Below are 1,037,944 nucleotides of genomic sequence, written 5' to 3'. Positions count from 1 at the left end.
TTTTGTGAACAAAAAGTTTTTATCCATAGATTTGATTAAGCACCTCATTTTAAAAGTGGCACAGAACTGGCCCATCTCATCCAGAGAGTTGCTGATTGTGTTGGTGTTTAGACAACACACTTTCCCACATCCACCCCTTATATTGCAATAGAAAGAACAAGGCAGCCTTCTCAGTACTTTTTATGATTGCCAGTTGCACTCAACACTGACATGAATGGGGAGCTTCTTCATGCTGGGACACCATTTGAGCACTGATAGGGTTGGCAGAAAGAATACAAATATGAACAGATCCTGGGGCAGAAAGACATAAAGTTCTACCATAATAGAACATCTCTTTCCTCACCTGCCAACCCCATCAAATTCATGGGGTCACCTGAAGTTGACAGGTGATGTATACACACACACACATATTTGATTCTTTTGTGATATATTAATTTTATATTTTTAAAGTGTTTTATAATGTTACATTTATTATTTTGTAATTGTCTCCATGGTAGCCACCTTGTTAATTGCTTTAGTTGGTGGTACCTTGTTGTTATTATTCATTGCAAGCTGTCTCTTTACCATTTTACAAAGACATACATTCAAATACACAAAATTCAGAATGACCTTGCCTCCAGTCCTGAGCCCACCACCTTATACCACCCTAATATATCAAGTAAGGAATCAAATATGTGTGTGTTTGTGCCTTCAAGTCACCTGTCATCTTATGATGACCCCATGTATAGACAAGGAATACTCAGGATTGGTTTTGCTAGTTCCTTCTTCTGAATTATAACCCCCAGAACCTGGTAGTCACTGGCAGTCTAACTAATCACTAGCAGTCAAAGTACTAACCTGCTTTGCTTCCAAGATTTGTTGGGATCTGTGCCTTGAGCATATTTAGGCAAGAAGAAAATATAGAAGACCCTATTAAGCAAATAGGTTCTGTGCTTAGACATGATAACATTAAAGGTATAGGAACCTGGTCATGTATTCAACCTTGCAATCCTAAATCCAGGTCAATGTATCCTAGATACATTTTAAACACTACACTGGCTTATTTAGAATTAATCAACAAATTTTAGAATTAAAGTCTCATATTGCTAGATAATGAATCATGCATTGAAATAAGGAGCAGGTGCAAACTAGTGGTCAATAAGGCTTTTGGTGTCTAGAAGCCATGATAAACTGATTCTATCATGAAGCACTCTGTCTGAGTTGATACAAAAGTTCTGTTTGCAGCATCGTGTTGTATTACATGCCTCCAGGTCCAATTCAAATTTGCAAATTGTTGCTCAGTGTTTCAGTAATAATCACATGATTCATTTTCACCAGGCCTATCCTGAAAGAATGTTCCACAGTATTATTCCTGATGTGTATGCAGTAAATGAGCTCCATTCCTAATATTTTTGGAATGTCTCCACAATTAGATAAGTGGCAAATGTCTTCTGTATATCCCAGTCCCCTTCTCCATTCCCACTTTGTCCCTTTAAAACTGTCCTCACATCACAGAAGGGACCTTTCCCAAGCAGCCTAATAATCACTAGTTTAGGACCTTTTATGTTGCACCTGTTCAAGCGTTACATCAAGGGACGAAAAGGCAGAAACTGCCTGCTGGGACCCTGTCTCCTTTTTATTACATTCCTTTGAAAGTTGCAAGGGCAGACAATATGCTCACCACATTGCGGGAAATTCTCTCGGCCTTACACCATTTTGAGGCCGGGGGAATTTAAACTTTTTAATCTAAATTTTGCTGCCAAGTTTTAAGAGATGAACATAAGTTCTCTCTCTCTTTCTCTCTTTCTCTCTCTCTTTGTCTGTATGTCTGCCTGCCTTTTTACAGATCAACCAAAAAATATTTTTGACTTCAAAGTTGCATCCAGCTACTGGACAAAAGGAAGACCCCCCTCCCAACTCCCTCCCACAACAGGATTCAGGAGATCTGCTTTCTACTTGGCTGTATGAAAAGACACTTGGACTTGAACTGTGAGCTTGCTTTTAAAGGATTAAGTTCCAATTTACATAACTCGCCCCTGTGGTGAGGGAAGGGCAGACAAGAAGGGAAAATATGCAGTGGAGGGAGCGAAAGAAAGAAAGAAAAAGAAAGAAAGAAAGAAAGAAAGAAAGAAAGAGGCAATAACAACAGGAGAAAAGTACACTGGTTTTAGGGGGGAAAGGCCTGAGAACATATTAGGAGTACAATGGTCACTTTTATATCACCAAAATAGGAAATGCATCACCCAAAAAGTGGGCAAAAGGGAACATAAATTTGCATGGAAATTACACATGCCAATTTTTTCTGAACGATATGTAAATTTAGAAATACTGTAAATACTCTAATTTCAAAAGAAAAATGATACAGTCTACATATTGAAGATAGTGGTCAGGTGGCTTTGTGTGTATGCCCAGTAGGATGCTCATACACTAGTTATTGATGGGCATCCTTGAAGTGCCCATTCCTCTTTCTTCCATTTTAAAAAATATTTAACCCATGCTTGGATTAGACTGGACAACCCTCCAAACAAAGGACATCTTGAAATGTAATATTGTCATCTGCTACCCCTTGAAACGGAGGACTGTCTTCTGAACAGTAAAACAAATGACCACCCTAATTTGGAGCTGCATGTGTATCAGGGACACAGAAATCTCTGATCTGTGGGGCCAGATGTGGTCCCATCTAGCCAACAACTTCAGCTATTCTCTCCTATCCATGATTTGAAATAAGAGTGCATTAAATTGAACTGAGCTTTGCAGACTAGAAAACTGTTGCATGGAATTGTACGATTGCACAGGGCTAGCCCAAGTCATTTGGATGCCTGAAGCAAGGGAGAAAATGGCACTGTGTCTCACCCATTTCTGCACAAGAAAAGCAAACAGCAAGATCTTCATACAGCAGTGGTAATGTGAGAGTATCTTGCTTTACATGCAAAGGTAGCATGTTAGCCCTTAGACAGTGTGTGGGAGGCTGTAAGGCACACAGCGCTCTGTCTTCTTTACTTTGCTGCTACTTGTCTTCCACCTGAGGCTACTCTGCCTAAGCAAAGGTCCAGATGCCACTTTACAGGCTGGGAAACTGTTGCATGAAAATGAGCTGTACTTTGCAGTCCAGGAAGCTGTCATGTAGGGGGCTCACTCCTGACTGAACAGACTATATGTAAACTGAATTATACTTTGCTATGCTTGGTGATAAGTGTCCAAATAGTTAAGAATTCCATCTGTTTCTGCCCACATGGCTTTGGCCCTGTCTACTCAGGCTTTGGTTCCACCCTCTGACTTTGGTTCAACCTCCTGCTGGAATGCAGGTCCTTGGGATTCTTCCTGTATTGAAATATGGTCCCTAATCCTGCTGTGTTGATGTTGCTGCATGTCCTCAAGTCATTTCTGACTTATGGTGACCCCAAGGTAAATCTATCATGGGGTTTTCTTGGCATGTTTCTTCAGAGGGGCTTTGCAATTACCATCTTCTGAGGCTGAGAGAATTTCACTTGCCCAAGGTCACTCAAGTGGGTTTGCATGGCTGAGTTGTGATTCGAACCCTGGTCTCCAGAGTCACAGTCCAGTGCTCAGACCACTACCTCATGTTGTTTAACAGAATAGTATTAAATTCTATTTCAAGGAACTTTCATTTTTAAGAAGATATGCATTCTACAAATTTCTTCCTAGGAAGAAACTCTTCTAGAATATGGCCACATAGCCCGAAAAACCCACAAAAAACTATTCTACAAATTGTTGAGAAGGATGCATTATCATTTCTTCATACATTGCATAATTTTGTTCTGAAACATTTAGAATTTTATTACAGCAATACAATATAGGTCTGTTCAGAGAACCAAGTATACTGAATTAGTTAGTCATGGCAGGGGGGAGAGGGTTGCACTATAATGAACATTGTAGTACATCAAACCAATAGAAATCAGTTTCACCAACTCCTTTGCCCTCTGAGATGTCAGCAAGAATCATCCACAGACTTTCAAGCCATTGGCTTTAGAAATACGATTAAGAGAAAAACAAAGCAATATTAACTGCAGTCTGGGGGAAGAGCATAGTATACAAGATGTACTGTATGCATATATGCCTTCAAGTTGCCTGTTGACTTATGGTGACCCCACAAATTTCATTGGGTTTGCTTAGACAAGAAATACTCAGAAGTGGTTTTGCTAGTTCCTTCCTCTGAAATACAGCCTGCAGCACCTGGTATTTGTGGATGGTCTCCCATCTGAGTACTAACCAGGGCTGATTCTGCTTAGCTTTTATGGTCAAGTGGGACCTGGTGCCTTCAGGGTATTTTGGTTTGCCAGATCCAAAGCCATGTTGACCCTGCAGGGCAGGGCAATAGTTCATATACCCTGTTGTGTGTAGTCTTTCTGACTTTCAGGAAAGCTTTGGGCTAATCTAGCTGAGGGGCTCATTTTTTGGTTCCCTGAGAGGATGTGCAATTCTTTGGATCTGAGGAGTACAAAGATTTCTGCTTGCATCACCAACTCACTCTTCCAGAGCATTCCATCCATCCATCCATCCACCCATTTGATATTGCACCTTTCTTTGTACCCAAGGTGGCTTACAGTGCAAGTTACAACAGTTAAAGAAATGTAAAATATTTTCAACAGATTAAAATATAATATAATATAAAATATAAAAATGCAGCTTACCCCATTGGGGTCTTCCATTGAGGTTGTTGTTGTTGTTGTTGTTGTTGTTGTGTGCTTTCTAGTTGTTTCCAATTTACGGTGACCCTAGAGGGTGTGACTCACCCAAGGTCACTCAATGGGTTTCCATGATGGGGAATCGAACTCTGATCTCCAGATTTGTAGTCAAACGTTCAAATCACTAGAGTTACTGTCATCAAACTGTGATGTATGCACAGGTTTGGATCTATTCTATTTTGTGCAGTGAGTTAACTCTGGGTTTTCAAATGCTTTTCAGGAAAGAGGATTTAAAAAAAAAGGAGAGAGGATATGAGGTCTGAAATGAATCTCTTGTTTTATCTGGTGTCAAGCAGTGGTGCCATTCAATAATCAGATAGGGCAGGTATATAGAGTAGTGAAATCTTCTGCAATGGGAAGTCAAAAAACTCTGCACAAAAACTCGTTCCATGCATCAGCAGGTTTCCATTTGTGGAACTGTAATAGCAAGTAAGCAAATCCTGCAGTCAAGAGGGAGCCAACAGTGAAGTATACAGTGCAAGACATCATATGTAAGGCTTTGCTTATTCACTACCAAGTACAACATCAACATCCTGAAAAGCTTGGGTTCTCTTTCTTTTATTCATTTTTACTTTATAAGTAAATCAAGTTTCTAGCTTTCACGACCATTTTTATTTCCTTTTTTACTTATAGGTAAAGCAAGTTTCTAACCTTCATGCTGGCTTTCAACTTGACTTTTCGTTTGGACAAGAATAGAAAGGTAGAGAACTAAGCTGTAAATTTACATCTCTCCAAGAAAGATACAAACAGCCTTGTTAAAGAAGGAAAACAGAGCCTAGTTCTTGGCTCCTCACAGTGATGAAAATTTGGAGCATATGTACATATAGGATAACAAGAGATGCTGCGCTTTATGTCCGGTGGAAAGATAAAAACATAGGATCCTAAGGCCATTGTCTGTTTTTGAGTAGTAAATGTGTGTTCAAATATCAAACTTCTTCCACTATGTTTACAATGTGCCTGTCTTCATTTAATTCTCAGCCCTTCCAGAGGTTGTGCAACTGAAAATCCCAATAATCCCTCACTATTACCTGTGCCATCTCAGGCTGATAGGAGCTGGAGTCCAACAACAACTGTAGGTCCAGAGGTTGCCTAGTCCTACTCTACATGTTAATTACATGTAAATCCATTAATGTCTTGCTTATAACCAATTGTTCAGGTAATACATTAATTCAGTATACAAACAGATCCCAGTACTGTATTCCAGTCTCCCCTCTTCTCACATTCTTTCACAGTACAGTATGACTAGAAAGCAGAATCAGATCAGGGGAAGTTAGTTTTTGAACTACATCTCCCAGAATCCCACTGAGAGAATGATCAGTGGCTCTGTAGACTGGGGGATTGTAATCCAAAAAGTAAATTTTCCATGCTCTAAACAGAACTCAGGGGAAGAAAAGGAGCAGGTTTTTATAATCAGTTTCTGATTTATACAAAGTCCAGCCAGGCTACAATATTATGCAAACATTTTGGCAAGAAGTCTTGTTGAACACATTTGTTGGAACACGTTTTGTTTAGATTTATTATCCCACCTTTCAAGTAAAAAATAGAATTAAAGATAACTAACTGTGTCATTAAAAGCAGATGAAGTAACTGAACCATTAAAACAATCACTGAAAAATTAAACAATTAAACCATCAAAATCTGTAATCAATGAATATCAGAATGGATTAAAAGTCATGTCTGAAGAAAAGTGTATTCACATCCTTTCTAAGAACACCAAGAGAGGGAAGTGACTGTAACTCTGCAAGGAATACATTCCACAGTATGGGAGCAATGCACAAACCCCCCCTCATCCACGTATCCATGAAGAGCTGATGATAATCTCAAGAGGACCTCAACATTTTAACATGTTTGTAACAAGACAGACCTCAGGCCATTTAAGGGCATTATATGTTAAAATCCACACTAAATATTGGAGTAATATAATCCTGATACTATACATATGTAAATAGCTTAGCTGCCACATTTTGTATCAAGTGAAGTTCTTAGCCACTCTTCAAGGATAGCTCCATGTAGAGCACAGTGTAGCAGTCAAGACACAGGTTAACTAAGACACGGATTATTGTTGTCAGCTCAGGGTCACTCAGGGAAGGTCATAGTTGTAGCAAAAACATTTTTATTTAAGCAAGCTTTTAATGGTTAAACAGAGAAGGTTCTTAATACAGAGATATGTTTTATCTGTTTTTAACTTTTGTATGATTTTAAATCAGTTTCATAAAGTTTAAATATGGTGATTTTAAATTGGTTTTAAAACTTTTTGTAAATGTTTTTAATTTGTTGTTTTGGAAGCTTGGGCCTCATCCTGGGAGAAAGGCAGTGTATAAAATAAGTAAATAGCTTGCACAAGTTGAGTTGGGTAAAACTACTCCCTGTCAGTGCTGCCTCCTGGGAATCCAGAGGAAATGGAAGACTCTCTTGCTCACGTCCCATGTAGAAATGTTGAGTGCCTTGCAACATAACTTAAACATTGGGTGAAACCTACAAAGAATTGTAATTTACATTTTGTGCCTACTATATCACTGGACTGCACTGGAATGAAGTGTGTGAAGAATTCGGAATAGCAGTGGGATGGAGAAAGGAAAGAAATGGAACTCTCTATCCTTTCTCTGTCTATCAGCCTTTACAGGCCATTTGCTATTAAAAATACTTTACTGCTGAGCAGGGGCGGGGGGGGGGGGGAGACAACTTTCAGAGTCTTGTATCAGTACAACTGAGCAACTGAGGTTATAGAAAGAGAATGTCATGCTTTCTCCTTGTCATGACACCCCTCCACTTTCCCCACAGTTCTACACAGAAGTTAGAAGACCCACCTAAATGGGGAAATCTATGGGAAGTGAAGGTGGGGAAAGGATCCCTCCAAATCAGGCAGAGTGACCATTGAGCAGAAAGTAAACCCTGGATCCTTCACAGGATCCAACTGTTCATTCCGTTTAGAATATGGACATAGTATACCATAGCAACAAAATAGATCACTATTGGCTTTGAAAAGTTCAACATCTTCAATAACTTGAATTACATTGTACTATATCATACCAATCCAATGAATAAGCTAGCACAGCATTGTTCGCTGACTGTCAGTGATTCTTCCAAATTTTCAGACAAGGGTCATTTTCTGTTCTCCCTGGAGATGCCAAAAACTGGCACTTTGGCATGCAAAATCCTATGTATGTCTATCCAGAAGGAAACTAAAGAGATAGATGTACTGGTATCTCATACACACTTACTCAGGAGTAAGCTATGTGGAATCTGGTGGGACCTCTCAGTAAATATGTACAGAATTGTGCTGAAATTTTTAAAACAGGTTTGTCTGCAGGACTGATGGGTCTTTCTGTTTTTACATAAAGAACGTATTGCCACAGTTATTCTTACTGTCATCTGGAGAGACAAATTATGTGTTAGTGAGGCACAGTAGGCATCATATTATGTATTAATGGAGCACACTAGGCATCACATACTCAATAACCCCCTTTTTAAAGGAAATGTGCTTTCAAGGACCCCATTGTGAGCAGACAAGGAACATTAGAAAAGGATGCTTAACCGTTTTTCTATTCCTCCAGTTGCTCCTGCCTCCATTCACAAAATATATGTGCTCAGAGGAAGGCCAGCACCAGATCAGTGGCTGCTGGTGGCTCCATTATTGTTGGAGTGGTGAATCTTCACAAATTCTGATCAAAATTGAAACCCAAGGTGCTGATCCCTATCACCCAAAATATGCTCAGCCTCTTGGCCGGCTCTTTTAAAGTTAATCCCCTTTAAAGGGGATTCCAAACCAATAATAGTAATTCTCAAGTTTCTTTAGAATTCAGTTCACAAGTGTGCTTGAAAGGTATCTTCTGCTAGAAGTAAGGAAAGAAAGAAAGAGGTAAAGAGCAGAAAGAAATACAGTTGGCCCTCAGTATCTACGGATTTTTTTATCCACGGATTCAAGCATCCAAGGCTTTAAAGTATTTTAAAAAATACATAAATTCTACACGCAAAGCTTGGTTTTGCTGTTTTATATAAAGGACACCATTTCACTATGTCATTGTCTTTAATGGGACTTGAGCATCCATGGATTTTGGTAGCAATGGGTGGGGTGGGGGGGCTGGAACCAAACCTCAGTGGATAACAAGAGCTCACTGTACTGAGAAAAACTGAGTTGCCTCAATATTCCTTGCTTCATATGATTCTTGTGGGTTTTGGACTTGTTTGAGAACAACTTTCTCAAATTATCCCCAAAATTCTAGTATTACAGAGAATGAGACATTGAAAATTGGTCACACCACACTTTGCATTCCCTCAGTAACTTTACCTATCTCTCTTCTTTGGAGGCCTAAACTGAAGTTTTAAGTTACCACAACACTAGAAATCTATGAACTGAATGAAAACTGAATGAATCATTTGGGAGAGCAGAATTTTTATTTGAGGGAGGGCAATGCCCTTATCCTCTCCCCCAGAGCAACATTCCTGATAATATGTTGGTGAAAAGAATATAATCCAGATTTATGTACTCCCCTTTCCTATCTTCTACTTTGTTCAAAATAGCCCCCACACCAAGGTTGCATTTCATCAGAAAAAAGCTGCCCTAGGAGCTGCATTAAAATTTGTGCAGTGTACTGTTAAATTCCCCCAACTACTTGCTATGTCCAAACTGGTACAAAGAAAGTGCTAGTCTGTGGAGCTCTGGTTACATGAAGAGAGCCTGGTTTCCATCATGTCAGCCCCACCAATTAATTAACAGCCAAATCTGTGAATCACCCATTCCAGCTTTAGAGGATGAATCACACCACTAACCTGCTAAAGCTTGCAACATGGACAGCAAGCAAACAAACAACAAGAAATCCAGTCCTTGTCTGCATGAGATTCATGTAAACTGGACCCAAAATTGTATGTATGTTACTGGTTTGGATTTTTTTTTAAAAAAAGCATACAATCAAAAGGTATTAATTATATTCTGATTATAAACTATCCACAATGCCCCAGATGTGGCAAAGAAAGATTGTGCCGAGATGAAAATCTGCAGGTGGAACAGGATGAGCATAAACATACAGAGAGGGGAGGTATTCTTCCGGTGCAGGATTAGAGCAAAGCAAAAACCAAATTAGCTTTGTTGAGGCTTTCTGTTTCCTAGAATCCACTACCCAGCCTCCGCAAGTTCTCACTGAGCAAAATGAAACAGGAAAATGATTGGTGGTTTGAGGGTTCTGTGTATATTTGTGAGTAGGCAGGCACATGTGCATGTGTTTGGAGATCTTAACTCTGAAGACTCAAAAATGACATCCTGTCTTGATGTATGGCTTGGGAGGCAGGGGAAGAAAAACAAAGAGGGTATGTGTCAAAGCTGTGCAGGGTGTTGTGAACTGTCTGCTGAAGACAGATTAATGGACCTTCATTTAAGAGCTTGACAGTCTGCTAGACTCCCCTAGCTTACCTTTTATGTGTTTCACTTAGAAATTACTGTCAACATCATCTATACAAGGATGGCAGGAGGAAGTCTAGATGAGAGCCCTGGCTTTGCACACAGAAGACCACAGGTTTAGTCTTTGGTACCTTCAAGCAGGGCAGAGAAATACCACTCTACCCCTATCTGAAACTCTGCAGATGAAACAAAGATATGACTTGGTATTAAGGAGCTTCTTAGGAGGACCCCGCGGTCGGAGCTCTGACCGCAGAGCCGCCTCCAAGGCCTCGCTGGGGCCCGGGAGGGAGCGTCTCCGTGGCTGGAGCTCCAACCGCGGGGGCTGAGGTGGCCGCGGTGGGCGGGGCCGTCCCGGTTTGGGCGCCAAACCGGACTGGGACCGGGATGGCACCGCCCAAACCGGGATTGTCCCGCCCCCCAGCGGAATATGGCAACCCTATTCTTAGGGTCTGTGCATTTCAGAGATCCCTGATATTGCTCATATATTTCCTTTTTTTTTACATCCCAGGTAGGAATATGCCAGTCTCTGTTGCATCACCTGGGGAGTTCATACTGGGCAATGTAATCCTCAGCTCCTGCCACTTCAAAATTAGCTTGCTTGGAGCCTGGAAGCAGGACATTGGAATTAATAACATTATTTGTTTAGTCTGTGATTGTTGTGTAATAAGTAACACTGACCCATTGCTTCAGATGTACTGTAATAATATAACTAAAGGCATTTTTGAACTTTAAATTTTTTTTAATGTAAAGCAATCACAATACATTAGTAATGAGCAATGACAGTTGCTTCTATATCAGTCGGATGGTGAATCTGCTCCAGGAATTAACTTGAACATTAAAAGCAGCTTCCCATAGTACTAAGAAGAAATGGGTTGGCATTAATGATGAGGAAAGATGTAGCTAAAACCGTCAAGGTATATAATGCAAAGCGTGACTGAACAGTATCAATAAGGCATTTTTGAACTTTGGACATATCATGAGAAGACATGACTCTGAAGGAACGACAATTAGGCTTGGCAAGATAGAAGGTAGCTGGACAAGAGGAAGACCACAATACAGATGGACAGACTCAACCAAGGAAACCACAGCCCTGGGTCTGTACGATCTATAGATGACAGGGTGACTTGGAGGTCTCTCATTCACAGGGTTACCATACGTCAAAGTCAATTTGATGGCAGTTAACAGTAACAACACAAATAGTCAAAATATCTAGATGTATATAGGAATGCAAAGTGATGATGGAAACAGCCTCATAACGAACCTGACCCCTGCTTCATCTAGCCTAGTACTGTCAACACTGACTAACAGCAGCTCCCCACAGTTGCTTAGAGTAGTTTTTCCATCCCTACTTAGAAGATGCCAGGGAATGAATGTCCTTCAGTTCTCTAACACTGAGATACATATGCCTTAAAACAGTTGACCATGGAACTGATTAAAATTCTGGATTTCCTCCTGAATGGCTCCCTGGACCAGGAACAGTGACAGAGTTACTGAGAATAGTGGCCACAATGCTATCTGATTAATGGGAAACTGCAAAAGTTCAGCACGGTTGCATCTGATTTCAAAAACTTCCTGAAGAAAATATATGAGAGAAATATATGGCTTTTAAAATATACAGCTTTTTCAAAAACAGCTGTAGAAGGCTAAAATGAATCAAATCTCTCTATCCCAAAATCTTAGGAGTTGGTTAAAACCATAGTCAGAAAAACAGAAGGTGCCAGCAAGGCAGATTAAAGAAAGCAATGAAAGCCAAGAAAGTGTCCTTTCAGAAGTCGAAGTCTAGTCTATACTATAGGATAGGGTAAATCAAACATATAGGAATAAGAAACAGAAGAAGTAGTAAAGATAACAACTGAAATCTCAGTAATATAGAGAAATTAAACATTATTATATAAATAACATAAGGAAGGAAGATAAAAGCAACAGAAATTAATATTTATATAAAGAAAGATGAGAATGTTGGTTAAATTAAATAAGATATTCATGTGACAGAGGCAAGGAAGTCATTTCCAGTTCAGCTCCCATCAGTTTATATGGAGGCAAGGAAGACATAGGGGAAATTGTCACTGTGAAAGATGTTGGAGAGGTCACCTTAACTCCTTGTGTGTCTCTGTGTACACATGCATGCATTTAAAGCAATATATCAAGTGAAGTGACAAGAGAGGGAGCTTTAGGGCCAAATGACAAATTAGAAATCAGCAAGTAAGTCATCAGGTTCAGACTGAACATACCCAAGAATTCTTTCAAAACTCAGGTGTGAAATTGCTGATCTCCTAACAAACATATGCAGCTTCATATTAAAATTGGCCTCCTACCTAATGATTTGAAATTAACCAACATAAATACTCACTTTTAAAAAGAGATCTATCTGGAGCTAGGCAATTTATACATTCATTAACTTAATATGGTTTCCAGGATTAGGGGGAATTTTCCTTGTCCTGGGCAAGTTAGTGGAAAGCATGATTAAAAACAGAGTTGTGAAACTGTTTTTCTTTATTTAGAAGAGTCTCTGTGGCTTCTGCAAAGAGAAGTCTTGCCTCACCATCTTATTGAGAAGTTTTGTGTGACAGTCAACAAGCATATAGGTAGAAATGAGCAAACATTATTTATGAGAATTCCCAAGATATTTTTGACAAAGTCCCTCATGAAACATTCTTGACTAATCTTATCAGTCATACCAGGTCCTCTTAGGGTTCAATAACTATGTGTACCCCTTGCCTTCTATTTCTTGCTATGATATGTCACCTCAGACGTCGAAATCCCAGTCCCCTTGGTTGCCCTATTGGGACTAACACTGGCCACACTTCAGCACCAAGGTAAAAACTTTCCTCTGTATCCAATGTCCTTGGGTTACTTTGACTTACTGGGTTGTGGATTTCTCCACATTGTTTTATCTTGCTTAATTTTTTTCAAGTTGTTTGGTTATTTTTAAACAATTGTTTGATGTTTTATTCTCTGTTCCTAACCCCAGGTGCAGTTAGTCAATGAAGTGGCCAGACTTGAAGAGAACATCATTATTCAGGGTTGTAAAAACTCAAGCAGAAAACAAACTAATGAGCCCCCAAAACATCTCTTAAAACTGAATAAATAGACAACAAAACTGTAACATGTTTCAGTATATGGAAAGTGCTGGAGAGTTTTGTGGATACCATGGGCTGTCTAAATAGACAAATAAATGGCTCAGTGCAAATCAAGCTTGAACTCTCAGCAGAAGTCAAAATGACAGAACGGAGGCTATTGTACTTTGGATATAGGATGAGATGACATGACTTACTGAAAACATGACAGTGCTCCACAAGGTTTAAAGTAACTGGAAAAAAGGACGACCACATCAGAGATTAATTGACTCAGTCAAGGATGCCAAGACCCCAAGTTTGCAAGGCCTGAACATCATTGTTAATAACAGGCTTTGCAAGGCCTGAGTAGGGATGTTAATAACAGATTCTTTTGGAGGTCTCTAATTCATAGTTGCCATTAGTCAAAGCTGACTTGACAGTACATAACAACAAGGTGCTGGGCTAGATTTAGAGTAATTCAGTTGACCTAGATTAGAATACGACCTAAATAACTTAAAGGCACCAGATCCCATCTGATTTTGGAAGCTAAGCAGGGTCAGTCCAGGTTAGTACTTGGATGGGAGACTGCCAACAAATACCAAGTGCTGTAAGGTTATATTTCAAAGGAAGCACCTAGCAACGCCACCTTTGAGTATAACTTGCCTAAGACAACCCTATGAAATTCATGGGATTGCAAAAAGTCAACTGGAAGGTGCACATGCACATGCACACACTGAGGTTTGACTAACTTGCCTTGGATTTCGCTCCTAGACTTATTGCAGATCCTATCCCACACCTCTGAAATCCACAGAGTGGATTTCTGTGCTACTGTTTCTCTTACCTAAATCAAAGTGATTCTACTGAGAAACATGTTGTACAGAGAGTATGAACCTTGTTTCCCAAAAAGAATCATGCTCTGAACATACTCTCTGTTTTTTTAGTCCTGGGAGCACTTGAACCTACAGCAAGAGAGACACAGGGAGAGGCAGAAAAGGTGAGGGACACATCCAACCTGCAGAGTCTATGCAGTTCATTCCTGCTCTAACTTCACATACATGTTGATCACACTAGGGCTGATTTTGACATTAAAGAGAGATCAAAGCTCATTTAAAGCATCCCACAAGCGAATAGGAAATGGCAAGTAATTGTGCAAATGATTATGACACGCAATTGCACAAAAAAGTGATATCAATAATGCATTGTTGCTGAAATCCTGAAAGTAAAAAGACACACATTAATGCTTTTTGTGACCATTTTAATGGATGGTTTTGTACAACGTCGTGTGAAATTGTTACACATAATTATGTGATTTTTCCAGGATATTCACAGGATAAACTCCTGATCTCCTTTGTGTGATAAACTCCATATAAACTGATGGGAGCTGAACTGGAAATAAGAAAGCAGGATACATATGTAGGGACTGTTAACTTGTGTACAGCAGCTATAGGGAGCCAGCCTGGTGTAGTGGTTTGTCCAATGGACTAGGACTCTGGGAGACCAGCATTCAAATCCCTGCTTGGTCATGGAAACCCACTGGGTGAATTTGGGCAAGTCACATGCTCTCAGCCTCAGAGGGAGGCAAAATCAAACACACTCTGAACAAATCCTGACAGGAAAACCCTGTGCTAAGGTTGCCTTAGGGTTGCCATGAGTCAGAAATGACACGAAGGCACACAACAGCATCAACGTAGCAGCTGTGTGTTGGGGGGGAGACATGCCATGACAGAGATTACTAGATGAAAGACTGTTAAAAGTACCAGTACAGCAATGTCTTTAAATCAGGTGTGGGGAACCTGTAAACCCTGTCCAGTTATAAATGGATTATAATTTTTAGAATCCATGAGCATTGCCCATAATGGCTGGGACTGACAAGGTTAGTTTGAAATAAATATCCCTGTTGTGGTCACATCTTTCCCTCTTGTGTCCAGTGTTCAAAGTATGAGTGCAGTTCTTTATGAAGCCAGAATGACACCATCCAAGCATAAGAGGGGAGATTCCAGTAGCCTCAGGGAACTCTGGTATTTACAGAACTGTTTTTAATTCTTAGTTTTGATTTTATTGTTGTATTATGTCTTAGTTTGACTCTGTTTTGTGGCTTTAAAACTGTGCTGTACTCTCCCTTGGGACAATTCAGTGGGCCCTGGTAATCTGCTGGGGTTTGGTTCCAGGCCACTCGTCATGGATACCAAAATCCATGGATGCTCAAATCCCATTAAATACAGTGGCATAGTAAAATGTTGTTCCTTATATAAAATGGCAAAATCAAAGTTTACTTTTGGAATTTATATATTTAAAAAATATTTTCAAGGCGTTACTCCATGGATAAAAATTCCATGGATAAGGAGGGCTGACTATACGATATCAATAACTTTAAACAAATAACATGCCTGTTTCACATAACTAGATACCCTCTTCCCTAACTCTCCACCTCAGTGAGGATTTAGTGGTCATAAAATGAGTACCTTCTGGACAGAAAAAGAAAAACAATGTGAATGTATAGATATGTAATGGAGTGACTAGAATCTTGAACATGGCACACTGAAATGTTTTGTTGCAGAAGTCATTCATTTAGAATGTATAGCTCTGATCAACCTGATTTCAAAAATCAAACTGCAGAGCTGGAAGATTAGCAGAACATGGCAATCCAAGTAATCAAAGGGATAGAGGGAAACATACCTATGAGAAAAAGCTGAGGTTTTCTGGCTTTTTTCAGTAAAGAAAAATAGAAAAAGATTGAAGAGGACTGCAATAAAAGCCTATAAAATTATCCATTATGTGGCTAGAGGGATCTCTCTCTCTCTCTCTCTCTGATAATACTAGGCTTACTAGATAAAATGTTATAGCAGCAGATTCAGGATAATAAAAAGAAAATGCAGAACTTATTGACACAGGATGTGGTGATGTCTGTAGCTTAGCTGGTTTTAAAAGAGAATTAGACAAATTCACAGAGGATAAGGTTAGCAGTAGCTACTAGTCTAGGTGGCTATATGCTGTGCCCTGGTTTTTGCATCGGGGAATAGATCTGGAGGGGGGGGGGGGGGGTTGCCTCCACATCTTGCCTGAGGGATTCCAAAAGGCATCTGGAGGGTCACATTGGTCAGAGTCAGGATAAGTTACTTCGTTGAATTAAGACCTGCCAGAAACCCCGAGCAGCTATGGCAAACAGGATGCTGAAAGAGATGGATGGGCCTTTCAGCAATGGGTTTCCAAGGAAAAAGAGCAAGATGCACACCACATTCTGCTTCCCGAAGCTGATTAGATTGGTAGGTGACTCTGACTTCTAGACTAGTGTGTATTCTGCTGCTCCCAAAGAGGCAGCAAAGTAACAGGGGCGAAATAAGCTGCCCCCACGGAAAGCTGGATTAGGGCAAAGATCTGCTCCTTTTTCAGTCAGCAAAAAGCTGGCATTTCCCATCCTGCAGCAGTTTGAAGCTGGCTGCAGGCCATTCTGGTGGCATGCAGCTTATAAATGTGAGTCACCAGAGCATCTTGAAGCCGCCTACATCAAAACAGCTGGGCGGCTTCAAAACATCTTGGGGGCATGGCTTTATTGGAAGGCAGCTTTACCGGGCCGTCTGTTTCAGTACATAGTGGTGCAGAACAGGTTGTATGGTGCACTCACATTCCCTAATATCTTGCTCTTCTCCATCCAACATTTGCTGCTCCCAATGCCCATCTCCTTCTGCCTGTGGCATTATTTCTTACTATTAATTTTAGCCGTTTCTAATACCAGTACTCAGAGCCAGTGTAGCATAGTGGTTTGAGTATTGGACCAGGACTTCGGAGACCAAGGTTCGATTCCCAGCACCACCATGGAAAGCCTGGGCAAGTCACACTCTTAGCCTCAGGTGACCCTGGGCAAATCACACTGTTAGTCTCAGAGGATGGCAATGGCAAGCCTACTCTTGTCAAGAAAACCCCATGATAGGTTTACATTAGGGTCACCATAAGTTGGAATTGACTCAAGGGCCAACAACAACAACAGTATTACTCAAAAGAAGAGGTCCATTGACCAGTGCTGGTCCCTGAGTCAATTACAGCCCATGGGCACAAATATGGTGCTAGTCCCTGGCATGCTAGAAAAAAAATAACTGCTGGTCTATCATATCAGGTAGCTTAAGAAGCATGGTTCTATATAATCCATCATCCTGAACTGTGCAGCAGTATACGGTAATAACAAAACTGTAACAAAACCAACACAACATATCACATCTTGCTTGATAAACCAATTCATTCAAAGGCAGTAACACCATAAAATTATAAAGCAAAAGGCAAAGGCAATGAGAAGGCTGTCTGTCTGTAGCACAGCTCTTCTTAACATTTTAAAAATCCATGGCTTATAGCTATTAATACAACATCACCATCTTGGTTAAAAGTTCAGGAACCCAGACAGAGGAAAAAGTGGCCATTCAACTTGCTACTTTTCCTCACCCCATGACTCACCAGAAATTCAGCGGTTAGGGCATGTAACTCCCACTTTCATTAGTCATGTGTGACTAATTTCTGACTAATAGGTTTTTCTGTCTCCCAGGAGATGGTAAGTTTCCAGATTTTTCTAGCTACCCATTTCCCACTGACTGAGCAGCTGCAACGGAAAGGGGAAGTCCCTGAAAATGACTGGGACTGATGCAAAGGGTGGTAGTGGTAGAGCTGACTCTCAGAGCTGTATGTTATGCAAAAGCCTTATTTTCACAACTGGTTATTTCAGCTTCAGCCTGTTTTTTCGCCTTATGTTATAAGAAATTCATCCACACAAACTTTTGCCATAATAAATGCACCACAGTCTTTAAGATGCCATTGGATTGGGAATCTCTTGGTTTTGCTGCAGTGGATCAATACAACCCCCTCCTCTGCTCAGAAACTGAAATCAATGGGTTTACTCCAGAGCAAGGCTGTGGAAAGTGCAACATGTAGCCCTCCATCCCTCTTCTTCCAACTCCATAGATCCCTGGGAGACCTTCAAATCACCCTCTCAGACTAATTTTTTCTTCTTCTCAGATGATATCCAGGTCGGGTTTTCATCCTCAAATAGCTATAAATACACCAAAATCACCCATGCCCACCTGCAGAACCCCCAATCTTTACAAAATGGCCAAAAATTTGGAAAGAAAGGCTGCAACCGTACTGCAGAAATAATCTGGTTTGACACCACCTTAACTGCCACGGCTCAGTACTGTGGAATCCTAGGAATTGTAGTTTGTTGTGCCACCAGAGCTCTGTGACAGAGGAATAAATATTCCCAGAATTTCATAGCACTGAGCCATGGCAGTAAAAGTGGTGTCAAACCAGATTATTTCTGCAGTGCAGATGCAGCCATACTGAGCAAAAGCAATGCAATGCCACTTCCAGTGTGACCAGATGGCATCAAATCTGGGAAATTCCTGCCAAAACTAATATGAAAATTCTGCTAGAGGTAGCGGTTTAAAAAAAGAGAAAAGAAAAAAAACCTAGAAAACATTATGAGTTAACATCATTAAAAACAACTAGTTTCCCACTTGTGTGGTATAGTGGGTTCAGTTTTGGACTGCAGGTCAGTGTTCGATTCCCCATTCAACCATGGAAAGCCACTGGGAGAGTTTGTGGGAGTCACATACTCTCAGCTCCAGAAACCCCTGTGATAGGTTCACCTTAAGTTAGAAATGGCTTGAAGGCACAACAAGCTTGGTAATAACCTATAAGAGCCCCAATTTGGTAGTCAGTCAGTCATTTATTGTATTTGACTAAAAGCCATTACAAATCCGGTAAAAGAATACAGTGGACCCTTCCCTTATGTGGGGGATCTGTTCCAGACTTCCCTGTGTAAGGGGAAAATTGTGTTGCTTGTGCCCCATTGAAAATAATGGGGTGCAAGCCTGTAGTGTGGCACGGTCCATGTGCCATGAGCACACACACCATTGTTTTTCCCCCCATGCAGCTTCTGCATAGGCTAGAAGCCACATATGGAGCACTTGCATATGGCACGGGTGCACTGTACATACATGTATACAAAGCAATCAGATTAATAAATCCCCTGCACAGTCTATATCAATATATTTAAACTAACAAGCATGGATACTTTTATCAGATCTAGCAAATAAGGTTATTTTATGTGTGATACATGGATCACAGTCTGATAGCAGGCATAGTTATATGTAAAAGCTCTTACCCTGTAAGCCAAAATCTGTCCTGAGAATCTCTTCCTGGGGTTTTTGATAAAACTAGCAGTAGAGTATATAGTGTGCAATATCCTCTATCTCTCCCACGGCACAAATGAAGAGGCTTAAATTTCTCAGACAATTACTATATCTGGCATCCAAAACAGTTGTTGGTATAGTTTGGAAACGTAATTCTGTGAATGCAGTTCTCAGAGAGGCAAAGCAAAAAAATTGCAAGCATTGAGCTCTTTTGTGATTTGATTTCAACAGATGATATCAATGGAGAAAATTTTGAAGATCTGATTGAAACTAAATCCTGAATATTATCCATCTTATAGATCCAGTACCTCAGCTTGTTTTTAACTCCAGGTATGAAAAAAAGAATCTGTCGTAAGGGTTTTAGAGGTTAATAAGTCTAGAGATAGCTTAGACCAACCACCTTTCTGCCACTGTCATCTAAACAAAGCCTAGCGAGGTGGTCTTCTGGCATGTCCAATGTCCTTTATAACACTGAAGGGCTGCCTTTTCAGACTTAACTTTTACAGATACCACACTTGTTTGTTTTGATGTTTTGTACCAGTTTGGTAGGAATCGGAAGAAATGCAGCAGATCCTGAAAATGCTTTTCTTTTCTTTAAATGAGAACTTCATGGTCATGCTGACTAGGGGATTCTGGGCACTGTCATCCAAAAAGTAAAATGCCCAAGTTCTGATACTGGCTGAAGGATTACGGGAGTTGTAGTTCAAGTGCTAACTCTTGGAATATGCTCTAGGGAGAGAAGAGTACAGTATATACACCTGAAATGGTTTTTCAGAACAGAGGCGAGTAACAGAATTTTATGTAGAAAGAGTTACATGGTTGGATGAGGAAGGCAAAAGGTTTGTTGTGGGAAAGTGACCTCTGCTGGCAAGATATCACAGCCTGCTCTCTCTAATGCTCAGGAACCAGTAGATGGCGTTAAATGAGAACTCTCACACCATCATGCTTCACTGTAATTCAGGCTATGAACATGAATGCTGTTACTGGTGGAAAGTTACTGTTATGCACTTTTTAATTTATCATTGAACTATGATAGAATAGACCCATACAGCATTATCCTTGTGCTGTTCAGTTCTGGATGGTTTCAGCATTCATGTCCCAAGCTCTGAATCTACATGCTTAAATATTCTGAGTAAAGTGATCTTGTAGCACCTCGAGACTAACTGAAAGAAAGAAATTGGCTTTCGTAGACTTCATTCTACTTCCTCAGATGGATTTGCAAATGCATCTGAGGAAGTAGACTGAAGTCTACGAAAGCTCATGCTGCCAATTTCTTTCTTTCAGTTAGTCTCAAAGGTGCTACAAGATCTCTATGTACTGATTCTGCAGACTAACATGGCTATATCTTTGTATTCTGAGTAAAGGTGATTAGAAGCAAGCTGCCAGTTCTCTGAACATCTTCTCCCACCTCTGTGTGTTTATTCACTTGTCAGCCATCATTCCTGGGGAATGGGTGGAAATGATGGCAATGGATGACAAGTGGCTGAATCTCTGATAAGACAAGTGAAAGCAAAGGGCTTTATCAGAGAATACATCCCAGTAGCCCAGCATCTGTTGTTGTTGTCTTTGTTGTTGTGTACCTTCAAGTCATTTCCAACGTATGGCCGACCCTAAGGTGGAGTTTTCTTGGCAAGATACTTCAGAGGGTGTTTGTCATTGCCATTCTCTGAGGCTGAGAGAGTATGACCTCCTCAAGGTTACCCAGTGGGTTTTCATGACCAAGCCAGGATTTGAACCCTGGTCACCAGAGTCATTATGCAGTGCTCAAACCATTACACCATGCCGGTGATTTGTCTTTAAAAGGCTTAGTCCCAAGAATCTCCAGATACAGGTATGAAGGCAGTGTGGCTGCGAAAGACCCATTTCCATGACAGATGATGAAAAAGTTACTTCTTTGAATACAACTCCTAGAATCCATTAGGGTCACTTGTGTTTCCTATTTTACAGAAGACAGCCCTTACAGATAAATGTCAGAAGATTATCTTCTGTGTGAAGGGCTGACCAGTCCACATCTGTGTTAAAGAGAAGGGAGAGCAGCAGAGCTCTGTGTCCTATCCACCAACCTAAACTACTTGGACAGCAGACTCAGCGGGAAAGCATATAAGTTCCCTGGTCACAGTATTCCCCATTATGGTAGAATAGGGCCTTGGCTCAATGGCAGGAGAAAAACTGTGCAACCAGAAGGCCCCCAATTTAATCCTTGACATCTTAAATTAAAAGGTGCAGGTGACAGACAATGGAAAAGAGCTCTATCAGAGAAATTCTGCCAGTCAGACTAGCCAAGACTAGACCAGCTGGACCAATAGTTTGGCCTCATATTGGGAAGTTCTTAGATGTATTGTTTACTCTTTAATTATAATAATTATTTCTAAAATTGCATGGATTTATATACATTAGCGTATGGAATAGTTATGTCAGTATGTGTTTCCTTAACAGCTGGTGTGGTATAACGGTTTGAGCATTGGATTATGACTCTGGAGATCAGGATTCGAACCTCACTCAGCCATGAACCTTGGGTGAGAAAATTCTCTCAGCCTCATAAGAAGGCAGAAGCAAACCCCCTCTGGACAAATCTTGCCAAGAAAATCCTCTATGATACGGTTGCCTTAGGGGTGACCATAAGTCAGAAATGACTCGAAGGTATACAATAGCAATAAAATGTCTCCCCTGCTTGGTCCTCATTTAATGTGATGCATTTCCTCTCATGTCTATGTCCTTGGAGAACTGCTGCCAGTCAGAGCAGATGGTACTGCTCTGTTGCAACATAGCCCAACTTCATACGCTCAGCTAAGAATAGACTCAACCAGACAGAATGTGCCTTTTTAAAGATGTACCCTATTAGAAAGTAACAGGTTGTTGGTCTTTTATCCTGTCATGTTTCTCCCACTTGGGACTGGTTCATAACTTGTAAACTCCTTAATCTGAGGGGCTGTGCAGACCACCCCTAAGGGGCAGCCTGCAGCCGCCCCTTTTACAGCAACATTGGGGCCGCAGCAACTTCATACCATGGCACCGACCTGGCCTTTGCAGGGCACAAAAAGGAGCTGCAAAAATCCGCATGACACGCACCTTTGGTGCTGCGTCATGCAGATGCAGCACCAGAAGATTCCCATGACACCATGCACCATGTGGTGCAGCGTGTGGCATCACACTGGCCTGGGGGTGGAGCTGGGGCACGCATCATATGGACACCATGCACTGTATGGTGTGGCATGTGGCATCATGGTGGCCTGGGAGTAGAGCTGGGGCGTGCGTCATATGGACGCCACACCCTGATTCTGCTCCCAACCCGGCTTTTCCTGCCAGTGTGCACAACCCCTTAGTGATTTGAATGTGTCACTGTCCCATTCAGTAGTGTCACCTGGTGCACTAACTCATGGGGGATTAGCACATGGAGACTTACTGTCCCTGAAACATAAGTGCAACAGTGTGATTCTAAGTTGCACTTGTCCCTCATAATTAAATCGTCATGGAAGCATCCCGTCATGAAAGCATTCGTGGAGTGGCCATTTCTCTGCTCCATGAATGCTTTAATAACGAGATGCCTCCATGACGATTTAATAATGGGGGGCAAGCACAGCCAGCGATTACACCCTTGTACTTTACGGGTGATTTAGCGATGTTTCAGGGACGTGTGATAATCCCCATGGTGTCATCCTCCAACTGACCTCCTTCCACACCACACCATACAGAATCCTTAGTAATGTATTTTGTCCTAATGTTACTCATACATCATAATTCCCACACATCACTGAATGTAATGGCAACAATTGTGACACAAACAAGTAGCAAAATTTAAATTATACCTTTCAATTGCAATATCATACACAGAGCCTAAATGTATCTACATGTTTCATGTGGTTAAAGTGAAAATTTGTGATGCTTTTCAAGAAAATTTTAAAAGATTTAAGAATTCTTGTACTTTTCTTAAAAAATTAAAATTTTCATTTTGATAAAAAAAATTCATTGAAACATTATCGCAAAAAGAAAACTAAACCCTAGTTTAACCCCATTTTTTTTTTGAGATGGGTTAAAACTTGTCCCCCCCCCCATCCCCAACCCTGACTAGGAATATTTGTAACCTTGTGGGCAGAGATATTTAAAATCTGTTACACATGCATGAAAGGGAAAGAGCAGGCAGAAATGAAATGAAATTCTTTATTAGGGTCAAAGACCAGAGCACAGGCAGAAGGACAGGAGAAACTTTGCAGAAGCTAGAAGAAACTGAAAGGACAGACAGTGAAAGGGGACAAAAAGCAACCTAAGAAGAGGAAGCAAATTAAAGATGAAACCAAAAGAAAATGGCAAGAAAGCAAAGAAGGGTTTTTATGAATTGGTTAAAATAAAGTAATGGAGAGACAAAAGGAGAAGGCTGCATATAGAAGAGGTTATGAGGAGAAAGGCAGGGAGATAATAAATGGCTCAGGGAATGGACACTTAATGAGAAGATTAGTGTTTGATGGACTGAGGAATTTATAAGGACAGAGAAAAATCAAGAACGATCAAGAATATATACAAGACGGAATGAGACCAAGGAAAACCTAATAGTCAAGAGAAAAGTTAAGCTTGATACTAAGAAACACAGGACACCAGTAAAGAAAAGCACACAAGTAATGCAAGCAAAAGAAAGGAAAAACAAACAAGTAAAAGAGCCTGGAAAAGAGATAATAGGTTTAATATGAGAAGGAGAAAAACTGATCAATAAAACAGTACATACCACATGTGAGACAGAACCATAGCTAGTAATGCACTAATGTGTTGTAAAGCATTGTATTGCCTTGCATTGTACTGTTTTCTAAAGTAATGCATTAACTTTACAACCTTTTTAGCTACAAGGGCCAAAATGTCACTACTTTAAAGTGTTAAAATGAGAACAATGTAAATGTTAAATTATTATGTGACAAGCTGAGTTTTTGCATAATGAGTAATGTTTAGTAATTGCTGCAAAAGCATTACTTGCAAAGGATTTGACTGATTTTGGCAATTTCAAGAGGGTTTTATAAAAAAAATGGTAAACAAGTGTTAATAATTAACAGCTAACAAGTGACATATTACTTGGCTTTAAATGATGCTAAAGAAATAACATATTGCCTTTTTGAGTAATATTTTGAAGCTGGGGTGAAACAAAGGTCTGAATGAAAATTTAGTACAGTCAAGTTAAAAGGTATGTATTTTAGAAAGATGATAAACAAATGGCAGAGCAACGCATAGGCTATAGCAAGAACAGAGAGAAAAATCAATGAAAAGCAAGAGTTTCTTAATTTACTGAGGAGACAAAAGTCATATTACCATATTCCCCCAATCATATTCCAGTTTAAAAAAAATTAGACATGAAGGAGACATGGACCCACAAACACTGATACTTCCATGTTCAGTGCGTTATAATTCAACCTGGAAATCTTCAGTTAAACACATCTTCCTCCCACACCCAGTTCAAAAACTTATGGCAACCAGATTCAACAACAAGGCAGAAACCTTGCCAACCTCAAACTATTGGTTTAAAACAGTCTTCCCCAACTTGGTGGTGATGGTGGTGGTTATGTGGCTTCAAGTTGTTTCCAACTTATGGCGACCCTAAGGTGATGATCATGAGGTTTTCTTGGCAAGATTTGTTTAGAGGAGGTTTGCTGTTGCCTTATCCTTAGGCTGAGAGCATGTGACTTGCCCAAGGTCACCCAGTAGGTTTCATAGCAGAGCAGGAAATCAAACCCTGGTCTCCAGAGTTTTCAGAGTACCTAACTTGGTACCCTCCAGATATGTTTGAAACATATTCAGGGGTAGCTATGTTGACCACATAGCAAAGTACAAGAACATCCCAAATTGTACAAAACAGTAACATCTTTAGTGGCCAGCCAAAATGCACAAAATACATGATGCAAGCTTTTGAAGCTCCACTGGCTTCTTCATCAGACAAAGGTGTTACGGATCACACAGGAGAAACAATTATCAAATGATGATGTTAGTCACCCTCTTGCATTTTCTCAAGGTGCTGCTGGTATTGTTCCTTGGAAGAATATCTATGCATGTAGGTCTCTCCTCCTTCTGCCATGTGACACTGGGAACAAAGCATTCCAAAGTCCAGGAGATAAAGTGGGAATTCCATTAGCAATGCAAAAAAGTACTTCTTCTGAGATCCTAGATTCTCCATTCTTTGCGATGTCACCTCTGCCTTTGTTAGGCAGAGAACATTGAATATCTCAAGAGAAGCCTGCATGATTTTGCATTAGGAATTTTTTAGGTGTTGTTTTGATAAAACATGCCAAATGGACTTCCAATTAATAAAACATGTTTTACCTGGAGTTAGAAACCCCAAAAGTGAAGTCCCAGTCCATTGGTTCTCTCTTTAGAGAGATATGTTGGAGTACATCTCACATCATCCTCAAACAGCAAGGTAACAAGCTAGAAAAGGCTGGTTTAAGTCTCTCTTTTGTCCCAAACCTTGTAGCAGTAATTTTTAATTGAGCTGATGAGGGGTTTGAGTGTTGACTCAGGACCCTGAGAAATCAGAATTCAAATCCCTGCTCAGACATAGAAACCCACTGGATGACCCTGGGCAAGTCATACTTTCCCAGCCTCAGTGGAAGGCAATAGCAAACCTTGCTTGAATAAATCTTACCTAGAAGAACATGTCATAGGGTCACTATAAGTTGAGACCTGAAGGCACATAACAACAAGAAATGGCTCATCAAAGACTTTCTGTCTTCTAGCATCATATTGAGAAGGGAGGAGGTAGTGCATGTGGTCATGAAGCTTGTGCATATTGTTATTCATCATCACTGTTACACTGATGATATCCAGCTCTTTGTTTCCTCCTTAGCCTTTGCCTTCCTTTGAGGCTGAGAGAATGTGACTTGGCCAAGGTCACCTGACAGGTTTTCATGATAAAGTGGGGATTCTTCAGAGTCAAAGTCCAGTGCTCAAATTACTACACCATGCTCATTGCACTTTAGGGATGTGGGAAAGAATCTTATCTGAAACCTGAGAGAATGCTGCTTACCATTGTAGACTCCACTGTTTGCTCAAACTGCATGTCCTGCTAGAACGGTGAAGGAGACAGTAAGCTCAGTTCATTTTGCACTTTTTATGTAGCTGTAATAAGCTTAATGGACCATCTGTCTGACTATCCATAAGGCAGCTTCTATTGTCTCCTATGTTTGCAAGGAAAGACATATTTTGCCTCTTGCATACTAAGTTTGAGTCAACGATCTGGCATCCAGGTAAATATGTGTGTGCCTGTGCCTTCAAGTCATTTCTCATTATTTATGCCAACTTCGTTAATTTCATAGGGTTTTTATAGGAATACTCAGAGGTGATTTTGCCTGTTCGTTGACAGAACCTGGTACAGAATCTATAGAACCTGGTATTCATTGGCAATCTAAAAAAGAAACTAACCAGGAAAGTCAGGTACTTGTGAATACTTCTTTAAAAATAATACAAAAGCTTATTAAGCCACTTTTAAAAAAACCTTTTACTACAGTGATTCAGTTTCAAACATCCAGTGGAATTCATTGGCCATCTACCATCCAGGTATCAATCAGGGCTCACCTTGCTTAGCTTCCAAGATCAGTCAGGATCTGATACCGTTAAGGTATTTAGGCCTTCCAGGTAAATATACCTGAGGGCAACTGAAACTGTTGGGAAGTACAGAAAGAACAAAACTGAAAAATTGAAAGAGCTGGATAGTTCAGTTACAGTGATCCTGCAAGCTAAGAAATAAGGCTGGCAAAAGGATAAGTGAAAGTGAGTAGAGAGAATAAAGAAAGCAAAAGAAGGAGGTGGAAAAAGAGTGAAAAGAAAAAGGCTGTGAAGTGGGACCTGAAAAATTCCAACTGAAAGAAGCAGCTGAGAAGCAAAAAATAAAGGAACCGCAGTTTTCTCTCTCTCTCTCTCTCTCTCTCTCACACACACACACACACACACACACACACACACACACTTTGCAGCAGAACATCAAGAAAGGAAAGCTCCAGCAAATCCCAGAGGACCAGGATAGTGAATAAGGAAGATTGAGAAGAATAAGTCAAAAGAGACCCTGTGACTTGGCAAATAGGGTTATTGAGAAAGTAAAACCGAATCAGGATAAATTGAAGCAGGGGAAGAAATAAATTATACTGTCCTTGGAGGACCAACATAACAGAAATGTAAGCATCTTGCCTTTTCTATTCGCATATTCAGCTGTCAGGGATTAAGTGATGGGTATACATGCATGTGGTTCCTTAAGATTCCCTGTTTATAGGATCACTCAAATACAAAGAGCTCTGTCAAGTGCAAACCTAAGGCAAGACCTAAATAGTGTAATACTTTTATCCTGCCATCTCAAAGCTCACAAAATGTTGTGCAAACTTTCTGGCTCATCAGAACACTTCATCAGGCAACATTAACTAGATATGCAAAAAAAGCCAGCCACAGGCATGGTGACTGATATTAAAACCATGGAATCTGCATTGCAGATGCAAAGTTGGAGGGAACTAATTTGAAATTCAGGTCTACAACATACTGAGATGCTTTCAGGGCCCTGGGACTCTTCCAAGGGCTACTGAGCTGACAGAAGAGGGGAAAAGGTTGTCTCCCAATTTCTGCAAATATGAAATTCAGCCCCATTGTCTGCACAATGCTTGCAACTGATGTTATTTATGATTAATATTACATGACTATCTATTACAAAGTTCTAAACAGTTGGCACTTTGTATCCACGGACAGTGGCTGCCGATGGACAGTGGTCATGTCACTGAGTTGATAAATCTGTCCTGGATTTTTGTTTGAACTTTAAAGGAGCTATTCAAAGTGCTGGATTTATGGTGTGTGGGGAGTGCCCTGGATAGTTCTTTTAAAGTCCAGGGTGGATCCAGTGCCCCAAAGACACAGCCACTGGTTCTGGAGAACTCAAAGCCTTGTGCCACATTACTATTACCTTATTACACCTCAGTGTTGTAACACTGGATGCTCCTAATGCAAGGCAATACCCACCTCTGATTTTTGTTTTTATTTATGGTTCCTGTAGGGCATTGCTTGGAGTACAATGCATCTTGACTTTGGGAGTTTGAAGGAAGAGGAAAGATACCATTTTCTGCTCTTCCTCTGGCAGCATAACGTCTTGGGACAGCTTTATCTCTAGCAAATCTCCACAGCGTTCTTGAAGTGCCCTGTGCAGAGCATATGAATGCAGGGGTCCAAAGATATTTAGAGTAGGCTTCCACATCTGACAGCTAACGAAAAAGAGGTTTGTTTAAAACAAAAATAGAATCATCAGAGGAAAAAAAAATTAAAAACTCCTGATCTTGCAGCTCTCATCCATTTTTCAAACTCCCCCTGTGCTTCTTTTCCTCTTACTGACTCTCCCAAACTCCATAAAGTCCTTTTGCAGATCTGAGCTCTGCTAAACTGACCTCAAATGTTCTAGGGGGGTGAAGGGGTCACTCTGGAGGCAGTGGGGGTCAGAGTATAGCCATCACAGGTCAATAAGCAACGAATCACTCTTGGATCCTCTATCAGGACATAAAGAAGACAGCGGAATGGGAGAACTGCATTCAAGCTAATAACAACTTTGTCAATCAAAATCCATATGTAAAATATGGGAAGGAAGGAAGGAAGGAAGGAAGGAAGGAAGGAAGGAAGGAAAGAAGGGAGCAAGCAAGCAAGCAAGCAAGCAAGCAAACAAGCAAGCAAGCAAGCAAGCAAGCCAAGTCCTTGGCAGAGTGCAAGGAGAAGAAACTCTGCCTCCAGAAAATGTACCCATTTGATATTCAATGGCTTTTTAAAGCATCCCTGGTAATTCTCAAAACATCTTGAAATATACTTTTTTAAAAAAACTTTTTATTTTATGAAGTGACTTGAGTTAATGCTTTTGGGGGGATAATGGGTTTTTGGTTTGGGATATGTCACTTTTGCGTAACATTAGTTGTAGTACACAAAGTTGCAGAAAGCTACATTTAAACTAACTATATTCTGGTCCAGGAAATTCAAAGATATAGCCGTGTTATTCTATAAAATCAGTGCGTAGAGAGATCTTGTAGCACCTTTGAGACTAACTGACAGAAAGAAATTGGTAGCATGAGCTTTCGTAGATTGAGGAAGTAGATTGATGTCTACGAAAGCTCATGCTGCCAATTTCTTTCTTTCAGTTAGTCTCAAAGGTGCTACAGGATCTCTCTGTGTATATTACTTAGGAAACAATGACAACTTATTAAAATTAAATAAATGATATCAATAAAGTAAAATGCCTTAGACGTTTCCCCCTCACCTTTGCCTTCTCATCAGTCTGAATTTAAATTCAAGTTGCAATTTTCACCACAAAAAGGAGTTGTGAGGGGGAAAATATCTGTTTTTATCATACTTCACAATCTGCAAACCTTCTCTTGCAAAAATATATGTTGCTTTCTATAAGAAGCAGAGAAAGGCTTTCTTTTTGTTTGTTTAAGCAAAGAAACAAATCACTGTGTAATAAGGAAAACGTCAAAGGAAGCAGAAAAATGGTACAATTTCCTTCCCTGTCTTGAAGACTGATGCATTAATGTTTTTCTTTGGAATTGTATAAACTCTCTTTTTTGAAAAAGGAGGACTGCTATCACTGCAGGAAGGGGAGGATACAACATTTTCTACTAAAAGTAGTGAAGAACTATAGAGGAAATTATACAAATGACTTAAAAACAAAATCCTTTCTTGAAAGCTCCATGCAACAGATCCTGGGAAGTAATTTTTTGGAAAGTCATTAGTTTATACTATTTGCCATAGTGTCTGAGAGATAATTCATTGTGTTTAGTTGTTGCGGTGTTTAAAAAGTAACTTGCTGCATCGCTCCTTACACCGTGCAATACTTTTAGGTTACATTTTGGTGTGGAGAAACTTTGGGATTCATAAGAATGGAAGAAAGCTAGATATGTTCCTGTTGTAAAAATGTCTTAACATGCCTATATAAATAAGTAGGAAATGTTATTCAGTACATCAGTAAAGTTCCTCCTCCTTGTTTTAATTTTTTAATATAACTTTGTTATGTCATTGCTACCAAAAAGTAACTTTTTACAGATAATTATGCTTTGTAACTAATTACTAAAATACAGCCAGATTTTAAATATGTAAGTTGTTTCCAGTAAAAGCATATCTATGGGATATGTAACTAGGGAAAGAGGCAGAATTGTACAGATATAGATTCTCACCCTCTTTCATGGATTCTATGCAGAAATGCTTATCTACAAAGCAATGCATTTTTGTGAAGTGTAAAGAGTTGTTAGGGGACCCATCAGCTCTGTCCTGGCAGTCTCTTATTCCTCCTTCCCTCCCTGCCAACATTTTTGCTGCAAAATCTTTGGAGCAAAGATCTCCTCCTTGTTTCATTTCTAATCTTCTGTATGCATGGATGGTAATTCTATTCACAGCGATGACACCATATTAATATCATTAATTAGGGAGGCTCCCAAGTGTATTTAATTAAAAATATTTCTACATCACATGGTAGAATCATTGTCAGCATGCAACACAACTAAAACAAATAAAACCTATATATATATATATATATGGAAGGGAAACAAGTCTTTTATCTATACTATTTGACTATGCTATTTGACACTGGGTGCCCTTGACTTAATGATCAAATTCTTGTGTTTTCTGACACCCTGAAAATTATTGCAAACAGCTCCAAAGGTAAAATATACATAAACTGAACTTGATTCTAAAACTTTACTCACAACATGTTACAAATTTTCTGTTTGCACTTAGGGGTAAGAGACTAACACGATATTCCAACATAATATTACTACGTTTAAGGAAAACCAGGGCTTGCCTTGGAGATATGTTTATTTAATGGAAACAAAGAATTTGGTATCAGCGATAGTATTCATCAGCGATAATATTCATCAGAGAAAGAGCCAGAGGGGTGTAATGATTCAAGTGTTCAACTACAACTCTGGAAACCAGCTCTGCCATGAAACCCACTGGATGACCTTTGGCAAGTCACATGCTCTCAGCCTCAGGGCCAAGCAATGGCAAACCTCCTCTGAACAAATCTTGCCAAGAAACCCCCATAATATGTTTGCTCTCTATGCCATAAGTTAGAAACAACTTGAAGGCACATAACAACAACAATTCATCTGAGAGCCAAAGTGCTGCAGTGGTTTGAGTGTTGGACTATGATTCTGGAGATCAGGGTTCGATTTCCCACTAGAGCATAAAAATCTAAGTGACCATGGGCAAATCACACTTTCTCAGCCTCAGAAGATGGCAATGACAAACCGCCTCTGAAGGAACTTGACAAGAAAATCCTATAGCAGGTTTGCCTTAGAGTCGCCATAAATAAAAAAATGAATTGGAGGTACACAACAACAACAACAACAAAATAGTATACATTATGCCTAAATATCCTAAAGGCACCAGATCCCATCTGATCTTGAAAGCTAAGCAGCATCAGTTCTGGTTAGTATTTGGATGGGAGACTACCAATGAATAGCAGGTGCTGTAGGCTATATTTCTGAGGATGGAGCTTGTCAAACTACCTCAGAGTATTCCTTACGAAAACCCTATGAAATTAATGGGGTTGCCATAAGCCAACAGGTGGCTTGAAGGCACACACACATGCATTTTAAAGCTTTTTCTACAGTAGCCTTTAAAAAAAAGAGTTCCAAATACATCATTTTAATTTGAAGCTGTACACTCTCTATGGCGCTTCAGTCTTGAAATTCTGTGCCAAGGGAGGCTCAGCTGGCCCTCTGCCTCCTTGCCTTTCTTTGGCAGGCCAAGACCTTTCTATTTAAACAAGCCTTCAGTTTTTAACTGGGGTGGTTCATCAAGTAGGTTTTAAAGTGCTTCTAATTGGTTTAAACTAATTTTTAAAGTGGCTTGTATTTAATCTTTTTAAATGTTTCTATTTCAGAGTGTTTTTAGCTGTATTGTTTTAATGTAGAGTGTGAGCCACTATAGGTCCCTCGAGAAAAAAGTGAGATAAAAATTAATTAATTAAATAATAATTAAATAAATTACATGAATAAATATATGCATGAAAATAATGATTTTTAAAAATGTTCCCACATGCAGAGAAAACTATCTGGAGAAAAGAATAGGTTAAAATCCTTCTCCCTGGCAGCTGGTTTTCAATGCAGTGGTTCCCAAACTTGGTGTTCCAGGTGTTTTGGACTTCACCTCTCAAAAGCCCCAGCCAGCTGTGTTACCAGCCAAAAACTCTAGATGCTGAAGTTCAAAACGTTTCGAAGACCGAAGTTTGGAAACCACTGATGTAGAAGGTTTGTGGATTTCGTTACTTATATAGAGGAGCTTTTAATTATCTGATGTCCTCATCTGGAATCTGAAGTGGTACAGTCAAGACACGGGTTTTACAACTTCAGTAAGGAGCAAGTCAAGAATGCTTTGGAATTCCCAGAAAGATACAATTTTTTGGGGGGAACCTGCAATTGGGAAAGGAGATTTAAAAAACAACACACACACACACACACACACACACACACACACCCCTTGGAAGATACACAATGTTTCTACAAATCCATAGTACAACTCTCGTTTCTGGTAAATTACAGACATGAAACATCCCTATTATTCTTTATGGTCAATGCCTACCTTAGACATAAAAAGATATTTGCAGAGAATGAACGTTAATAACTCTTTCATGTGTATACTTAAATAGTGGTAGCATGGTAGTTTGAGTGTTGGAGACCAGGGTTTGAATTCTGCCATAGATAACCTTGGGCAAGTCACACTCTTTCATCCCTAAATGAAGACAAAGGCAAACTCTCATTGAACAACTCTTGATAGGAAAACCCTGTGATAGAGTTGCTTTAGGGTCACCACAAATCAGAAACAATCTGAAGATGCATGACAGTGGTTAAATAAGGCAAGGAAACGTACGCACACTGTCTGGAAATAATACAGAGAATGAAATACTGTACATATAGATTATATTTAAATGGCCCATGTGCATATTTTGGGCATTACTTTGAACACAAGGAAATTAAAAATGGCATTGCCATATTTGTATAGATGCAGCTGCTTGCCTCAAGGTAAACTGATTCAAAAGGAAGGATACATTTCCTATGCAAATGTCACTCATGATGGAACTTTTCAAATGCAGCCCAGCAGCATTTTGAGGGTGATTCTGATATCCAGTCCTACTGTAATGGATAAAATCATCTGCCAAATTGCTTCAAATTTTCAGCTCATCACTTTTTGTTATAAGGGTTTTTTTATGTTATAAAGGATTTTCACAGATTTTTTACACTCCCATGTCCTCACTCTCCCTTTGATGTGTGACTTCAATGAGTCCCAACCGATTGCAGATAGGAAGCAATTTGCATATGCAATACATTATGTGAAACACCCTACAAAGTTACAGCCATTTAGCCCTAGCCAGAGAACTCCAAAAGCAAACAAGAGCAATTTGTGTCTTTCTACATTGTCAGATAAGGGCCAGCACATATGTTACTGGATGTGGTTCTCTCCTCTTCTCTACTATGTGCCTTCAAGTTGCCTTTCAATTCATGAACTTTATAGGATTTTCTTAGGCAAGGAGTACTCAGAGGTGGTTTTGCCAGTCTCTTCCTCGGAAACATAGCATACAGGATCTAGTATTTGATCCTAGCAACTAAGGATGGCTGGCCCAGTTTAACTTCCAAAATCAGACAGTCTTCTCTATTGTTGTTGTTGTATACCTTCAAGTTATTCCGGACCCTAAAGCGAACCTATCATGGGGTTTTCTTGGCAAGATTTGTTCAGAGGAGGTTGTCATTTTCTCTGCTGAGGCTGAGAGCATGTGACTTGCCCAAGAGAACCCAGTGGATTTCTCTATTATCTGGTTTGATTTCCACACTCTACATAGAGGGACATAGGGCCCAAACAGACATGCCAAAAGAAAGCTGCTTCGGGTCACTTTGGAGGTACGCTGTTTAAATGACACACGCATCTTAAGAGGCAGCATTCTGGTCCTTTAGATTGGAGTGTGGCTTTGGCACGGCTTCCAGCCTCTTAGGACGCATGCATCATTTAAACAGCACACTTCCAAAGTGGCCCAAAGCAGCTTTATTTTGGCGTGTCTGTTTGGGCCCACAGTTGTCTTTTTATCTGCATCTCATCTGCTGTATCAGGATGCCTGCCTTTGCTTTGGCAGATCCACCTTGAGTAGCTCAAGGCAGTTTATAAATCCTTTCCCCCATTTTTTAAACTTCACAACAGCCTTGTGAAGCAGGTCAGATTGAGAGATAATATGCAGCTCAAGATTCCCCATTGAGCTTTGGAGCTGAACGGGGTATGAAAGCAGGTCTATCCAGTCAAACTGTTAATAAACAATAATAAAAAGAGAATAGTTGAAATAGCATGGTTTCCCACAAACTGGCTGCCATAAAGGGCTCTGCCTCACAGTCAGTCCATAAACATTACAAAGAACAGTACATTCCACTAACATTGCCCTGCTGCTATAGCCTGAGCCTGGAAATATTACTTTTTTTGCATGCCTAGACAGCATGGCCACTGGCCATGCCAATGCAATAAACTCTTACATGACACCACCCTGACCACTTAAGCAAATCAAAAGATAAAGAGCACATTATACCACTTTTTAAAAACTTCTAAATTTGCAAAGGGTCTTATTTCTTAAGAAAACAAAACCAAATCTCATTAAAACTCTGTATAGGCAATGGATAGTTGATTGTTCAGCCATTCCATTCATTGCAGCAGTCTTGGTTTAGTCATCATGGCTTCTAGGGAGAGTTCAGGTTTGATTTGCTCTAGGGCCCATTTATTTATCTTTTTAGTTTTCTCCAGCCCTACATTTCAAGTGAATAGATTTTTTTTTCCTATCAGTTATCTTCACTGTTCAACTTTCACAACCCATGCATAGAAATAGGAAATCAATACTGTCTGGGGGAAAAATTAAAGAGTTTTGGGCACCTTATGCATCCCAAAATTTTCATTCTAGTAGCTTTTTTTTTAATACAAAGTAAAGTCTTATTAAAGCGGAGTCCTATACATATGTAAGTTCCACTGAACTCAATGGGGATTATTTTGCACTGGATAGCAGTCTAAATGGATCCCTCTTTTTCTGATTTGTTTAATTAATCTCAGTGTTTTTCTATTTCCACAGTATATCCAGCCTTTGACAATTATTCCTGATCTTCAGGTATTCGTTTTCAGTTGCTGCCTTTGCTTAATACATCTTTGACTGCAAAAAATGCTAACATTGCAATTAATCAGATGCATCTTTTAAACATATGATCTATGGCCACTTACAGCTTCTGAGCAGGAGAGAAGTCACTACTCTTACTAATTTTTGTACTGGAGCCATCTTTGAATTTTACCGATGTTTACATACTTTTTAAAACTCAAGAGTTTGGAAAGTTACACTTCAACAGTGATTTGTTCCTGACCCTTGTTAGAGTATTTAAATAATGATCTGTTGCCATTTATTGTTGAGATTTTGAAGAAGAAAAAAACCCTAGTTACACTGCTTGTTATACTGCTATTACTTTTCTATTACTTTCTGTTACATTTTTTAAAAGAGAAAAAAAACTTAGGATAAGAAAATTGCATGAAACCTGGAAAATTCCTGTAAAAACATCTTTAATTATGCCCTTTAAAAGTTGGACATTTAAAAGTAACTAGAAACTATCACTCGTTCTTTCCTGTTACATTATTTTTGAAATGTCTCTATGAGACCTTATTATCCATAAAAGCAACTAGTTGCAAATAACTACATTATTGTTAAGTTATTACTTTCCAAGCTCTACTTTTAAACTATGTATGCCTGTGTCTTGAAAGTTAGCTACTGGTCTGTGAAAATGGAGCAAGCTTAAAGACTGTAGCACTGGAAACATCAATGCCCAGCTCTTTATTAAATGGATTGAGAACCTTACAATCCTTTTAATGTTGAAAACGCATGACACAGAGGCAACGTTCATGTACCAATCTCTCTTTAGGCATCTGGATGCCTTTATTGAAATTCAGGTACAGAATTTTTCTTCCATTATAATTTTTCAGTTCTCATTGTGAGTGGGTTTTTAAAAATTATATGTATCTGACTTTTTCATAATCAAAAAATACACAAGAAAATCTGGGTCTCCTGATTTTACAGGACATCTGCTGTGGTTTATAAGCAGGCTTGACCTCCATTCCATATCATCCTCTTGTGTGGTGAAACTTAGTTGCTAAGCCTGTGCTTTGTGTGCAGAAGATCCTGGGTTCAGTTTGCTAGCATCTTCCCTAAAAAGGGTCAGGTAGGAGGGGATGTTTGTGACCCTGAAAGGCTGCTGCCAGTAAGCAAAGACGATACTGGACTGGAAAGAGAAATAGGAAGATCTCAGAAATATTACATTTCGCTTTACATCTCTCAAAATCCCTAGCTAGCATGGCCATGGCTCATGGAGGTATCGGGGGCAGGAATCTGGAAGCTATGGGCTAAAAAAACACCGTCTGCAAGCTCCAATCCTAACCTGGTTTAAGGCTGTTTCTTGTACAGTCATACTTCACAGAATCATAGAATCAGAGAGTTGGAAGAGGCGACAAGGCCCATGTCCAAACCCCTGCCATGCAGGAACACATAAAGTACCTCTGGCAGGTGGACACCCAGCCTGTGTTTAAAAGCATCCAAAGAAAGGACTCCACCACTTTCTCAGAAAGTGTGTTCCACCGTCAAACAGCTCTTACTGTCAGGAACCTCTTTTCTTGTAGTTTGAATCCCTTGCTCTGGGTCCTATTCTCTGGAGCAGCAGAAAACAAACTTGCTCCAGCTTCAATTTGACATCCCTTCAAATATTTAAACAGGGCTATTCAATGAAACTCCTTTTTACAAAGTCTTTCTATAAACATCCAGCTCCCCCTTTCCTCTTTGCCTTCTTTCCAGCTGCAAGTTTTTAGCAGCATCAGCATTGGGTGGATGGTGATGGAGAGGTGGAGAAACACTGATAATCTGCAGCAGTGTCTCTGCAATAAATAATATAATCAAGTTTCAGCTGGGAAAGAGTAGGATTCTACTGTAGCTGATCCTACTGTAGCCACACAGGCAAGGTTAGCGGCATTTACCTTCCTTACTAAACCTGCATGAATAGCAAAACAGGGAGAAAAAGGGAGAGCATATAAGCCTGCCTCACTAGCTATCCTCAGTATATTAGAAAGCATAGATCTACAGGTTTGGTTACCAAAATGGAAACCATAAGGAAAGTAGAGGAAAAGGAGAAAAATATCCCTGGATGCATTTTGGAAGAAGCTTTTAAGTGGTATCTAGTAGTTTCAAAATGTCTTTGTTTACTTTTGCAAGGCTTACCTGAAGTAGTTGTTTCATTTCACATGTGCATATTGTTAGTTTCGAATAAAAAGTCTGCTGAAACACGCTGAACTCCTTTTGTAGTTCAAACACTTATTCCTATTCTTTCCATATTATTTCCACCTCTGGTACCAAAGTTTCTGTTAAAGAAGTCATGCCCAAAAACACATATACCTCTTTAACTGAGGTATACCTGTATTCTTAGTCCCCTGCAGGTAGCTGGAATCTAGAAATTCAGAGGCAGAATGCTATTAAAGGAGAGAGTGTGCTATGGAGCACTTTTGCCACTTGTTTGATAATCCAAAGCAATGTGGTGCATATGGAGAGGCTGAGCAGAAAACCACTGTGTCACCTAGTGGGTTTCCATGGCCAAGCAGGAATTTAAATTATTGTTTCCAGAGTTGTAGTGTTTACACTAAAGCCACCGCACCATGCTGGTTCTCTCGGGGGGAAAATACTAACTTATATTGCAGGTAGATGTTAATGCAGAGATGGAGAACTTTAATCCTGCAGGTCTTGCTGGATTCCACATCCCAACATCTCCAACCACTATGGACAATGGTGAGTGTTGATGGGAGTTCCAGTTCCAATATCTGAAAGATCTTTCATCCAACACATTATAGGAATATCTGAGATAATGCACATGAAACACTCAGAAAGTGCCACAAAAAGGCCAAATATTGCTGTCAAGGCTGTTAACGGGCTGCACATTTTACAGCTATATAAATTTCACTTCTTTTCAAGTCACACCAGGGCCTGAGCATCACCCATCGTCACAGTGGTATTTTTGACATGCTTTGGACTAATCTTTAACTGTCATGGTTAAGCCACAACTTCAGGGGGCAAGTTGTGTGTTGTTTCTCCCACCCCAGCTTCACAAAGATTGGATGGGATTAATATACCAAATTCTTACGTGCAAGACTTCTTGGTAAGACTTCTCCCGGAAGTGTAAGGTCTTGAAATAACAAATCATCCCTGTTCATAATTGTTTTGGAATGCACAGAGTAAAATGTGGCAGAGCAACAAAAGATTGGTTATTACATTGTTGCAACCATGAGTGTGCCAGCTGTTATCATACAAAACCTGGTACAGCTGGAATATGGACACAGATGTATTGTTTGGTTCTCTTTATTAGGCAGATTGATGAATATGACGGTGCTTCATTTGCCATCACTGCCCTAATGTTCGTTCAGGACTGTTCCCATCTACGGGTGACTAAAATATCGTGTCAAGGTTTAAACTGTAGTTATAAATCCACCTATCAGGTGTGCCCCCAATCAAATGGAAAATGAGTTTCTACAGCTGTTTATGAGTGCCACAGAAGAAGCTAAAACCTCTTATAGAATTTGCTTTCAGGAAAAAAAAATCTCAAGTGATCTGGGGATTGGCAACCAACCCTGCAAAATCTTTGGGAATTTCTTACCAGCCTTGAGAATTTTTTAAAAGGTTCTTTGTCTCAACAGATACACATGATAAGTAAGAGTAAAAGATGATACTCTCCTGGGGTAGATGGATGTAGATTAACAAGGAAGAACATGATAGCAAAGTACAAACTCACACAAAGGATCTCCTATAGAACCTGAAGGCCATTTTGTAATACAGCATAGAGACAAAACCTGGACTTGGCAAAAGGTACGCTGAATGGAGCTAATCACAGCTCCCTGCCAGACAAACCTAATGCAATGCACATTTGTCATATTCTGACAACTTTCAATTTCAGGTATACACTTGTAGAATCTTATGGGGGTGGAGGAACGCTAACACGCTTAAAAATCATTTGGTTCAAACTGTTTTCCTCCAGTGACAAAGCTGAACATGATCGCAGTAGACCTCCTGCTTTAAGCCCAGAGCTGTTCCAAAAAACACAGGAGCGTGTCCAATTCTAACCTTCATCCAAACAACTGGGACGTTTTAATCTTGCAGAGTCATGTTTTTGTGAAGAATTCACACAGAACTAAAGCTGTAAGGTAGGAATTTTATGACATTGTCGGCTAAAGCGTTGTTGGCAACATCGCCAAATTTCAAACTGCTGCCGTGTACTAAATCTAAAATATATTTTTAATTTTTTAATTAAATTTTATTAGTCTAAAACAACATAACATATAAAACATCCAAAAATACTTTTAAAACATATAACTGGATCTGAAGAGTGTGTCCATCCAAGTCTTGGTCTCTTCTTGATCTTCCATGTTCTTCACTAAACATGTTTACCTACACACTTCTTTTTCCAAAATAAGTTGATAAACTTGGGTCTAAGTTCTTCTGTATTAATCCTTACATTTTCCAGTTCTCTTTCCATATTTAATATTTCCATACTTTCAACATACAAACAGACCTACTACAGAACAAAAGACTTCCACCACCTTTGATCTATGTTGAAAAGTATTCTCCTATATCTTATTATCCCATTTCCTAAATTACTCTTTATATATCTGAAACACTCTTTATACTTAAAGGGTGTTTAACACAGCATCTAAGACCAAGAGGGAAAAAAAGACAAACTATTTTATAAAAGGTAAATTGTCTTTTACAGGACAATTTACCTTTTATAAAATAGTTTCTTTTTTTTTTTAGATTTTAAAATGCCTGGGACAATAATTGTTTTAACAGATCTATTGCATTTGCATTTTAGATACACACACACACACACACACGGATTGCTGACAGCTTCTCAGAACAAAGGTTCCACCTCATAGGAACATGTGCTTTTTGGCTCTCAATGTTTGGGTACAGTGACCCAATGTGGCATAGTGGTTTGAGTGTTGGGCTATAAATCTGGAGACCTGGGCTTGATTCTCAGCTTGGCCATGAAACCCACTGGGTGGTCTTGGGCATGTCATACTCTCTCAGCCTCAGGTGAGGGCAATGGCAACCCCCCTCTGGATAAATCTTGCCAAGAAAACCCCATGATAGTGTCACAATGGCCTGTTACAGACAGCCAAAATAAAGCTGCTTCGAGTCACAGTGGAGGTATGGTGTTTCAATGATGCATGCGTCCTAAGAGTCCAGAAATCGCACCAAAGCTACGCTCCAGCCCTAAGGACTGGAGCGTGGCTTTGGTGTGGCTTCTGGACTCTTGCATCATTGAAACACCATACCTCCACTGTGACTCGAAGCAGCTTTATTTTGGCTGTCTGTAACAGGCCAATATGACAGAAATAACTTGAAGGCACACAACAGACACACACATGTTTGGGTACTGTGGGCATGGACCTCTTTGTGCCTTGCAATACACAGGGTATTTCACTGAGGTCAGAAAACTGCCCACTTTAAGTCACTCATTGGAAGGGTTTTAAAAATCTCAGTGAGAAGAGTGCATTAATATGTGGAGCTAAACTTTTTCTCTCAATGCCCAATTTGCTATCCTGTAGTCCAAGCTCCAGACAAGTTTTATTCAGCTGAGCTCCTTTCTAGCACTGGAGCCCAGTTACAGTAAAGATAACTTGAGTATCAGTCAGGAAGGAGGTATATTCCAGAAAGGGAAGGATTCAACATTCCTTGCTGCATGTCCCATTTTGGCTGGTAATATTCTTCTACATGATTGAAATAGATCCAAGTTTAAAATGCATCAGTTTGACCCTCCGTAGGCAGCTGTCATTTTACATGCAAAAAAGAAGACCGTTGAGTTGTGCACTGGTACAATTTCCAATTCAGGTGATGCCAGAACGGCTGAATAGAACCCATACTGAGCAAGAGAGGGTGAAAGCATGTTTTGTTTTGTTTTTAGCACATCACTCCCTCAGCTACACATGCTTTGGGTGAACTGACTGACTTACGAAGCAAAAGCTGTGCAGAAATGCGCCTTGCTTCCATTTGCAAATGCATAGAACAAGAAGAGATCTGGGCTGCATTTTGCCATGGGTCTATATTTAAAATACAGATTTTAGGACACCGGTTTTCTCTCTCTCATTGGTTTCTTATGCAAAAGAAAAATACCCTGGTCATGAGGAAGACAATGGGCACAGTCTGCTAGCAAAACCTCCTGTGCAAGGCAAGCTGAAATGAATGGAAGCTGTGTAAAACCCACAGATTTCAGCCTGGTTTGTGCATGAGACCTTCCCAGGGGACTGTGCCCACAGTAAGCAAACCAGCTTCCTTCCAAAGCACCCTTGTTTAACTCACTTGCACATTCAGCTGCCTGCAATTCCAGCTTTCGTGGAAACAAAAAACAACCCAGCAGCAATACGCTCTTTACATCTGCAAAAGAAGGAACACCCACCAGCCCTATGGTCTCTGTATGGAAAAGACCATAAAAGAAAAGGGGGAAAAGGGGAGGGAAGGAATCTTCTTTTAAAACACCACAGCAGCAACAAGTAAAACCCAAATGAGTGAGATAGTGAACTACACACATACAAAAACACACAAGAGAGGACATTTTCTGTTGTGGAAGACGGACTTGTGATAGATTTCTGGGCAGATTTTTTTATTTTTAAAATTTCAGGTGGGAAGGAAAATGGACCTTTTCTTGGGCAATTAAAGCTTTTCAAATTCCTTAGCTTTGTTAACATCATAAAGGCTTCTCCCATTGATTTCCATGTTTTATTTTAAGCAAAAGAAACATCAACTGGAAGAGGTTTGGGGTCAGTGAATTGATGAGAAATACATGCAAATCAGTTTGTAGGCTTTTCCCTTCAATTTTCTTCCTATTATTATTAGTAGTAGTATTAGTAGTAGTATTATTCATTACTCCTAAAGTTGCCAGCCATCAGGAATACTCCGACTATTTGGCATAAATTCACATATTGCCTTCATTGAGCTTTAAATGTCTGAGATGGTGTTCCTAGTCATTGTTCTTATCCTCCCAGTTTGCTCAGAAGTTAAATCTCATTGAATCGAATCAAATTCCTCCAGTTAAGCATACATTGTCAGCAATCTCATACACACAGTTATCTGGGAGTAAGTCCCATTGGGTCCAGTAGAACATAGGATTGCAACATTAGAACCATAACTCTTAAATGCGATCAGTTCAAAACCCTTTTTGAAGGTCAGGCTGCATGCTGACAAAAGTTTGGGGTGGCTGCAATTCTGTTTGAGTTTTGATTTGTGACAAAAGATGACAAAATGATGTGATAAACTTTACAAAAAGGGGGAAAAAGATAATATTACATATTTTAAGATGTTTTTCAATTTTTAAAACATAGCTGCACATTCTTTTGAAGGTCGCAGTAGGTGACAAATGTGTTTCTTCTTTGTCATTTACTTTTATTTTGGGCACAGTGACAAAACATATGGGCAGAAAAAACCAGGGGATGTCCACTCCTGGTATCAAATCTAGACAAGGGGGGTACCAACACAGGGGAGAAGAACAAAAACAGTAGCATAAGAGCAATGATGGATACACATGATGGGCAGCAATGGATGGTGAAAATTGAAAGGCCCTCTCCTTTCAAGGAGCCGAGGGTTATACTAACACTGGTTTTACAACGCTAGTAAGTTAGGATGAATTTCTCAAAATTGTCACTTTTACAAGACAATTCTACAAATAAATGCTTTTAAAGGTATTCCCTTTCCTTGGAAAGGAAAGCTCTCAGCAAAAATCAAGAATATGTATATATTTGTGGGTTTTCGGGCTATGTGGCCATGTTCTAGAAGAGTTTATTCCTGACGTTTCGCCAGCACCTCTCTGAAGATGCCAGCCACAGATGCTGGCGAAACATCAGGAATAAAAACTTTTAGAACATGGCCACATAGCCTGAAAAGCCCACAAAAAACGATGGATGCTGGCCATGAAAGCCTTCAACTTCACATCAGTAATATAGTTGCTCAAAAACTCTACAGCTCCAGTCCAGAAAATTGCAGAAGCAGAATGTCCTCTCTGGCACTCCCCAAAAACATGCATCAACTAGTGTGCAAGCTTAAAGGCCAATTTCCACACATGGGCATGTATGGAATAATCCATGGGGTCAACCATGTTTGCTTTGCACATTTGGGTTAGAGTGCTGTTCTTTGCTTTCTAGACACTTCGTATAGCAAATACACACTTCACGGTGTATTTTTGCATTCCAGTAATGTGTGATTGAATTAAATGTATGACGTTTCTTACAATTCTATCTATCTATCTATCTATCTATCTATCTATCTATCTATCCCTCCTCCTCATTTTACCAAACAGTTGTATTTTAAAAAAAGAGCTTTACACCTTGATTTTCTTAAATGTACAGTTGGCCCTCCTTATCCTTATCCACAGATTTTTTTTATCCACGGATTCCAGCATCCACAGCTTGAAAATATTTTTAAAAGTATTAATTCCAAATAGCAAACCTTGATTTCCCATTTTATATAAGGGACACCTTATTTTGCTCTGCCATGATATTTAATGGGACTTGAGCATCCATGGATTTTGGGATCTTGGAACCAAACCCCAGCAGATACCAAGGTCCCACTGTATTTATGCAAAAGTAAGCTCCATTTAAATCAATGAGATTTATCTCCAGGAAGGTATCTGCTCAGAATTACATATCAGATCAGAAATATTCAGGGAAATGTGCTCCCAGGTTAAGTATGCATAGGATTCCAGTCTAAATTAGGTCTGAGCCACTGTTCCTTGATCTCGGTTAACTCCCAACAACCTGTAGGTTTGACAGAGGCAAGTGGGAATCATATGCAAAAAACCATATATCAATGGTAGTTGACACTTTACAGATTGAACAGGATTTATGAGACAGATGCATATCAAAGCTCAGGACATTCCTAGACGATGCTGAATGTTTACATGTCTGGTGGGAAAAACCCTGCATTGGAAGAAAATGGAAACAGTTTAATGGGATATTTAAAAGAGATGCCAAATCAAAACTTCCTTGGATTCCAAGGCCTTGTGGCTTGAATGTGAAAGGGATATTGTGAACAGCAAGAACAAGGGCCTTTGTCTACAAATCTTATTGGCAGAAAAATTATTAGCCAAATGCAGGAAATTACCTAAAATACCTAATAAGAATTTGGATGAATGGGGAAAAAAGTGAGGGGCCTTTTTGTCTCTGGAGAAGTGGATGCTGGCCAAACAAAGAGGAAAAGATGGAAGAGAGGCGATTCTGACATTCATTAGTCAGTCTTTATGCAATGTTGGGATCAGAATTATTATGGTTAAAGCCCACCACTCATTTTCATTTAAGAAGAAGAAGAAGTAGAAGAAATGAAATACTAGGACTGTATGGAAGCACAGCAATTTCCTTACATTTCCGAAGCTGCATTGAAGTGAACTGGTTATTTCATTTGGAAATCTCTTGCAGACCACTTTAAGCAGAGCTGGAAAACAGAGGCATGTAATCTACAAATAATGTGCCTTTATACACCCCCCATTTGTTTCAAATAGGATTGGCCCAAGTCAATGTCCTAGAGGTTCATGCTAAATAAAATTACACAGAGGTTTACTCCAAAGCAAGTCCCAGTGTGTTAAGTGCAATTTACTGCTATATAAGTATGCGCTGGATTATGGCCTGAAGTCCATAACATCAAGGTTATGGCTACAATCCTCTTCTTTCTGAAACATGAATGTGTTGCGATTATGTAAGCGAAAGACGAAATAATGCACAAGATTGACAAATGGACAAAAACAGTTATACATAAGCTGCAAAAAGAAGAACGCTGGTGTGGAGAAAACTGTAATGGGGGGAAATACCTTAAATAATACTGTATTAGATGGGCTATTTAACCACATTGTTTTGGGTTTTAAAATGTGCTTTTCTCCTAAACAAAGTGAGACTCCCTTTATGGGAAAAAAAGGAGGCTGGTGTGCAATTCTTTTAAAAGGCCAAGATATTTGGAGGGACATCCCAAAGGCCATCCTCCGCTCCTTACAGAAACCATCTCCAAAGAGAAATGAATGAAAAGGACCCTCGACTCCCAACCAAGCATCTTCTTGAAACCCAAACAAGAACAAGAAGCAGAACTACGAGATACAACCCTTACCTAGAGATTTCACAGGGAAGAAAACCCAACTGTGAAAGCAACCAAGTGGAAAAGGCATGAATAGGTGATCTAAAACATTGCCGGGTGTACATTTTGGAAATGAGGAGCGCAAAGGAGGAAGAGAATGAAATCGATGTCTACAGAGGCAGAGCATGTTGTAGGCATTTGGTCTTTCTCTGAAGCTGCAAATGTGTGTGTGTGTGTGTGTGTGTATATATATATATATAGAGAGAGGGAGGGAACTGCTGTCTACTGCTTTGGACCCTGAAATGGAGGGGTGTTTTATTATGTATATGTGTATATATGTGTATGTGTGTGTATATATATATATATATGTGTGTGTGTGAGGGTCTTATATGGGGGGAGTGTTAAATGTGGGGGGTTTTGTGACATCACCAGGCGAAGGGACCCAATCAGCTTCCACTCTGGAGAACATTATTCTTTCGTGGGGTGTTTCCTAGAAATGTACTGTACTTCCAAGTCTGTCTCGAAGAAAGGAGAAGAGGAGGAGGAGGAGGAGGAGGAGGAGGAGGAGGAAGGAGGCCACGGATCTCCCTTCTCTTCCCACGTTCTTCCAGGGCTGGCTTTGGGAAGGGACTAGTCCTCCTCCTCCTCCTCTTTCTCTTTCCTTCGCCTCCTACAGCCGCCCTGGGCTTATAGGCAGGAGCTGGCCAGAGACCCAGAAAGGAGGGAAAGAGAAGGGGGTCTTTGGAAGAAGAGAGACACGGAGAGGAGGGGAAGCATTCCTTGCGAGAAGAGGGTTTGCAAAAGGAGCCAAGCAAAGCGAAGACTGTAAAAGGAACCAAGGAAATAAGGAAAGATCTGCAAAAAGAATTGCGGAAGGGACTCTAAGCAAATAAGGAAAGAGCTGCAAAAGGAGCCAGGTCAAGGAAAGGACGGAGCAAGCAAAGAAGAAGGAGCCAGGCAGGTGAAGAAGCCCCAAGCCCGGCGCCTCCTCCTCCTCCTCGGACTTGGAGAGGGGAAGGAGCAGTCAGAAGCCAAGGCAGGACCGGGCCCTTGGGGGCCCCTCCAACGATGGCTTGGGGCGGGCGAGGCGGGGGGCCCCCTCTGCTCGGGGGCCCTGGAGAGGGGCGAAGGGGAGGGCTCGGGGGAAGCCCCCCTTCTTCCTAGCCGCCCTGGGCTCCCTTCCTTCCTTCCCCAACAAAGAGATGCCTCCCAGCTGAGCCATGGCTTCCCGCAAGGAGGGCGATTCCCGCCCGGCGCCGGCGCCCTCGGGGGGCTTCCAGGAGGTGGGGGGCGTCCCCTTGGGCTTCCTGCAGGTGGAGGGGACGCCGATGTTCGCCTTGCCCGAGGTGCTGGGGGCGCTCTTCCAGGGCATCCCGAGGGCCGCCGTCAGCCGCCAGATGGAGAGCCTCCGCATCCGGAGCCGGCGCTGCGACCCCAAGGAGCTGCGGAGCCTCAAGGCCTTGCGCTCGGTCCCGCGGAGGGCCGTCCGCTGCTCCCTGATCGCCAAGGCCGACCTCGAGGCCCTCCTTAGAGCCTCCTGCCAGGCCTTGGCCCCCCGGAGGAGGAAGAGGAGGAGGAAGAAGAGGAGGAGGAGGAGGAAGAGGAGGGAAGCCCCGACGGCGGCGCCGGCGCCCAAGCCCTACGGCCGCCAAGACAAGCAGCAGCAGCAGCAGCAGCTCCTAGCCGGCGTGCTGAGCTCCTTCCCCGGGGACTTCCAGCGCCTCCGTCCCTCCGAGGCGCCCTCCAAGCAGCCCCCCTCCGAGCCCCGTCCCAAGCGGCCCTCCTGCGGCTGCCTGGCCAAGAAGCCCCGCTCCAAGATCGAAGGCACCTCGGCCGGCTCCTCCAGCGACTCCGGCTCCAGCTCCAGCGAGTCCTCGGAGGAGGAGGAGGAGGAGTGCTCCTCTTGCAGCAGCGAAGACCCGGGCAGCTCCTCCTCGGGCTCCGAGAGCAGCAGCAGCAGCAGCAGCAGCTCCAGCAGCAGCAGCAGCTCCCTCTGCAGCAGCGGGGACTCCGTCCAAAGCACCCGCTTCCGACAGGTCCAGCCCAAGGCCCTGCGCCCGGACCCCAGCCTCCTCTTCTGGGCCAGGAGCCTCCGAGCCTCCGCTTTGGAGCCCAAGGAGAAGAGCCCCAGCGGCGCCCGCCCCGTCCAGGGCTTCCAGGCGGCAAAGGAGCCGCAGCCAGAAGAGAAGGAGGAGGAAGCGGCAGGGACGCCTCCTCCTCCTCCTCCTCCTCCGCCGCCGCCGCCCCAGAGCAAGGCGTCGTCGGATGGCCCTCGGCGGGAAGGCTCCGGAGGCCGGGAGGCCCACTTCGACCGCCTCATCCGCCAGTCCAAGCTCTGGTGCTACGCCAAAGGCTTCACCCTGGACGCCAAAGGCGACTCGTCGCGGAGGACGGCGGCGTCGGGCAGCAAAGGGCGGCGGAGGAGGCGGAGAAGGGCCCCCCGGCAGAGGCCGGCCAGCCGCCCCGCTCCCCCTCCGCGGAGCCCCTTCTCCCTGCTGGGCTCCTTCCCCTGCCCCCCGGCCTTAGTGGTGGGCTCCGACGGGGACCTCTGCCCGGCCTCCTCCCTCCGCGTCCAGGGCAAGCCTCCCAGGGCCAGGAGCCACCCGCTCTGGAGCTGGCAGATGGGCCGCCACCCGTTCCCCGGCCCCGGCCTCAGGGCCCCCGCAGCCGAGGCCGCCCGGGACGACGGCTAGGAGGACGGCTTGGGGCCTTTCTTTTTCTGTGGGTGAAAAGAGACAGACTCCAATCCCAGGGCAGTCAAAGCGGTGCCAAACCGGGTTATTTCTCTAGTCTGGATGCAGCCAAGGCAGCCAAGACCGGAAGCCCAGCCGCGAGAGGCTTTGAAATCTCTTTCCTCCCAAGTCGCTGGGTTGGTTTCGGCGGCCTTGAATCCCAGTCAAAAGGGACTTTCCTGAGGAGACCTTGGAGACTCTTGGAGCCTCGCGGCGAGAAAGAAGTTGGCAGCCGGCGCGTTCCCAGATGAAAGCCTACTTCCTCAGGTGCATTTGAAATCTCCACAAGCGCCCCTTTCCTTTCAGTCTGGAGGCAGAGAGAGCTCTTGGAGCACCTTTGAGACTCACTGGCAGAGAGATCTGGGAGGGCCTCAGAGACTCACTGAAAGAAAGAAGTTGGCAGCCTGAGACTTAAGTCGACTTCCTCAGATGCCTTTGGATTTGAGGGGGTCGATTTAAGTCCACCAAAGCTCACGCTGCCTGCTTCTTTCTTTCAAAGCTATGCCTGTGTTGGTCTGTCGAATCAATATCTAAAGAGGTTCACTGAAAGAAAGAAGTTGGCTAAAGACTAAAGTCTACTTCCTCAGGTGCATTTCCAACTTCTTTCTTTCAGTATGTAGAGACTTGGAGCACCTTTGAGAAAGAAGTTGGCAGCATGAGCATTCCCCAGACTAAAGTCTACTTCCTCAGATGCATTTGGAAGTGGACCTAAGTCTCCAAAAGCTCACATGGCCAACTTCTCTCTTTCAGTATCTAGGGAGTTCTTGGAGCACCTTTCAGACTCGCTGCCAACTTCTTTCATTCAGTGAGTCTCAAAGGTGCCACAAGATTGCTCTCTATATACTGACTGTACACACTAACATGGCCACAGCTTTGCAAAAAAGAAGTTGGCAGCCAGAGCTTTGATAGACTTAAACTGACTTTTTCAAATGCAAATCTCAAATATAAATGCATCTGAGGAAGTCGACTTAAGTCTGGGGAATGCTCATGCTGCCAACTTCTTTCTCAAAGGTGCTCCAAGTCTCTACATACTGAAAGAAAGAAGTTGGAAATGCACCTGAGGAAGTAGACTTCCTCAGGCTCCCAATTTCTTTCTTTCAGTGAGTCTCAGTGGTGCTGCAAGATCTCTCTGGATACAGACTAACAAGGCTCTAGCTTTGAATTTGACTGAGGATAGTTGCTTCTTTAAAACCCAGAAAGAGGAAAGGCTTGAGTGAAGAGTGCAAGTGTGATGCATATGGCTCCTCAGTCATAAGTCTCATTGACTTCAACAGGACTTGCTGCCAGGGAAAGTGGGCATGCAATTGCAACCTAACCTTGGATTTAAAGGGGAGAAAGAGACTGATTTCCAAATGTGAGCACCAGACTTTTTTCTTTTTGTTAAAGCCTCAGCTTCTCTCTCTCTCTCTCCTTCCTCCTCAGTTGGAATTTCTGGCATTCCTTTACTTTGGGACTTTTTTTCTTCTTTCTTTAAAAACCCCCAATGTTGAAACTGGAGTCTTCTTAGCAGCAAGGCCTCAAGTGGGGAGGGAGCCAAACAAAAGGGACTTCTCTTGCAGGGAGCTGGGTAAGTTAAATAATGATAGTAGAGACAAAGGCAATTTGGGGCAGATTTGGTGTCCCCTCTCCTTTTCTCTGCATGGTTTGTTCCATGCAGGGAAATTTGGGAGGGTTGTTTGTGGGGGGATGTTGTTGTAAGGAATGAGAAAGTTTGGAGCAAGCCTCCCTTCCCAATGACAAAGCCCCTTCCCCTCCTCCACCTTTCCTTCTTAATTTGGAAGAGCAATGGAAATGGCCTTTCATCCCTTCCACATTAAACTCCTCAAAAGCATCTTTCGCCTCCCCTCCTTTCCACCAACTTCCTGATGCAAACTTGAAGCAAGACAAAAGTGGCTCTTTTATCCCCAGCTGCAAAACTTTGGGAGGGATTTGAGCATTGCTTTAGTTTCTAGATTTAGGGGGCTGGGCTGGGGAAAGGGATAAGCAAAGTTATGTTACACAAAAGCCATGCTAGTAGTTTATTGCCTGCTGAAGAGGCAAAGGAAAGGGGGGATTATTTTCACATTTTCCCTTTGAAAATAAGTCCCTGATCTTGCTTGCACCAAAAAAAAATCAATGAAAGAGATTTTTTATAAAGGGATATTTGAAACTGCTGCACTTTAAGAAGGGGATTGTTTGTTGGTTAATAGAGGACTTCAGTAGCCTAAGGTAACATTCAGTTTATTTAAACATTTACTGGGGGAAAAATTGGAACCAGAAGCAGATTGGCAATGAAACACAGATGGACAATTTGATCTCTAAATGCAGGGGGGGAAGAGGGTTCTTTCTCTGGCCAGAGTAAACAATGCCCCCTTCTCCATACAAATAACTCTTCTTTTATTTTTCTTGGTGTGATTTTCTTTTTGTCTTCAAAGATTTCCCTGCCTCTCCAAAATCAAAATCAAGCCAAACCTTCAACCCCCAAGAGACTGAACAAAAATTGCATATATAAGGCAACCTCTTACATTTTCCCAGTTTCAAAAGTTGCAAGTAGAAAGATCTTTAAAGCGCAAAGCATTTTGTGACTGGTTTTGGAATTACTCAGGCTTAAATCCATATGGCTAAACATACTAAAGTAAGGCCCTATGGACTGACTTTAGTCCCAAGGGACTGTGCTCTGGAACACTGTCATCATACTGAGAAATTAAATGCTAGGCTTTGCCCCCATTTATATTTTACCTAAACTGCATTTTATGCCACCTAAGAAGGGAGACAAAAATCTTCTCAGAAGGTAAGAAAGGAAGAATGGACTAAGATCCTAGATTTCAGATAGAGGGGGAATTTTGATGCCTTGAATTGTACAAATTGATTTGGAAGCATCACTACAAGCTGAATTTGGAAAATATATATATAGAACTATGGAATATATATATATATATATACACACACACACACACACATACACGTAACACATTTTAAAAGTTTAGCATATCAAGTCTGCGATCCCAAATGCAGCTTCATGGAAAGAATTTCACACTGCAATTCCCTTCATGATTAAATATGTTTAAACCTTTAAATGATTTTTCTGGCAAAATAATACTGTCTTCTGTAGGATGCCGTCTAATGTTCTCCGGTTTGGGAGTCAGAGAAAATAATCTCAGTGCAATCTACCTCTGAATAAATCTATTTAGGAGAATTCTTTTTGTTCATTTTCCAACACCACCCTGAAAAAATTTGGTAACATGCATTTTTGTTGAAAATGAAAGGCTTTTGTTGTAAAAAATTTTTTTTGGAATGAGCAGAGATATGCACTTTCCCCCAAGGAATGAGTCTCTTTACAAAGGAAATAAAAGGAGGGGGGAGTTTGGTATGTTATTTTTTTTAAATGAACCTTGATATATTACAGAGTCCTTACACAGTTCCCATTCATTTTGATTATGTAGAAGATTTTCTTACTCAATTGCATCCCCAAAATTTAAAAACGAAAAGACAAAACCCAATTATTTATGGGTCATATGTGTGCTGAGTGAAGGCACTATTCTGGCCGCAAAGTCTCCCCTTTTGGTGAATTCTCTTGAATATTTGTCTCTGAGAAGATGAGTTGTTTTTTTCTAAAATGCATCAGGGCAAAAAACAAAACAAAAAAAATGTTCATTAAAAAACATGCTGCATGTATGGACTGGCCTTTGGAGTGGGGCATGGTTTAAATTTTTATTTTTTGTCTGTGCTGGAAATTTGGAAACAGAATCAATAGGAAGAACATGAGTGAGGAGGAAGGAGACAGAAGTTTTACAGTTGTCTTAATACTCTTTAAAATTCGCACACGCACCCCTTTGCCATGCCTTGTTTTGGATTCAAAATAGGGGCTCAACTCTACTTGGAAAAAGGAGGGACACTGATGTTTGCAAAGCAGCACAGGGCATTTAGTTAACTGTACAAAGACTTATTTTCAAAGGAAGGTGGGATCTGACTGAGGCTAAATATTGACATGTCTTCTGAACTGGCTCCCTGTCTCTCTTTCTACCTTTTAAATTCATTGTGAGCTTTGCAAACATCAACCCCAGAAAGAGGAAAAAAGAGAAAGAATATTTGAAATCATGTCTGAGATATCATTAGCTAAGGAAGGGTGGAAATGTTTCAAACCTCATTCTCACACCACACTTAGAAACAGGTCTCCAGGAATATGTGCTCTAGGAGCATGGAGAAGGCAGCAGGGTAGGTGTGTATGGAGAAACAGTAAAGGGAGTGCATGCCTCTTACACCAGAGGAGATTGCTTTGCAACCCAGGATTGTGTAGTTTTATCAAGAGGAGCTGCTCACAGACTTCTGCTGGTTCTTTGGATCAGGTTCTTAAACACAGCGATTTACTCTTCCTCTCTCCCTTCCCTTCGTTCTTTATATGAAATAAATTAATACTCTCTTTCATTCAGAAAAGCCACAAATAAATGATGGCTTTTCAGGATGGAGGTGGAGGGGGGAAGAGTCTTGGACAAAGCAGAGAGATGGTAATTGGCAGGGAAACTCTATATGCTGCAAGGGAAGAATAACCTCTCTCCTTTCTGGTCTTCTAGCCAATCAGTCCAGCTCACTATGCACCACATTGTCAGGGGCACAATCCACCTTTGTGCAAGCACTGGAAGGGAAGCACCCATTCATTTCAATAGGGATGGCTTTTGTGTGCATCTAGTGGGTATTAAAGCATCCATGCAGTTTCTGTTTCGTAGTTCTTGAAAGGTACTTGCAGGTATGCTCATATTTGTTATTTTACGAAGGCATGGCGGAGTAGGATTCATTCATCCCCCTGCAGACCTTTTCACATGTAGGGGAAAGCGTCTGCACCTCACATGAATACATGTATTGTGAGCATATGTGTACAAAGCACAGTGACTATATGTGCCTATTAGCAAAGAAAAGGAATGGAAAGGTATACTGAATTCAACAATGTGTGTTGAATTTTATTAAGTATTCTATATCAAGAGGACATTGACAGTTACCAGGTGACTCATTTGAAAATAGCTTGCAATGCTAAGCAAACTTATTAATATAAAAAAGCCCTATTAAAACCATGGTCTGGCTTCTCTAAATATGCTACAGGAGTACAATTCCAGTAACACAGCTCCCATTGACTGCAGCAGAGCTGGGTTGTAGCCAAACTCAGGGTTGTGGAAACTTCACTCTTCCAGATCTTGTTGGACTGCAGTTTCCACCATCTCTAACCATCAACTATACTGGATGAGAGTGATGGGAAGTAGAGTCCAACAACACCCAGAGGATCACTGTAGAAACAGATGTTGCTAAAAGTGAACTTGTATTTCTTGGGTGCTCTTGAGTTGCTTCACATGAGAAATTGCTTGATTTGTGTCAGCTGATGCTATTAAAAACTACCCATTAAGGCTGGCTTAGCAGTACACTGTTTGATCCTGGTTTGGTTCCAGGACCCTCTCCTCCCCATAACAAAGTTTGTGGATGTTTAAGTCCTGTTATATATGATGGCATAAAATGGCAAAATCAAGATTTGCTTGGATAAAGAGGGCCAACTCTATTTTCACACCAGGGAATAAAAGTGCATTTTCCTCACTGCAACTATGGCTGCATCTACACTGCAGAAATAATCCCATTTGACACCACTTTAACTTTCATGACTCCATGCTATGGAATCATGGGAATTGTAGTTTGTTGTGGCCCGAGAGCCCTCTGACAGAGAAGGCTGTGTCCCATAAAACTACAGAATTCCATAGCACTGAACCATGACAGTTAAAGTAGCATCAAACTGGATTATGTTTGTAGTGCAGATGCAGCCTGTAATAGGAAATATAAACTTTCACTATAACAGAAATGGAAAGCTACTCTTTCGAATTTATAAGTCCCAGAAGCCTCACCCAACATGGTCGATATTAACAGATTATGGGAGCTGTAGTCCTGTAATTTCTGGAAGCCCAAAAGTTTCCCACCTGAACACTAGCATTGCATCTTAAGAGTTGAAAGAGACCACAAGGGTGATCCAGTCCAACCCCACTCTACCATGCAGGAATACACAATCAAAGCATTACTGACAGATGGCCATCCAGCCTCTGTTTAAAAACCTCCAAAGAGTCCACCACACTCTTGAGACAGTGTGTACAGCCCTTACCACCATCCTAATATTTAGGTGGAATCTCTTTTCCTGTAGCTTGAATCCATTGCTCTGTGTCCTAGTCTCTGGAGCATCAGAAAACAAGCTTTTCCCATCCTCAGTAAGACATCCCTTCAAATATTTAAACATGGCTGTCATGTCATCCCTTAACTTCTCTTCCCCAGGCTAAACATGCCCAGCTCCCTAAGTCACTCCCCATATGGCATGGTTTCCAGACTTTTCACCATTTTTGGTTGTCCTCCTCTGGACATGCTCCAGTTTGCCAAAATCCTTCTTGAATGTATGTATGATTGATTTTTGAAAAGTGACTCACTTTCACATTTATAACATTCATGTGTGTCTGCATGAGAGAGACTCAAGGGGGCTTTCAAAGTTGTGTGTAAAAACAACCTTTGTCTCCAATACTATGTTTAATTTATTTATGTTTTCTTTGACATTCTGTTCAGAAGGCCCATGGCTATTTTGAATTAGATGAACAGTTAACAGGGGAAACACCCAGTATTAATGTGAAAGATAGTCCTTTAAAATGTGACAGTTCAGTTCAGATTACTTTTCCTGTGAAAGATGAATTTCCGAACCAGGGCTGAGGAATGTGTGACCATCCAGATGTTGTTGGCCTACATCTTCAATCAGCCCCATTCATCATGGATTATAGTATGGCGCTGTAGGACTGTAATCACAAAACATTGGGAGAGCCGAATATGCATGAGCCCTGTTTTAAAGAATGCAAATTTCATTCACTGGTCACAACCCTTTTCATTTGAGGGGGTTTACTTTGTACCTGGGCTGTGTGCATGGGCAAGTGGTGGCACTAGAAAATGACTGGGATATTTTTAGGACCTTTTTGTGCCCAAGCTGAAAAAGCTCTCCAACATATCTTCTCCAACTGTCTAAATTTGCTTAATGACAGGAATGGCCCTTGTTGTTTTAATTCTATGCAATCCAAGGTGAGGAATCCTTCACACACACACCCGATGTTCTGAACTGTAATTCCTGTAATCCCTTACCAATGGTCATGACGGGTGGGGCTGATGCTAGTAGTACCAAACTGCCAAACTCCCCTTATCTCTGATTTAAAGTTTGGAAGGAAGGTGCATAATGGAGACTAGTGAAATTTTGGAACTTCTTCTAATCTGTAAAGTCCTTGTAACCTCCCCTTTCTTTGTTCCACTTTGTTGATGCAAGGTAGGACGCAAAAGAAATACTTTTAGTTCAGCCAGTAGACTTTTCATAACAGTTTTGCATAACTTGGACATGCACACAAGTGCTTTTAATGTCATGTGTGAAAAAGACTTGCAGAAATGGAAATGTCTAAAAATAGTCTTAATTTGTAAAAGCTAATATTGCCTCTACAGCACTATAGCACTTTTATTCTGTATTATATATGGGTTTCATTAAGACACATACATAGTAACACCAAAAGAAAGATAGCTGTGCTGGACCATATGGGGGTGGGGGGAATCAGCAGTATGACAATCCCTGTATTAGATTTGATTACAGTGTCACAAAAGTGTGCAAGCTTTTGAATGTTCGAGAACATTTTACATAGATAGGTGGTACAAAAAAGTAGGAGAAAAAGAAACAGCATACTTCCCAAATTAAGCTAGTTTTTGTGGTTGCAATAAGAGTTAATCCCACTGTGAATATTGTAGACAGAATGAATCACCATGGTTGGCTACGCAGGTATCAGGCTACCACAGCAATGCATAAAGAGATAGAATCTGTGTCCAGTCTCCTTTTTATGTTTTCAGAAACAAAGAGTTCTGGATAACCTCAAAGGCTGTACTTGTTAAAAGAAACAATTTGTAGGAAATTTGAGTTCCTTAAATTAAAGTCAGCTATTTGTTGTTTGCCTTCAAGTCATTTCCCACTTATGGCAACTCTAAGGCAAACCTATCACAGGGCTTTCTTTGCAAGATTTGTTTGGAGGGGTTTGCGTTTTCCATCCTTTGAGGCTGATAGAGTGTGACTTGCCCAAGACGACACATTGGCTTTCCATAGTGAAGCAGGGATTTAAACCCTGGTCTCCAGTCATAGTCTAATGCTCAAACTACAGCTGTCCCTCCATATCCACAGATTCTTTATCCATGGCTTGAAAATGGTAAAAAAGTATTATATATTCCTAAAAGCAAACCTTGATTTTGCCATTTTACATAAGAGATACCATTTTACTATGTCACTGTATTTAGGTTCCAGGACCCCCATGGATATGACTTGAGCGTCCATGGATTTTGGTATCCATGGGGGTCCTGGAACCAAACTCTAGTGGATACAAAAGTCCCACTGTACATGAGGTAGCAATCTACACAACACTATTCAGTGTGCCTGCTACAAAGTAAATCCCACTGAAACTTGGCGATACTTATGATTAAATATGCTTATGTAGGATGGTACATAAGTAACACATACTTATTTAGATGCCGGTTTTACAGAAATATATCAGACTGGCTTCCAACCAACCAAAATTAGGATTAAGTTGCCAGACTTCTTTGACCAGACAGTCTGGAAGCATGACACTAAATCACTTACTTACAAGCTAGTTCCATTCAGAATGCATGTGTTGTGTAGTGAATCTTCCACATGGTTAACATGCAAACTCTAAAGCATTAAATAGGATATATCCAAGATAAATGGGTACATGATTGCAGACTACAGAAGTCATCTCCAAGGAGGCAATCCTATGTGTATTTTCTTGAGAGTAAATGCTTTGGAATTCAGTGTCACTTTCAACTGATGTGAGTGTAGGAGTGGAGGCACATGAAAGAGATGTAGGTGGCTGGTTTCAATGAAATCTATTACTCCAAAGTGTGCTTGGGATCTTAGATTAAATTCTAGCATCTCAGTTGAAGTAAATAAAAGTTTAGGGCTGAGTGAACATCTGAGTGAACACATGAAGAAAAAAGTATGAATGGATGTTTAAATAGATAATTTTAAGGGTGGATTGTGTGAAATACCAACTTGCTTCTTTCTCACGTGTCCTTTGACCATGTTCTTAAACACAACACTATTAATCTCTTTTCCTGTGTATACAAAAGTTACAATCCTCACCTTGGTCCCCAGAAAAGCCCTTTTTACCTAAATGAAAGATTTTGGTAGAGCCATCACAATTCTGTAAATAAATACAAATAGCCTAAAACCAAAAAACAGAACCTGGGGAAACAAATACAAAAAAAAATGTTGATCAGTGGAGAAATGTGAAGAAATAGTAATTTTGCACATGTTTACAAAGAATGGACATGTTGATTGATAACCATACTCTTGTTGTGAGACTGCTTTTCTTCATTCATAGACCCTTAAGGGCACACAGTCCAATGGGATATTCCTGCAGGTCTGATACAAAATAATTCACAGCTGGACTCTTATTCTGCAAGAAACCCATAAGAATTTTTTTTACTGGATTGTGCCTTTAATGCTCCATGAATGCATAAGAGCAAAAGGTCTGCAACCTGATCATATGGATATTTATTTACACTTAAATCCCACTGTGTTTTGTGTGGCTTATTCACATAGGCTGCAAGAAAGCCTCATTGAATACAGCAAGATTTATCTTGAGTAAATCTGCATAGGATTGTGGTGTTCATTATTTAAAGGGCTCAAGGAAAGCCCTGTTGCTAATGTAATGACTTTGGTGATGTGGCAAATTCTGAATGATGCACAGCAGTGGAGGTGGGGGAAATATAGCATGCTATAGACTATTTTTGTCTAACTCACTCCACAACAAACAGAATGTTTTGTCTGAAAATATAGGGGAAGAATATTTCTTCCAAAATAAAAAGAAACACAGTCAACTAAGGTTGTTTTCCTCCGCCAGATTCAGGTATCCTCTGTTTGGAGCTACAAAGAAGGTGGCCTTTTGTTTTGTTTTTAGTTTATTTGGCTGGGACAGAATACAGAGAGGTTGTTTCCTAACATTCCTCCACTCTCCCATCTTTCTTTCTTTCTTTTTCTTTCTTTTTCTCTCTCTCTCTCTCTCTCTCTCTCTTTCTTCTGCATTGCCTTGCCTTGCTATAGTTGGCTATGCAGTGTGAAGAATAATAAGCCTCTGTTTTCATGTAAATCACTTGGAACTGCATAAGGAAGGGAAATATATTGGAAGAGACTTGGGGGATGTGTGGTGATGGAGGGCTGGGTGGTTGAAGTAGGAAATACACCAGCCCCACCTTTTGAATTTAAAGGCATGGCTCTCCACTTTTCAAGGTGAGAAATTCAGTAGAATAAATACTGTACATATATGAAGATGGTGCTAGTAACAACCTGGCGATTTCTTTACTAATTCCATTTCTCATGTCTGGACCACAGAAGAGTGGTAAAAGGTTGAAAAAAATAAAGGTGTTTCCATTGAAAATACCCTGAACGTAATTCTGCCTTCGCCCTCCAAAAAAGACTGGAAAGTGGGAAGCAGAGAAAGAGTGAACAATTAACTTCTTCCAGTGAACAGTTACATGATTTGAGTAAGTGTAGCTACAGTTCTGCCATCTCTCTGTGGGTGGGTTTCCTTAAGATCTTTTTAAAAAATTCTCCATTATTTTCATTATTGCTATTTAAAAACATTTCAAAACACCCCTGAGTAACTGAAACTTACTAAGGGGGAAGATGATGGATTTTCCTTTTATTTCTATCCACACTGCTCCAAAAATATACTCTGCTTGAGAAAATGTTGCTGGGAAAGGGGTGGGTGGGTAGACTCAATGTGACTTTATTTATTTTAAGGTGTTGTAAGTATTGTATATAAAAGAAAAAATTGTAATCCCCATTGTGCAATATGGAACCTTGACTGAAGAATAAAATACATTTTCAACAAGGTGTGTGTATGTGTGTTTTTAACAAAGCACAGAAAATTTACTTTTGAAGGCACACAAAAACAACAACATGGTTCACAGCTCTCAGACATACAGTAAGAATGAATATAAATCATACAGGCCCAAAGTTTGCCCACCCATTTAGCTGTTCAGAAGTTAGCTATATATTTTATGTGAGAGATACAAGTTAGTTGAAGTTAGATGTAAGACTAGACTTCTATGCTTAGGGTAGATTCACTGAAATCAATGAAAGCAAACTTAGTCATTGAGAACTTGTCCCACGGATTCCTGGGGGACTAGTCTAAGCATGTCTTAAGTTCAGACCTAATGCTATATTTTATTGCATGCGAAACAAGTGGGGTTAGAAATATGCAAGCATTCATAGTTACACAATGTGACAACCACTGAACTTGGTTTCTTAATGGTTACTAAATGCAAGTTATTGTCATCCTTTCAGTTGTGGGCTTGGGGTGGGGACCTAAAGGTTCTAAGCCATTAAGATACATAAAGGTTTCAGACAACAAGCCAAAGTACATCTTTGAAACATGAAGGTTTGTATACTCTTTCTCTAATATGTAATGGGAAAATAACTAACAATACAATCCCTTCTATGACCAGCATTTCCCACATTAGAAAGATTCATGTTTTGGGCAGAACTTTGAAAACTCTGAATTTTACAGAATGGAAGGGGGACAGGATGAACAGTCATGGATGATGCTCTGGGAACAAAAGCACCATCCTTCTATTGCTGATGGGTAACTTCAGCATGCTATTATATCCATTCACCTTGCCATTGTATCATAAGATCTTATCTGATTTTGGAGGCTAAGCAGGGTGAGGCCTAGTACATGGATGGGAGACCAACAGGGATCTCTTAGGGATATGAAAGAATCTTATCCCTAATCGTAGATGGACTAATGGTCTGATTCAGTGTATACTGTGTGCTCTGTCCTTATTTTCCATTTGTAGCATGCACCTTCCCCCTTCCACTCTGTTGTATTAATATCTGAAAACTGTGAGTAAAAAACTCTGCACCATAAAATGTGCATATCTTTCCTGCAACAAAGTGACCTCCATATAACAGTGAGGAGTGTTTGGCTTTGTTCCCAGGAGAAATATCACCAGCAAGCCAAAGCCAACGACAAAGTTTGTTCTGTACAGACTGTAAAAAGGGATTCTGCTTTTCACATCACTTTATTGTGAAGAACCATTCCATCCATTGGGGTGCTTTCACAAGAGTTGCCAAAAGTATGTATTTGCAGTTACTTAGGAGAAGAGTTCTGGGATTGCTAAAAAGACAACCGAATGGAACTTAGAGCAAATCAAACATGAACTCTCACTTAGAAGTGAAGATGACTAAACTGAGGCTGCCATACTTTGGACATATTATGAGACAATGTAACTCACTGGAAAAGACAATAATGTTTGATAAAGTGGAAGGCAGTAGGAAGGCACTGCCTTCAAAGAAGCCATGGTCCCAAGTTTGCAACACCAGAGTACGACAGTTGATGACCAGGGCTCTTGGAGGTCTCTCATTCATAGACAAAAGAGTAGCAAACAATAATTTATGAACAATCTTAATTTAATTCAATAGACTTTACTACTGAGTAAGTATGTCTGGTGGTCTATTGCAGAAAAAGCAAGAAGACACCTTGTGGCACCTTACAGATGAAACGTTCATGGGCTGGAGTCCACATGCACAGGTGTGGAAAATGCAATCCATGTGGAAAAACTGGTTTCAACAAGCCCATCTGCTAGCTAGGAGAGCAAAAGCCTGTGGCAGAAGGAAGGAAAGACAGCACCTGGCAATTAGGGTGGGTGGGAGCTAACCCATGTGTAAAAATCATACCTTTCTGAGTATGAAATATTATCCTCAGTAGGTAAAGGGTCTGTCTGTGTGTGTGTGAGAGAGAGAGAGACGGAATGAGAGATAATTATAAGATGTAGGAAGGGGGAATAAATGGAAAAAACATACAGACTACATTTATACTGGAAGTGTTACAATGGCCATTTACAAATCGACCCTGATATTAGTGCCAGCATCTGGAACTGGTGACCAAACTAACACCTGAAGTGGGAATAGGAGGCACTCTGTCCATTCACATTACAAGTGACAAAATGGAACATCTTAATAAAGTTTAATTCAACTTTATTCATGTTCATACTGACATATTCCTAATTGCTGTAGACAGACAACCCTATTTTCAGAAAGTCAAAAAGTTACCCTTTTGGACTACAGTTCCCAGAGTATTCCAACCATTATGACCACTAGGGATTATGGTAGCTGTGATCCCAAGAGGGATGTATGGGGACAGGATTGCTTAAAATTCTGGAACATCTAAGAATTTTGTTTTGCTTATCAAAACTGATCTCACAATCCTTTCATTCACAATCTGTATCTAGTTTTACTCCCACTTTCATCATTTCAGTAGTCTCAGTAGGACCGTGAAGGAGGCATGTTTGCTACTGGCACTGTTAAAGAATCAGAAACTCTACGCATAGAATTCAAAGACATAGCTGTATTCATCTGGATCAGTATGCAAAGGGATCTCATAGCAATTTTAAGACTTAAGGCTGAAACAGATGGGCCAAAACGAGTGGCTTCCAGCTGCTTCGGGGGCATAGCATGCAGATGATACACACCCCTGGAGCAGCCAGAAGCTGTTCTGAGGGTGCCTAAGGCAGCCCAAAGCCACTGGCAAAAGGAGTTCCAAAAATCTGCTCCATGCCAGTGGCCTGGCCAATTGTGGGGTGATCGCAGGCAGAACAGCCAGAGGCAGTTCCCTCATGTCCATCTGCTTTGCCCCGATCTGAGAGAAAGAAGTTGCCAAGTCTATTTCATCAGATCTATGAGTGAAGTGCCTAGGAACAGACCTTTATAAGCAGGCTGTGTGTGTGAATAGCAACAGAAATGTAAAATTTGTGAGTATGGTGGGGAGGTGACAGATTCAATTTTAACTGTGGCTGTTGGTCACCTGTTTATAAAGGCCTGTTCCTAGGCACTTCACTGCTTGCATCTGAGGAAGTAGACTTAAGTGTACAAAAGCTTATGCTACCAACTTCTTTCTTTCTGTCAATTAGTCTCAAATGCACTAAGCTCTTTGCATTTTATGCATAGAGTTCTGGAAAGCTACTGCAGTATCCAGTAGTATACTGCACCTACAGGTATTCTGGCCACCCATGCAGTAAGGTAGTGCTACTCAAACTGATGCTCAGATGGTGCCAGTCCATGGAGAGTTTCCAGGAAAGAAAGAAAGAAAGAAAGAAAGAAAGAAAGAAAGAATTGTAATAAATGTGCACAAATATGATGTTGATCCCTGGCACATGGGGGGGGGGGGGGGCAGGGAATCCCATGCTAGTCACTCACATCAATATAGCTCAAGCAGTAGCATCACTAGGTGGGTGCAGGGAGTGCATATCCAAGGATCCCATACCATTGCTTGTGGGTTCTGGGAGCTATACTCCAAAATGGTAACAATTCCAGGATTTGGGAGAAAGGGACAATATATAGAGAAGTTCTCCTTCATAAAATATTCAAAGGGAAGATTCCTAAGGAGCTCCACAACTATAATTTAAATGCACAAATGGTGCCCAAAGGTACAGTGTCATGATATATACCTCAGAGGCTATCATCCCGGTTGGCTAAATAGTAAATCAGTTTGTTTCCCTGAGTATATGCCCATTCTGAAATCTCATTAACATAAAGATGAGTAGACTGGGAATTACCATGCCTTCAGTTCAAATAACACATTTTGGGCATGAATTCACTAGCCAGCAATTACTGGTGATGCAGCATTCCACAGTATGAACATTTTACTTTTTGGAAATTCAAAAAGTTCCTGTGTGGTCACCATTTGTCAGTGAAGCAGGGAGTCCACTCTGGGTTTTAATCTGAATTGTAAACAAACAATCCAATGTGTCTAAGCTATTGGGGGGGATATGTTTCAGGACTTTAGATGGATCCTTTAAATTTTGTACTAAAACAAATAGATTCTCTACTATGCTGACATGGGAACCACTGGTTGCCACTGTTGGACAATCCTGGAAATTGCAGTCTAAAAACAAAACCTTTCCAAGATGTACAGAATACACACATGCCTATAAGGAAAGGCATTTTGGGCAGAGAAAAATCTGGAAGTAGAGACACTACTGCTGAGGCCAGTTCTACAATAAGACAGAGTAAGACAGTACACTCAGGCAGTAGAAGCTGAGAAATGGTAGCAAAAAGAGGAGGGAATGATGGGTCATGTGGACTGCTCTGTGTCCGCAGTTAACCTGCTGCCCACAGATGTGGTGGAGGATGCCGTTGCATGGCCAGTGTTGAAGAAAAGTTCATCTGCCAGCTCAGTTCCCAGACTATTCAGCTTTCTAGAGCAATACAAGGTGGTTACTATCTATGTCCAACCCAAGATGATGTGGTGCAACTCCAGAAATAAGATAGAAGGAGTTGCTTAATCCTCTTTCTGACTGCAGCAGAGTTCTCAATTCTCAGTTGCCCTAGGAGATGTTATGTCTGTATACTATAATTGAGCTTTGATAGATTCTAAGACCAGCACTTGTATGCAATGTAGTATGTTAGGAGTTGCTTTGGCAAACTCCTACCTTTCAGCCTTACTTTTCTGTAGTATCGGAGTCATAGGTCGAAAACACACTGCAGAAATAATTCAGTTTGAGCTTTAATTGCCCTGGCTCAGTGCTAGTGAAGCCTGGGAATTGTGGTTTATTGTGGCCCCAGAATTCTCTGACAGAGAAGGCTAAATGTCTCACAAAACTACAGTTCTCCGAATTCCCTAACATTGAGCCAGGGCAGCTAAAGTGGTCTCAAATGGGATTATTTCTGCAGTGTGCTTTGGACCATAGTAATGTACTTTGCAGGGATGTTGCAGGGCTCACTCCCCCCCCCCCATTAGTTTATTTAATAAGAAATTTCTTTGCAAGTATGCAACATAATTTTTTACAATAGTGCTAGAAAAGAATGGTTCAATTCCACTAAAATAAAATATATTTGATAGCCTGGTTTCAAAGCTGCTTGCAATCATGTTCCCAGCTGAAATTTGTGTTGTTAAAACCAACCAACCAACCACCAACCAACCAAACACAACCAAACCTGGACTTTTAACTAAAACAAATAAACTGTGAACCTCTCTCGCATGCCAGAAAACTATACTTTCCCAGGTCACCCCCTTCCAAATCAATATCTCTTATGTGCTTAATTACATTCTGCTTTGAAACATCTTGAAAAGCCCAAAGAATAGAACTGTGAGGTACAATCAAATATTAACCCACCTCCACCAAACCTTTAATCCTAACCACAAACTATGTTAAATATTATAAAAAAGGAGATGGTTTCCAATTTCGTGCACAAAAAAATCACCAAAAAAGATTCATCAAATGCAAGTCACCCCCCTTCAAAAATAAAAAAAATCCCTAAAATATGAAAGATGCAGAGCTGAAACCATCCAGAGGATTTCCAGAGTAAACCCTACTGAGATGAGCAGGAGCTGTACAAGGACATTGTTCTCAGGATGACCAAAGGAACCTCTTTCCTCTCTATGCATTTTATAGCTTTGTTTATCAACCATAAATTAGCTAGATGGAGAGGAAGTGGATTAATTTAAATCTGGAGCAGTAGCAGTTCTCCTGCAGAATAACTTCTCAGAGCTACTGAGTAGCTGCATCCATGAGTTCTGTGGATACATACATACATATATATATATATATACGCACATATATTGAGTACTTTGTTTAATAAATGTCAGAGTGATTATTGGGGGGTTATAAATATGGGTTATGGTGGGTTACGAAAGGGGGAGGCCTGGGAAAGAGAAGAGGGTGTAGATTCCTTGATTTTAATGTGTGTCAAAGTGTCAGTGATAAATTAGATAAAAGCAAGTTAAAACATCAAGCTGGGGCTGGGGGTTGGTGGAGGGGAGGAAAGCTTCAAACTCCTTAATCTAGGATCTGTTGTGGAGGGGTGGTGGCGGCAACCTGGAAGGGGGTTGAAGGATTAGCCCTCCTTAAAAGTCTTCATTTATTATGTTTACATATAGTCAGCAGAGAAGAATGAACAACCATTTCAGGCTGGGCAGGATGAGGGTGGAGGGATGGGGGGGGGTCTTCCCTTTTGCCATCCTCTTTAACTCTTTAGTTTATCAATCTCAGAAGTGCCTGAAAGGAAGGGCCTTTCTCATGGAAAAGTTATTTTCTTTTCTTGGAGATAAGGGAGAGCAGGGGAATGAAAAAAACAGTAACAGGCTCAAAACTTCTAACACAACAATCAGCTTGGAATTTTAACTCCAGGCTGCCAAGGTGGTGCTGTGAAGATCTTTGTGCCATTAACATCTGCATGTTAATAGCTCAATGGATCCAGTTTTGGCAAATTGCAGGGGGCTTACTTTAAATGAGGCCACATGGAAATAAAGAGGGGGGACTCCCATCAGGACCTAAACATTTTGCCTTCCCCCACCAGTAAGTAAATGGCCCTGAAGCAAATCTGCAACAGCAAAGAGACAAAAGTGAATCTCTTTGCAAAAGTATCCTTTGAAGAGGAACCCTTGAGAAATTGGGGATGCATTGTTATCAGCTATTCTTTTTCACTCTTTTTCTTTTTGTCAGTCTTTATATTTTTCCAGCTCTCTTTTTCAATTTAAACTTTTACCCTTAAAAATAAATGTTTGCAGCTTCTTAGTCTCAAAGGTGCTAGAAGATCCCTTTGCATGCAGTCAAGTCATCACCTTAAACTAGAACAAGTTTCGATTTGAGTATAAACTGTAGAGTCTTATGGATCAATCAATACATGTATTATGGCAAAATATTATGTAGCAATCATAATAATTTTTTAGTTTTTCCATGCCCCATAAGACTCCTTGTGCAACAACAGATTACACTGACTGTGCATCTAGAGTCTGAGTGTAACAGAAGAAACAGAAACATTTAGACCTCAAATGTCTAAATGGAATTAAAATCAGAAATAAATAAATTGCCAACATTAAAAGGTACATGCAGGCATGCACATACACCTACAAACATAAAGAAAAGAAAAGGCATAAACAAACCTAACCAGATACTCCCCTTGAGAAAACCCCTATGTATGTGCCTGCCTTTGAATCCCTTCTTGATTTATAGCAACCCCATAGATTTCATAAGGTTTTCTTTGGCAAGGAATCCTCAGAGGTGGTTTTGCCACTTCCCTCCTCCAAAATGTAGCCTACAGCACTTAGGATTCGTCGATGGTCTCCCAAGTACTAACCAGGGCTGACCTTGCTTAGCTTCCAAGATCAGAGGTGATCTGGTACCTTTTGGGGTATTTAGATGAGCTCTGAGAAACCCTACTGCTACCAAATCTAAACAGAAACAAGAATTGGTGCCACTGAATTAAACAGGCCAGAGGAAGACTGGCTGAGTGGGTAAGGGAAGAGATTACAACAGGCAGGGTCCCAACATGTCTGAAGGAAGCTGTGGTAAGACCTCTTCTGAAAAAATCTTCCCTAGATCCTCTTATATTAGACAGCGATAGGCCAGTCTCCAACCTTCCATTTTTGGGCAAGGTACTGGAGCATGTGGTGGCTTCTCAATTCCCAGGGTTCCTGGATGAAACAGGTTATCTAGATCCATGTTAGTATGGTTTCAGGCTTGGTTATGGGAGAACTGCTTTGGTCACCTTGATGGATGATCTGCACAGTGAACTGGAAAGGGGGAGTGTGTCCATGTTGGTTCTCCCGGACCTCTCAGTGGTTTTTTTATATCATCGAGCATGGTATCATTCTGAGTTGCCTCTCTGTGATGGGGCATGGAGGTACTGTTCTATAGTGGTTCAGTTCTTTCTTGGATGGGAGCTCTCAGAAGGTGGTGCTGGGGATTCCTGTTCAGCTCCTTGACTATTGGCCTATGGAGTCCCTCAGGGTGCAGTCCTATCCCCTCAGCTACTTAACATCTACATGAAACTGCTGGGAGAGGCTGTCCAGAGTTTTGGAGTAAGGTATTACCTAAACACTGATGATACCCAGCTCCTTTCCACCTAATTCCAAGAAAGCTGTTCCTGCCCTAAACTGGTGTCTGGCAGCTGTAATGGACTGGATGAAAGCAAACAAATTGAAGCTTAATCCAGACAAGACAGAGGTGCTCTTGGTCAGTCAAAAGACAGATCTTAGACTAGGAATTCACCCTGTGTTAGATGGTGATATGTTCCCCACTGAAAACTCAAGTTTTTAGTTTGTGGGTACTTCTGGATTAATCTCTGAGCCTGGAGGCCCAGGTTTTAGCAGTGACCAGGAGTGCATTTGCACAGTTAAAGCTAGTGTGCCAACTGTGCCCATTCCTGGAGAAGTCAGAGCTGGCCACTGTTGTACATGCCTTGGTTACATTCCATTTGGATTACTGTAATGTGCTCTATGTGGGGCTGTTTAATTGGTTTTTACATTTTATATTTAGACATTTTAATACTGTTGTACTGTTTTTAAATTGTATTATTTTAAAATTTGCTGTTCACCGCCACAAGTCCCTATACTGGGAGAAAGCTGGGATATAAGTAAACAACAACAACAACAACAACAATGTGCTGATAAGCAGCTATATTAAATTAATAACAAATCATGACAATGTAATAGCACAATATGCATGTTTCTCTAAAGCAGAGTTGTAAGACTCACAAGGAAGTGGGCACAGATGTGTGCAGCCACAGAATTAAATTTTCCTGTACATACCAAAGTTAGCTAAAATGAGGAAACCAAAGAATATTGCAACCTGATAATCATACCACAGAGGGTTTTTTTTAAACTGCTCATAAATGTCTTAATATTTTCTATAGAAGGAACAGATACTGCTTGCCTTTTATAGAAAACATTCCATTTGAAAGGAAATCTCAGTGCTTTCCCACCCCCCTTTCCAGGATGACATCTGCCTTTCCTTTAGTTTTTCTTTCCTTCTCTTTTATTACCATTGCATCACAAGACTTTCAAGTAACTAATACAATGGTCTCACATCATTAGGGAGATGACTGGTGGCCTGTCCACTTCTTCTCCTAGCCTTCACATTACAGGAATCTGCCCCAATCAAAAACCATCTCCAGAAGGTTTCCCAGAAGGTCCTCCAGAGTCAGTTTTAGGGTACAGAGGAAGAGGCACCAAGGAGCAGAGATTTCCTTCTCAGAGTTCCCATATATTCCAGTATTCCACCAGTGGAAACCTACTATTTGATCATGGCTTTTAGGATGAGACTATAAATAACTGTCACAGAGGAAGACTAGGTTAGTAGAGCTTTAACAAACATGCTCAAACTGTGTTTGATCCTATGCTGATCATCTGTCGTCGTGGTGTTGTTGTTTCGAGCTGGGATTTGAACCCTGGTCTCCAGAGTCATAGTCCAATGCTCAAACCACAACATCACACTGGCTCTATCTAGAAAGGTTCTAATTAAGAAGCAGCTTTACAGTGCAATTTATGAGCATCCACTAAGGAATAAGTTCCACTCAGTGCAATGGGGCTTACTCCCAGATAGTTGGATACAGGATTGGAGACTACATTTGTTTCTACATGAGTTTCGCACAATACACTCTGTTTCGTCAGGGAAAAGATAAGATGGTACCACTCTTCCATTCCACATACAGAAACCAATCAGACTGGCTGCTGAATCTGACATCAATATGGAGAATGGATCAGAAACCCTCCTTCCCCTGAGGTTAATAGGATGTCATAGAAAGTGATGGGTCAGAACATGGAAATGTGACTTTTTGAGATTAAAATTCCCTAAATCCTCTAGATAGCATACTGAACAATCTGGCTGGCGAATTCTGGGAGTTGTAGTCCAAACAATCACTTTTTAAACCTCTGCAAAGGGCAGATATAGACTGATGGCACACTGCAGAAATAAAGCAGTTTGATATCTTCTATGGCTCAATGCTATGGAATTCTGGGATTTGTGGTGTCCCACCAAACCAGAGCTCTCTGACAGTGAATGCTAAATAGCTCACAAATATTCCAGAATTTCATAGCATTGAATGATGACAGTTAAAATAGTGTTGAGCTGCTTTATTTCTGCAGTGTAGACAGACAGCTGCAGACAGAAAGCAGCCATCAACACTTTGCTGCTGCTTCCATCCTCCCAGGATCCTGTCCTTCAGGCAGCTGATTCCCTCAACCTAATGGTAAGGCCAGCATCACTTCTGAAAAAAGACATATTCTGTTTATGGTATTTTCCCTCATAGAAGGAATCTTATAGTAAGTCTATTTGGCAGCAGATTTTGTCTACTCCAAGAATTCAGAAATTAGTCTTTTAAAATCTTATTTGGAATTGGAGCCCTTTCCTCAACGCACATGCTCTACCAGTGAACTACAGCCCTTTCCTATACACTGCAATTTCCCCTTTAAATGAGGGTGAGCAGAAAGATTATTGCAAAGAAAACTGAACTCAGTACAGAATGTAAAGGTATCTTGCAGCATCTTTGAGACTAGTAAAAAGAAAGAATTTGGTAGCCTATTTGCTCTGATGAATGCTTAACATACACCTAAACATACATCTGAGGAAGTAGGTTCAGGTCTACAAAAGCTCATGCTACCAACTTCTTAGTTAGTCTCAAAGGTGGTACAAGTTCTCTTTGCACATTGATTTTCCAGACTAACACAGCTGTATCTTTGAACTCAGTACACTTTGATCTGCTACAATAAGTCATTTTATATTATCCAGCAAGGGTAAACATGCTCAGGATCAATTGCCACACACTAGTTATGTTTTAACTACTAAGATCTCCCTTGGATCCTCCCTTGTCTTTGTAAATTCCAAACATACAAGTCAGTGTAGTATGGGGAGAAGAAAGATGTTAAGACTAAAATTGGCCTACTTTTAAGTATATTTAAGTACTGTAGTTTCATGCCTGAGTGAGGATTTGAACATGGGAACCAGGAGCAAGTGAAGGGTAAGGAGAGAAGGGAAAGAGAAACTGGGGGTGTTGTTTCAAACAATGAGGCCAAAAGGCCTTTAAATGCAAGAGGTGAGCCTCATGCATTTCTCACTGAGACTGCCTATGATCTTACAGAGAACAGAGAAGTCCATTCAACACAGTAGTCCTCACTGCATATTCGTTGAATCAGTGTATTCCATATATGTTTCTAGCTATGCTGTGCCAATTTAACATCTGTCATTAGAAAGAAACACAGGGTTGTGATTAAGTCCAAATGGAACAATAATATTTGCTAATGTATTCTGGGAAAGCAGTTTCATCCTTGGATCTCCTCTTTGATGTCTTCTTGCTGAAATATGGTCATTTTACGGTCAGCAGCAGGGCATCTTGGAAGAAACTAAAAAAGCCCACATTGAGCAATATGTTTATTAGGGCCATCTTAATTTTTAATTAATTAATTAAATTGTAACCCATTATTTAAATTACTATTTAAATTATGAAATTAATTTAATTATTTACAATAAATACATTTAATAACTTAATTCAATTTAATTTAGACTGGCCCTCTCTGCTATCTTTTCATAGGTAAGTGAAGACCTCTTTTGTTTCGGCAAGCTTTTGAAGGCTGATTTCTGGGGGCATGGAGAACCTTTCAGAATGTGCTGTACTGTTTGATATTTTCTTTTTAATGGTCTTGCTTATAACTGCTTTTAATACTATTGTTAGTTTAATTGTATTTTTAATTTCTGTATGATATGTATTTAAAGCTATACCAGCTTTAAACTTTGTAAGCCACCTTGAGAGGCAGGATACAAATGAAAAAAGAAGAAGAAGATTAAATAAATAATCTTCTAAATTAAACAAATAATTCAAATGGCATAAGTAAGCAATCTTTCAAGTTCTCTTGAACTCTTCAATAAGTTAGGAAGTATAAATGTACTCAACAGCTGTAGGCTTTGCTTGTTTTTAATCATAAACCATTACCTACAGAAACTGCAATTGGATATTTTGAACTATTGAAATAACTATTTTGAATGCAAATTCCCTTGAAAATAGTGAAAGATGCTTCCATCCTATTTGGGAAGCAAAGGAACTGACAGAGCATTTTCTCACTCTCTCTGGGGTTGTCTATACTGATGAAAAAAGCCAAACTCACCCTGAAAATGGTGCTGGCAGTCACATATTTTGGCTACTTCCCAGGAGATACTGCAGTCTTTGGCCCTTAATCGACTTTGCTCCACACTAAGCCAAGTCAGGGGAGGAAAAACCCCCGGTGTTTTTGGGAAACCTTGGAGTGTCCTCCAGTTCCTTTGGTGTGTAGACATCTGGATCAGGTCTAATTTGGCTTCATCTGTTGTCCACACACCAAGAGCCATACCTTCTTCCTTCCCTGCACTGAATAGCACAGGGAAAGGGGATGGCCTGATTTCAGAACTGCCACCACTGCTGGTTCTACACAGGCAGGAGATCTGTGTAAAGCTTGCCCCATGTGCCATCACTTCTGCTGAGGTCAGAACAGGACACCTGTGTGATAAATGAGGAGGGAGTAGAGTGATGGAGTGCCCCATTCTGACCTTAGCAGAAGCAACAGTATGCTGGGCAAACTCTCACAAGGAGCTGCTTGGCTGGCACGGCTGCAGTGCTGGTAGTGGTGGCAGCGATACCAAGGGGGATGAGCAAGCAAGGCCAATGCAGTATGATGGCCCATTTGCACAATGACACAATGTCACACTTGGTGTGTGTGATCACCAGTGTGGTCAATCCAGGGCCAGTCTAGGGCATAATGCTTCAGACTGGCTCTGGAGTAAGTGGCCAGTGTAGACATGTTGTCCCCCTCTCTCTCTGTTTGTGTTTGTTTGTTTTCTACCATCTGTACCTTAGTCCAGTATCCTCAGAGGTGGTGGACTCTGTTCAACTTTTGTCTGTGAGATTTTGTGGGATACAATTTTTATCCTTTCCCTCAGGCAAGAAAATATCTTAGTCTGGCCCCATTTTCAATATACAATTCCCCATCTGGGAAAGCAGTCATTTCCATCTTTCCTTCACTGGTTAGGGGAAAGCAAACATTCTTATTAAGTCATGTGATGGAAAATAGAAGTCACTCTTTCCTCTTTTCATTTTTCACGTTTCTCTCATATTATCTTCTCTAGTCTGTGTTGAACAGAATATATTGTGATTGACTTCTCTCCAACAATGCCAGGCTTATTATTGATTTGTTGTCATCGTTGTGTTGTTGTCATTTCCGACTTATGGCGACCCTAAGGTGAACCTATAATGGGATTTTCTTCACAAGATTTGTTCAGAGGAGGTTTGCCATTGCCTTCCCTTGAGGCCGGGACCATGCAGTTGATCCTTCTGGGTTTTAATTTCCATTCATTGTTTTGTTATTTCTCATGATTTTATTAGTTAGCTTTCAGTGGAAAGCATTTTTCCCCCAGGGCTGGCCCTACCATTAAGGAGAGTGAGGCAACCATTTCAAGAGGCAGATGCTGTGAGGTTGCAATGGCAGTCCTCTGGTTGTTTCTCCTGAGCTCTTGGGGCAGTCCTCTAACTTGGAAGAAAGCTGTGAGTACCACACAGTTGTTCTACATATGGATGGGAAGAATACTTGTTAGTTATCACAGACTTAATGAATGAATGAATGAGATTTTATTTTATTTGACTCAACCTGTCAAGGAAAAGAAGGTTAGCTGTAAACCTCATAATACTTTGCTATAGAAAATTTATTTGTGCAATACTACACTGCCTTTCCTGCTGAGAAAATATGTTTTGGGGCAGAAAACATTATTTTGAACAAACGTGACCAATTACTTGGCAAAAATACATGCAGGAAGACTACATGTAACTGGGTAAATGTTATGCAGTTCACACAACTTTATGCAATTTGTTTAGGTATACTGAATCCAGCAAATAAAAAGATATGTGTGCTTTTCCTGTGTGTGTTTTCTGCACAAAACACATTGGACCTCCTGCATATTACCCCATATAAGCCAGTGGCAGTACATGACCATACGTGCATTCATGCAGGCATGTGCACATGACCATCCATTGACTAATATGGGCTTGAGCTTGTACATTTTTTCCCATCTGCAGGGGGAGTATGGAGCCAAACCCTCCGCACTGTATTTTTCTACAGGTAACAGTGATTTTTGTGCAAAATGTATGTTCCAAAAACACAATCTTTTTTCTTTCTTTCTTTCTTTCTTTCTTTCTTTCTTTCTTTCTTTCTTGGTATTACTGATGGACATATGTTTGCCATTGTTGAAGGAATTGCAGTCCAACAGTAGAGGAACTAGAATCTACACTGTAGAAACGATGCAGTTCGATGCCACTTTTAAGTACCGCAGCTCCATCCAGTGGAATCCTGGGATTTGTAGTTGGACAAGGTCTTTCACCTTCTCTGCCAAAGAGTCCTGGTGCCTTACAAAACTCCACATCCCAGGATTCTGTAGGATGGCACCAAGGCCATTAAAGTGGCATCAAACTGCATTATTTGTGCAGTGCAGACTTTTTGGGTTTGTTTTGTTTTTTATTATTTTTATTTTTGCGTTTTTGTATTGTGTGTTACCATTGGATGTATGCCTTCCTTTTCTTTTTTATGTTTGATGATTGTGTATAATAAACTATGTATTTGTATTTTTTTTTTTTAAAAAAAAATTGGTTTCAAACTGTGCAAATGAATTTTCACCAACAAAAGTCCCAAAGTGCAAGTTGTGCTCAAAAGCTGTGGAGAAAGGTTTGTATTCTTGCAAAATGTTGAGAAAACCAATGAACATAGTCATTTTTGCATTCAGAAACAATTTACATCCTTTGTTTTACATTCCCTAAATGTGCCTGTTGTTCTTGAGGCACAGAACGGCACTATTTCTATTGCTAGAACTGAAAGAAGGAGCAACTACCTGTCCATTTTTCTTCTGTACAGGGGATTGCGAAGAGGTACCATATTACTCTCTACCAGCAAAATATCTTTGGTCAGCCATGATACTTGTTTTTAAATTATCAGTCAGTCTCTTCTTATTCTTATTAGCTTGGTAAAGTCCAACATGGTGTACAACAGATGTTTAAAACCAGTTTGGGGGTGGTGGCAGAGAGATAGGAGAGGAGCAAACACATAGTGAAAACAATCAAGGACACAGCAGAGATTATAGGAGGCAGTTTAAAATACTAGGTTCTTATCAGGGACATTTGGGAAGCAGAAGATTCAGGAAACAGAAATACTTGATTCAGTGTAATCAATGCTTCCCCCTTTCCCCCATTATCATATTTCTCTTTTCATTTTGTTCAGTCCCACTGCCCCCCCTCCATTTTCAATTCAATCTGTCCTGGAAGTAAAGGACCCCCTCCATTCTCTCATCCATCTAGCCTTTAGTGTGAGAACAAACATGCCTGCTGTAATTTAGGAAGTTTTTTGGCATCGTTTTCCTTTGCTATATCCTTTACATGCATGCTGCTAAGTTTTACCCTAGACTTATCCATGGGTCATATCAAAATCCCTAATTTTTGCCCCCAAACCTGCCTTTGATTTATACATGAAGTCCACATACAGTCAAGTATATACGATATTTTATTAGGTACTATGAACAAAGTACATAGTACCTAAACATGGCTAAGAAAATCCCACAAATATCTCTCACTGAAAATCCAAGTGCAGTAACAACAAATCAAATTGCTAACTATTTCATTAACAGAGCTCTGAAAAATTACTCTTTTGAGAGGGAAATTCTGAGAGTTGTGGTCCAAAAAGTATGTTTTTAGTCATAACCCCTCAAACTATGGTAGAGTTGGCATCTAAAACACAGCTCAATACTGTATACCTCTACATTGTTCCATTGCATATTCTCATGGGCCTTAATACCCTAAAGATGCCAGATCTTGGTTGATCTTGGAAACTAAGCAGGGTAAGCCCTAGTTAGGGCTCACATAGGAGACTGCCAATAAATACCAGGTACTGTAGGCTGTATTTCAGAGGAAGGAGCTGGCAAAATAACCTCTGAGGATTCCTTGCCTAAGAAATCCCTATGAAATTTATGGGATCACTATAAGTCTACAGCAACTTGAAGGCGTGCACACACACACACAAAGAAATTATATAAAATACCATGAAACTGTTCACTGTTGTTGTGTGCCTTCAAGTTGTTTCTGACTTATGGCCACCGGAGGCCGCCAACAAATAACAAATAACAGGTACTGGGGGCAATATTCCAGAGGAAAGAACTGGCAAAACCACCTGAGTATTCCTTCCCTAAGAAAACCCTGTGAAATTAATGGCTTGCTATAAGTCAACAGGTAACTTGAAGGCAAACACATACACATTTCCATGTAAGTGCAACTGTGCCCTCCATCTCATGCTTCGCAGCAAATGGTACACTGGCTTATTTCCCCTGATGGAGAAAGCCATTGATGAGCTATCCTCAGTAAATGTATATGCATCCCTCTTTTAAACCTATTCAGCAGGTCAGCAGCCATAATTACATTTCATGGCTGCGAATTCTACAGTTGAACTATGTGTTATATGAAGAAGTTGTTCCATCTGCCTGAAGCTTCCACCATCAGCATCAGTGGATGACCCCAGATTTTAATATGCAGTGGGGGAGAAAGAGAGAAGCTTCATTCTACTTTTTCCATACCAGGCATAGTTTTATACAACTCTGTCTTGTCTCCTCTTACCCACCTTTTTTCTAAATTGAACAACCCCAGACAATGGTGTTTATCACACTATACTCTTATAGTGCTACTATTCCACTTTAACTGCTCTAGCTGCCTCCTGTTGCATTCTGGGATTTGCAGTTTTAAGGAGGGGTATTTAGAATTCTTAGGCAGATAACTCTGCCTGAGAATTCTAAATACCCCTCCTTAAAACTGCAAATCCCAGAATGCAACAAGAGGCAGCTAGAGCAGTTAAAGTGGAATAGTAGCACTATAAGAGTATAGTGTGATAAACACCAATGTAACCATGCCTGGTACAGGCATTTTGATTGTTTTTGGTTATTCTACTATATTCTTCTTTTTCAGATGCAGTGACCAGAACTATACCATACATGGTCATCCTGTGGACTTGTATAGTGGCAGTATGGTATTGTATTAGCAATTTTATTGTCAATTTCTTTTTTAATTCTGTTCAATATGGATTTTGTCATTTTACAGAGGCCAAAGAATTCATCAATCTATCTACCACAATCCCAAAATGTATTGCCAGCTCAGAGTGCATCACTGTATGTATGAAGCTGGGCGATGTTGGGTTTTTTTTTGTTCACGATATTTTATACTGGCTTACACTGAATTTCATTTACTATTTTATTTTCTCTTCTCTTACGTCAGAGATACACTTTTGGAGCTCTCTACAATCCATGTTTGCTCTCACGACCCTAAATAATTTAGTGCCATTAAGCAAACTCACTGTTCACCACAAACTCCAGAGTATTTATGGGAACATTTAAAAGTATTAGTCTCAAGTGACCCCACTGATCACATCCCTCTACTATAAGAACTATATGCTTACTCTCTGCTTCCTGTTCTTAACCATTTTTTAAAATCAATAAGAGGACTCCAGTTTTTTATTCCATGACTGCTAAGTCTGCAGAGGAATCACTGAGGTGAGTCTTTATCTGTAGTATCACAAGGGTTGGTGTCACCTGGTGCAGTAACTCATGGCGTCATCCCCCCATTGATCTACACCATACAGAATCCTTAGTAATGTGTTTTTGTACTAATGTTACTAATAAATATAATTCTTGTATATCACTGAACAGAGGGATGCAGTGGCTCAAGTGGTTAAGATGCTGACTCTGTTGATTGCAAGATCTGCAGGTTGGCAGTTTGAGGCCTGGGTGCTGATGTTGGGGTGAGCTCCTGTCACTAGTCCCAGCTTCTGCCAACCTAGCAGTTCAAAAGTGTGTGAATGCAAGTAGATAAATAGGTACCACTTCTCAGTGGGAAGGTAACAGCATTCATTGCAGTCATGCTGGCCACATGACAACCAGAGCAGTCCTTGGACAACACTGACTCTTCAGCTTAGCCGACTGCGCCCTACAGTGAAGTGACTTTGGGGTTTCTGGGTAACACCAGACTTTTCCCCAACTTTGCTTAGTTCATAACAATGTTGGGTTAAGGCCAGAAACAATAATATTTTCATTGAAGTAGCCGTATGACATGAGGACTGCCAGCACCAGCTTTGGAGTGAGTTCTGTGTTTTTCTCCAATGTAGATAAGCCCTTGGTTTGGTGTCTCCACTTTGAGCATTCCACCCTGGGCAACCCTGCTAGGTACCTAAACTCTTGATGATCTTCTGATGGCATTACTCTCAGTTTCTCTGACAAACCCACATTAAAGTGTGCAACTGGATCAGATGTGTCTCTAATTAGAAACAAATTTCACTGTATTTAGTGAGGTTGACTCACAAATAAGTGGAAACAAGAATCTCCTCCAGATTCAGCGCAATCCTCCAAATGAATAAGATTGATTTAGAGAGAGGAGAAGGTATAGTTTTTTGACTCACAGGTTTAGCTTCTCATCACAGATGGTAGTTTTATCTGGGCTCTCCAAACTCAGTGTATAACAGCAGAGTTGTTTAAGTAATAATTCAGTTCAATAGGCATTAACACATTCCAGAACTATTTCAGTGTTCAGTGCTCTTTCAGATCTCTCCCAGGTGCAGAAATGTTAACCTTTTTTTGATGGAGTCCTAGAAGGTTTAGCAGTTGATATTTACTTGGAAAATGCTGTGTTCAGGTACTTCTGCTTTTGCTACTGTATGCTCCACATCTTGCATCTACCAATTCCTAGCCCATTACACTGTGATTTTGGAGCCATTTGAACAAAAACTGCCCGGATTGGTTTGCCAGAGGGCGGTATACAAATTATTATTATTATTATTATTATTATTATTATTATTATTATTAAAAACAAGTCTTAAACTGTTTCTCATTCACTGTAACTTGCTAGCCTAAGGATAGGAAACATTTCTTTTAGACTGGAGGTAAAAAACCAAATTGGGAAAGGTCATGGTGGTCCATATTCTCTCAGTGAGTGAGGCCAAGGATATGGCGCATGACCATGTAAAGCAAAGTTATGTTTCACACAACAGCTTTCCTGCTTGCACAGCACAGTTCAGGTCTAGGTAAAAGTTTTTCCATCTGCAAAGCACAGCTAAATTCTATTCAGAGATTTAAAGTTTAAATGTATTCATATGTCTTCTGGTTCAGTGATCTGATATAATAGCAGACATATGCCATTTTCACACAATTTATCAAAAGTAACATGGGGCCACCATTCCCAAAATGTGAATGCTACACTTCCACCAAAACCAAGAACAACAACTTGTACCTTTCCATCTGAAATGTTGCAAGTTTTTAAACTACAACCATCTTTATGCCATATGTGAGTTTCATAATATGAAAAATGTGGGGAGAGAAAGCAAATCCATAAATACAAATGAAATCCAAACTATAAAGTTGCTCTTACACAAGACTCCCTGCACCTGTTTATCTGAAACTTGGCAGGCATAATTCCCTCCAAAGGGGGAATTATTTTTGTTAATTTGCATCCAATCTGCCACAAAATCAAAACATCTCAGCAGACACCCACTCCCCCTTTAAACTATTTTTAAAGATGCACAGCAGAAAATATCTTGCCCCACTTTGTCTGAAATTCAACAGTGATAAACTCTTTTCAAGCAAATGTTATGCCTGCAATCTTCAACTTTATAGAGCTTTTCAAACAAAATAGAGGTATAGCCACATTTAGGGTTCTTTTTTTCCCTGCTGAGAGGCAAGAAGATTTGGGTTTCTAAAATGAGATTTAAATCCCACTCTAGTTGGGTAGCCTCCAAATCAGTTTGACAAGTGGCTTACTTGTCAGTGAGTTTGCACAGTATTTTAATCTGAATTATGAAGGAACTACTTGAGGTACTGATTTGAGGATAGGATACAGCACGTTGAGCCAGCATACAGTAATGGTTTGAGTGTTGGACTGACTATGGAGATCAGGGTTGGGATCCTGCTTGGCCATGGAAACCCATTGAATGACCCTTGGGTAAGGCACACATTCTCACCTTCAAAGGAAAGTAAAGGCAAATCCACTCAGAACAAATCTTGTCAGGAAAGCCCTGTGACAGGGTTGCCTTACGGCCACCATAAGTCAGACACTATTTGAACAACTTCAGCACCGACTCCTTTAAAGTGCAGACTAAAATATCAAGCAGACTCCCCGTTCCATTGACATGGAAGCTACAAGTTGCCACTGCTCTGACTTCATCTGAGATGTTTTCTGAAGTGCTATCTGGTATCTGAACCAAACCTTAAGGTAGGTGCACTACATATAGGATTGCAATCCTAAACTCCTCTTTTGAGACTAAGGCCCATTACAGACAGGCTTAAAATTCCACACCGCCCTAACCCTAGTGCGCGCTGTGCACGCACAAAATGGCGGCAGCCGTTCCACACGGCCGCCGCCATCGATACGTCACAACCGCGCTGCCTCCAAACGAGTCCTTTCCGCGACCCCGGAAGGAGCTCCGTTTCAGAGCTCCTTCCTGGTTTGGTCCGTTGGGCGCAGCCTTCAGACAGCTGCGCCCAGCGGACCAAAGGAGAAAGGGGCCAAACGGCCCCTTTCTCCTTCTCCCCGCCGCCGCGGGGTGTCCTTGGGGCTTGAAGCCCCAAGGACACCCCTTTCCAGGCTGCAGGGAAGGGGCCTTTTGCCGCTTCCCTGCAGCCCGGAAAGCGGCGGATCGGGGCCTCAGCGGCTGCCGCTCTGGACATTGAGGCCCCGATCCGGCGGGGAAAGGGGCAGTCTGTAACGCGCCTAAATTTCAGAATGGAATCAGGGTGAGGCTCAGTCTTGCTTGGGAAGACACCCCTGCTCCAACATGGAATTAGTTTCAAGGCATGTGTGAATGTACTCTTGAGTAAACACAGAAGTACTGTGCTCCTTTACTGCCTTGCATAGCCTAAGTCTGAATTCTGGCACTGAAAGCAAGTTCTGTGGCTGTGGTCTGGCTTAAAATGGCCATGTTCTAAAATAAGGTATGAACGCCACAAGAATAAAAAGGAAAGCACACGGAGACATTTATTAGGCTAGAAAGGCAAATATTTGTACGGCTTTACAGCCCTGTAGGAATTTTAAATTTTATTTGTATTATTAAAACATATAAAAGAGTCAGAATCTGTTGGGAGGTAGTTTTTCTTCAGAAAGGAAGGGAAGGAATAATTAACAAAGGAGTGAGTTTGGCAGAGATAATTCTTTCTGACTGAAGAATGAGAGATAACAAGACAGTTATTTGATTGCAATCAAAGAAATAATTCAGCTAATGTAGAAGTATGGAAGTGTTCCATGTAACACAGATCTCTTTGTCAAGAAAGCCTAGCCAAATCACATTCATTTTTGAAACTAAATGATTTACTCACGTAACACAACTGCACTTCTAGTAGATGGTAACTGAGTATTTAATATAAAAGCTACATTTTCATGCCTGATTAAGAATTCTACTTAACTTGTAACCTTGCTAGCTGATGAGTCAACTAGTACTAATATACAAATGTTACTCCAGTTGCCTACTACTGTTTCAGGTTATATTGTTTCCCATTTGCAACCCAAGAGCTGAAAAATATAGACAAGGGACTGTTTTCTTTTATTAAAGAAATTAAAATTTACGATAAGCCCCATTACTAAGTCATTGGAGATTCTATTCCACCATGTTGATTTGGTTTGTAAACTTTGAGCAGAGGTTCACTAGGTATTTAAGTTTGCCTTGGTCATCAGGACAATAAAATGTATGAAAGGATACAATCCAGACATTAAAAAGTAAATAAGACTGTAATTCTACACACTCACCTAGAAGTAAATCACATTGAATCCAGTGGGCTTCTTCCTAAGCAGGGATGTATAGGAGGGCACTATAAAATAAAATAAAATGTAAAAACACACAGCAAAGTTAAGTTTCAGTCAAGCACACACTCAATTTTGTCCCACTGAGATTAAAGGAAAGTTCATACCCATTTACCTGGGAGTTATGCTGGAAAGGGAGATGCAACTATTTTGTTATATATGCAGGAGTATGCAAAATAATATAATTTCTCACTCCTCATTTTCTTCCACACAAAATAAAATTAAGGCTGAAATACCACATGATTATGTGTTGTTGTATGCCTTCATGTCATTTCTGACTTATGGCCACCAGAGATTGCCAGCAAATACCAGGTGCTGAAGGTTAGGAAATACTGTAACTAGCAAAACCACCTATGAGGATTCCTTGCCTAAGAAAACCCTATGAAATCTATAGGATCTATATAAGTCGACAGGTGACTTGAAGGCACATACACACAAGGCAAACGATGAGGTTTTCTTGATAAGACTTGTTTAGAAAGGGCTTACTATTGTTATTATTATTATTATTATTAAACTTTATTTCTATAGCACTATAATTATACACAGCACTGTACAAAGTCGGTAAAATTAGGAGTAAATAAAAGCCTGCCCAAGGCGTACATTCTAAGATAATAACAATTAAAAGAGGAATAGATAAAATTACCATATAGAAAGGAAAAAACAGATTAAAAACATCAAATATCAAACAAATCACATCACATCAAATATTGTCAGACAGCCAGATAACAATCACAAATTCCCTGAGAACGCTTCCCTAAACAATATAGTTTTCAGCTCAGCTTTAAAGCTGGTTAGGGAAGTGATGAGCCGTGCATGCAGAGGAAGAAGGTTCCAGGAATGAGGGGCAGCTAGAGAGAAGGGACGGATCCGGGACGGGGCAGAGGAGATCCTGGGTTGAGAGAGGAGATTTTGGCTACCAGAGCGGAGAGTGCGAGTAGGGATGTAGGGAGAGAGAAGATCAGTTAAATAAAGAGGGGCCAGCCCATGCAGGGCTTTAAAGGTGAGTAGCAAAAGTTTGTACCTGATGCGGAAAGGAAGAGGGAGCCAGTGAAGGGAAGACAACAGAGGGGAGACATGATCATAACGGCGAGCGAGTGAAATAATGCGTGCAGCTGAATGCTGAACAGAAATTAATGGGTGGAGGTGAGAGAGAGGAAGCCCTGCCAGGAGGAGGTTACAGTAGTCTAATCGTGAGACCACTAGGGCATGGACCAGTGTCTTTGCGGTAGAAGCTGAGAGATATGGACGGATTATGGCGATATTATAGAGAAAAAATCTACAGACTTTGGCTGTAGTCTGGATCTGTGGGATAAATGACAAAGAGGAGTCAAAGATGAAACCGAGACTGCGGGCTTCCTGGACCGGCTGGATAGAGATGTTATTGACGGAAATAGAAAAGAAATAGTGAAGGGTTTTCCTCTAAAATGGAGAGAGTGTGTCTAGCTGAAGGCCATGCTGTCAGTTTGCATGCCACTGTCTTTATACATGCTGGTTCTCACTATATGCTTATATCTGGGAGTATGTTGCACTGAATGCTGTTGAAATTACTTTGGGGTAAGCATGTAAATATGAAAGGATTGCACTGTAAATATACAAGCTGATAGGTGAAAGAAAGGCTAAAAGGGGAGGAATTCAGATATGCTAATGCCCAGTGGCATCACTAGGGTTGGTGTCACCTGGTGTAGTAATTCATGGTGTATTCCCCCCCCCCCATTGACCTCCTCTCACACCACACTATACACAATCCTTAGTAATACTTTTTGTACTAATGTTACCCATAAATTGTAATTCCCATGTATCACTGAATGTAATGGTAACAGTTGTGACATAAACAACAAACAAAATTAAAATGATACCTTTAAATTACAGTATCATATGCACAGAATAAATGTATTTACATATACATAGTTTTATGTGGTTAAAGTGAACATTTGGTAAATGTGATGTTTTAAAAGAAAATTTAAAAAAAAAAAATAATTTTGCAAAACAAGAATTTTCAAATTTTAATTTTTTAAAAAATGAGGCCTCTCTTTTCTCCTCCTACTGACCTTCACCCCACTATCTTTTTAGCATTTTAAAGACACACAGGCAAATATCACAGACTGTTTCTGCCCAAACGCAGATGCTGGAGAAGCCGTGGTGTTGCCCCTCCTTCGGGTGTCACCTGGTGCAGTCTGCACCCTTGGCACCCCCTAATAGCGCCACTGCTAATGACCCCACCCTTTCATGATCTAATGATATGTCAAGCTAGCTTCTTTTTTTCTCCCATGCCCCACCACGCTGTTGTTAGAGGTGTAGAAATGGGGAAATGCAGGTTCTGCTCTCTAATAGCAGGCTCAAGGAAACCATTTTAATGCAATCATTTTACATGAAAGAGTTGAACCAAGGTTAGTCCAAGAAACTTTGCCACCTGAGGCAGTTGCCCTGCTCCACCTTACAATGAAATATGAACTAGTCCTCTTCTGGCACTAAGGATGAGGGAGCAACTTCTACCATACCAGAATGCAGCAGGCTGTTTGAAGAGGAGCAGGAGAAGTCCCTTCACACCCCTCCTAGCTTCTGCTGCCTAGGGCAACTTCCTTACACCCTGCCTAATGGTAGACTGAAAAAGTTAAACTCCTCTCCCTTTCTCTGCTGTTGGATTTTTCTGCACCTCTTCTTAAATAGATTAAAAGGTCAGGCAATCTGATCATAGATCTTCTAGGTCACACTGTTTTAACTGTGACTGTGTACTTGAATAGTATTGTTTCTAAACTGGGCTCTTTGTGGGAAAGCCCAAGATTATCCATGCACCCGGCTTTTCATTCAATGAGCAGAATAGTAGATAGCTTGAGGGTCTGAAGTTATTAGACTTCAATGAGGAGAGTATCTTCCTTCCTGCCATTTCATGGAGGATAAGACTATCGATGGCTACTGCTTAAGATAACATGACTTCCAGTATGCATCTGAGGAAGTAGACTGAAGTCTACAAAAGCTCATGCTGCCAACGTCTTTATTTCAGTTACTCACAAAGGTGCTACAAGATCTCTCTGCTTCCAGTATCAGAGGTATTGTTCCTGTGCATATCAGTTTCTGGGTAACATGAGTGAAGCTGTGGCCCTCATATCCTGATGGCTTTCCCACAGGCATCTGGGTTGTCTGCTGTGGGAAACAGGATGCTGAACCAGATAGGTTTTGTAATGATCCATCCAACATGTTTCTTGACAATCTCCAAATCAAGTATCTCCACTCTTCCACCACCAAAGATCAGCAGGGAATACTTTTAATAAAGCACTTCTGCTGCTCTCTTAATATCTCCCTTAGAAAAAAGGTGGGGATTCTGTGGCTTTTCAGATATTGCTGTACTGAAGTCTCCAATTGCTGCCCATGCTGAAAGATGCTCAGAGCTGCTGTTCTGCAACATCTTTCTATCCCTGCCTTGGAACAGTTCATGATGTCTGTTGATACAGTTTATGGAAGTTCAAATCAACTTTAATTTTTTTAAATAAACAGTATGTTGTTGTTGTTAAACACCTTTGGGTCAATCCTGACTCACTGCATCCCTATGGATGAGACATCTCCAAGATTCCCTATCTTTCACTTCTCTGCTTAATTCCTGCAAATTCATACCCGTGATCTCCTTAATAGAGCCCATCCATCTAGCATGCATCCTTCCTCTCTTTCTAGATCCCTTCACCTTTCCTAGCATTATTTCTTTTCTAATGAGTCATGCCTTTTCCTGATGTGGCCAAAGTACAACAGCATCAATTTGATCATCTTGGCTTTCAGGGAGATTTCTGTTTGTTTGTCTTTTAGGCTGTTGTTATGTGACTTCTAGTAGATTTCCAATTTATGGCAATCTTATCCTAGGGTTTTCTCAGAAAGATTTATTCAGAGGAGGTTTGCCATTGCCTTCCTCTAAGGCTAAGAAAGTGTGACCTGCCTGGGGTCACCCCATAGGTTTCTGTGGCTGAGTGGGGATTCAAACTCTGGTCTCCCAGAGTCCTAATTGAACACTCAAACCACAACACCACACTAATAAGAGTTCCTTATTCTCACACAACCTTTTTCGAATTCTGAATGTGGAACGCAGTTGGGATTTGCTTATTAGTATAACAGACCACAAACTTAAGTAGAAGGGGTTTTTTTTTTTTTTTAAAACGTGAAGTTTATTTAACAAATGGGTAACTAAACAATAACAAACAGAACTATGAGATAGAGTTTCCTAATTAAACAAGTGAGCAAGGGCAGATTAAGAAGTATGTAATGAATGTTGTTGTGTGCCTTCCAGTCATTTCTGACTTGTGGTGACTCTAAGGTGAACCTATTATGGGGTTTTCTAAGGCCTCATTCCCACCACATAACAAACTAGTTTTCAAACTGATCTGAACTGATCTAAATGGCCCTTGTTCGCACTTGTGCCGAATTTCTGACGCGGTTTTCAGAGGGGGGGCACAGTGCTAACCCCCTTTAAACCAGTTCTTTCGGATCTGTGGCATTCCCCGCTTCTTTTAAAATATATTGATTCAGAGCAAGTGTGAATGTGCTATCTATTTGATTCAGTTCCTTTCGCGTGGTCACCTCTGTGAGGCGACACCATGTTGAATTGATCTATTACTGAATGTGAATGCGAAGTGGATTAAACTGAAACAGGTAGGTTTGATCACAACTTGAATAGTGTGAACGTCTATTCGGTCCTAAATCGCTTCATCAAATTGACTCAAAAAACAATTTATTTTGTGGTGGGAATGAGGCCTTAGCAAGTTTCTTCAGAGTGGGTTTGCCATTGCCATCCTCTGATGGTGAGAGAATGTAACTGGCCCAAAGTCTGCCCATGGGTTTCCAGGGCTGAGGGGGAAATCAATCCCTGTTTTCCAGAGTCATGGGAGAATATTGCACACACTTTCCTCTTGAGCTGGGCACGGGCTGGGTATGAGCATAAACTGCTTAAAAATGGATGTTATCACACAGCTCTGTGCCCAGCTTGGAGGCATTGTGTACTTAAGCTGGACTTCTCCCAGACTTTGTAAAGAACAGGAAAGTCCCGTTCTTTGTGAAGTCTGGATCGGATACACAGTGCCTCTAAGCTGGGCACAGAGGAGTGCGATAACATCTATTTTAAGTGGTTTATGCCCATACCCAGCCCGTGCCCAGCTCGCAAGAAATATGTGTGCGATAATTTCCATAGTCCAATGCTCAAACCACTACACCATGTTGGCTCTGTTATTTTAGCTTACTGTAAAAAACGTTGGTACAACCAATAATAACTGTTAACAAAATTTGTTCTTAATTTCTATTTTAATTGTTTGATCTTTGGGTGCCTTTGGGCACTTTCACACTGCACATTTATAGTGCTAGGATTCCACTTTAACTGTCATGGTTCCATTCCATCCTGGGATTTGCAGTTTAGGAATAGGACATTTAGAATTCTCAGCCATAGACCAAATCTTTACCAAACTACACATCCCAGGATTCAATAGAATGCAGCCATAGCAGTTAAAGTGCAATCATTGTACTTTGTTGTTAACTGCCCCCTGAGTTGACTCAGACTCATGGCAACTGGTGGATGAATTATCTCCAGTCCCCCCACTCCTGCCATGCTTCACTGTTCTGTTTAGGTTCTACAGATACAGGCTTGTGACCTCCTGAATGAATCTAGCCATCTGGTATTTCCCTCTTTTTCTACTACCTTCCACCTTCCCTAGCATTATTGTTGTTTCTAACGAATCAGCTCTTCTCATCATGTGGCCAAAATACAAGTGTCTGTTTCATCATCTTGGCTTCCGGGGAGAGTTCAGGCATGATCTGTTCTGGGATCTATTTGTCTTTTTAGCTGTCCATGGTATCCTCAGCACTCCTCTCCTGCACCACATCACAAATGGGTCAATTTTCTTTCTGTTCAGCAGTAAGCCTTCCTTTGAACCTCCTTCTTTGACCTTTCTTAGTAATTATCCCAAGTCTATGATGTTTTCTGCTAGTAGTGTGGTGTCATCTGCATATCTTAAATTGTTGATACTCCTTCCTCCTGTTTTTACTCTTCCTTCATCTGAGTCTAAACCTGCTCTTTGTATGATATTTTCTGCATACAAGTTGAACAAGGTGGGAGATAAAATGCTGTCTTGTCTGACTCCTTTGCCAGTTGGGAACCTTTCTGATTCTCTATGGCCTGTTACAGACTGCCAAAATAAAGCTGCTTCGGGTCTCTTTGGAGGTATGCTATTTAAATGATGCATGGGTCCTAAGAGTCTGGAGGTTGCGCCAAAGCCACACTCCATTTCTAAGCACTGGAGTGCAGCTTTGGTGCAGATTCCGGATTCTTAGGATGCATGCATAATTTAAACAGCATACCTCCAAAGAGACCCGAAGCAGTTTTATTTTGGCAGTCTGTAACAGGCCTATATTTTGTTTTAACAGTAGCACATTGTCCTAAGTACAGATTTCTCACCAGGACTATCAAATGTAGTAGCACTCTTATGTCTTTAAGATCCATCTATAGCTTTTTGTGGTCTACTCTGTCAAAGGCTTTGCCATTTTCTATAAAGCTCATGTTAATTTTCTTCTGGAATTTTTTGGGTCACTCCATTAACAATGTTTGCCATGTGGTCCCCGGTGCTTCCTCCTTTCCTGAACCCTACTTGTACCTCTGGGATCTCTCACTCTCACTATGCAGCAGAATTCTGAGCATAATTGTGCTTGCGTGGGAAATGAATGCTATGGTCCTATAACTGCTGCAGTCTTTTGTGTCTCGTTTTTATGGATCATTATACTATAATTGTATAATATTAAAGAGCCCATTGTCACACAAATTAGCATTTCTCCTTTCTCGGTTTTCTCCTATAGAGTCAGATCATCAATCTATCCAGATCAGGGGTAAAAATTATGTAGCTCTTCAGATACTGTAGGACGATGCTGCCCTCGTTGCCCATACAGAAGCAGCTCTGCAGCACCTAACATCCTGCTTTGCTACAGCTGCAGAGCTCTTTGGGCTGGAAGTCAGCCTGAAGAAAACAGAAGTTCTCTACCAGCCTGCACCTCAGAAAGAACACTACCATCCCATTGTCACTGTAGGCTGGAGCGTGGCTTTGGTGCGACTTCTGGACTCTTAGGACGCATGCATCATTGAAACACCATACCTCCACTGTGACTCGAAGCAGCTTTATTTTGGCTGTCTGTAACAGACCAAGGACTTCCTGAAACAACATCTCAGGTTCGGCCAAATCGATCACCAACAATGGTCTGCCCTGGCCTCGCATCGGGAGGCATGGAGACGCACTATCTACGATGCTGCAGCCTTTTTCAAAAACGCACGCTGAATGAGTCTTGAAGAGAAATGACAACGCAGAAAGAATCACAACTTGGAAACATCACCCAAGGAGACATTCTGCTGTGCTTTCTGCAACTGGACTTGTTTATCTCAGATTGGCCTTTTTAGTCATCAGTGTGCTTGTAAAAAGCATGGGATGAGTCCTTCCTGAATCTTCATTCGCGAAGAAAAGCCAGAGAGAGACATCTTCCAGAATTCCTCTGTGTTGTCTATGCTTGCTAGGTCAATTGTTACAGCCTAACAGCATTTGCAGAACAACCTAATCTGGCTAAAATTAATATCAGGACTGGGAAGACATTTTCCTGTTGCATGTCACATTCAGGAAGGGAGATTAGTTGGCCTCAAGTCACAATTGATTAGTACTTCATATTCTCTAATTCTGTGCCACCCTTCTCTCTCTCTCTCTTCCCCAACCTTCATTTCCTACTCTACAAGGTGCAGAAAGAGGGAAAAATGAGAAGTACTTTGGTTCACTTTTAGAGGACTTTTGAAATTAGGTCAAGGGTTGCATGTCAACCTAGGATTGTATGAGAGCTTAAAAAGATGTTTTTGGGACTACAGCTCCCAGAATCCCACAGTCAGCATGGCCACTGCCTGGTAACGCAAATGCACTATCTCATTCCAACAAAGTCCCATACTCCCAGAAGCAAAACTGGGACCATGAAAGTAGATTCCTGGCCTGAGTCCCCAGTAAGTTCTGGTTCAAATTAAGATTTTTGAGACAACACAAAACGTTTGCCTCTTAAAAATACAAACCAAAACCAACAGCACAAACTTTGCATATGTGCAGTTTGGTGCCTTCATGTGGCTGATGGAAAGAATTGCAACCATTACATTTCATAGTGAAAAGATGTGTGCCTTTTTGAAGAGAGGAAGCATTTGGCTTTTTCCTCTTTAGAGTTTACTGGGCAGAAAATGATGCAGTCCCCTCACATTACAAACCTGTTTCCAAGATCTGCATAAATGATTGTTGTATGGTTTTAATTATTTAATAATATATGGACTAAAAATATAAGTGTTCTATAAAATCAATTCCTGAAATTAGAATGCATTCCTTCATTGCAAGGTTCAGTTCTATATTAGTTAAGGCTGCAATTCAATGAACTAACCCATCAATACTGCTCATTCAATTTCCCCCTCTACGCCTCAGGAATTGGAAAGGTTTGAATGTGGTGGTGTCCATAGCTCTTCTATATCTAGAAAGATTTAATGTCAAATATCTTGAAGTATATAATTCAGGTTTGGTATATGAGACCTTGAGCAAATAATATTATCTCAGCCTCAGAAAAAGACAAAGGTATACCCGCTCAACAAATCTTGCCAAGAAAGCCCTGTGATAGGTTGTCTTCGGATCACCACAAGTCATTGCTTTATTCTTTATTGACTTAATACAGGTGATTGGGGAAGACAGTTCATGGAAACATATGTTCTTGACCTGATTCACTTCTAATTTATATCTAAGCAACATGCACTTGGTTTTAATTCATCTTTATGAGTACAGTCGGCCCTTCTTATACACGGATTTTTTAAACACGGATTCAAGCATACACGGTTTGAAATGTTCCCCAAAAGTATACATTTCAAATATCAAACCTTGATTTTCCATTTTTTATAAGGAACACCAATTTGCTATGTCATTATATTTAATGAGACTTGAGCATACACGGATTTTGTTATACACGGGAGATCTTGGAACCAAACCCCAGCGTATAACAAGGGTCCACTGTATTTTAAAACTGTTTTTACTTATACTGTTGATGCTATTTGACTCCCCTTACCTCCTGCTATTGAGATTTACTTTACAGCACTCTATTATTATTATTATTATTAATAATAATAATAATAATAATAATATACTCACTACAGTTTTTATTAGTGGTCCCTGCTTTACTGTTAATTGTTTTCTAAAAAGGTTTTGCCTAAAGTGCACTTTTTCTACTGATATTGGTGTATCATGACAACCTGTTCAATAGACAGAATTTCATTCCATGTGGTGTAATGGTTTGAGTATTGTACTAGACTCTGGCCAGTAGCATTCAAATCCCAGCTCAGCCATTGTATTGTTTTAACTTTTACATCTTTTAAAAGTTTATGTTTTTAATACATTGAATAGTTTAATTTGTTTTTAAAGCTGGTTTCTCCCCCTACGTGTTTTTAATTCCAATCTTTTTAATGTGTTAGCCACCTAGAGTCCCAGTTTTGGGAAGAAATGGGATATAAAGTTTAATTGTGGTAACAGTATTCATAAGAACAACAAGAACACTTATTGCACTTTGAGGCTGCAGGTCTATACACAAATATGCAGCGCAGACCAATATGAATATGTAAATCCCATCAAGTTCAACATATATATAATATATATGTCTCTGCTGCACATTGGAAACAACTTTCAAAAGGACTAAATTTAAGGAGTTAAATAGTTGTTTTCTTTTAGTATACATAAACTTAATAAAATAATTAGTGTTATTTTTAAAGCAGCAAATGCAGTAAGGCTATTTCAGTGTGATGAGGCTCTTTTGATATGTGGGTGGGATGTTATGTTTTCATTACTCAGCCCAAATCTTTGGTAAGAGGAGGATATAAATCTAAATTACTAAACTAATGGTGCTGCACCCACCTTGTGATGCTTGGTTGCATACCTCATGATCCAATGCCACCTACACAGTTTACAGGTATTGAGAACTTTTGGCTGTGATTGACTCTGCCTGGCCACATGCTTGACTTGAACAATGCAAAATCAACATGACTGATTCAAAACCAGAGAAGCAGATGATCAATAATATCCCTTTATTTACAGGATAATCCACCACCGGCCAGCATAACTAACAGCAGGCAGACCATAAGCAGGGAGCAGACGTCTTTAGCACAAGGCATTCCAGATGTCTCAAAGAGGGCAGTGATGAGAACAGAGAGAGGCCAGGATGTGGAATTCCCTCCCAGGTAAGGCTGGGTTCATTTCCCTGGCAGTAATGGTGCCTGGTAGCATTCATGCCAATGGGGCCTGGGTTTAATCCATGCTTTAAGGAGCTACTACCAAAAGTGCCGAAATGATTTGAATTATAAGATTCATTGCCTTGGACAAAGATTAGTGCCATCACTATGATGATGGTGGAGGGGAGAGCAGCACACCAAGTGACTCCATCAGAGGGGATAACACCATCACCAAAATGACTATCAATAAAGCAGCTTCTTTTTCCTCCATGCCACCTCTAGCACTTAGTATTGGTAGGTCATCAGCTCAAAAGAACCAGTGTGAAAAGTGGTTCAGGGACCTCCCCTCACTCTCCCTACCTTGAAATTCTCTGCTCTTCCTACAGTGGAATGAGGTGGGGCTGCAGGTGCAGAGCACATGGGGTTCTGTGCTTCCTGTTTGGCCCAGTGCTAGGCAGAGCATGATGCCAGACTTTGCCAGAACTGGGCCCCATTCCAACTGCCACAGCCAGCAATAGCAGCATCAGCTACTGCCACGGCAGGTGGCCACCATTTTAACCAATGGAGAGAAGGGAGAAACCAGCAAGCCCTGTTGCTACATTTCCCCTCTGGCTGTTCGACCTTTCATTCTCCCTCTTTTCCCACGTAGAGCCTGGCAACCACACCACCACCACTACTGCTGCTTCATTCATGACATGGGAATATGGAGAAAGTGCATTAGCAACCTTAGTGATGCTACTGACAATGAGGAGTGGCCTCCTTGCTCAGTTTATGAGATGGTCATTAAAGCTGTTTCCCTAGCCAGTTTAATTAGGCTAGGGCTAATTTAATAGTTTAAATTTAATTTTTTGAAATTTAATTTAGATTGCTTTTAAAATTTAAGTCAAATGTTTAAACATCAATGAACAGAGAATTTGGGGAGCTGGAGTAAATCTGAATAAGAAGGAGAACTCTGTACACTGAAAATAAATACAAGTGATCGCACCTCAGATGAATGGCAAACTATTCTGAAAACAATTCAGAATAATTGCTTTAGGTGTATCTACAAATTAAATTTACATCTCTGAATATGTATTACATTTATATTAAACAATAATGTACGTCTGTTTTAAAAATGATGATTAAATTGACACTTTGTCATTCGTGGTTTAAAATGTGACTTGAAGTACTAAAATTTTGTCCTTTAGGGAAGAAATTTAAATCATAATTTAAAACAATGTGAGTTAAAAGTTATTTAAATGGGATTTGAAATGTGATTTGAATGCAATGCTGATATGATTTAAATCCTGTTAACCCTATCTGAGGCACAGAATACAGCCTTGCTGGAGCTAAGTGCATCTAGGTTTGGTCAGTGTCTTGAATGGGAGACCACAAGGGAAGCCCCTACAGAAGCTGCCCTTAGATGCATGGCAGGAAAAAAAAAGAGTGGTCAAAATATATACTTATTAATTGTACACACACACACACACACACACTAAACAAGCAAACAATAGCAGGACAAAGATTTCATAGCCTTCCTAAGAGTTCTCTGTACCTGAGCGCTGTATGCATGTGTGATAAAGGTTTATAAACATTACTTAAGACAAGCAATTTACCTGTTGCACTCTGCAACAACCTATTAAAATAGATTAACTGTCTGTTAAAACACCCATCCCTCTTTACTGAAGTCTCTATAAAGATTTTATGCATGGAAGCCTAATGTACTCATTTGGTTTGTGGTGCTTCACATCTAAGGAAGGTGTAAGATTAAGCTCTGCAGTATGACACCAGCCGATTTTGGCTTAAACAGTTATGAATCCAGAGAAAGTGTCCATTCCTGTCCAAACTTTTTGGGGTGAGTTTAGTAAGCAGATTTTTTAAAAAATACAAAACAAAATAGGACATCAATCAAATAAAGAGCGATGAAAAACTACTGTATTCAGTCTTTTCCATTTGAAAGGGGAACCTAGAATTCCAGGCTGTCTGAAACCAAGACATTCTTATAATGATGCTTGGACTTACTGCAGGAATGAAAAACCTTGCTGAATGGGAAGCATATGCTCAGGACAGGAAGCCCCCATTTTTCAATGCCTCACTTTTTTGCTCTTTCGATGCTTGCAAATTACAGACAAGCTCCATTAATCAGATGAGGGGTCTACTCTTTTTATCAGTTCTTCTTGCCTATGAGAGTTACTTGGGGCCTTTCACACGCACACAAGTGCATGGTCCCAAGACTTGCCTATGGAAAGAGCAGCCCCTTTCTTGAAGTAATGGAATTTGTCTGTATAATTTGCAAGCATGGAAAGAATGAGCTTCCATCATGCTATTTGTATACAGAGCCTCTGTTTTACTCTCCAGTTCTTTGGAAGGCAACTCTATTTTCCTCTTTATATCTTCTTGCTTTTCTCTCTTTCCCACCCTCCACCTTACTCTTTTTTGCCCTTTAATTCTGCTATCGCTCATCCTGTCCTCCCCCTCTCCTACTAGTTCTTCTCTTCATATTATTTGATATTTATAGTATAAAAGAGAAATCAATAAAACAATTTCAACCTCCAGGAGGGAAGGTATTACTGTTGATGTCTGGATGCTGAACCAGTGGCTTGAACAAAAGGGAAATAAGTGGGATAAAACAGGGGTTATTCCTTGGAATCCAGAATGTTTCCTTCCTTTGTGAAGCCACAGGCTCCTATGTAGGTAGAGAACATTGAATTTCTCAAGAAGTCTTCATGTTTTGCATCAGGAAATCCTTAGATGTACTGTAGAGGTAAAGCATGCAAATCCAGTCCCAATATTTTTTTAAAATGCTTTACCTTTGTTGGAGGCAGAAACCTCAGATACAAGTCCCAGTGCACTGGCTCTCTCTTTAGGATTTAGGATTTTTTGATATTGCATTTTAGCCATCACAGGGGAATCCTAAGGAGAGAGCCAGCACATGGGGACCTTGCTATCTGAGGCTTCTACTTCCAATAAAGGTAAAGCAATTTTTTCTAATATTGGGAGAAGGTCTTGCAATTGTCTGCCTTCTATATCAGATTCTTCCCATGCAATAACTGAAAAGAGTTAACAGCAGGTGATGAATAGCCATTAAAAGCGAATGAAATGGGGGGGGGGAGTGGGGTTGGCAGGGGAGGCTCCCAAAGCAATCTATGGTATGAGAGGTGGAGTTTTAAAAGCATGCTCCCACTGTGAAATGTCAAGAGGATAAGCTTCCCATCCCTACCCACCTGTTTCCCAAAGTAATAAACTTGTGCCCATTAGACATCCATGTACAAGAAAAAACATCTCAGCAGGGTATATATGCAAAAAATCCAGTGTATGTAGGCTTGCATAGCATTGGGCCTATGAGTTTGCCATGTTACAGATGTGTACACCCCAATAAAATTTTATAACTATGCATGAACATCTGGTGGTACAATGGGTGCAGATGTGTGGGAAAGTGTGCGAGACACACTATTTTGCCCACTCATAGGAAAGAGATCAAGTGTGATTATTTTCTGAATCAGATACACTGCTACTAGAATACTAGTAGCACTGCTTCTAGATACTAGAAATCTTGGGGGGGGGGAGGTTGCTTGCAGAATTTTAATATGAAGTCAAGATTTTTTTTCATTTGCTCAACATAAACAATGTCTTTTATTTGTTAAACCTGACCCATACTGGAATAGCTAGCTTTCCGCTGAGATGGGATATTTCATCAGGTTGACTGGAAAGTTAAATGGGTTCTTAGCTAGACACAGAAAATAATGTTTACACAATGAGTTTTTAAAGTCATTCCACATGGGGAATGTAACTACTGTTGAAGCTACAAGCCTGTGGGTCTCTCACAGCTGTAGTTTAACAGTTTGTTTTAGATCACAAAACAAAGATAAGGAAATTTGGCAATACCAATACTGGCCACGATGTGGCAACATTTGATTGGAAGTGTAGGGGGCAAGCCCTGAGACTGAGGCCTGAATTCTGTTGTTAGATCCAAATACATAGATGCATTGACTCAAAAGCAATCACATAAGTACTGTCTTATCAAGTTACCATTGATTTGGTGGGTCTATTCTAGTTGAGACAAAGAGTGAACATTTGCACAAATTAGTTTCTAAGGAGTTTGTTTCAAATATACTTTTCATTTTATTTTCTGAGCTTTTTTCCTTCCTTTTGCAGCCAAAAGTCAAAACCTCCCAATCGTCTTACAAACATCTCATCTAGTATGAAGACATCTACCATGAAATACACTATGTACTGGATAACTTTGTTTGAGCTCAAACTTCTTGATATATGGGGTAGAATAGTTTTGTTATTTGAACTTTTACTTTTACTTTCACCTTTTATTTGAATTCATCTAGTAATAGTGAGAACAGAATTAGTTGACTTTATTAAACTCTGCATCAAATCTACTTTTAAAGAAAGCATACCTATATTCCAAACTTTTGTAAATAAATATGTGCTTGGGATGCAAATTAAGACTATTTTCACATATATAATTTGTTCAATTTCTCCTAAGCCTCCTCCTCATAGGGTTGGAGAGAGACAAAGAGCCATGCTCAACATTCAAACCCCACCTCTGACCATCCCAAATCTTGGGCTCTGTCCTCTGACTGATGAAATTTCAGCAAACATTGTTCAGACACCTTCTTGGTCATAAGTGCTAGAACCATTGTCAGTTGTTGGCAAAAATCTTAGGCCCGTTCCGCACGGGCAGAAAGTACGTGCACGGCACGTACTAGGGTTAGAAAGGACGCCCCTAACCCTAGTACGTGCCGAGCGCATACAAAATAGCGGTGCCCATTCTACATGGGCGCCACCATTTTGACATCACAGATGCTTAGCGTCTGTACGTCGCATGGCGGAAATGATGCCATGAGTGCACTTTTTGCGGGTTCTTTTTGCTGCGTCTGGGAATCATGCGGTTTGTCCGCTGCGGTTCCCTGATGCAGCAACCACCAGCGCTGGCAGAGCACCCTTTTTGGGTGCTCTGTAAAGCGCCTTAGGGAACTAGATATGTCAATTAAAAGAGTCTCTCTCATTTTCTCTCTCTCACACACACACAATTTGTATGTGTGTGTGAAAAAGTGAAGATAGACGAACGGAATACATGGCAGTCCTTGTGGGATACTCATTTAAGATTAATAAATCTGGAATAAAAAATGTTTGATCTTGTGAAAAAACAGTTTGCATAGCAACCAGTCCCCAAGACCCTGTAGCCATGAAATGAAATTAGGGGACACGACTTCAAAGTGCTAGTGATGCATCGGTTATATGGGGAGGGGGGCATATTTCTTAAGGCTAGTTTTCACTGGTGTCTTGACCATGTATAGCACAGTCATTTGGTACTCAGTGATTGTTCATGGGAAAAGAAAAAAAGCCCTAGAGTTAAAAAAAAAACCTAGTATGTCAGAAAGAAGGCTAGGCTACAACTTTTCACCCTAAAATCTTTTGTATTCATTTTATTTATTGTCGAAAGAAGTGAGACTCCTCCTTCTTCTCCAATAAAAGCTGGTAGTCCCAAACAGTCAATAGGAGGCCCAAATGGCCATTCTCAGGTCATAACTTGTAATAGGAGCTGAGAAAAATTGTTTCCTTTCTCTGTTTCCCTTCTAAAACAATGTGGCAGAGAGAGATGAGGCACACCTTTGCCTGCTCTGAGTACCCAAGGGGAACTTGTTCCTGGCAATGAACCTGCAGAGACCCTCTGGAGACAATAGGGAAGGAATCAACACTTCCTAGAGCAGGACCTGTGTGCTTCCTATTAATGAAGCACACAGGTCCTCCTCTAGGAAGTGTTGATTCCTTCCCTATTGAGGTGGTTTGTTTCCACTTGAGATTTCAGTTGATTTACACATACACAGAAACAATTTGAAATATCATTTGGCGATCTATGGCTGAATATGTGCATCATATCCAGTCTGTCACAAGCAATATAAACAAATCTCTGTCTTTAGTGTTTGATCTAAGGTGCTTCTTGCATGCATTTAGTTTGCAGGACTCAAGAGTAACAGGGAAGTGGCATCTGTTGAAGCTGTGCCAGCAGTGTAGCTGTTTCTCTCTCTGTGAAGGGGGGAAAGGGGAGTCTGCAGTCTTAAACAAAAACACTTGGGCCTAACAAACATAAAGAAAACAAAAATAATGACCATGGAGGATTTACATAAAATCAACCTAGACTAAGATGGAAATAGAAATAGTTAAAGATTTCCCATACCTTGAATCAAATTGATCAGAATGGAGACTGCAGTCAAGAAATCAGAAGATTAGGAAGGGCAGTTATGAAAGAACTAGACAAAATCCTGAAGAGTAAAAATATGCAGGTGAACACTAAAGTTAGAATTGTCCAAGCCACTGTATTCCCCATTACCATGTACAGATGTGGGGGGTGGACATCATTTGAGATGTGATGCTGGAGAAAAGTGTTGAGGATGTGGTAGATGGGCAAAATGACAAGCAATTGGGTCCTAGAACAAATCAAGCTTGAACTCTCCCTAGAAGCTAAGATGACTAAATTGAAACTGTCATATTTTAGCCACATCATGAGAAGGCATGACCCATTAGCCAAAGACAATGACACTGGGGAAGATAAGAGGGCAGTAGAAATAGAGGAAGACTGCATGCCAGCTAGATGAACCCAGTCAGGGAGACCATGGGCCTGAGTCTACAGGACCTGAGCAAAAAGGTCGAGGACAGCGGGGCTTGGAGATGTCTCATTCACACGGTTGCCATGAGTCAAGGTTGTCACAAAGGCAGCTAACAACAACAATAGAATAAATATGCAGTGGTGGCAGACAGTGTAGACCATTAGGAAGCAAGCTCCTGGTGCAGATTTTCAGGCTGGGCATTGGCCAGCCAAGGCTTCAAGTTTGTTTCATTCATCTGATTTTCTTCCAAGGAGTGCAAATTGGCATACATGGATCTCAGTTTTCCCGCTTCAGATATATCCTTAAAATAATGTTGACAGAGATAGTGATAGGCTCAGGGTGTTATGCTGGAGTGCAATTTCAACCTCAGTCTCGTAGTTATACTGGTTCACAAATGACTGAGAATACCAAGCCACCTCAAACCACCAGTAGTAGAGTGCTTCTTCCAAAAGATACCCCCAAGCAGAGTACCAACTGAAGGCACTATTACCCAGATGCAGTAGTAATTTACCTGCCTTGTAAGACTCTTTGTCTTTTCCCAAACAGCACAACCTTGCTTTTAGAGTAATTGATGGTAAGATGTTCCTGAGCACAAAAGAAGCTAAACTAGCATAGGTCTTAAACCAATCTGATTAAGGGACAGGAGTACTACATCATCTGAGTGCATCAAAAGTAGAACCTTGCTTGGTTTTAGAGAGGGAGAGAAAGAAGGAAGGAAGGTGATGCCATCTCTTGCATTCTATTATTACTGAAAAAAATTAAATTAAAAAATTAAATAGGAATGGAAACAGGTGACACCCTAAAGGTGGGGATGATGCCTGTGCTCCCCAAACATCTGCCTTTGGGCAGCATTGGTAATGGTAATTCATTCACATTTATGTACTACCCATAGTAAATGTGTTGCAAGAAGCATCTGCTGCTCACCAATAATAAGAGCCAGTCTCAATCTTCACTATTTTTACTGTTTTTCACTGGCCTCACAGACACTCCAAAGACACTGGAATAGGAAAGCCACACCTGCTAGAGGCAGTGCAAACAAAGATCTGGATTACAACTGAAAGTTCAAAACTTGGCTTCTCAGAGGCAATTTAACCAAAGCTCCCCCTCCCTCACCTCTTGGCTTTGTCTTGAATGCGACCTTTTGGAACCAAAGGATGAAAAATTGAGCAGCCTCCAAATAACTGCTGAAGGAAAGAGCTAAGAGCTAAGAAAGCTTTTACTGCAAAGTTTATAGCAGATGCATGATTCAGAACAGGTGTTTGAGCTGGAAAGTTCAACCAATCAGCAGTTTGGCTTTTTTGTGAAGACCTTTCCCACAAACTTCGATTTTGTGTTGTATGATATTCACTCTCATAGAATCTCAACCATCTCCTTATCCTAAAGTCAAGGTCATTGATGGATTAGACGCTTTTTGCTCTCTTGCAACCAATCTGTACAATGTATATCACAGGATGCCACAAGAGCCCGCACCTGCCGCAGAAAGGCTACCTGCAGAGTACCTTGTTTTGGTTGCATCTAGCAAGCAAGTCATCATATTACATCCATTCATGCATACATATGTACGCATGCACATTTATGAGCATTTCTGTACTGCTTTTCATTTAAAACAATCTCAGAGTGGTTTGCCACACAATAAATACACCGGAATAACTAAATAATAACAATAATAAAATCCAATAACAGTTAATTAAAATCTCCTGATATATTTAAAACCAGAGGTAATTGATCACATTAATGCACAGAGAAATAATCAGGAAACTGCTTGTATAAACAGAAAGGCCTTTTACTGATGGTGGGAACATCTAACAGCGAGAGCCTAATGTCGCTGTGAAGAATGTTCAATATGGTGGCCATTACAACAAACAAGACCCTCCATCACTCCACAAGTGAGTGAGTCTCAGTAGGCCAAAGACAGAAGCAGAGCCTCCACATGTGAGAATGTAAAGATGAGGTTGGGTGGTCTATAAGGAAAAAGTCAGGGGCTGTTTAGACAGTCCCAAAGGGGTGGCATGGAGTCACCCCTGTTTCAGCAGATCGGGGCTGTGGTAACTGTGTACCACAGCTCTAATCTGGCCTTTCCAGGGCACAAAAAGTAGCTGCAAAAAGCGGCTCCTTTTTGCACCCTGGAAAAGGCAGCATAGCCGTGCTGTCATGGCTTGGTGGCACTCCTTCGGTGCTGCATCGTATGGACGCAGCACCAGAGGAGTGCCATGATGCAGTGAGCTGTATGGAACGGCATGTGGTGACATGGCACCCTGGGGGTGGAGTTGGGACATGCATCATGTGGACACGATAACTTGACTCTGCTCCCAGGCCAGCCTTAATGGTCGGTATGAATAGGGCCTCAGTCTCTCAGTGGCCTGCTCCTGAACTGTATGTGCTTGTGTATGTGCCTTCAGGATGCTTGTTAATGTATGGTGACCCCATTAATTTCATAGGTTTTTCCTAGCAACAACTCCTCAGAGGTGGTTTTGCCACTTCTTTTCTCTGAAATATAGCCTACCATACCTGGTATTCACTGGTGGTCTCTTATTCAAGTACTACACAGATCTGACCCTGCTTAGCTTCCAAGATCTGAAAGGATCTGATGCTTTTCAGGTATTTAGACAATTAACTATAGGTTCCTGTATGCCAAAATAGACTTATAAGTCAAATGTAAGGTGAAGGCCCAAAAAAAAAAAATGCACATAGAGCTGAAAGGTACTACACAAAGGCCATCTACTCCAACCCCTGACATGAAGGAATCCACTGCTATAAGCACACCTGAATGATGGCCTTCTAGATTCTTGTTTAAAAACTTTGAAGAAAGGCAAGTCTACCACTTTCCAAGGCTATTCCTTTGTTGAACAGCTCATAATAATAAGAAGTTTCCCCTAATGTTTAGTCACTTGAATCAGGTGCTTCATGTTTTACCCTCCAGAGGAGCAAAAAACAAGCTCACTATATGACAGCCTTGTGGATATTTAAAGATAGTGGTCATATTAACTTTCAGGGTAAATGTAGCTAACTCCTTTAACTTCTCACAATCTGGTATCAGATCTTTTACTATCTTGGTTGCTCTCCTCTGGACATATTCAGGCTTGTCCTTGAAGAGTGGTGCTGAAGTATTCCAGGTAAGCTCTGAACAAAGCAGAATAAAGAGGTACTATTTCTTCCCTTGATCTGGACACTATATTGCTATAGATGCAGTCTCGAATTGCATTGGATTACACATGGGATCTCCGACAAAGCTGACCTGAGGGGGATTTTCTCCCTCAACATAATGATAATTCTGATATTGAGTGACAGTTTTAAAAACTGAATAGAGAAGCTAATTTGCACTACAAAGTTGTATTGAATTTATAGCAGTTTCATTTCATGGCTTTGATAAGGTATAATATTCACAAGGTAAAGGGGCTGATAATTTACTACTGAAGATACCTAATCCTGCTCACAGAACTAGCATTCACAGGGTGCCTTTGAGGGAGGTAACTACTAATAAACCCATTTAAGGCTAGAACCATGGTGGCTTGGAATGATGGGCGCTCTGACACATCTGCACTGGGCTGGGCTGGGCTGATCTAGATACATGACATGACATCGCAAAATGACAGCAATTAATGCAATTCCAGTACACCACTCAGCTTTCTTAGATAATCTAATAATTAAAAAGATGCACATGTCTGGCTGGAACAGATCATGGAAGTATTCCCTGAGGTAGAACAGGAAAAAGAAAACCAAGTGATAATTTGCCACTTTTTAGCTGATATGATCTAGTAGTTTAAGCATTTGGACTATGACTCTGGAGATGAGAGTTTGAATCCATGCTCAGGCCTGGAAGCCCACTGAATGACCTTGGCCAAGTCACACTCTCTCAGTTACAGAGGAAGGCAATTGCAACTTCCCTCTGAAACAATCTTGTCCCCCCCCAAAAAAAACCCTAGAAAATGCTAGCCTTAGGGTTAGCATTAGTCAGAAATGACTTGAAGGCATGAAACAACAACAATAACATTTTGAGAACCAAGACTGCAGTGTCCCTTTGCCTAGAGGAAGCACAATCAGCTGGTAATTTTGGGCCCAAACAGACAGGCCAAAATAAAGCTGCTTTGGGTTACTTTGGAAGCGTGCTGTTAAATGATGCATGCATCCTAAGAGTCTGGAAGCCATGCCAAAACCACACTCCAGTCCTTAGCGCTGGAGCACAGCTTTGGGGCAGCTTCTGGCCTCTTAAGATGTGTGTGTCATTTAAACAGCACACTTCCAAAGTGACCCAAAGCAGCTTTATTTTGGCCTGTCTGTTTGGGCCCTCCAGTTCACATACCATCACTTCAGATTTTCCCCCACTCCAAAAAAAGAAGAAGACACATTCATTGAAATTCAAAATTGTCATAGCTTAAAAAAAAATTAAAACCACATGTGTCTAAAACAAACCGCCAACTTCCTACTGTTTTGATTTCAGCAAAGAAAAGCAGTAACCCAGTTCCCTTAAGGTTTTTGTACTGGTGATACATGCCTTTGGTGGAGATGAGAGCTAGGAAGTTATGGGGAATAAAATCAGAAGGGGCAGGTGGCTGGCAAATTATTCAGGCAGCTCTCTCAGCAGAGCGGGCAGAAGGAATCGAGACATTCAGCCAAGCCCCAGCCCCAGATGGTACCAGCTAGATTGGTTAATCAGCCATGATCTTTTTCTAGAAAACACACGTGGGATCACAAGGCTGTTGAATCATCACCAGGAAGAATGCTACTTCCAGCCTCTTTCCAGTCTCTCCACTCCCTCTGCTGAGCCAGGCAGAGCACTAATGGCCTTTCTATATAAATCCAAAACAAAGCAAACCCCACCATCCATGGTATGCCCAAATTGCTCAAAGCATAATGTATATTTAATGTAACCCTTCCCCAAGGACTTACACATAGCCAGCAGCAAAATGTCCTATCTTTCTGGAACCAGGTGCAGGGCAGGGTGTGGGGGGGTATATCCATGCTCTCGCTTGCAACTGCAAACAGCTACACAGAGGGTTCCTCCCTCCCCCCCCCCATGACTTGCTCATCTGAGTAGGGAGGGAAGGAGGAAATCATTATATTGACCCAGGCCCAAGGTGAACATTACAGCAACAGATCTTTACACTTACAACTTAGGTATGCTCCAATCATGTACAAAATAGTCAATGGGGAGATAGGATTTTAGAGCAAAAGGCCTTCCCCCACCATCCACACTTTAACTCCCCCTTTCTGTTCCTCAAGTGCTTTTCTGCACAGCTGAGCTCTGCTATTGAATGTTGGCTTGGCTGTGAGAAAAGCATTTTAGGATGGGAGGGCATGAGAGTGCTTGAGCAGCAAGCATCTTTATAAGGAAGATGCACCACTTGCATGGCCTTTGCTCGGAAAACCAGATTCCTAATCACATTCTCACTGATTTATGTTAAGGATATACCCAGGTCTATAACCTCCAACATTTCACAGATGAAAATGAGGACACAAGTGGCCATGCAACATCAGAGTGCGGTTATTAATAAGGAAAAACAAGCTAAGAGAAGCTGCAGCAGTTTGATTTTGCCTGAGCCTACTGGGAAGGGCAAGATTCTTCCCTCTCCTCTCCTCCTGCTGAGTTAATTCAGTGCAAAATTCCCAGTCTTGTGGGAAAAGTAGGGTATAAATAAAGTGATTGATTGATATTTTCACTTTCACTGCACTAAAAAATGGCAGTGTGAATACTAACCATCCTTTCCCCCCAGGCCCTCAGCACAGATTCCAGACACTTGTGATATATCAATAAGGAAAAAACCCCCAAACATATTAATTAGCAAGAATTTTAAAAGCAATCCCCTATTTTTTACTATTTCCTCCCCCCTTTAGGAATTGTTAGCTGCCGTTTCTCTGAAATTTTCCTCATCTTCTAGCTCTTAAAAAAAATCCTAGTGAATTAAGTTGTCCCCTGCCCCCATATTTACATTTATCATTTTACCCCACATAAAGTATCAGAAGTACCTAAGACATCTCTTTCTCATTTTCCCTCCTTTTTTATTACGTCAGAAATCTTAGCAGCTGTGTTTTAGATCTCTCGTTTTCTTACTCTTTTTCCTCCCTCAGGAATCTTATGAACAATGCCTTAGAGAGCCATCTCCTGGATGAATTGTTTCAACTGAATCTACACTTAATACTCCAAAGAGTATTAATACTCTCTTTGGACTTCATCACACAGGAACAATTGGAAGTATAAACGGGAATTATCCCATGAATACTGTGCATTCGCAATTAAGATTTTTACATGATGTCATGATTAAAGCGCCGTTATCCCGGGAATATCCCGTGAAAATCACGCAATCGTGATAAAGGTTTTCACATGATGTGCAATGAAAAGTGATTAAAGCACCATTATTCCAGGAATAACCAGGCAATAAACAACAACAAATCATTCACAGGAAAATCCTGTGGATGATTTTTGGCTGTTTATTGCATGGTTATTCCCTGGTTATTCCTGGGATAATGGCTCTTTTATTGCACTTTCTGTGAAAATGTTAATGGCATTTCAATCGCAATTGCGTGATTTTCATGGGATAATCACTGTTTAAACTACAAATTTTCCCATGGGTGATGAAGTCCTTTGTTGGAGGCACCTGACAAGATGTCCAGTTGGTAAATCTACAGGAGTGTATGAAGATGGAGTGACAAGTACAGAGCAAATTTGCATTTGGATGGTAATTCTTCCTTGAGGGAGTGAGGAGAATGAGATACCACTGGAATTATGTGGTAATAACAAGAATGAGAGAAGCTGACATCCCTTTTTTTGCTTCTAGCTCCCCATCCACAGTTTGAAATTTTGACTTCAAAATGGGCACAGTAATTTGAACACTGAGAGCCAATGTGGCATAGTGGTTTGCGTGTTGGACTACGACTCTGGAGAGCAGGGTTTGATTCCCAGCTCGGCCATGAAACCCACTGAGTGACCTTGGACAAGTCACACTCTCTCAGCCTCAGGGGATGTGGTAGCAAACATTATCTGAACAAATCTTGCCAAGAAAACCCCATGACATGTTCGCCTGAGGGTCACCATAAGTCGGAAACTACTTGAAGGCAGAAACAACAACAATTTGAACATTAATCAAAAGATATTGTCAAAGGTTGTAAAGGACTACAACCTCTATCAGCTCCAGGCAGAAGAGGCAATGCAGGAGTGATAGGAATTGTAGTCCAAACTATCTGTAGTCCAGTTTGTGGGAGTATACTATAACTTATATAAAACAGAGAACACTATTATAGTATTTACAGAATTTGGTGTCAGAGGCAGTAAAGATCCTGACAGGGATGTGAAACCATCCCTATGGGATGGAGACACATGTGGCCTATGGCATACAATTTAACTCACCATGCTATAAATGAAACAACAATTTTTAATTCAATTCCAGATACCACTTTGTCAGGATTTTTATTATATTACAGTATTTTTTGTTCTGTGCCTTCAAGTTATTTCCGATTTATGGCAATACTAAGGTGAACACATCACAGGTTTTCTTGGCAAGGTTCTTCAGAGAGGGTTTGCCATTGCCATCCTCTGAGCCTGAGAGAGTCTGGCTTGCCCAGGGTTGCTCAGTGGGTTTCATAGCTGAGCAGGAATTTGAACTCTGTTCTCCAGAGCCACAGTCCAGTACTCAAACCACTACATCACACTGGCTCTATCAATTTTATAAATAACTGTGCTATGAATTTGAATTATGATGTGAGAATAATATATACAATGAAATACCTAAGGGCAGGACAGAATCTTATGTCCAATTGAAAGGTCAACCCCAGTGCCCTCAGTGAGGTTGCCATGTGTTCCTTCTAATGACACCCTTCTTTGATGGCCAGAAAGCTTATCCCGTATTATAAGGGATGCCCCTTATTTGAGGGTTAGAAGCCTTTTCCTTTTGTATAGAATAAAGAGATAACAAAAGATCCTGTATTTGGGGGTGTGGTCCCTTCATCAAGACAGAAATGCATCATGTCTTTATGAAGGTGAACAATATGTTACTTTTGCAAAGAAATACATGGTTCATATGAACAGAAATCAATAAAGTGGTCCTTGGTATCTGCTGGGGTTGGGTTCTAGGTGGATCTCCCGTGAATGCTAAAATAATGGATGTTCAAGTCTCATTTAGATACAATGGTGTAGTAAAATAATGTCCCTTACATCCAATGGCAAAATCTAGGTTTGCTTTTTGGAGTTTTCAAAAAATATTTTCAGGCCACAGATGGCTGAATATGTGGATGCAGAATTTGTGAATACAGAGGGCTGACTACTTTCATTTGGCATTTATGTAGAACATAAACTTGTTAATAGATACTTCTTGATTGTCACCTCTGCATGTAATGAATTTCATCTGTCGCTTATTGTTATTTTGAAAACCCGCAAAATTACTCCTCAGGATGATTCAGATAAGACAGACCTTGGCAGGCTCTCCCGAGAAAAGAAGTTTAATTTTGAGAACCACCTACTTCACCTTCGTACTTTCTTATGCAGCTCTTCTCCTGCTATCTAGTCAGAAATTAGCCCCAATGAAGTCAGTAGGTGAATAGTATTTATTAGATGGCAGCCCAAGAGTTCTGTGGCATGACACAAGTAAACCATTTGGCAGGAAACATTCCAAAACTCTAAACCTCCAGTATCATTATTTTTAGGACTTGCTTTTTACATGTCTGGATAAATATTTCACACCAAAAAACAATTCAACTGATTTGTTCAAATCAGTATGAAATGCAGGCTCACTGTTACTGTTACTGTTGCCTCTCTGTCTCTTTGATTCCCAAGCCCATACACCAGTCTCCACCAGAGCTCATTTGCCAACTGAGCATGCAGCCTCCTCCTATCTGCTGGCTGACTCCACTACTAGGCAGAATGAAGCAAGTGCCTCATGCAGCAGATGCTGGAGGGTACTCCTCCCGAGTTCTCTCCCTCAAGCCATTTCCCTCTAGTGGAAGACAGAGATCTGTTTGTGTTGGAAACAAAGAGGCATTTTCACTTGTATAAAGTGATCAATGGGAGATGGAACAAGAGGGAGCTAGATCATCCTTACAGTCCCCCCAACACCACTTTTCTTTAGGGTGCATCTACACTGTAGAAATAACACAGCATGACACTGCTTTAACTGTCATGGCTCCATCCTACAGAATCCTCAGATTTGTAGTTTTGTGAGACACCAGCACTCTGGCAGGAAAGGCTAAAGACCTTGTAAAATTAAAAAGCCCCAGGAACTCATAGGATGGAGCTAAAGTGGTGTGAAATTGCATTATTTCTATGATGTAGATGCACCCTTAGAACTTTGCTTTCTTCTTACCTATTTGAGGTCACTCCCCTCTTCTCCAGAAAGTTAGTCAGTGTCTTTGTTCCTCTTGTCTGAGGAGGGAGCAGCAATGGGGTCTAACCCCAATAATGGTTGCCATCATGCACTTCCAACACACAAGAGCCAGCTTTAGGGGCTCATAAGCCAAGTTACAGCTCTACCCCTTTTGTCTTTCTCCTTTCCCATCCCAAGATGGATTTCCTGAGACAATAAATACATTTTTTAACTTTACTAGAATATCCTGAGCAATTGCTCTTATTTCTACTATAAGCTCATACTGCACTAGCCCTGCTGACTCTGCATAATAAGAATATAAAAAGCTCTGACAGTGTGTCACATAGCCTGTTCTGCACTTTCTTAACTAGTCTGCAGGTCTTCTGTGCCTTCTGTACTATTTTGGTTGCTATCTTTCTTTCTTTTTGCAACCTTCTGTGCTAGCATGATACAAAAAGAGCTTTGTGACATGGTCAGAGCCAAAGGCTACTTTAAGTTCAATATAAGGTTCCAACAGTGGCTACCCAAGTACCCCAACAGGGTTGTGTAAACTGTAGCTTCCTACACTCCAGTGTCCATCATCCACAACCAGTAAGTGGTGAAACATGATGGAGCTGCAGTACAACATTATGAGGGGAGCACACATTCCCCCAGGAGGCTCACAAACAGGGTCTGAAGATAAGAACCCTCCCTTGCTCTTTGCCCCATGCCACGCCACCCTCTGCTGTTGGTAATTAGAAAGACACAGCATCAGTCAATATCCTCAGTTTCTGGGTGGCAAGCAAGTCATTCCTATGCACCAATATAAGAATTCTGGGTGCTGAGCTTTTTCTCTATCCCTTTATCAGTTGTATCCTTCTAACTCTATATTATTATTCTATCCACTCTGCTCCAGAAGGGAAGGCGGAGCTCCTGTTCCACTTCTTCCTTGCTCTGTCCTTTTCTACCAACAAGCTCATCCCAGCAGTCATCCTACGCACACAGCAAGAAAATCCAGCTGCTTTGAACAAGATTCACTTTCTTCTGGGAGTTTTAAGAGGATTTTCTCATTACAACGTGCAGCTTGGCTGACTATTAAGAGACAGCTGAAGACTCAAATCCTGGGTTGAACATCCAGACCCCAGGCTGCCCGTCTGGGACCAAAGCTTGTTATGAATTCTCTGTGAGTGGACTTAGGTGCTTGTCAGATGCTCTTTTTTCCTTTGTTGCTTAACACAAACACTTCCTACTGAAAACCACATTCTCCTCTCAAAGCATGTGCAATTTCACTTGTCTTGCAAACTTTGACTCCTCTCTAGCTCTTTGCTGATATTGTTTTTAACTGCTGTCAAATCAACTTCGACTCATGGTGACCCTATGAATGAGAGACCTCCAAGTCCGCTTATCATACCCGCCCTGTTCAGGTCTTTCAGACTCAGAGCCGTGGCTTCATTGCTTCAGTCTATCCATCTGGAATGCAGTTTTTCCCTTGACTCTACCAAGTATTAACATTTTTTTCCTAATGAGTAATTTCTTCTTACAATATGATAGCCTTAATTTAGTCATCTTGATTTCTAAGGAGTTCAGACTTGATTTGCTCTAGAACCCATTTGTTTGTCTTTCTAGTAGCCCATGGTATCTGCAGAACTCTTCCTCAGTAGTACATCTCAAATGGTTGCCAACGGCTTTCTTGCAGATAGTCTCAAAGGTGCTACAAGCTCTCTCTACATACTGATTCTACAGACTAACACAGCTATATCTTTGAATTCTACAACTCAATAGACTTTATTCTCTTCCTATCCACTTCATTCACTGTCCAACTTTCACAACCAAACTTAGAAATGGGAAATATGGTTTGGCATTTACAATCTTAACTTTAGTATTCAATTATATACATTTTAGGATTTGTCTAGTTCCTATGTAGCTGCCCTTCCAAGTCCTAGTCTTCTTCTGATTCCTTGACTGCAGTCTCCATTCTGATTAATGGCTGAGCCAAGGTATGGAAGATCTTGAACTATTTCAATGTCTTCATTGTCAGCTTTAAAGTTATGTAAATCATCTCTGGTCATTATTTTTTTGATTTCTTAATGTTAAACTATAGATCTGTTTTTGCACTTTCTTCCTTCACTTTTTTCAGTTATTGTTCTTTCTTCTAGTAGTATGATGTTACCATACTGTTAAAAATATATATCAGTTTTTCACAGCTAGGCACACTTCAGATGTGTTAGAACTACAAGTCCTATCATCCCCAACCATTGCTAATGGGGGTTGTAGTCTAACACATCTGGAGAGTGTCAGATTGGGGAAGTCTGTGATGAAGAGATTGGGAAGTTGTATTTTTTTCTCTCCATTGAACTGCAGATCCCAGTACATGCAGCTATTAGCCATGGTGGTTGGTGAATTTTGGGATCTGTACTATAGAGAAAGAGAAAAAGAGAGAATTTTTCTAGCTGTGGATACAGGGTTTAAAAGGCTAAATCAAACAAAATTAATTTAACAGGCAAACTGAATTTGAATCCATAAAAACAATGGCTACTGCAATGTGAATGTTCCCTCAGGGCAAAGCCTTATAAAATCTGAACACCAACACTCTTCTACATGACAGTTTGTCACACAAATCAATCTGCAACATAATACTACATTTAATGATTGCCAAATCCAGTATTTTTTATTTAATTTTTTTACTAAATGGGAGAGGGTTTTTTGGATGAGGCATTTCAATCCACTCCTCTGTCTTGGAAGAGATGTACAGGCTAAAGAAGTATTTTCTCTCATTGCATTTGACATCCCCTGGGTGCTTCTTTCTCCTTTCTTCTCTGGAAGTATCTCAGTTTGAATCTTGTTCTCCACTCCATATGGAAACTGGTTTGGTAAGGTCTTCTTAGTATCCTGATATTTATCTCTCTGGAAAAAAGTATAAATTGGCCTTCATCCACAAGGTAGAACATGATTTTAAAATAGGAATCTGCCTTATAATGAATCAGACCCCTTGGACTATCAAAGCCGGTACTATCAACACTGATGGGTAGCAATAGCTGTCCAGGATCTCAGGCAGGAATTCTCTCAGCCCTATTGGAGAGACTAGATGCTGAACTTGGGACCTTGTTTATGCAAACCAATTGATTTCTGTAGCCACCTTTGCTAAGAGACACACACTCCTAGCCACAGAAAATCCTCTCACAGAGTCCTTAAGACTCTCACATGGTTTGATTCCCCGCTTGGCCATGGAAATCCATTGGGTGACCTTGGGCAAGTTACACACTCTTAGCCAGAGAAAAACCTGTGATAGGTTTGCCCTAGGGTAGCCATAAGAAATGGCATGAAGGCATACAGCAACAAACAACATATAATGTTTTGTGGGTTTTTCGGGCCATGTGGCCATGTTCTAGAATAGTTTATTCCTGATGTTTCCTGACATATAGCCATCATCTCTGCTTTTCCCGACTGGACCTGATCCTGTTGAACTGAACCAAATATGGGAGGTGGTGCAATGTAGTATGAAAACTAAGCTTTTGCTGGGTCATTTCAAAGGTCCATCTTTCCAAGCAAACTTTCCAAAAGTAGCCATATGGGTACATGCAAAAGGTGATAAAACCATAGAAAAACAGCAAACCTTCTTTGTTCCCAGCATGTGTAAGCTGAGGTATATGCCTCTGTAAAGGAAGACTTCATTTAGCTATCATGGCTAATAGGAAAGAAAGATTTACTCTGTCTGCACAGACCTGTCTAATAATTAGGTGGACTTTAAATCCTTTAAAACAGTACTTCTCAGGCTGATCTGATCTGAAGGACTGGCAGTTATCCCCCCCCCCCCCCAATGTGTCAAGGATCAGAAATATATTTTTGTTTATTAGGTACATTTATTTATTTCCTGGAAACTTGATAGGGACCAGCAGTCAATAGCTCAGGGACCTGCACTAGTCCAGAGACTACCACTTTGAGCAACTGCTTTAAAAACAATCTAAGTTATTGCTCCCTCTGCCACCACCTCTTTTTCTTATTCCTTTGCAGTTTCCTCCTTCTCTGTTTCTTCCCTCCTCTCACCCACTTCCAACAAATATTAGATTGTTATGAGCAAATTGTATTAATTCAAACTGTGGAATAAAAAGCTGAGCTAGGATGAATTAATGGGCAGGAAGGGAGTATTTGGTAAATTTTATTTGAAAAACTCAATATGTTATCAATAAAAAGTGATACAGGCGAGTGGCAATCTCTATGAGTCTGAGATATCATTTATGTGTTTATTTAATTGCAAATCTTGCTTATAAACCTTGATTTGCAAAATACAGCCTTTTTTATTCAGTTTCTCATTGCTAGCAGAATTAAGTTATACATTGTTATAGATACAAGACCAAAAGACCTATAGCTGGTGTAGGAAACATTTGATCCACTGAATGCTGTTGGGCTACAATTCCCATCCTTCCTGTCCCATAACCATGCTGGCTGTGACTATTGGGAGTGCCACCAGTCCAGCCACATCTGGAGGGCCACAGGTTTATCATCCTACTCTAGATATTCTTTCCCCCTCACACACATATTCACACTCTTTGTCCATCTTAGCAACCATTCCCATGAGGCCCTTTGTTCTTTAGCTCTATGCGCCATGCTGTGTGGGAGAAATTATCTATTTAAAATGGTCATTGCTGCAGAGATTTAATTAATTTAATCTTCAGGTCTGAAAGGGAAAAGATCCTGATAAGATGTGAAGTGAAAGAGAGAAAGAACACAATTAATATTTCTATTATAAATAGCAAGTAATCTTTTAAGTCCTGGCAGCACTAAGATGTGGGAGCATATTCTAGGTCATCCTGTAAACAGTCATCCCGTATGCCATCAGTCCTTTATTAGTATTGATTGAAATCAAAGTGTATATGAAAAAGAGAGATACTAACATGTGAAATTAAGACTCTCAAATCTGCTTGGAAAAGTAATAATATTATGAACATTTTAATTTTCCAAGTGGTGAGAACTCCAGGGGTCCCAGTTCTTACACGTTGCTTAGCTTTCCTTGAAATTGAGGTCTGGAGATTTATTATATTTTTGTCATATATGATTTGTTTACACAATAACATCACGTTGTGCACAGATGAGGAGACAGAATATTAACAGGCCACAATTTCTGTCCCTTGTTGTGTAGTTGGAAGGTATTCTGCAAGGACAACACTTGCTTAAGACCAGTGAGTAAGCTCATAGCAGAGGCAAGATCTTAAGAAAGGATTTCACTGTATTACGCACTATATTGCACAGGCTTTTGGAACTGTTGCTTAATTATTTCATCTTCACTCAGGCTGAAGATCAACCTGCATTTGCCACACTTGCACTGGGGTATATAATGGTTGCAAGCTGGATTTAAAAACCATTCAGACTGCTAGATATGAGATGGGATTCTTTTGTATCTAATGTAAATTCCACACTACTTGGTACCACTTTTTACATGAACAAATGGTCATAATTTCTTCTCAGTTACAGCCTCCAGCCAAGAAGTCAATTATTATCATGACCAGACCCAGTGAATTCCATTGTCTTCTATGTCATCCTCCTGTCTTTTTTCAGACTTGATTTGTTCTAATAATTAACATGCAAAAACATCACTGTAGTGTCATCCTGTCTACTATGGACTGGCAAAAGTATATTGAAGATGTTGAGAGCTATTGTTCCAAAGTTTCCTCCATGTTTTCTTCCCCATCCCACCCCTGTCTCCCACAGACTTCTCTTTCAAGGGTTTTGAACCTTTTAATTTGTCCTTGTTCACCAGATTCTAAGGGATGTGATGGCTTAGTGGTTAAAATGCCAAGTCTGATGATTGTAAAATCAGATGGTTGGCAGTTTGAGGCCTAGGTGACACATGATGGGGTGAGAGCCCATCATTAGTCCCAGTTTCTGCCAACCTAGCAGTTTGAAAGCATGCAGATGCAAGTAGATAAACAGGTACCATTTTGGTGGGAAGGTAACAGCATTCCATGCAATCATGCTGGTCAAATGACCACAGAGTCATCTTTGGACAATGCTGGCTCTTCAGCTTATTAACGGAGATGAGCACTGCCCCCGACACTCAGTTATAGGCATTCATGTCAAGGGTAAACCTTTACCATTACTTTTTTACACCAGATTCTTCTTGGTCATATTGTTTCTGAATTGCCAGATCCACCCCTATCATTTGTCAGAGTGAAACATGCTTCAGGCATCACATGCTGTGGAGCAATGAGGAGTACAGCCAACCTCACATTTTTTATCTGTATAAGGGAAAAATGGCATCTGTCCCCACTTTGTGTACAGAAACCGATCAGAATGGCACTTGCTTCAAACTTACTTCACCATTGATGAAGGAGCAGATTTTTCACTGCATCGAAGGGCATAAGGTTAACTTTAGGAGTACAAGGGAGGTCGAAAGAGTTATTTGCAGCCTGCTCCATGATCCCCCACTCTGCCTTTCCATAGAGCCAACTGTTCCTGGGGAGGAGACAGAACTTTTTCCAAGCATCAGTGCTACTAACTTGCTGTTCTCAGATGCACTGGAGGATGTTCTCCCATCATTACTGCTGAAAATTCAACTGCCAGTCTGTCTATCTTCTGTATATCGAATGGAGAGAAGGGACTCTCACCATGTCCTTTGCCTCAGGCAGCTAAATGTCTTGGGTCATTTGGTGAATTGTCCTTGTATACATCACTTCCTGATAAACACTGGGTTTTGGAGGCTGAAGAGTTAATTGTAACTTTCCTTTTTAGAGTAATTGCACATTATTTCATTTTATGGTTATTAATAAGACTGCACTGCTTCACATGCCACAGAGCTAAGACATCTGAAGCTTTGAAAACTACCGGGTCCTTTTTAAAATTAAACACAGAGGGCCAAGTGGATTTCTTCTAATTCCTTGAAGAGTTTACAGGTTAAAAAAAAAAAAAAGGGGGGGGGATATTCAGTGTATTTGCACTAGACAATTAGTCCTTCTTAGTTTGTGCATGCATATTCTCTCTTTCCCCCATTGCCTTTGTTGTTCCTGCTAGTTTCACAAAAATTGGATTTTTTTTCCTTTGGCAGCACAAAATTGCTAGCAATTCTGCCCAGCATGACATCTCAAAATACAAGCAAGCACATCTCTCTCTTTCTCTCTCTCTCTCTTTCTCTCTCAGCATTCCTCCCCACCCACATCCTTATACATCTCTTTCTCCCTTCTGGAGGTTCACTTATTGTCCTTCCTCCTTGACCATACAAAATCCAAATCTATGGGAAGAAGAGGACAAAAAGTCCCTCTTGTCACCCTTCTTCTCAGCTGTGTCCTTTTTTTCTAAACTGAAAGGCACAAAAGTTGACAATGACACTGTTCTTATCAGGAAAGCAATAAAACTGGAGGGGGGAATTGTCCAACTCATCATAAAGCGATTAAGGCAATTTCCTTCGCTGTTTGGTGTACGAATTCAAGGATAGATCCTGGCACAACAAGGAAACTGTTCACATCCCCCTCAGCATTTTTCCTGACCCACCTACACAGATTCCTTTGCCCAAAAGATTTCTGTCACTACTATGTGTGTCTGCACATGTTTTCAAATCACCTGTTGACTTATGGTGAACTAATGAATTCCATAGGTTTTTCTTAAGCAAGGAATACTCAGAGGTGGTTTTGCCAGTTCCTGCAGTTGAAATGTAGCCCACAGCACCTGTTATTCATTGGCAGTCTTCTATCCAAGTAGTAATGAGGGACTACTTAGCTTCTAAGATCAAATGGGATCTGGTGTATTTAGGCCCACTAATACATTGTTGTTATTATTAACTGCCTTTGATTGGACCTGGACTCATGGTGACTCTGTGACTGAGACATCTCCAAAACCCTCTATAATAATCAACAGCTCTACTCAGGTCCTGCAGATTCTGGCCCGTGACCGTGACCATTTAGTCTAACCATCTGGCATGCAGTCTTCCTCTCTTTTTACAGTGTTCTACATTTTCTAGTATCATTGCCTTTTCTAATGAGTCAAGCCTTCTCATAATGTGGCTAAAGTACTGTGTGACAGTACATGATGACGGGCAATACCATGGCTTGAACAGCCCTAACTTTAGTGTTCAGCATTTTAGGATCTGATCTAGTTCTTTTATAGCTGCCCTTCTCATTCTAACAGCATGTACAGACCAGTGTTATAATTCTACAACAAACTATAAATCCCAGGAGTCAATAGAATGGAACCATGGTGTCAAACTGCATTATTTCTGCTGTGCAGATGCAGCCAAAGAGAGCAGGGTCTGAATCCCTGCTCAGCCATAGACAGCCACTGGCCTTCCTCAGCCAAGTCACACTCTCTTATCCTCAAAGAAAAGCAATAGCAATACTCTGAATAAATCTTTCCAAGAAAACTCTTCATAGGGTTGCCATAAGTCAGAGTCATAAGCCATAAGTCAGAGCTGACGTGAAGGCACATAACAGCAATAAATCAACTCTTTATGGTGCCAGCTTAAAGTCTTTTTGTCAGGCATTTTAATTGGCTGATTTGATTTTTGGGTTTATTATGTTTGCTGCCGTCCTTGTTTATGATGTGGTTTCATTGGGTTTTTTTTTAAACATTGCATTTGCATGATAACTTTATCAAATTTATCTTGACTCTGATCTTGACTCTGACCTGATATCTGCAAGAGTCAGCAGTATTTTAATTAAATAAACAAAGATACAAGATACTGTGAAATCTAATGCATGATATTTTACAAATTAAGTCTGCACAGGTAAATGTGCTGTATGTGTTTGTGTGTGGTGTGTGTATATACTATGTATTTATGTGTACCTGTGAAGACTCAATTTGTTGTGTGTGTGTGTGTGCGCGCATGTGTGTGTAGTATGTACATATACCTGGATGAGGAGGGCAGGTTTGGGTGTGTGTGTCAAAATTTCATTTATTTATTGGATTTATATCCCACCTTTCTCCCAAAGTCCATGGAGGATAAGTCTAGGCTAAAATGTGGGAGCATGTAACAAAAGTTCTAAACTATGAAGCAAAGGAAAACTACGCCAAAAAACATATAACTTTCTGGCAGACATAACTATTTGTGCTCACCTTTAAGGCTGGATGGATGAGGAGGGATGATAAATCATGGGGAGGTGACCAGGCATAGGCAGGGCTTAGAAAAATCACACATGTCTGTCAAGAATAAATTCTTCCAGAATGCAGCCACACAGTCCGAAAAAACCACAGAAAATAATTTTTGTGGGTTTTTCGGGCTATGTGGCTATGTTCTAGAAGAGTTTATTCCTGACGTTTTGCCAGCATCTGTGGCTGGCATTTCAGAGAATGAATTCTCTGAAGATGCCACCCACAGATGCTGGCGAAAGGTGGGGCAAGGGAGGGAATAGGAGAGCCAGCAATCCAAGTGGTGGAACACAATATACAAGGGAGGGACACATTTAGGGTACAGGTAAGAGGGAAGGGAGAGTGGGGTAAAGAAAGGGAGGGTGAGAGCTGCAATGACAAGGTGCAAGAAGCAAGACGGCTAGGCATGATGAGAGGAAAGGTGCAAAAGAAGAAGGTGTGGTGTCTCAAGTTTAGGGAAGGATAAAAGGGGTAGGAGATGCATTAACAGAGTGCAAAGAATGGGGGATGGCAGAGGCATGAGGTTAGCCCAGTGAGGGGGAAGAATAGGGGGGAAGTAAATTAGGAGCACTATGGAGTTTATCACACAGGAGGAATTTCTCATAATTTTGAATGAAAAGAAAGTGGGGCCAGAACACATTCACGTGAATTTGCTAGTTCAGCGAATTTACATGAATTCAAATTGCATTCAAACTGACTTCTCATTGCCCCAAAATAGCTTGCCATTGCCCGAAATTGCATGTGATCACCTGTCACGCAATAACGTGAAACCCCATGATTGCGTTCGGACTGACTTCCCATTGCCTGAAATTGCATGTGGTAGTCCATCACGCAATAACATTAAACCCCATGATTGCATTTGGATTGCCATTGGATTATACTTCCAATTTCCCTTGTCTGACAAACTCCCAAGTCAAGGCGACAGCAGCAGAGGTTCTCCAGGAGAAGAGGAAAGTGAACTTCTTTGTTCCAGTGCTCTACTTCCTGAGGTGGTCATTTCATGAGGCTAGTCTGAGGAATGAAGGAAAAGAAGCTTATTAAGCTAGATGCTTGATATCAATCTTTAGGTTTTTGGAAAATGGATCCAAAAGAAAATAGACCTGGTATCTGTCCTTATCTACCAAACAGAATATATACCCTTAAAAACTAACAAGTTGTAATTAACATAAGCTTTTGTGAACTGCAGCTCACTTTATCGAATGCATGGAATGTTGCCTCATTTTACAGATATTTATACACATGATTTTCGTGGGAGAATGTAATTACTGAGGTGAGAGGAAATGGAAATTTTAAAATTGCAAATGTTTATGATTACCTTAACTGCAATTAATAAGCAGTAACTGGTGGGAGAATAGACATCTTAGCATAGCTGAGCTGCTGTGTGTGTACATTTTGAAGAAAAGTCAAATAAGAGAAAGATGGTTAAAACAGACTATGTCTTCGATTACTGTTGCTTGTCCTTATTTTCTTCAGAGTCCTGCCTTGTGAATCAGATGGCAGTCACTGTGGATTCCTGTGGTATTTTCATTGATCTGAATCTTTTTGCCATCAGTGAAAAATTAATGGCAAAAATGGTGATCTGATGGGAACGCCACTGGAAGTGTATGTACATGGCAAAATGTTAATACTTTCTTTTACAGTCAGCTCTCTGTATCTACAGATTCTGCTTCCACTGATTCAATTATCCACAGCTTGAAAATACTTAGCAAACCTTAATTTTGCCATTTTATATAAGTGACACTGTTTTACCATGCCATTATATATAATGGGACATGAACATCCATGGATTTTGGTTTCCATGGGAGGGTGGGGGAGCATTCTGGAACCAAACCCCAGTAGATACCAAGGGCCCACTGTATTTGTACTGCACTAGGAATGCACAAGCCCACTTCACCTGGTTTATCTCTCCTTGTTATTCCTCACAGCAAACTTGTAAGGTAGGTTGTTGAACCATAGTGGTAGTCCATAGTTACATGGTAAATTCCATGACTAAGATGAGATTTTAACTTGGGTTTCCCAGTTCCAAGTCCAGCACTTTAAACGTTACTGTATACTGGGTAAAAAAAAACCCTATGACATTTGAAACATAGAATGCAATAATTAATTTACATAATGAAAATGCAAATAAAAGTAATTTGCATAATTAGAATTATTTGCATAGTACAGTATGTATATTATATGTCCAGATTTGAGGAGTGGGATACTTATCTAGGTATAATTTGTATTATACTCTGCTGGGATGGGAATCTATAGCCAACCATAGATTTACAGTTTAGGACCAAAGCCCTTGAATTATGGTTCTGTTATGTGCCTACCTGCATATAAAGTTACTCTGCAGAGGGGCTTCTGCAGAGATGTAGGGAAATAGTGGGGAGAAGGCCCCAATTTTAAAATCCTTTTTACTAAGAAGGCTGCCTGTCAGCTGCTTTGTTGTTCTCCTGGCGCCAAGGAAAAATCTTTCTGTATTCCCAGACCTTTTAGATTTAATTTTAGCCCTGCTGATAGTTTGTTTCTATATGGCTTTTAAGATCTTGCTGCCTTTTTAGCCTCTGTGTTTTATGATTGTTCTGTTTTGTTTTACCTGTATGTTAATTGCTTTTGTGTTATGTGAACTGCCATGGGAATTTATTTTGAACAGTGGCGTAGACATTTCTATATAAATAAATAAATAGCTTCCCAACTGTACTAGCTTGGAAAGCATATGCACACACAGAGAAACCACAAAGGAGGTTCCATACTGAGATTTTGCAGTGTTGAAAAGGGCTGAAGAAATCTGAACTGACTTGATATAAAGCAGCCCTTCAATATATATATATTTGCTGGTCACTTGTATGCTTGTGTTCTTGTCTTTTTAAACACAGTGGTTCTTGTTCTCTAGTGGCGAGCAAAGGTCACATCTTATTTTCTGTACATTCCTTTATTCCCATTTTGAGCAGACTGGTACGGTTATATATGTATGCCTGGCACGGAGGTGACCTTTTATCCAGGGCAGCTGTTCTTTTTAGGCTAGAAGTGAAAAGATGATCACCTAGTTGCAGCTGCAAAATTTGGAGAGGAAAAGGGGGCAACTAACAAACAAACATAGGAAACATAGGACAAGAAAGAGACATCAGAGTTCAGAGAAGGGACAACTCTGAAAGTGTGATGCAGGCAGGATCCATAGGCTGTGGCCTTTCAAAGCCTTTAAACCCTTTAATGTACAAACCTATGAGGCAAAGCAAAAAATAAAAGTAAATCTGCTGCCATCCCTGAAGGAATGTCATCCTGCTAAGCAGGAAGACATTCCTTCAGGGATGGCAGCAGATTTACTTCTATTTTTAAATGTGTATTCCACCATTCTTTGTAAAGTACAACATGAGTAACACTAAAATTAGTAATTAAAAAACAACAATCTCATACCATAGGAAAATTAATAAGGCAACAAGTAAAAACAAATAAAAACAAGGGCGATGAACATGGCATTGCCAAGGAAAATAAGGGAGAGGGCTCCTATCCCTTTAACAGTTGCATAGAGGAGGGAATTTCTGCAGGTCATGCAAGTAACACCCGCTGAAATTTCCTCTTTAACATAATTAAAGGGACAGGAGCCTTGTCCCTTATTTTGTCTGGCAAACTTAGATGTACGAATAATAGAATGGATACAATAGTGAACATGTCAGTATGTCTGTGAGGCTCCTTTCCGATGGTGAACACAATCCAAGGTGAATCCGGGTTGAATCTCTGTTGTTCACATGCATCCTGAATGCACTCGGTTAAGTTTTTTTAGGGGGAGGACTGGGTGGGAAAACTCTACATCACCTAGAACTCCAGCCCTAATTCAGTTCCTGCTGCTCTGCAATTGTTTTTATTATTTTGTTCATACAAAGGAACATACAATGACATCTCATGTTGGATCACTTGCATCCTGCCTAGTTTGGTCCTCATGAACCTGCTTTGTTCTTGTCTGTGTGATCAGTCCTTGTTCAACCTGCCTCAAGATAACTTCCTCTCCCCACTTGTTCGACCTCTTGCTTGCTCAAAAATGCTACCATGCCATTGTTAGGGATGCTAGAGAAATAAAAAAAGTCAGGTTGACTGTGTTCCACATGGTGTGGGTCCAGCTGTTTCCACTCCAGTACAACTACTGAACGCAGTTGTATGAGGGCACAAAATCTGGACATGTTCCACCACATAACTGGGGTAAAGCAAGTAATATGCAATACAAGACTTCAGTGTCTACACAGAGCTGTGGGGAAACATCTTTATTACATAGCAGTTGCACAAGGGCTTCAGAAGTTTGTGGGTCTACTACCAATCTTCTGGTTGGGATGTGGTCACACAGAAGCACCATTGCTAATATATATTTGTTACTCTATTAAAGTGCCATAAGACTGTATGTTATTATTATTATGCTTTATATAGCGCTGTAGTTTTAAAAATGCCCCCCCCCCTTTTTAGGACAGCTTTCTTACTAATGTTTCTGTTGTTTCATGTTGTGGTTTTTGTATTTTTATGTTCATATTTAAGCTGTCTTAAGGGCCCAAGGACTGAAAAGGGAGTGAAAATCTAAATCAAAATACTGTTGTCTAAAATTCCTTTCCCCACAAAACTTGATGAGCGTTCAGCTATGTGATGATGGTAATCATTATCACAGCTCTGAAATAACATTTTGTTCCAGTCCAGTGATTATAGCCCATGTGTGAGTATAGGTACTTAGAGGGGCTCTGGTTGTAATAGCCTCCCCTCCAGCTCCCCATACGCAGAGAGGAGCAGCAGTTTGCTTCTTTTGCTATTCATGTGACCTTCTGGAGCTGTATCTTTGCTTTAAATGTTAAGCATAGAAAGAGTCTTAACATCCACGTTTGCACAAATGAAAAACAAGCAGAAGTAAAACAGGGGAATTCAGAGCCCCCCATCTTTGCTTTGACAACTGTAATTGCACTGTAGAATAGAGAACTCTGACCTGCATTTGCCATCCTTATAGCCATTACATATATCTTTTCTATGCTCATATTTAGACCCCTGCATGCAGTTCTTGTCTTTCCACCTCAAAAAGAGTATTGCTGAGAAAGGACAGAAAAAGGTTTCTAAAATTATCATGGCGGACAGAGATAGAGAGGCTTTAAATGCAGGTACTTTTTTTAGCTGGGAGTGGGGAGAAAGCAAGCATAATCGAAGCTTATAAAATTAGAAACAGGAAAGACTGAACCGAGAGGAATTATTCTTTGTTGGAATATGAGGATTTGGGGGTCACCTAATGAAACTCATTAGCTGTAGATAAATAAAGGCAATGCTTTTCTCCTATTCAGTGCCCACTTAATTTTGGGAATTCTTTGCCATAACATGGGGGTTATGGTCATTAGCTTCAGCAGATTAAAACAAAACAAAAAGCAAACAAACCGATTAGCCAGATCCAAGCAGATTATAATTATCATTTATATCCCACCTTCTTATAATTAGGACTCAAGGAGGCTTACAACATTAAAACAAATACAGTATAGATACATAAATACAAAAATATTATCACTAAAATGTAATGGAAATACCTATAACATTAAAAATTATTTTTAAATTACATCAGGAAAACAATAAATAAATAAATAAGAAAGTACACTTTTAAAGGAGCCAGCATGGCGACTTTGGAAATCAGGGATCAATTTCCAGCTCGTCCATGAAACCCACTGGATGACTTTGGGCAAGTCACATTCTCTGAGCCTCAGGGAAAGGCAGTGGCAAATCTCCTCTGATTCTTGCCAAGAAAACCCCATGACTTGAAGGCACACAACAACAACAAACACTTTAAAAAGCCCTTTCTTGGAAAACAGTCAATCCCCAAAAGCCTATCAATATAAAATAGATTGCCTGCTGATGGAAGGACAGAAAAAAGGTGTTCTCAGCGCTGCCTCAGGAAGGGTGTTGCAGAGCCTAGGTGCAGTCACCTGTAAGGCCGTTTCTTGTGCCCCCAACCAGACGTACCTGTGTGGGTAGGGTTGCCATAGTGCCGGACCTCGAAACTGGGAAAAATGTAGGACAAAATTTTCAAATGTAGGATACACAAAAAGTGTGTCCTACATTTGAAAATTCTGTCCTACATTTTACCGCGATTGCAGCGGAGGCCAAGCGGCAAGGGAAAGCCTCCACTTAAGGAGGCTTTCCCTCCCCGCCTGGGCCCCGCCACGATCGGAGGCCAGGATCGGGGCCTCGCCTCGTTCCTGGGACCCTCAGGGACCAGGAAGGAGGGGAGGAGGCCTGCGGCGATCGCCGCGGCCTCTCCTTTTTCCTGGCCCCGGCTGGGACCATGAAGGAGGGGAGGAGGCCGGCGGCGATCGCCGCGGCCTCTCCTCCTTCCTGGCCCCGGCTGGGACCATGAAGGAGGGGAGGAGGCCGGCGGCGATCGCCGCGGCCTCTCCTCCTTCCTGGCCCCGGCTGGGACCATGAAGGAGGGGAGGAGGCCGGCGGCGATCGCCCCGGCCTCGCCCCAGGCCTCAGAAAGGCCTTGGAGCCGCCGCGGCAGCGGAGGTAGCCGCGGTGGGCGGGGCCGTCCCGGTTTGTGCGCCAAACCGGACCGGGACCGGGATGGCACCGCCCAAACCGGGATTGTCCCGCCGGGGGGCGGGATATGGCAACCCTATGTGTGGGTGGCAAGACAGAGAGCAGAGCTTCTTTCAAAGATCTACTTCTCACATGGGAGAATGTGGACCTTGATGTGCCTGGACCCACACTGTGAAGGGCTTTCATAACTAGCACTTTGAATTGCACCTTGAAACGGACCAGGAGCCAGTGGAGCTGTTGCAACAAAGGAATACTGTGCTCTATGTAAGGAGCCTAAGTCAGCAGCCTGGTTGCAGCTCTCAGGGGCAGCTGAAGCTTCAGAATACTTGCCAGTGCACATGTCGAGTATGTTAAGGGCCCGGTACAGACTGCCCTTTTGCGCCATGCTGGCGCCGATGTTAGGGTTAGGGACCGCGCGGCAACTGCATGGTCCCTAACCCTAGCATGGCATGGTGGCATAACAATGGCGGCATCCCGTGTACATGGGGCGCTACCATTGTGATGTAAGGACTGCGCGGTATCCACACGGCACCACACATTGCTTATATCGTGAGTGCACCCTGTGGCAGAAAAAGAACCCAGTTTGGCAGCTACAGCTTCCCTCCAGAGGGAATTAGGCCGCCAGCAGGCCACCATTTTGGGGCGGTCTGTCCCACATCATAGTAATCCAAATGATGTACAAGTGGGATATATGTCACTGTGGCTAGATCAGACAGCTTTAGGAATGGGGGCAGCAGCAGTGCACACATTATAATTGTCACAATGGAAACCTGAGCAGCCAAGCTCAGGAGTAAATCTAAGACTGCACCAAAACTATGAACTTGAATCACTGGGGCAGGGGATGTAACCCCATCAATCACAGATTGAATCTATATTCCCTGAGCAGCCTTTTGACTGATCAAGAGTATCTTTGTCTTTTCTGGATGAAGCGTCAATCTATTTGCCTTCATAAAATCCATTACTTACTCCAAACACTGTTGTAAAACTGAACAGCTCCCCCAGATTTAGCTGAAAAAGGGAAGTAGAGATGAGTGTCATCAGTGATTTCAGGCATGTTGGAACACTGGCTTGATGTAAAGAGATAATAGCTACTCCCTTTATCCCTTGGGCATCCATCTCCCCTATATTTTTATAAGCCAGAAAAAGCAAGGATTTATCTGATATTGTAGCAAAAATATGTACAATTGAAAAGTCCATCCATTGGACTTGTATTAGTGGGATTCATGTTAGAGTGGATCTGGGTGAGTTTATCTGCAAAATTATGTGGAAATTATTCACAATAGGCTGCCAAGTGATTTCCATTCTTTTTGGGGGGCCTGGGACCCTCATAGTACATGACCACTAAAAACAAACAAACAAAACCTCTGTTTGATGGCTCTTTGCAGTGGTGGTAGGGATATTTTTTTCCTGGCCTATACTGCAACAGGGTAGTCCTTCAAAAGCTTTTATCTAGCCTCTGTTTGGTCAGACCCTTCCAAGTGTATTATTGACATCACTCATGAAGGGCATTTAGGATGTGTCTACACTGGGCGGGGGGGAACCTGGCATACCTTCGGGTTATCCCAATCAGCTTGTCTACACAATCGCCACACACACACACATCCAAGGTGAGTCCAACATTTCTTCTTTTCAAACTCACTCCACTCCAATAAATCGCAGGATGTGTGGGAGCACGGCCATGGTTGCTTCATTTCCCCCCTCTCCCATGCATGTGTAGGTATGTATTTCTGAACTCCTGCCCCTGGCCCCACAACCATGTCACTATGGAGTACAGTACACACACGCACATGCACACGCACACACACACCTGGATTTTCTGCTCAAAACAGGGATAAATCCCCACATTTTCTCTCGATCAAAGCCTTGACATGATGAAAAGGCCCAGACTTGGCTGCAATCATCCCATATGCCATTTGGGCAGCTTGCTGTGAAAACTAGATAAGACCGTTTTATTTGACCCGTGTAGACGCATCCTTAGTCCCACTCCTTTCAGGGTAGTCTCTCAGAGTCCTAATCCAACCACTACACTATGCCGACTGTCTATTCTAAGTTACTGGTTGATATTTCAGTATCTGGGTAATGCATTTCTGAATTAGTGTTTGCAGTTATGGGCATGACTTGACAACTTTTTCAAAGGGAAAACCTTTACCTTTTTTACCTTTTGTGTGTGGGAATAGTATTTACAACAAATGTTGAATGCAAAGGTGACTAATTTTAGCAGTATAGAATGCTAAACGCCTTTATGCACTTGCCTGGCCACACACTCATTCACTTCAAATTGATGTGTGCTTATTTCATCACTACACTCTCTCCATTGTGGGCAGTGGAAAATGGACATTACACAATAACTTCCACCCAAACTGCACAAATCTGCTCTTTGCACAGTGTCATTACCACCATGTGATTGTAGTATATGTGAACTCAAGAATTAATTACTTTGAGCTTCTGTTGCTTATGTTGGGGATAGGGGTGGGTGGGCAGAAATTATTTGGGCAACATCAAAGATCCCTCTCCCATGCCACACCAGAGGACACCGCTGCCAGGCTACATCTCTCTTTTCTGTTTAAATTTCTGCAACTTGTACTGCCTGGCAGGAGGCAGCTATGAAAGAGAATTGCTAATTCAGTGCAGTTGTTTGGGGGCGATTCCCATGAGGCCCCCTTGCTTTACTACGCTGTGTGCATATCCTTTACCTTCCAGAGATAGTGAAAAACTAGGTCAGTAGAAGGAGGTGGGGGAAGAGAATAGAACACCACAGAGAAGAATGCATGCTTCAAATTAGGAGACTGGTGACACTCAGGTTCAGCACAGGTCTCATACCTGCCAACAGCTGAAAAGCTTTTAAAAAGTCACCTTAGGACGCACACATGCCAGTGCTTATCTTTGCTTAATAGATTCTCAATATGTTTTAGCATGTGTTCTGTGGCTTCAGTGCTAAAATACACCAACTTTTTATCAAGCAGAAACAAGCATTCACATTCACATTGCCTAAACTGACCTCTCTTGGATTTACAAACATTATCAGGAAGCACACCTGTGCCATGCTGGTGGCAAGCTGACTTTGCTTTGTCTCTACTGACATTCAGGAGGTAGAATCCTACTTCTTTAAGGTTCTTACCAAACAAAAGTGTTAGATCTTGGAAATTAAAAAAATATTTTTTCCCTTGAAGACCAAGCCAGCATGTCTAGTGATTTGAGCGTAGAACTATGACACTAGATATTTATTTATTTATTTATTTATTTATTTATTTATTTATTTATTGATGGTATTTATACCCCGCCCTTCAGCCCTAATGGCTATCAGAGCAGCTTACAATTATTATTTTTAATTAGATGGTTCCCTACACTCAGGCTTACAATCTAAAAGACACGACACAAAAGGAGAAGGGAATGGTGGTGGGGAAAAGGGATGAGGTCCAGTGGTTCTTCTCTCCCTCTGAGGCCTGGACCAAGGCAGATGGACTGGAGGGGGGGGGTGCTCTTCTTCTTCTGGCTAGCCCTGATGGAGCTGGGCCTGCTTGGTCACTCCCTTGCAGGCCAGAGGATGACAATTATAGAGGAAGGAGTCTCTTCCTTCAGGCTAGCCCTGATGGAGCTGGGCCTGTTTGGTCACTCCCTTGCAGGCCGGAGGATGACAGTTATGAAGGGAGGAGCCTCTTCCTTCAGGCTAGCCCTGATGGAGCTGGGCCTGCCTGGTCATTCCCTTGTAGGCTGGAGGATGATCAGGGTTCAATTCCCAGATTGGCCATGAAACCTCCTGGGTGGCCTTGGAGAAGTCACATTCTCTCAGCCCCAGGAGAAGGCAATGGCAAACTACATCTGAACAAATCTTGCCCAAAAAAAACCCATGATAGGGTCATCATAAGTCAGAAATGACTTGAAGGCACACAAAAACACAACAGCAAAGACTCCCTCAGCCAGCATGGTCAGTGGTCATGCTGGCTTAGGAATTCTGGCAGTTGTAGTCCAGAAAATAGTATCTTTTTAGCCTGGAAAAGTTTGGTCTTCGCACCAAAAGGCTCATGGGGGGACATAAAAGAGTTTTCCAATGCTGTGTGTTCTAGATATAGTCTTTATAGGGGAGGCAGAAGCTCGCTGAGAAGGCACATGAGGAAATCTTATTCTGATATTGTGCACATGAACAAAGAGTTCACGAAGAGAGATTGCTACACGGACTTTTGGTACTCTTGAGATCATCTACTCTTTAAGGTGTCAGAGAAAAAGTAGAAAAGGAATTGAACATGGAGTTGAACCAAGAACTGACCACCATAGTTCATTTCAACCCTGAGCTTAATGGCCCTTCAAAATGATTATGGTGAGTAAAAATAATTTGAAGTAAAGATAAATCAGATAAGAGGATGTAGAACAAACACTCACTGAAAGAAAGCAATGCATTCAGGTTACTTTCTGCTACAAAGTAACCTACATTGAAAAAAAGGGGTAGTTATATTATTACGCAACATGTTTGTATTGGTGGGAAGAACGGTTCAAATTAAGCAATGGAAGTTTGCTTACCTTGGAAGGTAGTAACTTAAGGTATGGTTTGCATGCATATATCTATGGTATAATAAGATCAAAGACCACAGAGATTTTGAGCATCATTTTCTTAGAAGAGTGCTTTTTAAGGTATGGAACAAGATTAAGGTGATATATTATAGGAAAATTCTGCAATAGATATCCCCACAAGAGGCTTTTTTCAACAGAACGAAAGATCACTCTAGACCTTGGATTACTTACAAAGAACTGTTACTATGGAAAAATAATAACACTGCAGCCTTAAAAACAAGAGATCACTTAGAAATGGAAGATATCAAGATATACTGGTATTTATATTTACAATTATCGGAGAGATTTAAAGTAGATACCAAAACAATGGGAATTACAAATGAGAAAAATAATTTGGATAAACTTTTTGAGTACAAGGGAAAAAACACCTATCTAAATATCATAAGAATCTGTAAGGAAGGGATTTGGAAGATGAGTCCATAAAACACTCAGTGATAAGGTGGGCCCAAGATGTTGGAAAACGAATTGGATGCATACAAAAACTTACACATTGAGCCAAAATTATAAGGAGAACTATACCAAGATGTTATTTAGTTGGTATATAAGTCCAATAAAAAGCAATAGGATATACAATACAAGTAGCACCAAGTGCTGGAAATGTGTGAAACAAGATGGGACATTCTTCCACCTTTGGTGGAAATGTGAAAAGGCTAAAGAATGTTGGAGGAATATTCAGAAACTTATGATAGAAATACATATAGATATTCCTTCTGACCCCTTAATCTGTTTGTTGAATATGACTTGTAGACTAGGAAAAAAAATGAAACAAAAATATTCTCGTTTAATATTATACATGGTTACGTTAGCAAGAATATTGTATGCTAAGTATTGAAAGAATGCTCAAATCCCAATGGAAGAGGAATGGATAATAAAGTTAAGGGAAGCTAAAAGATTAGATATTTTGACAGCTGCTTTGAAAGATAGCGCAGTAGATAAGATTGAAGAGGAACGGCACTGTTTGGACACACAGTGCAGAATTTAAGTTGGTATATATTGTTCAATATAAGTATAAAGAGGCCAAAGAAGAGTATATAGAATTCTTTTCTTTTTTTGAAGAACATTAAGATCTGATATATAGTAGAATCAAAATGCTCCATTAGGTTTACTGTATGTATGGTATTGTATGTATTGAGAATTAGAGGTTTACGTAAGAATAGATAAGAGGGAACATTCTTTAAGTTAAGTAATCAGGTTAACATAAGTTATCGTGGAAGTGAATGAAGAGTACATTTGGAACAAAATTTCTTATCTATGGTGTTTTGTGTTTTTGTTATTGTTATGTTTATTGTGTTATTGTTACGTTATGTGCTATGTTGATGTTTATATGTGGTTTCTGTTTTTAATATTTGCATAATAAAATTTAATTTTTTAAAAAAAGGAAAAAAGAGGTAGAAGGAAAGGTGGAGGAGCTGGAACTTTCTGCCTCATACCCAGTTTGGCAGCCATTTTGTTGCTGAACCAGTAATAAAGATCAAAGTCCCTGTAAAAGTGTACAGAATGTCTTTTTGTTGTCCACTAAATACCAGAACTTATTACACTGAGCTCCTGGTATCAGCTGGGGTTTGGTTCCAGGATTAGGCTTGCCATATCCTGCCTGTGGGCGGGACTTTCCTGGTTTTGGGCAGGTCCGCATGGTCCTGCCCCCAGGATTTCGCCTGCCCCTGGGCTGAGGGGAGGATTCCCTCCCCGCTCGAACTCTGGTGTTGCCGCCGCTGCAGCGAGGCCAGAGCCCAGGCTGGGAGGGAAAGCCTCCCCTCAGCGAGGCTCCTATTCAAATGTAGGGCACACAAAAAAGTGTCCTACATTTGAAAATTTTGTCCTACATTTGTCCCGGTTTGGAGGTCCTGAGGAATGGCAACCCTATCCAGGATCCTCTGTGGATACCAAAATCCATTGATGTTCAAGTCGCATTAAACACAAAGGCATGGGTTAAGACTAGAGCCTCCCTTATGTAAAATGGCAAAATCAAGGTTTTCTTTTTGGAATTCATGTATTCTTGGAGCATTTTCAAGCTGTGGGTGGTTGAATCTGTGGAAAAGGAATCCATAGATACTGAGGATGGACTGTATACACATGGTATACAACAAGCATTTTCTGGTGAGTTTGCACTTGAACTCTCTGTTCAAAACTGAGCACATTGATGCCTTGTTTTGGGATCAGACTGTGAAAGAAAGAAAGAGACAGACAGAGACTGAGGCTCTGTACAGACCGGCGAAAAGCACCAGCCTGTGGGCAGGGTGAGGGCTGAGCTTGTGCATGCTCCACTGGGGCGCACGCCAGTCTACATGGCACATGCCACGATGATGCACCTCTGGTGTCATCATACCACATGGCGGCTAAGGGGTGTCATCATACCACATGGTGGCTATGCCACGCCTTCAAGGGCACAAAAAGTACCAAGTTTTCCAACTTCTTTTTGTTCTCTATGGAGGCTGGATTGATGCTGGCCAGTAAAGGGGTGACTGCAGACTGCCTCAAAGGGGCAGTCTGTATAGCCCCTAACCCTACATGCATTTTCACAATGGTATCCTTTTGCCTGAGAGGACAGAGAGGTGGAAAGGACTAGTTTAGAGTTTCTCCCTCTCCTTTAGGATTTATGTTTTGGGAATGTTGTTCTCTTGCCTGACTAGAAAATAGAGAAGCTGGAGGAGCTGCGGGAAATGCAAAATAGAATTTGGGAGGAAAATATATTCCTACACTGAATCCCCAACAGTCTTTTCTATCTGAGAAAGGGGGGTGGCATTTTCTTTTTTACTTTCTGGTCTCTCCCCACCACTGTTTTGTCTGACGTATAGCTGAATAGGGAAGAGGCCCAAGGAATGCAAGAAAAATGCCAGAGCCCCTGTCTCCATCTCTCATCTCCATCTTCTTACAGCTGGTTGCCGTAGCAACCATATACCTGTATGTGTGTGTCTTTCTCAGTCCTGCATCATGGAGCCCACCTCACACCTGATTCCAATTTCTCTGGTTTTGCAGAGGCCACAGAGCTTAATATACCCTCTTGACCTTATAATACTGACATTTGTGTTACATGAGGACATCAGGATGCAAACTGGGGAGTGTAACTGTGTGCCAGCTCTGGTTTTGGTAGAGGAATAGGAATCTCTCATGGCATACCGTGCTCAGTAGTGTTTCTAAAATCTTAGGACATTTTCTGTACCCTCTTTTCCCCCATTCCTTTATGCACTATTAATTTATTTTGTTTCCTGTGGCTGCACATTCTTTCTTCCCTTCCCCCCCACATCTTTTTCCAGTGCTTTATTTGTAAATTTAGAGACAGTAAGACTCAGTCCTGCCTGGGGAACCATGCTGTTTGGAGATTGTTGTTGGAAATTCCCCATCTGCCCAAGGAAACATTCCTCTTTAAGGATTGTTGTTGTTAACTGCCTTCAAGTCAATCCTGACTCATGGCAACTCTGTGGATGAGAAATCTCCAAGACCCACTATCTTCCTTTGCTCTGCTTAGATCTTGTAAATTCACGCCTGTGACCTCCCTGATTGGCTCCTCTTTTTCTACTACCTTCTACATTTCCTAGCATTATTGTCTTTTCTAATGAGTCATGCTTTCTCATGATGTGGCCAAAGTATGACAATCTCTGGTGGGGACCATATGCACCTCCATCCCAATAATGATTAAAACGTCTGCATCCCACAAAAGCATGCAAATGTGCAAAGGATTTTTACACGCAGAACACAATAACATGTTAGGTTAGAGCAGTGGTTCCCAACCTGTGGGTTGGGACCCCTTTGGGGTCGAATGACCCTTTCACAGGGGTCACCTAAGACCATTGGAAAACACATATTTGCATGTAGCAATGAAAATAATTGTATGGTTGGGGGTCACTACAACATGAGGAACTGTATTAAAGGGTCCTGGCATTAGGAAGGTTGAGAACCACTGGGTTAGAGGCTTATTACTAAAGCAAGAAAGAGGGTAAAACACACATTTGGTTTTCACACAGATGTGTGTAAATCCTGTTGATGGTTTGGGAATCATGTTCTTGCACGTGCACACAGAAGAATTAGTTACATCACCAGAGGTCACCAGAGCACACATGGCAGTAAACAAAATTGCCTAGGGAAATAAACAATTTTAGTTACACAATTTTCTTTATAAAAATATACTGTACCGTCCTTACTTTCCCCAAAATGATATCCAACCTAAGAAAGACAACAAAACATTACCCCCCAAAATTAGAAAAGTTATTAAAAAAGCATAAAAGGCTGCTTTCCTCTTGGCAACTGGGCATGACAAAAAAGCACCGGAAGTAAACTTACCCCAAAGAACCATGGGAAATCTGGCAACAAGTACAAAAACTGTGAGAATCCCATGAATAAATTGCAAATAGCTTTCACACCAGAGCAATTGTGCAAAAAAAGCGATATCGTGAATGAAATGGAAATGAATTGACGATATTTTCCCAAAAATGGCTAATTGCTGGTTCATGTCTCTTTCTTGTTGAATTCTTAGTGGTTTATGCACAATGTCATGTGAAAACCAAGCTCGCAGTTGCACCTAATGTGCTGGATAATCATGGTTCTTACCCTTTTAAACTTCCAATTTCCCTCATCTGTTAAACTCCTCTGTTTTGTCATCTTGACTTCCAGGGAGAGTCCAGGCTTGATCTGTTCTGGGGTCCAGTTGTTTGTGTTTTTAGCTGTCTATGGTATGCTGGCCATGAAAGCCTTCGACTTTACATTGTCTATGGTATCCTCAGCACTCTTCTCCAGCACAACATCTCAAATGAATTGATTTTCTTCCTATCTGCTTGCTTCACTGTCCACCTCTCGGATCTGTACATGGTGATGGGGAATATAACAACTTGGACGGTTCTAACTTTGGTGCTCATTTGTATATTTTTACACTTTAGGATCTTGTCTAGTTCTTCCATGGCTGCCCCTCCCATTCTTAATCTTCTTCTGATTTCTTGACTACAGTCTCTATTCTGATCAATATTTGATCCAAGGTATGGAAAATATTTAACTATTTCAATTTCCTCATTATCTAGGTTGAATTTGTGTAGATTCTCCACGGTCATTTTTTTTCTTTGTGTTCAGCAGTAAGCCTGCCTTTGAATTTTCTTCTTTAACCTTCCTTAGTAATGGTCAGTTGAGCCCCTATGTCCCTGGCTTCTGCCTATAGTTTTTTTTCTGATTCTCAATCAGTTATGCTTAATAATGCAAATATATTTCTCACATTGTCTGTAAATTCAGTTCAGTTTTCCTTCAGATTGTATTTCAGTATGATGACTGATTCCTTATTGTACATGTCTTACTTCACAGCTGCTGGATCCATTCAGTATGCTGGCTATTAGGAGCTCTACCTGCCTTTATATTCTTCTTGGGTGTTGGCCTCTTCCATGAATTGTTTTGTTAACCTGCATATGTGTATGTGGTTTTAGGTCTTAGTTAGACCTGCACCTCCTTTGGGTTTGTAAAGTCAACAAGGACCTGCCCCTGAACTCAGATTCAGGACTCTATTGCATGGGGTTAAAACCCCAGCTTACCTTTCCCGAATTCAGTCCTAATTTGGGAGGAAGCCGGGTGTTATCACAAAGAAATTGTTGCCGAATTAGCACCTGGGGCCATTAGAAGCTTCCGTCTTCTAAAAATGACAGCTAAAGCAGCTTAGAGGACCCAGGCTACACCTGGGATGGACCCAGGTGGCAATATGGTGGTGATTTCTTTGCGGTAACACCTGGCTTCCTCCTGAATTACGACTGAATTCGGGAAAGGTAAACCGGGGGTTTAGCCCCATGTGATAGGGCCCTCAGTCAGAGAGGCCAACTCCTGCAGGTTATATTTGGCCTTGGCTTTGTAGGGTTTTTTCCTTTAAACATGCTTGTAGAGCACTGTTCTTTACCTCATTGTTCTTGAGCTTCCACATCTGCAATCTGCTTCTCTCTTAGTGAGTTCAGTGACTAGGGATTTGGGCAGTTTGCCTGGTTGCAAAACAAGCTCCAAATCCTTCTTTCAATAGCTTTCTTGATGTGTTGGAATTACAAATTAATTAATCACTAATTAATTAATAAATTAATTGTCACCATCTAAAGACCTTTGAAATAAGGTTCTTCTAAAAACAAACAAAGAAAAAATATAGAAACGTAAAGAGAGGAGAACCTTAAAACAGTTGGTCAGTCAGTACTTGCCCTTTCACCCTCACTGCAGCTTTTGTAAGCATAGCTTTCTACCTTCCCATGATTTTTCCATGATATTCTTTTGAGAACAGTGGCAAACTGTATAACCTTTTGCATTACATAGCTCTTAACCAGTTTCTCTTCTGGAAGAAAGCAATACTAAGTTGTTCTGAGGCACTGAAAGTATGAGAAGAAGAGCTGAAATTACAAGGAAAATAACTGAGGCAGACAGATATCTAAAGAACTAATGACAGTGAGTGTGTGACTTGTATGAGTTCTTTTTCTTCCTCCTGAAGTAACTTGCGAAGGAGAGTCGGTCCCCTGTGAAGATTCTCAGAAGTTCTAAATGCATATGGAATTCACAGTGATCACTGTGGGAGGAGATGTGTGACTTCTCCTGTTGTGTTCTGGACTCATTTCAGGTGTGAGAAAAAAGTGAGAGTGACCCATGTCATGAGAAGAAACAGCAGAGGCCTATTTATACCCAGCTATAGTTGCTAAACATTCCAAGTGGCTATGCTTGTAGAAACAACAGTAATCCCATAACCAAGCCCCCAGTTTGTAATGAACATATATTTCCCATTTGAATGTAGGAATGAATTGCAAGATAGTCTTTTGTACATGTAACTAAAGGATCGGTAACTGTCTTCCTGTAGAGTTGGTTAGGCTTGGACTATAGCTGCTAATCCCAATCTTCATCACATGATATCTATTTTGACCAGATCAGAGATGGAGACAGAGGGTGCTTTTGTGACACTGATCCCCAAACAATAACAGAAATTGTGTCAGAATTATCTTTTTAAGTACCACAGTACCTAACTTCCACATGCAAGTTGTGAATGGATGTTCTCTATGAATTGGTGATAAAAATATTCTGAGAGGATGTTCTGTGTGAGTAAATATGTAGCATGTGAATTGGAGGTTTGGTATTTGCTCTCTCCTCTGTTTGTTATAAGAATGTATAAAATTTGCAGCATATAATTTATTCCCATACCAGACTTGCGAAGTCGGTTAGGCGGAGAAAGAGAGAGAGAGAGAGAGAGAGAGAAAGAAAGAAAGAAAGAACGCATGTGAGAGAACAATATGCCCAAGGCCTTACGGCTAAGCAGGAATTCAAATGTTGGTCTTCTCCTTCATACCGCAGCACTCTTATCACTGCATGACAGAGGTATTTGACAGAAACAAGAGTTGTGAGATCTTTTTCCCTCAGTTTGTGAGATAGAGTTTTCATAGTGTGACTCCTGAAACATGATAGGACTGAAGAGGAGAGAGAAGAATGGACCTGTAACCAGTCCTTTCCACTCACTGTGACTCTTGCTGTTTTCAGCAAAGCTGAAGGGTCTCTATCAAAAATATTATCTTACCACCAGCAACCAAGGTGACAAATAGATAATGAATGTAGATATAATTGCAATGACATCTGGTCTTTTACACATCTTCTTAGCCAGAAAAACAAGAAATAATACATCTATTCAAAGGAATACTCCAGCACATAGGAGACCTTAGCTAGTCCCAGTACCTGACTTGGGGGGCGAGGGAACTTTTGACGTGTGGTACCTCTAGAAACTGAGCCCTTCTTCAGTGGCTAAAAATAATTACTAATGTTCTGCCCTTCGTAGTCTGACGATCGGCAGAGTACTTTGCAAACCATTAATGAGGCTGCCCGACTCCCTTGTGAGAGGGATAATTATTCTCCATCTTGCAGGCTGGAGGCGAAAGAAGGGGGGAATCGTGATTTCCATAAAGTGCAGGGGATATCAGTGTGAACCCAGAAGTCCAGAATGTCTCTCGCAGCCTCTGCTGTGCTAATAGTTCCAATTTTATTCCAATTTTACTTTTGAAAAGACTGAAAGGAAGGAAGAAAGTACGCTTCCTCACATGCACGAATCGTTGGGATGAAAAAGACTGACTACACCATCTAGAGTCCAAGTTTTTGTCTTTTTTTCTGTTAAAGGAGGTTATCCCATGCCTAAAGCATTCCTGACAGGTACTGATCAGTCTTTTCCTTGGAAAAAAAAATCTCAGAAGGAGGGGATTCTTTAACAGGTTTTTGCATCACTGAGCTGCTCTTCAGGTTAGACAGGCTTATTGCTTTAAGTGTTAACATTGATCTAGCTTCCTGTGATTTTTAAGCCCAGTGATTTTTGTCCTATGCTCAGTAGAGAGGGGAGAGACATTATTCCCTCCCATCCTTTGCAGCACACTTTGAAATATCTGAATGTTCCTGTCACCTTACTTACTTTCATAATAATCTTCTTTTCTCTAGGCTAAACCTACCCAGTTTCCTTACCGTGATGCAGTGTATGGCTAGATATAACAGACTGCCAACCTCCTAAGCAGTGAGCAAGCCCTCTGGACTTTTCTTATCATTGTCTGCCATGGAATCCAGGAAGAAGGTAATGTGAGGAATGAAATTCTACCCCTTAGCGGGGAAGGGAGTTTCTACTTGCTACTTTTCCAAACCTGTTACTTCCTAAGGAGCAAGGATAGAAGGGCAAGTCCTTTGTCTTGCATCCTCATGTGACCCTCCTGAGCATGCAGAACATTCACCAGGCTGAGGACTGCAAGGGGGAGACCACTATAGAGTTGCCATTTGTCCCAGAAAACCTAGAAAATTTGGCTGAAGGGACTAAAAATTGTCCTGGGCAGCTGGGCCAGTTGAAGCAGTAAATCCTGGATTTTTCTTTCATTGTAGGGTAAAATGTAGCAGTGGCAATAAGCAGAAAACCATGCTAGAAGACCAGTACTGGTGGGAGCCTCATTCCTGCAGGTGCTGGTTGCTATGCTACACCTGTGCACAGGTGTAGCATTGCCACCATATTTTCCCCTTCCTTCCCCCCTTCAGCTGACAGGCTCAGGAGGCAGGAAAGGAAAGGAGGAGAGCAGAGATGGCCTTATGCTGTATGTCGACAGCTTGAGCCTAGGCTAGGCAGCACAGTGGAACTTGCTTCCAAACAGCCTTGAGGGCATAAAGGGCATCCCTTTACTCTCTGGGGCTGCTTGGAAGCCTCACTCTCTTCACATCAGCCAGGTGGGGAAAGAAGAAAAAGAGAGCCCTTAGCTTGGTCCTATATTCAGGGATAGCTGCGTTAGCCATAAGTACAATTCCATTCAAAATCCACAAGTGATAACTTTGTTTGACAAACCAAAATGCACAAAATACATACTGAGGTTGAAATATAATGGCAGAAAAAGTGCAATGATTAAAGTGTTGATTTTGCATAATCACAACGCAAATTAATAATATGCATAGTTATAACAATTGGCATAATATGCACATAAGATGCCCAGATATGAGGGACTGGAGTATGGCAACCCTAGACAAGTAAGGAACTTCCACCATCACTAAAGCTGACTGGGATGTGAAGTTCAGTGATCTTTCCAATGTCAGGAGGAGAAGGAAATTTCATTCATTGTTGCTACTGTTATTTCTCATTGGTTATTCTGCATCTTTTTCTAGACATGGGGTGGCCAGGCTAATGGCTCTTCTCATTGTTAGGCTATCATTAGCTCTCACCATCAACTATGGCAGGTGGGAGTTGCTATTCTAGAGCACCACAAGTTGACAACACTTTTCCTGAATAGTTTAGATTATCCATTACTTCCACTATAAACTAGCTTTAACCTTGCAGCTAAGCCAAATATATTTGGTATCAGTGAGGAAGTTTTCTCTGGTGGCTTAAGAGCACCACATTCATTCTTTTTGGATATTAAACATCCTTACTTTCCTTTACTTTCTCTTTTCTCTGTCCCTGTTTCAAGTTCTCTCCATACATTATGCATTAACCATCCTTTTGCCCACGCAACAGCAATGGGGGAGAGAAGGGGAGGACTGGCTACTGGATGATAAAAGATAATGCAGTCTCTTTAACACTAGCATGCGGGGCCAGCAGTGGGAAGCCAATATATTCGTGGCACATTCCAATCCACTCCCTGGGGCCTGTCCATCAAAATCCACCAAAAGAAAGAGAGCTTTTGATAATAGCCCTGAGAGAAACATCAGGGCAATGCCAATGAAACAGTAAGAAGAACAGAGAATCACAGTGGGTTCAAATTATAGTAGGGCTGGAAAAAGAAAACAAACCAAATCTCAGATTTGTGGATTTTGGAGAGAAGAAACTGGTAATCTAATCCAGCACCCTGTAATGAAACATTGCACTGTTGCATAGCTAAGTACCAAAGTGTAAACTGCTTCATGAGAAGTCACCTTGACTCATCCCTCACTTTGAAATTGGTATGCCTGTATAGATTGATCTCTTTGTCATTGAGTGCCTAAGAGTACCTGTAAGCATCCTTCCAATGTCAATGTTCCTAAAAAAAATCCAGCTACATAGAGGATGAGGAGGAAGGGGTGGTGGTGCTCAGTAGATATAAAAAGCCTTTGCGAAAAGGAGCTTCACTGTCAGAGGCTTTGTTAACTGTGGTATGCCTGTATAGATGGATCTGTTTGTCATTGAATGTCCAAGAGTATCTGTATCCTTGGAGTACTTTTCAGTAGCTTATGCTGGTGCCACAACTTCTAGATAGTTATGTTTTGCTAACCTCCAAACTAGCCTCTACTGCCAAGATCCTGGTCCATGCCCTAGTGATCTCACAACTTGATTACTGTAACGTCCTCCTGGCTGGGCTTCCTCTTTCTCACCTCCGTCCTTTAATCTCTGTCCAGCATTCAGCTGCACGCATTATCACTTTCACCCACCGCTCTGACCACATCTCTCCTGTGTTGGCATCCCTTCACTGGCTCCCTCTCCCTTTCCGCATTCAGTATAAGCTCCTGCTGTCGACATTTAAAGCCCTCCATGGACTGGCCCCTCCTTACTTATCAGACCTTCTTTCTCCTCACCTTCCCACTCGGGCCCTCCGTTCTGGTAGTCAAGGTCTGCTATCTCAGCCCAGGATTTCCTCTGCCCCATCCCGGATTCGCCCCTTTTCACTTGCTGCCCCTCACTCCTGGAACCTTCTTCCCCCACAAGCAAGAGCCATCACTTCTTTAACCAGCTTCAAAACGGAGTTGAAAACCATCCTGTTCAGAGAAGCCTTCCTAGGCATTGCATAATTGTTGCTTACTATTTGATGTTCTTTTGGTGCCTGTTTATCAAACCATTTCCTGTATTGCTATGTACTGTATATGTATTATCCTACTTGAGAGTATGTATTTTCCCTGGAAGAAGATTAACCATCCATTATGAAGCCAAGCCCTCCCTCCAGTCCATCTGCCTTGGTCCAGGCCTTGGAGGTGGAGAAGATCTGCTGGACCTGATCCTATTCCCCACCACCACTCCCTTCTCCTTTTGTGTTGTGTCTTTTAGATTGTAAGCCTGAGTGCAGGGAACCATCTGACTAAAAAATTTATGTACAGCGCTGTGTAAATTTACAGTGCTTTATAAATAAAGGTTAATAATAATAATAACTAAGCTTCTAACAGGGATCATATGTTGGAAGCATATCATACTAATTTTTAGTCTAGGATCAGCCCATTTCAGAGCCTATCAAAGTGTTCATATTTACAGTCCAAAATGTCTTTAGGTGCAAGTAGATGAAGGGGTCACTTGATTCCCTATGAATTTGTGCACAGATTCAGATCATCTTCCAAGGCCCTTCTCTTGGTGCTTCTAGTTGTGAACTGAAGCAGTTGGCAACTAAGGAAAGACCTTTTTAGTTGTGTACCTGTGTTGGAACATGACACTGAACTAATATCTTTTGCTATTGTTTTTAACAGGAACATAGTTTACTGAGTTGGTCTTATGGGTTGAAAGGAATATCATCTTTCTGAATTAAAAAAAAATCTAAGAGTTGCCAAGTGATTGTCCAAAAAGACCATTTTGTTGAGGCACTAAAGCACTATGATTCTTTTTAAAAAATCACAGAGAGAAGGGAGGAGAAAGGACACTTTTATGTTCCCACGTGCCTCATTATTAAAAAGAAGCCTATTTGAGCGTGGGAATAAAATGTTGCAGCTGGGAATTACCACAAAATAGTCTGAGACAGCTGAAATGTTGTTTTGATATTTTAACCCTCACCCACTACAGCAAATATACCCCAGCCTCCTGACATGTGTGACCCATCTGGAGGAGTTCATTGCTTATTTATCCATATATCTAAAGAGAGTGCATAGGTCCATTTAAGCCTGACCTTCCTGCCTAGGGATTCAGTGGCTTAGTGGTTAAGACGCCAATTCTAATGATCAGAAGATCAGCAGGTTGGCAGTTTGAGGCCCAGGTGCTGCATGTTGGGGTGAGCTCCTGTGACTAGTCCCAGCTTCTGCCAACCTAGCACTTCAAAAGCATGCAGATGCAAGTAGATAAATAGGTACCACTTCTCAGTGGGAAGGTAACAGTGTTCGGTGCAGTCATGTTGGCCACATCACATCCAGGGCAGTCCTCGGATAATGCTGGCTCTTCGGCTTAGAAACAGAGATGAGCACCGCTCCCTACAGTTGGTTACAACCAGACATTCATATCAAGACACTACCTTTAGCTTTACCTTTACTTGCCTAAATACATTAAAGGCTACAGATGGGATCTAAGCAGGGTCAGCCCTGGTTAATACTTGGATGGGAGACTGCCAATGAATACCAAGTGCTGTAGGCTATATTAAAAAAAATTAAACATTTAAAAAATTAAAAAATTAGAGAAAGGAGCTGGCAAAACCACCTCTGAGTATTTCTCGCCTAAGAAAACCCTATGAAATTCATGGATTTGCTGTAAGTCAACAGATGACAGGTATGAGCTCCACATCCAAGTATTTCAATGTAAGATACTTTGAGACGTGTTTGTGTGTGCAGTCAAACATGCTTTGTTGTTCCAATTTTAAAGTTAACCTCTCAGATCTACACAGTATGTTAATTACAATTATTATCAAAAGGCAGAAACATGAATCTCTCTCTTAAAACATTTAAAATTGAAACTGACCCTGTTTCTACAGTAACATTCTTGTGACAGCTTCTCACATTTTCTAGTGTTTCTGTAATTCTTTATCAGATCTGTATGAAGTTTGAGATATACCTGAACATGCCTGTGCTCACTATAGTGCAACCTGCCCTCAATAAGGAAAGAAGCTTGCGTGCTAAGGCTGAGGTGAGGGAGGACTTTATATGTACAGAACTGCATTGGCACAAAGTCCCTCCCATGCTTCACTTATTACTCCTTTCATTCTCAGCATCTGGGGCTTGGTCTGTGGATTACTGAAGTAGATTTTTTTCCTTTACCATGCACTTCACTTCATTTTCTTTAGCCTACGGGGCCAGTATAAGAGCAGTGGATAAAGAAGGCAAAAAGCAGGAGAGAGAGAGAGAAGGGGGGTTCCTCTCAGTGCCATTTTCATCCACGTGAGTTTTCCAGCTCATTCGTTCCCTGTAGAAATTAGCTACAGACAAACTCGAAGATGGATTGTTGATTTCTCAGCACATTCCAGATGGAAAGGGGTGGACAACAGAGCAGCCTACTCCTTTCTTGCAACAGTGCACAGCAACAAACATACAAAGCTACTCCTTGCATTTTCCAATAGCCCTGATTCTCAACATCTGTCAGTAAATGCATTATTTAACAGTTATGAAGGCTTGTGTTGAGGTACAGGGGCCAAGCGGTTGGGTCAGTTTGATCACATCCCTGGGGAATGTGGTTTCATATCTGACAGCCAGTGGAATGAGTCTGCTTCAGCCCAAGCTCAAAATGGGCTCAGGATGGTTAACTGGTAGTCTGAGCCATGTTTACATATACAAGGTGAGTTTCTCTTATCTGAAAAGTGTTTCAGATTTTGTTTACTTTTGATTTTAGAATAACTGTATTTTCATAAACAGTTGGACCTCTATATCCACAAATTCTTTACCCATGCTTGAAAATATTTTTTAAAAATAAAAAATTTAAAAAGCAAACCTTGATTTTGCAGGGTTGCCAACCCTTCATATCCATGGATTCTGCATCCACAGATTCAGATAGCCACAGCTCGAAAATATTCCCTCCCAAAGAGAAATTCCCATAACCAAACCTTGATTTTGCCATTTTACATAAGTGACATAATTTTATTATGCCATTGTATTTAATGGGACATGAGCATCCACAGATTTTGGTATCCATGGGGGATCCCAGAACCAATCCCCAGCAGATATCAAGGGCCCACTGCATGTGCATAATGAGATATTCTGCAGATGGTCCCCAAGTCTAAACACAAAATTATGTTTCATATACAGCTTATATACATAGCTTGAAGGTAATTTTATACAATACTTTAAATAATTCTGTCCATGAACCACCAGAAAGCAAAGGTGTCATTATCTCAGCAATTAGTATTAGAGGGCTGCTTTGGTCTTAAGGTACCTTGGAGAGCAACCACCACCCTGAAAAACATACAAGGGACAGAGGGCACATTCTGTAATTATTTGGCTCTCTGGACCATTTTAGGTCCTGGAAAGACCTTTTATTAACAGAAAGTGACCCAAAAGTCCATTTCTAAGTCATTTGCTCTTTTTAAAATGACCTTTCTCAGGCCCCCAAATGTGCCAAAAGTGTTTCTTAGATAATGCATGGAGCTAAAAACCTTTTTGTAAATATATTTGTTTAAAGACACATTTGGTCCCCAGGCTGCACATTCCCCACTCCTGCTTTAAATGGAAATGGAAGGCATTGGCTTCAGATCCTTATGCATACAAAACAAGCACTGTGCCATTGAACGTTGCCTGTCCCTCAATAGTGACCAAATGTTTGAAGAGTAACATTGATTGTGGGGTACCAAAAATGAATGGGAGCTGATGACTATGGCTGGCTTATCATAGGTTGAGAGGTAGTACTTCCATCCATCTTAGGCTGTGAATAGCTCCCAGCATCAGATGCATTAGCTATCTTCCCAAGCATTTTCTTGTGATTGTGATTGCCAAATGCTGCCATGTTCCATCCAAGAGCAAACCAGCTGCTGTGATGAGTAAATGTATTGTATATAACTCTAGTGGGTCTAGGAAGCTTTTCAGAAAACTGGTGAACCTTTTTTCTCCCTTCCAGCTTGTTTCTCAAGATTAAGAGGATCCAATTAAGTTATTTTAATGCTGTGGTTTGTTAACTTTCTTGTTTTATGATTAAATTAAATGCATTATCTTAATTAATATTGCTGTTATATATACTTCATCTTGTAAGGCACTGTTTGGAGGTGGGGAGGATGTGTATAAGATTTAATAGTGGGATGTAAACTAAGAAAATAAACACAGACAAGCAGGTTTCCTATGCTTACCTATTTCAAATAGGGCAGAACTAAACATTACAAGAGATATGGCTAGTTGCAAAAAGTAGCAGTACCATGTACCAGATTCCCTTTCCCATATTATCTAGTCAATTTATATTATATCCCATGTCATTATAAATGTATCCCACTGAATCTGCTCCACAATATTGGCTGTTGCCAACATCTAACTAGATGTTAGAAATTTCAGACAGGGAAGAAGACACTCAATGGATAGCTGCTGTTTTTAATATGTGGTTTCACTCTCCAATAATAATAGGAAGAAGTGGAAATCTGGCTTCTTCTTTAAAAAGAGGATGCCTGCTCTTTTAACGTTTAGGAATATGGAACCTGCCTTATACTAGGAAGACTAGTCTTGGGACCTTCTATCCAAAACATGTGCTGAAGCACACTGATCTGTGGTCTCTTCCTGTGTGTGTGTGTGTGTGCGCGCGCACATCTTTAAACTGACTGCCAATTTATGGTGACCCCATAAATTAAGCAAGAAATACTCAGAGGTGATTTTTACAATTCCTTCCTCTGAAAAATAGCCTTCAGCACCTGGTATTTGTTGGTGGTCTCCCATCTAAGTACTAACCAAGGTTGACCCTGTTTAGCTTCTAAGCTCAAGGTATTTAGGCCTGTGGTCTTTTCCTACTTACGTATTTCTTTGCAAGGCAGCTCTCTGTCATCCACTGAAAGAAATTTCTCAGTAAAGAGCAGAACAAACTCTTGAGATACCCCCTCCTGAACTTGCCTTATTTTTTTGGGGGGCGGGATTTGCATCTCTATCTACTGTGATTGTATAAAATAAATATAAAAAGTGAGGTGTATCTTTTTGAATAATAATCCTTATAGTGGGGACAGAACTTGATGCGATTTGTTCTGATTAATGTGAATGCCTTTTGTCACAATACTAGATTACCATTTTCCCCCTGGGTTGGCCGAATGATTGGATGCTACCAATTTTTTTTAATCAACAATTTGGAATAGAGTGAGGGCCAATATTGCTGCTAGGGTGTTAATATTCAGCAATCTAGCTTCATTCAATCCAAAGCCAGTACTTAAATATCTTCTGTTTGTTTGAAAACTGCTTGTAAATGTCTTGGACTTTATCACGTGCAGCTTTTAAACCGCCAGACAAGTTGGCTAAGAGCGCCTTTGGCCATACCTATCACATAACACAAGTTTTCTCTTATCACTACCTTGTCCTTGAAGTGTGATTAGGCCTTACCATTGATGGAAAAATCTGTCAATACAATCTCAATAGCACTGGTATAGTGTTAGTCCTCAGCTGTGGTAAACTACTCCCCTAGCATTTACAGAATTGCACAGTCATGTGGTGTCAGTGTCTCACCCTCTCCGCTCCCCTTTACTATTTCAGAGTAGCCCCCTTTTTCATTTTAAATCTCAGTCACATTACATTCACAAAATACACACACTAAAAAAAAACCCACATAAACTCAAGGCACGCTGGGTAGGGCATATAGTAGGGAGGCAGGGTTGAGGAAGAGAGCAGAGGAGAGGATGAAGTGACAGCTCCCAAACCAGTACGTATGTATTTCCCTTCATTAATACAATCACAGCAAGAATGAGGGCATGTGATAAACTCTTTGGTTTAAGATCCTGACTAGTAAACCAACACCAACCCATCATTTCTCATTTCACATGTTGCAGAGAAATGTACTGTATATATTTATGCATAAGTCTAAGCATTTTAGGAAAAGAAAATTGACTCCAAAACCTGGGTTGACTTATCCACAGGTCAGTGTAAGAATTGTACCATAACTCTTATCAAAAAAGGAACCACTACCTTCTCTGAGAAGAGTGGCAAAAGGCGAGAGCATAGTAAATCCTGGGAGCACCTAAAAATCTAAATACCTCATTTCTGTCCATGACAAGGGGTTTTTCTCTTAAAACACTTTTAAAAAAGCACAAGAGTGAACACAAACAGTTATGCCTGCCAGAATTTGGTAAGCTGTTCAATATCTTCTTCATTTGCTTCATCCTTTACTTCTGTTATATGCCCCTAGGTTTTATGCTCAACTTATCCACAGGTCATATGAAAATCCATAATGTAGGCCCCAAAACTTGCCCTCAACTTCTACTAAATATGGTTAGGTTAAGTAGTTTAGGAAGCCAGCATGGCCTAGTGGTCTGAGCATTGGACTAGGGCTCTGGAGACCAGAGTTCGAATCCTGGCCCAGCCATTGAAACCCACTGGATGACCTTGGGCAAGTCATACTCTCTCAGCCTCAGAGGATCGCTATGGCAAACCTCCTCTGAAGAAATCTTGCCAAGAAAGCCCTGTGAAAGGGTCACCATAATTCAGAAACAACTTGAAGTCACCCAACAATAAGTAACTACAGTAATTTAACAGTGGTATGCAGAACCTAATGTGCAAAGGGGGAAGGAATGTATGGGCATACACTCATTCACAGCGTATTAAATCCACTTACTACTAAACTGGGGTTTGTGATATCCAAAAGGGGACAATGAGTTTCCTTGCTGCTGTAAAATTGTAAAACTTCCCCTTATCTTCTGATATCATCATTGTGCATTTTTCCACTCCATGTAATGGGCGGCTGCAAGAAGAGAGAAGATGATGTTAGAAAAAAAAAATGGTACTACCCATGGAAGAAGAAAAGCTTGTCCCAGATATATATATATTTAGTTCAAGTGGCAGTGTTCTCCATAACATATTGCTCAAGCTGTAGAACTAATGTGAAAACTAGCACTTTTTACTATGATAACACTTCAGGCCCATGTTGGCCATATAGGATGATAAGTTAGGATCCTGGAAATTTTGATTTGTTGTGGAAAACCTATTCATCTTGCTGTGTTCCTCCCTGCTAATGTAGCTGGTAGACTAAAAAGAAACTGAAAGCTGTAAAAAGGTGTTGACTAGATCATGGATCTTGTTTTTTTGCCCAAAGTAAGGCATGATTTTAAACCAAGAACATTGGTTTGTGAACCTGGCTTACAAAGACAGTTGATAACCCTAGATCCGTAGTTTGGATAACAAATTAACTTTCAGTTTATCGTATAGCAGTTGTATCAATGACAAGGAGCAAAATAGGATCATATGGGCTGGAAGTTCTAGGAAACAACTAACTCCTGATGCCAGGGTTCTCTGAAATCTTGTCTTACCATTCGGTGTAAATATAGCCATTCAAAGCAACAGGGCCAACTATGACCTTAAAGTGGTTCACTTAGTCATTTTGCACACTGCTGATGTAAAGCAAGTTTCCTAGCCTTTTAGCTCTGAAAACATAGCACCTTAGGAAATGTAGCTCCAGAGCAAAGAACTTGGGAAATGTAGTACACATAGAGATCTTTAGCCACTTACTAAGAGATTCTTAGCCCCCTTATGAAACTACAGTTCCAGGGAAAAGGAAATGTATGACCTTTTAGTTTTGAACAAATTTAATTGTAAAGGAGCCATTTCCATTGAAGTAGGAGCTCTGGGAACACAGCATCTCTCTTTCTTAGACATCTTTGTTATGGAAATGTAACAGGAATATATTTTTCCCATTATGGAGAAAAATGCAGCAGTTTTTCTAATGAAATTTTCTCTACCATGCAACAACTAAAAGATCTATCAGAAAAAGGTGTCTGAAATGGATGTCTTTAGGGGGATGAGGATGAGGATGAGGATGAGGATGAGGGTGGAATGTATTAATTTGATGCATTTATTTGTGAGATGTGGTGTTTCTTAGAGAAGTCATTTATTAGCAGAATGGGTATACTAGTTGGTTGGAAGAAGTATGCCCACGATATATACATATGAGAAAACGTGTCCCCATATAAACCTGCCAGAATACTAAGGTCTTCAGGAGAAGGCTTTCCCTTGGTCCCACCACCATCACAGGCCCTCATAAGAAAGAGCCTTCACAGTGGCTGTTCCAACCCTCTGAAATGTCCTTCTATGGCAGGCTAGACTGCCATTCTCCCTGCTTTCTTTTTGCTAGCAAGCTAAGACATTTTTATTCTAGCAGGCTTTTAATATATAGTTGCCCCTTCAAGTCCGCAAACTTGAAATCCACTGAATTGAAAATCTGCAGAGGGGTGACCACCAATAACCCCAATGAGGCATGCACCCGTGGCATGTGCCCTGCATGCATGCGACCCATTCAAGCCTAAGGGGCTTGAATATGCTCAAGTTTTGGAACTCGCAGGGGGGTCCAGAATGGATCCCCCGCAAGTTCCAAGGGGCGATTGTATAATCATGTTAGGGTGGCTTTTATATGTGGTGTGTGTTTTAGTCATGTTTTTTAACTTCTGTACATTTTTATGCAATTTTATACTGTTTTTAGTTAGGTGTTTTTAATTATTTTAAAATGTTTGTTGTCAAGTTCTTAAAATGTTTTTATCTGTGAGCCACCTTGGGGCCTTTTCTGGGGGAAAGGTGGCATACAAATGATGATGATGATGATGATGATGATGATGATGATGATTTTCAGATGGGAAACGTGCTGATATTTTTCTTACTGTTTCTCTAAACTGCAACCATGGAAAAGCAAAGTCAAACCCTCTCTAAATAGTTTTTTTGGGGGGCTATATGGGCATGTTCTAGAAGAGTTTATTCCTGATGTTTCACCAGCATCTGTGGCTGGCATCTTCAGGGAATGTTGGCATTGAAGAGAGTCTGAAGATACCAGCCAAGGATGCTGACAAAGCCCACAAAAAACTGTGCATGCTGGCCATGAAAGCTTTTGGTCCCTCTAAATAAATTCTACCAAGAAAACCCTGCAATAGGGTCAACATAAATTAAAAATGACTTGAAGGCATAAAAAAAGAAGTCACCATGAATATCTGTGTTTTTATTTACCATTGTACTATACGTTATTAGCTGGCACAATCTTTGTTTTAACTTTTATTTTATAAAGAGCTCTGTGTAAGCCAAAAGATGGCATGCTCCAGCACCTCGGTATCACACCTCTTTTTGATTATTGTTTCACACTTCCCACTTCCCTAAGTGTCAGAAACTTTGGGGGCAGAGAGAACTGAGAACTTATGGTGCTTTCATAATACCTGTATTATTTCCAAATGTACAAGCAAGTATAAACAGTCATTCCTTTAAAGACCTTTAGTCACTATGGCTCCATACAGACCATTCCAAAACGCCGCTTTGTAGAGCCCCTTAGAAAACTTTCCAAACTGAGGTTGTCTCTACAGCATATATTCCATCTTCCAAATAATTTTTCGGTAGTCCAGCCCCAAATGAAACAAACGCAATTTCTAGTAGCTACATATTTAACTAGTAGCTACATATTTAAAAACAATGCTAAGTAATGGCTTCAGTTATCATGAGGAAGGAAAACTGTGGCCTTTGGGCTTCTTGGGGCTCTTGAATTTTATTTTTGCAGCCTCTGAAGTCCCAGGAAGACCCCCAAAGCCTCCAGACCTAGTTTGATTTTTGGATCCCAAATTGTTCTAAAGTCACCAAAATCAAATGAAAACCTGGCAATTTACCTTCATTCTCCCCTCCCACAACTGATCAAAAACCCTTTAAGGCTTTAAAATTGGCCATAAACCAGATATAAATTGACCAGATTTGTAGTCATTGTTGTGTGCCTTGAAGTTGTTTCCGAATTATGGTGACCCTAAGGCAAACCTATCATGGGGTTTTCTTGGCAAGATTGATTCAGAGGAAGTTTGCCCTTGTCTTCCTCTGAGGCTGAGAGTATATGACCTGCAGAAGGTCACCCACCGAGTTTCATAGCCAAGCAGGGAATTAAATCCTGGTCTCCCGAGTTGTTGTCCAACTCTCAAACCACTATGCCACACAGGATAACTTCAGGTGCACTGCTGATGTGCTGGGGCAGCCTGTAGAGGAAATGGGATTGAAAACTGCACATATATGCCCAACCCTAGGTACAACATAGTAATATTCCTTGTATACTAACATATTTTTGGACCAACAATTGTGCATAGAGGAGCAATGTAGTTTGCTTTTGAACTACTACACCAAACTTTATGTCAAGCAGAGAAAATATCATGTATGATCATTGCAGGAAGCAATTAAGAACTCATACATCCACCTTGCTTCATTCTCCTGCATCTTTACCTCCTCATATTTGATTTTCTAGGAAGTCACGTAAGCTGCGGAGGAGAAACTACAAAGTGAAAAGTCCCTTGGTTTAGCAAAAATGACTGTGAATTATTAGTGCTATTAGTATGTAATAGCTTTATGTCTTCAATCATAATGATGAAAATGTCATTTATATATATTAAAAATACCTCATAAAGATAAAAAAGCAAAATGATTTTACCATGACAGTACAATACTTCTCCAGTGCAACATCCCCCACCCAGACACCCCTTTAAAAGATTTCACAACTGTCAAGTTGTGCATCTGTTACAAAGTGGCTGCTACTCTCTTGGTAATTACTGTTGTTTCTGTTGTTTAACAAAAAGCAATTTTTCTTTTGTGTTGTCCAAAATGGCTATTATGAATAGCAATTTTCATAGCACTCCTTTAAAGTGTTCAAAATATCTCAAAATTGATCCTTGCTACAATTTTCTTGAATATTTTAGAGAATGGCACATGAACCCATTTATCTGTTACGGCTGGCAGAAGAGTTCTTACATAAAAGTGCTTTCAGTTGGGGAAGTGCACACTGACCATGATGTTGCATTATCGCAAATCGTTGTGTAGTTTGCTGACATCCAGCTTGTTTTGATTTGTGAACCTGTCTCTACTAACAATGCATAGTTTTTTTAACCATTCACAAACCACAATCTGAAACCTTTGCTTTGTTTTTGGCTTATAAATTCTGGCTTGTTTAAATCAAGGTTAGTATACACCAAAACAGGACTTGTTAACCATTGAAATAAAAAATAGGAAAAAGGGTAGAATCAAGGATTGTAGGGAAATTTGGTCTAATATCAATAAATGAAGTAGGAGAGTGATTGACTGAATTTTGTATTCCTTTGAAATACAATGTTCATTTGAAATACATTTTTCAAGTATGCAAAGAGATGACTATATACATGAACATCACCTGATGGACAATACAGAAATTTTAAAAAATGCATAATTGGAAGCAGAAGACAAGAGAAGCTCTATTCTTTCTGGAAAAACAAGTCCAGGAGAAGATTGTGGCACAGACCATGAACAGCTAATATCGAAAATTGGAGTAAAGCTAAAGAAGAACACTAAATCAATGACTGTGCCAGAATGCAACCTGAAGAACACAGAAATTAAAAATAATGTAAAAATAGATTTTCACTATTACATCTAATGGACACCAAAAAGGCCTTTTATTTCCCATTTCTATGTATGGTTGTGAAAGCTGGACATGAAGAAAGCTGATAGGAAGAATCAAGTCATTTGTGGTGCTGGAGAAGAGTTCTGAGGAAACCGTGGACTGCTAAAAAGACCAATAAATGGATTTTAGAGCAAATCAAGCCCAAACTCTCCCTAGAATCCAAGATTACACTCAGAATGCAAAGAGCTCTTTTAACACCTTTGAGACTAACTTAGGAGTTTATCACACAGGGGGAAACTGGGATTTTAAACAGAGCTCTTTTAACACCTTTGAGACTAACTTAGGAGTTTATCACACAGGGGGAAACTGGGATTTTAAACAGTGATTAACCCAAGGAAATTGGGCAATTGAAGTTTTAAAATGCAATTAAAATATTAACACAAGTGTCATTATCCTGTGAATAACCAGGGAATAGTCAGGTAATAAACAGCAAAATGCTTTTTTATATATTATATTTATTAGTATTTACAAAACAATAAAAAACTTTGCTCATTGATTACAGTACCTTGAGATCAAATAAAACATTACTCTGTAATCAAGAAATATGAGTTGAGTTATAACTTCCACAAAATAAATAAATAAATAAACAGCAAAACGTCCTTCACAGAAAAATCCTGTGAATGATTTGCTGCTTTTTCTTGCCTGGTTATTCACGGGTTAATGGCACTTAATCATGTTTCACCTTGACGTCATGTGAAAACCATTAGCGCAATCGCACAATAATAATAGGTTATTCATGGGATAATATCACTTTGAACACATTGTCGTATGAAAACCAATAGCACAATTGTGAGATTATCGTGGGTTAATCACTGTTTATACTTCCAATTGTCTCCCGTAAACTCCTTAGAAAAAGCTGTAGCATATTTGTAGCATGTTGTAGACAGATCTCCTTCATCAGATGCATGGAGTGAACTTCACTGCATGCATTTGATGAAGGAGACTTGTCTACGAAAGCTTAGGCTACCAACCTCTTTCTCTCAGTTAGTCTCAAAGGTACTATAATATTCCTTTGCATAATGATCTCAACTAACATGCTATGTCTTTGAATTAAACTGAGACTGTTGTACTATGGACACAAACGCTCATCCCCAGAGAACCCTATGATAAGGTCACCATATGTTAGAAATGACTTGAAGGCACACAACAGCAAGGTAGAAGGCAGTAGGAAAAGAGGCAGACTGCATTACAGATGATAGATTCAATTATGGAAGCCACAGTCTATGAGACCTGATCAGGGCTGTTGTGACAGGGCGAGGTCTCATTCATAGGGCCACCATAAGTCAAAGTTGACTTGATGGCAATTACCAACACAGCAACAAATTTATTAATTCATTGCAGTAAACAGTTAATTTAACAATTCCATATTCTCAGGATTATAATATAAATAAGACAGGGCATATAAAGAAAAGGGGATGTCATCAGGGGAGGGAATTAAGTTCATCAGATGCTGGCTGCTCTCTTCTGCCTTAGAAGCCAAAATAATATTAGTTGGAATCTGGAGGGAGGACCTCTCACCATCTGCTTGGGACCAAGCACAATACTTGGCTGCTCTCCTTCTCCCTTAGAAGCCAAAACAATGGTAGCTGGAATATGGAGGGCCAGACATTTTGTTAGAACTTCAAAACCCATGAGTATGGTTTGATTATTTAATGAGTATGGTTTATTTAATCATTTGCCTACTCTGACTGACCAAAGAAGTAGGAGAGAAACAAACCAGAAAGAAAACAAGCCAGAAGGAAAAGATCACTGTTCACCACATCTCCAGATCACAGATTCTGCAGTTGCATCACTGTGAAATCATGGGGTTCTCCAGTTTACAAACAACATTATAGCTTAAATGGCAGATTCAGTATTGCTACCTGCATGGTGCAAATTAAACAGTAATCTGTAGATATCCTTCTTGGGTCTGCCCACTTCCTTCTGATCTTTTGCTCTGTATGTTGTCTCTTTGCACTAGTTGTGGTCTCATCATTATACTTGCTAAAAATATGGGCTGTGAACTATCCAGAAGCTGTGTGTTGTATGTGTGTATATGTCTTTTACAGAGCTTGAAGTCATGCTGGCTAGATTCTGGGAGCTATAATCCTACAAAGGTAACATTTCCAGGCTCTAGTTTTAAACCTATATAGTCAACCCTCCACATTTGTGGTTTTGATGTACAGTGAGCCCTTTTTTTATGCGGGGATCCATTCTGGACCCACCCCCCCATGTAAAAAAAAATGCATATGCTCGAGCCCCATTGAAAGTAATGGGGCTCATGCATGTGGCGGCAGTGCAGTGGTGCGGTGGCACAGCAGTGTGCATGTGCCCATGGGCACGTGCCCCATTAATCTAAATTAATGCGCCCTGTGCGTTCCTGCACAACTTTCAGCATATGTTGATAGCCGCATATAGTGCGTCTGTGTATGACTCGGGTGTACTGTATGTGGATTTGATTATTTGAGGTTTTGATTAATATCTTATCTCTAGGAATCTCTAGGTGCCCTGCAACTGTGGCAGATGTTGACCATAGAGTTGTGCTGGAAAGCCTAAAATGTCCAGAGAAAACACTTCTCTGGGCATTTGTAGGTCCTCCTGCATGATACTATGTCCAACTGCTGGCAGATATTGACCACAGAGTTGCACTGGAGGACCTGGAGATTCCTAGAGAGGTGTTCTCATAGGTAAAAAGAATATTTTTTTTATTTGTGGTTTTCCACATTCACAGGGGTCCTTCACCCGAGCCCCAGCAAATGTGGAGAGACCACTGTATACCACTTTCCCTTAGGACTCCTTAGATTTCTGCCTTGTTTTACTCAGGCACTGATCACCCCAGCCATGATCTGTACAGCTCATCTGTTTTGGGAAGCAAAACTCCTTGATCTGGCTTTGAATGCATGGTGTGCAGCTGCTTTGCTCAACTACCTGTGAGTTGTCAGGAGCCAGGGTTTGGAGGGCAAGTAAAATGTACTTCAAATGGGTTGTATTTGAGAAAAAAATTGCTTGTGTGTTGGGATGGGGGAAGGCTAGTTAGAAATTGGAAATGACTCATGCTTTTTAGAGGCTGTACATATATATATATATATATATATATATATATATATATATATAAAGTTCTCCCACTCATACTTCCCACACACATCTGTCCCTTGCTTACATTGAGTCCCTGTAATCGCACCCTGACAACAGTAGTGTGGACACACACACGTTGATGTGCCTTGCCTTGTATACAAATGTACAGCTAGCTCTACAGATCAAGTAGGACTAAAAAGTACTTATAACATTTTTTTAAAAAAAAATTTCCAAAAGTGTATCTTAAACATCTATTGGAATCATTAAACAGTCCTGCAGCTTTTGGATGATCTTGCAAATTTTTCAGAGGGTTTTGATTCATACAGAACTTTAAAGGGTTTACAAATCCTCCTTCACAGAATTGGAAGAGATCTCAAGGGCCATCAAGTCTAATCCCTTGTAATGCAGGAATATACAATCAAAGCACCTCTGACAGATGGCCCTCCAGCTTCAGTTTCAAAACCTCCAAAGAAGGAGACCACCACACTGTGAGCGTGTTCCACTGTCAAACAACTCGTACTGTCAGGAAGTTCTTCCTAATGTTGAGGTGGAATCTCTTCCTGTAGTTTGAATCTATTGCTCTGGATCCTACTCTCTGGAGTTGCAGAAAACAAACTTGCTCCATGTTCAGTATGACATTCTTTCAAATATTTAAACATGGTTGGCATGTCACCTCTTAACATTTATTCTCCAGGCTAAACATACCCAGTAAGCCACTTTTCATAGGGCATGGTTTCCAGACCATTCAATATTTTAGTCGCCCTCCTCTGGACACACTCCAGCTTGTCCACATGCTTTTTGAATTGTGGAGCCCAGAATGGACACAGTATTCCTGGTGAGGCCTGAACAAAGCAAAACTGGTACTATTACTTCCATTGATCTAGACAGTATACTATGTATACTCTGAATTTACACAAAAATAAAATATAAGAAATAAGGGCTATACCAACTATGTAGTTTAAACAAATTATATGTACTTAATTTATCTGAATACTTTTATTTCAGTAATTTCTGCTAGTCTGTGTGATGTGCAGGAGCCTATGGGGGACACTAGTAGAGATTTCCACTCTCTCTATAGATGGGAGGACATTCACCAAGCATTATCTACATGGTTCCAGACCTATCATCTCACTTTGCAGGATTAGAAACTTTTTTCTAATTTTTTAAAATGTGTAGGATGCAGCCATAATCCAGTTAGGGCTCACCCTTGCTCACAGTGGACATTACTTCCATATCACTTTCCTGTTCACAATAATCTCTGTTGCTCAGCGTTCTCCTCATGAAGAAGCTGAGCAGCAGAGGAGCCTTCCTCCTTCTTCTTTGCATGGCCCTCTCTTCAGGAGCAGGCTGAATGGTGGAGGAGGCTTGAAGTCATTCCACATCCTTGAGAGCCACCTAAAATGCTTTGGTGGGCTGCATTCAGCCCCTGGGCTGTATGTTCTGCAGGCCTGATCTACAGCATCTAACTTTAGAGCGGGAACCCCATTAACTCAAAAGCAGCCAACCAACTACAGATTGTAACGTCCTGGTAATCCATGTGTTTTTGCAATCCCTGATGGACAATAAAACTAGGTTTATTGAGATTCTGGTTGACAATAAGGGGCTCATGGACTACTTTCAGAATGAATGGGTGGAACAAGTTGATCAGTCTAGTTTCTATCTGGTAGAAGGAGAACCAGCCTGACCATTAAAAGAGTGAGGCAAATGCGTCGATTTACAGATTTTGGCTAAAATATTAGTAAATTATTAGCTATTTTATTTAATGCAATTGCTAACTGTGTGTAGTTGTGTCTAGTGATATACACAAACACACAATTTGGTTTCATTTTTCTTGTCAGGGATAAGAAGAGGTGGGGGGGTGTCTTCTGCCTTGTGCCAAAATAATGGCTGACTTTGGGTATTGTGTTCCTTAACTTTCACTGGAGTGTGCATATGTTATTGTTACTCTGCTTCAGGTTGTGAAATATCTTAAGCCAATCTTGGTATAAGACATGAAAAGGTTATATACAGAATTTGGTCCCAAATTGAGATTCAGTGCATAATTCTTCAGTGTGGAAGTAATTATAAAGATGAACATGGCTCTGAACACATGTGCAATATATTTCCCATCATCAGTAAGTGCAGTTAGCCTGCCATTCCCATCTAGGTTTAAAAGACAGTCTTTAGTTAAATGCTATGGCTTTCAGTCCTAACATCTCCGTATTAGAAATGAATGTATGCTTAGTAATATTTTTAAAGCTATTTCTGTCCACAGATTTCTCAGACAAATACATTGTAACTTGGTGGTTTTTTGCTCATCTTACTGGAATGCTGAGCAGGTTTTGGAGTTTGGTAACACAGGACCTAAGTTATCTTCCACAAACAGTATGACACTGACCCAGCAAAGCCCAGAAGAGACTTCCAGACAGGACCAAATAGCTATCTGAAGATTTGTGAGGTCATAAGGGATTTAAAGAGAAAATGCTAAGATGCGGTTCAGTGTACTGTGGTATTCTTGAATTGGCTCAAACTGTATGCTCCTTCATTACCTGTAAGGACCTTTAGAACAGCTTTGATACTGGGTGGATAGATAGGTCGTTTGTCATCACTTTAGAAGCAGGATGGTGTCTCATGTTTTTGACTCATTGTGAGAAAACTGCTTGTCAGTATGATCTGTGCACTTAATGTAGTGTCAAGTTCAAATTTGAATTCAAATCAAATCTTAAATGCAAAAGTTACCAGTGACCAGTCACTCTTCTGTAGCCCAACCATCATCACAGAGTTATTGTAAGTGGGGCAAAGGTATGGAGAGCCTTCAGCTTCTTGGAGGAAAAGTAGAAAGTAAGTATAATAAATAAATATACCTAGGGCCTGAACAGATAGGCCAAAATAAAGCTGCTTCGGGTCACTTTGGAGGTATGCTGTTTAAATGACACATGCTTCTTAAGAGGCCAGAAGCTGCACCAAAGCTGTGCCCCAGTCCTTAGGACTGGAGTGTAGCTTTGGCGTGGCTTCCGGCCTCTTAGGATGCAAGCATCATTCAAACAGCATACCTCCAAAGTGACCCAAAGCAGCTTAATTTGGCCTGTCTGTCTAGTTAGGATGTACATGTATCACTAAATATGAAACCATCTATACAATTGTGTTAAAAACTATTTAAAAAGTAAATTGTAGGTGCAAGGGGAAGGAAGGTTTGATCTGGATAAATGGATGCAAAGGTAGGGAGCTTTAATTCTTTGCTCCTCTGCCACTGTAATCCCAGCCTGGACCATTTTAGAGTTATGATGATGGTGGTGGTGGTGGGGAAACAGAAAGCTCTGAAGTGAATAGGAATCTTTCCTCTTATAGACAGCAGTTATATGACCTTTCAAAATGATAAAGGCCCTCTCATGCCAGTGCCAGTTCAAGCCCTCCAAGTATTTTTTTTTAAAAAATTACTTATTTTGGATTCATCCCATTGTGTGGGGATGTGCTTCCTTTAGGACAGTTTTATGTATGTATGTTGCCTGTCAATTTATGGTGACCCCATGAATTTCAGAGGGTTTTCTTAGACAAAGAATACTCAGGGGTGCTTTTCCAGGTCCTTCCTCTGAAATACAGTCTACTGCAGCACCTGACTGGCCAAACTGCCTCTGTATTCCTTGCTTAAGAAAACCCTCTGAAATTCATGGGGTCACCATAGGTCGATAGGCAACATGAAGGTATGCACACACAGTATTCATTGGCATCTAAGTACTAACAAGGGCTGACCCTGCTTAGCTTCCAAGGTTAGATCGAATCTGGTGCCTTTAGGGTATTTAGGCAGACTGAAAAGCTTTAGATTGGAGTAGTTGTCATGCATGCCTTCAGATAGACTTATTAGATTATTATGATATGGTTTATGTGGCATGGCCCCTGATTGACCATGCAGAAATTTCATTAAATGCAAAATGTCTCAATGTTTCTCCTGGCATAAGATTCCAATCTGTTTAGTTCAAAAGGGAAAGAAAGTTTGGAAGGATAGATTTGAATATGTGTTAAGGATGGCATTACAAGGAGTCAGTACAGGCAGACCTGTTGTCAAGGGCTTTCTGAGTTGAGCAAATGCTGGAACCTTGTATTGGAGATGGTGTTCATCCACTTCCTGTGCTTATGTTCCTAATAGTCATTATAATTATAAATGCTATTTAGTATGATTTACTATTTAGCACAAGTCTAATGTAAGCCAACACTTATCCCAGTATTTCAAATTCCCTTCATGGTTCCTAACATCCTTATTACCTATTGCTTTATTACCTTTGGCTCACCTTGCCTCTCTTCCATCAGGTTTGCCTAGCATGGCCAGTGTTAAGAAACTGTGGGAACTGTAGTCCAAAACATCTTGAGGGCTAAAAGTTCCCCATCCTTTCTCTGAAGCAGTGTAAAGAAAGTGCATTAGGAGCTTTGATGTCACAAGGGAAGCAACAGCCAAAGTGTGATTAGTGTGGAATGGGGCTTATGGGGTTGACTGATTCATCTAGCTGATTCTTGTTGTATCTAAAATAGATCCTTCCTCCCCCCCCCCCCCCCCCCAGCCTGGCATGGAATTTTCTCTGCTTTGGATCTGGAGCAAGCCTTTCAGAAACAATCCCTTTTCCTGGCCCCTCTTGCTCACTTTGCCAGCAAGGTCTAGACGTCTAGGAGGATGTAAAAAGATCAATGGTCATCTTTTAAATTATTCATTGGTTTATTTCCTTTACAGTTTGCTTGTTCTTAAAACAACTGTGTTTGTGGAGGGGTGGAGATAGAGAGTGAGTTCGAATCACACCCACCCACTGATACACCTGCTTAACCATGAAGAGGTCTCCTCCAGGGAAGACTTCCCCACACCAAACAGCCTCCTCTCTACCCCCGCCTCCCTCTCTCTCATTTATTCTCATTGTATGCTTTTCCCAGAGGTGGATACTTGATCTCCTTGGAAGCCTCAAGTAGAGCGAGTGCCATATGTACCTGTCTCAACGCACTCCTAAAATTACAGGTGCTAAGTGCTAGGAGGAAAATAAAAGGAACAAAAGCCCACCAGTTTTCCAGGCCTGCCTCTGTCTTGCCACAGCTTCAAAGCAGAGTCTGGCACCAGCCTGTTCTGCTCGACTGTTCCTTTCGTGAGTAACCAGTTTTGCTTCCTAGTTTATGGCTTAGAGCAACAAAGGTGCAAAGGGTGAAAGGGGTATAATTCATGTGGAAATTGGCGGTGGCGTCAGCACTTGTGTTGTTTCCATGTTTCTTCTTGGACTTCTGTGAAGCTGAGTTGTCAGTTCCTTGAAACAGGAGATAATCTGAGAATATTCTTTTTAAATCTGTTAACGGCTAAGAGAATGAGTAGCCCTTTACTTGTACCCTGCCATGGTAGTCTTAGCTAAGCTGCTTTTTTCTCCCCCTCATCTCACTAACTCTGCAATAAATGTGTGTGACTATCTTCAAGTTGCCTGTTGATTTATTGTGTCCCCATGAATTTCATAGGATTTTCTTAGGCAAGGAATACTCAGAGATAGTCCTGCCAGTTCCTTCCTCTGAAATACAGCCTACAGTATAGGGAGAATAGTCCCTTGACTCTTGTAAAGACTGCCACAAAGGCATCTATGATGTAAGAAGTGCTACATGTTATTGCTGGCAGTGGTGACTAGTGGGCTCCCATACCAATAAGGCAGTAAATCGGCTCTAGCTTTGAGTTTTAACTTTGAAGATGCTATCCAAGGTGCTGAATTTGTTTTGGTAATGGGTGCAGGACCCTGGACCAGCTCTTTTAAATTGCAGACTAAACTCCAAAGCAGAGTGACTACCCTACTAATAAACCTCTTTCTATTTGACTACTCTCCTCCAAAATGTCTAATTGATAAATATTAAGAACAAATATAAAGTATATTGCTGAAATCCAGTTCCATTTAAACTGAGAAAACATTTCTTCCTCTGCTGGCTTAAACCCTGAGTCGAAACACCAGGGTATAGATAAGTATATTAGAATGTTTCCAAATGGTATTCAGTAGCAGTCTCCATGGGAGAGGAAGTTTCATTATTGTATGTCTGACACCAATAATGCCTCACTGTTTGTCTTTGGCTGCCTTGAAATTGGTACGTAGGTGCTGTTGCTAAGAGCATCTTTGATTTTAGTGGGATGGGACATAAGCAAGGCTTTGTACACACTCAGCGCTAAAAGGGACAAAAATGCAAAATTCACCACTAAGATAACCTAAATTCAGTACTGAAAAAGCAGATTTCTATGAATTGTCCAGTTCTGCATAGCATTGGTTGTCCTGCTCTTACTAATTGGAGTAAGGGAAAGGAGGTATGCAAAAAGTAGAAGTCCCAGTCCCATTCCATTTAGCTATTTATCCTTGTCCTTGTCCTTCACACTTTCCAACCAGTTAGTGTGACTTTAAGTTCTAGAACCATGTTACGGATCATACATACACTCCAGCCCTGCTTTGGAACATTTTAGGAGGTGCTTAGCATCTAATTTTAAGCTATCAATGTGAAGGGCATTATGAAGCAGACTTCAAAAATGATTCTTTGTGTGCCCTTGCTGAATAAAAGCAAATTCATTCATTTGAATAATAAACTCATTCAAGATATGGTGCTGCAGAAGAGTGCTGAGGATACCACGGACAGCCAAAAAGACAACCAATTGGGTCCTAGAACAAATCAAGCCTCAACTTTCCGTCAAAGTCAATGGCGGGTTACAGACCGCCATTAAAGTACGCGTGGAGTGTGTACTAGGGTTAGGAAGGGGCGGTGCTTCTGCACCCCCCTAACCCTAGCACGCGCTCCGTGCGCACAAAATGGCGGTGGCCGCTCCACACGGCCACCACCATGATGGCGTCACAAATGCGCCGCCTCCAAATGAGGCGGCGTGGACATGATGCCATCACTCCGCGCAAGGGCACTTAATGCACCCTTTCTGCAGAGTAGGAAGGAGCTCCAAAACGGAGCTCCTTCCTGGTTTGTGTCGTTGGTGCAGCCGTGTGAAGGCTGCACCAGCGACACAAATCAGAAAGGGGCCGAGTGGCCCCTTTCTGGGAGTCCTCGCTGCCGTTGGCGTGTCCTTGGGGCTTGAAGCCCCAAGGACACCCCTTTCCAGGCTGCGGGGAAGCGGCCTTTTCCCGCTTCCCCGTGGCCCAGAAAGCGGCGGATCGGGGCCTCAGCGGCTGCCGTTCTGGCTGCTGAGGCCCCGATACACCGGGGAAAGGCACGCCTACAGGCCGCCCCAAAGGGGTGGTCTGTAACGCGCCAATATGACTAATTTGAGGCTGTCGTACTTCGGCCACATTATGAGAAGGCATGAATCAGAAAAGACAATGATGCCGGGGAAGGTAGAAGGCAGTTGAAAGAGAGGAAGACTGGATGCCAGGTGGATAAACTTAATCAGGGAGACCATGGGCCTGAGCCTACAAGACCTGAGCAGAGAAATAGAAGATAGGGGGCCTGGCAGATGTCTTATTCACAGGGTCACCATGAGCTGAGTTGACTCAAAGTCAACTAACAATAACAATGTACAGAAGGATCTTCTCAAGGGAGCACTTCCTTTTAGGGAATTTAAGAAAGCATGGAGAAAGAATTATTATTTTGATAGGATACATCTCAGGTAGGAATGTGAAAAACACCCAGTCTTGATTTCATGGTGTCTCTCCAAATACCGCCTGCGTTATGCATCTGGAAACCATGCCCTATGAGGAGCATCTTAGGGTATGTTTAGCCTGGAGAAGAGAAGGTTAAGAGGTGACATAATAGCCATGTTAAATATTTGAAGGGATAGATTTTTGTTTTTGAAGATGTTCTCAGAATATGCCAGCCACAGATGCTGGCAAAATGTCAGGAATAAACTCTTCTAGAGCATGGGCACATAGCTCGAAAAATCCACAAAAAACTATGGATACCAGCCATGAAAACCTTCAACTTCACATTGATGTCTTATTGAGGGATGTCTTATTAAGGATGGAGCAAGCTTGTTTTCTCCTGCTCCAGAGAATAGGACACAAAAAAATGTGTTCAAGCTACAGGAAAAAGACATTCCAGCTAAACATTAGGAAGAACATCCTGATGGTAAAGAGCTGCTTGACAGTGGAACATGCTGCCTCAGAGACTGGTGGAGTCTCCTTCTTTGGAGGGTATTAATCAGAGATTGGATGGCCATCTGTCAGGGGTGCCTTGATTGTGTATTCCTGCATGGTAGAGGCTTGGACTGAATAGTTTCTTGAGGGCTCTTCCAGTTCTATGATTCTATGATTTCCACCCTAGGCTTTGTTCATATCTGATTCCAAGTTTGTTTAATTTTTTCCCTCCTGCATAGAGGTTCATATGCATTTTCAGTATTACACAATTTCTAAAAGATATGCATTTATTTATCCAACTTTCCTATGCAATTTTGTATACATTTTCCCAACATATTTGAACATGTTTTTCAACTGTACACATTTTTACTGTTTGGATTTTTAAGTGTGTGAATTTCTGAGGAAAGGTGTGGTTTGTGCAGAATGTGTAACTTCAGCGACAATATCAAAATAATGACTGGCATGCTGTCTATCAGGGCCTTAATTCCCTAAAGGCTGAAGGTCCCATCTGATCTTGGTAGCTAAGCAGCGTCAGCCCTGGTTAATACTTAGATGGGAGACCAGCAATGAATATCAGGTGCTACAGACTATACACAGAAGGAACTGGCAAACCACCACTGAGTATACCTTGCATAAGAAAACCCTATCAAATGCATGGGGTTGCCTTAAGTCGACAGGTGACTTGAAGATGCAAACACACACACACACACACACACACACACACAGCATATGATCTGCAGGCCTTTGGTCTGAAAGTGTGCCATATGTCTCTGCAGCAGACTGTTAGTTTGTAGACCTTTTAAAAGGTTTTAATAGGTAACAGAGCAGCATCCTGACTTGTACCTGGAAACTATAGAAATCCAGTGGATATGTTAGAATACTATTGGACTCTTTAATTCCTGTGCCATATCATCTCTTTGAGCATCACTTCTACGCTGCTTTCTCCTATAACTCAATTCAAGCAACAGAACCTTACAGAATTTTTGGAATGGGCTTGTCAAGCTTGGAAAAGCCTCTCCCACTTCATTTAATTTGAGGTCCAAGGTAGAATAGTAGAAAAACAGTTTGTTTCTTGTCTGGGAGAAGTTGGTTTTGTGGGCAATACAATTCTCTGTATGCTTACTTGGATGTAACACTACTTGTGTCCAGTGGAGGTTACTGTTTAGTAAGCTTTATTGTTTCTCTCCTCTGAGCTTTAACACCCTCTCCCTTTTGAAACAATGGTTAGGAATGGTGTCCTAGTACCTTCAGGAGTCCTATTGGAGAGTTAAGGTATTGCGGTTTTATATAAAGGTGTATCATAAACAATATTTTTATGAAGAAAAATTGTACAGTCGGCCCTTCTTATACACGGATTTTTTATACACAGATTCAAGCATACACGGTTTGAAAATGGTCCAAAAAAGTATAAATTTACTTTGATTTTCCATTTTTTATAAGGGACACCATTTTGCTGTGTCATTATATTTAATGGGACTTGAGCATACACAGATTTTGTTATACACGGGGGATCTTAGAACCAAACCCCAGCGTATAACAAGGGTCCACTGTATGCAGTTCAACCCTGTGAATGAAACATCTCCAAGACTGCCTATCCTCCACCACTCTTCCAGTTTCTGCAGGTTCACACCCATGACCTCTTTAACTGAGTTCTTCCATCCAACATGGGGTCTTCCTCTCTTCCTAATTCCTTCCACTTTTCCCAGCATTATTGTCTTCTCTAATGAGTGTGTCTTCTTATAATGCGACCAAGTACAACAGCCTCAGTTTAGTCACCTTTGCCTCTAGTGAAATATCAGGCTTGATCTGCTCTAGGATCCTCCTATTTGTTCTTTTTGCTGTCTGTGGTATTCTCAGCACTCTTCTCCAGTACCACATCTCAAATTAATTTATTTTCTTTTTGTCCATTTTCTTAATTGTCCAGCTCTCGCTGTAATTGGGGATACACTTGCTTGCATGATTCTGACTTTCGTGCTTAGCTGTATATCTTTGCCCTTTAGAACCTTTTCTCGTTCTTTCATGGCTGCCCTCCCCACTCTTAGGAGATTATCATATTGTATTTAAAGTGACTTATCCCCAGCGGGATACAGTTGCATTTAATTTTAAAACTGGGTGTTGTCGCACACAGCCATATCCGGGCAAGTGCAACCCGTATGCAGCCCAGATCCTAACTGCGCTTATCCAGCGGCTTTTCAAAAGCGTGAGCTTGCCACAGGATAGGTGCTGCTGGGATCCAGGCTGCATATGGATTGCACTTGCCCAGCTGCAGCTGCGTGCAATAACACCTAGTTTTAAAATTAAATGCGACTGTATCCTATCAAGGGTAAGTCACTTTAAATACAATGCGATAATCTCCTTAGTCTTCTTCTGATTTCTTGATTGCAGACCCTGTTCCGATGTATATTTGACTCCAGGTATAGGAACTCTTTTACTATTTCTCTTTCCTCATTGTCTAGATTGAATTTATGAAGATCCTCCGTGGGAATTATTTTTGTTTTCTTTATGTTCAATGGTAAACCTGCCTTTGCACTATCTTTCTTGACCTTTCTTAGTAGTTGCTCTAGGTCACCAATGTTTTCTGCTAATACAGTTTAATTAATTATTTTTTATTGCTGCCAGAAGAATGTACACTATCTTCCAGCCAGAAACACAGAATGGCAGTATCTTTTGCCCATTTAAAATTTCCTCTTTCCAGTACTGTGTAAACAAAGTGCTATCTTACCTAGTGATTTAGCAGTATTAAGCAAATGTCAATCATCTAACATGATACAGTCCAGAACACGACACATGTTGCTGCCGATAGCCTTTTTAAAACATTGTTCTGGCATATTCTAAATCTAGACCCTATGATTGTCTAATTTTTCTTAGTCTTTGTAGATATTATTTTCACATTTGAGGGTTCAGCGACTCTAGAAATTTTTAATTCTAGAAACTTGTTTTAAGAGTGCTGGAGGAAAATGTGACTCTTTCAATTTTGGAAATAATTAGGCTCCAGACTGGAAATTTGGGCTTTTTGCTCTTATCCAGAGTGGCATTACATGAAAAGAATGTTGAATTGCCAAACAAAAGACAGACAGTGGCTAAGACATGATTGACAGCTGCCAGTGTTGTCTGGGGAAAATGATTACAGCAAAGAAAATGCATTGGGTTCATTTTCCATTTTCTTCTCCTATACTCCTCACCCATTTTAATTGTCTTTCCTGATGAAATTGCCCCTTGCAGTGAAATCAATATCAATTACCATTTGGAGACTGGGGATCCATGGGTGGGCAGATTGGGGTGGTGATGGATGAGTGACCGTAGATTGGTAGAGTTTCCATTAATTCTCTTTCTTTCACCCTGGTTTTCAAATGCATTTTTCCAAATATGCTTTGTACTTTTTACATTCTTTTGCCTTCTCAACAGCCCTGCAATGTTGGTTTTGGAAGAGAAGAAATCCTAGATACATATGCTCTTTCAGCCATAATGGTGATTTGAGCAGATTGCTGTGTTTCCAGGTATAGCCAATGCAAAGGTTAAGCAAAGAAAATGAGAACTGTAAAGCTCTCTGAATGTAGATTTCCAGACATGTGAGGGGGAAAAATCTGTTTCATAGAAGGGTGAGAAGTGAGGCTCAGAAGAGAGACTTGTCAAGGCACATTATCAGACCTAAGTGTGGTGGCCTTATGTTACTTAATGGTACTCCCCTTTATCTGCTGGGTCACAAATGTATGTAACTGGGAAACTTATGAACATGATGGTTCATGGTTATTGAAGTTTTAATGTCTCTCTTTCTGTAAGTTTGCGTCTGTAAACCAGCTATAGAGAATGAAAGAAAGGGAAAGAGATTGAGAATTGGAGGTTGTCTTCACACTATGGCCACACAGGTTCAGCTGCTACCACTGGACCTTGCAGCAGCATACGCCAGTAATTATGCACCGCCCTTGTATTATTATCGTGATATCCTCCTGGCATATATGCTAGACACCCATCTCTGAATAAAAAGTAGGGGCCTTTAAGAGGGGGAGAGAGCTGGAGAGAGAGAGAGAGAGAGAGAGAGTCTCCCCCAGCACATTAATCTATCATGAGCTAATGTGTTTTGCCCATTCTGTTCCTTTGTACTATCGCCAAGGCGTGCACGCACACACACATACACTCTCTTTCTCACCCGCGCTCTCTTGTTGCACTTCTGCCACCGATCTCTGATGGTTGGTTGGGCCTGAGACAGTCTGTGCAAGAGAGAAAGACAGGCAGACGGAGGCAGAAGAACAAAGCCAAGACAACAATGGGAAATTCACCGTCTCAAGGCATGTCAATGTTCATCCATTCTTAAGTAGCAGGTATTTTTTTTATTGGTGTTTTTTTTTTCAACCCCTTCCCTTCTCTTTCCCAATCTACCAGTTCCGTACGATGCTCCTGCCGTTGTGGTTGTACAGTGAGCTGATGGTGCCGGCATTTGCTTTGAATCTAACCATATGAATTGGACATTTTTTTTCTTTTTAGAAGAAAAAGGGGGTGTGGTACGGTGAGGAAAGCTCCCCCCTGCCCCTTGTGGTGGGGAGGCAAGGCAGAATTTTGACTATCAAATCTCCCACTTAAGTGGGCACTAGGTTGGGGGAAGGGTTGAAGATTTAAGATGCGATATTGAATGGTTGTGTGGTCACTGCTTTCTTTGGGTCTGTATATTCCCTTACCCCATTGTTGTCAAGGCTGCTGAGCTCCGGGGAGATTAACTAGCTAGGAAACCTGCTGCCCTAGAAATTTTGCTGAAAATAGAGGGGGAAGGGGAAGGAGGATGGATAGACTGATATGGATAGGTGGAGGAACCCAATTGTTATCTTAATTTTTCAGAAACCTGTCTTGGAAAGAAAGGTACATAAGATTTGCCTGCTGATTTTAGTTTGTAAATGGTCGAGCTGATATCCCCCCTCCTTCCTTAATTTTTCCTTGAGATTAAGGCTGTTGCTGAGTGCTTTGTTAACTAATGAAGGCAGAAGGGCTGTGGGGATAAAAAGTGGGTGAAAGAGAAGAGAGGAGAAAAGATGTGCAGGAGGGGGAATTAGGGTTGAAGCTATGGCTTTCTTTCCCCGGTAGTTTCAATGTGATCCTGATGTTGGGAAGAGCTTTGGATTTCAGGTTACATTGCCGACTTAGTGTTCCTTTGCTTTGTTCTGAGCATCTGTGTAAAACCAACAATTGGTACATTTCACAAAAATGAGAGAGCAGATGGGAAAAGATTGCATTGAGTTCTTTCTTCCTCTTGCCCACCATTGTGATGCAGAATACAGGCTCCTTGTATGTAAGCATGAACGATGGAAGATTAAGAGTCATGCTTCATGTGAGATTGTTCATATGCATGAAAAGACAGGTTGTGTGAGCACATACATGTATGTTTGAGTTATCTTGAATACATGCAATTCTTAGATTAGCCGGCAAGCTTTTCTCTCTTCACCCTCACCCCACCCAGGCAGCCACCATGTGCCAGCCACTTTCAACAGGAGGGCTGGCCACTGGGTTGTGTGTGCGCACTGGAAGTTCACAATAATGTTTTGAAACAAGAAGGCTTGGGGTGAGGGTCCTGTTTCCGAGACAAGAACTAATAGAAGGAAGAGATGGCTGATACTGAGGTCAGGGCTGATGGAAACATAAAGGTAAACTGTGCAATGTCCTGGGATGCCAGAATTCCAGGGTCTCCTTTTTTGCTACAGAAGGGTCTTAGAGAGTGAGGCTCTGCCTGCACTTTGGAAGGAGGAGCATAGAAGTAGATTAATATTCCCTGGCTAGGTGATAACTCTCTTGCATTTAAAGGGACATGAAAGCCTCTGATATGCACTAGATCCATCTCACTGCACATGGATCCAGTTGTAAAGAGGAAGTAAAGAAATGACCAACATTAAAATATGAACATGAGGCAAATAGGATACAGCTCAGATCATTTATTATCCAGCTGGTGTGTAGTGTTCAGTATAAGATATATATGCCTGATGGGGACATGTTTAATTAATTTGAGAGAACAAAAAAACCTTTGGCTGGTCCCAGTTGGGATTCCAAAAGAGAGAGGTTTGCTTATAGTGCTTCGGGAGGCAATTTATTGCTAAATACCATTTTTTAAAGAAAAAATTGTGCCAACCTTTCTCCATTTGTCTTAGATATGCAAATATTAGGTTGCGTTATATGAAAGAAAGGCAAGGAGTTTTTTGTTTGATTAGGTTCAGTATATGCTGGAGAGAAGAAAGTGGAAAAGGGCAAGGATTTGTTTATTTGTCAGAAATATGTTTACTGGAAATATTTTCCAGACAAGAATCCTCCTGGGCTGTTGGCTGATAGAGCAGAAAGGAGGGAAGAGTTTCAATGGGTACTGGTCAGAAAGATGAAGTGAGGCATGCAGTATAGTAGGGCAGAAAACAGGCTGGCCAGAAACAAATTTTCATACATTCCTTCATAAGTGTCATGCAGTAAACCAAAAGCAGATTTTTATTCAGTCTTGCACTAGATTGGACCTGCTATTAGTCAGAGTGAGGCAGCTTCCTCAGGCAGCTGATTTGGAATCACAAATTATTATAACTGTATCAGTATCCCAGAGGAAGAGTAGTAGTTTGGAATTGGTTGCCTTGGATGCTAAAATAACTTGATCAGCCTCTAGCCCTAAGCCTCTCTCAGTGGGAAGGGGACACGACTTGCTGATTTGCCCGAGACAGAAAAATTCCTAAGGCTAAACCTGTCTCTGCATGTATATTTTCTGCGGAACCTCTTTATCGCTGGCTGTTCTGATAGCAACCTGAATAAACCACTTTTCAAACAGGAGATAAAGACACAGGGAAATTGTCTCCCAATATTTATTAACAATGATAGCCATGAGCAGCTAGCTCATTCAGAGCTAGGTATTCTGTACAGCCATGGTAGATATGAGATGGGGATTAGGGAACTCATTAACTAATTAGGGAAGTTAATGAAGTAGATGTGTCCTTGGGCAGTGGGTTGTTTTTTAAAAAAAACAGAAAATCTGGTACCAGAGCCAGAAATAACATGGTAAGAACAGGGATATGTTCCTACACCACAAAAAAGGAAGATCAGCTCAACATATTTTAGCAAACCTTTTATCCAAAACAAACAACTACACATGTGAAATGAAACTACTACATCAGGTAAGCCCTGAAGAAGTAAACCAAAAATAGTCGGAGTCTCTACAGACCACTTGAAAGCTTCTTCCAAAATCGACCCAACACTGATTTTCTTCCTTCCACCTGCCTCCACTTTTCTTATGATTTTCATTTTTGTCTATAAATTTATAGTTGGTTTTTCTTTTAACATGCTGTGGGGAGCTGTTAAGGCACACTAATCTGCTTTCCCTCTTTTCTCTTTGTTATGCTGTTCACACATGCTTTTTAAGGGATTATGGAGACAGCTGCTTTTTACCTAGCCTGTTTTGGGCATACACAGCTCCCATAGGAACAGAATCCCATTCTTTCCCAGCTCAAGCTTTATTGGATTATTTACTGCACACACCGATGCAAATCAACCCGTAATGTCTATCTTTTGTCCAGCTGCCCTCCACCTTCTTTCTAATGCTGATATGGCTGAAATTTTTTCAGGTAAACAGAGGACAAGGGGGAAATGGCGGTTGTGTAGGAGTAAAAAGACTTTGGGAAAAGGAGCTTCTTTGTCAGAGGCTTTGTTAACTGAGGTATACCTGTACATCTGTATTTCACTAGTTCTAGAATATTTGCTATGCTTTAGCAGTGTCACACTTCAGAGCAGCAGTTCCAAAAGTCCCAAACAATGTGACTAATAGAAAAGGATTCTGGTACTTGAACTACCAGACATCTGGAAGGAAATAGATCAAGAACCATTGCTTTGGAGCATGAGAGGGGAAACTTGAAATAGAGTAATGGATTTTGGAAAGGAAACTTTTTTCAGGTTGGAAGTGTCTACCCCACTTTGGTAACTGGATTTGGCTGGGGCTTAGCAGAGCATATGGTCCTGTGGCTCAATACAGCTAACTGGCCATGACCCATGGCCATGACTCATGTAGGCTATGCACCAGCTTTTGGCCCTTTGTGGCCATTCCCTGTGTGAGTAGTGGGGATGGAAGACTGTGTGTGAGTGTGCTTTCAAACCCATGAATTTCATAGTGTTTTTTTTTTAAGGCAACTAATTCTCAGAGGTAGTTTTGCTGGTTCCTTCCTCTGAAAGATAACGTACATACCTGGTATTCATTGGCAGTCTCCCATCCAAGTGCTAACCATTGCTGACCCTACTTAGCTTCCAAGACTACTTCCCCAAAAAACTGCCCCAAGGAGAGAGGCAGATTATCAGAACAGTTAGTGGAAGAGCCTAGTTGGGAGAGGAAAGACGTTAGGACATGCTGAGAGGCTGTATGTGTGGAGAAAAGAGTAAGAGATGGGGAGCAGGGATGAGTGGAATATAATGATAATAATAATAATAATAATAATAATAATAATGATAATATTTATTTATTTATACCCCGCTCTTCAGCCAAAAGGCTATCAGAGTATAGACATGAAGTGAGGGCGAGAAGACAATGGGAGTATGGGAGAATGCAAGGGCCATCCCTCTCCTTTCTAAAATATTTGCTACAACACCTGTTGAATTTCATGCCCAGTTATTACATGACATTCCTTAGTGTGGACTGTTTCCCAAGTATACAGAGCTCTTTGGGTGTTTTGTCTCAATATTCCCTAAAATAATCCTGTTTAAAGCAGACACATAACAGATGGGGAGAGGGGCTGGGACCCAAGCACAAGGGGGATGACCTAAGCCTGGGTTTATGCCTGCACTGAGTTGCTGTCTGAACTGGGAGATTCAGACTAAACCAGGATCTTCTAATGCTGTGTAAATCACTAGCTCTACCCTCATCATCTCCTGGATTACATGTGATGCTCGTGCCGCTTAGCTGAATGCTCAACAGGATTGGTCTGATGTAGAGCTATTTTTTTGGCTGACCATGAGGGCTGGCATCTTTTAATTCTCCTGAGAGGCAGGTGCTGGAAGAATGGGGAGGCAGAGTAGCAGAGCGCTGGCTTCTTCTGTTGAACAGGAGGATTATTTTTGTCCTATATGCTGGGCCCGAGGGCTGGAGATTGACTAGGAGGTGGTCAGTGAGGACAGTTGGTAGTTGCCTAGCAACCTCTAGAAAAGGGGGAGCAGTGGAGGTGTGGAAGAGGGTGAAGGCAGAAGAGCTGGCAGTGCTGCTGACACAAGTCTAAGGAATCAGAACTAAGCTACTCTGCAAAACTCATTCCCTTCAGGGTGGTCTCATGGCCATATCCACGCCTCTGCTAGGGAAACTCAACAACTAAATGCTGGGACCCTTCGGGCTACCTTCTTTTTGTTCTTTATAATGGAGGGAATTCAAAGATGTTAGTCTAGAAAATCAATATGCAAAAGGATCTTATGCAAATATGCAACAGGATCTTGCCCCACCTTTGAGACTAGGACGCATTTGGTGAAGCCCAAAATAGACCTATATAGCAGTCTGCATGTGGGAATGCCCATAGGAATGCAAAACTTTGCGGGTGTGGAGATGACGTGACAAGTTCAGTTTTAACAAATTCAGTTTTGGGGAGGAGGATGTTGCCCAAAGCCAAGGTTGGTAGATAACCATATGAATGAGTATTGGGATGTAGTGTTTTGCATTCCTATGGACATTCGCATACACAGACTGCTGTATAGGTCTGTCCCTGGGCTTTCCACTCCACCCCATGCATCTGAGGAAGCAGACTCATGTCTATGAAACCTCATGCTACAAACTTCTATCTTTCAGTTAGTCTCAAAGGTGCTGCAAAATTCCAATGCATACTGTAATAGAGGTTGTTATACTGGAACACTACTTCTGGCTTCTCCTCCACACTGCAGTTTCTGTCTGGTAGGTAGGCGGTGAAAACTATTCAGAAGCTGTTCTACACTTCCCTAGAGCCATTAACACCTCACTTGGTAATCACCCTGTATGTCTCCTTGGCTTCCTTTCAAAGTGCATTAGGATTAATTGGACAGCACAGATGTGCACTGTGTAGTTATTTCTCTAAAATGTCACCTTACCAAGCATTATTCAGCATGTTACCTTTACTTAACAGCATCATGGGGGCACAGACTGAATAAGAGAATGGCAGCTCTCAATGGGGAGGGGCTGGTACCTCAAGATGACAAGGTGGGCTGCTCATTAACTCCGTTACCTAGCCATACAGATCCCTTCTGTTTTTATCATTCAGCCACCTTGAGCTGACATTATTTGAGCCCAGAGTGGGCAAAATGCGGACCTCCATCTTTTCTTAGGCTAGAACTCTCAGGTTTCCTTATCATTGATTATCCTGGCTAGAGCAACAACATCTGGAAAGCTACACCTTGCCCACTGCTTAAAAATACCTGCTTTACCTTCTTTCCTCTGCACTGCCTAGTTCTAAATCCAGATATGAATTGTGCAGTGCTGCGCCTGTCAGATACACTGGAGGATTCTGCGTGTGGATCCCTTTTGTTAAACACCCTGCAATCCCTCACTCTATTTTGGGATTCTCATGTTTTGATGTCTCTCATGTTTTTGAGAGACCAATGACCCTTCAAGAAGACTAGGTCATGTTCTCAGGGAAAAAAAGAACTGTTTATCCAAGGCATGTAGACATCCAAGTAAAAAAATTATCATATCTAAAGTGCTTCTTCCTTCCCCCAAATAATCCACATTTCTTCTTGAAACCTGAGACAAAAGATCTCTTTGCACCTAAAGCAGTAAGCCAATCTCTCTCTGCCTTTCACCTGTTGTGTTCCCAGCAAGCCTTTTCCATCCACCCATCTCAGGGATATCCCAATCCAATCACTGCTTTTGTTAAAACCATCAATCTATCCTGAATCCCATTGTTGATTCCTGGGACAAGTCATTCAGTCTTTGTTACCTGGCCAGATAGCTATCACCTAGGGCTAGTTTTAAGGTATAAATATGGTTTCAAAACCTAACCTCTGTGCACACAGCCATTATATACATCTACACTCTGTACACTCGTCCCTCCACATTTGCAGCTTTAACTTTTGTGGATTTGATTATTCACGGATTTTGTTAATGTGTTTTTCTCTAGGAATATCTAGGCCCTCCAGCGCAACTCTATGGTCAACTTTAACCAAAAGGCGCATGGAAGGACCTAGAGATTCCTAGAGAGAAAACTCCACTAGGCAATTGTAGCTCCTCCAGCGCAATTCTGTGGTCATTGCCTGGTAGATGTTGTCCACCGAGTTGCACTGGAAGACCTAGAGATTCCTAGAGAGGTGTTCTCTCAGGTAAAAACATAGTGTTTTTGTTATTTTGTTAGGGTCCTGTGCCCCTAACCCCAGTGAATGTGGAGGGATGAGTGTATATGTTCTGTATCGCCCTTTGAGTTACTCCAGCGTTCCTCAGTCTTCTTTTTGGACAGGTACAGTGGGACCTCGGTATCTGCAGATTTGAGCATCCGTGAATGACAGTGCCACCATTGGGGACAATGGGACTTGAGGTCCTGTGGATTTTGGTGTGTGTGTGTGTGTATGTGTATGTGTGTGGGAGCCCAGAATGGATCCTCCTTGGATACTGAGGTCCCAATGTAATTATAACCCCACTGCAACCCTTAATAACTTCACTATCCCTTTCCCATATTTCCATTTCAGTTAGCTCTGTATGCTGTATTTGCTTGGATTGCTACCTTGTGTGTGTGATTGTACTCCTCATATTTTCTAAATAAAACCTTATTAACTCACCCAGAACCTGGAGTCCTCCAAGTTAATACTGATATGTATCAGTGCACATGATCCAATAGTTTCCCAAGCCTCTTACAAACCTAATTTCCCCAACATTTGAAATATCGCTGACACCTGGTGGGGACCCTCAGTCCCTCCACCCTATACTTGTCCCAAAGAGGTCTTAGCCAAACTAACACCCACTATGTTTTGCCCTCATAGCACCCATCATGTCCTTTCCTTTTTGCTTTTGGAGTGTTTATCATACATTGGTTTAAGCTGCTTTCCAAAATATTATTTTTCTTTTTTAAAAATGTAGTATTGATTACTAATCAAGCCAACTCAAAGGTTGTTGTCCCCATTGAATAAGTCATTTTGTCTTGCCTGTCTGTGTCTCGTGAAGAACGTAATATGCCAGGTGCAGGAAAGTCAATATTTACGCTCATTTCCCTACAATGGCCTCTTTATGGGGGCAACATCATTTTTTAGAAAACGAAGCTTGGAGAGCCTTGCTCAGAGCTCTAGAAGCCACAGACTCCATGCTGAGAAGGCTGCCGGGTCCAGCCAGCTGCAGTGAAGCCAAACATTGACTTTGTGGAGTTAACTATGGTACCAGGCTTTGGACCAAAGCAGCTGAAGCAAAATAGACCCATTGTAACCCTGCAAGAAGAGGAGTTGCCAAAAAGGCAGCCAGGGGGTGGGGGTGGTGAGTCCTCTAACTAAATAAAAATGAAACAAGCTGGGATTTAATTATAGAAATTGATCTTTCTCTTTCCTGTACATTGATTTGTACTGTTCAGTCATTGCTGGAGACAGCACAGCTGCCTTCTCCCCTCCCTAGTGAGCTTGCCTCCCAATCAGCACACACAACAAACACACACATCCTCTTATTCTGCTTGTATACCACTAAAGATGGGATTGAGTGGGATGGGATGGGAGAATGTCTGGATATCCCTGGCATACATATGGCAAGGTGGAAAGAATCAGGCTGTTTATCTGTTATGCGGCAAATAACATTGGACACTAATAGGGTATCTATACTGCACAATTATAACAGTCTGATACCACTTTAACTGCCATAGTTCCATCCTATTGACTCCTGACATGAGTTTTGTTCATTAAACTGTTATGTAATATATCAGCAAATCATAGAAATGTACAAGGTGCTATTTCATAGTGCATGTATAAATGAAAAGATGTTTCAAAGAATGGCAAAAAATGTAAATGGTGGGCAATACAAAGTGGGTGTGTTTATTGTGCTGGTAAGGGTGCAGAGGTGGTGTACTGACTGGAGATTGTTTTAAAATTGGAATTCACATATTTTCTTGACCCTTCATAAGAAACACCTCTTCTTTTACTAAAGAATGGGAAATATGCCATCTATACCTAACAATCCTTTAGTTGACTCTGCTACTGTACAACTGCTTTGCTCACTCTATAGCCTACAGGCAAGTCTTGGCATCCAACATGGGCAAGACAGATTCAGTTTTGCCTTCTGTTCTGTATTTCAGTGGCTATGTGTCACTGTCCTCTGCAATTCTGTACAAACCCCTTTCTCCTCACATGGCATATGATATTAAGTAAAAGGATGCAGCATGTTGAGAATCTCTTCTTTATATCCACAGTACAGTCGGCCTTATCTACAGATTTTTTATTCATGGATTCAAGCATCCAAAGCTTGAAAATATTTTTTAAAAGAGTATACATTCCAAATAGCAAACCTTGATTTTCCATTTTATATAAGAGACACCATTTTGCTATGTCATTTTATTTAATGGGACTTGAACATCCATGGATTTTGTTATCCACGGGGGAGGGGGGGGTGTCCTGGACCAAATCCCAGTGGATACCAAGGGCCCACTGTACATTAAAGTCCAAGAGCTTTAAAATCTCACAATTTTCAGTGGAGAATCTTAAAACATGCTCTTAATTTTCTCATTAAAATGAAGAGAACTAAAAAATATTTCAAGTTAGAAAGCATACATTCTGTTTGTAGCCCTTAATATTTGAAGGAAGGTTAAAGTGTTAAAACATGTTGTTGTTGTTGTGTGCACCTTCAAGGCATTTTCAATTTATGGTGACCCTAAGGCAGGCCTGTCACCAGATTTTCTTGGCAAGATTTGTTCAGAGCGGTTTTTACCAGTGGCTCCTCCTGATGCTGAGAGAGTGTGGCTTGCCTACAGTCACCCAGTGGGTTTCCATGGCCAAACAGGGATTCAAACCCTGGTCTCCAGAGTTGTAGTCCAAATGACTACACCATGTAGGCCAAGTGTGCAAACAGTTTATACCTCTTGCATTCTTAGCTGCCAAATAAATTATAAAAATTATGGAAATGTATGTATATACAGTTGCCCCTCCTAATGCGTGGAGGGGCGACCTTTGCTGTTTGCAATGGCACACATGTCTGGCATGCGTGCCTTTGCCACACACACGGGAGGGGAGGTGCTCCATTCAAGCCTATAGGGCTTGAATAATAGCAAGCGTCCATTTTCACAAGGGTGTGTGTGTGTGTGTGTCCGGAATGGATCCCCCTCGAAAACGGAACTGTAAACTGTATAATTTATGCTGGTTGCAGAATTCATCTTTTGTGTTATATTGGCATGGTTTCTACCCATTTCTGACATCACTTTGATTATTCCAGTTGAATGCTGTGTTCAAGACAGCAAGGACTCCAGCAATTGATGCCATTAATAAATTAAAATAGGAATCTAGCATCCTTCTTTCTGGATGTTGAACTGCAGCTCCCAACATACTTAGCCAACGTAACAAGTGTTGAGTGATGATGGTCATTTCAATCCAACAGTGCCTGGTGTGCCATGTGTTCTTCATCCTTTAAGATTTAATAACAGAATAAAAATTGGCCTTTGATTTAACCAATGAATGTGCAAAGTTTATGCTTGGTCTTTTCTTTACAATGTTAAGATGGAGCTTGTTAATGCATGTACAGCCAGCTCTCCTTATCCATAGATTCCTTACCTATGGATTCAAATATCCACAGCTTGGAAATATTCAGAGAAAAAAATATAAATTCCAAAAAGTAAAGTTTCATTTGCTATTTTATATAGGGTATACAATTTTACTATCCATTGTATTTAATGGGACGTGCATCCATGGATTTTGTTATCCATGGGGGTACTGAAACTAAACCTGAGTGGATACCAAGGGCCCAGTATAAGGTTCTTGCTGCAGCATCCATGACTGGCCCTACCATTTGGGAACTTGAAGTGTCCCTCAAATGTTTCTTTCTTGATTCTTTTTCTGGTTTGTTTGGACAGAAACAAACTAAAAAGAAAAAAAGAGCCCTAACCTGGAAGATGTGTTAAACAAGACATGGAGTGAGGCTCTCTCGTTCACTTAAATGCTCCCATAATTGCATGCAGGAATGATCAATCAGTATGCCAGCGGTATCACTACAGGAGTCAGGGAGTGCAAACCACACTGGGTGACACCTCAGAGGGGGTTGAACATCTGATGGAGTGGTCATTCCCATCTGTTCCAAGGTCCTGCTGGCTGCCCTCTCTACCAGCCAGGGCATCTTTGCCGTCCATCGGCTGTGGAGGTGGGGTGCTGCTGCCACCCAGCAGCTCTTTCTGCATCTGGCAAGGCTCCTGGCTCAATGGGGGAAAGGCTGCTGGGTGGAAACAGGAGCAGTCCACCCCCACCAGCAGCTGCTGTTCAAAAGAGGCTGCCTTCTGGATATGGCAGGGCTGCCACCCAGACAGAAAAGGTAGTCATGTTCCTTTCCCACTCAGCCAGAAGCCCCACCAGACCTGGGAAAGGCAGCCAGGCGGTATCAGTAGCCTCACCACAGTAGAGGCAGCTTGGCTGATGGAGTGGGGCAGCTGGGGTGTGACAGGTAGTCTGGGTTATCAAACTTGGGTGCCACCAACCTTAATGACAGCACAGCTGTGTGCACCAGTAGGCTGCTCATAACCAGTAAGTCAAAGTTCCTCAGTTCCCTGGCTTACTGTGTTGCGCTACTGTAGCCAATAAAATACCCATCAGAACCTGATTTAAACATGTTGCAGATGGTAAAAATGCTACTTATAATGCAAGTTTTGCAAGATTTTTTTTTAAATGAACTTTTTGTTAAGGATGTGTCCGACGTCAGGCTTTTAATGTTTGGGAGTCTGTATTAGATTAATTTATTTATCTTGAACCTGAGGACAGTAGGGAAGCTCTGGATAGATCAAAACAACCAGAAGCAGTTAATCAAATCATTGAAGCATCACTGAAACCAACAGTCAGTTGGCCTTAAAAGGGCCTCAGCCTGAATAAATGGCTCTTGCAATTGTTTTCTCGAGGCATTGAGGGTACTCAGGCTTTAGTAACTTTGAAAGCTGCAGAGTAGCTATACAAGTACAGCTTCAGGGTTCAGACCTAAGGCCCTTCTAGTGCAGCATTCAAAAGCAAGACTTGACTGTGACAGCTTATCTAAGATGTTTTGCTGCCTGAGGCAGAACAGTAAGATTGTAGGCCCTTTCAGTCAAAATAATATCAAAAATGGATCAAATAATTTTTCCACCCGAGGCATAAAATCCAACAAACATTTTCCCCCTCCCCCTTTGGTCAAAATGCAATAATTAAAAAAAGGTAAATAACTAACAATTTTCTGACAGCTACTCTGATGCCTGAGGCAGCCACTGTTTGCCAAATAGTAGGGTTGGTTCTGCATGAAGACAGGCATACATTCCTTCCATTGATGACTGACAGGTAAGGTGTCTTGCCTTTGCAGATGAGGATTCTATTTTTAGTTCCTATTTGTAAACAGGCATTAATAAAAATGTTCCCTTTGGTTTTATCAAATGAATGCGTACATTTCTACATACCCTCTTAACCACTCAAATCTGCTGCACTAAGAACACTGCTGAAGAATATATGAACAGTTCACCTGGATCAAACCTATCTATGCATTTCATTTTCAAGAGTGGCACTAAGCACATTTCTAGGAAATCCACAAGCATGGCATTTTATTAGTGGCCCTCTTCCATTATTTTTTCCCCAGAAACTCTTATCCACAAATACAGGACATATATTAGTTGTCATGGCTGATTGCTGTTGACAGATATTTCTGCTATAAATCTGTCCAATCCCTTTTGAAAGATATTAAGCCAGTAGACATCCTCACCATATATTGTACAGTGGGCCCTTGGTATCCATTGGGGTTTAGTTCCAGGACCCCCCATTGATATCAAAATTTGTGGATGCTCAAGTCCAGTTAAATACAGTGGCATAGTAATATGGTGTGCCTTATATAAAATGGCAAAATCAAAGTTTGCTTTGGGAATTTATATATTTGAAAAATATTTTCAAGCTGTGAATGCTTGAATCTATGAATAAAAAATCTGTGGATATGGGGGGCCTGACTGTATTAGCAAATTATCTATAAGTATACTACACACTGTGTTAATTGTGTAATGCACAGCTCAAAGATACTATCTTTTTTAAAACTCAAAAGTAAGCACGCAGGGCCCCAACTGAAATCAAGTCCTCTGTATGTGAATAGGGAAAATGGAAACCTCCCCTCCAAATTTGCCCTCCCCATTTAAATAACTTGATGATCCATGATTTTATTTGTGCTGGTAATCCTTCCCTGATGTAATTACAACTAGTTTGCAACTGTGTCCAACTTTCTGGTGACAAGCCCACTCTGTACTTAGCTAGGCTGGTTCTCAGCCAACAGATGTGTAGTCTACTGCTGGGGCCATACTTACACAAGCACTTTACAAGTGGGAAGAAGGGATGACTAAATTGGTTGTTAAATGGGGCAACCCAAAGGTTTGTGCTACGTAAGGCAGGATGTGGAAGCAACCTACCCCCCACGTTCTATGGTTCCCTCCACCCATCCCCATTCCATGCTGTAGTAAGTAGACAATGACACACTGGCAGTGCCTGTCACCACAAGAAGAGGAGGAGGAAGAGGCAGTGTCACTCACACACCCCCACCAGATAAAATGAAGACACTAGCTGCACTTCCTCTAAAGAAAGTGACTCTGTGGGCCGGTGTTTGTGTGTGTATGTAAGCAGGGATGACCCTGCTTAGCTTCCAAGATCAGACATGATCTGGTGCTTTTAGGGTATTCCCTGGAGGCAGTGCTGTTTATCCTCCCTGCCATCCAAGAAAAACGAAGAAGACAGGGCAACACGGTCCACACTTCCCACCATGCCACAAGATGACGATATAGCTATGTCACCTGCCCCCCACTTAGAGAAGAAGAATGAAGTGGTGTTTCCTCCTCAAAATGGAGGTGGTAGCTGCAGTCATGAGGCCCCCATGAACTCACCATGCCAGAGGTCAGCTTGACTAAGTGTGATTTATTTTCTGTATGCCTCTGATGCACAGAAGGTGCAGCGACACCATGTCTGAGTCCTCTGCTTTCTTCCTGGGGGATATGTAACTCTTGTAAGAATGGGGATTACAGGTGTTGTGTCATTTTCCTACTTCTCTGGTGTGATGCAGCAGGGGCAAGTGAGTGATGCTGCTGCTGTTGCTGTCTCCTCCATTACATCTTTCTGGAGCATAGAGGAGGGAGTGCATTACCAGCTGTCTTGAATGATGAGTACTGGAAGGTTGAAGAGTAGCTCTCCAGGTTAGGCTGGGGGTAGGAGTGACAAATGTGTCATTCCTAGAGCCCTGCTGCCTAAGGCAACCACATAATTCTACCTAATTGCAGCACTAGCCCTGGTTTCAATTGTTCTTTCGGGCCCCATTTTTTATCTCCTTTACAGGGTATATGTGGGATTAAGGGGAAAAAAACAGGTTGGTTCTTTCTCCTCCAGAAACTCTATACCAGATGCTACATATTTCAGCATTAATTCGGGAGGCAGCTGGTTCCTATCATACCTAAATCACTGCCGAATTGCCGCCCTGGTCTGTCCCAGATGCAACCAGGGTTGTCCAAGCCAATTCTGGAGCCATTTTTAGAAGTCAGAAGCTTCCAACTTTTACAAATGGCCATGGAAGTGGATGAGTCAATCCTCAAAAATGGCCATGGAAGTGGATGATGATTTGGTGGCAATGTAGGTGTGATAGGAACCGACTGCCTCCCAAATTAACCCTGAATTCAGGAAAGGTAAAGCTGCTCTTTTAATCCCATGTGATAGGGTCTGAAGTCTTAATGGGACCCCTGCCCCCAACTGCAAAGAGCAGGGTAAGCAAGCTAATATTTTTAATATTCTGTGCAATATTGTGCAATAGTTGGCCCTTGGTTAGTATTCGGATTTGCCAAATGCCCAAACTTGCTTGAAGCTAGCCTTGGAACCAAGCAAGTCTCAAAGGTATGAGCAGGGATGAGGAAGTCTGGTTTTGCTTTCTTCTACATTTGATTTTTTTTTTTTAAGTGCCAAGATCTTTGTATCCTGAATATGAAGAAATTTACAAATTTGGGTAAATTCCTATCTAGTTATGAGAGTGAAAAAGTAACATTTTTGCTTTCTGTCTCTTTTCTAAACATCTACACCATTAATAAGACTTTTAGATAAAGCAAAATTCCTACTGAGAAACCTAGTCCAGGTAGAAAAGATTCACACAATGGGTTTTATCTCTTGTGTTGTAGATTCTCTTGATTTGTTAGCTGTTTTGAGGAAAAACTATTAAAGTATTATTATACTTGCCCAAGGTCACCCAGTGGCTTTCTGTGCCCAGTTTGAATGTTGGTCTCCAGAGTAGTAACCCAACACTCAAACCACTACACCACTCTCACCTTATAAAGAGAAAGTAATACTGTTTTGAGTATGTTTTTTAGTGACTGATACTTTTTATTATATAATTAAATACACTTGTCCCTCTCCGCTCGCAGACTTGGGATCTGTGGTTATGGTCTTTCGTGGATGGCAAGTGGGGAAGGATAATATGGGGGGTGCATGAGCGCCTCCCATTATAACCAATGGGACTTGAAATCTGTGATATTTCCGATGTACAGGGGAGTCCAGAACGGATCCCCCGCAAATCAGGAGGGACGAGTATAATTATATTCATCCAAAAGCTTGCCAATGCCCCAGGGGCTCCTTTTTCCTTAAAGAACTCTTGCCATCCAATTTTGCAGTCAGTTCTTGGAATGCTTTTTAAGAACTTCAGCCTGATATGATGTTGCATCCCCCCCACAAATCCTTCCTCAAACTCCACTTTTTTCCATTAAACTTTTAGTTTTAACCCTATAGCAGAGGTGAGTATCCGTTGTTTAGCTTAATTTCAAACATTCTGCAAATGTACAGTGCAGACTCCTCACTTATGGCAGCCTGCTGCTACTGCTGCAGGTTTTCTTTTCCCTACCACTCCCTGTTTCCTCAGCTGAAAAAGGAGAAACCATATAACTACTCAGCTCCACTCCTGTCCTAGTGAAAATGTGCTGGCAGGTCTCTGGAAGTGACAAATTCTCAAAGCTTGACAAAGTGCTTAGTAGGATAATAATTCCCAGTATCTCGAAGTTATCATAACCTGTGCTCATGTCAGATAGAGTATTCTAGGAATCATTGGCAAGTCAAAATAAAGCTACTTCGGGTCACTTTGGAGGTATACTGTTTAAATGAAGCATGTGTCCTAAGAGTCCGGAAACCACGCCAAAGCCACTAAGGACTGGAGCATAGCTTTGGCGTGGCTTCCAGACTCTTAGGACACATGCATCATTTAAACAGAAGAAAGTGATTCATTTGGGGAGAGAATATCTGAGGTTTGAGAGACGTCTTACAAAGAAGAAGCTGGCAGTATTATATTTTAATGTCTTAACGTATAGCAAGAGTGTACATATTTAGGATCATTTAGTATATGATAATGTTCTTCGGAATCAGATGTCATGCAGCTTGCTCACAATCGGAGGTGGAGGCTTTCAGTAGGTATTTATGGGCAAAGTAGAAGTCATAAGCCACTCTGTAATTCTTCACCTGCTTCTTATATTGCAGCATTAATGCTGAGCTATTTTTTTTTTAAAAAAATAGTGGTAAGCATGCTTTATATAGATACTACTTTTACCAAAGCTCCATAAATTAGGCCCAATATTGGTATCTTTAAATTACAGATGCTGAGACTGAGAGATTATTTATTATTTAGTTTAATTTAGTTTCCATCTTTCCTTCAGTTAGCTCGAGGTAGCATATGCAGCTCTCCTTTTCTGGATCTTCCAAGTTCCACCCCCATTGACTTAATTATTAAACCACATTGGTTTTAGTTTGTGGCTGTAGTTTTATTTTGTTAGCTGTGGCCTCAGCTGCTGGAAATGCCCCTAAACATAGGTGCCCCCAAAATTTATGTATTTATTTATTTAAGGTCCCATTTTTCTTCAGGTACAGAATCCAAGGTAGTGCAATAGTTAAAGTATTGGACTGGAACTTGGGAGAAAAAGGTTCAGATTCTCACTCAGCCATGAAATTCATGGGGTGACCTTGAGTGATGACAATGTGTCTCAACCTCTTAGGTTGTTGTGAGGATAAAATATGTACACATGTGGGGAGAAGCTGCTTTGAAAGCATGTTGGGATGTAAATACAGTACTGCATAATGATGCAGTGTGAGTAGTACAGAGCAAAGTGTAGAGATACTGTTGTCGATGTTGTTCACTGGCCTCGAGTCATCCCTGACTCATGGCTACCCTGTGGATGAGACATGTCCAAGAACCCTTGTCCTCTACTCTGCCTAGCTCCTGTAGATTCAGGCCTGTGACCTCCCTGATTGAGTCTGTCCATCTTTTGTGTGGTCTTCCTCTCTTTCTACTGCCTTCCACCTTTCCTAGCATTATTATCTTTTCTAATGAGTTGTACCTACTCATGATGTGGCCAAAGTAGGGCAGCTTCAGTTTGATCACCTTGGCTTCCAGGGATATTTCTGGTTTTATCTGCTCGAGGACGCATTTGTTTGTCTTTTTGGTTGTCCATGGTACCAACAGCACTGTTCTCTAGCACCACATCTCAAGTGAGTTGATTTCCCTCTTATCTGCTTTCTTCACTGTCCAGCTCTTGCATCCATACATGGTGATGGAGAATACAATGGCTTGGATGATTCTCACTTGAGTGTTGAGTTGTATATCTTTATTACTATGCAACTATTGAAATTTACATGGGGCTCTCAATTACATTATGTCTACCATCATGTGTATGAAGCTGGTATTAATTGAGATGAAGCACAAGAGAATAAGACGTATACAGTCGGCCCTTTTTATACACAGATTTTTAATACACGGATTCAAGCATCCACAGTTTGAAAATGTTCAAAAAAAGTATAAATTTCAAATATCAAACCTTGATTTTCCATTTTTTTTTATAAGGGACACCATTTTGCTTTGTCATTATATTTAATGGGACTTGAGCATCCACAAATTTTGTTATCCATGGGGGGATCTTGGAACCAAACCTCAGTGTATAACAAGGGTCTGCTGTATATCTTCTTCCTTCTTATGTATACGTATTACATTACACAGTGTAATGTCTTCTGTTATGGTGAGCAAAATATTGAGATTTGTAAGGCAACTTCACATTTTGTGATATGTTGAATAGGTTCCTAGTGGGTAGTGCTTCCTGCTAGTACCTCTTAGAAGTGAATGATGCTTGTAAGACACAAACAGGGAAAGATGGGGTTAATTTGGTTTCCCCTTCATTTTGGAGACTGGCAAGAGTCCATTGTAGCAGGGCAATCAAGTCCTTTCCCACCTTAATGAGCAATTACTTGAAATGGACAAAGCTCCAGGAGAAACCTTTGCATGTGCAAATTTAGTTTCCTTTGAAGTTTAGAAGCATGCTCAGTTTTCAACAGGCCTTGGCCCCTAGGCAAAACAACTTCCTCTTTGCTAATTTGAGGCTGTCCTGGACTAGTCTTTTGTTTGTGCTTTCTCTTATAAATTAGCATCACTGTTCATGCTAATCGACATAATAAAATACTCTCCATGGCCATTCTAAGGGCCATGACACTTATGTCCTTCTTTAAAGGGACCCCCCTCAGCATACATTTGGTACAGGATCACCTCATAGTGGCTTAGGAGACAAACCATCTTAGAAAAGAGGGGCAGATTCAGTTATGGGTGTTTTCTCAAGCTGTGTGTTTCAGGAGGAGAAACCCCTATGCCACTGAAGCCAGCGCACTGTCCTCAGGTGTAATGGGAAATGCTGTCCAATCACAGCACTGAAGAACGATTCAATAGCCAGTCCATTTGACTTCTGGACACAGAACATGAGGGTTCACCATCTTGTTCTTTACCTCAGGAATTACAATTTTTTCAAAAAATAATTTGTTTATTAATTTTAATACAGACAGTTTAATTCATAACCCCCCAAAAAGAGGAGCTGAAACTAAACTACAGCTAAAACACAATAGTAAACCAGTAAACTAAAATAGTAAAGATTAACTGAACACTAACTGACAAAAATACAAAAGGGTTCTGAATCCCCAATCCAAACTGTCATGAAAAAGATCTGAAAAAATAAATACAGTGGATCATTCCATCATTACAGATTCAATTAAATAAATTTACTAGAATTACTGGTAACCATAACCACAGATTATTACAGGATTAAATTTCTTATTGCTCAAAAAGTCCACAAAAGGTTTCTAATCTTTCAAAAGGTCTTCAGTTGGTTTACCCTTTAAAACTCACATTAATTTCGTTAGCAACCTTAACATTCCATCCTTCTGTCATTGGTGCTTGAGCAAGTTTGAGCAAACAGTGTTTTTGCTGCTGTTATCATATATCAAAGAAGTTGTCTATATATGCTGTTACCATATATTGAAGAACTAGTCCACTATCAAATCCATTATATCGAGCAAAAACATTTCTGGTGACACTGCAAAATCTATGTTTAAATGTTTTGAATGACTGTATATACTCAACTATAAGTTGACCTCATGTATAAGTTGAGGGCAGGTTTTGGGGTCAAAATTGTGGATTTTGATATGACCCATGGATAAGTCGAGGGTAAAATTTAGGGTCACGTAACAAAGGATCTAAAGGATAAAGCAAAGGAAAACAATGCCATAGGACTTAATAAAATTCCAGCAGGCATAACTGTCTGTGCTCATCCTAAAAGCTGGATGGATAAGAGGATAGAGCAGGGTCAGTGCTTCCAGAATAGATTATACTCTTGCCTTTCACCAGGGGATAGTGCCTTTTTTAAAATAAGAGTTAAAGAAACCAATTGTTTTCATATCCTTCCTGTGTTAATTCCTCCATTGATTTAATTTTCTCTTCTCCTTTTTCTTTTTTTAATAGCTCTTTATATGTAGGCCAATTATCTTGTTTTAATTTGTCACCAGAGAAGGTATCTAAAATATATAAAAATACTAAAGATACTTGTTGGAATTGTAATAAAAGCTCAGGTACCATGTTTCATATGTGGTGGGGATGACAGCGGGTTAAGAAATTTTGGAAAAAAATACACAAAGAAACGGAAAGAATGTTAGAGACTACATTGGAGATGGATCCCAAAATGTTTTTGTTAGGCATGCTGAGTGATGACCTGGAAAAAAATATGGGAAAATTATGTTTTATTTGTTAACTGCTGCAAGATCCACAGTTGCAAAAAAGTGGAAAGGAAATGATGAATTGACTGTACAAGAATGGCTTTTGAAATTGTATGAATTTATGGAATTAGATAAGTTGACATGTTTATTAAAAGACAAAAGCCTAGAAAGATATAGAACGGAATGGCAACCAATTATCAATTGTCTGAAAATAGAGAAAGGTGATAATGGAATAATAGCTTTTGATAAATGAAATCTGTATATCAGCCAACTAAAGAAGATTAAGTAAAAATAAAGGGGGGGGGGGAAGAGATGCCAGGGAAGATATCATGGTATGAGAAGAGGGAAGAAATTTAAAGGAAAAAGGGCTTATATTTTCATGTAGAATTTAGTTAAAGCTACTATAAGGAAAAGCTAAACATGAAGGTCATATTTCCCAGGGTGACTGGAGAGCAGTAATAATCGCTGTAAAGGAAAGGAAATTGTTGTTGTTGTTTTTTAACTGTGTTTGTTTTTATGTACATGTGACTGATGTAAGGTGTATGTATATGTATAGATTTGTTTTATGTTTTATGTAATATGGTTTGTGTATGAAAATTTTAAATAAAAAAAAAAGAGTTAAAGTACAGTACTGACGTTGACCTGTGGATAAGTCAACCCTGCTTCTTGGGGTCAATTTTTTGACTAATATTTCTAGACTTATACATGAGTATAAACAGTAACATATAAATCTTAGAGCAATAACCTTTTGCTTCTTTACAAGTCCACCACATACGAAGAAATTATCCTTATATTGACAACCCCAACATTGACGTAAAGCATTTTTAGACCTTTTTAACAGCTTAGTTGGAATTAGATTCTACCTAAGCATCAAAATGTCTTGAACAATCTATGAGGTTTGCCCTCAGGCAATCCTACAACCGACACCAAATGTGGAGTTTTCACCCTTTATATGAGGGTTCAATCCGTTATCCCCCTGCTGTGGTCACCAAATATGGGGGTTTCTCAACCTTTATCCCACCAACTGTGGGGTAATCCCACCAGCCACCAATTGTGAGGATTTCACATGGCCAAATATGGGGTTTCTACCCTTTAACCCACCAACTATGAAGACTTCCACAGTGCTCACTGCAGTGACGAAAAGTGAGGGCTTTCTGTGGTTCCCCACAATGTAAGGAGTTCCTCCTGTCCCACCTTTGTGACACCAACTTTGTTGGCCATCTCAATGCCCTCAAGATACATATGAGAATTTATGCAACTGCTATCCGTAATGAGTACACACATCTATATTCAGTGCTGCTACTACAGACACCTTGTCTGAATCCAAACTCTCAGACAGATAGCCTTTCCAGAAGCCAAATAAGTATAAAAGGGATAAACAAATCTTTATTTACAGAAGTTAAACATAATACAGGAGATTATTTATTTATTAAATTTAGAACACTATATTCATCTACATATTGATCTCAAGTTAACTCAGATCATTACCAACCTCATTCTACTCAAATTCCTTTCTGCCAACTCTACTCCAACTCTAGTCTTTCTAACTGTGCTGCATTTAAAACCTAGGCTAACAAATTCCCCATTCTCATGATTGAACTCTAACCGTCATTCACCAGCCTTGTGCAAATCTTCTTAAACGTTCTACTAATCAACATTCACTCCAACTTTCCATTCTTGCTCCCTCCCAACAGCTACGTACCTCATACTCTAATGTACACACAATAAATCAAACAACGTTTTCAAATACAAATCCATGACATCTCAGGGGCTCTGTAATGACATCCCAAGGCAAAAAAAAAGAAAGAACAGTTTTCTTTATTAAAATATGAGTGCTGGGTTATAAGTGTGTTGCGGCAGGAATGGGACCAAAGGGTATGGCCAGATCCATAGGAAAACTGATACAAAAAAGGCAAGGAAGATCATGTACAATCCATGTAAAGCTGAACTTGAATGGGGTAGAAAAAAGGTGGTTATAAAGGGATCTGATAAGTAGAAATGCCTTAAATAAGCCTGGAGGTCCCACAGGCAAAACCAGAGTCTGACTGGTACTAAGACCTGACCTGGAAGTCAGGTTATTTAATTTCTGGTCAAATAATGGGGAAGTATTTTTAAATCATTAACCTAACGAGATCAACAAATTGATACTTAAGCTAATTCCAACAAGATTGATGCTTATGCTAATTAGAACAAAAGCCAATTATTTTGTTCTTCTTGTGAAACAATAACCTTTAAAACAAGTGTAATTATTTTCTATTTCATTTTATTACATTTTAAGCCTACCCCAAGGAGATCAGGCTGGTACTCCCAGTGTGCCCCCTTTTCTAATTTTATCCTCAAAACAGTCTAGTAAAAGGGTTTAGGCTGAGAGTGTGTGACTAGCCCATAGTTACTTATAGGACACTCTTATAGAGATCTACTCACAATCATGCCCCATTCATTTCAGTGGGGCTTACTCCCAAGTGAGTGAATATCAGCCATAATGAGGTTCACTGTTAGCTGAGGATTTAGACTTTGGTATCCTGGGTTCTTTGTTGTTGTTATATTGTGTGCCTTCAAGTTGGTTCCAATTTATGGCAGCCCTAAGGTGAACCTGTCACAGGGTTTTCTTGGCAAGTTATTTTAGAGGGTTTTGCCATTGCCATTGTCTGAGGCTGAGATAATATGACTTGCTCAAGATCATCCAGTGGGTATATGTGGCTGAGCTGGGTTTTGAACCCTGGTCTCCAGAGTCATGGTCCAATGCTGAAACCACTACACCATGCTGGTTTATCCCTGGTTCTAGCCTTACACTATATCTCAGGACACACAGCCCTCCTGATGCTTCCCTCCCCTATCTTTACATTTTTCCTTTGTTTAAGTGTCTTCCACTGTTTGGAGGAAAGTTTTCACCTTTTCTGTTTACTAAATCCTAAATTTATTCTCCTGTAGATCATCTTTATAGTCTAATGTACATTAAGTGAAAGGCTCAGGGGCTGAGACCTTCATTCCTGACCTTGCTAACCAAGGAATCTGTAATGAGAAAGAAAAAGGTGAGCTGCTTTCTGTAAGTGGCATTCATGGAATGTATGTCATCTCCAAGTTGGCAGTAGCTTAACAAATAGCCTTTGATGATTGTGCCAATTCTATTAGGAAGTACTGGCAGAATTCCAAGAGAAAATGATGGTTGTTTTGTCTGTGGTCATGCTTAGGAACCAGTAGAAGACCAGGGTCTTGTTTATACCAACAAAAATAATCCTGTTGCAGTTAAGAATATCATAGAATCATAGAGTTGGAAGAGACCACGAAGGCCATCCAGTCCAACCCCCTGCCATGCCCTGAAGCCAGTATCATCACTAGGGGTGTGTGCGTGGTGGTTTGGAGCACACGAGGTGACACCCTAAGGAGGGGTGACACCACTTGTCCTTAAGTATCTGCTTTTTGTCCCTTTAAAACACCAAAGAGATGGTGTGAGTGGGATGAAGCTCAGTGAGAGGAGAAAGGAGAGGCCCCATGTTTCTTTTAAATTTAAATTTAAAAATAATTTAAAAATAAAATATTTGTAGAAATTTAAAATTTGCAAATTTTATTCTTTTAAAATTTTCTTTAGAAGCATCACATTTTACCAATTTTTTTTATTTTAATATGTAAAGTATATGTAAATACATTTAGGCTGTGCATATGATATTGTAATTGAAATGTATAATTTTAATTTTGGTACTTGTTTATGTCACAACTATTACTATTACATTCAGTGATACATTGAACTTACGATTTATGAGTTACATTAGTACAAAAAACATTATAAAGGCTTCTGTATGGCATGGTATGTGAGAAGGTCAATGGGGGTGAGTTACTGCACCGCCTTCCTGGCCAAGCACCTCCACTGCAGAGCCCAGCTGGTGAAGTCAGTTCAGTTCAGAACAAGGTGCTCAGCCATGCTATCAGTGGTATGGTGTCAGCATGATCAGATGTCTTAACTGCAAATGTGGACAAAGTACTGCAAAATGTAGGACATTCAAGCAAAATGTTAGACATTACAAAATAAAAGCTATAAACACTCATATAAATATAATTCATGCTTCTTAGTCATGCTCAAAACAGAGGACATTTGGAATTCCTCCTGGATAGAAGGCTGGGATGTAGGACATGTCCTTGAAAAGGAGGATGTCTGATCACTCTGAGCCCAATCAACACTCCACATCATTGATCTTGTGGCTGGACTCCTCATTCTGACCTCAGTGAAAGAGACTTCTCCAGTGGGGCTTTGCTGGGCACACAGCAGGCGGTCCCGAGGAGAAAAAAAAATGTATTTTTCAATGTGACTGAGATTGGCTGGGGAGCAGATGGCAGCCTCTGTGCTCAGCAAGTAGCACTGAACATTTGTTTAAAAATGGTGATGCTTGCCACACACCAATCCAACCCATCACCATCTTATGCAGATGTACACATGTAAAAAAGACCAGATTTACCTGGAAACTACAGAGCCAGTAGTGCCTTTTTTTTTATTTATTATTAATTATTTTATTGGTAGAATGAAATTAATACATGTTATTATAATAAATTGATAAAATATTGATTAAATTCACCTTACAATAATATATAAAAAAGACTTTTACATTATATTCCCCATACATATAGTATATCCCTTTATATTCCATTCTTTACTACTTTATCTAACTTTAATTCATATTTCTTTTCATCATATATTTTTCATAATTCCCCCCTTCCCCCAAGTGCTCCCCATCACCCGAGCCTGTCTTCTTATTACTCTATCTCCAGAATTGTAACTCTTCCTCTGGTGGTAAAACACCTCCTTCTTTTCCTAAAACTTTTTGTACAAATGTTTTCCATATTGCTTCGAAATCATTTCTCTTGATTATTCCTCTTCTAAACTTAATTTCACTAGTTAACTTGTCATTAATTGCTATTTGCCAAATCTCTCTATACCAATCTTGCATTTGTAAATCTCCCTGGTCTTTCCACTTTTTTGCTATCATTAATCTCGCCGCTGTTAATAAATTTGTAATTAAATCCTTTATAACTTGGGTGCAGTTAATTTTATCATATAGAGATAATAACGCTATCTTTGGACTAAATTCTAAATCAATTTTTGTTATTTCTTTTATCTCCTCAAATACAATTTGCCAAAATCTCCTTACGGTTCTACATCCCCACCACATATGCATATAAGTGCCTATCTCTTGACACCCTCTCCAACATAACCTTGAATAATTCTTATTTATATGACTTAACCTTACAGGCGTTAAATACCATTTCCAAATTATTTTGTAATAGTTCTCTTTTATTCGTATAGAATAAAATTTTAAATGGCGTTGATTCCAAATTTTCCCCCATTCGTGGTCATTTATTTTTTGTACTAAATCATCCTCCCATGTTGTCTTTAAATAATCTTCTTTCTCATTATATTTTAATAATAATTTATATATTTCACTTGTGACCCCTTTCAAGGTTTCATTCGCCTCTATACTTTCTCTTTGCCTAATCAACTGTTCAAATTTTGTGTATTCTCTAATCTCTCCTATATTTTTCTCATACTTCTTTGTCCATTGTTCCAACTGAATACAATTATACCAAGTTAATTTTGATCCTTGCAATTTCTCCTTTATTTTCCCTTTCTCCCTCATAATCTTCATCCATTCTTTTATCCTATATATTACTTGACCTTTTACTAATTTCTCTACTTCTTCCTTTAAATTTACTGGAAAATTTTTTAGCATTATAACTGGTGTTAAAGGTGAAATAGCTGGCATTAGTTTTTCTTTATTTTTTTTCCAAATTTCTAATATATTCTTTAAAAAGGGGTTTTCTATTTCCTTCATTTCTTTCATAGTAAGTTCTTTAAAAATTATATTTTCCAATTTTTCCTCTATTCCTGTTGTTTCCATCTCTAACCAATCTAATTCCCCTTTCTCTATGATTCCATCTATAATATATCTTATTTGGTTTGCATTATAGTACAATTTTAAATTTGGGAGACCCAAACCTCCTTCTTTTTGGGGTTTATACCAATATCTTTTATTAATCCTTGCTTTTTTATTCCCATTACAATAGTTATTCACTAATACTTGCCAATTTTTAATTTCAACCTCTGATATTTGTATTGGCAACATCCTAAACAAAAAATTAATCTTAGGCAGAATTTTCATTTTTATTAATGCGATTCTACCGAACCATGATAATTTTATATTTTTATATTCTTCTAATTTCCTTTTAATTTCTATTCTTAATTTTTTATAGTTCTGATCCTCTAATTTGTGTAGATTTTTTGTAATTTTTATTCCTAGATATTTAATTGTATCTTTTACCTTTATATCTATCTTTCCATCCTTTACAAATTCCTGTTCTTCCGTTTTTGGATAATTGAACAACATTAGCTCTGATTTATTCCAATTGACTCTTAGTCCTGTCATTTGTCCAAACTCCTTTAAATGGTTTTTCACATTATTCATTTTTTCCAAGGGGTCTCTAATTGTTAATAGAGTATCATCTGCAAATAAACTTATCTTATTCAATTTTCTCATCCCAATTCCTTCCAAATTTTTATCCTCCCTAATAATATTTGCTAATATTTCAATAATTATTGCAAATAAAACCGGGGAAAGAGGGCATCCTTGCCTTGTTCCTCTAGAAATTGAAATTTGTTCTGTTATTCCATCATTTATTGTTACTACTGCTGTGTTATTTAAATATAACTGATCTATCAATCCTCTAAACTTTTCTCCCATACCTAATTTCTTTAACGTTATTTTTAATGCTGGCCATTCCACACAATCAAAAGCTTTATAAATATCTAATGCCATTATTCCTGCTTTCTGCTTTCTTTTCTCTATTATATTTATTTTATTCAATACTCTTCCTATTAAATTTGACATTTGTCTTCCTTGCACAAATCCACATTGATCATTTTGAATATATTTATATATAAACTTATTCATTCTTTTTGCCATTATGGCTGTTAATATTTTAGCATCCTGATTGATAAGGGATATAGGTCTGTATGAACCTGGATCTGACAAATCTTTATCCGGTTTTGGAATCAATATTATCATTGAGTGGTCCCATGATGGTGGGATCCTTTCTCCATTTAAAATTTTATTGTATAACACTTCTAATTTAGGTATTAAAACCTTTTTAAAAGTTTTATAATATTCTGGTCCTAATCCATCAATTCCTGGTGATTTCCCTCCTTTTAATTTATCTATCACTTCTTCAATTTCTTTTTTCGAAACTGGTTGTTCCATTATTTCTTTATCCTCTTCTTCTATCTTTGTTCTCCAATTTTTCTCTATATATTCCTCAATTTTGTCAATTGAACTATCCCCTGCTGTATATAAATCTTTGTAGTATTCTTCAAATATCTTTATCTTTTCTTTCATCAGCATACATTTTTTCCCTGTTTTGTCCTTTATAACTCCTATCAGATTTTTCTCTTTCTTTTTTTGTGTTAATCTTGCTAACATTTTTGAATTTTTGTTACTATATTCAAAAAACTCCCTCCGTAAATATATCAAATTTTTCTGGATCTGATCTATTTCTATCTTCTCTAATTCCTTTCTTTTCGCTTGCAGTTTTATATATATATTTTTACTTCTATTCTTTATATAATCCTTATTTAATTTTTCAATTTCCGTTTCCAATTTGATTTTCCTCTCTTCCTTTTGTCTCCTTACCTTGCATGTTTCCCTAATACAAATCCCTCTTGCCACTGCTTTCATAGTATCCCATAATAAAGCTTGAGAAATCTCTTTGTTATTAATATCCCATATAACTTGCCATTCTTCCTCTATTTTATTCACTATTTCTTTATTATTAAGTATACTAGTGTCTAACCTCCATCTTTTTGCTTCTCTATAATCTTTTTTAGTTATGAAATCCATGTTTACTATTCCATGATCTGTAACTTTTATTCCTTCTATTTCACTATTTAATACCCTTGACATCATATTTTTGGATACAAAAATGAAATCTATTCTAGAATAATTTTTATGAACCGCTGAATAGTAAGTATAGTTCTTTTCATCTCCTTTAATCAATCTCCATACATCTTTCAATTCTTTCCTATTCATTATTTTGTTCAAAGGTGTAATCTTATTAAGTCTGTCCCTTATTGTTGGGTCTGATTTATCTTTAACCTTATCCATGACCATATTGAAATCTCCTGCCATAATTGTGTAATCTCCCTGCATATCCTCCATTTCCTTAAATACTTTTTCATAAAATTCCATTTGATTTTCATTTGGAGCATACACATTTACCAACAAGTATTTTTCTCCCCCCATCATTCCTTGCACCAATACAAATCTTCCTTTTTCATCTGACTTAACTTTTAGTATATCAAACCCACATTTCTTAGATATTAAGGTTGCTACTCCTCTTGCTTTAGAAGTACCATATGCTTTTTCATATGTGGCAACCCAGTTCATCTTCAATTCCGACGATCCTGATTTCGCTTGGTGCGTTTCCTGAATAAAAAAAATATCCGCTTTCTGTTTTTTCATTAATGATTCAATCCTTTTCCTTTTAATTCCAGACCCCAGTCCTTTCACGTTTAATGTTGCTATCCTTATTTTGTTATCCATGTTGCTATTCTACATCTTCTATCTAGGCTCTTCAGTGCACTACCCCTACAAACATTTCCCCCCTCCCTCCCTCCCTCCCTCCCTCCCTCTCCCTCCCGTCCCTCTCCCCCTTCCCCATTTAACCCACCTATCCCTTCTTCCCCTCCTCCATCCCCAAGGTCTTAGACCTCGCCCATGGCTTCTATTAGCCCTCCAGGAGGGGGGGGAGAAAGAAGCCATCTCTCCGATGTGTGGTCCATTTCTTCCTCCTGGTTGTTTATTATTAATCTCTCCTGTCATGTCCTTTAAAAAAAAAAAAAGAAGAAGAAAGTGAAGAAAAAGAAGAAAAAGAGAAAATTATAGAATAGCAAAAAAGTCAACGTCCTTGTCTTTGTTTTCTATCATTCCTTGGCTCCTCCAGCTGCACCCTTGTCGCTCTCTCCTCCTTGCTTGGCCAGATCCAATTGCTCCAACAGCTGCAATCCTTGCTCCATGGAGAAAATCTTGTGCTGCTTTCCTTTCCATTGAAATTTCAAAAATACAGGATAGCCCCAACTGTATCTTATTCCACTTTTTTGCAGAACTGCAATACAAGGCTTAATGCTTCTTCTCCAACTAATAGTCTCTGGACATAAATCATTGTAAATTTCAATTGTGGTGGTTCCATATTTCAGTCCTCCTGAGAGTTTCCTGATTTCTTTCATTAACTGATCTTTCTTGTAAAAACTTGTTATTTTCATGATTACATCTCTAGGGGTCAAGCCCCTTTTAACTGTTGATGCTCTGTGTAGTCGTTCCACTTCCTCCTCTGCCCAAGTCATCTGAGGGACAATGCTTTGTAGCCATTTAAGGATTTCTGTTTTTAATGATCTGGATGTTTCATTTGGCAACTCAGGAAAGCCTCGGATGCGGATATTATTCCTTCTGTTACGATCCTGCAAATCAATAATTTTCCTTTCCAGCTGGTGCCAGTAGTGCCTTTTAAAAGTCACATGAACACCTAAAAGAAGTGTTTTTGCTGCTAGCACAGCTGAGTGTCATGTCTTCCTATAGAACCAGAATCTAAATGGGTATAGATTTTTTTTCACCTAGTGTAGCATGGTGTAGTAGTTTGAGTGTTGGAGATCAGGGTTCAAATCCCAGCTCATCTATGGAAACCCACTGGGTGACATTGGGCAAGTCATTCTCAGCCTCAGACAATGGCAATGGCAAACTCCCTCTGAGAAAATTGCCAAGAAAAGCCCACAATAGGTAGGGTCCCTATAACTGAAGCTTGAAGGCACACAACAGCAGCAGACAAGGACCAGGTCAAGAGAAAATGAACTACCCCAAGGGACTGAGAACAAAGCCATGCTGGGATCTGGGATAAAAAATATTGTCATGTTTCTGTCCTATCTGCAGTTTGGAAAGATGTAGCAGAAGGAACATTGGAAGGTTCTTAGTTTGAATTCTAGCTGAGCCTGCCATTTGGTTTTTCTCATCTTCCTGTAACAGCCACTGCTAGTTGTTCCTGCCCTCACTGACCCTTATATTTGTGATAAATTTTGACACTACTTGAAATGTTATCTGTTTGCATTTGAGAAGGACTGAAATCTCAAGACTACCTTCTAATGGGCAAAGTTATATAACAATATACTTTTGATTGGTTTCCTTTCACCCTCTGATTGTTTGATGGACTTGCCAAGGTCACAGTTCAGATCCACTACAATCATTACATGTTTGGTGATCCTTTGTTCCAAATTGCCTCAACTGTAAGCAGCTTTTTGGAACTGAAAGGCCTGTTGGGGTCAGCTCCCTGTCTGAATTAACAGGAGAGAGCTAGATAGATAGAATCTATTTTCTAAGTTTGTCCAAGTACTTCAGATGAGGAGTGTCTTTTTAATTTCAACTTTACACCATCTGCAGTAATTATGGTCCAAAACAACTTCCGAAGCCTGATACTGTTTAAGTTCCTTGTGGCTGAGAAGCAAATGAACAAGCAAATCCAAACACCTATAACTCCTAGGTTTGTTGGCTGAAATAAGAGGAAGGGTTTCTGTTCCTTTAATGGCTGTGTAGAAGAGAGAATTTCAAAAATTTTATTTTCAACCCTACCCACATTTGGTAATACCTTTATTGCTCATTCTGGTTATGTGCCCTCAAGGTGGCTTTGAGTTATGGTAACACTAAGAATGAGACACTTCCAAGAGACCTCCAGAATACAGTTGTCCTGTCATGTCCGCTGATATTTTTTTTGTCCAAGGATTCAACTATCCACAGCTTGAAAATATTTCAAAAATAACCACATTCCCAAAAGCAAACCTTGATTTTGCCATTTTATTATCCATTTTATTTAATGGGACTTGAGCATCCACAGATTTTGGTATCCATGGGAGATGCTAGAACCAAACCCCAGCAGATAGCAAGACCCCACTGTACCTTGCTATAACAGCCCTGCTCAGGTCTTATAAGCTCATGGCCGTGGCTTCTTTTACTGAGTCAATACACCTGTAATACAGTCTTCCTTTTTTTCCTACTCCCTTCCACTTTACCAAGCATTACTGTTTTTTTCTAATGAGCCATGTCATCTCATGATAGATTGACAGTAAGATAGCCTCAGTGCAATCATTTTAGCTCCTACGGAGAGTTCAGGACTGATTTGCTCTAAGATCTATTTATTTGTCTTTTTAGGGGGTCATGGTATCTGTACAACTCTTCTCCAGCAACACATTTCAAAAAGTTGATGCCCCTTCCCCCGGCGGTCAGCTTCTTTCACTGTCCACCTTTCATTTCAGAAATCAGTAATACTATGTACACATGATGCTGGCTTTGGTATTCAATTATATACCTTTACATTTGAGGATTTTAGTTCCTTCATGGTTGCCCTTCCAAATCTTAGTCTGCTGTCTTCTTGATTATGGTCACCATTTTGATTGTTGATTAAGCAAAGGTATAGAAAATCTTTAATAATCCGAGTGTCTATCACTCACTTTAGAGTAAAGTAAATCTTATGGTCATTACTTTTGGTTTTCTTTTAATAGCCAGCTGCAGTGGTATCACTTGGGAGGTGAGGGAAGTACAGATTGCACCAGGTGACATCCTAGTGTTGGTGTATGCCTGGTGGGGTGATACACCTGCTGGGTAAGTGAGAAAGGGTTTTGTGTCCCCTTCTTGCTTGCCCAGCAGCAGTGGGAGACCCCAAATGGCTGTCCAGAAGTTGCAACATCACCACCACCAAGCAGGTGCCTTTTGTTTAGGATCTGGCAAGGCTGCTCCCCCAGACAGCCACACCAGATCCCAAATGGCAATCAAGAGGCCACAGCAATGGGAGATGCCATTGCCAACTGTTCTGAGTCTGCAGCACAGACACACCCCAAGCAGCGGTCTTGCCAGGCAGGAGCAGGCCGGCTCAGAGGCAGGCAAGCAAGGCATCGGGAGGGAGACAGGGCAGCAGGGCAATCTGACTCCCCCCCCTGCTTGCCTTGCACTGGGTGTCACTGTTCAGTTGTAATCCCTCAAAAACACAAAAATTGTACAAGTATTTGAGATGCCTTCAGCAGGTAAAATGTTACAAAAACCAACACAGGCAAAAGCAAAGGAGAGAGGTTTATACAGTTTAGATGTTGTGTTGAATTATAATGAAAAGGAACAGTCTGCAAACTCTCAAATGGAGCTTATTGAGAGATGTGTTGATATTAGATTTCACCTGGAACAGCCCACAGCTTAGTAGCAGCAAGAAAGAATAGACATATTTGATTCTCCATTTTAAAAGAAAAAAACCCCACTGTAAACCCAGGAAACCCTTTTGTATTAAACTAACAGCTTCCTCCTCTTCCTTTGGTGGAAAACAGCGAGCTACTAAGTAATCTTTATGTTACAAAGCTAGAGATAATTTTTGATGCTGGGTCAGCTGATTCCTACTTTCAGGTGGTCTAAACCCCTCTTCCTCCATCACAGGATCCCATTTCTGAATGGATGAATTTGTTAATTTTTGAAAGTCATACAAAAAGGAGAGGTAACCATTTTTGCCATGAAACGAATTTCTACAGTTTATGTTAGGACTGTGTGGATTTTGCAGTGTCAGAGAATTTTACAGAACTTGGCAGAATCCCAGCTGATGGTAACTGTGTTGATGGTCAAACAATAGGAACTAGTAATAGGCCCTGCTGTGTTATACAAAGCCAGCACACCCTCCAACAAGCCCAATATTATCAGCAGCTGCTCTCCAGAGTTTTAGATGCTGAGGATTAAACCTTGGACCTCCTGCATTCAAAGTAGGTTCTGCAGCCTCTTATTTCTAGGCAAGCCTAGATTGCTTCCCTTTTAGCAACTTGAGGATGTGGCTATGCACATTATACCTTTAAGTGACTCTGAAAACTCATTTAATAGATCTCAGCTGAAGAGAGCTTTGGAAACTGCAGTTTCATGAAAGGATTTGAAATCAAATGGCACTTTTTGTGGGACAGCCTTTTGTGGGTCTTCTGCTGTTATTATTTTTATGTTAATGTGGCAATGAAGTCCTCTGAATTTGGTCACAGCAACTGTGCTAGATTGGGGAACACAGTTCATAACCCTTCCTCCATGTTGTTTTCATCACTTAACACCTGTCAATAATTAGCCCCATGGGGTAATACTTACACAATGTCAGCTGAGAACAAAGCTGGATCCCTCTACCCCATGTTGGGAGGTCTGGTAATCTCTTCTGTAACATGTACTCTAACTAAAAAGATCTTTTTATTTAAAAAAAGAGAAGATTCACAGCACTCTTATAAGTACAGTCCTGAGATTTCATTTGGGGAAGCCATGACAATTAAACCAATTTATACTGGGTCAAATTTAACAGCTGCCACTGGATAGGGGATAGGATTATAGGGTTGCCATAATTGTCCACTAAAACCCGGGACAAAACGTGAAACAAAATCTAGACCAAACTGTAGGACAACTGCAGGACAAAACTCAGCCCAAAATGTAAGACATTTAAGAAAAATGGAGGACCTTTTGGGCTGAGTTTTGTCCAGCAGTTGTCCTACAGTTTGGTCTAGAATTTGTCCTACATTTTGTCCCAGGTTTTAGTGGACAATTATGGCAACCCTAGAATGTGCCAGTTGTAGCTGTGTGGGGTCAAAGCTTCACAAGCATGATCAGGCCAAGGGTTGGGCCAATAAAAAGGAACACAAGATAGATTTATGGCAAAGATGGAGAGAGGAAGGGAATGCAGAATAGTGAGTTAAAACCAGAAAGTGCTGAATTCAGTGACAAAGGGCAAGAGCACAAAGCTGTTTGTGGGTCAGGATAGGGTCAACTCAGGGTTTCTTATAGCTCTTAGAACTAGGTGCAATTCTGGGGCTGATGAGCTAAGTGAATGGTTGAGGTTTGGGAGTGAGAAGCAGGGTTACTTTTAAGTTTCATTTTTGTTTTGGTTTGTTTGATTTTTTGTGCTAACCTGTCCAGAGACTATGCAGCTATACATAGCTTCTCAGTGCTATGCTTCACAGGTATAGCAGCGCTTGGTACTTCTCTAGACCACCAGTGATACTACGGGAAGAGAGGAGTGAAACTTTTAAATTAAGACTAATAGATTTAGAACAGCATGAACTTCAACGGTTTACATTCTGCTTTGTTGGTATATGAAATATAATCTTAAATATTTATCCAGTGGGCCTTTGGGATTCATTGGGGTTTGGTCCCAGCCTCTGAGGATCCCCTGTAGCTTCCAAAATCCATGGATCCTCAAGTCCCATTAAATACAATGATGTAGTAAAATGGTGTCCCTTATATAAAATGCCAAAATCAAGGTTTGCTTTTAGGAATTTACATATATTTATTGAATATTTTCAACCCGTGGATGCAGAGGGTGAACTGTATATATGTACATACACAGACACACACACATAGTTGAGCGTACATAGTTGAGAAGGAGTCTAAATATCCTAAAGACAACAGAGCCTATCTGATCTTGGAAGCTAAGCAGGCTCAGCCCTGGTTAGTACTTGGATGGGAGACAACCAACAAACACCAAGTGCAGTAGACTATGGCGCGTTACAGAGTGCCGAGAAGCGGCGGTCTGCCGCCACTGCCGGTTGCAGCACAAAGGAGCCCCAGCGTCCAAACCGCGCGGCTCTGCTGCGCTGCAAATAAGCCCCAAAATGGCGCTTCTCTTTGCAGCGCGCTAATGATGCCACGAGGGGCCAATGGCGCGCTCATGGCGTCATTTGCACTGCGCAACGTGCATTTGCAATGCATCCGCTACGTCAAGATGGTGGCCCCTGTGTGGAACAGGCGCCGCCATTTTGTACAGACTCGGTCTGTATTAGGGTTCTCAACCCTAATACGTACCAAGGCAACCCTAGCACACTGCTTCAGCGCGTCTGTAACGCGCCAATATTTCAGAGGAAGGAACTGGCAAACTAGCTCTGTGTATTCCCTGCCTTAGAAAACCCTATGAAATTCATGGGGTCATCGTAAGTTGACAGGCAACTTGAAGGCACACACATCTACGTGGATGGGTTCTGCAAAACTGGATACAGAAAGTATTACAGAGCGGTATGAACATTGCATTGAGAGCCAGCATTGTGTAGTAGTTTGAAGATTAAATCACAGCTCTGGAGATCAGAGTTCCCACTCAGCCATTGAAACCCAGTTATTGAACTTGGGCAAGTCACACACTCTCAGTTCCAGAAATCCCTATATTCAGTTGGCCTTAGGGTCGCCATGAGTGGGAAATGACTAAAAGGTACACAACAATCCCACAACTAGAAAAGTAATGGAAAATTACACTAAAAACTTACTTAGATCACAAAGCCTGTGAAAGTATCTCTCATTGCATTACAGTCATAGTGCAATGTACTTATGTCTTTGCTGATGAAAAAAGAATTAATTACAAGCACCTGGTTATTTGTATATAGTGACTTCTAATCTCTGTTCCAATTCTGGTAACAGCCAAGGAAGTACAGTTCTGACTAGAGCAACAATATTCTGCCACTTGAAACATTGGGCTCGACCCAGAGTAAGTCAGCAGGGCTTTTGTTATTACAGTATTATACACTGGACCCTTGTTATATGCTGGGGTTTGGTTCCAAGATCCCCCGTGGATAACAAAATTCGTGGATGCTCAAGTCCCATGAAATATAATGACATAGCAAAATGGCGTCCCTTATAAAAAATGGATAATCAAGGTTTGATATTTGAAATTTATACTTTCTTTTTAAGATTTTCAAACCGTGGATGCTTGAATCCATGTATAAAAAACCTGTGTATAAGAAGGACTGACTGTATTGCTTTATCTTAGCAATGTTATATCAACATAGTGTAAAACCCCACATGTTGCCATAAATCAGAAATGCTTGAAGGCACACAACACACACCACCTTAAGTGGATACTTTGCCTGGGCAAGCACAGTACAAATTTTAATACAAATAAATAAATAAAAATACTGTTAAATATTCACAAATCCTGGTGTCAGCTTTCATATATGCATACTGGAACTCCATATAGCTATCATAGATATCACCCTTCAGATGCTGTTGGACAGCAGTGCCCAGCATTCCTTACTATTGGCTGTGATGGCTAGGGGTGCTGAGAGCTGCAGTACCACAATATCTGCTGCTCAATTTATACCCTGACCTAGAGGTAGTAAACGTATATAAATGCTGGAACCCCATGTTCCTGTCGTGGAGATGGCCCAGTCGGTCCAAGAGCTAAGAAAGATTTGTGTGTTGGACTAAAAAGACACTGAATTATCTACACAAACTCCTAGAAAGACAGAACAGTCTATATAGAATGAAGACTATAGTGTGTAAATGTATGATAGAAGAGGATATATATAAGTTTTATTTATTTATTTATTTATTTATTTATACCCCACTCTTCAGCCAAAAGGCTATCAGAGTGGCTTAGAATGCTATAGATCACTTTTGCAAGTAAGCCAAGCTGCACATACAGTGAATGCTTAAAAGAGTCTGTCTGTTTTGGGACAAATGTAATTTCAAAATTCTTTCCCTTGTGCCAAACCTTTGTATGTTGCGAGGAAATTCTATTTAAAGCAACACTTTCCTCTTCACCATTCTGCTTGCTTGCAGCCTTCTTTGATGCCACTGACGAAAAGAGATATTGTCTGCTCAGATGGGCTGTTCCATCTCTGAAGATTATAGATTCTCCTTGGAAACTAGCAGAACCTTTTCTGTAACTCCCCACCAACCACCACCTTCTGTCACTTCTCCCCCCACCACCCCCGCCACAGTCTGACTTCAAAAGGGGGGAAAAATCTGATGTGATGATATGGCTTGCAGCATTTAGCTTCCATCTTCTGTTCGTGTTGCTCTTTTTTCCCCCTATGAGTGAAGCCTTTTCCTCATGAATACCTCCTGATTAAAAGTACCAGACTCTCATTTCTGATGTTCTTGACAGCGCTTACCCATCTAACTGCCTATTCATCAAGGAAAGATGGGGCATCTGTGGAGATAAAGCTTCCCAATTTAAACTTTCTTCCTTCGTATGCCTTTCCTCACAGTTTTAATCCTTTCATTCATGCATTAATTTGTCCTCCCTGCCAAAACTGGGTACATGCGTGATTCAGCTTTCCTTCCCCCCCACCCCCCATTTTGTGTGGTGGCTCCAAATCCCCAAATGTAGCATCTTTGAAAAAGAAATAGTTGGTTTATGGCAAAACATTACCCCATACTGACAGCTCATACCCTATATTTCAGTCTGTGCTGGTCCTGCAGTTACGCTTCTCTTGCTAATGCAGGAAAAAAAATCATGCTTTGCTGCAGAATGAGTGGGGTACATCAGATACCAAGAAAACCTGTAGCAGTAATTGCCATAGCATAGCATTGTGCCTGAGCTGAGATTTGCAAGGTCAAAGCTCTGGGACCTTTGCCTTAGCAGAAATGGTCAAAACTCCCACTCTGCCCTTAGCTGAAATCCTCATAGTAGGTAGGGTGGATTTTCCTAGCAACAACATATTGTGGTAAAGAAAACTATTGAAAATAGCTGCATTTCAAATAAGTAATTGGGATGCATTAGTTTTACAAAAGATCTGGTAGAGGTGAAAATTATTAGAATCGGTCTGCTGATACGGATCAACATAGCCGCCTATGTTTTTGGATTCTCATTGGGAGACATGACTGTGGAAACTATCATGATGAATCACAGAACTGACTGTGTAAGTGGTGAGTGAAAAACATGTTTTAAAACCTATTTCTCATGCGAATTTTATTTATATATTAATTTATAAATGCTATTACTAAATATTTATTTTATTTATAAAGGTGTATTTATTTATATATTTATATCCCACTTTTCTCTCATATGGGATCCGAGAAAGTATTTACTTTTGGGGGGGGGGGATTATTGGGTTGTTGTTGGTTGTTGGGACTGTCTGTTTACCTGAAAAATGCCAGATAACTGAATTATTGGGTGTGTGTATGTATGTGCGTGTGTGTGTGTGTGTGTGTGTGTGTATATATATATATATAGAGAGAGAGAGAAGGAGGGAGGGAGGGAGGGAGGGGCTGCATTTCCTTGGTACTAAGGTACCATATACAACAGAGATCTAGGTTCAAATTCCTATTCAGTCATACAACTCATTGAATGGCCTTGGTCCAGTCACACACTCTCAGATTAACCCAGTTTTCCTTAGTCTAGTGGCTTTATGTTGAACTCATCCCTAGCCAGTGTGAGGATTAGTTGTGGTGCCAGGTGGCTTCCATGTCAATGGAGCAGTGAATCTACTCCAGGTTTTTAATCTGAATTGTAAAGATGCAGTCCAAGATGCATGCAGAGCAAGAGAGCTACCAGTTACGACAGATCACATTGGCTGGGTTTGATCTGAACCATATTCAAACACATTCAGAAGGCACCAGATTAGGTACACCAGCCTAACCAATCTGACATGACTTTGGAAGATAAAATGGAGGAGGAGAGGGAGAGACAATGAGCCTTGAGCTTCTCAAAGGAAAACTGGCATGTCCAGTTGGAAGATTTATCTTACAACAGGTATGTTGATCAATCAACATACAATCCATGCCTGGAACCAGGTATGGCTTACCCACAGTCCAAGATGGATACTGACAAGGCACACATGTAGGCTGTCCACCAGCCTTTTGTTCCTCCCACTTTTCTCTGGATTGTTTGGGTATTTTTTTCCTTTTTCATTCATTAAAAAAATAGTGCTTGTGGCTAGGAAGAAAAAACATGGCTCTGAACTGCTTTGTGTTTTGAGACTTCTTCCTGCCACAAAGGTTAGGCAGAGTGATAGACCCAAGGTCACACAAACTCCTGCCGTCTTCCTGTGCCTGATGGGCGTGAACAACACTAACCATCTCCTCCATCTCAGCACTCCCTGCCATCCCTGAAGCTGGAAATAACTTCAGCCTTGTCAAGAAGAAGAGGGAGGCAGCTAGGCCCTGCTGCACTAAATGATGTGGTAATGGAGACTTAAACAACCACCTGTCAGTTGGCATTCTTTTTTGTGGCTGCCATTACCGTTGGCAAGGGCAAAATCGGAGATGAATAAAACGATTCCTTTCCACTGTTATTTTGGGCAAATGATGTCATGACGCACGTGTTTGTTTGGCTGATTGGCTTTATGTTAATGATCTAGACTCTCATTCTCTCTGCCTCGTTCAGTCAGAGGGCTGGGAAGGGAGGAGGAGAACGCTTTTTTATAGATTGTTGTGTGCATGGAAAAATACTGTGTGGTTTGCTTTCTATTATCGGAATCAAATGATCTCTGGAGAGGAGAAGAGGGTGTGAAAGTAGAATGTGCAAATCTGAAGGATCAGAGTCCAAGCAGCCAAATGTCCATAGAAAAAGCGCAGTAACAACTTGATCATTAAAATGCTGGGGGCAAGCTTTTGAGTTACACAGAATTCTTCAGGTGTAGAAATTCAAAGCAAATCTGAACAACTTTTATTTATTTTGTGAAATTAAAGGCTTTCATGGCTGGCATCCATAGTTTTCTGTGGGTTTTCTGGACTATGTGGCCATGTTCTGGAAGAGTTTATTCCTGATGTTTGCCTCCATTTATTTATTTTAAATGGCATTCCTTTCTGGGATAGCTTTAACTGAGACTGAACAAAGCTGAATTTCCTCTGTAACAAAGCAGCAGAGCAGGTTAAGTAGAAACAGGTTGAGTTTATACCTTCCACAGAGCCAAAGCGTAAAGACTTCTGTTACCTATACCATTTCAGGCTAGAAGTGGTGGTCCTGTTTCTCATCAGGTGGTATTCAGTGTCCTACAAATTAGCACATCGGGATGCATTTCTGGCTTGACAGAATAGCTTTCCTCCCAATCTCAAACAGGAGGACATAAAACATGGATGGGGAGACAGATACAAGACCTTACTCAAACTCTGATGCCTACTTTGCCTACACATATACTCAGAAAATGTTATCGCAGGACCTAATCACATCATCCACAATATTAGCAGTACTTTTACTTGCTCATCCTCTAATATGATATATGCCATTCTCTGTCAATAATGCCCTTCAGCACTCTACACTGGGCAAACAGGCTAGTCTCTGCTCCATCAGCAAACAGACATCAATGAGACATTAGGAATGATAGCCCTGTTTAAATATTTGAAGGGATGTCATATTGAGGAAGGAGCAAGCTTGTTTTCTGCTGCTCTAGAGAACAGGACATGGAACAAAGGTTGCAAGCTCCAGCAAAAAAGATTCAACCTCAACATTAGGAGGAACTTTCTGACAGTAAGGGCTGTTCGACAGTGGAACACACTCCCTCGGAGTGTAGTAGAGTCTCCTTTCCTGGAGGTCTTTAAACTGAGGCTGGATGGCCATTTGTCAGGGATGCTTTGATTGAGATTTCCTGTATGGCAGGGGGTTGGACTGGATGGCCCTTGTGGTCTCTTCCAACTCTACGATTCTATGACTCTGTGAATGGGAAAACACAAAATTAGTTTCCGAACACCTCAGTCTTCGTGGGCATTCCATCTTGGACCTCAGTACAGCAGTCCTTGAACAAAAAATGTACAAAGGAAGATTGGCAAGATAAACAGCAGAATTGGAATATATCCACAAACTTCAACCAACAGTGAGTTGAACAGAGATAATGGTTTCCTGGCACACTACCCTGGTTAACACCTCAGCTTCATGAGGAGTCTCTTAGCCAGGTAATCACATCTCCTTTCTGGTTCTTAGTCAGCATCACACCACATTCCTATACCTCCTTCAACTATTCATGTGGTTATCTTGGCTTTAGGTAACAATTTTCCTCCTGCCTTTGTTCCCCCAAGGACCATTGTTAAAACTGAACTTGTTATCTCATCACCATATCCAGAAGTTTTGCATTTCTATTGTTATTCACACATACAGTCTGCTCATTCATAGCTATAAAGATCTGTTCCTAGGCACTTCACTCCCTGAATCTGATGAAGTCTATAAAAGCTTATGCTACCAGCTTCTTTGTCTCATTCTCAAAGGTGTTACAGGATCCCTTTGCATACTGATCTAGACTAACACAACTATACCTTTGATTTATGTACAGTGAGTTGACTTCTCCTCATGGAGGAGCATTCAAACACACTAGCCTGAGTGAATATGCTTGACGTGATATGAGTCAAGAAAAGCTACACCACCAGATTCTGCTTAGTGTGCAGGCTTAGGGACACTGAGAACAGGCTCAGGCCCTGGTAGGGGGGAAAAAGTACTCTTCCCCCAGCCCAGCTGTTTATCAGTAGGAAATCTGTGTGATGGGCAGGTGGGTGACTGTGGGCCACCAGATGGACAGATAATCTTGTGTGGCTCGTATGGTGTCTTTGGGCTGAATGGATATCTTGGATATGCATGACAGAGAGAGATCTGAGGAACGGTCTCTTCTCCTGCTTCCCTCCCTCCCGGACATTTTCAGGTTGGGAAGATACTCTGGAGCCCTCCTGATGGATGTATACATGGTGTTCCTGGCCGTAAGGGAGGGAGGTGAGTGGATGGATGAGTGGGGGGTGTGTGTGGCAGGGATAGTGAGATGCATGCAAGATCAGGGGAACATGGAAGATCTCCAGTGCTTACAATTGCTTGGAGCCTAGCTTTCCTTTGCTTCCACAGTCAGGCCACTTTGCTCACCAGCTGCAGACGCAACACCTGAGAAGTCTAGCTTCCTTATCTGGTCCATCTGGCAGCAGTTTTGAGCTCCTGGAAGATAGACTAAGTCCTTACATATGATTTCGAATTTTGTATATCAGTATTATTTTCTGTAAAAGTCACTACGCCTACACTAGATGTCAAAACATTTATTGATTAATAAATAATGATATTGTTGAAAAAACCCAAAACTATATGCAACATATTCAGGTCCTGGGTCCATTTCTGGGCTGCTGCACCCTAGTAATTTATACTGGATCTCCTCACCCTTGTCAGCTCTGTGTAGATTGGCCCCATTTGAGTATTATGGATGATAATGTTGATGATTCCAGGCTAGCACTGGTAGAGCACTGTCAAGCACTCCAGTTGTACTAGCTCTGTTCTTTGGAGCCTGGCCTCATTGTTTGCCAAGACACTTTCATGCTCTCCCTAATATGATATAAAAGGCACATTGTACAGGATGGTGGTGACTGCAACAGATCTCTTTGTGTCCTGTCAGCCTTTGTTGTCTCACTCTTCTTGGACACCTTTGTTCATCTAGCTTCCAGATCAGAAGCTCCACATGTGCTAGACATTGCAGTCTCAGACCACAAAAAAGAAGCTGGTTTGTTTGTTTGCTTACTTGTTTGCTCATTTGTTCATTTAAATGTCTTATCCTTTGACCAAGAGGGCAACTAGCAGTCCCTGTCCTCAGCCTTGCAATCTCACTTTCAGTCATGGCATACAAGGAGGAAGGGATAAAGACAGAGGAAGTGGTTTAATGGTTTGAGTTTTGGACTCTGGAGACCTGGGATCGAATCACAGCTCGGCCATGAAAAAGCACTGGGTGACCTTGAGCAAGTCTTACTCTCTCATCCTCAGAGGATGACAATGGCAACTCCCCTCTGAAAAAACTTGCCAAGAAAACCACATGATAGAGCCACCAAGTCAGGAATGACTTGAAGGCATTAAACAACAACAACAACAACAACAACAACAACAACAACAACAACAACAACATTCATTGTTATAATGGCCAGTTGGGATAGAAACAGTTCAAGTAACCTGCTGAAATGGTTGCCTTTGGTTGATGGGTGAGGTTTAGGCTTGACTGAATTTTACAGGGTAGACTCAATACATGTTTCTCTCTGAGACACAAGGCATGATGGCATCCCAGCCTCCAATTCCATACACAGAATCCAGCTATCTGGCAGCTAAATTTTACTTTTACACTGATAACAGTACAGTGTCTTCCACTGCACCCAAGGGCAGCAGCCCAGCTTTAGGAGGCACAGGACATGCTATGTGGGACACACATCTTTGTTTTCATTCACCTCTTCACTACTACCAGTTCCACAGTATCTGCTGAGAATGACAGCATCCTCACCCTGCTTAGGGCATGTCTTGGAAATAAGGCACACTACACTTGCCTTCATATCGGAATATCAGTACCAGATGCCTCTGGTAGTCCAGTTGTTGCCATCCTTTTCTGAAGCCAAGAATGATTCTTATACATGTCCCAAGGGGTCTCCTTCTGCCTTAAGAGGCCATTGCTTGTGTGTGTGTGTGTGTGTGTGTGTGTGTGTGTGTGTGTGGTCCCTTCAAGTGATTTCCAACTTATGGCAGCCGTAAGGTGTTTTCTTGGCAAGATTTGTTCAGATGAGGTTTTCCATTGCCTTCTCCTGAGGCTGAGAGTATGTGACTTGCCCAGGGTCACCCAGTGGGTTTCATGGCCATACTTGCACCTCTTGAAATGGAGTTACCTTGTGTTCAAAATTACTTTCTTGGATTACAAGAAGAATTTCTTGCAAGACCAACCTCCTCCTTGGTGTACTTCTGCAGGTAGGCCACATTCTTTTTATTCAGAAAGGCTTTCAAGAATTGCTCAGATGCTGAGAAAGAGACTTTCAGTGGATTGGTGCTATACTTTAAAAATACAATTTTAATTGACCTTTCAAGTGTTTTAGTATACAAATAATGCTTTGTTTAATTTTGCTTTAGCAGTACAGCTTTTGTGTCTCGTTTTATCTGTTCTGGTTTTTATTCTTATGGGAGAAAGGCAGAAGCCATGAAAAATAAATAGATAAATACACAAATAGCTTTGAGAAATGCCAAGGTTGTGAATAAGTTCCAAGACTTTCTTCTGGTGAAGGTTCCACTCCAGCTTGCTTGTACTGGCTGAGGCACTTTGCTACCATCTAGTGGTGTTTGCTGGGTCAAATACTGCAAGTATCACGTTCCCCCCAAGATGAACAGGGATGCCCATCATTCCTGTAATTCATATCTTTATGCCCAGGTCCAAACCTAAATTTTCTCTATTTGAATATTTTGCCAACTACAGTGCCAGTTTCTGATATGCTGGACTGGGAAATCTGTGCAGACTTTTACAAAATGTGCAGACTTTTACAAAAGACCAGCACGCATGACAGTAGCCACCCTCCCATTGCTTGCATATTGCCGGAGGGATGCTAGAGTGGAACTTTGGACTTGAGTATGTTTTAATATGTGGGAAGCAGGGGTGCAAGTCTTGGGGATAGCAGGTGGGCTTGGAAAACAGCATTTGGCATTGCTGGAGTGAAACATGAATGCAGACATGTACTGGCATAGATCATCTTGGTCACTGCATTTGCAGTTTTTCTTGGTGTATGTGATGCCCTCTGCTATCTGCCAAGTGGGATGCAGGGCAGCAGCAGCTCCTGGTTCTGGTTTCTTCCTACCGATTGCTTTGATTTGTCCCTGGATTTCTCCTTTCTGAAACTGTAGGCATACCAGTTTACTTCTAGAAGATACTGAAGGATATTAAAATGATGGCTGTTCTGTAGTAAGACCTGGGAGAAAGAGGGTCACATCTCACCTCTCCAGTAGAAGTAACAGTGTGCATCTACACTGTAGAAATAATGCAGTTTAACACCTTAAGTGCTGTAACATCATCCTCTGCAGTCCTGGGATTTGTAGTTTACAAGGTTTTTTAACCTCTGCCAAAATTTCATGGTGACTCACAAAACTATAAATCCCAAGATTCTGTAGGATGGAGCCATGGCAATGGGTGATGACAAACGCATCCATAGGCTCTGGCTAAACAGCTGTTATTATATGCTTATTATTTGGAGGTGTTGAAGGCACGGCTGGTGATTGTACACTGTCAGTGACATTCTTTAATGCCTTATTCAGGGTACTTTTCAAAACCACAGTATTATGAATTCAGAACTAGAACCAGGAGACAAAATACATTTCATAATTCTGTGGCTTTGAGCAGAATTAGTTCCTGTCTCTGCCACTCATGCTGGGAAGAGAGGAAGTTTCTTCCTAAAAAGAGGCGAGTTGAGGTTTGAGGATCAGGATTATGGCTGCATTCAAACTAAGTAATGGTTTGTCTTAGACATGATATGTTGTATTAACTATGGACTGCCACACTGACAGCCAAAAAGACATCATTCAGTCACAAGATTGAAGTATCTGCTGGCTTGGGCAAATCTCGAGATATGCAAAAGTGTAAAATTCATGGAAGGAACCTAAGAAAATAAAATAACATCCTCATGAAGATTCCCCATGTATGGTGCAAATGAAATGCAGAATGTGTTGGGAAGGAGAACAGAAAACAAGAGGAGGGAAGGAATGGAATGGAATGAAATGTTTTGTAAAAGAGAATGGATGAATGGATAGACTCATGAACAGGAACCATCGATACTGTAGTACTTTGTTGCAGGTCCCATTGTAAATAATGGAATCTGCTTCATTTGACTCAGTTGTTTATGAAATACCAGGGCATTACAGCTTTCTGTATGTGGTCATGCTGGCTGGAAAATTGTGGGAGATGTAGGACATTACTGCACCAGGGTGCTCTAGCACTCTATTTGCACAACTTCTTCAACATGATTACAACGGTAACAATAATGCTATGAAAACACTTATTCCTGCATTACCTTTTAATAGCACAGTAGTCCTTGCTGTGTGATGAATATTTCCGGTCTCAGTTTTCTGCTCAATGTTTAATAGACTTGCCTTCAGCCTCTTTTTTTCCTGCTTTGTTCGTTTTTTTTAATTTAAAAAAATCTTCCGAAATCTCTCAATGACGAGATCAGACTGGTAATCATGAGATTCTTTGGAGAACTAATTTCTGATGAGTCAGGAATTTAGATTTCCGTGCTGTTGTTTTAAGTTTTAGAATTGGTGGTTCTATAGTTAGTAACACACTCTTTTATCCAGCATCAGTGGATCCTGTGAAAATCTTATTCAATAAATTGGAAGCTTTGTGATGTAACAGAAGCAGGGAGAACAGTTTTTGACATGCCCATTCCCACGATATCAGCCTCACAATCTCACTATTGTAGCACTAAAGCAATCCACACTTGCAGAATCATGTGAATATTGGCTGTTATTGACGGTTTCTCTTGTCAATGCGAAATTACGTTATAATAATGATAGGACAACTGGTCAGCAACGGATAAGTGCTGATGTCTTGTGAAAAGGGGAAGGATGATATGTTGTAATTCGAGTCCATTTCCATCACTAGCGCCTTATGCAGTAATATCCATAGTCTCCAGCCTCTTGGGACTGCACCTATGGAACACTTGCAACCCTAGTATTTTTAGCTTCCTTATGTTTATTGTTTTATAACAATTACATGCTGAAATTCTTGCACTCCTTGATTTATAATATGCTGTGCTTTTATTTTTAAAAGAGCCAGGATTAATAAATAATTAAGTAAATAAATTGGAGAGTGCTCTGAGTATAGCCTAGCCAGCAACTGGCACTCCATAAAGGAATGGTAATTAATTTTGTGAAGTACACTGGGGCCAGTTTCTTTCTTGGCCACGTCCTTGGCTCTTGCCTCTCTCCCATTCTTTCTCATCTTTGCTAGTGGCGCCTTAACATATTTGTATGCACCTCCATCCTTCACCCACGCTCATCAGTTTGAGGCCTGTCATTGCATCTGACCCATTCAGTTAAGAACCCATTGCTTTTATGCTGGGGAGGGTTGCTTTTCTGACTGCCCTTTTTTCCTCTCCTTCTTTAAAAAGAAGAATGGGGAGAGGGGGAGAGAGAGACTGGTTCATGCCAGCTCATTTGTGTGAGTGTGCAAAGGCTAACGGCAGCACCGAGTTGCACCACAGAGCCTTGACACAGTTACAAAACAGAGAGAGCGCTTAGGAGCATAACAAGCCGCTTTGGCATCGCCTCAGGATTTGACGAGGAATCTGTCTCATTCTAGAAAAAGTAATGATTCCAACATAATTTGAAGAGCATTATATGGCTCATTAAAAAGACATTGCACAGACCAGGCAGAGTGGTATTTGCAGGCTTGAAGGCAGCACTGATGGCCTTTCCTGAGGTCTCTGCTGAAAACTATGGGAAAGGAGTGTACGTGGCACCAGAAAGTGAGTTTGCCCTTTCCCCTCTAGCCCTTGAAGGAGCAGTTGGCACTTAAACTCAACAGATTGAACAGTAGCACCTTTTCTGGGTGGGCTAGATTGCTGGTAAGCGGGAACTGTATGCCTGAAGCTTCACATGGTGGTCGCAAATTGAAATTTGCAAACCTCTTATTTGCATCCTGATGTGGGATGGCTCGTGCTTTTTTGGACAACATATACTGTATTTTGCATGGTCACTGGTCATGCTGGCTGGGAGCCTGGGACATTCTGGGATTTGTAGTCCAAAAAATAAGTTTGTAGTTTCTGATAGTTTCCCAATTTAATGTGGCATTTGTTCCATTTTTGTTAAATGCGTAAGGTGGTTAATTTAATGACAGGCTTTGATGGCTGGTAAGAGCTGCTAAGTCAGAGTCCCCATGGATTATGTTCCAGGAGTTCCAGCTTGTGAGCCAAACCTTACAACTATCCTGATTTGGCAGAGAAAGGCCTGTTTAATCCCCCTTGTTCCATTTTTTTTAGCCATTTTTAAAATGTCCCAGTTTCTCTCTCCTCCTCCTGTTCTTTTTTCATTTTGCCTTCAGCTGACTTCACTTGGTGCAAACTGAATTTAAATTATTATGCAAAGGAATCTTGTAACACCTTTGAGACTAAATGAAAGAAAGAAGTTGGTAGCATGAGCTTTCATAGACTTGAGCCTACTTCCTCAGATGCAACTGAAGAAATAGATTAAAGTCTATGAATGCATCTGAAGAAGTAGGCTCAAGTCTATGAAAGCTCATGCTACTAGCTTCTTTCTTTCAGTTAGGAGTTTATTACATTGGCTTTGCTCCTGCGATAGAAGTGGGATGTAACTTTAAGAAGGCAGATATCCCATTTCCCCATCACCAGGGAGTATGCAGCCCGTCTGCAACCTGGGCTGCTGCCACATCTGTTCAAGATCAGAAAAATCTGGTTCTTGAAAAGATGTGGGAGAAGCCCAGAGAAGCCCAGGTTGCAAACGGGCTGTATATACTCCCTGGTGATGGAGAAATGTGATAAGATCCGCTTTCTTAAAGTTACATTGTGTATCTATTGTGGGAGTAAAGCCAATGAGATAAACTCCTTAGTCTCAAAGGTGTTACAGGATCCTTTGCATACTGATTTTCCAGACTAATACTGCTATGTCTTTGAATTCAAATTGTAAAAGTAGTTTGCACTCAATTAGCAGAGCAGAAAGAGAGAAGAAGGGATGGATGGATGGATGGATGGATGGATGGATGGATGGATGGATCTGAATATGAGCAATAGTGTCACCTCATTTCAGGGCATCTTATTTGCATTTTGTAGGATTTGTTGTCCTCTTTGCAACTATGCAATAAATAGCAGCCTTTTGATTTGAAGTGGGTGAACAAACTTTTCCCTTACAGCACGGCTCCCATCTCATTACATTTGTACAGAGCTCTTGTTGCTGCTTCAGGATCAAAGTTAGATATGACTATAGTGCCAAGAGGAAATTTGCTCTCATTGCTTTTAAAAAACAACAACAATGTGAACAGAGAAACATTTTCCACAGAAACCTTTCTAATCAAGAAACATCATCCAAAATCTCAAATGCAGATTCTGAAGTGTGAAGAGCCAAATCCCTGTGTGTTTCTGAACAAATTGCTCATAATTCTCTATGCTGAGTTTCATGGGAATTGCTGCTCTACTTGCATGTTTCGTTTGCTCAAAATATAGATGAACTGTCACAGAATTATTTATTATTTAAATAATATTATTTATTATTTATTGTTTAATTCTTTATTATTTGATTTTTTTCATACTCTGCCTTTTTCATTCAAGGTAATTCACAACAAGATATAAATTGGGTGGGAATTGTATAGACCCCCAGATGTTGTTGGGCTGGAACTCCTGTAACCCTAGCCAGCATAGCTAATGCCGTGGGATTATGGGAACTGCATTGCTTTGTGGAAAGATTATACTTTAAAAAAAAATTTTAGAACCTGAGAGTATCACTATGGCTGCATCCGCACAGCAGAAATAATCCATTTTAACATGACTTTAACTGCCATGGCTTGGTGCTATGGAATTATGGGACTTGTAGTTTGTTGTTGCACCAGAAGGCTAAATCATAGAATCATAGAATTGGAGAATTGGAAGAAACTACAAGGGCCATGCAGTCCAACCTCCTGCCATGCAGGAACTCACAATCAAAGCACTCCTGACAGATGGCCATCCAGTTTCTGTTTAAAAACCTCCATAGAAGGAGACTCCGCCACACTCCAAGGGAGTGTGTTCCACTGTTGAACAGCTCTCACTGTCAGGAAGTTCTCCTAATGTTTAGGTAGAATCTCTTTTCCTGTAGTTTGCGTCTATTATTCTGGGTCCTATTCTCTGGAGCAGCAGAAAACAAGCTTGCTCCCTCCTCAATATGGCACCCCTTCAAATACTTAAATAGGGCTATCATATCACCTCTTAACCCACTCTTCTCTAGGCTAAACATCCCCAGCTCCCTAAGTCTCTCCTCCTAGCGCATGGTTTTCAGAGCCTTCACCATTTTGGTTGCCCTCCCCTGGACACGCTCCAGCTTGTTAACATCCTTTTTAAACCGTGGAGCCCAGAACTGGACACAGTATTCCAGTGAGGCTTGACCAAAACAGAATACACTGGTACTGTTACTTCACTTGATCTAGACACTATGGACCTTATCGCACACAGAAACATAAACGTTCTAGGGACGGGAGGAGGACTCTCGTGTGCGCGCGCGGCCGTCCAAAAACGGATTTTATCGCACACAATTCAGTCCTCCAAGAGGCCCCGTTCCGTCCCCCGTCGCGCACCCGTTCGCGTCCAGTCCTGATGGGCGTGATTTTTGCCTGACGGATTACCTTCCGTCGGCAAAAAATGGCGCCCGTCAGGACTGGACGCGAACGGTGTGCGCGACGGGGGACGGAACGGGGCCTCTTGGAGGACTGAATTGTGTGCGATAAAATCCGTTTTTGGGCGGCCGCGCGCGCACACGAGAGTCCTCCTCCCGTCCCTAGAACGTTTATGTTTCTGTGTGTGATAAGGTCCTATACCTCTATTGATGCAGCCTTGAATCATACTGGCCTTTTTAGCTGCCATATCACAATGTTCACTTGTGTTCAGTTTGTGGTCTGCTAAGACTCCTAGATCCCTTTTACATGTAGTCTTATTAAGCCAGGTGTCCCCCACCCTATATCTATGCATTTCATTTTTTTTGTCCTAAGTGGAGTACCTTACTTTTCTCCATGTTGAAATTCATTTTCTTAGCTTTGGCCGAGCTTTCTAATATGTTTAGGTCATTTTGAATTTTTATCCTGTCCTCTCGGGTATTAGCTATTTCTCCTATTTTTGTATCATCTGCAAATTTGATAAGCATGTCCCCTATTCTTTCATCCAAATCATTGATAAAGATGTTGAATAGCATTGCGCCCAGGACAGAATCCTGTGGCACCCCACTGGTCACTTCTCTATAAGATGAAGAGAAGTCATTGCTGAGCACCCTTTGGGTTCAGCTGGTTAACCAATTACAAGTTGCATTGTCTAGTCCACATTTTACTAGCTTATTTGCAAGAATATCATGAGGGACCTTGTCAAAAACCTTATTGAAATCAAGATATGCTATGTCTACCACATTCCCTTCGTTGACCAAACTGGGGTGATCAGATTAGTCTGGCATGACTTGTTTTTGAGACACCCATGTTGACTTTTTGTGATTATGGCATTGCCTTCTAAGTGTTTACAGACTCTCTCTTTAATGATCTGCTCTAGAATCTTTCCTGGTACTGATGTCAGACTAACTGGGCAATAATTGTTGGGATCCTCTCCCCCCACTTTTTTTTTTGAAGATGGGGACAATGTTTACCCTCCTTCAGTCTGCTGGGACTTCTCCTGTTCTTCAGGAGTTCTCAAAGATTATTGCCAATGGCTCTAAGATTACATTTGTAAGTTCTCTTATTACCTTACAATAAAAACCCCTTTTTATTGTTAACTTCTGTAGCAATATCTCACAAAACTACAGTTCCTAGAATTCCATAACACTGAGACAAGACAGTTAAAGTCATGTCAAACTGATTTATTTCTGCAGTGCAGATGCGGCCTTTGTCACTTTGATTGTTAGTGGTTCTATTAAGTGAATTGGAACATCTTTGCTCCCTTTTCAACACTCATAAACAGTTTTTCCAAAGCTTGGGCAAGTCTGCTACATGTTCCTACCTAACCTGAGATATAAATGGAATCCACCACAGGACCTCTCCAGGGATTAGCAGAAATTGGACTGATACATACATTGGGTCTTTTGGAGATAGTGATCCCACGCAATTCAGGATTTTTAAAGTGAGTTGTTAGCTAGGTACTTAAACTGAACAAAGTAAGAAATAAGAAGTCAGAGAAGATGATACTACAGTACAGTTGCTTCTTTGTTTTTGCAGGGGATATGTTCTGGACCCTCACCCCTGTGAATATGGAAAATCGCCAATATTGGAGTCCCTATTGACTTCAATAGCGGCATGCTCCTGCACCCACTGCTGTGCATATGCCTCGGGCACGTGCCCCATTGTATTACCGTCCTTTTGCCCCTCATGTATTTCTGAGGGACATGGACTCCAAGTCCACGAAAATGGAGGGATGGCTATAGTCATATACTCTGCTGTATGGAAATGTGCCTTTTTTGGACTATTGTTTTCAAAATCTATGCTGAATGGGGGATTTTGGACATTATTGTGTGAAAATGTAATTTTTCTGATCTCTGTCTCTCAGTAAAGCACTCCAGTTAACAGCCTTATAGCTGTATTCTACATCAGCTAAATTTCCCAGTCTTTAGAAGAAGACCCACATACCATTACTATTCATCCTGCCTGCCTTCTCCAGAGATGAACACTGTTAGCATACCAGCCACATTTGGTGGGAAATACTCCTGGATACAGTTACTGCTGCCTGGGCATATAGGAATAATACTACACCCAGGAGCATTCCCAAATGGTGAACCCAATTATTCAAGAGGAGGGCAATACCACTCCAGACAGATTGTATTCCTGTTGCTGAAGCAGAGGTTTCTCCAAGAAAGATGGGCTGCACCTCAGGATCCCATTTGTCTTGCTTCGACTAAATTTCAGTTTGATTGTCCACTAATTGCTGACGCTGATTCAAAACCTTTTGCCCCTCAGATTGAGATGAGAAGGAGGGAGGGGGTGGCAGAGCCATCTGCATACAACAAATTGCATTTCTTTGGATTTCATGTCATTGCAACACAAGTTTGGCCCTGGGCAACATTTCTCAGATATTCTAAAATTGTACTTCTTCTCCTTCAAAACATGTTGGATCTTGGTTACAGCTTCACTGTGTGACAAATAGGCTTGTAATAGTCTTAGGGACTTCTGCTTCTTCTCTTTTTGTGGACTTTGATTCCACTTTATTTACAATCTCCTCTTTGAGCAACTTTTATGAGTTACCAAGAGTACATAGAGAATGAATCTTTGACTGATCTTGGCCTAGCCAACTGTTGCCTAGCCAACCTCACAGGGTTGTTGTGAGGACAGACTCAGAGAACATCATCTATGGTCCGTTACAGACAGGTTCTTGAGGCGCCCTCATCACGTGCTAGGGGTTGGCCGGGGACCTAGCGTCCACACCGGCCTCACCCCTAGCACGTGATGGGGGCGTAATAATGGCAGCGCCCTATACACACAGGCGCCGCCATTATTACGTGTTGGACGCATAGCGTCTGCACATCGTGCGGCACTTATGATGTCGCAGGTGCGCCATTGGCGCCTCACGGCGTCATAACCACGCCGTGGGAAGAAGCGCCATTTTGGGGCTTCTTTTTTGCTCCTCGCGGGAGCCGCGCGGTTTGGCTGCTATGGCTCCCTTGCGGAGCAACCAGCAGCGCCGGCAGACCGTCGCTTTTAGGCGGTCTGTAACGCACCTAAGTATTCTTTTCTGAAGTCTGTGGGGCAAACATTGGTTACAAATAAATAAGATGGCTAAAAAGGTCATGAGTACAGAATGAGCACAGCTAAACCCAGAGAAGTTAGGTGCAGGTACAGACTGCACAAATGCCTATTAGGTTTCGATTATAGACATTCACAAAGCTCCATAGTGTGCATATCTTTCCTTCCCTTCTCTACAAATAACTTGTTTTAAAAAGCAATAGAGGGGGGAATGAAATTTGCTCTATTTAATTTTCTCATCCTTTTTAAATTTCCTCTCTGAATGTTTTTCCCATCCTTTTCTTGCTTCACTGGCTCACAAGAGCAGAGGGGAATGGGGTGGAGAAGGAGGAAATGAAATAAACAATAAAAAGTGTTTGGGGATTTTTCAATGCTTCCTCATCCACTGCACTGCGTGTAAGAAGCTGGCAAAGGACACTCAAGGACAAAGCTATTGAGAATCTTCATCTTGCAATGGAGAAAAAAAACCCCAACAATGTTCTGATTGATTCTCAGTATTGCCCTTCTAGTGTCCCACCAGTTTTCCAAACTGAGCCACCAAACAAGGGAACAAATCCCTAGTACGTCCTTCCTGCTCACAAGTAAGATACCCTACCTCTACAGGTTCTACCATTGCTGTTTCTCTTTCCAGTTTTTCTTTGTGGGTTTTGCTGTTGTTGTTGTTCAAGGAACTGGAATATACGTATTCACTAACTCCAATCTATTAACAGAGACAGTGGCTTCCTGGCACACTACACTACACTTAGACATTAAGATTTCAGGTGTGGAAAACTGACATTATCCATATCTGTGTAGTTTAGTGGTCAGAGTATAAAGCTGGCTTTGGGAAGATTTGGGTTCAGAACTCTATTCAGCTGTGAGGTTGAACCTCATTTCACAGAGTTGGGCTACATGAGAATGTCTGGTATAATAACATTGCCCTGAACTCTTTATAGAAAAGGCAAAATGAACATGTACTTTTAAATAATTTCATATTATTTTAAGACTGTATTCTTGGCATGCTGATATTTCAAATATTGAAAAAAGCAAGTGGAAGTCCAAAAAAGGAATTGCTAGAAAGATTTGTTCTAAGGCTTAGACTGGTGTGAGAATCCCTGATATAAAAGGAAACCCAGCTCTATTAAGCATTAAAAGACCACGTGCGACCATTACTCATTGCTGAGTAAGAAGCATACTGTACACATTCAGAGGAATGGTTCTGTATTGTATTTAACTGTATATCACATGTCTATTTGTGTCTTTAGAAATGTGTGATCAAAGATGGAAGAGGTGGTACAGAATGAATGTGCTTAAAGGAGGAGGAGTGTGGCTGTAAAATAAAGAATACATGCAAAAAGTTCACTTTCCTTACACCACTGACGCGCTCCTCTATTTCTAAATAGATGAGTGATTTGTTTTGGCTAGTCAGTGTTGTTGGGTCAATTGTTTATGTGAGCTCAGCCCTACTGCTGAAAATGGGCTCTGAAGCTCAGCCCAAATTAATTACTAGAAATTTCATGAACTCACAACTAGAGGATGGTGGTGTTACTTTTTTGGACTTCAACTCCTATAATCCCCCAGACAGTATGGCCATTGGCTAGATCTGCTTAAATGATTTCATCTGTGTGGAGCTGATTGCTGTTTCTTACAGAACTTGGGCAGATTCTCTTTTTGTACTACAATTCCTAGAATGCTGCACTCCAATTCTTTCTTAAAAGTAAAAGAAAAGCATGTTCTGTGCCATAGCCTTGATGAATGATTGCTAAAACGGTTCTTGATTTTCAGAATTATAGACATTTTAGAAATATAGATTGTATGGAGTTTATTTGCTTTGTTTCACATCTATTTGTGAGCTACCAAGCAGCCATTGCAATGCATGGACAAAATCATATTTCCTGTACTTGCCTTTGGTTAGTTCTAATACTATTTGGATGTATGCAAGCTTCCCCAGCCAAAGTGAATTCTGGTTAGGCAGGGCCTTTGCTCAAAGAGTCTCAGCATTTCCAATGTAAAGTTTCCAGTTTCAAATGGAATATTTGGAGGACAGATCAATGTTAGCAAATAGGACATTGTTATGACACAAAGACAAAAGGACAGAATGTCTCTGCATCCAGGAGAACTAAGTTCCAACTCAGTCCTGATTTGGCATTTCATTGATCTTAGTTGCCATATTGATTGCCAAAAATATAGAGTTTCTGCCACAACAGGGTGCAAACCCAGCTGCCTCTCTATGGTAGTGATTTATTATTATTATTATTATTATTATTATTATTATTATTATTATCCTGCCTTCCTCCCAGTACAAGGGTGTAAGGGTAGAGTAATCATCACCGACTTTTTTTCATACAGCATAATTGTTATTGTTGTTAATTGTCCTTGAGCCAACCCAAACTTATGGCAACCCTGTGGATGAGACATTTCCAAGAACCCCTATCCTCTAGTGTTCTGCTTAGGTCCTGTAAATTTAGGCCCATTTCTTCCCTGATTGAGTCTATCCATCTGGTGTGTGGTCCTCCCCTCTTTCTGCTATCCTCTACCTTCCTTAGCATTATTGTGCTTTCTAATGAGTCATGCATTGTCATGATTTGGCCAAAGTACAACAGCCTCAGTTTTATCATCTTGGGCCTGGTACATAATGCCCCGAAAGGGCAGGCTGGATGCAGCCTGTTTTCCTGTGGAGGGACGCCACAGCAGCCAAACTGTGCAGTGTCCCTCCGCCCAAAAAGAACCCAGAAAAAATGGGTTCTTCTTGGGATGCCATGCACACATCCCAAGCGCAGATGTAAGCGAAGTACAGTGAAGTGTATATGCTGTGTGTGGACAGAAGGCTGTCATGACAGCGACGGCAGCACATTCTAGGGTTCCGGAGCGTGTGGTTGCCGTGCGCTTCAGAACCCTAGAATTGGCCCAAGGACAGTGCTTCCTGCCAGTCTGTCCTGGGCCTTGGCTTCCAGAGATTTCAAGCTTGATCTGTTCTAGGACCCATTTGTTTTTTTTTTGTTTTGTTTTGGCTGTCCACAGTATATATAATAGGCAAAGCTGAGTTTACAAATTTGCTTTTTTAAAAAAAAAACAGTTAGGTATTGTCCTGAAGTTCCCCAAAGTACATAGCTAAGATTTTTCTTTTTAAAAAAGATAATAAAGTCACTTTTCTTTCCTGTTTTAAAAAATTCAAAATATTTACTTTTTAGTTATTTTTTTTTAAAAATGACTACTACAAGCTTTGGCCTGTGGGACAAAATGCATTCTTCTTCCCTCCATCTCATTAGCATTTCAGTATCCACACCACAGCATGAGGCAGCAGCATGAACCAGCACTGCAACCACAGCCCTGTCAATACAAAAGGAATAAAAATGTTGATTCCACTATAAAACAAGTGAGGTTTATTACCTTAGTGTAATCTAGTTAACCTTCCTAATGTAATCCAGTTAACCTTCACAATTAGGAAAAAGGGATTTAATTAAGAAAAATATTGTTATTTGTAACTAGTTACTTCTGGAATCTGGTACAGGTTGAGCCTCCCTTACCTGAAATGTTTAGGACCAGATTTTAAGAGTTTTTAAGATTTTTGCAATATTCATATATACTTAATGAGATATCTTGGAGATGGGACCCAAATCTAATCGTGCAATTTATTTATGTTTCATACACACCTTATACACTTAGCCTGAAGGTAATTGTATACTCAAGATTTTTAATAACTTTGTGCATAAAACAAAGTTTGTGTACATTGAACCATCAGAAAGCTAAGGTGTCTCTATCTCAGCCAACCATGGGGCCAATTTTGGATTTTGGAATATTTTGAATTTCAGAATTTTGGATAAGGGAGGCTCAACCTATATGCTGCATCATCTGAATCTGATTTCTGTGTTGTGGCTCTTTCCACTCAAGTGGTGGTTTTCAAGGGATAGCAGGCATAAAAAATTCATTTTGTTTTGTTTTTAATTCCCCATCCTTATCTTTTTGTTGTCAGGCAGCTCTCTTTTGAGTAGTTGGTTTCAAGGCTGGGGACACCCCAGACCTTGTTGTTTTAGTTTACAGTGCTTGAGGTTTTGTGAAGATAAGCTCCCTACAATTTGCAGAATACTTTGACTCTGTGCTTAACAGGGACCAGCCTTGAATGCATAGATAAATACCATGTAAATAATTCAGCATGAATGCTACTTGTTAAAACAAACGAACAAAGCATTTTTTGTGAAAGATTATCATGGCTAATTTTTGTTTCTCATGGGCACTTTTCATTTTGTGTTTTGTTCTGCCTTCGTTGTGGTTGATTCATTCATTTTCACTTTACCTTGCTTAAAACAATTCTCTGTTCTTTTTCCACACTCAACATGGTTGCTCGGTTGTTCTTTTTCTCTCTCCCCTGTATACCAGGGAAAGAATATCAGAACAAGGGCAGAGTCTATATTCAGCATTAGCAACAGAACCAAATAGGGTTGGGTTAAGAATTGCTTCACTAGGAACGGGGTGCTGACACTTCCTTACAGTATTTAGTGTCTTATTATTTTGGTTTGGTGATCTAACATTTTGGGCTTCAGCAGATGTGTGATTATTCATAAAAGCAATACAGCCAGATGTAAGCCTTCTTTCCCTGACAGTAGCAGCACCATTCATTTTATGAAAATAATCCTCCATTTCTCTTTTAATAAGTAACACCTATGTGGTAAAGTAGAATAACATCCAAAATGTACAAGACAGTGATACCTTTATTGGATGAACCAAACTGCACAAAATATAAGTTGAAAGCTTTCAAAGCTCCACTGGCTTCTTCATCAGGCAAAGATATTGAAATTATACAGGATGAAAAAAAAACTATGACAATGTTAGTCATAGGCCTGCAGTTTGTCAAGATGTTGTAGTTCTCAGTTAAGATGATATCCATGCAGGCAGGTCACTCCTCCTTCTGGCCATGTGGGTACTGGGAGACAAAGCATCTTAAAGCCCAGCAAATAAAATTTAAATTCCATTAGCAACATAAAGATTCTTTCTTTGAGATCCAGATTGCCTCCAGTCTCTGAGAGGCTAGAAGCCCCATTGTTAGGCAGAGAACATTGAATTTCTCAAGAAGCCTCCAAGCTTTTCCATTAGGGAATTTTTTTTATGTGCTGTTTAGGTAAACATGCTAACTGCAGTCTCAGTTTTTTAAAAAATATGTTAGCACATGCTATGATTTCATGTTGATTAGAATGTTAATGGCTTGGGCCCAGGATACCTAAAGGACCGCCTCTCCCCGTATATTCCGCCTCGCACCCTCAGATCGACTGGGCAGCAGCTATTGAAGGTGCCTGGGGCTAGGTTAGCCTCCACTTCGCGGAGGACGTTCTCCACAGCTGCCCCAGCCCTTTGGAATGCGCTGCCCATTGAGCTCCGCTCATCTACCACCCTGGCCCAATTTAGGAAGGACTTAAAAACCTTCCTTTTTCAACAGGCATTCCCCAAATAGATATCCTGTGGGCCTCCCTCCTCTTTTCGTGGCCAAGAGGTTGGGTCATGGGGCTTTTTTAATTTTTTTTTTCCTCCTCTATTGTAGGATTGTGTATTGGATGTTTTTATTGTATTTTTATTGTAATTTTTATTGAAATTGTTTGCTTTTACTGCTGTGAGCCGCCCTGATCGAAGGAAGGGCGGCATACAAATAAAATTTATTATTATTATTATTATTATTATTATTATTATTAACTTTGACATTTGCTTCTTCTCTTACAACAATGAATTGTTCGAGAACATATGAGTCTACAATGCTGCTGAAGTTAAGCAGGTTAACCTTTTGGATGGGAAAACAGTAAGAGATTTGTGTAAATGTTTCTTTTTAAATCCCTTGGTTTTCATTGGGTTTGTGCTCGCTCTATGGACTTTTTCACAGGGGCAAAAGAGACAGGAGCATTGTGCAATAGTCAGTGTCTCACGATTTGGTAAAAAATTTCAGATGACGTTGTGTGATGTCACAATAACCCCACCATTATCTCATGAACAAAGAGGCATTTTATAGTCTCTTTGTTCATGGGATAATGGTGGGATTATTATGACGTCATGCAACATCATCGGAAAATCTTCACCAAATCATGCAACACTGACGGGAACATCCACTATGCTCCCATCTCTTTTGCCTGTATGAAAAAGGTGTGGGGGTGGTATTTCATTCTGTAGACACAATAAGAGTAGTTTGGAGAGAATCAGCATCCTCATGAAAGTAGACTTCACCCTGACTTGCTGCCATTGCAAACTTGTAAGAATTTGAGCCAAAAAGCAGAGAGACTGGTGCTTGAATGAGAGCCAGAAGACAAGCAAAGGAGGAATGACACAAAAAGGGTCAAATAGCAACAGCCCTTGATGAATAAGCCAATGGAATTACTTCTTGCTTTCCTGGAAGTTGGCCTTGGTCCTGCTGCTGCCAATGCCAACCATCATGGAATGAGATGCTTATAATGCTTAAAAGTTTGTTTCATCGATATCCTCAACCCATGCCTTGGAGACTTCAGTTGAAAGGCACAATGGAGGAAAAAGAAGAAAAATGATCTCATTCCCTGACAGGACAAAGCATCATTCTATAGGCTGTCTTTTCCAGGCACCTGGCACCAGTAGCAGTCAGCTGCCTCTTAAACCAAAAGGCTCTTTTCAGGTTTCAGGAGTCCATTGAGAAGATAAATTTGCAGCAGACTTCTCTCTCTCTCTCTCTCTCTCTCTCTCTCTCTCTCTCTCTCTCTCTCTCTCTCAAATGCTATGTCATCCAAATGTTTTGATGGGCTCATAGTTGCAAGATCAGAAGTTATGATAATTGCCCTTGGAAATGACCATGCACAGGGCAGCGGGTGAGAACATTCTGGGAACCATCGTCCAAAAAGGACACTTTCCCAGGCTCTAGCCCCATCTCCCCTCTGAAAGAAGAGGAGACTTCCCTGAAGGAGGGCAGCATCTGTACAATAATCCTCACTATATAGAGATATTTTGCTTAGTAACTTGGCTTCATTTGAATAAGAGCTTTGACCCTCAGAACTCATTTTCAGCATATTCAGAATAAGGGTCAAGGGTGAGACTGGACCTGTTTTGGCTAAAGGGCCAGGCTGCCTCCCAAGAAACCTCATAGAGGTCATATAGCAAGAGTGGGTATAACTAGCATCTGCTCTCGCAATGAGACCCAAAGCACTTCCTGAGGAACCTCTCTCCAAATGCCTGGCACTCTCTACCTTGGGAGCTGCCATTTTAAGGCACTACTTTGGGAAAGTTCAGGGACTTCAGGGGGGTCGAGGAGGTTTTGCAAGCCAAATCTGTCCTGCAGGCTTGGGGTTCTTCATCCCATCCTTGAAAATGTACAGACTATCCCAACTAATTCATCATGCATTTTAGTTTAAGGAATGGAAGAGCTTCTTGGGCTTGGTGTGTTGTATGTGGCATCCTACATACATTTCTTGTACCCCTGTTTTCTTCCTCATCAAGAAGCTACAAGATAATCATTTACTAATTTGTATAGTATATTAATTTGTATACTATAGATGGAGAAGCATATGATAATACTTTCTTATACATGTGGAGTTATATTATGGCAGGCATATTATATTAAGGCTGGGAAAATGGTTTGATCCTCTTCACTATGTTTCTTGCCAGACGGAATTTTACAAATAGAGTATTCAGAGCAATTCTTCACCCGTATTCTTATTGAAAAACCTCTAGGAGGCTGCAACACAGTTGCAAGCAAAGTGTGGGCCATGGTCTGCATGCAATCACAAAGCAGTTTTTGCACCCCCACACCTCCATTTTTTGCAAATATATGTAGATCTGTCTCCTGAGTCAAGCTTAACATTTGAAGCCTCCTTTTAGTTTTGCTTTAGTTTACATTTAGGATTATAATGCAGCTGAATTTAGCTATATAAACAAATGCTGGCATGCATAGCTGTATTTCCATTATAGCTTAAATAGTAGGGGCAATCAGGGTGGAAGATGAATATAAAGCTCTCTTTTTATCTGTTACTCCAGTAGTCCTGGCAGATGTACAAATGCAGCTTTAGACTCTTTCAGATACTGCAACAGGATAGACTGCCTATATGTTGGACTGAAATGGCAAACAGAGATACATATGTACAATAAAGTTGCCCCTCCAGACAATCTAGGCCAGAGAAGGTTGCTCTGCATCTGATTTATGGATGAAGTTTAGAAGGCATGTTCTCCCGGGTAATTTTGATAGGTGATCATGCTGGGGTGCGTATTTCATCTTCCTGTGCCGCAGACTTGGCTTGATACCTCAAAGCATTTAATAATAGTACTTTGTAAGCTTGCAGTGTTTTGGCTTCCTGCTGTTAGCATGCTGTAATCACCATTGTCATCATCATTTGGAAATTATGGATCCAGGCAATCCATAGTCTGTGCCAAACAAAAACTGAATTCTGCTACTTGTATTCATTAGGCAAACCAATTAAATTTGCATATTGTCCGATTCTGCACAGTTGGTACAAGAAGATTTAGCGTTTTGCGTAGTTGATTCTATTTTTGCAAGACACGTGGAGGGCAAAAAGTATGTAAAACCCTAGCACATGCACACGCCACTGTAAATCTTTGTAGTCATAACATGACATCTCTGTGTCAGGTTTTCACAAGGTTTGGTGGGAATCGTTTCCTTTTCGGGCCCTTCTAAATGTTTTAGGTTTACTGGGACTTAGGACTTTGATGAAATCTCAGGCAAGTGCTGTGTTTCTCTGGTCTCCAGGCAGGCAGACAAGTCTCAGGGTGAGCAGCATCCATGGAAGATGAATGTTCTCTCTCTCTCTCTCTCTCTCTCTCTCTGTGTGTGTGTGTGTGTGTGTTTGTGTGTGTGTGTGTGAGACGGGTTTAAATCCTCACCACTTATCTCCACCTATTGCCATCCAGTGCTAGTGCTCTCCATCTCAGCATGGGACAGTGATTTATGTGTTTTGAGCATGCAATGCTGGGACCAAAAAGCCAAGGGGAGAAGAATGGGGGAAGAGATTGTGGATTCATATGTTTAAATCCTTATGGTTTGTAACAAGTGGAATGCCAGCACTGTGACTCAGGAGCTTTCTTGTTATATGAACCTGGCAGCAACAATGCAGCGCTTGGAAGAATAACTTTCCTACAGCTGTAGAGATATTGTGTAGCACCTTAGAGACTGACTGAAAGGAAGAAGTTGGCAGCATGAGTTTTCATAGACATGTCTACTTTTTGAAATGCATTTCCTATGGCTAGCAGTGAGCCTTCCACAAGCCCCAGCATGAGTAGGTTATTGAGAAATTTCCCATGTATTGGGTGTGGTGTAGGTAAAAGCATATGCGATGCAAGCCCTAGCCGGTATTGCTGCAGCTACCGGGTATATCTGTCTAAGGTAACAATGAAGGTAGTTCTTTGACATGAATGTCTACTTGTAACTGACTATAGGGGGCGGTGCTCATCTCCGTTCCTAAGACAAAGAGCCAGCATTGTCCAAAGCCAGCATGACCACATTGAACGCTGTTACCTTCCCAACGAAGTGGTACCTACTTATCTACTTGTATTTGCATTCTTTTGAACTGCTAGATTGACAGAAGCTGGGACTAGTGACAGGAGCTCAGCCCATCATGCAGCACTAGGGCCTTGAACTGCCAACCTTCCAATCTTCCAGTTGTCAGAAATGGCGCCTTAACCACTAAGCCACTGCACCCATAATTTGCCTAATCATCAATAAATTATCCCATGGCTTGCTTTGAGTTGCCATATTACCTGATTAGTTGTGTTTTATCCATATTCCTGGTTCACTGCTCTCATGTCCATTTCCACAAGCTGTGGACCCAAAAGTAGCCCTGATCACTTCCAGTCTTTATCTTCTCTGCTTCCATGACATCACAAGGTCAACTCCATGACGTCATAAGTCTTTGCCCTATTAATAATAAGGACCCTTGTATTATTCTATCTAAGGACTGACCCAGGGACAAGACAAAGATCCACCCCAGTTTTACATTTTGCCCCTGAAATATGTGGTGCTGCTAACCTGGGAACTCTGTAGAATGATGACTCCAGTCAGCAGTTTGATAAGATCAGCTCTGAGGGAAACATTTATATAGGACTTTCATAATGTGTTCTGGACTGATTCATCCTATGACCTTGATTTACACAAGGCATACTTAGGACTGCAATCCATCTGTAAAAATCATTTTGAATGATGTTTTGGAACACATTGTACTCTAGGAAAACAGGAGTGAGAAATAATTGTGAGCTGGCTCAATAAATAATGGGACATGCTCCAGAATGGGCATAAACAGCATCTGTCTGTCTGTCTGCCTGCCTACCCACTCCTGTTTTTATTATATTATATCTGGGGTGGGCAATTGTATAGGGGAAGGGGCTAATGCTCCCTCCCCATGTATCCAAGTGCACCAGAAGTAAAGTTGTATCATTGTTGGTTGCTATTTTGGTTTGGTATACAACTAAAAATCCTGGTATGTGGAGAGGGTGGATTACAGCATTTGTGCGCAATCTGAGATATTTTGGTGCAGTTTTCAGATAACACCTGCCCTCAGGCCATACTTTACCTACCCTTGTATTATACTTTGGTAATCAGGTAAGATTGTTTTCCAAAGCAAATTGCAATTAAAATATAAACACAGTGGCAAAATGAATTATGAATAAATGGAGCAGAGGTCTTTGCTGGTCGCTTGTTGTGGTGTTGTCATAGTCCAGATATCAAACTTTTCTTAAGGGGCAGATGTATAGGGATGATAAGCTGTATATGAACTCATGGGCTGACTGGTGGTAAATATGCAAATTTACAAAAGGAGTACTTTTTATAAATGCTCACCTTGGAGAGATGATGTAGTATAGCAGTTAGAGTGCATTGGCCTGGGACTTGAAATATTCAGATTCACATCTCCACTGAACCATGAAACTCACTGGGTGACTTTGGGCCAGTTGCGCTTTCTCCCAACCATATCCTCCTCACCGGATAATTGTGTGGTTGAAATGGGAAAGTAGAGAGTCCTGTTCACTGCCTTGAGCTCATTGGAGGAAAACCAGGCTGTGTAACTAATAAATAATAAATACTGATATTCTTAGTGTTCTAGTTTTTGGTTACTAATGCCAAAGACCAGATCAGAGGCTTTTTCCTTTAGAGGAAAGGGGCAGAACTGAAGTTGCTGAAGGTACAATCATGGGTTTTCTAATAGTAAAGATGGCAACTTCTTTCTGTTGCTTTGGAGACTCCAGTGCACCCTTTCTATGTAAGAAGATATCATTGATCTCTTTGTCACTTGGGTATGTGCAGGTGAGTACATGCCTCTTTCTGGATGAGGGCATGCGTGTGACTGTGTCTGTGCAAGGTAGTTTCTATGCCTCAGTGTTGTTCATACCAGTTGGTAGAGCATGGCTCTGGGATAGGAACTGGCTTCTGTGTGATGCTCCTTTCAAGAGTTGTGGGACGTTATGCATGCTTGCAAGTATTTGTGTGATAGAGGTTGCAGTTGAAGAAGATGGAAAATGTGTTTTCTGTTTTTCAAGTGAATTCTTGCAATTAACCCTAGTTTTATTTGTTCTTGTGTGCCTTCAAGTCATTTCCAGTTTTTGGTGACACTAAGACAAACCTATCATGGGATTTTTTTTGGCAATACTTGTTCAGAGGAGGCTTGCCTTTGCCTTTGCCTTCCTCTGAGGCTAAGAGACTGTGATTTGCCCAAGGTCAACCAGTGGGTTTCCATGGCTGAGCAGGGATTTGAACTCTGGTCTCTAGTTTATACTAAGTTTAAATAAATAAATAAATCAGATCTCTGTAAAATTCTGCTTTTCTGCAAAATTCTGCATAAAGAAAATTCTGCAAAAAGAAAAGCTCAGCTCTTCAACTTGTATACATTTCAAAAATTAGAAGACTCTGCATGACTTCTTTTATCGTCCATGTTTATTCTTCTGCATAATTCTGCTGCTGCTGCTCCCATGAAATACAAAAAAATATATTAATAACTGGGAATCTGAAGACTGCTAACCACATTGCATCTTCTGCAGCTCCCTTGGTTTGATTTGTGAGAGTTTATCAATTCTTGCCCACAAACAGGGTTATGAAATGTGTGTTCATAACCATAATGGCTAGAAACTTGTATTAAACAGTAAAATAAAGCTAGGGATCTTGAGTAGATAAGTTCTACTGTAGAACCAAATTCACTTTATGAGGATTTTTATGCTCTTATGTAATGTAAAACCACTGCATATGCACAGCCAAAGTTTGGAAAAAGTGTCTCTATTCCAGTGACTAAGCTGAGTGGGAGATTTAGGTAATTCTAGTCCAAAAAATTACCATTTCCAAGCTCTGATGTTATTCATGTAAATGAATGGTACCCAAAGGTTACAAAAGCACCCCAGTGTATTATGCAGACTGACTCAAATGTTTCCTGGACTGGCACTTCATTGTACATGGGATAGGAGTATCTGTGTCATCTCTCTTTCCTTGCTAGTTGCAAATCTTGGTTTTACACCCACCACTTGGTCCCTTCCCTAGACTCTGGGGCAAATGAACTGTGTGAATTTAGAGTTTGTACATATGGACAATGATATGTATGAGTATATGAGGATAGGGGAGGGAGGAGTGCAGAGCACTTGAATTCCTCTGGTGGACCTGGTAAGTATATGAACTGAGAGTGAATATTTTGGTCTGTAAGTTTTTATTTAATTCCTGTGTCTGTTGCAGAGGAAGGCAAGCTGTCTGCATCTTGGACCACAAGCAACCAAGGCCACAACATGTGGTGATACCAAAATAATAGCCTTTTTTTCTCCTTTCCCATCTTTCATCGTGTTTGTTGTGAATCTATGTTTTTAAACAAAAATATTTCCTGATGTTGTTTGTTTAAAAATAAATCCAACCACACCACCGTTTTATCCAATATATTTATCTCCTGCACCCCCTCGTTCATCCCCAGCCCTCCAACCCAAACCCCAACCCCACCCTACAAATCCCTTTCTGAACTTGTTTGTTCCTGAATTTCCTCCTTTCCTGTCCTTAACCAGGCGTCGGGCGAATTGCAGGAGGGAAGAAACCTGGACTCTGTTCCCTTTGTTTAAAGTCACCAGGTTAGTAAACGGGGTGGCTGTATCCATGGGTGGGATGGACGTTTCAGACCCTCGTCCCCACCATCCTTCACCATTTCAATGTTCCTCTAAAACCACACCACCCACCTAGTCATCATTCTTCTCACTCCATCCACCATATGTAGCACCTGGATCGCCTTTTCTGATCTACTTGTTTTCTATGACTTGATACTTGGTTGTCTTGGTAATACTGTTGTCAGAAGAAAACTTCTGTTGCTTCTTGATTTGGAATGAAAGATGTTACAACTAGTTCTCCTAAGGGGAAGGAATTGCTGTTCTTCTGCATACACTGCCTTGGTAAAGGTATCAAGCCAGCTAAGCCATTCTTACCCAAGGAGAGACCAGGAATTGTTGAGCAATGAGATGAGCTCCAAAGCAAGCAAACAGCACTATCTGTCCTTGGTGCTTTTTCTTTAGTTCGGTGTTTCTGTTCATAGGGACTTGTATCCCTGGTGCTTCGGCTAGCCAGTCAGCCAGAATTTCACTGGCACAGTTACCTCCATGCTTTAGGATTTGCTCCCACCTCCCCCCTTTTTTTTGCGGGGGGGGGGGAATAATAATCTCAGGGGCCCTGCCTGAATAGCTCAACCTTGTTGCACATTGAACCTTCCTTGTCCTCTGGGCTTACCATACTACAGGGGTGGGCAACTCTGGAAGGCTAAGGGGATGCATCAGTCCCCTAGGAGATTGTGGAGGCCCTCCAAACATGCCCTAGAGTACATTTGTTGACATACTAGGGCTTTCTGGGGGGAGCCTGGAAGGTCATGAAAACAGCCCTGGCGACTGCCCATACTTTGCTCACCCCCAACGTAGAACAGCACCTGGCAAATACAGTGAGGTTGTTGGCCAGTTCTCACTCTCACAGGTCTGTGGCTGGCCACACCACCACATTTTGGCTGGAAATATCATATAAAATATTAGCATAATAAAATAACTGGATGGGTGTATAAAGGGACTTTGAGTGAGTTGGGGGACTATGGCGAAAAACATTGGGCTGCATTTTCTCCACCTCTGATTTAGAAGAAGAGACTATCTGATGTTGTGTTTGGTGTGCTGGACTGGGACTGGGTTATGGTTAGGATTAGCTATGATTCAAAATATAGCCATGTTAGTCTGTAGAATCAGCATGTAGAGAGATCTTGTAGCACCTTTGAGACTAACTAAAGAAAGAAATTGGCAGAATGAGCTTTTGTAGACTTAAGTCTACTTCTTCTGCATCTGAGGGAGTAGACTTAAGTCTATGAAAGTTCATGCTGCCAACTTCTTTCTTTAGTTAGTCTCAAAGGTGCTACAAGATCTCTCTACGTACCATTAGCTATGACGTTCACTAGGTGACCTTTTCCCTGAACTTCTTCACAGGGCTTTTGTTAGGCTAAAGTTGGGAGGAAGAAAACCTGGTTGATTGCCTTGAGCTTATACAAGGACAGTCAGATCTAAATGCAGCTGACAACTCAATAAATAAGCTTGGCAAAAATAAAATGTGAATTAGCCTGCAGAGAATTACTAAAGAGACTGAGATGGGTGCCCAGGAATTAAAGCAGGGTTGGGCAATTGTGTCAGGAAGGGGGGCAGTTTTGACAACTATGCACCCGAGGGGCTCATTTGTGACCTGGAAGTGATGCCATATAACTTTGGGTTCTTCTTTGGGCTGATCGTCTGTCATTTTTGCCGGGCTGGGGAGGGGGCAAAAAGCTGCATGTTGAGGCAGAAAGAAAAATTACCAGGAAAAAATTATTGGGTGGTCTAGTAGTTTTGGGGATGTCCTGAAGATACTCAGAAGTCAGTCTGGGGACTACATGGGGCACAACGCAACTTTAAAAACTAGCAATTTCCATCTCAGAAGGTGCCAAATCTCCCATCCTTATTGTATTATATTGTTGTTGTTGTGTGCCTTCAAGTAGTTTCCAACTTATGGCGACCCTAAGGCAAACCTATAATGCAGTTTTCTTGGCAAGAGGATGTTCAGAGGATGCTTATACAAAAAAGATGTTTACAGCACACAACAAATCTCTGCAGAAGAGAGAAGTAAAGAGAACCAAATAATAGAGAAAAAGACTTACTATAAGAAAATGAATGTGCAAACACAACTACCATTGTCTGGAGGAAACATGTCACTCCCTCATTGACATAGCTTCACTGGCTACCAGTTTGTCCCCAGGCACAATTTGAAGTATTGGTTGTAACCTTTATAGTGCAATACAGTTTAGGTCCAGACTATCACAAAGGCTGCCAAAGATCCTCAGAGGAAGGTTTTTTCTTTGTCCCCTTGCTGCCACAGGCAGGGTGACCAAATGTCCTCCTTTTCCAGGACATATCCTACATTTCAGCTTTCTGTCCAGGAGGAATTCCAAAACGTTCTCCAATTTGAGCATGCCTAAGAAGCATGCATTTATATTTCTATGAGTGTTGGTAGTTTTTTTTTTGCAATGTCCTCCATTTTTCTTGAATGTTCTACATTTTACAGTGCCCTGTCCTCCTTTGGGGCCTCCTTGATGAGGACATGTGTCAGGACTTTCTTAGTGACTGCTCCCAGGCTGTTGAAATCTCTTCCACAGGAGGTAAAGCTGGCACGCTCTCTACTTTCCTGGCAGGAGCTAAAGATATTTTTATTGAACCAAACAATTAACTTGGTTGTACAGAAGGGTCTTTTAATGGGGGTCCATTTACTGTACTATTGTTGTTAATATTTTGAAATGCTTTTGTTGTTGTTGTCTGCCTTCAAGTCTTTTCCGACTTATGGCAACCCTAAGACAAACCTATTATTGGGTTTTCTTGGCAAATTTCTTCAGATAGGGTTTGCTGTTGCCATCCTCTGAGGCTGAGTCTTGTGTCAAACCACCTTAAATGCTGTAGCTCCATCCTATGGAATCCTGGGATTTGTCATTTTAAAGGGTCTTTAGGCTTCTTTGCAAAAATGCTGGTGCCTCACAAAACAACAAATCCCAAGATACTCTAGGATGCAACCACTCTCAACAATGGAAAAGCAGGAAAAGGTGATGGGAATGTTTAGGGGCAAGTTAAGTCTGCTGTCGTGTGATACTGGCAATTGCTGCTGTTAGTGGACTATGTAAAATTGTGGCCTTATGCTGGCTTTCCCCGACTTAGTGCCCTCCAGATGTATTGCACTACAACTCCTATCATGGGGTTAACTGGAGTTGTAGCCCAACCCATCTGGACGGTACTCTGTTGAAAAACGCTGGCACAGCAGAAATGTGATATGTTTTAAAAATCTGTTCATGGAATTTGTTGGGGTTATTATTACTATTATTATTTTAAAAAACACATTTCCTCTCATGCCCTATGAGCATCTAAAACACATTTGTTTTAAAAAGGCTCAGGGCCGATTCAATATAGAAGGTTCAGGGTCAGCTGCCGTGGTTCCTTTATTGATATTGTCACATCTAGCTCTTTTTAGTCAGAGACTCCATCTTTAGGAAAATGACTGTTGGTTGTATTGTAGCAAAATCTTTAAAAAACCCCAATAAAATATAATAATGGGAAAGCAAAATGCATTGCAGTCCTCAAAACAGCAGCCCCTGCTGCGTCTGTCACAATAATAGATTTTATTTCCACGGCAAGTGCCGACTTCGAATGTTTTTGGTGAGACGCATTTTGAAGTGAGACAGCTGCCAAGAGAAAGCTTAAACATATTTAAATTAGGAGGACTAAAAGTGAAAGCATACAAAGAGTAGAAATGTGAATTGCCATTATTTATTTATCATTTGTCAGCCTCACAAATAGGTTCCAAAAAGTTATTAGCTGTTAGAGGGGAAATTGCTAGCCTAGTGGATCATACATTTTCTTACCTTAGGAATAAAAGTAAGGTCTTACTGCCCATATGTTCAGCATCCTTTTTAAAGGTGTGCTCAATATTATTGCTTTTATTTTAAAGGAAAGGAACTCTAATCTGGATCAGGAACACAATGTCTGGCTGCTAGTTTTCTGCCCATCTGCTCACCAACTGCATCTGATATTGTCCCTGAAGCTTTCAGAGGGAAATAGCAGTCCAAAGTGGGGCAGAGTTTTCAGGAGAAAAATGACAGTCACGATATATATTCATCCTGTGAATTTGGGGTTTCAAAATAAACGAAGCAACATTACATAGACTTTCTTTTTTTTAAAGAGGGTTTAAAATGATATGTACACCCCCCCCTTATTTTAACTATAACATTATATGCCCTATTAAGTAGGGCTTATTCCTGGATAGGTGTGCATGCTATAGCTTTTACGCTCATTTGGGTGATTATTTTTAAAACAAACAAACATGCATTATGTAATGCTGAAGTATTTTTTCACCCCAATGAGAATTCCACCCTATTGTGAGGTATAAAAATATCCAATATGGAGAAGAGTGTACATGTGGGCAGAGGTTAGTATATTTTGACTAACGGTGCAAGAATCAGAAAACAGAAGGTGAAGAAAAGAAAAACAGAATCAGATGAAATAGAACATACACATGTGTTATGGGGTATCTACTGACTTTGGCAAATTCTATTGTTCTCGCATGGAATAGTTAGCCTGCGAGTTTTATTCTTCTTATTGCTGTTGATTTTTATATTCTGTATTGTTTTACTCTGCTGATTTTTAAAGGTGTATCGGTGCTGTTCCATACCATGTGGCAGGGACAGTCCATATTAATCCTGTGTCATCCCACTTCTTCAGCTACTTTTAAATTGTCCTGGTTTTTCTCTCCTCCTCCCACTTTCTCCCCTTGTCCTTATCTTACTTCAGTTACTGCAAACTGAGTTCAAAGTGCAAAAATAGTGTGTAATCAATTAACTCATCAGAGGGAGAGGAGAGGAGGGATGAACTCTTGCCCTTCCCTGTGGGTTCAGGCAAAAGCAAACTGCTGCAGCCTCCCTTAGCTTGTGTGTTCTTCTTCATTAATATCTTTTGCCATCTTGACTATGCTCTGGTATTGCTTGGCCACATGTATACTGGTTTCCATCTGCAAAATGTTGGAGGGTATGCTGTTCTGTTGCCAAGTTTTAAAATAAGATTGAATCCCAGTCTGGTTTGGTTATGTACATAGATTTGGGGAGAGGAAATTGGGTTATGTACATAGATTTAGGAAGGGGAAATTTGTTGTTTTGTGAGACAGTTAACCTTCCCTGTCAGAGAGCTCTGGTGCTACAACAAACCACAATTTTCAGAATTTCATAGCATTGAACTATGGAAGTTAAAATGGTGTCAAACTGTATTATTTCTGCAGTACGGATGCAGCCGAAGAGACAGAAATTGAAACTGGTGTTGGGCAGTTGATTTTGTGTAGCTGGGGGGAGGTGGTTATGAGATAAAGAGTATAAGAGAGCTCAGGGCGAACATTGGTTTGTTGGTAGGGATTTCAAATGTGAGGGTGGAATGAGTGTAAGAATATCTATCATACTGACAGATGTACATCCAGTAACCTCATTGATGTTAGATGACACAGATGATCTCTATATTGTAACCATGTGTTTCTAACACAAGGTTAACTTGCTTCTTCTAAAGTACATATGCTACAGATAATAGTCTTTTGTTTTACAGAAAAGAGTCTCTTCATTGGCTACACTAGGGATTTAGTGAGATTTGGTGGCAGCAAATACTAAGGAGAGATAAAATCAGAATACAGGGGCCCAGCTAACGTCTGTGAACTCTATAGGGAGAAAACAGCACAGGGGAGTTGAGACTTATCCTCTTATCTAAGCCAAATAGCAACACCACTAAAGAAATATAGAAGGGAATCTTTAGTTGGCATTCTGGTTGGTAAAATGGAAATAGAAACCCTGCATCCCCATCTCTGATGACAGAAAAGTGTTGCTGGTGAGGGTTAGCACAGAGAGCAATGTATCTGCTCTCCAATGTTGGGCCCATGGTCAGATCGACACTTGCTGGAAAGTTTTTTTTTTTACTACAACTTCCAGAATTTCTTAGACAGAATTCCTCTGAATGATGGAAGATTCTTGGGTTATCATCCCAAAAAGTAACCTTGTCAAGCTCTAGTTGTGATCCAGAGGTGGCTGGTGGCTTCCATGCAAGGGAGCCAATGAATGCTCTCTGGGCTCCATTACAAACTGTAAAGGAACTATCCAGTGTTCTGAACCTATTCTTTTGTTATGTGCCTCCAAGTTATTTTTGACATATGGTGACCCTAAGGCAGTTTTCTTGGCAAGCCTCTTCAGAGGGGGTTTGCCATTGCCATCTTCTGAGGCTGAGAGAGTCTGATTTTCCCGAGGTTACCCAGTGGGCTTTTATGCTTGATAGGGAATCTAATCCTGGTCTCCAGAGTCATAATCCAATACTCAAATGATTATTGGGATGTGGGAAGAACTTTTGGAGATCTCCCTTAAGTAAAACCCAGAGTGGATTCACCATATCACTGACATGGGTCACCTCTGAGCTGCAGGGGATTGGGAAGGAATCATTCTTTCAACAGAAGCCAGAGTGCCACAAGGACACCCTTTCTGTTTATTAATTGAATAAGTCCTAGAGAGTAATCCAGTGAAACTAATTTGCAGCAAGTTGAATGCAGAGGAAAGCACTCCTTCAAGTGGTGCATAATTAACCCATACAATTAATTGCGACAAGATACAGTGATGGCCATGGGCAGAAACAGCTGTGAATCTCCTACCCCTGCTTATATTGGAAGACTCTTCACTCCCCCACTTCCACTTCTTTGTAGTTTAAAAAAGACGTTACTCACGTTTTGCTCAGTGTACCTTTTTCCCCCTGAGCTGAGTAATTGGCTGCAAATGGATGAAAGCCGCCAACAGCTGATTGCTTCTTATTAAACAGTGCAGTAAAATTCTAAGCAGGAAAGCGACACTGGCAGATATTGGAGACCGTAGGAGGCACAGATGTAGGCACTAGCTTCCTACTGTTTGATCTTGTTTTGTTTTTCAGGATCGTTTTTTTCCTTTTTATATTATAAAGGCTCAGTCCACCAGCGTAGCGGAGTGAGGAGAGAAGATTTTTTCCATACCTTTCAATATTTGACTGTAAATCTGTCAAAAGCTTAAGTGTACAAATATGTAAAGAACCCTGCTGGATCATTATCAAAAAGCTCATCTAGTCAACCATCCTGCTGCCCACAGTGGTCAGCCAAATGCTTGTGACAAGCCTACAGGGAGGCTTGATGGACCATCTTGAGGATGTCGGGTTAACAGCTCTCTCCAGCTATTATTCCTTCAGCTGTTGACCTGAAGGTAGCATATAGCTATGATGACTAATACCCAGTGATAAATTTATCTTCCATGAGTCCCCTTTTGAAGGGTCTTCAGTTGGGTGGCCAGTTGCCATATTTTGTAGCAGCTAATTCCATGAACTAACTGTATGTTGTGTTAAAAACTGCTTCTTCCTCTGGCCTGTTCTATTTTACATGGCTTGGAAAAGCTATGTATTTGAATGACAACTCTCATAGCCCCTCAGCCTTTATGATCACTGCCCGTACTAGCTGGGGGATTCTGGGTGCAGTCTGAAAATATAATGTTTCCAAACTCTGTGCCTTTGATGGACCATCTTGAGTTCTACTCTTAAAAGGAGACAAACTTCTCCCTGTCCACTTTCTTTACACTCACATGTCTTTCCAATAGCCTCCTTCCCTGTCTCCCTTTTCAGTCTCCATGGTGACTTTTCCAAGCTGCTTCTGCAAGAGTGCCTCGCTTTCAGTTTCTCACCTTCAAGCTGTGTGAGGCCATAGGGAGAGGTTTTTCCTCACTGACTGAAAAACTATGAAGAAGTAGAGATAGTGTGTAGGAGAAGATTGAGAGGATGATGTTTGCCCTCCCGGGCTACTTAAGGATTCTCTCTCAACCCTCCCACTTAGTGCCTCCTTGGAGAGACCCGGGCATCAGTGCTCCCTGTTGCCATGTAATTGCCCTCCCACAGCAGGCAGCATGGGGAGAAATCAGTCACAGACTCAACAGCTTTTTAATAACTCTGCCTCAAGTTAATTTCCATTTTGCCTTTTAATTAAAATTACCATTTTCCTTAACAACAAGAGGCAAAAAAGACAAACCCAGGGAACAAAAATAACAAACAGCCAAACAAAAACTATCTCATTTATGAAGTTGATTTAATATTAGCCTTTCTGGATTTCGAACAGAACCTTCTCCCTGTGTTAAGATACTGTGTGCCCACACCATATCCCTATGGTTGCAGTGGGCTCCCAAGATGTGCACTTTTGACTCTCCATAATAACTTTGGAATCTCCTTATAACTTTTTCTAGGGGAGAATGGCGCACACAAATCAATGTGCATGTGGAGCCAGCCATCCTACAAATCCATGTGCCGCTAAGAATATGCCTCTCAGGATTCGCTAAAAAGCTTTTGGGTAGGGGGTGGGAAGCCTTTGGCCTACAATCAATCAATCAATCAATCAATTAATTAATTCTGTTTCATTTTTATGCTGCCTTTCTCCCAGAAGGGAACCCAAGACAGCTCACAAGATAAAAATATTTTTAAAACCTTACGATAAGAATTTTAAAACAGCTAAAATCATCTAATTAAAACGGTATAAAATTAACATAAAACATACAAAAAGTTATAACATGACTGAAATTCACACCCCATATAAAACCACCCTGTCATGATTGTAATGTTAAAAAGTCTGACTAAATGATAACATTTTTGCTTGCCGGTGAAACAAAGGAAGTTCCAGAGGTTGGGAGCAGCCATTGGGAAGACTCTCTCTCATGTCACCAAGGGAGCCTGTGATGGTGACAAGACCGAGAGAAAGCCTTTCCCTGATTTACAATTTACAGACGCCCCAGCTGCCATAGCCAGTGGTAAGGCCATAACACCATACCACTTGTGTTCCCCTGCTGCTGGTATTATAGGAGGTAATGTATAGTCACCAGAATTAGTAGCCACTGAGGAGCCTTATCCTCCATCTTACCTCTATTTCCAGGTTTGAGGCCATCAATTACATCTTGTGGTTTTTTAATTCTGTAGTCTGTGTGCAATATGAAAGAAGTACTTTCTTGCACCTGTCCTTCACCATTGAGCTTTTGTAGAAGACCCCACTATTCCCTTTATTCACTCTCTTGATGCTATGCTTCATTTTATACACTACTGTTAAATCCATCTGACTTTTTTTCAAGTTAATATTGTTGTTAACTGCCCTCAAGTTGGCAAAGTAAAACTCTGGTAGAAATACATAAATAGCTTGTATTGATTATTTTATGCAGCATTAAAAAATAACATGTTTCATTATGTTTTAATTTCTTGAGGGGGGAAAAGTCCTTGAGGGGAAAAACAAGGTCTGTGCCCCTGATTTTTTCCATCCACCTACCCACACATCATGACCTCCACAGTTCTAGTTTCCCTCAAGGCAAAGAAAAGCTGCAGCTAGCAACCCATTCTGCAAGAAATGCTTTGTAGAGCAGTGGCCTAGAATCCTGCCTTTCTAGACCTGTGGGCAGCAATCTATGCTATATTTTCTCTTCCCATCCCAAAGAGAAAGGAAGCTCCCTCACTCCAAGTGGCAGCTGCACTGCTTCTGAAGTGACAAAGCGGTTGAGTGTTACCATGGCTAGGGGAAAGTAAATGCCTCCTGAGATTGTGACAGCCACCCTGTCAGTTCTTGAGGCTGGGGGTTAACTCTTATGCTTTTTGACATTTTTGTGGGTCGTAACCTGGGGCATCTGAAAATGCTGGTTTGTTGTGCAAGCTTTTGATTTTGTCAAACTAGAAAGGTGCAGAATTGCTCTGTGCCGGAATATGTTCCTTTAAATAGAAACAAGACTTCAAGAGGGAAAGAGAGACACTATCTATCTAAGACAGCATTGACCTTAAAAGTTACTATATGCACCTTTTGAGTCTGACAGATGCATTTTACATCATGGTGGCTTATGATATGGGGCAGTTGTGTTTGCACATTCATTTTCTTATAGTAAGTCTTTTTCTCTATTATTTGGTTCTCTTTACTTCTCTCTTCTGCAGAGATTTGTTGTGTGCTGTAAACATCTTTTTTGTATAAGCATCCTCTGAACATCCTCTTGCCAAGAAAACTGCATTATAGGTTTGCCTTAGGGTCGCCATAAGTTGGAAACTACTTGAAGGCACACAACAACAACAATATAATACAATAAGGATGGGAGATTTGGCACCTTCTGAGATGGAAATTGCTAGTTTTTAAAGTTGCGTTGTGTCTTCTAAAATCAGACAGCACACCCGTGGATTTTCCTTCCTTTGGCGGCTTCTTCTAAGGTATCTGTAAAGCCTCAGTCTTCTGACTGTTTTGCTGACTGCCAAACTCCTTTTTGTTAGTCTTCAACCAAGGCTGTGAAGTCTGTAATATCTAGTAGCCACCAGCCATCATATGTCATTTGTATCTATTTAGAAAAGTATCTTCTTACAATTGGTGTCCATTAATAAAATACATTTTAGAGACTGAGGTATACAAAAGTCCAGAAGAAAATATCCTTTCATTTGGCATGGCCATAAACCAGCTGTCCCCAATGTTCAGGTTTTGTGCCTAAAAGAGCTTTAATTCAACAAGCAATACAGCTGTGAGTGTCAGTAAAGTTTATGCACATATGTTATGTTATGTTATACCACTGTGCTTGGCTCATGTACCTCACGCAATCAAATGAATAAACAGCATGGTGGTCAAACAGCTAGTGTGGAACAATAAGTATTGGAGATTAGTTGTAGGTAAAACAGTAGGACTAATAAAGTGTTTGTGAAGTGGGTGGGATGATTTGTCCCTTCCAACTGTTCTGTGATTTCTCTGAGAATTGCAGATAAAATGGTCAGACAATGTGTCTACTAAAAAAAGGTGAAGCAATGTTGGAGGGGGAGGTGAAGTGAGGCATTCTTATACCCCCACCCCTTTCCATTCTTTTCCGTCTCCTGAGGTGTCTGCAATTTGAACACTGACAGGTGCAGGGATGATGAGCTTCCAGTCTGTCAGCATAGTTGATATACCTATAATTACTGTCTGATGTGCTGGAATTAGAAGGAAAGCAAAGTTGTCTGGTTCTGAGAAGGCTGTCCTTGACTGCCTTGTAAGGGGACTGAAGAGCACTGGGGCCTCGTGTGGAGGTGGAGGCCTCTGCGGATGCCACCAACCTTTGACTCCCATTAAGGAAAGGTACAGAATGAATCATGCCAACACTCAGCCCGTGTGGAGCGGCCAAGTTGCCACTGGAGGTGATGTGAATGTCAGAGCTCAGGAGTCTATTTTGAGGACAGTCTTGACATGCTGGGGAAGTGGACAGTTTTGAGTGCCTGTGCAGGATTTAAAACATGACCCACCATGATCTCTTCAAAACAAATTGGAACACTGGAAAGCTGATAAAAAGGGGAACAAATGGATCCCCCTCCCAGCAATGGAATATAATTGGAACCTTGTCAGTATATGAAGGTTAAATGTATGCATACGGAAAAATTATTGGAAATGGGAAAGCAAATCAAGCTAATTTACACTAGATGCCAAAATGTCTGAAATCAGACTGTTGTACTTAGGCCCCCTCATGAGATGACATGATTCAAAGGAAAAGATAATTCTTAGCAAAGTAGAAGGCAGTAGGAGAAGAAAGTAACCCCATTACAGGTGGATTGATATAATCAAGAAAGCCATAGACCTGAGTTTGCAAGAGCTGAGTGGGGGAATTGGTGACCAGGGCTCCTGAAGCGTCTCATTTCATAAGGTTACCTTAAGCTGAAGCAAACATGATAGTCCATAATAAGAAATATGTAAGAAAGGGTAAATTTTGCTGTGGATTCCACAAGTCTTTTGAAGTGTCATTTGGACATTCTGTGCCCTACCAACATGTGAAAGGTGTGTAAAAGGGAAGCTAGTGTAATCAGTAGGCTACTGGAACTCCATACTTATAACCTCTGGGGCCTTTTAATTTAGAAATAAAACTGATCATTAGCATGACATAAGCGCATTAAACCAGAATTTTATCCTTTTTTCAGATATTGAAACTTGTAGTAGTCATCCAATGAAACAAAGTTGTACAAGATACAGTACCAAAAAAAAAGTAATGTTTCTCACACAGTGTTTCTCAAGTGCCCCTCATTTTCTGGGGTATCATCTCTGCTTCCAGCCTATGTGTGAAACTTCTTTTGCCGTGCCTGATTAACCTTGGAGAATGTTAGGTTTTCACATAATGTCCCTCAGACGTATGCATTTTTAGAATTAGCTAGCAGCAGCTGTGTCAGTGGGAGTGATGAGTCCAGTCCAGCTTTGGGTGTGAACATTGAAGAAAAGATTTAAGATGTCAAAGCTATTTTGAGGATATATATTAGCACCTTGAATACCTTCTTTGAAGTTTGGACTGGGGCCTGAAGTGGAGTCAATGCCCCCAGAGATGGGAGGGAACCAACATGGTATAGTGGTATGAGTATTGGACTAGGACTCAGAGAGAACAGGGTCTGAATTTCCACTCTAACTATGGAAATCCACTGGGTGACGTTGGGCAAGTCACACTCTCTCAGCCTAGAAGAAGGCAATGACAAACCTCCTGTGAATAAATTTTGCAAAACAACAACTGCAATAGGGTAACTAATGTCTGTGTCAATCTGAAGGCACATAACAGTAACGACAGTAGTATTTATAGCCAACTGCAGTAGTTATTGTTTATTGCAGTGGTTACTGTTTACTGCAGTGGTTACTATAGAGTTGCTCCTGAATTTTTCCCTCAAGGAGAAATGGAAGCAAAATTGAGGATTTTGTCCCTGATGCAAAACATCTAGGGATGTCCTGAATGAAAGAAGTCCAGCGTGTCAATAATAAGACTAGTGAAATCCTTTTAGGAGAGTTCTGCACATCTCCAAGATACCAGTAGTGATGGCAATGAACTAAAGAAGCAAGCTTGGAATAGGTGTTTCCTACTTCATATAGTTGGTTATGAACTAACTGCCCTTGCTAAAGTTTCACTTAGCTTATAATGGAATCATCACTACTGGCTGGACCTTCCTGTCAATCCCACACCTCTTCACATGTAAACTCACTCTTTCAGTAGTTCAACTGATACCACAGAGGATTTTTCTGGAAAAGGAAGAGGTAATGTGAGCCTTGTCTTTGTTCACTTCCTGCCCAGTTTCTTGGGATTTTTAGTTTCCTGTGCTCCCATGGGCAAGTTCATTAAACCAGAAAACATGGGACTCTATATGTGAAGTCGACAGCTTTCATGGCTGGCATCCATATTTTTTGTGGGTTTTTCGGGCTATGTGGCCATGTTCTAGAAGAGTTAATTCCTGCCGTTTCACCAGCATCTTCTCTGAAGATGCCAGCCACAGATGCTGGCGAAACATCAGGAATAAACTCTTCTAGAACATGGCCACATAGCCCAAAAAACCCACAAAAAATTATGGGACTCTCATGCACACCAGAATGATGCTTTTACCCAGGCTGTGACAGTGAGGCATTCAAGTCCTATTCTGTCTGCTTGGAGCAAACATTGCAGTTGTAGCCATTCTCCCCACAACTGTAATTGTAAATGTGCTTGGTTGGAAGTAGAGTGGCAGGGATGGCTGGAAGAAAATTCTGCAAGAATTTTCCCCCAAGGAATAAAAAAACCCTTGGGAAAATTGATGTTTTTTGCTTTTGCAAGAGTTATTAGAGAAAGCTAGGAGAAACTGAAGTCATTACAAGGAGAGTCAGGAATCTCTGTGTCACCAAATGTTTTTCCTAAATTGAATGCCAAGAACACATCTTAACAACTCTTCTTCTTCTTAAAACATCTAAGGAATTCTGAAGGAACCCAACAGAGTATCATTCAGAAGCACCAAACCAGATGTGATCATGAAAGGAAATGAAATAAAACTAAATAAAATCAAGTAAACTAAATAAAATCAATCGACACCAACTTGCACATACAGTCCTAAACTTCTCTCCACAACAGTTTGTAAGAGAAATGCAGTACATGATGTCATCCCATTGTTTCTCCATTCTACTTGATATTATGGACTCTTGACAGGGAAGGATGAGTGCCAGAGCGGTGAATGTATAACCTACGTAATGTCATGGGTTGCACTTACTAAACGTTGTGAGAAGGGAAGAGGAAGTGGAGCACACAGTTGTGGCTTTTATCTGTGGCCCTGTGAGGAGCATCACACCATTCTCTGCCTTTTAGCTGTATTTTCTAGGAAGCTTTTACACATCTCTCTTTCATTAACTTCCCCAGGCAGATCCAAAATGGGGATCAAGAGAGAGAGACAGTTTTGGCAGTCCAAAAGCACATCTGTTGTAGGCTAGTGGTATGAGAGGCTTCTTCTGTATTCTGACCTCATTTCCTTGTGGAGGAGCCAGCCATCTCGTCTCCCAATACTACTAGCTCTACTAGCTTCCTTTATTCATGGTCCTTTGTCCCTGCTTGTCCTTCACTTTGACAGCTTTTGTTTTCCATTCTAGAATTGAGGCTGTCTCTGAGAGCTGTAGTTCCTCTTCTCAAAATGAATGAATTTTCTGTTGCCAAGCCTTCACCAACCCATCAAACCGCTATCCCAAACACTGAAAATGCAATACAGAAGCAATTTTTCTAAGACCAAAGATTATAATTCACATCACAGTAGAACTAACAAAAGGGGTTGGGGAAAAGATTTCTAACCATTTAGCAGCTTCTGCTTAGAAAAGAGAGAGCAGGACCTCAATTAAGCTATTTGTAAATCATTAATTTAAGCATTTCACCCAGATGGCATAAATTGCTCCCTCCAATGGCTTATAAATGGATAAAGTGCAGTGAAATACAAATGGAGGGGGAGGAATAGTATTGTGTTGTGATATTAGGGTGTTGCTAAAAGTGTCTTGATTTTAAATTGGAATAAATCAGGACACACCTTTTAAAAAGATCAGTATGGAAGGAGAAGCCCCCAGGTACAATGAATGAAGGAGACAATGTAAGTCATGCTAATGGTTTGTGTTTTTGTGGCTGGTTCTCTTCTTCCTTGCATCTCTGTTTTCATCCTATTGGACTATGAGTCTGGAGACCAGGGTTCGAATCCCAGCTTGGCCAAGTAAACTCACTGGGTAACCTTGGCCAAGACTCATTCTCTCAGTCTAGCAATGACAAACCTCCTCTGAACAAACTTGCCTAGAAAACTTTATGATAGGTTTGCCTTACAATTGCCATAAGTGGGAAACAACTTGAAGGCACACACCACCAACAACAATGTGCTGATTAAAGCCTAAATACCCTAAAGGCACTAAATCCCATTGGAAACCAAGAAGGTTCAGTCCTGGTTAGTACTTGGATGAGATACTGCCAACAAATACCAGGTGATAGACTATATTTCAGAGGACGGAAGTGGCAAAATCACATCTGAGTATTCCTTGTCTAAGAAAACCCTATGAAATTCATGGGATCACCAGAAGTTCACAGGCGGTTTGAAGAAGCATACACACACACGTGGCATCTGCATGCATGAAAGAATAGAACAGCAGCTTCCCCTTCTGGTAAGCCACAATGGTAATGCACTGAATAAGGAGGTCTATAGTTGGAGAATGGAATCCCTACTTCAAGACACCAGTACAAACAGGATTGGGATTGCTCACAACCACCACTGTTGAAGAGGTGAAGATAGTTTAGAATGCAGAAGGACTTCCTAATGTGTGGCTTCAGCAGTGGGGAATTTTGTTTTTGAAATGGTCTCCTTGTGCCCAAGCCACCAGCATTTCCAGAAACCACACTGAAACCCCTCCAGTCATTTTTGTAGTGTTATGATGTACAATCTTTTCTGAAGTAGGCAGTACTTTCATCATTGTCTTCTGTGTATTTTTAATTATTGTGAGTGATGTGTGCTATCAATTGGATTATGATAATTACACAACCTTTTATCTTGTGTAAGCTGTTCTGAGTCTCTTGGGTAGAGGACATCTCTTTCAGGAAGAATGTTGTTTGAGTGGTTTTCATTTTGTATTTTAAGCTGCCAACAGAGTTACAGGGGGAACAGGGGCGTGGTAGAGTGTCAGACAGCAATTTCCTTCCCTCGGTCTATTCCTTTTAGCATCTCTCTCCCTCCCTTCCTTGCTTACACACCTCAGTGGTTTTCTCATTTCAGAGGGCAACAGAAATCTGCACTTATCCTCGGCCAAATACATCCTTGCTTCCTCCTCTCACAATTTTGCTTATCTCTTCTCCAGCCTGCATAGTCTGAAGCTAAAATGGCAGACAGTAGAAGACAAATCCCATCATAAGCTTCCACCGTATATGATAGTTAGATGCATTTGCGTACCTGTCTTCCCACAAATCTTTATTTCACCTTAACACCCTTCATCATGCCAGAAGCGCTTGTCTGAAGTCAAGAGTCACAGCCACCTGTCAAAGGTAGTGGCTGGGATCGCTTGTTGACTTGTTTGAGGGAGTTGCTAAGCAGGGAGGCAGTGCTTGCATGTGTGTGCACATATGCATGCACACACGCCCATGAATGCACAATTATTTAATTGTAGAACTAGCACTGTTTGTCCGTATGCTTACTTTTGAGCCTTTATAATCAGGGCTTGTAAAGTTACTTGAAGCAATTCATTACTTGTTACAATGCTTAAAAAGCCGTTCATTCCCATTACTCACTGCAGTCCAGAGAAAGTGATACAGCAGGGTGACCCAGATGTCATAACCACAAAGGAGGACAAGGCACCACAAAATGTAGGACCCTTGAGAAAAAAAGAACTTTACAAAATAAAAACTAAAAACACTAAATATAAATATCATATGGTTTATTGGCAGCTATATTACATATACTGTATTTTATTACGGACCATGTTTTTCTGATTATCTTTGTTAAAATGCCTTCTCGGCTTGTAAGATACTATAGAATGCTTAAAATTTTACTTTACTTGCCACAAACCCTTGACCGAATCTGCATTTAAAGTATTCCATTCATTTGTCCAGTGTGCTGAAATTAAAGAAAAAAAAAACCCTTTCAACATTTGTATTGTGTCCTCAAGCAGCCCATTTCCTCATATGTTGCTGTCCTTTTCCCCTCCAAGAAACAAACACACCCTGACCCCTCGGGGCAAGTGTTGTCTGCTGCTGTTCCTAGCAAGAAGAACTTTAGAAGAAGCCATTCTATCCCCCTATGTGCAGCGAGGACGGACTTCAAGTAGATGAATTTCTTGAAGGAGAACAGAAAATGTGGTGTTACCCAGTGGACTTCTTAACCACATTCAAAATAGAGGACATTTTGAAATTTCTCCTGGACAAAAGATTTAAATGTACTGTAGATCATATCCTGGAAAAGGAGGATGTCAGGTCCCCTCTGCATATTACACTGCTTGCAATGGTAGCTGTTAGTTGTCATGTCATTGAGGCAATGAATCTACTCTGCTCTTTCAAGGCTCATTCAAAGAGTTGAATCCTATCTCTAAAATAGGTTCAGCATCTTCAACAATTTCTTTACAATATGAATGAAAATCCAAAGTGGATTTATTACCCTTGCTGACATAGAAGTCATCAAGCACCACTGACTAATTTGTGGGGTTTGTTTTATAGTCTCAGAAGGAGCGTTTCAGATGCATAAGAGAATGGCATAAAACCTGAAAAATTCATGGCCCAGCTATGCCCTTTAAAAGCATCATGCCACTTTTTAACTTCGGGATTTTCCCGAAGTTAAATAGCAGGACGATTTTGCAGCTTTCTGCACATCTTGATGATGGATTAATGTCAAAACCACCCAACATGCCTGAAAACAATCCTGCTCTTGCGGGATATTCCCAGGATTTAAACCCCATTTATCCACGGGATTTGGGTGCTTTGCCTCACGTGTGATACACTCCTTTGACTGCATCCATACTGCAGACATAATCCATTTGACATCATTTTAAGTGACGTGGCTCAATGCTATGTAATTTTGGAAATTGTAGTTCGTTGTAGCAGAGCTCTAGTGTTACAACAAACTAGAATTTGCAGAATTCCATTGCAGTGAGCCATGGCAGTTAAAGTGGTGACAAAACGGATTATTTCTGCAGTGTGGATGCAGCCCTTATTCTCATTTATTTTATTACTTTGGACAGGTAAATTTGTTATGCTCTCATTGCAAAGAAAAGGTTGGGTACCTCATTACAAGTAACTATGGTACTCGTATCTCCCTGGTTCCAAGCTCTGTGTATATTGCGTGCCCAGTGTTTCCCTTTATAAAGAAACAACTTCAAAGATCTTCTGCATTCTTTACTTCAGAGGAAACTGACCCCATTAAGGCTGCTTGGGAAGTTAACAGGATCCTTATTTCTCTAATGTGAATTGTCTCTTGAAAAGCTTTCTCTTTTCTGGAATGCTGAATTTTAGAACCGTTTCATTTTATGGGTTGTTCTTTTTTAATGCTGCGGCTGTTTTCTGTACCTCCTCCTTGTGCAAATCCCAGAAAAAAGTTTTATCATTGGCTTTGGTGTTCCACAATCTAAATTAAATAGACAATGCACTAGGAAATTTATTTCCACATCAGATGGCCAGAGCAAATGCAAACTCAGAGGAATGTTGGTGATTTATATATGTAGCTTAATTATATCCTTAGCAGATTAGCACCAAAAATCCTATGCAGCTCAGAGCATCTGTTTCCTATAATTAATCTTCCACTTTCTTCTGTTATTATCTGGTCTAGAGGTGCCCTTTAGTGGAGTAGCTTAGGTACTCTGAGACTTCAGGCAACAGTAGTTTCTATCTGAGGTACCAGCATTGGTATAACAGTGTGAATGTAGGTGGGTGGATTATACATTACAAGCTTATTGGTTAAGTCAGCTTTCTTCAAATTGGAATCATAGAATCATAGTTGGAAGAGACGACAAGAGCCATCCAGTCCAACTCCCTGCCATGCAGGAATACACAGTCAAAGCACTTCCAACAGATGACAATCCACCCTCTGTTTGAAAACCTCCAAAGTAAACTCCACCACACTTCAAGGCAGCACATCCCACTGTTGAACAGCTCTTACCCTCAGGAAGTTCTTCATAATGTTTATATGAAATCACATTTCCTGTAGCTTGAATCCATTGCTTCATGTCCCAGTCCCTGGAATAGTAGAAAACAAGCTTGGTTCATCCTCAATATCACATCTTTTCACATATTTAAACATGGCTATCATGTCACCTTTTAACCTTCTCTTCTCCAGGTGTATTCAGCTCCCTAAGCCACCCTCAAAGGGCATGATTTCCAGACTTCTCACCATTTTGGTAACCATCCTCTGGACATGTTCCAGGTTATCAATACCCTTCTTGAATTGTGGTTCCCAGAACTGGACCCAGTATTCCAGGTGAGGCCTGACCCAAGCAGAATACTACAGTATTACTTATCTTGATCAGTGGTTCCCAACCTTCCTAATGCCGTAACCCTTTAATACAGTTCCTCATGTTGTGGTGACCCAAACCCATGAAATTATTTTCATTGCTACTTCATAACTGTAATTAAATAGGTGTTTTCCAATGGCCTTAGGTGACGCCCATGAAAGGGTCATTCGACCCCCAAAGGGGTCCCGACCCATGGCTTGGGAACCACTGATGTAGATACTATTGATGCAGCCTAGAATTGCATTGGCTTTTTTAGCTGCTACATCACAGTGCTGACTCATGTTCAGCTTTTGGTCTACTAATACCCCCTAGATTCCTTTCACATGTCAAGCCATGTGTTGCTCATTCTGTATCTGTGCATTTCATTTTTTTTCTGCCTAAGTGTACCTTACATTTCTTTCTGTTGAAATTCATTTTGTTAGCTTTGGCCCAGCTGTCTAATCTGTTAAGGTCATTTTCAGTTCTGATCCTGCCCTCTGGGGTATTAGCTTCACCTTCTAATTTGGTGTCACCTGCAAATTTGATAAGCATGCTCTCTGTTCCATCATCCAAGTCATTTATAAAGATATTGAATAGCACTGGGCCAAGTACAGAGCCCTGTGGCACACCACTAGTCATTTCTCTCCAGAATGAAGAGGGACCATTGATGAAAACTCTTTGTGTTTGATCAGCTTGATGCCCTTCAGAGTTTTGGAGTTCCATGAGTCCCAGCTATCATGACCAGTTGTCAGTAATTCTAGAAGTTCTCAAAAACATCTGAAAGACATCATGCTAGGGAAGGCTTTTTCCAGATGCATGCTGCTGTTTTGCAGGAACATAAGAAGATCACACAGTGCATTCAGATTCCTGAAAACCTCAGTTTTAATTGTCATTCTTAAAGCACAAGTTTCTATTCTTTGTAGTGACAGAAAGAATGCAGGTAGTGTGAAATCTCAGAATCTTGAGAGGTGGCTAAGCTTTTCCAGAGATTTCCTCCATTCACAACTCTCCCTACTGCTCCAACACATGCAGTTCAGGATCAGCAGGACAATAATAAATTATGCCCCCACCATCAAAAGTTGCAAATCATGTAAAATATGATAAATTATATTTAAATCCCTGCATTTGTATACCTTATACTAAGCACAGAAGCAATAGTTTTTGTGGGTTTTTCAGGCTATGTGGTGAAGTTCTAAAAGAGTTTATTCCTGATGTTTCACCTGTATCTGTGGCTGGCATCTTCAGAGATGCATAAAGCCTGACTGGTATAAGCATCAATCTAACAAGATGTTTATGGAACACCAGAGGGTGCTGTAAGATGCTGCCACTGTGTACCTCACTAGTCACAGTGTTGGATTGAAGCCTTTTACTCAGGAGCTGATTTCATTTCACTGACTGTTTCTGTGGCAGCATCAAATGCTATGGTGTGTGACCCCCTCCCCATGTGCACACAAGAGACCTTTTGTGCCTGCAGCAAAATACAAAATGACGTTTCTCTGGATTCCATTGATCAGGCTGGTAGTTGGATGTTATTTCAGCATTAACAAAGGGACAATAGATTTTACCACATCTGAGAGCAACTGACTAGCTTAGGGTTTCCAGAGGAGGCTTCAAGGAACACATAAGGGTGCTTTCCAGTACCAGGCATCTGTTCCCCACCCCAGTGTCTTTTGCCTTAGATAGCCGCCTCATTGTCTGCCTTATTCTAAGGTGAGTCTCCACACAGAGAAATGTGCATGTGCACATACACAGAGTTTTATACAACACATGTTGATGGGCTCACAATTAGATGCAGTTTCCTATTGGAAGAGTGAATCTTAATTGGATTCTACCTTTTCTCTCAATGACCTGGGCAAGGTTAGGTTTCAGTTATTTTCACACACACCCAAACTAACCAGGGACATTATGGAAGTACTTGTTGTCAGATGAGTTCACCAAGCCAGCTTACAGTGCAGTCTGAGGACGATGCACTCAGATGAAGCCAAAATGATATCGTAGCAAAGTATGGAAACAAAAACTCCCATCTGTTGGTATTGGCAACGCACTGACCACTTTTCACCCTTTAAAGAAGAACTCACAAGCACAGCTGATTCATCCAAACTCCTTGGCGGCATTATCATCAGTTGCAATATGATACAAATGTATACAAACTCTCCTCTCCGACTTCTTATCAATTTCTGTGTCTGCTTTACACCAACTCACAGCTCCAAACCAAATCACAACAAACCACTCAACCAGCCCACATGTGACCTGTCTTTTGGTCCACTTATGTAGTGTGCAGGCTGTGAGTCATCATCTGCTGCCACACAGCATGAGGCAACCTTTGCAGTAAGTTTGCATCATGCCATGTGCTCTGACTCAGCATTCTCAGCATGACTGTCCCATAGAATGTTTTTCACCTGTCAAAATATTTTCTCAGTTGGTTAATGGCATATTTCTCCAACACTTGTCGCTATTACTTGCTTTACAATTGCTTCAGTGTTGTGATAAGTGAGGATAGGGCAGCAGACTACCTTGCCCTTGGTGCTTGTGAATTTTAGCCCAGATACTGATGTTGGCACTAAGAGCAAAACCATATATTATTCAATGATTATTCGATTATTATTATTGTGTACAATGACGCTTTTACATTGGGCTGAAAGTATTCAGAATTTTTCTATTCCTGTTAAAAATGTGTTTTTCTAGGAGAAAATCTTTTAAAAATAAAATTCAGAAGAGGCTTCCCTTTGTATTCCTTTTGCATTGCAAAATTGCCTTTTGTCCCTGAAAAAAGTTGCTTGCCCCCATACTGTTGACTTACAACAGAGCCAACCATTTCAGAGTGGTCTGAAATGATTCTCTTCTGTAAGTTTCTTTCCTCTCAGTTTGGCAGAGACAGGGTACGGATGCCAGTGCCAACAGCAAGTTCTGCCCTTCTGCTGCCAATCCCTTGCCAGTTTGGCAAGTGTAAAACTTTTTACTTGTTTGTCAATCTCAGCTGCCATAAGCAACCTCACCCCTATAGCCCAGCAAACCAGGCCTTGGCAAACATGACCATGATTTGGCACAGCAATGTAGCCTTTTTCTCTCTCTCTCATGGATCAATTGCATTTACTCATTCACAGAAACTGAGCCATCTCCAGAGGTGGCATTCAACTTCCGTCCCATTGCTGGTCTTATAAGCATTTATTATATTATTCAAGAGCCTGTCTTGGCTTGATATTTAAATTAGGCACGTGCAAGCCTCTCTAAATATGGAGTATCATTTTGCCATACAATATTGAAGAGTTCTTAATATATTTACTTTTGCTTAATCTGACAGTTTCATCCTCCTATGCATTAGTGGGGAAATCTGGTGTGCTTGCCACTATTTCACACTCTTAAAAAGAACAGTAGAAGAAAGAAAAGAAACAGATTGTAGGCACATGACCAGCATGTTGTTTTTGGTGAATAAAGGCTTTTAACACTTGTAGAGTCGAAAGACCAAAAGTCCAACGAAGCCTAAGAATCTAGAGAAAGAAAACTCACTAATTAGTCTATAGAATTTAACTCCATAATGTGCCCAAAGTAAGGAAAAACACTGTTTATAGTTTTTTGTGGGGTTTTTGAGCTATGTGGCTATGTTCTAGAAGAGTTTATTCCTGATGTTTCACTGGTATCTGTGGCTGGCATCTTCTAAAATGCTGGCATAGAATGAGTGGGTTATATATATACTGTCTATCTCTAGGTTGGGAGGAATGGTTTATATGTTAAGTTATATATTGTTCTATTGTTGAATGGCAAGGCTTCAGGGTGGGAAGATATGCAAGGAGGATTTGCATCTGCTTAATTAGTGGTCCATTGTCTGCTGGGGGGAAAAACCTGATCTTGGGTGGGTTTTATTTGCATTTTGCTGGGTCTTAATTTTGGTGTTTTTCAAACCTGGTTGCCAAGCATTGTTTACTTTGGCCTCATTCCCACTTACTTCTTGATTCGCTTCTTGCACCAATTCCAAACCGGTTCAGCAAACAGCGTGGTTCCTGCTATGTTTGCGCCGGTTTCAAAAACTGGTGCAAGAAGCGACAGCCGCAGCTTTCCCGCCATGTCTCCCTCTGTCCTCCTGGCAAAGGACAAAGGGGACTGAGGACAGAGCATGGAGGAATGGCCAGGAAAGCCGCTGCCAGTTGGAACCAGGGAGGATTCAAATCTGATTCATTTCCTCCTAGTTCCCACTTTGGCTGAATCAATTTACTTCCAAATAAATCCTCTGCACTATTTAGACATAATTTGACCCTGCAAGAGGGGGAGGGGGAGTCCTTTTCAATCCTAACATTTTGGAAGGTTAATAGTTTAAAAGCTCTCTTTGTCTGTTTTTTTCTGTTGAAGAAAGTGATTCTTCACTTTGTGAGAGGAGAAAGATGAAGAAGAGCGAGTATATACTTGTTGCTTTTGCCATATGCCATTTCTTCATTTTAAATCTCCCTGGAACCCCCACCCCTCAATAAGTTTGTCCCAAGAAAGGAATAGCATATAACATAGTATTTGGTCTCAAGCATGAGAAGAAATTATCCTCCAAGGATTTTTTTTTTTTTGGGGGGGGGGGGGTTAGGTCATATAGCCTTAAGGCTATCCCAGTTCTCTTAGTCACGATACTTCTTCTTCCATGGCTATTCCTGGAACACGATCTAATCATAATCCTGAAATGTATGCTCCATTGCAAGCATTTCTCATGTTGGTGCATATGAATTTAATAAATAATGTGTATAATGGCCAGCTCTGCACATTTGGTGATTGGTCATGCTGTTTGTTACAGAGTTGGCAAGAAGTGAGTTACTAGATGGTATGGAGTGGCATAAGGTGACTAGGTAAATGAATTTCACAGAGCTGTTGCCTTGTCTGTCCTTGCACCCCTCTCCTTCTTGTTATTGTTGGTAAAAATATCGACAGTACTAAAACCAATTGTCTCACCCAGTATAGGGCCGCTTCCTAAGGACTCAGACAGGGTGCTAGAAATGTGGGGACTGAAGGAAAATTTCATTGGGGGCAGAATTCTTATTGGGTAGGTCAATTCATGCATTTTGCCCCATCCCACACCACATTCCTGTTAAGGATGCTAGTAGGGCCACGGCGTGGAGAAGATACCTGTTTAACCTAAACGAATATAAGTCTCCAGGACCAGATGATCTACATCCAAGGGTATTAAAAGAACTGGCAAATGTAATATCGGAGCCATTGGCAATAATCTTTGAGAAGTCTTGGAGAACAGGAGAGGTGCCAGCAGACTGGAGGAGGGCAAACGTTGTCCCCATCTTCAAAAAGGGAAAGAAAGAGGATCCCAACAATTATCGTCCAGTTAGTCTGACATCGATACTAAGAAAGATTCTAGAGCAGATAATTAAACAAAGAGTCTGTGAACCTCTAGAAAGCAATTCCATAATCACAAAAAGTCAACACGGGTTTCAGAGAAAGAAATCATGCCAGACAAACCTGATCTCTTTTTTTTGATAAAATTACCAACTTGTTAGATGAAGGGAATGCTGTGGATGTAGTATATCTTGACTTCAGTAAGGCCTTTGACAAAGTGCCCCATGATATTCTTGCAAACAAGTTTGTAAAATGTGGGCTAGACAAGGCAACTGTCACATGGATTTGTAATTGGTTGACTGACCGAAGCCAAAGGGTGCTCAACAATGGCTCCTTTTCATCCTGGAGAGAAGTGACCAGTGGGGTCCCACAGGGCTCTGTCCTGGGCCCAGTGCTATTCAACATCTTTATCAATGACTTGGAGGACAAAATTGGGAGCATACTTATCAAATTTGCAGATGACACCAAATTAGGGGGAGTAGCTAATACCCCAGAGGACAGGATCAAGACTCAAAATGACCTGAACAGACTAGAAAACTGGGCCATAGCTAACAAAATGAATTTCAACACGGAGAAATGTAACGTACTGCACTTAGGGCGGAAAAACGAAAAGCACAGATATAGGATGGGGGACACCTGGCTGAATGAAACTATGTGTGAAAGGGATCTAGGAGTCCAAGCAGACCATAAGTTGAACATGAGTCAACAATGTGATGCAGCAGCAAACAAGGCCAATGCGATTTTAGGCTGCATCAATATAAGTATAGTGTCTAGATCAAGGGAAGTCATAGTGCCACTATATTCTGCTCTGGTCAGGCCCCACCTGGAATATTGTGTTCAGTTCTGGGCACCACAATTCAAAAAGGACATTGAGAAACTGGAGCGTGTCCAGAGGAGGGCGACTAAAATGGTGAAAAGTCTGGAAACCTTGCCTTATGTGGAACGACTCAGGGAGCTGGGGATGTTTAGCCTAGAGAAGAGAAGGTTAAGAGGTGATATGACAGCCCTGTTTAAATATTTGAAGGGATGTCATATTGAGGAGGGAGCAAGCTTGTTTTCTGCTGCTCCAGAGAATAGGACCCGAAGCAGTGGATGCAAGCTACAGGAAAAGAGATTCCACCTCAACATTAGGAGGAACTTCCTGGCAGTAAGGGCTGTTTGACAGTGGAACAAACTCCCTCGGAGTGTAGTGGAGTTTCCTTCCTTGGAGGTCTTCAAGCAGAGGCTGGATGGCCATCTGTCGGGTATGCTTTGATTGGGATTTCCTGCATGGCAGGGGGTTGGACTGGATGGCCCTTGTGGTCTCTTCCAACTCTATGATTCTATGATTCTATGGCAAAATGCTAACAGAAGACAGAGAAAAGGCAGATTTACTCCACACCTTCTTTGCCTCTGTGTTCTCAGAAAAGGAAATGGGTGCTCATACTGAGATACTGGAGCAGAGGACAAAATAGGGGAATTTCAGCAGAGAATAAGTAAAGAGATAGTACAGGTATACCTTGTTAATCTAAATGAATGTAAGTCTCCAAGACCAGATGAACTACATCCAAGGGTATTAAAAGGACTGGCAAATGTAATATCGGAGCCATTGGCAATAATCTTTGAAAACTCCTGGAGAACAGGAGAAGTGCCAGCAGACTGGTGGAGGACAAAGGTTGTCCCCATCTTCAAAAAGGGGGGAAAAAAGGATTCCAACAATTATCGTCCAGTTAGTCTGACATCAAAATCAGGAAAGATTCTGGAGCAGATCATTAAACAGAGTCTGTGAACATCTAGAAGGCAATGCCATAATCACAAAAAGTCAATATGGGTTTCAGATAAACAAGTCATGCCAGACAAAGCTTATTTCTTCTTTGATAAAATTACCAAGCTTGGTAGATGAAGGGAATGCTATCTATATAGTATATCTTTATTTCAGTAAGGCCTTTGACTATGGCGGGTTCCACACCGCCCAAAAGTACGTGCTCGGTACGTACTAGGGTTAGGAAGGGGCATCCTTTCCGGACGCCCCAAACCCTAGTATGTGCCGAGCATGTACAAAATGGCGGCACCATATACACATGGGTGCCGCCATTTTGATGTAGCAGATGCGTCATTTCCACGCCGCAAAAAGAACCCGCTTTTTGCGGGTTCTTTTTGCTGCACCAGGGAATCACGCGGTTTGTCCACTGCGGTTCCCTGGCGCAGCAACCACAGGCGCCAGTGCCAAAGTTTCCCATGACATTTTTGCGAACAAGTTTGTGAAATGTGGGCTAGACAAGGTAACTGTTACATGGATTTGTAATTGGTTGACTGGCTGAACCCAAAAGGTGCTCAGTGATGGCTCTTTTTCATCCTGGAGAGAGGTGACTAGTGGAGGTCTTTAAGCAGAGGCTGGATGGCCATCTGTCAGGGATGCTTTGATTGAGAGTTCCTGCATGGCAGCGAGTTAGACTGGATGGCTCTTGTGGTCTCTTCCAACTCTATGATTCTATGATTCTTGTACCCAAGGTCTTTCCAAGTAGCAAGCAGATGTGATTTTTTCAACAAAAAATTTAAGCAGCTTCTTGGTTCCTTTTCACACTTCCTTGTTTTTGCCCCATATTTATGTTATTGACATAAATGCCCTTGGTAGAAAACTTTTCTGTTATCTAAAGCATTTCCAGGGCCATAGAAAGAAAGCATCCTTGCTCCATTCAGATCATGAAGTGAGGCCCTGCCTTAGCTTCTGTCTAGTGGAGGCAACCAGTGGGATGCCAGAAGAAGCATTTATTGGCTATGCTCTCTTTTGAAAGGGACCTAACAATGTTAGCTGGTTATTTTTATTTTTGTGAGGTTAAGATCTTTGATGTTTCCAGGAAGCATTTTGGATAATGCATTTGGGAATTTTGATGCTGTCCTGTTATGGTGGCCACATAGGCACTGGCAGAAAAAGAGGAAACGTATATCTCAAAAGAGGAAAGAAAGGGTGTAATTTGGATAGAATTTGCATGTGCTAATTTATATTGGTGTGTCCGAATTTGGAAATAATGATATGATTTTAAGAGAAATAGAACACACCGCACTATTCATAGAGAGTAAGACTGTGAGCAGGTACTCTTCTTCCAGGTACTGTCTTCTGTCCAGATGAGACCTCTTGATGAATAGCTTCAAGGCTCTCTTGTGTTCTTTTAGTTTGGAGCAGTGGTTTGAGCCTTGAGCTATGACCCCGGAGATCAGAGTTTGAATCTCCGTTCAGCCATGGAAATTCACTGTGTGACCTTGGGTAACTCACATGATCTCAACCTCAGAAGAAGGCAATAGCTAAAAAAAAAACTGCCAGACACACCCCACCCCATGATACTAAGTTGGAAATGTCTTAAAGATACACAACAACAACAATCCAATTTTGGAAATAATTGCTATAATTTATAATATTTAAATAAAAAAATGGGGAAATATATGGGGTTTTGGGCCACATTTGCCCCCATTTGATTCCATTCTTCCATAAAAATAGCTACATTTCAACTGGAAAACATGGAACATGAGTGCATTCCTTCCCCCCCCCCCCCCCAGGTGGAAATGCACTGATTTTTTCAGTGTGGTAGTGTACCAGAAAGAGTGGAAGCAGGGTTGCTGACAGTAGCATTTTGAGGAGAGGAAGGGAAGTTGCCTATCCCTGTCAGGTGCTTTTAACATTTAGTAGATGTTCAGTATAATTTTCAGTTGATCATATCCAATACAGCATATCCAATGTACATCTCTAGAATAATAGAAATATCTATTCTTGTCTTGAGAAAGGGCTCCTGTAATTAAACTAATTCACAATTAATATTAGTGCATTCATTCTTAAGGCTAGTAAATAAACTTAAAAGCATATATCTGAATAGTTTTTTGTGGGTTTTTTGGGCTATTAGACAGTGTTCCAGCATTCTCTGAAGATGCCAGCTACAGCCGCTGGCAAAACATCAGGAATAAACTCTTCTAGAACACAGCCTTGTAGCCCAAAAAACCCACAAAAAACTATGGATGCCGGCCGTGAAAATCTATCAGAATATTTGTCTTCATAATGTATCTATCTTCTGGTATGTTTTGAAATAATATTTTCATTTGTTAATATCTACCATCAGACATAAGGATCCAGATCCCTTTGTTAAAGATTCCTCTGTCCTTAAGGACAGAGGACATCTCACAGGATTGTAGACTTGCCAGTCTCTCAAAATACTTTGACTCCCTAAAAAGTTGATTGTAAGCTAACAATCCTGAAAGATATGGCCTCTACGTCGGACAGCAGGTAAAAGAGAAGTGATGGGATTTTGCACACTTGGTGGCATGAAAGGAACCCAGCATGGAGTGCAGAGACATGATGTTCAAATTCTTTCTCTGTGGAATCTTGCTTTTCCACCATTCATGCTTAGACGAATCTGCTTTTATGATCAGAGCTTGTAGAAGTTACTTTTGGAGGCTGCAACTCCCACTGGCCAGGCTAGCTGGGAGATTGTAAGAAGTTTCTTCTGAAGAAGTAGCTTTTCCTAGTCTAGTGAGAATACTTTGCGTTGATACAATGATGGATAGATAGAAGTAGTTTGGAGGGGAAAGGGCACTAGAGAAGCTGTAGATGTTACCATGGCTGACCTTGGTGCAAGAAGTAGGTTGCTGCAGAATTAATACGCAGGTCTTATTAAAGTGCAACATAGGCAAGCAGGCATGGGAGAGCTGAACTCTACTGCATTTGCACAATGTATATATACACACATACACTCCAAAAGCTCTTTGCCTGTGCTGGGTTTTTTTTTCCTGGTGATACTCCAAAATCAATTCATGCAATCTAGTTTCTTAACTGCCTTCTTCCTCACAAGCTGTCTGAATGAGTTTTCTTCCAAAAAACAAAATAAAGCAAAAAAGCTTGCCTGCTTGGCTTACCAGCCAAATGCCTTTGGTAGGTTTTAAATCTGCACAGGGAAATTGGCAGAGAAATCATTCCAAATATCTGAGCAAAGGCTTTGCTAGATTTATCCCTCACTTTTGCCAGGTAGTTAGTGATGATCAGGACCCATAGTACATGTTTCTTTCTGTCTTTTGCTCTCGTATGTTGCTCCATGTCTCAGTTTAAATGCCTGTGTGTTTGGTTTCCTTGTTATTGGAGCTTAATTTGAGACAGAATTCAAGTTTTTCCTGGGAGGTATTGCACTGATTGCTATATGACTTACTTCCAAGTTAAATATTCTTAGAATTGCTGTAACCCTGAATGTAAGTTTAAAACAAATGTTCAATGCGGTACTACAATAAGGAAGATACTGTCTGCTGTTGGAAGGTATGCTTGGGTTTTTCCCACTGGGCCTATGAGTAAAGAGAGTGCTGTGATTGAATCTCCTAGTATTTTGCTTTTGAGCAAGCACAGAGGACTGGAACAGCATCACTGAAGGGTTAATCCTTACCCATTGCACAATTGAATATATGTGTGTATAAGTGCAGCAGTAAATACACAGTATTTAAGGAAATTTATATTCCCCCCCCCCACAACAAGAAGAAGGCCCCTAACCAATTTACATGAAGAAGAAACACATGCAATAAAGCAGCCAATAAAATATTAACAGTTAAAAACAAAAACATCAATAAAATCCAAACACACCAGAACACAAATATTAAAGCCTAAGGAAAACCTGTTACTAAACAAAAGGAGAGATCTGTGTAGTAACTAAATTAAAGATGTGATGGAAAAGTTTCTTTTAATGTTTCACCAAACTATATTTCTCTCTGCCTTAGTGCCTTGCCTTCCCTGGCTATGAGGTATTCAGTGTTTACAACACCAAACTACATTGCATAAGTTGAGCCACTAGTCCACTTGAATATGACACCATAATTTAAAATATGGAACAATAGGCCTAGTTCCTGATATAATTACCGTAGTTTTGCTAGTGCAGTTGTAATCTGCACTGCAGAAATAATACAGCTTGATACTGTTTTAACTGCCATTGCTCAATGCTATGGAATCTTCTGATTTGTATTTTGTTGTGGCATCAGAGCTCAGAGGTGGCTAAATATCTCAGAAAACTATAAATCCCAGAATTCCATAGCACTAAGCCATTGGAGTTAAAGCAATGTCAAACTGTGTTATTTCTGCAGTGCTGATTGGACAACAGACAATATATCAGAACCTATCCTCTTTACTATTCTGTCTCAAATAATCAGCCGATGGGTATGCATGTTCTTCATCAGACCAAGTGAGAGTTTAAGAGTGAGGATGTGTATCTTACTCAAATAGAGCACCCATCCATAGGGGAAATTCTTTTCAGAAGGCATTAGGCCTATTGCTTCATTTACAAAATGTGTTGAATCTGGAACCCTGGGTTCCAGTTGCATGGAGAGCACACTTTCACCAGGAAACTTTGGTTCAAACGTGTCATTGTCCACAGGAGGGGAGCAATGGAATTAGAGACTAAAGCTGCTGCCATACTGCAGAAATAAAGAAGTTTTATACCACTTTAATTGCCATGCCTCAATGCTATAGAATCTGGGATTTGTTGTTTTGTGCCCTGCCACACTACAAATCCTAGTATTCCATAGTATTGAAAGGGAATTGGACTAGCATGTTGTCCTCTTTGCATATTCATCAACATACAGTACTTGAAAATGAGTGAATAAAGCCAGTTAGAGAGAGGAGGGGCTATATTCTGGTGAGAGAGAGGGAGATCGGGTTAATGGAAGATTGTGTTCAGAGCTAGTCTGTTCGTAAGAAAAAAATAAAATGCAGACAGCATATTATGTTATATATATATTAACTGTTGCTGCCACATGGTTGTTATTCCATGGTTTTAATAAAGTAGTCTAAGAACCTGAAAGAACAGCCTGATATATATGCAATAATTCAAATGGATCCAGTGGGGATTCTAATGGCAGAAAGAGGAAGGGAGTGAGAAGGCATCTGGGTTTTCTGCACTGAGGCATGGAAATGCCTACGGTGGGGATTCAAGTAGGAATTGCCAGAGGTGGTGGTTGGTGGTGAAATCACCATGGGAGGGGCATTATGCAGAGTGGCATAATTTACTGCCCCACCTAAGGCAGTTTTCCCTGGTTCTGCTTTCACAAGAGTGGAGACAGCAGTAATAAAATGGTCCTGTTGGGAAGGCTGACTGAAAGGGAAAGAAGAAAATGAAATACTGAAATAGAATTCAGCGATACGTGGGATTGGATGGTGATGATAGCACCTCATAATGTGGCATGATGGAATGCAAGTGGAAGACAGTATTCTGTGGCCAGCAAGAACTGAGTGACTCTTATACTGAAGCAAGGGCACACACATTGTACAACTTATTAATTTAAATAATGCATCATCATTCCAAACACTGGTCTTGGATGATAAAGTAAAAATCTGTCTCTCTTTCTGTTTTAATTTCTCTAAACTCTAAGAATCCTTGATTAGCAAAATGATACAAAACTGGCTAATCTGTTTATACTTTGGTGTCTGGCAACATTATTATGATTATTTTATAGCAATATATTATAAACATAATATAGTAACACTGTCTATAACATTTACATTAATGATTGGATCATAGGGTAAGGTGTGAGGTGGCAAATAAAGACCAGTATATCTTTTTAACTGTTATGGCTGGTTGTAGTTTATATAGCAATATGTAAAGTCCTCGTTTCTTTTATGTATTTCTTTTCAAAGCCTGGGCATACACATCTATCAGAAAGTCTTGTTACTTGTAATAAAAAGATACTGTCTGACACACCCGTTAGCCCTCACATGTTGCAGAGACTCCAGCAGGGCCCATCTGTTTAGGATTCACTTGCAGTTTCACTCTTAATGCGGTATCTTGCTCTCCCTTGCCCTAAAGTGTTGTCTGGCCCTTGTTGAACATCTGCCTTTCAGCTGCCCCATGCCTGGCATTTTGACGGCAGGTGAAAATGATGCTTCTGTGTGCTTGGTTTGTAAAGTGCTTGTGGCAGGAAGAGGTTGTTGCCTGTCGGAGTGTGAAAGGCTTCATAGAATCTGCAGGAATGACAGAAGGAGAATTTTCCTATTCTTCTCAGACTGGTTGTTCTAATATTTTGTCTTGTCATTTTGTCAGTGTGTGTCTGTATCCCATTTGTGTGGAATATATACCTGATGGATACTCATATGTCTGAAGGACATATAATTGAAGGACACAGAAGGACATTCACAGAGGGGGAGGATTCTGTGTTGCTATATGCAAAGGGATACATTGCAGTCTCTTCCCCAGTAAGAACTCTAGATACTGAGAGCAGATTTTGTCCTTGCCCCAGTAGTATCCTCAAGTACACAGTTTTCCTTGAACCCATAAGAATAAGTGGCAACCATTCACCCAGATGTGGGAATGAAAAGGAGCATGTTTCATGACATAACTGAGTGACAAATGACAAACTGCATTTGAAGGTGGCATACTTCCAAATGAATAGCACAAGAAGATCTCTGGGTTCCTGTCTGCACTGGCCAGGACACTCTGGAGGCAGACTGGAGTATCCTGTTCCCAGAGCTGCCCTGACCTTCCCTGTTACCTCAAACCCTCCATTCTGATGCTAAATGGCTGTTTAGAGCATGTCTCACAGTGGCGCTTGGTGTAGCCATGGTAGCAGCAAGTCACTCATGCAAGGTCAGAAAGGGGCACTCAGCTATGTGGTCAATGCTGGCCACCTTGTTCTGACCTCAGGAGCAAGTCATGCACTGTTGCTGCAGCCTCACTGGGTTACACAGTGGGACACATGTGCAAACAGCCACACTATGTTGGAACAGAGGGCTTAAGGTAGTGATGTGTGTGTGTTGGAGCAGGGCCAGGATACTCCAGTCAGCCCCCAAAGTATCCTGGCCAGTGCAGACAGGACCCGAAAGATCTTCTTGTGCAATTCATTTGGATGCATGCCATCTTCAAATGCAAGTGAGGTTATTATCTGCATTTTAAATGTCGGCACCTGTCTTGCCAAAAACCTGCTTTGCTGCTTTCACTCTTACACTGTATTGCATGGACACTTAGCTTTTCAGATCCTCCTTTTTCCCATAGCACTCTCTTTCTTTTTCCACTTCCCTCACTTCAACCCCTCTTTAGGAATTGAAGATCTCCTTTCACATCTGGCCTGTCCTCAAGGCAGAGTAAGACTGCATTCCTCTCCAAGAGGGCCTCTGCTACATTGCCTTCCTCCCATCTTATTGGGAAATGTGAGAGATTGTAGTGGATCTCTCAAACAGAGTAACTGATGCACTAGGCAGAAGTTAAACGATCTACCAGCTTATTCCACCTGAGGTCTAGGAGAGAGGGGGGAAATCAAACTTGGGCCTGTTACAGACAGCCAAAATAAAGCTGCTTCGAGTCACAGTGGAGGTATGGTATTTCAATGATGCATGCATCCTAAAAGTCCAGAAGCCACACCAAAGCCATGCTCCAGTCTGGAGCGTGGCTTTGGTGTGACTTCTGGACTCTTAGGATGCATGCATCATTGAAATACCATACCTCCACTGTGACTCGAAGCAGCTTTATTTTGGCTGTCTGTAACAGGCCTTAATCTTCTTTGTAAGGTGTATTAAGGCAGTATCTGTCCCCCTTGTTCTTTAGAAGGTGCGAATCTCCTTCCACAGCTGACCTCATGAGGCAGAGGTATATTGAAACACAATACTTGTGCATGATTGTAAGGTATATTAAAGCACAATACATGTGCATAATCAACACAGATTCATCTTGAAGAATGGTAAGAAAAGAAAATGTACTACATGGTATTAGGGAGTTGGAACATCTCACTAAGGACTTTATCACACAAGCCTAATTCTCACTGCCATAGTATTAGCAAATGAAAATGGATACTAACCGGTTTGAGAGTTCTCTTTACAGCCCTTCAGTAGTGCAGATTATTTATTTAATTCTAAACCCTGACTCACATTCACTCTAATTCATATCTCTCACTCATATCCTAACTAACTCTGATCTTGATTCTAATTGATTTCTGTCTCTGACTCTGACTCTCTTAACCTTGCCAACTCCTCCACCCAACTTCTACTCTTAATATTAACTGCCATACTTAGCTTTTAAAAATCCCCTCAGCCAACCACCAGTCACTTCCAATGGTCCCTACTCTCACCCCTTCCGACATATCCCTACCTTATTATATCTACTGTATATTATACAGTTTACCATACCTAATAAATGAAAATGAAACAACATTTTCCCATGAAAAGTCCGTAACATTGAAGCATGCTTAATGGAGGACAGGCAGAGTGATGTTAGGACAGTTTAGACTCCAAGGAACAAAGAAAAGCTATGTGATGCAGGAGGAAAGTGGGTGCAGACAAACAAAGAGGAAGTTACCATAAACATGCTGTATCTTAGTGCTGTGTAATCTAACTAACAGTGAGTATAGACATGCAAAAGTTGCTGACTCCAACACTTCTCCTTACCACATTATCATTATCTTGCTCTATCCTTTTCTTCCCCCTCCCTCTTCTCTAGAGTTGCAGGACTAAAAAGTGGAAAGGGCTCCTGTACCTTTAATAGTTAAGTAGAAAAGGAAATTTCAGCAGGTGCCACACAACCAGGTTACAAGCAACACCTGTTGAAATTCCCTTTTCTTCACAGCCATTAAAGCAGTAGTTCCCAATTTTTTCTATGCCTCACACCTCTAGGAAATGTTTGATTAATGTTCACACCCTTACAAAAGGTATATCACAGTTGAAGTGGTCTAATTTCTAATTTTTGAACCACAATTAGAACCACATACATTACTGCGGGTGAACAAATTGAATTTTTAAAAATAAGCTTTTAACTCAGTGCATAAAATGCAAATCTAAATTGAGCAATTAGATTCTAATTTATTCAGAAAAAATGAGTGATCACTTGCAACTAGTCACTCAAGCACACAAGCCACTCTTTGGAGATTATTGCACGTCATTTTCCCACTGATCTGGGCATGGGCTTGAATGGGTAAAAACGGGTGTTATCGCACACCAAAGTGCTGCTGATGCTGCCAGGTGACTACAACCTGTCTCCAAGCCACCCTTAGCTGGCCAGTTTTGCAAGGACGGAAGCTCCCCGTGCTTGAAAATTGGCAGGCTAAGTGTGGCTCGGAGAGGGGTTGTAGTTGCCTGGTGAAATCAGCGACATTTGGGTGTGTGGTAACACCTGTTTTCACCCATTCAAGTCTGTGCCCAGCCTGTGCCCGGATCAGGCAAAAAATAATATGCAATAATCTCCTTTGTCACACCCTCTATAATTCCATCTTGTACTTTTTGGGGCTGCAGGCAGTGGCATCACTATGGCAGTGTGGACTGCACTGGGTGACATCCCAGAAGAGGGGTGACACCTGGCTGAGCACCCTCCCCCACATTGGGAGAGGCCCAGGGCACCCATTTCTCCCTACCTGGCCTGGCTTTACTTGCATGTAAACCCTGCTGGGCAGGGAAGTAAGACTGTGTCCTTTTGGCCCTGCCCCTGAGGCCCTGCCACAAAGCCCCACCCCCCTGCACTGGGTGACACCCTGGTATGGGATGCCGCTGGATGCAGAATACCAGGTTGGGAACCCCTGCATTAAAAGTACAAGAGCCCTCTCCATTTTCATTCTGACAACTATTTGCCTCTTCTCACTCTACCAGCCTCCCTCCTTTGTGCCTTGGCCCCAGCTCCCATTGTTCTTCTTCCTCCCTCCATGTGCTTCACCTTTTGCCTTGGTCTGCTTACCCTCTGTAACAGAGCAGGTTACTCAAAGCAGCTGATACTGCTTCAAACAGAGGACAGATAGAGAAGCAGGGAGGTGGTGGCTACTGCTACAAATTCAAGAGGAGGGAGAGGAGGCAAAAGCTCCTGCTTTCCAGGCTCTCCCACTGCTTGGGATCAAAGGAGCAGAGTTGATTCTGCTCCTCATTATGCCACATTCTCTGTATTCCTCCACCTTACTTTTGTGGTGCTGTATTCCTTCCATCCCACTCCTTGCTGCCCCCTCTCCCTGCTTCTTGCTTTGCAGTGGTGGTAGTGGCATGTTGGCACTGCCACTTACCTGCCTATCTGTCTTTTTTTTTAATGCAGCAGCACTGTGGGTAGGCAGGTAGCAATGTATCAAGAACCAAGGTGGGGAAAGAAGAGCAAGGGGAATGGCATGGCATTGGGTCAGTAGTCTGTGAGGTGCAAGAGTTATGTTAAGGGAAAGGGGGCAGGAAATGGCAAGACAAAGTGTCATGCCCCCTTCTCAAACCTCTGGTCTGGAGTAAGTTACAGTGAGGCAGACAAAGAGGGTGGCAGACCTAGCTCTCCTGACCCAGAAGCAGAGCAGATCCAGGAGACAAACAGTCCTCCTAGCAGCCATAAGACATAGGACTTTATCACACAGGGAAAAATCAAGGGTTTAAATGGGCATTATCCAGCAATATTCGCGTGATTGCAGTAACAGTTTTCACACACAATTGGAATTAAAGATGGCTTGTCCCAGCAATAACCAGGGAATAACAAGCAACAAATCATTCACGGTATTTCCCTGTGAATGATTTCTTGCTGATTATTCCCTGGTTATTCTCGGGATAAGTCATGTTTAATTGCGATGCATGTGAAAATCTTTACTGTGACTCTGCAAATATTGCTGGATATTGGCCTGTTTAAATCCCCGATTTTCCCCATGTGACAAACTCCATAGATACAAACTAGATGATACCTACTTCAAGTTAACACAGACAAGAAAGGGATACTTGCCCATATTTCAAATATGTAAACTAAATGTGGTCAAACAACATCGGAGTGTGGTCAAGATGGCAAATGTTATCAGTGAAGCACACACAAAGCAGAAGAGGCTGCAGCAGTTTTCTTTTGTCTGAATCTACTGGGAAGGGCAAGATTCCACCCCTTCCTCTCCTCCCCCCGAGTTAATTTCGTGCAAATTATTTTTGCATTTTGAACTCAGCTTATACCAACTGAAGCAAACTGAGGGAGACAGAGAAACTGGGACATTTTAAAAGCAGCTGAAAAAGCAGGATGACAGATGAGTAAATTAGGACTGTTCCTGCCAAAGTGAGACATTTGGTGGATATGGAAATACAATAAGAGGTTGGGGTTCAGCTAAGTATGGTGATCTTTCTCCTGAAGTGGCTGCATTGCTTCGCCTAATGATTCAGCCAGTGTGTTTTGTGGGGATGAGAGTGACATGGTGGCGGGCAGAATGAGATGTCACTGACTGCTGAAAGTCAGGTTGCTTGCTAGTACTATAAATGCAATCCAATAGAAACTGCAAGCATGTAGCCAACTCCCTCTCCTTAAACAGCAGATTACATTGTAGTTCCACTTCCAAAGCCTAGTCATAAGTACTTCATTCACCACACATGATTGTTACAACTTTAAAACAGATTTTTTTGTTAATTATGAAAAGCCAAACAATAGTAGCAATCAAAATGCAAGCCAATTAAGGTGTTGTGTAAAAGTGGCATGACAAGGAAAACAGCAATGTGATAATTGTGCCAAAGCAACCTTGTCTGAAAGCACTTGGTGTGTTTTGTGTCAAATAACAGGAGGAAGTGTCTGGATTCTCCACCGCTGGTATTGAAACACCTTGCCATAGCTTTGTCTTCTTTTTAGAAAGTCTACATACAAATTATCCTCAGCAGGCAGGGCACAAATGAGGGAGCACAAGTGCGTTGATTGCTGCAGTTTGATAATGTATTTTGAAAATGCTTACTATTTCAGTGCTGCCTTGAAAAATAGGTTTTGATTGATGTAGCCAATTATTTTATTGATCTTATGTGTTGCTAGCCACCACTGAGCCTTTTGTTTTGATGATTGGAAGAGGGGAGAGAGACATATTGGACATGCAGCTCGCAATCGTTCTTTTTAAAAGGGCAGGGTGACATTTTATACTTAAGAAGGGACATGCAACATTAACAAATATGAAAGGGCTTTAGTAGACATCTCTAGATAGGGCTGGAGAACAATGCCTGTGGGAAAACACTGGGGAGTGGGTGCCGGGCACAAGGTTAATTCAAGGCACTTTACTACCTGCAAATAATGACCAGGAAATAATGTCCCCTACCCTCTCCAAGTCATAGCGCATAGTACCATAAGGCCTAGAACAGTCAAGTTACTTTGTCACCAGGGAGAGAAAATCTCACCGATGCATTTTTCTCTTCCTGGTGGCAAAAATACAATCTTAAAGAACTGAATAATTATCATATCCAGTAGTAGCTATGTTGGCCATATAGCAATGTACAAATATCATCCAAAATTCACAAAACAGTGATACCTTTATTGGGACAACCACAATGCATAATATACATGTTGCAAGCTTTTGAAGCTCCATTGGCTTTTTCATCAGGCACAGGTGTTAAAAATGATACAGGAGCCGGGGAGGGAGCACTATTTCAATCTAAACTGAGGACAACCCCAACATCTTTACAAAAAGCAGGCTATGACTAATATCATTACATTTTTTGTCTTTCTCCTGTATGATTTTAACACCTTTACCTGTTGAAGAAGCCAGTGGTGCTTTGAAAGCTTGCAACATATCATGTATATCACTGTTTTGTGGATTTTGGATGGTATTGTACTGAATGATTATCAGTACATTGCTCTTTTGTGACATCTAAAAGCTGCCGTCTGAGGTTTCTGCATAGTGGCAGGGCCAACCCTGGCTGGAAGGCTCAGATAATAGTGAAGCTTCAGACTGTAAGGTAGCTTCCTTTCCTGGGTTGGCGAGATAAGATGCTGTCAAAAAAAAGGAGGCAGGAACTAGGCACGCTGGCATGTCCTTTATTGGGCCACCCACAGGGTTTCTGGCCATGAGTTTATGAACTGTGAAGGCAATTTAATGTCTGTATCACCACAAGGACTTTCCCCATAATAATAATAATAATAATAATAATAATAATAATAATAATATATTTATATTTTTCCCGCCTCTCCCAGGTGGATCGAGGTGGGATTACAACCCAACAATAACAATAAGATACAAGAATAAAACATATAATTTTCAAGCATTAAAACAGTTGAAAACAGTACAAACAATTATAAAATATAATATTCTGATCCTGAATAGAAGAGTGAATGATGTTTTTACAGAAGACTGGGTGGATAGGCTTGCCGGAAGAGATCCCTCGACAGAGCTTAGATTTTTTAATTATTAATTTTACAGTTCACAGAATTCTCTAGCCAGCTGGCTGGAGGATTCTGGGAGTTGTAGTCCAAAAAAGGTTGTTTTCCAGGCTCTGCTCCTTGGCATTCTTCTTGGTGGGTGCAGAGCCAGCTCCCCCATCTGGTGTTACAGCCACATTATTAAAGTGCTGAAAGTGCTGCCGGAAAAAGGCAGAATTGGTGAGAGGGGAACAAGGTAACAAGGTCTGAAGCATTCACCAAGTTTATTCCATTCACAGGACAGCTGTGGGAGGGAGTATAGCAGCAAGGCAGGGGAAGTCGCATGTTTTAATAATGAAGTTAGGTTCTGTATTTAATTAACATAAACAGCTAAAAGCAAACGCGATCTGTCTCCTTGGATTTAACTTGACAGAGACAGCGTGTTGCTTTAAATGCCAAGTGATTAGTTAAACCGTATTTAATTTGGTTTCAGCATATGGGAAGCGATGAGTGTGTGCCTCTGTGCGTTTGTCATGTGGTTTTTCTTGTGGTGGGGGGTGGTAGGTTGGTGGTGTTTGCCTCTAGCTGTCACAACCACCGATGTGCCATTAATTGGGTTCAAATTGGACTTAGAAAACACACAGAGAGAAGATTCCCTTGTAGACTGGAAGTGGGATCTTGGCTTCTGCAAAGGTCAGCCATAACAATAGGCTGAGGCAATCAAGGTGTATGAGAAAGTGGTCTATGGCAGAATCACTGGACCTGACTTCAGGAGCATCCATCAGGAGCTTCAGGAGCTGAAGGTCAGTCATTTAAGGGGAAGATAGTGGGAAGCTGGACTTGAGCTTATTTAAAAGCATTACAGAGAGCAAAACCACCTAGCTCATTGCCATGTTTGGTAGTTTGGGGATACTCCGGCTTTAGGTGTGGACCTTCTGCATGCGAAGCATGTGCTCTACCACTACTATTCCTCACTGGGATTTTTTTCTCCCTGTTGTTGTTGCTTTTGCATGCATGCCTGCTTGCATGAATAAATCTGTCTGGACAGTAAATGGCAGCTTGTGGAAGGATGTAAGCTTAGGCAGACGTGTGCACTGAATGCTTGGGCTTCAGATCACACATCTGTTCCTCCAGCAGGCCTAACAGCAGTGGATATTGTACGGAGCATAGTCCAGTGGCCAGGGGCCAAGGCATGGGAAGAGGGAATCTGAGTTCAAGTCCTACCTTGAATTCCCTCTCATATTTCCTCTAATTTTAAATGAGTGGCAATATTTTTGGACCCCAAGCCTTTTAAAATAACATATTGGGGAGAGGATTAGTTTAGTCATATGTGCTAGTTTACCGCCTGCCAGAAGGATTTGTTTGTTTTTTAAAAGGAAGAACATTTTAAAATGCAATCTTTCTCTTGCAAACTAAAGTGGCATAGTTCAGAATTATTAGATTTTTAACTTGTTTTATTGCATTGTTTGCGCTTTTATATATGAATACTGTTGTAAAATTTGTACACTGTTGTACTTGCTGTAACCCGCTTTGATCTGCAAAGGAAAAGCGGGATACAAATAAAGTTTGTTATTATTATTCCAGAATTCTCTACTGCCAGGCTACCACCACCCCCCATTCCAATAAGCTGATCATAATAGCAAGGGGCTTGTGAACAACCAGCTATAATGAGGGCAGGATTGTGCTTCTGAGACTGGAAAATCTAAGTGTATCTCAGACAGGGATGGGAGAATATGTGTCCCTCCAGGAGTTTTGGACTACAAATTCAATTATCTCTCACCATTGTTCACGCTAGCTAAGGTTTATGGGAGTTGCAGTCCACCCTTGGAGGAACACACATATCTATCCTCCCTGAAGTATAAGGAATATGAGATTATCTAGGAAAAGGGGCAGAAAAGGAATAGTAATGGACTCAGAAAAGGTGGGAGTAGTAGCACAGGGGTGCATAATTTGCAGGCCTTTCGTCCTCTGTGCTCCCAAAACTTTACTTATGGCCCCCATGAATTTCTCTCTCCCGTTCACCTATCCCAATCACTTAGGGCCTTAGGAGAGAGATTACCATTTCTCCACTACTCATGGCAAAAGAAACAGTAGAGTTAACAACATTAGAGCATCCTATTTTAAAAAAAATTGATTTCTATCCTACCTTTCTCCCAAAATGGGCCTCAAAGAGGCTAATACTGCAGTGCTCTGTTTCTACAGCAGTGTTACTGTGTGCACATTGTGTGCCCATTTATGTGCCTATGCATGTATTTGTCTCGTATGTGGTCTTCAGCTCCCAGCTGATGCAGGATGTAGCCCTTAGGACTGAAAAAGATTGTGTATTCCTTTAATAACATAAGAAAGTTAATGATCAGAAAATCCTCATAAAAGTGGCTGAATAGCGGTCTCACAGGGTGTGATCAATGGAGAATTAGAACAGGCTCAGGAAGGAGACATTGTAAAGAGTACCAAGATTGTAAAGCACTTTGTAAATAATAAAAAAGTTGCATAAATGATAAATAGCTATTATTACACATGCAAGGAACAAAGCAAATGAAATCTACTGATCCAGCATGGTGCAATTTGTTCAGAAGAAAGGAGTTGCATTCTGTGCAACCTATCACAAAGCAAAGATTCACATCTGATTTCTGCATCAATATAATTAATGTGGTTTACAACGCATTTTAGTAGGCATAGCAGGTGAATGGGTTACAGCAGGAGGGCAAATTGCACGGACTTTAATGCAAGTTTAATGTTTGAGAGTTTGGGATGTGGCTTTTGTTCATGTTACCTACATTGCTTCCATTCAATCAGACAGGTTAGAAATTGAGCTCACAAAACATTTTAATTTCCTGTACTACTCAAAAGGGCAGCATGCTGCTCACACGGCTGGTAGAATAAAGATTTATAAACCTTTTAAAAATCGTTAGTTATCACAAGAGCTTTAAAACAGTTATGAATTTGGGCCGTTTTTTGGTCCGTTAGTTTGAGGGACGTTTTCATTTTTGTTTTCAGATTTGTAACACTAAAGACTAGAACCCTATTTGTACCGAATTTGGTTTTGTTAACTGCTATCAAGTTGACTTTGACTTAAAGTGACCTCATGGATGAGAAACTTCCAAATCACTCTGTCATCAATAGCCCTGGTCAGGTCTTGCAGACTCAGGGCTGTGGTATTCTTGATTGAGTCTATAATTCAGTTCTCTTCTTTTCCAACTGCCTTCTATCTTAGAAGACATACGTTCCCATGATATGTCCAAAGTACCACAATCTCAGTTTAGCCATCTTGACTTCCAGGGAGAGTTCTGGCCTGATTTCCTCTAGGACCCATTTATTCTTTTGACAGTCTATGGAATCCATAGAACTCTTTGCCAGTACCACATTTCAAATGAGTTGATTTTGTTCCTATGAGCTTTCTTTACTGTTCAGCTTTCACAACTATACATAGAAATGGGAAATAGGATGACATGGACAATCCTAACTCTGGTGTTCAATGATGGTATCTTGACATTTCAGGATCTTGTCTAGTTTCTTCATAGCTGCCCTTCCAAGTTCAAATTCACATGCAGAATACCCAAAGTGTAATGGCATACACAGATGTGTTTCATTGGTCACATTTGTCTTTAGGCTGTGGCCTAAATCAACTTCAGCCCAAATGATTAGACCCATTGAATCAAAGGGGAACCGGTAAGTCAACACTTATGTCAGTTTAATTGATTCAAGAGTTATACTCTACAGTGGGCTGTTCTTATCCATGGCATGCCATCTGTGGATTTGAACTTCTGTTGATGGCAAGCCCCATTGTTTTATGGATGCATGTGCGCACGGCTGCCCTACTGTAGGAAACAATGGAACTTGAAGTCTGTCATTTTTTGTTATCTGTGGAGGGTGTTTGTGTCTAGAACAGATCCCTACATTTTATTTGAAAATAAAAATTAGATTTGGTTCTACATGGTGCCTTCTGCTTCATTACATGGTGCCCTATGAGTATCCTCACCCTTGGAAGGAAAAGGAAAAAAGCAGAAGACAGGAAGCTGGATTCCTTTAAGGCATGTGCATCGACTTCTCTTGCACTTCACCATTGTGCCCAGAGATGTTACCTGTATACATCCTCAAAAAAATCCAAGTCTCTTTGTGACAGGGATAACACATTTTACCACCTGACTGGTTTGTGTTTGAAATTGTTTCCTGACAATTAGCCTGTATCAACCTGTTTTTTGTGGTTGGGGATGGTTGGAGTTGTAGTCCAGCACATTTAGAGGAGACCAGATGGGAGGAGGCTGGTGTACAAAATTGGCAGCTGAACCTCATTCAAAGTACTTGGGGTGGGGGACCCTCTAACTTAAAAATGGAGAATGCAGCACTGCAATCCTCTATTTGGAGAGTGGTTAGTATTTGAAAAATTTACTCCCTCCTCATTATTATTGCTCATATTTTTTCAGATTAAGCCAGGCAGACATTGGAGGAGGGAGCATAACTAGGCAGCAGAAGCAGACATCGCTGGGTGGCTGATGATAGATTTATAAAGTTATGACTGGTTGAAGGTTCAGTCTGATGCTGTGAATCAAAAAGGCTTTAAAGAGGGGGAAAGAAAAGAAAGAAAACACCATTGCCCATAGAAATACAGAGCTCTTGCTGAACGCATTACTGGAGAAATCCCCTGCAGGCACTGTTGCACTTTAGACTCCTGCGTGCATCCTCACTCCACCAAGGAGTGAGTGTTGGCTTTCCACACCAGGTTAGAGGCATGATGTTCAAAAAGGCTGAAGCAAGTGTTAAAGACAAGTCAATCACTTCCTTGAAAAGCCAGAGCCATCAGCACATAGGCAAATGGTTCAATGGGTGATATGTGCTGGGCACGCATTGAGATTGTGTTTGGATTGCACAGCAGGAGCTCATCAAAGAAAGAAGTAGGAGCAAGTGTATAGACTTAACACACACATCTGCCCAGCTGGTCACTGCAAAATCCATTCATCTCTCTTTGTAATACCCTGGTGGGGGCTAAAAATGTGAATTGTCTCTTCTGTAACTACATCAAGGAGCCAGTGTGGTGAAGTAAAGTATTACGTTTGGCTGGGGACAAATCCCTGCTGAGGGATGAAATTTCATCTAGGTAACTTTGGACTATTTACTACCTTCCCATCCAGTGCGGTGGCCTTGTGAATATCTTGTAAATGTTACTACTATCTCTGCCTCTTCTTAGAATCATAAAGTTGGAAAAGGCCTCAAGGGCCATCCAGTCCAACCCTCTGCTATGCAAGAATATACAATCAAAGCACCTCCACCTTTGTTTAAAAACCTCCAAAGAAAAAGACTGCACGACACTCAAAGGAAGCATATTCCACTGTCAAACAGGTGAACAGCTCTTACTTTCAGTAAATTCTTCCTAAAGCTAAACATTTGAATTTCAATACCCAGAATCTTTTACTCAGCATCTGATTGGGTTTTTTTGGGAAATGTATTCCAAAGGGCAACATTTGTAAGCTCTGCTTTTGAACTCCTTGAAGGGTGGACAAGATGCAAATCTGATAGATAAATTAATTCATCAATTAGATAGACAAGTAGGAGACCAGGGACACAGGGATAACTTTATGTAGAAGCTTGAAGCAAGAAATGTGACTTACATTCAAAAACTTGGTAGTTAAAATAGGCCTCAGGTAGGGGAGAAATCAGGCACAGGAACTCAAATAATTCCTGGATGTTTCACAGAGCAACTGAGGCAGCTGCATGCTCAATTCCTCTTTAGCTCCATCAGCTACTAGCTGCTCAGATGTGGGGCGGGGAAAACAACTGTCATTTGAAGCCAGAGGCCATTCTATATCTAACTCCTCTACATCCAATTCCATGTACTCTATGGGGGTGAGGTAGGGTAACACTAGCATATGTAGTTTTATGCACACATTAGTGTTTTCCTTTGATCTCTTTTTGGGGCTGTATAAATAGTCATCCTAAGGTTGAAAAATCTTTGAAGGGCAAGAATCTGTTCTAAAGCTGGAGCTAAAATATCTTCATGGGGACTGTCATCTAGATCAAGTATGTTGGTTTTCTTCCAAATTTGGGGATTCTTGAACATGAAGAACAAGTTTGAGGTGCTGCTTTTGATATTAACTTAAGCATCATTGCCTACTACAGTTCCCTATCCTTTAGTTACCACTATAATTCTGGACCTCTTTCCAACTTAGTATTCTAAACATCATCTTTTCTTCCTACAGCTCTTTGCTTCCTGCCAAAAGCATATTTCCCTTCCTGTGCTAGGCCCTGTGTTTTCCCTGACAATTTTTTTTTTGCCTCACAGAAGCATGCAGTTTATGAAAATTGTATGTACCAACCTTTCTCCATCCAGATAGCTGAATGTACATAATGGAGTCATGATAGCATATCCAGTGCTTAGGGGAACAACAGCACAGGTAACAGACTAGAGAAGGGCAAGTAGCAACTTTTGCTTATTTTACATACACTGCATGCACACAGATGTGCACACACAGAGTAACAAAATGCTGCAGTGATTTAGCCCAACTAGACATACATCCTGCCAGGATATTTCATTTCATCATCCCCACTCCATCCCAGTTTGTTCTCCTCTTCTCCAACACTTATCTTCATGAGGGCTTCATTAACCAGCCTTTCATGATCTTTAAGTGGGCTCAATCTGACCACCACAGTTTAGTTCCCAACCTCCTGAAGTGTATTCTTGTTCTTCTTTTGTAAAACAGGGGTTTGCCCCAAGCCTGTGCATACATCCTTCTTCTTGTGTTAGTGATAAGAATTACATGTCAGTGACAACATCAGAATTCTCTATAGTAGTTCTCTCATTTTATTCACAGCAGTGTACTTTGGCTATGTTGGCTGAGAAGCTTTAAGCAAAAGGTCAGTTCAAGTGCAAAAAACGAGTAAGTGGTCTAAATTTCTCCAAATAATACCACTTCAGGTTTTAAGATAGGGACTGCATTTTTAAAAGTTCTTTTACTTTTTTAAAGGCTTATTGCACACAGAAAACTAGCAAATGATGGGGAAGTTTAATGTCTTGGGTATGCTAGGTTTTCATTTCCAAGGAGCTTATTCTATACAAATCATCTTATCCATGCTCTTCCCCTACTTTTGCAATCCAGGAAAACTTTGAACTGAACAGTAAGATGAGTCTCATTCTGGTAAGCTTAAACAATTATGGTTGGCATTCAGAGATTCTGGAAGAAGGGGCTGAAGATCATCTGGGTGTTCAGCGCTTGTCTTGTGATTGGTTGGTGGGGCTGAGCATGTGCACACACACACACACACACACACACACACTAAGATGCACAGGCAACATAGACTATTGTTGTATTCTGGATAATGTATGCAGAAGAGGTAGAGGTCAGTCTATTTCCCATGTCCTAGCATCTGTAGTGTCTTGCTTACTATGCCCTGGAAACAGATTTTCTGTTGAGGGTGAAGCTGAATTAACATCCAATACATGGGATGGGGGTGGGGGGCATATTGTGGAAAGACCAAGACCAAATGAAGAGTTTTAACATTTTATAATACTGATTAATTGATGGTGAGGTGAAGAGTTCAATTTAGTTTGGTTCCCTTTTGATTTTATATTTTAATTTAATGTTGGATCTCCTTGAGTCTTATGTCCCACATTAAAAACATTTCTAGGTTTATACGTGAGTTCCTGTCACATTTACTCTCAGCATTACCAGGAATGATTTGAGCTCCTGCTTTATTCTCTCAGGTTTTAGTTCTTTTTTCCAAGAGAGTGTGATTGGATAAGGTCATAAGGCAGGACAGGTTCCTCCATGTTTTCCAATAACATGGGTAGCTTTTCAGCATGATCTTCATCTATGGTGAACAAAAACAGGAATGCACCTCAGTCCATCCTCAGCTGCAGTCCTCTTGTCGCATCAGCTCAGTGTCTTTGTTCCAGCATCTGACAGTTTGTTCTGTGTAGGCTTACTATTTTTCCTATCCTGGCTTCACCCCCTTTCCCTGTATTTTGTTTGTTGTTTGGTTTAAGAACAGTGGTGGTCCTTAAAATTCTTTCACAATGGGACTCCCGTGTCCCCAGTCTAAAAAAGAAAGGGCCACCCAATCCATTTCAAGCATGAAGCAAAATGGCTGTGATTCTGCTGTTCTTTAATTCAAGCAGGGAAATTCATTGCACACGCACAGTGAGGTTTCTCTTTGAGCATTCCCTGCTGGATAGTTTTCCCACAACTCAGCTATGAAATTGGCTAAGTGAAGGACCTGTGAATCAATTATCTACACATATTACATCCTCCCTTTAACTGCTTTCTACTTTTCCTAGCATTATTGTATTTTCTAATGAGTCATGCCTTCTCATGATGTGGCCAAAATACAACAGCCTCACTTTGATCATCTTGGCTTTGAGGGAGAGTTCAAGCTTGATCTATTCAAGGTTCCATTTGTTTGTCTTTTTGGTGGTCCACAGTATCCTCAGTACTCTTCTCCAGCACTACATCTCAAATGAGTTGATTTTCTTCCTGTCCGCTTTCTTCCCTGTCCAGCTGTCACATCCATACATGGTGATGGGGAATACAATGGTTTGGATAATTCTAACTTTAGCGCTCAGTTGTATATCTTTACACTTTAGGATCTTGTCTAGTTCTTCCATGGCTACCCTCTAGTCTTCTTCTGATAAATATGGATATGGATATACTATATCCATCCACAATCTCTCTCTGTGAATATGTTGATGGGAATGGGGGTTGGATATGTGAGAGAAAGAGAATTTGGTATGATGTGAAATCGAAGAATCTCTCAGCCAGAATCCATAGTTTTTTGTGGGATTTTAGGGCTATGTGGCTGTGCTGTGGAAGAGTTCATTCCTGACGTTTCACCAGCGGCTGTGGCTGGCATCTTCAGTGAATTCTCCGATACTGGTGAAACTTCAGGAATGAACTCTTCCAGAGAAAGCCACATAGCCCAAAAACCCCACAAAAAGCTCAAGTTTGGTATGAATTTCAGGATTGCCATAAATCAGAAACGACTTGAAGGCACAGAAAAACAACATTGATGACAATCTGACCAATAATAATAATAATAATAGATTTATTTCTAGCCCGCCCTATCACGGAGGATCTGGGTGGGTTACAACAGTAAAATGCATCAAGGTTACAATTAAATAAAGAACATATATCAATCCCTATGCCCACCCACCCCAATCCCAATGTGAAAACAAGATTAAACAGTCATAATATAAATACAGTAGAACAATAAAAACATTTGATTAAAATTTGAAGGAAAATAGGCAGATGAGGAGATGTTTTCATAGTTGTGGTCATGTTCATGACAAGTTCATATCCAGATCTCTATATCCATATCTCTGTATCTCAATATCTTCCATACCTGTTCTCCATCCATTCACATACACATATGGATGGAGTATTTTCTGACTGTGCCTAGATTTGCAAATAACCTTAACATCATCCACATAAACAACTGTGTCCTACAGCCATATATTCACACAGTTGGACAGTGCCAAAAAATGGGGTGAGGGAATGAAAGGAATATTTTCAGAATTTCCTATTTTCAGTGAGAAAGATTATCTTAAGTAAGAAACAACAACCCTGTTGTGCAGAAAAATCAAGCACTGTAGGATTTTTCACATTTTTGGCTGCTGTATGAACATTTCATAGAATCATAAAATCAAAGAACTGGAAGAGACCACAAGGCCATCCAGTCCAACCCTCTGCCATGCAGGAAGACACAATCTGTTTGCCTCTGTGTGAAAACATCCAAAGAAGGAGACCACCACTCACCGAGACATCATGTTCCACTCTTTAATAGCTCTTACTGTCAGGAGGTTCTTCCTAATGTTGAGATGGAATGCCTTTTCCTGCAGTCATGCTGGGGGGGCGGGGTTGTGCCTCCCCCCCGAAATGTTTTTTGGGGAAAACATTATTTCGCCAAAATACAACCTTTTTGGACAAAAAAAACTTGGTGAAATTTTCAGTCAGTCATTTTATTTATGCCCTGCCTTCCCCTTCTCACAAGACTGTGATGCCAGGCAGCATACAGGGTAACAGCAATACAAGATTTTTTGTAAAAGAATCCTGAGATGCAAAAAAATCACACACACCCCTAAAAATCTCTTGAGTAGAGAGAAGACTTTTGATACTTTAATGGTTTTGTGTGTGAGAATGAAGTAAGCAAAGGTTTTCATTCCTAGTGCGCATCAATTGATTGGTGAGAATTAAGGAGGTGAAGCTTCAGATAAAGATTCACTTGATTTCTTGCTCAGCCTCCCTGCTGTTGAAATATTCTTTGCCAATCAACTGAGCAGTACCCAGGGAAATTTAACCCTTCCTCTTTCTGTAGTCCAGATGACAACTATTCTGTAATGCCGTTCAACTTTTTATTAGGCTCCATAGCAATGATAGGGTGATTTTCATGAGGACTTGAAGGTAGGCCAGATAAAGATTCCTTTGTCCCCTGGTTTTCCTGCCATGCTCAGCTAAGTGGCACTGGACAACTGAGAAGCAAGGGAGGCTACAACCATACTCCCCTGCCCAGTTGCTCAGCTGATTCTCAGGAGTGGATTGCATATAGCCTGTGAAGGGCACATAGTTTGCTCCTGAACTGGAGATGAAAAAAACAAGGACACATTTCATGGATTCTATGCATATTGACTTGTGAATATATTAAATGTAATTGATAGACACTCATTGCTCAAGGTGTGTTGGAGACATAAATAATATTTGGAGAACAAACAAAATCAAATTCTCCCAAGGCCTATTGGAAAGTGTTTAGACTGAATGGGAAATGTGGACATTTCCCTCTTCATGAGCAGATTGGCTGCATTTGAACAACAATTATTCATGAGCAATATACTGCTGAGTTCTGCCTGATCAGTGTGGGTTGGCTTTTCCTTTTAACAAGAGCAGGTGCAGTAACCAGAAACTCACTGAAAAGCAAAGGCTTGGCATTGCATCTGAACTTGGGACTTGTGGTTTGCAACCCCACTAACAAGCCAGAGTTAGAGTTTGCATTTGGGGTCCAATTCCTGGCTTGTTTGGGAGGCATCAAACACAAGTCCAATTTAGATATAACTCTAAGCTGGTTTCTCCCTGCTTATTCCAGTGGTCCCCAAATGGTTCTCTTTAAGGGATTTTGGACTTCAGCTCCCAGAATCTCAGACGGCCAACATGGCTGAGACTTCTGGGAGCTAAAATCCAAAATATCTTAAAGGGGCACAGTTTGGGGACCACTGCTGTAGCCCATCTCACTGGGAGGATCCTGCCAAGTGGGAGTGATATAACAGATTTCTCCTCAAAATCCCTGGTTTGTTTGTTTTTTAATTTTTTAAATTAAGTTTTAAAACATAAAACCACACAAACACTCACATACACATAAAAACAAAATGCTATCCTAACAAAAAATTCCCCAAACTAAACAAAAATGAACTAAACTACCCCATCCCATCCCTCCAAAACCCTGCCCCCATAAATTATATCTAATAATAATCAACATATGAATAACATAAATTCAAATTAACAAAATCAACACAAGCTATAATGGACTTCCCACTTCTCAAGCCTATGAATATTAATATCTTAATATCTTAAGATATCTTAATTTCTCATTAATGCTCATTTTTATTTCACTTCTGATGTTAAAAATTTAAACAAAGCTGCTTCAAGCTTCAAAATCCACAACTAAAATCTTCCCTTGTTTCTTCTTCATGTAGGTTAAATATAATTCCCAGTCTTTGAAAAGAAGTCTAACATTTTTTTCTTTCATCAGCATTGCCAGTTCATCCATCTCAGCCGAATTGAACAATTTAACAATACACTATTCTTCTGTTGGAAGACCGTCCAACAATCTACAAGATGTGGGCTACACCTACTAGTATCCAGAGAAAATGACATGTCTTAAAGCAGACTGGCCAACTGGGTATTCTGAGCTCCCTCTGTCACTTTCTTTCCCTGCCTTTGCTTCTTTTCCAGCTCCCAGCTTGATCTTGGTTGATCTTATGTCATTCTGCTACTTCTGTGGGCACATCTACACTGTAGAAATAATGCAGTTGGACAACACTTTAACTGCTATGACTCCATCCTGGGAGTTGTAGTGTTGCGAGGCACCTGCACTCACAGGCGGAGAAGGCTAAACACCTTGTAAAACTACAAATCACAGGATTCCATAGGCTGGTTCCATAGTGTGTCAAACTGCTTTTTTTACAGTGTAGATGTGCCCTGTGTCTGCTTCTATTATTAAGTGTAGTTGTATTTCTCATTGCCTATATGAAAAAACCCTCTGTCCTTCTCTTTTGTTCTTCTCGTTCCCTGATGGCTCCAGTTGGGAAAGAGGCAGATGTCTCTCTAAGGAAGAAAAAGAAAACATTAGATTCCTCATCTCCAATTCCACGATAAAAGAAAAACAGGATATAAATGTACTAAATGCACATGCACAAACATGGGGAAGAAAGCTTCTGTTCTGACAACCTAGCTACATTGCTGGCTCCTGCTGCAAATTCTTTCTCCAGACTGAGGCCAGTACAAGAAGAATAATTCAGAAGTTTTCAGTTTACATCAGAGTAGATTACATGTTTCTCCCCTTATTACAAAAGTTTAAGAATAATTATGATAGCTTACTACTTAGATAGATAAACACACATACATGCGCTTCAGCTTTCTGGCAATTGTTTACACAGTGATGGGTGAATATGGAATGATGCCCAAACATTGTAAAGCATATTGGGTCTTGGAACATCTCACCTTCCACTGTAGAAGTTTCCAAAGAGATAGCTGTATTAGCCTGCTTCAGAAAAAAGCAAAGAAAAGAGGAGATATGGAAAGGAGCAATCTAGCAGGCCCCTTTAAGGATGGTTTATTTTACCATGAGCTTTTATGAATTTCAGTCCACAAGAATCTGATGAATTTGGATATTTTCACAAATTACAGTTTGTTAGCAGAATTATAAACAACAGTTTCTTGGCACATTACAAATATTAATACATATTTCCTCACAACTAGGCATGTAGCAAACTAATTCTTCCCAACAAAGTTCTGACTTGAAGGGAACTGACTCTTGATAAACAGATTTATTGTGTTTACATTTCAGAACATAGACCAGCCTTGACAGACGCATATCATCTTATACAACTATTTGAACTTCCATGGATAGTGTCATAGTGTCAAATTGCATCTTTCTATATCTTATTACATTGTGATCCAACACTCACAGCTATGTAATTGAGAACATACCTTGGTTAACTTCCATCAGTTTAGCTGAAGAAGTAGATTGCAATCCATGAAAGTGCTACTAGATTTTCCCATCTCCCTCCTTTTACCATCTTGCTCCCCATTGGACTAGAACAATGGAGAACCTTTTGGCCTCCATTTCTTTTGGACTTTTGATCCCAGAAGTCCCAGCTAACTTGGCCAACAGTTGGGAATTATGGGAGCTGAAGCCCAAAACATCTGGAGGACAAAAGGTTGGGAACCACTGGACTAGAGCCAGCATAGCCCAAGCCAGCGGAGTGGGATCCTGGGAGCTGGAGCCCAACATCTGGAAGGCTTGTCCAATCCTGATATATATGATAATGTGCATAAAAGATGTAGGTGTCTAAATCTTGTCTGCCATTTTCAATGTCTCTCTGACCTGTCCACACACTTGGTGAGTCCCCATCTCATGAAGATTGCCAGCATTAAAGTTCCATAAAATATCTACAGTATTTAAACTCAAGTGTGATTTTCAGCTTATATGAAGGCTCACTCCTTTCAGCTTTCCCCCAGCTGTGAACCGTGCTTCCTACCTTGGGCCTGACTGTCACCAGCTTTTTCCACCTGCAGACCCTTGAGCAAGAGACATTGTGTTTGCGACTTAGAACACTGCCTTCAGGGCTGCTTGCTTGGTTGTTATTGTTTTTGGGTGGCTTGATTTTCTTGCTGTTTTCATCTTAAACACCCTTCCTTCTCTCCTTGCTGCGTCAAGCAGATGAAGGCACAGAAAGTTGACAGGTTTCCCTTGGAGCAAATAGAAGCTCCACTGCTACCTTCAGGGCTCTGACCTTTTCCTTACAGTAAATGGAAAAGAGACTCGACTTGCCACGCATGGGCTTTAGTCAGGCTACTGTGTATCTTGCATAAAAACCACAGTCTTGTGGGGCCCTGAAGGCTAACACATGTAGGATGTAAACCTGCATAAGACTACAATCCACTTCACCAGATGAATGAATGTTATTTTCAGTTGCAGGCATATATACACATTGAAGGGATTGTAAACAGTGAGAATGAGTGTAGACAGCATCAATTCCATTAGAAGTTCATTGTGTGTGAAAGAAACACAGTGGCTGTTCTCTACAGCAGTAATTTATGGTAACACAGCCATTTTAGCAATGCTGAGCTAATGCTGTGTAGTAGGACAGGAAGCCAGTGACTATGTTCAGACCCAAATAAATGGAACTGAACTTGATGGAATTATAATTCATCATGTCTGCACTGTGTCCTCCCCCTGAACATTTCTTTGTTCTAGTATGACCACCTGAAAATCAGAAGCAGAGTATCTTGTTAGGCTGAGATGGTATCCTTAATCCAGTGCCTTCTAGACTTCTTGGACTACCCACCCAACACAGTCAATTGCTTTGCTGGTGGGGGGTTGAAGGCAGTGTAGTTCAAAGTATCTGGAGGGCATTGGTTTGAGAAAGGCTATTGCTCTGGTTTTTGAATATTGCAATGTATTCTGTAGGGACTGATCTGTTAGTCTCATGCAGAATGCATAAAGGCATTCTTGGGAGATGACAACAGATGGTTGCATTTTTAAAAAGTGAGCAAGTCAATGAGCCTTTCATGTTGTGGCTAACATTACTGGGTCCAGCTGCAGTGTCACCTAAATAGACATGAGGGTAAATGAATCAAAGCCAAGAATTTGGTACTGGTTGATTCTGCAGCTACAGTCTTAGCATAGATTTTCATATATGAAAATCCCCCCAAAAAAGTATGTGTTTCTAGTCCATCAGATTATGAATTTAGGGTTGATATTGCACAGATATTGCCTGATACAATGTCAGACTTTTGAGGAAGGAAGAAATCAGGATTTCGAAAAGTTTTGGAGCAGGGCTTCAGAATTTTGTATAGCTCCTTATCATCTGCCTTGGCTGCTATTATATCTGCTATAAGAATCAGCCAAAAGATAATTTTTTGAAACTGTCTCAGAGAGTGCTATTTGCTGGGATTTATCTTCTGGACAAAACTGAGATACTTGCTCACATATAACCCAGTTCCCAGTGCACCCTTTGCATCTTAAACCCTGCTCAAATACACTGTTTTCAAATTATTTAAAGCCTAGGATTCGTGTGGCAGCCCTAACATTTTCCTCCCAGCCTTCCTGGGTCAAGCAGGGATATAGCTTGACCTTTAAGAGAATATGGTTCCAACATGCCCAGTTGTAAAGCCAAATGGGGGCCTCATTCCCACTATCTTTAAATTGGATCACAAATCGGTTTGAACTGGTTCAAAAGACCCTGGTTCCCACTTAATCCAAATCGCTGAAGTGATTCCGAGAAGGGGGGCATGCTCCAGACCCATTTAACCCACATCTTTTTGATGCTGATTTTTCCGCTTCTTTTTTGATAAATTGATTCCGCACAAGTGTAAATCACAAGCGGATTGGAATCGATTCAAATTTCCCCTTCGGCTGGGTGGAACTAAATCATTTTGAATAAATTCGTTCATGAATGGGAACCACCAGTGGGTTATTTTGATGTCAGGAAATGACAGAAAATGTGATCAGGGCAAGTGTAGTGTAAACCACGATCTGATGTCGAATCAATCCATCCATTCAGATCGCACACCAATTTATCTATAAGTGGGAATGAGGCTGGGATTTCAACCAATATAGTTCCAAGTTGTGTGCTAGTGTCCCTGGTTGTGAACCCCTCAAAGCTGAGGAGGAGATGTAGAATGGGACAATACAGAGCTGTTGGGGCATAGGATGATTTCCTACCAGCCCTTCTGCCACCTTTAGCAGTCCATTGATTCTTCCTTGTCTTGTCTCACCTGGCTATAAATACTTCTTTGTCGGCTTGGATATTTACCTGAGCAGAATATCATGCTGGTTTGAGTTGAAAACTTTTTGTTCTTTTCAGAACCATCTAAATCCTACTCCATGGGCAGAATACTTGGCTGCTTAACTTAGCTGTAGTTATGCATACTACTTTTTATGCTGTAGCACTCAAATTTCCCTCAGTCTCTGGCCATATGGGCTGCAGAGTTCTGGGTGCTGTAATCCAAAGAAGGGAAGGGGAGGGAGGGAAAGGAAAGGGTAGCTTTTCCAGTCTAGCTATGGTTGCTGGGCTTAGACTTTCTATTAGGCTGTGCTCTGGCTTACTTACTTACTGTGCCCTTAGCTTCGGTTCTCCCTAATGTGTGTCAGCAGTTGGAATCAGGGTTTGGAATGGAACTCCCCTAATTCCTTGGGACATTTGGGTCTCTCTCAGAGCTCTATCCAGCTATGGTCCCTACCCTTCCCAGAACTACTTTTTCCTGCTCTGTGCAACCCAGCGCTGGCACATTTCTTCAACTGAACCAGTGAACAGTTCTCTTGTTTGTTTCTTCTCATTGTCTAACATCCCTTACATAATCCTTTTTCTATAGCTGGTGGTGACATACCGATTCCCTTGTGATTATTTGTTTGGGGCTAAATCTATCTAATTACTCTGACCTTTTGGACCCTTCATCACCTCCATTTAACATGAGACACTTCAAAACTCCTGGTTTGAAATTAATTTTGGGATGAGAACCCTAGTTCAAGACACTCAGTAACTGAGTCAGTGCAGCAAAGTTGCCTTTAAGGATGGAGCATGTGGGGACCAGGCAGTGGGAGGACCAGAGGTCCTGGCTTCACTGCCAGCATGGAATGGAAGGGGTTATCTCTTTTTACTGGGAAACTCCAGCAAACCAGCGAATGGCTTGCATCTTCCTCCGGCACTGCGCATGCAGAGTGGAGAGGCTCACGTCTTGACAGCTGCAGCAGTTCTGGGGTAGCAGAAGCATGCTTTTCTTCCTTCTTCCTTTAATGGCTGGATGTGGAAGATTCTTCTCATCTCTCTGAGGGCTTTCTCCCACTTCTTTTCTTTCCTGCCTTCCCCACCACTCCCCTCAGTGCAATTTCTTCTCTGATAGCAGGTCTCTTCCCCCCCCCCTCCCCAATCCATTTCTAGATGATCGCTCTCTCTGACTATTTTTCATGCTCTGCTGAGTGCTGTTGCTTCCGTTCACGGCCCAGCTGCCTGTCTTGCTTTGCCTTGCCTCATGAAGATTTATGGAACTGCAGTAATAAACTGTGTTTGAGCGATCTTCTTTTCCGATAATCCTCAGGCGAGAGCCCAACAGGGTGGGTGTGCTTTGAGCAAGCCTGCAATCATGTCCAGTCTAGGCCCCCTCCCCATCCTGGTGGTATCAGCAGCTGGCAGTGAGGCATTGGCAGCAGCACTACGGACCTAGCCAGGTTTTCCCTGATTGTTTTTTTGGAAGGAGGGAGAAGCTTCACAACCTATCCTGTTTTCTCTGGCAAAGACCTGTCACGTATCTTTCTGTGAAAGAGGGCTACAGCTGCATCCCATTTCTGTATCCAGTAGCATCCTCAGGTGTGAATTCCACAGAATAGGCAAAAAAGCCTTTACTGCAGGTAATAGAGTACTGAATGGATGAATCAGCACAGGAGAGCTTTAATCCATCACCTGCTCCGTTTAAGCCTTCTGATGAAATTCCCTTTCTGGAAGGATTTTACCTTGGTGTTGCTTTGGCTTTCTTTCTGATCGTGGATTGAGGGGATTCTGAATTTTCCAAGACAAGACCTTTCGCCATCTTCTTGGGCTGCAACTTGGGAACTGTCGACACAGTTGGAGTGTCATCGTTCCATCCTGCTTGGAGCTCATCTTGAATTACCTGCAGGGTAAGAGGAAAGGGAAATATTTTCATTAGTCCTCTGGACAAATTTAGGCCCTTGTGGTTGTAGTCTTATGTTTCTTCCTTCTTTTTCTCCCCCCCCCCCCACCTCTTTACCCTACATTTCCCAAGATGATTCATTTACACATCCATTGATGCCACGTTTGAGTCCAGTTGGTTGTTTGGTTCTAGCCGGGTATCAGAAATGACATGGACTTTCCCAGCTATAATTAGGTAACTGCTCCCTCCACCCATTTCCTGGCACAAAATGGCTGCCTGGGGGCAGAATTTGGTGGGACAGAAGGGAAATCGCGGCCCAGTTTTGTCTTGCCACTATTGAGTTTGCAGCCACTAAACCAGTAATAGGGCATACACAGCTGTGTCCAATATCAGGTGGAAGGGCCCAGCATCTTAGAACAGGGGAACTACAACTTCCTTCATTCCTAGCTAGCATCATCAGGAGCCACAGTGGGATGTGGAATGACAACATCTACAGGGCCACACATTTCTCTATCTCTGTCTTAAAATATTGCCTTCATCCTTTTTAGTTAGTCTGATATAAACGTTCAACAAATTACAAATTGCAACTCTTTTCCTTTCAAGGTAGAATTGCCTGCATAGCAAGTTTGCATCAAAATGTTGTGCCTATAGCTTGCAGGACAGGTAAACATTAAAAACCATAATATATGAAAGAACCTCTGTTGTTCTGGAGTTTAAAGCATGAGGCCCTGAGGCTTAGTGTTCTTTTGAAAAGTGCTGCAGCTCATACCATCCCTCTGGCATTGAAGAGGTTAAACCCTCTGTAGTTGGAGGAGTAGGAGGGAATAAAATAGGAACTGAAATGATAATGATTCTCCTCCCCCCCCCTTTTTTTTTGGTGCTTCTGTTGCATTGTTGGGGGGGGAGGGAGAACACCCATCTCTTTAGTACTCAAATCACTTCTGGCATTGCAAATAGAACCTTGGCCATTAGCCACTGAGATTGATGCTGAGCCTGGCGAGGGTGGTCTGTAGGCTGGGCAGAGCCTTGGGCAATGTGCCATTCTTCATAGAGCATGATGGTACCCTGAGAGCTTTTGGCAGCTAGAACGGATGGGGGAGGAGAAATTGGCAAAGGTGGACAGCTGCACGTGAGACTGTGGAATGGGGTAGAATTATATATAGACTAGAGGCTGGTGTGGTATGAGAGAAAAGTTGAAGGGAGAGGAGGGATAGATAACCTGTGAATTCAGGCTTCTGGGTTATTTATGACCTTAACATTGTGATAGCAGCAGTTCATTCAACTGCACCACTAGAGTCAGCTTCAGCATTAGGTCACTGCATCAGATGCAAGATATATGTCCCAAATCTGGATCCTTTCAAGCAGTCTGCCATACTTCTACCATGTCAATTAATGCTCATAGCATGGAATAAGACCCTATTTCTGTCCAGGGCACACCCAAAATATTTTCGTGTCTAATGTGAACTATCCAAATGACACACACACACATTAATTAACACATTGTCTACTGTACGATTGTATATGTTGGGTTAGGTCTGTCTCTATTGTTTTTTAATGATACCCAAACCCATCCTTTGTGAATGGCTAATCTAGCTGTGGCAGGACTGCATCTGTATAGAACATGTGCAAATATTCCAGATTATCTCTGAAGAAAACACATAAGTTCTTCCCAGACCTGTATCCAAATATATGTTGTTGTGTGCCTTAAAGTGATTTCTACCTTATGATGACATCAGGGTGAACCTATCACAGGGGATTCTTGGCAAGATTTGTTCAAGGGGGGGGGGGCATTGCCTTCTTCTGAGGCTGAGAGGGTGTGATTTGCCTGAAATCACACAGTGAGTTTCTGTGGCTGAGCAGAGATACGAACCCAGAGTCCTAGTCAAATACTTAAACAACTACACCATTCTGGTTTTCTGTATCCAAATATGCACGCATATAATTATATAAACACAATTAAATATGTATTGCTGTGCCCAAAGCAAGCTACAAAAATGAGGCAGAGTAGCATATCTATATTTCATTTGTTTTGCTTCTGAGTTTTAAAAGAATAAAATATGGAGTTGGCCAAAGTTTTAGGGGGCAGAGAGCACAAAGATCAGATTTACAAGATTAGAGTAGGGTAATTGGGGGTATGGAGAACATTTCTTACATTGTTTTTAACTACAGTCCAACATAGAGTTGTATGTGTTCAAGACCAGTTGTTTCTTTAAGAATCAGAACCAGCATTGTCTGCTGCACACAGTTTATTTCACAATATAAATCAAAATGCACATGTTTCTAGCCCTAATAACTACTAAGGAAAATAGCAGAGGTAGTAGCTGGTGAAATTTCTGAAAGATATTGAGCAGCACTTACTGTGTTCAAGGGATGAGACCCTTGACACTTACAGTGATCATAGGATGGGACCTGAATGTCTTCCATAGTTTTCTTTATTTCTCCATAGTTAATGGAAGGGGGGGGGGGCGGAAGAGAAGAGAAATAAATGCACAGTTTGCATAACTGCATAATTTATATACTTCACTGAATTCACCTTCCTTGGTGAGCAATTCAGTTGCCTCTCTGGTTGCTGAACCACGAGAACTAGGAAAATGGTGCAAAATTGAATTTCTGAGCAAGCACTTAGAATTCTGCTACCTTGAAGGAATGCAACCATCCTGTTTTAGCATAGCTGCTGTTCTCTTTGTGAATAGAATATTTAGGAGTTGGGTCAAAGCTGATTTTAAAATGAGGTAGGAAAGAAGCCAGTTAGCGCAATAAAAGGTCTTACAGCATAGTAGAAAAGAGTGGGTCAGACTCTATATTTTCACATCTATCCATTATTATAGTCAAAGCCTGTATTCTTCTCCAAACCCAAAAGGATCATAGGGAAAAGTTTCCTTAGGAATGCCACAGTGCCATAGTTAGTCATAATCAAAAGGCAGCGATGGGCAAGTTACAAAACAGTAACTTGAGTGACTTTTTGTGCAAAGTCACACTGAGAAGCTGTTCAGGAGGTCACACAGGATGACATCTTTGCCTTTATGTTTCAAGATAGAGGTGTGTGTGTGTGTGTGATACATAAAACCAACATGTTTATATTTCTTTATAGTATTTCATAGTTTGTGTGGAGTTTCATGGAATGAAACTTCTCCTTCCTTGGGTATCAAGGTAGTATTCCTGCCAGTAACTGATTGTGAGAAGCTGCCAGTCCTTAAATCTCTGCATTGGCTTCTTGTCACCTTCTACATGAACTTCAAGCTTGAACTCCTCAGTTTTAAAAGCCTCACCTTTCTGACCTCAACCATATCTTGTACTGTCTCCATAATCACCCTTGCGCTGTGATCAGCTGCTGTAGTGCTGATCCCTTTTGTTTCATCCCCTTTTTTGCACTGGCATCTTCTATGCTGCTGAAATAGTCTCCCTTCCCACATTTTTCTAAATAACTCCCACTTTATGAAGACCATCTTCTTTATTACATTGTAGATATGGTCTCCTGTTTCGCCCTTTCTTCTCCTGGTCACTATTTTAGGGTATATCTACACTTCAGAAATAATGCCGTTTGACACCACCTTAACTGATAAAGCTCCATACTACAGAATCCTGGAATTTGTAGTTTTGTGAGGCACTGGCACTCCTTGGCAGAGAAGGTTAAAGACCTTGATAATTACAAATCCCAGAATTCCATAGGATAGAGCTACAGTACTTAAAATGAGGTTGAACTACATTATTTCTACAGTGTAAATCCTCCCAAAGTCATCTTGTAGATAATGGCAGTTTGTGGGTTCCCCATCACTAGAGTGGTGCTATTTTTCTGAATTTTAAATGCATTATCCACAGCCCAAAATACGTTCAGGACCTTGGATAGAAATCATGTGGACTGCTGTGGCTAAGGCTCCTGGGAGTTGCAGTTCAATCTTCACACCCCTATTTTAGGCAGCCTTGTTTGGAGGAATCTTTCTCATCATTGTGCACAGGGACAACATGTTATCTATTTTATGCTGAATCTCTGCACTTTGCACTGTACAGTAAAGACTGCAGTCAAAGAGGGTTTCTAGCCTGGAAGATTATGAATTCATTCTCACCCATCTTCAGTTACACATTTATCTTCCTACAGCAGATGCCTGAACCTTATAGGGTGCACGAGGGAGAAAGCAGCAAAAAGGGGAATTCTTGCCTAGACCAAATTTCCATCTCAAGATCTCACCTACAACTGGCATTCACCCCAAGTTACCTCCTCTGGCAAGGCTGACTTCAAACAACCATCCGAGTGGATCTCAGATGGGGTATCAATTGCTCTAGCTGTCTTGGTACTTTGAATGACAAGCTTGACCACTGACAACAAGGGTGGCCTGTGGGAAAGAACAGATTTTGTTTTTTAAGGAAGCTAGAGGCAGCACCGCAGTCTCCTGGTTTTGTAGTTTGCACAAAAGCCCTTTACAAATCTTTCTCTTTAGCAGTTGGGAGAGCTGGCATGTTCCACCATTGGAGCGTGTAATTAGTGGGAAGAGAACTGCATGCTGATGGTCTGGCATTAGGGGTAAGAGGGAAAGAAAAAGAGGTCTGAGCATCATCCTCTTCTCTGGGAGCATTGCAGCATGGATTCCTAAGCAGATTCCTAAGGGAGGAAGGTTGCAGCAGCTACATCCCGTAATTCCTCCTCCATCCTCACCCCAGTGATGCTGCTTTATTTCTTGTAGGCAAAGCCCGCAAGCCTCCGTATGCATGCAACTTGGAACTTAGTGACTCTGACTTCTGAATAGACACACTTACGTTTATTCTGGTAATCAATTATATTCTTTTATATGGATCAGCCAACTGCTGCAATGGGACAGGGCTGTCTCTACCATTATGCAGCATCTGACTCAGGTGAGAGGTATGGGGGGGGGGGGGGGGAGTGGCAATGTCCTTGCCTAGCAATCCTCTTTTGTTAGTACATACTAAGATCCAGCATGGTATAGTGGTTTGAGTGTTGGACTGTGACTCAGGAGACAAGAGTTCAATTCCCAGCTTGGCCATGAAACCCACTGGGTGACCTCGGGCAAGTCACATGCTCAGGGAAAGGCTATGGCAAACCTCTGAACAAATCTTGCCAAGAACACCCATGGCTTTAGGGTCACTATAAGTTGGAAATGTCTTGAAGGCACACAATGAATATTTATTTATTTGTATCCTGCTCCCCCTAGCCCTAAATTGGGAGTGAAAGTGGTTTACAATTTAAAAGAATAATACAATTAAAAACATACCAAAGTGTGCATTAAAATAGAATGAAACTATTACAGTATTAAAATACATTGCTCATAAAAAGAATAAGATGCAGTTTTAAAAAAGATAAAACTGCTTAAAAATAGTACAATTAGAACAGTATAACACTCCCAGCCTATTCTTTAAAGATTTCTGTTGCAAAAGCTTGTCTGAATAAAAATATTTGAGCCTGCATATGGAAAGACAAGTAGGAGGCCCTTCTAGCCTCCTTGGGAGGGGAGTTCCAGAGTCTAGAGGCAATCACCAAGAAGGTCCTTTTTCATGTTCCCACAAACCATGCTTGCAATGTTGGTGGAAGTGAGAGAAGGGTCTCTCTTGATGATCTCAGAGCCTGGGCACCTATAGGACTATAGGTGACACATGGCCCATCATGCAGAGTTAAACTGTTACCCTCAGGTGTGGCAGAATGGAGGAGGTTGTCCTATCATCAATGCTGAAATAAAGTTCAAACATTAGGCTGTTTCAGTACTGTACATGGAACAGAAGCAAGTGAGGATTGTCTCCTTTGCCTCAGGAAACAAAGCACCTTGGTCTGGCCCTTCACTAGGAACATCATTTGTTTTGGGGCACCTGTTCTGCAGGGCCCCTATGCCAGGTGCGCTTGAGACCCAACAGTCAGGAAAGTAATGTTCCAATTGTAAGATCTGGATTCAGATCCCACTTCAGCCATGGACTTGGTAGCTTCAGTATCCTATTGTGAGAGAAGCTGAAGTCTCTGCCCTCTGGTTTTGAATTTTATGTGCAGATTTAGAGTTATTACAGGTCAGTTTGATGTCCTTCCTTTTGTACATTTTGTCTGGTAGAACAATAGCTGCTGGGAATGGCAGCTAGAAATGCTCACTGCTTAAACAGGAAGATATTCTGTACATGTACAGAAGTGCTCTGTTATTACATCACATTTTTCATGCTGGGCACTGGAATGAGACTTTGAATTGGAAAGATTTTCTGGAACTAAGACCTGGAAACATACACACAAACACATCTTGCCAGTTCATTGGGTTGTCAGTGGATATGTTTTCCATTTGGAAGAAAGGGTTTTCTGGCATACATGTCTCTAAATTTAAGTAATTGAAATCAGAAGTGGAGGAGACAGGTGGATTATTGTGGACCAAGAATATATCTCAATTAACATATATCTCAATTAACAGAGTAAATGTGTTCCTAGGCATTGCTTCTGTAACAGAAAATTTGGTACTGGGGCAGAAATAACATGGAAAAAATAGGAATAGGTTCCTACACCACAAAACAGAAGAATATTTCAACATGTTTCTGAAAGCTTTTTATCCAAAACTAACAATACGCATATGTGAAATGAAACAACCAGGTCAGGTAAACTTGGAATAAATAAACGAAAAAGGTTTTGAATGTTCTAGAGATCACTTGCAGGCTTCTTCCAAAATGCATCTGATCTTTTCTTTCACCAGCCTCCACTTTTCTTATGACTTGCATTTGGATATGGTTTTTAACATGCTGGGGGGACCTGATGAGGCAGGCTTATTTGTTATTGCCTTTTCTCTCTGTTTTGCTGTTCATTCATGCTAACAAAGGATTCTGGAGGCAGACACTGTTTTCCTTTCGTAGGCAGCCACTAACAGCTATAGGAGGACCAGTCACAATAGATTCCTATATTTTCCCAGCTCAAGCTTTTACTGCATTGATCACTGTAGACACACTGCTGAATGCTGATACCAAAGGTCTGTGTTTCTCCAGCCCTCATTCTCCTTCCTCCCAATGCTGATACTACCAAAAAACTTCCAACTGGAAATAAAGACGAGGAGGAAAGGGGTAGGGGCATAAAATAACTTTGTAAAAAGGAGCTTCTTTGTCAGAGTCTTTGTTAACTGGAGTTTGCCTGTGCTGCATCATTAGTTTTTAAGTTTTTACAAGCACCTTGGACAGGGTGATTGTAAAAAAGAAAATGTAATGAGTCTCAGACTGTGTATCAACAAAAATCTTAGAATGTCCTTTTAGGTGAGAAATCATCTCATTAATCTACAATAGTAATAATAGAAACAATACGTACATACATAGAGTTTTTATTATATATAATTTATTTTGTGACATTTACTGTTTTATTAGCCATGAGGAATGGCAAGGATCTTTTGTGGATGACTTCCCTAACTTGATTCCCTTGGATTTTGTTGGAGTATAAGTGATGATGATAAGACTTGTAATGCCCAACATCTGGAGGGCACCATCTTAGGAAGAGGTAATCAAAGGCCCTGATGTTCTTTCCATAAGGGCTGGCAATCTTTTTGAGTCTTGAGAGTTTTTAGCAAGCATTGTCTACTATGGAGAAATGTTGCATGATTGCCATGGACTGCCAAAAAGAAAAATGCATGGGCTTGAAAGCAAATCAAGCCGGAACTCTTCCTAGAAGCCAAAATTACTAGGCTGCAGCCATTGTATTTTGGATATACCCATGAGAAGACCTGGCTCATTAGGAAAAACGGTAATGCTTGGCAAAGTTGAAGGCAGTAGCAAAAAAATGAAGATCACATCACAGGTGGATAACTCAGGGTGCATCTAACTATAGATAGAAATAATGCAGTTTGACACCAAGTGCTATAGTTCCATACTATGGAATCCTGGGATTTGTAGTTTTACAAGGTCTTTAGCCTTCTCTATGCTTGTGCCTCACAAACTACAAATCCCGGGATTCTGTAGAATGGCACCATGGCAGTCAAAGTGGTGTTGCACTGCATTATTTCTACAGTGTAGATGTATCCTCAGTCAGGGAAGCTATGACTGTGAGTTTGTAAGACCAGAGCAGGGCTGTTAATAATAGTGTATCCTAGGGGTCTCTATTCATAGGGCTGAAAAGCCAACTTGACAGCAATTAAAATAACTCTCTATAACTTCTAAATATATTATCATAGGCATAAGGGCTAATAAACCTGCTTATTAAAATAAAGTTGAAAGCTAGAGAAGTGCTCTAGTTCAGTAGTAGGACACGTGTTGTCAGCCAAGTAGGATCACAGGGCCACACTAGATGCGATGCTGACTCTATTATTAGAAAGACCAATCATCTTTTAAAAATTGATAAATTTTGATCAGGACTAAAGCAGGGGAGAACATAAGCTTTAATCCTTTCATCTCCTCCCACAGTCCTAGTGAAAATTATGCTTCTGTTAAAGGGGGGAAGGACTCAAGCAGAGTTAAAAGTCTGCTGCCCATGTGCTACAGTCTTGATGAAAATTACACTGTCCTTGGTATTAATTTTGAAAACATTGATGAGTTTCTTAACAAAACCTTTAGTATCTGTTTGGCCTTGACTTGGCAGGTCTGGAGTGGGGCGGGGGATCACCTGAGACCTTGGAGAACTGCTGTCAGTCAGAACAGGCAATAAGCCATGTATAGATGGACTAAAGCTTTGATTCATTGTAATGTGTTGTTGTTAACTGCTATCAAGTCACCTTCAACTTATGGAGACCTTATAAATGAGAGTCCTTCATGTCACCCTATCTTCAACAGCCCTGCTCAAGTCTTGAAGATTTAGGGCTGTGGCTTCCTTGGGGCCTGAACAGACAGGCCAAAATAAAGCTGCTTCAGATCACTTTGGAGGTATGCTGTTTAAATGCTGCATGCGTTCTAAGGACTGAGCGCAGCTTTGGCGCAGCTTCTGGCCTCTTAAGATGCGTGTGTAATTTAAACAGCATACTTCCAAAGTGACCCGAAGCAGTTTTATTTTAGCCTGTCTGTTCAGGCCCTTGATTGAATCTATCCACCTGTAATGCAGTCTTCCTCTTTTCCCACATCCATCTACCTTACCAAGCTTTATTGTCTTTTCTAGTGAGTCATGCCTTTTCATGATATGTCCAGAGTGTGACAGTCTCCGTTTAGTCATTTGGGTTCCGGCAAGAGTTCAGGCTTGATTTACCCTAGGACCTATTTATTTGTCTTTTTAGCAGTCCACATAGCCATACAACTACAGTATTCTCCAGCACCACATGTCAAATGAGTTGATTTTCTTCCTATGAGCTTTCTTCTCTGTTCAGCTTTCACAGCCACACATAGAAATGGGGAATATAATGGCATGGACAATCCTAACTTTAGTATTCAATGGTATATCTTGATGGTATATCTTCAGGATCTTGCCTAGTTCCTTCATAACTTCCCTTCCGATTCCTAGACTTCTAATTTCTTGACTGCAGTCGTCATTTTGATTAATGACTGGGGCATGGTATGGAAAATCTTGAACTATTTCAATATCTTCATCAACTACTTTAAAGTTACATAAATCATTTGTGGTTATTATTTTTGTGTTCTTAATGTTCAAATGTATACTGGCCTTTGCACTTTCTTCCTTAAATTTCTTCAATAATTTTTCCAAGTCTTTGCTATTTTCTGCTGGTAGTATATCTGCAGATCTGAAATTGTTGATGTTCCTTCCTCCAATTTTCATGCTTCCTTCCTATGAGTCTTATTCTACTTTACGTATGATATGTCCAGCATACAAGTGAAACAGATAGGGTGATGAAATGCATTCTTGCCTGACTCTCTTGTCAACTGGAAACCATTCTTTTTCTCCGTATTCTGTGCTCACAGTAGTCTCTTGTCCTGAGGACTGTTTTTTTTATGTACACCGTATAATATGAAGTACACAGTATAATGTGCACATCATATAATTCATATGAAGCTAAATTATGTGCCTAAAATAGTCTCACTTCTATGAAATCACTGCACTGATTTTGGAACAAGGCTCACTTTCCTGGCTGGGGGATTGTGGGAGTTGTGGTCCAAAAAAGTAACCTTTCTGCTCCTTAACCCTAACCTTAATCCTAGCCCTGTTTAAAGCCCCTTAGTGTTTGTTCTCTTCACAGTCAGTTGTATATATTCAAAGACAGCTAATGGAGTATAGATCTTTACAGAAAGGCTCCCTGCTTTATTGTAAATGTTTTAAATGGGGATAGAGGGGTAGAAATCCAAATGCAAATTGTGCTGTCACAAAAACCAGTTTTGCCAAGTGAGCAGAACAAAATGGTGCAGATGTTTTCCATTATGTAAATGTTGTGTGATTGTGGACAAAATCGCTTTTCAGCATCAGCGGAAGTGGTAATTGTTTATCATGCTAACTCTGGTACTTTGAAAGCCTCTGGTCTCTTCATCCCTTAATCAACTTCTTTTTCTCTCATATACTTCCTTGCTGCAATGCATTGACCAAGCTCATCTGTTATCAAACTCCCATTGTCTATCATGCTAACACATATAGCCAAAAAAATTCCCTCTACAGTTAGTCTGCATCTCTATTTACTTTCATTTCTATGCTTTGCTCCCACCATCTAAATTTAGATTGTTAGTTCCTTAGGGCAAGGACCTGTCTTCTATGTTTCAAGATACTCTGTGATGTGCCATGGACAATTGTGGCTTTGTAAAAAAAAACTTTGTTCCAACATTACATCACATTATAACATGGCTAAGAAACAGACGTCTGGACCAAGCTGTGTAGGAAAAAGCTAGGACATGAAATTGGTTTGTTTCTCCATGACTGAGATGGGCAGTAGGGAGCAAATTTAGTTCCCAAACAGTAGTGGCTCTGAGAAGGGTGTAGAAATCCCAGAAATATTAATGAGCAGCAAAATTTCAAATAGAAGTGGAATATCAGTTGTAGAATGAAATGAGACCACACAGAACCATAAACAATCTTGATATAAGTTTTATATCAAGATTGCTTATTGGTCCATCTGGCTTATTAATGTCCACACTAGGTGTGAGCAGATTACAGGCTTCTGTGGTTGACTTTATTTCTTTTTACAAGAACAAAGCAGGCAGATATTAGGGATGGAAAGAATATTAATAAATATTTGAATCCCATATGAAAAATTAGGTTTGTAAGTATTAGGAAACCCTGAGGAGGAGACTCTTGGAAAGATGAGAAATTTGGCAGTCTGGGACATTTTCTGCATGACAAATACATGTGCATTTTGGGTGCAAATATTGGCATATCCTGCACAGAAATTTTTTAAGATAGTTTGTTGACACTGCTTGTTGCTCCATATTTGAAGAGTTTCTACTTTTTAATTACCTTTTCATTATTATTTTTAAAAATAAATTCAGGAGATTTTGAAAAATGATGCCAAATTGAACAAAATGCTCCCCAAAGGGAATGTTGTGGGAGGAACAAGTATTTGTACAAATAATGAATCTGAGGAAGTAGACTTAAGTCTACAAAAGCTCATGCTTTCATTCCGTTAGTCTCAAGGGTGCTGGAAGATCGCTTTGCATTCTGATTTTCCAAACAAGCATGGCTATATCTTTAAATTCATACAGGTGATGTAAAAGTAATTGAACAAGTAATGGTAATTGCACCATTACTGTTTTTGTTATTTTTTGCATAAATAACATTGCTATGTCCTTACAACTAGAAGGCCATTGTTGTCCTTTCCAAGTCTATGATTCTATGTGCTACAGGCAATATTACTTGTAATGCATTACTTCCCATCTCTGTACCAGCCCCCTTTGTCACTTAACTTTATATTTTGCCCCCATCTATGCCTGGAACAATGATGAATTCTCTATTCTTCCAGCCACTTTTCTCAAGACCTCTCCAAGAAAATTGTTCCCGATTCACTCTGGAAATCACATATCACTGAAGCAAAACTTGAGTGTGCTGCTCAGTTCACACTCTCACAGTTAATTCCAGCTTTTGGAAAGGTGAAACTTTTCAGTAACACAAATTTTCAGAAATCTCTTTGTCACATTCCCACACTCTTAGGTTGGCTTTTCAAAATGGTAGATGTTTAACTTTAGATGCAGTGTGTTGAGAGATCTTCATTAATGTCTATCTTCACATGATATCCACCTTTCTTAGTCTCTTACCTCCTCAGGACCATATTTTAAAGTATTGGCTTCTCCCATGACCAGTTCTCAGCTGCCATTGTACTAAGTTATAATTCATCAAGGCAGGATAGAAAAAGACCACTCCTGCATGTTCACATGTTTTTTGCCTTCAGCTAAAATAAGGTGGGGGTGCTTAATAGGAAAAAAATTAAGTTAATTGAATTCAGTAATTGAATCAATTAAAATATAGGGAGATGTGTGTATGGGCTTGTGAAGCCATAGCTCTGTGGTAAAGCACATGCCTAGCATGCATAAAGCTTCAGTCCCTGGCATTTTCAGCGAGTTCTAAAACACAAGAGAGAGGCTGCCAGTCAATGTAGTCTATGGACTTTACTGTATGAGGTTAGAACCCAGAATTTTAACAGGATAATGGCATCTTTGGTCAGTACTTATTGCATATATTGCCTTGTGTTCCATTCGTTATTGTAGTGCCCCTTTTCACTGACAGGTAAACCCTGTCAATAGTCTCTCAATCTTGCTGGTATGCCATTACTGCCTTCTTGTGATAGGTCCTCCCACTGCTGCTTTTTAGGCAGTCGTGTGGTGTGAGTGGGTACAGTGATTATGCCACCAACAGTTCTCGAAGCTTGCACATGCACACCGCAGCTGGCTTCAGGAAGTGGTTGGCAGCCAGGTTTACTTGTCCCCTGCCCTGAAGTGTGGGGCTGCTACGTAAACATGCAGACAGCAGCCCCACACTTCGGGAGAGAGGAGAAGCAGCACATTCACACAACAACCAGCTTTGGGAGGTGGTTGGGAGCCATGATAACTCATTCCCCTCCTTCCTCCTGAAAGTGGCATTTAGCAATGCAGAAAACAAGTCACACAACCATGCATTGCTAAAGCACTATTATAGCAGAACATGTGATAAGAAATGATGCCAAACTGGTATGCTTCCATTATTAAACTATCATGATTGTGGCAGGACAGCAGCAACATCTGGATGGCGACAAACTGGTAGCCTCTGATGCTGCCTCTACTGACCTTGATGAACAAGTTGTGTGATTCAGTATAAACGATTCAGTATAAATGGTTTTCAGTGTCTCTAGTGACTTCCATTTAATTAACACAAGAATGTCAGTGTACCTCAGTCTCTGTATTCTTAGTCAAACCCTGCTGGGTCTTTAACTGATCCCTATATAATGTTAAGCTAAATATGACTTGTAAAAACATGTCTTTCATATATATATATATGACCTAGATGACAATAGCATATTGTCACAAATAGTGGGAGAAAAATTGCCCTCTGAACCTAACAGTCTCTATATACCCATGGATGCCTGACTTTGCATTCATAATTCATAAACAGTAGTCAGAATTTAAATATGGAAAGCTGTTGGTATATTTTTCTAGTAAATGAAGATTTTTTTCTATTAATTAGAATATCCTGAATTTCATGTGAGCCATATTTTTGCTGCCTTATTGCAGAAGTACCTTAGTAATGTTGATTGATACCCTCTCAGTGAGGGACTGGAGTAAGTCAGTGAGGGTCAAGCACTGATAGATAGGAAACTGCTTAATGTCCCATTAGTGTGATGGGAGAGTTTCCCTTCAGACAGTCCTTCATGCAATTCGTGCCTCTGATCTTGTGTCTTCCCTGCTCCTCTGGATACCACTATCTGATGATCGGGTCTGATGGATCAGTATGGCCCACTAAAAATGGCTTCAATGATGAGACTCTGAACAGTGGAGAGCAGCCTGCAAAGGCTTTTGGCAGAAGAGAAGATATTTGAGTTTCCTTCCTGTCTCGCAACATGTTTTGGCAACATTGTTTTTCAGACAGATCATCTGGACTTAGTTTTGCCAAACCATCAGCAGCATCAGAAGGCTTCATGGTAGCCCGCCTGCTGGGCTGACCCAAGACATTTTGCTGGCTGCTGCAAATAACAAGTCGGCCTCTCTTTATGTTCAAAATGCAAAAGCCAGCTAGATAAGATGTTGAATCTTCAGTACTGGTGATGAGACAGTCTCTTCTCCCACAAATGAAAATGAGAGACTAGTTTCATCACCAGTACTGAAGATTCAACATCTTATCTAGCTGGCTTTTGCATTTTGCATATCTAGCATGGGCCACAGCTCTTTCCTTCAACACTTTGTGTCGTCCCCCCCCCCCCCACCGCCCTCAGTCTGTCCTAAGCTGGCCTTGTTGCCCAAAATATCCAGACTTCTTTGACTACCAGTGACTCAGTTGGCAGAGAGACTTTTACAACCCAAGAGCCAGAAATATAGGTAGCATATTAGAGATTTTCCTTCTAGGCAAGTTGAGTGCTTTCCAATCCTCCTTGTAGCTTGGCTTACTTGCTTGGAGTTCTGTTGAGCTGTTTGCTTTCTATAAGGATCTCACTGCCCTGCACCCAGCCTGTATTTGTGGCACTCTTAAGAGGACGGGGCTATAGGTGTCTGGACAAGTGGACAGTCCTTCTTGTGGGACAAGATAAAAACTGTTTTGCATGGGATGGGACAGTTTTGGGAGCTGTTTTAACCTGGGAAATCAAATTTCTGCCTACTTCTTTAGATGATGTTTTAGATGATGTTGGCAACTTATATATTAATCATCCAGCTGCCAGGTGATGCTTCACTTTGTAAGGATGTTTATTTATTGCCCCTCTTCGCAGTGTCAGGATGTCAAATTTGCTGCTATTTCTGGTTCTTTCTTTTGTGAGCAGCTGGATGCCAATTTCAGAGCCAGCTGGGCCACTGGGCATCTCCACAGATATAGCGCTTCAGAAAACTGCTTAGCTTGTGAATTCATTGGCTATGTTTTTAATGAGCATCACCAACACAGAATCTCACTTCAGCCGCATAGAACAAGCAAAGCGAAGAGCAGTTCCGCCCCACCATCACCAGCCATATTTCTGACTTGATCCCAAACAGCTGGCAGCACGCCTAGAGTTGCCACTTAAGCGTGTTTATATTCTTCTAATGCAATTGTATCCCATCATCTATGTAACCTGAATGAAAAGGACAGTCATCTGACCCCTGACAAGGGAAACTAGCTGTCATTATTATTTATGCAAAAGGAGAGAGAGGAAAGGAAATCCATACAGAATTTGGAGTTTATTTTGGGGGCAGCAGCTCCTAGAATCCTAGAATGGGATCCTGGGACCTATAGTGCAAAAAAATATATATTTTGTCCCTCCAAACTCTGAATCCAAATGTGCCTCTGTTATTTCACTGAAAATCCGAGAAATTGCGCTTGCAGAAGATGCAAAATTTCCAGAAGCTTCAGGAACACAGTTGAGATAGTATGGAGGAAACCCACTGAATGACCTTGGATGAGTCCCACACTCTCAGCCCCAGAAAACCCTCTGATAGAGGTCTTAAAATCACCATAAGTTGGAAATGGTGAAACACAACAACAACAACAACAACAACAACAACAACAAGAAGACAACAGACAATTTGCAAGGAGTTAAAGGTGGTCTTAGAGACATTGTAAACAGGTTTGGCAGGTGTGTGCATTGTTTCAAAAATCTTTTTGACTAGAGAAGCAGATGTCTGTAAAATGTATGAAAATTGCCTGCAATGAAATATTTTTAAAACTTATAAAGGATAGCTTTTTGTCCATTTTTTAAAAAATGAAGGCACAAAGTCAGCCCAGCCAAGAAGGAAAATTGGCTGGGATACAGTTGGGAGCTAGTGTAGTGAAGTGGTCTGGGTGTTTGACTACGACTCTGGAGAATGGGGTTTGAATCCCCACTCTGCCATGAAACCCACTGGGTGACATTGGGCAAGTCACACACACTCAGCCTCAGGATAAGGCAATGGTAACCCACCTCTGGCCAAATCTTGCCAAGAAAACCCATGGTAGGTTCACCTTAGGGTCACCATATAAATCAGAAACAACCTGAAGGCACACAACAACAACAAACAGCAGTTTTAGGGCATAAAATATGAGTAATGGATGGCTGAGCTTTCTTCAGCATCCCACGCTCTCTCTTGTACTTGTACTTTTAATTGCCCTCACTCACCCTCTCTGGTTTATACCGATTTGATTCAGTTTATGCTTCAACATCCATGTCTATCTCTACCCTAGGAGAGCCAAAGTAAGCGTGTTTTAAGAGATGAAAGCTAACCTAGTTTGCAGAAGCATAATATCATAGCGTTGTTACTGTGTTTGCCATTCTAGCTCAGCAAACTGAAATTGTTGTCCAAGCTAATAAGGATCTCTCTTATTACCTTGGTAACCTGTTTAATAATTACCATGAGGGGACTACATGGATATGCAGGATTCCTATGGGCTCAGTAATCCTCTTTGATGTCCTATTTGTTTGTCCCACTGAAGTGGTAGATAGCTGAGCTGTCCCTAATTTATCAGGTTTAAAGGTGGCAACACTGCTTTCCACTCTCTTAAAAACAAGCATCTGTCTCCAGCCTTAATTGACGAGGGCTATTCTGGAGAGTGCCAGTGATTTAGTTTCTAAGGCACTCCTCCCTCCGGGTTTAACAGAAGCATGGGAAGAGGGGTCATAAAAGTGGTTGGGATTTAGGGCCATTCATAAACTCAGGCATGCATCAAGCAGAAAGGGAACTGAAAAGCGAGTGCATAGCTCTCACAGAGGGAATAAATCTAAAGTGGGCACTTCTGCATTGCCAAAGAAAGAGGAAACACATTGTCAAAAATGGGGGGGGGGGGGGAGGACACAGATTTGCATGCAATCTGCTAATTCACTTGTACAGATACAGACTGATAAAGAATGACTTCAGATGGAAATAGTGTTTTTGTTGTTAACTGCCTTCGAATAAATTTTGAGCAATGGTGACCTGTGGATGAGACATCTCCAAGACTCCTTGTCCTTCACTGCTCTGCTTAGTTCCTGTAAACTCATACCAGTGAACTCCTTAATAGAACCCATCCATCTAGCATGCTGCCTTCCTCCCTTTCTGCATCCCTCCATCTTTTCTAGCATTATTGCTTTTTCTAGTGAGTCGTGCCTTCTCATGATGTGTCTGAAGTATGACAGCCTCAGTTTTGTCATCTTGGCTTCCAAGGAAATTTCTGGCTTGATCTGCTTTGTTTGTCTTTTTGGCTATCCATGGGGTTCTCAGCACTCTTCTCCAGCACCACATCTTGAATGAATTGATTTTCTTCCTATTTTGTTTCTTAATTGTCCAGCTCTCACATCCATACATGGTAATAGGGAGTACAATGGCTTGTATGATTCTAACTTTTGTGCACGGTTGTATATCTTTGCATTTGTACATCTCACCATAACTTGAAAGAACATGACCTGATTATGCAAGTGCCTTTCTTAGGCTGTTTCTGCATGGGCCAGAATACTCCATGAGTATTCTGGAGTATTTTGGCCCCAAAGCTGTCCCAACATTTCCCCATTACCTGAACACTCCAGAGCAATGCCGGGTGGTTGTTCACACACACGTCCCACTTTGTTACCCACTGTTACTGACACAAGTCCTTCCCTCTGAGGCTGAAAATGGGATGTCCAGCATCAATTACATGGCTGGGCATTTTCTTCTGACCTCAGAAGGGTGGTGGTAATGAGCAGCACAGCAGGACGCATTGTAACTATCTGCCTAGCATCACTCCAGAGGAATCTAGATCTTCTGGGATGATCCAGAGCAAGAGGTAACTTTAAAATCTGTGTTAAGAGTGTTATATTGCAGGTTTGAAGCTGAACTGGCCATACATCATCTGGACAGTTCACACCAGAACCAGGCATTGGGTCCTGCATCATCTGGACTGATCACTGTGCAGACAGGGGAGAAGATGTGTCATTTAGCCTTAGTCTGGTGCCAGAGACTACCTACTGATGGACATTTTCAAGACACACCGATCTCTTCTTATATTTTTTAAACTTTAAACTGGACTTGGACTTGATTAAAGAGGACAGCCTTTCAAACAGAGCAAGGGTGAGACTCATGCAACCCTCCTGATATTGCTGAATTGCTGTGCTCAGCAGCTGTAACCAGCATATCTAAAAGTGAAGAATGCTGGGAATTGCAACCCAACAGCACTTTGAGAGTCACGCAATCCATACCATTGTAAAAGACTGTGCCTTCAAACAGAGTACTGTCCTCTGACAATCCTTCAAATGTGAAACCATTACCTGCTATGCCAAGTCCCTCACTTCAAGTGGGGACTCGCATTATTTCAATGATTTTGCACATAGAAAATTGGGTCCTAAAACTATTTCAAATCTCAGCTAAAGCAGGACTATTGAATCAAAATGATACACATCAATACTGAGTTAGCATTAAGCAACTGATTCAAGAGGCCTATTCTACTGGCAATTACAGCTGCAGTCTACAGGCAATTAGATTCAGGCCTTGATATCCAAAACGTTTATCACACTGGGGCTAATTTTGGCATTAAAGCGCATTTAAAGCATCCTGCAAATAAAATGAAAATGGGGAGTAATTGTACGAATGATGATCACACGCAATTGCTCAAATAAAGTGATATCGGAAATGCATTGTCACTGAAATCCCAAAAGTAAAAAGATGTGTGTTAATGCTTTTTTGTGACCACTTTAATGGCAGGTTTTGTGCAACGTCATATGAAATCATTTCGTGTAATTACGCAATTTCCCCAGGATATTCATGGGATAAACTCCTGATCTCCTTTGTGTGATAAACCCCTAAGAGAGGGTTGTGTATTTGAGATTTGGTTTGGGGACAGGAGACAGCATTTCTTTTTCATGTGAGTTTTCTATTTGTCAAGGATATATAGATTATGCAGTAGTATTGTCTCATTCATTTGCAAAGCTTTATACACCACTCTTCAATAATCTACTAGGGAGATAGACAAAATATCGTTCAAACCATTTAAAAAACTAATTAAACAACAATTGATAAAACAGGATTAAATATAAAGAATGAAAGAGAGCCAGATGTTAATATCCAGATGTCACCAGATATTAAAAGCCAATGCAAATGAGGTCTGCACACAACTGGCACTAGAAATACATTATTCATTCTTTTCATTGATAGTATTTATAGAGTACCATATAATGAATTTCACAGGGCAGCTCACAACAAGATTAATCCAATTTAAAATTCAGTACTGATAAAAATGATAGAAATATGCTGCATTAAAAATAGTAGCAGAGTGTACAAATCAGCTTAAAGCCAAGACAAATGGCTTGGGAAAATGCAAGAGTCTTTGCAAGGTATCAAAATAGTGGCCAGGTAGATACCACAAAGATCTTTCCCAGCAAGAACCTTTCATACATAGCACTACTGAGGCTCTTTCCCCACTCCAAGCTGTAGGCACCCTTGGAAAGGATATCATGAGACAGGAAATCTTTTCACACTGTACAATTAGCAATCTGAGACTGCTTTAACTGCCATGGTTCCATCCTAAAGATTTCTGGTATTTGTAGTTTGCTGAGGCTGTAGAGCTCTTTGGCAAAGAAATCTAAATACCTCCCAAAACTACAAATCCCCGGATTCCATGTCAAAGTGCTATAAGTATTTAATTTGAAAGAAACGTGTGTGATGTTTGTGCACATGTTCATTCAGTTCCCAAGCCCTAATACAAAGCCAGGGGTTGGAAAAGTTACCTTTTTTGGACTAGAACTCGTAGAATTCTTCAGCCTCATGGCCATTTTAGTCTCCTTCTTCTGTTTCTCATGTTCTGCACTTCATCGCTTCCCTTAGTTCCCAGATCAATCTTAGCCAATGGTCTACATAGAATGAGTCTCTCTAAATTAGGGCTTTTAAAACTTCTGAATTAAAGTTAGAGACAGCCTTCATTGCTACACCTTTACAATTAGGGTCATAGAGATTTCCATTTATTTTTTTATTTACTTATTTACTTTAAAAAGAGCAGCTATGGATCAGTCATGACCAAAGAGTGTGTGTGTGTGTGGGGGCGATTATCCTTTTCCCAAATACCATTGTCCCCGTCATGCACACCCATCTACCCACCCTCTGGGAGGGAAATTTCCATTAAGTCTTCCTTATCCAGAATTATGAAATCTGAAATATTCCAAAATTGTCGACACGGACAGCTGAGATTGCTTTTTGATGCTTCAGTGAACAGAAACATGGTTTCATGCACAAAATCATTAAATAATAGTGACTATATCATTACCTTCAGGCAATGTGTATGAGGTGTATACAAAACATAAATGACTTTCATGTTTAGACTTGGGTCCCATCTCCAAGACATCTCGTTATGTATATGCAAGTATTCCTAAATTCGAAAAACTCCAAAATCCCAAACACTTCTGTTCCCAAGTATTTCAGATAACGGAGATACAATGTGTGTGTGTGTGTGGGGGGGGATTTCAAGTCATTTCTGACTTATTGTGACCCTAAGGCAAACCTATCCTGGGGTTTTCTTGGCATGATTTGTTCATAGGAGGTTTGATGCTGAGGGCACATGAACTGCCCAAGGTCACCCAGTGGGTTTCATGGGAGAGTCAGGAATTGAACCCTGGTCTCCAGAGTCATAATCCAGTGCTCAAACCACTATGAAATGCGCGCTCTCTCTCTCTCTCTCTCTCTCTCTCTATATATATATATATATATATATATATATATATATATATATAGAATATATAAATTCATTCATTCATTAATAGGACAGAGAGGAGGGGTTATTTTTTTCATTGATCCCAATGGGAGAGAAAATATGTACATAAGGCCCAGGACTAGCATTCTCATTCTGGGAACATGGTGAATAAACCAGTAGCTTTTGGAACATGTAGATCTCAAGACTCCTGCAGTCCACCCTGACTTTTCCTTTGCTAGTAGATCACTGATAGAGGAGCTACTGTAGCAAGCCCATTGTTCAGAAAAATCACACTTTTGAACTACAGTTGCCAGAATAGTCCATCTAACATGACCAGAGAAAGGAATCTAATTTAGGTTTGTTTCTCTGGCCTGATGGTGGGCAGGAGGAACAGAGACAGGGACAGGAGAGCACATGGATGATACTGTGAACAAATGAGAGAAAAAAGCTGTCTGAAATGAATCTAAATGGATTATTTAAATTATTTTCATTATTTGGGGAGGCTTGTTAAAGGGTGAAGGGGAAAGTGACAAGGTTCAGTTAATGGCTTGTGCTGTACCTGTGCTAATGAAAAACTTTAAGGTAGGTGAAGAGGTTACTAATGGAATGTAAATCATTTTTAGTATGTACGCTGTTTAGATTTGTCAGTTTTTATTATATGCTACTCTGAGATGTCTGAATAGAAGAGGGGTATTAGTACTGTAAATAAATAAATAAATATAAAATGAAATCACTTTTGGAAAAAAAGGAGTGAGGAGGTACTGTAAGGGGAAAAACTGTAGCTATGGCTGCATCCGCACTGCAGAAACAATCCAGTTTGATACCGGTTTAACTGCCATGGCTCAATGCTATGGACTTTTGGGATTTGTGGCTTGTTGTGGAACCAGAGCTCTCTGACAGAGAAGGCTAGATAGCTCACAAAACTACAAATCTCAGAATTCCACAGCGTTGAGCTATGGCTGCTAAAGCGGTGACAAATTGGATTATTTCTGCAGTGCAGATGCAGCCTACAATGATAATGAACCAACTCCCACGCATAGTGTCTGTAACTGTAATCACCGTTTGAAAGCTCTGGATAGAGTTTGATGGGAGTTGTAATCCAAACATCCAGAAGGCTTTCTGATTGTTTACTCTGAAAGGCAGAGCTAGAAAAGTTGCTTTGGGAAGAGAGAATGGAAAGAAGCAGGTAGAAGAGCAGAAAGCAGGGAGAAGTGTTACAAGCCTTATAAAATCAGGCAGAGTGGTAGAAGGCAGAGTTTCAAGTAGTGGAAGGAGCCAAAGGAAGCATTTTGATACTCTGGCCTGCACAATGAGATTTTTTGGTCCAGAAAGCAAATACCACAAATGGTTTCTGTTCTAGAAAACTGCTTTAGATGCCAGCATTCTTGGAGTCCAAGGAAACAGATTTTTATTTCTTAGGAGCCAAAAATTCAATAAATTTTGGCTGCAAACATGAACTGCCTGATAAAAATCTGCCCTTCAGGATGCACAGGTAGATTTCAGATGTTTGCCATATCTTGGATAAAATTGTTCAGACAGGTTTATGTTGCATTTATAGCAGTTTGAGTGTTGGACTAACGCTCTGCAGACCAGGGTTCGAATCTCAGCTCAGCCATGTAAACTCACTGGGAGACCTTGGGTAAATCACATTCTCTCAGCCTTATAGGATAGCAATGGCAAGCCCCCTCTGAAGAAACTTGCCAAGAAAGCCTTATGATACGTTTGCCTTTAGGGTCACCATAAGTAAGAAAGCACTTGAAGGCACAAACCAACAACAAGTATAAAGAATAACAGCACCCTTAACAAATTTTCTTCCCAGACCTTACAAGGAATAACATTTCAAAGGAAAAAGCAGGTGGTGTGATGATACTTTTCCTACACTGGCAACATTTTTTCTTACAATAGACTGCAGAGACTAGCTGGTCTCCTTTATTTTTTTATTGCCTTGTTATATCACTTTTCGGGTTTTCCCCCCAGTATTTGTTCTCCTTCTCCCCTTTTTCCATATAACAAGATCCCATAAAGTATTTTTAATAGAGAAAAATGTTTGTCTTTCCTTTGCCAGTCTCTGAATACACACTTAACACTCCACTGCATATTACAGTGACAGTCCCGCACAAAGTACTGGATTATTACAAAAAAGCCATGTCGACAAAGCTAAACCTGTAACTAGGACAGTGCTATATGAAGTTGAATGCTTTCAAGGCTGGCATCCATAGTTTTTTGTGGGTTTTTTGGGCTGTATTCTGGAAGAATTTATTCCTGAAGTTTCACTTTCATCTGTGGCTGGCAGCTTCAGAGAATGGTAGCATGGAGATGTCTTTCCAACTTCAACAGGAAAGAAGAAACCCTGAAAGTAAGGAAAGTTTGGCTACAAACCCTGAAACTCACCAAACTCAAGACTCAGCATATGCAAATGAATATCACCCAGGGCCAGGGGGTTTACCAGCAGACAGTGGATCATTAATTAAATTGACTCAAATCCTCCTCTCATATCTTCCGATCCTGACGCCTTGCCATTCACCAACTGGCCAACACACAGATTAACATGCAAATCACTTTGTCTCAATCAAGGGCCACACAGTATATACACCCTCACACACCTCCATGCCACCATTCTCTGAAGATGCCAGCCACAGATACAGGTGAAACGGCAGGAATAAATTCTTCCAGAATGTGGCCACATAGCCTGAAAAACCCACAAAAAACTAGGACAGTGCTGTTTACAGTATTTGGAATCAACAACCTTAGAAATGGATTTTGTCATTATTGAACATTTGTAACAAACCTGAAGTTATCAGGGAACATAGCAAAAGAGATTTGCCTCTACATTGTCAAAGGGATACCTCACTAGCTCAATATTCCAAAAGTTCAATATTCTGTTGCTGGTCTATAAATAAAGACAGAGAGTGGCTCATAGTGCAGACGTGCTGAGATTTTAAATTATTATTATTAGCATAGAAAAGTGTTTCCCTGTTTCCTTGAAGCTGCAGTATCTGTGGGGTGCAGTGGAGTTTCTCATGTGTGTGCCTTCAAGTTTCCTGTGGACTTATGAAAACCCCATTAATTTCATAGGTCCTCCTTAGGCAAGAAGCACTCAGAGATTTTGCCAATTTCATCCTCTGAAATATAGTCTACAGCACCTGGTTTTCATTGGTAGTCTCCCATCCAAGTACTAACCAAGGTAGTCCCTACTTAGTTTCCAAGATCAAATGGGACCTGGTGCCATTAAGTTATTTAGGTAGAGATGCTATTCCTTTTATAATACAGAGTATTTGGTGTAGTTTGGTCTTGAATGGACAATTACGATTCATTTGCTTTACAAAATACTTGTTCCTCAGACAGATGAAAACTATTAGAACTGGTTTGTTGGCATGGATCAAGACAGCTGTTAGAATTTGTGGACTGTCCTTGTGGGAGTAGCTATAAGGAGTGCCATGGTGAGTTCTTTTAGTTCAGAATTTACTACTGTAGCTCTGCCCTCTCTGCTTAGATACGATCCTTTGCTTTTCTGGAAACTACTTCCTGCCCATCCCAAAACATAGAGGTTTACTTCGGGTTGTAAAAGCAAATAGTTACCAACAGAACTAAAACACAAATTCACTTTTGCATGGGCCACCAGTACAGATGCTGGAGGATTTCTGGTATGCTTTTAAAAGTATCTAAATAGGTATGTCTTGAACAAGTATCAGTTGGAAAACACAGTTATTTTTCTAAACCCTTTTTCAGATTTTACAATTCAGTTGTCAGCTTTAAAAGGCAAATAAAATGTTCATTTTCATTAAGAATGGGATTATTTTATTTTATTTTATTTGCTGGTTTTGTTTCTGTATGCAAGAACAAAAGTATAACATATTTTTTTTTATTCCTGGTAGGTTAATTTATGAGAGGGTTTCTTTCAGTATCTTGGATTTTTTTGTATTTCCTAGGGCTTTATTGTGAAAATTTTGCAACAGCCCTTTTGTGCAGCATATTTCTCATAGAATACAATCTTTTCTTCCTCGGTGAAAAAACCATTTGGCACAAAACCAAAATACTGTGTGAGGAATCCATTGTTCTATATGCCAAAAATGTTTTTTTAAAAACAAAAAAAACCCAATTTTTATGTTTAAAAATCCCTTGCAAAAGTTTTGCAAAAATTCCCAAAATGTGACAAATCTCACAGTGTTTGAACTTTGGGGAGGGGATGTATCAGGACAGCCTTTCTTGTGGAGAATGAGAAAATGTGCAAATATTCTTTATGTCCATAATTTTCCTGCTGTTAAAAATACTGCAAAAAAGATAGGACCAGGCAAAGTTATGATTGAATAGATATGAAATTCACACTGGCTGGAAACAGATGATACATTCATCCTTGTTCAGTACTGTCCTCTCTCATTAACACTTACCTGTGGTGAAAAGAACATAATTCCTGTACCATTGATACTGTGTTGGAACAGCAGAAGGTGCCTGGTCTTGACATCTTCTCTTCAGTTAAGTTGCTGTTGCCCTTTGATTAATTTATCAATGCTACTAAAGCAGAAAGTGCCACCTTCTGCGTTCCTGTTGGTGCTTTTATTCTCAAGATACTGGGGGCAAATGTGTATTTTACCATACTAACTGGCTAGTGACAGCTGGTAGATTTTATGTCATTGGGCCAGTAAATCCACTTTGGGCTTTAGTGGGAATTATTCGAGGTTGCATCCACATTGCAGAAATAATCCTGGTTGCTTTAACTGCCATTACTCAGTGCTGTGGAATTCTGGGAACTGCAGTTTGTTGTGGCACCAGAACTCAATGTCTCATGAAATTACAATTTCCAGAATTCCATAGCATTGAGCCATGGCAGTTAAAGTGGTGTCACCCTGGATTATTTCTGCAGTGCAGATACATTCAAAGATGTTGAACCTCCCCCCACAAATAGGTTTCAACATCTTGGATAGTTCTTTTAGTTTACACCTCTTTAGTTCAGTCTGAATTGAAAGTGGATCCACTGCCACAGTGAGCCATTGACGTTGGAGTCAGCAATTAGCATTGCAAATGATTCCCTTGTGAGGGTTCAGGTTTCATAATAAAGTGGCCTTCATATTGCGGTGAAGGGTTCACAGTTATGGAGCTCAACACACAGAAATCTAATAGGAAATCCATAATATTATTTCACACTGTTAAATATGGAAGACGGACCAAGCAAACTTCTCTTACTAGGGAGATCCACAGTTGAGAACATTCCAGAGAGCATGAGTTTTGATAAGCAGCATGAACCTCAGGAGGTTCAGCATACCTGCAGATTGGATAGTTGTTGCGTCCCTTCAAGTCATTTCCAATTTATGGTGACCCTAAGTCAAACTTATCATGGGGTTTTCTTGGCAAGAGTTGTTCAGAGGAGGTTTGCCATTGCCTTCCCCTGAGGTGGAGAGCATGTAACACCCAAAGTCACTCAGTGAGTTTCATGACCAAGCTGGGAATTGAACCCTGGTCTTCAGCGTCATAGTCCAACACTCAAACCACTACACCATACTGGCTTGCAGATTAGGTAGGGCACCCTATTTCTAAGGACCAGGGTCTGTGCGTGCTCATCCCCATTGTTTGTCTAAAGAAAATAGATTATGCAGAATACACAACTGGGTGTACAAATATGCACCATTTCCAGGTTGCAATTAGTTTGTTTTCCTGTGTACAGTATTTAGTGTGGAGTTGGATTTCTTGCCTTAATTTTGATTATACATAGCCGGCCCATGCTTTGCGTGAAAGGAAAGCTCAGCTAGTGTGACTGTTGCAGAAAGATCATTGCAGGCTATTCGGGGGTCAGGAATGGCTTCAGGCAATTTAACAGTATAAGGGGAGCAGGTTTGAGAGTCGAGGCATGTTTGGCTGTGAGAGCTGTTCGCTCAATTTACTGCTGAGAGTGAGTCAAAGTGTCTGAGCAGGTAATGTGGACTTCTTGGAGCAGGGCTTTCATGAGATGTTGTCCTTTCTTTTGATGGGGCAGGTGCTGGAAATGGAAGCACAGATTTCCAGTTTTTTAGATAATCGCAGTGACTTCAGTTTCAGAGCAGTGTTTCACAAAAATTCCTTTCCCTATGAACCAACCTTCATTTTTCTTTCAGTTACTTTCTTTACTGTTTCAGAATGTTTGTCTGTCTTTGTCTTCCTATCGGTCTCTTGCTTGAGAGCAAGGGCCCATGGGCTGTCATTCTCCCTTGACATCTTTTGACTGTTTATATTTAATTTTGGCTTCTCCAGGCCAGTTTTGATGTCTCTGTAGTTTCCCAGTTGTTGTCTTGATATATTTATTGTCTCGTCTTTCTCTTGGATGACGGTTGTTTCTGCCCTTCACCTTATCCCCGCCACCCCAAACACACCCTTTGTCCCTTTTGCACCCAGAAAACCTCTGGAAATCACTTTGGAATCAAAAGTGATTGGAACAGGCCTCTGTCTCCCCATTTCTCACTCACCTTTATCATGCTTCCGTGAAGCTTAACCTCCTTTTAACGGTCTGAAATTTGTGCGACCTTGTTCTGAGGCTCAGTAGGGAAGAAAAACCCAGAGCTTGGAAGTAATTAATTTGTAATTAACACTTTGCTCCCCAGTAATGAAGATATAACTAAGTTACATTACCACAGGAAGTAATATAATTCCTTTTGTGGTGTAACAGTGATGCTTTAGTTACTTTAAGATTTCTAGGACACTGGCCTCACTAATTGTCTCATGGTTTAAGTACAAGTTTGTGATGTACCTTGTGTGTATTTTTTAAAAAAATTATTGGAAACGTAAAGAGTTATTTTAAAATGTTAGCAATATTAGATACTTTTTGAAATGGGCCTCGAAACCACAACTAATTACTTTAAAAAGTAACTTCCAAGCTCTGGCAAAAAACTATAGCATAGGCTCAGTTCTCTAAGGAAGAACAGTTATTGCCAAAGGAATGTTCTTGCCCTATTTAGAAAGAGAGATCGTCCAGTGAGGACGACTGCCCAGTATCTCTTTTGAACCCATGCTTGGTTTCTTTCTCCCAGCCCTTTCAGAAGAAACTCTTCCCTGTCTTTCCTATACATCCAGCATCCCTGGTTCTTTTTCGCCACTGTAAGGTAAGTAGAACAGTGCCCTGACTTCCTCTCTGCTCTTCTTCCTTCCTCCCAAATCTGCACAGATCCCGAGAGGACTAGCGCCCACATGATCTCGGCAGATGATGCAGAATATCCACGGGAATACCGGACCCTGGGAAATGGCACACGCCGCTTCTCCAACGTAGGGCTGGTCCATACCTCAGAACGCCGGCACACTGTCATTGCTGCCCAGAGTCTGGAAGCCCTCACGGGGCTTCAGAAGTCTGAGATGGAACGGAAGCGGGATGCCTTCATGGACCACTTGAAGAGCAAGTACCCCCAGCATGCCTTGGCCATCCGAGGGCAGCAGGAGAGGATCCGGGACCAGGTAAGGGGTGCATTTCCTCCCTTGACAGAGATCCTGTGTCAGCACAAAAGCAATAATGGCCTCTTGGCTTGGGGACATGGGCTGTTAATGCAACTTTCCCTTCAGGGCTCAAGAGATAAAGGATAATATTGTTTTATCAGTATGTCCCAAAATTTGCAAAGTTCTTCATTAATTTGGTGGAAGTATTTGAGAAAAATTTCATTTAAAACATTAATTTTAAATTAAAAATTTAAAAATTGATTTAAATATAAATGTAGGATAAAAGTGAAACCTACCTTGCAGGCAGATGGCTTCAAGGACTTATTTCTTAAAAGACTGAGTTTGAATCCATGGGATTGGAATGCTAAATTAAGGTTGCCATCTTTTTCCCCCCTTACAGGCTTCTCAACTTTGGCCATGACATGACAGCCAGTTGTAAAATGGTCCTCTCTGTGCTGGGAATAGCTGTAGCTTCTGAAATTGGCCTGTGGAGATGTTTGAAAATTTTGCTGGGTTCATTTTTGAGAAGAACTTTCCAAATTTTATAAATACCTTCATTACATTAACATGAAACACTTTATATTTGGAATTAAATATGAAGAAAAGAGAAAAACTGACATATTTGTTTATCCCTAGTACCTATGCTGTCTGGTTAACAGTGTCAGCAAAGGGCAGCACTGTGTTATTTCTGAAGTAAAAAGTGTCTCTGGCTTTCAGCCCATATAGGAGTTGGGGCAAAACAGACTGGCTAGAAACACTGGCATCAGGGTGGAGTGGGGGTGTGGCGACTGCATGTTGCATGCCCTGACTCCGCCCTGATGCCAGTGACACGCGGCGCACCCAACCACATGGCAGGGGTGTTACAGCACTCCTTTTGTGCAGCGTGTATAAACGCTGCACCAAAGAAATGCTGAAAAGCTGCCACCATGGCAGCAAGGGCAGCTTTTTGCCAACTCTAAAAGGAGTGGCATTTTGCCGTTCTTTTTAGAGCTGGAAAAGCACCAGATCGGGGTGCAGCGTGCAACCCAGCGCAGCCCCAATCCAGCACTGATAGGGGTGGCAGGAAGCCGCTCCTTTGGGGCCATCTGTCAAGCCCTTGAGTCTGCATTGCAAAAAACCAGTCCTATAGCCTGTGTGGCCTTTGCAATCAGAACTGAAAAAATGACCCTATGGCTTAGTATGTGGATCACACAATAGAAAGTACTGAAGGTTTGGCAGATTCTTAATCAAATATCAACAGTTTCAGCAGAAATTAGTTTTAAATATGCTTTTCTCCAAAAAAAAAAACAAAAAAAAACTGTGTTGTGAGAGTTTTTGCTAATAGTATGCTGGCTAAGTGTATGTTGCAGCCTAATAACATCAGGAGGGGTACGCATTCTACACTTGTTGGTTAGATACATACTTCTCCTTCAGGTAATTTTTACAGGTCTTTGCATACATATATTCCCCAGTAAATGTAATACAATGTGGTGGGGAGGGGTCAGTCTTGAGATGGTATCATGAAGTTTCATTTCATCTAAAAGAAAATTAATTAGATTGCATAACATGAGTGATGAGCCTGTCATGGATCAACAGTCATCCCGATCTAAACTGGATTAACTCAGGAGGAATTGGTCCCTCCTGTTTTGTGGGAAAATTGGCTATGCATGGTAGTAATTGACTTGCCCTTGTAACAATCACAAAGCTACCTTCCTCCCACTCTCCCACCTGGATAAGCAGAGTACATATTGGCTGGCCTTCCTGACAGTCACAAGACCAAGACTCCCTTGCCTTTCCACTTGTCTTTGCAGATTGTTAATTAGCTGGTGTTGTAGTAATGCCACGCCACCTTTCCCTTTTTGCCCTCAGACTACAACAGTGTTCAAAATCAATTAATGTTTAAAAGAATAAAGAAGTTGGGGACTAGACAAGCCCCAAAACATATCTAAAGCACAGTGGGATAGTAAGAGGTTGGAGCTACATACATCTAGTAAAAGGAAGACAACACACACACACACACACACACACATTCCTGAAAGGAAGTACAGTCCTCCCTACATTCTCACGGTCTTCAAACTCGTGTCCTTTGCTTATGCACAAAGGATGGACAGAGGGGGAAAGAATGGGGTGCATGCATGCCCCCGCGTCCCTACACCTATATTCAAGCCAATGGGGCTTTAATATAAGCAAAATTCCATTTTCGCAAAGGGGGTGCGGGACGGATCCACTGCGAAAAAGGAGGGGTGGCTATATACCATATATACTTGTATATAAGTTGAACCGAGTTTTTGAGTCAATTTTTTTCAACTTATATACAATCTACACATGGATCAGTACAGTAATAGGCTCGCCCCTCAAACCTCTTCTCCAGCCCGGCTGTCTCTTGAAGGGACAGCCAGGCTGGGGAGAGCCTTGCAGGGCATATGCTTGCCTTCCCTCCTTTTCCCCAGACAAGGTGTCCTTTGAAGGGACAGGTGGACTGGGGAAAGGCATAGGGGGCAAACACTTGCCCTCCTTCCTGGTCCCCGGCTCAGCATCCTCCAGAGGGACAGCCAGACTGAGCAGTGGGAGGAAGGGTAGTGAGACTCTTAGATTTACCCTCAATATATCCCCAGGTCATATGAAAATCCTAATTTTGGCCACAAAACATGCCCTCGACATATACACAATGTCGACTTATAGTGAATATGCATGCAGAAGCTGTTGCCAAAATTCAGTGTTACACGTTTTTCAGAAAAGAAGAAAAGAAAAGAAGGAGAAAGCAGTGTCTCTAAATAATGAAAGATGAAGAAATGGGGCAGTAGTTGGGAAGAGTGATAGGATGGTATGGCTTTCCAGGCCTGTCACAGGAATGTTATTATTTCATTCATAAAGTTCATGTTTTCATGTGGGAAATGAAAGGACAACTGTGAGAACTAAATATGTATGATTAGACTGTGAATGTTTAAACTTTTGGTGCTCCACTTCCTATATTATGTTTTAGATGAACATCAAGAGAGCATGGTAGGTATGATTGGCCTTAGAAGGAAGTTATGCATTAGTGTAACATTACTGTAATAGTACAGAGATATCACATTCCGATGGTATCATACACAGTGTTAGCTCAATATGATGAAATTGTTTGTCATATAATTTTTAATATATTTTTGCATTCACTGGTTATGTTTGGGTTTCTACTGAGATGCTGAACATAGTGAAATTACTTAACAGAAGAGTGACAAATATTGCAGCACACAGTATATGCTTGATGTGATCTGAAACTGTAAAGGAGAAGACTTTGTAGGATTGATTGAACAAATGGGAAAAGAGCATGTTAAAGTTACTATTTGGGACAACAACTCCCAGAGCCCCATAGTTGGTGGTCATCCTGCCTGGGGAATTCTGGGAGTTATAAAAAATCAAAGTATTCAACAAAGATACATGTACATAAGAATATAAGAAGAGTTGTGCTGAACCCAACCAAAGATCTATTTTGTCCAGCAGTAATCTTCTGCAGTGATCAACTAATGCCCCAGGAGAGCAACATATGAATGCAGTGGCAAACTCCTGCTCATCCTTGCCAGCTATTGGTTTCAGAGCCAGTATGTTGGAAGTAGCTCATAGGCATCATGACTGAATTCATGCCTTACCCTATGTGAATTTCTGTAATCCCCTTTTAAGCCTATCCAGGATGGTGAATATTACATGTTGCAGTAGCAAATGCTATAATTTGTCTATGCACTGTGTGAAGAAATACTTAATTAGAGACCACAGACTATGCTGGAAAAGAACAAGAAGAAAGGTGATGAAGTCATGAAGGTATAAGAGTTGGTGTTCTGGGCTATAGCTGTGAGGCTTAGGAAGGAAAAACAATTTATGATCGGTTGGAAGGAGACTCAGGAAGTTAGAATGGTACATTGCAGCTGTGAAGATGCAGTTCGGGTGTAAGAAGCTGAAGGTTTTGAGCATGAAATTGGGATGATGTTTAGTCTTTCAAAGCTAGCTGTAATTGCACACCTCTCCTACTGAACTTTGGCCTGTTACAGACTGCCAAAATAAAGCTGCTTCGGGTCTCTTTGGAGGTATGCTATTTAAATGATGCATGGGTCCTAAGAGTCCGGAGGTCGCGCCAAAGTCACACTCCATTCCTAAGCACTGGAGTGCAGCTTTGGTGCAGCTTCCAGATTCTTAGGATGCATACATCATTTAAATAGCATACCTCCAAAGAGACCCGAAGCAGCTTTATTTTGGCAGTCTGTAACAGGCCTTTGTTTTTCTTTTCCAGTAATCCTGCCACGCCTGGCATTATGTGTTGTGAGATTTTATATATATATATATATATATATATATATATATATATATATATATATATATGACATAGATATACCCCAGTAGCATGGTACATACCATTTAGAACATGGAGGCAGTCATCTTTTATTGCTGAGAATCATGTCGTCATGTATCAATATTCCCATCAACACTGTGAAAAGATTTTAGAATTAACTAGTGGGTGTGTACAGTGGTTTACCATTCTTAACAGTTTTGAAAAAGTAAGGAAAAGATGGAAAGACCAACAACTAACTTGTAAAACTGTAAATGTGCCACTCAACTGAAAGTGTTGCAACTTCTGCAGAATTGCCATGAAGGTTGCAAAAGTTCTCCCTGCAACTTTTCCGGTATGGGAAAGAGACCTGTATCTAGTTTTTAAAACAAAGAGGCTTTTTTACTGTTTTAAGAATAGTCTGGTTTGAACACATCATTTTCCTGGAGTAGCACCTTTCAGTTGTTGGACTGTAGCTCCCATCAGCTCTAACCAGCATAACCAATGGCAAAGATCATAGTTGCAATCCAACATCTGAAATGCCACAGATTGACCAATTTTGCTCTTGTTTGAAAAGCTGTCCAGGTTTAAAGATGCAGAATCATAAGAAGGGCTTTCTGGTTACCTGTCAGCAGTGAGAACTTGAGCAGCAGCTACACTGTTCATCTGGTCACAAGTTTCCCCACAATTGTGAAATGTTTTCTTTATCTAGGGCATGCAGTGACTCAAGTGGTTAAGACGCTGACTCTGTTGACTGCAAGATTGGCAAGTTGGCAGTTCAACCCCTGGGTGCTGCATGATGGGGTGAACTCCTGTCACTAGTCCCAGCTTCTGCAAACCTAGCAGTTCAAAAGCATGCAAATGCAAGTAGATAAATAGGTACCACTTCTCAGTGGGAAGCTAACAGCGTTTGGTGGAGTCATGCTGGCCACATGACTGCCAGAACAGTCCTTGGACAACGCACTGGCTCTTTGGCTTAGAAACATTGATGAGCACCGCCCCCTACAGTCGGTTTCGACTAGACATTCATGTCAAGGAACTACCTTTACCTTTATTATTTTATCTACTTACATTGCAGTTGTTATTTGTAAATTTGCACCTGTGCATATGCAATATTATTGATGTTTGTGTATGTGCCTTCATGGTGACCCCATGAATTTCACAAGGTTTTCTTAGGCAAGGTATACCCTGCGTTTTCTTGCCATCCTGTTTGGCAATACATTTCTCTTATTAGTGAAGGCACAAATGGTCACCCTATTTTTAATTCAGCCTGGGAAAGAAGGCAGCCATCTTTTTCTGTTCTTTCTGGAGCTGTTTAAACTAGAGAAGTGGGAGGCCACATCTGTGCCTTTCACTTGCCATCTGAAACTGCAATGTGTAAAACAACTGATGTGGACACCACTCCCTTCCTCTTATTTCTCTCTTTGCCCGGTAGAGATATCAGAACCAGAGGCTTTAAGGTATATAATAGGAAGTCGAGGGGAGGAGTCATGCCCCCTTTTGTGCCAGGAATTAGGTTTCTGTAGCAACATCTGTTCTGTGTGCTCAGTGTGACATCTTTCTATCTGTGTTCACCTGGAGATAACTTGCTGCCGCCTTCTTTTGGCTAATTGCTTGGTACTGAGCTCTGAGAAGTCACCATAAAAGGTAGATTCACAGACTTTGCTGCTTTTGGTTTCTCTGTAGTGTTTTTGACTATTTTTATTTGATTTACAGCTCAGCTTTGAAACTTCTTTCCAAATCTAAGGCTCAGTGCCAGCACAAAGATTGCAAGATTTTAATGTCTTTGGACAGGGGTCACTTCTTTGAAAAGAACAAAAAAAATGTCCTGCCCTTATTGAGTTTAAAGAACTAGATGGCTATATGTTTCCCAGGGAATGAATGGGTAAGAGAGCAGGCGGTTTGGTGTACATATAACATCTGAAGGAATTCCACTCAGGGTTAGATTAACAGGGACACTCAGGATAGCAGGAATTCAAAATAGGAGCTTCCTAATTTCTGTGCTGGCACTTGCACCCCATGTGTCAGCCAGAATTTAGGAAAGTTACCTTTTAAAAAATAATTACAACCTTAAGAATCTGGTTGTGAGATTCTGGGAGCTTCCATCATCCCTGATCAGACTGGATGGGACTGATGGGCATTTTCAGTCAAAGCAACTGGAGACCCTCAGGTTGCTTACATCTGGACTAGATTATATGTTTTAGGGTTAATCTACACATAAGTGTATTGTGTGGATTTTTGCACATTTGCATTGACATTGTTGCAAATTCACATCTATTCCCATCTGTTCACCCTCCCTCTACTGAAAATGCATAGCCATCTGAATCCAGGCAAAGCATATCGGTGACCACACGTGTGATAATGCACATTTCTGCGGATACTCTGGTAAAAACTGTGAAGCCTTTTTCTTCCGAGTTTGAGAATTCTCCCTCTCAAAAAAAAACCCCTGCACTCCTGCGAATCGTATGTGGCCAGAATAAATTCTCTTTGACTGGAATGAGGAATATTTTAATTATATAGATAAGTCCTTCATTATTAACCGTTGATGTGTAGCACTTAGTGAATGGGTCTACTCTAGTTGGGACCAACCAACAGGATCCCAGCCAATGTGTGACTCACGTGGATTTATTTCAGGGAGGAGAGTTTTCTAGTCCTGAAAAAAAAATATTGTAGAGTTTATTTTGAATATTGAATATAGTTCCAAAAACCAGAGTCAGACATTAGACATTTGAGACCCATTTCACACAACCCCAGTCAGTATGGTGAGGATATGGGTTAGACCATATGAGCTCAGTTCACTTTCATCAGCTTGTGTTTGTGCCAAAAATGGATGCATGCTCCCTGCAGTCTTCACAGCTATCATAGAGTTAATGATGTATCTAATTGCTTATTATATGGTTTTTTTAAAAATCCTTTTAAGGTTTTCATTTCTTTTTATGTTGGTAGCCTGGTTTTATCTTTTCCTGGAAGAAAGTGACAATTCCTTTTCTTTCCTCCTGAGCAGAATAGCAGTGAAACAGGCAAGGCTAAAACAGCAGATGGAGCTGCAGATCAAGAAGAAATATTGTCTTCACTCCAGAATGGATGCAGAATGGGTATTGACCTGATGATCAGTAATGTGGGTCCTTGGCTGGGCAGTGGGGAGCTGAAGACAAAATTAGCCAGAGTTGCAGAAAGAGGTGACTTCAACTGCATTATATCTATGGGGCTTCACCCCCAACCTAGTCTTAATTAGCAAAATCAGCCTTTTTTCTTTCCCATGAAAGCTCTACAAGATCTGTCTCAGTGGTTGTTTTTATGCCTTGAGGGCTAGAATCTTGTTTTTCAATGAAAGGTGAACTTAAGCGAATGCATACTGCTAGCAGAGAGGTGATTATCTCCCCTTTGAATGCAAGAGGAGCTAAGACATTAATGGCAAGGTGTATGAATAACCTTCCCAATCCTACCCTTGCCCTAGTTTGTATTAGAAAACTGGGGAGGATGTGAAGTTTACTTGAGCTTAAACTTCAAAAATATTACCATGTTAGTCACTAGATCAGTATGGAAAGGGGTATTGTAGAAGCATTGAAGCAGAGGAAGATAGAACATTGGTAGCATAATCTTTCATAGACTGAAGTTTATGGACCTTGTCCATCTGCCCTCCTTTGGGTAGCAGAGCAATGTTTTCTGCCTGTTGAGTTTCAGGATCCAGTGTCTCCTCCTTTGGGGTTGGCTGAAGACATTTTGCTACCTGAAGCAAAAGGTGAGATGGTGCCCCCTTCCCCACTCCATGATCAAAAGTGAACTGGGTGGGCAGTTGAAGCTTTCTATGAAGTTGGTGCTGGAACTGTGTTTTTCACCACAGTTGAGGACAGCAGGCTAGCTGGAGGGGAGTGTGTGACAGGCCATGTGGCACATACAAGTGTATCATACAATATTGGGGAATAGCTGGGGAGACTTAGAAGAAATGACATTGCTGGCCCCTAGCATCTGACATCTGAGTTGGCTGCATCATTGCCTAATGGTAGGGTCACCCTTGGCCTTTTCCCAGCCATACCACTAACAACTGACCGCAGGGATTGTGGACTAAAAAGCATACTGTTCAGCCAAGGTTCAGCTTTTGGTCCTGGCCTTGGCTAGCCTTAATTTGATTTTTTGGGGGGTGCAAACCATAATGATTTTATGGAGAAAGTATTATATTTTGCACAAAGCCTGCTGTTTTCTGTAGATACTGTTTGGTATTGGGGGGGGGGGGGGATTTTCCATACACACCAAACCACTGAAATGTGCTAAATCTTATGGAGTTTGGACATTTTCTCAACAGTGTCTCTTAGTATGTAAAGACATCCTTTCTCATTAGAGGTGAGAAAAACTGTGAGCATTCTTTATATCTGATCTCAACTCAATTTGACTGAACTCAAACTCCCTGGTGCTTGGGATAGTGAAAAGGAAGGGAATGGGTGAAAAACACCTGTCAGGATTAATGCAAACAAGGGATCCTGATTTAGCTCATCCCATTTGCATCTGTGTAAACATTATGTATGAGATGCATATTATTCTGGGCAAAATTCAAGGTGCTGCTTATCACATGCAAAGTCCTAAATGCCATGACACACTATTTTAACCAGAGCAATTGTGCTCAATTCTGTTGTCCTTGGAGTTTGGCCTTTGAGGATGTGCTAGTTTTGATTGTTGTGCTTTGTTACTTGCCTTTGGGATAAGCCAGGCCACCCATCTAAACAAGTAAACACTATACTGTCATAGTCTTCCTAAAGCCACTTACAGCACCGGAACATAAAATATTTAAAATTTATTATAAAATATAAAGTGTTTTGATTAAAACCAGTTTCAGTAAAATATAGAATATTTTGTAATGTTTCAAAATATCTGTCTGCAGTAGATAGAATGAAACTTTTCAATTAGAAACAAAGAAGAACAGATGCATTTTAAAAATTCTTAACTCAGAAATGGGGCCAGTTGTATTTCTGTAGAAAGGACGTCCCTAAGGCAGAGGTCACCAGTAAAAGAAGGTGATCACTTAAGTAGCATCAAAAGAGAGGTAATGTGTCACCAGAAAAAAGAGGGCTAAGACTTACATAAAATATGAATATGCTACTTGTAATATATAGTTAAACATGTGGAAAGAATTGCTAAAAATCAATTAGAAATGCAACAGATTTCAGCATAGGGAGGAGTGAAGGCTATGATCAGATGACCTTCTTGGTTGCTCAGTTTTCTGCTAACACTTACATTCCCTTCAAATGAACCGATTTGGCAGGGACAGTTCCGATTAATCCTCTGTCCCACTTTTTAAGCTGCTTTTAAAATGTCCCAATTTCTTTCTCCTCCTCCCACTTTTGTCCTCAGTTTACTTCAGTTGCTCCAAACTGAGTTCAAAGTGCAAAAATAGTTTGCACTTGAGGAAAACAGAGGAGAGGAAGGGATTCAGTCTTGCCCTTTACAGTAGACTTTGGCAAAAGCAATCTGCTGCCACTTCTCTAGCTTGCACATTCTTCCTCATTAATAACTTTTGCCATCTTTTAAAAAGTAGCTTTTACCACGCTCTCGTGTTGCTTGGCCTCACATGTCCTGGTTTTTGTCTGTGGAATGTTCAAGAATACAAACTTAATTGATATATTAAAGGGCTTCAGGGCTTTCTAGTGCTTTATTTTTCAACTGGACCTGGCCTGCCTTCAAATAGATTAACTGGCCTTAGACAGCTTTTCAAATTGAGGACAGCCCTCTATTAATATCGACATGTGACCACTATATGCCAAGAAGGCCTTGTCTCTAGTGGATTTGTGGGCCTGAAAATATAATGAAGTTTCTGACAAGTATTAATTCAGTAGGTGATGCTTTCCCCTATCATTACAGGTAACAAAGTTGACATGTCTCTGGGCATTACTTCTGTAATAGAAAATTTGGAACTAGAGGCAGAACTAACATGAAAAGAATAAAGTTTAGATTCCTGTACTGCAAAAAAGAAGAGCAGGTCACATTATTCAGCAAACCTTTAATTCAGAACTAACAATTTGCATGTGTAAAATGAAACAACTAGATCAGATAAGCCATGCCTAAGTAAAGAAACAAATTTTGCGCCTTCTAGACACCATTGGAAGACTTCTTCCAAAATGAGTTTTAGGATTATTGTTTCTTTTACTAACCTTCACTTATATTATGGATTCCATTTTGGGGGGCAAATGCATAGATCTAGGCTTTAAAAATATTTGGGGTAACGTAGGCTTATCTACTTTCTCTCCGTTTTGCTGTTCATACATGCTCAATAGGGAATTCTAGAAACAGCTGCTGTTTACCTTGCCTCTTGTAGACAGAAACACACTACTACAGGAGAATTGGCTAGAGTAGAATTCTATTATTTCCCAACTCAAGCTTTATTGCATCGTTTGCTGCAGATCTACTGGTACAACCTGACACTGAAACTCTGTTTCTTCAGCCCTCTTTCATCATTTTTAAAACCGATGCTACTAAAATGCTTAACAGGTAGACAGAGAACAAGGAGATAAAAAGAATCTGGCCAGGTGTAAAAAGATTTTGTCAGTGTAGCATAATAATTTGAATATTGGAGTATGACTCTGGAGACCAGGGTTTGGTCCCCCCCCAGCTATAAAACCCACTGGGTGACTTTGAGCAAGTCACATGCTCTCAGTCTCAGGGAAAGGCAATGGCACACCCCCTTTGAACAAATATTGCTAAGAAATCCCACAGTAAGTTGGAAATGACTTGAAGGCATACAGCAACAACAGTGGGATCAGTAGGGTTGGTGTCACCCAATGTGGTAACTCATGGTGTCATCTTCCTGGACCTCCTCCTATACCAGACTGTACAGAATCCTTAGCAATGTATATGAATACTAACATCAAAATTTTTGACAAAACCAGTGACTAAAGCAATAATCATTTGGCAAGTGAGCTACACCCAATTCCTTAAGACACCAACAGCAGCACCACTTCATCAGACAGTGGGGAAGGGACCGTGAAGAGAAACAACCAGGCACACAGGTACTTATGGCTCCTCGCCATCCACCATAGCCTCTCCTTTTGCCCCTCTCCCTTCCCTCCTTCTCACATTGCAACACAAATTACTCACCATCTGGGTCCTTAGACCACAGAGTTTCGTTCTGCTTCACTTTGTATTTACTCAGTAGGCTCTCTACAAGTGGATGTAGAGATAGCCAAAAAGTCTTCACTGAGGTTTTTGAGTGAATCCATATGTGAGGCAGACACTGAGTTTTAGCCATAGGTGTATTGATACAGCATAAAATGTTTTTGTGGTTATAACTAACTACACAGATTTTTTTTATTTAAGAGATAATAAATTTCTTCTGGCATACGGCACAAAATATTTATTGACAATCATTTTGGTGTCACTGCCTCTGCTGATGTCACCCGGTGCAGTACTCAGCCCGCATACCCCCTAGTGACACCACTGGTCAGAGACTTTGTTAACTGAGGTTTGTTTGTATTATTCCATGTTGGGTGAGATGTTAGGAAAATAATTTTGATTTAATCAAAACTCCCAGAATTGCATTTAGGAAACTGTGATTGAAAAAATGACTTTTCTCAGGTTAAAATGATGTATACCTAGTACTGGATGGGGCAATGAACTCTGGGCTTCTGCTGGGCTCTTGAACTCCTTTTTGAGGAAAACCTCTTTTACCCCTCATTAATAAACCTTTGCCAACGTACTTTTAAAGACGCCATTAAATGGGTACTTTTAAATTCCTCTTTTAATCACTCTCTGATTTCTTTGTAAATATTTTAATTATTTTGACAGCTGGTATGCTGTTCCATCTGCTGCTGTTGTGTTGTGGTCTTGCAACTTCTGTTACTGTTTTTCACCTTACTTTGCTAACTGGAAGCATGTTAAATTACTGATGTCCTTAGAAACTTTTAAGGCTTGAAAGCTTGGCGATGTCTCATACACAGGGTTGCCATGAGTCAGGGCCAACTCAAGAGCAGTTAACAACAGCAACAGCAACAACAACAACAACAACAACAACAAATTTCCAAACATATTTTGGAGAAAGGATTGAATGTCATAGACATCTGCTTTAAAGCTCTGAGTGAGATCTAGAGCAGATTCATCATCCCAGAGTCACCAGAGCCACTGACTTCAACTAGTGATCAACCTTGCACTGTTCACATTTATATAAATAAAGCATTATTATTATTATTATTATTATTATTATTATTATTCATTCTAACCTATTTCACAGGTTGTTGTGAGAATAAAGTGGGCAGAAGGAGAGTCATATCTATTTTCTTGAGCTCACTGGCTCAAGAAAGGCAGGAGTCTGATATAAATTTAAGAAACATATAGACATATTGTGCAGATTGACATAACTAATTGAATACCAGGTATAATGGTAGCATGCTGAAAAGGAATAGGGAAGACACTATGTCTTATTAAACTAGGGCCTGTTACAGACAGCCAAAATAAAGCTGCTTCGAGTCACAGTGGAGGTATGGTGTTTCAATGATGCATGCGTCCTAAGAGTCCAGAAGTTGCACCAAAGCCACGCTCCAGCCCTAAGGACTGGAACATGGCTTTGGTGTGGCTTCTGGACTCTTAGGACGCATGCATCATTGAAACACCATACCTCCACTGTGACTCGAAGCAGCTTTATTTTGGCTGTCTGTAACAGGCCTAAGTTATCATCATTCAGCTGTATTCCCTAGTTGTAAGGTGAGATTACAGTCTTGCTCATGTCTCCCTGTGTACAAACTCTGTATTTTTATACATGTTTACCAAGTTGAACCATTGTTTCATAGTACATTTGGGATCCAAACCAAAGTTTAAACAACAGAATACCATTGGTATTCTATGGCATGTCCTCTTTTGACTGCAGACAAATGTGTATTTGATTGTCACATTTGGTAATCCACAAATGATTTTTATGCTTTCTCCTACACAGACATGCTTTCTGTATAAAGAATACATAATACTTGGAGTGGAGAAAGATGCTCCTAAGAGAGGAAACAGGAAAGGTGATTTGGGAGAAAATCCATTGTACCATCTCACCACTGCATCTGCCATCTCTACAGGATATGGTTTTTGAGCACTGACTGGTAGATTTGAGGCCTAATTCCCAAGGCTTGCATGAAAAGAATTCTGTAAGAACACTAACAAGGTTTCTCCCAAAGGCATAAAGGTGACTCAGATCTATAAAAGTGACTTGAGCGGAAAGAGAGAGAGAGAAAGAGAGAGAGAGCATCTCAACAGAGAGCCCCTGCAGGCTTCTTTCTTCTCCATTTATAAGGTTGACGTGCCATCATCTTTCGATACGGAGTCGTTCACACAGCTGCTCCATATTCAGCAGCCTTTCTTTTTGTACCTTATGACTGTAAGGTAAGCTGTCCTTCTTGCCTTCCTATTTGTTCAGGCCCCCTCCCCAAATTACTATATCAAGTTCGTGAATGTTTCAGTCTTTAAGGTGCTGCAAGGCTCATTTTATTATTACTGAAGTAGTAACAGAAACAGATGCCATCTTGTTAAATGTGGCATCTAGAAGACTATTTTCTGGAATATTCTATGTTTTAAGGAATATTTGCTAGTCTGCATAGGGTGAAATCCATCTGATTACTTTACAGGTACAAGAACATGCCACTTCAAATAGAATTTGAGCTCCCTTAGGCATGAATTTCTCTTTTTAAATGTATAAATAAAACGTTGTTGTTGTTGTTGTTGTTGTGTGCCTTCAAGTTGTTTCCGACTTATGACACCCCTAAGGTGAACTTATCATAGGGTTTTCTTCACATGATTTGTTCAGAGGAGGTTTGCCATTGCCTTCCTCTGAGGCTGAGAGTATGTGATTTGCCCAAGGTCACCCAATGGGTTTAAGGGCCAAGCTTACTCCAGAGTCACAAGCCAGCACTCAAGCCACTATGCCATGCTGGCTCTAAAACATGTTTGTTTTATTTTATTAAATATATCACTTCTTTCTAGCCTTCAGTAATTGAGAACATGTCAGTAGTCTCTGCAAAATACTAAAATCTGTCAAAGAATCTTCTACCATTGTCAACCAGAGGCACTTGGATTTGGGTTCTCAACACTTACCTCTGCCACAATCAATATTTATTGATTAGCCCTTAGGCCATATCAAAATAACAGAAAAGCAGATAAAACACACTATAAAATTCTATAGAAGTTCTATAGAAATTAGAAAAAGCTAAAATATAATAAATCTAAAATATGAATAAAATACCGTGTAGATACCATGTGAACGCCATACAATTTTAGTACAATACCCATAAAAGAAGCAGAATTATAAAACTTGATTATAAAAGTCTATATAAAAGATTCAAAGTACAAAAATGGGTAAAAGAGAGAGTGGGAAAAATACAGCTTTAAAATTATAGTACATAAAACAAAAAGATTGAACATCAGTTACACATCAAAATTCTTCATCACCTCTACAGTTTACCCCAATTGTCCCCACATATCTAGCTCTCAACTGTATTGCTTTACATAGAAACAAAGCTGTGGAAATAGATATTTTGGAATCTTGACCACTCACAAAGTATGAAGTTCTAACATGGGTATCCAGAACATTGATCGTTTGATATAGGGACCAAGATACTGGTCTCTTTCCTGTTGGTACAAATTACACTTGAATGAGCTAAATCCTCAATTTCTCGGTCTCCACAAATACAAGTTTGATCATCATAAGAAATACCATTAAATCTACCATATCTTACCATGGTGTCAATCTGATCAAATCTAGCTCGAGTAAATGCCTCCCTCAGGTATTTTTAGTTAGGTCTTTGAAAAGTGTGTTTAAATTTGCTCAGCCATTTACATTCCCTACCTTACTAAGGGTGGCTATATCTTTTTGGGCCTTGATAACTTACCTCTGCCACAAACCCACTGTACATGTTTTGGGCCTTTCCAGAGCTTGTGCTGGTTAATAGCAACTGCTAGATACTGAAAAGCCTAGCCATGAATCTGGCAGAGCTGTTGCCAAATCAGCATTGCTCTCATTCTTGCACTGCAGGCTCGGTTAATTTTTAATGACTGCTTCCTCATCAACAGACTGTTGTTAAGGTTGCATTAGGCCACATTCATAAGAGATCTCCCTCGATGAGCCTCTGGTACTTGAGCAGCCTTTCAGAAATAGTCTGGGCATGATCCAGCATGACATTCCCCAGAGGAAGCCCACTGAAACCAATCGTGCTCCTGCTCAGCTGCCATTCCTTTCAACAGGGCTTATGCTGTGGGTTGCGTTTCCCTTGTTTCAACCTTGTTGCTGAAGCACTCTTGTTTCTCTTCTTCCTGATTAATTTTCCTTTATTTTTAGTAAATTGTTCTAGACATCCAAGCTGTTAGCATAGGCAAGCCTGTATATCTCTCTGTGTCTGTATTTTTGTGGGTAAAATAATAACCAGTAAAGAAAATATAACACCAGCATCCATAAACAGATATGATTTTGTTTTGGTCAGGAGGGAGTATTGTCTGGAAGTCAAAAAACTCTTTCAGAGAAATAATTGACTGTGTGTAAATCTGTTGCTGAGAGATGGAAAACCAACACCTGTGAAGGTGGCTTGATAGAAGGATTATTATCTGCTTAAATCCTGCATTGTCCCTGGCTTTATGTGGAATGGTCTGGTTGTTTTTTCTAGTTTGTTTCTTGACATATGTTTGGATATATTTTAATTGCATGGTTGAGTGTAGAAATCAAATATATTTATGTAGACAAGTTGCATGTTTATATCATTTATTTCAGAAGAAGTGGGAATTTGGGATTAGACACTCAGATTTTTTTCATTCCTTTCCAATGGAAAGAGCAGGAGATTTTACTTTGTTGTAGTTGTGTGCCTTCGAGACACTTCTGATTTATGGTAACCCTAAGGTGAACCTATCACGGGGTATTCTTGGCAGATTTTTTCCAGAGGGGATTTGCCTTTACTGTCCTCTAAGGACGAGAGAGTGTGACTTGTCCAAATTCACCCAGTGGGTTTCCATGGTCAAGTGGGGATTCAAATCCTGGTCTCCCAATGTCCTAGTCCAACACTCAAACCACACCACCGTGCTAGCTCTCAAATTTAACCTACCCTCCAACATTGAAAACCAAAACACATGTGGTAAAGCAACATCAGAGTGTGATCAGGGTGGGCAAAAGTTATTAATGAGGAAGAATATACACGGTAGCAGTTTGCTTTTGCCTGAGATGACAGGGAAGGTCAAAATTCCTCCTTTTTCTCTCCTTTCTGTTCTGCTGAGTTAATTCAATGCAAACTATTTTTTCATTTTGAACTCACTTTGGAGCTTATCACACGGGAGGAATTTCTCTTAATTTCGAATGAAAAGAAAGTAGGGCCAGAATGCATTCACATGAATTCGCTAGTTCAGCAAATTTACATGAATTCGAATTGCGCTCAAACTGACTTCCCATTGCCCGAAAATAGCTTGCCATTGCCCGAAATTGCATGTGGTAGTCTATCACGCAATAACGTTAAACCCCATGATTGCGTTCAGATTGCCATTGGATTATACTTCCAATTTCCCTTGTCTGATAAACTCCTTTGTAGCTTTGAGCTGTGGACTAAAGGGGAAAGTGGTAGGAGAAGAGAGAAATTGGGACATTTTAAAAGCATCTGAAAAACTGGGGCGGACGAAGACTGTACCTTGCCAAACCGGGACAATGTGTGTGTAGTTCTCCATTCTGGATTGTTGTGTGTTGCCCCTGCTACATCTGATTCTTTTGTGCATATGACCTTGTTTGAGATAACAATCTGTGCCACTGCTGTCGAGGGGGAGAAATAATGAGATGAAGGTGCAGTTCTGGGTTTATGTACAAGTTAAATAAACTACATTTTATGGCCTCTGACTATGAGGGGCTTCTAAATACAAAAGAAAATACTTTCCTACAATCTGTCAGAATGCCATATTATTTTTGGTAATGTTATTGTAGAGATCCAGCAGCATATCTTAATCTGTCCCTTGGGAGGGAGGAGATGTAGCAAAAGGAGGCTGCTTAAGATGCTCATGTACTTCTGAGTCCGGCTGCTCCTATTAGTATAAAGCAAGTATTACACGAATAGAGCCAGGATTTCCCCTCTTAAATATTCCTGCTCCCCCGCCTGTGGGAGATCACAGGGAATAAAACCAATCATGTTTAAGGGGGGGCAGAATCGTGGGTTTTGGTGTAATACTTTCTTTACACCATCTAGTAATCTGTCCATTTTCAAGGTCTCCAGATGCCTTCATCAAAAAAGGTGGTACAAAAGGCAGTGGAGCGGGGGGGGGGGGGGGGCTGAACTTGAAGTCAAGGTGTCTGTATTGAATCCTGAAATGTAATGAGGGGGGTCAAATGAGGCTTTAGATCAGTGGTTCCCAAACTTTGTTCCTCCAGATGTTTTAGATTTTAACTCCCAGAACCCCTAGCCAGTTTGACCATCAACCAGGAATTCTGGAAGCCGAAGCCCAAAACCAAAGGACCAAAGTTTGGGAATCATTACTGTAGGTGGTCATATGATGGGTTTAGATTTCACCTGGACTAACCTCTAGGAATGCTGGGATCACATAATGGAGGTTTTATCCTCCATTTTTAAAATACAAAATCCAGATGTAAACTCTAGGCAATGCAGACTTATATTTCGAAAACAAGAAAGAACTAGTCGGTCTTTCTATTAATTCCCTGAAGAGAAGCACAATTTCTTTAAAGCAAAAAAGTGTACTTTGACCTAGACCCAATAGTTGCAAGTAAGAATATTTGGACTATAGATCAATTATCTTACCCACAGCCAAATAAGTCAAAACATGGGCCCCTTCTTATACCCTTGCACTCAAGTAAACTCTACTGTGGAATCCTCACAGCAACCCAATCCTATATAATGCATTTTGACTTATCTGGAAAAATTAAGATGAAATACAAACTTTGTTTCTATCACCATATGTAAAAAGCAGGTGTGCAGTTTAATCCTATTCACAGTTAGACCAACTTTACTAGTCCAGTCTTTCTCCTTTTGGAGAAAGGAAGTTACATTGGTTTGTTGTTTTTTTTTTACATAGTCCCAGATGAGCCAGATGTGTAGAATTCTACTTGTAAATACAGAATAACTATAAGTTCCAGAATCATTTTTCAGCAGACTGCTTGATACTTCACTGGTAATCGAAGTCCGGAAGCCAACTGGAAGTCATAGTAATCCAGGTCATGGTCCATATTTTTAGTTAGTTTTAGGAGTGAGATAACCCAAATAATAAATAGACCTCTAATACAGCATTGCTTTGTTCTATACAAGAAAGCACTAGGACTTTGTCCTAAAACCCATTTAAATGCTGAAGCTTACATTGTTATATATCTGTACTAGAGAAAACATAGTTCTTCATTATGGTCTCTGTGACTCACACAAATGGAGCTACCCTTCTAGAGCATTACATATGCTTTTTGGCAGTAGTCCTGCCCACCTCTGGTGCAAAGGGGATTCCACTAAAACCACAACTTCCTTTTCATCTGCCACTGCAACAGCATTGTTAAGAACCGTGTTCCTATGATTCATCAGTCTTCATTGGCCAATTCTGGTTTATTCAGTTTCAGCTTTAGCAGTTGTCGTCAGAGCTGGCGCTCGAAGCTGTGCTCAGCCCTTGGGCAATTTCTTCTACTCTAGCTCAGATCTGAGCCCATTCCACATGGATTGCCACTGTGTCTTATGCTTTCCTGGCTAGTGCACCACTGAAGGACATTAGTCGAGCGGTTACCTGGTCACAGCTGATGACTTTAATCTCATACTCCAAAGTGGACTCGAGGGCTGGCACTGCATTCAGAAGAGCTGCATTCAGGAGAATGTTTTCTTCCATTACCTGATTGTACTATTACCATTTCAGGGTAATTCTGCCTTCTGCACTGTGTATTGCTGTTTCGGATTCCTTCTGTTTTGTGATACTTGTTGTGTACTGATATTGCCTTACATTGGTATGGAGGTGTTATGCTCATGTTTGATGTCTTCCATTGATACCATGTTCAGTAAACTTCTTACTATTTGCAATGACACTCTTGCCTACTACTTCTGTAGCTTACTAGTCTCCCATTTGTGTGAGTCACAGAGACCACAAAGAAGAAGGACAGGTAGCATACCTGTAACTGTTTTCTATTTTCACACCAGCCCCTCATCGTCTCCTTCCTGGCCTTTGAATTGCTGCATCAGCATCCATAGAAGTGGCAGTTTTGGGGAGAGGCCTCTTATATAGAGGCACTACAGGTGGGTGGGGCTACCTCCCAAAAGCTTATGTAATGTTCTAGAACAGGAGTTTCCAATCTTTGCTCCTCCATATATTTTTTTTGGACTTCAGATCCCAGAAGCTCCAGGAACTTTGGCCAACAGTCAGGAATTATGGGAGCTGAAGTCCAAAACATCTAGAAGACCAAAGGTTTGGAACGACTGCTCTAGAAGGTTTTGAATTATGTACTGTGCAAGTGTAGGATAATCTCATTTGTGTGAGTTCACACATGACCACTCAGACTACTGTTACAGTTATGCAATCTGTCCTTTCCCTTACACATGCACAGAATACCTTTTGTTTATTACAAAGTAGCAAGGCCCGTCTCATTGATAGACATACAGTATGACGACGACAACAACAAATAAGTCAATAATCAATAATTTGTGGCACTTTAATGATGCACCAACTCAGTTGTCTAAAACATCTACCTCACTCTAACAGTAGAGTTGACCTTGGCCATAGCACAGCTTTTTTCCATGGCACTTTGACCAGCTCTTTCTGTGTCCATAAAAACAATACTCATTATTTTAAAACAAATTATGTTTCTCCTTAGAAAATCATATTCCACATGGTATGGCATGATACAGATGTCTAGACTTCTTATCTACATACCTATTTCATGTAAAGGAAGCTTATTATCTGAATTTAACAAGCAGGGGAGCTTGAGGCAAGAAGCAAAGGCACTCATCAATAGAGGGGAAAGCGAAAAACCACACACACAAACAGTGTCTTTCTGATTTGCAAATCCAGTTCAAGAACCATTTTCCCTTTGTTTAGCACTTGAAACCTGAGCTCAATCCCTTTGAAGGCATCAGCCAAATCCAAGTGTCAGTGATTAATTAATTTCTGGTTCGCAGTCCATCTGATTTCACAAAGTTGCACTGTGCAATTCTGAATTTGCATCACGTCGTTCCATCATAGCTATTAGTTCCCTTCAGTTCTTGTTTTACAAATCATATTTCCATGGATTCAGATTCCAATTTGTACACCTCAGCCCCTTCCAATTGGAAATAAAGGCATCTTATTTTACATATTCATTATTTCTTCTGGCACCTGTAAGTAAAGAGCAAAAATGCTTGTATTTTTACAATTTGTTTGTGGGCAGGCAGTTGTCTTCAAGATTACTGCAGCAACATAGAAGCCATGTCTCTGTATATTATCTCTCAGGTAGTCATGATTATGTTTAAAAGCCCAAGACCACAGGGGTGAGGCCATTTATATAATTATTTATATATGTATATTTATATATCCAAGCTTTGGCCCAGACAGCAGCTAAGTGTCCCTTGCCACCTCCTTCAGTTGTTCCCAGCTACTTCCAATGATGGAACAACTAGAAGTCCCTTCAACATCACAGGCAACCCAGAAATCTCTTTCTACAAATCAGCCTCCAAAATGACTTGGGATACCCTTGATTTCATTTTGATTAGTTTAAGTATTGAAGAAGCACTCATAGTCATTCTGTTAGTCAAACAGGAATTACGAGGAAGGTCATTATGCAAGTGAAAGATTCTCCAAACTGCCTTCTATCTTCCTTTCAGTTCTAAGTGTGCTCTTGGTACTGATGTAATTATCTAGGTTTTCAGCCTCAACAATGACCATGACCTTTGTCTGTGTCACAGGTCAATACTTTAGGTCTCCCACCATTGAATGTTGCACTTACTGTCATGGTTGATGGCTGAGTCATATCATAAATACTTTGAAATCTAAGCTTTCTCCATCCTAATTTATAGATTTTGTTGGTGCAAACCTCAATACATTCAGAGGGAATGTCACTCTATATATAGGTTGGGCCTGCTTCATCCTAAGAGAAGGTTCTAGATCCTAACAATGAATTCAGTATCAGCAAGATGAGCTAGCAGCTCCTAGGTCTCATGGCAACAACCACATCAGTTATTCTGTTGACCAAGCTGAGGATTAAGGTCCTTCAACAATGGTTTCTGAAACACTTTCACCCCAAAATCAATTCACAGAATAAGCACCTGCTTCTACTACTGTGTGTCACATAGCAGCATGGTGGTGGACAAATATCCTGAATCTGACAGTTGGCAAATCTTTCAGGTAACCCCATTTTACATTCACAGTGACAGTGACAATCTCTTTCTAGCTGGCTCTGTTTCCCAGAATTTCATACAGTGGAGAATGGCAAGGTAACCCACCCAGGCATTTCCACCCTGAAACTCACAGTGTAGAGAATCTCTCAGGCAACACCTCTCACCAGATTCTACCTGTGGGTAGAAGCTACTGTAAGCTGGCAACAAAGATGTCCTTAACTGCTAAATGGGACACAATTTCAATAATTCAATGAGAAGAGGTGGAGGTGGCTTGCAATGTGAATTCTACCAGATATCAAATGAAAAATGTCCTTGCCTTTCTGATATTTCTCAGGTTGTGGGGTCTTCTCTTGTCCTCTATGAACTTATTTGTCAGCTGGTTTAGCCTGTGTGACCCCCATGTTATGCTATTCCTGAAAGAGTTTAGAAACCCACATCTACCTTCTGCTCTGCGTTTCATCTCCTGGAACCTTCCACTTTGCCTGATTGGTTTTATGAGACAACAATTTGGACCAATGGGAATATGTTCAGTGTTCACCTTTGTTCTGTATCCTTAAAACAGCATTTCTAATGGTTATACCTTCAGTGAGGATTGCTGGTGAAATCTGTGCTCTTTACCATCCCTACCTCGCCATTGAGTTGTATAAGGACAAAGTGATATTATGGCTTCCAAAGGCTGTTTCCTATTTCCACCTTCTTCAGAATATTGTGCTGCCTATGGCTCCAAATCCTATGGCAACTGTATGTTAGAAGGCCATTAGCCTTCTGTGTTGATAGGACCAACCACTTTTCTTGTTTTATTAGAAAGCTGTTCACTTTCCACTTGATGCAACAGAAATAGAAAGAATGTTCACCATTATTCATTCCCTGGCTGAAAAATGGATTGCAATGGAAGGATATTGCATTGGCAAGAATTTTGTGCAGTTTATTTGCACGTGCTGAAAATTTAGAGAAATTATTCTGCACATAAATTTACATGGGTTTTTGTATGACAGTTACCATTTTTGTACAATGGACATATGGGTTTTTTCCAGCAAAACCACTGGAAACTACAGTTTCTAGATAGTCAAGTATGGGAGGGATGTGCATGCACATATGTTCACATGATTGCTGGTTTCTGCACATACACACACAAAACCCTCCAGCAATCTTGCACAAAGTGGCTATCTGGAAGCAGTATCTTTTATGCACCCCCCCCCCCCAATGATTGTAGTGCATGAAAACCACATGCATTTTTGTCGGAATAATTACCCCAAACACCTCAGGATATGCGTACTGTGTGTACTGGGGAAGAATTGGACAGAAATATTTGTTTGCACTGCAATGGAGAGAAAACTGGAAGTTATTTGTTCTAGTTTGTGAGGATGAAATAGTTGAAATTTTTCTCCCCTTGGGGCAATATCATTACCTCCTGCTTGCAACTCTGCTCTTCTGCCATTGGGTCAGTGTATGAACTAGCTTGCATGCCACTGGAATGAATATGTAGAACAGCCACATGGACCTCATTGTCCACTTACATGTGACATTACAATCTGGATGTCTGGACTCAACAAAACACTGGTTTTGGCTTTGCTGTCCTTTCTTCAGGAATCCCATGATCTTTGTTTTCCTGGTATGTTAGCTTGCTAATCGTTCATGCAAGTTATAGAGACTACAAAGAAGAAGTTGCCAACCTGTAACTGTGGTTCTTTGAATGGCCATCTTTGAACTTGCACTACCCATGCACACTGTGTAGACATGCAGATTGTATAGGGTATGTGGGACCATCTCGAACACATCATTCATTCTGGAAGTTTCAGAACCCATTCATTACAGGCTTAGAACAATCAATGTATGTGATTTCACATATGACCATTCCAACACCAATTACAGGTAAGCAACCTGTTCTTCTGTTTAGGAAAAGGGAAAGTGTGTGCGTGTGTGCATGAGCTTTTGCAATAAATTTAGCAATGAAGGAAGAGAAGCTGTGCCTGCACAATAACACATCCTAGAAACATCACCACGTCCTTCTGAGTCACTGATTAATCCAGAGTGGAATGTCAGTCTGCAATTAATGCTTTTGCTGATTAATTGAAACAGCAGGATAAGTAAAGCTTCTAGTCCTGATTGCTAAACACCTTGCCCTTGAATGGACCAGCACAACTTGTAACCCTTCAAGATAGATGAGCATGCTCAAGCAGTAGTATTGTGGTAAACTAAAATCTGAAGGTTCAAAAAGCCTCCAGCTTTTGTTACCTGAGGAAGCAAATTTGGTTCAGGGGTTGGTACATACTTGGTGGGTATGTAGCAACATTGGCTTGATAGGTCACAAGCAATGGAAACATGTTCCTAAATGTTGACCAAGGTGAACAAAATGGAAGCTAAGCGAAAGACGACTTTTAAATGACACTGCAAAATGAGTCACAAGATCAGTCAATATATTTTCCACGGTTAAGATTTGGCTAATGTTTTCCCTTTAATATCAGTCTTTTTAAAAATGTTTTATTATATTAAGATGCAGACTGTGAGGAGACTGGGGTTTCTTTTTGTTGTTGTTTCAGAGGTAGTCTCATGTTGGAAAGAAAGGGGAAGGGGTAAAAAGAGCCCTCGACGTGAATAGAAATGCTTTGCAAATGTCAGAGCTTTGCTCAACACGGCTCTTGCTCTGCTATAATATGCGACGCAATCAGAAAACGAGTGCAAAGTTAATTTTAATCGTGAATCTATGTAACTGGTGGAGGGATGGGGAGGTGAAAGCAAGGGAGAGGCATATGTATAATAGCATAGACATCCATCAGGCAAATCGACAACAATAAAAAAAAAGGAAAAGAAACGTTCAGCTAATTTAAGATCCAGATGGGAGAGAGATAATTTGAAATGGGGATGTTTAACAGTAAAAGACTCCTGTCTTTGCCTGAGAAGGAGAAGAGGGGAGGGAGGGAGATGGGATGAGGAAAAAAGATACAAAGGCTTTGTCAAAATCTTGGTTCTGGCTCAGGTTGTGCACTTGAACTTCCCCACATAGGGGATCATGTTTGGGATGTAGGAGTAAGCACCATAGCGGAGCTCACAAATTCTCGTATTTGTTATTTAATAAGAGGTGGTTGTTTCTCTTTGGTACCCAGTGATCTTCCCTCTCTGTTATGTACCACATAACCTGCCCTAGGCCCCTTCAACACATCTGCTATTTCAGGTGTACCAGATTTTGGGTGGTGTGGTGATTTGGGTGTTGGACTAGGACTCTGGAGACAAGGGTTCTGTTCCCAGCTCAGCCATGAAACCCACTGGGTGCCTATGGGCACATCCCATGCTCTCAGCCCCAGGAGAAGACAATGGTAAACTTCCTCAGAACAAATCTTGCCAAGAAAACCCCATGAAAATATAAAAAAGTGGTATGTTAAAAGTTTATCATCTCTGGGACTATTCCTTCCAAAGTTGTGTTGTGGACATCTTTTCCAAAGCCGCTTCCAATTTTGAAATTGACTGATACTGTTCTCAACAGCTCTCCTAGTTCTGCGGTGTTCTCCTCCACTCTCATTACCTTCCCAGTGTCCTCAATTCAAAACACTCTCCCTTCAGTAACATCTGCAGTCCTTCTCTGCCTCAGTTCTAGCTCCATAATTGTTGGGCTGGCAGCTGATTTCAGCCTCCCCCCAGTACCTCAACAGATGCACTCTTCATCCTGTTCCTTCTCATAAAGTGGCTTAGCCTTCCTCAGAAAACCTGTCCTCCAGAAACCTGTAAATTTTAGTATAGCTTGAAGTACTGATAAATTTGGAGTACATCACTTACCTTTTTTTAGTCCATGCAACTGATAGTTTTTAAGTGGGATTTGCTGTTCTGCAGATTTATTGCTGTTGTTAGCTCTTTTTGAGTTGATCTTGACTCATGGTAACCCTGTGAATGAAGACATCTTCCTGCTCAAGTCCTACAGGTTCAGGCCCATAGTCTCCCTGTTGGAGTCTATCCATCTAGCATGTGGCCTTCCTCTCTTTATACTTCCCTCCATCTTCCCCAGCATCATTGGCTTTTCTAATGAGTCATTTATGTGGGCAAAGTATGACAGCCTCAATTTAGTCATCTTGGCTTCCCAGGGAGAGTTAAAGCTTGATCTATTCTGGGACCCATTTGTGTGTCTTTTTGGCTGTCTACGGTATCCTCAGCTCTCTTCTCCAGCACCACATCTCAAGTTAATTTTCTACCTATTTGCTTTCTTCACTGTCCAGCTCTCACAGCCATACATGGTAATAGGGAATACAATGGCTTGAACAATTATAACTGCAAATCCCACCCCCTTATTCTTCTCCTATTTATTTTGGCCTTCTCTGTGCCCATAGGGTACTATCATGAAGTTATAAGCATTCTCTACTTTAACTACCTGCTTAGAGTAGTGCGGCAAAGGACATATACCTATAAACAGAACAATTGATCTGCTGTGGTTGATACCATTTGGGGGATGCACTGCGTATTTACACATAATCAGTGTAGTTCTCTGTGTGTGTCTATTCAGAATTAAGCATCACAAAATTCAGCATGACTAATTCCTACCAACATGTATATAGGATTGCTGCCACAATATTCACTGAAGGATAGGCTCAAGAGAAATTATTTATACCATACCATCCAACATTTCATAGAGGGATACTGGGACATGACCAAGTGACATCAGAGTGTGGTCAAGATGGCAAAATTATTAATGAGGAGGAACACATAACTTAGGAGAGGCTGCAGCAGTTTGCTTTTGTCTGAGTCTCTTGGGCAGGGAAGTTTTTGCCCTCTGCTCTCCATTCCCCTCTGCTGAGTTAATTGAGTGCAAACTTTGAACTAAGCTGAGGACAAGGGTGGAAAGTGTGAGGAGGAGAATGAAATTGGGACATTTTAAAAGCTGCTGAAAAAGTGAGACGACAGAGGATTAATTTGGACTGTCCTTCCCAAATCAGGTGAATGGAAAATATTACATTAATTTCCACAGGATGTTAGCTGTGCATAACCCTTGTGTGTTATGTGCCTTCAAGTCACTTAAGAACTTATGTTGACCCCATCAATTTCATAGGGTTTTCTTAGACAACAAATACTCAGAAATGGTTTTGCCAGTTCCTTCCTCAGAAATATAGCCTACAGCAACTGGTATTTGTTTGGTGGTATCCCATCCAAATTCAAACCAGGGCTGCTTAGCTTCCAAGATAAGACAGGATTTGGTACCTTAGACCTATAGTATCATAAACTTACCTCCCATCTTTCACTACAGCAGTTGTGGCTTCAGGGCTCAAAGTTTATATTGAGCCATGAATAATGTCTAATAGGAACAGAGTACCTGGGATGAGTGATCTTTGTTGGAATGTAACTCCCAGAATCCTCCAGCCATCATGGCCACTGGATTCTGTAGTAAAAGAACAAAACTTCCCCCTACTCTGAATAGGAATGTCTTGTAGGGTATTTTAAAAGGATGAAGGAAAGGGGATACCCTGAATGAAAGGCTGAAAGAGAAGAGGTATTCAGTTCTAGATTGCAAAGTACAGTATGTGCATCGTTTGTTTGAGAAATAAAAGTGGAGGAAGCTGACCGCAATTCACCAACTCTATTTGTGGTGCATTCTCAAATTGTGTATGTTCTCAAAATTTCTGAAATGGACCGCACTTTTTAACAGTCTCATTTTCCCCAGAAGCTGAAGAGCAGTCCTGTTACAATACAAAAGGACTCTCCATCCTTCAAATGTCCTTGGTGTAATCCAGACTGTTCCTCAGTGGGGTTGAAATGGCATTTGAAAAAGGCAGAAAAATACTGTAATTTTAAAATGCTTGGACCATCTTTCCCCTCTGCTGTCCTTGTTGCCTTCTGAGCAGTTAAATTGGTTTGAAAATGTTCATGTCAGCTGAGGCCTGGGTGGCATGTGCCAGTCTGAGATGCATTATAGAACAAACCTCACCCCCCCCCCGGTAAAAAAAATCAACATTAAAAAGCTTCATACATACAATTATAAACACTGGGAACTGTGAGATTACAGAGGCATGCCTGACCTTCACCTCTGTAAAGAAAATGTGACAACATGAAGACCCAAATTGCTACTCATATCAGTGCCCTTGGAGGCTGGAAATGGTGGAAGAGGTAGGGAAGGTTGCGTGTGAATGTTTTTTCATGCAGCAGCAAAAAGCAGATGACAACAAGAACAACAAATCTCTATATTAACCACACGGAAAGTGCATAATTGGAGGAACTGGGATGGGGGGAGAGAAGAGAAGTATACCTGAAAAGGCCACATATAGGTGGTTAATGGCCCTTTTGACAACGGTATCTTTACGGCTGTCAAGACATTTGATTTAAGAATATAAAATGAAAACGAAGAATCAACTCCAATCAAATTTAAAATAACTCCTTAAAACTCATTCCTAAGTGGGAGCCTGAGGTTTCTCAATGCGCCCTCCCAGCTTCCTGAAATGTCTGCTTGGGAGAAAGAAAGAAAGAAGAACCTTCAGAAATATCGTTTTCATTATATTCCAGTTAATCCCTGCAGTTCCTATAATTATTCATTTATATAGGCTTTCAAAAATGTGCTGGTGTTTTAGAATCTATCGTCACCTCAGTCCACCCAAAGGGACTAATGTTCAGAAAGAAGCTTCTGTATGAAGATTTCCTTCTGAGTCATGAGCCTGTGTATGCAAACAAGCTACTGCACGTTCCCCCACCACCACCACTACCTCTCTCCTGTTGGACTGGAGCTGCTTCGTATGTACAGTCAGCCCTCCATATCCACAGGTTCTGTGTCCATGGATTCAGCCATCCACAGCTTGAAAATACACTTCACAAAAAAGAATTCCAAAAGGCAAGCCTTGATTTTGCCATTTTATATAACGGATGCCATTTTACTATGCCATTGTTTTCAGTGCAGCTTCAGCATCCCCAGATTTTGGTATCTACAGGGGGTCCTGGAACCAAACTCCACCAGATATCAAGGGCCCACTGTGTTCACACTTCCAGTGTGTGGGTCTTAAACCAGAAATATGAAGGATGATGTTTGGGGATACAGCTTGTGTACTACCCAAAACAACATGTAAGAAGACAATCCAAGACATTTTGGCAACAAAGATGAAAGACCAGGTAGCACCTCCTCCATTGAAGTAGACTGCTGATTGAATCTTTCTTTAATACTGATGATAGGTTAGTATCCTTCCCCACATGGAATGGGTGGAGGCCAGTTTAAGGGAATCAGAAAATGGCACATGGCATACTTAGTTTTTGCTCCAATAGAGTGGGAGGCGGGATTAAAAAGAAGAGTTAAGGGACTGCTACTTCTCTACATCAAGCATCTGCCACCTTAAGTAGTCATTCCATTGTGTCTAATGGTGGGGCTGGCCACCATTGAAGTATACCTGAAAAGGCCAGATTTAGAAGGTTAATGGCCTTTTTGACAACGGTATCTTTACTAGAGCCTGACTCATTTTTAAGGTCAGGATTGTGTCACAACTGGAGCAGTAAGGGGGCTTTGCTGTGTTTTGGCCCTCCCCTCTTACTTCAGCCTTGTCCTGCCATTATTACTATCTTGACACACCCAGCTTTGGGTGGGTTTGTAGCTCAATGGCAGAGCACATCCTCTGCATGCAGCTGCTCACAGATACCTGATATCTCTGGGGCACATTCACACATACGTTTTGTACCGAGGAGGTCCGAATCTCCACAGTGATGCGATACTGAATCAAAGTTCCCACTACATTTACTGCAATCAAATCTCTCCATGGCATTTTAACCCTATTGACGTTCCCACTGCCCTCATATTGGTTTAAAATGGAGTCTCCATTTTGAATGCATTTGATCATTCTCAGCTTTGTTTTTTGTTTTTTAATGTCAATCAAGTGATGTACATCTTTGTCATTCCACTTCCACTGTTGGTGACATCACTCGGTTTTCGTTGTCACTGGTAATTTGAATCTGAACACAAAAAGTGTATAAACATATAAATAAGCCGTCCAATGCTAAACTGAGGGAAATGGAGGCAATGGTGGAAATGCTGACTGGATTTATGGAACCGGTGTCTTCACTAGCAAGACCAGGTGGGAGGTGTATGTTCGCCCCTCTGCACGTAACTCCTCCCTTCCTGTTTTGGAAGAATCAGTTCAGAGTCCCCCAAATCAAATCAAATCATTTGCAACGATCCGCATCTTTTCAAAAGATGCAGAAAAGCCCCTGATATTGAATATACTGGGGTAAGTGGGTTTACAGGCAGCCCCTCCACAAACTGCATTGGGTGCACTCAGTGCAAGTATGAACACCATGGAAATAACCTGGTTTCCACACCGGGTTATTTTATTATGTGAATGGGCCCCAGGATGGGCAAGGGAAGTCTCCTATCAGTGCCCTTGGATTACTCAGGTTTGTGGAACACATGACCTTTCAAGTGTTGTTGGATTGCAATTCCCATCAGCTGTTACCATCACTGCTGAGTGTGAGAGGTGAAGGGAGTTGCAGTCCCAACAACATCTGGAGAGCCATACATTTTCCCGCCGTAAACTAGATAGATTGACTAATCATTAGGAGAAATTTCCTAATGCAATTTGATGGTTGAACAGACTGCCTTGGGAGGTAATAAACTCTTATTCAGTGAAGAGGCATTGGGGTGGCTGGGCAGCCATCTGCCAGGCAAATTCTAATGAGATCGTGTATTCCAGACCTTGCATTTAGCAGGAGGTTGGACTGGATGGTCTTTATGCTAATTCTCATTCTAAGATTCTTTGGCCTCAGATAAGTCTCAGGCTGCTTCCTAAATTCATAACCAAGGCCTGGCACATATTGGACCTGGCACCTAAATGCTGGTGAGGGGGCATTCCAGGAGTTGCAGTCCCCATAAATAACCTTTCCAAGCTTTGGTAGGTAATTGGCTCCACCCATCATGTTACTGTTTTGCTACACTTGGTAGATTTCAGGGTTCTTGAAAAACAAAGCCGACCTCATAAAGCTGATGTCTTGCCCACAATGTTACAGATGAACCAATGTTACAATTCAGTATAAGCCATTTTCATAGGTCCATATTAAGGCAGCCAGAGGCAAAGGGGAAGGGGTTTCATTCTGGTACCTTTAAAGACAAAAGGAGGGATTTTGCGTACAATTTCTCTCACTCAAGTGGTAAGCGTCGTCTGCCAGAATTCCTCCTTTTAACACTATTAAAGTACAAAAGTGGTACTCCTTTGCATCTGCTTGTCCTAAAGTAGGGGTGGAAATTGAGTGGCTCTGCAGATGTTGTTGGATTGTAAAGTCCATCAGCCACAGCTAGCATTGCCAGTGGTAAGTAATACTGGGAGCTGCAGTCCAACAACATTTAGGGGGCTATATAATCTCCATCCCTGCCCTAAATGTATTATGTGAAGATTAAAACTAAGAACTAGGATACAAAACCCACCATTAAATGCATCCTTCTTGTTGTTGTGTGCCTTCAAGTCATTTCTGACTTACGATAAACCTAAGGTGAACCTATAATGGGGTTTTCTTGGCATGTTTCTTCAGAGCAGGTTTGCCATTGCCATCCTCTGAGGCACTAGCCAGCCCAGGCCATGGTGGGGGATTCTGGGAGTTGAAGTTCCAGAATGCCATCATTTAGAACCCATACTGTGGTTTCAGCTTCCAGATACAACAAGCCAGTTGTAACTTAATGTTCCTGGTCTTGTTAGCAGTTGAGGATTTATATATACTATTGTGAGGATGGAGATAGGAAAGAAGAGGACCAGTCATTACCTTGCTACCCTGCTAATGGTGTCCAGAATCTGTTGTTTCATTTTGCCTTATGACAGGGTTTTCTTCCCACCAAATTCCCTTCAAAATCCTACCTTTTCCCTATGAAGATTTTGATCAAAGAATCCTTAATCTTTATTCTGAACAGCAACAAAACATAGCTCATTTGTTAAGATTCATTCCTTTCTACTCTGGATGGTTCCAGATGAGGCCTTTATCACACCGTTGCCTGCTTCACTCACTGAATTTTAATAATGAACAGTGAGACATACCAGATCACTAGATATTAATAAACCCCACAGTCCATTACAGAATCTGCCTTCTTCTTTTTATTTTTTTCAGTAGCCAGTGACATCAATGAAGAATTTAGTCAAGCCTCCTTTTGTGACTCCATCTCCTGTCGAGTCCAGCCAGCACAGCTAACAGCCATGGTGATGGGCATTGTAGTCCAAAGCAGAAAAAGCACTGCAGATTCTCCCTCCCTGTCCCAAACCCTTGCTTCTGTCGAGAGATTGTGAAACATCTCACTGCACTGGGACAGCCTAGTCTTCATGGGTCCTTCTTTGTTGTCGTTGTGTGCCTTCAAATCATTTCCAATTTAAGGGGACCCTAACGCGAATCTATCACGGAGTTTCTTGCCATGTTGCTTCAGAGGGGGTTTGCCATTGTCACTCTCTGAGGCTGACTTGCCCAAGGTCACCCAGTGGGTTTTCATGGCTGAGCAGGGATTCGAACCCTGGTCTCCAGAGTTATAGTCCAATGCTCAAACCACTACATTACATTGGGTTTCATGGTTCCTTGTACAGACAGGTAATTGATGTTTTAAGTGTTTGTGCAAGCGAAGCTTAGCAAGTAAGCATTAAAAAGAAGGTATGCAAAGTAATTCAAAGGATCCCACAAGTAGAAGGGCTTGTTGTGACCTCTGCCTGAGATTCCAGAAAATCATTGACAGGAAAACTAGCACCTTGCAGATGATGATGATGATGATGATGATGATGATGAAGAATCAGTCTCTAGACTGTATGGCCATAAACCAATGGTGATGATGGGTCTTGTAGTTCAAAACAATTGAGGGGAGTGATTCTGAGCTTATGCCTGGCTTGATATATGGCTGCTGGGTCTTACTTTAGTGCAGGGGTTCCCAATCTGGGGTGCCCACACCCATAAGGGTCAGAGGTGAAGTTTCAAAATGGCTTGTGTTTTTGACTAACAAATCATGAGTCATCACTCGATTTTTTTCTCAATAAATTAGAATCTAATTGCTCAATTTAGATGTTAAATTTATACACTGAATTAAAAGGTTTTTTTATATTAAGTTCTGTTTGTTCACCTACAGCAGTGCAGGTGAACAAACACTACTGCGGATGAAAAAATTGAACTTTAAAAAAAATTAACACAGGTCTAAAACACACTGCAGAAATAATCCAGTTTGAGACTGCTGTAACTGCCATGGCTCAGAGCTAGGGAATTTTGGGAACTATAGTTTTGTGAGACATTTAGCTTTCTCTATCAGAGAGCTCTACAGTTCTGAGGATTACATAGCACTGAGCCACGGCAGTTAAAGCAGTCTCAAAGTGGATTATTCCTGCAGTGTGTTTTGGACCTCAGTGTATAAAATACAATATATAATAAAATGTTCTCCTGAAGTAGTGCATGTTATGATGGCCAGTGTGCTGCAGTAGTGTGAGCATTGGATGAGGAAACTGGAGACTAAAGTTTGAATCCCAGCTTGGTCATGGAAACCCACTGGGTGGCCTTGGGAAAGCCACACTCTCTCAGCTCAGAGGATGGCAATGGCATTCCCCCAAAGAAATGTGCCAAGAAAACCCCATGATTTCAGCATTGCCGTAAGTCAGAAATGACTTGAAGGCGCATCATACCAACCAAGGGTATGTGGTTCAAAAAGCAGAAATTAGATGACTTCATCTTCAAATGTGGTATTCCTTTTGTAGGGGGTGCAGACATTAATCAAAAACAGTTCCTAGGGATGTGGGCCATAGAAAAGGTTGGGGAACACTGCTTTAGTATAACCTGGCTCAAACAGGGGGTCTAAAGCTCCCCCCTTGCCATCATCTCCATAAAGAAACTGGTTTCCAAACCCTGCCCTGTCCTGTACCAAAGCCCTCCATCCCACAGGTTTGTGCACAGCCTCCAAAAGGACAGGTGGAGTCCTGGTTGCCACGGCGACAGTATCTTTACAAGGGAACCTAGAGGAAGCTGGCTTGCATTGCTAAGGTCACACTTGGGGGGTGCAATGGCAGGCATGTAATGAAGGAGAAGGGGGTGACTCCACTCCCATCACTTTCCCTTACAGGGGGGGATTTTGGTCCCTTTCCCCCTCCCAGCTCCCGAAATCCATGCATCTTCTCCCTCTCCCCATCACCTCTGCATAGCCAAGAAGCAACCATCTCCAGCAGCAGCATCAGCAGCAGCTAAAAGAGAGTGCGGAAAGAAGGCAACCGAGAGAAAGAGCTGCTGACGGATGAATTTATAGACACTGCAGCTTCCCATTGTGTGAAGGTGGTTGTGCCTGGGGATGGCAGAAGCAGAAAGCGTTTTAAGGTGGCCTGGCTGGAAGTAACCTGTGGCAGGTAAGGAGATGGGGGAAGAATGAGACAGAGAGAGAGATCAGAGGGAGGAGATGGAAAGACAGGGCAGGAGTGCCAAAGCTGGATGGGGAGAGGGAGAGGGATGCTCCACCAGCAGGGCTATTGCATCTTTGGTGTTCCAGTCCTGGAGGGGAGAAAAGTACATATCCCCTTTCCTCCCTCCCTTGAATATTCTGAGTTAAGAATCCCTCCTTTTCTATTTGCAAAGATAATTTTTAAAAAAATCCTTCCATGCCTTGTGACTTCTTCCCTTCTTCTGTAATTTGATCACTGCACCAAACTGTGTAACAGCCGAAATGATCGATAGTACCCCCTTCCTCAAAATCTCCCCTCCACACGTATATATCATTCCAAGTCTAAATTAAAAGGACACCACAATATGTCCTATGGGGCTGGAGATGGCTTGTGGAGCAATGTGCAACAGCTGCCTGCCCTATAGAAGCATGTACAGGCACATAGTTTTCTCTAGGGGTTGCTTCGATGTGATGAGTACGTATAGAAAAGAGCATGGGATTGTTGATTTTTTTTAAAAAAATGCATCCTTGTATCTTGTCATTGTGGAGAAGGAAGGAATGAAGAGGAAGAGAGAGGGTATAAGTCTGGATTTTTGCATCTTCCCAATAAGGCAGAGTGGGGCCAAGACTCCAGGATTCAGCTTGCATTTTGATGGCAGAGTGTAAGTGAAGTGGGTGTGTTTGTGTGCTAAGAACATGCAGGAAAAGACAGGTTTGTTGAGGCCAAGAGGCTGGGCCAGTAGTGGATGTTTCTTGTGCCAGCCAGCCTTCTAGATGCTCATGATGGTGAATAAGGATATGATGTCATTTTACTCTTACAACAATCCTGTGAGGTAGGTTGGTGCTGCCTGGGTTTTAGTAACTTGTCCAAGGTCACCCCAGTGATTTTCATAACTGAGGAGGGATTGAAACATACAGTTCCCAGATTTGGAATCAGACACTCTGAATATTATACTACATTATATTTTAGCAGTAGTAATCATCATCGTCGTAGTAGTAGCAGCAGTAAAAAAAAAAGTGGCAAAGAATATTGTCATAAAGACTGGGACTTATTTCCCACTACACCTCAGTATCAGAAAAGTACAAAGGGCACTTAATGAGTTTTTAATGGAAAGATGCTAGATTTACAACTATGTGGACTTTCTGATATGTAATTCATCCATCTCCATCTCTCCATGTGGCTCTCCAGCTGCGTATTTTCAGTGAGATGTTCTTGCCAATGTTCAGGCATACTCTTTATTATATTCCATATTTTGTAAGGATGAGCTGTAGCATTGAGGATGGGATGGGATTATGAGAAGCCCTTTCTGTACTGAAAGACCTCCCTCCCTCACCCTTTTTCTAAATTGATTCCCAGGATCCCAAAGAAAGAGAGCTATGACCATCCGTTCCCCCACCTGTTTATTCCTTGTAAGCTCTCCCCAATTTAATGCTTTTGACAAGGTGGATGCGGGAAAGATTTTTGCATCTGACTCCATAGTCAGAATCTTGGGAAATCAATTTTCACTTTTCCTTTTCTCCCCCCCCCCCCCAATATAACAGTTTGTCAATGATGTAAGCTTTGCCTCATCCACCCTCTAATATTTCTGATTCCCAAATTTGCTCCAAGAGAATTGTTTTGTGACCTAACTGCAAAGTATTTCTCAATGCTCCTCCCACATTGTGGACACTTTCACACAGGAGGCAAGCATGATTAAAACATGGGAATAGCACGATCGGGGGGGAAGACTATCACACCCATGCGTGCTTCTCCCGTTCATGTCCGATGCATAAACTGTAATTGATGCATCATTGGGTAATAACGGGAGTTTCCATTATTACCCAATGACGCTTCCATTTAATGGTGCTTGCCTCCCATATGAAAGCATCCTACGAGTCATCCAGTAACTGGATAGAGTATAGCTACACCTCTTGCGGTCTAAAATATAATCAGCAGTGTGGCTTACTCCTAGGTTGCACAGAAGTAGTAAACTCATCTCTTGGCTTTATTACTTAAGACTACACATGAGGGTTCACATAACACATGATCTACTATATGCAGCAGAATGAAATGATCTTTGGAATAGCGGTATATAAATAAAAACAAATTAACTGTACTACTACAGGAAGCACATGGTAGATTTCATTTTTAAATCCTGAGTTGTATTTAAAAACCTTCAAGTAGAAAACCAAAAGAACAAGGAGTCAGTTATTTTACATTTCTCCCTAATGTGCATACTTTGTACTTGCAGGTAGTATTAAAAAAAAAAAAACCTCAGAGAAATTTAGCAATAAAATCTCCTTCCTGCAGCTTGAAGTGGCAAGGTTCACCATACTAGCTAAGGCCTCTGCCATCTCGTCTTGTACCATATGTAAATAATGTCAGTTTAAAATGTCCTCCAATGGTGAATGAATTAATTATTCCTCGCAGGTAGAAAGCTAGCATATAGGGGACATGAGCAGATTAGAACTTGTCTCCCTGACATATTAATTTCTTTTTAAAAGAGGGGGTTGTCTGTAATAGTGTTCCACTACTTGTAAATGCTAGTCCAGATTTATCTTTGAGAAGATTCTATTATGATAATAATTCACTTTTTGCCTTGTTAGGTGATGAGGGACAGCACTGGCAGCCTCCAGCTATTCTCCCAAGTTCCCAGGAACTCCTCACTTGTAGGGTACAACTGTATGCATCACACAGCCTGTTCTGGATCCCCTAATCCAGGGGTGAGCAATGGGCAGTGGTTGGGGGGCTGCCTTGCTCTTCCATGGGATTGGAGGACCACCCTATTGCACTCTACCATGTGCCATTTTTGCATTTTTTAAAAATGGTCCCAAGCCTCCTGGGAGACATAGGGGCAACTTGGCCACATTTTTTGCTTCCTGCCCAACCATTTTAGCCAAAGAGAGGCTCTTTTTTTCTCTCTCTTTTTAAAAAAGTATACAATACTAGTGAACGTTTTGGTTATTTTTTTTTAATTGGGTGCTGACTCTCCCCACAAATGGTCTGGGAATCTGTATGCCATCCATGGGCGGACTGCATTTTTCTCATCCTTACCCTAAACCTGCTTTTCTGATATGATGGGGGGGGGGCACTATTCTATTGCCAACATTTAAGCCAGGTGTGACTGTTCAGTTGCTGCATGTTGAACAGAGATGAGAACAGCTTTTCCTTTGCCAAAGTAAAAAAATTTGAGGGGATGAGATGGTATGACAAATTAAGGTACACAATACATAGCCCCTTCCCCTCTCCTTACAGCACTGCCTGTTTATGAGGACACTACAGAAAACAGAAATGATTTAGTAATCCATTTTAGATGGGGAAGCCAAGGGATGGGAAGAGAAACTAGGAATTGATTAATCAATAATGGAGGCGAGCATGAGGGTAAAGGAGAAACAGATGGTGACTGGAGAGTAGAGGGTTGCCAAATGGTTTTGTTAAAGAAGTGGACATAGGGAGGGAGCTTTGAAAAAGAAAAGAGGAGCAGCTTTGGGGCTCTTTAGCACACACACAAACACATACACTACTTGATGAAGGCTAATAGGTACAAAAACATAGCATTAGGATGGTTAGTCTTCCAGTGAAACCTCCTGCACTTCCCCGCTGCACATTGAAACAAATCAGAATGCTGGTGAAAAGGGACATCTGTGTTGTTGGCTTCAGGTTGGCATTTGTCTTGTCCTTTCATGGCACCCCATAAATACAAGCTGGCTACGTGTTGGCATGGCACCTGCTCTATGACATCCAATTTTCATCTGCTCCTCATCCTACCAGTTTGAGGTGTTTTTCCCCCTCAACTACACATTCATAGATTTTGGAGGTGATATTAATTTCTGGGGACATGAGTCTTTGCCTTTTTAAAATTAGACAATACTTTGTGTTTTTCTTCCATTGGATCCTGTTGTTACCTTCTCCCCCCCCCCCCCCATACAGTAGTACAATACATAGTGTTTGTGTAATCCTCCAGTTTGCCAAGAATTGTATATGTATTATTCCAACAGTCCTTAAAAGACCTTTATAAAGTGGATATCACTATTGTAGCATAATGACATCATCCTATTCACTGTATGGCTCCCGGTTAGCTGATATGGCCCCTGTGCCTCATTCAAGAAGCATTCCTTCCATTCTGAAGGGGTTTCTCTCATCCTCAGTGATGTCAGCACTTAGCCAGATCTGATTGGTTGTGTGGCATTATGATATTATCTTGTTAACCAAAATTACAAACATTTGGGTTTTAAATCAGTAGAGCACGTTATTGTGCAGAATGAAATCATGTAACAGAGTAGAGCAACAATGAGAACCTTTCATCCTCTATATGTTTTGGATTTCAACTCCTAGAAACATCTGCCAATATGGACAACGATAAGTGGTTATGGGAGTTGCATTCCAAAATGTGGAATCATAGAATCATAGAGTTGGAAGAGACCACAAGGGCCATCCAGTCCAAGCCCCTCTGCCATGCAGGAACTCACAATCAAAGCACCCCCGACAGATGGCCATCCAGCCACTGTTTAAAGGCCCAGAGTTCTCTGCTCCTATAGCATGAAACAGTAGATATTAGTGATGTGTTACTATTATCCACTATCAGAAGCTTTTATTTAAATGTTGTAGCCACACTTAAATACTGTATGCAGTACAGTACACAGGTCTGGTTCCTGCATCTCAGGAAGGATATTACAGATCTGAAAACGGTTCAGAAGATGGCAGCAAAGATGAGGAAAGGTTACATTTGAGGCTGTTTAGCTTTTTTTAAAAATCCCAAATATGTGAGGGAAAGATGATGTCATAGAGGAGTATTAAATTATGCACAGTATGTAGGACTTTGAAAGGGAGATGCTTCTCATAATTCTAGAAATCTTTCCTCATCCAAAGACGCTCGTAAGGGATTTGAAGCAGATTAAAAAGAATAAATCTTTCAGAGAATGCATATGTAAATGACAAACATTTGCTTATCACAAAGTGTGGTGATGACCACTGGCTTGAAAGTGGTCTAGTCATATTCATGGACAGTAATACTATCCGTATCTACTACTATTGAAGGCTATATATTAACCTCAGGAGTATCATGATTATGTGTATCAGTTGATGAGAAACACATGCAGAATTGGCATCTGGTAGCTCCCATGTCTGGTATAGTGAATCTGCTATCAGGATTAAAGGTGTTAAACCTAACTCGAGTCCAGAGTGGATTCACTGTCTCATGAACATGGAAGCCACCAACCACCGCTAATATGCAGGAGGGTGCTACTGAATTCGTGCCCTCTTTTTTTCAGATTAGTCCATTGGTTTGCTCTTGTAAGGCTTTCCTTATATTCTTATCAGGTGCTAGACAGTACCTGTGTGCACTGCCTACATCACTGCTTCTATGGTTTACTTGCCCTCTTGGCTCTTTGGTTGGGGCTCCTTAGCAAACTGATTGGTAAAATCAATGTTTGCAACTTACCATTGAATAAGTTGATGCCTTCTTTAGCCTTCATCAAGGCAGTTGTGTGAAGTCAGATTGGCTACTGATGCCCACCAGTGTGTGTCTCTGTCCCTTGGTGTTAAACAGATCACAAAGTACAATCACAACAGGATGCTCAGAAGCAGATTAAGGGTTGGCATCTGCATATGAGATGCTGCATATGAGATAAGGTAGCTGCTAGGGCTTGAAAGGACTGTGGTCAGCACCCCTTGGGACCCTGGAAGATTGCATCTCCAATTTTGCCATCCCCTACAATGGGTACCAGTTATTCCCCCTCCAGATAGCCAATAGCATCTTCCTAAACCTCTGGAGATTTCTAGCTATTTTGCTGTGTTTGTGGGGGCTTTTTTGGTTCTTCAACTTTTCCAGGTCTAGATAGGCCTCAAGTAGTTTTGGAAAGAGAGCCCACTTTTGGACAGCTGATCCAGGTCCAGATAGGTCCTTAAGTTCAAGTAGTTTTGGAAAGAAAGCCCACTTTTGGCCTTAAACACAGTGATATAGCCACTAACATATCACAGATGCTTTGGGAGGGGTTAGAAAAATGGCAGGGTATGACTTTAGGAGAGCCATAAAACTTAGCAGGGGTTCCCATTGATGCCCACTAATACTTTTTATTTCTCCTAGCCCAGCAAAGAAAGCCAGGCAGCTGAGTCTAGCCACCATTTTGTTTCCACACTATACCTCCAATGCAAGTGAACTGTAGGAGATTAAAGTGATGTTGATACCCAGCAGCCCAGTACTGACGCAAACAAGAGAACCACCAGAAAGCAGTTCGGCCTTGAACTGGGAGCAGCCCCCAACTGGCACAGCTGCACAGCACACTGCAAATGAGCAGGTTGACCTTTTGTGAATGTCCCTTAAGGGGTTTAAAAACAGATCGAAAAATCATGTTCCATCAGCAAAACTGATTCTTGGTCTCGGGAGGGTGTTAACAAATGATCTGTGGGGGTGAATCGGGTCTGGCTAGAGGCAAGGAAAGAGAGATTGTGAGCAGAACTTCTGAAATTCAAGCTGACTTCATTTGAGTGACAAGCAGTTGCAATAAGGAAGCTTTCCGGGTGAGAGTCAATTGTTTATTCACAAGGAACGCCATTTACAATGTGCTGATCACTCAGTGATGATAATTTTTGGAATAATGTTTTATGCAGTGAGTTTAGGACTGGGAACTAAGCATGACAGCAGCAGAACTGTTTGCTCAAAGCCCGGTCTGTCCCAACCACATATAAAATGGGTAGGGTTATCATTTTTAAGAGATGGTTGGGATTAAGCTGATGGTAGAAGATGGGGAACTAGGGATGCTAGGATGTGCTGATGTGACTCCACCTCCTGTCAAATTAATGCAGGCATTGAAAGCTGGTGTCACATAGTGGCTAACAGACATACCGGTACTTAGAAAGGGCGAAGATGCAATTCATTCCCCTGTCTCTGATTCAAATGTGATTGCAGCTACGAACTCACTAGGTAATCATGATAAATTTCCTAACAGAGATCATGCATGTGACGTGATTAAGAAAAATATTTCCTGTCTGCCTATCTGTCAGTCTGTTTATCTGCTTATTTATGTTAAGTTCAGAAGAGGACAGCATATTTCAATGAGTAGCTCATATGTATTAATTACCCAGCCTGTACCCTTAAAAGTAAGCTGGAAATTAATCAGCCTGTAATTTCCCTTAACATTTTAACTGGTTGGTCTCTTCTGGTTGGTCTTCGTTGTCATGGTTGTTCCTGAAATTTGATCAGCTTTGCTACATGCCGGTCACTGTTGTTCCCATGGCTCTGTTGCTGAGTGGAAACCAGGGAGAGTGGAGCAGGAAACTGTTAGGTTGGGAAGTGATGTGGCTGCGCAAGAGCTCTGTCTTATCAAGGTCCTGCACCTGCTATCACGTCAGGTTCCTACTGAACCGGAATACGGTTTGCTGAGATGCAGATTCCTCTCCTTCAAGGATCAAGGATACTGGAGAAGCTTATGGTATGGTGATGAACAAGACAGACTTTCAAACAATCAGCATGCATGACAGTCAGCAGGTCCCAAGGGTGGAAATTGCTAAGGTAGCCTGAAGAGTTTCTGCAAGGAAGAAAACATATTTCTGAAATATTGGGAGACTACTAATCTGCCTTTCCAGAGTGTGATAGCAAAGGATGGGGGATAATTTCAGAGACAGTCCACTCTAGGTTTGCATATCTGATTTTCTAATTCAAGAGTCATGACTGCAAAGCAGGTGGATATGTGCAAGAAAGGTACCTAAACACTACCCTGCAAATCGTGTGCAATTTCCTGGTCATTGCTCATGTGCTTAATAAAAGGTAAACTGAATTTGAATTAGTGGTTTGTAGCCACCATAACTAGGTGGATGGTATTGGGAGATGGTTTGGTACCACCTTATGAAGAAACTATGTTTCCATGTTCTGGAGTACTCTAATTCCAAATCTTGAGGCTTAAATGTTGAATGCCCATTATCTCTTAAATTTCCAAAAAGGTTAATACAGTATTGGAAATAGCAGTGCAAAGTTAGATGGACCTTTGGCCTATACGTCTTAGTCCAGGTTATTTGAAAAACTGTATCTTCCTTTATGAGCCCACTAGGATGTTGAGATCATCTGGAGAGGCCCTTCTCTCTGTCCCACCACTCTCTCAGGCTCATTTGGTGGGAACAAGAGAGAGGGCCTTCTCAGTGGCTGCTCCTAAGCCAGGATGGCTCCATCCCTTTCAGAGGCAGGTAAAAGCATTCTTATGCTGTCAGGACTTTTCAAGCTGCTAAGGGCTGGGTTTTAAATGTTGTGCATTTTAAATTTTATGGTTTGTATTTTTAATGTGTTAGATTTTAATTCCTAACTGTTTTAACTTGTAAAATTGTTTAATTGTTTTTTAAATTTTATATGTATACATTTTAATTTTGTATTATTTTTAAATTTGCTCATAGCTGCTTTAAGTTCCTATGTTGGGAGAAAGGCAAGATATAAGAAAACAGCAGCAGCAACAACAACAACAACAACAACAGCTTGTTTGATCCAGCATGGTAGCTTCTATTCAGTAGATCAGAGGTGCACCACACTCCCAGGTTGAGGGATGAATTGTCCCACCAGAGGGGGCCTGGGGCAACCCACATATATTACCACTGTTTTCAATGCTACCAAAACCTAGCAGCTCTCCTAGGAAACATGGTGCATGGGATCCATGCACCTTGTTTCCCAGAAGAATCTTGCAGTTACTGTAGTAGCCTACTCTGAAAAAAGATGCATGCATCTCACATAATGTGTAGGGCTCCCACCCCATGTCTGGGAATCCACATTTGGGCTATGATTTTGTTCACTGCTACCCAGAGTTTGGAAAAGTCACTTTTTGGCTATCTTCCCAGAAAATATCAGCTAACATAGCTAGTGGTCATGCAAGTTGGGGGATTGTGAGCAATGTGGTCCAAAAAAGCAATGTTCACAGGCTCTTGCTCTATTATAGACTAATAGGAAACCTATTGCTGAAGTGTGGGTGATGGTGTAGCACCACTCACATTAACATGCAATAGCAAGATAGCAGCAGGATTCAGAAATCCATTGATTTGCTGAAATACAAGAAAAATGCAGTATATATATGAGGTTAGACCCCAACAACTGCTTATTGAGGGCTGAACATGCTCAGTGGCCACAGAATTCTGACTTTTGGCAAAGGGAAATGGAAACTGGGGGCTGGAAGTGGGGGGGTACAGCACAGTGGTAAAGGGCATTGGTAATTGGAACCTTCAGTGTGACTGCACACTACAAGACTGTTTTTCTTTAGGCCCCACTTGTGTTCCCAGGAAAGCCACTTTGTTTTTGTTTAAAAGCATGCTTTTCATTATTATTATTTTTTAATTTGCTATGACAATCTTTGGTCCTTCTGCTCAAAACAAGATTTTGGAGGTCTTATAGCTTTGGATCAATTTGTTCAAAACCCAATGTTCACCTGGTGTGTTGCTTCATAGTCATAAGGAGAAAGATGCTTTATGGCTCATTGCAATCGACTCTTCAGCCTTTGCCATTCTTCTTGCCGCCCTTTCCGCACCGTTTGCCATGCTTTTATCGGTGCTAATAAGCCTGTCATTTCAAATCCTCTCACATAGCCTTATCTTCTTTTGATTCTCCCATACAAACAGAGCGATATTAATTGTGCCTCTCCTTCCTGCCTTTGCTTTGGAAAAAAATGGGGGGAGAAAATCTGCTGGTGTCATCACCACCCCAACCTGCTGCAATGCAATTGATTTCCCAGGCCAGCAGCTGTACAGAAGAATATGCACTGGATATCTTTGGAAGAATTTTTTGGATTTCAGTGCAAAGAGTCTAAAATCTTGCCAAGGAGGCAAGTACAAAGAATTATAAGTACAACTAAATATACTTAAACCAAGAGGCCAAATTTACTGCCCCCCCCCCCCATTATTGCTACAGCAGAGCTAGCTTGCCTCAGGGCCTATCTAGCTGCAAGCTAGGAATGCCAAATGAACATGTACTTCATTATTTGACTGTTGGCAGTGTAGATGAGTCCATGGATTCTCCCCACACATAAATGAATACTATGGTAATGCACCTTGTTGCAAGCAGAGAACGATCTCCTGCAAGCAGTAGGGTGCAAATATGCTATCTTCTTCAGTCACTCATCTGCATGCCAAAGAAATCTTCCACTGGCAGCTCCATATGGCCCATGCAAGCACGAAGGAGCAAGCCCATAGGCATAAACAAGCTGCCATTTGACAAACCATTTCTCAAGGTGCTCTAGATGCATGTGCCTTGTTTTTGCTGTCTATTGGTAGGGATTGGGTTTGTTTATGCACTGCTTTGTGTGGAGGTATATTCCGAGTGTTAGAAACTATTTTCCAAGCATGAAACATGGGGGATCTGTGATCAGGTTCTCCCGAGTATTCTTTAAAAGGTAATGGTCAGGGTGATGGGTGTGGTGAGATCAGATCAGAGCCTGGAAAAGTTACATTTTTGGACATCCACTCCCAGAACCCCCTAACTGGCATCACCAGTATCAGAAGAGGCTTGCAATGCTAGAGGAATGAATATGAATAAATCCTTATTACAGTCACAGACCAGCACAAACTAAGGGAGTTAACTTTTCACACATTCCTGTTGATGCACTGGTGTTTGTATGTTTTTTATGAAATTTTTGCCCAAGTTGCTATTTGTCTTGCAGGACAAAACGTACTAATATAATACAAACAGCAGTGGGAAGTTGGGTTTCAGAAATTGGAAGGATTGCACAGAAGCTCTCAGGTGTCATAAACTCTTCCCATTGAATGCCAGAGTGTTAAAGAGGAGGATTCTAGTTAAGCCTTTTCCCTGACATGGCAGTCTTCTAAATGCAGGAGGACAAACAGTTGTTTCACAGCATGTATTTTCTCCCCTGAATGGAATACATGAATGAAGAGACATCTCAAGATGCTGTGAAGTAATGTTTTCTTGTCAAAATGAGGACTTTTTATTGTTAAAGTAGGGCTTTTTAGCAATGAAACATCATCTCATATCATCTTGAGACATGTTTCTTTCACTGGATGATCTATGTTTTTTGTGTCTTCTGTTTTTCTGAATAGATCCAGTGGATTTGATGACATCATGCTTAGTTCATCTTTTCTTTATTTCTCCTGTCTATTTCTAATTAAAGTTCCATTGATTTCAGTGAGGCTGAAATCACATGTAAGTTCTTTTACAGGTATGGGCTCATAACCAGAAAAGAGATGAAATCATTAGAATATATCCACAAACTCCAATACACTGGCAGTAGTTTTAACAAAAACAATTATTTCCTGGGATTGTTGCTGTTGTTGTGTGCCTTTAAGTCATTTCCAACTTATGGTGATCCTAAGGTGAACCTATCACAGGGTTTTGAGCTTAGAGTGTGTGACACACCCAAGGTCACTGAATGGGTTTTCATGGCTGAGGAGGGAATTGAATCCTGGTCTCCAGAGTCCTACACATAACACTAGTTGACATCATCTCTTTTCTGGTCCTGAGCCCATAACAATAAAGTAGACGATGAACTTCCTCCACTATTCGTATAGTTACCTATTTATCATGGTGTTATGTACTGTATATACTCATGTATAAGTCAAGGAATTTTAGTCAAAATATTGAGCCCCCCCCCCCAAAAAAGTTGAGTTATCCATGGGCTGATGTAAATACAGTGAGCCCACGCCATACGCAGGCTCCTTATAGGCGGCTTTCAGCATATGCTGAAGCTGCCTGGGAAATGGGCGAGTGCCCTGCGTGCATTGCCACGTGGTGAGCACGAGCTCCATTATATCCAATGGAGTTGTGAATGGCACATGCAGCCGTGAGGCGTGCAGCCACAAAGCGAGCATGAGCCCCATTGGATATAATGAGGCTCAAACTTACACGTTTTTTGCTTTATGCTGGGGGTCCGGAATGGATCCCCCACGTAAAGCAAGGACCCACTGTATTGTATTTTAACTCATATTTAAAAAGAGAACTACCCCTGGTGAAAGGCAAGAGTGTAATCCGCCCTGGAAGCACTAATCCCCTCCCCTCTTATTTATCCAGCCTTTAGTGTGAGCACAGATAGTTAGGCCTGCTGTGATTTTATATTCTTTGGCATTGTTTTCCTTTGCTTCATCCTTTAGCTCCTTTGTTACATGCCCCTAGGTTTTACCCTCGACTTATCCACGGGTCATATAAAAATCCATAATTGTGACCCCCAAACCTGTAATCGACATATACATGAGGCCGACTTATAGTCAAGTATATACGGTAGATCCTGTCTTCCAGCTTTGTATCCTTGCTACTCTTAATTACCGTAGTTGAAAATGAATTTGTCACCCCATCATCAGGTTTTGCATTTCTACTACTATTCATACACACACACCACCTATCCATTGGTATAAATGTTCATAGGTGCATCACTCCATGCATTTGATAAAGTAGGCTGCATCTACGAAAATTTATGCTACTAACATTTTTCTCCCACTTAGTCTCAAACACTCTACAAGATTCCTTTGTAAGGTGAAAAGGTAGCCTAAATATAGTACCTTCAGGAGTGGGGGTGGGGAACCCTTGACTTCCTGGTGTTTTGTATCACAGTTCCCACAATACTTTACCATTGTTCTTCCTAAGTGGGGATGATGGTAGTTGTTACCCAAGTCATGTGGAGAGTCAGAGGTTTCTCACCTCTGTTCTGAGGACAGCAAATTAGCAGCTGTGATCAAGAAACATACATGTGGAAATGGCCAAATTAGCATGGTACAATCTAGGGATTTTTGAGCTGTAGTTGAATTGGTTTGGTTTTGCAGGTCACCAGAAGCCTATTTGTTGTTATGTGCCTTCACTTAATTTCCAACTTACGGTGACTCTAAGGTGACCCTATTATAAGGTTTTCTTGCCAAGATTTGTTCAGAGGCGTTTTGCCATTGCCTTCCCCTGAGGCTGAGAATAACCATAGGTTTCATGGCCAAACTGGGAACTGAACCCTGGTCCTCAGAGTCACAGTCCAGTATTCAAACCACTATGCTACACTGACTCGCATATATTCCCCCCCTTTCCCCTTTTTTTAATTAAGAATTTTCTTTATTGTAGGCCAAATTCTCCTACAATCTTTGGCTTTGCAGTTTCCTATTTTTGCATTCCAATTGCCTATTGTTATTAACATGTACTGTTTTGCCATGTGATCAATTTCCTCCTGGATTCTAGGACAGAGCCTTTCAGTTTCAGTTTCTTCTACCTTTGGAGTTGGGACGTAAACTTGGATTATGATTATACTGATGTGTTTGCCCTTAAATCTCATTGATATTATTAAATCAGACTTGGCATTATATCCTTGTTTTTGCTATATCTCTTCCCACTATTAATGCCACTCCATTCCTTCTTATATGCTCAATTTCTAAGTAAAACACTGTATAATTATCTGGCTTAAAATGCCCCATCCCTGTACACTTTAGCTCACTTACCCCAAGTATTGTTATGTTTATACATTCTATTTCTTGTCTGTGACTAGTTTCCCCTGATGCATGCTTCTCACATTCCATGTTTCTATAATATATGTTTAGAATTACCTTTAGAATTACCTTTCATCCTGAACTCACCTGAACATACTTTCGGCTTCAGTCTAGTTGTATCATTAGCCACAGCATTATGTCTAGTTATTCTCTGCTGTAATCTGCTAGCTCATTGAGTTCCATCCAACCTGGGAGTTTCATCTTCTGACACTATCTCTTGTTTCATTTTGGATTGTCTCATCATAGAGTTTTTGAGACAAAAGACATTCAAAAAGGGGTTTACTCTGCTTCCTTCTGTGCACACTGTGCCACTGCTGTTGTCTTTGAGAGATCCTCTGCCAGTGTCATCCTTGACAGACTACTGCTGCTGCCCAGTAGCTATTTTTCATATTTAGTCTAGCTCCTCAGTAAAAGTCTTTCTGACATGGGGAACCCTACCAGCAGAGCTGCTGCTGTCAGCATAGCCTCATGCCTCACATATACACAGAATCTCACCATTGCAGAAAGGTAGTGCCATGGTGAGTAATGGCCCTACTTAATTTTAACTGAAGGGTCTTAAAATGTTTGCTCATAGTCACAGATACGAAGAAAAGAAAATGTCCCTCCAAAAAGGTTGTAAGGATCAGGGCCAGCCGTACCATTACGTAGAGCCAGACAGCAGATTTTAGGTTTCACGAAAGAACAAGAAATTATTAGAGCCAAGGATGAAGAGAAGTGTTTAAATTCTGTGTGTGCGCGATGAGATTCCATTTGCTGCTCCAACTTTAAAATATCTTTAGTAAGCATAGTCCAGACATCTTTCTTTCCTCATCCTCTAGTTGTATTTCTCTCACAGCCGTATAACATTTTCAGTGTGGCTGTGCCTTATCCCAGGGAAAATAAAATTTCCCCCATTTTTTATCCCCGTTCCTGTTGAAATTTTACACCTGTGTAAAATAGAGTGGAAAAAAAAGGCACAGGTCTTTCTTTATTGATATCATTAGTTGTCCCAATTCACTTCCCAACCATGTCCATAGAATTTATTGAGCTTTCTATATAATGGGCACCATCTAGCCAAAGTTACATACTTTTCAAATCTCACAGATATCAGGAAGGATTGTTTAAAGTGTATAGTGAAATCTTCCTTGTATTGAGTGAGAGTTAAACATGCTCACAGTTGTATGCTGGATTCTACCACACTTGTCTTGCTCTCCTAAATGAAATCAAGAAATGGTGAGAGGTTTTGTTTTGTTTTATTTAATCAATCTCAATATGAATTCACCTGTTCTAGTTTTTGTACAAACTATACAATTGCACAAAACCATGATAGGTGTTGCATTGTTGCACAAACTTGTTTTTTAAAAAGCATTAAATGTTTTATTTTCATCTTTTACATGTACCAGCCAGTGATTTTGTGTTTGCTGTGTGCTTAGTTTTACAAAGGGAAAAGACAGTAATGTTGCACAGAACCATTTTTAAGGTGCAGATAACCCAACCAAACAAGTGCAATTTGTCTCATTCTCATGATGGAGTTGAGAAATCTTGCAGGGGTTAACAAATCCTTGATGGTCTGTCTCATGTTGCAGTGTCCTGCCTCAACAAAAGGAGTCAGTTAACAAGACTTCTTCACATCACTAGCCCTGTAATATCTCCCTCCTGCCCCCATGTTTTCCTCCATGGTTGTATGGTCACCACTCCTCCAGGCCAAGTGAGAGCGATTGTGAAGACTGAGGATGTGAACAAAGCCAGGAAGTCTCCAGGTTCAAATATCTCCTCATCTACAAATCCATGAAGTGGGCAGTTCTTATCTCTCCACTTTAACCACTCATCTGTAGTGTGGAAATAAGATTCAGAGACTTCTGTTTCTATGCAAGGGTGACTGTCTGCATGGGCGTCCTGCTGAGCCATCCAGCATGTCCACTGCTGTTACTAGTTGCATGCTCTGAGGTCAGAACAAGATGCCCAGCCATGAGATCAACACTGGGCACCTCGTTCTGACACCAGAAGTGAGAGACCCACAGAAGCAGATACACCAGGCAGTTCAGTGAGACACCCTTATAGACAGTTACCCCAGCATGAAAATGGATGGCCAGGCAATGGGGGAACCTCTGGGCTGCCCCAAAGCCAGGGTACTCTGGGCTGGAACTGAAGGGAGTTAAGAGTCTTGTAATATCAGAAGGCTTGCAGATGCCTTCTAGTATCTTCTAATTCTTCTAATATCAGAAGGCTTGCAGATGCCATGCCTTAATTCTGCTTGAAATGCCTTCTGGTTATTGGGCAGGGGCTGAACTTATGCTGCAACAGAGAGGCAATTTCTTATTTCATTCTCATGATAGATATGAACCCCACTGCTACAGTATGATGTACATCCAGATTTCAGGATGAAAGCCAATGTGTGATGCAGACCTGGCTTTGATTATACAAAATGATCATATATATATATTCATTCCTGATTTGCATAATATTTTCTAGGTGAAATAAAATCTCCTCCCCAACCTAGCATGAAGGAGTGAAGCAGTTTAATTTGTTCATTGGTATATAGATTGACCACACCTTTCCTTAAGAGACCCTTGACACCATTGGTGTTTTATTTTTTTACATTTTTTCCTTGCAGTGAAGTCTCACATCTGTCTACCTCTTTGAAAGCCTTCCCGTGTAACACCCACCAGGCATCCCTATTCATTTGACTGAATCCATTGCTTTTGTTTTTGAAAAAAAAAAACCATTGGGAGGGGACTTTAAACAAACCAACTAAAAACCGATTACTTATTACACAGTTTAAAGTCAACTGTTTTCACAAAACAGAATCTTAATGGTATTTTTTTGTTCTGTTTTTTTTTTTTTTTTGTTCTGTTTTTTCTTTTTCTTTTTATTTGTTAGCAACCCAACTACTGGAGCTTTAAGGTCAGTACTTCCAATTTTTCCCCCCACACTTTTCTGTAAAACAAATGCATGCGCTTTCCACCCTTTCTCTGTATTTTTCTGTGCGTGCAGATAAGTTTGGGAGGGGATTTGAGAGGTCTGCTTCTTTTGCTCCACTTTCCTGCATCAGATTTCCTGTTTCTAATAGCTAAGTATACATGGTCAGCCTTACCACTAAGCAGAGAGCAGGGTAACTGTCTAATGCAGCAGATGTGAAGTATTTTTAAAGCCAGCAAATGGTTACTTGTAGATCTAGCACCAAGTTGTCATCCCAGTGCTGTGGGGAGGATCACAAAGACCCACACGTGATATGACAGCAGAGACAATGACCACAGCCTTATTGGTTACAGCTGCTGAGTGTTGGCATGGTATGAAGCCAGATTCAGGTATCATACACATTTGATATGTCTATCCTCCCTGGCTCACATGCTGGGGAGGGAACTTAGAGTGATGACCGTTTACAGTCTCATGGGTGAACTGCCACTGTTGTGGTCCTCTGTTGCCTGGAAGTCATTGGTGCCCAAGTCAGGCCTAATCCTACTTGCCTGAACCTCCAAATTCCCTCAAGGGAATTTATGATAGTGAATAAGGAGGTCGTAGACCCCTGCCCCAAACTGAATCCTGCCCCATGGCACACTGCCCCACCAAGGTATGACACTTAATATAAACCAGAAAGTAACAAGCATGGGAAAAAACCAGATAGGAATTAAAACTGGAGATGCCTCCTGTTCCTTTAAGGGGACAGGAGGCATTAATTTCCTTTTCTGTGTAGCCATTAAAGGGACAGGAGGCATTTTTAGTTTTCACTCTGGCAACCCAAGTAGGAAGGTCACTCAGACCCAAATGACTAGGGAGCCAGAAAGGGCTGCTTATATGTCCCTTTGCCAGGCCTGAGTGAAGTCAGACAGTCATGTTAGGTGGGTTGCCCCCTCAATGAATGGATGCCCTTTCCAAAAACCTGCCAATGTCAAACAGGTTTCTTGGAAGAAGATGGATCATTCACACCACAAAATGATCATCCAGAATCCTTTCATAGCGTACAGATGGGCTTACTAGTAAATCAGGGCCGCTGCTTATTTAATGTATTATTACTGTATGTTGCTGCCAAGTAGTGGCATTTACAAGCTAACTTGAGAAGCCTTGGGTGCTATGTACTTTGACTTACACCGGTTATTGTTTGCTGCTTTGCCTCAGCAAATAATACCTTATATAAGTCACCCTCTGTAAGAAGGTGCATTCACAAAATGTCTTGGGGCAGCCCTGAAAATGCAAGAGTGCTGTAAACGCAGTATAGCAGTTTTGTGGGCCAAGAGAAACACACAGGTGCTACGCACAGATGTATATTTCTCCTGACTCCCTATTCCCCCCTCCCACCACTATTCCTACAAATGAAAATAATTCTGACAGGTTGCCAGTGGGATGAAATGAACAATGGTAGTTTGAGGTGAGGAAACTTAAAAATTTTCTGATGAAAATTGCCCCTAGATGGGTCACAAGGAATGAGCTGAACACCATTCCCAACCTTCCAGCCAACCTCACTATATCTTAAAGTTGTTTTCCATTTAAAAAAAGTCAGGAGAAATTTACACACCTCTGTATATAATGTCTAGTTTGGCCACTGTGCATGATTACAATTGGACATCTAAATGAATTTCAGACCTGCTTAATTGCCCTGCACATTCTTCTGCTTGTTGAAGTGCTATGTTAGATCTGGAGTGCTGTGCTACACATAGTAGATCCAACCATGCAGGGAAAAATGACATGTTGCTCTGCTTTCTACCTGTAGAGACTGGCGCAGAGGAAATGAAGGCATTCTATAGATAGCTAGATATAGATCTTCCCATGTACATAGTAATTAAAGAACGACGTAAGCAAACAAAAGGTCCATGCCGCAGGGAGTTTGCAATTAAATGCAGTAGTGTTCATGGAGACAGTAAGGCAGCACATTCTAAAACTGTGTTTCGTCCACTGAAATCAGTATTGTCTCTTCTTATGAGTAGTGGCTTTCCAGTATCTCAGGAAGAGGTCATCACTTGATCCCTGCATCATTTACAGGAGATGCCAGGAATTGAAAGCTGCACATTCTGTAGGCAAAGCCTGTGCTCTGCAGCTACGATGATTCCAACAAAGCTAGAGAAAATATCTCTTTTTGGGCAACAACTTCCAGAATCCCCTCAACCAACAAAGCCATTAGCTGGCCACCACTGGGCATCTGGGAGTTGTATTCCTTCAAAAGATAATGTTTCCAAGCTCTATGTTTCTCCCCCAAGGAAAGGCAAGAATAACAGCATTGCAAGGGGAAAGCAGTTTGGTTGCATACTTGGAAAACAAGCACAGACACAGTGTGTGGACAGTTGTGTTGTGCTGTAAGATAAGGAATGCAGTTCCATGAGAATGTACAGCTGCAACAAAGGTTTGCATGCTGGCACTAATTAAGCACAAACCCTCTTTCATATGAATATCTCTGGATCATTTCCCCACCCCTTGCTTCACACTTGCTGACAAAGAAAGTGAGTACTGTAATTGTAGGGCTATGACAAAGTATTCTTTCAAGGCAACAGTTTATTTTTTTTCAGAGGAAAGCATGACCGCAAATCACATTTCAAGCCAGTTTTTTAAATGATTCTTTGGTCTTTATGCAGTGCCATCAGCGTACCTCATGCTTTGCATAGTTTCAGAAGCAAAACAGCAGGTCCCCGACTCTAGGAAGTTACAATCTAGATGCTCTTAGTGAGAGGTGAGAAGTTAGGTAACAAAAGAATGCAGTATAAATAAGCACCTTTATAGACAACTGAACTTCATCTCAGTTGTAGGTGAGAATTAAGACTGCAATACTGATGTGATTGTAAATGCTGTCATGTATGCAGTTGCACTTTCTTGGAAGTTTTGCAAGGGGTGGTACCATTGTGAAAACATTTCTGGTGTCTATTAGTGCCATAGGTGTGGTTCTTAGCAATGGAAGGGAAGCTGGATTGACTATTGTGCAAAGGGAGAATGTACATGAAGAACTGCCTGATGTAAAACCAGTTGTGCAACAGTGCAACCCAGTAAATCCAGCCTTCCTTCAGCAGTGCAGTTTTATTCTAAACAATCTGGGCCAACATGTGCAATATAAATTCAAACAGAAGTACTTCCATGTCCTTAATTTACACCTAAATTTAACTCGTTTTGACATAGTGATGCAGATGGTCATGTCAGCTCAGCAGTTTCTGCTTTCACAGAGCTAATTAGTCACAATCAATACATCCATCACAATACATTTTCAGGAACAATTTGTGTTGGGATATAGTCATATGGCAGGCAGTTTTTACCTCACCAATAGTTTTGATTTAGAAGCTGGGGAGAAGAGTTTGGGAGGTTAGGCCTAGTTAAAAGCAGGGCATGGCAATTACAAACACCAAACCCCAAACAACTAGATCGAGGTGCAAAATGCAAAACAACAAAACCAGACACTCCTTCTTGCTTATTGTTTCATGGTAAAAACCAAACCTGTATCATGCACTCCAGGGCTTGAATTCTGGATTGTCTAACAGCAGCAGCAGCCGCAACAACAACAACAAGGATGGGTGGGTAGAAATAGGAACCTTTTCTTCCTTTGATGGTATTTAAGGGAAGATGAGACCAAGTGCCTGTTGGACTGGATATCAGGGCTAAAAAGTTAAGTGAAGCAAGGAAATAATTTAGAACCGCAGTAATTCTTTTTGTTCTTAAAGGTGATACAATGAATATTGTCAGACATGTTTATTCTGTGTCTAGGGGGGCATATGTCAGTGAGCATCCTGTGCTGGAGAACTAGTACAGCCCTTACAGAAAGCCATTGCTTGCCTGTAATCTATGGCTAAAAATCAGCAGCAATCACTCTCTGATCCAACAAATGTATGTTGGTTATAAGATCCATTTCGCTGCTGAATACTAGATTAATTAGTTCTTTCCCAGCTTCCTCCAGAGATCCAGGAAATGGCCTGCTCATGCAGTTGCTAGTCGGGATTTTCAGGCATACACACACATAGTCCTATATATTGGGAACTGGATGTCAATGCATGTGTCTGCGTGTCGGACAGGGTTAGCACAATGTCTTTGCTGTCTGCAGTCTCTTGCTCATATGGGGAATAGCCAGATGATGTCCTTCTCTTAAAAATACAAAAGCAAAAGTAGAATATGGGAAGTTACCTGACATTACCTAATGGTAATGAGACAGAAACAGGAATGGGACTCCTACAACTATAATAGTGAAGAATTCACAGCAGCTACACCTTCTGAAATTCCCTTTTCTGTGCAGCAGTTAAAGATGCATGAGCCCCATCTTCTTTGGCATTTGGCCACACTATTTACACAGGTCAGAATCTAGCTAGGTAAATGTAATATATTCTGTCTGGCAACAGCTTTCCAAAATCTCTGGCAGAAAGAGGTTTTATGCAACACCTGCCAGAATTTTGGCAGTGGATGCTAGGGACTGAATCTTGTCTCTTTTACTTGTATGCTGCCTACCCCTAAACTGTGTTTCTTCTGGAATTTCAGACAAACTTGGGGCATTCAGAATTCTGAACTGCAGAATACCCACAGCCCTGGACCGTGGCCAAATAACGTTTCAGGCAATTTTACAAAGATGGACTCTGGGTAATAGCATGTGCTTGCAGCTATAGAGACAAACAAACTTTAAAATAAATAGAGATATTCTTTGTGGTATCAGAGTTGGAACACCGCCTAATGTAAAAAGGTCTTGTTCTCATGTGATGCATAAGCCAGTGATTTAGCTACAGACAGATTACAGGCAAGGGATCGTAATTTTGGAATGCTTCCCCCATGTTTATGCCAAAGAGTCCCTGCACATAGAAGATTAGCATGTCCAAAAGAAGGGTGCCAGGCAGCCAAGTATATTCCCAGGCATACTGGTTTTCTGTGTACAGAGATGGAAGGATGTATCAATAGTTCAAAGCATTGTAGATGTGTTCCGTATGTGATCCCTCATCTGCAATTGGGAATGGTATAACACAAGCATATGTTTACCACTTCAGTGAGAACAAAGCCAAAGTCTTGCAGAGATCATACAAGTGGAATGCATTATCTCTGTGTGACGACAAGGACAGACAGGAAACTGTTTGATGGCAAAAAGGCTAGTATGGAGAATGTCTCTATGCTCAACTTGCTGCTGTTTCCAAATAAGGCCACTTCTATTTCAGTAAAGGACAGTAGGAGGACAGTTGTCAGTAGCTTAGGGATATCTTGACTTTCTGTGATTTCTTGGAGCGAGAAGTTTATGAAAGGTAAGCTTGTTGTTGTTTTTAATTATGACATTCTGCTTGTATGGAGTTTTTACTTCTGTTCTTCAAGTTTAAAAGGTTCATATATATAAATCAGGAGATGATGTGGTGTCACTATGGACCCTATCGTATAAATTTAAAAGAGTGTCTTACTTTCCCCAAATTCAGTGCTAATTTGGGAGGCAGTCAGTTGCTATCACACATAAATCGCCTCCAAATTGCCACCTGGGTCATCCCAGATGCAGCCCAGGTTGTCTAAGCTGCTTTGGTGACCATTTTTATAAGTCAGAAGCTTCTGTTTTCGAAAAGGGGCCGCAGAAGCAGCTTAGAAGACCCGGGCTGTATCTGGAATGGACCTGGGTGGCGATTCAGCAGCAATTTATATGTGATAGCAACCGTCTGCCTCCCAAATTAGCACTGAATTCAGGAAAGGTAAGCCGCTCTTTTAGACCCATGTGATAGGGTCCTTAGTTGGTTGTAAAAGTCAGGACTGTATAAGTCAAATGTTTTTGGAGAGAATGGCCTGTATAATTTGACTTACAGTTATATCAACTTTCATAGTCCCAAGAAATTTCTCGGATAAGATAAAGACTTCTTGAGAATCAAAAGTTTACATGCTTCTGCCAGTTCATTAAGAGTCCGTGTTATCATCTTCATGCTCTTCTGGATATGGTGGTTCTCCTTTCACTATTATGGCTTATATATATATATTGATAGACTTATACTGTATGAATTTGATCACTCCCTATTTAAGTACATTGGTGGCCATCACCATATCTTGTGGGCGGGAATTCTACATGGTAATTAGGTGTTTTGTAAAGAAGTGTTTCTTTCATCTTCTGTCTCTGTGGTTACTGAGTGACTGCAATCTATTTCAAATGGAGAGACACAAAATTATGTCCAGCCACTCTCTTCAAACCTATACCAGTTAGCAGATCTGTTCCTCTGCCCTATGGTTGATTTATGGAAAGCAGGGAAATTAATAGCATTTTCTATGTGACACCTTAAAGATTATTAGTTTTATTATAACATAGGTTTTCATGAATGGAGTCTGTTTCAACAGATGTATGACATGTTATCCTTAGTTAGCAAGTTTGGATAGCCAAAAGAAATTGGTAAGAGAGAGAGAGAGAGAGAGAGAGAGAGAGAGAGAGAGCAGTTGACATAAGAAATACAATCGTGGCAAATAAATTAAAGCTTAAATGGAGGGGAAATAAGCATTGTGAGCATACACAACAGCAGTAATCAGTGATAATTTAATTATTTTGGAATTGCTATGTTAATTAACATTACTAGTGGGACAGTAAACCACTGTTTATATTCATTCCCAAATGGATGAAATCAAAATTTTCATAAATTCTAATTCAGTTGTTTTATATTGGAGACTCCCTTTAAATTCCATTTGTGAAGAATGGAAATTTTCAGGTCAGAAGTGGAATATTGTGGAGGGATGAAACATTTTTCCTGTGATTTTATCCTCTGAAAGCTGTCATCAGATGCCAGATTCAATGCACAGTATTTGTGTAAGAACTCAAACCTCACTTTCCTATTCAGTCATTTATTTATTTCTAACCCTCAAAGTATGTTTGGGGGGGAATATGTTCTAAAATAGCTTAAGTACATATTTAGGTGCAAATTTTCATGCAGATTTTTTAAAATGCAGATTAGTGTGGGAATAAAGTAGACTGGATTTGTGCACAAACTCAGAAGAGAAATGGATTTGCCTATCATAAATTTTACTTCATAGTGTGGTTGTGAGGATGAATACATTTAGAATCGGAAAGCGCTCTGTATGAAGAAGTAACCTGCATTGATAATTGTATAATGGTGCCTCTGAGCCTTTTTTGAGGTGAAACAACAGTATTTTTAAAACAAAGTTATGTTAAGGGGAAGGAAAAACCCTTGGTAGTCTGAATTTAAGAAATTGTTTTAATCTGCTTTTTCTAAACAAAATTGTGTGTGCAATGTTTCAATTTTTTTATCTGTTGTACATTACCTTTGGGGCCCTAGTTGGCTAGAAGGCAATAGCTAAATGCTTCAAAGAATAAAAAATAAAGGAGTAAAGAAAAATCCAACCACTGATGGCAATTCCCTAAGCCATTCTTAAACCACATACCAAGAATTAACCTTTATAGCCCACCTTTCCCCCGCCAATAATGAAACTCAAGGCAGCTAACAGGATATCAAAAAAAGAATGCAAATTAAAAACTATACCAAGTCATTAATAAAAGTATAAATATAAGAATTATTTTAAAGGCAATTGAACATTTATAAACCTAAAACATTAAAAACATTAAAATTCATTAAAAGACTATATACAGACCTTAAAAACAGCACTGTAGAATATTAAAACCCCACACTAGTTTCTAAAAGCCTAAAAATATTTTTACTTGCTGACGGAAGGAATGGAAGGATGAGGCCATTCTAGCCGCTCTATGGAAGAACTTCAAAAGTTGGGTGCCACCACCAAGAAGGTCCTCTCCGTTGGTCCCACCAAATGAGCCTGACAAAGGGATCAGACAGAGAAAAGGGACTCTCCAGATGAACTCTAATTGGCTCATAAAGCAAAATACACTGCTAGAAATAGCCTAGCCCCAAGGCATATAGGACTTTTATAGGCCAAACCAACACTTTCAATTGTCCTAGAAATGAAGAGGCAACTACTGGAGCTGTTACAGTAAGGAAACTGTATGCTCCCCGTTGCCAGCCCCAGTTAACAATCTGGCTACAGCTCTTTGGGCCAACTAAAGTTTCTGAGCACTTTGTACAGGAACAACTTCCTTTGAATTAGGTAGAATTAGAAGTACAGATTTGAATACCTACATACGAAAGTAGGAGAACCAGGAGGAATTTAGCCTTGTAATGTTTTTTGAACAAACAGAATGAGAATGCTAAAGAATACAGTGGGCTGACTAATCTGTACTAATATGTTCCAGGTCATGCACCTTTTGTCCACCCTGAATGGAGTTAGAAATTCAAATCTGGTTAATATTTTCTGTCTTGGAAAGTTCTAGAACATCAGCGACAAATGCCTGCCAATATACAGGACCAAACTAGAAGTGATGGAAGTAAACACATGTCTTAGGAATGGGCCATTGCCAAATACCCACAGAGCAAGGAAAAGAGAGCTTTAAAACAATGTCTGGGTTGGGATTGCATTTTGCCCTGCCTATGCTTGCTTTTCTCCTCCCCATTCACTGGAATCATACACACACACACACACACACACACACACACACACACACACGTGTATATTTATAAAAATGAGTGTGTGTGTGTGTGTGTGTGTGTGTGTATGATTCCAGTCAATGGGGAGGAGAAAAGCATGCACAGGCAGAACAAAATTCAATCCCAATCCAGACTTCGTTTTAAAGCTCTCGTTTCCTTGCATGCAGCTGTGACCATACTGCCTGAGAGATTCTGAAGGTTTAAGTTTAAGTACCAAAATAACAGCAACAACAAGAAGAAGCTATGTCCCTGCTGTACTTTAAATGTCTTGTACCTATCACCTTCACATTGTAGAGATTTGGCATGGCTCCTGATGGAAGTTATATCTCCTCATATCTAGTTTCAGCCTTTCATTCCCACTCCAGCCCAGCTGCCCCACAAATGCATTCTGTCCTTCTCACTTCAGCCATTGCCGGACTGAATCTCTGCTTATGATGCAGCTTATCTGCCTACTCACAACCCTCCTCCACAGTTGTCGAAAGAACTTCTGGTCCCATTGTCCCATTGCAGGTTCCATAATCCATCATCTAGTCCAGTTTGGTACCCGATGGCCTTTTGGTAACCTAGCAACAGCAGCCTCAGTAACAAGGCAGGGAATACAGTGCAGGATACTAGGCAACAGGATTTGAAAGTAAATCAGAAACGCTCTCACCTTTGTTTTCTAAAATTACTGAGATTTTTATTTAATTCTGTCTCTCTTCTTTGCAGTCAGGAGTTTTCTTGACTTGATTCGCATGTGCTTGTGTGTTTCAAATAGTTTGAAATAAGTAAGAGTCCAGGGTGCTTGTAAACTGTATAGTCAGATTTTTCACAATCTTTTCACAATATCAGAGGTTTATCTGCCTACTCACAACCCTCCTCCACAGTTGTCGAAAGAACTTCTGGTCCCTTTGTCCCATTGCAGGTTCCATAATCCATCATCTAGTCCAGTTTGGCACTGCTAGTTGCTACTGAGTGAAAAGCATTCAGTATATGTCTCAAGCGCAATCTGTTTATTACTTTTATGGCATACTTTCTTGGGCCAGATGCTGACAAGCATGTGGGCTAAGTCCTAGTGGAACCCTGTATCCCAGATGCCAGTAAAAGTAGACCTTGGTTAAAAAGGAAATCTGTTTTTCCAATGAGAACCACTTTTAATTGAACTATGACTATTCTTCAGTTCAATATGGTCTTCGTAGCGAAATGTTTTAATAGATTTCCCTGTTTTGAATACTACAAAGGGAAATGCCATGTAGCTTTTCGTCACAAGCATTATAGTGTCTTAAGCTAGGCCTAGAACCCAGAGAGTTGCTTTTTAAAAAAGCAATCACAGTTATTTTCACTACCAACACAAAATGGTGTTGAAGTTACACTTTTGTAAACGTAACTACTCACTTACAGATTTCTCAAAACTAACTACAGTCAGCCCTCCATATCCAAACCATCCACAGCTTGAAAAGAAGTTAGACTGCCACCTTTCCTATTTATTTTTGCATACAAGCAAAGACATTTGATGAGTGATGCACTGGATATTCCCAATTGCTGTGCTAGTGTGTATGTGTTATTAATGATATATGTTTTAACCTGGTTTTAATCTTTTCTGATTGTTTAATTGTGTTTTGTGTATTTTTTGTATACGATTGTCTTTAATACTTTTGTATTTTGTGGGTCCCAATGTGAGAAAAAGGTGGGATAGTAGTAATAATAATAATAATAATAATAATAATAATAATCTCCCCAAAAAAATCCAAAGAGCAAAATTTGATTTTGCAATTTTATAGAGACATCATTCTGCTGTGCCATTGTATATAATGGTACTTGAGTATCCATGGAACCAAACCTCAGAAGATACCAAGTGCCACTGTAGTTACCTTTTAATTACATTAAAATACATGTATCCAAATACTACCAACTACTGTCCTATGGTACAAATTAGTGGCCATAGCTTCTGGGGAGGCAGCTTCTTTTTACCTTGCAGATCTGTTTGTTTTCATCCTTTCAGCAGGCTGGGGAGTTTGCCTGCCTGGCACCATGTACATAGCAGAGATGTTTACTCTGATGAGTCAGGCAAATATCAGGCAGGCTTAGTGCCCATAATCCTCTGCCAAAATGCAGCCTGCACCCTGAAGGCCAAGCCTGCCGGCAGCTTTCAATAACATCTGTGCCTTCAGTGCTGCTGCAGTTGTCATTGTGGGATTTTACCCTCTGAATAGTTAGAACAAAAGGTTACATTTTGCTACACTTGGCAACCAGGCCTTGATTTGAGCTGAGTTTTATCCCCAAAACTTTTCAATGCCATGGCTGAGCCTTAAAGGAAGACAGGAAAGAGTGCTTCAGAGATATGTGCAGAGTGCATTCCCCATATTTCTGAACAACTGTGCACATGAAATAATGAGCAAGAACGTCTGGAGTCTGGTGTCTCTATATTTTTCTTGCATTGAGAGATCTTTTTCTTGTTAGCAGGTAACTGTTACTCCTAGGGGGCATTTTAGTTTATCAATGGGTATTTTATTATTATCTTACCTATCCAGAAATCTTGGGTGGGAAGGAGTCCCAAGGCAGGTGGTGAAGGAAAGGTATACAACATAGTTGTTGTTGTTGTTGTTTTGTGACTTCAAGTCATTTCTGACTTATGGCAACCCTAAAGCGAACCTGTGTCAGGGTTTTCTTGGCAAGCTTGTTCAGAGGGGGTTTGCCATTACCATCCTCCAAGGGTGAGAAAGTGTGACTTGTCCAAGGCCACGCAGTGGGTTTACACAGCCAAGTCAGGATTTGAACCCTGTTCTCCAGAGTCATAGTCCAGTGCTCAAACCACTGTACCACACTGGCTCATACAAATGGTTCATACAACATGTGTGAAAGCTTAAAATGGGTGCATGTGATCTTTGCAAATGGTGATGTCTACGGGGTTGTTCTTGTTTTTCTCACGGCCTTGCAAATGTGTAATAAGTCTGCTTTAACTTACATTAAGAAGCACCCATTTTGCCCAGCATTCTGTTCCCACAGTGGTCAGCCAGGCTTCTATGGAAAGCTTATATGCACAGCATCATGGCATTTCAAATTTTCAGCCAGGGAGCTCTAGCACCTCACCAAACTACAAGTTCAAGGATTCCTTAGGATGCAATTATGGCAGTTAGTCTGACAGGACCCATGACTTGGCCATGTAAATCCACGGGGTGACCATGGGCAAGCTACTCTCTCCCAGCCTCATAGGATGGGAATGACAAACCCCCTTTGAAGAAACCTGCCAAGAAAACCCCATGATAGATTTGCCTGTGGGACACCATAAGTCGGAAATTACTTGAAGGCACATAACAATGACAACAAAATATATTTATAGGGTTCTTAAAAATCTGAAATTTTCTATCTGAACATCAAGGTTTAATTTTAGTTGTCTTGGCTAAAAGCCAGTGATTGACTAGTTCTCTATGAATTTATTTATCTGAAGCATTTTTACCCTGCTCTTCAGTTTAAAAAAACCAATCCTAATCTTTTCTTTTTAAGCTATATAAGCTTTTAGAGGCCATTGCTACCTCTTGTGGTAATGAATGCCATATGTTCAAATATGCATTGTGTAAAGCACCATTTCTTTTTGTCACTCCTGAATCAGTTGTCAGTCTGTTTCATTAAGTGACCCTGACATCTAGTATTAAAAGGGAGGGGGGAAGGCTTTTCCATTCATTCGCTCATGAGTGAAACAGTCCTTATTCAGCTCTTAACTATGTAAAAAGTGAAGTCAAGAAACTGAATTGTTTTGGGGGTGGAGGAGTCAGTGTTACTACAAATAAACAGTTTCATGATCTCTTCAAATACGTCTTTGTGCAGCTCCCACAGGTGTCATGACATGTCATGTTTGTTATTTAATTTGCTCATGTTGTATTTTTACTACCTGGGATGGGAAGAGGAATCTGTGTGCTTTTCAGCTTTGTGTACCAAATACCAAGATTTTGGTATTATCACTTTGTGTGGCAGGACTTTGCCTCTGTGTTTCAGACAGCAAAATAAGTTAGCTATAATTCTGTACCCAGTTATCTGGAGATAAACCCCATAGAAGGAAGGGGCTTACTTCTTAGCAGACATCTTTAACATTGTACTGCTAAGCAGCGTGAAATAGCTGAACCAAGGACAGAGCCACTCTTCTGTGAAGGAAAGAAGGGTCTCTTATCTCATGAGGTTCTTTACATATCTTATGCATTCTCTTGGAAGTTCCCATGTGTATCTTTCCTGCATTTCCCTGACTACACCCCATTTTACCCTTACGCACACACATGAGCCAAGGGGGTACAGTCTACCCATTAATCCGATTTCAACATTAATCCTGTTAATGTTGAGATCGGGATTAATTCTGGGTTAATCGGGATAATCCTGACAAAATGGTGAGCATTTTAAACAGCAGACAGATTAATTGTTACCTAATCGACACACAGGTTTAAAGGAATACTAAAATTCATCACAGAGATTGAAGCTGGGTGAGAACAAGGCTAGGGGACGAGGTTGAGACCCGAGTGTTAAAGGCTGGAAAAGGATCTGATTTCATATGCACTGGGGGTGGGGGAATAGAAACATATTTAGAGCTTAAAATTGAAGCTTCATTCAGAAATGTATAGTACTCAAGTGTGCCTCCATCCCAGAGTCAGGGCAAAGGGATTCCTGAATGACCCTCAGCATTGGTCTTCTCTTGAAGAGGACTTGAAGTGGACAGTACTAAACATTTGCCTTTCTCTGCAACAGTTGGCTTGGCTGATTTTAGTCTTTCGGCTTCGAGAGTTTTGTTTTCTGGATTCAGTAGACTGATCAATGAATGTTGGCAGAGAGATCAGTTTTCATGCTGAAAGTGAAAACTACAAATGACAGTTCCCTTCATCCAATTAATATGAGGCTCAATCCATTGGGAAATTCTCTGTTAACAGAGAAAGAAAACCTATCAGACACTTGGTTCCCCAAGGCTGCTTCAAGCCTAGAACTATCCCTGTAGCATATACAGCAGAAAAGAAAGAGAAAAGGAGAAGTTGACTAAGTGTTGAGAATAGCACTTAAAATGGATGGACCCTGTTCATCCTTGCGGCCCCTATTCACAGTATTTACCTCCATCCTACTGAATGGCCAATACCTGGAAATCCCTTTCAAAACAAGTGTGGGGAATTATAGAGTTGAAATATGCCACAAGGGCCATCCAATCCAATCCCCTGCCATGCAGAAAGACACAATCCAAGCACTCCTGTCAGATAGCCATCCCGCCCTCTTTAAAAACCTCCAAAGGAGGAGACTCCAACACACTCTGAGGGAGTAAGTTCAACTGCTGAACAGCTCTTACTGTCAGGAAGTTCTTCCTAATGTTTAGGTAGAATTTTGTTTCTTGTAGTTTGAAATCATTGCCCCATGTCCTAGTCTCTGAAGCAGTACAGTGCTACCTCGGGTTACGAAATTAATTCGTTCCGCGGCTCCGTTCGTAACCCGATACATTTCGCAACCCGAAAAGGCTTTCCGTTAGCGCTGGAAAGCCGCTAGCCGCGCTTCGCATTTGAATTTCGCGCCGAAACGCGCCGAAATGAATTTCGTAACCCGAAAAATAGTTCGTAACCCGGAACAGTTTTTTCCAATCTAACTTTTTCGTACCCCGGAAATTTCGTAACGCGATCAATTCGTATCCCGGGGTACCACTGTAGAAAACAAGCATGCTCCATCTTCAGTACTGCATCCCTTCAAATATTTAAGCATGGCTATTATGCCACCTCTTAACCTGCTGTTCCCCAGGCTAAACATACCCAGCTGCTTAAGCTGCTTCTCATAGGACATGGTTTCCAGACCTTTCACAATTTTGGTAACACTACTATTTTGGTAACACAGTCTTGACATTATAGTTTCTAAACAAGTAACTGGAGATGTGTCTGATGGAGCTACAATCCAAGAACATCAGGAGGGCTAAAGGTCCTACATCATAGATTAAAGTGTCTTTGGTGTGTAAATAGAAAGTAGATGTGACCAGTTGCAAAACTACTCATTTCAGAGAGTTTATGGAAATCCTGCATAGACATCTGGAGGCAATTTGGGTTGGATGAGGGCAAAAAAGATGAAGCCTAATCCATATGAGTCAAAATTACTGTGAAATAGAAAGTCTGCTCATTTGGATGGATGTTTGCTACCATTTTAGAAGAGCAGTTGCATTGCCAGTAAAATAACATATTGACAGCTTGTGTATTCTCCTTGATTCAGCTGAAGTACAGGGTGATATAGGTGGCTAGAAATGACTTTCACCAGCTTAGACAATACCAAACCTCCCTGTTCTAGTTTTACCGGTTTAGGTGGTAAATTCTAATTAGAGAAAGTTGGCTTCTATCTGACAGATCCCTTTCTACATAGAACTAGACCACTGTAATATGTTCTATATGCAGTCAGCTTCATAGATAGTTCAGAAACTTTTACTAGTACAAAACACAGCAGCTTGGATGCTTGTGAGACCAAGCCTTTCAGAACCTATAATACCTGTACTTTAAGATGGCAGTTGTTGAACCTTAGCACCCTCAATGAATGATATCTAGGTTAATTTAAGGGTTGCCTCGATCCATATAAACCTCAGTCTCTGATGTCTTTCTTACAAGGCATCAAAGGCCATCAGCTTAGCAGATACTAGACCCATGGCCTTTTCAGTGGTATCCCCCTATTTGTACAACTTCTTCTCAGATTGCTATACATATCTCCATCTTGGAGCTTGAACACTTCTTTTAAATTCCAACCTTTATTAAAGAGTGTTGTAGACCAGATTTCTGTTATTTTAAATTGCTGTTTTTAGTTTTGAAAGGAAATGTTTTAAAATAAGCATGTTTTATGCTATGTACAGTCAGCCCCCAATTTTCATGAGGGTTAGGGCCCAGGATCCCTGTGAAAGTGGAAAAAAAATGCAAAAATCATAAGGCCTCCCTGAACATGCACACCACAGATTCCTTTCCTGCCAACAGCCCTGGCCCATAACTCTCCTTTTTGCCGTGGCACCACCATGCATCATTGAGATTTCCAAAGCCCCTCCACATTGAAGCTGATTTTAGAAGCACCAGCACCAGAAGCAGGTGGCAGCAGCTCCAATCTACCTCCTTGCCCCCATCCTCCTGTCCTGCCAACAGCCCCAGCCCATACCTCCCTTTCCTACCTTCGCACCACCATGTCTTACCCAGGTAGCAAGGTCCACACTGAGGCAAATGCCAGGACAGGAGACATAGAGGAGGGGTGAGGAAGTCAAATTAGTTCAGCAGCAGCTACAAACTCGCAAATAATAAAATCCTTGAAAGAGAAATTTGTGAATATAGAGGACCGACTGTATAGTTTGTTTTTAATTGCCTAGGTGGGTCACCTTGGTATGGCTTGAATAAAAAACATTTTAAAAATTAAGTCATTCCCAAGAGAAAGAAGAAAAGGAGTACCCCAACAGTGTTGATAACAGTTTGTTTATTTAATTTAAATCCCTCATTTTTCCTAGTGTGAGAACCAAAACATTCAAAACAATATGTGGTGTAAAAGTTGAAAAAGGATTAAACAGTTAATCCAGTTAAAACATTATTTTAAATACATTAATTTCATACTAGCCCACCTTACATATTAAAATAATTAACTACCTTTCAAATACATGTATCTAACTTACCAGTTTTCAAACCACCTGTCTACCTTTAAAGGAGGCATTTTTATGTAATAACGTGTTTGTTAATTCAAACGTCTAGCATCCAATAATTAAGGCATCATGCATATTCTTTCAAAAACCAAATGAATTAGTTTGAGTTAGTATAACTTACGGAAGAATTGTTTACTATATGACTATAACAGCACGATTATTATATGCTTTAAAATGATGGTTGTCAAAAATGAATGAACTTGTAGAAATGGATAAATTGTTTATCATGATTAGAGAAACGTTGTTGGTATTTTTTTTTGGAGGGGTTGGATTAACTTTCTGAAAATAAGGTGATTGTTGGTTTTGAAAATTAATATGAGTTAAGTTGGTAGCTGAAGTGTAATAGCTATTTTTGGGAGAGTGAGGTTGGAATTTAGGAAATAAATATGTAACCAAAGAAAAAATAGTTGGTCATTCTTTGTCAAATTATGTAGTAGTATAGTAAAGCAGGGGGCGGGTGACTAAATTTATTCTAGGACACTTTTCAGAATAAGATTTTCTGAAGCATTTTGCCAAAAACAGTAAAACTTAAAATATAACTAACACAAAATTAAAAGGCAGCAACTAATAGAACTTGTAAAGTTACATGTAAAATTAATTTTGTATTTTATTACAGGGTCCAGAGAATTAATCCATTGACAAAGCACTAAATTTTAAATAACACACTATGGCACGTTCCAGACACGCAAAAAGTACGTACTAGGTACATACTAGGGTTAGGAAAGGGCGTCCTTTCCGGACACCCTAACCCTAGTACATACCTAGTACATACAAAATGGCGGTGCCCATTTTACAAGGGGATGTCACGACCGCACTGCCTCCAAACGGAGCGGTGCAGAAATGACGTCCTGGCGCCGCACGAGGGTGCATGGGGCGCCCTTTCCACGGCGCTGAAACGGAGCTCCTTCCAGGTTTGTGTCGCTGGGCGCAGCCTTTACACGGCTGTGCCTGTGACACAAATGAAAAAGGGGCCTAGCAGCCCCTTTCTCTTCGTCCCCACTGCTGCTGGGTGTCCTTGGGGCTTGAAGCCCCAAGGACACCCCTTTCCAGCCCATGGGGAAGCAGCCTTTTGCCGCTTCCCAGTGGCCTGGAAATCAGCGTATCGGGGCCTCAGAGGCTGCCGCTATGGCAGCTGAGGCCCCGATCCAGTGGGGAAAGGGGTGGGAACCGGCCGCCACAAAAGGGTGGTCAGTAAACCGCCTTTGTTCCTTACTGCTTTTCCCAGTACCTTTTCATTTACTTAAAAAACATCTTGGAAAAGACATAAACCTGGACAGTTCTAGGGGAATCTGTTGCCTCTAGAAATGGGTTAAAATATTTTTAAAAGTAACTTTAATAAGCAATTTGAAAAGTTACCCATTTGCTTAAAAAAAGCAACCCACCAACTTTGGACTCATTATGCTGCCCTTGACATTAACATTTTAATGTCCTTATACTCCCCCATGTAAGTAATTATAAGTGCATCTTACATTGGAGGCAATTTATATTATCTACAACTCATTACTACTACTCATTACTAGTTCTTTGACAACAGCAACTGTTATAATTCAAAATATTAAAATTTATATTCAAGGCAGTCAGATATGTACTAAAAAGGAAAATCCTCAGTATAAACTTGACAGCCAAAAGTGATCTTGAAAAAAACAAATCTTAAAGGCTTGTCTCAAGATTCCTCAACAGCAATAATATGTCTGTAACATCAGTGACTTAATGCAAATATACACAGTTGCAAAAGACACAGTCAAACATTCTGTGAAATTGCAAGCAATATTTCATGTCAGTGTGTCCAACTATAGCATATTGTGATATAGATAAGCTACTATAATCACAAAAAACCCAGTTACAAATTCTTTGTACATACAGTATAGTAAATACAAGGAATACTCAAACCGGCAGCAAAAAAAAATGCTATATCTATATCTACTTTATTATGTCTATCAGTTGACAATATATTGTATATATAATAATATAGATGGAATGGGAATTTTGGACTCTCTTCAAGCCAGGTTTTTGTTTTTGTTTTTGTTTTTGTTTTTTGGGTGGAGGGAGGGAACCCAGGTTCTTTATACCCCCAACACCAGGTTGTTTTTGTTTTGTTATGTTTAAACCAGTTTTTCCCCCCACGAATGTGTAGGACTACACCAACATTAAGTAACAAAATACAATTCAGATGTTATGGCTGTTAGCTTAAATAATAATTGTTCTTTTAAAAGTTCTTTGTTAAAGCAAGTTGTTCTGGCTGAACTTATGTTAACTGAAGGATTTTATTCTGAATTGTATATCTTACATTGTAAAATAAAGTAATTTTAAAAAATGCTCACTTAAAATTCAAAGACTGAGTCCATGAGATTCTTCTGAACTGTGGTGTGTTATGCCTGAATGTTTCCATACCTTGCTGGATATTCGCAAATGGAGAACCACAATGATAAAAACAGAGAGATCCTGAGAAATGTTTTCTCCATTTTGATCCGTTTTGAAATCAAAATTTTCTCAGCTGTGTTTCAGTCTGAGTAATGTACAGCACTGATTACGCAAAATACAACCCAATTTTGTGCAAAAATCAAAGTCAACAAGTGACATACCTACACTAAGAAACATAGAGGAATCATATCAGGAAATATGCCTAAACCACTGTTGCATTCAGCTTAGGCAAGTGGAATGGCATACCCACACATACCAATAGCACTGTGGGTAGTGATGGGTAATTTACCTCACAGAAGAGATGGTCTACCATTATAATCTTGATGTTAAGGAAGCCTCAAGATTACACAAACACAGCACTAAATTTCTGTAAGAGTTAGAAATCTTTACCCTTTGGGAAGGGAACAATTGCAATCAGCCCTCCACATTTGTGGCTTTGACTTTTACGGATTTGATTATTTGCAGATTTGATTAATATGTTCTCTCTAGGAATCACTAGGTCCTCCAGGGAAATTCTGCGGGAAGTTGACCATAGAGTTTCCTTGGAGGATCTAGAAATTCCTAAAGAAAACACTTTTCTGGGCATTTGCAGGTCTTCCAGAATGATTCTGTGATCATCTTCTGGCAGATGATGACCACAGAGTTGCACTGCAGGACCTGGAGATTCTTAGAGAAGTCTTCTCTTAGGTAAAAAGAATAGTGGTTTTTTATTTGCCATTTTTCCACATTCATGGGGGTCCTTCACCCCAACCCCAGTGAATATGGAGTGACCACTGTACATCATATACTTAGTCCATTTCCCCTTTTTCAAGTATCTTAGGAAGGGGGAGGAAATTATATCTGGAGCCAGAATGGTTTGAGTGTTGGACTAGGATTCCAGGAGCCCAGGGTTTGAATCCTAACTTGGCAATGGAAACCAAGGATACTCAGCCTCAGAAGAAGACAAAACTTACCACCACCACCACCACTCCATGAAACAAATCTTTCCAAGAAAATCCATTATAGGGTCATCTCAGGATCACTATTAGTAGGAAATAACTTGAAGCCATATAACAGCAGCAGCAGCAAGAACAAAATGGAATCACCAATTCCCCCCCCCCCCTTCCAATGGCAAAATACAAGTGGGAGCGAAACTTGGAATGTCATTCTTGAAAATTAATTCAATACTGTTAAACATTAGAAGCTGGAAATCAATTCCTTACCGTGAACACTAATAATTGAAATTGAAATTATTTAATTAGATGCTTCATCATCAGTTGATTTGTTGGTTAAAACATTAGGTTGGCTACACTGTTATATTTACAGAAAATAGCATGGAGATTGTCACTGTTACTAGCTTTTTCAAAGGTCCTCTTTAAATTAAAAATACCCACCTAAATTCCCCCCCCCCAAGTTGGACTACAAAGCCCATACTATTATTGTCAACCAGGAATGATGGTAATCTAAAATATCTTACCAGGTTGAAAAATCATGGGATCTCATTTTACAACCTCTTCAATTTTCTCAGTCACCTTCATTTCTCTTTTCTTCACACCACACACAGACATGTATATTTCACTCATTCTTCAAATGCTTTGTTTGTTAGGCGTTAAGAAGGAATTATGTATTTCATTTTAGAGGAGGCTGATCCACCACAAGTGTAGCAATAAGCAGCGAGCTGTGAGATCAGTCTTTGAATCCAGGGTGTAGGATTCTTAATCAGAAATGTTTTCAAAGCCTCTTAACATATGCATTTTTATGCACAATTGAATCACTTAATTCACCCCCACCCAATGAAGAGGTCTGCAAAGACCAGTGGCAGAGCACACATTTGCATGCAGGAGCCTGGAGTTTCCAAATCCAGTCTCTGACATTTTTAGTTTAAATGAACAGGTATCTAATAAGCCCAGGATTCTCTGCATCCACCTACTTTAATTCTATAATTTAATCCGGGATAGGTAAAAAGCAGGATGGGAAGCATGCAGAGAGACTGGGGGAAAGCCAAGAGATAAGGAAATGAGGAGTAAGGAAAACGTTTCATCTGATTATACAAGCTCATAGTAGTGCATGAGCAAAATAAGATTACAAAGGGATTTACTGAAGCTTATCCCAAGTAATGTTATACAAGATTGTATATTATACAATAATATGCAGTAGAATCTAGTCCACAGTATATTTAATAGAAGAGAAGTTACTGAAGTTATTCCTCCTAAGACTCCAAACATTTCTATGTCATACAAGTTGGGGGTATCTACCTTTCAGTCCTAAAAACCCTGAAATTCTGAAAGTCCATTGGCTGCTGGAGGACCTTGGTCTCCACACAAATCACTCCCCTCACCTCTCTCCTATTCCATTCCCATTTTAAAAATTATTTAATTTGTCTCTTCTGCTGCTTTGACCTAGGCTCCAGAAAATTGTATTTCTAGCCTGCTAACAACAGAGCCATGTAATATAGTTCTTCACCTAAGATTACTACAGGTTGAGTCTCCCTTATCCAATGCTCTTGGGACCAGAAATGTATCAAATTTCTGATTTTGGGATACTTACATATACATCAGGAGATATTGCTTATACAGGAAGTTTTTGAGAGCTGTAATCAAAAAGGTAACTTTCCCAAGCTTTACATCTGTGCCAGAATTATCTTCATTCCTGAAATGAAAAGTCTTATACACAAACTCAGGCACATTGTAAAAATTAGCAACATGTATATGTATGCACATGAAAACAAACTAGGCAAAATACAAACCAGGTAATAATAATAATAATAATGATAAAATTTATTTATATCCCGCCTCTCTACAAAATGCAATCGAGGCGGCTAATGCAATCGATTGCTAATGCAATCGAGGTGACAATGTTAATACATAACAATGATCAATCAGCTATACAATGGGTTCTCCATATTCACTGGGGTTGGGGCATAGGACTCCTGTGACAGTTGAAAAACCACAAATAAGAAAATCCTACTTTTTTAACCTGAGAGACCACCTGTCTAGGAATCACTAGGTCCTCCAGCACAACTCTATTGTCAACATCTGCCAAGGATGGATCATAGAGTCATGCTAGAGGACCTAGAAATGCCTAGAGAAGTGTTTTCTGTAGTAACCTTTTGATCCTCCAACACACCTCTATGGTCAGTTTCCAGATTAATCTCTCTGGAGGACCTAGGCATTCCCCTTCCGCATCCGGTACAAGCTTTTGTTACTGACTTTCAAAGCCCTCCATGGGTTGGCCCCTCCTTACTTATCTGACCTTCTTTCTCCTTACATTCCTACTCGCACCCTCCGCTCTGGTAGTCAGGGTCTCCTGTCACAGTGTAGGACTACCACTGCCCCCTCCCGAATTCGTCCCTTCTCGCTTGCTGCCCCTTACTCCTGGAACCTTCTTCCCCCACATGCACACCTCATCACTTCTCTACCCAGTTTCAAAACTGAATTAAAGACTATATTGTTTAGAGAAGCATTCCCAGAGGTGAGCCCCTCTCTGACCCAGGAAGCCTCCTTTTAACCATCCATCAAGAAGCCAAGCCCTTCCTCCAGTCCATCTGCCTTGGTCCAGGCCTCGGAGGTGGAGAAGATCTGCTGGACCTGATCCTATTCCCCACCACCACTCCCTTCTCCTTTTGTGTCGTGTCTTTTAGATTGTAAGCCTGAGGGCAGGGAACCGTCTGACTAAAAAATTTATGTACAGCGCTGTGTAAATTTACAGTGCTTTATAAATAAAGGTTAATAATAATAATAATAATATTAATCAAATCCACAAATATTGAAACAGCAAAAGTCAAAGCAATAGCATGAGCAATAGCATTTATATTTCTGTATCACTTCATACAGAACCCAGTAGTCTCTAGATGGTTTATAATATGTAAACTAATTGTCCCCAACAAATTGGGTACTCATGTTAGTAACCTATGGAAGGATGCAAGGCTGAGTCAACCCTGGAGCCCTGGGAATGAACTCACAACCTTGTGGCTGCAATACTGGCTGCAGTAGTGGCATTTAACCTCTGCACCATCAGGGCTCCTTTTCATAGCCACAAATGTAGAAGGGCCAACTCTATTGGTATTGTGTCCCTCCATAGACCCCACTAACATGCAGCCCTTTCATCTGCACCAATGTGTTGAAAGAGAGAGCTATATTTTTAATGGGATTTAAAGAAAGACAGAATGCCAGTATGTGTCCCAAAGTATTGTGCTTAATAGGAAACAAGAAGACGTGTGGCTGAGTCACATCTCTGAAGTTCCCAAGAAAGCTTTGCACTGTTCTGGGAGAGAAGCATCTGTCACTTTTAACTAGAAAGAGCAACTGTCACAAAAACGGCTGCATCGTGGGGAAGGCAGTTTTGGCACTGATAGTTGTGCAGGCTCAACAGCAGTGGATGTGACATGGGGGTGGGGGTGGGATCACCTGCAGGGAAGAAAGATTGAGAAAGACCTTGAGTGGATCCTTTCCAGATGTGTGCTGATGTCATCTTCTGAATGACAGAAGGGAGCTCAGAGAAGAGAAGCCACATCTAGCGCTCCGCGCCTGCTGATATGGTTACCAAGGCAACAGGGCAAATCCCAGGCCAGAGCATTCCATGCTGTGATGCCGCACTCTGTCTCTAAGTAAGGACGGGGTGTCTGCATGTACCCACTTGCTGCTGTGATGCATTTGCAAAAGGAGGCTAACTTCTGCAGGGTCTTGCATTACAGGAAGGAGCCAAGAAAAAAGGTAAAGCAAAAGCAAAAAGGACAACCTGCACGCTATTGTGCTCTTTTCTCCTATCATACTCTCAAGGGAAAAGGCCAAAGAGGATACCACCGATGGCACCATTATATCTGTTTTCAAATAATTGACATTATGAGGCATTCATTTAAAGACACTTCTCAGCCATATCTCAGTTTATTGTTTATTGTTTATTTCGATTTCTCACATTTGCATACCAAGTCTTCCTACACAGTGCTACGAGCAGTACATGTACTCTGTGCTTTTTTCAAAGAAAGGAGGAAGGGAGCGAGGGAGAGAAAATAAAAATAAAATAGAAAGCACAATAAATCCATCCTGAGTTAAGACTAAGGTTAGGTTTAGGGTTAGGGCTGAGTTGTCGAAGGTTAGGCAGCGAGTTTGAAGACCCACCCACCTACCCGTACCTACACAATTGTTAAGATCATCCAAGGAAAAAAGAAACACTTCACACATTCAGTGATGCTTGGATATAGCTCCTACTGAGAGGCCCCCTTCCCACCAGCTTGCTATCTCTGAGGCAGTTAGAAGGAGAGGATGCAGCGGCCCTTCCATTGTACATGGGTAATGTTGCCATTTTACCAGAAAACCTGGAAAATCCCAGATTGATGGGATTAAAACATGTCCCAGCTGACTGGGCCAATTGAAGCAGTAAATCTGTAAATCCTGGATTTCTCCTTTGTGAGTAGGTACAATGTGGTAGTGGCGATGAAGATGGAAATCACACAAGAAAATTAGCACTGGCAGGCACCTCATCTTGCCCTACAGGCTGTGGTTGCTAGTGCACAGGTACAGCATTCCCACCATACTCTTCCATTCTGATAGGAATTCTCTACTTAGGGAGAGGACTTTTTAATTAGATCAAATTGTCAAGAGGGACTTCCTATTGACTACTCAGGACCTATTCCCAAATTTGTATACTGAAGGACCAATTAATCCCTTAAGAAATAATGCAGAGACAGGATTCTTCAATTAAGGTCTGGTTTTATTAAAAGGGGGAAACACACACACACACACACACACACACACACACACAAGACTCAATGGAAATAAAGGTGTGAAGGATGGGAAAAGGTTCGAGGCATCACTAGAGTGCACTTATACCAGTAGTCTTCTCTGGGAATCCAATGCAGATGAAGGGTAGAATGGGGAACTGAGGCACAGCCAGAGGGACATGGGAAGGGGGCAGGCCAGACCTAGAGTCCAGTGTGGCATGAAGCCAAGCTGCAATCTGAAAGTAGCACATGTGAGGGGGCAAAGCCCGGGGTTCTTATAGACAAAATCTTGCCTCTGGCGATTAGCTTAATGGCTTGGCCGGAGCTTAGACAAAGGTGTTTGATGGCCCTTGCTTTATTGAGCCAAGGTGTGAGATGGCATTACCATTTCAGTTGGGGCTGACAAAAACAAGAGAAGACAACCAGTTCTATAGGTGGGTTGTTGCTTTGATCACCGGCTCATCAAAGGTGAGACCATTGGTATTGTCTCAGACTTGGAGGTGATGGTTCCCCTATTTGCAACTCTCAAACCTTCCTGTGGTGTTGTTTTTCAGGGTCCTGTGAGAATGATGTCATGGGGGGGCCAGGCTGCCTACTTGACCTCCTTGCTTACCAATTATGGTGGACCCACCTGATAGATCAGCTTGAGATCATGTAGGAACTCCACACATCCTCCAAAATTTCCATCTTCACTAACAATTCCCTGGCCCTTTCCTATTACAGGCTCAGAAGGAAGGAAAGGAGGCAACCAGAGATGGCCTTGCGTTGTGTGGTAGTTGTGTCAGCGGCTTGAGACTAGGGCTCGGCAGCAAGGTGGAACTTCACTTCTAAACACCCTCAAGAGAGTCTTTACTCTCTGGGGCTGTTTGGAAGCTTCCTTCTCTTCACACCAGCTAGGGGAGAAAAGAAGAAAAAAGAGTGCTTAGCTTGATACTGGTACTGAGGTTGAAATATAATGGCAGAAAAAGTGCAATGATTAACGTGTTGAATTTGCATAATCAGAATGCAAAGTAATTAATACTATGCATCATTATAATTTGCATAATATGCAAATTAGATGCCCAGATATGAGAAACTAGAATATGGCAACTCTATACATGGGCCTAGTTGCATGACCTGTGGAATTACTGCAACCTCTTGAATTTTGAACTAAGGATTAGTGCCTAGAGTTTGTTCTTTTTTCCCATTCCTTTCTAACTCCTTTTCCTTTTGTGTCATATATTTTATACTGTAAGTCTAAGGATAGAGGTTATCTTGGTTCTGATCTTTTCCACTGAAGAGATAGCTAAAATGCTTAAAATAGACAAAGAATGAATAAACAATAATAAAGCCTGAGCTGGGATTTGAAATCAAGTCTTACTGGTTTTACATTACCTTACCTTCTAAAATGCCATAGTGATTCCATGAGCTCAGATGAAGTGAAAGCCCTTTCTTTTAGCACCCCTTGTCTTTTTTTTTTGGGGGGGGGGGGGGCAGGCAAAGGGAAAGTCTCCCTCCAAAATGTAATGATAGTGTTTAATAAAGAGGTTCTCCTCAGATTTTTGACAGCTGAACAAATAATTGAAAAATTCAGTTGTTTGGCATATACATGTTTAAATGTCTGTTCCTGAGAACCCTACTGGCCAGGGTTCTCTACAATATGTATGCTTGTTGAATGTATGTATACACACACACACACGTGCATGCACACGCACAAACATAGGAAAATGACTACAGCTTTTCCAGTTGCAAACTTAGCAGGGAAACAGGCAGGCAAGAAGGGGTGGATTGAAGCCTTCCTTCTGATGATGGATTGGAGCTGTGGCAACCATACGCCGTAGCTCCAATCTGCCTTGAACCCATCCAAAAAAGGAGCAGATAAGATCCACTCCTTTTTTGCCAGGGAATCCTGCCACGGCCACATGGTGGCTTCATGATGCTCTGGCGGTGTGCAGCATATAAATGCTGTACCGCTGGAGTGTCATGAAAATGCCTATGTCTGGGCAGCTGCCTGATGTCTGGGCAGCTTCAGGGCTGCTTCATGACATGTGGCATCTAAACGCCGCACTCCGAAGCTGCCCAGACAACAAAGGCTTAAAAGGACCGTCTGTTCAGGCCCTAAGTTTGGACTATATATATATATATATATATATATATATATATATATATATATCTGTAGACTTAATGGCTGATTGGATTGCTTTGGTGTTGTGAGTTCTGAGTTCAGTGTGCTACCTGTCAGTATGTGTGTGTGGTTGCAATCAGAATGTAATTAGTGTTGGAAATTAATTTCCCAGGGTGTTAGGTCTTGTTTGGGGGGGAAAATATTAAAGCTAAAACTATTAGGAATTAGCCTTCTTTAGCAAAGTAGTAGATAAGCATGCCCCAGTCTGATGTTGCTTCCCTGAGAACTGAAATTGATTCAGAATAAACAAAGCAGGCAGTTTCAGGATACATACTTAGAAAAATGTTATTAATGGCTTTTACATTTACATATGTATGTGGAGAGTTTACATCCTAAATAGCTAATGAAAAGATTTGGTAGAAGAAAGAATTTCAGCCTTTAACTCACAATTTTACTGACTAGAAGCTAAGGAGTGGAAGAGATCTGAAATAGGAGTAGAAGCAAGAGGAATGAGACTGAGATGGGGGGAATCTTTAAAATGACCAGTAATCCTAGCAATTTTCCAGAATCACATGGATTACATAGATGATCAATGGGTGTTTATGACCATGCATTTCAAAGGAAAGAAAGAACAAATGGAGAGGAGAAGGAAAAAAAAACCCAGAAAGATTTTACATGCAGGAAAATTCTGTCCTGTGTAAACCCCAATATATCTTAACAGCAAGAGAGAATGCTGGAATTTTCCAACAGTTAACAGGGAAGATGCACGTTGCATTACTGAAAGAACCAATGTAAGTATGTGAGATTGCCTTTGGTAGTCACATTTTTTTGCTTTGGAGAACTGATTGTATTATGCAAACTAGTGTTTTCTGCTAGGTGCTAGGCAGCTCTCCCATGCTCATCAAATGAATAAATACATATTACAAAAGGCATTCTGAGTCTCCTGTGCACTCTCATCCCAAAGGAAACTAAAGGATTTTTCCAAAGCTCACAGCTAATGCTTCAGAGTCAAATGGACGGATGCACATTTCATCTGTTGTGGAAACCTAACGGCAGTCTGAAAGTCAAAGGCACGTACTGGATTACTGGTAGCCTCCAGGGCAATTCATTCCATTCCCCTTGTGTGAAGCTCTTGGGAAAATATGGTATGATCAGGCCTCGTGTTCATTTTGTGTCTCCCCAGCTGCTAATCTTTGCTTCTTTTGAGTTCTGTGCTTTTTTTGCATTTGCCGCTTCAGCTGCCTTCAAAGAAAGGAATTGACCAAGAATTCACTGGCAGATAGATCCCATTTTTATAGATTTCACACTGAGTAGATACCACTGACTTCCCACACCTCTGTGAGCAATATGAAATCTGATAGGCTTCTGTGGCTTTTTAGTCCAGGTTCTGATTGATGGAACTGTGCTGAAAATAGTGTGAGATCTCATACTTGTTTGTCAGTATGAAATATTTTCCCAATATGGGACGTTCATGAAGCTATGGGGTAGCGTATGTGTGCATTTGTGTTTGACAGAAATTTTACAATCTCATTGAGGATGAAAGAACATCGCTTTTCAACACCAGCAGCCATATGGGGAATAGTTCCTTCCTTGGAAAATGGAAAATGGTTGTTTGCAAATGCCCAGGTAGAGAAGGAATTTTAAGGTACGGTAATAGAAGCTGCACAATGTTGTGCTAATCTCAACGAACAAGGTGTGTCTTATCTTATATGGGGCAACATGACTGAATATTCAATATAATTTAGATAAGGAAGGACCCAGTATGAAAAGGGTCACTTGAACAGCCTCCCGTGGAAGCTAAGAAAGACTTTGAATTTGATATAAGAAGAAATTCTCATTATTTGCTAATGCAGCAAGCCTAGATAAACATTATTGCATTTGAAATTATTGGACTAGCTTTTTAGAATCTTCTTTGTTTTCCTGGAAGTTTGCAACTTTCCCTCTTTGGCCTTATCTCAAAATAGTGCTTACGTGTACTGGAAAGATTTTATTGTTCTGTACGCAAATTTTGCATTGACTTGAATGGCTGCTTGTGTATGCTGTTTGGATGTGACTTGTCTTCAGTGATGTTTTAACTACCTTCAGAGGTCTTTCTCTTGGGATGTACATGCTCACATTCTCTGTACTTGTGGGGACATTTCTGTTGCATATTGCTTACTTTAGTGATGGTTTTAAGCAAAAAATTCAAACCAGCCAGATAAATGCAATCCTGCGCATATCTTAAAACCCTCCCAAGCTGTCCTGCAAGGATTTTCTAGAATCTGTTCCCTGCCTGCCTTCTACAATCCTTACATACCATCCAACTGCTGTGTTTTGTCAGGGACAGTCCAGATTAATCCTCTGCCATCCTACTTTTTTCAGATATTTTTAAAAATGTCCCAGTTTCTCTTTTTTCTTCCCACTTTCCCCCTTTGTCTTCAGTTTATTTTCATTACTGCAAACTCAGTTCAAACTGAGTCAGCAGGGGTGGGGAGAGAGAAAGGAAGGAAGGAATCTTGCCCTTCCATGTAAGCTGAGGCAAAAGCAAACTGCTGCATCCTCTCCTGGCTTCTGTTCCTGCCCCCCTCAATAACTTTTGCCATCTTGACCACACTCTGAAGTTGTTTAGCTGCTCCTGTACTGGGTTTCATCTGTGAAAGGTTGGAGGGTATGCGTTTGCCTCTATATGAGCAACTAGGAGGAGGAGAGCAAACTTTGCCAAAGGACAGCCAGTTGGTGACTACTTAGAGGCTGTCTTTAAAGGAGGATTACGTCAGATTAATCCAGATCACTAACTCAGCTTCAAGAATTTTATTTATTTGCCAAGTGTCTGTGTCTCACAGTTTGTCTTACTCTGCTATTGGCTGTATCAAATTTCTATGTCTTCCCTTACCCCTTGCCCTTGGAAACATGAAGTCCTGGATGATACCTGGAATCATTCCATCAACAAAGTTCACTGGTAGGCATCTAGAGGAACAAGTGATTTCTTGGCGTTTTCTTCAAAGGGATATTATCCTTCCATGCAGCCAGCTCTTTAGCTGCCTTGAAAACATTCCAGGCTATTATCTTAGCAAAATGTGACTGAACTTGGTATGAAGGAGGGATGACTGGGGATCCCACGGAAGCTGCTGAGCATTTTTCAGTGTCTGTATTGCACTTGGTAGTGGCCTTACTGAGGAACCATATCTTTGGAAAGAAGCTGAAGAGCTCCAGCTTGTGAGATTCATCCTTTTGGACTGGATATGAAAAGCCATACACCCACCAAATGCAGGTTGTGGCTGGGGTTTCCTTCTTTGATATTAATTTTGTTAGGAGTCATGGACAGGTGCTCAGTCTCAGGATGGAGGTGCATTTAGGCTGTGGCTGTTACGATTCCTTAGGTCATTGCAGATATTGTAAACTGCTGCTAAGACATCTGTTCTGTCTTGGGATGCTGAATTGCTTGGTGGATAAGCTGCCTTCTGAAGTGACATTTTAATTTTGTTCTGCTTTTTCATTGCAATGTATACTGATTGACATTGGAAATAATGGCAGCATGGGACCGCTGAATAATACTAATTTCAGAGGAAAAATCTTAGTACTCATATTCACTATAAGCAGGAATATCATTTCAAGTATTTGATTGGCCAGGGTTAAAAAAATAATGAGCAGAAGCATCTGAGTTGCACAGAATACTCTTCAATGTTCGGAAGTGGGGGGGGGGGGGGAGAACACAATTTTGTATACAAAGCAGGACCAGATCCTTTAAGAGCGGGAGAAAATTTCAGGGAGAATTTCAGGGAGAAACTCTACATGGAAAGTAGAATAGGGAAGAGTGTGCACAGTTTGTATGTATGGTCTCAGCTTTCCACAAGCTGAGAACCTTTGTTGCAGGATCTGTGGAATTAGAGGGAGGGTCAATCAATTTTTTCCAGTCCAGTGCTCTTCAGCTGTGCTGAACTATATCTCCCATTGTCTCTAACCTATATGACCACTTGGAGGAAGCTATTTTGGGATAGGCTTAGGCAGATGATTGGATAAAACAAGTGCTTTTGATTTAGTTATAATCCTAAAGCCATTCAAGATGTCTGGGGTTTTTGCTCATGTAACCTTTGCCCCCAGGGAAACAATTCTGGCAAGCTAGAAACTATTATAGTTTTTTGTGGGTTTTTCGGGCTATGTGGCCATGTTCTAGCAGTTTCTTTCTGAGTTTCGCTAGCATCTGTGGCTGGCATCTTCAGAGAATGCCAGCCATGAAAGCCTTTGACTTTACATTAGAAACTATTATCTTTTCTGTTGCTCTGGAGATGGAGCTCTCCAGCTTTTAACTTCCTAAAAAGGCCTCCACTAAAAAGGCATGAGAGTTGTTTTCTTCCTGCATGTTCAATTTATACATCTGTACAGATGTGGACAGATTTCAATCTGCCTCTGTTCAACACATGGGATAGAACCTGTACTAACCATTTATGGAGTTTATCACACTGGGAAGGAAGGATGGGAGCAAAGTGGGATGTTTCCTTCAATATTGTGTGATTTGGCAAAGATTATCACACAATGTTGCACAATGTTTCAAATATCCCGTGAATAAAAAGGAATTATAATGCCACTTTTTATTCATGAGGAAATCCTGTGACTAAAAAGCAGTGCTATAACTCCTTTTTATTCACGAGATAATCCCGGGATATTTGCGACGTTGCGTGACATCGTGTGATAATCTTTGCCAAATCACGCAGTATTGATGGGAGCATCCCATCTTTTTCCCCAGTGTGATAAACTTCTCTTGGATCAAGATTGTGACCAAAAACACTGGTTTTCTTGATAACTGCTTTGTTTCACAGACTGTTCTGATTCTCTGGCTTTTAGCAAGCATTTTAAACAAACGACAGGGAGGGTGTACTTGAGCAGGGTGAATTCAAGCTAAGGCTAAGTACTAGTTTTGAATTTATTGCCACTTGTTCCATGGCATAGCTCCTGAGCTTTCAAATGCTATGTATGGTACAGACAGAGTTTGAAAGCACTTGAAGCTTTCACCATACATTACATCTCTGTGCCAGAAATATTCTTATCCATAAAGCAAGGATGGGAAATTGCAATGGGTTGGGAGCCTGTTGTTCTCATCCTGTTTTTAGCCTAGTAAAAGTAAAATCTTTAGGAGCCGGGGGCCACAAGAAAAGCTTTGGGAGGCTGCATGGAATCCCAGGGCTGCACTTGCCCACCTTTGCCCTAAAGTCACAGGAGTTGTGCCAGAGAAAATATGGCAACACGAAGAGTCATCCTTAAATTAGTGCAGTCTGCTTTGTGTCTCCCATCCTGAAAACCAGAACCATCCCCTGCAAATGTCTGCATGTGATGCATATGAGGACTGATACCTTCAATTTTAGAAATAAAAATTTAAATATTAAACGGAATTGGAGGAAGACAGTAGCTAGAAAAAAGTCAGTGTAAAGGAGCGATACTTGTGGCAGAATTTTTGTGCACCACAAGAAATGTGGACTCCCTATTCTTTGACTAGTTTGTACAACCCTCTTCACTTCTCTCTACAAGCCAATTTTAATGCCTCGAGCTACAAAATATTACACATGGCAGACTTGGCAAGCATAATGTCAGTTGACACAGTGGCACAGAGATGTAGGAGTAAAGAAGAGGGAGACAAGCACATGGGGAAGCAGGATCAGAAAAGCTATCTTATCTAACCAGGCAGATAAAATGAAGTTATTTCTCAGCAGGCACAATAAAAGCGATTGTTGGATGGGGCTGGAGAATTGCTTAATTGTTTCAGGGTATTTTCTTCTCCCTTTCTGTGTCCTGAGAAGCAACAACTTACTCTGTTCCTTTCTTCTGTGCTTTGTTTTTCATAAACATATTCCAATGTAGGGGAGAGAGGATCAGTTTAATTTCTCAGGAGGTAAATAAGCCCCACCAAAAAGTCTGTGGTCAGAAATCTGTCTAGAAGTTATTTCTTCTGATGTTGAAGATCTAATCCCTAATGCCAGGTATAATCAGATGGATGTCTTTTGGTTACTGAGGCTTGTTCTGCACAGAACACAAACTAAGCTGGTAGAATTCTGAATTGTATCACATTAGAGTGCAAGTGTTGTTATTTTGATTGTATCTCCACCTAAAAGTTCACTGTTTGTCGCAAATCTGTACACAAGGCGTAAGCATGTGAAGAATCTCATCAATATGTGCATTTCCAATGAAAAAAGAGTGTTTTGACAATGAAGACATCCCACCAAGGAAGAAGAGAACAGGTGCAAGATTCTTCACACTTGCAACTTAGCTGAGTAAAATTCATCTATGCATATATACAGCTTTTCCTGTGCATAAAACTCATTTCTGAATTTAAAAACCTTGTATTTTACATAAAACACACATATTACTTTGCAGACATATTGGAGTTTTGCACAGGACCATTTAGAAATCTCAGGCAGAGAGTTCTAATACCTCAATAAACTACCAAATCCAGAATTTGATATGATGGGGCCATGATAAATTGGAATCACAGTGCTGTTATTGTGTGGTGAGAAAGAGCTCATAGATGTCATCACAAAAATACAACATAGTATTCTTCTATGTTTTCTTCTGTGCAAAACCCAATTTTTTTATGCAGAAATAATTCTATTTTGCACAAAATATATATTTTCTGCCCAGAAACATTTTTTTTTCTGCACAGGAAACTTCCATACAAAACGTCTTAAATATGGATAGTACTTGAAATTTGTGCTTCTTGTTTTCGTTGTTGTGTGTCTTTAAGTAATTTCCAACTTATCACGGGGTACAAGCCAGAAAGATAATGTAAATGAGAAGTCAGGATTAGGAAATGGAAGATTAATGGAATAGCCTAGAGAAGTAATTGACAAAGGAGTAGCTGACATCAGAGCTAACACCTGTCCATTTCCAGATTTGCAATTTGGGAATGGATGGGGAAGGTGCAACATGCAACACCCAGCAGAATGAGTGGAAGCTGCAGAACAGAATCTGTGGTAGTCTCGTAGCTAAGCAAATGCAAATCACATTAAGCTGCTTCTTTCGAGCCTAGACATAAACAGAGTCACACTGGAGGAATTTCATTTTGTATTCTGTTGCTTGATTTTGAGCAGTAAATTTCCATAGAAAATCCAGTTGCCATTTTGGATTCTGGTCTATTTAGATTGCCCATCACTTAATTCAATATTGCAATTTTCTGCCTCTCATTAAAGAGACTGGATCAGTTGGTTGTATGCTTTGATAGGAACTGTATTGCATCATGGGTTCTATCATCTTACGGTTTCATAGTTTTTAGCTTTATTACTATATTTCTGTGCTTCTATGGATTAATTGTAAGAATTAAAATGGTTTAGTAGTGTAGAGCTCAGATGCTGGAAAAGTTTTGAGGGTTGCACAGGTCCCACTTAGTGATACTAATTTGCAGTTGTGCCAGTAATTAAATGTGCAAAGTTAATAGTACCACAGGATACAGAAAGCATAATTCAAACATTTTAGCTATTACAGAAGTGAAGATATCACAAGTTAACATAATGGCTTTTTCTTAAACATCTGTCAAGTTTCTTTTGTGGAACCTGTCCTACTCATACCCTCCAACATTTCACAGATGAAAACAGGACACATGTCGCCAAGCAACATCAAAGTGTGGCCAAGATGGCAAAAGTTAAATGGGGAAGAACACACTAGTTAGGAGAGGCTGCAGCAGTTTGCTTTTGCCTGAGCTTACTGCAAAGGGCAAGATTCTGCTTCCCCCTCTCTTCTCCCCCCTGCTGAATTAATTGTATACAAATTATTTTTATACTCTGAACTCAATTTGCAGCAAATGAAGTAAACTAAGGAGAAAGGGGGAAAGTTGAAGGAGAAGGGAGAAACTGGGACATTTTAAAAGCAGCTGAAAATGGGGAATCACCAAGATTTAACTGGGACTGTTCCTGCCAAATCAGGTGTATGCCTATTACTAGTCTAATCAGAAAGTACTTATCAGAGAGATTATGGTACTGTCTCCCATACAAGCATTCAGGTACTTTCTATTTGTTCATCTGAACAGGTTTGGCAGCAAAGATCTGCTGCAAAATAGCATAGTCAAAGCATGCTATTATGAACCTAAGTCTTGTTGTGGACAAGGGTGCATTTAAGGGTGGGATTTTCCTTAAATGCATTATTATACAGATGGAAAGGGTCTGATATCTTCCCTCACAATCTGCCAATAGTTGTATGGATTACTTTGCTAATTTAGGCTTTAATCCTATAGTTGGTCCCAACTAGACTAGAGCTATTGAATCTTATGAATTTCTGTGTAAGTTCCATTAAGGGTTGACTTAATAATAATTATTGATTCAGTGTGCTTCTACTGGTTGGAACTAACAATAGGACTGAAACCTGATTATGGGGGAAGGGACAGACATTTTCAAATAAAAATCAAAACTAATGGTTAGGTTGTTCTGTGAGGCTTCATGTTTTCATTATAAAACACCAGCAACTGGTGTTGAATTTAAGGACCATGAGAATATGACAAATGAAATTTAGAAGGCATGGTGGATAGCCTTGTTGTTCTTTTTTGGTCTATCTGAAAATGACTCTTCTAATCTGGAAACGCTGTATCCTTCTGTTCACTGGGAAACTTCTGAACTCAAGGCCAAACTCCTTCTTTTCTGCTGGAGCTCTTTTTCCCCTCATTTGTAGATATTGGGGACATTTCCCCCCTTTACTGAAGGCAGAAGACTACTAACATAATGGTGGGGCAGGGATCAAAGCACTTTGTTTTTCTCGAGGGTCATGCTCCCCCCCTTTTCTCTATATATGTTTCTGTACATCCATATTAGAAATGAGTATTCACAGCATTGCTTTGTAACATTATGAAATCATCTCCCTTGAGTAGTTCTGAACCTTTAAAATGTTTTATTGCATTTTTAAGCCAACGGATGAAAAGAGAAATTAATAAACTGGTGCACAGTAGCATGACTCTCTGGACTTTTCTTTTACCAATAACCATTAATAACTATCTTCCTCAATTTTGGGCCTTTCAGATATTTTGGAAGATAACTGCTGTAATCCCTGACTATTAGGTATCTGGGGTGGCACTGATGGAACCTGTAGTTCAAGCCTGGAGAATGCTAAACTGAGGAAGGCCTTCTTATTTTCCTTATGAATTTTCCAGAAGCATCTGATCAGCCATTTTGCAAATAGGATACTAGACTAGATGGATCAGTGGTATGATCCAGAAGAACAACAGTTAGGTTTCTCTAAAGATGCCAGCCACAGATGCAGGTGAAACATCAGGAATAAATTCTTCCAGAACACAGCCACTTAGCCCAAAAAACCCACAAAAAAATTAATAATTAGCTTGTTATGATTTGTCATTTCTTTTTACACAGTTATACTCTGTCATAAATTAAAATGAAGAGCTGAATTCAATTGAATAGACCACTGAAATAAATGGAACTCAAGTTAGTAATGTCACAGTTTAAGTTCTGTTCATTTAGTGGATTTACTCAAATTATGTCCACAAAAGTGGCTTTTGGATTTATTTTTTTTAAAAGGCAAATTAACTCATTCACAGTTAAGTGGCTTGGGAATGTTGTAGTGAATTGTATCGATTAGCTAGAAGTGCAGGGTTTAATATTTTTGTTGCTGAACATTTTGGACATGATTCAGCTAAATGCTCCACTCTTTAAGGTCCCATTGATTTATCTGAGAAATACGCAAGTGTGTGCTTAAATCTCACACTGAATGCAGCGGGTATCAAAAGTCCTTTGTGTTGGTTGGCTTGAGCTCTACATGCTTATCTTTTCAGTTTTTAAAACAACTCTCAACTTTTTTTTAAAAGAGCTAAACATTCAGATAGTCACAGTTAGAAAAACAAAGCATCTGATTTGCATAATGTAGTATTCATTTGCATAATAAAACCATTTAGTGTAATTTTTCTTGGAAAATAAATTGGACATCTTTTGCTGAGGATGCTGTCAGCTAGGGAGACCCCTCCCTCAAAATCCTCACGATCCGAATTCCCCGATGTGCTCTTTTTCTTCTTTCTTCAGACACACTGTAGCTTTCAAACCCACCAGGTAGTGTCAAGGAGGTGCACATGCATTCCTGTGCAGAGCACGCAGCAGGTGTAAACAGCCACAGGCTTTCCTTTCAGAGTTCTTGGCATCTTTTCGAGACATCAGGTAACACAGATGAAGCCAAAAGGTTCTCTTGGGTGAGATGTGTTTCATGAATATAAGAGTAGATTATTAGCAGTGGTATTTGTTCAACTCTCGTAGCGCTCATCCCTTGATATGCCTGTGCCACAAAATAATTCATGAAATGTAAGAAAATGCAAGGAAATTCAGTGTGCAAACTTGAGTAGGCAAGCTTTTCGGTTTCGTGGGATCTTTCATCAGGCAGAATGGAAAGGGAGTAGACCTCTCAGGTTTAATCAAAAAGAGAGAGCAAGTGACAGTGACAGAAAATATTTGCATGGCAAATAATGGGTTTACATGGTAAATAAAGAGCCTATTTACAAATAGACAGACAGACAGACAGACAGACAGATAGATATATGACTGATACTAGCTTTTTTCAAAATCTATGGTTGCAGCAAATAGAATATTTGCATGTTTAAAACATATTTTATACGAGTTGGAACTAGGAGTCAAAGCGGCTTGGAAGGTATTCTTCTGTTGTTTGCTCCCAAATCATATATAGTGCAGGGTGGGGTAAGAAACCATTTTCATTACATTCTGCTGGCATGGAAAAACCTTCTTTATGTTTGCAAAGTACACTGCAAATATCCTCTGCTCTTTTGGCACAATTTGTTATTGTATCAGTGCAATTGTATTGTATCAGTGGAAGATACTGAATATACTAAAGTACTGTATAAGGTTAGAACTTTTAGTCAAAAATTGACCCAACAAGAGTCGGCTTATTAATAGGTCAGTATTGTCTGTGCTGGGAGAACCTATAAGAAGCATCAACCTCCTCTACTCTCTACACCATGGTGCCACTTCTGGCCTTTTTGAATGCCTAGGTGGGAAAATATCAGTGGTGGCAGCACTTCCCCTCAATGGAGTGCTGAAAGAGTGGAGAGGATCAGTGCTCCTTGGTTCTCCCACGATGGACTAAGATCTTGCCTTTCGCCACTCTGCTCAGAGAAGGGGATGGTTGCTTTTTAGATAAGTGTTAATTTTTTGATATGTGCATATTTTCTTAGCCCTTCCTGCAGTTGTTCACCTCCCTCCCCACATCACACATCCATCATTTACTGCAGTACCCTCCTCATCCACCCAGCCTTTTAGGTGAGCACAGTTATGCCTGTTGGAATTTTTGTAAGTTCTTTGGCATTTTCCTTTGCTTCGCCCTTACCATCCTTTCTTACATGCCCCTACATTTTACCCTTGACTTATTCACAGGTCATATTAAAATCTATAATTTTGGCCCCCAAACCAGGCATTGATATAAGGTCAACTTATACACAAGTATATATGGTAGTAATTATTTTTAAATACTGGATATACACATGTATAAGTCTAGAAATTTAGGTCAAAAAATTGACCCTGAAAAACAAAATTGACCTATCCACAGGTCAATGTAAATACTGTGTATTAACTGTTATTTAAAAGAAGGAACCACCCCCTGGTGAAAAGCAAGAGTATACTCTGTCCTGGAAGCACTGACCCCTTCTATTCTCTCATCCATCCAGCCTTAAGAATAAGCACAAAGAGAGATGTCTGTTGGAATTTTGAAAATTCTTTGACATTGTTTTGCTTTGCTTTATCCTTTAGATCCTTTGCTATATGCCCCTATGTTTTACCCCCAACTTATCCATGGGTCATAGCAAAATCCCTAATTTTAGCCCCAAAACTTACCCTCGACTTATACATGAGATTGTCTTATAGACAAGTTTATATGGTACAGTGGTCCCTTTCTGGATCCATTCTGGATCCCCCCCACCACATAAGGGAAATCCCACATATGCTGGAGCCCCATTAAAAGTAATGGGGCTTGTGCCTGCGGCGTGGTGCGCATGCCATGGGTGCACGCCCCATTACTTCTTCCAGGGTGCACCATGGCTTTTTCTGGTGCGGCTTTCTATTTGAAGAACACAGAAACAAAGAGTGTTGTCTTTATTTTTACTATGCAAGCTTTCATGGACTTCTGCCATTCTGTCAGATGTGTCTGGTTCATTATGCATCTGATGAAGTCAAATAATAGCTCGTGTAAAATAAAGCTTGTTCTTTTTTGTGATGCCACAAAACTCTTCATAATTCTTATGCAAGCAATCTCAGCTAATCCCTCCCACAGGAACAGCATTAACTCACTCCTTTTAAACTGATCTGAAGCTCTGTCCTTTCTCAGTCATGATATTTCCATCTTTCCACTCTCATCTCTGCTTATAAATTCTGATTTCCCCCCATTTCCCAATTATTTTGGGCTCTTTCTCCATCTGTATAGGAACCTTACTGATCCTGAAGTTTTTCAAAAGATGAACCTGGTAAATCAAAGCAAACTACTCTACAGCTCAAGTTCCTTCCAAGTTACCATCATAACACTTTGTAAAGCACTTGGTTAATTGGCCTACAAAGGAACCAGCTATGCTGCAAAGTTCACTGCAAAGTACCACCTGAAATGTGCTTTAAATCCGGCTCAGGTTTGTTGCAAAGTGCTTTCTTTTGATCTGCCAAGCTCTGCTCTTAATAAGCCTTGTTGAAATCAAGCTGATAGATCAAAGGAGAACTTTTTACCGGGCAGCAGCCATTTTGCAAATAAATCAAGTTAGAATTCTGTGATCAAATGTTCAGCAAAATAACCTTGTAAGAGAAACGTAGCGCAAAATTTGCAAGGAAAATAAAAGACATAAATCTACTTTTAAGACTTAAAGCATGAACACGAGAAGTATAACACAAAGCTTTCAACTTAATTTAGGAATATGATCTGAATGAGTGAAAATATTAACTGTATGCAGATACAGGATGGCTCACTTGGCTCTCACCCACATTAGAATAAAAGCATATGGACCTCAGTGCTATAAAGCAGAACCCAAATCTCCAAAATCTCTTTTTGAATTTTCAAAAGTTGACAAGTACTGTGTGGAGAATGCCCTTATGGGATTCTGAGCTCCTTGTCTGTCTACTTTACTAGTATGGATATTCCATATAAATGTAGGGGTCCTATAATTTAAAGAATCTCATTGCAATATCATGAGGAACTTGGGGACAATCTTCAGTTTGCCTATGAAACCAGCGCGTCTTGCAAAGCTTGGAAAAGTTACCTTTCTGAAGTACAGCTTCCAGAATCCCCCAGCTAGCATCCCATAGAATTCTGGGAGTTATAATGCAAAAAAAGTAACTTCTACAAACTCTACTATATCAATTTACGCCCCCCCCCCCCCCACTTAGCACCATACCTTTTTTGCCTGACCTGTTTTCTCCATCACCAGAAGCAACACTTACTGATTTAAGCAAATTTAATAAAGCTTTTTGATTTTGCTTTTAGAATTCAAACAGTAAGGACAAAAAGTAATGCAGAACCCTGGAGTTCAAACCCTCTGACAACTGGGAAGCCTGCTCTATTGATCTTTTCCTATAGTCTCCTAGATTTCTCCAGAATGTACATTTTAAAATTGATTTCCTCAGACCTAATAGATGCAAACATTTTAGAACAGAAATTTGGCTTTTTTCCCCAAACAACTACCTTTGGCTTTATAGATTTGTCTGTCATGGCTTCCTCCAAAGAACCTAGGGAATTTAGTAAGGGTTGCCATAATTTGCTAAGAATTCAAAGCTTCCTCTCTCATAGTACAATGCCATTTTCCCCTGTGGCAATGGAGTGACTGTTAAACTGGATTAGTCTTGTTGCATAGTTAAGCTCTCATTTTCAAAAGGCTGACTTGTTCCCAATATTTTGTGTGTGTGTGTACAGTGTGATGCATTTGTGAGATGTAATGCAAATATAGCCTTTGAAAACTTTTGCCTGTTTTATTTTGTGACCTAATAGGAGCCATGTTTCTGAGGCAAGATCTCAGTGGTAGCTGATGGTCTCTTAGAAGTTATTCTCACTTGATACTCCATTCAGTTGGTCCAACTCTAATCACCCAAGACTTCCTCTGGCTTAGAGGAAGTATTTTCAACAACACCATTATTCTTATAATGTTTAATTGATCCTGTGATGGGGGGAAAACTTACATACTTGTGACAGCAAGCATGGCAAGATGCATAAGAGGGAAAGGGAGCAAATTAAGGAAATTATTATTTAATTCAGGAAACTGGGTACATTGATTTAAATGAGTAAAGGGTGCTTTTTAACTTAAAGTTAATTAAAAGACATAGCTGTTAGTCTGGAAAGTCAGTATGCAAAGGGATCTTGCAGCACCTTTGAGACTAACTGAAAGACAGAAGGTGGTAACATGACCTTTCATAGACTTCAGTGTACTTCCTCAGATGCATTTGGTGGAGTCAAAAGCTCCAGAAGAAACCTGTCTCTGTGTGAAAATGTTCATAGGAATGCAAAACTGTGTGGAGATGAGGTGATATTTTAAGTTCATTTTTAATAATGGTTGTTGAGGGACAAGGATGTTGCTTGAAGCCAAGGTTAGTAGATAAGCATATGAACGAGAATTGGGATGTAGCATGGGAGCCTAAAAGAAGATGTGATGTACTGGCCAAAGGAGTCCCCATGAGACAACGTGGGGCTTTCCACACCATCAAATGCATGAGAAAGTAGGCCCAAGTCTATGAAAGCTCGTGCTGCTACTGACTTCTGCCTTTCAGTTAGTCTCATAGGTGCTGCAAGATCTCTGTGCACATTAAAGTTAATTAATTATTTTTATTCAACAAGTGTCAAACTTAGAGATGTCTTAGTTTGGAAGAAATAACTGATTTTGCATTCTGTTGTTGTTGTTGAAGAAGAAGAAGCCTGAGCAGGAAATGTGGCAACCTCACCTAGAAAGGAAGGCTGGATGTGGGACTGATGGATCAGCTGATAAGAGATCCTCCCCAAATGGTCCCGTAGATGCTATACAGTTTATGCAGTGGGCCCCTGTTATGTGCTGGAGTTTGGTTCCAGGACCTGCCATGGAAACCAAAATCTGTAGGTGCTCAGGTCCTATTAAATACTATGGCATAGTAAAATAGTGCCCATTGGCAACATGAAGATTTGACATTTATGCTATTTTTAAAAAATATTTAAAGACTGGATTCAAGCTGTGGATACTTGTATCTGTGGATACGGAGGGCCAACTGTAGATGCTTACTGCAACCTTTGGGATTGCCACAAAAAAGCAGTTTCCACACTGCTGAGGCAACATGAGAAGGAACCTCATCAGGAACCCCAAATTCTAGGCCTGAGCCTTAATTTATGTTGAATTCTAGCATAAATTAAACCCTACTCTCCTCTGAAGTCCCATCTGATAAAACTGAACAATGTCACTTCTCAGAAAGATTAACCTTCGTGGATTTGAGAAAGTACTGCAAGTCAGCTACCCAGACATTCTGACATGCATGTGCTCCAAACCGCTTAGCAACCAAGTAGAAAGCGTAGCAACAACAGCTATTTGGCTGAAAAAAATCCCATACCATTGTCAAAATATAGCTGTATCAGCTTTCCTAGCTGCCCTTTTTGGTCAAGTCATTTGTGTTCTGCCCCCCCCCCTTTGCTATATGTGTGTGTATTTGTGTGTGTGAACTAAGCTACTGAGCGAAGAGCAGGAAAACAGATTGCTCATCTGATGTAGCCTGACAAAGCTTTGTCTACAATTCAAAAACAGCTGCTGAGAGATCATCTTGAAGATGGCTTGACGATGGGAGATGAAATGCCTGTAGGAAATGCATAAATTGAAATATCTGTATTTTTTTTTCCTTAGGAGGAGGATATAGATACAGTTTCGGCTCATTTTTTCAAGGGATTCAGAGATGACAAATGTAGGTTCATTCTAGATGTAGTCTTGGGTCCAAAACACACTGCAGAAATAATCCAATTTAGAGATTGCTTTAACTGCCTTGGCTCAATGTTAGGGAATCCTGGGAATTGTAGTTTATCATGGCACCAGAGCTCTCGGACAGAGAAGGCCAAATGTCTCACAAAACTACAGTTCCCAGAATTCCCTAGCTTAGAACCAGGGCAGTTAAAGTGGTGTCAAACTGGATTATTTCTATCGTGTGTTTTCGATTTCTGTTGGAATAGACTTGGGGGGGGGGGGGGCAAAAGGACACTTGAGTTAGTAATGCATAATTTAAGTCCCACCAATTTCAGTCGGCCAACTCTTGATTTTAGTGGGAACCAACCTAGGCTTTATGAAGACATCAAGGTATAAACTCAGTTTAAAAAGCAGAGCTGCTTGAATCTTCTGAAACTGCAACTAAATGTTACATCATGGCATTTTTTATCCTGTGTTACCAAATATGGCCCTACAATGAGGTAAGATGTGGTTACCACTTTAGGAGATAGATTTTGGGCACCTTTGAAGCAATAAAGTGGGAGATAGTTGTATAATAGTCGACTGGTAAAGTCTGAAGTAAACCAGATATTTGTGAAAGAGATTTTTGGTTGTGCCTTGTATTATTCTGTGAAGGATATATGCTTTTTGGATTTTCCACTTTAGGCACTGTCAGCTGAAACCTCAGACCTTCAAAAGTATTTTGACCCACTCAACTATATACTAGGGTTGTCTGGATGAACTGGCTTCATTCTATCTCTTTCATGCAAGTATGAACACAAACATACATGGTGGAACTCACTTGAGCATACATTCTCAAGGCACCTTAAATGTGTAGTCTAATCATTTGGGGAGTTAAGTGGGGCAGTGACAAAATAACAACAAAATGACAATCATTTAAGTTGGGGAACCGGCTTATCTAAACTAGGCCTTGGGCCAAGCAAAAGGATGGGATCCAAATTATCAACATCTTTTAGTATGCAGATCTTACTTCCAGTATCTAAGCACCATTTCAAGAGGAATCCCATACAGAAGCTACTTTGTGATAATATTATGGGGAAGGGGGCAAAGCAATTTTAGGAATCCAAGTGGTTGGAATTGGGATCACTGGAGACCTGGGCTGCATCTGTACTGCAGAAATTATCCAGTTTGACACCACCTTAAGTGCCATGGCTCAGTGGTGTGGAATTCTGGGCAATGTAGTTTGTTGTAGCACCAGAGCTCTCTGACAGAGAAGGCAAAATGTCTCACAAAACTACAGATCCCAGAATTCCATAGCTGTAAGCCATTGTAGATAAAGCGGTATCAAACTGGATTAGTTCAGCAGTGTGACTGCAGCCCTGGATTCAGTCCCAGGACCTGGGTTTCCTCCGCCCTTAATCAGAGGAGGTGAAGCTATGTAATCTAGGACCCTATCTGCATGGGCCAAATAGAATGGCCTCCCTCCATCCTCTCAGCAGGGAGTCCATACTTCACAATACCCAATCTGGACACGTTCAGTGCCAAACCCAATGTATAAACATCTTTAAAAGGAGTAAAAAAAGTCACTAGCTCTCCATTTCGATATGGGGCAGCTATATTAAAATGTTCCCTGTTGTGCGACTTGGCACAGCTACCGCTGTGGTGCATCACTTCACTCTGAGGTCAGAATGAGATGTCCAGCCTTATAGCAAAGTGACCCATGATGGCATCACAGCAAAGCACTCATACAAATAGTCACCTAGTGTCAAAACAGAGGACCCCAGGTAATGAACAGGGGAGTTCAGGGCAGCTCTGGGGCTAATATACTCCAGGCTGCTCCTGGAGTATCCTGGCTCATGCAGACCCCACCAAAGCTTCTGTAATATTTTTCATCTGATGCTAAAACCAACAAGATTCCAAGTAAATTCCATAATAAACTGATGAAGGAGTTTCATTCCTTTCAGCCACCTACAACAAGCTGTTCCCTGAAGGCTGGAGAATTTTGAAGCTCTGTGTTGCCAGCAACTTTAAGAGAGAGAGGGAAAAAATTACAGCCAATTTTATGGTAAATTATTTATGGAGAGAACATTTTCTGTGCCACCCCACAGGACTAATTAAATTCTCCAATTAATGCCTCATTTAAATGATGATTGTGGCTGTTATCATTTCAGCATTGATTTCTCTCCTCATCTTCATTTCTTTCGTCTTTTAAAACCCACTCTCCCCCATATCCTACCTCCCCAACTTGCCCACCTCAGGAGTTGATTGTTCTCAACTCAGAATTGTCAACATGAATGATCCTCTGTTGGGTGTGTCTCTTTGTGGGTCCATGTGTGTTTTCAAAAGATAAAATGGAGTTACCAAAGCATTTTCTTTTCTGAGCATGAAAAGAATTTCATGCCAACACAAATTGTGCGATGTATGCGAGAGCATGAAATGTTTGTGTGTCTGTTCATAGACTGCTGGTTTAGCACAGCAAGTGATTGGGATTACAGTCAGACCTGTATGATGATGGCATCATAGATCAGACCAGAATGATGATGGCATCATTCAAAAAGGTTACAAAAGTTCTATGAGGTACTTGTGTTAAGAAGTTACAGCTACTTTGAACTCATGGGCAGTGGTAAAGTCCGATAGTTAGAGCTACCAGAGTGAAAACTAGAAAGGGATCCTGTATCTTTAATGGTTGTGTAAAAGAAAGAATTTCACAGAATCCCAGAGTTGGAAAAGACCACAAGGGCCATCTAGTCCAACCCCCTGCCATGCGGGAACACAGAATCAGAGCACCCCTGACATGGCCATCTAGCCTCTGTTTAAAAACCTCCAAAGAAGGAGACTCTACTACACTCCAAGGGAGTGTGTTCCGGTGGAATCTCTTTTCCTGTAGTTTGAATCCATTGCTCTAGGTCCTATTCTTTGGAGCAGCAGAAAACAAGCTCGCTCCATCCTCAATATGACATCCCTTCAAATATTTAAAAAGGGCTATCATATCACCTTTTAAGCTTCCCTTCTCCAGGCTAAACACCCAGCTCCCTAAGTCTCTCCTCATAGGGCATGGTTCCCAGACCCTTTGCCATTCCATTTTGTCGCTATGCTCTGAACATGCTCCAGCTTGTCAACATTCAGCCATATTCAGCAGGTGTTGCTTCTTCCCTGGTTGGTTGACAAGCAACATCTGCTGATATTTCTTTTTCTATATCACCATTAAAGATACAGAGCTCTCCAGTTTTCACACTGGCAACTTTACCTTTGGTATACAGTAGGCCCTCTACGTTCTCTGGGATTAGGGGTGCAGGACTCCTGTGAAAGTGAAAAAAACACAAATGAAAAAAACATGTTGTTGTTTTTTTTACTCAAGAGGACACCTCTCTAGGAACTCTAGGTCCCCCAATGCAAGTCTGCAGTCAACATTTGCCAAAAGTTGCTCATAGAACTGTGATGGACAAATGCCTAAAGAAGTTTACTCTCTAAGAATCTCTAGGTCCCTCAGCACAACTTCTGGTGGACATTAACCATAAACTCAGGACCTAGAAATTCTTACAGAGCATATTAATCAAAACCATGAATAATCATATCCACAAAAGTCAAAGCTGCAAATGCTGAAGGCCAATTGTACATCTGATCTAAAAGTTGATAGTAGAGACATTTCCATTTCTTGGCATGTAGAAACTGCAGCCATGATATTAAAGATGATACTCTTTCACGAGTTGTACCTTTCCTACCAAACAGGATATATTTTTTTAAAAATCAGCATAGTGTTTGGGAAAACTGCTTCTTCGTGTTTGGAGAACTGAGCTCAATTTGAGCAGGAACTCATCAGTCCAATGTTTTGTGCATTGCCCATTTTATCACAAATTATTTGGGATCCACCGTCTTCTGTGGCTCTTTCTCTCCCCATTGCATTTGTTAGCTCTCTGAGTCACTGTGTGAGCAGCAGATAATGCAGCATTTATAAATAAAGAAATTAAGGAAATTCCCACAGAGTGTTTTCAGTGCTAGAAAGCTCCAAAACACAAAGAATTACAAGGGAAAAACAAGATTACCTCTGCAACTGAATATATGTGCTATTTTTTCATTCATTCCAAACCCTCTCGCATACACATTTTGGATCGCTTCAGGATAGGCTTGTATTCTTTTCTGTTTTCTGAAATTATGTTCAGTGAAATTCTTCACTGATCACTCACTTCAATCTTCTTAAATGTATTGGTAGAGGAGATGAAGCCATTTGTGCAACCTCCTCTTTCTTAAATGGTGAGAAAGGCATTCCCTGTCTCTCAAGTGTTTCAGCTGGACAGCATAATGATAGCATGAGACATAGCATGAAGAATTTTTATTCCTAATATCATTTGACAGTGTCCATGGTATGACACTGTATGAAAAGCAGCAGCATACCTTGCAGCATTTCAAAGATGAAAACCAGGACACATGTGGTAAAGCAACATTAGAGTGTGGTCAAGCTAGAAAATATTTTTAATGTAAAAGAGCGCACAAGCTAGGAGAGACTGCAACAATTTGCTTTTGGCTGAGTCTACTGGAAAGGCAAGATTCTGCCCCCTCCTCTTCCCTCAACTGAGTTAATGGAGTGCAAATGACTTTTGCATTTCAGACTCAGATTGCAGCAATTGAAGTGAGCTGAGGAAAAAGAGGGAAAATGGGAGAAGGAGACAGAAACTGGGACATTTTAAAAGCCGCTGAAAAAATGGGATGTCAGATGATTAACTGGAACTGTCCCCACAAGATCAGAACAGTTGGAGAGTATATGGCATTGAAGTTATATGCAGTTTACAAGTGGGGGATTCAGACTTAGGATGTTTCTAGATGAGGCTTTTACAGTGCACTCACCCTTCTTCAGTCACAGAATTTTGCAATTTTGTAATCTCCTATTACTGGGAGGGAAAAAAACCCTCTTAAGGGAGAAAAGACGGACTAGCTACACAATACCTTTTGACTGCAAGCACTAGGAAATCCCCTCTAGAGTATCTAAAAAGACTGTGACTTGCTGAACACTCCTCATAAACGTCTTGTTTGGATTAGTCTTTGACTTCGGCCACTTTCAATATTTTCCCCTTTGAATATTTTTCTTTCGGTTTAGCAGCACATCAAAAGGCCTATTTCACACATTACATCAAGGCAATTTTGGGGAAACCTAACACAGGAAACAGCCAATCATATACCTGTATGATACAAATGTTTAAACATTGTATTATACAAGTGTTTTCAAACATGTTTATCATAGTCACATTTTACTTTTTTAGGAGGAGAATTAAAATATGAGGTGCACCTTGTGTGGATGTTATAGGAGATAATCTATTGTTTAATTCAAACATGCAGCTACTGCTAAAAAAATAGCAACCACGTATTTCATTCTCTCCCCTCCTCTGAAATGTTTTTACAGAGCTTGTAAAAGTAACTTTTTTGACTGTAGCTCCCAGAATTCTGGCCATGGTTACAAAGGTGTCAGTTGGAGCTGAGATATGAAGTAATTTTTCGTAGAATCATAGAATCGTAGATTTGGAAGAGACCACAAGGCCATCCAGTCCAACCCCCTACCATGCACGAATCCTCCATCAGAACATCCCCGACAGATGGCCATCCAGCCTTTGTTTAAAGACCTCCAAGGAAAGAGACTCCACCACTCTCCGAGGGAGTGTGTTCCACTGTCGAACAGCCCTTACTGTCAGGAAGTTCCTCCTAATGTTGTGGTGGGATCTCTTTTCCTGTAGCTTGCATCCATTGTTCCGGGTCCTATTCTCTGGAGCAGCAGAAAACAAGCTTGTTCCCTCCTCAATATGACATCCCTTCAAGTATTTAAACAAGGCTATCATATCACCTCTTACCCTTCTCTTCTCCAGGCTAAACATCCCCAGCTCCCTAAGTCATTTCTCATGGGACATGGTTTACAGACCCTTCACCATTTTAGTCGCCATCCTTTGGACATGCTCCAGTTTCTCAACATCCTTTTTGAATTGTGGTGCCCAGAACTGGACACAATATTCCAGGTGGGGCCTGACCAAAGCAGAATAGAGTGTCACGATTACCTCTCTTGATCTAGACACTATACTTTTATTGGTGCAGCCTAAAATTGCATTGGCCTTTTTAGTTACTGCATCACACTGTTGACTCATGTTCAATTTGTTCAACTTTCACATATAGTCTTGTTCAGCCAGGTGTCCCCCATCCTATATCTGTGCATTTAATTTTTCCGCCCTAAGTGCAGTACCTTGCATTTCTCCGTGTTGAATTTCATTTTGTTAGCTTTGGCCCAGCTTTCTAGTCTATTCAGGTTGTTTTGAATTTTGATCCTGTCCTCTGGAGTATTAGCTATTCCTCCTAATTTGGTGTCATCTGCAAATTTGATAAGTATGCTCCCAATTCTGTCATCCAGGTCATTGATAAAGATGTTGAATAGCACTGGGCCCAGGACAGAGCCCTGTGGGACCCCACTGGTCACTTCTCTCCAGGCTGAAAAAGAGCCATTGTTGAGCACCCTTTGGGTTTGGCCAGTCAACTAATTACAAATCCACTTAACAGTTGCCTTGTGTAGCCTACATTTTACAAGCTTGTTTGCAAGGATGTCATGGGAAACCTTGTCAAAGGCCTTACTGAAATCAAGATATACTATATCCACAGCATTCCCTTCATCTACCAAGCTAGAAATTTTATCAAAGAAAGAGATCAGATTTGTCTGGCATGACTTGTTTCTCTGAAACCCATGTTGACTTTTTGTGTTTATGGCATTGCCTTCTAGATGTTCACAGACTCTCTGTTTAATTATCTGCTCCAGAATCTTTCCTGGTATTGATGTCAGACTAACAGGATGATAATTGTTGGGATCCTCTTTTTTCCCCTTTTTGAAGATGGGGACAACGTTTGCCCTCCTCCAGTCTGCTGGGACTTCTCCTGTTCTCCAGGAATTCTCAAAGATTATTGCCAATGGCTCCAATATTATATTTGCCAGTTCTTTTAATACTCTTGAATGTAGTTCATCTGGTCCTGGCGACTTATATTCATTTAGATTAACAAGGTATTCCTGTACTATCTCTTTGTTTATTCTGTGCTTTCTAAGTTCTGTTTTAGCACCATGATTAATAGTGGTTTGAGGTTTGGACTGGGACTCTGATGATCAGGGTTTGATTCCCCGCTCGCCCATAAAACTCATTGGATGACCTTGGGCAAATCACATACTCTCAGCTTCAGAGGAAGGCAGTGGCAAACCTTTTCTGAAGAAATCTCGCCAAGAAACCCAATGATAGGATCGCCTTAGGGTCGCCATAAGTCAGAAACGACTTGAAGACACACAACAACAATATATCCTTGGCCTGTTCTGTATTACAGCCTGGTACTTCACAGCATGTCAGCTTGACATGTTTTAAATCACAACTCTCTTCTGTCCAAATGCATCATTCTACATGTTTTTAAAAAATCTACAAATATTTGTATTTATTTTTGCATATAACTTTCCCTATCTGCCTTTTACATGCACTATGCCTTAACATGCACATTCTACTATGTATAATTCTCCAATTTGGGCATATTTATTTACAATTTTCTTTAAAATAGACATGTTTGTGCATTTTTCTTTAATATAACTAATTTTTGTGTGCAATTTTTGACCTGAGAACTGTATTACAAACTTCAGAGAAATGCAGAATTTAAAGGGTACTTTATTCATTTTCCCCTCAATACATATCACATATCCTCTTGCAAATTGACTTCAAAATGTCTTAATATAAAATAGTATAAGCAAATATATGCAAATAATACATAAAAGCATAAAATAATTAAAACTATGTTTTCTAAAAGCTACGTTCCAGTCTTCTGCATATTCAAGCATTAAGTGAACTGAATTAAGTGAATTGATTAGCTTTAAAAAGCAGAACAAAGAAAATTCTCCAGTATCTCTGGGAAATGCCAAGTGAGTTTTTTCTGAGTATGGTTTTGGAAGATAGAGAAAAATAGTAGACAATAAACATCTGTTGCAGCCACATGGTTTGAGTAGTATCTAACTCCAACCTGATATATGAGCTAGAGATAGCTAACATATTTCAGAAGTCACACCCTGCCCTCACAATTTGAACATCATTGTATGCTTTCAGAAACTTGGTAATGTTGCTCTTACTGATGTGTTCCAAGGCTCCACAGAACAATTTGGTGCGTTTTCACTCTTTCTTTTTTTCCTCCCTAAAGTTCTAAATCTGTAAAGTTTTCATCTTTTACATGCACTATGTAATGAATGAACAAAGGAAGGAAAAATGTACATACTTTTATAATAAATCACAAAAAAATAATGTTTTAACAATGTCTATAATCCAACAGTTTCCAGGGAGTATTCTAAAATACTATTATTCTATCCTTTAAATACAGTGCAACTCCCATATCCTTGGGATTGGTATCTCCAGTTTCACTTATGTATGTCTGAATAAAAAGTTCTCTCTAGGCATTTTCTTCAGGCAAACGTTGATCATAGAAACATATTGGAGGAACTAGAAATGCCTAGAGAGGTATTCTGTTTAGGAATCTCTAGATCTTCCTGCATGACTGTATCATCAACTTCCTCCAGAAGTCATTCATCTCAGTGGGATTTGTTATTATCCATGGTTTGATGCTTCCATAGTAAGACCGGGAACATACCCCTAGAGATATGGGGGGGGGGGGTAGTGTGATTCACTGTTTCTAAAAATGGAAAGAGATCCATATAAATTCTTCTAAGATTCACAAAATATATGATAAAGAAAATAGATACCAGAGCCATAATAAAGAAATTAGGTTTGGATAGTCTCAAGGATGAAATAATCCAATTTCAGCAATCTAAGACTACACTATACTAGTATGACACTAAGTAGGAAATATATAGCACTGAAACACACAGGAATAATAGAGTGATTCCAGGCCAATAGCTGCTAGTGCTGCTAGTCAAGTGATGTGATTAGTTATTTACTTCCTTGATAGGTTTTCTATAGTAAGGGAAATGAAAAAATAAGTTGGGGGGAGGACACACAAGGGTTATAAATGAAAGTTTTGGGAACACACCCACCCCAGGAAAATTCCATCACCAAGGCAAGACGATTGCATAATAAAAGCCTCATCTGGATGCACTGCTGCTGTAAATGGTATTTGGTTGGAGCCACCAAGGCACATCTCGCCAGATCTTCCATCAAAGGATTAGGAAATGGCCAGGTAGAACCACATGGGACTTCCTTGGAGTGTGTAGAGATATAATCTGCATAGTAATCCTTCCATATAGATTTTATATAGTGATTCTCTTTGAAGAGATTTCAAGACTGATTTTTGATGTTTATCTTTAAAAGTAACTCTACCTTCTTATACAGAGCTATAGGTACAATCTGTACTCTTAGGTCACAGGAATCCCCCAGCTAGCTCTGAGTGTAATACATCGAAGGACTGAATGTTTCTCCCTGAAAAGCTAGTTTTTATGTGTGCTGGGGAGTGAGTATTCTTTGTAACTAGCAACAGCAGCATTCAAACATCTGTCTGTCAGCCTGCAGCCCAGCTTGAAACAGTCTCCTTAAAAGCATAAATCTATCCACTGTGTAAATTAACTCTTCACGCTGGAAGATTCCAACAGAGCCATTTTCCCTTCATAGAAAGGTGGCTGAAAAGGAAGCCACACAGGAAAGTATCCACCAGAAGGCAACTTCCACATGAGTTTTGCAAAGCCGACTCCTGAAACTTCTTATCTTCTACCACTCCTACAAAAATCAATTTGTATACTGGTATAATGTTTATATACAGTGAGTTTAAGCTGGGGAAGGCTGGGCCACTTAAATTTAAATTTATCCCTGCAATAAATGTACACCAACATTTGGTCAACCAAGCTCCCAGCTTCTCAACCATGGTTCTGGTGTGCAATTGTTGTGTCCTATAATTTTTTTAGGCCTATAATCAATAATTCCATAATTATACTGGCTACTTAAATGCAGAAACTGACCATGGGTCTCCAGTTTAGTTTCCGGAGAGACTTAACTGCCTTTTTAAAAAAGTTTCTAATTCTCATGACTGCAGAGAGAGGTGTAAAAGTGAAATTAGAATGATTGAATCTCAGACGTGGAAATTTGGTGCTCAGCATCTAGGCATTCTGCACACTGCATTGCCTCCTCAGTATGCAGGAGGAGGACAATACTGTGCAAAATTAACACATTTGACAAATGTGTTTATTTTGCATATAAAGGCCACAGAGCTAAAATATATGGGCATTCAACATCTTGACTCTAGCTGTTTATAAACAGCTTTAGGTTAAAAAAAATCTCTAACCTTGGGTGACTAGAATTTGTAGTCTAGGAAGATAAATTTTCCAATCGTTCATTACATCTGCAGTTGAATTACAGAAGGGACAATGGAGTCAACTTCCTTACCATTTGTGTTTCCTAACTAACTGTGTGGATATGATCTGTTTAAATATTTGAAGCAATGTCATACTAAGGATGGAGCAAGCTTGTTTTTTGCTGCTCCAGAGAATAGGACCGAGAGCAGTCGATTCAAATGACAGGAAAAGAGATTCCTCCTTAGGAAGAACTTCCTGAGTAAGAGCTGTTCAACAGTGGAAAATGCTCCCTTGAAGAATGGTGGAGGAGTCTCTTTCTTTATTAAACAGAGGCTGGATGGCCATCTGTTGGGGGTGCTTTGATTGTGTGTTCCTGCATGGCAGGATGTCTCTTGAGGACTCTTCCAACTATTTGATTCTATGATTCTATTACTGTGTTGGGAGGTTGATGACTTCAGCTTGTGAATCTGAGAGCATCCCTACCTTTTCACTTGTAACAAGTAGTGTTTTACATGCAACCTCCATCCCCAGACTGGGATGGATCACTTCAAGTTACCTCTTGATTCTACTGATCACTGAAACTGGCATAGAGTAGACAAAGAAGGTTATTTGCTAAGGAAGTGTGCTGTTTTAGTGCAGTGCCCACAGCAGCAGTCTTACCCCCTTGTGACTAACTGTGCCAATGGCACCTCTATATTAGGAGAATTTATGGCCTTTCATGTGAAATGGGACTCTTGGCACATTACCATTTTTACTGCTGGGACTCTTGCCCATTACTTTTGCCCACTCCATGCCATCATAAACCTCGCTAGAATCACAATAAGTCCCTTTATGCCTCCCAGGAGCTGTTTTCCCAGCAATGGTGGATAGGCAACCTCCTGTAGTTTCAGAGGTCTATCTGCTAAATTTGCCATACCTGTTGTTATCAGTGGTGCAGGAGAAAACAGTACAAGGGCTATCAAGTTATCCACAGACACGTGGGCTGATCTAGGATACAGGAGGCCATTTCTGCATGCAGTGAGAAGAGGTGGCAGGCCATATGTTTCCCAGAAACAGGTGGGGCGAGGAAGCAAGACAGAAAGTAAAGGAGCAGGAGAGGGAAAGATACTCCCTTACACACGTCTCCTTTTGTGCACAGAACAATTCAGTCTCCTGGCCCTTCCTCTCTCCCACTGCTTCTAATACTGCCAGGAGAGAAAGGGCAACTTTATTGTCCAACTGTCTTGCCTCCTAAGAACATAATAAGAGTCATGCTGAATCACCCTAAAGGCATATCTAGTCACGCATTCTGTTAATACATTGACCCACCAGTTGCAATTGGGAAGCCCAGGAGCAGGCCATGAGCACCACTGCACTTAACAACATGCATTCTCTGGCAACCTAAATACAGAGGCATACTGCTTCTGATACTGGGGTCTGGATGTTGTTGTTGTTGTCTTCCATTTGTAACTCTCCTGGGTTTTCTCGCAGCTGCATCTTTTTTCTTTCTACAAAGAAATCCATTAAAGACAGAAAAAGAAAGTAGCTGTGCAATATCTTTTGATTGGTACCACCAGGAGGCATCCATCTGGAAGCACATGAAGTGCCTTGCACCTGAACAGGGCAACGTCCTTGTGTCTCTGGCAAATGGCTGCCAGTGCTTTTGTTCCCCCAACAGAAGAAGGAAAGAGGGGAGGTAACAACCAAGTGACCAGTCAGTGCCTGCAGCACAACAGCATTCAGCAGGCTGCTGTGCTTCTGATGCATGTTCAAAAGAGAGCTCAAAGTGCTTTCACTGTGCAGTGAGCCTCTTTTTGATATGCGTCTGTCTTTGCCCATAGAGAGCTACTCAGTTCCCCTGCAATGCTTCTCAAAGCTTCAATGAGGCTTTGGTGAAATTTCAATAAGGGACATAGAAATGACAGACTAGGTTGCTTCCTTGTAAATAGATTTGCACTTCATCAACTTTGTCCTCACCAGTTTGGTGCTTGTAGGGATGAGCTGGCTTTAAAACACAAGAGACCATAACACAGAAAAGCCTGCTGGTTGGATGATTCTGGTAGCTGTATTCCAGAAAGTTGATTTTTTCAAAGTCTGCAAGATGTTGTATAGTACCTAGGTGACAACATATAGTTAATTTGTGGAATTTGCTGCCATAGTAAGTGAAGGCATCTAGCTTACATAGTTTTTTGAAGAAATTAATGGAGAAATGGTAGCTGCTAGTCCTGATGAAAAAGTCAGCCCTTAGTATCTGCGAGTGTTCCGCTCCGGCCCCCTGAGGATGAAAAAAACCATGGGACCTCAAGTTTTCAGTGGTGCACATGTGCATACTACTGCTCCACTGTTGCCAACTGCACATGTGGATGTTAGGGGCAATGGGGCTTGCCATCTGCAGATGCTTAAATCCGCAGATGGCAAGCCCACGGTTGGGGAGGGCAGGCTATATATGCATTCTGCAAGTTTAGAAGCAGTAACTAAATACCAGTATAAATAACATGGAGATGTTATCTCCATGTCCTGCTTAGAGGCTCTCCAGAGTCATCTGGTTGATTTATGAACAGAAATAGAAATAATATTCAAAAATATTTTAAAAAATTCTTCAGGCTTGGTTTTCTTGAGTGTTGAGAAACCCGAAAAAAATAATTCTGGTCTGATGAAAATATTGGAAATTTGGGACTTTCTTGCTGCTGTTAATTGTGATCTAATAGGCATCACCTTATGGCAACCGGGTGAATGAAAGCTCTCCAAAACATTCTGTTATGCAACCTCAAGGCCATAGATTCCTTAACTAGATCATCCACCTATAATGTGGTCTTCCCCTTTTCTTACTGCCTCCTCTATTTCCAGGCATTATTATCTTTTCTAATGAGTTGTCTTTGCCTTATTCTGTGCAGAATTCAAGAATTGATGGTTCTTGCTCAGGAAACAGCATTTTCAGAGCAGTTTCCAATGTAGAAAATGCTGTTTTATGCAAGTAAATCAAAACCCATGGGCAAATTTTGCACAGAATGCCCCAAATTGTCAACAATCTTTGAAAGCTGCATTTTTTTTAATCACTCCTTCCTTCCTTCCCTCCTTCCTTCCAGAATGAAATTAGTGAAGAATTGCATCCCCATGATTAGAAACAATATGAATAGCAAGTAGATTTTTATACTGCTTATCAGTGAACTAGAACTCCCTAAGCCGTTTATATTGTATAAGCCAATTGTCCCCAACAAGCTGCGTACTCATTTCACCGACCTACAAAAGGATGGAAGGCTGATTGGACTTTGGAGCCCTGCCTGGGATTGAACTCACAACCTTGTGGCTGCAGTACTGACATTTGACCACTGCGCCATCAGGTCTTTTTGCAAACAAAATAAAAACAAAATTCTGTACAGAAACAAAATTCTGTATTGCTAAATAAGTATGAGAAAACCTGCCAGTCTGATTTTTCTTCTCCAGCTGATTTTTTTAAAATGTCTAGTACTTTCCATCTCAAATATGGTAAACTTTGCAAACTGTCAATTCTTTTAGTTAAAAGCAAATTGAAACAAATGTATATATATTTGTTCCATCCAGATTTGATAGGTACAGCAAAAGATCATATTGCTTCTAGGTGCCAGAAATTAGTTTATATCAGGTAGCAGCCCTGTTTGATGTTAACATGGTTGAATATGATAGGATTCAAACCCAGACTTTTATGAAACTAGGACCTGGATTCCAAATCTGTTATTTTCAGTTTGTATTTGTACACACGCCAATTGTTTTTAAATTTAAAAGTCTTCCCATTAAAGTTGTACCCATTGCAAGTATGAAAAAAAGCAAATTTTGGCAAGTACTTATAAAAAATGATCTGAAATTAAAATCTAAGCTACACTTATTTTTAAATGCAGATGTTTAAAAGCAACCTTAAGCAAATTAGAAAGGCACTGTAGCCAAATGACAGGATGTTTTAACAGCCAAAACTGACTAAGGAAGAGAAGAAAGGAGACCCAAGGTAATTGTGAGTGCTGACAGCATACTTGAACAAATTGCCAACAGGTATATGTGTATAAGTGTCTGTAATCTTCATCACCAGGTGGCTTTCAGAACAAATTGTATGATAGCTTGATTACTAAATTAATTTAGCTGGACTCTTTCTATGAAGCAGAAGCTCATTATGAATAAGGGCTGTTGACCAATTAAAGAGTCCCAACTTGATTAGAAATCTGCCTTTTAAATAGATAAGTCATTTTAATTGATTACATTTATATAAATCTGCACCAAGCCAAAACCTCAGTACTGTATAGGATACTGTTTTTGAAATATTGTAGGAAGCATAAAATGTAGCATAGATTTAAACAACAGCAATTCCAATTTTAGGAAGAGGAGCACATCTTTAATCTTCTCTTTCTGAATCCATGTTATAGTGATACACAAAAACCAAATAGCCATGATATTAATGCAAAGCCCCAATGATTGAAATTAACCATATCCTATCAATTAATTAAATAAAGTGTTCATTGATAAATCTACCAATTAAAGTGGTTAGATCTTGCATCTTTATTCTGATCTCCAAATCCAAGGTCAGAGATTAGGATAGATAGAATCATAGAATCGTAGAGTTGGAAGAGACTTCAAGGGCCATCCAGTCCAACCCCCTGCCATGCAAGAAATCTAAATCAAAGCATCCTCGACAGATGGCCATCCAGCCTCTGTTTGAAGACCTCTAAGGAAGGAGACTCCACTACACTCTGAGGGAGTTTGTTCCACTGTTGAACAGCCCTTACTGTCAGGAAGTTCCTCCTAATGTTGTAGTGGAATCTTCTTTCCTGCAGTTACCTCTGGGGTTTCCGTGTGTGTGTGTGTGTGTGTGTGTGTGTGTGTGTGTGTGCAGTTTTTACATAATTTTTTAAGGGAGGTGTTCTGCTCCTGGACTTTATGACACTTTAAGTAATTTACAATCATGTAAATAAGGGTGCTTCCAAACAGACCACTCTTGATAGTACCAGTCAAAAGAAACTATGCAGCCATTCCATCATGCTCTCTCAAAAAAAGTGTTAAGAAAAAAAGATAGGGGGAAAAAAACAGAGGAAAATCACAGAAGGGTCAAGTTGCCAGACTGAAAACTGGAGGGGGTCACTATACTTTGTAGAGTGCAAGTGACACCTGCTGTAATTCCTGCACAACCATTAAAGGTACAGGAACACTCTCATGTTTTCACTCTATCAATCACAGCTGTAACAGAGCTTGGGGGGAAATGTAGTTTTTAGCCTACAACTCACAGAAGCCATCCTGGTAATTGATAGTGCTGCCTGGACCTTCTGGGAGATTCTGGAATTTTTAGGCTAAAAGTATTATACCACCGCCCCAAAGTTTAATTACAAATACAATAGAGTGAAATCTGGGCCCATCTCAAATTATGTGAATGAAATGTGATGATAAAAGCATCATCTTGAACTGTTCTATTTTTAAAAAGAAAAGAAAAAAAAAGTATTGTAAACTGAGGGTACTGAAACAGTGCACTAACTGTAATGCTATGAATTAAGAAAATATTGGCTTTTTAAAAGCCCTGCATTGCCAAATATTGTAAGGTAGACCTGGGCTGGGTCTAGCTTGCAAAGAAGATGCAGAGCACAAACTGGACACACCCTGTTATTCAGAACTCAGATTTAATTTGGGAAAGCTCTCCCACCAGCAGCCTGATCTGCAGTGGAAGCTAGGGGCTTCCATGTTAGTGGTGTAATGACTCCATTCTTTATTTTAGTGCAAAATTTAAAGGAACTATCCAAGGTGCCGAGCCTCTTTTGAGGTTGATTCAGCGCCTGGGATAATGTCTTTAAAATTCAAACTAAAATCCAGCGTGGATTCACCACTCCCCATGGAAACCACAAGCTGGCATCTATCCTATAGAGCAAGAGGCCTAAAGCCAATTCAATCAAGCCAAACGTAGTCCCAACTGGAGCAGATTACTGAATCGATGGAACATACATACCATATATACTTGTGTACAAGTCAACCTCATGTATACATTGAGGGAAGGTTTCAGGGTAAAAATAATGGCTTTTGATATGACCCACAGATAAGTCAAGGGTAAAACCTGGAGGACTATAACAAAGGATGGAAAGAGGAAAACACTACTTCTGTCCCTCCTTCTCCTTCTCTGGACCGACAAACACAACTTTCCTGGGGCTGGAAAAGAGGTTTTAACATCAGATTGGGGAGGAAAGGCAGTGGAGTTAAATGGGGTGTTTTGGTTTTTTTATGGGAAGAGAAGGGTTTCAAACTGGACTGGGAAGGGAAAGAAGTGAAGCTTAAAAGAAATGTTTTGTTATGGGAAGAGAAGCCTTTCAAATTGGATTGGGAAGGAAAAGAAGTGGAGCTAAAACGGTTGTTTTTTTGACGGGCAGAGTAGCCTTTCAAATCGGACTGAGAAGGGAAAGTAGTGGAGCTAAAAGGAGTGTTTCTTTGATGGGAAGAGAAGCCTTTCAAAGCGGATTGCGGAGGGAAAGAAATGGAGCTAAAAGGGGTGTTTCTTTGATGAGAAGAGAAGCCTTTCAAAACGGATCGCGGAGGGAAAGAAGGGGAGCCAAATGGAGTATTTCTTTGATGGGAATTTCAAGTTGGATTGGGAAATTTTCTCTCTCACACACACAACTCCTGTTGGTTTCAGGGCCTTTCTAACCAGTATTAGTGTACTGACCCATATATAAGTCGACCCAGGATTTTAGGGTCAATTTTGGGGCATAAATTTCTCAGCTTATAGTTGAGTATATACGGTAAGTATTTACATACCAAGTTCTCACAGCTTCATCAGGCCTGTTCTATTTGAGGACAGCTGGATTTAGGTCTTAGATAAACACAGAAAAGTGACTGGGAAATTATGACATGTTCACAGTCTGTGCTCATTGCCACTTATTGATAGAAAATGTCCATTCCTATCTGCTACCATTTTTCTCCCTTTCTTTTTCAGACTCGAAGCTCCCGGCACTCACAGGGTTCTCAGCCTGGCCTGGCCGATCAAGCCAAACTCTCCTTTGCTTCAGCTGAATCTCTGGAAACCATGTCTGAAGCCGAGTTACCCATAGGGTTCAACAGGATGAACCGCTTCCGGCAAAGCTTGCCTTTGTCCCGTTCTACCAGCCAAACAAAGCTTCGATCACCAGGTAAATGCCTCTGAGAGATAGTTTTCAAGCAGGGCTGGCCCTGGCATTAAATAGAGACAGCTACCTGAGGCAGTAGATTCTGGAAAATAGTAATTGCAAACTCTCCTCTGCCCTTCCTTACCTCATCCTTAGGTGTTGCCCTACCTTGGAAGTACCATATTATCTCACAATGTCCTCTTTGCCCTGTATGCTTCCCTTCATGTAGGGGTGAAAGTGCAGCCTTGTTGTCAGTGTTGAAGTAACATTCAGCTGGCAATTTGGTTGGCTTCCATGCATGGAATTAGGAGTGGATACCATTCTACCCTTTGTCTCAGGTGGTACCTTTTGCCTCAGGACACCATCCTGCCCTTTGCCTCGAGTAGGCCAGTTCAGATCTCAAGCATTCCTTCTTAGCAAAGGCTGCATCTGCACTGCAGAAATAATGCAGTTTGACACCACTTTAACTGCCATGGCTCAATGCTATGAAATTCTAGGATTGGTAGTTTTGTGAGGTATGTAGAGACGTCCGGTGCCACAACAAACTACAAATCCCAGGTTTCCATAGCATTGAGCCATGGCAGTTGAAGCAGTGCCAAACTGTATTATTTCTGCAGTGCAGATGCATCAAAAATATCCTTGATTGTAAAGAGGAGATATCCTTGTAGTGAAAATTGACCTTTATGTTACCCTTGTTGAATCTCTTTTGCAGTGCTCTCAGTGAGGATATGCAGTTGATTCCACTTTGCTCTAAGCACCTCTTGTGTTGCACCTGCCCTCTGGCACGTAGTCTTCCTAGCTCAGTCAGCATATGTTCTTGGGATCTGAAGTACCTAATTTCCAGTACTTGGGAAAGTTATTTTCTTGGTATTACTCCCAGATTCTGAGAGAGCTGTTATCCGGAAAAAGAACTTTTCTAAGCTCTATAACCGATTGCATATATTAATTGACTTATTTATTTTTGCCTTATATTAATAATTGTAATTTTTATTAAAGAGGATAACTCAAGGTGGTTGAGGGAATATTCCCCCCTAAAATGAATCTACCATCCTGGTAGAATTCAAATAATACAGTATTCCCTTTTCAACTAATAGCAGCACTAAGATCAGAATGTCAAATTTACTCTTCTAGCTATTCCCATGTACCTAACAAAATTAAAATATCCTTAATTGTCCAAAACCTAAGGAGAGATAGGTATACATAGAGTTCCTTTGGGTATAAATCTCAGAAGCTTGGCACAGACTAGGCTCTGTTACAAGTTGGCACTAAAATATCCTCCAGATAAACTGAACATAAGACCTCAGTGAATGTGGCATTCAATAAGTGTGACATTCACATTCAAGGGCAGATATTTTTGTCTGTTATCCTGATTCATTGACTCTGTATTTTAGCTCTGCTAAACCCAAATAAGACTCTTGCATTACTCAGAAGGTTGCATTTCTACCATTCTAAGCATGAATTGAGTTAGTCAGTGTTTTGCATCTCTTGACTTGTTTCCTTTCTGCACTCCTGTAATCCTCCATGTCCCTAGGCATCCTCTTTCTGCAGTTTGGAGATGAGACGAGACGGGTTCACATCACTCATGAAATCAGCAGCATGGATACTCTGCACGCCCTCATCGTCCACATGTTTCCCCAGAAGTTGACAATGGGTATGCTCAAATCTCCCAACACTGCCATCCTGATTAAGGATGAATCCCGCAATGTCTTCTATGAGCTGGAGGATGTCAGGTGAGAAGTATACTTTAAGAAAGGCACATATTCCTTTGTGGAAGCATGACAGTTACTGTCACAGAACTTTGAACCTCATTTACTTATTTAAAGGGTTGCATTAGATGTTACTTTTTATTTTCCCCTCCATCCCTTTTGCAGTTTTATTAGTCTTTATTCATTACTTTAAGAGTAAAGTGATACTAACATATTTATTTTTTTTTAATGTACACTAAAAGACAAAATAATGTCTTACTTTTTTTGGAAAAAAAATAGTATTCTTACAAATATACACTAAAAGATAGAGAAATGCCCCAAATTCCACAAAAATGACCTCTCCCCTCCCCCACCCACCCTTGCCAATGCAGAAAAAAGATGGGGACATCTTGTTATACCGGGGAAAAATATTTCTGCCACCATTTGTTGCATTATTTTGGAAAAAGTGATGCTGTTATGTCCATCCTTGATCCCAAGGTAATTCTTTTCAGGTAACGTTGCTGATTTTAATGTGTTATGTCCACATTCTGCATTACTGAGTAGAATCTGGACTTTCTACCCACCACAACAGAATGATGTAGTCCATCTCTATCCAACTCTCTTCTCCATTTAGGAGTTAAAGCATCCCCAACAGATGACTACCAGGCCTCTGCTAGGAAGACCCAACCACCCATCTTGGTCATTGGTTCCATTAGCAATCAGCTCTAACCACAAATAAATTTCTCCTTGTCTGTGCAACTATAATTTAAGACCACGAGATCAAATCTTGCTCTTGGGGGCATCAAAAGAGAAGTCTTTGCTCTTGTCTAGATGTAGTATTTGAAAATTTCTATTCCTCTCCACCCCCAGTCATCACTTTTGCAGGCTAAACATGCCAAGTTCCTTTCATAATTTGTCTCACAGGACTCCCTATCCCCCTCCATTTCCCTGATCATTTCTACTGCCCTTTTCTGAGTCAGTTGCACAATTTGCTTGTCTCATTAAAGTATAGTGTCCAGAGATGGACACAGCACCCAGAGAAAGTCTGATTAGTGCAGAATGAAATGACATTTTTTCATTTCGTTATGGGAAACTTGTAGTAGATTGGGTGTGAGGATGGGAAAACATCATATGTCTTTAAAAAAGATCTTTCAGTATAACATTCATAAAAAAAGATACACTCTGTCCAGACACCTGTTGTTTGTTAGATTGAGTTCTGGTATTCTGTTCCTCCCTTATGAAATTGTTGAGAATATTAAGCTTTTGCTGAATTAGACCATCTGGCCCAGTAGTCTGTTTCTAATATTGTGTGTGTGTGTGTGTGTGTGTGCATACATAATAATAATAATAATAATAATAATAATAATAATAATAATAATAATTTCTTTTATTTATATACAGCAAGTAAGCTAATTAGCAAGTAAGCTAATGCATTCATGTACCTTCAAGTCACCTGTCGACTTATGGAGACCCCATGAATTTCACAGTTTTTCTTAGGCAAGGAATATTCAGAGGTGGCTTTGCCAGTTCCTTCCTCCGAAATACAGCCTACAACACCTGTTGTTCTTTAGCGGTCTCCAAGCCAGGGCTGACCCTGCTTAGCTTCCAAGATCAGATGGGATGTGGCACCTTTAGGCCTTGTCTCTAACAGTAGCATTCCCTCACTCCTATTACACTCCTGGTAAGCTGTTCACTGGCTCTGAACCTGTATTTAGCTATTATAGGTAACAAGCAATCATAAAACTTCCCTCCATGAATGGTTTTGATGTCTCTTTTAAAGCAGTGACCAGTATCATGTCCTGTGGCAGAAATTTCATCCATTAATTATGTAGTGTGTGAAGCTCTTCCTTTGGTCTGTCCACAGTGTCCTGGCAATCAGTTTAATTTGGGCTGCTAGTGGTGACTTTTAATATTATAAAGGGAGATAAATGTACCTCCAGCTTCTCTCTCTCTCCCCACACTGAGCATAATTGTGAGAGACTTCTGTCAACTTGCTCCTTAGTCATCTCTGGTTTATCATTACCTCTTTTATAAACCTCTAGTGTATCCCACACTAAGCAATTTTGATAAATCAGAAAGCAAGCACAGATCTGCCTTTAGGAGAATCTGTATTTGTAGTCATACAGAATTCTTCTGATGTGAAGCTTGGGGATTCAACCTCAAAGTTTTAGCAGGTTTTAAATATCTCTGTAATTCATAGTAAAAGTGCTGAACCCAAGCACAAAATCCATATGCAGGAGCCCATAAGTGAAAGTGTGTGGACACGTGGGGGGGGGGAGTGTGTGTGTGTGTGTGTGTGTGTATGTATCACCCAGTTTTTGCAGTAAATATGCAAATTCTCTATGTTCTAAGGGGTCGGGTGGGAGGTGCAGATCAACACCTGCCTGAAGGATTCTTGCCGCTGGCAAATATTGCCTCTGTGCATCTGCCAGTGTACATGCTTGTCTTGTCTCATTGTTTTACCTGTTTTTTTGCAGGGATATCCAGGATAGAAGCATTATCAAAATCTACCGGAAAGAGCCCCTTTATGCCTCTTTCCCTGGATCCCATATCACCAATGGTGACTTGCGGGTAAGAGCAGTAAGTTGTACAAGAGCTGCTAAGTTGTTGTTATCTTCTTCAGCTGTCTGCATGTCGTAGACCAGGAGATTGGGCAGATTACTAAATTCAATTCAAGTAATTCCTATGTCATTGAGGACAAACCAGATGAGGAGCATCTAGAAAACCCTCGTTCCCTATGCTCCAGATGTTTTGATCTACAAGCCTCTTTTCCAACCAGCTTGATAATTGACTGTGGTTGATGGGAGATGTAGGCTCATGAATGTGGAAGGCACCACATTGTGAAAGGATTGTGAAAGTACATTTCGGCAGCCATGCAGCAATATGTTGGTTTGTTTTTAATACTGACTGCATAGGTTCATTCTTTTTCAATTACTAGTGCTCCCTAGACTAATAGAAGTAGGGAGAATTTCTCCCTTTCCCTCATGACATGAGGGCTATTGATTTTAAGCTAGGAGTTTCTTTTGACTGGCAAACTTCCAGGAAGTGACAATAATTCCTTGGAGTCTATTCTAAGTTCCATTCTTTTTTTCCTTTAGTAGGATTGAAAAACTCTAGATCAAAATGCATTCAAAGGCAACCCTAGTTTTACTGATTCTGTGAAGTGCTTAAATCCCCCTAGGATTTGAATGTTTGCAAAATGTTGAATCATCCTTATTTTTCTGAAGATCCTGTACTTCTGATAGCTATAGAGAAAGGAGATGCCCATAGGAGCAGGATTTTTAACAGAGGATTTGCATATCTGTAGTTTTTAATTTTTTAAAAATCGCATCTTTTGGTTACACAAAATTAATGCTACTCTTTAGATGGACATCTATATACAGTGGACCCTTGTTATACGCTGGGGTTTGGTTCCAAGATCCCCTGTGTATAACAAAATCCGTGTATGCTCAAGTCCCATTAAATATAATGACATAGCAAAATGGTGTCCTTTATAAAAAAAAGGAAAATCAAGGTTTGATATTTGAAATTTATATATATATATATTTTAACATTTTCAAACCGTGGATGCTTGAATCCATGTATAAAAAATCTGTGTATAAGAAGGGCTGACTGTACAAAGCATGGGATGCTCTTCTTAAAAGTAATTAGTTACAGTTATGTAATGTTATGATAGCTTAAAATGCCTCCCAAAGGTGTTCAGTTACCCTTACAGTATAGTTTTTTGAAAGTTGCTCCTAATATGATGTTTCTCCAAAACAATGAAAGTAGTTATGCTGTAATTAATTTAACAAAAACAACCTCAGTGCTACAAGGTGCTGTAGTGTGGAACAAAACACACACACTTCCCATGCTTCTTTTTGTTTCCTGTACACTTGTATGCATAAGGCACAGCAGAAGCCTTCAGCTCAGCCATTATTATTATTATTATTATTATTATGCTTTATTTATATAATAGTGCTGTAGATTTGCACAGCGCTGTACATACAAACAATAAAACAGATAAGAGTAAACCTGCCCATGGTGTACAATCTAATAAATAATAGCATAATACATATAAATAATACATAATAATACAGGAAAGGGTTCAATAAAACAGGCAACAAATTAAAAACATCAAATAGCAAATAATAGTCACTCAGTGCCTGGGAACGCTTCTCTGAACAGGATGGTCTTCAACTCAGTTTTGAAACTAGTTAAAGAACCCTATAACATTCTTCCTCCACCAGTAAGTGAGACCACAACCCTATAAAAATAAAAGTTATTAAACAATATAATTGCAGTGGAAAGAACTGTACTTGTCCCTTGTTAAGTCAGAATCATAAAATAATGCAATTATACCTTCACTACTCCCTTGTGATTAGTCATTAGTGTGTATAGCAGGATGTATGAAGGGAAAGCACACAACCTGTACATACACATGCAACCATGACTGTTTGGGGGATTAGACTGGACAAAGAAAGGATGAAAACACTGATTGAGAGGAAAACAGAATGATGGAGACTGACTCTCTCTCTCTCTCTCTCTCTGTGTGTGTGTGTGTGTGTGTGTGTGTGTGTGTGTGTGTTGGAAATAATGAAGGGCATGACATTGATCACTGCCAGAAAATGTAGCTGTAGGAACTGCTTTGGTAGTCAGAGCCTTGGCACCAAATAATAAAGATTATAATCAGAACATCATTTAGAGGCAAGATGTTCCAAAAAGAAAGAAGGACAGTGTAAGAGAAAATGATGGGTGGAAGTACTGTTCCCTGTGGAGGAAGCAAAATCTAAGCGAGTAGAATGGCAATCAGCTAGAAGTTTTGGCCTCATCACCTCAAAGACAGCTCTCTGTTTTTCTATATACTTCTGTTATTGTTCCAGACCATGAAAATTCAGATATCTTGAGCTTCCAGGTTTCATTTTTTAAAATCATAATAGTCTTTACAGCTGATAAAAGATAAGTTTGAAAAAGTGTGGACATCTCCTAGGAAAATACAGAACATCCAGAAGTGGGCCACCTTCACTAGTCAGGAGGCAAAGTTTCAGTGTTCCTTTGCCCATCCTCTCCTGGCTAATAGAACTCCAATTATGAGCCTTAGGAACAACTGTGTGTGTTTTGCACAACATAGGCTTATTTGCAGAGTGTAATGTAGTAATAATGCAGAATTTGAGATATCCATGTAGTACATTAGTGCTGTCCAAGCATAAACCTAATTCACACATCAGGTGAAAGGGTAAAATGTTTTCAAGATTTATTGCACTTTATTATTGCAAGTAGGAGAGGGCAATATTTATTGTTTTTCAATAAATTAAATTCATAGTATGAAAAAATGCTAGGGAGGAAAAAACATGTCACATCTTCCCTTACATGTTAGGGTTTTAGGTGAATATTTGGGGGTTAGGTTGTGGTGGTGGTGGTGCTGATTGGGAAGGATCAATGTTTTTCACATGCACAGAACAGCCAAATGGGTATAGTTCATCTTGTACATCTCATATTTTCTTTGCATGAGCTAGGCCATGAGAAGAACTGATAGAATAGAACTGGTTTTAATTTGTTCATCTTGCTCACCCTTCTCTTTTACTTAATGCCTTTTCACCAGTGTCACATGCTTAGTTGGGCAGAGTAGACTCTTAAGAGTCTCATCTTCTTTAACTTGTTGCCTCTTCAGAGAGAAATGGTCTACACGTCCAGAGAGTCCTCTCCCACTCGGCGTCTGAACAGCATGTCCCCTGCTTCCCATCTCACCTCTGGTTCCCCCCCACCGGTGCTCCAGTCCTCCTCACCATCCCGTTCCCGTATGTCTTACAGTGGAGGCCGCCCACCCTCCTATGCTGGCAGCCCTGTACACCATAGTGAACGCCTCTCCAACCTGCCTCCAGCCCAGGGTGTCTCGCCAAGCCCAAGTGCTATTTTGGAACGCCGGGATGTAAAACCAGATGAAGACCTGGCTGGGAAGAATATGGTGCTGGTGAAGAATGAAGGCCTGTATGCTGACCCTTACAGTATGGTGCATGAAGGACGTTTGAGCATTACATCCACTCAGTCACTGGCTGGGATGGGAGATCCGTTTGCCTATCCTGGGGGTCTCTATAAGCGTGGCTCCGTCCGTTCCCTCAGTACTTATTCAGCTGCTGCCCTGCAGTCAGAACTTGAAGATAGTTTATACAAACCCAATGCACAGATATATAGTGATACCTATGGTCCAGGGATGGGCTTTCGCTTGCCCCCTTCATCCCCCCAGAAAATTGCCGATGGCCGCCTAGTAGACGTTCAGCAGAGCCAAAGCCCCCACAGCCCTTATTCAGGGCCTCCAAGCCGGTCTTCACCAGTTCGCCAGACTTTCCGCAAAGATTCTTGCTCCTCGGTCTTCATGGAAAGCCCTGTCAACAAGCCACGGAATCCTAGCTCTTCGGGACCTCCTGAGCTCTTCCCTGGTCCTGGAGAACGTCCCCTTTCTGGATTCAGTTCACCTGTGCCTGCTAAGGATACAGAAACAAGGTAAGATGATGAAGAGGTTTCCTTTTCTGATGGCTATAGCTAATAATGGTCTTATGTAAAACACTGTTCAGCATCCCAGTCAGTGTTCTATATAATTGAGCTTGATACCCACATATAGAGCCTGCTGTTTTGAGCAGGATTTGGTACTGTGCAAAATAGGAGGTTTGGAGTCTAGAGGGGACATTTCTACTCTCGGGTACTTGAAACCTCAAGTGAGGTTTTGACAAGTTAATTCATGCCAATTACATTGAATTCAACAGTCACAGGCTATTTAACCTCCTTATCGGCTTTGTTCTGTACTCTTTTTTATGTGGTCTCCAAAACTATTTGTCTGCTGACAGTATGCAGTCTATAAGCCTTGGGCCAAGATAGGCAATCTTTTGTTCCCCAAATTGTAATTCCTGTTATCCCTCATTGTTGGCCATTCTGGCTGAGGTTTATGGGAGTTGTAGTCTAAAGCATCTGAAAGGCTTGAGATTACTCATCTCTTGCCTATGCTCTATGAAACTTCATTTTCCAACTTTTGGGGCCATTGCTCAATGAGACTTGCTTCTAAGAAAACATTTTAGAACCATCTTCATCATGGGGAATTGCACTGCTGGATAGTACAACAGTATATTACATGCTTCATGGAGCTCCATTTTAATTCCACTCCCAGCTGATTGCAGAAAAATGATACCTTTGCAGCACCTAAGGGCTGAGAAAAGAACTGCTTTCACCCCAAGCAGTTTGAACGGTTATATGCATTCTGTATCCTCATAGCACCATTTCCCTTCTCACTATTGAGAGAACCTGTGGGTGGCCTTCTTCTCTTCTTTTTAGGGAGCTGGCAAAAGGTGTATGCAGGCAAATCACCAAAAAAAAAAAAATTGTACTTTATCTCTTGCTAATCTCCTGTGTCTACATCTCCACAGCCAGAATAGTTCCTGAGCTGTCAGCTGAGTTGTCAGGGGGAAAAGATAGGAACAGAGCTCATTAGGATAACAAAAAGATAGAAAGGAAGAAATGATTAGAAACAGCAAGAGAGAGAGAACAGAGGGAGTGAAAGGCATGCAGGAGAGGTCAAAGGAATGACAAGCATGGTCCTGTCAGAAGTTAATGTACTGGAAAGTGCGTAATTTCTCCTCAGTGCAAAACCTTCAAGGAAGGTTGACTGAGGAGCACCTTTGGGATGAACATTTTCAAGAGAGAGTAGCCAAACAAACAAACCCATATTTTGGAGTTGATTTAGAGTTTTGTCTTACCCTTTTCCAAGGTGCTTTATCCTCCCTGTTTTCAAGCCCTTTGGCCCCAGAAGGGAATGATTTGACACATCGCTTCAGCCAAAGGGCATTGACCTTGACAGGCTTGTCATGGCCAGCCCTGTTATTAGGTAGAGTGAAGCAACCACTTTTGGAAGCAGATGATGGAGAGCAGCAGTGAGAGCAACCCCAACATTCCTCATGTGGCCATTCCCTTTTGCTGAAGGACAGAATGCCCTGTGCATCACAGCCTGTCCTATATCCCCTAAGACAGGGTGCCCTCAGTGCAAATAGAAGACACTTTCCTGTTCTTAAGGTTGAGGTAAGAGTCAGCTGCCAGTCCAAGTTGCCTTTCTATGTGGAGTGTGTTTGTCAGGGAATGCAGTTCTGGGCACCACAATTCAAAAAGTATGTTGACTAGCTGGAGCATGTCCAGAGGAGAGTGACCAAAATGATGAAGGGTCTGGAAATCATACCTTATGAGAAGAGACTTCAGGAGCTGGGTATGTTTAGCTTGGAGAAGAGACTATTAAGAGGTGATATGATCGCCCTGTTATAAGTATTTGAGGGGTGACATATTGAGATTATAGCAAACTTGTTTACTGCTGCTCCAGAGAAGAAAACCAGGAACAATGGATGCAAGCTACAGGAAAAAAGATTCCCCCTAAACTTCCTGATAGTAAGAGCTGTTTGACCATGGAACACACTCCCTTGGAGTGTAGTGGAGTCTCCTTCTTTGGAGGTCTTTAAACAGAGGTTGGATGGCCATATGTCAGGGGTGTTTGATTGTGAGTTCCTGCATTGCAGGGGGTTGGACTGGACAGCCCTTGTGGTCTCTTCCAACTCTAGGATTCTATGATTGTATGTTATCCTTTGACTTAGAAAGCAAAATATATTGTGTCAACTATAACCAACAGAATGATTATGGTGTTTGATTCCCTTCTAGAATTCTTCCACCTCCCCCACTATCTAAACTGGTGGCTTCTTTTCCCTTCCCTTCCATAGTTTGCAACAGACTATGACAGGTTAATGCCCAGACTATAGGGCTGGATAGACCGCCCCTAAGAGGTGGCTCAGTGCTGCCCCTGGAAGCACTGGGTTGGAGATGTGGCAACTGCACGCCACACCCCTAACCCAGCAGGTCCACAACACAACACAACACAAAAAGAAATCACAGAAAGGGCACAATCGCTGCCACTGCAGCTTTTCCACAGCTCTTTGGTGCAGTGCATCTACATGCTGTGCCAAAGAAGCAGTATGACACCACCCACCATGCGGTGGGGTGCACGGTGTGATGCCAGCATGATGCTGGCATGGGGGCAAGTGGCATGCAGTCGCCACACTGTCACTCTGTCCTCATGTCAATATTTCTTGCTGGTCTGTTTAGGGTCTCTGATTTGCAGGGGACTATGCAAAGTCACTGCTTCTGATCTCTGTCCTTCAAATTATGACATAATACTGGCATGTATCAATCAGCAGTGCCTTTACCATCTCCAGGTAAGCAGTGTATGAAGTGGAGTAGGGGTTACAAAATCCCTCATGCAATAATGTCATCTGTATCACAGTTTCTTCATTTTTATTTTATTTTGATTTTTATTTGTTTTTTGCAACTACATCTTACCAGGGAGACATGGCCAGGCCAGGGGATGGGGACCTAATAATGCATTTGTAATGCCTACAGATTACCTTATATGGGTTCACTTTGGGCTTGGGCATACACTGTTTGGTTATCAAAATTGAGAGGTAAGTGACACATTGAAAGACATTCTTGGTGGCTGTCCAAACGTTCTGAAAGTTCATTTTGATGGAGGCATGTTTGAGACCACGTTTCCTTATCATGGAAATAAGCTTATGGATCATGTACATGATTATGAATGGCTATCTTGTGAGGAGGCAAACTTTGTTTAAACTTTGCTTTCCCAAACTGTCCTTTTTTTCAACTTGATGGCTGCCCTTTATTCGGTTGCTTTCATGCCTTGCTGTGTGGGCTTTCCAGAATCATCTGGTTGACTGCAAAAAAACAGGATACTGGATTACATGCCCTTTTGGTCTGATTTGACTGGGCTCTTCTTGCATTCTTACATTTCCTCTAATCACAGGGAGACTATTTTGGTCCATTGCTCTTTGGTTTTCATTGTATTGAGAAGATGCTGCTCTTCCAGAGGGCTCTGAGAAGCATGATAAACTGACTTTCCTCAGATACTGAGTTTTGTTTTTGTTGTTTTTAAAGCAAACATATTAATTGTTCTGCTAGGTTTTCTGGGAAATTATATTGTTTCTTTAAAACTTTTTTTAAAAAGCTTTATGTGGTGATTTTAGTATTTAGGCTTTTTCACATTATTGCAAATTGCCTGGGATGTCCTAAATAAGACAGAGGAGCACAATGTAATGTTTGCACAGGTTGAGTCTCCCTTATCTGAAATGCTTGAATATCAGAGTTTTGAATATCAGATTTTTTAATTTGGGGGGATTTTGAAATTCCTATATTTGCATATGCCTACAAAATAGGAGATGAGACTCAAGTCTAAATGAAAAATTCATTTATGTTTAATATATACCTTATACACATAGCCTGATGGTAATTTCATACAGTATTTTAAATATTTTTTATGCGTGAAACAAATTTTGTGTATATTGAATCATCAGAAATCAAAGGTCACTGTCTTGGCCGTCCAGGGAAAATGTATTGGGTTTTGGAGTATTTTGGATTTCAGAATTCCAGATAAGGGAGATTCAACCTGTAAATGAAACCAAAATAAATAAATTATAATGTTCACTCCTTACTTAGAGATACAGAAGAATTTTCTTTGGCCCACATCTTTAAGCAGACTGATCTACATTGCACTTTTCAGACTAAATAAGTGGATTGCAACATAGTTTATGCAGAATTCTTTGACGTTTTCACCTAAAAATTACATACAAAATGTATTAACTGTGACAGTTGCATGCAAGAATACATATACTGTATACTATGGCAAATTGTGTACAAAAAAAGTGTGAGTTAAGGAAAGATGCACACAAAGTATTTACCATATATACTCAACTATAAGTTGATCTCATGTATTAGTTGAGGGCAGGTTTGGGGGCCAAAATTATGGATTTTGATAAGATCCATGGATAAGTCGAGGGTAAAACTTAGGGGCATGTAACAAAGGATGTAAAGGATGATGCAAAGGAAAATAATGCCAAGAACTTAGAAAATTCCAGCAGACATTAACTGTTTGTGCTGATCCTAAAGGCTGGATAGAATAGAGGGAATCCATGCTTCTTTTTTGTGATCCCAAGGTGGACTAAGCTCTCGCCTTTTACCACTCTATTCAGAAAAAGAGTTAAAGTATAGTAGGTACATTGACCCATAGATAAGTCAAACCAGTTTTGGAAGGGGGGTGTCAATTTTTTTGACTAAAATTTCTATACTTATAGATGAGTATATACAATATGTTAACAAAGGTTATTTATGGAGCTGTGTGTGCCCATGTTCTTCCTCTCTCCCCCTCCATGCTGACTGATATGAAAAAAAATGTGGAAATGACTTATGATTGAATACATGTAAATATGAGATGTACCAAATATAGACTGATTGATCAATCCCTGTCATTCCTGCTGCCATGCTATTAATCAGAGGAAAGGGAAAGAATCATCTATTCTACTCTGCTCATGAGTCACTTGGTCCTCTTTCCTCCTCCCCACCCTCTGTCTTTAAGGGACCGCATGGAGGCCATGGAGAAGCAGATTGCCAGCCTCACAGGCTTGGTACAGAGTGCATTGATGAGAAGTTCTGACTCAGAAAACCCTAGGTAAGAGATTGGAGAGGATGGTGCTACATGTTCTTGCTGTTCTTCCCTAGGTACTGGCAGATTAGAGGTTTCTTTAGAGGGTGTGAAATAGAGTTTTGGTATCAAACTACAGATCCATTTCCAGCAAAAAGTTTCACCAGACCTGCAGGTATTTTTGTACTAAGCTAAGCAGAGGATGGGATCCAGCATGGAATAAGGTTAAAACTGGGCCAAGAAGCTTAGAGTTCAAATCCCCAATCAACCAATGAGGCTTATTAGATAGTGTGTTGTGATTCAAAAGAGTACAGCACCTTTAATAGATGAGTTTTTCAAAAATGGATTTTGGCCAGACCAGTTTGCAACACTACAACTGCCAAACTTCCCTTTAAAAGAGAACTATTAAAGAAGCTGGCTTCTTTTGAATTATGGCATGGGACTAAGTCTCTGGAAGACTAAGATTTGTCTCCTAACTTGACCATGGAACCAAGTTGGGTGAGTCACATTATTTCCACCACAGAGGAAGACAATAGAAAATGACCTCTGAACAAATTTTACCAATAAAAACCCATGATAAATTCACCTTAGGGTTGCCATAAACCTGAAATGACTTGAAGGCACACGACAACAATGCATTTGCGACAAGAGAGAGAATGCACTGTAGGGGTTTGAGTGTAGGACTAAGACTAGATCAGAAGTGAAATTCCTACAGAGACACAGAAATCCACTGGGTGATCTTGGGCAACTCACAGTCTCTCAACATCAGAGCAAAGCAATGGCAAACCCAATCTGAACAAACCTTGTTGAGAAAACCCTATGATAGGTTCTCCCTAAGTGGGAAATGAATTGAAGACACAGAATGACAAGAGTTTGTAACACCTGCCAAAATGTCCTATTCTATACACTTATTAAAGATGCAAGACTCCTGCCTTCTTATATCACCAGGTGACTTTCACATCTATCACTCTCAGACTAACATATCAAATGTTTGGGGGGAGACAGTTGTGAGGAATAGTGGAATAGCCCACACCCATATACACCACCTTGAACTTAGTGGAAGAAGATGCCAAGGGAACAATAATATAATTGTACTGCTGTCATACTCTTCACATAAGCATTGTTGCCTGAAGTAGAAGATTAAGCATTCTCCATTAAGAAAAAATAGCTTTGAACACTTTATGTCACTCTTGGGGATGTACATTTTGGTGCCATTTTTGCACATGAGAATCAATTTTGTCAAAAACATTTCTTTTTAGAGGTAGAGTTAATAAGAATTTTTTACATTTCAGGACTTGTGAAAAATTTGCTGGAGGAAATAAATTATATCTTGTGTTAAATTTACACAAAAAGTATTTTTTGACAAATATATTTATCCATAAAATACAATGCTTTGGGGGCAAACAAAATATTCACAGAAAATTTCTCGAGGTGTGAAAATCATCTAAAATGCACTAATCAGAACATTTTGAGATACATTTCCTTAGTGAGAGCAAGGCAAAATATTCTTTACATCCCTAGTCTGTCTATGCTTTATACATGTGGCACTCCTTACTGATAATAGCCCCCAGCAAAATGTAAAAACCATCCCAGAAGGGCCTTTTAATTGCATCAGTCATCTGTGGAATTGTACCCCAATTTTCCAGCCACTTCCGCAAAGAGCCTTCATTCCTCCCTGGCAGATCATACGCACAGAAAATCTGAAGACACCCATCTTGCTGACTATAGTGTTTGGGGTGCAAAAAAAGACTCAGATTCCAATTTTAAATCATGTAAAAAAGAATCCCCATTCTATTTTATATCACTTCCTTTTCTCACTCATACTATTTTTTCTGGTGTAAATGCCCAGGTTCCAGTATGGTTACTTTTGGAGAAAACTAATAATTTACTTGAATTATAAGTTCTTGGTTCTCTATGTGTTTCACTTATTTTGTTGAGTACTAGTGCAAAAAGCAATTTTATCAACAGACTTTTCTGCTAAGTTGACGAATTTTTCTTATCAGACAGTTCTGTCAAGCACATACACAACATTCATGCTCTTACAGGGTCATCCTATCATGGTTTTCTTGTCTTCCATCATGTAAAAGTGGAGATGCCTTTTTAAAGTTTAATCCTTGTCTTGTTGCTGTTGTTGCAGTGAAAGGACAGAAGGAACTAATGGAGGGACTCCTCCATCAGCATGTAAGTGAGCAATGGTCTTTATCTCCCAACATGACTTACACAAGGAATAGACCTGATCTTGGGTTCATCTGTGCAATAGGAGAGCAAGAGGTGTTAGGGTTTCATCTGCTAGGGTTACGCCACATACACCAGATGAATTTTTTTGGCTTGACAGGTGGGTTTTGTAGTGGGTACCTCTGGAACCCAATTCTTTATTTAAAAAAAAAATTGGGGAGAAATTGAAACAAAATGGAAAAATGCTTTCTCCTTGAAATGCCTTTTATGAGACATAAAGGAAAATCGACACACTTTTGGCCTTCTCTGGGCTGTTTTAGACCAAGGAGTGATTTTTTTTATAGGAAATACCATAATCTAGAGAGATTGAAGGATATGAAAAAACTACCTCCCATATCCCCTAGGATTATTGGGTAACATTTGGGAAAGTCTTTTTTCCTGGAATGGTAGGGGAGTACTCCTGTACAAGATCTCATGGAAGGTCAGTGTAGCACCCTTACCCTCATCAGTTGTCCATCCATAGGGAAAAGGCAAGAAACAGTACCTTCTCTCTGACTTGACTTCACACTGATGCCACACAGATAATTGGATCTGGCTGTGTGACATTGCAAAGGTAAGTCAGACTTTTGTATTCACATTGAGCTAATTTCATCCCAGAGACAAAATGGAGTGAAGGCATGTATAACATGGTTGTCAGGTCAAATCCTACTGACAAACCTTTCTTGTTGCCCTGCACAACCTCATATGTAATCCTTTTTAATTGGAGGCAATTCCATTGAAAGGCAAACATGCATGTTTGAATCAGCTCACACCCAGAAGAAAAGTGAAGATTTTTTTAAAATAGATTACAAGTTTAAAATTAAACTTGGTGTCATGAATCTATGTTGTTGTTTTTAATTGCATCCATAAGCTACTTGGTTGACTTTGGTAACTGACAGTTTCTATGTGTAATGAACAATGAAATTATATGATCTCAAATCCAGAGGGGTTTTACAATCTACATTAGTTGTACAGGAAGATGTAGAAGGAAAAATGATACATAAACATTTGAAGAATGTTGTTGGAGTGGACACGAGATCAGTATAGGTCCCCCACTTCTTGGCATTACTGATTTTCTTTTCATAGAAAAAGAAGGAATCCCACCCCAAACCTGTGATAGTACAGTAACTAAATGCTGCTCTTAGCCACAATATAACCACTTGCCCTTTCTCTGTGGATGGACAACTGATGAGGGTAACGGTGCCACATTGACCTTCCATAAGCTGCTCTTGGCCACAGTATAGAATTATTTTGTTATAGCTGTTGTCATTGCTATAATGAAAGCTTATAATATGCTTTGGACTGGTAACTTAGGCCTGTTACAGACTGCCAAAATAAAGCTGCTTCGGGTCTCTTTGGAGGTATGCTATTTAAATGATGCATGGGTCCTAAGAGTCCGGAGGTTGCACCAAAGCCACACTCCATTCCTAAGCACTGGAGTGCAGCTTTGGTGCAGCTTCCGGATTCTTAGGGTGCATGCATCATTTAAACAGCATACCTCCAAAGAGACCCAAAGCAGCTTTATTTTGGCAGTCTGTAACAGGCCACAAGTATGAAAAACAGCCCCAATTTAGCATGCAAATCTTTGCCATATTTTATGACTAAAGTATTTTTTTTAATCACTATGGATTGTGATTGGATTGTGATTAGAGTGACTGGATCATTACTATTGTCTCTCTTCCAGCCCTCAGCAGAAGCAGCGGAGGGACCCCAGTTCCTGGCCCCCCACCCCCATCCGCTACTGGTACACCAGCTGGGCAGCCCACTGCTATCACTCGTCTGCACATGCAACTCCACCTCCATGACTTGCAGCAGAATGCCAGTGATCTCCGCAATCAGTTGCAGCAACTGAGGAAATTACAGGTATGTTGGACTTATGGCTGTGTTTTTACTCCTTTCTCATGAGTGTACAAAACATAACATTGAAAGCATTATATTGGGTGCATTAGGAAAATGTGATGATTTTTAAAAGGGCATATTCTGGATCCTTAAATTATGCTTGAAGGTCAATTGAAATGCCTCGTAAAATCTCAGAAGGCAGTGTGGAGGTTAGATACGATTCCCAGTGCTCAGTGCATTCCTGAATAACTTGCTCTCCATGACTAACAAAACCAGAATAAATTATTCAAAATAACAGAAGTGATGCAAATTTGTAAAAGTTAACTGAATATATATACACAGATCTCAGATTTAGCTTTCTTAAGGCAGAGTTTGGGTTTCCATCTAGTCATAGAGCTTCAATTTCATTTTATTATTTGGTTGCTTTATTAAAGGCAGAATGCAAAACCCTAGATTGAATTTCTTTCAACTAAAAACAATTTATGGCTCATATTTAATTTTTTTAAATTTTTACTTTTATCTTTTGTTTTTCCATTTATGCCCCATTTATGGCTTTTAACATTCAAATATTTTAATGTCTTGACACTATTTGGGCTGATTTATTTGTTGTAAATATAAAATATGGATTTTATTGATTTCAGCACTTCTCCTCTCTCCATCTCCACCATATCCATTCCTTTCTAATCCTAATCCTGCTCCCAACAAAACACACACTTTGGCTCCTGCTAACAAGCAAGTCCCATTCCCCAACCCCTTTGTGAGCAAAAGAGAGAAAGATGCAGAAGTAACAAATGAGAGAGTCATCCTAATAGGGGTGCAAAGAAGGGCTCTAGCAGTGGTAGAACATAGCTGGGATGGAAAATATGACAAGTTCATTTTGGTTCCCTTTCTCAGCATTCCCCACCTGGCCAAATTCTAAACCAAGGGCGCATCCACACTGCAGAAATAATCTGACAGCACTTTAATTGCTTTTAATTGTTGTGGGACCACAACAAACTCCAGTTTCCAGAATTCCATAGCATGGAGCCAGGGCAGTTAAAGCAATGTCAAACCAGATTATTTCTGCAGTGTGGATGCAGCCCTAGTTGCAAGATTTTTGTCTTTTTCTTCCTACATAAATGTTGGCAAAGCTTTTGATATACATTTTCTTAACATACACATGTTAACACATTTTCCTCATTTCTTGAGGCATATTTGTGAACATGTTTCATTTGGGTTTACATTTTGGTTTATTGTTTATCATTTGAAAGAGCAAAGGGGGGAAATGAGACACAGTCTCCTCTCTGTAATGAGAGGTAAAGATACATGCATGCATTTTAAAATAGTCTTCCAGACCATGAATAAGATAAAACTATTTTAAAAATTCAGCTGATATGAATTTCTAAGCATAGCACATGTTTTACATACAGAGCGTCTCAGTTCCATTTGTGGCATCTCTAGGTAGACAAGAGATTGCTCTGAAATTCTGTAGAATCACTATTTATTTATTTACATACTATTTGTATTTAGAATATTTATACCCTGCACTTCAACCACAAAGGCTCCCAGAGCAGCTTACAGCTTGTTAATTTGACAGTTACTATCAATTAGTAGAAACACTATGTCCAATGGAGCCATTATCTGATTTGATACAAGGCAGCTTTCTATCTTGGTACTTCTACTAAGTTTTTGTTTCAGTTGAAGATAAACAGTTAAGCTTTAGGTTTTTCCTCCCTCCCTCTCTTCCTTCCTTTTTGTAATGCACTTTGTTTTGCAATCTGTGAGAAAGCAATTTTTCAGCTTCCCCCCTCAAAAGAATTCAAAGACATAGCCATGTTAGTCTGGAAAATCAGCATGCAAAGGAATCTTGTGGCACCTTTGAGATTAACTGAAAAAAGCTGGTAGGAAAGCCTTCAGTCTACGAAAGCTTATGCTACTACTAGCTTCTTTATTTCAGTTAGTCTCAAAGGTGCTACAAAATCCCTTCAAACGAAATGGTTTTTTTTTTCATATCGTTTCACTCCAAATTTATTTTCCCTGTTCTATGAATGTCATCCTCATTAGCAGTCCTCACCAAAACAAATCCTTCTTGGTGACGAGTGATATTATTTTGGAGTATCTGGCACCAAACGAAAGGCCAGATGGCAGCTGCATATCCATAGCCAGTGATTTGATCTTGCCATCCCCAACTGTGGGGCACACTTGCATTTTCCTCTGAATTGCTTAGTTCCAGAGATAACTAACAATGACAGCTTGTTGGAAGCTAGAAAGTGGTGAGCAGAGCAGAGCAGTGTAAAAGCAAACGGCTCATATTCTCTCATCTCCCCTAGATACTTTTGAACTTTGGAAACCCTGCCATGTCATTTCTGAGCTGCCTTTTTCTATCAGTGTCAATCATATATGGAATATATCACTCCATTGGGCATGGAAAGAACACCTTGCAATTTTAGGTTGTGGATACTTAGCAAGTACCAATAGCAAGAAAATCCCTGTACTGCTTATCAGTGAACTAAACACTCCGTTAGCAGTTTACAATGTGTAAGCTAATTGCCCCCAACAAGCTGGATACTCATTTTACTGACCTAATGGATGTAAGGCTGAGTGCACCTTGGAGCCCTTGGAATCAAACTCACAACCTTGTGGCCGCAGTACAGGCATTTAAACACCACGGCACTTCACCCAATGGAAAACATACCTTAGGCCATTGATGGCGAACCTATGGCACGCGTGCCAGAGGTGGCACTCAGAGCCCTCTCTGTGGGCACATGTGCTGTCACTCCAGCACAGAGTTTGCCAGAGTTTGTTACTAGAAAGCCAAAGGGACATGGCACTTTGCAATAAATAAGTGGGTTTTGGGTTGCAATTTGGGCACTTGGCCTTTAAAAGGTTCACCATCACTGCCTTAGGCCATCACACATAAATGGGTTCATTTTAGTTTAGCAGCTGTATGTGTGTTTGTGCAGAGAACTACTTTTCACCTGCTGGTCTTTTCTTTTCTTTTCTTTTTTTATATTGCAATTATAAGCAGGTGGTCACAATTTGAGAAAAATAATCAAACCCACAGAGTCTTGAAGTACAAATAGAAATTCCCTGGACACTGATTCAGAGGCATTCTATCATGTCCTGTTTCTGTTATTAGGATTTTGTCTTCTGACAAAAATATTATGGTGATGTAGTTATTCTTAATTTTGAAAAGAGAATTGCAGTTTTTTTCCTGTAGAAAACAGAAAACAGTACCAAAAATCCAGTTTCAGTTTGTCTGTTACCAAAAAGGAAATGCTAAGCAGGAGCTATGTCAAATCTTGTGCTTGAAACACAGTATCTTGCATATCATAATAACGGAGGGGAGTTCAGTCCCTCCAAAACATGCTAACAAACTTGAAGTACAAGCAAGAAAAATCCATTATATATATATCCACAGGCTTCATGTGGTGCTGATTGTGTAGGTTTGTACATCCTCTTCTCACACATATGTGGTAAGCCATAACTTGTGACATGAGGTGTGTAGTGCACCTAGGCTCAGTTTATCAAATCATTCCCTTTCATGAACACTCCAAATAGTTCCATACTACTTTGGGGAAGTACTGTACAGGAAACAGAGGTTGTTTAAATGTTTATGTGCTGCTATGTGGCATAGTGGTTTGAGTGTTGGACTACAACTCTAGAGACCAGGATTTGATTCCCTTCTCAGCCATGAAATCCACTGGATGACACTGGACAAGTGACAAACTCCCAGATCCAGGGAAGGCAATGGCAAACCTTCTCTGAACAAATCTTGCCAAGAAACCACCATGATAGGTTCATCTTAGGGTTAACATAAGTTGGAAACAATTTGAAGGCACACAAAAACAATAACAAGGAACATACAGTGGACCCTTGCTTTGTTCCGGGGACCCGTTCTGGACACACACACACACACACACACACACACACACACACGTGCATGCAAAGTAATTCCGTGCATGCTCAAGCTCCATTTAGATGAATGGGGTGTGCTCCCATGTGCAAAGCATGCACCATTAATCTAAATGGGGCTTCCCATCCGCGTGACCTCAAGTCCACCACGTATGGGAAGCCTGCATACGGGGTGGGCCAACTGTATAGATCTGCTGATTTCTCTTTCTTGAGTTCTTACAAGTCTGTAAGAAATTTCTTGGGCTCTTCCCATCTATTTATGTAGGAATGTCTGAATACAGTCAGCCCTCCTTAGCCACGGATTTTTTATCCACGGATTCAAGCAACCACAGCTTGAAAATACTTTAAAAATATACAAATTTCCATAGGCAAACCTTGATTTTGTCCTTTTATATAAGGGACACCATTTTACTATGCCATTATATTTAATGCGACTTGAGCATCCACAGATTTTGGTACCCACGGGGGGTCCTGGAACCAAACCCAGTGGATACCAAGAGCCCAATGTATTTCTGCCTTCCTTTAAATGTATTAAAAATACAAGTAAAATTTAAGCTGTGTACACTGGCCAAATTCAGTATAAATACTGCCACCATATAGCTATCCCCATCCTGGAGAGAATAATGCTGTACCTGTCAAATATGTAGATATAAAATATCATGGTGGTGGTGATGATGAAGAAGTGGAAACCTAATAGAGCAGCACTACAAGCATGCACAGGGATTCAAACCCTAACTTTGAAGAGGAAGTACTCAAAGCACTCAGAGATCTCTTCCTGAATGAATGAATCTCTGTTTCCCTTTAACATTTCTTCCCTTAATGAAGAAATGTGTGAATTCTTGCAAGTTCTTATCAAGCTTTGCAGAAGTTCTCTACAAGAATCATTAGATGCTTTCAGATATTCTTCAGGTATTTTGTAGAAAAGGTTGGATTCAGTTGTGAAATCGTCTCACTTTCCAAATGGCTCTTGTCCTTGGTGACTTTGATGAGAAAATTAAGCTGCAACTGCTTCTCCCATAGCATCCTGACTTCTTTGCCTGCACCTCTACTTTGTCCTTTTCAGCTTCAGAATCAAGAAACAGTGAAGACTATGCTGCGGCGAACAGAAACTGAGATCAGTGTGCGGGTGACGGACACCATGCGCAAACAGGAAGATCCCTTGCAACGGCAGCGTACCTTGGTGGAAGAGGAGCGTCTCCGTTACCTCAATGAGGAAGAGCTCATAACCCAGCAGCTAAAGTGAGGATTCTGCCAGGGAAGTATGTGTGTGTGTGGTTGGTACAGGACAGAAAGCTGGGCAGAATGAGCAATTTGTCAGAGCCTGCTGGAGGTGCTTTGTATGCACTTCTGTTAGGTGTGGTGTTGGAATAGGGCTTGAACATATACAGCACATGAAAGGATACACTTTGGACTCAAACATCCTCAGGGTTGCAGGATAAAGATATTTTTTGGACTTAAACTTCCTCGGCATTGCAGGCTTATGGGAACTGAAGTCTAAAAAGCATCGTTTGTAAGCTCATATTCTACAAAATTTCACATATGAAAATTGGGACATTTATGGTCAAATATAATTAGAGTGTAATCAAGATAGCAAAAGTTATTCATAAGGAAGAATGCACAAACTAGCAGAGGCTGCAGCAGTTTGCTTTTGCCTGAGCCTACTGGGAAGGGCAAGATTCCTTTCTTTCCTGCTGAGCTAACTGACTGCAAACTTCCTAGGCCTTTTGAACTCAGGGGCTGCGCAGACCACCCCTAAGGGGAAGCCTGCAGCAACCTCCATCTTCACCAGATTGGGGTCATGGCAACCGTACACCGCGGCCCCAATCTGGCCTTTCCGTGACACAAAAAGGAGCTGCAAAAAGCCGCTCTTTTTTTGCCCTGGAAAGGGTGCTGTAGCTGCAATGCCACCGCTTTACCATGCTCTTTTGGTGCTGTGTCATCTAAACACAACACCAGAGGATCCCCATGGCACCGTATGCTGTATGGTGAAGTGCACTGGCATGCATTGTATGGATGCCAAGCCCTGACTTCACCCCCAGCCTGACCTTAATGGCCAGTCTGCACAGGCCCTCAGTTTACAGCAGTTGAAGTATGCCAAGAGCAAAAAGAGAAAATGGAAAGTGGAAAAAGACACTGGGACATTTTAAAAGCTGCTGAAAATTGGGACCACAGCAAGTTAATCAGATTGTTCCTGTCAAACTGAGACAGGAGGAGAGTATACAGTCTTTGGAGTTTATTCTTCTAAGTGATAATTCAACTCAATTATGCCAAATACTAGGCTGGAATACAACTGGTTTCCCCCCATTGAAGCAACATAAAATAGAGATTTTGAAAGGTCTCTGGAGCCTGTGAAAAACAAGCTTGTGAGCGACACCACATTGTTTTTCATTATTTATTGTATACATTGTACAATTGTAACAAGCAAACAGATGTTTATATGATATCAAATAAAAACAACTCAGCCTTCACCTCATTATCAAGAAACTGAACTTGAGTTTTAAAAAGTGGCAATTGAGGAATAGTTGGATCAATTAAAAATGAAAGGAATAAGGAAAATAGATTATTATGCAATGCAACAGTCTGAGGCTGCAATGCTGAATTTACTTATCAGAAGCTAAATCCCATAATTCATTGATACTTACTTTTACAACAGTAAACGTGCACCTTGACCCTCATCCAGCTCAGGACTGTGGGTGAGGTGGATAAGAGCTTATGGCCCTATACAGACCAGCTCAAAAGGCCGGCCTATGAGCACAGTTGGGCACAGTGTCCTGACGACGCATTGCCTGGCTCTGCCTCCAGGGCGCCATAATGCCATGTGCCGCTCCAGACGGCACATGGAATCATGCCACGCCTTTAGCGCTGTGTCCAGATGACACAGCGCTGAAGGAACATCATAAAGCCATTGCTATGGTGACCTTTGGAGCCGCTCTTTGCAGCTCCTTTTTGCTCCCTCCAAAGGCCGATTCGGCGTGAGGTTGCCACTGCCCCAATGCGATCAGGAGATGGGCCGCATCCCCTTGCCCCTTAGGGGCAGTCTGTAGAGCCCTTAAAGCTCCATCTTTTCCTTGGAAATCTCCATTCTTCATCTCCTGTTTGTTCTGAGAAGGCAGGCAAAGATGGTAGGCAACATTGTACATATATGAATCCCACCATGGTATAGTTACAATATGAATTTCTCCCTCCCTCCTTTTCACACACACATACTCCTGCTGTTTGTTAGAGTTGCTTTCACATTTCTGAACAGCATCAGGCTGGTTAAGTCTTTCCTAATTCTATCAAATTATTATATACTACAGTGGGCCTTGATATCCACTGGTGTTTGGTTCTAGGGCCCCCCATAGATAGCAAAATCAATCTCTGAGAGGCAATGCACTGTTCAAATTGGTTGCAGCCCTCCCTTTGGCACTGTTTAGCTATTTTAAAAAATCAAGCTAGAAATGGACTTTAGAGCCAGCACCTGCTTTTTATTTGTGGATTTGTTTTATTTTTGATGTTTCTTTTTAATTTTGAAAATCTGTGCAAACCTCGGAGGTTCCTGGGGCAAACATTTGGTACCCACACGTGCTACAGTTTATCACCTGTGGCCCACGTTTTCTAAAATCCTGGTTTACCATTTCATGTAAATGAAGATAGAAAGTCTGCATTCTCAGGATTGCATTACCAGGAAGTTATTTTACTTTTTGTAACTTCCCAGACTGCTTTTTAATGACCCTGACAATTCTGAACTTCAGTATCCTATCTCCCTTGCTCCCCGTGCGCTTTATGGCTAATGTTATTTGAGCTGGTATTGTAATGGTTTTAAATTACCTCCAAGCCTTACTGAAGGGATTTTGACCTTCCAAGTTGCACCTTTCAGCTTATTTATAACTAATCTCCTCATTTTTAAAAAATAGAAATCTTGAAATTTAAACATGTCTGGGTCAAACCTTCTGTGCAATTTCTCACATACCAGCTTCTGGTTATAATTTAGGATTAAATCAAGAGACACTTCTTTTTGTCACTGTTCAAAGGCTAACTATTCCAAGCCAAGGCACAATCATTTATTGTATCTAACAGTGTTGCCTCATTTTAATGATGCAAATGTATGTTTATCCAGTCAATCTCAGGGCCACTTAAATCACTCATTATTATTACAGTTTCTATTTTTGTAGGTTTGTCATTTCAGAAACTACATAGAAAGATATAGATTTATTTCCACATCCTAGCGTCACTATGGATTGGTGACCTTTCTGAAATACATTGCTTTCCAGTCTGGTCTCCTATTCATATGTATAAGTAATGCACATCAGCAATTCACTGAAATTCAAGCCTGTTTACAACAAGATTAAGAATGTATGTAAATAAAAACAGAAAATGGTGAAATATGAAAATGCTATTGAAATAAAAGAAATTACAAACACATAAATAAAAAGTACATAATCCACTTGTTAAAAGCTCCTTCTTCAGCAGCCAATCAGCTCACAAAAAGCAGTCAAATTAAAAGGTTTTTGCTGTTGAGAAGAGCAACAGGGAAGAAGTCAGCCTAGCATCCATTAGGATGAACTTCCACAGCCTAGAAGCAGTCATTGCAGAGACATGTTAAATCCCTTACTTCCAAGCCTTCCTATCGTAGTTGCTTAAGGACACTTTTTCTGATTCATTTATTTACATATCATTAAGCATTCTAAAAAGTTTTTTCCCCAATTGTCTGGAAATCATCGCTATCGTCATCTTTATTTCTTACCCACCTCTCCCAAGGCTCGAGGTGAGAGAGAAAGAACTTAATGCCAATAATGAAGAAACAGCAGTCATCTTGGTGCAAGATGGTGAAGATTGCAGGTGTTATTCTGCCCTCTCCTCTTCTTATCTTTGGAGGAAGAGAGAATAATCCCCAAATGTGCATCATTTCCTTCTCTCTGAACTCTTTATGATGTTGTTTTTGTGTGTTCACAGTGATCTGGAGAAGTCAGTTGAAAGGATCCAGAAAGATTTGACCCACAATCACCGACTTATCTCCGCACAAGAACTGGAGGAAAAATCCCTGGTGCTTAAGCAACTGGGAGATACCTTGATGGAGCTGAAGGGTGAGAGTGGGGTGGGGATGGGGGGTGGGGGTGAGTAAATCTCAGATAACCATGGCTAGGTTGAAAGAGAATTTCTTCTGAATTATCCTATGGACAAAAAATCCTATGTAATAACTAGTCCAGTATTTACATTTGTGAAAATTTCAGATGAAAGTTCTTAATTCTTTTTTTTTTTTTTTGAAGTTAAAAAAAGGTTTCATGGTTATTTTAAAGATGCATGTGAGACTTGGGCAGGCACTGTGTCTACAGAATTCAGCTTCCTGTTCTAAGTACAGAGCTTCCATCATATGAGTTGAGTTGTGGAGTGCTGGTGGATGAATGAGTTTCGCTTGTTTCGCCTTATGGTTTGTTCCAGCAACAATTTTGTAATTCCATGTTTTGCATCCTACTGTCACTTCCTTCAGCTGTGTTTCCCCTGCTTCATGTATCTCTGTTGTCCCTCATTTTTATCTTTCTTTATGCCATCACCATACGAAAATGAGTTCTCAGCTCAAAGTCCAAATCTTAGCTTCATAATGGAAGGAATTTCAGACAATGGATTTATCAAACGGGAGGAATTTCTCTTAAATTCTAATGAAAAGAAAGTGGGGCCAGAACGCATTCACTTAAAGTTGCTAGTTTAGCGCAATTATGTGAATGCGCATTGTGTTCCAACTGGCTTCCCATTGCCCGAAAATAGCATGCCATTGCCTGAATTTGCATGTGGCAGTCTATCACGTAATAACGTGAAACCACATGATTGCGTTCAGACTGACTTTCCATTGCCCGAATTTACGTGTAGCAGGTTATCACACAAGAACGTTAAACCCCATGATTGCATTCAGATTGCCATTGGATTATACTTCCAATTTCCCTTGTCCGATAAACTTTAATGTCTTTGAGAAAGGGAAAAATGGGCCTCAAACAGTGTGGATTCCTCTGGGATGCAGAATTTTGAAGGGAATATATTTCAATGCAGACATTTTCAGAATTTGTCACAGGGATTATTAATAGCCTGTCTGTAAAAGCCTCAGGAAACTATGGGCTTCCCAAGATATTAGTCAGAATAACACATGAATCACCATCCTGGCTCAGACCAAAGGTCTGCCGAGCTCAGCAGTGACCAACCAGCTGCACTGCAATATTCACAAGCAGGGCAACATTTAGACAGCAAGCACCCTCTGTTGTTTGTTATACATTTTTCCATGTTGTATTTGAGCATCCTCCTGTTGAGTGGGACCTAGAATTCTACCTAAAAGCCTTGTCCTAATGGAACCATATAGCTAGTAGCTGTCAGCAGACTTATTCTCTATAAATTAATTGATGGTTTACTCCCTCAAATCTTTTTTCACTCATGCTAATAGACATCATAGCATAATGTGGCAGTGAATCCAACAGACTGCTACAGTCGGCCCTTCTTATACACGGATTATTTATACACGGATTCAAGCATACACGGTTTGAAAATGTTCCAAAAAAGCATAAATTTACCTTGATTTTCCATTTTTTATAAGGGACACCATTTTGCTATGTCATTATATTTAATGGGACTTGAGCATACACAGATTTTGTTATACACGGGGGATCTTGGAACCAAACCCCAAGGGTCCACTGTATATGCCTTGTGATATTAGACTTAGATGGATAGGTACTTTTTTGTTAGTCCTTCTGCCTGTTTTTGTTTTTAGCTCAGTGGATTAATTCTGGGTGTTTGATAAAAGGAGTATGGCTTTCAGAATTCAGATAACCAGTTTCCAAATGATAGGTTATTGTGGACTGCATATATAATAACTTCTTTATCTTGTCTTCCTGATGAGTGATAGGGATGATCTGATCACACTACTGTACCTGATCAAAAATCAAGAGATGGCAGGGAGTGTTATCATTCTCCTTGCACTTCAACAGGAAAATATAGATTAACCGGTTACTAAAGGGGCATTTGAGAAGTTACTACATGGTAAAGGGTCTCCATTTACTCATTGTCCATGAATAACCCAGAGCTAGGGAAAGTTAGGGGCTGTGGGGGTTTTGGTTGTTTTTTCTTTTGGGTTGTTTTTATTTTTGTTTTGGACAACAGTTCTCAGGACTTTCAGCCAGTAGCTATGTTTGCAGGAGGGGGAATTCTGGGAGCTTAATTTAAGAAGTAAAATTTCCCTGCTCTGTAATTACTTTCTTGCTCCACCTCATTCTTCTCATTCTATTTAGCTGTGTTAAAGGTGGTGATGGCAGTATAAGGGACAGGGCTTCTTTCCCTTTTGTCATTGTGTAGAAGAGGGTGTTTCAACAGATGTTGCTTTTCATGAAGACTTTTCATGCAAGCAGCACCTGCTAAAATTCCTCATTCATTAAAAGGACAAGACCCCTGTCATTTATTTCACCTAGAAAGTAGTAGTAGTAGAACAGCTACTACTAAGCCTCTTAATCACTTTTTCATTCAAATAGTTGCCTACAAATATAAAAAAAATCATATTGAAAGTATAACCTTGGATTTTGGTAACAAACAACTAGCTTATTAGCTAAAATAGCTTACCTTGGCCTTAAAGATAAAGGTAAAGGTAATCCCTTGACATGTATGTGTAGTAATAACTGACTGTAGGGAATGGTGCTCATGTCCATTACTAAGCTGAAGAGCCAGCATTGTCCAAGGACTGCTCTGGTCGTAATGTGGCCAGCATGACTGCACCCAATGCTGTTACCTTCTCACCGAAGTGGTACCTATCTATCTACTTGCATTTGCATGCTTTTGAACTGCTAGGTTGGTAGAAACTGGGACTGGTGACAGGAGCTCACCCCATCATGCAGCACCTTGAACTGCCAACCTTCCAATTTTACAATCATCAGAATTGGCATCTTAACCACCAAGCCACATTGGCCTACAGTGTTGTATATAGCAAATGTTACGAGATTCACAGACATTTAGCTCTTTCATTCCAAATAAGAGTTTTCTGTTTAACTTTCCAGAACATTTGCACAGTCTGTGTCCATGTGCTTATTCAATAGGAAGCAATATTGGTCCCCATGCCACTTTCAGACACAGAGAATCACACATATACAAGGGGGTATTGAAAGGTTCATGGTCTGACCAAGAAGGGAATGACCCTAGAATCATGAAATGTATATGCTATTCCACATACTCACTCCAAAATTTGATTGGTACAGCAAATTAAAGTAGTATTCTGCATTAACTGTTTGGGTCTTCTGAAGATAGTCTGTCATCAAAACACATTACTTATCCCAAAAAATGGTGGCTGTGACTTTTCCTGCTGCCCTTTGAGTCTTGAATTTCTTTGGCTGTGGAGAACCTGAGTACTGCCACTGCAAGGACTGTTGTTTGGTATCTGGCTCGTAGTGATGTAACTGTGTTTCATCAAGAGTGATGAGTCTTTCCAAAAAATATCACTAGTTTGCTCAAAATACTGCAAAATCAGCTTGAAGGTATCCATTTGATTTAGTTTCTGGTCAGCATTCTGAAATTTTAGCACCTATTTGGCTGACAGCTTCAGCATAGCCAACTGCTAAAAAATTATAAACTCATTGCATTCCTGGGATATCTCTAGTGTCTCAGCAATTGTTTTAGCTGATATTCACCAATTTGCCAAAATCAAGTCATGAACATACTAAAAAATTTCAAGAGTTCAAACTGTTGAAGGTCTCCCAAACCTTGATTTATCTTCATTCTCAAAATCTCCATGCTGAAAGTTGGTACATCATTTCTTCACACTTCAGTATGACGGGCATTTGTCACTCAATGTTTTCATCCTTTGGAGTTTTCTTCTGCAGGAACTTCATGATAGACCAGAGTTCAGTACTTGAAAATTCCACACTTTTCACTGATATGATTCTATCAATGATTCAGGAATTAGAATTATGATCCTGCAAATTGATAATTTACAATATAAAAGGACATGCTTTCAAGCTACAGTAACAAAATCAGATTTTGGAAAGTGGTTCAAGTCAAGAACCTTTCAGCATCCCTTCATACAGCCGTTTGGAGATGTGTGTGTGTGTGTGTATGAGAGAGAGAGAGAGAGAGAGAATTCCTTTTGCATGCTGCTTGCCAGTGTCCCTGTTTGCACTGCTGCTTGCTGTCAGAGCATATTCTGGGGACTCTAGCTGATGAAGTGTGACAATTCATGTTTTCTCATTTGCTTCTTTCTTTCATATATAGCTGGGCTCTTGGCTTTCCTACACTTTCAACTTCCCTTTCTACCTCACTATATATTTCCTTGTGCCCTCATCATTAGGTTAGAGATCTACCTCTGTGCCCATTCACCCTCAGTAGCAAAGATGAATTTGATGTACGTACCTATGAGAAATTCTAGTGGTCCACATTACTATTTTATTTCTCAAACCTATCTATGAATTGCTCTTCTTCATTGTTCACCAGGGCTCACAAGTGATGTACAACTAAATGTATTAAAAACATAATAACTATAAACACATTTTAAAAGCCCAGAGAGAATAAAAATGGTTTTGGCCATATTTCAGCAAGGATGGTGTCAGTCTGACCTTTTCGAGAGGGGATTCCTCAGTCAAGATGCTGGCCTCACAGGATGGTGGTATACACAAAAAGGCTTCTCCTACAGATCACAAATTTTGGTCAGGCTCATAAAGGGGGAGGCTGTCTTTCAGATAACTTGGCTCCTAGGCATTTAAAAGGTTTTTTTAAAAAAAATGATGGAATAGGGCAACAGAAATTAATGAAGTTTATGTGATAAATCCAACATGGTGTGTAGAGGTTTGAGCATTGGACTATAACTCTGGAAATCAGATTTTGAATCCCCGCTCACCCATGAAACCCACTGCGTGACCTTGAGCAAGTCAAACTCTCTCAGCCACAGAGAGAAGTAAAGGCAAACCTCCTCTGAAGAAATTTTGCCAAGAAAACCCTGGGATAGGGTCACCTTAGGATCACCAGAAGTTGGATACAGCTTGAAGGCACACAAGAACAATGTGTGCCAACAAGTGGATTTGTTTCAATCCATGTCCCTGAGTCTCCTCCAATAGATATTGTAGCCCCATTCACACTACGAAATAACCCAATTTGGAAACTGGGTTATTTCCCTGTAATTCAAACTTGCACCAATTCTACTCGGTGCAGTTTGCAGGGAGGCAGTGAAACAGCCCATTTAAACTGTTTGGTTTAAATCAGATCGATTCAGATCGTGCAGCCACCATCCAGGAAATAGAGTCATCTCCATTTTGTCTGGAATGGTGGCGAATGGGAGCTTCAGACTGGATTTAAATGCCACAAAGAGATTTGCTGCCTCAAAACGTAGTGGCAACAGTGAATCGATTTTTAATTTGCAAAAAACGTAAGTTTGACTGGCACCTTGGACTGCAACCTTGTGCAAATTTACCTTGGAGTAAGGACCATTGGGCGTCTGAATAAACATGCATAGGATTGTGCTTTTTCTTTCTCAATTTTTTCCCCTGCTCGTTCATTCAAAAGCAATTATTATTTTAAGGATAGATAGTTGCCTATGCATATGTGAATGACAAAAATCGCTCTACTGGCATGCTTCATATACTCAGACTTTACATGTCACAAATGTACAAGATTGAATTTTTGTGTGTTTTTAAAAAACCTATGCCAACCCAATAATCCTGAATAGAAACTACTGTATATTTTATTAAAGTAAATGTCAAAAAAATATGGCAGATGTTAGCATTTATCTGTAAGGCTAAGGATTTGGATAGGACCAAGGGGGATATTTCATAAATGTCCAAATGTCAGTCTCATTTCCTACTATTTCCAAAAAAGAACATCCCTCCCCCACCCTGCCCCGCACATGAATGTAGAAGAGAAAACGCAGATCTACGACACAAAGATTTATGACATTTCTTGCTGGGTCTAAGATTTCCCCAGTACATGTCAATATACACCAAGTTTCTGACATTTAATACAGAGAAGCTGAGGGCAAACCTTAGCAAAATCAATAAAGGAGAGTCAGTATAAACTTTTCTTGAGGTCCCACAAGAGCTTGAGCTTGATACTTTCAGATCTGAATCTGATTATTATTTTAAAGATAAGTTACACCTATCTCCCCCCCCTCTCCCAATGGGCTTCAATACATTTTGTGTGAAAGAATTTACAATGGGCCCTTGGCATCCCCTGGGTTTGGTTCCAGGACCCCCCATGGATACCATAATCAGTGGATGCTCAAGTCCCATTCAGTACAGTGGCATAGTAAAATTGTGTCCCTTATATAGAATGGCAAAATCAAGGCTTGCTTTTTGGAATGCATATATTTTAAAATATTTTCAAGTGATGCTTGAATCTGTGAATTAAAAAATCCATTGATGTGGAGGACTGACTGTTCTCAGGTTGTTGGCAAGGATAAGGCCCTGTTGGCTTTGGTCTCAACATCACCCTCTTTCTTAACCAGTTCTCCAAATCCTCATCACACCTGATTAATCTTGGTGGAAAAAATAAATCAAGGGCATTTCAAATTTCATTTATGTTTAATTAAGTTGCTAGCCATCATGAAACTAATCTTCACAGATGTATGCCAACATTTGAGGGTACCGCAGCCTTGGCTTTGTAGCCCCTCCTCGCTGTCTCCATTAATGCAGACACAAGTGCTTAACTTGCTCATGATTGGCTGTGGCAGTAGCTTGGGAGGTGGCAGATGCTGCGGTGGGTGTTTTATAGAGTGTGGGATGCCATCTCTCCTCCGAGACCAAGTAACCATAACAGCCAGGGGAGGTCTCACTTGTCACCTGAGCCTCACCATCCTGCCCTCCTGCTTCCCTTCTTGGCTCCGTGCCTCCCTTCTTCCCCAGGTAAAGCCTTCCTTGGGCCTGCTCTGACCCCCATGCCTCTCCCTTTCCTCTCTACCCATTCCTGGCATTGCAGCTAATTTCCCCAGCCTGCAGAGCAAAATGCGTGTGGTCCTCCGTGTGGAGGTGGAGGCTGTGAAGTTCCTCAAGGAAGAGCCTCACCGGCTGGACGGCCTATTCAAGCGTTGCAAGGCAGTGACCGACACCCTGACGCATGTCCGCAAGTGAGTGAGTCCCTCTTGAGTGAGAGGAAAGCCCTGGGGCCTGATAAGCTGGGATATTAGTCTCCTACCCCAAGGACACTTACAACTTCCCATTAGGATGCCCTGGAGGTGCACCTGGAATCACATTACTTGCTATGTTTGTAGCTCCTATTTCCTCCAAAGAACCCAGAACACCCTGTGTAGTGTTCTCATGGGGAGAGCCAGCGTGGTGTAGTGATCTGAGCATTGGATTATGACTCTGGAGACCCAGGTTCAAATCCCAGTTTGGCCATGTAAATCCATGTTGGACAAGTCACACTCTCTCAGCCTGAGAGGATGGTAACGGCAAGACTCTTCTGAACAAATCTGCCAAGAAAATCCCATGATAGGGTCACCTTAGAGTCACTATAAGTTGGAAATGACATGAAGGCACACAATAATAACAACAACAACAAAGTGTTCCCAGGTGGCCAGTTTCACAAGTGGAAAGTACATAACTTATCTTCAAACCATTCTCTGGGCAGAACAGTTAGAAGCATTTTTAAGCCCTGCCTTCTTGTCATAAAGGCCCCCAACCCAGTGGCTCCTTTACCATCATCGCCCCTATTGCCATTGCAAGTACATTTGCTTCATTCTGATAGCCACGGCTTTTCTAGTCCTCACTGATGCCAGGCTTATTAATGCTGCTATTCATGCACATGCATGTGCAGTTGTTAAAATGGTCCCTGCTAAACAAACAAACACAGCAGCACAAGATGGCAGCCTTTTTTAAATTGCCACACATGCATTTTTCCAAGAGACCGTGTAGCCTATACTTGATTTCTTTTGTGCCCTTTTCTTGGCAGGCAAGTTGATGAAGGTGTATGGGACTCATCCAGCAACCTCCTTACTCAGTCTCCAAAGAAGGTGGAGCCAGAAAGCGACTTCAGCAAGGGCTTGGATTTTGAGATACCCACCAGCCCCCCAATGAACCTCCATGACCTAACCTCTTCCACAGATAGCCTGGGCATGACTAGCTATGGACAAAGTCAAGGGCAGAGCCACATGTCCAAGAGCAGCAACCCATCTCGGGGTTCAGAGATGGTCACTGTCAAAACCCAGACAGGCTCTGAGACTCCCAGCAAAAGGAGCGTGGACAGATCAGTATCTGTGGAGGTGAGAGCAAGTTATGCTTACCACACATATCATTAATACGTTTTATATCCCATATTTCTGCCATAAATGATGTTGTTACTTCCCTGGGAAGCATCATCACCCTATAGATGTTCATATCTTTTTTGTTTCCCTGTTTCTTTCTCCAGGATTTCTTTTAATTTTTCTGTATGCTTTCTGAAAGACAGAAGATAAAAGAAAGAAATAATGATAAAAACTGCCAGAAAAGAAAAAGGGAAAAGGAGTTCACATTCATAATCCATTCAAAACACCTAATGTTCTTTGTGATCCCTAACCAGTGCTCAGTCCCTGGTCCCTGATCAATACTTGCCTTCAAATGTTGGTTCACAATAAATCAGGAGCTTCCTCTTAAACTGACTGTCTTTGGACATGGATAACATTGGTTGCACTTCACTATTACATTCTTCCTCTTCTGGTCTATAAGGGTTACAGATGCTTAAAATCCTTACTAAATATATCATTTTTAAAGTGTATTGGTATGAGTCTTAATGTTTCTTCAGCTCTCCATTTTCTTTTTTAATAGGAATATTAGCATCAGTGGTAGAAAAACCTGAAAGAAGATAGATAAGCCACTTAATTTTTCAATTTAAATCCATTTATTTCTTTAAAAATTAAAATCAAATTGTGTACTAAAATAAAGAAAATTTCCTAATGGCATTTGCACTTATTAAAACATCTGATGTTGAAATGGGGATGATACACTCACATTGATATATGATTTGTTAACTGAGTATATAGTATTTCAATCTCCATTACGTAGGCCATATTTGGAATAATTAATGCTACAGTGAAATCTGTAAAAAAATAATAATACAAAAATGCAAATAATTTAATGTTATTTATTTATTTATTTATTTATTTATTTATTTATTTATGTGATGCTTTTCTTCCAAAAGGGGACCCAAAGTGGCTCACAAGAGAAAATACCTTAAATTTTGTTTAAAAGCAATATAAAATAACATAATTAAAACATTATAAAATTAAGATTAAAAACATACAGAAATTAAAACACATAATCTAATATAGCTACCCCATATAAAAGCACCCTGCCATGATTTTAAAAAGCCCACCTGAATACAAATGCTTTTACTTGCTGGTGAAAGGCCAGCAGGGAGGAGGTCAGCCTAGCTTCCCATGGAAAGCAGTTCCAGAGGGTGGGAGCAGCCACCAAGAAGGCTGTCTTTCGTCTCCTCACCAAATGAGCCTGTGATCTTGGTGTGACTGAGAGAAAGCTGCCTCCTGAAAATCGTAGAGCTCTAGCAGGTTCTTACAGGGAGATACGTTTTTTAAATAATCTGGACCTAAGCGAAGTAGGGCTTTATAATTCATGACCAACATTTTGAATTGTGCCTGGAAACGAACCAGTAGCCAGTGAAGCTGTTTCAACAAGGGAGTTACATGCTCCCTGTAACTGGTCCCAGTTAGCTTTCTGGCTGAGGCATTTTGAACCCACTGAAGTTTCTGAACAGTTTCCAAAAGCAGCTCCATATAGAGTGTGTTACAGTAGTCCAAATGGGATGTAATCAAGGCATGTGTCACCGTAGCCAAATCTGACATCTCAGGGAATGGGTGCAGATGGAGTTTTAATTGTGCAAATGCAGTCCTAACCACTGCTGAAACCTGGTCATCCAGGCTCAGAGTAGAGTCCAGAAGCACACCCAAGCTGCGAGCCTGAGATGTCAGGGGGAGTGTAACTCCCTCCAGCACAGGCAAAGTCCCTACTCCCTGCTCTTTTTATCCATGGGGCCCTGCTCTAGAGTAATCCCTATAATAGTTAATCCATACCTGCTTTACAGGCTGCTGAACGAGACTGGGAGGAGAAACGAGCCGCCTTGACCCAGTACAGCGCTAAAGACATTAACCGCCTCCTGGAAGAGACCCAAGCTGAACTGATGAAAGCCATCCCTGACTTGGAGTTTGCAGCCAAGCACAAGCAGACCTCCAGCGGTGGTGGAAGCGGGAGTGCGGCCTCCACCCCAGAGCACAAACCCTCCAAACCACAGCATGGCCAAAAGACCACAACCAAAATAGACCCCAGTGGTCGCCGGGGATCAGGTAATAATGATGCAAACAGGGTCTATGGGACTCTTTTTCTGTGTATGTGTGTGTCATTCTGTGTGTGTATGAGCATAAGGAGGAGGAGGGAGAGAGAGAGTGCAAGAGAGAAATTTGAATTGATACTGTTCTCTGTTTTCAAAGTTTAAGGCAGGTTACATAGGTTTTACACAAGTGAGAAGAGCTTAGAAAGCGAAGCAAGAAATGCTGGTGTGTGGGCATTAGTGTTATCTGCACAAACATGTTTGTGTTTATTGCTAGTAAGTCCTTTAAAGTAACATGCAAAACACAATATACACATCTTGATTTTTTTTTAATTTTTATATGAGAGGGATTTGGGGGCCTTTTTTTACATGTGATTTTTTTTTTAAAAAAAATACAGTGCACCATCCAAACAGTTCTGTACCACTGCTGCTGCCAAATTACATATTTTGTGTTTAGATTCCTAGTTGGTTGTTTTTTCTTCTTTTAAAAAAACCCTTCCTTTGCAGATAGAGTAATCATAGGCAACATTACATGTATCAGAAAGTCTAATGAATTAAATGCCTGACTCTTAACACTGACTTTGTAATTTCCCTACAGATGAGTTGACAGTACCCAGATACAGGACTGAGAAACCTTCCAAGTCGCCACCTCCACCCCCTCCCCGGCGAAGCTTCCCATCCTCCCATGGTCTCACCACCACCCGCACAGGAGAGGTGATCATCACTAGCAAAAAAGAATCCAGTTTCATGAAGGTATGATGACTGTTCTCCCCGTGAAGAATGGGTAGGGTTGCTAGGTGTCCTTTTTTATAAGCAATGTTCCTTATTTGAGGGCAGAAAGTTGGACCCGTATAGGGCTGTTAACTGTCCCTTATTATAAGGGATGTCGCTGATTTAAGAACTGGAAAGCTTTTCCTTTTGTATAGAGATTCCAAGAAAATTCCATATTTTGAGATGTGAGGCCTCCGTAAAGACAAGAACATATGCACCATGTGATTTATGAATGTGGACAATAGGTTAATTTTGCAGAGAAATGCATAGCTAAGAGAGCTGAAATCAATACTTTCATTTAGTATTTAAACAGAACGCAAAATTATCGATAGCCACTCCCTAATTGTCAACAGGTCTTGAATTGTGACTGTCTCTTATTGCTGTTTTGCAAACCTGGCAACACTAAGAGTGGGCTAGTGTCGGGCCAAAGATACCATTGCCCTGGTTTTCTCTCATGCCTCTTTCCCCTTCCCTACATTCACAACCCAGTTCCTGCTTCCTTCTCATTCACCTCTCCCTTCTTCCAGAAGGCTGAATCAGAAGAGCTAGAGACTCAGAAGCCACAGGTGAAACTGAGGAGGACTGTGTCAGAGGTTGCCAGGCCTGCCTCAACACCCCCCATCATTGCTTCTGCCATCAAAGATGATGACGATGAAGACAGGATCATTGCTGAACTTGAGGTAGGAGGAGAAAGTGTAAGAAAGGGCTATTGAGCAGTAGCATGCAAACAGTCTGCAGCACTGTGGCTGCAGTGTGTGTGTGTGTGTGTGTGTGTGTGTAATGAGATACTTGCAGATGTGTCCACCACATGGTTATTTCCATACAGTCAGTGGCTGTCAGAGTGGCTACAGTGCACTTCCCCTATGGCCAGACTTGTGAAATGCAACCTTAGAAATATGTAAAAACAAGATATTCACCTCTAAATATTGTGAGGAATAGATTTTAGAACTTGGACAAAGTCACTGAGAAATACCTCAGAGTAGTGATACCCATAGATGAAGATTCACTTTGTAAATTAGGTTAAATCTCAGCACATTTTTTTGCAAAAAACCCAAAATATAAAATAAACATATCTTGTGCTCTTAGACTGTGCACTCACTTAGTGCTAAATGCTGTGTGGGCCAAAGGTTGGTCCCCAAAGTATTTATAGTCTGAGTCAAATAGATCAAATTCTCTGCTTGAAAGATCAAGTGGCCAGTTTATTTGGGGTTTTTAAAAAAATATTTTGCTAGCAATTTCGAAGACTTTCACGTCTGGCATCCATAGTTTTTGTGGGTTTTTCAGGCTGTGTTTAGGCTATGAGGCTGTGTTCGAGAAGAGTTTATTCCTGATGTTTTGTCAGCAGCTGTGGCTGGCATCTTCAGAGAATGCTGGCATGGAAGAGAGTGGGGTATATATATTGTTTGTTGAAAGAAAGTGATTTATATGTTAATTTGTCAGTGCATTGTTCTGTTGTTGAATGGCAAGGCCTCAGGGTGTCTGTTTAATTAATGATCCATTGTCTGCTGACCTGATAGTTGTTGGCATGGTCAGAATGCACAGGGAAGCCACTGAAATCCACAAAGTCCTAGACAGCTTCAGCAAGAAAGAAGAAACCTTTACAGTAAACCAAGTTTGTCTACCAGTCCTGAAAAACTCCAAAATTAAGGCCCAGCAAATGCAAATGAAAACCACCCAGGGTGAGGGGGTCTCCCAGCAGACAATGGGCCATTGATTAAATAGACACCCTGAGTCCTTGCCATTCAACAACAGCCTCATAGTCTGAAGAACCCACAAAAAACTATTCTCCTAGCAATTTGTGACAGGCAACCATTGGATCTCCTTGTCCTTCTGTACTCAGCCAATAAAACTGAACTACTAGGGACGAGCTACATTTTGTACACCAATGTTTGTGTCTACTACTACTAGGACCAGTGCCTTTTATAAAAGAAATAAAGCTGTTTCTTGAAAGGGACAGATTTGGAGGTGATATTCAGTGGGAGAGGGGGGAAGTGCTTGCTCCAGTCTTCAATAGCTCTTTCAGACCATCTTTGTCCAAAATCACTTTTCCCCTGCCATTTTTCAAATATTTGTTTGCCCCTTCAAACACAGAAGATATGTTCAAAGGGTGTTGTGGGGGAGGGGGGGGGGCAGCTGAATAGGACAACATTTCCTAATAGAAGAATTACAACATTGACAATACTTTGTGTCAGATGTTTTATGTTAATCATGTTATGATGTCAGTATATAGTAAACCCCATTCATCAAGTAGTGGCTGTCTTGTCTTATTTTGCCCTTCCTATCAATGTCTGCAAAAGGTCAACTCATTCATAATATTGTTCTTCAGAGTCTGTGACACAATTCTTTTTCCAATACATTTCTGAGAGAATATGTATTGCTATTATCAAAGCCTACAAGAGCATTATGTATTTTCAGTATATATGTTTTCAGAGTAACCTAGGAGGATTAATAAAGGATTTTGTAGTATATTGTAACTGTTATGTCTATGACCTTTCTATCTTTGCTTTGTTATATTAAACTCACTGTTACAGGACTGCCATATGAACATGAAATCATCATTGTCGTCATTATGCCTCTGACAAGTACCAGATGCATTTTCATAAGTTTTCCAAATACTAGATGGATATATATATATATATATATATATATATAGAGAGAGAGAGAGAGAGAGAGAGAGAGAGAGAGAGAGAGCTGCCATATAAAGGTTAACTTAATTCTTCTTTAAAAATATAAGCCCACTGTGAGGTTGAAAGTAAATCCTATACATTCCTTTTTCCTTTGTCCTTATAATTCTAACCTTTAGGTTTAATCTCTACTATAATCCCTTTGAGAAGGCCTCTTTACAGGGTAATGGGAAATATGGGCAGCTATTCAAATATTTACAAGCTTCCAGCACAATAGTATTCGTTTCATGCATTTACATGGGTTTGACTCCTAATTTCTAAAATATGAAAGATAGGAAGTGATTCTGCATTTTACATTTCACTTCACTATGACTTTCCATACCCGTGAAAAAAGTTATGAACCTAAAATGTGTATTGTTCCCAGATGGTCACTGAGACTGGATCTACATTGCAAAAATAATGGTTTGACAATGCTTTATCCACCATGACTCAGTGCTATGGAATTCTGGGGTTTGTATTTTTGTGAACTTATTTAGCCCTTTCTGTTGGAGTGCTCTGGTGCTACAAGAAATGACAGTCCTCAGGATCCCATAGAATGGATATGTGGCAGTTAAAGTGGCATCAAACAGCATTATTTTTGCTGTGCAGATGAAGCTCAGTTTCCTTGCCATTTGAAAATCTTTGCATTTTTATAATTACAAGTATCTTTAGAAAATCTTCGCAATTTAGTGTCAAGTTCTAATTATGGGTATACACGTCATTACTTTATGATGTGACTGGGTTTCAGCACAGGAGGGATATGGTCTGTAGTGGCAATTGGTGACTTCCATGTCAGTGGGACAGTTAAACCATTCTGAGTTCAGACTAAATCCCAAAGTAGATTTACTATGTCAATGACATGGACCTACCAGCCATCACTGATAGAAGGTCAATTGACACAGAAAAGCTAAACTGTTCCATTTGAGTACATGTAGAGGAGCCAAATTAGCCATAGAAGGTACCTGATGTTGCATTGCTTTCCTGGAACCATATACTTCCAGTCAAAATAATTCAGACAGGACTGAGTATGTTCAAAGCTGTAGTCCTATGCTTGCATGCCAGTTAATGTCACAGTAAACTCAGTGTGTTTTCCTTCCAAGTAGGCGTGTGTGGGCTTGCTGGCACATTAAGTTCCCTGCACCAGATAATTATTAAAATGAAAGTTAGGGAATACAACAAGATTGCAAGTAATATTTACAGGTTATTTTGGTGATAGTACTTATCAACAAAGGTGTTCCTGGTGCCAAGGTATTTTTAAACATTTGCTATATCTTCCCACCCAAAGGATGAAAATTATATTTTGTTAATAAAGGTAGGGATAATGGAGGAACTTGTTCAGTTTGCATTTAAATTTTGACATCCTGAATCAATATCCAACCGAAACAAAGTTCTGCTTCAGCATTTACACTTTTCTGAACCTTGTGATGCAGTTGAACTTGGTTAAATCAATGTTGTTTTAGCAAACAAATTTCAAATCCTTAAATCTTGAAAGTAGAGGAAATGGAGTATGTTCCAGAACATGCACCAGTAATGCAATTTTTAGGAACATAAAGCTATGTATTACTATTATAAAATGCAGATAATATTGTATAATATGAGTCACCTTGGAAGGGCAACCAAAGTGAGCCCTGAGAAGCAGTTTGCAGTTAAATGCTGCCTCCTAATGGGCACACTGAGAACAGCACATACCCAGCTCAGATAATTCTAAATGTTGTTTTAAAATTAGGAGACTATCACACAGGAAAACCAGGGGATTAAAAAGGCATTTTCCTGGGAAAGTCACATGATCGTAGTGAGGATTTTCAGACGATGTCATAATCTGACGTATCCCAGGAGGAACCAGGAATGCTCCAGCAACAAACCATTCTTGAGATTTCCCCATGAATGGTTTGTTGCTGGAGCATTCCTGGTTCTTCCTGGGATAAATCCTCCCAGATCATGATGGGTATGAAAATCTTCACTGCAATTACATGACTTTCTCAGGAAAATGCCTTTTTAATCCCCTGATTTTCTCTTGTATGATAGTCTCTTTAGTCGGTGCGCTAGCAAGTGGTGGTGGAAACACTTCTGATCTTTCATAGGGGATCTGGAGACCTAGACTTTAAACATTCCTACATATAAGCACAAGTACAATGGGCCCTCCACATTTGCTGAGTGAAAGACTCCCATGAATGTAGAAATAAAAAAACACTATTCTTTTTACCGAAGAGAACACCTGTCTAGGAATCTCCAGGTCTCCAGTGCAACTCTGTGGTCAACATCTGCCAGAGGTTGATCACAGAATCATGCTGAAGTACCTACAAATGCCTAGAGAAGTGCTTTCTCTGGGAACATTAAGGTTCTCCAGCACAACTCTATGGTCAACTCCTGGAAGAGTTGTGCTGGAGAACCGAGAGATTCCTAGAGAGAACATATTAATCAAAACCACAAATAATCAAAATGCAAAAGTCAAAGCTGCAAATGCATAGGGCCAGCTATATAAGATATGACAAAGGGTATTAGTAGCAGTGACCATAACCACCCTGAAAATATTAGCCATTGTTTGAGTCCTGAAACTAAGCAAAATCAGGACTGGTTAGTACTTGGGTAGGAGACCAGCATGAAGTATCAGGAGACTCTCAGGTAAGAGAAGGGAAAAATCCCTCCCTGGCTTTTCCCCATTAATGGGCCTCAAGGCAGTTTACAGCTTATTAAAAACAATACAAATTAAAAACTATACAAAAACATCTGTGCAAAGTATAAATATAAAAATAATTTTAAAAACCAATTAAACAAGTTGTAAAGTTACAAGCACTGAAATTTGTTCAAATACTGTATGCAAACCAACTAAACAGCACAGTACGGCATTAAGAGCCCATCCAAGACAATATCTAAAAGCCTGATGGAATAAGAATATTTTTACTTGCCAGCAGGAGAGCAAGGAGGGAGCCATCTTAGCCTCCCTAGGGAGGGCGTTCCAAAGTCTGGGAGCAGCCACCGAGAATGCCTTCTCCCTTGTTCCCATCAAATGAGCTGCAATTGCCAATGATCTTGAGCTTGCTAATATAGCGTATTCAGTTTGCATCATGATTTTATGGGTAATTGCAAACAGTAAGTCTTGAAAATATAAAATTCGATTCAGAAGAGGCCGTTGAGGGAGAGAAAGAAGGTGGAAGTAAAAGCGTACTAGGGAAGCTTAGTTAAATATATTTATACTCACCCAAGACCAGGACATTATGCCAGAGCTTAGGTGGTTTTCAAAAAGGTTTAGGAATATTAATGGTAGGTGAGTCTATCTATTGCTCTTGACTAAGATGGCCAAATAGAGCCTCCATGTTCAGAAGCAGTGTACCTTCTGCATGTCTGATATTCAGGACAAGGGGAAATACTTCTTCATTCCTATTAGATAAGGGGAAATACTTCATTCCCTTCCTGTGAGATAAAGTCTTCTGGCTGGCTAGCTACTTATCAAAACAGAATCCTAAACTAACTGGTCTAATCCAGAAAGACACATCTTAGCAACCAAAGCCTGCTGAAGACACTTTATTGCCTAAGACAAATGACAAGATGACACTCCCTTTTATTCCATGCAAAGAGGCAGACTGGAGTGGCAATTGACTCTTAATCCAAAACTGGCAAAGGAATTGGCTGATTTACATATATACTGCAGGGGCATACATCTTTGCTTGCTAAAAGAGGGGAACATCTGAGAAACTATCACTCCCTACCCACCCCAGTATTTCTTCCCTAAGGGAGTTGCTTCACTTTGCCTAGTGGTAGAGCGAGCCCTCTTAATAATACTTGTTGAATTTTATATATTTCAGAATTGGAAGCAAAAGTGATAATAGGTGAGAGGTGTAGAGAGACACTGAAATCTGTGTCTTTCAAAGTGGCAGCATGGTAGCTTTTAGATAAATAGCCATTACAAGTAGAACAAGGATAAATTTGTGCTTTGATATGAGACCCTTTCAACTGGAGACCACAGAGCAAGTTTTCAAGAGTACTTATTCAGCAACTTCAGGGCCTAAATATGTTGTTTAATCTTGCTTATTTATGTATTCCTCTTTGTATGTAATGCTGTTACCAATCATTTCTCCAGAACATTATACCTAAGATTTCAGAAGGGATATTCCCATCATTTTGTTACCAATCTTGTGATTTCAGCTGTTAACAATCTTTCTAAACCCAGACTTTACTGAAATTAAGATTATGGTCAAATTCCTGGTAATGAGGTTTAATTTTTCTTTTGCAGAGTCCATGTTTAATTCATTGTTATCTTTCTTGAGCCAGAGATGGCAATCCAAATTATTTTGGTTTATGTCTGTATAAAGCCCCCCCAAAAAACAACCACCTTCAATGTTCTGACTTCCTCAGGTATTTCAAAGAAGCTCTTCATTTATTCCTAAATTCCGTTGCGACCAGCTTGTGCCAGACGCAGACATGTGGCCCAATGGGGCCACCATAGCAGCTGAACGATGGAAGGTAACAGCCGTTGCTCGGACGGATCGCAACTCCCTCCTTCTCTTCTTTCCCTCCAACTGGTTACCCACCACTGCACCTTTAACAGGATTCCTCTTCCTTTTCTGCAAACCTTGTTAACTCTTCTTTCTCTTTCTTTCTTTACATTAACCAACTAACGGCTCTTTCGCTCTTTCCCACGTCACCCATCTGACACAAACTAGCGTGCGTTGTATTGACACAAAATGGGACTCAGGGGGCACTAACCATGTGTGGCTCTTCCAGGAGGGTGTGCCAGGGTGGTCATTGTAACCTAGGGGTACCGCACTTTTCTTGTCTGCATTTAGATTCTGCTTGCACTTAGCAAAAAAACCCCCACCAAGTGGGGAAGTTCTTCATTGCAATGCATGCCATGCCCTATGGCAGAGCCTCGATACTCATTTCCACTGCTAGTTTCCAAGTGCATGTCTCCTAAACCGGGAATGTCACAGGGTTCAGATAGGACCTCAACCTTCTTGTGTGTATTTTCCCCCACCAAACTAGTTGCATCATGAAAGCCTGCTTAATAATTCCTAGACACTGAAAGAAGTTTTAAAAGTTGGTATTAGAGGTTCTACAAAATGTTCCCTGAAAATGTTTTGGAAACATAGAACCTCATTGGCTTCAGTGTTCTATTGGACAAAGTTAAGAATAATATATTTAAATCCATATGCTACATTAGTTAGCAAGCAGAGGAACTTGGAACAGTTAGTTTTGGATTACAACTCTCAGGATCCCAAGATTCACTGAGGATAGGGAAGCTTGTTGTATTGATTTGCCCACAAAATTATGGAAGGGATCTACCAAGTCAACTAGGATGACAACTCTTTCCTTCAAAGGCAAGCAGAACCAACTGACCATGAGTGACTTGCACAGATCTGTCACCATGAGTCAGACCACAGTTTGCCAGTTGCCACTGAGAGGGGGGGGGGGGAGGATCAGAACTTGGAAAAGGTGTTTGTTTGTTCTGACCACAATATCTATAAAAGTAGTTTACAAGAGCTCTGGAAAAGAGTAGTGACCTGATTACTTAACCAAGGAATAAAGGTATGGGGGGAGGGGGGGGGGAGAAAATCTCCCAGGGAGAGTGCCAATCTTATCTGGGCAAAATGTTTTTCTAGTGGCCAAAATTGGATTTCTGAGTATAAATAAAGCCATCCACTAATTCACCCCAAGATCATTTTACCAGGCACCACTTAGGGATAGCTCAGCCTATTTCTAGACCATGTAAGTTTCACAGGTGTTAATTATTTTAAAAGATTGCATAAAATTCTGGGTCAGTGAAAACTGTGTTAACATGGCTCATGTAGGGCCAGAGGCTGCTGAAAACGCAACTCTGATACTCATTATACCCTGATTAAGATATTATGCAGCTTGCCTTGGGATGAGGTGCCAGCCCTGTCTGCCTCTCAGCTGTCATTCTGTTAGTTATTTCCAACTACAGTAGACCTATTCAATCAATTGTTGAATGGTGAGTCGACATGTAGGTAAATCCCATTGATTCAGTGAATCTACTCTCATCAGGACTAACAACAGGATTTAGATCATGGGGTGAAATAAGATATTAGACATTGGGGCTATAGCAGCAGGACAAAAAGTAAAACGTTAGACCTCTTTTCTTGTACTTTTTTCCTGGTTCTGATCCTCTTCCCTTGGCTGTTTATTTAAATTTGAAAATGTTGAATTAATTGCAGTCACTCAAATAACCTCATATTTAATTTTGCCCACTTTAATACTGCCATTAATGTTCGTGAGTTAAAAGAGAGCTGAAAAAGAATCAGCAATCCCTTGACAAGATGAACTCTGTTCTCCTCTTCTGGTAAAAGTGTCCATGAAAGAAGAAAAGCTGATTGATGGTTCTCTCTTTGTTTAGATTTTGTTCACAGTTTCCCAGGGAACATGGGAGCTAGTGGATGACTCCAAAGAGTCAAGTGGTATTGTGCTGCTGAAATATCCATAACAACTACATACAGAGGTCTGTTTGAGAATCTTAATGGCCAGGGCTAGTTCAAGACTTTTTGCTGACAGAGGCAGTGCAGTAAATGACAACCCTTATCTACCTGTCCTTGTCAAGGTGCAGATTACCTAAACCCAGCCAAATACTTTTTGGAGTGTAAAACAGAAAATCCCAAAAGACCATCTTCCTATGTCTGGCAGTAGAAATGCAATAAAAACAAATTAAATAATGAGCAATTTGTTGCCTTTTCATGACATCCAAAATCTCCTCCTGAGATGGTCATCCCAATTTGCCTAAGAGTATGACCAGTGCCTAATAGTAGGACCATACTAGTATGTGATGGGCATAAATAAAGACTTAAATGAAGAGTAATAAAGAAAAGTTTAATTTTTTAAAGGATTAAAATAAAACCATCTGTACATATAAAATTAATTCTAGGATATAGTATGACTCTTACGGTGAGCCTAGGGAGGAGGGATTAGTTTTGGGAATGCTAAGAGACTAGCCTCTATAGAATCAGAGCTTTTGGAATATGGATATGTTAGGCCTTAGAATGTGTAGGACCTCTATTCTTCACCACTTTGAATTATTTCCTTCCTTTCTGCCACTGAGAAACAAGGGCATGAATTAGTGTGGGTAAGTGAAATCCTGACTCTTGCCTCCCCCGGAAGGTAGCTAAAGATGCATGAGGCATCCCAAATTGACAGAAGATGGATGAGGAGCCTCACAATGCCCACTATAGTTATTTTAAAGAAAAAGAATGCAGCTGTGCACAGATTTGGAAAGTCATTTCTAATATGATCCATATTGCTTTATTTGTCACCAGGTTACTTTCATCAATGCTGAGCTGCAATCAACCATACTCAGCTAAAACATACTGTCAGTTGAATTCTGATAGCAGTTTTATGACTTGCTGGTTTATTTTTTCCTCTTGGATTTTTATATCTCTACCATTTAGCCTCAACAGGGCTCTCATTGATTATTAGGGATGTGAATATTCACTTGTTCCTGCTGAAGAAAAGGAAATAAGTCATGAGATTCTTCACACCCCAGGACTTAATTGGGGGAAATGACTGGAATTATTTGCTCATGCAGGTTGGACAAAATAAGCAAAGGTTTACATCCCTATACTTCGTAGCTTACAGATTCATTGTATTTTGATTGCTATACAATTATCTGTGGGGGAGCCTCTATATACTTACAAAATAGGATAATTTAAATGCTGAACAGGGAGGTGGAAATAGTTGCTGAACCCTCCTCTACTGGATTTTTTAAAAGCCTTTCTTCCAGTGGACCTGTAATGAGCTGTAAAAGGATGATTTTCAAAAAGAGGTGTTCAGGCTGTAACTTTTTTCCAGAGCTCAGAAATTTATCAAAATTTTCAAGAGCAATTTTAGAAATCATTATTTAAATGGGGGGAGGAATAATGCAGTCTTTCAGACGTTTTTGGACTGCAACTCCCAACACCTATAACTACTACAACCAGTGGTTGGAAAAGCTGGGAGGTACAGGCCAACAACATCTGGAGGGTTGCATTATCCCAACTTGATTAAATTGTATTTATTATTTAAAATATTTCTATCCTGCCTTATAGCAAACGATTCCAGGGTGGCATGCATCATTAAATGACAATTTCATTAATGGGCTGAGGATCAGTGAATATTCATGTTGCTTTAATTAGTTTTTTTGGTGGTAGTTTAATTAATTAACTAATATCTGTAAGGGAACATTTTGAAGGAACAATGCACTTTTTAAATACACAAATTAAACTACTATTAAAGTAAGTTTCTATTTTAAAACACAAGTTAAATATAAGTTAAATCAGCCTTTAAAGACGCTCGAAACAAAATAAAATAAAAATACAAACACCCCACATTAAAAGCTTTGTCTGCCACAACAGACTGAAAACCAAATGTTTCCTTAAATAAAAACGTCTGTACCTGTGAGCAGAAAGACATCAGGGAGGGGGCCAACTAGACCTCTCAGGGAAGGGAGTACCATAATGTGTGACTATTTTTCATGCCCTCACCAGACTTGCTTGGGACGGTAGTGGGACTATGAGAAAGCCTTACCCTGCAGATTTTATAGTATGGGCAGGCCCATGTTAAAAAATAATAATATTCATTCCCATTCATGGAGCCTGTGTGACAGAAAGGTACAGCACACCCTTCCTTTACACAAGGGATATGTTCTGGACCCTCTCACATAAGGGAAATTCCATGGATGTTCGAGCCCTGTTGAAGACAGTAGTGCTTGTGCATGCCATGCGGCACAAGCGCCAGGGGCACATGCACCATTGCCTTTTTGGGTGCACTGTAAGTTGTGGAGGAAGGTGGGGGAGAATTAATCAGCACCTACCTATCACAATTCCACTTCAAGTCACAACACAGCTATATAGGAGTATGATGGTGACCCACGGTTGGAGACAGAAGTCTGCCAGCATCACAACCTGTTTGTATTCAGTCTCACTTGGTTGTGCTAGTTTTTCATGCCATTTTCAGGTATACATTGGTTCAGCTAGGCAGAGAATTTAATCCAGATAGAGATGTAAATCCTCAACTATTTCTGCCTTGCTATCAGAAGTTGATTCATTCTGTGAGGATGAATCATTACCAGCACTCTCTCTATGTTTGAATGTCTTAAAATGTTGTGGAGGAATCATGCTGCAGAGCAAAACACTCCCCCACCAAAAAACTCCCACAAAACCCAACCACAAAAAATACCCTGTACAAGAAAGTGTATTTTCTGTGCAGAATGCTCCTTTTTGTGCAGTAAACGGTCTTTACACACCTTTCTCTATGTTTTTCACTGCAGAGCAATTCCTTCACAACACATTAAAATTCCAGAAGAAAACTGTACGAATTTCTTGCTGGTCTATTATGCTTCCCAATAGATTTTCCTGACTGTTGGGAAAGTACTTTTTTAAACCTGGGAATTAATAATTACAAATATTGGACTAAATCCTATTGTTGATTGAAACTAGAGTACTGTCGTTGAATCAACTGGATGTACCTATGTATTGATTCACCATTTAACAGCTGATAGTGAGGCTTCTCCAGCTTTGACTAATCAGCAGAATCCCAGGCACTCATTTGATCCCTAAATCCAGGTATATTATTAATTAGAGCCTTTAATAAAGATGATTCCAATTCCATTCACTCTCTCAGAAAAGTCTCCCACTTCACTAATAATTGTCTGAATTTTCCTGTAGGAATCGGGACTCTCAAAACCTTCACCTGGTAACAGTTCCCACCTCCCTCATATTGTCCTTTCTGAGTGGGTGCCTAGCCTGCCACCTCCTGAATTTCAGCCAGAAGCAGGGTTGGAGCTATGCAGTCCTTGGATTCATAACCATCATGGCGCCAATGGAAAGTTAGGAATCATTGGTTGGACTAGGATGGAAATTGAAGCAGCTCCACGGGTCTTGTTGAGTGAACTGAGCAAGAACGAAAGGAAGCTGAAATCTTTGATTCATGCATCATCTGGTCTATCCAATAAGGTGTCAACCTATACTCATTCTCTCCCAGCAAAACTGAGGATTCAAAGATGTGTGCCATGTCCTTCGACTGGGATTTTTCATAACACTGATTATGGGGTAAAGGTTGGCACAGTGGCATTTGAAACAAGAAAAACCTCACTGGAGAATAAATTGGTTCAGCTAGAAGGAGAAGACATTATAATTATAAATGATGGAGACAGACAGGCAAGTAAACTACAGACATCTTCCCGAGGAGCTGAAACCTATACATCAGATAACCAAGCAGCTGTTACCCTATCAAAGGACAAACATAGTTGTAAGATATTTTCTACATCCACTGAAGAAAGCAAAACATACATGGAACTGGATAACAGAAATGACATCGTAGAATCAAAAAACAAAGAAGCCAATCATACAACAGAAGAGTTGCTGGTAGCTTTAAAAGACTTGGATGTTGTTCACACACACATGTGGAACAACAATCTGACAGGTGTTTCAAAATCTTGTTTTCCTTTGCAAAATCCAAAATCCATTGTGAGCAAAGAAGCCATTGAGTGTGACATACTAAGCAGGCAGAAGATCCTGGATTCAAGTACAGGAGAGAATGAGAAAAATGTAGAGAGAGAACCAGATCTGGAAGTGAAGCAAAAGGAATGCGGATCTCTTGATACCATGACCATAAGAAGCCGAGAGATTTGCAAGGATACTTACCAAACGTTGGACAACTTAGAAGAAACCATAAGAGACCTAGAAATAGCTATCAGTAAAATTAGTAGTCAGGCATCTACTGATCTAATATTTCCTCAAAATCTTTTTGGACAATTGGGATCTAAAGATGTCAAAAGTGGAAAAAGAAAGAAAGACATTAGTGTGTCCTCCCAAGGCAATCGTGATGGTATCAGGGATATGGAATCGGACTGCAAGCACTTAAGACAATATAATGCGAACAACAGCACAACCAACTGGAACACACCACCCAGCTCCAAACCATTTTTACTGCCTAAACCATGGTTCCTGCAGAACGGTGATCCACAGGTTCACTTTTTTGATATTCCTCTTCCTCTGGTTGGCCAGTCTAGATTCTTCCTGAAAATCTTCTCTACTGTCTGTCCTCTCAAGATTTCATTTGCTTTTTAAAGGCATGGTTTTAAAAAGTGCTGGACTTGCAATTTCTGAAAAAATTGTACCTGAAGTGTGATTTCAGGTCTACTCTTACTGATAAAACAAGATCCTCTTTCCTTCCAGTGTTCCTTCTGTCTGGCTTTGAGTATTCTTTGGAATCATTATTACTTACTATCAGTTTCTTTACCATGATTATTGCTGTCAATTTACACTTTCCTGACTGTGCTCATTTTTCTCTTCCTCACCACCCCAAGCAAATCTGTTTCTGTAGAAATGGAACAGCAGTACACTTTTTGCTATGGGCAGCTCTGAACAACAAATGCAGATTGATTGCACAAACCTATTTGCTGAACTGTCTTGGCTATCTCTTACCCACGAAACTTTAAGAAAACAGAGTCCTGGGAATCCCTTCTCAGCACTCTCCTTACAATTTTACAATTCCTATAATTTTAAACTGGCTTCAGACTAGTTCACATGTTTGTGAATATTGTACCCTTCAAAAATAGCATCATTTATTTTGATGGGATTAGATTGTTTATAGACTTGAACTCCCACCGATAGACAGGGCTCTCTCTGTGGTATGGATCTATTTACCTTTCTCTTTATCATGTACAGCTAAAGTGAATGTGAAGTGGTGTTTGTGCTCTCAGGTCTGGATCTGGAAAAGGATGAGCCCTGTGTACTGATCATATATCTTTCATGAAACTTTCTGAATCCTTCAGCAGTTGGGCAGGTTTACAACATGATATGGCTGGGAAGGAGCTGGCTATGGTGACCTGAATCCTATTTGGTGTGTTTTGTTTTGGGACAACCATCAGGACAGTTTTACTATAGATTTAGTTTAAATGGGCAAGGTGGAAACCCCCAAAATGTAAAATCCTAAGCATGCCTTCATTATTCAACTCTGTAGTGGCTCTTCTGACACAGTGAAGCATTCAGGTCATCTGAGATGTGGCTTTACAGGCTATCTGGTGTGAGATACTGGTAGTATCCCCATCCCCACCCCTTGTGTGCCAAGGACTGCTAGTACTTTTGTGCCCATTGGGTACACTTGTTTCTTTGTTTCCTGTAAACTTAACAGGGACTGGCAGCCAGTGGCTCAAAGTAGCACTTTGAGTAACATTGTTGCAGAGAAGATGTGGGAATCATGAGGCCCTGCAGATGTTGTTGGACTGCAACTCCCCAAATTCCTCACCATTGGCTACACTAGTTAGGTTTGCTGGGGGTTGTAGTTCAGCAACCTCTAGATCTCTCATCTAATACTGGATCCTGGTAATGTTACTTTCTTGTACTAGAAGTCCCAGAATCAGCTAGCCAATATACCGCAGCTCCCAAACTACACTAGCTGACAGGGCTATTATTCATGTTGTTTGGGAAAAGAACCTTCTTATATCTACTCTAATCTGGTTGTATTTGCATTTTTCTTCAACTCGTCACAAGGGTTGGGTAAATGAGCTGATTTCTTATTTGGGAGTCTGTTGAAGTACTACAGGAAGTAGTGTGACATGGTGAACAAAGGCAGCTTGTGTTGATGCTTTCCTACCAAACACATTTTAACTAATTAATTAGATTAGATTATATCAGCTTTCTGTTTTTGGAGCCCTTCTCTCACTTATTGCCATCTGAAAGATGAGAGAATGCATCCTCTACTGCTCCAAATCTTTTTTTTTTCCTTCATTTTTATTTCTAAAATAAAATAATTCCAGAATTAGGAATTGAAGACAGGTGTGGGGGCTGCAACTTGACACATACACCCCGTCCTAGTTTTCTGTCAAACTCATTGTAGATTTCCCTTCTAGCAGGTTTTAATTGTGCACATTTAGTCTTGTGCAATTAGGATGCTTCTTTTTTTTATTTTAGTAGTTGAACTGATTAACTGAAATCTACATGCCAGTAGAGTTTTAGGCGCACAGGGCGTCATTACCTGTTGTGGTAAGCTGGTGTTGTGTTGTGGGAGATCCTGTTCCACCAGCACCATGCCCTGTTCACTTACCTCACTCCAGTGTAGTAGTGTCTTCTGGCATGCCTATGGTTCTTTGGATTGTAGACCAAGTGTTTATTATCACTTAAGGCAGAAAAGTTGGGGAGGGGGGAGACCCTCTCCATTCTCAGCTTAATCCTAATGCCCTTCTCATCTCTTTAAGCTGTGAATTCATGCCTGCCAATTATTATTACTACTTTTTGAAAGATGGAAGCTGTGGTGAAATGTGTGTGCCTAAAATTAAGACCTAGACTTTATGAATGGATAACTCTTTAATGAGTTGTGTTTAACCGTGAGGTCCCGACAAGGCTCTTAAAAGCATGTATTAGGGTCCATTCACTCTCTTATTGAATTTCTTTCATGCTATCAAAATCAGTGAATGAGAATAAAGATCATTAATTTGATGAGCACCTCCCAAAGCTGTTTACAGAGTGGCAGTTTCAAAAAACAGAACTCAGAAAAGATGTTTGGCAAGTAGAGTTTAACCGTGATCTCCTGTCAGCTTCCAGTTCTCCCACATATAGGGGAAGGATGATGCCAAGGATTATAAGAGACAAATATGAAACATAAAAGAGGCAAACATGTGGCAAAATGATGAGCAGACTGTTACCTATTTCTGTGTACTGTACACACACATACACATGATAAACAGATTGCTACATGGGCCAAAATGAGAACATGGCATCCCCCAAACAAGAATTCTGCCCCTAATGAAATTTTCCTTCAGACTCCAAGTTTCTAGCACTGCAGCACCATAAAACTTCAATTGAAGATTCAGAAATATACTTTAGGCATCTGGGGAAAAGGGCAGACAAAGTTACCAAGGGAATGTGACTGCAGAAAATGAGTTCTAGGGATGAATGGTTTTCAATGCCTCACTATCTTCAGTGCTAAAAATTCAGAGACTGAAGAAAAAAATCATTTGGGGGCAGAATTCTTATTTTTTTTTTTTGGTGGGGTGGGAGAATATCTTCATCCCCCCTTCCCGCCACAATAAGTATAGTCTTGAAGATATATCAGGTAAAGTATGAAATGTGATAGAAACTGGCTGTGACAGCTTGGTTAAATATCTGTTTCTTGTGACCTTTCTTTCCTTTGCTGTCAGATGATAAGTTGTAGTGTCCTGGACTGTTCTTCAACATACTGCTAACTGTGTAGTGGGGATACTTGTTTGGTGGTGTTAAATTTTCCAAGTGATGAAGCTGAAGTTTTGTTTTGACCCCCCCCCCCCCCGCAGTGGTGTGAAAGTCTCTGTAGAGAGTTTTAGAGGAGAAGATGTATGATTTGGTAGAGCTGGGGGCAACTAATGAGCAACAAGAGAGGGTCAGAAAACAGTGCAGTGCTGTCAAAGTAAAGCTATAATGGTCTAATAAAAGCTTTAGAAGAGAAATTGACCTCAGGCAAGAACTAGAACTAGTGGGAATGCCTGCATGGCAAGAATGATTGCATGACGAACAACACTGAAATGCCTTCTTCTGATGAAATGCCCTCTCCTATACTGTCATTAAAGGTACAATTTTCAGTCTGGTAAACCTAATTGAGGAGACAAAGGGCACATCTATAGCAGCCACAATTCAGGGCTAATACAGGGCATTGAGGCCCAGTTGACCACAATGGCAACAACACACACTGGGCCAAATGCATCGTGACACCATGTCATTGTTCTCACAGGCCAGCTGGGCTGACACTGCATTGGCCTTGCTGGCCCATCCCCTGTTTTCAAAGCTTCCATTTCTTCATATGCAGGAGCTCCATATAAAGCCTTCCTGCCACACCGCTTTTGTTGAAGGCAGAACCACGTGCCCCAACATGTGATTGACAAAGAGTCCGGATGCTCATTTCTGTCTGCAGCAGAAGTGGTGCCACAACAGACAGATTTTAGCTGGAGTTCCTGCACACAAGGAAACGACTGCAGCAGCCCTAAAAACAGGCCAGTTCCCTTCTCTGAGCGGTGCAGGGAAGGGGGTGGCATGGTTCTTGGCACGTGGACAACTGGATCAGGCCAAATCGGACCCATTCTGACTGTCCACATGCCAAAAGATCCTGAGGTCACTCCAGGGTTTCTGGGAAACACCGAGATTTTCTCTGACTTTGCTTAGTTTGGAGCAAAGTTGTGTTAAAGGCAAAACAAAAACATGAATCCTCCCGAGAACTAGCTGTTAGTCATCAAGACTGACAGCACAAGGATCAGGTAAACCTGAAGTTTCAACCCACAATCTCCTGTATTGGGCTGAATGATAAATAACGGTGGATTGTCTCAAGACTAAGTAATATTAAAGCTGAGGTAGGAAACTTTGGGCTGTTTGCCTGCAACTGCTGTCAGCCCCAGACAACAAGGCTAGTGATAAGAGATGGGAGATTTGCAATCCAAGACACCTGGAGGATCAAAGGTTTCCTAATCCTGTCCTAAAGGGACTAAAGTCATCTCATTGATCCCAGACAGTCTAACCTTGGCCCAAAACACACTGCGGAAATAATGCCATTTGAGAATGCTTTAACTGCCCTGACTCAGTTCTAGGGAATCCTGGAAATTGTAGTTTATTGTGGCATCAGAGCTCTCTGATAGAGAAGGCTAAATGTCTCACAAAAATATAGTTCTCAGAATTCCCTAGCACTGAGCCAGGGCATTAAAACGATCTGAAACTGGATTATTTCTGCAGTGTATTTTGGACCTAAGTCTCCATCGCACTTAATAATAAATAATTGTTTATTGTTGTACAGAAGAGGACTTTGACCAAGATTTCCAGTCTCTAAACACATGAAAAAGAATGGAAGATAGCAGGGAAAAGAAGGAACAATTCAAATAAAAATAACGTGACAGGTGTCCTGTCGTGTAGATGGAGGCTTTTATCGACTGCCAGATGAAAAGACTGTTGTCAAGAGTCAGAAGTGAAAGGCCGAAAGGAAAAAAGGCAGTTTTACAAAGACTCATATGAGGAAGGGAGTGTAGCTATCAGCATGATGTATATTATTAAGGCAACAAAGAATTCCAATAGTAAGAGAAAGTAAAGAGAAACAGATGGCCTAAGTGCAGGAGGCAGAAATAAGTGGCTTTGACAACAGAACAAGAATTGGGAAAATAGACAGAATGAGGCAAAAATTAACAACATGTCATATAAGTAAACTAGTGAGGATCAAGATCATGTCATGCTTTAAAAATGAGAAATAGAAGCTTCCAAGGTAGAATAGATGACTGATCTAAAGAGAAGATAAATGATGAAATTAATTAGTAGATAAGATGATCTGAACATGAGGATTACTGTATATAAGTGACTATAAGTCAACTGCATTTATATGTCAAGGGTAGATTTGGAGGCCAAAATTATGGGTTTTGATATGATCCACAGATAGATTGAGGAAAATTTTAGGAGATTGTAACAAAGGATCTAATGGATGAAGCAAAAGAAAACAATGCCTAAGAAGTTATAAAATTCCAGCAGACATAACTGTTTGTACTTACATTAAAGACTGGATAGATGAGCAAGTGGGGGTTGGGGTCAGTGCTTCTAGTACAGTCTTGCAAGGGATGGTTCCCTTTTTAAATAAGAGTTAAAGTACAGCATTTTCAGTAACTCATGGATACATCTAACCAGTTTTTTGGGTCAATTTTTTTGATTAAAAATTCTGGATTTCTACATAACTATATACAGTAAGAACAGAAATCAAAGGTCAATCATGAGAAACAGGAATTTCTATAAAAAGTCGTAGCATAAAAGAAGGTTGCTACCAAACACACTACAGGGTTTTTTTTTGTTTGTTTTTTACCAGAAAATGCATTTTCATCAAGAAAAAGGTGTAGGTAATAGTTTCCTCAAGGGCACTTTATGGACAAATTTTTACATGCTTTGGATCGTATTCAAATTGGCTAAATGCGGATGATCAGGGATTATTATATAAGAAATCAGATAGCATTACAGTGCTTTGTAGTTAATCATATTTAGTTATGCAGCTAAAGTCACTGAGAACAATGATAACATTCAGAAAGAAAAGGAGAGAGACAGACTAAAAGCAATACAAATGAGCAGTTTAACATTTTCACGCCAGGTGCCAAGAATAGTGGTGGTGTTTCCTGACACTGCCAAAAATTATTTCCTCTCCCAAAGGAAAATAAGACTAAATAAATGAATATTCCATGAATATTCTCAGTCTCAAGAGGTGCTGTAACACTGATTTAGTATTTTCAGTAAGACTTTCCTTTGTAAGCTTTCACAGTGTAAGGGCATTTTTGCAAATGACCCTGAAAATGTCCATGTGACTTGAGATGCAGTTTAAAAGTTATTGTAGAAATATAAAGAGATTACATGTGGCTGATACCATATTTAAAGTGGATCATTCATTTCAGTGCATGATGTGGTCTCACAACACTTGAGTAATGGGATTCTGGGATGTTGAAGGAGATTATTGCATGACAAATAAAAAAAAGGCAATTTACCCCTGCTGGGATACAGTCACTTACAAGATGCAGATAATTCTTCATGCATTTCAGCTGTCTTCACTGTGAGACTTAACAGAGTCATTAATACAATGCCAAATTGTGTTTTCTTCTGCATTAACGTGTCCATGCTTCTCCAAATATGTAGTTAACCAAACAAGAACTAATCGCAGATTTGGTAAGGTTTTGTTATTCCTCAGAAAACTGTAAACTCATTTGACAGCAGATGAATACAAAAGAATACCTGGGGACACCAAAGGAAACTATGACGATATCTCATGATTGTCCATTTGCAGCATTAGTGCATTAAAATGCCGAGTTGGGCTTTCTTGACTTCAGAAGTACTTGGCACTTCTGTAGGGCTTGTCCTAGAGTGTCGGGGTGTGAATGGAGTACTACTGTAGGCTGGAATTAGTATCTGAATAGTACAGTAAGAATTTTTAAAGTGTTGGTCCTAATTGGAAGAGGGCAGATAGCAAAACATGTTAGTCTGGCACTGAACTTCTTGAGCACTTCAGGGTTTTTGGAGAACAGTAGAAATGTTGCTTTCTTCCTCGACTTGAATGGATAAATTATGTTATGAGAGCCCTTATGAAGATTGGCTGATAATTTGATCTTGGTAGTTTGGTACTGCTTTAGACAAGTGTACTGTATTATATTGCAAATTGAATAGTTTTTAACATATTTTTAGAAGTGGTTAGTTGTACAGTAGACTGTTTCAGGTCTCTACTCTGTATGTGTGTTTGGCAGACAGGAAGGAGATGTGGTTAAGTCCTATTCTGATCATGAAACATAGTGTACTTGCTTGTTGGAATTTCACAGGGCAAATGTGTGAAGAAATCCTCATGCTGAAAATAACCTTTTCTCATTCTTTTCTCATATTCTGCTATTCAGCTGTGATTTTGACTCTTCTTTGACCCTTCATCCAATTCTTTCTGCTTCCTAAACCTCTTGTGCATTTCCAAGCTAGCAAAGAAAGTGAGCAGGGGTTGAAAAGGGGGCAAAGAGTCATTTCAAAATCAACAGTTTCTTGCTTCTGGAAGAGCAAAACTGTAATTTAATGAGCCTCTAGCATCAACAGCTAACGCTTCTTTTTTTCTGGCAGGTCAGGGGGGGCATAACTATGAAATGCACAGTGGGCTATCATGAGCAGAAAGATATTTGGTTCACCTTTTTTAAAAAAATCTTGTACTATGCCACATAGTTTGAGGGCATATGCACATGACGGAACAAAACATGAAGAACATATCTTCTTTAGCTGCACCCTAGGAAGAGATAAATTATCTTACAGACAGATTGTTTCTGAGCAGTTAGACTATTTTGGAGCACTCCACAATACATTCAGTCAGATAGGTGGTAGGAGAGATGTGCATATGGCAAGAGGCAATAAGGGCCAGTCAGTTCTTTCTGACACTGAAGCAGCACAGCCAATAAATGGCAAGCCATGCAGGGGGAAATAGGCATTTGCATCAGTTTTCCAAAGGTTTGTTCTTTACCTTTCCTCCAGTAACATATTTTCATCTTTTCTTTTTGCAGAGTGGTGGTGGTGTCTCAATTCCAGCCATGAAGATGGTCAACCCAGCATCACGACTGAAGCAAACCCAGCAAGGCAGTCCAGACAAAAGCAAACACATAAAACAACGCATGGAATACATGCGCATCCAGGGACAACAGCAGGTAGTCTATCTGTAGACAGCCACGTCAATCTGTTATCTGTGCCCTGGGGTGTAAACAGGCTGAATTAGAGCCTTTCATTTCTGCATTTGGAAAAGAGCAAGTGAGGGCTTGGCAAGAGACAGCTGACCTGGTGGGTGAGGTGAAAGTGGGGAGAGGGCAGAACTTGGACAAATTACTTTTCTGGACTACAATTCCCATAAAGTCCCAGTCAGCATGGCCAGTGGCATATTCACCAGGGGATTCTGAGAGTTGTAGTTCAAAAGAGTAACATTTTCAAGTTATGGGAGCTGCATATCTGTGTCATCTTTGATTGCAAACTTGGATTGCCACTTTTAAGACAAAAGGTTTTAGCAGTTATGGCTGCAAGTATATCTTATTTATGCCTTTAACATCCACAACAGTGGCCTATCACTGGGAATCACTGGATAAAGGGAATACTTATTTGTGGTGTGGAGTTAACTTTGCAAATAGAGGAGAAAGGTCGGAATCTGCTGTCTATAAATATATTTGCATCAGAAGCCAGAGCCATACGTGACAAAAATTAATTTCCCATGCATGTGTGTGTGTTTGTGTGTGCGTGCATGTGTGTGTGCACGTGGTGAGATCAGAACAGGACTCACATCTTCCTCAAACCTTAATCCTGTTCCTCACTTGCTAAAGTTCCATGTGCATATAACTTCTGGAAACATCCCCATGAAGTCCAGGGACCACCAACTGGAATCCACCACCCTGACGAGAATAAGGCATTTTCCTACCCATTTTCTTGACCATATAAACCTAAACATTTGATTACTCACCTTACTGTTTTATTTGTGGTGAATTAGTACCACAACTCACCCAGCTGCCTCTCACATGGCAGCATTTAAGCACACACACACACACACACACACACACACACACACACACACACACTTAAAAATGTGGTCCAGCATGTTGGCAGAGGCTCTCGTTCCTTTTGGAAAAGGCAGTGGCATTAGATATGATGTGATTAAATTCATCTCCAAATACCCATCACCAACCTCAGTTTCACTATGCATCCGTGTGTATGTCTGTGTGTGTGTGCCCCAACTCCTTCCCTGGTCATGGCATACACAGAGAAGTGCTGTGTAAAGAAACCATGGGAGAGGGATGCTTTGTGGGAAAGGGAAAAAAGAAGGGAAGTAGATTGGCTTACTTGAATTCTTCTTAATGGATGGCCCTTGGGAAAATAATAAAAACCACAAGAGGCCAGTTAAGGAGTTAGAAAAGTTCTAATGCATGTGTGGCAATCTCCTTTCCATGATGCCATCAGCCTTATATGCAAGAGAGGGTGACAACTCCATCCTACCGGCTGAAGAAAGGCTTTCCCTTCTGTTCAGCTCAACATTCTGCTGATATGGCTTTCTGTGTTAGGTATACATAATGCGTGTATATTAGGCCTAGGTTCTGGCTAGGAATAATGGATACCAGAGAGAGAAAAACACACAAGACACCTCTGTACAGTCAGCCCTTCATGTCCACTAATTTTTTATCCATGGATTCAACCATCCATGTCTTGAAAATATTTTTAAAATATATATAAATTTCAATAAGCAAACCTTGATTTTGCCACTTTATGTAAGATATAGACTATGGCACTGTATTTAATGGAACTTGATTTTGGTATCGATAGGGGCTCCTAGAAGCAAACTCCAGCAGATACCAAAGGCCCACTGTATTATTAGGCAGTTCCTCCTGAAAAGTAGTGTCCACAACATGTTTTAATAACCTGACCTAAATAAACAATAGGTACAGCCAAATTGATGTCATTTTTTTAAAAAATCATGGACATATAGCTTTCCTAAAATATTAACATCCTGAATAAGATTTGTGTATTGATAGATGGTGGCGTCACTAAGGTTGGCATCATCTGGTATAGTAACTTATGATGTCCCACACACCCCAACCTTCTGCCATACCACACTATACAGAATCCTTAGTAATGTTTTTTGTACTAATGTTACTCATTAATCTTAATTCCCATATATCACTGAATGTAAGGACAATAGTTGACATAAAACAACTTGAAAATTTTAATTTATACCTTTAAATTAAATGTCCTCATAGCCAGATGTTAAATAATTGCAGCAGACGATCCTGGTGGAGCACAGCACTGATGTCATCATTTTGTATCTGGCTATGGAAAATCAGATGTGAGGTAGCAGTTTAAGCATACAACTAGGATTCTAGAGACCAGGATTGAAATCCCCACGCAGCCATGCAGAGCCACTGAATGACTGGGCCAGTCATACTCTCTCAGCCTCAGAGAAAGACCCTGTAAACAAATCTTGCCAAGAACACCCAATGATAAGTTCATTTTAGGGTCGCCATAGGTTGGAAATGGCTTGAAGGAACATAGCAATAAATGGAAATGTTACCAGACACTTCTTTGAGTCTGCCTGCTCACCACAAAGCATGGAATGACTATATGGGATGGCTTCAGGAGCTTTCCACTAGGTTGGAGGGATAATATATGTGTCAGCATATTATAGGTCTACACATGCTGAGGGTGTGTAGGATTGAGACCAATATGTTAAATCATTTTTTAAATATGTGATATAATTTAAAATAGTGGTAGTAATTTATCAGTGGCTGTCCTATGCAAAAATGTAGGGAAGCTGCTCAAGAGACTAGTTATATTCAATGGAACTTGATCAGGTGATCCACCCAACAGATTATATCCTCAATATCTAATTCCTAATTGAGTTCCTTAATATATAATCCCTAATCCCTAATTTGCATCTATGGTTGTAAATGGCCATTATTTATATAAAAAAGTCTTCATTGTTGTTGTTGTTCTTGTTATTCTATGCAGGTTTCCATGTCATTATACACTTTTTGGTCCATTTCTCTCTGAGACATTTTCCAGTGGAAGGGCTGTATTAATCTTTTGCAGCAACCGCCCCCCCCCCCAAAAAAAAAAAGAGTCTTGTGGTGCCTTACAGACAAAGTCTTGTGGTACCTTAAAATTTTATGATACCTTTAAGTACAATCTTATACATATCTACTCAGCAGCATGTTTTTAGTAGGACTTAAAGCCAAGTAACAGAGTATAGGATTGTGCCATTATTACTGATTTATCAGATTGAGAAGCTATCATCATCATCATCATCATCATCATCACTATTTGTATTCTGCTCTTTTCCCAGAACTGGGACTCAGAGCGGCTTCACAACATTAAAAAACAGTATAGTAAAATTAAAAACATAGAAAAAAGTACATTAAAAAGGAATTAAATTCTTACAATATTAAAGCAGATAGCAGTTGCATTTGAATATTCTTTAAGTGTAATAATACATTTGCGCCCACCCCAATTTCACAATATGTGCATGTGTGTTACGGTAAAGCCTCCAAACATGATTTCAATGAAAATTGTCTGTAAGACAATAAAAAACCTATCTAGTTGAAAATAAAAATGGAGCTTTTTCACATCAGTAACTGAACCATGGAAGTAGGCACCCCCCACCCACCCCATTTTGCAAGGGTTATCATTAGGTGACCTTAGGCAACTCACACTGACTTCGCCTTAGAAGAAGGCAGAGTAAAACCTCCTCTGAACAAATCTTTCCAAGAAAACCCCATGATAGGGTCGGGTCATCTTAGGGTCGCCTAAGTCTAAAATGACTTGATGGCACAAAACAACAATTGAGTTAGGAAACGTACAGATATGTATACACACACATACACACTTACACTTACAGGTGTATGCCCAGATCCTTCTGAAAAGCCCTCTCAGTTAAGATTACATTTTAAAATCCCTAGATATGTTCACAAGCCACACAAAACTAAACGTGTAGTTAGGCCCATAATGCACATTTTAAAGTATATTAAACTGTTTCCCTGTCCATCCCAGGTAACTGGTTGTTTAAAACCCGTAAACTTGATGTAAGTATTTGGAGCTGTACACTGGAGAAGGACAGTTCTCTGTTCCTTATGGAATCCCTGCCTGCACCATCTGTCCACCTTTTTCTGCCCATCCAGAATGCCCACATGCATTAGCATTGTTCAGGGTTTTAATGGTTAGGCCAGTATGTTTCCACTGGGTTCACACGCTTCTGTGTTCTTGCTGATGCTAACAGTGTACCCAGTGGTTGGCCAGCTTTCTGAGGCCACAAAGCAAGGTAACAACTGCTAGTGTTTCTTCCCTTAAACCACAACATCTCTATCTGTTCCTCTGTGCTTTGTTTCCCGAGGCTTGACTTGATTGCTACCTTCCACAAACCCCGTTCTCCCTTCCCACTGCATTCTCCCTGGCACATTTGATATGCTGGGCCATTTACCAGTATTCCCTGCTGATCCTGGATTGTTCTTTGTCTGTTTTGTCATGCCAGATCTGTATGATAAATGGTGATGACTGTGGATGCCTCTTTTCTCCTGCTCCCCGTGTCTCTCTACACCACCCACAATTTTGCTTGTTCCCTAGTGCATATAAATGCAGAGAAGACCACCCCTGCATCCCCAAAATTGTAAGGGGTGAATGGATGGTTGTGAAATTGGCCTCCCTCCTGTGGCTTTTCAGTTTATTTTGAGTGCTGCTTTGTGAGCAAAATGAGACTGTCACCCAAAAACACAACCCCCTTCATCAGTTTCCTGCACAGCTCCCTTCATCCTAAGCCCTTGCACTGCAGTACTAACCACATCCTAAACTGGTTTGCCACAAGCACAGGTGCTGTTTGGCTAAGTGGTAGCCATGGAATGCTTTTAAGGATTGACCTTCTCCGGTAATATTTTCATGATTTGGTCTACATCTGAATGCAGTTGCCTGGCAGGATTTCACCCATATCTCAGATCTAGTGCTGAAGCAGAAATCAAGATGGCAGACCAGGTACAGATACCTGCTGTGGCCTGTAGGTGGTTGAAGCTGAGAGCTTCCCATGAGGACTATTTCCAAAGTATAAAGTAGTTTGACTTTTGCTCTTGGTTCATTTTACATCAAAATGTCAGCAGTGGGAGTGGAGATATAAATGGCACATCTAACATATTTTTAAAGTACTAACAGAGGAGTAGCCAACATAAAAGTTTTCCTCCGCTGTGGAATATCCTTGGAGGAGTAGACATGAAAGATTGTTGAATCTTCATCCTGGAGGTTTTTTTAAGAGCAGGTTAGTTCAGTTGCCTGTAACTGTAAAATGAAAAGCCTTCTTAGAGTCACTTCAAATCATAAATCCAGGCATAGTAGTCATGACTAGCAATGTAGATGGATGGATAAAATGTTGCCTAGGCACCGCATTGAATGTTAACCATTAGTTCCCTTCCAACTCATTTGTCTTTGAACTGGATGCCTGTCTGTTCTTGCTCATGGATCTTTCATGCAAAATCCACAAGGACTTTCCGTTGCTTGCAACATATACTCCCTTGTGGAGGAAAAACATTGTGTTGAAACACTTCTTTAGGCAAAGATATTCGAACTTTAAAAGGCTAGCTTCTAAGAGCTTCAACAAAGGTTTTCTTAAAATAATAATTACAAGAGGAAAACCAGCTTCCATAGCTGCTTTATATTTTGTCCTCATATCCTTTTTGCCATATATCTTTCCCACTCCCTCACCCTTTGGCAGCTGTGAGAACTACAACTCTAACAAGATTTGCCATGAAAAATGAAAAAAATGCTTTCCTCCCTCTGTGCCCACACTGAATTCTGGCTTGCAAGTTGAGGACATTTCCAAAAACAAGATGGACATTTCCGAAAACAAGATAAGCAAAATTATACTCCATTTGGGGCTACCTCTGATAAACAGCACCTCTGCAGTGACCTATATTCAATTCTTTCCTCCTGCTATCCCCAAATCCTGGTCCCCCATCTCAGTTCTTCTCAGCTAAACAAATAGTGTTGTTGTTCTAACATGGTGTCCATGGCCGCAGACTAACATTTCAATTCTTGTCCCTCCCCATTCCCTTGCCCTCCCCTTCCTTCTGTTGCCTGCCTATGTGTTTGTCTGTTTTTCCCTCTGTCTCTTCTGGCGGGGGGGCTTCTTTTGTCTCCTTTACCTCCTTTAAAAATGACACCTTCCCCTTGTCTAGTAAACCTATAGAAACCAGCTCGTCTTGTACTGTTTTTGTCATATGGACCTTTTGCCTCAGGCCTAGCCAATGCTACTGCTTCTGATAGAAATGTTCCTAACTAGTCCCCACTCTGTCTCTTTTTCTCTCTCTCTCTCTCGCTTTCCTTCTCTCTCTTTTTCTCTCAGCTTTGAGAAGAAAATGTTTGGTTTCCCCCCTCTTCTCCTTTTCCTCCCTCCTCCTTCTTCTTTTCCCTGAATCTTGCTTTTCTTTCTAGGCCGCTAGATCAACCAAGGATCCTAGCACGATGAATGAGACTTCAAGCCCAGTCTCAGACAAGCCTACTTCGGGCAGGACCTCCATCCCAGTACTGACTTCCTTTGGGTCACGGAACTCCTCCATTTCATTTTAAAACTTCAGCCGCCAATCTGTTGTTTTCCTGCGTACTGCTACTGGGGGACTGGGGAGGGTTTGCATCTCTCTTTATGATTTCCTCCTCCCCAGATCTTACTGAGGCACCTAAAAAAGCTCTCCCCTCCCCATTTTAAAGTTGCTTCAATATGGCCAACCTGCAGTCTCACTTCCTGCTCCAAAACGACCGACCTACAGACTTGATTCCTGTTCTCCAAAGGATCATTTTCTGTATCACAACAATGTACTCCAGAATGGCCGGTTTATTATCTCACGTCCTTTTTTTTCCAAATTGACCAACATAGTCATTCTTTTTCTTGCTACAATATGGCTGACCTGGTGTTTTCTGTTTCTCCTCAGAGCTTTTTCCACCCCGGTTCCCACCTACCCCCAGCCTCAATGTTCTGTTCTGGCAGTTCACATTGCTTATGTACAAAGAGTGTTAAGAATTCTCCACAGACTCCAGGCAACAAGGCTGTTGGGCAATGGTAGTCTTTGCTACTTCTTTAACGGGATGGTAGGAGGGGGAAAGGATCACTGGAGAAGCATATAGAAAGGAGGGGAAGAAGCCCACTTCTGAAAATGCCTCAGAACCCCATGGATATTTGCTGCTATTCATCATTCCTTATGTTAAAAAATACTTGTAATTAATTGATTAACATGGATCCTTGTAGGTGTGTGCTGAGTCATTCATGAATCAATGGTGTTTTGACTTCGGGGCATGTATATGCTTCCATTCTGTGGGTTTCTGTTCTTTACTTGCTGTATCAAAGACTGTTTTTGGAGTGTGGGGGGTATGCGTGTACGTGTGTGTTTCACAAATTGATGCATCTGTTCTTTTTCTTCCAAGTGATTGGATTACATTTGGAAGAACAAGACTTGAACAAGCACTGAATTTTCAGCCTGTAAAATCCTCCCCCTCTCCCAACTTCTCAACCATGCAGATGCAACCAGCTGTTAAAACAGTGGGGAGGAGACTGTTATAAGAAGGGTCACAGCCAAAGGAGGTAGAAGGGAGTTTATCTGAATGATGCTGAAAACAGGGTCCAGGAATAGAAAAGTCATGCTTCCTATGAAATTAATACACATAAATGTAGCACTTTAAATCACTGTTCAGTTACTATACGTGTGAGATTCCAAAATTTGTGGAATACCAAATAGGAGGCAGAAGTCAGGGAGATGAGGGTGTCAGGGTATCTAAGATGTTGGGTAATCAGGGAAAAAGAGAGATTGGAGTGAATTTGCAGAGGACGGAAGGAGATGAAAGAATGTTCTTTCATTTCTTTTGGTGGGTGGGAATGAAGATGGGTTGGATCACAAAGAGGAACCTCTCCTTTGCTCAAGGTGAGGTTCCTTCACAAAAAGAAGGTGGAGCCCCAAATGAAAAATGAAACCACTGTGTAGCCTTTCATTGGCAGAGGTTGTGTCCATCATCTATGGAGGCCTCAAACCGAGTAGAAGAGGAAGCAGGGTAGTGGAGGGAAGGAAATATATATATATAAGGAAATCTTTCATTTCAGTGAATTTCCCTGTAGAGTATGTGTGTGTGTGCCCCACAACCATGTCTTGCTGTAGTGGGTTTCCCAGAAGGCTCAGCCCAACTGGAGGGATCTTTAAAATTTATGGAGTGATTTAGTTAAATATTTAAATTTACCTCCACAACTCTGGGAGCCTTTATCCTGGATTCAAATAGCAAAGTCAGCCTTGTGTGGAAAAGGCAAGTGGGTTGTCGAGGTGCATTCGTTTCTTGGCCTGTGAGATGCAGACACATTCAGGCTGCGGGAAGCACAGCAAGCAAGCAAAAACAAATATTGCACAGTGAAGGAGATATGTAAGATATGGGACTTGAGGGGGGGACAGGGGGAGAGAATGTTACATCTGAATCATTAGTGGGCCTAGCAAGTAAGATGGGGAATGGCTTATAGCAGGGGTTGGATGTGGTATCTTTTGAACTACAGCTCCCAGAATTCCTCAGCAAGCATGGGAGTTGTAGTTAAAAATCCCAATTACCATTTCCAAGCTCTGGTTTGTAACATGCTATAAAATGCATGTGTGCTTTCAGACTGGCAGGCCAAGATGGAAACAGAAATGTTCCTTAAAGAGAGAAGAAAGGGCACAGTCTGGGGAGGAACAGGTCATCTTGCACAGCTGCCATTAAATAAAAGAGAGCTGCACAAGCGTATGGCCATGTTCTCACACAGCTCCTATTCCCCCCCCCCCCCCCCAGTTAAGTTGGCACAGGAAAACGTACCCTGGGATTATGTCCTCTAATATTAAGCACAGAGAGTCAATGAAGAAATACCTGATACAAAATGGCATTGCATTGTGTTTTGATTTTATTTTATTTAAAAAAAGGAAACGGAGAGTCTGTATGCAACACAACAAAATGTAATCACTCCTTGTTTTGTTGATTACCTTGTCCTTTTTAATTTTATTATTGGGATCTTTTGGTGGGGAGGGATGTGGGCGTTTGGTTTTTTTATTATGATTTGTCTTCTTTTTTTGTAAATCAATCGTTTTTGTATAAAAATTTTAAGAGAGCCTTTTTTTCGATAACAAAGTTTTTTAAAAAGTCAAAAAAATGAAGCTATGTAACAACAATCCAACAAACGTGGGAAAAAAACAAAACGAAAAAGCAACCTCTTTACATTTAAGTGAAGTGTCTTAACATTTTATATATTTGTTTTCAGAAATATATTTACATATTATATATATATAATATACGTAATATAAATATATATATATAAATATTGAAGAAGAAAAGAAATTGAAATTCTTGTTGTGTCTAGTATATTTAGGGGGAGGGGGGGAGAATGGTGTTTGTTTGTTTTTTCCCTGATTAAATTATGTCTGTTGCTCTTTGTGCTTTAGAAATGATCAAGGCAGTGGTGTTGGTGGTGGTGATGCCAATAGAACTAGAGGGCCAGTTTGCTGGGCAATTCCTTGCTCTTGCACAGCTCCCATTCCTTTTGATGGGATCTGCACAGGAGATGCTTCCAGCCGGGATGTGCCCTAAATGAGTTTAGAAATCCTTCTGCTAAGCTAACATTCTGTCTCTACGGCTGTTTGTGTCCCGTTTCTCATTGTCTGTCACTTTCATATTTCCTTTTATGTTTGCCACTGGCAGGAATGGACTTCGCACTGCCTGCTATCCATACTTCTGTTTTTCTCTCAAACATTTCCTATTTTGCATCAGGCAGGGGCCAAAGGTATTTTGCATCAGGCAGGGGCCAAAGGTAAAGGAGTAGATGGAGCAAGCTTTGATTTGGATTTCCTGCATGGCAGGGGGTTGGACTGGATGGCCCTTGCGGTCTCTTCCAACTCTATGATTCTATGATTCTAGGAAAGGGATAGGATATTGAGCCACTCATACTGAGTTTTAAAAGGCATGTCAACTTAATAATTGGCTTCCCAACAGTGGCTTTTACTTCATCCAAAACCATGTGAAATATTGTGTTAAAAAATATACTGTGCAAAACCCAAGCAAATAGTTGCAAGTAGATAGTTACAAATAACTGAGTACTTGTAATCATTGGTTGAGATCTTGCATCGGACATGTTGTGGTTATGCTCTGTCGCCTAATCTGATTGATCTAATCTGACTGTCTCCCCAACCCACCTTTAAGTTGCTTTTAAAAGTAATTAGATACACTTCCAAAGCACTTGCAGTTATAATTAATTTCTTAAGGTCACTAAAGTGGTTAATTTGCATTACTTTAAAAAAACCTGAACACTAGGAGCATCTGGGTCAAATACACATTCTTCCTTTCAGTTCTTCCTTTCAGGCCCATCACAAAACAGCTATTGAACTGTATACTAGTTTTCCTCCTCTTCTTCCAAGGCCTTGACGGATGAATCCAACTCTCTCCAGCAAGGAGTGAGTGGTGCAGCAAGAAGTTATGATAGGACACTGCAAAGGTTCCTGTTTTTGTTTATCACACCACAAATTGCTGGACATGTCAGTTTTCAGCACCATAGAACCCATTCACTTGGTACAGCAGCCTGGTTTTAAGGTGTATTTTAACTCACTTGTGGTCATGGTACTTTGTGCATGAAACAAATTTTATATACATTGAACCACCAGTCTGCAAAGATGTCACTATCTCAACCACCCATGTGGACAATTTTGGACTATTTTGGATTTCGGAATTCCAGATATAGGAGGCTCATTTATTTTTGAACACAATACTTCACCAGGGTCTTCTTGAGTTCTGGAAAGATTGCTGTCTTAGTACTTTTGCCAAAAAAACAAAACAAAAACCATTCACCAATCCCCATATCAAACTACAGCTGCCAGGATTCCTGGATGGGAAGTATAGCCATTTGCACAGTGTTTGAGATGGGATGGGAAAGGATGCAATCTCCCTGTCTTTCAGATGAACTAAGACTGCCACTTATTTTCAATGCCTGTAAAACCCACTGAATATGCTACAAAGGGAAAGATTATATCTGGGTTAAGGATGGCATCCTAAACCAAACCAGAACTGTTTGGGGGATAGGATGAAATAGGCAGCTGGAAAGACAGCTGACTCTTCCTCCAACAACTGGGTTTTGTGTGACGTCATGTGGAATTGTTTTGCATAATCACACGGTTTTTCTGGGAGAGTCACGGGATAAACTCCTGATCTCCTTTGTGTGATAAACTCCATAGCACCTGAAAGAGTGCTCTGGTCTGGTATGCAAAGGTATCTTGTAGCACCTTTGAAATTAGTTGATAGAAGATGGTAATAACCCTTCTCTTTTTGGATTTACATGACAGATTACTGACTGTAATTATTTAGAAATATGAATGTATTAATTCAAGCTTGTTGGCAAGCAGTTTTCTTATGTATAAAGTTGGTGAATTGACCAAATGGTAATTGAGTCCTGTTTGGAAACAAAACTACCCCACTTTTCCCACTACTTCTCTAGGCAGCAGCCATTTGAGCTGGAACGTGTCTTCACAAGGCAGGAGGGAAAGGGCATAACAGTATTCTTCTTTGCAGTTGGCAAAGTTTTTAATTGGTGTGTATGTGTAGGTATTATTTAATTTAAAGTAAAGGGGGAGAGAAAGTATGTTCTCCACATTGCAAATTAGGCACTAATGCCAGCTTATTATGAGAATGAGTAATTAGGTAGGTTGGTTTTTCAATAAGTAACATACCTTTATGTTTAAAAAGGAAAATCCCAAGGTATGATTACTCATTTTCTACTATTACGGGATTGGATGCAGACTTAGTCATACTTGGAGCAGACCTGTTGAAATCTACATGACTTGAATCTGATTTAAATATGACTAAGAGTGACTATATTTGGATATAACCAGTTATTTTTATGCCAAGGTCGCACATTCTAACAGCTGAGCACAATTAAACCAAACAGTTTAATTCCATTATATCAGAAACCACTCTCTCCATTTAAAGACCATGGAATGGAGCTGCTGTTACATTTTGGAAGATGAGGGTTCGTCTTTAATTTCCCCATATACTGAAAGATCCCTGCTGTTTTTCTGAGAAGATATCTTACAAATACATTTTTATAGGTCCAGAGAGGCAAATGTATAAAAACAGATGGCCTGAGAAGAAATGAGCAGATTTCTCACCTTATGGTGAACTTTCACAATAGATAGCATGAAAGATTTCATTCCTATAGTGTATCTTTACTAGAGGCTTAAACTGGTTTATGGGCCATTTGGGAGCTATAGCTTTGTCAGGTGGACTATGGTTCTCTCAGAGAGATCTTTGTAGCACCTCAGCAAACTCCAATGAGGAAACTATGGCACGTCTAGTGTATGAGAACAGGGGGAAACATCTGCCCATTGCACCCCATCTTTGCTAGGATTGGCCTTATCCATAGGGCCATACCTAGTCTTGTTTTTGCTCTGGCAAATGCAGGCTGAAATCAGACATTGGTAGATTTGTGCAGCCCAAGATGCATCTGATCCTAACATCTTAACTTGTATCTAGTGGGCAGAGTTCCAAAGCCAGGTAGCATTTGAGCAAAAAATATTTGGAAGAAAAAAGATTCAATTTAGCATAGATGCACAAACACACACAACATTTTAAAAGTAAAGTGTTAAAGCTTTTCCCTCATTGTTTAAAATGTTGTTTGGAAGCTTCAGTAAGAAAATTGGCAAAATCTCATATTGCAGAGCATGGCCACCATGAAATGCCTAAACTCAGGCCAGTGGAGTGTCCCCCCCTCCCACCTTGTGACTTCCTTGCCTTTTGCATAAGGTGATATCTCATAACTCTTTGTGCAACACTTTTCCCCTGGCCCCACATCAACCAGTCACCCTCACTAACATAAACGGCCATTGCTTGGCCAGGAGGGTGAGCCTGAACACTATCTGGCTGCCATTACATTGGAGAGGAGCAGATTTCACCCTCCCATGCTTCCAATATAAGCATTCTTGTGGATCTTGGCATGAGTATGCACCCTAAAATGTCCTCTCAGCATCTTAAAGAACACAAGGATTCCATGGCAGGCAAGAAGGTCCCTAAGGGCACACAAGTTGGTTATGAAAAGTATTCCCTCAAGAAGCAGTCTATAGAAACCTCTCTACCATTTTCCAGATATTTTGCTTGCAGCGAATAAAGAAGATCAGTGTTTCCAGTGCTGCTGCCACTGGATGCTTAAATGTTGGCATTTTGTTAGTTGTCTGGTTTGTTGATGTGACCCAGGTGGGAAAAAAATGCTGGCTCTGAGATATTTTGTGGCTTAGGCCTTTTTGTGTATATGTTTTTTTAAAAAAATCATCTGCCTAAGTTCATCTTACATTGGAAGGCTACATTACAAGATGTTTTGCTCAGTTTGCATGGAATTAATTACAGGTTTGGAGGGGAGATCATGAGAACAATTTTACATATATGTGTAAATGGCCAGAGTCCTGCTGGAGAGTTCTGTCTGCATAAGTGGACTTATGTCTGGAGGAATTAAAATTAGGCCAGAAAGGGCTGCTGTTATGGTTTTTTGTGGGTTTTTTGGGCTATGTGGCCATGTTCTAGAAGAGTTTCTTCCTGATGTTTCGCCAGCATCTGTGGCTGTTATGTTCCTGCATAGTGGAGTCAGCTAAGTGACAGATGTATACTGGGAACAAGGCACATTGTTACATTGTGTATCGGTGCAACAGTTAGGATTTCCCAGTGAACATCAGGATGTTCTTGCCAGTATCCCATTACGCATCTTTGCAATCCACCAATACAGTTTCCTAGCACCTCTGCTATGTAGCTAAGATAGAGGATTCTGACCTATAGATTTAAAACTCTCCTTAGATGAAATCTCCTTAGAATTGTAATTGGGTTTTCTGTTGTGGAATGAGATAATAGCAGGAACACTGATATGTTTGTGTGCCTTTCTTAAGGCAGCTTTCCCCAACCTGTTGTCCACCAGATGTGTTGAACTACATCTCCAGAAGCTCCCAACCTGCAAGCTGTATTTCAACAAATCTGAAGAGCACCAGTGGAGGGAAAAGCTGCCCTAAAGAATTGTGGACCGCTATAAAAAAGCAAGGTTTTTAGTGACATTAAGAAGAACAGAATGGGGGACGGGAGTATTAGATTCAGGTTATTCTAATGACATGTTCTGTTGTATCAGCTCTACAGAAATGAAGCAGATGTTTATAAGAGCATCTCCTGTTTCTTTGTGCTGAAATATGTCCCATCGTACTTAAATGAATGAGGAGGGCTGCCATAGAGATACCTCCCACCCCAGTTAGGAGCAAAAATAACTCTTGGATTGGCTTTACACTAGGTTGTTGGACTCAGGCTGCTTTGCTTGAAGGAGCAAATTTCTATCAAGATTCAAAGACCAGAAGGGGGAAAATAACCTGCTAAAGGGAACAAGCATGTCTCTCAGTATCATTTGCGAATGCATCCTTAGGAAAGAAGTAGTTGAGGAGACAGTGGTCTCAGGAACCATTCCATTTTAGTTTCTCCCACTTTCCTTATCTACAACACATTTCTCCTTTACATGTGTTCTTGAACTCAGTGGGCGTGTGTATGCATGCGCGTGTGAGTGTGTCACTATCATGGCATTATCGAACTGCTGTGTGAGCAACAATCATAGAGAGTTTATTTAAAATATATATATATATATACAGATTATATATATATAGCCCACACTTTATTGACTTTTTATTTAAAACAAAGAGGTTTTTTTAAAAAAATAGTTTCAAAGATGTAAGTTAGAAAGCACCAAGCTATGCATGTATTTTTGGTGTGTATGTTTGTGTGCGTGTGTGTGTGTGCGTTGGGGGAAGCGACCACCACTGCATGCCATGAGCCTCGCTTTACTTGTGTGGATGTTGTTTTAAGGGATGTTTAAGCAATTTTGAAAGGTTGGTTTTTTTAAAAATTAAAATGAGAGAGAAACTTTTAGACACTGTGTAGGGAGGATTGATGATGTCATGTGTCTCTTTCGCATGGATTTTATTGTGAACCGTTTTTTTAAAAGGAAAACAAATAACAACAACAAATATCTATCGACGACATCACACCAAAACTGGTTCTAAAACAACTGTTCTTAATTTAAAAAAACCTGTAACTTTTGTAAATCTTTCTGCTGCTATCTGTAGGTAGAGTTCTGTGTATAAAAATCTATGGATGCCATGTTTTCTTCTGTGACAAATGTGATCATTGTTAGTCAAGAATTCCAAATGAAGGAAGGTTGCTTTTTTTAATTCCCCCTCCTTTTTTTTGGTTTGTTTCCTATAAAGAGTGTCTGACTTTAATAAACTACTCTTTCCCCCCCTCTGTGACATTTATTTTCAAAATGCTTTGTTTCACACCGTTCCCTAAAAGAGAAAAAAGAGCAGAGGTCTGTCGGCATGCTTGCAAGATGCTATATTTGCTTCAGGACTCCTAGTAACCATAGACACTAGCACTGTGGACAAGAATTGGGGTAGGCATCTCACTTGTTTTATAAAAGGACAGCCCTGGACCAGAGTGGTGTAGACTATGGCTCTAGAGTCCAGGGTTCAATTCCCTACTTGGCCATGGAAATGCAGTGAGTGACCATGTGCAAGTCACACTCTCTCAGCCCCAGCTGACGGCAAAGGCAAACCCCCTCTGAAGAAAATTACCAAGAAAACCTTGTGACTTGATCGCCTTTTGGTCGCCATAAGTCAGAGGTGAATTTAAGGCACAACAAGAAGAATGGCAATACAAGAAGGCACACTGGTCATCTGGTCACAGCCTTCCCCTGTTACAGTGAAATGTAGTCTATTTCTGTTTTGTTTATAAGAACTGCTGCAAACTCTACATCTATACATCTAAAATTGCACATGCAATGTAAGGTAAAATTTGACTTTTGGGAGAAGGCAATGCATTTTCGTCTTAATTTCTCCAACGCACACACGCACACAGGCAAAATAAGTGCTCACTGTAACAAGACCTTGGGACAGAGCCCCATCTCCGCCTTGTTGTTTGCCATGGTAATGGGCCATGTGCAGAAAGCCACAAAAATGCTAATATGAGAGGACCCGAATGTGCACAATGCCATTTTGCTCAGCTGACAGCAAGTACCAAAAGTCTCTTCCCTGCTAGCCATCCTGCTTCTAGGCGGAAGAGTTTTTAAAGCTACTGAAAGATATGGGAGAATTCAAAGACACAGCGGTGTCAGTATGGAAAACCAGTACGCAAAGGGATCTTGTAGCACCTTTAAGACTAAATGAAAGAAGAAAAGAAGCTAGTAGCATGAGTTTTCATAGAATTGAGCCTACATCCTCAGATGCATGAGGTGAAGAGTCTGGTTGTGTGTGAGAATGTCATGTCCTAATTCAATTAGTCTCAAAGGTGTTACAGGATCCCTTTGCAAAGGATATAAGACAGCTGGATAAAAGAATCAGCAAAAGGAGAAAGGCAAAGGTGCTCCCTGCCATGCTACATCTCATCTTGCATGTGCCCCTAGTACTATTACCTAACGTTTTTCCTCCCATTTAAATTTTGCCTTTAGTATGCTTGCAGGGGGCATGGGTTAGAAATAGGGATTTTAAAAAAATTCTACACTTTATGGTTGCGAAAGTAAACTTTAAAGTATTTGAGCGGTATCTGATTGAACCTCTAAAACCAAGACGACGACAACGACAAAAAGGACAATTTCCCAGCAGCATAAGGTCTGGAGTGTTCACTGCCTTTTTTGACTATTTGATATTTCATAGGTAGAAGCAAATAAACCCTGTAGTGTGGAGTCTTTGCCTTTATTTGCATAAATGAAAAGGTTCCAGTACCTTTGTGAGTTTCGTGTGTGCAACAGGATGGGAGCATGAGTACCCTCTTTAAAGCACCCATTTACATAGAATTATAAGGAGCCAAGTGAACCCTTTCTAGCCTAGAAAGAAGCAGACTTTCAAAAGTACAGGCTAGAATTCAGCATGATATCTATGTCTTTGGAAATAGACTTACATGTGTAGGGAACAGAATTTAGTAGTTTTGCAACATCAGTATGCAACTACAACATACAGATGTTCATTGCACAACGGTAGCTAGTGGAGTGACTGATGCACCATAGTGTACTCTTGATGCGCATCTGGACACCAGCTAAGTTCTGCAGTCCAACAGGAGTACCCAATCCGCGTCACAAGTGCCCAGTGTCTATCAGCAGAAGTGTTGCCAACAAGCCTCAAAGATACCCCCCCCCGGAATGTTTTACCGGAATTCCCCAATATTATTATTCTTCAATCAAAATCCCCCGAAAATAAATTAATTAAATTCCACAGATTCTGGGGAATTCCCCAGAAACTGGCAACACTGATCAGCATCATCATCTGTATCAGAAGTGCCTGATACACATAAGGAACACCTGATATGCCTTGGAAAACTTTTGCCTATGCAAATCTTCACAATTGACTAGCAGGGCTTTCTTGCATTTCCGCAACTCAGTCATTAAAAAATGATCATGATCTTGGCCACAATCTTTATAACTAACAGTTACGTTTTGTTTTAAAAAAGCAAACAGACTTGTTCTCTGAATAAGCCAGTTTATTTCCAATATATATATAACTGTAATTCTGAGGCTATTTTCAAAGCAGAACTTGGGTTTCTTCCATTGTTTTGCTGACCATATAGGTATGTCTGACATCGTACATCACATGTAGGAAGAGGGACAAACCATGCATGCAGGCAGGGTTTTCTTTTTTTAAAAAAATCAACACTGTTGTATAACTCCAGCTTTTAAAAGAAGCCAAACGAAAACGTCTTTGTTTTTTTTAAAAAAGGATCTTATAAACTCTTTATCATATGTTACACATTTAAAGGCTATTTACAAAATAAAGTGAAAAATAACCCTTTACAGCAAAGAGTTGCATAAAAGGATAAGAACAATGCATAACAGTATAGCAAACAGTTTAGTTTTGCTCACTTCTCAGTTCACACCTGCACACCACCGCACACTCTTTTCTCAAGGCCTCAACAGACTGACTCAAAGATGTGGACCAGAACACGTGAAGTGTGGACTATCGCACATTTCTTGCTTCGACTTTTGAACAAATTACAGGCAATATACAAATTTAAAAATTTGGTGTTGTGTGTTAAACATTGTTTTATGTCCCTAATAGGATGAACACAAGTTTGTATCCTTTGTGCCCATTTGTGGATTTGCCTTATGAAAACTCCCCCTTTGTCGAAACCCTGTGGAATTCATGAATATCTCAAAAGTGGAGAGTGTATGCACAGAATGCTTCCCCGCACAGAAATGATCGTAAAAGTTCATGCAGAATTTTTGATCTCTGAATGCTTGTACACACTTTTTACCTGCGAGGGAAATTTTTGCACACAATGTATTGATTAACCTCTGAGGTTACAACTAGACCAAAGGCTATAGTGAGGAGGTGGGGAAAGTCTCCATAAAAGAAAGAGTAAGGGAATAATGACTGTCAACCTGTTGGCTAGTTCCAACTAAAGTAGACCCATCCAATCACTTGGTGAATGGTGAATCTACACATAGGTAAATCTTACTGATTCAATGGCTTTACTGTAGTCAGAATAAACAATAGGAATGAGGCCAATACCTGAATTCCAGTTAGATTTCAATTCTATATTCAAATCTACCACTATTGGCATACTATGTATCACATAGGTTGACAACCAAGTTCTACTTAAATTGGATCTTGGAGCAAAATTTTGGGTGTTACTTGTTGGCATCAATCTGCTAAACTTGGTTAGGTGTTGCTGAATCTACATGGCTTTTGTTAGATGGCAGTTTTTAAAAATATGTATCAGTGTCTTCATTGCTAAACCATCTGTGGCTTCATTCTCTCAGCAAGTGAAGAGGAAAAACCAACACAGAGGTGGTGCATTACTTCACATATTACTAACCATGTCACTCACATTTTACACATCGCTAGGCCTTTGTGGTCATGGTTGTTACATGCATGCCCGTCACTTGATGACTCACAGCTGTACCTTAGGATAACTTTCACTGAAATACACTTGGCAACCTGTGTGGGATATTTGTAAAGCATGGACAAATGAGCAACCACAAAAAATATCACCAAATGTGTGCAGCACCTGCAGTCACTGTGATGTGATTAAGGTGTTGGGAAACCAGAGTTCAAATCTTTATGCAATTAGCACAGCTTGCTGTCAAGCCAATGTATTGGTTGACATAATCCTTTCTCATTTGCTCTTCCCCTTGCATGAGTGTTTTGGCTTGTTATCCTGGCTGTTAACTTTTCATTAAACCAAAGCTCCCCACTTTGGACATAATAGGGAAATGGGGCCTTAACAGAAGTCAGAAATGAAGTGCCAATGTAAATATGTGATGGGAGGATTAAACGAACCAGTATGTGACGGAAGTGGATGATTCTGAAATGCAAATCATAAACCATGGTTTATTAAGACTGGAAACAATGTGAACCAGACAACCACTTCTCAACTGGTTGTGAAAAAGAAGAGGCCACACAGCCTGCCCTGCTCAGAGGAAAGGTGATATAAACATATAATAGAGGGCTTGTCTGCGTAGACTAAAAGCAGCAATTATCATCATGCGGCACTGTTGAGACCAACTGAAAGAAAGAAGTTGGCAGCATGAGCTTTCACAGACTCAAGTACTTCCTCAGATGCATTTGGGGAAGTAAACTTGTCTATGAAAGCTCATGCTGCCAACTTCTTTCAGTTAGTCTCAAAGGTGCTACAAGATCTCTCTACATACTGATTCTATAGACTAACACGGCTATATCTTTGAATTCAATCCTCCTAAGGGTCATTTCCAAATGGTGGAATTTAGTATTTCCCACATTTTACCTATGATGTTTGAATCCTGCTATTTCTCCAGTGAGCTCAAAGTGGCTGCTTAGCTTTGTGGAGTAGGCTAGACATCTAGCAACCTGCTCAGAGCCACCCTCCGAACTTAATGACAGGAACAAAGGCCAATGTTTCCTCGAAAATTATAGATACAAAAATATTTGAATCAAATATAGCTAACTGTTGACATGACCAGATGAGTTTGTTGCTAGAAAGTTATCTGTGTGGAAGCAAGAAAGATTTTTTTTAAAAAAATGGAAAACAAAAACCCCACCTCATGGTGAGGCTTGGGTTTTTTTGCCCCAAGACTATCATGTAACTTCTGAAGTGATGCCGTTTGCAAAGTGACCAGTAAACAGGGTGGCAACTCATGCACTTCATAGACTCAGAGTCTCCAAATGTTAAAGAATACCTCTCCTATTTATTCACTGAACGTGTTCCCCCTTTTTATCATGTGCTTTGCTGAACACATGAAAGTCTACAAAGACTGGGGGGGGGGATCTAAGAGGTCTTCCACTTCGTAAAACACATAAGCATGATAACTTTGCCCTGATGTGCAAGATAGAAAGGAGACCCTTGCCTGCTTCTATCCAATGTTGTGAGAAAACTAAGAATGGAAGACACTGTTAAAAATACATTTAGCACCAGCCAGAGTCAAAGTGTTGTTTTTTTTCTGAGAGAGTAACATTTGGAGAGCAAATGCATAAAACAAAATGGTAGGGTTTGGCATATGAGTCATTGCTGGCAAAGGTCAGAATGGAATACTTAGAATTTTTACTGTGGGAATTCTAAAAGCCAAGTTTTTTAAAAAAAATCTCTGACTCTGATATGGCATAGCTGTACAGAGGCACTGGAAAGGGAATCAGATGTGCTTGTCATCTGCCCCACCCTGCAAATCACACAGTCCCTATACTTACCCCACACTGCTCTCTTGCTTTTCTGTAGTGCAGTGGGTTGAGGATGGATGGAGTTTATATGGAAGTGGCATGAGGTTAGCGTAAGGTAGTTTACATGTCCTGTGCCACTTAGGGCAACGAAAGGTGGCTCACCCCACACATCCTCTTTAGCACCAAAAGTAACAAAAGATCTATTACAACTGTTAACACAGTCAGCTAAATTCCCATTTGCACAACAACCATATTTTCTACTCCAGACGCTGCATCCCTTTACACTGTACACTGGGAACCTTATTGATTCTGAAACTACCTCATGGTCTGTACAAAGTGCTATGAGAAGAGAAAGAACAGGGAGATAATCCAATACCTGGAAACTCTTCCTTCAAGTTCTGAGCAGCTGAGCAGAAAAGTCTTTAAAAGATTCACAAATGCTCAAGGAGGCAGATACCATAATACACTTGCCAAAGGATTCAGCACACTTCTAACTGAAGCTACCAGTGGAGATAGCATTCATAACTGAGGCTTCAGTCATCTTAAAATCATTAAGAGGGGCAAAGGAATCAAGGGAGAAGTGTAATTCTAGAAGTGCACATCTTTAGAGTGACACAGACCCCCTCGGAGTCCTTGGAAAACAAAGGCTATGAAAGTCATGTTGAAGAACAGCAAGGCCTTTTAAGTATGGTAAAAGCCACATGCCTCTTCAGGGCCATGATGTCTCTCTGCTGTTGCTTTTTTCCATCTGTAAGGTGGTCTCTATGGGCCTGCAGGATATGCACTGGGACAGAAGAGGATTTGTTCCCTCAGCACAAACCTTGGAAATTCTTGCTGGGAAGTTTAGGAATTGGGTACTCATTCACTAATCTTAGGGAAAGGCACAAAGTGGGCAGTGGGTGTTTTATGAGGACCCATTAACAGCCTTCGGTACTGCTACAGTTGGTTACCATTGAAATATTAGTGAGAAGAATGGGAAGGGGAGGAAGAAGAGGAGGAGTCCCTCACCATAAAAATGGTGGTCTCCAGAGGCAGAATAGCATGGAACAGGTTTGATTGGTAACATTGCTTTGGCAGTGGTCAAATGGAAATATGGGCTTGCATCCATGGATATCTCTGATCTGGTTTCCCCAGCTCTAGGCCCTGCCTCACTTCAACACAGAAAAGGCAAACTAGACTGGTAGAAATGAGGCAGAGATGAGTATGAAGAGACTCTTGTTCAGAAATCTGGAGCAATTCTGATGTCTGTTCATCTATGTGCCTTCTCCTCCAAAAACATGCCCTGAAATTAACATGCAGTGGACCAGCAACTGGAAGCAAGAATGGACCTGGCCATCCCATCACCTAGATAACTTCTTAGAACCAAACCAAGATATGACCCTCCTGAGTCAACAGCCCTGTGCCAAGCCCCATCTACTGCAACTTTTCTCCAGTAACCACCCTGGGGGAATGAGGGGGGTAGGGGAATAAATAAATTCACAAGTCACAAATAATAAGGGTGTTGTTAACACCAGGGAGAAAGGGATCAGAAAGTGAGGCCAGGGTAGGCTGGGTTTGGGAGAGAAACTCTCTGCACTGAAGACTGAGGTATTGAAGAAAACAAGGCAGGCCAGCAGTAGGAGCTCAAGTGAGGAGCTGCATCTATGGCCACCCACTTCCATTTTCAGGTTGAGGCTCCTCAGCCATTCAAACAAGAGCTTCCACAGTAGGCAACCTAGAGACACTGGTGAAAGCGTAAGGAGGCCGTACGTCGGGGAGTTGAGCACCCCTCAGAACTGCCCTTACAGTGCTGTTGCTGCTCACTACTCGCCTGATGGCTAGGAGCTACCACGCTCCCAAGTGTGGATGAAGAAGGCCGAGCCTTTGTCGACTCCAGGCTGCTAAGTCCAGAGTCCTTGTTGTCCTTCAGGGCATCTCTGCTTGAAGAGTCTAGAGGGCAGGCAGCCTCATGAGCTCCCAACACATGATGCTCCTTCCACTCATTGTAGTTGAGGTCCTTCAGGCTGCCAGGCACCACCACAGTGTGGCGCCGCCAACTGTTCTTCTTACGCCGTGTCTCAGGCGAGTGTGGCTTGCGGAGGCGCACTGCCAGCATGTCATCCGCTGAGCCACGAAAGCGAAGGCGCAGCTGCTCTGTAAGGGAAGGCCGGATATGGGCCTCTGTGACACTTGCAGGTTGCAGTGACTCCTGGCTGCCTGGCAAACTTGAACTGGATGCTTCAGTGGAGCCCTTGGAAGAGGCCTCACTGTTGCGTCGGGGCCGCAAGAGTTTGCGGCGTGCTAGGGTATCACACTGCATTAGGTGATGAGAGCTGAAGGAGGCTCGGTTGTGGGATCCTTTGTCAGACACAGTAGCTCCCCCTTTTCCTGACGCTGTCATCCCAGTTCCTTCTGGGAGCAACCCAGCCTGCCCTGGGCCAAAACCATTCTCAGTGTCCGTCTCTACATGGCTAAACTCACTTCGCTCATCATCTGCCTCCTCCCCACGGCTCTCTGCTACTGACTGCACCTCAGAGCACAGGCTGCGATCAATGGTGGACAGGGTGGAGTAACCCGACACAATCGAGCGGGCATCTGGTGCTGGTTCGGGAGTCACCCGAGGTGCCACCAGCTTTCTTTCTTCCAATTCTGATTCCAGTTTTGCAGAGGACTCTGGAATACTCTGCCCATCAGGCACTGGGCCTTTGCCCCTGCTGCTCCTGAGCCCTTCAGCCTCTCTTTCTTCTTCCTCAGCCGCTGCCTCTTCCTCCCCATCTCTCCTGGCAGCCAACTCATGCTCAGAGTCATCATCTGTGCTGCTCCCAAAACGCTTGGCCTCTCTCCGCTTCTTCCTCTTGCGGTTGACAGCTGAGATGAAGGAGATGGCAAGCATCTCCTTGTGGTAGTGCTCCTTCCGTGAGCCCCAAGAAACCTGTGAGCGGGGGCAAAAAAAGCACAAGGGAGGAAGTGGCCAAAGAGAAGATATAATAGAAGTATTTGCTAGTGCTAGCCTAGTCTGTATGACTGGCTGACCTTGGGATAATAAATCACAAAAAAGTTCACATGCCCAAGAAAGAAAATGCAGATGTTTTACCCCTAGAAATAGGTTTTGTTTTGTTTTTGCTCAAAGGGGACAAATGCATAGCTGTCCGCACCCTCTTTTTTAAAAAAATATATGCTTGCATTCAGAATGGTGTTTCTAGTCCACAAGGTAAAGTGGCCACAGAATCCAAGGCCGCAGCTACACAAGATGCACGGGCATGATCCTGTACCTGTAACTTCAGTAGCTGAAGTGAGTTTGAAAGAGGAGAGCATAGTCTTGTTTCTCCCCTCTATCAGCCGCAGATAAAACAGCATGCAAATAGGGGCTGGTTACAGTGTGGCCCATGGGCCTGGACCACCTTTTGTGCCTCCTGAACCCCTCAGTCCCCTGAAACTCCTGATTTTTTTTTTTAAATGCATAATTTGCAGACAAAATCACCAGAAAATCACATCTGAAGTCCCTCCAATCTCTCATCCCCCCAAAATACTTTTAGAACTCCCACACTCTTTCAGAAACTTTTCTTTTACCTCCTCTAAAATGGCAACAGAAAGTGTGATGTCATTTCCAGACATTATTTTGGAAGGGAAAGAACTGTGGAGGTTTGAGGGGAGTAGAAATTTGGCCCCTGAGTCCTGCACAGTTGTGCACCCCTGATGGAAACAATGGAATTATTAACTCTCATATACACAACAATATATGCATTCTAACAGCAAGCAAAGAAGGTATGTGGCTGAAACACCTTAGCCTTCCCTGCCCTTTTGGACAGAAGATGGATTGCTACCAAAAATCCTAAATCAACAACATCCATAGCCAGCCAACCATCTAGTAATTTCTTTTTTTTAAAAAATGGAAGAGGCAATCAAATTTAAAATAGGCAGGAAAAGATGGGTATGATTGCATTCATTGAGAGAGATGGTCAGGATGAATTTCAGAGTCTATTTTGACCTTCACCAAGTGCACAAATAATTTATACAGTGCACCATACGTGGGCACACTATACGTGGCTTCCAGCCTACATGGAAGCCAAGCGGGGAGAAAAGTAATGGTGTGCGCACCCGCACCGCGCTGCACCCATGTCCCATTGTTTTCAATGGGACACGAGCATATGTGAATTTCCCCTTATCCGGGGGAATCCGGAATGGATCCCCTGCATCAGGAGAGGGCCCACTGTACTATAAAAGCTTGTGTATCTGAATGATGGAGAGACTAAAAGTATGAAAACAATACCAACTGCAGATGAGTGAGGTTGGAGCAAAGTCTGAAAACTCCTGTGCACAATCACCCCATTCCAAACCTTTACTCAAAGTTTATGGCACAGAGGGGCTCTTACCTTTGATTTAGCTGAGCCACTGTTGGTTGAATCTGCAAGGATCAACGAAGAAACAAAAAAGAAAGAACATTAGTTAGAAGTGGGGCAGCCTTAGGGAAGTAGGGAGGGAGGGTGCATGACTACCAGAGCAGATGAATACTTTGGTCCAGTGACTTCCCATCAATGTTTGTACACTCTTTTAAAAACATGCCACACTCCTGTATTAATAGAGCAGAGCTAATGTGCAGGATGCCCACAAAAGGAGGGCTGTTCAAGAGATTTTGCCCTGTGTTGCTTTCTCCTTTTTAACTCTGCAAGCAGCTATCCTGGTAGCAGGTGGCATAAACAGGGGGGTGGAGGTGTGGTCCTCCAGATGTTGTTGGACCACAACTGCCATCATCTCTCACCACTGGCTATGCTGACCAGGGCAGATGAGAGTTGCAGTCCTACCCAATTTGTCCATCCTTAACTTGGAAGAATGCATCCAAATCAGAGCTTTATGTAGACAGAGATGCATGGGAGTGATTTTTATGTCAGCTTTGAATCTCACATTGAAACTATGTTAGCTCAGCTGATTCTTAAATTCTGTGAAATTACACTTCAATTTTGGTCATTACAGAAACACTTGAGAGTTGCAGCATGGCAAACTGATTTGGGCATTGTGCTATGATTCTGGAGACCCAGTTTCAAATCCCTGCTCAGCCATGGAAACCCACTGGGCAAGTCACACATTCTCAGTCTCGGAGGAAGGAAAAAGCAAAACCCTTCTGAGCAAATCTTGGCAAGAAGAAAACCCATGACAGAGGTTGCTGTAAGTCGGAAATGACTTGGAGGCAAACCAATACTTCCTTGGGTATACACAGCTGGCTCCTTAGCACATACACTTGCTACATTTCTTCTTCACTCAAGGAGAGAGCAGTCAGGGACTCATTGCCCCTCACATATGACAATCTCATTATTATGACCACAACGTGCTCTCTGGATATCCCAATGGCTGCTTATGACTATTTATGGTTCTCTCATTACTGACATACACCCCCAAAAGTAGCCTGTAGAAATTCACCTCCAATTTCAGAGTTAAAATTTAAAAAATGTATCTTTAATTCAGAGGTTCTTGGAATATCTATGGTCATCTGCTCCAACACCTTCACATTCATTTTGACAAACATTTAACTACATTTTTTATTTTTTCCCCCAGTTAGCTGACTAATGCAGATATGTCATTTGTTGCTGGAGGAAAAGGCCTTACAACACTGAATCAAGAAAATGTGTAGATTACAAGAGTGCACCTCTTTTAAAAAAGGAAGATATGTTGGGCCTTTACTGTAACAAAATCACAAACAAAAGTATTTACATGTTAGTTTGAGATCGCTAAATAGTTCAAGGAAAGGAAGCTCTCTCCCAAATGTTCATAAACCTACTCCCAGGACCACACAAATGAATCTGAAACAAACAGATGGATACACGGACAGATAGCTGGACACCATGCTTTGCATTGTTTCGCTTTGTGTTTTTTAAAAATATAAATCAATGTACTAGTTGATGGCCAAACAAATGAAAACAAAAGAACAGAGAATACATCAAGCACCCTGGAAACAGAGATAACTTGGATGAATGAAAAGGCAGGTACATCTGCAATGGTGTCTGGTGCATTAACCCATCTGAAAACAGCAATGCTGTGAAGAAGGTTAGTAGAACAAAGCCGTTGAATTTAGTGAAGGACTAGTGGATAGGCCAAGAAGTGTTGCAAATGGAAGGGTGAATCCAATGGAACGCCTGTGCAACATCTGATCTCCACTATTACTACTGCTGGCCCCTGCAAAGTGGCCTACAGAATAGCAATAGCAAGCACATTTCTATACTGCTTATCTATGAACTAACACTCCCTAAGTTTTTTTCAATGTGTAATCCAATTGCCCCCAACAAGCTGGGTACTCATGTTACTGACCTATGCAAGGATGGAAGGCTGAGTGGACCTTGGAGCCCTGCCTGGGATCGAACTCACAACCTTGTGGCTGCAGTACTGGATTTAATCCCAATGTCCTGAATGAGCCAGAAAGAAATATTTTAATGCAGCTCTCCTGAACCTGACACCCTTCACATATGATGGACTAAATTTCCCATTATGCCCACTGTCTTAATGTCTCTGTGCACATGTTGAATGTTAACTGCAAAAGGGAACATGCCAGACAGAGGTCTGCCTAGTGAAGCAAGCCATACTTGCATACAGTGTGGCCAACCAAAATAAAATGGATCCAGGTCAAGTATGGCAGTTGCAGACAGGTTTGGTGAGCCTCCTTGTTTTGCTGCATCTTGGAAATGCAAAACAGAGGGACTGTCAAGCTCTCACACAATATATGGTTGTTCGGCTGAATTTTGTTTGATGGGTTGTAAACTGTCCAGGCCTCAATGAGGTTGGGGGAAATAGCAGACTTTGAAAACATTTTAACTACAGCTCTCAGAACCCCCCAGTGATATTGTGTGTGTGTGAGCGCGCGCACGCATGCACGCACTTTCCAGCAGCCTGTCAATTTATGGCAACCCCATGAAATTCATACATTTTTAGGCAAGGAATACTCAGAGGTAGTCTGGCCAGTTCCTCCCTCTGAAATATAGCCTACAGCACCTGGTTTTCCTTGGCAGTCTCCCATCCAAGTACTAACCACAGCTAATCCTGCTTAGCTTCCAAGATCAGATGGGATCAGGTGCCTTTACCAAAGGACAGATTATATCTTTGGGACAGGATCCCAGTTATTTAATGTAGCCTTTGCCCTGGTAATCTACTAGATTAGACTTGCAAGTAGACTTCTTTTTAATGTCCATTTCCTCCTGTCGTATTTCCTAGTCCTTCCATTTTGCTTTGCTATAACCTCTGCTATTTCCCAGAACCATAATCCAAGCTCACTGTAACCTATGCTAGCCTTGCAATCATGTCCTTGTTTCAAAAGCCTCATAGCCCTTCCTTTCTACTATGAATGCCTTCTTTGAGTTCATTTCCTCACCTTCAGCAAAGTCTGATTCATGAACTGTATTTCATTCATCTAGTTATTTGGTTTATTTGCATAGTATGTATGTGTTTTTCAGTTATGAGCTAATTGACTCTCTGCTGGAATTTCTACAATAATATTTGCTAATCTCCAATATAATTACTATGTATGTTTTGATTATGTGTTATATATATATATTTTGAGAAGTAACTGTAAGTGCGAGCACCTAGGACCAATCTGTCATGACGTGCTACATCCAAGGTGCAAAGATCCCTTATTGATGTGTATTCTCAGAACATGTGTGAGTTCACACCTGTTTCAAGAGCACACCTGGTAACAGGGTAGCTATTGAGGAAAGAGCTGCCACTACCCCAACTCTGCACCTCTTAGCAGAATTGAAGACATTTTTTTGTTTTCCCAAGCTTTATGAAACTGATATATACTGTATATTAAAACTTGCAACTTTCTTTTGAATGTTAGTGAAGTTGCTTCAGTGTTTGAGACCATCATTTTGATGCTTGGCTATTTTTAAATATTTTTATTCTTATGATTTATAACTGTTCCATACAAATTCCCCATATCCACATGGATCCCTATTATTTTCAGTGAGATGAATGACTTCTGGCCCAAGCATACCATAGAATTATGCTGGAGGACCAAGAAATGCCTAGAGAAATGCTTTCTCTAGGCATTTCTAGGTCCTCCAGGAAAAATCTATGGTATGCTTGGGGTAGACGTTGACCATAGAATCACACTGAAGGACCTACAAATGCCTAGATAGAACTTTTCTTTCAGAAATGGGTAAGTGAAACCGCTCGTACTGAATTTGTGGATATGGGGGTCATACTGTATTACAACATTTTTATTCCTATTGCAAACTGCCCAGAGATTTGGCTGGAATCCTGTTGGGGACTTATGTCTTTATAAGTGGATTTAGATCTGCATGAATTAGAATCGAGTAATTTTGTGACATTCATATTCTGTAAAGCACTACTGTTACATTACTATATAGGGGAGCCAGAAAAATGATCAATGCACATTGGGACCAACACACATCAGGACTGTGAATCAATCCTGTTGTGCATCAGGACACTAGCACATTGGAATACTCTTGTAGTAATGCACACTGGGACACTCTTGCCAGTGTCATGTTACAAATCTCCACAATTCACTAACAAGTTTTCTTAGTGCCTCCGCTATGTAGCTAAGTGTACATAAAGTTACATAGCATACACCATGATAGAGGATTTTGATCCTAATCTTATTGGGTAACTTAATATTGTTAACAAATACATACATATATTAAATAAACAAAAATATACCCCCCAATGGATATGTAAACCGGAAGAGCAGCCAGCAATGCAGTACCATTTTAGGATTTCAGTCCTTAGTCCCTAAGGAGCAGCTGCCATCGATGAAGCTCGGTGGGGGGGGGGGGGGGGATATCTTGCATCCCACACAGCCATGAAGAACAAATAAATAAGTAGTGGTGAGTATTTTGCAGTAAGCTCAGAAACAGAGTCTGGCTGCCCTAGTTAAGTTATCAAGACATTTAGTGCACTATGCCAAACAGATCTGGTAGCAGATGTTGCCCAGATGTTTGGAGTGGCCTAAAATTCAAGTAATGGCAGTGCAGACTCATCTGGGCACCTCTGCTTGTGTGCTCCTTAACAAAATGAAAAACCAGGGCAAAAACATCCAGCGAAAAGAAAGCAGAGGGCAAGAGGGTGAAAAACCCAAAGCAGTGACAGGTGTGGCAAGCCCAAAGGGAGAGCAGCACAAGTGGAAATTCTAAGAAATAAGTCAGGCATTCAGTTGTACCTTTTCATACTCATGGGGCAAAGGAGCACAGGACCAGCCAGGCTATTTGCACAGTATCATACCCGCCTTAGCACACAAACATACACACAAATCGCCACAGCAATGTCAGTGACAATGAAACCAATAGACAATATCATGGATGGCCCCCACGGTCCACTATGTCCAAAGCCTGCCCCCCCACCATGCCCCCATGGAATTAGTGGCTGGTGATAACGAGACTGAGGGAAGGCAGAGAGGGCAGTCTAACTTTTTCAGATCAAAGCTGTTGTTTAATGTGTAAATTGAGTACAAAATAGTTAAAGCAATTGCTTTCACTGAACTAATATTCATTGGTGCAAAAACCTCAGGTCTAAATCCAAATGCTAGTTCCAACTAGAGCACAATCATTGACCAAATAAGCACTTACAGAAGCCATTTAGTAACTTATTCAGTGGGCCTGCTCTAGCCTAACAAGCAACTGGATTTAGGCCTTAGGCTTTCAGGTCACATAGAACTCTTCATCTGACAGAGAAGAAAGACAACTAAAACTCAGGTTTTGAAGTTACAATTGTCGTATAAGTAGATTGTTCTGAACAAGCAAACTATTCTGGGCGATCTTTCATTGCAATAAAGGTGCGGTACAGACTGCCCCAATTTGCAAGAAGTCATCTAAAACTGCACTATTTTTGCAGACTTTCTTGCAGTTGGAAAAAAAATGGTTAAACATCCCTTCCTTTGAGAAGAAAATTAGCCAATTATTACAACCCTATAGTCTGCTATATGATCAGGCTCTGTGCTGGAGTTATCAGAAATATCAGATATAAGAATGAGCTGCCTTTACTCTCTGCCGTAATCAGTGTTTTGCATTGACTCAAAATGTTTGACTACGTTCAAAGAGGTGATAGTGCTACCAGCCAAAAGATATGGCATACCTATTCCATCCCTTCCTATGACTGTGTATGTGTGATTAAAGATAAGAGATGAAAGATATGGTGGGAAAACACAAAGGGGGTAGAATTGGGAGATTACAATTTCTAGATTCCCTGCAAAATTCTGTGAATGAGAGAAGACAATTGCATGATAAAAGCCTCATCTGGAAACAGCCCTTCTCAGTAGTTTTGTTAGAAATTAAAGGTTAGAATTCTGAATGGACACAGTTCAGTGCCCAAAGCTACCTTTAGATAGACTATTTCCAAAGACTTGCCTTGTGGAATCAGGTCCCTACCCTTGAAGGGTGACACAACCTTAACCTTTATTCCAAATCAACAGAAAGATCATCAACTGGAAGAGCAAAATCATCCCCAATATTGCCCCTATGGCATAGGCCATCTTTGTCATTGGTCAACATGTCCAACGAGTGACCAGAACCCAGGTCCTGCTTTTCCCCTCTCTGCCTGCCTCAGTTTCTCGTAATCATCCAATGGAATTAGTGCATAAACACCAGAGCACACCCACACTGTACCAGCTCTAGAGCTCCGGCAGATCCGCTGGAGTAGGAAGGAGGAGGAACAGGAGGAGAAAGAAGATGAAGAGAGAGAAGGAAGAAAGACAGCAATAAAGTTAAGGAAGTCCATAAATAGCAGAGGGAGAAAAAAAACACCACTTAAACAATACCTCCCCATCAATATTAAGAACTACAAGTGAAATTCAGGCAAGGTCCCTCTCCAGTGCTAAAAGCTTGGGTTTCTTAAAAGTTAAAGAGCACTCAGGTGAAAGTGTAGACTAGTTGGAAATAGCTATGCATCCCTTTTTTAAAATAAGAACTATGCTATTATGCTGGGGGTGTGGAAGGGAAGTGGGTTTCGTTGCCAACATTGCAACCTGCAGGACACAAGGAAAGGAGATGTTCCTTGTAAGTCACACAATTGCCTTTCTCCAATTTAGGAGAAAGGCAGCATAAATATAATTTTTTAAAAAATACAAGGAATTCTTTTTCACTGGAGAACAGCCCAGACATGAATATTTTTTCAGAAGGGGCCAGAACTTCTGTTTTGTTGTCTCAGGGATGATCTGGACTCCAGGAATGGGTGAGACATGGGAGGCCAACTACAGGAAGCTAAAGGAAATTCACATACCTATGGGAAGGTTAAGGGAAATCAGAGTGAGGGTTGTATACGTTAGATAATGAGAGGAGACTGTAGAATGTTAGAGGCTTGACTGACAAATAAATAAATAAGGGAGCCACTAAGAAGGAGAACTCTGACAGAGAGACCAAGCTAGACAACCCCATTCTAGATATTGTTTTCTGGGAAATTCCATGGTCATTGGTTTATTCATAGAGGCCTCTGTGTCTACTCACCTGAAGCATCCCCTGGTGCTGCAGTCCTTCCAATGTTGGGCAGGAGGTACTCAATATTCGGCACTGACTGCGCCTCCTGTTCATCTACAGGGGTCTGTGAAATTGATACATATGCTGTTAGGAAGAAAGGCTTAAGTTGCATGTCAGAGGTGCAATGCTTCCTGGATGTCTCTTTCTGTTTGGCCGACATGTGATGAAGTGGATTGAGGCACACTGCAGGAGCTCAGTATCCCATGACTGAAAACTCAGAGCTCCACCATTTCCTGTCTTTCTTCCTACATTCTTTCTTCAATACAGTTGGCCCTCCATATCCATGGATTCTTTCCATTCCATGGTTTCAAGCATATGTATAAATTCCAAAAACCAAACCTTGATTTTGCCGTTACATATAAGGAACACCATTTTACTACTCATTATACAGTATTTAACAGAACTTGAGAATCCACGGATTATGGTATCCATAGGGGTCCTGGAACCAAACCCCAGCTGATACCAAGGGCTCATTATACTAAGGAGAAGTTGGAGGGGAGGATGAGAACTGCTTCTCTAGATTTCCTCTTCCCACATCCCACAGCAATGCCATAATATTCCATGAAAGAGTACAGCTGAAAGGAAACAAGTGGATGCCTCATCTAATGTTGGGACAAAGGGGCAAGTGAGTCATCCCTCATTCCTCATAGATCTCTCCCCGGATAAGTGTTCCTAAGGTTCCTAAGGTTGGACTGGAATCAGAAGAGAGTTTATTTAACCTAAGATGAGTTAAAGAACCAACGATGGTGGCATATTCATGCCACGAGTGGAGAATATGAAGTCCATGGCTGCATGCAGCCCCCTAAGCCTCACTTTTGAGGGCACTAATCCACTCCTATTTTTTTTAAAAAAAATCTGTGTTATTTTCCAGGTAATTTTTCCTCCTTTCTATATTTGTTGTTAACAGCTCTCGAGTCGATCTCGACCCAAGGTGAACCTGCGGTTGAGACATCTGCAAGACTCCTTTGCTCTGCTTAGGTCCTGTAAACTCATACCCATGTCCTCCTTAACAGAGTCAAACCATTAGCATGTGGCCTTCCTCTCTTTCTACTTCCCTCCAACTTTCCTAGCATTATTATTTTTTCCAGTAAGTCCTCCCTTCTCATGATGTGCCCGAAGTACAACAGTCTCAGTTTGTCATCTTGGCTTCCAGGGAGATCTCTGGCTTGATCTGCTCCAGGACCCCTAACCTTGATTTTGCCATTTTATATAAGGGACACCATTTTGCTATGCTATTGTATTTAATGGGACTTGAAAATCCACGATTTTGTTATCCACAGGGGTTCTTGGAACAAAACCCCAGCGGATTACAAAGGCCCATTGTATATATAACATCTATATATATAGTCTAGCTATTATTTCAACTGTTTTACTGGAATATAACTGTTTGAATTTAAACATTTTAATTTAACAGTTTACTGGAAGTTGTTCACTGTTAGACAAATATCCAGTGTCAGTTGCTTCTTTCTAAAGACTTTATTTTATAGTGCAAGAAATGCCATTCAGAAACAAATCCTGTTCAGCCAAACAACTTGCATTAAAAGCACTTTTAATAGAACAATTATTATTTAAATTAATGGCCATAAAATCTGAACTGCATTTGACTACTTAATTTTCTGATTTAGTCCTATGTTGGTGCAGTCCTACACATTAATGCAAAACAACAAACAAACAAACAAAAACCTAACTAGGTTTAAATAAACAAAAAATCCATTTGAAATTACCAAAACTGTTTTTGTTTTAACTTTTTTTCTTTTAAAAAACCCCGTTTTCCCCCCAACCCTGCCCTCAAACAAGCAAAAATGCACAAATGCACACACCCCACCCAATCCATACCTGCTTCCTTCAGAATCCCTCTCACAATGGAAACAGGAAATGATGCAACATTTCTTCCAGTTGACATTTTGAGAAGGACTCTACAGAAGAAGTGAGGTATTTTGAGGTGCTGATGGTGCATGAGCTGCATGGGGCAATGGTGAATGGAAATTGGTACCTGGCCCGCACAGCTTTCCTGTCCTGTTGCATGCTCATTCAGATCTCAAAGATTCATATATTATTTCATATAGTTATATATCTTATATTTATATTTCTTATATGAAATATATCTTATATTTCATATAAGATTCATATATTATTTCAAAAACTTGTTTGACAAAAGTTGGGAAAAACTGAATAAACTAAACAGTGAACATGGAAACATGTGAGGGAGAACACACATGCAGACCTCATGAGTCAAAACCTTTGTCAAGAAAGCTCTACCTATCTTAGGGAATTTACACCCACAACCGTCCTCTCTTCTGCAGTCACACCCTGCCCATAAGTGTGCCCTAATCAAATACCACTAAGTGCCAGGAGAAACACCACCTACACGTGATGCCCAGGATAAATTGTCCCAGCACCATGTTTCCCTGAAGCTTGAGGAACCAGCAGCCACAACAAAGTGTACATTCCCTTCTTCTCAGTTACTCACCTTCTCACCTTTGTCTTCCTTGTCGCTGAAAAACCAGTCTGACTATGGAAGAAATAAAGAAGGAGAACAATCAAAACCAGAGTCAAGGTGCTTCTAATGCTTAAACTAACTAGCTATCTAACTATTTCTTAATCCAAGAATGAAGACAGGTATAGCATGGAATGAGGAAATTATAGCAGTTTCTTCAACAGTAGCAGCTAAATTTTGATTTTCAGAGTTAATTCCCTTCTTGTCATCTTTAAGGGAAGTACTGTTCCCTGTCTCTCTCTGTCTCTGTCAGAGATGAGTTAATCAGAAAGCTTACAGGGCATGGCAACCTTCTGAAGCATTTTAGAAGTATATTACAGAAATGATCAAAGCTCTATTAAATATCTCATTACTATTTACTCCCTTAGGGGCATTATGGTCTTATTAGGCAGAGGAATGTAAGGAGAAAAAGTGGAGGGAGAAGAGAAAGAGTTTGAAATTGTTTAGCTGCTGAACAACTAAATATTGGAACAAGAAGTGTTTAACAGCATACATTGTTGCCCATTTAATTAAAACAGGGAGATATTCCCTGTATCGCACGTAATATTTTATACAGTTAAACTGATATGCTACATTGAGAAATGCTAGATTCTCTCTCCCCAGCAGTGGGAACAATAGTTAAACAACAAAAACAACAACAAAACACCCTGAAACATGCAATAATGTATTTTTTATTTATCATGAGATTGATTTTGATATCTGTGTGTATTTCTTTGCAAGTAAATAATAACAAAATAAAATAAAAACAACTAATATATTTATATATTTATCTCTTATTTTAGTCACTGCATTTTTATACTGGTCAACAGCTAAAACTCTCTGAGCAAGTCACAGAACAGAGATAAAACAATTAAACTCCAGAATAAAACATTGGCATAATATTCAAAATGAATAAACAGTCATAGAATAAAACTAGAGAAAAATGAACAGCAGAGGACACAAGCAACACAAGGATCTAACAAGCACATTTTTAAAAGAAACTGAGAGACTAAAAAGCCTGGGAAAGTAAAAAGGTATTCAACTGGTGTTGGAAATGATAGAATATAAAAACTAATCAAAAATATAGTGCAATGCCCTCCAACATTTCACAGAAGAAAACTGGGACATGTTCGGCCAAGCAACATCAAAGTGTGGTGAAAGTGACAAAAGTTATTAATGAGGAAAAATACACAAGCTGAAGTTTGTGTTTGCCTGAACCTGCTGAAAAGGGCAAGACTTCACTCTTTTCCTCTCCTCTCCACACTGCTAAATTAACTGAATGCATTTTTTTTTTACTTGAACACAGTTTACAACAGCAACTTTTGTAAGATGATGACAAAAGGTGGAAGTGGAAGGAGAAATTGGGATATTTTGGAAAAAGTTGTGTGTGATGACAGTGGATTAATAAGGACTATAGCTGTCAAATTTGGATTTCTGGAAGGTATGCTAGTGGTCACCCCATCTTCTTACTTGGTAAAGATATAAAGACAAGGGGCTTAGAAGATAAACTTATTAGATCACCCATGTTCTTAGCATGAAGGATCAACCTTTACAGCTGCCTTCCAAATTTCCACTCCCTCTCAAGCAGCTCCTTGGCCACTTACATGTTGTATGAGGGTCTCCACAATCTTGTAGCGATCAGGCATATGTGTTACCATGTCGGTCATGTTGTCCTCTGATGTTCTGACAAGGGTGGGACCAAACACCAGAGCAAGATTCCGGGGCTCCATCTGCAAAGCAAGGTTTTGTGAGTTGTTTTTTTAAAAATAAACACAACATTTGTCAGCAAGCGTGTGTGAACAACTACACACTGTCTCCTACCAATACTTTAACTTTGGACTGAGATAAATACACATTAAGGCATTATTTCCCTCATGTAACTAGAACTGCATCCAACAGAGTGGGGTACAGAGTGCTAGCTCTGTGTCAACCATATTTTGGGAGGCTTCTTAAGTTCTCCTTGATTTTGAAGACTGAAAAGAGAGGGCTCCTAATCATAGAAAGAGCCATAATTGGATTATCAACAGTTCAATTGGTGCAATCAGAGCCTCAACCACATCAAACTGGCTTTGCAGAGAACCTATAGCAAATGGAACAGTCTCCCTAGCTATAGTCACTATCAAGGATATACAAGGATGGGGGAAGTCAAAACTCACTCTAGATCACCCTCATCAAATAAGGGGTTTAGAGTGCCCAAACAAGGCTTATGTTCTACTATTATCACAGCAGTTTTACCATACATGGGACTTCACATCATTCTATAAGCAAATGGAAGTAGATGTCTATCTCTTCAATCTCACAAACTGTTTTATATATGGGAATAGAGACAGAATTGTTCAGACTGAACCAAACTCCCAGGAAGACCAGGGTCTAAAGATAAATCCATGGCACTGGCCTGTTACAGACAGCCAAAATAAAGCTGCTTCGAGTCACAGTGGAGGTATGGTGTTTCAATGATGCATGCATCCTAAGAGTCCAGACGCCACACCAAAGCCATGCTCCAGTCCTTAGGGCTGGAGCGTGGCTTTGGTGTGACTTCTGGACTCTTGAGACACATGCATCATTGAAACACCATACCTCCACTGTGACTCAAAGCAGCTTTATTTTGGCTGTCTGTAACAGGCCACTATTATATGGGTTTGTCACCTTAACCTGAATCTAAAAATCTGTCATATGGATAGGGGTGGCCTGTGATCTGACCAGGGAAGTGTTTCATCCCACAGTGAGGCACACAAACACCACTTCTCAGAGAAGCAGTAAACTTGTGGCCATTTTCTACCCTGGAATACTGCACTGGACTCATTGCTCACTATTTGGGGTAAGCTGCCATAGATGTGGATGTTTATTCGTGCTTATGCTGCTTCCTTTTGATTTCATATAAAGGAAGGTCAGGACACCACAAGGAACAGTTGTTAAGAGAACAGGGAGAATGCTTTGCAGAACACTTTTGTGTTGTGTGGGTCAGGATCAGCTGTGTGGTTCAGCAGTGATGATGGGCTGGGAAGACTGTAATGGTGAACTTTTTCCAAATCTGCTCAGCATTGGTCTGCTGCTGCTCTGAGTGAGCTAGTTATGAGAATGTTAAACAGGAAGGGCTTGGGATAGCTGAAATCAAGTTGCAGAAGTGAAAAATAGTTTCACCTGCCTTTTCCATTAACCTTTGGCTTTCATTGATTATTATTGCTGTCCCTTTAAGGGAAGCTGAACAGAACTCTGAGGAAAGGAAGAAAAAGACTTCCCCAGGCCAATTCACACTACACAGTATTCTACTTTAATTGGCATAGTTCTAGGCAATCCTGGGGTTCATAGTTTAGTGAGCACTGGAGTGCTCTGGCTGTTAATTCTAAATGTCCCTCCCTGAACTGCCAATCATGTGATTCTATAGGATAGAATCAAGGCCCTTAACATGGAATAATAGTGCTATAATTCCCTAGTGTGGATGGTCTCAGGGCAGCTGGGTTTGGTTCTGCAGTAACTGTGACAGCATTGATACCCCTCTACCAAGCTGCAGCAGTAGGTTTTGGTCAATGGAATGTAGTATAATACAGGCATGGACTCTGTGATGGTGATTTACTCCAGTTGCTCCTATTCCATGTGTACTTTTAAGAGGACAATGTTCTCAAATTTATGGAAAAGAAAGGCAGATCCAACTACCTTTTGCACTGGGATCTGCCTTCATCTACAGCAGTCTTCCCTTATCTGTGGAAGATATGTTCCATGATGCCCAGTGCATACCTGAAACCACAGACAGTACTATATACTTGTAATGTTTTTGGACTGTGATTGACCATGTCCATGACTACATTACTGAAACTGCCGCAAGCAAAACCACAGATGGGCAGAGGACTATGTTATATTTTCAGACTATGGCTGACCATAAGTAACTGAAACCACAAAAAATGAAACCGAAGATAAGCGTGGACTACATGTGGTTTTAAATCTCCCTAAATGCTCACATATCTCTTTCCTTCACAGATACCTCCAATGACTTTGGGCAAGGGCCCATTACAAGCTTTTGCTCCTGGTATTTAAGGCCCTGCAGTTTAACCTCCCCAAATATCTGGCAGTTTGGCTAGCATGGTAAACTATCTAGGAATTTAAGATCTACAGACAAAAGATTACTGGTGGTTCCACCAATACGTACTGCTCTACCAAGGCTGTGAGCCTTTGAGGACCTGGCTCCACATATGTGGAACAGTCTTCCTATACACCTCTGGCTGGAGGAGGGCCTTACTCACTTTCGTAAAGGGTTGAAGACCTTCCTCTTCAATTAAGTTGCTGAGTGTGCCAGCGGCATCACTATGAGGGTGCGGTGGTGTGGCCTGCACTGGGTGACACCCCAGAAGAAGGATGACATTCGGTCAGGCCCACCCCCCATGCACTGTCCCAGCCTTTTCCAGGGTGGCATAGAGAAAGGTGGGCGGCATGGAGGGAAGGAGTGCACCACCCCCAGAAGCCCCAACCTGGGAACTCCACCCCTGGAAAACCCCTTCCTGTACCAGGTGACACCTGATGTAGGACCACCACTGAAGGAGAGGGGTAGCAACTGATGAGGATTCTGTTTTTAGTATATCAGTATATTATTTTAGTATGTTATCATTTTATAGTGTTATTTTAGCATTTTATAGTGTTGTTTTGATTTGTTTTTTATTATACATGTCTGACAATGTTATAAATAAACATTATTATTACTACTACTGTATCCCAACTCGCTCCCACTTAAAACTCTCCCATCAACTGCCACCTGTTTGCAAAAGAAGCATTCTTATTTCTGACTAAACCTGGTTAGGGCTATGTTGAACAAACAGTGCGTTGGATAAGAGCTTTCTCTTTTCAGGAATGAGGCTACTTTTCCACTAGCTGATCCCTTGCCTATTCTACATTCAGTCTTTTAAAAGCTACATCTTCAAGGAAGGTTTTCTGTCATTCCCCACCATCACCATTCACTGCTCCATCATCACATGTTGGCTAGATATTTTAGAATTGCATTTACACCAGGATTTCAAATTTTACCATCAAACTAAGAAAAACAAACAAATCTATATTATGAACTAATTATTTAAACAAAGAGGAATCAATGCATTTAAAACTGGAGCTGAAAGACTGTGCTGATTTGTGCTATGCTGACTTGTTAGATAATAGAAATGTATTACCTTCAATATGTATTCACTGATACTTTTTTTCAGCTTAGCCTGTTACTCTTTATCTACTTGGCCTGTTCTCTATATTTTTAAATTGAGCTTATAGGTTTAACTATGTGTGCTAGTATACTTCACCTCTCAAGTGGCACTCTACTTCTAGAGGTGGCTTTTTGTGTGTGTTTTCACTGTAAATCAGAAACAGTTGGAAGAAAAAAAAATTTTTTTTAGAAAAATAGCTAGCATATGCAAGCACAAGAACATTTTCTCCTTCTTTATCATATGTTGCTGATTAGCAAAATGTATTCTTGATTATTAGGACTCCAACGGTAGGTAAAAAAATATCTCCATAGCAACTGTATAGTTTCCAGAAAATTAGATATCCGTGTCTCAAGGCAAAACGAGAGAATAGGCAAAGAGAACTGTATCTACTTGGATTTAATCTCTGATGTCATGGCTCTGCTCTCTGCCTCAAGCTTAGTGGGCAGAAGAAAATGTGTCCCTTTCCCTGATGTTTGACTGAAAATCCCACCAGTTTTAGCCAGCACAAGTGAGAAATCCTGGGAGTTGTAGTCCAACATCTGGAAGGCCTCATTTTCCCACCCCTGCCCTATTAGAATTTATGATATGTGAAGTCAATTGATCATGAATGCATCTTTTTGTTAAACTATGGCTCCATACAGACTGCCAAAATAAAGCTGCTTCGGGTCACTTTGGAGGTATGCTGTTTAAATGATGCATGCATCCTAAGAGTCCGGAAGCTGCGTCAAAGCTGCCCTCCAGCCCTTAGGACTGGATTGTGGCTTTGGCATGGCTTCTTGACTCTTAGGACGCATGTATCATTTAATCAGCATACCTCCAAAGTGACCCAAAGCAGCTTTATTTTGACCTGTCTGTATAGAGCCTATATTTACTTTATAAAATGTCTTTGTCATTACTTCACCCTGTGTGAATTATTATTCTTATGGTGCAAATGTCTTAGGATGAAAGATGCAACAGTCAGTGAACTGATGAAACACAAGGCAGGTAATAATCTCATTCCCAGGGTCCAGTGACACACTGTTGTCACTACAACAAAAGCAATTCCTGGCCCAGTTTGTAGTGAAGAGAGTACCAGTTAGATGGCTACAGGAGGGATTGTGCTGGCATTTTGTTGAGTGATACCCTAGGAACCATAGTTTTATGGAGTAATTAACTGCACAATCCTATACATATATGCACAACACAAGTCACATTGTACAGTCAACCTTTCCCTTATGCGGGGGATGCGTTCCCCCCCCATGTAAGGGAAAAAACATGTATGCTCAAATCCCATTAGAAGTAATGGGGCTCATGCCCGCGGCACTACATGGGGCACGCGGCACAGGCCCCATTATTTCTTCCAGGGCGTGTTAGTGTTTTTTCCGGCACAGTTTCTAGTGTATGCTCGAAGCCACATATAACGCGGGTGCACTATATTCAATGGGGCTTACCTCTGGGTGAGTGTGTATAACAGTGGTTCTCAAGTGATGGAATGGGACCCCTGGAGGGGAAGAGTTGCTCAAGGGGGGAGCGAGACTTGGAGACACTGATCCCTCCTCCTTCTTTTCCTCTTCCCAAACTTTTTTATGTGTAAAATTTACACAAGTGTTGATTTAAATATTGAATTTACTTATATAAAACTGTTCCAATCTGAACAATGTTATTTCCTTATAAAATGTGAAAGTGTGAGTTAAAATATAAAAAAGTGTGAATGAAAATATACACGCTAAATAAAGAAAATATTAAACACTGAATTTTATTTTACATCGAATGAGGGGAGTGTGACATCTGCATGTAGATATAAGGGGGTGAGGACAAAAGGCTTGATTACCGATAGAGTATAGGATTGGCCTGGTAACTAGTTCCCTAGTACTATTTCCCATGGTTCTTTTAGAGAAGACATGACATTAAGCCACTGCAAGCTTTTCCAATCTGCAGCTCCTTAGCTGGGTGGGACTATAAACACCATAATCTCCATCTGAGGATGACAGAAGTTGTACTCAAATCTATTGGGGGGCACCAAGTTGGGCAAGCCTGCTGTAATATATGTAGTAGATGAGATACAACCTCTGGAGTATTTGAAAATGGGATTCCATATTTAAACTCAAGGTTCAACGCTCTTCTTTTCCTGTGGTGAAAAAAATATTTTGTAAATTATGAGTGGGAGGTATCAGCAAATGTTACCTTGTTCTTCTCAGAATGATCTGCAATTGTTTTTAGATGTCCCACAAGGAATTTCAGGGTCTCATAATAATGGCCTGGTAAATCCCGGATCTGCAGTAGAAGCAGAAGAAAAACAGCAACAACTAATTAAATGTTCAGCCTTTCATGCAACATATGATTAATCTTTCAGTCTTACTCTGCTCCCTATGTTCTAGTTTTTCTTAAGCTCTTTCCAAAATTTATTGGCAGATAAACTGTTTCACAATGGGTACAGTAAAACCATCCAGGAATATGTATGCTTCTGAAATCCACTATTCTTCCTCAGAGTAACAACAGCTATGCAAAACTCAAAAGCTTGCAAACTCCTATGCTAACTTCTATTTATTTCCCCAAAGATATAGTTTTACCTGCTTTAAAGACAGTAGGGCAACATCCATTTACAATTACTCTCACAAGACCTTTGAGAAGCAGATCAATAAAACCTCCAGGTTCTGCATCCCTACTCTAAGGGAATTATCTTTTTTCCCCATATTGCTGCTACATGGTCCTAGCTATGTGAATTAATATCTCCATCCCCATAATGATGGAAAGAAGCAGGTCTTACCTGGCAACATCTAAACGTCCTTTAATTTATAATGAGTCATAGGGTTTATATGTGTAAATTTCACCATTAGTTTGTCAGCATCCCCTTGTACGTTAAGTAGTAGCTGGACTCAGCTTGGGATGGGGTGGGAATGAGGATGTGCTCACAGATGGGGTGCACCTTTCTTTTTCTTCTCCTGGGAGCCAAGAGCAGCTGTATTTTCATGGTCTGAATTGCCTCCCCATCCCTTCCTTTCCAACTGATAAGAAGAAACAGCAGCCCCTTCTAGGGCTTGACAGTTGCTGGGAGTGGGGAGAACTTTGGGGATAGAATACAAGAGCAAGAAAATGGTCTTCATGCACCCCATCCAAAAAGGAACACGACTTACACAGAAGCTGCCCTGAAGCAGGAACATGTTATTAATAGGATGCTGGCCCTTAATTGAATGGACTCAGAATGGTTAAACATTAATACCAAGCAGCCATGCTACTCTGAACACACACAATCTTGTCTGATTTTGAAAGCTAAGCAGTGTAGGCCCTGTTTATTAATTTGAAAGGTATACCCACCAAGGGAAAACCAGGAAGAGTTAAAAAACAATCTTGCCCCAAACCATGGAGAGCAGCTGGCAGTCAGAGCTGACAATACTGGGCTAGGTGGACCAATAGTATGACTCATTATAAAGCAGCTTCCTATGTTATAGCCTAGAAAAATTCTGGAGAAAGCCAATTTAAATCCTCATATACTCTGTAGGGATATTCAAGACTGCATAGCTTTTTGAACTCCTACAGCAGCTTTTACCAACAAAATAACATTGAAACATGTTTTTCCTTAACACTTCGTTCTTATGCCTATATAAGATATATAACAACAGTATGGGAAGCAGATGAAATCAGGCGCACTTGGTGTGCCCACATTCCAAATGTCTGAGATGAAACAAAAGGCCACACATCTCAACTGGTCCTTTAATCTGCATACTCTCTTCTGATGTACTGGGTGGACTCTGGTGTTAGACTGGATTTGTCTCCCGTCATTTCTCCTACTTTGCTTAGTACAATTATAGGTTCCAACTTCTCCCATTGCCAGCACCCTCTCCCTCTATTTGAACAATACACATGTCTTTACTTATCCCTATTTAATATGAGAAATGTAAGTGTTTCTTGGCGCTTTATTCAAGGCTGCATAGACTTCTTTCTGCCTTTGTTTTAAACTTCCCCCTTCTCTCCCATGTCTCTTTTTATTCTACACTCTTTGGCAGTGTGTGTAGATAGACAAGTGTGTATATGGTGGGAACATAGGTGAGTGGATGTGGATGGGAGAGAGTACATATTTGAGTAGACCAATCCAGTTTGATCCTACTAAAGTAACATACTGATAAGAACATACCCATTCTTTAGAGTGGGCTAGAACATAGATCAGGACACAAGTTATCATGTTCCAATTCTTGACTCAGTCATATATTAGGGGAAGCTGATTAATTAATTGGAAGATTATTCTAGCCAAAGGAATACCAGGCTGAGTTAGAAAAGAATCTTGATCGAAACTGAAGAGCAGCTAGCCATAAATGTATAAAGAAAGTTGTAGAGTATGTGAAAATAAATGTGAATTTCTGCACATTTTTTTCAAAATTGCAGAGCGGTGTCAAAACTGGTGGGAAACAGTTTGAATGAATTTTGCTCTCTGGTTGAAGATTGCCAATCCCTGTTTTAGAAGCTATTTTAACAGACAGTGTGGATAATTGCTTCATGTATATCTTGATGAAAGCAGTACACAAAGTGATCTTGTTGCATCTTTGAGATTAGGTGAAAGAGAGAAGTTGATAGTATGAGTTTTCATAGACTTGAGCCTACTACCTCAGATACTTGGGATAGAGTAGAAAGTCCGGGCACAGACCGATGTAAGCATTCTGTGTGTAGGAATGAAAAACTTTGTGGGTGGGGAGATGAGGTGACAAATTCAGATTTAACAATGGTCAATGGGGCAGGAGGAAGGATGTTGCCTAAATCCAAGGTGAGTAGATAACAATATGAATGAATATTGGCATATAGTGTGAGAACCAATAGAAGAAGTAATGAATTGGCTAAGTGAGCCCCCCAGAGGCTGGGGGTTAGCTGGTGTTATAATGTGTGTAATGTGCAAGGAAACCATTGTCTCTGTTCAACCCACTGTTGATGGACTGCAGTTTGTAGATATATTCCAATTCTGCTGCAGTCTGTTTCATAATAACATAAAATAAAGTAACAGTGTTTAAGAGGAAAGAGGTTTCACTGTTTACATTTGTGTTTTATTGTTTAAAATCCAACTTAAAGTAATAAAGTTTGTTTGGAAAAAATGTTACATATTACGTTCTGCTTTCTGTCAGTTTGTAAGCTGGTGTTCTTTATGAGGCATGTCTGTTGTTTTCATACTGTTTCTCTAATATTAACAATCATGTCTGTTGAGTTGTCCCATTTTATAGGCTCTGCTATTATTGCTGGGTGTTGATTTGTACTCTATTTAATGTGTTAAAGACATAAATATTTTTATAAATTGGCTTGACACTGATACATTAAGTAGACTGGGATTTTAAAGTAGTTGTACCTCCACCATCATCTGGCTTGAAGTGTGTGGATATTAAAAAAGTTTATGGAAGCCTGGACTAAAACTGGATTTGCCACACATCCCCTTCCATCCTTCTTCCCAAGGCTTGTCACATAGCACAAAAGAATAGATGTGTGTGTTTCTCTGTTACCTTGTGAAGGAAAAAGCAGGAACTGAGGGGTACATATCTCCTTCCAAAATTACATACCAGTTTGCGCAAGGTCTTCATCCTTTCACTGGCATCTTCAATCCGGTTGGCTTCAATAAAGTCATTGTATTTATCTTTGAAAAGGAAAGGAAAAGAAAAGGATGATGGATAGCACTGCCTGACCACAGAGAAATAAGTTATTTTTGGGGATGTACAATGACAATTTTACTTGGGGAGCAGGACGGGTATAAAACTATGATGCAAAGAGGAAGGGGGAGCATCTGCAGTATCACATTTCTGCAAATCTGAAACTTAAAAAACTTTAACAAAGGGCCTGAACAGACAGGCCAAATAAAGCTGCTTCGGGTCACTTTGGAGGTATGCTGTTTAAATGACAAACACATCTTCAAAAGCCAGAAGCTGCGCCAAAGCCACACTCTTGTCCTTAGGATTGGAGCGTGGCTTTGGCATGGCTTCCGGCCTCTTAAATGCATCATTTAAACAGCATACCTCCAAAGTGACTTGAAGCAGCTTTATTTTGGCCTGTCGGTTCAGGCCCAAAGATTTTAGAGATGGAGAAATCCTTAGAATGTTCTTTAAAGGGTGATCCCTATTCATCTAATTTCAGTCCTGGAAAAGTGGGAAGAATCACTTCTACTCAGGATATCTGGGATCTATTAATGGTGTAGACTCTGTCAAAGATACAGTTAAGGCCCTACAATTCTTCACTGTTTCTGATAAAACAGGGTACACATTTCAGGTCTCTAAGACAATAAAGGAGTGGAAACCTAGATACCTACAATGGTGAAGGCAACTTGAACAACCTTCCTGAGAACTCTGCAGCAACTTGCCATTAAGTTGTCCCTCTGTTTTCCCTGTGTCTGTCACTGAATTACTTAGAATGATCCATTTGATTTGCCACCTGTCAAACAGTGCCAGAAAAGGAGAGGCACAGGCTTGAATCTCACCCAATGAATTGGAAGAATAATGTTTGACACATCACATCTATTTTGTCTTTTCTATTTCATTGTCTGTTGGGAGGAGACATTTTGATATCTCTGCTGCTAAGGGAAAGGGGGGGGAGTGTTAAGATACAGGTACTCACCATCTGTAAACAGGGGTTCTGGAAGCTTCCGGAAGAAGGACTTCAGGAGACTGCTGATGACGTTTAAGTCTTGCCACCTCTGGGCATATGGGAGTGAAAAAGAGAGAGAAGGAATTGCATGGTAGGAATGTTGCAAACTTGCACTCTGGATCTCTCCCTGAGATTATTCCCATTCTCTCTACCCTGTACAGTGCTATAAACTTCTTTACTTCTCTGTGCATGTTCCAAAATGAGGATATGGACACTTCTGTCTTCATCTTCTCACCCTCATTTTAACAGTTAAACTCTACAGGGAATATATAGTCTGATTTTCACAGACTATAGATCAACCTGGTGTCTTCTAGATTCATGGGACTATATCTGGTTGGGGATGGTAGTGGCCTCCATGGTTTTTTTAATAATAATAATAATAAAATTTTATTTATATACCGCCTTTCCAAAGATCAAGGCGGTTTTACAGCATCGTTAAAAACATCCATAATACAATAAAAAACCAACAATAAAAACAAGATAAAACAAAAATTACATTCCCCCCCCCCCCCGGAAATAAAAATCTCAAACCAGCTTCCAATGCTGTTGAGAGGTGAGGGGGAGTACTTCAGGGGTCAGGGGTATGCCTGCTGGAATAAATATGTCTTCAACCCCTTTTTGAATTGGTCTAGCGAGGCGGCCGAGCAGAGCTCGCCGGGAAGTGAGTTCCAGAGCTTAGGGGCCGAGATAGAAAAGGCCCTCTGGATGGTAGTAGTATATCTAGCTTCTGGAACCCTTAACAATTGCTTCCCGGCTGACCTGAGTGTGCGAGGCGGATTGTATGGAGAGAGGCGGTCCTCCAAGTACCCTGGGCCCAAGCCATTTAGGGCTTTATAGGTAATAACCAACACCTTGTATTGCGCCCGGAAGCGAATAGGCAGCCAATGAAGGTCTTTAAGGACTAGTGTTATATGACTGGTCCTGGAAATGCCAGTGACCAGTCTTGCCGCCATATTCTGCACCAATTGCAGCTTCCGGGTATGGTACAAGGGTTGCCCCATGTAGAGTGCATTGCAGAAATCCAAACGAGAGGTTACCAGAGCATGTACTACCGTTTCAAGGTCCTCCTGGCCCAGGTAGGGATGCAGCTGGCGTATCAACCGAAGCTGATAACATGTGCTCCTGACCGTCGCATCCACCTGAGATGTAAGGTGGAGCGACGAGTCAAGGAGCACCCCCAGACTGCGAACAGAGTCCTTTACGGGAAGCGTGATCCTGTTCAGGACAGGTGGAAACACCGCCATCCCCGGGCCTGGAGAACCTATCACTAGCACTTCCATTTTCTCTGGATTCAAACTGAGTCTGTTTTCCTTCATCCAGTCCATTACTGATTCCAGACAGGCAACGAGAGGAGAGATGCCATCCCTAGTCACTGAATCAGTCGGGGACATAGAGAAAATTATTTGGGTGTCATCAGCGTACTGATAACCCCGTGCCCCGCGCCCCATGTCTCCAGATGATCTCTCCCAGCGGTTTTGGTGCCCTAACTACCCTCATTATTTTACCCCAAAGTAAACAGTATTAATTCTTGGTTTTTTTTCTTGGTTTTTTTTTTTTTAACTAGGACTAAAATAGCACAGCAAGGAAAACAGGAAAAATTTTTCCCCATGTCTCAAAGGGAGACTTGGGGTAAAAAATTAATAAGAATTTTCAGGGTTCACCAGGGTTTTTGGCCCTTTGTGGTCTTGAGTGGGGGGGGGGGGGCAAAATGGCTCCCTAAACCCCTGCAGTTCTTATCTTGCTGTACAACTGTAGGACTGCGTCAATATCCTCTTGCTATACTCTAAGGACATAAGGGTGAAAGACATAATGCTTGACCAAAGGCAACTAATAATTAACACATTATTACTTACAAAAATCACAGTTTGAACCAGAGCTCAGTGTCTCAACTGCTATGTTGTAGTATTTTTTCTTGCTTCTGCAGGCCAAGAGAGTCTGACATTCATACACTGAACCTGAATTTGTTGTGAAGTGGGTATATTCTCCTGAAATTATAGCTATCATACTGTATTTAGATTAACTATATCCAACCTTGGAAACATTACTTTTTAGTGACTATAACTCTCAGAGTCCCCACAGGTAGTCTGTTTGGTGGCCATGCTGGCTGAGAGATTCTAGAAACTTTAATACAGAAAAAGTCAATGTTTCAAAGCTTTGAGCTATATCCACAATGTATTCATACCTAATGCATGAAGTAGGGCCAAGTCGCAACTAGAGTTTGGTGCTATTTAATAATGTATTTTTTTTCAATACTACTGAAGGTAAAGAAGGTGAGAAGGGGCATATTTCACAGCAAGCCGTCCTACCTCATCTTGCAGGTTGATTTCAGCAGCCCCTTTGTTGAGCTGATCCTGCAAACTGGACACCACAGCATTGTTTCCAGGAACCCGGTAGATACCCATGTATTCCAAGCCTTTGTCTTCTACCACCTTGCAACAAGCTTCCACAATCAGGGGGACCTTCTGCAAGAGGCAAAATTGTAGCAGTGATTTTGCCAAAAGGAACTGACACATTAAAAAACAGAGCTTGGCAAAGTTACTTTTTCAGATTACAATTACTGTGGTTGTAACTTTGCCAAGCTCTGCTTTCCAAAACTAGTTAAAAAATCTCTGTGTTTAAAAAACAAACCAAAACACCTTTCTGTGTAGGAAGGAAATGTGAACTACTGATGCAAATGAAATGCTGTGCCCCCCACCCTGCCCATTTACCTGGCCAGGCACTAAATTTTAATGATTTTAATGAACAACAAGCTCATATCCCACTATAAATATTAATTTATGGCACATTAATTTTGTGCACAGTCATTGCACTCTGAAGTTTATTTTAGATCTGCAATCAGTAAAATCAGTATGCCGGCAATGTGGATTCTGTCTTTTAAGAGGGCATGAGATACAGGAGTGACTATCCAAATATACATATAAACAATAACATTCCACCATTAAGTGAAATTGGCCTTTTAAGTAGCATATCCTGTCTTTCCTAAACAAATATGTATGCTATAGAAGTGGAATCCAATTCCTTCACAGGTCTTCTGAGGACCACATCTTGGAAGATTAAGTTTTGCCACATATTAATAAGCTACCATTCCTTCCTTGGTACTCTCCATTTCCACATACTCACGTGCCAGATGTTGAACTAACTATCTGCAAACAACTAGTTAGTTAAATTAATTGCTTTCTCTAATAACTAAGATATAAATACACCATATTATAACATAATGTAACATCATGAGGGATCCAAAATTCATATAAAGTAATACCTTTAGTGGTCAACAAAATATCTCTAACAAAGGTAAAACTCTTTCATTTAGACTACAATTGGTAAGTTTTATCAATACAGCACCTAAAGGTTTTTCCAGATGTAACAATGCTGGAACTTCTTGAGAAATTCAGTATTCTCTGCCTAGGGAAGATGCAGTTAGCTTTGCACAGGACAGGGGCAGCCTGAATCACAAGGGAAGTAACATTTTTTCTGCTAATGGAGTTGAAATTTTATTAATTTTATTACCCTTTGTCTTCATTCCCTACCTAGCCATGAAAGGGAGTGGATTCTGCCTGCAATGATATCCCTCTAAACCAGTGGTTCTCAACCTTCCTAATGTAGCAACCTTTAATACAGTTCCTCATGTTGTGGTGACCCCCAACCATAAAATTATTTTTGTTGCTACTTCATAACTGTAATTTTGTTACTGTTTTCTGATGGCCTTAGGCGACGCCTGTGAAAGGATCATTCAATCCCCAAAGGGGTCACAACCCACAGGTTGAGAACCGCTGCTCTAGACCATTTTAACTGGCAACAGAAATAACATCTGAGACAAAATGTAGCCTTGTAACTCTAACATCGTCACTTTTATTCTCCTGCATCATTCTTGCATCATTAACATCTATGCCTATGAAGAAGCGAGTGAAGTTTTGAAAGCCTGCAGGATATAATTTGTGTATTTTCACTGGCCAATAAAGGTATTCTTTCATGGATTTTGAATTTTGTTCTAATTTGCTGCATGGCCAACACAGCTTCCCAAATATGTGTTATTCTGTGGAATAAATGTAACTTTAAAAGTTGCACATATGGTTCCCAGGCATGTAGCCTCAATAAAAGCACATGGTTAAGGTCTTGGCTTATGCTGTGCCTTCCGTTGTTATTTTGTGCTCTGTTGGAGATACTGGGGTGACAATGAGGTAGAGGGCATGAAAGCATGTTTATACTGCAGGCCAGCAGCTTCTGGCATTCCAGGTTTTTGAAAGACTGTTTAGTTAGTTTTAAGAAATGAAGAAGAAAGTATCAATGTGGAGTCAAAGGCTTTCATGGCCGGCATTCATAGTTTTTTGTGGGGTTTTCTGGCTATGTGGCCATGTTCTAGAAGAGTTTCTTCCTGACGTTTCTCCAGCATCTGTGTCTGGCGTTTTCAGAGAATGCTTGCCTACAACTATTTTCCAGGCAAGCATTCTCTGAAGATGCCAGACACAGATGCTGGTGAAATGTCAGGAAGAAACTCTTCTAGAACATGGCCACATAGCCCGAAAACCCCACAAAAAACTAAGAAAGTATCCAATATCGCAGTCCAACACTCAAACCACTACACTGTGGTGGTTCTCTATTCTACCTTGTAACTAACAACAGGACTGAAGTCTATGTCTGTGACTAGGCTAAGTGGCAAGTTCAAAGGACAGGCAATGGTCTTTGGAAAAAGCAAGATATCAGGCAGATTGTCCTGTGTACCACAGAACTAGGTAGTGTACTAGTTTTCCAGACGTGGAGAATTTTATTCAAGGCCTACCTTGTTGTCAGGGGCTTGCTGGCAGTCTTCTAGCCTCACCCCAAAAGCCCTTGGAGCAGACTTCTTGTTCTTCTTCATTATGTTGATACCCCAAGGAGCCTTCTGATGAACGTCATCTGTGTGGGAATTTTAAAAAAGAGAGAGAGAGCAGGTCAGTGGCTAAGAAGGAAAAGCAGATAAAATACTACAGGTTGAATCAGGTAAAAAATTATCACTCAAGGCTCTGTCTAATGCAGGTTTATGGAAATAGGTTCAGCAGGAAAAGGACACTTTGTGGTGAGCTTGCACTGTCATGAGAGGATACAGAGAAGGAGGCTGTTTGGAGTAGAGAGCAAACAGTCCCAACATGGCATGTGGATGACAGGGGAAAGAACAGCCATGGAACTGATTAGAGATGAGATCATGGAGTACAAGAGTAAGGAAGAGGAAATGGGTCTTGATTCACGTATTTCATTTATTTATTACATTTGTAACCTGTCCTATGACAAGCCTCATCATAAGGAGCATAACAACAAACAGGGGGGAAAGTTCAAAACCAATTTCAAAACAGGGTGTGAAAATGGAAAACAATTTAAAAACCAAGCTGTGGATAAAATATGAAACTTCCTTAAAAAGCATATTTTCAAGGGCCACTTGAGAAAACAAAAATAAGTGTTTGCAGGGTGATCATGAATAATTCTCAAGGGAAAGAACTGCACTCTCATACATGCAGGCTTTTAGATCAAGAACACTTTTCGTAACACAGCCTTCTCCAAGCTAAAACTCGCCAAACATACTGAACTACAGCTCCAATTCTATAACCTAAATCTGGCCATTTTTAACACTTTACTCCCATGCTGCATCAGTAATGGCTCACAGTCTGTGGCTCACAGTAAAACTACCAGCACAGGGACAAAGTGCAAATGACTATAAGCACTATTTTTAAAAAATGCTTTTTCAACAAGGAAGCAATAATGTTGATTCCAGGTAAGCCTCTTCGAGCAGGGCACTTCACAAGTGGGGTGACACAGGCTTTACTATGATTTAAGGGTATGTTAACATAGAAAAGTGAGGTGCAAATTAAGCAATCACATCAAATAAATAAATAACTCTTCTGTGTCTTGAGATTAGGCAGGAGGACCTCAAGGACGGAGCGCAGAAGAATTAGGAAGAATTGAATCCTGATATCTGGCAGTTTAAATTTTAGATAATGCTTACCTATGTGCAACTTCCATCTAAATCAGCCTCCTACTCCAGAAGTGTTGGGACTACAATTACAATCATGGTCTGATTGGGGAATACATTAGATATCGTGCCTGATTGGTAAAGGTTGTTTTATATGTTTATTTAAGATGGACAGGGGTTCTCTCACAATCTCCAATTCAAACTGTCAGATACAGAGATGTAAGTATAGGGCCTAAATATCCTAAACACACCAGATTGTGCCTGACAGTGGAAGCTAAGCAGGGTCAGCTCTGGTTAGTACTTGGACTGCCAATGAATATCAGGTGATGCAGGCTATAATTCAGAGGAAGTAACTGGCAAAACCACTTATAGTATTTCTTGCTTGAGAAAACGCTACGAAATTCATGAAGTCACCATACATTGAGAGGAGTAGTGAAGGTGCATACACACACACATATAGATACATACACAGAGTGACTCACCCAAGACCTCCTTACCTCTTATTGTAATTGCATCCTGCCGTGGGGAGCGGGGTGGGCCTGTTCCTATTTGTTTCTGCAATTCTGACTTCAACCCTGGGGCACGAGAACCTTTTGGGGAAGAGTCTGGTTTGGTCCCAAAGGAGCTGCAAGGGAAGAACAATGAATGTACCAAGTTAGAGATCCGATTTAATTGCTACCTTCTCCAGTCCAATACACCGAGTCTTTGCCACCAACCAATGCCAGAGATAATTTTCAAGTCTTTTTGGTTTGGTGGACAATGATTAAGAAGTGCAACATATTCTAGGATAACTGATCCATGTAATCCACTAATTAGTCGTGTCTACCATTAAATCAAAACTAGTACTCTGTTAACACACTGCATGGTTCTGCCCTAGATAACAATCTGGAATTTTTAGTACAGATTTGCACTATTTGTAACTACCATTCTAATGCCTCCTAGGAGTAATTCATGGCACTGTTTATGATCCTATTTAAGGACTATAATCACTGAGTAGAATCATCTGATAGGTGGCCAGCAATAGTAGGAGCTCTATGTAACACAATAGACAAGTCACTAGGGTACAAGTGGATTTAACAAGAGTGAGGTGTAGCTAAGGTGGACAGCAGACCAATGGGGCCAACTCTGTTCCTGCAGACCAGCAATGGTGGGACCAAAAGAAAATCTGTATGTAAGAGCAGGAGGCTTATGCCGGAGAGAGATGGGTAAGAAATTATTATTTACACCCCCAAACAAAATTAGGTCCTCATCTAACGTGCCAGTGGGAGCTTCCCTAGGCAGCATCTCAGCCAAGGATCTCGGTTTATAGAACTTCATTTGAGGATCAGATTGACCTGACTGAGAACTGCTTTCATCTGGAAACATAAACACACAAGATGTTCCTGAATCCATGTTCCAAATTACTGTCTTTTCTTCCAGTTCATTTCCAAACCAGAAATATTGGAGGCAGCATAAATTCCGCTAGATTTATTTGAGCTACAGAATTTCAGACTGCAGATGGGAGCTGACAGGACTGAAACGGTATAGCCAAGATATAGGTTCATCACTACAAAGACAGCTATACCTGACTGTAGACCAGGAATAGGCAAACTATCTCTCTATGGCTGCATGAAGTATCTAAAGCCCAATCCCTCCCACCAACTTATTTGGGCAAAAAAAGCTAAGAACCATCTCTTCTGAAGGACAGCAATTCACCTATTAAATAGTCTGCATGCCTTCTGCTGCACTATTTTTTTATAAATAAAATCAATTCTCATTTTTTGAAACCAGAAGTGGACCATTCTCAGTTTTGCTTCATCTTCTCCACTTGCAGCAGTCTGCATCACCCCAGAAAACTGGCTCCTTGAACTACTGTTGTCCATCCCTGCTCTAGATGGATAGAGAACTCCAGATAATGAAAGGATGTATAATATGACATTTACCTTACTTTTCTGTAATCATTTAGCTTCTTATTGATTAGTGCTTGGCTTGCAAACCCAGGGTCCTAAAGAAAATAAAAATAAATAAAAGAGGTGAGGAGATATCCCATTTTTCGTACACTCTTTCAATTAGTGCTTCTGTTGCATATTGTATTAATATAAACTAATAAAAAATATTCAAAAAAAAAAAGAGGTGAGGAGATAAAGAAAAGTTTAACTGACAGCTCAAAGCCACCAAAATTCAACAAGTTTCTCTCTCTTCTACTGGCTACCTTATTTTTCCCTAAAGTGTAATCCAACCACCCCTGAACAAGCTGTCTCCTATTCCTCTTAACTGTGTCTGGTAAAAATGCCTGGACAGTTGCAACCACCCACTTTGGTTTCCCCCCCCCCCCCCCATGTTACAGGCTAACAGGCCAGTGTATACATTCCATCTGAAATCAAATGGAGAAATATGTTCTGCACAGAACAAAGAGAGAAACATATTCTCTTCTCTTACTATTTGCAGGGGGAGATTCACTTTAAAATACCCTAAAGGCACCAGATCTTGTCTGATCTTAGAAACTAAAGCAGGATCAGCCCAAGTTAGTAATTAGACGGGAGACTGCCAACAAATACCTATATACCTAAAGGCTATCTTTCAGAGAAAGGAACTGGCAAAATCACCTCTGAATATTTTCTTGCCTAAGAAAATCTTATGAAATATATGGGATCAACCATAAATCAATGGGTGACTTGAAGGCATGCACACACACACAAAACAGTAACTGAGTTTCACCATTTGATCAATAGAGGGCACTGGAAGCCAATTGGCGTTTCCACAAAAGATTCTAATTCCTAACGCAAGAAAACCTTTTCACAAGAGCACTATGATTTAAGTAAGGGAACTCATGAAATCAAAAACTCATTTTCTCCCTCTAGAATAGTTTATTCTCTCACATTACCTCCAGCTAAAGGGAGCCAAAAAAAAAAAAAAAAAAAAAGCCAGCTAGGTTCAACAAACACACCCCGGTACCTCCTAATACCAAGAGGCCCAAGTACAGGATGAAAAACTGCTTCATCAAAAAATCACTCACACACCAGTTTGGAAAGAAACAACTCAAGCAGAGGAGTATTTTACTTTATTCATTAAACAAATGGACAACGGGTATAATCCAGCACTGTCCATGCCAAATTCCAAGACAAAACTGAATTTTCTCCTCTCTGCCAGATCATCTAATCAGCCCTCCAAGTGACTTTTTTGCAAAGTTTCCCAACTCTATAGCTTTCAGTAACTATTTTTTAGAGCTTCTCAGGAACCACAGAAGCAGGTTAGAAAACCCAGATACATGTACGTCCAGGACAGCGGTAGAAAACCTTTAATCCTCTGAAATATTTTAGACTGCAACTTCCACAATCCCTTTGGCCATGTTGGGTGGGGCTGAAGGGAACTGTAGGCAAAAAACAAACAAACAAAAAACCCACAAAACAAAACAAAGCAAAAAAATCTGGAGGGTTAAAAGTTTGCCACCCCTACTCTGACACCACATTCATGCTGTTTGGCTAGCTACGGAAGAACTGCTAGCACAATCAAGGCTTCTTTGAAACAAGCTGCTTTTCAAACAGAATGGCGTCTTGCCTCTTCCTCAACTGAAGCTGCTGCCAGTGTAACTTGACAGAAATGTCTGACTGCACATACATAGGCCTTCCACGTCATTCTCTAAATATTGTGCCCCTTTGAAACCCTTCCAATGGGTGGAGGCCATATTTCCATTCAGCTGCTGCAGCACCACAAAAGTAGCTACAAATCCTAGCTAACCATGGGATACCTTTGGCTGCTAACACAGCAAAGCCCACTAAAGGAAGGCTCATTGGGAATTTGCAGTGGGTCTATTCTAAGCCCCTTGATAGTAAAAGCAAAGAGCATGCTGCTAACAGAGCAGAGTTGAGAAAAGTTCAGTTTGGGGGCTAGAACTCCAAGAATCCATCCATGCTAGCTGGGAGACTCTGGGTGGTGGCAGTCCAAAAGAACAACTGTCCCAAGCTCTGCAACGGAGGTTTATGTCAAGAGCCAGTGGCCCCAAGATCCAGCCACTGCCAATTCTCACCTCGCCCTCGGCTTTGCTACTCTCCCTGATGACTTTAATCCAGGCCAGCATGTCATCCCGGTCCTCGGCCTGAAAGAGACATTCACAGAAGTCAGCGGTCGTCAGCCGAAAGACGTGCTTCCTCTTGGTGTCACTGTAGGAGATGTCTACCAGGCACGCTCGGATGCTGATTGGTGGCTGCTCCTCCTCACCTTGGGGCAGGGCTATGGCCACGGCTTCCCGCCGGTCCTTGCACAAATATAGCAAGTGTGCACGCAGAACGGCAAAGACCCGCTTCCACTGCCTAATGCCTCCGCCAACTTTCTGCAGAGGGGATGGGGAATAGGGAGGGCATGAATTGGGTGTGTAAAGCAATAAAGGACACAGAAAGACAGGGGAGGTGAAGACAAAGCAAAAAGAGAACAAGTAAGAAAGCCAGTAGGATTTGCTCATCTAGGCAACTAGCGCAAATTCTAATAGGCAACACATCTACCTTCATGGATGAACATCAGTCTCAAAATGCAATTCAAATTTGGATGAGCTCAGATTATGTGAACCTGGACAGTTTCCCATGACAGGCAGTAGCTCTCAAGGCCATGCCTATAGATGTCACAAGTTAAATATGGAACATTTTGAAAACAAATGATACAATATGACACCATATCTGCAGGACTAGAGCCCACAGTTTCACTTGCCCATGAGACCCCAAAAGTTATCTCTAGACATTTTATAGGTCCACCAACATGATTCAATGATACATATCCAGAGAAAGTTGATCACAGATTAAAGCTGGAGGGCACAGAATTGCCTAGAGAGCTCTTTTCTATTGGAATCTCTAGGTTCTCAACAGCAAATCTATGGTCAGCTTCTGCTGGAAGTCATTTATTTCAATAGGGTTCGCTATTATCTTGCATTTTGATGATAAGTCCAGAAACGTAGCCCCCACAGATACGGGGGTAATATTGTATTGAGAATCTTTAAAACGTTTAACAGTATATTCACATTAAAACTGTAACAGAATTTCCACTAACAACAATACTGGAAAACATTGGTTTTTTGTATTAAGTTTCCCCCCCTTTCTCTACAGAAGAATTTTGAAGAGTTCAGAATGTGCTGAGATATTTCAAACCTTGGCTGGATTTAATCTTGATCTATAAAACTACATTTTGAAACCTGGAAAAAATAATAATTCAAGCTAAGCACATTTTTATGTGTTTGTTTCATTGTATGGCTGACTTCCCAATATCCTTCCACATAAAAGAAAAATCCAAAATCCATATTAGGGTACTATCTTTGGATTTTGTTTTACAGCCAGCAGAGCTGCCTCTATGTTACATAAAAGTAAAAGACTGCCAAAATTGCAATAGAGCTACCTTTCCAAAGATTGTAAAGGAAGGGACATCGGCACAAAGCTATCATCCTTTAGTGGAAGAGAAAGCTGTTTTAAAACTTTATTTTCATAACTTTTGAAGAGTGGTATCTAGAAAGGTCCACCATTCCACATATACTCCAGAAGCCAACTTTTTTATTTGTTTTTTTAATCAAACCCTCATTACAATATTGAAGTTCCATTGTTTTTTTAAAAAAAATAAATAAGCTGGAATGGACTCCCTTTGAGTACTCTTAGTGACACTCACCTGTACTTTCAAACTGAAAAGAAGCATGGGATAGATATGAATTAGGAGTCAAACCAAGTGTGGCATAAGTTGGCCCATGTACCTGTATTAAGATTTTACCAAAGGAACAGAAAAGCAGATGTGCAGTTGAAATCCATTAGGTATGAGGGCTGGGGATATGTGCATTGCTGAGCCCTTTCCCCAGCCACTCACTTCTCCAGCAATTACTTTTCCTCAGCTATTTTTCACTTCTAAAGGGGATACCTTTTAGTCCTACTAATCACCAGAACTATCACTTTGCAAGAAGGAGTGCTACATGTTTGAGGATCAGCAGTGCAACCTATATTCACCCTTTGTATTCACTGAGGTCGTTCATATATTACTATGTAAGTATACAGGAAGAACAATGTTGTGTTATGATGCTGCTATCTACGTACCCTAATAACAGTAAAGACATGCTTTAGAATGACATTTCAAGTCTTTTCCTATCAGCTGTGAAACAAGTATATAGTTAACTATATTTTATGTGATTTTATATTATATTTTATTGTATATATTTATGTGATTTTATATATAGATGTTTTAATTGTTTGAATTTTATAATAATTTTAAAGGTTTTATCTGTGAGCTGCTTTGGATCCCTCCAGGAAGAAAGGCAGGATACAAATGAAACAAACAAACAAACAAACAGGGAAAAGACTGTGTGTATGTTTGGTGGCAGAAGGGAAGGATTATAACACTGTGAAGCTTGCATGGTGGCATCTTCTTAGCCCAATAGCAAACTGGTAGGGAAGTTCTGATTTTAGATTATTATTCTAGTCATTAAGTTTATTAAAGCTGACAGCTAATTATTTTATACAACCCTCTCCTGCTAAGTAGAGGTACAGAATGACCTGAATCTACTACCAACCAACTCCACTGGTAAATTAAGTTCTTCTATTATGAAAAGGAAATAAAAACATGTTTGCTAAAATGTCTTTGCATCAATTGATCAAAAATCAATCAAATGGATTATGTTAACTGACCAAATGTCTTTGCCAGTAATTTTATGGGATGCCACCAAGTTCTGATAAAACGAGGAAGGTAAGAACATGTCTCTGCATATCCACCTTCTTCAAACTAAATAATCATGGTCAATGGACAAGGAGTTGATATGCTTTGTAGTTCACTGTCAACTTGAGGGTCACAAGTTCTTCATACCTCTTCTAAATGGAAAGCCCTCCCCTATCTACACACGTACTCTAGGTTAGGAAAGAAGAGTATACTTTAGACTTAATGTAACAGGTAGTTGAGCATGCAGTTCCCAATGAAACCAATAATGTTCCAGTTAGGAAGGTAAATCTTTGCTTATTTCATTCGTGCAAGAACACATAATTTCAGAAATGTTCATCCTGCTGTGTGAAATTATGAATTTTTGCACATTTCAGAACTTTTTGCAAAATAATAACGAAAATGTTGTTTTTGAACAAAAACATTTTTATTACAGAATATTGTTTTCCATGCAAAAAAAAAGTTGTAAAAGCACCAAGGTTTTTGTGTGCACAATTTTTTGCAAAAAGTTGCAAATAATCTTGCAGCAACTGTCAATTTTTCTCAACAAGATGTTTCAATGTGTTGAGTAAATGTCTCAATGTGTCTGTCAATGTGTCTATGTGTTGAGATACTCATTCTCACTAAATATGAGAAAATCTGTGAAGATTCTTTACATCCCTAGTTCCTATTAAGACATGACTATTGACTTGTTCCACTGATTTTTAAAGGAAGCAAGTGGCACTAATGTAATCTTGACTCAACTCACAGAACATATCATTTTCAATGTTTTCATTAAGCTGTCAGTTTCTGTGACCCCCACATTTGTCATTAGTTAGTCAGTACCAGTTCTTTTTTTTTTTTTTTTAATTTTTTCAAACTTTTATTAAATATTAAAAACATACAACAAAGATTTAAAAAATCCATATCTCAAATATAATCTAAAATAAAAATATAATTATTACAGTGTTCTTCTCCCTCCTTCCCAACTTCCTTGATTACTGACTGATTTTTAACATTATCTACTATTTTCCCTACTGAACTCTAATTAGTCCTATTACTACTGTTGATTCTTTCAAGTTTTCTTAAATAAAATAATCTTCATAGCCTTCCGTATTAACGATTATTCATTATCCCTGTTTTTACTTAACCTAATAAGCTCTAAGTGTTTCTTCTTATATAATTCTTATACACCCACAGTTAATATAACCACTCTATTTTTAATTCTCCTTTCAAAATTGTCAACAATATTTGTTATTGTTATTATTATTTCACAGAGAAGTAACTATCTTTACAGCAACTTTACCCTCACATATCTGTCTGTCACCTTAAAGAAAAAGAAAAAGAGAGGAAAGGAAAAAAGAAGAAAAAAGAAAAAAGAACCATTCCTATTTTTACTCTATATTCTATACATCCTCTATAATAGCATACATCTTATCTTCCTTTAGGTTACCCAGATATGTTTTCCAAACCTTCCACTCTTCATAGAAATCTTCCAAAGGTCTATTTTTCACCAGGTGTGTCAATTTCTCCATCTCGTAAATATCCAGCATTTTCCATCTCCAATCCTCGATTGTTGGGCAGAATTCTTTTTTCCAATTCTGAGCGAGAGTCTTCCTGGCTGCAACTAGCGCCAGTAATATAATTTTTTCAAATTTTTTTTCATATTCTATGTCCTCCATCATATTTAAGAGATAGAACTTAACAGTCGGTCCTCCCTTCAATCCAAAGATTTTTCTCATCTCTATATGTATCTCTTTCCAAAATTTCCTTACAATGGGACAATTCCACCACATATGTAAGTAGTTTCCTACCTCTTTGCTACATTTCCAACAAAGATTCCTATTATTTTTAAACATTTTAGATAATCTATGTGGAGTAAGGTACCATCTAAACATGGACTTGTATATATTTTCTTTTAGATCCACACAAATAATTTGTTTGATTTTTCCCTTCCAAAGTTTCTCCCAATGGTCTAATTGTATTGGTTCATTTATATCTTTGGCCCATTTTATCATAAATTCTTTCACTGTTTCTGATTCCAATTCATACTCTAATATTAATCTATATAAATTTGAAATTTGTTTCTGTGGATTTTTAATTATCCTTTCAAATTTTAAATCTCCTTCCCCAATTCCACCTTCCCTCAGATCAAATATAAAGCGCTCTCGAATTTGTCTATAAGAGAACCAATTACTGTGTATACCCTCCAAATACAAATCCTCTTGCGATTTCATTGCCCTTTTGCCTTCAGTCTGTTTTGTAATCTCATTGTATGTCACCCAGCCCTCCCTTTTATATTGTTCCCTACCAAAAATAGCTTCATTTGATGATGTCCACAGTGGAATTCTAGGGCACCATTTTTTTTTATATTTTAACCAGACCTTAAACAACGATTTTCTGATAAGGTGATCATTAAAATTACTATCTACCTTTTGTTTATCATATACTAAATATCCATGCAGGCCAAATTTTAAATCTATTTTTTCCAAATTCAAATTTTTTCTATTTTCCAATCTTATCCAATCTAACATCCAATCGAGAGCACAAGCTTGGTAATACCATTTAAGATTGGGTAGTGCCAATCCCCCTTTATCCACCGAATCATATAATATTTTCATTTTTATTCTGGGCTTTTTTCCATTCCATATAAATTTAGATATATCTCTTTCCCACTGTCTAAATGGCATTTCACTAACTATTATAGGGAGACTTTGGAAGAGGAAAATCATTTTTGGAAGAATTACCATCTTTATAATAGCTATCTTTCCCATCCATGAAATTTTTAAATTTTTCCAATTTGTCAAATCTTTTTTAATATTTTTCCAACTTCTGACATAATTGTTTTCAAAAAGATCTTTATTTTTTGTAGTAATATTGATACCCAAATATTTCACCATTTTTTTTTCTTGAAAACCCGTATTCTCAATTACATTATTCCTCTCTTCTTTTGTCATATTCATCATCAATATTGCTGTTTTTTCTTTATTTATTTTGTATCCGGCAGCCCTACCAAACTTTTCAAATGTTTCCAATATTAATTCCTTACTTTCTACTGGGTTTGCAATCGTTAGCACTAAATCATCAGCATAAGCTCTTACCTTATACTCCTGTTTTTTTAATTTAAAGCCTTGTATCAATTGATTTTCTCTAATATTATTAAGTAATACTTCCAATACTACAATAAAGAGGAGCGGAGAGAGTGGACATCCTTGTCTCACTCCTCTGTTTACTGTACAACTATTTGTTCTTTCACCATTTACCCAAATTCTAGCTTCTTGTCTTTCATAAATTGCTTCAATCCAATTTTGAAATACCGAACCCACATCCATTTTTTTCAGTAATTCAATCAGAAATTGCCAATATACATTGTCAAATGCTTTTTCCGCATCAATAAATATAAGAGCCAATTTCTTATCTATATTTTTTTCATGAATCTCGATTAAATTAATTAAATTTCTTATGTTATTTTTAATCATTCTGTTTGGTAGGAAACCGGATTGATCTTTTTGAATCCAATTAGTCAGAACACTTTTTAATCTTTCTGCCAAAATTGTTACAAATAGTTTGTAATCTGTATTCAATAATGCAATCGGCCTATAATTTTTAATCAGTGTTCCATCTTTTCCTTCTTTTGGGATCAAGCTTATATCTGTTTGAGTCCATGTTTGTGGTATCCCACCCCTCACTATTTCATTTAATATATGTACTAACGGTTCTTTGAGATATTCGTAACATTTTTTATAATATTCATTCGTAAAACCGTCTGGACCTGGGGTTTTCCCCGACTTACTTTTTTTTATTGCATCAACCAATTCGTTTAAAGTAATCGGGTTATTCAAAATTTCTTTCTGTTTTTCTGTAAACTTTACAATTCTTTGCGAGTCCAAATAGTTTTTGATCTTTGACAGGTCTACTTTTGGATATTTGAAAAGTTCCGCAAAATACTCTAATACTTTTTTCTTTAATTTATTTTGACTTGTAATTATCTTATCTCCCTCTTTAATCATTGAGATGGTTCTTTTAGCTTTTTCTTTTTTTAATTGATATGCCAATAATTTGCCCGGTTTATTTGCTGTTTCAAAATATTTTTGTTTTAGAAATTTCAATTTCTTTTCCATCTCTTCCACCAGAACCACTGATATTTGTTTCTGCAAACATCTAACTTCTTTCTTGGTATTTACATCATTTGGATATTTTTTCAATTCGTTTTCTTTGTTTTGTAGTTGCAAATTCAAATATTTCAATTTTTCTTCTTTTTTCTTTTTTACCTCAAAGGCTTTTTTTATTAACCAGCCCCTTATAACTGCCTTGTGAGCATCCCAGACTATAAGAGGGGCAGTCTCCTTATCTGAATTTTCTTCAAAATATCTTTTAATTTCAGCATTTAATTGTTTAGTAATCTCCTTATCTTCTAACAGTTTTGAATTTAATTTCCAACTATATTCCTTATTTCTCAACATTTTTAAATTTAATTGCACTGGGCTATGATCCGATAATACTCTAGGAAGTATCTTAACATTTTGAATCTTTGGATTTAAATGGACAGATAACCATATCATGTCTATTCTGGACCACGTCTTATGTGGGTTAGAATAAAACGTATAATCTTTAGCATTCCCATATTTTGTTCTCCATACATCCTGCACCTCCAAAAATTGTGTTAATTCGAAAAATTCATTTGGGAGCTTACCTTGATTCTTCCTTATGTTTTTTTCTGAAAATCTGTCTAATTTGGGGTCTATCACACCGTTCCAATCTCCAAGTAGGATTACTGAATCATTTTCCAGCTGAACTAATTTTTGTTTTAGTTTGCTATAAAATTTATTTTTATTTTCTAAAGGACCATATACTCCTACTATTATCAATTTCTTCTCAGTCTCTTCTCTGTACCTCAACTCAATTATTTCATAATTTCCCTCCTTATCACTATAAATTTCTTTTGCATCATATTTTACATCTACATATATTGCCACTCCTTTTTTCTTATATTTAGAATGTGCTGAGTACAGTTGTCCTAATCTATTGCATCTTAAATGTTTTTTATCTTTTTCTTTTATTCTTGTCTCTTGTAGACAGATTATATCTAATTTTAGTTTTTGCAAATAATGGAAGATCTTTTTCCTTTTTTGCGGTGTATTCAAACCCTGAACGTTCCACGATAAGAATTTTAAATTGTTCGCCATGATTTTCAAATTCTATCTCTCAAATATGATAACAATAGGAAAGAAAACCAGCTCGTCAGTATTTATTAAATTTTAATATAATTTTATTGAAATGAGGTAAAATTTAAAATTTTATAAGTTTTCCCGTGTTGAATTTCAAAATCAGGATAAGAAAAATTATATTTAGTACAAGTTAGTTATTTTAGGTATTTTATTTAATTTAATACTTTTCTTCCCTTTCTTTCTCTTCTCTCCTGATTCTAATTTCCTCCTGTAGCAACTCTTGCTCGTCGTATTCTAGGTCCGGAATTAGGGGGTCTTGCAAATTCAACAACTCTCCTTCTTCTTCCTCTCCATCCAGTTGGTTTCTTTGTTCAGAATCTCTATCTTCGCCTTGTTTTGTCGGGTATTGTGTTTTGACTTGTTTCAGAAATTTTTTTGCCTGCTCCGGTGTCAGAATTCTAACTCTCTTCTTTTTCCACCAGAAGGTTAGCCCCTCCGGGAATTCCCACCTGTATGTAATCTTCACATCTCTCAAAAAGGTAGTAAGGGTAGAGTACTCCCTCCGTTTTCTCAATATTCTTCCCGGGATCTCTTTTAAAATTCTCAGTTCTTGGTTTCCAAAACAAAAAGGAGTGTCATTATGAACATTTAAAAATACGCCCCTAACTGATTTTCTAACAAAAAAGACCAGTACGTCACGGGGTAATCCTTTTTGTTTGGCTATTAAAGAGTTCACACGGTACAATTTATCTATTTCAAATTCAAAAGAGGCAGGGTCCCTTTTCAAAAAAAGTGCTATTTCTTCTGTTAATTTCCCATAGAGGTCTAAGTCTTTATCTTCTGGAATACCCCTAATTCTAACTGATTTTTCTTTAGCTTTTAATTCCGCAATTGCTTTTTCATCAAGTTCTCGCTCTTCTTTTGCCAGGATTTTTATTAATTCATTCTCAACTTTCTCATTCTTAATTTCCAGAATATCCACCTTTTGTTTAACTCTTTGCGTCTCTTGTGTTAACTTCTCCACTGTTTGGGTTATTTCTTTCAAATCTTCCCTAATTTCTTGCTTAATTTCTCTCTTAAAACTGTTCAGTTCCTTATTCAAGTCTTTAGACAAATTGGTCATATTTATAGAAAGGTTTTCAATCTTCTCCAATAGCAATTCATTCATATTTATATTCTTACTCTTATCCGATGATAGTCTTCTTTGTTCCGTATTTTGTATATTCTGCAAATTTTGTGTATTTGCTTTCTTAGTATGGGTCCTTGTATTCATTATCTTCACCCCAATTATTTAAAGTTTTCGTACTTTTAGATATCTAATAATTTCAATAGAGATTAACAGGTGATGTAGAACCACTATACAAATAGTCTTATTGTATACCAATTAAATTTCCTTTCAGTTCCTCTAGTTGTTTATCTATATTTATAGATATTTATATACCCAGCTGTTTTCCTATTTTGCCCCCTAAACTAAGATTGTAAAGATGGCACAGTCGAAAAATGTTAATATTTCAATTTTCTTTCTCTATACAACTCTTAACCTCATTATCCAAAAGAAACAGCAATATCATATGGAATTATTACACTATAGAACAAGAGGTAATTAAGATAACTCAAATCTCCTTAAATTAGCAAAGAGGATTTTCTTTCTTTCCCCTTTAAGTAAGTATATCTATCTCTCCTCCCTTCCTTTCTCTTTCCCTCTTTTTTCCACTATTTTGCTATTAATATATGTATAGCACAATATCAATATGTAAATAACATCAAAAACCTTAACACTGTCTCTACTCTCAATATAGGTGTCCACTCTTGTTGTAAACCCCCAAACTAAATTAATCAATTCTTTTTATCTAGTCTCAGGTCCCCCCTTTTATTCTGTCCACCCCCAACTTTATTTATCTTCCCCAGTCTTTATCTTTATTTATCTTACTCAGTCCTTAACTCTGCCATCACTTCTGCCAGCGACCAACCTGCTATTATTAATATTGCTATTTCTCCCCCACCTCCTGGACCTTCTTATCTCCACCACAATCTTCCCTCTCCGTCCTTTCTCTTGGCTTGTCTATCTGGTCTTCTCTCCGTCGCAGTCATACAACACAGTCCTCCAAATCTGCCCTTCCTGGTCTACTCCACCGGAAGTTGCCTCTTCTGGGTCTGTCTCTCCCTCACTTCCTGGTTCTTCTTGTCTCCTCCTGTAGTTTTTCTTCTGTAGTCCTTCGTCACAGTCCTCCAAGTCCGCCCTTCCTGGTCTCCTCCACCGGAAGTTGCCTCTTCTGGGTCTATCTCTCCCTCACTTCCTGGTTCTTCTTGTCTCCTCCTGTAGTTTTTCTTCTGTAGTCCTTCGTCACAGTCCTCCAAGTCCGCCCTTCCTGGTCTCCTCCACCGGAAGTTACCTCTTCTGGGTCTGTCTCTCCCTCACTTCCTGGTTCTTCTTGTCTTCTCCTGTAGTTTTTCTTCTGTAGTCCTTCGTCACAGTCCTCCAAGTCCGCCCTTCCTAGTCTCCTCCACCGGAAGTTGCCTCTTCTGGGTCTGTCTCTCCCTCACTTCCTGGTTCTTCTTGTCTCCTCCTGTAGTTTTTCTTCTGTAGTCCTTCGTCACAGTCCTCCCGAACAAAGAAAAAAGGGGAAGAAAAACCTCGCTTCTCCCTCCCAAGTCAAAACAAACAGGCTTCCAAGGACACTTCAATCAGCACAGCTGTGAGTAATTTCTTCAGAGGTTTGGATTTTTCTAAACCAGTTTTTTAAGTCACGTCCTTTTTGTATATTTAGTCAAATCAAAAAATGCAATTAATTAAGATTTAGATTTAATTTATTTTCCCAAAAGGGAAGGAAAAAACAAATAGAAAAACTCGGTGTGTCCATAGAATTTCTGGTAAAGTTTTACCACATCCAGTATTTGTATCCATATAATCTTAACAGAGAAAAACAAAGTTCCATTCCATTATCCGTTAATAAGGGTTGCATGAATTATGTCCATCCAGAATCACTCCAAACGAAATTAGCAGTTGTTTAGTCAGTACCTTAGACCAGATCCAAGTCCTTTAATTCTTTTCTTCTTTTCTTTATAAAAGTGGTGGTCGCCTCTGTGTGGAGAGCCTAAGGTTTTCCACTAAAGATCAGCCGGGCGTGGATTGCTCTGCAGGCTCTGCACTCCTCGCTTTCCTCCAGGGCTCCCTCCGGAACCCTGAACTACTCTGTTTCCAGCGCTTGGATGTGCAAACAAGCCCTCCGTCGAGCCCCCTCAGACCCCTCTATCTTAGAGAGGATTTCTAGGGCTTCCCAATTGATTATTGGGGCTCTAGATTCCCACTGCTGAACAGAACGTCTTCAGCACTATCTGAAGTCCGTTCAACGAGGCGCCATGTCACCACCGGAAGTCTGTCACCACCCAGTCAGTACCAGTTCTGATGCCACGAATGTATATGTGAAATTCTTTCCCTTCACCCCATTGCATACACAAACACAGACAGACACAACAAAACTCTACTCCATCTTAGAAATAGCCTTGCAAGAGGTTACACGCATACTTTGCCTTTCTTGGTGAGAATTTGTTTGTAGTGGAGCCAGCCCTCTTTCCTCACATCACTGAAAGTGACATCCGACAGCTCAGACGTTGAATGTCGTTTTGATCGGGTGTCTTCAGAGGTACCCAGGCTATCCAAGGACTGCAGGGAAAGAGGAAAACAAGGATGGTTTGATTGGTATCTTCAGTGAACAAGTTAACTGCTGCTCAAGTATAGGGTCAAGAAAGAGAAAGAAAGAAAGAAGATTATGAATAAACAGAGGAGAAAAATGGTTGCACCAGCTGGGCTGAGAATAGAAGGACCTCCAGAGCAGGGGCATATGCAGAGCCTGAAAAATTTACCTTTTGGACTAGTTTCCGGAATGTACCAGTAACCTTGTTAGCTTTGGGCACTGTAGTCCAAAAATATATCAGAAGATTTACAGCCACTTCATGGCAACATCTGATTAAGTTAATTGAAATGGAGTATTATCGGAACTCTCTCCAACAATGTTTTTGGATTCTAAGCATTTGTCTTCTCTCACTGTGCTTCTATGACTGGATGCCATGTGGAATTAATTGGCCAACAGCCCCTTTGCACTGCATATTTGATTTTAACCCTCATCTGGTCAAATTAAAAGAAATTTCCCTTGAGTGGCTTAATCTGGAGTATTCTCTGACACCAATAACAATCCCAGTGTTTTGTGAGGTATTAAAAAATGCCCCATGTCCACAGGAGTGTTTCTGAGTGTAGAATCATGAGTACTCCATAATACGCAGTCAGGGCCAGAAGGAGCTCTCAGTCCTAGTATCCCCTATTTGCAAAAAAAAAAAAAAAACACAACTGTAACCAATCCAACAGAAATGCAATAAATGTGTTAGGGCAATTTTTGTTCCAGCTGTTTTTTGTCTCTCTTTTTTTAATACGAAGTTGTACATGCAAGTGGCCGAAAACACAGGGACAGTATGTACAATTATTCCAGTAACATTGTAAAATATTGTTGCTCCTTCTAACTCTAGTTCTGTATGAGTTCTGAAACAAAACATGACTCTAGAGAACTGAAACGTCCTGTCTGCCTCAGAATTAGTAGAACATAGACAGGATTTTTGTACCTGAAATAGAGCTCAGTAACTTGAGTCCAAGTTACTTTTGCTCCAGTGGGGGCAAGCTATTGTCTGGGAGGATGCAGGTGAGGAAACACTGCTCAAGCAGAATATTAGGCAAGACAAGATTCTTCTGGAGCACCAGGCAGAAAAACACATAATTCAGACATGAGAAAGGAAGTAAAGATACATTTGTTCTGACTAGAAATATAATCCTAGACAATAGAGGAGGATGAAGAAGAGGAAAAGGAGAATGAAGGGGAATATAGATGAGTAATAGAAATCATGAGCTGCTCTGGCAATGCCATCTGAACATCGCTTGTTCAAATGTAAACCACCACCTAGAACTAGCTCACACATGCAGATTTATGTCTTGGGTATAGAACTGCATGCCAGTGCTCACCTGATAACACAAGAACAATTGGCAATTATTTAATGGTAGGTGTATATGTCTCTTATAAGCTCCACCACAAATTACACACAGGCAAGGATCTCCACACTCATTTCCTATACTTCTTAAACTGCACCTGAAGAACTTGAAAGGTGGTGCTTTGTTGCTGTTTCACTGAAAATTCTTAAAATGAGTACTCTCTCTTTAATGAGGTGGAAATTCTGTAGCTCACCTGCTACAGTCCAACTGCAACTCCCAGCATTCCTTACCACTGGATATTCTGGCTAAGGCTGATGGAAGTTGCACTCCATCTAAATTCAGAGGGGTACCCTTGGTCTAGATAAACAACAAATATCTGGGATATGTGAAAGGGCAAGGCCGAATCTGCAGATCCATATTTAGCTGCAAAAAGGGAAGATCACGGAGCTTACCCCATCAGTGAAGAAGCTCCGTAACATACGGAGACTTGGCACACGGCTTGGCAACCTCCTGGGAAGAAAGGATTAATATGGTTGACATCAGCAAAGTAAGTTGAAAGACAACTAAGAAGCTCTAATAATTTTCAACCCCCTTCACCTGTTTAACTCTCTTCTCTTCCTATGCTACCAAACTACAGAATACAACTACATCAGCCAATCACATATGCTGGTTTCCTTTCCACAAGCTTGATGATTTGTGGATTTTATTAATATGTTCTCTCTAAAAATCTCTAGATCCTCCAATAAGATTCAGTTGTCAGCTTCCAGCAGAAGTTGGCCATAGAGTCACACTGGAGGACCTAAAGAATCTCAGAGAAATGTTCTCTCAGGTTAAAAAAAAACAGCATTCACAAGTTTTATTTATATTTATTTATATTCACATTTTTCCACCTTGCAAGGGGTTGCCCCAACCCCCAGGAATGTGGGGGGCAGACTGTAATTTAATATTTTAAAATCAAAATGGAACAATAAATTTTATCACAAAAAACCCTCATCCATCACAACATATCAATAACCAATCAATACAATAAAGACTTTTGCATGCATCCCCTTTGAGTCCCAGTATTAGGGGGAAAGGCATGATATAAATAAAAGAAATGAAAATCATTTTCATCTGCCTCTGTCTATTTTGCTTTGGTCCTGCCCTCATGCCCTTAGCTTACTGCTGAAATGCAGCCCCAACTATTCCCAGTTTGGAATTCAACTGAAAAGGGTGACCATTGCCTTAGGTGCAGGGAGCTCAAGAGAAGGGATCTGGCACCAATTTTACCTATAGATAATAAGCATATGACTGCATACAACACATGTGTATGAAAGGAGGGCCATAGTTCAGTCACAGAGCACATGTTTTGCATGCAGAAGGTCCTTGGTTCAACACTTGCCATTCCCAGTTGAAGTATGAAGGATTCCCAGTTGTTTTCAGTTTTAACTGATATGCCAACTGCAGCCCTTCCTAGAAATGGAGGGCCTTAGGTAGTGCTCAAGGCTGGGCTTCTTTGAGCTACCTTTGTACCAAGTCTGGAAAATCCAGCTGGTTCAGAATATGGCAGCCAGATTGACTACAGGTACATCCAGAAGAGATCACATTACACTGATATTAAAATCACTCCATTGAGTGTCAATTAGTTTCTGGGCAAAGTACATAGTGTTGTTATTACCTTTAAAGCCCTACATAGTTTGATCCAGGTTACCTACAGGATTGCCTCCTCCCATACAATTTATCTGGTACACTCAGGTCCTCAGGGAAATTTGTATATTCTAAAGAAGATGCTTTTATGAGTGTATTTTAACTGTTTTATAGTTTATATTTTAACTGTTGGTTTTATGTGTTTTTAATTGTTTTGTATTTTAACATGCTGTACCCCACCTCGAGGAGAGGTGGGAAAGAAATATCATCATCATCATCATCATCATCATCATCATCATCATCATCATCTCCATTGAAAGAGTTCAGACATTTGGGAAGCAGCTGCCCAAGTGGACCAAAATGTGTAACTCAATGCTGAGAAAGCTTTATAAATTCTAAGTTCTATCTTTCCTTAAGCAGGCACAAGTCCAACTGTATGTTTAAGATGGAAAGCTGATGAGCGCATTCTGCAAGGGCAATCATAGTGCTCTCAGAGTGTACATAATTTCACCTCTGGTAAACTGGCTGTGCAAGATTTTTTTAATACCGCTCCAAAAACCTGTTTGCTGAGAGATGAAATATGTGTAGATGTCACAGGCCTCAAAGCCTCTTTCATTGCACTTTCTCAAAAATCATTGTCTGCTGCCAACAGCTACTCTTATGAAATTCCCCATTAACTTAAGAAATCAGAATAATTCACCAGTCAGAGAAAACAGATTAATCCACAATCTTTCCTCCTCCACCCACCAAAAAGAGCAAACTGTACGCATTTTACAAAAAGGAGGTGGCAGAAGGAGACACAAGAAACAACACCAACCTCAGAAGCTTCCCCTCATCCCGAAATGTGTTTAGACCATCATCACATGACTTGGAACGTTCTGTGGTTATGGCTAAGAGGTAGGAAGACCGGCGACTGGCTTTGATGTTGCCTGTGACAAGAATTGACAGAAGTATGCTGCTGAAGGAAACCAAAGATGAACGGCAGAGGGTGAAGCAGCCCAATAGGGTGATCTATTCCAGAGGGGAAGATTCCATGGCCTCCAGATGTTGTTGGACTCCAACTGTCAGTAGCCCCAGTGAACATGGTCAACAGCTATGAATGCTGGGAGATGCAGTTCAACAAGATCTGGAGAGGTCCCCAACTTTGATCGACTTGTAGAGAGATGATAAAGATACAATACCTGCCCAGAGAAAGCACATAGGTGAGATGGGAGGCTGCAAAGCAAGAGTAACAGGTGGCTTTCACAGTTGCAGGGCAATGGGTTAATGTACCCAGATGCACGGCAGAACTGGCAGTGGAGGACAACTGACTCCAGGTATGACAGTTAGTCAGGTGTTTCTGAGCATGAACAAAATCTACACATTGTATCACACCAAGGGAGGTTCAATGCCTTATATCATCAAGCCATCAAACATTCTTTCTCATGCTGGTGCCCATCCTTCTGCTAGTAGCCAGACTTTTTTTGTTCAAGTGAGCTCCTGGCAGCTGACCAGTTGCTGAGGAACCATCTTTTTTTCATGGGTGGATACTGCACTTTTTTTACTTATGTGCTTTTAAACTGCATTTAACTCCTCATTTCATAATTTCTTCAAATAATTAATTCTTAATAAATCTGCTTAATTTCTTTGAGTCCCAGTTTTGGGAGAACAGCAGCAAATAAATCAAATTTAAGAGATTAAATGTTCCCTTTGACCCTTAAAGTTGCTCTGCTTGTTTTAACTGTCTGGTTTTAAATTAATTTTAAGTAGTGTTTCTACTTTGTCTTTACGTATGTTTTAAAAAGTTTTTTAATTCATGTATTTAATCCAATGTATATCACCTCAAGGCCCCTGGTAGATTAAGAAGAAAAACATAAATTCTATAAACAAGCAAATAAATCTCTTGATGAAGCACACCAAGTTATGTAAACCTGACCCTGTACTCTTATGAATCCTGTGTAGGCTATCATGTTTTGCATTTTTAGAGCCAAAACACACTGCAGAAATAGTTCAGGTTGACATACTGTATTGTCTCAGTGCTAGGGAATTCTGGGAACTGTAGTTTCTTGAGGCACCAGAGCACTCTGACAGAGAAGGCTAAATGTTTCACAAAACCAGAATTCACTAGTGGTGTCAAACTGGATTATTTCTGCAGTGTATTTTGGCCCTTAGTTTAGATTAACATGATTGATTTTACCCACAGAATTCGAACAATCCAATGGGCCAGTCCCAATTGGCATAGTTCCACCTTTACCCTCCATACTCCTTAACCAAAATCCCATTTCTCGTTAGACACAGTCCATGATGAAACTTTTAAGAACTTGCCTCTGAATATATATGGACAACTGGGTTTAATGGAAAGAATGTGGTAGAAAAATTACATAACATGCACCAGAAATGCAAGTTTGGATTCCATCTCAGCCGCCATGACGCTTTACAGATGGGAGAAGTGTGCATCACTGTGAACACCGACTGCAGGTTTTGCACGATTTTGCATGATTTAATGGTGATTTACACACCGTAAGCCTCCCGTGTGATAAACTCCTGTGTCTCTTTATGGATCCCTACTCTGGGAGGCTTAAAGCAGAGAAAGCTAGGGCAGTATTGCTGCATCTGCACAGCAGAAATAATCTAGTTTGACACTACTTTAAGAGCTATGGCTCAAGGCTATGGAATTCTGAGAACTGTAGTTTTGTGAGACATTTAGCCTTCCCTCTCAGAGAGCTCTGGTGTCACAACAAACTACATTTCCCAGAATTCCTTAGCATTGAGCTATGGCAGTTAAAGTCATGCCAAACTGGATTATTTCTGCTGTGTGGATGCAGCCTAAATTACACAGACAGACAGCAGCTTCTTCCATGGGTTAATAATTTGGGCTCATGAAAGCCATTAATTATTTCAATCCACTGCCACCCCTAGGCCCACAACCACACTACCAATTCTTTCACAGCACACAGTCTGAAAATGACTGCCTTACAAGTCTAAGACTGTTGGCTTTCAAAGACTTTTTTTCCTCTGTCATCATGATTCAGCTTCAGTGGAATTTGCTATAAAACATACCACTGTCATATTTTTTTTATTTTGCCTTTTAACACAGCTAACCAATTTGGGAAGAACAATTCTGAAGCGAATTCTCCTTGCTCTAATTTTCTTCCAATTTCCCAAAGCTACCAAAATCTACAGGTTTTTTTAAAATGGAAAAAGTGTATTGCAGTTTCTCCAGTGATTAGTGTTATTTTGATTATCTGCAATTATGGGAGAAGATTGCAGACACAATGATCCACCGAGTGTTAAAATATTGCACTGAGCAAATTATTACTGATGGTGCTCTTCCCTCAAAATTAATCAACAGTAGTTCAGACAGAAAAATGGGTTTCAAAAAAAATTCACCTCAAATTTTAAATAAAACACTTTGAAGATGTTGAAGCTTCAAGTAAGTCAGCTTCTGAAATGTCAAACACTAAACTGTATGGAATGCTCTTCAAGTTCTGCCTCTGTATTTAGGCACTAAGCAGCCTTGTATTTAAACACTACCCTAGTAGCACAGGAAATGCAAACTACATGCAAGCGAGTGGAGGGTGGAGGAGGAATGAAGGGCTCTGTTCCAGTTCCACACAGACAGAAATACATACAACTGGTCTCTATCCTTGAAGTTAGGGTTGCTAGAGTGAAAACTAGAGAAGGCTTCTGTACCATTAATGATGTCGTGGAATTTGATCTGGTGTTACTTATGTGCCAAACAACACCTGCTGAAATGCCCTCTGCTATACAAGCATTAAAGATCCAGGAGCCCTTTCCAGTTTTCCATCTGACAAATCTACTGAAATCCCACCACTCCATCCCTCTTCTGTTAGCCCTCAGCACACTAGAAATCCTTTTGCAACAACAACAACCAATCTTTATTATTTTTTTGATAAAATAAATTACCACTTGTTTTTGTTATGTGCCTTCAAGTCATTTCTGACTTATGCAGACCATAACGTGAACCTATCATAGGGTTTTCTTGGCAAGCATTGTTCAGAGAAGGTTTGCCATTGCCTTCACCTGAGGCTGAGAGGATGTGACTTGTCCTAGGTTGCCCAGTGGGTTTCATGGCCAAGCTGGAAATCAAACCATGGTCTCCAAAGTCATAGTCTAACACTCAAACAACTACACCATGCTGAGTCTCTTAAATTACCACCATTATAGTACTATTGCTAGTACTGTCACTACAACACTAAGCATTTATGGGCTTACTTGCAATGCTGTCTTTAGGTTCAGTATACCACTGTGTTCTGCCATTAGATTCTCTCCACATGATAGCCCAAGCAGACAAAAGTTTAGATGCCAAGGTTCTGGAAATACTTACTGCAATCCTGGGAATAATGGCGGTTGACAGCAAAGGTGAAAGTAGGTGAGGAGGGACTAGCAGAGAGCACAGGGGCAGAATTCATGGCACTGGAGACAACAGACGAGGCAGGGATGTGCTTTGCCTTCAGGTCAATGCTTGGACTTGTAGGTTCATCTGGAACAACAGAGACATCAAGTGAATAAATAAATAACACAGCAAGCAGAGGAGGGCTGAGCTGGGCTGGCCCAACCCATTCTGCTTCTTCTGGTAGAATAACATATGGCCCCATACAGACAGGCCAAAATAAAGCTGCTTCAGGACACTTTGGAGTTATACTGTTTAAACGATGCATGTGTCCTAAGAGTCCGGAAGCCATGCCAAAGCCACAATCCAGTCCTAAGGGCTGGAGGGCAGCTTTGACGCAGCTTCCGGACTCTTAGGATGCATGCATCATTTAAACAGCATACCTCCAAAGTGACCCGAAGCAGCTTTATTTTGGCAGTCTGTATGGAGCCATATGTTACCCCCATCCACCCACCCATGTCAAGATACAAAGTGTACAAATCCAGCCCAGCTATTTTTGTGCTAGGGTGCATCTACATTGTAGAAATAATGCAGTTTGACACTTCTTTAAATGCTGTAGCTCCATCCTATGGAATTCGGGTATTTGTAGTTTTACAAGGCCTTTAGACTTTTCTGCCAAAGAGTGCTGGTGCCTCACAAAACTACAAATCACAGGATTCTGTAGGATGGAGCCATGAGAGTTAAAATAGTGTCAAACTGCATTATTTCTGCTGTGTATTTCTGCACCCCAAGATGCAGAAAATCCCTCCAGCACTTTTCTCTATCTCTTGGCAGCCTGGATACAATAACAAAACATTACAATTAACAATCTGCTGCTCTTTCAATCTCTTGTTTGAAACAGCTGCCTTCCTCTGGCTAAGTCCAGAGCCAATCCTGGAGATAGGGCAAACATTTTGTCAGAGTTTTCTAAATCAAATAAAAAAACCTCTTCAAACTGAAGGGTTATTTCAAGAGCTGGCAGAATCCCACATGTGCCCATTATCTTCCTCTCCTGCTCAAATCCTAAAAAGCAGAGTGGACTGAGGATTGCAGAAATGAGCTCTAACAGGGAGGAAGAGATGGGTTTCTTGTAAGAAGTGTTGGGAGTTCATACATGAGTCTCCAGAGAAACTTGGGAGTCAGCTCCAAATGTCACTGTCCATGAGAGAAAGTTTATAATAAAAGAGAAACAGAGGGATGAAGGGAGGGAAACAGGCAAGCAGCTAATACAAAACTGATCTGAGATGGAGTAAGAAACAACTGAGAAGGAGGATGGCAACTTAAGAGGCTAACATGGTTTACAAGGAATAATATGAGAGTGAGGGTAAGGGGAGAGAAAGACACTAAGAAATAGTGCACAGGGAGTGGCAGTGCTGAGGGCATGGTCAAGAGACAAGCTTATGGGGGAGGGAAGATGGAGGAAATCTGAAAGATTCTACACAAACACCTCCTTCAAACTCCATCTTCCCTCCCAAAGTAAGTTCTCTGATGCCCTACAAACATGTAGGGCAAAGAGGAGGTGGGGTAAAGAAGAGTAAACCACCTTCTCCCTCTATTTCCCCAGTCATTCCTTATTCACTTGCAAACTGGAAAGATGCAATGGGGATTAGTCTTGGGAGTAACTTTATACACGACCCAAGCCACATGGGAGTCTTATGTTTGTCAGTTGCACTTACTTGAACAGTAAATACATGGGGTGAGGGAGCAATGATTCAAACTACAGAGTCATTGTCCTGGCAGAGGAAGGTGTTTGTTTATGCATGACACTTTATATTCTGCTTTTTTCCAAATTAGCTCAGTAGCTCCACTGCTCCCCTTTTTATCATCACAATGACTTTATAAAGTAGGTCAGAAGCAAGAGGACAACAGGGCCATCCAATGGGTTTCACAGTACGGCAGGGACTAGAGCCTCCATCGCCCAAATCCTAGTCCAACAGTTTAACCACGACACCACAGTGGCTCTCTCATTCTAGTGTTGAAGTTCTCCAAACTGCAATTTCCATAATCAAGTCATTTGAAATTTTCTAGATTTAATTATCGAGAAACCACTTAGCAAAGAAACAGCTCCCTCCTAAGTTAAGGTAATGTTCAAAAGGCACCACAGATTGAGCAGGAATCAGGTGGCAAAATTTATCACCAAGGTGGTCCAGCTGCAGCCCCACCCACATCATGGGATGATGATATCCTGTTATGAATTTGCACTGAAAGTCAGCAGAGCCAGGACTACACCAACAAAAACAGATCTGATGACTTCAAAATGACAGTCTGTCATGGAGTGGACTGCAAATGTGGTATACAATGTGAAAATGGGAAAGGGGCATGGCCATTACAAGAAGTACAGCTGCATCTTCTGCAGAAAACCCTGCCCATGCAGTAGGATGGGACTACATGGTGCTTCTCTGTAGATGCACTGTGCCAGAGTTGGGTAGGGAGGAGTGATTTCCATGTTTTGCTTCTTCTCCAAGTCCCTGCACAAATAACTCTGGAGGCTTCTCCTGCCAGAACAACCCAACCAGTCTCCAGTTTCTGTCCAACCTGAACTGGAAGCCCAGTGGATAGAGAACTTTATCCTACTCCCACTTTTCAGATTTTAGGAGGTCCTCTTTGCTGTTTATAAACCATGATAGTCAACGTCTGGGATGTGCTTACAGTTGAAGTCTACCTACACATTAGTTTAATCAAAATGCACAAAAGATGCACTTTGCATAGTTTGGAAAGGTTACTCTTTTTCAACAGTGTCCAATACTAGCAAGGGGACTGAGGTCAAAAACACACGGCAGAATTAATTCAATTTGAGGCTGCTTTAACTGCTTTGGCTCAATGTTAGAGAATTCTGGAAACTGTAGTTTTGTGTGACATTTAGCCTTCTCCGTCAGAGAGCTCTAGTGCCACAATAAACTACAATTTCCAGAATTCCCTAGCACCAAGCCAGGGCAGTTAAAGAGGTCTCAAACTGGATTATTTCTGCAGTGTGTTTTTGACCTGAGAGTCACAGTCCAGAACAGCAACTTCAGAACATTATCTGAAAGGAACATCAAACTTGAGATACTCCTGTTCTCTGCCCAACATATTCACTAATTGTACTTCCCCTGCAATGGACTCAAGAGTGAGGAGCCAAGAATAAAACATCTGTAGTACATGGAAACATTAAAGGTTTTGGGGGGACTATAACTCCTAAAATATCTTAGCCAGCATAGCCAGGGCCATGATGGTTTGATGATTCTGGGAGTTTTAATACAATAAAGTTACATTTTAAAGTCCTAGCAGTTGTAATATCTGCTAGCCCAAGGAGGCTCTTGGGAAGTTCACACATCTTAGCCCATTTAAACTGCCTCAGAATTTTTTCACATAGCTGAACTTCAGTGGTAAACTTGCCCAACATGCAATGTCTACTTACCAATAAATGGGATGGATGCTAGTGAATCCTCTGGTGTAGCTAATGGGGCCACACTCCGTTTGTTGTCTTTACTAGCTGCCAGCACTGGTGGAGGTGGATCACAGATGTCCGTTTCCTTCATGTCATCCGGAAAGACAAAATTCATCTGCCTTGTGGGAGGAGGCATTTTGCGTCCAGTTGGGGGCTTCTGCCGGAGAACCACCTCATCCCTCCTTTCCTCAGCCTCAGGCTGCAAATTTTCTGTAGCCTGAGGTGGGGACGCCTGCTCAAGAGGTTTGTTGTCATTCTCCTGTTTGGCTGGTCTTTGGTCAATTGATACCTCTGGGCTACTGCCCATGGGAGGTTCCAGGCAAGGAGCTTGGGCACTGGGGAGCATGGTTGGGGGAAAAGGCCTTTCAACATAAGGTGGCGTTGAGTGGTTTCCTTGCCTTTGAGAAATATTAAAAGTTGGAAGGTCACCGAAAGTAGCATCCCGGAAAGAAAGGGCATGGAGCAAGCCAGTCCGGCGCTGGAATGAAGGGCTGTAGCTCCGGTAACCAATATAGCCAGAGTCGTCAATGCTCTGGAGGTTGGGTTGGGAAGGGTGTTTTTGTACATGTGCAGGAAGTGGATCCCTGGAAGAGGCAGAAGGGATATAAGAACTAGGATGATTAGGCTGAGCCCTGTTAATTTGCCCATGCAGGTAAAACCTGTCTGGTGGCCACACGCACCTGTCATATCTAGGAGAAACCAAGGCACCCTGCTCAAGAGCTTCCAAGGATCTCCCATATTTTACCAGATAGTTCTCTGACCTAGCCCGGTAACTCCAGCCATCATGGGCAGAGGACTGGATCAAGGTGTCCTGGGAAGCACTGTGAGGCCAACCACGGGAAGTTGGAGCATCCCCCAGGCGATCTTGCGAGACGCTCCTGTAGCGAGGTGGCATGGCACAACGGCGCTCTTCTGAAGAGCTGCGGCGTGGCACTTGGCTCGAGATCCAGTTGGACAAGGCCTGTTGGCATTCTAGACGACTGACAGATTTGGGGCCAGCCCCAATACAGTCCCGGGAGGGCCGGCCCTCACGGGGAGTGTCCTTCAACCCACCATGAGAGCGATGGTCAGGGAGATGTTTGGGGGGGCCATAGGAAGCGTGGTTGGGCATAGAGGGAGTAGGAGGGACACAGTACCTCTCAGGTAATGGAGAGCTTATGGAACCTGGGCAACTATTATTGGAATAGTGGGGAAAAGAGCCAGAAGGTGGGGGAGGCCTTGAGACAGGCACCCTCTGAGTCAATCCATATTGGACCTCCTCGGTACGGTGAGCAGGGCTGGAATGGTTACTACTGAAGTTCTGTGTGGACTCTGCCCAAACACTTGGGGGGCTTCTGTGAACCACAGTGTTCAAGGAAGACGAAAGGCCTGAGGATCCTGTGTGGTACGGCTGCCTGTTGTCCACCTGGTAGGTCTCAGCTGCTGAAACATCTTGAGGGGAAGGTCTTGACTGGAAGGGATAGGTTTTGCGAGGATAGCATATTGGTGGTGGCTCAGGGATGCTCTGGGCTCCTCCAGAATATGGTTCATTGCCCTTTAAGTATGCATCTTGAGAATATGCCTAGAACAGTCAGAGAAAAAAAAGGGGGAAATTGGTAAGGTTGTAGCTGAAAGCTATGGATGAAGAGGCAACTCTCGGTCCATAGAAGCAAGAAGGGTGCAAATGATAGATGGTCTTTAAATCTGCCCTCTAAGAAAGAAATGTTATGAGTATATGTAGCTGTGTTTGCTGGCATTATTGTCAGGCCTCCAAATTTATGGCTTGCTCCCCAGATACCAAGCAATTGACAACAGTGGTGATTCCCAAATTCTAGTCTTCCATGTGTTTTGGATTTCAGATCCCAGAAGCCTCAGCCATCTTGAGCAATGGTCTGGGATTCTGGAAGCTGAAGTCCAAAATACTCGGAAAGTCAGAGTTTGAAAATCACTGGGTCAGAGGAAACAATAGATGCAAATAACAAGTTGCAGGCAGACTGCTTTGGGGAGTGGAACCCTTGCCCATCCCTTTCACAAACTCACCCTGCAAACATTTGATGGGGTGGCTGTGCTCCTCAAGGATTACATGTAGCCTCAGAAGGTACTGTCTGGCTCTTGTCCTTCCAGCCCTCAATCCTCTCTTAAACACTTTTTCTTGCCCAAAAGTTCTTTTTCAGACAAAAAGGGAGGGGGGTTCCTCTGCAGCATGCTTATGTAGCATCCCCCAGATGCTTATGTATTTAATGCCATTCTGGGGGCTATACTGAAACAACAAAATTCCAGTCCATACATGATCAGGTCTTCATTTTGATCATGAAAAACAGCCGCCATAGCAACATGGTGCAGCTGATGCAAGAATCAGAGCTGCTCAAAATGGCTCTCTGATCCCTACTGCCTCCCACCCAGCTGTAGTAAAATCATTTGCCATCTGAGGCATGTGAACATTTCTTAGCGTCACTTCCACTACATTTCTCGAAAACCTCATGAATTTTCTTTGCATCCATCCATAAGATCTTGTTGTAAAACTTTGTGTCTGTGGGGAAGATGGGGGCTTGCATGGAAATCTGCTTGCATTTTTAATGTAGTCTGCTTATATGTGCATTTATTTATGCACTTCATATCATGTATGCATTTTCACAATAGCTAATGCATTCAGCACATACTTTTCAAGTGTGGCCTGATTAGCAATTCAAACTATCATATTCTATCGTGGACTCCTTCTTCCTCTGAAACACACCATAAGATTTACAAATGTGCAATTCTCAGGGTAAAGTGTGTTTCTTCGTGCAGAGGTTCCTGGGAGGTGACAACAAAAGCAACTTCAAAAAAAGCAACTTCATTGAGACAATTGAATCCAATGCAACTGTTTTCCATTCCTCCTCTCTTTCACATCCCTTGCATCAAGCTGTCTGTCATGTTTTTGATAAGCAACATTTGCTGCTTTGCAACCATCTGCATCGCTTTTCACCAACAGTATGCAGCTCATCCTGAACTTAGCCCACTACATGTTCTTGGCAAACATCACTGTTCTTCAGCTCCCTGACACTAATCTGCTATTTTTAATGTATTTTGTGTCTTCAGCATTCATGTCAATACAGAAACGCTCAAGTTCCTAGGCAAAGTCCGCTATTTCTATACCAGCTTCCACTTCCTTTATGGCAACCTTGCAAACTCACAGGATCCTGAGCAATCATAGCAGTTCAACCAATAATTGATATCAAGAGGGCCTGCCAGGTTTTTAGACCTTATAGTACTTGTACATGTTATTGTTGTGGGCCTCCAAGTAATTTCTGACTTATGGCAACCGTAAGGTGAATCTATCATGGGATTTTCTTGGCAAGATTTGTGCAGAGAGGGTTTGCCTTTGCCTTCCTCTAAGGCTGAGAGAATGTCACATTGCCTAAGGTCATCTAGTGATTTCCATATTCAAGTGGTCTCCAAAGTCCAAACTCAAATCAAGCTGGTTCTCTTTTTATACATTTATACACAGACTGTATTTTTATATTGCATATGTCTCGTGGATATCCATACTTTGCTCCTCAAATTTCAGCTCTTCAAAGAATGGAGCTACATGTCACCTTGACAAATGTCTAGTCTCAAACCCCTATGGTTAACACAAAACTATGGGTGAAAATATGGCTTGGCTGGGGGAAAAGAAGCTGGCCTCTGAATTCCTGCCATCCTCCATGGCCTGCCCCCCTGTTCACTGACTCTGTGAGTGAGCAAGAAAGCAGGCAATGGAAGCTTCAGCAAAGAGGAACCATAACACACTGTTTCCATACCACTTGTCTGGGTGAACAAGTGATCAATGATACAAAGGAGTGGGTGGTAATTGAACCAGGAGGTTCTCAGCAATGGTATCTTGTTCACTCTAGATGTAACACTGATGAAAAGTGCACTTATTAACTTCTGTTGACATCAGACAGGTTTCAGCAAAAAAGTTTAGGTTTAAGATGTAAAAGAGACAAACAACACAACCCCAAACAAATTTAACCACAGATCCACCACACTGCAGAAATAATCCAGTTTGACATTTTAACTGCCATGCCTCAATGCTATGGAATTTTGGGAATTGTAGTTTTGTGAGACATTTAGCCTTCTTTGTCAGAGAGCTCTGGTGCCACAATAAACTACAATTCCCAGAATTCCATAGCATTGACACATGGCAGTTAAAGTGGTGTCAAACTGGATTATTTCTGCAGTGCAGAAGCAGCCATAGATAAATGAAGATTATTTCCCAGTAAGCATGCATAGAATTCAATCCCTATATTTCAATATTCTGCTTGCACTTCTGTTTTCAAGCCATGATACAAACCTGCCATTGACGTTAAAGAGCACTCCTCTTAAATCACCACACTCCCTGTGGTTAGGCTTTGAAGGAAAATTGGAGTATAAAAATGGAAATTTACCAGAGAGTCAGTAACAGTTATAATATCGGTGGAAACTGATGCTGCGGATTTTCTTTAGAACTGACCACGAGAGAGAAAAAACAGAGAGGAAAGAAGAGAATATTTCCCATATCTTCCATTTAAAAATGTATAGTTCTCCATCTCTCCATGGAGTGTGTGTATGAAGAAAAATGGTCTGACTCATGCTCATATCTGATGTCCTGGAAGTTGAGGGTTCAACATATACACACAAAAAAGCAAATTGTTCTTCTGTCAAAGAAGTTATTCCTGTCAGAGAAGTCTAGTCAGAGTTGGTCTGGATTGAAAAAGAAGGCAGTTATACCACCCTTCATGCTACCCTTCCTTTAATCAGTTCAAGAATATGCAGCTGCCCCAGTTTTCTCACCCTTCTGCCTTAAATCTTGGCTAGGTACTAATAATGCCTGGACACCAAGCTAAGAAACAAAATGCTCGCCACTGCTCCTGGCTCAGCCTCCCATCACACACTGGAATCCTGCCCCCGTTAGATGAAACCACATTTCTGGCCAGAGACTTGCCAAGATCCAAAAAAGGAGCTATATTTGAAACAAGGCCTCAGCTTAAAGGAACAGCAAGAGCCTCCTTGTTAAAAACAGCTGGTGGTATAAGAAAGAAAGAAAGAAAGAAAGAAAGAAAGAAAGAAAGAAAGAAAGAAAGTTTATGTCCTACATGTTCATGCCTCTTATTTGTGCCTCTCTGATGTTAATTTCATTAGCAGCCCCCATCTCCTACCTTGGCAAATCCTCAAGCACCATAGCTAGTAAATTTAAAATATATTTGCAACTTTATGCCAGTTGTTGTAGGGGGTGACACAGTCCTTTCTTGCCTATTACATATAAATTGGGCAATTTTGCTTACCCAGGAAAATCCCCACCCTGTTGAAGTTGATCTCTGGCCAATCATGAATACGCAGAATGTCTTACATTCAAAAGTGATGGAATCCTCACAATATAAAATTATTACCTTTGCCTCCTTTGTCACTCTGCTTATGGTCCACTATCTTTGTTGCGCACTCTCTTTCTTCCCTCTTCAAAAAGACAGATTCTCCCTTTCCCCGGGAGTCTCTGACATTCAAGCTAATATTTCCTCTCTTTCTCAATCTTTCCTTTTAAGTTTTGCTTTTTAAAAAAATATATATATATAATAAACTGGGACGTTCCAATGTGGGAGGGATGAAAGGAGCTGAGAATTCCTTTCTGTGCATCCTGTCAAGAGTCACTCTGTAACCCAGGGCATGCTCATTGGCTAGCCAAGCCGGCTTTCGCACCACAGGAATGCCGACACACCCCTGTGAGGCACCAGGGCAGGGGAAAACCCACACAAAGGTTCCTTTGCTGCACAAGATGTTAAGAAGCAAAGGCAAATTTGAGGACCAGCTCCTTCCACCTGGGCAAATGGTTACAGCATCCACAGCTACAAATCCTTTCTGTTGAATTTCAGTTGCTGATTCAGAATAGCTTGCTACAATTGCTAAGTTGCCCTGGGAAAACTCTAGGGGTAGCTAAGAGTATATGGCATCTGCACTCTTACACTTGCATTGCATCCCTGCATTGTGTCTCAGCACAATTTGAATTGTCCCTTTTAACCTATAAGCTCTAAAGAGTTTAGGCCTTGCATACTTCTGAAGACCAGTTCTCCCCAAACTGGTGCCTGTGAAGGTTGTCCATCTGTCCCACCACTAACACCAAACGTGTCCGATTACAGTTTCAGTTATCCCTTGCCAACATGGCATGTGAGGGATAATATATGGTTTGCAAGCCTTATTAGTGTTCCCTAACATGCTACTAGTCAGACCTTCGAAAAGTTTTTTTAGTACATTTAGAAGCCCTCAGCTAGCATGATCACTTACTCACCCTTTCTCTCACACACATACATGTGTAAGCCTATGAATTACTTGATTTGGTCCATTGGATGGGGAAACCCTAAGGAAGAGGCTGTTCTTGCTAGCTGAATTCAGAAAGAGAGGGAGATCTAGAGAAGAGCTGCAGCTGCCAGGGCTCAAGAGTAGGCCCTTTTCACCTTGAATAAGGTAGCGGGATTTTTAGTTATGTATTTAGGAGGGAGAAGAGAATCATTGTGATGTAGTGGTTTGAGTGCTGGACTACAACTTTGGAGACTACGGTTCAAATTTCTGCTCAGCCATGGAAAGCCACTGGATGACCTTAGGCAGGTCACACACTCAGCCTCAGATGGAGGCAAAGGCAATTCCCTCTTGATCAAATCTTGCCAAGAAAACCAAGTGATAGATTCACCTTAAGGTCACCATCAGCTGGAAACAACTTGAAGGCACAAAAAACAATTAAGTAGGGAAGGAAACAATATCGTTTTTGTATTTTATTCATTTAGGGTTTTAAGATCACATCCAAATGTTGCAATATTATTGAGCAGAACAGGTGGAAAAATCCTACAGTTGAGCCCAGCACTGGCACTTCATTGGCTCATATAACTTTTTCAACAGTGCATATGGATAATATTATTAATAAGTAGGAGAAATGGCAGGTGAGGTAAAAACATTCATAACCTGCTATTTCTCTAAATTGCTTCCTTCCAAACCTGATTTTTCTTTTTTAATTAGCCATTGGGGTTTAACTGTGTGTGTATGTAAATGTCAGTCACTGCATGTAATTGAGTGTAAGAAACCATGAGTTGGAACCCCTGGCTTTATAACAAAATGTTGAGACATTTCAGTATGTTTGATTTGCTTTCTAGTCAAGCAAAGTAAACCCACCAGTCAGCAAAATAAACCCACCCCTTGGCACTGACAAAACACTCACCAGTTGCAGAATATCCTCATCTTTGGGCATGATGGAGAGTTCCAAAGCATCTTCACTGGAGAGGAGAGAAGGAATTTTGAAATAAGATTAGGTGTGAAAAGAAACCCTCAATTGCACACTGCAATAATCTTGGTATCGGAAACCTGTGATCCTCCAAATAGTGTTGGCCTATCATTCCTGTCCAATCTTGACTATTTTCCACATTGTCTGGTCTGGGCTGAGTCCATCAACATTTAGAATGTCATAGTTTCTCAGCTCCTGCTGTAACCACCAAACACACACTATCAAATCATACAGAATTCAAGGACCCCTTCACTTAGCAGGTTAAGCAGGAGGGACCTCTGTCACAGCAAACACATCTTACCATATTTTAAAATAAGCAAAGAAACATACACTAGTGTCTAAATCTGATCCCTTCCACTCAAAGACCATTAACAGAGTCTAAAATGGTCCACTTAACCCCCACTGAAGAAACCTGCCAAGAAAACCCCAAGAAAATAACTTGAAGGCACACAACATCAACAAAAAACAAAATGGCCTAAGTGCACCACTGTTCCCAAAGTATCCTGGATCTTGTGCACACACTCACATTGCCTTTTTCAAAATCAGTACAGTACATCAGGTTTATTAAGAAAGAGGTACTGTCATATACTGACTGAGAGTCATCATGGTATAGTGGTTTAAGTGCTGGGTTAGGACTCTGGAGACCAGGGTTTGATTCTCACTCAGCCACAGAAACCCACTGGGTGACCTTGGGCAAGTCACGCTCTCTCAGTCTCAGAGGATGCCAAACCTCCGCTGAACAAATCTTGACAAGAAAAGGTAATAATAATAATAATAATAATAATAAAAAAGTTTGTTTGTATTTCCCGTCTCTCCCAAGGATCGAGGCAGGATGATGACATCAGTAAAAATAATACAATAATACAAAATACAATCAATAAAACACTAATACTGAATTAACCAACATTCCTATTAGTTCTCTAAAATAACGATTAATTAATTCATCAATAGCCATGATAAGCTTGCCTTAGGGTTTCTGTAAACTGGAAATGACTTAAAGGCACCAAACAACAACAGATTGTCATATACAACAGAATACTTAAAGGAACCACACTGCTTCCTTTAACAATGCAGTGACAATTCTGCCTTTACAAGACATTTTGTTTAATGAAAAGCCTCAGAAGGCAGCAAGTACTTTTGGCCAGAGTACAGAAGTGGGAGGGATTGTGAAATATGGCATGGTCAACCTTTTCCCACAGAGAAGGCATGTTCTTAAGCAAGAACAAGTATCTCTCTGTATAAGCCTACCTGAGTTTTAAGATCTATGTGGGAGGGCTTTCTCTCAGGCCTGTTACAGACTGCCAAAATAAAGCTGCTTCGGGTCTCTTTGGAGGTATGCTATTTAAATGATGCATGGGTCCTAAGAGTCCGGAGGTCGCGCCAAAGCCACACTCCAATCCATAAGCAGTGGAGTGCAGCTTTGGTGCAGCTTCCAGATTCTTAGGATGCATGCATCATTTAAACAGCATACCTCCAAAGAGACCCCAAGCAGCTTTATTTTGGCAGTCTGTAACAGGCCTCAGATTCCCACATGCGTCTCTGATGAGGACTCAGCAGAGAACTTTCTCAATGGCTTCTCCCAGGCTATAAAATTGTCTTCTAAGGGACTCTTTGTTGGTCCCCTTGCCGCTCTCCTTTCACCAGCAGGCAAAGACCTTCATATTTACCATAAACAGGTCTTCAGCTTTTAGCTGGTTAAGGTAATGCAATGGGTGCATCAGGTCTTGAAGAGTATTAGGTTTTTATGCGTTTTAAACTGTTCTAAATTAATGTTTTTAACTGGATTGCTACTTAATGCTTTTTTTTTAAAAGCAATACAGTCGGCCACTCCATATCCATGGATTCTTTATGCATGAATTCAAGCATCCACAGCTTGAAGATATGTAAAAATATATATAAATTCCAAATAGGAAACTTTGATTTTACCATGTTATATAAGAGGCACCGTTTTGCTACCCCATTGTATATAATGAGACTTGGGCATCCATAGATTATAGTATCCACGGGGGATGCTGAAACCAAACCTCAGCAGATACCAAGGGCCCACTGTACTATGGATTGTTTTAGCTACACTGTTTTGACATTTCACTATGTAAGCCACTTTGTATCCCGTATGAGATTTTACACACACACAAAATTCGCCTACTGCTTTTGCATATAACATTCAATTTTGTAAGGCAGAGCTCATGGACCAGCCCGGATTCACTAATCTCGTCCCCCCTGTTCATATCACTGTGGTCCAAAACATACTGCAGAAATAATCCAGTTTGAGACCACAGTTTGATCCCTGGCTATGTGCTAAGGAATTCTGGGAAGTGTAGTTTTGTGTGACATTTAGCCTTCTCTATCAGAGAGCTCTGGTGCCATAATAAAATAAAATCCCCAGGATCCCTAGCACTGAGCCAGGGCAGTTAAAGTTGTTTCAAACTGGATTATTTTGCAGTGTGTTTTGGACCTGTGTCAGTGTCTTGGATGAAAGAGCAGCTAAGAGAAGTTACTACGTTTTAGTGTTTCAAACATTATAGAACAGGGGCAGTGGAAATCATAGTGAGGGGACTTCTTCAACTCTCCAGAAAGCCAACTGCAACATCAAATTATCTTTGTTTATTTGTTTGAAACTTGAACCCCATCCTCACAGAGGCTCGCCATCAAAAACAGCAAAATGAGAAGAACAAAGCAATAATTAAACTTGAAACAGTCCTTGTAACAGTCAATGTGATAAAATACAAGCACCACACAACAATTAAAATCAATGCAGCAGATTAAAACCAATGTCAGCTTTAAAAGGCCAGAGGAAATCAAAATAGCCAGCACTAAACTAGGCTTCTTCTGTGAGGAAAGCCCACAACTGCATAAGCCTTTTCAGTAGCTGATATCTTCCTGGCTTCAGAAAGGGGAGGGACCCACAGAAAGACCCACATCGGTGGTCTCGATACTTGGGCACCTACATGGAAGATTGTGACTCTTTAAGTACCAGGTTCTGAGCTATATAGAAACTGGTTTATCCCAAGTCAGATTAATGTCCCATATGCTGGACTGGGTGACCTTGGGCAAGTCACACTCTCCAAGCCTCAGAGGAGGGCAATGGCAAACCCTCTCTGAAGAAACTTTCCAAGAAAACCCTGTGATAGGCTCACCTTGGGGTCCCCATAAATCAGTAATGAGTTGAAGGCACACAACAACAACAACAAATGCAGATGTGGATCTACCATTAAGCAAAATGAAGTGGAACAATGAAATGCACAGATATAGGATGGGGGACACCTGGCTAAATGAAACTACATGTGAATGGGATCTAGGAGTCCAAGTAGATGACATGTTAAACATGAGTCAACAGTGCAAAGCAGCAGCTAAAAAGCCCAATGCAATTTTAAGTTGCATCAATAAAAATATAGTTTCTAGATCAAGAGAAGTAATAGTGCCACTCTATTCTGCTTTGGTCAGGCCCCACCTGGAATATTGTGTCCAGTTCTGGGCAACACAATTCAAAAAGGACATTGAGAAACTGGAGCATGTCCAAAGGAGGGCGACTAAAATGGTGACGGGTCTGGAAACCATGCCCTATGAGGAATGACCTAGGGAGCTGGGGATGTTTAGCCTGGAGAAGATAAGGTTAAAAGGTGATATGATAGCCCTGTTTAAATATTTGAAGGGATGTCATATTGAGGAGGGAGCAAGCTTGTTTTCTGCTGCTCCAGAGAATAGGACCCGGAACAATGGATGCGAGCTACAGGAAAAGAGATCCCACCTCAACATTAGGAGGAACTTCCTGACAGTAAGGGATGTTCGACAGTGGAACATACACCCTTGGAGTGTAGTGGAGTCTTCTTCCCTAAAGGTCTTTAAACAGAGGCTGGATTGCCATTTGTCAGGGATGCTTTGATTGAGAGTTCCTGCATGGCAGGGGGTTGGACTGGATGGCCCTTGTGGTCTCTTCCAACTGTACAATTCTATGATTCTATGAAGCAACTGCCTCAGGAAGCAGAAGCTGGGTCACAGGAATGCCAAGGGGAAGTTTTGTGCCACACAAAGAGGAGAAATTTGTGTGCCACATACCCTAGTCTTGTGCTGTCTTAGCTGCAGCAGAGGATGCTTCCTCATCATCCACCATTGTGGAAGAAATATTCAAGGCAATATTGGATTTTGTACACGGAATGGGAAAGAGCCATCATTTTGCTTCAGGCTTCAAAATATTGTGGGCCAGCCCTGCTCCTCAGCCTCTGTAGGTCACAATAATCCTTCCCTATGCCTTTTAAGAGAGATCCTTTACACTGGAAATTCCAGGGACTGAGTCTCTGCCCTGACGAATGTGATGACATAACATCACACGTTTAAGTAACCAGGGAGATGCGTGGGTTAGACATGAGTCAGGAGCAGCCACTTGGCTCCTGTAACCTCTTGGCTGAGGTTGAAATTGTAACCAGGGAACTCCTGGCACATAGCTCACACTTAGCTACCACTACAAACTCTGCATTCAATGAGCAGTCCAAAATAGTTCATAGCTATTTAATCAATTGAGCTCATTGGCAAGAATGCTTCACTGAGGTCTGGCTATACCTACCTAGTTTCCCATTTCCTAAAACTGGTCTCCCCCTTCTTTCTTTCTTTTTTTACCCCAGGTGGAAAAAATCAACCACTTCTTTCCCTCAAAGATGGAATTTTCTCCCCAAACGGCTGTAGATGTTGTAGCAACCAGGCTTTCAGGATCTTTCCAGCTCTGATTTCTCTCATGAGCTACCTGCCAACTGGGAAGAAGGCCACAAGCTAGAAGGGGAGATAGGGTTACGTCTCTACCAGACTTTTTTCATAAACCCTGCAACTCCTCTGATAAGCAATATTTTCAGGGTTTTTCTGCAGCTTGTCTGAAGAGTGGTCTATGTGTTTTCCTCCGGTTAGGTTATCTTTTTTTCCACACGCCTTTGATACTTCTGGGCCAAGCATTTTATATATATAGTTCCCAGCTGGATTGATTTTGCTTTTGCACGTTCCCCATTGGCTATATTTAGGTCCCTTTCTCAGGTCAGATTTGGCTCCCCACGTCCCATCCGCAATTCTGAAGGCTAATTAGATATACAGAGCTCAATACTACACAACAGGATAGGCTAAAGCCATGCCTTTTATTGGACCATTTTGACCTTGGGTCAGGAATAAAAAAAATTAAAATGTTAAATGTAGGACCACTACTGATTTGAGGAACAGATGCATTAGAGCTTAGAAGACTTGTGTGTGTGTGTGTGTGTGTGTGTGTGTGTACAAACACTGAAGCACACAAAACAACTAATGTAAGAGGCCTGATGGACTAGAATCCACAAATTATGATAGAACAGGACAGCTGCAGTTTCAAGTAATAATCCTTTATAATGTATGTTTTTTTAAAATCCTTATTTCATGTCCTGCCTCACTCTGCATTTGCCAGCCTACCAAGAGCAGGCAATGATATCATGCACTGAATGCTGTTTTCAGTAGTTCTGGGATTCTCATAACACATGTGCGTGAAACAAGGTTCTGAAACAGAGATCATACTATCAACATTAAAGATTTTAAAAGTGCCTAATATATTCTAAGCATTGCACAGAAGTTTACAATATTGTACAATCGATACCAAAAGAGAAAGCAATGAGGAGGTGTGATGGCTGTGACCAAATACTCCCACGTAGCTCAACAGTGCCACCTACAGCGTCTGGGATTTCCCACCCCTGCAGGGAATCTAAATAAGCAAACCACCTGAAATTTTCCTCTGAAATAAAAGATTGAAATTAAACCTTTTTCACAAAAGGCAACTGCCCCAAACCAGCTGACACCTTTCATAATCCAAATCCAGAGTTGTAAAGAAGATGAGAACAACCTCTAAATAATTTCTTGATTTTCAAGAAATGCTGCTATTCTCACCATTGATACAAATCAATAGTCCCTATCCACTAATAGTTCAGCTTTACTGGTCACCCATAAATACAGTGGGCCCTCGGTATCTGTGGGGGATCTGTTGCGTATCCCTCCGCCAGAGATACCAAAATCCACGGATGATCAAGTCCCAAGTACCCAATGGTGGGGCGGCCATACAGCCACACCACCATTGAGAACAATGACACTTTGCCCCCCGATGCCAGCCTCTCCTCTCTCACGGCGGTGGGTGGCATGGAGAAGGTACCTCTTCTTCCTCCTCCTCCTGTTCTCCTCCTCCTCTGCCTTCCTCCTCCTCCTGTTCTCTGCTCTTCTCTTCCTCTTCTCCTTCTCTTCCTCCCCAGTCACTGCTCCCACAACTCTTCCTCCTCCTCCTTTTACCCCACCACCTCCTCCTCCTCTTATTTGCTCTTCCCACTTCTTCTCTTCCCTGCCTCCTCCACCTCTCTCCTCCTCCTCTTATCCCCTCCGTCACCCTGCCGCTACTCGTCCTCCTTTTTCTTCTTCTTCCTCCTCCTCCTCCTCCTCTTCTCCGCTCTTCCTCATCTCTGCCTTCTCCTCCTCTTCTGCTGCCACCCCCCTCCCGCCGCAGGCTTGCCATCCGTGGATGCTCAAATCTGTGGATGGCAAGTCTGCGGATACGGAGGGTGGACTGTATATGAAGCTCTGATGTTCCTGGAAGTATCTGATCAGGAGTCAAAAGATGCTCTCTTTCTGATAGATCATCCTTTCTGCAGTGACCTCTGCACATGCTCTCAAATCCAATGTTCTGCTTAAGTAGTTTAAATGTTGCCTTTGTAGTTGCTGTATACCTTCAAGTCCTTTCCAACTTAAGGCAACCCTAAGGTGACCCTATCATGAGGTTTTCTTGCCAATTTTCTTCAGAGGGAGTTTGCCATTGCCATCCTCTAAGGCTGAAAGTCTATGACATGTGCAATTTCAACCAGTGGGTTTACATGGCTGTGTCAGAATGCGAATCCTGTTCTCTAGAATCATAGTCCAATGAACAAACCAAACACTGGCTAATGTTGACTAGCTACATTATACTGACTTTATTAATCCAGTCACTTGCCTGATGACCAGAGTGAGGCAAAACGGGGTAAAAAAGCAAATATGGCAAATCAGAAGTACAGTTATCCCTCCATTTGTGCTGACTTCGAATCTGCGTCCCTTGATTACATGCAAGGGGCAAACGGAGGGACATAAAATGGGGGATGTGCCTGTAGATGCCCGTGGGAGTACACCGCCATTCTAGCCAATGGGGCTTGAATATTGACAGATTTCTGTTTTTGCAGTGGAGTCTGGAACGGATCCCCCATGAAAACGAAGGGGCAACTGTACAGTACATACAAAGCTGGGAAGGGAAATCTGGCAAGAAGCCTGAAGAAAGACTAAATATGACAACCACATAGGCCAATTTTAAATTCAAGTAAGGGGAACGCTTGTTTGTGCTTTTCTAGATGCCTAATTCAATAATCTCAGCAAACATCTGAGATTATACACAGTTCTTTTGAGTACGGTAGGTTTGAACGCTAGCTTAAAAATGTGTACACTGAAAAGCAACATATACATGTGTAAAATAAGTAAAATGAGTAAGCAGCAATTTTAAGCTCTTCTTCTGGAAATATACAGCAACAACAACAACAACAACAAGGCAAACCAGCAGCCTGGATGATAGTCTGTGATCTTAAATTAAAACAAGGCTTTTGTTTTTATGGAAAACACATAAAATTTTCAGACATCTAGCTGAAAAGTATATATTATTACCCCACCTCTCTGACTGGTGGTGCTGTGACACCTGTGCAATAAAGCTGAAGTGATTATAACAGATGGAAAAGAGTAACTCACCAGTTCTGTATGAGGCCAATAACTTGTGAGTAGGTTTTCCCAATGATGCTTTCACCATTCACTTTGACAAGACGGTCTCCTAAAAGATGGGGCAGGAGGTGGTGACAGTCTCGTCAACACAAAAATTAGTAGAAAGCAAATCATTCTGTATGTACTTTGTTTCTTCCCCTAGTATTGATGATTGAGGGTGAGTGAGGAAAGGAAAGTGTGTTTTTAAAAGGACAGGCTATCTAAAATATGCAACAGTCATTTTCACTGATCACATATGAAGGACCATGCATAAGAAATAAATTCTGTGCTACGGTGCCAACCACAAAGAAAAGTGGGATTTTAAAACCAATATAAATTATGAGGAAAACAGTTTATGGTGGTTGGTATAATGTAATCTATTTTTATTAAGAGTGAGGAAGGGAGAAAGGACATATGCCAAATAGAGATGCTTCTCCCCTTGTGATTAATAAGAAAATCCATTATCACCATCACCATTACCATCATGAAGAGGAGGGGAAGCAGAAGCATTTACACAGAACTTTCACAAAGCACTTTTTATAAAACAGGTATTATTACCCCCATTTTTCATCTGTAGACAGATGTAGAGTGTTCAGGTTGGGGAGAATGGCTTACCTAAGAGTCCTTGCCTAGTGAATTCATGTTAGAAGTGAGATTTGAACTGAAGACTTCTCATGCATGCATGCATGCATTCATATGTATGCACAATATTAGGCACTGGCTTCACTGGAACAACAAATGGATCAGGCTTGAGATAATGGACTCTCTCCTGTCCATCTGCCATGGTCCAGGCCTCAGAGGGAGAGAAGAACTCATGGAGCTGATCCCCTTCCCCACTGCCATTCCCTTCTCCCTTTGTGTCATGTCTTTTTTTATTGTAAGCCTGAAGGCAGCAAACCATCTAAGTAACCATTTATAACCTGCTCTGAGAGCCTTTGAGGCTGAACAGCGGGGTATAAATACTCTAAATAAATAAATAAATAAATAAATAAATAAATAAATAAATAAATAAATAAATATTGGCCAGAAGGCCACCATAAGCAGGAATTTCAATCAGAATTTGGATGCTCTTATAAATATAATTAGGAGAGAACCCTAAATAAGCGGGAAAGTCCCCCTTTCTCACCTGTTCGGAGGCCAGCCAAGTGTGCTGGACCATCCTCCTTCACACTTTTCACAAAGATGGTGTCCATAGGTTCCAGACGGTTCCGTGGGGGTCCTATATAAAAACAGTGAAAAAGAAAGATGGAATCTTGATATCTCTCATATATATTTCCATGATGATTCATGCTATAGCCCTAGAGGACTAGGGAAATGAAGTCAGGGCAAGTTCCAGATCTGAAAGGCTGTCTGTGTTTTGTGTGTGTGTGTGTGTGTGTGTGTGTGTGAGAGAGAGAGAGAGAGAGAGAGAGAGACTTCAAGTCACTTGTCAACTTACGATGACCTCATGAATTTCATAGTTTTCTTAGGCAAGGAATTCCTAGAAGAGGTTTTGACAGTTCCTACCTCTGAAACATAGCCTACACATTCATTGGTGGCCTCCCAGCCAAGTACTAATCCTGTTTAGCTTCCAAGAGAAAAGGAGACAAACTGGTCATATATCTGGGGCCAACTTTCCTTGAGAAATAGCCATGGCTTGACACAATCCAAAGGTGCATGGCCCTGCCATGTATGGCTACTCGCAGTTTCCAGAGCTCCTCAGACCACAAGCCCCAGTGCCTGCCCCTCAAGGGCAGCAGAGTGCAGCTCCCAGGAAAGCCAAAAGATTCCTATCAAAGATAAAGAGTAGTGATGTGTTCCGACGGCATCAGATCTGCTCAGCTCAAAATCCTGCCTCAAGGCAGTGGAGTTGCAGACCTGTCCTTCAGACAGGAAAGGGAGCAGGGAGTAGCATTATTAACCACAACTTAGCTGTTTTCAGACTAAGCCCCCTTTCAGTTACCTTGTAAGGAATCATGGGGTTGTCCTTCAAACTCCACTACCCAGCAGTCATATCAATGCTGTCAAGTGTCCAGCACAAATAGAGTTAGAAACCAGAATAGACTGGGGTGTGAGGCAAAACCACCTCTACCTTTAGGCAGAGTATCACAACTGCCTCAGGCAGTAAATTTGGGGGTGACAAGAAAGCACAGCAAATTGTTAGCTACTGTACTTAATTTCTTATTACTGTATTCTTCTATAGGAAGAGGTTCTTCATCCGCCTTAGGAGCTGGCTTTATAAACTATGCACCTTCACTTGAATGGGAAGATATGTGGGAGGAACCATTTATTACTCTGCCTCAGGTAGCAAATTGTCTTTAGTGGCTCCATCAAAGGGACAAAGGGACAAAGATGGCTCTTACACAGGATACAATTGCAGTAGTACCAGTAAAATGAGAAGTTACAAGGGCATTTTGGAGCTTTACAAAACATGGGGAGAGACACTGCAGGTCTGGATTTTGACTCTTAAGATTTAATGTTAGATGAGAGACAAGTTCTATTTGGCCAAGCTTCAAATTCAAGATGTATGTTCTTTTTAAAACTCAAAAAAGACATCAAGAACCTGACTCTAATCTGAATCCCAGCAGAAGCAGGTTAGTAAATCCTAATATTTAACTATGACCATGTTATCGCCTGTAAACAAGTGACACTTTTTTTAATGCACATAGGGTGCGTACCTTTTAGTGTTCCCAGAAGCCCCCCAGAAGCACTAATTGGATTCCCTAAAAGGTGTGCACTCCCCAATGTGCCCTGAGATCCTCAGGAGAAGTCTTTCTGTCAGTCACAGATACAGTGGATTGCTATATGGGAAACAGGTCCTTCATATTGGCTGCCCCTCAATTTTAGAACCCTCTTTTGTGCGAGACTAAAATAGTCCCCTCCTTGCTGCCCTTGTGTCAGCAAGACACTTTTATTCCAACAGGCTATTAGAAGTGAAAGCTTTTAAGGAAATGACTTGCAAGAAGGTGTTGTATAGTTCTAAATGGTTCTAGAGTCAGCCCTCCACTTTTGTGTATCTGATTAGTCGCACATTTGATTAATATGTTTTCTCTAGGAATCTCCAGCATGACTCTATGACCAACTTTCACAGAATTGCACTAGAGGACCTAAAAATTCCTAGAGAGGCTCGGATTAAAAAAAATAGCATTTTTTATTTATTTAGCTATACTGTAATCGTTTTCATTTGTAAGCCGCTTTGAGTTCCAGTCTTGGGCAGAAGGCAGGGTATAAATAAGTATATTAACGATAATAATGTAATGTGGAAACACCTTGTTGGAAGACAAAACTGTGACCTTCTGGCTACATCAAATTTCAGTGACCCACCAGAGGGTGGACCCCAGGACAGTTTGGGTACTGACAATTCAGTCCCCTGACTCTGACTTTGGCAACTTGTATTTTAAAATATTGTGTAAGGCAGGAGTGAGCAACTGAGTCGGGGTGGACACCATTTTTACCCTTACAGACCCCAGCACAGCCAACATAACCAAAAGTGACACCACGTCACATTTAGTTTCTTTTTGGGCCGATGTGGGGTGAGCTGGCGCACATTTAACAATGTGGAGTCTTGGAGGGGTTGTGGATGCCAATTGCCAATTTTTTGGTAGTTTGAGTCACAGTAATAACTTCATTTGAAAGAGAAGGTCTGGCTGCTTTGGGGACCTTCAGGCTGCACTTCCCCCGATTACATGATATCTGCATGTCATGAAGTTGTCTATTCCTGCTTTAGGCCATTTCTGGAGTTAAAATTTTCTTGTTTGCAGGTCAGCTGTGTCATTCTGTGACTTCAAGCAGTTTTGCCAAAGGCCAGAGGGGGCTTAACCCACCCAACCACCCCAGTTTCCTAACTGTATGTGTGGATTGCCTCATGCAGTCACAACTGGTTCTGATTTAGGCTGGAGATGTGCTTCGACAGAAGGAAGAAAAGTCTTAAAAGAGATTTCACCTTTTTATCTGAATGCATGGGTGACTTATGGGCCAGGAACTAAAATAGCCAGTCAGTTTCACTGTGGGTTAATCACTGGTGACAGAACAGGGCAGCCTAAGGAGAGTGGGAGTGGGGAAAGGAGAGAGGAGTGAGCAAGCCATCATACTATATAGACCTTCCTCACTTCAAACTCATTGTGTGATAGAAAGAAGAAATCTCCCAAGGGACCTGAGAAGCAGGTACCACAAATGTGTCACTACAAAGTTGCATTTTATTATTAAACACATAGATGTTAATAGTAAGATTCACAGGGAGGCCTATCAACTCCTCTCGGTATGCCTATACCAGAGACAAGAGAGCTACTTCCTCCATAGGAAATACCTTTCCAAGGACTGTAAAAAAGTTATGAAGAAAATGTGTGAACACAGGCTTTAAAGAACATTCCCAAATAATTTTCACTGGACAAAATCCTCTGGAAGAGAAAATATCTAAAATGTGTGAGAGATAGCCCCTGGTAAAAGCTCTAAAGCTCATCCCCCCTTAATGCTTTTGGGCTGTTTTCCCCAGCATTCCTCATCTTAGATATGACTTGGATTGCTGGAACTTGCAGTTCAGCAATGTCAGGAAGGCTGTGTGGTTCCTATTTCTGATCTAAAGAAAATTTTCCCTTGTTCATGTGAACATAGATAAACATGGAGAAACACAATTTTGCTTAAGGTGAGGATGAATGTACACTGTTTACCAGTACTATTCAAAGTAATGTCCACAGACCAGTGTCAGTCTATGAATCATCAGCTGTCAAGTTTTCAGCAAAGAAAGAAACAATGATAGCCAATAGGCACAAATATAGTACCAGTCCATGGCAAATGTGGGGAGGCGATGAATTATTGGACAGATAGCTTGAGTTCCAGTGTGGTATATTGTGTTGGACTAATGTGTCATGGACTAATTTCCCATGGATAGCCTATCAATGTACTGCTTAAGATACACACAGATACATACATGAACCATTTTTATGGCAAGTATGAGCTGACAGTGGCAGGGGTGGTTATTAACTGATTTCAAGTCAATCTGAAATCATGGCAACCCTATGGATGAGACATATCCAGGATCCACTGTTCTCTAATGCTCTGCTCACATCCTTCAGGCTCAGGGCTGAGGCCCCTTTATTGAGTCTATCCACCTGGTATGCAGTTTTCCTTTCTACCTACTGCCCTCTACCTTTCCTAGCATTATTGTCTTTTCTAGTGTGTCCTGCCTTCTCATGATGTGGCCAAAGTATGACAGCCTCAACAGTTTAAACTACATCTATCAGCTTAATCACACTACTTCAACTGAAACATTCGTTACAATCCAGATTTGGCCCTGCAATTGTAAGTACATCCGAATTTCCCTTAATGTTAAAAACATTAATTGAGGTCAACCAAGTATCCAAACCAGCCATTTATATATATATTAATTTCTATAAATAAATATAACATGAGAGGTTTATAGCAAGAATGGAACAGAGAATTTGAATATCCATTTATGACTAATCAATGACCATAGATTTTAACATCTATAACTAGTGTGGCTATAGATCACCAACTATGTCTTCTTATACAGCAGAAACTGCTCTTTTAGGTATATTGGTTGCTACAATGTCTATTCATGAAAGGACTTTCTAAATCAACAAATTGTTGGTGATATAATGCTGCTAATGCTTTCTTAACACATGTTCTAGAGTTGTCTCACAGAAGCTACATTTTGGGAGGAAGAAACCACACAAGTAAATTTGGTTTTGGAAAGTTCCTTGATATTCAGGGATGTGCGTGTTCTTTTATTCGCTTGTTTCTTGGAAATTAACAAATGGCCAATGGACATGGATTTTTGCAGTCTTTTGACTGCTAAAAGATTGATACTTTGTTCCTTGAAAGATCATTTTTCTCCACCTGTGATCCAATAGATAGATGCTCTATCAGTGCTTGCAAAACTTGGAAGAATGATGTATAGACAAAATTTACCAATGGACTTATATTTGGACATTTGGTCAGCTTTTATAGCAACTTGCAACTAACGTAGTTATTCCCCCCACTTTGTATTTTTATTTTTCTGCTTTGTTATACTGGAACATTGTTGTATGTAACTGAGATCCGTTTTGAATATAAATTGAAAAATTAAGTTGATTTTTTTAAAGATGCACACAAACACACAGAGACCTGTATCCTGAAGTAACAGAACGGAAACATGGCTACATACCTGTTCTGTTTCCATTTTCTTCCTCCTGTAAAAGAAAGAGAAAAAGATAATATATAATTTTGAACAAGACATGATGTTTATGCCCAGCTCAAAGGGAAAGGATAGGCTGTTCAAAACTTTTGCCACTCATTTGTTTCTCTCCTTATACCTGCCCTACCAAGCTGCATTTTTTCCTATAGAGAAATGACATGGGGATTCATATTTTTTTACCCTGCATGTGGTAGTGGGTGGGTGGAGATTAGCAATATTTATAATTTTTTGTTTCTGGGTTGAAAAATGGATTTCCTGACACTTGGGAAGAATAATAGACCAGCAAGATATTCTGTAAAATTTTCTCCTGATATTCAACATCCCAAAAAGTTACATAGGAATTATTCTGCGAGGGGAAGGACATATTTTTGTACCCCCACCAAAAAAAATCTGTACAGAAAATGGGTTCAATGATTCTAATGATTTTTTAACTAATCTTAGGGTTTTCATTGTGCCAGATTGAATGCATCAATATTTTTTTCCAATCATTAAATGGCATTTCAAGTATTGCAGCACATAAATTCTAGAATAAAAATATTGTAGGAGAATTTTCCTTGTACCACAGAACATAGAGAACAGATGTATACAAACTGGTGCAAACAATTATAGCTTCCCGTAAATATAGAAAGGTTGCTTTAAAAACAACTCATCATCATTAAGAATGCAACTAATTTTTAGGGATATAATCACTTTGTCTATTTCAGTACATCTTGTTTCCAATTATACATTTGTTTCATCCCATCTCTGGAGCAGCTTACCTTTTTTACATAAATTCTGTACAAAAATTAATATTTTTAATACACATTTATCTGAATATGAATATTTTTCTGTGCAATTTTGTTTACTATATTTAAATTTTTCAAGCAATTTCCTGTAATATAATAGATATTTATACACTATTTTCACTTATACATTTTGTGTGCAATTTTCCTCTAGAGGAATGTACAGACAGGCCGAAAGGTCAGTGTTCCCCCCAGCCTGCCATCGTCCTGTTCAGGTAATGTAAGCCAACAGCCCTGGGCTGGAATCGGTCACTCTGGACACAATCCATTGGTTCTGGACCAACCCCAGCCCAAAAGACCATTGCCCCAGCCTTTTAAAACCAGCTATTTATCTCTGTTCTTTACTTACAGCCAGATATTTAAATGGGCATGGAAACCATTTTTGAAAGCTTAAATTTACTAGTACACCTGTTGGGCCCTTCCTGCACTTGTACTATCCAAATGGATTTAACTAGTGATGGCGGCATCAGTATAATTTTATACAACTATAATAATAATTAATAACTAGGTATAACAAGGCCCTGTCAACAGCCTATGCTCCTTCTTCCTATCTTATTGCTTTATTGTGTGCATTTAGGGAATATTTGATTTAGTTTAAAAATCCTCAAGATTATCATGTCTAGATATTGCCATCTGAAAATACCTGTGCAAAATTTAACAACTTCATCTACAATTTCTTATACTTTACTGCTGAACTGTTAATGTTCTCTTTTTAACTGAAGATTGCAGGTTGTTAGCCAACAAAATTATCTACACTCTCCACCATCAAAATATTATTTAGCATATAACACATTTTTTCTGCCCTTTAAATGTGTCCAACAGCATCAATTTATTTTCCTCTTTTGTACATGTTACACTATGGCTGCAAACTGATTCCTTTGATGTTGGCTTTTGCTTTTGGCTTTTCTATCACCCTTGCACCTTTTCCTTCATTCTTCTTTTTTGTTTGTTTTGGAGAAAAACTGCAGTGCCTGATTTCCCATTTACATTTCAGAAATCTTCCTCTAAAGAAAAGCCTGTGACAGTCACACAAAAAGTTACCGTTTGCCATTACTTAGTGTGGCACTGGAAATATAACTAATCACATCGCTCTTTTGCACTGCTTTTCTATTGCTTTCTGTTACATTTTTGAAAGAGAAAAACCTAAACCTTAATAACAGAATGACATAAAACTTGGAAAGTCCTATAAAATTGCCGCAAAACAGCCTTTAAAATAAACCTTTGAAAATAAGAAGAAACTGTTACACTACCAGGGTAAATGTTTTCAACCTCACTGAGTTAGTATTCAAAGGCAGAATTGCTACACCCTCATTAATACCAGTGGTGTCATTAGGACTGGTGTCACCTCAGTGTAGTAACTCATGCTGTCACCGCCAGGCTGCCTGGCACATGCACACATAGCTAGGCCAATGGACCCCCAGGAATAGATGTGCAAGAGAAAGGCCAGATAGTGTCCATGTCCCAGGCTGTTCTGGTCTACCTGACATATGTGCAAGTCCCAAAGAAGGTCAAAGCACCATTGGGGGGGGGAGGCCTCCAGGAGTTTGCATGCTTAGGAAGACCACCAGGAGTTTGCACACCCTGGAGATGAGGCTGCCTGGTACTGATCCCATGTGATACACATAGGAATGTTTATTCTCTTGGTTTCCACACCGGGGTCTGAAATGCTGGTAGATAACTGGATAGTGGGGGGCAGAAGTTCTGGTTGTGCAGCTGCAGGGAGGCAGTATGGATTTCTTGGGTGATCTGGAACCCTCGCTGGAGAAAGCTTGAAAGCTTAGGCTCTTCTGCAGCCCAGAGCCACCAAGCCAATAGTCCATCATGCATAGTTGACCGGGCTGCTGAGAAAGAGAGGCTGGCCTCCTTGCTGTCAATGGAAAGGTGGACCAAGAACAGTCCCTGTTCAGGTCTACCCACCTTGCATGCAACTCCTGAAGAGGTCCAGGTGCCATTGAGCAATGGGAGAGACCTCCAGGAGTTCACCGTGGTATACCAACAGTGTCCTGGCCAGCCTCCTTGCCACCTCTGGAAAGTTAGAACAGGTCCTTCTCAGGATCTTCAGTCTCCATACCAGAAGGAAGCCCCTTCCCATCAGCACACCTGGTGCCCTCCCTGAGGTGTCCACTCCACACTCCCCCATAAATCCCTAATGATGCCCCTAATTAATACCATTACCTTTCTAACTAGTTACGGGTAGTTGTCTTATTCATTACAGATTACCTCTAACCTGTATCTGTTCACTTCTAATTCTTTCATCACTACTGACCAGAAAAGGTCATTTTTAATTTTTCAAATACCAGAACACTTCTGTTAGTAGGTAGTGACAACCTACCCCATCCTTCCTCCAATATAGCAAATCAGCAAATTTTGATTTGATTCCAGAAACATGAATTCACTAGGAATACTTGCCAAGAAAACCCCATGATAATATCACCTTAGGGTCACCATAAGTCGGAAATGACTGAATGGCACACAACAATAAACAACAAATACTATATACTAAACTATGACCAGCAGCTATAGCTAACAGCTCATTTCTAAACCACTATACAGTGTCTTAACATGTAAGTTATAGGAACCTAAATGAACATATTTTATTTATTCATTATTTGCATTATATCCAAGCCTTCCTCCAGTAAGCTCACAGCTGTATAAAAGTAGGGACTGGAATTTGGATCTCCCAATCCCCAGTCCAATATTTTAATCACTACACCACCTTACAATTACACTTGTTGTTGTTACTGTGTCCCTTCAAATTGTTCCCAACTTATGGCAAACCTAAGGTGAACCTAACATGGTGCTTTCTTGACAAATTTCTTCAGAGGGGTAGTTGCTACTGCCAACCTCTGGGGCTGAGCGAGTGTGAGTTGCCTAGTGTCATCCAGTGGGTTTCAATTACACTACACAGTAATAAATAGTTGGCATGTGCTGAGACAGGTTGTTGAATCCATTTTGGTCCCACTGTTATCTGTTCTTGACTGACAACAGCTCTCTCAGCTCTCAGCCACATGTCTTTCCAGTTCTGCTACCTAAGATTCTTCAGAAGGAGAAAATATTATTGAAACAGCTAATGCATCAGAGTTATTGGGGATGTGTTTGTTTTGTTTGATCATTTGTTCTTGTTGTGTGCCTTCAAGTCATTTCCAACTTATGTTGACCCTAAGGCAAAACTAGCACAGGTTTTTCCTGGCAAGATTTGTTCAGAGGGGTTTTGCTGAAGTGAAGAGAATGTGACTTGCCCAAAGTCACCCAGTAGGTTGCCATAGCTTAGCAGGGATTCGAACCCTGGTCTCCAGAGTCGCAGTCCAGTGCTCAAACCACTACTCCATGCTGGCTCTCATTACTTGGTGGCAAAAAAAATACTACTTCATATTACTTGTTAGTAACTTGTTACTAATATCTTATTTTTAAAATAGCTTTTTAAACAGTTTAAATGTACAAAAGGTATTCTGAAATGACTTCTCAAAGTTATTTGAAAGTGATGTTTTTATCTGTCTCTGCATATGGCACGGGGAATACAGTGCATGTAGTGGTTTGAGAGTTGGACTACAACTCTGGTAACCAGGTTAGATTCCCAGTTCACCCATAAAACCCACTGGGTGACCTTGGGCAAGTCACACACTCTCAGCCTCAGGGGAAGGCAATGTCAAACCCCCTCTAAATAAATCTTGCCAAGTCACCATAAGTCAGAAATGATTTGAAGGCACACAACACACACAAACATATAAAACTAGTTAAAAGAACTTATAAAACCAATACATATTAAAATCAATCAATACTTTAAAATTCAAAATTTAGAAAATCTCAAAAAGGATAAATGACATTAATCATGCATCACATTTAAGGCATACATTTTATTCATTATGCATCAGATATAACATGAACATCACTGTCATTTATAAAGCTTAAAGGTAATGTCACCCTTCATCAAATGGATGAAAGAAGTAACAATGCTACAGTTGATGTTACTTACAAACTGTTTTTAACTGGATTCTTTTAACTGAAGCTTCAAGGGGCTAAACCTTAGATCTCTTGCATATAATGCCTGTTTTCTACCTGCCTCTGGTCAATACTGATTGCACATGATGATTGCATGTTTTGAAAACACCAAGTTAGGGAAGGCTGGTTTAAACTATGTCCCCTTTGCTTTCGTATCTCCTTTTTTATCACCAGATGTATACATTAAGCAGCACAAAACAATAATAAAGCTTCTAGTCATATTGGTTAGGCAACCTTGTCTGATTTAAAATGAGCAGTTAGGGCCGGATTTCACCTTAAATTTAGCACCTTTCTCCCACAATTCTGAACCACAACTAATTTAACACGATTCTTATATCAATAAGCTTTTGTCCCATTACTTTGTTCCATCCCATACATGCCTCATATCCAAATATTTCCTGAAATCATCTATACCACAAGCAAACATTGGGCAACTTTGCTTTTAAGATAATATCAGTAAAGCTAAGCACAAAATTACATATAATTCAAAGCAGCCCTAAAATATTATAGCTAAAGAATGTAAAAATGCCATGACCTGAAAACTCAGCCACTGTCACAATCAGAAAAGAAATCTGCCTTCCCCTCCACAATTCTCATGACCTCTACTCCTCACCAAGGAACACTGCTGTGAACACAATTTGCTAATTTATGCTAATTTTCAGCTAACAGCTGTGAATAATCTATCAAATGGCTTAGTGTAACTTTTAGAGCATTACTGGTCATTTCTTGGCATAGGGACCTAACTATTGTGATCATGCACAGCGCTGGATAAGAAATGAATTTTCAAGAAAGCAAATTTCCATTCTGCACTGCAAAATTCCTCCACAAGTGAGTGCAAGGTAGCTTTGAAAACTCTCCCCACTCCAACTGTCCCATAAATACACCTCTGTGAAGAGGGAATGGGAACAAAGCAGGCCTCCACAATCTGATGATATGTTATAGCTGTTATTAGAAGAAACAGTGATACATCTCTCATTTGGTACATTTCCCTTTTAGGTGAGGTATCAATCTTCACATTACCCCTTCTGTGTTTTGCCACTCAATATGCTGTTCTTTGGGATAGAAGAGGCTTCCTGTCAATCTCAAACCATGGAAATCTAAGGGCCCGAACAGACAGGCCAAAATAAAGCTGCTTCAGGTCACTTTGGAGGTATGCTATTCAAATGCTGCATGTCCTAAAGACTGGAGTGCAGCTTTGGCGCAGCTTCTGGCCTCTTAGGACTCATGCAGCATTTGAATAGCATACCTCCAAAATGACCCGAAGCCGTTTAATTTTGGCCTGTCTGTTCGGGCCCCAAAGATAAAAAATGGAAATGTGCTGGTACTAACATGGGATCCTATTTATGTGTTTATAGACTATGTACCCCAATGTTCCTGCAGTCAAAGTGTACCAGAAAAGTCAATTCCCTAAACCAGTTCAATTATGAAAGGTCATAATGAAAAATTGTTGTGTAAGTAGCTACACTTTCTCAGAGGTGGCATAATTGCAGACCCAAATGTAGACAGTTCTTCAATAAGTACACACACACACCCTCTCTCACTTCTGAGCTCTGTGTGTACTTATTGAAGAACTGGCCACACAACAATTTTCACTAGTGTAGTGCTGCAAGAGGATTTTGGCCACAATTTCTTTGAAAGAAGGGAAAAAATAAAATATATAGGAAGCAAAAACAGGAACAGTTTAGCCCTCAATGATCAACAAGTAAACAGTCTATCTAATTAAGGAAGAGTATCGTTCTGGAAGACCTTTTTTACAAGGGTTTATCACAACTGCATAAATTACAGTGCATTCCCTTCTGCATGTTCATTCAAGTCCCATGAGCTTCAATGAGGATTACTCATATGAATGTGTACAAGGATCACAACCTTGCTTTCCTACTACAATCATAGTAAGGATGAATAGAAAAAGCCCCTTCCAAATGTTTACTTTAAGTGGGACCATATGTAACATTTAGCTTAACTGTCAACGCTGGGTGGGGGATCCAATTTTTTCAAGCTTATTTTTTTCAAGATGAGTATCTATCATTAGTCTACTACCTTAGGTGGGCCAAAGCTTACTGTCAGCTCTTTGCTCAGAGTCAGCTCCAGATTTGAGTGAGATTGTGGCCCTCCTCTGAGAAAAGGCTGACTTCCATACGGTGTGGCAAATCCCCTCCCCAGGGGCGGGGGTGGGGGGGGAAAAGAGAATTCTGCCTCAGACAGCAAGTTTTGGCTGGCATCTGGCATGCTGATTCCTCATCAGTCTTCCTGGGAGATGATGCACTGAGATGTCAAGGTGTTGTGAGTGAATTAAAAGGATGTGTTGGGCCAAGGAGAGATGGCAGCCACCTAGCACTGAGTTAGTTGTGCCCTGGTTTCAGGCAGCTGTAGCAATTGTTATAAGTCAGTCGGGGGGGGGGGGGGTGCTCGATGCTTACACCAGGTCTAAAAACCAAAATATTTCATATCACTTTTGGGGATGAGGGCAGTTATTGTTGCTCCAGAAACTAAGGATGGGTGTCAATAGTGAATACTAGTCTTACACAAAAGGCCAGCCATGTTTAACCGCTAAAAATGACACCTCCACAACATCTGTCTATATGTACTTTCAAGTTGCCTGAATCCCATGAATTTCATATGGCTTTCCAAGGCAAGGAATACTCGAAGGTGGTTTGCCATTGCCTTTCTCTGAAATATAGCCTACAGCACCTGGTTGTCATTGGTGGTCCCCCATCCGCATACTAGCCAGGCCTGACTGTGCTTAGGTTTTAAAATCAGATGCAATCTAGTGTCTTCTGAGTATTTGGGCTTAATGACCACTTCCCAGATGGACATGGACACATGGATATTTTGTAGAGGGTTATATGAAACAGTAGCAGCAATTAAGCTGAACACTATAATGCATTTGGACACACACACAATCTTCTCACTTCAGAGAAAGCAAAGGCTCCACACTTCTGTGTTCCTAAGCAGGATCAAACTCATCGTTTTTAGTGGGTTTTTCGGGATATGTGGCTATGTTCTAGAAGAGTTTATTCCTGACATTTTACCAGCATCTGTAGCTGGCATCTTCAGAGAGTATCTACTCCTTATCTAGAGTAACAAACTCAGTTTCCTTCTCACTGTCTCAGGAAGAATCTGATCAGGCAGGTATCCTCAAGTTCAGCTCTGCACCAAAGCCCAAGGGAAAAGGGCAGTGCCTGCAAAGATACAAACTCAATCCCTTTGCTAATCTTGACCTGTTCTTAGAGGGCAAGACTGAAAATGATGAAGGAAAAAAGCGAAGTAAATAAATTTGCTAGCAGGATTGCTTCTCGTTTCCTATTCCATTCCTTGGTCAATTTGTTTAACCTTCATACTACAGAGATTTCTATAGCATCCCAGTCTGAATTATATATTGCTTTCTTGTACCTGGATATGAATCTCCCAGCACTAGTGCCGCAGCACGAGAAGAACCAACTCAAAAAGACCCTCTCCTCAATCCCCATGTCACTATATCTCCTTGCCTGTCACACAGGATTGGAGTAAAAGCATCCTCCTCCATTTTCTGCTCACTGCTCTCCTCCTCTGAGCATTAGATCTTGTCAACTCACATCACGCCATAGTGAAGGCGAAATCTCAAGGACAGTTCCTCCAGCCAAAATGCACTCACACACAAACCCCCATGCACGTGCAGGCAGCATTTGCCCTGGATAATAATTAAGGTGCTAAATATAGCCATGTTTGGGGTTTCTGAATGTTTCCAGGGAGACAGGGGGATGAAGAGTGAACAGAGGCATGTCTTCTAGGCTTTTTGCAGGAATGTATAGAGAACCACTTGCATCTCCTCTGATGGATGCACCCATTTGCCAACAGACTCTGCATTAGGTAGGGAAGGAATAGGCAAAGCAGGGCCCATATGCAGCCCCCAGCGCCATTTTATTACCCCCCCCAAATAAAAAATGCCCTCTAGGGTGTGGTGGGGGCATTTTTACCACATTTTAGGCCCTTCTAGGCCTGGAGGGGGGCTTTTCAGAACACCAAGTAATTCAGAAGTGAACTGCAATCAGTTCTCATTTTTAAAAAAAGTTTCTCCTTGGCCTAAAATGTCCCAGGGGTAAATACTTTGCAAAATGCATTACACTTACACCTTTAAGAGGGTATTTGGGGACCCTCAAATAATATTTACTTATTTGCAACAGGGGTGTGGCTCTCTAAACTTTACTAGGGAGTAATGTGGCTCGACATCCCTCTTAGTTCCTCAACCTTGAAGTAGTGGGTTTTCTGCAGGAGAGTGTTCCAGCTCACTTACTTGAGCAGTCTCTTTAGTATACAAATCCTCCTTTCAACAGTGTACTGCTTGGGGTACCTATGGATGTGACTGGCATGGAATGACTGACATACATCTATCAATTGGGATAGATACAGTATGGGTGATATTATGAATATCTACATTGCACTACCATTACTGGTGAGTTCTTATTCTCTGGCTCTTCTTCTATTTAGCCTGTTTTCTCAACTTGTCTCAAGAAATATTTTGATGTGTTTTTCCCATTCCTGAGACTCAGTGCATAATGTTGGTGTACCTGTGAGATTTTCAAGGTTTACCCATGTGAAGAGAAGGTACAGGCAAGGAGACATAGTAGAGATGGCAATGGCCTTCTGTGCAAGACATGGACCTCCTGCACAGTTCTCTATGTCAATGAAGAACTTGGCAAGTAAGACTCTCAATGTCTTCTAGAGTTTAAGGATTGTATCGGAACAAATTGAAAATATTCCATTCCTCAAGACTCTTCAGCATTAAGGATTGTTCTGTCCAAGCCTCCACCATTGTCAAAACCCCTCCCTGTGACCATCCCCACCTCACTTCAGCAAAGTATATTTTGGGAAAAGACAGGTTGGTGAGCTCTAAGATACATCCTGTCTGGTGTTTAATTCATAATGACAAACTACTGACAAATTCTTGTACAGTGTATTCCGATCCATTTACAGAATTCCACTTTGTCAGGGATTCTGGCACTATCTCTCATTCCTGGATTAGACTGGAGATCCCTCTAATCCAGAATTCTGTCTCCCATACCAGGAAGAAACAGCCCATGTACTCATGAACAGGCAGGTTAAAGAAAATACTTTTATGTGATTTGTCCCTAGTCAGGCCTAACAACATGATACAAATTTAATTTTAATCTATCCTAATGTTTTTCCTTTTATTCAAGTTAACAGACAGTCCATTAAGCATGGCTCTAAAATGGCTGGTGGGGATAGTTGCATGTCAGTTACATCCTGGACAAAGAGTTGGCACACATACATCTCAGAGCAAAAGACTTCCATCTTTCAACCTTCAACCCAAAGGGTGTGAATGGCGGATGTTTGGAACTCAGCTCTCCATGAGATTCCCAAACTACTAGGGAATTGCAGGCTTTTGCCAGCAGAGGGTGTGTTCTCCCTTATCATACTGACCTCTCCCAAAACTAGGAATTTTCCTGAGGACAAAAGCTTCCAGGGCAGGCCTTGGATGTGACCTTCCCATATTGCCCTTCCTCCCACCTTGCTCCTAGCCTTTGTCCAGGATCCTCAGTTCCTGTTCCCGGATCCCCTGGAGTAGATATGCAGCACAGCTGTCCCTTCGTCTCCACCCAACCCTGGCTCTGATTCACTGTTGTGCTGGTTCCTGTGACTGGACTGTCTTCCTAGTCCTTGACCCTGGCTCTCATCTGTTTCCTGTTTGCCCTCCTTCTTGGTCTCTCTGAAACTGTATAGGCTGCAGCTTTGCAATAAATCCATGATTCTCTTGAAGGCTCACAGAGGGGCCTACATTGCCATATGCCAGATCTCTGAATCTGGATAGTCTAATTTGCACACTAACATTGGTGGGTGTACATAGTTATATGGGGGGGGGGGATCCCTCACACCCCACACTGCAGGACGTTACTAGTCTGCTACACAGATAAGTCATACAAAGAACATAAATGGGCTTTCATGTCCTCTGGGTATTAAGATAAGAACTTTGCCTTCTTTAAAATGACAGCAAACAAAACCTCCATAACTACCAATGTTTTTTGAAGTTCCAAAGCAAGGTACAGACTCAGGATCTATTAACATGTTATGGTTAAACATAATTAATCCATATTAATTAGGAAGTGAGTTATGCCTTTTTTTTATTAAGCACAACTATTCTACATTAATGATTCTCTGCAAGAATCCCAGTAACCAGTAGAAAGTTGGTGAACTCCAAGAAAATACACCAATAGACTGGGTTGTTTTACTCACCCCCTCCCAATTTAAGAAAATAGCCTGGGGAAAGGACATACAACAATGATAGCATTGAGAATACATACATTCATGGAAGATAGAACTATCAGTGGCTACTATTCAGAATGGGTATAGTTTCAGTATATGGAGCAGAACAAGGAACAGGGCCTTTACTGCATTAGCACCTTCTCTATGGCACTCCTTCCCTAAATTAATCCATATGGTCAGTTCACAGAGTATGTTTAGGAAGAAATGAACATTTCCATTTTGGAAGGCATTTGGATCCCTAATGTTTCCATTTTATTGTTACTGTTGCTGCTACTATATGTTCTTTATTTCACTGAGATAGAGAGTAGAGAGGAAGAAAGGCAGGGGTAGAGATAGAGGGTGGGTGGTAGAGACAGAGTATATAGAATAGAGACAGAGATGGGGTAGAGTGTAGAGATGAAGACAAGGGTAGAAGAAGGGATAGAGACAGCTAAAGGGAAAGAGATTCCACCTAAATGTTACGAAGAACTTTCAGATGGTAAAAGCTGTGGAACATGCTGCCTCTGAGAGTGGTGGCATCTCCTTCTTTTGAGGTTTTTAAACAGAGGCTGGAAAGCCATCTGTCAGGAATGCTTTGACTGTGTCTTCTTGCATGGCAGGGATTTGGTCTGGGTGGCCCTTGTGGTCTCTTCTAAATTTATGATCCTATGATTCGAGAGAGACAGAGTTAGATAACTTAAGAATCTTTCAGATTGATTAGGATACTTTTCATTAAAAAAAATAGATGATAAAATCAAACCTGTAAATGGAAAGGGTGGAGGCATACAGGACTTGCAGAACATTCCCTTGAGTCAACATTTTTTCCCCACCCACTTATTCCCTTAGTGGGTTGTCTCTCCTCACCTTTGGCAGTACTTCTTCCTTTCTGCATTCTTCCTCCACACATATATGAAGTAACCTGCAGTGCCTGCCTGCCCAAGGTGCACAAGGAGACAATCAAGTCATCAGCTGACAGTTGCCAAGGAATGCTTGGCACCAAATGTGTGGTTCCCTCCTTTGCCCTAGTGAATCATCGAAACCCAGCCCCCGGATCAGGAGCCTCACCCTGCCAAAGCTTCTTTCTCTTTGCCTGGAGATGGGGATGTCCTAATTAGACTACTCAAATTCCACAAGTGGATTCCAAGTTCCTTTGCTTTACTTTCGCGCCATCTGGGCTACTAAGCTTATATTGTAAGAAACAAATAGTGGTGCTAAATGTGCATTCTCGCATGGGAACTGGATTTGCTTATATTCTTCCAAGCGCTTGGAAAAGTTACATTTTTAAACTGTAATTCCCAGAATCTCAGCATGGAATTCCAGCCCCCCCCCCCCCCCAAAAAAAAAAATCTTCAAGCTCTTTGTCTTTTATATTATCTTGAGCTTTCTTTTCCTTCCTCTATAGATTTCTTTTGGGTCTAGATTTATATTATGATCTTCAAATGGCAAGGAATTGTCATGTTCTTGTTGTTGCTCTGCTAAGTGAAATGAACATTGATGGCACTAATATAAGAACAAAATGATTAGAAGGATTAAAATTGTGGAGAAGAAAAATCAATGCTGAGATGAAAAATGACTCTTTTTTCACAAATATTTTAGTGTTTAAAATTAATCTCTCTCTCCCTTTCTTAACCATTTCTGTATGTGATGCAAGGGGTCTTCTTTTTTAATAACAAAATTCATGCACCTTTCCACGCTTCCTTTCAAATCTCGGTTAACGTCAGTTGTCCTCAGCGACAGAATTATGTGGTCATATGTGACTAGCAATGTAATATTGGGATGCAGGATCCTCTTTGCTTATGTGATGACTCCAGAAGGGAAAAATAAAGCAAAGAGGGAAATCTGCCAGAATGATATCATTCTGTAACATCAAAGACACATGTTGTTGTTGTTTAAAAAGAAGAGATAAATATAATGATTTAAGCATTGGGTTATGACTCTGGAGGCCAGGGTTCAGATCCCTATTCAGCGACAGAATCCCACTGGAGTGTGCATGTCACACACTCTCAGCCTCAGAGGAAGTTAAAGGTAAACCCTCTCTGAACAAATCTTGCCAAGAAACCCCCAATGATAGGTTCACCTTAAGGTCACCATAAGTCAGAAATGACTTGAAGGCACACAACAACAACAGTCTGTCTTGCTGGACTATTTTTAACCTGAAAACAAACACTTGAAAATATTTATTTTTCTTTAACAGATTTATATCCTGCCTCTCAACAGAATGGTCCACAATATATTGTATGTCTACAAAATCCCCCCAAACCACAATGCCAGCCACATTTTATCCTAGCAGAGCTAAAGGACAGCCAAATGCTGTGATCTCAATTTTTGCATATTCTCTATGGCCTCAGTCATCTGCAGTCCACAGACCAAGGACCAAAAGTAAACACACTTTCTGCAGAGCTTGGAAAAGTTCCTTTTTAAAAAGACTACAGCTATCAAAGTTGGCCATGCTTCTGAGTGATTTTAGGAAACAATCTTTAAACTCTGGGAGATATTTACAGTATTTCTTCTGGTGATTCTACCAGCCTTATTCCAGGTGGAAAATGTTGCTACAGCTCAATAGAAGAGCATATGCTTTACATGAAAATGTGTTGTTCTACCCCTTGCAACTCCAGGTACAGCTGGTAATGCCGCCTTTCTAAAATCTCAGGTTGCTGTTGCTACAGATAATACCTAGTCAAGTAAGCCAATAGTCTGATTCAGTACAAAGCAGTTCCCTATATGCCTATGCTCAGCTATCCCACACTGCTTTACTTCATGGCCCTCCGCTGCTGACCCTCACTTGCCCTCTTGCCTGGAGAGAAGCAATAGCTCAGGCTTCTTCAGTATTTTTGTTGTTGTTGTTGTTCTTTCCTGTGGCTGTGCTGCTCTATCCTACAGGACACTCTGCTTAGTATGGCCAGTACCTATAGGGAGAATGGTATGTGCAAATCCACTTCATGCCTGTGCATGCCTTTTTGTTGTTGTTTTTCATCATTGTGGAGATTGGTATTTTTTTTCCACCTTCCACAACGACCAAAGTTCCCCAGAATTCATGTTTTTGCTGCAACTGCTTTCACAAATAGCCATCCCATGACCTGTGTGAAGCATGTGGAATCAGAGAAGCATCTCACTATGTCCATGTAGCCAGATGCAGAATGTTTACATCACCTGCTGAGACCTCTGAAAGACCTTGGCAGGTCTCAACAGAAGATACCATCGTTCTGCTTCTAGCTATGAGGCTTCTCTGATTTCCTCCCACCACCATTCCTCTACCATTAATGGAGTGGGCTATTCAGGGGGTTATCACAGCAAAACTGAAATCTGGGGGTGTTGAGCAGGGAGCCATAGCCTGTGGAGCTCTTACTGTACAGTAGTCAATGTAAGATTGTGGTCAATTTCTCTTTCACCCCAGACCATCACAAACATATACCCTTGGAACTATTTATTTTGGGGGAGGGGGCTCTGATTATACTTACTGTCATATAGTTGTGACCAAGACCCTGCCCCAACACCACAATAAAACCATTTATTAACCATTTGAGAGTTTCAGAATTCTTTTCGCAGCATAGAACATGGGGAAAAAATCTAGTTGTGAGATAAAGAGAGGAACTAGCAGTGAAGGACTGAGTCTTAGAGCCAACTTTTTGATAGCTCCAGCTAAAATGGGGATGAAATGGAAAGAGGAGGGAGAGAGGGAGCAAGACAGCCTTTTGTCCAAACCATGAAACATAACAGTCATCCTTTTGTAGAGATGAAGCTGACGCTGCAGAAAAAGGACAGAGAGGGAAGTAGTATAATACATATCCCACAATCCCATCTCTTCTCCTCCCAGCCCTCCAATGCCTTTGAACCTATCTGGCAAAAGATCCACTTTTCCTTTCTGAAATGACAAAAGGGGAGGGGGGAAGTGGGGGGGGATGAGGTCTCTGTCTGTGAAGGCCGGAAAGCTGGCTTGCTCTCTCGCAGAGACAGCACTTCCATGCCAGACATTTCATCTGAATGGAATGGGACATCAGCAAATACCTCCCAGGAATTTGGAACTATGTTCCGGGTATGAGGTAAATCTATGGAGGGAGAGGGGTGGGGATGGGAGCAGGGGCCTGAGATCCAAAACTGGAAGCTGTTCTGAAGCTTCCTTGGTACTTTAAAGTAGGGACAGGAATGTGTGACCCTCCAGATGTTGTTGGACTATGGCTCACATCATTCCACATTAGCAGCTATGCTAGCTAGGGATACAGTTGCCAAGTGAAAAATAGGAAAGGGTTCCTGTAACTTTAATCGTTGTGCAGGAGAGAGAATTTGAGCAAGTGGACCTGCTGTGACAACCAACAGCTGCTGCTGAAATTCCCTCTTCTACCAACTATTAAAGGTACATGGGCACTGTCCATTGTTTTCATCTGACAACACAGCTAGGGAAGCTGGATGTTGTAGTCCAACATCATCAAAAGCAAGAGTGGGAATCATAGCCTTTCAGATGTTGAACGCCAACTCCCAGCATGCCTAATATCAGGTTTGCTGGCCAGAGAGGCTGAGGGTTGCACTCTGACAACATCTGGATAACAACATATGGAGGGCCACACTATTTCCAGCCCTCATCCAGAGGGCCACATTCCCCTTGACTTAGAAGATTGTCTAAAGGGGACTTTGACTTTCCAGAGGCCAGAAAGTGCAGAGGGGCAATGTGTGGATATTTCTGCACTAGTGGGCTTTTTGAGGACGGCTTAACAGCTCTAACCAACAGCAGAGCCTAGGAATGTTGTTTTTCTGTACTACAATTTCCAAAATTCACAGACCAGTATAAGCAATGGCTATGCTTGATAACAATCCTAAGAGCTGTAGTCCAAAAAAGTAATTTTCTCAAGTTTCTACCAATTGTGAGTGATTCATTTTACATCCTAGGTATAGATATCTACAGCTATACTGTAGGACCTTCAGGCCTTTACAAACAGTTATTAAAACTAGTTGCATATTTTTGTCAATCTAAGCTCTGATGACTGACAGATTCTTAACGGAGACTTGGAGAGGGAAGTAGAATCCAGCTGAACTCACTAGCCTGCTGCAGATGTCTTTCTGCCTATCAGGTCGGACGTTATTATTGTTGTTGTTGTGTGCCTCCAAGTCACTTTTTGACTTATTGTGGCCATCAGGGGAACCTACCATAAGATTTTTTTGGTAAGTTTCTTCAGAGGGAGTTTGCCATTACCATCCTCTGAGGTTGAGAAAGTGTGACTTGCCCAAGATCACTTAGTGGAGTTTTGATTCTTGAATGAGAATTTGAACTCTGTTCTCCAGAGCCACAATCCAACATGCAATGTTTTGTTCTTTGTTTTTAGTCATGTTTGCTCTCTGCCCCACACAAATCTGCTAAATTCTTTGATATGTACCTTGTGCTACTGGTGGCAAATTTCACAAGTTTGCTACAAACTTCCCAGAGCAAATCCAGCTACCAAAGAATTTAACAGCTTTTTGAAATTTAGGACCTGCCAGTCTCTAGAGAATCTCCTCCTGCCTTCTTTTTCAGAAGACAATGTTTACTGGTTAGTGTGCTTCTCTCCAAAACTATCCCGGTTATATCTAATCTGTTGGTGGTGGTCCCTTAAAAGAATCTGAGCTGCAATAACTGAAGATTGTTTCCATTGCCTCCAATGTAACGATCCATCTTTTCTCAAATGTAGAAGTTGTTTCCACTAGGCTTGGAGGCCTGTAGCATATGGTCTATGCTGCATCACTGCATCTAATACAACAAAGGTCCAAGGCATACTGCAGAAATAATCCAGTTTGAGACCACTTTAACTGCCCTGGCTCAATAGTAGAGAATACTGGGAACTGTAGTTTTGTAAGACATTTAGCCTTCTCTGTCAAAGAGCTCTGGTACCACAATAAACTACAATTCCCAGGATTCTCTAGCACTGAGCCAGGGCAGTTAATGCAGTTTTAAACTGGATGATTTCTGCAATGTTTTGGACCACAGTCTCCTGAAATGGGAATTTTGGTTCAAGTTCATCTCTGCCTAAAATTGTCCTGGACTGATTCTAGTTCAGGCTTTTAAAGGGTAGAAATTGGATTAGTGCAAAGAAAACAGTTCATTTACCCTTTCTCATGATTTATTTTATTTTATTTTATTTCAAGGATTTCTATCCCACTTTTCTCCCACAACAGGATTTTGGTCCAAGTGTTGATAAAAACCATTGTCTCACAAGACATATCATGGGAGAAGGAAACTGAGAGAGAACAATTTTTTAGAGAAGAAGGGTCTTCTTGGATGCATCAAGCAACAAGTTGTCCACACACAAAGACTACAGCCTAACTTTGAACTTTACAGGAGTAGCATGGATTGGTGTTGTGCACCTTCAAGTCATTTCTGACTAATAATAATAATAATAATAATAATAATAATAATAGTTGTTGTTGTTGTTGTTAACTCCCCTCAAGTCGACCTCAACCCTGCAGATGAGACATCTTCCACTGTTCTAGTTGATTCTTGTAGATCCATTCCCATGATCTGCCTAACTGAGTCTAGCCATCTGGTGTGCAGTTTTCCTCTCTTTCTACTGCCCTCCACCTTCCTTAGCATTTATTGTCTTTTCTAATGAGTCATGGCTTCCCATGATGTAGCCAAAGTTGAACAGCCTCAGTTTGATCATCCTGGCTTCTGGCAGTATTTCAGGCTTGGCTAGACTAAGGTGACCCTATCATAGGATTTTCTCAGCAAGATTTCCTCTGAGGCTGAGAAAGTGTCATTTGCCCAAGGTCACCCAGTGAGCTTCCACAGTTGAGTGGAGATTTGAACCCTGGTCACCAAACTCATAGTCCAAATGCACCAACCACTACACCACATTGGCACTTATAGCATGGGTAGGTTGTCTAAAATTAACTGATTCTCAGGATTAGACAGAATTTCATCTGTGACAAAATAGTCTAGCTTTAGGTTGCCAGTCTTTCCCTCTTCTAGTTAGCAGAAAGTTAGCACTGGATGTAGTAAATTTACATCCAGAATCATAAATTCCACTAACTGATTTGCAAGCACACATATCTTGCAGATAAGTTCATCTGAGTCTTTGCTTCAAGACTCCAGGATGACTCTTTGCTCCAGGATGAGTGTGGACTTAGTAGGAAACCAGTAATCTTTGCCAAGTGAAGCAAAATGTGTTGGAAGATATAACCAGAGCTGTCTTGTATTACATATCGTTTGGCCCTTAAACTCAGGCAGTAAGGGTTACTGCTGAGCCTTCTAATTGACATGTTTTTATTCTTAACTAGTAATTCCACCTCCTGTCGCCCAGAGAGGATACTGAGTTTTGAGCACATCCACACACTTCTGGCAGCTGGTGCAGTTCAGGAGTTTATCACCTCAAGGTGAACTAGCCTCCTGACGAAACTGCATGGCTATTGTTCTGCATGGCCTTTACCATTTGAAACTGTTCTGGCTGTTTTAACTGTCAAATTTTCAGCAATTTTTAAGGAGCATTTTTTTAGTTTGTTTTTTTAAAGTTTTAATTTATATATGTTTAAAATGTTTTCCTCCATTGTGCATCACCTCAGGGATCCTGACAGGATGAAAGGCAATATATAAATGTAACTAACTAATTAATTAAAGAAGCCATTATGGGGGTGAAAGGTTTTGGCTTGGGCCTCCCTCAGTACTTCAACTCATTTCCTCATTTTCCCAACATTACATTTCGTACATCCAGTTTTTGCATTACAGTGGGTCCCTGGTATCCACTGGGGTTTGGTTCAAGGACCTCCTGTGGATACCCAAATCCGTAGATGTTCAAGTCCAGTTAAATACAATGGATAGTAAAATGGTGTCCCTTATATCAAATCAAGGTTTGCTTTTGGAAACGTATAGGTTTTTTACTATTTTCAAGCCGTGGATGCTTGAATCCATGGATAAAAAAAATCCGTGGATACAGAGGGCCAACTGTAGTTTGCATTTAATGGTGGGGGTGAGGAATGCAGATATTTTTTTACACACTTTTGTCTGCTAAACCCACCGTTTGCACACAGTTTAACTAATAAAATGTGCGGTATGTGAGCGAGCATGGTGTACAGCCAATGTTCTGTTTTTATGTCAGTCAGCTTCCTACATTTATCATGTAATATTTATGGCTATATCCTTCTTTTATCCATTATGGAAATCAAGGCATCACTTAGGTGAGTTCCCAGGGGGTCCCTCATCCAGGGACTGATCAGAGTGAAACCTGATAAGCTTCTCCAGAGATACTATGAACTTTATCTCACCACGGGCTGCTGGCATGAGACGAGAATGGAACGGAAGGGGCCAGGAACGAGTTTGGAACGAGTGGGGGGACACATTTTACTGCACGCAAAGTCCCTCACTCGTTCTGTTCTGTTCCTCATCCATTCCCCATCTGTTCCAGAGGGGGTGATTTCTGAGAACTGTTCAAAACAGTTCTCAATAATCCCCTCCTCTGGGATGGACTGGGAACAAAAGAGAAGGGAACAGAACAAGTGAGGGACTTCCTGTGTGCAGTAAAATGCGTCCCCCACTTGTTCCATTCCCTTCCAGGCCCCTTTTGTCCCATTCTCGTCCTGTGCCTGGAGTCTGTGTGATAAAGTTCTATATCACATGCCACCAAGACCATTGCATTAGGATATTATGAAATACACAGCTTTGAAGAATGAACTTTATGCACTCCTCATATCTAGAAAGAACATTACCTTCACGTTGGAATGAACCGCTGACTCTGGAGGGTAGACAATGAAATGCCGGAGGGTAAAGCCATAACCCCCTTGTGAGTTCTTGTGCAGCACCACTGTTTTCGGCCCCACCCAGGGAAAAGACTCCACAGGGGGGGCATTGGCATTTGTGGCTGTACCATCTCTCTGGCCCAGCTTTGGCTGTTGAGAAACAATAAAAAGAAGATAAGGAAAATATTAAATTAAGCAGAAATTTGGACCCCACCCTACACACATACACACACAATAGGATGAACATAGCATTCTGGAAATTCAAACTGTATTCAGTTGGTTGAACAAACCTCTCCGAAGACAGAAGGTGGAGGAAAGCGAGACAAGCATCATTTTAAGGACCTTGGCATGGAGCTTTTCCTGGAATGACTCCAGTTTCTCAGTGCCATTGGCTCAGTAGTTCCTTCCTAAGACATCAAGCCTCTCAGGGGACTGGAGCCAAAGTCAAACTTCAGGTTTTCCCAAAGTGTTGAATATTTTATTTCTTGATTTCTTATTTATATGTGTAGCCCGAGCTTCATCTTATGTTCTCAGGGTATTGATAAAACATCCCAAATCAACACAAAACCACAACAACGTATCTGAAAGCATTAATACAGCACACAGCTCCACTATATAGGGAAAATACAATCTTATCTTTCCTGTACTTGCAACAGACTGGTGAAAGAGATGCACCCCGACTTGCCAATGGAAAGCACACACTGAAAGAGCCAGTTGCACCTCATTGAGGAAGAAAATCCACAAACTTTAGTTCCACCATGGCAAGAGTGAGACCCCACAAATCTCCAAGGGTGGCAATAATGATCACAGTGCTTTCCCTGATTATCTTAACACCTAGCATTCCTGACACAGAGTAGTCTGCCTTGAGTCTACCAAACTAAGAAAGGGAAGATATAAATTAAATTTAAAAAATAGTAGCTGGCTAATGCATGCTCCTATGATGCTTCAAAGAAAAGGATACATATACTCAACTTGAAATGGTAAGAGGACAGATCAAGCAATCATGTCTACTATCTTAGCAGCCCCAAATCTCTTTTCAAAATAGCGCTTGCCTGAAGAACCAGTGATCTACTGGATATACTGTTACTCAGACTCCACATTTCCCTCCAGACACAAAAGGGCAACATCAGCCTCTGTGACTGTTAGACACTATTAGGACTGGATTAGATAGGCCAGATATAAATATCAAGATTCAGGCTTTCTGGTCAACAGCACAGAATTTTGGATCAGTCTCATACCAACTGCACAGCAAGGTTGGGAGGATAAAACAGGATAATACCTAATTATGCCTCCCAGAACACTTTCAAGGAAGGAAAGGATCAACCCTACTATTAGACAATGAGAGACAACCACTTCAGACAGCAGATACTGAGGGATGGCTGTGATAACCTCCCAGTTGTTCCTTGTGAACCTTCATACTACAGTCTATGGGACATCAGAGCTGGGTACATAATATAGTCCTGTATCCCCTAGGCTAGTCTGCTGCCTTCAAGTACAGTGGGAAATTGCCAATGTTGACAGCATCTTTATCATAGGTAACTAAATCTCTTGGGGCAGCCCTGAGTAAAGGCAATATAAATATCTTACTAATAAAAATAATCACCTTCTGAATGCTCGAAGACTTGTTTGAGCCCTAAGAATCTGGCACCCATTCCTGACAAAACAACACAAGAACTTTTGATGACATGCCACTTTGTCCACCCTCCAACCAAGATCTGACTATGGAAAATGAAGATAATGCTTTTATCTTTAACAGTTGTATAGAAGAGGGTATTTCAACAGGTGTTACTTGTCATGCAACCAGGTAACAAGCAACACCTACTGAAATTCTCTCTTTTACACAACCATTACAGGCACATGAGCATTTTCCAGTTTCCTCTCTGGCAGTCCTAGTTCTGACTTCCTTTTACCAGGGCTTGGAAGTAATGGTGCGACTAGTAATACATTACTTTTGGGTAGCAAAGGCATCATAAAAAAAATTTTTTTTTTAATTGTTACTATATTTTTAGTGAGAGAGAGTTTCCTCCTATAATGTCACTTTTAGCAGCTCATTTTTTGAGATTCTGGGGCATTTATGTATGTAAAAAATATTTTTAATGCAAAATAACTAAAAGGTAAAAGCATCAGTGATGTGTTTAAAAACAATTAATAATGCCATCAAATTATTCTCTACAAAATAATAAGCAACAAGTTCATTTAAAAAAATAGCACTCCAAGCTTTGGATTTTTGCTTATCCTTGCTCACTATTATACACAACCAGAAGCAATGATATTGACAGAGTGACAATGCAATCTTGGCCTTGAATTAGTCCTTGATCAGATTGGGATGAGAAGGGTAGCCATTTATTTGACTACATGCCTGTCAGATTTTTAAGTGAAGAGGGACAGCAAGTACCAAAATACAGGATCCCTGTCCTGGCACTGCCAACACTGATAAACAGATTGATATAAAGGCTGTCAAGCAGACTCCCAAAACTATCAAGACTTTCAACAGGCCAGCTTGAAACTGTTACAAGGTCTTCTGGAAACAAAGAGGCGAAAGTCTATGCTTGAAGTCTGCAAGTCTCAATCGACAATATCATCAAAGAGATAGGGTTTTAAAAGTTGGTTTTGCCAAGCGAAACTAGCCAGTGAACATTTGAACTGGAGTAAGAACATGCAAAAAATGGCTAAAGCTTGCTTTCATTCACTTGTTTTCTCCAACTATTCCAACACAACAGTATTCACAGCTGTCATTTCATATTAATCCCCCCTCCCTGTGCTGTGTTCATTTAAGTTCTAGTTCCTGTAGGATGGGAAGAAACAGCAAGACAAGTTGTGCTTGAAGACTGGCTTATAAACCACTGAGACCTCTTTTCCTCACTATCCGTGGAACAAGGCCCCATTGAGAGGATGCAGTGGAATGGGAAGAATGAACCCAGAGATATGGTGCCTAGGGGAGTAAGGAGAGGTATGCTTTTTGAAACGGGGGAGAGTGCTCCAAGTGGAGATTCTTTTTCCATTACAACACAACTTCCAAAAAAACAAAGAGTTCTACTACCAATTAATCCAGGCATCTTTCAACATGAGGAGGCAGCAAAGGAGAATTCCATACTGCATAATTCTTCCAAGTAAACCATATTTCCAGCTCTTATGGTAAAAGGACATAAGACATTAATATAGCAACTTCACGCAAAAGCTCCCCCTATAACCACATTCCACTGGTAAACCGTAGGCATGCAACGTTCAAGTCCAACATGTAATCTAAAGGCGCTCCATCTCCCTCCCCACCCGACTCCCATGGGATAGCCAAGGTTTGCAACATGACACTCTATACTTTAGAAGGGAATTATGCACCTCTCGTCTCGCCAGCTTGAAACCAGATGGTTTCCAATTGCTTGGGGCCTTGCAATGAACTACAGTGCGGCAAAGAAGACATCAAAATATGATGTATTTGTGGTTAGCAAATTGTCTGTGCTAAAACAATCAAATCTGTGTACCAAGAAAAGCTGGATTCTGAGATCAACACAATATTTATTCACAATATCCTATTACTACTTTTCAACAAATTCTCAAAGCAACTGTATTTGGATTAGAACAAAATGATTTATACAGTCAGCCCCCATATGCATGTATTCTTTACCCACAGATCCAATCATGCACAGGTTGAAATATTCCAAAAAGATACACACTGGGCCCTTGGTATCTGCTGGGGTACCAAAATCTATGGATGCTCAAGTCCCATTAAACACAATGGCAAAGTAAAATGATGTCCCTTACATAAAATGACAAAGTCTAGGTTTGCTTTTTGGAATTTGTATAGTGTTTTGAATATTTTCATGCCATGGATTCTTGAATCTACAGGTAAAAAAATCTTTGGATACAGAGGGTTAACTGTAAATTCCAAAAAGCAAACTTGATTTTGCCATTTTATATAAGGGACACCATTTCACCACGCCAGTGTATTGAATGAGACTTGAGCATCTACAGATTTTAGTATCCACAGGGGGTCTTGTAACCAAACCCCAGTGGATATCAAGGGCCCATTTTATGCATGTGTAAGTGAAATAGTTTACAGCTGCAGTTAGGACAAATTTTTCACACGTATTGCTTCTGCACCAAAACGAAATGACAGACTGACTCATCTGACACTTTATGACTACTCAAATTCTGTCTTTCCTTTGACAATGGGGCAAACAGCAATTCGTCCCTAGAAACACACATGCCTCCAGCCCAGTGTAGATGCAATAAACGTATGTGTATTCACAATGATTTGCTTATGTAGCACACATCCTATTTGGAATGGATACTGAAGTCGAAATTTGTCTTCACTACACAGTTTGAAAATTGGAAATTTACCAAAGAGCACCTTCATAGTCTTCCTTCATAGTCTTGAGGTCTAAAAAACTGCTTCTATCTTCTTACATCTTCAAAGCAAAGGCTGAAATTCTCAGGCTACTGAGTGGTAAAACATAGTGTCAGATTTTGTTTTCTGGCTTTAATTTCTACTGTTATGAGCACTAGATCATGCAATATCCACAGCTCTGCTTATAATTAATGACAACATAATATTTTGGAGTGGTTAAGAGACTAGATATCTTACTGTTATCTCTACTAAGATTGTACACAGATGTTCTAGCTATAAATTCAAAAGATGTCAGCAGAAGAATGCTAAGCAATGGTGCAGCTTCAGTAGGCAAAATTAATCATTTTAACCCAGAACAAGGAAAAGAGGAAACCATGAGGACACAAAATGCAGACATAACAGGAGATTCATGCAGAAATGGAAAGTCATGACTTGTTAGGAAATAAAAGCCTAGTAAGCAAAGGGGAAAGCACAGTATAAGTGGCTGTGATGGTACTGGAAATGTGTGAGCTGAATATTCATATACAGTGGTGCCTCGGGTTACGAAATTAATTCGTTCCGCTGTCAATTTCGTAACCCGAAAGGCTTTCGCAAGCCGAATCCCCATAGGCGCTAATGGGGAAAAGCCGCGATTTGGTGCAAAATAGCGCCGAAAAGCACCAAAAGTTTTTTCGTAACCCGAAAAAACTTTCTTAACCCGAAACAATTTTTTTATATTAATTTTTTTCGTATCCTGAAAATTTCGTAACGTGGGTAATTCGTATCCCGAGGTACCACTGTACTGAATTAGCACAGCCAGGTTTTCAGCTGGCTAGTCATAGGTTGTAGGAAGAGAGATTGGGAAGTATGAACCTATTACAGTCCTTCTGATGGAATCTGAAGTCTTTCCATATCTAAGCAGGATATCCACTGGCCTATCAATGACAATAGTTCCTAAATTTCTCTCTTCCCTGGTCTTTCTACCCAGAAGAAACAGAAGGAACAGTCATAAATTACCTTTTTGAATGTGGGAGCAGGTAAAACCATGAGTTACAGGAATGTTTCAAAGAGCTGCCAAGGGGCACAGCAGCAGACAAACAAACGTGTTATGCAATTCCACTAAGCAATTACATAGCCATGGGGATTTCTTATTGCATCTCTGCCGAGCAAAAAGAAAAAGGGGAAAAATACTAGAAATATCTGCTCCTCCAGGTTTTTTCATTCATTTGCAGTATTTATTGCTAGGCAAAAAGACACCCTTTCTTTCCTATACTCCATCTGCCTGATGCTTTACAACCCAGGATATATATAGAAAGTATCAACGTGTTATTAAACAAGTGTTAAAACATACACATAATATTGCCTCGTGGTGATCAAACTCCAGTACAGTCTACTATAACTGCGAGTGGATCTCCAAAAAAGCTTCTCCATACTCACTATCTGAAAGCTTTGAACTGGAGATGTTGTCCAGCCTCCCCCACGTCAATGAACGCAAGCATCTGCTATAGAAAAACAGAACAGAGTCTGCAACCTACACTCCCTGCCTTGAAGCTGAATGCCCTTTGTTAGCTGCAGCAAACATTTCACTAAAAGGAAATGTGCCCTCTTCAATCCACAAACACACGCACCCTGTGATTCACATTTTCCCCATACTGAATCCTTGAGTGTCCAGTTCAACACCATACAGTCTCTCTGACTCCCACATCCAGGATGTGTTGCTGTTTTGCATAAGCAAGTCATAATTTAATATTGCTGTTGAAAAGTGTAGCCACTATTCCACAACTTACAGAATGGACCAGAGCTTGAAATACACTTCCTTTTGGGATGGCTACTCTCAGCTGAGCATAATGGTTGGAGGTTCTTATAAGTGGTATGTTTCCAAGAGTTAAGATGAAAGAAATCTGCAAACTCCACCCTGACTACTTTCAGTTTTAGCTAAACCCTATCATGCAGCCATCTGAATTTAAGAATTAAGGGGCAGGCATGACAAAAGCTAAGGTGGCTGTACCAGGTTCCCCATGCCCTGATCTGTGTGCCAGTAATTCAAGCACTGAATATGAATGGATCTGGTATGATGGCCTGAGTAAACAAAGCATTAAAACACTAGAGACAAAAGGCAACAAAGAGACATGATGGAGAGAGGCAGTAAGGCAGCCAAATTATGCCCCAAGACAGCAGCTAAGGGGACCATTACGACAATTATGAGGGTCAGTGCTGTAATTTTAGCACTGACCTGGACCCCCTGCAGGTGCATTCACAAGTAGGGAAGGCAGCTACATTTGTTTGGTTCACACTTTAATACAAACTGCCCTAATCTCTGCATTCCCCAAACTAATGTGTGAGGCAATTATCCCTCAATGTTCACACATCTCCAATTTTGAGATTCCACTCTCTGATCAAAGCAAACATGCAGATGTGTACATTAGGAGAAGCACATGATACATATTAGGAGAAGGTGCTTGCAAAAAAACAACAACAACACCCTGTGTATTAGTGGAAGCTGTACAAAAATATGCACAAACTTCAATCAAGGCATTTTTTTAAAAAAAAATGTGAACTGATAATGGACACAGATCAGAAAAATATTTGTGCTTGAAAAAATATGAAAATTCAAGAAAGCCCAACTGATTCATTCAATCCCATTTGTATCTGACAAAATAATTTTTAAAAAACCACTTTCCCCTATGCTGCTTGAAACTGTCAAATTGGAACATGGCATTCAATTCTATCTGGTAGCCCTTAGAAAAATGGACATTTGCCAGCCCTTTGTAAAACAGCCTTAAAGGCTTACTTTTCAAGCGATCAATTGCCATCTTCTCTATAAGGCAGAGGAAATGCTACATATAATACCACTGTAATCGTTCTCTGATGATGGTGAAAAATATTGACTGTTTTAAACACTTCCTATGAAGATTGGTGTGACATTTTCTGCCGATGCACAAAAGCACACACCCAAAAATAGATGGCCAGCAATCACTAAAATATTTTATGTAACAACAAACTCCCCAGTAATGACAAATAGTATTCAAGGCTTGCATGTGCTAGGGAGATGCTCTCCACAGAGACTGAACAGGTATAAGACTGTCTCCTTTTACAGCAGGAACATGCTGTTCATTCACTCACATAATCTTTATTCCATCGCCCTCCCTGGTCCCCCTGATTTCACAGGCATGTATACCTTCACTTGTTCTCACACAATAACAAACCTAAAAAAAAATTCTCCTTGCCCAACAGCACAAATTGCTCAAAAATGCAAGGCAAGAATATTCACACTTGTGAAAACATCTCTTGTGTACACTACATAAATGATTGTTGTGATTATTACTGTCCTGTTGTAAGGGTTTTTAAAAAGCATGGGCTAGTTGTTTTCACATTTCGGTCAATTAACCAGTCCTTCTGTGCTTCCTATGTGTGCTCTTTACTTCACAAAGGTTGAGAGAATGGTTATGTGCAGAGGTATCTTGAGCAAATTGTGGAAACCTTGATGAAAAATAATAGGGAGATGAAAAGAACTATGGGGTTGTTGATCACAGCAAAGTGTCCCAGTGTGTTAAGACATCCTTTTCTTGCACTAATCTACCCAAAATTTTAATGTATTCCTAGTGGATAATTTTAATTTTTTTGATGTTTAATCTTTTTTATAGGTTGATCACTGTTTCTGTGATTGGGGGAGAGTTGGTATTTTGGGGTTTTTAAATTATAATTTTTAATTGTTTGATGTTTTATTTATACTGTTGGAATCTGATGATGATGATGATGATGATGATGATGAATATCTCCCCTCCTTCTCCAGTGGGACCCTCCACAATCCTGCTCCTCACTCTGGGCTAGAGTCTGTAGGTCACCCAGAACAAGCCATCCCCATCCTCCACTCCGATCTCCAGCCTCATATGTCAAGTCTGATGACCCCCCACCTCTCAGTTGCACAACTTTTAATTCAACTTATCTTCTGAACTCCCAAACAAAAGAAATATATTAATTGACAGCCCCTGGGAAGCTGTCTTAACTCTGTTAGGTGTAGCTTGTAGCCACAGCCTCAATTCCACTGCCACCTTATCATGCTATGGCACTCTCCTTTTAAATAGGGATAGATACAGAATGTAGCACTAAGGCCATCCAAGATCAGATGGTTTTAAAGCCTACTATGAACAATTGCCAAAGCAATAATGGCTTTTCCCTTTCAAAACTCCAAGACCTATCACACAGCTATCTGCCATATTTCCATATGACAATCTGGGCATGTTGCACCTGATTTTATTCCTGAATCCAGAGAAGGAGTCATATTTTGTGATTAACTGGCAAACAAATGACAAGGTTGGGATGACTCACAACCTTGTCTCACAGAATCAAGGTTGGGATGTTAGGTCACAGAAGAGGGAAGAAGCCAGTGTCCAGAATCTGTTCCACAGTGTGGCCTTGAACATGGGATCCAAGAATGGCAGGCACTGATTTAGCATATGTTCCAATACCATAAAAGAGAGAACTACAGATCTAACAACCAAATAAATTCTTTATATCAGTAGGGAAGAATAGGTCCACTGATATTTTGACAACTGTTATGGATTACACGGGTTAGGCTTCCTCCTCAATTAGTGATGAAAAGTCCTGCTCTCTCCTTTGTTGTTAGCTGCCTTCGAGTTGACACTGACTCATGGTGACCCTTTGGATGAGACATCTCCAAGACCCTTTATCCTCTGCCTCTCTGCTCAGGCCCGTGGACTCCCTGATTGAATCTAGCCATTTGTCTTGCAGTTTCATTGTCTTTCTGCTGTCTTTCACTTTTCCTAGTATCATTGCCTTTTCTAAAGAGTCTTTCCTTCTCATGGTGTGTCCAAAGTATGGCAACCTCAGTTTAGTCATCCTGGCTTCCAGGAAGAGTTTGGGCTTTATCTGTTCTAGCACTCATTTGTTTTTCCTTCCCTTTGCCTTCCCCCTTCTCTCCTTTTGCCTTTCTTTCTACCCTCACAGGAGCCAGGACTGAGAGATTGATGCAGAAAAACAGGGGAAGACTACCCAATATTCCAATCTCGGTACAGTGAAATAATATGGTGAGGTTTGGTGCTGCCCAGATGCGGAGGTTGCAGCCTCCTCGGAGGTGGATGAAGAAAAGGGCTCTGCAACAAGCCTTTCATATCAAGCAAGGAACCATAAGGACACATCAGAGTCAGGCCTCTCTGCCCCAGGACAGGAAACTCAGACTGAAAACCCACAAGGCAACCTTGTTGTTGCTGACATTTGTCTGTCGAGCAGGTGCACAGCACCAAATAGCTTTGAAATGGGGTCCCACCACTACCACCCTCTGGGGTCTCGATCACAGGCTGCTTTCAATCCCCCTAAGGGAATTAAAACTAGCGTATCTCCAAGATGAATATTCTAAATTTGTCTGGAAAGGCAGATCAGGTGGAGAATGCAGATTCATAATCCCCTCCAGCCCCTATGCCTCTAGTGAGCCTCCACAGGGGACTCACCAGAGTTAATGAAGATACAAGCTGTTTTATCCAGGGACACAAAGCTCATCAGCTCCCAACTCCTTCAGGGCCCTTCATGGTCCGGCAGAGCACAAGTCTTATCTTTCAGTCACAAAACCACCCTACATTCAGATCTGGATGTTAATGAGGGTACCTCGTATTCACGGGATTAATCTCTCTCAGTATCATACCATTGCCAGCCGCCCCAGGCCCCTCTGTAAGCTGGGATCAACACTTTCACGTGACAAAGAAATTAATGAATATTGATGTCTTTCCTTGCCTCTTTTTTCTCTGGGTACTGATAATGATGGTGTGTGGGTGCATAGCATTGTGTGTGCACATAATTTTAGCATAATAATAGCATACATCATGCCTCGGTCTTACAAAAAGCACACTGTAAGCGTGGAACAAAACCTATATGGAAACACAGAATGTTCTTTTATATTAGATCAGAATCTGCTGTTGGAGGTTTGCACCTTCAAGCGAGTTCTGACTTATGGTGAATCATAGAATCGTAGAGTTGGAAGAGACGGCAAACTTATCACAGGGCTTTCTTGGCAAGATTTGTCCAAAAGGAGTTTGCTATTGTCTTCATTGAAGGCTGAGAGAGTGTTACTTGCCCAAGGTCACCCAGTGATTTTCTACAGCCAAGCTCCCTGGCCTTCTAGAGTCCTAGTGCAACACTCTGGAAAACTGTGCCTGTCAGAGTAGACAATATGGGGCTGGATAGATATTTTTGAAAATTTTATTTTGTTATACAATACTCTGAGTACTGGGTAACAATTTTTTTAAAAAAAATATCCACCCTGTAGTGTATTGTCTACCTTAACACACACTACTATCCAGAGTCCCAACTTAGGCCTTTCACATGACTGATCCTCTCTTTCTTTTTTAGTTTAAGATGCTGGGGATTGAACTTGTGTATGCAAGGTGTGTGTTCTGCCACTAAACTATGCAGGGTCAAATCCAGGTTTCAGGTGAGGACAACCCCAATGCATTCTGGCAGATTCCTTTCTGGTTCGTTGTGCTCTAGCAGACTTATTTGGCAGGAGAAAGCAATGTCTAAGCATTATGTGGTAACTAAGGGCTGTCTCTGATTTTCACAATTCCTAGTACAGTATTATGCTACACTAAATACACTGTGGAAGAAATTAATTAAGAGCCAGATACAGAGTCGAGGTGCTGTTCAAGTACACTGGGCCAAGTGAAAAACGAATGGCTCCAGGTTAGGCACCAGTGTAGCCAACTGCCAAATAAGGCCAGATACCAATACTAGAGCTGTGGTTTCCCCAAAAAATTGAATGGAAATGACACAGAATTTTCTCACCTTTCCTCTTTCCTTACAATAAATCTGGTATTATACAACTTCTGCTGTGGCATTGTCATCATGCTGTATGACATGCAGACAGCACTGCAAGGAGGGGAAAGGGACAATGAAGTGACAATGCATTACTCACTTCGTTCTACACAACGTGATAAAATGATGGGGACAAGAGGGAAGATGCCCAAAAGTAGAAATTCCACTTCTCTTTTCAAACCTTTAAACTCTGACCTAAAGGCGTGGATGTATACCACAAAATATACTTACCTTACTATCCTTTCTAAAGATAATAAATTCTTGCAACAGATGATTACAGCCAACATTCCTATTACTACTACTGATTATTATTATTATTATTATTATTATTACTATTATTATGATCATCATCTATCGTCATCTTCATCATTATAATAATCATGATCCTGACTATTCCCAGTCTGCAAATCAAGGTGGCTTGCAACAATTCAAAGAAACAAAAAAGCTAAAAAAAAAAAACATAGCTAAAAAAATACCAAATACAATATGAAAGTTCAAAATATTATTAAACTAGCCATAAAATTAAAGCCAGTTAAAAAGCATAGCTATTAAAAAGAGCAAATAACCATATGATACATGCAGGCCTAGCTTGGTGTTTCAGCTACATGTATGCTTTTTCTGACCTTTTTCTGGCGGAGATATTTAGTACCTGCTTCTACAAGGTCTCCACCTCAGTCTGCAATAACAGTTGGGCTTGTCTGCCTAGTAGAGGGTGCAGGAGAGGCTGACCTTTCTTCCCATGGTGCTCAATAGCAAGAAGCCCATGAGCACCCTCACAACCACTGAAGTGGTCAGGGAGATGGAGCTGTGCCTGACAGTCTTCCAAAGGTTGTCACACACCAGGGGAGGAGAGGCATTTGGGCAGAAGGAACAGCATTAGCAGCCTCATGTAAGCTTACTGGCAAAGACTTATGCACCACTACTGTGATACATGATCAAAACAGCATGAAAAATTCAGTATTTCTTCTGCAAAATCTGCCCCAACCTCAAGCATATTGAATCACCTCTTAACTGTTCTTGGATGATATGGTCATCTGATTATTCACAGCTTTCCTGACAGCTACATCTTTCTCCTTGACACCACATTTTCTCAGCTCCATGATTCCTTTGTATTTTCTTTCCAATGGTCTCTCTTTCTTTGCCCATTCACTTCTCTCTTTGCCACCTTCCTTCAGTATCACTGTCTCACTTAAGTCTAATTTGGATGTTCCCCTCCATGTGAATGTGATTTTGGGATGGAGGAGAGGCGGCTGTTCATCACCACTGGCTAACCCTCTATTCTCTTACCAGCAAGACCTGTTGACACGGAGCTTATGATGGAAGAGCCAGTTCACATATAAAAAGTTCCTCTTTACAGAAAATCTCTCTCCTTCTCCATCCTAAGAAGGTAAAGCAAGTGAAAAAAGCAATGGCAGTGGGGGATGTCCAGGAAGTGCAGCCCGATTTCAGAGTTTTGATATCCTCAGCCAGCGTAGCCACTGGCCAAACTGACTGGGAGATTATAGGAACCATAGTCCAAAAGAATAACTTTTGAGAGGTCTGCCCTCTTTTCTGCCACCACTGGATTACTGAATGGATGAGAATACCCAAAAGGGCTTTATTTAATTCTTGAGCTATGTTTCTGGTTCAGCTTTTAATCCCCATGGCCTTTCCCTCATCCCTTGTCCTGCAACAACACACAGGGTTCCTCATGTCACAAAGCACAATGTGACTTTTTTCCTAAAAAAACTGGTCTCACACAGACATGGTTCTTTCTTGCTGACACATTTAGATGCATGAATTCACAGGCAATTGATGTTTTTAGGTTATATATAAGATCACATCCTGCCACACAATATGTGCATGTTATCATCAACCACCACTTCTGAGGAATCTTCTAGCCTTATATTTGAAGAGGAAGCTAGATGATATGAGGGATGTCCATGATGATGGGAGCTCCTAATGTTTCATTTAGAATCACCTACAGCTCTTGAAGACAAGTTTCACCTAGCGGTTAAAATGTTTGCCCTCCTAAACATCTTGCACCCTCGAGATGCTTCTTACTATGGCTTCAACCATCCCTTATGTTGAGGTATGCCAGATGTGGTTAATAAGAAATATGAGCCAAAACACTTGGAGGGTAAAACATTACTGAACGCTAGACACCTATCTGCTCCATTCTACAATGGACATCCTTCCTGCAAATCTGCTATCCCCAGAAGGGGAAGGAGAAGCAGATTCCTATACAGTGCCACACTGTTCCTACAATACATCAGAAGAATAACAGCATCTTCAGAGAGACATTTTGCCTGAGACAACAACATGAGGGAGATTATTACATCCTTCTCCCACCATGCTTTTCACACTACTACAATCCATACTGGGTTCCAACAACAGCTTTTGGAAGTTCCTTGGGAAACTGAACAATAGTCTCCACATGTTATATTACTTAGTCCTCACTAAGGTAGCCAATCTGCATCTTGACTGCATCACTTCTGGGAACAGTCCAGGAGTTACTTGATGGAATGCTTATCATACACACACACAATTCTTTGCACATAGAAAGCAAGCATTTCAGGAGGACAGGTCTAGATTAACCATCTCCCATTGTGTCTTAGTATTCTATATGTAGGGATTTATTTTTGGTTTAGGAACATTCGAGTATGCGAGCCATGTAATGCTGTATAGCCAAGATATTATTACCATTTCAGAGATAATGAAAGTGATTTCTGCTGTTAACAAGGAAGGATATTGACATGGTGGAACATGTTCAGAGGAGTGCAACTTAGATAGCAAAAGGCCTGGAAATCAAGTCCTATGAGGAATGGCTTACTGAACTGGGTATATTCAACCTGAAGAAGACTGAGAGGTGACGTGATAGCCATATTTAAATACTTGAAGGCATATCATGTAGAAGATGGAATGAGCTTGTTTTCTACTTCTCCAGAAACTAGAACACAAACTAGTGGATTCAAATTACAGGAAAAGATGTTCCATGTGATAATTAGGAAGAATTCTGACTATCAGCTGCTTGACAATGGAATAGACTGTCTTGGAGGGTGGTAGACTTCCTTTGGAGATCTTTAAACAGAGGTTGGATGGTCATCTTTTGGAAGTCAGTATTTTTGCATGGCACGATAGCCCTTACAGCCCTTACAGGCAGAATTCTATCATTCTGTGATTTTATGAGTCTAGTAAGGTGATTGGCCACTCTTGGACTTAAGAAACCATTGTTTCCTGGATGTCCTATCATAGCTCTGTATCAACAAAAGTGTTAATGCAACATGTTCTGACTGTAGAGAAAAGCACAACTGTCTAATAGTCCTGTATCTTTATGTTTTTAGAATATTTCAGCATAACTATTACCGTACTTCATTTAGTCCCAACACAGCATCACGGGTTGTGCAGAATACGTAAGCACTACATATAGATAGGAAGAAAGGGGATTCAGAGTTTTGTGTGCGTAGAACATGGATAGAGGAAACAAGAGTCAGATGGCAACAAGGAACAAGGGAAGTTGAAGCTGTCACCAGCTCCCAGAGAGATATCATCCCAAAGTCACAACCTTTCAGGCACAGGGAGAGGAAAGGAGGGCAACATTACAGCTGCACAGACATTTTTCCCCCTCTGACACAGTCTTCCTTCCCACAACAGGCAGGGAGCCGCAGGAACGAAGGGTTATGGGAGGTCAGCTGCGATATGGTAATCCAGAGGAGGGGGGTAGTTTTGCTGCTGCACCGCAGGCCAAAGAAACTGTGTAGCAAATAACTGATCAATGACAGAACGGGGGGGGGGGGGGGAGGAGAAATGGAGACAGAGAGAGAAAGAGAAGAAGGGAAGAAATGAACAAGGGAAGAGAGATTAGGAGGGGGAAGGAGCTGGAGAGCATTCTTTTATTCACACAAATGGTTAGGGAGAAACAAACAGCACATCGTCAGAAACGGCCCTTTCAGGTTAAAGATGGTACATAATTTAAACTACCTTCTACACACAGACACACAGAGACCCCTGAAATGGGGGCACACCCTCAACATTTTGCTTCCATCCTTCTCTGATGAACTATAGAAATGGGTGGAGAGGATTTCAGGCATCATCTGAAAATGAAGCTCCCCATGCACACACCAGCACAATAGCCTGCCTAAAGAGAAGAGGAAAGGCTTTTCAGTGATAAAAAGAAAATCAAGGCAAATCAGCCAGACAATACACATAGATTCACACATAAAAACACGTACCCCACTCGGACAAAGGAACACCATGTCAGACAACTCAGGATCTCCACACTCGCTGCTTTTCCATAATCCTCTCCTGCGCCTTCACTCCACCCCAGGGGAAGCCTCCCACCCAAACATAAACAGCTGCTCTAGTGGTAATAACCTGGGTGAAAATGTGAAGAGTTCCCCTCGCAAAACTACAGATGGTGCCTTCACAACTAACAAGCATTAGCATTCCCTCGAGAAGGCACAGGGTACACACACGTTCCTACTGTTTAATAATTTATCCTTGGTCTATTTACATAATTACACCATCAGGCTAGAAAAGATATAGCTAGCCTTTTCAAATCATTGCTAAATAAATAAATAAATCCAACCATGCCACCATCCCTCTTTGCCCTCCTTTTCAAGTTCCCTTTTTGCCACACATCACTAGCCAAGTCTCTCGGGCTCTTTTTCTGACCCACAGCACCCACCGTCTCTTTTATCTATATTTAGAAATGTTCCTTTTTCAATTACAAATCCCAGAAACCCAATGGTCATGCTGGCTGGTGGATTCTGGTAATTGCAGTCCCCAAATATTAACTTTTCCAAGCTCTGCTTCTTTCTCATCCAATCTCCTTCCTTTCTTTTTTAAATTATCCTTCTTGCTCTTGACTCTAATCCCCACAGCCCTCTGTCCACCTTTCCTGGGTCTCTGAGCATCTCGGCCTGCTGTTTACACTGCACTGTTCTCCCTTATGGATGCTCACTCTGACATAGCTTATCCATATCCATCCCTACATTTTGTACTCATTTTCCCATTTCCACAAGCCATCTTCTTTGCCAACAGAACACAGTCCCACTTGTCTATGCCCTCCCTACACAGTCAGCTAAAATCGGCATTGTAAAATAAAAACGGAGAGACCATGTTGTGTAGTGGAAAACATATTGGACTTAGAAATGGGTGAGATAAGGGCATCTTCATAAAAGTCATTATACAGCAGCACCAAAATTTACGCCCATCTGTGCTGCAATACTACCAGGTCAACAAGTCTTGTACTTTTACCACTAGTAGCCAAGGATGTGGTAGTGAATGCAGACAAATGTACCACCTGATATTAAAAGTGGGCACGAGTATTCCTAAACACATGCATACATACTGGCAGAAATATTGGCAGGATTGGTCGAGGGATTTTCATTTTTCAGTGGGAGCAGTAAAAACAAGTCCACCCTGAATTTAGGATGCGACATTTAGGAATAGCGTTACTGTGGGAAAGAAAGGGGAAAGGGAAAGCTGTTTTTATACCAAGTGAAAATTGTAGCCATTACATGTTTTATATTTGAATTAGAGACACAGAAAAATGTACATATAAATATTGTATATATTTAAGCGTCATTTGTGAAAACAGCCCAAGAGTGGGAAGTACAAGCCAGCCACCTGGTGCTTAAACCCAGTCAAGAAAATAGTAACGGCGGCAGTCAGTGCCTCACAGCCTGTGGAAACCATAAAAGGCCTGATGTTTATCATTCCTTGAGCCCAATTAAAAATGGAGAAAATGGCATGTTTGAGGACCCTGGGTAATTACAACATGCTATATTTTACCACAACAGACAATTCAGTCTGCAACCAAGCAGCCCCCAAGGCAGTCGCCATTTGTGCCACATCAGCTGGTCTGCCTCAGCCTAAAGGACGCCAAGAACCATGCCAGTAAAATTATACTGGTATTTTAGGGGAGGGTATATATGTAATTGGTGGGGGGGGGGGGGTACAATGCTATTCTCCACCCCCAAATAGCTTTGTTGACGTTCCTAACAGCACAGACTGAGAGACAGGGAAACAGAGTTGGCAAATGAAAAAAGAAAAGTGCAGTTCAGAGAACATCTAAAATTGCCCAGGTCCAGGGAGGTGTTAAAATGTGGCTGCCCTAGGACAGGAGGAAGAGGAGGAGAGAAGATGTGAAGTCTTATAGCAAGTTGGGATAAGTATACTAAGAAGGGGTGCTTTGATTGTGTATTCCTGCATGGCAGGGTCTCTTCCAACTCTATGAATCTATGCAAGGAAGATAAAGCAACAAGAAATGTGAACATGGAGCTGGGATCAACCACGGTGTCTGGTCTGCAGGAATGCTGAGAGATATGCCAAACACAGCTCCTTTTATATCTTCATAAAGAGGCACCTTTGCTAGTGTTTCTAATGACTACAATTACATGCTGGGCTAAAAAAAATGTTTCAAAGTTGCCAAACAACATCAAAGTGTAGACAGTGAATTCAATGGAGAACAAGTGTGGAGGATATTAAAGTCTTCATCTGTCAATGGCTTTTCCCTAAAGCAAAATTTCTGGTTCTGCTGTATATACATGGCTATGAGGAAAAGCAGCTTTGGAGAAATGTTCTAAGTAGAGAAGCAAAGAGAGGTTAGGTACTGGACCCTTCCCTGTATGTTTACTTTCTCCTAGTGTAGAGTGGGAATACATTTGCTGGGCAGGATCCCCATAAAAACGGGAAAAGTGAAAAAGACACAAATTTACAAAATGCTTTCTTTTTACCTGAGAAAACACCAGTCCTCCAGTGTAACTCTATGGTCAATGTCTGGCAGAATCGAAATTGAAAGGCCTAGCGATTCCTAGAGGGGATGCTTTGATTTGGATTTCCTGCATGGCAGGGGGTTGGTCTGGATGGCCCTTGTGGTCTCTTCCAACTCTACTATTCTATGATTCTATGAGACCAAATTGCTCAAATCCATGAATGATCAAACCTTCAAAAGTCAAAGCTGCAAATGTGGAGAGATGACTGTAATTTATTTCATGTTTAAAGCCTGGCCTAGATTAAAATGAGATGGGGAGGGGAAAAAGTTGTGCATAAAAATGAACAACAGGGAGGGACCCATCACCCCTTCCCTTTCTACCAACCACTGCTATCATGTACCCCAACCCTTTGCAGCTGTTTAATGGTGACCTACATCCTAAGATGAGGCTGTTTTACAGTGTATGTTTTAGCCCCTGACCTCTAACATGATCTGAATTTTGTAGATACAGTGGAAGAGGAATATGGATAAAGTAGAAACAACTCAATATGCAGGATATAAGCAAGACCAAGTTGTGGGAAGAGTGAGCAGAGCAAACTGAGTTTGGAAAACCAAAAGCTGTCACTACAACTGTTCTTTTAAAAGGTATGAGCAATATAATTAAGTAAGCTTTGCTACTCTTAACATAACACATAACCTTCTGCCCCTAAATCCAGAGGTTTCTTCTTCCTGCCAAACAACCTTTTGGTTTTCTTTAACTTAAACTTCCAATAACTTTAAATCGTCCATAACACCTACGTCAAAAAACAACTTGAAGGCACAGAACAACAAAAAACTCCTACTACTAGGCATCTGGAATGTTAAGAGCATCACAGTAAGTCAGTCAATGAAAGAGTGAGTTTGTGTTCAACTACAAACAGCAATTTTACAGTATACTATACTTGAAATACTTGACAATAATAGCAAGGGGTAATGCAATTATTGCCTATCTCTAACAATGAACAAAATGAAGTCACACCAATGCATCTAGAATAAAAAGACTATGTTCATTTTAACCTAGATTTACGTTCCTGTATTGTAGATTCTTGTTCTTTTCTTCCACTGTCCTCAGGGGTAAAAGAGAGTAATTGTCCTCGGTCCCCTTTGTGGCTTTTAAAGATTAGAATGATGCTCTTACATCTTCCTTCAATTTTCTTTTATCCTGGCTCAACATAACACATAAATCGCTCGTTCACCCTTTTCTTATCCAGCTTGGTGCTTTAAACCTTTGCTATTTTTCTGCCAGTCTGGCATGTTTTATTCAAGATGACTTCCATCCCTTTTAAAAATACAGATTTTTTTAAACTAGTTTAAGTATTCCCAATATTGTGATGTCCACTGGTAATCTGGGGTTGGAGTTGCTGCTCACATAAATACAGCATCTGGCTGAAGTCTATTTCCTCTTCAAGATCTTAGACAATTTATGTGCTAAGCAATCCTACTTTATTAATACATATCTTCAAAATGAATCCAACTTATGATTGCCCTATCCTAAGGTTTTCTTGGTGAGATGTATTCAACATTTTGCTATTGCCTTCCTCTAAGGCTGAGAGTACATGTCTTGCTCAAGATAACTCAGTGGGTTTGAATGGCTGAGTTGGGATTCAAATCCCTGTCTTTTTAGAGTCCTATTCCAACAATCAAACCACTATACCACATTGGCTCCTTGCATAAGTTCTTCTAATAACTATCTTGGTATTTTATCCTGTATAGAAATCCTCTTTAACCTTCTAAAAAAGAAGTTGATGAGCTTAAGAAAGGCCTACTCATACAGTAATTAAATTGGTGCTTGTGAAAGACTCAAGACTCAACTGGAGTCTTTGTGGGGCAGCTAAGACTACTTCACTTCTCCTGCCCTTTTCTTATGTGGGCCTAAGTCCGGAAATACATATTCACCTTGCATTTGAATTTATCCTTAATTAAGCTACTGAGCACTCATGCAAATTGCCAAATAGAATAAGGCAAGGATGTGCAAATGTATATGATTTACACTGCGTCACATAATGAATCATGGATAAAGTCAAGAATGGGAATCTGGAAATTCCAGAACACTTTTGCCTCACAGCAAACAGCAAAGAGAATCCAAGGAATTTCATGCTGATTTCTTTTTTTTTTCATTACTGATAATTCCTTAATGACACTTTGCAGTCAGTAAGTAGTAAGGCAATGACACTCTGAAGTAACATGTAACTTTAATTCTGATACTGCACTCTTGTGAGCCACCCTACTAGCTTCTCAAACTGAAGGCCATGTGCATGTTTTAATGATAAATAAATAGTAATGAAAAGGAATAAGTACCTGTGCAATCAGAAGCATATGATCCTCTGTGGCCCCATTCCCACTGGGCTATAAAGCAAATCAAGAATCTGATTATAGGGACATCGGTTCCCATTTGAACTCGCGTTCGATCCTTGTTTAAGGAAAATCTTTCCTAGTTGAATTCACATTCGATCCTACTTTGATCGATTTCTCCAGTGAAAACCCGAATCAGTGATGGATAACCCAGGTTATACTGACTGCACTTTTCCAGCTTTTTTTTTTCTTTGCAGCTGTCGTGTCGGATCTGGACCAAACTAATGGGAACGATGGGTGTCTGAATCGGTAATTTTGGAGGGGAGGAGCAATGTTCAAGGGGCTGTCCTGGGGAGTGTCACCCGCTCTGTTCTCTTTCCTGCATTCCCAGCACCATTTTCCCTCGTTTGCGTAGCCTTTCTCCCAGTGGAGTGGGAAGCAGGGCAAGGTGATCATGTAGATATTTTTTTTAAAAAAAAATTAAGCTTTTGATCGCCTAGGTGCTCTGTCAGGTGTCCAATCATTGCAAATTGCTCCATTGGCCTCCAAACGCAGTAAGCGCATGACGCCCCCTGCCAACCCCCCCCCCGCCCGCTCCACATAGATCAATATGTGAGGAGACCCACTTTTTCCTTTTTCTGTTTTTGCTGAGCACCTAAGCACCTCAGTGCTCCTGCGTCTGGGTGGCAATCACAATGACACCTAGCCGGCCAGGTGCTCAAACACTTCAGCAATCCCATGGGTCAAGAAAAACCGAGTCCATTTGCTCCCTTTTGTAATGGGAATGATGGATGTGATTCGAATATGACTTGGGAACTCACTCCAAGTCTGACTCGCAGCAAGATTTGTCACTTTATCGCCCAGTGGGAATGGGGCCTGTGATAGCTAAGACAAGATTGGTAAGCTTAGCTCCCATGTAGGACCAAACTACTAGGGAAAGAAGCAAGCAAGTGGTCTTAAAATCCCTGGAACATGATAGACATGGTAGAACACAGCTTCTGCCTTCCATGCAACTTTGCTGATGGCCTCTGTGTACAAACTTGCATCTTCTGAAGCTCTGCGGTGCATCCAAATCGCACTTCAGCGTTCTGCAAGTGTGAGACAACAAAACGTTTTAGGTCCAAAACACACTGCAGAAATAATCCAGTTCAAGGCCATCTTAACTGCCCTGGCTCAATGCTAGAGAATCCTGGGAACTATGGTTTACTGTAGCACCAGAGTTCTCTGACAGAAAGGCTAAATGTCTTGCAACACTACAGTTCCCAGAATTCCCTAGCATTGAGACAGGACAGTTAAAGCGGTCTCAAACTGGATTATTTCTGCTGTGTTTTGGACCTTAGTCTCAGCCTGAGTGCTCACATCTACCTCTTGACAATTAATGAAAGCCATGCCCCAAGCAAAGAGACAGCAGGCATATATATGTTATCCAAAAATCTTAGGAGACTATTGCCAGATCGTTTTCATACCTAACCTGAAGTCTATTAAAATAAGAGATGAACAAAAGGACTAGATATCCTTGTGTGTTTTTATGTGCCTTCAGGTCACCTGTTGACTCATTGCAATTCCATGAATTTCATAGGGTTTTCTTAGGCAAGAAATACTCAGAGGTGGCTTAGTTCCATCCTCTGACATATAGCCTACAGCGTGTGGTATTCTTAGTGGTCCAGAAATGCATCCAGACATTCCATAGAATATAGGTGCAACCATCCAGCCATCATAGAAGATCTGATTTATTACAGAGTTTCCCACATTTCTGTGTAGTTTAAAGGAAATTAAAGGCCAATTAGCTTCTGAACCAACCCTGATTGAGTGGGAAAAGAGCCATTTAGAAGTCTTTTCTAGCACATTCTGTAGTTTGTTTTTAAAGCTAGATGACATCAGCTCCTGGAATTTTCTTGATAACTGCAGCTCATGTTCAAGAAGGAAAGAAATGGCAGCTAGCCACAAAACAATAAAAGAAAAAGAAGGAAAATGGGCACCCATAATTGCAAGGAGCATTCGCTGTGGAACAAATAAACGTGGGGCACATTGGTCATTCCACAAATATCATAGGAATTTACTTTCAAGATTCTGCAGCTGTATGGATAAGGATGTCAGACTTGACTGTCTTTGTTGTTGTTGTTCTTATTTTAATCTCACCTTGAAAACTGGTGCAAGATACAGGAGGGAGCCATACAGCAATAAAAAAGAGAAGTTAAGGTGAGGCTCAGAAGTTTCAAGGAAAATCTTGTTAATGAAGAATGGGGACATCAGTGACAAGGAGGGGGGGTGAGGCAGAGCAGGCATAGGGAGGCGAAGATTCAGGAGTTTGAAAATGTGGCCAAGGAGAGTGACGCTGCATCTCAAGTGGCTCAAATTGTCAGGACTGACACTGAAGAATTCGGAATTCTTCTCCAACTCCATCCACAGTAAGCCCCCAAACCCTGCCTTGCTTGTTCTTAGACGTTTGCCCATTAGCACTTCAGAATTTGGTCTTTTCCAAGTCTTTAGTTAATGCCAAGTGAAAGTGTGAAAAGAGGAACACAGGAATGGCACAGGCAGCACTGGATAGAGAAAGAAGATTGTCTTGCAGGGCTGTCTGGGAAGATGATAAGATGACCCTAAAAGGCATGAAAATAACTGATTTTGCTATTTTAAAAGAATCACACTCTAAAATGCCTAATCATCATCATCACCATCATCCACCAAACCAGGTCAATAGCTTAAAAATTCAAGTGACACAGTTCCAAGTGGCCGGGGCTACACAGTATACTTTCGCTTTCCGTGAATGCCACCCAGTTTTTAACAGATATCCTGAACTGGCTCTCTGGGAAAGCAGTCAGCACTGACTTCCCCTCTAGCTCCTAGGCTGACAGATCCCTGAGCTCAAAAGCACGGATAAAATAAAATAAATCTAACTCTCCCTGAGCCTGCCTTCCAATGTTCCCTTTCTGTTCCTGGCCCCGAGGTCATACTCCATGCGCATTTTGTCTGCTCTGCAGTTTGCTTCCTATTGTCAACTGACCAAGCGGCCCTCGGAAAGAGACGGCGGATGCACTGCAAGCCAAGCACGCAGATTAAAACTTTTTTTGCATGGGCAGCCTCTTGTTCATTCATTCATATTGAATGGCAGAAGCTCCAGACAACAGGAAACAAAAGATCTGCAGAGGAAGTACAGATGCAGGGCAAAATGTAGAGGATTTCTGAGTCCCCATAGGCTCTCCTCCTTTCATACCAGCTCAAAAACTAAACATCATTTCGTAATTAGGCTTTTAACCGCACATCTGTATCATAAATAGTAACAATAATAATCTGTTATTGACTTTTGCACTACATCATAGTGTGTTGCCTGCTCCAGGAGTTAATGTAAGAGAAATGGATAGGTCACTGCCCCAGTTTTAGATCTGACCAGGGGTGATAACAAAGGGAAAGGGAACAAAGGAAGAATAACCCCTCACCAAAAATGGCTTTTATATATGTATTTGATGTAGGCACATGTCACAGAAAGCTAACAAAAAATATTTCATATTTTGCAAATGATAAACACCCAGGCATTTCCCAAAGCACTGGAGGGAGATTCATCCAGTAAGATGTCTTCTGAGGCATGCAGCATGATAAATGCATGCTTTTAATCAGAGCTTGGGCTTCTTGGCTGTCAGCTCCCAGAATCCCTCTGCCATCATGGACAGTATCCATGCTGGCTAAGAGATTCTGGGAATAAGTGGCCAAAAACCTGACATTTCTAATCTCTGCTGTTAACATATCAAACCAGATTTGCATATAAGTACTCATTTACAGCCACAATACTTCTACGCAGGTGAGTGGAGTGGTGGAGGTGGGACAGAAGGCTCTGTCCAGATGAAGGATGGCTCTTGCTCCTTGCCTACTACAGAGATCCAATAGGCTGGCTGATCCTCCTCAGCCAGGCTCCAGCAATATGCTAACGTTATAAGCCATCATGAAACATCTCATTTGTAATACATATGATTCAGGTACCATATATAGTTGACTCTAAGTCAAACTGACGTTTATGTCGAGGGCAGGTTTAGGGGCCAAAATTATGGATTTTGATATAACCCATGGGTAAGTCAATGATAAAACTTAGGGTCATGGAACAAAGAATGAAGGAAAGGAAAATGATGTCACAGCAAGCTGCTATTTTCCCACTTAGACATTCAAAAAGGCCAGAAGCGGCACTCCCACAGAGAGAGTAGAGGTGGCTGGTGCTTCTTTTAGGTCCTCACAGGATGGACTAACCTAGGCCTGTTACAGACAGCCAAAATAAAGCTGCTTCGAGTCACAGTGGAGGTATGGTGTTTCAATGATGCATGCGTCCTAAAAGTCCAGAAGTTGCACCAAAGCCACGCTCCAGCCCTAAGGACTGGAGTGTGGCTTTGGTGTGGCTTCTGGATTCTTAGGACGCATGCATCATTGAAACACCATACCTCCACTGTGACTCGAAGCAGCTTTATTTTGGCTGTCTGTAACAGGCCCTAATCATCTTTTGTCACTCTATTCAGAGAAGGGGATGATTCCTATTTTGATCAGTGATGGCAAACCGAGTGCACAAACTCAAAGGTTCTCCCACACTGGGTATCACCCGGTGCTGGGCAACAGGACATCCAGGGGATGGGACTTCCATCTTCTGAGGTGAGACCTCTGGGTGTGGGACTTCCCTGGAGACAGTTGAAGGCCCGAGAGGACAGGGGAAGAAGAGAAACAGGTGCGTGCCTGTTCCTCTTCCTCCCTCCCACCCTCTTGGGCTTTCAACTGTCTCTCCAGAGACAACTGAAGGCCCAGGATAGTTGGGAAGACATTCTTCACCATCCTCCATGTGCTCTCAAAAATGGCTTCATGTGCCATCTCTGGCACATGTGCCAAAGGTTCGCCACCACAGGTACAGTACTTACATAGAGCCATTGGTAATTCGAACCCGATTTTTTGGGGTGATTTTTTTTTTTACTTTCTAGGCTTATACATGAGTATATATAACATATACTAAAAGCACAGCATATGAAACAGGCTGTAGCTCTCTACAGTATGTATCCCAGCCCAAATAAGTTCCTGGCCCTGCCCTCCCACCTGTCTCAAACACACCATCCTGCCTGCCACTCCCAAACAACCTGTGTACCTATCCATGCACACCAGGTAGGGAGCAATATATCTACACACACACACACACACACACACACACACTTAAACATTTTCCTGATTGAGCACCTGAAATAATCCTTTCAAGCACTTCCGAAATAAAAATAAAAAGTGACTGCTTTGGTGTTGCTGTTACACTATAAGTAGTCTGTTGGAGTAATGACAGAACTCCACACCATTTGAAAGTGTAGCCAGCTCAGTGTATACGTGGCTCCAGTCACCACTCCCTTATCACAGTGGCTACTCCCCTCACAAAGAACCTATTGTAATTTATGTTAACCACTCTGTAGCACTGTAAAATGTGGTTACTTGAGGGTAAGGGGAATGGTGTTTAACATTGGCCATGAATAGAGTATTGCCACTCATGAATACCAAACAAACTAAATTAGTATGCTAAAAAAGGAAAGAGAACAGACTCCATGTTAAAAGGGAAGATGCATAACCCTGCCCTTGAAGTATTTGTTCACATCCAGATTAGGACTTCTTCCAAGAATGCCCCATCTACCCAAAAAGAAGGGCAACCTTCTGTCTAAAATGCAGTGCCAAGGAGAATTCTTGAATATCCTTCCATGGCATATGTTCCTTCCTGTGAGAGAAAAAGTTGGAATTACACTTTTTGAGAAGGAGCTAGAGCACAGTGGGAGAGCATATGAACATTGATGGTCTCAGGATCAGTCCTTGACACTGTGCTTTTTAAAAAGAGGGTCACATGAGAAACATATGAAATGAGTGACCTCTTTTTGCTGGAGACCTGGGAGCGCTGCTGCCAGTCAGAGGAGACTGTGCTGGGTTAGATGGACTGACGGTTTAATTTGGCATAAGGGAACAAACTAATTCTGGTACATAGACCAAGTGTGCACAAGCCAAAAAGGTCTTCCAGTACCTCCTGCAAAAATGGCAAACAGAGAATTGGTATAGTTATTCCAAAGATCTTTTTTCTGTCATAGTAGAAAAGGGATGGGATATCCTAGATCAGTCCTGTAGTGATCCAAAAGACATAGGATGGTAAAAAGCTACAGTTACCATTAACCACAAGAAGTCATCAAAATCCCTCCATAAGCGATTCCCGCTTCTACATCTGATGTAAGTCCTAAGTAATAGATAAATATCAATCTTTGCTGTTGTTGTTGCATGCCTTTCAATTGTTTCCAACTTATGACAATCCTATGACAAACCTAATATTGGGTTTTCGTGGCAAAATTTGTTGAAAAGAAGTTTGCCATTGCCTACCCCTGAGGATGAGAATATGTGACTTACCCAAGGTCACCCAATGGGTTTCACAGCCAAGCTGGGAATCAAACCCTGGTCTCCAGAGTTATAGTCCAACACTCAAACCGCTATGCCACTCGGGCAATGTACCATACTCCTATGGTCTACTGTAAATGTAGACAACCTGTGGCCTTAAACATAATTTCAAAATCCCTCCAAATATTCTCAGTTCAGAACTCTGGAAGGTGGGAGCTATTCTAAAATGTACCTTAGCTGGCCACTGGAAAGAGGAAAAAGCAGAAGGGAGAAATAGAGAGCAGCAAAAAGAGAAGCGCTCTCACATGTTTACCCCTGCCAATGGCAGGATGAAAGCCTTGACAGATTATCCTGTGAGGGAATGCAGCACCCAAAAATAAAAGGATTCTGAAGCTATGGTCTAACAAGTCATATTACCTGGAATGATAGGAACTATAGTCCTACACATCTGGGAGTTGAGGAAGGCTGGCTGGCTAGCTGAAATTAATATCTACTTACCATACATGTCTCTTGTATCAATCTTTCAAACGAAACCACATGTAGAATACTTAATATACTAAACCCATTTTATCCTTGCCTTCTTCGTCTATTGTTTCTCTTGTGTCTATGCTTCGATTGTTAACCCCACTGGTATAGGAACCTGACCTCTCATTCTTGGTAAAGGCCTGTGTACATAGATGGCGCTATGTAACAATCAATCAACATTCATTGCCCTTAATACAAAGAAGTCACATGTTCTGTCGAAGTCAATGAACACATTAGCATGGATAAAAGAGTAATAATATTATCTATTATTCTAAGGTCCAGCCTTCCATAGTATGTTGAGGATTTATATTTTTGTAACACCTGAACAATGTATTGTGTTGTATTGAACACATTTCCAAACTGCCTCTCACTAAAGGGTTGGGGGAACCTCTTGCTTACTGTGCTGCATCTGATTCTGATCTTGTACCCTAATGGCATCCCTGATCTCAAGTAGTCCATCTTGATTATTCCACCTACTGCAGGGATCCAAAGAATGCTGCAAGGATACAACAAGAAGGATACAAACAGCAGATTTCTTATAAGATGTCCCACTGAAAGAAAACTAATTTCACTGGTGACTTGCAAAACCGTAAAGACTCTCTCCTTCTCGACTAACACTTTTCTCTCTCCTTCTGAACTAACACTTGGTGATAAGGTTAAAAAATTCTTAATGAAGAAAGGTGATTGAGCTTGCTTCACAAAACTCTTGGAAATATACTTCATCTAACTGAATCTCTTGAGCAAAAGGAGAGAGGCAAACATATCCGGGATCAGTGTTGCTTTCAGGTTGTGACAGGCCCTGGGGCAATATGCTCTCATTTAAAGCCCTCTGTCTTCGAGTAGCTCCATGCCATTGCTGCTACCCATTAACTGATCCTATCCTCTGGGCCTCATCCACTAGAAAAAGAGAAGAGGATAGGTGGAGCTTCTTCCTCCCTGTCACTGCTAACTTGCTTAAGCAGGTCAATAGGCAGTATGGCAAGGATTAGCAGTAAACTCAGGGAGCAACAGGGGATGGCAATATGCCTCCTCCTGCAGAGATGATGCTGACTCCTAAAAATCTAACTCCAAACGCTACCTTGGAGATGACACCTCCCTTGAGTATTTTATTTAAAAGACAGTATAAAGGTATTAAATAAACAAACACACACACAGTATGGTAAAAAAACTGTTGTGGTGCCTTAAAGTAGTTTCTGACTTATGGTGACTCTATCACAGGGTTTTATTGGCAAGGGTTTTTGAGGCTGAGAGAGTGTGACTTGCCTAAGTTCATCCAGTGGGTTTCCTTGGCAAAGCCAGGATTCAAACCCTGATCTTCTAGAGCTGTAGTCCAATGCTCAAATGACTACACCATGCTGGCCCACGGAAAATACATTAAGTTAAATGACTCAATTTAATGGCACACTGTCAATCCTAGCCCTTGATAGAGAGGGAGAAATTCATTTGTTTTCTAAAGTGCAGTGGATCGAGAATTGCACTGAAGCGATAAGACGAGCACAAGATTTGTTGTTGTTGTTGTTGTTGTTTTGTGCCTTTAAGTCATTTCCAACTTATGGCAACCCTAAAGCAAACCCATCATAGGGTCTGGTTGGGCTGATTTTTTCAGAGTGGGGGTTGGCTTTACCTTCCTCTGAGGCTGAAAGAGTGCAATTTGCCTAAAGTTACTCAGAGGGCTTCCATGGCTGAGTAGAGATCTGAACCCTGGTCTCCAGAGTCGTCAACCAACACTCAAACCAATACACCATGTTGGCTCTCATAAAGAAGATAAAACACTGTAATTATATGCAGAAAAAGCACAAAATACCACTCAATTCTCTCCCCCGACCCCCAAAATTATTAACCCTCTGGAGGTCCTGGAGGTCACCAGCTCTAACACTGCCCATGTGAATGACGGTCCTTGCCTTGTTCTTTTTATGCGTATGGAAACCAATGTGTTTCTACCCTTGCCTCAGAAGAAAGAAGTTCCTCAACTGGAAGCCTTTTTTCTCCCTTTGCTTCTCTTCTATGATCTACCCAAAAAGGAAAAAATCTGAAAGGTGTGGATTTAAGTGAGGAGTGTGACCTCCTTGCAAAGTCAGCTATCATCTGGGAAACTTCTAGCCTTCATGACTGCTAATATATGCTTGATATTTTATAAAGCAATTTGCCTGCTAATTTGATGATGATTTTCATAGATGCATCTGTGTCTGTGTTCCTTCAAGTCACCTGTTGACTCATGGTGAGCCTATGAATTTCTTAAGGTTTTCTTAGGCAATGGATATTCAGAGGTGATTTTGTCAGTTCCTTCCTCTGAAATATGGCCTATAGTACCGGGTATTCATTGGCAATCTTCCATCCAAATACTATCCAAAGCTGATGCTGCATAGCTTCCAAAATCAGACAGGACATGGCACCTTTAGGATATTTAGGTCCTCTTTCCTAGACATATAGTGGGCTCTTGGTATCCACGTGGTTTGGTTCCAGGACCCCACCCCCAATAGATACCAAAATCCATGGATGCTCAAGTCCCATCATATACAATGGCATAGTAAAATGGCATCCCTTATAAAAAGTGGCAAAATCAAGGTTTGCTTTTTTGAAATTTATTATTTGGGGGAATATTTTCATGCCATGGATGGTGGAATTCATGGATGAGGAAGGCGGACTATACTCTCTTTAAATTTATATAAAACCCCCTTTAAAAATAAAGTAGCTGATTAATATATCTTACAACAGTGAGCATAAGCCAAAAGTGTTTTTATGGTGTGTGTGTGTGTGTGTGTGTGTGTGTGTGTGTGTGTGTGTGTGTGTGTGTGTTGCAAGTAAGTGCCCTGTATCTCTGGCCAACATTCCTATCAAGAATGCTTTAGCTATAAATTCTTGCACTGGCAGGGAGTAGAACTATGGTAGGTAGCTCTTGGGATCCCTTCCAAGTCTATGATCATATGATTTATTCAGGGTAGCAAAATACAGTTTTCTTAATCATAGACTGAGTTTTTGGGGTGCAGAAATATAATGCTGTTTACTTTGAAATGTAAAGTACTTTTAAGCCAGCAACGTAAGTTCAAATCCCTGCTCAGCTGTGAAGAACATCAAGTGACCTTGGGACAGTGGCTCTCCTTGGCCAAACTACCTCATAGGAGAATAAAATATGACAAACCTCTGAGTAAGCTGCTCTTGACCTCTTTGGGAAAAGAACAGGATACAGATGCTAGACATAAAATAGTAATAATAATAATAATAATAATAGTAAAGACACGTAAATTGGCATTCATATATAAATATAAAACATTCAGGGTAGGGTTACAGAAATCATGGAAGGATTTGAAGACACATTCCACAGGTTCAGGTCTAACTTTATAACTACACTGCTGGGGCCATCAGGCTCACAAAGCTACATAAGGATCTTGTACTTGACAAGTATGCAATCCCTATCTAATGAAGAAATAACCTTATCTAATGAAGAGACAATCAAAGAAGGTAAACTATCATTAGTATGTTGCTATGTGAAGTATTCCCATGTTGCATACCATGGACACTAAGGCTGTGAGCAAGTAAGCCCAGAGCAAGCTGATGAGCCGGTAATTAATTCCTTACATACAATGGTATCTAGATACTAACATTTAGTAGTCTACTCTTGTCTTGATGACTACTCATATACAGGCTATTTGCTACATAGAGTATTTACCAATTTTGCATCAGCCTGCAATTTCCACACTCTTGCTCAACATTTTAGTGTTTCCCAGAGAAGTTCAGAACGATTGAATAGGAGAATAGAAGCAGCAATTCTTAATTACTAAAAGAGCATGCTGGACATCAACAATTTATGGACATTGTACACTTTGGCCTAAAAGCTCACTCCAAAGTAGAGGGACTACTAATGATTCCATGTTATTGAGGGAAATGTTCCCCACATATCAAGAAACTCTTTTGACTTGCTTTTTCATTATGCTCTGGGAAGTAAGGAAAACATACTGAATGGAACTGTCAGTAATTTCTGCAGGTTAAAGCATTCTGAACAATAATAACTGTTGTCAATAATTGTCAATTTCTGCAGAGTATAGCATTTAGTAATTCGCCCAGTGACTACAGCATAAAACAAATCACAATTATTCCTAGCTTATAAGTTTGAAGAAAAGTGATGGAGAAAGAATGACTTGTCCAAAGTCTCTCTCCGTAACATCTTGGTAAACTGTGCATGCACACACACACACACACACACACACACACACACACACACACATATATACATACACACATCTACAAACACACATACACATAAGAGAGCAGTATGCCCCTCTCACCGTAAGATTTCTGTCCATCCTGGGTCGTGCACGGCACTTCTGCCGGGCCATCACTGCCCCAGCACGGCGCCATCGCCTCTCCCACCATTCCACATTGTCATTTCGCAAACTCGTCAACCAGATACAACGAGGTTCAGGCAAGCTGCAATCCACCCCAACTGCTCGCTCAAAGCACCAACCTTTCCCTGTCCGTGCCACACTCCACACAGCTTTACCCACTACTGAGACACCATGGTGCGGCGGGGCTGGAGAGCGTGGGGATCCCCGTGGCCCGCCACCACGGGGAACCCGATCCCCCCGGCTTGTACCTTCTTCCACCATTCCACTCTCACGTGAGAAAATTCCTGGCACAGAGACGGCAAAGTTAAAAGATCAGAACAAACTTTGGTTGTATCTAGAAAAAGGCTTTCAAGACGGATCTCAGTTCCTGGTGCCAGATTGGTTCAGTTCCATCCAGGCTCTTTGAACAGTAAAAAACAACACAAAACACAGCTTCCTCCCTGACTGCACTTTAAAATTCAGCAGAAAGTCTACTTGCTTGAATTTTGTTCTTCCCCTTACTGAAAAAGTTGCTCTTCTTCAAGCCTTTCGTCTCATGTATCATTGGGCAAAATGTTGATTTCCAAGTCCAGGCATGCCAGATATCTTTATGCACATACGCTCCAGAGAAACACAGCAACTGGCCTTGTAATACCACGTCCCGCTTCCTACGGCAAGTGGAAACAAAACGGGAAAAGCCCCAAGACTGCACCGAGAAAACTAATTACTTGGGGAGAAGTGAAGGAGGACACAGGAGCAGCGGCAGCAAATTCTGCCCTATGGGAACGAGATGGTTGCAAATCAGGGAGACTGGGTTGTGACTTGACAGCTAGGCAGACAGAAAGAGAATAAAGCTTCCCTCGCTCACTCTGCACAGACAGCCCTGCAGCTGCTCTGAGCTATCAGGCCATCTCTGCCCCCACCCCACCCCTTTGTGACCCAGCCCACTCCAGCTGACACCCATCTCTGTATTCATGCTGGGCTTGGTAGGGGGAAAGAGAAGAAAAATGTAGCTGCATTTGGCTGGTGTTATGTATGGTCTTTTAAATCCCATGCATTTGTTTTTAAACAACAGCATAAGCACACAATGCCCCTTGCTTCCTTCGTCTGACAAAGCTGGGGAGCTCACCAACTTGCCAGGATCGGAAAGCTAGGTGCCCATTCTTTTTCTTTCTTTGTTTTTCCTTCCACTCCCTGCACCATAAGCATTGGCTAAAGAGATTAGCCGCACAATTCGATAGGCAACCACACAACAAATTACGTCCATGCTAGTATCAAAACTTTAGCTTGTAACTTTTTTTTACTTTTTTTTCTTTTTCTTTTTCTTTTTGTTTTTTTGAAGACGACACTTTATTTAGCCTTCAGGTGCATTAGAACAAATGGCAAACTTCCTCTGAACAAATCTTGACAAGAAAACCCCATGATCAGTTCACCTTAGGGTCATCATAAGTCGAAAACCACCTGAAGGCACAAAATACACACACTCCCTAAAACACTTTGGCCTATAACATGTCACCACAGAACTCTTGCTAATAGTGAAAAACAAAGAAACAGTGTTCTAAACTTACAGGCTAAAACATGCGTACAGCTCAGTCTATTATTAGATTTATTTATACAGTGCTATCAGCATGCATGGCTGCAATGTCCCTGAATTGCACACCAGACTCTGTGCATATGTATGATCAAGTAACTATTCTCTAATATCCCAGCCTGTCCACTGGGTTGAGACTCACCAAAATCTCAAGGTAAATTGCTCTTATCACTATTTACTTATTAGTTACATTTATATCCTGCTTTTCCTCTAATGTGCTCCAGGTGGCATACATGGCTCTCTTTCTTCCTAGTTTGTCCTTGCATCAATTCTGTGAAGTCTGTGAAAAAGAGTGACTGGCCCAAAACCATTAATGAATTTAATAACTAAGGCTGCTGCCACATCGCAGAACTGATACAGTTTGACATCACTTTAACTGTCATGACTCCAACCTATGGAATTCTGCAATTTGTACTTTGTTGTGGCACCAGAGCTCTCTGAGACTGAAGGCTAAATATCTCACAAAACTACAAATCCCAGAATTCCATGAGCCATGTCAGTAAAAGCTCTGTCAAATTGCACTAATTCTGTAGTGCAGATGCAGCCAGAGTGGGGAGTTAAACTTGGATTTCCCAAGTCCCAGTTGACACTCTAGTGATTACCATTAGGGTGCGATTGATAAAAATCCACATAAGGGTACAAACAAGGTGTTGCAGACTGGGATCTGTCCAGACCAGAACACACTGAGTTTCAAGTTGGAGAATTTCGTCATGGAATATGGCTACGCATTTTCAGCAGAGAGAGGGTGAATGGATGTGAATTTGTTAGGAAAGCGAAGACAACTAAGGGTCAATGAGAATGTGTGAAAATCCACAACAATTCACATAATACACTTATGTACAGTGGGCCCTTGGTATGCATTGGGGTTTGGTTCCAGGACGTCCCATGGATATCAAAATCTGTGGAGGCTCAAGTTCCATTAAATAAAATAGTATCCCTTATATAAAATGGCAAAATCAAGGTTTGTTTTTTGGAATTTATGTATTTTTTAATATTTTCACGCTGTGGATGCTTGAATCCATGGATAAAGAATCCTTTGATATGGAGGACCAATTGTATAGACCAACCTGTTATACACTAGTTTTTGCAAAAAGGAAACTAACTACAAGTAGTACATTATTTCTAACTACGGTCGTCCCTCCACATCTGCGGTTTTGACTTTTGCATATTTAATTATTTGAGGATTTGATTACTATGTTCTCTCTAGGACTCTCTAGGTCCTCTTACGCAACTCTGCTGGACATTTACTACAGAGTTGCACTGAAGGACCTAAAGATTACTAGAGAAAGCATTTCTCTAGAAATTAGTAGGTCCCCCAGCATGGTTTTATGGCCACTTTCTGGCAGTACTGACGATAGGGTTGCCCTGGAGGACCTAGAGATTCCTAGAGAGATATTGGCCTGTTACAGACAGGCCAAAATAAAGCTGCTTCGAGTCACTTTGTAGGTATGGTATTTCAATGATGCATGAGTCCTAAGAGTCCAAAAGCCACACCAAAGCTGCACTCCAGTCCTTAGGACCAGAGCGTGGCTTTGGTGCGGCGTTTGGACTCTTAGGATGCATGCATCATTGAAATACCATACCTCCAAAGTGACTCGAAGCAGCTTTATTTTGGCCTGTCTGTAACAGGCCATTTTCTTAGGTTAAAAAAATAGTAGAATTTTATTTGAGGTTTTTCCACTTTCACGGGGGTTACTATGCTCCTAACCCCAGTGAATATAGGGGGTGCCACTGTAGTTACATCTAAGCTCTGCTCCTCTAAATGTTATTCTTCATTCTTGCTTGAACAGATACTCTTAATCTGGCACTCACTCTGACTCTACCCATCATTCCATCGCCCTCTCCTACCAATGCCAAAATGGTATTTCAACAGAATAATATAACCAAATAAAGACCAGTTCCTTCCTAAAGAGTTCATAATGCACCCATACTCTTTTGCAGAAATTAAAAATTCAAGCCTAGCCTAGCCATCTTGCCCATATGTTCTGAGAAGGTTCCTTAATGGGAAGGATTTCTGGTTGCTTGAAGCAACATACAAAATGGTGTCTCCTCTTATTCTGTGTAGAAAAGGAGACTGGATTGGCATTTCAATTTCACTTGTCAACACTGTAATGGGGTAGTGTCCTTCACCACAACTCATCGGTGTTATGATTAGTTTATGTGGGGTGCAGGATAGGACAAATATGAGGCATACAGATTGTTTCTCCAAGTGGGAGGAGTGTCCAAAAAACTCAAGAGGATCTCAGGAGGGTTCTACTGTTCTCCCATCAGTATTTTCAGATATCATAGGCCAATGCTCAAAACTACTACACCATGCTGGCTCTAATATGTAGCACTAATTATACATTTACCCTGAATGAGACCTTAAAAGTAATTACAAGTTACTTGCAATTAATCCCTTTTATCAATAAACAAATTAGATTATGACTGAAGAAGAGCTGCATTTCTTTTTGTTGGATAGTTGTTTTTTCTTTTATAATTACAGCAATATGGAGCTCAGTACTTAAATGTGTTTTGCACACAGGGCAACAACTTGTAGTATTTTGAGGTGTTTTTTCAAACTAGCAAAAAGGTTTTGAAGAAATTAGAAAAGAAGTTACAGTAAATGTAACATTTAAAAAGGAAGGGGTTATTTGAACTGTAATTTTTAAAGCAAGCTTCCTTGAAAACATAGCATGTATACACTTTGAGAACAAAAACAGCTATACAAAACATAAATCCTGGATGAAGTAAGTCTTTGGAGGGGCATACTTTTGACAGATCTATGGCTTGGATCCACAACCAACAAACAAACAAACCCCACCTTCACTCTTTTTTAACCTGATCTACCACAAAAAGTAATTAACACTGTTTTGTGGAGTCAACTTTCTGCAAAGACATAGTTAAATAAGATGGAAAACAGAGATAAGAAAGGATCATGCACAACCATAAAGAGTCTAGAAAAGTTATGCCAGTGGCAAACACAAAAACACACATAGATTAATGCATCCTTCCCTACCAAATTAACAATATTCAGTATTATTAATGAGAAACAAGACACATGTATAAAATCTCTCCACTTCACTGGCATAATCTGTGCAGAGTGAGAAAGGAATGGATGGATTGTGCAAACCAGGACTTATTCCCATCTATGTAAAAAAGATATCCATATATTAATTGAATATGTATCACCGGCACTGGGATGGGTTTGGAGCTTGGTTTTGCTTTTTCAGCAATCACAAGTCTGCGAGTAAAACTCATACAAGCTTCTTCCCTGCAAAATGCCAATTCCTCCTGCTACAAAGGCTCTTCATATCTCAAGCCTCATTAATTTCAGGAGTACCATCACAAGGCCTTTCTATTTTGGCTGCTGCTAAGCCAGGAGAGAGTCATGGATTTAACTCTTGGAGTCATTTCCTTCAGAATTTTCACAGGATATGTTAAGCTAGTAATACTTTCCAACCAATTTTGAGTCAGCCCACTTCATAGGTTTTTGAATCTGTATAATCTATCCCAGCCCCCACTCAAAAAAAGTCTTTAAAAAACCCAAAATGACATTAATTTACCTGGACAATTAAACATTTTAGAAACATGTCATAATGTCTTAACATAAAATCTTTCCCAAGAAACAACAGTAATGATCTCCCACTCTCAAGAGCGGCCATAATTTGAATAAGTACCAGTAAGTTAAGTTGGCTGGAGAAGGTAAGCAACATGGGAAGGCAAAAAAAGAGAGTATTTTGATCTCCTCATTCAACATTTTAAGAGGATCAGCAGAAAAGGGGATTTCCTGTGTCCCTTTGTGCCCCTCCCAAGACACATATGGCACTGCCAAAGCTAGACAGGTGCAAAACGAAGGCGGGGGGAGACAGGGAGTGTTTCGCTTTTCGGTGAAGCACTGGGCATACAAAAGCATGACAGTCTTTCCCTCGTTTGCCTTGTCCTACAATCTTTATCCCAGCATACTGATATAGTCAGAATCATACAAGCAACTGTGTTCCCCACTGTCATGTATGGATGTAAGAGTTGGTCAATCAAGAAAACAGATTTTAAAAAAACCATTTGAGATGTGGTGCTGGAGAAGAGTGCTGAGGATACCATGGACAACCAAAAAGACACAGAAATGAGTCATAGTACAGATTAGGCCTGAGAGCTCCCTGGAAGCCAAGATAACTAAGCTGAGATTGTCATACTTTAGCCATGTCATGAGAAGACATGGGTCATCAGAAAAGACCATAATACTAGGAAAGATGGGAGGAAAGAAAAAGAAAAGAAAAGCATACGCTAGGTGGGTAGACTCCATCAGGGAGGCCATGGCCATGAATCTGCAAGAACTGAGGACAGTAGTGGAGGTCAGGGAGTATTGGAGATGTTTCATCCACAGGGCAGCTATGAGTCGAGATCGACTCAAGGGTAGTTAACAACAACAAATTGATATAGCAAGAAAAACTTAAGTGGTTACGTGGAACACCCTCACTGCTAAAAGAGATGGGAATAAGCTACCTTGTTCAACACATTCACTGCTACCTTCCTGTAGTATCAGCACCCTTGGGTATGCAAATCTGAGACTAACAAAGAAATCATAGTGCTGCAGGCGGGTGCAATTCTATGAAAGCAATATTGCTTAATGAGCTGGAACTCCCTGGCTAGATGTTTGGGGCAGGGAGGGAGCAGAAGGAGAGGGAGGCAAAGAGATGAGGCATAATCCATAACTGACACCAACACAGCGTGTGTGGTTTCCTTCAACCCGAGTGAAGGGAGGCTTAGGGAAAGTCTAGAAATGCAATTGAATAAGGCAATCTCTTCCTCACAGCTATAGCTTTGAGCTCGCCAGAATTAAGCCCAGAGCCTGTTTCTTCTGCAAGGACTCAGCCACATTAAGCATTAAAGGAAAAGTTTGGCTTTCAAGCACATACTTAAAAATATAGAGTAAAAACTAAGAGTGGAAATGAATGTAAGATTTTTAGAGCAGTCCAAACATTCAGTCCAAACACCCTTTACTGCGTAACAATCAAGCCCCGTTGTGTAAAGGATTTTTACATGATAGAATAAAAAGCCAGCTGTGCACAGTCATGATTGGCTGGTGATCCATGATGGCACCAAGAAAGTGCTTCCATTCCAATCTCTCCAGAGCTGCCTAAAAGTTTCCTTTATCATTAATAATAATAATAATAATAATAATAATAATATACAGATGAACAGACGTATGAATATTCAGGCTGTACTTTAAATCTGAGAACCAACATGATTTGAGCACTGGACTATGACTCTGGAGATCAGGAGTTGAACCCCACACTCAGCCATGGAAACTGACTTGGTGACCTCGGTCAAGTCACACACTCTCAGCCGGAGGAAAGAAAAAGGCAAAAAACCCTCACCCTCTGAACAAATCTTGCCAAGAAAAGGATTACCATGATAGGCACACCACCACTTAGCCATCACTTCTTTAACCAGCTTCAAAACAGAGTTGAAAACCATCCTGTTCAGAGAAGCCTTCCCAGGCATTGCATAATTGTCGCTTACTATTTGATGTTCTTTTGGTGTATTGCTATGTACTGTATATGTATTATCCTACTTGAGAGTATGTATTTTCCCTGGAAGAAGATTAACCATCCATTATGAAGCCAAGCCCTCCCTCCAGTCCATCTGCCTTGGTCCAGGCCTTGGAGGTAGAGAGGAACTGCTGGACCTCTTACCCTTTCCCTCCACCACTCCCTTCTCCTTCTGTGTCATGTCTTTTTAGATTGTAAGTCTGAGGGCAGGGAACCATCTAACTAAAAAGATTGTATGTACAGCGCTGTGTAAATTTACAGTGCTTCATAAATAAAGGTTAATAATAATAATAATAATAATACCACAACAATAACTTTTATTTAAAAGCAAAAGAAGAGGCCAATCTACTCAGACACTGGTAAAAAATGTCTTGACAGATGAACTAGCATTTAACTCAATGACCTCACTAATGGATTATAGAGTTACAAAGATGAGCTGAAGAATCCACCATAAGAATTTTTTTTTCTGTTACATCTGTCTTTACCCAATCAGAACTAGCCCCACAGATCCAGGGCTAAAAGCATTACAATACAGTAGCACTTCTCATTTGGTTACCTAAATAACCTAAAGGCGCCAGATCCCATCTGATCTTGGAAGCTAAGCAGGATCAGACCTGGTTAGTATTTGGATAGGAGACTGCCAATGAATACCGGGTGCTATAGGCTATATTTCTGAGAAAGGAACTGGCAAAACTTCCTCTGTTTATTCCTTCTCTAAGTAAACCCTATACCCATATATACAATGATGGCTTTGAGTACGGTACTTCACATGTGATTCACATTTACTTAAATGGTCCTCTAATTGATCACTTTGATCCCCAACTTAAAGTTAGGATTCTGGGTTTGAGCATCAGTGTTGTGGCAAAAATGAGCACTCAACAGGGACTTTCCACATGATGTCACCCACCACCTCTTAATATTAAGCAATAGCCACTACATCTTAAACCATAGATGCTATAGAAAATGTGAAATGAAATAAGGATGGGAAGGAGAAAAAATGGAAAGAGAATCCAATGCCAATATTCACTGTATATACCAGGCACAGGTAGTTGTGGCCTCCAGCTTTTTATTTGGGCTCCTAAAATCCATCAACTCTAGCCTGCATAACTACTGGAAAGGGGTTAATTTACATTACTTTCCAAAACAGCAGTTGTTCATTCACGGAAGACATATTTCTCCAGGTCGCTCATAATATGCTTTGTTCAAAACACACATGGGAGAACTGAGATCCAAAAAAGAATGTGTCATGCTGAGAATTTTTAGGTTTCATTTAATTTACATTTCTGGCCCCATGGTGGGTTCAGATTGTGGGGGAAGGACGGCATGGTAGCAGTGAAAACTCAGTGGCTTAGATTCCAAAAATTTTAAAAGGATCTGAAAAAGTCCCACAGATTAAAACCATGAAGGCAGAGAAATGTGTGGCATGCTGAAGATTTGTTAAAATATATTTCCTGTATGTCAGTTCTCCAGTGAAGAGCAAGAGGCAACAAATTGTCCAAACCCACCAACTGACATAATTTTGCAATGGAAATGGAGTGTTCCAATAAATGCTTCATTCTGTTCCCTACACACATGCTGCCCCATGTCCTCCAACCGCAGGGTGCTGTTAAAGGGAGGTATACAGAAACATTCCAGCCATTCTAAGGACCTGGGAGAAGCATGCAAAAACAACCAAAAAGCATATATGAATAAGCAAGGCGAAATACCAAGAATCGTTGGGATAGCAACTCCTGTCCTTGGAGAGCCGAGGACTTTTATCATATACCACACATTCTCTCCCTATTCCCTGCTGTGCTCTTTTTGCCTTCCAGTTCTCCAATGTTACTACACATACTCACAAAAAAACACACCTGCTTCAAATACCAAGAGTCTTCCTCACAAAAATATCTTAATTATGAAACAGAATCTCGACCATCTATTCCCAAGGTCCAAATAAAGGATGTCTATGCAGAAATATGGATTTAAATGAAGTCTCAGCATTTAACTACTGTACTGTTCACAATGAAAGACACTGCATATCCAAATCCTGTGTAAACTTGCATATACTTCCCTACTGTATATTACTTAGGATAGTAAGTTTTGAGGGACTCAGGTATGCTTATTTCTAAGTAGACATGCCTAGAGTTGTGCATTAACCAAAAGTAGATTCTGGCCTGCTACTGTGCCACTTATTTAGGTTCCATATAGCTGCATTTGTATGGTACACTAACAATCCACCTTTTCAAAGGTTGCACTTAAAATATCTGAGGTATATATCTAAAGGCTTAATGTGTGAAAAGGCCTTCACTGTGCATTAGAGGAGGGACTTCTACACAATTCCACTTCCAGATTTTGCAGGTTCCTTGGACAAGATGTCCTCAATACATTTTTCTTGAATGGGGCATGCCTGTCTCACCATTGTCTCCACTGTCCATCAGATTGCCTTCCCTCTCAGTCTTATCTCTATGACTGCTCACAGGTGGGAAACATGAGACCGTGAAGATGTTGCTGGCTTGCAATTCCTATCAGACGTAAACCAGCACAGTCAATGGTGAATGATGATGAGAGTTTCAATGTTAATAGTATCTGGAGGCTCACACATTCCCCATACTTGAATCAGAAGAACAAGACAAGTGGAAATTGTTTCCCGTACTTTCTCTTATTCTTGATTCCTGTTGTTTAGGGGGGAAATCCTTCAAAAACATCTGCAAATATAAATCTGACTGACAGAATTCAAAGACATAGCTGGAAAATCAGTATGCAAAAGGATCTTATAGCACCTTTAAGACTAACTGAAAGAAAGAAGTTGGTAGCATGAGCTTTTGTAGACTTGAGCCTACTTCCTCTTCTTTCAGTTAGTTTCAAAGGTGCTACAAGTTCCCTTTGCATACTGATAAATCTGTCTGAAATCAGCAACGCTCCTTTTTAACTTAAGTATGGATATACTTTCCCTGTATAAGAGAAGAGATAAAGAGGCAAACACATCATGGGAGAAGAGTAGTTGAGCCTGAGCCTGTCAGTGGATTTCCTACTGGGATGTGAGCTTTAACACTGTGCCTCAGTATAATAATTAGATGTTGTTGTTGTTGTTGTTGTTGTGTGCCTTCAAGTTCTCTCCAACTTATGGCAATCCTTAGACAAATCTATCACACAGTTTTCTGGAGCTGAAGGTACGTGACTCACTCAAGATCACCCAATGAGCTTCCATGGCTGAGTGAGGAATTGAACCTTGGTCTCCAGGGTCATAGTCCAACACTCAAAGCACTACATCACAGTGGCTCTCTTAATAATTAGATGCACCTGGTACTATAAGTACTGTAATTATGAGATGATGTAAAGCAAGAGTGAATAACTTCTTGGGGGCAAGGAGAGGCATTGTGTCCCCCATTCCAACTACAGGGTGCATGGAAATTTGTTCCTAACAGTCTTGCCACCACTGCAGTTCTGCCAACTTTTGTCAGTAACTGCATCCTCCTGCAACATACAGTCTTGGTTCTTCCAAAATGGAAGCAAAGGCTAAGCAGGCCCCAAAACTGCAAGACAATTCTGTCACCACATCCAGTTTAAGCAGCTTCAATGGTGGAGGCAAGTGGAGCAACAATGAGTATAAAAATGGCCTTCAGGAGGCTACAAGTAATACAAATATTGCCAAAGTCAAAGGCAGACAGTAATGACTGAGAGTCAAAATTGTGGACTAGATCTTTATTTTCAAGTATCTCATCACTCATGAACTCATTTGTCAGCTATTTGCAAACCACCTTTCTCTAAGACTCACCCCCCCACACACACACACACACCACAATATAGGGAGTGATAATACCCCTTACCTAGTCTAGGTTGCCAGCTCGAGTACTGATTGCCAATGAGTACTGTGAAGCACTCTGAGCACTCCAAAGCCTTATATAACAATGAAGTACAGTTGGCCCTCCGTTTTCATGGGGGATCCAAGCATTGAACTAGCCACAGTTTCTTTGTTGTGGAGTAGCATGTCTCGGAATAGCTAACAGCTTATTGGAGGGTGCACCTCTTGTTCCTTATAACCAACCAAGTACATGGTCATTTATTGGCATAGGTCAGTATGTCTGAGAGTTAACTGTGCCAAAACAAAGCACCAGACAAGATACACTACTAGGTCTTCCAAAAGGCAGCAGGCTCCTCAGTGTGTAAGAGGCTGTCCCACTGATATACGAGATTGTGAATCTAAACTCTTAAGATAATACGATTTAACTAAACCAACCATGCTTAGCTGATCCACAGCTGAAGCTTGGAAATTGATCAGAATTTTGAAATCTAAGGCCAAAGTTTTCTGTTAATCTATAATGCTCACAGATTTCCATTCTGTTCATTCCTTATTATTAGGAATGGGGAAAGAGGTAATTTTTAAAGAAGCAGTAAACAGCACACTAAACTCAATGGGACCTTTAAAAATGAGAATATAGTTACAGATTATCAGAATATGATGTATAGGACTGGAGGTTAACTGGAGCCAGAGTTCAGTACCCCAAGACCTGTTGTGAGTAGCAGAGCTCAAATCTGAACAAACACAGAATCTTGCATTTTTACAGCTGTGAAGCTGCAACCAACTGCCACATAGCTGGAGTTCAGAGACTGAGCTTCCAGGCAATTTTCAGCCACAGCACCTCTTACTTTAGAAACTGCAGCCAAATAAGGAATTACTCACTGTGTGCATTTGAATAACAATATTTAACGTACATATGTCACATTCTTTCAGTCATTCTCCTTACATGATTTCAAAAAGGAGGAAAGCAAGGCCTGAGCAGTCATGCTGCTCAACCACACCCATTCTGTTACTTGTGAAATCTAACTCCATTATACCCTCATCACATTTCTAACTTATGGCAACCTTAGAAGAACCTATTATGGGTTTTTCTAGGGCTGTGTGTGTGACGCAACCAAGGTCACCCAGTGGGTTTCCATGGCTGAGCGGGGAATTGAACCCTGATCACTAGAGTTGTAGTCCAATGCTCAAAACACTAAAGCACACTGGCTCTTAAACTAGGCAAGCATCTTACCCTAATGTGCTAGAGTTCCACATGCAGAAAGCTTTCACGGAGAAAAGTATTCCAAAACCAATGTCTCTCAGTCCCAATCTATTCTGCCACCTCAGTCTGTTACATAGATAGACTGGACAGCTAGACATACTTCTCTTTCCATTGTCTATCTTATGTCACCTCCAGAGAACAGTGCCTGCTTAAATTAATTTCCCCTAAGGGTTTGGAGACAAAGAAAAAGGAAAAATCATCTAAGTAGAGATGATATATTGTTATTGCTATATGCCTTCAATGACAATCTTATCCTACTGTTTTCTTGGCAAGATTTACCCAGAGGAGATTCCCATTGCCTTCCTCTAAGGCTGAGAAAGTGTGATTTACACAAAGTCACTCCATGGTCACTTCCATAGCTTAGCAGGAATTTGAATGCTGATCTCTCAGAATCCTAATCCAATGTGCAAACCACAACAACACACTGGCTCTTAAAGATGAAATAATCACAGATAAAATGGAGAAAGACAGCCAGCAGCTCTATATATTCATGTATAAGTACAGAAATGCTAGTCAAAAAATCGACCCAATAAATCTGGCTTGGTTCCTCAAGGGTCAAAGTAAGTACTGTATCTTAACTTTGATCAAAAAGTTAGCACTGCTATTTTCCCACTCAGATTCTCAAAAAAGCCAGAAGCAGCATAGCTGCAGAGATTGCAGAGGTGGTTGGTGCTTCTTTTAGATTCTTCTGGGATGGACTATGTTCTCACCTTTCACCACTTTACTCAGAGAAGGGGTTGGTTCCTTGAGTGACAAAAGGTGAGTCCATCCCAGGAGAACCTAAAAGAAGGAGCAATCATCTCTACTCTCTCTGCTGGAATGCCGCTTCTGGCCTTTTTCAATGTCTGTGTGGGAAAATAGCGGCAACTTTGGCATCATTTTCCATTCCTTCATCCTTTACATCCTTTGTTACATGCCCCTAAGTTTTAACCTCAACTTATCCATGAGTTGTATCAAAATCCATAATTTTGGCTCCAAACCCTGACTTTAATGAATACATAGGGTCGACTTATAATCAAGTATATATGGTACATAGGTTGTTTTCTTTGTGCAGGGTGGATTGGTTTTGTTTTGTTTTGTGTAAGTTCAGTCATGTGAGCCACCACCTGCCATTTCCAATGGGACAGTTCAGATACAAACCCACCACCTGCGTGACACCTTCACAAACTTGCTCACACATCTTAAAGTAACCTGCATTGATGGCTCCACAGAACCAAGCCGAGGTCTGTCACAGTGGCTTCCCTCACAATGCCGCACATAACCACCCAGCTGTCATGAACATGCCTCATGAGCATTTCTCTTCCCTATGTGAGCCCCTCCCCAAATTTCCCCTTCACCACTACCATCAGAACTGCCAAATCCTCAAAAAGCACCCTTTTTGCAAAGCCCTTCTCTGTAGCAAAACTACAGTCTTGTGCCCTTCTCCAATTTACCCCCATTCTTGTTCCTTCACAAGTCTCAACAAGCCTGAGTTACGGAGCTAAAGAGAAACAAGACATGGCTTTTTGCCCCTATGCAGCTGTTAGCACCGAGACACGAGGGCTCAGCAGGGAGGGCATGAGGAAGAAAAGCCTTTGTTTCCCCAAGCATCTAACAGGACTATTTAAAGGGGGGAGGAAACAGCAGCCTCACCCAACTACCCTTGAAAAGCAAAGACTCTTGTTCTTGCAGATCTGTTGGTAGCTCAGGCCCCATGTTATGCATTGTTGTTGTGTGCCTTTAAGTCGTTTCTGACTTACAGCAACCCTATCATGGGGTTTTCTTGGCAAGATTTGTTCTGATGAAGTTTACCATTGCCTTCTCCTGAGGCCGAGAGCATGTAGCTTGCACAAGGTCACCCAGTGGGTTTATGGCCAAGTGGAGAATTGAACGCTGGTCTCCAGAGTCGCAGTCCAACACTCAAACCTATCATATGTTATGTATTAGCCATTGAAAATTTATGGTTTTCTGGTGAAGCACCACATGGACACATACACACAATATATGTAGTATGTACTTGCTAGAGTACTTGCTGTAGTATGGGAGAGAAAGGTGGAAACCCAGAAAACAACCATTTAGACGTTTAGCCAATGAGCAAAAACCCAAAGGAACTGTAATCATTTATATTATTAATACTTGTATTACAGAAAAACCATACCGATCATTATGTGCCCATAAAAACACAATAAAAGTTCTAAAAATAAATAAAAACTGTTGCCTGGTGTGATCCAAAGGGGGAAACAGGTAAGAAATTATTTATTATTGTTGTTTTTGTTTAAAAAAAAATAAAAATATACACACTCGGCATGAGTAAGTATAAACACAGGAGTATCATCAGCAGTTAATAATGCGTACAAGCAAGACAATTGTTCATAACAGCCCATACATATTCACTGTTTTGAGTTCTAGGAAACACAGGATCTCATGTTATGTTTCAGCAAAAGACCAGTCCAGTGACCCATTTTGGATTATGTGTGAGTTTTCAAGGCCAGCTCTATGACTGATGTTTGATTCAGACCTTCTCCCTGTCCATGTTTGCAACTTGAATGAAAGAACATAGTGAGCCAAATGTATGCTCAGTTTTCAAATGGTTTCCTCTCACTTTTTCTATTGAGTTAACTTTAAAAGACTCAAGTTCAAGTCCCTGCCATGGCATGAAGGTCACTGGATGGCCTCAGGCTATCTACTCAACATAATCTATGTCAAAAGGTTACTGTGAGGACAAAATGGGGGGAAATGGACTGTGCATATCAGCCTGTGTTCCTTGGATGAAGGATAAAAGTGCAGTTGGCCCTCCACATTTGTGGCTTTGACTTTTGCAGATTTGATTATTTCAACATTTTATTAATATACTCTTTCTAGGAATCTCTAGGTCCTCCAGCATGACTCTACTGAAAGTTGACCATAGAATCATTCCAGAGGACTTAATGAAAACACTTCTCTAGGCAACTGTAGGTCCTCCAGTGCGATTCTATGGACAGCCTTCAGTGCATGTTGCCGACAGAGTTGTGCTGAAGGACCTTTAGATTCCTTCTCTTAGTTTAAAAGATAGTGGGTTTTTATTTGCAGTTTCTCCCATTTCAGGGAACTAATGTGCCCCTAAGCCCAGCAAATGTGGAAGACCCACTGTATCTTATTATCATAGAATCTTATACAATATATATTTCCAGAGCTTGGAAGTAACTAGTTATCAGCTACAGTGCCTGCAATTAGTTACTTTTTTTGTTGTTGGGTATGGTGTTCATACGGCATAGTGAATTCACATTTTTCACAACTATTCTCCCATAAATCCTAACACACACACACACACACACACACAAAATAAATCTATGGGGGAATAACATCTACTCTGAACTGCCAATAATCCTCAGATTATTTTGAGGATGCAAAGATAATTTTCCAAGTTCTGTGCATTTTACAATGGACACATTAAAGACCAAAGAGAACCTCTTCCTTTCATGTGGAAGGAAAGCTATCTGTGCTTGGATTCAGTCATAACTGTGTCCAACCTTGGATTTCAGATGGAGGAGTTTATACAAGTCATTTTAGTACTGGGAAAGTGAGTTGCTGAGTGTTACTGCTGCTGGACCAAAACTTAAAATATGTAACCACACCAGTTATTTACATCCCACCGCCTTCCCAAGCCACATAATGGGAGATGTGCAGTTCTCTTACACCACAGCTGAGCAAAAAGGAAAAATATACCTTGCACAGAAGTACGTAAGATTTATCTTCACAGCACTCTAGACAACTGATTTACTGGGAAACTGCTCCAGCCACAAGTCAGGGTCTACAATGAGTTCCTAGAGCTAAGCACAATTCAAAACGCTAATAAAACAACACTTGCCTGCAGCAAGACATTGTTTCTCAGCATACAAACTGCTGGCAGAAATGGCTAGGCAATCACAGTTCCTACAGCAGGCCTCCAAGATATCAATGACACTTGGCTGCAGTAGTGATAGCTGCACTGTTATCATAGGTATGCACTGAATAATGCCTCAGCATCACTGCCAAATGTGCCACAACTCCTTCCCCATCCATTCAACTAGACCACTTTAAACACTCTGCCATTTTTTAGTGGCAGCATGCATTCATCTCCAGCACTAGAGACAATATCCCAAATTAAAGAAACAAAATCCCAATCTGGCAGTGAGACTAGCCCTGTTTACTACCACTGCATGGGAATAGATTCTCTATATTGCTGCAGACAACAGGATGGAATAAACAAAGGAGATCACCATCTACATAAAAACAGACAACTGTGGCAATGTCCACTGGAAATAGAAAGACACACCAAAATTCTGTTCCACACAGCACACTTAGAAGATGAATATCTGGCTTTGTGCCATAGCACAGAAACTGAAGGTGAAAATAGGGTGTGATGCAGATTTAAGGTGTGGTGACTGGACTTAATGTTGAGTCAAGACTCACTTAAGGTGGAGACAAAGAACCTGCTTTCAATGCAAGAATGCTCAGCAATGGACTATGGGATGCAAGAAAAAAATGCTTTCAAAGCATATACAGAGTCACTTTTTCTTCATTAATTATTAAGTACCATGTAAATGAATGAGCAAGTGTGGCTCTTTAGATGTTTCTATACGCCTCTATAAATTAGAATCAGCCCTACCTAGCATAGCCAATGGCAAGGGATGATAAAAGCTGCAGTTCTATAAAAAAATGTAAAGGTCCACAGTTATGCACCCCTGATGTAAAAGCAAAAGAAGCTTCCAGGGCAGAGCAACTAACAATCAGACAAATGTACCTTGCATTTTAGACATCCATACCTGCATCTGTTGCTCAGAAAGTGTTATTATTGTCGTGTTGCATTCATATATCAATTGCTGAAGTATAAAACATGTGACAGAGCTAGTGTAGCATAGTGGCTTGAAAGCTGAACTACAACTTATAGATCAGGGTTCAATTCCCTGCTCAAGCATAAAAACCCACTGGGTGACACTGGGCAAGTCACTCTCTCTCAGCTTCAGAGGATAGCAATGGCAAACCCACTCTGAAGAAACCTGCCAAGAAAAACCTATGATACGTTCGCCTTAGGGTTGCCATAAATCGAAAATGACTTGAAGGCACAACAACAACAACAACAACAACAACAACGGCATGTGACAAGCTGACAGTTAAGCCAATTATTTTGTTACCTCTCAATTCTACAATTTGGTAGGATTTTCCACCACCTCAAAGGTGGTGATCCAACAATCATTCTTTAGTTTCACTCAGACGCATCCTAGAAATGTATTTAATGTTACAATTAAAATTGGGTGTTCTTTAAAACTGATCTGGAATGCTTATACACTCCTTCTCTAACTAAAGGAGTAGGCAGTTGTTAAACATCGAAGTTCTGTGATTCTCTGCCACCTACAATATACTTCTCAACAGTCTGAAACAAGAAAAAGGTCAGGCAGTGTTCATCAGGGCAAATTCTACACACAGGAACGCCAGAGCAGCTGGATTCCTTCCAACATACTTGGGAGTTTTGCACAGGAGTGCCCTAAATAGACAGTCACGCTGAGAGAAAGCAGAAATTTCCCAGAATGCAACTCCCTGATCATCTCCAACACACACACACACACACACACACACAGAGAGAGAGATTTCCATGAGATGCTTCCCCATGGACTGCAGAGCCCTCTGCTGATTCCAAGTGGCAAGCCCAAGAAACAAAGAGGGAAAAAAGAAATCAACCTAATACAAATGTTTAGCATACAAAAGCATATCCATTTTTCATTTCTCACAAGGGATACTGAAAGTTTTCCCCCAAAGAAATGATGCTTCCTTTTGTAATTATGATTTATCATGTCTTCCCACAAAACTGCAGTTTGCTGTGATTATTTCCCTTGTTTTGCAGGTCAGCTGCTCTTTGGAATGCTCTCTGTGCAAAGCTGCGAGTGTCATCAGCCTCTAAAGGCTATTACCCTGTGGATGAGCAATGAAATGCCTTTTCCCCATTCCCTCGCCATGTTGTAACCAACAATAATACAAAGAGGAAACTATTCAGGGCTCAGCTGGAAACTCATGAGACAAGGACTTGCTTAGTGAGTTGTACATGCGTATGTGTCTTCAAGTTGCCTTTCGACTTATGGCAATTAATTTCATAGGGTTTTCTTAGGCAAGGAATACTTAGAGGTGGTTTTGCCAGTTACTCCCTCTGAAATATAGCCTACAACATCTGGTATTCGTTGGCAGTCTCCCATTCAAGTGCTAACCAGTGCTAACTATTAGGGTTGGCATTGCCTGTTGCAGTAACTCAAGGTGTCACACACACCCTTTGACCTCTTCCGATACCAGACAGAATCTTTGGTAATTTTTTTTGTATTAATGTTTCTTATAAATTGTAACTCCTGTATATCACTGACAGTCAGCCCTCCATATCCACGGATTTTTTAATCTGGGGATTTAAAGCATCCACGGTTTGAAAATATTTTAAATATATATAAATTCCAAAAAATCAACCTTGGTTTTGCCATTTTATATAAGGAACATCATCTTACCCTGCCGTTGTATATAATGGGATTTGAGTAGCCACAGATTTTGGTATCCACAGGAGTTCCTGGAACCAAACCCCATGAATAAGATAAGGCTATGTGCAGGAAAATCCAGAACTTGGTGCTTGAAATCTGTGGGTTCTTCACTAACCTGTACCATAACTTCAGCAAAAGTTTAACAATTTCAAAAATGTAGAAAAACCATCAATGTACTGGTAGGAAAGCCAACACTGTAAACTCTGTGATAGCTGCATCTTCTGACCTTCCTTTTGGTTTTTTGCTGTAATGGGACATCTGTCTATCTATCTATCTATCTATCTATCTATCTGGAAGGCAGAAAATCTCTAGAAATAACCATTTGCTGTATTTGCTCTATTGTACATTATACAAAACAGAGAAATATGTGAAGCAAATCATAGAACTGGTAGCAACCACCCCTAGCAAGCAATATGGGCAAAATAAAATCACCTTCCCGGCTCAGTTTAGTCTGTCAACATTTTATACTCCCAGATTTGCCATGAGACTTTTCATGATAACTCCTCAGCCTAAGGATTTTTGTTTTAGGGTATGTCCTGTATTTTGCAAGCATTTGTTTTGTCTGCTTGAATGTGTGTTTGTATTTCATTTGTTTCTGTTTTTCTCTTTCTTGTGGCTGTAACCTCTATTGGTCAACCCAATAAATCTGATAGGTATAAATGTTTTTGAACAAACAAAAATAATAACCAAGATTCACTTCAAAAGTGACATTCATCTGGATGTAGGGTTGTTCTGAGTTATGTGTTTTTTTTTAATTTTCCAAAAACTTTGGGCATTTTCAAAAGGTCAACAAGGTTGTTAAAATTATATTTATTCAAACAGAGGCAAGATTGTGTCTTTGGCTGGTGGAACCAAGATTGCTGGCTTTTTCCCCAGAGCAAACAAAAGACAAATCCCCATCCCATGGGACCAGCTGTTGTGGCATTACACAGCCTCAGCCGCCTTCCCCAGTGGTTTCTGGGACAGTCCTATGCAACCCTCAAAGCAAGCCCTTCCATGCACACATCCTGTTCTCACATCTGCAGCTGGCCCATTAGGCAACAACAGAATGGCACACACTGACCTCCTGGCACAAAAGTAAAGGGTGGGGCGGATAGGGGGGTTACGTCACACTCTGAAGGCAGGGAAGCAATGGGAAAAATAAAAGACTGTATTACCGAGAGAATGGTGATCCAGAAATGAGTGACAGCTTCCATGACACGCAGACTAGGGGCCACAGGAGGCCATGGCCACTGGTGCATCAAATCCTGGAATTTGTCCACTATTGTTTTTATTGCTGTATGGGACATTGGTTTGGAGTGATATAAACAGCCAGGCCTAGTTAAACCACCAGGTCTGAACAGGGCCCAAACCCACAAGTTTGTGGAACTTCAGTAGCCAAACCATGATGACCCTATATGACTTTACATGTTCATTATTGATTACATCTGTCTTATCTGTTGATGCACGTCATACACATTTGATGCTCTGAAGAGGTGCCCCTACTTTCCTTAGCACTAGCCTGATATTTTTTTTAGATTGTAAGCCTGAGGGCAAGGAACCGTCTTATTAAAAATAATAATAATTGTAAGCCGCTCTGCAAGCCATTAGGACTGAAGGGCGGGGTATAAATACTGTAAATAAATAAAATAAAAATAAATAGCCAAGTGTAGCAACATTTCAGCTCTCTACCATCATGTATGAAGCAGTACTTTGCTAGCTAAAACTGCTTGATCCCCACCACAGTCTGTTCATCCTTCACAAAAGGAAGACTGTAAGAGAGGCCCAGAACAGACAGGCCGAATGCGCCGTGCTGGTGCCGATACTAGGGTTAGGGACTGCGCACCAACCGCATGGTCCCTAACCCTAGTATGGCGCAGCAGCGGAGCAATGGCAGCATCCCGTCCATACGAATACCGCCATTTTGAAGTAAGCAATGTGCAGCGTCCACATGTCACTGTGCATTGCTTATGCTGTGAGTGTGCCAGTGGCACACTTGCAACATCACGCTGGCACCACAAAAAGAACCCGGAAACACTGGATTCTTTTTACTCTGGAGGGACAGCGGGCGGTTTGGGGGCTGCGCCGTCCCTCCGGAATTTAAACGGGCGAATGCAGACCACCGTTTTCAAGTGGTCTGTACTGCGCCTCAGTTTAATCAAGGCAGGGAAAAGGTTGAAAGTCAGCATATCAAACGTAAGGCTCACAATGAGAAATCAGAAGCCAAATCTTCCAAACTCACATGCTGTGTTGTTCTAGTTTGCCTTTTTAAAGTTGTTTCTGACTTATGGCAGCCCTAAGGCAAAGCTCAGCCATAAAACCCACTAGGTGACCTTGGGCAAGTCACACTCTCTCAATCTCAGAGGAAGGAAATTGCAAACCTCCTCTGAACAACTCTTTCCAAGATAACCCCATGATAGGTTCACCTTAGGAGTCAAAAGTGACTTGAAGGCACACAACAACAATAAGGCAAACATCAGTTTTTTCTTGGCAAGATTTGTTCAGAGTGGGTGTGCCTTTGCCTTCCTCTGAGGCTGAGAGAGTGTGACTTGCCTAAGGTCACCTAGTGGATTTCCATGGCAGAGCGGGGACTCAAACTGTGATCTCCAAAGTCACAGTCCAATGCTCAAACCACTACACCATACTAACCTTAAAAGACTGCACATAATGGCTGTGCCTGACAGCACTCTGACTCTCTTCTCTCATTCCACTGTTTCAAGGACAAAGGACAATTATAGTGTCTAGAGTTGTGCCCCAATTCTCCATTTTTTTGTGTCATTTTCAGGGTATCTCACAACTAGGTTAGTCTTACAAATTTTCTCCCCCGGACCATGCAGCCTGTGGAAGTCGCATTAACAGAATTTCATATATTGCCTGTATTCATTGCTGCCATGAAACACAGGATTCATCAAATATTTCATTGACACTGTCATACATCACAAACTGCCTTCCCACACATAATGTCTTCTCAGTGTGGTGGGTGGAAAGACTGTGTGTGTGAATCCTCCAATATCTAGACAACATTATTTTCAAATGTGCTCTCTTGTGTTCTTTGGGTGAGCAATTTTCTTCCCCTTCTCCTCTCCCTGCTCTACCAAGACTCTCTCACATGCAGGAATTCCTCCCTCAGGTGGGCCCAAGACATCTTTTCCCCATATAAGGCCTGACATTCAGTTAATGTTACAACCCAAGCTTTATCTTGCTGGAAAATCCTATTAAAATCTCATTTTTCTGACCTTAATCTTGCCTAGTGTTCTGGGAAGGATTAGGTCTGGCAATCTCTCTTGCTTTTCCATCCTTGTCTTTTTTCCCCCCTGACCCACAAATCTATCTGTCATTCTGGCTTGGTCCTTTTGGGTTAGCTCCTACCCTTCTTTCAACAGGAGACATTTATTTAAAGTTGATTCTGTTGTACTAAATGGAGGAGGGGGAAGGCATCAAGGGATAATTTAGGAAGCTGCACAGAGCTAGCCAAATAGTACAAAATCAGATTGCCCCCTTGTGGAAACCTTTGAATCTCAGCCTTCATTTAAAACACACACATACACACAGTTTAAATCAAATTTGTAGTCACTTCACGTTTAGAAAAGTTATCCAGGGGTGAAATGGAAAACTATGCACAAGTTTTGTAAATGCACGGCATGATTTCCAACAGTACCATTTACATTACTACAACCAAGGTTTTCTCTAAATTTGTATGTTACAAAGCGTGATTCTGAGAGGAAAGATTAGACTGATAGGAATTTACTGTAGTGTTGCACCCACACGTTCATCCCAATATTTGTGACCTTCCCCTTTCAGGTCCAAAAGCTTTCACTCTAGTATGCTGCTCCTGGACTCCATGTTTCACCAATACCAGTGCTCTCCAATTCCCCTCTGATAGCCTGAATCCAATGAAGTTATGCCTCCCTTCTATCAAGCTCAAGGCCATAATCACACATAAATTTGGAAGTGTTTTGATTAAACTCTTTGGAATCTTTTCCTGTTTCAAGAACAATGCATTAACAGCATTTGCAAGTTTTGCTGTTTGCACGTTTTTAATGTAACCAAATTCTGTGGCAGTGGAAAAGTGCTTCTCATACCAGTTGATGTGGAAGATTTCTTTTTTTTTTTTCAGTGTGCCAGAATAAAGCACCTTATTTGTTCCATTAGCAATAAATGTTTCTTTCTTGCCTGGAAACTCTTCAGGGACCAGGCAGCAGCCAATAGCTCAAGGACCAGCACCAATTTTGAGATCACTACTTTGAGTAGCATTGGAGTAGACGATATCTCCTCCATCTGCCTACACCAATGCTACTTCATTGAGAGCTATTTCATGCTCTGCTACTAGATTCCAAACTAATTTCATAGTGCAATGCATACCTCCACCTCTCTATAATGCCTAGTTCTTCATCTTTCAAGCTCTACCAGATAAAGTAATGCATTCATGTAGATTTCATCTCTACAGGGCCTTGTCCATTCCTTATAGTGGTGAGTGAATCCTCCTGAAGTTTTTCGCATTAGCCATGGCTGAGATTAGTTGTTGTTATTGCTGTGTGCTTTCAGGTCATTTTTGACTTATGATGACCCTATCATTGGGGTTTTCCTGGCAAGATTTGTTCAGAGGAGGTTTGCCACTGCCTTCCCCTGAAGCTGAGAACATGTGACTTGCCCAAGGTCACCCAGTGGGTCTTCATAGCAATGCTGGGAATTGAATTCTGGTCTCCAGACTTGTAACCCAACTGAGAGCTACGTCTTAATTCAGCCAACCTTCCCTGTCCAAAACATAATATCTAGGAGTCAATATAAGTAACTCCTTTTTTTTTTTAAAAAAAAAAAAAGGGGGGGGGTACATCCATTATTATTTATTCATCCCAGTAGCCCAGTACAGTCCACAGGCCACCATGCAATCCTCCCCACTGCTCCCATAAAATGTATGCAGATGCTAATCTAATTAAATCTAAACAAGAAAGGTACTCTGTGCATGCTTAAAAGCACTCCCTTCTACTTTTTTTATTGCTGGGTTTTCAGCTTGGCCTTAAGGATAGGTTTCAGAACTGAGGTCCAGGCTTACATTTAAGCCCTGATTAGCATAGGCAAAGTGCGATAAAGAATTTTAAATCTCTTTAGCCAAAAAGAAAAAAAATTAAAGAGCTTTGAGGCTTAGCAAGGATTGGCAGTCAGCTTCTTTGAGGTAGTTTTTTAAATCCACAAAGTTCTTAATGACATAACTTTCCACTCTGACACCAGACCCTAAGATTTCCAGTTCCTATGAACCAGGTACATTGGGGTGGAGGGATAGACAATGGATGTATTAGTGTTTTTTTCTTAAAATGGCAGAAGGGAGTCAAGTAAACAGAGAAAGTATTGCTATAATGAAAAAAGTACGGGATGTTGTGTCAGGGGAACTTCAGATGTTCTCGGAGGAAACAGATTATCTGGGCTCATTTCAGTCTGGTTTCAGATCAACGTATAGTACTGAAACAGCTTTAGGAGGTGTTAGCCTGTTGATCTCCCTGGATCTCAGTGGCTTTTGATCTCACTGATCTCACTGGGCCAGCTCTGCAGAATGAGAGTGGGAAGCACTCTGTTACAGTAGGTCTGCTCTTATCTACAGCATCAATGTCAGCGAGTAGCACTATGGGATTCCTGTTTAGGCCCATGAAAACTGAAATGAGCTTTAATATCTATATGAAGTCACTAGACCAGTGATTCCCAAACTATGGTCTTCCAGGTGTTTTGGTCGTCAGCTCCCAGAATCCCAGACCATTGGCCAAGATGGCTGAGATTTCTGGGAGCTGAAATCCAAAACACTTGCACTAGATAAAGTCATTAGGAGTTTGGAAGTGGGCTGCTATCAGTATTTTGATGATACTCAACAATACTTCTCCTTGTTGCATTCAGCCAGGGATGTCCAGGTGCTGGGCAGTGCCTGGATGCTATAGTGGGCCTTAAAAGGGCCAACAGACCGAAGCTAAATCCTGCTAGGATGGAAGCTCTGTGCATTAATTGTTCTTACATCTGGGAACTGGGTAAGTGACCTGTCCTAGATAGTGTTGCACATCCCCTAAGGAAGAAGTTAAACAGCTTGGGAGTATACTTCTCTGTCAGTGGATGCCCAAGTAGATTCTCTGGCTTGGAATGCCTGGCAATAGCTTTGACTGGTCTGCCAGCTACACAATTTCCTAGAGAGGGATAACCTAGCAAGAGCACTGCATGCACCAATAACTTCCTGATTAAAGTACTGCAATGCACTCTACATGGGACTGCCCTTGAAAACAATTAGGAAGGTGCAACTACCACAAAATGGAGTAGCTAGATTGCTGATCCAATCTCCATATAGAAACAACGTAACCCAAGTTTTAAATATACAGTCGCCCCTCCTTTTTTGCACAGAATCCGTTCCGGACCCCCTCACAAAAATGAAATTTTGCTTATATTCAAGCCCCATTGATTTGAATATAGGTGCATGGCATGGGAGCCTTGGGCACATGCCACATTGTTTTCCCTTCCGTTCATCCCTCACGCATAAGTGAGGGACGCAAGTTTAAAAACTGTGAGAATGAAGGGAGGACTGTACTTCAGGTCCGGATTCAAAATGGTGCTAATGACACTTAAAACCCTAAATAGTTTGGGCCCTTGATATATGAAAGACCACCTCTCCCCATACATATCTGACCAAGGGCTGAAGTCTGCTGGAAAATCAATGTCCAGTCAGGAGGGGCAATACACTGTAAGGCAATGTGGAAGAGGACCACTTCTGTTATGGTGCCAGGTTTGCAGAATGCCCTCTAGTGGGAGACCCAACTCTCACCGACATTGGCTTCATTCTGGTGCCAAGTTAAAAGTGGCTTTTTATTAAAGCCCTTGGGACCTAACTGATTCCATCCAAACCTGCACAGCTACATGATTCTAAACTGGTTTTATTTATTTTAATTTTTTAAATATGTTTTTATTGGTTTAAATTATTGTCCATTGTTTTCAATTTTAAATGGTTTTAAATTGTTTTAAACACAAAGTATTAAAACCCTGCATCATTCTTTTTTAAATTAAAAACTTAGTGAATCTCTTCAGTGCCTCAAATATGTCTCAGGGATTATGCTGGCCAGGATTGGAATTCTGATTCAAGAAAACTGTAGGTGACATTATGGTACTGCTATCACAGTACCATAATCCAGACTATGAAAATATGGTACCAACAAACACCAAACTAGAAATGGAAATATTTTTCCAAGACAGTAATTCAAGTATGCCATCTCATTCACTGATTAAATTTGAAATTATACAACAGGCAAAATATAAAACATTTCCGGTGTTTCTGTCAATACCTTTGGCACAGTCCGGGGGGGAGAGAGAGAATGTTTAGCTATCTGGGGTCTGATATTTAGCTCTTGTGAGTCTCTACTGCATCCATGGTATTACTGATCTTCACTTAATAGACTGTCTACCAATTTCTCTCAATCTCATTTTTGTCACACACCTCTTGCATCAGGTGAGTGGGAGCCACTGTTTATAATGAGAAGAAATATTACAGCAAGAATAAACAACCTGGAACCGTTCAGGTGTTTTGGCCAAAATTCCTATAATCTCCTCAGATTGTCCAGTGGTCAGGGACTGTGGGAGCTGTTCTCCAAAATAGCCAGATTAGAGTTTACAAAGTTAAATTTTAAAAACAAGTGATTATCATTGTTTGTGTGGTGTGCCATGTGCCTTCAAGTCATTTCTGACTTATGGCGCCCCTATGATGAACCTACCATGAGGTTTTGTTAGCAAGGTTTGTTCAGATGTGGTTTGCCATTACCTTCCCTTGAGGCTGAGAGCTTGTAACTTGCCCAATGTCACCCAGTGGATTTCATGGCTGAGGAATCAAACTCTGTTCTCCAGAGTCGTCGTCCAACACTCAAACAACTTTGCCATGCTGTACTGAAGGGTATTTTAGTTAGTTCTATTATAATTACATTTTCAAAAGATGACTGCTTTTCCATTTCTCAGAAGTCATTTTTTTAAAAAATGGAATATTTTTCATTCAGCAACAAAAGGCACATCAGCAGCCAAGATCTGAACCATGTCAAATGTTCCTCCCCTACCAAAATTTAAACTGTATCAAATGTTACTCCCACACCATTTGGTGAGGCCATCCCTGTGTAATGGCACAAATAATTAAAAGGCTACAGTTACATTGCAAAGGGAATAAAGCTATCCCTCATAATGTTGTAACTGCAATGTAATGTAGTTACACCTTTGTTACCGAGGAAATAAATTACTTACTAGCAACCTGTTGCTCATAGCTAGTGACCTGAGGGTATGAATTGGGGGTTGCTGACCCCTGCAATAAATCAGAGAACATATTTGACAAGCAAGCAGAAAAATAATAGTAGTAGATCTTGACAGAGACCAACCCCCCCCCCCCCCCCATCCATCCACCCAGAGATCAGCTGCCTGCAAAATGAGACCTTGGAATGCTGACAGGGAAGGAATGCAAAAGGCATTCATGAGATTTTCATGAATGCAGTCCCAGGATGGCAAATACACCTGGGCTATGAATAGATGGAATAAGGTTTGTTCCGAACTGCAGTTGAAGAGAGAGGGTTGTATCTAGACCAGACAACCTGAGTACTCATTCATCAACAGACTTTCAGCCCAGAGAAGTAGAATTAAAGTTACTAGGTGGTATCAAAATTAATCTGGAAAGACACAGTTTAAGTTGTTAAAAAGAAAAGTACTGTTGATGCTAATTTGACCTTAAACTAATGGGAGAAGTGTGCCCCTAGTTAGTCTTCTTTGTTGCCTGCTCTTCAACAGGAATTCTCTCAAAGGCTTCCTTGCCGTCCCTAGGTACCATGAGAGGTTCTCAGTTCTCATCACTTCAGTCTTTTCCTCTCCTTGGCACCCCTCTATTCCACTCTACTTCCCTTACTCTTCTACTTTTCCTTATAGCCTTCATCCACCCTTCCCAACTCCATTCCCCTAATCCTTGCACATATTTTAACCCAGTGTGCACAGGGATATTGCAGCACCTTGCAGCACTTTTGAGACTGTGAGGAATAAATTGTAGCCTACACAGTCTACTTGCTCAGATTCCTTCGAACCTTCAATGTGAAATGTTAGAATGTTTGCAACATATTTTAGAAACATCATAGCAGCCAGTGGCGAGGTTTAACCCTGCCAGTTTTATCAAAACTGCCAGCCTTGCTAAAACAAAGCATTCTTTTTTGTGTTCCAACTGGAATAGAGAACACTCAGACAAAGAAAACTCTTTTGTGCCCCAACCACATCATGCTTGAGAAGGCATTGCCAGTATTGTGGAAAAATGATGCACAACCTCTTGACTCTATTGATGGGTTACACGCTGACATGTTTAAAAATGTTTCTAAAGAGCACATGTTGTGGGACAACAGAACCACAGCTCCAGAACTTTCTGTCTCATCATGAATCACAACCTGAGATCACAAGCCTAAGAGAGTCACAGCATTGCCTGTCTCATTTGTACCCTGAGAGTAGCCATCTCTGAAAGTAGTAATTTTGGATTCTTCCCCACAAAAAAGCATTGTCACTGAGGCCACAAGAGTCCAGTATCCATTTTTTATGGTTTGGCAACACACCTTGAGCTCAGTTTGCAATTACTGAAGTAAGCTAAGGACAAAGAAGAGAAACTGGGACATTTTAGATGCAACTGGAAAAGTGTGATGATAGATTATTAATTGGGACTGTCTCTGCCAAATCTGGACAGTTGGAGGACACAACAGGTAGGATGTGAAAACTAGTCACTTTGGACCCTGCCCCAAATTATCAGCCTCAAAAGAAGAAATATGTGGGATCACCAGCTGATGTCTTTAAAAAGGAATTGATCACATAAAGTACTCCCATTATCTGAAGATGCCAGCCACAAATGCCAGCCAAAGATGACAGCCAAATGCCAGGAATAAACTCTTCTAGAACATGGCTACATAGCCCCAAAAAACCCACCAAAAACTATGGATGCCGGCCATGAAAGCCTTCGACTTCATACTCTCGTTCTTTCGCTCCCTCTTTTCCACAGTACATAATAAAGTGGACCCTGGGTATCTGCTGGGAGTTGGTTCCAGGACCACCCATGGATACCAAAATCCAGTTAATGTAATAAGATCTTTACCTTAATTGCAACATTTGTGGGCAATCCATACCCCTGCTGCTAAAAGTAGAGTCTCCAAAGATCTGACCACAGAGCAATGGAATGACCTTCTCTGCATCTGAGGTTCTTTTCCGTTCTTGTGTAAAACCTTTCCACTGTAGTCGGGCTGTTGGAATTTGTACCTGTAGGAGATTTCTTTATCTTTTTATCTAGCAAGGAAAGGTCTAATTTTCCTAGGTGCTTTTAAGTTGTTAAGTGTTTAGCTTGTTAAATTTTTATCTTGCTTGTATTTATGTCCAGGAGGTTGTCAGTTCCAGCTGCTCAGACAAACAACAGGTCTCTCAGCCTTACCTGCTTGCATTCGCTTGTTTGCTGTGCCAATAAAGAAAATGACAAGAAGTCTTAGCTAGGCTTGACATAAATACCCCATTAAAACCTGTCGTCAAATATTGATTCAGTGACTTCCAAAGCAAACAGAGTAACGTCCTAGTTGTGGCCTTGTGAGACAGCTAGAGCCACTGCTGCAACCAATGGGAATAAAAACCCAAGACACAGCTAGAAGGATGGAAGTCCATGAAAAAACAAACAAACAAAAAATTCAGGGCTTTTTTTTAAAATGAATAAATTCCTGAAGGCTTTTTTTCCTATTTCTTTTTAAAAATGAATGTTTTAATTGAGAAAGAGGAATGCAATACTAAGACAAGGTGCTTACATATTGGTTGTTGTTGCTGTGTGCCTTCAAGTCATCTCCGACTTATGGCGACCCTAAGGCAGACCTATCATGGGGTTTTCTTGGCATGTTTTTCAGGAGGGGTTGCCATTGCCATCTTCTGAGGCTGAAAGAGTGTGTCTTGCCCCAGGTCACCCAGTGAGTTTCATGGCCAAGCAGAAATTGAACCATGGTCTCCAGAGTCCTAGCCCAATACTCAAACCACTTTACTGCCTCAGAATCCTTCCTAAAAGCCATATAAGAGGAAAACTGTTTATAAAGCTATCATATGTAAAGCAGAATTAGATCTGGAGATAGAAGGCATGAAAACCGGGGGAAGGAACATCAGCAATTTCATGTATGTAGATGACACCATACTACTAACAGAAAATAGCTAAGACTTGGAACCACTACTGAAGAAAGTCAAGGAAAAAAAGTACAGAGGCAGGTTTACAGCTGAACATTAAAAAGAAAAAAATAATGACCACAGATGATTTACACAATTTTAAAATTGAAATAATTGAAAGATTTCCCATACCTTGGCTGACTCATTAATAAAAATGGAGACTGAAATCTAGAAATCAGAAGAAGACTAGGACTTGGAAGGCTGCTATGAAGGAACTACGCAAGATCCTGAAATGTAAAGATACATTTTTTAATACAGTCCTGCTTCCATTTTTATGGACTTTGAGTCCGCGGTCTCAGTCTTTCACAAACTGGCAAGTGGTTAAAATGGCATGCACGTGGAGTCATGTGGAGGAATGCACAGCCATTCAAGCCAATGGGGCTTGAATATGTGCAAGTTTCCATTTTCACAGGGGGGGGGGGGGGCAGAATGGATCCCTGCAAAAATGGAGGGATGACTGTACTAGAGTTAGACTTGCCCATGTCATCATATTTCCCATTTCTATGTATAGTTGTGAAAGCTGGACAGTGAAGAAGACTGAAGGGAAGAAAATTATCTCACTTGAAATGTACTGTGGAAGAAGAGTTCTACAGATAGTGTGGATAAATGGGTCTTAGAGCAAATCAAGCCTGAACTCTCCCTAGAAGTCAAGATGGTTCAACTGGGACCGTCATACTTTGGACATAGCTCACTAGAAAAGACAAATTAGAGGGCAGTAAGAAAAGAGGAAGACCACATTCCAGATGCATAGACTCAAATCAAGGAAGCCTCAGCCCTGAATCTGCAAGACCTGAGCAGGGCTGTTGATGACAGGGGGAACTAGACATCTCTCATTCATAGGATCACCATAAGCAGAAATTAACTTGAATGCAGTTAACAACAACAACAAATCTTTCTTATTGTTCAGGTGTTCTTTACAGTCAGGGCTTTGTAGATCCATTTGTAAGAAAAAATAATACAATTAAAAAAATAAATTTCTAATTATTATTTCTATTTTTAAAAAATTAAATTGTACTTTCAATATATTTTGTTAGAGCAAGTTAGCTTACAGCTACAAATCAGATTGGTTGAAGCTGGCTTACAACTCCAAATCAGATTCTAATAAAATAACAAGTTATATCAGCACTTTAGAATTAGGACTACATTATATGTTGTTGTTATTATTATTATTTCGTGCCTTTCTCCGAAAATAGGCACACAATAAAAATCAACCTCCTCAGTGTTTATGCATAAAGAAAACATATAGAAGCCAATGCTTTTGAAGTTTACTGGTTAAGATTTTATAAAGCAAAACATTCCCTAATGTTTTCATAGATACGGCTGTCATACCAACAAGAATGTGTTCTAGATATTTTGCCACAAAAGCAGTTTACACAGTCCTTAGAAGACTTTCCCGACGGCTTACTTGGTTCACACATTCTAGAACAGGAGCCAAGCTGGCCATTATTTTAAGCGCCCATTTTTGAAAGCATGCTTACTCCAGCCACTTTGTGTTTCCTATACTTTGTCTTTCCTTTTCAGAAAAAAACTGCTATGCGGGGATTCCGTCCATATCAAGACCTTTCCTCCCAGACAGTTTTCCAGCCACAAATCTCCCAAACCTGGCAGCTATTTGACCTTAAGGGTGCCATTTACAGGAAATAACAACTCTGAAGGATAATACCAACTGGGAGGGAATTATTTTAAGAAGGAAAATGGCATAGGTGGTAGTGCAGGAGAAGAAGTTGAAACCCAGTCCACATGTGCCATGCTGGATTTGCTGGTACAGTATATCTGGGGAAATAAAGCCAACACTGAGTTTTTTAAATGCATATTTAAGGTAAGTGTGCAAAATGAAAGTGCTAATTGCTTTGCTAATTATGCACAGTGCCAGACTGTTACTTATCACTTTCCCTTTACTAAGTGTGGGCTGGCTTGTGAATGAGTTCAATTTCCGCCCCAAAAACATAAGTATACTGTGCATCCTTCCCCATTCTAGACAACTGGTTTAATTAAACTACATGTTACTACTTTTGGTTCTATGACACCTGTTTAATTTGGGGTTAGCAGAAACTGCAAAAACACTTTTTTTTTCATTAAGAAATTGTAAGCCACAAATAATCACTGGATTCTTAATTCATTATTATGGGGGAGTACTGCAATTGCGAGAATTGCAGGGCTGCTAGGACTTGTAGTTCAACAACATTTGGAAGGCCACAGAGGAATTGATTACCATTTTGGAAAGATCCCCTGCTTACAAAAACAAAACAAAAGGAAAAAAGTCTCCCTGTAAAATTTAAGCATAATAGAAATTAACACAGACTAGAGAAAGTACCAACCAGGCTAGCCCACTCATTGCTATAATTGTGTTTGGGGCTTTTTTACTTACAGAAAAAACAAAAATCTTGTGACACCTGAAAGACTAACGCATATTATGGCAAAAGCTTTTCTTCTATCATTTGGGGTTACACAAAAACATTTTGAGAACAAGACCAAGGAAGCTCAAGTGAAACAGACAGAATCAATTGCAAGACAGGCAAATACGGAGGAAACAATCTGGATAGCTGACATGCCCTTCAGGGTGTTAACACAGGAAGGAAACCAGTTTTTATCATTCTAAGCCACTATAACTATATATATATATATATATATATATACACACACACACACACACCTCGCAGCAACATCCCAATTCATGTTGCCGTCCACAGCCAGTCCATGCCAGATTCCCAGTTGGCTCTTGTCCCTTCTCATTTGCATCATTACCAAACTTGTATCTTCTTTGGCAGACTCCAGCACTCTGGTTGCCAACTTAGGCAGTTTTGTTTTTTGTCCCTTTCAAGTTTCAAAGCAAGGCGTTTTGCTGGGCTTGTGGCCCAATCTTTGTACAGTGGGTCAGTGGCAGAACATCCCAAGGATCCAAACAGTTTCCTGACCTTTCAAATCTGGTTGCATTTTACCACTCCAAAGTGACCTTCACAAGCCTGGATTTCACATATATTGTAGAATCATCACAATAACTCTTTATTCAACAGGGGTAATAAGCAGCTGTACCTGAAAGTAAACCACACTGCCAGGCATTCCTCCTGGATTTTTGTACTACTGTATAATTGTGTATTTTCCACTGTTTTGTTAGGTTCTTTTCAAGCCTCATGACAGTTATGCCTTCTAATCAAAAGCTTAGGTTCTGCAGTTCTTTGTGGTGTTAACTGCTGTCAACTTCAACTAATGGTGGCCCCATGAATGAGAGATGTCCCTATCACAGCACTGCTGAACAAGGCCATCATACCTGCTCAGAAACACTATGTATTACTATGTCACATATTCAAGTAATAGCACCATGACGCTAACTAGTTTTCAGAACTAAGCTCATGATTATTTCATACAAAGTGTGCAATTCTTTCAGCTTACCATGGCATTTTTTCAACTCAACCCCTGCCAATGGCAAACTCCTTTAATTATTTTCCACCTGCCCCCCAAGAAATGTAAGACGAATGCTGGATTAGACCAAAGGCCTCTCTAAGCCAGCATACATCCCAAGAAGTGTATATGGTTAATTCCTCCCTGCCTTCATTTTAAATCCACAACTATCCCAAGAGTTAGGCTAAGGGATCATGCCTGGCCAAAGGTGAGGCTCAATGGCTGCAGGTGGGATTGGACAGAGATCTCCTTCGTCGTAGTTCAACATTGTAATTGCATCTGTTCTTCAGGGACAGCTAAGAACATCAGACCAAAAAACTGGAGAGTTCTATTCAGCAAGTACTGCTTGTCACAGAACCAAGCAACAAGCAGTACCTTCTGTGAAACCATTACAGGTACAGGAGTCGTCTCCAGTTTTCACTCTGACAACCCTACTGATTTCTCATGTAGGCATCATTACCAGTCATGGTTAAAGAGAAACTCATGCACTGCTTCCAGCAAAGTTACCGACTCAAGAGGAAAATGTTCAGTACCTTGGACCAGGAGCATAACTAGGGGTGCAGGAGGTGTGGGCAGCACCAGGTGACAGCCTAAGGGGGAGTGATACTACTGCTCCCTAAATACCTGCCTTTGGGCAGAAACATGCTGTGGCATTTAAAAAGTCCCTTTAAAATGCTGGAGCTTAGTGAAAGAGATGGTGAGTGGGGCACAGCACCATAGAATAAGAAAGGAGAAGCCTCCAGATTTTTAAAAAATATATATTTTTTAAAAAATAAAATTTCATTATTTTAAAGTTTTCTTTTAAAACATCACATCTTATCACTATCACCACATCAAACTATGCACATGTAAATACATTTAGGCTATGTGAATTATATTGTTAAAGATATAGTTTTAATTTTGCTAGTTGTTTATGTCACAACTGTTGCCATTACGTTCAGTGGGAATTAAGATTTAGGAGTAGCATTAGTACAAAAAACATTACTAAGGATTCTGTATGGTGTGGTATGGGAGGAGAACCATGGCGAGGGGGTGATACCATGAGTTATTGCACTGGGTGATGCCAGCCCTAATGACGCCACTGCCCTGGATTTCTCCAAAATGGCTTCCATGTTTGCCTGTTAAGGAAGGAATGAGTGAGACCCATAAATCAAGCCTAATACCTCCTACTGTTGCACTCAAAGTGGCCTAAATTAGTTAGAAACCAACTTCCAGAATCCTCCTAAATCTAGAAGGAGGGGCATGAACTGCACTTGTTACTTTAAAAGCTTCCGCCTTCCCAGCTAATTAATGAAGCGTGGAGCTGCAAGCCCATCATTTAGAGCTAATAATGGACTTGCACATGTCATTCATCAGTTCTCGGCTCTCTTGACCCATGAATGCAACATGTAATTTTCAGCACTGCTTGCCTGCCATTTCCCCGCCAGGCTCTTCTGCAAGTCGAAGGGCAAAAAAGCAACTCGTGGATGAGAGGAGGAGGGAGAGAGAGCGCACCTCTGTAGGCCTAGAAGCATGGGAACCTCATGTGGCAGCAGATGACATGCAGGATGCTGGGCCATGTGGCATGACCACCCTCAGTGGTTGTGGTGGGCTCACACAGAGACAAGAATGTAGCTTCCCACCCACCTCAGAGCTGGAGATTGAATTAATCATCACGCTAAGTAAGTTCCAGGACAAGGATTGCCTTTGTGTTTGCCTGTTGTTGTTTTACAATTATCTTTATTCATTTTCTGTGTATTATAACAACTGCATCTGATGAAAAAATTACAACATTACACAGAACAGCAGAGAATTTGACAGTAACAAAAAGGCACAGATGATTAACAGCGTTTTTATAAAAAGGAATATGCTACAAATTTGTGGGTCATTCTTGCACAGCCATGCTAATCTGTCTTTGTATCATTCCAACAATACCATGCAGACTGAGTCTCCCTTATCTGAAATACTTAGGACCAGAAGAGTTTTGGATTTTTTTTCCAGATTTTGGAATACTTGCATATACTTAATGAAATATCTTGGCGACAGGACCCAATTCTGAACACAAAATGCATATGTTTCATGTACAGCTTACACACATAGCCCAAAGGTAATTTTATACATAATATTTTTATTAATTTTGTGCATGAAACAAAATTTGTATACCTCAAGCCATTAGAAAGAAAATATATCGCTATCTCACCCACCCATGAAAAAAGTTTTGTATTTTGGACTATCTCAGATTTCAAAATTCACTTAACCTGTATGTGTCAATGAAACAGGTCCTCTTTGCATCTAATCTAAAACCACAGCTGTACCATATGTAATGTTCATGGTTTCACCCAAGAAACTCTGGGACTACTTCTTTATTTGAGGGGATGATTGTGTTTTCACAAGGACCTGAATAAAGCATTCTACCCTAGGGGTATCTCCCAACCTTGTTAAAAGAGAATAGCAGTAAACAAAAGGGGGAAATGTGTCCCTGTAAAATATAAGCATAATAGAAATTAACATAGGACAGAGAAAGTAGTAGTCTAGCTTATTCATTGCTATAATTGTTGTTGTTGTTTTCTACTTGCAGAAGAAACGAACTATCTTGTGGCACCTGAAAGTCTACATATTATCGCAAAAGCTTTCATGGACAACAACCCATTTCATCAGATGCATACAATGTTGTCTCTGCAGACAGATTATTTGCCTGTATATGCGTATGGGCTCTTTGTATCTGATGGGATTTGTTTCCAAGGCCCTCTGTGGATATCAAAATCTGTGGATGCTCAAGTTTCATTATATATAATGGGTTAGTAAAATGGCATCCCTTATATAAAATGGCAAAATCAAGGTTTGCTTTTTGGATATGTTTTTAAAAATATTTTCAAGTCATAGATGGTTGAATCCATGGATGCAGAATCTGAGTATATGGAGGGCTAACTGTATATGGAGGGCTAACTGGAATGTAGTCCATGAATGCTTAAACCAAAAAAAAAGTTATGTAATCTTCAAAGTGCCACAAGACTCTTTGTGAGATTTCATTCAGTCAATTACACAGGACCTCCCTGCCCCACTCCAGCCTGGAAATACTTGCAAAGACACATTTCAGATATATTTTATTTCTCCATAATGTACTGCAAGCCTTGCAAATGTATGCATTTCTAGAGCAATGTGTGCTTTGACTCACAATGAATCTTAAAATATGCAAAACAGATAATTTCAGTGGGCTTCTCAACTCCCTCAAAATTCTTTTCCATCCCCAGGCCTACAATTCCCTGGATTCCAGTGGCTAATAACAGCAAATTAGGAGATTCCCCCAATATAAGAACCTTTTCTTCACTTACATTGACAGTTTTCAGACTTTCTAATGGAAGATATTTCAAGAAAGATTTTTTTTTGTTTCATATTAAACAATTCACCGCCCTGAAAACAAAACAAAACAAAATTCCAAGTATGCGCTATCTTGTTGGGAAAGCCAAGGACACAAGATATTATCTCTCTTCCATAGAACACTCCTCTCTTTGTTAGTCACCATGAATAGAAAGTGGGGGGGGGGGGGAGTGGATACTAAAAGAAAGGGAGAAATTGTATGGAAAATCCATATCTTCTAGTTTATTATTGGTGTGTGCCTTCAAGTCATTTCCAACTTATGAGGACCACAAGGTGACACTATCATAAGACACAGAGAAAAGAAAAAAGGTCCACCTCATCCCACTTTCTACCATCCACTTATGTGAAGTGGTGAATCAAAGGTTAACTATTTATGCATTTAGGTATTGACTATTCCACCTTTCCCCCAATATGGAAAGCTGTCTACATGAGCTCAGAGGTTTTATGTGTCATTGATATCTCACATATTCCGATGCTGATTCCTGGCACTTAAAATATTTTTTGCACTAAAGCCAAGGCTCAAATTAACCCCTCCAAGAGTAGTGGTGGGAACTGCAAAGGAAACATAACAGAGCCTTCTAGAAACAGAGGAAACAGCCCCACCACTTGCTTACATCCTTTTCTCCTTCCTTGGGCCCTCTTCGTAAAAACCCTAAACAAACAGCATTGAAATCAGAAGCATTTCCCCCAGAAAAGCAGCCCTTGACTTCCTGTTTTTTAAAACACGAGACCCTGCAAATAGTTTCTGGCTTCATGGTTATTTTCTTTTTTTAAAACAGAAAAGAAATTGAAATGCAAAGCAAAACAATGAGCTATTTCCTGCAATGGCCTGGAAGGGATACCTCATAACTCTTATTCCGGTTTATCCAAGTAGTATGGGCGGGCGGGATATCCTAATTGACAAGGTCAGTCGGGAAAAAGTCCCCCTCACTTTTTCCAATACATTGTCCTGCATTAAAAGTCGCTTTTATAAAGGGCAGGCAAAATATCACCAGACATTGCTGGGCTACGTCTCTCACGATGCCTTGCCACTGGTTATCGAGCATCTGGAGGTCCACACTTTGACTACTCTTGCCTCAAATTCTCTAAAAAGGAACCATCATTTAAATCAGGGGCAAGGAACCTATGTCTCTTTGCATGTTTTGGACTACAATTTCCATAGTTCTTCTGGGAGTAGAAATCCAAAAATCTGCGGAGCCAAAAATGTGTCACCCTGGTTTAAACATCCAGTTACCCCAGGAGCCTTTGCTTTGGGAAGACTAAATAGATGTTCATACCTGAATGGGGATATCATTGTCAGAGGTCCTGCTTGAAACACTCTTATTATGGATAGGGTTGCCAGACTGAAAACTAGAGATGGCTCCTGAACCTTTAATTGTTGGGTAGAACCAGGAATTTCAGCAAGTGTTGTTAGTTACTTAGTTGAAATTACCTGCTCTTGTTGTTAACTGCTATCAAGTCAACTCATATGGCAACCCTATGAGTAAGAGACCTCCAAGACTTCCTATCATCCCTGTTCTTTCTACCATACAAATCCATCAAGGAAGAAAAGATAGAATAGTTACCTACTATATTTTGATTAACACTAGGATCCCTCTGTTTGGGAACACCCCTAAGACAATATCTTGCTTCCCCTTCTTCTGTGTGCCTTGTGGGAGCAAGAATGGAGGTTATAATAACTAAGGGGCTATCTGCACGAGTATTAAACCATGTTTTCACCCTGTTTTGTAACCCACCTGTTTGAATGACACACATTGCCAACATGGGAGGAATCTGGGATGAAGCCACATTTCAGCGCTAAACACCATCGCAAATTAACCCATTTTGCTCTAGTTCAAGCTGAAAAAATGCAAAAACCATTGCACCAGCATGTGGACTGTGCGCTGGTGATGGGGAAAGGGCCACTGGCACCATTGATGCCCACTGTGTTTTTTGAAACCCACCCATGAATCAATTATATATGCACACAAATGGTTAGCATATGCGCACACGGTGCAAAGATAACATTAATACACTGGCCGGTTCAAGAGGGGACCATGGAGGAAAGGGAGTAAGAGAGAAAGGGGATATGCATGGGGAGGGGGAGCTCCATGATTGTGCTTGTACCAACTTGTCACTGGGTGCACTGATGCGCTGTATGAATGGTCGATCACTTGTGCGATCAAGTGGGCAGTCACACGGCCATTTGCACGAGGTGTCGAATGAACTGGCAGCTGGGTGGAACAAGTGAGGTGATTGGTGGCTGCTGGCAGCACATCCATGCACATGTGCGCATGTGTTTTGACCAGAAGAGGAAAAAAATAATGGTGTGGTGCAGCAAAAACTCCATTTTAGCATGTCTGTCCTTGCAGACAATGGGGGCAATGTGAACCACCCATGGATGTTCAGCCTACTGTGGGAGCCACGGTTCAGTCAGTGGGTTCTCTCTGCAAATCAGGAAACCCAAGAGATAAACCAGCTTTACCTTTCCATCTCAGCCCCAAGTAACTGATCAAGTAGATGTTTTCTTTTCTAGGCACTGTCCTCTCCTGTCAGCGAAAGTGGCTGGAGAATGGGACACTGATTTTTACTCTTATGCCAGATTCAAACCCAAAAAGGCATTTCCTTGCTCCAAGAATGAGCAGAGCTTAGAAGTAACACATTACAAGTAATGATGTTAGCTGTAACACATTGCTTTTTCTGATCGTGACAGCATAACAGTGTTTTTCTTGACAAGCAATGTAACAATTAGTAATGGTGGTTTTTTTAAAAAAAATTGTATAAATAGTATAAAAATAGTATAAGTGGTAACAGTTACTCATTAGTCTGAAAACATTTGTGGGAATTGGGGTCATTAGTATTATTAAGATGACAACGATGATTATGAAAAGTCACCTATTATCAATGTGCTAATCGCAAAGACAATGAATGTGTCTTTGAAAAATAATCTGTGCTCCTAACACACTATTAGAAAACAACAAATCATGCCTAACACACTATTAAAGAGACAACAACAACATTCCAAGCTCTGGAAGTCAGAACAGAATTAGATCACCAATCCCTGGCCCTTCCCCCTTCCAGCAGACTTTCCATCTAAAGGAAAGGGATTGATCTCATTATACCCCAGCTACCTTCAGAGCCCACACCAGATGTTCCTCCTGAGATCACTAGCAGTACATTTTTCTCCTCTTTCTCTCCCTTCCCCCATCACCACCACATCTCTGGCCCACACACACACTGCCATAATCAAAAACTTGGATGTTTTTCTCTGAAGGCCTCCTTTTGATGACACAGGTTCTCTCACCCACCACATGGTCTCCAGAGAATGAGTCACAGCGAGTATTTTGGTTTATGTTTTCAGTCTGGACCGCACCACACAAGTGAAATGTTTCTTTTTGCTTCTTACCAAGCAGTGCTGCAACTAATCAACTGTGTTGCTCTCAACCCTCAAGACCTTAGACAGCACAAATTGTTCATTAGGAGACTGCTGCTGTTGTTATTGTTCCGACTTATGGTGACTTTTCAACTTATGGCGATCCTAAGGCGAAGCTATCATGTTCTTTACTTGGCAATATTTATTCAGAGGAGGTTTGCTGTTGCCTTCCCTTGAGGCTGAGAGCATGTGATTTGCCCAAGGTCATCCAGTGGGTTTCATGGCCAAGCTGGGAATCGAACCCTGGTCTCCAAAGTTGTGGTCCAACACTCAAGCCACTATGCCATATGAGAATGTACAGAATAGTAAATAAATAAATAAAACCAAACCAGAAGTTATGCCCAGGATGACTTTTGTCACAACCAAAATGTGGAGGAAGGATATTTAAGGCCCTTGAAGGCACTGCTTTTGAAATGCCAAGGCCAACTTCTGTTGTTGGAGAGAACTAGTCTTTGGATAAAGAATCAGTTGGAAAATATAAAGTTGGTTAGACCCCTAGAACTCTCTCTCAGTTTACCGATTAATAATTATCACTTAATTCTAGGACTAATGCTAAAAACCCAATTAAAATCAATCCTTCAGTTAAAAATAATTCTCAGTGTGTTGTCCCTTTAGTGAGCAAATTTCCATCTGAATTGACAACTTTGCTAGTTTTAACTCGTTCATTTCTGTCTCTGATGTCTCACTGCTAGACTTCCGGGCATCACTTTTTCTTTGACCTTTTCTGACCCACAGACCCTCAGCATGCAAATTGCCCTTGCTCATCCACCCCACAGCTGCCACACACAGAGACTATTTCTTGTGACTAGGCCTTTTATGAGGCTTTTCACAAGGCCATTCCAAGCCCTCACCCCCCTGAACTTAGTCATCTCCCTACTGACTTCAGTTGGCCGTGACTAAGAAACTAAGGTTTATTCTTTGTATACTTTGTAGATGTCCAAGATTTGTTCCATTAGATTTACATGCAGCATGGCATAGTGGTTTGAGTGTCAGAATATGACTCTGGAGACCAGGGTTCGATTCCCCGCTCGCCCATGAAACCCAATGGGTGACCTTGGGTAAGTCACAAGCTCTCAGCCTCAGGAAGGCAAAGGCAAACCTCCTCTGAACAAATCTTGCTCAAAAAGCCCATGATAGGTTCAATTTAGGGTTGTCATAAGTCAGAAATGTCTTGAAGGTACATAGTAACTAATCAGAAGATAATCTAAGCTGTTTAAAGCTGTTTTCAAGACCATTTGATAGCCTTCATAAAATAAATGTATCTCTGTTGCAAAAAAGCAGGGGGGGCATTTCCTTGCTCTTATAGCTAATCTTTGAGATAGATGGTTATTCAGACCAAAAAATATATATGAAATAATATATTGATCCACTAAAGGCAACCTATTCATTCTAGTTAAGGGTCTACCTTAGATATTGGGGGTAGGAGAGTGTTTGTGGTAAATCATTACGAATAGCCAAGAATGTAGGGAGGGTGAATTATACAGTGACCAAAAAAGCCATCACAATAGAACTAGTGTCCTAGCAAATCGGCCAGCATTCCCTGTTTCCATCCCCCATCCTCCTCCTTGAATCCTTTTTCCCCTTCAAGGAATCCATAAAGGGCACTACTGTGAACTGCTCTGTCTCGCTCGCTGTCTTGCTCTGTTGTTCTAAAATAGAGCATTCTCAATCATGCCAAACAGCAAACTAGGCTGGGCTAGACTTGGGAAAGACCTGCTGTCTCCGATGACTAGCAATCATCCTAAATTTTGGAAAATGAAGTGCGTTGTGGGATTCACGATTCTCAAGAAGTCACAGCTCCTAACTTCAGACAGATTCTTATTGGAATGTGTTGACTCGCCAAGGATATCCTCTGTATCATCCTCTGTATCAACAAGGGAACCTATGCAATTATTTGTCATCAACATCTAGCATGTCTTGGGTCTGAGTCCTGGCTTTAAAAACAGCTCCTGAGACTCAACCAAAATGAAGGTTTGACTCTAATAGTGTCTTGTTTTGAAAAGGGGGCAGAAGAATATTCAAAAGATGTGCTATATCATTTGCTCTGCATTAGATGTGTTCTTGTTTTAAATTAATATTTTGAATTGGACTGCTTGCTTTGAAGGGTTTATTTTAATTTTTATTCTATACAGTCGACCCTCCACATCCATGGATTCTTCACCCATGGATTCAAGCATCCACAGCTTAAAAATATTCCAAAAAGACATGTCAAAAAGCAACCCTTGATTTTGCCATTTTATATAAGGGACACCATTTTACTATGCCATTGTAGTTAATGGAAGTTGAACCTCCACGGATTTTGGTATCCACAGGGTTCCTGGAATGAAACCCCCGTGGATACCAAAAGTCCACTATATACTGTATTCTTTTGACTACTTTGTTTTAACTTGTATTATAAGCTACTTTGGACCCAGATTGGGAGAAAGGCAGGATATAAATGAAGTAAACAATCAATCCATCAGTCCTGGGGGAAAGAGGTAGACATGTTTCATTTTCTCATGAACCAAGATAATCTCTGCTATGTTCACATAGAACTGGAGTCCAAAATATATGTCACAGTCATCAGTCCACCTATTCTTGCCTTTAGAATATATTAGTAATTTTAAAATCCAGATTGAATCAAGTTCAATTGTCATGGTCTCCCCTGCACCAAGAATACTTATATTTGTTCATTTGGAAAATTTTACAAGACCTTTGCAGGGCTCTAAGGCAAATTGTTACAAAAATTAAGCAGGGTTGGAACGGGTTTAGATCAGCCTTTCTCAACCTTTTTAATCCCAAAGGAACCCTTGAAATTTCAGGTCTCAGGCAATCCCTACATTAAAAAAAATATTCTAAAGTTTATTGTTTCTTCTATCACAAAAAAGGTTTATTGTTTTTTCTATCACAATCTCTTCCAGAACCTCAGACAACCTCTTGCAGAATCATAGGGTTCCAGGAATCCTGGTTGAGAAACCCTGGTTTAGACTGGTAACATAACTGTTGGAACCATACTTAGAAAAGATTCATTGGTTTCAATGACTCCATGCTGTGTATGGGTTGCCATCAAATCAATAAACAAGCTTATATCCGCTTCTACCAGACTGTCTGCTCATTCCCACAACTGATTTTAAATCATTTGATCATACACACACCCATCCTTTGATCCACTTCCTGACCTCATGTTAATTGCGTACCATTATTTATTATTTTCTTCACATCGCACAGCACAAACCAGGAACAACATGTATGTTACTGGTATGCAGTAGAGGAACTCTTCCTACCTAGCCTTTTCCCCACTATCCACAAAAGCATCTTCCCATTTATATCAACTTGATTTTTGCTTCATTCCTAACAATTAATGTCTAGCGAGATAGGATTAAAGGAAAAACAACCACAAAAAGTTTGAGCCCAAAAATCTAAGTGTCACTGATAGGTTGTGTTAATGAAACACTCACTATATCTTAAGAGGCAACCTTCTTTAGGCACACTTTGTATAGGCAGAGACTAAAATCAGATATTGAACCTACACTGAAAGTAGGTTTCAGAACTAAGCCCTGGTTAGGGAGGGGTCTAAGTACTCTAAAGGCACCAGATCTCATCTGATCTTGGAAGCAAAGCATTGTCAGCCCTGGAAAAACCACCTGAATATTCCTTGCCTAAGAAAAACCTATGAAATTTGTGGGGTTGCCATAGATCAAGCTGACAGGTGACTTGAAGGTGCACACACATATGCACACTGAATCCTCCAGAAATGTCCTTACAGTGGGCCCTTGGTATCCACTGGCATTTGGTTCCAGGGCCCCCCATGGATACACAGCTCCATGACTGTTTAAGTCCCATTAAATAAATTGAGAGTAAAATAATTTCCTTTGTATAAAATGGCAAAATCAAGATTTGCTTTTTGTATTTTTTTAAAACATCTTCAAGCCATGGATGCTGGAATCCATGGATAAAGGATCCGTGGATATGGAGGGCCGATTGTTGTTGTTTTTTGGTTTTGTTTTGTTCTTTGTCACAAGAAAATATTCAGAATGCACAGCTCACTGTCAGTCTTCTAATGGTGCCAGCTCAGCACCTAATTCCCTTACCATTTTCTAAACCCAACATTTGTATGCAGTAGGTGTGTGACTACATACTTTTCTGGTATTTCAAGTTCATAGCTGCTGGCAGGAAGGGGGAAAGATCCCAGCTGGGAAACTCAAGCATCTGCCAAGCAGCAACTATAAACAAGGCACCAGCTTAAGGAGGGCACAGTTTATGGGGAATAATACAAATTTGCAACTAATTCTAAATCTGCTTAATAAGGCAATATAAACCCAGGGTAGAATATTTGGGGGGGGGGGGTCTAAATACTCTCCCTTGCTATGTAACATGATCAATAAAAGGGATGTTAAACTACCTGTGACATTTGATCAATCTTCTAATATCTCCTGGTAGAAAGTTTGCAAAGATGACAAACCCATTGCAGAATTCCTGATACAGTAGTCAATAGTGGCTGATGAGTAGAAGTAAAAAAAAAAAGCTTTCACTTTCTTCTTAGCTTAAAAATGTGCTTGGCAAGCTGCCCACTTTTGCAAGGATGAAGTGTCCTTTTTCAACCACTAACAGCACTTTAGAAAAGAAAAGGAAAAAAGAACCATACATTCAAACACATAATGCGCTAAAGATTTTTCAAGAAACCATGTGGATTGAGAGGCATACCCTCTCAGCCATTGTATCTACTCATAAAAACAAAAGTTCCAACAAAGAGGAACACCAGCATCACAAAGAACGCCAGGATGCTTCTCAGTGCACTCTTGTTAACTGTTTCCAAGGCATTATATTCAGTTTAACAAGCCCCAAGAGGACAGCAAATATCCAGAGACCCTTTGGCTTTTCTTTCTTCTTTGCACATAAAAAAACTCTCCTGCAACACACAGCAGCTAATGTGACAGAGACTAATATGAACCTCCAAGCCAGAAGGGAAGGAGTGATGCACAAATTAACAAGACGCTGCAGCGTCCGCTTTTGGCCCAGGGCCTGTTTGCTTTCAGTCTTTGAAATGCTATTTCAGGTGTACCGAAACCCAGCTTTACACACACCGTGCTGAGAATCCCCAAATGTCTCTAAGTAACACACTCAAGGAAAGTATTTCCCATTTTTAGATGCTGACATCAATCATTTAAGAACCAAGTCTTCTACAGGGTGGAGGTTGAGAAGGGAGATAACCCAAATTCTCCAGTACCAAGCCCAACCTACTAACTGTTGTAAGGTGTTTCTCCTCAGTCTCTCATCTTTTAATTCATTTTCTCACACACACACCCTTTCTCTTTTCCTTCTTCACTTCATTTTTATTGGACTTTTAAAAAATATGATTACCAAAAAAGGGGGGAAACAGAAGAAAAATGGGTGAGGAGGAGAGGAGTACATAGGATATGAGCATGAGACTACCCATGTACATTAATTTTTTTTGTAGCATCAATCCAAACATCGCATTGACATCAGCACAAGGCAGAGACCACAACATATTATAATTGGTGTGATGGGGAGGATAAAGAGGTGATGAACTCAGTTCCACTCTCAGTGTGCAGAAACATGGTGTAACTGAGTAAAGGAGAGCGGACAGCCTACACATGCACTGTCTTCTGCAGACCATCCGCTTGTTCAAAGAAACATTACTGTGGCCTACATCACTAATAAGAAACTCATTAATTTCTTTCTCATTATGAGAAACTGATTCCAAATTGCTAGCTTCTGATATCTGTTTGAGATATGAAACATGCCATCTCTCTGTGTCCTCACATATACATACATGCATATATACACTCTCTTGCTGGGAGTATTCGCACTGAACAATTTGCCAAGGCTTACTACTAGAACAACCACGGGTGTGTCCCCATGGCACAGTTCACAGATGATCAACCCTAATATGTTAAAATTACTGCTGGAAGATTTAGCTGTAGTTTCAAGCCTCCAGGGAAGGCAGCAGCAAACAGAGAATGCAGATGGTTCTAAAGAAAAAGTCTTCAGTTCTCCTGGGTAGAAGGAATAGAAGAAGTTATCCCTTGTCCAACATCAGTGTTCCTCCATCCTCTCTTTCCTCAGTATGTAGGACTGTGCAAGAGCACTTTCTTATTCTTTGCAGTGAGCAGGGCCACCCAACTGTTAGATAAACTGAAGCAAATAAAGCAATTACTTGTAGTTTGAAAAGAAGAAAGGGATGAAAAGGTGATTTGGCCACATATTCTACCCAGAAAATAGTTGTGTTAAAATTCACACTGAAAACCCATTTAGAAGCAAAACAGTAGAGCTTACCAGCCCCACATACACACCTACTAGCCTAGTAAAAGCACTAACAGGCTGTCATACTTTAGTGACTGACACAAAAGCAATAAAGGTCATTTTTCTCCTTATGATAGCAGTACCCATTCAAAAAATCAGAATCAATGGGTCTGATATGAAAACCTATCTCCCTTAATCCCCAGAGTCTCAGGGTTGGCTACATTTATACACTAGGAAGGAAAAGGCATTCTGCATGTGCCAACTGTATTGTTCTTTTGGCATTTGATTGCAAGTCATATTTTTAAGCTGGCATTTCTGAGTTGTTAGCTGTTGCTGCCATTGATGCTTGATGTTGTTTTATTGTTTACTGACTTATACAGTTTATCGGTTTTAATGTATGCTTTACTTGTTGTCTTTCATTGTTTCGTGGTTCTTTTAACACTGTTACCTGGTAGGGAATTCTTATGAAAGCCACGATGTAAATACAATAAATAATTGTGTATGTATGTGCCTTCAAGTGGTCTGTCAACTTATGGTGGCCTCATGAATTTCATAGGGTTTTCCTAGGCAAGGAATACAGAGAGGTGCCAGTTTCTTCCTCTGAAATATAACCTACAGCACCTGGCATTCATTGGTGGTCTCCCATTCAAGTACTAACTAGGGCTTACTCTGCTTAGATTCCAAGATCTGTTGCCTTTAGGATATCTACAAAAAAGGAAGTTTGTTTTAAAAAAGCAAAAGTGTCTGTAATTTAAAAAATATAGAGATGCTAAAACTGTTGTTGTTGTTGTTGTTGTGTTTCTTCATGTCACTTCCACCTTATGGCAACCCTAAGGCAAACTTATGGGGTTTTGTTGGCAAGATTTGTTCAAAGGAGGTTTGCAATGGACTGGCAGAGAGTCACCCAGTGAGTTTCACGGTTTACTGAGGACTAATCCCAGTCCTGCACTCTCACACACTAAGTATTCTTGCCAGACTCCTAAATTATAATGATGAGAATGAGAGGCTGTCCTCCCTTAGTGAGGGCATTAAACAGGCAGGGAGCCACTGCCACAAAGTATGTCACTCCATTTACCCATCATCATGTACCAGCAGTGGCACCTAGAGGAATGGATCCAGTGACTATCAACAGATGAGTGGACTGATGCAGGAGAAGGCAATCCAACAGATATTTGAGCCCTAGCTCATGAAAAGCTTTAAAGATCAGCACTTTTCCGATTAAATGAGTTTAGGCAGATTTGCATCTCAGCTTTTAGAAACTGAACCTGATGTAACTACAATCCTCAAAGCAAGTAAAATTAAGCTGCAATCCTTACTGGGGAGTAAGTGCCAAGTAACTTCAGAGCAGTGTACACTGGAGCAAGCATGCATTATTAAAGAGTTATGTCCAGTTCTTTCCTAGCCAAGATAGTTTAGTCATGGAAGGCAATCTTCTTTTTGTGGTCAAATCGGTAAAATGTTGAGTGTGAGGAATTTGGTGCAGAAGGGACTGAAATTCAAACATATTGCAAAGCAAAGGTTCCACAACTTTTTTTTTTAATGGAAGAAAAAAAGACATCCATCCGGTGAAAACACACCAGCCACACCGGATAACTTGGGACAGGCAGGCAGGAACTTCTGTATGCTGGAAAGCTGATAAGCAGGGAAGCCTGGAGCCTGCGGGGGAGAGCAAACTGACAAGGAGTTTCAAGCAGAAGAAAAAAAGAGAAAGGGCATGAGCCGTTTCCCAGTTCAGAAGCCAAGGATGGAGAAAGCACAAAAGGCCACGTCCCCACTATGATTTAAAGCAAATTGCTGATCAGGTTATATGACCGTCATTCCCATTTGAAACTAGTTCCAATCCTACTGTGATCAGTTCCAATCACGATGAAGTGCAGCAAATGCAAAAACTCCGCTCTTTCCTTACACTAGTACTTTGGCGGTTCTTTTGAAAAGAATCGATTCTGAAGCGTGTTCAACAAGTGGGAATGATGGGTATGAATCGCATCATTCTGGAGGGGAGGTACTAATTGCAGAAGGATGTTTACCATCCCTCCTCAGTTTTAGGTAGATCCACTATTTCCCCCACTCTCAGCACTGCCTTTGTGATTGTGGTGTGAGCTTTTTCTTTTTTTACTAGCACGCTTGCTAGGGGTTCTGGGAATTACAGTGCCAACAGTAACTTTTCCAAGCTATGTGGAGGCAAGCTGCAGTTCCTCATTAATGACACAAATGTGCAGCCTGCATATGTGCTGAGTTGTGACATATGTGACTGTTCTGTTGTTACTCTGTGCCTTCAGGTCGATCCCAATTTATGGGACCCCATCAGGGAATCAAACCCTGGTCTCCAGAGACATAGTCCAATACTCAAACTACTGCACCACACTGTAGGGTTTTTTATGTCTAGGAGACAGAAAAACACAAATTTGTTTGGAACAAGCCTCGATTAACCTTCAGATCATATTCTCCATTAAGGATGGGGCAAATTTAAGTCTGTTTTTTTTTTTTTTTTTTTAAATACCAGGGTGGGGGAAGGATTTGGCTCACCCAAATCTATAGTTCCCATAACTCCTTAGTAGTGGCTATGCTGGCTAGGGCTATTGGTAACTGAAATACAAAACAACTTGTGGACCAAAATTTCCCCACATCTAATATAAGGAGCACTTGAACAAAGGTTATGGAGAGGGTGAGAGCAAGCTGTCATCAGCCATAGTATAAATACAGGGGAAGGAGGCATTTCAGTTGCATTTCTCACCCCTGTCTCCTCTGCCCACAAGTGACAGGGGCCAATTGGGAGATAGAGGATATGGCCAGTTTCAAGTAAAGGTATCTTGGTGGGTGCCTGCCTTTTATGACATACTTTTCTAGCATTAACTATGAAACAAGCACATTTTTCTGTTGCAACTTAGACATAAAGGAAAGCATGAAAGCATATCCCAATAGGCACAACTAGACTGGAGAAAGGCAAGAAACCTTCAGGGTACATTGGAATTATTCTAAAAATTCTCTCTGTCTCGAATCAGTGACAATTTGTCATGCTAGGATGCTTTACTGATCAGAGTTTATGAAAGTTACTGTTCTGGAGTACAGTTCCTAAAATCCCATGGCCACGCTGGCTCATGGATTTGATGTGATGTAGTCCAAAAAAGTAACCATTTAAAGCTCTGGTTGTGTCACTTTAAGGAAGAGATGGGCAACTACTGTGGATCTGAGATTCATTTTCTTCCTGTGGGTTTTTCCAGGGGCCACATGAATAGGGAACGTGTCCTTTTTGCTAGAAAAGGCAATCTAAGGAACAGGTCAGAGGCCACGCAATTAGCCATCTGAGGCTATATATGGTCTTATAGCCATCTCACCTTAGAGTTTAAAGGCCAAATCAGATTTATCATGGTCTGCCTTCATCATGTATGGGAAGGCAATGTTTTATTCAAAATGGATGTGCAGATAGTGATCCAAAACTATCCTCTTACCTCCTGGAAATCATTTCTGATCAGAGCTTATAGAAGTTATTGTTTTGGAGTACAAACTCAAAAATGTCAGGAGATACCCTGCAAACAAGGGATAATTTAGCATTTTGCTCTTAAATTTAGTCTCCCACATGAATGGGGGGAGACCCTGATTTCAAGAGACAAGAGGTAAAGCTGCAGTCATATCATGCTACATACACAAAGCAGTCATCGGAGTTTAGTCGGTACATATCTGTATGGAAAATGCAGAGAGAAGGAAGGAAATACGCACACACACATATACATATGCACACATCAACCCCAAAGGAGTAAGCAAATTCTTTTCTTAGATTTCTTTCCTGTTCTATCCACGAACAGAATGGATTACATCAGGCATGTGGAATGCAAGCTCCTCCAGATGTTGTCTGACTGCAATGTCCATCATTCTTTGCTGCAGTCTGTGTTCATTGGACCAACAGAAACTGCAGTTCCACAACATCTGGAATTTCCCATCCCTAGATTACATGGAAAATATAATCTCATTTGAGTTTGACAATGCTGAATGTATTTTATTCACATATAGAATTTCTAAGGCAGCCATTCTAACATGAAAGGCAGTTTGCCAGTTATTGTTCATGCATCAAAAATGTGCAAAATTCCAAGGATCAGCTTTATTTAAAACAATAATAAAATCAAATTTCTAACTCCTAAGATTGCCAAAAAACAAAAACAAATAAACAGGTAATGCTATTGAATATTCAAAAGTAGAGGCCGAACAACATTTCTATAAGTTACAAATTGGGACTTCTATCTTGCATAACTATTTGCTGTCCTCTGTAAGAAGTATAGCCAGGCCAAATTTATCCCAAACAAATAGATGTATTGATGTAATAGATATGCTTCATATGAATCATTTTTCTTGCTGCAGATTTTTTTTCTTGTTAAAAGCAGAAAGTATGCATCATTCCAACTATGAGGCAGGGAGGCAAACAAAACAATTTATGTGATCATCTGAATGGCCAAGAAAGGACTTGTCACATTCTTAAAAAGACTTTGTTCCAAAACTTCTCTTTTGAAAGCAGAAACCCAGCCCTCCATCTCATGTAGCTGTAGTGAAGAACCGAGGTTCCCCAGATATGTCCATGGCAAAAATGCAACACCCCCACACCTTCCCACATTCAAGATAGCCCATAGAGGTTTCAGATCAAAACATACCATTATTTCCCAGATGTGCTCATAAAACCCCTTGTTCAAGGCCTGATCTACATGTGCAGAAAAATGAGGTAGAATAGGTGGGAATGAAGTAGTAGCACCTCATAAATCAAGGGAGGGAAGGATCACATATTTTTAATATTTTGCTGCATTTAGCAAAACATTCTCTATACAAATAGAAACCCACGGAGGACATTGGGCTAAATCAGTGGTTCTCAATCTTCCTAATGCCGCGACCGTTTAATACAGTTCCTTATGTTGTGGTGACCCCTAACCATAAAATTGTGGTGTCTCGGTTCCTAAGACCATCGGAAATATGTGTTTTCCAATGGTCTTAGGCGACCCCTGTTAAAGGGTTGTTCGACACCCCAAAGGAGTCACGACTCACAGGTTGAGAACTGCTGGGCTAAATCATCTCTCCCTGCTCCTCCCTACAGTTTTCTATTTGCAAAGACTTTATGTATGTAGAATTCAGTGACTGGGGTTGCATTTGCATCGCAGAAATAATCCAGTGTGAGACCATTAACTGCCATGGCTCAGTGCTATGGAATCCTGAGAATTGTAGTTTGTTGTGGCACCAGAGCTCTCTGACAGAGAAGGATAAATGTCTCACAAAACTACAATTTCCAGAAATCCATGGCATTGAACCATGGCAGTTAAAGCAGTCTCAAACTAGATTATTTCTGCAGTGCAGATAGCTCCATAGTCATGTCAGTCTGGACTATCAGCATGCAAAGTGATCTTGTAGCACCTTTGAAACTGACTAACTGGGCGAAATAAGTTGTAGCATAAGCTTTCATAGACTTGGTCTAGAATGCATCTGAGGAAGTAGTCCAAGTCTATGAAAGCTTCTGCTCCAACTTATTTTATTCAGTTAGTCTCAAAGGTATTACAAGATTCCTTTGCATGTGGATTTTATTTGTGTTTCTGATGTGTGTGTGTGTGTGTGTGTTTGCGCATGTGCGTTCGCACTTTCAACTCATCTGTGGCAACTCCATGAATTTCACAGGCTTTTCTTAGGCAAGGAATACTCAGAGGTAGTTTTGCCAGTTCTTTCCTCTGAAACAAGAGCATTAGTATTAGCCAATGCTATCCCTGCTTAACTTCCAAGATAGGGGAGAATAAAAATGCAAATGCTCCACTTGGTGCCTAAACTAGTACAGATCCTGTACCACACCAAGATTTCACTACCTATATCCCCAAAGTACAAAAAGCAATCCACAGCTGGCACATGAACCACCAGCTCTTTCATTCCACTCTGCCCAACCAGGAGTTAACCTCATGCTTCCAAAACAACTATTTTCCTTCATCTAGGATCAGCAGCTTTCTTTGACATTTTTATTCTGCAGATCACTGTTCAGTCAACTTCTAAATTTTGCTCTCCAAAACAAAAGATACAAGCCACTCCAGCCTATTAAAGCAGTCAAAGTACACAAAGGCAGGTGCCAAAGAGCATACCAAAAAAGCAAGCATTTGTGCCTCGCCTTCTCTTTCTCTGTGCCAGCACCATATTTACATCATACATGTAAGGTCTACACTCATTTATTCCAAAACTACCATCTGAAAATGCCATGCTTCAAGGCCAACGCCAATAGATCAGAATTCCCACTTTTCAAAATATTCACATTGCTACTTTACATGCGGCACCTTGATGAGTAAGTATGACGGGAAAATGAAAAGGCATTGATGGGCAACTCAGGCACGTTATTGAGTGACATCAGTTAACATTTTATTCAGAAACAGAAATGTGTGTTTTTTTAAAAAAAAACCACACATGGTCCCAATCATGGCTTTCACAGTTACACCCGGCACATTCTTTCTCACGAAATCAATTTATTTTAATATTGATCGATGGCTATAAAAATTTATATCCTGTCCTTGAAGTGTTTACACACCCCTTGGGACCGTTAACAGCTGTTCAACCATAAAATAAAATTATCAATATGTGCATGTGTGTGTGTGTGTGTGTGTTAGCAAAGAATATACAAATAATACAGTAATATGACCCACTCTAGCTTCCAAGGATACATGTTCTGTCTTAGAACAGGCAACCCTGATGCCCTCCACACCTACTCCATCACTGTCTGGCCCTCCTCTCTTCCATGTTTTTTGTGAGCCTTCAAGTCATTTCCAACTTAGGGCATTGGCTTCCCCTGAGGCTGAGAGCATGTCACTTGCCCAAGGTTGCCCAGGGAGTTTCATGGCTCAGCTGGGAATCGAACCCTGGTCTCCAGAGTCATAGTCCAACACTCAAACGTGTACGTCATGGTCTTGCCAACTACATTCAGGTGGGCATGCATGTTTTACCCCTGCCAGGTCAACCTATTCCTTGTTTCTTCTCTGTCCCACTTCATCCAGTGTGACTTCCACCCCACTTTTCCAGTGCTGTCCCCCAACCTGACCAGTCCGACCCTCCCTTAACCAGTGGTGCCCAGCACTGCCTCTTCTCTTGTTCTGCAGTCCATCTCCAGTTTGCACAGCAATTGCCCAGTTCACTCTCAAGGCATGTCCCAGTTCATCCAATATGATCTCCCAGCACTAGCCAACCTAACCTCTTTCTTTCTCTCTCCCTAGCAGGGCAATAATGTCCCCTGACAAAGTAGAATCAAGTACTAGTGAGTTTCCATGGCTGAGCTGGGATTAGGTTCTCCCGTAGTCATAGGTTGCATCTGCACTGCAGAAGTAATCCAGTTTGACACCACTTTAACAGCCATGCCTCAATACTGTGTAATTCTAGGAACTGTCGTTTTGTGAGGCATTCAGCCTTCTTTGTCAGAGACTTCTGGTGCCATAACAAACTACAGTTCCCAGAATCCCACAGCCATGGCAGTTCAAGCGGTGTCAAACTGGATTATCTCTGCAGTGCGGATGCACCCATAGTCAAATGTTCAAACTATTACACTATGCTGGCTCTACAAAAATCCAAAGGTTTGCGTGACCCAGTCTGTACCAGCTCCTAAATATAGTTACAGCTCTCTTTTGTTGTTAAATGAATTCACGCCCCAAATGGAGGACATTTTGGTCTTTCTGCTAGACAGAAGGTCGAAATGTAGGGCAGGGTGACCAGAGGTCATAACCAGAAAGAGAACAAGGCATCATAAAATGTGGGGCTTCCAAGAAAAATGGAGGACGCGACCTCATAAAAGCTAAAGACACCCACAGAAACAGAAATCCAGGTTTCTTACTCATGTTCCAAATGGAGGACATTTAGGAATTGCTCTGGGATAGAAGGATGACATGTAGGCAAGGGCGACCAGATGTCCTAACCACAAAGGAAGATGAGGCACCCCAAAATGTAGGACAGCCCAGAAAAATGGAAGCCACAACCAAATAAAAGCTAAAAACACTCACAGAAATGCATGCTTCCAAATGGAGGACATTTTGGAATTCCTCCTGGACAGAAGGCTGAAATGGAGGCAGGGTGACCAGATATGTCCTAACCACAAAGGAGGACAAGGCACCCTGAAATGTAGGACCTCCCAGAAAAAAGGAGGGCACGACCAAACAAAAGCTCAAAACACTCACAGAAATCCATGCTTCTTAGAATTTGGGAATTCCTTCAGGGCAGGAGGTTGAAATGTAGGCAGAGTGACCCAGATGTCATAACCATAAATGTAGGGCCTTCCATAAAAATGGAGGACATGACTCCACAAAAGCTAAAGACACCCACAGAAACAGAAATCCATACTTCTTATTCATGTTCCTACTGGAAGACATTTGGGAATTCCTCCAGGGCAGAAGGCTGAAATGGAGGGCAGGGTCATAACCGGAAAGGAGGACAGGGCAGTACAAAATGTAGGATCTCGAAGAAAAAGGGTGGACATGTTCAACAAAAGCTAAAAAACACCCACAGAAAACAGAAAATCCATGTTTCCTACTCATGTTCCAAATGGAGGACAGTTGGGAATCCCTCCTGGACAGAAGCAGGACAAGGGTGACCAGGTTATTATTGTCCTAACCACAAAAGAGGACAAAGGCACCCTGGAATGTAGGACCTCCAGGAAAAAAGGGAGGACGTGACCCCATCAAAGCTAAAGCAGAAACAGAAATCCATGCTCCATGTTCCAAAGAGAGGAGCTTTGAGGGGGTCCTCCAGGGGCCGTGGGCCGGAATGGAGGACGCGTCCGGGAAATAGAGGACGCGTCCGGGAAATGGAGGACGCCCGGCCCAGCCCGAAGGAGGAAAACTCCTCCATTGGGGTCCCATTGGGGGCTCACCTGGGGGCTCCTGGGCGGCGGGATCCCAACCAAGCAAAAGGCGACTCCATTCATCGGGCGCCGGCTATAGAAGACCTGGAGCGTCCCAGGAGCCAAGAGAGGATCAGCAGCGAAGGCAGAGAGAGGAGCAGCGGCCAAGGAAGGAAGGAAGGCAGGCAGGAGAAGGAGGAGCAGCAGCGCAGGGCCTCCCCTTCCAAGGCAGGAGGAGGAGGGAAAGGCAGCCCTGTGTGTCCTAAGCCGATCAGGAGAGCCAGAGGAGGAGCCGGTGGGAAGGGGAAGAACCAGGCGGCGTCCTCCTTTTCCCGGACAAGTCCTCCATTTCCAGCCTTCCCTCCAGGAGGCATCCCTCCTCCGTTCTGAGCTTGACTCAGAAGCAGGACTCTCCCCTTCTAGTAAGTGTTTTGAGCAGTTCCATTTATAATGGAACATTTTTCCCCGGACTGTCCTACATTTTTAGGTATGTGTCTGCCTTGTCCTCTTTTGTCGTTAGGACATATCTAGTCATCCTTGCCTACATTTCAGCCTTCTGTCCAGGAGGAATTCCAAAAAATCCTCCATTTGGAGCATGACTAAGAAGTGTGGATTTCTATGAGTGTTTTGAGCTTTTATATGGTGATGTCCTCCATTTTTAGGGACCGTCCTCCATTTTGGGGTGCCTTGGCCCCCTTTGCGGTTAGGAGATCTGCTCAACCGGGGTCAGGGACAGGACTGCTGGAGAGGGACAGCAGGGGAGGCCCTCCAAAGATGTAGGACAAGGTGAGAGGCAATGGAGGGGCAAGAACTGGCCAAAGCGCACCAGAAAACAAGGGCAAAAGTGGACAGAGAGCCAAAGGAGAGAGAGGAGTGGGTTTGCTGGGGAAATTTACCAAGGACGGTGCCACCATTTGCCATGGCCTTCCTCTGAGGCTGAGAGAGTGTGACTTGCCCAGGGTCAGCCAGTAATTGTGGAAGTGGGTTGCCCTGGCCCAGCCAGGATTCACCCAAAAGGACCATCAGGGGAAAGGCCTGAAAGAAGCACCTCTTAGGTTCCAAATGAAGGACTTTGGAACCAAAGGTTGAAATGTAGGATACATCCTGGAAAAGGAGGGCATCTACTCACTCTTCCACTGACCGGCCACCCAAAGGGATGGCCAAGGGAAAGGGCCTAAAGAAGCACCCACAATGTACGAGAGTCAACCACGGGACCCTTCATATGTCCTTCATTTCCCACTAGGTGTAATGGGACAAGGAATTGTGGTGGTATGCCTTCAAGTCATTTCCGACTTCGAGCAAACTTATCATGAGGTTTTCTTGGCACGATTTGTTCCAAGGAGTTTGCCCTTGCCTCCCCCTGAGGCTGAGAGCATGTGGCTTTCCCAAGGTCACTCAATAGGTTTCATGGCCAAGAGGGAAATCACACTCTGGCCTCCACATTCAAACCAGTGCGCTCTCATGCTGACTGGCAATTGTTGTTGTTGTGAACTGCCTTCCAGCCGACCCCGATTCATGGTGACCCTGTGGATAAAACATCTCCAAGGGCTCGTTCCCACCATGATTTAAAGCAAATCGCTAATCGGTTTATATGACCGTCGTTCTCATTTGAAACCGGTTCCAATCCTACTTTGATTGATTTCTGTCGCAATAAAGCGAGGCAAATGCAAAAAGTGGTTGCTAAACCAAGGATTCACGTCTTCATAGTGGGAACAGTGGACCTTTTGGAATCAATTTACCAACACGGAGTGAAGGCAAATCGCACACCAGTTTAAATGTTAGTGGAAATGAGCCCCAAGACCCCCTGCCCTCCATTGCTCTGCTCAGGTCCTGCAAGTTCAGGTTCCTGGTCTCCCTGATTGAGTCTAACCAATTGGCATGCGGTCTTTCTCTCTTTCTACTGTTGTCGTAACTCTAAGGCGAACCTACCACAGGGTTTTCTTGGCATGTATTGTTCAGAAGGGATTTGCCAATGCCATCCTCTGAGGCTGAACTTGCCCAAGGTCACCCAGTGGGTTTAACATAGCCAAGCTGGCAGTTGAACTCTGAACCCTGTTCTTCAGAGTCATATTCCAAGGCTCAAACCACTACATCATTCTGACTCTCTCCTTTTGTTGCATTATTTTCAAGTGAGTCCTGCCTTCTCATGATGTGGCCAAAGTATGGCAGCCTCAGTTTCATCATCTTGGCTTCCAGGGAGAGTTCTGACTTCATCTATTCAAGGACCCATTTGTTTGTCTTTTTGGCTGTCCGTGGGATCCTCAGCCCCATATCTCAAATCAACTTTTTTTTCCTATGCACTTTCTTCTCTGTCCAGCTCTCACATCCGTACATAGTGATGGGGAATACAATGGCTTGGATGATTCTAACTTTGGTTCTCAGCTGTATATTTTTGCTGAAAACCAAAAAGTGGAGGTCAGGGAAGATGTGAGAATAGAAGCTAAGTCTGGGCAAGACAAGACAGAGAAACAGGGAAGCAAGGACCTGTAAAGTGGATTTCACACACACATATGCACTACACTCAGCCTTTTCACTTTCAAATGGGAAGGTTCTAGCATAACTTTTTTTAAGGGAAGTACACCATTCCATGAAATCCACAGCTACACAGTTCTACAAAAAGCCAAACCATGCTAGTTCCTAAATGCTTGAAAATGTATCTCCTTGGAAAGAACAGAGCAGAGGTTAAGCTGTGCGTGTGAAAGGTTGATTCTCAAGAGAGCATTTTAAAACAGAAGGAGCAGATTAAGCCCCCAATTTAGGGGGCTTCTTGACCACAGATGAAGAGCTGCTGTGCAAACTGGGCAGGGGGCGTTTTGGGAAGACAGAGATGCCTTTTGTGCTACGCCATTGTAGCACTTTAATACCACTTTAACTGCCATGGCTGCTTCCTACAGAACCCTGGGATTTGCAGTTTGGCAAGGCAATTTCATTCTCCAGCAGAAGACACAGACCAACTCATGAAACTACAAATCCCAGGACTCTATAATAAGATGGAGCTACAGCTCCAAGTGATATCAAAGCATTATAGTTGTGTAGTATGAAGAGGGCCAGAAATACCAGGGAGGAAATGCAGGAGGGTAAACAGCATGGTGTAATGGTTTGAGAGTTGGATTACAACTCTGGAAACCAGGGTTCAATATCCAGCTCTGCCATATAAACCCAGTGGGTAACCTTGGGTGAGTCACACTCTCTCAGCCTCAGAAGAAGTCAGTGGCAAAGAGTCTCTGAACAAATCTTGCCAAGAAAGCCTCATGATAGATTTGCCTTAGGGTTACCATAAATTGGAATAGAGTGGAAGGCACACAACAACCGCAGAACCCATGTTGATATCAAGACCCTCCAGAAAAGTTATGAATGGAACAAAGGTATTACTTGATAAAAGCCTTCCACTATAAGCACCCTAAGAGAGAGCTCAAAGAATACAAAAGGATGAGAGAGGGAGAAGGAACAAGAAAAGTCACAAAAGAGCAAAACAGAAGCAACTGGCAGAGGGAGGGGTTGGACATCAGGCTGTCACAGCCAGGCACAGAAAGAACTGGTCCTTTCAGGCTTGGAATCTGAGAGAATCCAGAAGCGGGCAGGTTGCAGCCTGGTACGGACAGAGGGATGAGCCCCCACAAGCCTGCACAGGCTAGAAAAGATTCGTCACAAGGGTGAGGTCACAGGACAGGATGTAAAATTATAGCAGAAGTTGGCAGATCCCAGGGAAATGCAGCAGGGTGCAAGAAGAAGGAATGGACACCTCGGCAAATGCAAGCAGTGAGTAGGGAAGATTATCCTAAGCACCTATTAATTGTACTTTATAAATGAACACTTCAGTCTTCAAAGACACAGGGACAGATACTGCACATACTCATGTATAGGTCTAGAAAAAAACTGAGTCGACTTATCCATGTAGGTACTGTAAGTACTGCACTTTTACTCTTATTAAAAAGGGAACCATCCCCTGGTGAAAGACAAAAAATGTAATCTGTCCTGGAATCACTGACCCCCTTCTACTCTCTCATCCATCCAGCCTTTATTTTGAGCACAAACAATTATGCCTGCTGGAATTTTGTAAGTACTTTGGCACTGTTTTCCTCTGCTTTATCCTTTAGATCAGTGATTCCGAAACATTTGTCCTACTGATGTTTTGGACTTCATCTCCCAGAATTCCTCACTCATGACAACGCTGGCTGGAGCTTCTGGGAGATGAAGTTCAAAACACCTCGAGGATCAAAGTTTGGGAACCACTGCTTTAGGTGCTTTGTTACATGCCCATAAGTTTTACCCTCAGCTTATCCAAAATCCATCATTTTGACCCCAAAATTTGCCTTAAGACTTATAAATGAGGTCAGCCTATAGTTGAGTATATACAGTAATATTAATTTCATTTATTACTTTATTATGTCACACCTTTCCATCTATTAGCTCAAAATGATATGTGTGGCTATTCTCTTCCTCATTCTGTCCTCACAATAACAATGTGAAGTAGACTCAGAAAAAGAGACAGGCTGGGACACCTAGTGAATTTCATGGCTCTTTTCATGGCTCTGTGAGGATTAGAATCTGGATCTATCTGGCTCTCCAAAATCCCAGCCAAATATTCTAACTCTGCGATTCCTAAACTTTGGTCCTCCAGTTGTTTTGGGCTTCAGCTCCCAGAACTCCTGAGAGTTGGCCATGCTGGCCGAGGCTTCTAGTAGCTGAAGTCCAAAACACCTGGAAGACCAAAGTGTGGGAACCACTGCTCTAACTGTGCATCATGCTAGTTTAGCGTTGGATACAATCAAAAACAGTCTGTTTAGCAGCCCTGCACAGTAAGCCTATTTTGTCAATCTTCATGTTCTCGATTTTTAGAGATACAATATGGAACAATTTTAGAGAGGGAACAATGTGGAAAACTGAAGCTGAAATAATAATGATTCATTGAAAGGAGTCAAACAGAATCTGTCATGGAGGCAACAACTAAACCTGCACATTCGTAACTACAGGTTGAGTCTCTCTCATCCAGAATTCCAAAGTCCAAAATATTCCAATATCCAAAATGGTCCACATGAGATAGTGACACCCTTGCTTCTTGACGGTTCAATGTACACAAACTTTGTTTCAATCACAATATTATTTTTTAAATATTGTGTATAAAATTACCTCCAAGTTGTAGACCAGTTGTCATAGTGATTTGAGTGCTGGACCATGACAGGTACAAATCTGTCAGGGAACTACCAAACGACCATGGTTTAGAGGTTACAGCATAGATAGGACTTGGACCTGAGAGAGTTCGATTCTATTCTACATTGAGCCTCAAAACTCACTGGGAGGCCGGTACTGCCATCTGACCTACCTTACAGATTTGTTGTGAGGATAATGTGGAAAGGAGGAAGACCCTGGAGGGTCTTACTTCTAAAGAAGGATGTGGAAGGCTTGACTGTGTCCATTCTGGAAAGACTCTAGACATGTGCAGACATGTAGACATTATAATTTTACATAAGCCAGAGCTGAGCTCTGGGGGAAAGTCCAAATTTCAGAACCAAGGCTGAGTGACACTGAGCCATTATGGAACTATAGTTCTTAGTTTGTCTCTCTTGTCATGAATTCAGAAGATAACCTCAATTAGAAAATCACTGTCTTTCAGCCTCAATACACATACTGTCTGCAGGGTCAAAATGGTAATGCAGGCATGCCTAAAAGGACTTTGTAAAGCTCATTGTACACAAAGATAAAGAGATCTGAACAATCTTAAAAGATCTGTCTGAATACTAAGCATCATTGTTATCTGAACATGAGAGAAATGGTTCTGGAGGAAGCTGAAATATGAGGGAAGGGAGACAGGGAGCATCTGAAACTCTTCTCAAGCACTGAGAAAACAGTCACACTAGACAGAGCAAGTACCATGATTTCTTTCTTTAAATTAATTTTTATAAACGTCCACCGCCTTTTCAATTGCCGTTTCCTTACACCAAGGATTCCTGCTCTCCAGTCCCAGCTTTTGAGGTCTAGTTGTTATCCTGGATGGTCCATAAATATCTCAGGTAGGATACGAGATGACATCTTCTAGTGAGGAGCTGGGGGACTTGTTGCAGATGAAGCTATGCTAGCAATGCACATTTTTTGCTTTATTTGCAGGATGCTTTAATTTCTCTTTAGTGCCAAAATTAGCTCTAGTGTGATAAACTCTGTTGTCACTTTGCCTAATGGCAGGGCTGATCGCTGCAACTGTTGTTGTTGTTACTGAGTGGTGAGTAAAAAGGGAAAAAAGGGAAGGGGACACCTTTCACACGCTAAAAGGAAATCAGAGGTACTATTTCACACCAGCAATTGTTATTTTCAGAACAACCAGGAATTGGTATTTTCAGAACAGGCCTGTGGATTCCAAATTAAACCTCAGCTAAGAATGCAGAGTGCAGAGTGATGGTTGATCATTTAGCAATTTCAACACAGTATGTTGAAAGTAAGCCTCACAAAACTTAAGAGTATCACTTCGTCCAGACTCCAAGTCTATAATAATGATTTTGTATTATTTAATTAGCTAGAAGACAGGGGAAAGGAAGCTATAATTAAAATAAAAATAAAAAGGAAATGCATGCCATCTAGTGGCTCTAGAATGTAGCACCATCTTGCAGGGGAAATTGAAATTTTTGGATCCAAAGATGGCACAGAGCTTAGAAAAGTTATTTTGTGAGATTACAAAACCCAGATTTTGAAGAATTGTTAGAAGCGACCAAAATGTCACAGAATAGTGGCCAAGCTTTTAGTCACTGATATCTATACCACTTTTGTCCCAAAAGGGCTCCAAGGTGGCATGCAAAGCATATAGAGATATGATTAGATAATACAATAAAACACGATTTTGCAACTGAAAAAAGACCTTGCAATAACTATTTAAAACTTTCTTAAAAACCTCAAAATTCTTAATATCCTGATTTGTGCAGCAGAAGCAAACAGCAATCAATAGAAATGTCAGATGAGAGCAGTGATAAATTCTAACTCTTATAACAGGCATGGAAAGTGTATGGTTCACCAAGCCTCCTTCCCCATTGCCAAAAATAAATGTCCTAAAAATGGATAATCATGCCCCAGCAGCTTCCAATGGATGCAACCATCCATTTTAACTATTTCAAAGGCACACATATTTTGTTGTTGTTGTCAAAGCCTTCAAATAGCATTTCCCCCTCAAAACCGGAAGCAGTATTTTGGTAACAGGTACAGTCTGTGGAGTTTGAGAGATGGAAAATGAGAGCAGCTAAAGTTTCTTCATCAGAGGTGTCACAATGAGGTGCAGGGGTTCAGGCCATACAAGATAACACCGGGGGATACCAAAAATGGACTGTGATGTTTGCCTATAAACTACTGGTTGTGATATGAGTGGGCCAAGGCTCAGTAGGGAGAAAGAGGAGATCTCGGGGGGGGGGGGGTTGTTTTATTAAATTTCAATTTTAAAAAATTATATTATTTTAAATTTTCTTTTAAAACACCACATATTAAGAAATTTTCACTTTAACCCCATGAAACCCTATGTACATGTAAATACATTTAGGTTGTGCATATGGTTTTGTAATGTAAAGGTATAATTTTAATTTTGTTAGTTGTTTCTGTCACAACTCTTGCCATTATATTCAATGATATACAGCAATTACGATTTGTGAGTAGCATTACTACAAAAAACATTACTAAGGATTCTGTATGGCGTGGTGTGGAAGGAGGTCAATTGGGGGAATGACACTAAACTGTAGTGATACCACTGCTTTTCATAACTGCACACCCCTGTTTTAGAAAGTCTGCACGTCAAGGGAGGCATGGCAGGTTGAGTATCTTTGCCTTTGCCACAGAAGCTTCCCTCTGAAACACAGGAGTTCACCAGATGAAATTCATCAGCTTAGGGATGAGCAATTCTGTTCCAGAGGTGGATCAACTCCTATCACTTCCCAGTAATGGTTTGCTGGCTAGAGATCATGGCAACTGAGAATCCAACATATGGAGGAGCACATATCCTGCACTTCTGGAAAGAGCCAAAAAAGGTATTTTTTGGCATAAAACTGCAAAATTCCTGGTGACTATGTTTACTGGAGGATATTGTGTGTTAAACACCTAAACGTAACTTTCCAAGTTCTTGGAGTAGACAGTATATGATTCAGGACATAGAGGGGGAAATTGGGATTTCACTTTCTTTCTTCTTTGCTGCTTCCTCTCGGCCTCCAAAAGGTACGTTTGCTGCCATTTTTTCCAGGAGAGGTTATTATGCCTTCCACAGTTATGTGAAAGAAAAATGTACACCTTCATTACAGTTTCTACACATTTTGAGTCTGTTATATAAGAGTTTGTTATAAAGCACAAGGAGTTGAAGAACCATTTTCTTAAATGCTGTATTTATTCATCACAAGACTATATCATAAGACTGCAGAGCCTCTGGATAGATATGCATTCTCATTTTCCCACAGTCCAGTACCTGTGTCAGCAAAGAAAATCCAAATAATGATCACATCCACTTAAAAAATACCACTTGAGTGGGGAAGAATCCTGAGCAAGTAAATGCATAATTTCACCATAATGGTTCTTGGTCCTTTTAGGAAAAAATAGTTCCTTCTCTTCATTATCAGCAAATCTCCATGCTACAAAGAGAATAGCATATTGCTCATATTAAAAGCAAAGAAGCCTAAAGCAAATAAAGTAGCCAGACTAGTAAGCAAACTCAGCTTTGGCAGCTTTCATACATAATTTTTTAAAAACACATTATTATATGTATATATTTTGTCCCATTCTTTAACAAGGTTCTCAAGGCAGTCAAATACCCTGTTACAAATGCAAACTATAAAAACGTATCTATAATAGAAATATTTATTATAAATCTTAAAATAAAAATATGAATCCACAGAAATATGTTAAGTAGCTTCAAATCCATCGAACAAAAGGTGAAACCAGGGGGCTCATTCATACTTCAGTTATAGTGCTATTATTCCACTTTAGCTGCCATGGTTCCATCCTATGATGAGACACTAGAGCTCTCTGAAAACAAAAATAATGACAAAGGAGAATCTTGACAAATTCAACCTAGACAATGTAGAAACAGAAGTGGTAAATGACTTCTCATACCTGGAATCAATCATTGATAGAAATCGGGACTGCAGCCAGGAAATCAAAAGAAGATTAAGAATGGGAAGAGCGGCTATGAAAGAACTAGAAAAGATTCTAAAATGCAAAAATATACAACTAAACAGAAAAGTGAGAATCGGACAAGCCATTATATTCCCTATTACCATGTATGGATGTAAGCGCTGGTCAGTGAAGAAAACAGATAGAAAGAAAATCAATGCATTTGAGATGTGATGCTGGAGGAGAGTGCTGAGGATCCTATGGACAACCAAAAAGACAAACGAATGGATCTTGGAGCAGATCATGCCACAGATCTCCCTGGAAGCCAAGGCCCTGTACAGATGGGCACCCAAGTACGTACTCTTTTAGACGCCCTCAACCCTAATACGTACGGAGTACGTACAAAATGGTGGCGCCACCATTCACATGGGCGCCACCATTTTGACGTAACGGACGCCTAGTGTCTGAACGTCATGGCGCCCAGGTGATGTCGCAAGTGTGCCAATGGCGCACTGCAGTGTCACTTGCGCGCCGCAAAAAGAAGCCGCTTTTTGCGGCTTCTTTTTCCGCCACCGGGAAGCCTCGCCATTTGGAGGCTGAGGCTTCCCACCGGCAGAAATGGAGGCGGCGGCAGACCGCCCTTTTTGGGCGGTCTGTACACCGCCCAAGATGACAAAACTGAGGCTGTCATACTTCAGGTACAACATGAGAAGGGAGAACTCACTGAAAAAAACAATAATGCTAGGAAAGGTGGGGAAAAGTAGAAACAGAAGAAGGCCACATGTTAGATGGATGGATTCTATTAAGGAGAACATGTGCATGAGTTTACAGGACCTAAGCAAAGCAGTGGAGGACAGGGAGTATTGGAGATGTCTCATCCACAGGGTTGTAATGGGTTGAGATTGACTCGAGGGCAGTTAACAACAACAAAGAGCTCTCTGACTGAGATTTCTAAATGCCCCTTTCTACACTACCAATGAGAGCCAGTGTGGCATAGCAGTTTCACTATGACTGGTGATCAGGGTTCGATTCCCCCCTCAACCATGAAAACCACTGGGTGACCTTGGGCAAGTTACACGCTCTTGGGGGAAGGCAATGGCAAACCTACTCTGAACAAATCTTGCCAAGAAAACCCCATGATAGATTTGCCTTAGGGTCGCCATAAGTCAGAAAGGACTTGAAGGCACACAACAACAACAAACATTACCAGTTCCAGAATTCTATATGATGATACCATGGCAGTTCAAGTGGAATAACTGTGCTATAATTTTGTAGTATGAACGAGCCCCAGAGGAGAGGAATAGGCAGCAAGCATTCTGATGTTCTCATGCTATTCTTAGCTTAATGTCATGTCTTCTGGTTCCAACATTTGGCCCTCCAGATATTTTGGAGTTGAGTCTTAGAATCCATGGCCATTGGCTAAGCTAGCTGAGGCTTCTGAGAGCTGATGTCCAAAATCAAAAGCAAAGACCCACTGAGCCTTTGGCATCATCAGTTTTGATATTCTCTGGCCATGTTCACACAATGATTTGAAGCGAATTGCCCATCAGGTTATATGACCACTGTTCCCATTTGAAACTACTGTGATCGGTTTCAATCACAATGAAGCGAGGCAAACAAAAAAACCGCTCTTTCCAGACACTAGTTTCCTAGCGGTTCTTTTGAAAAGAATCGATTTACCAACATGGAGCGAAGACAAATCACAAACCAGTTTAAATGTAAGTGGGAATGAGCCCTCTGTAAATAATTCCTCTTCAGCCACATGGGTGCACAGCTGCATAAATCAGGGTAAAAGCCAAATAAAGAAGGAGTGGGGTGACAAAGGGGCTATGTAGTCCTGCAAGTCTGCAAACTCCATCTTTGTTTTGCACTGGCTCCACTCACCCTTGGTTCTTGCTCTATGCCCAGTCGATTTTTCCTTATGGGACACAATGAGACATTAGGTAAAAGGATTCCCCAGCTTTGATATTGTAAAATCACAAAAGCATGACTCCAAATTTGTATGGTTTCAAAAATATATCAAAGAGGATTCAAGTAAGCTTAGCTCTATAGGATATACAGAAGTCACTCAAATAGCAGAAACACACAGAGGAAAATTTCTGATGAAATTTTCAGGTTCTAGTTAAATATTTAGCTCTCTTTGGAAGCTAAATCTCATCCTGGAAGGGGGGGACCCTCACAAATAAAGCCTAAGAACTGGTTCTTTTCTTTTTCTTCCAAATCTCTCCCACGCCCACACTTCAGATTAAATTCTAGTTAACATCAAATTCTCTCTCAATCAGGATGTCGGTTTAGGAAGTGGAAACTGTTCCAGCATGTACTCTATAACCTCTCTTGCCTCAAAATGGCATATGAATGTTTCATTATCCTCAGATATGAAACATTCAAGAGAGTGAATACTTTAAATACTGAAGGATGTGTGAATATTAAATGCCATTCAAAATTCATAACTAAACAAAAGCCAGACAGCTTGTTAAACATAAGACTATAAGAACTCTTTATTGCGAGCCAGTGTGCTGTAGTAGTTTAAGTGCTGGAGACCAAGGTTTGAATCCTCACTTGGCCATGAAAACCCATTGGGTGACCATGGGCAAGTCACACTCTCTCAGCCTCAGAGGAAGGCAAACCTGCTCTGAACAAATTCTGCTCAGACAGGGTGACCTTTGGGTCACCATAAGTAAGAAAGACTTGAGCTGCATCTGCATTACAGAATTAATGCACTTTGACTCTGCTTTAACTACCATGGCTCAATGTCATGGAATTCTGAGATTTGTAGTTTTGTGAGATATTTAGCCATCTCTGTCAGAGAGCTCCAGTGCCACAACTAACTATAAATCCTAGGATTCCATGGCATTGATCTTTGGCAGTTAAAGTCTGTCTCCCAAAGTAAGCAAGAAGGAATACCCTCCTCATTCCACCTTAATCTGGGATCAGTCCCTTTAGCTAAGATTTCTCTCTTAATTTCCAAACAGAAAAATATGTTCTGTGTGTGCATGCATGTTTGAATGACATACTTCAAGTGACTGTGGTTAGCGTATCATGCTCAACAACATCGACAGACCATCCCCAGGTCTCAAGTTTTGGTCTACAAATCTCAGAGCCTAGGCCAATCCTGAACTGTCAACCCTAGAGGAAAGAGATATTATATAGTTCCATAGATTCTAGTGGAATCTAGCTATGCCCAGGATCTTTCTAACAGTAAAAATATGGGGGCCATAGCCTGGTTAGATCCCTAATCAGATCCCAAATTAAGACATTTACACATTGGAAGTCTTTTGGCTCAAAACCAGGGAAGAAGTGCTTTAAATAAATAGTAACGAACAACAACTATGAACCACAAATATATTATTTAAATGCACTGTCTGTGTTGTTTTTAATTCAGTTTGTTACACGCCTTTAAATTATATGGTTTGTGTGGAATTCAGACTTCACTTGAAAAACATGTTTAAATTAGAAACTACAATTAAAAGCTGCATCCAGAATTGTCCATTAAAGACAATGAATTAAATGCACCCAGTGGGGTGTAAAAAGGAGAACAAGGGAGTAATGGGAAGGTTGGGGGGGATAGGGGATGTGTATGCTGACTATCTTACATAATGGGTTGTCACACAATGTATTTATAATTGCTGGCTTCCCCCTTGGATTGATCAATAGGACCCATGAGATGCCATTCTCCTGGACCTCATCAAGTTCATCCATGGGGCATTCCTGATCTATACTGTCAGCTCACTTGGGCAATGTGTTCAATTTCCCCACCATCAGTATTAATTACTCCATCAGGCATTTACAGATCTTTCTCCTCAAGAATCCAACAGCTAAAGCATCTGTGGAGATGTTCACCCCTCTTCTTAGTAATTGCATTCCTTCTTTGTAAGGACCATATTCAGATCTGCTCCACACATGGCTCTCTTTCTCCCTCTGAGATCTCACACACATTGTCAAATAACTTTTGAGAGAAAAATGGTATGGGATCATGATGACCTTTGGGAGGGGTGGGGAATGTGCAGCCCATGGGCCACATATGGCACTCCCTCCCCCATGGCTGAGGAAGGATTTGAACTCTGGTTTCTAGAGTCATGGTCCAATGTTTGGACTACTGTACTACACCACATTGGATACTGAACTATTTTTGAAGGTGGCATCACATACAGCCTGTTGTAGCAGTCCTATTGGGCTGCCACTAAGTAGGATTGCCAATGTATGTTTTCAGAAATATTATTCACCATGTAAAGTTAAGTATGGAGAAACTAGAATATAATGTTTGCTGGCATTGTTAACTCCAGCATTGGGTGCTTGGCCAATACTAGTGGGATGGGTTAAAAAAGTAATTTCCTGGCTGGAACATCAGTTTATATCTAAGAGTCTACCACAGTTATCTAACTTATTTTGGGAAATTCTGAAAAATGCAACTAGTTTGGCAATGAGATTTGACATTCTGAAGCTAAGGTGTACTTAGGTTGGTTTGCAACTGAACAGAGACTTTGTACAATCCGGGTGCATAAAATTATATTATTTTAAATTTTCTTTTAAAACACCACATATTAAGAAATTTTCACTTTAACCCCATGAAACCCTATGTACATGTAAATACATTTAGGTTGTGCATATGGTTTTGTAATGTAAAGGTATAATTTTAATTTTGTTAGTTGTTTCTGTCACAACTCTTGCCATTATATTCAATGATATACAGCAATTACGATTTGTGAGTAGCATTACTACAAAAAACATTACTAAGGATTCTGTATGGCGTGGTGTGGAAGGAGGTCAATTGGGGGAATGACACTAAACTGTAGTGATACCACTGCTTTTCATAACTGCACACCCCTGTTTTAGAAAGTCTGCACGTCAAGGGAGGCATGGCAGGTTGAGTATCTTTGCCTTTGCCACAGAAGCTTCCCTCTGAAACACAGGAGTTCACCAGATGAAATTCATCAGCTTAGGGATGAGCAATTCTGTTCCAGAGGTGGATCAACTCCTATCACTTCCCAGTAATGGTTTGCTGGCTAGAGATCATGGCAACTGAGAATCCAACATATGGAGGAGCACATATCCTGCACTTCTGGAAAGAGCCAAAAAAGGTATTTTTTGGCATAAAACTGCAAAATTCCTGGTGACTATGTTTACTGGAGGATATTGTGTGTTAAACACCTAAACGTAACTTTCCAAGTTCTTGGAGTAGACAGTATATGATTCAGGACATAGAGGGGGAAATTGGGATTTCACTTTCTTTCTTCTTTGCTGCTTCCTCTCGGCCTCCAAAAGGTACGTTTGCTGCCATTTTTTCCAGGAGAGGTTATTATGCCTTCCACAGTTGTGTGAAAGAAAAATGTACACCTTCATTACAGTTTCTACACATTTTGAGTCTGTTATATAAGAGTTTGTTATAAAGCACAAGGAGTTGAAGAACCATTTTCTTAAATGCTGTATTTATTCATCACAAGACTATATCATAAGACTGCAGAGCCTCTGGATAGATATGCATTCTCATTTTCCCACAGTCCAGTACCTGTGTCAGCAAAGAAAATCCAAATAATGATCACATCCACTTAAAAAATACCACTTGAGTGGGGAAGAATCCTGAGCAAGTAAATGCATAATTTCACCATAATGGTTCTTGGTCCTTTTAGGAAAAAATAGTTCCTTCTCTTCATTATCAGCAAATCTCCATGCTACAAAGAGAATAGCATATTGCTCATATTAAAAGCAAAGAAGCCTAAAGCAAATAAAGTAGCCAGACTAGTAAGCAAACTCAGCTTTGGCAGCTTTCATACATAATTTTTTAAAAACACATTATTATATGTATATATTTTGTCCCATTCTTTAACAAGGTTCTCAAGGCAGTCAAATACCCTGTTACAAATGCAAACTATAAAAACGTATCTATAATAGAAATATTTATTATAAATCTTAAAATAAAAATATGAATCCACAGAAATATGTTAAGTAGCTTCAAATCCATCGAACAAAAGGTGAAACCAGGGGGCTCATTCATACTTCAGTTATAGTGCTATTATTCCACTTTAGCTGCCATGGTTCCATCCTATGATGAGACACTAGAGCTCTCTGAAAACAAAAATAATGACAAAGGAGAATCTTGACAAATTCAACCTAGACAATGTAGAAACAGAAGTGGTAAATGACTTCTCATACCTGGAATCAATCATTGATAGAAATCGGGACTGCAGCCAGGAAATCAAAAGAAGATTAAGAATGGGAAGAGCGGCTATGAAAGAACTAGAAAAGATTCTAAAATGCAAAAATATACAACTAAACAGAAAAGTGAGAATCGGACAAGCCATTATATTCCCTATTACCATGTATGGATGTAAGCGCTGGTCAGTGAAGAAAACAGATAGAAAGAAAATCAATGCATTTGAGATGTGATGCTGGAGGAGAGTGCTGAGGATCCTATGGACAACCAAAAAGACAAACGAATGGATCTTGGAGCAGATCATGCCACAGATCTCCCTGGAAGCCAAGGCCCTGTACAGATGGGCACCCAAGTACGTACTCTTTTAGACGCCCTCAACCCTAATACGTACGGAGTACGTACAAAATGGTGGCGCCACCATTCACATGGGCGCCACCATTTTGACGTAACGGACGCCTAGTGTCTGAACGTCATGGCGCCCAGGTGATGTCGCAAGTGTGCCAATGGCGCACTGCAGTGTCACTTGCGCGCCGCAAAAAGAAGCCGCTTTTTGCGGCTTCTTTTTCCGCCACCGGGAAGCCTCGCCATTTGGAGGCTGAGGCTTCCCACCGGCAGAAATGGAGGCGGCGGCAGACCGCCCTTTTTGGGCGGTCTGTACACCGCCCAAGATGACAAAACTGAGGCTGTCATACTTCAGGTACAACATGAGAAGGGAGAACTCACTGAAAAAAACAATAATGCTAGGAAAGGTGGGGAAAAGTAGAAACAGAAGAAGGCCACATGTTAGATGGATGGATTCTATTAAGGAGAACATGTGCATGAGTTTACAGGACCTAAGCAAAGCAGTGGAGGACAGGGAGTATTGGAGATGTCTCATCCACAGGGTTGTAATGGGTTGAGATTGACTCGAGGGCAGTTAACAACAACAAAGAGCTCTCTGACTGAGATTTCTAAATGCCCCTTTCTACACTACCAATGAGAGCCAGTGTGGCATAGCAGTTTCACTATGACTGGTGATCAGGGTTCGATTCCCCCCTCAACCATGAAAACCACTGGGTGACCTTGGGCAAGTTACACGCTCTTGGGGGAAGGCAATGGCAAACCTACTCTGAACAAATCTTGCCAAGAAAACCCCATGATAGATTTGCCTTAGGGTCGCCATAAGTCAGAAAGGACTTGAAGGCACACAACAACAACAAACATTACCAGTTCCAGAATTCTATATGATGATACCATGGCAGTTCAAGTGGAATAACTGTGCTATAATTTTGTAGTATGAACGAGCCCCAGAGGAGAGGAATAGGCAGCAAGCATTCTGATGTTCTCATGCTATTCTTAGCTTAATGTCATGTCTTCTGGTTCCAACATTTGGCCCTCCAGATATTTTGGAGTTGAGTCTTAGAATCCATGGCCATTGGCTAAGCTAGCTGAGGCTTCTGAGAGCTGATGTCCAAAATCAAAAGCAAAGACCCACTGAGCCTTTGGCATCATCAGTTTTGATATTCTCTGGCCATGTTCACACAATGATTTGAAGCGAATTGCCCATCAGGTTATATGACCACTGTTCCCATTTGAAACTACTGTGATCGGTTTCAATCACAATGAAGCGAGGCAAACAAAAAAACCGCTCTTTCCAGACACTAGTTTCCTAGCGGTTCTTTTGAAAAGAATCGATTTACCAACATGGAGCGAAGACAAATCACAAACCAGTTTAAATGTAAGTGGGAATGAGCCCTCTGTAAATAATTCCTCTTCAGCCACATGGGTGCACAGCTGCATAAATCAGGGTAAAAGCCAAATAAAGAAGGAGTGGGGTGACAAAGGGGCTATGTAGTCCTGCAAGTCTGCAAACTCCATCTTTGTTTTGCACTGGCTCCACTCACCCTTGGTTCTTGCTCTATGCCCAGTCGATTTTTCCTTATGGGACACAATGAGACATTAGGTAAAAGGATTCCCCAGCTTTGATATTGTAAAATCACAAAAGCATGACTCCAAATTTGTATGGTTTCAAAAATATATCAAAGAGGATTCAAGTAAGCTTAGCTCTATAGGATATACAGAAGTCACTCAAATAGCAGAAACACACAGAGGAAAATTTCTGATGAAATTTTCAGGTTCTAGTTAAATATTTAGCTCTCTTTGGAAGCTAAATCTCATCCTGGAAGGGGGGGACCCTCACAAATAAAGCCTAAGAACTGGTTCTTTTCTTTTTCTTCCAAATCTCTCCCACGCCCACACTTCAGATTAAATTCTAGTTAACATCAAATTCTCTCTCAATCAGGATGTCGGTTTAGGAAGTGGAAACTGTTCCAGCATGTACTCTATAACCTCTCTTGCCTCAAAATGGCATATGAATGTTTCATTATCCTCAGATATGAAACATTCAAGAGAGTGAATACTTTAAATACTGAAGGATGTGTGAATATTAAATGCCATTCAAAATTCATAACTAAACAAAAGCCAGACAGCTTGTTAAACATAAGACTATAAGAACTCTTTATTGCGAGCCAGTGTGCTGTAGTAGTTTAAGTGCTGGAGACCAAGGTTTGAATCCTCACTTGGCCATGAAAACCCATTGGGTGACCATGGGCAAGTCACACTCTCTCAGCCTCAGAGGAAGGCAAACCTGCTCTGAACAAATTCTGCTCAGACAGGGTGACCTTTGGGTCACCATAAGTAAGAAAGACTTGAGCTGCATCTGCATTACAGAATTAATGCACTTTGACTCTGCTTTAACTACCATGGCTCAATGTCATGGAATTCTGAGATTTGTAGTTTTGTGAGATATTTAGCCATCTCTGTCAGAGAGCTCCAGTGCCACAACTAACTATAAATCCTAGGATTCCATGGCATTGATCTTTGGCAGTTAAAGTCTGTCTCCCAAAGTAAGCAAGAAGGAATACCCTCCTCATTCCACCTTAATCTGGGATCAGTCCCTTTAGCTAAGATTTCTCTCTTAATTTCCAAACAGAAAAATATGTTCTGTGTGTGCATGCATGTTTGAATGACATACTTCAAGTGACTGTGGTTAGCGTATCATGCTCAACAACATCGACAGACCATCCCCAGGTCTCAAGTTTTGGTCTACAAATCTCAGAGCCTAGGCCAATCCTGAACTGTCAACCCTAGAGGAAAGAGATATTATATAGTTCCATAGATTCTAGTGGAATCTAGCTATGCCCAGGATCTTTCTAACAGTAAAAATATGGGGGCCATAGCCTGGTTAGATCCCTAATCAGATCCCAAATTAAGACATTTACACATTGGAAGTCTTTTGGCTCAAAACCAGGGAAGAAGTGCTTTAAATAAATAGTAACGAACAACAACTATGAACCACAAATATATTATTTAAATGCACTGTCTGTGTTGTTTTTAATTCAGTTTGTTACACGCCTTTAAATTATATGGTTTGTGTGGAATTCAGACTTCACTTGAAAAACATGTTTAAATTAGAAACTACAATTAAAAGCTGCATCCAGAATTGTCCATTAAAGACAATGAATTAAATGCACCCAGTGGGGTGTAAAAAGGAGAACAAGGGAGTAATGGGAAGGTTGGGGGGGATAGGGGATGTGTATGCTGACTATCTTACATAATGGGTTGTCACACAATGTATTTATAATTGCTGGCTTCCCCCTTGGATTGATCAATAGGACCCATGAGATGCCATTCTCCTGGACCTCATCAAGTTCATCCATGGGGCATTCCTGATCTATACTGTCAGCTCACTTGGGCAATGTGTTCAATTTCCCCACCATCAGTATTAATTACTCCATCAGGCATTTACAGATCTTTCTCCTCAAGAATCCAACAGCTAAAGCATCTGTGGAGATGTTCACCCCTCTTCTTAGTAATTGCATTCCTTCTTTGTAAGGACCATATTCAGATCTGCTCCACACATGGCTCTCTTTCTCCCTCTGAGATCTCACACACATTGTCAAATAACTTTTGAGAGAAAAATGGTATGGGATCATGATGACCTTTGGGAGGGGTGGGGAATGTGCAGCCCATGGGCCACATATGGCACTCCCTCCCCCATGGCTGAGGAAGGATTTGAACTCTGGTTTCTAGAGTCATGGTCCAATGTTTGGACTACTGTACTACACCACATTGGATACTGAACTATTTTTGAAGGTGGCATCACATACAGCCTGTTGTAGCAGTCCTATTGGGCTGCCACTAAGTAGGATTGCCAATGTATGTTTTCAGAAATATTATTCACCATGTAAAGTTAAGTATGGAGAAACTAGAATATAATGTTTGCTGGCATTGTTAACTCCAGCATTGGGTGCTTGGCCAATACTAGTGGGATGGGTTAAAAAAGTAATTTCCTGGCTGGAACATCAGTTTATATCTAAGAGTCTACCACAGTTATCTAACTTATTTTGGGAAATTCTGAAAAATGCAACTAGTTTGGCAATGAGATTTGACATTCTGAAGCTAAGGTGTACTTAGGTTGGTTTGCAACTGAACAGAGACTTTGTACAATCCGGGTGCATAATCCAAAACTTTTGATGATGTGGCCAGCTTAACTTATATACAATTATATCTGCTGAGAGATAAGAAGAGTAATTGTGAGATCAATGGCTTTCATGTCGGCTTTATCTGTGCACATATGTTGCAGATCTGGGGGGAGTGATTACTTTCCCTAGTGGTTAGATCCCTTTCTTCACAAAGTTTACCTCCACCCCACAATTACTGGTAGGCTGCCATCAGTGAGGATGAGTTTCCTATGCTATCCAGCTGCTTGGGCAGTTTCCGAGCCTTAATTTCAACAGACCTCACCTTTTAGTCCAGATCAAGGAAACAATAAAAAGAAAGGCAAGTTAGAATGTATTGCATGAAGCTCAGAAACCTTGTGCAAGTCCTAAAGATTGTTGTTTTGTGACTTCAAGTCATTTCCAACCTATGGCGACCCTAAGGTGACACTGTCACCAGTTTTTCCTGGCAAGATTTGTTCAGAGGAGGTTTGCTTTTGCCTTCCTCTGAGGCTGAGAGAGTGTGATTTATACAAGGACTACTACATCATGCCGTCTCTCATCCTCCCTCCCTGGCTTTGGTGAGCTCTGGGAATCAGCCATCAGTGCAGATAAGGGGACACTGGCAGAAGAGGGAAAAAGCTGGGCAGAGCTTGAAAGAGATCACTTTCCAAGGTGCGGGAAATTTGAATCCACTTCATTTCTGGAGCTGCTTTTAGTGCCAAAAGGGAAAAACACTGGTGCTTGGCTGGCAGTGAGAGAGCAAAGGGGTGGGCATGATCCGCCCCTGCGCATTAACCCCTCCCTTGTGCTCCGAACTGAATAGACAGCAAGTTCCTATTTGTGACTGTTAAAAGGGACAGTTCCTTTGAAAAGATGCACTAAAATTCCTAGTTCTAATAGAACCACATTGATTGAGTTTTTGGCCGCCCCTCCCCCCCGATCTGCAACATACAAGTCTACTCAGTGCCAGTGTGAACGGCCCTAAAATAACCCAGTTTCCACACCAGGTTATTTCATAGTGTGAATGGCCCCTTAGTCATCTTGGCTCCTTGGAGAGTTCAGGCTTGATTTGCTGCAGGACCCATTTATTTGTCTTTTTGGCAGTCCATGGTATCCTCCGAACTCTTCCCCAGCACCGCAATTCAACTGAGTTGATTCTCTTCCTATCAGCTTTCTTCACTATCCAACTTTCACAACCATACATAGAAATTGGAAATACAATGGCATGGACAATCCTGACTTCGGTTACACACCCAGTAAGCTGCTGAAAATAGATACTGTTGAAAGGAATGCAGTGGTATGTTAAACAAGTCACACTTCTCTAGAATGCAGAGACAGACACAAAGAGTATTTCAGGCCAGCATACCATAAGTATCTCAGTGATACAAAAACCAAATTAGTGGCATGCACTCTAGAAGCTAAGGTCCAAAACACACTGCAAAAATAATCCAGTTTGACACCACTTTAACTGCCCTGGCTCAGTGCTAGTGAATTCTGGGGATTGTTGTTTATTGTGGCATCAGAGCTCTCAGATAAGGTTTGTCCTGAGAGGGTTTGCCACTATCTTCCTCTGAGGCTGAGAGAGTGTGACTTGCCCAAGATTACCCAGTACAAACCCCAGTTTGCAGTGTCCTAGTCAAACATTCAATTCACTGCACCATGCTGGCTTTCAGACACATATTAAGCAATTATTCTAAATTGCGTTTAGATTTATGCTCAGTTCAACCAAAAATGAGATTACTTGCATTTACTTCTGCTCCCTACATTCCCTGTTCAGCCTTCTTTATCTTTGCACTTAAAGAGTGGCAAGGCTGAGAACAAGAGAGTGACACAGAGAATGCATATGCCACCTCCACAATATAAATGATCAGGTTATCTCCAGTCTCCACAAACTACTGTTACCATATTTATAGAATATAAGTATTCATTATGATATCTTTGACCTAGGTTGTCTTTCTTTAAGTATAATTTTAAGAAAATGTTGAAACCTAGATTACATTTTTAAAATCCAATTTAAAATCTTAAAATACTGTACATTATTTATTTATCTTTAAAACTGATTTTAAAAACACTGGATTTTTTTTTTATCAACACTGCTTGTAATATCCTCTGGGACATACTTAAAGTACTATAAAAATGTACTTTTGCAAAAGAATGACAATAACTGGTAACATCATTACTTTTTTTCACTTAAGGAGTAATGTTTACTTGTTAATTCCAAAATGTTTTGGGGATATCATTTGGACATAATTCTTGGGGGCACACCAGTTGCCAAAAAATAAATTTGAAATTAAATAATAAGACAATAATAATGCTGTTGTTCAAAAAAGGAACTTTTGCAAAGAGCCCAAATAGCCTGTTGCTTAATTTGGCCTAGATAATGTTAATTTTATATTGGTTTTAATTAGATTATTTTAACTGTTGTAAATTTTTTACTGTAAAGTTTTTTTTTTAATGATTTTATTTTGTGAGCCACCTTGGGTCCCTTGTTTGGGGAGAAAGGCGGCATAAACATGAAATAAATAAATAAAGCAAATGATAACAAGATTATACCCAATAAAAGTAATAACATGGTAACATCTAAAAAAATAATGTCCAAAGTTCTGACAACTGTGAGAAAAGAAACACACACAAAGAAAATAAAAAATAAGGATGGGGAAGTTACAGGAGTCTGCATTCGTGTTATTCCCAGGTTTGTTGTTGTTGTGTGCCTTCAAGCTGTTTCCAGTTTATGGTGATCCTTAGGGGTTTCTCTGGCAAGATTTGTTCAGAGGGAGCTTGCCTTTGCCTTCCTCTGAGGCTGAGAGAGAGTGACTTGCCCAAGGTCATCAAGTTTTGTCACCACATCTGCAGGGCAAACCTGAGCCTACCCATCGCTTTCACTAACTCTGGCAAAATGAAAAGATTCCACAGACTGATGCTTCTCAGTCACATATTGAGGATGGAGCAAGCTTGCTTTCTGCTGCTCCAGAGAATAGGACCCCGAGCAATGGATTCAAACTACAGGAAAAGAGATTCCACCTCAACATTAGGAGGAACTTCCTGACAGTAAGAGCTTTTCAGCCATGGAAAAGGTTGCCTCAGAGAGTGGTAGAGTCTCCTTCTTTAAACAGAGGCTGGATCTGTGGGTGGTACTTTGATTGTGAGTTCCTGCATGGTAGAGGGTTGGACTGGATGGCCCTTGTGGTATCTTCCAATTCTGTGATTCTATGATTCTATGTGTCCCAGTTTTCATCTGGGAAATGTTGGAGGATCTGTTGCTGCTGACACAGCTTCCCTGAGTCCAATATGTCCAATAGCCATACTGCCTAGAAAATTCTGAAAGCTGCAGTTCAAAAAAGTAATTTTTCCAACTCTGCCCAAAGAACCCACTTAGCTGTTGTTTAATCCGGCCTGGATCAGAATGGCTCCAAAAGGGTTGCTAAGGTCTAGAGCTCAGATCAGTGGCAATCTTGGATAAACAAGGGAAAGCAGACTCATCTGACAGCAGCAAAGGGTGGGGAGAAAGGGGGGTCTCTCTTACAGGAGACAGACGGCAGGAGCAGATTAAGGCTTATGGATACCCTGTGCTGACCCATATTTTGAAAGGCTTTCCTGAGCTCGCTAAAAATTACTGCTGCTTAATGCTTATAGTATTTAACATTTTATTTACAGCCTGGCACAAAGCACTAACAGAACAAAAACAAGACAGATAGCATCGACAGGAGCACTTTTGCAAGTCACGTTGTTGCATCAGCACCGAACAGCAGCCACACACAAAACAGCTAAACAGTATAACTTTGCACTAGCATGGTTCAAGAACACAAGAACCGTACAGTTCCTTCGCCATGAAAGATCAGAGCTCCACAGATGCAACACCAGCTCTGTCCAAAGTTGAAACCCACAGATGGGAAATGTGTATGCCCTTCCCCATTGAACTGCAAGTCCCAGCAGTAGCCCTAGTCAATGGAAAGGAGTGCTGGGAGAGGCACTCCAATTATTATTACAAAAGTAATAGACCATGCAACTGGTAAAGTGACAGTATCCACAAAAGATTATGCTAGGAATTTCTTCTACCCAGTTAGTCTCATAAGTGCCTTTATGCCTTTTATGATAGAACAGACTTAACACTATGCTATCTCTTTGAATACTATAGTAAAATTCAGTGTTACTGACATGAAGTTATGGGACAGCATTTAGATCTGAGAATAGTATTCTAACCAAGAAGGCATGTTCTCCGAGTAACATCAGTGTAGCTTGGACAGTTTAAAACAGGTCATATGACTGTCTTTGAAGCATGAGGGGGGAAACAGATAACCGACTTCAAATTTTTCCCTCCCTTATGTCTCATACTCTTTTGTCATTATTAGTAGGACAGATATTTTCTTACTACACATATACAGGAATCCTGTAGACCCCTGAGCTGTCAGTTTAGGTCTGAAAAGGGAATGGACAGGTATCACACCTGCATGGGAATCCTGCAACAGAACTCTGCTTCTTAATTCTTACTCTTACGAACTCAGACAGCCAATATTCAGTATCAAGGGAAACTACTCTGTATTATGCTCAGAGGCACTCTAATTGCTTCTACTATATTATTTCATATCTATATTAGTGGCATGGTCAGTGTGGTGCTAGACTGAGCTAGAAGATGAGGTTTGATCTAGTGGGATTTTCTTGGGAATATTTATTCAGAGGAGATTTGCCACTGCCTTCCCCTGAGGCTGAGAGAATGTAACTTGCCCAAGGTCACCCAGTGAGTTTCATGGCTGAGCTGGGATTTGAACCCTAGTCTCCAGAGCTGTAGTTCAACACTCAAAGTACTACGCCACATGGGCTCCTGCTTACCTGTTTTCTCTTCTGGTGTTGGTTGGCGAGTCCCATGTCAATAGGGCTGTAAGCCTGCTCTGGCTTTCAGTTTGAACTTTAAAAGAATTACGCAAGGTACTAGACCTATTCTGGAGATAGATTTCAGCATCTTGACAGTTCCTTTGAAGTTCAAACTAAAACTCAGAGTGGATTCATCATCTCACAAACATGAAAAACACCAGTTACTACTGTTTTCTATCTGCACAAGTAAGAGTAGCTATTCCCTCACAGAAATCTTAGTACTGTAGTGCTAAGCTAAGAGTAAAGGCAGGGAGATATTGCAAAGAAGGATCAGCTCAGGCAGAGGTGTTGCACCTGTTCTGAACTATGCTAAGCATCCGTGAGCCTGGCTTAACCCAAGCCCACCTTTTCAGCTATGAGCAATCAGTATGGGCAAGAGAGAGGAAGGGAAGGATGAAAGTGACAGGTTCCCAATGGCTCATAGACACGAGATGTGTTGAGAAGGTTAATGCAGAGTTCCAAAGCCCCTCACTCCAGAAATACCCTTACCACCAATTTCCTTTTGGCTTGCCAACCTCCGCTTCTGGCAGCAACGCAGAAGGGAATTTCTCCGTGGCTACTCCTATAATTGGCTTTAATAGCTATTTTAGCTTTGTTTCTAATTTTCCATTCTGTTTCTGTTCACTGCATTTTATTATACTATACTGTATTATTATTATTATTAACCTTTATTTATAAAGCGCTGTAAATGTACACAGCGCTGTACATACAATCTTTGTAATTAGACAGTTCCCTGCCCTCAGGCTTACTGTATCCTTATTAATACTAAAGTAACACATTACAAATGATAATGGCACCTGCCTTTTTCAGGGGAGAGTTGTTGTTGTTTGCCTTCAAGGCATTTTCAAATTTATGGCAATCCTAAAACAAACCTATCGTGGGTTTTCTTTTTGACAAGTTTCTTCAGAGGGGGTTTGCTATTGCCATCCTTTGAGGTTGAGAGAGTGTGACTTATGCAAGGTCACCCAATGAGTTCTATGGCTGAGGAGACATTTGAACCCTGGTCTCCATAGTCCAACACTCAAACCACTACACCACACTGAATCTCTCTCAGGGATGGAGAGAGTGCTATTTTTGAAAGTAATACAGCAACTAACATCTTTTCTCACCTCATTTATTCATTACTTAATATTCATTGTTTTTGAGGGGGATTCCCACACAGAGAGACACCCTTTTCCCCATTTTCTTACTGTTTCATGTGGGAGGAAAAGTAACAAAACCCAATGAGTAATGCAACACGTAAGCTTGATTTTTAAAACCCCACAAGAAGCAGTAGTATTTGGTTGGGGCTTTTAAAAAAAATAGGGAATAGCAAATGGTAACAATTCCTTTTAAAATATAACTTGCAAAGCTCCGGTTGTTAGCTGACATGAGCACTATGTGGTGGAAATGCAGGATACAAATGGTACAGTTGCAATGGTAACTGAATAGAACCATCACAGTTTCTCTTAAACTATAAGATGTGAGACACTGGCAAATCCCCCCCCCAAAAAAAAATACCAGGGTAACTGGCACTAAATTTGTGACCACTGGCTACAACTGACTGCTAAGAGACTGGCACTAGTCCAGGGACCACTACTTTGAGTACAGGGACGTAGCCAAGGGGGGGGCTCTTGGGGTCCGGACCCCCCCTTCCATTAGAAAAATGAATGGTGTGTGCTGCTGCACCGCCACACCCAAGCCCCATTATAATAGTGGCACTTAGTCTGGACCCCCCCTTCCTAAAATCCTAGCTACGTCCCTGTTGAGTAGCACACTTATAAAGATCCCTAGATGGGTGAGAATTTCCTTTCGTTTACATTGTTGCTGATATATCTAACACACTCTTGGAACGAAAGCAAAAAATGAAACTCGGTTGTGCTCCAAAATGCATGTTTTTCTAAACATTGAGCTCAAGTTGATCAATTAAAATTTTGCAGAAGACCCACAGGCTATACATAAAATGTCTATATTAGGGGGGAATTGCACTAATTACCATATTCCTACAGGGGAAAATGTGTACACATGTTTTAAAAATGTCTCCCAAAATGTGACATTTGGGAAATTACATATAGTAATGCGTACATTTGAAGAAATATGTACAAATGTTAAAAAAAAATGACACAGTTTGCACGTCAGTGCTGAGGTGAGATGGCATGCATCTAACAGTGGAACACTGATAAACCATTGAAAACAATAGATTTGACCAACCCTATTCATCTCCCACCAGACACAAAGATAAGTAGAAGAGATCAGTCCTAAATCTGGCCTACCTTGAACCCAGAAAGTCTTGACACCATGGGAAGCTGGACATTCAGGAGCAATGCTTTGTGGGCCTACCAGATATTGTCCACTTCCCTATTCTGCCTACATTTTGTGTGGTCGCTGAGAAATAAGAAATAATTGCCTAGGGAAAAAGAGGCATCAAGATTTTGCCTCCCAGGATCTCCTCCCAAGGTCCTCCCAAGATTTGGGTTTCTTCAGTTTCTGACTCCAGTTCTGAGGTCTTGCAGGTGGAAAAAGCCACCTTTGCACATAAGAGCAAGTGCAAACCAGCAAAAGCCACACACTGGGCAAATAGGGCCAATAGCCCCCAGGCGCTGGTGCATCTGTTCACTTTGCACCACTGCCTGAAAGGACAACAAACACATTGCAAAATAGGGCAAGTTATAATGAAGAAAGCATAGGATGCCAGATTAAAGTGTATGGGGAGGGGGACAAGCTGCCCTACATGCAGCTGTGGGAGAAGCCATTGCCAGATTAGATGGAAAAAAGATATCCAATCCTGGGAGTTTCAGGAGGGAGCGAGGAAAATGGAAATGCAGGAATTGCCTGTCTCAAAGCCAAGTGAAAAAGAGATGCAATAAAGAGAGAGAAAGAGAAAACAGCAGGCAGGCAGCTTGTCTCTTCAAACCATGCCCATAGCATCTCCATGGACATCAGATTAATCAGGCATTCAGTAATAAAGGGACTGCATTAGGTATTGTATGGGATAACAGGATTGTTGGGAGGGAAGGAAAGCCCCAGGGTGAATTCTTTGCCATGTATGACCTCCAATTCCATGGTCCAAGTCCAAAGAGTATGTCAAATGATTTTACTGGGGAGAACCTAGATATAGTCATGCTCAAAGGAGACTTAACTGGAATCAGAGAGATTTACATAAATTAGTCAGGAATAACATAAATTCCATTGATTTCAGGGTATCAGCTGCAAGCATACTTAAGTCTGGATCCAGCCCAGTATCTCTGAGAATGATTTTCTCCCCACGTCTGTGTATCCATTTTCAACACAGCGGTGATGGGGGACCCAGGGTGCAGCGCTGGAAGCAATGCGAGTGATCTCAAGCATCATTTCAGCAATTAAAACCTTAATTGATTAGGTTTCTGTTCCTTCATCAGCAGAGCATTCAGAACTCAAAAGTAACAAGGCATAAGTAACAAATTTATCTATAATGAGTTAATCAGGCAGAGGGCTTAATGAGGGTGCAAGAAAGTTAAATTTCAAGTGCAGCATAAAAAGCAGGAACGTTATTGCTTCATTATAACAAATAAAGGCCTCCTATTAGTTTTAACATTTTACTTTTCAAATAAGTGGTTTAACATACTTTTTTTATTATAATGTCATTCTCTTACCTTTTTTAAAGTAGGAAAAAATCAGAAATGTACTGTAAATAGTAACACAGGAGTAATTCAATGAGCTGCTTTTTAAAAAAACAGTGCAAGCAGGATGCATCAGCAAAATACTGTTCAACTATTGAACCAACTAATGAGAATTTTACTTTTAAAGGGTAACTTCCTATACTCTGGAGATAACACACAGGTGTTAAATAGAGCTTCCACGTGTCCTATGACCAAGATTTTCATCATGGAGGTGTATTTCCTTAACTGTAAGTCAGAACCCAAAATTGGATCCAGAGGTGTATTGGCAATGCAACATCAATGTTTTATGGCCCCCTTTAGGAGACAGATTCACTTCCTCCTTCCCACTGTGTCAAGGGGATAAGGAACATCTGTGACCCTCCAAAGCTTTATTTCTTCCCCCACAATCTCTTGTGTGTATCTATTCCTTATAGAGGAAAAATACTAAAAATGGTTGAGAAATGTCTAGAGTGAAAACTCAGAAGCAGAACCAGGCTGGAGGGGTGGAAAGCAAGTATTCCAATGGTCATGGAGAGGGGATTATAAGAATAATAAAACTTTATTTCTATTCCGCTTATTTGTTAGAACCAATCAAAGCGGCTTCCAAAAATTAAAATAATACAAATATAATAATAATAATAATAATAATATACAGAACTCCCCTTAAAAAGAATTAAACCATTCTAAGATTAAAATTTCAGCATGATTAATAGCCCCTTCCCTTCCTCCCTCTATAAAAGAAAAATAAAGTATTTGAAGGAAACAAGGAGGAATCATAGAACCTTGGAGTTGGAAGGGACCTTCTATTCCAGTCCAACCCCTGCCATGCAGGAATACACAACTGAAGCAGTCCTGAAAGATGCCAGTTCAGCCTTTGTTTAAAGACTTCTAAAGGAGAAGAGTCCACCACCTCAAGGTAGTCTATTCTATTGTCAAACAGCTCTTACAATTAAAACAAAAGTTATTCCTAATGTTCAGGTAAAATCTTTTTTCTTGTAATTTAAATTCATTTATTCATGTTCTGGAGCAGCAGGAAACAAGATTGCTCCATCTTCTACATGATATCCCTTGAGATTTTTTTAAATAGTTATCATCTCACCTCTCAGACTTCTTTTCTCCAAGCTAAATATACTCAGCTCCCAAGACATTCCTCATAAGGCTTGGCTTCCAGACCTTCAAACATCTTGATCATCCTTCTCTCTAAACACACTCCAGCTTGTCAGTATCTTTCCTTAATTGTGGTGCCCATAACCATATTCCAGGCGAGGTCTGACCAAACCAGAATTGAAAGGGACTTGATATGGATACTAAACCTCTGTTCATGCAACCCAGAATTGCATTTGGTCATCCTTCTTGACACATTCCAGCTTTTTTGGCTGCCACATCACACTATTCACCCATATTAAGTCTGTAGTCTACAAAGATCCTTTCCACAGGTGTTTTGTATTTTATCATGTTGTATCCCACCTCAAGCCTTGAAGAGAGGAAGGAATAATAATAATAATAATAATAATAATAATAATAATAATAACCGCTTTCACATCAGGTATCACCCATCCTATAGTGGTGTTTCATTTTTTCTTCTTAGACTTAGCACCTTACATTTAACCCTGTTGAAATTCATGGGGGGGGGGGGGTGTTGGACCAGCTCTCCAATCTGTCATTTGAATTTCTGTTCCCCTCTGGGGTATTCACTACCTCCCCACAAAAGACTGTCATCCACAAATTTATAAATAAGCCTTCTATTCTGTCTTCCACCATTTATAAAGATATTAAACAAGACCAGGCCCACAATAGACTCCTGAAGCACTCCCACTAGATACTTCTGTTCAGGAGGAGGAAGGAGAAAAAGAATGAGAACAACAACTTTGCCAAAAGTTTATACATCTCATTGGTTTCAATTTGTTCTGGAAGGGTATTCCAGTTTGTGCATTATCCCCCTGTTTATAATGGTGGTATGATTCTGGTTGGAGGGCCATGCTTGTCTATGTACAAGTCTAAGAACCCTCATCCTGTTTTGTCCATTAAGTATGAAATGAACAAGAATCCTTGTATGGAAACAGCACAGGAGTTTAAGATAAAAACCATTTCTCCAAATCATTGCCTTCCAAAGAGTTGGAATAAAAATCCACTCTTTCACACTCCCCCAAATTAAAAAGTATTGCAATTTGTGGCTGGAAACCCATTAATTTAACTGAAACATATTTATCTCTTCCTATATATGGTGAGCCTGATCCAGAATCCTATTGACAAATCCTTGTCTTGCTGATTTGGAAGCAAGGCCTAGTGCCAATGGAATTTACTTCACCAAATAAGTACACATGTGATTGAAGTCTCAAAGAAGCAAATCACGACCAAAAGGCAAACAATTTCCCCCTTCATCAGGTAGCTCAATGATTTTCTTTTGCACTAAATGCAACATGAACACATGCAGTGAACCCCCTCAGGTACTTACTTGGTTGATTTCAAGTAGCTTAGAAGTGTTACTTATGTGGATTACAACTTGAATATACTAACCACATGGCCACAAAAAAATCAATCTTACAAGATCTGCTCAGAATAAAATTCCACTTGGTTTAATAGGGCTTTCCCCTGATTAAAATATGCACAGAATTACAACTTGTGTAGCCTTAATCACTCCAGAGTCCCAATGCAAACCACACAACAGAATTACCTGCTCTTCAAGGCAAGCCTGACTAGATAGAGAAATAGTTTGAGTGCCATTTCAAAGAATAATAATTATTATTATTATTATTATTATTATTATTATTATTATTAACTGGAAGGGCTCATTCACACAAAGCTGCCGCATGCAAAGCAGCTGGAAGCCACCTTGTAATTTCTATATAAAAAGACAACTTAAAAAATAAAATGAGAGTAAGCAAAGAGATGAGAACACCACTGGAAATGTGCCAAGTGCCATTCTTTCCTTGTCCAGATAACCACAAACAGACCCCCACAAGTATGTATTAAATGCCAGGGCTCAATCCCAAAAAGTAAGATAATAGATTAAAGATCTCTGGAGCAAATGGCAAAGTCCATTTTTTTTCTCACACACTGAGTAACTACACAACGACTTCCTACATATCAGGTATTAGAAGTGGAATGCACAGAAATTTGACCGCTGGAGCTTCTTTTTTAAAAGAAGAGTCCAGAGGAAAGGATTGGGGTAGATGCACATACAGCTGCAGGGATCCTCAGCAAGGAGGTATGCATTTAGATATCAGATGCTTCATCACAGAGGAAGCTTCATGCCACTGAATCCTTGGCATCCGTTTCAGAAGCCGGTATAAAGCCAGGAACAGAAAAACATTCTCTGATATATAATTACACACTACGCCTCTTAAAATGCATTAGCAGTAGGGATATGGAATATGTTGCCCCCTGCCAAACTGGCAGCAGGAATAACATCTCTACTGAGCATGTGCAAAGTGCAATGTTCTGATCAGTAAGTAACTACAAACATTCTCTTCTTATCACTGGAAGGGGAGATTGGTTTAAATTCAAGCAAGCTTTTAATGATGGTTTTTCGGGCTATGTGGCCATGTTCTATAAGAGTTTATTCTTGACGTTTCGTCAGCATCTCTGATTCTCTGAAGAAGTCAGCCACAGATGCTGGTGAAACGTCAGGAATAAACTCTTATAGAACATGGCCACATAGCCCAAAAAACCCACAAAAAAATATGGATGCCGGCCATGAAAGCCTTCGACTTCACCTCTTAAGGACGACTTGATGTAATTTTTAAGGCTGATCTAATTAGTTTTCCTGGAGTTTTATGCATTTTTAATATTTAGACAAAAGGGACTTCACTACTCCAGGCATCATATTTTCTTAGTCATTTTTCATAGCTTCTTAGAAAATACATTTCATAAACAAGCAAACTAGGGTTGAAAGGAGGAGAGTTCCCAGACTGGCTCACATGTTCATGTCAATCAGGACACATATGAATGTATAGAATTTGGTGTGGCATCAAGGGCATAGACAGATGCAGGCAAAAGGAGGACACTGTCTCCCAAATAAGTATTCTCCCCCGCCACTAAATTTTCCTTCAGTCCTTAAATTTCTAACATTGCAGTAATTTTAAACTTCAGGTGAGCATTAAGAAATACTGTCTGAGAACCCAAAGAGAAGAAGCAGGCCAAGTTTCCAAGAGAATGCGAACACAGCAAATATAAGAGTTCTAGGTGTGAACAATTTCCAATGTTTCAGTCACTAGAAATTTAGAGACTGAAGGAAAATTTCACAGGAGAACAGAATTATTATTTTAGGTGGCCAACTCCCTTATTTTGGACCCCTGTGAGGCACGGGGGCTGCATCTGATCCACAAACCTATAAGCTGGTCTTTGATAAGCCACTACTTTTCAGTTTCAGCTCCTCATCTTAAGACCCTGGACCTACACTGAGTCTCATATAGCATTGTCCCCAGATGAATAGTGTGTATTTTAACTAGTATCAGCTCTCTTTCTTGTCCGGTTATCTTGTGATCACTTTTACATAGCAGTCCCCAAAATATTGTTTGACTACAATACTCATCATTGTCAGGGTGCAGGATGACAGAGGTTATAGTCCTAAACAATTTTTAAAAGGTCATAGAGATTAAACCTATGGCCTACTGCATGCAAAGCATGGACTCAGCCACTGTGTTCCTCCTGTCACAAGGAATCTAGTTATACATTTTTGAAAAACATCTTTCATCATCCTAGCTCTCAGTGCTGGCTTTGCCATGCCAGGAAAGGAAACTTCCACAGGTACCTGGTCTGGGATGTCAAGAAATGATTGCAAATTTAACTTATTAAGGTAGAATTCAAAGAAATAGACATGTTAGTCTGTAAAATCAGTACGTAGAGATGCATTTGGAAAAAGATCTGAGGAAGTAGACTGAAGTCTACGAAAGCTCATGCTGCCAATTTCTTTCTTTCAGTTAGTCTCAAAGGTGCTACAAGATCTCTTAACTTATTATGATTTGGCATCTATTGGGAGGAATGAGCCAGCATGGTGCAGTGATTTTGGCATTAGACTAGAATTTTGGAAACCAGGGTTTGAACCCCCACTTAACAATGGATTCCACTGATTGACCTCAGGAGGTCACACTCTCTCAGCCTCAGAGGAAGGCAATGGCAAACTCCCTCTGGACAAATCTTGACAAGAAACCCTGTGATAGGCTCACTTTAGTGTCGCCACACATTGGGCATGACTTGACAGCACAAAACAATGAGATACCAGGGAGGAAGTGTTTGTGAGATTTCTGTCTCAGATACCAAACTAAAACGGGCAGACTTTGGTTCTCTGCAGCTTGGCTAGAAAGTAGGGAAAGAATTCTGCTGTCCTTGCCTCAGGCAACAAAAGGTTTGCCATCCTCAACTCTGCCAACCCCAGATCTGAAGACAGGGTGAGACTGTCAAGCAAGTTCCTTCCAGAGATTCTCCCCTTGTTCCTTGTTACCACTGACTCACTCAGCCACTTCATCTGGGGTGGAACCAGTCCTCATCACTGCCCCAAAAGGAGAAGAAAGACAAATTGAGCAACCAGATTGAAAGCAGCCCATCCTCTCCCATCTCTGCTCACTAAGTAAAAAATAATGAGAGTGAAATCAGAGGGTGGTTGGCACAGAACCATTTGTTGAGGTGTAGGACTGTCCCCAAGGATCTGTCTCTGGAGTGGGAAAAGGAACAGACCTGGAAAAAATAAACTCAACAAATTTCAGGCAGTAGACAATCTGCATTACACAATTACACACCATGTTTCTTACTACTTTCGTTGCCATTACTTCATCCGAAGGAATTCTATGATTTGTAGCTTCTTGGGAGTTTATCACATAGGGGGGAATTGGGACTTTAAAAAGTGATTAACCTGAGAAAATCATGCAATTGACATTAAAATGTGATTAAAATGAGATTAACACAAGAGCCATCCTGTGAATAACCAGGGAATAACCAGGCAATAAACAGCAAAAAGTCATTCACAGTAAAATCCCGTGAATGATTTGCTGTTGTTTCTTGCCTGGTTATTCACGGATTAATAGCACTTTAATCATGTTTCGCCTCAATGTTGTGTGAAAACCATTAGCACAACTGCAGGATTATCACAGGTTATTCACGGGATAATATCATTTTGCACACGACATTGTATGAAAACCAATAGCGCAATTGCAAGGAGCCCTGGTGGCGCAGTGGTTAAATGCCTGTACTGCAGCCATTCACTCGAAACCACAAGGTTGCGAGTTCAAGACCAGCAAAAGGGCCCAAGCTCAACTCAGGCTTGCATCCTTCCGAGGTCGCTAAAATGAGTACCCAGACTGTTGGGGGCAAATTAGCTTACTTGCTAATTAGCTTACTTGCTGTTCACCACTATGATCTTTGGAATAGCGGTATATAAATAAAACAAATTATTATTAATTATTATTATCATGGGTTAATCACTGTTTATACTTCCAATTGTCCCCTGTGTGATAAACTCCTTGAAGTACTTAGCAAATACTCTGAGAAGAGAGAGACTGAGGATTTAATTCTGTAGCATCAACAGGCACTCAAAGCACCTTGACAATTTATATGGGAAGGAGACTAGAGCAATCTATTAGAGAAGCATAAGGATCCCACTAAACTGCAGATCCCATTATTCATGAGAAAAGGGTTATGAAGTGATATAGGTATGCAGTGAAGATACACCTTTTGATAGGAGCAGCTGAATTTGCTGCTCCTATCATTTCAGTTAAATGAGTGCTAAAGCCTAATCCTACATATATGAAGAGCAAATTCATTATTTGACTGCCATTCCTTTTGCAGCTGAAACAGCATGATGTAGGCACCAGAGGGAAATATCGATAGGCTTGACAGAAATCCGAGGTTTGCAACAAGATTTCCCACCCCACCCCCAAAAAAGTAAAAAAATGGTCAGTCATAAAGCGATTCAGTCCCAATGAAGACTGAAGAGGCCCAGTTGGCATAAAATACTAGGGGTAGATGGGAATGGGAGGAATTATTGGAGCGTCTTTGAAAATATCATGGCTAGTACTCTAAACAAGAGCACTAAACACTGTAACATTTTGTTGCAGGTTCCATTTGCTTGACTGAGGACTGAGCCCCCCAAATCACCTTCTAGTGCCATAACTCAGCCCTAGAAACACACAATAATAAAATACTGTAATAATAAAATGTCTCTGAAGTTTCACAAGTCAGTGGTTTGAGTGTTGGACTACAACTGTGGAAACCAGGGTTTGATTCCCAGCTCAGCCATGAAAACAACTGGGTGACCCTGGGCAAGTCACATGCTCTCAGCCTCACGGAAAGACAATGCCAAACCTCCTCTGAACAAATCTTGCCTAGAAAAACCCCATGATAAGTTCACCTTAGACTGAGTCACCATTAATTCGGAAATAACAACACACAACAACAAGGAATAATGAGCTCACACAGCGCTCACATACTACCTCCAATATTTAATATTGCAGAAGACCAGGAATGGGCATCTTAAAAGGAGAAGCAGCCAGGTGTCTCATCATTTTCTTTGTTTAAAAGGCTCAGCTCGATGGAAAAAAACCCTACCTTTTAGACTTTAAGGCAGGGATGGGCAAAGTGCAGTCCAAGAGCCACATGCTGTCCTTGTTTTGTTGTCCCCAGGGCTCATTGAGGTGTTTTCTCCCCCTTCAAAAAAACCCTATAATGTTCACAAGGTGTGGAAGGCACTTCCACTTAGTTCCCTCATAGCCAATTTAGGTCCTTTTTTGAAGCAAAAAATGACAGCCACTAACTTCCTATTATTTAAAAAAGGCATCACCAGGGCCTATAGTGGCCCAAAACGGCCATGCTGAAAACACCCCCATGTCACCTAGAGGACATTTGGGACATTTGGAGGGGGATTTAAAAACATTTTTGCAGGAATGAGTCCAGTGGGGGATGAGGCCCCATAGACTTCTACAATTGTCCACCCCTAATTTAAAGGAAATAAAAAGGTAGACTAACAGATATAAAGGAATCCTGTAGCACCTCTGAGAATAACTAAGAAAAAGAAATTTCTAGCATAAGCTTTATGGACTCCAATCCATTTCTTCACTCCATGCATCCAGCAAAGTGGATTGGAGTCCATATACGTGTACGCCAGAAACTTCTTTTTTTCACTTTGTCTCAAAGGTGCTAAAGTATTCCTTTCTATCTCTTTATGCTGCAAAAGACTGTGTCCTTTAATATTGCTGAAACTGGTGAATTGTTCATGCACCAGCATCAAAGGAAGCAAACAGGAAAGGAGCGCAGGTAAGTGAAGACCAAAGAGACAGAGCCACAGATAGCCACACTATAGAGGTTGCCAACCGATCAATGGTTAATTGCAGTTCTTTGCAATTCTTTGGAAGAGGCACCTGTTCTGGCTACAGATTTGGGCTGGCCCTTCTCCAGTGCTAAAATCTAGAGGCACAGAGTTGGCAAAATGGCAAAACAACTTCTATTGTGTGATCAGTCTTTTAGTTTACACATGCTTTTTTTCCAGATTTTGCTATAGGATTTTGATTTTGCCGGATGCTTTTAAGTCTTGATGATGAATTAGTAATCAAAGTAACAGCTTGCTTCATCCAATATTTTCTGAACACTACTTCCCCACCCCTGGCACATGCACATGCACACACACATACACACACCACCATAAATCAGTGGATCCCAAGTTTCCCACCTTCAGAAAATTCTTTCTGCTTCAACCCATCCACTGAAGATGCCCTGCATGTTTGCAAGAGAACCCCTATGTGTAACAAAATTCTGCATAAAGAATAAATATCTTTTCAGGCTGCACAGTCAATTCACATTGGTCACCGGCTCATGTTTGACCATTTGAGTTAAGATTGTAGCCTGGACACACCCAGCATTGCACAAAACATGTTTATAGCTGAGGAAAATCACTAGGAGATGGATAAGCAGTTTTTCAGAGAAACCGATATGCTTCTGCTTTTACAGACCTTCTCATGGAGAAAAATTCTCAGCATGATTCCTAAGAACTCCAAGGTTTTCCATAACACAATTTAAAAGTTGCTTTTCCAACTGCTATGCAATTTGCAACTGGATGTGTGTGTGTGTGTGTGTGTATGTGTGTTTGTATATGCAAACTGTGAGACTAAAACTTCAAATTTTATTCTACATACCATTCTGGATTTTTCGCCCAGAGCAAGTCACATGTACATATCACAAATGAGTACAAATTTGCAGGCAAATTAACATTAAGGTTAGTTCAGGTCTTTAAAATGTATGTTCATTTCCCACTTTATCATTTAGATATGACAACTTACCGTGCAAATTTGCAATCAACCATTGAAACAATAAAATCAAATAAAATTTAGCATGGGGAAACAATAGAAATCCCAGCTCTTTCCTCTCAAGACTTCAAGGGAACATATATTCTCTCCCACCTCATTTAACCCTCACAACAGTCCTGTAAGGCAGGATTAGGCCAAGTGATAGTGACAGGACCAGGTTTACCACTCAGCTTCCTGGATGAGTTTGAACCTGGCTTTGCCCAGTCCTACAGTCTGACATACTCTAACCACAACACCACACTGGCTCCATAAATGTTCAAAGCATTAAACGTATCATCTATAAGAGTAGGAATTATTAAGTGCATTTCTTTAACTACTCAAAGCACTTCCCAGTTCTTACGAGTAAATTGTAAAACGTGGTTAATCCACAGTAAATGGGTTACTCATATTATCTTCTGCGTAGAATATTATTCGCAGTGTAATAAAAAAAGGCATGCAGGCATATATCAGTTAACAATGCCTCTGATATTATTGTTGTTGTTAGCTGCCTTCCATTCAGCTTCGATTCATGGCAAGCCTCAGTGAGACATCTCCATGTCTCCCTGTTCTCAACCTCTCTGCTCAGGTCCAGCAGGTTCAGGCCCATGACCACTCTGATTGAGTCCATCCATCTGGTGTACAGTCTTCCTCACTTTCTACTACCTTCTACCTATTACTATTATTATTATTATTCATTTGTATCCCACCTTTCTGCTAATAATGAGACTCAAGACAGCTGTGTTGTTAACTGGCCTCGAGTCAACCTTGACTCATGGTGAGCATTTGGATGAGATATAACCAAAAAAAACTGTCCTTCACTGCTCTGCTTAGGTCCTGCACATTCAGGCCTCTGAATGAGTCTATCCATGTAGCTTGCAATCTCCATCTCTTTCTCCTGCCTTCTATCTTTCCTACTATTATAGTATTTTCTAGTGAGTCATGCCTTCTCATGATGTGACTGAAGTATGACAACCTCAATCTACTAAAACTTCAAATTTTACTCTATATACTATTCTGGGTATTCCACCCAGAGCTGCCGCCCAACCTCTACCAGATCCAGGGGCATCTCCCAACCTGCATATCTCCTCCTCCAGTGCACCATACCAACCAGACCCCCCCTCTCCCATTATTATTATTATTATTATTATTATTATTATTATCAATATTTATTTATATAGCACCATGCATGTACACAGCACTTTACAAACAGTTACAGAATAAATCATTTAGAACTATTTCAATCATATTAAATACCAAAATGCAGTCCTAAAATACAATAAAAAAAACACACACACAGTGTAAAATAAAACAAAATAGTCTGGACAGATAATCAAGCATACTAAAGTTATGAAGCATCCCAGTGATCTCGAACCCTGTTTACCCCCTCGGTGCCCTAGGTAGCAGCTGCATCATACCATGGACACCCCCTTCTCCCATCATCATTGTCATCATCGTCGATTTATATAGTGCCGTCCACGTACATGGCACTTTACAAACAGTGACAGAGGAACACCTGTATAACTATTCCAGTCATATAAAATACAGTACCAAAATACAGTCCTAAAATACAATAAAACAAACGCACAATGCAGAATAGAACAAAATAGTCACGAGAGATAATCAAGTATACTAAAGATCTCAAACATCCCAGTGGTCTGGGACCCTGTTTAACACTCCGCCTTACTATTATTATTATTATTATTATTATCATCATTGATTTATACAGCTCTATCCATGTACATGGTGATTTACAAACAGTGACAGAAGAAAACATTTAAAACTATTCCAAAATGCAATCCAAAAATACAATAAAACACGCACACATGCACACAACGCAGGATAAAACCAAATAGGAGAGAGAATCAAGTGTACTAAAGATCTCAAGCATCCCAGAGGTCTAGTACCCTGTTTAACATCCTGGTGTCCTATTACCATTATTATCAGCATCATTAGCGCCATCCATGAACATGGTGCTTTACAAACAGTGGCAGAAGGAAGCCTTTAAAATACAATCCAAAAATACCAAAATGCAATCCAAAAATACAACATACACACACACAATGTAGAATAGAACCAAATAGTCAGTTGAGACTGGTACCACCTTGGTACCCTATTATTATTATCATTATTATCATCACTGTTCATCATCATCATTGTTGATTCATATAGCACCATCCATGTACACGGTGCTTTACAAACAGTGACAGAAGGAAACCTTGAAAACCATTCCAGTCATATAAAATACCAAAACACAATCCAAAAATACAACACACACACACACACACACACACACACAATGAAGAATAGTCAGTTGAAAGGCTCAAGTGTACTAAAGACCTCTTGCATCCCAAAGGTCTGGGACTCTTGTTTAACACCCTGGTACCCTATTATCATCAATCATCATCATCATCATCATGCTCACACACAATGAAGAACAGTCAAGAGAAAGACTCAAGTGTACTAAAGATCTCATGCATCCTAGAGGTCTGGGACCCTGTTTACCAGCCTGGTACCCTAGGTGACAGCATCTCTTCCACCCCCCTTCCAACAATATACACAACAACACACCCTGGCCTTGCCCCAAGCATCTTTCCTTGCTCAGCCCCACACACCCCACACACCTCGCCTCTGTGCGCAAAGACCCACGATCAGGGCACAGCATGGCACCCCCCCTAACCAAACGTCCCCCCATGCACCCTCTGTGGGGGGGCTCCCCCTCTCCGGCTCCTCCCCTTACAAACCCACCCCATAGAACAGAGATCCCAGCCAGCACCACGCCCTGTATCTTCCCCCCACCCCCTTATACCAAGCGATGCCCATCCCTGGCACCCCAATCTCTGCCCTCTCTCCCCTCCTGCTTACCTCTTCCATCCTGGACCTCTCAGGGTCTCCCAGGGGCGGTGATGGAAGGAGCCATGGGACAGAGGAGCATCCCTGGATGGGTGGCACAGCTGCAGAGCCCACGATCCCAGCCTTGGCTTGCCTTTGCCCCCCCCCCCCTTGCTCTTGCTCTTCCTACCCAGCCCTGCTTGCCTGTCTCCACCCCATGGCCCCTCCCTGCTGCTCAGTCCCCCCTCCCAGCCATCCAAAGGCAGGGCCCAGAGTGGGTCATGTGAGGCTGCTGTCTCTTTTGGGCACGATGGGGAATGGGGAAGGGGAGGGCAGAGGGGGAGAGAGAGAAACACCCCCCTTCTGAGATCCACCCTCTGATGCAATGCTTTTTTCCTCCCTACACACACACAGCTTACACCTTTTGCAAATCTAGAGAGGTGGGGGGCATCCCTGGGTTAAAGATGCTCTTCCCTGAGCAACCCCCAAAGCTGCCCTCCTCCCTTTCCTTGAGAGACTAGGAAAAAACCGCCCCTTCCCTCGTTTTTTCCTAGTCTCTCAAGGAAAGGGAGGAGGGCAGCTTTGGGGGTTGCTCAGGGAAGAGCATCCTTTCATCGCCCCTTCTCTCGTTTTTTGCCGCCTAGTTTCTCAAAAGGATGGGAGCAGCATTGTGGGTGGCATCCTCCCATCACCCCTTCCCTCGTTTTTCCTAGTCTCTCAAGGAAAGGGAGGAGGGCAACTTTGGGGGTTGCTCAGGGAAAGGCCTCCTTCCCTCGGCCCCTTCCCTCATTTTTGACCCCCCACTTTCTCAAAAGGATGACAGCAGCATTGTGGGTTGCTACATTGTAGGTTTCACCCCTTCCCTCGTTTTTCCTAATCTCTCAAGGAGATGAGAAGAGCTTTGAGGGGGTTGTTCAGAGAAAGGCATCCTCCCCTCGCCCCTTTCCTCGGTTTTTGCCCCCTAGTTACTCAAAAGGATGAGAGCAACATTGTGGGTTGCATCCTCCCATCACCCCTTCCCTCGTTTTTCCTAGTCTCTCAAGGAAAGGGAGGAGAAAAGCTTTGGGGGTTGCTGGGAAAAGGCATCCTCCCATCGCCCCTTCCTTCGTTTTTCCCTCCTATTCTCTCAAAGAAATTAGAGCAGCTTTCTGTGTTACATCATCCCTTCCCTCGTTTTTTCTGGTCCCTGAATGAAAGGGAGGAGAACAGCTTTGGGAGTTGTTCAGGGAAGGGCATCCTCTCATGGTCCTTTCCCTCGTTTTTTCTAGTCTCTCAATGAAAGGAAGAGAACACCTTTGGGAGTTGTTCAAGGAAGGGCATCTTCCTATCACCTTCCCGCCCTTTTTTTAGTCTCTCAGGGATGAGAAGAACTTTGGGGTTTACTCAGGGACGGGCAGCCTCTTATGGTCCCTTCCCTCATTTTTTCTAGTCTCTCATTAAAAGGGAGCTTTGCTGGTTGCTTAGAAGAGAAAATCCTCCCATTAACCCTTCCCTAATTTTTTTCTCTAGTCTTTCAGTGAAAGGGATGAAACATGCATATCCTTTCCTTTCATAGATTTGCAAAAAAAAAAAAAAAAAAAAAGGGGGGGGGGTAGAACCAGCATGGCACAGCAATTTCAATGTTGGTTTTCAACTCTGGAGACCAAAGGTCAATTTCCCACTTCGCTATGAAGCCCACTGGGTTGGACAAGTCACATGCTCTCAGCCTCAGGGGAAGGCAATGGTCAACCTCCTCTGAACAAATCTGCCCAAGAAAACCCCAAAACAAGGTTTCCTTAGGGCAGTGATGGCAAACCTTTTAGAGACCAAGTGCCCAACTCAATGGCATTCCTCACCAGGTGTCACTGGTGCTGGGAGGGACTTCCCCAGAGACAATTCCTCCTCTTCCCCTGCCCTTCCATGCCTTTAACTGTCCCTGCATGCCCTCAGAGACAGCTTTGCATGCCAGAGAGGGCACATGTGCCATATGTTCACCACGACAGCCTTACTGTCACCATAAGTTGGAAATGACTTGACAGCACACAACAACAACAAAGGAAATGGTGTATGTGGTGGTGGGAAGACACAATGTGTCCTTACTGGGGTGATGGGAAGATGTTCTTCCGTGAGCAACCCCAAAGTCGTTCCTCTCCCGTCACATCACTAGGGTTGGCGTCACTTAGTACAGTAACTCATGGTGTCACCATTCCGCACTCCCACCCACTGTCCACCTCTCATACCACACCACTGTTGTTGTTGTGTGCCTTCAAGTGATTTCCAACTTATGGCGACCATATGTGAATCTATCATGGGGTTTTCATGGCAGGTTTCTTCAGGGGGGGTTGCCATTGCTATCCTCTGAGGCTGAGAGAGTGTGATTAGGAAAGGTCATCCAGTGGGTTTACATGCCCAAACCGGAATTTGAATCCTGGTTTACAGCGTCATAGTCTAATGCTTAATCCACTAACACCACACTATATAATCTTTAGTAATGTTTTTTGTTCTGACGTCCTTGATGTAGTGGGGGGTTGCCCTATATGGGTTTGTAACTGTGTGGCCAGAAACTTAAGTCAAGTCATATGTGTGGGATCCAATGGTGCTCACTATGGGTTGGAGTGGAAAGGAATCCTTATGGATCTTGGGAATTCCGTATAGTCTTGATGGGAGAGCTTCAGAGTTGCATAAATTTTAGCACGTGGCTGGCTCAATGGAGAAATTTTTGATCAATGTGTTTGTTTTCCTGGTGATTTTGTTGGTCAGGACTTGTTTGTTTTTTGTATATTACAGGATCCAAGAGTTCCTTGATTTTTCTTTGTTTGTATTGTTCTGTTTCCATAATTACTGTGGCATTGCTTTTGTCTGCTGGGAGGATGCTAATTTCTGCATCTGAACTGAGCTCCTTGGTGACTTTTCTTTCTTTTATGGTTATGTTGCTGAGTGGCAGTTTTGCCTTGCACAGAATCCTTGCTGTTTCTCCTCTTATCTCTTCCGCTTCCTCCTCTGGGAGATGGTGGTGATGAAAACCACCCAGGGTGAGGGGGAGTTTCCCAGCAGACAATGGGTCATTAGTTAAATAAACACCCTGAGGTCTTGCCATTCAACAATACACAAATTACACAAATAACACAGAACAATACACAAATTAACATGTAAATTGCTTCCTCTCAACTAATTATAACACCCCACTCTCTTCCATGCCAGCATTTTCTGAAGATGCCCACCACAGCTGCTGGCAAAATGTCAGGCATAAACTTCTAGAACACAGCTGCATAGTCCAAACAACCCACAAAAAACAACCCAAGAAGTCTGAGGGGCTGCAAAAACAGCCTGTGTTACATCCCCATATGAACCCCAAAGGTTACACTTTGCCCACTCCTGCACCTCGCTATTACAGTCGGCCTGCCCCATACGCAAGCTTCCCATACACAGACTTGAGGTTAAGTAGACAAGAAGCCCCATTTAGATGAATGGTGCGCCGCGCATGGGAGCACGCCCCAGTCATCTAAATGGGGCTTGAGCACGCTCGAAATTCATTTTACACAGGGGGGGTCTGGAGCGGATCCCCCACATAAAGCAAGGGTCAACTATACATTGGTTACTAAGGGCATTACATTTTATAACTTGCCTCAGTCAACATAGGTCAGCTCTAGATAGCTTCTAGCTCAAGAGCCTAAAGGTGCCCCTGAGCATCTGCACTAAATAAACACAGCCAAATCCCAGCAGACCATCCCAGGCAGTGGTTGTGGCCTCTGATTTGTTGTGTGCCTCCAATTCGTTGCCGACTTATGGCTACCCTAAGTTAACCTATTATGGGGTTTTCTTGGCAAGTCTCTTCAGAGGAGATTTGAGCCCTGATCTCCTATGCTCAATGCTTAAACCTCTAAACCACATGCTGGCTCTCATGGCATCCAGGTACCAACGCCTAAGCTCCCCCCCCCCCCCCCCCATGAGCTGTAGTGGCCACCTGTAAAACAAGAAAGAATATTGACTTTCCCCAGAGCAGTTTCAAGGGCCATGTAGATAAAAGGATGCAAACTACTTACATTGTGAATTAATTATCATTAATAAACATCATATGCTTGCAATGCATTCCGCATGCAGAATCGGAGAGGGTAATGATGATGGAAAGCAAACCTTCCTTTTCAGAACGATTAACTGGATTTTTTTAGGAGATCAATGGCTGCTGAGGGAGCAGCTATTTAAAAAAACAGAAGCCTGCCCTCTAATGGCACATCTAAGGCAGCCTGACCTGTTCATAAAGGTCTTTTGCTTCTTTTACTCTGTCCCTGTGTTGTTAACTGTATTGCTAGGGGGGATTAAATTATGTAAGCCATGCGAATGTGCCTACTGCTTTGGACCAAATGTGTCCTTTCTTGAAAGAGAACACACACAGCACACGTATATATGCACATCTGCGTGTTGCACAGTACACATAATAACAACAACCAACAACAACAATAATGATAATATTTCTTTCTTTCCTGCCTCTGCTCAAGGCTCGAGGCAGGGTAAAACACATTAAAACAATTAGACAGTTAAAATACTATAAAATCATTAAAATACACTCTTAAAAGTTCATATACAGATTAAAAAGTCATGATTAAAAATGGACATGACTAAAGATGTTCTTTCCTGTCTCCTAGTTGCTAGCTTGCATTATGTTATTGTTCAGCAGATTCTACTCTCTCATTCTGGAGCTTTTCCCCTGTAGCCCTAGATAGGATGCTCTGTTTCACAGCTCTGGGTTGGACACCGGTTTCTTTTCTCACTGTGATTTCCTATGATAGGGCCAATATGTGGGGGAGAAGTATGTTTAAGGAGGAACAGGGCAGGTCAAGAACAGAAGCTCTGTGTGTATCTTGAGGGTATCTCAGCCATGAGAATAATTATCTTAGATTGTAAAAGCCTCAGAAGCTCATGGTACAATAGGTTAGCTGGCTCCTGTTAGTGACTTACACAGGCCAAAGGGTGCATCTGCACCCAGTGGTGTCATTAGGGTCTGTTTCACCCAATGCGGTAACTCAAGATGTTGACCTCCTCTCATACCAAACCCATACAGAACCCTTAGTAATGTTTTTTTAAAGCTCATTTACTCATAAATTCTAATTCCCATATATCTCTGAACATAAAGTAACATTTGTGACATAAACAACTAGCAAAATTAAAATTATACCTTTAAATTTCAATATCATACACACAGAATAAGTTTATTTACATATACTTAATTTAATGTGGTTAAAGTGAAAATCTGGTAAAATGTGATGTTTCTAAAGAAAATTTATTTAAAATTTAAATTTTTATTTAAAAAAAAAAAGAACAGGGGCCTGTTTCTCCTCTCACTGAGCATTACCCCACTCACCCCATCTCTTCAGCATTTTAAAGAGACACAAATGCTGATGTTTAAGGAGTAGTGGTGTCACACACACCTAAGAGTGTCATCTGGTGTGGTCCACACTCCCTGCACCCTCCTAGTGATGCTACTGTCTACACTGCAGAAATGATGCAGTTTGACACCACTTTAAATGCTGTAGCTCCATCCTAATGAATCTTGGAATTTGTAATTTTACAAGGCTTTTAGGCTTCTCTGCCAAAGAGTGCTGGTTTCTCACAAAACCTAAAATCCCAGATTTCTGTAGGAATCCTATAATGAAAATAGTGTCATGCTACGTTATTTTTACAGTGTAGATGTAGCTCTAAATAGTAGTAATAGTTGCTGTTGTATGCTTGAAGTCATTTCCGACTTATGGTGGCCCTAAGGCAAACCCATCATGAGTTTTCTTAGCAAGATTTGTTCAGAGGACATTTGCCATTGCCTTCCTCTGAGGCTGAGAGCGTGTGACTTGCTAAGTTACTCCTGTGTAGTCTTTGAGAGGAATGTTTTGCAGAGATTTTTTTGGGGGGAGAGATTTTAGCTGCCTCCTCAACACCAATTTGCTGGCTGGTGGAGCACAAGCTGGTGGAGCATTTTCAGTAGCCACATTAGCTGGGAGATTTGGGAAGCTGTCCAAAAAAATAACTTCTCAGGCTCTGTACAAATACATAGTTTGAACATCCAATGAAGCACAACAGCCACTAGCTCTGCAAATCATGATTCCCACCCCAAAACCTAACTGGCACTTGAGCATTGCCCAACTACAATCTGTTCCCCACACATTCCTTAGTTTAGAACCCCTTTTTTGAAGACCTGCCCAATCTTTTCAGCATCTACTCAATGTGCATAGAATGTGCAACCTCTTTGCACATTCCATGGGACTTGGGACAAAGACTTTCCATGCCGTAATCAATAGGCCTCATCATTCATCTTCTAGTGTTCCCGTCAGTTCATGATAGCCTTTTTAAGTGGAAGTCTTGTCTTCTTTCCAGTCAGCTGGCTGATGAACAGACACAGTGCTCCGTAAACAAGCAGGCATTCAAAACATTAGATCTGCTGATCAAACCTGACTGCACTTTGTTGAGCAATGTGGATGAGCTCCCAAAACTATGCCCTCTCTGCATTCCTCGTGTTTTGGGTAGAAAAATTATAGCAGGAGCAAACCAAGCAAGCAGGATGTTTGGGAAAGACCTGACTCCTTGCCATGGGAACCGCTTTCCGGGTATGAGATATTTCCTTGTCCTTGCCCAGGAGATGGAGATCAAGCATGAACAAAGACCACCAAAGTCCCACTTCAGAGAACTCTGGAGGGCAGCAGAAAATGGGACCTGTGGAATGCACTCATTACAGCACTAATTTATTACACTTAGGAATCCCCATGTATTAAAATAACATAAAACGCTGGATCAAACAAACCTATCTTGTTTACAGTTTTCTTTGTACAACAGCCAATAAAATGCCTAATAGAGAACTCTACCATTAGGCCATGACTGCCACTGTACTTTGCATTCCCCCAGCACCTGATGCACATATTGCTACTATATAGTACCTTGTATTCCTCGGTGGACTCCCATCCAAGTAGTGACAAGACCTGACCCTGCTTATGTTTTGAGATCGGATGAAATTGCACATTTTCCATCTGTCATGATTTAAAGATGGAAAACATATGGTTTCAAGAATTTATAAAATCCTATTAGATATTGATTTAAATGAAGAAACGATAAAAGATTACATGATTAAATGGATGAGAGATATAGGGGAACAAGTACCCCTTAATTCATGGGAGAGAGGGTGGGGAAAAAATCTAAAATTCACTAAGAGTGCTAATCTGATAGAAAATTACTATAAAGTATTCTACAGATGACATTTAACCCCTATAAAATTGGCAAGAATGGGAAAAGGTTCGAGTGGGAGTAAATGTTGGAGATGCGGGGGAAATGAGGCTAATAACTTTCATATGTGGTGGTCCTGTATAGGGATTACTGAATTTTGGAAAGCAGTACATACCAAAATTCAGAATATCCTCCAAATAAACTTTGAGAAAACCCCTAAGTTATTTTTATTAAACATTATGGAAGAAGTGGAAGGGAAATTAAACCAAGATCAATTAGGAATTACATTATACATGATCACTGCAGCCCGCTTGACGGTAGCAAGATATTGGAAAGGTGGGAACTCTCATATGTTTGAGGAATGGATACTAAAAGCAAATGACTTAATGATATTGGATAAGTTAATAATGATGATTAATGGTAAATTGGAGCAACAATTCCAAAGGAAATGGGAATGCATCAACCAGATCTGGGAATAATGATAGAAATGGGGAACAATTTTTAAGATATGTACTATGCACTGTGGTTAAAAATATGGAAATGAAGAAAAATGTAACTGTAGATGAAAAGAGAGTCAGTAGGTATACATATGGGATAAAAATATAATAGTATAGTAAGAGAAGATACCATATTCAGGCTAGATGGTGGGGAAAGATACAATCAATTTTTCTTTTCTTTCTTTTCTTCTTTTTCTTTTGAATATATAATACTAACCTACTTTCATCTTTAATTTCCCCGCTCTCCCCTTCTCAAAGCCGATGGATGAGATTTAAGTTAAGAGAGACAAGAAAGAGAAGATAGAAGCCTTGGAAAATGTACAAACATACTTTAAAATAATAATAATAATAATAATAATAATAATAATAATATAAAGCTCGGACACTGGGTGACCTTGGGCAAGTCACATTCTCTCAGCCTCAGAGGATGGCAATAGCAAACCCCCTCCGAAGAAACGTGTCAAGAAAACCCCATCATAGGTTTGCCTTAGGGTTGCCATAACTCAGGAACAACTTGAAGTCACATAACAACAACAAAATAAAATACGTATATGTCATATATGGCTGTAAATAAACCATATAAGTGAATTTATATTTGTGTTTTTAGCTTTGATTTTGTAATGTCCTACACTTTTCTTGAATATCCTACATTTTGCGGTGCCTTGTCCTCTTTTGTAGTTATGACATCAGGTCACTATACACCTTCATTTTTGAGGGGATGCTACTCCTCTGCTTCAGGCAGCAAAATGTCTTGAGCCAGACCAGCTGGACAAGGAAGCGTTGGAGGCTGTGGGAACGGAAAGGAAGTGGTGTTAGAAAGAAGAAGAAAAAACCCTGAATTTCACATATTAGTTTGAACTTATCATCCCCATCTCTAACCCCTGCAGGTCTCTTAAGCACAGAACATTGCTTGATGAGGACTCTGTAAGGATCAGTGTCTGGCTGAAGCAATGCAACAGGGAAGCTATTATGAGGCAGGCGTATAGATCATAAAGCAGATGGTGCCTCTTTATTTCATTGGAGCCCAAAAAGAATGCTGCTTTTTGTCTCCAAGAGTATGGAGCTTTGAACCACTTCAGGAAATGAGTGGATGTGGCAATGGCGGTGTGGAGGGGGGGGGGGAAATGAGAAGAGAAGAGGGCTGGCAATAGAAAATTTGCTTCTTTTTTAGACATTAATGGGAAGTTTAAAAGCTGAGATCTGAAGGCAAGCCAACCATGCTTTATGGGGGTGGGGGCCAGATTCAGTACTTTGGGGAACAAGGCGGGTGGGTGTGGACAAAGGAGCCTGTATTGTGCTGGTATGGGGGGGAAGTGGAGTTGCAAGGGGAAATGAATGGGAGGCTTGGAATCCAGGACAGGCTGGAAAGCTACAGCGAGCAAGCAATTGAAGAAATGTTCCTTAAAAGGGCAGAAAGTATTTGGAAGAAGGTGGGCAGCACATAAGAATGGCAGCACCTGCTTTTCGAACAGCGAAACTAACTGTGAGAGGGTGGTATAGTGTTTTGACCGTTGGGCTATGATTCTGGAGAACAGGGTTCGAATCTCAGCCGGGCCATGTAAACCCACTGGGTGACCTGGATGGCCTCAGCCTCAGGTTGCACTGGTAAACCTCCTGGGAAGAAACTTGCCAAGAAAACTCCATGACACATCCACCTTAGGGCAATAGTTCCCAAACTTTGGTTCTCAATATGTTTGGACTTGCAGCTCCCAGAATTCTTGAATATTGGCCAAGCTGGTCAAGGCTTCTAGGGGTTGAAGTCCAAAACACCTGGACCATAGTTTAAGAATCACTGCCTTAGAATCACCATAAGTCAGAAACGACTCAAAGGCACTACAAGATATGTAGAAAGTTATTAGGTCTCCCCAAGCCTTTTTGCAGGTCCTGTTTTTCAATAATAAGATGGAGCAATAAGGAAAGTCAACATCTGTTGATTTTCTACACATTGCATAATATTCATGCAGCTCGTATTAATTTCAGTTAAGCTTCTGCTACAGGCCATGCTGGTGGATTATGGCATATCCTCCAAGATTTCACAGATGGAAACGTGGACACCAGTCCATGGCAAAAGGTGTAAATGAGGAAGCAAAGACAAACTAAGAGAAGCTGCAGCAGTCTGTTTTTGCCTGAGCCAACTGGGAAGGGCAAGATTCCACCCGCACCTCGCCTCTTCCCTTTCCTGAGTTAACTGAGTGCAAAGTACTTTTGGATTTTGAACTCAGTTTGCAACAGTTGAAGTAAATTGTAAAGTGAGAGGCAAAAAGAAAAACCAGGACATTTTGAAAGCAGCTGAAAATGGGATGGCAGAATTAATTGGGACTGTCCATACGAAAGCAGGACAACTGGAGGATGCTTTCCTCCTTTGTACCCATCTTATTTCAATTGGTATCAGACTTCTGTGACTAGGATCTATCTAGGTCTATCCTTAAGGCAATACCTGCCAAGAATCAAGGAGTTAATACAGGCATGTTAAAGTTCCAGGATATTCAGATGATGGTTTACCTTTACACTGATTATCTCAATTTAGGGCTACCTAGGAATGTCCTAGGACCCTTTCACAATACAAAATTATAGTATTATAGTCCACTCTAACTGCCATGATGACATCCTATGGAGTTCTGGGATCTGTAGCTTAGGGAGAGGTATTTAAAATTCTCAACCAAAGTGCTCTAGTGCCCATTCAAAGTATATATCCCAAGATTCCACAGACATGCTGACATGCCACTTAGAAGTGGAATCTTAACACTATAATTGTGTAAGGCCCTCAAGGCAGGCAGAAAGGAGACCAAATGTGTTCTGCAACACATGAGTAACTTCAAGCATTCCTACTTAGAAACAAAAAAAAAAAAAAAAGGTCATGTTCTCTTGAATCCTTGCATGTTATGTTCTCTTTACCAAAGATATTTGTGTTTTGGAAAAGGTGGTAGGAATTCTGCATTGTTATTGTTATTTGCGGTCAAGTTGATTTTGACTTATGAGTGAGAGACTTCTAAGAATCCCAAATATCAAGTACCTTGTTCAAGTCTTACAAACTCTGTGCATGGTTTCCTAGAATCAACCAATCCACAGGTAATGCACTCTCCTCTGTTTCCTGATATCTTCCTCTTTACTAAGCATTACTGTCTTTTCCAATGAGTCATGTCATTTCATGATGTGTCCAAAGTATGTCAGCCTCGGTTTCGTCATCTCATTTCTAATGAGAGTGCAGACATGATTTGCTCTAAGACTCATTCAATTGTCTTTTTAGCAGTCATTTGGCACAGAGTATATTAACATATCTGCTGAAGACAAACAGAAGTCCTGATAGTAGAACCCAGCAGTTCCAAGGAATCAAACTTGACCAAAGGGAAGAGCTAACGGTCTAATTGTGCAGCCCTCTAGATGCTGCTGAACTGCAACTCCCAGCACTCCTCATCACTGACTATACTGGCTAGGGTTGCTGGGAGGTTTAGACCAGCAACATCTGGAGAGCAACACAAGTCCCATCTTGTCTGTAGCAAGAGTTATAGGCCCCAAATCTGCTATCTGACTTACATTAGCAGACCATATATTGAACTGAACTCAGTTTCAAGAATGCTGCTCCTCCAAATAGAAGTCCATGAGTGGGATGAACAGCAGAGGAATAAACCCTTTGATTTGGTTATGGGCTGTCCAGACCTATTGATCCATAAGTGGCTAAGATACTTCAGGCTTCTGTGTGATCTACTTTGTTGTTGGGTGTTTCCAAGTCATTTTGACTTATGGTGATCCTAAGGTGAACCTATCATAGGGTTTTCTTGGCAAATAGTGGGTTTGCCATTGCCATTCTCTAGGGTTGAGAGAGTGTGACTTGCCCAAAAACTACTTTGTTGTTGTTGTTGTTGTTGTTGTTAGCAGCTCATGATGCACCAACCAGATTATGGTGCAAATGATACATGCTTAGAACAGAATTAAAGACTTCTGAGCCTCAAGACCTGGTTTGAGTATGCACACTGAAGAGTGCTCACAGTCCATATAAAAATAATTAACCTCCCCTCCAAGTATTAATTTTAGTAATATAATTTAGAGTTGGGTAGCCATTCTGTGGGTGCTGCTGTTAAGACAATCCAAAGTCAGACAATTTTTTTGCCAATCTACTGCAGTTCTTGCAGATATCTACCAGTAGGCCTAAGCTTTACTTTCTGCCTGTCACCTGATCTAAGTGGTCACTACTGTAAACTGGATCAGAACTTGAAAAAATTACTTTTTCAGTGGGACTAAAACACTCATTGTCCCTTAGCCAGCACAGTCACTTTTCTTGAGGTCTCATTTCACTGCATCCCCTGATTTGGAACACAGTAGACTGCACAGTTGCTGAGATCCTCCTTTCCTTGGATCTATGTTTATAATGATGCTGCTGGTTTGATGGGGCGGGAGGGGAAACAAAGCATTCCTTTGAAAGCTCTGCCCACCAGACTGCATTTCCCAAGCCTGGAGTGGCTTTGGCAATTGCATCTCGTGATTTACTTTATTGTGCTGAAAAGCTCAGAGTTGGACATTGATTTTGATAACCCCTTCCCTGCCTGCTGAGTCAGTGCTTTCTTTGTGTGTCTTGGATGGCAGAAAAGTTGGTAAGGGGAACGCAAGGAGGAATGGGGAAGAAGTGTGAAAAGGAAGGAAGGAAGGAAGCAAGGAAGGAGTGTGTGGAAATGATCCGGGGTCTGGCCTGATAGTCAAAAAGTTATTTTTGGGGATGACAGTGCCCAAAAATTCTCACCAAAAATGGCCAACGTGCTGGGTTGAAGCTTTTAGGAGTTGTCATCCAAGCTTGGCATGAGGAAGGAAAAGTCAATAAGCTGTTCTTCCCTCCTCACTGTTTCTGTAAAAGGGTCTCTGGGGATTCTGTTTCTCAGCTTTAAACAATCACCGCAAGAAAAGCAAATGGACTAAGGCATCCTGATGCCACAATGTTAAAAGGAAGGAGGATTCTCCTGTGGGTGAAACTGAGTGGGAGATTGAGTGAGATGCCTACTTAAGCTACTGTACATTGTCATATATATTATGGTGTTTTATATGGGTTGAAACCAGTGGGTCAAGTAGCCCAGGAGGAGGGTATGTGCATCCTTCCATAATTCATTGGACTCCAACTTCTATCAGCCCCAGGCAGTATAGCCAATGGGCAGGCTGTTGGGAGTCAATGTCCAACACCATCTGGAGGGCCACCAGTTCCTTAACAGCAATTTTCTCCTGTAGGATAATAATATACAAAGGTCACAACCCTCCACATTATTTTAAGATATACAGGATAAGTATCCCTTCCGTGGAATTCCACAATCCAAAACTGTCCACATGGGTGGCTGAGATAGTGACACCTTTGCTTTCTGATGGTTCAGTGTACACAAACTTTGGTTCATGCACAGAATTAATAAAAATATTATGTGCAGAATTACCTTTAGACTATGTTTATAAGATGTATACAAAACATAAATGAATTTCATCTCTAGACTTGGGTCCCATCTCCAAAATAATCTCATTGTGTATATTAAAATACTCTATTATTCTATGACTATTATTTCTGGGGGTGAGGGGGGGATTCACATTTGTTAAAGAAAAGTCATAACATCCATGCATAAAAGGGAAGTATCAACAGGCATAGGGTACACTCAAGATTTGTAGAGATGTGAAACATTTTAAGGGGAAAAAAACCAAGGTGGTGTTATTGTTGGGTGCCTTCAGGTTGTTGCTGATTTATGTGGTGTCCCTAAGGTGAACCTATCATGGGGTTTTCTTGCTAAGATTTGTTCAGAGGTGGTTTGTCCTTGCCTGTTTTTGAGGTTGAGAGTGTGTGACTTGCCTACGCTGGCTCTTAAGATGGGGATGAAACATCCAAAATAGCCCTACATTTACTGAATGGCATGAGATACTGACAGAGAAAAACCCCTGATAAATGGGTGGAAGGGCTAATGGAATGAAGAGGCTAGATCTGAAGGAAGGAAGAAGAGACACAGAGAAATGACCATAACCTATAGATATCAATAAAGAAATCAGATATTTTGATGTAGCTGGGAATAAGCATATCCTCACCAAGGGAAGGGAATGCAAATTGGAGGGGGCACTCTTGGACAAAATATTTGTTGCAAGGCCTTATTTGCAGTAGGAGCTGCAATAGCAGCAAGTAACCATTTGTATAGCATAATAAAGGCTACCTATAAGCCTTATAGCTGGCTGTTAGGTAAGCCAGCATCATCATAGGAAAACAGAAAGTTGTGCCACACTGCGAGAGGCAAGATGTGTAGATAGGGAAGACAAAATGAGGGCATTGTTCCCTAAATAAGAATTCTTACTCTAATTAAATTTTTCTTCAGTCCCCAAATTTCTAACATTGCAGTAACTTAAAACCTAAGTTGAGCATTTAGAAATACAGCTTAGGCATTCAAAGAAAAGGGCAGGCAAAGTTACTAGGAGAATGTGAACTCGGCAACTCTGAGAGTTGTAGATGTGAACGATTTTCAACTCTTTACAGGGCTAGAAATTTGAGGAGTTAAGGAAAGTTTAAAGAGGCAGGGGCAGAATTCTTATTTGGGAGACAATGCTCTCATTTTGCCCCTATATAGCAATACTCCCTGGGAATCAGGTTGTTGGTATTTTATCCAGGAATGGCCCTCCAGATTTTGTTGGACAGCGAGTCCCAGTAGCCCCAGGAATCATAGACAATGGTGAGGAATTCTGGAAGCTGTGGCCCAACAATATCCGGAGGACCATAAGATAGCCACCTTCCCATCTAGTCCAAGATTGTAATCACTGGCCAGCTGTGGGTCTCTGGGGGTTTAGGCTGGAGTTTTTCCTAGCCCTACCTGGAAATGCCAGAGAGTGGGTCTGGGATTTCCTGGACATAAAGCATGTGCTCTTCCACTGGGCCAGTGGTGTCACAAGGGGGTCTGGGGGGGGGGTGGGTGCAGAAGACACCAGGTGACACCCTAAGTACAGGTAACACCACTGTTCCTCAAACATCTGCCTTTGGGTAGAAATAGGCTGTGGCCTTCGCCTTTGTCACTTTAAAATGCTGAAGAGATGGTGGGACTGGGGTGAAACTCAGTAGGAGGAGAAATAACATTTTAATTTAATTTTTTTTAAAAAAATCATTTTAAATTATCTTTGAAAACATCACTTTTACCAAATTTTCACTTCAACCACATGAAAAGATGCATATGTAAATGCACTGAGGCTGTGCGTGTGATATTGTAATTTAAAGGTATAAAGTGATGCTGCTGCATTGGGCTACATCCCTTTGGCCAGATAAGTGGACTGAGAAATACAATTATAGTACTATGATTCTACTTTGTTACTTCAACATTCTATGGAACTGAGATTTACAGTTTGTGTGTATGTGCCTTTGAGTTGTCAGTCAATATATTCCAACCCTATGAATTTCACTGGGTTTTCTTAGGGAAGGAATACTTTGAGATGCATTTCCCAGTTCCTTCCTCTGAAATATAGCCCACAGCAACTGTATACACTGGCAGTCTCCCATTCAAGTACTACTCAAGCTGGCCCTGCTTAGCTTCCAAGATCAATAACCTTAGGGTATTTCAGCCTATAATTTGCAGTTTAGCGAGGACTATTAGAAAATCTCAGCCACAGTCCTCTAGTGCCTCCTCACCAAACTGCAAGCCCCGGGATTCCGCAGGATGCAGCCATGACAATTAGTGTGGAATTATTGTATTTTAATTGTGTTGTGTGAAAAGATGCTGAGAAACCTGCCTAAGGCTACCTGATAAGCAGTCTCTACCTTTGCAAACACACAAAACACCATCCAGAGATCCATAACAGGGTTGTCTCTTGGCCCAAGGGAAGCTATCATACTAAAAAGGAAAACAAAACTAGACAGACTAAGGGTGTGGTGCAATGGGAGAAGCATCTTAAATAATTGAACTCTTCCCTCCTGCTGTCAAGACTCCCACACACAGCAGAGGCACGCTGCATTTTTGGCTGTCTGGCAAATGCTTGCATATGTATATCTGGAGTAATGCAAGATCAAACCAGCTAGCCTCATTCTGTCTTTCTCTGGGTCTTTCATCTGTCAAAGCCATGGAAAGGGGTTCAAAGAATGTTAATTTAGTACTGAAAGGAAAGTAGGGGAGCTAGTCGCAGGTTTCTTGTTATAGGAAAGGATTTGGTTTGCTGTAGAAGACACAAGTCTCTTTCAGATCAGAAAGGTAAGAATTTTTGCTTCTTCCCACACTCGGAAGCTTTTGGCCAAGAAGTCACTTAAGCACAATTCACAACGTTCCATTATCAACAGTACACTTTACATCTAAGTATTTGCCCAAGATACTTTTAAAAGTCTGGACAAATCAGGAATAACTTGAGTTTACAAACTCAGAACAAAAACACATAAGGAAAAATGGATTTTGGGGTTGTATCAAGTGGATTTCCCAGTTTGCCACTGACTCAAAGGGATGCAGCTACCAGAGGATGGGCGAAAAATAAAAGGGATCGTCCCTCGAAATAATTCTGGCCCCCAATTGAATTTTTTGTGCAGTCTTCACATGTCTAGTATAGCAGAGACACTGGGAATCATTAGCACCCAGAACTTTTATATTTGCTGTGTTCACATTTCTTTGATAACTTTGCCTGCCCCCTTTTCCCTTGGATGCCCAAATTGTATTTCTAAATGCTCAAGTGAAAATTAGTTACTGCAATGCTAAAAATTTGGGGACTGAAGGAAATAGGACAATGTCCTCATCCCTCCCCAATTATACCCCTAATGTAGGTTGTGAAGAGGGCCTTCTGCCCTAGACTGTCACTGAAAGTAGTGCCAAATAAATCTCCTACTCCTAAACATAAGGGCTACTCTGCAAGTTGCAGCCATGTTTACAAAGCAATTTTGCCTGGACCCAGACCCTTTGTGAGGGTTTTTAATGCCAAGCCAAACTGACAACTCTTCCTCCTCCCACAAAAGTTGGATTGTACACAGACACCCTGCTCAGTTGGAATGCTTATGAATATCTGATGGCCTTTGCAGCAGCTCAGGTACTTCAGGTTGTATTGCTATAGACATAATGCAATATATTATCACAATTTCAGATCTTTTGTCATTATAATTAAGATTTTATTGTTCTTACTGCATGCTTTCGTCATTTCCGACTAAAGCAAACCTATCATAGTGTTTTCTTGGCAAGTTTCTTCGGGGATGTGTGGGTTTGCCACTGTCATACTCTGAGCTGAGAGAGTATGATTTGCCCAAGGTTATCCAGTGGGTTTCCATGGTCCAGTGGAGATTTGAACCCTGGTCTCCCAGTGTCCTGGTCCAATGTCCAAACTATTACACCATGCTGGCCCTCAATTATGATTTAGATTGGGAAAGATTGGGGAAATAAAATAGTACTGAAAGAAACGGTTAGGAATGTCTGTTCACCTAAATCAAAGCTCCAGTGTGTAAAAGTTACATTTTGTAAATTTAAAAAAAAAAAACCTGAAAGTGCTTTCATGTTTATATTGTTTGGTCATAATAAAAAATACTATCACACTGATTGATCTATTGGAGATAGGTTACTATTAGTGAGCTCAGTAGAAATCTTTGTAATATGTGCACACCATTGTAATAAAGGGTCTTCACACTCATTTGGACACAAGGTGGCACAATGGTGCAGTGAAACCCTGTTTTTCACTCCCATCAGAATAAAGTTGTCGGGGTTTTTTTAAAGGCTCTGCAGTAAAGGTAGAACAAATAAACCATCCTCCATCATCATTGTTGTTTTGTACCTTCAAGTCTATAGTTTTTGGTGGGTTTTTCGGGCTATGTGGCCATGTTCTAGAAGAGTTTCTTCCTGACGTTTTGCCAGCATCTGTGGCTGGCATCTTCAGAGATTCTCTGAAGATGCCAGCCACAGATGTTGGCGAAATGTCAGGAAGAAATTCTTCTAGAACATGGCCACATAGCCCGAAAAACCCACCAAAAACTATGGATGCTGGCCATGAAAGCCTTCAAGTCATTTCTGACTAATGGCAACCCTAAAGTGAAACCATTGGGGATTGCCTTGGCTGCCTTCAGAGGCTGAGAGTGTGTGAGTTGCCCAAGGTCACCCAGTGGGTTTCCATGGCCAAGCAGGGATTCAAACCTTGGTATCCTTCACAGATTAAGACCAGGATATATGCAGATAAGCAAGATTAGAATACAGTATGATCAAAATGGCAAAGAACACACTAGCTAGAAGAGGCTGCAGCCTTCTGCTTTTGCCTGAGTCTATTGTGAAGGGCAGAATTCTGCCTGCTCCTCTTTCTTCTCCTCTGCTAAACTGAGCACAAGCTACTTTTCCAATTTGAACTCAGTTTGCAGCAACTGAAATAAGAAAGGACAAAGGGGGAAAGTGGGAAGAGAAAACTGGGATATTTTAAAAGGAGCTGAAGTTGGATGGCAGAAGATTAGTCAGAATTTCACACTATGGCAAATAATTTACCCACATGCGTAGTGCAATTTACACTTGCATACATCCCTCACAGGATGCCAGCCATGGTCTGTGAATATATTTGAAACTTGTATTTACTTGTTTTTTAAAAATAACTTTCCCCTTAATCCAAATGTCAGGATTATACGTAGCAGAGATGCTATTTCTCATGAACCATTCAAATGAGAAAATGGACAACCCAGAGGAACTATTTCTTTACAAATCCCTCATCTCTATTTATCACATGTCTAAAACAGATTGTGGAGGGACCTGGAAAAAATTGAAGACGGTCAGTTAAGAAGGGTAGCCTATCTGCAGTCCTCCATTTGCTGTTGGACTCCAAGTCCTATCATCCTTAATGAGCACAACCAATGGTGAGTAATTCTGGCAGTTGAAGTTTTACATCTGGAGGATGACACAATCCTTACCCCTGCAATAAGACTTTGGTCAATGGTGAGCTAGTGCCAGATAACCTTTGAGAGCATGACAGTTCAGATCCCTCCTCAGCTACAAACCTATTTACTAGAACGTCTGAAGCAATGTCCTCTCTTCTCTAAAATGGAAATAATGTTGAGTCATACAATCTCACCCCCAGAAAAGTTCACTTAAGTTTCACCATAAACTGAAAATAGCTTGAAGGCACAACAATGAAGTTCACCACAGTAGGGGCTGGCAACTGTGGAAGGAGAGGGGGCTGCATTAGATCCCCAGGAAATGTTGGAGGACAGCATCTTCCCCACCACAACCTCTTGCAAAAATAAAAAAATACCCCCATGCCTTCTAGGGAACTTGGGGGGGATTTACTGTGACCACGTCTTTGGGCCTTCCTGGACCATTTTAGCCCCATGATAGGGTTTTTAAAAATAACAGGTAGTGATTGATGCTATTTTTTTAAAAGGCCTCTCTTGGCCCTATATTGGCCAAGAGTGGGCCCAAAACAGGGCAGAAATACCCTCTTATTAAGCATTTTGTGGTAAAACCATTTTTTGAAAAACTTTGTAAAAAAATTGTTTGACCACTGGGTGGTGGGGTAGGGGGCCTGCAAACATGATGGAAATGCCCTTGCATCCTTCCGAAGTTGCTAAAATGAGTATCCAGATTGTTGGAGGCAATTAGCTTACACTTTGTAAACCGCATAAAAGATGGTCCCTTCCCACCATTCCATCTAGTTGGCTCTCTGCATCTACAGATTCTTTATCCATGGATTCAACCATCCATGGTCTGAAAATATTCAAAAAAATACATAAATCCCAAAAAGCAAACCTTGATTTTGCCCTATTATATAAGGGACACCATTTTACTACACCATTATATTTAATGGGACTTGACCAGCCACAGATTTTATTATCCACAGGGTGGGGGGGGGGGTTCCCCGGACCCAGACATCAGCAGATACCAAGGGGCCGCTATACAATCAAACTTACTGAGATGTTATGCTTCAACAGTGGTGATGGGACAGTATCTTCTACTGCCACTAAGGGTGCAATGGAGCTTAGGAGAAGGCAGGTCAGACATATATATCATATCATACACACAGAGCTTTGTCCTCCAAGACAAATGAAAAGCTGTGGGGTTGCCAGACTGTCTAGTTCTATAGGACTGGCCCTAGTTGTAATTTCGTCTGAGATAAAGCAAAACGTTTTACACACCTATAGCAGTGCTATGAAGCAAAGCTTCATTTATCCAAGTCAACTTTTGTCTCCTCCAAATTATGACAGCGAATGCAAAGGACCATTTAAGTATTTTATTTCAAACCCCTCTCTCCCCACCAACCCTCTTGAACAACCACCCATAGGCCAAAAGAACAAACAAAAAACAGCCCACAATAGAAATGAGATACAAACAGGAGAGGGGCAAAGTTCTCTCCCATGGTTGACAAAATTTACCCAAAAAGGGGAAAAAAAGAGAAAGAAAAAGCATTGCACCCCAACTATGAGGCAAAATTATTCAGTACATCCATTTTACAGACAGGACCCTGCAGCAGTTACAAATGCTTCCAAATGAGAAACCGAAAACGTGCCTATTGATACAATATATACAGACAAGGCCATTCAGAACCCAGTCCATAAAACAGCCTGACTCCCTCCCCTAAAATGTCTAAGCACACCCAAAGTGCATTCATTTTCATATAAAACATCTTTTCTTCCCCTTCCTGCCAAGCGCAAAACTTTTTAAGATTGGCCTGCAAGTCTGAATTTTGTTTTTTATTTCTACATTTTTATAGTTCTGAAAATAAATTACAGCAGCTGTTTTAATAAATTATAAATATACGCACACGCGCACATACAAACACACAAAACAAATTCGGAAACTTTAAAAAAACTTTTAACAGTGCAGTAAGGTGACAACTTACTGAATCAAATTTTCCTGGAATATGCAACCTTTCAGTTGACACAGGACACTAATATTGTGTACCTAAACTAGCTTTTCAGTGTTATTACTGAGGTATACATATTTAATTCTGCATACCCTACCCATTTTCTCTGACTAAAAGAGATTGATAGGGATTGTTTTTCTTGTACCATTTTGGACTCTTGTTTTGCAAAAAGTGCAACACGTCTCCCAAGTGCGATCCAACACCAGCCCACAAATGCTCAGAAAAGAAAAAGACATTTTGCAACTGTTTGAAAACGTTCACTACCATCAAAGAAAAGCTGAGGATGTGAAACAATAGGTGGTCACGCAAATGGGCTCATGTAGTCCTTTAAGAGGTAAAACAGACTACACCAGATTATAGCAGATCTGGTCTAGTTAATTTCACTACTCCACAGACCTATGGAGGTCTAAGTCAATCCAGTACCATTATCAGTGCAACAGGCTGATCACAGCTCACCAAGTTGTGGTCAACCAAAAAGATTAAGAAGCTTATGAGTTCTGCTACTTTTCTGGGTCCATGAAGACACGGGGTCGGGTAGATAGGTGGTAGTCCACAATACATGGGTTACACTCCGATGGAAACAATGGGTAGTAAGAGGACAGGTCAAAAGCTGCAAGGATAGCATGAAGTGAAAGAGCTTAACTCCAAGGTTTAGGGTAAAACTGCACACAGTTTTATGTTGCATTATGTGTGCAGCAATCCAGCTACCCTTCCTAGACTAGAACTTGTATCACAGTAGTAAGATTTATGTGACAGGGATCTCTTCCACTGCCCAACAAATGCAATAGCTGGAGACAGTTGCGACCCTACTGAGAATGAGCTTTATGATATCTGAACTCTGACTTCTGTTTGAAACCGTCACTGAACTTATATGTAAGTACTGAACAAGTTGATCATCCTCTCTCTTAAATTCTTCTCTCTTTAACAGCATGGGAACAGTAATTTATCTAGCCAGGCTGCTTGTTTTTAAAGAAAACACACACAAAAGCACTTGGCAGAACAGAGGTTGTATCAGAATAGGCATACTACATATCCCTCTGTAGTACATATCCACAAAGATCTGCTCCTTTTCCAGCCCGGGAAAAGGCAGCTTTTCCCTCCCCATCCCATGGCGGCTTCAAGCTGTTGCAGCAGCATGCAGCATATGAACACCATACTGCTAGAGCACCTTGAAGCTGCCCATGTCGGGTGGTGTGGGCATATGTGATGTATGAACACCACACTCCCAAGCTGCCCGGACAGCTGCTTTAAAGGGCTGCCTGTTCTGGCCCTTAGTTCTTGTGTCGTTTTCTAAGGTCAAATCTATATTTATGCAAACAGCATTTAAGAGGATAACTTTTATCCTCTAGTGGATAACTTCAAATCCATTACATTTTTGAAGTACACATTCGCTCCACAGAAACGCTCTCATGAGTGCATGAGTTTCCTACTGTGTTTAGACATTTTAGCCCAATCATAAAAATAATTATGTCAACAACACATGCATCCATTATTATTCTTGTGAAATATCAATTAAATGTGCTTGGGCAGAGGAACAGCATACTGGACTACATGTTTGATTTGAGGGCAAGAAACAAAAATTGTCCCTTTTAGCATTTTTATTAAACAGTCTGATTTATGAAGCTTGGTCTGCTCTTTTTAGCCTCAAGTTAGCACCTAAGTTTTTGTTTTTTGAATATCAAAGCAATTAAGAGCCAAGCTATTATAAGATGCACCTGAACCTTGTCTGAGGCTCAAAAAAATGATATACAAGCACAGCAATCCAAATGCCCACAGCTGTACCTTCAAGACAATACAAAGACGCTTCTGCATTTCTGAATCACAATTCAATTGCTGTTGATCAAGCAGCAAAGCCTTCCTTGCCCAACTAAATGCTGTGGCTCCAGTGGAAACTTACACCAAGTACTTAGGGATGTGCTGTTATTCTTCCACCCAGCCACAGTAGCACCATTAAGGCCAAACAAAACCCTACCTCCCTAAATTTTAAAATCATCAAGTAGTATTACAGGCCAGGAGGTATTTAAACCTTACTTCCTGCTGTAGATATTGGGAGAGGGAAGAGCATCATTTGTTCAAGTAAAAAGTCAAAGTCTAGCACATGGGTGGGGAAACGTTGGCCCTCCAGAAGTTTTGAACTTTAACTCCAGAATCCCTAGTAGATGGTGGGAGTTGTTACCCAAAACCCCAGGAGCCAAAGGTTTTCCACCTCTGGTTTGAAATATGTTCAGAAGCTCCCAGACCCAAGCTGAATACAATCAATGAAAATAAAAGACAAATGGAGTAGTTGATTCTAAATAGCCATCAACTTCTTCTGAGTTAACCATCCTTTCCCCCTTTCCCAAATATTTACTATGGAGAGTAACAAATGCTACAGTACAAAATGCCAACAGTACTTCAGTCAAAGGACCTCTCCCTCAAAAAAGCGACAGTGCTGGATTTAATTTTTGCTACGTAACACTCATCCACCACCATTCACCCATTTCAAAAGTAAAGTTATCACACAACCCCACAAAGGAGAGATCTCTTTCACACTTACCCACTCATGCACTCATTCACTCACTCACTAACACTCCTTATACAGGAATGTCATCACAGCAGACTTAACAGAGACACAACAGTGGCCCAGGGAAACCAACTTTCTCCCTGAACATTATTTACACACAATTGGCTTTTGCTACTCAGTAGTCAGTCAATGGAGTTCTAGAGGAGCTCACATTTCGACAAAAGGCTTGGAGGCAGGTAACAGACCCCCAGTACAGTCACTGGGGCATGGTTTGTGCGTGTTTGAGCCATATTTTAAGAAATATTTCCTCCCCACCGCCATGCAAGTGCAGGCCTTAGGTTTGATCTCATTTCTGAGATGAACCAAGAAAATATGTTGCACAGGGAAGTGTAGGAAAGGACTAAATAAATCTCAAAATCCACAGTGGATCAGAAAACTTTCCCTCTTAAATGAGATGAGGGTGGACATGATAAAACAGTTTTAAAAGCCATAATCCAAACACTGAATCCCTTGTAGGTTGTTATAGCTCAGTTCCAGTGCACCTAAACCTATCTTTGTAGTCACACACAAGTTCAAGCCTTTGTATAGCTAGAATGAAACAGATGGCCTTTCCAGTGTATTGTTAACATTTCAAAATGCACAGTGTGAAAATATAGGGGTCCTCTTGGTGCATTTAAGATTCCACCCAGCATGGAACCTCTTTTGGTTTCAAGTGGGCAAGGTCTTTCGCATTATTGTCTTTGATGCCATTTAGATACAGATCTCCAATTCTAAGGTAGCCACATATATTTCAGCAGAGGATCATATCTTTCTCCAGTGTATCAGAATAAAGAGTAGAACAAGTTCCAGGAATGTAATTTTCCCCACCACTACCACTACCATAGGAGACACCGGCCTGTTACAGACTGCCAAAATAAAGCTGCTTCGAGTCTCTTTGGAAGTATGCTATTTAAATGATGCATGGGTCCTAAGAGTCTGGAGGTCGCGCCAAAGCCACACTCCATTCCTGAACACTGGAGTGCAGCTTTGGTGCAGCTTCTGGATTCTTAGGATGCATGCATCATTTAAACAGAATACCTCCAAAGAGACCCGAAGCAGCTTTATTTTGACAGTCTGTAACAGGCCACCAATACCTTCATCAGTTCACATCTAATACAATGGTCTCAGCTGACTGGGGAACTGGTAGGAGATGATAGACCATAGGGGAAGGGCTCAACTTCAGCAGGTCAATGCATTTCTAATTCACTCTTTTAACAATTTAAAAAACGTACCAAAATGAGCAATGGAAGAGAAGCTTCTTTGGGGTAGAGTAGAACATGGATGTGGTTGTCCAAGCAGTAAATACAGAAACAGTTCAGAAGTAAGCTTTTCATAATCAAATAGTGAGCAAAATAAAGAGTGAGCATGACAGGGAGCTGTCTGATTCCAAAATTTGATTCTACCCTGGAATGCACAAGGTACTATATAAGGAGAAGAGATGTCTAACTTCCTTAGAACCTATTGATTTTGGGGAGAGAAAAAAAGATTCTATCATGGGGGAAACTCTCGGGGGGGGGGGGGCTACTAACTATTCATTTAACTCTTTTAAAGATAATTTCAAAGTCAGTTCTCCACAACTTTGACAGCTCAATTTACTCTATCCAGTGTGTAGGAAGTAAACCTATAGAAGTTGAGGCTGAAACCAATGTAAACGGTTTGGAAAGAGACTATGACAAAAGCTTCACAAATATATTACTAAGAATAAATAATAATAAAGATATTGTCTTAATAAGTAAGATATCACAGCTTTTAAAAAAATCCACTAAGAAACGTAAGCCAAGTAAACTTCATCTTGAGATGGAAGAGGCTTTTAAGACTCACAAAAAAAGAGAGATACCTCTTGGACAATCACTGCAGTTTGGTATATGGGTGTGTGGAGGGGGGTCATTTTCTTTTGCTATGATAAAACTTTGTTTTGTTGTTATAGTAGACAAATAAGTTGAACACAATGTTTCTTCACTGACACATTCAGCAGATTCCTCAGTAAGGTTGGTTACAGGTGCTCTCCTTTAAAAATGCTTTGTTTTCTTTTGCAAGCAGGGAAGAGATCATGAATGACTGCTCCCAACTTTTGTTCTTTCATTTCCACTCTCACATTGGGATGGGGCTAAGGTGCTTCAGAAATCTGCTTCCTCTCATTAAGAGAGTTCAAGAGCTATTTCCTTCCACTGGTCAAGCCTCCACTCTGCTTGTCCAATAGGGCATCCTGACTTCCACTTCTTGGGAGCAACACGGTGAAAGCTGATTTACAACACCAAGATCAGCTTCAGGTGCCCACTGTGCATTTTACCTCTGCTTGATGGGTTTACCAATACATTTATAACCACCATCTCTTGCACGGCATCCCAGTGTTCAGGAGATGGGGGGGGGGGGGGGAGAGAGACAAATGGCTATCTATTATTCAACTGGCTAACATCATCTGCAGCAGAACGGGTCCATAACGTTAAATACGTTCTATAGACATTTGAACAAAGGCAACAACATTTTTTTACATCTGGCTGAATTCCCACTGCTTTACCCTTCTGCTCCCCACAACTTTCCTTGAGCTGTAGCACAGCTGACTGTTCTCACTGCCTGCCTCCCTCCTCCCAACTCCACATGTTGTATATGGCTCAGACTTGCCCTGCAAAAGCAGCCTTCCCCAACAGAATCACTGGACTAAAAACCCAGTTTTGCTTATTTAAATCTCAGGAATCTGCTGCACATACTCACCCTTCCCAAGCTTTCCCTCCCCCAAATACCAACAGGTAAACAAAAGGTGAAACTGGCTTGCTATTTTCCATGCCACAAAAAAGGGGGAGAGGGTGGAGGGGAAGCACCAAAAATAGAAATTTAACAAGAAAAATAACATTCTCCATTCTTCCAGGAGCTTGTAGTCCAGCTTCAGAAGATTCCAACATCTTTATGGAAACTTTTTTTTTTTGGGGGGGGGGGGGGAATCATGGCTCCCATTTTTCAGTGCACAGCTGTGCTTCTTCTCGAGTGTCCTGGATCCTCTCCTGAGACTCAGAGACAGCCAGGAAGCAAGCAAATGCCAGGAGTCCACTTCAATGCAGCCTCTATAGCTACACGATACTGGTGACCAAATTCCTAATGGGAAGAGGAGATAAAAACAAGGCAAATTTATACCACTAAACTACTTTTTGCAAATCTAAGAGGGACTGGAGCATAGGGTTGTGTGTATTTCTCTGGAGCATAGGGTTGTGTGTATTTCTCTGGAGTTCAAATGCAAAGTTTGCTTCTGAGTACAGACATTTCTCAAGCTTTCTACTTTAAATTGCAAAATGCAGATTTGTAGCCTACATGAAACTTATAAAACACATAGGCAGTAGGTGGAAAAGTACCATTTGGGACTACAACTCTCCAAATCCCTTCCCCACCACATCCACAACCAGTCTGAGTGTATACAGAGTAATTCCTAAGTAAGCCAGTATGACAATACTCATTCTGGACTCTGAGAAAACCTTCCAATGGTCAAGATATTAGGGTTCAGACCTCTGCTCTTGCTGCCCAGTGGGAGAAGTAAAAAAATCAGCTGTCCTCTCTATCTCTAATGGTAGGGCCAAGGTGAACAGCCATAGCAAAGGTGAAAAGCCATTCTAGAAACTGAAGAAGCATCTCCTAATGCCAGAAATGAGGAACTTCTGAAGCTGCTCATTGCTGGGCTTAAGGGGTAGGACCAGAATCCCACTTTTAAGTCAAGCCTCTAGTCTCTGTATACAATAAAATATAGGTTACCATTGGTGACAACAGCAAGGTATGGGTGGGGCCTCTCATTACGTTGAACTGTCTGCCTCTTGCTTCTGTTTGGAGACAAGCTGAGCCTCTTTCAGTGAGAGATACACCTCCTCCTGGGGGTCATAGTAGTAAAACTTGCGGATGTACGAGATCAGAGGCCTGGATAAATAGAAAACGAAAGGGTAACATCCAAAAAGACTTTAGAGGCACAATGGAATAGAATGGAAGTCAATTTCAAAACAAACAACAAGGTTTTAAGTTCTCTCTTTATTTCTTCTATTTAGGCCAGTAGGTAAAAATTAAAGAGTTGTTACAGCAAATGCACAATTTCAAGAGGCTGTTTGCACTCATGGAATGGATTGTACCATTACCATCTTTTTAAATAAAGGAGAAGGACAACAATAGAAAAATAGACATATGTGAAAAGAAATCTAGAAAACTGGCTCCATTGCAGACTGAATTTTTAGATGATTCTCAGGTCCAAAGTCTGAAAAGTGAAATACCCACATAGCATGGGGCAGTCCTCCTGGAGAGAGTCAACGTGGCCTAGTGGTTTGGGTGTTGGACTACGACTCTGGAGACCAGGGTCTGAATCCCTACTTAGCCATGAAACCCACTGGGTGACCTTGGATAAGTTACACTCTCTCAGCCTCAGAGGATGGCAGTGGCATATGCTCTCTGATGAAATTTGCAAAAAAAAAAAACCATGATAGGTTCACCTCAGGTCACCATAAATGGCAAACAATTTGAAAGCACATAATAACTACGTCCTCTGGGCCCCATCACCCCTTCCCTCCAACATCACACTTCCTGACTCTTTACCTAGTTTGTTGCTTTCAACAAAGTCGCCTCTCCTCCTCTTCCAGATAACTGTTTCCAGTGCAGATGGAGAATCTCAGGGCCCTACGGTTCAAGTTCAGCCTGCCTAGAGTCTCAATGTCCTTTTCAGAATTCCCAGGTGACCCTACTCTATGGTAGGGTCGTCATAAATCAGAGTTAACTTGAAGGCACATGACAACTCTTGCCATTATAAACTGCCTGCCTCCAGTCTCATTATTCAGAGAAAGTTGGGATATAAATAAAATAATAATAAATATCTTTCTTAGCTGCTGCAAGTAAGAACTTTAAGTGAACGTATGTTGATCCTATCCTTGTATCTTTTGCCTCACTCACCACTGGATTGTGGCCTCTGAAATTCAATTTGGACCTATTTGAAAAAGGTTCCTCACCTTTATTTCACAGCTCCTACTAGGCCCAAGCACTAAGCCATTTATTCCCCCATGCACCAGGCAAATTCACTTTCTCCATTCCTCACAGTGATGAACTGTCAACATTCAACATAACCTATACCTTTTGACATAATGTGGTTGTAAACCTTCTGCTGACACAACAGCAGTTTGAAATGTCCTGGAGTGCAGGCACAGGGAAGGAGGAGCTCGCATGAAATTGTTCTAGCCTCAGGCCTTTCCAGACAGTTTGCAGCACAACAAAATGCATGCCATTTACTCATCTGTAGAAACCACCAGATGTTTTCCCTCAAGCAAGCAGTTTGCTTCAGGCACTATCCCATTACTCAGAACTGCAAACTGTACATGCATCAGTGCTTGGGAAAAGATTCTTTTCCCCGTGCCATTTGATGTGGAGCTTTTTGTCTGCAATGCAGCTATGCCAAGTGTGGTGGCTACATGTACTTGATTATTTTAAACCTGATGCTTTGTACTTTTAATGTCTATTGGAAAGAATCATATTTGGGGAGTGATACAAACATTTTGATATCTGATCTGATCTGCCTGATCCACACAGGCAACTTCATCCTTGACTGTCTTCAGTCACTGAGTAACACTGTATGTGTAAACCAAACCAAGCAAGATAGGTGCATAGTGAATAGTGCTGAATAGCGGAAAAGTAAAAATGTATCTTGTTATTTTCTTTCCCTCCAGAAAATGGCACAGGGAGTAGAATTTAATTTCATACCATGCAGCCCCAACTCTAGGATACTAGAAGTCAGAACCTATGTTCTGCATCTCTCCCAACAAAGGGACACATGGAAGCTTATAGCAAGGTTAAAACAAGCCATAATTAAATGACTGATAATTCCAAAGTTTTTTAAAAAAACTATCAAATTAGCTATCATCTAATTTTAGACTACCATGCTGTGAGGGCCTGATATGAGTTGTAGGCCAAAACACCTGGAGAGCCTAAATTTAATCACTTCTGTTTTAGAGATAAAGACTTGTTTTTGCCTTCTGTGCCTCCTTGCCATCCCACAACTGCCATCTAGATTCCATAAGCCACAGCTGGGCAACTATGGAAGACTTATGGGCCAATTTTCTGATCCTGGAAATCTCTGGTGGCTTCATAGACTGCCCAAAATGCAAAAAAGGAAAAAAAGGGGGGAGGAAGAGGAAAAGTTGCTAGAAGTATGTTATGTAGCCTGGCAGGAGTAGGGACTGTAGCCTATTGAAAAATTGAATCGTCATTCCTAGAAACGTAACTTTTTTAATGCACAGAGAAACCATTGTCTGGCGAATCTGAAGCCACCATGCCACTGTACTCTCCCACTACCATAGGTACTGTATATACTTATGTGTGAGTCTAGAAATTTTAGTCCAAAAATTGACCCCCAACGCCTGGGTCAATTTATCCATGGGTCAACGTAAGTACTCTAATTGCTGTACCTTAACACTTATCAAAAAAAAAAAAGGAACCATCACGTCTGAGACCAGTGGCAAAAGGCAAGAGCTTAGTCCATCCTGGAATAAACTAAAAGAAGCACTAATCCTCTCTATGTTAAACCACTGCAATGCCTTTTTTAATGTCTGAGAAGGAAAATAGCAGTGTGCAAAATTTGCATCCTTTGTTACATGCCCCTAAGTTTTACTCTCAACATATACAGGAAATCCATAACTTTGGCGGGATACATACCGCCATTTAGTACGTATAGAATACGTACTAGGGTTAGGAAGGGGCGGTGCTTCCGCACCCCCCTAACCCTAGTACGTATTCTATACGTACAAGATGGCGGCGCCCCTTCCACATGGGCGCCGCCATCTTTGCGTATCGGACGCTGAGCGTCCGTACGCGTCGCGCCGCTTGTGACGTAGCGAGCGCGCCCCTGGCGCCTCGCTACGTCGCAAACGCGACGGTAAAAGAAGCTCCATTTTGGAGCTTCTTTTTCGGTCCGCGCGGGAGTCGGGCCGTCTGAAGGCTCCGGCTCCCCCGCGGACCTACTGGCGGCGGTATGTACCCCGCCTTTGGCCCCAAAACCTGACCTCAACTTATACATGAGACTGACTTATAGTCAAGTATATACAGTACAGTACTTGTAATTTTGCAATATCTTAACAAGCTTCTGCATAAGACAAGCCCTCCTCCTGACCACCATCTTGACGGGGAGAGAAGCAGGCCAGCAACAACAGGCCTCTGCCTGCTAAGAAGACAAGCCCTCTTCCCGACCACCATCTTGAGGGGGAGAGAAGCAGGCCAGCAACAACAGGCCTCTGCCTGCTAAGAAGACAAGCCCTCTTCCCGACCACCATCTTGAGGGGGAGAGAAGCAGGCCAGCAACAACAGGCCTCTGCCTGGTAAGAAGACAAGCCCTCCTCCCAACCACCATCTTGCTTGTCTTAATTGCATGTTGTTCGATGTTTATTGTTTTTTGTAAGGTTATTTTTATGATGTGTAACTTTTAAACGATTTTGTGAACCGCTTTGATCACCTCGGAAAAGCGGTATAAAAATAAAGCATATTATTATTATTATTATTGTTATTATATAAAAACACTCCATTGTTTCTGGCCCATATTCCCAACTGAAACGCATCTGATGGTCAAGGTGGTTAGAGCACTGGAAAGACTGACATTGGTTCAAATCCCTCACTTGGATATGAAGGTCATTAGTAGTCTAAGCTACCTCACAGGACTGTGATGATAAAAATGGGGAGTAAGACCATTTGTGCTATTTCAAGCTCCATAGAAGGAAGATGGGATAGACAAGTAATGTCATTTCCACTATCAGGAATAATGAAACAACAGCAGAGAGATTCCTTTAGTCCAAGCTGGGAATCATGCAGCCCTCCAGATGTTGTTAGACTGCAACACCCAACAGCCCTAGCCAGCAGAGCCAATGGTGAGGAACGGTGGGAGTTGCAGTCTAACAACATCTGAAGGGTTGCATGATTTCCACAGTGTTCCTTAAAAAAAAAGGACATGGCAGAACTTACTTGGGGAGTGGCAGCTCTGGAATGTGATCGATGCGGACCAGCTGCCTTATCCGGAAGCGGCAGAGATGCTGTAGCGATTTTACATTGCTGAACCTAGAGACTGGATAGAGGAGCTGGACGGGGGTTGGAGGGAGACCTGCAAAAAAAGATTTAAAAAGAATATAAGTAGTAGAGACAGCTTAGAGGGAGAGACAGAAACAGCAGCCATTAAGATATATAATTATCAGGAGCCTAGGGCAAAGTGAGTGCAAGAAACCACTGTAGCTGACTCCCTGCACTGGACATTTCTGCATTTGGAAGCCTGCTGTCTTGGCCAACCTGTATTAGCCTCTGACGCAGAAGTAACCCCATGTATTCCCAGGTTAGGAGTGTACTGTGTGAAGAACTCTCTGCCTCTGTACCTGCTTCACAGTGAAACACTGGATATTCTGGCTATTTTGGAGTGCAGCCCAGGATTTTCTTACGTGCACCCAAGCACCTGATGAAAGAGAAACCAGCTCCGTCATCACTCTGCCAAAAAGTCCCTTACCCCTACCTTTTTGGAGTAAAGTCTTTGAAGCACATTTTTTTCAAAGGGGATCATTATGCCTAATTGGTAGGGTGAGATATGGAAGCAAGTATTGATAAAAGAGTTTTGGGTGGGGGGAGAGCAGAATGAAGAGTGAAGTTTACTTGTTTCCCTTGGGGGAAACATACAGGATGGCATCCTGTTGGTGACATACACAGGCATAAGCTGTGCTATACATAGAGCGTGATTTTGTTGGACAATGTGAGTTGATCACATCCAACTGATGGTGGTGTAAATGGAGCAATGCATTTGGGACCACTGCATGTGGGATAGCATATTAAAGTACAAAGCAAGTGAATGCACATTGCTTCTACACACACCCTGTGTGCACTGGAATTGCACAACAGGTTACCAGCCATGCATCTTAACCATTTATCCACATACATTGCACGATGGTGGTAATTGATACAGGGAGCTGCTTCATGGCAGATATTTATATTATGCTGAGCAATGTAGGATCTAGGCCATTAAGTTCATTATTGTTGATTTGCTTTGAGCAAGTAGGCCAGGGAAAAGACTTCTGTCCGTCAGAGGGGTGGGGAACTTGCAGCCTTCTAGATGCTCTTGAACTGACACAGAGCAGCAGAGCCCCAAAATAACTAGATACTGTTTTGCATGCTTGTCTAATTAATCCCACACCCACACAACATTATCACAATACTACCACACACCTGGAACTCTGGATCGCAAGAAGTACAGGAACTTCCCGTTTTTGGAGTGCATGATGGCACGCTTGATGAACTCCACCACAGACTGGCAGCGGTCCTCAAACTTGGGGTGGCACCAAAGACTGAAGGTTCCTGAGCCAAGAAACCAGAGAGGGGAAGTGAGTAGAGAAGTTTTTGCACATGCTGATTACATATGCACCTATCAAAATAAAGGCAATTAGCACAGACTGGTGGGTAGAATACTGACTCTGGGTCCCACCTAGCACACTCCATTTTGTTATCTGAAGCAGAGCAGCACATGGTGCCTCACATTCACCCAAAATGAATATTACCCAAACACAGACAAATCATATATTCTAACATATGGCAGAAAATCCTACAAGCCCCTTTCCCCATCCCTGGCAGTAGAAGTAAGATGGCAGCAAGATAAGTAATGATTTGCTGCCTTTTCAATCACTTGTCAGATATGCTACCTGAAGAGTCCAACTCACTCTGCCTAACAGTAGGGCTGGCCCAGCCTTGGGAGACTGACATTCAAGATTCTTCCCTCTCACTTCAGTTCAACCCTCAGTGAGGCAAACAGGGAACTTCCTAAGTCTGTGTGCATGTCTTGCGCCCATGCTCACCTCTGTAGTGTTCCATTCGGGTGTGATGTGTAATACCCTGTGATCGAAAGCTGAGGCTCAGAATGTACCGGGGATCAGAACTATCACGAACCAAAAAAGAGCCATCAGGTTTCCCTTTTAACTTCATTTCAGCATCTTCCCAGTTCATTGGTCCCCAGTACCAACCACACTGTTTTAAACGAAAGGGATTCAAGTTAGACCTCAATAAAAAGATTTTAACTAGAATCTGTTAAGCAAAAACAACATTGGAATGAATCACAATAGGATACAATTTGCTAACAGAATCAACGAGAAAATGTTCCAATCAACTGGATTTAACAGAAATTTTTTAGGCACATGGTTTTACATTCTGCTTCCAAAACTTACTATCTGACTGGACACAGAGAAAACAGAATTGGTAAAATCTACATTGGGCAAAGGTAACTTTAAATAATTCAACACTCAAAGATTCTGGCTTTGTATAACTCATTCCAATCTCACATGGAAGTGTAAGCAAATTTCCAATTTTGGGCACTGAGTAAGAGGACTCAAGCAGTTGTTCACTCACACCGTCATGTTTTGGTCAGTTTCACTGTAGATGGCACAGACACCACTGAAACCATTTATAAACATATGTTCAATTTCATTTATTTAACTTTTCCAGAAGAAAGCCCTCCATTTTCTGAGCAGGTTTTTCTAACTACCCAAGATTTGTTGAGAAGGTACTCCGCAAAAAAAATTTCTATCTCCTTTTTCACAAAAGCATTAGGAATTATCTATTTATGAAATAAGGTATTAATCCAGACTACAGAACAACCAGGCATATATAAACATTCCAAGCAATGTGGTGCTGCCAGTACAATAGATTGATTTCATCTTCTTCACCTTTTTCAGATTACATAATGTCCATAAAGCATCCCCAGAAGGGAACCACAAGTGCCTCTACTAAACATCAAAACACAAGCACTTACTTTTTCTAGCTCCCGCAAACTTGCTGCAAAACTGCTTGAGTCTGGCCGATAGAGGGGGCACTGAAGGTGCTGTGCAGGTTGGCTGTGTACTGCTTCGGGTGCTCTGATTGGGATGATTCTGGGGAACGCATCTGCAAGGGGAGAGAAAAGGCAGTCATCTAAATGTCTCATCAAGGAACAGAAATTATGGAGTTTGGTAGCAGTTGCTAGAAAGGACACTTCTTTCTGTTTTTCTTTCTTTGGTACAGAGAAAGAAGTCAAACCATCCTTCCATTCCATGGTAGACAGAAATTATTAGAAGTATAGACTCTACAGTATTAGAAGTATAGGCTCTATAGTCTTTAGGCTTGGAGGATGTATTTTGTATTCCACTGGAACTTTGAGGTCTAACCAAGCAAACCCAGATCCTTCCCACACTACACAATTATAAGCACTATAATTCTACTGTACTTTAACTGCATAGTTCTATCCTATGGAATCATGAAATCTGAACTTTAGCGGGGGTGTATTTAAAATTCTCAGCCAGAGAGTTCTAGTGCCTTACAAAACCTCTTATGATGCTGTAGGATGCAGCCATGGTGATTAAAATGAAATCACAGTGTTGTAACTGTGTGGTGTGAAAGGGTCCCACAAGAAAATGGCTCAGAAAGGTATATGTAAAACTGTGGAATAAGGTGCCTCTGAGCATGCTTACCCCAGATATATGTTTTCAGTACAGAACTGACATATTATCCTCAGATTCTCCCTAATTTAGGAGGAAAATTAGACTTCTGTTGGTTAACTGAACTTCAGAAACTCTTGCTAGTGTTGCAAATCACCCACAGTTCTAAAAATTGATCCTCATTTACTTTCTGTCCAATTCTGGTCTATAAATAAATAATAAATAAAATAAAAATTTTATTTGTATACCGCCCTTCCATCGATCAGGGCGGTGAACAACACAATAACAATACAGAAACACCATAAAAATACAATACAATCATATTAAAAACAAAATTAAAACACCATCAGCTGATCACCATTGTCATCCGGGGGGGGGGGGGAGACCAGCTGGAACTTCATTCGGAGAATGCAGATTGAAATAAGAAGGTTTTTAGTTCCTTCTTAAACTATAAGCATCTCCTAAATAGAAACTGTACAAAAGAATACAGTTTCATATTCTATACACAGATACTATATCTATAATTTTGTTGCTTCTTCCTAATATTACAACTTAATTATTATACCCATTCTATGTTGACATCCCCCCATGTTTTTTTCCAGATCCTCAGACGTGAGACTTTTAGAGGAAAGAAAGATAACTAGTGGCACAGTGACTAAGACCATCACATTCTTTGAACAATGGAAATGCATTATACAAATGTTTAGAACTATCTATATTAACTGTATTATCCTTTTCTATTAAAAAAATAGTTCTGTACAAAACCCAAAGATTTTTGCAGCTCAAAGTCTAAAATGCAATTAATATTAATACAATAATATCAAAATGATTTTGATTTTAACAGCAACATTAAAATTATATCTGCATCTAATATTGGGAAATTCACAAAAAAACAGTCATACAGTCTGCCCTCCCCATACGCAGAGGATCCGTTCCGGACCCCCCCCCCCACGCGCGTATGGGGAAAAGAGTGTCGTATGCTCAAGCCCCATAGGAAATAATGGGGTGTATGCTCAGAGTGGCGCATGGGATGCATGGCACGAGTACGCGCCCCATTATTTCTGCCCGGGCTTGCCTTCCGCATGAGCTCAAAGTCGCGGAAGACAAGCCCACCTATAAGGAGGGCCAACTGTATAAGAGTGCAATTTTTTTTTCACCTGCTGGCTAAAAGACAATCAATATGTCCAATGTCCAAAGGGAGAAATAGAGAACCCCAATGTTTTGACCTACAACTCCCACAATCCCTTATTATCAACTATGTTGGGTAAGCTTCCTAAGCCAAAACATCTGGAAGCCCTGTGGAAAGGCAAGTGTCACCAAGTCCACAGCCTAATGTATCTCATCTCAACAGTGTGGTGGGAGAGCATTCATCAACATATCTCACAAGGATAGTGAGGAGGTGGTGTTCAACTAGACAGGGAAGGGAAGCTGTGGTTGCTTCCAATTCTATGATGGATGGGGAAAGGAAAGTGGCAATTGGAATATATGGGAGAAAGGAAGGAGAAGCCAGATTCTGGGTACTCCCAGTAGTAGCAAGTAGACAAAAGTGAAGTATTAGACACACAGTTTTTCATTTGTCCAAAAGATTGAACCAGGACTGGCTCTACCATTAGGCAGAATTAGGCAGCTCTATCGCAAGCAGTAGATTTTAGTGCTTTGAAAGTGCATCAAGTTGAAGGCTATTTAATTTATTAGTATTATATCTTAACTGCATAGGATGAAGAGCAATAGTTATTAATGTGGATTTGTGGTTGTTATTTTAATTTTTATATGTGACGATGGGAGGGTTAGAGGGTGAGGGGAGACTAGGGAACATTTTTGTTATTATCTATGTATTCGCATTTGGTATGTTGTTACCCACCTTGATCCTCACAAAGGGAGAGGCAGGATATAAATTATTATTTTAATTTTTATTTAGCTATGTTCTGTGTCCTGTGCCAAAACAGTTCCTCTGTCTTTAGGAACTATGCACCTTGCTTTTGGAGGGGTGCTGTCTGCTACTCTGCCTCAAGTAGCAAAATGACTTAGACTCAACTTGGAGAGAAAAGCATGGAGAGAAAAGCTGATTCTGGTGATGAATTCATTAAAGCAGAGTGACTACAAATCAAGCCACTGATTGACAGCTGATTTTAAAAGATGGGGCAGGAAAATATATTATATGTCATCTTAAACTGCAGCTGTTGAAGCCATATCAAGAAGATGATCACACCCAAATATTGGCAGACTTCAGAAAGGAAAATTGCTGTCTATCAATTCTAGAATTTCTTCTAACTGGATACACTATCCCACCAGTATTCCCTGTGTATAGTAACATGTAAATAAACATATACCTCTGTTAAAGCCCACATGGCATACTCATTCAAACGATTCTTATTTCTTTTTGTTTCTATTGATATGGTTTCTAGAGATGGGAAGTCACTATATAAACGTAAGTTCCTGTTAATTCAGAAAGAATAATCCAAACTAAACCTGGAAAAAAAACAGTTAAAATTACAGGAAAGGGAGGGGGGTCTCAATTCTGCAGCTCTTGGGTTGGCCACAAAGAGCAGCAAAGCCATATATCAACTACTTTGAGAACAAACTCTGAATTCAAGATACAGTCTGTCCTCCATATCGGCAGACTTGCCATCCGTGGTTTAAACCATCTACGGACAGCAAGCCCTTGTTTTTCTTAATGGCAGTATATCATATGGCTATGTTAGCAGATACATGACCACCATTGATAAAAATCAGATATAAGCATGCGTGGATTTTGGTATTGGGGGGGGGGGTTCCAGAACAGATCCCCCGTGGATACAAATGTCTGCTGTATACAATCAGCTCGCTGTATCCACAGATGCTTTATCCATGGATTCAACCACGCATAGCTTGAAAACATTCCAAAGCTATATATATTTCAAAAAGCAAACCTTGATTTTGCCATTTTATATAAGGAACACCATTTTACTGCACCATTGTATTTAATGGGTTTTGAGCATCCACAGATTTTGGTATCTACAGTGGGATTCTGAAACCAACCCCCAGTGGATAACAAGGACCCACTGTACAATGTGTGTGCACGTGCGCACACAACCCCACAAATTTCATAGGGATTTTTAATGCAAAATTGATTAGCTTCCAAGTTCAGACAGAATCTGATTCCTTTAGGCCATAACATATACAATACCACTATACTTATATTCATTTAAGTACAGGCTTTTTAGACACATGGGAATTAATTTATTCAAACTTAGCCGCCCATAATTTGTTGCAACTTTAAGTAATGATGTTAAATACAACTAGTTTGTTATAAAGTCAGTGCTGTTAATGTTTTGAGTAACGATTAATCTCTTACAGTAAGATTACTTCCAAGAATAGTTCCGCATTAGTAAGAAAATGGTGAACTCTTTAGAGTACAAACAATCCATCCAAACATTTACAGTTGAAGAAAACCTCACAAATTTTGCTCCTAGCTCAATATTTACGAGTTGCATAAAAGCACCCCAGAGACATTTACAGAAATCACTGCTTCGTACGAGAGAAGACAGACAAGTTACAAAAAGCCTTGAGAGAGGTAAGATGGAAAGAGACGCAGTGGAATCCTGTGCATGTCTTCTAGTCTATACAGGTTCCCTACAGGAAGATGAGCACAAACAGGAGACAGAGGATTAAAAAAAATGGTGTGTGCATAGACTATCACAAATATCTGTGGAGTCGTTTTTTATCTGTCCCATTTATTGCACACCGCCTTGTGCCCAAAAATCCAATAATCAAATTGAGATGCTCAGCTAATTTGAAATATTTACAAAAGAAATTTTGGAAAGCTGAAGGATCAAAGCTAAACTGACCAGGGGCATGTGGTGGAGGTGGCGGAGGCAGAGGAAAAGACTGGAGGGACGATGACCCCATCGGACCCACTAAGACAGATGTAGGCAGTGTCCCACTGATATCGTCTAGAAGAAGAACAAAAAAAATTGAAAGGTCCAAGAGGTATGAAATGCAACCAGGCAAAAAGGCATGCCTTTGCTAGATTTTCTTTTTGAGTTCTTAACAGCCATCTTGGCCTTCTGCAACATTAGTAAAAATGTGTGTACACGTATTCCTGTTGAAAACATATTCACACTTATTTCTTAAATGTGCAGACTACAAAGCATTTGATACTATCAGTATTATGATTAAACACTTTAAGAAAAGTTTTTTTCAAAAAATGTGAACAATGTAACAGTCTCTTTGGACTCTTGGGAGTAACTGTCATGCTTTAATACGAGTAATCATTTCAGATACAGTAGGCACAAAGCTATGGAGATACATTACAAACAAGCACACACATTTATACTGATGTTGCTGAAAAAGGAGGCAGGTGTTCACATAGCAATCTATTCTCTTTCAGAGTATCAGAGCCCATGTCCCTGGAAAGCATGGATCTTGATATGATTAATCCATTTGAGTGAGGGGGAAAAAACTATGCAGAGCAGAAGGGATTTCTTTTTTAAAAGTTACTATGTTTAAAGTACAGCAGGTGCCTACAATACATAGCCTGCTGAGCCAAATGCATCCCACCAGACATACATGGTAGGCAACAGGGAGCTCATTCAACCTCCCATTTTCATCGCCCTTAGAGCAAACTGTTAATCACCTGCTAAACCAAGACACACAAGTGGTTGTTTGCATCTAGCTTAGTAGATAACACACCATAAAGGCCCAACAAACAATACTCTCCAAAGAAATAACTTCTGGGTTTGATCTACATGTAGGGATAGATGTAACAAGAGGTAAAGAACTGCCATCACTTTGCCTCTCTATTCTTCTCCAACTTCTTGATAACATAAAGACACACACAACACTGTTAGTTCCACATGTGTAGCAGCATCAGGTTCAACCAGCCCCCCTGAGTCCTTAGGAGGGCATGAGACTTCCCCCTCAACCCATACTACTGAATTTGAGAAGCAAACTGGAAAAAGCAGTACAATGGTGTGTACTGCAGGGTACAGCATGCAGCAGGTCCGAGAGAATTGGTCCCTGGACTTGAAGCTGATAAATCTTAATTGGACTATCTTCCCAGTTTAACATGTTTTCTATATATCCTCTAGAGGAGTGTTACTCAAAGTAGTGATCCATGGACCAGTGCTGGTTCACAAGCTACTGGGTGTAGTCCCTCGTGAGTTTGCCTTCAAACCTTAAAAAGATCCACTTTACAAGCAGCCAATGAGGCCCCTAAATACATGTAGGGAGGGGATTTCCCATTTACATACTATTTCATTGTTACTCCCCCATTCCCATAGCGATAAAACTTACTGTAGTCTGATTTTTCCCATCTCAAAGAAGTCCACTTGGTATGAATTAACATTTAATGACAATCACAAACCACAGAGGTTCACTATTTGGGGAACAACACAGGATTGATACGAGTTATGGGGGAACTGTGTGCTTCCGAGAAGGCACACATTGCCCAAGCCATGTTAAATCAAAAACATGGAGAAATCAAAGAGTCCTATCTCTCAAAAATAAAAAATGACACAGTGGTAGATGGAAGAGATAGTCAGAGATAATTCTTTGGGGGACGTTTTAGAAGAAAATGAGAGGTCTGGCCAAAGACAGATGAGAAAGCAAGTTGTACCCAAAAGACTGAGGCTTCGTCGTGGGGGAGGTGGAGGTGTTGGGGGGTGCGGAGACGTTAGACCGCGCTGAGAGATATCCACGTCCACCAGTGACACTGTCTCACCTGAAAAGGAGAAGAAAAATGAAGGATCAGTAGCACAGAAAAATTTGTCAAGCTCCTCCATCCAGCACCCTGAAGGTATTTTGAATGCAAGAAGTTCAGGCTTGAGATCATCTTATGTGGTTGGCCTATTCTGGTCACAGTGAAACATATGCATTATGTGGGGCTTCCCGTGAAGTGTGTTCAGGAACTGCCACTGGTACAAAATGCCAACAGCCAGATGGCTTTCCTGAGTATATTTTTAGGCCGTATGACACTGATCTTAATATCAACTGTGCTGGATGCTGACTTGTTTATTAAAAAGCCATCTTTTTGGTTAAAAGTGGTATGTTCTTATTTGGGTAAATTCCATGTAATCTCATCTGATCCATGCCTTTGCCTTCTTGACCAAGTTACTGAGAAAATATATATCAACCCTCCAGGTGAACTGGATGGTTACAGAATAGATGCTGGAAGAGCTCTCACTTATCCCAGTTACAAATCTTCTTAGTGGCACCTTCTTTACTATCTTTCCACAAGCAGGTAAAACCCTTTTTATTCTGGTAGGCCTTTGATTTTTTTTTTAGAGAAAACAGGCCCTGTATAATGTGCTTGGCTTTTTGTTGTTGTTGTTTAAATTTGTTTTAACAAATTGTATGGCAGTTTAATTGCTTTTTAATTTTTGCATGCATGCTATTAATTTCTAACTATGTTTGTTTTAACTGTTGTCATTAAAAAGGCAGGGAAAAGGAAATTGTAAATTAAGGGAAAGAAATCGAACCAAATAGGTTAGAATAGCCATTCATTCTGCTTCTGGGAATTGGAGGCCCAAATGTGTGGAAGGACAAATGTTGGAAATTACTGCGCTAAAGGAAATGTATGCAGAGAGATATTTCTATATATGCACACACAAAATATCAAAATGCTTGTTTTAAAAAATGAAGAAAGAAAAGAGAACCACTCCAAAAGAGAACAAGTTCCAGACAATAGTTTTACTGTGTTTTATTTAAAGACTCTTGTAGTGGCACATTATGCATGCATTGCTTCTTTTACTGGAGAGATAAGGTTCGCCACTCACCTGTGAAGAGGGGACCAAAAGCAACGGGAGAAAAGGCACTTTGCGTTCGCATCAATCTTGGTTTTCTATAAAAGACAGACATATGAGCCTGTAAATAAGACAATTCTGGGTGCCTGTTAATCCCAAAAAAGTCTCAGTTCTTCACTCCCACATCCCACGAGTCTCTGCCTTACACCTACCACAAGGAGAACCACAATTTTGACAAAGGGCTGTTTATGCTAGTTTGTAAATGATTTCAAAAATGATGGTAAAGCCAGGATATAACTAAGTAACTAAGTACCAATTAATCCAACTCCTTCACATGTGCCCAATGCAGAGTGAACAAGTGTAATTCTTACTCTTAGATATGTCACACATACTCTAAAAATAACTGCTTTGGCTGCAAGATTGAAGTGTGCTACTGATTTAATTCAGAAAAAAGCTTGCCTCAGCTATCCAAGTTTTGAGTCTTAATTACGCTTCCAATTCCTCATTTTAGGAACTAAAATACAATTAAATTCCCAATCTTCCCAAAAGTGGTTATTAATCTCAGCACTAGAAAAATATAAGGAATTGCTAATTTCCAAGGTAAAACAGTGGCTGCACCCAAACTGCAGAAATAATCCAGTTCGACACCATTTTAACTGCCATGGCTCAGTACCATGGAATTCTAGTTTGTTGTAGCTCCAGAGCCCTCTGGCAGAAAAGGCTAGATGTCTCATAAAAATACAGTTCCCAGAATTACATAGCATTGAGCCATGGCAGTTAGTGGTATGAAATTGAATTATTTCTGCAGTGTGGATGTAGTCAGTGGCATCTTTCAAGAGCACTGGCACCCCAATATTCTTCTCCTTATAGTGTGAATTTTAATTTCTGAGTAAAACTGATTACTATATAAAGAAGTGAAAATCTGCTCTAGCCCAAGAGATTTTATTGTCTACAGCAAATGGTACCACTAGCTCCACACGGCTAGTACCTAGAGGAGCTGCCAAAGGCATGGCTTTATTCTTTCTCTTGATGGAGCTAACCCCCACCACCAACCTGGATTTGTTACTAGAGCCTCACCTCCCTGTTTTCAGCTTAACCATCCATGGTGAAACACAATCCTCTCTATAGTTTATGGGGCCTAAAGACCCTAGAGGCACCAGATCCTGTCTTATTTTGGAAACTAAGCGGCGTCAGCACTGGTTAGTACTTGGATGGGAGGCTGCCAACAAATACCAGGTGCTGTAGGCTGTATTTCAGAGGAAGGAACAGACAAAACCACCTCTGAGTATTCCTTGCCTAAGAAAACCCTATGAAAGTCATTTTTTGTGACTGGTATATACAATGAAAAACTTGGAAAAGGGGATGGAGAACGGTCATCTGCTTAATATAGCAGGATGTTTTTAGGACAAGAAGCTAACAGACTTGGCAAGGCTACAATGGACTGACAATCTGTAGGGCTTGGAGATGCCTGAAGTCATGTCATGCTGAGGAAAAAGAGAATAAAATAGAATTTACAACCATCAAGAAGCCAAGAAGTTTATTTCAATAGAAGTGAGTTGCATTGCATTTTTCAGACTAACAAATGTATTTCAATGTCATATTTCCTGGATTGCAATCCACTTCCTCAAATATATCTGGGGAAGTGGACTGTAATCTGCAAGTGCTCATGGTAAAATAAATCTGTTCACCTCAAAGAGGTCATAATATTCTATTTTGCTAGAGTAGATTAACATAGCTACTCCTTTGAAAACTATCTCAAGAAACTTCATTTGACCACTAAAGATTATCAGAACAAAATGCCATATAAATTCTGTGTGGAATATTCTATAGCAGAACCTTCAGAATTAATCTTTCCATCAAAAGACAAAGTAACAAACAGTACAACTAGAAACATACCCATTTTGGTGAAAACACACTTTAGTGAAAATAGTATTAAGAGTGGCCTTGGACCAACCTCAAATTGGGGAGCACCAGCAGAACTAAAGCCATCATGTCAGTGCACTGAAGCTCACTCCAAATCAGTAGACTTTACTTGCTTTGCAAAGCTGAGAGAAATATTAAGTAAGATATGTGCTGTTGTGCTCATGTGAATGTGGCTGTTAGTTTTTTATGTAGTTAAGGATGCTGTCCTAATATCTATTTGAAACTGCTGGCAAATTACAACCTATTTTGTTTCATTTTCCTCTATTTGCCAGCATTTTAAATAAATGTTAAATGAATGGTGCTTCAGCTGGAAATCTGTGTTCATTGTCTTATTCGCTTTCACACACACAGTGGTCCCAGTCCATCCATCCGTCCTGAGGCTAAATGTGTAACACTATCTCCCCTGCAACTTGGCTTTCAGTTTCAAACATCTCTTTCCTAGTCCTTTCTCCCTGCCCCATTCATTACCACCACCACCCATTTTCTAAGAATGTAAGACTTCATACACACACCCCTTTCAAACCTGAGTATCCGATTATAGAAATTGCACTAAGCAAGGTGGGCATCTGTGTGCCTCTAGATGTTTTTAGCCTTCAGTTTCCATCAACCCTACCCAGCATAGCCAATGGTAAGGAATCATGGGAGCCGCAGTTCAAAACATTAGGATGACTATGAGTGAACCTAGAGAGCCAACATGGGGTGGTGATCTGAGTGTCTGAATATACACAGATGGGGAACCTCAGCCCCAGAGGTTAAATGTGGCCATTGGGATTCCCAAGATGGTGACACTTCCTTCCCAGTAACACCATAATTTGTTACTCCTCCTTACTCCTGAGGTTTCATTACTGGCATTTATTCTAAAATGTACTATAGTGATTTGAGTGAAAGACAAGGACTCAGAGACCAGGGTTCAAATCCCTGATCAGCCATGGAACCCCACTGGGTGACCATGGGCAGGGCACATACTCTCAGCCTCAGTTGGCAGTGGCAAACCCCTTATGAATAAATATTGGCTGCATCCGCACTGCAAAAATAATCCAGCTTGACACCACTTCTATGGCCATGGCTCAATGCTATGGAATTCTGGGAACTGTAGTTTGTTGTGGCACCAAAGATGTCTGACAGAGAAACTAAATATCTCACAAAACTATGATTCCCAGAATTCTAGAGCATTGAGCCATAGCAGTTAAAGCGGTGTCAAATTGGGATTATTTCTGCAGTGTGGATGCAGCCCTTGCTAAGGAAACTCTAGGACTGGGTTGTAAGTCAGAATTGACTTGAAAGCATGTAACAATAGAACAAAACAAAACCAAGTCACCTAAACAGCCATAGTTCCAAACCCAGGAAACCAATTGACTTACAACTCTATGAATTAACACTGGGCAAAGATGCCATGGATACATATTAATTCATTCAGTGGTAAGAACTGAAATATTAATTCCTATCATTTTTCCTATTAATCATAACTACTGCTACTAAAAAGATATCAAGGTTAGCTCCTGAGAGCATCTATAAATACTGTTACTACCCTCTCACCTTCCAACATATTTGTAAACCAAGTAGTTGGTTAGTACATTAATATGTTACCTTTCTTCCAAGCTATATGCTCATGATTTCCTAGTGTACACACAGAGGTAGTTAGTACCGATCCAGGTAGAGTAGATCACCATTTGCTTAGCTACAGCAGGTAGTTTTATTATGTCTTTTTAGACCATTCCCACGAGTCACTACAAAATCAGATTCAATCACCAAAATCTCCAGCTGACATGTTTCTCAGATAGCCAGGAGTTGGGTGGCCCTCCTATATGTTGCTGGACTGCAATGCTTAGCCTCAGCCAGCACAGTCCAATATGAGGAATCATGAGAGCTGAAGTCCAAAACATGTAAAGGGCTGCAGAGTAGCCCAATTCCTACAGTCTTTCTCAGTGTGGTGGACTCCAGACATTTTGGCTTACAACTCCTATCAGCCTCTACTACTGATGTTGCTGCTGGCTAGGGCTGACAGATGTTATAATCCAAAACACCCAGGGGTACCACACTGGCAAAGGCCTCTGCATATCTTCCCTTCACTTTTCAAGAATGTATGTAACAAATGATAAAGCCACCCAAACCAGCTTTCCATTGACCCATCTTGCCCAGTACTTTCTATTAGGAATGGCAGGAGCTCTCCAGGGTCCCAAGTCTCACATGACTGAATACTTAATGTAATAGCTCTCGACCTTTGGCCCTCCAGATGTTTTGGACTTTAAGTCCCAGAAGGCCCTGTAAGCATGACTCATGATCAGAGATTTTGGAACCTGAAGCCCAAGACATCTCCACACTCCTAAACGACAGCAGGAACTATTACCAATAAGATGACAGTGTTTTTGAATTCCACTCCAGACAGCCAGACCATGCCATTTAATACCCCAGAAACTATTTTCTTCCTCCAAAAAAACAAAATCCTAACACTTGACAGCTAGGTCTGACATTTCGGTCCTGGAGAATGTGCTCTTAATGCAGTGGACAAGTAAATTTAATCAGAACCATATAAAATGCATTAACCACCTCCCAAAAGGAAAATCCATACTAAGTCCCTTCAGCTTTAATGCCTTCCAGTCACAACTGGATCCATCATACCAGACTGTAGTCTTGAAGAGGCAGCAAAGAAATGCATTAAATTAAAAAAAAACCAAGCAAATAAAAGAGAATCCATCCTTTGCTGTATTGTTCGGTAGTAATTAAGAACAGTAAAGCCACTAGTCACTGTTAATCTCCCTGTTTTCAACTATTCAATAATGCATGGAATCCTTAGGGCAACAAGTGTGGGGAGACGCCATGCTTTCGGGACCTAGTGTGTATTTTTTTTTCCAAATCCACCAACTCAAGTCAAGTGGAAATAGTGATTCAACCAACAGACCTATGCCAAAATTAAGAAAAAGAGTGTTTCCAAATACGGGCTCATCCCAACAATTTGTGATCTTTGCTGGCAGGTCTTTCATACAAAAACACACCTGGTTCTCTTTTACTCACAAGGAGGTAAATGCTTTATAGCTGTTGTCTTGGCTAGATACCCGGGAATCAGAAACCCATGTTGATCACCTGCAGATTTTCAATTGCTCCTGATCTATCTGCTGTCCACCCAAGGTACTTGACACCAGATAATCCTGTCTGCGGTAAAGGCTTCTCAGTACCTCAAGAGAGAATCTAATCAGATCCCTTTAGTCTTCCACCAGAAGCCCTTTTACACAACACAATGACAACCCATGATTTCAGTTTAACGATCATGGCTACACCCTATGGAATCCTGGGGTAGGTATAGGTAGTTTGGTGAGGCACTAGAGCTCCCTGGCTCAGAATTAAATGCTAAGACTCCATAAAATGTAACCGAGATAGTTGAAGAGGAGTCATAACGCTATAACTATAGAGTGTAAATAGGCCCCAGAACCTACAACAGAAATGATGAATGCGTCCAGCCCTACAGAGGTTGCTGGGCAGCACATCCCCATGATTTCAAAACCTGTGAGTAGGGAGCAAAACAGATTGGCACAATACTGGGGCATGGTGTTTAAATGATGCACGCCCCCTTCTCCAACACCAAGCCAGTGTCACACTGCCCACCTGACCAGATAGCGGGCAGTCTTGCGATGCTCTGGAGGCATGGCGTTTATAAGACACATGAGCGCTGAAAAGCCAACATTATGGTGGAAAAGCCACTTCTTTTTAGGCTGGAAAAACACAGGATTGGGGCTGTGGCATGTGGTTGCTGCGGCCCTGATCTGGTGATCAAAGGGGTGATATCAAGCCACCCTTTTATGGGCCATCTGTACCAGCCCTATGTTGGCCAGGGCTGAGGGAAACTGCAATCCAGCAACATCTGGAAGTTCACCAGTTCTCCATTACAGATGACCAACTTTCAGATTCTTAGTGGCAAATCTTCCTAAGCAGTGCACACCTTCTAGGCTTCAAACACAGACTTTCAGGCTTCCACTATAAGAATACTAGATATGAGAGCTTGGAGATTAGACCAAATAACCCAATAAGGGCAGCCATGAAAGTACTTGAAGAAGTGCTAAGTGTATACAACTGAGCACTACAATTAAAATTGTCCAGGCCATCTTGTTCGCCATCATCAAGTACAGAAGTGAGAGCTGGACAGTGAAGAAAGCTGACAGAAAGAAAATAAACTCATTTGAGCTGGTCTGCGGGAGAAGAGTACTGAGAATACCGTGGGCAGCCAAAAAGACAAACAAATTGGTCCTTGAATAAGTGAAGCCAGAACACTCCCTGGAAGCCAAGATGATGAAAGTGAGAAAGTAGACCTTTACACTTAGGTCAATACTTAAAGGACAGTTTAGACTCTTGCCTTTCACAAGGGAATAGTTCCCTTCTTTTTTATTAAAGTACACTGACTCATGGATGTCAACTCAGTTTTTTGGGTCAACTTTTTGACTAAAATTTCTAGACGCATACATGAGTATCTACAGTACATAGTTTTGTGTGGGGTTTTCTTGTTATGTGGCCATGTTCTAGAAGAGTTTGTATAACCTGAAAAAAACCACAAAAAACTATGGATGCTGGCCATGAAAGCCTTCGACTTTATATCTAAAGTACATTTCTGGATAGGACTAGAGTTCAGATTGTCATTCCAAAACCCCTTTTCCAAACATAGCCCCAAAGAAACCCCAGAGGCTCACCATGCCCAGGGTAAGCAGGTGTCCTAACCATAAAGGAGGACAAAGCATCGTAAAACGTAGGACCCTCTAGAAAAATGTATGGCATGGCCAAACAAAAGGTGGAAATACTCAAAGAAATATAAACCCATGCTTCTTAGTCCTGCTCCAAATTGACGTTCCTCCTGAACAGAAGAATGAAATGCGGGGAGGGTGACTGGATGTCCTAATCGCAAAGGAGGACAGGGGACGGTAAAATGTGGGACCCTCAAGAAAAGCTGCAGGACGTGACCAAAGAAAAGCTAAAACAATCAAAAGAAATGTAGATTCATGCTGGACAGAAAGTTGAAATGTAGGACAGGTCTTGGAAGAGGAAGGTGTCTGGCCTCCCTGGCTAAAGGAACATACTGTATACACTCGACTATAAGTCCACCTCATGTATAAGTCGAGGGCAGCTTTTGAGGCCAAAATTATGGATTCTGATATGACCCTTGGATAAGCCGAGCGTAAAACCTAGGGGCATGTAATGTAGGATGTAAAGGACGAAGGAAAGGAAAGCAATGCCAAAGAACTAACAACATTCCAGCAGGCATAACTATTTGTACTCATACTAAAGGCTGGATGGATGAGAGAGTAGGAGGTCAGTGCTTCCAGGGCACATTAAACGTTTCACCAGGAGATAGTTTGTTTATAGTCATCCTCCATAGTTGGTGCTTGCGGATTTGATTAATATGTCCTCTCTAGGAATATCTAGGTCCCCCAAAGCAACTCTATGGTCAACTTTAACTGAAAGATGCACTGAAAGACCTAGAGATTCCTAGAGAACTCTCTGCTAGGCCTTTGTAGCTCCTCCAGCAGAAGTCTATGGTCAGTGTCTGTCACAGAGCTGCACTGGAGGACCTGGAGATTCCTAGAGCTGTCCCCTCAGGTAAAAACATGGTGTTTTTGTTATTTGTGGTTGTCCCATATTCACAGGTTTAAATATTTGAAGGGATGTCATATTGAGGAGGGAGCAAGCTTGTTTTCTGCTGCTCCAGAGAACAGGACCAGAAACAATGGATAGGAGCTACAGGTAAAGCGATTCCACCTCAACATTAGGAGGAACTTCCTGACAGTCAGGGCTGTTCGACAGTGGAACACACTCCTTCCTCGGAGAGTGGTGGAGTCTCCCTCCTTGGAGGTCTTTAAGCAGAGGCTGGATGGCCATCTGTCAATGGGGATGCTTTGACTGAGTTCCTGCATGGCAGAATGGGGTTGGACTGGATGGCCCTTAGAGGCTCTTCCAACTCTATGGGCCACCCAGTCCAACCCCCTTCTGCCATGTAGGAACTCTCAATCAAAGCATCCCCATGGACAGATGGCCATCCAGCCTCTGTTCAAAGACCCGGCCTACCTCCCCAAGGGGCCTCCATACTCCCCTGCCTTACCTGCCCGAGTCTTGCTCCCGGCCTCCAGGGAAAGAGACGTCGGGGAGGCTCCCTGCCGTGCCAGCCTTGCCTGGGTGGGCCCCTCCGGGCAAGGGCTCCTTCTGGCGCCGGGGTCCGTTGGGGGCGGCTGGGCTGCCGGAGGAGGCTCCGCTGCAGCTCTTGGTGCGGAAGAGGCGGCTGAGGCGCACCTTGAGGGAGCCTTTCCTCGAAGGGGCGGCGGAGGGGCGGCGGAGGAGGACGATGGGGGCCGGGGGCGGCGAGGCGGGCTGGGCGGCCTCCACCGCCGCCTCTCCTTCTTCCTCGTCGTCCTCCTCCTCCTCATCGGGGCCGAGGGCTTCGAGGACGAGGAGGGCGTCGCTGGTCTCCTCCCCGGAGGCCAAGGCCGGCGGAGGGCCCAAGCAGGGGCACTTCCCCGCCTCGGAGGGCCCTTGGCGGAGCCCCAAGGCGGCCAGCTGCAGCTCCAAGCCGGCCCCGGGCGGGAAGAGGAGCCCTCCGGCCGCCCCGCTCCAGCACCGAGGGCCTCCGTGGCGGGAGCAGAGCAGCTCCGAGGGCTGCGTCGGAGGAGGCGGCGGCGGAGGCGGCTGGGGAGGCTGCATCGGAGGTGGCAACCCAGAGGAGGCCGAGGAGGACTGCTCCTCTCCCGGGCGGAAGACTAAGAGCTGCGAGCCCCGCAAGCCGCGCTCCCCGGCAACGACAGCAGCCTCCCCGACGCCGCCCCCGGCCGAGGATGGCTCGGCCCCGCCGTAGCCCAAGAGGCGGCTCAGGACGCGGTACGAGGCCGCGGCCGCTGCGACGGCCTCTCCGCCTCCTCCTCCTCCTCCTCCAGGTTCGGCTGCAGCTGTTGAGGCCGCCGCCGCCGCCGCTCCTCCTCCTCCTCCTCCTCCGGGCCTCTGCATGGCGCTACGGGAAGCGGTGCATGGCATGGAGGAAAAGCCGCCTGGACCGCTCCAGAGCTAAGGGCTCTTTCACTCTCTCCCTTCCACTCGCCTCGCCTGGCTCTGGCCACGCCCCCCGACTTCCCCTTCCGGTGACGCTGCGGACGCCAAAGGGAACGGCCACGCCCCCATTGGGCGTCCGTAGCGTCACCTGCAATTAAGCCCCGCCCACTCCTCTTCTCTTTTCCCTCACTTTCTCTCCCTGCTGTTATTCCCCAAGCCACGCCCCTGGTCCCGCCCCTTTTCACCAAAACCACGCCTACTCTCCTTGGATGCCACGCCCTCTGGGGGGACACCATTGGTGTTCATAGACTCATGGAATCATAGAGGCTGAGCTGTAGGGCATGTCCTGGAAAAGAAGGATGTCTGGTCACCCTGAACACTCTGTTCCTTAGGATGTCCTTCCTCCCCTTTCCTTCACTTTAAAAACGCCCCTTACTGCTGTGGCTCAGGCAGAAAATACACAGGTGCAGCATTCCACAGTGTTGAGGTGAAGCTTTAGCTGCCCTCCAGTTCACCTCAACTCATGGAGACCCCAAAGATGAAACCTCTCCCCCTGGTCTTTCACTGCTCTGCAAAGGCCCTGTGAATTCAGGTCCATGGCTTCCCAGATTGAGTCTATCCATCTGGTGTGTGGTCTTGTAGCATCACTGAGGGGTGGGAAGGTGCGGACCACACCGGGTGACACCCCAGAAGAGGGAGCGACACCATGTCAGCCCCACACACACTCCATCTGCTGCGCATGCCACTTTGTCCCCCTGCGCCACTTCACCCCCTGCACACATGCCAATCAAACGTTTTGATTTTCTTCCTGTCAGCTTTCTTTATTGTCCAGCGCTAATATGTATAAGCGACGATGGGGAATACAATGGCTTGGATGTTTCTCACTTAGTATTCAGTTGTATATCTTTACACTTTAGGATCTTGCCTCGTTCTTTCATCGCTGCCCTTTCCATTTCTAGTCTTCTTCCGATTTCATGACTGCAGTCTCTCTTCTGGTCAATATTTGATCGTCTTCTTCTGATTTCTTGACTGCAGTCTCTCTTCCGGTCAATATTTGATCAGAGTTACAGGAAATTTTTAACTATTTCGATTCCCTCGTTGTCTAGGTTGGCATTTAAAGCAGTGTCAAAACTACATGAATCCTACTGTGTAGATGCAGGTCATGAGGCATAACATCTAAGCTGTGTTCCACCTTGGCAACTCTCATTTTCAGGCCTTAGTATGTTCAACTGTGTCCAGCCCAGGCAGTTCTCATTTTCAGGACTTAATGCTCATTAAAAGATATAATACCTGGAAAGGTTGAGGGAAGTAGGCAAAGAGGAAGACTACATTCCAGATGGATAGGCTTAATCAGGGAATTAGGGATTTCTAGATGTCTCTGAAGGACCTACAAATGCTTAGAGAAGTGTTTTCGCTAGGAATCACAAGGTTCTCCAATTCTGGGATTTGTAGTTTTGTGAGATATTTAGCCTTCTCTGTCAGAGAGTGCTGGAGACACAAAAAACTACAAGTCCCAGAGTTCTATAGGATAGCACCATGACAATTAAAGTGGTGTCAAACTACATTAATTCTATGGCAGCAGCCTTGGACTCCATTTCCTCAAATTAAAGTTACTCATTGTTTGTTATATACGTTCAAGTCACCTCTGACTTATGGTAAACCCAACACAGAGTTCTCATGGCAAGATTTATTCAGAGGAAGTATGCATTGCCTTGAGAGCTAGCTTGGTGTAGTAGTGGCTTGAGCATTGGACTGTGACTGGAGACTGATTCCCAGTTCAGCCATTAAACCCACTGGGTGACTGTGGGCAAGTGACACGGTCTCAGCCTCAGGGGATGGAAATGGCAAGCCACCCAAAGTCCCCTGCTCCAACCCCATCCCATTGCCAACTGCTGTTCCTTGAGGAGTGCTTTTAAAACCCTCAACCATCCCAAAGACTAGGAAAGCCAGAAATTGCAACTGGGGCTCATTGTACACATGTGAAAAAAATCATCTTGACCTCTACCTTGGTCCTGGTTGAACACACAACATTTCAAAGTGAAAGCACTTATTTTAGTCAATTTCATTAGCAATTTTTCGTTGACTTCAAAGCAGGGCAACCCAATGTAGGCCTCTTGAATGTGAAAATTGGTGTCCACACTAGTAGTAGCCCTTTACTAATCTAAATTATCTGTGAGGTCACTTCAAGTTCTTCGAGCCTATGATCCTGCTCACTTGCTAGAGGTTGTGCATAGCTTCAAAATCCCTTCTGTGCATTCCTCAAGAGCATGGGACATAAGAAGACAGGATCCTCTTGGTTGCAGGTTGCAGTACTCACCTTTTAAAATGCCCTTCCCCTCTGAGATGAGCCCTCTCTTTAAGTTTATGTGTGCTTTTAGGATTGTCTCCTAAAATATTGTTTTCTGCCCTGTCAATTACACTGTAGTTATTTTATTCTGCTCCTGGGTTATTGTTTCTTAGTCTATTTAACCCCAATTAATTGTGTTTTAATGATTTTATTATAAGCTACTCTGAAGACCCTTGTAAATAAAAAAAAATTGTAACGACATTCAATATTTGTGGCAGCACAACAAGAGGAAAGCGCTAAGCACATTTACAAAAGCTTTTCCTGTCTGATCCCAAGAACTCACCATAGCAACCAAGCAAGTAGTTATTTACAAGTTTGCTCTGTCTGTCTTCAAGATCTCTTAAAATGCAGTCATGTCTCAGAGTAATCCCCCCAACAGAACATTTATAGAGCTTAAACAATGGCAACATTTCTCCTCTCATGTGTAGGGTTGCCATTTGTCCCGGAAAACCTGGAAAATCCCAGACTGAAGGGTCTAAAAAATGTCCAGACCAGCTGGCCAGTTAAAGAAGTAAATCCTAGATTTCTCATTCATTACAATCTGATCAGTAGGTTAAAACGTGGCTGGGGCAATGAAGCAGGAAACAGTGCAAAAAGACTGGCACTGGTGGGAGCCTCATCTTGCCCTGCAGGCTCCAGTTGCTATTACACATGCATAGCATTGCCTCCTTATTCATCCATCCTGTCCTTCCCATAACAGGACTAGAAGGTGGGAAAGGAAAGGAGATGAGCAGAGATGATCTTGTGTTGTGTGGTGATTGTGTTGGTAGCTTGCTTCCAAACCGCCTTGAGAGAATAAAGGGAGTCCCTTTTATTCCCTGGGGCTTCTTGGAAGCCTCCTTATCTTCACACCAGCTAAGGGCGGAAAGAAGGGAAAAAGAGCTTTTAGCTTGATACTGGTACTGACGTTGAAACATAATTGTATAAAAAAGCGCAATGGTAAATGTTTGGAATTTGCATAATCAGAATGCAAAAGTAATAATAAGCATAATTATAATAATTATATAATGTGCAAGTTAGATTTCCAGATATGAGAGAGTAGAATGTGGCAACCATACTCATGTGGAAAAGAATGACTTCAACTACACTTTTAAGAGGTCTAGCTAACCTGATCATCCAGGAGCTGGTAGGCACAATTTGAACCTGAGTTTTCACAAACCTTATAACAACTAAAATGAAGACACAAAAATGTCTTCATCTCGTGCCCCCAACTGCTGCAAAGTTAGTCTTTGCATAGCTGCTTTTTATTTAACAAATAGCCAACATCAGGGTGAGGCAGCTTTAGCCTATGAAGAAGGAGGCTTTGTAGAGCTGCACCCATCATTGCCCCAACTGCAATCCAGCAGACCCATGAAGCAATGTCAATGAGACTGAACTCCTTATTGCTTATTTATTCCTCGTTTAGCCAATTGTTGTTTACAGTTTAGCAGATCCGTCTCATTACTTCATTGGAGGCGTTAAAGAGAGCACTTAAGACAGATCTCTTCTGGCAAGCTTACCCACCTGACCTTATGTAAGAAATACCCTCTGACCATTGTATGACTTTGCTGCATTGCCACCTGATGAAAAGTTAGGTTTTAAGATTAATTGCTATTAATTTTATCGATATGTTTTTATATGTATTTTAAGTATTGATGTATGTATTTTAGTGGACTGTAATCCCACCTTGATCCATCTGGGAGAGGCGGGGAAATATAAATAAACTATTATTATTATTATTATTATTATTATTTACTTTTTAAGGAAGGAATAAATGAAAAGGGGACAAGGATTATAGGATGAGTGAACTATCCCTGTGTCTACTGTACTGAAAAATTGGGCAATAAACTATTAACAACAGCAGCAACAACTGTAACTTAGAGCCAGCTACACAAGGAAAAATTATATGACAACTGTCACATGCATTTAAGTTTTCAAAATGAGGTTCCCACAAATTTAACCATTTTCTTAAATCAGAATTGTCCGAAAGAAAACTACAATGCTTTCAACATTACAATCAACTTTTTAATTTTCTTAATCAGAGAGCATGCATGCATACACACACACATTATACATACACATACAAGTTGACCAGATGTCATAACTGCAAAGGAGAACAATGCACCACAAAGTGTTAAGACATTCAAGGACATTACAAAATAAAAGCTAAAAGCAATAAGATAAATGTAAATTTATGCTTCTTCGTCATACTAAACATGGACGACATTTTGGAATTCCTCCTGGATAGAAGGTTGAAACGTAGGACACATACTTTACACACACACACTTTACACACACTTTACACACACACATATATCCGTGTGTGTGTGTGTGCGTGTGTGTGTATGAGAGAATCATTTTGGAAGACATACATACTCCACAGACTACACAGATTTTAATGAACAAAGTTCAGTTTAGCTATCACGATATACCACATTCATGGACAAATAATAGTAAGTTAAAATCATATCAAGTAGTTTACACAAATATTAACAAGACTTTCTTTTACAGCATGAAAGCAAGTATGGCATAGTAAGTAACAGCTGGATCTATGGACTTAATCACAAGCGGTGGGAATTGGGGGGAAAGTGGGGGTTTAAAGTGTCATTATCCAATGAAAGTCACTTGATCGCTGTGAAGATTTTCACACACATCACAATTAAAGAGGAGTTATCCTGGCAATAACCAGGTAATAACCATCAACAAATCATTCACAGGGAAATCCTGTGAATAATTTGTTGCTGGTTATTGCTGAGATATGTCCTCTTTAACTGAGACGTTGTGTGAAAATCTTCACCACGATCGCACAACTTTCATTGGATAATGACACTTTAAACCCCTGATTTTTCCCATGTGATAAAGTCCTATGACTAAGGAAAGCGCCTATTCATATCTTGCCTCTGCCATTAACTCAATAACCAGCCTTAAGGCAAAGCACTCTTGCATCCACAGTTCCCCCACCCTACCATCTTCAATATGGGGAGGGGGCTAAATAATAATGTGGTGAATTTACCCTGTCCTGATTATTTTGAATGGGTCTGTCACTTCAGTTTTGCCTGAAGTGAAACCTGCTGACTTGAGAAAGAATCTTTATCTTTTACATTTATTCCCCTGGCTTGTATAGTGTCAATAGATTAAATAATATAGTTTCCAGGGTGCTATCATGGGCTTTGTTATACAGTGGGTCCTTGAAATCCACTGGGGTTTGGTTTCAGGACCCCCCATGGATACCAAAATTTGTGGATGTTGAAGTCTCATTAAATATTGTGGATATTAAAATGCTGTCCCTTATATAAAATGTCAAAATCAAGGTTTCTTGTTGGTTATAGTGGAAACGGATTAGTTGCCTTATACTGTATGTTTAAGTTGAATTTGAAATTGTGGCTCATATTTTTGTAATGTTGGTAATATATGTAGTGTGTGTAATGTCATGTAGGTAAAGTATGCAATGTATGTAATGTATATAATGTAATGTTTGTATTGTATGAGTTTGGGTGGATATATTTGATAGTGGATACCATGTGCTTTGTGTTAATAATAAATAAAAATATTATTTAAAAAAATCAAGGTTTCTTTATAATTTTTTTAGTATAAAGAATTATTGGATACAGAGGGCTGACTGTACTCACACACTGGCAGTTTAATCTTCAAGATACATTATATGGTTTAGAATGGGGATAAATGGACAAACATTGTGAACAGATAGCCATGGATCTGTATAAACTTTTTTCCAAAATGGATGCCATTGCCAACCCTCCTCCTAAAGCTGTTCTCTCATGAACCATGGTTTCCTGGACTTGACAACTCTGTCTCCCAAAGCCCACACAGCCAAAAACATGAGGGGCCTCTGCTTACATGGATATCCTTCTGTACCATCTTAACTGAGAACAACAAAATCTTCTTGACAAAATGTAGCCCTGTGATTTTAACCAATGGCCCCATTCTCACTGGCACTTTTGTCCTGGAAGGAACTGGGCAGATTCGGGGGGACCCTCCCAAATCTCTCTATAAGCAAGTACCCACTACAAATCAGGGGCATTTTAACCCGAATGCCCTCTTAGAGAAATCGGGTTTAACATAAAGGTGCCTGGTTGTCAATCAAATTTAGTTCCGCCATGGTCATAGGTGACGTTTCCAGCACTCATTGGGGCATTTTCCCCTTTCTCCTTTATGATTTTTAACACTTTTGCCTGATGAAGCTGGTGGAAGTTTGAGAGTCTGTGGATTTTGGATGTTATTGTACATAACAAATACAGTTGTGAACATTTTAAGTGTCTCTCTCTGAAGAAAAAGTCATGGGGGCAAGGTGGGGTGGGCAATTCCTTCATTTTGCCCTCCTGTGGCTGCACCCTGGGTGAGCAGATGAGTGATTAAGAGCCAAGCTAAACATGGCATTGAGCAAGATGTCAGTTTGAATTGGCACTGCCATCCAAGAACAGCAGGATTCTTAATAACTTTATCTGCCCCCTTTAGATCCAGGCACTGAAATGTCATCTTTGTGGACAAAGGTAAGAGGAGTGGTTTCAACAGAAAAACAGCCATGCTTCCAAACTGGATTTGATTCTGCTTCTTTAATATAGCACGCTCTCTCTCTATCTCTCTCTCTCTGTATATATATATATATATATATAGAGAGAGAGAGAGAGAGAGAGAGCGCTATATATTTATAAAACAAACAGGAATGAATAGAAAGATGACAATGTGTTTAATATCATGTGTAGTTTTGTATTGAGAAAGAACAGAGCACAATATAAGACAGAGGGGGAGACCGAAATGTTAATTTCTAATCCAAGTTAGCTGGAACAGGAAGGACAACCTGGGGAATGTCCTGTCTTGTTGATTCCTGCTAGGTCTTCTGCTATATTCTGTTTCTACTTTGTGAATATAACACATAAATTAATGTGCCCAATGTTTTATCACCTAACCTAAACTGAGTATTGCCAACCAACAGTGGCATCACTAGGGTTGGTGTCACCCGGTGCGATAACTCATGGTGGCATCCCCTCATTAGCCTCTTCTCATTTTGGACTCAACCTGTTTGTGCCAAAAGGTAGGTGTTTGAGGAGCAGTGGTGTCACCCTTCCTTAGGGTGTCACCTGGTGTGATCCACACTCCCTGAGTGATGCCACTGCCAACCAACCTTGGAATCTATCATCAACAAATAGTACCTTACAGCAGATACAGGCACATGGCTAGCTTACAGCAGATACAGGCACATGGCTAGCTTACAGCAGATACAGGCACATGGCTAGCTCAAGTTATTTGGCTGACTGAGGGAAAGGACAAGATGGCATCTCTTTGCTTTTCTACCTATAGCTGCTCATTGGTTAGGCAACTGAATCTTTATATCAACAATGATGATACAATAGCATCCTACATCACACCTGAGTGCAGGAGACAAGCTCATGGGCTACATAGTGCACAAACACATACCTGTCCTACATGATGCTGGAGGCAGCTTTCTCACTCTGTCTAAAGTTAGGGCTAGCCTCACAGGGACAAATAGTAATCTTATAACTGCATGCACCTTTGGTTAATATTCTGCAGACCTTGGCGTAATTTCAAAAGCTCTATGCAAGCGCTTTCGTTCAGACCTCTGAAAGAGCAATTTGTCCCTTCAGTGGCAGTACTCAGTGGCAAGAGGAAGGAAGGGCGAAAAAGTGATGAGCTTGCCTATTGCTGTCTTTGGGCCATGGATGCTTCTTGGCCTACTCTGCAAGGTACAGAGCATTATGATAATAAATAAATGTATTTTTGAACACCAGTGTGTGAACATCACCACCATCATCCTTTACTCCGAAGATCTAGACATATCAATATATACAGCAGTTGTTTTTGTTTAAAAATTATTGGGCAAGTGAATATTGCTTTCTACCAAAAAAAAGTGGGTTATTTTGGTGTTTTAATGCAAGGTGGCTACCATAAATCCTGGGATTCAAATAGCACAGATTTTTCCAGATGCACACATACACAACCCTCGGATGTGAAGAGAAAAGGGGTAGGCTGTGGGGTTCTTCTCATCCTGACTGAAACAATACAATCTGGGAGATTGTGTATTTTGCAAATAGAGGATATGAACCAAAAGCCATGCAGTAAGCAGCATAATGCATAACATAATTATTAATCTTGGCATAATAGAAGCATAACTGTGGGGGAAGGGAGAATCCTGGCCCAGCCAATGTTTTGCAGCTGGCTCAGAGTAATGGGATGGATATGCAGGCTTTGCTTTCACATCATTAAAAGCGATTTGCAATCAGGGACCAGAATGTTTGGGTAAATTGAGAGTTAAGCTTTATGAAAAGAATGGGGAGGGAAGAACAACCATCTTTGGCTTTTTCTTTTTTCTTTTCATAGAGGCCTGTGTGGAAAAAAAGAATGGCTGCATGTGGTATGTGCACATTCCCCCAATTCATGCTTGTGGAAAATAGACAGAGCAGGTTTTCAGATTATACTAAAAACCTACAAAGCTTATTTAGCCAGTAGTGGGTCAAAAGAAAAAATATGTGGATTTATGATATCCATGGAAAACGAAATCTCTCTCAGGTCTTTACCAAGTCTCTTACTAATAACTGTCTGCTTCCAACTTTATTTTCTATAATTAGTTAACCATGGCTAGTTTAAAATAAATCTTTAAAATAACTGTAAGTTCTGTTTTTTAATTTTAAGATGGATTTAAACAGCTGTGCTTTTGAACAGAGTAAACCAGAATTTGAACTGTAATTATGTATGGACAGTGAGTGTGTGACTGGGAAAATATATAAACTTGTGTTAATGTTTGAAGTGGAGGAAGAACAAGTGAAAGACTGTACGATAAAATGGGCAAAGATTTATGGATATACAGGTTGAGAGTCCCTTATCTGGAATTCCAAAATAGGAAATACTTCAAAGTAGCTGATAGTGGCAACTTTCCCAATCAGCAAAGGGGCCAAGCAAGGTAGCATACTATCACCCTATCTATTCAACCTGTGTGTAGAAAATATCATATGCAGCGCAGGCTTTGACTCAGAGGCAGGAGGAGTGAAGATAGGAGGAAGGAACATTAATCGCTTAAGATATGCAGTTGACACAATATTACTAGCAGAAACAAAAGACCTAGAACAATTAGTGAAGATGGGCAAGGAAGAAAATGCCAAGGTTGCTGGATGCTGAATAATAATAATAATAATAATAATAATAATAATAATAATGACCATGGAAGATCTACAGGAATTCACCCTAAACAACAAGACAATTGAAATAGTTAAAGAGTTACCATATCTTGGTTTAAATATTGATCACTGCAGAAGAAATCAGAAGAAGACTGAGACTAGGAATTATAGAATCATAGAATCATAGAGTTGGAAGAGACCACAAGGGCCATCGAGTCCAACCCCCTGCCATGTAGGAAATCTATATCAAAGCATCCCCAACAGAAAAATATTTTTATCTGCCACATGAAGGAGAGATAATTATATGATCCAATCATTTTGCATATCTATCGTTTACCACCTGCCAGTCCTTAAATCCTTTCCTACCTCGCAAGTCCTTCCTTGTCTGCATGATGTTTGAGGAGTCAAAATGGGCAGAGCTGACACACTTATTCACAAAGCTGGCCAAAGCTTGGATAGAACTATGCTAAGGTCCACAGGAAGCTTGCAGATGGTAGGTTTGACATCCTTTGTATAAAGCAAGCAAGGAATGCAAAGTGTCATCTGCCAGGCATTACTGCATGAGCTACTGACAGGTGACATATTGTTAATTAACATTATCAGGAGTCCCAGTCCAGCCAGTGAAATCATATGGTGACAACAAGACACAAGAAGGATAGGACTCCTGTTCTTTAATAATCACTCCAAAAAGGGAATTAACACCTGCACATTTTTTTCAATGTTGTGGAAGTAATGGCAAAAATTAAAATAGAATATCCAGTGAGATGGTGTGTCTGTCTCCCTAAAATCCTTGCATAATGTAAGATTTTGTTGCAGTTGCACACATTTATACTGCTCTTATTTCTTCCAGTAGGACTTAATCAGGAGTGGCTCCCAATAGATCTGTGCCCTAACTGGGTGACTACATGACTCTTCCAGAGAGCTGTTCAGGAAATCCTGTTGTGGATCTCATCATGAAGCTGCCCAAACACTGATGAATACTGGCATCTTGGCTCGTGAAGACTGTCACGGATAGTATGATTTTCAGTGTGTAGGCGGATCTACATCAGCTCCGTTTTAGCGCAGGCTTCCCTATAACGACTTTCACCCAGTCTGATGGATGTTTACTTATTAAAAGGGCATCCCATTGAGTCCCCATGGGATTCACTTCCAAAACAGGATTGCTATAGCCTAAAATTAGGTTTGGCAGCTGTCAGTAGTTTCAGTGCTGGGAGTCCATATGGATTTCCTCCTCACATAAGTAAAGGCAAATACAATATAACTTTATCCATCAATCAAATGAGAACTTATGTGGACAAGTAGACAAAACAATGTTTTCAGCCTAGGCATGTTAATTGCAAAAAAAACATGCCCTGAATCAGAAACAGTTTGCAAAGTCCACAGTGGAATGATAAAACTGAAATGCTGATTTGGGGATGAAGATGAAGAATCCCTTTCTTTACAATGGTTGGGTCCAAACTTGCTTAGAGTAGATCTATAGGAATAAATGAAAACATATTAGACAACCCAAGGTAACTCTCAAATGTGGAAGAATATCAGTGTTATTTTGTGCTCCTCTTTTCTCATTCTTCTGCTAGTTCTCTTCCTCTTTATTATGCTACTCATCATCTTCTGTTTAAATTCCCCTTCTTTCCAGCTCCCTCGTCCTCTTAGAAATGCAATTCATTCTGTGCAGTGATTCTAGTTCCAAGTTAACTTATACAGCAAAGAAGCCACTGTGAACAACACAATCAGCAACCAAAGTAAATCAATAGCATTAATTTTCCACTAATGTTGAAATAGAAGCACAGCAGATCTAAAATGCAAAAGGTAATATCTCCCCTTCCCTTTAAAAAGTGTCTGCAAGAGGGAGGAAAATAAGATAAAACACAGCAAAAGATCAGTGAACGTAAAAAGACACTTCCAAATAATAGACGGTGGAGCATAATCTGATTAAGTGGCAATGAATATTAACTTTGCATGGGCTCAGGACTGCTCTTCTTTAATATAACTTCAAATGGTCCACAACTAGGCCTTGGCACCGAAAATGAGGTAAGAGGTGCTTGTGAGCTGTGTAATGGTAAAAGTCTGGCTCAAATTAGGCCACAGTTGTGTCTCCCCTCCTTGGAGTCACCACCTCCCTCCATCCTTCTTGCTCCTTGTCCCTCTCTTTCACCTTTTCTGAAATTTTTCCATCCTTCCTCCCCCTTTCCCTTTGCTTGGTGCCTGAACAGTTAATTACATTTATCAGTGTGATACAAACATCAGTAGGCAGTAGGTGACCTTATAAATGACTATCATGATGTTAGTCAAGCTGATGAATGAAGGGGGGGGGGTGGAATAAAGGCAGGGATGGAAGGGAAAGGGAGGGGTAATGTGGGAAGACAAATTTCCCGTTGCCATGGTACTCCATGCAGGATTTGGTTGCTTGCATCACTGTCAAACCTATATCCCCTAATGGAACTAAAGTGAGACAGAGAGCTGGAGAGAGACAGACACAGTTCCCTTCCAATCTCTCTTTCTCATTCTCCCTGTGTCTTTCCCTCCCTCCCTCTGGCGTTACACAGGATTTCTCCATTTCAAGCATTAGCAAGTCAGGCTGTACATAGAGCGCTTGGTGTGTGTGTGTGAATATGTGTGTGTGGATCTGCAGAGATTTAAAAGCCCAGGCATAGAATAGTAGTTGAGGGGAAAAGAAGGGAGGGCAGTGCCAGCAGCTGCTCATATTGTGGTGACGTCTGCTCCATCATCAACCAGGGAGGCAAGAAGCACAGAGAGAGGGAAACAGAGAGTGAGAGACAGCAAGAAAGTCCTGCAAATTTTAAAAGGGAAACAGGAAACTCTTTGGCAGGTGTGCCCAATGTTTTTTGGGGATGTGTCTCATGGAGATGGCCTGGCTCCTTTTTGGCTTCCCATGGTTTTCTACTTCTACCTCCTGAGGATCTCAAAATCACCAACAGATGCATCAAGACTTCTGAAGAGGGCTTCCCTGTGGCTGACATGATCCCTGCCAGATGACTCCGTTGTTTTTGCAGCTCTTTAGAGCCTTTTGGAACTATGGAGATTTGTCTGCTGGGGCTTCTGATTTGGTGTTTCCATCTTGAAACCCTTCGCGCAGCCGGGATCTTCCAGCATCAACGATCAGCTCCACCCAAGGCCAGGACTCCCAAAATGAAGGAATGGATGCCTTCCTCCTCATCTTCTTTGGCTTCAGCTTTCACTTGGGTGCCTACCCCTAACTTGGATAAGGCAGATCCTGAGGGATCGGAGGCAGCCGTGGCCTTCTTGTATTCTGGGGATGTGTTGAGCCTCTCACAAGCCAACTGTTCACGGAGATTTGAAGTGAGGGACATGGGGAAGTCCTCCAGTCCTCCACCAGCCTTGCGTTCCTATTTGCGTGGTGCTACTGACACCCTGACCCATGCCACCAATTTCCTCAACATGGTCTTCCAGACCAATGACATCCGGGAGTCTAGTGTGAAAGAGGATGTTGAGTGGTACCACGCCTTGGTCAGAAGTGTTATGGATGGAGATTCTCAAGTTTACCGAGCCATGCTGACCTTTGATGCTCATCCAGTGTCTTCCAAGCCTCAGATGATGCTCCAGGCCACCAAGGAGAATAATGAGATCTTACTCCAGGATCTCTCACCCTTTGCAGACAGCCTGAGGAATCTGACTTGGGAAAATGAATGGTACAACTTCTTCCGGTTCCAGAGGGCCCCGTCCCTGTACAAGCGAATCCTCAGGAATGACCTCAAGACACTGGATACCCCCAAATGGAGCCAGGGAGATAGCTATGTGATGGATACCAGCCACATCAAATGGTCACCGCCTTTCCTGGAATGTGAGGATGGGAAGTTCTTGCCCACTTGGATGGTGACACTCTCCTCTTCTTTCTACGGCCTCAAACCTGATCTGAATCCAGAGTTTAAGTAAGTAGGGAAGAATGCTGGGGATAAGGAGTCAAACTGTGGCCTAAACAGCACAGGCAACCCATGTTTTGATCTCTCAACATTAAAACAAAAACCTGTGAAAAGCAGGTGGTGGGGGGGGGTCGACTGGATATGGGGAGAAGCCACTTGCCCAGTATTTTGTTTTATCATGGGGCTGGGTTTGTAGACCACTTTACCACTGAACACAGGGTATGTTTATCTGTCTGATTATTACTAACATTCATAATTCACTGAGAAACTCACCATTTTCTTATAACATTTAGCATAATATTTTTAAAAACCGCTTCTGTCCCAAGCTCTAATGTTAATAAATTAAAGGATATGTAGATGGTTGAATTGCCTCTGTACCTGGAATAGGCAATTTTGTAGTCCTCAAGATGTTGTTAAAATGCAACTACCATCATAGTCAATGGCGACAGATGAGAGAAACTGAAGTCTGGCAACATCTGAAGAGCTACAAGTTATAGGCTCTGATCTGTAAGATGCCTATAAGTTCTTTGGGCATTGTACAGTATTAAGAGGAACAGTATAATAATAAGCAGTAGGAGAAATAATAGCAGCAGCAAATAAATATTTTTTTCAAATCAAATGAAAAGAGCTTTGCCTTCACAGTTAAGTAACCATTGTTTGCCTTTCCCAAGCTGGAAATAGGAGTCAGGGGCAGAATGAATTTTTAAAATAGCAAGGCACAGAAGCTCAAGTCTTCAAGGAACAAAGCTGGACAAAGCCATCCAGTCCAGAGTCTTTGAGGTGGATGGGCTGTTCTCAAGGTCAGTGAGAAAGAATTCAGTGCATGTTCAGAGACTAGTCACTCTTTCTCATTCATTCTCCGTGGACTTCCATATTCCAAACTTTGACTCAGGATCAGTCTCTGGGACTGCCATCTATTAGCTGGGTTTCAATGGGAAAACAAATTTCTTCCTATCTATGCTTGCCACTTATTCCATTTTTTTGAAGGAGCATTTCCTTATTTAGTAATAATAACATTTAAAAATAGTAATAAAAACATTTAAAAATAAAGTAAGGCAGGATGCATACAAAATACATACAAATTAAGAAAGCCTGTCCTCAGATTTTTCTTCTTCTTCTTCTGGTCTTGCTGGTGTTTACAGCCTTTTACAAATTGCTGCCCTATGTAGCCTCTGAAATGCTTTGTCATTGTTGTGTGCCTTCAAGTAGTTTCTGACTTATGACAACTCTATCACAGGGTTTTCTTGGCATGTTTCTTCAGAAGGTGTTTGCCATTGCAATCCTCTGAGACTGAGAGAATGTGAGTTGCCCAAGGTCACCCACCAGGATTTGAACTCTGTTCTCCAGAGCCATAATCCAGTGTTCAAACCACTGCACCACACTGGCTGTTTTGATACAAAAATAAGGAGGGAGGGCTGGGAGTTCCTCTCTTATCTGGAAGTCTCCTACTCCAAGTTACGGGGTCAGAGCTGTGGCTGTTCAGTAGTAAAAGTAAAGCTTTCTGCATGGCTCAGAAACTACTATGTATTACATCTTACACCACACACCTGCCCCCTCTCCCTGAGACAGAACTTTCAAGCTTCTTGCTACTAGCTTTTTACTAGCTCTTAATCATTTGTAGTTAGCAAGGGTAGAGTGGGAGGTAAGAATCTAGTGTTTGTAAAACCTTCCTAACTAGTGACCTGGAAGAGATTCTTACTCACCACAGGTGACCAAAAGAGTAGCTGTTAACACAGGTGCTCTGTCATTATTTCATTACAATTTACTAACCTGCTCTGATCATTCAAAGGGTGCTTCCACATGCCTGAAACCCAGGGACCATTTCTTTGCAATCCAACATAGAGAGAAGATGACCTATGTCATGAGAAAAGCAACTTGTACATGTCCTGAACACCGCTTTAAAAATGACATCCCACAGAAACAATCTATAGAGTTGGGAAGGATCCCAACTGTTCCTGTGGGAATCTGGAGCTTAAAGCGTTCCCAACAGATGGTCATCCAACCTCTGTTTAAAAACCTTGGCTTGAAGAGAATCCACCATCTTCTGAGGTGGTTGCTTCTAATGCTGAACAACTCTTACCATCAAATATGTTATTAAGATTCATTGTGAGCCTGACTTTACATGGTTCAGGGCTGAGACTTGTAAACTAGTGGGTTCAAATCAAACACAAGGGCAGGATTACAGTACATACAGGCCCCTCAAGTAGAAATATAGCCCCTTTAAATGCCATATGGGGACTGACAGACAAATCTTGTCTACAATCACACGTTGATTATTTCAAAATCTACCTGTCTGGTGTGGAATCCTGCTATTATATGTAAAATATAATTTATACATTGTGGACAAAATAAGCTGAGAGAAGGATGAGTGGCAGAATATCCTGGGGGGGGGGGCAGTCCTGTCCTCCCCACTAGATCTTGCAGGATTCATAGATCATCCTTTTTAAAAGAAGGATAGGATGGGCGACTTGGATCTGTTGTCCTTTGTGAGGCTCATGAAAGGAGGAAGGGGAAGAACCAGAGGGAGGAAATTTAAATGTGGGAAAGAACCACTTTCTGACAAAATGAGAGGAGCATTCCATGGCTACCTTAAGGTTAAAAAAGCTAGCTGCTTCATTTAATGTGCCATGATGATAACACAAAGAAAAGGATCACTCTTCCAGGTTACACGTGTCCTTGCCGATTCACCCAAGGACAATTACCATTATTTTGAATCCCTGTTGTTATTAACTGCTGGTCAAGTCAACTTCAACTTAAGGCGTCTCCATGAATGAGGGACCTCTAAGTCCCCCTATCATCAACAGCCCTGCTCAGGTCTTGCAGAGTTAGGCTATGGCTTCTTTGATTGAGTCTATCCATCTGGAATGTGGTTTTCCTCTTTTCCTACTGCCTTCTACCTTACCAAGCCATGTTGTGTTTTCTGGCATTTTTGTTGTTGTTGCTGTGTGCCTTCAAGTTGGATTTATGGCAACCCTATCATAGGCCTTTCTTGGCAAGTTTCTAGAAAGGGGGGTTGTCATTGCCATTCTTTGAGACTGAGAGAGTAATCCAAGGTTACCCAATGGTTTTATATGGCTGAACCAAGATTTGAACCCTGGTCTCCAGAGTCATAGTCATGCTGATTTATTTTTCAGGCATACATTACTCTAATTTTTAAAAGATTGTCTTTTATTCCATAATGCCGTGGCCCTACTTAGTTTCTTCCCACAAAGTACTCGTATGCCCATACACACACATCACACTAACCTGATTCACTGAGGTACAGGAACAGTACGATTCTTCAGTGCCAGTTTTCCCATAATCCCCCAGTATGGCCTTTATCCAGATGGTGGCTAGGCCAAGTTGCCCACACTGCTACCTACTGCTGCCAGGACCAGCGCCAGCGCTAGCACTACCACCAGGCAGAGTGAGGCAGCTGCTTCGGACAGCAGGGGTTGCATGTCATGAATAGGTAGCAAATTGTTGATTAATTGTGAAGTCGAAGATGCCAGCCACAGAGGCTGGCAAAACGTCAGGAAGAAAATCTTCTAGAATATGGCCACATAGCCCGAAAAACCCACAAAAAACTGTTGATTAATTGTTTATTGTTGTTGTGATGAAAAAACATCCTCTGAAATCCTTGAATTTACAATTCAAGAAAGTGTATTTATTATTCTCAACCAGAGAGTTCTAGTGTCTCACCAAACTACAAACTTTGGGATTCCCCGGGATGCATCCATGACAGTTAAAATGCAGCGATAATGCTATAATTGTGCAGTGTGAAAAGACCTCTGCTAAGAAATGAAGGATTCCTTTCCTTCCTACTTCAGAGCCCCATACATCACAAAGTGGCCCCATATTCAGTGCCAGGTGAGACACCCACCTCAACCCCCCCACTGTCCTCAAGAATAGGCAAAGAACCAGTTTCATTTCTCATGGTGAATCAACCTTTGAGAAAAGTTGAAGTAGCTCCCCTTCCCCAGTGGTCCCAGCCCACTTTGAAATGATCACTTCACAACTAATGGTTCTTCTGACTTTCTCTGAAGTCCAACACAAAGTGAAAGACAAGGCTGCACCATTGACCCAAAGTTAAGAACATAAGAAGAGCCCTGCCTATCTATCCCACCACTTTGTTCACACAATGAACAGCCAGGCACCTCTGGAAAGCCTATAAGCACAACAGTATCCACACAGTCTCTGATATCTGAGGCTCTGAGGCAGCATACACCCACCATGACTACCAGCCACTGCTAGGCTTACCTATTCTTCATTTCTTTAATCACATTTTAAAGCCATAATTGAAACTAGTGGTAGCAAATTCCACAGTCTGACTATGCACTGTGCAAAATCTGCCATGGACCATCTGCCATTTAACTTACCTAGATGACCCAAGGTTGCAATACCATGACAGAGGAAGACATCCTGTTCTCACCATTCATTGCTTTTGTTGTTTGCCCTCAAGTCATTTTTTACTTATGGAGACCTTATCATGGGGGTTTCTTGGCAAGTTTGCCATTGCCATCCTCTGAGGCTGAGAGTGTGTGACTTTCCCAAGGTGCCCCAGTGGATTTACATGGCCGATCTTGGATTCAAACCCTGGTCTCCATAGTCATGGTCCAGCACTCAAACCATCATGCTGGCTTTAATTATATCCCTGCTTGTTTGTTTTCTTCCAAAGGTAAAAAGACTCAAATGCTGCCTCACCGTGACTGTGTATAATAGGCAGAAATTAAACAGGTTAACATTTTCTGGTATAGAAGTACAGAGCTGAGGAGGCAAGAAAGAAGAGCTAGTAAAATTTATGGACCCTTCTTGGGCCATACAAAAGGATCAATAGTTTGCTATTGCCTTAAACTGTTTTATCAATTTTTGTATTTATCATCGCTGGTAGCCACCTTGGTCTTGAATTATTCACAGAAAGGTGGGATATACATATTCATAATAATCAAACAATACTGATGTTTACAGGTAAATATAGATCATTTCTCATCAGTTAATAGGGCCCTATATACAGGCTGCTACCTGTCAAAGCTGATTGTAATACTAGCCTCACTCCATGCATCACAATGCTCAGATAGACTTTGATAAAATATGTACATCAGACCTGTGTTCAGATGAGAACTGCAAATCTGACAGGTAATCTGAAACCATAAATGTCAGTTTAGTATAGAGAAGTCCTACCAGCATGATAATGTGATCCCGACCAGCTGAATACGGGACAATATTATGGTAACCCAGGAGAGACTTGACAAATGTCCTGACTGTAGTGTCTGCATAGATCTCACTTCTCTCTGTCTTGTTCAAAACTGCAATGTGCTGTATTCATCACACACAAACACCTTGCCCCTTTCCATAGGCTGAAGGAGGAAAATCTGGATGAGTCATTTCTTTTGATCATTGCTTTCTCTAAGGACTCACATCATCAGAATTTCACAGGCTATCAACACCCTTGTCGGGGTAGCCCTTACTGCTTGCTAACTTCTGTCATAGAAATCTAACAGGAAACTCACAACAGCAATGAAAACAATTGCATTTATTCATGAAAATGATCTCTCTGTAACTAGGGTTGCCATAATCCTGGACCTCCAAACTGGGACAAATGTAGGACAAAAGTAGGACAAAATTTTCAAATGTAGGACACATTTTTTTAAAAATGGAGGACACGCAAAAAAATTGATGATTTTTTAAAAAATGTTAATATAAATGCATGTTTCTTAGGCATGATCAAAATGGAGGACATTTTGGCATTGTTCCTAGACAGATGGCAGAAATGTACTTCCCTTTCTGGCTAACCTCCCCCCCCCCCCTCATTCCAAACAGCATATTTGGGCATTGAAGAGGACGAAGAGTGGAAAAGGCAGAGGAGGAGGAAGAGGAGAAGAAGAAGAGGAGGAGGAAGAAGGGGAGGAAGAGGAGGAGGAGAAGAAGAGATGGAGAAGAAGAGGAGGAGGAAGAAGAAGATGAAGAAGAGGAGGAAAAGGAGGAAGAAGGAAGAGGAAGAAGGGGAGGAAGAAGAGGAGGAGGAGGAGGAGGAGAGGAGGAAGAAGAAGAGGAGGAAAAAGATGAAGAAGAAGGGGAGGAAGAGGAGGAGAAAGAAGAAGAAGAGGAGGAGGAAGAAGGGGAGGAAGAAAAGGAGGCAGAAGAAGAGGAGGAGGAGAAAGAGGAAAGGCTCTTTCCCCTGCCTGCCTGCCTCCGTCGCCAACGGAGGAAGCCAGGCAAGGGAATGGGGCCTCGCTGAAGCCAAGCCCCAAACCCCTGCCTGGCTGCCTCCGTTGCCGTTTTGCCCCCACCCCCGGGATTCCCCCCCCCCCAGAGACGGAGGCAGCCAGGCAGAGGTTTGGGGCTTGGCTTCAGCCGTCCTCCAAGCCCCAGCCAAGCCTGGAGGACTCCGCGATCGCGGAGGAGCCCCCTGGGCATGGCTGGGGCTTGGAAGACAGACGTCCTCCAAGCCCCAGCCAAGCCTGCAGGACTCGCTGGGGGGGGGGGAGTCCTGGGGGCGGGGCCAAACCGGGGCGGGACCGTGCGGGCCCGCCCCAAATCGGGAAAGTCCCGCCCCCAGGCGGGATATGGGAAGCCTATCTGTAACCCACATACAGCCACATAAAAGTGTATGGCTGCATCTGCACTGTTGCAGCAGAAAACTGTTGCAAGGCAAAACTGAGCGGACTGGAGTACAATATGGCAGCAAAAATCCACTTTAATTTGACAAATTTCATAGTTGCCCTAATCTTCACTGCTGGGAAAACAATTTAAAAATATGGTTAAGATGTAGGATGTTTGGAGCCCAGGCAGAAATAACCAGCACTGTAATAAATTACAGCTTGATAAATTTACCTGTTGGATGACAACTCCCAGAAACCCCTGACAGCATGGCTATGCTACCTGGGAGATTCTGGGACTTATAGTCCAAAAAGCTTATTTCCAAAACACTCTAATGAATCTGTATTACCACTATGTATGGTTACAAAATTATAGCATACTGTTTATTCAAGTTCTAATATTTACACATGGTCCTTCAAATACCAACGGGGAGAGTATTATTCCAATGACGCTGACATTAGAAATCACCGTTTACCCTGTAAAATCTTCAATTGATGAAAGCAATTAACATGTGTGATATTCCCTTGTTTTTGGTGTATCTTATTCTTTCATTCAAATATAATACTTCACCACAAACAGAAGCAAGGGTTGCTGTGAGTCTATATCTGGATTTGACACAAGAATGTCAATAGCTGGGCCATGTGTTTCCATGGGAACTTCTCCTTAGACCATACCTCTTAGGTTTTCTGAATGAAGGTAAGATGCCAGTCAGTGAAACAAGCAGGCCTTCCACTCTCATTGGAATTGCACATGTTTGGAAGGGGAAACCCAAAGAGAGGATGCAGCAAGAGACCAAGAAAAGCACAGAAACATTCACTGCCACAAAAATTTTGTGATGGCTATAGCTTGGGTGGCTTTAAAAGAGGATTTGATAAGTTCAGGGAGGGTTGTGCAATCAGTGATAGGATTCCAAGATCTCAGAGTCTGGCAACTCTCCTCTGGTCCTGAAGGTAGTGGAGGAATCTTAGGGTGAAGTGATGTCTTGGAACGTATGTGCATACAGTATTTTTTCCCCTCATTTGATAGCCTGACTTGTTTTTTATTTGAATAGCATACTCTATGCAACTGTTGTTGATGTTTAATATATCGTGTTTAATGACATCACCAGTGTCCACCCTCTTTGACATCACAAAGGATTGCCCCTCAGGTTGCATCCACACTGCAGAAATAATCCAGTTTGACACCACTTTAACTGCCATGGCTCAATGCTATGGAATTATGAAAACTGCACTTTGTATTGTCATCCCAGTTCCCTGACAGAGAACACTAAATATCTACAAAACTACAGTTCCCAGAATTCTATAGCACTGAGCCATGGGAATTAAGGTGATGTCAATCTGGATTATTTCTGCAGTGTGGGTGCAGCCTCAGTTGCAGGGTTTGGCCCTGAAATCCATAAGATAGTTCTAAATTGGAAAGCCTAATGAAAGCTTATTTATCAAGATGGTTCTATGTCACTGCCAGCATCAGAGGGACTTTTCCTCTGCAAATCTATTACTGGGGAACACAAGGTGGGAATTGCACTCCTGTCCTACCTGTGAGCTTCCAATAGGTAACTGGTTAGTCATGGAATGAACAGAATGTTGAACCCAAAAAGCTAGGGGTGGGCAGCTATGTTAGGTCCAGTAGTCAGTTTCTGGGACTCTCGGGGAAGGGGGCTAACAAAGACAGCTAAAAATTCCAGCAAAATTGGGGGAAACAAAATCAGAGATGTCCAGAAAGCCTCATCTGCTTTTGAAAAACAATTTTTTAAATGCAAAGAGTGCAACTTCACCTCTTCCAAGAGAGGTGATTTGCCTAAAAGAGTTGTCCAGAAAGTACAGAGAGATCAAGGGCCAAAAGAATGCCTTGGGGGGCACATGCAGACAAGGGAGATTACCGCACTAGGGTAAAAGCATTCCCCAATGTGTTCTCACGGGCGCAAGCCTGGAACGTGATGAGGGCCAGAATGCTAGTTTACTGCACAGCGGAACGCCGCCGTCGCCGCCGGGCGTTCCAAATGTGTTCCCAATGTGTTCCAGGGAGGCCATTTCTGGGAACGGTTTCAAAACCATCACAGAAACAACTGCTGCCATCTTTGAGCTTTCACTGGCACTGGCTGTATATTTGGTGGGGAAATTCAATCTCATCCCTGGCAATTATACTTTTTTGCTCTCTCATCAGTCCTCTATGCTAGTTTTTCTGGAGTTGTTGTGGGTTGTCCTTATATCAGTTATTACAGTGCATAGACTGTTCACGTGAGGCATTAGTTATGCATTTCAACCAGCTGCAGTAACATCTGCCGAAACTATAAGATCTGCAGGACACCAAATGTTCAAACTGTCCCCTACTTCCTTCTGCTCTTCATCAAATACATGCTTAACCCTTTGTGTTATATGTTCCAGAGGGGTCCTGAGGATGGATGTTAAAATCCAGAACATTGATATAAACCAGTGCGCCAGTGGACAGGAATGGTTTGCAAATACACACCGGTGTGACCTCAACAGTACCCAGGTAAGGAGGATCCTTAAAGCTATTCTCCCAACTAAGCCAAGTAATAATGTTAGATTGATTGAGATATAGGATATGAATCTTTTGTACTATCCATCCTCTGGAAGTCTTTCCACAGATATACTTGCCTTTTGTAACACTTGACTTCTTCCTACTACTGCTTTTATGTACCATTTATTAATGACACTCGTCCCTCCACATTCACTGGGGTTAGGGACACAAGACCCCCGTGAATGTGGAAAAACTGCAAATACCAAAAACACCGTTTTTACCTGAGAGAACACCTCTAGGAATCTCTAGGTCCTCCAGTGGTCAACATCTGCCAGACATATTGACCATAGAATTGCACTGGAGGAGCTACAGATGCCTAGTGGAGTGTTCTCGCTAGATCCTTCAGTGTGACCTTTGGTTAAAGTTGGCCACAGAGTTGCGCTGGAGGACCTAGATATTCCTAGAGAGAACATATCAATAAAATCCATGAATAATCAAATCTACAAAAGTCAAAGTCGCAAATGTGAAGGGACGAGTGTATTGTGCCTCCAGTGTCTCCTTTCACATTACAGAGTTATACTGCTATGTTTCTACTTTAACTGCCATAATGGCATCCTATGGATCCTGAAATTCATAGTCTGGTGCAGCACTAGATCTCGCTGGCTGAGGATTCTAAATACTTAAACTATAAATCCCAGGATACCATAGCATACACCCATGGCAGCTAAAGTGGTGACCAAGTGCTTTAACTGTCTAGTGCAAAAGAGACTTTAGGTGCTGTGCATAACAGAAAAGCTTCCAATCTATACCCAGATAATTTATAACCAAACACACAACAGGATGGATTGGGAAGTGGTCAGTTTCTGAATAACTGTGTATGTGAGGGGAGGGGGACATCAAGGAGTTGAAATTCAATGTTTCAAATAAAACATTCAGCAAGTTATCAAAATTTAAACTTTTCCAATTTTCTTTTGAAATTTGATGTGGAGAGATGCTTTTGGAGCATCTTATACCTTCTTGATAGAGCTGCAATCTTTAGGAATGCTATCATTTGTTGGGAATTGCACCACAAATAAGCAGCTCTTTTTTGTGTGTCTTATTATCCCACCACATAACCCTTTTCCAATTTATTGGGGATGCAGTGTAGGGGCCTTATCTGATACAGAAATCTCGCTTCTGCCTGCATTGATATCCCTCTCTAGACCATCTAAACTGACAATAGAAATGACATCTGAGACAAAACGTAGGCCTGTGACTCTAACATCATCAGTTTTCTTCTCTGTGATTTTTAACATCTTTGCCTGATGAAGAAGGCAGTAAAGCTCTGAAAACCTGCATGATGTATTTTGTACTTTTTTTTCCCTTAGCCCAATAAAGGGATCGTTGTTTTGATTTTGTATTTTCTTGTTTTCCTGCATGATGAACAAAGCACCCCTGAATAGGCTTGACCTGAAATCTGAACTGTTGAAGTATTTCCCCAGGAAGTCCTGCCTAAAGGCAAAACTGGGCATGATGTTAACTGCATGAATGCAATTAATATGCAGAGGGTGGTGACAGGGTATGAAAATAACAGCCACGGGAAAACCTGAACAGCTTGTATACTATACAGGAGGGGAGGAGGAGTTGAATTCTATCTCTCTCCGCCACAGCCTTGTCAGGAAAAAAAAAGCTCCTCTTGGAAACTGGTGTTTGCATTTTGCATGAAGCCGCATTGGTGCTATGGAAAGCTTCCTTTGATAAAACCTCTGAAGAAGCAATTTTCCATAGCAATATAAGATAGTGCTCTAAGTTGTGTACAGAATTTTGATAATGGGACTAGCTGCTTATATGTATGGTACAGAAGCTGATAGTAAGCCAGGTCAATGACATATGGTAGAATGAGACAATCACCAAGTGGCACTTAACCACCCTGAATCTTGTTGTGGAAGATCTTTAATATGAAAAAGAACAAAAGCCACAGGACTTTTGTACTATCTGCATTATGTACAAAATACATTATGCCTTTTGAGCACAGCTCTTTCAGCAAGGCAAAAATCCATAAAAAGCTATATAATATGTTGCCGCTGTAAATAAATAACCATTTTTAATCGCAGCTCCTCAACATTATATTACCTACTACAAAACATGGACACTTCAACAGTAATTTATTCTTTAAAACTCATTGATGCACAAAATATATTGAAAAAGAATACACTGAGGATCAATTGTGGCTACACGCGATTTTTAAAGTGTAATTTCTTGCTGAGGTCTGCAACATGTGTGTTAAATAATCAAAGGAACATTGAGGTAATATGGGGATTTATTATTTGTGGGATGTTAACTTGAGTACACTCTTGTCAATTAGAAAAACAGTATTAGGCCTTTTGAGGTGGGTGGGTTTCATCCCCATGTAATTCCTGAACAACCTCCCCTTCTACACAGTTCTTGTAATTTATAATGTCCCCATAAAAGTATCCTCCAATTTAAAACTACGTACATTCTATTGGAAGCTAAGCAAGGTCATCCCTGGTTAGTATTTGAATGGTAGACTACCAAAGAATATCAGGTGTTGTTTCAGAGGAAGGAAATGGCAAAACCACCTCTGAATATTCCTTAACTAAGAAAACCCTATGAAATTAGTGGGGTTGCCATAAGTCAACAGGTGACTTGGTGCACGTGTGTGTGTACACACACACACACTTTCTATTTATTGGATATTTAAATGGCCCAAAGGTCATTTTCTCTATAGCTTTTACTTTTCTAATTTTACTTGTCCTTGCCGACACAAGGATACCCTTTCTGGATTTCTCTTTTACTCCCACTCTCTCTCTCTCTCTCTCTCTTCTGCTTTGTGTTGCCTAGTTAGCACCATTCACAGTCATCATCCGTTCTCTTCCTCCGCTACTGCCTTCTTCACCACGGTTCTTTCCAGCATCCCTCCTGTGTCTCATTTCCCCTTTCCTTCTGGCATCTCTGTATTATCCCTCTCCCTCTCTGCTGACCCATCTGCCTAATTCAGCTGCTCTGTACCTTCACTGCACAGCAGGGTTTTAACATGCAAATCTGCATTTAAGCACCTTTTACAGAGTGTGTGTTTATGCATGTGTTTTATTAGGAGTGCTGGGCACAGTCTAATGAGCAACCCTGGATCGGGCAATCACTTTCAGCCCTATGGGTAGTTATGGTCACTACTATAAACCTGATGGTATATGATAGAAACCATCTTGGAAGGTCTCCCAGACACATAAACCAGCAGGTCTAAGGAAAAGAGGATGGTGTGATATTTCATAACTTTGAGAAATCCAGGTAAACTCAGATCTTCAGCAATATTTGCATTTGCAGTCTACCATTGATGGGAGAGGGAAACATTTTAAAAAAATTATTCAGGACTTACACATGATAATTTGGTACTCAAGACAAAAACAAAAAGCAAAGGTCTAAAACTCTAGGTCAAACATTGCTTCCCCACAGGTTTGTTTGGTTTCAAGTTGTTTCTGACTTATGGTGACCCTAAGGTGAACCTATCACAGATTTTCTTGGTAAGATTTGTTCAGAGGGAGTTTGCCGTTGCTTTCCTTTGCCTCTGAGACAGTATGAGTTGTTGAAGATCTCCCAGTCGTTTCCACAGCGGAGAGGGGATTCGAGCCATGTGCTCCTGAATCCTAGTCCAATGCTCAAACCACTGCACCATGCACCCACTAGACTCTCTGAAATCAATGGGGACATTATTTGTGACTAAAAAATCCCAGCCATTTCAATAGGTCTGCTCTAGCTAGGACTAATGCTATATGGAGATGATTATCTCTACTCCTATCCCATTCATAATCCAGTTAGAAGTTCCTGCACAAATCTCACTGAATAAACGGAGACTGTGCAAAAGCACTATTGTGACACTGAGAGAAGAATGATATTCCAAAGTTTAAGGAAAATCAGGATTTTCCTTGGAGCTATGTTTATTTTGAGAGCCAGTGTGGCATAGTGGTTTGAGTGTTGAACTGCGACTCTGGAGACCACAGTTCAATTCCCATCTCAGCCATGAAACCCATTGGGTGACCTAGGGCAAGTCACACTCTCTCAGCCTCAGAGGATGGCAATGGCAAACCCCCTCTTAAGGAACTTGCCAAGAAAACCCCGATAGCTTCGCCTCAGGGTCGCCATGAGTCGGAAATGACTTAAAGGCACCCAGCAACAAATGTTTATTTTATGGAAACATACAATGATACCAGCTATAGTTTCCATTAAGCCTAAATACCCTAAAGGCACCACATCACAACTGATTTTGGAAACTTAGCAGGGTCAGCTCTGGTTAGTACTGTACTTGGATAGGAGACCACCAATGAATAGCCAATGCTGTAGGATCCATTTCAGAGGAAGGAACTGGTATATTCAGAACTGAATATTCAGGACATCTTATGAAATTAATGGGGTTCAATGTAAGTCGATAGGTGACCCAAAGGAACATAAATGCACACATATATTATTTTCTTAGTTTTCACTGTTTGTCTAGTGTGTCTGTTCTGAATGGCAGCCGCTTTTCAAGGTCTTAGTCCACAATCGTTTACACCTTTGTTATTGTTGTTTTCAGTAGACTGAACCTATAAATAACTCCACACAAAGCACTTGCACTACCACTGAGCTTGCCTCACGACCTTCAAAACATATGAGCAATTGGGGAGAGGGCAATCTTCAGAGACGGATGGTGTGATCAGGATTTTGGGTAATCAGGGAGCAAGTCTTCACTCCCTTGGATAGCTCCTGACTTCATATTGTACATTAAGCACATAATCCAGCTCTTCACGTTGCAGAATCTGGGCTGCTGTGATGCGGAACGGTTATTTATCTTTTAACACAGACAACCTTGTACATCTAATGCATCCACAAAGCAACAAGCCAAATAAATACATGAAAGGATAGCTGTCAAGAAATAGCAGGGGTACATTTTAGAGTCAGGTTTTTGTTTTTCTATATCAAGATTGTACCAGTTTGGTTTACATGAGCAAAAAGCAAAACCTCATATAACTGTAGCCAAGGATTGGGTTTTACACAGTGTTAGGTTAAAAGATCTTGGAAGCATCGCTATCAAGCCATTTGAGCAAATCATTAGCAAGCATTCAAAGATAATGTCCTCTATGCCAAACCTAGGCTATAGGCCACATTAGTATTAAAAATGATGTGTAATACATATCATAAAATGCAATGAAGAGGCATATTCAGAGGTGTAGCTATAGGGAGAGGGGATGAGGGCATTGCCACCCAATAAGAACTCTGCCCTCCAATTATATTTTTCTAGAACCCCCAAATTTTGAGCATAGCTCTGAGATATTAAAACCATTCACAACTCAAACTCTGTGTTGGCATTGCCTTGGTAACTTTTCTTTCGATGCTTACAAGGTATGTGTAAGTGCTCAACTAACATTTCAAGGTACTGCTGTGATAGAAATTTGGGAACTAATGGAAAATTTCATAATAATTAAATTAATTTGTTTTATTTATATACTGCTATTCCAAAGATCATAGCGGTGAACAGCAAGTAAGCTAATTTGCCCCCAACAGTCTGGGTACTCATTTTAGCGACCTCGGAAGGATGCAAGCCTGAGTCGAGCTTGGGCCCTTTTTCTGGTCTTGAACTCACAACCTTGTGGTTTCGAGTGAATGGCTGCAGTACAGGCATTTAACCACTGCGCCACCAGGGCTTCATGGGAGGGGGAGGCAGAATTCTTATTGGAGAAGAACAATGCCATAATTTTGCCCCCTTCCATAGCTACACCTGTGGGCATGTTTATACAATCAGGGAAGCTGGCAAGGGAAGAGAAGTTACTGCTAGTGTTATGTAGGCAGCCAGATTCAGCAACTCATCATTAGGAAGAACTTCCTAATGAAACATGCTCCATTGGAGTGTGGTGGAGTCTCCTTCTTTGGAGGTTTTTAAACAGAGTCTTGATGGCCATCAGTCAGGAGTGCTTTGATTGTGTATTCCTGCATGGCAGGGGATTGGACTGGATGGCCCTTGTGGTCTCTTCCAACTCTATGATTCTATAAACACCCCACCTGGACGGCTCCTGAGCTCCATTTCTAGATTCCAGTGGTGTTGCACTGCTCTTTCATCTGGAAATGCCAAAATTACTTATCCAAGTGTCCTAGAATTTTCACCACGGTATACCAAGCTTCTGCCAGCCAGTCATAGGGTCTGCCTATTCCCATTTATTTCAATAAGCTGTGTATAGAAGAACCCTGCTAGATATAGACTGAGAAGACATCTAGTTCCGATTACATTAGCTGCTGGCCAGATATGTTGAGGAAACCCTTCTCTAGGCTGGAGTGATACGCTCACCCAACACAGAGGTTCTATTTAGAGATCATAGTTGTTGGTTGGAAAGATCTATAACAAAATGGTGCCATGTGGAGTGTGTATGCCATTCCATTTACTCTCCCTCCCAATTTTCATGTGCCCTCTCCATGGTCAGTCAGTATTGTGTAGCTCCCTAAATCAGTCTGCTAAGGTAACCAATGGCTCTTCCCTTTGGCAGATCCATTTATAACCGCATCATAACACAGTGAGTTCTCATTTGAATACTTCGTCTTTTGATTGAACAAGGCCGTTTCTGTTTTAAATTAAAAAGAAAACACAATCTAGCATTGTTAATTAACAGCTCACATCTATCTTTGGCCCTTATTTCCGTTCCATCCTCTTTTCCTCATGCTGGGTAAATGCCAGCGACACATGCTGATCATTATGTGTGTGTGTAATTAAATCATTTCTTTTGAACCATGGGAGCCCTTTAAATATCCTCTTCCCCAGGCGCTTTTGACTTTGCAGGCTGTGAGGGGCCTGGATTGCATTCCAGCTGTTCAACCTGCCTGTCCTAACTGCATCTGGTGTAGCTTCCTTCACCCCACACAAATGCCTCTATTCCTGGTCTGTTTTCACCTCCTTTTCTTACATTTTTGTGCTGCTGCATCTGCCCAAAGCAGGCTTTGATTATCTGTTTTCCTCACACCATTTCAAATTAGGGCAAATATTTCAGTATAGACTGGGTGGTTTACAGTCTGACCTCATGAATGGAAGGGGATTGTGGAATCTAAAAGACATTCTGTAAACTAGTGTGACTAGACCTCATTGTGCATGCTCTGATACTTCCAGTGTACAAGGGAGCAATGTTGTTTTCAGACATTGCCCAAGGATATCCCCAGCTGAGAGCAGCGTGATGTAGTGGTTTGAGTGTTGGACTATGACTCTGAAAAGCAGAGTTTGAAACCTCACTTGGGCATGGAAACCTACTGGGTGACCTTTGGCAAGTCACACTCTCTCAGCCTCAAAGGGTAGCAATGGCAATCCCCCTCTGATGAAACTTGCTGAGAAAACCCCATGATAGGTTCACCTTAGGGTCACCATAAGTCACAAACAACTTGAAGGCACACAACAAGAACACCTCCCCGGATATTTTTAGTCCCCTGCAAAGCTTTCTAATGTGCCAAGGGGGTTTCTGGTAAGAAAACCCCATCACTGTAGCAGAGACTTCAGAGAATTCAAGGCTGGGGTAAACACAGCCAGAATGAGTCTCATCTTGTGTGCTACCTCCTGAAATGAGCCTGGAACATGTTAAAAGATAATAGTATCATTCTAAGACCATTCTAGCACTCCTTCCATCCTACATGGAAGCCAGGGCTCCTGCCCCATTCCAATTTTAAAGGCCTAATCAAGCCTTGCCTAAACCATTATAATCCACTTCTCACCTGTACCTCCACCTTGATTTGTGCCTTAAAGACCTGCATCCTATCCCAAAGTTCAGTATAGAAGTCACTATGTCTCCTCTGCACATTTGTGCTTTTCCTTCACCACCGAGGAAACACAACCATTACTTCTACATCTGAGTTTAGGAGGGAAAGCTTCCAGTTCATAACAAACATCAGTGACTTTGACCCACTCTAGAACATATCTTGCATTAGAAAATAAATACTGTGGACAAAGCATCTCTGTATGAATTTATTTCTTCTGTCCACAACTCTAAAACTGTTTTAAATTCCTGTTTGGTAATGAGAGACAGCATTGTGTAGTGGTTTGAGTGTTAGATTACGGATTTGGAGAGCAGAGTTCAAATTCCTACTCAGCCATAAAAAGCTGAAAACCCACTGTGTGACCTTGGGCAAGTGACAGTCTCTCAACCTCAGAAGATGGCCATGGCAAATCTCCTCTGATGAAACTTGCTAAGAAAACTCTGTGTTAGGTTTGCCTTAGAGTTGCCATAATGTGAAAACAACTCAAAGGCAAATGATACACACTGGCCTTCACAAGAGTCTTCCTATTTTGGATGCTATCCTATTTCCCAGAAAGATTTTAAATCTAGTTTCTTCCTACTGTGCTAGTTTTGCACTTTCCATGAATCCCACTTTATGGTGGCATCTTTTAAATATGTTATCCCCCTCCATCCACAGTCTAAAATGGTAAATTGTCTCACAATGTTTGAAAACAGCTTTTAAAAAACATTACAACTCCTGAATTCAAACTACTTTGAAACATTAGTGCATTTTCACTTTACGTTATTACACTCTTGCTGTGGTTAGCCCATCTCCTTCACCTAGCCTGCCTCCTGCCTTTACTGTGCCTTGAAATGTGAAATTTAATTTAGACATTATCAGCAAAAATACTACACCAGGTGTACAGATGGAATCGCCTGCTGACTCTGTGTATAGTACAGCCTTGTACTTTCTCTCTTTTGGCCTCTCTGCCCCACTTCTGCATCAGCATCTGCTCTCCGGGTGTGGGGTTTGGGGGTTTCTAGGTCTGCTGGCATTAAAAGTCCTACGAGACTCACCAATGGGTGCACATGGTCACTTTAGCTTTTTTGGCACTGGCTGCTCCCTGAGGGATTAGTGCATTCTGCAGCATTAGTGATCCATTTAGGTTTTACGAAAAGGGGATTTGTCCATCCAGCATTTGGCTATTATGATGTGTAATATTTAACCACTGGTGTCCAGAAAGAATGGGGGGAGCGAACATGAGGAGGCTAGTGAGGAACTGCAAAAAGTACACAAGGATAAGAATCAAGACACTTGGGTTTAACTTAATCTGACAAGAGGTTAAGAGGTGGCTGGCTTGGTGCTATGGGAAGGAGTATCTGGATTGTAATCTTTTAATATTTTTACAAAAAGAGGGCAAAGAGGTGTGAGGTATTGTTATCACTACCAGGCTTGTCCTCCGTCCTTATCTTATATTAAGCCTCAGATCCAGTATCTATTTGAAATGTCCAGGGCAAAGTACAGTAGTTCCCCCTTATCCATAGAGGAAATGGTCCAGTGCACTCCTGAAACCATGGATAGTATCAACCCTTATACAGATTCAGTCTCCCTTATTCAAAATGCTTGGGAGCAGAAGTCTTTGGGATTTTGGATTTTGGAATATTTCCATATACATAATCAGCTATCTTGGAGATGGGACCCAAGTATAAGCATGAAATTCATGTATGCTTCATATTCACCTTATACACATAGCCTGAAGCCAATTTTATACAATATTTTAAAAATAATTTTGTGCATGAAACAAAATTTGTGTGCACTGTACCAGTAGAAAGCAAAGGTGTTACTACCCCAGCTACCCATACGGACAATCTTGGAGTATTTTGGATTTTGGAATTCTGGATAAGGGGTACTTAACCTGTACCAGTCATGTTTTCAGACCGTAGTTGACTACAGGTAACTGAAACCACAGAGAACAAAGGATAAGGGTGGACTGTCGTATTTATAGACAGGTCCCAGGGGTTGACATTGGACAGTTATCTAGTGGCATTGTTTGGAGGTGTGTATGTGAGGAGTATGGACTGCACTGGGTGGCACCCCAGAAAAGGGGTGACACCCAGTCGCCCCCACACCTTGATACTATCACCTCATTCTCCTTAGGAGAATGGTATAATCAGGAGAACGAGGCAGCAGCACCAAAGGAGACAAGAGCCCCCTCACCTCGCTGTCATTGCCTTGATGGGAGGTGCGGCAGCAAGTTAGCATGTCCAGCCCCCCTCCCTTCCATGTGCTGCTCTATACATGAGTAGAATGGTGCAAGGCAGGGAGGGAGCATGCCCAGTCCCCTGCCACATGCTGTTCCACTCATGATTATAGTGGCGGATGGCATTGAGGTAGGTGCCCAGATTTATTAGAAGATAGCCATTTTGAAGCTGTTTAAAACGATGGAGACATAATGTAATTCTAATCTGGCAATACAATATCATATTGTTGCTGTTCCCCCAGGGACCTCACAGAGCAACTCATACAGGGACCTAGACATTCACTCTCCAATCCAATCGCTATGCATGCTGAAGTCTCTGTTGGTTTAATAATAGGCTTGCTATGATGCACTAAGATAGTTTTCAGGGAAATTGTGATTATAGATTAATAACCTAACAGACACCATGGGAGAATCCAAGACACTTAAACCCTGTATAAACCCAATATGCCTCCATTCTGACTCAAAGGTGCCTGATGATAAAATTCACAGCCCTAAACAGCTTTTGCTCTTGATACTTCAAGGAGCATTTACCTTTTTTATACCAACCCAAACATTATATACCAAAGGGTGCCCTCCTCTGTGTCCCTAAGAAGCAATGTCATCAGGTTGCCTTCAGGGCCTGGTTCTGAGTTTCCAGTTCTCATGTGTTATGTCCAGATAGGAGACTACAAATGCCCTAGTTTTGATGAACTCTAAGATTCTCTAGCTTTGGTGAGCACAGATCCAACCAAGAGGAAAGGGCTATGGGCACCAGCTCAGCTCAGCTAGTAGAGCAGCAGCTTGCTACAATTTGGAAGGTTTGATTTGTTGTTGTGGCTTGCAAAGCTACTTGGGGGAAGGGTGTTTTATGTACAGTTGCTCCTCCACATTTGTGGCTTTGACTTTTGAGGATTTGATTATTCATGGATTAGTTTAAAGTTTTCTCTAGGAATCTCTAGATCTTCCAGCATGACTCTTCTGGAAATTTATTATAGAGTTGCTAGAGATTCCTAGATGAAACATTTCTCTAAGCATTTGTAAATCCTGCAATGCGATTCTGTGGTCAACTTCTGGCAGATGTTGATCATAGAGTTGCACTGGGAGACCTAGAGATTCCTAGATAAGTGTTCTCTCAGGTTAAAAAAAAGTGTTTTTTCATTTGTGTTTTTTCCACTTTCATGTAGTGAATGTGGAGGGCCTATTGCCATAATGACGAACCTATGGCACAAATGCCACAGGTGGCACACAATGCCATTTCGCCTGGCATGGGCCAGGGAGAAGGACAGTTGGAAGCCAGAAAATGGCACTGGGGAGGAGCCACAGTAGTGCATCTCTGGCTCCTCCTCCCAGACTTCTCCTGGCCTTCGTCTGCCTCTCTAAGACAGCTGGAGGCCATGAAAAGGGCAGGTGGGAGGATCAGCCGGCGCACACCAGTTGTTCCTCCCCACAGATTGTTCCTGACCCCCAGCACTCCTCCTCCTCTCCACAGAGTCCCTCCGGTGGGACAGCTGAGGGTCAAGAAAGGTCCGGGAGGAGGATGATCAGGCGCATGCCCACTCCTCCTTCTCCTCCCCACGGACCCTTCCTGATCACCAGCTGTCTCTAGAGGGACAATTGGGGGTCAGGAAAGGTTTGGGAGGAGGAGGACTGGGCATGTGCCCACTCCTTCTCCTCCCGACAGACCTGTCCCAACAGAGAGAGCTGGAGGCTGGGAGAAGGGCAGAAGGAAGAGAACATTTGGCACACACCTGTTGCTGCCCCTCCCGGACCTTCCCTGGCTTTTAGCTGTTTCTCAGAGACAGCTGGAAGCCATGGAAAGGGTGGGGGGGGGGAGTAGTCCCGCTCCAGAAGCCCAACTCCCAGAGGGCAGGAGCCTCGCCCCCGGCACGTGGCCCCAAAAAGGTTCATCATCACTGGCCTATTGTATGTTCTTCATTTACTTTCTGTTTCCTTCCCAGTCATTGTAGATGCAGGGGTAATGCTCCACTATACTCTGCATCCACTTTCTGGCTCAAAGCAAGTAGACTACATTGAATGTTCCTCATCCTATCCCTAATTCCTTAATAACCCCCTTCACCTTGATATAGGAACGGCCCTCTTAGCTACGCTTTCCATCCTAACTTCCAAACATAAATAATAATAATAATAATAATAATAATAATAATAACTATTATTATTATTATTGTTATTATTATTAGCCCGCCTCTCCCTATGGAGCGGCGGGAATACATGTTCTCTCTGTATGTATGTGTTTGAAAGAAAAGCTGTGAGCAACTATTGTTGGTAAAACACTTAACTACATCACTGAGGGCTGTCCTAAAGTCTTAGGTTTTGGCCCTCAAACCTCAGGACCTGGGACAATACTGAACTGGCAACATTAAATATTCTGTCAGGAGTGGGAATCATGTAGCGCTCCAGATGTTGCTACGTTACAGGTCCTAGCATTGGCCAGGCTTACAAGGGCTGTTGGATCTGCAATCTAACAGCATCTGGAGGACTCAACCTTAGATGATGTGGAGACATCTGCTGTGGTGCTTCTGTAGAGAAATGTCCTCCTTTGGAGGTCCAGCTGGGGCTGATGTTGACTTAATTTTGGCATTAAGTTAACACCTTTTTATTACAAATCACTGTCTGGATAGACAGTTAGATGCATCTGAAGGAGTAGCACTTTATCACACGGGGGGAAATTGGGGGTTTTAAAAGGCAATTTCCGGGGATAGTCGCACAATCGCAGCAAAGATTTCCACACACATCTAGCTTAGAGAGGACTTATCCCGAGAAGAACCAGGAATGCTCCAGCAACAAATCATTCACGGGATTTCTTCTCTAATCGTGATGTTGTGTGAAAATCTTCAACGCGATTGCACAACTGTCCCCAGAAAATGTCTGTTGAATTCCTTTATACCCCTTTTTAGCTAAAATACAGCTGTCTCTGAATATGACGAGGCTGTGAAGTTCTGTCCCAGTGAGCATGGTTTCAAATTTGTTTTGAATCAGTTTAAATTTGAAGTCAAAGGCTTTCATGGCCTGCATCCATAGTTTTTTGTGGGGTTTTTTGGGCTATGTGGCCATGTTCTAGAAGAGTTTCTTCCTGACGTTTCGCCAACATCTGTGGCTGGCATCTTCATTCTCTGAAGATGCCAGCCACAGATGCTGGCGCAGCGTCAGGAAGAAACTCTTCCAGAACATGGCCACATAGCCCGAAAAACCCACCAAAAAATATCAGTTTAAATTGTTCCTAAACTTTTAAAATTGTGAAATTGAGGTTTTATCTTGTTTAAATTGTTCTGCCGTCTGTGTCTTCAGAGCTTCTGATATAGTGCAGCATATAAATATTTAAATAAATAAATTGTGGGGAGACTGGGAATTGTCCTTTCAGATACAACTGGCTTTTTAGTCCAACTTCACATAGCATATTAAATTCCCATAGCACTTGAGGATGGGTAAAAATATCTGAGAATCCTGGTGTAAGTCTGCATGTGAACAAGTAATAAAAGGTAACTGGAAAGAATATTTGATGAGCCTGACAAACGATTTGGTTAGCTTAATGTGGGCTTTCACAGTGGCCCCTATAAACAGTAACCAATCACATTATTAAGAGGAACGGGGAGACAAACTTACAAATGTGCATTTCTCCTTTTAGTGTGTCCTACAGGAAAACCAAGGCTTTGTCCTTGGAAAATACATTTGTATCTGCAAACCAGGTTTCTATGGTACCAGCAGAGCTGCATCTTCCTCCTCTTCACCTGCCTCCACCAATAAGGACCCATCTGGTAGGTACTAGCATCCCATTGCTGATTTGTACAACTTTCACAGCCTGAGATTGAATCTATTTCTCTGTTTGCTTTTGCCTGAGTCTACTGGGAAGGACAACTTTTCGCCCCCTCCACTTTTCTGCTCACTGAGTTATTGACAGCAAACAACTTTTGCACTTTAAACTCAGTTTGCAGTGAAGTAAGCTGAGGACAAAGGCAGAAAATGGGATGAGAAGACAGAAACTGGGACACTGAAAAGGCTGCTGAAAAAATATGACAACAGAAGATTAATAGGAAATGCCAACTTGGACAGTTGCAGAGTATATTGTTGTTCCTCAGCCCTGATCAGCCTGAAAGAGCTGACAGACAGGCTTTCAGGGACCATTTAATTTGACATATTGTATACACTAATATGCGGTGACTTGCAGGAATTAGAGTATGTGATAAATGCAGGCAGTTTCTGAAGCTTGTTGAGCATAGACAAATAAGTATTTTAGTATACCCTTTACCATGGACATAGGTAGTGGACTTAACTAGCCAATAAATGGGCCAGAAGTCTTGAAACATTCTACTACTTGTGGAGTGACTTTACATTATTATCTCTGTCCACTAAATATTGCTTTCACTTGCAAACTATAGCTCTGACCTTGACTAGGCCAAAACAGAGATTTACAGGTACAGAAAATAATGAAGCCTGACTTAACAGGCTGCAGAAGAAACTAGAGGCTTCTTGAACTGATTGAAATTCAGTGGGTGGGTTGTATTTTTTGTTTGTTTTGTTTGTTTGTTTGTTTGTTTTTTTGGGGCAGGATGTGTGTTTGACAAGGTCCTTCTACCTTAAAATTTTTGTAAAAACTTCTCAGGACATAGGTGAATCTGAGAAGGTAACCAGCCATGGGAACCGTGGATATAGATGTGCTATTTTAACATACTGCTTTTGCAAACTAAACAGGGGGACGTGCTTCCCAGTATGGAACAATGGATTCTGGGAACTTGTTGGAGTGCCGCCCCTGTCAGGAGGGATGTACCACCTGCACAGATGGCACACCTTGTCTAATCCAAGAAGACTGGTCCTTGCGGGCTGCAGTCCTGGCTTTCCAGGCTTTCTGCATGTTGGCAGTTTTTTTCAGTATGCTGATCTCCTACCACTTCAGGAAGAGCAAGGTAAGAGCAGTGCTAAGCAATAGTAAAACTAGGTGGATTTGGAAAAGGACAGGGACCTGCATGGATATTCCCAAGTTTAACACCCTCTAGATATGTTGTCTACCACTCCCATAATTCACAGTTGCCATAGTCAATGATATGACGTGTACTATAGTACACCAGGGCATGAGGGTGTCAGTTTGGGGAAAGCCAAATTGGAGTGTATGTTTCTTGGACCCCAAATGTGTCACCACCAACCCACTTCCCTTTTTTTCCCTACCTGACTTGAATATCTGCACCACCTCCAATGCTACCATTCCTTTGTTGTGTTGCGTTGCACCAGCATTTCACATTCATCTCTGTTTTCCTAGAGGATTCGGGCTTCAGGAGTTCTTCTTCTGGAGACGATACTCTTTGGCTCACTCCTGCTCTACTTCCCTGTGAGTATTTGGATTGGACCCAAACGGGTTGATTTCAGAGCAAATGTTATTTGCATCAAATCAGTGGCCAGTGCAATTTTAACATAGCTTATACCGACAAATATGACTAACATAAGATAGAACATACTATTAATACTAAAACCATTGTACATCAGAAGTACATCCTTGATTCTAAAACAGATATAAATTATACAACCAAAGGGTTTTGCCAAACCAAGTAAACCAAGTAAGTAAAAGTCAGGACTTGATTGTGGCTCATATTTTAATATCAATGGCCAAAAATAAATAAATAAATCAGTTTTACCCCAGAATCAGAGTGCTGAAAGAAAGAAAAAAATCACAGAGTAATCAGCTGAGTGCCCTGAGTGAGATACAAATGAAAGTGGAATTAATTCTACACAAGAGTTTCTATACAAGGAACAAAATAACAAAACATGGGCCACAATTTCAGTATTTCCATCTCTACATACACATACCTGATTCTGAAATGGGATTCACCTGTAACAGTGTCACTGATGTTCAAATGTGCGCTTGAAAAGGCTTTCCTATATTTTGTGTAAGTTACGTGCTGTAGATAAGAAGATGTGGAATCAGAAAAGATCAAATAAATGAACTCTGGCTGAACCATTTGTCATTACAGACCAATTAAATTTTTGTTCAATATCCTGCAATGATTGTTTACAGTAGTGCTTTGGTTTTGATAATATAGTTATAGAAGTTGAGGTAAGAAAGCAATTAGGGTTAACTTCAAATTAACAGCTCTCAACCAACAACTGTTGTGTGAATTTGTCCGAACTAAGGGTAATAAACCCACAGGAGCAGAATGCAACTGCAGCCATTAGTTGCAGGTCCTCAGACAAACCTGTGTATAAACTGAAGTAATGCCATCTTCAAGTCACAAAGCAGCGTGTGTATGTAACACAACTTAGGAGTTTATCACACTGGGGCTAGTTTGGGCATTAAAGAGAGATTAAAATGCATTTAATGCATCCCTCAAATAAAGCGAAAATGGCAAGTAATTGGGCAAATGATTGTCACATGCAATTGCGCAAATAAAGTCACATTAGAAATGCATTGTCGCTGCAATCCTGAAAGCAAAAAGATGTGTGTTAATGCTTCTTTGTGATCATTTTAATGGCAGGGTTTGTGCGATGTTGTGTGAAATCATTTCGTGCAATTACATGATTTTTTCGGGATATTCACAAGATAAACTCCCGATCTCCTTCATGTGATAAACTCAATAGTACTGAAATAATTTATCTAAGAAATGTAGATTGCACATTTTCTAGTGGTTTTAAATTGGCACCTCTTCAAGGCCCGAGGAGGGGCACAGTGTGTTAAAATAGAAAACATAATTACAAACACATAAACACACAGTTAAGATACAGTACTATAAAACCATTAAAATACACTCATAGGAGTACATATATAATTTAAAAAGTCATGATTTTAAAAAATAAAATTGAACTGCCAGACTGGTTCACTTCTGTCTGAATAATGTATGTAGAGGGCATCTTGCTCTTTGTTCATAGGCAACCAAACTTATTGGGCCTGGGCTTGACCTGATATAAATGAGGCAAATACGCTAGATGTACATATTTATCTTTAGCATGTATAATTCATTCTGCTCCTGCTGGTTATATGCAGGGGCAAAGAGCAATGCAAACCTTTGAAGCCAGGCCCCACTGATCACAGGACATTCTCCTTGGGCTCTTTGTTCCTCCTGAGATTTCCAAAGGCTGCCAGCATATTTCTCATCCTGCCTTTTGAGTCTTGATGGCTAGATGCTTGCAGTGGTTTTCAATGATAATGAAAACGCAGCTTCCGGAAAATGATAGATTTTGTGCCCTGAGCCAGTTTCTGCACTTTGTGGAATATACTGATATAGCCCCCTTGATGACTACGTAAACCAGGAAAAACAGCCTTAATGTTTCAAAGATTTATTAACCCGTGTAGCCAGATCCTTAGAAGTCAATAAGAAGGAATGGAGATTATTGCAATGCTATTTGTGAAGGACCCTGGGGAATCTGGTTAGCCAAGTGTTCAGAGACAAACACACACCCTCAGGCTAAATGTTTACTCTGAGCTTCCTTCTTCCCTTGGACTAGTGGCCTCCTATATGTGAGACTTGGGGCAATTTAATGTATTGATTCAGCCCCCAAACAAGCTTGCTATTATGTTATTATTGCATTATGTTGTGAAAGTTATTTTTTAAAGTAATTAGTTACAGTTTCAAGGCCAAAATATAGTTGTCCCTCCATATTCACAGATTCTTTATCCAGAGAATCAACCATCCATAGCTTGGATATATAAGTTCCAAAAAAGGAAATCTTTATTTTGCCATTTTATATAAGGGACACTATTTTACTATGCTATTGTATTTAATGGGGCTTGAGCATCCACAGGTTTTCGTATCCACAGGGGGTCTTGGAACAAAAGCCCAGTAGATTTGGAAAGAAAAAAATACTTTATCCACACCTCAGTCCCTTTCTTGTCCTTTCATTTCATGCAGGTGTTCATCCTTTACTTCAAGCCAAGCATCTTTCGTTGTATCGTCTTGCGCTGGGTGCGCATGCTGGGTTTTGCCATTGTTTATGGAACTATCACTCTCAAACTATACAGGTAAGAAAGTCTTGAATGGGTAAGATTTTAAACAATGAGCAACAGAGGGTTCCAGATGATAGTTACGAACTCAAATCCTGGATTTAATTTAGCCTGAGAGATACTCAGAAGCAACTGTTATAACCATTCAAAATAACGATCTTGACATTTTATCATTTTGATTCTCAGAGTGTCAGAATCTTAGAAACTTTAGGATTCCAAACTTGTGAAAGTGCTAAAAATTCTGCTAGACTCCTAGTATTCTCTGAAAAGATAGAATGGCCACTAAACCTGATTACAGAAGTATATGCATACCATTTTCCAGATGAAAACTGGGACATGTGTGGCAAAGCAACTTCAGAGTGGCATCACTAGGGTTGGTGTCACCCTGTGCGGTATCTCATGGTGTCTCACACACACCCATTGACCTCCTCCTATACCACATCATACAGAATCCTTAGTAAGGTTTTTCTACTAATGTTACTCATAAACTGTAATTCCCACAGATCAGTGAATGCAATGGCAATAATAGTGACATAAACAACTAGCACAATTAATATTATACTTTCAGTTTACAGTATCATAAACACAGCCTAAATGTATTTATATATACAGAGTTTCCTGTGCTTAAAGTGAAAATTTGGTAAAATGTGATGTTTTTAAAGATTTTTTAATTTTTTTAAAAAGTATTTTTTGACATTTGAAATTTTAATTAAAAACAAAACAAAACACTGGGATCTCTCCTTTCTCCTCCCACTGAGATTCACCCCACTCACCCCATCTCGTCAGCATTTTAATGGGACAGAGATTAATGCCGCTGCCTATTTCTGCCCAAAGGCAGGTGTTTGAGGAGCAGTGGTGTCCCCCTCTCTTAAGGTGTCATCTAGTGCGGTCTGAACCACCTGCACCCCCCTAGAGACATCACTGGTCAAGACACCATAATTACTAAGGAAGAACACACAAGCTAAGAGAGACTGCTGCAATTTGCTTTTGCCCGAGATATTGGGAATGACAAAGTTCTGCCCCCTTCTTTTCTCTCTCCTTTATGCACTTTGAACTCTGGCCTGTTACAGACTGTCAAAATAAAGCTGCTTCAGGTCTCTTTGGAGGTATGCTGTTTAAATGATGCATGGGTCCTAAGAGTCCAGAGGTCGTGACAAAGCCACATTCCATTCCTAAGCACTGGAGTGCAGCTTTGGTGCAGCTTTCGGATTCTTAGGATGCATGCATCATTTAAACAGCATACCTCCAAAGAGACCCGAAGCAGCTTTATTTTGGCAGTCCGTAACAGGCCTCAGTTTGCAGCAACTGAAATAAGTGGAGGGGAAAACTGAGAGGAGGAGAGGGAAAATGGGACATTTTAAAAGCAGATGAAAAAGTGGGAAGACAAAAGACTGATTGGGACGGACCTTACCAAATCAAAACAGTTGGACAGTATGGTACAGATTAGAACCTACTGCATATCTCTCTTTCTCACCCCTTGTGCCTTCCATGGCTTGAACTAGATTTTCCTTGCCTTTGCAACCCATTTTACTGAATCTCAGACCAGCAAACTGCATGTTCAGTTGGTCACCTACTTTACCTCTTCCCATGTGTCAGGTGGGCTATTTACCTTTATTTTCAATTTACCTTCATTATTCAATTAAATACACATTCATCTTTCCCTCCCCCTTTTTTTTCTTTACCAGTGAGCAGAAGATAATTTTTAAATGCTAAAAAAGTTGGGGAGAAGCAGCAAAGCAAAGTTAGTGACACTGCTGATTCCTAGCTAATCAGCACCAGATTCTGAAACAGAGATGAAGATGAGTTTTCTCTGAACAGAGCCTGGAGAAAGAATTATACATATTTACATGCACCTGTGTCTGAAGAGTAGCTAATGCATGAGAAAGAAGGCAAGATGCTGCTAGATATCTCTGCTAGATGTTTGCAGCATCTGGAATTGCTTCCACATGAGGCTTTAATGTGTAACTGCCCTCCACCATCTGCAGAATTTTATAGGAGGGAGGATAAGACAGTATGTACTCTCCGGTGTTTTCTGACCCTTCGCTTTCTTAGCAAGAAAAATAAATATTTAGGAGGAAAAGACAAACTAGCTGCATAATACATTTTGATTACTTGTGATAAGTGCCCTCCATCTGCATACCCTTGCAGATTTCACAGATGAAGGCATAGGCTACATCTACAATGCAGAATGAATGCAGTTTGACACCACCTTAGCTGCCATGGCTCAATGCTATGGCATTATGGGATTTGTAGTTTTGTGAGCTATTTCACCTTCTCTGTTAGAGAGCTCTAGCACCACAACAAACTAAAAATCCTAGGTCATAGGAGGGAGGCATGATAGTTAAAGTGGTGTGACTGCATTAATTTGCAAGCAGTGGCAACAAAATATTGAAGGACAGATCTGTTTGTGCCACAAAGGCTGTCCTCCATCCTGTAAACGATTGCTCTCCCCAAAAGTGCCATGGAAGACACTGCTCCATTGCCAGTGTTAAAGGAAATTTCATCAGTTGGCCTAACCAACTCCCCTACATGACATGCAAGCAGAAGCCATCTGTTTTCTCATCTCAGGCATTTCTTGGGCTGGCCATGTCCACCAACAAAATTTGTCTGACCACTTAGGTTGTCTCAGACACCCTGGCTATGAAAGACTTTGTCAGCACATTTCATAACCTTGTCCTCATCCTCTGCCTTTCTTGTCCCACAGAGTCCTGAAGATCTTTCTCTCCCGCACGGCCCAGCGAGTCCCCTACATGTCCAGTGGACGGGTTCTGAAGATGCTGGCTTTGATCCTCCTTTTGGTGCTTTGGTTCTTAGCAGCATGGACTGTTGGGATGTTGGAGAACATTGAGAAAAATATCCCACTAGTGGTCCGCTCCAAGACGACTAGGGGGCTCCAGTTTTATATCTGTGACCATGACCGTTGGGACTATATGATGGTTGTGGGTAAGGGCCAAATATCACCACCTTGTCCCCATCTGATGCTTCAACATGTGGTGAGGAAGGAGCCAGGGCTCAGTCCCCAAATATACAGATAATGTATTGCATCACTTTTATACCCATTAACTCTTGCTTAAGGAAAATCTCTTCCCAGCTTCCACCATCTTTTCAAGATACATTGGAACCCATCATTATACCCATCTATAACTATATTATTGCAGCCTCCCTTGCAGTCCTACTTCCATATAAAATAAAAAGTGGGTGGATAGAAGCAATTGTCCGGACTGGAGAGAGCCACTGAGTGCCTGAAGTGAGCAAGAGTCATAACTGGAAGCAAGGTCTGAAGGCAGTCCAACTACAGGGTCAAAACTGGGAGCAGTCTGAAGTCCATATATAGCATCAATACATACTAAACGCAAGACCAGAAAGCAGTGCAACAAAGTGCTAAGTTTCATCAGAATAAAATAAGGTAGAATCAAGCTGGGGAAACATAGGATGAGTACAGAGGTATTGTTCCCTCACCCTGTACTTCGAACTGAAAGCTTTTAAACCTGAGCCTTCAGCCTCAACTGGAATACTGCTGCAGGCCATCAATGTCACTTGAGGAGTCCTCTCTTCATGAAGAGAGTATTGCTCACAAACAGGAGCATCACTAGGGGTGCATGGGGTGCAGACCACACCAAGTGATACCCTATCTTGGGGTGATATCACTGCTCCCCAAACAGCTCTCTTTTGGCAGAAATGGGCTGTGGCATTCACCTACGTCCTTTTAAAATGCTAAAGAGATGGTGTGATTGAGGTGAGTCTCAGTGGGAAGAAAAAGGAAAGGCCCTGTGTTTAAAAAAATTAATTTATTTTTTTTAAATTTTAATTTTTTACTTTTTAATTTTAAAAACAATATTTTTAATTTTAAAAACCCCCCACATATTATCAAATTGTCACTTTAACCACATGAAACACATAAGTATGTTTAGGCTGTGCATAGGATATTGTAATTTTAAGGTATGGTTTTAATTTTGCTAGTTGTTTGTGTCATAACTATTGCTATTATATTCTGTGATATATGGGAATTACGATTTATGAGTAACATTAGTACAAAAAAACATTATGGTATGGTATTGGAGAAGGTCAGTGGCAGTGGGATGACACCATGAATTACTGCAACCTTAGTGATGCCACTGCTCACAAATACTATTTTACTTGAGAGAGTGAGCCAGCTTGATGTAAGTGGTTTGAGTGTTGAACTAGGACTCTGGATATGAATCTCTGCTTAACCATGGAAAGCCACTGGTTGGCCTTGGGCAAATCACACACTCTCAGCCTTAAAGTAAAGCAACAGCAAACTTCCTCTGAATAAATCTTGTCAAAAGAAAAAAAAAATCCCATGACAAGGTTGCCTTAAGTCAGAGTTGACTTGAAGGCACATAACAACAACAGCAACATCCCTTTAGTTCAGGGGTAGGCAACCTGTGGCCCGCGGGCCGGATGCAGCCCGGCGAGGCCTTGGGACTGGCCCCAGCCCGGTCCTGCCGCCGATTGCCGCCGGGTCCTTTGGCCTCTCGCGCGCAAGGGCAAGGGGGGCAATTGTCTATAGAAGCCTCGGAAACATACATTTATATTAACGTTTTTTAAAAAATCAGCCATTTTTTTCGCATGTCCTCCACTTTTTTAAAAAAAGTGTCCACCATTTGAAAATTTTGTCCTACATTTGTCCCTGATTGTTTATTTATTTAATTTTTTAAAAAATTATTTAATTATTTATTTTTTTGCTTCGGCCCCCCAGTTGTCTGAGGGACAGCAACCCGGCCCCCGGCTCAAAAAGGCTGCCTACCCCTGATTTAGTTGCTCTTCAGCCAGGCACAGGATCTTGTACTACCTTTAGGATGTTTAGATTCTTCACTATTACACTTTTAGCACTCCTGAGCATGCACAAAGGACAATATCAGGCTACACTGTCATTGCACTATCATTCCACTTTAACAGCTTTGGCTGCCTCCTGTGGAATTCTGGGATTTGTAGCTTAGGGAGACCCTAAGAGCTCTCTGGCTGAGAATTCTAAATGCCCGTTCCTAAACTGCAAATCAGGGATTCCACAAGAGAAAGCCACCACAGTTAAAGTGGAATAATAGCGCTATAACAGTGTATCGTCTCCTTTTTCAGATAAATATTTCAGTACTGTCAGCCTCCAAAAAGAAGTCAAACAGGAGCCATCTTTCAGTATGAAAGGTGATGCCTCCCAGGCAGATTTTGATTACAACTTCTCCCTCTTTTTAAAAACAAGTTAAACATTGGGAGGAGTGAGAAGGACTGTAGAAGCTAGGGATATGAACATGACAGCATGGGAATTGCTCATCTTCTTTCACCCTTCTGTCTCTTGCTGTCCAGCTGAAATGCTGTTCTTGTTCTGGGGAAGTTTTCTCTGCTATGCCACCCGGACAGTCCCTTCTGCTTTCCATGAACCTCGCTACATGGGCATCGCCCTCCACAATGAGCTGATTACATCTGCTGCCTTTCACGTGGTCAGGTAAGGATGGACAAATGTCTCTTGCAATGGTGGGACCCAGGACGGTTATGCTTTGAAAGCCTGAGATCAATATGATTTAGAATTGCATGGGAACTACAGCTGACACTCCACATTTGCAGCTTTGAGATTTGCGGGTTTGATTATTTCATTATTGATTATTTAATTAATATGTTCCCTCTAGGACTCCAACTCTGCTGGAAATTAACCATAGGCTTGTGCTGCAGAACTTTGACATTACTAGAGAAAACACTTCCCTAGGAATTTGTAGGTCCTCAAACATGATTCTAGGGTCAGTTTCTGGCAGATGCTGACCAGAGTTGTGCTGGAGGACCTAAGATTTCTAGAGAGGTGTTCTCTCAGGTGAAAGCATAGTGCTGTGTGTGTGTGTGTGGTCTTTCCACTTTCACATGGGTCCTGTGCCCCTAACCCCAGCGAATATGGATAAGCATGCAGATAACCACCGTATAGGCATATACCACGAAGTCCCAGGTTCAAATCTTAACTCTGCCAAGAGATCACAAGGCAAATTGCTAGTACCTCAGAGGTCAGCACAGACTCTCTGCAATTTGTGAAATGATAACACTACTCTATCTTATGATATTGAAAGGATTGCTGGGATGATGTGTGTAAAGTGAATAACAAAAGTACTAAACGTGAAATGACCACCAGAAATCCAGGTTCAAGTCCCTACTGAACCATGAATCTTTTGGGCCAGTTACTTTCAGCCTACCTCTCCATGATTTTCTGAGTTTGAAGTGGGGGAAGGGAGAAGGCTTTGTATGTCACCTTGAAGTCCATAGAATGAAAATAGAATATAAATGCAAAAAATAAAATAAAGAGGTATTAAGTTTGCCCCTAATTCTAGTAATAGAATTCAACTGAATGCTATTACTTTTTCTTTTAATGTAGCTACTCTCTGTCTAACAAGACATGTCATTACTGACTCATCTAATGACAATGTTTCTCTAATGCACCCCTTTCCAACCAATTCATTTCTGTCTTTAGGTTTTTAATGGTACCTTCCTTGCATCCTGACTGGACGCTGCTGCTCTTTTTTATTCACACACACATCACCACCACCATGACACTGGCACTTCTATTCATCCCAAAGGTATGCACAGAACCGTATCCTAAAAATTATGAACATCTTATTGTCATTGTTTGACATGCATCACGAGTTTCAAAGTACTATTTCATCTTGCTGACTTCAAAGGACATTAACTTTCCTCTGTACATTTGTGGCACATTGGCTGAACAAAATTCTCCTGATTTTAAATGCTGGCTCTAGAACTTCCAGGACTCTTGGACATAGATATAAAATTCCTACTGAGACCCCTTAACTTGGAAGCGACAGGACACACAGTTGTACCAAAATGCATATAAACATGTATTCTTGGTCAAAATATGTACTAAAAATGTGTATTTGGGAGTGGAATATGGGCAATTATTAGAAAATGAACTTTTAGGGGGGGGAATTAAAAATAGAACTGACATAGCAATAGCAACAGCAATAGCAAATACATTTCTATACCGCTTATCAGTGCACTTAAGCATTCCCTAAACGGTTTACAAAGTGTAAGCTAATTGCCCCCAACAATCTGGGTACTCATTTTAGCGACCTTGGAAGGATGCAAGCCTGAGTCGAGCTTGAGCCCTTTCACTGGTATTGAACTCGCAAACTTATTGTTTGTGAGTGAGTGGCTGCATTACTGGCATTTAATCACTGCTCCACCAGGGCTCCTTAACATATGACTTAATATATGCAAAACAGACATAGTTTAGAAAAATACTGGTCTATCCATACCTAATTATAGTCGGCCCTTAGTATACGCGGGGGTTCCGTTCCGGGCCCCACCGCGTATACCAAAATCCGCGTATGTTCAAGTCCCGTTGACGCCTCCAGGAGCAGCACCCAGCCTTTCCCCTGGCTGTAGCGGCGGAGAGGAGGAGGAGGACGAGCGCCTGGGACCTCTTCGGCCTCCTCTCCGCCGCCGCCGCCAGCACCTCAATGCAAGGGCCGAGTGGCGGACTGGAGGCGAAGAGGCCTCCAGCCCATCCCCCGGCCCTTGCACAGAGGTGCTGGTGGTGGCGGCGGCGCCGGAGAGGAGGCCGAAGAGGCCTCAGGCGCTGGTCCTCCACTGCCGCCACTGCTGCCATAAAAGGGCTGGGTGGCAGGCTGGAGGCTTTTTGGCCTCCAAAACCCCCACCCGGCCTTCCCCCCTGCTACGGCCGAGGCAGCGGCGGTGGCGGCAGCAACGCAGCACCACGAAAAAAGGTAAGTAAGGAGGGAGGGAGGGAAGGAAGGAAGGAAGGAAGGAAGGAAGGAAGGAAAGAGTTGGGGGGAGGAGAGGGGAGGGAAGTTGTCCACAATGGCGGCGCGCATGCACGCGTGCCGCCATTGGGGACAACTTCCAGATTTGCCATGTGCATATGCTCAAATCCGTGCATGGCAAATCCGCGTATAAGGAGGGCCGACTGTATATTTAACACCCAGGGACAGATCATTATGCCTTATTAAACCTTTCTCCAACAATTACTGTTGCAACATCCTGTGGAATTCCATAAGGCAAACAGGCATTTCATGAAGAAGTCCTATCCTCTGTTTAATAATAATAATAATAATATGTTTTATTTATAGACCGCTATTCCGCGATGATCATAGCGGTGTACAGTAAAATCGTAAAAAATACAAAATACAGTTAAAGGAGGGAGAAGTCTCATCCTTCAGGCAGTCCCTGATGTTGCTGGGTCTGCCTGATGGCTCCCTCTGAGGCCGAGATGACAGTTGAGGAGGGAGGGGCCTCTTCCTTCAGGCAGTCCAAGATGTTGCTGGGTCTGCCTGATGGCTCCCTCTCAGGCCAAGATGACAGTTGAGGAGGGAGGGGCCTCTTCCTTCAGGCAGTCCCCGATGTTGCTGGGTCTGCCTGATCTCTCCCTCTGAGGCCGAGATGACAGTTGAGGAGGGAGGGGCCTCTTCCTTCAGGCAGTCCAAGATGTTGCTGGGTCTGCCTGATGGCTCCCTCTGAGGCCGAGATGACAGTTGAGGAGGGAGGGGCCTCTTCCTTCAGGCAGTCCAAGATGTTGCTGGGTCTGCCTGATGGCTCCCTCTGAGGCTGAGATGACAGTTGAGGAGGGAGGGGCCTCTTCCTTCAGGCAGTCCCTGATGTTGCTGGGTCTGCCTGCTGGCTCCCTCTGAGGCCGAGATGACAGTTGAGGAGGGAGGGGCCTCTTCCTTCAGGCAGTCCCTGATATTGCTGGGTCTGCCTGATGGCTCCCTCTGAGGCCGAGATGACAGTTGAGGAGGGAGGGGCCTCTTCCTTCAGGCAGTCCAAGATGTTGCTGGGTCTGCCTGATGGCTCCCTCTGAGGCATTTAACAGGGCCAAACCCTCTCAGTCAGTTCATTGGATGGTCTCAAGTGGTGGGTCCCAAGCCATTGGGGGGGATAATATAAGTATGTTTTAATTTCTAAGCCTTTGAGAGGGGGCAGGCTGACATTTGTTTTAAAAATGTATTTATTCTGTTTTTAAAAAAACTATACTGATATCAAAGACATAGCCACTTTAGTCTAAAAAATTAGTGTGCAAAAGAATCTTGTAGCAACCTTGTGACTAACTAAAAGAAAGAAGCTGGTAGCATGAGTTTTCATAGAATGGAGTCTACTTTCCGAAATGCAGAAGTTGAGGAAGCAGACTCAGGAGTACAAAAGCACATGCTACCAGTTTCTTTCTTTCAGACAGGCTGCAGCCGCACTGCAGAAATAATCCAGTTTGAAACCACTTAAACTGCCATGGCTGAATGCTATAGAATTCTGGGAACTGTAGTTTGTTGTAGCACTGGAGCTCTGCTCTGAGCTTCAACAAACTACAGTTCACAGAACTCCATAGTATTGACCCATGGCAGTTAAAATGGTCTCAAACAGTATTATTTCTGCAGTGCAGATGCAGCCTTAGTCTTAAAGGTCCCTTTGCACACTTATACTGAAATTGTTACATATGTAAAATATGTCTACAAACAAAAAATAGGAAAAAGAAATGTAAAAACTGTGTTAAGGACATAATATTGTACTACAAATGTCCATGTTTATTCTTTATATGGATGCTACAGTCAGCATAAGTTCTCTTCCAACTCTACGATTCTATGATATCTTCCCATAACACTCCATTAAGCTGTAGAGGAAACGCATGAGAATCTATTATGGCTCATATAGCCATTCAAAGGAAACTCCATGTCATAAATTACATATAATACAAAGCATCCCGACTATGGCTATGACATACCTCTCAAACTTGCTGAGTGTCTCTCTCTGTTAACGCTAGACTCCCACAGGCTATTTTCCCATTGTAGAACAGGTACCTTTTGGTTACTTCCTCAAGCTGCTAACATTTCCTTCTAAGTTGCTATCATTTCTGAGTAGGGTAGAATTTTAAAATGAACATTGCCTATAAGGTACTCCTCAAGGACATTTAATATCTTCCATTCTATCTCCTGCACATAGTTCCTGCATGCCGGGTCACCACTGAGAGAGGAGATTGCTGCCGAGGTATATGAAGATGAGCTGGACATAAGGCGCTCAGGCTCCTACTTGAACAGTAGCATCACATCAGCGTGGAGCGAACACAGTCTTGACCCCGATGACATTCGGGTGGGTGGAACACTCAGGACCTTCTTTTGACGCTAGCTATGCCAGAAACTGTGCAGAGTAAGAGTTGCCTTTTGCAGTCTTTCTCCTGAAGCCAAAAAAACACCATCTGACCTCCACTACCTTACATTAATTCAAATCATGAAAGTGGGTGGGGTGGAGATGGTGGTCCACATGCAGTTCATTGTGTGAACATTGTGTGAACGAGTCTCATTTCTTCTTTCCCTGGGTGCTGGTTGTGGGGAGCCAACGGGGATGGCGTAGGAAGGCAAGCAAGCCATTAACAGCACATGTTCATGTACCTAATGACTTCTGTTACCCATGCAGTCCTTAGATGAAGTGTGAGAGCGAGGGAGACACATAGATCAGTGGCAGAGCATATGTTTGGCACGGAGAAGGTCACTGGCTCATTTTCTGGCATCTCCAGGTAGGGCTTGGGATTCAGAGCTGTCTCAAAACCTGGAGAACTGTTACCAGGAGAGCAAACAACACTGGGCCAGGTAGACTAACAGGCAGACTAAGTTTAAGGAAGCTTAAAATACTGGGATGATCACCATCCCTCCTTGCATGGGTCACAGCTCTAGCATGTTTGCTTCACAGATAGCAAGATTTTGATCCCCATTTATCCATGTGATCCATCCACCTCTTTTTGCTGCTGCTATAGTGAGAGGTTGCATGGGTATGGCATGCTTGCACATGAAAGGCTGTGCAGAGCCCTGACTCAAAACAAAGCTTTGAGCACACAGGAGTGGAGTCTTTTAATCTAAGACTCGCTTCCATTCTCTGCTGTATGTTAACGCACAGACAAGATGAGGACATGCTGAAACCCTGAGATATTTTAAAGAGGCCACATAGCATGGGGGGGGTAATAACCTATTATGTGCAACTTGACATTTAGTATGGTCCTGGTTGTATTTGATTTGCATTTAGAGCTTCCTCATAATTGAGAGAACCTAAGCCAGTGATAAAGAAAGTCACCACAGCCAACGGTGAAGCATGCACTAAATTACAGTTACATAACATTTTTGTGGGAGCTGCACTTTGCCTACCCCTAATTTAAACCGTAGCTTACTTATCTTGGATACAAATTCAGCACTAGCCTAGAATCCAATAACCCACAATGCATTGTGCAGTTCCATCTTTTTTTTTTAACCAAAATTCCTTCTCCTGCAAATGATATAAGGCATGCCGTAATCTGGGATAGACACTGAATATTGAATTAACCCTTCCCAATTAAAATACTTTTTTAAATTATTTATTTATTTATTTATTTATTTATTTATTTATTTATTTATTTCCTGCCATTCTCCCCCCAAGGAACCCAAAGCAACTTAGAAATTTAAATTAAAGGTTCAGTTAAATATGTAGTATTAGAACAGTTAAAAAAACAATTAACTTCAGTTCTGTTAAAAGCACATAGTTAAAAATGGTTTAAAATACATTTTGAAATACACTTACACCATAATTAAAACAAAAAAACATAGAGCACAGCACTTTGAATACCTTTGTCACATTATTAAAACCAGACAAATGCCTGCATGAATAAAAAGGCCTTAGTCTTGAAGCAAAAAGAGAGCAAGGAGGGGGCTAACTGGATCTCTCATGTAACTAAGATGGAGCCAGTGTTTATTTATTTATTTAGAGTATTTATACCCCACTGTTCAGCCACAAAGGCTCTCAGAGTGGATTGTAGATTGGTAATTTGACAGCGCTTTGCCATCTGGCACATCCACAAGGCTTGTAATGTTTAGTTGCTCCTGAAGTAAAGAGCCATCCTAAGGATGTAGACCAAGCATTCGAAAGTTGTGCATTCATAAACCTAGTAGTGTTCCCATTCAGTCCACCTCATAACACAGTCATTGTCATTATGCTTCTGACTGAATAAGCATTTTTCTTTTTTTTCCCCTTCCTCCCCTTTTTATCTGTGTTCCTTCCCTTTCACTGCACTTGTCCCCTCCCCACTACACATAACATGTAGGATGAACTCAAAAAGCTTTACACGCAACTGGAGGTTCACAAGACCAAGAAGATGACGGCCAACAACCCTCACCTTCAGAAGAAGAGAAGTTCAAAAAGAGGGCTAGGCCGCTCTCTCATGAGGCGTATCACTGAGATCCCTGAGTCTGTGTCCCGGCAGTGCAGCAAAGAGGAGAAAGATGGGTCTGTGGGTGGAGGGACCGGGAGTCACACTGGCTCCTACAAGCGGAGACACTTGGACACCGGCAGCTCAAGTGTGAAACTGAGAGATGACTCTTCTTCCAAACATAAGGTGGGCTCATCACTAAAGAAGTCCCACAGCACCTATGATCACACGAGGGATGCCAAGGAAAACAGCTTGCCTTCTAGGCACAACAGTTGCAAAGAAGCTCCTTTGCTGGACTCAATGATGAGGAAAAAATTAGCCAAGAAAGCCTCAGAGAGATCCAACAGTGACTCTCTTGATGACTCAGCCCCTCTGGTCTATAAGTCAGCCAGTGCTCACAACCTCATGGCAGAAAGGAAACCTCTGCACCCCAAGCCTTCTCCTCTACAAAAATCCCTCAGTGTTGTCACCAGTGCCAAAGAAAAAGCTCTGCTTCTAACTAGCAGGGCCTACTTAGAAGAGAGCAGTAAACTAGCACGAGACAAAGAGAGGAAAGCAGCTGTAGAAGACTCCACAACAGAAAGTGAGGTCTCTGAGCACACTGAGGTTAGTGATATTACCTCAGAGGCAGCAGTGAAAGAGCTACAGGTGGATGACACCTCAGAAGGAACTGTGAGCTCCCTTCTGGAAGATGCCCATGATAGTAAAGATATTGCATGCCCATGGGAATCTGCGACAGCCCCATCAACGCCCTCAGAAAGTAGGTCCCAGAAACATGTGACATATGCTCCCATCAGGAGTGTCAGCATCAACACTTCTGAGTTGACTGGGAGAAGACACCATGCCAGCAAGAAGATACCACCTGAACCACCTATCAGACAGCAAAGTTTGACTCACAGCCTTGAAAAGAAAGATGTTGTTCACTGGGATGTTGAAGACCAAATACAGACATCCTCCCAGTCCCCCAAAAGAGACCCTAAAGACAGTCCAGTTTTGGCAGATAGTCCAAAAGAAACAGAGGAATCTCCTGAAAAGACTAAGATGGAAAGTACCAGGCAGGCAGAAAACAGTGTGCCAATTTCTTCCCCAGCCGGACTAACCAGACTGGCCTCCATTGCTGCAGAAGTCTGCCCCTGGGAAGTCATGGAAATGCCTCTTCCAAAAAAGAAAGAACTAGACACAAGTGATTCAGAGAGCCAGAAGAGCTCTCCTGAGAAACAGTCCCAAAGTCCTCAAGCCTCCATCCCCAAAAGTTCCATGAAAAGCTTAAGTCTGGCCATAAAAGCATTTAATCGGTCGAGGATAAAGGCAACCATAAAAGCAAGAAAAGATAGTGAGGAAAACCAAACAAAAAGTGAAAGAGACATGGATGGAAAGACTGAAAAATCCAAACTAGCAGAAACATCCTTGATGCCTGCTGAAGGATCATCAGGGCAACAGGTAATATCCAGGAGCACCAAAGCAAAATTAGTTAGCAAACAAGCAACCATCTGCCCTTGGGATGAAGAGGAAGAGGATGAAGCACTTCTGAGTTCACAAAAGCACAGTCCAAGCAAAACACCTGAGGTGTGCCCTTGGGAGGAGAGTCCAGATGGCCTTGCCCAGGGCAGGACAAGCAGTGCAGAAGCAATGGCTTCAAAAATTGCTAGAGAAATTGCTAGTATCAGGCTGGAAAGGACCAAGAGCCAGAGGGAATCTGTGTGCCCCTGGGAGACTACAGATGAAGACCAAAAGAGAGAGAATAAAACCTCAGACATTTCATTGGAAATCATGAAGACAGATGACAAGATAGCAGAGGCATGTCCTTGGGAAGTAGAGGAGGTCAGAGCCAGCACCAGAAGTGACAAACAGTCCTGGGGAATCATCAGTGCCTTGCCACAGGATGAAATCATAAAAGAAGGCAAAATAGTGGAGCCTTCTGATGGATACAAGAGAGATACATCTTCAACAAAGGCTCATCCAAATGAAACCCAACAGAAGGTGAGCACCCAGCATGATTCCAAAAATATCAAGGAACTGTCACTGAGGAAAGACTTTAAAAAGAGCTCAGAAGTATCAAATATAGATGAAAACAAACACAGGAGTATTGAGAGCAGCAAAACTTTTCACCCAGAATTAGAGTTCAGAGTTAAAACACAGATCTGCCCATGGGAGGTGGAAGAACCCCCAACAAAGAAAAAGGTACCTGGGGAGGACAGTACAGGATCTTCCAAAGAGGAAAAGAGGACTGCCCCCAAAGCAGCAGCAGGAGGAGCAGCAGCAGCAGCAGTAAAGGACTACCAAGAAGACTCAATTTGTCCATGGGAGACCATGGAATTGCCAGGAAGAACAAACACTAAAACTGCAACAACTGAGAGGGAATCCAACAACAAAGTAAATGTCAAAGCAACAATATGCCCTTGGGAAACAAGTGATACACCACCAGAGAAACTGAAAGAAGATTCAACAGAGGACTCCAGAGGTGCCGAAGGCAGAAAGCTCAAAAGTCCATTATCAGAGGAGAGCAAAGACAGAAGCCATCGAGGCTCAGTTTGCCCTTGGGAAAATGCTGGTGTTGAAGACTCTTCTACAAAACCTGCTGTCAAAATACCAGAACTCCCCAAAGCAGTTTTGAAGGGATCAAGCAGTGGAGACAGTAAAAAGGTGGAAGTCTGCCCTTGGGAAACAGAAACAGCAGAAGTGTGCTCTTGGGAAGTGACTTCACCCACACTGGAAAAAGGGAAGAAGCAGGTTGAAGGAGGACCTTCCAAAGGCATCACAATGAGAGCATCGCATCCTCTTAAAACACCAGAGGGCAGCATAAGGCAGGACTCTGTCTGTCCCTGGGAGGACACTGAATCAGAGGATGCTTTACTGAAGCCGGGTTCAGATCCTTTAAATGTGAGTGACATTCACTTAAAGACACCCAGCAGTTTGCAAAGTAAAAAAGCAGAAATTGCTCCTTGGGAAATACAAGAGGAAACAGATATTAAAGCAACCATATGTCCCTGGGAAAATGATGACATCCTAACACTGAAAAGAGGATTGGAAAAGGATGTAAATGCACAGTCCAAAGAGGAGAAAAAAGAAGTTATTGCTACAGCACCAGAGAAAGAAAGCAATGGTAAAAGCAAGTCAGTCTTTATTAAGCCTAAGCTCCAGAGCATCTATCTATCCAAAGGCAGACCAAAGCAATCAGATAATGTGGAAAGCCAAAGGTCTTCTGTTTGTCCTTGGGAAACTGAGAGCACTGAAGTCAGCATTAAAACAGCAGAAATCTGCCCCTGGGAGGTGATTCCAGCTCCATCAGCTACAAAACCCACAAGAGATGAAACAGATGGAGCCACAAAAAAGACTGGAGATACTGTGGCTAAAGCTCCAAAGAAGGTAAGCAGTCCTGGAGAATCTGTCTGCCCTTGGGAAACTATCGACACAAACGACCCATCATCTGGGCTCACTGCAAAGAGTCCAGGCCTATCTAAAGTCAGCTCTAAAAAATCTAGTAGTACTGACAGCCTCAAGGCAGATGTGTGTCCTTGGGAAAGTCAAGAAGCTGAACCCAGCCCAAAGGCAGATGTATGTCCATGGGAAGTGTCTGAAAGCCCAGTAAGTAAGAGACCATTGCTGATGGCTGCAGGAACTCTTGAAAACCACAGGAAACCTTTACTGAAGCAAACAGGCTCTTCTAAAACAGTGGAGAGGATAACCAGCCCTCAAGAACCTGTGTGCCCATGGGACACCATTAGTGAACCTACTGCTAAACCTGAACTGTCTAAAATCTCTTCAAAGAAATCTGACAGTGCTGAGAGCTTAAAGACAGAGGTCTGCCCTTGGGAGGTTGAAGCAAATGTTTTGAAAAGGGATGATGATGGCAGGAGCTCCAAAATGGAAGACAGCAGGAGCTCATCTCCAATGAGCATCTCTGAAGCAATGGAGAAATTGAGCAGGTCACGTGAGGACATCTGTCCATGGGAGAGCATGGAACTTGAGGAACCTTTAGCAAGATCTGCTGGTCAAAGCCCAGCTCTCTCCAAAGCTGGATCAAAAAAATCTGATAGTGCTGAAAGTCTAAGGGCAGAGGTTTGTCCATGGGAGGTCATGGAAGAAGAGGAAATGACCCCCAAAGTAGACATATGCCCATGGACAGCAGCCACAGCCCCCTTTGAAAAAGGGAACATGAGGCAAAGCCCTGTTGAAGCTTCTAGAAGAAAGAAGGGCCAGCTGCCTTTGAGAAGTCCAGATTCAAAGAAAGTTGAGCAAGAAACATCATTTAAGAAAATAGAGAAGTCGAAAAGCCAGCAAGAGCCTGCCTTCGTCTGGAAGAGTATGGAGTTTGACAAACCACCTGCCAAAAGCACCCGAAGTCTAGACTTGTTGCAAGTGAGTTCCAAAAAATCTAAGAGTGTTGAAAGTCTAAAGGCAGAAGTTTGTCCATGGGAATTCCAGGAACTTCCAACAGAAGCTAAAACTGAAATCTGCCCAAGGACAGCAGCTGAAGGACCATCAGAGAGGGATTCCTTAAAAATGGATAAGGGAATGGTTTCCAGAAAGGAAACAACCACCACACCAATGACAAAAATTTTGAAGACAGAGGAGAAAGTGAGTGGCTCTCGAGAATCTATTTGTCCTTGGGAGAGCATGGAACTACCAAGCAGTCCAAGTCCAACCCTGTCCAAAGCTGGCTCAAAGAAATCAGACAGTACTGAAAGCTTGAGAGCAGAAGTATGTCCTTGGGAAGTTGAGGAAGAAGAATGCCTCACAAAAGCAGCACCAGTTGATGAGGGGTTAAGAAAAAAGACCTCAAAAGGCAAAATAAGTCCAGATGTGATGAAAACTGAAAGAGAAACCTTACCTAAAAAGGTAGAGAAGACTCGTAGCCATCCAGGACTCACTCACGCTCAGAAGAGTAATGAGGAGCTGTCAGTCAAACCCATGAGTAAAAGTTTAGACTTGTTCACAGTTGACTCTGTAAAATCTGACAGTGTCGAAAGTCTAAAAACTGAAATCTGTCCGTGGGAAACACAAAGTATTACAGCTATTAAAAAATCTGATGTGTGTCTCTGGGAGGCAGTTGGTGCTCCATTAGGAAAGGGAGCACTGAGTAAGGATAGGGCTGGCATTTCTAAAGGGGCTAAAAAAGTGGGTTCAACAAGCCCTGGAAAAACATTCAAAGCCCCAGAGAAAGCTAGCAGTCCTCAACAATCTATCTGTCCATGGGACAGTTCAGCTGCTGCTGAAATCTCAGAGACAAGCTCTTCTGCTAGTGCTTCATCAAAGAAATCTGACAGCACAGAAAGCAGGAAAGCAGAATTCTGCCCTTGGGAAACAATGCACCCAGAAGCATCCCCTAAAGAAGAGATTTGCCCATGGGAAATGGAAACTGTGATGCCCACTAAAGATGAAGGGCACACAACACATGCTAGTAGGACTGAGATGCCAACAGTAAGTATGAAAAGATATCAGAGCAAACAGGAAGGTCTGGCTGGACACAAACCTTTATGTCGCAGCCTCCCAGACACCACACCACCCAAAGGCTTAAGCAAAGAGAGCAGCTTACTGGTGGGTGTTTCCCCAAAAAGCAGAAGTGAAAGTACAACAGCAGGTGTCTTTACTTGGGAAGCAGAGGAAGGACCATCATCGACCAAAAAAGAGACTGTCGAAATCAGCAAAACCTTCTCAGAGGTGTGTCCATGGGAGGCAGAAGGTATCAGCCCCACTTCTGGCTCTCCAGCTGAAAGCAAAACAGAGAAGTCACAGACCAACAAAGCAGAGGGTCCTAGCAAAGCCAAATCAGATATTTGTCCTTGGGACTCTGACTGAACTGGTCACAAGTAAGAACTTGTTTAAAGTTTTTGAAATGACTGTTCATGTGCCATGTAGGATGGTTTGATGTTAGCCTATGGGCTGGATATAAAAACAAATGAGACATCTACTAGCTATGGTGATTAAAGGAGCGCACTAATACTTGGAACAGGTTAAAATGTTTGTAAGAGGGGTGGACTACTATTATCAGAGAAAAGCTGTACCTTCCTGCCTTCATTTGCAGAAAAACCAGGCTAGCTGCAAAGCTCTGCATGTTCTGTTCTGTGTGCATAAACATGTAGCGTATAGATCCCTGCCTTGTGTCCTAATCCCACCCTCTACTTTTCACTCCTAACAACAGTATTTGGATAACATGCTCACAGTGAAAAACAACTCAAAAGTGGCTTTAAGTAAGGCAGGATGGTGGCTTTAAGTAAGCAAGAGAACAAGGAGTTAATTAACAAGGGAACTTCCATACATCACACATCTCTTGCTGTCTTTTCTTTTATAATGGGATCTCAAATGGAAAATTAAATACTGAGGAAAATAACAAGATGATCAATGGTAATTAATAAGGATTGGACAATATGTCCCTCCAAAGTGTTACTTATTAGTTCAATTTAACAGCACATGTTCTATATTCTCTATATGGAAGTGGTGATACTATTCAAGTTAATTAACTAGTCTGTTCCAAACCTTTTACCCACTCTTGCCCTGGTTTTCACATTGGCTTTGGAACTACAAAATGTTAATGTGTGAATTATTTCAAAGCTGAATGTTACTCTTGGTTTCTAGTGTTTCCCCAAACTATTTCTTTCTAAATTCTGAAGACATTTCTACATATCTTTCCAGGAAAGCATAAGATGATTTATTTTATTTATTATTATTTTGTTATTACCCGACACATGGAATGCTGTGATGTTTGTCTAAAGCAGGGGTAGGCAACCTGCGGCCCGCGGGCCGGATGCGGCCCAGCGAGGCCTTGGGACCGGCCCCAGCCCGGTCCTGCCACTGATTGCCGCTGGGGCCTTTGGCCTCTCGCGCGTGGGGGCAATTGTCTATAGACACCTCAGAAACATGCATTTATATTAACATTTTTTAAAAAATCAGCAATTTTTTTGGCATGTCCTCCACTTTTTTAAAAAAAGTGTCCACCATTTTAAAATGTTGTCCTACATTTGTCCTGGTGTATTTATTTAAAATTTATTTAATTATTATTTTTTTTTTTTGCTTCGGCCCCCCAGTTGTCTGAGGGACAGCAATCCGGCCCCCGGCTCAAAAAGGTTGCCTACCCCTGATCTAGGACACTGGATTATAGATCCATACCTGCTAACATTTCACAAATGAAAAAAAGAAAATGTGTGGCTAAGCAATGTCAGACTATGGTAAAGATGATAAGAGTTATTAGAAGAACACACAAGCTAGATGAAGCAGTTTGAATTTAGTTTGCAGTAACTGAAGTAAGCTGGGGACAAAGGGGAAAATGGAAGGAGAGAGAAACTGGGATATTTTTAAAGCAGCTGAAAAAGTGGGACGAAAGAGGTTTAATTAGGACTATCCCTGCCAAACTGGCACAATTGGAAGGTATATAAATCAGACAATCTCTGATCTGGAGCAGATCCATTGACTCAACTGTCAAATGCAGCTTTATGTAAATAGGTCTGCCCTTGCTGGGACTAGTAATAAGATCCAAGCCTCTGATTCAACTCTTGCCTTCCCCGTGAGATCATTGAATTGTCTTAGGGAAGCCATTTTCTTTCTGCTTCCATTTTCCTATCAGCAATGTGGGAAATAATAGGACTCAGCTTTATTAGATAATGCATATCAAGCATTTTGAATGCATGAAAGTGCCATGCAAATATTTATTACTATTATTATTATATATAATTAATTGCTATAGCACCCAGCATGGCTCAGAAGAATCATTAATGATCATTCAGTTTTCCCTGCTCTGGAGCATGAGTGCCTCTCTCTGCTTGCTCAAACATCCTCATCAGGTGCCCTACAAGACTGGCCACAAACACACTACTTTGTATAGATTTTTAAAAAGTCTTTCTTAGCAGAGGCTCCATATGACTCTATTTGAGTATAATGAACTTGCCTTCTCTTTATAGCAGCTCTACAAATCTTTTATCATCCCATAGCCCAAACTTTCCCTTGTACAAAATGTTCCATGACATCACAGCAGTGCAGTCAATGAGAGGGACAGCTTGTAAGAAACAAGCAGCTGGTTCTGTTTGTAAGATATCACACATCTGAAAAAAGAAAGTAGCAGTAAGCAGTTTCTACAGTAGAGTAGGCTCAACACTAAGGAAATATGGCTTTTGATCATAGTTTGGCACAAGATCCTTGTGATGACACAATGCCCTATCCACAAGAATCACTGCAGAAAAACTCCTGTGACAATAGCTGCCACATAAAATTTAAAACAGACTCTAGCAGGTGGTACAATAGACGCACATGTGCTTGGCATGTAAAAGGTCCCAAATTCTGTCTAAACCCTTGGGGAGCTGGCTCCTGTCAATGTAAGATAAATACTGTAGGCCTGATGAAATTGTGCAGCTGTCCAGATGTTGAACTGTAATTTCCAACACTTCTAGCCAGCATAGCCAATGATGAGGAATGTTGGGATATTGCAATTTAGCAATATCTAAACTGCATGATTACCACTCCTGACCAAATGTATTGTTCCATTCATTGGTGGGACACAGATGAGAGCACCCTCTAACATACACTTGGGCAAGTGTATATGGAGAGAGTTGCTCCTTAAAGAATTGAAGTCCAACTGTCAGGGGTTTAAATGTCATAACAGGTCACCTTGAGATCAGAATGGCCCTGTATTTGCTTTCTGGAGAGTTTGGGTATATTGGAGCTTCTCAATTAGTTTTTTTAAAAAAACTATAATTAGAATTTTGCTATGAACAATGTAAGGGTACCAGACAACACTGTTAAACCAAAGAAGACTCAAGTCTGTTTAATACTTGGAGTGAAAAGTTAATATCTAGGTCCTTGTGTGAGCCATTGGAGTGAAAAGTTAATATCTAGGTCCTTGTGTGAGCCATTTTGTGTTTCCTAGCGGCACAAATAGCAACAACAGAAAAATTGATATAAAATATTCTATTACCAGATTTGGCTTATGTCTTCATCATTCCCATCCTGCTGTAAACCAAGAATGGGAACCCAATGCTAAATTCAACTGAAGTTGTTTGTGGGAGATGCATACTAATGATGGGCACTAGATAACAGGGTGGGACCAAAAATACCAGCACATTTAAACTTAACTTATACTGCAGTAATTAAGCCTTAATAAAGTGGGAACTGTGCACAAGCTGGGAAACCATCAAACAATGGTGCAGTAGTGAAGGGGACATGAACACTTAAAGAAACCTACTCCTAGGGTCAAGTTTTGCTTCAGAATCTGAGGTGCTCCACATCCGCTATAAACATTACTGGTCTGATTTGGTATAAGGTGACTTCCTATGTTCTGGATGTATAAGCCTGCTCCTGAGCCATAGCACTGGAGGCACACTCTTCAGGTAAATAAACCAAATCACCATCTACGTTTAGAGAATATCCTTAGTGTTGTTGAATGATTCTCTGATTTAAAAGTGTCTCCTCCCTTAGAAGGCAAATTCAAACTCCCACAGTGGGATGACAAGGCCTGCCTGGGCTCCATAAGCCAGCTAGTGAGGATCAGAGAGTTCAGAGACAAATGAACGCACACATCAAAAGATGAGCCCATTCAGTATTAGTATTCCATTCACAGGTCCTTCACCCCTTCCAGGAATCAGAACATCAGAGTATTTTCTCTCTCAAGAGATATTCCATTGAGCATCGATAATCTCCTCTGCTCCCATGCACTATACAATGAAAAACAAAAGAGCAGGGGGGAAAATTGGCTTTATCATAAAGCTTGGGTCCAAATTTTTGCATTTTGGAGCTCACATCCTCCTGTGAACTGTGTCTATTGCGCCTTTAGGAAGTATTGCTAATGTAGTAAAGTCACCTGTCTGTCTCAGCGCTGAGTATAAAACAACATCAGCTTATTCTGTAATAAATGTAAATACATAAATAAAAGACTTATCTATATATTGACAGGATGTGTGCAGTTGGTTTTTTGGATGTATAGCATGGATGGATGATGATGATTATTTTTTTTGCAATGAATGACCTGGTACCAACTTCAGAACATTCGCTAATGCAACCTTCAAACCAAATTAATGCACTAGCCCAGTTCGAAATATATTTACTTGGATGTCCCAAGAGCCCACTGAGATTACATTGCAAATATATTTAAGATGTTCTCCACACATTAGTTATTCAATTTTGCACCAGATAATCTTGAAGTAAACCAGAATAAAAACAGCTTAGACCACTGTCTGTACTCTCTCTAGTTCTACTGCCTTCCCATGGTGGAAGTAAATTATTGGTCAGCCCAGTAGGAAGTGAGCAGAATTTACAACTTGATGGTATCAATTCAGCTTTTATACAACACCTTGTATATGCATATGTGCCTTCAGCTCACCTGTCAACATAGGGTGACCCCATTAATTTCATTGGGTTTTTTTAGGCAAGGAATAGTCAGATGGGTCTGCTAGTTCCTTCCTCTGAAATATAGCTCATAGCACCTAGTATTCATTGAACAGAAGTAACATCTGAGACAAAATGTAGGCCTGTGACTCTAACAGTCACTTCTTTTCTGTATAATTTTTAGCAGCTTTGCCTGATGAAGAAACCAGTGAAGCTTTGAAAGCTTGCATATTTTGCGCTTTTAGTTGTCCCCATAAAGGTATTGCTGTTCTGTGGATTTTGCATTTTGTTATACTACCCAGTTACCCTTACCATTGCAATATAGTCATCCCTTCATTTTTGCGGGGGATCCATACCCGACACACACACTGTGAAAGCAGAGACTCCCAAATATTCAAGCCCCATAGGCTTGAATGGGGCGTGTCCCCACAAGCGCAGGGAGCATACTGCAGAGACACACCCTATTGAAAATAACAGAGGTCACCCCTCCATGAATATTCAAGACCACGGATCTCAAGTTCGTGAGAACCAAGGGGCGACTGTATATTATTTGTATAACTCAAAGAGCTGAGGCACACAAAAACAGACTGCTTAGTAACTTGTAATGTGTTTGTAGCAGAGACATGTTGCAAAGTAAAGACTTTAAAGGTGTGTAGCTGTCTCTTGTCCACAAGATTCCACAAAAACTCCAAAGTGATATTAAGTACAGAATTTCAACTTTACCAATTAAATTAAGCAAATCATTAGACCTGATGGTTTCAAGAATATTTTTAAATATATAGGCCTCAGGTAAGCAACTGCCCTCTCCCCGCTGTTACTGGATTGATGCTACCATAATCCCTCACTGCTGGTTAGTACAGAGAACTGTAGCACAATAACATATTCCCTTTCCCTCATATATGTAATGAGCTAGAGAGATTACTAAATCAGATTTCCGGGTGGCAGCACCTTCAGCATGATATATAATTCTTTGCCCCACCTCTAACAAGCAATACGAGGATGAACTGTGCTAAACACTGAAAACTGAATGTATGAAACTGCAGTCTGTTCAGTTTGCATAATTTCCATGGACTAATTTTTCCTCCAATAGACAAACATGGAGGACAGTTATGGAAACTATGCAAAAGGAGTCCCTAAGCCACGATATTTGATCTAGCATTTCAAATCTCATTGGCTGTAATGGTGAGGGTGTGGGGCAGAATAGCCATGATTTAGCAGCCACTGGCAATGCATCATTGCCTGATGAAAAATTACAATATCCCCTACATGAAAGGATTTCTCTACAGGAAAACTGCTGGATCTCATGCAGCTATTTCACTCATACTGCACTATAAACTAAGGGCCTCTATCTAAAGCAGGTGAGGGCCACTGTGGTCTTCCAGACGTTAATAGCCTACATCTTCTACCAGTTCTAGTTGCTATAGGTGATGGTGAGAACTCTGGAGGATGTAGGCTACGTAAGTTCAGTTTTCACTGTCAAGTCTCAACCATATAGCATGGAAAAGAATGGATATTTCAGAACATGTGCAGAATTCTCATTACCACTACAGAACCTCACCCAACAACTCCAGCCTCACTGGTATTAGATGTACCTCCTTGAGGAACAATTTTTTTATCCTTCTCTTTTAAAGAACTGAAAATGGTGCTTTCAGGTCTATTCCTTTACTGATCAATATATAAACCAGCAGCAACTGATCTTACAAGGAAAACCCCACAAACTGGAAAGGTAGAGCACTTCTGGTGGTCTGCAATCTGCTAAATGGCCCATACATTTTTTAGAAGCTTGGAGTTACTTCTTTTTTTCTTAATCCTCACAGACTTGAATATGAAAAAGCCTATGCATGACAACTGGAACAGAGTCATGAAAACAGAAAGGCGTTTAAGGCTGGTAGCACTCAATTCAACAGCCGTTCCCATGCCCAATGTAAAAAAAATCTGTCCCTTGTGGTCTGTTCTCTTGGCATTATTTGTACCACTGTGCCTGTGGAGTTGTTACACCCTGGGAAAGACTGAGTTCTTCATATTCTTGTGACGGGTCCAGCTTTGGTCCTGGAATCATAATAGTCTGTAAAGCACATGGAAAAACAAGAAAGACAAAAATTAGTCTAGTCCATCCATTTCCTAAGACACCACAGTTCGTTATGATACTAGCTTAATGCCCATCAGGTTTAATGGGAGGAGAGTACTGCATTCTTTCCTGATTCACACCCTTCAGCCCCCAACTTGATTCTGCTAACCTTTTTCTCATCCAAAACAGACTTTGGGACATAAGAAAAACAGAAGAAATGCTTTGCACCCCCAATCCAGAAACATGCACTCAGGGTGTGAGAGGAGGAAAGCAATGATATTAAGAACTGTTTCATCTCCAAGTCCTCTGGGATGGATAAATAAAAAGAGAGAAAGAAGCTGCATGTGTTGAAACACACTAGTTGATGCCACAACTTATGAACTGCTTTCAGCATGGTTTTTCTCCTTTCCATAGAGTCCCTGTCAATAGTTACAAGTTACACCCCATGCAATACTGCATTTCCATGTGTAGCTCTGTACTGTTCAATACTGAACAGCAGTCAGCCCATTTATAAAGGTGAAAGCAGAGACAGAACCACAATGGTGAAGGTAAACCAGCACCTGTAGAGCCCAATTCCTGAAGCAAAAAGCATTTTTCTCCTTCTCAACTACATCCCTCTCAAGATCACAGCTCAAGGCTATGCCAGTTTCTGTCTGCAAAGCCCCATCCTATCGTCTGTATGTCTCCACTTTGGCTTTCTCCTCTCAGTGATGCCAGACTGTGATGCAAATGTTGGGTCTGAAGAGCATAAGAGAGTATTGGGACTCAGTTAGGGTAAATACAGCCTCTTCTATTGCTAAGTTGTTCATAGTGAATTTATTTATATCTTAACAATTGAAGAACCACTATTACCATACAATGCAGTGCCGCTACAACTATGGCACCCTTTCGAGGGCACAAAAAGGAGCTGCTTTTTGTGACTCCTTTTTGCGCCCTCCAAAGGCCGGATCAGGGCCGCGAGAAAGCAGTGGTCTGTCAAGCCGCTAAGATTACAGATTTTCACTTGTCCTAGGATTATAAAAATCCATGATAGGGTATGAATCCATGCCTTTGTCTTCAGCTAAAACAGACTGCTATCTACAATTAAATTGAGTCCCTCTTGCAGAATTCAACACCAGAAAGATATCTTCAAACAAGATGCAGATGATGTCACTCTCTTTAGGCACAAGAAAACCCCAGCTTCAAATCTCTACATTGCCAGAGAAGTTGAAAATCTTATTTTATGGATTAAAACTCCCAGAACATCACAGCTAGTCTGGCAATTAGTCATTCTAGGAGTTGTAGTCCAAAATAAAACTTCCAACCTCTGGCTCTCAGAGGGAGTTTGACCAAGCCATTCCCTTTTAACCCAAGATAGAATATATAAAGCATCTTCTAAGACAAAAAAATGTTACAGGGGGGGAAATGCCAGCAATATCACATTGCTTGGATGGGGTAGATTGCTTGCATGCATGTAGACAAGGACTGTTTTAGAAAGAACAGTCAGGGTTGGGGAAGATGCTGGAGCAGCATGCTTCAGGTAAAGTACCTTGATGATGGGATCTTTGGGAGGTGCCCAAGCTGGAACAATCTTGCCATGTAATCTCCATTGACCATATGGATTAACCAGATGCCTCTCAAAAACAAGATATTCCAGAACATCCTTTGGTGCTTGCTCTCCACCATGCATTAGCCTCCCAAACCGGTCATAGATAGCAAGAGTCTGCCAAGAAAAAGAGTAAATCAAGTTTCATGGAGTTATACAATGGCAGGCAAAACACATGCCATCCAGGATGGGGTGGCTGTATACACGTACCTGTCGGCTGTGCATTCGAACTGTGACTTGTCCATACAGATTGTCTTTGTTCACCATAGTGGGGCATCGCACTTGAACCACCCGAGGGGGCTGCAAGGACTCCAGAAAACTCCACCGGATAGTCTTGTATCTGTTTCCTCGTACCATTTCCTAGTAATCCAACAACCATGTTTAGCATTAAGGATAATTCTATGATTTTAGCCCTCTAATATTAATTATATCCCTGTAAAATCCTACTGCTGTTTCAGACTGCCAAAGCAGAGAGTACCAGGACAGCTGGTATAGGGTGCAAGGAACTAGAAGAAAACTCCGCTAAATATAACCATTTTAGTAGGGGGAAATTTAAGAATTTCAGAAATTTGATGCTATCAAGAATTAACTGATGTAAGAATCAATTGAACTAACTATGTAGTGCAGCAGCCATGCAGAGCTGAGCCACAGCTACAACAACTGCTGATAACTTTAAGCACTGTAATTGTAAGTAACATAAAGCAAATATTTATTATTATTATTATTATTATTATTATTATTATTATTATTATTATTTCAGAACATGATTTCTGCAAGGCATAAGGCCTCTGGACAAAGGGGAAGGATTTTTTAAACTACATCCCTGTGTCTACAAATACAATAAACCCTTGTAAGATACTAAGAAAGGTCTCTTCTACTCATCTGTAACACCAGGACTCCCTTTGACTCCCACAAGGGAAAGTTCACTGCCTCCCACAATGTGAAGGAAACTTAAGTGGGAAAATGCAAGCCTATAGCAACCCAGTTCTCTGTCCCTCATGCCTGGGCTTCATATGTGGCAAACTCTAAGACAGCTTCATAGGTTTGTGTAGGGACTGAACACGTGTGTGCAAGGCATGTGGAAGAGAAGCACTGTACTCCATTATCTGGTGGTTCAACCTCCCATGACCTGAACAGACACTTTAGAGATGCCCTGAAGAGCTTATACAGATATCACACATGAGAGAATGTCACAAATTGTCGACACTTCTTTCTGTGATCTGGGAGGAAATTTCAACTTCGTAGCAAATTTTTTCTGATCTCATCATAGATATTTACCGGGTAACAGCGTTCAGTCACTAAAGAATGCAGCTTCTGTTTGTTAAAGCTGTAAAGAATAGGGGGAAAATAAATTACCACGATGGCTATGCAGAACAACTCTGTCAATATATTTTTCCTTGTTCTATGATTTCAGCCCTCTTTGTGAACACAAATGGTACTCTATTGGTAGCAGCAAAAAATAACCCCCCCCCCCAAAATGTCAGAATTCACACAAACAGGTGTGACCTCAAAATTTTTGACAGCCTCTATGAACAGCGGTACTCTCAAGCAACTACCTTATTCTACCCTCCTATTTTTAAGCACATAACAATGCATATTCCGGATCACATTATTTATTCCAAGCTCCTTCCTTAATGTGACACAACCACTGTGTCTGTGTGAACTGATCAACACTGGATCACTCAGTAAGGACTTAGTTCATTAGTGTAACTAACTTTCTGGCACAACAGGTTCACATGCAGCAGAAGGCTTGAGACATTCCCATCCACAAAACAGGGGTCTACAAATGCTGCCTTAGCAGTTACCACTGACTCCTTCACCAAGCTGTCTCCATGTGTTAGAGCAGGGATTGGGAATGTATGTCCCTCCAGATGTTGTTAGACTCTAGCTCCCATTAGCTCCAGCATGGCCAGTTGTGAAGAAAAGTGGAAGGTTCTTGCCTTTGTTCAGACTATCCTCTGCAGCAGCCAGAAGTAGTATTGGTCTCTCCTGCTGGTTGTGCAAAAGCACAACAGAAAAGGAAATTCATACTGCTCTTTGTTCTCTGTGAACACCAGAGTATGGGGGAAATTGGCCTTCCCACCCTTGTAGCTGAATTCTCAGCAAGGCTGGTTACCAAATGTAAAAGTATACAGTTAACTGAATATTGGACCCCTGATCTTTCTGATCATCTTCAACATATATACAAGCCTGCTAAGCACTGAGTTGTCTTGAGGTGGCTATCTAAACATGGTTAGGTATAGTGAAAACATTAGAAAAATGCCATTAACAGCACAAGCACACACATCAGGGCCTGGTATTTTTGCCATCAAAAAGCAGGTTAACAGAAGTCTCTTGCACTAAATAAGAGAGTTCAGGGCTCCAATGAAACATTTCTAACTTACTTTATTCCACAGCCTTCTGGATCTAATTAGGGTGTGCAACTAACATATGAGTCAAGGGTGGGAGCAACAGTAAGAACTCACTGAAATATCTTGAAGAGTCTTACTTTGTCAAGTTATTATGAGCTTCAATGAATATATCCTGGGCTTTTTCTGCAAAAGTTTTGGTGCTGAAATCAGGATCATAATCTTTGATCTTTCGGATTCTGCCAAGGCAAGAACAAGACAATTCTGAGGAAGAGAAAACAGTTATGATACAAAAAAGCAAAGGCTCTCAGTTGTGTCTCTTCAGATTTATGAAGACTATTCATAAACAAGTACCATGAAACTCCTGCATAGATAAGGTCTGGCTTTCTCATTTAGTTTACTTTGTCTTGATGCAATTGTGGAAGGAAGAGAAGTGTTCTGAGTAGTCCCTCCAACCAATTTCTTGCTTTGATTTTTATTTTTATTCTTTAAAAAGCAACACAACCCTTGTACTGGAATTATGAACTGACCCTGTCTCCAAGAAATTAAGTAGGGCTGTCTCGACCAATTAGTATCTGTCTACTGGAAGTGAAACAAACCAATTCAAAACTGCTATACTAGGAAGTACGTTAGGTACTGCAACTGCAGCCTAAATGAAGGGCCAAAAATTGTCCACTTCTGATTATCTGAATTGGTTGCCAAAAGATGTTGTGATGCCCCCTAGGTTCAAAGGGCTTTTTAGAAGTTTAGCTCCCTGCCAAAATGAATTGACATATTAATGATTTAACTGTGATATACGTAAGACCCAAATCTCCACGTTCAGCAACAGTATACCACAGTTTGGCAGGATTTGGGGACAACTTCAGTTTGGGATGAGACAGAACTTTATGCTCTTAATAGAAGCTTATCTCTTTTCCCACTCACAGTAAACTTATGTTCTTTGAGGTATTTAGGTAATTGCACATTTGTATGAGCCAGTCAATAAAATCAGAAAAAAGTATACTGTATATGCTCGACTTTAAGTCAATCTCATGTATAAGTCAAGGGCAGGTTTTGGGGACAAAATTATGAATATTGATATGACCACTGGATAAGTCGAGAGTAAAACTTAGGGACATGCAATAAAGGATCTAAATGATGAAGCAAAGGAAAACAATGGCAAAGAACCTACAATATTATGGCAGGCATAACCATTTTGGCTCACACTAAACCCTGGATGGAAGAGAGAGTAGAGGGAGCTCAGTGCTTTCAGGACAGATTGCACTCTTGTCTTTCAACAGGGGATGGTTCCCTTTTTAATAAGAGTTAAAGTATCGTATTTACATTGACCCGTGGATAAGTCAACCTAGGTTTTTGGGGTGAATTTTTGACTAAAATTTCTAGACTTATATATGAGTATATGCAGTAACTCTCAAGTGTGTACCATTTTAGAATGTAGATGAGGAAAGCTCAACATTTCAGAGTACACCTTCTTGGCTGAAGAAAACTAAAAAATATCTTACCTATGGAAAAGCAGTATGCATATGCAATCAGCCAAACCATGCTTTCCCCCTATATTTTCATATTCTTTACATACATTCATATGATGCTACAGTCAGATCCACCTGTAGCTACAAGGTCAAGAGGCAGAGTCCCAGAAGAAACATGCAATGTGCCTTTCTGAAATAATGTACATCGACTATAATTGTTCTAAGCTTTTGGAGTCTGAGTAGTCCTTATGATTAGCAGATGCTTGAAAGGAAAAACACAGTGTCATGGAATGACCAGATGGGACATGGGATGCAAGGCTTCTACAAGAGAATCATACTTACGCCAGCTGCGAAGCTGCAGTCTGCTTGACCTGTTCTGCCCTTTGTTTCAGTCCTTCTTTTGACAAAGATGACATGCGTGCATCCCCTTCTGGAGGAACATAAGGGTCGAAGATGCCAGCTGTGTAATGAAACCAGGAAGCAAGCAGAGATGGTAAAAGGTTATTTTAAAACTAAAAATACAAACCCCTGCCCAAAGTAAGATTAATTTCAAAAATCCATGAACAATAACAAATGCATTATTTCTCATTCTGAGCCATATATGCATTCCCAAGCCAATACTAATGCATTTAAGAATGCCTGCACTAAAAACTTGGTCCAAATTAAACAGGTTGGGGAAGGAATCTGTGGAGGTGCAGGAAACAAGAGTTCAGTAACACTTCGCTAAAGAAATGTAGCAAGTACATTAGCAACAGCAAGTACATTTCTATACCGCTCATCAGTGCACTTACTGGTAAGCACTCCTTAAGCAGCTGACAAAGTGTAAGCTGATTGCCCCCAGCAAGCTGGGTACTCATTTTAGCGACCTTGGAAGAATGCCAGGCTGAGTCAATCCTCAACCTCTGGCTGGAATTGAACTCACAACCTTGTGGTTTGTGAGTGAGTGGCTGCAGTAGAAGCATTTAACCAGTGAACTGAGGTCCAGGTTTAAACTGAGTGGCCCTCACCAGCAGACTCAACTCACTATTTCTACCCAAGGACTTTTTGTACTGAAAGTATGGGATACAGAAATACAAAAACTAGTCAACCAATATTGATAAACTGGGGACACACACTTGCCTTGGGAGCTTTATGCAGCCCACAGATGGAACTTTGTTCATTCCTGGACTAGAACTTCTTTTTTTGGCAACTGACTTTTGTTGGTTGTCATCTTTTACTTGCAAGAAATTTTTTAAATGGAAAAACATTGGTCACTCTGCCTTAACCCTGAAGGAGAACAGTCTCATTTCATTACTGCATGATCCTACCATCTTGCTGTGCTGCATTTATAGAACAGGGCTGCATTATGAATTATCCCACTGCAAAATACTGGATGAGCACTGTCTGTAACAAAGGGGACCTACAACACAGTGTATCTTCAGCATTTTCACTCCTCACCCAGAGGACTCCTCGCATTTTGGACTACAACTATCTTGGAATGGAAGCCTTGTACTACCATTCAGATTTTTCCCAAAATGTAGGCTCTGTTGAGGAATAGGAAAGGGACAGAGAATACTTTGTCCTCTACAGGGTTGCCAGCCCCAAGCTGGTATCTTCCCATCTTGCCTTGTCTCAAGACAATTACAGTGTTTTAGGTTAGGAAAACCAAGCTTTCTACCATATATACTTGTGTATAGGTCAGTCTCATGTACAAGTCGAGGGTAGGTTTTGGGTCTCTTCTCTACTCTTTCTTGGACAAATAATAAGTGTTTTTACCTCAACAATTTTCTTTTTGTAAAATGGGTACTTAAGTTACATTTGTGATTGTTCCTATTCCATATGGCAGGCATTTTGTGACTGTGCCCACAACACTTTTGCAAAATGCCCAATATGCCCAAGGATGGGGATTATTATAAAACTGCCAGCAGTTCAAGTACTTTGCTCTCCTTGTCCTTGATATTCTTTTGCAGGCGGAGTTTTCTCCCAACATGCATATTCCAATTCTTAACAACAGACACGATCAATTGAATCACTTAGTTTGTCCTTTCACTACTTTGGCTTTAGACAAGCAGAGGTTGCAGGCTTAAAAAGAAACAATTTTTTTAAAGAAACATTTTAATTATAATTTACAGTATCTCGTTCTTCTCGTAGCCAGAGTTCCCCACATTTTTATTTGTGAGTAGCTCAATTTCACTGTTATATACTCAATGGACTGAGCTCATCTTTCTGCTTAGGCAAATGATCACAATCACCTACCTGTGCAGGTAATATTTATAGGTCGTGTCATCGGTTCATGAGGTATCACCAACCCTGCAGCCCTGGCATGCTTTCTCTGCTCTTCTGGTGTAGAATACTTTGCATTGACAGAAGGAGGAATGAAATGGCGTCTTTTTGTTCTCACTGGGATCACAAGAGAAGATGGATTCAAGCGAGCAGGATTCAATAAACACTCGGAACCCTATTGAGTAATAAGAGCAACAAAACTCAGTCAAACCTTAGGTGATGAACTATTTATTTGCTTTCCAAGCCAACATAATTTCACTACAACCAGAGACACACAGTAGGCCAATATGTGTGTGTTGTGTGCCTTCAAGTCGTTTCCAACTTATGGCAACCCTAAAGTGAACCTATTGCAGATTTGTTCAGAGGTTTGCCACTGCCTTCCCCTGAGGCTGAAAGCAGTTAACAGAATGCAGATGTGTGGTTTCTTTCTAGGTCTTCACAAGAAGGCAAAGATCTTTTTCCCCTACAAAATTCCTTCAGTAGCCAAAATCAATGCATACTCGTGCTTTCCAATCACTACACCACTCTGGCATGCTGATATTCCAGAATAGTATGGCTACATTTCTGAATTACAGTGGACCCTTGTTATACGCTGGGGTTTGGTTCCAAGATCCCCCGTGTATAACAAAATCCGTGTATGCTCAAGTCCCATTAAGTATAATGACATACCAAAATGGTGTCCCTAATAAAAAATGGAACATCAAGGTAAATTTATACTTTTTTGGAACATTTTCAAACCGTGTATGCTTAAATCCGTGTATAAAAAATCCATGTATAAGAAGGGCCGACTGTATACACAGAGAGAGAGTGTGTGTGTCTTTCGGGAGCCAGTGTGACATCGTGGTTTAAGTGTTGGGGACTATGACTATGGAGACCAGGGTTCAATTCCCGCTCATCCACAGAAACCCATTGGGTGACCAAGGGCAAATCACACTCTCTCAGCCTCAAGGGAAGGCAACGGCAAACTTCCTCTGAACAAATCCTACCAAGAAAACCCCATGATCAGTTTGCCTTAGGGTCACCATAAATTGGAAATGACTTGAGACACACAACAACAATAACAACCAGACCTTGCAATGTAGCATAAGCTTTCATAGACTTGGTCAGCTTCCTCAAATGCTATAACAGATTGAAAGCTAAATTAAAGGAGCTACTACATTCCCTCTCTCCTCATCCTTCCCTTTCTCAGAATCAAACATGGGGTGATTTTAAAAAGGTGAATCACCTTAGAGTCACCACCAGAAGTGGGAAAGGACTTGAAGGCACACAAGAACAACAAAAAATATAGTCTTTTTTTATAGTCTACAGAATGAAAACTACCCATTCTTTTAAGTGTTGTAAACAAGAAATAGACCTTCAAAGTCATAGCCATGTTAGTCTAGAAAACTTTTGAGACGAACTGAAAGAGAGAAGTCAGTAGCATGAGCTTTCGTAGACTTGAGCCTAGTTCTTCAGATGCATCTGGACTTAAAGAAAAAGAGATTCCACCTCAACGTTAGGAAGACCTTTCTGACAGTAAGAGCTGTTTGACAGTGAAACGCGATGCCTTGGAGAGTGATGGAGTCTCCTTTGGAGGCCTTTAAACAGAGGCTGGATGGCCATGTTTTGGGAGTGTTTTGCTCGTGTATTCCTGCATGGCAGAATGGGGTTGGACTGGATGGCCCTTGTGGTCTCTTCCCACTCTACGATTCTACGAAGGAGATTAAAGTCTTAGGAAAACTCATGCAGGATGGCCAGATGTCCTACCGCTAAGGAGAACAAGGCACCACAAAAGGTAGGGTCTCCAAGAAAAATGTAGGACATGACCCAATAAAAGCTAAAAACACTAAAGATAAATCCATCCTTCTTAGGTCCAAAACACACTGCAGAAATAATCCAGTTTGAGACTGATTTAACTGCCCTGGCTCAGTAGTCAGGGAATCCTGGGAATTGTAGTTGACTGTGGCATCAGAGCTCTCTGACAGAGAAGGCTAAAGGGTTCACAAGACTTGAATTCCCAGAATTCCTTAGCATTGAGCCAGGGCAGTTAAAACAGTCTCAAACTGGATTATTTCTGCAGTGTGGATGGCACCTTAGATTTGCTCACAATGGAAGACGTTTTCAAATCCCTCCTAGCCAGTGGTCCCCAAACTGTGCTTTTAAAGGGCTTTTGAACTTCAGGTCCCAGAATCCCCAACATGGCTGAGGCTTCTGGGAGCTGAAGTCCAAAATCTCTTAAAGGTCCTGCTGCCAACTTTCTCTCTTTCATTTGGTCTCAAAAGGTGCTGCAAGATCCCCAAGAAACAGATTGAGAAATACTCCTGAGTAACCACAAAGCATGCTCCAATCCCTCGGGGGAACATAAATACGAACCCAGCAGCCCCTCACTCAAGTCCCTTCCCTCCCAATACCTGCAAAGAGGCGCACAAGGAAAGCCTAGCAGCCACAGGCCTCAAGGAAGCCGCCATTTTGGGAGCAGCGCTTTGCATGATGGAAGGAAGGAAGGAAGGAAAGGAGGAAAGGAGGCGGCGCTGGGAGGAGGAGCAGGAGGAGGACATTTCCTTTCGCTTGAATCTCTTCCAGTGCTTCATAGGGATCTCTAGGCTGGAATAAGCCACTTGGCCACACTTTAACTGCCTTGGTTCCGGGCTATGGAATTCTGGGAATTGTAGTTTACTCCATTTGTCCTGTGACGACTGTCCTTCAGATATGTGAAAATGGCTGTCAAATCACCTCTTAGTTCCAAAGGCACACTGCAGAAATAATCCAGTTTGAGACTGTTTTAACTGCCCTGGCTCAAGGCTGTGGGATTCTGGGAACTGTTGTGGCACTAGAGCTCTTTTTGACAGAGAAGGTTAAATGTCTTAAAAAACTACAGTTCCCAGAGTTCCCTAGCATTGAGCCATGGCAGTTGACTATTGATCAAGGATCAAAACACATTGCAAAAATAATCCAGTTTGAGACCAGTTTTAATTGCCCTGGCTCAATGTTATGGAATTCTGGGAATTGTAGTTTTGTGAGACATTTAACTCTCTCTGTCAGCACTGGTGCCACAACAAACTACAATTCCCAGGATTCCATAACATTGAGCCATAGCAGTTAAAGTGGGGGCAAAATGGATTATTTCTGCAGAGTAGATGCAGCCCTAGGAAAGGGATAGTTTATGCACCTGGTGTTAGTACAGTTGGCCCTCCTTATCCATGGATTTTTTTATCCATGGATTCAAGCATCCACAGCTTGAAAATATTTTTTTAAAAGCATACGTTCCAAACAGCAAACCTTGATTTTCCATTTTATACAATGGGCACCATTTTGCTATACAGTTATATTTAATGGGACTTGAGTATCCATGGATTTTGTTGTCCACGGGGGATCCTGGAACCAAACCCCAGCGGATAATAAAGACCTACTGTATACCTTTTCAGAAACAGGTGGAGGAAAATTGGGTTGCTAGGGTTTGTTGGGGTGTGTACTGACCAAGTGTCCTCCTTTTCCAGGACACGTCCCCTACATTTCAACCCCCTGTCCAGGTGGAACTTCAAAATGTCCTCCATTTGACACACGACTAAGACGCATGAATTTATATATTCTATGAGTGATTCAGTCATGTCCTACATTTATTTCTTGAATGCCCTCTATTTTGAGGTGCCCTGTAGCCACATTCCTTCCATTCCCCCCCCCCACACACACACACACACCGTGGCTCCAGATTGATCCAAAAAGGATGCATGCACTTCCCAAGTAATATAGGCTTCCATAAAATAATCACACACCATAAAATTTGAGGACATTCTCCATAAAATGAATTATTGGTTGGTTGATCGACTGATTGATTTCACTGGTATGCCGCCTTTCTTCCCGAAGGGACCCAAGGCAGCTCACCATCTCTGAATAAATCTTTCCAAAAAACTCCAGTTATGTATGTTCACTTTAGGCCCGTCACTATAAGTCAAAAACAACTTGAAGGCATCATAAATCCTCACAAGAAAGGTGTTGCGCTGTCCGACCTAAAAACTCTGTCTCATAATTCTCCATAGAAATCTAAAGTTGCAAGGGGGAGTTGGGGCAATGTTGAACCAGTGAATTTGTCATCATAGTTTTGCTTGTGAGACCAGGCATGTGGTGCTGCCTCTCCTTCTATAGACTTAGGCAAGTTCATTTGTGTCGCTTCCCAGGATATCTAATGTGGGAGATTGACCTTTACTTTTTCCTCAGTGTGCCAGGATGGGACCATATGTGTACCCATTAGTTACAATTATTTCATTAGAGATTATCACACCGGAGCCAACAGCACAACAATCACGCTATTTGAACATAACAGAAGCATAGTGCTATAGCGATCTATATTTTCACACAGTCGTGCAATCACGTGACAATGAAAAGATAAAAACAATAGAGAAATGCAATTGCATTCCGCATATATCCATTCGTGTAGCTTTATTGCAGCATTATCAAATGTTTCACACATGGGCCGTTTCGGCATGACTGCATGTCTGAAAAACATGGTTGCATCTTGAACAGAATAAGATAAATTTGATAAAACGGCTATATTTCAGAACATTATTTTTATGCCGTTGAAAGAAAATCGTGCCCTGCTACACCTCACAATAATCCACTCCAAAACTGATCCTAGCAATTAAAATGAATTTCATGTACCTAAATGTACTCAGGGAAAAGATCCTGGACTGCTCTGCGATAGTGTGAATGAAGTGTTATTGGGTTCCTCATCTTTGCAATAGTGAAAATGAAGCACTATTGGCAAACTGTTCATAGGAATTCCCTGTGAGTAAGAAGTTACAGGAGCATTCCAGGTTGTTAATGGGAGAAGTACAGAATGAGTGCAGCGTCATTTGAAAATCATGACGGGAGCATTCCGTTTTTCTCCTATTCCTTATTCCTGTATGATAATGATTTAGGGTTCCCTAGACTATGACTTGAGTAACACTGGTATACAGTAAATATGATAGATAATGCTGTTTAAACAGGGTGACCAAGCGTCCTCCTTTTCCAGGACGTGTCTTACACTTCATCTTTCTATCCGGGAGGAATTTCAAAATGTCCTCTATTTTAAGCATGACCGAAAAGCATGAATTTACATTTATAAGAGCGTTTTTAGCTTTTATTTCAGCAGGTCCTACATTTTTCTTCAATGTCCAACATTTTGCAGTGCTTTGTCCTCCTTTGCGGTTAGGACATCTGGTCACCCTGTTTAAAAAGGCCTTCAAAATGCTACACTGGTTAATTTGATCAGGAATAGGAATGGCATTCTCTGCACATTCAGTCACCTTGCGAGTAGAGAAAATTAACTTCTCGGCACTTAAAAAGGCACAGCAAGGGTTGGTTTGAACTAAGTCTTGTTGCAGCAGGCTTAGCACAGCTGGCAAATGAAAGTGTGCATGCCTTGCACACATGAAACATGTTCACACATGTTTTGTAATCTCCAGAAGCTTCTCCTTTTTGATTACCTTACCAAATACTTATGTATTTTGAAAAAGTTATATCTTAAGTGCTTCACTAGGTGGTGCAACTATATCAGTATATGGGGATTTTAAGCATGTAAAAGAATCTGTTTCCTGACTTTTGGAGACATGCAAGCAATAGGAATGAGGAAGCCTATAATGTTCTATGTGGAAAAAAGCTCCTCCACCTCTGAGTAGCCCTTCTACTCATCCACTTTGCTATGCATTCATATTTGAGTTTATTGCACAGGCCCCTGGAATGGGCCTTGTGCATTATAAAAGGGGCCGGAATGAGTGGGGGGATGCATTTTACCGCACACAAAAGTCCCCATTCCGTTCTGTCCTTTTCTGTTCCGTTCCCCATCCGTCCCACAGGAGGCAATTTTTTGAGAACGATTCAGTCATTCTGCACTCATTCCCGCCCCCTTTTGTTCCATTCCCAATTCATCCCGGTGCGATAAACTTTATTGTCTTCTTGGTTTTGGGCCCAATCCATACCAACACCTAGAGGGAACTTGTTGCTCCTCTTTTTGTTCTTACTAACACAGACTTTTTAAAAATTCTCTTCATGGCTAGTTTAATCAGAAGCAGGAAATAACCAGACACCAATATCTGACCCCCATGTCTTATAGCCTTGTTATCCTTTCCACATGTATACTGGATTCTGTGGTCTTCAGCAATATGTGAATAAGTGAAGGTGAAGTGAATGGCTGAGTACTGTCCATACCATCCAGTTGTTATTGCTGTGTGCATTCAATTTGATTCTGATTTATGGTGACCCTAAAATGAACATATAACTGGGTTTTGTTGGCAACATTTATTCAGAGAGGATTTGCCTTTACCTTCTTCTGAATCTGTGAATTGCCCAGTCACAGCTTACAGCTGGTAAAACTTTTCCTTGGCTGAACAGAGATTTGAATTCTAAGGTGTAAAGTAAATCTAATTTATGCCATAGAATATCCAGGTGATCATACAAAATGTTCTGTTTCCTCATCTGCAATATGAAGATACTATTTGCCAAGTGGATAGTTGTCAAACCTATATAATTGGTTATATAAGTAAACCTATATGTATTTGAATACTGATGCTAAGATTGTCCATGCCATATTTCCAGTTTTCCTAGAAGCCAAGATGACTAAACTGACTCTGTCATATTTTGGACATATCATGAGAAGACATGACTTATTAGAAAAGACAGTAATATTTGGTAAGGTAGAGACAGTAGGAAAGGGGAAGACACCAATAAAGGATCACTCTGAACGGAAGATACTGTGCTTTATACAGGCCCAGGCTTATTGTTATATAGAATCAGGCAGCTGCCTCAAATTCAGGCAGCACATGCAGAGTGACAAGAAGGGATGTGTGCATGTGCTATCCTGTAACCTGGCTGCAAACTAATGTCCTGCCCTCAGATCTAGTGAATGATGTGGTGTTGTCATCAATAGAGAAGTAAGAGTAAACTGCCTGTACAGTCAGCATTTGTATATGGAATGGGGAGAGTGCCATCTTGCCCTTCCTCTCAGGCAGCAAAAAGCCATTGGTTTACAATTCAGTGAATGTGATTTAAATAGGTACTGGATGCCCTCGTGTTGGTTTCCAAAATACACATTCCCCTGTCATTCCCCAGTCCCAGCCCATTCCCTCTATTAATTAGGTGAGGAACGACATTTCTTGTGAACAGACTGTATGTCACGTTTCCCATGCCTCCCCTCCCAGCTCTGAATACAACCTCAGAGTGTTTGCTGCTCAGCCAATGCCCTGAATTGAAGCTCTTGTGCTTAATGTTTCCTGGCAGGTTTGTGGAGTTGGGCATAGCAAGAGAAGAAGATAACAGCATGAATAACAGCTCCTGGGACATGCAGAAACAATCTCCAGCCTTTGCAAAGCGGGCTCTGTTCTGGCAGCGTGGGCTCATATTTGATCCTTACAGGGGCTTGTTCATCAGCCTTGTGTGAAATATAGGGCTAGTCTTTAGCCTGGCATTGACTCTTCCAAGGCATCCTCAGTCATTATTATTAATTCAGTTGGGCTTAGAGCAAATGTGGGCAAAATATGGCCCTTGTGCCAGGTGCAGCCCCTAAGACTGTTTTGTGGCCCAAATGACCCCTCTCAAGGTAAAAATAATTGCCCTACTTGCCCTCTAGGAGGCATATGAGCTATTTACACTATGTTTTAGGGCTTCTGTGCCATTTTAGGTCCAGGAAATACAGTACTTTTTAAAAAATACAGACAGAGCCCTGTTAGTCTGGATCAGTATGCAAAGGTATTATGTAGCACCTTTGAAACTAATTGAGAAAAAGAAGGTGGTAGCATAAGCTTTGAAGAGATTCCACCTCAACATTAGGAGGAACTTCCTGACAGTAAGGGCTGTTCGACAGTGGAATGCACTCCCTCGGAGGGTGATAGAGTCTCCTTCCTTGGAGGTCTTTAAACGGAGGCTGGATGGACATCTGTCAGGGATGCTTTGATTTGGATTTCCTGCATGGCAGGGGGTTGGACTGGATGGCCCTAGTGGTCTCTTCCAACTCTACGATTCTATGATTCTATGACTGCATCTGGTGAAGTAGATTTAAGTCTACGAAAACGTATGCTGTCAATTTTTTTCTGTCATTAAGTCTCAAAAGTGCTACATGGAGTAAACCAGCATATACTGTATAGTGGTTTGAGTGTTGCATCTGTCTACGTTTAGGAATGCTCCCTTATTTTGGAAATTGTGGTTCTATTAATGCAGGTAAGGCTGCTGCAATGCTGCAGGATTAATGCAGTTTGACACTGCTTTAACTGCCATGGCTCCATCCTGGGATTTGTAGTTTGTTGTGGCACCAGAGCTCCCTGTCAAAGAAGGCAACATATCGTTAAATGCCCTCGAGTCGATCTCAACCCATGACGATTCTGTGGGATGAGACATCTCCAAGACTCGCTACCTTCCACTGCTCTTTTTAGATCTTGCAGATTCATACCTTTAGCTTCCCTAATAGAGTCCATCCATCTACCAAGCATCCTTCCCTCCAACTTTCCTAGCATTACAGTATTTTTCCCCCAATAAGTCATGCCTTCTCATGATGTGTCCCAAGTACCACAGTTTCAATTTTGTCATCCTGGCTTCCAAGGAGATTTCTGGCTTGATCTGTTCAAGGATCCATTTGTTTGGCTGTCCACAGTATTCTCAGCACTCTACTCCAGCACCACATCTCACATGAATTTATTGTCTTTCTATCCACCTTCTTAACTGTCCAGCTCTCACATCTATACATGGTAATAGGTAATACAATGGTTTAGATTATTCTAACTTTTGTACTTAGTTGTGTATCTTTCCATTTAAGATACTTCTAAGTTTGCATAGGTGTCCTCCCCATTCTTAGTCTTCTTCTGATTTCTTGGCTGCAGTCCACATTCTGGTCAATGTTTGATCCCAGGTATGAGAATTATTTTACTATTTCTATTTCCTCATTGTCTAGGTTGAATGTAGTAGTAGATTCTCTATGGCCATTATTCTTGTTTACTTTATGTTCAGCATTAAACCTGCCTTTGCACTTTTCCCCTTGATCTTCCTTGGTAGTTGCTCTAAGTTTGCGATGTTTTCTGCTAGTACTATGCAAAAACCTTACAAAAAATGTTGGATGCCGACTGTGAAAGCCTTTGACTTCACAGGGAACCAGTCTGTTTCTCTGTTTTCTGTTCTGACATTAGCCTCTTGTCCTAAGTACAAATTCCTCATCTGTACTTGGATAGATTTTGTGGCTATTTCCAGAACAACAGATAAATGTATTAAATTTAAATTAAATACATATCTGACAAAACAATAAATACCAGAATTCTATAGCATGGAGCCATGGCAGTTAAAGTGGTGCATTAATTCTGCAGTATAGATGCAAACTAGCATTTGCCTTCTTTGCTGCAGCATTCCACACTGATGGGTCATGTTAAATTTTTGATCAACAATAATTCTAAAATCCTTTTCTCTCATACTACTGCTAAGCCAAATATACTCCATCATACAAATCTGCATTTGTGGGTTTCTTTGGCTTAACAGAACCACCTGGCCAGTCCATTGGGAATGACTGAGGAGGTTGTTCTTTGGATGTCATCTATTCCAGTTAGACTATGGCACCTGCAGGAATGGCCTTCGTAATTACTCTGCTTGTGTTGTGATAAAACTTTCTGTTCAAGAAGAAAAAAAAATTCTTCTTATTTTGTTACATTATTTGGTAAATAAAGATCTGGCTGTTTTGGCAGGATTTCCCCGTCAGTGAGAGATGAAATGAAAGATTTAAGAGTTTGTAATATTGGATTTGTTCATCTGTGCATTTTAAGCAATATTTGTTTTTTAATGTCACTTAATGTGTTATTTTTTTTTAATTATTGTAGTTGCTTTGAATAGTATGGAAACTGGAAACTGTTTTGCAAATGAAATTATAATGATAGAAATACAAATTCTACTCTGAAATAAAAAAAAGTATCTTCAGAGGCAAGACTACAGCAGCCAGCTGACTCCTGTGTGACTTTCTTCAAAGTGCAGAGTTCAGTCCCACCGAAGAATACTTGTATGAATTTTATGGCTATTTCTTGAACAACAGATGAACCTGTTACACGTAAATTAAAAGCAAAATTACAAAGTAAGTGAAGTGGTGGTTTCTGGGCTGGACAAAACTCTAGATACAGCCTGTCATTCTTGTGTTGATTCTTTTACTCCATCTGCCAAATAGTACTTGTAAATTGCAAAGGAAGATATCTGCAACTAGAGGGTTGATGCTGCACCAAGAACAAGAGTGATTGTGGCTAGATTAAGACATCCCAAAGTTAAAATGCAGCATGATTTTGCACCTTTCTTCATGGGTTAATGTCGCGTTAATGTCAAAATTCTCCAACATGACTGAAAACAATCCTGCTCTTAGGGGATATTCCCAGGATTTGGGCACTTTGCCTCCTGTGTGACAAACTCCTATGTATATTTCTAATTTCTGTGACTTTTTGATGTACTTTTGACAATTTAAATAACAATAATATATTAAAGAAATGTCTATATTGTCAATGGTACTCCACTCTTGGTTAGGGGGTGCAGAGCAGACTGCATAGCCTCCACTGCTCTTCCAAAATGTCACCTTTGCCCCTCATCTCTTAACATCTGATGCCAGAGGCAGCTGTCTCACTCTGCTTGGTGCTAGGAATGGTGACTCAAGTGTTGTCTACATAACATCCTCCAAAACCCCATCATCCTGGACAATTCTTTATTCTGTGTAGTGGGTAAGTAACTATCCAACTCTTGCTTTCACTGGTTCCAGCAAAAGAGATCTTGTTTCTTTGGCTCCTTGCAGAGTGCCCAGCGGTTTCACACTTTGAGTCTCTCAATAGTCTGAGTCCAGACCTGGAGATGCTCCAATTTTTTTGTAGCTGTTGGAACAGAACTGCTTTTCTGTTGCTACTGAGGGCAGGGTTGACTTGCTTGCTGGACTTTAAATCCCAGCTGGGGATTTATGGCATTCACAAGTGTTGCAACAAAGAATTTCTTCACAGCTGATGGACAGCGGGGAGAGGGAAGTCTGGGAAACAGCTTGTACTATGAATTTGCATGTCATACTTCTGACCTTGCAAGTAACCTTCTCTCACAGCTTAGTGTGTAAGTAGGGATCTGGGGCTTTCGATTGTGATTTCTAATGAAAATTGGCCATGAAGCACACCCCTCTGCTCTGATGTAGAGATTTAAATTAAAAGTATCTTTCAGATCTTGCACCTACCCAAATTTTGCAATGTAATTTTCAAGTTCTAAAAAGTACTAAAATTAGTGTAAATTTTTAATTGTTAAAATTTAATTGTAAGGGTGAAATAAATATACAAATGTGGGCTGTGGCTGGCCTGAGCCAAACTCAGGAAGATTGTTCATCATGCACATACATCTCCCGTAGGTTTTCAGCATGCAAATGAAATAAAAATGGTTGGAGCATTTTTATTTTGTCAGGTTTGAGACACATTAGGGCTCCATCTAATAGTGTCCTAGCACTAACAGCCATGCTCTGAACAACTGCAGAGCCAAATTCAGGAGGATGTGGAATTACCAGGAAGGCCACTCCTGTTGACCCCAAGGATCAAACAAGTCTATAAAGGAAAAAGTGCTCTCTCTCTCTCAGCTAACTAAATCCCAAGTTGTTAGGACCTCATAATAATAAATAAATAATAATACAATTTATTTATATACCACTTTTCCAAAACTGATCAACCATGTCCTTGGTTGAGTGACCTGTTGCTCTACAGACACCAGAATCCTAATAGGCCTGAAACAGTGCTGGCCACTATTGATTGTTTCACTGTCTTTGGCTTAATTGTTGCTTTAGCCCTGGTTTTCTTCTATACCTGAAATTTACCTTTGGATTGCTCCTTCATAATTTATTTCCACTTCTTCCAGAGACGGTATATCCTGATTCCCAGTACTGGCCAGTTCCATGACCAGATGGTAAAGCTTCACTTTGATATCTAGATCAGGGGGCAATATGAGCCTTTGCCTAGGCAGGAGAGTATGTGTTTGATGATAAAATATGCTCAAGATCTAGTTGACTTTGAGTGTCTGTGTGGATTTTAAAAATGCTGGTGGATGTAGAAATTGGATGGGAGCAGACTTATGAATAAGCATGTAGAAGCTGCAAATAGATGCATCTGTCCACCCCTTGGTAAGAGCAAGGACAAACTTCTCTACACTTCTGAACAACTGTTTTAAAGCATTGGGCTCAGCTCCAAATTTATTTAAGGCCTATGTAACAGAGCATCTGTTGAACAGCCCTCCTCATCACTCATTCATACAGGCATCCCACCAAAAGGAGGCAAGGCAGTTGCCTAAATCCAGCTGAGACCTAGGAAAATTACAATCTTCCTAGTGCACTGGACTGGATCGTGTCCTTGGGAAACAGTTGCACAACTGGTTATGCAACTGGGGCTCTGCAGTTTGTCACAGTACTAATGGTTAAATACCATCTGCAAATGTTTGCACCATCACTTGTGCAACGTCTTGCACAATTCTGCACAACCAGTTGTTTGGCCTCTTGTGCAACTACTTTGCAAAATCCCTTGTGCAATAAAAACTGTATTAGATACCATCCCTGTGCTCTGAGGATGCAAAACTGTTAGTGCAGAGACATAATTGGATAAAGGCCTGGGATACAGCAGCTGTACCACATCCAGATCCTTATCTTTCAAACACTTGATTCTAATTATACCACTAAACAAAGAGGTCATAATTTCTGTCAGGATCACATTTTCAATTCTGGTCTTTCAGGAGGAAAGCATATGGTTGGCCTAAACTGGCACAGAAACAGGCACAGAAATACAGGTTTTGGAAATGTACTTTTAAAAAAGTGATCAGTTATTAGCTTAGTATTAACCCCCCAGCTGGCATTACAGTCATATTTTTTCAAATTATTTATTGTTTCACAAAAGTAAAGAGTAACTTCCCATTGTTGCTGTGTGTCTTCAAGTTGTTTCCGACTTATGGTGACACTAAGGTGAACCTATTGTGGTGGTTTCTCGGCAAGATTTGTTCAAAGGAAATTTGTCATTGTCTTCCCAAGTCTGAGAACGTGTGACTTGGCCAAGGCCATCCAGTGGGTTTCATGGCTGAACTAGGAATCGAACTCTGGCTTGAATCATAGATAGTCCAACACTCAAACCACTCTAACAAAATATCTGGATGGTATAATACCAAACACAGCAAAGGCTAGCGCTTCAAACATCTTCCATTTAGTGACAAGATACCCCGCTGGCTATAAAAGTAACATTTACAGTTAGTTGCCAAAGGTGTATCTTACTTTCTCTCTTAAGTATATCTTTGTTATTGGAAGAAGGAGATAATTACACACAACTATATGTGTGTAATAAGTATTTTCAAAGTTCCCCTACAATAAAACAGGGAGCTTCTTACTACAGAGGTTGAATTTTGCTTTAGGAATGGGTGTTTGATGTATAATTTTCAGTCACTGTGGTCAGAAATCCGGGGCATCTTTAGTATTATGTGATGGGAGGAGACTGCAGTGCCCTTGCACACTTGCATATAATCCTCTACTTTCTCTTCATTACTAAGTTGTTATTTGTAAGGGTTTGAATATCCTGCCTTTCTACATCCAAGATGTAAGGAACTAATGGGAATATATAATTTAAATAAACAAACAGAAATAATAAACCTTCATATTAGACAGAAGACACAAACATATACACTAATTAAAAAGGTAAGTAATAAAAATAACAATGTGAAGAGCATGAATGGAAATAAACATTTCTAGGTACCAAATAAATCTAAATCATGTGGGTTTTCTAAAAGTGTTTTAACTATGCACTATCCTTTTCTTTTCAAATATATCTTTGCGGTTCTGAGGTTGAGACATTTGCTTTTTGAACAAAACAGAACCTCTTAGAGGTAGAATTCTGAAATGTGCAGCTTTAAAAAATAAAGATGCAATTGTAGAGGCTCAGAATAAATAGCAACAACTTCCTAGCAGATTTGAACCTTGCCATTGCCTTGAAATCCAGCAAGTAGTTGTCCACAACCCATCTCTTCAATGTACCCGATGGTTTGCCAGGGGAAGAGCAGATGGAAGGAGCATCAAGCCAAAAAAAAATGCTCTGTGCAAGTCAAAGCAAAGCATAGGCTGTGAAAAAACAAAGAATTATCAAATATCTTCACAAACACTGATTACATACATCTCCATAGCTTGCGCTTATTCTCTCTCTCTCTCTCTCTCTGTGTGTGTGTGTGTGTGTGTGATATTATTGCCAGCTTCTTTTGCCTAAACCTGTTCTACAGTCTTAAAAAGGATGGTTTCTCTTGTTGCTGCAAATAAATATTTGCAGGCAGTTGAGTTGCTCCACAATTGTATTCCCCAGAAGACTTCTCATCTCCCACCACCTCAGTTAATGTTTAAGCAACAGACAACCAGGATGTTGAGTTTTGTGTGTGTGTGTGACTTCCTTGCAGTGATTCAAAGCCCAGGGTTTCTTAAACTCAGTCTGACACCATCAGTATCATACGCATCTCAAGATACATTGCAGCAGAATTATGTACTACCCGAATCAGGGTGACGAGATATCATAACCGCAAAGAAGGTCAAGGAACCACACAGTGCAGGACATTCAAGACAAATGCTGGACATTACAAAATAAATGTTAAAAGCACTAATATAAATATAAATTAATTCCATACCGTAGCGTTTCTTTACAGCTCTGTTACATATACTATATTTTTTATTATGTACTCAACCATATTTTTCTGATGAACTTCATTAGAATGTCATGGTGGCTTGCAATATACTTAAGAGTGCTCTGTGCAAGATAAATTCTTAAAATCGTACTTTCCTATCCCCTTATTTGCGGAAAGGATAGGCTGCCAATTATTCAAATGTCTCGAAGGGGAGCAACAAATATGTGCTACTCAATGTGATTCATAGTCATGCTCAAAATGGAGGTTATTTGGGAATTCCTCCTGGACAGAAGGAGGATATGTCCTGGAAAAAGAGGATGTCAGGTTACCCAGACCTCAGTGGTACTTACAAGGTGCAGCACATCAGAAACAGCACAGTCATTATGCCAACATTAAGTGACAAGAATAAATACAGAGGCTTCTGACTTAAATTAATTAGGGTAACCTTAAAGCATTATGATGCTTCATTGTGACTAAAAGACTCATGATCTTGCAATATGGAAATCCCTAGTTCAAATTTATCCTTTCCCATAAACGGTGACCTTGGCCAGCCACCGTCTTTTCAGCACCCATTTCTCACAATGTGAAGTATGGAGACAATAATACTAACTGACCTTATAGGATCTAAAATTCACATTGGCCATATCTTTATTACAGCAACCAGAAGGTGCAAAAATGACAAGCTTTCAAAGCTCACTGACTATTTTATCGGGCAAAAACATCCTAAACCAAATCGTGCCAGAGAAAGAAACATTACACTGTTAGGGTCAGGAAAGCCTGCAGGTCTGTATCTTGTGGTTTTGGAATGTTGCAGCAAGAATGTTTTGTGTTGAAAACATTCTTGATGTAACATCTAAAACCTTATGATGCAGACTTGCAGGCTTTCCTGACCCCAACAGTGTAATTTCTTTTCTCCCGCATGATTTTGTTTAGGATGTTTTTGTCTGATAAAAAGCCAGCGAGTTTCAAAAGCTAGCATAATTGTTGTTGTTGTTTTAATTTTGGGTGTGTATGTGCCTTCTGGTTGCCTTAATAAAGGTACAAGTAATGTGCAATTTTATATTATTATCAACACAGGTATTCCTGCATTTTGATCATATTGAGTTGGTGTAAGGATTACAGTATGTGAACTACTTAATTAACATGAAAGCAGTATACAGATTGTAAGGTGTGTCATTGTCATCCACATTAATTATTTTTTTAATCTACATCTACTTCCTCATCTGACACCTCCCCTGACAATCACAATTAAAGATGTTCTGGAGTTCCAGGAAAACAATACAGGATGATGCAAACAAGGTATTACAACATTGTGTTTTATCAACTGACACTTAAGGGTTACTGCATTAAAGTAAAATCTTGTTGCTGACTTTTAGACTTGGTGACCTTTGAGTTATGTAGGACCCTCCCAGGCAGGCATGTAGAACTACAACCAGGCAGTGCAATTCTTCACATATTTTTATGGAGGTATGACTTGGAAGCACACAGCAAAACAAGTATGTCTGTGTTCAGTTTAGACTTCCTCACTTATAAGGGTGCTTAGGATTGTAAAAGCAACACTTCTTAAGACTTTAAGCATTCAAAATACACATGCTGCAATCTGAACATTAGTTATGCTTTTCCAGAAACTCTATAATTTCCATTTCAGTGCTGTTCTGGATCGAAATCTTTACATTTATTAACATTTTACTCCTTTTTCTTCCCCATCATGACAACGCCCAGTGTGGCAGATGTGAACTGCCAGCTGGGCTTTGTGGAAACAGTCTCTTTCATTTTGGTTGCTCATGGCTCTATTTTCCATAGCTCAGTGCAAATCCAGATCCTTTTGCTTGTCTCAGAATATGGTGTGTAAATGAATAGACATTTGAGATCTGAATATGCCATTTGAAACAAGCATTGCTTCACTGAGACAGAACAAGAAGCCAGCCTATTCCAGGAATAGCGCTATTCCAAACGGACTTGCATTGGTTGTGCCAAGCCAAAGCATACTCCTTCCAACACAGGAGGCCTATAATTTACTCCCAGATTCTGGCCATAATCTGTGCAGAATCTATTATTTAAAGGGAAGCGGAAAGGTGTAAATTTCTGAGCAAATTTGACCTGTGCAGCAACATGGAGTTAATTGGCTATTATCCTATTGAGCTAACAGCTCTCATAAAGCTCTTCAATCTTTTCCAGCTTTATTGTACTGAATGCAGATGATTACAACAGGATGTTGTAATATGTATTAATAGTAATATTATTATTATCACTCCTGTTGATCTTTGCCCAAGGATTATATAATGCTAACACGTAATAAATCTATTTTTTAAGAAAGGAAAATGGTAGGTGAAGAGGATAAAGTTCATTTCAGGGAACAAAGTGCAGATCGTCTAAAATAGTACTTTTCTAGACCTAGAGCAAACCTTGAATCCCAAACTACAAGATAGGTCATTTTCAAACATACTCCTTCCAACACAGTATATAGTATATATGGGGCTCTACAGACTGGCAGGAAGGGGTGGCGAGACGCTGCCCCTTTCTACCCTGGAAGCAGTCCACGGCAACCACACACTGTGCCCTGCATAGAAGAGGCACCATAACCGCCGCAGTGTGGCATTATGACTCCCCTTGTGCGCAGCGCTGTTTGGGCGCTACGCATGGGGGATGTCATGGTGGCACCTTCCATGTAAACGGGCACACACTAAGATGGGGCCCCAGTGGAGGAAGAAGGGCTTGGAGCGTGTGAATGCTCAGCCCTTCTTCAGTCCTACTCCGCAGTCAGGCCAGCACAAAGTGTATTTGCAACTTACTTGGGCAGTGATTTGGCTATGAATTAATCTAACCTTATTGCTCCTCCTGATTTTCCTTGTTTCGAACCTTAGGGCATCTTATTTAGAATCTTATGGTAACTCCACTTCAGTGGGCCTTCCCCACCTGCGTTTACCTACCTACCATAAGAGCTCCCTTCTCCCTACCAATGGCTCTTAATGTTCTAAAACAGGACTAAATCATCAAGTTGAAATGGTGAAGATGACGGAAGGGACAGTGGAGAAAAGATGTGCTATAGCACATTTTCTATTAAGATTTTAGATCACCATTCAACTTTTTATCCTTTATTATTTAAATTTTTATAAAGAAGACAAAAAATACAGTGTGCCCTTGATATCTGTTACAGTTTGGCTCCAGGACCCTCTCGTGGATACAAAATCTGAGGACGCTCAAGTCCCATTAAATACAATGGCATAGTAAAATGGTGTCCCTTATATAAAATGACAAAATCAAGATTGGTGTATTGGAATTTATATTTTTTTAAAATATTGTCAAGTCATGGATGGTTGAATTCATGGACAAAAAAAATACCACCATAGATACGGAGGGCCGGCTGTAATGACCATAGAGGATCTACATAAATTCAACTAGATAATGAGGAAATCAAAATAGTTTTTAAAAAATCTGTACCTAGGATCAAATACTAATTGGAACAGAGACTGCAGAGAAGAAAGACTAGGAATAGGAAGGGTATCCATGAAGGAACTAGACAAGATCTTAAAGTGTAAAGATATACAATTGAATGCTAACGTTACTGTCATTCAAGCTATTATACTCCCCATCATCATGAACAGATGCGAGAGCTGGACAGTGAAGAAAGACAACAGAAAGAAAACAAACTAATTTGAGATGTAGTGCTGGAAAAGAGTGCTGAGGATAATGGGGACAGCCAAAATGACAAACAAATGGGTCCTTGAACAAATCAAACCTGAACTCCCTGGAAGCAAAGATGACTAAACTGAAGCTGTCGTACATTTGGGCCCATAATGAAAAGGCACGATTTATTAGAAAATACACCATGCTATTATGTTAAGAAAGGTAGAGGAAATAGGAAAGAGAGGAAGACCGTATGCCAGATGAGTAGAATCAGTCAGGGAGGCCATGGGCCCCAGTCTGCAAGACCTAAGCAGAGCAGTTGAGGACAGGGGGGCTTGAAGATGTCTCATCCACAGGTTCTCCATGGGTTGAGGCTGACTCAAAGGCATTTAACAATGAACAACAATCTTGCAGCACACATGGCTTTTGGACTCCTTGCTTAATTCCCTACTTGCTGAGAAGTAGATTTGGCTATAAAATAATGGTTAGTCTAAGGTGACTTGCCAAGGTTTGATGGCCCAGTGGGGACTAGAACCTGGATTTGCCAAGTTTCATTCTAACATAGCCTTACATTATACTGTCTCTTATTAACCTTTCAGTGGCTAATCTAGGAAACCTTGCCTGTTGTTGTTACCTCCTACAACCTCACTCTGACTGACTTGGCTTTTTCCACAACAGAAGGTACCTTGGATTAAAAAAAAGAGAAAGTAATTCCTCACTGGATCAACATAAAGGACTCAACCTGACATGATCTAGGAAGATTTGTGTAAAGCACAGCTCCCAGCCAAGAACCAAAAAGGTTGATGACCATACAGTTGTTTTTGTAGATGAACATCATATGTTGGAACTTCAGCCACTTGTGCTATAAAAAGGCTGTTGGCCAATTAGAACTGGACTGCATACCTTCCAACTGTCCTGATTAATCCCCAGTTCTCCCACTTTTTCAGCTGTTTTTAAAATGTCCCAGATTTTCTTTCCTTCTTCCTTTTTCCAAGCCCTCCTCAGCTTACTTCGATTACTGCAAACTGAGGGCCAATACAGACTGGCACAATACGGTGGCTTCATATCGTTCAGACGGAGTGCTCCCCCAATGCCATCAGGAATCCACATGGTGACCGCATGTGCGCTGGCTTCATGGCGCTACGGCATTTAGATGCCATGCACTGCCGCAACACTGTAAAGCCCCAGTGGGGCAGGAAAAGTCACCGCAAAAAGGAGCGGCAATGGAGCAACCTGTTTCGCCTCTGAGTTCGTAGTGGAGAAGTAGTCTGCACTCAGTTAATTCAGCAGAAGGGAGAAGAAAGGAATAGGCAGAATCTTGCCCTTCTTTGTAGACTTTAGGCAAGGGCAAATTATTACTGCCTCTCCCAACTTGCTGTTTTTCCTTATTACCGTTATCCTCCACATTTGCAGCTTTGACTTTTGCAGATTTGATTATTTGCAGTTTTGATTAATATGCTCTCTTTAGGACTCTCTGGGTCCTCCAGCACAACTCTGCCTGAAGTTGATCATCAAGTTGTGCTGGAGAAGTTAGAGGTTCCTAGAGAAAACAACATGATTCTGTGATCAACCTCTGGCAGATGTTGACCACAGAGTTGCACCGGAGGACCTGGAGATTCCTAGAGTTTGCTTTTAGGTAAAAATAATGGTGTTTGTTTTTTTATTGGCAGTTTTTCCACATTCACAGCGATCCTTCACCCCTAACCTGAGGGGTGGAGGGACCACTGTAATAACATTTGCCATCTTGACTACCCTCTGATGTGGCTTGGCCACAGATCTTCCCATTTTCATCCGTTAAACGTTGGATGGGACTGTAGGCCATCCAGTCACGTCTCTCATTTGAATGCAGCCACTTGGAATCTCCATCCAAATGAATGGCCAAGGAATATTTTACACCCTCCCTGTATATTGATCTTTGGTGCTTCTCCCTATAAAACAGAAACACCCATTAATATTTTGAGTTTAGATTGCTAGGTTTGCCTTTATTGGCTGTCTTTGAACTGTGCTTGGGAAAAAAATCCTTCTTATCTTCCTGCCCCAATTTCTTGCTGCACTGCCTCAGGGCTTGTGTTAAATTAGTATTCACTTTTTTCTCGGGTTGCTTTCATTCACTGTGCGAACTTATATTTAAAACAGTGTGATATCACTTTGAACGGAAACAAAACCTCCTGAAAAACACTGTTTTTGGGGACAACAGGAATTTAAGCTACCCAGTGCTGCCTCTCCATCCCCAGATAAGCACCCTTGCTCTCCCCTGAACCGAGATAAAGAAGACTATATGATACCCAAGGGAGGACTTGATAGCCGCTTTTTCTTTCTTTGGCATTTGAGATTTTAATTAGATTAGTTCTTAATACCAAAAGGAAATATGCAAAAGATCCCAGCTCAATTGCTGGCATTGAGATTATTCTGTGCAGAGAGACAGTAAACACCAAAAAGCAGGATGCAAAGGGAGGAGGCTGCTTAAGGTTTAATGAAAAGGCAGGAGAGAGGGAACTCTTCTTCAGCAGGCAGATTAAAATTAAAACAGATTTTACTTCCATACAGATCTTTCTCGAAGCTGTCTTCTTCATTGCAAAGGCTGCGAATTACCATTTGAATTTGGAGAAAATGTCACGTAGAGCCTAGAGCCAGGATGGCTTACTTAACATGCTTTTAAAATCCCATTTCTGTTTTTTATTGGGAATTGTTTTGAACTGATATTAATTGTGTGTCACTCTGGGATCTCACAATAGCAGATGGAAATATGTTAATGACATAAATGGGAAGAGAAAGAAGGGGTGGACACACTTTCGACATATCATGAGATAGCATGACTTACTGGGAAAGATGATGATGTTCAGTAAAGTGAAAGGGAAGAGGAAAAGATGACTACATCACAGATGGATTGATTCATAGCTCTTGGTTTGCAAGACCTGGGAAGGGCACTTGGTGACCTGGGACCTTTCAGGTCTTTTATTCATAGGTCATCATAAGTTGAATCCAACCTGGTGGCAAATAACAACACGGACTTACAGATCTGAGTTATTATGCTGGTTTTGAGTACTCTTTTTAATACTGCTACATATTACATTATTATTATTATTATTATTAATGTATAAAGTGCCATTCAAGTACATGGGTGATGAACCTTTTTAAAATTATGTCTTATTTTCGGTATAAATTCTCCTGAAAACAAACATTGAAAGGCAGTAGAGAAATGCTTCGCCAAACATGTAAATGTGACACAGAATTTATAAAACGAGGATCTGCTGTTAATGGCATTATCTTCTCTCTACTGTTCCATGTTAATTGTTTGTAGAATTGGAGCACGGCAAGGAGGTTATTCAGATATTATTTTTGTTAGCGCAACTATGGTCCAAAATGCACTACAGAAATAATCCAGTTTGATACCACTTTAACAGCCATTAACTCAATGCTATGGATTTCTGGAAACTGTGGCTCTGTGAGTCATTTAGCCTCCTCTGTCAGAGAGCTCTGGTGCCACAACAAACTACAGATCCCAGGATGCCATAACATTGAGTCACGGCGTTTAAAGTGGTGTCAAACTGAATTGTTTCTGCAGTCTGGATGCTGCCAAAGATTCAACCTGTTTTCTACCTGGATTACTTTCACCCTCTGAATAACCTCTTAGGAAAAAGCCCCACTGAATACAGTTTGAATTACTTCCAAGTTAACCTGTATATGATGACACCGAAGGCTCCACATGTTCCAATCTGGCAAGATCGGTCCCAATTAATCCTATGTCATCCCACCTTTTCATCTGTTTTTTAAAATGTCTGGGTATCTCCTTCCATTCTCCTCTTTCGTCCTTGTTTTACTTCAGTTGCTGCAAACAAAGCTGAAAGTGCAAAAACACTTTGTACTGTTGCCCCCCCAAATATTTGCGGCTTTGACTGTTTGAGGATTTAATGGCTATGTTCTCTCTAGGAATCTCTAGGTCCTCCAGGGCAACTCTATGGTCAACATCTGTCCATAGAATTGTGCTGGAGGACCTACAAACGAAAGCCATTGGAAGCCGCATGAGAGTAAGTGTGACACAGCGGTTTGATCGTGGGACTACAGCTCTGGAGACCAGGGTTCGAATCCTGGCTTGGCCATGGAAACCCACTACAAGTTGTTTCTGACCTATAGTGAGGACAACCCTATCCTGGGGTTTTCTTGGCAAGATTTGTTCAGAGGAGGTTTGCCATTGCCTTCCTCTGAGGCTGAGAGAGTGTGACTTGCCCAGTGGGTTTCCATGGCTGAGCCAGGCATTCGAACTATAGTCTCCACAGGCTAAGTCCCAAACATGGGGGGATACTTGCCCATAGGGAATCCTTTGGCAATACAAGTACTGTATCCCCTTATGATACCCTATGGGCAAATATCCCCCAGTGATTCTCTATGGGCAAGTCTTCTCTAATGGTTCTCTATGGGCAAATATTTCCCAATGACTCCCTATGGGCAAGTACTGCCATTTAGTGTTCTTCTCATGAGACACTGCGCTATACAAATCCATCATGGTGGACTTGCCAAAAACCACTCTGTGGCGGAGCTGGGACTCGAACCCTTGCTTCGCGGAGCCGCAGCCCAGCGCTTAACCCACTGCGCCACACTAGAAGTCTCCCGAGGAACCAACGCTAAGCCTCCTAAACCCGAATGGCCCCGCCTCCCTCTGAGGAGCGGAGGGTGTTTCTTTTTTCTCCCCCTTCTTTGATTTCAACGCGCGTGCGCGAAAATACCATCTCCCTCTTCCCCTCCGCCCCCAGTTTCCAGTTGACTCATGTCACGTTTGTTCTCTCGCGATGCCTCCCCCAGTGCGACTTTGGGAAAGCCCTGAAAGAGAGAGAGAAGGAAAGCGGGTAGTGTTGGTGGTTGGTGTTGGTTGCAGAAACCTAATGGCCTACGGACGCTTCCTTGCCCGCTCCCTTCTTTCGGCGTCGGCGTCGGCGTCTCCGAGTGCGCAGGCGCCGCGACGCGTACGTCATCCCGCCAGCGCACTCTGTTGGGAAAAGGAGGAGGAGGAGGAGGAGAAGAAGGTGGCGACAGTAGTAGAGCCAGGAGCGCGCGAGAGCGAGGGAAAGAGAGCGGGGAGGAATACGCATGCGCAGAACGCGCAGAGGCGACCTCTGTCTGTGCAGGAGCAGCAGCAGCAGAGGCACGGAGGGTTCAGCGCGGTCTCGCGACGCCCCTTTTTTCGGGCGCGCGTTTGGTCTGTGCAGAAGCTGCGCGCGCAACCACCTCCTCCACCTCCCTCCATTTTGTGTCCCCGCCTTCTGTCAGCGGAGGGGGGCGTCAGTGCGCAGGCGCGCTGGGCCTCCCTGTTCGCCTCAGTAGCCGCCGCCGCCGCCGCCTCCTCCTCCTCAACCAAAACCACCACAGCCTCGCCCTCCTCTTCTTTTTCTTCCTCCTCCTCCTCCTCCTTCTCTCTTTCTCCTTCTAATCCTTCCTCCCTCCATCTCGCTGCCGCTGCCATGCCGGAGAAGCGGCCCTTCGAGCGTCTCCCGGCCGAGGTGCGCCCCATCAATTACGGACTCTGCCTCAAGCCCGACCTGATCGACTTCACCTTCGAGGGGAAGCTCGAGGCCGCCGTGGAGGTGAGGGAGGCTATAGGGCTGCGTCCACACTGGAGACGGAACCCGCTTTGACGCTCCTGGCTCAAAGGCGATGGGATTTTGGGAGTTGGAGTTTGTTGTGGGCCAGCTCCGCTCTGGGCCCCACAACAGACTCCAACTCCCAGAATTCCATAGCCTTTGAGCCAGGAAAGAGTTAAAAGCGGGTTATTCCTTCAGTCTGGATGCAGCCTAGGAGGGGAAGGGGGCGTGTTCGCTTATGCTCGTCTGAAGAGACCTGCGCGTGTATTATGCGTGTAGAGGCGACTTGATGAGGGAGGAGAAAGGGGGTTGGGTGGGCGAAGGTGGCAAGGGAGAGTTTCAATAGAGGGGAGGCAAGTGGCTGAGGATGGAGGGAGGGGGATGGACGTGTGGATAGACTGATGCGTGTATTATGCGTGTAGAGGAGACCCGAATTTATTGGGGGGGGGGTAGAAGGTTACTAGGAAAGGAGTGGGAGGAGAGGAGGTGGGGAGGGAGGGTTTCAATGGAAGGGAGGCAAGTGGCTGACGACGAAAAGAAGGGTATATATATATATATATAGACGTGTGGATAGAAATGTGCGTGTATTATGCGTGTAGAGGAGGCCCAGGTTTATGGAAGGGGAGTAGAAGGTGTCTAGGAAGGGAGTGGGCGAAGGTGGGAAGGGAGAGTGTCAATGGAGGGGAGGCAAGTGGCTGACACGGGGGACAGATAGACGTCTGGATAGAAATGCGGGTGTATTATGAGTGTAGAGGAGACCCAATTTGATGGGGGGGGGGTTAGAGGATGTCTAGGAAGGGAGTGGATGAAGGTGGGAAGGGAGAGTTTCAATGGATTGGATGCAAGTGACTGAGGAAGGAGGGAAGGGGCTAGGTCGACGTGTGGAGAGAAATGTGAGTTTATTATGCCTGTGGATGGTGGGAGGAGGGTGCCCTGAAGAAAGAGGTGGTGGAAAGGAAGAGTACTGAGGGACTGGAGCTAGTAGGGGTGCGGTCCAGGGATGATGAGGCGATGGCAGGAAGGCCTGGGTGAGGAAGGGCAGGTGGGAAGGGGGCGAAGGATGGGTGGCTTCAGGAGAAGGAGGGGAAGAATGAGGAGAGGAAAGAAGGGGGCACTGGGTCAGGCTGCTCCCCAGGGAAGGGGGGTAGGGGTTAGGGGGCAGTGATGGTTAGAACTTGGGGAGCTGATGGGTGCTGGACTTGGATGGAGATGTCAAAGATATAGCCGCATTAGTCTGTAGAATCAGTACCTAGAGAGATCTTGTAGCACCTTTTGAGTCTGAAAGAAAGAAATTGGCAGCACGAGTGTTCCTAGACTTCAGGCCCCATACAGACAGGCCAAAATAAAGCAGCTTCGGGTCACTTTGGAGGTATGCTGTTTAAATGATGCATGCGTCCTAAGAGTCCGGAAGCTGCACCAATGCTGTGCTCCAGTCCTTAGGTCTGTTGCGTGGCTTTGGCATGGCTTCTGACCTCTTAGGATGCATGCATCATTTAAACAACATACCCCCAAAGTGACCCGAAGCAGCTTTATTTTGGCCTGTCGGTATGGGGTCTTCAGTCTACTTTCTCAGGTGCCTTCAGTGGAGTGAAGGCCACCACTGGGCCTGGGCATAAACTATATATACTCATGTATAAGTCTAGAAATTTTAGTCCAAAAATTGACTCCCAAGAACCTGGGCTCGACTTACTATTGTGTCAATGTAAGTAAGTCCTGTTCTTTAACTCCTATAAAACAAGGGAACCATCCCCTGGTGAAAGGCAAGAGCATAATCTGTCCTGGAAGCACTAACCCCCTTCTGTTCTCTCATCCATTCAGCCTTTACTGTGGTCACAAACAGTGATGTCTGCTGGAATTTTGGAAGTTCTTTGGCATTGTTTTCCTTTGCTTCATTCTTTAGATGCTTTGTTATATGCCACTGAGTTTTACCCTTGATTTATCCATCGGTCAGATCAAAATACATAATTCTGGCCCCAAAACCTGCCCTCAACTTACACATGATATCAACTTATAGTCACGTATGAATGGTATATGTCTGTGCCTGGCTTTCACTCCACCAAATGCATCTGAGAAAGTAGACTGAAGTCTAGGAAAGCTCCTGCTGCCCACTTCTTTCTTTCAGTGAGTCTCAAAGGTACTACAAGATCTCTCCACATATTAGATGTAGATGGTGAGGAAGAGAAGGATTTGGAGGGCTGAGATGTGTGTTGCGGTGGTGAGAACAAAATGGAGGTACTCGTGCTTGATGGTCTAGTCCAGTGGTTCCCAAACTTTGGTCCTCCAGGTGTTTTAGACGCAAGCTCCTAAACTTCCTGACTGTAAAGAGATCTTGTATCACCTTTGAGACTAACTAAAGAAAGAAGTTGGCAACATTCTTATGTCTACTTCCTCAGATGGTAAGCCACCAAATGCATCTGAGGGAGTAGACTTAAGTCTACAAAAGCGCATGCTGCCAACTTCTTCCTTTAGTTAGTCTCAAAGATGCTACAAGATCTCTATGTACTGATTCTACAGACTAACATGGCTATATTCTTGAAGACCTCCTGATTGTTGATCAAGGTGACTAGGGACTTTGGGAAGCGAAGTACAAAAAATGTGGAGGGCCAAAGTGGTCTAGTCTAAGGGATGCAGGCCATCCCTGTCAGACAGGTAAGTGTTGGAGGTGGGCAAAGTTACTTTGAGGTGCCCCTTGGCACGAGGATCACACTGAGAGGGAGGCCTTCTGGGATTTTGGAGGAAGGATATGTTACTTCAATACTGTAGGGAAGTAGAGTTTCTAATGATGAAGGAGTAGGAGAGACTGCTCTGGGAGAAGTGTTCTGTGGAGTTCTTGTCAGATAAGAGGTTGTTTCTGACTTGAAACAGTGGAGAAGTAAGGTGTTATGTGAAGAGAAGAGGAGAAGGATTTGGATGGCTGAGATGTATTGGGGGGAGCAAAATGGGGATACTGGCCCTTGATGGTTTAATCTCAGGGGTGCACACCATCACTTTTAGTCAGGTAAGTATTGAGGTGGGCATCTTGAGATCTTGTGTTATGGATGCACCTTTGGGTGTGTATCGTATTGAGTATTCCTGGAGAGGGAGGCCTTGTGAGATTTTGGAGAAAGAATAAGTTGGTTCAGTGTTGTTGTTGTTGTTGTTATGTACCTTCAAGTTGTTTCCAGCTTATGGCAACCCTAAAATTAACTTATTATGGGGTTGTCTTGACAAGTTTCTTCAGAAGGGGTTTACCATTGCCATACCCTGAGGCTAAGAGTGTGTGACTTGCCCAAGGGTCACCCAGTGGGTTTACATGACTGAGCTGGGATTCAAACCCTGGTCTCCAGAGTCATCGTCTAACACTCAAGCCACTACACTATAATGACTCTGGTTTAGGGCTGTGGGGAAGCAGAATTTCTAATGGAGCAGAAGGAGCGGAGAGTAAATGTTCTGTTGAGAAGGGAGAGTTCTTGTCAGAGAGGTGGTTGTTTTTGACTTGAAACAATAGAGAAGAACTAGTTTTCATGACAAGTCTAACCTGTAATAAGAGGACAGGTATTCAGGGAATATTGTTTACAGATGTTTCATTTCTGGGTTGGAGGACAAGTCTTCTGTAGGTTTAGGTGGGGTGAGGGGTATTACCTCACTTTGTGGATTTGAGGTTGAGGTTCTCTGGCTTTGCCTTAGAGTCTAAAGGGTAGTTCTTTGATTCCAGACAAAATATATTGCTTTGGTCCCCAAACTGTGCTCTTTAAGGGATTTTGGATTTCAGCTCCCAGGATCCCAGACTATTGGCCAAAATGGCTGAGGCTTCTGGGAGTTGAAGTCCAAAATCCCTTAAAGGACACACTTTGCGGACCACTGATTTGGAGAATGTTGTGTTCAAAAGAGGAGTGAAATATCTGTAGTTAATTGACACTGTGTGTGTGTTGTGTGCCTTTAAGTCATTTCCAACTTATTATGGCAAACCTATCATATTGTTTCCTTGGCAAGATTTGTTCAGAGGAGGTTTGCCATTGCCTTCCCCTGAAGCTGAGAACGTGTGACTTGCCCAAGGTCTTCAGAGTCATAGTCTAATGTTCAAACCACTACCCCACTCTGACATGAAGACTGGATTACTCTGTTTTAAGACAGAATTTGGGAAAGGAGATCTCTTGGGATGAGTTACTGATGATATATGAGAACTTGTGGTTTTTTTTGGAAGCCTATTTTTCTTCCTCTGCTCAAGATGGATGAGAGCAGTGCAAGAGAGACTGGTCATTATCATACAGAGTATCATACTTACAAAGCTATTATTCTTGGATGGATACAGAAATACCTGTCACTTTGTGATTGGTCTTTCTTAATATTCAGACCCCTGTAAAGTGGCTGTTTGAGGAATTCTTCATGAGGTACTAGAATATTTTGTACTGGCAGGTTTTGTACATTAATGTGTTAGTGGAATTTAGTGTATGGTTTCTTCTAGGTTTCACCTGCAGTTACATGTAGATAATTGGTAGGCTATCAGTAGATCTTCCTTCAGAGGAGTGCAACAGAGTTATTTCCTTTCCTCTCTTTATATATTTTCATGCCATACTCTACCCTCTCCATCATGTATCTAGTTATCAAACTTCATCCACTTATGTTCACATAGTCCAATTTGAAGTTTAATGTAGTTGAAGTGTTTCTGTTTGGGATCTTTGTGTCATATAGAGATTAGCCCATAACACTTGCCTTCCCCCAGTATTATTTTAGTTATTTATTTGTTTCATTCATTTATTTCATTTGTATTCTGCCTTTTCCCCAAAGTGGAACCCAAGCTGGCTCCCAGAGAGAGTCACTTAAAAACCAGAATATAAAAAAAGTTAAAACAATAAAAATTGTAAAGAAAAATTACTACAGTCTTCCTCAGATGGGGCTACTAATGATTTGCAACACTGTACTTGAATAGTGGGACAATACTTGGGTAAAAATTCTACACCATGTTCAAACAAGGTGGGATTGCAAGCATGCATTTAAATCAGCTCAGCCTTCTGAAAACCTTACTCTCAAGCTTTTTTGGAATTTAGAGGAAGTTTTCCTTGCAAAATTGTTGATATATGCAATACATATCTTGCTAGATTTTCTGGAATTTCCTAATCTGGGATGACTTGAATAACTATGTACAGTTGCCACATCCCAGAAAGAGTGCCAATTCTTTGAAACACAGCAACATTTTTTCTCATGAAGAGTAATGATGGATTTTTCATGGAATTTATATTGAACTACTTTACTTATTGGTGTAGTTGTGGAATTGGGTAAAATGGAATGAATGGAATTGGAGAGGCTGTTTAGGATTTGTGAAAATCTAGAACGCAGCTGTTGATGATTAGACTTGGTTTGCCAAGAAAGAAACAAAAAAGATATGTTCCTCCCAGTCTTACATCCTCTAATGATTTTACTAAATCCTGTTCTGTGTTCTATATGGTACATTTAAGCCCAGTTTTAGGTCAGCTTTTGGACCAGTCTGACCTGCAGAGGTGCTGAACTGGATTTATTAGCAGCCTGAAGGAGCAGGAGATGGTCAGTGATTATGATGTACTGGTAGTCTAAAGCATCAAGAAGCTTTAGCTCAGATCTAACAGGAAGCTATGTTTACATTGCTTCTTCTGCTGTCTATGTTTTTTTTAAGGTAATGGTGGCTTCTCTGTATTGGATGCTACTAGACAACAAGATTATACTTTTCTAAGCGCCTTAATATAGACTAATTCTGGTTTAGATTTGTAATATCTACCAATAGTTACTTCAGCCTTAAATTCAGCATAACTCAACATGAAACTGATTCGCTTCTCTGGGAAGAAAGTGTATTTTAAAGGCATCATAAGCTTCAAAAGGCAGGTTAATCTGTATTCAGAAGAGACCCGCATGGAACAGTGTCTAGGCGCTGCTCGCAAATTGTTTGTGACAGCGAAAAAATATTGTTTCGTCCATAACTGAGGTATCCTTTGAAAAATTTAGAGAGGAAATTTGGCTACATAAGCAGAGATTAAAAAACACTGAGAGGTGACCATTAGGGTAAATACCATGGAGACAACTTAGCAAGAAAAGGAATGCAAACTCCAGCAGAGAGCTACTTGTATGTTTCCAAATTAACTGACACTTGTGTGTGTGTGCGCGTATTAAAAAAGTATGTGAGGAGGAAAGAGAATGCGCCTATAAACAGGAGAAACTAGTGCAATTAAATAAAAACACAAGATTTCACAGGCAGATGTGGTGTTCAGTAAGTGTGGTGACACTTGCAAATGGTGACTATTAAATTAGAGTGGAAAGTGGCCAAGATAGAACAAGGCGTGATTAATGATTTCCTAACCATCTTACTGTAAAGTTTTCTTGGCCATTATGTTGGCACCCTGTGAGTGACTTTTAGTACTTGGAACCATTATTTCAAAGCATGCTGGACCTTGTGGGTGATGATAACGTGCTCAAAAGAAATGGTAAAATAAAATTAGTCTGTGGTCCAAAACACACTGCAGAAATAATATAATTGGAGACTGTTTTAACTGCTCTGACTCAGTGCTAGAGAATCCTGGGAACTGTAGTTGATTGTGGCACCAGAAATTTCCGACAGAAAACTACTGTTCCCAGGATTCCCTAGCATTGAGCCAGGGCAGTTAAAGCGATCTCAAACTGGATTATTTCTGCGGTATAATTTTGGATCTGTATCTATCAATGATATTTGACTACACAGACTAACATAGAAATAAATGTGTTTCCAGTACTTGTATAGTACTGGTGTAGAGGGTGCTTCAATTTGTGAGCCTAATTCAGTTCATGAAGGATTAGAATCTTGCTCTCAAAGTCTCCCAAGTCATCCTTCTCCTCACTCCCTTTCCCCATTGACTAGAGAGAGTCAGACAAAAGTCAGGATGCCCTGCTATTTCCTCCAGCCTGTGATTAAGAGATAACAATGGGGATTCTCTAGGGGTCCCCAACCTTTCTAATGCCGTGACCCTTTAATACAATTCCTCATGTTGTGGTGACTCCCAACCATAAAATTATTTTTGTTGCTACTTCATGATTTTAATTTTGCTACCGATATGAATTGTATTTTCATCATTACAAATTGAACATACATAAAGCATAGTGATTAATCACAAAAACAGCCTCAGAGGATGGCCATGGCAAACCCCATTGAAGAAACCTGTGCAGAAAGCCCCATGATAGGTTTGCCTTGAGCCTTGGGGAAGAAGTCACCCTGTCTCAGCTTCAGAGAATGGCAATGGCAAACCCTCTCTGGAGAAACCTGCCCAGAAAGCCCCATTATGATAGAGGGGAAGAGAGGCAGTGGTTCAAAGTGAAACTGGAACTCATTGGCTGAGCTGTCTCTCTTCCTTTTTGCACAGCTTTATGTTCCTGAGAGAGGAAGGAAAGGGGATGCTGTGGGCAGTTGCTAAGCAAGCGAGGGGCCTGTAGGTGGCTGCTGCTTTAATGGGCCTAGCTTGGAGGCCCTTTGTTTGGGAAGTGGTGCTCTGAGGGGGGTCCTTGACAACCCCTGTGAAACTGTCACCCCAGGTTGGGAACCACTGCCCTACAGCCATCCTTTTTTCATGTGGAAGTAAGGGTGGTACATGAAGTTGGCAATCATAGGTGGAAGCTAAGAGTGTCCCATTCCTCCACATGGTCAGGTTGTTGAGAGAGAATTTGGGTTCCTGGCTGGATTGCTAGTTAGAGAAACTCCATACAGAGCTTTGGCCTGGTGACACTGGTGGAGGTACACATGAGCATTGATGTCATCTGATTTCACAGAGGACTGGAGCTGGAGTCTTCAAGCCAAAACTAAATCCCTACACTGTCTATAGAGGTTTCATGCTATTTGAAACTAACAACTGTTTGGACAATTTGTTCAGAGATAGAGTGATATTTACATGTATAAAATTATCCTCACAGTGAGAAATGCTGGTCATGCTGTGATATTTTGAGACAATTCCTCAGGAGTCTCCTTGTCTGTATTTTTAAAGTTAAACTATATTTAAAGGTATCACTTAACTTTTAATAATGATAATAATTTCTTACCTGCTTCTTTCCATGGATCAAGGTAGGGAACAACAACAATTAACAGACAAAGTACATCACTTAAAAACACAACAGTTAAAACACACATTAAAACATACAAAGACAAAAAGATATACAGATATTAAAACAATACACATTTTAAATTCATCATTTTAAATTCACAGTTTAAAAATAATCTGGATAAGGCTGCTGGAAGAGACTGGTCTTTAATGCACTTTTAAATTCAGACATTGTATTCAGCTGTCAAATCTCTTCTGGCAGGTCATTCCACAGTCTAGGGGCAGCTGAAGAAAACGTCTTCTGGCTGACAGTTGCCAACCTAGTCCTAGTCCTGGCTGACTGGAGTAAATGTCCGCCAGAGGACCTGAGTGTATGGGGCGGATTATATGGGAGGAGCTGATCCTGTAGGTAACTTGTTGTCTTATGTTAACATTCGTTTTTAAAGCCTTTTAAACCACCTTAAATGAGAATATATAAAAAGTTTTAGCATGATGTGTTGTAACTTTTATTGGTTGTATAACAAAGTGAAAATATTTGCTTAGCTAGGTTTTTGTTAAGTGGTCCTGTGTCTGGTGTGACTGTAGTTGGCTTGGATGCAAGCTGCAGATTAATTCTGGGCTTACAATATGTCATTGCAGTAATCATTGGGAGCAAAAGGGTTAGGGTTGTAGACAACATGAATGAGGAAAATGAAAGTGAAAACGAATGGACTTTTGTCATTCTTGATGTATTTTATTTATCTTAATAGTCTGGTTGATATACAGTGCTCAGGCAAGATCTTTTTAGCCTAATAATGATTTGTTTAAGCGTGAACACTTGCTAGGCAAGAAATCATGATTTATTTTGGCAGTAAGCCCCAAACTGAAACTGTGGTGATATGTTGGTATGCATATTCTGCCTTATATTAACTGGTTTGGCATGTCTGAACTAAGAAGCCTGGGTAATTCTGGTTTGTTTCTTGGACCCACCCAAACCTCTTGTCATTCCACAAAAGTGTGAAGGAAAAACAGCTAAAAAACAAACTCAGGATAAATTGCTCTGTTGTTCTCCCCCCAACATTTCAGCCTGCCTTACTCTCTTTTCTTTCCATGCTCCAGCCTTCCCTTATCAAGAATTCCATCCATGCCAGAATGCTTATACATTTGGCATTGCTATGTGTCAGGAGAGAATTCTCAAGTAATCTATGTGTACTTTAGTAACATTTTCCAAGGTTTGCGTGTCTAAGCAGAGTACCCTGAGTGTGAACACTCACGTAATCTCAAACTCTCAAAGAGAACAAATGATTGATTTAAAAGATAGATCACTGACTTTTTTCATTGGATAGATGTTTCTCTACGCTTTTGCACACAGTATCAGCTAGATTGGGGTTTCCAATCTGTTGTGGATCCCTGAGTACATCCCTAATTTTGAGGGTCTGCTATGGGTAGCCATAACATGGCTGGAATGGTTAGTCACAAAATGGCTGTCATTGAAATATGTGACCAGTAAGAACACGTATGCCTGTGTAATAAGAACATGTATTTCATGGAAAGGCAAAACAGGAAGCTACAGTTCCTTGCTCCAGCAGAACCCCCATTTCACAGAAAGGCAAGCTGCTGAGACTAGAAGTCAAGTACTGTATATACTCATGTATTAGTCTAAAAATTTGAGTCAAAAAATTGACCCCAAAAACCTGGGTCAACATATCCACGGGTCAGTGCAAGTACTGTACATTAACTCAAAATAGGAACCATCTCCCGAGCTTAGTCCATTCTTGGAGCACCAACCCCATCTATTTTCTCCACTGTGGTGCTGCTTCTGGCCTTTTTGAATGCTTGGACAGGAAAACAGCAGCATTCTTTGGCATCATTTTCCTTTTCTTCATTCTTTACATCTTTTGTTGCATGCCCCTAAGTTTTACCCTGGACTTATACATGGGTCATATCAAAATTCATAATTTTGACCACAAAGCCTGCCCTCGACATAATCCCTCCACGCCAAAGATTCCCCCCCAAAAGCCTAAAACTGCACAGGAAAAATATACACTCCCAGAGGATATAATAAAGAATCAGCATCTATAGGTACACTGAAGTAATGGTTATTTCCTGGAACTGAAATGTTTGAGACAATTTCTTACAAAAAAGGTCAAGAGAAATCAAACCAGGGATTGACTGAACAAGCCACAGGCGGGTTATGGACCGCCCATTTGGGGCGGTCTGCACCCGCCCCTTTCCCTGGTGTATCGGGGCCTCAGCGTGTAGAGCGGCAGCCGCTGAGGCCCCGATCCGCCGCTTTTCAGGCTGCAGGGAAGCAGCAAAACGCCGCTTCCCCGCAGCCTGAAAAGGGGTGTCCCTGGGGCTTCAAGCCCCAAGGACACCCCGTGGCGGTGGGGAGAAGGAGAAAGGGGCCGCTTGGCCCCTTTCTCCATTGCTTTGCTGGGCGCAGCCGTCTAAAGGCTGTGCCCAGCGAAGCAAAGCGCTGCCGCAAACCAGGAAGGAGCTCCGAAACGGAGCTCCTTCCTGGTCCGCGGAAAGGGCGCCCTAGGCGCCCTGGCGCAGACTGACGACATCATGTCCGCGCCGCCTCGTGTAGAGGCGGTGCGGTCGTGACGTCATCATGGCGGCCCCCTTGTGGAAGGGGAGCCGCCATTTTGTATAGACTCAGTCCGTACTAGGCTTAGGGGGGTGCGGAAGCACCGCACCTTCCTAACCCTAGTACGGACTGAGTCCATACTTTAATGGCGGTTTGTAACCCGCCACAGTGACTTTTTACATATTAAAACTGATTGGCTTTTTCAACAAACAGCTGAAAAATTCGTTTTCAACAAACAGTTTGGCTTAGTACTACGATGGACAAAGTGTAGCCTGTGGTCCACATGGCTTCTCAGTGACCTTTTTTTGTGTAACCTGAGTCCTTTAAATGCCCCAGTTTTAATTGTGCATGTGTAAAATTATGTGAAAAATGGGGTTTTGCCATTCCTGAAAACCCTCTGGAGCTGTGGTTTTGGCCTGAACTCTCTCTCCAAAATCCCAAAATAGAAACTAGAAGTGGATTTAATGGTCACTTGCAATTTCTAATACTGCTCTATTTTTCTTTGCCATTTTTGGTCTTGGTGAAGCCCATGGTAGAGATATGGTCACTTCCAATTTCTGTTTTCTTCTACTGGCCTTTTGTTTATGAACATTTTTTGCATTTAAACTCTACCAGTAGTTGTTGTTATGGGGTATAAATTTGGCACCTAGTCCTACTAACATTGTTCAAAGTTACGTGTGAATGCAGATGATATTAGTGGTGAACCTTTCAAGAATCTTTCAAGTGAGATGCTTCCTAAGGAAGAGACCCGAAACCAGCAGTATTTTTTTTAAAAGTCCATAATTGGTTCATACCTGTGCAGGTAGTCATTCATGTTAAGATGTGGGACAAAATACTTTCTTGCTTGTTAGTTAAGGAGGGCCAGGTATGGTGTATTAAAAAGTGTGAATAGTGAACTCTGATTGGGGAATCCAAGTTCCAGTTCCCTATTAAGCAATGAAATATATTGTGCCCCTAAATGGCCGGTCCATATATCTGTTGCTTCTAGCCTCTTGTAAAAAGTATGCAGTGCAATGGTTGATAATAAAAGAAAGTTGCTACCTGAGTGAATGAGTTAATTACATTTTGAAAGAAACATTTGCAGCAGACTTGAAAGTGTTATTTACTCTTTTAATTTTCATCAGTGAACAACTGAAATCTAATGTTGTTAACCAACCACTTTAAGCACCAGATTAGCAAAAGGTCAGCATTCTTATCAGTGAGACAGAATTGTAACAGCATTCAGCTTTTGACACAACCTGCATTGGTGACTACAGTACTTCTGATCTTCAGTCTTAAAGAAGAAATGCTAAATGGTCCTTATAATCTCATTTTAGACAGTAAATGTCCAAGCACATCAGCTTCTTAATTGATCCTTTTCAATCTGTTGATTGGCAACTCTTCTATATTTATGCTGTTCTCAGAGCAGGAACCTTTGTGATCAGCTGATAAGATACTTGATTTGTTTATTGACAGTGCAGCAAATCATGTGATTTCAAGGGCTGGTAAATGAGTTACACTTTATTTGAAGTGCTTCATTTCAATGTAGCTTTGTTTTTCTATGTGAAAAAAAATCCTCAATTTAGAATATTCTTTGCTCATATGGGAGGAAAAACCTACTATTATGTTCTATTACTTTAAGTGTTATAAATTCCTACATACAGTCATAGTTTCTGAAACACTAAGCTCATCACTGTGCCACATTATTTTTGTGACATTTCCACCCCTATAAATATAAATTGTTGGTGCACTGCTAAACTTAATAGCACTTATAATAGTAGCACTCTCATGCCCGCAAGCTTCTTGGAAATAATCCTCTACTTCATTTATTGGACAGTTTCTCAGGAAAAAGATTGTAGAAAGCCATTGTCATGCCAAGACTGCATATAGGTGTCATGTGCTTGACACCTTGGGATCTTTCTGTAAAGCACCATGAAAACAGTAAGCACATAATTTTGTCAAAAGGGAAGTGTTTTACTTAATTATATTGCAACTTTTTTGCTCCCATTCCTTAACAGGAAGTCACCTTTGTTTGCTGAAACTGAAATATTTGCAAGCAAATTAATAAATGCCATGCATTTTCAGGAGTTTGATTCGGTAGATAGCAAAACTAAGGGAGTTATTTATTAAAGAGCATTGTCCTGCATTCTTCTGAAAAGACAGCATAATGAAAGTTTAAATTTTAAAATCCTTTAAAGTAATAATCTCATGAACAAAATGGATTGGAAATGTCACCCTTTTGACAAATACCCACTACCACTTCCATAACGTTTTGGTCATTGGTGATGCATACTGGGCCTGATAAAGGTTGTAGTCCAAAACATTGGGAGTGTGCCAACTTGGGGAATGCTGCTGTGTATGCATAAGTTTTATGAGATACTCATTATGTGTCACTGATCTCTAGTTAAAGCAAATTATTGCACTGTTTGCAAAAGTCTTGAAGAACTATCTCTGTGCTAACGTTTTGCAAAGGTTTTCAGTCAAACATGTGCCTGTCCAACCTATCTAAATGGATCCCAGCAGTTAAAACAAAGCTGAAAGGAACATACTGTGTACATCTGCCTATGTTTTAAACCCAGTCTGTTACTAATGTTGTAGGAATAGCTGTGTAGCATATATTCCCATTTTATTTTAGAAGCAGAAAAAAAGAGAGGTGTACTATGTTTAGATAACTGGCTTATTGACATGAGCTTTCGTAAGCTAATGATAAGCCAGAAATACTGACTATTAAAAGTGCAACAATGAAGGCTACCTTGTAACTTAATGTGTTTGCCTATTAATAATAGCATGTTATATTTTTGTTTCTGTATAGTTAATATTCTTATAACCTTAGCACAATTGTCAGTAGTGAATGCTTTCCCCCACAGATAAGTATTCTTGTACTTCGAGAAAAAGCTTTCCTTGTAGTTCAAGGCCCGGTACAGGCGGGCAAAAAGCGCTGGTCTATGGGTGGGGTGAGGGTTGGACATCCCCACACTCAACCCTCCCTGTGCTGCCAGATGGCACGTGCCTTGATGACATCCCTTTGGCACAATGCCCAAACGGGGCTGTGCCAAAGGGGCATGATCAAGCCGCCCAGCAGCGGCTCTGGTGCCTCTTCAGAGACCCAAAAAGGAGCTGGAAAAACTGGCTCTTTTTTATGCCCTGCGGAAGCCGGATCGGTGCCGTGTCATGCATTTGCTGCAGCACCAATCCGGGGCAGAAAGGGGCAGTGTCTCGCTGCCCCTTCATGCCCAAAGTTTGGAGGTGAAAAGAAGGGATGTTTTCTTCCCTTTTCATTTGGCTGTTTATGCAAAAGCCAGTTGAAAGAAAAAACTCCTGTATTTCCTCACAAGTTTTTTAATAGAGGTCTTGAAGGAGAGTGGTAATGATTATAAATAATTGTTTAGATAGTGAAACAAAACACACTTGATGGACTCCTGTGTCTAATACTGGTCATGAGGTAGAAAATCCTAGGTTTTGTGGTTTGAATTAGCTGAAGAATTTTCATCCTCTTTAGTGTCGCTCCTACATGTTAGACATTAAAAGATTGTGAATCTTCTTGTCAAGTGTTGCACATGTGAAAAATTTCCTTCCCCAGTGCTTTGCTGTAATCTTAGCCTTTATCATATTTTTAGAACAGTAGGAACTGGTGAACCCACGTTTGGGTATCCCTTCCTAAGAAACCCCAATGATATTCATGGGATCGCCATAAGTCGACAGGCAGCTTGGAAGCACATACACACATGTGTAACATTTTCCTATGTGAATGAACCATTAGTAGCTGTGAATAAATATATTTGAGGGTTGGTCTGGAAGGATCGATGGAGGTCTTCAACCTATAGCAATTCAGTTGCATTTATTTAAAAAATATTATTATGTCCTGGGTTTGGGGGGATAAAATAGATGGTTTTAAAAGTGCTATAGCTTATGCCCAGATTAATGCCTGCTATCTTCAGTTTAAAAAGCTAGCAAGTTGGAAAAAACTTCTGTTTGAGCCCTTGGAGGGCTGCTGACAGTCAAACAATACTGGGCTAAATTGAATGATCTGACCTCTCCCAGTGAAAACTGCAGTGTAAGCTTATACAGATTTTTTTAAAACAAACAAACAAACAAACAATGTGCAGTTCTCTGCATTGAGATTGAAGGGACTAGTTGTTAACATATAGATGAGAGGAGAAATTCATTTACTCTATATTTCAATGTGGATTTCATTTTAAATATTACTAAGAACTTTAAAATAAGATTTAACTTCCCAAAACAGTAAACCTCCTAAACTAATATGTGTGCCAGAATACAGTTAACCCTTCCCCCCTCTCTTTACTATTTTTTTGTTGCCGTTTTAAAAAAATAGTTTGTTGAGTAACAGCAGAATTTTTTGAACCCAAGGGAATTTCAGTTTATTTGAGGGGATAAAATTGTCCTACATTGACACATATGGTTGTGGATGTAGAATGAAGTGTGTGTATGTGTCTGTGCGCCTTCAAGTCAGCTGTTGAGTGTAATACGCTTGCTGCTACCTGTCAAGGCTGATTGTAAAAATAGCTTCACTCCATGCATCACATACTTTGATAAAATAGAATAAAATAGAATGATCTGTAGTCAGATTATCCTCGTTTACATGGTGTATATTGCCAGAATTGTCATTCTCCTCTGAACTCAACTAGTTCATCAATGGTTAGATCTGTCCCTAATACTTACCATATTTGAAGATGTCCAACAAACATAGATCACGTGTCTTGGGAGACACCCAGTTTATCAGTGACTCTACATATTTCATTTTCCAATTGTTGAATCACACATACCTTGTGAGTGCACACACAGTCTGGTAAGACACAGCAATTTGAGATGAAATGTCACAGTTCCTTCAAAACTTTATGTTGTCTGTGACACGCCCCTGCCAGGAGTAGTAGGTCAATATTTGCCTTCAGTTTAGTGATGTCAGAGGGCTCCCACACCTAGACTTTGGTAGGATTTCTCTTGTTTCATGCCTTGAATACATTCTGTGCCTCAGTTTAATGGATTATGTGCTAAAAAATTAATTCTGTGCAGAGTGGATCAAAGGTTTTAAGCACTGTTTCTTTGTTTACATCTTTACTTTTGGCTCCTGAATGTTGTCTCAGGGTGCTGTATGGTGAACTGTCTTTAATGATTCTATGATTCTACCAGATTCTCCATTGCTGCCATTCATGACATGAGTATCTCTGAGCAGTCCTTCTGGACAGGATTGCGAGCATGCACATTCTGTCTTACCACTGAGCAGGGAAAGGGGTTATTCCCCAATCAAGCATTCATATTAGCTGTTCTTGTTTCATTTGCAAGGAAGCATGGACATTTTTTGTCTTACATGCTACTTTGAGGGGTTCAATGACAGAATGCAGCAAATTTTTTAAATACAACTTTTGTCCCACTTTTTTCCCCATTAAGAAAGCTGTATGTGATAGGTGGCTAAATTTCTGGGACATTTGCTTACAACTCTTAGGTGACCATGTCATTTCTCTGAGATGCTGCAGTGGCCCATTGACTAGATTGAAGGTTAAAGGAGAATGCATACAAAAGTGAGTACAATTTTTGGACAGACTTCTAATCAAAATAAGAATGAACTGACGTGGAAACAAAACAGAATGAATGAATGTGTGCTTCAAAAATGCCTATATTATATTAAAAAAATTGATCCATCTCTAGTACTGCAGTAATATTTGTTATTGTTGTATGCCTTCAAATCATTTCCAACTTATGGTGATCCTACTTCGGGGTTTTCTTGGCAAGATTTGTTCATAGGAGATTTGCCATTGAAGCTGAGGGGGCAAGGTCACCCAGTGGGTTTCATGGCAGAGCAGGGAATTGAACCCTGGTTTCCAGAGTCCTGCTCCAACACTCAAACCACTATGCCACATTGGCTCACACTGCAGTGATATTATAATTCTTTTATACAGGGGGAATCAAAAAGAATGGTGCAAAACAAGTAAGAACAGCTTTCCTTTTGCACCATTCTTTTCGAATCACCCCAGTACTGAAAGTCAGCCTATGTGTTTGTGAACAAATATAAAGTAATGCAAAAGTGTACCCTGAAATGGTAGGGTGAGCCCCTACCCTCCACCCTCAACTTGGACTGTGAGCTGCTGGGGTAATGTCTTTCAAAGTACAGTGCGATAAGTTTCTGCTATAAACTGCCAGGAAGAGTCCTACAGAATCATCTTCTGTGTAAAAGGTCAGACAATAGAAGGACCTTTTAAGCTGCCCTTTTGCAGTGTTGCACCAGTTTTCTTCTTTGGCTGAAGGACATCCTGCTGTACTTAGTAAAGTTTAACCTGTCTTTGTTGCTTTTTATAGCTTGCTTATTTAGCATCTGCCAGGTTTGTGGATCATGCTGATTAGGCGTTGATTTTGTGTTACAAGCTTTTGTTTTTTAAAATGCTGAACATGTTTGACTGCTCAGCATGTGCAGTATGTTTGTTGTCTGACCAAATGTTGAAGGCCAAATATTTTGGCATAGCGGAAAATATTTTTCCCCTCCTACTTGAAATGAGGTAGTGCAAATTACAGGAACTAGGGCAGTGGCTTCCATCCAAATAACTACAAAGCTAGTTCCACACACTGCAGGGAGCTTTGAATGCTTTTCTTGGACGTTCACCTCCTATACCAAATAGCATACCAATGTTGAAGCTGCAGGGACTTCCAGAAGCAGTTTGTGTTATGGCATGCAGACTGTAGTATTCAAAGCCAGTTTGACTAGGTATACTTGAAGTACTTGGGCAAACATACAATAGCTCTTTCAGTCATGGCTAAATATCTGTCATAGGTCCCAGTACTTCAGACAGGATACCTTGGAATTCTTGGTATGCGTGCCTAGTCTGCCTGTTTGTTATTTTCAGATAACTTCAGATTTCTACATTTCTGCTGTTAGCAATGTTCTAATTAGTTGTACTTAATCAAGCGGTTATGCAAGTTTAAAAACAAGTTTTGTTCAGGAGTTGATGTTGATGGATTGTCAGTCTGTCATCTAAATGCTGCTCTGCATTATTTTCTTGCAAAGAATTAACAGGAATCTTGCAGAAAGGAAGGTTTTGCTGTAAATAGGTGGTTTACTGCTTGGCTTTTGTAATCTGCACTTGATGCAAAACAGTGGGGAATAGGTGGGTCTCTGGATGAGGTCTAAGAATGATTGTAGGTATTGATGCAAGCTCACAGATGTGATCTAGACAAGATCATTGCCTTTGTGTTCTTGAGTGAGGATTGTTTTTATTTGCATATTTTTGTAGAATAAATGAATTGGTCACGATATAATAGGATTTTTCAAGGCTAAGCAGCGATTCAAACCTCTTCTCCAGAGTCACAGGCAGGTTATAGACCGCCAAAAAATACGTATTGAATACGTATTAGGGTTAGGAAGGGGCGGTGCTTCTGCACCCCCCTAACCCTAATACGTATTCAATACGTACAATATGGCAGCGGCCGTTCCACACGGCCGCCGCCATATTGATGTAACGGACGCTCTGCGTCCGCACGTGGCGCACCGGAAGTGACACTGCGAGTGCGCCCTTTGGCATTTGCGGCGCCTCTTTCGGGGCCTGAGAAGGAGCGTGATTTCCGCGCTCCTTCCTCTGAGCGTCATGGAGCCCTGCGGTGTGGCAGCTGCGGCTCCCGGACGCCGCAAGTGGCGGCGGCGGGACAGCACTGCTTCTTGGCGGTATGTAACCCGCCACAGTCCTTGGGTTATCCATAGTGCTTCAGTGTACACACAACCTTCTGTTATTCCAACATTGATATGGGCCAGATGGCAAATATGGATATTGTATAGTCCTCCAGATGTTGTTGGATTACAGTTCTGCAATAAACAAACTCTCTGCAATAAATAATAAACAAAATAATTTGTTTACTAAACAAATATAATATTAACAACAACAACAACAACCTGTGCTATTTTTTGCCATTGAGTATGTTGGCAAGTGATGATGGGAGTAGTATCTGACAACATCTAGTAGGACATATGTTCGCAACCCTAGATAAACAATGCTTTGGGGCTCTCCACAGCAGTGTTAAAATGAAGTTTCACCCTGTTCTGAGACCTACCTGTTTAATTGATGCATATGGACAACATGGGAGGAATTCAGGACAAAGCCACACTCAGGGGCTAAACGACAGAACAAAATAACCCCTGGTTTGCTCTGCTTTGAGCTGGAAAGTGCGAACTGTCGCACTGGTGTATGTGGACTGCACACCAGTGCAGAGATTGGGAAGGAACTGTGAGCTGCTGGTGCCAATCCTGTTCACAGGCTTTTTTGTTGCTCCCTTGCAGATTGATTACAGATGCCCATGAGTGGTCAGATGCACTATCAGCACATTGCAAGCCCTGTGAAGTGAAATGATAACCAACTCAGGTGTTGATGACAATACAATGGATTTGATAATCACATTAACAAACTGACCAGTCCAGTCCAGTAGGGGGCCCATTGGGGAAGGGGTCATGTACGGGAGTGCCTCCACGATTGTACTGTGCCATTGTGTTGCTGGGAACACTGATGGGCCATATGAAGAGTCGATCACTTGTGCCATTGAGTGAGTGGTCGCATGACTGGTTGTGTGGGGTGATGAATGGGCTGGCAGCTGGGTGAGACAAGTCCAGCTGCTAGAAGTGTATTTGTGTGCATTTGTTTGGGTTGGAAGAGAAAAAAATAATGGTGCGGTGCAACTTGTACCTGCAAATACCCTGTTTTGCCAGGTTTTGTTTGCAGTGGAACATGAAAGATAGTGTAATCCAATATTTTTAACTGAAGACTTTAGTTACAAAAAACATAAAGGACATTTAAAAACATCTTAACCTTAAGTTTGTTTTTTAAAATTAGAACTTAATGATAGTAGGAAATAATGAAGTTCTGTGAGAATCAAATAAGAATCTAAAAGGAATAAAGTAATTATTGAAAATAACAAACTTGACTTCCATTTAACCAAGCTGATCAGTGCTTCTCAAAATATGAATGTTTGTAGGAAATGACACAGCATGGTATAGTGGTTTGAGGGTTGGACTAAGTGTTGGAAAAAAATGTTCAGATATTCTGCACAATTGTGTAAGTTATCAAATGTTGCATCTGAAGCCTTAATCCAGCAAGGCATGATAACTATTTTGCTTTCTTATTGTTTTCAAGGCAGTATGGTAAGAAAGATGGGAACAAATGTTTACCATACACTTTCTGTTACAAGTACATAATTCTACTTTTTAAATAGTTCTCATGTAAATATTCATGTATGTACAAGCTGTCCCCCCAAAACCAAACCAAAACAAAACAAAAAACAGATTTTCTTGCTGTGTAAGAGGCTTTAAAATATTAATCACTATTGCATAGCTCTTGTGTATCCCACACAGCGTTAAACATCTGCATTTCCAGTTGGCTGGTAGTGCAAAATGTCACATGTTAAACTGTGTTGATGTTGGTTTTACATTTCTCTCAAAACAAGGATTTAATCCTGAGTGTGATGTCATGTAAATAGAGTTCCATTGAAATCATTTGAAATTTGCTAGGGTTGCTTCACAAGTATGTATTTTGCATAATCTGGGATGCGTGGCACTGTATGTTTAATTCATGACTATCTTGTTTGTGGGTCTTGAGGACTAAACATTTAATTTATGTTTAGCTATTAACTTAGTCCTTCTAATTATTTTGGCCACTTCATACTCTATTGTAAGTCTTCCATGTGGGTTTGCAAGAATTTTAAAGTACTTTCACACTGAAGCAGCTGTCAAATTACTTTCAGAAACGTCTCTTCGTTGCACATGTACAGATATGGGTATGTGGTTTGTGCAAGACTCCTTGGTATTTTTACGGTTTACCTGTTATATGTAAATATAGCCATTTGTCGTCAGTGGGATTTGGATGAATTCTTTTTTTCCACAGAGCTTTGACTTACATAGTTGTCGTGCCTTGATAATGAAGTGGAACTAGTTTATTAAAGGAGCCTAGTGCAAAATGGTACTTCAGTGATACTTGTTGGACAGGCTTCTGGAATGCCTCATATGTTAGGCCTGTTCAGTTAAGTCACTTTCAGTAAATTCTGAAAGTGTAGTAACTGTGCAGACAAAACTGTATGTGATGTGGGAATGGCAGTCTGAATAATTCTTTTGCATCTTGAGAGTTTTGTATCATTTTGGAATTTATGACTTTTTGATTGTGCTATGTGTTGAAGTGAAATAGTATTTTACAGAAATGATGGAATCATTTTTAAGGTACTTGTCTCAGATTTTTAGTGCACTTGGCAAGTGGGCTAGAACCATGGGTTGCATCTGGATTAAGTGGGGAAATCCTTGGAAATCATGATTTTTGTAAAAGTGCTTCCATTTGGAGAGTTGACATTGGTTTTCTGGGCATCACTTTTCTTCATCTCTTGTGGTACCACAATTATGGAGTTTCCCACCTTTAGCTAATGCCATTGTGTGAGGTACCAAATTCGTCTAGATGCCAGTTGTTTCTATAGCTATTCCTTGTGGCTGTCTGTTTTTAGGTGAGCAGGCACATCACACTGGGTCTGAAAATATTCTGGATGACAAACCTCACAGCATGATTTCTATAAAGCAAGATAAAGGATGCTGTGCATATTATCAATGGCTTTGGAATCCATAAAGTAAATTAGTTGGAATAGTTGCGTTACCAGAAGGTGTCAGGAATGAGCAACATCTGGGCTGCATGTAGCCCTCAGCTACTTTTTTTAGGAGGCTTTGGTCACCGTGGTAAATATGATGTAAATCATGTCAAAATCATGTAAATGTAAACTGCAAGGAGGGTACACATTGTGTCCCAACAGAATTGTGTTACTAGTGGTGTGTTGATGCAAATGCTGAATGGAAGAATGTCAGTTTTGGTTTTTTATGTACATTGAAGCTACTGGGAAATTATTTATAGAATGTTGACTGTTAGATGTTTGTGTTACAGGTGAAGCATGCGACCAACCAGATTGTGATGAACTGTGCAGACATAGACATTATTACAGCTTCCTATGCACCAGAGGGAGATGAAGGTAAGCAGAAATCTTTATATCATTTTGTATGCTCAGTCATCGCATACAAAATTGATCAGATAATAAACTTAGTTTGCAGTAAATGTTTCCTGGCTGCTTTGACCTAAGATATCCTGAATGATATCTAAAATTTGCAGCATAGTACATAGGAAGATGTTTTGGTATGATTAAACAGCTGAAAATCTGAGATTTTAAAAAATATAACATAGGGCTGAAACAGACCGGCCCAAAGGGGCAACGTGACACCGCCCCTGAAAGAGCGTGTGGGCGCCACAGTAACCACATGGCGTGCCGCCACTTCAGTTTTTTTCTGGTGCAAAAAGAAGTTACAAAATAATGCTCCTTTTTGCACTGGAAAAATGCTGCCTTTTCAGCAGCCAGCACAGTTTTTCGGCGCGCATGCAGCATCTAAACGCTGTGCCGCTGGAGTTCCAGAAAGCTGCCCCTGTGTGGTCAGTCGGGCAGCATGACACTGGCTTCAGGGTGGTGTCAGTGCGTGCATTGTGCCTATGCCACGCCCCTACGCCACCGGCATATTGTATCAGTCTGCATCAGTTCACAGTTGATCCCAGTTCCTTAAGAAAAGAAGGTACTTGAATTAGGAGGTGGTGCTAATTCTAGCCAGCACTATTAACATAGTATTCTGCATGGCTGAATATCTTGTATGAAATTAAAAATTATCTGATCTTGATACAACTTATTAGCCATGTAGGGCAACTCAATAGCCATGTATGGTAAATCAGTTTTTGCTGCCTCTCAGGGACTACAGACATTTCTGAATATTTAGCAGGCCAGCTCTCATACCGCAAAAGAACGCAGAGTGCCAAAAGTACAGTAGTTGAATGAGCAAGCAGTGTCCCGTAACAAAACAGTCTGGGGTCATGAGCCGTAAATCAAAGCTGATTAGGAGTAGTAAGATATGTGAATGAAAGTAAAAAAACAGTCCAGGGTCATAAATAAAAGGGTTGTATCTCACAGTAGACGCAGGCTGAGAGAGAAATCAACTTTTCTTCCAGCAAACCAGATAGGGAAAGTCCCCTGACTTACAAAGCTTGCTGACTCAGCTGTACCCAGTTAGCCGAATGTATTGCAAGAGAGTATTTTCAAGTTGTTTGTGCACAGTTTCTCATTTTGCCTGTGGGGGAGGAACTGGGTTTGTTGCAAATGGTGAAGCATTCACCTTTCCTGAGGACTTGGAGTTTTCTTTCCTACCTCTTCCTCATCTAGACAATTCAGGTGGCTATCAGACTAAGCGGGAGAAGGGCATGGCTGCTGTAGGTCTGTTTTGTCTTATGAAGCTGAACTTTCAAGGGGGGGCATGACATCTGTGTGCATTACTGGTAGGACATGCTTGTTTTTATGTGTTGTATGTCCACTTAACATGTCCTAGGGATTGATTTCTGCTTAGTATCTGACAGTTCGTTCCTGACCTAACATTCAATGCTGATCTGTCTTCCCTCTGGGCATCCCGTATAACATTTATTAATTTATTTTAATTAGAGTTTTTATACCCCACCCTTTAGCCAGGGCTTCCAGGATGGTTTACAGATCATTTATTTGACAGTTCCCTGACCTCAGTTTTACAACACAGGGAAAAAGAAATGGCAGACAGGACAGGGGATTAGGTCCAGAAGATGCTGGCTGGTCTGTTCTTGCTCAGAGACCAAAACTGTGGCAGTTGGAATATGTATGTTTGAATACCAATACATCTGGATGGCACAGAGGAACAATCCACATACAAATGGATTATTTCTCATGTGCCAGCATACTAAATGCACTTCTGGGTGTGCAATTCATTGAAAGCAAGGTAGTTGAAATTGGCAGCAGCTACAGTTGGATAGACATTAGAATGGTAGTATATTAATGCTTGCAGTCCTTGAATCTGCTGTTTAAATCTGGGTGGGTAGAATTGTTTCTGCATGCAAATCCCTGGATTGGTGTGTGTCAATGAATAGAAATAACTGTAGTGGTGATTAAATTTGCTTTTATTTGCTTAAGCCAGAATGTTGGGATGATTGAAAGATCACACCAGTGCACTGCTCTTTGGTGTCAGTTTGGATAAGCAGCATCCATGTAGATGTTGTTTCCGCCTCTGCTGTTTTCTAGTAGTGACTACAGTTTTTGTCATTTTCAACTTTTCGTTCACACATAGGCCTGAAGTATGCAGAAATTATTATTTTTGTATTGCTTGTCAACAGAAGTAATGTGGAGGAATGCATCAATTGTTTGATACAGTTGTTGGATTCACATGTAACAGTAAATCAAGTTGTTTGTTAAATTCTGGATCCCCCCCCGCCCCCCCAAAAAAATAAAAAAAATCAAGCCAGGCTCTGGAAACAAAGTATGATTTCCCAGCTATAGACCATAGTGAGAAGACTTGTTTTGTTACAATTCTATGGATTCTGATTTGCTTAAACCATGCATGTTATGTGTAAATCTACAATCATGGCTAATCTGAAACTTATCTTCCCAACTGCCCACTCTGAAATGAGCTAATAAAAGAGGCAGAAATGAAATAGACAAAATTTGTTTTTATGACTAAAGGAATAAACTGTATCCAACATGCAGCATGACTTAGCATGACTGTGGGCAATATACATGGTTGTTAATACTACTGTGAATTACCGACTGTTCAATTTAATGTAAAGGGATAGTTCCATTATTTTTTAAGGCAGTCATAATTAAAAACAAATACTTTTAGCTACCCTATTTCACCATTAGTTTTCTTGCTGGATCTAGAATCCCTTGTGGCTGCAATTAGAAATCATATAAACACCAAAGGAATGAAAGTGTTATATAATTAATTCATATGCAGATGACATGGTACTCAGAAATACACTCCCTCCACATTTGTGGCTTTGACTTTTCCGTATTTGATTATTCATGGATTTTACTACCATATATACTCATCTACAAGTCAACTTCATGTATAAGTCGAGTGTACATTTGGGGGCCAAAATTGGGGATTTTGGTTTGACCTGTGGATATGTCAAGGGTAAAATATGGCGGCTGCACCGCCTTTGGGTGCAACAGACTCAAATTGGCTCACAATTTAAAAGACTGATGCAAATCAAATATGAGAGCTTGAAGGAATTGGGAGGGGAGGATAAGCAAAATACAACAAATACAAAAAGTAAAATAAACTCACAACAGGCAAGTGAAATCCCCCTACAAAGTCCTCTTATTCCTGGGCTCCACATGTGAGCCCTGGGCCCATTGCTCCTGGACCCCCAAAAGTCCTCCCAAGTACGCTGATGCCACCTGCGGAGTCCTCCTCAGGCCTGTTTTTACATGAGGTCGGGAGGGGGCCTGGGCCTCTTTCCAGGCTGGGCTACAATCTCAGCCAGGTGCCAGCAAACGCACAGCCAAACTGCAGAGTCTCTCCTCCTCCACCACGTTGTTCACTTCCAAGCAGCCGGGGGTTTTGCCAGACGGGTGTCCTTGTCTCTGCTGAATCTTTCTCTCCCTCCTCCAGCAATTGGGATAATGGAACCCCCAAGCCACTTGAAAGTGAACAACATAGCAAAGGAAGAGGAGGATGGAGGAAAGAGACAAGGCAACCTGCTCACCATGTTGTCCTCCTCGTCCTCTGCTGTGTTGTTCACCTTCAAGTGGCAACACTGCCCACCCGGCAAAGCCCCCAGGCTGCTCAAAGGTGATGACAAGGAGGACAACATGGTGAGCAGGTTGCTTTGTCCCTTTTCCTCGCCCTCACAAGGCTTTCTGCCTGACAAACCCGCCAGGCTACTCAAAGGTGAACGACATGGTAGAGGACAAGGAGGAGGAAGACAGGAGAAAGAGACAAGGATGCCCACCCACCATGTCAGTGGCATTGACATACTCTGGAGAACCTTTGGTGATCCAGGAGCAATGGGTCCAGGGTTCACACATGCAGCTCGGGAACAAAGGAGGACTTGGTGGGGGGGTCTCTGCTTGCCTGTTGTGAGTCTATTTTACTGTTTTTACTTGTTGTATCTTGCGTATCCTTCCCTCCCAGTTCCTTCAAGCCCTCATTTCATGTGCATTGGTCTTTTAAATTGTGAGCCACTTTGAGACCTCGCACAGCCATTAAGGACAACAGGACTTGAGGTTCCACTGTTTTGGGTATCTGTGGGGAGGGGGTCCCCGCTGTATTACCTTATTGCCCCGTGTATAAGTCTTGGAGCTCATTTTGGGGCATAAATTTCTCAACTTAATTTAAGTATATGTGGTAATATGTTCTCTCTAGGAATACCTAGGTCCTCCAGTGCAACTCTTTAGTCAACTTTAAACAAATGTTGCACCGAAGGACCTAGAGATTCCTGGAGAGAACATTCCACTAGGCATTTGTAGCTCCCCCACTGCAGTTCTATAGTTAATGTCTGGCAGATGTTGACCACAAAGTTGCACTGGAGGACCTAGAGACTCCTAGAGAGGTGTTCTCTCAGGTAAAAACATCGTGTTTTTGTTATTTGCAGTTTTTCCACATTTACAGGGAGTCCTGTGTCCCTAGTTCCAGTGAATGTGGAGGGGTGAGTGTATATTAGAATTTCAGGTGTACACTGGATTAAAAAGTAACTACTACAAATCCAAATTACTCTGTATAAATACACAATTAGAAGTTACAAATCTTAAGACATTGCATGGGTTAGTTCAGGGGTAGGCAACCTTTTTGAGCCGGGGGCCGGGTTGCTGTCCCTCAGACAACTGGGGGGCCGAAGCCAAAAAATTAAAAAATTTTTAAAAAAATTTAAAAATTAAATATATAAATAAACCAGGACAAATGTAGGACAAAATTTTCAAATGGAAGACACTTTTTTAAAAAAATGAAGGACATGCGAAAAAATTTGCTGATTTTTAAAAAAATGTTAATATAAATGCATGTTTCTGAGGCTTCTATAGACAATTGCCCCCCAAAGGCCCCGGCGGCAATCAGCGGCAGGACTGGGCTGGGGCCGGTTCCAAGGCTTTGCCGGGCCGCATCCGGCCCGCGGGCCGCAGGTTGCCTACCCCTGGGTTAGTTCTTCTTTGTGGTCTCTGTGAAGCACACAAATGGGTTATTCTGCGCTTGACCCATTTGTGTGCTTCACAGAGACCATGAAGAAGGAGGACAGGTTGCTTACCTGTAACTGTAGTTCTTCAAGTGGTCATCTGCGAATCCACACAAATCCCGCCCATCCTCTGTTAGGTCCTTCTCTCTTCCTTGTCTGCTCTTACGGCGGACCTTTTTGGAACTGGGAAAGGGCGGGAAGATATCCTGCCTATATAGAGGGTGGACAGAGCTACTGCCAAAAAGTCTTCCCTAGCGATTCCAGTAGGATCCAGAAATGCTGCACAGGTGCAGAATAACCCTTTTGTGTGGATTCGCAGACGACCACTCGAAGAACTACAGTTACAGGTAAGCAACCTGTCCATTTTTGTTCTTCATTATTCAAATGCCTAAGAATTCTAATCAGTAAAAATCATTCCCAAATAATATTCCACCATTTTAAAATAATACTTAATTATTAAAAGAATATCAAAATTTAGGCAACAATTAAACTGTCCCTGTTAGGAAAACCTGCCATGGTTAAAGCATACATCCTTCCAAGATTTCTTTTTCTCTTTCAAACTATCCCACAGAGATCTAAAGTGCAGATTGTGGAAAGATGGCAAAAGTCTATTGAAACATTTATCACCTCAGATAAATAATTGAGATTTGTAAATGCAGTTGGCTGTACAACACCACCTGAAATACTATGAAGCATTCCAGCTGGCACAAGTAATGAAGTTCAGTAAAGCAGGTAACTTGTTTGCCTATGTGCATATAAAGAGATAGTTCCTTTAATTGTCTTATCTAGTACTTGCAAATATTCTAATGTAATAAATCAATTTACAAGGAGACTACCAGCTGTTTGGCAAAAATACAGAACATTGCTGTTCATGAGTCAAAAGGCCTTGATTTGTATTGACCACCCTTAATAGGGACAGTCAGTCTCAGCTTAATTTTTTGCCCATCACTGGGACGTGATGTTTCCTGATGTTTGCAGGAGCATGACTGTGAGGGAGGGTTATGAAGATTACATTCAAAAGCCTCCAGATTTTTTCTTCAGTCTCTCAGTCCCAGGTCAGCAGAGTAGCCATCTCAGATGTTTTGAGCTCTAAAAGGTCTGCTTCAGATAAGGGCCATATAATCATTTCCCCTCAGAAGGGATTTTTCAGGTCTTACACTCTGTTCTTCCTGGAGATCAGTTTCTGAGGAGAATTTATCTGGTTTGTGCGCCAGGAAACTTTGATTTGTATTGTACTATACCACCCTAATAGGGATGGTCAGTCTCAGCTTAAAAGACATAGACCTCTGATAAGGTGTTGATGGTTGATTCCACAATGGGGGAAGTGCCTTCTAGGCGTGCAGAAGGAATGGATCAATCCACCCTTACTGGGAGATGTGATTCAGTTCCTGTTTATGCTGTCAAAGCAGCTGAAGAGTGCAGCGTTGGTTCGCCCTATGGATTTGACCATGCCAGACAGCTGTCAGGTGTGGCTTCAGCCATCTGGGTAAGTCCATTGGAGACTCCTATTTCCCTTCCACCCCTGGTTATCAATGGTTATGTAATTGGCTTTCCTTTATAGCAGTGGTTCCCAACTTTCCTAATGCCGTGACCCTTTAATACAATTTCTCATGTTGTGATGACCCAAACCCATGAAATTATTTTCATTGCTACTTCATAACTGTAATTTAATAGTTGTTTTCCAATGGTCTTAGGCGACCCCCATGAAAGGGTCATTTGACCCCCAAAGGGGTCCCGACCCACAAGTTGGGAACCACTGCCTTATAGCCATGTAGGCTGTGGGACTCAAGAGTATTGGGTGTTGGAGGGGAAGTGGGAGCAAATCTGTTAACTGCCCAAGATAGTAGGTGTGTTAAGCATCATAAGAAAAGGTGTGAAAAAGGCACAAGCCCAGTAATGAAGAGCTTTCTGATGTTTGCAAGCCCTCTAGTGGCCAGAAGCATGAAAACGTTCCAGAAAGTGTCATGCCTAAGATTATTTGTTGTCCCTTCAGGAGGGGAGGGGGGTATGTATGAAGAGGGGCACATTCATTGGTTTTCTTTGAAAGACAAAACATGTCTCTGTTGTAACCTCTGTGGTAAATGCTGAGTCTTGTGTCTTTCCAGAGACTCCAAAGAAGGAGAGGTATCTCTGGAGAAGGAAAATTCTCTTCCTGAGGATGTTTCTCCCTGGTCGTTTGAATATGAACAATATCTTGTACGTCTTTAAAAGGTGGGAAGGTGTTTGAGGTTGACTTCCAGTAGCCAGGTTTCTGATACTAATGTGGAAGGGGTTCCAGAAATCAGGGATAAGGTTAAGCAAGAACATTTGGTTGTGTCCTTCCCTAAAGCTTGTAGTGGAATAGGCTCATCCCGCTGTGGCAAGGGCGGCTCCAGCTTTTTTGTATTTGTTGCCCACTAAAGTGATGAGCAAATTGAAGCTGCCTCTTATTGATGCTTAAGAATCCAGAGTTGAAGAGGCTGGACAATTTTTGGGTAGGACTCATGAGGCTTCTGCTCTTGCCATCAGAGCAGCTTCAGTGATCTCCCTGCTTACCAGGCCCGCTATTCTTTGGGCTAAGGACTTGGTTTCTATTTTCCAAGGAATACACTAAACTTTGACAGGAGGTCATTAAACTGACTAAACTGTCTGTTTTTATGGCAGACACGACTCTTGATTCTGGTCAGTTTGCTTCATGGGCTATGATGGTTAATGCTGCTGCCAGGCATTAACTTTGGCTAAACAATTGGAAAGCTGATAACAAATCCAAAGCTAGTTTAATGCTTAAAGGGCTACATGTCCTTTTAAAGGTTCCCAATTATTTGTTGAACATCTGGGATGATGTGTTGATTGAGACCAAGGACAAAAAGAAAATGTCATCATTTAGTAAAAAGAAAGAGAAGAAGCCCTTTTGGTCTGGATCTCAGTCCTCTTGTGGGAATAGGCCCTAGTTTTTGACAAAGGGAATTTAAGTCTTTCAGACTATGTTAGAGTTCTTCTAAACAACAGTCTAGGCAGCAGCAGTTTTCTGTGTTCAGTAAAGGTGGTTCCACTTCTTTCAACCAACAGAGTGGAAATTTCAGTTAATCCTTCTCATTTGAGACAGCTCCCAATGATAGCCAGCCCACCTCTTGCACTTTGTCCATTGTTGAGGCACATGTCTCCTGATGCTTGGATGTGCAGGCCTGTGCGGGAAAGTTACAGCATTGATTGCATTCATAATCCCTCAGACTGCTTTATCCAGTCACACAGTCTTAGTCTTTGGAAAAGCACTGCCAGATGTTTTTGTTCTCAAGCAAAAGTTCCACATGAAAACTCTACAATCGAATCTGAAAGGGGTGCAAGAGGGGAATTATCTGACATCTCTCATCTTCCAGGAGGTCTGCTCGCACATTCCAGTACACCCAGTTTACAAGAAGTATCTCAGGTTGGCTTACTTGGAGGGTTACTATCAGTATAGAGCTTTCCCATAAGTGTTCATAAAAGTTTAGATAGTACATTTGAGTTTGTGGGGTGTGCATGTGTACCTGAACGGACTGCTGTTCCATTCAGTTTCTCTGAAGAGAGGCATGGAGCTTGTGCAAGTTGCCATGGATTGTCTGGAGTTTCACTGGCAAAGTTTCAGTGTCTTGTCAGGAAAGTATTGAGGCAGACAGCTTTGCAACGGTTGGTATTTGCCCAGCTGTTGGAGTCAATGATGGCTAGTTTAGACTCAGTTCCTTGGGCCTTGTTAAAGGCATGTTTTGAACCATTTAGATTGGTGGATTTGAAATTTCTTACATTGAAGGTTTTGATTTTGGTTGCTATTATTTTGGTTTGCAGAATCTCTGGGTGGCTCTGTCAGTCCTTGAGGAGTTGTGTGTATTGCATAAGGATTCAGTTGTTCTTTATTCCTAAAGCGAATTCAGTGTTCAGTCATTTTCAGGAGACTGTTCTGCTTTCTTTTTGTCCAGTTCCTAAGGCGGAGCCCAACCCAGCATGAAGATTCTCTCCCCACAGCCACAGAAAAGGAATCTTCATAGTAAATACAGTACTAGTGTTCCATTCCTATACCAAGAATATTCATTTTTACAAATGAGCCTGCATCAGCCCATTCCTTTCCCCCCAAATAACTGTGATTGAAATGTATACATATTTAAACTTTCCAGAGTTGCATATTTTGCTAGGATTGTTAAATATAAGGCTGAAATGGCAGCCCTTACACCAACTCTTCCCCATGAGACTATGCTGTCTGATTTTCTAGGTGCTAAGCCACAAGCATGAAGGGAGATGAAGGGATCACTAACTATAAAACTGGAACATTGTCAAAGTATATTAGATAATGAGATTTGGGTGATATATCCCTTTCACAGATTGTCCCTATAGTAAAGTCTGTTGATGACCATTGATTTCAGGGGTAAATTCTCTGTTTTAAATTTATTTATTTGTTTTAGATGCTGCTGTTCTTCCAAAATGGGGCCTAATAGATATCATCAGGATCTAGGGGGGTTGCAAGATTTCTTTCCCTGCTTCTGGAGAAAGAAACCTCACAGACTCCTTTTAGATTTTATAGAAGTCATTTAGATGATTTAGCTGTTCTTCCCAGTTGGGAGGGTTTATTTAGAGCTTTTAAAAATTAGTGCTGTCTTTCCAATGATTCTTAAGTGGAGGCCATTTAAAAAGGGTAATATTCATGCCAACTAGGGAGGATTCATTATAGCACTTAGCAGAAGCTTTTAGTACGGTAGTTACAGACTTGCCAGGTCTCATGATAATATCTTAGAAGACAGTATAAAAGTTAATATGCTTCTACAAAAAGACCATCTCCCCATTTTGTTTAGTTATCGTTCTCTTCCTCCTCCCCCCAAAGGATTTTGGTAAACTATTGTGCTATGTTTAAATCACCACTGCTGTACTTATGACTGGAAAAAATTTGAGAAATAAAATCAGTGGTAGAAAACCTGCTGCCTAGGAACTTTGAAACTTGTAGTGCTTCTGATGATTGGTCATTCTAGGGCAGGGATAGGGAAGCCCTTTGAAGTAAAAGACTACATTTTTTTCTGTTCAAGGAATATTAATAGTATCTTCCCACATGCCAATGTTGGACAGGACCAAAGCTACATATACAGTCATTCCTCCATTTTGGCGGGGGATCCATTCCACACCCCCACGAAAACGGAGGCTCACATTTATAGGCTTGAATGGGGCACATCCCTCCATTTATAATCAAGAACGCGGATCTCAAATCTGTGAGAAAGGAGGGGCAACTGTATATATATTCTGCTCTCCCACACCCATCAACCTGCTCCATGCATACCTTATTCATAGATATCAGCCCACAGAAATGTGCACACACCTCTGTATTCACCCACCTAACTATTCACACACATACTCTGCCTTTTTCTCTCACCTCTGCCAAGCAAGGTTTTGTTTATTGTCAGAAAATGAGTAACCCCATGGAGTGCACACCTTTAAATATAAATGGGTAGAACTGAGTTCTTAAAATGATAAGAAAAGTTTCTAGGCACCACTTCAGGGGTGAGATGTAGAGTTTGAGAACAAGAGAAGACAAAAGGAACTTTTCCTTTTAAGGTCTTTCCAATATGGGGAAGGCCATGAGGGCAAAGGGAGAATTTAAAATCCTTAAAGAAGTACCCCAATTAATGTTCTGCACTACTCTTGGGGAAGCATTATCATTTTGGTGGTGAATGAGAAACATGCACACAGAACACAGAAAAATTATAGAACACTAAAAAAAGGAATCAACCCAAAAGCAAAAGTCACTACTGAGAACATGTTCTCCCCAAACACTTTCCCAGTGGATGACAAACTCTTACCCATCTTTTCTCCACGCATCTTTATTTTCTGACTGGCACAGCCACAGTTGTGAGTAGTAACAGCAGCCTCAACCTTGCTCAATGCAAACATGTCCTTTGCCCTATGCTGGGTGACAGGGACAAGTGCTTAACAGCTGCATCTTCTCTAGTCTGAAATATTGCTTTAGTGGACTGAGGTTGTTCTTACCGACACTGACAGAACACACACACACACCTTTGCTCTTTCAATTAGGAAAAGTGAGGGAAGAATCTTTGGGAGCCAATGTATTTGGTGATAACCAAGCAGGGTCAAAGAGGGGAAGGGTGCAAGTCCTTCCACTGCTGTTATCAGTGGTCAAGTACCCTCTTTTTCATTGTTGAATTGGATCAGCAGTTATGAGCAATGTTTGGGAAAGCTAGAAGTCGTGAGGGGAAAGCTTAAGAGAAAGGGCATTTTCAAGAGAGCATATATTTGTTTATTGGATTGTAATGCTTTCCTTCATCAGTGAATGTGTGCTTCCACTGCCATTTAGGAATTATAATACAGGGAAGGGTAAGGAAACTTAAAAAGCAAGTGCTTAATTGGAGTGGGTACTCTGCTTAACTGCTGTGGCCTCATAGGGGGAGAAAAGCAGGCATAGCTCCATCCTGCCCTAAGCCCCAACATCCCAAGTGCCACTGCTGTAGCCTCAGATGGTAAAAAGAACAAGTAGTATCTGATGGACTTAATCTCTTCCTCCACTGCCATTTTCTTTGTCTTGTGCATTGTGTTTTCTTTAGATTGTAAGCCTGAAGGAAGGGAACTGTCAAATTAACAATTTGTACACTGCTCTTGGGGTCTTTCTGGCAGTAGACTAAGGCATAAACAAACTACAGCTCCCACAGTCACTTACTGGCTGGGACTCATGGGAAGCAGGGCTGTGAAGTCAGTATGCTATGCTTTCAATTCAAACTCCTCTTATTTTCTATTGTTTGACTCCCAACTCTTTATAAATGCCAAATGTATATTAATTAGTTAAAACACATTCACTGTAATAAAACGGTAACACGAGGCATTTCATCAGCATGACGTAATTATCAGGCTACTTAGATATATAGGACGTAAAATATTCATTTGATTAAACCTTTTAAACAAGAAAACTTTTCTAAATTCCTATGAAAGTTAATATGCAACAAACTATGCATTTAATACATTTGTAAATAGTAAAATACAAATTTAAAGTATTTACCATATGTTATTATAATCTGTTATTTTGAAGCTGGAATCAGTAGCAATTCACTCTACCCTAAATTGCTTCCGACTCTGAATCTATGACTCCAACTCTACTGCTCTGTTAGGAGCTGTAGTTCAAAACATTAAGAGCGCATCGTTTGTCTACCTCTGTGCTGAAGCCAGGGATTGGATTCTTGAATTGCTTTCAAGATTTTTGCTGCACATCTTTAGAGGTTTGTGAGATGGTGGGCTTCTAATCCTGGCTAGTTAACTAACATTAAGTCAGAATTCCTTTGGGAAATAGTGGTGGAATGCAACTCTCTGCCAATTTACTTCCACACTCCTTTGTGGGGCAGAGGCTTCTTTTTCTTTCCCACTACCTCTCTGGGTATGCAGCAGCAGCAGCATCCATGGAGGTCTTACACAGCTGTGTCCTCACTGGCTTCCACTTAGCTTCAGCCGGTGTTCTCGGGGTGTTTTAATTGCCCTTACACACCCAAGATAGAAGGAGCAGCCTAATGCTGGGGACTGCTCCTCCTTCTATGGCTGTGCAAGGGTAGCTGACATGAGTATTAGATCTTCCCCACAGCTGCTTGGTAGATGAGGGTACAGAACTCCCTCATCATCTGTTTTGCATGCTTAGCATAGGGATATTGATAAGGCACCAGATCTTGGTAGCTAAGCAGGGGCCATCCTGATTAATAATAATAATAATAATAATAATAATAATAATAATAGGATTTATTTATATGCCGTCCAATCACTGGGAATCCAGGCAGCTTACAACAGAGGGGATAATAGACTCTCAGGCTTACAATCTAAAAAGTCACAACACAAAAGAAGGGAATGGTGGTGGGGAAGGGGATCAGGTCCAGCATTCTTCTCTCCCTCTGAGGCCTGGACCAAGGCAGATGGACTGGAGGGAGGGCTCTTCTTCTTCCCTAGCCCTGATGGAGCTCGGCCTGCCTGGTCATCTCCCTCGCAGGCCGGAAGATGACAGTTATTGGAGGTAGGAGTCTCTTCTTCCAGGCTAGCCCTGATGGAGCTGGGCCTGTCTGGTCATCTCCCTCGCAGGCCTGAAGATGACAGTTATGGAGGGAGGAGTCTCTTCTTCCAGGCTAGCCCTGATGGAGCTGGGCCTGCCTGGTCAGCTCCCTCATAGGATTAGTAGTTAGATGGATGACTGTCAATGAATACCAGGTGATGTGTAGGCTATATTTCAGAGAAAGGAACTAGCAAAACTGCCTCTGAGTATTCCTTGCCTAAGAAAACCCTATGAAATTAATGGGGTTGCTGTAAGTTGACAGGGGATTTGAAGGCGTGTGTACATGCATGCATCATCTTTTTGCAAGATATTTCTCCTGCTACATCTAAAAAAATTAGTTACCAAGAGGATTTCAGCCACTAGGATAGTTATTGCAAGACAGTTCTCTGTACAGAAACTGGTGCCTTTTGCAGGGAGAAGTAGATGTTTGTAGCATTGTAAACCCATGGTTTATGAAGTTGTGAACCAGCATCTAGAATAGCTAGTGTTTTAGTTCTGTTTTGAAATTGGCATAATCGGCTACTTTCCCAGTGTGTATAATTCTGGCTTGAATAGTTTCTTTTGTCCTTCCTTTGGAACATAACTGCGAATAACCTTTGGCCAAAGTCCAGACTTTTTTTTTTTTTTTTTGCAGGACTGTAAATTGGAATCATTAATTAATGAACATATCCATCTGGCTACTGTGTAATTTCAGGAATTGCTCTGTAGTTGCACCATCATTTTAATCTGTACTAGATGTTCTTTGCAGCAAAATTGTTAATATGTGTAGTGCTCTGTATATTGAAGGCTTACAAGCTGTCATGGTTCGTAAGTTCTTTTATTTGTTTATAGCCTTAGGTTATCACAAGTCAAATCTCACAGCAATACTGTCTATAAATAGACTAAAAACCAACCATGACATGCATAGATGCATAACATAGTGAAATATGGTGCAGATTGGGAATGAATTTGATGAATTGGTTTTACCTCTAAATACAGAACAATTGTCCAGGTTTGATCAGAAAATAAATGATAAAATAAGATTTTTTATTTAATAATGACAGAACAAGTAACTACAGCAGATTTGGTGCAGTTTGCTTCAGATTTCAGTTTTGGTGTCCATCCCCACCCAATGGGTAAGTTTTGCTATGGTCACTCATGATGGTTTACTCCAGTATGTAATAATACTCTGATTTGAAAATCAATTATCCCAAATCTGTGGTCCTACAGGAATTTTTTGTTGCTTCCAACAGTCATTGTATTTGCATTCCTGTCATTGTTTTTCAGGCAACTATCTTATTTTAATTTGTAATATATCTTAACTGAAGAGAAAGATAGCAAGTTAATGTTTACCTGGGTTTAAGAGCCCTGGTGGCTTAGCAGTTAAATGCCTGTATTGCAGCCACTCACTCACAAACACAAGGTTGTGAGCTCAATACCAGCCAGAGGTTCAGGCTTGACTCAGCCTGGTATCCTTCTGAGGTTGCTAAAATGAGTACCCAGATTGTTGGGGTCAGTTAGGTTACACATTGTAAACCGCTTAGGGAGTACTTAAGTGCACTGATAAGTGGTATAGAAATGTATTTGCTATTGCTATTGCTAGAAATCCTGTCCTAATGTTTGAATTTGAAATGTCTTCAACTCCTAAACAGGGATAGTTTCTGTGGTTTTGGCTGTAAAGAGTTTGACATATATTTTGAGCCCTGTTTTTTTTATACCATGGTGGATTTGTCTGTGTGATGACAGTATTTTCAAAAGTGATTGTTACTGCTGGATTGATTGCTTGGTCTGGTTGACAGTGTCTGTGGCTTTGAAACAGAGACAGTTTTCTGCAACAAAAACAGTAGCTGAGAGACATTGCTGCAAAATGACTTACTGTTTTGTACTGTGAACAAAGTCAATGGGAAGTCCTCAGTAATGTCAATCACCAGTGGATTATTTCTAGGTTTAGTAGCTCTTTGAAATATAGTTTTAACTTTATTTATTAAAAGCCATTTTGAACTTAAATGGATTTATATAAGTACATATTTTATATCAAGCTGACAAATTTCATTTTGGGATGTCAATGTATTTTTTCCAATTGTAACACAAAGATTTGTATTATGCTTGGCAGTACTTTAACTTCCAGATGCCAAGTTGCTAATCTCTTCTTGGGTTAATGTTTCATACAGTGCCGTCTCTTTTTCCTAACCATACTAATTTACAGTTCCTCTGTCCAGTGCAAGATTAAATAAAAGTACTTAATTAAAAACTTTATTTCTTCCCTCATTCTCTGTGTCTTCTCAATTCTTTCAACGTATTGATAGTAGAAACTACTTGGAACACAAATTAAATGGGAAGATATTTGAACCTCCATGACACTTTTAAACACATGAAGTTAGATGCTAACTGCTAGAGTGAGACCTTGCCAACACAAGTCCACATGTTTATTCAGATGTAGATCCCACCCAGTTTGATTGAGCTTGCTCCCAGTCCATGATATAGATTTGTATCTGAAGTTAGTACCAATTTAAGTTAGTCTCTTGCAACATAAAATGGAGGAAATGAGAGGGAGAGAAAAAAATGTGGCATATCGATACACCAGTTGCAGAATATTTCAGCTTTCCTGGACATACAGTAAGGGATTTACAGGTTGCAGTCCTTGAACAAAGAACCTACAAAGGAAGACTAGAGAGAGAAACTATATTAACAGAGTTATGTTATCAGAATCTAGTCCATTAGCAGAGGTATGAACAAAGTCTCATTTTTTTAGTTTTTATAACTATACTAAGTATCTATTGTACTGCATAAAATACAAATAAATGCAACACCAATTCAGCCATATTATGGCATACCTTAAACTGCAATGGAATGAAGTCTTCTATTAACGTCATGTGTTTTCTTTACTATCTCTTTAATGGGGCCTAAATACCCTAAAGGCACTAGATCCTGTCTGATCTTGGAAGCTAGGGAGGGTCAGCCCTGGTTAGTACTTGGATGGGTGGCCACAGATGAATACTAGATGCTGTAGGCTATATTTCAGAGGAAGGAACTGACAAAACTACCTTTTGAGTATTGCTTGCCTAAGAAAACCATATGAAATCCATGGGGTCACCCACCATACATCAACTGGTGACTTGAAGGCACATTCAGACAGGCATATCTTTTCTATGCTTTACTCCCGGTCAGGATTGCTTCCCTGACCATAAGCACTGAAGACTTGGTTGGGGTTGGGGATTATTGTTCACTAGTGTGAGTGTGCTGAGTGTATGACTGAATTAACAAGTTTATATTAACATATTATTATGCCATCATATATACATGCAGTGTCAACAGTTGTGAAATAATGTTACAAATGTTTCACTTACTGTTGGCAACATAAGAAGTTTTCAGTGATTTTTTGTTTGTTTTTTCTTAGCCCTTATTTAAACTTCTCCAACATTGTCAACATGTTGCTGTCGAGATCTACAGTAATGTTCCTTCTAGACTGGAAGTGTGTGCTTTCCAGTCAATAAAATGTTCAAGGCAGATGTTAGCCCTTCCTTTCTTTTGTTTGCTAAGAATGTTTGACCTGCTATCTTGTTATAGCAGGTTTGCTTTCCATTTGAAATCTAAAGATAGCAGGGATCAAAATCCATTGAGTTTATACTCAGCAATCCATTTTAAACCTCATGTTTCTGGCCTATATCTTTGCATTTTAGAACTCTAAATGCCTAACGGCTGCAGTGCTTCCAACACATCTCACTGAAATTCTTGGCTGCTGCTTCTATTTAGTACAGAATGATATCACCCATGAAAACACCCTAATTTTAAACTAGCAGTAATTTAAAACAGTCCCCTGAGTTTGGGTATTGCAGAAGAATGCTGAGTTCTAAAGCAGAAATGGAAACATGTGATTATTTTGTTGGGTGCAGATGATGAGAAGAAAGTGTGAGCCTTAAGCTTGAATATACCCATTTCTATAGTGTTCAACAATGGCATACCGGTATGGCCCTGTGAATATTTGTCCTGTTGAATGAGATGGAGCTAAATTAGCAACAAGGATTCAGTTCTTTGGGAATAAAGTTTACCTTCACCACTTACAATAGATATGATGAAATAATTGCTTTGATTTGAAATTATCCAGGGCACACAATACTTGGCAGCAGTTTACTATTTTTTCTTCTGATCGTCTTGGGGAAAACCTGGAAGACAAAATGATGAGATGAGAAGAAATAAGACTTTCAGTTGTGTCCTTTTCTAACTAGCTATTCATGCCCATCAAACCTTTTCAGACAGTGTGAGGAAAAGGCTGACCTATCCGTGGACACTTTAGTAATAGAACCATTGACCTTGTTTTGTTTGACATACACATAGAATCATGTTGTCAACCATGGGCGAAGCTCAAACTTTAATAATAATAATAATAATAATAATAATAATAATAATAAATTTATTTATATTTCCTGCCTCTCCCTGTGTATTGAAGCAGGATTACAACCAGATAAAATACAAACAGACCATATAATAAAATAAATCTTAACAACACTAAAATTCCCACAAAATTAACCCTCATAATGCAATATTAAATACATAAAACAAAATTACAAAGCTAAAAATTAAAAAAGTCATATGTTACAAATCAGAGATTGGGGTATAGAAGTGGGTAGACTTATTTATGAACAATTGCAAGTATAAGGCCTATCAAGCATTTCTGACTATCCCCACAAATTCTCGGTTCTGCTCAAACCTATCATCTCCACAACCCATCTTAGTTGCACAGTAACACCAGCTTCTTCTTTTTTTGCCATGCAGATTCAACTGCTTGGTTTCCTTGAGATATTTCATGGCCCACAAACATGCCATCTGAGACTGGCAGAGCTGTTTGGAACAGCATACACTCAAGCATGTTAAATGCACTGAATAAACAAGTTGTCTGCCCAATAATATAAGTTTGTTTCTCAGTAAGATCGGTAATGGTGAACAGTCTTTCCTCAAAGGCTGCTTGCTAACTAATACATTTCTATGCAGGGGAATGATTTTAGATTCAGTGCTCAGCCCAAGCAAGACAACAGCAAGGTTAAAAAGATTAGATTGGTTTATCTCCATAATTGTATACCTGCCAGAACATGCCTCAGAATACTGTAATGTACAGCAATTCTTTTAGCACGTGAGTCTTTGTAGAAAGTTGTAACCAGAAGGTGCGCACACATGCATGCACCTTCAAGTTACCTGTGGACCTATGGTGACACCATGAATTTCATAGGGCTTTCGTAGGTAAGGAGTACTCAGAGTTGGTTTTTCAAGTTCCTTTGTCTGAAATAGTATCCAGAAGGTAGTTTATTTGAAAACTAAAGTTCTACTGCTTATTTTTTACTTAACTTCAGTGATTGTATAAATTGGGGAAAAGGTCTGTGTTTCAAAATGAATATGCACTATATAAACTGTTATCAAGGCCTGATTTTTGAAGGGTGCTTTTGTGTATTCATTAATTTTTCTAGTGAAGACTTGGCTTTTTTCATGCTGAGGATACATTTTATTAACTCTTTGTCACTTCAGCACATTGGTTAAATGTAATATAGGAATAAGAATTTGTGATTAATGCTTTCATGCAGCTTATTTTTGATCTGTTTTTAAGGGTTTTATTTACCCTTAGTCTTATAAGCCAGCTGAATAGACCTGTATATTGTAAATGCTTATCAGCATGCCCTTATCTTGTGGTTTACTGGGGAAGAGGTTGGTGAACTCTTTTATTGGATCTGTTTTGTTGTTGACTTTGCCTATGTTATACAGAGCTTTTTGAGTGGAATGAAAAGAGATTTAATTCTCTGAAAAAGCTTTGAGCAAAATAGAAAGTAGATGGTTGGTCACTCTGTTTACTCAGTAGCTTTACTAACTAGCACAGCTCTCTGGTATACCAGACTAAGACCTTTCATACCACCTGTTATCTAAAAATTGTAACCAAAGATTTATTGTTTGATAAATTTGTAAATTGCCTTTTAGCCAACTAAGCACTTTTAGCAATTTATAAAATTCAAATAAAAACACATACCAGTTGGTGACAGTAAATACTGTATAACAGGGACCTCAGATGACAATCTCAGATTATAGCTAGGTTCATATGAAGGAGATGGTTTTTGAGATTTTTAGATAAAACAGCACCTTGAGTTGGGCTTGGAGACGAACTGTAAGCTAGTATAGGTGATCAAAGAGTGGAGTTGTATAGACCGTAAAATGCACAGGAGTCTGGACACCTCCATTTCCTCTTGCCATGATTAAATGAAAGGTGACTAGGGTGTAAATCACTGTGGCAAGATCCTCAGGAAGGAATTCAATTGGTATACTGGATGAAGCTGAGCAAAGCACTCCTGGCCAATGTCACCAACTGGTTTTCCAAGAACAATGTCGTATCCGATAGTGTGTCCAGTTGCGTATCTGGTACTTCAGTGGAAGTACTCTCCAGTCCAAAACATTAAGTATTTGCAGTCTACTGCACTCCATCTTGGTGCGTTGAGCCTTGGTTTGTTTGGCTATGCTTGACTTTTCACTGCATCTAAGCAGTAGTTCAGAAATTGTACAGCTTCTTAACATCAATTGAAAAGTTTAGATAAAGATGGATGCCATCAGCATAATGAAGGTCAAGCCCATACTATATGACCTCTAGCAGTTTCATGTAGATAAGAACAATGGGGATTAAATAGTCACAGGCTAGAGGCAATGAATGGAGATGTCTGACCCATACAACGTGATGTGCTCCCATACTTCTGTCTAACATAGCCAATGGTTAGCAGTGCTTGGAGTTGCAGTTAAAAGTGTGTAGAAGGCCACATGTTTACCATTTTTACCAGAAGTAAGGTTTGAGGGAAAAGTCAGCTAGCACAAGCTTCTGGGAATGTTTAGAACCACTGCAAAATGATGCTCCCAAATTCCATATCATCTCAGCAACCCAGAAGGCTATAGTATTTGTGATGGTGTTTAATGCTTCTATGAGGACCAACTTAACAGAAGAAGGCAGTTCTTGCCACCCTGTTGCTGGCATAGTTCAGGCACCATGCCTGTTTCATTTACCAGGACTATCATCTGCCCAGCCTGAACGCAGATTGGAAGTGATTCATATAATCAGCTTCAATCAAGAAACCTTGTAGTTGTGACACTACCATTCGGTCCAGCGCCTTATTCAGAAAAAAAGAGATTAGAAACTCACTGGTGGGAGACACAGAACGTATACAGTATTTCATAAAGGACTAGAAATGTTTTCCCTAGAGTGGTGGTAGAGAATCCTCCTTCTAAATTCTTGACATTGGTTTCTAATAAACCAATTCTGAAGTATGTTCTTTTAAGAGTTTATACAATGTTCCTCCCCCCCCCCTTTTTTTTTTTTTTTTTTTGGAATTGCAAGGGGAGAAAGAATTGAGTATAATGGTTTGTAATGCTATAGAGACTGAATAATTGCCTTATAGAAAAAAGAGAGAGATGCTGGATCTTGAACGTACCAGAAAGTCATGCCTAGCCACTTCAGATTCCTTTTCTGTTTGGATCAAGAATGATAAAGGATAGTGTGAAAAGCGTACTTCTTCCTCAGATGTTCTTTTCAGTATTGCTTCACTTAGTCTAGGATTCTAGCCTTTGTTTTGAAAATTGATTTTACAGCTAAGCATAACTGAGCTCCACTGACTTGTTTGTACTAATAAATAGTTGAATATATTTTACAGACTGTTAAGAACTGTGGAATAGATAGGTGTCTGTGCAAATAGCATGCAAAATTTGCATTATGAAATCACACAAACAGGTTTAGATTCTGGAGTATATGGGAGAGAGAATGTTCATTTTATGCATTAAAAAGAGTTTCTCAAATGTTTTCCTGTCTAAAGCAGAATAAAGCTTTTGCAGAAGTCTTCCCTTGAACTGTAGTCTTGAAATAAAACAGTATCCTTATATATGTCTACCTTCTAAGAACAGATCATGGTCTTTGGTGATTTGATGTGCACATACTCACTTCTACATAGAAATTCACCAAGTTGGAATTTCTAGTTGTTTTAATGAATTGGTTCCATGGTTGATGTTATATAATTTGGGTTTCCAAACATTACTAAATTTGTAGATTTTGCAAGCACAGATTTTCTCGGGACAGTAGTTTCTGTAGATGTATCATCCTTCCTTTTTTGAGATGAAGAACAGTGTTGCACTATCAACCCTGAGTTATAGTCATAGTACTGTATATTTGTCACTGATTAATGATACCCTATTTTCTGTCCAACATTTATATTATAAATGTACTTGCTGTTTGCATTGATCATGTGATACAAACATCTTGTTGTATGTATCTTTCAAGATGCCTTTAAGTCATAGGAAATTTGCTTGCCTATTCAAACCATTTAAGCACACTTTCTCCATTACTTTTCAGAAATCCACGCTACAGGATTCAACTACCAGAACGAAGATGAGAAAGTGACTCTCTCTTTTCCCAGCACGCTGCAAAAAGGTAAAGTTTCTTTTATTTATGTTGATTCTGAGAGACCTAACATTATATAGTTATTTGAGCTTTCAACTATGACTCAAGAGCAGAGTTCGAATCGCCACTGAACTATGGAAACCACTGGGTGACCTTGGGCAAGACACACACTCTCAGCTTCCAAGGAAGGCAATGGCATATCCTGCCTGAACAAATCTTGCCAAGTAAACCCTATGATTTGATCATCTTAGGGTCATCATAAGTTGGAAATGACTTGAAGGCCTTGAAGGCACACAACACCAACAGCGTTGATTCTGTAGGGGTTCCCCCCCTTTTTACTAGATTTCATTTGGGTTTTATATATTAGTGTGAGATGTATATCTTCTGGCCATCCTTTGTAATACAGGTTCAGTCTCCCTTATCTGGAATTCCAAAATGTAAAATATTCCAAAATCCAAAATTGTCCACATTTGTGGCTGAGAGAGTGACTTCTTTTCTTTCTGGTGGTTCAGATTACACAAACTTGGTTTCATGCACAAAATTATTAAAAAAACAATGTGTATAAAATTACTTTCAGGCTATTTGTATAAGGTGTATATGAAACATAAATGAATTTCATGTTTAGATTTGGGTCCCATCTCTAGTCTCATTATATGCAGTCAGCTCTCCATACACATGGATTCTTTATTCACAGATTCAGCCATCCACAGTTTGAAAATATTACAAAAAGATATAAATTCCAAAAAGCACACCTTGATTTTGCTATACTATATGAGGGACATCATACATGGATTTTGGCATCCATGGCAGGTACTGAAACCAGAACCCTGTGGATGCCAAGTGCCACTGTATATAGAAATATTCTGAAATCTAAAAAACTCCAAAATTCAAAATACTTCTAATCCAAAGTAAGTCTGATAAGGGAGATTGGACTTATAACATTAATTCGATCCCAGACATATTTCTGATCTGTATTTACATATGCATGTGCCATCTAAAGTTAGCCCCTTGTGCAGCTATTAGAATGGACTGGAGTCCATGAAAGCTGTGCCACAATAAATTTTAGTCTGCAAGTACCACTAGACTCGACAGTGTTTCCTGCCAGTGGCTAATACTGTTATCCCTTTTGAAAACGTCAAAATACTAGCTTCGTTCTACAGTTTTAACAATCTTGTCTGAACTAGGACCCTCTTCCCTGTGAGGGAGCAAAGTATTCAGTCCCTCATCATGTTCTTTCCAGCTCAGGCTAAAATTTATAAATAGTAATATTGAAAGTGTTTGCTTCTTATATGTTATAGTTACCTCAATACAAATTGCTTGAATTAAAGCACAATCTTTGCTTCATTTGAGTTGCAATTGAAAGTGCTGACAAATTAAAAATTGGCTCTGGAATTCACCCCTCTGTTTTTTTAATCTAAACTTTGGTTCTTTCTAATAAATAGAGAATACTTGAATTAGGTTCTTTATGTTTATTTACTTTGAGTTACAGTCTACCTTCTTCCCAGAGTTGGGATACTGTAAATCTTCCAACATAAATAAAAAGGTCCCTGTTAAAATCTAATAAACCATAGACGTAACTTACATTAATTATACTGTTAAACCACCAGTTAAACAATTTTAAAATGCCAGACCTAAAATAAGTAAAAAAGAGTAAAATATTAAGTCCACTATGGGCTCAAGTAAATAGGGCTAAATGAGCGACCAGAGATTGCTACCACTGCAGGACCACAACAACCAGATGCTGTAGTCCCAAGGGCACCTTCTGCTGCGGTCCTCAACAGGACATGAAAAGGAGCAGTAAGAAACTGCTCCTTTTGTGGCTGGTTTTGAGTTGCGTTCAGCTACTCCAGTGCGGTCCTTGCACCGCCTCCAAGTGATTCGGGGGTGTGCATCATGTGCACACACCCTGGATTGGCTTGATGGTGGCCCCTTTGGAGTGTCTGAAGCCTATGTTTCTTTTAAAACCTCTTAGTGCAACATTCAGCCATTTCATGAAGGCCCACCTGAATGGAGGGTTTTTTTTCGTGTGGACAGAAGGAAAACAAGATGGGGTATGGTTTGGAGTAGTTTGCTCAGTTTGTTATTTCTACACACCAAGGGTGGACAACTGTGCTAGGAGTAGGGATCAATATTTGCACATCCTTGATGGCCTGCACCAGTGTGCTAAAATGAAACCAGAAGTGATGAAACATTGTTTTTGGTGTTATTTTGGCTTCTTTTGAATGTATTTGTTTGTTTGGGGATATTTGGGGGTGAGGCGAGGGAACACAACTGCTTCTTCTTCTTTGTGGTCTCTGTGAATCACACAATTGGACTATCCTGCACCTACTGTGGCTGTTCTGAGTGAATTAAATTTTTAAAAATTGAGGTAGGGTGAGGTTTGCAGGATATTGTAGAAACTTTAAGGGCTTAAAAAAGATGGTTGAGGGTCTTCACAGTGCTCCATTAGTTGCACTTTCCCCATGGGATGCACGGTGCCCTACACCTTCCAAACCTAGTACTAGCTTTATATACTATACGCAGCTTGTCATTTCTTGAATCAAGGTTTGTATTTCTGTATGTGTAAGCTATGTTGCCAGTTCTGATGATTGGAAGGTTGGCAGTTTGAAGCCCAAGTGCTGCATGATGTAGTGAACTCCTGTCACTAGTCCCAGCTTCTGCCAACCTAGCAGTTCGAAAGCATGCAAATACAAGTAGATAAACAGGTACCACTTCGGTGGTAAGGTAACAGCATTTGGTGCAGTCATGCTGTTCACACAATCACCAGATTAGTCTTTGGACAATGCTGGGTCTTTGGCTTAGTAATGGAGATGAACACTTACCCTTACAGTCGGTTAGAACTAGACATTCATGTCAAGGGACTACCTTTACCTTTTAAAACCATGTCTCTGTGTTGTTTTAAGATAGAGCTTTATGTTTTCAGTTTCTCAACTCTGCATTGCCATCAGTTTGAGCAAATAGTTCCAAAAAGACATGAATTTAAGTAATCTTACCTCTTCTCTTCCTCTTCGTTTTGCTCTGCTGCATTTCTTTCTTTCTTTGATTTTGATTTTAATTATTCCATGTTAATTAGAAGATACAAGGATTCTATGGTGGTTTAACATGGAAAGAAAAAATTAAAGAGGAGATTGCTTGTAACTAAGATAGGGAATTACACACCAGACTGAGGCTATAACTCAGCAGTAGGATACAAGCTCGGCAAGCAGAATATGTCAAATTCAATCATTGGCATTGTTAGTTCCAAGTATGTTAGATAGCACGACTAAAAATATCATCCTCAGATCTCACTGAGATGTTGCTCTTGAAAGTAGATTGTTCTGGTTTGAATTGTCAGTGCATCAGAAACACACAGCAATAGAGAAAAGAACCATGTCATATTCCTTTCAGATCAGCACAAAGTTAGCTACTTACTTTGTGGGAGCAGGGTAACATGTAAAATGATGCTATGATACAGGTTGAACAATATTATATACCTGGGAGATATCAGCAATGTTCTGTTTCTTAGTGCTAAACCATAGTTTAGTGTGCATATTAATCTTAAAACAGAAGTGGAAGGATCTGCTCATTATTTCTCACATCAGAAAATATTAAGTGTGTTGATTCTTCAGACTTCTGAATGTAATTAAACTTCATTTGACTTTACATTTTAACATAGTCCCTGGATGCACCTAACCCTCTCTCCCCCACCATAAAGGTATTCATACTAGCTTGACTGTTGGATTTTGGGAGACCAGGGTTCGAAACCCACTGGATGATCATGAACAAGTTACCCTCTCTCAACATAAGAGGAAGGCAGTGAGAAACCACCTTTGAATAAACCTTATTTAAAAAAAGCCCTGACATAGGATCACTTGAAGTTGGAGTCAACTCCAAGACACAAAACAGATTACAAGTAGGACCTTACTTCCAGTTTATAATGCAGTTGCAACTGGTGAAGTGAAAGGAATTCTTTAAGTTATTTATCTTTCCTTATGTTTAAATTATTGTATGCATTTCTTAAAATATTCCTATCCTGACTTCAAAACACATTGCAGAAATAATTCAGTCTGAGACCAGTTTAACTGCCCTGGCCCAATGCTAGGGAATCCTGGGAACTGTTGATTATTGCAATACCAGAGCTCTCTAACAGGGGCCCGTTACAGACGGGCATAAAAGTACAGACTGGGTCCGTATTAGGGTTAGAAAGGGGTGTCACTTCCTGACGCCCCTAACCCTAGTACGGACCCAGTCCATACAAAATAGCGGCGCCCGTTCCACACGGGGGCCGCCATTACGACATCACGACTGCGCCGCCTCTAAACGGGGGTGGCGCCGTTGTAACGTAGTGGGGCTGCGCGAGGGCACCTAGAGCGCCCTTTCTGCAGCCCCGGAAGGAGCTCCGTTTCGGAGCTGCTTCCAGCTTTGTGTTGCTGGGCGCAGCCTTTACATGGCTGCGCCAGCGACGCAGAGAAGAAAGGGGCCAAGCGGCCCCTTTCTCCTCCTCCCCACTGCCATCGGGTGTCCTTGGGGCTTGAAGCCCCAAGGATACCCCTTTCCAGGCTGCGGGGAAGTGACCTTTTGCAGCTTCCCCACGGCCTGGAACGGAGGCTGCCGTTGTGGCAGCTGAGTCCCTGATCTGGCAGGGAAAGGGCCAGTTACAGGCCGCCCCAAACGGGCGGTCTGTAACGTGCCAGAGAAGGCTAAATGTCTTACAAAACTACAGTTTCTAGATTTTAAGCCAGGACTGAAAAGGAGGAATGGGAGGAGGAGGTGGGAACATTTACAAGATTTTAAGAAAGGACTGAAGGGAAGGTAATTAAAGGTGGGGGGGTGAGAGTGTTTGTGGAGGGCTGAGACTTTAAGCTGAGCCTGGAATGGATGGAGGAGTGGAGGGAGAATTTGTTGTATAGCATTTGATTGTGGAGGCTTTAAAAATCCACTTTGCAGGAGTGAGGGCTTCAGAGGCTTAGGACCCCTTCCATTTCAGGTCTGGTGGGCTACTGGAGACTCTGGAATGCCTTTCCAAGAGAGGCCAGAATGACTGCCTCCTTGCTGTCTTCCCTTCAGCAATCAAACCCCTTTTCATTCTGACAGGTTTTTGAGAGGGAAAGCTTTTAAAGAACCAGCTATAACGGTGCTGTATTGTTTTAAAATGAACTGTTTTAATTGCTTTTAATAATATTTATTTATTTCTATGCCGCCTCTCCCACAGGATCGAGGCGGTTTGCAATAACAAATAAAATACAATAAAAAATACAACATATATTAAAATACATTAAGTCATTTCCCTCCCCCCAACTATACCATAATAAAATATCATAAACAATTAAAACAATTAAAATAATCAAGCATAAAATTATATTTTCAATTGCAATTTATTCTTTTAACCCTAGGTTTCAATTGTTTTCATACTATGAATAGTTTAATTGTATTTTAATGTTCACTTTTTGTATGTTTTTATTTCCATTTTTTAAAATTATAAGCTACCTTGACTCTCAATTTTGGGAGAAGGGTGGAATGCTGCTTCTAATAACAACAATGATAGGATAAAAGACGTAGTGAATAAATCAACAGGTTAAAATACCAGAAAAGGTTAAAACAGTTAAGCTGCTGTACATACACATTTTAAAGAGTTTTGTACTTTTAAAAATGTATTATTACTTTTTGCAGACTGAAATTTCACTTTAATGGTTGGTTGGCGAGTTCCACATTACAAAATGAGTGTTTAGCTGAGTCAAGTGAATAGTTCTCACTGTTCTGATATAATTACTTCTGCCTGCTCAGTTGGATCTGCAGAATGTAATGTTCAACTGAAGAAAAATTTGCTGTGGACAAACTTGCCTGTTTGTCTGTCAAAGAATTGGAGACAGGAGGGCTATTTATTCTAGACACATTTGTTTGCTCTATTGATATCCAGTAACTGTTAAATTCGAGCTATCTTTAGTGCTGCTTGTGGTATTTTATCCACAATTGCTTGTCAAGTTAGGTTCCTACTAGTTTCTGAACTGAAATGTGATACTCTGCCTTGAAAATCACACTGCGAATGGGGGTAGTTTCTCTGTTTTTGAGTTAAAACTTTGAAGATTGATATAAAAAATTATTTTACTTCATTAATTCTTTTTAAAAAATCATACATTTAGACTTTATTAATTTTTGTATTGTTTTTAATTTGTATTGTTTTAAATATAGTGTTAGCCTCTTTGAGTCCCTTTATCAGGAACAAGGCGAGATAAAAATGTAGGAAGACTCTTTCAGTGGGACAAGAAATAGTCTCAATATCTTGGCTCAATTAATTGTTTTAGATTTAGCACTTCCATATAGTCAAGCATCATAATCTCTCTCTTTTTTTAACTACAGGGATGGGAACGTTGAAAATAGATTTTGTTGGAGAGCTGAATGATAAAATGAAAGGCTTCTATCGAAGTAAATACACCACTCCTTCTGGAGATACTCGCTTTGCTGCTGTTACCCAGTTTGAGGTATGAGCTCATTTGGTCTACTCCTTTCATCTCATTAATAGGAAATAGCATCCCTTCTCCATGAGTTTAGATTCTGACAAGGAGATTGTGTGCTTGCTTAATAGCAACTACATTTAAGCCAAGATCTTATACACTTTTAGTGTAGCATGAGAGCTAGTTTGGTGTAGTAGTTTGAGTGTTGGATTAGGAGACCAGGGTTCAAATCCCTGCTCAACCCTGGAAACCTGGGGCAAGTCTCTCTCTCTCTCTCTCTCTCTCTCTCACACACACACACACACACCCTAAGGACAATGGTAAATCTTCCCTTAGTAGATCTTGCCATGAAAATCCTGTGATCAAGTTGCCATCAGTCAAAGTCAACTTGAAGGCACATAACAACAACAAATATATTCCAGTTAGACTGGATCTCACAATTGTGTAGTTGATTGCATATCTAAATATTTATATCTACAACAAGACATAGATACAATTAATTAAATATTTCTCATCTCTTCTCTCTCTACCAATTCACCATCGACTCAGTCTGTCAGAGCTACCCATTTATTTTCTGGGTTTTCAATTTGGAGATATTTAATCCATGGTTGCCATTCTTCATAAAATTTTTGTAAAGATTGGTGTCTTGTTAAATAAGCCAATTTGTCCATTACAAAAAAATTGAATATTTTCAATTTCCATTCTTCAATCGATGGTGTTTCTTCTACTTTCCAGTATCTTGCTGCTATTATTGTTAGAAATATTATTTTACCTTCTGTGATGTCTGATTTCTGATTGTTTGCTTAAAAAGCACCATGACCTTAAACTCACCTATTGGTAACAATTGACTAGCTCCACATCCACCATTTGAAAATTGAAAGAGTTGTTTGTCCTTGCAGAACAGTTGTTTATGCTAGGGACCACATTGATTTAGTGAGAAAGTAGTGTTGTTCCTCAAGAGGAATTTAACCTTAATGTTGCCTCTCTAAAAACATTCGCTTCTTGCCATTTGCTTTTAATGAAGCAGCAGACATATAATAAAAATATGACAGTACTCTAGTTAGTGACAAATGGGACATCAGGTGCTGTACAGTACTTTGAAAGGGCTGTTCATTAAAGTATTTCCTGTACAATGTGCATGTATTCTGACTGGTTAGGTCCCCCTGCCATATTTTTAAATAAAATACAGTATGTGTTCACAGATTAAAAAAATAAATATAAATATGTCCATGTGCGTATATTTTGACTGGCTAAATCTGCCTGCCTTATTTTTTTAAAATAAAAAAAGATAGCAATGGAAGATTGGGTCCTGGAGGGAGAATAAAATATCCAGGGATATGGAAGCTTCTTGTCCAAGCTTGTTATCCGTGTTTGTGTGTGTGTGTGAATGATGTAGGAAGTGTTCTGGAAAACCTTTATGCCAAACCTTTCCAGATTTCTGAGCCTTCACCAGGCATTGTTTGTAGGATGTTGATTGTTCAGTTGCTTCCAGTATGGAACAGGCAGGATAGGGAGTTGTTTGACCCCTTGTTTGACCTATGAACCCATTGATTAGCCTTTGGCAAGTGTGAGGCACTATTAACCAACTCCACTTACTGAATGTGTAAGGACTGAAAAGGCAGTACCTACACTGTGGTGGAGTAAGGACAAACCTGATCAGATGCCCATTGCTGACCATTTTGTTTCATGGCTTGTAAGTTTGGGGCCTTCTTCCTCTCAAGCCGTAGGGTTGCCATATCCCGGCTGCCACCGGGATTTTCCCGGTTTTGGCGGCACCATCCCCCTCCCATCATGGGTGCCACCAAAAACCGGGATGGCCCCGGTTGCAGCCGGGGCCTCACTGCCCTCCTCCTCTGCCACCGCACATGGCTGCGTGGAGGAGGCAGAGGAAGAGGAGGGCAGCGAGGCCTGGGGTGGAGGAGGGGAAGGTGGAGGCGGTGCCACCCCCCACCATCCTCCCTGTGGCCTCCTCCCTCCTTCCCAGAGGCCGGCTGCGATTGCGGCGGACCCCGCATGCCTTCCTGGCCTTTAAGGAGGCCTGGGCCTCCTTAAAGGCCAGGGAAGAGGGAGGAGGCCGGCCGTGATCGTGGCGATCGCGGCCAGCCCCCGCGCGCCTGCCTGGCTTCTAAGGAGGCCTGGGCCTCCTTAGAAGCCAGAAAAGAGGGAGGAGGCCGGCTGCGATCGCGGCTGGCCCCCGCTCTCCTTCCTGGCTTCTAAGGAGGCCTCGGTCTCCTCAGAGACCAGGAAGGAGGGACACTTTTTAGAGGCCGGGAAGGGGCGTGGGGTGTCCTCCATGGAAAAGTGTCCTACATTTGAAAATGTTGTCCTACATTTGTCCCGGTTTGGCGGTCCTGACGTATGGCAACCCTATCTCAAGGAGACCTAAAACATTCTTGGTACAGCCGAAGGTATCAGAAACATAAGTTTATTAATAGGAACCTTCAGGAATAAATACAGCGCGCCCGTGTCATACGCGGGCGCGCCTTACGCAGCTTGAGCATACGCGCTCAAGCCACGGGGCGCACGTCCCATTCAATTGAATGGGCGTGCGCACCCGTTGCGCCCCACGTGCCGCCACGCCACCTCGCCACCGTGCACGAGCCCCATTGTTTACAATGGGGCTTGAGCATAGGTGGAATTCGCCTTACACGGAGGGATCCGGAACGGATCCCCGCATAAGGCGAGGACCCACTGTACTAAACACTAGTTGCTTCCTTGAGGGTGAGCTTTTCTGTGTCAGATGTTTTCAGTGGAGTAGCCTTCACTGTCCCTGACTCACTGCAGTCCTCATACTTGCCTTCAGAGCAGTCTTTGCTCACCTTGACTTGAAGGTTTTTAGAACTGCCTTAGTGCCAAACAAAATGCTAATCAGGTTTGATGCATTAGGACCAGCCAGCTTCACTTCAGAATACTTCATGGAAGAACTATTTTGCTTTGGAAGAGGTTAGATTTTTATACTCTTCTGCTAATTCCTAGATACGTCATGATAGTCACATAGTTTTGTGCATTTTTCTTAAAGACCTGTATACCTTTTCTCTTCCTTTTATTAGCCTTCATACTCTCCATTATGGCCTGCAGAGCACATTATGTTGCTTTTTTAAAAAAAAAATCTCTGTTGCTTGGCTAAATATTGCATTCTACTCGAGGAATATAGCTCCTTGGATTCATTATACTTTAGCTCCTGTGTAATTATCAGAATGCCTCATTTACTTTGCTGTTTGATCTTCTTTTTTCCAGGCTACAGATGCTCGCAGGGCCTTTCCTTGCTGGGATGAGCCAGCCATCAAGGCAACTTTTGATATTTCATTGGTGGTTCCTAAAGACAGAGTAGCTTTGTCAAATATGGTAAGTCTTTCAGAATGTTAAGAAGTAGAATGCTGTTGACATCAGCAGTATGTTCTAAATGAGCAGTGATATGAGAGTGAACAGTACAGAAGATACTCTAAATGTGTAGTTTCTGTACTGCTCATACATGTGTTGAGATGAATGCAAATAGAATGGGACCCCCTTAGATGTAATGCAAAATCTTGATTTACCGCTTAATAAATGAACTCCAAGGAGTCGAAGGCTTTCATGGCTGGCATCCATGGTTTTTTGTGGGTTTTTTGGGCTATGTGGCCATGTTCTAGAAGATTTTCTTCCTGACGTTTCACCAGCATCTGTGGCTGGCATCTTCAGAGAATCTTATCTGAAGATGCCAGCCACAGATGCTGGCAAAACGTCAGGAAAAAAATCTTCTAGAACAAGGCCACTTTGGCCGAAAAACTCACAGAAAACCATGAATTCCAAGGAGCTTTGAGTTGAGATGATACTTCTGTCTCCTTTCTCCCACACGGTGCAGTTCTGTTTTTTAATTTATTGGCTTCTCTACAAAAGATAATGTGCTCAGGAAGAACTCTGTTTAAAACATTTTGGACTAAATAAACCTGACACGGAGAAGTATTGACAAAAGAAAGTAAGCATGTGGTGGACTTCAAGGGAAGAGTAGACAGTGTCTTGTGCAAATAGATGTATAGGATATTGGAGGTATGGAGAAATATGGTAGATAGCAAGGTGATGTGAAATATACAATAGATGAACTTCTATGTACAGAAGTAAGCAAGTTGACACATCTAGATTCACACATTTATTTTGCATTACAAATAACTCAAGGAAATAACAGCCCCTGCCATCTTGCAAAATCTGGTATTGCTTCACTTTCAGCTTAACAAAATGTCTTCCAAACGTCTTTCCTTGGACAGAATGTCACTGACCGGAGGCCCTACCCTGATGATGAAAACCTGGTGGAAGTGAAATTTGCTCGTACTCCTGTGATGTCAACGTATCTCGTTGCTTTTGTGGTTGGAGAATATGACTTCGTTGAGACCAGGTCAACTGATGGTGTGTTAGTCCGTGTTTATACTCCTGTTGGCAAAGCAGAACAAGGAAAGTTTGCATTAGAGGTAAATCATGATTACGTATCCCTGTTGTTGGTTGCTCTTTTGCAATTGCTAGAGAAGGGGCAGGACCCAGTGTTGCTATGGGAAATATTTTAATTTCACCTGGACTTACCAGCTTCAAAAGTTTAATTCTGTAAATATGGGGAATCTTCAGATGCCACTGTCTAGTGTAGAACCTGTGCTTTGTGTTAGCAGGTTCAGTGCTTGGCATTTTCATGTACAATTTTGAGAAGGGGAAACATATTTGAAGCCTTGGAAAGGCGGTATATGAATAAAATTATTATTATTATTATTATTATTATTATTATTAGGTTAACAAAGGCTACTTCCTATTTTTGTGCTGTGAGGGACACCATGTTTTTTTAGTTAGCAGCCAGGATATATTTTGGCACACAAATGAACTTACTAGTGGTCAAGCTCAATAATACAGTTGGTGTATTAATGGTCGCCATTAATCTGAAGGTTTCAGAGTTATTCAGCTCACATACTTAGGTGGAACTGAGGTTTGCAAATAAAATCCCGAAGAGATTTCATGCTCTTGGAGGTTCTTTCAAATTATTTATTATAATCCTTTATGGAACATACAGATAAGAGCTAATTCCACAATTGCTGCTGGCCTGCTGAATTGCCAAATGTGTACTGCTTTGCAGATAAGGCAAGGGGAAGTTTTGACAACTCTTGTGGATGACTAGCTGGCAATTACATACCTACTTTTCTTTTGGTTAATATACAGTATTAAATTTTTTATCTTATTTTGATAGGTTGCAGCTAAAACTCTGCCTTTTTATAAGGATTACTTCAATGTTCCTTACCCTCTTCCTAAAATTGATCTCATCGCTATTGCAGACTTTGCAGCTGGTAAAGTACTTAGTGTTTCTCTGAAATTTGAGTTTTCCTTGAATTATAAAATAATTAGGAGATTGTTGTGTGTATCAATATCAATAAACCTTTGTGTTTATTTTATAAAGGTGCCATGGAGAACTGGGGCCTTGTTACTTATAGGTATGCTGTTAAAATACTCTCTTTCTTCCCTGTTGTGTTCTTGTTCATTAACTTCCCCACTATATCAGAAGCGGGACAGGGAGCTGTAATGATTTGTGCTTTGTCCTTATTACTGGTTAGTTACTGCCTCTAAATAATCTTTTCTGATAACAAAAATTTATTCACAAAAATTTAGCCACTTAAGCAGATCCCTGGGAAAAATATTGGAATTCTGTGAAGCAGTTGTTCAAGAGTGTAACATTTAATGAAAGGTGCTGCAATTTTTAAAAGATGTTGGGCTGCATCTCTTTCCAGCTCTCTGTTGCCCAATATAAACACAGGCTGAATACTCATGTCACACTCTGCTGTAGTTAGTGTTACAGAAATGTGCCTTAGGCTCATGTACGGTCACCCTACTGAGGAGATAAGGCTTTTAATTAGCTGTGCTTTTTCATTATGTCAAAAATGGACAAAAAAGTGATTAATAATTAGACTTGAACAAGCCAGCTACAGAATGTGGTTAGTGATCCGTGTCACTTTCAGTAAACCATAATTAAACTATAGTAATGGTAGTTCTCATTCAAAATGTAGCAACAAGCCATAGTCACTTGAAAGTGGAAGTTAACTCTTCTAATCTCATTATGGCTGCGCTGGATATGGAGCGGCATGTGAGGGAGCCTGTAAGCCTGAGGCTCATGCACATAATACTAAGCTATAATCTAGCATTTTGTGCCAATGCAACCATTCTCATAATCACAGTTAAGAGATCATAAGAAGGACATAAAATCATCTGGTTTTTTTCTTGTCTTTTCTCAGAAATTAAATTCTCCCAGTTCTAGTTAATCACAGTTAATGTATGTTTACATTGGTTATTGATGTAGTTAAGGTTAACCAGAATCCCTTCTGTATCAAAATTAAGATTTTAATACTGGTTTCCTCTCTTGGTTGGCCCTCACTATGGCAGTTGTAAGTGCTGACACTAATGGTAACTATGGTTAAAGAGGAATTAACTCCTGCAAGAAACTGAGAGTGTTTAGTCAAGAGTGTATCTACATTTGGCATGCAGCTCTTGAAGGAACAAAATACAGTGGACCCTTGTTATACGCTGGGGTTTGGTTCCAAAATCCCTCATGGATAACAAAATCTGTGGATGCTCAAGTCCCATTTAATATAATGACATAGTGAAATGGTGTCCCTTATAAAAAATGGAAAATTAAGGTTTGCTATTTGAAATTTATACTTTTTTGGAATATTTTCAAACCGTGGATGCTTGAATCCCTGGATAAAAAATCTGTGTATGAGAAGGGCTGACTGTATAATTTAATGTATAGTTACAGAGGTAAACTTCAGTAACTGCAAGCTGAAATAACCCTTATTTGCTATTTCCATATTTCTCCTGAGTGGTAGGCTCCTTATGTATATTTTTCAGACAGCAGACTTTCAGTATGTATTCCATAAGACAGTGATTCTCAAATAATTTATGAGCTGTGTACCCCCTTTTACAAATTACAATAACTCTCCAAGCCTACCTAAATTGTCTTAAGTGACTCTAAGATGAAGCAGATGTGTAGCAAGAAGCGGCTTCCGGCAGCTCTAGCCATAATCAGACCAGGACTACGGCGACTGCACGCATCGCTTTCAAACCTGGGCACTGCTGCAGTCTCAGACAGGCCACTGGCAGAAGTGGATTTTCACCACTCCTTTTTCTTGGGGCTTCGCTTTGGCGGGCTCAGAGCTGCTTTCGGCCGCTTCAGGGGTGTGCATCATCGAACACGTTGCTTATTTTGGCCCATCTGTTTCGGACCTCCTTCTCCTAATCAGAATCCTACTCTGACTCACACTGAAGAACTCCCTCAGTCACTCACTCCTGCTTTTACACATTCTAATTATCCTGTGCGCCTCTCCTCACATTCTGCCTGAAAGCCAGGTGTGCCAGTAACTCTGTCACAGTGAACAACTCCATATTTCATTGGCCAGATTTTGACCACACATGTGCATGTGTGTACATATATGCATGTGCATGCACGATCTATGCCCACAGTGACCCCCAGTACCTTTCTGCCATGCTATAATTTATGTCTGGCTACTTGGGAAAAATGGAAATTCACCACTGAGCTCATGGCTGTGACCACCTTTCATATGCAGTACAGCTGAAAGAGAGAGAAGGGGAACTGTCTGCCCTTTCAGACCTTATGAATTAAAATAATTCTTGTCAAGTTCACAAACAAGCTGCACATGGATCACAGTAACACCAGATCTCCAAAGTTCCATTTTAACTTATGTTCTCCCCATATCTTTGACACTGATCCTGATAGTTTCACATTATAAAGTCAGTTTTACCATAAAAATTCATAGAATCGTAGAGTTGGAAGAGACCACAAGGGCCATCCAGTCCAACCCCCTGCCATGCAGGAAATCACAATCAAAGCATCCCCGACAGATGGCCATCCAGCCTCTGCTTGAAGACCTCCAAGGAAGGAGACTCCACTACACTCCGACAGTTTTTGTCTCAAGTCAGTGGGTTAGCAAGTGATTCAGTCAAGTTGTGCCTTTGGGGCAGACTCAGACAAATTAAGAACATTTAACAAAACAACCCGCTTTATTTTTACAGCAGCCAACACAGTTTAGCATCCTGGATTAGAATCCGATATATTGGACCAAATAAAAAAGTTGAGATCACTTGCACTGTAACCAATATAACCTTTTTCTACTAAGTATTTTGTAGGAAAAGGGCGTATTTGGAGCTTTCTTTGTAGTATATGTGATTATAATTGCATCTTATAACTGACGATAGTCACTCAGTTAAAAGAAATACTTAATCATACAATTTGTAGTCTTTAATTTCTTTAATTAATGATTTTGCATAAATCTGAACGAGAAAGAATGCATACGTGTCTTGTAGAAGGCATTATCTTAAAGTATATCCCAAGCTTTTTCTCATAGGAGACAATGGCTGTTAAGATGGCACTTGCTATAAAAACAATTAAATATTAATGACCAAAATGGTTGACCAAATTAAACTGCGAAGTGTTTTAATCTTACTCATAGGTTAAACCATAATTTGGTAATCTTTTGCCTTACTTTCAAGCAAAATGGATCTCAGCCATTCTAAATAAAATAGCTAAAGAGTCAAGTCTAAAGCAGATAGAAAATGTTTTGAATACTTGTCTAATATATTATTGTCCACACTTAAATGAGGTGTAAGCAACAACCTACCAGAAAAATTGTACAAGTAGTATTAGGAATCGTTTTTTCCTTTTTGTGGCCCACTATCATGAGCAAAAAAGAAATATCACTTTTGTATGTTGCTTCAAGAACACAAAAAAGAATGTTTAGAAGACTCTAGCCCTGTCTTAGCTACTGGGAATAAAGAGTGTGCTGAGATCTGTATCTCTGGAGTTCAGCAAGGCAATTGAAATCACTAAATCAAGTGTATTGTTAAGTATGTAATGTAAGTTACTGTGGACCAAATAATGTTAATACATCAACAGATAATGTAGCTAATTCTTTGAGCCCTTATTGTTGAGTCATAGGTCTAAACCACACTGCAGAAATCATCAGTTTGAGACTGCTTTAACTGCCCTGGCTCAATGCTTGGGACTTCTGGGAACTGTAGTTTACATTTAGCCTTCTCTGTTAGAGAGCTCTGGGGTCACAATAAACTACAATTCCCAGGATTCTCTAGCTTGAGCCAGAGCAGTTAAAGCGGTCTCAAACTGGATTATTTCTTCTTCGTGGTCTCTGCGAATCATACAAATGGGTTTTACTGCGCCTGCGCAGTGCTGTTTGGAAACTTCTAGAATCACTGGGCAAAGTACACTTTGCAACACTTAGAAACTTTTTGGCGGTAACCCTGCCCCCCTCCTATAAAGCCCCGGTTCCCGCTCTTTTCCCCAGTTCCATTTTTCCGCCGCGCTTGGCTGTTGTTTGGAACTTCGCTCTCGTAGCTTTTTCGGAATCACTGCTTGGTTTTTGACTTGGACTGTCTTGGACTTCGTCTTTTTGGATTTCCCCCCCTACTTGACCAATCGGACTGTCGACTACGCATTTGGACTCTGTTTTTGGCTCGTCGTCTTCGGATATGTCGCCACCCTTCAAGAAGTGTGACGTCTGTGGGGGTAAAGTCCCTGTCCAAGACTTTCTTAGGGAGAGATCATGATGCCAAGGCTTGCCAGTTATGTAAGTCCATGTCCTCCCAGGCCAGGAAAAATCGGGAGTCCCGCCTGACCTCCGCTATTGCCCAAGGGAAGATCCGGGAGGGGGACCCCCGTCCTTCGTCTGCTCCCTCTGCATCCACCGCGGCTCCCCCGCCTCCTGCCCAGGCCAGTCCGGCTAGCGCTCCACCAGCCCTGCCCGCCCAGGAGATCGGGAGGTCCGAACATGCCCCCTCGGTGGCCCGGGGCACCTCTAAGTCCAGTGCTCCCTCCAAGTCTGCCCATCACCCGGAAAGGTCTGCCCAAGAGGAGGCGACGTCTTCTAAGCGGGCGACCACTAGCCATAAGTCCCGCGGAGCGGCCGCTTCTCTGGATGCGAGCCCCAACAGGCTCAAGGGCGGTGACAAACCCGCCAAGGAGGGCAAATTGCCTAAGGAGCGCTCTTCGACCACCAAGGCGAGCGGCTCGGGGCCGTCCACTGCGACTCCCGATACCGGCGTCCAAGCCAAGACGGGTAGAAGGGTCACTGATAGCCCAATCCCGTTCTTCCCTCCTGACGCTCCACGGGGCTCGGTTTCCTCCAAGAAGAGAACTTTGTCCACGATCAGTTCTACTCCGGAGGTCCCAGCTCCGAAGAAGACTAAGTCCCGGGACCATCCCAAACCCCGCTCCGAGGTCGAGACCGGCAAGGAAGACACCCGGGGCCATCCTAAGCCCCGCTCCGAGGGCGGGACCGACAAGGAGGACGCCCGGGGCCGCCCACGCTCTCGATCCCGATCTCCGCGATCTAAGGACCGCCGGCCGGCGTCCTCTGACCGACGAAGCACCAGGGGACGCTCCCCACACAAGAAGTCCACCGCTGGGGATATCCCCACTGCTGTGGTGCGCCATCCCCCAGTCGCTGAACCATCGACGTCAGCTACCGCTTTCGATGCTGACTTTGAGGAGGAGGAGGCCCGTCCCCACAGGAGAAGATCTCCGACTCCCTCGCCAGGGAGGGACCTCGACCCTGACGAATACTTCTACGACTCAGAGTCTGACAGATTTTACATGGCTGTTCCCAGGGACGTGGCTATGCTGAAGTTCCCGTCTAGAGACCTTCGGGGTCGTGAAGACAAGGCATCTTGCACCTCAGTGCGCCCTCGCTCTCCTCCGCGCCGTGCTTCTACTCATCCCAGATCAGAGACGGTGGTGCATACCATCCCTTCCGATTCGGAGCCTGATTTTCCTCCTGAACCCGAGGTTCCTTCGGATGATGACGACGGGGCTGATGACATCTCCTTGAGCCTCCATCAACCTGATCCCGCTTCGCCGACCGATGACGTGCGCTCCTTTGCCGAACACGTTATTAAAATGTCCCGCGCCCTGGACATCGAGCTGGCCTACCCCGAGGAAGCGGCCAGGGATCCAATCGAGCGTTGGGTGCAAGGCCGAGTGCAAACCCCGCCGTCGATACTGTTCTTGCCATCCTTGGAGTCTCTTGTCAAACGCTCTTGGGATGCTCCTGCTTCTCTCCTGGGACCGCCTCGCAAGATAGAGTCCCTCTATAGGGTGTCATCCCCCAATGCCCCCTGGCTGGCTTCCCACCCTCGCCTCAACTCCGCTATTGTTGAAGGAGCCCAACGCACCTCTTCCCAACGTCAGTCTTCACTCCCGTTGGACAAGGAGGCCAAAAAGGTAGATGCCCTCGCGAGGAAGGCATACACGGCTTCGGCGTTGACTGTCAAGGCGGTGAATTATACCGCCTGTATGGGGGCTTATGTACAGACCCTCATGGAGAGAATCTCCCCTATCATTCCAGATGTCCCTGATGAGGCTCAACGCACCTTGGCAGAGATCAGGGATGAGGCACACTCAATCGGAAGTTGGCTAATTACAGCTTCCAGGAACATGGCAGAGTGCACCGGCAGAGCCATGGCAGCCTCCATCGCCCTGCGACGTCATGCCTGGCTCCGCGGATCGGACCTTAATCAGGGTGTTCGGTCCGCGATCGAGGAAATGCCCATTGACGACTCGGGTCTCTTTCATACCGACACTGACGACAAGCTAAACAGGAAGTTTAGAATGAAGGCGGCAGCTAGGAAGCACGGCATGTCGGCTCCAGACTCTGCTCCGTTTTGAAAGCGGCTCCGCCCCTGGCACCACCAACAAGGTCAGTCCCAGAGACCATTCTATCAAGACCGCCAGTTCAATCAGCAGGGCTCCCACCGACAGAGGTACCCGTCCCAGTCCTCTTCCTCCTCTGGTCGTCAGCCTTACCCTCCCAAATATCGCAAGGCCCGAAGGCAAGATGCTGACCAGCCTAAAAAGAGGGCATGAAGTCCCCTCGCGCACTTCGTCTTGCCTTGCCCGTATTTTTTGAACATCCTCAGGCCCTATGTCACCGTGTGGGCCTCGATCACTTCCGACTCTTGGGTCCTAACCATCGTCCGAAGGGGCTATACCCTCGAGTTCGAAGACCTCCCTCCCACCGGAGCGTTTCTTACCACTTCCCCCTCGGACACCCTTCTCGACGAAGTGCGCTCTCTCCTTCAAAAAGGGGCCATATCACCTTTGCCACCAGAACTGCTGTCCAAGGCCTTCTTTTCCAGGTACTTCACGGTACCTAAATCAGATGGTGGAACTAGACCCATACTGGACTTAAGGGGACTCAATTCCTTTTTACGGTACCGACGCTTCCGTATGGTGACTCTAGCTTCTATTATGCCTTTGCTTCACCAGGACCTTTGGTTTGCAACGGTGAACTTGAAAGACGCTTACTTCCATGTGGGAATTCGGGAGTCCCACCGAAGATTTCTCGCCTTCGCCATCGGCTCCGCCGCGTACCAATACAACGTCCTTCCGTTCGGACTGGCCACGGCTCCGAGGGTCTTCACGAAGTGCATGGCCCCGGTGGTCGCCTACCTTCACCAAAGAGGCTACAGAGTCTTTCCATACCTGGACGACTGGCTGTTGGCAGCCCCCTCGCAGGAAGAGCTTCAGGACGCCATCAGCTTCACACTGGACCTTCTGTCGAACTTGGGACTGGTCGCCAACCTGGAAAAGTCCCACCTGGTCCCAGCCAAGCAGGTCCGGTTCATAGGCTCCATCCTCGACTCCGTCACTTGCACCGCATATCTTCCTTGGGACCGCTTTCAAGCTTTGACAGTCGCGGTGCAAGCCGTTCGGGCCCACAGGAGAGTGAGGGCCAGGAACGTCCAGGTAGCCCTGGGACACATGGCTTCTACTACGTTTGTCACTCCATGGGCAAGGTTGCGCCTGAGGCCCCTGCAGTCGTGGTTCCTGTCGGTCTTCGACCCCATGTCGGACCCTCCACACACATGGCTCACCGTACCGAGACCCGTAGCCGCTTCCCTACTGTGGTGGTTGGACTCCCACAACGTCTGCGGCGGCATGCCCTTCACCCAACCTCAGCCACAGTTGACTTTAACGACGGATGCGTCGATGGAGGGCTGGGGCGCTCACCTCTTGGACCTTTGTGTAAGAGAGAGGTGGTCCCGTCTGGAGACTACCTTTCACATCAATGCATTGGAAATGCTGGCCGTGGAAAAAGCTCTCAGGGCCTTCGAATCCAGCATCACAGACAAGGTGGTCCTTATCAGGACAGACAACACAACTGTGATGTACTATCTCAACAAGCAGGGAGGCACCAAGTCAACGACTCTCCTGGACATCACGTTGAGAATCTGGGATTGGTGTATCCCGAGGGGCATCCTTCTCCAAGCAATTCACCTACCGGGAGACGAAAACACCTTGACGGACCGCCTCAGCAGGACCGTCTCGACCTGCCACGAGTGGAGACTCCATTCGGAGACTGTCTGCGACCTATTTTGTCGGTGGGGCAATCCCCTGATCGACCTCTTCGCAACGGCCTCCAACAGCCATTGTCCCCAGTTCTGTTCCCGAATGCGGCACGAGAGATCCCTCGGAGACGCGTTCGCTCTCGATTGGTCCGGGGAAATGATCTACGCTTTCCCCCCGTTCCCACTGATCACCAGAGTGGTTTCCAAGATGCTGCGGGACCGCGTCGACGCGATCCTCATCACGCCGTGGTGGCCGAGGCAGCCGTGGTTCCCGTTGTTGCTCCATCTCTCCAACGACGAGTTTCTCCGGCTCGAACCGCGACCGGACCTTCTCACTGTCCAGGGCGGGAGAGTCCGACACCCAGACATCGACTCGCTCCCGATGGTGGCATGGAGACTCCATTGACTTCGCTCCCACAGTCGGTACGGACGGTGATCCAGGCTGCACAGAAACCGGCGACGCAGAAATCCTACGCCTCCAAGTGGAGAAGGTTCCTGCGTTTCCTTGATGACAAGCACCTTTCCCCAAACCAGGTTACGGTACCGGTGGTGCTGGAGTTCCTGATGACATTAGTAGACGCGGGCTTGTGTCTCACGTCTGTGAAATGTTATTTGTCTGCCATTTGCTCCTTTTTTCAATATGATGGTTTGCCTTCCTTTTTTAGGGAACCCCTTGTTAAGAACTTTCTAAAAGGGTGTAACAGTCTCCACCCACAGGTTTCTCCCCCGACACCCGCATAGAGCCTGGACGTTGTACTGCCCGCCCTCCAGTCTGAACCCTTTGAACCCTTGGCCACAACAGACTTAAGGCTACTCACTTGGAAAACAGCCTTCCTTGTGGCCATAACTTCTGCCCGCCGGGCAGGTGAACTTTGTGCCTTACGGAGGGATGAACCCTTCCTTCGGTTCCATAAGGACAAGGTGGTTCTTCGGACCGACATTACCTTCCTCCCTAAGGTAGTGTCATTTTTTCATATGTGTCAGGACATTGTTTTGCCCTCCCTAGCCCCAAACCCATCCACTGCTGAGGAACGTAGCTTACATATGTTAGACGTTCGCAGGGCTTTGGCGTTCTATCTAGACAGAACTTCGGTTTCGAGCCGTTCCGAAAGACTCTTTCAATGTTACTCGGAACCGAGGAAGAGGCTACCGGTGTCAGCCCAGAGACTGTCCAAATGGGTGGCAAACACCATCCATCTCTGTTATGAACTGTCAGGCAGACCGGCACCTACCAGAATACACTCGCATGCGACTAGGGCGGTTGCGGCGTCTTCTGCCTTCCTTGCGGGCATCCCCTTGGGGGAGATTTGCAAGGCTGCTGTCTGGTCCCAGCCATTGACATTTATAAAGCATTATAGGTTGGACACCAGGGCCAAAAGGGATGCAGCCTTTGGGAGGGCTGTGCTGGTCTCAGGGTTGCATTGATTGTCTTTCTGAGGTGGTTGGTTATAGTGTGATATAATTAATACACTTTTTCCATTCTGTTGTATGTGTTGGGATTGGTCTCGCATGACCTTGCGTTCCCTGTCAGGTTCTGTAATATGTTGCCTGTTTGTACATGATGATTTGGTTGGGTCGTACATGACCTTATATCTTCTCCTCAGGTCTTGCAATATTATTGCTTATTGAGGTTTATACACTGATAAAGACTGACTCCTGTTTTTTGGTTCAAAAGTTTTTTATTGTTGCAATAAATACACCTTTGGTTTACCTTATGCTCTGGTCTCAGGACACTCCCTCCTCCTTGTACCTAAGCTTGTCAGTCTAAACCCATTTGTATGATTCGCAGAGACCACGAAGAAGAAGGACAGGTTACTCACCTGTAATGGTATTTCTTTGAGTGGTCATCTGCGAATTCATACAAATCCCGCCCATCCTCCCCTCGGTGTCCTGCTCACATTGGCTCTGTCTTACATCGCCTACTTGGCGGAAAAATTTGGAACTGGGGAAAAGAGCGGGAACCGGGGCTTTATAGGAGGGGGGCGGGGTTACCGCCAAAAAGTTTCTAAGTGTTGCAAAGTGTACTTTGCCCAGTGATTCTAGAAGTTTCCGAACAGCACTGCGCAGGCGCAGTAAAACCCATTTGTATGAATTCGCAGATGACCACTCGAAGAAATACCGTTACAGGTGAGTAACCTGTCCTTCTGCAGTGTGCTTTGGACCATAGAAATGGTAAGGATTTCTATTTCTCCTTCTGACTTTGGATTTCCAGTTTGTGAGATTTCCCCAATACAATAATTTGTATTACAATTCAGCCTTTTGCACAAGAAGTTTTTAAGAGATGGGGACTTAGATCTAGTTGGATAGAAAGAATATTGGTAGTTTTCACAATTTAAATCATTGTCTTTGTTTTTTGAAAAGGCCAGTACAAATTACCAGCTAAATGAAGCAACTTACTGTGAAGCTAAATTTTTCAAGTCCCACTCATTTATTATACAAGGATTAGTGGAGGGATAGCTTGTGAGGTGTTTGCCTCTGTGCTGTATTCTAGCAGATATGAAATGTTATTAATGTTATTTTCACATATATGAACATGTAGCATTCTATAAGGTTTTTAAAAAATTAATAAATAAATTGTTGTAGCTGAACTGAATACTTTCCCTGTCAGATGTCATATTGCTTCAGTCTCTGCTCTTTCTCATACACAGGGAAACTGCGCTGCTAATCGATCCCAAAAACTCCTGTTCCTCTTCCCGCCAGTGGGTGGCCCTTGTTGTCGGTCATGAACTTGCTCACCAGTGGTTTGGAAACCTTGTGACTATGGTACTTAAAATGTTTTTGGCCTCTTTAGGCTTAAATCAGTGTTTTTCAGATTGTAGGACAGGCCAGCACATCTCTTTTCTTGCCACCTCAGGAACAGTTGCAAGTTGTAAACATTATTACTCATGGCTTTTCATGTTCTCTTATGGTACTGTGAGTGTGCTTGTTTGTACATGGACAATACTGGATAGCAGAATGGTGGCTTTGGTGTATCAGTAGTCACCAAAACAAGTAAAGATTTTCAGCCATCTGTATCTGGAACATAAACTGGCTACAAGAGATTATGCATAAAAAGCACTGTACATTGCTGTTGTTATATAGATATTTAGTGTGCTATCCTTGTAGGGCTCAGAACAGACAGTAGTGCAAAACAGAATACAGAACTACCGAAGAGAGTGGAGTCAAAATTTTTGTATTTATGGTAATTGCATAGCCAAAACGTCCATTTGTTTGAACAATTTGTATACTTTAAATTATTTTCCATATAAATTCTATGAATATAAAAAAACCTGTCATATTATGTACATTAAACACAATTGGGTATATTTGCATAGCTCACAATTCTGTTTTTGGTAGGCAAAAAGAGGAAAAGAGTTATACAGGAAAATGATGCTCCATCTGTCTTCTGTAGGGATCCTGTATTCAATGCTCATACATTTCCATTCTTATATTTCAACTATAAGGTTTAAAAGGAGTGAAGAAAGCTGAGGTTTTTAGTATGTTGAATTAGATATCCGTAGGATGATCTTGTAAAAGCACAAAATAAGGACAGTCCAAATTTCACAGAATTTCTACCTGTGAATTGGCAGTGTGCCTGTTGGGTTTTTATGCCTTAGAACTGGAGAAGTTCTAAGAAACAAACCCTGGAGAAGTTTGTTTTTCTTTTAGACTAGTTAATTCTACCCTAGTGTGCTTAGCATTTATACAGTTTAATTCCAAGTGTGGTGGAAGTCTAGCATCTTTCCATGCTATTGTTGTGTACCTGCAAGTCATTTCTGACTTATAGGAGCCCTAAAGGGCGACCCTGTCATGGGGTTTTCTTTAGCAATATCATTTTTGTGGGTTATTATTACTTTACCTTATTTTTGCCTTTTACTGCCAAGACCATCTTTCCTCTGTCATATCACCTTGCTACAGCAGTAATTGCTGAAATAGAAAAGTATTAATCACAAACATGTTTGGTATTTTTAGCATCTGTCACGCCACTGGGACAGTTGGAAACATAGGAGAAGCAGCTTTCTATGACTAACCCATTCTTCCACAAAATATAAGAACAGGCCTGGAGGGAACTGACCTTTTTCATAAGTTCAGTTGTACCAAAGTGGCAATGATCCTCCTCCTCTCAGGACTGTTGCAGACCCATTTAGCTAAGCAAGGATATCTCACTCTTTTAACTAGCTCATCCAACTTCCTTTCCCTTTCCTGGTTTTACTTGTATACATGTCACAAGTAGCTGGAGTCATGCACATACACTTTCTGCAAGAAGAATTAGTTTCATCACACTCACTATGCTGTTAGATTTTAGCAGGCACCAGTCGTAAGTTCATTTTCACAGTACAGGACAGAAATTAAGATGTAGCAAAATAATAATGTTGGCTTTGAGATACAGGTGTTTAGCTGTACTTCAAGAATGTGGCTACACTGGTAGATTTCCAAATATGCAAGTGATACTGTAACATTTAGATAGGTTGTATAATTTATTTAAATTTTTTAAAAAATCTTGGTTTGTAAAAGTGGAGAGTATATACATTCTCAAGTTATTTACTACTTGTTTCGATGTGGGGCAACATTATCCAACTTTGAGATACCTTTGTTCTACAAACCTCAAGTTTGTTACTAGTATAGGAAGAGGTCCATAGCCATCTGTACATATGGTGTAGGTCTGAGTTTAAACTGAAAGAATCCACAATAATAATTGGATAGTAATCTTTTGAAACTCTCCAAGATTGACAGAAAGTGAAGGATGCATAAAACACATACAAGAATGGTGAGAGATTGGCACTAATATGTAAATGTCTAAGTCAGGGATGATAAATATTTATCTGCAGTGTTTGATATATGTCTCAGTGAATATTAGTAGGGCTAAATTGGATTTTGCCACACATCGTGACCCCCCCACCCACCCACCCCGACGAGAGGACAGGCCTTCAAGAGAGGCAGCTGGAAGTTTGGGGATAAAAGTTGATTAGTCTGATGCCTACCTCTAGGGCATGCCTTGCACTATGTTTGCTTTTGAGTTCCCAAGTCAAAACAGTGATGTTTTTAACCCTGTCCCAACTGTGAATAGCAGCAGGGTTAAATGCATTTGCTTCATGATTTTGATATACTCTGCTGGCTTCCATTTGGTTGCCTGGCTGCCTGGTTTAAATGTCCAAAATCTATAGGAAAAAAATGCATAAAAGGATATTTCCTTGTGGGGAGGCAGGATGTAGAAAACATGAAAATTGAGGCTAGAATGCTGTTTGTCACAGTTGCAGTAATCCTGGTAATGTTCATGTGTATTTGAGTCCAGCCTTTTGCCTGGAAACCTGATATAATTGGAAGCACATTATTATTGCCCTCAGAGATACAATTGAGCATAGCTGTATAGAATTTGATCACAGTAGTGACTTTATCCATTTCATTTCAGCAGAGAGATGGGTTACTGTGATTCAGCTTTTGTTTATATTGCATTACCAGTCTCTGCTACAAATCTTAGGCTGCTAAGCAAAACATTCCTTCAGTGACCAAAGGAGAGAAAGCATTCCTATTTGAATTATTTGTATCATTAATATAGCAGTTTTCTTTTTCTAAGCTGCCCCCCCCCACATATTGTCAGGTTAGGTACCTGCTTTTTTAAAAGACCAGAGTTAAAAGACCCCCCCCCCCCCAATGCACAGAATTTTACCATAGATGTAGCCATCTTTTTGGGCCTTTCCTCATCTCCATTTTAAGAGAATATAGTGATGGAATAATGGAGAACATCTGAGGTCCCAGAAACTGCTTTATAATCAAGTACAGGTTGAGAATCCCCTATCTGAAATTCCAAAATACTCCCAAAATCAGTATTTTTTCATGGGTGAGTGAGATAGTGACACCTTTCTGATGGTTCAGTGTACACAAACTTGATCTTAGGTTGCACAAAATGGTTAAAATGTTGTGTAAAATTACCTTCTGGCTATGTGTACAAAGTGAATATGAAACATAAATGAATTTTGTGTTTAAACTTGAGTCCCATCTCCAAGATGTACTTATGTACATATTTGCAACACTTCAAGCCCCAAGTTGAGAAAGGAGACTCAATTTGCGTAAAATGTTTTTTTGCCAGTCTTCTTAATTTTGTTTTTGAAGGAATGGTGGACCCATCTATGGCTCAATGAGGGCTTTGCATCCTGGATTGAGTACCTCTGTGTAGACCATTGCTTTCCAGAATACGATATCTGGACTCAGTTTGTTTCTGCTGACTACACACGGGCGCAGGAGCTTGATGCCTTAGACAACAGTCATCCCATTGAAGTGAGTACCTGCTGTAACGTTTTGTCCCCTACCAGTTCTCACACATTTATTCATTAGAAAATCTTCCTCTAAAGGGTTAAAGTAGGGGAAGAGCTGCCCAGAATAGTGTGATACATTAGGGATTAGTATTAATTTAACACAATCTAACTGCCTGTCTATTCTGGTAACTCATTTCTTTCTTCACTTCAGGTTAAGGTGGGCCATCCATCTGAAGTAGATGAAATATTTGATGCAATTTCTTACAGCAAGGGAGCATCAGTAATCCGAATGCTACACGACTACATTGGCGATGAGGTAAAAATGTGTAATTTCTCTCCAGTATAATTGTGAATGTTGTGTAGGAGAGTGTGTGGTACTAGTGTGGTGGATCATTCCTTTGGCTGCCTTCATCAAATCGCACTCAGTGCTATCTGAGTATACAATTGTTCTACATATCTAGAATGCCTTTTTACAGCTTCTGTGTTATACAATGCACCCAAACAGACAGGCCAAAATAAAGCTGCTTTGCGTCACTTTGGAGGTATACTGTTTAAATGATGGATGCCTACTAAGAGTCCAGAAGCCACACCAAAGCCACACTCCAGTCCTAGGTGCTGGAATGCAGCTTTGGCGCAGCTTCTGGCCTCTTAAGATGTGTGTATCATTTAAACAGTATACCTCCAAAGTAACCCGAAGCAGCTTTATTTTGGCCTCTCTGTTTGGGTCCCATAATCATCTTTATTTGCCTTAAGGTGAAATCCTTCATTTTACTGCTTGAAAAAAGATGTATGATTAGTTCACACAGTTCCCTGTCATATATATCTGAGATACAACAGCAAGGCCTGGGCTGCCACCTCTCCCCAACCACCTCCCCTGTGTTGAATGGAATATATGAGTAGGCTGTGTACTTTCATACTATCTGCTGTCCCTTTGTTTTTTAAATGACATTTTGAATGTATAGGTGACCTGTATTCCAATTCATCAGGCTTCATACCTCTAGATTTTATTTTATTCCTTGGTTTGTCATTAGAGCATCCCTCATTGCAACCTCAGATCTGCCTTAAATGGCAGAAGACCCTCTGAGGTAAATTTGTTGGGAGAAGGGAGCTGCAGGATGGTGGTGAGAAAGGGAAATTCACATTGTACAAGTTAAAGTCTCCTCTTTTGTGATTATCTGTGGCTGTTCTAAATAAATATATTGTAATACAAGACAGTCTGAATGCTTTGTGTATACTATAAAACTTATTTTTAAGTCTTCAGAATTATATAAATTTTGATTATTCAGTAAACAGATTGTTTATTCAATAAAAATAATTTTTAAAAATAATTATGTAAATTGTTCTTTAGGTATGTTATTGGCTCTCTCAATTTCAAAGTTATTATTTAAGGCTTCTTTTCATTGTGGTGTTAAAGTATAATTTTGAATGGTTTTATGAATGCTTTTCACATGACTTTCAGCTATTAATGCATTCATTGTTGTAAATAACATAAAACAATGCCAAAAGAGGTGAATTTCATGAGAGTCTGGGGGGAATTACCACAGTATTGGATGAATCTAAAAAATATGTACCGAGGATCAAACCTATCTGGCAGTGATCATATTGTAGGTTCACATGCTCTACAGATAGATTCAGGATGTAATTTCTTTTGAACACTGTCTTAAATTAGTGTTTATGGCTCTTTTCCTCAGTTATATGTGAAAGGTTCCTATTTTATCAGAAGGAAACTGTCTTAGGGAGTGGAAGGTGATGTATAAATTGAGCTGTGATTCGTCAGAAAATTCTGTTAGCTCTTCAACAGTATTATTATGTGTAAAAAGAACATATTGCCATCTTGTCCAGAGCAACTGATAAGCTAATTCTTCACATTTTCATTTTTATCTTATATTCGTAGGATTTCCGAAAAGGAATGCACCTATATCTTACCAAGTTCCAACATAAGAATGCAGCTACAGGTAATTGAACACTGTGTTCATGCTTTTTCTTTGTCTTTTGTTTTTGACTCTCTAGAACTACCTATATCAGAGAGAGGTTTTATTCTCATCTTATGGAGTTCTTTACCTGAAAGAACAGCAAAGTGGTTTCTACCATATTATAGCTTTGTGTGTGCCAGGTCCTTCTCACAATTCTTTTTTCTGGCCCATTGGAAAATTAAACTAAATTTAACCTCAGGTCAAGAGCAGGCTAATTTCAGTGTTCCAGGTGTTGTTGGACTCTGTAAATTATAGTATCTTGACCTGATAAGAGTTACTGTCTAATAGCATCTTCATGACCATGAGTTGTCCACCTCTTTTTTAAAGAAAGCCTGTCTCAAATTTGAATCGGAAATTGGGTTTTACAATTTTCAGACCCCCCCCCCCAATGCATTTTTTAAGAAGTAAGATTATCATTTTTTATCAATTCCCTTCATAGCTACTTTTGAAAAAAGTGGCCATGAATAGAATTAAATATTGGAAAATCAATAAAAGATTGGGTGAGGAATCAGTGTGTGTGTCTGTGTCTGTGTGTGTTTAGCTATTGCTGTTGTAACACTGTCAAAATGATAACTACTGTACAGAACATAGAGTTGAAGTTACATCTTTCTGCTTATAGGGTGTGCAGCCTTGATCTTGCCGATACCTCAGCCATTTAGCATTTTAGATACTTAATAGTGCTTCTGGCCATAAAAAAAAAAAAAGCCTGCAATCCATTTATAGGTTTCCTAGTCCTTTTTTTCTAATGGGATTGTGAGGTAGTCATATAGCTGCAGAATGCTCATATAAACCCTCTCCCTCACAGACACACAGCTCCTTTTTTGCTATGATATAGACACTTTTCTACTCTATTACTGGGATTTGATACATCCAAGGGATTTGACATACCCACTGAGATTTTTTCACCTCCAGCTGTAGAATCCATACCATATGATATCACATATTCTCTTTCAAAACAGCCATGCCCTGGTTTTAAAAGAATTTTGCCTCAAGAGTAAAAGATTGCTCTTTTTAACAATAATGAATTCAGTTGTACTGCTTTTCTTCTGTGCTAGTTTTGTAGTTCTTTGCATCCCAACCTTTTGTCATTGAAGAAAAGGGGCAAAGCTTCATCAGCAATTATATTCTGTTAGATTACAACTCGCCAAGTGTATAAAAAGTTCATGGCCATTTTAGATATTATGTTTTGGCAAACAATGGAATTGTTTTCTGTTTCCTTATGTACCATTAAATGTATTGGCTAGACCTCAGAAGACAGAGGCATATTCAGATCTTGAAATAAATGGAATTTAACCCCTTACTATTACTTTAAATGTTCGAGTCAGGTGATCATATATAGGTTATTCTTAATAAGGTACTAACTAGGATGTGAGCAGCATAGTTGTTGGAAGATAAGGACTGATGAAGAAAGGATTCTGGATACATAAATAGACTGAAAATACAGACTTACATAGGCCAAAGACATGAAAACCCACCTGATACCATAATAAAGCATAAAGAAAGGTTTTCTGACACAAGTTGTGTACCAGGCTGGTAGTAACCTATTTTATTGCTGGAAGGCCAGCATCAGTGAAAATTGAGCTGCCACATATTTCCAGGATGTCACTAATGGGCAAACAACAAGACAGGATTGAGAGGAGATTTCTGATTTGATACAGATCACCACTGAACAACCACTTGTTAGCAGTTTAGAGAGCAAATTGATCGGTGCATGCCAAAGTGGTCATAACCACTATGTCTGTAGTACAGTGTTTAAATTTGTCCTATATATATCCTATGCTCTACTTTCTAAAATTGATGAAAAGTTATGTACATCCACTCCTTGCTTGCTAGTTTCCATGAGAAACAATTTTTTAAAAAACTGGAGAAATGAAAATTGTTTAGCTTCTCCATTTTTGAGGGATTCTTGACATGACAAGACATTGAAGTGCATTGCTTGGTAAATTGATTACATCCAGGGAAAATTTTGTGGAGGAGGAGGATAGTTAAATGCAAGGATAACATTGGAGAAATGAAGTGACTGAGACAGTAGTGAATGGAAATCAAATTAAATGGGCCTGCCAGAGATAATTTTCCCCCTCACGTGTATGACCTGAAAACATACGGACTTAGTATGGAACTGAGGTCTAGTTATAACCTGAAGTCTTAGTCATGAAGGTAGCTGGATTGCTTCACTTATGCAGTGTTCTCCTCATCTTCAGGGAGGCTTTTCAAGACAATAGCCAATTTAGGTTGGGAACTTTTGGTGCATTTGAGGTTTTGCGTAATCTCTTAGAAAGGCCGTTGGACTAGGAAGGAATTTCTGCCACGAATAATGTCAGGTTTCATTGTCTTAGTTCCCCATCTGTTAAGTCAAGCTGCCACTATCCCTACTCACGTAATATTCTTAGAGGAGGCAAGAATTAAACATTTGTAAAATACTCTGCCCATTAAAATTATGTAAAAATGATGGTGAACCCTGCTAGAATCTTAAAAGTTAGGGTTGTTTTTATAGAAATGTATAGAAAGGTGAAATGCTGAAGTTGGGGTTGTTCAATCTGAGTTTTTCTCTTCTACAGAGGACCTTTGGGAGAGCCTGGAACATGCTAGCGGTAAACCTATTGCTGCTATGATGAATACATGGACCAAGCAAATGGGGTTTCCACTTGTTTATGTGGAAGCAGAGCAGGTAGGTATATGATTTTTGACTTTGATTCCGACTGAGTTCAGCCAACATATGAAACTGCAATTTGACGTTCCAACAATTAAAACAAATAATATTGAGCCCATTTCTCTGTTGTCACTGTCAGCTTTGCTTAACATTCCTGTTTTTAATTTTATACCATAATGAGCGGGACCGCATGTCTGAACCTATACGTTCAGATGTTACACCAATCTACAGTTGACCATAAATTGTGTTTTCATCTTCTGTTTGTTTAAATAAACACAGTGGATCTCAGAGCTATGTACTGCTGCAAAAGTATCATGGATGCAATCTTTACACTATTCCATGGGTTAGAAAGTGCCTCAGCCCAACTACAGCCCTTTGCTAATTACAAAGCTGCATTCTCCCTGGGAGCTTTCCAGTCATTTCTTATATTCTCTTAGTGTAATTGCTGTCCTTTTTTAAAATCAGTAGAACTGCAAAAATATAACACAAATATAATTAAGTTAATACACAGTCTTAAACTGTAAATGAAAGAAAAAAGAGGCACATGTTTAGTAACTTAATGGAAAATATTTACCAATACAGCCAGGCAACAAAAGTAAGACATGTCTGTTCCCCTTCCCAAAGCCCTATCTGTTCCTGAATAATGGAATAATCTTTAGATCTAGTTGTGATTAAGCATTACAATTCATTTCATGTCTTTAGGGTGGGAGCATAATTCAGTCATAAAAGTACATATTTCGGTCCTATAAAGTTGATGCCATTGTTTGGGAAATTTGGAAAGGGAATAGTCTTTTAGCTGGAGACTGATCATCCAAGTATATCTGGAATGTTATTTTACTTTTAGAATCTGAGGCCTGGCATTTAAATCAACCTATACAAGGTTAAGCCTGTGCCACATTTTATTGGAATAGATCAAGCCAGGCCTTGCAAATTACTTAATTTGTCGTTGTAGACCATAGCAGTTAGAGCCTCATTTTGTCCTATGTGCCTGATAACCCACTGCTGGCTGTCAAATTTCAATTATGATATATTATATGTGATATGATACAGTATCATGAGAAAACATGTCAGCTGTGACTGGGGCACCGGAGTCGATTGGGAACAGCAGAAAAAGGTATGTGGGGATTATGGTGGTGGGAGCAACAACAGAGGGGAGTCAGCAGTGGGCAAGAAGAGATAACTTGACAAGTTGTGTAGAGAACTTTACAAGCCTAAAGTTGCTTGTGAAGTTGAGGAAGTAGAGCCTCATAGTTGAAATTCTGGGAAGATGATATTACTTGGAAGCATTTTGAAACCTCTCAATAATATTCAGACCTCTTGTTCTCTACCCCAGCAAGAAGATGACAAAGTGTTGAAGCTAGTCCAGAAGAAATTCTGTGCCAGCGGACCATACAGTGGTAAGACGATGGCTAATAGCAGGAGCCAAGCAGCGCACCATATTGTACGTGATACCAACCATTCCACGAAACAGCGCTTGCACTGTCAGTTTGTGCAGGCAGGTGTCCTTTTTAGGATTTAGATGTTTGAAATAACTTGACCTTTAAACGAAACACTACTAAGATTGACGTTTTAGTTTTTATTGTATTTTTCTTATAGTGTGCATGTTTTAACTAGGAAGATTGTAAACTGCCTTTAAAATATCTTTACAGTGTTTTTGTAGTGCCTTTGTGTATTCAAAGCTCATTTAAAAAAACCTTTATGAAGGCAGTAGAAAGACAGATTTACACAGCTTTTCTTTGCCTTTACATGGAAATCTAGTATTGAATTGATTGCTTAATATATCCCAACTACTCCCCCACTATACAAATAGCAAACTAGATATTTGGCCCTTGTCAGGGATATAGGAATCTGACTGCTTAGTGGATCATAGAGTTTAAAAAATGAAGGAGCTTTCTGGCAAAACCTATGCCAAAAGATAGAGCTAGCAGGATTTCTTTGCTGATAAAAAGTATGGCCATTGGTTAGAGACTTTGTTTCAGTGTGACTCACTCAACCAGTCTCATTGAGGAAACTTGCATTGAGCAGAATGGCTGCAGCTAATGGCTCATCCAAAACATCATACCCTTGAGTAACACAAAACATTTCTGTAGTTTCCACCTTAAATTTAATAATTGTCTTCTAGTTTTATATCAGCAGTTTCCCTGTTCAGACTTTTTTCTGAGCAAAATAGTTTAAAATCTATGATTCTCTTGTTATACTTGTTCTTTATGCTGTTGGCTGCTTTTCCACTCCTTTAACAGTTTGAATATAAAATTCATGTAAACAAGCACCATTGGATATTTCTGTAAGGCTAATTTGGAGTTTGTGTTTTCTGTGCTGTTCATATAGTGCTAAAAGCATCTTAACTGCTTTGAAAACCATTATGTTTGAAAAGTGGAATACTTAAATGTCTAACAAATTGTAAGCTGCTTTGATAGCCTTGGCTGAAGAGCAGGGTATAAATAAAAAAATAAGTATATTAAATATTAAGGGAAAGTAAGAACAAATTGAAATGTATTGCTATTCCATTCCAGGAATAGTTCATTCAGCTCAAGCCAGAACCCCAACATTCATCTTCATTTATTCTCTCAAGTGGATCAGCTCTTTTCAAAAAGAAACTATATTCCTCCGTGGTTTTAGCCAATCCAACTAATTCCTTGTTGTCTAAGCTGACTTGGTTAAAAGGGTATTGGTCTTGTAGCCTCTGCTTCACACAAAGAAGTTCTTTGTTGAAATGGCATCATGTGGTTCTGATTTTCAGTGTTTACTGTGCTGCTGAAGTTTAAATAGACTCTAACTGAAAGTGTGTTTGTTTACTGAAACAATATTGTATATAAATATGGTATGAGATTTAGTTAAATTGCACCTTCCAAGTGTCTGGAAACATATGGTTTGGTTTTGCTCTGTTAAGTATTTTCATTCAATCTAGAATACCATGTTAGAGATTGTTGTTCATAGAAAATGGAAGTTGCTAGATTTCCAAGTTGCTTTGCACCCAGTGGTATAGAAGAATTTGGATGAAGTTATTTTCCTCCAAGAATCATTATCTTGATACTGTACAAATGTGCTGGCTTGAAGCAGATGTGCTTTTACTGCTATAAAATTTGGAATTTTTTCCCTTGGGAACTAGGCAGTGCACCATACCATGCCTTGTTCTGTCAGGCATCCTTCTTTTCTTTTATATAGGGGAGGATTACCCTCTCTGGATGATTCCCATCAGCATCTGTACAAGTGAAGACCCAGCCCATGCTAAAATGCAAGTGTTGATGGACAAGCCTGAGCTCACGTTGGTTTTGAAAGATGTGAAGCCAGAGCAGTGGGTGAAGGTGAGCAAGTGTAAAAAGAGAGCTGTTCCTCTCTCAAACAGATGGTTCAGCCCACTAACTAAATATGGCATATTTCATACTTTGTCAGCACTTTGATTGACAAGAGGATTGGCAGATTTTGCAGTAAGTCATGCATTCAACCAGGACTTTAAAAAAATGCACAGCTGTTGTATGCACTAATTCATTTGTGCATTTCAGAACAGAATAATGTTTGCTATGAGAGCCAGCATAGTGTAGTAGTTTGACCTTTGGATTACAACACTGGAGGCCATGCTTTGGATCCCTGTTTGGCCATAGAAACCCATTGGTTAAACTTGGACAAGTCAAACTGTCTCAGCCTCAGTGGAAGACAAACTTCTGCTGAGCAAATCTTGCCAAGAAAGCACCATGATAGGTTTGCCTTAGGGTTGTCATAAGTTGGATACAACTGGAAGGCACCCAACAACAATAATAATTCTGATACAGTACTGTGTGCTTTTGCTGAAATTTTCTACTGAAGAGTCCTCTATTTTTCAGTCAGTTAAAAAAAAACTGGTGAATTTGGGCTACCTAACTTCAAGAGTAATTTTAAGCTTGTTCTTCCACTAATTTGCCAGTATTAGGGAAAGGAGGGCTAGAATTCAGTGAATGTTGATTCAGTTAATATATTTACACAGGTCAAAAGAAGATAGTAGCCATGGGGATGCTGATTAAAAGTGTCAGTTGCTGATGATCTCTAGCTCTAGCTGGCCATTCCCATTTTTTTCTGTTACCTGATGATTATGCAACAGCATCATGAGAGGGCATCAAACTAGGCTTGTTTCAGCTTCTTCCAGGAGTGTCTACTATGATTATACAATACAGAATTTGTGCGTGAATTCGGAGTTTTCTAATTCTGGTACAAATTAGGATAATCATTTTGAACTTCCTTGTAGGCCTTTTGCAACGATAAATTAGAAAACTCAAAAGTACTTTCTATAGTGCAAGTATGGTACATATTAAAATAGCACTGTGCTATATGTTTTAGCATAACCTAGTGGTAGCAAAAATATTAAAATGGTCAATTAAGGGTCGTGCATACAGTTGTAGTCTTAAAGGTGGTAGGCCACGAAGCAGGCACATTGCCAATGAACCTACTGAGATGTAGCTTTCCTTTATTTTAAATTAGACAAAATTCAATCATCAGTAGGAAGGACTTTGAAACAGGAGTTCTTTAACCTCATACGTATCCTCTCCATTATCCTGGCCAATAAGAAAAAATATCCATGTTTTAATTACCAGCTTCATACTACAAGTGCTTTAAAATTTTGTTTGAAATGCTTCCTCTGCTGAAGTTGGATTTCTGCTGATAATTTTTCATTACTTTGTCGCATAAAATACTAGAATTGAAATATTAAACAATTCTGTTTGGTGGTTTCCTCTGTTTTCAACGAAAAATAATACAGTCAAAGGTAACTTGAAGACTATGGCTTTACTTTTAAAGATTACACATTGGTTTCTGCGAGTTGCTAACTGGCTTTCCCCTACTCCCAATGTTTTCAGTTAAATCTAGGAACGGTAGGGTTTTACCGTACACAGTACAGTTCTGACATGCTGGAGTGTTTGCTTCCTGCCATCCGTGATCTCTCTTTACCCCCCGTGGACCGGCTGGGGCTACAAAATGACCTCTTCTCTTTGGTAAGTGTTGTTTGCCTGCCTCTCCTTTTTCCTAATCTAGCATTACTTCCCCCTTTTGCTCATAGCAGATTGTTCCTTTTGCTGTAGAAATGGGTTTTGCTAGAACCAGACACTATTCCAGAAGCATAGTGTCTTTACAGTTATTTTGTCAAGGAGATGTGTTACGTTTCACCTCAAATGTGATAAGTGAAGGCACTGCAGCCCCAGCCTTAAACTGCTGGCTATAGTGCTTATGCAAGAGTACAATTAGCTTAAACCAGCAGCCTGGATTTTGTATTAGTCAGAATTCTGAAGCATTAACAAAGTGTACAAGTGAAATATCAATTGGGGATCCAGTTTGCTTCTTAGAGGAATTTTGCAAGCTGAATGGATTTTTTTTTTAAAAAAACTTCCTTTGTATAGCTGATTTTTATGTTGATTGTCATCTATTTTTAATAGACCATCCCAGCTGAATCATGATCCTTTGGATTTTGGCTACTGTCTTTATATTTGCTAATTTTGCATGGAATTGGCTTATTGCTTCTGGTTGCTTGTGGGGAGGAGCTATACAGCAATAGCAATAGCAAGTACGTTTCTATACCGCTTATCAGTTCACTTAAGCACTCCTTAAGCGGTTTACAATGTGTAAGCTAATTGCCCCCAACAAGCTGGGTAATCATTTTAGCGACCTCGGAAGGATGCAAGACTGAGTCGACCCTGAGCCCTAGCTGGTATCACAACCTTGTGGTTTGCAAGTGAGTGGCTGTAGTACAGGTGTTAAACCACTGCACCACCAAAGCTCCTACAGAGCACTGAAACTCTTTTCTGTAATCTCACAAGTAGTGTCTGGTGTTTTGAAGTTGCTTATGGCAGCTATATAGGTTGGCAGCTTTTGTTTTGAAACAATTGCTACTAAATGCTGTTTCTAGTGCTAACCTGGTGCCTAGTGCTTGCACGATGTAGCTGCACATATACACTTAGTCTTTTAAATATCATATATTCCTTGTGCCCTTTCTTTTCTGATTTCAGTGGCTTTTATTGTGAGGAAATTGAAGGAAGGCTGTGAACTCTCTGTGTGCTCTGCCTTCATAAATAAAGATTAGGCTAATTTTCAGGGCTGTTAATTTTAACTAAATGTTCATTTGGGTCTTACTTAGAAGAGGGTGTTTTCCTCAGATTGCATGGCTTCTAAAATAGCAATTGGTAAAAGATAATGCAAAATACTATGCTTTGGCAGATGTAATATAATTTTCAGTTAAACTATATTTTTTTTTAAAAAAAAAAAGCTTCCTGTATTCAGGCAACCCTTTCTTCCATGTTAGTCTGCTGACAAATTAATAGTGCAGGATTCTGGGACATACCTTTATTTAACTAGGCCACTGTTCAGGCATTTTGAACTGCACTCACTCAAGTGATTTGAGAATGTAACCATTCTCTGGCCTGAATTCATCAGGTACACCTTGCTAACTGCAGATATTAACAAATCCGCTGGCTAGAACAAGTGCCTCTGGCAGGAAGGATCCTCAGTAATGCATACTCCTTTCCTTCCAGCTGAATTACCTTGAAGTGTGGAGAATAATAGAATCATAGAATTGTAGAGTTGGAAGAGACCACAAGGGCCATCCAGTCCAATCCTGTGCCATGCAGGAAATCACAATCAAAACATCCCCGATAGATTGCCATCCAGCCTCTGTTTAAAAGCCTTCAAGTAAGGAGACCCCATCATGCTCCCAGGAGGTGTAATCTGAGCCTAATTCCCAGAATCCCATCTTCTGGCAGTCACCTCCACACATTAGTTGTATTTCACAAAGTATTTTCCTAGTTGTTAGCTGAACATATTGCCTGTCCTTTCATTAAGTTAACACAAATTGTAAAATTATGAGATAGAGGAGGTAGGCTCCTTTCTGTCTTTCTTTCATTCAATAACTTCATAAATGCCTTTCATGTCTCTCTTAGGGACTTGACTTGATCCTTGCGGGCTTAAATATGATAGTGTGCTAATTAGAATTTTTTGGGAAGCAATTGAAGGCTGAAATTTCTGCAAAATGGCAAAGGAAGGAGACTGAGTTAAGCATATGCCAAGTTTTCCAAGCCAATCAAATAGCTGAAAACTAACTTTGTCCTCTGATCAGAGTATCCTGACCAGGTAGACCCATGTAAACTATAACTGCCCCGGCCCACCCCCTGTGCTGTAAAGAGTCTGTCCCCATCCAGTCTTTATAAGCATTGTGTGTGGTAAGATGTAATGCTTCATTTTGCTTTTGAAGATAAGTATTAATTTATATGTTTTCCTCTCTCAGGCCCGAGCTGGAATTATTAGTACTGTAGAGGTTCTAAAAGTCATGGAAGCATTTGTGAATGAGCCCAACTATACCGTGTGGAGCGACCTGAGCTGTAACCTGGGGATTCTCTCGACTCTCTTGTCCCACACAGACTTCTATGAGGAGATCCAGACATTCGTCCGTGATATCTTTTCACCCATAGGAGAGAAGCTGGGCTGGGACCCTAAGCCTGGCGAGGGTATGGAGGTTTATTTCAGTTTTGATTTTTGAGTGCTGAATTTTTATCCTGCAACTTTTGCTATTGGAAATTCAGACCCCTTTCCAGAATATTCAGATACTCAAGGGGCTTATATAATGAATGACTAGTTAGCCTAGAGCTACGTTATGGTGCTTATCATTCCAGAATTGGCACAAAACAGTGTGTGTTTAGCAAAAGAAATTATTTGTTGGTCTGTTTTACTTCTTCTTCTTCTTCTTCTTCTTCTTCTTCTTCTTCTTCTTCTTCTTCTTCTTCTTCTTGATAGCTGCAAATGTTAGACAATTGCACAAAAAGGTTTTGAATACTAGTCAGAATGAGGAGCGTAGTAGAAGAATAGTGTTGAGCTAGTGTCTAAGCCTAGTTCAACCATAGACTTTCTAGCTGACTTTTAAGTCACTGTCTCTTAGTCCCTCATTCGTTCATAGTTAAAAACTTCTGAATTTTTCCAGCAGACATTAATGTTGTACAGGGCTGAAAAATTTACAATGCTCAAATGTTCATAGAAAGGTGGTCTGCGTTGAATCAAGTCATTAATTTCTCTAGCACAGTACAGCTTGCACCAAATGATAGTGGTACTCTAAATAGTAGTGGTCCCTTGAAAAAAATCTTGCCTGAGGTACTTTCCTTAGAGCATGCCATAGACTGAACCTGAGACCATTGATATAAAAGGAATGGATTGTATGTATTCTGTTACTGACGTATATCACCCAGCCTCAGTCTTGCTTGTAATTAGCAGATTTCATGTTGATGCCAAGGAGAACATTTAAGCTCCATGCAATATTGACACCTAAACTATTGATTCTGGTGTTTAAGAATGAGATACCATAATTGCAATAACTACAAATATGTAGTTAAGAATTAATGGCAGAATGAATAAGGTCATTATGAATCTATCCAGATGTTTAGGATCTCTTTCTGGAGTTTAGGAATGGGAAGATTAGCAGCCATCTTGTAGAAAAATTCACAGACTTCTGACTAGAAAGGAAGGTGTGGACAAACTTTTGGCCCTCTAAATGTTTCACTACAACCACCATCAGCCCTGTTATATATTCAGATACACAGAGACTGTTAATCCCTTTTTAAAAAGCAAACAGTGAATTTAATCTTTCTGATTTGCTTCTCAACAGGCCATCTGGATGCGCTTCTGAGGGGTTTAGTTTTGGGCAAGCTAGGAAAAGCTGGTCATAAGGCAACACTGGAAGAAGCCCGACGTCGGTTTAAGGACCATGTAGAAGGAAAGCACGTCCTGTCTGCTGATCTGAGAAGTCCTGTAGGTTGCTTTGAGTCACCTGATGTCTCTGAAAGACCTGGTCCACCCCACCCCTTGCCTGTATATAAATACAGGCAATCTTGAATCCCATTTTGGGAGAAGGGCAGGGTTGAATCCAATCAATCAATCAATCAGTCAGTCAAGTGCTACGTAAACATAAGTTCCTTGCTTCATGCACTTCTGCTGGTTCACCAGTAAGTCCCACCTTCTCAGCATGGTGAATTCTCTCCTTACCTTTTTAAATTGTGAAAGTCCAATAGCATTAGTCAAAGTCACATAGTTGCAAAGGTTTTTGAAATTATTTGGTAATATTTGGGGGATAAAGAGAAAGATGCTATGCAAAGTGAAATCTAGAAGTGCAGGCATCTTAAGACTGAACGACAGCTAATGTGCTCCTTGAAAGTGTTTTTTTAAAGCTGTTTAAGAGTGGTTGTATTCTTTTTTCAGGTATATGTAACTGTTTTGAAGCATGGTGACAGTACAACCTTAGATACTATGCTAAAGGTGAGTGTATTCTTTATATTACTGTGCTTGTTGAAGCTTTGGATAATTTTCAAGGACAGTCCTACACATAATTAATGTCAGTAGCATGTAGATCTTCGGAGTTAGGCTATTTAGGAAAGACAACGGCTGATGAACCAGATGAAGCCAAACATGCTCCCTCAAGAAAACATATATACGCATGCATTTGTGCAGTTGGATAGCATTACATAAAACTAAAATAATTCTTTTGGATTTTAATCTAATTTTTGTTATTCAGAATGGGTAGGAGATCAATTCTATACAATAAATAAAGCTTAGAATAAAGATATAAGCTATGGGAGTGCTCAAATCATGTATTCAATGTTGAAAGAAATTGCTTGGCCACAACAAAATATAATCTAATGAATATTTTTTCTGCCAGTACTTTGATGATCTTGTTTCCTTTCCAAATCAAGCTTTCATATAAAAATCTGCTCAATGAGACATCCCTGGATTCTATCCAATTCCATGGATTTTTTTGTTTTGGATCTAATGCCGCCAACAGAGTCATTTTCAGAGTATTCCCATTTATACTAGGGGCCATCAAAACAAACTGGCAGATGATGTTAAAACTTGATTGTGTTCTGAGACATACTAATTCTTAAACCTGCTGTGTTTCTAGTTTCAGGGGATGATGAAAAAAGTCTTGTAGGAATGGATTTTCACATGTATTGGGCATCCCAACTTTTGAAATCTGGGTTTCAAAACATGCATGCCCTCAGTCCATCCTTCCTGCTTAAACTGTTTTTTTAAAAAAATAAGAAAAAGAAAATAATAGTGCTTTGCTGAACCATTTGTCCTCTAAGTAATTAAAAGGGACTTTTCCTGGATCTTCCGCAGCCCTGCTGTGTTCTGTAGAAGAGCTCCAATATGAGTGGCATGTTAATACATTTAAAAAGTACCGTCATTGATACACTTCAGAAGAGACAATGGCCTGTTACAGACAGCCAAAATAAAGCTGCTTCGAGTCACTTTGGAGGTATGGTATTTCAATGATACATGCGTCCTAAGAGTCCAAAGGCCACACCAAAGCCACGCTCCAGTCCTAAGGACTGGAGTGCAGCTTTGGTGAAGCTTCCAGACTCTTAGGACTCATGCATCATTGAAATATCATACCTCCAAAGTGACTCGAAGCAGCTTTATTTTGGCTGTCTGTAACAGGCCAATATTAGCAGAGCAATTAAAAGTACAGTCCCCCCTCCTAACTCGTGGGGGATCTGTTCTGGACCCCCCCCCCCAGGAGACTTGCAGATAATCAAGCCCCATTGAAATGAATGGGGTGCATTCTTGCACACAAGCATAGGGTGCGCACCATGGGAGTGCGCCCCATTCACCTCAGTGGCGAGTCACCCCTCCGCAGATCATCAAGTCCGCAGATTTCAAGTCCACCGACTTGGAGGGGCAACTGTAGATCTTTTGTTTTACCATTGTGTTGAATTAGTGTGCCATCTAGTGGCTTTTTGCCTATTTAGACCCTCAGTTACTTGGAATTGTGGCTTTTATTTGACCTCCACTAAACTAAGTGGCAAAAATCCTGTGTGGATTACCCATTAGCTATGCTCTGAGAAGTTCAGCAGGTTTGTCAGAATACCACATGTTAGGTTTCTAATTTAGCTTCTCTGTCTTCTAAGGCGGGAAATGAATCTAATGTCACTTACTTTTTTTGTTTGTTTCCTACAGCTCCACAAACAGGCTGATATGCAGGAAGAGAAGAACCGAATAGAGCGTGTACTTGGCGCAATATCTCAGCCAGAGTTAATACAGAAAGTTCTCACTTTTGCACTTTCAGTGAGTAATCATCCAAACACTGAGTTGTGTGTATTGTCTTCATTGGTCACTGTAGAAACATGGAATTTGGTATCATGTGCCATTTTCAAAGATTTCTTGTTTTAAAGCTATCAAATTTGTTAGACTACAAAGGTGTGCTTAGACACATAGACAGAACCTAGTGACATCTCAGAAAGCATTTGAATGGTGGCTAGTACTTCAGTTGTCTTGTGTAGATTCTTGGTCCTATCTGTAGCTGCCTAAAGCAAAATAAAATCTGCACAGTAGAGCGAGGTGGAAGGGGCACCAATGACAAAGCTGCAGAAAGTTCAGAGCATCTTCATCATTATGGACTCTTTGCCCTTCTGTTTCTTTAGAAATGAACCATGTGTTTGCCACATGTCTGTGTCTTCATGTAAAGTCCCAAGAGCTAGTTGCTTGTTCCACTAAAGAAAATGTACATGGCAGTGGAAGCTTGTACTAATTGCTTACTGCTGAACATATTCTTTCACCCTAATTGACACATGACCAACACAGTTTAGAAGATGAATCAGTGGTTCCTCTGTTTCCCATTGGATGCTTGAAAGAAAGAGGGTGGGTTACTTGACAACAGAATCTTCAGTTATCCTAGGTAGAAAAACTGGAGCAAACCATCCTCTACAAATGAAATGTTTTAGTGCAAGAGAATATGCAGGTATTTATATCTTCTCAGCACACAATTAAATCTCAAAGAGAGGGCAGTAATTGGTTCTTCACTTGAATGAACCTGTCAGCATTACAAACCTGATGTTTTTTTCTGCTAAAAGTGCTGTGTGAATAGACCACTGCTGTTGGGGGGAGAAATGAACAGTACCAGATTTGTTCTAGATATTGTACAGATGTAGTGGAAGCTCAGATAATGGCACATTCCCCTTCTTTCCACCTGTAACATGTAATGGAAATACATGGGATGATATCACAATATTAGTTTCTCTACCCTTGTTTCACGTCATTGACGGCTGTTACAGTGTTTTGCTGTGCATTTCTACAACCCACTAAATCAGTGGAACATAAGGTAGCCGTGACTGCTTCATTTCATTGTTTCAGTTCTAAGTATTCCCCCCACCCCCCCCTCCCAGTTACCTGACTGGTCTGGCCAACTGAATTTCAAATCTGAGGTTTACCAAAGGTTTCTAAATGAGATCAGCAATGGTGGACAAGATTCTGTGGGAAAAGAAGCTTGCTTATCACACTGTACTGACATCCCCTGCACTGCAGAGCCACAGGGGAATGCTGGGTGTGTTCTGGCATGCACCTGCAATTCACAATGCATTAGTGAATCCCTACAGGCCTGGTTGGCACTGGCATAAATGGAGAGTATGCCCTGGAACATTTCCCAGAATCTTTTACAAAACAGAGAAGTCAGTATGAAACAATTTAACTAAAATGCCTAAAGATGATTTCCCAAGGTCAGTTAAATGGTCATGTTGCTGGTGCACATAATAGAGACAACTCTTGGATTGGTATGTGTGGAACTCAATTTGTGGATTCAAGGATACTAGAGTTACTGATCCTTTTTGTTCAATTTGCAGGAAGAGGTACGTCCCCAGGATACAGTATCTGTCATTGGTGGAGTGGCTGGAGGCAGTAAGCAGGGCCGAAAAGCTGCCTGGAAGTTTGTCAGAGACAACTGGGAGGAGTTGTATAATCGCTACCAGGGGGGCTTTTTAATATCCAGGCTAATAAAGGTGTGCATGAAAAATCTTGACTACATCAACCATTGATAAAACAAGTATTTTTGTTTTATGTCCCTTCTTGATTTACTATGTGCTCTGCCTTGTGTTTCAGCTGTCAGTGGATGGATTTGCAATTGACAAAATGGCTGCAGAAGTCAAGGTAAGACTACATGTAACTGTATATATATCTTGGCTGATGGTCTTGTAAGTTCTTTTGGATTCATATACTAGTGAACTGGCATTGAACTTCCTTTCTCCCCACTGTTGGACTATCTCTACTGAGAATTGATTAGGGAAGAAAGGAAAGCATGTTTCAGAGCAAGATATTCCCGAATTCTGCTGCCTCACTTAGCCTTTTTTGATGTGTCAGTCAGCCTCTGTGCTCTCTAGATGTATAAAATTATGTATTTATTTAATTCATATGCCCCCATTCTTCCAGTATGTGAGACCCAAGGTGGCTTGCAATCAAGTGTGTAAATAAGCTTATTGGTATTGATTTTATGTTACATATTACTTGACAGACCAAAATCCCAAGTAGGTAGTGGTGGAAAATTACCATGGTTACAGACTTTTTTCCTATAAAAATAGATGTAAATTCTATGCATGTTGCGGAAAAGGATAAAGTCATCTTTTTTCAAGTTTCTCCCAAGCTGGTGGTTTCAAGATGTTTTGGATGTCAATACCAATGAGCCCTAGCCAGCACAGCTAATGGTAAGGGATTATGGCAATTTTCCAAAATGTAGAGGGCACCAGGTTGAGTAGAAGATCAAATAGCACCTCATAATAAACATAAACTGTGTGGTTGGGATGCTTTGTATCATTGGAGGTTATATACCAGTTTCCATCAAACTACTGGGAGAGTTGGCTGTCCCACTTTCATGGGAGTGATTAGCTATCCAGTATATTTGGACAAAGCTGTGATACAACCATAACATTCACAAATTATGCAAGGAAATAAAGACATGGCTACTTGGCTTGGTTCTAAATCACAGAGATTTCTGGAAGCATGACAGAGAAGGATAGGACGGAGAACAGACACCTGCCAAGCTTCACTGGATGTGTAACCAAGAGTTATTTATATACTCAGTATTCCACAGCGCTCTAAGGAACACTTTTCAGAATCTTTAACTGGGTTGGTTTGGCTAACTGTTTAACTCTATGAAAGTAGCCATTTTTAATGTATACAGTAGCCCTTAGAAACATGACCATAGGATATCAATATAAGTCTTCAACTGGTTTGTTGTTGTTGTTGTTGTCATCCATGCCTCACCATGGACACTTGAATAAGTAGATGAGCAAATATGTTCTTTGTATATAGATGTAATTTTAAAAAATAAAAATGGAATAACACTTTGGTTTTTAGGGAATATAAATATCTTGTTACTGCAGCATAACTGGAAATTCAGAACAATAGTTTAAACATAGATCTGCAAAAATATTTTTAGCTGCTTTGTTTTCAGACACCGTTCTTGTAGTTTGAGTCTGATTTTGTGTCCTCCTGCTCACTGTCCACATTTATATGCTGTGGAATTTTGGTCCTCCAGATATTGTTGGACTCAAATTCTCACCAACACCAGTGAGTTTGGCTGGTGGTGAGAGATAGGTAGTTCATCAACATCGGGAAGACCACAGGTTCCACATCCCTTACTCTATATATCTTTACTGTTTCAACCAATTTAAATGTTATCAGGTATGACACTCCTAGAGGATGTTGTTTCATTTCATAGGCTTTCTTTGAGAGTCACCCAGCTCCATCAGCTGAACGCACCATCCAGCAGTGCTGTGAAAACATCCTGTTGAACGCTGCATGGCTGAAGCGTGATGCTGAAAATGTCCATCAGTACCTCCTGCAGCGCAAGGCCTCACCAACTGCTGTGTGAGCCTACCTTCACCCATCTTGGACATCCCAACTGCTGTGGCCCAACTGCCTCGGTGCGAGGATGAGGAGCTGCTATCCAACAGCTGAATAATACGCCAAGGAAATTGGAGTCTTTTCTCAAACCAATGGGGATTGGACAATGAATGTAGTTAACTGGTTCCTGCTCACACTCCAGAATTAAATTCTATTAAAAATTATCAACAATTCAGCGAAAAACAAAAACAAAACCAACCACCCTGTAAATATAATAGTAATAAAATAGAGCATAACAAAACTGTGAAACTTCCTTAAGCCTTTGTCAGTGGTCAAAATATTTAACACCCCCTTCCTTACACTTACTGATAAATGATTTTTTAACCATCCCTCTCCCTTTTTCTAAAAAAATTAAAGAAGCAGCAAGGAAATCAGAGGTTTCTAAGGAAGTTAAAATATATGGCAGGTTGAAGGCAGGAATGGGTTAACGCCTCTGAGCACGCCAGAGAGCACACTAAAAGATGGCAAAAAACACGTATTGTTGTGTGGAATGGTTCAGTTGTGAAAGACAGCTTGGCATAACCTAATGTGTATTACTGAGTCGGGGGTTTCTGGGAGACATCCTGCAATCTTGGTTCAAATTTGAACACTTGTAAGAATCCTGTCCTTCCCAATCCCTCATCTCATTATCTCTTGGGAGGGAAGAAATAAAATGTTCTGTCTTTCTCCCTCAACTTTTGGGTTTCATTTGCTGGTGTCCTTAGAGGTTACAAAATCTTATGGAAACATCTTTCTCAGCCACATTGAAAGAATTCATACCATCCTTTTCTATCTTTCTTTAAATTATACCCCACCATTGCATGCAAGTAACATATAGTACTGTGACTGGATTCTTCTGGGCCACTGTAAGGACTGGCCCCTTTAAGCATAACACTGTAGTTTGACTAAAAGACTCGCTCAGTTTAAAAACCAAAACACTGCCCTAAACTTCTTGTGACTGCAGCTTTCCATTCCCCTTTCTTTGGTGATGTTTGGTAATTTGATTCAGAAGCCTTAAAACTTGTATTAGCTGGCATGATGATGAAATTCTAAGTTGTGTGCCATCAGTTGCTTACCAGACTAGCATGTTCCTGCTAACCAGATTTCAAACATGACACCACTCCTCCCACAAATGTTTACAGTTCCCTTTTTTAAAATACCTTTTTAAAAAGGAATTCATATTTGGTGTGGCTTTAACTGTTATTTGAGAAGGTCATCAGATCCTAGCTGTCAAACTGCTTCCCTGGAAACATATTTTGTGCTATTGTTTTAAAAGAAAAACAAAAGGAAAAAAATTAAAACTAGTTGGCGTTAATAAAAAGGAAAGTCAATGTGAAACTGAAGAGTCTTGGTTTTGGTGTGGTATGCTGGCAAAACTGGAAAATGGTATTTTTGTAGATCGCTTTGGCTGTATCACCATACTGTAAAACAATTTTAATGGGTATCGGTGTACAAAACTGATTTTCTTTCTTATTCTTAATTATACCTGCATCTGGGAATAAATCTGTTCAAACTCATAAGTGGGCCTACCATGAGACAAATTGAGGAGGTTGAAAAATTTTGGACCTTTAAGGACAGCACATAATTGGAGATACAAATTTCTGTATGTAAAATTCTGAAGTGGTTATCCATTTCAGTGGGGCTTATGTAGGATTGTGCAGTGAATTGTATAAAAATCTAAAGTTAATTTCACTTTGTTCCCACTGAAATCCATGGGACTTTGGTTAAATCAGTACTAGTTTGTTCCACTGACTCCAGTGGGATGTAAATTGAAGTAATTTCACCTGGATTTAACATCTCAGGTGCCAAAATGTCCTGTGCCCACCATTTACAAACCTCAATTACTGGAAAAGTATCTTCGAATCAAAGTGTTTCTTTTTCAGGCAGTGTTCTAGGTAGCTAATGTGTTATGGCTCTCCTCTCCCCCCCCCCCCCCACCATCCCACTCCATAATTGCTTGTTGAAAGCTGTGCAGTCTTGTTCCACAGAAATATATAGGGATCAGATTATCAATTAAATATTTCAGGGAACATTCTGTCTCTTCTGTGATCTTTATTTTGTTACCATGTATTATTAAGTTGCTGTTTAATGCTACAGGTAATACCTAATGGGAGAGAAGAAGCATTCCTGGACAGTCTGCTGAAAGGTCTTGCTTTGCTGTGTGTAGACTTTATACATCCATCAGTCCAAAAAGAGACAGGATTCAATTCATATCTACAATCTAAGGAACTAATAAGTGGCTTGTTGTGCAACACACACATTTTCTCTACCAAACATATCACCATATTGATTAACCTACTTAGTTCTGCCATCTTACAGCTCAGAGCAGTACAGAATTAACACCTGGTACTATTAAGATATAGGTTCTTCTTAACTGTTGAGCTTTTGTGCTTGTTAGTTGAGCTTTTGTGGCTTTCTATGGAAGGATAGATCAGCTGCTGGAACTTTGCTTCCTTTCAGTGGAAGCAATATAACTGGGTGTCATCCTAGAACATGTGGCATTAGCCTAGGTTACACATTATTATAAGAAAAACCAGCTGACGGATACTCCCTACTCTGTTCTCTGATTTTCATCTGTAAACCATGCACACTCTGTGCTGACAAATCGTTCTGAGAAACATGCATAATGGATGCACTACCCTTAAGGTTAAGGTGAAAGTTAGACTCAAAAAGAGAGAATATTCTGAACATTGGGGGGGGGGGGGGGGGGACAGATGGGACAGCAGGAGCGTCTTGGAACTGCCCCTTCCGAAGATGGATTGGGGCCGTGGCAAACATGCTGTGGCCCCAATCCGTCTTGAACCCAGCCCAAAAAGGAGTGAATAACGTCTCCTTTTTTGGCAGGGGAAAAGCCGGCTTTGCCAGGCCTGCTGCAACCGCGTGGCGGCTTCGTGATGCTGTGGTGGCATGTAAATGCCACACCGCCAGAGTGTCATGAAGCCACCTGACTTCTGGGCAGCTTCAGGGCGGCTTCATAACATACAGCGTCAAAACATTGCACTCTCAAGCAACCCAGATGATGGCTTTCAAAGGCCATCAGTTCGGGCCCCTAGTTTACATAGATCCTAGAAAGCACTCCCAATTTGTTCTGATGGGATGTGGGGTCAGTCTTTTTTCCCCCTATTCAATATGCTGTTTTGTTTTGTATTCCTACCTCAGCAGAAACTCATCGTTGGAGTTCTGGGTGTATGATATATGGTCTGGGCCCAAAGAATTGCAATAAAAAATAGAGGGCAGCATTATTGTTGTTCTTCTAAATAGGCAATACCTGGAAGGCTTTACACCAGTATCTCTCCATCTATTTTATGTGGTAGACTGGCAGATCTTTCCAGTGTGCCATATTATGGAAATTCACTGAGGACTGGCATCCAAAGACCATCACTTTATAGCACAAATTCACACTTCTCTATTCTTAAAAATACACACTACAAATATCTGAGAGGAGGGACTCAAAAATATTTTATAAATTATGCAGACAAAGTAGATGTGCACATTTTCTTCTGCAAACCCTGGGGGGGGATGAATCTGAAGGAAGCAACAGACTTACAAATCTAGGAATGTCCTTGGTATGTGTATTCTAAGCAGTTAACCAGCTTTTTCCTTAACATTTTCTTCACCGGGCATTACCTATAAATGTTTCAGTTGATATTTTTTAGTCTCAAAGCCTGAAAACCTAATTACTTTTAAAATTAAATTGAGATCCTCAGGATCTCTATACTTAGGCGGGGTACATACCGCCGCTTTGCGGCGGTCTGCCGCCGCCGCCAGTAGGTCCGCGGGGGAGCTGGAGCCTTCAGACGGCCTGACTCCCGCGCGGACCGAAAAAGAAGCTCCAAAATGGAGCTTCTTTTACCGTCGCGTTTGCGACGTAGCGAGGCGCCAGGGGCGCGCTCGCTACGTCACAAGCGGCGCGACGCGTACGGACGCTCAGCGTCCGATACGCAAAGATGGCGGCGCCCATGTGGAAGGGGCACCGCCATCTTGTACGTATAGAATACGTACTAGGGTTAGGGGGGTGCGGAAGCACCGCCCCTTCCTAACCCTAGTACGTATTCTATACGTACTAAATGGCGGTATGTATCCCGCCTTAGTCTCAAATTCTTCATTTGTACAGCACTGTTGTCAAATACATACATACCTTTGGTGTTCATTCTTAATCTATATCTACTTTTAGATGTGATCTCCATTTCCTTAAACTGGTACAGAGGAACTTAATAATAATAATAATAATAATAATAAAATTTTTATTTATATACCGCCCTTCCATCAGATCAGGGCGGTTTACAACAATTAAAATACAATAAACAATAAACTTAAAATCATACACAAATTACATAAAACATAAAAACAAAAGGCCCCAGGTTAGCCAATCCCGTTGCCGGTGCGGCGGGGGGGGGGGCCTATGGAACCTTATTCAGGGAATGCTATCCCAAACAGGTAGGTCTTCAAGTCCCGTCTGAATTGGGCCAGGGAGGTAGCTGAGCGGAGCTCTATGGGCAGCGTGTTCCAAAGGGCCGGGGCGGCGATGGAAAATGTCCTCCTGGTAGTGGAGACAAACCTCGCCCCGGGAACCCTAAGTAATTGCTGCCCAGATGTTCTGAGGGTGCGGGCGGAATGTATGGGGAGAGACGGTCCTTCAGGTATCCTGGGCCCAGGCCATTTAGGGCTTTATAGGTCATCACCAACACCTTATATTGCGCCCGGAAGCGAATGGGCAGCCAATGGAGATCTTTTAATACCGGTGTTATATGGCTGGCCCTGGATGTACCAGTGACCAGCCTGGCTGCCATGTTCTGCACCATTTGAAGCTTCCGGGTTTGGTATAAGGGTTGCCCCATGTAGAGTACATTGCAGAAATCCAGTCTCGAGGTTACCAGGGCGTGTACCACAGTTTCAAGGTCCCTCTGGGCCAGGTATGGGCGCAGCTGGCGAATAAGCCGAAGCTGATGACAGGTGCTCTTGACCGTCGCATTCACCTGAGCAGTCAGGCGAAGGGACGAGTCAAGAAGCACCCCCAGACTGCGCACGGAGTCCTTCACAGGGAGCGTGACCCCGTTCAGGACAGGTGGAACCACCGCCATTCCTGGACCAGGGGAACCTATCACGAGTACCTCCGTTTTCTCTGGATTCAGCTTGAGTCGGTTTTCCCTCATCCAGCCCATTACTGACTCCAGACAGGCCACGAGAGGAGAGACGCCATCCTCAGTCACTGCATCAGTCGGAGACATAGAAAAGATTATTTGGGTGTCATCAGCGTACTGATAACCCCGCGCCCCATGTCTCCGGATGATCTCTCCCAGCGGTTTCATGTAAATGTTAAATAGCATGGGAGACAGAATGGCTCCTTGAGGGACCCCAGTTTTAAGGGCCCTCTCGTCGGAGCACAAGTCTCCCAGCTGCACCATCTGGGACCTCCCGGAGAGGTAGGACCGGAACCACTGGAGCGCAGTGCCGCCGATTCCCACCTCTGCCAGGCGCCCCAGAAGGATACCATGGTCTATGGTATCGAAAGCCGCTGAGATGTCCAAGAGCACCAACAGGGACACGCTTCCCCTGTCGATGCCCAGACGGAGATCATCGACCAAGGCGACCATGGCCGTCTCAACCCCGTAACCCGCCCGAAAGCCAGTTTGAAATGGGTCCAGATAATCCGTTTCATCCAAGACCGCCTGAAGCTGGATTGCAACCGCCCTCTCGATCACCTTCCCCAAAAATGGCAGCAGTGAAACTTCCCCTTATCACCAAGGTTTTGGTCTCTTTAGTTTTCTGGTTTTTGTGGTTCCCCTTCATAGTGATAGTGTTCTTGTCCTACCTCTTTTTTCTGAGGTCTTCCTTCACCCCTGCCCCCCCCCCCCCATCTTTTTTGAAGATGAGTATATAATGATATGATGAAAGGCAGCCATTTGCATGCTAGGCTACTCTTTATTTTTTAACTTTTGTTAAAGTGTTTCCAATGGCAACATGTGAGGGAGCTATGTTTTGAGTCAAGATGATTTGGCCTTACTTTGTGTATGCATGTACCTTCGTGTTGCCTGTTGACTTATGGTGACCCTATGAATTTCACAGGGTTTTCTTAGGCGAGGAATACTCAGAGGTGGTTTTTCCAGTTCCTTCCTCTGAAATAGTATGCACAGCATCTGGTATCCATTGGCAGATTCCCATCCAAATATTAAACAGGGATGACCCTGCTTAGATTTCAAGATCAGGTTGGATCTGGTGCCTTTAGGGTATTTAGGCAGCCGACTGTTGTTATTTTACATTACATCAAATTAATTGGTCCCTCTAGGCTAGGGTTTACAACTGTAGCCTTCAGATGTTTTTGATGTATAGCTTTCATCACCATAGCCCCCATAGCCAATGGTAAAGGATTATGGAAATTAACCAAAAACATCTGGAGGGCCATAGTTGCCAACTTTTGCAATGTAGCCTATACCAAACATGTCTTCCTATATTGTAAAGTATGTCATTCATTTCTGAAAATTCTACATAGACTTTCAATAAAATTTATTATTTATTCATTTGATTTCTATCCCACCTTTCTCCCCAAATGGGACCCGAGGCGGCTTACAAATAAAACTTCTAAAAACATATTCCAAAATGGATGAGATTTCTCTAAGATAATCTTCTAACACTTGCAGTCTTATAAGCTGTTCTGCATGTCTTAATCTGAGCCAAAACCTAGTTCTAGAATTAGGTAGCAGCCTGGAAGATGTATTCTGAAACACATACAATGCATTTAAAAAAATCCTAGGTTCATTCCTTGGCATCTCTGGATGGGACTGAGAAAGACATATCTCTGAACTGCTGTGGAGCAGCTTGACTAGTATGCGGCAGCATCTTTTGTTACTGTTAATTTAAGGCTTTAGGACCTAGGACCCACACCAAGCCCAGAAATGCTGATTTAAAATGAAAACAAAACAAGTGCCCACTTGATCTATATCAGTTTAGCCCAAATATCTTCAGTTGCACAGTAATATTCTAACCAAGTACTTTATTTAAGAGAGGACTATTGCTTACTGTCAGGATCTTTTTATATTCTTAACATGCAGGGAGGGTTTCTTCAAATGTGATCTCACAAGTACTTGCTTTAAGCCACTCCTTTTCACAAATACAGTCGGCCCTTCTTATACACGGATTATTTATACACGGATTCAAGCATACACGGTTTGAAAATGTTCCAAAAAAGTATAAATTTACCTTGATGTTCCATTTTTTATTAGGGACACCATTTTGCTATGTCATTATATTTAATGGGACTTGAGCATACACGGATTTTGTTATACATGGGGGATCTTGGAACCAAACCCCAGTGTATAACAAGGGTCCACTGTATACATTTATCCTCTGGATCCATGGAACCATCTTCCTTCTGCTGGTCATAATAAGCCATGGAAGATCAAACTTGAATTGTCATGGTCCACTCTTCCAAACATCATCTCCATATCCTCTGGATGTAAAAACACTCAGCATAGGACTAGACACTATTCTAGAAACAGCGGTGCCCTGAATAGCAAATTTAGTAACTGAGTAAATTCTAAATCGAGTAAATAATAAATTGAGGCAAATAAAGTGAATTTGTCTTGGAAATGGTTAGCACACATGCTGCACTGGGCTTGAGAGTACCTTGGGTGCAAATTTGCAACAGCCTTCAACATATCTTTTTAAAAGATGGCTAAAGATGTAATGCTACTGGGGGAGATATATTTTCTTCACCATCATTGCCACTTTCACAAAGTAGACTTCATTAGTATTTCTCACCTATTTTCAAATGTGTGTTATGAATGGCCTCCCATTCACTCTCAAATTAAGACAGAGACTAGGCTCAGTTCAGGAATCTGTTCAGGAGTGAGGTTATTTGCCTTTTTCTGCTTTGGAAAATATGTCTCAGTGACCCTTTAGTAACAAGGATGCCTCAGCTCCTCCCCACAAATTCCCAGGAGAATTCTTTTCAGATTCCCAGGAACCTGTTTGAGAACAAAGCCACACAAAAGAATGGTGTAAAACAGCAAAGTAGTACTAAAAATGACACAGCAGCAACTGAAAATACTGAATGCTTAAAAAGATGAAATCAATAGAATTGAAAGTTACAGACTGTTCAATAAAGGACATTTTACTGTTCACAAGTGTATTAAAGCAGCAGCAATCATAAAATGTTTAGTTCCAGAAGTAATGCAGTAGCAAATCTATATAAAAAAATGACCCAGTTCCTATATTATATTTATTTATACAATTATTTTTTCTGGGTTACATTTTATCCCCCAAAGAATCATCAAAGGAACTTTAAAATTGTAAAGAATATTAAAACTTCATATCATAACACAGCATAATTAGGACATTTTAGCTGTGCGTTTTGTTCTGAATGTGTGAGGGAGGATAGTGAAATAGGGACACTATAGGGATAGTTCACCCATTAGCTTTCAAAAGGTTTTTGGCAATGTCCCCCAACAAAATCCTGAGGGAACTTGGCAATCATGAAATAAAAACACAGGCTCTCTACTTGTTCTTAGTTGGGGATTATAACAAAGAGAGTGACAGTGAAGAACTTCAAAGGGATCTCCTCAAACTTTGCATTAATGGCAAATGTGGTGCAGTGTAAACAAATGTACAATGCTGCACATTGGGATTGGGGTTTGGATTTTAGCTTCACATTCATGTTTATGGGGTCAGAGCTGGCAACGATATTCCTTGGTAGGCTGCATCTACACTGCAGAAATAACCCAGGTTTGACACCACTTAAACTGCCATGCCTCAATGCAATGAAATTCTGGAGACTGTATTTTATTGTGGCACCAGACCCCTCCAACAGAGAAGGCTACATGCCTCACAAGACTACGAACCCCAGAATTCCATAGCATCAAGCCATGTCAATTAAAGTGGCGTCAAACTGGATTATTTCTGCAGTGAGGATGGAGCCTTAACTCTCATTAGGAAAGGGGAAAAAATACAGCTGCCAGTATTGTCTTTATATAAATGGTGAGACCACACTTGGTAGACTGTCTACAATTCTAGTCAGCTCTCCTGAAAAAGAAGATTGTAGACCCTGACAAGATAGAGAAAAAGGCAACTGAAATGATAAAGGATGCTTGAACAACTCTGTCATGATGAAAAACTACAACATCTGATGCTTTCTGGCTCAGAAAAAAGGTAAGAAGGAACATCATAGAAGTGCAGAAGATAGAAAAGGTAGATTAATAGATTTGCAACCTCTCTTTCCTAATACTGGAACCTGGTCTCATCCACTGAAGTTAAATGATGTGAGATTCAAGACTCATTAAAGTACTCCTTCAGGCACTTATAACTTGCTGCAACCACATACTTATGGCTAACTGACAGCTGTAAAAGGAAATTCTTGCTCAGCTTTAAAAGAAAAATTAATGGAAAATAAGGCTATCTGTGGCTACTAATGATGAGGGTTTTATATTACTTCCAGAGCCAGAGGCAATATGTCTCTGGGAGGATTAGCTATTATGATAAAAATAATTAGTGGCCTTAAGCATGCAATATTATCCCCTTGTGAGGAAATTGCTCAGGCAATTCTTCTCCAATTTGAGTCGGTTAAAGTAATATTAGTTAACATTTATATACCAGCATCTAACAATAATTTAACAAGTTCAATTTATTGGGACCACCTATCTAATTATATTGATGAGTTTACTAACAAACCTGATCCTATAGGGTGCTTATTGATGGGGGACTTTAATGCTAGAATTGGCCCCTCTAATGACTATCTTTGTGAGCAGTGTATGCTCGATGTTAATATGCCTCCCTTTCCACTGAATCTCCCCCGGGTTGGTTTGGATTCAGTTACTAACAAGAATGGGATATTGATGGCAAATTTCTGTATCACCCATAATTTACTTATTCTAAATGGTTCGGAGTATTTTCCAAATACAAATGGTTTCACTTTTCACTTAACTGCCATGGCTCCATGCTATAGAATCTGGAGCTAAATGTTAAAATGCTCAGTACTGTGTATTTCTGGTCCCATTCTTCCCATTGGTGTTTAATTTTCAGGATCATGTTCTGTGGCTTAAATTAAAATATCTTTTTTAAAAAAAAAAAAAAAAAAACTTTTGTTGCATTAAAAACATACACATATACATATATCAAACACACATACATCAATAACATGGCAATATAACAAAGCAACATACAAAATAAAGTAAACATCTAACCTAGACATTCAGTCACATTCACACAGAAACACCAACAAATATAAGAAACTTCCTGGATTCCGGCAAAGTCAAATCAAATAACTTTTATTTCCTTTCTACCATTCCCATTTTTAAAAGGTTTTGGGCTTATATTTCCTTTCTCATTACCCTGTTTAAGTCCCTTAACATAAATTCCATTTTAACTAAATTCTCTTCACCATCCTTAACCCCTTTTCTTAATTAAATAACAGCTCAAAGATCGCCAACTTTGCATAAATGAATACATTGTATAGATGAAATGCATAGCTATAGGATGGGGGACACCAGGCTTAAGGAGTCTACATGGGAAACGGATCTAGGAGTCCTAGTAGACCACAAGTTGAACATGAGTTAACATTGTGATGCGGCAGCTAAAAAGGCCAATGCTAATTTAGGCTGCATCAATAGAAGTATAGTGTCTAGGGAAGTAATAGTGCTACTCTGTTCTGCTTTGGTCGGTCTCACTGTGTCCAATTCTGGGCACCACAATTCAAAAAAGGACATTGAGAAACTGGAGCGTGTCTAAAGGAGGGTGACTAAAATGGTGAAGGGAACCATGCCCTATGAGGAACGACGTAGGGAGCTGGGGGTGTTTAAGGGGTGATAAGATAGCCCAGTTTAAAGATTTGAAGAGGTGTCACATTGAGAATGGAACAAGCTTGATTTATGCTGCTCCAGAGAATAGGACATGGAGCAATGGATGCAAACTCCAGGAAAAGAGATTCCACCTCAACATTAGGAAGAACTTCCTGACAGTAAGGGCTGTCCAACAGTGGAATAAACTCCCTCAGAGTGTAGTGGAGTCTCCCTCCTTGGAGGTCTTTAAAAAGAGGCTGGATGGCCATCTGTCGGGGATGCTTTGATTGAGAGTTCCTGCATGGCAGAATGGGGTTGGACTGGATGGCCCTTGCAGTCACCTCCAACTCTAGGATTCTATGAATTTTCCCAAATAGATTGGGAAAAGTACATGAAAATATCTGTTGACAGTCGCATAAATGTGTTTCTTACAAAGGTCTTGATGTACTTTCCCCCCACTTAAGTAAGAGCAGGGTACAGAGTAAAGACTGTCACAACAATTGCACCATTGCTGTGAAAACTTTAGTTGTTGTTGTCTTTCTGCTCACGATATCTGAATTTGAGGTTGTTGTTTTTGGAAAGCTTACAAACAATGGCTGCATCCGCACCATGGAAATAAATCGTCTTGACCCCACTTTAACTGCTTTAGAATTATGGGGGTAGCAGTTTGTTGTGGCACCAGAGCTGGGAGGGGGGTATAACTCCCAGAATTCCATAGCATAAAGTTTGGATGTATAAATGGATAAAAGATTTTTTAAAAAATGGGTTGGGTGGCTGGTGGGAGTAGTTCCTCTGAACTTCCACATCCTGTGGAATCCTGGGAGTTTTTATAGTTTAGGAACAGATATTTAGGATTCTCAGAGAGCTCTGGTGCCACCACAAACTACAACTCCCAGAATTCCACAGCATGGAGCCAAGGCAGTTAAAGCGGGGCCAAAATGGATTATTCCTGCAGTGTGGACACAGCCAAGGGGAGATTAAAACATCTTTCTGCTTAAAAACTGCACACATTCAATCCAGCCTCATCTATCGGGATTAATAGTTTTTTTAAAGGGGGGGGGTTTAGAAAAACCTAGTTTCCTATGATTATAAACTCCCACTCTATAAAGTGGGTACTATAATGAAGTGTTTATTTCAGGAATAAATCCTCCCTTAGCTCAAATGCCCAAGCCTCTAAAGGGGCCAAGCTCTCTCCAAATTAAACCTCGCTAATCTAATTTGAAATACATTCATCCCTCCATTTTGCGGATTTGATTAATATGTCCCCTCTAGGAATATCTAGGTCCTCCAGTGCAACTCTATGGTCAACCTTGACTCCAAGCTGCACTGAAAGACGCTAGAGATTCCTAGAGAGGACACTCCAATAGGCCTCTGTAGCTCTTCCAGTGCAGTTCTACAATCAGTGCCTGTCAGACGTCGACCACAGAGTTGCACTGGAGGACCTAGAGATTCCTAGAGAGGCGTCCTCTCAGCTAAAAACGTCACTCATAAAGGGATTTTGAAAGTAGGAGGGGCAGGGAAAAAAAAGCTGTGCTGGAATCGGCTCTGATTACGTCACGGCTAGTTCGAGCCGTAACCGACCAATCAGAGGGCGAGGGCTGAAGACAGACAGACAACCGCCGGCCGGTGGAGGTTTTAAAAAAAAGAGGGCGGGGCTTCAAACGCTTCCTACGTCCTGAGCTGCGTGCGTGCTCACGCTCGCTTACGTCCGCACGGACGTTACGTGCCTGAAGGCGGAACTCCCTTAAGCCAGTACTTTTGTGAAATAGGGAGTGTGAGGTAGCGTTCCCTTAGAGAGGGCGGGAAAGAGAGAGAGGTGGGGAGGGGCGTGCGCGCATGCGCGCTGCCCTTTCGCGGTCTCCCCTCCCCTCCCTTCCCATTCCTTTAGCTTCACCTCGCCGCGCGCGCCTTTTTTTATTCTCTCTTCTCCTTCCGCCGCCGCCACATTTTCCCCTTCTTTTTATAATACAAGGGGAAGTAGTATCACTTCCGTCGGGGGGTGGGGCCTCCCCGCAGAAGCAGCAGCAGCAGCACTGAGGGCGATAGAAGTAAAAGAGCGCGCGAAGGAGGGAGGAGGAGAAAGAAGAAGAAGAAGAAGCAAAAGGAGGGAAATAAAATAAAACCGCCCGCCCGAGTGAGCGAGCGAGCGAGGAAGAGCCTCCACTTCCGGAGCCGAAGAAGCCGGGAAAGGAAAGCGGAGGAGGAGGAGGAGGAGGTCGCCAGGCTCCGGCCCTTCTCTTTCCTCCCTTCCTTCCTTCCTCCCTCTCCCTCCCCCTTTCCTTCCTTCCTTCCTTCCTCCCGAGTTTTACCTCAGCCTCGCCTCCGCCATGGAGCTCATCACTATCTTGGAGAAGACGGTCTCGCCAGGTAAAGAGGCCCTTCGCCCTCCCTCGGGAAATGGCTCCCGCGCCGGACGGAGGGAAGGGCCCCTTCTCGGCCTCTCTGAGGGGGAGGGGGGGCTGGGGAAGGAGGGCTTGTTCCCATTCGGATCCCACTCTCCCTCCTCCTTCTCTTCCCTGCTTGGCTTTCGTGGGGCCCGGGAGAGGGACGGCGGTGAAGCACAAAGCGGCCTCCTCCTCGGTTGGAGTCCTTCTGGGGAAGCGTGGATGCAGGTGTCTGGAGGAAGGGAAGGCGGTGGGGAGCGTAAGGAATTAGCGGGGGGTCCTAGAGAGAGGATGGCAGCCTCTGGCCTCTTCCTTGGCCTCGTGGAGCGCAGGGCGGGGCGCCTCTCGCTTTCCCTTCCCGAGGGCGCTTAGCAGAAGGCCCCGGGCGAAGCTTTCTTCCACTTCTGCCAGGATTCGCCCGGTTTGGCGGCGCTTTAACTCTTTGTCTGTTTCGAGGCTCTGGAATTCTGGGAGTTGGGGTTCGTTGTGGGCCCAGAGTGGGTTTTGGGTGGCCTGGCTTAGGAAGGAGGGTTTAGATGGGGAGGGTGGCTGAAGGGGTCGGACTCTGGGGCGCCACTAATCTCTCCTTCCCCTTTCCCTATGTGTCTCCTTGCTCTTCCCCAACATCTTCCCCCCATATCTTTCCTCACCCCCCAATATCTCCTTCCTCTCCCTTCAACATTCCTTCCCTCTCCCCCAAATATCTTCCCCCACATCTCCATCCCTCTTTCCCTCCCGATACATCTCCTTCCTCTGCCCCTTGCCCTGCAGATTGCACCGAGCTCGAAGCGGCTCAGAAGTTCCTGGAGCAGGCGGCCATCGAGAACCTGGTAAGATTGCGGGGACAACCGGGCTCCTGCGAGCCTTGGGTGGGGTTGGCCAAAGCCGGATTCCCTCCCTCTATGTCTCTCTCTGTGTGTGTTTAAAAAGCCCCTAGGCCGAACCGCCATAGAGGGGCGCAGCCCAACTCTAGGCTGGGTCCCCCCTTCTTTCTCTCTTTCTGGGGGGGGGGCTGAAGGAGGCAGCCAATGGCGACGCTCCCGGGAGCCTGGCCAGCCAATGGGGAAAGAGAGCCGGCCCCGCGGGAGGGAAAAGGAAGAGGAGGGACGTTGGGCTCCTCCGCCGCGCTGCATGCATGGAGGGGAGGGAGGGAGGGATGGGGCCTGCGGGGGACGGCCATGTGGGGAAGCCGGCAGCAGCAGGAGGAGGAGGAGGCTGGGAACAGGCCCTGCAGCCTAAGTGCTCCGAGGCTGGCCTTCCTTGGTTTCGTTTCCTCTAGTTTAAGCACTCCCATCCCATGCCTCCCATTTTACTCGCTTTCCAGATGGACTGCAAGGAGGGCTCTTCTTCTTAGGTCAGACCAGGCCCAATGGAGCTGGGCCTGCATCTCTTCAGAGCAGTGATTCCCAAGCTCTGGCCTTCCAAGGAGTTTTGGACTTCATTTCCCAGAATCCCAGATCATTGGCCAAGATGGATGGCTGAGGCTCCTAGGAGCTGGGGTCCAAAACACCCGGAGGACCGGAGTTTGGGTATCACTGCTTTAGAGCAAAGTTAATAGTTACGGTAGTGGGAGTTAGGGGCATTAAGCAGGACAGCTTGAGACTTGAAATAAAAGTTCATAAGATACATAAGTAAAAGTACATATAGTGTTAATTCAGTTCTGTTTGTTCCAGAATGCATAACAGTTTGGTGTATTTTATTAAATCAGTTTAACATCTGCTTATATTGAATTAATGGGTAGCTCTCTTCCGAAGAACAGAGATGAATTGATAATTTACTCTATTCCTAGGCGCATGCCTTTTAAGGTCTGTGGGATTCCACAGTGCATAGAAATGACATCATGGACAGTAGAGTTCAGTGGAGGTTTAGGTGCTTTACTTTCAAACTGGTCCCGGTTTCTTCCCTGGAATCTCATAAGTAGATCTAGGAAACACTGAAAACGTGGAGAGCCACTACAGGTTAGCACCAACAGTATTAAGCTAGGCGGACAAATGGTCTGTCTGTGAAAGACAGTTTCCTATTCAATGTAACCCTTTTCTTAGGGTGATGAAGAAACATAAGGGAATTGCACGTTGTGTATTACATTTGCTTTATAGACTGAATGCATATCTGCTTAGGGCTGCGCCAGCAGACAACTCTGTAACTTAGTTTTTATTGAATAACAGGATTACAGGGTTGGAAGAGGCTTCACTGGTCTTTTCAGCCATTACCAATTCAGGAAATCTGGAGCTAGATGTTAAAATACTCAGTACTGTGTATTTTTTCCCCATTCTGTACATTGGTATTTAATTTTCAGGATCATGTTCTGTGGGTTACATTAAAATATCAGTTGACAGTCACATAAACTTGTTTCTTACAAAGGTCTTGATGCACTTTCCCCCCACTTAAGTAAGAGTGGGATACAGAGCAAAGGCTGTCACAACAATTGCACCATTGCTGCAAAACCTTTAGTTCATGCATGCGTAGCCAAACAGACTCTCTCCAGTTGTCTTTCTGCTCACAGTATCTGAATTTTGCTTTTCTTGGAAAGCTAAGCCAAGCAGGTGTAGAGTCTGTATAACTTCATACATGCCCTTTTACTGATAGGTGCACATTTTTCATCTTTGTCTCAAACCTTATTGATACAGAACTAAGATTCTTTTGTCAGGAAGTCTAATGTCAAGTGCTTTGCAGAGAATGTGTGTCAGTATGTTCACCACACTGTAATCCACTTCATGTGGTGCTTTTGGCTCTGAAAATCTTACATGTGAATGCAGAAACCAGCATGAACTAACAATGAAGGATGAATTGCCTTGGAATCTCTCTGCCTTCTTCAGATGTTCTGACCAGGTTGCAAAAAACCCCATAAGATTCCTGGAAGCTAGTATCAGTTTTTAATAGCTTTGTCACACTTTAATGGACCCTTCTTCCTTCCAGAAATGATAGCTAAAGATCAACCACTGAGCTTCTTGGCTGACCGATGATTTGAAATAAAATTCCTTGTGCAGCAACATATCTGCTATTTATGAGTGCTTGAAAAAATCTGAAAAGCAGCTACTATTCATAGGTGTGGGTATTTTAGTGTCACAAATGTTTAGAAGCCTACCTTGCCAATAGATAGCACTAAGCTTTCACTTTTGTATCATAAAACATGGATGGATTCCTAGAGAATTCAGTGTACAGTTAAAATTGTGGGGGGAGTAGAGCAGAGCAACATACTGTGAGGTGGCTATTACATTTCAGATTACTCTTTCTACAGTTTTTTAGCCTGTTCCATCCCATACTTTTGCCCTCTGAGAGGTAGTTGTCTGAGATTTGAGTAACAAAAGAGAATAAGGAACAGTTTGCCCCTCCTGAAACCCTTTACCTTGGCAGATAGTGGTTTCAGATGCATCTGTCATCAGGGCAATGTGTAGTTCTGATCTCCGTACCTTTTACACAAGGTTGTGGGAAGGTGTAACATAAACATACCTTTACTCAGTGTGGTGGTGCATGGGCTGCCACATTTTTGAACCATTTGGAATAAACAATGAAGATCATCCTGGTCTTCTTCCTGGAGGAAAGGATAGGGTATAAGGTAATGTAAGAATATTGCAAATTGAGCTGGATTTTATGTAGGAATTGAAACAGAGCTATTGAAGGAGAACTGGAAAATGGGTTTCTGTTCCATTATCTCATATTTGCTACGAGCCCTTGATAGCATAGGGCTACATAAATAAGGGAAAACTAGCATTCACAAAGCTGCGCAATAGGATCCAGTTGTAGAGAGAAACTTTGGGTTTGTGCTTTTCCAGTAGCAGCCCTCTACATCATACAACAATCTGCTTGAATTTAAGAGATTTTTAAAAGCACTTTGTGATAGGCATGAGAAGGCCTAAATAAATCCTGCTCATCACCCCTTACCATCTTTATGCATATATCCAAGCATCCATGTTTCCAATGCTAGCATATTAAGATTCTTGGTATTTCTTTATTGCCTATCGATTTCTGTCAAATTGGCGTGCAGATCTTAATTAAGCATCACAGTACTGTAAAGCATTTGACTTGTTCGTTCTCAGTCTTTACACATCTAGGCTAAATAAGTGAAACTTATCTGATACCTAAACTCAGCACTCAGCACCTTTTCTTCTTTTTTCCTTTCACGTTTTCTCTGCATGCATTAGTAGTGGAAGTTATTTCATAGCTGCCATGCCAATATATCCTAGTGTAACTGAAAGTAAAGATGATCTTGAAATCTGTCAGGTGCTCTTGAGCAAATTGCCCTTTGCACCCTGTCACTCTGACAAGATTTTTGCAGAGCAGTCTTTGCTTAAAATGGGGCGATTCTGTTAACATGCATTAGACCATTTGGTGACTTTACACAATTTCTTTATTAGCTGGACATGTTGAAATACACAGAACAACACTGGTGTAATTTGCCCGATCAACTGCCCTCAAAACCTCTGCGAGTCACTTCCATGCATTTGAAGTTTTAAAATATTGTAATAGGGAAGCATATTTAACCCGTACTGATACAAGGAAACAGAACGATTAACTTTTAATTTTTGTATGCATAGTATCACTTTGTATGTGAAGATCACAAGCCTCACCATTATCCATTAACATGGCGTACTTTATTATTTGGGGGGGGAGGGCTTAGATGACCCCAAAATTGCATAAACTTCAGAAATGAGTCCAGAGAAGTAATTTTGGGGTTTTGCATAGTTGGAATTCTATTCAGATATCAAGAATCCCATGGTATAGTGTTGCTACAGGTTGCATGTGTCATACCCAGCCTTGTAGCAAGTTGTACATGCCTGGTTTGTATTTTGATCATCTCTCTCTCTCTCTCTCTCTCTCTCTCTCTCTCTCTCTCTCTCTCTCTCAGATATTTCCCCTAACAGTTTAAGATAAGATTTGCTTGTGTGCACATGAAGCACTATTTAGAATGAAATATTAGAAGGACACTGAGAGTGGGAAAGGAGAATAATTTGAACCAGAATGGTGAAATGTAAAAGGAAAGAAAGAAAAAGCAGGGTGAAGGCATCTAGCAGCACCTTTATGTCTGTCTTATTTTACCATGGACTTTCATATATTCCAATTTAGAACCAGATTAATTCCACTTTAGAACTGATGTAGAGACTTAAGCAATGGATGGATTTGTAGCTGGCCCATGTGTGCAGCAGGGTGAAGTTGGTTTAACTATGACATGGAGTAGATCACGGAAGTGGTGTTTGTGTGATCAGCAATGGCCTGAGCACAGTTTTTAAAGAATAGTAGGGGGACATTGGTGGTGCTCCAGATTCTGCTTGTTTCTGTCATTGGGCCTTGCCACCATGGGTTACAATGACGTGTGTGGCAGTTAGTGCTTTCTGAAGGGTTGGAAGTTTTTGGATCTCTATGCTGCTTTCAGCTGCCTGAAGCAGAGCCCAAAATGGCTTGGGCTTGAATAATCTTGAATCATTGAAAAATATGAGTTTGGTGCAGTGGGCTAAATAGGGTTGATGTTCAAGCTTGGCATGGAGTTGCTGAATTACCTGAAGTAAAGCAGTTTGTCCTGGTTTGTGACATGAAGGAGTAGCAAGAAGAAGTAGCTATTAAGATATAAAGACATGTGAATGCTTAGGTTGAAGAACTGATTCAGTCAATCGTTATTAGTTTTTGACATTTAGATTCAGTGAGAAATAAATCCATGTAAAAGCTGGAGTTCAGGTGTACTTCCTTCTCTTGAGAGAAGGAAATAGCTGGTATGGGTTACTAAAGTGTTTCCACCTCACTCTCTCTTTTTTAACCAGCCTACTTTCCTTGTGGAACTGTCCAGAGTGCTGGCAAACCCAGGAAACAGCCAGGTTGCCAGAGTTGCAGCTGGTTTGCAGATCAAAAACTCCCTGACGTCTAAAGACCCTGACGTAAAGGCCCAGCACCAGCAGAGATGGCTTGCAATAGATGCCAATGCTCGTCGAGAAGTCAAGAATTATGTATGTAAAGCCCTAGTACTTTTATTTTTCCTTCACTGTCTTGCTAACTTGTCCAAACAAGCTTTCCCCGTCTCTGTAGTGATTGTGCATTGTGCTTCTATATGTTTCAAAGACTTGGTCCTTACTTGTCCTTCTAACTCCCAAATTAAAAAAAAGTTCAAATTTCTGCAAGTCAAGATTGTTTTCTTGGCTTGTAAAGGCTTCTTAGGAATATTTTTGGGAGCCTGTCATATAATTGAAAGCGGTCTACTTTATAGTCTGCTGCCTAGGGCCACTCATGTTCCTTGTGTGTTATTCTTACCTATTGGTATATCAGTCAATTCCCCTTTTCTTTGCAGGTTTTGCAGACCTTGGGTACAGAAACCTACAGGCCCAGCTCAGCATCACAGTGCGTTGCTGGCATCGCCTGTGCAGAAATCCCCATGAATCAGTGGCCTGAACTTATTCCTCAGCTGGTAGCTAATGTTACAAATCAGCACAGCACGGAGCATATGAAAGAATCAACATTGGAGGCGATTGGCTACATCTGTCAGGATATTGTAAGTCCTACCTCCTGAGTCTGCATTTACTTTTTTTTTTCATGAACCTGTTTATTTTTCTCCTACTCTTAATACCCTAATTGTTGAATTGATAGATGTTGTGATCACCTACAGCTTGTTGAAGGCACAAAGTGAAGGTTGCGCACTGGTTCTTTTTCAGAAGCTTTAAGTATGAGGAACAAGATATATGCATAATTGCTTCTATTTTCCATAATTTCCCACTACTTTTGAGGATGAACGCAGGCTAGTCCTTCATCAGAAATTCAGCTGCCTACTGGGGAGGGATGAAAAAAATCACCATGGGTGAAACAGACAAGTAGAAAAATATCCTCCAGTTGATTGCATCTTGTTTGAAGTTGCTTTTTATTGACCATTAATATATCTTATGTAATGTTATATGAGCAGTCTGTGGATCATATCACCTGTGACCCCTCTGTTATGAAGGAAGGCTCATTCAGAAGGTTCTGGGTGTTTGGGTATTCCATAGGAGTACAGTAGAGAAGATGGAAGATTTTAAAAAACATTTCTGGGGATCTAAGTCTTGTCTTTCTGATCCATTTTCTGTTTCATTCCATGTACATTCTGTTTTGTTCCTCTTCTTGTGTTGTATCACTTTTTTCAGTGATAAGGTCTCTTTGGGGAACATAAATGCTCAAGGATTGTCATATGTGTTCTCTAAAAGAGCTAACATATAACTGTCCCTAGGTAGCAAGGTAAATTTTTCAGTGATGCTTAAGAATATTGTGTGCAAATAGTGTTAGGCCCCGGCTCTTGTATGTTTGGTATCCAGTTGTTGTATGAGTGAGACACCACCATGCTTGTGGTGATCTTCAAAGACTCCCCACTTGCCATAGTTATTATTCTGGTGTCATGTTGGATACTAAACTGCTACTTATGTACTTTATCTTTTATTCCGTTATCAGGACCCGGAACAACTTCAGGACAAATCCAATGAGATCTTGACAGCCATTATCCAGGGCATGAGGAAAGAAGAGCCAAGTAATAATGTAAAGCTAGCAGCTACCAATGCTCTCCTGAATTCTTTGGAATTCACCAAAGCAAACTTTGACAAAGAGGTAAGTGGGCAAATAGGATGGCACAAGGAGAGGCTGTAAAAAAAGAAGCCAATGGGGACATAAAATAAATTCATGGTCTGTGATGAGAAATCATGCACCACGCTGAGTTCTGATGCACTCCCATTTCTGCTGAGACTTGAATTTGTCTGTGCTAGGGGTAGGCTTTTGTACAGCAAGCTCCTATTGTAGTTGAGAACGAATGTTAAATCAACTATAAACAAGAACTCAAGCAAAAAAAACAAATGATGACTTTAAACTGACTTAGCTAAATCTACCAGAGGGAATTGGGCAATTCTGGTAGAAGCAGCTTGGAGCTGTGAGCTATCGTGGCACACACTACCTTGCATGCCCTTATTGGAGATAACTTAAGTACACAGGAAATAAGGCAGTTTCATGAGTATGCTGGGCCTGCAGTTAGCTTCCTAGCCAGTCTGTTCCAAAACTTCGTTTGTATGCTCTTTCCATTTTCTGGTGTGATGTTGCTAGTAGAATGAATTCCTGCATGAGCATTGAATTGACTATGTTTGTCTCCATACTGCAGAAATAATCCAGTTTGAACTATTGTAACTATCATGGCTCAGTGCTATGGAATTCTGGGAATTGTAGTTTTGTGAGGCATTTAGCCTTCTCTATCAGTTCTGGTGCCACAACAAACTACAATTCCCAGAATTCCATAGCATTGAGCCATGGTAGTTAAAGTGGTATCAAACTGGATTGTTTCTGCATTGAAGATGCAGCCTATGTAATAGTTTTATAACATTACCAAAATTTCTCAACAAGTATACAGAGTATGTTTGCATGTTTGGTAGTCACTTCTACAATGTTTCTCAGTATTTCTAATCTCGCAGTTCGTGGTAGTAATCTTTTACAGTTTCATAACAATGTAGACCAAATTTTAATATAGACAGTGTCCCGCAGGGGATCAGTGTGGCCCCATCATCCCTGGCAGTGGCCCACCCTTGGGTTAGAGGCTCCCAGAAGGAAAACAGCTGCAGTGTTCTTGGAACAATAGTGGATCCTTAAATATTTTTGTACTGGAACTTAGTACTGTAGCTAGCTATTGATTTTGACTAATGAGAAGTTTCTTTTTAAACAGGGGTTTTCTTTGATTTTGAAACTTTATTTTTAAATATAAAGCATTACATAAACTAAAATGGTTGAGTGAGAAAAGAAGCAAAAATGGTAGAATGTCATTGTCTACAGGCCTAAATCAATGTTAGTACTGGCTAGAATAGACCCATTGAATCATTGACAATTTGGCAAATAAATATATACATAAGAGTCATTGATTCAGTTAGTAACAATAGGATCTAGGCCCTTGTGTTCATTCAAAAGATGTTGCAGATGAAACTTTGTGTGTGTATCTGTGTTGGAGCATTTTGATGAATTCTTTGTGGTATCCAACTTGCACAAATGGGTCTTTTGTGTCTGCAGAGAGCCTTGTTTGGAACCTTATAGGGCTGAGTAGGTTTTGATAGGCTTTTCACCACCTTCCACTCAAGTAGCAGATAAAAGAGAACCAAGGAAAATCATTGGATGTTCTGGAGCACCCACAGTAGAAGTGGGGGTTGGGGAGCCCCTTTCCGCAGCTTTCTTAGGCAGCTTTCCTCTAGAAAGTTCCAAATGAGGCTCTGCTGATAGAAGATCGATCCATTTATGTGAGTTCCCAGGTGATCAAGCAAAGAACAACAGTTACCTATTCTAATACTACTTGCTAGGCCTCATACAGCTTATTGGTCAATGTCAACATTTATTGTGGTGAAGCCTATACTAATGACACAGTTTAGTAGTGAGTGTCTGGTTCAGCAGTATTATAAGCTGGAGAACTGAAAAAAGTTAAGTATATTGGCTGCTTTTTACACATCCCTATAAACAATGGTTTATCTAAATGTCCATAGGCTTTGCAGCAGACCCTGGGCTTGCATGTCTTTCTCCCTGTCAAGAGTTCCAAAGCGTTATGCTTTAGTTACCTAGTGCTTTCCATTTTGTCCAAGCAGTAATTTAACTGGTTTCAAAATAAAACAACTTCAGACCAGAGTTACAGAGCTGGTTTATTTTAAGCTAACTAGCTAATGTGAGACATGACCCTTGATTCAGATGAAATGAGTAGCCATAATTCATTAGAAAAGGAGGAGTTAAAAGCACTAAAATAATTAATATAAAGCTGAAGTAGCAGAGAATGTAATAAATTAAGGAGCCTGATAGAGATGCTTTCATAAGATGGCAAAATGTAGAGGCAACATAGATCCAGTAGCAGATTAATACTGTGATGAAAGAGTTAAGGTGAAACTGAAGTACTTACAAGTGGAAATAATTGCTATCCCATTACAAGACAAAGTTCACAGTAAGTGATGACCCTTTCTGCTCCAAGCAAACAGCAGCTTGAGCCCCATCTGGCCATTGTCTGTATTTCTCAAGAGAATTCTGGCCATTGTTTTGGGAACTATTTTTTTAATTGAAGACTGAGATAGCTAGGATTCTAGCAGCATTATGTAGACTCTGTTACTAGCTTTTTTTTAACAGGAACTATCCTTATAATTAGTAAGCTTTGCAATTTATGCTTCTAATTCTGTATTTCTCTTTCTCTCTACCCCACACGTCCAGTCTGAAAGGCACTTTATTATGCAAGTAGTCTGTGAAGCAACACAGTGTCCAGATACAAGGGTAAGTAAGTCATAAATGGTTTGTAAAAGTTACAGCAAGTGATAGTACTCTTGGTACAAGACTCATCTCAGGAGCAAACAGAGGTTGAGAGATTCCCATAACCTTGAATAAAAGGATCCTTTTGTAGACAGTAGTTCATACAGGAACAACAGCAGTTTATGGAAATGAAATAAAACTGTTTGATCCTAATCCTGGTGGGATTTGGTGGGGAGGGATGATAAACAGAAGAAGTTTAGTTATGGTTAGGATTGAAGCCTACAGGTTAGCCAAACACTTGAAAGAAAACATGAGTTTTGAGTGGGGTTTAATGAAAGGGAGAATAATACTTTGTTCAGGAAAGAGTTCTAGCTGGGCAGTGAAAAAATTGAGCAGAGTCCTTTGAGAGCAGCTGAAAGGATCAGGGATCCCAGATAGGGATTTAAAGGAGAAAGAGTGTTGTTGGGAGAAACAGGGGGACTTCTAAAGCTAACAATAGGAACTGATGCTTGATTCAGAAAGAAAGAGAAGTCAGCATAAAGATTTGAGATGCAGATTTACATCTCGGTGAGCAATGAGAGATGTGAATCATTTCATTATTGGTTTTGTGGATATTAGTAGCATCAGTAATCTGGGTGGGTTCAGCAAAAGGGAGTTGTAACAAGCAGGAGGGGATATGACCAGAGCAAAGGGAGTTGGAAAGCAAGGTGTGCAACCTTTATTTAATTTTTAGTTTTATTTTATGAGCCACCTTGGGTCCCTTTCTGGGAGAAAGACAGCATTGAAATTAAACAAATAAGCAAACAGATGATTTTTCCCAGCATTATACATAGAAACAATATGATATACCCTGATATCAGTCATAAACATGATGTAGATATGTCAGAAATGATTTTCTTCTAGCCCAATATTCTGTCTCCAGTGGAAATCACTTTCAAGTGGCATCTGCATGGCAAGTAGGTTAAGAGCAATTTAACAGTTGTGACAGGATAAATAGGGTATCAGTGGCCAATGACATGCAGTAATGGGAAGAGGAAATGCCATTACAAGCTGTTAACTGTGTTAGGGGACAGTCATAGAGTGATCATTGGAAAAAGTGTAGTAACACGGAAGAGGAAAAGAGAGGGTTCATTTTGGAAGGAGGTTTTAGTTAGGAGGACAGTTCAGAAGAGATGATCTGATGACCATGGAACAGATTGACTCCCAAGGGTCAGGCTGAAGCTACATGAAAGATGACCGAGAAACAAGCAGTTGGGAGGAGAAGGCAATAATTGGAATTGAGAAATCTCAGGAAGAGATGAAGGATAATTTAATTGTGAAGAGGGCAGGACATTTGTTACTTGTTTATGATTGTTGTTTAAACTCTAGGAACTCTGTCCCTAGGTTTAAGTGCCTTAACTGACCTTTAAGAATAAACTCAAGGCCCAGTTACCATACAGTGTTCTCTATTTGTCAGCAGCATTTGATAATTATCCTCATGCTTCCATTTTAAGATGCTGTGTCTAATAAATCAATTATTCTTCTTTGCATTAATTTGACACTTTTAAGTTTTACAATCAGCTGCCTTCTGCATATGTAGGCGTGTCATTACACTATTTGGTGTCTTCCTGTCAGACACAGGATATTTAGGTGACATGGCTTCATAATAACACTGTTTACAAGTCTATTGTTCCAAAAGGCCAGATGGGACTGTGCTGTATTGAGCACTAGCAAAAGCCTCCCTTGGTCTCTGGTGTTAAACTTACCCCCACTGCTTTTCTAAACATGAAGAATATAAGCAGCCATTCATCATGATAACATTAATTTTGATTGGGTGATCACAAGGAAGCCTACAGCAGGCTGTATACTACATACCATATAAAACCCTAGTTTTGGGGGAAGTGGGATATAAATAAAGATTATGATTACAACCAACACTACTTGCTCAGCTGTCATCTTGTCAAATGAAGAGTTCAGCACCTGATTGGAAGTTGAAAACAGTTTGGTGAATTTCTCCTTAATGCTTGATGAGAGCTAGCCTGGTGCAGTGCTTTGAGCATTGGACTGCGATTCTGGAGACCAAGATTCAAATCTCCGCTCAATCATGGAAATCCACTGTGTGACCTTGGACAAGTCACACACTCTCAGCCTCAGATGAAGGCAAAGGCAAATCCCCGCTGAACAAATCTTGCCAAGAAAATCTCATGATAGGTTCACCTTAGGATTGCTGTAAGTTGGAAACAACTTGAAGGCATACAGAATTCACAACTTGATAGGATTATTAGCTTACTGAATAATCATCCTTAATGTGTTACAGTTCAGCTTGGTGCATAGTTGTACATACTACTTGTAATCAAGGTTGATTAACACAGATATTTTGAAGTAGAAGCAATGCCTTGAAGGAATACTACTCCTCTGCCTGTTTGGTGAAGCACTCTTGTGAAAAATAGCCCTATGACAATCATGTCTTGAGTGGTAGTAGAAAATAAACGCTTCAAGTAACAGCCCCATGGATATGTCCTTAAAGGTGGTGCATTCTGGAAGGCATTGGGCAGAGATGGTTTATAATATTCCAAGCCCCTTTAGTATGTTCCCAAATTAATTCTGGTAAAATAGTAGGCTGGGGGTGGTGATGTAACTGCTGCTTTTTATCTTGGGAGTGTCAGAGTTGTGGTCTACTTATATGCATGCATTTCATAGTTAATAAGTCACAGGTCTTTTGTTACAGTGACACTTAATTAAAATAGCATAGCAGGGTTCTTTTTCAGCCACTTTAATATGCAAGCTGCTTAGTAATTCTCTCTGCATTCTTTCATTCTTTTCTAATTTTGAATTGGGAAGCAGATGCTGGGAGCTGCGCCGGAAAGGCTTGTCTTGCGCCCCGGAAGAAACAATGGGGTGTGCTGGGTGTGCGCCGTGGGAATGAGCCCCGTTGTTTCTAATGGGGCTTAACCTTATGTGGAATTTCCCTTACTTGGCGGGGTTCGGAATGGATCCCCAGCGTAAGGGAAGGGCCAACTGTACATTCTTTGCTGTGTGTCTATTGTGCTACATGTCAGTGAGCTTCCTTGCTTTTCTGAATCCTCTGTAAAAAATAATAATGTCTCTTTCCTTATGTTTAGGTGCGAGTAGCTGCTTTACAGAACTTGGTAAAGATTATGTCTCTTTATTATCAATACATGGAGACATATATGGGTCCTGCACTTTTTGCTGTGAGTATTCAAGACCAGGAGTCTAGAATGGCAATTTAGTTGTTTAATGGGCATGTTGTCTGGGCAAAAGAGAAATTTGATTTCAAACAACTTTGCTTTTTCCAAAGATTACAATTGAAGCCATGAAGAGTGACATAGATGAGGTGGCTTTGCAAGGGATCGAATTCTGGTCAAATGTCTGTGACGAAGAAATGGATCTTGCTATTGAGGCATCAGAGGTGAGCTAATGCCCTGTGAATAACATGTTCTTCAAACCATGTAGTACAGTTTGTACAGTTGAACATAGTCTTTGGTCCATGATGAGACACCATGCACCACTCTGACTAAAGTGATGCATATATTTCCTATAAATGCTGAGACCAAACCTCACAAACAATACCTGTTCCTATTTGTTGTTCTCCTCTCTGAACATCCAAGAAATACAGGAATTGAGGGGGACAGGTTGCCCTCCTTACTTTTCCTAGCAGTTTGTCAACATCTGCAGTACTCATAAACTGAAACCGATCCAGTGTAATCCTACTCACAAAGTTCCTGGACACCCCCATTGTCACTTTCTGGTGTAATGATGACATCGAAGTTAGCTCTTATCTAAGTGATTTTTATCTGTGAAATGAATATTAAAACCATGACAGTGAACTGCAGAAGGCACTAGAATTGGATTCAGGGTGTCTGAGTTAGAACTCGCACCATCCTCAGTAGTTCAGCTGAACCTGAATTTGCAGATGTGATATGTGCAGAGAAGGGTTTTTCACTGCACATATTGCTAACTTCTAGGAACAAAGGTTGTTTTCTGTATCATGTCAGATATAAGTCAAGTTTTCCTCCATCTGTGCTCTAGTCGTCCTTTTTCAGCTCCCTGAGGTCTTCTGAATACCAAAGAGCCTCGTTGGTAATAGGTCAGAGGGAACATTTGGTGCATTTGTATCAATAATCTTATTTTTTTTATTGGTTTGAAAAAATAAAGAAAGCATTTTTACAAGCAAGTACAGTGCGCCCTTTCTTTACGCGGGTGATCCATTCCGGATCCCCACGTAAAAGAAAAGGTGCGTAAGCTCAAGCCCCATTGAAAGTAATGGGGCTCGTGCACAGCGCCAAGGTTGCGTGCCCCATTACTCCTTCCGGGGTACGTGAGGCTTTTTTCTGGCACGGCTTCCAGCATATGACGCGGGCGCACTGTACTTCAACAGAAAGCAATAAATGTCCCCATTTTCCCTCACCCACCCATCCCCCACCCACTTTCCACATAAGACTTCCGAAAGACTATGTCTTCAAGGTGTGATTTGTTTTTGTTACTTAGCCACTTCATTCAATGTCACAAATTAAATTTCTGCGAATCCTCAAACCTTTTGTTAACAGTGTTCCTTTAGAAATTAAGTCTTCTAACATCCTCTCTCATATTCTGTTCTACTATTTTCTAGTTTAACAGTACAATTCCAGGTCTTTTCACAATATGTTAAAAAGCTCTGCCATTTTTGTTTGTGATTCTCCTGATTTTCTCCATTTATTACATCTGAGATTTTATCCATTTCCACCACTTCTACCAATCTCAACATCCAGCTGTCTATAGAGGGACTATCTGGGGATTTCTATATTCGGGCAAGCGTTACTCTTGCCACTGAAATCATATATAAAATTTGTTTTTAATATTTGTTTCTGTCAGTCGTTGTTATGCAGTTAGTCATATTTAAGAGATATAGCTCTGTTGTAAACTGAAAAATAGATATTAAAGATATCAGAGATTATTTTGTGAAGTTGTTTCCAGAATTTCTCTATTACTAGAAACGTCCACCACATATGGTACCATGCTCCAGAGTTTTTCTTGCATTTCCAACAAACCAAGTTACTATTTCTGTTTGAAAGTTCCTCGACTCTTATGAGCGATTGCATTTGCAGAGATTCATGTGTTTTAGGTGGCATTTCTATTGAGACGCATCTATTAGCTTGTGCTTTAGCTAACTGCAACCTTGTGGCTGTTGACATTTTTAAGGAGTGACACTTCTCTCTGAATGGTGGGGAATTACCATTAATTTTCGTTTTTGAGTTATAAGGTGAAGTCAGTGTAATCAACACCTTTAGATTTTTTGTATGCTGTTATGATCCATGTATATTGTTCCGGATCCTGGACTAGATAGGAAAGCCAATGCCGCCAGAGGGGGGTTTGGTTGCTTCACTGGCTGGTAACACCTCAGTACTAATCACCAAGACTTATCAAGCCTCCTCGAAGCCCCAACTTATATCTCTCTTACTGGAGAGACAATATCAGGAGAGAGAAAAACAGAGGGAAGAATCAAGCCGCCTCGATTGTCATTGACAGAGATGTGGGACATAAATAAAACTTTTTTTATTTATTTATTGTCTCCTCCTCTTCCTTTCCTTTCCCCCAAACCCCCCTGAAGTTTCCTTCAGACAGGTTTTGCCTGTAGATGCGAAACCAGAAGTCTGTCTGTGAGTTTATAATTTGTATTTGCTTATAGTCTTTAAAATTGTCCAAATATCTCTTTCTGCTGCTGGGGGGGGGTGGTTTTCAAGCTACCACCACCCTCAATAATAATAATAATATAATAAATATTTATTTATATCCCGCCTCTTCCGCTTTGAGGATCGAGGCGGGTAACAGCAAAGTTAATACAATATACAACAATAAAAACAACAAACCCCAATAAAACCCCAACCCTCCCTCCCAACTATAAAATTAAACAGTAAAAGATGGTTAAAAAGTACATAACAATACATCAAAATTAAAAAACAAACTACTTAAGGAGGAGGATTCGATTGGTTCTGGACATTATCAGTCGGGGAAGACCTACCGGAAGAGAAAGGTTTTTGTCGCCTTTTTAAAAGCCTCGAGTGAGGATAATTGGTGAATCTCTTCCAGCAGGTCATTCCAAGTTTATGGAGTGGTGACAGAGAAGGACCTCCGGGAGGTCACCGCCAGTCTGGTCTTTCTAGATTGTAAGAGGTTTTTCCCGGAGGATCGGAGTGTGCGGGAAGGATTGTATAGGAGGAGGCGTTCCTTCAAGTAGACTGGACCCAGGCCATGTAGGGCTTTATAGGTGATAACCAACACCTTGTACTGTGCCCGGAAGCTAATAGGCAGCCAATGTGGTGATTTTAAAATAGGTGTAATATGGTCAAACTTGGATTTTCTGGCGACCAGTCTGGCTGCCATGTTTTGTATCAATTGGAGCTTGCAAACATGGCACAAAGGTTGCCCCATGTGGAACGCATTGCGGAAATCAAGATGAGGTTATTAGAGCATGTACGACCATTTTTAGGTCCTGCTGCTCCAGGTAGGGGCGCAACTGGCGTATCAGCCAAAGCTGATAACAGGCATTCCTGGCTGTTGCATCAATCTGAGAAGACAATTGAAGCAACGAATCCAGGAGCACCCCCAAGCTGCAGATGCTGTCTTTCAGGGGAAGTGTGACCCTGGTAGGTACAGACACTGCTGTGCTAATTGTTGCTGGAAGGTTAAAGAGGAAGTTTCAAGGCCACCGTTGCTCTCAGGAAACCTCAGAAACTACGCTGCTGCCATTGCTGTTGATTGCTGATGAAGAATTGGGGGGTGGTCCCCAGGCCACTGCCACCCTCAGGGAGCTGCACTGCTGCTGCTGCTGTTTTTGTTCCAGTTTTATCAATAGCTTTAGTCAAGTCTTGATTACATCTGTTGACCAGGGCTTCGACAGGATCAGCATTGAGACATACCAGCCATAAAACGCTCTGAGACTTTCTGGAATCCTGAAGGCTCCATTAGCATTCAATTGCAGATCATTTTAATATCACCTCTATAGGGATAGACAGTAGCTATAATGCTGACTCTGCTGGGTTGCTATTGTCAATATTTACAGGTGTTCTAAACAGCTGGGCATATTTGAAACTCATTTCACCATTAACCTCTCTGAAGTATTTAATCTTTAAGAGTCAAATTGGTAGATCTTTTTCAGAGGTGTATAGAATCATAGAGTTGGAAGAGACCCTAATGGAAATGAGTATTTTCTTTTCTAGGCCGCTGAGCAAGGAAGACCTCCAGAGCATACTAGCAAATTCTATGCTAAGGGTGCACTACAGTATCTTGTCCCAATTCTCACACAGACACTGACCAAGCAGGTAAGCTCTATGTGTGTGTGCGTGCGAGTGTGTGTGCGCGCATATATACCAGTATTCAGATGAAGGAGTTCCATGACATGTAGTAATTCCTGTGAGAAGTTGGAGGACAGACCTGGAACATAGTTCAGTTCTGTTGAGAAAGGTAACATTTTAATAAATTAGTATTCCCTTTAATTTGTTGTCTTCTACTGTAATTTTTATTGTACAGGGGCTCTGAAATATTTCTGGCAATTTATGACATGAAACTGTTCACCTTAATGATAAATAGTGTATCATTCTCACTACTTTTTGGCCACTACTTTGATTCAGTGGAGAAATAAGAGACATGTCTCAAGATGTTCAAACGGTTGTTGCCTGTTGGTGGAAAAAGGGTCTTTTCAGCTTATATGTACTTTTAATATCATTAGTACATTTAGAACTTCTGTAATTGTTGTGTCCTTCAGGTTGTTTCCAACTTATGGTAACCCCAAGGTAGACTTACCTTGGCATTTTTTAGCAAGATTTGTTTAGTGGCAGTTTACCTTTACCTTTCTCTGAGACTGAGAGTCTGTGACTTTCCCAAAACCAATGTATGCCCAAAAATTGACCCTAAAATCCAAGGTTGACTTACATATGGGTCAGTACAATAAAAACCTCCTTTCCCCACCAAACCTCACATTTAAATCCACTTCTTTCCCTTCCCCATCAATGTTAAAACCTTTTTTCACCACCAAACCCCACATTTAAACCCACTTCCTTTCCAGTCTGATGTTAAAGACTTCTTTTACCACCAAACCATGCATTGATCCAGAATGTCTGTGTGCACTCTGCTTCATTCCCTAGGAGGCAGGCTGTTTAGATGACATTCTGCTGAGGTCAGAGTTAGGCAGTACTGCCAATGTCTCCAGAGACCAGTCCTGTGCTTGCTAACTTTATTGTATCAAACCAGCATACCCGGTTATTTTAAAAGTTTAACAGGGGTCGGTTGTTTTATGTGTCATGGGGTCTTTGGTTCAAATAAAGCTTCAACAGCATTTGTACTCCTGAGGCTCAAAACATAGAAATCTTCTGATGAGGGAATGTCTGTTTTTTCTTCCACCAAACCAGAACTGATCTCTGTAGCATGAACTGTTTCAGGATTGAGCCAAGAGGTAATGCAGGGTTGCTGTGCATCATCTTGCTTTCAAAGAAATCCTGTTAATAAATGATAATAATAATAAATAGTTTATTTATATTTCCTGCCTCTCCCAGTTGGATCGAGGCAGGATTACAACCTAAAATACATACATAAAGCAATTGATAAATCACAACAACAATATTAATTTTAGTTAAAAAATCAACTCTGGCAATAATGGATTACAGAACAATCGTAGTCGGAGTTGTGGAGCAGTGATCTCTTATATGAGATCAGGTGGGTATGCCCGCCAGAAGAGATCTGTCTTAATTGCCCTCTTGAAAACATCCAAGGAGGCTATTCCATAATTTTGAGGCAGCAGCTGTGAAAGTTTTTTTGGGAAGTTGTTACTAGTCTAGGTGTTCGTAATTCCAATAACTGCTTCCCAGATGTTCTGAGTGTACGGCACAGATTATATAGGGAGAGGCATTCCTGCAAGTAACTTGGGTCCAAGCCATGTAGCGCTTTAAAGGTAATAACCAACACTTTGTACTGCGCCCAGAAGCTGATCGGCAGCCAGTGAAGAGATTTTAACACAGGTGTTATGTGGTCAAACCTGGAAGAACCAATGACCAATCTGTCTGACATATTTTGGATCAGTTAAAGTTTCTGAACTTGGCACAAGGGTAGCCCCATGTAGAGCACATTACAGAAATCAGGACGAGAGATTACTAGTGCATGTACCACTGTTTCAGTGTCCTTTTGGTCCAGGTAGGGACGCCTGGACCAAAAGGTCCAAGTAGGTTACCATGCTTTAGGGTCTTTGCTGTGAATTTTACTGCACAAGAAATGAGAATCTGTAGTATCAAAAATATTATTTGTATTTTGCATAAAATAGCAACTGAATAACTTTAATTATTTATACTGGTAAAACACATTTCCATGTATGTGTTATCTCCAGGGCTACAGAGTAAAAGGGCCCTAATTGTACAGGTTATATGCAAAGAGAAGCTGACTTGGGTGCTCTCTCTCCATCTTGACCCCACTTAGGATGAGAATGATGATGACGATGACTGGAACCCCTGCAAAGCTGCTGGTGTCTGTCTCATGCTCTTAGCTACCTGTTGTGAAGATGACATTGTCCCTCATGTTCTGCCCTTCATCAAAGAACACATAAAGAATCCTGACTGGCGATACCGAGATGCTGCTGTCATGGCATTTGGGTGTATTTTGGAAGGACCAGAGCCCAACCAGCTCAAACCCCTTGTCATTCAGGTGAGGGAGTGCCCTTTTTATGGAGCGATGGATTTGGTTAGTCATATATGACCTAGTGCAGCAAGTGGAAATACTGGACGTGTTGCCTTTAGTTTTTGATCGGATGTGAAAAACTCCAATTTGTGAAGTAAATTTGTTGGTGTGGGATTGGAGAGGGGCAGGAGGTACTAGATGGCTGCATCTGTACTTCTTTCCCAGAAAAGAACCTCATACCAAGTCTACCCATTAGCCACAGAACAAAAAAGACGTAGGAGTTTGCTCACCCTTCCCTGCTCTAAGGAACGAGTGGCAAGCAAATCACAAGTGAGGGAAGATTAACTGACTCCAGTCATCAATCAGATAACAAACTGCTCCCTATCACGCTTCCTTGCCAGAAAAACTATGTTCTTACTCTCAATTGCAAAATTGACAGTAGGCTATCCTAGCTTGTGCCACTGGCCAAGAAGGAAAGGCACTGGAAAACAACCATTTTGCTTGAAAGATAGGCTGTATTTTTAAAATAAAAAAGATCCCCCCCCCCCCCAAAAAAAAAGCAGGAATGCATATCTTTACTGTAAATCACTAACTCACTGCTTAGGGTTCCCTCTGTGTCATTCTGTGTTTTAATTGTAGATGTTTTGGGCATGGGCTTTGCCTCACTTCTCACAACAACCCTGTGAGCTATATGAGAGAGTGGTTGACATTCACAACAACTATGCTGACTGCTGGTTCATTTCCAAGCACAATCCAGAATGCAATTGATTATCTTTAAAACTCCTAAATAACTTGAATCCAAGGATCATTACCTGCATAGCCATCTTGTCCATTTGTTAACATCTGAGCTGGAGGCTTGGCTCTGACTACATCTAGTCCCTTCCCTGAGTGGTCTGTTTTGCCCTTTTACCTATGCCTGTCTTCTGCTTTCTAGCCAAGTCTGTTTTTAGCAAATTTTTAATTTGTCTGGTTAGGTTATTAATTGTTTGATCTTGACTAGTTTTTGTGTGCTGCATTTGTTTCATGACTTTTTGTTTGGGCATTTTAAAAAAAAGATTTTACTGTGGAAGGGTGGGGTATTGCCTTGTGGGTTTCCTTGATTGAGCAAGGATTTGAACTGGAGTTCCTTGTTCTCCGTCTCAGCCTAACCACTATGTAATGTCTTTCAGTATTGCAGTTCAATTCTTGGATAGTAGAGGAGTACATTGAACCAGTTCTCAGTGTGGTTTAGAGAGACATAAGAGGAATGTGCTTCACCATGTGGTGGAACTACCTCAGTACCCTGTGGCCAGAAAACTAATTAAAATACATTGGTTTTAATATATTGCCTTTACATTTTATAAAATGTGGAGCAAACATGTTACCTGCAAAGTCTATTAAAAGTGTATTTTTAAAAATTATTTACTTGCTTTTCTCTTAGGCTATGCCCACCCTAATAGAGTTAATGAAGGACCCCAGCGTAGTGGTCAGAGACACAACTGCATGGACTGTGGGTCGGATCTGCGAACTTCTCCCTGAAGCAGCTATAAATAATATTTACCTTGCTCCACTGTTGCAGTGTCTAATTGAAGGCTTGAGTGCAGAGCCAAGAGTAGCCTCCAATGTTTGCTGGGTAAGACATGGTCCTTTTTTGTGGCATGCTTTAATGTTTGGTTTTTTTAGGAAAAGTGAGGAAAATGTTATATAGTCGCCGCTTCTTTTTCGCTGGGGAGCCATTCTGGACCCCCACATAAAAATGGAGTTACACTTACATTCAAACCCCATTGGCTTGAATAAAGGCGCGCGTGCATTTCATTCTTTCCTGCCGTTTGTCCTTCACGTATAAGCAAGGGATGCAAGTCTGAAGACCACAAGAACGGAGGGAGAACTGTAGTTGTATGTTGCAGAGATTTTGTTCTCACAATGCTGTTATGATGCATCTTATATAATTGGAATGGGAGAAAATAAGGACAGGTCCAAGGAATTGGAATCAAACATAGGAGGTTGGTGGTCCAGAATAGAAATGATAGCATATAAGCAGATCCATCTTCCTGACATGATGAGCTCTGTCTAAGTTGTTGGTATCTACTGTCTTTCAGGCTTTCTCTAGTTTGGCAGAAGCTGCTTATGAAGCTGCTGATGTGGCTGATGATCAAGAGGAGCCTGCAACATACTGCTTATCTTCATCATTTGAACTAATAGTGCAGAAACTCTTAGAAACAACAGACAGGTAACTGAACCATTTCCCCTTCAGTAGACTATGAATGGTCACCTTGTTATTGCAAGTTTCTTGTAGTGACATGCTAACAATCTTTCCAAGGTCCTTGTACTGTTCAGATTAAAGCAGCATATTGTCATGTCAATTCAACAGATGTTGGGTTGAACTGTGGGTTATTCCACAGGAAGGCAGAGAAGCAACAGAAAAATCTCCATGGGAAGAACTGCATTTGTATTTTCAAATGGATAGGCACAAAGATGTGAGAACCTCAGGAGCAAGAAGAGCAGTGCCCTAGCCAACTTAGTCAAAGCCAGCGTCCATTATATAAAACAGCAAAATATCTAGAATTGCAGATCATCACTTAGGTTTGCTTAATTTGCATTACTTAAATTGTAGAATTTTATTCCCAGTGCCATAGAGTGCAGGTTACTTGGGGACAGAGTTTTTTCTCCAGTTTCAAATACATACAGCTCTGAACTATAGGCATCTTCAGATTTGAGTCATTTAACCTTTTTACTACAGAGCTCTTAGAGTGGCATTTAGAAAAGATAGCTGAAATTTGCAAAAACCAAAGCTCTTAGGGTTTTTGGGAGGGAATTTTTTATGAGAAAATTGTTTTATTTGGCAAGTTCATGTAATTTAAAAATATAAAGGCTTTATTTTCTACAAGCTAAATTATGAGTATATTCTGTACTGAAGAGAAATGCAAACTGCTTAAAAACACGGGAATGACAGTTTCTGGATATAAATATGAATGAGAATGATATTTGGAAATTGTCGCCATCTTAACAGCTAGACTAGTGGTGTATTTGGATATACACACTGAGTTTCCCATATCTGAAACACTTTGGATCAGAAGTGGTCTCGATTATTTATTTATTTAGTTAGTTATTTTTGCATTTTGGAGTAATGTACTTGTATTTGCATATACATACATAATGATACATCTTGGAGAAGGGACCCAAGTCTAAACACAAACATAGTTTATGTTTCATGTACACTTTATACATATAGTCCATAAGTAATTTCAAACATTATTAACAATTTTCTGCATGAAACAAAGTTTCTCCATAATAGTCTCTGTGAATCACACAAATGGGTTGCCTTCACCTGTGCAGAGACTTCTAGAAATGCTAGGGAGGACTTTTTGGTGGTAGTTCCGCCCACCCTATATATACCCCTAGTGTTCCCATTCTTTTCCCTTAGTTCTTTTTTGTCCGCCGCACTAGCAGCATTGAAGGAACTGATTCTTTGAATCACTCTTTGAATTTGAATTTAACGGTCTCTGGTTTCGGTTTGGATTTTGGCTTTTCTATCACATTTTTATATTGTCGTAGTTTTTGCTCATATTGATTTGGTTTGACTATTCTGTATGGTGATTTGGACATTGTTCTCTCTGCAACAGACTGACTTTGGATCAGTAATATGGCTTCTTAGTCTGTGTTCTTGAAATGATGTGAGGAATGTGGTGTGAAAATCCCTTGACAAGAAAAATGCACTCATTTCCTCTGCCTGAGCAAGGGGCATAACAGGCAGAATGTGCCCACTGTAGGGTCTTCAATCCTCAGGCCAGAAAAAAACTGGCTCTCCCACCTGCAGTCATTGTTATACGAAAGGGCGAAATGTCGACCTGAATCCAAACGTTGATGCTCGAGCAAGACCAAGCTGTGACCAAGTCTACCTCTAATCCTTCTAAAAAGGTATCTGTGAAAAGGGAAAGAAAACTGACAAGAAAAGGAAGCATAAACATTCCCCATCCCATCTTCTTCTGAAAAGACAATTGTATCAGATGAGCAACCTGTGGAGAAGCCTGCCTCCCTGGTACTGTCCATCCAGCTGGTTGAGGCCCAGGTTGCTTCCATATCTGAGGGAGAATTGGTTGACTCCTCAGTGTGTCGATCCCCTTCTCCTAGGCCCTTGACACCTCTTTTGGCTACTAGATCTCTCTCTCCAAACTTGATTCCTCAGCGTGAATTTGACCCCCGATCCTGTGCTAGCACTGACATTGCCCAACCACTGGTACGGAGCCCTGAACATTTCCAACACTACAGTACTTGCTATATGACCAAGAGACTGGGCTTTCTTACATGCCTGTTGACCTAGACTGTCATCTCTAGCATTATGTCTACAAGGCGCATAGAAGTTCCCAAGGCTCTCCTATGGGTTCAGTAATCCTTCAGTTGGTCCCTTTGTCAAAACCCTGATCATCAGCTGCCACACGGACGGAACATCAAGCACCACCAATTTCACTACGCTGTGAATCCTTGGCCAACAGACCTTTGCCAGCATTCCCACGTTCCCCATGTGCTGTCTCACCCACTTCAAATACCTCCTTGACTCAAATCCGTGCTCGATCACCTTTCAATGCAATAATAATACACGAGTCTGCCTCTCCAACTGATGGTGTGCACTACTCCTTAGAACAAGTTATCAGAATGGTTAATGCTCTAGATTTGGAGGTTGTATGCCACAGTGCTGAACCTCTGGATTCCATCTATGAACAGATTCAGTCCAAGGTTCCTACCCCTGCTTCCATTTGGGCTTCTTCCATTGATGGCCCATATTGCTAAGCATTCCTGGACTGCTCTAGCTACCATCTCTTCCACCTCAAAATAATAATAATAATAAAAAAAAATCAACAACCTCTACAGGTTGACTCCTTTGGATTCTTCTTGGCTCATCGAGCATCTGAGGCCAAATTCGGTCACTGTCAGAGCCTCCCAGTTGAAACCAACCTTTTCTACACCCTCAACACCTATGGATAAGGAGGGCAGGAAACTAGATGATATAGCTCGCAAGTTGTACTTGGCAGCAGCCTTGTCTCGCCAACTACTGGGCTTGCATGGGCGCTTATCAGCAACACCTTTGGGAGGGAATGCTTCCACTTCTCAATAAGCTCCCAGACGACAGCTGTCCTTTGGCCCAAGCGCTACAGATGGAAGCTCACTCTCTTGGAGCCCAACAAATCAACTGTGCCAGTCATTCAGCGGATTGTATTTGGAAGGTCTTGTTGGGTTCGATTGCCCTCCGTCGCCATGCCTGGCTTTGAGCATTGGACCCTCCTTATCAGGCCCGAGCTACAATTGAGGATATGCCATTCAACGACTCTGGCCTCTTTAACAAAGAGTTGGATGAGAAGTTGGACCACGATTACAATATGAAGACCATTGCCAAGAAATATGGAATGTCTTCATCCTCACCAAGTTTTGTTCTGGTTGATGATGGGGCTGGCAATGACCATCTAATACCCAATTGTGTCCTTATAGCCCTACGAAATTGAGGTGGCAGAGGTTTTCATCAGTCTTCTTTCTCCTCTGGCAGACACAATACCAGCCAGCCGTGGTACCATCAATCTTTGAAGAAGAAGGACGACTGAGGTAAAAAACACCTGTGACTTTTACCTTCTGTGTGCTTCCTTTCCCGACCCACCTTTGGTCATAGGCTTTCTCAGTATCTTGACGTTTGGTCTGCAATAACATCTGATTTGTGAGTGCTTACCATCATTGCTGAAGCCTATGCCCTTGCATTCGAAGAATTATCACCTACAGGAGCCCTACAACACACCCCTCCCTCAGATACCCTAATCAATGAAATGCACACTCTGTTTTCTAAATGTGTTATTGAATCCTTGCCTAGATCTCTGGTTCGATACTGCCTTTTCCCCAGATGTTTCATTGTTTCCAAGCATGATGGCAGCCTTCAGCCCATTCTGGATTTGTGCCATGTCATTTGATTTGGTATGGTAACTCTCTCTTCTATCCTTCCCCTCTTACAGCCAGGAGATTGGTTCATTACCCTCGATCTCAAGGATGTCTACTTCCATATCACAATCAGGGAATGCCATTGAAGATTCTTAGCATTCCAAATAGGTTAGAACCTCTATCAGTTCCGAGTTTCACCTTTTGGACTTTCCATGGCTCCATAGCAGTGGTGGCCGACTTCCTCCATCAGCCCGGTATATCTGTCTTTCCATACCTAGACGACTGGTTTCTTGCAGCAGCCTTGAGACAGGTTCTCGTTTGAAACATCTTGCTGGAATCCCTAATTATTAGCGAGTCCAAGTCCCATCTCTCACCATCTCAAGAGATCAGAATCATTAGAGCAATGCTGGATTCAAAATGAGGCTTGGCCTACCTTCCACAAGACAAGTTTGGTTCAGGCAGTGCAGGCTTGCATCTGTCACAGAAGGATCCTTGCACACTTGGTACTGATCTTGGTTTCTGTCCGTCTTCCACCCTCTGAGAGACTTTCCCTTCAAGTGGCTCACGGTTCCAAGGACTAGCCAGGGTGTTGGCTGCACGCCAACAGCATATGCTTCGGTGTGCCCAGTCTGCCTTCACAGCTGCAGCTCACCTTGACCATCGACACATGTATGGTTGGCTGGAGTGCTCATGTGGAGGGCCTCACAGTTCAGGGACAGTGGTCCTCAAAGGAAAAAGTGCTTCACATCAGTGCTCTCAAGATGCTAGTACACGGAAATTGTTCCATTGCTGGGATATTCCTCGAGTCGATCTCTTTGTGACCTACCTGAACTGTCAGTGCCCACAGTTTTGTTCAAGGGGCCAAGCTCGAGGTTCTCGAGAAGATGATTTTCTGTTCAAATGGACAGTTCACCTACTGGATGCCTTCCCCTCATTTCCACTCATCACCAGGATTGTGGTGAAGATGAGGTAGGTCAGATCAAAAACCACCCTGGGTCTTACGTGACCTCTGTGAAAGGGTCGTTCGACACCCCCCCCCCCAAAAGGGGTAGCAGCCCACAGGTTGAGAACTGCTGCTCTAGCGGAAGCTGGACTCTCCTTTTTTTCTTTAAAGTGTAACCTGGCAGCTATTACCAATTTGGTGGTTAGCCATCCTTCTTTCAAGATCCCTTGATTAAAAACATTCCTTAAAGGATATGTTAATCTCCATCCTCCTGCTTCAGTACCCACCTCGGCTTGGAATCTGGAATTGGTCCTTGCGCAGCTTTCCAAACAGCCCTTCAAACCCATTGCTACAGCTGATCTTAGGCATCCAGGGGTGTATATAGGGTGGGTGGAGCTACTGCCAAAAGTTTTTCCTATCGATTCTAGAAGGTTCCGATAGTCTTGGTGCAAGAAATCCATTTGTGTGAATTCATGGATGATGACTTGAAGAACTACAGTTACAAGTAAGCAACCTGTCCTTGTATTCATGGAGCCATCAGAAAGCAAAGGTGCCAATATCTCAACCACCCATGAAAAAAGCTTTGGTTTTTGGAGTATTTTAGAATTCTGGATAAGGGAGATTCAACCTGTAGAGTCTTTAACTCAGTGTTAAAAATACTGTTCTCAGGCGTCAGGAAAGGAGACATTCGCCAGGTCCTTTTGACACCTAACATTGGCAGGAGTCAAATGATTCAGAGGAACAGCCTTTAATGACTTCTACTCCAGACTCCTTCCCATTTTTTCCTCATGCATATGCCTGTTCTATCCTTTCCCCTTGAGTTCTATTGAAAAGGAAGGGAGTTTTATATTGCTTTTAGTTTTAGGCTTCTGTTAGGTTTCATATCCCACATTCCTGTGCCTTGATCCCTTTTGTGTAGCACTAGTTTTTTCCCCTTCAGTTTCTCCACCCAAATTACAGCACCACTTGAGAAAGCCTTTCTAAAATCCACCAGATCCTCCGGCGATAAGCAAGCCAAAAACCTCCTTTTGCCTCAAGGAAGACTTCTGTACAACAGATTACAGTGCTGAGAGACTCCAATATGGCCTGTTCCTCCTCAGGGAGTTGCCTCCTCACTCACCTGCACCCTCCCCCTTAGCTTTACTGACTGATCCTTCTCAGGCACTTCCGGAATCATTACTGCAATTAAAATCATGTATTTGATAACAAATCCTCTAATGGAGCCAGATGGCACTGTGCTTGACCCTCTGGGCAGCTCATGGGCTTTGCTGCAGCACAGGTAGTCTGTAATGACAGCAATCTACTGGTGGAATCAGTGTGTAAGGGTTAAAAGTTTATGGGTGTAGGGATGATATAATTGAATGAGCTGCTAAACTGCCAGAGCAGTTTGAAAAGGGCTAATCCTGATCCTTTGTTCCTACATAGTGCAGCCAAAGGCAACATAATTCAGGTTTTCCAGAGATGATATCCTACGAGACACGTCAGTGAAATTACACCATTCTGAGAAGCCATTTTACATTCAGTGTGGTAGCTGGTTGCCATTTTTCAAGACATTTTTGTTGTTGTTGTTGTTGTGTGCTTTGAAATCATTTCCAAAATATGACAACCCTAAGGCAAACCTGTATGGGATTTTCTTGGCAAGACCTAGAAAGAGTTGCTTTTGCCTTCTGAGGCTGAGAGAGTGTGGCTTGCTTAAGGTCACCCAGCTGGTTTCCCTAGCCAAGTGGGGATTTGAAACATGGGTCCAAAACACACTGCAGAAATAATTCAGTTTGAGACTGCTTTAACTGCTTTAAATCAATTCTAGGGAATCTTGGGAATTGTACTTTATTGTGACACCACAGTGCTCTGACAGAGAAGGCTTAATGTTTCACAAAACTGCAGATCCCAGAATTCCTTAGCATTAATCCAGAGCAGTTAAAGCGGTCTCAAACTGGATTATTTCTGTAGCGTGTTTTGGACCATTGTCAATCTTTTTGTTGTAACCTGTTCTCTTGCATTTCACTTCTGCAGATTTGTTTCCTTTTTTGTTTTATTTGAGCAAAGCTTTTAGTTTCTAAAGCAAGCTTTTTTTTTCTGTAACTGATTTTTGATACTGCGTTGTTGACCATACTGCTGACCTCTAGGACTTCGTGCTGCTTGTGACTTACAATATAGTTCTAATTGAGTTTTTATTGAGAGTTTTCTTGTAACATTCCCCTCTCCCAAGTGTTGAAGAGAGATTTTGCCTTCTTCCTTTTTAGTTTCCTTTTTGCTTCACTCCTAATTTTTGAGGAGTTTCTTGTGAAGTCACATGTAACTGCTTAATTTCTTAAGTAAAGTCCAAGTTCATTCTGGTAGGAGGTTTCAGTTTGACTTGTTCTTATAGGTATCATTGCTATATTTCAAGTTTTTAAGGAGTTTGTAGTTGTGAGTATTTGCTTTTCTCCTTTAGGCCTGATGGACACCAGAATAATCTGAGGAGTGCTGCTTATGAAGCTTTGATGGAGATTGTGAAAAACAGTGCTAAGGACTGTTACCCTGCTGTCCAGAAGACAACTTTAGTAATTATGGAACGACTTCAACAAGTGCTCCAAATGGAGGTTAGCTAAATATAGAAAATTGGTCATGTCTGACATACAGGCCTTGCAACAAATTGTGTTTAGAGGTGTAGTGTAAGTGCATGTGTCCATTTTACAGTCATGATTTTTGTGTCCCAGTTAACTACATTTAGTTGTCTCTGTGCACCAACTTCAGATCCATCCTTCTGGCTGACAGACATATAAAGTTGAAGTCACACTGTGCAGAACAGTAAATGAGGGAGAATATTTGGATCAATTTCATTGTGGCAGTAGACCTGTCAACGCACACTGCTATTCTTAACCATGATTTCAAGTGTTGGTTAAGGACTCAAAAGCATTAAACATTTCTAATCTCTTTTTGAATGCTAAATAATATTTTCTCTGCAGTCCCATATCCAGAGCACATCTGACAGAATCCAGTTCAATGATCTTCAGTCTTTGCTGTGTGCCACTTTACAGGTAATAACCTGTTCTTTAACATCAGTGTGCTTTTTGAAGAAATGACAGAAGCACATAGTGAGGAATATTTGTGGGGAATTGATTTGAATTGGCATACTATTTTGGTTTGAATGCAAAATATTTTTCTTTTGAACTTGTGAAATAGAATATTGCCTTTTAAAAACCATAATGTGAAACAGAGCAGTTTCAGTAGCTAAGACTATGAGCAATAAATGGGGTATATGTATCCTTTGCTCTAAGAGGAAATAACCCTATCTAACTTTTCTTTATTATTATAACTTCAGAATGTCCTTCGTAAAGTGCAACACCAAGATGCTTTGCAGATCTCAGATGTGGTGATGGCATCTCTTTTGAGAATGTTCCAGAGTACAGCAGGATCAGGAGGTGTGCAAGAGGATGCCCTCATGGCTGTCAGCACCCTGGTAGAAGGTCAGTATCTTACTCTGTATGGGACTGTAGAGCGAAAGGGTCTTTAACACTATGTAAACCTGAGTACTGTATGAATGCATTTGTGCCTTCTATGCTCTCCTGTTTATGATGTAATGCTTCAGTTTTGCTGTCTGTTCTATCTTAGTTAAGGGCACTGCTGTGGAAGCTTTGCCCTTCAATATTTAAAAGACAACTTGCACACTTGCTATATTGGCTGGGGCTGATGGGAATTGTAATTGAAAACATCTGGAGGGTTAAATATTCTCTACTCTTACTAAAAAATAAACATTATTTGCATGGAAATAGTATGTAAGTCTGATGAAAGCAGGCATGATATGTTGCCGGTGAAGTGTAAGACAGAACATTGGTAGTGGGATTGGCGCTTGTCCTGCTCTTTTGAAGCTAACATTTAACAAGGCTTTACATCACTAGATCATTCTGGCAAGTTTGCCTGCTATGTGTAAAACATAATACTGCACAGTGTATGACTTGGTTCCAGGTCTCCACAGTTTGGTGGCCTTGGTTGCCAGCCAAAACATTTTGGCATTGTCAGTGCTAGCTTCTCACTGAGGCTGGGACTGCAAAGTTTCATTTCTGGCCATGCTGAGTTTTTGAAGAACTTGGAAAAGGAAGATGTTTGGCTGCTTCTGAGGACTTCAAGTCAAGAGGCATGGGAAACAGGAGATTTCTTCAAAGTCTGGGGAAGCATGTATGTAGACAGCATATTTTTGTCATCACATGTGCTGAGCTTCAGGGATGCCTTCAAAATCAAGATCTAAAAAGAGGATCCTATCAGTTGCTGCACATTTGTGGATTTCTGATGATTCCTGAAATGTCTGCGGAAGGGATACTTTTTCCTGTGTGAAGAACAGGAAGGAATGGGCAGCATGATGTTGAAGCTCATTATCCTTCCCATAGGCTGTGCTAAATTAGGCTGATAGGAATTGTAGTCCATCAACAACTGGATGGCCATACATTCATACCCCAGTGTTGAAAAAGTAGTACAGTGGACCCTTGTCATTTCGGACACACACACACACCCCGGCATAAGGCGAATAACACGTATGCTTGAGCCCTATTGAATATAATGGGGCTCGAGTGCAGTGGCGTGTGTGTGCCATTCATTGTATTGCAGCATGGCTTCAGTGTAAGCTGAAAGGTGCATATAGTGCGCCCATGTATGGTGGGGGCACTGTGTAATATGTGTTTTTATCCTGACTCTTGCAAGACCTGGAATTAAGGAGAACTCTTATCTCTTCCTTTGGAATAGTTGACACGATTACAAAGATTTGCTCCTTCAATAGGTTGATGTCCCAATCTTACTTTCTAATTAAAGTTAATTTTTACCGAGACCATTTGAAGCAGTTTCATCATAGAAGCTGGTCTGCATGTAATGTACATATATGCACACACTTGTGCCGTCTTGTAAGGAGCAAGAATTTGAAGTGGCATTACACAGTGTTCATGGCAACTAACAGTAACATATAGACAAAATTGAAATTTTTCATTAAAACCAATAATTTAAAAGCCCAAGAATTAAAAAAAATCTATTAAAGCTCCTCAGAAGAAAGAAAGAAAGGGAAAAAGAAGAGGAGAGGAGGAAGCAAGGGTACCCACAAATCCAAACCTCATTCAGCATATAGGTAACTTTAAATGCTAAAGACCAGTTTGGATAAAAATGTTTTCACCTGGTGACAGGAGGAGACTGCAACCATATTAAAATCCCCCCACCCCAAGACTGTGCTATCTAAGGCCATGGATAGCAATTGCCATGTTTTTTCTCTCCAAAAGACTATGGACAAAATCTCACTGGCAGGAGAAAGCTTGCTTATTGGAGAGGAAATATGTTTTACTTTTCTTTGTATGGGACAATATTTATTTCACCTGTACCTAGGGTTGCCATAATTCTCTACAACCAAGACGTAGGACAAAATGTAGGACATTTAATTCCTCCTGCTCAAGAAGGAGACAAAGAAGAACTTGGAAGAGTTGAGGAAGATGAGGAAGTGGAGGGAGCCTGCCCCCCCCCCTTCTCTCTCTCCTTCCCTGCTGCCTGTACCCCCTTCAGAGTGAGGGAGAGGGGCTCCAGCTGACTGGCCCCCATCCAACCCTCAGCCGAGAGCTTGCCTGCTGCCTGCCGCCACAGCTGAAGAGGGAAATGAACGGGGTCACAGAGAGCCAGTGGGAGGAGAGTGAGAGGCTTCAGGGGGTGGGCTTTTTCAGCTCCTCCATCCTCATTGGCCAAGACCAGAGAAGGAGGAGCTTTCCCAATTAACAGCTGGGAGAAAGCGACTGCAGGCCTGCAGAGGAGCGCTCCGACCTGGGACCTGTAGTAAAAACCGGGCGGGTCATTTTTAGACCCCAAAAACTGTGCAAGTCCCGGGTAAAATTGGGATATAGCAACCCTACCTGTACCCCAATCTAATATAGTTTTGACCTACGCTATTCATGAAATATGGGCATGTTTTTGAAGCTGACTTACAGGAAACTGCTTGATTCAGAAGATAATTGTATATGTATTTTTATTTCATACTCTGTCTTCCTATTGCTTGATTTCTTACATATTGAGTGCTAGGTGACGGAGATCTCTCCACATCACTCCCATCCTATGTTTTCTGCTCTCGGTTATCATTCACTAGTGGAGAAATGATGCATCCTGAAATTTGGGCTGCAGTATTTTACTGTCATTTTGGGCAGCATATATATTGTAACAGCACATTTGGAAGCTTCTTTTGACAATACTGTCACTATAGATGAGAGATACTATCCTTCAGTTATGGGAGGTGAAAACTTACTTGAACAAGAATTTGGGGAAACAAATTGGAAACTTAGCTGGATGGTAAAGGAACATACAGGTTTGAGGTCTTGTTCAGCTCAAGACAGATGTAACACAGTCTGTGGACTCACACGCCTTCCCTGTCCCACTGTGTTTTGAAGCTGATTGTGGTTAGTGTGTTAAAGTCTGGTCTAGCATTTATTGCTAACCATACTAACTGCCTAACCAACTTGCATCTCCTTCTAAGCACAGTTGCAAGTTATGATTTGGCATTAGTTATGGGCAATAAAAATGTTGTACAGACAAAATATTAAGCATAATTAGCTCTAAAATGCAAACAGAGACTACCTGCATGGGCCAGGAGAGAAGCACATGAGTCTGTAGGATGCTCCCAATTTCCTCACAGAGTTTAGAAGACTGGCCACTGGACTTGATGCCAACAAAGAGCATCAACATGACTGTTCATTCTCCATCTGTAAAGGAAAACAATATAGTTTACTTAAGAATCAACTATTTCCATATAGATCCATTTTGTGGAAAAGCACTCTAAATGCTTAGTTGTTTTAGGACAAAAGAGAAGCTGGCTTGCTTCCAAGCAGCATTTAAAAAAAAATCATATTCCTTAATGCAGAATTCTCTACATTGCTTTATTTCTGTATAAATCCAGCCAAATTGATTTGTTGGCTGCATCTGCACAGAAGAAATAATCTAGTTTGACAAACCTTAACTGCCATGGCTCAGTGCTATGGAACTCTGGCAACTGTAGTTCTGTGTGATAATTAAGCCACCTCTGTTAGAGAGCTCTGATGATACAACAAACTACAGATTGCTGGATTCCATGGCACTGAGCCATTGCAGTTAAAGTGGTATCAAACTGGATTATTTCTACAGTGCGGATGCAGTTGTGGTAGGGTAAATGAACATAATTTCTCTATAGTGGCATGTAGGCTTCCCTGGTCTTATATGTCAAAACCCCCAGTGCTAGGGGTGTTGAACTCTTAACCTTAGTTGATTGATGCCTGTTTCTCCTCTTCCATTCTGCACAGTGCTTGGAGGAGAGTTTCTCAAGTACATGGATGCCTTCAAACCTTTCTTGAGCATTGGGTTGAAGAACTATGCTGAATACCAGGTGAGGGTCTTTTTCTTGCCTTGTAAAATGTTTGGATTTCAATTTATGTGCTCTCTAACTTGAAATGTTTTAATAGCTCTGAGCGTTGAAATCTGTATTCCATTAGTTGAGTGATAGTGGAGGTGGGCAGCTGTTGAAGGAAGAGTTTTCACCTCTGCCATGAGCTATCCTGAAAATCTCCTATTGTCTGAAAATGTCCAGGAGCAATGAATCTTCAGGAATCTTAGGGGGAAAACAGACCCAGCAGTAAGAGCAGGCTTCCCAGCAGCGTGGGGGTGTGGTGTTTAGACAGTGCACACCCCCAGGCTGCTGGGAAACTGTGGCTTCACAACGTTTACGAGGCGTAGTGTTTACATGTGCTGCACTGCAAAAATGCGGAAAGGCTGCCACGGCCACAGCAAAGCCAGCTTTTTCCCAGCTCAAAAAGGAGCAGCTTTCTGCCTCTTCATTTTGAGCTAAGAAAACCATGGATTGGGGCTGCGGCATACGGTGGCCACAGCCCCGGTCCTGTCCTCAAAGGGGTGGCGTCATGCTGCCCCTTTAGGGCCATCTGTTTTGGCCCATAAGGAGATCTATTTTCACCTGGAAAAAAGAAATAGGTACAAAGGGTTGCAAAAGGTTTGGTGGGCCACAAAAGAGGGTGTTGAGATACATGCAGATCACAGGTTTTGGACTGGGTAGTGAATGGATGATTCTGTAGTCCATTTAGGATTAGGGAAGTGTTCTAGTACCATCTGTGTCTATTTGTAAAAAAACACGAGGTTCACACAGTATTTTAACTGGTAAGCTTGTCGGAGTGTAGATAGCTGTTACAATAATTACTCTTCTGAACAGCATAGTGATGTTAGGTTAATAATTCTTACACCATATTAGTTGGAAAGTTTTGTTCTCTTCTCTTTTCTCACACTAACCTTTATTCTCACATTGACCCTTATAACTGATTCTTACTGTAATAAGTAATATGTACCCTGGCCTCCTTCATGTTAGGCTGCATCAATAGAAGTATAGTGTCTAGATCAAGGGAAGTAATAGTGCCACTCTATTCTGCCTTGGTCAGGCCCCATCTGGAATACTGTGTCAGGTTCTGGGCACCACAATTAAAAAAGGACATTGAGAAACTGGAGCGTGTCCAAAGGAGGGCGACTAAAATGGTGAAAGGTCTGGAAACCATGCCCTATGAGGAACGACTTAGGGAGCTGGGGATGTTTAGCCTGGAGAAGAGAAGGTTAAGAGGTGATATGATAGCCCTGTTTAAATATTTGAAGGGATGTCATATTGATGAGGGAGCAAGCTTGTTTTCTGCTGCTCCAGAGACTAGGGCCTGGAGCAGTGGATGCAAGCTCCAGGAAAAGAGATTCCACCTCAACATTAGGAGGAACTTCCTGACAGTAAGGGCTGTTCAACAGTGGAACAAACTCCCTCGGAGTGTAGTGGAGTCTCCTTCCTTAGAGGTCTTCAAACAGAGGCTGGATGGTCATCTGTCGGGGATGCTTTGATTGTGATTTCCTGCATGGCAGGGGGTTGGACTGGATGGCCCTTGCAGTGTATGATTCTATGTGCAATACTTTATCAATGTTATGGAGCAGAAGAGGGCAAAACAGAACCATGGGTTCACATGCAGACCCCTAAAGCTTTTCTTGGGGCCTTCAAACTTTTCAGGGATCCCAGAAAAATGAGGTAAATTGCTTGTTCTGGAAAATTTTCACAGTAGAGGAGCTCCACTTATAATAAGCATTAGAAAAAACATAAGACTTAACATAAAGTGCTTTTTTTTAATACAAATTGGTTATGTGGCCACTTTCCACATCATTCCCAAGGACCACTTTCCATTTGGGCCCCCATCCCACCTACTGGCACATCAGGAGCTCCCATTAGAATAAATAGGAGGAGTTTTTCCTGATGCAAACTGCTGCAGGCATTTTTGTGAATGGGTGTGTTTGTCTCCTTTTCCTGCTACATGTTACTCTCTACTAAATGGTTAACAAAAGCTATGAGTCCACAAAGCACGTCACCATTGTGCCATTGCTGGCTTTATTTAGTGTTTTAATAGGACATGGATGTAATAATCAGTTCTGGAGGGGGGTGAAAAGTGACTCATGGCTTGGGTGGGTGTATAACTCAGTGCCTTTTTCTTCACAGGTCTGTTTGGCTGCAGTGGGCCTAGTGGGTGACTTGTGCCGGGCTCTGCAGTCCAACATCCTCCCTTTTTGTGATGAGGTTATGCAGCTGCTCTTAGAAAACTTGGGGGTGAGTGCTGCTTCAAAGTGAACCGTTTGAACAAGCTGAAGGGCAGAGAGGAACTAGAAATGAGAGAAAAATTCCACATGTAACATTGGAATTGATGGGAAATTCCTAATGTTGGAAGCACAACAGGGTAAACATTTAGTTGCTATGGTGGCTGGGGTTTTGGCAAAGGAAGGGGAGCAAAGGAACAAAAGAACACTTTGTCAAAGCTGTAATTTCTTACATTGTGCGAGTTCTCTTTGAACTGCACCCATGTGCACATAACGTTTTGTTCTTCTTCTCAAGCCTTTTTGTAGCTTTTATTGAAAATGTGCTGAGGGGTTTTATGTAACTCAGAAGTCAAAGCTGTTCAGTTTGTTCACGAGTGTTGGATGGATAGTGCATTTCCTGGAAACTTTGTCATCATTTTGCCCAAACCAAGAAGTAACACTTGTACTGTCATTAAGACCAAAGAGGGGAAGTTGTTGTTTTTTCCTCCCTGAAATTATATTCAACTTGAAAAGTTAAGATAAACTTTATGTGGCTGAATTAAAAATGCAGTTTCTGTCAGCCCATTTTTAAAAATATGTATTTTTGCCTGTTGAGCACAAGAAAACTTGAGCTAGCTGTGCCTTCATGGTGAATGGTAAAAAGCAAACCTACAGTAGTTCCCAATGTAATAAATGGAGAGCATTGGATTTGGACTGAGGAGAACTGGGTTCAAATTTTTCTCAGTCAAGGAGCTCATTCAGTGACTTTGAGCCCACCTTTTACCTTGCAATCTAGGACAACAACCCTGTGTATTTTTACTAGGGACTGACTCTCTCTGTGAATCATTAAGATTTGCTTTGTAAGATGTTACATAGTGTAACTGCTGTGAGTAATACAGGGTTTTTTTCCTTCACAGAATGAAAATGTGCATCGGTCTGTGAAACCCCAGATTCTTTCTGTGTTTGGAGACATTGCTCTTGCAATTGGAGGTGAATTTAAGAAATACTTAGAGGTTGTACTGAATACCCTACAGCAAGCTTCTCAAGCTCAAGTTGATAAGGTAAGACTTGGAAACCTGGGCTGTTGAGTAGACTTGCTGCACTAGGATTGTATTCCCAAACTAACTCATACTTATGTTTGGCCTTAGTCGGATTATGACATGGTGGACTACCTGAATGAACTTCGAGAAGGCTGTTTAGAAGCATACACAGGCATCATTCAAGGACTGAAAGGAGATCAAGAGAATGTGCATCGTGAGTGTTTTCTAGATTCCACTAGCAGCTAAGCTCAGGATCACTTTCCATTTGTTAGATGTTGCCCTTGAGTAAGGGTAAAGGTATTGACGTCAAGCCTCTGCATGTTTGTGCCTTTATCTCTTGGATTTACAATGAGTTATTGTGTTTTCTGCTGTTTCTGTTAATAGCATGTCAGATATTCGACTGTTGAGAGCAGATTTAAACCAGGGTTGGGGAATAGTGGTGATTTTGGGGTTACTCTTTGTCCTACTCCAGAGTAAGATATTTTTTTCTTAATGTTACTCCTACCCATATTATACTCCTCAATAAAAAAATTTAAAAATGGTGTTTGCAATTACAATATAATAACAGGAATAAATAATATTTTGTTACTCCTGATTCCTACTCCTACGCCTGTAAAAACCTTTTACTCCTTACTCTTACTCCCCAGCCCTGATTTAAACATACCGTATAAACTCGACTATAAGACGGCCCTGTGTATAAGGTTTGGGAGACAAAAGTATGGATTTTGATATGACCCATGGATAAGTCGAGGGTAAAACTTAGGGTCATGCAACAAAGGATCTAAATGATGGAGCAAAGAAGAATGATGCCAAAGAACCTACAAAATTCTGGCAGGCGTAGCTGTTTGTGCTCACCCTAAAGGCTGGATGGATGAGAGAGTAAAGGGGCACATTACGTTCTTCCCTTTCACCAGGGGATGGTTCCCTTTTCTATAAGCCAAAGTACAGTATTTACATTGACCCGTGGATAAGTTGACCCAGGTTTTTTGGGTCAAGTTTTTGACTAAGATTTTTAGACTTATACATGAGTATATACAGTAAGTAGTTTTAGTCTGCAGTTACCAAATGGCCTTTGAACCAGTTTCTTTCTACCTGTATTGTTAAAGCAGTGCTACTCAAAAGTGGTGGTCTCTGGACTGTTAGTAGTCTCCAAAAAAATTGGCTGCCTGTCCCTAGTGAATTTCCAAGAAAAAAATAATCATTTGTAGCCTATGCCTGCCTACAAATATGGTGCCAATTCCTGACACATTTGGGTGAAGTGAGGAGATAATTGCTGGTCATCCACATCAGGTAGCACTGTTTTAAAGCAGAATTATTTGCATTTCTTAACACAAGAATTCCCAGAGGGAAGAGGTTTGGAGGTCATCTCACCCTGTGCATTGTTGTTTCCACTCCTTCATGATTGTGCTTTGTCACCACTGATGGCTCTGGCTACAATACATTTACCCAAAAGCAATTTTCAAGAGAAGAAAAGCTGCTAAACATTTACCTTGCAGAGCCTTGAGCACATGTCTATGAGTGGTAGCCCTCTAAAATGATGAATTTATAATATCATAAACATGTACTTCAGGGAGAGAGAGAGATCAGCCACAAGGGAGATGTGAAGACAGTGACAGGAGAAATAGAAGCTTTGTAGGCCTCATCTGGACCTATATATAGTAGTGGATGGGGTTTTTTATATCACTAGTCAGGAAATGGCCATGCAGCCAGTTTTCTAAACTGAATTTTGCTTCCTTTTCAGCTGATGTGATGCTGGTGCAGCCCAGAGTAGAATTCATCTTGTCTTTCATTGACCATATTGCTGCAGATGAAGATCATACTGATGGGGTTGTAGCCTGTGCGGCTGGGCTTATAGGGTAATTGATAGACTTCCTTGTGTTTGGAGAGTGGGTGGAGCATAAACATATCACAGTGAAGGCCAAGCCTCCTGTAAATTCTTACCTCCTATAATGGCAAGATGATGTATTTAACAGTAGCTTCCCTTATCTACAAATAAGAGCATTTTACAAGACATTGGCTTATATTTTATGTGGCCCACCATAGAGAGACATGGAGATTTATGTGAGAGGTTAAGAGCACACAATAACTTGAAATTTCAATTGAGCAATTAATGGCATATACCTAGCTGCTCTCTTGACCTTCTTTTGCAAAGACAATTTTTAGCATTCATTAGATGATCCTCAAACAGGTTTCCTCCATGATGCTTTAGTGATGGAGGGTTTGTGTTGTGATTTGTTGATACCAAGCCTCATAGATACCGGTCTTAAACTGTAATCAAAACAAAACTACTGATGGATCAAACATCATAAATTGTACTGTGAAACCCTGTTTTAATAGAGCAATAAATATCCACTAATAGCATTCTGCATTCTGAAGGGGAGCTTCTCCAGTGTCCTTGTGCAAACTTCTAGAAGAGAGTTCATTCCATACTCTAGGGACAAAAATAAAAGGGCCAGTCAGGGCTTTGAGAAACTGGACTCTCCCTTTGACATGGGTTCTGGAAGCTAGATAAGTTTATGCAGGAAGAAATATTTTGGTGTATTGTATTAAATATATGGTGTATTTTATTAAATATTAAGGTGCAAGAGCTTTAAAAAGTCAAAATGAACATCTTTTAATTTAAAATTGAATGGTAACTAAGCTTCCAAAACGGTATTGAAGTTAATTCATTCCAGCTTGTGCCTTTCCAATCTGAGAGACAGGAAGCTGTAAACCCCATACCCAGAGATCATTAATTAAAGCCGCTCTGAGAGCCTTTAGGGCTGAAGGGCGGGGTATAAATACCATAGATAGACAGACAGACAGACAGACAGGGTTGGAGATGAAGCTTCCATGAAGTTAGCTCTCTGTCATCTTTGTTTCCTATAGGGATTTGTGCACGGCATTTGGGAAAGATGTCCTCAAATTGGTAGAAGCTAGGCCCATGATACATGAATTGCTAACTGAAGGAAGGAAGTCAAAGACGAACAAAACAAAAACTCTTGCTACCTGGGCCACTAAAGAGTTGAGAAAACTGAAGAATCAAGCTTGGTAAGGAGGGTTCTTTTTATCTTCCTGAAAATGGCTGAATTTCTGTGCTGCTTGCATTAAATGCTCAGAAAATCAATATTAGGCTGAAAACTTTAGGTAGAGGTTGGTTTTGGTGCTGCTGTTCCATGGTTCTTGTGTAACTGCCTCTGGTACTGGAGAGAGATAGACATAGATATATATTGCCATCTTCTATGAATTTTCCTGTCCCATTTTTCAGCTCTCACAGGTTGCAGCCATTACTCTTAGCAAAGCCCGCAACTTAACTGTCCTGGAAGTCATCAAAATAAATTACAGAATGTAAGGAGTCTACTAGTCCTAAGCACATAACAGTGCCCTTTAAGTATGTACCTGGTGCAACTTGGTGAAACCTGGTACACTGTAGTACAGCATAGTGTATAAGTAGCATGTCTCTCGTTGAAGCTTGGCATGTATGGCCTGAGCAACTTTCAAACAATCTTGTGTGGAACCCTGGAGTTCCTTAGAATGTAATTAGAGGTTAATCAATCAGATTATCCTGCTGTTTGAGATATTAATGAAATACCTTGTGTTTGTTGCTAACAGGCCTGGAACTGTGTCTCCACTCCTTATTTTGCCTTGTTCCCTCACTATTTTCCTTAATTTGCAGATCTGTTACCATTGGGATGACACCTGAGACCCCCACTGGAAATCTCCAATCTATTGAGGAAAAAAACCCAACCCGGAAGTGAGGAGTGTGCACGGATGCTGAGTGTTTGGGAATGAGAGGATGAGTGAGTGAGAGGCTTAAAACACACCACGGTGAAAATCCAGCCACGGCAAACGGCAGCAGCGCTGTTAATGGAGCTAATCACTGACTTGCGTAGCAACAAAACCTTGTCATCGCTTGCCTCCAGGAAGTGGGAAAAGATTGATTTCCATACTTCAATGCAGTCTCTTCTGACAAGAGACAAGGACTAACTTCTGTGTCTTTTGGCCAGTGAGGAGGGAGATGAATTAGTCTGGGAGAGAGGAAAACTAGCTTCAGGTTCAATTGGAGTGCTCATATAATAAGGTCTGGCTTTCGTTGCTGGAGGGAGAGGAGGATGTGGGATCCCCAGCCCACCTCAGTCACCTTTTGGGGAGGGAGGGGAGTTTTGGGCCGCACAACGCTGTCAGTGCACGAGAGAAACGGAAAGGGTGAAGGATTTTCTTTCAGGAGTGAGTGTGTGTGAATGAAGCGGTATCTACATTCTCAACTTTTAAGTCATTGCAGTTAATCTTTCCCAAAAGAAATACTGAAGAGATTAGCAGTTGCATTTCATAAAACAAGTTCAGTCTACTTGAAGCGGCAGAAGAGTAAGAAAGTTTGGGGGGGAGGGGGGGAAGAGAAGTCACTTTGCATAAGGCTTCTTTAGGGAATCGCTGGTGGGATGTTTAAAGCTCCCGTCGTGACACTTTTTTCACGATCTTGTTTCATTAAAAAGCGCCTTTCCTTCCTGAATTTTGTTCAACTGTGAATGTAGAAATCAGGGGGGTGGGGTGGGGGGAGGGGAGGGGTATCCAGAAAAAACTCTCGCGTGTTATTAGAGAGATTAGGTTCCACTTTCTCCAAATGGGATGTGAGGCTTTGAAAATAAAACAGCTCTGCTCTGAATTGGCAACAAAACAAAGCCCCTCTCTTGGCGTGAACAAAGTAGCCCGAACCACACACAACTGTGCCAAAGAGTTTAAAAGGAAACTAAGTCCAAACAAGGAAAAAAAAACTTCAGGAAAATATTTTGGATTGCAAAAATGAGGTTGAAATTCAAATGTTCAAACAAAGCAAAAAGATAAAAGTACGATTTGGAAACTGCTTGGCCTATTTGTTCTCTTTATTTGATTCTGATACGGTATTAATCTTGCTGCATTTCAAAAAGGAAAAAAATTATATAAATATATATATATATACTGACTTGAGCTTACACAGGATGGCACTTGTAAAAGGTTATATTTTTCCACTGCAGTTGAAGATTAATAAAATGGTGTCAAACATTCCCCCCAGTACTACTTTTTTCTATTGGTCTTTTCAGTAAACAGGAAATTCATTTTTCCTTTTTTACAAAAGAAAAAAAAGATAGCAGTTGGATGATTAGCTGTGTGTTAGGATCTACAGTGTACCTGTTAATATTGCATATAGTTCACAATTTTAAAACAATCCTTAAGAATGGGAAGAGGCAGTAGTTCTGTAGCTGTTCGGGATTCTTACAAGAAGGCAGGAGAGGGTGAGATGCACCTGCTTCTAACTATGCAGCTATTGCTTAGGAGCTTTTAAAAGTTTTCAAGCTTGACTTGTGAGGTAGAGATTTAATACCTTTCAAGAATTGTGTTTTTTTTTTAAAGCTGCTCTCATATACCTTTTCTGCCTCTGCACTTTCTCAGGCTCATCCTGGGATGCTCTTCAGTTGCCCATCCTTGTTAGAAAGCAAGCATGCCAGTTTCTTGTACAGGGTATCTGACGCGTGCCTTTCAGTGCCAGGTTCAGAATTGCAGTCCCAAGTGCCGACGACTTTGAACCAGTGTACAGAAAAGACCAGGTGGCTAAGTAGGACAGTTCCAGCATGAGTCTGAAAGTTGGGCTTTTTGACAAACCTGGGTCCACCTTTTCTTATTGCCTTTTTTCTTTGGGGTGGGGTTTTCTTTGAAAGACACCCACAACACGAAAGCCATTCCTGAATCGGGGAGAGGGGTGTGTGGAGGGGAGAACTGATCATTCCTCAGTGCTACTGAACTCTGTCCAGTGTTGGCTCTTCAGCTGTAGGCTGCAGGCGAATAAAGTACACTGAGTTAGTAGTGGAAACCAAATACTGTGTCTTACTTTTTTTCTCTCTCTTGCCATTCGGTGTTGTTTAATTTCTAAAATGGCAGAGGCTGAGACCAAAGCCAGCCTCTCTTTAAGAAAACTTTCCACAGTCTTAGATAAGCTTAATGCACAATGGTGAGGGTGAGATATGTGAAAACAACCTTGAATGTACTTCAAGAAGGCATCTGTCAAGTTCTGTTATCAGTCTTTAACCATTTTGTTTGTGTCTTAGTACCACAGAAAGGAGAGTTCCAAAAATATGCACACCCATCAGAATTCTTGCAACCTACTTTTGGGAGGAGACAATAAAATATTAGACTTGAGTGTGAGACTTAATAATTTATAAATTACATCTGGAACCTTGAGGGTGAGATGCTTGTGGCGTGCACAAGCACACAAGTTTTACAGGCATATCTTATGAGCCTGCAGGAGTATTCACATATTGTTTATAGGATTCATAGCTTTTCATTAATTCTTTCAAGCAGTGATTCTCAATCTTTGGTCTGCAAGGTGTTTGGATTCCAGAAGGTCCAGCCAGGTCAGGATTCTGGGAGCTGAAGACCAAAACAAATGGGAGGATCAAAGGCTGAGAGTATTGCTTTCAAGGAAAGACTTTTTATCTTTGAGTCCAGATGTTCAGTACTTGGGTTTAAGGTAGGAACTAAAGGATGAAGAAATGCATGTGGCTCATTGTGAAATCGTTTTAGGCACTAGTGGAGGTTGGGGGTAGGCAGGATATAAAAGATTTTATACCGATTCAACAAAAGGTTCCAAAATGGCAACTGTAATCCTGAACTGAGCATTAAACTTTAAAATTATTATTAAACCAGCCATACATTTTTACCACTCACCTGCACATAACTTATTGCCATCTTTTAGAATAGAAGTGAACTGATAGAGAAGCCAAAAAAAAAAGGGTTGCTAAACAAGGGAACTGTTCCTACAGATAATTCCTAACTGTGTTTTGAAGATTAGTAACTTGTGAGTTTGTTTATGAGGCTGCGTTAAGATTTTGGATACTAACCAATGTTCCTGGTAAGCGCCCCTTAGAAACAGCAGAACTTGGCAGAGCAAGTCTTTATAAATGTGATTTAGAATCATAGGAGTTGGAAGAGACCACAATAGCCATCCAGCCTCTGTTTAAAAACCTCTAAAAAAGGAGACTTTACCACACTAAGGCAGTGTATTCCACTGTCGAGCACTTCCTAATGCTTAGGTGGATTCTCTTCCTGTAGATTGAATCCATTTCTCCATGTGCCTAGTCTGGAGCAGCAGAAAGCAAGCTTGCTCCATCCTCAATATGACATCCCTTCAAATATTTAAACATGACTACCATGTCACCTCTTTACCTTTTCCCCAGGCTAAACATACCCAGCTCTCCAAGCCTCTCATAGGGCTTGTTGATTTCCAGAACTTTCACCATTTTGGTTGACCTCTCTGGATATACTGCATCTTGTCAATATCCCTCTTGAATTGTGGTTCCCCAAACTGGACACAATATTCAAGATGAGGTCTAATCAAAGCAGAATAGAGTGGTACTATTAGTTCCTTTTATTTAGACCCTACATTCCTGTTGATGCAGGCTAGGATCATATAGGCTTTTTTAGCAGCTGCTGCATCACTGTTGACTAATGTTTAACTTGTGGTCTCTCAGCCTCAGAGGATGGCAATGGCAAAGCCCCCCTGAAGAAATTTGCCAAGAAAACCCCATTGTTTTAGGGTTGTCATAGGTTGGAAATGACTTGAAAAGCACACAACTACTACCAAGACTCCTAGATCCCTTACGCATGTACTGTTGTCAAGCCATATGTCACTCATCCTGTATCTGCATTTCATTCTTTCTGCCTAAGTATAGTACCTTGCATTTCTCCCTGTAGAAATCCATCATGTTCTGGCCCAGCTCTGTAATCTGTTAAGGTTGCTTTTAACTCTGCTTCAGTCCTCTGGGATATTAGCTACCCTACCTAATGTGGTGTTATCTGCAAGTTTGCTGAGCATGCCTCCTATTTCATCATCCAAGTCATTCATAAAGATTGAATTGCACAGGGCCTAGGACAGAACCCCTTGGCACCCTGCGAGTCACATAGTCTTCATAGAGCCCCCCAGGGATACAAAATATATATAGTTGGCCTCCCCTAGTTTGCTGTAGGATTAGGAAAGCACTTGTCCTGAAACAGGGAATGATTTGTCTAAAGAGTGTCTGGGGACATTTGGAGAGGGGGGACCTTGGATAGGGTGTGGGATACAGCTCTCCAAGGCCTCATGGGGAGTAAAATTTTAATTTTTTTTAGAATTTAAAAAATTATTTAAAATTTTCTTTAAAAATCACATCTTGCCAAATATTTACTTTAACCACATGCAACTACGTACAGTACTTGTAAATACATTTAGACTGTGCAAATGATACAATGATTTAAAGATATATTAATTTTGCTAGGCATTTATGTCACAATTATTACCAGTGATATATGGGAATTACAATTTATGAGTAACATTAATACAAGAAACACTTCTAAGAATTCTGTATGGTGTGGTATGGGAGGAAGCCAATGGATAGAGCGGCACCATGAGTTACTGCATTGGGTGGTGCCAATCCTAGTGACACCACTGCTAGCGGGAGTCCACTGGCCATTCCAGTCTGTCAAAGGACAGCTGTGAGTCTCATCTACACAAGTGCTTCTTGAACTATGTAATGGGTTACTTTTTTCTTGTGTGCCGGGCCTGATACCCTATTTGTGTCCATTGTTCCTTTCCTGGAACCACTGCAGGGACCTCTGCAGCTGAATGCTCATGGAGCAGCAGCAGCAGTCCATGGGTCTCCCTTTTGAGTAGTATTGATCTTTGATAATATTTTGACTGCTGTGGCTCCATCCTACAGATGGATAATCTTGGGATTAGTACAAAGGGGTACTTAAGACTTCTCTACCAAAATTCAGGGGAATGCACTACAACTTTGCAGCAGTCTAAACGAGGGCAACCATCTTAATCTCCCAGTTTATCCCCTATTAGCAATAGCATTTACATTTCTATACTGCTTAATAATGAACTCAGCATTCTAAGCAGTTTACAACTGGTAAACCTATTGCCCCCAACAAGCTGGGTACTCATTTTACCACCTAAGAAAGGGTGGAAGGATGAATCAGCCTGGTGCTCTCTGGAATCGAACTCGCAACATTGTGGCTGCAGTACCAGCATTTAACCACTGCACCACCAAGGCACGTTTTATGTTTATGGCCAATGGTGATGCTAAAGGCTTGGCTGTAGAGCTGTTCCTGGCACTTGTGACCAGAATCCTGGATTTGACTAATCTTTTCCTGACTTAGGGTTATTTAAGATGCCCCTTGAGTATTATTAAACGATATTTATGGCTTTGACATTCCCTAACCTTTTGTCATGTAGATCTCGCTTAGTATAGGAAATCTATAGTCGTGTTGGCTATCTATTACAGTAGGCATTTATTCTTGCTAATACATCATTGACGTGGTGGTGAGATAATTTACTGATTAAGGCTTTGATAAGCAGACAAAAGGAACATGTTCAATCTGGTCAGTGTCTGCGCAGGGTGCTCTGCGGAAACCAGATGTAACAATTTCTGATCCTTGATAAGCTCAATTCCCAAGCCAACTCAGGCCCAAGGGTCTATCAAAATGAAATGTAGTCACAGGTGTGTTTAAATCTTATTGGTAAACCCAAGGCAGAGGCAAAGTTAGCTCATGTTGTTTCACTGACCAAAGCAGTCCTTCCTCTGAGCTGATGTCCACTGGGGTCCCCATGATGAAAAGAACTTTCCTGGGCTGAAGTACAATAAGGGACCATACACATGGCAATGATGAGACCCATTATCTGATCTAATCATTAAACACTGTCTCCTTTGTTCTAAAACAGATGTGCAACTGTGGAACTATAGGGAGCATGTTAGTCCCCAGGACATCTTGGAGGGCCACAACTCCAACCATACCTGCCCCCATTAAATAAAGTAAAATCACCACCAGCCATGCCCCAAACACACTTTATGGGACATGGGAATAATCTCGCTGAGTTTTAGGGACTAACTGGTATCCTAGAAGGATTTGGAGGCATTTTTGAAAATGTTTGCAAAATTTTGTTTTTACTCCTTGGGGGTCTATGATGTGTGTTGTGTGTCTTCATGTCATTTCTGACATGGCGACCCTATCATGGTGTTTTCTTGACAAAATTTGTTCATAGGAAGTTTGTCATTCCCTCCTGAGGCATGTGACTTGCACAAGGTCACCGAGTAAATTTCATGGCCAAGCTGGGAATCGAAGCCTGCTTTCCAGAGTCATAGTCCAACCCTCAGATCACTATGCCAGAGTCATAATCCAGCACTCAAACCACTATGCCACACTTTAGTTAATCCTAAATTTGTTGTGAACTGCCATCAAGTCAACTTTGATTTATGGTGACCCCATGAATGAGAGACCTCTAGTTCCACGTCACATTATCAGTGGCCCTGTTCAATCCTTGAAGACACAGGGCTATGGCTTCTCTGAGTACTCATCTGGAATGTGGTCTTTCTCCTTTCCTACTGCCTTCTGCATTGCTAAGCATTATTGTCCTTTCTAGTGAGTCATGTTCTTCCATGATATGGCCAAAGTACTAATCTGCAAATCCTAGGATTCAATAGAAAGTTGCCACAGCAGTTAAAGTAGGATCATGGTGCTGTGTAGTATAAAAGGTCCCTAGAAGAGAAGAGTGTGTGTCCCTCTAGCTGCTGGTGCACTACTACCCAGTGGTAAGGGATTATGGGAGTTGCAGTCCAACAGTGTTTGGAGACCTGTATGTTTCCCATATCTACATTATGTTGATTTTTCCTAGCACTGGGTCCCCAGATGTTACAGGCCCCTGATACATCATACAACATTCTGGCCTATAGTACCTGTGGGGACCATAGGATAGGAAGTACTACATAAGACATGCAGGCTCCAGTAGAATAATGTATATTCAAATTTCAGTGTCAAAACACTACCATTAATGCATTTTGCCTAGTCACCCAATTGGATGGAAGCTGCTGCAGAAGATAACTGCCATTGTTGAGCTAGATGTAAATTGCTGGGGACTGATCTGTCCATGGAGGAGCTTGTGGTGCTGAATAAACTATACCACTTTAAATTAAAGTTCAGGGATATATATTTTCAGTGCTTAGTACTCAGCAGCAAGCCTTTTATGTAAAAGATCACTTTTTAAAAATACATCTGCAAATTAGTGCTGTCTGTTCTGTCTCATTGAGACCTTGACCACATTCTGCTGCGTGATGAGAACAGGCCAGGGAGGGAGAACAAGTGGCCTTCAGGATGCTGAAATAGGGACTCAGGAACTGTTTTCAACTGTTTTTCCAGAGATGAAGACTTCACAATTGGTAAATAGGTTGTTATTAATTTTGTCTCCTTGCAACTATTTGTAATAGAAAGGCAAATTGCTTTTAACCATCTGTTATCACTGAAAATCCTTATATATGAAGAGTCATAAAAACACAATATATACTTAGAAGTACCCTTAGTATGTTCACTGTGGCTATGCCCAAGTAAATATGCACAGTATAGGTGACAGACAGCCTTTGTTATTCATGGGAAGACTAAACTACAATAGCTGCCTTATTATTTCTTAGTACTGATTGGTAATTCTGATTGATAATTCCCTGATGAGGCTCAACTACAGATTAGTTCTGGTGGTCCAGTTTTGCCAGATCATTTCTGGGAGGCTTGGCCCCTCCAGCCTGGTCTGCCCCCTCATTTTGGGGTCCCCTTGCCCCCCAATCTGTGGTCCATATGCAGAACTGTAGTTCCCATCAGATTATGCTCCACTGAGTTGCATTTCAACAACACTTTGTTTTACAATATGAAGGCTGGCCATTTGTGTCTTTGAAAGTCTCAAGGAGCAAGAAGATCTCTGATGAAGAATAAGGCATTCAGGCTCATGTGCAAGAATGTGATCCTTCAGAACGGTTTGTCCCAAAGAGAACACCAGCCAACATTCACATTGTGCTTTAGTAAGTGAGTCACTGGCATTGACATGGTAAAACCAGCTATCCATGCCAAGTCAGTGGTGGATTGGATAAGAAGTTGTCTATAGACTCTCAAAAATGGCCCTGACGGTAATTTTCAAAGTCAGGTTTCACAATATGGATGCTCAGCTGCAACTGCAAGTAGTAAGCTGATTTGGACATACTGTCTTCACAGGTGACAAAGTGGAACACATTTCTCTCATGAACTTTCCTGGGGTTTTAGGTCGCCTTCTATCTTCAATCCCTGGTTGGAGGCAACAGTAAAAGAAGGCCAGATGGGGACCCCCATAGACTAAATCTTGACTCCTGAGCCAGAGGTTATCTATTATTTTTTTATTTATTTCAAGGGTTTATATCCCGCCTTTCTCACAATGGGATTCAAGGCGGGGGCCACAACAAATCTTTGGTTCTAAAACCCAATGAAATTAATGGAGCAGCTGTGGTCGCTCCATTTGGTGCTATACAGGCACACCAAAGTTTATGATAAGATGTGTAATCCAACCCATGATAGCTAGATTTTAATGGGTGTAGTGCTACATCACTAGAATTTATGGCAAAAAATTGAGACTGCTCTGCCATTTTAAAGGCTGCACACAGATATTTCAAGCCTATTACACAGGCTTTAAATAGACTTTAAATACAAATGAGGAAAAAATAAATACAAGTTCTTTGCATACAATTATGTTTAGTAAAGTGAAGATACAAGGCTTGGAGCAGAGGCAAACAAATTTGTGCCCTACAACTATCATAATTCCCTATCATTAACCATGGTGGCTGGGACTTACAGTCCAAAAATATGGAGCATATCAGGCTGCCTACTCCTAGCAATCAGCATTTGTCCAGTGTACAAGGGAATAGTTAAGAATGATACTGGTCTTTAGACTGAAGCATGATAGAATTGGCCAGGCAATGAATCAAGATGCTTATCTATTCAACACATTTTGCATTTCACCTTTTAAACAATTGTCTCCTAAAATGACTGTGGCCTCGCCACCATTTTGCAAAGGTCATCTGCATTGGGTTAATGCTCACACCGAAAGGCATCTATCTTAGTACCAAGGACGGCCAGTATTATTAAAATCCAAGGTGACAGCTGTATTGTCTGCTCACATTTTCCACTTTCCATTGGAAGATAAAGGGATGTATAATGTCAAGCCAAGTCCCGTCCCCACTAACTAGGTTTGGATCAGACCAACTCTTCTTTCTCGGTGACTGCAACAATAAACGTGTGTGCCTGGGCTGCATCATGTCAGAATGCAGGTAGGGACCCACATATGCCATGTTGTATTCCCTGAGCATTGAAAATGACATGTAGGGGGATCCTTCAGCCCCCTTTCTATATTCTCGGTATAAGCATGTGAGCCCACACCTCCATTCTGAAGAGTTACATCTTCAGAAAAAGCTGTCTCTGGAATAATATATGCCCAAAGTAGGCAGGGTGACTTCCTTGCTTCACTTCCTGGCAGGAGACTGTTGATTTCCTTATACCTCCAGATGTTATATTTTCTCTCTGAGTCACTTGCCTATTCTGGCACAATAAAGCTCAGCAGACTGGAGGGAGAGCTGCTCCTCTGTGTGAGTGTGTTGTGTTTGTTCATTTTATTTATTTCTGCTTCCTTTCCATCAACTCATAACATCAGAGCTGATGGCAAGACTTAATTTGTACTTCAAAGTACTCTAGAGCAAATCGGTAAAGCAAAAGAGAAAGGGAGCGAGAAGAGATGGGATCCTGAAAACAAAGCCTGCCTCTCTTCTTCCCATTCCTTTCAACTTCTATAAACCAAGGGATTTTATTTTTAAATCCTGGGTGCAAAGAAGAACCTCCTGACACTCCACCTCCTCTTTGTTCTTGCTCATATGATTGTATTAAAACTGATAGTTTCTCTCTTCAAAAATCAAAAACAAACAATGCTATAATGAATGTAATGTGGGTGGCCATTTGTCCTCCTCTGTAGAGGACAGTCCTTGATTTGAAGAGGCTGGGCCTGTTTTATAGATCAAGATCCAAAATAAGGGATAAGGGAGAGCAGAAAGGGGTCTTGCAGTTGCCTATCATACTTTCCATTGTGGGGCAGTCTGAGCAGCGTGGCCCCATATTGTACCATGATGACATGTATTGCATTTTTATCTACACACAGACACTAACACACATGCTAGCACACACACAAAATGTATAATATCACAACAGATGCATGGATAAATGAAATATGCACAGTTTATGTGTAATGTATAACGTGTGAGACACTCACACAAGCAAACACTCATTCAAATTTTATCCCCTTTTCTGGTGAGGTGTAATAGGCCACCCTAATACAATATTTATAGCATCACATTATATGCTTGCAGTTTTTGTTGTGTGCCTTCATGTTGTTTCTGATTTACGATGATGCTAAGGCAAATCTGTTATGGGGTTTTCTTGGCAAGATTTGTTCAGAGGAGGTTTGCTATTGCCTTCCCCTGAGGCTGAGAGCATGTGACTTGCCCAAGGTCACCCAGTGGGTTTCATGGCTGAGCAAGGAATAAAACTCTGGTTTCCAGAGTCATGGTCCAACTCTCAAACCACTACTCCACACTGGCTCTCATGCATAATATAATTTCTGCTATTTATGCATAATGTATATTGTGTAACACACATGCACACATGCAAAATCTGCTTCCTTTTCTAGTGACTGTAACTGGCCACCCTAATACAATATGTATATTACATTATATGTACATATAATATATGCATCATGTAATATGTGCAATATATTGGTAATATATAGTGTGCAACACCCACACGTGCAAAATCTACCTGATTTTCTGGTGATGTATAACTGGCCACTCTAATGTAATATATATAACAGTATATATAATATAATATTATATGTGTAATAGATCCATAATATAAGAGGTGCACTCTTGTGTGTAATATAAATATAGGAAAAGGCTGGGTACCCACCTCTTTCCCATCCAGAATGCCTCAGTCACATAATCCAAATTTTGCACATCCCAATTAATTGTGACCAGAATGCTATTTTTGTCATTGTTAATGCAAAGATTGTCTGCTCCAGCAATCTCTAAGCTGTCCCTATCTCCCTCAGCTCTTCCTCCCTTTGACTTTATTCAGTGCATCCCTATATAATGTGGGAAAGGAAGGAAAGCCCATAGACAGGACTTTCGGTAGCACAGGCCTGTTTTTACTTTGCTCATGTCTGGATTGGAGTTGTTTGTAGTTCTAGGGTTTGGTAAGGAATTTTACTTGTAAGTCAAGCTGATTAACAATCCTGTTTTGGGTTGCTGATCTCTGCAGTCTTTGGCTCCGCTTGCTTGCATGAGGCATTTCAAGCCGTTTGTTATGAAAGACTTTTTGTGTACTGGCAATTTCCACTGCATTCTGGATTGTACAGAGCAGGATTGGGGAAAATGTGTTGTCGGACTCCAACTCTCATGATTCCCAAATGATTGCCATGGGGGCTGATGGGACTTGTAGTCTAGCAACAGCTGGAGAGCCACCAGTTACCTAGCATTGGTACAGGATAAACCATGAAATGCAGACATGTAACTGGTGCAGACTTTTGGATCAAGTATTTGGATCAGTGGTCTGTCTACTACCTACCTATCTGTGTGAATTACAGGCCTTTTAATCTACATTAGCAACACCAGAATAGTCATGCTAGACTAAAAATGGACAACAGATGTGGAAAAGCAATCAGCTTGTAAGTGGGTGACAAGCAGGGTAGAAGAGCTTGGCACTTGGGTTAAAGATAAGGATGACGGAAACATACCTGATAAGAGCCTGAGGAAATCATCAAACAGGTGGTGAAACCATAACATACTTGGGTTGCTTGGAGAAGACTATAGTATTAAATGTGGCTGTATCACTCTCACACTGAGCTTGAAAAAAGCTACAATTTGGGAAAGCTAAAATCCCCGGAATACCCTAATCAGCACATCCAGCAGCTTGCCAGATATTATGGCACATTTCAGAAATCCTAGTTTACCTTTCGCCAAGGAATATTTCTGGCATTTGGAAAACGGAACCATTCTAGTGTCCCCCTCTGGGCCCAGACCAAAGTTATGGAAAATGGCCTGGTTCTATCACATACCATTACTATGAGGAGTTAATTCACTATGCTCCTCTGCCTTAACTTTCCAATATTCTGCCTGCATTAAGGGGCACCTCAGGTGGGAGAGGAGGAGGGAATACTGTCACATTGCTAAAGCTAAGTTGGTGAAAAATTGGTTAGTGCAAGTAAAAGATGATGCCATAGGACTTTATCACACACAGCTTTTAAACCCCATTAAAGTTGGAAAATAGCTCCTTTGGCAATACGTATTACACAATGCCATCTCGGCCTCAGAGGGAGCCATCAGGCAGACCAGCAACATCTTGGACTGCCTGAAGGAAGAGGCCCCTCCCTCCTCAACTGTCATCTCGGCCTCAGAGGGAGCCATCAGGCAGACCCAGCAACATCAGGGACTGCCTGAAGGAAGAGGCCCCTCCCTCCTCAACTGTCATCTCGGCCTCAGAGGGAGCCATCAGGCAGACCCAGCAACATCAGGGACTGCCTGAAGGAAGAGGCCCCTCCCTCCTCAACTGTCATCTCGGCCTCAGAGGGAGCCATCAGGCAGACCCAGCAACATCTTGGACTGCCTGAAGGAAGAGGCCCCTCCCTCCTCAACTGTCATCTCGGCCTCAGAGGGAGCCATCAGGCAGACCAGCAACATCTTGGACTGCCTGAAGGAAGAGGCCCCTCCCTCCTCAACTGTCATCTCGGCCTCAGAGGGAGCCATCAGGCAGACCCAGCAACATCAGGGACTGCCTGAAGGAAGAGGCCCCTCCCTCCTCAACTGTCATCTCGGCCTCAGAGGGAGCCATCAGGCAGACCCAGCAACATCTTGGACTGCCTGAAGGAAGAGGCCCCTCCCTCCTCAACTGTCATCTCGGCCTCAGAGGGAGCCATCAGGCAGACCCAGCAACATCAGGGACTGCCTGAAGGAAGAGGCCCCTCCCTCCTCAACTGTCATCTCGGCCTCAGAGGGAGCCAGCAGGCAGACCCAGCAACATCAAGGACTGCCTGAAGGAAGAGGCCCCTCCCTCTTCAACTGTCATCTCGGCCTCAGAGGGAGCCATCAGGCAGACCCAGCAACATCGGGGACTGCCTGAAGGAAGAGGCCCCTCCCTCTTCAACTGTCATCTCGGCCTCAGAGGGAGCCATCAGGCAGACCCAGCAACATCTTGGACTGCCTGAAGGAAGAGGCCCCTCCCTCCTCAACTGTCATCTCGGCCTCAGAGGGAGCCATCAGGCAGACCCAGCAACATCAGGGACTGCCTGAAGGAAGAGGCCCCTCCCTCCTCAACTGTCATCTCGGCCTCAGAGGGAGCCATCAGGCAGACCCAGCAACATCAGGGACTGCCTGAAGGAAGAGGCCCCTCCCTCCTCAACTGTCATCTTGGCCTCAGAGGGAGCCATCAGGCAGACCCAGCAACATCTTGGACTGCCTGAAGGAAGAGGCCCCTCCCTCCTCAACTGTCATCTCGGCCTCAGAGGGAGCCATCAGGCAGACCAGCAACATCTTGGACTGCCTGAAGGAAGAGGCCCCTCCCTCCTCAACTGTCATCTCGGCCTCAGAGGGAGCCATCAGGCAGACCCAGCAACATCAGGGACTGCCTGAAGGAAGAGGCCCCTCCCTCCTCAACTGTCATCTCGGCCTCAGAGGGAGCCATCAGGCAGACCCAGCAACATCTTGGACTGCCTGAAGGAAGAGGCCCCTCCCTCCTCAACTGTCATCTCGGCCTCAGAGGGAGCCATCAGGCAGACCCAGCAACATCAGGGACTGTCTGAAGGAAGAGGCCCCTCCCTCCTCAACTGTCATCTCGGCCTCAGAGGGAGCCAGCAGGCAGACCCAGCAACATCAAGGACTGCCTGAAGGAAGAGGCCCCTCCCTCTTCAACTGTCATCTCGGCCTCAGAGGGAGCCATCAGGCAGACCCAGCAACATCGGGGACTGCCTGAAGGAAGAGGCCCCTCCCTCTTCAACTGTCATCTCGGCCTCAGAGGGAGCCATCAGGCAGACCCAGCAACATCTTGGACTGCCTGAAGGAAGAGGCCCCTCCCTCCTCAACTGTCATCTCGGCCTCAGAGGGAGCCATCAGGCAGACCCAGCAACATCTTGGACTGCCTGAAGGAAGAGGCCCCTCCCTCCTCAACTGTCATCTCGGCCTCAGAGGGAGCCATCAGGCAGACCCAGCAACATCAGGGACTGCCTGAAGGAAGAGGCCCCTCCCTCCTCAACTGTCATCTCGGCCTCAGAGGGAGCCATCAGGCAGACCCAGCAACATCAGGGACTGCCTGAAGGAAGAGGCCCCTCCCTCCTCAACTGTCATCTCGGCCTCAGAGGGAGCCATCAGGCAGACCCAGCAACATCAAGGTCTGCCTGAAGGAAGAGGCCCCTCCCTCCTCAACTGTCATCTCGGCCTCAGAGGGAGCCATCAGGCAGACCCAGCAACATCAAGGTCTGCCTGAAGGAAGAGGCCCCTCCCTCCTCAACTGTCATCTCGGCCTCAGAGGGAGCCATCAGGCAGACCCAGCAACATCAGGGACTGCCTGAAGGAAGAGGCCCCTCCCTCCTCAACTGTCATCTCGGCCTCAGAGGGAGCCATCAGGCAGACCCAGCAACATCTTGGACTGCCTGAAGGAAGAGGCCCCTCCCTCCTCAACTGTCATCTCGGCCTCAGAGGGAGCCATCAGGCAGACCCAGCAACATCTTGGACTGCCTGAAGGAAGAGGCCCCTCCCTCCTCAACTGTCATCTCGGCCTCAGAGGGAGCCATCAGGCAGACCAGCAACATCAGGGACTGCCTGAAGGAAGAGGCCCCTCCCTCCTCAACTGTCATCTCGGCCTCAGAGGGAGCCATCAGGCAGACCAGCAACATCAGGGACTGCCTGAAGGAAGAGGCCCCTCCCTCCTCAACTGTCATCTCGGCCTCAGAGGGAGCCATCAGGCAGACCCAGCAACATCTTGGACTGCCTGAAGGAAGAGGCCCCTCCCTCCTCAACTGTCATCTCGGCCTCAGAGGGAGCCAGCAGGCAGACCCAGCAACATCAGGGACTGCCTGAAGGAAGAGGCCCCTCCCTCCTCAACTGTCATCTCGGCCTCAGAGGGAGCCAGCAGGCAGACCCAGCAACATCAAGGACTGCCTGAAGGAAGAGGCCCCTCCCTCTTCAACTGTCATCTCGGCCTCAGAGGGAGCCATCAGGCAGACCCAGCAACATCGGGGACTGCCTGAAGGAAGAGGCCCCTCCCTCTTCAACTGTCATCTCGGCCTCAGAGGGAGCCATCAGGCAGACCCAGCAACATCTTGGACTGCCTGAAGGAAGAGGCCCCTCCCTCCTCAACTGTCATCTCGGCCTCAGAGGGAGCCATCAGGCAGACCCAGCAACATCAGGGACTGCCTGAAGGAAGAGGCCCCTCCCTCCTCAACTGTCATCTCGGCCTCAGAGGGAGCCATCAGGCAGACCCAGCAACATCAGGGACTGCCTGAAGGAAGAGGCCCCTCCCTCCTCAACTGTCATCTTGGCCTCAGAGGGAGCCATCAGGCAGACCCAGCAACATCTTGGACTGCCTGAAGGAAGAGGCCCCTCCCTCCTCAACTGTCATCTCGGCCTCAGAGGGAGCCATCAGGCAGACCAGCAACATCTTGGACTGCCTGAAGGAAGAGGCCCCTCCCTCCTCAACTGTCATCTCGGCCTCAGAGGGAGCCATCAGGCAGACCCAGCAACATCAGGGACTGCCTGAAGGAAGAGGCCCCTCCCTCCTCAACTGTCATCTCGGCCTCAGAGGGAGCCATCAGGCAGACCCAGCAACATCTTGGACTGCCTGAAGGAAGAGGCCCCTCCCTCCTCAACTGTCATCTCGGCCTCAGAGGGAGCCAGCAGGCAGACCCAGCAACATCAGGGACTGTCTGAAGGAAGAGGCCCCTCCCTCCTCAACTGTCATCTCGGCCTCAGAGGGAGCCAGCAGGCAGACCCAGCAACATCAAGGACTGCCTGAAGGAAGAGGCCCCTCCCTCTTCAACTGTCATCTCGGCCTCAGAGGGAGCCATCAGGCAGACCCAGCAACATCGGGGACTGCCTGAAGGAAGAGGCCCCTCCCTCTTCAACTGTCATCTCGGCCTCAGAGGGAGCCATCAGGCAGACCCAGCAACATCTTGGACTGCCTGAAGGAAGAGGCCCCTCCCTCCTCAACTGTCATCTCGGCCTCAGAGGGAGCCATCAGGCAGACCCAGCAACATCAGGGACTGCCTGAAGGAAGAGGCCCCTCCCTCCTCAACTGTCATCTCGGCCTCAGAGGGAGCCATCAGGCAGACCCAGCAACATCAGGGACTGCCTGAAGGAAGAGGCCCCTCCCTCCTCAACTGTCATCTTGGCCTCAGAGGGAGCCATCAGGCAGACCCAGCAACATCTTGGACTGCCTGAAGGAAGAGGCCCCTCCCTCCTCAACTGTCATCTCGGCCTCAGAGGGAGCCATCAGGCAGACCCAGCAACATCAAGGTCTGCCTGAAGGAAGAGGCCCCTCCCTCCTCAACTGTCATCTCGGCCTCAGAGGGAGCCATCAGGCAGACCCAGCAACATCAGGGACTGCCTGAAGGAAGAGGCCCCTCCCTCCTCAACTGTCATCTCGGCCTCAGAGGGAGCCATCAGGCAGACCCAGCAACATCTTGGACTGCCTGAAGGAAGAGGCCCCTCCCTCCTCAACTGTCATCTCGGCCTCAGAGGGAGCCATCAGGCAGACCAGCAACATCTTGGACTGCCTGAAGGAAGAGGCCCCTCCCTCCTCAACTGTCATCTCGGCCTCAGAGGGAGCCATCAGGCAGACCAGCAACATCAGGGACTGCCTGAAGGAAGAGGCCCCTCCCTCCTCAACTGTCATCTCGGCCTCAGAGGGAGCCATCAGGCAGACCCAGCAACATCAAGGTCTGCCTGAAGGAAGAGGCCCCTCCCTCCTCAACTGTCATCTCGGCCTCAGAGGGAGCCATCAGGCAGACCCAGCAACATCAGGGACTGCCTGAAGGAAGAGGCCCCTCCCTCCTCAACTGTCATCTCGGCCTCAGAGGGAGCCATCAGGCAGACCCAGCAACATCTTGGACTGCCTGAAGGAAGAGGCCCCTCCCTCTTCAACTGTCATCTCGGCCTCAGAGGGAGCCATCAGGCAGACCCAGCAACATCTTGGACTGCCTGAAGGAAGAGGCCCCTCCCTCCTCAACTGTCATCTCGGCCTCAGAGGGAGCCATCAGGCAGACCAGCAACATCTTGGACTGCCTGAAGGAAGAGGCCCCTCCCTCCTCAACTGTCATCTCGGCCTCAGAGGGAGCCATCAGGCAGACCAGCAACATCAGGGACTGCCTGAAGGAAGAGGCCCCTCCCTCCTCAACTGTCATCTCGGCCTCAGAGGGAGCCATCAGGCAGACCAGCAACATCTTGGACTGCCTGAAGGATGAGACTTCTCCCTCCTTTATTTTGTATTTTTTACGATTTTACTGTACACCGCTATGATCATCGCGGAATAGCGGTCTATAAATAAAACATATTATTATTATTATTATTATCTCCATCTTGTCACTGCCTTGCCCTCAAAGCCTTATTAGAGTGCACCTTATAATGGATGGGAAAACCTGTCAATAAGCTCCCAAACCCACTGCTGTCCTCAGGAGCAACAAGCTGTTTTCCTTTTTTTTAATTTCCACTTCTTTTTTTCTTTTCTTTTCTTTTCTTTTTAAATTGTATTAGCATATCTCTGGAAGTGCATTAAAGATTAAAAAAAACCCCAACATTAAAAATGGCACTCTGGGTAGGGTATAGGGCAGGAAGGAAGGGTTAGTGAGGAATGCGGAAGATGACACAAGGACCCAGTAGTGCTTCTGAAGAGACATGAAATAT

The 1,037,944-nt window shown here is 41.2% G+C and overlaps 8 protein-coding genes across 17 annotated transcripts; 5 read left to right on the top strand and 3 right to left on the bottom strand.

The window, feature by feature from the left end:
- Window positions 1-46,651: 46,651 nt before the first annotated feature.
- On the top strand, window positions 46,652-48,124 carry EPOP (elongin BC and polycomb repressive complex 2 associated protein). Its single transcript, XM_089532063.1, has 3 exons — window positions 46,652-47,017; window positions 47,150-47,641; window positions 47,681-48,124. The coding sequence occupies exons 1-3, from the start codon at window positions 46,652-46,654 to the stop codon at window positions 48,122-48,124; spliced, it is 1,302 nt and encodes a 433-aa protein (XP_089388189.1).
- A 116,805-nt stretch (window positions 48,125-164,929) lies between these two features.
- On the top strand, window positions 164,930-491,802 carry SRCIN1 (SRC kinase signaling inhibitor 1). Of its 5 annotated transcripts, XM_089531792.1 has the most exons (21): window positions 164,930-165,153; window positions 230,865-230,927; window positions 316,027-316,310; window positions 366,434-366,457; window positions 425,839-426,031; window positions 427,539-427,737; window positions 430,170-430,263; window positions 433,343-434,172; window positions 439,118-439,210; window positions 441,321-441,364; window positions 443,082-443,260; window positions 448,194-448,369; window positions 452,066-452,196; window positions 459,035-459,182; window positions 460,007-460,316; window positions 462,131-462,389; window positions 462,972-463,126; window positions 463,672-463,824; window positions 470,161-470,268; window positions 484,790-484,930; window positions 491,223-491,802. In XM_089531792.1, the coding sequence occupies exons 3-21, from the start codon at window positions 316,050-316,052 to the stop codon at window positions 491,355-491,357; spliced, it is 3,633 nt and encodes a 1,210-aa protein (XP_089387918.1). In that variant the 5' UTR covers window positions 164,930-165,153; window positions 230,865-230,927; window positions 316,027-316,049; the 3' UTR covers window positions 491,358-491,802. The 5 variants fall into 5 exon arrangements, with proteins under 5 accessions (XP_089387918.1, XP_089387916.1, XP_089387917.1 ...); XM_089531790.1 differs by lacking the exon at window positions 230,865-230,927 and having other exon boundaries at window positions 164,930-165,120; XM_089531791.1 differs by lacking the exon at window positions 230,865-230,927.
- A 10,511-nt stretch (window positions 491,803-502,313) lies between these two features.
- ARHGAP23 (Rho GTPase activating protein 23) lies at window positions 502,314-731,102 on the bottom strand. 3 transcript variants are annotated; one of them, XM_089531789.1, is made up of 24 exons: window positions 730,990-731,102; window positions 604,145-604,324; window positions 584,433-584,457; window positions 579,417-579,509; window positions 578,282-578,360; window positions 570,470-570,524; window positions 563,263-564,853; window positions 559,821-559,976; window positions 556,311-556,422; window positions 554,320-554,377; window positions 552,419-552,556; window positions 541,101-541,403; window positions 539,017-539,078; window positions 537,592-537,719; window positions 535,931-536,046; window positions 533,460-533,615; window positions 531,124-531,202; window positions 530,079-530,152; window positions 526,729-526,818; window positions 520,990-521,115; window positions 519,380-519,421; window positions 516,880-516,973; window positions 509,815-509,846; window positions 502,314-508,373 (listed from the first exon to the last, which is right to left on the bottom strand). In XM_089531789.1, exons 1-24 carry the CDS (start codon window positions 730,996-730,998, stop codon window positions 507,177-507,179), a joined length of 4,995 nt encoding a protein of 1,664 aa, XP_089387915.1. In that variant the 5' UTR covers window positions 730,999-731,102; the 3' UTR covers window positions 502,314-507,176. The 3 variants fall into 3 exon arrangements, with proteins under 3 accessions (XP_089387915.1, XP_089387913.1, XP_089387914.1); XM_089531787.1 differs by lacking the exon at window positions 730,990-731,102 and adding an exon at window positions 635,535-636,444; XM_089531788.1 differs by lacking the exon at window positions 730,990-731,102 and adding an exon at window positions 619,535-620,475.
- Window positions 731,103-754,961: 23,859 nt separating this feature from the next.
- Window positions 754,962-781,121, bottom strand: SOCS7 (suppressor of cytokine signaling 7). 2 transcript variants are annotated; one of them, XM_089531784.1, is made up of 10 exons: window positions 780,117-781,121; window positions 772,148-772,212; window positions 770,989-771,093; window positions 769,220-769,324; window positions 764,732-764,862; window positions 763,782-763,950; window positions 763,159-763,287; window positions 761,920-762,055; window positions 757,699-757,857; window positions 754,962-757,050 (listed from the first exon to the last, which is right to left on the bottom strand). In XM_089531784.1, the coding sequence occupies exons 1-9, from the start codon at window positions 781,037-781,039 to the stop codon at window positions 757,737-757,739; spliced, it is 1,884 nt and encodes a 627-aa protein (XP_089387910.1). In that variant the 5' UTR covers window positions 781,040-781,121; the 3' UTR covers window positions 754,962-757,050; window positions 757,699-757,736. The 2 variants fall into 2 exon arrangements, with proteins under 2 accessions (XP_089387910.1, XP_089387911.1); XM_089531785.1 differs by lacking the exon at window positions 769,220-769,324.
- A 12,024-nt stretch (window positions 781,122-793,145) lies between these two features.
- GPR179 (G protein-coupled receptor 179) lies at window positions 793,146-840,400 on the top strand. Of its 2 annotated transcripts, XM_089531781.1 has the most exons (11): window positions 793,146-794,439; window positions 803,394-803,502; window positions 817,089-817,218; window positions 818,153-818,364; window positions 818,715-818,783; window positions 821,296-821,405; window positions 824,092-824,330; window positions 826,710-826,848; window positions 827,854-827,959; window positions 831,345-831,491; window positions 833,467-840,400. In XM_089531781.1, the coding sequence occupies exons 1-11, from the start codon at window positions 793,565-793,567 to the stop codon at window positions 839,368-839,370; spliced, it is 8,040 nt and encodes a 2,679-aa protein (XP_089387907.1). In that variant the 5' UTR covers window positions 793,146-793,564; the 3' UTR covers window positions 839,371-840,400. The 2 variants fall into 2 exon arrangements, with proteins under 2 accessions (XP_089387907.1, XP_089387908.1); XM_089531782.1 differs by lacking the exon at window positions 818,715-818,783.
- Window positions 840,401-844,467: 4,067 nt separating this feature from the next.
- LOC149309096 (large ribosomal subunit protein mL45-like) lies at window positions 844,468-856,212 on the bottom strand. Its single transcript, XM_089531783.1, has 8 exons — window positions 856,005-856,212; window positions 853,588-853,789; window positions 851,695-851,812; window positions 850,024-850,122; window positions 848,814-848,862; window positions 847,746-847,895; window positions 847,479-847,652; window positions 844,468-845,947 (listed from the first exon to the last, which is right to left on the bottom strand). The coding sequence occupies exons 1-8, from the start codon at window positions 856,182-856,184 to the stop codon at window positions 845,846-845,848; spliced, it is 1,074 nt and encodes a 357-aa protein (XP_089387909.1). The 5' UTR covers window positions 856,185-856,212; the 3' UTR covers window positions 844,468-845,845.
- A 20,448-nt stretch (window positions 856,213-876,660) lies between these two features.
- Window positions 876,661-967,773, top strand: LOC149309095 (puromycin-sensitive aminopeptidase-like). The gene is made up of 23 exons (XM_089531780.1): window positions 876,661-877,436; window positions 898,898-898,982; window positions 920,386-920,463; window positions 926,770-926,891; window positions 930,102-930,209; window positions 931,106-931,306; window positions 932,065-932,161; window positions 932,272-932,305; window positions 942,890-943,004; window positions 946,332-946,496; window positions 946,686-946,790; window positions 948,369-948,429; window positions 951,006-951,115; window positions 952,431-952,494; window positions 954,263-954,402; window positions 955,924-956,058; window positions 958,338-958,557; window positions 959,706-959,848; window positions 960,296-960,352; window positions 962,051-962,158; window positions 963,709-963,864; window positions 963,965-964,012; window positions 965,580-967,773. The coding sequence occupies exons 1-23, from the start codon at window positions 876,738-876,740 to the stop codon at window positions 965,730-965,732; spliced, it is 3,204 nt and encodes a 1,067-aa protein (XP_089387906.1). The 5' UTR covers window positions 876,661-876,737; the 3' UTR covers window positions 965,733-967,773.
- A 10,417-nt stretch (window positions 967,774-978,190) lies between these two features.
- On the top strand, window positions 978,191-1,022,003 carry KPNB1 (karyopherin subunit beta 1). 2 transcript variants are annotated; one of them, XM_089531779.1, is made up of 22 exons: window positions 978,195-978,879; window positions 979,668-979,726; window positions 984,650-984,832; window positions 985,171-985,371; window positions 986,295-986,447; window positions 989,052-989,111; window positions 992,189-992,278; window positions 992,386-992,496; window positions 996,284-996,385; window positions 998,529-998,753; window positions 1,000,147-1,000,338; window positions 1,000,805-1,000,935; window positions 1,008,002-1,008,149; window positions 1,008,516-1,008,587; window positions 1,008,872-1,009,016; window positions 1,012,839-1,012,921; window positions 1,015,061-1,015,168; window positions 1,016,052-1,016,195; window positions 1,016,283-1,016,388; window positions 1,017,916-1,018,030; window positions 1,019,043-1,019,204; window positions 1,019,830-1,022,003. In XM_089531779.1, coding segments are annotated over exons 1-22 (2,631 nt in total). In that variant the 5' UTR covers window positions 978,195-978,839; the 3' UTR covers window positions 1,019,831-1,022,003. The 2 variants fall into 2 exon arrangements, with proteins under 2 accessions (XP_089387904.1, XP_089387905.1); XM_089531778.1 differs by lacking the exon at window positions 1,019,830-1,022,003 and having other exon boundaries at window positions 978,191-978,879; window positions 1,019,043-1,019,208.
- Window positions 1,022,004-1,037,944: the final 15,941 nt, after the last annotated feature.

The sequence above is a fragment of the Sceloporus occidentalis genome, unplaced genomic scaffold (assembly GCF_023333645.1).
Source record: "Sceloporus occidentalis isolate IW3139 unplaced genomic scaffold, rSceOcc1.0.p SCAF_7, whole genome shotgun sequence".
Taxonomy (NCBI): Eukaryota; Metazoa; Chordata; class Lepidosauria; order Squamata; family Phrynosomatidae; genus Sceloporus; species Sceloporus occidentalis.
Note: the sequence above shows the minus strand (reverse complement) of the source record. Positions and strands in the feature narration are given on the sequence as shown.

Excerpts from the sequence above, each read along its gene's own strand:
- SRCIN1 (XM_089531790.1), top strand. The coding sequence starts at position 165,099 with ATGGGAAATTCACCGTCTCAAG. Across the intron at positions 165,121-316,026 it reads GGGAAATTCACCGTCTCAAG|ATCCCGAGAGGACTAGCGCC; the intron begins GCATGTCAATGT and ends AAATCTGCACAG. Across the intron at positions 459,183-460,006 it reads ACCCTGACGCATGTCCGCAA|GCAAGTTGATGAAGGTGTAT; the intron begins GTGAGTGAGTCC and ends TTTTCTTGGCAG.
- SOCS7 (XM_089531784.1), bottom strand. The coding sequence starts at position 781,039 with ATGCCATGCACCGCTTCCCGTAGCGCCATGCAGAGGCCCGGAGGAGGA. Across the intron at positions 763,288-763,781 it reads CCGAATGGAACACTACAGAG|GAACCTTCAGTCTTTGGTGC; the intron begins GTGAGCATGGGC and ends TTCTTGGCTCAG. Across the intron at positions 757,858-761,919 it reads CCAGAGCTGCCACTCCCCAA|GCCTCTGATCTCGTACATCC; the intron begins GTAAGTTCTGCC and ends CTATTTATCCAG.
- KPNB1 (XM_089531778.1), top strand. The coding sequence starts at position 978,840 with ATGGAGCTCATCACTATCTTGGAGAAGACGGTCTCGCCAG. Across the intron at positions 979,727-984,649 it reads AGGCGGCCATCGAGAACCTG|CCTACTTTCCTTGTGGAACT; the intron begins GTAAGATTGCGG and ends TTTTTTAACCAG. Across the intron at positions 1,016,196-1,016,282 it reads CTCAAGCTCAAGTTGATAAG|TCGGATTATGACATGGTGGA; the intron begins GTAAGACTTGGA and ends GTTTGGCCTTAG.
- EPOP (XM_089532063.1), top strand. The coding sequence starts at position 46,652 with ATGGCTTCCCGCAAGGAGGGCGATTCCCGCCCGGCGCCGGCGCCCTCG. Across the intron at positions 47,018-47,149 it reads AGAGGAGGAGGAAGAAGAGG|CGCCTCCGTCCCTCCGAGGC; the intron begins AGGAGGAGGAGG and ends GGGGACTTCCAG. Across the intron at positions 47,642-47,680 it reads AGGAGGAAGCGGCAGGGACG|AGCAAGGCGTCGTCGGATGG; the intron begins CCTCCTCCTCCT and ends CCGCCGCCCCAG.
- GPR179 (XM_089531781.1), top strand. The coding sequence starts at position 793,565 with ATGGAGATTTGTCTGCTGGGGCTTCTGATTTGGTGTTTCCATCTTGAA. Across the intron at positions 803,503-817,088 it reads GTGACCTCAACAGTACCCAG|TGTGTCCTACAGGAAAACCA; the intron begins GTAAGGAGGATC and ends TTCTCCTTTTAG. Across the intron at positions 821,406-824,091 it reads ATCACTCTCAAACTATACAG|AGTCCTGAAGATCTTTCTCT; the intron begins GTAAGAAAGTCT and ends CTTGTCCCACAG.
- ARHGAP23 (XM_089531787.1), bottom strand. The coding sequence starts at position 635,855 with ATGGTGGAAGAAGGTACAAGCCGGGGGGATCGGGTTCCCCGTGGTGGC. Across the intron at positions 559,977-563,262 it reads AGCATCCATCCCATTTATTG|ATGAACCTACAAGTCCAAGC; the intron begins GTAAGTAGACAT and ends CTGTTGTTCCAG. Across the intron at positions 554,378-556,310 it reads GATGAGGGGAAGCTTCTGAG|GAGGTTGCCAAGCCGTGTGC; the intron begins GTTGGTGTTGTT and ends CTTTCTTCCCAG.
- LOC149309095 (XM_089531780.1), top strand. The coding sequence starts at position 876,738 with ATGGCCTACGGACGCTTCCTTGCCCGCTCCCTTCTTTCGGCGTCGGCG. Across the intron at positions 946,791-948,368 it reads ACGACTACATTGGCGATGAG|GATTTCCGAAAAGGAATGCA; the intron begins GTAAAAATGTGT and ends TTATATTCGTAG. Across the intron at positions 963,865-963,964 it reads TAATATCCAGGCTAATAAAG|CTGTCAGTGGATGGATTTGC; the intron begins GTGTGCATGAAA and ends CTTGTGTTTCAG.
- LOC149309096 (XM_089531783.1), bottom strand. The coding sequence starts at position 856,184 with ATGAAGCACTGGAAGAGATTCAAGCGAAAGGAAATGTCCTCCTCCTGC. Across the intron at positions 850,123-851,694 it reads ACTGCAGCTTCGCAGCTGGC|AATCCGAAAGATCAAAGATT; the intron begins GTAAGTATGATT and ends TTGCCTTGGCAG. Across the intron at positions 847,653-847,745 it reads TTCGAATGCACAGCCGACAG|ACTCTTGCTATCTATGACCG; the intron begins GTACGTGTATAC and ends TTTTCTTGGCAG.